Source organism: Lepisma saccharinum, chromosome 26 (assembly GCF_977018435.1).
Source record: "Lepisma saccharinum chromosome 26, izLepSacc3.1, whole genome shotgun sequence".
In the NCBI taxonomy this organism is placed as follows: Eukaryota; Metazoa; Arthropoda; class Insecta; order Zygentoma; family Lepismatidae; genus Lepisma; species Lepisma saccharinum.
Window position 1 is genome coordinate 30,875,106 of NC_139254.1, and position 1,153,433 is coordinate 32,028,538.

General features: G+C 37.5%; 2 protein-coding genes and 1 long non-coding RNA gene across 3 annotated transcripts; 2 read left to right on the top strand and 1 right to left on the bottom strand.

Moving 5' to 3' along the window:
- Positions 1 to 148,093: 148,093 nt before the first annotated feature.
- LOC145979616 (uncharacterized) lies at positions 148,094 to 280,115 on the top strand. Its single transcript, XM_083112581.1, has 3 exons — positions 148,094 to 148,116; positions 150,540 to 150,649; positions 278,485 to 280,115. Exons 1-3 carry the CDS (start codon positions 148,110 to 148,112, stop codon positions 279,904 to 279,906), a joined length of 1,539 nt encoding a protein of 512 aa, XP_082968707.1. The 5' UTR covers positions 148,094 to 148,109; the 3' UTR covers positions 279,907 to 280,115.
- Positions 280,116 to 373,964: 93,849 nt separating this feature from the next.
- Positions 373,965 to 942,090, bottom strand: Ac3 (Adenylate cyclase 3). Its single transcript, XM_083112151.1, has 20 exons — positions 941,244 to 942,090; positions 783,523 to 783,672; positions 730,200 to 730,318; positions 619,045 to 619,156; positions 596,247 to 596,374; positions 559,033 to 559,191; positions 527,377 to 527,515; positions 496,337 to 496,438; positions 483,683 to 483,795; positions 481,262 to 481,423; positions 469,552 to 469,639; positions 430,575 to 430,691; positions 409,216 to 409,481; positions 405,469 to 405,544; positions 399,166 to 399,391; positions 388,086 to 388,168; positions 386,498 to 386,596; positions 385,908 to 386,031; positions 379,614 to 379,738; positions 373,965 to 375,716 (listed from the first exon to the last, which is right to left on the bottom strand). The coding sequence occupies exons 1-20, from the start codon at positions 942,054 to 942,056 to the stop codon at positions 375,396 to 375,398; spliced, it is 3,522 nt and encodes a 1,173-aa protein (XP_082968277.1). The 5' UTR covers positions 942,057 to 942,090; the 3' UTR covers positions 373,965 to 375,395.
- Positions 715,580 to 721,828, top strand: LOC145979706 (uncharacterized). The gene is made up of 4 exons (XR_014440802.1): positions 715,580 to 715,619; positions 717,595 to 717,744; positions 719,084 to 719,155; positions 721,665 to 721,828. It is a non-coding gene; the product is annotated as an uncharacterized LOC145979706 (long non-coding RNA).
- Positions 942,091 to 1,153,433: the final 211,343 nt, after the last annotated feature.

Below are 1,153,433 nucleotides of genomic sequence, written 5' to 3' on the forward strand. Positions count from 1 at the left end.
TCAATGTACTGAATTACATATATGTATCTTTATTTTTCTATTGTTACTTTTCGATGATTTGGTTACCATAAACAGAAATGCAGTTAGCTTGGAATAAGTAGAAACAGGCTTACAACGCCAGATGTTCGAATCCCGGCTGGGGCCTGGGTATTCTTTGTTAGTGTCCCTTCATCAATTTTAACCATCCAAATCTTCAATATTAGCCAAAAGTGGTTGAAAAACAAAGTAAAATAAAGCAAAACTATCAATCAGTCTACCGAATTTTATATTAAATCATTATCTAGTAGGATGGGGATAATTGTGCAACCACAATCAGATGCAGGGAAACACAGAAGTAGTAAATTCATTTATATAAACTTTTTATTGATTTTGACTAGACACAAATTTCTCGATATTTCATATTCAAGAATACATGGGCTCAATCTGTGTCAAGGCACGAATATTATTTTAAAACTTATATTAATCTCTAAGCATCCTTAATTCTTCACGTATGCACCTGCATTTGTACACAATATACAGTTTCCTTGAATCAGTAAGCCATGGACAAGTACAAGTGTTACATACATACATAAATACATACATATACAAACACACACACACACGCATACACACAACACGCATATTGGTATCTCTTGCTGGTCTCTGTTCCTCTAAAATTTGGAATATATGCATATTTTGTTCCCTTGGTTTACATTCGTTTCGGTTTTCATTTCTTTTGTGCTATCGGATAGAACTTGCCTTATTAAAGATTTCTCGTGTCTATGTACTATTCCCAGTCCGATTACATGATTTGATCACAAATTGGATTCGAATTAAGCAAACGAACAATCTATGCCCGATTGGTTGTGGCCTTTCCTCACAACTATAATAAACCATAAGAAAATCAAAATAACAAAAACTAGAAACAGTTGTATAATTCATGGAGAAAATTGCGGCAATAAATCAATGTTTCTTACCAGCATTAATTCTTGTGAAATCTTCTCAAAATTCCGGAAAACACGCAGACGACACACAAAACAACTTTCATCTTAAATTAATTTTACTAGGTTAAGTGCAGAGTTTTAAAATTAAGATCTAAAAAACTTTGCCAAGATTCAAACCTGGGATTGTGAATAAGGATTTGTTAATTTTCCACCATAATCTTAATGTATTATCCTTAATGTGTGTTAATGTTTGCAATTAAGGTATGTTTGTTTTGTTCTAATTTCTTTCCCCATTTTTTAAACTCACTTTATCACTTTTAAAATCCGTAGGAAATGATTTGGACCTAAAAAAAAGAGAAGACAGTTGAGTGGAGAAAGTTACGTAATTTAAAACTGCACAATTTGTATTTATGTACAGATATTATTTTAATAGTTAAATCAAGAAGACTTTGGTGGGCAGGCCATGGGGCACGAATGGGAGAAGATGGAAGAGTTACAGGATGGTAAAACATCTGTAGGAAGGCCAAGACGAAGATGGAGAGATAACTTTGAGATGGACGTAAAGGAAGGAAAAGACTGGATTCTTCTTTCCCATGATAGGGGCAGATGGAGGGCTTGTATTACTACAGCCATAAACCTTCCGGTTTAAGAAGGCTAGAGAGTTAGTTATTTTCTAAACTGATACGATTAGAAATACTGGATGCATGTGACGAGGTAAAGAAACACATGGGATATTTTTTCCACTCCTTCTCTGATGTTCAATTGCCGATATTAGAAGTTGAGGATAATTCGGTGCTCATGAAGTGTAGACAGTTGTACTAGAAGCGTGAATTAATTTATTGATGTTCTCTATAATTTTGTATCTCCTACTAAACTCCAGCTTACTCAATGTATTGCATACTCTTGCCCAATCATTCCGAATATAAATACAAGAGAAGAATACAATTTGATAAATATATAGGGTTAGCCCAAAAGAAAAAGACAATTTCAAAGTTTTACAGATAGAAGCGTTTTAATAATAGGGCTCAAATACTTACATGGTTTGTAGAGTACGTCCTGAAGTTTACATTGGCAAGTTACAAGTGTTGTATGTGTGACCCTTTTGTAAAGCGACAGATATCAATGCAATAGTCCAGTTCTCCACAAACACGACTTTTCCCCTTGCACAGACAACCAGTTTCCCAAAATTTCTTGTCCAATCGTAGATGGACTTCCTTGAGGGTGGTTATTTACCACACCGTGTTCTAAATCGACGCTGCACGATAGTAACAGAGTTTGATTTTGCAAATCAAATCACGCAGAAAGCCTTCTCCACCTGTCTAGCGGCCATACTGCTCGACTTACGTCAAGGGTCCTCACGTGTTGCTGACGTCACGAAGACAAACGAAAATCGGAGATCGTAAACCTGAAAACTTTCTCCTTACAATAGTATTAAATGATTTTTTTTATGTAAGAAACAAATTTCAATTTATAAAGCGTTTAAACCGTCTCTTTCTTTTAGGCTAACCTTGTTTCTTACAATGTTTACATTTTAAGAGTCATGTATCCCTCTCTTGTTCATCTAAAACCTTCTATGCCAGATATTGTATGATGTATCGGGACGCATAACGAGGCATCTTTCCCCACTAGGTACAGTCGTAAAGAATTCACCTTATAATCAAAGGGTCCGAATTGAACAAGAGAGACACATTGCACTGTGTTTCTGATTCCACTTTAAATCAATTAGCGTAACATTGCCTAAAGTGCACTTAAAATAAGGATACCGTAAAGTATATGCTAATTTGAAAAGTACAGAGTGAAAAATCATTTAAGGTACTCGGCGAGACATATGTAATACTTAATTGTTACATTATACTATTTACTTACTAATTGTAGGTACTGTTAAATGTCTACAACTTGTAAATGTATAAAAGTCGTCCGTTACACCGCACATAACAATTAAAAGTCCTTTTCAGAAGTTTCTGTGGCTCAAAGCTTCAACACGAATTCATCACTTCGATAAAAGTTACTTAATGCTTAATATATTCTATGGTAAACGTGTCTAAAGTTCTCGAAGACTTAAGATAATTATTTCAGATCATAAGTGGAAAATTCAGTAGGTTTATATAATATCTTCCATAAACAGAGTCCGCGAGAAAATGAGGCACGATTTAATATGAGAAAAACATATTACCAATGTACCTCTAGGTGAAATACACGTACTAAAAGCTACAAATGTTCCTTAGAAATGAGACTATCTATAAATGTTTTCCGTTGAGAAAAGCTACTATTACCGTCAACAGCGCAAGACGTAACTATCCAAAAGAGACGAATCTAAACGCGAAATGTTTTTTTATTGTTATTTAGCATGGCTTTCCTTCCAATTGTGATTAATTTGATTGATTGATTTGCTTTATTTTACTTCGCTTTTGTGCCATACGAACCCGGGACCTCTGGCGTCCTAGCGCGATGTTCTAACCACTCCGCCACGGGGAGCGGCTCTTCCAGTTTTGACTACGTAACGACGATTATGAGTAATCATTAGATTAAATTGATGAAGAAATTGTTAACAAACAACATCATGCAGAGGCCTAGATTCGAATCCAGGAACTTCGGTGTCGAGAAGAAAAATCGACCACATAATCGCTCTGGAAAAACGCGAGAGATGAAATATGAAGTGACATTTGCGAAACTAACGCTTTTCTGCGTGGAACGAAATCGATACTGACGGAACATGCTTCCATGTCAGCCTTACGCTTCCACTCTTGTCTCTATTTTGCCACTAAACACGCCAATTTGCGTAGCGCACGCACACTTGCGGATTTTTGGAACTCATGTAGATTAACTGTAAAACTATCAGTGTGTGCTGAAGCCGTTCCCTATTTATGTGTACTCAAAAGTTACTTGATGATTTCACAAACTCTCTATCTCCTCGACTTCAAAATACAGTAACCCTCAGACTTAGTAATACGCGACTTACGTAAATTCGCAGTTACGTAATAACTGTACGCAGCTGTCAGAATAATGTTTTTAATATTTGAAAAGTGTGTTTCAGTTTGTTTTTATATTCTTTTATATATTTTTCATACTTTTGTAGTTTATATCCGAGTAAATACTGCTCCATGGTGTTTCAAGTATAAAATAATACTGTGTAAATAATATAAGTATATATACATACATATGAAAAAAAATATTGCAATTTCTTACAAAGTTACACTTGAGCAATTTACAAATTCGACTTACGTAAAATTCAAGGTATGTAAAGGTTTATGGAACACATTACTTACGTAACTTTAGGGGTTACTGTATCTCTAGTGAAAAATTAAAGGCTTCAAGCTTTGTCTCGTCAGTTTACGTCCAATCCGTTTAATAAAAGATACAAACGTATCGGTACTGAAATTTATCGTTTTGTTATTCTTGGAGACATTCCTAATATAATTACGTCAGCTATACATTTTAAAATAACGTTTTCGTGGGAATTATGTGTGAAAATATTTTTAAGATGTTGTACTGGGGTTACATGTAAAGTTGCCTTCCTTCTCAGATTTCTGCTAGAAACAAATTTAATCACGGACGCTCTGCATGCTAGTTCATTCAACCGCCTCTCGTCTTGTCACCAAAAGGATCTCATCGACTTTCCTAGCATCAATTACTTGCACGCTAAGCTACAAATAGCTCCTTGTAGTATGTGCAACCCACAAACTTCCTTGCCAAGAAAAGCTGAGTTTTCTAATCATCAACGAACTTCAATGTACACTCAACGATTGATCACTTTTATGTAAAACCATATATTTTATTCAAGGACTACATAATGAAAGTGAACATTATTGCCGTCAGGCTAGTTTACGTTGTATCATTTGCCCCTCCCCCTTCGTTCCGGGCGCACGACAATCAAATCTTCAGACGCGTTCTACTTAGACACATTCCCTTGAGACAACATTTTGCTTTAAATTTAATAGAAGTTTTATACAATACCAGTATTTGAGTCTAACGTCGTCGCCTTGTAATCGAGGGGTTCTAGGTTCGGGACACTGTGGAGGCACGAATATTTCGAGTCGCACTTTAAAGTGTGGGTCCAATTCCGATTAGCCTTCCTGTCCATAAAGCGGACTTAAAAACAAAACTTAAATGAAATGAAACTCAAGTATTTGAGGTATCTTGCTACAAGGGTAGTTTCATCTTCAATTCTCATGTTTTACTGCAGTTTACGTGGACACAACATAGGTCAGTTGCCCCTTCCGGTTCCGTTCTCCTCCTAAACAACATTATGCATTTCAATTTCTTTAATGGAACACATACGTTTCGGCTTACGTGAAGTACTAAACTGCTAGAGGTTTGTGTTTCATTTCGAACTGCATACATATGTTCGTGTCCTAAACCCCGAGATTGCGTGGTCTGTTGTTCAGACTCAACTACAAGGACCACGTGAAACAATGTTTATTTTTCTAACTAAAACACAATTAAATTATTTTTATATCAATTCTAGATTTTCTTCTATGAGCCTTTTGCAGCAGCTTGGATTCCCAGTCAAGCCTCATTTGGGAATTGTCTTTTATAACATATAAAATGTGCAGGAGTAGTGCAGGTTGGAGAGTTCAACGTCATCAAGTGAGGATCGAAAAAACCTCAAAAACTCACTTTCTCTCCACGCTCCGCGCCTTATTTATTGCGCTTTCGATGTTTCGAAGCGAAGAAAACAGCACCAAAACATCAAATTTTCACTTTACTCATTTGAGGATCATACTTTGTAGGTATCTGTTTTTTTTATCAATTAAATATAAGTTTTTGACATATTTTGACAATTTTTTGTCGATGTTTTAGCGTTTAGCGATGTTTTAGTACAAATTTTCACTGCATCTCTTTTTTTCCTACTCATACTTGGTAGGTATATCACGATCTTACGTGATACAACTTAACCTATCTTTTTTTTCTTACGATTTTTTAATTTTTTTACGATCCTAAGTGATATAACTTAACCTATCATTTTTTTTATTTACGCACCGTTTGAACGTCATCAAGTGAGGATCATACTTTGTAGGTATCTCTTTTTTTATCAATTGAATATACGTTTTTGACATATTTTGACAATTTTTTGTCGATGTTTTAGCGTTCAGCGATGTTTTAGTACAAATTTTCACTGCACAATTTTTTTTTCCACTTATATTTGGTAGGTATATCACGATCTTACGTGATACAACTTAACCTATTTTTTTTACGATTTTTTAATTTTTTTTACGATCCTAAGTGATATAACTTAACCTATCATTTTTTTTATTTACGCACCGAACTAACCTACAAGGGACTCTGTTTGTTTTAATATTTCAGTATTATAAGGTTTTCACAAATTTTATATAACCTAAAATGTGTTGGATGTTGATTTTTAGTATGTGGCATTTTTTTATGAATTTTAAAACTGTTCTGTTACCCTCTCGTTTTTCACATTGTGGACGAAGGACTTCTCTGCAATCAGGATGACGCTGCATAGAGTATCCTCGGGCAAGGCATCGTGGAACTCGCAGACGACCTTGATGTTGGTGCGATCGTTGACCACCACCTGCTTCCTCTTAGATGTGTTGATGACGGTCATGGGTCTCCGTGCTTTGAATTCGCTGGGCGTGTAATACATGTCCACGCTTCTCTCGGTCACGCGTTTGTAAGCCGAGAACGCTTCGTAAAGTTTGAGGTAATTGTTTTTGGTCACGTCGAGGTTGTAATTCTCGCGCGGGAACACTTCGTTCCTACTGTTCTTCAGATAAACGTTCTTGATCTTGCAGTTGTTGAATCCGCAAACAGATTTTTTCTAAGTCTTACCGTTTCCAAGATAACCCCACTTCCGGTCGCCATTTTGGATTTCCGAACATAGGTTGTATTCATATTTTACTTACATATAGGCGTACGTGATGAATCCGCAAACAGATTTTTCCTAAGTCTTACTGTTTCCAAGATAACCTCACTTTCGGTCGCCATTTTGGATTTCCGAACATAGGTTGTATTCATATTTTACTTACATATAGGCGTACGTGATGAATCCGCAAACAGATTTTTCCTAAGTCTTACCGTTTCCAAGATAACCCCACTTCCGGTCGCCATTTTGGATTTCCGAACATAGGTTGTATTCATATTTTACTTACATATAGGCGTACGTGATGAATCCGCAAACAGATTTTTCCTAAGTCTTACTGTTTCCAAGATAACCTCACTTTCGGTCGCCATTTTGGATTTCCGAACATAGGTTGTATTCATATTTTACTTACATATAGGCGTACGTGATGAATCCGCAAACAGATTTTTCCTAAGTCTTACCGTTTCCAAGATAACCCCACTTCCGGTCGCCATTTTGGATTTCCGAACATAGGTTCTATTCATACTTTTCCTTACGTATAGGTGAACGTGATGAATCCCCAAACAGATTTCTCCTAAGTCTTACCGTTTCCAAGATAACCCCACTTCCGGTCGCCATTTTGGATTTCCGAGCATAGGTTCTATTCATACTTTTTCTCACGTATAGGCGTACATGATGAATCCGCAAACAGATTTTTCATAAGTCTTACCGTTTCCAAGATAACCCCACTTCCGGTCGCTATTTTCGATTTCCGAGCATAGGTTCTATTCATACTTTTTCTCACATATAGGTGTACATGACGAATCAGCAAACAGATTTTTCCCAAGTCATGAATTAGAGGGTTCTATGACAACCTATATTAATTCTCGTAAGAGAACAGAAAACACAAAAAAAAACAATACTGTGGTCACTACAACAAATAGTCTTCTTCAACCCCTATCCAACAAACCAAAAAAAATCATCATCCTAACTAGAACCATGTAACTATCTGCCATCTGTTAGAGGTTTTGTGAACTAAGTGGTGCTTTGTTTGTGTGTAAAAAAAAAAATTCAATGCTTTTTGCACTTGGTTATCATCACCTAACATGTTATTAATTGTTTTTTAAAATTAATTACAACTGAAAACTAATAATTAATATTATCTAAAGTTACTAATTAATATTATACAAGTAATTGATATATTTTTTTTGTTCTTGTTGCTAGTGTTGGGTAATTATAGTTGTTGCAAAATATAGCTCTCGCGTATGACAGTTTCTGAGTTTTGTTGGGTATATATAGACGAATCGAAATTTTACTTGTTATGTTAAATTGTATGTTAGGGTACATGGTAGGAGAAATCATTGTATATTAGAGCGCTCTTTTAATGATTTGCCTATAACTGCATACAGGCAGCCGTAAATTTAGCATAAAATATCCTGATCCTGTTTCTTCTAGCATGTGCGACGTTTGTTGTGGTGGGATCATTGGGGGAAATGTGATTCTCCCATGATGTCATCTGACTTACTAGCATATGCGATACGAAGAACAGGTGTGTATGTGGCTTACTAGGATTAGGCTCATGGTAATGAGGTCCTAGTAGCTGAAACGTTGTCGGGGTATTTTGCAAAAATTTTCCTTAAACAGTTAACAAATATTATATATATTTTTTTACATTCAGACATTAGATGATTTTACAAATATATTTTTTAAAAAAATAGGTTAGGTAATTGTGACTTCTACAGCTCGCCAAGCAGGGTGCTCTTGCATAAGCTCTTATCAGCCTGTAAGTCAGCAACAAGCAACCTGCGCTAGAGGTAGATGCTCTTGACATCATGAAAAATGAAAGCTTGAGTAAATTTAGCTAGTTTTCGAGTATTTTTTTGTGTGTTTTCTGATTAGTTAAAAAATACGTAATGTGATGACTCATATCTTCTGATTGCGCGACAAGTTATTACGTAACATTGTGATGACTCATATCTAATGCCCTTCGTTGTATTAACTATAAGGGAGTAAACTATTACACAACATATTGCAACAAGTTATGACGTAATGTGATGAGTCATATCTAACGTGGCGGCTTCTGGTTGGTTAATTATTACAGGTGTTTTCAATACGGTCCGCACTTTTATTATAAAAGACGGCATACACGGCAGATCAGTCAGTCTCGTGAGAGCGGCCGAAAAGTACGGACGTCCTGTCGCAGCGCTCCTCGTTTTTGTAAAAAAATAGGTATTTAACTTTCTTTGCAGCTACATACCATCTATTATTTCAAGTTCAAAGGTGTTTCACGTGGTTTTTCATAGTAATTTCGACCAGATTGAATTTTGACGTGATCGTGCGTTTTCTATTTCACCCCAAGAAATTCTATATAAAATAACATAGCTGAAAATTGTATCGCTATATACTAGACTTTTTGATTTCTGTGATTTTCGAAAAAAGCAATGGCATCCACCACCAGTTTCAATCGTAAAAATGATAAAACTGAATGTGTCACTTGTGGGAAGCTAATCTCAAGGAACAATTTATCGGTACACAGGGCAAGATGTAACGAAACAGGTTCGAGAATTAATCGTTTGTTACCTTCTAAGCCTTGTGCTCGATGCGGAAAAATGATCAGCATTGCAAATTTAAGTAAACACCTCAAAATTTGCAAACCATCGACCGGACAAGCACCGAAAAGGAAAATCGATAATTCAGAAACGGAAGCTTCCACTTCCAAGCAAATTAAATTATCTAATAAACAGAAGCACTGTCGTACCTGCGTACCTGCGTACCTGGTAAGCGTGTGACTGCTACAGAACCATGTCCCAGGTGCGACAAACATATTACCATTAATAATTTGAAAAGGCATATAACATCATGCAAAGTCGTCGGAGCACCTGTTCCACAACCGTCGACCAGCTCGACCAAGAGGAAAGCGGAAGCCGACTCGCCACCATCCGCCAAACGTGTCAAGCTTGTGGCGAAAGCGAACCAGTCTGCTTTCGGGCGTTTGTTAGAGGATTTTGTCCTCACTTCGGAGGGCTCATACGACGTACGTAGCTTTTTGGAGAACGTGCAAGCCAAAATTATTTCCATCCTCGGCGATGCGCTTGTAACGCACTCCACCAAATTCTACGCATCGCTACGTTGCCAGTACAAGAAGCCGTCTGATGAAATTTACAGCTTCTGCCACAACACCAAGGCGAAGACGCTGCATCTGGCGGATGTCGAAAACCTAGAGGTCATCTACAACAAGTTTGCGGAGGAGCTGGTGACAAAGCAGGAGGAACATCAGGCTAAGGGCTCGGGGGGTTCGCTGTGCGGTGAGCCTCACGAACTGTGCGTCAAACTTTGCAAGTTTGTGCCTCTCTCCGCCTCCAGCTACGTCCCCTTACCACCTACTATTGCGGCAAAGAAGGCTGTCCTGAACATTCAGAACAGTGACGCCAAGTGCTTCGTATGGTGTGTTCTGGCAGCATTACACCCGGTCGAGCCAAAAAATAATCCAAAACGCGTTACCCACTACCTACCCTACGAGTCAGAGCTGGAAGATGCGATGGTTGGGATCGACTATCCCGTGGAGGTCCCGGACATTCGAAAGTTCGAGGCCCGTACACACAACCCTCGGTTGGCCATCAACGTTTATGACCTCACTGACAAAAATGTGGTGTACCCCATCCGGGGGAGCGACGTAGACGACGATGATGCTCGAGAAATTCACCTTCTGCTCATCAAGAACGAGACCCATCACCATTACACCCTCATTCGCTCGCTCTCTCGGCTTGTTTCGAGCCAAACAAGCAAGCATTATGGTAGCATAGAAGTTTGTCGAAGGTGCTTGTCAACTTTTGATAATCGAGAACAGCAGGATTATCAGCGCATCAGAGGTCCCAATATCGCTGTCGAGAAGCTCGCTCGCCACAAGCTCTACTGTAGTAACAACGAGCCTGGGGTGGCAGTCTTACCCGAATCTGGCGTCGTGGAGCGTTTCCGCATGCACGGTGCCATGGTGGAGCACCCCGCTATCATCATCGCGGATTTCGAGGCCTTCCTCAAACCCCTGTCCACTTGCGATCCCGATCCCGAAGTTTCCTCCACCACCCCTTACCAACTCCACGAGGCATCCAGTTTCGCATACGTTGTGGTGCGACGTGACCAGCACATCGCCCCCGAGTCCTACGTGTACCGTGGCCCCGACGCAGCCAAACACTTCCTCGAGAGGATGGTTGTCGAGGCCATCGAGATAGGGAAGGTACTGTTGGCCCCCAAGTCTATGCTCCCACTGTCCCCCGACGATCAACATAGACACGACGAGGCCATCGCTTGCCCTGTCTGCGTCAAGGAGTACACCACCAACAACCGTAAAGTCCAACACCACGATCACTTTAACGGTAGGTACGTTGGTCCTTGGTGCAACGGATGCAACCTCATGGCCCGGGACCCGCGATTTATCCCTGTGTTTTTTCACAATGGCTCGGGATACGACTTCCACCACCTCGTCAAGCATCTTGGGTACGACGACATGCGAATCAACGTCCTGGCGCAGAACGAGGAGCGTTACATTAGCTTGAGCAAGTGGGTGCGAATCCCAGGATCACACTCTACCGTCGAGCTTCGCTTCCTCGACTCCCTGAGGTTCCTCCCGGCCAGCCTTGGTGCTCTCGCAGGGAAGCTTAGCGACGAGCAAATGCTCATTACCTCCGGAAACTTTCCGAACTTGGACGCCGGCCTCTTCAAGCGTAAGGGGGTCTATCCCTACGAATACATCACAGACCCTTCCAAGTTCGCAGAGACGTCGCTACCTCCCCAGGCGAAGTTCTACAGTCAGCTACGCGGCTCGAACATCACCGACGAAGAATATCACCATGTCCAGTCCATGTGGCGCGAGCTGGGCTGTCGAACTCTCGGGGACTACCACGACGCCTACCTCAGACTTGATGTGACGCTCCTCGCCGACGTGTTCCAGACGTTCCGTGCGACCGCAATGAAGATCTACCAGCTGGACCCTGCCTACTTCTACAGTCTCCCCGGACTGGCGTGGTCAGCCATGTTTCTGGTGACGAAGATCGAGCTGGAGCTTCTTTCGGACGTGGACATGGTGCTGTTTGTGGAACGTGCCGTGCGGGGTGGAATGGTCCAGGTGTCGCAGCGACACTCGCGCGCCAACAATCACCACATGGCCACCGGCTACGACCCCTCACAACCGTCCAGCTACATCATGTACACGGACGTCAATAACCTCTACGGACACTCCATGATGCAGCCACTCCCCTTTAGAGACTTCGAGTGGGCTGACCCCTCCAACTTCGACATCGAAAGCTTCGACGATTCAGAACATGGGTTCTTCGCCGAGGTTGATCTGCAATTCTCCGAGAAGCTGCAGGATTTGTTCAGCGATCTTCCCCCTGCACCCGAGTTCAAGTGTCCACCCGATTCCAACCAGAAGAAGCTCGTCATGGATTTCGAGCCCAAGAAGAATTACGTCCTGCACTACCAGAATCTCCGGTGGTTGATGCAGCGAGGGGTCGCGGTCCACGCAGTTCACCGCATCCTCAAGTTCGAGCATTCTCCGTGGTTGCGTCCATATATTGAAGTCAACACCAAACACCGCACCGCAGCCACGTCCGAGCTTGATAAGGATTTCTTCAAGCTTATGAACAATGCGGTGTTCGGGAAAACCATGGAGAATGTACGGAATCGTGTAGATGTGAGGCTAATATCAAACAAAGCACAATGTCACAGGCTCGTAACAAACCCGTTATTCAAATCGAGGACCATTTATAACGAACAGCTTGCTCTGGTGCATATGAGGAAGAGCGAGGTGATGCTCAACAAGCCAATTTATGTTGGCGCCTCAGTATTAGACCTGAGCAAGCTGCACATGTTTCAAATATATTATGGGAAACTACGCCAGCACTATAACGATAATATCAGCCTACTCTACACGGACACGGACAGCTTGGTGTACCACTTTCGCACGGACGACGCGTACGGGGATATAGCCAAAGTTCCATCTTTGGTTAACCTCTTCGACACCTCGGGCTATCCCCAGCAAAACAAGTACGGTATCCTGGCCCGCAACAAGAAGGTGCCTGGCAAACTCAAAGACGAGAAGGACGGTGATGTAATTCTCGAGTTTGCAGGTCCTCGCGCCAAGGCCTATGCCATCAAAGCCGAGGGCAGCGTTACCAAGAAGGCCAAGGGTGTCGGCAGACAGGTGGTTCGGGAGCATCTCACATTCGAGGACTTTGTCGATTGCCTCAAGACCAGGTCGTCGGTTCTAAGAGCAGAACAGCGCATCCAGAGCGTCGACCATATCATCACCACAAACAAAGTTAGAAAAATTGCGCTGGATCCTGATGACGATAAGAGGTGCGTCCTCGAGTGTGGTATTCACACATTGCCGTGGGGGCACTATCGCTTAGCAGAAAGCAAAACCTGCAACATATGTCCATCTTCAACAGAAGATTCATAAAAACAAAACAAAACAAAAAAAAAACACTTTGACTGTCATTTCAAAAAAAACTTTGACCGTATTCTTAAATAACCAGCATGCCTATGAATTTGTTCGGTTTCAAAAAACAGATCATTATGGAAACCATACCAGATCATGAAGTCTTACCTTCCGTGTTACCTAAACTCAACGGTCTGTTGATCATTCACCTCAACAGCATTTGGACGAAATTGGATGAAGACGTCGGCAAGATGTTTTACGTCTTCAACAACAATTTACATTTTTACGAAATTCCGATCGACGGGAAACTTCGGATCACCGTGAATCCGGAAAACGCAGGCGAAATCAAAATTTCTACCGGCAAGAACATTTTTCGAATCAAGCACGACAAGATGCTTTCTAACATTACGTACGATGTGTCTGCAGGAGATTATCTTTACATGGAACTCCTCGGAGATTACGACAAACTTATTCCTCTCTTCGTAGAATTACGAATCGTCTATCCTATTATAAATAACCGTTAACCAAAAATGCCTAACGACATTTTCGGCAACACCAAGCGTGTAGACCACGCAGAAGAGATTCTCATGTTGGACATTCGAGTTAAGAAGTTGAGGACCGATTTGATCGCTTTGCAGGAGACCTTAAACAAAAGTTTAGAGTCGGAAATCGCTACGCTCCAAACGCAATGTCTCGACCCCATTCTGAAAATCGATTCCGAACTGAAAACGCTCATAAAAAATTATGTCGACGTACCTTCTTACGACAGCGTTCAAAATATACAGTTGAGTGTGGATTCGCTTCAAAATGATTTGGCCAAATTACAGCAATTTCAATCGAAAAATGAAGATTTGGAAAAATTGAAACTCGAAATCGAAGAACGAACTTCCGCAATCGAAAAGAATTTCTCCGAACTTCAAACCGTGGTGAACGATATTGATGTAGAACGCTTGCACGTCGCCGTTTCCAAATTACAAGAAGAATTCACCAGCACGTTGGAAGAAATTAAATCCAAGTTACAGACTTTGGAAGATACCATGACGAACCTACCATCGTCGGACGAACTGCAGGTCATCGGCAAAAGCGTCGCGAACATAAAAATTCAATTGGAGGCCTATCAAGATTTCGAACACATTCAAACCACCATCGCTACGCTTCAGGCATCCTTGGAATTGATCAACGAAGAAATTAAAAATATTCACGCTGAAGCAAGAGCGTTGACGAGCATTCAAGACACGTTGAGCACGGTTCAGCAGAAGATCGAGTATTTAGAAAATTTGAACGTCGAATCCAATCTTGTTCATTTTCATCACGTACTGGACAACATACAGGGTGACTTGGAATCGTTACGGACGAGCGTACCTTCGAGCGAAGATTTGGAAAAATTGAAAACGGCGGTGACGGCACTATCCGAATCGAGCGACATCAAAAGTTCATTGAGCGATCTCGAGAGTAGGGTGGCCAATCTCCCCACCTCCAAAGAATTGCACGTTTTGAAAAGAAACATATCACGTATGTTGAAACGACTGGAAACGGAAACGGCGAACGTGGAACAGATTCGAGACGAAATTAGTTCGCTGGTGTCGACGCTGCCCACTTCGCAGAGCGTCGCCGATCTTCACACGCAGTTTCAGAGATGCGAAGCATCGTGAACGATCTTACCGAGAAGAGCTCGAAATTGAATCAAGTCGAGAACCTTCAGAACATCGTCGTCAACATCAGAGATCAAGTTGGAGTGCTGGAGTCCACGCAGGAATCGACGCTGGCTTCTTTCGGTGCCAAGTTACAAGAACTCAACGAAAACTACAAGCAGTTGAACGTGGAAGTGAAAATCAAACCGTCGTTGTCTGCCGTAACGGATACCATAGTCGAGCATTTGCTGCCCATCGAAAATAAACTTGGACACGTTCACAGTAATCTGCTCGGCGTCGACACTAAATTCGCTAAACTGCATTCTCTGCAAGCCATCGAAATCAACAGCGTACCCAATCAACAGAGAATCTCCACGTTCGTCGAAGGTAACAAACTGTACATGTTGCATCCTTATCATCCGTACTACAAGTTTCTCCTCGATGGCACGATTCAGATAAACGAATTTTCGTACTGGTCTCACGGTAGAAAAGCTAGCGTTCCCACCATGACTTTGATATCGAATCGTGGTGTCCAGAAAGCAGGAAACATTCCTCTGGCACGTTGGAACGAAACGCGCAACATATATGAAATACACGAAGACGAAGATCTTACCGTTTTCGACGTGAGTGCCGGCGATAAGCTGATCATTCAAAACACGAGCGAAGTGCCACCCTCTTTGAATCCCATCACGCTTGTGCTTCTCTTGAAACGTAATCTCTAAAAAAATGTCTAGGCAAGCCATCGTCGAAGAATTGCATAAACCTGCACGCCGTAACTACGAACGTTTGGCTGTGGTAACCAAAAGCATCGACGACCTCTGGCAAAGTGACCTCGTGGAGATGAGTAGCGGCAATTTGAAAAACGTACATAAATTGAACAAGGGCAACAAGTACCTTCTCACCGTCATAGACACATTTTCGAAATTCGCATGGGCTCTACCTTTGAAGGCGAAAACGGGAACGTGCGTCACGGAAGCATTCAAATTAATTTTTCGCGAAAGCGGCGGCAGACAACCACGGTTTCTCCAAACGGACAACGGTAAAGAATTTTACAACGCCGTATTCCAAAAGTTTATTCAAAAACACAAGATTCAACATTATTCGACCTTCAGTCACATCAAAGCCAGCATCGTGGAAAGATTTAATCGAACCTTGAAAACACACATGTGGAAACGATTCACGCTTCGGGGAAATTACAAATGGGTCGACATCCTGCCGGAACTCGTCGACACCTATAATGATACGGTACACAGAACGATAGGCATGAAGCCAGCTGACGTTACGAAATCTGACGAGCAGCGTTTAATTTCTACCGTTTACTGTCCAAAGTACACTCCCACGACAAAAAAAGCTAAATACAAAATTGGAGACCAGGTGAGGATCAGCAAATTTAAACGCACCTTCGAGAAGGGATTCACAAAAAATTGGAGCACGGAACTCTTTACGGTGGTTCGAGTTTTACCTGGAAACCGACACACGTATATAATAAAAGATAGTAGCGGCGAGATTTTGAAAGGAAGATTTTACGAAGAGGAACTCTCTAAAACGAAACACCCCGACACGTACCTCATCGAGAAAGTATTGCGTAGGAAAGGTGACAAACTGTTTGTCAAATGGCTGGGACTTCCGGAAAAGAGTTGGATCGACGCGAACGAAGTGATCTTGTGAGTACGTGGAACGTGGTGAAGCGTCTACCGGATCCGGAAAGTCAAACGAGAAAAAAAAAAAACGGTGAGTTGCTTCCCGACAGCATCCGCTGTCTGATCGTAGGTCCTTCGGGGTGTGGGAAAACGACACTGCTCGTGGACAATTTTCTCCTCGCACCGAATTGGTTAGATTGGAAGAACAGGCAACTGTACGTGTTCTCGAAAAGTTTGGAGCAATCCAAATACCAGCAACTGATGAAACTGTACGATGGTCTGGACATTGCAACGTTCACCTCGGAAATAAAACCACTCGACGATTGTCGTGAAAATTCAGTCGTTGTGTTCGACGACGCCATCCTGGAAAATCAAAATGAAATTCGCAACTTTTTCACGCAAGGTCGTCACAAAGGAATGGATTGCTTCTACCTAGCTCAAACGTTTTCCAAAATTCCAAAACAGTTAGTACGCGACAACGCTAATTTCATATGTTTGTTTCGTCAAGATCACACCAACCTCAAGCACGCGTACGATGACTACGTAGGCGGAGACATGAACTACAATCAATTTTCGGAACGCTGCTGCTCTACTTGCTGGAACGGTGACGATTTCGGATTCGCGACGATCGACATGACGAGGAAACCCAACGACGGAAATACAGAAACAAAATCAACGACTTTCTAAACGTTGCAACGTTGTGAGAAACGACGTGTATAAATAACGTCATGACGAAACGAAAAATCGAAGACGAAAATCTCAAGCTTCGCGATTACCTCGCGAAACTCTTCAAAGGTTGGAAATCCGAGAATCGCGGATTCTACGAAGAGAAGAAACGTCAGGATCAACCTGTGATCGATGCCATCAGCGGTCTAGGTAAAGAAATTAAAAGTGTCACGGAACAAAATAAAAATTTGATCAACGAACTTGTACCGCTCGCAGCTAAAAGTTACGCCGTACCCACGCCCATTTCGAGCATTCCTTCGACGCCGTTCGAACTGAATGATGCACCGGCACGACGTCGAGCCATAGGCAGCACGTCGTCTTCGGATAAAATCGAGTTGGGACCTTTGGCACGAGACTACCTGAGCACGGGGAAATTCGACAAGGATGAAGTGTTCGGATTGTATCCCAGCATGGAAACCAGCGAAGGCGGCGGTGTGGTGTGGAAGATTGGGAAATCGAAGGTGACCTTCGAAGGCAACGACATTAAAGTTAATTTAGGCGAGAAGGATAGTTGGACCAGGTATCCGGGTACGGTGGGACTGTGGGAACTCGTCGCCAAAAAGCAGCCGAAAGATTACACCGACGAAGATTACCAAAGTTACAAGGAAATTCTGATCATGACGGATGCCTTGTACCAGAACAACGACGCCTCGCAGAATAGGGTGAAATCGAGCAGCGGCGAGAAGTACAGGAATCTCATCAAACCGATTTGGAACCAGGTCAAAACAGGCAGCGGCGTCAAACGCTACAACACGTTACCCAAAGAATTCGTTTGGGTGGACGACGTTAGGAAACTCGTGGACCGATTGTTGGTGATAGCCGGCGAAGAGAATGCAGGCAATCGTAATTTCTACAACGATAAGGTTGGCATCGTGGACATGATCAGCACGAAACTTTCCAACTTCATCGTGAACGACGACAAGGGCATAGGTTACCTGATCAAAATCATCAACACGCTGCCTCCGAAATTTTGGAACGTGGCCGAAGGAAAGGGACTCGTGAACGACATCATCAACAAGTTACCTTTCGAGATGCATCTACCTGGCTACCAGTACTGCGGACCGGGTACCAAACTCGAGAAAAGATTGGAGAGAGGAGACAAAGGTGTGAATCCGTTGGACGCCGCATGCAAAGATCACGACATCGCTTACAACACCACGCAGACGGATCTGGATGCACGTCACGAAGCAGACAGAAAGTTAGAGCACGCAGCTTTCGAAAGGTTCGTGAGCAGAGACGCATCGCTGGGTGAACGGGTCGCCGCACTGGGTACCACCATCGCCATGAACACGAAACAAAAATTGGGGTGGGTTATATAAATAACATACCGTAAAAAAACTACACAAGAAAAAATCTCAGAATATATATATAAATAACATACCGTGAAAATAACACATAGAGCATCAACATGAAGCCCAAGGGTGTCGTGTACCAGATACCATACTCCAATCTTAAAAATCTAGGTGCCCTCGATGGGTTACTCACCAAGAAACAACGCGAGAAGAAACGTTCTTGCTTGAGCAAAGGACACGGAATGAAATTACTTCTCAGCACACCTCAATTGAGACGCTTGCAGCGTTCGCGGAAACAGCAAAAAATCGGAGGTTTCATATTCAGCATCCCGGCCATCCTAGCAGCATTGGGGGCCGTTGGAAGTTTGGCTGGCGGAAGTGCCGCCATCGCGAAAACCGTCATCGACTCGAAGAAGAACAAGGCGGAATTGGAAGAACAGAAACGTCACAACCTGGCCATGGAGAAGAAAGGAGGAAAGGGCGTGATGAGAAAGTTTAAAAAAAAGAAACAGCAGCACTCACCAACCGAGACATTGAATCTCTGATCGAACCGTTACAAATCAAACACTTCAGAGGAGTTTTCATGTCCGACTCGTTACCTTCAAGCGTCAAAAGAAGAGAATGCGGAGTAGTCAACTTGGACAATCAAAAAAATCCAGGCACGCATTGGATATGTTACCACAAAAATGATGATAAAGCATTCGTTTTCGATTCTTTCGGAGGTGTTCCACCTACAAATTTAATTCATTATCTGAAAACGAACAAAACCTCTATATGCTACAACGACGAACGCATTCAAAATTTCGGAGACGTGAACTGCGGTCATCTCTGCCTCTCCGTGCTCGCGTTTCTCTCTAAAATAAATAACCCTACGATCGAGGATTTCCAGAAAGCATTGTGGAACCTCAAACAGCATCACTAGGATGGGCGTGTTCCATCTCAAGAGCGAATCTTCAATCTTGAAACTCACGCTGCACGACGACATCGTCTATCCTAAATCCGTGGCTCTGCGTGCATTCTACAGCATGTACCTCATACCTAACGTCACGCAGCACAACAACAAAATTAGCGTCGGAAGCGAACACATCGTCGTCACGCCAGGACAATACAATCTTTCCACTTTGCAAGCTCAATTACCCAAAGGCACATACCTTTCTCAAAATTCGGTCACGCACAGAGTGGAAATCCTATCCGCGACGGAGACCGTGGACCTGGGCACCATGGGAGAACTTTTAGGTTTCGAGAACGACACCAAACTCGAAGCTGGCATCAAGCACGTAGCAACCAACATTCCTAAATTCTTGGCCATAGAGACTCTGAACATACACTGCAACGTGGCGGAAGGCATGATCACGAAATCTTCGGACAAATTATTAGGAAGTCACAAGCAGACGGGAATCATAGCCACTTTCAAACCAAGTTCCGAGTTCATGGAACCGATCATCTACACGCCCTCTTCGCCGATCTATTTACCGGTATGTCGCAACCGCATAGACGACATAGAGTTGGTGGTGACGAACGAGAAAGGAGACGTGGTGGATTTCGCAGGTGCCACTACGACGCCCATCGTGGAGATCAACATATAATAAATAACCATACATGTAAAATGGAGCAAATCGAAAGTTACGAATTGCAATCTTTCCCTCCCAACCGTCGCACGTTCGCCAATCTGAACGAAGCGAACAGGGAGATCGAATACGACGTGGACGTAGGCGACGGGTTCATTCATCCTCACAGAGCGGACCTCTACCTTCAATTCGACGTGGTGAAGAAGGAAAGCGGAGACGCGTTTCCTGCAGCAGCAAACTTGATACTCGTGGACAACTTCGTGCCTCACCTGTTCTCGCAGGTGGAGGTGAGGAAACACAACACCGTCATCGACAGAATAGATTATCCAGGCATAACGTCGACGGCAGTGGGAACGTTGAAATTATCCAAAACGGACGCAGCGTACTACCAGGCCGGGGGATTCGAAGCCGGGACCAAAATATCGACGAGAAGTCACACGGTGCTCTTTCCCATGCGTCTGCTGCCTGGTTTCTTCTCGGACTACAAGGAGATCATGTGGAAGGGAGGACTGAGGATCACGTTTCGAAGAGCGGCCAACGACAACGACGCACTGATGCGATACGCTACTTTGGGTCCGGACGGCACCACGCCGATAGCCAACACTTTACCCGAAGCAGCGAAATGCGTCATCCGGAGCATGGAATTGAGAATGCCGGTAGTGGAATACGAAACGAACTACGCCCTCAAGTACAAAGCGGAGATCTTGAAAAGTCCGCAGGTGCCGATTCACTTTCACGGTTACCAGTGTGTGCAGAAGATGGCGTCGGGAAGTCACATGGAATTCGACGTGACGACGCAGTTCAACAACATACAGTTCGACATGCCAGATTTCGTCGTAGTGCTTTTTCAGACCGGGAGGGACAAGAATCAGGAAAAAGATTCCAGCAAGTTCGACGACTGCAAGATCAAGAACGTTTATCTGAAGAACGGTAGGAACGAAGTGTTCCCGCGCGAGAATTACAACCTCGACGTGACCAAAAACGATTACCTCAAACTTTACGAAGCGTTCTCGGCTTACAAACGCGTGACCGAGCGAATTCAAAGCACGGAGACCCATGACCGTCATCAACACATCTAAGAGGAAGCAGGTGGTGGTCAACGATCGAACCAACATCAAGGTCGTCTGCGAGTTCCACGATGCCTTGCCCGAGGATACCCTATGCAGCGTCATCCTGATTGCAGAGAAGTCCTTCGTCCACGACGTGAAGAACGAGAGGGTAACAGAACAGTTTTAAAATTCATAAAAAATTGCCACATACTAAAAATCAACATCCAACACATTTTAGGTTATATAAAATTTGTGAAAACCTTATAATACTGAAATATTAAAAACAAACAGAGTCCCTTGTAGGTTAGTTCGGTGCGTAAATAAAAAAATGATAGGTTAAGTTATATCACTTAGGATCGTAAAAAAAATTAAAAAATCGTAAAAAAAATAGGTTAAGTTGTATCACGTAAGATCGTGATATACCTACCAAATATAAGTGGAAAAAAATTGTGCAGTGAAAATTTGTACTAAAACATCGCTGAACGCTAAAACATCGACAAAATATTGTCAAAATATGTCAAAAACTTATATTCAATTGATAAAAAAAAGATACCTACAAAGTATGATCCTCACTTGATGACGTTCAAACGGTGCGTAAATAAAAAAAATGATAGGTTAAGTTATATCACTTAGGATCGTAAAAAAATTAAAAAATTGTAAAAAAAAAAGATAGGTTAAGTTGTATCACGTAAGATCGTGATATACCTACCAAGTATGAGTGGAAAAAAAATTGTGCAGTGAAAATTTGTACTAAAACATCGCTGAACGCTAAAACATCGACAAAAAATTGTCAAAATATGTCAAAAACTTATATTCAATTGATAAAAAAAGATACCTACAAAGTATGATCCTCAAATGATGACGTTCAAACAGTGCGTAAATAAAAAAATGATAGGTTAAGTTATATCACTTAGGATCGTAAAAAAAATAAAAAATCGTAAGAAAAAAAAGATAGGTTAAGTTGTATCACGTAAGATCGTGATATACCTACCAAGTATGAGTAGGAAAAAAAGAGATGCAGTGAAAATTTGTACTAAAACATCGCTAAACGCTAAAACATCGACAAAAAATTGTCAAAATATGTCAAAAACTTATATTTAATTGATAAAAAAAACAGATACCTACAAAGTATTATCCTCAAATGAGTAAAGTGAAAATTTGATGTTTTGGTGCTGTTTTCTTCGCTTCGAAACATCGAAAGCGCAATAAATAAGGCGCGGAGCGTGGAGAGAAAGTGAGTTTTTGAGGTTTTTTCGATCCTCACTTGATGACGTTGAACTCTCCAACCTGCACTACTTGCTCGGAATTCTTTCCCATTCAACGGAGAAAGATACAATCACGCTGAGTTACCAATTGATTTTTTTGTATTTAACCTTCCTGTCTATAAAACGGACTTAAAAGTAAAACTCAAATCAAATCAAACTGAAGTATTCTAGGTATCTTGCTGCTATGAAAGTTCCATCTTCAATTTTCATATTTTACTACAGTTTACGTAGACACAAAATAGGTCAATATATTGATACATTGCTTGAAATTAGATATTTTATAGCAATTGTACTGGAAGGAGATGATCTTGGACTGACCATCAAAAAGCTGCCAATTTCTAATCTCTCTGTTAGGATGGCATTCTTATATTTGTAAGGTGAGCATGCTTTTATTTACAAGGTTGTCACCAGCTAACCATCATACCCTACTGCTCCTATGAGAACAGCCATCGTTCCATTTCTTCCGGACAGGTTCCCGGGCTCCGTACAAAATGGGATGATGCTATCGACTTCTCTGCAAATGGTGAACTTTAGAAGTCACCTGTAGCTCATGCAAGTGTCGATATAGCTTCTGCGCGAGTCTCCCTTCCACAATTCACTGCACCCAGTTACGCTGCGGAACTAGTGGCGTGATTAGTTACTACACGTCACATCAGATGGTTGGAACAGCCACTCAGTTACAATATCATTGGAGTATAAAGCTATCTGCTAAGTGAGATTATTTGCTATTAGGAAAAAGCTTTGTTTGATATACAAATTTGATTGGTGCAATAAAATTATTTTACTTGTTCCAATTTTAAAAATGAAATCTGTATAATGCATGAAATGTCTATCTACTTTAATTGTATGAGTATTCAAGTTTTGCACGTTTAACAAATACAATTCATCATCATGTACGTAAATTTTACATTTTTTTTGATTCAGGTATAATTTTGCAAAAGATTATCTCGTTTTACCATTTTTAGATAAATTTAGCAGCTTTGAAATAATTGGATCTTCTTTAACAACGACAAAAGCATTGAAAGTTGAAATTTTGCCAACTTACATTTACCAGCATACATTTCATTTTGAGTCCACGAGTTAAGGATGACGTATTTTGTATCTTAAAATTGAAATGGCCTGCGATTTTCCAACAGTAAACAAACAGTACTGCAATGTTTCGAACATTAAGGTCTCTTTCTCGCAAAGCCGACCCCTTGGAGGAGTGGTTAGCACATCGCGCTACGATGCCAGGGTTCCGGGTTCGAATACTAGCCTGGGCATGGATGTTAGTGAGTGTCCATTCATGAATTCCTTCATATCATCACTCATCCCCATCTTTGAAAATTAGCCAAAAGTGGCACAAGAAGAGAAGAAAAATAAAGCAAATCAATCAATCGTTCTCGCAGAAAATGATAACTTCGACATTTTCATTCAATGTTAACCGTTTGCGTTTCAGTGCGAAGATAAAAGGAGTGTGCATCTTTAAACCAATCAGTTACAATATCCTGGTACTCCTAAGTTGCGACCTATCTTGCTTCTAATCTTCTGATATGTAAAAATTGATGTATGTGTGTTTGTTCAAGCATAACTCTCGAACGCCCGTAGCGATTTCAATCAAACTTGGAACACGTATCACTTGCAATCTCCAAAGAAATACTGTGGGGGTAAGATACCCCTAGCACCCTAGGGGTGCGGGTGGGAGGGGTGACATGGAAAAAATCGAAAACGACCGATATTTGTGTGGAATCCATAGTTTTCGGGTCGCTAAGATGAATAGTAACACTCCCTATGCCATTCAACTTCAAGACACCCCTAGCACGTCTAGAGGATGGGGTGGGAAAGGGGTGGCATGTAAAAATAATCCAAAACGACCGATATTAGTGTGGAATTCATAGTTTTCTGGGTCGCTAAGATGAATAGTAACACTCCCTAACTCCCTATGCCATTCAACTTCAAGACACCCCTAGCTTGCTCAAACCTTAATGTTTTTCTTTGCCCCCTTCCGCCCCCTATTTTCAAAACGTACGTGTAATTTCAACAGAAAACAGTTATTGACTTTCACAGCGAACATACATTAAAAAATACGCATAAATACAGGGTAATTCAAAATGAATTTACACAGTTTACACAGTTATTATGACGTTATTATTTATGATAGAATATCAGACAAAACATCAACATAAAGAAAAACTCTGGAAGTTTTATTCCCTCTTAGCTGGCTTATTCTGCTTAGCCGATGCTCCACCAAGATCGCCAGTGTCGCGAAATGGCTATTGACCAGTAGAATTCGTATTGTGTGTTGGAGCTATCGAGAACTGATGCAATCACAACGGTGCAAAAACATTTCCGCATGCGTTTTGGTAGTAATGCATATGTTTCACCCTTTATAAAGATTTGCCAAAGTTACAACTGAAAATTGTTAGTGCCTTCGAAACCGTTTTCAACCACTTGCTGCCTCGTGCATAGCAAGTATTTGATTATCTTTAGGACCTTTTCCACGTTACACGTGGTTCCCATGTTGAATCTTTATAATGTGAGTCATGTGAGTAAAACTTCTAGAGTGCTTCTTTATATTCATGCCTTTTCTGATTTTTTATCATAAATAGTAACGTCTTAATAACTGTGTAAAGTTGCACCATTAATTTTGAATTACCCTGTATAATGAATTCTTAATGATAATGATTTATTTTTCATCACAGGAACGTAACAACTTTTCGGTATTCGGTGAATAATCCAGTTTAAACATTTTTCACATGAACGTATTTTTTAAAAAACAATTGTTTCATCTTTTCACATTTTAGTGATCTTAAATTAACTTAAAAGCTTGATAATGAACACACGTTGTTATATCAATATTCTTATAATTATTAAATTACCCATTTTATAATAGTACTACTAAATACATATTGGTCTTATTAACGCATTATTTTTAAAGTTTGTTATTATTTTTATTAAATGTTAGGCACTTGGTTCGGAACCCTTCCGAAACATAGTTTTAAATGCGTGTCAGCATGCATGCATCACGTTTTCTCTTATTATTAACATTGCATCTCACCCCCTAAAATTTCATTTCTTACCTCAACGTAATTAATCCTAGCGCCGCCGCTACGAGGCAACCAAAATATCTAACTAATTTCAGCTCATCAGCTCTAAATGTACGCAGTTATAATGCTCACGAAATTCATTCCATGTTTCACGAACAAAATATCGACAGGCAATTTTGGAAACAACAGTATAGTTTGGAGCATTCCCTACTCGAAAATTGTTGACCGTCCAATTTCCTAGCCCTTCGATGTTCCTTGGATGTTTAATTTTGCCTTATTTCAACAACAAAGAAAGTTAATTTATTTTCAAATTAATATTTTCTAGAACTGAACATATACGAGTAGGAATCCCCCATTCCTTTTTATTCACAAATCCGCAGTATACGAACTAGGATACAGTCACCCAAAGTCCTTGGCCAGTATTATATTGTCCCATGAGCACGACAGAATAGAAATATACGACGTGAAACTCGATGGGAAGTAAGATGCTGCAATGATATGAAGCATGCTGGGTCGCCAGTGTTTCATGTGGAGAGAGAGATATATAAATCAATGCAGGGATAAACTGGAGCATCGGAGACGTGGAAGCTGCAGTAACGCCATGTTTTGAAAGTCAAATGCGTTTTCTCTCTCTCTGTCGTGTAATGTTATTTAAATCTTGAGATATGCGTCATGTTTATTTCTATGCATTTTAATTGGAGTACAACTGTTTTAAATTAACTCCGCATCTGGATCTGGGATACTGCAGCAGATCTGAGAGGAAACGTGGTAGGAAATGATGCTGCATGCTTCTGAGTGGTTAACTGCGAAAAGGATAGCTAGGCTGTTTTATGTCTCACATTAATCCTCTTCGTCTCCATAGACACAACAGCAATTAGTATAGTTTATAATTTTTACGTTACGGTTGGAAGTTACTCCAAATGAACTATTCTAATTTTGTTATTACATGCATGAACATTCAACATCTGTCTTTGTGACAAAGAAACGTATTAAGTGCAACATTTGGATGAAGAATATACTAAATTCAAAATGAGGCCAAATATGCCAGCCTTCACCAAAATATATTTTGTAATGGAATCCTTACGTTTATATCCCTCTGTTGACAGTATTAATGTATTCCTTTAGTCTGTAGCAGTGTGTCAATAATGTTTTAAATGACTGTGTAGAAAGATAGCTTAGAAATATAACATTATGACTAGGGCCCGGGACTATGTCCTATAAAACTGTGAAATATGTATATAATTATGTCATATAAATTGGGAAATATGTCATGAAAATTTACAAATATGTCAGAAAAATGCAGAAATATTCCCAGTAAAACCAAAAATATGCACAACAGCACTCTCGAATTTCTCCCATACCCGATAGAGTAGAGTAAGAGCTGTAATGTACCGAATGTTATTTTAACTTTTGACTGATTTTTGTGAAAAGCGAAAAAGGCGAAGAAATGAGAACGAAACGTCTTTACTTCCCGTGGAACAATGACAGAGAACATTTTTCCTCAATAATGATTGCATGGCTATCCATTGTCTGCGGGTTAAAAAAAAGTTGGGTATTATTGTTCTGTACTAAGAAAAGACGGCTTTTTTCTTCGTACGTAATTTCCAGATCCTGCTATCGAGAATATGAACTATCCGTTGTGCTAAAAATACGAAGAAAAAATTATGAAATAACCGATTATGTGCGAGAGAATTACGAAATTATACAGAAATATATCTTATTACAACAAAATTAAAGAAATATGTTGTAAAAATGCAAAATTGGTGAAATATGTCAAAATATGCTTTGTCAAGTTTGTCTATTTCGGCTGATATGTAAAGATCTCACCCCAATATTAGATCCGAAGCCAAATGAAAAATATGTTATAACATAAAGTCCCAGGCCCTAATTATGACAGTCCATACGAGTGAAGGGGCATTACCAAGTCACAGCCGATATATTATTTTATCTGATTAATTCTTGTGAATCGTAGAATCGTAGAAGTAACAGTTTGTACTGCAGTGCTTCCAATCCCTAAGAGAAATCATCGAAAGAGTGGAAAGGGCTTGGAAAGGTCAGGGAATTTTACGAAAACATCAGAAGAGTGGAAATGTTAGGAAAATAAAATGCTTTCTTCTTTGCTTAACTAGGATTGTAAACTGGAGACACCCTTTTCTTTCTTCTGTCAACTGGTTCCGTGTTTTTTGAGGGGGGTATTTCATACGAAAATGTACTTTTATTTTATTCTTTCTTATTTATTTTAAACGTTGAATAAACTTGATTAATTTTATAAACCTACAAAATTGAAAACATAACATTTATTGTTTAGGATAAATCATTATAGGATGTTTGGAAAGTTATTTCAGAGTGTCTGGAAAACATTAATGTGGTTCTGCAAAGTAAGTGAAAACCCTCGCATTATCCAAGAAACATATTAAATGAATGGAAAGGTTAATAGAAATAGATAATTTTGTTGCCTTTGAAAGATGTTATCTCAGGAAAAGTTGTATCGAAATCTAGGCATTATAAATTAGCATTTTCTCCACATAATACACTTGTTTACACAATTGTCCTTATGTCATTTACTTTCCCATTTCACAAATATTTCTAAATTTATGCATTCTTTCACGGGTAACTGAAGCTCTGCACTCAAAATTTACAACGAAATCATTGCTCGTAAACCAAATGAACGAATTACACAAAGAAATGTATACGCACTTATTAAACCAAACATGTAGGCTACATACGAGAAAAATCGTAACCTCAAGCTATCATCTAAATGCGTAAGTTCGTATTGGATATGCACTAAAAGCATATTTGAAAATTTTATTAACATATAATTACTGAATAATACACTTTCCTTGTTTGGTTGGGTGATTTGGATTACTTTACTTCTCCTTTCTGCCACTTTTTGGCTAATCACGAAGATGAAGATGAGTGATTGATTATGTGATGAAACTGATGAAGTAATAATACTCATGAAGAGTACAACCGGTACTCCTAGCGTTCTTGATTAATTAATTTCGTGTTTCAAGTCCATTTTATGCACAGTAAGGCTAATCGGGATTGGACTTCCAGTTTAAAGTGGGATCCGAACCACTATGTGCCTCCACCGGGTATCGAATCCGGGACACCTTGATTACAAGGCGACGACGCTACTGCTGCGCCATCGCGAGGCCACTGACGTTCTTGCGCGCTGTGCTAACCCCTCCGTCACGAAGGTCGGTATTAAAAACTTTCCTCCAAATCAAATTCAATAATTTTGTACTCTTAAAATAAGATTAGTCTATGCTGAAACTGCAATGGAATTAAAATGTAGATAATAATGTTATATACAGGGTTTTTTCTAAAGTCCTGCCCACATTTAAATTCGCTGTAACTTTGTAACGAACAGAGATATTTCTGTGAAATTAAGTTTGTACTGCACAGCAATCACTGACGTTGTATATGCCAAAACTGCACGTTGAGAAGAATACGTGACTGCGAGCGATCAGGTAATTCCAAGATGGCTTCGATTCAGGAGAAGTCAGTCCGTTTTGTGGTATGGATAGTTGAAATCTTAAGTTCTGGTGCACGAATTCAAACCTACGAGAGGGATAGCACAAAATTGAAAGTCTGGTGCGATGTGTCGACGGATAAAGTAATCGGGCCGTTCTTCTCAGAGGAAGATACCGACCTCAACATGCTGCAAACGTTCCTATTTCCTCAGCTGATTGCACTTGGTACCATTGATTGAGTGCACTTCCAGCAAGACAGGACACCTCCCCATTTCCATTTCGGTCTTGAAGTCAGAAACGTCCTCGATGATGTATTCGGAGGCAGGTGGATTGTCCGAAGAGTACCCACATCATGATCCGCAAGATCGCCAGACCTGGCTCCGTGTAACTTTTGGCTGTGGGAATATGTCAAGATGGAAGTCTACGCGGAAAAGGTAAGAGTCTGGATGGCCTCGAAGCAAATACATCGTGGGAAATTTCGGATGAGCAGCTCCGGATAGCCATTCTGAGTTTTAGGACGAGATTGCAGGAATGCATCGACGTTAATGGTTTTCTGTTGGAGGTGAGCCGATGAGGACGACAGATATGCAATGTTGCCAAGTAAAATTTTAAGGACTGCTGTGAAGTACAAGTTATGATGAATTTCAATGTGGGATGGACTTCAGGAAAACTCTGTATATTGCTTAGCGCGTTTTTTAACTTTGTACGGAGAAAAGTTACTTGAGATCTTTAGCAATAAATTGACAAGAATGATATTTATGGAATAAAAGAAACATGCGTGGATATTTTTGTAATGCAACGGAACGCATAGATGCACAACAATGCATTGAAGTGTGATTCAAACTCAAAAAAGAATTTCATTGTGTCTCCGGATACATCTTAATGCTATGACCAGCTTCTTAATGCACGTCCTTTAGAATTATTTACTCAAGAAATATTGCCCTCTGTATTAGGACACAAGGTTTACAACTAAAGTTGGTACATTGACCTAGCAAAAATTTAACTTAAATATTGGAGTGGAAGGCTTAAGCCGAAAAATTGTAGGTTTAGAGGAATTGTACATACAAGGTTTGATAGTAAAGAGGTTTATTTAACATCATGCCTTAAGGGATTGAGACAACATAAATTATATTAATAGGAATATAAACCCCAATCTAAATTCAATAAGTAACCAAGAAACAATTTTACAGAAATTGAATTATACAAGTAAATCAATACATAAAGATGTATTTCTAACTAAAACTTAATAATACTTTATTTAACGAGAAGGGATTATAGTAATTTCAATTTCGTATCCAATTTTAATATTCATTTTCCCCAAAAGATCTATCTGAGAATAGAACAATTTGTGCTGTGCTTTAACTAAAATAGCCCAACTTAATACACTAAATAAGACAACTCAAGATACAAAACCACTACAAAAACGCTACTTCCTGGACTTTGTTCCATTCCGAGTAAGTACATTTATACACATATAAGAATTCAGCTTAACGTGCTTTAACCTCAGCTAATCAGTGGGAAGTTCCCACACGAGGCTCGCTTCCTCCGAACTCCGACATTTCTTAGCCACGGCCGTTTTTCCAAATGAAATCCATCTGGTGGCAAACTAACTAAGCATTTATCTTTTACTGTTATGCATATGGTTATAATGCGTTATTTTCATCTGATAGATTAAAAATGCATCGAATTCGGAAGTTTCGTGCAACGACGAACAAAGAGATAAACACAGTTGTATCAATTGATATGTTTGAAAATGCAAATTAAATTCGATGCATTTTCCTTCCCGCGTAGAGAACATGAGCAAATAATTGAACTGGAATTTGATGAAAGGGAAATTCCAAGCACGAGAAAATTTCTGACAACAGAAAGTTTAGATTTAACGATGGAGCCAGTGATGCGTTTGAAAGGATGAACTCTGCGCCCGTTGCTGGCCCTTATTTCCTAGATGTAACGATGGACGCAAGGAGCGTGAATTTATAATCGATTGCACGAATTTTCCAGTACAATAGGTAAGATTTTATGCAGACGTGTGAGAGTTAGTTTAGAGAAATATTCACTTTTATCTTCTCTTGGTAGATTTAATACATACCCCAAGTAGGGAAAATATATTTTGCTTTAACGTTTCTTAAGTTTTATTCACATTGTGTAGTAAGGAAAAGGTTGTTATGAACGCTTCTAACTTGCAAGATAGAAGTTAATAGTTTCACTCAATGGTACATTTTGTTTCAAAATGGCTAGGTTTCCAGAATTTTTTATGGGTTGATAAAAATGTAGGAGGTGCTGAATACAAATAAAAGTAACATATTGTCATTCAGGATTCAGAACGTATATGGGCAAAGACGGAGGAGAAAGACATTCCTGCCGGTGGAAATGTTTGAGCGCTCTCGAGCAAAGGTAAATGAAACATGAAAGGTTATTGCATGGGGAAGGATAACAAAGGTACGGAGAGCATTGGAGAGAGAAGGATTTGAGCTTGAACGGCGAGAGGAGGAACATCTTGGAGGCGAAGCTGTCTGCGTCTAGACAGGAGTAAGACCATTTATCCCAATTCACCCAGAGACGACCTCAGTCTTGAAGGTGATACAATGAATATTGATTTGTTCAGTGATTTATGTAAAATAAGATACCTCTGGCATCCCCTAACGAGGGACAGTTGGCTAAGCGAGTTTAAGCCTATCTGTGGATAAGTGGTAGTCTCATGGTTTGATCCCAGTTAATGATAGAACAATGTGATAATAATAATAGTAATGAAATATAATTAATATATTCTAAAACAAGACAAGATCTAAGAAAAGAATTGTCAAACTTGCAAAAATTGATATTTCTCTAACTTAAAAAAATAGAATAGTGAGGAAGTCGGAAGACGCATAATTCCGCGACGATGATGATGATAATAATAGTAATAATAATTGTGTACTTTCCAATGCGCACGAAGATGTCATATTTTGTCTCTCTGTGCTTTGTCTCACAAGCGACCATGGTTATGGAATACAAGAGAAACACCGTTTGTGGGGATCGATCTTTTCCGATACAGCTATATATAATCTTCCATACCTGAAAATACTACTAGACTGCTGAACGTGCATAATTATTACATGTATAGTCGCCAATTGTGGGTTCCTTTATGGTTCATGCTCCATGAAGTTACATACGAGATCCTTTTTCCTTGTAGTAGCAACATGTATGAGAAAGAGACATGGAGGAACATACATAACTGGCATCATTTACAATCCTTCAATGTAATCTTCTGCTGCTGCGTGAACACGTTTCCAAACATCTGGCAGTCGTTGGATGCCATTGATAGCTCTCGTTCGTGCCAGTGTGCGCAGGGATCGCCCTGTGCCCGAAATGATGCTCGAGACGTCTAGAAAGCTTTTCCCCCTCAGCGGTTCGTTCATGTTGCAATTCAATGTCGCAGGGAATCATGTCAGGAGATTAAGGTGGGTGCTCCAACACCTCGCAACCCCATTGTTGCAGTACGTTCTGCATCACTTGTGTGTGGATCTGCTGCCGTGCGCGGATGTCCGCCACCATGTTGTTTCGCGGCTGATTCAGGACAACGGTAAGATATGGTAAACCGTGCCTCGCGTAAAGCCTTGTGAATTTGCCGTGCATTCCTTCCACGTGTAACCTGATATTTGATGAATATTGGCTGTTCTTCACGCGTGAACTTCTTCCACTACAAATTATTATATGTGTTCCCTAACTCTACAGCCTTCAAGGAACTTGTTATAGAAATCTTGCTTCTGAAGACTATCATCGCTGTACAGCTGGGTAAACTTACAGCATTAAAGTGACGCGAGTATTTTATTAATGATCTAGGTGTTCCATATTTATTGCAGGTTACTCCTTCATGGCTAGACGCAAATGCGACTATGGTCAGAACGAAATGGTAAAGTTACCTTAACCTTAGAACACTACCGCTTTCCCATATTACAGTGTAACTAGCGCTACGTACATTTCACTTGCATCAAGCAATCGATTTTCAACACAACATCTACATCATGAAAACAGAGTGGCGATTTTTCTTAAACATTATTTTGTATTACTTTCCTTATATTGGTGTTTTATTCTTCATTTTTAAAAGTATAAACATAGTTTTATTAACCATGGCATATTTTAAAATAATGTCTTGATTGTCAAGCCTATACGTACAGGTACATTAAGAATGAAGGCGCAAAGTTTAAACAATGAAAATGAAACAAAAATAATATTAAGAACACTGTAAATGAGGAACGAATGTAATATTGTACTCCTAAAAGAAAAAAATGCATGCTTCTAAACTTTTTATCAAAATCTAACTATCCAAGTCGAATTTACGAATGTCAGAATTACGTGAAAGATTTTTCTCGTTTTACTAGAGCTACGTAAAACTGACGTACAGTGCACAACATAACAAACAAAATTAAGACGATCGGCGCTTGCACCCTCCTTACCACAGTGCTTATGGCTGACAGTGCTCGAGCCACTGCTAGGTGGAGGGGTGAGTAGGTGAGAGGTAGGGAAGGGAATTAAGGGTAGACCAAGAGTAAATTTTACGTACTCTAGTGTTCTGTACAGTACACGTTCCCTGACTGGGTTATTTCACCAATCCCTTGCTCCTGTACCAAAGTTGTTATTGGACTTCATTTAAAAAATACGTAAGTTTCGCTTCTTTCCTGTAAAAAAATAGAACAATCAAAGCACATTTATATGCACTCGACTCCCCACACCTTGTCGGTCGGCCCTATGCACATCATTGTTACACTCGTGACCGACCGCTGGGAAAACAAAGTGCAAGCCACATATTTCTGTCATAATGACCAACATGGCGTGTTTGGTGTGCGTTAGTTTCGGTCATTATGACCGACGTGGCAGAAAGAGCCAGTGGCGGCGATTAGTGGGGGCAAGGGGACAGTTTCCCCCCCACTTTTTCCACTTTTCCCCCTACACTATGCTAAACCTTATCTACGAGGGAAAGTAAACTGTCTTTGCCCCCCCCCCAGTTTTGGCACCTTGCCCGCTAGTTTTGGAACCCAATCGCCGCCACTGTTAAGAAAGAGCCCATTAACAAGAAATTAAGAAGATTAAGCTAATGATTGATTTTGTTTAGGGTTGGAATGTGATGGAAATTATGCTACTGTTTAGGAAAATTGCAACAACATGAAGGAATTATGCGAATCGAATGAAATCTTTTCCACGTATTATTAATAATTACATATATAAACGATAAACGTTTCATACCAATACAACGTTATTACATGCAAAAACATCAGTAGCTTGTGAAGTTTCCACGACCGCATGAAGAATTGTTATACGTTTTGGCAGCGAATGAAATAGGCTTAGAATGTGTTTTCTGCTTGGCTGCTTGTATGCGAGTCTACAGTTCATTGGTACTGGATGCTGGAGTTCTTTGACGGACTAGTTGCCTGTAAATTTCACATGATTACCATTATTCCTTCATCTTGTTTCAATTTTCAGAAAGAATAGTGTAATAGTGGAGAAGCAGTATTTAAAAGCGCGCCGGCATATGTAGGTCTAAACAAGAACTGGAGTACCAGAGAGATAGAGGGTGAGGGGTAGAGGATTGAATTTGGAGGGAGACTAATTATAAGTCTGCATACCCTTGTAAACATAGCAACAGGGGCTAGAAAATCTAGAGAAGACATGTGTAATATTGGCTTAGAATTATAGAGAACACGTGGAGTTGTGATATGTGGGTAATAAGTTTTTTCCTGATAAAATGTTCCAAAAATATAATGTATAAAAACGTCAAAAACTTAATTCACTCTCACACACAAAATCGAACCTGTCAAGGCCATTTTGTTAGTACGCCACTCGTACGTACAGATAGAAAATGCTTTCACGTGGGTATTTGCACATTAATCAAGAATTCGAGATTATCAGGTGCTTAAATATTTAGAATTTGCAAACGAAATGCGTGCATGCGGATGAACCCCGATAAAGAGGAATGACTGGGAAGAATTTTGTAATGGAATTTGTATTGATTTAACAGACATTCCAACGACGAAGTCGGAGGGGAGTATTAAATTTTAAGCAAATGTGAGGTTTGTGGATGTACCAGGGTGACTGATGGAGAGTGGGTATTAGATATGATCACGTCAAGTGTGTGTTATCTGGCAGGTTACAATGTGCAGAGGACAACGTCCTTGAACTTATCAATCAAGAGAAGAATGTCTCAGAAGAAACCAATTTGTTGTGTGTTCCTACGTCACTGTTGATAAAACTGTGTTGAACGCTACCGCTGTAATTCAAGTTGCTGAATAGCATCCTGCAACCATGATCAGCAGAAGAGGAATATGCTTCTCAAACGACCATGGTTAACACGTGCACCACTCTCGGTATTCACTCCAAGCGGCCTTGAATGTTTCCCCGTGAGTTGGCCCCCAACAGCATGTTACCATTTGTAGCAAATGACTGAGCAATCCGTGTGACGACAGATTCAGATGGTGAATAGTAACAATGATGGAGGTTTCTATGTTTCCTCTAACATAACATATGTGTCTCATAATTCATGTGTACTGTTCCTAACACTGCAATTCTTCGAATAATATATCTTTCGTTGGCTACATATAATAAGATAAATGTGTAATTACATAAAAATCAGGTCCCCTATGAAATCAAGAAATCCTTATTGTTCAGGCCACAAGAATAATTTCCTGTCGATTATACGAATTAGGAATAGAGGCTTTCTAAATAAGCATTATTATCTAAAATAATTATACCGATGATGCACAATCCTATTTTCAATGTTTCAATGTTGCCACTTACAGAAAATTTAATTATGGCATTAGAGCAAACATAGTTCAATAGAATCAATACCATCAAGAAACTCCAGTACTCATTGAGGCCTCTGTTTCTTGGTCTCATTACAGATCTTTATACACGTAATTTAATCACCTAAAAAAATGTTATTGTTACTGGATTAGACACCATTGGGAAATATGACCGATAGAAAAGGGGGAACCCTCGAAAGATGCCTCCACCCGCATACATTCAGACGTATGCACTTATCGCCCTGGTGTCATAAAATCAAAACTGTATCCTCGGTATTGTGGTTCCCACGTTTCCGTGTGTTCTTCATTTGTTTCATTTCATTTTTTTTACAATAGTGGATTAGTTTACAATTATGGTGAAATGGATTATTTGTTTGTATGTCAAGTTGCTTCGGTGTCCGAGACAAATTCTGATAATTGGTATTACAATATAATATGATAGAGTAGACATTTACCACATCTATTCTTTTCTGAAGATATCTGACACCAAAAACCAAGCACCGATCTTATATTTGTACCCAAATCTACTAGCCACATTACCACCCGAGAAATTACATTTCCACAAAGTACAGCTAATTTCTTCAAGGTAATCAATTCTCATGCCAAATTAAATAAAAAAGATAATCAAAAACTATATGCTTTACTTTTTTATCACTGTTTGAGGTAACTACTATGTTATTTCACAAATAGTCTTAGATACCACTAGCGCAGTGGTATCGTCGTCGTCGATACCGGGTGAAGGCACATAATAGTGGTTCGGATACCACTTTAAACTCTAGGACAGAAACGGTCAGCCATAGTGTGCATTTACTTAACCTAAAACACAAAATCAATCATAATTGAATACACTAAACATTTGACTTAACATTGGCTATGTTTGGCAATGATTATCTTATTTTGTGTTTCTCTTGTGTTATTTTCGTTTTTTCATCAATTTTTGGCTAATTTCAGAATGAGTGATATTTAGATCAGGGTTGTTAAAGATCCAGGAATTTTAAATACGTAAATTCAATTCCGTTCCAGGAGAGAAAATCGGCAAGCGTAAATGGGTTCTAGATCGTAAAGAACCTTTTTATCAGTAAAGTATTTCAATTCGATCCAGGAACGTTTTTTCCAAATCAATTTAAATACGGTCCACAAACCTTTTTTCCGGATCAATTTTAATTCGGTCCATGAACCTTTTTTCAATGAAACAATTCGCAACTTGGATCAAATTTAAATTGTGCTAGTAAAAGGACCCCATCGTGTTTCGGAAACCAATACAATCCATTAGAATGTATGGAATTCTGGATCTTTAAGAATCCCAGGGTTGTTAATTTCCCAGGAATTGTAAATAAATCCAATTCCCGTCCAGAAGAGAAAATAATAAAGTGTAAATAGATTCTATGCCGTAATGAACCTTTACTGGTTTAAAGTATTTCAATTCGATCCACGAACCTTTTTCATGATGAATTTAAGTACGGTCCACTATCCTTTTTTCCGAATCAATTTAAATTCGGTCCAGGAAACTTTTTTTCAGTAGAATTTAAATATGGTCTAGAAACCTTTTCTCAATGGAACAATATACAATTTGGACCGAATTTGAATTGTGTCACTAAAAAGGTTCCGGTCCTGCACCGGAATCCATTAGAATTTATGGATTTGCTGTACCTTTAACAATCCTGATTTAGATTCAATGGATGAAGCAACACTCACACAGACCACACATGTAAACGCCAGACGATGGTCAGATGGAATCCACTCAATAATATCTGCCACGGAGGCTGCCAACAGCAACAGAATGGTGGAAAGGAAGTGGACCTACTACAAAATCTGACTTTCTATATTTCATGCACCTCTTGACATCTTCCCACACCAGAACAAAACAGAAGACTACGCTAGCGGACAAAACCGAAAGCGCACGAAATGGAAACTGGTATTGAATACCTCATCAGCTGCGCGAGCAAAACTTTTTTTTCCCCCTAGTTTCACCTCTCGGCCACACGGTAGATGTTGTTAACACGATATTGCCTCGATCGGAATTCGATCTAGCATGCAAAATTCGTTAGTGGGCGCTCCCGGGATGCAGGCATTTGTCGGCTGGCAGACGGGAAAGCGGACTGGGAGAAATGCACACAATCCCGCTGGGCAACGCTTTTTTCCCCTTCACAAACTTGAGTTAAAACTGTTTCGATCAGTTCGTACAGTATATATTTGTAGAACTGGCATCAATAATGGATGTTGGATCTTACGGTGACGTAGCCATTATGCTGTCACCTCTTAATAAAAAGGTAGTTCTACCTCCGGTGGAGGCACAGTATTTCGGATTCAACATTAAACTGTAGGTCCAGTCCCGATTACCCTAAATCTACAGACAGTGGAATTAGAAAAACTTTGACAATAATGGATAGGTTTTAGAATATATAAATTGCTTAAATATTTTGGGTACGTGTGGACATTTTGAACTGTTCAAAGTATACGCGGATAAATTCTCTAATCTAAAACCCTTCTCTTAAAGTTTAAAAAAAGACAGGGAAAATCCCTTGACAAAGGTTAAAGGTGCAAAGTTGTAAAATTACATGCACAGCACGAATACAACACGTCGAAAGATAAGATGCTCGATCTTCTAAAGAAATAAAATACAGGGTTTCTATAAATTAGTTATACAGAACTAACCGTTAATTGTGAAGAAAGTGCATGTGTAACAGAAATGGTTTATACATCAATGAATACAGCATATCTTCAAGTTTATTGTCGCACGTTGTTAGTTTCAGACGCCTCTACTGGAGGAGTGAGCGTTTGTTTATGTACACAAATACCGACTTGGATTGGTCGTTGTGGAACGATTCCGTGGCCACCTTGTTCTCCTGATTCCCCCCTTTGTTTTTGAAGTCGTCAGTTCCAAAGCTATAGTTCCGGTTGTTTTCTGTGGGCTGCGCACAAAATATGCGTTCGTTGTCTTCCTCTGAAGTTCTGTCTGATAGGTCCAAAATGCAGCCTTGAACTACAGCCATAACGGAAGTAACGTCACATAGTGAAGTTAGAAAGCGCCAAATAAACGAGAAATCGATACCGTAGCGTGGAACAGTACATCCTTTGGAGCACGCATCGTTGCAGGCTTGGATACTTGACTCATGCATTCGTTGTTCATTTGTTTGAAATTACGGAAGTGGAAAGTCAGCCAGATGTTGCTAGTACTCCTTCGAATGTGTGGAAATGTATGTGTAAGAACATTTTAAAATGTATGTGATTTCTATGGTGAAACACAAGTGTTTATAACGCTGAAAAAATAATGTGCTCTTAGTTTTCTCTACTGATCTTATTTGACGCTGCGGTCAAACTCAATTCGGAAGACTTACACTTCAATCCCAAGACTTCAAACCTGTACTGCGAGACCAATCTCGGAGGATGTTCGCTTCAAGCAAGGTCTTGCACCTTTCGGACACGGCCTGAGATTAGCAGTCGATCAGTTGATATTCCCTTGCACTAGCAACCTGTTTCTGTAAATTGTTTTTACCACTCATGAATTGATTAGTGACTATGGGTACTTACTGAATATTGCACGGAATGTTCGTCGCACAATTATTACGGGCCTACAAAGGTGGAACTCGAATACACTGAAACATTTCTCCACGTGTTCAATAATATCATAAATTTTGTGTAGCAGCAGGAATGTAATCTTGTAAAAACAACTTTCTCTTTCGTTTGGACACTGATTACGCGAAGAAAATTTGGTCATTTACCAGCAATAAACTTTGTAACGATTGATTTGCTTTATTTTACTTCACTTTTTCTACCACTTTTGGCTAATTTGCGAAGATGGGGATGAGCAATGACATGATGAAATTGATTAATGAACACTCACGAACTTCCATGCCCAGGCCGGGATTCGAACCCGGGACCCCTGAAGTCGTAGCGCGATGCAAGCCCAGTATAAAGAGAATGACATTAATTTTTAAAAACTGCATCATATTTCCTAAAACATGGAGAAACTATAGTCGGACTTTTTTATAAATTCAGGCAACTCTTGTTTTTGCGAATGAAAAAGTTATTTCTTAATATTATTAACGCTGATATACACACTTTATTCCCAAAAAGAAAGATAATATAAGAAACGATGTAACAATCTTAAACAAGGGCCTGATTTTAATCCCCTTTTACATGAACAAACCAACAAGAGTCTGCTACCTATTCTTAAAACAACAGATTGCACTGAATGGAAACTTCTCACAAACTTTTGAAAAACTTGAGATGGAGATTTAAATGAAATTACTAGCATGGAAGAACGGGCTTCGTTCAATAAATGTTCCTGCCAATTTCCTTAATTAAGAAAGACGTGTTTTTGAAGGGGCGGCCAATGGAATTACAACCGAGTCTTTTAAAATAATTAGGTTCCGTCTGCTCTTGACATTTAACACTGGTCGAGGACCTGCATTTCTCATTTCATTTCTATTATATATTTTGTCAACAAACTTAAAACTCCATTCAACTTAAACGGTCTATATTTTTTAAAAAAGGAGAAAGGTTTTCATAGCGTATTTTTCCTACAAATAATAAAGATAAATATTGTGCCAAGAAGACACATGATAACAAGTTGCGCAACAGCTTTGAGAAGCATTGCCTTCCTATAATTGAAATAAAATGTTATTTCAAAGTTTATGAATAATAAGTATACCAGCGTTTGATTCTATAATAATCGTAAGTATACTGATGAGATCAATATCTGATCGCTCTTGTCGAAATCCTGATTTTCATCTTCTAATTTGCTATCCACGGCATTCTTGATGCAATGCAGTATTACTCTCGTTTCTACTTTACTTTATATTGACAATACAATGATATTTCTCCAATTGTTACAGACTGATTAGTCTCCCTTATTATATAGTTTTACTGCAAGTCCCTTCATCAAATCTTCCAGTATTTTTTCTTATCTGGTTTAAATCAAACTACATGTCTGCCCAAGGTTTTACATTTTAATTTAACATCCTCTGTCATCAATTTCAAGTGCATTGTAGTTATTTATTTCCTTGATCGATTTAATAATGTCAGGTCTAATGGGTGGTGGTCCATCTCATATGATTATCTTGCTGGAAGCTTTCCTCTCCATCATTATCTTCTCTTACTTTTCCTTACCGTGTATCTTCAAAATGTCCTTTCCATTCTTTCTGTTCATTTAAATTTATTTGCAGCCTCTCTTCTTTAATATTCAATGCTGCGTGCCGACAGATATGGAAATACTTGAAAATGTGTTAGAAAAATACAGCTCTGTGGCTGGCCTAAAGCTTAACTATAATAAAACTCATTGGGTGCACTTAGATGCTACAAACCACTCGTATGAAAACGATAAAATTCAAAAAGTAAATGCACTGAAAATACTTGGAATAATTTTTACCCACTCTTTACAAGAAATGATTGCTCAAAATTATTCAACATGTATTGCTGGCCTGAAAAGTGTGCTTAAACAAAACAAACTTCGTGCCCTTAGCATGGTTGCCAGGGTAGCCTTTGTAAATATTTATGCGATTTCAAAGCTCTGGTTTGTGTCACGAGTGCTTCCGATGAAGAAATCGGATTTTGCACAGATAAGGAGTCCGATAAACTGGTTTGTCTGGGAACACCAAATGCTGCGGGTGAGTCACGAGAATGTATGTCTACCGGTACTGTGCGGGGGACTTTACCTGACTCACGAGGAGTTAAAGAGACAAGCTTTCCGCGTACAAGCAGATGTGTCAATGTTAGTAAACTTCCCAGACAGTTTAACGGGTGTGATACTTAAGCAGATTTTGGACACCATACCACTGCAGTCTTCGATCGCTATAGCCACGGTGCCAACGCATTATAAATATTTACAAGAATCAGTGCTAGAAATTTGTTATATACTACTTTAAGCGAAAACTCTTGAAATACCAAAAGTGTCTCAATTATACAAGTCACGTTGTTTGGCAACACTGCCTAGCTGCAAGATAATGATTAAACAACCTACCCATCCCTGGCACAAGATATTGAACAATGTTCAAGCACCACGTTAATCGCCCTTGGTAAAATCTGCGTGGTACTGTGTGGTACAGGATATAGTGGTGACGGAAGAGAAATTACATAAATTAAAACTTTTACAAGACCCACTATTATAAACAAAATGGTTCGATTTCACACTGGCTAAGTGAATACATACGGACACATGAAACATGGAAATATCTATGTGTGTTATTAGGAAAAATTGGTCGCACCCATCCCAATGCGTTTACTGTGCATCACATAATGTTATCTACGTTTTCGTATTTTCCATGTACCAAATTGCGTAGTGTGCAATGGCTGGTTCGGCATTATATATTGTTTGTCTGGATATATAAAGTATAGATTTTCATGATCAATTTTTAATACATGTTAAACAGGAATATCATAAAGTGTCTCAAGATAAAAGAAAAATATTATTCGCACATTCTTTAAAGGTGCTGAATGAATGTTAAAGTAGAAAGAATTATTGTATCCAAAAACTGTAAAATTACTGTATGAAAAAAAAATATAAAGAGAAAGAAAGAAAAGCGGTTAGCCCGCACGGTCAGTGCTACTTTAAGGCGGCGTTCCCTGGAGGGGAATATTATTAATTTAACGAACTTTAATTTAGAAACGCATATTTCGGATACCTAGTCCTGAATTTTCGTTGGTCCGATTTTATGTTCGTCTAACAAAAATTATGAGTCGTATGGTAGGATGAAAGATTAAATCTAAGACATCTGATATCTTACATGAGGGTCAATAAGAACGATCTTGTTAATAATTATCACGTCTGCAGCGCCTTGTTTATGCATTATGACTATTAACTGTACATTACAGTTAACTAAATTGCTTCATGACAGAGTCGCCATCTTTGTTCATTCATAACAGCAATTCAGCAATTACAGTATTTACCAGATCCGACTCATTAGTTGCAAAAATGAAACACAGATAAACTCACATTATGTAGAGAAATTTGACAGATTTAATGGTTTGTGATACACATTACATTCTTATACACACTGCAAGCACTGTCAGTACTTCATATGACCCACCTTTGGCTTTATTCGAGCCCATTTTAATCACTGCTTCTGTTCAATTTCTTTATCAATCTCATTTCTAAATTTCAAACCACGTGGTTTATGAAATTACACGTTTCTCCGGAGATACAAATAAATAATACCCTTACAACAATCAGAATTAATATTTTTTGTTATAACCAAACAAAAAGAATAAATAACACAGTAAACAATGTACGTATTGTTCCAGGCATTTTTGCGAATGTGCAAAAAAATCGTGCTTCCACATATTCTTGGGACACAGTAAAAGAAAGGATTGTGGAAAACAAGATTATATCGAAGCAGACAAACAGTTTAACCCCATAAAAAGTTATAACAATCGTCAAATATACGTATTTAGTTAGAAAACTTTGAAAGCAAGGAAATGTGCTTATACGTAATTTACAATGAGTCCAATAAATCGGCAAATATGTATGTCCAACGCAAATACCTTTGTAACGACAGACGCTCGTAATGAGCAAAAGATAGGAAAACAAAATTGAGCTCGTCAGTGATAGGGAAAATAAAAATAATCAGTACAAAGTACACTGCTTGTTCCGACGTGGTTGAACTATCCAAAATGATATAAGAATCCGATAAAAATAAGATAATGCCATGTATGTGTGTGTCTGAGCTCGCGCGCGCGGTGTGTGTGGTGTGTGTGTGTGTGCGTGTGGGTGGGTGTGTGTGTGTGTGTGTGTGTAGTGGTTTTCTGTAGATATTAACCGTACATGCACCTATTTCCTTAGTAATGATAAATACTCTTCAGAGAAAGGAATAAATTTACATAATTATGTGCAAAGATAGAACATTTTTTAATATATTCGTATTACAGTATTTAGATAGATCCTCTGATGGAGGTTGCCTAATTGTTATTTCCGTCATAGTGGTAAAGTAATGTTTGAAAAATTCAAGAATCTTCTGCTACCCGAAGAGGAAGAGTGCGAGGGACTTGAGGTATGCCAGATATTGTAGTGTACATTTAAGGGTATGGAGTATCCTGATCTAATAAATCTTCAAATCGGACTACTGACGATTCTCACTTATTTAACTGCCTGCCTGGAGGAAATAAACTTCTTTGCTCTTCCACAAACACTTTTGCAACAAGCTTATCAGAAAACCGGATTTTCTTAGCAAAGCGAATCCATCATTTCTAGTCTTGAGTTTCCTTGTTCTTTCATTCAAATTGAGCTGATATACCTTGTGACAGAGAGAGATGAAAAAGAGACAAGGCACTCTTCAGTAGAAGACATTAAACAATGCCACGCAAAATTAAAATTTTTCTCTGCCTCCATGTTTCTTGCATGTAATTCCGATCCTCTCGTTCGCCAAAGGAGACTTTGACTTTCGGGCCAATGTAGGCGACGGAGGTTTAGCTGTATGAAGAAGAAGAAGGTGGAAAAGTGACAAATTGCAATCCTTTGACCAGAGAGGCTTGCACGCAATGTAAATCATTCCCTAAGACTGACAGGTTGTAGGAAAAGAGATGAAATTAGCTTGTTCAGATCAAGATAATAAAAACAAGGTGCTTGCGTGTTAATAGCAGAACTCTAGAGATTTTATCACGTGCCTACATGAAAGTTTGGCATTGGTTCGTTTTGCGATGGATTTCTTCTGATTGCAACATATTTCAAGGGATAGACCTCCTTCGAAACACCATGTCGCGTCCCATTTAGCACGTAAAATAATAATAAAAAAAAATGTGCATCGTCTCTAGGAGATTTCTATTAAGTTTGCAAGATGCAGAGAGTAGATGACTGGAAGTAAAAATTAAAATGGGATCCAAAGCAACTAAATAAGATTTTGATTGATTGATTGATTGATTTAGTTTATTTTACTTCGCGTTTTGTGCCTCTTGGCTAATTTGAAAAGATGGGGATGAGTGATGAAATAATGAAATTGATGAATGGACATTCACAAACAACCAAGCCCGAGCGGGAATCGAACCCTGTACCCTTGGCGTCGCAGTGCGATGTGCTAACTTCTCGAGAACAGGGTCCGGCGCAACGAAATAAGATTCTATCAGAAATCGAAGTTGGAGAACTTAAATGCAAAGGGTGCCTTTAGTCGCTACACCACCTTCAACCAACTTCATATATTTCTCAAACAATCTCTGCCTTTTCTGTGCATAGTGATTGCCGTTAGTGTTTCAGGTAGTGCCCTTGACGAAATTTTCTTCAAATATACTCGAACTTCAAAACTAACACAGGAATTGAGCTCGTCTGAGACTACGAAACATATGATTCAATGTACTTGTATATTTCCGTCATTTTACGACACATTCATGTACACATTTTGCATATTTTTATTGATATATTGATTTATTGATCTAATTTATTTTACTTCGCTATTCTGCGAATTTTGGAGAAACGCAAAGATGTTGATGCATGGTGATATGATGAAAGAAATGAAGGAAAAATCACAAACAAATATGGACAACACACAACAAATTGCCATCGTCGCTAGTCTGCAAACTGCATCACAGGGTGTACTCCTTGGAAGTGGTGTTCACATTTTAAAGTACCTAGATAAGAGTCACCACTTGCGCGCCTTCGCATATTTTGAGCACATAAAAATCTTAATTGCTATATTAATTGCTACTAAGCACCTGTAATTCACTACCAACCTTTGATTCGTGTTTATTTCTACATTGTGACACGAATTCTGGATTAGTGTTCCGCTGATACATCCAACTTAAAGAAAACAATCACATTTTCTCTAACATTTTCCCTATCCATTCATTGAGGCAAAATCTCGTATGCACGAAGGTAGCTGAGTTCGTAATCTAGAAGTTGCAGCCCAATGGTTAGGATGAGACGGACGACCGCCGAGGCCAGGTGGATCGTTTCCAGCTCTCAAAGTGGTTTCTGCCCCTCAGGGATTTGGGGAAAACGAAGACTGATTGCGAAGAAAGTTGCAAGGGAGGCTGCGGGAAGGCAAAAGGCTAGTAAAGGTCAGCGAGTTTGGAGTTCGACCACGGAGGTTTGGGTAAACGCAGGTCAAGGGCTGGCGCTAAGATTTCTAGCTAGAGCTAAACATGTATCTCGACATTATATCCGGTCTCAAGGCGATTAAACAGACAGTTTCAGCTTAAACGTATACAACTGTATTGTAAAATTATTTGAAACTTTACTCGAGTAATAACGGGTGATTCTTTATGTAGTTTACAACTTCAATAATTTATAATTATTTTTTGGAACCACATACAGGTTTATATGTCATTATGCAGCAAAACACTTCAAGTTTTTTTTATTAGAAATCTGTTATGGTTCAATGTGTGCACCGTTGGTCATCCTGGACACACCCCAACGAAAGTCAATTTCCTGCAAACATTAACCAGCATTTCAGGGGTAACATTAGCGATGGCTGTTGTGATGCGATCTTGAAGTTCATGAAGATTATGAGGTAGGGGAGGGGTGTACACCCTATCTTTCACAAACCCCTACAAAAAAAAGTCGAGTGGAGTGTAATCTGGAGACCGTGGCGGCCAGGCAATTGGTCCACCACGACCTATCCACTTGTCTGGGAAACGATGTTCAAGGAATTCCCTTACCTCTGTCAGGTAGTGCGGCGGGGAGCCATGTTGTTGCCACCATATGCGCCCATCATGGTCATCTTCATCCAACTGTGGAGGAAGGAAGTTCTGGAGCATATCCAGATAGACTTTGCCGGTGATGGTGCTCTCAGGAAAGAAGAATGGTCCGTACACCTTTTGTCTGGAAACAGCGCAAAACACGTTCACTTTGGGACTGCCACGAACCAGCTGCACGTGCTCATGTGGCTTTTCCGTGCCCCAAATGCGACAATTGTGTTTGTTAACTCGGCCGAGGTGGACAGTTGATTCGTCGCTGAATACCACATTGTGCAGGAATGACTCATCATCACTGATACGATTCAACATGTTAACACAAAATTTATGTCGGGTTTGTTTATCCATTTCACTTAGTGCTTGAACCAAGGTGACTCGGTATGGCTTCATGGCCAAACGTTTACTCAACACACGCCAAACAGTAGTCTGAGGGATACCAGTTTCGCGCGATGCGCGCCGTGTAGTTTTGTGGCCGCGGTGGCTCAGTCGGTAACGCGTCTGACTACCATGCTAAAGGTCCCGGGTTCGATCCCCGGCCGTATCAAATCCGGAACTTTTCTAACGACGGAAGCGGCCCCGGCGCCCACCCAGCGTCGAATAACATGGGTACCTGGGGGAAACCCTGAGGGGTAAAGGCGGTCAGGGGCATGGTGCTGATCACATCACCCCCATTCACGACCGGATCAAGAATGTGTGGGGCGTTGCCCCCACACCCCCTATACGCCTTCATGCACAGGGGAGCACTTTAAATTTATTTTTTTTTGCACGCCGTGTAGATTTTTCTAGGACTTCGGACAAAACTCTCCCTAACAGCTCCCATCACATCGTCAGCCACGGGTGAACGCCCTGGAGCCTTTGTGTGTCGCACAGAACCACCTGTTTCGATAAATGTGTGGTTGTCATTTGTACACTGTTGGTCTGCTGGGCGGGTCCTTGCCGTATTCGGTGCGAAACTTTCGCTGCACACCCGTTCCTGACTTGGTTTCTCCGAACCAGAACACGCACTTATCTCTTTCCGCACAAGTGAAAGTCGCCATTTTCGACAATAGACCGGTGGCGCCGCATGTGATCAACTCCGCAAACTACACACTACGTGAGACAAAACTTGAAGTGTTTTGCTGCATAATGACATATAAATCAAGTCTGTATGTGGTTCCAATAAATAATTATAAATTATTGAAGTTGTAAACTACATAAAGAATCAAGCTGTATAAAGAATTACATTGTATTCGAAGGTACTTTTAAGACACCAGAAATACTTCAATTACCATAAATCGCACATGTCCATTCCCGATATTCGAAGTGATGACCTCTAATATAATAGGAAGCTACACTTACCATTAGACCGCCTGCTGGTCACGAGGAAAAGGGAAGAGTACGAGTAATTTCCTAAAAGAAAATAGGAATGAGATCAACTGTTATAAACAATAAAGTACAGGGTTAGCCTAAAATAAATAGACACTTTCAAAGTTTTACAGAAAGAAGAGTTTTAATAGTAGGACTGAAATACTTACATGGTTTGAAGAGTTTGTTCTGAAGTTTACATTGGTAAGTTACAAGCGTTCTATGTGTGACACTTTTGTAACACGGCAGATATCAATGCGATAGTCCAGTTCTCCCCAAACACGACTTTTCTTCCCTTTGCACAGAAAACCAGTTTAATCAAATTTCTTGCTCAAATCATAGATGGACTGTCTTGTGGGTGGTTGTTTGCCATACCGTTTTCTAAAACGACCTGCACGAAAGTAACAGAATTTGTTGTTGCAAATGCAATCACGTAAAAAGCCTTCTCCGCCTGTCTAGCGGCCATATTGCTCGACTAACGTCAAGGCTGCTCACGTGATGTTGACGTCACGAAGACAAACGAAAAGTGGAGGTTGTAAACTTGAAGACTTTCTCTATACCACAGTACTAAATGCTTTCTGATATAACAAACACATTTCAATTTATATAGCGTTTAAACTGTATATTTCTTTTAAGCTAACCCTGCATATTAAAATACATTGAGATTCCAAAGATAATTATAAATTCAAAGACGAATGAGATTATTTATATTTTCCGTCGGATGTGTTTATGTCGGTGTATAAACAAAAATATACTTTCTTGTAGCTTTATTAAATTGTCACCAAATGTCAAGCAGGAAATTCTTACTGCCTTTCTAATACGAGCTTTTTTGGCAAATGAGTAATTATAAGCAATTATTCAGCAAAAGGAGGATCATTAATCACTTTGGTTAAGTTCATGACTGCCTGTTGGAATTACCGTATATCTCTGAATGCAAGACGACTCCGAATGCACGACAACCCTAATTTTTCAACAAGGGATTACAGAAAAACTATTTTCAAAACTTACAAATGGTTACCTTATTAAAAGTAACTGAAGGAGACAATAAAAGTACCGGTACACAAAGAAATATAATCAGATACATACATCCCTTAGTCAGATACACAGATCCCACTTAGTCATCACTGGAATGGTAAGAATCTGCGGAATCTTAATGGATACCTAAAAGGGATGAGGAGACAGGTGAGTGGAGAAGGTTGCATAATTTAGAACTACATAATTTGTATTCATGTCCAGATATTATTAGAATAATTAAATCAAGAAGACTTAGGTGGGCAGGCCATGTGGCACGAATGGGAGAGGAAATAGGAGTTTACAGGATTCTTGTTGGGAAACCTGAGGGTAAGAGACCTGTAGGAAGGCCAAGACGAAGATGGAGGGACAACGTTGAGATGGACCTAAGGGAAATCGGTAGGGATGGAAAAGAGTATATAGAACTTGCTCAAGATAGGGACAGATGGAAGGCCTGTGTTGCTGCAGCCATGAACCTTCGGGTTTAAGAAGGCTAGGGAGTTAGTTAGTCTTAATGGATGCTCGTGGTTCTGTTCATTCAAGAAACGAGAAACTCTACATCATATGCTACGAAAGCAAGACGACCGCATACTTCTGGGTACGAAATTGCAGCAAAAATCCTCGTCTTGGATTCAGAAATATACGGTATATACACCCTCGTCTCGCAATGACCGTGTTTCCTAGAACAAATATGTAGGATGAAGTGTTTAAAAGTACTTGCCCAGGTACAATAGATGCAACTGGAATAGATTAAATTGCACATTTTTTCCCGATATTTCATTGAAGTTGAGGAAGCAATTGTCCTGATTCCTGACGGGCATTATACGAGAGTTGGAAAGGAAGTAGTGGCAACACTGTCGTCATATCACGTGTGATCAAGAGAGGGCTTTGGTATTCTCAGTGCGTTTAGAGGAAAAGCATAACTTTCTAACGGCCTCATTGTTGCTAGTACAGTGCGTGCAGACGGGTGAATACGGAGCTGTGAAGTGGTGTTGTGAAATCGGACCATTACAAAGCGATGCTTTTGATTCACATTTAAATGTTTTCGAAGAGAGAGGAGTCTCCATGGGTTTAGTTGTGGTAGGACGTGGCAGAAACGCAACGGAATGGCATGCGGTTCTCTAAGAATCCTATGGCATTAAAGCCTTCCAATATTGGAAGACTGTTATCCAAAGGGCCACCGCCCCATATGGCAAGGCTTCATTTCCACAGGCATCTCGGAAACCTGCATGACATTTAGTTGCGTTCCTCCCACGCCATACCACAATTTGAACCATGGACACTGCTCTCTCTTCGAAAACATTGTCCAAAAGTGGCACAAAAGTGAAGTAATATAAACCAGATTAAATGAATCGAAAGCATCGCTTTGTAGTGGTCCGATTTAACAACACCACTTCACACCCCCGTATTCACCTGTCTGCACGCACCGCACTAGCGACAATTAGTGCGTTAACCGGTTGTACTACTTTCCCCTCTAAACGTACTGAGAATATCAAAAATCCTTTCTTGATCACATGTGACGTAGAAACAGTATTGTCACTACTTTCTTTCCAACCCTCGTACATACATAATAAATCTAGACGCAATTTAGTTAGGTAGGCGGAACAGTGTACTCTCAGTCTGCAGCCCCCATTCCCCATACAACACATAAATTACTGTCCTTGGACGTTGCTTTCAATGGAACCTTTAGAAAATTTACATCCGATAAATTTAAACATGGATTGGTGGTCATGCATATAGATCTGTTATAATGTAGCACTTTGGAAGTCTGGTTCGTCGAAACCAAATCAATCATCATTGATTGATTGATTTGGTGTTTTAAGTCCCCTTTATGTGTGAAATCATCAACAAATGTATTAAAGTACATAATATAACCCTACGGACCATTAGTTTTCTCTGCAAATCACTTCGATGCATTTTCTGAGAAAAGTTACCAAGCTAGTGATGATCAGCCAGTAGTCATCTAAATCGAAAAACCTCTGATGACCAAGAGGAAGACTGTGTCAATGATCACAGCAACCTGCTCTTAAGAGGAATCCTTACTACACACACATCTAAATCAAGGAGACATATCTAACATATATAATTGTGAATATTGCCCATTTCCACGCCTTCAACTTCTGTGGAAAGAACGAAGGAGGAAAGGCATATAAGAAAACAAGAGCAAACTCGTGTCATCCATACCTAGCACACGAAAGCGTCGAAAACGTAATAAAGACAGTAACACGCACAGTTAGGCTACAAAACCTAGTGGATATAAGTTATTAAAATTTCCTTCAGCTTGCAATAAAATATCAAAGAGCATGATTTCAAATGTTAAATAAGCCTAATAAGAGCGATTCTAGTGATGAAATATCTCTTGTGTCCACAGTTGACGACGAAAGTACTGATGATGAATGTACCTACTTCACAGTTGCATACATAAGCGACACTTGTAGTGAAAAATTGATTCGGTGCCGTTGTCGAGTCCATGAGCTTTGTGCTGGAAAATAAAACTGGAAAAAATACTGTTGCGAGTTTTGTCAGCATTAGGTAACTTCTCATAATCTTCCCGTAGTTTTTCTTATTTTGTTACCAGTTGTGTTATTTATTTTCTGCGTTCATGATGATGCTCTTTACTTGATCATATATATTCTTAGAATTGACACATTACAGAAGTGGCATTCAATACCCTACTGAATGATCCACCGCGGCGCTTTCCCCCTCTCTCTTTCTCTCTCCTTCTCTGTCTGTGTGTGTGTTTGTGTTTCAATGCTCTCTCTCTCCCCCCCTCTCTCTCTCTCTGTATATATATATATATACCGGGTGAGTCTTTTAGCTTGACACAACGAAATATCTCGAAAAGTTCGCATCTGATCAAAAAAAGATCTGAATGAAATTTGTTCGTCACGAAGGGGCTCATCCAATGATGCCAAACTCCACCCCCACCCTACCTCCTGAGGCTGAGGCGAGGGGCAACTGTAATATCTCAAATGGGAACCCCCATTTTTGATTAAAGATTCGGATTCTCCAGACAAAAATACGTAGGTTTAGTGTGAAACTTTCTTTTTGATTTGTGATAGATGGCGCTGTAATCGCAAAAAGTAAGATTTGGCGCAATTCTCGAGAAATACACTGCTCTCGTTGTCAGGCTTCGTGGCAGATTATGCCGTGTAAGTTTGACCAGGAAACAAGGTGTAATGGTTTGTAAGATGAAACATGCGGTCCTGAAACATGATCGGCAATCTGTTAAAAACGAGGTGAACCAATTATAAAACTGTAAAACGTTGAAGAAAGGGAATGTAGAAGAAAATTGTGTAAAGATGTTAAAACAATGGAAAAAGATAAAAACAAATAGGCTTTAATGTCACGAAAGAAATGACACTAGCGTTCATGATGATAGAGGAGTTGCAAGGCGGAGGGATGACGTAATAATGCAGGAGTAGCAGGGAAAAGGAGGGGGAGGGAGGAAGCATGTGGGCGGGGCCAGTACCAGCCATCAGCAGCACATCAGCAGCACATCAACAGCACAGCATTAGGTGTGAAGACGACTAACTCGACGATCCATTCCGCGGAAGTGAGATTGTTTATTTTCACATGGTCAAAGGTTTTTACGGAGCTTTGAAATCTTCAACGTTTTACAGTTTTATAAGTGGTTAACAACGTTGTGAATAGATTACCGAGCATGTTTGAAGATCGCATGTTTTCTCCTAAAGACCATTTGACCTTGTTTCCTAGTCAAACGGACACGGCATAATCTGCCACGAAGCCTGAAGAAGTCTGACGAAAGTAGTGTTTTTCTTCCTTGACTCCATTAGTGGTTTTAATGCAGGCTATAACGGTGCAAGAGAAAATTGAAATGGTGTACATTTATGGAGAAAGTGGCAGGAAGAATATCAATGATGTTGTGATTCTTTATGCTCAACGTTTTCCAGACCGGGTGCGATCGCACGCTTCTTTTCGCAGAGTAGTTCAACAGTTATCCACCGTGGGATAACCAACCAAAAAAATGGAATCGCCGAAGATCAATTGCTGGAGAAAATAAAGAAATTGCGGTATTAGCTGCAGTGGCTCATAACCCCCACGTTAGTACTCGACAAATAAGTCGTGAATCGGGATTTTCGCAGACTACTGGGTGCCAAATACTGAAGCGTAGAAAATATCATCCCTTTCATGTTTCGTTGCATCAAGAACTTCATGGCGTTGATTTTCAGCATCGAGTGACATTCTGTCAATGGACGCTTCAGCAAATGCAAGGAGACCCAAATTTCTTTACTCCAGTTTTGTTCTCTGACGAGTCGACTTTACAAACCACGGTACGATTAATCGACACAACATGCATTATTGGGGTGTCGAAAACCCGCATTAGTTACGCCAAGTTGAACTTCAGCGCCCTTGGAATGTAAATGTTTGGTGTTGAATAATTGGTGATAAACTTATTGGTCCATATTTTATCGATGGGAACTTAAATGGTCAGAAATATCGAAACTTGTTGCAGAACGAACTTCCAGTATTGCTTGCAGACCTTCCCTTAGACGTGCGACAAACAATGTGGTTTCAACATGATGGTTGTCCAGCACATTATTCCGTTGCAGCACGGGAAGTATTAGATCGCGTGTACAACCGTCGGTGGATCGGAAGAGGTGGTCCAATATCTTGGCCTGCAAGATCGCCAGATCTTACTTCGCCTGACTTTTCTTTGTGGGGCTACGTGAAGAGTGAAGTTTATAATGAACTGCCAACAACGCGTGAGAACATGATTGAGCGAATCACCAATGCATGTCGAAAGATTACACCGGGCACGGTTCTCAGTTGTGTCCAATCATTCCAAGTGCGGATACATCAGTGTATCGAAGTGGGTGATGACATTTTCGAGCACTTATTGATAAATGATTATTCAAAACAAGAACACCGATGGTGAGAGGCGAGGGGACTCACCTTAAAAAAGCACTCCGATGGGAACAAAATGCTGCAATGTCCACGTCGTTGTTCCTGGGTTATGCTAAATGCAGTTTCTTATAAAAATTCAACATGCCTCACGTCATTTTGCGATTAAAAGTGCATTATTAACAATTACCGCAATATTTCATTTTTGCGAGTACAGCGCCATCTATCACAAATCCAAAAAAAGTTTCAGAAAAAAAACCTACGTATTTTTTTCTGGAGAATCCGAATCTGAAATCAAAAATCCATTTGAGATTTTAAAGTTGCTCCCGCCCCACCCCCAGGAGGTGGGGTTGGGGGTGGAGTTTGGCATTATTGGATGAGCCCCTTCGTGACGAACACATTTTATTCAGAACTTTTTTCGATCAGATGCGTACTTTTGGAGATATTTCGTTGTGTCAAGCTAAAAATCTCACCCGGTATATATACTATATACGATAATGAGAGAAATATCCCAAAGAATGGTAATAATAATAAAAAAAGGCTCTGCTAACGTAAGGTAATTTATTGATTTCCTTCTTGGAACAATTTTACGAAAGCGCCCTGTAGTTAAACTCTCACATAATATAGCTGTAATTATAAAAATGAAAATTCATAAAAACCATTGTAACTAAAATCACAATCCCTTTATTATTCTCTGCAGCAAACCTTGGCACATGGTTGTTTGTGCATAAGATAACGTCGACGGAAAAATTAACTTTTGAAACCTGTAAGCCTAACTGCAAACAGAAAAGAGTGTGCTATCCCTCCCCACACCTCTCCACTCAGGACGTATGATCGATCGCTCTCAGAGAGCGTGACATCCCGGTCCGTGTTTTGCTCAGGCGAGGATAAATCATGGATCTCCACTGAAACTATGATTGAGTTAACACCTATCGAGATGCGAACTATGGTCGAGTATGAAGCAATTATGTTCCACTGTGGTAGTAGGAGAGTCTGCAGGATTTACATTTTAAGCTATCATCTTACAGCACGGGATCATGAGTTCAGATTGCCGCGCGGAACGATGCCTGTGGCCAAGACCAGGTTGCTAAAATTGCAGCTCGATTTTCTCGGGTTCTTCTGTAGCTAAGACAATCGAGTAGAGGCTGTGTAGTAAACGATATAAAGTAGACAACGTCTAGCACCCAATTACAGGTATCCGACTCAGTCTTCAGAAATATGAAATTTTCTCATGTTTGAGATGGAATGTGATGTTTACTTTTTGAGCAGATCAAGTCCTATTTCGTGATCATCTTTTTGTCATCTTCGAAACGGATGTGAGCTTTCTCCGCCGCGCAAAACATGAAGTCGTTGTGTTTAATTCAATCGTAGCATATCCGCTCGGTTAAGAAATATTGACCCTCACAGACCTTGCCAGCTCCTGCCACCCAGAAATGTGTAGGATAAGCCTTTTACAGGAAAAGGTAAGAACACTAATCATGAGTCTATATTAATGATTAGGTTTTATACTGAACTGAGCAATGCGAATGGCAGATAAGGGTGTAGGATAGCTTACCCTGATCGGTTTAGAAAACAGACCCATAGCTCCAAGTAAAAAGACATCGTGTCGCTCTCATGCGCACCTATTTAAGCCTTTGCTTGGCCTCCCGTCACCTCTAGCCAAAGGCCAGTGTTCTTACAATTTCCTGTAAAAGGCTTATCCTACAACCAATTCTAACACTAGCAAATATTAACTTTATCCTGAACTTTTCTCAAACAATTTCATTTTTGAGCACTGCCTTCTTTTTCCCTCTTACACATATACATTTCAAAGATATTGATTTATTGATTCCTTCATTCGTTTATCTTGTTACGACATTTTTCAAAGAAATTCCGTTTTACAGAGAAACATTCGTAACAGAATACATGATGTAAATTCAATTGTGCATTATAATTGCGAGGCTGCTAAAGGATGTTGCTTGACACACACACACAAAATTCGTCCCTTACTTTTCTATTTACCTATTCATAAACGTAAGTAAATAATGTCAACAGAGAAAGATCTGTTAACATAAAAAGTATAATACATATTTATCTCTGTTGCCATGAAAGGAAAACTTATAAACTTGGAATAGCTGGTTCTCATTAAAGGAGATGTGCTTAAAGCGATCTCCAACACAAATTTTATAAATGTGTTATTTCGCTTGATGATAAAGACCGTCGTGAGATATTATGGTGCTGATGCTAATGGCATGGATAAAAACAATTTAAAACTGCAGTTTTCACACACATCTCGGTGGATTTGTTTTCCTCTTACCCTTGTTTTGGAGAAAACAATTTAGTATAGAACTATATTTTATTGTTTCTCGTTTTCTACTTCTCCCTTCTGACTTCCTACATTACGTAGATAAACCAGCTCCATGGTGCAGTGCTAATTTCGTGGCGTTGTAACCAATCTGTCCTAGGTTCAACACCCCGTAGTCACCTTGTGGATAGGATCCCACTTCAAACTTCAGGTCCAGTCCTATTATCCTACCTGCACATAAAGTGAAGTATACCGCGTTTGGTAGATCATGTCACGTTTCCCGCGCTTGCCGGTCGTTGAAATTTATACCAGAAACCACGTGGCGTTGCCGCTGTAGACAGAGTAAACTCCGCGTTGGGAGAAACCAAGATGCACAAATTCAACGGCACTCTAATAAGCACCATGCTTACAAAGCAAGCAACACAAACAAAACACGTAGAAATTAGACCACAACGTGGCAACAGCGCCTACGTAAGCGCCTCTTTTCTGGCTTCCATTGGCTCTTCGATGCAAACCAGATTAATTTATCCTCGTTTCTCATTGGCACCGAAACTGTCGAGAGATAGCTAGCGCGGAAAACCTGACCGGTTGTTCCAAACACGGAATAAGAAAATCTACATTACTTAGAAATTAAATTTGGGACATTATTTTTACCTTTTATCTTCACCTTTAGTAGCATGCCAAGTTCTATTGCTTTTTCGTAATTTCAAATTGCCATGCTTCAGATAAGAATCTTGGCTTATATATATTGAAAGCAAGAACAATAAAAATATATTATTTTTATTATTGTAATGCAATGCAATCAGCATCGTAGTGCTGCTGGCCCCCGTAGCGTAGTGATTTTCACATCACGCTACGACACTAGGAGTCCCGGGTTCGAATCCAGGCATGGGATGGATGTCCATTCATCAATTTCATCATATCATCACTCATCCCCATCTTCGCAAATTAGCCAAAAGTGGCACAAAAAGCGAAGTAAAATCAATCAATCAAGCATCAAGTGTTATATTTTATCCTGTTCTGTATGCAACCCAAACCACAATGCGGTAAATTGGGTTGCATAGGTTAAAGGATACAATTTTACCCAGTGTTTTCTCTAGTGTCACCTCAAATAAGGGTATAATACCCTTAACTGTGGTATGACTTAACCAGGGTTTCGGAGCGGAGTGCGGAGCGTACTAAAGGAGCGCTCCGGAGCGACTTCGAAGCGTCAGTTCTACTCCGCTCCTCGCTCCGGAGCGGAGTGGTTCGACTTCTTGAGCGACACGCTCCGGAGCGTGGTGCTTTTGACAGCACGCTCCCATCCTTTTTAAGAGTATTTTTTTACACGAATGCTGTAATGCAACTATGAATAATGGGAATGAGCACATTGAAGTCGACTTCCGTGACAGAGTGGTTATAGTAGAACCACATCGAAAAGAGCCTGCAGTCCTGTTTCCACGTACTCTAGTTGTTTGTCTGTATGATCGCCCCCGCTTGGAGGGAAGGGACAGAATGGATCATGCTTCCTTATGGACCTAGTCGAACGGGTGAAGGGGGAGTTGCGCGGGGACTTTTGGCCGAAAATTTTTTGTTTGTGGTCGCTCTACAGCACAGCACTGTATGACGTCAGGGATCCTTGGGGTGGTTCAAATCCCGGCATGGGCTTGTACAACGAAGTTAGTAATGAACTTGTTTTATACACTTGTATGTTGAATTGTATATTCTGCAAATATGCTGTATAAAGAAACAAACTGCCGGAGTACTAAGTGAGGCTAGTGTACAATCTTTGTGTGTATCGTTCATCAATTTAATCATAACATCGATCATCCCCATCTTCGCGATTAGCCAAAAGCGACAATGAAGAGAAGTAAAATGAACTAAATCAATCAATCAATCATTGACATTAAACATGGGTAAAACAATACAATAATGTTGTTTTGGCTCAATAGAGAGAGAGAGAGATTGTTCATTTGATATAAGTTGAAATATGAATTACGTAAATAGTATTTCTGTATTGAGCTGTACTATTTTGTATTGTGACTCTTAGATATAAGAGTTTGAATGTTATGTGTTGAATGGGTTACGAATAATTTCAAGCAATCAGTTTTTCTGCTTTGCGGATCTGTCCGACCCACCTCCCCCATACAACAGACAGCTTTGTTTTGTGCCGTATTCCGTGATCCTTGCAGGTGAATCAGTGCAATCGGCTAGCGCATTGGTCTTGTACCCGTTTCAAGAGGGGAGGAGGGTGAAACTTGTACATAGCTTGTTCGTGTGTGCTTTCGGGGTTGAGAAATTCGTTTGCTGCGCTGTACGTTGCGTTCGACTTATCCGTACATGGTAGAGACATCACCTTTTCCAGACAGATCCAGTGTTGCCAGTTGTATTAGAATTCTTCTTCTTCTTATAAGGCGCTACAGCTCTTTATGGGCTTTGGCCTGCTCAATTACATCCTTCCACTCTTCTCTACTCAACACACATTTCTTCCAGTTCTGTATCTTTAGTTTTCTTATGTCATTTCTGACATCGTCTATCCATCTGGTTTTGGGCCTTCCTTGTGATCTTGTAGCAATAGGTCTCCAATTGTAAATTTGTTTCACAATTATTTCTTTGGGCATTCTTTCAATATGACCCAACCAGCTCAATCTTTGTGTTTTGATAAATCTTCTTATATTCTTACTCTTTATTAATATTTCAAGCTCTTCGTTTGTTTTTATTCGCCATATATTATTAGATTGTCTCGTTGGGCCATATCTTTTCCTTAATATCTTTCTTTCAAATATCATTAGTTTTCGAATTATATCTTCTTTCAGCACCCAGGTTTCACAGCCATATGTAACTACAGGTCTTATTATGGATTTATACAGCTTTAATTTTATTTTTCTGGTAACTAGTTTGGATTGGAATATCCTCTTATTCGCATAAAATGCTCTGTTTCCAAATGCAATCCTTTCTTTAATTTCTTCTTCAATTTCATTGTTTCCATTTACTATTGACTCGAGATATTTAAATGACTGTACCTGCTCTATGTGCATTGTATCTATATCCTCTTTTTGTTGTTGGATTTTTCTTCTTGTACACCTCATATATTTTGTCCTTTTTTCGTTCACTATTAATCCATATTTCATTGCCTGTTGCTTTAGTTTCACTAGTGAGTCCACCATTGCTTGCTTAGTTCTTGTAGTAATTACTATGTCGTCTGCATATGCACAGACCTGTCTTATTCTTGTTGAAATGTTTCCTCTGATTTCCAACTTCTGAATTATTTCATCCATGACTATGCTAAATAAAATTGCTGATAATGGGTCTCCTTGTTTTACTCCTCTATTTATTGCAAATTTCTGACTAAAATCATTGTTTCCTTTTACTACTGCTGTAGTGTTTTGCAATGTCATCTTTATTAATCTTAATAGTTTGTTTGGAACATTAATTTTCTTTAGACATGTAGGAATTACATTTCTATTTACTGAGTCAAATTCTTGCATAAAATCTATAAATATGTTATGCAGTTCAATATTATATTCATAACATTTTTCATATATTTGTCGCAGTATGAATATATTGCCAACTGTAGATCTATTTGGTCTAAATCCCATTTGGTATTCGCCCAATTTGTTTTCTGTAATTTCGGAAGTTCTATTTTGTAGAAGAATTGCAAAGATTTTGTATGCGACATTCAAAAGCGTAATTGGTCTGTAGTTATTACACTGCAACCTGTCTCCTTTTTTAAAAATTGGGCAAATGATACCATGTAACCACTCTCGTGGCATTTCCTCTTTATTCCATATGTTGAGTATCAAATTATAAATTTTCTTCCTTATCATATAACCTCCATGTCTTATCAGTTCTACTGTGATATTATCTGAACCAGGTGACTCATTCATTTTTAAGGATTTTATGATTTTATTTACCTCCTCATATGTTGGTATTGGAGTTTCAGTATCATTTTCCAATTTCTCGGATATTTCATCTTCAGACGGTAAGTGTTCCCAATTTAATAATTCCTGAAAGTACTCTTTCCAACGGAGTAATACTTTTTCTTTCTCAGATATTAATTCTCCAGATGCATCTTTACATAATGAAGTTGCATGAGTGTAGTTCCCCACATGAGATGTCACAGCCTTAAAAAAAATTCTTAAATCCTTTCTTCTATGGTAATCCTCAATCTCTTTGATTCTATCATTTATCCATTCTTTTTTCTTCTTTCTGCATACATTGTTGGCAATTCTCATTTTTTCTCATATTCTTCACAATTTGCCCTTGTGTGTCTCTGTAAACATCTTTGTCGTGCAGCATTTTTCTGATTTATTACCATTTTACATTCATCATCCCAGCATTCATTCCTTGGTTTTCCATCTTGCTTTTGTATTACTTCAGTTGCTGTTTTCAGAATGACTTCTTTGAGTTGTTTCCAATCTTCATTTATATCTTGGGTATCAATAAAGTTTTCGAAATTTTGGCTAATTTTTTTTCTATATTGTTTCAGAATTGCTTTATTATGCATATTGCTTTTATTCCATTTTATCTGTTGTCTTGGAATACTTTTTCGTACAGGTATTAATTTCTGTTTAATTACTGCCTTGACCAAAAAATTATCCGAATCACAATTCAGACCCCTCATACATCCTGCACCATTTCCTTTTTATGTTCGTTTACTAAAACATGGTCAATTTGGTTGGTAGTTTTCCCATCTGGGGACACCCAGGTACAGTCATGGAAAAAAGTTCTTCCCCATAAGGCTTTAATAGGAGCAAGTAATGCAGGAGGGTAGGCAACACATATTGCACCCTTCGATGATCGGGTGATTTTGCCTGTCTTAACACCGAGAAATGTGTTCTACGCGAAGGTCAACATGACAGGAAAGCAAAGAGGGTCACGTGGCTATTGGTTACGTGTAGTGTTGTGCTTCTCCACGTCCCCAGTTCTTGATCCACATTGCAGAAAAAGTAGAGCTGCATGCAATATATGAAAATAGGTTGTTTTCAACTACACGCTTAATTATGATTTTCCCAATTGTAAATCTATCAGACGTGTCTCCCGATTTAGTCGGGACAGTCTTTTACTTTGAATTCCTGTTTGTCATAGGCGTAACTTGACGGAGCAGAAAGGGCATTTGTAACCCCCCCCCAAAAAAAATCAGGTTTCTTAAAGCTGCTAAAACAGGAATTAAATACTATGATTTGACGCGTCCAAAAAAAGTATTATATTGAAAGATTGTTCCCAAATACGTAGATAGCAATTTAATACTTTGAAAGTGTCTCAGATTTGTTTATTACGTCACATCTTAGTGTGGCACAGGTCTACTACAAAAGTGGAATTTCGTAACAGAAATATGAACCCACTCCTTTTATTTCGTAGCCGATTTCATCTTGAAACTGAAATTAAGAATATTAGTTAACAATGTCATTGGTAAACAATAAAAAAATGTGTTAGACCCAATTCTTTAATACCTTATCATAATCTTTATCGCAAATTTAAATTTTGTTGTAAGTCCACTTTATGCAAAAAAAAAAAAATAATAAAGTTCTTACCTGTGCTTGGCGCTACGCCATGAAGGCGTATAGGGGGTGTGGGGGTAACGCCCCACACTTTCTTGATTCGTTCGTGAGTGGGGGTGATGTGATCAGCATCACGCCGCCCCACACTTTCTTGATTCGTTCGTGAGTAGGGGTGATGTGATCAGCATCACGCCGCCCCACACTTTCTTGATTCGTTCGTGAGTGGGGGTGATGTGATCAGCATCACGCCCCTGACCGCTTTTACCCCCAGGGTTTCCCCCAGGTACCCATGTCATTCGACGCTGGGTGTGTGCTGGGGCCGCTTCCAACGTTAGAAAAGTTCCCGGGCTTGAACCGGCCGGGAATCGAACCCGGGGCCTATAGCATGGTAGTCAGACGCGTTACCGACTGAGTCACCGGCACAGATAGACTAATCTGAAGTGCATACAGTTTAAAGTGGGATCCGAACCACTATGTGCGATCACCTGGTATCGTACCCCAGACCCCTTGATTACAAGGCCTTACCACTACGCCATCAGTGAGGCGCACACAATCTTTGTATTTCGACCTTTTTAAACCTATATGTATCATATAAGAGGTTGTTTAAAGTTGCTATGCCTCTATGGATTATATTTAGCAAGTATTCGAGCACATAGCGTCAGGTTTCATAGAATATAAGCTTTTCTTCCATGTTTATGGTTTCCTGTCTGCAGTAGAAAAACTGGCAGGTTCCCATAGCTTTTCTTTCAATAGTCTTCCAATGGTTGCATATCATATCACTCAAATTTGATTCATTCGTTTCGAACACAATCCCCGATGGCGCAGTGGGATCGTGGGCGCCTTGTAATTAAGGGATCCCGGGTTCGATACTCGGTGGAGGAACATAGTGGTTCGGATCCCCCTTTAAACTGTAGGTCCATTCACGATTAGCTTAACAGGACATAAAGTGGACTTAAGACACCAAATCAAGCAACCAACCCAATCCCGTTATTGTCCAGATTATCGAATCCAGAACCTTCGTCGCGAATAACATATGCAGGAAGACAACGTGAAATAACCGAACACAAAGAGAACCTAAAACCCACATCGGATAGATTGAATTAAGTCGACGATACAGCACGGGTTCTGAAATGAAAAAGAATACGAAAGTTGAAGGACCTCTATACGCACCCACTTTTCCTCCAGTCAATGGGGAAGATATCCTTCTAGCTGAGAAGCCTTTACGTAGGAGTGCCCTGAGGGAACTTCAAGGCCACGATGATAAAGTGTTCTGCGTGCAATGACGGGACCAAAACATACGTCAGATAGCTGTGTTCCTCCTTATTTCGTACGCCATTGATAACTGGAACACGTGACCTCGTCTTTGGTAAAGCAGAAGCCTGCTTGCTTGCCACCACCCTTTGGTTCAGTGACCTTCGCCCGTAGTCAGCAAGAGTGAATGACTCACCATATACTTGTTGTCTGTGAGGCTACACAAGAATAGATATTTCGTTAGTGGCTGTAAGTATTGTTTCATCTGCAGTTATATCAGTTAGCATTTCAATAGTTTCCTTCCTAATGGTTACGTTAGTGATAAACATGTAAATTAGTTCTCGAGAGTGAACGTTTTATCTATTTGAATGGGGGATTTTTATACAGCCTGCATGTATTATTTTTTCCTGAAACAAGAAGAAATTCGAAGACGCAAAAAGAGTTGTATAAGAGTAGTTAACAAAAGGAAAAAAGAAGAAGGAAACGAAAATGTAAATGCTGAAATAAATTATGGTAGAGATCGAGTGAATAACATTTTGTAATGGGTCCTCCTCGATGGCGTAGTGATAACGTCGTCGCCTTGTAATCAGTGGATCCCGGGTTTGATACACGGTGGATGCACATAGTGGTTAGTATCCCACTTTAAACTAAAGGTCGAGTCCAGATTAGCATATCTGTGCACCAAACCAAAACTAAGGAAGAAATTGTCACAGTGCAAGAAAATTTCATGTTCAACCAGATACGAAACAAAAGTGAATAATATATTGCAGGTTGGAGTTCACATCTGTAGCATCTAACCAGCACAATTATGAATCGCAACATATCGTATCAGATCCATTTTTATTATACATGTATGATAATATAAGAGAAGAAGAGGAAAGAGAAAACCAAGCGAAACACGGACGCCTTCTCCAGAATTTCAAATCTCGTTACATAAGGTTCTGGGTTGGAGTCTAGAACAGGGATGACTTTCTTGTTCTTGCCCTTTTATCTGCTTCATTTCATCATAATTCATCGTTATGGTTTACCTGCAGGGGAAGAATAATGACAATAATTGTCAATACAAAGCCAATGACAAACAGAACAACTCGATTACGGAGGTGCCAAGAAGAAACGAGACTTTACAGTTTCTCCGTCTCTCGGTTTGTCGAATTGAAAATTGCTCTCCCGTTCTCGGTCTCGATTAGTTAAATATAGAAATCGAAAATGTATGTGAATGAATATACATGTATTTTATATATTCCGGTTTTGTAGAAGATTTCGTGAGAGATGAAATAAGTACTCTTCCATCGTATTTATTTTTATAATTTTTATTCCCTGTTCGATGATCGCGACGATAAGGACGAGTGACCATTACATGAAATTGATGGCGAAATAATCAAATACCCCCGACAAGGACGGTACTCAAACCCGGGAACTTTTGCGACGATATCGAATGTCAATCACTTAATGAGCTTGACCACCGAGCCTGCTTAATGTTGTTTCTGTCAGGTAATTCGTAATAATATCCCACATTCACTATCATTTGCTTCATAATTTATCTTATTGTTGTGATTAACCTGAATTCAAAGAATTAGTTGAAAGGCAAAAATGCAAGATTGAATGTCTCTGATGTTACTTCGTGCCGAATAATATGACGTGGTATTATGATATGAATTTATTAATCATATAATATGCCTATTCATTCCATTGATTGATCCCAATTGAGCACACAAAATATGGTATAATGTCCACTCCATGGAGGAGTGGTTAGCACAGCGCGCTACGATGCCATGGGTCCCTGGTTAGAATCTCGACTTGGGAGTGGGTGTCCTTGGTAAGTGTCCCTTCATCAATTTCATCATAGCATCACTCATCTTTATCGTCGCTATTTGCCAAAAGTGAAAGAATAGCAAATCTAAATAACAAACATCCAATCAAATCGAACATCTCTACCGATTTAATTCTATACGGTACCGAATTCCCACTTTATTACTGCATCTTAAGTCATTTTACAGCATCTCAATTGTTTTCCGATTCGAAAACATTTGGAATGTTGTTTTGTGCAGTTGATTGTGCATTGTTTCGTTGTTTGGATTGTTTAATTAACGTCGCATTAATTAGTTTTAGACCAATCGTGACGGGGGAAGCAACAGCACAAAGAAAGCGAAACAAGGAAGAGACCACGGCCTTCTTTAAAGATAGCATCCCGTGAATACAACTCAAGTGACTGCAGAATATTATGAATAAAATTTATTTCGCTTTTTCCTTTTATTTCTGTTTCAGTTATTTTACTTCGCTTTTCTTCTACCACTCGCGTTACTTGTGTCGGTGAGGAAGAATTATAAACTCGTGAAATGGACGATGGTACATAAAAATATATGCCTCTCCCACGGTTCGAAGCTGTCAGTACAAAATATTGTCTTATTTTTAAAATTTACGGGCAAATATGGTTTGTCACGTAGCAATTTTCGCTTATCTCTTTCTCAAGGGGTTCCATTGCCTCTCTGATGTCGTAGTGGTAACGTCTTCGCCATGTAATGAAAGGCTTCCGAATGCAATACCAAATAGAGAGGCATTTGGTTCGGATCCCATTTTAATCTGTAGGTCCAGTGCGTGAACTGGACTTAAACAATTAACGTGTGGCATGTGGTCTGTGATGAGAACCATCATTTCAGCGAACCTTCTTGACGATGACTCTAATATCACTTGAAAGAATAGTATTTCCTTACGAGTAGCTCTAGTCAAGAAACCAGTTCCTGAAATTTTCTTCTGGAGGCATCGTAGCACCCAGCTGTTTGTTGTGGCTGGGGCACGAGTCATGTGACTCATGCTATCAAAGCTCAATCCTTCCCGAAAACTCAGAATCACCAGGCAAACTTAAGAGAATATTTTGTTAATTGGGTTGCATAAACAACAGGCTTTAAGACGTTACGAAATTCTACGTCCCGTGGCCCAGGTATTTTTTTCTAAGACTGTACCTTTATGTATCTTTTTATGTTCATACTGTGTACTCATTACAGTCATATTATTTGCAATAGTATGACAATAATTGTCATAACTGTGACAACTGTAGTGTAAATTAAGGCCGATTGTGCCGAAACTGCCCATAGATGGCATTTGAGTGCTGAATAGCTTATTGAACTGAAGATTAATACTAAGATTTGATAATAGATGTCCTCAATGTATTCTGAGTGAAAATTAATACGAATGATTGCATTAGCGATGTAAATATAAGATTGGATTGTGTATACAACAAATGATAATATTTTCCAAATTAGATTATGTACATTTACAAAGTTATCGCAATAGTAACGTACATTGCGAATTTAAAAGAAAAGAGTAACATTCGTCAACACCGGAAGAATGCGCAATAAAAGTGAACTGGTTCGAAGAACGGATCACCGAACCCGTTGCCTGTGCATAAGCCGTGGGATGGACGTAGTAGGAATCGGATCGGCGGAACGGTTCGTGGACTCGGTCCGGGAGAGGAGAGAAGCTATGGCGGATGTGAAAGAACATGTAATAAGTATCAATGGAAATCGGACTTACTAGGAAGTGATAAGTGAATCCATTTGCCTTAATTTGAATGATTCAGTTTTATATTTTTTTTTATGGATAATACAATTCCAGTATATGAATCATTTATAATTTTCTGGTAGGAAAGATAATAATGTGTACTTGCCACATGGTATATGAGAAGAATACTTATTGTCAAATACAAGTTTGTTTACGTTCTGATGTAAATAAATAGTTGTCGTCAAACCAGTATTTCTGACTGAATCAACAATTCGTATACATACATGCTTTAGTGTATTTTATGTGGTATCATGTTAATGATAACATTTCTTTCAGGCTGGGAAGGTTCATCTTGCTCTGGTCTCCATGGGCAATAAACTGAACTTCTTTTTCAGCTAGGGCATTTCATATTCGAGTCTGCTATTCTGGGTTGGAGCGTATTGAAATGAAAGCTAGCACCCCCCCCCCCCCCGGTTAAGCTAAATAGTTGGTCTTCTTGAGTTTTTGAATTTCAATTACCAGTATAGATTAGTTGTTTCTCCTAAAGTCTGTGGGAATTTAAATTAAATGTAAGGGCAAAGGGTGATCTAAATTCATTCACAGGGCTGTTCATTCTTACCAGTTGGTCAATATTTTGTTTTAGTGTTGGACGTGGATTTTTTTTTTAATTTGAAATTTTAAGGGTATAAGTTCGCGAGAGCAATTACAATGATGCGTGACCGTGCGTTGCTGGACGGGTGTGTCCAAGTGCAGGGGTTCTGAATTTTTTGAGTTAGAGATTAGGGTTGGGAACATTGTAGAGCGATTGCATGTGGACATATAGGAACGGGGAAGCCTCGTCATCCTAGTCTCGTCATAATAGCATAGTTGCATACTAATTCTCCATTATTATTGGTTATCTCATGCAATGTATGTTTACCTGTTACTTCTTTAAATGCATCCTCTTTTCCTATTTTTGCATTTAAACCTCCCAACAGGACTATCAGGTCATGTCTCGGGGTTTTATCTTGCACTACTTGTAGTTCTTCATAAAACTTATCTTTAATGTCATCATCTTTCTCTTCTGTTGGAGCATACACGTTTATAAATGTCACATTACAGAACATTCCCTTCACTCTAAGTTTAGATATTCTTTCACTACACGGTTCAAACCCTAGTACATGTTTTACCATTTCTCTCTTTACAAGGAATTCAGTTCCGTGCTGACCCGTAGTTTCTTTACAACTGTAATACACAGAGTATTTGTCTTTCTTGATTTCTCCTTGTCCTTTCCATCTTACTTCCTGTAATGCGACTATCTGCAACTTTGTTGCTAAGACTTGGTCAGCTATTTCTTGCATTTTTCCAGGTTTTAGCATAGTCATGATATTCCATGTTCCTACACAGATTATATATTTCTTATTCCTTTTCATATGCCTAGGTCGTTTTCCATTAATCCATCCGGCTTTCTGTAATTGAGCTCTTTTAGCGGAAGGTTATTTTTATGAGACCAGGGTGCTGGCCTAGTGCTCAACCTCCATTTCTTTCGAGGACCAGGATTTTCTGTTAGGGTTTACTCCCTTAGCTGATAACACCCAGTTTAGACGCTGGATACTCGCCTTCACCCTCCTCCGTCTGCTACAGCATCGGCCCGCCGAAGTGGCCCGTATGAACTTTTTTGCTGCATTGCCCAGGGGTCACGCGGCTAACAGCCTTCGGGGACGAGGAGGTAGGATTTGTTGGTAGTATTGGTAGTTGTTATACCCAATGGCGTTCCTCAGTATTTACAGAGTGCTCATATCAGCATCCGAACACTCCCTGAGACCATACCAACCTTTGACCCCCTGTATTAGAATTATGCTACACCAATTCTGGCTAGATTGTTCTCTTTTCATAGTATTACTTGCGCCTGTTGTTCTTCTCTTCACTGTCATAAAAATAAGCCTTTAAAGGCTGTGTTCTCTTGTATCATTACATGCATATTATGTGTGCTTGTCAACGGTGATGTATGGACATTTAATGAAATTTTTAACGCCGCTGATACATGAACGTCTTCAGGATTTTTTTCCAGCAAGCAAGGTATTTTTCCAAGGGAGGGGGCAGAATGAGGCAGAATTTCCCCAAAATAGTATTACTCCCTTTAAAAAAAATTCTACAGTTTGAAGTTATCATGTTCCTGCAACGCCCTTCCAATAATTAACATATATTATTGTGACTGAAATGAAATTATATGCGTGAAATATGTACTTGATTGACTTTCATTTCCGGATGGCGTAACCCACTCCCTTCCGGACGTCCATGCTTATGGAGAAATCATTCCAACCAGTCTCGGTTAATGGAATTATAAGGTGACTAGCTTTATTAAATCAATATACAATAACAACAAAGAAAAATCTTTAATTGTTAATTCTATGCATCATAAGCCACGAGAATCATGGAAGATCTATACTGTAATAATGAATTGAAGGAAACCATGCGGAGTTTTTATTTATAGTCTACCTGTTCAAGTAGGAATGGAAAGGTGCACAAAAAGAATTACAAAAATGTGTGTAAAACAAAACCAAGTATTTCGATCAAGCTATTTCTATAAATGTAATCAACAATGACCAATTGTCATTTCAACTAAGTATAAGTTTAAATTTGTCTTTTCCGGATTATTACCTTTGCCTTGTCTTTAATCGTATATTTCTCATGATCCGTAATTTTAAACAAATCCTAGATAAGTCGGTAAAAAAATAGGACACCGAAACTATGGAAAAGAAATATACTGTGATGGAGAAACAAACACAGAGGAAACACCAATGACATTAACGCGGGTCAAACCAACACCATTTGTCGTTGAGAGCTGAACTCACATCCACAAACTCGCAGAAATATTCCCATGGAATTCGTTATTCGTCTGATATTGATGCTTTCTGTTATGTAATAGACACTTATGAAGTGAATACATTATTAGGACTTTGCCAGATTTCAGAAAACACACACACACACACATACGTAAAACATATGAATAAGAGGTTGTTCATTTGGAAATTAATTTCCAAGTTGTATTTTTATGCTCTTGTGAATAGATGTAAAGGAAAGTGAAGTCTCTTATTATTAAACAGAATTAAAAATGTATATTTGCTTTAGGATTAATTTATCACAATATACATTCCAATTATACATTCAACATACGTTGAAACAATGCATTTTGTTATGGACTTTTGGTGGATTTAAGACTCAACAATACGCTATCGAGAATAGACCTATAGTTTTAATCCTACCTAATGTGGGATTCGAGCCACTATGTCCCTCCACCGGGTATCGATCCCAGTGCCCCTTCATTACAAGGCGACGTTGTTACCACTAGGTTATGGGGGTACAGTGCGCTACTTTTTTTCAGTATACATTTATCAATTCTCTCATTAACATCGTCGCGATTAGCCAAAATTCAAAGCTAAGTAACAAAAATCAAATCAAATGCCATCAGTGAGGAAGGCACGTAGTCCTGTTTTCCAAAATGAAACCATAAAATTCAGGACATGCCCCTATCCAAGTAGAAAATATTACATTTTGTGTTTATCACGGTTATTAAGATTTATACATCTTGTTTCGACTTATATGCTGACTACACATTGTTAATGACTGAAAACGTGCTTTCAGTTTGTTGTGTACAACGTACTTAATACAAAAAAATATTAATTTTATACGTATAAGTTTTCTGGCTTTCTAGACTCAGAAAGTTAAATATAGCAACATTCCATTCGTCGTTTTTCCAAAATTTTGCAATTTTCTTATAACCACCATGCCTATTTCCAGGTTACTGCTTACAAACTTGAAATGTTAGATATGGCAACCAGGCATTTTGTAATTTTTGCAGTAGTATACGTATGTAACCAGTAAATACCTATTTCAACTTCCTGCCTTTAAAATTGGGAAAAAGAATCGATATGACAACCCTGTATTTCATATTTTTGAAATTCCCTTGTTCGGCTGTATACAAACAGCATTCCGATTTTCGACTTCATACCTTCATAAAATTAAACCAAATGTGGCAACTTACATTTTTGGTTAAGCCGGTTTTCAACTTTCTAGTGTCAGGATTTTTAAAAAGTTAGATATGAAAACTCTGTATTTCAAATTAAAACGTTTCCTAATTTGCTGTGTTTACGGTAACATTAATAAGCATGGCTCCGATTTTCAACTTCATATATTCAAAAATCGAAAAGTTAAAATTAGCAACCTGAATTTCCAATTACTTTTAACTTTTCCCTTTCGCTACATTCAAAGTATCATACATAACCAGCGTAAAAGAAAGTTCGATATGGCAATCATGCACCAGCGAGTGTTTTGCATGAACACCTGTCTGCCTTTTATCTTCCTCCGTACAAGTTATTTCGCCTTTCCTCTGCGCGCTTTTGGCTTCTAGAAGGTCGAATGGATTCTCTGCAGTAGTTTCGCCAGTGTTACTCGAACCAATATTCCGGAATAACTCACTTCTCGCGCGGCGTGGACTGTAACGTCGGGCCGATATGCCGAAGTGCTTAGGCCGAACCAGAAGTTGAACCGAAATGAGTTTCATTCGCGATCCCTGGTGGCAGGAAATGAAAGTGGTTCCATTCTCTCAACTTATAAAACCACAGGTGTCACACCTGCTATTGAAATATATTGTCCTGAGAAGTAGTAGTAGAGTAGTAAAAGTGATAATGAAAATGTAATAACAATAATAATATCGCTCTCTTCACGAAAACAGTCCAGTGAAGATCGAAGCTTCCCCTTGCCTCCTCCACACCCCTGGTCCTCCAGTTTTGCCACACTTCTTCTACGCTTCGCAGTTGACACATTTCGCGTTTTACGTATGCAGTTGATTGTGCCTTCCCTGGTGTCTTGAGTAAGGATTATTACTTGCTTATTGGCAACACTGTAGGTGAGTGACGTAATCTTGTCTGGACTGTTTCCGTGGCGTTAGCTTTAGTAATAATCAGTTTTATAGCAACAATAACGGGCGATTTTCAAATGCCGTACAAATTCCACAAACAAAATTACTAATGTACTCGGAACCTTTGATCGTTAGTTTTCTGTATACACTCGTATTATCCAACCTCGGAGCGCTCCGGAGTCGCTCCGGAGCGGAGTGAGCAAGTTCTTAGAATATCGCTCCTCGCTCCTGAGCGGAGCGTCAGAAGGTATCGCTCCGCTCCGGAGCGGAGTGAACCACTTTCTAAAATTTCGCTCCTCGCTCCGGAGCGGAGAGATAAATTTTCCGATTCCCGCTGCTCCGCTCCGGAGCGGACCGAACCATTTCTTAGAATCTCGCTCCTCGCTCCAGAGCGTGGGCAACAGCCGGAGCGTTGTTCCGATCCGCTCCGAAACCCTGCTTAACTATCCACCCCCCCTTCCACACACACCACTGATTTAATGTGGCGCAACAGCTCTTTGAGGCGCAATGCCTGTTATGGTGTGATGCGTGATAAGGATGTCGAGTCGCTACAATTGTTTTTAAGTAGTTTGCTAATTGTCCTCACAAGTTTGAACCAACATCAAAATTTAGGAAATATGCATGGTGCAAGCGGTCTTCGATTCGTACTCCTGTGACGTTCCCAAGATTTTGCTCTTCAGCCACTGAGTACAACACACACAGATACATAATTTTTATTCAGACATACAGTTACAGTGTACTTTTGTTAACAGAATTGTTAATATCAATAGAAGGAGTGTGAAACAATACCAGCCTAATAGTAGTAACAAAAGGAATTGTTTCAATTTTGAAATGATACCATAGAATTTGAGGTCTGTACGTTTCACCTGAAAAACGCTGACTCAAAGTGTGAATCCCAAGCAAGATTTTATAGACTTGTATCTTATATGGTCATGCATTAAATCGTAACATAATACAAACGTCAGGTGGGTTATCGTGGATCTTGAATGTGAGTCGTCTTCATACGTTTCATATTGTTCATTTGCAAAAATTCACCATCGTAGTTATGGTGTGTACTGTAGACACATGTAGCCAATTTAGGATATCAAATCACTTTTTGGGAAACGCACAGGGGAACCTGGCTGGCTTCATTTTTTTTTTTTTTTTTTTTTTTTTTTTTAATTTTAAGAAGATATTTCATACCGCTAACCTACACAATATATCTCAAGCGAGTGGCCTTGATTGCTGGTTATGTGTGAAACTGTATTGCATTTTAAGATGTGAAATGCCCCACTACGTTAATGAATTTTCCTTTCAACTCATATTTATCGTTTTATTCAAATTCAAATAGTCATTGCTCGTCATCAAAAAATCTTTCCAGGAAAACATCATCATATTCGACAAATGTCAACAGACTTAGAATACTGCGACGTTTATCTTTCCAAAACAAGCTGCCAGTATTGCCTTTGGCTGAAGTGAATTATTTCACCTGACCGATGAATATTACATATTTCTAATCACGCAACTTCCGCCATTGCAAAATCGTAACGTTTTCTGATGGGTTCTCTAACTACTATCACTTTTCAGGAAAGCCTTCATCGTTTACGTAGTAGACACTTCCTTTCAATCAAGCCACATCAAGAGTTTTCCGGTGTCTGACCCAGACCGTTATGACGCAATGTTTCTTTTAGTCCTGTAAATACTTCATAGCCTCAGCAGATTGGCGACATTCATAGCGTGACTACTCAGTTCGTTACAATTGTACAGAACGTATAGATACATACATCCATACGGCCATATATGAGAACGCCAGGAAAGCTGTTTAACCTGAAAATTGACTAAAATAACTCCTCTCCGTTATGATGCGTTTAAAACATTGACAAATTCTTCCTTCACATTGTTTCTATGCAATTGGATTGAGTCATAATTTCAGAGGATGAGGAGTAAACAAGTGTATGCTGAAGACGTGAAATCAGACTCAAAAATTCATTACAATATTTTTAATTGTTGTTCAGCTTGTTTATTTACCAAATAATCAAACAGAATAATTTAACATTATTTCATTGGATAAGTTTATGTTTAGCCCACAATCTAAAATTACCTTGATTACTATGCATATAAGATAACATAACTTAAAAAATAAAATTTCCAATAATTCTCGTTATGAAACGAAAATTATATCAATTACTACATTTCTCATATTTTTCTGAAATTAAAAGAAATTGGATGAATTTAGAGAACAGCGCACATATGCAAAGCAAGGTTTAAAAAGGATCGAGTCTCTGTCCTGGGTAATATATGGTCGAGAGCCTAAAGTGATCAGTGGCGGCGATTGGGTTCCAAAACCGGGGGCAAGATGCCAAAACCTGGGGGGCAAGGAAAGTATATTTCCCTCTGTACGTAAGGTTTAGCATAGTGCGGAGTCAAAAGTGGCGAAATGTTGGGGCAACTGCCCCCTCGCCTCCATAATCGCCGCCACTGAAAGGGATATATTAAATCCAACATGGTTTACGTTCTTTAAGATGACACATTTTTCATAAATGTCCGGAGACATTAAGGGACTTGCACCCAAAAAGTCTTCATTTCGTATTTTTTTTGTCTGAGGTTCAACCCAAAATGGGCCGCACTGCATTGGACTAAATTAAAACCACTCACGAAATTAAGTTCGTAGGAATATCCATATACTTGTTATCTACCCTCCTGATTATACAGACACGCACTTTTATTTGTCAAATTCTTCATTTTAAAATAATATCGCTCCCATGAGGCTTAAAATTACGAATATAAAGGAATCTGGTCGCGAGACTCCCTGATGACGCAATGGTAACGTTGTAACCTTGGAATAAACAGTCTTGGTTTCAATGTCCGGTGGAAGCACATGGTGGTCCTGATCCCACTTGAACTGTATGTGAACCTCGATTAGCCTATCTGTGATGTGCTTAAAGTGGTCTTAAATTAAAAATGAAACTCAGAATTCAACAAATAGTCATTGGATTCATACCTCATTGAATAATGAAGGTGTATAGCTCGAATTATCGAAAAAAATATTAATGATTATGAAGTAAATGCATTTTCACACTTTCACATTTGAACGTTCTTCATTTGTATCACTGCTCTCTAATGCATGAATGAAAAATATCTTTGATAACCAATAATTTGAATATCAATATCAATGTCAATATCAATTACTTTTCATTAAAACGTTTCATAAATTGTGAAAAAATAGTCATTGATTTATCTCAGAGTAAACATTCGATGCAAATATCCCAGATACGCGCTTTTCAAGCCTTCGTTGTTTGTTAAGAGATGTATGAATGCCGAATAATGGACAACTATCGATCATCAAAGGATATTACTTTTCAGGCAATTTCATCATCATCAATTGAGAGGGTAATCCTTGGATTAATTACAGGGTGTCCATAAAGTCTCTTTACAACTTCAAGATTTTATTCCAAACACATATGAAGAGATAATTTAATGAAATTTGTTACCTAGTAGCAGCATATATTGAAGTTTTTTTAATAACATAATAAACCTCAATATGGGCACCGTTGGTTGCACGAAGGACGTCAAGGTGAAAATCGATTTCGCGCCATGCCGCTCTAGCATAGCCTCATCAATGGTGGCAATGGCATCGGTGATCCTTTCTTTGAGGTCAGTAATGTTCCGTACATTTGTTCGATACACAGTGTCTTTAACGTAGCCCCATAGAAAGAAATCTAGGGGCATTATGTCCGGTGAACGAGGTGGCCAGGGAATAGGGCCATCCCGTCCAATCCACCTACCGGGAAATGTTTGGTCCAGGAAGTCACGAACATTTAATCCCCAATGTGGGGGTGCACCATCCTGTTGGTAAAGGACGGTTGGTTGAAGGTCAGCCAGTTGTGGTGTCACATATTCAGTCAAAAGGTCAAGGTAAAGATTTGCAGTAATTGTTTGCTCCGCAAAAAAAAAATTGACCAATGATTCGATTGAACATCAGTCCACACCACCCATTCACCTTTAGACTGTCTCATTTGAAGTTCATTGTCGCATGGGGATTTTCTGAGTCGCAGATTCTCGCATTGTACGTGTTCAGTTTACCGAAAACATGAAATGTTGCGTCACCAGTAAAACACACTCGATTGAGGAACATTGCATCCTCCGATATTTGATGAAGCATGTCCACTGCAAATGTTTTGCGTTTCGGTTTATCATTGGGCTCGATGGCATGCAACAGTTGCACTTTATATGCAATCAATCGCAGGTTGTGGTGTAGGACCTTGTGCACTATTGATCGTTGTAGCTGTAACTGTCTGGCAGCAGTGGGAATGGATTTGTTTGGAGAATTAACAAAGGCTTGTCTTACACGTTCGATGTCTTCCTCTGATACTCGTTTTCTTCCACTTCTTGCTTTATCCAAAATTGTGCCGGTCTCCATGAATTTCCTGCGCCATTCACGAATTGATGGACATGCTGGTGGTTGTTTCCCATACCTAGTCCTGAAGTTTCGCTGAGTGTGAGTGTCATATTTTGTTTCAATGAACCACGCCACACATTGTGCCTTTTCTTGCGGAGTAGCCATTTTTCTTTCGAGAACCTCTCTTTCTTCACAATGTTACCGGAAATACACAAATTGACTATTAGTACAAAATTTAATAGTAAACGAGTATAATAAAAAAAAATCACTCAAATATCTCATCATTTGCATTTGTAATGAATTTTTGAAGTTGTAAAGGGATTTTATGGACACCCGGTATTTTTTTTCCATTTGGTGTCATGAAAAAATGGACAAAGACCGTTATTTATAATACGATTACTATTTCATGTGACATTTGAGTGTTATTCAATTAATTGCATAAATACGTACACAAACAATTTCCTACATGACTTGGTACGTCTTCCGACCGCTGTGGAGAAGTGGTTAGCACATAGTGCTCCAACGTCAGGGGTCCCGGCTTCAAATCTCGGCCTAGGCATGGATGTTTATGAGTGTCCATTCATCAATATCATCGTATCATCACTCATCCCCATCTTCGCAAATTAGTCAAAAGTGGCACAAGAAGCGTAGAAAAACAAAGCAAATAAAAAAAATTAAAGAATAACAAAAATTGACTTGATACGTAGAAACAGAAGCGTTACCTAGAAAATTAATGAGGAAATTAGGAACTCTTAAGAGTTCCAGAAGATAAGAATTGTCGTGTGACTAGAGGATGATTCGTACTAACATGGTGATACAATTAAAGCAAACGCGATAAGCAATGTATATTAATACTTTCTAAAGATGAAAGAAACGCAGGAAAAGTAAAATTCCAACAGTTTTGGACAAAAGTGAAAAAAAAATATTTTAAATGAACTGAATCAGTTAATCTATATAATAATGCACACAACCTACTTGTTTAGAACATCAAAATCTCATCCCTATTTTTAAACCTTGTTCATCGAGCAACACTGGAGAGATTTTTGGTTTAACGTGAAGTAAATTATTGTACATATATATCAATCTAATTACACTAAATCGACTCAGATCAGTAAGTTTTAATTCTTCGTCCATACTATACATGGCAAGGGTTTTCTCCTTCTTGAAGCAAGTACAAACCACAATTACAACACTTCTGATACCTGGATTTCCTACCGCTTGTGTAACTCGCTAGGTACAGGAAACCAGTTAGCTTTCTTGTCCACTGATGCCAAGTTTCTAGGTGCTTTGCCTAAACCTAAAAGCACAACCAGAAGGGGAGGGGGGAGAAACTCCAGCATATTTCAATAAGTAACAGATCGCGTTTTCTTTTGTCTTTAACCTGTCTTGGCAGTTTATGTTAGAAGATCGTAAGCACAATGCATCTCATTGATTAGAAAATATCACATCACATGAGCTACAAATTTTCTTCTTCATGTTTGAGAGATCTAAAATATAGGTAAAAGGATGAAGACTGGAAACAAATTACCGAAATATGTTGTTTTATGTAAAGTAAATTAGCATATATGTAAAATATGTAATATCGTGATAAGTATGTAAAATATGTAAAATCATGACAGATAATTCGTTGTCACTTTCCTGTTCAAGGTATGTATCTAGAAAGGAATATAATATGTAATTATGAGCTCTACTTATTATAAACGGGTGTTGCAACAGAAAATTTATCGAACTCTGAAGCACTTCTAGGTTCCTCTCAGTCAAAAGCAATCTAGGTATTGAAGCCCATCGACAAATTCACGAAGTGTATGCAGAGTTAGGGTAGTGTTGGACACAACAATTTAAACAATGAGGAAGGAATTGGCTGGCCTCGTATGAGGAATAATATACTTGTGCAGAAGATAAATATACTATCGAAAGAATCGACGGCTCACCATTTCCCACGTGGTTAGATTTCGCACACGTTTTCAAGAAATGATTACTGGACGATTAGGATACAAGAAATCTCGTGCCCGACAGATGCTTTAACTGTGTGGGGAAGTCGTTCAAATAACAATTTGCACACTTCTATGTATTCAAGAGTTTCTTCCCCTCTACGGCAAGTGCGTTGGTTTCAGTTTCGGAAAGTGTAACGTTTGTAAAGAAGTAATGTAGAATTGAAGTTATAAGATCTTTTTGCAAGAAGACCTAAAAATATAGGTGTTCCTTTTATTACAAATTAGTTTTAGGAAATCCCTCGAATATCTATTAAGACACTTAGAAAATATTTATAGCTCGCCGAACACACACACGCACATACTTGTGATATATCTGTCCTCTACTACTTAACCTGTAGTACAACTATACCCTGTCACTGATAACTGTGGAGCGAGGCCGCGCACAGCGTCAGAGAAGCGAAGGAAATCGAGTGGCCAAAGCGAAGCAGTGGACGCTGCTGGGAAGATAATCACTTTCACCCACTCCACGCAATTGCGTTCCTCTCACGTGTTCATTTGTGGAGCACTCTCGCGTCACTACTTGCGCAGACTTGATTTCTTTTGTCTGCTCTACAGTTATCTGGGACAGAGTGTAGCTATATTGGTTGCTTTTTCATTTATTTTAATTTTAGCGGGAAATTGCATTCTTATATTTCTGTTAATTATAGTGACAATGATTATTTATTAGCGCTTATGTTATTACTTCGGTCTAACACTACGTTTCGAGAAATCATGTCTTCTCTCGTCTTTAGGTGAATGAATCTATTTTTGCTAATGATGGGGTTCGAGGCACCAAGTATTCCTATCCACCCTGCCTCTCCACTGTTCTTTTTTTTAACGCTCTCACTGCCTCTCGTATTGTACTAGAAAAATATGTGGGTGGTTCGGAAAGTAAGTTAAATGAATAAAGAAATACTAATGAATTTGATCAACTTGTATTTATTTTTCAACATAGTCTTCATTGTGGTCGAAATATTTTGTCCAAGATGTTCCAAAGCCATTATACCGTTTTTTATGAAATGATTTCTCCTGGTCTCCATTTAGCCGTTCACAGCATGAATCATTTCATCGTTATCGGAAAATCGTTGTCCTCCCAGCCATCTTTTGAGGTTAGTTAATAAATGGAAATCAGAGGAAGCTATATAGGGTGATTAGGGCTGATGAACCAACATTTTCAATTTAAGTTCATGGATTTCAGACATAGAAACCATGACGTGTGAACAAGTGGATTGTTCTGGTCGAAGTGTATTTTTTCCTTGGCAAGGCGCGGTAAGTTTTTCTTGATTTCGTCGCTTGAACTTGCGTAGTACTCACCAGTAATTGCCCTTCCTTATTCCAAAGTCAATAAAGATGACACCCTCTGAATCCCAGAAATATGACACTACTTTTCCGGCACACGCTACTGTTTTCGCCTACTTCGGAGCACCCTTTTCTTTCTACTGCGACGTGCAGTGGTGGACGCACGTTTCATCGACAGTCACAGACCTTTGCGAAAAGCCGTCGGGGTTAAGCTGGTAACGACCGAAACATGCAGACGAAATATCCATCCGAACACTCTTTTGGTATAAATTCAGCAAACGCAGCACCCATCGCGCACAAAGCTTCCGCATGCCTAAATGTTCGGGTAAAATATTATAAATTCGTTCGGTTGAGATCCCTACCATGTCCGCTCTCTCCCTGATCTTCAATCTTCGGTCACCAAGACTATTTTATGGATCTTATTCGCCGTAACTGAAGTTGTCACATCACTTGGGCGTCCGCTGCGCTGTTCATCTTCGCTGCTCGTTCGGCCACTTTTGAAGTCAACAACCCACAAATGTACAGTCTTAAATGAAGGAGAAGACTTGCGAAGGACACGATCTAAATTTGTTTTTATTTGAGTTGTTGTTTTTCGCTTTGAAAAATAAAATTTTATCACGGCACGAATCTCCTTTTTGTTTATCATTTTTGAAAACGTTTGAACGTTCCTGCTTCGCCTTATCAAACAATAGCATCACAACGCACTAGGCTGAAACTCTGCAAGAGCTCTTTTGAAGAATCGACCGTGCATCAATTTCGATTATGGTGTTGCCATCTCTTCGTTTACCTTACATTTCAAACAGCCCTCGTAATTCATCCTCAAGAAGTGTGTACTGATATTTCCATAATTGTAAGAGATATTCTTCATACTGTGGACCTCCCCGATGTCGTAATTGTAACACTATTGCCTTGCAATGTCATGCCCCCGGGTTAAATTCCCGGCAGGAACACACAGTGGTTCGGATAGTAGGTTAACTCCCTAGTAGGCTAAGTTGGACACCCTGTATATTGTAAAAAAATATCAATACAAGAACAAAATAATATATTTATTCGTTTCAGAAGTATACATTCATAAAGCATACAATTGTTCACCGCTTACGAAATTGTCTTTCTAATACTAGTAACGGTGCTAATGTAAACACTCAATCATTTATCTACGCAGTGGTTATGCATATTTCAAGGGGGTTGGAAACTTCCTCCCATTATTCAAGTGATCCCGTTGGCAGGCATCTCCAAATGCAAGGTATCAAATTTAACTTTTCATGGCGATAACCCCGGGGGCTTTGGGAGATGGAGGCCCCGTAATGTATTCATGCATCATCACTATCGATCTGCTCCGGGGCTTTCGCGAAAGGTGTTGCTGTTTACATACAATAGAGCAGAAGGTGTTCCAATCAGAGGATTACCTTCGGATTTATCTCTCGCCTTGCATCGGGAGAGGCAGGAACCGGAAACTTTCTGCAAGACCTGAGTGAACTTAGAATGGCGAGGACATTAGAAAGTTTCATGGAAGACGCACATGCGCAAGAAGGAGATATCAGTGGGGATCTGGGTGGCATAATCCCCCTTTGGCACAGCTTTCCTAAACAAAGAACGCTCATTGTAACCAAAGGAGGACAATAGAGAATTAACTGTAGCTAAGGCATCAGTTCCCTCAACGAAATTCGTGGCCACACTATTAATGTAGTTGTCATGAAATCTTCAAAATATACCCTGATATTCCTGTAATATGTAGTGGGTGTTCAAAAGGAAATGCCGCAATTTTTTTGGTATTGGAAACAGTTTATTCTGTATTATTATACACTAGTTGATTACCCGGCATTGCCCGGGTATTTATTTATCCCAATCTGGTATTAGACAGGAAAACAATGAATTCTAACTAGAGTGTAGAATGTGACTAATTTTAAATATGATCGTGAATGTCACCAATTAGCTTAGCGACTCTGAAAACTATGGATTCGACCCTAATCTAGGTCATTTGTGACACTTTATTTTTCACCCCCTGTCACCCCCCATGCCGGAAGGTGATTAACTTCAAGTTGAACCGCATTGTCACGAAAACTATGGATTCCACACTAATATCTGTCGTTTTCGCAACACAGCCTGAATGTTAGACAACCCGAGAAACACTATCGTTGTGCAGATTGCATAGAGTCACGGATGTCTGTTTGTGCGGAAATTAATATCGATGGTTTTCGATCATTTTTACATGTCACCCCTTTAGACAACATTTCTATAGGTGCCCTGATTGCCTAAATATTGAAATTGAAATAACAATATCTTGAAAAGAATTGTAAAGAAAAACATGTTTCACACTTACAATTTCGTAAATACAACAAATATGGATCTGCAACTTTGCATATTTTCCTACGTCAGGCGGTCCTTTCAGTGTACAAAATTTTAAATGACTCAAGAAAGGAAATATTGAAGGCCTTATTGATTTGACATGGAATGGCCCTTATGAAGTTACGAAAACAAGATGTGATATTTTTTGAAAGGTTTTGCTGACCTGGAGTTTGTTCACAAGATTTCTCATACTTGCAATTAATATATAAATATTTTACTGGTGTCTTGAGTATAATAACTGTGCTATCTTAAAACATGAGTTGTAACAAAACATGACATTGAAAACTGTAAAAAGTTAAGACATCGAAAATGAAATTGCATTATCATTCTTCTTGAATTAGTCTGCTAATATTCAAACGTGTGTACGCACACACACACTCATTGTACCCAGTAGATATGTGAGAGTAAGCATGTACCTGTATCTGTTGCTATTGCGCATTTCTATCACGCATGTCCATAAAGATAAACCCTAAACAGCAGTATAATTCTGGTCTTGAGCCAATGCTGGATCTATTCTGAGACCACAGAATGGGATTGGAATGTTTCCAACATCTTGGCAGACGATGTCCAAGGTCGCCACAAGGAAATAGGAGAAGGAAAAGAACTTTGGGTCTTGTGGCCTTTTCTCTATGTGCAGCGAGAACAAAAGACATCCATTCAGGCTCTTGCGGGGAAATGTTAACTGCTTATAACAACTTCTCAACTTAATGTATGCGGAACGTATAAAAGGGGTGTTCACCCAGTGGAAATGGTATGCTGCCATCTCGTGGATTTTATTTCAGGCAATTTGCAACTTATTTGTACCAATATTATTTTCCCCCACTTTTACGTCTCTCGCCTTGGAAGTCGAAACTGGTGACGGACAAATGGAACATCTCCCTTTAAAAGTCCCGCAGAATTCGCAAAACCTGCAACTTTTTAAAAATCTTTCACTCAGCCATACATGTTTAACAAACGCACACACACCCACACATATCAATGTATATACAAAGACACACAAACACGCACCTCTATAAATATATACAAACAATACTTAGGTATGTATGTACAAATACACAAACACACTCATGTATGTATACACAAACACACACACACACAAATAAAAATTCATTAAAAGCTAACCACTTTATGTAATGAAATTATTATCATTTATGTTGTTACCGTTGAGGCGCCACAGTGCGTTCAGTGGTCGAATCACGCTCTCATCAAAGAAGATTCCTTGTTTCGTGATTATAGTTATGATAATATTCTATACGGGATGTATCATAAGTAATATCGCAAAATGACACAGTTGAAAGTACACGATAATAGAATCCAAAAAGTCTCAGTAAACATGGGTCTACAAACGAGCCGTTTTCGAGATAATATATGCAAATGTGTGGTTACAATCTGCCACTGACTTCATTTTTTGTAAACGTCGTCCTAGTTGATAAAATGCTAATAATACAGCAAGAAAAGTGATTGGAGATGTCTCTCATTGATTTTATTGAACATTCTGCTTTAACTGTATACTGATTGTATCCATCCTGTTTGATTACAACGCCACCTCTCGGAAATGTTCTGTTTTGTAAACAAAGAACAAACCTCGGAACGCGCAGGGAGTAAAGCACTCGGTGTTTACAAAATGTAATCAATGAAGGCTTCTAACCACACATTATCACACACATTTTTAGCATTCTACCAACTAGGACGACGTTTACAAGCAATGAAGTCAATGGCGGCTTGTAACCACACATTCACAATTATCTCGCAAAGGGCTCTTTTGCAGACCCATGTTTACTGAGACTTTTTGCTACTGTTATCGTGTACTTTCAACTGTATCAGTTTGAGCTATTACTTATGATACACCCTGTATATTCAAAAGTTGTAGAAACCTGACGCAAAAAGAAGTTATATTTGCAATTTAGTCTTTCTTCTCATGGTAATCGACTGACCTTGAATTCGATTCTCATTCAAAAGCTCTTTTCTGCAGGACAAATAGGGCAATCTGCATAGAGTGTAGCTCGTAGTAAAACGTAGATGGACATCTTATTACTGTGTGGCAACTACAAGTAAGTTTTTAAGAAACACTTGATGATTCTATATAGCCTCATCGGGACAATCTCAAAATTCAAATTTCAATATCTGTGTGAATAAATGAAACATTTGTCACATAAAGGGTGTCCCTTTAGAAATATGTTTTTCGAGATGATGCCATTTTTTTTCTCTGAAATCAGAAAAATGGCACCAAATTTTCAAAATGGCGATCAACAAATCTAGAAACTACCTTTTCTTGGCTATCGTAAATGGTGTTACAAAATGTTCTAGAACTTTAAAACTAATAGTATTTTTTTAGAAAACATTATAACATTTGGTGGTTTACTGTCTCATGTTTTATCAAAGTTCTTGCAAATTATGAGGAATAATGAAAATTCTTCTCAACGAAAAGATCTGGTACACGCCATAATTTCAAGCCATTTGTTTCAAAATTATGAAGATAGTAAATTCGTTGTGTTAAAGTGCTCAAAATTACAGTGAATTAAGAATAAAATATTTTTTTAAAAGAATATCCTTAGCATTTGAAAATCTAACTCCATTTTGTTTCCATCTTACATATATTTTGACAACAATTTAAACATCCCACCGAATAAAGCTGTATGACACATTTCAGTGAATGCGAGAAAAACGGATATAGCCTGTAGTATGTTACTGGAATACAATAGAAAAGAAAATAGAACATTATGCAAGCACAGTATGAATCTTTGGGCAACATCAGACCTTATGACTGGCCAGCTTGTAGCCTGTAGAAGCAGGGTCGCAGCATGATTCCACTGGTACATCAGCACATTCCCAAACGTGCCATACAGCGTTATTCGGTGGAATGCTTCAATTAGAAAAATAGTCCTGAATGACTACTCTTCATGTCGAAGGTTTCATCTCTTCTCATGTATGTGAAACATACTTTACCGTACAGTGTAACTAATAGAGAGGCAGATATCCCCTTTAAGAAATCCGTCTTTATACGTGGTCGGCTGTAGCGTAACTTGTGCAGCTGGTCTAAATTGAGCAAGCACACAGGGAATGAATAATTTCCTCCTCCAATAGGTCAGCAGACATGGAATCTGACGCTGAGGTTTCAAGCCAGAATTTGTAATCGGATTCTGGCTGCAGATCCTGAGGTGATCTGTCGGCACGCCGTCAATAATAAGTTTGCTCATGCTCTTCCAACTTCAGGTAAACAAACAAAAGATGTGTATGAAGAACGTTAAGCTTCAAGGAAATATCTTCATATTAAATTATTTATAATCGCTTAACAATATCTAATGTATGTACAGTCCCTACCAAAAGTTTAAGACCACCTTGTCATGTGTTTTTCAGTCAAACAGAAAAAGTACATATGCGAGTGCTTTTCATAAAATAAACACTTTAATACAAAATTGGAATTATTATGTAATGTTGTTGAAAGGTACATCAAGATCAAGAAAGTGTAAGGGCATATTATTGCATTTATAACTAATAGATGCAACTAAAGGTACAATTTCTAAAATCATTAAATCTGAACTGTGAAAATATACTTGGAAAAAAACATTTCTCCTGAAATTAGATGAATAAAGTGTTAAATTTTAATAGTCAAGAGGTCCACCTTTAAGTTTCAAGCACATTTGCACACGTTTTCTCATGCTGCAGGCCAATTTCTGGCATTCTTGGGGTGTAATCTTATTCCATACTTCGGAGATCTGTTCACGAAGTTCCTAGACATTCCTTGGCTGGCGTCTGGCTACACGAAGACCAATTGTTTATCAACCACTGTACCTTGCTGCTTGAATTTGTTTATTGTGTTCGTACTTTCCCTTCTCATTCTCTCTCCCTTTCCCTTCTCATTCTCTCTCTCCCTTTCCCTTCTCATTCTTTCTCTCCCTTTCCTTCTCATTCTCTCCCCTTTCCTTCTCATTCTCTCTCCCCTTTCCTTCTCTTTCTCTCTTCCCTTTTCTTCTCATTCTCTCTCCTCATTCCTTCTCATTCTCTCTCCCCATTCCTTCTCATTCTCTCTATCCCCTTTTCCTTTTCATTCTCTCTCTCTCTACTCCTGTTTCTGTTTGTGTTGTGTAGTATCTGTGGTGTGTCTGTATATCTCTTGTGTTGTAGTTATGCTGTCTAGTATGTTTGCGTAGTAGTTGTGCTGTCTAATTTGTTTGTGTTTGTCTTGTGTAGTAGTTGTGGTGTGTAGTTTGTTTGTGTTTATATTGTGTCGTAGTTGTGGTGTGTTTGCGTTTATATTGTGTTATAATTGTGATATGTTTGTGTGTGTCTTGTGTAGTAGTTGTGCTGTCTAATGTGTTTGTGTTTGTCTTGCGTAGTAGTTCTTACATTCATATTGGGATTTAGGCGTAGAGCTGACAAATCTTCACTGTAAAAAGACATGTTAAGAAACAGCAATATAAGGCCATTAATGTTCCCAAGGTAAAATATTCCGGAGGTAAAATAGTCCCCCGTTCGGATCTCCGAGTGGGGACTACTTTGGGAGGCCCCTGGACTAAGGATAAGATCTACATTAGGAATAAGGATATTAAATTAGGCACCTGGAATGCTCTGAGCCTTTACCGTCCTGGGGCATTTCAGTGTACAGTGAATGAGATAGTTAAGTATAAATTAGATGTAGTAGCTGTCCAGGAAGTTAGGTGGCCAGGAGAAGGGAATTGTAAAACTAAAAATTATACTTTTTTCTATGGTGGTACTGAAAATCATAATTTTGGAACATTCTTTTTCATAAATAATAGAAATATCTCGGCTCTTAAAACAGTAGAATTTATTAATGATAGGATAGCATATGCAGTTTTACAGGGTAGGTGGTGTAAAATTATTTTAATAAACATACATGCACCAACGGAAGATAAAGATGATAATACTAAAGATGATTTTTATGCAGAGTTAGAACAGATCTTTGATAAATTCTCTCAGTATGATATGAAAATTCTGTTAGGTGACTGTAATGCACAGATTGGCAAAGAAGAGACATTTAAACCCACGATTGGTAAAGAAAGTCTTCATGAATTAAGTAATGATAATGGTATAAGATTGATTACTTTTGCAACCTCAGGGAATTTAATTGTGAAAAGTACCACTTTTAAACATAAAGATATCCATAAATATACCTGGTCTTCTCCAGATGGTAAATCTCATAATCAGGTAGATCATATTCTCATTGATAAGAGAAGGCATACTAGTATAATTGACGTTCGTACACATAGAGGTGCTGACTGTGCCGGTGAGCATTATTTAGTAATTGCTAAATTAAGAGAAATACTCTCAATGTTAAATCATAAGCAACAAAATCTAAAAGTTATAAAATTTGATACAGGAAAGTTTACTGATGAAAGAATTAAGAAAGATTACCAAATTAAACTGTCAAATAGATTTGATATTTTGCAGGATTTAAATGATGATGAAAATATAAATGAGACAGACGTAAATAAGAATTGGGAGCACATATGTAATGCAATAGAATCAGCAGCTAAAGAAAGTATAGGATACCATAAACCAAGAAAAATTAAGCCATGGTTTGATAATGAATGTCATAATCTAATAGAAATAAGAGATCAGGCTAGACTTAGGTGGTTAAATAACTCTGATGATACAAATCTAAGCAATTATAATAGAATAAAACGAGAAGTTAACCGCACGTTTAGAAGTAAAAAAAGACATTACTTGAAAAGCAAAATTAACGAAATTGAAACAAACAGCAAAAACAAAAATATCAGAGATTTATATAAAGGTGTAAATGAATTAGAAAGGGGTGGCAACCTAAAGAAAAATTGATAAAAGATGAAGACGGTGATTTTCTAGCTGACCCAAGCGATATTTAAACAGATGGAAGAACTACTTTAATGACCTTTTAAATGTCCATGTAGGAGATAAATCAGAAGTAAATGAAGTCCACACAGCAGAACCTTTAGTTCCAGAACCTAACTTGACGGAAGTTAAAGATGCTATTAAAAGGCTAAAGAATAACAAAGCACCTGGCATTGATTTAATACCAGCTGAGTTAATTAAATATGGTGGAATTCGTTAATATGTCAAATTCATAAATTCATTTGTTTAATATGGAATAATGAAGAAATCCCTCAACAGTGGAAAGAATCCATAATTGTTCCTGTGTTTAAAATAGGTGATAAAATGAACTGCAATAATTACCGTGGAATTTCTCTACTCTCAACAACATACAAAATATTGTCTAACATTATTTTAACAAGACTAACACCATATGCTAATGAAATTATAGGTGATTATGAATGTGGATTTAAACGGAACAGATCAACTACAGATCAAATTTTTCACATCAGACAGACACTTGAAAAAAGTGGGAATATAATCAAAATGTCCATCAGCTATTCATTGATTTCAAAAAAGCATATAATTCGGTCAAAAGAGATAAATTATATAATATATTAGTAGAGTTTTGAATACCTAAGAAGCTTGTTAGTATGATAAAAATATGCACCAGTGAAACAGAAAGTAAAATTCGTGTGGGTATTAATGTGTCTGACAAATTTCAATTCATGATGGCTTAAAACAAGGAGATGCATTATCTCCATTGCTCTTTAATTTTGCCTTAGAATATGCTGTAAGGAAAGTAAAAGAAAGAAGGACTAAAATTAAATGGTGTGACTCAATTTTTAGCATATGCAGATCATGTAGACTTACTGGGGTATGATATAAATACAATTAAGAATAATGCTAAAATATTTTTCAAAACTGCTAAAGAGATAGGTTTGGAAGTTAGCAAAGAGAAAACTAAATATATGCTTACAGGCGGAATCCAAGTGTTAGGTAATAATCAAAATCTAATTATTGATAACAACTCGTTTGAACCAGTTTCCAAATTCAAATACTTAGGAGTAATATTAACAAATGAAAATTACATTGAAGAGGAAATAAAAAGTAGGCTTAATTCAGGAAATGCATGTTACTTCTCTCTTCATAAACTTTTGTCTTCTCGTTTAATATCTAAAAAACTAAAAGTTAAAATATACAAAACAGTAATTTTGCCTGTAGTATTATATGGATGTGAAACTTGGTCCCTCACATTGAAAAAGGAACATAAATTGAGTGTATTTGAAAATAAGATCCTTAGGAAAATCTTTGGACCTAAAAGGGGTGAGGCGACAGGTGAGTGGAGAAGGTTACATAATTTAGAACTACATAATTTGTATTCATGTCCAGATATTATTAGAATAATTAAATCAAGAAGACTTAGGTGGGCACAACATGTGGCACGAATGGGAGAGGAATGAGGAGTTTACAGGATTCTTGTTGGGAAACCTGACGGTAAGAGACCTGTAGGAAGGCCAAGACGAAGATGGAGGGACAACGTTGAGATGGACCTAAAGGAAATCGGTAGGGATGGAAAAGAGTATATAGAACTTGCTGAAGATAGGGACAGATGGAAGGCCTGTGTTGCTGCAGCCATGAACCATCGGGTTTAAGAAGGCTAGACAGTTTAGTTAGTTAGTTAGTTAGTTTGCCACGCAGATTTTACTCACATTCAATGCGACTGCAATTTTTCTATGAGACCTATTGCATCTGTACATACCAATTATTTGCCATTTCACGGCCACGGGTACAGATTTTTTCCCCATTATCACGTAGCTTGCGATTCGAACAGCCTGTTTATTTTCAAGCGTAATGAAAACACGTTTGGACTTGCACAATGCTGCTACTCGAGTTACATCTTTCTACTCCATCTATTGACACACATTTCAACTAATGTCTTATAAAATTTCTTCACTCCAGGGCAGTCCCTGAGGAAAATATTGTTATCTGAAGACTTCTCTCTTTTCGCTGTATTTTTTTTATTTTGCGAATTTTAGAAAAACAATATAAAACACGAGATTTTTTTTTGGATTCTCTTTTTTGCGTCAAAACCTTCGTTCATGTTCCACAATACTGAAAAAAATTCAGTACTATCATAATGACGTGGGTTACGGGTATACACATTCATCTGTACTTCAAAATGCTGAATTTTTCAGATAAGCAATTTGATTTTCCACTTTCGTATCTCAAGAACTACAAGACGTATGCCAATATTTTTTTGGCAATTTATGCCTCCCACACTATATTACTTCCATACAATTTCAATCCATATTTGTACCAAAAACTTTCTGTCAGGATTCATTTATATGAAAAAAGTTGGTGGTCTTGAACTTTGGTAGGGACTGTATATCATGACCACGTTGTAATGTTTCTATTCATCTGGTAGGCGGGAAGAGAGCGCTGATTGCTGTAAGCTGGACTGGAAGATGACAAAATGTCATCTCTTGCGGGTGGAGGGACTGGAAAACGACATTGGCTTAATAGTAGTTAGTTTTCTTCAATCAGAACGAGTTGTCAACCAGTCATATGTGTATGCACGTGTGCACTGCAGAGCGAATGGCGGCGCTGTTACTTTGTAAGAAGGGGCCTCTGCTATGGCGTGGCGTTAACGTCGTCGTCTTGTAATAAAGGAGTCGATATCCGGTGGAGGCAGGCGAGAAACTCGCACAAAATGGAGCTCGAGCTGATCTACAAAAGTACACAAGACTTGCTGAAGCCTGAGTTAGAATCAAAAATAGTTTCTTTTCTTTTTCCTGGTATGGGATTACTGGCATTTTGACGACGGACACGGAACATAAACACTTCCGGTGTTCACAGCCAATAAGGAAGCATTACATACCTCTGGTTCTTCGGCACTCCAGGGTTTGTAAATACGCTTACGGGGTGACATGTAGTCAGGACCTCGGACCGCCAGTCGATGTTATAGTTTTTCATAACCGGGTTATCCTACTCATTCATACCTCCCTAATTTCTTCACAACGGTGGGTGCCCCCCGGTCCCAAACACAAGTCCAAATCTCAGAGGAACAGTTGTTACGCTTCCCCAGCAGACTCCAACCTGCGCGCGTCGCATAGACGGAGCCTAAACATGTCTTCTTAAGGCTCGTCCCCACTATGCCAGTTGGCAAGACCGTGCGCAAAAGCCGAGCAAGTGGGTACGTATCGTCGGCCTGTGTCGACATTGCAGTTGTCAGGCCGATTCCAATCCAACTAGTAGCGGTTTTCTTCAAAGGAAATCATGCCGACGCTCGAAGAGGTGGACGCATAGACTAGCCCCAAGCATGTCTGGCAGGATAGGGAAGGATTAGGCCTCGTGCCTTCAACAGTTGATGATGGAGTGGAGTGGACGGATTTTTTTATTTTTATTTGGTGTTTAAGTCCACTTTATGCACAGTAAAGCTAATCGGGACTGGACCTACAGTTTAAAGTGGGATCCGAACCACTATGTGCCTCCACCGGGTATCTAACCCGAGACCAAAGGAGTGGACGGACTCGCAAGTTATAGAATTATAGAAATAAAAAACATATAACTTATTTTATTCCTTTAAAACACACGACATTGTTTATTTAAAAATGTTTAAATTATTTAAAACAGTCTTCAAACGTATTTTTTAGACTGGTATAAAATACATTTTGATACTTGATATTTTATACTCTGGCTTTTCGTGTTTTGTAACTTTTTCTTTTCAATCAATCTGTGTCATTTTTTTATTGTGAACAGAAGTCTGTTCAGTGGCTGATAATATACATTCAGTTAAAAGTAAATATTAATGAGTACCCATGGGGCACGTTTAAAACACCTGTTCTTTTTTTACAAGTGTTAAAACCTTCATGTACCCATATAGCACATACGTCAATCCCCCAACCCTTCTCAACCTCTCTGCTGAACCGGCCAACCCATCAGATAATATAAAATCTTTGCACATTCCACACAATCACTTAAATATGACTTTACACTTCCTCTCATTTTAGGCCAGAAATTGAATTTAGAACACTTCTTATAAAGCTTAGAAAACCCAAAATGGCCAGCTAAACCATGTTGTTCATACAAAACTTTCTTGATAAACAATATATTTTTATGTAGTTTAAATATTCCCTTAATCTCGAAATGGTCATCACCCTTGCTTAACATAGAAATTATACGTTGACATCATTCATCGTTTTGTTGTACTTTCATCCAATACAAAAAGTTTTCTTCTTCAAGTAAATCAATATATGTGCAGTTTACATGTAAAGTGGAAGGAAACAAATTGTTTTGTGACTAATTGGATATCTGGTTAAAGCGTCCGCGGCCGTATTTGCAGAACCACTAACATGCTGAATTGTATAATCATAATTTTGAAATTTCAAAGCCCATCTATTAAGCCTTGGATTTAACTATCTTGCTGAATTTAACCAAGAAAGTGATTGATGATCATAGTGTATTACAAATGGTCTACCCAATAGATAAATTGAAAATCTTTGCACGGAAAAAAGGATGGTAAGACATTCTATTTCATGCACAGAATATGTTAATTCTGAACTTCGCAAAACTCTGCTCGCATATTGGATAATCAAAGTTTCACCATCGTCAGAATATTGCCATAAGACTCCACCGATTCCTATTTTACTGCCGTCAGTATTTACATGAAAAGTGTTGTTCAAGTTAGGTTGAGCTAACAACTCTGGAGACAAAGCCAATTCCTTCAGACGTTTAAATGCCTGGAGATGTGCTTCATTCCATTCCCATTTCTTATTCGTTATAAGTAAATCGTATAAAGAAACAGCAATCATTGCAAACTTATCCACAAATTTTCTGCTCCAATTTACCATTCCTAAAAATGTCCTTAACGTTTTTCCATTTGTTGGAGTAGGATATTCAGTTACTGCTAGATTTCTTTCTGGATCTACAGCGATGGTTTCACCTGATACTATGTGACCAAGAAACTTCACTTCATTTTTACAAAATGTGCACTTCGATAATTTGGTGGACTTATTTTCTTCTTTCAAAGTTTTCCACGCATAGTCCAAATGCTTTAAATGACTTTGCAGTGATGATGAAAATATCAGCATATCAGCATATCATCCACATACACTATAAGAAATAAACTAGTATCATTGCCAAACACTTTATGCATTCTGTCGACAAAAACACTAACAGCACTCTTAATACCAAAAGGCAAACAATGAAATTCCATTAAAATACCACGATATGAGAAAGCTGTGTCAGTGGTATTTGAAAATATCCACAAGTTAGGTCAATCGTCGAAAAGAATTTTGCACCACTCAACCTAAGCAAAAGTTCAGATATAGGTTCAACCTGAGTCATGGATGAAATTACATGTTCATTCAGCTTCCTAAAATCAACAACAGGACGCCACAATCCACCTGCCTTTGGAACTATGTGGAGAGGGTTCCGGTATGGAGAAGTTCTATCATGAATTACTCTCCTTGTTTTCCATGTATTTAATTCTTTCTCCATGTCATCTCGCCTAGCGAATGGAATAGGAGACGCAGATGCAAATACAGGTTAATTCGTATCTAGCTGTATGCTATAGGATTCCACTTTGACTGCCTAGGTTTGTCCAAAAACACATCTTGATACTTCAGTAATAAATTAAATAAAGCAACTCCAGCTTCACAATATTCGTTGCCATACACTTTCTTATGGGTGTCTTCTTCAGAATCTAGATAAGCATAATCATCCACATGAGAAGATTCAAATGTCAAAGTTTTACGAGACCTAGTTACAGAATTTAACGAGGAAGTATTATTTGTGGAACTCGGAACAAAAGGAGCCGATACTTCCTTACCACTTGAATGAATTAGTTTAACAGTAGACATAGGATAATTAATTATAGCCTTGTACTGCCACAAAACTGGTGCTCCCAAGATCAAATCGGCGTGTAATTGTTTAACTTCATATAAACCCACATGGAAAAATTCGTCTCCTAAATGCGTAATGACATATTTAAAACCTACAACATTTATGCGCTACTCACCAGTGAAACAAGCCAACTGAATTCCTTCTATTGGTTCCAGCTTTATACTTCACAATAAAGAACTTAGAGTGATCCAAATCTTGTAATCCAACAAATTACAATGACTATCAGTTTCAATTAAACAATTAAGAAACAAGTCACAAATTCTTCCCTGTATTTCTGGTGCTTCAAGTAAAGGTGTAGGAGTTCCTTTATCTGTAACAGTCCACTCAGGCTCTGAATCAAACCACTCCAGCAAAAATGCAACAGGTAAAACATCTTCTTTATCAACGCCTAAATATTTAACTCTATTAAAGTCACCGAGGCAAGACTTAACATGCAAAAGGTAAGGATCATAATTACAAGTAAGCTCCATGTGGTCATCCTTCGGCAGGGTGAATTGGAGCGCATTCCCCGCCTTAGTTGTTTAATGTTCTCGGAGGGCTCCGACTAGTAACATTAGTTACTGAGGAACATTCTTGATTTAAACTAATGTCATTGCAATTCATTCCATTTCGGAAATTTCCATTGTTCCTTGCTGAAATCTCTGAGTTAGTGTTAATTGAGTCACTTCGCAATTCTGTATTGGTCGGACTTTGAAATCTTATATTTCTGTTGTATCTAGGTGCATCTGTATTATTGCCATTACTACCGTTCCTTTGAGGATTTGTTCTTTGATTGTTATTATGAAAGTACAAACTTGGATCGTAACCTTGTCGCTTATAGCTCTCTTGGTTAGCTCCAGATTGCCTATAGTTGTTTCTGGGATTCCTAGCAGCTGGTTGGCCCATAAGTCTCTCTGAAGCTACTGTTTGGGTAGATGAATAACTGCGTGACTTATTTTCCACAGACACTTGCCTTACAAAATGCCTATATTTTTCGAACTTATTCGAGTCGTACTCCCCGCTTATATAATCACCAGATAGTGACAAAGATTTGGTTTTATCACTAGAATTTAAGTCTATTGTTTTAAGTTTTTGTGTAAATTGATTAAGGTTGGAAATTTCGTGACAACCCACATTCTTAGAAACTGTGTCTGGCAATTGCTTCAGAATTACTCTTATTATCTCAGCTTGTTTAAGCTTTTCTACAAGGTTGCAATAAGATGAATATACTTTCAATGCGTACGCTTCTAATGATAAACCAGAAGATGTGTTGTATTTACGAGAACGCAAAACTGCCAGTTGGCTTTCTAACAAATCATTCGAAGCAAATTGTTCAAGAAACGTGCACACAAAATCATCATGTGATGAGAAATTCCGTCTTTCACTATTGAACCAATAGGCTGCAGTATTGTAGAAACATTTGTGAATAACTTGCAGGCGATATTGAGAAGATACACCAATCAAATTTAACATTGTTGTCAGCTGGTCTATAAACTCCCTAGCTGATTGTTTCGAGACGTCACTTCCAAAACGTGGTAACTGGCTTAGCTCATTTTCACGAATAACTTTACCTGGGCATTCTCCAAATGGGTTTTCTGCAGAAATATTTGTATTAAATTCTGGACACGCAGGTTTACAAAACTGGTTTGATCCAAAATTTGGAGACTCAGAATTTCTATAATCAATGTTAATTGGATCATTCGAAATGTCATTTCTAGGAATGTAATTTTGATTACAAAACATCGGACTCATTGAAGTTGTAGCATTTGTATTACCAGCCACAGTATATATTGGCTTCTCACATAAAGGTGTATGCTGAAAACACATTTGTGAAATTGGATTATTTCAATAAGCTTTCGTTGTACAACACTGAGTTTCATTATGAAAACTGGCATTCAGAGAACTTCCATAACCATAATGGTTAGTAGAACAAGGTTCATTGTAATGGACTCTACACATATTCTCCGAAAGGGCGAAGTCCCTACTGCTCAACGGATGTGTAGTGAAATGAGCAGAAGATTCGTCACGTGATGGAGGATTCCATAAATAAGATGTATTGGAAAGCCTATAGGTAAAATCAGTTCCTAAAGAAGTAGCGTTCTGACCTGATTTACGTTTAGTAATTGCAGGTACATCAATATCAGATGAATCATAACCGGAAGAACCAACACCACGTTTGTCACTTCGAGCACTAGCCCGAAATTTAACATTTCGTGATCTTCGATTTGAATTTGCATTATTTGTTTGACAATCCACATGCTCAGTTTGTTTACTATTTCCATCCTCTTCGCTCATTTCTCGTCTTCCATTCAAAGTTTCGTTAGCAACACTGTTGCTGATGGCATTGCCTTGCTTCAAAGAAATAACCCTATCTCTAAGGTCATTTATCAAGTTCACTTGATCTCTGAACCCCTCATATAAAGCAATTCCAACACGATAGCACAGAAGATCAGAATACGTATATTAAACTCATATGTCAGATCTCTTAATGTTTAAACCCACCCTCTCGCACGGCTTATATATTTAGTAGTTTATTGAATTATTTTCTACGTACATATATTCGTATTTTCTTATGTTACGATCTTTGTTGTGTATTTAAACTAATCGCGACGATGAGGGTAAATAATAAGGGGACGAAACTAATGAACACTCAGAGCACCCAATATCATTCCGGAACTCTAATGCTGTCACGAGATTGTAAGTCTACGAGTGAAATATCTCCCTCAAAGATGATTCTAGAGTCATGAATATAAGCGGGTTGAAGTTGAGGTAAAATGCATTAAGCTAAGTTAGTCTTGGAATCTGAATGAGGCACTCGACCCTTATCACGCAATGAACTTAAGCATGGCATATCATGCGATGGTTTCGGATGAGATGGTGAAGGGCAACGAAAGATATCTGAGATGGATTACTAGAACTGAGCACGCATCGCCGTCATCCAATTTCTAGGGATGAAAGTTAAGTCCATCTTTAGCTCATTTAGGTTAATCTGGACAGGACCTACAGGTTGAGGTGAATCATTTTTACTGCAATGTACTAAGCAACCCCGCGCATAAAAGGAGGAAAGGGGAGAAAGCGAGCAGGTGGAGAAAAACAGAACATGCAGTCTACATGCCTTTTCCCTCTAAAGCATTCATTGGTCATTACTTTCGCACACAACATCTTTTTCCTTTCATTGCTCCGCAGATTCTTGGGAGTTTTTGCTACATTTTATTTCACCCAATTTTTCTATTTAGAAATATTCAATCAAGCGAAAATCTGCAGTGAAAATATAAGAATGTAACACAATCACGTGATGTTGGCAGAGCATATGGCTTTCCAGTCAGTACCCCCGGTCCGATACTACTATCCAACGGTCAAGGAGAACTTGATAATTAAAAAAAATATTTTCCCACATATGCATTTTCAAGTGACAATTGGAGATTTAATAAAAATTACTACTCCCACGTGAAATATTATCTCCCACCGTTCTGTTCAATTTTTATTTTTGATGTTATTGTAAACAATGTGGAATTAACATAATACCAAAACTCAGAAAAACAAAAGCTCATTGGAGGTCAAGGTCTGTAAAGAGCCATTTTGTTGTATCACCACATCGACTTGTACTTCTATAATCCGGTATCTTGGCTAGTAATTCTTCAGACCATTCATTATCTGGCATTCTGCTAACAAGCCTCATCCTCAGATCTACACATACCCCCTTTCCAATTAAAGAGTTCAGAAGTATTGTTCTCTTGTTTAATCTCTTTCTTTTATATTCCACATATGTGGCAGTAGGTCGGGAGAACACAAACAAAAGCCTGCTTGCACTTGTGGTTAAAACTGTATACAACGAGCGCACAAAATCCATTGTGATGTTGCCACGTTGTGTCACCTGTTTCGTTTTCAACATGAATGCATATTTGCGTAATAATCTTACTTCTATGTGCTAATTTTATAATTACTCTAAAATTCTTTCTTTCTAACCTGACCTAACAAAAATAACTTCTATCCAAAGAGGTCATTTCAATGTGGGAAGAAGGTTGATCTCCGAAGGAAGGCCAGCCATTACACAATCATGGATGTGGCAACGCAGCATTGGATGTTGTGCGCTCGTGGCACCTTTCATGTACCACAAGAGCACACTTTCACATATTTTTGCGATAGTAGAATACACCCACATATGTAGCGTTTTATTGCAGTTCATATGACTTTCTTCTCTACCAAGGCCTGCATATTAGGGGGGATCGAAAAAAGCAAATTTTTTATGATGCTTTTGGGGTAGAGCGGAAAAGTTGCCTCTATACATAAGTAACTTCTGTTCAAAATTTCACCACCCTAGGATAATGTTTTCTGTTCTGGCAAGGGACGTGACATTTCAAAAATTAAGTAAAATCGGCAATTTTTTTTTGAAATTTTTTTCAAATTTCACAGCACTTTGCGGTAGTGTGCAAAAGTTGCACCTATGTATGGTTAATTACAGTGCAAAATTTGGCGCCCCATGGACAATATGTTCTGTTCTGGCAAGGAGCCTGAAAAACCAAAAATCGACAAATACACTGTTTTTTCATTATACTTTTAGATATAAATATGATTTATTAACAATTATGTTAGCAGCATATTTTCCAGATTATCATTAACCACTAATTAATGATTATTAATTAATGATTATTAATTATTAATCTTTTTTTGTTACAGGTCGTGAACTGAGCTAGCAGTGAGCAACAAAACGTGGCAAAATCTTCAAAATTTTCAAAGCGAGGAGCATTAGACTGCCCAATTTTCGGATCACCGACAGATTTTGCTGGGATGCTTCCAACAAAAGAGGATGTTATTAAATGCTGCATTTACGAAAGGTGGCGTCTTGGATCTGAAACAACTGGTAACAAGGAACCCGCATTTTCTTACATCGCAGAGTAAGTTTGTGTAAAGCTGCAAATGCTGTATTCTGATGCTTCCATTCCGACAGTTTCAAAGAAACGTGTCCTTGATATGATTCATTCATATCACAAGAAATATATCGATATCAAGGCTGTTTATAAAAGAATAGAGAAAAGCATGGCAACTAAAGCAAGGGTGGAGAAGTTTAAAGAAGAATCATGCTTTCTTTTTGATATAGCAGCTTGTAAGTGCTCCACGTTCACAGACTGCAATTGCCCGAAGGAATCCAAGGTCCCCTTTAAGGAACAGACATTTCTTGCTGATCAGAGAACAAAGCGCCTAATGTGCATTGGATCGCTCGATTTGCAAGAAACCAAAAAGCTCCAAGCACGTGCTGAAAGGAAGACAAAAAAAATCCTTCGTAGTTCTAAATCTACTGCGTCCTGCTCATCGCAGCCTGATGGTGATGAGCTCTCATCAACATCAACGTTATTAGAAGATGATGAGGCAATGGATGAGGATAAGGAACCTGAACCTGATGACTACGACTACAATCCCGGACCGTCGACTTCATCCTCTTCGCAAATGCGAAAGAAACTTTCAAATACCGCCTTAATAAGCCAAAGATTTGGGGTATCGCTTCAAGCCACGGCTGCCATAGCTTCTAGCGTTCTGCACGACGTACGCCTAGTCTCTGAATCGGATACATTGATTGATTGATAAGAACAAAATTGCTAGAGAAAGGTATCGAACCATGCAAGAGCTTAAAAGTGAGAGTTCGGACATTGACAATGATCATTTAACAGGTCTTTACTTCGATGGCCGACGTGACAAAACATTGTCAACAGAAAAGGAGGATGATAAATACTACTAAAGAACAATTGTAGAGGAACACTATTCCTTGGCGAAACAACCAGGATCTAGCTACATTGGTCATGTTACACCAGCTTCAGGATCAAGTCTGGCCATTTCTGAAAGTATTTACGACTATATCACAGCAGAAGTGCACGGAGATTTAAACCATATTCATGTTCTAGGGTGTGATGGAACGGTCGTAAATACTGGAGTTCACAATGGGGTACTGCGTCGTCTTGAACTGAAGATCGGGAGAGCTGTGCAATGGGCTGTTTGTCAACTACATTTCAACGAATTGCCTCTCCGCCACTTGTTCGAGTCCCTCGATGGTCCCACCTCCGGACCCAATTCCTACACTGGTTGCATTGGAAAATCTTTGAAGGCGTGTGAGCTGCTTCCAGTGGTAACATTTGAGCCAGTTAACTGCACCTTGCCATCAGATGATATATCCACTTTGAGTAAGGACCAGAAGTATCTGAGGGATATTGCTCTCGCCGTTAGCTCAGGCATGTGTCCTCCAGGTCTTGCTAAGCGCGATCCAGGTCCCCTAAACATGTCCCGCTGGTTGACAACAGCCAACAGGATATTAAGACTGTATGTTTCCACCACGGAACCATCAGACAACTTACGTACCGTAGTAGAGTTCGTTATCAGGGTGTATGTGCCATCTTGGTTCCGCATCAAAATCCATCATTCAATTAAGGATGGAGCTCGGCATCTTTACCATTTCATTCAGTCATCCAGATACTTGGATCAAGTTAACCGCAACGTCATCGACCCAGTGATTTCTCGGAATGCTTACTTCGCATCTCCAGAAAACATTCTGTTCGCGATGCTGACTGATAAGAGAACACATATCAGAGCCCTTGGCATTCGAAGAGTCATAAAAGCACGAGAATCATGTGAGACGGTTGGACACGTTGGGATTAGAAAGTTCGATATTCCAAAAATAAACTTCGAAGCAAACGACTATATCGAACTAATTGACTGGTCGTCCAGCGAAGTAACTCCACCACCAATACTGAATGATGTGACTACAGAAGATTTGAAAAGTATGCTGAAAGAACCAATACCAATTGACTGGACTTTTACAAAGTTCCCATGCCACACACAAGCTGTGGAAAGAACAGTAATATTGGTTACGGAGGCCTCAAAGAAAGTGTGTGGTCATAAAAAACGGGATGGATTTATTCGCTGCACTCTGAAATCGAGACAGGCCATGCCTGAATTTAGGTGCAAGAGACAGTACAAAACCTAAAGACACATATTTTACATTATTATTACCTACAAAACACACATTTTCGTACTTTTAATTTTGAATACTTATTTCTTAATTCTTATATCTAATAGTATGCGAGTGTATGACAATTCTGGTTTATGTTTAATAAATGTTAGTTAAATAATGAAAAAACAGTGTATTTGTCGATTTTTGGGTAATTTCAGGCTCCTTGCCAGAACAGAACATATTGTCCGTGGGGCGCCAAATTTTGCACTGTAATTAACCATACATAGGTGCAACTTTTGCACACTACCGCAAAGTGCTGTGAAATTTGAAAAAAAATTCAAAAAAAAAAATTGCCGATTTTACTAAATTTTTGAAATTTCACGTCCCTTGCCAGAACAGAAGACATTATCCTAGGGTGGTGAAATTTTGAACAGAAGTTACTTATGTATAGAGGCAACTTTTCCGCTCTACCCCAAAAGCATCATAAAAAATTTGCTTTTTTCGATACCCCCTACTGCATATACAGTTCGTTTTCCTTCTATCACTTAGAAAATATTCTCTTCAACCCTTCAAAGTAAATCCACTTAATCATTTCACATGCTGTAGATTCATATAATTTTTTCCATTTTTAGTCAAATATACGCTTTCAAATATCTCTATACCACTGTCCAAGAATCAAGCAGTTCAGGCTAGTCGGTAGTGCAGCCACCGGTAGATTTAGTAAGCAAATTGTCCATCAGCATGTTCATGCCTTCTGTTTCCCGCCAGGTGGTGTTCAAGAATTGAAACAAGAATCACAAATAAGCAGAGGACAATTTCTTCTCCAGCACAGGTAAAATTCCATTGTACAGAAACACAAAGAATAAAAAAAGAAAGTAGCAATGGACAATTTGCCAACTGTTATTTTTGCGATTGATTGTACGGCAACAAGCAAAAGTCTGTTTTTATCAATTTAGCGTTCAAAAATTGTAATAAGGACATATAATTTCGTTCCTTACAACTTAAGGTGCCTCATACAAAATAGGCCAGCCAGGTGCGGCCAGAGAATTGCTCCTACTCACACACAATGTGGCAAGGTTCACCATGCAGTGTTGCCAACCGTCAGTCTTATATTCAAAGAAAAATATAACGTTTTCATTCCTCATATTTCGAGGAAAGAATGACAACAGTTTTGCATTGCATGTGTTATTCAGGCGAACTCGAATAGTGCATTTGTCATACTGTTCATAAACATGCGAACATATCCAGTTGTGAGAAAGGACACCGGTAGCGGTGAGAATTTGAAAGACATCTCATTTCCTGTTTTTAAGTGTACTTTGTGTCTATACAAGAAAAATATAAACACAATAATTACAACGTTACACGTTGTCATTTTAAAACTACCGCAATAACCTTTATATTTTAAATGTCATATCTGAAAGATGACCGAATACCTTGAACAACACAACATGCAAAGCACTCCATACAATTTTTCCTTAATTACGAATCTACTTTACAACAAAAATTCCTAGTAAACATTTACTTTCAAGTAGCTCTCGCCATGTTGAACCAACACTGAAAGTTTGTGATTTCTAGTTTCCACCAAAACCCTAACTATACTTTGTCTCGGGTATCTATCTCTAGAGCAAGCGAACGAAAACAAGTCTCTGTTCAAGGAGTGACGCGAGACGACTCTACCAATAAACACATCAGAGGAAACGGAATTGCATGGAGGGGGAATAGTTACTGCAGTTACCAGCCTTCGCATTAACATGCACTGCCTCGCTCTTGATTTCCTCTCCTTCCCTGCTATGAGTATATTAAAGTATTATGTTTTTAGAAACATGACTAAATGTAACATAAGTTCACGCAAATTTTTATTATTATGTAATTTAAATAGTATAAGGACAGTCTAAACTTATGCAACTATTAGGTGTGTATACATTTTGACTAAAGGCGTTTCCTTTTAATCTCGTTGGCAACATACAGTGGCTAGAAGAGACTTTCTCAAATGCAACAAAAGTGATGCATGTTATATAGAAAAAAATATATAAGAAACGTAATTACAACCTTACACGTTGCCATTTTGAAACTAGCACAATCACCTTAATCTTTTCAATCTCTCTGTATAAAAATGTATGTATATATGTATGTATGTTTGTATGTATGTATGTATTTATGTATGTATGTATATGTGTATGGTTGTTCAGCAATAACTCTCGAAAGTCTGGAGCGATTTCAACCAAACTTGTTAGACGTATCACTTGCAACTTGGAAATAAATACTGTGGGGGTTATATACCCCTGGCACCCCTAGGGGTAGAGTGTGTAAGGGTGACATATAAAATTAATCGAAAACCACCGATATTAAATTCCGCGCAAACAGACATTCGTTACTCTATGCAATCCGCACAGCGATAGTGTTTCTCGAGTTGTCTAACATTCAGGCTGTGTTGCGAATGGAATCCATAGTTTACGTGACACTCCCAATGCGGTTCAACTCCAAGTTCATCACCAATCGGCATGGGGGGTGAGAGGGGGTGAAAAAAAATACCACAAATTACCTAGATTTGTGTCGAATACATAGTTTTCAGAGTCGCTAAGCTAATTGGTGACATTCACGATCATACTTTAAATTAGTTACATTTTACACTATATTTAAATTTCATTATTTTCCTGTCTACTACAAAATAGAGATAAATAAATACCCAGGCAACGCAGCTAGTATTATATATGGAATGTGACCGAACACTTTGACGATGTTTCACTACAGGCCTTTTCACCAGTTCTTATTGCGGCCGATCCAAATGAGGGTAAGGGAACTGGGGAGCAGGGAAGCGACCAATTCAGCGCGATAAGAAACGCAGCAGCCAGTAGAACGAGGTGCACGTAGTACTTCATACCGCCGCATCGTAACTATCGGCGCCACCGCTGATGTGTGGTTGGTCTGTGGCGTAATCCCGCTTCCCACTTCCCATAGGACCGGCCGCCGTAAGAGTGGAAAAAGCTTATAGAAGGAGATCAACCACTAAACGTTCTAACGCGTTGGTAGGAATAGTCTTGAAGGTTGGCCCAATCATATATTTTTTTGTAAAATATTTTAACAGTAACCTTAATCAACCAATCCAATACATTCCACCAAGTTTCGACAAATTGCTTAGTTTGCCACAACTGACTGACACACGACAATCAACAATAACTACTTCATATTGCTACAGTCTAAATTATCCGAAGTGCAAAAGCAGAATGTTCTCGTACTTTTTCAGTGTGCAAATTAGACAAAACATTCATTACTACACAATAAAGTTCAATGTGTTTTTTTTTAACAAAAAAGTAAATAGATTTTCTTTTTAGATTTTGGGCTGCTGAATCCAAAAATGGCATTCAAAATGCATTGGCTCTAGGTTACAAGATAAATCAATATTTGAATTATATAAAGTATCTCAACCCAAGCCACAGTATCTCAGTCGTTAGGGAGTCTGACTACCATGCGAGAGACCGGGACTTTTTCAACCTGTTCAAGCGGATCAGGCACCTATCCAGTGTCGTATAAAGTGGGTACCTGGAGGAAACTCTGGGGAAGTAAAGGCGGCCAGCGGTGCTGATCACATCACCCCCAGCTCTGGCGAATTCAAGAAAGTGTTGGGTCCTAACCCCACTTATAGGCCTTCATGGCGTGGTGACCTGAATCCAATATGGCCTATTTGCTGTTTCCAAGTAGTTACAAGGCTAATTTAAGAAATTATGTTAGTATGGAATTTAGACTGTCTGAATGACGTCATTGAAGCTGTTGACTGTACCTAGAAGGCAAAGAAGAGATATAGTTGATCCTCGTGATGGTGTTCTACGTGATCTAATATTGCATAGTCAAGTTATTACTTACTACATCTTTCACGTTATAGGTGTTGATATCTCCAGTACATATTATGGTAACTCATAATTTGTACTTTACAACAATGTACTTAGTTTACAACTTTCATCTTCTTCTTCCTTTAACACTAATTACTGGGGAGGCACAATGTATAAATTTTACCTCCGCTAAAGGCCCTGGCTTTATGAAAGAGAACAAAACCAATGTCGTCTGTCTACGACAATTGGCTCTGGAATTACGATTTTTTTGTACTACGGCTACAATGAGAATACAGGCGCGCGGGAGGTTAAGGTAAGGCACCATGCATATATATTAATATAGGTACTGAATGATCAGTTTGTTCACGCAAAACAAAAGGCAAAGCTAAACTTCCTTACCATTCAACCACGCACTGAGAGTGCAGAATCATCTCAGTGATACACACATGTGCAGCCCAGGGATTTCATTGATGACGGTATAACAGAATTATTGGGCTTATTAATAGATATACAGAGCATCATGATAAGAGTTTGCCAATAAAATATAACACAAATTGCGAAATAGACTTTCTTCAGCTTTCTTCACAAAAAGATTGCCGCGAACTAAAAATTACTCTATATTTTACAACTTAGTATGGATAAAAATTGCGTTGACCTTTCTATTTTATACATTTGTAATCCATTCCTGACAATGATTAACGACTTGTGTTGTTATCGCAATTTCTAAATATGAAAGGCCTATGGGGCATTTAATGTCAAACATGTGAAGCTTACTTTGTCATGTTTCAGTCAATAACATGTAAACAAGAGCCAATCATCAAAAAGTTGTGTCATTTTCGAATTCACCACCTTAAAATCTAAAAGGAATGGCTGTTTTATTTTCTGTGAAACATTCACTGCTTATCGTGTTGTCTAAACTAATTAATATAACTTCCTATCACCACAAAGCAGATCAACTCAATAATTCACTGAAGTGATCTTTTTGTTGTAAAACTATCGAAGCTGAACTGTAATTTTTAACTTTACTATCATTATGAGAAAGGTGCAGGAGAAAGGGGTTACTTAATGATAGTGTTGCTGAATCCAAGAACCGTTTTCTGGGTAGCAACAAACAGTTCCTATTTTTGGAGATACACTAAATTATTCTTTTCAGAGTACTTCTTCTCAACTGTAACTGTTAGAAATCCCGGCCTGAAGGAACTTGACATGGATGATTATGATTAGATGAGGATAGTGGAGATTCCCTGTCACACCTAACCTATCCTAACTACTGTCCTACTACACATTTTCTTGTCATATGGCCCCCATAATTAGTTATCGATCTTAAAATTCCACTTTGTCACAGACACAAAAACATTAATTTAAAAAAATGGCTTATACAGAATTTTCAATCGAGGGGAGTGCAAGTACAATTTATGGATTCTAAGATCAAATTTTGTACGAAATTAGGGATATCTGAATAATTGTATTAAGGTTGACAATTTTGATGGACGTATTATTTTGGGGTTAAAAATCGCTAACTATGCACTTATTTTATCTCATTTTCCTTAAACATTGAATTTACAAAATTGAATGAAATGAGAGCAATAATGGAATTGTACAGAAGCAGTGATTAAAATGGGCTCGAAAAGAGCCAAAGGTGGTCATACGAAGTACTGACAGTACTTCCAGTGTGTATAACAATGTAATGTATATCAAAAAATATTAAATCTATCAAATTTCTCAACATAAAGTGAGTTTATCCCTGCTTCATTTTTTCAACTAATGAGTACAATAATTTAGCCAGTTCTGTAGTTAGTGATTTTAAATTTCAGTAACAATAATTATATAATGCATCATAAATATTCTTTTAAAAACTGAATCATTAAAACTACTTAATTACGATCAACAAAATAATAGTCATTGACACTTTAAGAACGGTCATGGTAATCTTTCCCGTCAACGTTTTACGTTCTAGAAGCAGAAAGAAAGAGAAACAAATTTCAATCAGAAATAAACATTGTTTTTTGCAGTAATGTATGTCTGATTTCCCTACTCCTTTCGTGATATTAAATGTTTCTCCCTTTTCCATTCCCGCTTTATTTGGTCCCAGACATTCCAGTTGGTGGAAATATTTATTTATTTATTTATTTATTTATTCCTTGTTTTGGATGGCGAAGTTAAGGCACAAGCCTTTTCTTCCACTTAACCATCTCTACATTACATTTTATAAATTTATTTTTATAGCTAAAACTCTATGTTAAATATATAAAAAACTAAATATTTAAGATACCAAGAAATGAAATCTATAAAAAACTAAGAACATTGAGATACCCAAAAAAAGAAAAACACAAGAAAAAATAAAAGAGAAAGACGCAAAAAACATAAAAAATAAAGACAAAAATACATACACACTAAGAAAAGTAAAAAAAAAAAAATACACGTAAAACATAAACACACACACAACAAACATACTCAAATGACAGAAAAAGTCGGTGGTGTTGGTCCTACCAGTTTACACGAAGGTTTAATTTTATTTCCCTGTTTTCAGTTCTGGTAAGTTGACTCCAGAAGATAATTTGTTAATTTTGATTTGAATTGGAGAAGAGAAGAAGAGTTTCTTATGTCGTTGGGGAGGTCGTTCCACGCTCTGGTAGCAGTGACCGTTAAGGAATTTCCATAAAACGTTGTCTTGTGGGAGGGGATGGTGAGCAGAGAGTTGTCTCTCGAACGGGTGGCAAAGGTGTGTGCTGAACTTAGGGGTTGAAATCGAGAAAGTAGGTAGGACGGCTCTCGTGAGTTTACTATTTTGTAGAGCGCTGTAAGAGCGTGAAAGCGACGGCGAGTGGAAAGGTCGAACCAGCCTAGGTCCTTGAAAGCCGGGGTCAGGTGGTCAAAAAATTTGATATTATAAATGTAGCGCACACATGCATTTTGTATTCGCTGTAGACGTCTTGCTAGTTCACCGTTGAGGTCAATATATGTCAAGTCGCAGTAGTCTATATGAGACAGAACTAAGGACTCCACGAGTGTTTTTTTTACTTTTTGTGGTAAAATATTTTTAAGGCGGTACAGCGAGTGTAATGCTGCGTAGGATTTTTTACATATGGCCTTCACATGGTCACTCCAGGTGAGGTTTTCGTCCACAACGACTCCCAGATCTTTGACCGAAAGTGACAACGAAATGGGGTTTCCTTCGACAAGAATGTCAGGGATGGAGGACTTCTCTGTTGTGGAAATGAGCTGACGTGACCCAATTAAAATACATTTCGTTTTCTCAACATTTACTCGCAGACTGTTTGCCTGAGACCACTTGCAGACGTTCATAATATCATTGTTTAGGGCTTTGATGGCCATATTGATGCTTGTTTTAGGGAACGACAAATAACATTGAACGTCATCAGCGTACAGATGGTAATTAGTCGATTGAAAGTTTCCAGATATATCATTTACGTACATGGAGAACAGCAGCGGAGACAGGACGCTACCTTGGGGTACACCGCAATTCGTCGGCAGCCACGACGACTTATTGTCAGAAACGAATGTGCGTTGCTGTCTGGCTGCTAAATATGAGCGAGCCCAGTCAACAGCGGGTTGGGAAAAGTTGAAATAAAATGACAATTTCGCCAGAAGGATATCGTGGTCTACGGTTTGGAAGGCTTTGCTGTAATCGAGGAGAACTAGCATTGTCAAATATCTCTTATCCATCGCCGACCTTACATCATCCACCACTTTAATGAGCGCTGTGCTGGTGCTGTGATGTGGGCGGAAACCGGACTGGAAGGGGTTTAACAATAACATCACTTACTTTTATCCCCTTCTGTGGACACCCCTGACATTATCTGTCATTCTGACAACTTGTACCACGAATACTTGTAAAATCAAACTCCAACAATGGAACGTGTAACGATAGCAGTTCATCGTCAACATCCCCGAAACAATATTGCCCTAGGATGTACAATACATGTTACATCAACCTCTATAGACAACATTGTTTTCAATAGAGAAAAGGTCATAAAGTGAACAACATGTTCCTTTTGTAACTGAAATTGCGTGCGTCGACAAGCGTTCCCTTTGATGCGCCGCCAAAGTCATGGCCACCACGTGTTTGATTGCAACTGGAATTATTTGTGCGGTGCTCCCTGTGTTTTGTAGGACCTGGCAATATATCCTCTCCATTTGACCTCTTCTGTGCAAAGTAGATTTTAGAGTTGACTTTTCAAGATGCTTTCCCGTTTCAATCCATCAAAGTGCAAAGTGGTTCTAAATAAATAGATCTCTTTCGATAAAATTTTTTTGGAAGTCTCTAGTTGAAATTTCGTGAAGCTATAACTAATTATAGGTACACCATCTGCATTTGTTTCTTTATCAGTTTGTTATGATGTGAACAACAGACTTCTGTCCTTTAACAGGGGAAGTAAATGTGTTACATTTAGAGATTTATATATATAAAAAAATATGTATACATTCTGAAATATCAAAATGCACATAAAAGTTACATAATATCATCTTCAGACATTACCCTGAAATAAAAGTTGATAACAAATCAAATTTTACAAAATTGCACCCGCCCACCAATTTGCGAATGCATATAACGATAAGAAAAAAATATTAAGTGGGTGTGTTGCGCATTAAATTGCGGGGCCTTCCCGATGGCGTAGTGGTAGACTATTGTCATCGCCTCGTAATCAAGGGTCCCGAGTTCGGTACTCTGTGAAGGCACATAGTAGTTCGGATTCCACTTTAAACTGTAGGTCTAGTCCCGATCAGCCTCTCTGTGCTTGAAGTGGATTTAAAACAATGTATGGCTTCAGGTTCAAAAGTTTGGTAGGTCGCCACGCAGACATCATGGTAATGTCTGCTTCTTGTGCAAGGCGCCGGAGGGTAAAAAAAAAAAAATAGGTAAAGTGTTCCCCTGTGCATAGCACCACGCCATGAAGGCGTATAGGGGATGCGGGGGTAACGCCCCATACTTTCTTGATCCGGTCGTGAGTGGGGGTGATGTGATCAGCATCACGCCCCTGACCGCCTTTACCCCCCAGGGTTTCCCCCAGGTACCCATGTTATTCGACGCTGGGTAGGCGCCGGGGCCGCTTCCACCGTTAGAAAAGTTCCCGGAATTGAACCGGCCGGGGATCGAACCCGGGACCTTGAGCATGGTAGTCAGACGCGTTACCGACTGAGCCACCGCGGCGCCGGAGGGATCCTTCAGAATTACCGTATGTTCCAATCGTGCTCCAACGTCGTCTAGTTTCTCCTCTGTAAGCACAAGCAGTTTCATCCTTCGCTTCTGATCAAGAACAGACCTTGTTTCCATACATTGGTTTAGAGTTTTCGAACACTGTTTCAAAACGTCTTCTAACTTCTCTATAAGAATTCGTAATTACGTAAGAGTCGTATATAACCATTCCCTGTTTCAAATTGAACGTAGCATAATTAGACTGCTGAAAAGCACCAGTAATACGTAAACTAAAACAAAACAATATAAAATACTAGTTAACACCTAAATACTTCACAAACACGTGAAAACTGGACACCAGCTATATGGATGCTGAAGCACTGATGAGTCCAGTGCCACGGTAAGCGTACAGCTGTGGGTCTAAATGCCCGCAGACGCCCCCTTACCGCCCGGCATGTTAGCCGCCGCTTCACGAAAGACTCGACCGTGAAAGGTACTGTATAAATATGTAACATATGTAACGAAATATCAAAGCATTAGCATTGCCCACTAAATCACTTACACCTAAACAATATAGCTTCTCCGCAATAAATAAACTAATTATAAAACCAGTAAATTAAATTTTGTAAATTATTATTTACTTATTTATGTAAGTTCCGTAAAATATTTAATGAATTCCAGGAAAATGGTATTACCTTTTGGTTATGTATTGTAAAAAAAAAACGTCTTAAATTCAATTATTTTTTTTCCTCAAAATGTTTATGTAAAGTACTGAACATTGGAATTTTTATTTGCTGCAACAATACTTTAGTAATTGAGGTGCACCCTCTCTTCTTTCAAACACATACAAGCAAGAGCGTCCGCAGTGAGGACACTTGTCCCCCCCTGAGATTTCTGCAAAGAGTCAATGTAATTCGAATGGTGAAATTGTACCGAGATTTTATAACAGAAATTGTTGTTTTCTGTGATTTACAGTTACAGAAACTGTTATTATTATTATTATTATTATTATTATTATTATTATTTAATGTAGGGTTATATTTAAACTTACAGTCTATTTAACACTGATTATCTAACTATAAGAAACACCTTTTTGTCAATATACAGTTATGCAAATTGTATATGTAAATGTAAATATGTAAATTTCAAATACATTTAATTTTTAAGGGAAACAAGTATTAGTAGTAGTAATAAAAATAGTAGCAGCAATAAAAGCAGTAGTTATAGCAATAATAATAATAAAAGTTTATATGAACCTGCCCCCCGTCCATGAGAAAAAATCGTACGGGCGTACTTGCACAGAACCCTCTTGTGTCTAGCACTCCTTAATTTTTCGGAACAACCAGAATGAACTGTGAACTTGAAGTGGCGCTCACCACAATTTCATCGCGTTTTCTATGCAAAATGGACGCATCTCTCACAATAAAAGTCTCTCCACAAACGGTGAAGCTCCTGAAAGAGCTTATGGAACACCTGGGAACGGCTTGCAGTGGCAAAGCGCCAGCCGCCATTTCGTAAACCACGGCCACAAAATGGAGATAGTTACTTTTCCGGAAGCAAGCGCACTCCTTGTGGTGAACAGGATATGGCTCCACAGTGCACAGGACCGTCATTTCCTGTTGAACGATGGAACGCTCGCAAGCTACTCCTAGAGATTAGGTTTTATCGCACATTTCAATGGGAATGTCAGTTGTCAACTTCCAGGACGGACGGAGGGCGGAGGATGGGGGAAGACGCCCGGAATTAATGTCCTCCGAGCGTCCCACGGCAGCAGGTGCGAGGCGATTGTCAACGTTATTCGCCATGCCACGGCGTGGAACTCTGGGACAAATTGTAGCACATGATACCAAGTTGGAGCTTGGAGGAAAACAAGCTTTCCGGACGAACTAAAAATTCATGACAATGTAAGTTGTTGGTAAACAAGGAAGAGCGAGTGTCGCTTCCTGCCTACCACTGCGAGGTTTTCACTTGTAAAAAAAAGGTAAAGTGTTCCCCTGTGCATAGCACCACGCCATGAAGGCGTATAGGGGGTGTGGGGGTAACGCCTCACACTTTCTTGATCCGGTCGTGAGTGGGGGTGATGTGATCAGCATCACGCCCCTGACCGCCTTTACCCCCCAGGGTTTCCCCCAGGTACCCATGTTATTCGACGCTGGGTGTGCGCCGGGGCCGCTTTCACCGTTAGAAAAGTTCCCGGATTTGAACCGGCCGGGGATCGAACCCGGGACCTTGAGCATGGTAGTCAGACGCGTTACCGACTGAGCCACCGCGGCCACTTGACAGGGAATAATTTCCCATGCTCTCGAGCCTTAAAATTGGGTACAGGATGCCCAAAAAAGTAAATACACTATTGACGTTTTTAGATTTCCGATGAAAATAAATATGAATATGTTCACAAGTTAGAAAGAGATTAACCCTAGAAATAGTTCAAAAATACCATATCTCGCTCTATTTTCTTACGGTGCAAGATTTGATTACAAAGAAAAGTTAAAAAGTTATCCAGTGTGCATTGAGTGGTGTTACATAGTCACATAAGGGAATTTGATGTAAAGCATCTTACACTTGGTGGAGATGATGTAATCAACACCACGCCCAGGCAAGTACATTTTCGAAAAAAAAATCTCAGTTAAGATCCCCCCCCGGTGAATGGAACCCTCACTTCCCCCATGGTAATCAGCCCTTTCGACTGAACCACTTCTCCCATTGCGAAGTTGATGTACGCGTATTCAGAAATATATATAAGCGCCAGTACTTTCAATGGGTTTAATCTTGGTACATCACAGATTTTTTTCTCAAATTAAAGAATCCTTAGGATATTGGTAGTGAATGACAAAAAATTGTTCGAATTTGCCAAACGTTTGAAGAGTATTTCTGGCTGTAGTTGAATATGTTGTGATGAAAAGTAGTGTACTAAATATACAACACAAACATTCAGCCAACAATGGTAATTTACCCCCAGACTTAAGATTTGATAGCAATAACCTTAAAAAAAGTCAGATTTCTAAGACTTTAGTTTGTAACAATGCAATTTGAAATATATTATTAAAATGTAGCTTGCTCCGAATTTTGACAAATATATATTATTTTTTGTTACTTTGTAATCTGTGTAACTTGGTTTGAGATTGAAATGTCCGTTCAGTATCTGGCAGGTCCATTCAGTTGGAAAAAGAGATAGCTCTTCTTGTTATGTCTATAACTTAGCAGATAATTGATACATGTGTTAAATAGTTGAGCCCAGTTCTGAAGACGTCAGAGATTAGTACTTGCCTGAGTCTATCCTTCTTGCGATCAAGGTTGCTATAGGATTTGCGATTTTTTTATTAGGGCTTTCGGTGTTATTATAGGGTGTAAAAAAGGGTGACGTCTATGGAGTGTGATTCAATATTGTAGAAACTTGTTAAGTTAAATTGTGGAAAGTGATGTTTTAGTACAAACAGTCGGTGTTGCAAATAAGTGCTTGGTAAGAACTTCTTACTAAGAAGTGAAACATACTTATTAAATTCGACAAATCTTGGATTTAAATTTGTTTAATAATGAACAGAAACTAATTTCAAATTCCCTAAAGGCACCCAAACGCGCGGCCATGAAATTAGGCGGGTGGCAGAAGTTCGCGCTGTTGCCACATCAAAGCACACACCGTGTGCTTGGAGGTTTAAGAGAATGAAGATCCCGTTGTAGAGTTGGTCTTTGTAATCCACGTGATACAAACTGGCAGTATTTGCTCGAAAGGTCAGGGATGACACAAAAATGCCCCAGAGAGAGGTCGGTCTGGCGCTCGAACTATACCGCGTTTGTTCGAACCTGTCTCGTTTCCCGCGCTAGCGATCGCTCGACAGTTTCGGTGCCAATGAAAAACAAGGAAAAGGTAGTCTGCTGGGCAGCGAGGAGCCAATGGAAGCCAGAATAGAAGCGATTACGTAGACGCTGTTGCCACGTTGTGTATTTTAATTTGCTGTCTGGCTTTATCTTTCCCCAGCACGAAGTTCACGCGGTATGCAGCTGCAACACCGCGTGGTTCATGCTAGAAAAACCAGCGATCAGGATGCGCGGGAAGCGGGACAGGTTGTAGCAATCGCGGTATAGGCAACGAAGCAGTTAACGTTGCCACACAGTACGCGGGAACCAGAGAACTTTTGTCCCGCTCTCGCTTTGCTTTCACCATATGTGGCACCAGCGCAATTCTGTCCAGCCGCCTATTTTCATGGCCGTGCGTTTAGTGTTTGCAATCGAGTCTGACTTGAGTATGTTTTTGTGTTCTATAAAAATGATGTGTGTAATTTTTTATAAGAAAAGAGCGAGTCAAATCATACAAAATAAACCTGGCAGAAAAGACATATGCAGAATACTTCTTGACGATAACAGTTCCGATGTCTGTTACACATATAGGCCTACATATACTGTAGAAGAATAACACCAAGTTGTCATATATCAAATGCCTCGATGAGCCATAATGTGCAATTTACAATTTGGCAGCAATGCTTGAAAATGCTGAATTTGAAAGATATAATTAAGAACAAGAGGCACAAATTCCTTTCATTTTTAATATCCAATAAACGTAAATATACATATAATCAAAATTACCTTTATGATGCTGGGGTACTGTTTGGTATAATATATATATAGGCTGATTCAGCCATTATGAAAGTCTCCACTGGAAAAAGTTTGCGGTGTATTGCATGCATTACATTATGTACATTTCCCGTCACGTAACAGGGAGAACGGAGGAAAGTTAGAATTTTACAGCAATGCTTATGGAGGTATTACTACTTGAAGTATCTACTCTAAGAAAAGTTAAAAGAACTAGGAAAAAATGAACGGAAAGTACGCGGTAGAAATGTCGAAGAAAATAATATAGACAAGAAATTGTGAAAACGTTAAGAAAAAAGAGAGATATCTTCATTATAGACACAAAATACACGCAAGTCTAAATAAATTTCTTGATACTGTTTGAGAGCCACAGGCATCTACCACACGAGGAGAAATAATATGGTAGAGCATGGCATTACGGATCAATTTTTGTTTTACAACAGTTTTTCAAGCTACAGAATAATGTTAGTTCTGCCAAACTATACCAAACAAACCCTCTAGTTTGTACTACATGTTCACAACATCGTATGAACCAGAAGTTAATAATACAATTTATTAAAAACTATTTTGTTAGACATCAGTTGATCCGTTTTGCCCCGGAAGCATGAGTTAAACGGATCACTAACAAGAAAATAGATATCAGTATAATTACAAGTTACATGCTACACACAAATTCCAAACAGCATTTACACAACGCTTGTGACATTATTTACTGCAGGACCGACAATCCGCCACAGACTCCCATCTGCATACTTCTTGGGTCATCGTATGAAATACAACAACATCTGTAAGAATTGCTAGCAAATGTCTACACTAGATATTAGATTTCTTCTCATGTCCTGCCTCTTGAAACATCCTGCTTTGTTTCCTTTTGGAGGTAGATGCCATTATTGCGTTTTGTTTTACATTCATTGTTGTAATATGTAGTGGTGAAGTGCTGTGCAACGTTATTGGGCGCTGGCTTTGTACTCTCATCTGGTAGATATAGCTTTCTGTGGTGATGGCATTATTTGTTGAAATTGTTCTTCCACGTCATCGCCGCTTTCTCTACTGCAACTTGGTGCAGGCTGTTGATTCGATGAGGCGTTTCTAGTAATTGTTACGTGCCGGTATGAGCTTAGCCAACGATAACATATGGGGAAATAGTTGCTAAAACGACGATAGATGGCAGGACAAGAGGAGAAACTCAAAGTAAATTATTAATGAATTAGGAGGAACTAGAAAGTGATAAAAACCAAATAACACAAATAGAAGGAAATGGGTAGTGATTAAATAGTTGTAAATACAGGATAAAGAACATAAATGAATAAAGAAAACTCAATGATCGACACAATCGTCATACATTGTATATATAGAAGGTTAAAGAAGTTTAGCAGTTGATTCAAAATCTGGATCTTTTCGTCTTTTGATACCAGTGCGTAGTTAGATATCGGTTTGTTCGTTGAACTCTCCAGCCTAACTATTGCCTATTTTTGAGGGAGCAGAAAAAGGTTTCATTATCAATTTTGCCTTGTCTCATCTCACCCAACAGGTTAGTAATAGGTGCCGGGTATTGCTCCGAATTGATGTTTTTCTGGAGATGAAGCCTTGCTCGAAAAAAGGTTTATTATTATCCATATTATTATCCAAAATCTGTGTCTTTCCATCTGGCGAGAAGGAAACTTCTTGCTAGAGTTTTGGTCGTTCCCTTGGTGGCGCTATATCCCTATTTGTCGAGTAACAGTAGAAGCGACAGGGAGGAATAAAAGGATATTATTCCATATGTAGAAGGAAAATAAAAAAATAAAAAATAAAGAAGAATATAATCTTTCCATAGAAGAAGAAGAAAGAAGAAGATAATATTTTCATAGAAGAAGAAGAAAGAAGAAAATAATCTTTCCATAGAAGAAGAAAGAAGAAGAAGATAACCCTTTCCAAAAGAAGAAGATGATCCTTCCCATGAGAAAAGAAAGAAGAAGATAACTACACTAGATGAAGGAAGAAAATTTTTACTAAGAATTCATGGATATAAATAGCCATTGATATACAGTATATCGCTGCTGTTTGATTCGCGTTCCATAAAATAACCCATAACCCTAGAGATTAGCCGTGGTATACAGAGTGACACCAAAAGTCAGGTGGCATAATTAAGTGGCACTCCTAACGTGTGGCATACACGAACAGAGGTAGCACAATGATGTCAAACTGCTCCTCAGTTGCTACTACACCTAATGTTCTATCTGTATTGTCATCCCTTGCATGTTGAAAGCGTTGCTATAGAAGATATACTTTTAAGTAGCACTATTAAATGCACTAAAAGAGGGAGATCCGTTTTGCCTCATTTTGGTTGATCTGTAATGCCCTGATCTGCTTACGTTTGAAATATGCCAGATTAAGTAGGAACAAGTTGAGTTAGCCACATTAAATTCTAACACAACACAATCCTACCTTCTGACATGCGAAAAAATGGAACACTTTCACCAGTAGATTCTAAAATGAAACGTTACCAAATGTTGCAGAAATCTTACAATTCCTACTTTTTTCGCACAGTCAACATGCTTATCAACAATCACTTCTCACAGACGCGCGCCAACTGCCACAGCGAACAAAGCCAGTTCGCAAGTTAGAGGAAAGATAACAGTGTGATCTCCTGTTTTCCGCACGTTCTTAACTGCAACAGTTTTCGAGTTACGTCCCGATAACTTTAGCTTGATCCGCAATGTCCTGTCATCCGTAATGCCCTGGTCTACCGTACTCTACAATACATCCTAGTCTTTTCTCATCTTGTGGGAAAATTTCGACATATCTGAAACAAAGTGTGTATCCTGAACGACACAGTGCCCCACGTTTATTGTATAGAATGGTTAAGAAAGAAAAATGGGAAAAAACTAAAACATTTTAAAGAACTTAACAACAACCTTGTTTTCAAATACATTCATTCTCCGTGTACAACTCGATAGGTCTCCATTTGACGTTAAGAGAACCTACACATTCTGTTACAAAGCGCTTTTGTATTCGGACACACTTAATGCTTCCACGCTTCGATTGATCGTACTCTCCCAGAAAGGCTTAAAGGCGTCAAAAGTTAGAGAAGCGTTAAAAACAGCAGATTAATAGCTGGGCTGCTTGTAGCGAAGCGTCGAGAACCACCCACCCCCGTCCCTCCTCTCTCTCTGGCTGAAAACCCTGTGGAGAAGCATTAATCATAGAAGCTATATTTGTCAGAGGCCTCTGTGTTGAAGACGCACGCGAGAAGCTCGTTCCTCCCCGACGGAGCGCTTCTCAGCCCATGAAAGGGCGTCGCGTCAAGGTGACCGAGATTGCTGGGAATTACTCAGATTGCCTCACATATCCTGGATGCACGCAAACTGCATTGGGGTTCTGATGGTGTAGCGGGGCACCTCCTACTGATAAGCACTGCCCTCAGTTCACTGTCCTATTTTTCTCGTGTTCGAGAGGAAACATCGATTTCTTAATAATCACACACACACACGCACAGGCGATCTTCGTGTTGGAGTGGTTAGTGCAACGCGATACAACTCAAGGAGTACGGGGTTCGAATCCCAGTCTGAAGATGGGAGTTCCTTGTGAGTGTTCGTTCATAAATGTCATCGTTTCACTCTCTTCCTTTTCTTCGCGATTAGCCAAAAGTGGTAGAATGTGTTCCCACACACACACAGTATTTCCTATGCAAAAATGATCCAGGACCCTTTTTAAGTCAGATTTCTATCTTCATTCAAGCTATATTGATGCAAGGAATATTTCATACAGAAGAGCGCAACTTGTTACTGGAAACGAACCTTAAGAAATACGTTAAACCTTTAGAACCAGAGTGACACAACAAGTTACACATGTCACTTGACTCTTACGGACTGTGCCATTTCCTCAATATAAGGCATTCCTTCGCCTCGGTGTGTTGGTCGCACATGACAGTTAATGTCCTTTTTGTTTCGTTCGATTGGCCCGTGTCGCTTGTCGCTTCTAGCTTCTTATGGTGCTTGACTCTCGGTGCGAAAATTTCTTAACACGAATTGTTGGCGTTCAACTTAAAGTGAGCCGGTTCCCGTGGCGGGGTGGTTAGCATACGAAGCCAGGGGCCCCTGGTTCGAAAACTGGCCTTGGCATAGATGTTTGTGAGTGTCCATTCATCAATTTCATCATATCATCACTCCTCGCCATCTTCGCAAATTAGCCGGCCCCCGTGGTGGAGTGGTTAGCACATCGCAGTGCGACGCCAAGGGTCCCAGGTTCGAATTCCGGCCTGGGCATGTATAACTGTCTAATGAAAGGCAGATTCAATTCAGTGCACATGACATGCCTTGCTGCCATGATTTCATATCTAAAGTAACACTTTCGGAGCCGTCTCCAACTCTACTCATTGGATGTTATCTCTAAGCTTGTAAAAATAGGCTGTAAACTTGCTACAATCATATGCCATATTATTTCACTGAAGTTGGTTGAAAGCTCTCTCTCTCATGCAAGGCAGGAAGGCATCGCAAAGTGTCGGCCTTAAAAAGGAGGAATGCAAAAAAGGCATCAACGCAGGTAAAGCTTTTCTTTCGGGAAAAACAGTGAATGAAATATTCATAAGGTATAAAAAATGCATGAATGTTTTTATCCGGAAGGATGGGGCGAAGGATCTCTTCGGGCAGTCACAAAGAGGATTATAAAGGGAAGAGGCGTGAAGGAGAGCCTTACTGGGACGAGCAGTAATGAGGGTCAGTTGCAAAGGATGAAGGGAGTCAGCGTGATCTGCTGAAAGGGGTTACCAAAGAGAGAGCCAAAAGAGAAGTGCGTTGCAAGTGAACTTTTGATTTCACTTTTGCCATCTTGCGATATAAAATTACCTAAGTCATTAAGAAGTAAATCTTCCATGTATTTCCTATATAAAATGCATGTACTTCCACTGAGGTTATTAACCTTTTAAGAATTGCAATGTGGATCCTAGACTCGGTCCAAGCTAACTCCCGGGGTTCATTCCCTGAGCAAAACGGAAACTAAAGAAACTAAAAAATCGTCTACTAGCAAGGCACCTAAGCACATATTCACTAGCAACTTTTCTGTTTTAAACATATATCTATTGTAATAATTGGCAACTCTGTTCATGCAACTTGGTATAACTATGTATTAGCATTCTAAATTTCATAATTTCCATTTGTCTTTTTAATTCGTTATTTATAATGATGATTGCTTTTGTTGTCTCATTCATTGTTTCAACTGACTTCATACATGTACATGTAGCAAAGATGAAAGCGACGAACATTAGACATTAGTTTATACATATAATTCTTTTTTCTTTCTTGTTTTTATTCAATTTGTATACATGTAATCAGGTTATGTTCATATATTCGATTTGTACTTTACTTTTACTTTACTTTGTATTAATCACCCAGACAAGGGTCTGTTGTAAGAGTTACCCTCGAGGCCGAAACACGGCCGCTCTAATAAAGACGATTTTATTATTATCGTTATTATTATGTAGACAAAATCATGTTTTCCTGCTGGTTGCTTAGGGTAGGTGGAATTACTAGGTTACCACTTGTTGCACAAACAGACGGACAACAGTAGGCCTAATGAACTGATTGACTGCAAAAACGCGTAACGGCCAGAAAGTCGGGTTCCTCATTGGAAGAAAGCTTGATTCGACTACCGGTGAAAAATTACTTACCAGACACTACATTTCCCACGTGGTGTCCAAATCTGACTTTATATAGAGAGCTGCAGGTGTCACACAACGTAATTATTGTACGCATCCACACGTTTCGCGGTTCTTAACATTTCAGCGGACAAACCCACCACTTGGAGCTTGTAATACAAGATATCACTACCACGCGTCAACAGCGCCAGTTTTCAAAGTAGGTTGTATAAATCCATCATATTCACACATTAACACCGTCAAGTTTGTAAAGGTTGTCATATTTTGCTTAAATATAGTTTATGCCTAAAAAGGATAATCAGGACTGTGCCTAAAGTAAAGGTAGAGATTTAAGACTGGAAACAATATTTGCACCAAATGGGAATAAAATCAAATTAAGATTTGTTAGGACTATGAAACATACTCAGTCTGAATGAAAAAATGTACAAAATAGGTAAAATTATAGACATGAAAATGACAAGAACTTGTCGATACTAATGATACAAAATAATCTAATTGGAAAGTGTATAGGTTAGTATTCGTACAAATTATGATTGACAGTAAGTGATAGTGATTCGCATAGAGAGCTTCTTGATGGCGTACTGTCAACACTGTCAGCCATATTACATAATGGTTCGGATTGGACTTCAAAATCTAGGCCCAATCGCGATTAGCCAATATGAGAATGAAATAAATTTGAAACGAATTAAGCCAAAGAAACTCTTTGGTGCGTCTGCAACTTCCATTACTAGGCGGAAATAGAAGATCCATCTCTGCTTTCTCCTAGTTGACTATATCTTTAAGAGCAACCAGCTTTCTGACAACTGAGTCAAATAAGTATCTTCGTGATCTCCGTCGCTGGTCGAAGATACCTGGGGAAATAAACAGAAAGTAGTAGTCTTGCTGCACTGGAAATCGATTCCTGGAAACTGGAAACCTGAGACAGCTCTTATTTCTGCAACAATTTTCCTTGAAAAACATGAAAGATTATTGATTCACTTGGTATTTATACCAATGGACCAGAAACATTTTCATTATTACAATTACGTTGAGAGTATTATCGTTGCTTGCTTGCTTGGTTTAATTTATGCCGCATGTTTCAATGCAGCAGGGAAAATGAGAGAACAGAAGATGGAAATTAAGACACAAGGAAAAAGGTTGATTCGTCCGTGACTTGCTTTAAAATTTCAATTTTTCCAAATACGACAGGGTACAAGAAAAGTATTTCTATATGACATTAATTTTACCACTTTGCCTTTGTTTATATTTGCTTATTTCACCTCAGTTTTCTACCTCCATACGACAGTAACAATGATGTCATGTTAATTATGAAAACATGAAATGAATGTAAATAGTGAAGTGACTGTGTAGTATTAAAAATAACACAAAATATATTTAGAGAATTTACCGATTCCTACAGATTAAGACAACAGGACGTAGGTAATATTTAAACATAAAAACAAAGCACGTGGTCCTACAGGGCAAAATTTAATCAGTGTGGCTAGCTTGTTGTGGGTCTAATATTCGATTATGTCAACATATGTCGTGGTAAGTCTCATGTAAGCAACGCACTTGCCGCCCCGGCCAGTTCTCTACTAGCCAATATGTGTCTGTAACCTGCCATGTAAGTAACCGCGTTTTACCATGCATCAGTCTGTTACACCAAAAATGACGTCAAATTCGGTGAAATTCGGAAAGCTTCATACTGAAACAAATTAAAGTTAGATTCGGAATGGTCACGCATATTCGCGTATGCATCGGCATATTTTATTTAACTTTGCGTGCAAGTGAAGGAGCAGTAGCATTAACAATGAGTTTATTCGCCCTTCGTGCAACAAAATCGCCGTGATATTCCGTACTTATGGTGTGATATTCCATACTATGCAGAACGCATATCATGAATCAGAACAAGTTCCAGTGCAGACGACGCCATTTTGATTCACCAGCCTGCACCAGCTCTAGAGGACGGTGTAAAATAATGACGTCATGGTTTAACCTTGTGAAAGCTTTGGTGCGCCCCGGTGAAAGATGGAACGTCGAAGCGTGCATCAGCGGTGCACCAGCCCGTCCACCGGTGAAATCTGGTTAGTGGAAGAAGGATTACGCGCTGAGCTTTTGGTACTGTGGTTAATATTTCGGGTATGTCTTCAATCGCTGAAACGTGATTATCAACTGAAAATGAATATTGTTTGAGAGAAGATTTGCTGATGGTAAAATCGTTCAGTGCAAGACAAACCGAACATCATTTCCCTTGTACAGTCACGGATACTTAAGAGTTCTAACGATTCAATTGAACGTTTATGGGATTGTTAAAACCCAGAAGTGTCCGTGACTGTACAAGTATTAAGATATATTTTCCCTAAAGATGCATTTTAATGTTCCAGTGGTTTCAGCACTTTCGTGATGAGAGTGTAAGGATATTTTATGAAAGTGGTGTTATTGAAGGGCCAACTGGGAAGTTGTGCATATTGTATAACGCTTGTCTCCTTATGTGACTCGAAGTCAGTTGATTGATAAAGGAGTATTTAATAAGGCTTTGCAGTTTAACACTATATTTTCAGGTTAATATGGATAATCATCTATTGTAACTCTAATATATTGTTCATTATTTTTAAACCGGTTACAGTATTTGAAGTTGCTGAGTAGGCAATGGTCATTGGCCAGCCCCGTGAGGGGTCCCGGGTTCGAATTCCGGCCTGAGCATGGATGTTTGTGAGTGTCCATTCATCAATTTTATCACATCATCACTCATCCCAAACTTCGCAAATTAGCCAAACGTGGCACAAAAAGCTAAGTAAAATAAAGCAAATCAATCAATCAATGGTCAGTGATGGGGTTATTACTGTGAATTCTTTCAGTTTCAAGAACGTCACGCCACTCCACAAGAGATGAAAGACATGCTGTACAAAAGAAGCATATAAACTAACTTTCGAAATAATAACTTGCGACATACGTTTGCTATATCCCTCTGCTACAGAAATGAATGGTTCGTGACAAATCTAAGATATGCCCTTACTGAAGTTCGTCCTTGACTGTGGTAGATGTGGCATGTTATCTGCTATCCCCCGTGGCTAATGCCCTTGATTGGTTGACCGATAATGCCTTTCCCCTGCCGTTATCTCACTCTCCGTCCCACGCCTGGTGGAAGTCACTCCGTTGCCTGATTGTGATCACAGTTCGCTTCCCTTCCTAGAACTTCTACTTTACTTGCGGGAGAAGGAGATGTTGTCGGCACATGAACGCTGGTTTCTTTTATGGTTCATTCCTATTCATGCATCCCGATGCATTGCTGTTGAATGCAGCAGACGCTATATATCCAAGCTGGCAGTCTTCCAAATGACGTCATTCTGAATCCCAACATAAACATTCTTCTGCACATGGTTAGAAATTGCCGGAAGTTGAGGTCACTGCGAGCCCCATTTGAGACCAAACTATTTCATTTCTTTAAACATTCTTGCTAACATAAATGCTATGTGAATGCTTTCAACAACCTTACAATACGATAAATTTCTGCTGCTATTGGAGAGGTATACCACACCACATTGTAAGTATTTAAACTACATTCTGTGTAACTGCTTTAGATATAATTTTCGGGTTCACAAATTGCATTTTGTGGAGTTTATCGTACTCCAGAAATTGAAACATTGCAATCAAAACAGATCACCACAATGCGTTCAAATCTGAAAATTTATTGCGAAGTGTAGGTAAAGCTAGCTGTGTGTCATATTTTGAGATACATTTTATATAATGGTAACACGATTGAGTCGTGTATCCATGACAAAAGAAAAACACGTAAGAACGTTACGTTTAAACCCTCTGTCAGAGTCTTGGTTTCATGTCACACACACACACACACACACACACACACACATATATGTATATATATATATATATACACATATACATGTGTCATATACGCACACACACACACACATATATACCCCATATACAGGGTGATTCTAAAGGTACAGTACAAACAAAAACCACAGATACCTCCCATGAAATAGAGACGAAAGTTCCCCTTCCACTTTGCCGAGAGATGCCTCCGTGAGGTGCTAGACAACGCCGAAAACGTGTGAAAATGAACTTCACACCTCTGTACAGCCAGTACCAGTGAAGATAGAAAGGCGGAACAAACGAAGTCAAAAGGAACACCAAAGTCGCCCATCCGAAAAACACCAGGCGGCAGCTGCGCAACGCATGCGCATGGGGTTCCACAAAGGAAATAGGAGTGTCCCGCAAGACAAGTGAAGGGAAAGGGTAGCGATCGACAACGGTAGGGAGAAAAGAAGCTATGAAGCATGAAGTAACAATTGCACAGCGGGAAACAAACACCATGACTGAAGCAGTGCAGTCGAGAAAAGTAGTGCGGGGTTGCAGAACCACGGAAGGATGACGTAGGATGTAAAAACACACCGAGAATGCAAGCAAAGTGGTCCGTGACACTCGACAGGCAACAGACGCGTACATGGTTCGGGGCAGAAATGGCGGCGCTGGCGGTGCAGCGCAAGGGGAGTCCCCAAAACACAGTTGGGAGACACCGCAGCAAGAACAAAGCACAGTGCAACAAAACAGAAAGAGGACCGGACGGGGAATGGTACCTGCCAAGGAGACAACAAATGCGGGACGAGGGATTCCCCATAGCAGCACCGAGGGTATGTCACACAGAGGTCGAGCGCCAGCAGGACAAACACAGCAACTACGGGCACAGGAGGTTATTGCTAATGAAAGGTGCACGTACAGATAGGACCACGTACCCCGTACTGACGTTGTAACAAACGTCGTGATGGGGCCCAATCAGCCTCTTAGAAATGAAGCCGGAGGCACATCACTGTGTGGGAGCGGGCGAAAGGCTGCTGGAGTGTCGTACGGACCCCACCACTCCGTACGGTGGACGACACTAATGGACGAGGTCGGAATGTTTCCATCCCGATCACCAGGTCCACCGTTCCCAGACCTGACGCGGCTGCTTGCTTCCGAGCGCAACCCCAGCCGAACAACTCGAGTCCCTCCTCGGTCGCAGCCTTCCGCTCAGAAACCAAGCGTGGCCTCACACCACCGCAGCCGCACACTGCCGCGTGGGTGTGAGACCGGGCAGAGCAAGGCTGGACAGATAAACTGCGTGGGACAATCGTGTAATGAAGCTACGTGGGGGTATGCACGTCTGTTCAACTGCTGGGTTACCCCACATTGGTGTACACAAACACCACACGATCGTACGTAGTGCTCCCCGTCGGCTCGAGCAAGACGGACGAAGTACGTGTTGTGGGTGAATGGGGCAAGAATGAAGGACGCTACATGTGTTCCACGATGACAAGGCCCCAGAGTACATGGCCCCACCTGACGGCAGTGGTCAGGTAGTGAAGAGCACAGGCACGGGTGGCTCAGGAACGTCAGCTGATTGTACCACAGCGCCATGCGGACGTGTGGGCTGATTGGAAGTGCAGCGTCAGGTAGCGTGTCAGTGAAAGAGCCGGTGCGGTGGTGGTGTGCTTGACGTACGACAATTGAGAACGTTGTTTCGAAGCCATCGTGACCAGTGTGTGTGTGTGTGCCACCTGTGCACTGCAGTACAGTATTCCATAATTGGCACTATCCTCACCGTACCATGGAACGCTACACATTTGTAGAACTGAGGGACATGCATTTTGTCTACGGCCTTGCAGATGGCAATGGCCGAGCAGCTGCACGCCTTTATCGCGGACGGTATCCGGAGAGGCGACAACCCGACAGCAGGTTGTTTTCGAACGTGCACCGTACCCTTTGTGAATCGGGTGTGTTACGTGCAGGCCATCATGTCGGTCACCCAAGACATGTGCGCACCGCGGCGGTCGACGAGGACGTACTTGCTCGCATGGACGACACACCGTCCACTAGCACCCGTAGCATTGAAGCATTGTCCTTCATGATGATCTGCTGTATCCCTATCATCCACAGCGAGTCCACGCGTTGCAGGCTGGGGATTACCCACGACGTGTGGAATTCTGTTAACTTCTGTTGCAGTTTTGTACCGACGATCCCCGTTTTTTGCGCCATGTGCTTTTCACGGACGAGGCAACATTCACCCGTGAGGGCATCTTCAATTGCCGAAACAGCCATGTGTGGGATTATGAAAATCCACATGCAGCAGTCGAGGTGCACCATCAGACCCAGTTTGCAGTGACTATCTGGGCAGGTATCATCGATGAACAGATTATCGGTCCATACCTGCTGCCACCACGTTTAAATGGCCGCCTCTATCGCACCTTTCTTGCATCAGTCCTTCCAGAGCTGCTAGAAGATGTACCCCTCAACGTACGACATCGTATGTGGTTTCAATTGGATGGAGCGTCTGCACATTTTGATGGCACAGTGCGAACACTTTTGCACCATACCTACCCACAGCGCTGGATCGGCAGAGAGGGCCCCGTCCCCTGGCCCGCCCCTTCGCCTGACCTCACACCAATGGATTTCTTCTTGCGGGGCCAGGTGAAAACACTCGTCTACGAGACCCCGGTGCCTGACAAGGAAACATTGGTAGCGCGGATACTTGCAGCATCGGCCGAGGTGTGTACCATGCCAGGGATTTTTGATAGGGTTCGCCAGAATTTCCTGCGACGCTGCAATGCCTGCATTGAATGTGGTGGTCGTCAATTTGAGCAACTTTTGTAACAACGTCAGTCCGGGGTACGACTACGTACTACGTACTATTCCTATCTGTAAGTGCACCTTTGCGTGGCAATAAACCTCCTGTGGTCGTAATTGCTGTGTTTGTCCTGCTGGCGCACGACCTCTGTGTGACATCCCCTCGGTGCTGCTACGGGGAATCCCTCGTCCCGCATTTGTTGTCTCCTTGACAGGTACCATTCCCCGTCCGGTCCTCTTTCTCTTTTGTTGAACCGTGCTTTGTTCTTGCTGCGGTGTCTCCCCACTGTGTTTGGGGACTCCCCACGCGCTGCATGTGTTTGTTTCCCGCTGTGCAATTGTTACTTCATGCTTCATTGCTTCTTTTCTCCCTACCGTTGTCGATCGCTACCCTTTCCCTTCACTTGTCTTGCGGGACACTCCTATTTCCTTTGTGGAACCCCATGCGCATGCGTTGCGCAGCTGCCGCCTGGTGTTTTTCGGATGGGCGACTTTGGTGTTCCTTTTGACTTAGTTTGTTCCGCCTTTCTATCTTCACTGGTACTGGCTGTACAGAGGTGTGAAGTTCATTTTCACACGTTTTCGGCGTTGTCTAGCTCCTCACTGAGGCATCTCTCGGGAAAGTGGAAGGGGAACTTTCGTCTCTATTTCATGGGAGGTATCTGTGGTTTTCGTTTGTACCTTTAGAATCACCCTGTATATATATATTAGATTGAAAAAAAATGTTTCGTGCTTCTAGAATAGAGTGGTGACATGTTTTATGAACAGATGTAATAATTTTCTAGGCAGTGAAACTTCCTGTTTGAGGAAAAACATATAAGAAAATTAAATATGACTGGTTGCTTTGCTTTCTCTGTGGCATTATGCTTTCATTGGATACAACGTTATTCGTGTTACCAGTTCAAATAAAATGCTTGTAAAATTAACTCCCAATTTGTGTTGTTAGTGTCAATAAACGTTTCACTATTCGTGACTATAGTTTTCTGTGAAAGTGTCTCACATATTACCCTCGAGGGGGACATAATCAGCGATGCTCCACTGGGTAGGCTGTAGTTCAAATAGCGCGCTCACAAATATCGTGACATAATGCAATATTCTCAGCAGCAACAGCTCGAGAATAAGGAAACTGAAAGTGCCTCTCGTGTTGATTGTGTTTTACTTTGATTTACCAGCATAGCAAGACTTCAATATTCGTCTCCCAATCTTCGTTTCGGTGCAGCAATCTGATAGGCCGTACCACTCATTTAATTTCCCAGAAGCAGAAAATTCAATTTCTCTCGACGGTCGGGTGTAACTGCTTTTTATCTGTTTGCAACACTAAAACATAAGTCTTTATGGGAGGGGGTGAGCGAGCAACGTTACCGGTACCATAAAAGGAATGTAAAAAATGTTTCTTTGTTCTTTTTACACGGTTCCTCTTTATGGAGCTATATGCCTCTGAGAACCTTTTTTCTGGTGAAAATCATCTTTTTCTTGTCATCTCGCTGTTTGGTTTGGTTATTTTCCAGCTGAAACTCACTAAGAATTAATCAATAACGAAACCGTCCGCGTATGTGGCGCATCTAGTCAGACATATTGGTACGTTGAAAACGAAATCAAATTATGTCTCGGACTGAAAGCCATAATTATCTAATTAATTCGTTGGCGCGAGGCAACGGGATGGACTAATCGGTTCAATATTTGATTGATTTATTGAATTGTTGTTTAAAGTCCAAGGCTAATCAGGACTGGAGCTTCAGCTTAAAGTTGAATCCGAACCATTGTGCCATGTGCCTCCACCGGGACACCTGGTTCAATATTTGAAAAGATGAATCTATTCGGTCATTGTTATGTTAACAAACTTTTCATTAATAGCATATTACAATGTATAGAGGTCTAAAGGTTTAAAAATTTTATTTAGTCTGCCGACATTATGTAATAGGTCAATATTCTGCCTGCTTTTAGTATACACCCAATTTACGCCACAAAGTACAACAACTCCTTTTAGATACTAGTTTAAGTAAGACTTTAGGATATAGCTGCACTACAAACTTAAGTAGGGGTGTAAATTGTGACCCTTTCAGGAGATACCAAATGTTAACTTCTCTTCCACATAGTACATTCTGGACTGACTCCTGCAGACTAATAAGGCTCTGGCGTCTGAACTTCCAGCCTGGGCAATCATCTGTAGAAATTGTGTTGTGTCATCCATATGCATTTGTGATCATCTCTTCACCCATCTCATCACATCATCATTGATACTAAACGACGCAATTAGTCATAAGTGGAAGAAAATAACCAAATGCAATCAATTAAAAGAAGATAGTGATGGTTTCTTGGAATTTGACAACAAGATGAGCATTTCCCTTGTATTATTGTGGAGAAATATCTAATCTATTATAGACAGAAAGGTGTTTGTTCTTTAAATATTCACAATGAAATAATAATTATTTTAACGTATTTCTATATCACTGACGGTTCTCCATACAAACACGATATGTTTTATAATTATGTTTGGTTTTCTTTCATTATGGAATTTTTCCCTTGAATAACTTTTAAGGAATAAGTTTACAGAAAATTATTACCGGATGAAATATTTGCTTTACTTTATTATCTCTCCAATCATGATACTGTAAATTATATTTGTGGGAGTTACGATCAAATATGTTAGCCAATGAGTCAAATTGTTAGGCATGAAAATCTTTCGAACATAAAAGAAACAGATAAATAATATCCTTGTTATCTTACAGTTTTTTAACATCTATTAGTTCGAGAGAGATATAATTTAACATTAGATGGTTAGCTTTATATACCAACAATAGTAGTAAGTACGTATTGTGTAACTATTTTTATTATATATTGTTGAAGTATATTCAGATATTTAAGGCTTTGTCAGATAAGTACAGCAGTCTCCATATGTAAGGATTGAATTGTTGAATTGTTAGCTAATCCAAGTGTTATTCTAAGCAGCTGGAAGAAATTCTTTAATAAATTGTTGAATTAACATGTGAATCAGACGAATCAGAAATAGTCAAACAATATTGACACAGCTGAACCTAGCACTTGTGGAGTTAAATATGGTTCTAAAAAGTTAAGAAAAATTAACAAGGCATATTCCTAATTGAAATAAATACAGTGTAGTATCCCTCCTTCTGACATTTAACATTCTTAAGCTAAACGCATATGAAATTTACATTATTAATGAGTATCAACGTGACTTTAATCACACAGGTCAATTTCTGATCAAATATTTCGCAATAGATAGATACTTGAAAAAATGTGAAAATATTAGCATAATGTTCGTGAACTACTGAACTACATATAAACTTAAAAAAGAAGAAACTTAGTTGAGTTTTGAACTCATAAGACATGTTATACCCTGTACCAGCTAACTGTAGACCAGACGAACGAGAAAAAGTATCTGCGCAAGAAGTGACGCGAGATAGCTCCACCAATGAACAGTGAGAGAAACGGGATTGCGTAATGGACGACTGCAGTCACCCGATTTCTCTGCTTTGCTCTGTCAGCGTTGCAAACTTTTGAAACCGATAATACCGTACGCACATGGCAAACGGACCGTATCTTTGTCTCCAGGTTCGTACGCTTGGTTTAAGTATGTTTGAAAGTTAACACTAAGAAAACTAAATAGATGCTTACATGCCGCTCTTGCGAGTGTACCTTACAAGTCAGGTAAAAATGATGTGACTAGTTGTATGGCAGTATCTTACATTGTTTTTGTGTAAATTTTCAGTTTGGATCCTTCGAAAACTGAAGTCAAATTCGAAACAGAGAAATCATCACTACACTGAAAAAAAATGCGAGTTTCAGGTAGAAAAGTCAATATGAATCAGTTTTGGTCTGCGACCATCCTGTTGTCCTCGCATTCCTTTGTCCAAATTTCGCCTCCGTAAGTTCTCTCTGTCAGTCGCAAATCTACCTCGTTCCCTCGGTCAGCCACAGGTGAATTTCCCATCGATTTTTCGACAAGTCCCCGTCTCCCATTTCACATATTCCAACACACATCCCAGGCGGCCTCCTTCGACAGCAAGGATTAAAGCCAAGCTTCCCTGCTCTATTGAAAGCAGCTTCCTCAAACGTCGTCTGCTTTAGAGGTTATTGAAAGAAAACTCCGGTTAACTACGAAGGCATTAAAGGCCGTCGCGTCACGTGGTGCCGCAGATTTAAAAAGGCTTTCAGAGTCGCTGGAGTTGTTTATGTAAAGCGGAGGAGTTTCTTGCGGAATCATGGGAAAGGCACGAGTTGCATTAGAGAGCTCCTTTTGGGTGTCGAGGACTTCTAACTCCTGAGAGGTTTCTCGACAAACACGGAATTCATTGGCTCTTTTCGCTGTTGATCCCCCGAAAGAGCTACAGAGGAATTTCAGAAGCATGTGCTGTGGAACTTCTCCAAACGGACATCACTGAATATCTTAAATAAAAAATATCTTAAATTCCCGGAAGCAAATATACTCAAAACCGGAAACTGACACTTAGGTCTATATCCAGCATAGATTAAGAACTTCAATATTGTCACGTGCCAGTTCCGACGACACAATGAAAAATGCAAGGAAGAAATGTTTCCCGAGAACAAGGATAGATGGCAGCCCGCCATATAAAGAAGAGCAGAGCTCATTGTAAAAACTAGGAGCGGAGAAGAGCGATTATATACATTATAGTAAATGCAAAATATATAAAGTAAGAGTATAAAATATATAGATGGAGTGAACAAAATGTTGTATATAGCCAATTAAGATAATTAAGAATATGCTCGTATATAAAACAATCAGGAAAGTTAATAAGCGAGCAAATGAATTCAGAAATGTATCTTTCCTTTTTGATCCTCTGACGAGGAGAACATCGTCAGCTTTTGTATTTGTCCGTCCCTCGGTGGCGCTGTGTCAAATTAGACGCTCCGAAGCACTTACGGTTGCGCTTCTTATTAGACGCACTGGGCCATAGGCAGCGCTTGCTGTTAGCGATCCTGGGCTATTCCCTTTTGGTCGTTACATAGGAGGTGGCGCTATTGTCAGTTTAGTCGACCCTACTCTTTCTATAGGTATAGCTTGTATCGTTTGCCAAAGAAGCAGGGAAAGCGAGCGCATGCATGTAATAAATAAGATTACGCTTTAAAGGCAAGGACAATAAGTTAGAAGAAAGAAAAGGAGAAGAAGAAGCCTTTTCCCAAAACTTACGAGAAGAAAGAATAAGAATATTTCCTTCCAAATATTCATATATATATAAGAAGAATATAACCGAAGTAAATTTGGAATCAGCATATATATATATATTTCAATGTATATACAAGCTTCGCTATTATGTTTTCTCTGTATTGTATATAGTTTTCAGAATATAGATCCGCATTTAACTATATCCTCTTGGCTATAAAAACGCTTTCTTATTTGGAATTCTCGAATAAAGAACCTATCCCCTGAGATTAAGATATCTGTAGCCGTGGTATAAGTTAATTTTAAGAAGTGTACTAGAGGGACGTTGCAATATAAGGGTCAGCCTGTCAAAAAAAACAACGGCAGTTCCTATAATTTGAATGTAATAGTGTTGAAATAATAGGCAAAGATTGTACATCTAGTGCAGAATTTGCGATGACATATTTTCATACTTCTCGATTCAAGAATATATATTTATTGAATTGACTTCATTGCTGAGCGAGGTATACAGCTATTGCTGGTCTACCACCTAACTCCACAATACATATTTAGATAAAGATAAAATTCAAAATTACAAAGTTATTAAACGACAATACATTAAAATAAAACACAATAAAAATTAATAAAAGACAATAGGAACAAATTTAACAGTAAATTAGAATATGAAAGTAATTAAGTTGAAGAAAGTTAAAATAATATGAAAATATTGTCTGGAAACTCAAATTAATTTTTCATTATTCATATGTTGATTTATCTTGTGTAGTAACTCTTTTATTTAAAATTAAAAAAGACGTATATAAGATTGTAACAGGTGACGAATCATGGATATAGGCATATGAGCCGGAACGTAAACAGCTGTCGACTGTATGAGTGTTTCAAGATGAACCCAATCCAACAAAAGTTGTTCGCGCTCGAAGCACATCGAAAAAAATGGTCGCCTGTTTTTTCGGGAAAACTGGTCATGTGGCAACTGTGCCTTTAGAGGAACGTAGAACGGTTAACTCTGAATGGTACACAACAATTTGTTTGCCAGAGGTCTTCGGTCAAATACGGAAAACAAACAAACGCCGTCGGATCATTCTTCATCAAGACAATGCCAGCTGTCACACATTTCGTCTAACAACCGACTTTATGAACAGTCAAAAAATCAAATTGATGGGTCATCCGCCGTACAGTCTTGATTTGGCACTCAATGACTTCTTCTTGTTCCCGAATGTCAAGAATAAATTGCGTGGACAACGATTTTCGTCGGCGGAAGACGCCGTTGATGCGTTCAAAAACCATATTATGGAGGTGTCTCAAGAAGATTGGAAAAACTGCTTTGACAAATGGTTCGAACGAATGCAAAAGTGTATTGACCATAAAGGAGAATACTTCGAAAAACAATAAAGCAGTTTTCAATGCCAAATTCCTGTTTTTTCATTGTTAGGCTCAAAATATAAATAGTGTTCCTCGTACTTTTCAGCAGATGAAAGCAACACGCTATCTAAACTGTTATAAATCAGTCATGAAAAAAAACAAAAAAAACAAACAGTGTGAGCCATAATCGTTTATATAAGTTTCACGTACGTCACAAACTGGGTTGAGGTAGTGCATGCAGTAGTAACTGGCAACTGTGTGCTGTGCTCATTGAACACGTCAATCTAGAGACCAGTATTCAAGATGGCGGACAATAGTGTGAACGTGTACACGGAACAGCGTGTGGTGATGAAGTTTTTAGTGAAGGAGGACATAACAATAGCTTAAAATACAGAAGACTGCAAGCACAGTACGGTGATGAAACACTCACCCGCAGTACGACATTTGAATGGTGCAAGCGCTTAGAAGAGGGCAGCACGTATGTCGCCGAAAATCCCGGTCGTGGTGGTTCCCAGCCCATAGCAGTCATTCCTGGGAACATTCCGCTCGTGGAACAGCTTATCGTTGACAATCGTCGCATAACATGGGACAAACACTGGATTATTCACGTGGATTCTTATACGGATTCTATTACTGTCATGTTCTGCATGTTTTGCATAAGAATGCGAGGAAGAAACGGCCTTGTTTGGGTATTTTGTTTCTGCAGGACAAATCAAGACCTCATACCGCTCAACACACTATGCAAACATTCCAGGAACTCGGCTGGAAATTATTGCCACATCCCCCCTTACAGTCCGGACTTAGCGCCAAGTGATTTTCACCTGTTTTGATCCCTAAAAGAATTGAAGATTAAAAGTGGTAAACGTTGTAAGTGCCAAAAGCAAAAGTGTTGGGAAATCGCACCGTTCAGCACATCAGCCCGTAAGAACGTTCACACTAGTGACCTCTTTACACGTCCTTTGAACTACTTAGAGGGCTACCAGCCACATTTCACGTTTACCACATTATAGAGCAACGTTTAACGTGGAAAACGGTGTTTGAATTATTGTGGCACTTACAGCGTTTACCAATTTTAGTCTTCAATTCATCGGAGGTGAACATTTCAGCAGTGATTACGAAGTGAAGCAGGCTGTCATAGAATGGTTCAAACGTATTGACAAATTTTTCTATGCCGAAGTTTTCCAGGCATTAGTTAAACGAAGGAAGAAGTGTATAAATGTAGCAGGGGAGTAAGTCAAAAAATGAAAGCAGTTTGCACCCCTTGAAATGTGTTCTTTTATTTTATAAACTAAATAGTCCTGGATTGACTGGAACGCCCCTCGTATAAAAATGAAAACTTTCTGAAATGGGAGGTATTGAAAATTTATTCAAAACAGAGAGATACATAAAAGCGGGATATATACCGGTGGAGAAAATGCAAAATGAAGGATACTTGGCAATGAAAGAATACAAGAAATAGGAGGAGGCATAAAAGAACACGGAAGAGAATAAGCAAGAACAAACAGATGGTACTGGGAAAACAAGGACGTATACATTAATATAAATAAATGAAAATGGAAAGAGGAAATGAGCAAAATTTACTTATTCCAGGAGACCCTTTTTGATCCTTGCTATTGGCGGCCTTCGAAAGACGCTCTTAGGAAAACCACGATGACTATGGAAGTATCCTGTTGATATAGACTGACAGGATGTGTCAAAGATTGTCAATATTGGAGTTCCTTTGAACACCCACTTTGCTATGAAAAAAAAGATAGATGAAATGTCTGTGCTTCCGCTGTAGTAAACGTTTATGAATGCCAGAGTGTCAGTTAACTGCAGAACACATATCAAACATGAATGAAAATTAAATTCTTTAATTTGCATTTATTGTAAATAAATTCCTGCTTTGTTCAGATTTCATGATTGAAATAACAACAGGTTGAAACGTTTAATAAAGCAGCCAAAGCGAAGCCCTGGTAATTACTGGAAATCCAAATGACTTGCAATTAGGTATCAATTTCTGGCCAAGCTCAGAGCCTAATTGATATACCGCAAGCTCATATCCAATGTTATGAACAATTTTCCTCTGAAATTTGAGACTGTTTTGCAGGTATATTTGACATAATAACTGCAGATAAGTGATGATAAATAGAGCGCCTTGATAATTATTTCACAATTATTTATTTTTGGCGTATCTCGTGGACAGGCTTTATCATAGAAATAGCGTATTTAAGATTACAAAATTATGTTGGATGTTTATTATTTTAAGTTATTTTCTTTAAGTTTATAAAGCAGTGATGAGAAAAAGAATGAATCCGTCCTTCTATGCGACCATTCAAACAGGATATTTAGTAATTTTTTATAAATATTGAGAAAATTTCAGATACACCACATGACCATTTTACACTGAAATTTGCAACAATGAAGAAAGCAAAACATTTTTGAAATGCATATAGGTATTACAGCGTTACGTGTGTGACACTTTAGGCACAAAATTTAAAGTGTTAGACATGGGATTGGATTAAAATATCCATAACGACATGATTTCATGGATTCATGAAGTACTTTGTCTCTTTGTCGAGTCAGCTACGAAATGAAAACAAAAATAGGTTGATGGCATGAAAAGCATTAACAAAAGTGCTTTACGTGTGTGACGCTTTGAAAATAATGCAAATATTGACCTCATTTGTTTGTGAAGCATGTAGGCTGCAGATGCCAGGATCCTTTATTCCTGAAATGTGTAAATTATATGCTTTCACAAACATCGAAACGTTAATACAATTGAAACCAATAATAATTTCCATATTCATTTATTTTGTTATTATCGTGGAGTAGGACCACTTTTCTTGGAATGTCCCATATGCGCAATTCATTAAAAAAATGTAAATCTTATGCGACTTTACATTCATATTTTGATGATAGTTAAATAAAATGTGTTACATTTTGTGAAGTGTCATATTCTACTTTAACATGTCATATGATTCTCCATTGCTGATTGGTGATCGCAACGCAATTGCCCCCCCCTCAAACACACACACACACACACAACATCACACACACACACAAACTACTTACAATGTTTTGTCCCCGCACTTTTGCCTCTTAATGCCAGACATGTATGCCAAGAAAACGTAAATTTCAATACCACTCCCCCACACAGTTTTTATACCTAATCACCGCTACTGGTTTCATTGAATGTTATATTTATTTCTAAAAGGCAAATATTCCTATAAGGTATCCAATAAAGTTATGTCGTATAACGACTTGTAGGGAATGGAATATTTATAACGTTTTTCTTTGGTTTTACTAGTGCAATTTATATTCTGCCGTCGAACAACGTCAATGACACAAAAGGAGACTAGCAGTGAATTTTTATATTTAAGTATCTAAGTATTTATACACCACAAAATACAGTATTAATATTTATTAAAGGCCCAGGCACCTGACGTCTGTGGTTTACAAACGATTCCGGAATACACAGATTAGTCAGCTTCCGGTGTGAATTTGTTGAGATATTAGACCAAACTTGGTGGTTACTTCACTGAGTACTTACGTCTTCTATGTAACTACTTAGATATTTACTTCACTTGGCGATAAACACGCTGAAAAACACTAACGTTGAACACTTAGGGAGAGTTGGGGGGAAAGCACAAATCTTGCTGATACCGAGTTCGACGTCTTCAATCTTCTAATCCTCTGTCGTTGGTTCATAATAAACATGTAGCCTCTCTTCTTTAGTAACCTTTTCTCAGGTTCTGGTAGAGATACTGCACAGGCCGATAGTTCACTCTCAGTTTATTCTTTAGACACTATATCTCTTTCCGGTACAGATCATGGCCGATAGTTCACTTACAGTTTGTTCTTTAGTCGCTATCTCTCTTTCCGGCAGAGATCATGGCCGTTAGTTCAATTACAGTTTTTCACAGCCCCCGAAACCAATAACCAACGTAACACGGATCCTAACCGTATCAATGCTTGACTCTGACTGTCTTCTCTGCAACGCACATCAACCGTTCCCCAGAAAATACATTAACGTCTCTTGCCACCCTTTTTTCCCCAGTGAGGGCGGGTAAACTTTTATAAGGGGTGCATCAAGATCGGTTACATATTTTAGGATCTGGGTGTCACATTTTAATTGCCGGTAACTGTATATTGAACTTCATTAACCTTCCCAAAAACTTGGCGAGTTCCTTTTTTTAAAATAAAAATATCAATAAACCTTTTCCTGCAGAGATATACGTATATGATATATAAATGACCCATCAACTTAAGTTGAGGTTAATATTCTAAAGTATTCTGTAGATTTTTCCATTCTAGAAAGCAAACAAAACTACTCGACAACTGTTAGCTGCTCGTGAAGTAAGTGACAGACTGAAAGAAGCGGTTAGTACTAGTTAATTATTTTTGAATTTGAAGAACGAAGTTCAGCCTGTGGCTGCTCTACCACTTAACCCACAAAATCTTATACAATCAAACAAAAGTACAATACTAATACAACCATGGGCGTATATATAGTTCACGTAAAGGGGGGTGGGTTAACTTTTTGTACAATCATGGTTACCATATCCCATAAGTAAAAATCCGGGACACTACTGACAGGTAGCTTGTGGGGAGGATGGAGGAGTTGGACCGATGAAGTTGTATGTACGTATAACATAATTGTCATTTACATTGTGTGCGAACTTTATTTGAAAACTGCAGACTGAACAGATAGGCACCCAAGCACTGACTCTTTATAGTAAGCAGGTTACTATACAATCGTAACTGAAATTCAGCACTGCTACCAGACGGCGGCGTCATCGTGAAGTCAAAGATGTTTGCAGTGCCGTCTGTATCTCGTTAACTCTTGTATTATGGAGAGGGAGTGGTTCAATGTAGAGTTAGATTGTTTTGTAAAATAATCATTTTAAATTTTTCCACGCATTTAAATATAAATAAAGTTCTGGAAAGTATAGTCTTAATCATTTCTTCTTTCCCACTCTATTCCTGGACATTTGTGCATCCCGAAGAAACTATTAGGAACACCGGGACAAATTATACCATACCGGGATTCTCCCTAAAACTCCGGGACGTATACCACCCCTAGCTATGATCTGGCTATCAAAATCCAATCTGCCATCATATGAAAGGCCACACATATATTAGATTAAGTTTATCTACAAACTTCTAACTTCTCTACATAAAATGAGCAGAATATGCTTTTTAAAAAGCTTTTCCAAGTTTCACTTAAAAAAAGAATAACAAACAATATTAAAATTAATCTTTTCCTCCTTTCTACAAAATAGAAAATAATATCATCGGCGTTATTTTAATAATCGTATGTATGTGCACTTAACAGTGCAGGGTCCATTAGTCAAGAATCTCTCGTTGAATGGGGAGGACATTATTGTAGTGCTGCCTCCTAGAAGAAGAAGCAGAAGGAAGTTACTGTTGCCGGGAAAGAGTCTGTGCAACAAGAACCTGGAATGGAGGAACGTGGATATAATATAAAGTGTTTCGCTGTTTTGTGAGTTCCTTAATAAATGCAGTCAATCTTGTTAGTATATGTATTTTGCATCGCACAACAATAATTAACAATAGTAAACGTATCTGTCAGGGGGTACCTTAACACTAGTCGATCTTCTAGGCACAGGTGTAGTCGATGTGGGTCTTGGTCGTGGAACAGCGTCAACGAACGTGGGGTTGATGGTCATCAACGTTTGGTTGGGGTGGGGTAGTTCCGGAATCCGAATTTCGATCCTCCGCAGGGCCAGGAATTCTCGGTTTGGAGAGGAGCGTAGTCTTCCTGCAGCCTCAGTTCTCACTTTCGATCCAAGAACATGGTGGAACTCTATACGTGGTGATGATGATAGAGATGCCGAGAGGACAGAAGCTCCTCCTTTCTTGAAACCTAGGAGCAACCACAGCAAACCATACAGGACATTTTCATCTACCGAAACGTATGGATTCAATTACCGAAACACTTGTCACCTAATTTTAACGAGGTAGATATTGTAGAAAGATTGAGTGGAACTCACCTTTACAAAGTGCGCTTTGTGATGGATCTCAAAGACTGGTACATTCACGTTGGATTTGTCGCAGGACACACAGACTACAAAACAGTCCAGAAACCCGGGATGATGATAGTTCACGCGGACCAGAACGCGCGGCGGAGGATCGAAATTCGGATTCCGAAAACCCCCTGACAGATACGGTTACCGTCGTTAATTATTTTTTGGAAACTCTGGGAGGAATGTAGTGCTGCCTCCTAGGAAAAGAAGAACCAAGCTACTGTTGCCGGGCAAGAGTCTGTGCAAACAAGGACCTTGAATGGAGGAACGTGGTTTCGATATAATATAAAGTGTTTCGTTGTATTGTGAGTTTCTTAATAAATGCAGTTAATCTTGTTAGTATATGTGTTTTGCATCGCACAACAATTATTTCAACTTCTTTAATGTTGAACACATCCTCTCGGATGTTGAAGATGAAACTGGCAGTGTAGCCAAGATCACCAACAATTTGTGCATATTTGAGTAAACGAACTTGTCACAATTTTCTACAGCCTACAATGCAGACCTTGGACACGTCATTTCAATGACTGTTTCCCACATTTCTCATTCAAATTTGAAAATGTAAAAAATATCAACCAGGCCATCCAACAGTTTGACACACTATTCCAATGAATGAGGAATACGCATTCAATATTGAAATTTTGTTGTTGCAATTTTTCAATGTGTTGACTGTGTTCAGAGAAACTTGGGTTCATTTCTACTACAAAATGGTCCAAAAATAAACAACACTAAAGTTTCTACTATTAGTGACTACAATTTCACAAGTCACGCTATACTTGTATTGATACTTTCTGTCCATCTTATGTCAAACAACTTGAGAACGTTACAGTATTTCTCTGGCTTTCTTGCACTGCATTTTTAAAAACCAAATTCCCTTCAAAAGATTGATTGATTGATTTGCTTTATTTTACTTCATTTGTGCCACTTTTGGCTAATTTGCGAAGATGGGGATGAGTGATGACATGATGAAATTAATGAATGGACACCCACAAACGCCCATGCCCACGCCGGGTTTCGAACCCGGTACCCCTGGCGTCGTAGCGCGATGTGCTAACCACTCTTCCATGGGGTGCTTCTTTTTTTAGAAGACTTTAGGGGGGAAATTATAGCTGATTTGCCAGTCTCAATATTGCAGAAATTCCACAGAAATGGAAACAGCCAGGGTTAAAATATGTGCTGAACAATGTACAAAAATTGCTTTTAGACACTTCTCTGAAATTATATATCTCACCCCCTTAATACTACCACCCATTACATCAGCACCATCATATACTTCACCAACATCCACCCAACCCAGAGAGAGTAGAAGTACTAATAGCTGAAGCTAACCCAGATGCAGTTACAATCTCCAATAGGGACAAATCGGAAAAAAAACCTATTCCGATCTAAACTTTGGAAAATGATTTATCAACTTCCGGGATTTTCGAACATTTGGAAAATTTCAAATTATCAAAAAATTATAACCTGATGAATACTTAATTCTTGAATGGTAGCAAACCATATCTAGAACTTATAATAAAATGGTAATATTCGCACTAGAAGTTCAGAAACAGCTGCTCCTGGCAGAAATTGCATGTAGGGTAAGGACGGGGCAAACGGACACCCTAAGCACAATTTTCAAAATAACTGCGAAACATTTTATTGAAGAATGAATAACTATTGGCATAAAAGGTGTGAACCTTCAGTTAACACATGATAGCACATAGTATGCAAGCAAATGAACATCTGTCTCAAAATAGTCTGATCAATCCCCAGATGCGGCAGTGGCCGTTTACTCCGCACGTTCGGGGCAGACGGACATTTAATCGGGGCAGATAGACACGTGATGAATTATGAACTATCATCACTCTCACAATAACAACACACATAATATGGGTCATGTCCCTTTGCAACACAATTTACATGGAACCAGAGAGAACACTCTAAGCACTGCACCCAATTTTGACCCAGGTTGTACACATCTTTGCATTTACGGCACTCATCACTTGTGGTGCGTTTAAACTTCTTTGAATTTTTTTCTGCAGCTTTCAGTTTTTGTACTTGAGGCAAGCGATGAAGGAAGGATCCCTCAATACATGTGATTGCCCAGTTTTGCGTTTCCTGCTGCAGGTCCCAGAAGTTGATGGCAAAGGGTTTAGCTCCTCAAAACTTCCACGAGATGACACATCCCCTTCTCTTGCTGTAGGCTCTGATGATCGCTCATCTTGAACATGGACAGTTGCAGGAACAAAGACATGCCCAGGCAGTCGTTGTGGATTAACGGGATATATTCCATAAGCATTGAACCCATTTACAGCATTGTTCGTTCTCGATGTCTCACCATCCTGTAAGAAGGGCACATTGTATTAGAAACCCAAACATTTGAAGGGTACAAAATGCAATCTACAACCTGTGTATACCATTCACATTTGCCATTTCCATTACTGAGTCAAATATACATTAGTATCTCAATCAAAAAGTACCTAACAATAGTTAAATGCAATACAATTCATCTATGTCCGTTTGCCCCAACGGCAACCTGTCCATCTGCCCCACTTGTAGCCTTTGACTTTACATTCCGAAAAAGTCCACCAGATGGCAGCACAATGTTGTCAACACGTGTGCATATATAAAGGAATCACTGCCCTTACCACACTTCAAATCACAACTTCGGCGGGACCATAGTAACCTATGCAATCCTTGTGTTCGCAACACATTTTTTTAGTATTCAATGTTTTGCACGTACATTTTCTGCCTGGTCAGGTTTTTATGCTGGATTCGCGTTTCTTCTTTACGATTTATTCCGATGCTTAACACAACTGCTCGCAAATGTTCAGGTTTGTACACAACTCCAACTGCTGCACTGTTGCCAACTTCAAACTGAAAATATTAGTACTTTTCTTAGGGGATGACCGTTTGCCCCGTCCTTACCCTAACATTATAGAATATGCAAAATATCAGGAGTTTCTGAGTATTTTCCACAGAAATTCCAAAACTATTAGGAAATTGCAGACATTTGGTTTGCAATCCCGTCTGGTGTGTGGAACTAATTTCTTTCCCATCCATATGCCTCATATACACCTCTAATTTAGAACAAAATAAGTCCGAAGAGTTTTTTACAAGCAAGTCACTGCGCATAGCGCGTAGAACAGGTAATCTCGTAATTTTACTGATACAATGGAGGGGGGGGTTGAACCTGTTGAACCCACCCCTTTAATACGCCCATGAATACAACATAAGTATTCCATTAAATTTATCACTACTAAATATTTTAGTAAATAACACTTCAAAAAAGATAAAGACAATTGTACTCGTTCACACATACCAAAATATTAGTTTCGGGTTCAAATCGGCTCATTTATTTGATTTCGATTTCAACGTAAGCATTCTGAATCTAATCATGTGTATTGAGGCTCTTTCCCTGCTTTTCACGAAGTACTTTTGTTACTGTCTTTTAAAGCTGTTGTATGTAGCACACGAGGTAGCATCTGGTGGTAGCTTATTTCAACAATAACCGTTCAAACAATATTCCAGCAAATTATAATCATTAACAATTGACATCGTGACTCATCAGCACATAAGCATTAACTCAAGTTTCAAGGATAAAAAAAATTGTAGACTATTATTATTACTTTATAAAGATATGAACTAACCTATTTGAAAACAATGTTGTTATCAATCAATCGCTCTCTATATATTATTATGCCTGCTTGTGCATTAACGCAAGTTTCATCTACTGTATCTTAAAGTACAAAATCATATTCATTACCGACGTTTAACGAGCTATATTATATTAGAAAGACGAAAATTAATATTAATTGTAATAGAAGAACTTGTGTAATGATATTTTGTCGAAGAGACAAAATGTCCTCTTTTTTATCAAATGTAAAATTTAATCAAAGATACATGAAATCCAGGCTTACAATTTGCAATCTTTGAAGCAGTTCAAACTTTTGCCATTACAACTAGCATATTTTTCTCAACTTTTTTCATCTTGTTTCAAACGAATTTACCCTTTTGGGAGCTTCCGCCATGGTATTCAGAGGTTACGTTTCCGCTTTTGAATAATCTTCACACAAGAAATGTCACACGGATCTGAAGTTCATAGAGGCTCGGCTAATGAGTATAACTTGAGGAAAGTTCACACAAGTTAATAAGGAAGACGTTTATTGCCAGCATTGGTTGCACAAAAGTTGGTAGGAACCTTACATCGCTCTGAACTAAATTAAATTGAAGACAAGCACAAAGGAAATAGTTGCGCTGAGATAGATTTCAAACTTTCACGGGTGTTTCTGCACTTGAAAGGCCAGAATTGCAGGAAATTATGTATTTCTTTCAGACAATCTTGTTACGTAAAAGAAGTTTCATTAATAATGAAAATGGATTGTTAATGAAGGAAGCAGGAAGAATTTAGTGACACGAAAAGTTAATGGAAGGGAATTTTTCCTTGCTTGAGCTTTGAACAAAATTAATTATAAAAAGGTTTCTTTTGGTGTGACAAGTCATTGAATCTTATTGGTCAAACAGAAAATTACCTTTCTGATCGATATTTTCGAAGGTTTAATTTGTAAGTTTGATCTCTGTAGAACATAGAAAATAGCAGATTGTCTACAATACTGCTCAATTCCAATGGGGACATATTTTTTTTTCAAATTTCTAAATTTGGTTTATTCTGGTGAGAGATGAAGAAAATGCTGATATACGACCTAGACCCATAGAGAAAAATACAGTACAGTACATACATAAAAATACATAAAAAACAGTTTATGAATGTACTTTAAGAAAACATTTGCAAAGAGCTAATATACAAATTAATGATGGGAAAGAAAGATAGAATAAATATAGTGTATGTGTGCTTATGTAGGCGTAAGTGACAGAAGTAATAATTTGTGAATTTCTTAGTTGGAGTGGTGCCGCGTTCGATTCCGATTTAGGTACATTGCATAGTAGTTCGGATCTGACTTTAAACAGTTCGTCCAGTCCCGATTAGCATGTCTATACAAAAATTGGTTTTCAAAGAAAATAATAACTCAATAAGTTAGTTTCAGTGCAGTTTAAAGAAAAATGGATTCTAATTGCACAGAAAATATCAGTTTTAAGGAAATGTGGTATCACTTTGGTTCTGACCATCAATCAGTGAATCATATGTGTCTTGGCGTAGCAAGATTGGGCGAGATTAGAATGTGAGGCCTCATCCGTTATTGAAATTTGACATCTCAATGTGTTTCGATACATTTTGAGGCATACGTCAACAAAAGTATAAGATATTTAAATAATAATAATTACAATTACCAGTGGTATTTAATAATTCGACGTCCCCTAAAATGTCTTTCTCTTATTTTTCTTGGGATGAATTCGCACACGTAATCTGAAAAGTCAAGTGTTTAGGCGATGTTGTTTTCCATGGAACGTATTGTCACTTGTGAGATTCGTTCTTAAAATTATAGCCAAGTATCTATGGTTAGTGTGCAATGCTCTAGAAGTCCAGGGCTTGTGACGGATGCATATAACTTATAGCCATATCAAAATTTTAGCCAACACCAACAAAATGGTGGAATCTTGTTTAACTAATCAATTCATCATTTTTCCATACTCATCATCGTCGCGATTAACCCAGAGGGATAGAATAGAACGAAAGAAAAAGAGCAAAACATACACAGAAACACATATACTGTTTACGTAGTTCCAACGGTGGCAATTAGGGGGTCAAGGCCAGCTACCCCCCCCTTTTTCTGCCACTTTTACTCCCGCACTATGCTAAACCTTATCTACCAAGGAAAGTACAATGTCCTTGCCCCCCAGATTTGGCACCTTGGCACCCCAGTTTTGGAACCAAATCTCCACCACTGCGTAGTTCTAAGACTGTTCGTAGTAGTTGCACTATACTTCAGTCATTATAAACAGCTCCACTTCACTTTAAGTTAATTACTTAATGAACGAAGCGAAGTTAATGTAAAAGGGATGATCAAACGAAATCTATGGATCTCACAACCTTCGGATATAATAATAGAATGTGAGATATGCCAACGCAGTCGGCCTCTGAGAGAGTTGTGAGTGAAGGTCTCAAATTAACAGTCCTTTAGCTATCAACCTGATAATATTTAATTGCGTCAGTCCATTTGAGAATTGGAACTCGAGAGAATGACTACATCTTGGACAGCTCATTTGTCTTTGTACCTAATTTTGGACAGGGATCCTCTGCAGTTTCCGAACAGAAGAAAGCCTCACTGGCTACAACAGCACCGTGGTTGGTGCGTCACAGAACCCGTTATTTAACTAAGAGAAAATTAACTTCCTCGGGAACAATGCAGGAAGTTGGCAAGGGAGTGAATGGAGGAAGCAGACAATGTAGAGCTAAGAGTCCTCCGCGGACTTCAACGGCAGACGAACTAATTCTGGGAAATGGAATTGTCGAATCTCCCTCCGCCGTTTTTCCACTTCTTCCTTTTTTTTCCCCATTGAACGTGTGGTAACTCTTCACCATGTTGGCATTTCTTTACAGAATTCAATTTTTTGGATGCATTCCAGTGCCGGATCGACAAGCCTTTGCCCCCCCCCCCCAACCGCAAAATATTACCAAAGGTACCTACACCCACGTCCACCTAACTCAATTTTTTTAAAATGGGAAGGTGATTATGTGATATATAGTACCCTGTTTTCTCACACCTGGAAAATGATGCTTACAATCAAAGCAGCCATATTTTTTTCCTGATTAAATATAGGTTGAAGAAACCTTCACCCCTGCATTTCTCGTAAAATTCCAGCCTGATTTGATTCTAGTCTGACTGCCGCGCGGGAAATCTGTGGTGGGTGATCAAAAACATGAGGGGGCCTATCCCCCACATTCCCTTCCCTGGCACGGTGCTATGTGCACAGGGAATATAACTTTTCTTTTACCTGTATATATTGTATTCGTCTCTGTACCTCTGAGTAACTTAAGTTTGTTTTTACATACGCATATACGAACCCCATGACATTGGCTGAGGGCCCCCTAAAGGCTAATTTGTGTCCGGCCCCCCGCACTGTGGGGGTTTTGCGACTTGTAGATCTGGCACTGATGCATTCATTAACTACTAGTTTATAAGAAGATATACCCCGGAAGCGTGGACATATCGGTACATTAGTAATATTCAATGGTGCATAGCCCTACAGCCCTACAGATAGTGTAATCCTGTCTGGAATTTGTATTCAGTATATGTTTTCCTTTTGGATATTTTCTACACAAATCTAATGAAGTTCATCCTCATCGTCAGAGTTAACCAAAAGTGGTTGAAGAGAGACGTAAATGAACCAAATACAGTAAGAAATTTATGTTCATTTTGCAAACCAATTCATGCATTTATTTTAATAGAAACATTTATATATAGTAATTCATGAAAGAACTGGTAAAGTGTTTTAATTATTAAAAATCATTTTTGAATTAACAAATTTACTCAGATTATTTTAAAAATGAAACTAATGAACACTGCCCTGAAGTAGTAACAAATTCTGGATTTGAAAGATCTCTTGAAGAGTAATATCACTTGAAGTTCATCCTGCCGCAACTGGGACATAGCGCGTCATGGACGAAATAGACTTTCACAGAATTGAAGCTTCACTCTCTGTCATGTCTTTCAACAGCATATGAACGAAACAAAAAAACTGAGAAGTTTTGTTTTTCAAGAAGAGTACGAAAAGGCGATCAAACTAGAAGACTTTCTATTGTAGATTCCGTATTCTCCTTACCAAACACAAACAAATCCATTTCTGACTTGGATTTAAATTTGTAAATTTAAGCTCATCTAACATTACTTGAATCTCGTAAAAAATCAACAAGGTTTCCGTGTCCACAAAATACATCATGCTTATCTATCGCACTAACGTCGTAATAAAAATATCACCTTTGAAAGTGATAATTCGCAAAAGGGCTGCTCCTGTAAGGGAACTTCAACATTTCCTCAACGGGAAATAATATCAGTGGAGCATTTGTCTGTTTGCGAAAGCCTTGTTACAATATTGTAGACGCATTCAGTGGGACACATCAGATATCTAATGCAGGTCATGACAACAATTTGACTATGTCTAACATACGAGCCATATCAAATGGTTCTAGACTGTTTGATTCAAACAATCCTAGACTCTTCGCATGTGTCTGTCTCCAGGCAGGTTGTTTGCATCAAAGAATTTGCGCAAGTCCAAAATCATATCTGCAGCAAACTCCAAATATCCGAATATAGAGTAAAATGAGCATTTTTTTTGTGCTTGTGTGTTTCTCTGTTAAAATAGATTCTGACGCATCCTTTGAAGTTAAATCTCTTGTCAGACGTGACTCCCAAACATTTAGTAGCGAGTTTATGAGGCACGCTATGTCCTTCAGCTGCTGTTTGCCTCAAGGTACAATTTCGTCGTCTCGTGCAAGTGACAGCCGAGCTCTTTACTCTGGCGGCGTGTACGCGTATGAGCCGACGGCGTCGTCGCTTGCAAGAACAGTTAATTATACATGTACGCAAAGCCGGCAGAAATGCAGACAGCTAATGGCGTTCATTATAAATACTTTCATATGCATTCATAACCCAGATAAGCAGTGCGTTAAATCAACACATTTTTGAGGGAATAGTCGCCAAAAACTGGAGGGAGACAGATTGATCTTTTCTATGTCTGTAAAACTGATGAGTATTTCAGAAATTACTAGATTTTTAGGGACAAAATTTGGTGAACTCACTAGCTACTGTCCTCCAAGGCTTGATTGATAGATTGAGTTGGCGTTTTAACCGCACTTTATGCACATTAAGGCTAATCGGAAATGGATCTACAGTTTAAAGTGAGATCCAAACCACTATGTTCCTCCACCCGGTATCGAACCAGGGACACCTTGATTACAAGGCGACGACGTTACCACTACGCCATCGGGGAGGTCTCGTCCAAGGCGCACGCAATTTTTTTTCTTAGGAGGAGGGGCACGGTAAGATTTCATATGTTACACTTCAGTTATAGAAAAGTATTATTATTATAATTATTACTTTACCAATCATAACATTCAAATTGAATTGAAAATACTTTGGCGTTGTATACAAGTTCAGACTCGAGTCTACTATTTAGATAGGAACTGGATTCGCCTTGCTTCCTTTCCATAAACATCTATCACTTTGTTGAACAATTTTTGGTCTTTTGGCACTCGTTCACAATGTACGGATATCAAACAGGGACCACTCAATCTACTCTCTTTCATGGTGTCTCTGATTTATGTTTTATACTGAAGGGACATGGCTGCCCTTCTCATACCTCCAAGATCGACAGTGTTCTCAGCTCTTTCCTCTCCATCGTTCGATATAGAGTGCCTGCCCTGAGACACTTCCCTAAGAGAGATCTGCTTGTAAATTTGCACATTAATACTCAAGAAACTCGCAGATTCGTTGCACATATGAAATTGCTATACGGGATCATAAATTGAAACCTAAGATGCAGCATCCCACTCCACGAACTCTCCCTCAGAGTGCCCAGACATAAAACACGGAGAAAGAAAACTTTCCACACGGCAACTCCCAGACTCTCACTCGTACAATGTTAATTTTTCCATAGGCTACCGAACCAATTCAAAATCATCTCAAACCAAGTAGATATATTCAGTTCTTATTCGCCTTTTATCACCAACTTAGAAAAAAATGTACATAGTAAGTAATGCATTGTGAAAACAATCTGTTTACCGTGGTTCTGTCTTGGCTTGTTTATTTTGTTTATTTTATATTATTTTATCTTGTTTCGTGTGTTCTTTTTTATTCCGGTTTAATATGGCTTCTGCTGTACTGGACATTTGAATAAATAAATAAAGGGTACTGGAAACAAAAAAGGTAATAATTCGAAATAACAGGGTGTGACTTTGACACGCACCTTCTGCCTTTAGGGCTTTATGTTAGTATGGTTACAACCCTTTTATCGGACTTCTCAAAGGCTTCTAAGGGTTAGTAGAACCAAGCCCTTGCGAGGTCTGTGGTGTAGGATTTATTTTTAATTATCACCCATGTAGGTTTGTAATGAAATATCATTAAGATCCTTTACTGGAAGATTTATTTAAACTGCTGATGTTATACAAACACTTTTCAAACAGACAATTCACCCGATACAACTTGTAAGCCTAAACCTATTAGTTGTACCGAAGTTTATAACACTGGTCTTTTGATGATGTAGGAGAACGCCTTATTCAGAGTTGGGTTTGTGGAATATCTGCCAAATGGAGTACAAGTACACCAGACAATCCGAAGATTCAAGCAAGATATTACCCAACGTCCCCTGAACCATCAGCCTTTCGGCAACCAGGAGAATGTCCCGTAGGTTTACAAAAGTCTAGCTCTTTTATATCATAATTTTGTTTACAATTTACCATGGTTACTACATAGTTGTTTTATATTTCTATAGTTTCAACATTTTTTCCTGATTTAAGTTAAACAATTCATTACCTATTGTAACATTAACAATAACACATTTTTAAAGAAAAGATTCCAACATAGATTAATATAATACAGATTGAATAGTTTTTTTGCTTGAAAAAGCATGTGTTGACAGGGGCGACACAACTTGTCGTCAGATCCCGACTTTTAGTAATACCGAACAGCCGAGAAGTTCCAAAATATCTTATTGAAAAGAACTTCATTCTTGACGTTTTCTGCACCATAAGCGTCATAAAACGTCTCGACTTGTACTGTTTTTATTCCTGAAGTTTGAAAATAGTGACTTGAAGGGAAAATAGTGCGTAGAATTTTAGATTTTCACCGCATTGGGAAATTTCGAAAATTGCGCAATGTAGTCTGTAGGTGGGGACATTTTTCAGTCCAAACCAACAGGATTATTAATATTTCCTTTCCAGTCCTTCCCGTACGCGTACACCACTAGTTACGATAGTCAACATGATTCTAAAGTCTCTTGTGAAAAGGTTGTCTTATTATATTGTTGAACGTAGCAGTGAATTGCTGTAACTGACAATCTGGAAACAGCAGAAAACAATATTATTTGTAATAAAATATCGCTCTACAATATCATCCTTCCAATTACATGATTTTTTTTTCCAGATATCTCAGGGGGGCAAGTGTCGCCTGCGGGCGACCTTGATGTTCTCCTTCGCGGAGTGGTTAGAATCAAGTACTTTAAAAACAAGTCAACATAATTTCTGAGAAAAAAAAAATAGTCGTTGAATTTATACAGTATTAGCTTGCATTATTTGAAGAAAACAACACATCTTTATTGTATTTCATGATACAAAACTAGTGAAAATTGTCTACCAAATTATTTTGTTATGAATCACTCTTTGGATCTTTTTCTCTCTTTGATCAAGTCTTCATATCCTTCACATTTGGATAATGTACAGGGTGTCAACATGAGACATTGCCATCTTGTCAATGTGTTACCGACCTCTCACATTTAGTTTGCAAATTATTTTTTGTGTATTTCAAGATATAGGTAACAAATATATGTATTTATTACGTTGACAAGTTCAATAAATTATAAAAAAATTATCAACTTTGAGTGCGGGGACTTTCCGAACGCCGTGTATGAGAGGACAAATAAAATACCATTTAGAACCTCTGATGTAGTTTTAAATTTATGGAAAGTGTTATCCGAAACTAGTTCGCTGTTTGTGAAATACGATTGGTACAGTTTCAACATTCTGAACGATGGATGGTATGATTTCAATTCTTCTATTAGGATCCAATGGTTGACAGTATGAAAACTTTACAAACCCTGTGCATACACATGTACGAGTTCGCTCCACTATCCATTTCGGTTCCGTTGATGCACACAGAAGGTTCGAATCCCGACCTGTACATTAGTGATCTGTGTAAGTGACCTTTCATAAAAATTCATCACTCATTGTCATTTTCGCGATTAGCAAACAGTAATATAAATGCGCGGCAAATGAAACCAAATGAATCAATCAATCAAATCTCTGCATGGAGTAGCTCTGGGCTACAACCAACCTCTAATAAATGGGTCCCTGGGGCAATCCTGATGGGTAAAGGCAATTTACTTATTATTCAGGCTTATGACGTCGATGATAAATGATAATTAAATTAAATTGGTGAAAGGATACTCGCAGAAGAGCAGCTCTCCCGATGCCAGGACTCGAACCTTAAACGTTTGATGACGAAATTGTGAGACGAGTACTGAACATCGTCGACCAACAATTAACGTATATTTTGATTGGCACTCATAATATATTATTAAACCCTCTGGTTCATCTTGATACATATTAAATTAAATTAATTAAATTTTCGGATATATTTGTGTAGTTTCTTGTGTAAATTAATGAATTATCTTCCTCCATAGTCACGTGAAGTTGGCACAACCATGTATTCAACACAAAAAGCAAGTATGCCAATATTTAGTGCATAATTTGTACTACTGCGCAAGTTTTCCCAAAATTTGTGCACTCTCCTATGAAGAAATGGAAGCATTAGAAATTCTGAGATAGTTATCTAACCAGCCCAACCACTTGATCGAAACGAATCAAACCCAGTGCCAATATTTAATGCATAATTTGTGCACGCTATCCTGAAATTTGTCCATGCTCCTGTAAAGAATTAGAAATTCTGCCAACTTCACGTGACTTTCCTCCATATTAAATCTATCTTTGTTTCCTCACCTATTCACACCCTCAGACTTACTTCCTTGAAGAAGAAAAGTGCAAGACGTGTGTTTTCATCTTTGCCTGCCTTGCGGAAATTTTGCGAGTGACCTTGTGTTCTGTGTATTACAGGATGTGAGCCATGGCTTCCGCAGATGAAATATCGCACCATCTGGAGCTTTCCCCAAAAGGAGCGCAGCAGCAGAAGAAAATATGCGACCCTCGATAGTGCGAAGGAAAAGGTGAGTAGAGACTTAGGGAGCTTATTTCATGACAGAAGTACTTGCTATAAATCATCCTATGATGCGTTATTGCTGAAAATGGAAACGAACTAAGATTAATAGTATGCTTTGGTAGTAGTAAAGAAAGGAATTGAAATCTTGCAGAAAAATTCAGAAGAAATTTATAAAGATATAACAGATGGAAACCAGGTGCTTTCAGTCACCCAATCTTGAAAATGAAATTACAATTTAATGCATTAACTACAATAGAGGCGGAGACGATAAAGCGCAGTGGGAGGACGTCCAACACAAGACGAGCCCGCCCTTCCAATCAACATCAATTCGAATGAATTAAGTTTTACTTAAAGTACATATTTTACACATAGCTAATATTTAGTTACGTTTACATTTAAAGTGGCTTGTCCTTGAAACTAGCTAGACTATTTTTCCGCAATCGGTACTCGAGAGATTATAAATGTATATACAGTAAAAAATCGTTAATCCGGACTAATGTGGGATAAGTTGACCAGTTTAACGAAAGTCCGGATTAACTGAAATAACCTAAATGAACAGTAGAAACTGCATTGAAACTCCGTTTATAGCAGCAAAACACTTTACTATGGTGTATTTAAAGCTCATACGCCTAAATACACAGTACAGTACTAAAATGTAAAGCAATACAATGCAATACAATAGAGTCCGGTACGGAGAAATATGACGAATACGTTTGTTGACTTCTAGCCACATTTAAAACTTTGAATTCCGTTTTTTTTTGTTTTTGGCCTGTCCTAATTAAGCGAAATCCGTGTTATCGGGTCTGGATTAACGAGGTTTTACTGTACTGTCATGAAAGATAGATAAAATAACGTAAAAATGTTCCATTTTTTCAAATTTTCTTATCTTAATACGAAAAAGGAGAATGTTTTTTTATGTTTAAATCGGTGGCAAATCCTGTTTAAACCGAACGGGTTCGCTACGTGTTTGTTTCAGTTTCTCCCGAGGCAGTGCACTAAAATGTCAGAGGTATCTCTGTCAAGGCTATTTCTGGTATTACCTCCCGTTTCGCCGAATCCCCTTCCGCCGAATGTCCCAGAGACAAATATCTCACCTAAGCAAAATTTTTGGCGAAATGGGAATTCCCGTTTTGCCGAATCCCCTTTCGCGGAATATTCTGAGACAAGGGAATTTTCCCTTTGCCGGGAAATTGCAGGAAAAAAAAGGTAAAGTGTTCCCCTGTGCATAGCACCACGCCATGAAGGTGAATAGGGGGTGTGGGGGTAACGCCCCACACTTTCTAGATCCGGTCGTGAGTGGGGGTGATGTGATCAGCATCACGCCCCTGACCGCCTTTACCCCCCAGGGTTTCCCCCAGGTACACATGTTATTCGACGCTGGGTGGGCGCCGGGGCCGCTTCCATCGTTAGAAAAGTTCCCGGATTTGAACCGGCCGGGGATCGAACCCGGGACCTTGAGCATGGTAGTCAGACGTGTTACCGACTGAGCCACTGCGGCCACTGTGATGAAAAAAAATTCAACCACGTCAAAAATTGGGTATACATTTTCACTGATGATGAAAGTCAATGGTTACTAGGTTTAGATAATCGGATATCATTAACTTGTTGTAAATGCAAATAATGTATTATTCTATTACTTTCAAATTGTATTTGTACTTGTCATTTTTTTCTTTCAAATTTTACTCATTTCTGAGAAGAATGTCAGCAAAGAATCTGCTAAATTGATTAATTAGGGGTGAAGGCCTCTACCTAGGAAATCCTACCATCTTCCTTGGAGCTTATGAATAAAAATTCTTTAAATTTAAATTAAATTAAATTTCATTTTAACGGTTGTATTTCAAAGCGGAGAGACAAAGAAGACATACTAATTAAATTAATTATAATACAAAATGTAAAATTTGACATTTAACTGAAATTTAATGAAGGCAATTAAGCACAAAATAAATTTTTACCATTAATCATATACCACATAAATTTGCAATGAATGATGGATTAAAGCATTAAGATGCATTTCATCCCTTGCTTTATAATTTATCCTTACAATTTGCTCTTTGAGAGGAAGGACAAACTTGTGACTGATTAAAATGAAATGTAGAGATCCCGCATATGCAGATGATCTTAACTGTGATTAAAAACAAATCCTAATGTTTTGCATTTTACATTACACCGTTATCATTTTTAACAATTAGATAACCTGATATTCGCCTTGAACTATTGATTTCATAACCCCGGTAAAACCCCAACCCACGTTTTTCTATGTAAAATATATAAATAACAGTAAAATGTTTTTATAACGAGTGTCCGAAAAGTCACGCAACCCGGTGTTTACGACCGTATAACGGAATAGCGAAACGGAATGAGAAGAAACGCTTTCTGCCAAGATAATGCCCTGTATATTTGGTAAATTTAGAGAGACAAACATATGTAAGAACATGCATGTTTTAATAACAAATAAGCAAAGTGTTGCCAAAGGCGGATTTTTTTTTGCAAATCGTGTGTATTGATGCACAGAACTTACTGAGGTAAATTATTTCAACATTTCACAATACCAACGAACAATTTGGATGGCCATCTATTGAATTTGACAGAAAAAGAACTTTGAAAAACATTGCACAAGGGAATAAATGGGCTGTTCCAAAAATCAATGTTTTCACAATAATGAGAGGGACACTGACAACACTGTAGCTGTCACGTGTCACTAACAGACGTGTTTCACCTCAGGCTATCACACTAAGGCACTTTTAACGACATAGGAGAAAGTTGGTTATTCTCGAACATATGCAATAAATTACATACACCTTGCAACCCTGAAATGTGGGTATCCCTACAAATTAAAGCAAATGTTCGAAGTGTTCACCATTTTCTTGGATACATAAGTCGGTTCGCTTGATCATGTTCTCAGATACCTTCCTGAGGGTTGCAGCACTGATATTATCAATTTCCTGTGTACTGTTTCGTTTCAGCTCCTCCAATGTTCTGGGTCTCGTTTGGTATACTTTTCCCCTTTAAGTAAACCCACAGCAAAAAAATCAGCAGATGTTATATCGGGCGAGAGACTGGGCCATAAATCCTTGGATATTAGACGATCACCAAAAAATTCCCTCAGCATACGAAGAGATTCATTAGATGTATAGCAAGTTGCTCCATCATGTTGTAGCCAAGCATCACGTTCGTCTTCTTCCAGGAGAGCAACGAATTGCATTATGAGATCCCCGTACACAGCGGTATCCACTGTTGTCTCAAAGAATAACGGTCCCACAATACGACGTCGCGATATTCCCCACCATACACCGATTTTCGGAGAGTGCAAGGATAGTTCATGCAACTGATTTGGGTTTTCTGTCGCCCAATGCCTGGAATTTTGGCTGTTGACATACCCATCCAATCAAAACGAGGCATCGTCGCTAAAAAACAACATTTTATTCAGTACATTGACTCCATTCTGTCGAACGAATGATTGAAACCAATGACAGTAACGCAACCGTGCCGGGACATCCACCGCTATCAATTCATGAACAACACGAAATCTATACGGGTAAAATTTCAATTTCCGTATAGCCTTGTGAGCAGTTGACTTGCGTAAGTCCAATTCTGAGGCGAGCTTCCGAACAGACTTTAGTGGATGCGTCACCATTCTTTGTTCAACACGCTGCAGAACATCAGCTCCTAACACAGAAGGGCGCCCTGAACGTTGCCTGTCATGTACTGACCCAGTTTGGCGAAACCTTTGCACAAGACGAAAAATTGACGACATATCTCGAGAGGGAGTAGTCGGGAACTAGGCACTAAATGCTTCTCTTACGCCAGAATATGACGATGTTCGGATATATTCTACAACAATAAACACTCTATCCTGAGTAGAATATGGCATTTTGAAAAACACAAACACGACGTCAGCATAAGTAGACACAATCTGGAACTCCGTTCGCGGCAAACAGCAACCACCTAAGGCACAGAAAACATAGCAATTGATACAAGTTCTTCTGTACCCACATTTCAGGGTTTCAAGGTGTATGTAATTTATTGCATATGTTCGAGAATAACCAACTTTCTCCTTTGTCGTTCAAAGTGCCTTAGTGTGATCGCCTGAGGTGAAACACGTATGTTAGTGGCACGTGACAGCAACAGTCTTGCCAGTGTCCCTCCTAATATTGTGAAAACATCGATTTTTGGAACATCACATTTATTCCCCTGTGCAATGTTTTCGAAACTTCGTCAAAGTTATTTTCCTGTAAAATGCAATAGATGGCCATCCAAATTGTTCGTTGGTATTGTGAAATGTTGCAATAATTTATCTCAGTGAGTTCTGTGCATCAATACACACGATTTGAAAAAAAAAACGCCTTTGGCAACACTTTGCTTATTTGTTATTAAAACATGCATGTTCTTACATATGTTTGTCTCTCTAAATTTTCCCAATATACAGGGAATTCTCTTGGCAAAAAGCGTTTCTTCTCATTTCGTTTCGCTATTCCGTTATACGGTATTAACAAAAAGGGTTGCGTGACTTTTCGGACATACGCACAATCATTTAGATAAATATGAAGATTATAAAAAGCTAAGTAGGCTATTCATAATACGCTTACTTAATTGTAAATGACATCCTATTTGAATATATTTACAAATCAACGAACTTAGGAGTAATATTAACAAATTAAATTAATGTTGCATGTGCAATTAACAGTAATTGAAAATAATTCATGGCCTAAATAATTTTGAAAATATTTTCTTCTGCTGGTGTTATTTGAATGAGAAATTCCGTTAGCTTGCTATAAAAGTGGAAACAAATTTTAAAAATTAATTATCGATAATGAAATATTTGCAAAATAACTGAAGGTAAAATTGACTAAGAAGCAGATGAATGGAGATGAACATGCAATACTGAGTTCAATAATGCATGCTCATAATAAAACATTTTTAGTTTAATTAAATGAAGAAGATTTGATGAGGAGACAATATTGCACGTATGGCACTGGGAAAAAGTGTTTGAAGGATCCTTGATTAGAAACCTAATGGTTGCTACTGTTTGTTTTTGTGAAACATTTTAATGGATATTCAGGATATTCGCAAACTTCTTTTAATGTAGGCTTCAATCCCTTAGCAAAAACATAGTATTTGAAAGATTACCAAATATTTTGGGGGTGAACTCGTTATGAACAACACAATGAAACACGTTGAAACAAAATCAGTACTCCCTTGAAGGAAACTATGATACCTATGGAAAACAAAAAGAAACCAAAGACACTACGCCACTGATATAATCCGAGGCTGTAAATAGGGATTACAAAAATTAAGGCTTAGGCCTCAAACACCTGAAATTTCCCTGTGGTCGGAAAAATTCCTTCATTCAAAATATTTGGCGAAAGGGGATTATGGCAAAACGGGAATTCCCCTTTCGCTAAAAATTTTACTTAGGTGTGAAGAAGGGGAAAGACGCTGCAGTTACCAGCCTTCCCAGCAGCGTGTACTGCTTCGCTCTTCCCACTCGATTTCCCCTACTTCTCTGAAGCTATGTGCGGACTAGCTCCAGAGTTAGTTACAATCCTGAGAAACGGATTGTTGATACTTGCATTTGTCACCTTATCATTTCATCACTCATCCCAAGATTATGTAAATATCATTAGCAATAAGACATATGCATAATATTTTAGCATTGTGTCTTATCATCATATGTTAAAAATTGTTATTTTTTAATTCCATATTTCCATATTTTAATGAAACATTTTTATGTTTAGCACAATTTCCACATGTCGTATGTGTATTTTATCCTAGATAAATATCCTATTCAGCGATGACATTCTATTAAATTTTGTTTTCGTATACACGCATGACTTTCTTTTTTTAATATTTTCGTTAGCTAATACAATAACTACGCCAATTCATTTATTGCTTGTTAATTCTACTTAATAATGATGATGCTGTATTTGCGCATTAAACTGCGGGAAATAGAAACACCTGTTTAATACACGTAAGAACACCTAGGAACACCAACAATAGCCAAGTGTTACCGATAATCGTGCTGTTTGTCTACTTGACTGTGAAAGAAGCCACCTTTGCATCCTCGGATGGTAAGCTAATGTAAATTTTGTTCGAATATTAACAAAAATGACTCTTTACTGGCAGAGAATGTTAACTGGACATTATTCATTGTCTAGTGCTTCTTATTTGTACTTATTCTAAAACTATGTTCCTCGTCTTCTGGGAAAGGCGATCCTCGATTCATGCAAAATATGAGGGTGGATCAAATAAAAATGGAACAGTGGATGTATTGGGTTATATTTATTTGTGTGTGGCGACAACCCTGTGTAGAGGTAGAGCGGGAGGTGAGGAAGGTAAGCCTTACTACATAATGGACTCGCCCTAGATAGTCGCGCATGAACACGTGATATGCTTAGGCTATCGGGCAACATTATCGTCCGAGCAGCAATCAAGCCAAACGGCCCGGTCTGTTGTCCTCTGGAGTGGTTTTCCGGCATGACAACGCACGGCCACATACGTCAGCTGTTACAAAGAACACGTCTTTTTGGTGAACAGTGTTGGAACACCCACCGTATATCCCTGATCTATCGCCATGCGACGTTCATATTTTTGGTCCGTTGAAAGAGGCACTGTCGGCGCTTCCACTCGGACAATGAAGTCATGGACAATGTTCGCAACTGGTTCTGATCTCAGCCAAAGGAGTTCTACGAGCAGGGTATTCACCGCTTGATGAAACGGTGAAGCAAGTGCTTGTGTAACTTTGGAGATTTGTTTTGATTGATTGATTGATTGATTGATTTAGTTTATTTTACTTCGCGTTTTGTGCCTCTTGGCTAATTTGCGAAGATGGGGATGAGTGATGAAATGATGAAATTGATGAATGGACATTCACAAAGAACCAAGCCCGACCGGGATTCAAACCCAGGACCCTTGGCGTCGCAGCGCGATGTGCTAACCACTCGGCCACAGGGTCGGGCAGGAGATTTGGTTTGAAATCAACATTGTTGATTTCATTCTGAGGCTCCTGTTCCGTTTCCATTTTATCCACCCTAATACATATTTGTGCTAAAAGAGCATTTATTTATCTAGTTTATCTTGTTTGCTGCGCGAGAGGACTTGTTGACCGGACGGAACTTCATTGCCCTTAACCCGCAGATTCCTTCTCTATTGCGTAGCATTAGCAATTGGTTAACTTCAGTGGTGTCTGTATGGGCATTAAGAAGTCCATCAAGAATTGGGATTTTCTCAAACAATAATTCAATTTGAGGTTATAAATGCGGTGGGGCAGGGGGCTTAACGCACTTTCAACCAGTCCACCTTTACTGCCCCCAAAAGCAAGAAAAATATATAAATAAATTATTTTCTAGATTAAATATGATTCTTATTGCATGTAGGTTTGTAATGAATGTGAATGACCATCTATCCCCATCCACACACACACACACACACACATGTTTTCCATTTCACTCATTTTTCTGGCACCGTCACTGAATAAACAGTAAGAGATAGGGAGAGAGAGAGAGAGAGAGAGAGAGAGAGAGAGAGAGATTATTTGGTACTATATTAAATATTACTTTTTATGTACACTTCATCTCGGGAGTCTGTGGAGCAAGGCCGCATGTAAATGTGAGGAAGGGGATGAAGCGAGTGGGAAGTGGGAGGGGCAAAGCAGAACGCGTTATCCCTTCATACACTCACTTTCTGTCTCACACGTTCATTAGTCTAGTTCTCTCAGTAGATGTTGACCCCGCTAACGTCGGTCGCTGCATGGGTGGTTTTTCATTTGCACGTACTTATAACTAATTTGCACGTACTTAGAATTTATTTGCAAGTACTTAGAGTACTTTATATTTATGTATTTGCATGTTTATAACTTTTTATGAATATATAATTATTTATTTTATGAAAAATATGTATATAGAAGGTAATTAGAGGTACTAAATGCTATGCATATGTTTTTATATTCATTACTGCAAAGTATGTAATGTATAAATCGATAATATTAATGTTTATAATATTGAAAATAAGAGTTTATGGTTTATGAACCGCTATGAACGGTGGTAATGGTACGAATGAAGACGGTCCCGGTACTCGAACCCGCTATATGTAACGGTAATAAATGGTTTTAGTGTACAATGTATATAATAATGTACGTTATTATGGTATGAAAGACGATGGTACGACACGCTAGACAAAATACTGTCTCCGAATCTCGACTCCGCTCTGATGCCAGACAGAGAGAATGAATTAATATTCCGCGCAGGTAGAGGAGAAAGGAATTTGGGGAGTGTGCGTTCAAGGTCAAATGACGTCACAACGTCAGAACAAAGAAGGAACCCGATTGACCAATCAGAGATCGCGTCGGTAGGTTTTCAGAACCGGTTTTTTTTTCCAAGGTTAACCAGTACGCAAGAACAGGGGAAAGCTATGCAATACTGTAGGGCAGGGGAGGGATTCAACCAGACAACAAAGGATGTCTGGAATGCGCAGCAATGGTCAAATTCTGAAGCTATGCGTTGCTTGTAGAACCGGTTTCCGCCGCCAATTAATATTCCGCTCAGGGTTGCCCCAAGGCACAGGACGCTTTAGCGACGGTTTTAGGGTAGAAAGCTTGCATGTTAGAACAGGTTTCCGTCAAAGTAGCCCAATGTTACCGAGAACACAAGAAAGAAGGATTTTTGGATACCCAATTAGATTGGAGCGATAATTTTATTTTGAACAAGGAGAACGAAGCGTAAGGGTTTATTATCTGTACTAGGAAGAAGGGAGAGCTCTCAGGGACTGAGCCTACAGTTTTCACTATTTGCTTTTATCACGGGGTATCGAAACTAGGACCCATTGATTATTGACTTAGGTAGTAAATTTATGTTACTGTGTGCTATTTAACATAATATTGAGTTTATTTTTTACCAAACTTTGACATTATGTCAAACATTTTCACAGCTTATTTTTATTTTTACCAAAATAACACAATTCAATCTGTTCAGGAAACACTTTTAGTTATATTTTCGACACACAAAGTGTGTGTTCTCAACTTCTATCTGTTTATTTTACAATTTTATGTTAATTTTTTACCAAAATAACACTATTTATACTATTCAGGCAACATTTTTTATTAATTTTGGATTCACAAAAACATTTTTTCAACTTTTAACTTATTATTTTATAATTTTATGTTAATTTTTACCAAAATAACACTATTTATACTATTCAGGCAACATTTTTCATTAAATTTTGGGTTCACAAAGACATTTTTTTCAACTTTTAACTTATTATTTTACAACTTTATGTTAATTTTTTACCAAAATAACACTATTTATACTATTCAGGCAACATTTTTTCATTAATTTTTGATTCACAAAGACATTTTTTTCAACTTTTAACTTATTATTTTACAACTTTATGTTAATTTTTTACCAAAATAACACTATTTTTACTATTCAGGAAAGATTTTTAGTTACATTTTCGACACACAAAGACATTTTTTTACAACTTTTATCTGTTTATTTCACAAATTTATACCTATTTTTACCAAAATAACACTATTTATACTGTTAAGGAAAGACTTTTAGTTATATTTTCGACACACAAAGTGTGTGTTCTCAATTTTTATTTGTTTATTTCACAAGTTTAGCCTAATATTTACTCAAATAACACAATTCAATCTGTTCAGGAAAGACTTTTAGTTACATTTTCGGCACAGAAAGTTTGTGTTCTCAACTTTTATTTGTTTATTTCTCAAGTTTAGCCTAATATTTACTCAAATAGCACGATTTGATCGTGTCTTTTATTACATTTTGGACATACAAACACACACACACACACACACACACACAGAGAGAGAGAGAGAGAGAGAGAGAGAGAGAGAGAGAGATTTTTTCCAAGTTTACAGGATTATTCTCCACGTTTGCTCAAATAACACAATTTAGATGTGTTTTGAATTAAATTTTGTACACATGAAGTGTGTTTTGTCAAGTTTTACCCTTTTATTTTACAAGTTTATGCTTAATATTACTCAAATAACACAATTTAATCCAATCAGGAAGGATTTGTTATTATATTTTGGATGCACAAAGAGATGTTTTCAACTTTTTTACTGAAAGTACTTTTAGCTAAAATGTAAGCCACAGAATATATTATTATTATTATTATTATTATTATTATTATTAGGGTTTACTGATTTCCACTATGCTATTTTTGGTTCTGTATTTCTATATGTATTTCTTTAGGTCAGGTTACGCCTGCTACGTAGGAAAGTTTGTTTATTTTAGAGTTTGCTGAGTATTTTGTTACTTTTATACTAGGTAAAGTTTTCTAAATATATCAGGTAGGGCTCCATCCATATACTTTTGTTTTTGCTGTTTGGAGATGATGCGATCAGCATCACTCTCCATCTGCTTTTTATTTTATGTACCCAATATTATTTTGAGGCTTAGTGAATTCTAGAGCCTATTTATGCAGGAGAGAGGGCTTGAAATTTTTGATCTCAGATAACCCACAACTATTTGTCAGAGTATTTTAAAGGATATTTGATATTTATTATGTGCCACTAGAATATCAAAGCTTGCTTAATTTTTATGTCTGTAACGCTGTTATTGTCTTTATAGCTAAGGCTTACTGGATAAAGTACACGAAATGTTTATCATTTCGACTATTTATCTTTATACGAGGCCAAATTTTTAGTGTAACGAAAATTATTGTGTGTCTATAAAGACTGAAATTCCTTTACCGATGGGTCCATAACTGGACGCTTACCAACATTGTTCCTTTTTTTTTTTAAAAAAAATATATAACCATTTATCAATATATTGACAATTCACAGGACAAGACGAAGTTCACAGACGACTGACTATATTGACCATAGGTCCACTTGCTAAACTTTTTTCTATGCTAGAAGAATAATTTAGCCTTATAGCCTTTTTCAATGTATTTTTGAAGTATTACTGGTTTTTTGGGTGCATCAACACTTGGGTTATTTCCATTTGGTTTATTATACGAGGCTACAATCACTATCTGAACACTGAAATTCTCTGATTGAAACTAAAAGCTTAAGGTGTAACTAGGGACTTAGTATGTATAGCGACAATTTATAGGACAACATGAACCTTACAAAGGATTATAGGTGACGTAGGACCACACGCCAGAGCTTTGTTAATCTGCAAGAAGCACTTACAGCTAATATTACGAGGAAATGAGCTTGATTTTTACTGTTTCACGAGAATGCTATCTTTTATACACCCAATATTTGCTTTTTTAAGTAACTACTTGTACCAGAAGCACTTACAGGCCAACCCTAACTAGACTTCGACTTATTCTATATCTAAATTTATAAAGAACTATGATTTTGTATATTTCTGAGGAAATATGCAAAAGCAGATTACCCGATTAAAGTATCTGAAAAACAGATTTTTCTATGCAACTATATTTTCATTGATTGGATTATTTAACAGATCAAACAGGAAGACTACAAAATTTATTAAATGTAGTTCTATAGTATAGGTGGTTTCAGAGATATAAAAAGAACAAATATAAGATTTTGCTGTTTTTGCTTCTGAGGCTAATCGCGACGCTAAGGGTAAATGGCGAGGAAATGTAACGGAGGAGAAACAGTCCCAAAAGTTATGGGCTGCATGTAAGTTAATACCACAGAGATATTACAGTAGGTGTAGTTTCTACCACCAGAATTTTTCTATCATAATAATACTGGTTATGCTGTACTGTTAGCTAAAGATGCTGATATTTGAGAAACTCAAAAGCTTATTTGCAAAATTTTAAGATAAATAATAATCTGTTAGACTGTAAACATATTTTATATCCATTCTGCACAAGATCCGATGACAAAATTTAAAAATTGTAATCGCCCAGACATGGACTCGAACCCTGGGCAGATAGGTTAAAAGCCTAACGCTATACCAACTAAGCTATCTGGGCACAAGGTATTGTTTTCTTGAAAAGTTAGTTATGTTAAGAAATATATTGAAACATTTGAGAACACTCTTGGTATGGTTCGACAGAGAAGGAGACAACATTTCCAAATTTTTACAGACTGGGTGTATTTTTCCATTATAGAGGCCTTCACTATATGTAATTCGAAACGCTAAAGTTCAGCTAGCTTCCAAAACTGAGGTAAAGATTTTGTTTGGCGAGATTAACAAGTTACAATTATATCCAGTTACGGACAAATAAAGCTAAAACTCTCAGATTTACTGTACTAGCCAAGTTTTAGTAACATTTTCTTCACTTTAGTACAAATACCAAAGAAATAGGTATATTTTATTTATAGTTTGACAAAATGTACTAGTATTTAATTCACAAAGTTAGGTAAAAAACAGTATTTTTTAAAAATATTGTTACTGCCTTCAAATGTTATGTTATTTAGCCACTAACAACTGGTTTACACTGTTTGGCATCCTTTAAATAGGAAAAGAAGGAATTATTTGTTTAGTATTTTTATATTTATTTAAGAAAACAATTCTACAGTTTAACTTAATTTTTACAAATTGTTACTAATTTATATATCAAAGTTATGTTATTTAGAGTGTATGAAGGCGTATAAAGTTAATATTTGTACTTATCAGTTCAACTTACAATTATATTTTACACACAAAAGATAATGTTTACAGTTAAATTACTTGAATCAGAGAATAATATTTTACAGTAATTGATTCATTCAGCAGTAGTCAGTACTTTTATGCATCAGAAAGTTTTCTTAATTTTCTATTACGCATGCTATTTTGGGCTATTCTTAAAATGTATTTCTAGGGCAAACTGGTTTAATTTTCTGCTTATAATGCAAAGTTGACAGTTTTCGCAAAATGCATTGTACATTTGTTATATTCTCTACTTACAATCCAAATATTATGCTTATTTAATGTATAACTAACTAACTCTCTAGCCTTCTTAAACCCGAATGTTCATGGCTGCAGCAACACATGCCTTTCATCTGTCCCTGTCCTGAGCAAGATCTATATACTCCTTTCCTTCCCTACCAATTTCCTTTAGGTTCATCTCTACATTATCCCTCCATCTTTGTTTTGGTCTTCCTATTGATCTTTTACCATCAGGTTTCCCAACAAGAATCCCGTATACTCTTCTTTCCTCTCCCATTCGTACGACATGATCTACACACCTAAGTCTTCTTGATTTAATCATTCTAATAATATCTGGACATGAATACAAATTATGTACTTCTAATTTATGTAACCTTCTCCACTCATCTGTCTCCTCATCTGTTTTAGGCCCAAATATTTTCCTAAGGATTTTATTTTCAAATACTCTCAATTTATGTTCCTTTTTCAATGTAAGGGACCAGGTTTATTTACTGTATTTAACTTTCATTTTTTGTAATTAACAAAAATTAAAAGCTTATACTGTAGTTATTATATCTTTTTCTATCTGCTTATTTTGAAATTAATATTATTAGTTATAGTCTTTGATTTATTACTATATTGCTTTTTTATCAATTTATCTAAGAGTACACGCAGAAAAACACATGTGTACACACGTTTATGTAAATAGATATGCCTTTTTTCAATATTTTAGTATGAAGATTGCACTTTAGCTATTTAAGCAAGGGTAGGAAAGGTAGGATTTCTGAGAATTTGTTGCAGGATTTTGTTGTCCAAGTATAGATGAGAACTGAGCTGGGAGACTGTTTTGAACATTTTCATGATAGTTTGCATGTGAACTGTATGCAAATTGAGCACTATTGACTCTCCATGCTTCTAAGTTTTGCTGTTATTTTACATCAAGTCTGTGAGACTGTAGTCAGTTTTCCCTTTTCAAGTAGTTTTTATTGATTGTATTTGTATATGTTTTGGGGACTTAGCAGTTTTATGTTATGAGGCAGTTTGTTGTAGAATATTTTTACCGGATTGTTTTGAGATATTGAGTGTCTGCTGTTTTACTTGTAATTATTTTCCTTCTTGTGTTGTGTATTTGACTATATTTTGTCCAAGTTCGTAGTATTTAGAATAATTGTAATTGACTTGTAGATGTAGGGAGTAATAATCCTTTGCAAGATGCTCTATACTTTAGTCTGAACATTATTCTTAGTGTTCACTTTTGAAGCCTTAGTATTCTGGTAGTATTACTAATGTAGAGGTAAATTAGGCTAAATTGTAGGCATTTTTCTGATACATTATACTCACTTAGTTGTTTCAGCAGGTAGAAGTTGCATGATGGTTTACTGCTGATGATGTTAATTTGCTCTTCTTATGTACTACGTATGATGTAGCTTACTTGAGTAATTGGAATTTTCTACTGAAAAAAGGATTGCTTGTCTATTTTATTCCTATGTTGTTGAGTTTGTCCATAAGCAAGCCATGTTTTTACTCTATCCTATGCCTTGGAAGAATCTAGATATATTGTGTTTGCAGTTTCATGTTTCTCTAAGGTTTCAGCTATGTAGTTTTTTAAACTGTGCTATGGGTGTGACTATTGATTTCTCTTTCTGGATGTCATGTTGGTTTCTGTGTATTCCTCTTGCTGCTTGAATTTGACTTAGGTTGTTTGCTTTTTTTCTTAGATCTTTATGTTTATTTGTTCAGTATTTTTTATTTTTTTAATATTCTTTTACATAAAAAAATCAAAGTACATTGTTAAAGTCAAAGTGTGTTAAAATTCAATTTTTCAAAGATAAAATTTTAAAAGTACAATTTTCTAAAATCAAAAGTTATAATAGTATATTTTTGTTAGCAGACGTTTTTATACTAGGGCAAATTATTTTGTTGTTAATGTAAAATTTGTTAGTTAATGTAAAATTAAAGTAATTAAACATCAATTTTTCAAAGTTAAAGCTTTAAAAATACAATTTTCTAAAATTAAAAGTTATAATAGTACATTTTTGTTAGTAGAAGTTTCTTTTTACTAGAGTAAATTATTTTGTTGTTAAAGTAAAATATGTTAGTTAATGTAAAATTAAAATAATTAAAATTCAAAAAAATAAAAAATGAAAATGTTCAAAACAGTCTCCCAGCTCAGTTCTCATCTATACTTGGACAACAAAATCCTGCAACAAATTCTCAGAAATCCTACCTTTCCTACCCTTGCTTAAATAGCTAAAGTGCAATCTTCATACTAAAATATGGAAAAAAGGCATATCTATTTACATAAACGTGTGTACACATGTGTTTTTCTGCGTGTACTCTTAGATAAATTGATAAAAAAGCAATATAGTTATAAATCAAAGACTATAACTAATAATATTAATTTCAAAATAAGCAGATAGAAAAAGATATAATAACTACAGTATAAGCTTTTAATTTTTGTTAATTACAAAAAATGAAAGTTAAATACAGTAAATAAACCTGGTCCCTTACATTGAAAAAGGAACATAAATTGAGAGTATTTGAAAATAAAATCCTTAGGAAAATATTTGGGCCTAAAACAGATGAGGAGACAGATGAGTGGAGAAGGTTACATAAATTAGAAGTACATAATTTGTATTCATGTCCAGATATTATTAGAATGATTAAATCAAGAAGACTTAGGTGTGTAGATCATGTGGTACGAATGGGAGAGGAAAGAAGAGTATACAGGATTCTTGTTGGGAAACCTGATGGTAAAAGATCAATAGGAAGACCAAAACAAAGATGGAGGGATAATGTAGAGATGGACCTAAAGGAAATTGGTAGGGAAGGAAAGGAGTATATAGATCTTGCTCAGGACAGGGACAGATGAAAAGCATGTGTTGCTGCAGCCATGAACATTCGGGTTTAAGAAGGCTAGAGAGTTAGTTAGTTATACATTAAATAAGCATAATATTTGGATTGTAAGTAGAGAATATAACAAATGTACAATGCATTTTGCGAAAACTGTCAACTTTGCATTATAAGCAGAAAATTAAACCAGTTTGCCCTAGAAATACATTTTAAGAATAGCCCAAAATAGCATGCGTAATAGAAAATTAAGAAAACTTTCTGATGCATAAAAGTACTGACTACTGCTGAATGAATCAATTACTGTAAAATATTATTCTCTGATTCAAGTAATTTAACTGTAAACATTATCTTTTGTGTGTAAAATATAATTGTAAGTTGAACTGATAAGTACAAATATTAACTTTATACGCCTTCATACACTCTAAATAACATAACTTTGATATATAAATTAGTAACAATTTGTTAAAATTAAGTTAAACTGTAGAATTGTTTTCTTAAATAAATATAAAAATACTAAACAAATAATTCCTTCTTTTCCTATTTAAAGGATGCCAAACAGTGTAAACCTGTTGTTAGTGGCTAAATAACATAACATTTGAAGGCAGTAACAATATTTTTAAAAAATACTGTTTTTTACCTAACTTTGTGAATTAAATACTAGTACATTTTGTCAAACTATAAATAAAATATACCTATTTCTTTGGTATTTGTACTAAAGTGAAGAAAATGTTACTAAAACCTGGCTAGTACAGTAAATCTGAGAGTTTTAACTTTATTTGTCCGTAACTGGATATAATTGTAACTTGTTAATCTCGCCAAACAAAATCTTTACCTCAGTTTTGGAAGCTAGCTGAACTTTAGCGTTTCGAATTACATATAGTGAAGGCCTCTATAATGGAAAAATACACCCAGTCTGTAAAAATTTGGAAATGTTGTCTCCTTCTCTGTCGAACCATACCAAGAGTGTTCTCAAATGTTTCAATATATTTCTTAACATAACTAACTTTTCAAGAAAACAATACCTTGTGCCCAGATAGCTTAGTTGGTATAGCGTTAGGCTTTTAAACTATCTGTCCAGGTTTCGAGTCCCTGTCTGGGCGATTACAATTTTTAAATTTTGTCATCGGATCTTGTGCAGAATGGATATAAAATATTTTTACAGTCTAACAGATTATTATTTATCTTATAATTTTGCAAATAAACTTTTGAGTTTCTCAAATATCAGCATCTTTAGCTAACAGTACAGCATAACCAGTATTATTATGATAGAAAAATTCTGGTGGTAGAAACTACGCCTACTGTAATATCTCTGTGGTATTAACTTACATGCAGCCCATAACTTTTGGGACTGTTTCTCCTCCGTTACATTTCCTCGCCATTTACCCTTAGCGTCGCGATTAGCCTCAGAAGCAAAAACAGCAAAATCTTATATTTGTTCTTTTTATATCTCTGAAACCACCTATACTATAGAACTACATTTAATAAATTTTGTAGTCTTCCTGTTTGATCTGTTAAATAATCCAATCAATGAAAATATAGTTGCATAGAAAAATCTGTTTTTCAGATACTTTAATCGGGTAATCTGCTTTTGCGTATTTCCTCAGAAATATACACAATCATAGTTCTTTATAAATTTAGATATAGAATAAGTCGAAGTCTAGTTAGAGTTGGCCTGTAAGTGCTTCTGGTACAAGTAGTTACTTAAAAAAGCAAATATTGGGTGTATAAAAGATAGCATTCTCGTGAAACAGTAAAAATCAAGCTCATTTCCTCGTAATATTAGCTGTAAGTGCTTCTTGCAGATTAACAAAGCTCTGGCGTGTGGTCCTACGTCACCTATAATCCTTTGTAAGGTTCATGTTGTCCTATAAATTGTCGCTATACATACTAAGTCCCTAGTTACACCTTAAGCTTTTAGTTTCAATCAGAGAATTTCAGTGTTCAGATAGTGATTGTAGCCTCGTATAATAAACCAAATGGAAATAACCCAAGTGTTGATGCACCCAAAAAACCAGTAATACTTCAAAAATACATTGAAAAAGGCTATAAGGCTAAATTATTCTTCTAGCATAGAAAAAAGTTTAGCAAGTGGACCTATGGTCAATATAGTCAGTCGTCTGTGAACTTCGTCTTGTCCTGTGAATTGTCAATATATTGATAAATGGTTATATATTTTTTTTTTAAAAAAAAAGGAACAATGTTGGTAAGCGTCCAGTTATGGACCCATCGGTAAAGGAATTTCAGTCTTTATAGACACACAATAATTTTCGTTACACTAAAAATTTGGCCTCGTATAAAGGTAAATAGTCGAAATGATAAACATTTCGTGTACTTTATCCAGTAAGCCTTAGCTATAAAGACAATAACAGCGTTACAGACATAAAAATTAAACAAGCTTTGATATTCTAGTGGCACATAATAAATATCAAAATTTCCTTTAAAATACTCTGACAAATAGTTGTGGGTTATCTGAGATCAAAAATTTCAAGCCCTCTCTCCTGCATAAATAGGCTCTAGAATTCACTAAGCCTCAAAATAATATTGGGTACATAAAATAAAAAGCAGATGGAGAGTGATGCTGATCGCATCATCTCCAAACAGCAAAAACAAAAGTATATGGATGGAGCCCTACCTGATATATTTAGAAAACTTTACCTAGTATAAAAGTAACAAAATACTCAGCAAACTCTAAAATAAACAAACTTTCCTACGTAGCAGGCGTAACCTGACCTAAAGAAATACATATAGAAATACAGAACCAAAAATAGCATAGTGGAAATCAGTAAACCCTAATAATAATAATAATAATAATAATAATAATAATAATAATAATATATTCTGTGGCTTACATTTTAGCTAAAAGTACTTTCAGTAAAAAAGTTGAAAACATCTCTTTGTGCATCCAAAATATAATAACAAATCCTTCCTGATTGGATTAAATTGTGTTATTTGAGTAATATTAAGCATAAACTTGTAAAATAAAAGGGTAAAACTTGACAAAACACACTTCATGTGTACAAAATTTAATTCAAAACACATCTAAATTGTGTTATTTGAGCAAACGTGGAGAATAATCCTGTAAACTTGGAAAAAATCTCTCTCTCTCTCTCTCTCTCTCTCTCTCTCTCTCTCTGTGTGTGTGTGTGTGTGTGTGTGTGTGTGTGTGTGTTTGTATGTCCAAAATGTAATAAAAGACACGATCAAATCGTGCTATTTGAGTAAATATTAAGCTAAACTTGAGAAATAAACAAATAAAAGTTGAGAACACAAACTTTCTGTGCCGAAAATGTAACTAAAAGTCTTTCCTGAACAGATTGAATTGTGTTATTTGAGTAAATATTAGGCTAAACTTGTGAAATAAACAAATAAAAATTGAGAACACACACTTTGTGTGTCGAAAATATAACTAAAAGTCTTTCCTTAACAGTATAAATAGTGTTATTTTGGTAAAAATAGGTATAAATTTGTGAAATAAACAGATAAAAGTTGTAAAAAAATGTCTTTGTGTGTCGAAAATGTAACTAAAAATCTTTCCTGAATAGTAAAAATAGTGTTATTTTGGTAAAAAATTAACATAAAGTTGTAAAATAAAAAGTTAAAAGTTGAAAAAATGTCTTTGTGAATCAAAAATTAATGAAAAAATGTTGCCTGAATAGTATAAATAGTGTTATTTTGGTAAAATATTAACATAAAGTTGTTAAATAATAAGTTAAAAGTTGAAAAAAATGTCTTTGTGAATCCAAAATTTAATGAAAAATGTTGCCTGAATAGTATAAATAGTGTTATTTTGGTAAAAAATTAACATAAAATTGTAAAATAAACAGATAGAAGTTGAGAACACACACTTTGTGTGTCGAAAATATAACTAAAAGTGTTTCCTGAACAGATTGAATTGTGTTATTTTGGTAAAAATAAAAATAAGCTGTGAAAATGTTTGACATAAAGTCAAAGTTTGGTAAAAAATAAACTCAATATTATGTTAAATAGCACACAGTAACATAAATTTACTACCTAAGTCAATAATCAATGGGTCCTAGGTTCGATACCCCGTGATAAAAGCAAATAGTGAAAACTGTAGGCCCAGTCCCTGAGAGCTCTCCCTTCTTCCTAGTACAGATAATAAACCCTTACGCTTCGTTCTCCTTGTTCAAAATAAAATTCTCGCTCCAATCTAATTGGGTATCCAAAAATCCTTCTTTCTTGTGTTCTCGGTAACATTGGGCTACTTTGACAGAAACCTGTTCTAACATGCAAGCTTTCTACCCTAAAACCGTCGCTAAAGCGTCCTGTGCCTTGGGGAAACCCTGAGCGGAATATTAATTGGCGGCGGAAACCGGTTCTACAAGCAACGCATAGCTTCAGAATTTGACCATTACTGCGCATTCCAGACATCCTTTGTTGTCTGGTTGAATCCCTCCCCTGCCCTACAGTATTGCATAGCTTTCCCCTGTTCTTGCGTACTGGTTAACCTTGAAAAAAAAAACCGGTTCTGAAAACCTACCGACGCGATCTCTGATTGGTCAATCGGGTTCCTTCTTTGTTCTGACGTTGTGACGTCATTTGACCTTGAACGCACACTCCCCAAATTCCTTTCTCCTCTACCTGCGCGGAATATTAATTCATTCTCTCTGTCTGGCATCAGAGCGGAGTCGAGATTCGGAGACAGTATTCTGTCTAGCGTGTCGTACCATCGTCTTTCATACCATAATAACGTACATTATTATATACATTGTACACTAAAACCATTTATTACCGTTACATATAGCGGGTTCGAGTACCGGGACCGTCTTCATTCGTACCATTACCACCGTTCATAGCGGTTCATAAACCATAAACTCTTATTTTCAATATTATAAACATTAATATTATCGATTTATACATTACATACTTTGCAGTAATGAATATAAAAACATATGCATAGCATTTAGTACCTCTAATTACCTTCTATATACATATTTTTCATAAAATAAATAATTATATATTCATAAAAAGTTATAAACATGCAAATACATAAATGTAAAGTACTCTAAGTACTTGCAAATAAATTCTAAGTACGTGCAAATTAGTTATAAGTACGTGCAAATTAAAAACCACCCATGCAGCGTCCGACGTTAGCGGGGTCAACATCTACTTCTCTCCACTCACTACTTGTGCAGAGACTTGTTTTCTTTCCCTCGCTCCAAAGATTCCCGGGACAGACTGTAAATACTGTAACTGAACCCAATCCACATATTTACTCTTCCAATCGCCGTCCTCGTGATTTTAAATGGCCATATCCATGCATCCCCGAAGCCAAAACTTTTCCCAACATCATTACAAAAACATATCCTTCAGTGCGCTCCTGCCCGAAATCCTGGACACAACCTGTCCTACAAAATCCCTTCACGCCCTTGACACTGACCCACAGACGCTCCACGGTCATTTAAAACTTACGCAATTCGGCGCTACAAGCCGTAACACACCGAGCGGGAAATTGTTACACGTTTATTTGGTGGCGCTCGTGTATATTTCACACTGCTTAATGGACTGGTTTTGCTCCTGTTGTTAAGTGACGTTGGCTTCGATCCAGCGCATTTTCTGTCCACTGCATTGCACCAGAATACCCACATGAAGAATAAAAGCTTCCTCACAAAGTCGTGGCTTAACCATCATAACGAATGAACTCGCTCTGTCGTTTTGGGGTCTTATTCTCAACTTAACGCTTTCGAAATTCTCCCAAAGTTATATTGAGACAATGAGTCAATATTTTGCTAGTATTGTAGGCTGTTATGTTTTTTTTAAAGGATCTGAAAAGTAAGTTTACAATAGTCATCTTGTCCGAGACAATAGAGGGTCTTCAAAGGGGCATAGACAGCATATATGAGGGGTGCATCAAATATAAAATGAAGGTAAACATTAAAAAGACAAAAATCATTGCTTTCAAAAATGGCTACATATTTAGCAGACAGGAGACATGGACGTACGGGGGGGATTTAATCGAGCGGGTTAAAAACTTCACATACCTGGTGGCATCACTCTCCATGACAGGGAGTTGGACACACCACATAAGGACAAGAAAAACTAAAACAAAATTTGCAACAGAACAAGTCATAAGGACAAAAAACAAGGCACCTCAAATGCCTTTCCCGGTCATTCAAAACCTCTATTCATCAATAGTATTAGGTACATTAAACTATGGAATAGAACTGTGGGGGTTAAGGGGGGACAACACAATAATTGGCATACAAACAGAATTTTATAAGAGAGTAATGGGCGTAAGCAGAGGCACGGCCAACTGTGGGTTTCTTAAGGAATTGGGACTGAACAGAGACACGGTACAAGCACGGATGAGGGTTGTTAAATATTGGATGCGATTATCACAAGAGGGCCAAACTACACTGAGGGGACAATGTTTGGAAATACAGACAAGGGAGGAAAACGTTTACAGCTGGGGTCTGGAAGTGAAAAATATCTTATATAATAGCGGAATGGGTTGGGTATGGGAAGAGGGAGGAAGGGGGGGCATCTCATCAGAAAATCAAATCAGAAACAGGTTACTCGACATAGACAAACAAGAAATAATAGCAGACTGCCAAACAAAGACCTCAATCAGGGAACAGTTAAGAGTAAGAGAATGGGGGAAAGCGAAATATATCCAGGTTGTGGGAAAAAATGAAAGAATCGCGCTGGCATGGTTCAGACTAGGGGGATGGAAACAACTAAGAAAGATAAACGAATCAGGGGACACGATATGTCCTTTGTGCGAGGGGGAGGAGACGGACAAGCATATCCTACTGAACTGCCCTTCTACACGTGACCTAAGGGACAAATGGATGAAAAACTTAACAGGCAGGGAGGTGATAGAAGTGGTAGACGACAGAATAAAGATAAAGGAAGCGGGGCAGCAAGTGGGGAAATACCTGGGAGAAGTAAGAGAACGGCGGGGGAAAGCTATTAGAGAAGGCAGCGAAATGAGTGATCATGCTCCAAACGAGCCATCTTTATAGCGTAAATGTGTGTAAAGCAAAATGTAGGCGTGTTTTGGTGATAGTGCAGGAAAAGAGAAGTGAGGAGAAAGACTGGAAGAAGAACTGCCGAGGGAGGGGAAGAATGTGTATATAGGGGACAAAGTAAGAGACAGCTTAAACGAAAACTAAATGTAACAAAATAGTGTAGAAAAATCAAAAATATGTAGTGCGTACAGCCTATGGCTCGCACAAAAAGAAAATAAATCTATCTATCTATCTATCTTGGACCTTTCCCAATGTGGTCTGTCAGAAATAGAGACTGAATGAATTCAAGCTATTTACTTTGTTTTCCAATGTTATTATTAAAATACTACAAATGAACTGTTGTAAATTAGTCTAATTAACAGTGAAATATCCAACGACGAGTATCTTTTCCATCAAGAATATTTTATCTTAAGGTACTATGTTACGAGACACAGGATTATCACGTCACGGTAGTAGAACAATCACAAAGTACGGGAGAATTATGGGGCTCTCCTTTAGGTCATGGCTAAACTGAGACCACTCAGGACGTTATGTTGAAAACATTAAAGATAATTCCACACCTATACCAAAGTTTATTGTAGTTTCTTCTTAATTGGCATCACTGACAACGATATATTCTGTAATACAAACTAATTATAAATGATTCATCGGGTTCAAAGTGGAATATTTCAAAAACTATTATGTAATATGTGTGTGCTAATCATGAAACAAAAGAGCATATCTGAAAGTTTAATTTCTCTTGTGACCTTGGCGCCTGCCGACTGTTGGCAGCAAAAACCTAGTTTCCAAAAATGGCTTCTATGTAGCAGAAAGCATTCTGTGTTTTGGAATACGAGAAGTGTTTATTGTTGTTACCGTACAGCGTGCATTCCCGAGACAGTTTGCAACTTCATTGCCAGGTCACTAAAGCATTCTGCGATGGCATCGACAGTTTTAGGAAACTGGTTGCCTTTGTAAATGTAAAAGCACAGGACGTCCAAGAGTTTCTGATAAAACAATGGAGAAAGTTAGGGCGAGTTTTGTGCGTAGCCCACAGACGTCAACATACCGCGCCAGTCGGGAACTTGATATTCTACAGCAAACTGTCTGGAAGATGTAAAAGACACAATGTATGTGCTACCACTACCAAAAACTTTGGTTGAGCTGCAGGATATCGCATTTACGACTATTAGTAGGGATATGCTAGAGCACGTGTGGGACGAACTACAGAAGACTATCGCATGAATGTGTGTCGTGTGATGAAAGAAAGCCATATTGAATATTTGTGAAAGTATATCTGAAACTTGGAAAGTTTCTGTTTATTTTCACGTATCATTCCTTATTGTATGTGTTGTACAGGGTGGCTCAATAAGTCACTTAACACCCTCAGTACAAGGCCACTGCAGCGCGCAACATGGAAATGGTGATTACCAATCGTTATCAGGCCAAGGGGGAACCACATTGACGCCACCCACACGGTCGGCGGCCATCTTGATATCCGCCATCTTGAATTCAACTTCAGAATTTTAAATGGGAAGGGGGTCGTGCGACATATCAAAATGGGCTATAATTTCACGAGAAATGCAATGGTGAAGGTTTATTCAACGTATCTTTCACCAGTAAAAAGTTATGACTGAATTCTTATACCAATTAGCTCCTTTTCGAGGTGTTAGAAAAATGCCTTAAAATTTGTTTAGCGCATCGGTAATGCATCGAGATCAAAGTGACGTCTAGGGAGAGAAGTTCGCATGCCATTGCACACGATTGTAATCGGATACATCCATGAAGAGCTGTGTATTATGAATGGTTGTCGCGAACAATTTACAGTGTGACGCTTCCATTGAATTAAAAGTCCTTCACAGTGACAAGGCTAATGTTTATGTTCAGAAGGAAGTTTATAAACAGAATATTCGATAATTTTCATCTGATAACCCATTTTCGTCAGATCAAAGCTGAATGGTTAGTGTTGGTAAGTTAATGGTGTGACGTGCTGTGTGGAACACGATTGGTTAGTCAATTTTCCATCAACGGAACCTTAAATGCTTAGGGCTAATTGGATTTGATAAATAAACAGTTTTTTTCATCCTTGCTTATGGAAGAAGGTACTTTTTAGAGAGTTTTTTTTTAATAGGGAAGAACACCAGAACACTTATGGGAACGTTATGAACCAGTTTTTGTCCAAAGTTAGTTATCAGATGACAAGGGTCACATATTCTGTTTATGAACTTCCTTCTGAACATAAACATTAGCCTTGTCACTGTGAAGGACTTTTAATTCAATGGAAGCATCACACTGTAAATTGTTCGCAACAACCATTCATAATGCGCAGCTCTTCATGAATGTATCCGATTAAAATCGTGTGCAATGGCATGCGAACTTCTCTCCCTAGACGTCACTTTGATCTCGATGCATTACCGATGCGCTAAACAAATTTTAAGGCATTTTTCTAACACCTCAAAAAGGAGCTAATTTGTACAAGAATACAGTCATAACGTTTTACTGGTGAAAGATAAGTCGAATAAACCTTCACCATTGCATTTCTCGTGAAATTCTAGCCCATTTTGATACGTCGCACGACCCCCTTCCCATTTAAAATTCTGAAGTTGAATTCAAGATGGCGGACATCAAGATGGCCGCCGACCGTGTGGGTGGCGTCAATGTGGTTCCCTCTTGGCCAGGTAACGATTGGTCATCGCCATTTTCACATTCCATGCCGCAGTGGCCTTGTACTGAGGGTGTTAAGTGACTTATTGAGCCACCCTGTATATATTTTCATATCGTTCTTTCAGCAAAGTAAGTGCAAATTTGCAGGTATAAGTGCACGTAGACGCCTAAAATGTGAGAATTCACAAATTAAAGGCTTTTCCGTACTTAAATTTTCTTTGCGTTATCGCAACGTTGGCCTTTAGGGTTGTATTTATCATTCAACCTAAATTTCTGGTTTCTTGGCTATTTTAGGTCAAAAAAATGTGGAAAAATCAAATATAAAAATAGATAGCCAAATTGAAAATATACTTTATTTGGATGATGTTAAATGGAGATTTCACTGTCCGTATATTAATGTACGTACATGGTGTTCCTAATGTACTGTCACCATTACAATCAAAGATAACTTTGGAACCACGTGACATAGAGCAGAGTGTAGATTGGTTTTCTGGAAAAGGTTATAAACCAAAAGGTTTTCTTTGCTATTGACATTTCTGTTCCAGGTCCATTTTTCTTAATGGAGGACTGATTACAGGGAAAATTTACTGCGATATGCATGAACATTACCTACTACTCGAGAAATTAGCACCCCTGTATTGGTCTAATGATGTTCGGGCTTTTATGCATAGACTGGGAGATGGATCGGCCGTTGCGGACCAATCGCCAATCCTTAGTTTCTTATGCTTAAATTTGTTCAAATTGGATCACACACATTGCAAAGTTGCTATATGTTTGTCAATCACCTCATTCTTAATATGGTTAGCCCTTAATGTGTTAAGCACTGTTATATTTAATTAACTATGCACATTTACTGTGTAAGATAATTTTGATGATATAAGATATGTGAGACATCTCTTTCAACTGGAATATATTTTACATGCAGTTTGCCATTCTTTGTCTAGCAATGCCTTACACATTAAGAACGGTTTCAATTACCTGCACATTTTTGTTGGCACTATATGAGCAAATGTTTCACTCATATGAATGTCACTTATAACTAGACTTAAGGTTTATAATGCACTAAAACTTAAAAAGTATATGCAAATATGTAAAAAACTCAAAAATATACACTAAAATATGCAAACCAAAAATTAATATGAAAATGATTTATGAGAATATATACTACAGAATAACAAGAAGAACTAAAAATGCTACATAAACAAGGTTTAAATTCATCAACTCATACATTTTGTACTGAAAGTATTATATCACAATTAATTACAGTAATTATTTTACAATGATGAATATTTATAATAGTCATTGTCCTAACTATGCACAAGTCTGTAGGTTGAGAAATGTTGTAATATGATGTAACATGAATTTCATCTTGAATACACTAGATAGGGCCTATTTATTTTGGTTGGAAATTTACGTAAGTAAGTATAGTCACCAAGTTCTGTCAAGCAATAAAAAATATCACTTTCCCACCTGTAAGACAGCAATTCTTCCACTAACATCCATAGTAAGGATGTCTGAAGGTAACAGGACTGAACATGATATTTAAGTTAAATATAAATTAGGTGTCCTTCATTACATATCCTGATATTCTTCTACAAACTGTGAACAAAGGATTAATAAAATGAAAAATGTTGTGTCATCCAGGAAGACTCACTACTCCACCGTAGAGTGAGAGGAACTCAGTGGCATCCGAGTGATGGTTTGTTGCTACGGGTTAAGTAAGGAGATGCAGCATTGAGCTCGTTTCCAATTTGCAGAATCGTTTATGTATTTCGCACATAGAAGTAAGAATTCTGATTAATTCCCAACAATGTATTTTTAAAGGCAAAATAAAGCAAAATATGCAGTACATTTATGGTGAAAAGAAAACAAACAAAATGTGTAAAATGTGCAACATTATTAGCATAATGCACATAAAATATCTATCTTCAAGGAAAAAGCACGCATTTACCTAAAACGCCATAGTTATACACACTGTTTTACATAAGAAGTGCTATGTAATCAACTTATGCCAAACTCGTTGAAGTACCTAGCAGCAAGTAAGTAGCTTGTCTGAAGTATTCCTTCCAAGGTAACAATTCTTTCTTTGTGGCACTCCGTTGTTTTTAATGGAGATTGTGAGGGGATAAAAACATGTTTCTTTCTTCGAATCGGGTATATACATCTCTTGGATATTGGGTCTTCTACTCCAAACGAATTCCTAGCGCTACTACTGATATCATTAATATCCCTTCCTAAGTCTCGTTGACATGGGAATGCGAAATGTTGTTCCTGCTTGCCTTCTGCATACTTGGAATTCTGATGTTCTCAAAAACTTTCCGCTATTCCATGTCTCTGAATGGGACTGTTTACTGCAATTAGCTTTCGCGAGAAAATGGCATTACGTGTTTGTATGTAACTACAATGGAGAAGAAGTTCGAAGTATTTGAGTTACTGTATTCAGAGCCAATCGTATACATTTTTCAAGATGGAACGAAGTTTTATTGATCACAAGCATCGTGAAGCCGGGCCTACCCGGATATATTTGTCTATTACGGATTATTTATTACTTCAAATTTCATTGAGCTACGCCTAATAAAATAAATAATAAAGGAAACTGAAATTCTCGGTCTTACGATAATTATCGCAAATATTCATCCCTGCCTGGAACTCTGCGCATTCATCGATAGCAGTCTGAGAGTATCCGTCTGGTCCCATAACATCCTATATAGTTCATACGGGAAAGTATAATTTCAGGGGCACGCTCGGCTGTAATGGACACATGGAGGCCGGCCTTCGCTTTCCGAAGAGTGCCGATCGTGTACGAAACAGTGGAACCGCCAAGGAAGCACAGAGCTTGTTGAAGCACGGATAAGGATATTTATAAATACCCTTCTCTCTTGTTGAAGCAGCATTTTCATTGAAGATTCAGAGGGTCGGGTGCGGGGAACACCAATCTGCAAGAACGTCGCATAAATGGGTTGCTAAATCTGCTCTCCTAACATATCAACGTAGACATTATTAGAATTTTAGCTGCAAATAATGCATGTAAGTTGGTTACCCGTGTTAAGTTTGGTGCATTCAGCTTTTTTGAGAAAACGCTTGACGCGAACTGTTGGTAGATGGATGTGCCCCCGCACCAATCCCGATTCAGAGGGGGGGAAAGTATTAATTGCCGTACTCCGTGATGGTATTGAGGAAATCCATGTATCTAAAACCTTCTGATCGATGTAATACACAAAAAGTTGCCAGTGTTCTCATTTATAAGGTTTAAAATCGTTTTATACGAAGGGCGTTTAAAAATGATTTAGACTAATGACACGTACCATGTCGTGGATGGTCCGGGCTCCCAGGTTAGGCTTCAGACCTTTCCACGTAAAGTCGCGTGCTAAAGAAGAACTACATGAATGAATGATAGAGTTAAAAAGAAATAATTGATAGATTTAGTTTATTTTACTTGGCTTTTCTGTCATTTTGTCTAATTTCGAAGATGAGGATAAGGATGACACTCACAAAGAACACCTAAGACCAGGCGGTAACACCGTGATAACCAATTCGCCGCGGAGGTCGGCATTAAAAGGATATAAATAGTAAGTGGCAATTATGTAACATCCATTTTTTAATACGACAAATATTTACGAGACTCTTATTGAAATAACAAATAAGTTCTACAACCAGCTTTAATGAAGAAATATAGTTATATTTCTAAAATATTGACAATTTCCTCTTTATTGTTCTTGTAGGACTACGTATAATCTTTACTAAAAATCGCTTGTGTAAATTAATTAAAACTCTACTTTAATTAAAATTTAAACATTGTCCTAGGGCCAGGAACTGTTAGAGCGGATTTTTTTATTGGGTAACGCGTGATCAGCGCATCGAGTCCCATCGCTGCTATTTTCTGGCTTTGGAGACTAAAGTTGAATCTGAACCACTGTCAATACGCTTCCACGGGGAATCGAACCCTCTACTTCTTAATTACAATGCCTAAATTGTACTAATTTCGAATATATAAAATTGAGAAATTTTTCCATGTCCTGTTTTCAGAGACAAAGTAGGTTAGTTATCCAGACAGTCAGATGATTTGACTAGCAACAATAGCAAACCTGATTGGCTTATCATGGTCTTCTACTTTGTAAATCCCTCCAAAATCCTTTCATCCTTTCAGTCTCTCGGTTCATTCAGATTTTAATTGGTGTGTTAATCTCTAGAAAACTCCTTAGTGTCGGAAGAGATGTGGAACTGTAGTTAGGTATGCTACATCCAAGAGTGGAATATCTCATAAGAAGCTTAAAGGCTGAGGCATACAAGTCTAATTACATGCTTCCAATTTTCAAATTTCACTGTAAAACCATCGGTAGGTAGCAAGCCAATGCTATTATTGTAAACTTAGAGTTCCTCGCCCTTCATTTGGTTGTATCTGGTTCTCAAGACATGTGAAACTGTGTTGTTGTTTTTTTCTAGAAGAAAGGATGGCGAGGAGCACTATAGCCCGACCCAGCTATCTCTGCCGCGGTGCAGATCTCAATTTTTGTTTCGTCCCCCTCCCTCTTATGATCACGTGTTCTAACCTCTGCTAGCCAACCTTCGCCATTGTTGCCAATATGTCATTCCATTCTTGGACACACTCGCGCAAACATAATTTAATACAATTGAATAGCGCTCCAGCTCGCGGTGCACAACGTGCGATAGGGACGTTAATGTGGCAATATAGCATGACGTAATGGTTGCTTCTTTTACATATTGCATTTTTATTGGCTAGCTAGTAACTAGTGTTGCCAACTGTATTAAGGAAGCACTATTTCCATCACTGAAGAAGAAAGACAAAGTGGTGGTGAGTTTTGTTGGATCCATAGCGCCATAATAATATTTTAAGTATTTGACGGGTTTCACGTTGTGTGCGTGTATGCGTGTGTTATGTAAAAATGTGTGTTTGTTAATGAACGTTAAGGATCCATGAGAAATTCAACTCTTGGCTCCGGCACGTGTTCTTGTAGGAATTGCATAGAGGAGGCTCTCATTTTTGCTGCTTAATGCAATGCATAGTTTTATCTGTGTTAAAATTGCCATGCTTTGATGGGTGACAAGTTCATAGCAAAAGCAAAGCAGCTTATCGTCTAGTTGGCAGTATGTATACTTGTTATTATTGTTGAAGCCGGCATCGTTTGTAAATTTACAACAAAGGCAATAATACTGCTTGAGGAGGAGCATAAGCACGCACAGACCCTCTGATTAAGGGAGCCAAAAGCCTTGAAGAAAGTTCACTCGGAAAAGAACAACCTCATTTTATCTCACTGTTTTAGTTTCATTGCATTCATGCGTATGTGTATTTATTATACCGGGTGGTTCATTTATAATGATAGTATGGAATATCGCATGCAGAATGCATCCAATCGAAAAATCGCACAGAATAAAAGTTTAATACTATTGAAGGGGTAAGTCAATGCCGCAAAAATTTCGTCGCCGCCACCCACCCCTTAGGGGGGGTGGGGGTAAATTTGAAATTTCAAATGGAACACCCCCATTCGTTTTACATATTTGGATTCCGTGTTGAAAAAGAAGTAATTTTTGTTTGAAAAATTTTGTGAAAAAATTGCAAACTTCGAACATTTATAAACATTTGGTAGTTTCAGATTCATTTTGTTCCCTTGATGTAATAACGGTTTTGGTTTCCGTTGAGAACATTGCATAAACGAATTTTATTCAAGAAATGTGTGCAAATAATTCGGCAAAAGAAAATTGTTTGCAATTTATGTTTTTGTGTAACAATAAATAATATTAATTTGTTCCAACTCTTTGGTTTCAAGGAACAATTCATATGAACAACACTACTCACTACTCCATTCAGGCTCGAGCCATGTTGAACACAAAGTTTCCTGGTCCATGGATAGGAGGTGGATAACCCGTTTCTTGGCCTTCTTGGCCAGCTCGTTCACCCGATCTCACGTCGCCTGATTTCTGCCTTTGGGACTACTTAAAGAAAAGTGCTACCACGAAGTTACAACAACGCCAGAAAACGTGAGGCAACAAATTATTGATTCTTGTGCCGCTATCACTCCTGACATTTTGGGACGAACAGTGTTAAGCTTCAGACACCGTGTTTTGAAATGCATTGAAGAGAACGGTCATCATTTTGAACATTTCCTCCTATAAACATTTATTTGTGTACCTCAAATGATAAATAATTTGTAGTAACATACTTAATTTTGTTGTTCATATTAAATTACGGAATCCAAATATGTAAAACGAATGGGGGTGTTCCATTTGAAATTTCAAATTTACCCCCCCCCCTAAAGGGGTGGGTGATGGAGACGAAATTTTTGCGGCATTGACTTACCCCCTCAATAGTATCAAACTTTTATTCTGTGCAATTTTTCGATTGGATGCATTCTGCATGCGATATTCCATGCTATCATTATAAATGGACCACCCGGTAAACATATACACACACACGTAAATTATATCTGAAATGTGCCGCGCTCCTTTTCCTCCAAACAATTGTGTTCATGAATTTAGGAGAAAACTGTTTAGCAGCAAGAGTCTGAAGTACTTAGCAATAACTTCTCTCTTTGGCAATTTACAATAAAATTGCGAGCGAAGCGAAATTTTAAGATCCCAATTTTTGCAAACTGGAAACAATATTTATTTAATATGGCACAAAAAAATTCTTGGGGCACCATGTCATTCTCTTTTACAATTTTTTCATTTAGTAGATCGTTCGGCGCCAAGGGCCGACTAGAAGACTTTACGAAATGTATTTTTATTTGTATGAAATTCGATATCGAGGGGGCAATTTCCATTTTCTGCCCCTGCAGGTGCTCTTTCCGTCCAAGGTTGTGGACGGGTAATTCCCATTGAACCACTGTGGTACGCGGGCCATTGCACCCCCTTTCTCCTTAGTCGCTTTGAACTTAAATCGGCTTGAAAATATTTTATTTGCTTTAAGAATATAATATCGTTTAACGGCGATAAGATTCCTCTACACTAAATTTCTAGGTGAAAGTATAATGAAGTAGGGACATGAAACGTCTAAAAATTGACCCCCTCGATATCAAATTTCATACAAATCAAAATAATGTAATAATGAAATAACCTTCTTTCCGTAAAATGCTTTTCAAGTGAGATAATTGCAAGAAACTGATTTTGGACGCCAATTTTCAAAGATGGCGGCCAAATCCGGGGTGGTACAGGGGTACAAAATTAATTTGTTGTTAAGAACCCTTCCAGGAAGATAATAAAATTTGTTCCAGCTTTACCCGATTTGTTTCCTTATTGGACCCCCTTTTTGACTGGCCTACATGTGTTAGTTCATATTTTGCGAATTTTTAGTCCATATGTATGCAGATTGTTGCATATCATTTTGCAACATTTCATTATTTTGTTGCATATCATTTTGCAACTCTTTTTGTAACTTCTTTTTCAACATTTCATTATTTTGTTGCAATTCACAGCGAATGTTCTGTTGCAACCTTTCTTGAAGATTTTCATTCTTTTGCTGCAAACTTTCGGTAACCGTAACTTGAAATGTAGCAATAATCTTGTCCAAGTTGGGATTCAATGTACTTTTATAAGATTTTAACAAAAATGGATCAAAATCTGGTTTACAATATTTATAGAAATAGCTTTCATTAGAAGAACTAAATATTACCAAGTGCATTACAGTCAAACCTTTGCACTCCAAATGTCCCCATATATTTCAGCCATTGCACTTCACAAAACGAGAATCTGTTTCAAAATTATGCATCAAATAATATTGTTTATCGGGTCGGCATTTTCATCATTATTTTCATTTTCCCTGAAACTATCGACGACATCGGATTTTTAAAAAAACTCCCGTTCTTAAGTTGTAAGAATGTTGCTTCCGATCCATTATTTAAAGTAATCAGAAGATAACTTCCACACTATATATTCACGAATCCTGGCTAAAGGTCGCTATAATTGTTGCTGATAGTTTTGAATTAGCAACTAGTACAAATATTATTTGTTTTAAGAAATGAAATACAGAAATCTACTTACGAATTGGTGTATTACACTATATACCATAATACATCATTAGAAGAGTAACAGTGATAATGAAATGATTTTCTTCTTATCAAAGATTTTTATCATTATTACAACTTAATTGTGAATGTTATAAAAGATGACAGTCACAATATACAAAGCCACTTGTTAGTACATATTAATCATAGTCCTTGTATAATGCATGACATTTAAAACTCAAGGTTAGATAGAGCTGAATTATCTAATTTTCTTGTACGTAACAGCTGTGCATAGGCGCAATGTAATGTGTTTCTATCTGATCCATTAGCAACACTGCTTCTTGAGTTGTGTCGGGCTATAACAAGTATAAGATTTGTGACATTACTAAGTTTTTAAGAACCAGTTCTAACTTGAAAATTAACTTTGTATAATTTACGGAACATATTTTACAATTTAATTCCCATCAATCTTTTCTCCTTACTACAACAACAAACGTTTTAAAACTGTTCTGCAACACATTTGAAATTATCTGTTGTTATATCCGGTATTTTTAATTTAGAAATTCGATTAGGTCCTTTTATGTATTTCTTATTTACGATTAAAATACAGTAGAACAAACTTACAGTGAAGCATTATTAGATTTTATGGTATCATCACCAAAAAGTTGCGGATTCCCTTTTACAGTAGTTTGGTACTATTTCATCTATCTCACTTCGAATTTACCTTACAATTATCTTTGAACTGCAATATTCTCCTCTTTCGTAGGCGCACACACTGTTACGATAGTATATTTATAATTTTTTCTCTTATTCTTTGCTTGATTTAGAGATTCATTGCTAAGAACAAATTGTTTCTCTTTCACTACAATAGGATAGCTCCATTTAAAATTTTAGCACTGTCTTCTCATGTAATTTCGTGAAATGCTTTGATGCTATTGTTCATTGTTATTCGTTTCCGTGCGATTTCCTCTTTATTACCGCGGCTAACATGGTTTGTGTGTTCCATCGCATGTATTAAAGTACTTTCCCATTCCTGTTCCCACCCGTACATTCCGAAGCGTTTGTATGATCTCTGAAAGATCTGTTGATTTACGTGCTAGTCCGAAGCACAACCCCCACATATAGGCCCTGGGTATCTCACCTTTGACCTTACCAGGATAGATGTTTCCTTCCTTTTTGCTGTAGCTTCAGCTTCCATACTCCTCCGGGTCCTTTAACCACTCAAGCTCTCTCATCCGGCACTCCATGAGTTGGCAAGAATGTGTGCAGTTATAATTATTCTTATATATAGTACATAATGTGGAAATCTGATAATTCTTCTTAACTTTCCGGCGGCCGCGCTATCTATATATATAAAAATTTATGTATGTATGTAGGTATGTATGTATGTAGGTATGTATGTATGTATGTATGTGTGTATGTATGTATGTTTGATCCGGCATAATTCTCGAACGCCCGGAGCGATTTCGACCTAACTTGGTACACGTATCACTTGCAACCTGGAAAGAAATACTGTGGTTAGACACTCCTGGCAACCCTAGGGGTGGGGCTGGGAAGGCGGTGATATGTAAAAATAATCGAAAACGACCGTAATTAATTTGGAATTCATAAATTTTGGTGTCGCTAAGATGAATTGTGACACTGCCAAATGCCGTTCAACTCCAAGTTCATCACCTATCGGGATGAGGGGTGAGAGGGGAAGAAAATCGAAATGTCAAAAATGACCACGATTAGTGTCGAATCCATAGATTTCAGAGTTGCTAAGCTAATTGGAGACATTCACGATAACCAAACTTGATACACATATGACTTACAATCTGGAAAGAAATACTGTGGGTGTAAGACACTCCTGACACCCCTAGGTGTGAAGGTGGGAAGGGGCTCAGATGTAAAAATAATCGAAAACAACCGATATCAGTTTGGAATCCATAGTTTTCGGGGTCGCTAAGATGAGTAGTGACACTCCTAATGCAGTTATCTCCAAGTTCATCACCTAGAGGGTTGGGGGAGTGAGAGGGGGGTAAAAACTAAAATGTCAAAAATATCATAGGTTAGTGTCGAATCCATAGTTTTCGTACTTGCTAAGCTAATTGGTGACATTCACGATGACCAAACTTGTTACACATTTGACTTAAAATCTGGAAAGAAATACTGTGGGGGAATGACACCTCTGGCACCCCTAGGGGTATGGTGGGAAGGGGTGACATGTACAAATAATAGAAAACGACCGATATCATTGTGGAATCCAAAGTTTTCGGGGTCGCTAAGATGAATAGTGACACTCCCAATGCCGTTCAATTTATTTATTCTTGCTCCTGGAGATGGAAATTCCATCTGACTCCAACACACTCTGATACCCTTAAGGATGGGGTGGGAATGGGGTGACATGTAAAAATAATCGAAAACGACCAAAATTAATGTGAAATCCGTAGTTTTCGGTGTCGCTAGGATGAATAGTGACATTCCCAATTCCGTTCCACTCCAAGATATCATTCGCACCCACATGGTGGGGATGGCAAAAAAAGGTAAAGTGTTCCCCTGTGCATAGCACCATGCCATGAAGGCGTATAGGGGGTGTGGGGGTAACGCCCCACACTTTCTTGATCCGGTCGTGAGTGGGGGTGATGTGATCAGCATCACGCCCCTTACCGCCTTTACCCTCAGGATTTCCCCCAGGTACCCATGTTATTTGACGCTGGGTGGGCGCCGGGACCGCTTCCATCGTTAGAAAAGTTCCCGGACTTGAACCGGCCGGGGATCGAACCCGGGACCTCTAGCATGGCAGTCAGATGCGTTACCGACTGAGCCACCGCGGCCAGGGGTTGACATTAAAAATGACCGATATTAATGTGGAATCATAGTTATCGGAGTCGCTAAGATGATTAGTGACACTTCCATTGCCATTCAACTCCAAGATACCCCTGGAAGCATTAAGTGTGGGAGTGCGACGGGAGTGGCATTTAAAAATAATGGAAAACAACCGATATTAGTGTGGAATCCATTGTTTTCTGGGTCGCTAAGATGAATAGTGGCACTCCCAATGCCGTTCAACACCAAGTTCATTATACAGCAAAGTTAGAATTCATTATTTTTCTGTCTACTAGAAGATTGGGATAAATAAATACCCGGGCAACGCAGCGCAATAAGCTATTTTTTTATATAAAATGAGAGGGCGCGCCGTGTACTTTGTCACCCAGTCGTTCTTCGTTTATAAATTTGCTAGTTCTACATTGTTAATTGATTACCTTTATTTATACATGTTCTTACATTGTTTATTTGTTTAATTTGAATGTACAAATGTTTCTTTTTAGTTCTTTCTTTATTTATTTTATTAAAAGTTTTTGTTCTCACATAATATATATGTATCTTTGAGATTATACATATTTATTACATTTATTTATTTTCGCTTGTAAAATAATAAGATTCACATTTGTGTTTTTCATTTTGCAATTGAATATTATTTTGATTTCGTTGGACCCCTAAAATAATAAGTGGTTGTCCTTACATAATATATTCTTATCATTTAGTTTACATATTTTTAATATATTTGTTTATTTTCTATTGTACAATAATAATGTTCTTACATACTATGTTTGTGTCCTTGAGTTTGCAAATGTTTGTGAATTTGCATTTCTTATTTTTTCATGTATACAATAAGAAGTTATTGTTTATCCGATAAATGGCAGAGAGTGAATTGATATTAAATAAAAATCAAACTTCATTGTTATTATAGTGATCGGTAATAAAACTAATAATAATAAATACAAAAGTATCAAAAAATAATAATACAAATTAAAACAGTAGTTACAAGAGAAGACGGGCTGGGAGACTTATTCACCACAAAATTGCAAGCAAATGGAAACGAGCCTGTGATATGTAGACAAAGGCAGACAGAAGAACTGCGAATTCCTCCGTCGGTAGAAGAAACTCCAATAGAAGAATACGAGAGGGTATGGCAGGGCGGCGCCAATCACGTCTCCACACGACAAGACATAATGCTTGTGGGGTGAAAATGTCCCCTAGTGCGCCCGCCGGAGGGTTAAGTACGTTGTATATACGACAGACAATAAATAACATGATATTCATATCATCTTCTTTATAGTTTGTCGAAGTTTGATTTACGTCAACTTCATGCACTGATAGGCTAACCGGGACTGGACTTTGGAGTTCAAAATCGAACTCGAATCACCATATTAATACAGTAGGGATTGAACAGGCGAACCCCTAACTACAAGTCGACAGTGTTACCACTACACCATTAGAGAAGCATCATCATCATTTTAATAATAAATATTTATGATCTACACAAATTTCTCAAACCATGCGACTATACTATCATTACAAGTCTGATGTCTTAAAAAAAATCAAACAAACTTATTTCATGGAACATGATCATCACAACATTTCGTACTTGGTAAATACCAATGGTGTGTGTTGGGTAACAAAAAAAGAATGAAAGAAGAAACAGCAGAAGTTATATTTGAACTTGCGATCTCGTGTTCTTGAAAGAAATATAGAATAACGTAACTACGGTGTTCGTAACATCTTCAAAATGTTACTGCAGAAAGCCTCTCCAAAAGGAGCTGATGTTCGCCAGTGCTCGCCAAATCCTTTTTCACGTAGATAATGGAGCATATTGTAAATCATATTTCGCCTAAACACCTGAGAAATTCGCTCCTTGTGTTGAAACGAGACGTTTATTTCATCCAGGTGTAGCAAAACCTGTTCAGTGTTTCAGACCCCACTCAGATCCAGCTCCCTATTTTTCAAGATGTGACCGTAAATATTTGACAATATTCTCAACCGAATTTACATTTTTTGTTTGATTGTTTATTTATATTACCGGTTTGTAGTTTCCATCTGTCATCACAGCGTTCTGTGTCTAGTTCAGTTAGTCTCAGTGTTGCTACTCTCATTTGACACCGAACGTCTATTGTCATATTTACAAATTCTGGACTCGCAATTTATTGGTTGATTGATTGATTGCTTTAAGTCCACTTTATGCACAGGAAAGCTAATCGGGGCTGGACTTACAGTTTAAAGTGGGATCCGAACCACTGTGTCATGTGCCTCCACCGGGTATCAAACCCGGAATCCCTTGATTACAAGGTGACGACGTCAATTTATTGGTGTACAGTAAAACAACAAGTTGTGAGGTGTACAGATGCGCACGTACTGTGAGTTGCACGAAGAACTGCAACCCCAAACAATTCAATTGGTAAAGATTTGCATAAGAAGGAACTTCTCATGGGATCAAATAGTTAACCTCCAGTAACAAATAGGAGGATGGTAAAAATCTTGTCATTTAACGAAAAATTATCTCCTACTACAGAATATCAGGAACGAATGAAATTTCCTGTTGGTGCTGGAACTACAGTTCACGTGGAATCCTAACCTCTGCACTAACCTTCTGACACTTTTGTCTAATCGAAAATTATGACAATTGAAATGTAATCGCGCATGTGGAATTACAGGCACTGGGAGGCGTAATGGAAACATGGCATGTGACACTACAGTAAATCATCATGTATTGCTTACGCAGGCAATTAATATGAATCGATAATACACCTTTAATGAGTCATGAAACGGACAGTGAATATTTAACATTGCCATCAGAATTATTTAGCAGCACACGCGAGTGAGAGTCGCCATCTGTCATGGCTGCATTAATAACCCGTGATAATTATGTTCATATATGAACATATGAAAACTATTGACTTGCCTTCGAAAATTTACGATGCAAATTACCACAGGTCCAATACACCACTATGCGGTGCTTCGTGCAGTTAACACATTTATGCTGAAAATGAAATATGGATCATGTTTCAGAGTGAGAATATGCACTTTTGTTTCTCCCTCTTTCCGTTCAGGTAACATTCAAAGATGTACACTGGCCTCAACAAGTACTCCGGCAGTTGTTTCTTTATACAGCATATTTGCACAAGATACAATTCAATCTACACTTGTATCAATATACGATCTATAAAACACAACTTATTACTAACTTCGTTGACCACCCTGTACAGCGAGGATAGAAAATAATACTTTGAGCGGGATGCAATTTGAAGTGGAAATGCAATAGTAAATGCGGGGCATGGCGTAAAATTTAGAAATAATCAGAGTATAAATACAAGTTTTACAACAATGAAAACTGCCCTTGACAAGCAGCTATGATGGTCCAAAATTTGGTCCCTTGCTCCTATCGCGACTGACGAGCTACAGACAGAAATTAAGTAACGTAAGCATTGTATTAACACAGGACACATTAATATTAATATTATTTAGTTTATTGAACCATAGTTTCGAAGAGACTTCCGACATTCTCGCCAGCTGAGCATCACAAAGTTAGAAAACAAATAAGCTGCGGTATCCGCTCAATTTCTAACATCTATCTGCCAATTAAATTACTTACATGGAACTGGACGTTTATTGAATAACATACCCACGCGATGTAAGGAAATTATAAAATAAATGTAAAAGCAACACACTAGACTTACTCGAAATTTTCGATCCAGTCACTTGAATCAAAAGTCTGAATACAATGTAAATCTTAAAGAATATTTCGAAGTCTTGCCTGAACTGGAAGCAAATGTCCAGCACCGCTTTGCTTTCTGCATTGTTCATTCACCATATTGTTTGTTTATGGCGAGTCTCCTTCATCCCCATTTGCGTTCACAGCACAAAACCACCTCTCCTGAGGGGTGTGCACAAGAGTTTTCAATTTTTTTGTAATTTCCATCTTAGTAATTACACTGAAATTTACAAATGTCCTCTTGTTCGGCAGTCAATGGGATTATTGTTTCATTTTGCAATTTCTGCCAAACTGGATAACTCTGACCTCTCACTAAAGGTATTGTATTGTCTCTCGAGAAATGTTTGTTTGAGACTCTTTCTGACCACCAGGTTACGAGACGTCAAGGAGATGTCCTCACACCTTCACACATGAGACTAGCGGGCCGTAGAAGTAAATTTTTCCCTGGAAGCACAGATGACAGAGAACATGACGTTTTAGCGTCTGCCTCACTCTAATGGCCACAGTTAATTCCAGACAACAATGAACTCTCCATTTCTGGGGTTGACTGGGTGGACAGAAAATGAAGATATATATCTAGGCCGTTAATTTGGTGCCACTATTCTCAGAATAACTCGGGCGTAAATTTATCTAAGTCTCCTCCTATGCTTGGGATCGGATGACGATGGGAAAAGTTTGGAGGTCCTGTCTCGATTTCCAGACTAACAAACTTCAGCTCTAACTTAGGCTTGTTTCTCCCCACTAAGCGGGTCACTTCTTTCATACAGCTGCTGTAGATTGGGGAAATTACAATAAAGTTTTTGGCCACATTTGCTGAGTGGGAACGCACTGTATAGAGGAAATCTTGCCAAATGAAAGTTCTATTTATTCTTATTTGTTTATAAGCTACCATAAATTGGTCTCCCGTGTACTGCTTCAATGTAGAAACATACACAACAAAATGGATCATGTCTAAGCATGACAATTCCCTTGATAAACCAACTGGGAAACAATTGAGCCTGCAGGAACAGTCTCATTGATCTTGTGTATTCAACTGATTCATGTTAGCTGAAATCTTAATTTTCTTATTGTTTCATTTGAGAATTAAACTTAGAATAGTGTTAATATGTGTTCAATTTGATATCAAAATTATATTTTCAGCAATTAAAGATAAATTATAAGCATAAGTAATATACAGTTAAAATGCTACTTCAAGCGAGGACGTAATTAAACGAAAACCTATGTTTCTGGTGTGTTATTGACAAACATATGGACGTATATATATATATATATATATATATATATATATATATATATATATAATATATATATATATATATATATATATAAAATAAATACACTTCCCGACCTCTACTACGGATAAAATCACAAATCGCAACATGACTATCAGCAAATGCTTTATTAGGCCAATAACATATTTGTTGTATATTATTTTGCACATGAAATGTGACAGCTCCACCTCTCTCTCTCATCTCCAATTATTTCTCTCCGGCTTCTTTACAGGAAGGAAGACTGTAACATTATTTGCACTGAAAAGAAGTGAATTAGTATTCCGTGTTAATAATAATAATAATTAACACTAATTTAAAGTTTTATTTGAACTGTTCAATCTTACCTCCAATCATATAAATACTCCTTTGACATGTGTATAAACATGGGCGTATATATAGGTCACGTAGGGGGGGGGGGGGTCAACTTTTGGTATGATTAAGGTTGCTGTATTTCTTAAGTGAACACCCGGGACACTGCTGACCAGAAACTTGTTAGGGAGCGTTGGGGGGAACTGACAAAGTTGTATGTATGTACATTTTAATTATTATATACATTTGTCATATTCTTTACACTTCATACTTCTCGGTGCCACAATGAACAAAGATGCTATCTCACAATATCGAAACTTTATTTGAAAACTGCGGACTGCAAGCACTGATTGTTTACAGTAAGCAGTACTATTCATTGGAAGAGATTTGCAGCTAAAATTCAGTGCTGCTAGCAGACAGCGGCGACATCGTGAAGTCAAAAATCTTTGCAGCATCTTCTGTTAAATCGATAACTCTTGTATTATCGAGAGGGAGCGGTTCAATGTAGAGTTAGATTGTTTTATAAAAGGAGCATTTTAAAATTGCGCTCACGCATTTAAATATAAATAAAGTTCAGGAAAGTATAGTCTTAGTCATTTCTTCTTTCCCACCCGATTCCAGGACATTTGTACATCCCGAAGAAACTATGAACTGTATGAAAGGCCCATATATGTTCAAGCTATCAAATTCCAATCTTCAACCACATGAAAGGCTACATCTTTAATAAATTAGGTCTATCTACAAAACTTCTAACTTCTCTACATAAAATGAGTAGCAAATGCTTATAAAAAAGATATTCCCAGTTTACTCTAAAAAGAATTCCAATATTAGAATAAGTATTTTCCTCCTTGCTACAAAATTGAAAATAAGATCATCGGTGTTATTTTAATATTCCCAAGTACACTTAAGAGCGCAGGGTTTAGTCGAGAATCTCCTATTGGTTTCAACTTCTTTAATGCTGAATATATCCTCTCGGGTGTTGCAGTTGAAACTTGCAGTGTAGCCAAGATTACCAACGATTTGTGCATATTTGGTTAAAAGAGCTTGTCACAATTTTATACTGCCCTGGACGTGTCTTTTCAATTACTGTTTGCCACTTCTTTTGCCAAATTAGTCATTCAGATTTGAAAATGTAAAAATTATCAACCAGGCCATCCAACATTTTCAGACACTGTTCCAACGAATGAGGTATAGCCATTTCACATTTTTCGGAAGAAGTTGTTGCAATTTTGCAATGTATTAACTGTATTCGGAGAAACGTGAGTTCATTTCTACTAAAGAATGGTACGAGAATCGACGACAGATGTTTACCATTTCATATTGTTTTGTGCTCTTGTTGGTGCACTATTTCTCCTATGTCAAAAAGCCATCAAGGCTGGTTGTTCTACGTCTCTTCATTTCTTCATCATAGTCTCTAAGTAGTTTCTCTGCCTTGGAATAAATTTCCTTAAAGTTCTCAGAACTCTCTCTTAGTTTTTTGTAAATACCTCTAGTAGAATACTGAAATGTTCACAGTACTGAACAGTCCACCTTTAGAGGTGCTCAAAATGATGTTGCACTGCATGAAAACAATTTGGTTAGAACAAGTGGAGATATTTCAAATTCCACACAGGTGAAGAGCTTGCTGAAATGTTTCTCTTGTACTGGTGAATTGTAAAGTATGTATAGTTTCTACAATTAGTGAAAACAATTCCTCAAATTACGCTACCTATCGTTGATACTTGTCTGTCCATCTTGTATCAAACAACTTGAGAATATTAAGGTATCTCATATCCTGGCTTTCTTGCACTGCGTTTTTTAAACCCAAATTTATTTGAAAAGACTTGCGGGAAAAAATATAACATTTGATAGTCTCAAATTTCATGAATGAGTAACAGCTGAAGTTAAAATATGTGCTGAAAAATGCATAAAATTTTTTTTGGACACTTTTCTGAAATTATCGATCTCGCAACCTTAAATCTACAACCCATTACATCAGCACCATCATATCCTTTAGCAGCCATTTTTTTTTCTAAATCCACACCCAACCCAGAGAGAGTAGAAGTAATAGCTGAAGCTAACCCACATGCTGTTACTTCTCCAACAGGAAAGTTTCCCATTCGGATCTAGACTTTGAGTAATGATTTATCGACTCTCGGAATTTTCGAACAGTTCGAAAATTTCAAATTGTCAAAATATTAGAACTTGTTGAATGCTTATTCTTCAATATCGAGATCTTATAATAAAATGATAATATGTGTGGTACAAGTTCACAAACAACTGCTTCAGGCAGACATTACATGAAACATTATAGAATTTGCGAAATGTCAGGAATTTTCTGAGCATTTGCAAGAGAAATTCCGAAACTATCAGGAACTTGCAGATATTTGGTCTGGAATCCCATCTGGTATGTGGAGTAAATTTCTTTCCCGTCCGTATCCCGTCCTATACGTCTCTAATTTAGAAGAACAAAATAAGTCCAAATAAATTTTTATGAACAAGCTGATAGCGGATACAACAGGTAATCTGATAATTTTACAGAACCAAAAGGAGGGAGGGGTTGGACCCGATGAACCCCTCCCTTAAATAGGGCCTGCGTGTAACCTATTGCTGAGTTTCATAAAAAAAATATAAATAATACAGAGCAGCGAGCAAAGAGTACAATGTTTGTAGGAAACCTTTGAAAGATTATGTCAAGAACATAGAAAGTTTCAGTGTAGAACAGTGACTACGTACATCAATGTGAAGATTTGACTGACGACAGTAACGGTAATGATGATGCTGATAAATGTCTAATCTGTGCTAAAAATATTCCACAAAAAAGAGAAGAAAAATTGATCCTCTGCACAGAAAGTTTCATATAGTTTTATGAAATATATTCCGGCTTGAAAAACCGAGTTAAATGTATTTGTCATACTTGTTTGTAGGACAATTGTTCATCTTAAAAAATAATGATAAAGTTAGTTATTTTTGCAAGTAACCTAATGATCTTTCTGAATTAGGTAAAATTTAGCTTTCTATTGTTCTACAACTATAAGATTTTATATTAATTCACTACATTCCACAATTATGTCGTTTTCGTAATGACTTTTTGTAAAACATTTGAATATTACAGCTGACAGTTAAAGGAAAATTTTTAAAATTCAAAATGTAATGCCCCACGTTGCGGAGTCACAAAATGTAATGCAACGCAACGTGCCACCACTCGTAACTCCAGTGTATGGAGATTCGAATTGGCAACACACAGCTCCTTGCTCCGGCTGATCAGTTGGGAGCACCAGTTATCACCCAGGGATCGGGATTAAGGCGATCCACCCTTCCTCCAGGAAAGAAACCACCGAATTGCGACACTTGACAGTAAATAAAATTCCAAATACTTTATAATTAAAATGTCCAAAATCTTTAATCACGAATCGCGCGCGTACATACTGATTCGCACAAGTTAAAAGTTATAATTTGTTGGGTCATGCACGCTCGTAGGCAGTGACAAGCAATTTATTTAACACGAAAGTCCGCGCACCGCCTTCACAGTTAATAGCAAGACCTCAACTGCTACCTCAAGCGCGAGGCGCAGCATAACAGATTGTTCTAACTTACAATACAAACTCATAACACAAAATAGCACAAGAAAAACTGATAATTTATATAACACATCAATGTTAATTAGCGATAGTAAGCTAAAGTTCAGGTTGGCAACAATTAAAAATGCCAACGTGAAAGTTTTTACATCGCCAAGAACACGAAGCGTGGTTCCCCCACTCCTAACATAAACAGCCAATAGGAATACGATATTTTATTCAAAACGAGGGAGAAATACTTTGCTATAATATTACAATGTTAAACTATATAGAAATAACTAAACTGATTTTATCAGATAAATCATATTTGCCCTTGCACATAAAAAAAATGATTAAATAAAGATTTAGTTTATAACGAAGACAAATTACTTCAATCTTGTACATTGTTGAACAAAAATCGATATTAAGAAGAGATGTATTTAACTTGTGCTTAAACAATGAAAACGTTGCATATATTTGGGATAATTATTAGGCTATAAATTCTGAATATATGTTGCAAAAGTACGCGAATAATATTATAACATAAGATAAATCGTGAATATATACATGAATTATAAAAACAATTAAGTATAAATAATTTAATCCAAGTTCTTAACTTGAAAGTATACGAATAAGATAAATGCCAATATACAACTTAAATCTGCCTAACATGGCGGTCGTTACACATTCCACAATTATGTTCACTTTCGTAATGACTTTTTGTAAAACATTTGAATATTACAGCTGACAGTTAAAGGAACATTTTTAAAAATCGTAATTACCTCATTCTTTCTGAATTTTCAGTGGTATGAAATTAGGAACGCCTCATTATTTTTACAGAAAATATGTACTTTTAAAATTAATTGCTTCTTGATTGATGATTACACATGTGATTTGGCTTGGTTTCCAGGTAAGCGGATAGTAATACAGTTAAAGTCTCGTTTTGGAGTTCTTATGTCATTTAATAGGCTCCATGTACGAAAATGTGATAAGGGGACGAAATTTGAGCACCTTACCTCATTTTAAATGATTGAGAAACGAAGAGCACAAATGTATTTTATTATTACGAATAATTTATTATTTGGTTCATTAGGAGTGATATGTAAACAAAACATAGTAAGTTGTTTCTAGGAAGGAAAATATTTAATATTTTCTTTCGAATTGAAATTAAATATCAAATTTATAAAAATAACAAGAATTTGCTAAAATTACGTACCTTGCTATAAGGTTACATAAAGGTCTGGCTTTGAGGCTTTCTTGGCAAACAATGATGAAAATATTTCATCCGAATATTGACCAGGAGAGTCACATGGTCGACGCAGTATTAAAATCTCTTCATGTATGAAACATTTTAAAAAGGTAATCATAAAGAACACCATCAGTACATTTTATTATCTTGGACGTCTGGTTTCGGAGCACATTACTTTAAGCACTTTTCCACGGGATGGATGTAGCCATGTCTGTAATGCGATTCCAAGGTAGCGAAGCCCAGTTCTGACAATCAATTGCCAGGCCTACTCGTATCACGTATGACACGCAGAAATGTTTCTGTTATGTTTAGTGTGAAATTAATAAATTTTATTTCGCATTCTCATAATATTTTTGGGGTTCTGCAGTTCTAATATTAGAACCGCCATTGGTTTGTAAGAATAATGCAGCCTATTTCTTGCAAACGAGTGGAGAGATGGTTGTTGGCGCCAAACCAATGCCAATGTGCCCAGGCTCCTAGCCAGGCAGGAACCAGAGAGGCTGAGCCCCCTTGGAACTGCCGACAGCACCCCTGGCGCAGCCGTCAGCACCCTTTACATTAGTTAAAACTATTTTGTATAATTTGTTTACAGTGAAGAGTGAAATTGTAGAAAGCAGATATTATTTTGCTCACAATTTGGTGAAGGAATAAATGCACAGACCATGAACAGGAGTTATTACATTCGCTCATCTTATTTATAAGAAGTCTAAATAGCGACAAGTATTTAAAACATTGTCTTCTCTAGACATTAATAAGTTCCTTCATAAGGGACCTTCTTTATCTTCGCTGTCCCTGTTGCGACTTCCCGTTTAGACAGAAATCTGTGACTCTGTTATCATGCAAATTCCCTCCGCATCAAATGTCAACAGCTCCCAAGTATAGAGTGTGTATTGAGGAATGATTTCAGTAGGAGTCAATTAAAATTCAAGTGACATTTTAAAATATATAGTATTTGTATGATGTTTCTAAATGTTATATAACGTAATGACGCCTCCCCCCACACACACAAATAATTTACCTTAATTTAATACTGTTAAACTTTTGAAAAATTGACTTGGTTTTATAACGGTTGTGGTTCAACAAGCATTATAAATGTATATATAAATATAAATATACCGGGTGGTCCATTTATAATGATAGTATGGAATATCGCATGCAGAATGCATCCAATCGAAAAATCGAACAGAAAAAAAGTTTTTTGGGTTTTTGTCTCTTTGGTTTCAATGAAGAATTTCATATGAACAACAAAATTAAGTATGTTACTACAAATTAGTTATCATTTGAGGTACACAAATAAATGTTTAAAGGAGCAAATGTTCAAAATGATGACCGTTCTCTTCAATGCATTTCAAAACACGGTGTCTGAAGCTCCACACTTTCTAATTGTACAATTAATGCAGCATCATAAATTACCTAGATAGAGGATAGAGACATTTATCGCCCCGTAGTTTGTACACTGACGTCATCATTAAAATATCACTTCATCTGTACTTGTCTCACGTCACAATTGCCAGCAAAACTATTGCCTACTTGGGGGGGTGAGCAAGAAAAGGTTTATTAAGCTCTTGCCTTGACTCATTCTCACCCAACAGGTCGGTAAGTGCCGGGGCTTGCCCCGATTTGATACCTTTCTGGAGATGAGGCCTGCTCGAGAAGGTATTTTAAAGTCCAGGTGCAAACAACTCCATTCGCAGTTAGCGTAATAACGAGGTGTCGCAAAGGAGGGAGGCTTGGGTTGGTCCGCGGTCTATTTATACACAAAGATCGATTCTAGCAGTCAGCACTCGACTGCGATCCATGGTTTACGAGAGGCGGTATCGCTGTGTAGATTTTAGGGAAGGTCGCGAGAAAGGGATGTGAGCCAGTTGTTCTGGCGCAGCTGTGCGGAAAGTGTCGGGTTCCAACTCTTAAGTCAAAGCTATCGATCCTCCGGGAATTCGGCGAGGCGATAAGCGTCGCACCGTCCGTGGCTTCCTCAAGCAAGGACGCTCTTTTGTGCACTCGAACCCTCCGCCGCAACGTCGGGACGCTGGGAGTGGTCCCAAGAGAATTTGGACGCGCATCGGTCGAAGAGGAACGAAGTGGAGACGAGTGGTGCCTGCAAATGACGTCACAATAAAAGGCAGAATGCATTCTTGATGTGACGAGCAAAAATGCTCCCGTCCATATGGGACCAGTAGTTCTGGAGTTATACTCGTGAGCGTATATGTGGAATACTTGGTAAAATATTGAAGCTTTATTAGACAATGCATTGCAATGACAAGACAATGCAAATATAACCATGAGTGAACAAACAATTTAACATTGTTCTTTTATTCAATGATTGATAAATGTATTTTACTTCGCTTTTTGTGCCACTTTTCGGCTAATTTGCGAAGATGAGGATGAGTGATGATATGATGAAATTGATGAATGGACTCTCACAAACACCCATGCCCAGGTCGGGATTCGAACCCGGGACCCCTGGCGTCGTAGCGCGATGTGATAACCACTCCACTCCGCCCACTGTTGATTTAGCATTAGGGCTTAATTGTGACAGCGACACCAAGATTCTTATTCTAAGAAGTTTCAAATTAGTTTCTTGGCTCTAATCTAACGTTGGTGCTGGAAAATGCTTCTCTCACTACGAAGTAAATATGTGGTGTCGTCTTCTGCCGCCAAGGCTGCTAAGCCTGGGTAGTTGTGGTCCTTCAAGTCGTGATGTAAGTTTTCGAAGGTGGAACAAGCAAATGCAATTACGAAGTGCAGTTGCTAATCAGGAACGGCAAGAATTCAAGATCATTTATCGGGGTAATAATTCTTGAACTAGCGTGGTCTGATTTCCGTCCAGTTGGACTGTCGAAGTCATACAAGTTTACGTGTTCCACATAACAATGTGGATTATCCGTTCCGATCTTTAACGCTGTAGGTTTGGAGCGGATTTCTTTCTCGTAGCATTACTAATTCACTGGAACGCGCCTTATCTCCTTGTGTGGTAGGGAAATGAGACTCGCTACCAAAATGGTTGCACATAGCCTTCTCAGATCGTGTCATAAAGAATTATTGATGTATCTTTTAAGAATATCTGTTAAACCCTAATAGCTATGGTGTTCACTAGTTTGTGCAGTTGAAGGAGTTAGTTAACACAATACATCATAATCTTCCTCGAGATGTGAGAATTGTACATATGTTTGAAGGTTATGTCATCTAGCATCTTATGCAAACAAACTACAAAGCATAGCCGTGCGCAGATCCAATGATCATGGGGGGAGGAAAAATCCGTCGTAAGAGTTCAGTTGCGTAAAGAATAACCTAATTTCATCTTACTGTTTCATAGTATTTATGGGTACAAAAAGAGGCGTCTTAGTTTGTGTTCGGACCCACAGAAAAATTACATTAGTGTAATTTAGACGTAATTAGATGTGTACACAAACACACGCACCCCCATGTATATATCATACGCATTCTTATTCATCCACAAGATATTGCAGAACAGACAATCTAAAAAGATGTAAACCTACAACAACGACCGGGGGTTCGTAGTGCTGACCACACTTTACCCCGTGAATGATTGGATGATACCCCACCTATGGGATAATAAATTAATAATAAAATAATTAAAGTTAAAACTAATCCTAAGTTTTATATGAAAGACAACCATACATTGAACAATTTTGGTGATATTCCAAAATTGTTGATCTTCAGTTTTCTTCGAAGTACTCTCAAAATGTTTTTTCATCAAGCAAATAAAATATTTCCTTCTGTTCCATAGTGTAACCAAATGTTATATTTTCCAGAAATATATTTGCTCCAAGTACCTCACATGCAAGAAAAGATGATACAGCTCTCTGTGAGTTACACTCAGAAGCCTGCACAAGACCTGGAGCGGACCAGTTCGCGAAACATCGCTTCTGAAATGCCATGCAATCTGCACAACAACTTCTCTTGAACACCACCTTGTCCGACCACCTGCCCAGATCGTTCCTGGCAGGTATTGTAAACCTGCCTGGTACCCGCAGTCCTACGATACCTATATCCCTTTTCCGGAATGTCTGGAGTAACAGAACGCGAACGCGTCCTGCGCGCACGTTCCGGTGTGTCCCTCGTGCCAATGAACGCGCGGAGGGGAGGGGTAAGAACGGGAGGGGGCGACTCAACTGGTCATTCGCGGTCCAGTAGTTCTGTGGGAATTCTGCATTAAGGAGAGCGCCGCATATTCTGGCCCCGCCCACAAGATTTCGCCTCTGCATTCCGTGAGTGCGTTCTTTCAATCAACTGCACGCCCCTGCCTCTGCATGACGTAGTTGTTTCGAGTAGAAACTGTACCGCTCGCACACCTGTCTGCAGTGTTGCCAATTGCAATAGATTTCCACTACTTATGTTAGAAAAGGAACTTCAAGCTTCGTAAGTCACATCGCCAATGAAATGAGATTTACGAATGTTGCTACTCCCCCCCCCCCCCCAAGACACACATTGAAATATGTTTTCCGTGGTATAGGCTCCATAAGAATATGTCGTAAACAACCAATATATATATATATATATATATATATATATATATAGGGATGTAGGGCAGGACTGGAAAATGTCACGTTCGACGCTGAGGTTGCGAGTCGAACAACACACTGTTCTACTGCAAACACCAGGGCCGTAGCGAGACAGAGGCCAGAGGCATTGGTGTTACCCTCCCCCTCCGCTTTCTGAAGTTTGGTAAACTACTTCGTAAAATTTTTTTGCAGTGACGAGTGAAAATGTAGACTGCAGATATTATTTTGCTCAATACTTGATAATAGTTAAATTCACAGAATACTTAGAACAGATAGGTGTAAAATTTTTTCATCTGATTTACGACCGAAGTCAAAGTAGCAGGGAGTAATTAGGACATATTCTCTCGGCTTCAGCTATGAGTGGGAAGATATTGAAAATATAGTGTAAGTATTTGAACGATATTTCTAGATTTTCTGTGTCCTATATTAACTTAATGATTACACACTCATAATTTACTTTCATATAATACTATTAAACTATAGAAAATGGACTTGGTTCATGAAGTCCCCTGATAACCCATGAATGCGCCCCGGTAATCAATTCTGGCTACGGGGCTAAAGAGGTGCGACCAAACATTTTCGTTTGGGAGGGGGGCATGTACCTGGATAAACGTGCCAACAACAACAATAACTATAATAGTAATAAAGTAGCATCAAAGGCATTATTATCCTCATAAATCATGCAAAAAGGGGGTAGAAGTCGGTTCTAACGCATTTGTGTTGAAACAGAGGATTATAAATATTTTTTCAACACGTTAATTTCGCATCAGATAATAATGGAAAACAAGCACACAAACTATATTTGAAAGAAAGAAAATGCATGATAAATGCATTCCGAATGTACATACATATGGCATGTAAAATTTTCATGTACAATATTTTCTCTTCACATGGAGCGACGTAAAATAAGAAATACATACGTTAACACTAAATTGTGTACGTATTCAAAGTTTCATTAATGCATATATATTAATTAAATACCTTACATAATCAATTAATCCATCTCAAAACAAGCCAACATTTATAGCAAATAATATCACGGGCCGCCAAGGCATCCTCTGTTTTAAAACTTTTTTTCATTTAGATCGTTCGGCGCCCAGGGCCGACTCCCGCTTCTATTAGCTACGACATTGAACTTGATGAGACTGTATAATATATTATAATATATTTCTATTTTCATAAAATTTGAAATCAAGGGTTTACAATTGCCCCTCCGTTCCCACGCTGAAGCTGCCCTAGGCCGTCTGGAAGGTAAATGCAAGAAAAATGCGAAAGCTAATTCCATCTTGAGTATCCTTTAGCCCTGCTACTCTGAAATTCTGCTGGCCTGCTTTTTCTTGTACTTTAATGTTTGCCAGCCACCCCCTTGCCCCTCCGCTAGACTTAATTTCCGTCCAAGGTTGAAGAGCAATGCCCCTTCCCCCCTTGTGGTTGTGCCACTGCGTGCCTGGTTAAAACAGCTGCAATGAAAAACAAATAGTTTTCAGTGAGGAGATTTTTGTTTGCCCGACATTCATTTAAATAAATGAAGTTGTAATATTGAATGCATTTCCTGGCAATATGATAAAAACCGCTTACACTGAACTGAAATCGCTAAGTATATAGAAAAGTATATATAAATTTTCATTGGAGGAGAAAGCTCCTCCTAGGACTTCGTAGGATTTAGTAGCTACGTAAGTAAGCAACACTGGCTGCAGCTGTCCACGTGGCCTGGAGCAACACGCTGCCGGAGGGCTGTTTCCTTCCAGCAGGTTTTGCAGGCTCCCGGGTCTTGTTGAATGCCCAGGTACCTTGTAAGCGCGGAGCGCCTTGAAGACGAGGAACTCAGGTAAAGACGCAAGTCGAAGAGCAGGTATACCTGTTTTCGCTGAGCAAGAACCAGCGGGTAGGCAAAACCCGATTATGCAGGCCTCTGGCACTTTCCGTATTTTCTTCTATCTCTTCCAGAAACAGAACGTTGCGGTAGGAATTAAATCCAAACGTACCACACTCTAAAGCAATCTTTATATTAAAGAAACACGTTGCTACGGATCTCTGATGTTCTATTTAATTTTCATCAATTTAAAAACAAAACATTTCGATAACTGGCTTGCTTTGTAAAGTTAGTGACATTTTTGAAGTATGCATTCATAGCAGGACGGAAAATAATTATTGTCTCCTAATCATGTGGATGTTAGAGGTTTGAGGAAGTTGACGTGTGATAAAAAGAGGCCTTTGACAGTGAAAATATGGAGGAAATGGAGTACTACCATGACATATTTGCCTAAAGGTGTAGGCTACCAATTTACAATGAAAATGGAATGTAAATTAAATAATCGGAAAAATAGTTTGATTATATCTAGTTCTGAAGGTCATATTTCCAGTTTAGTATAAGGGAGAGTGAAAAGTTTTTTGAGCCTCACAGGGAAGGGGTGTTTGAGCTACAGTTTCTCATTATGATTTCTTTCCATAATCACATAATCTCTATAATCACCCCCTCGCCCCCAGATTAATGCACTTATGCATTCTGTGATGCAATTTGTTTACAGTCATCTGGTAGAATGATTTGTACCGAGTCTCATAGTAGAAGTGACGTCCTCGAAGTGAATTCTTCATAGCAGGGCAAAGATGAAAATCTGACGGGGACAGGTCGGGGGAATTGGGTGGATGGGAAGGGCGGTGAAGCCACACTCGACCAAAGCAGCCTGTGCAGTGATGCCTTGCCGACAGATGTATCGAATCACGGCCCTGTCAGCTACTCTCTTCTCTGACACTTCATTCATTTTCAACCTGACTAAAGAATGGAAGAAAACATGTGAATTTCATAAAAGTTTGCACCGTGTCATAAAACTCAAACCTAACATTCTCCAAAATTTTAACTACCTAGCATCACTCCTTCCATGCGACGCTCAAAACTTTTCACTTTCCCCTTGTAAATAGTCTAGTCCAGCTATTGAGCAGAAAACCTAGTTTCTGAAACATCCCGATAGCACAAAGGACAAATGCTTTCGCTTTGTAATCACGAGCTATTAGGTTAGCTGTAGAGGCAGATTGCATTTAAGGGAAATTTCAGACCGAGGCGAAAATCAATCAACAGCAACGTTTTACATTGTAACGGCATAACAGGTCTGCGATCGGTTGGTGAAATGCTCAACGACACATGTCACGTGTCGCTTCGTTCTGAAATCCCTTGAAACAAACTTTATGGAAACGCAGTTTGTTTTCAGTTATCACCAGTTTGCGGAAGCACGCATAGCTTTCCTCTGCCCACTCGCTTTCTCCCTTTCTCTATCGTTATGCGTAGCTTTGCTCAACACATTCCCGAGACGAAGTGTAGCCACAGTACACAGGTGTGATGACATGAATGCACATACTCTCACGAAGAGACCGGCCGCGAAAATTAACAGCTACACCGTTAAATTATAACGGCAGAATATTTTACGGACAATTCTAACAAAGTAAACAATCGCCCCTTTTGTGCTCTACCTTAATTCGCCCGTGTAACATAAAGTGTGTCATGGTAATTAGTGTAAGAGCTAATATTATATAAAGGAAAAGTACAACTATTTAAGGTAAAATAACAATAAACTGTTTAAAAGTTGCTTCTGCACCTATTCTGCATGCTAGATAACAGGGTACAAGGAATTTTGAGAGACAGTTCCTTCGTCAATTTTCCATTCACATCGCTCATCCCAAACTCTGTATCCCGCTTTCAATTTTATGTTTTCAGGATTGGTTCACCGTAATCTCCACTCGCCTCCATCTACTTTCCCCATTCCATTCAGCAAAATGTATTTGGGATGAGAGATAATCCACGTCTCCCCCGTCAACCATTCCTTGCTTTCAGATGATTCAATCGAAGCTGGTCCGTTGAAACGAATGACGTCACTACTACTGAAGTTGCGAGCAGATCTTGTTCCCGCCGAAACGCACAGAACAAAGGGAAGTCGGGTTGTTGGAACATCTTCTGGATTTCCCCCCAAGTGCCGTTGAGTCATTCTTCGTTGATGAAAGTGGCGATGTCAACGTTTCCTGAAGAGACACTTACTCAGCGATTTTGACGAAAGAACAATGGAAATAGTAAACAATGCCAGAACTGAAATATAGGAGAAAGTATTGAGTAACCAGAGATGCTGTTGTTCTCTTCCGCATTGCTCCATTCCTTATACAATACAAGGAAATCTATAACATGAGAATCGTTGAAGCGTACGTTACCAGAAAACTTACGTCTCACTATTAAACCCAATGCATAGAATTGAGTTTTTTAAATATGGAATACAAAGTATAAAATTGTGGTGTATTATTCTTACTTTCTTGAATTAAAACAATGAATTTCAGTGTCTTGTGGCTAAAGAGTACCGAAGTCAAGTCGGCATATTGCAGTCTGTAATTTTTACATATCTGAGAAGTTGTCCAATATTACAAGACACAAGAATAATGCCTTTAAAATCTCTACAAAAAATATTTAGATTTTTAAATTGAGATATTAAGTAATAATTAGGAAGTAATAAATAATACTACTTATTAGGAACTACATTTCATACTTCTGCTGCCAGGCCTCCTCGATGGCGCGTCGTCGCCTTGTTGTCAAGGGATCCCGGGTTCGATACCCGGTGGAGGCACATAGTGGTTCGAATCCCCCTTTAAACTGTAGGCCCAGTCCCGATTAGCCTTATTGTGCATAAAGTGGACTTAAACGCCAAATCAAGCAACCATATTTCTGTTGGAACAATAAGAGCCAGAAGTTTTGATTGTTGAGAGTTACCTTATTTTGGTCAGTGTCTTTTTTTTCTAAAAAAATGGTCATATCGATGGTCATTTTACAGATATTTCGGAAATTATGAATTTTTCGAGTTTTTAAAATATGTATTGTGAAACCACGAATGCAATAATGGCGTGTACAACACTATTGAAGTGAAGTTTCAATGTCGACGAAATTGATGGCAATATTTAAAATTCCATGGTAGGTTAAAGTTTAGTTGCTTCTGAAGAATGAAAAAGGGGGAGTTGAATTAGTCCCGTCCTCCCGAAGAAAAATGCAATAGGGTCTGATGAAAGTTATTTTTATGTTACATGTAAATCGAAAGGACGAGAAAATATGTATGGGACATACTTTAGACCACATAAACTCGAAGGTCTCCCCGATGGCGCCTTGGTAGCGTCGTTGCCGTCTAATCAAGGGATTCGGGTTCTATACCCGGTGGAAACACTTATGATACGGATCCCACTTTAAACTCTAGGTCGAGTCCCTATTAGCCTTACTGTGCATAAAGTGGATTTAAATACCAACTCAATCAATTAAACACAGAAACTCAGAGAGTCAAGTGGTGTTCTCAATGATTGTGTAATTATAGCCAATACGACATCTACCACACGACCTTTACATACACATTAGTTGCTTCCCACTTCGCAAATAAAAACAAACAATATATGTTCATATGTTTGAAGGAAATACATAATATGAAATGTTTCAATTTTTAAAGCCTAACGTCCTTTACTTCCGAGGACGCACAGCATTTATTGTTATTTCGAAAGCATTTAATTACTTTAGCTTAACGTGCTTGAAAACATTTAATATGAGACACTACTCCCCCATTTTATTCCAGAAAAATGTAAGGAAAAATCCATCGATAATTTAAAGATGCAGAAATTTCAAGAAAACGACAATTTGTTTTAATGACTACGTGTAGCAGAGATCATATAAACAAACAGAATTTTGTGTCTCTCAAAACTCCAACAGAACGTGTCTAACTCCTATTTTATGTGTTCCATATGCTGAAATTTTCTTATGGCATAACATACATGTATACTATCAAAACTATTTTTCCTAACATTATTCCTACTTTTGACCTAGCGTTGCTGAGTTGTATGATCTATTTGTAAAAAAATAAATGTACACAGAGCGGTGCTTGGCTGACAAATGCAAGTAACATTGCTGTGATTGGCGCTTGCAGATGCCAATAATTCGGAACTGACAACACTAACAACGGATTGGAATTCGGAATGTAGGATACTCAAGAACGATTTACAGTCGAAACTCTGCAATGGCATGACGTGTGTCATTGAAAAGACAAACAGAACTTATTTTAATTTCTAACAGGTGTTAGAAAACTGGAGGAAGAGAGCAATAAATCAGGGAGTTGGATGTGATAAATGTTGAGACCAAAAACTAAATAGTTATTACAAGGTTCAGATATTTATATTTTATAATTCTCTTCCAATTTCAACAACAATACATTAAATAGGTACTTATTGGCTTGAGCTGAAAATTTATATAAAGGATGCAGCAATGAATCGGAAGATTTTATAAACTCCTCACTTAATACAAAATAATACATAATGCATAAGAATAATACATAGTTAAGACAAAATGAGCTTCTTTATTCACTCAAGAAGAAGTACCTAAATAAAATGTAATCCTTACATTCTGATTTTCATTTACTTGGAAATAACATTATTAACATAACATCCATTTTGTTCCGCATACTCAATCAGTCTTTTGGGAAGTTTACACATCATATTTCGCAGCATAGCCACAGGAATTTAACAACATCTTGTCGGAACCGATCTTTGAGCTCATTGAGGGTGCATGGGGGTGGTCGTTGGAACATTTTTGCTTTCATATATATTCCTGTTTCCAAAATGCGAACACGTAACTATCATTGTTTTGTAATAGGCTCCTACAGCAAACGCGCACTGTGTCACTCCTTTGCCCCCGTTCCTCGACTTCATCTAAACTGAATGATAAAGCAGGGTCTGCATGATGTTGGTGAAGTTGAACCAGAAGCAAAATAATCTGCGCAGACTAGCTACTGATGTACATCGTACTCAGACTAGGAGGGGAGAGGTAGATTGAAGTTGGAGAAATGAAAGGGAAGGTGCGAGAAGGCTTCTGGCCGAAGGGTCTTTTGTTTATGGTCTCTATACAGTCACGTGCTACCTCTAACGCAACAACTAACTACGAGGGCTGTTCAAAAAAGAATGATCATAAATTTCTTATGCTCATGATGTATTGTATGTAAATTTAATTTTATGTTGAATTGTTAGCTTAATGTGTAATGAATATGTGGTAAGAGTTTCAATTATTTCTTGCCAGTAGTACGTCAGTGGGAACCGTGCAAGTCCAGACACGTTCAGTATCGCCTACGGGAACGATGGGAGAACAGCCACAGGCTGAACCTCGCACTTTAATAAAGAAAATTTGAATTTGAATACGCGATGAGCAATATGTTGCGTTTAAATTTTGCTCTCGCCTGAAGAAATCGTCAGCCGAAGCCTATGAAATGCTACAGGAGGCTTATGGACAGTCTGTTATTCCCTATAGTACAGCTAGAAGATGGTTTAGGATGTTTCAGGAAGGAAGACAATCAACGTCAAAGGAAGGAGCTCCAGTCACTGCTGACAGAAGTCAACATTAATACCGCCGTTGCTATTGTCAGAGAAGATCGTCGAATAACATTACGCGCACTATCAGACATATTGCAAGATATCATAGGGTGCCACCCACACGTAGGTAAGGTAAACTGAACATGAGACGTGTTTGTGCGTGATGGGTTTTGCGATGGATGCTGCACCACAATATTGCTCGCCCGCACATCGCAAATATTGTTACTGCATATATCGCCACACGAATGTGACATGTGTTCCTCAACCTTTTTAGAGTCCAGATATAGCCCATTGTGACCTTCTTTTATTCCCCAATGTGAAGAAAGCGTTTTCCATCATTAGAAGTAGTGGTGAAGGCGGCGGAGGCGATTTTGAAGAACCTATCAAAACATGGCTTCCAGCATGTCTTTGAAGAATGGGAAAAAGTGGGACAGGTGCAATGCATCTTATGGGGACTACTTTGAAAAGGACCATGAAATTTGGACGATGAGTGAGGGTATGTTGTTATAAGAAAATTATGATCATTCTTATTGAACGGCCCTCATATATACAGTGTTGCAAGATCATCCGATTAATTGCCACATCCTGTGTGAAAAAAGTTTCGTATGCAGCTGCGGTAGCAGAAAGTTGTGTTTTCACTTCAATAGTACATGTGCTTTCAGAGACAAGCTTTTGTGAGTCAAAAGACCAGTTTCCGTCAGTGGCGTCGATTGAGTTCCAAAACTGGGATTAGCAAGGTACCAAAACTTGGGGAGAGGGGCAAGAGGAGTTTACTTTCCCTTGATACATAAGGTTTAGGATAGTGTGTGAGCTAAAGAGGCAAAGAGTGGGGGGAAACTGCCCCCTTGTCCTCCTCAATCTCCGCCAAGAGTTTTCGTTAGAGTGTAGGCGAACTCCCTACTACATACCCTTGTGGAATTTATTCCTTAGCGATTTTGCGTCATGTATTTGTTAAATTAGTCTAAGGGCACTTAAAATATTGTGCAACACTTTCAATTTCCAGGAGAAAACAACAATATTACATCTTTAAAAGCGAAGTGAATTGGTTATATCGATCCTTTAGAGAACCAGTTATTCCTTTAAGGAACATACTATCTCAAGGATGAAAATTCGACTAATACAAAAAGTGGTAGAGAATCCACAATATCTCCCCATACGAACAGAATCAGAAGAGATTGATTTCTGTATGTCATAGGGAAATTTGAGGTGCCTCCAAGGTATTAGAAGAATAGAGTAGAATCCATTTCATTCTATTTCTAGTAAATAATAACTTATGATCAACTTTCGAAGTGCTATAATGTGTTTAATATAACCAATATAATATAATGCCGGACTCTATAGAATTGTGCGGAATTAAAATGAAAAAGAGAGAGGAAACATTTCTGTCAAAAATGAGTTTCCTACCTCAGTAATTGTAATGCGGTTATTTTTTAGCATCACAATCTCTTTGTAGTAGCTATTATTTAATTGACCATTATTACCCTATAGCTCCTTGCTTACCACACCTAACGTATTATTACTGATGGGAAACACAACACATTCTTGGGAAAAACAACGGTATTTCGTATGAGTTTGAACAGAAGGTATTTGAACTATTTTGGCAATAAAAAGTCTTCGTTGTGCGAATATGGTAAAATGAAAAGATGGAGGTTTCATATTTATTTATTTTTAAAATGTTCAAGTTTCACATATGTCAACAGAATGAACATTTAATCGTCATCAGACAGTAATATTACAGTTAGTAATGTTAGTTATGTACAGCAATGGAGTATAACTAAAGCAATCTTTTCATAACTTGTGAGTTAGTATCTACAACTATAATACTTGCAATTAGCATGAACAGTTTCAAAACTCCAAGCTCAGCAGCTAGTGCAACGTTTAAGAGAAATGTATCAATCTGGTCAGAGAAGGAAAACAAACGTCAAGGTTCAACAATCTGGAGTCAGTAACCTTTTTCTTCTAGGAAACAATAACGGGGACATATTGCGAGCAATGTGTTTAATGTTTGATGTTTTCATCTTAGCAAGCCCAGCAAAAATTGCGAACAGTTTTCTCTAAGCGAATAAACTATTCGACGCACTTGTACGTAGCTCACCTGCACATGTCTGAAATATTAAATACGACCGAGCACAAATTTTGTTCCTGAAGTTCGTTACTAGAGAAGAAAATATGTCCCCAGGGCAATCACCTTGCTCTGATCTCACAAAAGAATGAAACTGCAAAAGGAAATGTGCAAATAAAGAGAAGAAAGCAGTGGAAGGAGAAAAGAGAAGAAATATTGTAAAAGATCAAGATACGTGCAGTGCGTGGAGCGATACTGCGGCATCTTTTATGTTGCAACTAGCTGATTACCCGGCGTTGCCAGGGCATTTATTTATCCCAATCTTCTATTAGACAGAAAAAATAATGAATTCTAACTATGGTGTAAAATTTAACTAATTTTACTTACAGGTAGTTAAAAGTATAAGTACAGTATACAAATTGTAAAGTAAAATCTTTTCCAAATTCACTAAAATATTAATGTAACTCAAAACTTGATTATAAACAACATTATTAGTTTCACCTCCAGGAGCAAGAATAAATAAATTGAACGGCATTGGGAGTGTCACTATTCAGCTTAGCAATTCCGAAAGCTATGGATTCCACACTAATATCGGTCGTTTTCGATTATTTTTACATGTCACCCCCTTCCCACTCCCACTTCTAGGGGTTCCAGGGGTGTCTTATCCCCACAGTATTCCTTTCTAGGTTATAAGTTATATGTGTACCAAGTTTGATTGAAATTGCTCCAGGCGTTCGAGAGTTATGCCGGAACAAACATATACAGGGTGACTGGTAATTCGATGTATTCCCTGAAAGGGGTTAAAGTGGAGACAATTTGCAATAAATTTGACCATATGATACCCCGTCCGAAAATTAGTAGTTTTCGAGATAATCGAATTTCAATTTTTTTTTTAAAAAAATACAATTTTCCACATAAAAAGATGAATTGAGAAAAAACTGCTCATTGTATGGAACTTATTTCAGCGTTTTCTGATAGCTAGCAAGTAAGTGGTTCGTTGAAAAAAAAGTTTTTCCCAAATAACAATCACATGTAAGTAACGGGTGGGTCTAAACTTACAAGTGATGATAAAAAATGCACTCCTAGTTTACTTGGCAACGTATTAATAACAAAAATGGTATGACACGAAGCGTACAAATTACTTAAATTACTTCCTTGAGTCATCAGATATCCAACAAGGTACAAATGTTGCTAACATTCACATTTGTGTACAAGAAATAATACTTCATTCATCTTCATATGAATGGAAACAATGAACAATACAATTAAAGAACATTATACATTTTGCTCAAAGTGGGCACCCCCGTTACGAATGCAGGCACGCACGTTTTTACTGACATTTGGTCTCTTAACTCGTGATGTGATGGTGTCCTTGATGTGTTGACCAGCTGTTGAGATCCTCTCCCTGAGCTCTTGTTGCAAGTTTACCGTTGTCTTGTCATGTGGCTCCAAATGTAAAAGTCGCAAGGCGTCAAATCGATCGGGGGATCGAGCTGGGCAGTCATCATGCTGATAAATCATGTCACATATTGTAGCTAGAGGCACATCCTCCAACAACATGGCCATCCCGTTCCTCAAACAATATTCATAAGTGATGCCATTTAAGATTTGGGACAGGAAAAATGTCTGGATCAAATGATTGTTGATGACGCCCATCCATACTTCTGCCTCGGCGTGCGACAGTGGCTGGATGAAAATTACCCAAAGAAATGGATTGACGGAGGCTGCCCGATTCCCTGGCCGGCTCGATCACCCGATTTCACGCCTTGCGACTTTTACATTTGGAGCCACATGACAAGGCACCGGTAAACTTGCAACAAGAGCTCAGGGAGAGGATCTCAACAGCTGGTCAACACATCAAGGACACCATCACATTACGAGTTAAGAGACCAAGTGTCAGTAAAATACTGCGTGCCTGCATTCGTAACGGAGGTTCCCACTTTTAGCAAGATGTGTAATGTTCTTTAATTGCATTATTCATTGTTTCCATTCACATGAAGATGAATGAAGTATTATTTCTTGTACACAAATGTGAATGTTAGCAACATTTGTACCTTGTTGGATAGCAGATGACACAAGGAAGTAATTTTAGTAATTTGTACGCTTCGTGTCATACCATTTTTTTTATTAATATGTTCCCAAGTAAACTAAGAGTGTATTTTTTTATCATCACTTGTAAGTTTAGACCCACCCGTTACTTACATGTGATTGTTATTTGGGAAAAACTTTTCTTTAAAGGAACCACTTATTTGTTAGCTATCAGAAAACGCTGAAATAAGTTCCATACAATGAGCAGTTTCTTCTCAATTCATCTTTTTATGTGGAAAATTGTATTTTTTAAAAAAAAAAAAACAATTGAAATTCGATTATCTCGAAAACTACTAATTTTCGGACGGGGTATCATATGGTCAAATTTATTGCAAATTGTCTCTACTTTAACCCCTTTCAGGGAATACATCTAATTACCAGTCACCCTATACACATACATCCATTTTTATATAATAACGGGGAGACATCTGCTTCGTCTAACTGGTAAAAGAATGTGAAAATTTTCATTTTCCAAGAAAGATAACAGCCATGGCACGGAACGAAAAGGCGGTCCTTTCATATTTACATTGTCTGTCCCTTGCAGCTTCATTCTAAGGGTTCCAATTATACATTCTTTTTGGAATGTATACACAGAAACCTAAATACATCAAATACTAAATACATGCAAAGCTGTTTGTGGTACATACTAGAAACTCATCGATTGACGCAGTAAAGTGTTTTTTTTTAACCTTTGCCAAGAATCAGGTTTAGAATTTAATACAGTTTGTACGTCATTTGTAAAGATAACGGTCGCCGATATCCGTGGAGATGTGGCTAGAACCGCGGCTACGACGCCAGCCAGGGATTCCGGGTTCGAATCGCGGCGTGGTCATGGGTGTGGGTCATTGGCCATCTGCATCAATATCATCAAATTGTTATATGCGAAAATTGTTTGTGAATTGTGTTATGTCATAACTGAATATCATCATTCAGTTGTTTGCAAAGTTGTTTATTTTGAAGAGGTAAGTTCAAACATATTCGGAATTGATTTGTAAGTTGTGCATTAAATTCTTGTTATTATATTATGAATCCTCCTTATGATCATTATTTCACAAACAATGTACGTGTGTGCAAAAATTAACCTCTGCATGCATACACGACACATGCCATCATTCATCCTCATTTTCGCTATTAGCCAAATGCGACAGAAAACCGAAGTAAAATAAAGCAAACAAAATCAAAAATCAAAAGTAAAGGCAGGGCCTTACCCAAGAGCGGGAAGGGGGAGGCATGGCTTTCTCTATGTGAACCTACAGTACGTTCGTTTTGGCTTTGGGCCGAGATAGCACGTTACATGGCGCAGATGCCCTCGTAGCCTACCTCCGGCACCACTATAAAGGGTAGACTCCTACAGCAGCAGTACAGACATTTTACTGGAAGCAGGCCATTATGTAGACTGCTGTCCAGCGATTTTTCCAGACATCCTCAATACCCCGTAACATTTTTCACAAAAGCCTAATTTATTGTCCATTTGGCTCCAAATTTGTGAACTTACACCCACCCCAGTAGAAGAAAATTTTTGGATACGACCCCTGCTACTGTCTACTTTGTCAAAATTGTTTTGCATATTTTTATAAATTAAAAATAGTTTTTCATACTCGATAAACAAATAGGAACACCTTGATCACATTGGAGTTTCACGACGGGCATAGCCCGCAGTGCACTTAAAGTCAATGTGGACGAAAGACGAGCCTAGCCCGTCCTACGGTATGCAATCGCTTTGCCGATTGAATTACGGGCTATGTTCGTAGTTTGTCTCGTGCGTGTTCCTTCAAGCCTCTTGGTTGAAATTCCGACCGCTAGGTGACTCATGTCCTATTTTTATCTCGCACCTCCGACTGTTTGTTGTCGGGTTGATGTACGTTGCATTGTTTAGAATGGCATCCTTAGGTCCAGACCGCACAGCGGAAATTCTGCATTCCATTTGTTCATTAGGTCAGTGGTGAATGCGTATATAATTTATAAGAAAGTAAACAGGGAAAATCATAATGCGTCTCTGGAAGAGTTCATCATCCAAGTAGGGGAAGCGCTACTCATCAAAGCGGGCGAAGATATTCAAGGTCAAACATCAATGTCAACTACAGCAGATAGGCTAACAGGCCGCCATTTTCCAAGGAAAATCCCCCCTGCAGAGAAAAAGTCAAGGCCCTGTAGGTCATGTAAAGTTTATGGACACAGGCACAAAAAAGAAACTGGCAAGTGGGCAAGAATAGACACAACATTTTACTGCCCCAGCTGTGACGTTGCTCTCTGCATTCCTGAATGTTTCGAACTCTTTCATACAAAATCTAATTACCTGTAATTTGTAATTGTTTTTGTTATGTGCACATAAGAAGTATTCTTATGCAAGATTCAAAAGATGTATTGATAGTTTATGTAGTTTTTGCATTGTTAACTATTGAAATTTCCAGATTACGAACTTTAAATATCTCTATATTAACATTTGTTACAATGTTGTACTTTTTCTTTTTTCACAAAACATTGCTTAAAAAAATATTCAAAAATGTCTGAAAATAAAAAGAAAATTTAACAAATTTTTGTTCATTGAAAAGAGGAAGTTTTGTAGATTTTAGAAATGTGTGGTAAATAAAAACAAATTAAAAATATTTTTTTCTATGCAGTTTTGAAAAACAACCAAAAACCGCAGGCCAGAGGTAAAAATGCTGTATTATGAGACCAGACCCGAATGTGTTAATGTTTCACATTAATTTTCATAGAAGGGAACTGAGTATACTATTTTCATTAAGTAACAAAGGTTCCTCAATGACTGCAGTACAAAACCAACCATATGGTGGTGAGGGTTTTTTATTTAGCTATCCACCGCTCAGCAAGATCTGTGGGGTCTTTCGCTACCACTGAGTACATGATAAGAACCTTCGTCAAACATCAGAGTATTTCTGCAATTTATGTCGATTCTGCCATTCGGAGAATGGCTTCCACTAATGGATATAGTGCAAATAGAATCCAGTTCACAGCAGAGAAGTTGATGTAGATTCTTTTGTCAAAAATTTACCTGAAGTACTTTTAGCAGACATGGTATTTTTTCAAAATACTCAGGAAATTAAGTAGTTAATATACTTGTAACTCACGTGTGACCGTACAACACCGACAACGTTCACAGTGTGTAGAGGACATCAAGGTTAATTAAATTTGTTCTTAACGTTTTGCTCTTTGAGGCTTTGTTCGACGCTACGAGACATTGAAAAATGGCATTTTCTGTCTCATATGTATGCAACTCCATTCAGTAGCTTCTTTGTTGCCACTGGCAATTATTTCTACTATCCGAAAAGATTCTAAAAGAGAAAGTAGGCCGTGGAAAAATTATTATGCCAGCAGAGACAATGGCAGGTAAAGTCAATTATGTTATCCATTCCCTTCAGATAATTCAAATTACAATATTTCCACTGACCTGCAAATTCAGGACTACCTGGAGAATCACGATAGCTAGGCAAGAAGTGAGGTGAGTGAAAACAGATTTTTTTGAAAAGCATTGAAATCCTAGAAAATTGAGGGGAATTAAATAAGATAGTTTATTTTCTATTTTCTGCTGAGCGAAATTCAATTAAATGATTTTTTGCTTGTCATGATTGGTAACCATAAACATATTTTGTTTTCTATTCCCAACAAGCTTCCTTTGCTGGTTAATATTGCATATAAGAATTTTGTTTTATTTTACTTATCATTTATTTTCAATAATGTTCAACAAACTTTATTCATATGAATAACTTGAAAAGTTGAAGTACAATTCTTATTTATTAGCGAGTTATACAGTAGACCGGAGAGATATTTAAAAATCCCTGAAAAAGTCAAGAGACTTTGAATTTGTAAAATGGTTGTGAGCCCTCATATATCACCGCACACACATAAATAGTTCGACAATTAAGTAATGAGACAGTCGTTATCAAATTAAAATTAAATGAAATATTTGAACATTGCCTGTTTGTTACTCAAAGTGCATCCCTCCTGCATCAATACAGCAAGTGGCACTGTTGGCCAACGATTGAAACGACATCTGCAAGTCTTCATGTTGTATGACTTGAAGATTGGACGTCACAACCTGTTGGATGTCCCTGTGTTCATCAGAAGTGCGTAATTTCAGCAGCAGCTTCACTTTCGGGAACAGCAAACAATCACAGGGGATAAATCGTGGCAGTAGAAAATATGATTTAACACACTCACTTGTTTTTGGACTAAGAATACCTAAACAACCACTGCTCGCTGGCACCGTGCATTATCGTGAAACAGGAACCAACTGCCGGATTCAGGATACTGCGGTCGGACAGTCGGTTCTCTTTCATATTCAGTGCACCACGATTGTGACAACAAATTACAGTTTCACCCTCTGGAGAAAATACATTATGAATAATGCCTTTCGTAAAAGAACACTACATTGTCTCCATCATTCATTATTGGAGCTGAACTTTCTTGCGTCTTAGTAAATTTAGCGACTTCCATTCTGAGGTTGGTCGTTTCGTAGAACCGTAGCGACAATGCTCTGTTTCGTCACAAACAATAATGGAATTCAAGAAATTTTTATTTCCGTAAGCAGTTTTCGGAATGCCTTTCATGAAACTTGATGTTAACTCGCTGCTCCATGGCGATTACATGAGACGGAATAATTTCCAGTATGCCCATAGCAAGTTCATAAAGTGTTGTCAGATTGTAGATTACTGACCACACTATACCACGAACATGTTACTTCACAGATAGAATTCAAACGTGGGTAAACATAAAAATCAGTCTCATTACTTAATTGTCGGACTGAGTATATTGCTCATTTTACGTCATTTCATTTCTTTGCATTAGAAAAATCGTACGTCTTGTAAGAAATATCTTCACTGTGCAGAATGCATATCGTCTATCCGCATCATATCACAGTTTTTCGCTTTCTGACTGAAATAAATGTCAATATCAACAAAGATTTTTCTGTCATATGTTTGCATAACGTTATGAAGTACATGGATATTGTTTAGAAATATGCAGAAGTCAACAAAAGTTTGTATAGCATCAATATGTCTTAAATGAAAGGTATCCAGTAATTTCTCTACACTACTACACACCCTCAGCATTAAATATATAAGAGAAATCCGTGAGAGATGTGCCAGAAATATGGGCTGTACGTTCAGGATAATAAAAATCTGCAATAAATTACATGAAAAGATGGGCAATTTATTCAATTTTACTTTTATTAAAATACGCGTCTTAAAATATTAAAGGCCTTAGTTTTAAAGGTAAAAATGTCACACCTTTACGTTGGGCCATCTCTCCAGATACCCCAACTTGTCGGGAGAGAATTACCTACGAATTACATTTCGAATTACTTTACACAAGATAATAAACTTCTCATAAATGACGGAAGTACTTCCCATTCTAAGCTCTTCTTTCTTCCCTACCACACTTGTTTGCACACGTTTCCGTACAGTGTGCAGGATTCGTGCCACCACCTTGTGCAAAATAAGAACGTTTCTTTTTTACTTTACTTTTTTTCGTTCTGTAATAATATTCATTGCGTTTGATGCAGTTGTCATTTTCCTCGTTGGAGTTGCTCTCGTCGCTGGCATCATCAGTTAGTTGGATGCTGAAGAGATTTTTTTTTTTTTAAAAAAAAAAAAGCTTTGAATTTTCTTTAAAGGCTTACATTAGTTTTATATCTTGCTTATTTTATGTATCTCTCCCCGAACTATTGGTTAATAGCGACGATGAGGATATGGAATCAGATGAAATTCATGAAGGGAGCCTTACACCTATGCGCAGACCGGGATTCGAAACCAGAACCTGCGTTGATGGAATCGTTAGTCGAGTAACCAACGCACTAGGCTATCGAGATAGCTGTTAGGTTTAAAAATCATATGTTTATAAGATCAGTTATTTTTGCTGAAAAGAAGCTATCGCTACTTCGAAACCGAAACATATTCGATAAGGAATACTGTAAAAATCATATTATCCTTGCAAAAAAAAAAATAAATAAATACATAAATAAAATAAAAATAAATAATCAGGTAATCTGCAATTACTTTTAGCTTTTTAACAATTCCCTCCCCTTATTCTGGAGTGCATTTTCTCGTGTGTCATTTTATTGCAATTGTGAAATCGCTTTGTGCCTTATATCAAGGGTTATAAACATAACGCACCAGCGGATTGGATTTTCGTTGGTGTCACCCAAATGGAGCGTGAAGAGAATACGAACATTTGTGCATGAGCGAACGTACACTCAAACATGAAATGTGCGCATAGGTATTTAATAATTTTGTAGTTTCCGTGAAGCATTTTCAATTTATTCTGAATAAGCAAGAGTTGCTGGAACGTTTTCCGGTTGAGTTGTCATTCCAGGCCCATTGCTCTCTGAACAATTTTGTTCATTCATTAGCTTTCCTTGCTTGCATTCCACTGCCAGCGTGCGTGACTGTGTATGTTAATTTAAATTAAATACTCATTCCAATTTTCAAAGCTTTACAGGGTGACAAAAATCTCAACAGTCAGAAGAGAACAGAAAACTGGAAGAGATCTTTACATCTCCTTTTTTGTCGACATGAATGCCATGGAAATTATCTACCGGGAGGTCCTTTTTCTTGTTACCACCTTGCAGAACGAAGTTACCGATCCACAAATTCCAACCATAATTCCTTGCGTCAGCCATCTGAAAGCAGCCAACAAATTTAATTTTCTCTGGGGGTACGAAAGGTTGGTGACTGCAAAAAGGGGGAAGGTTGTATGTTCACAGTCGGGAATGGAAAAGTCGGCGATCCATGCAAATGGCCATGACGGGGAACTGACATTATGTGGACCGCTCGGGGAGAATGCCCCAAATTCCAAAAAATAAATAACCAAAAGAAAGGGGTAACCGGTACTATCATATATGTAATAAAGGTACGAAGCTGCAACATGAAGGTATGTTGAAATAGAATTGTAATCAATTTGCAAAATTTCTGTTATTCCAACTAGCCCCCAAAAACTTTGGCAACCCTGAATTCCCTAAAGGGGCAAAGGTGAAATCAAAATTCTAGGAAAGAGAAGAAAAAAAATTATAGGAAGGAGGTTATTGTAATGCTATGACCCACAATTGTAATATAAGGGGAAAATTTTTTTCCAAAAAAAGCCCAACTTAATTCTTACTTTTAGCAAGTAAAAAGGAAATATATACCTAGGTATATATATATATATATATATATATATATATATATATATATATATATATATATATATATATGATCAAACCAGATCTGCTACCAAGAACGTATACAACGATATCGTTAAAATCTACAAAGGTCAAATCTTTAGCAGTATTACACGTGCCTTCTTCCTTTTGAGACAAACTCCTCTCTTTTTTTTGTTTGATGCTCTTATGCAACTTAACAAATATGCGCGAAGGTTATTTATGCATCATATGCTAACCAACAATTATATAAATTGTATTCCCCATCCTTTTTGTACTCGATTGATTCTAATCAGTGCTTGTCTTACTTATACAAAAATTGAAACCGGGCGTCGTTTTACTTTTCCACTAGACTAACCGCGACGACGTCGTATAAGCTGGGAATGAATCGTTAAATTGCCTTCTATTTGACTTGTCCTTTTTTGCCGTACGTTTCTCTCAATATTTCAACTTATAACACGGTCAAGAAAAAGACGTATGTTAGTCAAAGCACACATTCACTGTTCACTTATGCAAAAAATGGTCGTAAAGTACATACCTCGATAATTTGAACAATCGTACACCATGGTTAATTAGAGCTGACCACTGTTGAATCAAAGGGGGGACGCCTTCCAATGGGTCGTCTCCATGCACATACGAAGTATGCTGTCCTGTTACTCGTAACTTTCCTTCTCCAACTTGTCCCATCGCACCATCATAGTTCTGGTTACTCTCCGTGAAGGAAGAATACGACGATCAAACTGGTCAATGGTCAAAGAATGCTTCGCTTAATCATCTTCGTTGGTTGGCATCGTTCGTCCAAAAACACCAGCAGCTTAACGTCTTACTATCACACGATGCAAAAATGGTACAGCTTCTCGTATTGTTCGAAGAAAGAAGGTAATCCTATATTACCCATTGTAATCGACGACGGAGAGTTACGTTTAGTCCCGCGAGTCGCTGCTTCTCTCCAAGTTCATGTCGTCACTCCAAAACTCCTTTACGACTCGCAAGCTGGTTCTGAACTTCTGTCTCTCGTCGATCGTGATCGCAGAACAGAAAAAATGCCACTGATGATCTCTGGCGGTCAATCGATCAACTAGTATCCAATAACACTGACGCAAAGCGTACCGAAGATTATGAGGAGAAATGTGCGGATTTTCTACGCGGAAATTTAACGTAATACATTTTTATTACGATCCGCGCAGAAAAACGTCACACGATCCAGAAACTCCAACCATAATTCCTTGCGTCAGCCATCTGAAAGAAGCCAACAAATTTAATTTGTTCCACTGTGATATCCAGCTGGGGTAACAAGACATTCGTAACACTGCATTTTACAACACCTTGTTTAGCGAGTAGATTCAAGTGGATAATACGTCATATTTATATTTACAAATATACGAAAACGGACATGAAAATTGTTATTGAGCATTTTGTAACCTATTTCTACATCACTGATGGAATTACCCTTTGCTCTACAAGTAAAAGTATCCATGGGGGTCACGGATTCGAATCCCGGCATGGCGATGGGTGTTCGAGTGTCTCTTCATCAATTTCATCATATCGTCACTCATTCTCATCTTCCCCAAAATAAGCTGAATAGCGAAGTAAAATATACCAAATCAAGCAACCAATCAACAAGCAAGAGTTCTCACTTATGAATAACATTGGAAAAAAAATATTAGCCTTACTGAGAGCTTTATTTCTCGTATCTTTGATCGCAAGATATAATTCAGTTTTCGTCGTTATTACCTTTTTGTTACCAACACGGTTAACAACACAAGTTGCCAACAAATGTTGGTAACCAGAAAACCAGTAACTTTTGTTTATACTTTAGCTGGATGACCTCAATTGGCTGTAAGATGTCGATTTTGGAGGAAGTTGTATTCTCTGTGACATTATGTGCTATTTTGGCGCGAGAGTGAAGACCAAGAAAATTCTGGATGAGACCTTCACTGCGGGCACGAGCTAATTATAGCGAAAGTGACCTGTTGGTTTTTGTCTTTAAATTGTGGATACGTTTGGTCCCAAAGGACAGGCTTCTCGCAAAACAATTCAACTAAGTTCAGCACTTGATCCTTTCACCACTCCATCTCACTCAAAAAAAATTGTATAATAAATAAATTACAAAACAAAACACACCTCGCACGAAACGATGCTTCCGCACTCGGTGGCTGATTGTCACTGCCGTAATGTCGACGGGAGAGGAAGGGGCTAACATCTAAGTGGCTCTGTTAACATGTGTTGGTAAAAAATGTTGCTAATATTCTTTGATCTTTACCGACTTCTTGAGGATAACAAGGATGACTCATCCGACCAGATTACAGCCTTCCACTGCTCCATTGTCCAGTTTCTATGGGCGTTGCACCACGTTGCCATCACGGGAAATATGTTGCTAACAGAGATGCTGATAACAAATTCACAAGCGTTTTCCGAAATGCTAACACGTGTTAGCAACCTCGGTGGAAACGCGGGTTTAGCATCTGCGTCGGTATTTATTCATTACTTCCGTTGACACGTGTTGAGTCGTCGGCCTGAATATTGACTTGATTATTTTCTAGTTAATGTCATTGGACAGTGTATCCACGCTCGTTCATCCACCTGGTGTGTTACGTGCTTAAAAAACTAACTAAACTACAAGACAACGACAAAGCAACGCAACAACGCAGAATCACTCCCCCGTGACACACCTGTCACTCTAATTAAACATTACATGAATTATAAGACGGCCAGGATAAGTGCCTACAGTCGGAGTTACCGAGAATAAACCTAGGAGGATTTGTTTTCAAGCACCTGAAATGACGTGACATAGTACTACGGTGGTTCTGAATATACACATATATTAAAGCACATATAAATAAACAGTACATCTTGCTCTCTTTCTCTCTCTCTCTCATTCATACACACATTCCATGGCATATTGCGAAAATATGACAATTACAAAGGTTAGATTAATTAATACTTTGACTATACTCATGTTATTTCTTGGCTACATTGCCTTTTACAATTTACCGTTTAGGGTTTTAAGTATAATGTGAATAATTGTTCTTTGTGCGAACCCTTTTATCTTTTCTGAAGGTATAAATATATTTCTATGAACTATTGTTTGGCTGTTAACATATACTCTGATCTATAACGTTGATTAGTCCGCCGGAATAAGGATGTCTAGGTATGCCATAGCACTGATTTAAGTTAAGCAATGATTTGATTTACGCAGATTCGCGGTAGATTGGTGTCATCTCTCTCACACACGCACATGGTTGGGTCTTACCTTCGCTGCAATCCCTCTGACCTGGGTCGGGTGAAAGTGGTCCTACAGTTTTGGAAGGCGTCCACACTCCAGCGTTGTACATCGCTGTTATCCTGGTTGGCGAAAGTGGATCACTCGGCAGTTCCATATGGCATCATCGGAACCTGGCTTCACTCGTTCACTTGTCTGGCACGTCCCTGACGGTACACGTACACTGTCGACTCCATACGACAACTAGCGCAGTAATAGGTCAGTCCTTCGCTGTCACTTGTACGTAGATACGTGGCTTAGGCGATGAGACGAACATACCCAATGAGCCAATCGCGGTTTCCCATGGACACACATGGATATCAAATGTTATTAACTTTAGTATTGGCCATTATGCACTTCGGTATTAACTTTGCTATCAATTGTTATTAACTTCTACTACTTAGGACGTTGTTTCGGACGATTGACACGGGTGGACGTGTCTGGCGTTATTCCCACATAACCACACGTATGTGCACGGATGCGTTGACGGCGAGGGGGAAACGACCCCCTGGGTCTACTCTGCTGTACTCCATGGCTCTAAACACTCACTTGAGTCAAAAAACAAATCCAGACCACGGGTCCGATCGGGACTCGCAGCTAGTTAGCGCGTAGCTCACACTCCTGTGGCGATTCTAGGCAAACTGTTTTCTCGCTATTCCGAATCATTCCGTTTATTCAAGATTTGAACGTGGTGACGCTCTACCCTCTGTGTTTATGTGCCTATTTATTGTTTTCGGTGCTTTAACCGTTGCCCTCCTATCCTGGTCAACGCTCAGGCCGTCCCTTGACCTCTGCTATCAGCCCCTCGTGCAGAGATTAGGCTAAATCCTCCGCTATTGTGTTGGACACGTTCAGCAAGGGCTATCTCAACAGGGTACCGTCTTCCATTGTATCCAGCGATAGATCTTTAATAATTTATAACTCCCGTATTTCTGTTCTGATTAGGCTGAAATTCTGGAATCTGTACTTTCATGATGTGGTCTTCCGCTGGTTAAAATCTCATCCAATTCGGTCCATTGGTTTAGAAGTTGCTCTTTTCCTGCTATCCTCGATATGAATGCATGTAAATCCGGATTCGGGCGAAAAACGGTGGTTGAGCAAGCTAGCGTTGGCTAAGGCAGTCGCTAGACACCTTTATTCGCTACGGATTTTAGTATTACCAATTGTAATTAATTCTTAATAACGGGCAATTAGATCAATTACCTGTTACTCATTATTTGACCGTTATAGGTGTATGAGTTATAAGTGTGAAGTAAGAAGTGAAAGACAGCGACGTCGTTTCAAAACAGAATATAAATTTGTTTAAATCTCTTAACAAACTTATCTGTGATGCAATTGATATTTAACGTAATAATAAACATTGTATAAACTTAAAATATCGAGGAAATATAAAGTGTTAAATTTAGGTGTAATTTTAATGTCTCCTTTTGTAATATTCATTTAACCAGGATGCAATAAGAGATGAAGTGGAAGGATGAATTCATATCCTTCGTTAAGGGAACCATCCCAGAATTCCAACAGGAGTGACAGCAAAGAATTGAGCGGTAACGGAACCATCGATTGGTTTCGATTTGGTGTTTTAAGTCCACTTTGAGCACAGTAAGGCTAATCGGGACTGGGCCTACAGTTTATAGTGGGATCCGAACCACTATGTGCCTCCAAAGTGTATCGAACCCGGGATCCCTAGATTACAAGACAACGACGCTACAACTCCGAACCATCGACTTCGTCATCATAATGACTTACAGATCTCCTGTAAATAGGCTATTATTGACCGTCACGCAATACGAGGATAGACCCCTTAACAAAAACAAAAATGAGGACAGCCCTCTAAAGAGAAAATAACGTATATCTCTTAAAAACGTCCAAACTAAGTTTTTAAATCTAATTAATTTATTAATTACTTAACAAGTAATGCTGTAAAGGAACATCGGACACACAAGGTAAAACACAGCACAACACGACCCCACAAAATGAATATCCTGTCGTGGAATCATTCTTACCAGCTCACTAACTCTAAAAAAGATAACATTTTTAGATCTCATAATCAAAGAAATTACTTTTAGATGCAGTACTTCGAACACGAGTTTTCCGATTACTAGTGTTTTGGTGAGCTTGTAGATCACACACACCTGTAAAGAAAAATTGTATACAGTTTCAGTGTAACTAATAATAAGCCTTATTGCAGGTAAGTGTCTGTATATTCTAATATTAATTTGCTATGTCTGTAGTATTATACAATTGTAAAACTTCATCTCTAAGTTTAAAAGAAAAAATATGAATTGAGAGTATTTGAAAAAAAAACAACTTAGGAGAATTTTTGAACCATAAAGAGATGAAGAAACAGGGGAATGGAGAATATTACATAATAATGAACTGCAGGAACTATATTCATTCTTTGTTGGAAGAAACGTTTCTTGTATTTGCGTTTGCAACTGGGAATATTCTATTTCCTTACTTTGAAATTGAACACGGAAACAATATTAACAATTATTTACAAGTATAACATTTTGCTACGAATCTTGAAGCAGTACCCCCAAAAAGAGGACATTTTTCCCACTTTCCTAAAAACCCGACTTGAGCATTTTTATGACCCAAAATAGAGGACATGCCCGGTAAAGAAAACGTCTGATAACACTCCGTGGGTTCAAGTGGCAAAGGCTCGTTGGCCCGCAAGATGCAAAAAGCGGTGTGTACTAAATGGATGTGAGGTTGACCATTTGGTGCCTTACCAGAATGCTATTCATTACACACATTTGTGAAGTATTTAAAATGAACTCATGTGGTTATTTGCTTTGCGACGAACATATCTCATATATGAGTCAATTGCACAAATAAGCCTAACTCGTTTTTGAAAGATACAATCGATATTGGCAACAATGTATACATAGAAAGTTATTGTCGTGTGTCTATATATGTATGGGGCAGTGGCGAAGCGTGACATTCTTACGTAGATATCGCAAGACTTGTTAAACGTCAGGGTTGATCTTTCCACCTGGAAGATGGGGGCATAATATTTCTCCTCAGTAAACGCCAGAAATATTCCAGGATTTCGATAGCTAACGTCGCTCTTACTTCTACCCTGAAGATGAGAGTGACGTTAGCTCTCGAAAGCTTGGAATCCTCTCCACAACTCACCTGGTCGATAACCCGAAAGCAACTTTTCATCAAAGGAGAAAATGTCTTCAGCAAAAATATTGTTTGAAAGCATTGCAAAAAGTGCACAAATCCATACGCTGTGCACACCTGCCCGGTCCATTTCAGTTGTCATCAAATATTAGAAAAAGAGTCAATTGTAGTCTCCCTGTACTGTTCAACTGGATTAACTAAGTATGATTGGGTTGTGAAACGGATGGGATGGTTTTCTTTTAACGTTCTTGTGTGGTAAAGTGGACAAGAATTCATGCATTTCCTGAGACAGCACTAAATCTATACTTGAGCGTATAGCAATGCGTAACTAACGCCTTCGTGTACTCGTCCTGGACCTTCATTTGCAAATCCGCTAAATGCTCCGACATAACTGTCGACCTGTCAGAAGTTTGAGCAATAATAAATTTATCCTCCAGTTTCTACTTATTGACAATTTTTACTTGAACAAATAACCCGTCAGATATGCAATCGGTATTAACATCAGTAAAACCAGTAAACCCTCCTCCTTATGCACAGATCTCAAGGCAGTTGATGGTTGAGACTTAATGTTAACATTAGATGGTTCGTCTAACATGATTGAAAGAAAGTCTGATTTTTCAGTATATTTTTTTAAAAAAAATCACTCACGACATCACTAATTGCGTGTATAAGATCATTGCATTGCATGCTATACAATGATAAAAATAGCACTGGGAAAAAAATTAATCCTCATGATGCCAGAGAAACTCTGCCGTAAACATGGGAGCTGAAAAATTAAAGGCCTTTTATGACCAGACCTTCAAGCGGTTGTCCGGTGTCTTCCGAGCAGGTAGAGAGATTCGTACATTTTCAGCAATGACCTGGGCCAGCAAACACCATTGCAATTAATAGGAAACGTAGTGCGAGTGTTGGCTGCGGGGAATAGTACTGGGCTCTCATTTGCGTATTTCTAGGCGTTTCATGGTGTCACTTGACTTATTTCGCACAAATATGAGAATATTCTGACTTTTTTTTTAAATTCTTCTCTAAAATATTTAAAATTTAGTATGTTTATTATTTTGCTAAGTCATCGCCGCATGTGCCGATGACCGGACACCTCGCCTCTGGTAGGGGGGTTTGCGTAGAAAATAAAATGTGAATTTATTATGACATGGTGAACAACATATGAGCCACGAGCTGCTCTGGAGCATATTGTTCGCTTTGTTATCTCTCCATCGTTCACCCATCCATTTTTGTCCTTGACGGTATTCTGGCAGAATCCATTTTCTCTCCCCCGGCTATCAGATTGGCATGTAAACAAAGCCGAAGCTCCTGGTCATAAATCCTTTGTCTATACAAGAGCGAAAGTTTCATTTATCCCTCGCACGTCCGCTTACCCACGCTGCTAGCTGCGTGTGCAGAAATCTGAACAAGGCAAACATGGCTACATACTGCATGAGACTTTGTAAAAGGAGCAATGATTAGCTATTAATAACTAAACTTGGGGTTCGGTATTTGACCTACGGTTTTCTTTATCTAGACCAGCAGTTCAGTAATAGGCTGTGCGTGTCTGTTCAGAAAAAGTGTCACAATTGACTATGTGAACAACAACGTACAGTGGGATGTATAAGTATTATCAAACAAATTGTAGACCACTATGTTTATCGAGAATTGAAAAACAGAAGCTGTTGAAAGCCTCTGCACCAACACGCATACATAATCTATATTACTCTAAAATACGTAGGATGCAAGAGTGAAATTATTGAATATTGTTATGGACAATTTGCCGAGCAATACCTGTGCATTCCATTGTACAAGCGGATGATATTAACAGCAATTAACTATATTTTTACACATGTAGCATGTACAGTACATGTAAAAATATGGCTGCCAAAGAATAATACGAGAAGAGGAGGCAGATTGGTCAATATGAGCGTGTGCACCAAAACTTTAGGAAGTTCGAAATTCGTTAAAGTAAATTGCTAATTGTAATGTAATAACGGTGGCTTTATACGAGGGTCATTTTTTTGTAATGGTAACACTGTTGATGTGCACTTGTCGGTTGTCGGTGGGACAAAAGACCATCGGGTTTTGTTTAGTCTTGTACTACGGATCGTGTTTAGGTGATTGGTGCCGAATAGTATTGTTATGTGGTAGTAAGAAGACGTTAAAGTGAAGTGTGTATACAATACTGCTCTGAAAAATGTTGGTCCTGCCAGGTTATTGTATTTACCCGGGTACTAAGAAGACACGTGACACTCGATGTAGTTCATGCAGATAGACGCGATCACTACTGTCAGTGTTGCCAACGGCCATTATATTTCACTACGCATGGAATGGTATTTGAATTTCTGCTAGTCCCAGGTGCCTTTAAGTAGTGTAATCATTGGCGTAGCAAGGGGTGGGCGAAATGGGCGACCATCCTGAGCCTCGCCCATGTAAGGGCCTCGCGTCCCATGAAGTTGATACGAGAAACGTAATAAATAGAAGTGAGGAAAATAGGAAAGGCTAATTTTTGTGGGCAATAAAACTAAACCATTTTGTTTTTGTCTGGTTTTATATTCTAGTTGAACGTTATAATTTGAATGAATACGTCAAATCAGAGGCATAACATAGAGGCGGGTGGGAGTCGTCGCCCTGAAAAAGTCTACATTATTATCTCATTTCTCATGTGCTTGGACATTTTATCCATTATCTACTTCTTCTTTTCTTGCTTTGACTTGGCTTTTCTTCTGTCTCATGACCTTGCATAACCTACACGATTTTAATATGTTAACAGTGAAGCCCCTCGAACTGCCACGGAGCAAGTTATGTGGCATTTAAATGCTTCAGTTGTTTTTAACTGAAGAAGGGAACAGATAATATTAGCAGTTCTTCCTTCCTTTCTACAACTTCAGATGCAGCGATTCCTTCTGTAACGGGTACAAAGATGATTTATCTTTCGAATTTCGTGATGAAGTTCTAAGTTTCAGGAATGTGCTTAAATCTGAAATCAACTGCTTTGGCAAAGTTTCTTCTCCTTGATAGCTCTACACTAACTTCCAGTGTTCTCTCTATCCTGTACCGCCTTCTGTTTGTTTCCTACTCTTCAAGTAACAACTACGAAAAAAGAACTATCTTTCTCAAAATTGAAACTTGGGAAAAACTTCTCGAAGGTAGTGTAGAATTTAGCGGATTCAGTAATCTCACTTTTGAAGGTGAAAGGGCAAGATCTAATGATGTAGAGAAGTAAAAGTGTCATTCGCTGCCCAGAAGCCATCTTTCTGTTAAACAAGGTGGTTAGATTTAAATGAAGATTTAAATTGGGGAATTCTATTTAAAAAGAAAACACTTATTGAAATAACTTTAAATAAAATTACAGAATACTGTAAAATAGAAAATTGTAGATATCAGATTCACTTTTTGTGAAAGTACGCGTACATTAATCTTATACTCATTTAGTGATGTTTATTAGGCTCTAAGAAAGGAAACAAAGGAACCCAAAACTGATGGGGTGCAGATCATACGAAAGTAAATGAAGGGCCAGGGGGAAAAACGATGAATGTCGATTTTTCGCCCATTTTGAGATCGCAACACCATCTGATAGTTCAGAAGCTGTACTATAAGAATGAGAACGGCCTTGGTTGGGAAACGATGAGAAGTGCCTGAAAAACGCATTATTATTTTGGCATATATTAACGTTCTTATGGAAAGAAATACTTTGTTTTTCATTTCCTGGCAAATTGTCTCGAATGAAAATTCATCGTTTTTCCCCCTGGCCCTTCAAATGTAATATGTCATCTGTAAAAACACTTAAACTTAATTTAAATTCAATAATTTTTATAGGCAAAAATAGCACATTATTTTAAATAGAAAAATATACAAAATACTAATCATGTTAAACTGTAAATAGTGTCATTATCATTAAACTGTAAATAAGTATGACAGCTGATATTTTGCTATAATTAAAAATACTAAAATTCGGCTACAAATATTGTAAAGAAAATTAAGTTATAATTATAGAATACATCCAGAACATTTTATTTTCACTGTAAGTAAGAAAAGTTACTGAAATTATATTACTTTCATTAACACACTCAACAAACATTTTCATATTAGATTCATTATGTTTAGTACCAGAAACAGAGAAATGTATATTTACATGTAATTTGATATTTGCTTTAATCAAGCTGTTCAAATATTTAACAGGGCCATTTATCAGAAAAGGCCTTTATATAAAAAAGATATGTCTATGTGTACGATGCCAGAAAAAATGCAAGCAATTTTAAGCATGTTTATTTTTAAATAAAAAAGATAGATTTAAATAAAAAAAATATAAAAAATCGTTATTTTTATTCACCCAGCCGTTAAGAGGGGCGGGGGAGGTGATAAGTAAGTATTTGTCGTTTCTTCTTGGAATACACAAATGTCAAAGAAAGATAACATTTAATATGTTAAAATTCACAGGTAGAGCATTGATTTGTATAATTATTAATTTAAGTGTAGCCACAACCAGCCATTCTAAGGGATTACATAAATTTTCTGGAAGAATCTCACTGTACATGAGGGACCCAAATTTGTTTCTTGCGGAAGCTACTTTACGATTTTGTTACTCCACTGCGTCAAATATTTAATACAAGAACATTCAGACGTAACAACAAAATGAGATTCACAATTATCAGCTAAGTCCTAAAATTCCAAATTAACTGGTACAATTAATGTGCAACAAAGTTAAAATTTCTAATTAAAAAAAGTCAAATTAGCTGTATCAATTGATTACACCAAGGATCTCACACTTATGGAGCAAATTACTATTGTTTTAAGATTTGTTGATGTTAAACCCCGCTCTATCAAGCATCGACATTTTATGTGTGTCCTTTGATATTTTATACTTAAGAAATGGTTTGTGACATTTACATCCTACAAATTTTGACGTGAGGAAACAAAAAACGACGCATTAAATAATATATATATATATGCTATATTTAAAGCTTCGTAGTTTGTATTTCTGATTTATTTAAAAGTATTTTAGCATATTTAAGGATATTTCACTTGTGTCTTACTGCCTGAAGAACATCTTTTAAAACATACTATTACTACTACTTTGGTTAAAGAAAATTCCAGCTACGTGTTACTGTAGCTTATAGGAACTATATAACTTTCTCTGTCGCGTACTATTAAATATAATTTTCGTCAGAAATTTATTATTATTATTAGATATTATAATATTGTTATATGGACATTATATAAATATCATAATTTGCTTACGTTTCATTGATGACTGTGTATATACTCACATTGAGATTTCAAATTGAAAGAACGGATGGAGCCTTGCATTCTAATCTCAATCAGCGCCTCGCGATATGTTGCTACGCCACTGTAGTATAACTGTAAGATTTTGAAATTCCTCAAATTAGTTTCATTATTTTGTCAAACCGACTATCACATATTTTTCCAATTTGTTTTGAAGGTCTTCAAATAGGTTTGTTTGTTTCGTACATTTTATGTCACTTTTCTGGTCTTGAAATCGTAAATCATCTCTCGGTCTAATTTTTATGTCGTTTGTTTGTTGCTGTTTGCTATTTGCACCCGTCTAAAGATCTGCCGCAAAATTAGTTTGGTATTGACACTTGCGAACCACGTGTTGAAATCGGGTCTACGTCACTGCGGGAGGGTGGGTTGCTGGCATGCGAGCCAATCAAAATCTTCCCAGTGCTTCACCCAGGCCCTGGTTACCTAGCAACAGAAAACGTTTTTCTCGGTGTTGCCGCTTATCGGGCGATTCTTCCTGCGATCAGATTTCATGTTGTTGGGAGAGGACGTGTTGTTTGTTTGTTGCGTTGCGTTACTGTGATATTTTAACCAGTCCGTTTGTTTAGTGTTTATTGAATTTAGAGTATTCTTTGTTGTATAGAGCGTGTTGTTTTAGTGTGTTATTTTTTGTACATAATTTTCTGTGTTCTGCTTGAGTGTGTCGTGTGCTTGTGTGAAAAATGTCAAGCACAGGAGGCAATACTCGAGATGACAAAGTACCAAAGAGGCCATGCAATAAAAGAAAAAGGAATTCCTCTCAAAGGCCAAACGCGGGAGTTGGTTTGTTCTGAGCGCAAATAATTTGAGCAAGAGACAAACAATGGGGGTCCAATCATTTCTGTAAACAAAGTTCTGGACAGGACTGCTGCTGCTTTCGGCGTGTCTAAGAACACTATTGTTACCATAGGGGGAAAAATATAATGTGGTAGAAATAAATAAATAAATAAATGCGAGGCTTCAAAATTGGAAACCCCAGGAAAGAAGAGGAATATCAGTAAACGCGTGACAAATTTAGATACCTTTCAGCAAGACGCTATTCGTCGCCATATTTACTCTTATTATAGGAGAAAAGATCATCCCACTGTTGGGAAACTGCGCGTTTCGTTGAAAGATTCGGCATTTTTTCAAGGTGGGGAAACATCTTTAAGGATAGTCATAAAATATCTTTAATTCTCATACAAAAAAAAAAAATAATGGACGCAAAATAAAGTAAAATATGGAGGCATATGGGGATGTGGAGGTAAATCTCCACACATTCTCGACCTAGGCCATATTATGGAGGTGATGTGGTTCACCAACCGCCTTTACCACAGGTTTGCCCCAGGTACTCACTTGGGCTGAGTCGACCCCGGAGCTGCTCGGGATATTTGAAAAAGTTCCACAAACCACCGCGGGTCTCACGCATGAAAGTCCAACTGGACTTTGTGCACTTCAGTTGCGGTATAATTGAAAGACGGGCAGACTTTAACGGCGACTTCGGAAAGAAATGATTATTGAAAGTGTATATACAGAATGGATTGAAAAAGTAACCTGTAAACAATGCTCGTTTCATTAATTCGTTCATGTTGTAAGGGAGATAGAAATGAATAGAAAAAAAAACAATAACACATTCATCATTGTTGTCATCATTGTTATTCCATTTTCCTCGAAAAACAATAACACATTTCATCATTGTTGTTCCTTTTCATAACACGTTTTCCTCGACACAGCGTCAGACAGCTGCAGTGCGTACTGTACCGCATGATATGGCAACACCGTCACGCGTGTTCCTTCAGCTCTCAATATCAAACTAATTTTGCGGCAGGTAATATTTTGCATCGTGCACTCAATGTGGTATGTAGAACTAGATAACTCGCAAATAACGTGAGCGAACGACGATTTGTTGAGAGAGATGACAATATACGAAAACATTTTGTAGTGCATATTCTGATTTCATGTTTCCTTTTATGGACCATCGTCATTTAGTGTTCAGGGTGAGGGGATATCTTGAGCAACTAATTCGGATATTGAATTTGCAAAATTACACCAGAGAGAAAATCTGTTTAATTGATTGATTTATTTGCTGATTTAAGTTCACTTTATGCACAATAAGTCTAATCGGTACTGGACCTACAGTTTAAAGTGGAATCCTAACCACCATGTGCCTCCACCGTCTATCGAACCCGGGACCCCTTGATTACAAGGGGAGCCCCACAAAATGTTTAATGTAGAACAACAACCAGTCACACAATGTTCCAAAATATTTACGATGGCACTTTCTGCGAAACTTAGTTCGTACTCCTTTACAGGTGTCCACAGTAACGGCGATTAGGGGCGGGGGCGAGAGGGGGTAGTTGCCCCCCACTTTTTGCCACATTACTTTTGCACCATACTAACCTTATGTACCAAGGGAAATTAAACTGTTCTTGCCCCCCTCACTTTTGCACCTGGGCCCCCAAGTTTTGGAACCCAATCGCCGCCACTGGGTGTGAGTGATACAAGTGTTTTCTACCACAGAATAAATCTATGCAATTTCAAAATAATAAACGTCATGAACATTTCAAGTGCTCCTTGAACAGTTAGAATCTATTAGTTGGCAACAGTGACTGCATAACTCATGTATCTGGAGACGGTGCAAAACCGGAATGAGCGTTCGCTGAAGATAAGCGAGCTGGGTCTGGCAAGGCCTGCCAGACCCGTGGGCTTTCGATGCTTGACGGGTCAAAACACAGGTCTATAGTTTTACTCGCCCGCTCGTTAGCCAGGCGGGCCTTGGTGAATGTGCAGCTCTCTGTTCATGACCACTTTCAAATGCCTTGGCCCATCTGGCAACGATACGATACGGTAAAGCGTGGTCTCCACATGCCTTGCAAAAGACCTTGTGAATTTGCCGTGCATTCCTTCCACGTGCAACCTGAAATTTGATGAATATTCGCTGTTCTCCACGCCTGAACATTGTTCAGGCCGGTATTATACACACACTTTACTTTAACGTCTTCTATCTACCACACAACAGTACTATTCAGCACCAAACACCTACACACGATCTGGAGTACAAGACTAAACAAGACCCGATCGTCTTTTGTCCCAGCGACAACTGACAAGTGTGTACCAAGAGTGTTGCCACTACAACAAAAATGGCCCTCGTATATTGATAGTGATAATCTTTGTTTGTAAGATCTAGGAGAGAAAGGCTTCGTGGAACAAGCGCTCTTTCTTTAGTGTGTGTTCACCACACCCACTCATTTTAGCATCACCATTACTTTATTGTAGTCATGTGTAGAAACCATGACTTTCTGTAATATTAGATGGTTCACATTCCGTCTAATATTATATCGTTGTGTTACTAAATTGAATTTGTGTAATGTGTTTTAAAAAGTGGACATTTGAATATTGCATTCCTTGTGTAATTAGAGAGCAAGACAATTATCAACAAAACATAGTGTGAACACAGACAATTGTATTAATTTGTCTGTGGTATAAGTGAATTAAAATAATGTTTTAATTAATATCAATTTGAGGATATTGTACAGGGACAATCAATACACATATGGACCATATGCAAGACAACACAGAACCCCACAAAGGATTTTATTGGCTGCGTGTGTCCAGACATAAGAACCAGGTTAGCCTAAAAGAACGCAGTTTCAGGATGTAATTCTTGGAATAGGATTTCATACTTTCAAGGTTTTGAACCATAATCTTCATCTCGTTGTAGTTTTGTCGGATGTAGTGTTTGGAAATTGGATTAATTTGCTCTCCTCTTTAGCCGTGAATTCTTTATGGACGTTCGGCCAAAGCTCACATATTGGCGTATCCAGCGGGGACAAGGAAGGTCATTATCCCATGGAAAACTAGTCGTGAAAAATGTCACTTGGTTCATTGTGGTCTTTACCGAAAAGTAAATAATTTCAAATAATTCAAAATGAAACATTTCCACAATATCGAACCGTTGTTTGTCTCTTTCAACGCAAAAAGTGTTATTTGTCCTGCTGGAAAATAATTGTCCTCTCCCCCGGGTAAAAGAAGCTTCGTTTGCATAACGTTGCGAAATCAGGGGGCCAGGGGAAAATCCCCACCCCCATCAACGATCTTGTTCTGAAATTTCTCCCCCACCAAACTTTTCTGTGGGGAGAGTTTTTGTTCTAACATAAAACATAAGCAATTATTTTGGGAGTCGAACTGAATGCAGCAATCCCAAGAACACCGAAATTTGTTCGACTTGTTATCTGTTCTCCACTTCTCATTGCCTTTCGTCAGCTACCACAAAGTATATAAATATATTAATAAACACCTGCATACATTCGAGGGTATGTGCTTAAATTCTGGTACCTAAAAATACCAGAACGTCTTTTCCACGGAATATCGGTTCCTCCGTTTTCATTTCCTCGTGACTTTATTTGGTGCAAAGAATACATAATACATATAAATACATTCCTGCAAGTTACAATGTAATTCGCAGGATCTTGTACAGGGGATGTTTGGTACTCCAGAACACACCCGGTTTACAAAGTTTGTTTATATCATACTTGTTTTGTGGTCGTTTTCTTAGATATGTAGTGTGTTTCAGTATGTCTATTTGACTGAGATAGCGTTAGGAGTTGAGTGGGCAGATGTGACGTTGTGTGGACATGTTCACATGTTGTATTGTTGTTTGGTGAGTTTATGTGTGTGTGTGTGTGTAACTTTTGTATGTGTGTAAGTGTGTAAAGAGAGAGCGAAAGTTGTTTGATTAAAGGTAATATGGCATGGAGAAGAAGTTGAACAAGTGAGAGAGTTAACACTTTGAATTTTGACTAAAGTATGTTAGTAGTGTTAGATTTAAGGGGGATATATGTTGTGTGAATGTTTATAGGTAGGAGGGGCCTCCCCGATGGCGCAGTGTTAGCGTCGTCGCCTCGTAATCAAGGGGTTCCGGTGGAGGCACATAGGGGTTCGGATCCCACTTTAAACTGTAGGTCCAGTTCCAATTAGCCTTACTGTGCACAAAGTGGACTTAAAGCACCAACTCAATCAATCAATCTATAGGTAGGAAGAATGTCATATTTAGAGCGCGTCAATATTGACTATTCTGGAGAGGTTAATCCTTGGATTCGTAAAGGAAAAATATAGTGACAATTCGGAAACAAATTATTTTATAAAGTTGACAGCTTCAGATACCTGGGATGTATCATAAGTGACATGAGATAGTGAGAATATCAATGACTGAAAAAGCCTTTCATAGAAGAAGTGTTTTTGTGGACCTTTGAACAAGCAATTGTTAACCATAAACTTCAGAAATGTGACTGTGGTGGAGAATGGAGCCTGTGAAATGAACAGAGAAATTAAGAAGTATTCGTATAAATATGTTGGTGAAAGAAGAATGATGCTGGATATCAAGAAGAATGGGGAAAAAACATAATTTGGATGGAACACTGACTAAAAAAGAACTGCTTTCTAAGAAATTTACTGGAAGAAATTGGTAATGGGAAAAGGACTTGGAGAAGCAGATGCCACTTTATACGACTCAGTGGGATCCTACTCTGGCATGAAGCGTATGACGAAAGATCAGAGAAGCTGGAGGTTGCAGTGAAAACTCCTACCAATTAGTGCAGAAAAAGAAGAATGTCTGAATGAATGAATGCATGTATATGTGTCTGTGTGTGTATAAATATATGTATATATTTGTGTGTGTGTTTGTGTGTATCTTATACTAAGAACATTTTGAATTGTACATGAATTCATGTTCTACATATCGATGTCGTTACATAAAACATGCAGAGCTGCCCAGATTTTGCCATTAGTTTCTCCATGATAGTGTATTGTCCTTGGGAAAGTTTCCTGGCTTCCTCTTCATTTCAAACACTCTAAATACCAACCACACAGTTCCTGGGAAACTACGAAAAAAAAAAAAGCATCGACTCCCTCCAACGTGTGTGTCCTTCGTTTCAGTTTAAACGTGTTCCATGTGAACACGACAGACCAACTTCCTTTGGGGATACTTGTTTGGCGGCTATCAAAGGCTGTTCTAAATAGGGTCCGCTGCGTTTGTTACTCAATGATTCGAGCTTCGAGGTCGATGGTCAATTATGTGAAATTTCCCCCCGTTCTCCCCTTCGACCGCTGTTATGGTTTAAATTAACATGACGTTTGGTCGTTGGGAGCTTATTTTTTAAGCAGCGACTGTTATAACGGTCGACGATTCATATTTTATCTAACATGATGTTCTGCACATTAATTGCGTTCATGGACAAGCTTTGGTATCTAGCGATAGGTAATTGCCTCGTAAATGGCAATCTTCATCCTAGCTCAATGCCTGTTCATCGTTCGCGGAAATGACTGTAGACATAGGTGGGTACGATATTTTGTTACGAGCATGTCAAGGAATAAGAAATAAAGGAATTGCTGTGGAATTTAGAGCAAATATTAAAATTTAAGGATTAATTAAAACTGATCTTTTAGGCTTTGTAAATTTCTTCACTTAATAATGATATAAATAGACTAAGCAAACCGAACTTCCAATACATTGATTGATTGATTTAGTTTATTTTACTTGGCATTTTGTGCCTCTTGGCTAATTTGCGAAGATGGGGATGAGTGATGAAATGATGAAATTTATGAATGGACATTGACAAACATCCAAGCCCGAGCGGAATTCGAACCCGGGACCCTTGGCGTCGCAGCGCGATGTGCTAACCACTCGGCCACAGGTTCCGGCGAAATTCCAATACAATATCAAGTCCGTGCCCAGGACTTGTTTTTTTTTGGGGGGGGGGGCAGATCCGAAAATCTGGAGCAAGGGGAAGATTCGAAATGATGCTGGATTGATTTAATAGGTTATTTTACGTCGTTTTTATGTCACTCTAGCTAATCGCGAAGTTGAGAAAGAATGATGATTAAATTCATGAAGGGACACCGACACACCCACAAAGAACACCCTTATCCAGGCCGGGATTCAAGCCCGTACGTCTGGCGTCGTGGCGCGCCGTGCTAAGCACTCGAACATTGTTGTCAGCGAAATGCTTTCGGCGATGACCGACCACCAATGCTATGGTAGTATTGCAACTAGAGCTAAAGAAATTATAATTATGGCCTCCCCGTCGTCGCCTTGTAATAAAGAGGTCTGTTGTTCATACCCGGTGAAGCCACATTGCACAGTGGCTCAGATCCCACTAGCAGCATTTAATTAAATTTCAACCAATGATAATTGCAAGGATTATCCTTAAAGTTTAATTAATAATAATCCTTTACTATCACTTGAACAGGTTTATACGTAAGGTGTCGGAACCAAATATTGGCTACCTAAGGCGTGCGGTTGCTTCTAATGGTGTATAGTGGCAGAACAATAAAACTAATGGTCTTTCAAAAGAGGGAACATTTCTGGACGTTTACTGAAATTTGGAGTCAATTCCAAATAATAACATGGCTGCTGGAAAGATTCTATTTAGAAGTTATGTTTAGGCCATATTGGGTACACATGTACTGAATATGGCTTAGTCACACATTATGTTCTTTCACGTAAAAATTAAATAAAGTACAACAATGTTGTTATTATAGGTAGATAAGTATATTGCTACACTTAAAATTTAGTTACATAATGACATATGAGATTTGCACAAAGAAATAACATTGTTTACCAAACAATAAACAAAGAAGTGGCATGTCACAATTTGTTGCCAGAAGACCATGGATTACATATGACAGTCTAAGAAAATGGAACGTCCTGTATCATCCTTAGTGAGTTCCAAACACACTACGTAAACATGGGAGAAACAAATGCCAAATTTGCGCATGTCCATCCGATATATTCCTATGTAGGCCATATTGAGTATACCCTATATAGTGTTATTTTTTCCTTCGTTATAAACAGTGTAAACTAAGTACATTGTTGTAAAGTACAAATTATGAGCCATCGTAATATGTACTAGAAATATAAACACCTATCACTTGGAAGATGTAGTAAGTAATAACTTCCATATGCAATATTAGATCATGTAGAACACAATCAAGAGATTCAGCTATTTCTCTTCTTTGCCGGCCCCCCTTGGCGGAGTGGTTAGCACAACACGGTGCAACTTCCCCCCGGTTGTTCACCAGTCGTCACAAAGTTAGTCCGCTGCTACTTTTGTCGGGAACATGAGACGCTTTTATCACTCATCAGGGCTTGCTGGGTAGAAAAGAAAACACAACATTCTTTTCAAAATTAAACACAGTTTTATAATCGCTTATATTTCCTAATCACTTACCAATAAAACACTAGAACATTCAATATTAACGTTGGACAATTCACTCACATATAACGAAAGTCAAATTACATAATTAATTGTTTACTTGCAAGTTATCGGCAAGAAGAAAACTCGAAAAACCCAAAATCTATACTTCAATTCTCTCCGTTTCCAAGTTCTTATTATTCTTCACCTTCACCTGTTTTTCAAACTCAGTCTGCCGTCAGGTGAGGAACATTCAGGTGGGTTCACTTCCTCGCCTGAGATGAGAAAGTGACGTCAACACGAACAGATTTTGACGTATTTATAAACATACATAAAAGTTCCAACTACAACTGTATCAGTCTAACTATAATTGTCTGTGACAACTTGAACATTATTTGAAGTAACAAACATTTTAAAAATCTTAACTTCTTACAAATATAAAATCTTAAACTCTCAGGTTCGTTACAATTGCCCCTCGTACGGGGAAAAATTTGAAGAAATTGTAATTTACAAGTTCTGAAAAAAATTTGAGTACACAATGAAACTTTAAATACAGAAATTATCGTGAGGCTAATTCAACTTCACCAACCAATGCTTCTCTTCAATCGACAACAACTCAGAAGGAACGTAGTTCGTGGTATCCAAAACATAATATAATCGATGGTATTTAAACAACCAATGAGCAGTGAATTCAAGCTTGATTCCATGATGGTTTAATAAAACTGTAGGTTTCCATATATCTAGTTTCATCTCCAGAAAGACTTTGTAGAAAACGGTATAGGGTTCGATAAGCTGTGAACTGAATCAGTACTTTCCTATAGCACTTCAAACTCAACACTCTTCTTGCATCTGTGCTTCTAGAATAATGTATTTAAATTCCACACGAGCAATATAATAACTCCTGCTTATAGGAATCAATCCAAATATTTACTATATGGACCTTCTCTGAGAGGTCTACGGATTTATACATCTCGAATCTATCCTCATCCTGGACCTTTCGGATGTAACGCACTAAATATATATATATATATCTGGAGAATCCTCCTTCATTTGATCAGGAGTGGTAACAAACAACACATCAACTGCATTTTTCTTAATACTTATTTCTGCCAGGTGCAGTTTTTAGAAAGAGAAAAAGTCAGAGGAAGTCAGAACCAAAACCTTCTTAAATGAATACTTTGGTGCTAAAATTCATGCCACTAATATCATGTTCTACTTGTCTACCACCTAGCACTATCTTCTTAAGGCTTCCGGAAAATCTATAATAGTTTTGTATTCGGAACGTTTGCACTTGACTGCTAGAAAATACATTTTCGGTCAGCAAAAATAATCTACATATTATTCTCGTATTTTTCGTCCATTCGAGTTTACTTGCCTAAACGAAGAGGAGGCACTTAGAAAAGGTCGACGTTTGTTTGACATGATTGAGATCGCTGGTTGTGCAGAAACTCTCTAGTAGTCTCCACTGCTTCTTCCAGCTCTAAGACAACGTCATGTCTTGGTGAGAAGGAACCACAATTGTCACCTGTACGTAGTGGAGAGTACCGTCTGGGCGAAGTAGGATTACGTTGTTCTTGGTAACGCCATCTGTCTGGAGAATTCCACTCTTGTTCTGGACGAGGTCTGTAGAAATTTCTCTGTCTTTGGTTTTGATCTTGGTTGAAACCTCTCCTGCCTAATCCTCTGTTGAATCTTCGAGGTCGTGAGAACTTTCCTCCTCGACTCTCTGAATCCGTCTGGATATTCCGGATCTTAAAACTTTTATTGCCTGCAGCCTCTTTATTTTTAGGATCTTCTTTATTCTTCCAGACATCAGGGTCATCATAAATATCGAAGTCCTTTAAGAAGTGTGTCAATTCATCCACACTTCGTGGAGCATGCGCCAGACAAAGATTTCGAATGTGATACGGCAACTGTCCAATGATCAAATTAAGTACTTCACTCTCATTAAAATTGTCAGCTAGGTTTCTATACGCTGCGTAGACACTCCAGGCAAAACTTTCTAAGTTGTCGTGGACCAGGCGAGAATACCTTTGGTTCCTCACAACCGCTAGTTGTCTTTGTTTTGCCTTTTCTGATGCAAATTCAATGCGCAGAAATCAGCATAATTCACAAAGTTGTCCATATTACCAGCTAACCAATGCTCAGCCTTGCCGGTGAACACCCGAGGTAATAATTCCAATCTATAGTGCTCAGGCACTTGCATTAAGTCAAAACTGACATTTAATTCACGCAGATATCGTTCGGCAGATTGAGCTTCGATATCGCCTTTAAACTTTGGAATGTTCGCGATATCAGCCATTCTGGGCATCTTAAACTCTGTTCAGCCTCGAGGAGAAAAACCGTCATTACTATACTTTTCTCTAGGCCTCTTGCATCTATCAGAAGTTGTGGTATTACCGGGGAAGAATGGGTTTGGAAATACAACAGGAGGTTCATAGGCAGTAGCTTCTGGGTTCAGTCCTCGGAGTGGATCAGGCACTTTATAGGAAGAGGTTTCTGGTCGAATCTGTAAATTATGAATCTTTTCCTGCAGTTGACTGACCCTACATATAATTGTAACTGTCTGTTCCTGAATTTCTTGGCGAAGAGATACTTCCATCTTTTTAGCCTTCTCATGGAGAAAATTAACCTTTTCTCCAGCTTCCTTTATTTCAACTTTCTGTTCTTGCACTATACTTTCTATGAGTTCTGTTCGTTCACCAAAGGTTTTTAGTGCTACATTAATAGACTCTACAGAACTCTTAAATTCTTGAACTCTCTGTGGAGGGTCACATTCAGTTTCTCTTTCAGACTGGACAATTTCAAGACACGTTTCCATATTCTTCTCTCTTCTGATGCTCTCTACCTGTTCCAGTTTATGTTGAGAGAATAGAGCCTGTAACTCTGACCTTAGTTTTATATCTTCCTGTATCCTCCTTTCTTCCTGGTTTTCAATCAATACACGGAAAATATCTAAGTCTTCTTTTCTCTTTCTCTCTTCCTCCTCTTTCTCTGTCCTTCTCTTTTCTTCTTCCTCCTCTTTCTCTTTCCTTCTCTTTTCTTCTTCCTCCTCTTTCTCTTTCCTTCTCTTTTCTACTTAATCTTCTTTTTCCTTTTTTCTCCTTTCCTCTTCCTCCTCTTTCTTATTCCTTCTCTTTTCTACTTAATCTTCTTTTTCCTTTTTCTCCTTTCCTCTTCCTCCTCTTTCTTATTCCTTCTCTTTTCATCTTCATCGTCTTTCTCTTTCCTTCTCTTTCCTTCTCTTTCCTTCTTCTTCCTCTCTCTCTTTCCTTCTCTTTTCTTCTTCCTCTTCTTTTTCCTTCTTTCTCCTTTCCTCTTCCTCCTCTTTCTCTTTCCTTCTCTTTTCTTCTATAGACTCAAGTATGAGTTTAAACTCCATCATCTCCTTCTTTCGAACTTTCTCTATCTGAGCCATCTCTTTCTTACGCTGTTTCTCCTCCTCTATCCTTTCCTCCTGTCTACGCTCTTCATCCTCCTTTTCTTTCTTGTTTCGTTCTGCTTTATCTTTCATCAACCAATCAAGTAGCCAGTGATCTGATGAGGGTTTGGTAGGATCGCTCGGTTCTGGTTCTGGTTCTGTTTCTGGTGCTGACAATCATGATTTGCATCGCATCTCTTTATTTGATGCCAACGTTACTTCCTGCTCATCACAACTACTATGAAACCTCTGCAAACATTGTCAACACTGGAAGAATTCCCTGTCATTGGCAATATAATCACAGCATCCAAACTTGGTTTCTGCATCCATTGTGTTTCTTCCTTTGCTTCGCAGGTTCATTCCTGCGTCTTTCTCCATTCTACAACACCGTCTATGGCTCTTACCAGTTAATACCTTCACTTCACTATCACACTTTTAAATTCGTGAATTCCAAGGACTTTCACTATCACCTTCGTGAATTCTATGGACGAACACTTTCAGTATGCAGTAAATTGGGTATCACGTTTTAATTGCTAAAATAATTTGCAATCGATCTCTCACGATTGTACCGAAATAACTATGTACTCGGGCCCCACGTTGGTGTGCCAAAATATATATGCAACGTCCCCCCGGTTGTTCACCAGTCGTCACAAAGTTAGTTCGCTGCTACTTTTGTCGGGAACATGAGACGCTTTTATCACTCATCAGGGCTTGCTGGGTAGAAAAGAAAACACAACATTCTTTTCAAAGTTAAACACAGTTTTATATCGCTTATATTTCCTAATCACTTACCAATAAAACACTAGAACATTCAATATTAACGTTGGGTAATTCATTCACATATAACGAAAGTCAAATTACATAATTAATTGCTTACTTTCAACTTATCGGCAAGAAGAAAACTCGGAAACCCAAAATCTATTCTTGAATCCGTTTCCAAGTTCTTATTATTCTTCACCTTCACCTGTTTTTCAAACTCAGTCTGTCGTCAGGTGAGGAACATTCAGGTGGGTTCACTTCCTCGCCTGAGATGAGAAAGTGACGTCAACACGAACAGATTTTGACTTATTTATAAACATACATAAAAGTTCCAACTACAACTGTATCAGTCTAACTATAATTGTCTGTGACAACTTGAACATTATTTGAAGTAACAAACATTTTAAAAATCTTAACTTCTTACAAATATAAAATCTTAAACTCTCAGGTTCGTTACAACGGTCGCGGGTTCGAATCCTGGCCTGGGCATGGATGTTAGTGAGTGTCCATGCCTCAACTTCATCATATCATCACTCATCCTCATCTTTGCAAATTAGACAAAAGTCTCCAAGAAGCGATGTAAAAGTAAGCAAATAAATAAATTAATCAAAATTTCTCTTCTTTCTGTTCGCCATCCCCGATGGCGCAATGGTAGCGTTGTCGCCTTGTAATCAAGGGATACCCGGTGGAGGCACATGGCACAGTGATTCGGATCCCACTTTAAATTATAGGTCCAGTCCCGATCAGCCTTACTGTGCATAAAGTGGACTTAAAACACCAAATCAACAAGAAATCTTCTTTGTATTGAAGATACTGTACTGAGGGCATAGCCAACAGGTTCAATCACGTCATTTGAACAGTCTAAATGACTTACTAACGTAATTTGTTGATTTAACCATGTAACTACTTGGGAACAGCAAATAGACCATATTGGCCAAAAGTGGCACAAAATGTTTAAGTAATTGAAATCAATCATCAAAGTACGCAATTTCATTATTACTGCTTGTGTAGGACAGTAGAAATGTGTACTTAATTATTTGTTACAGTAAGTTGGTAGATAGAAAGCGTAAACGGATATTTATTTAATACATTTTATACGCTTCATGTTCGTAAAGAAACTGGTGAAACCTCTGATTTCGATATTATGTGGGGACAAACATGTGACATGTGATTCTGATACATTCCCATTCTATAAAACAAAGCAAAAGAAAATATTGGAGGACAATTTCCCAATATCATATTTGAAAAAGATTAAAATGTTGATAACAATAATTTAACCGATAGTTCTGCATAAAATTAAAAGAGGGACATACATTTTGAGCTTTTTGAAAAAAATATTAAGAAATATGTTTAGATCTAAAAGAGATGAAAGGACATGTACGTAAAGATTGCGTAATAATGAACTGAATAATATCTACCCATGATCTGATATATTTAGAATAATTTGGCCAGGAAAGTCATGTAGCACAGATGGGAGACAATATAAATATTTGCAGTAACCTTGTTGCCCAACTTGCTGATAACATACCTGTAACAAACTCTGGAATTGAAGGAAATAGCTCAAAATTGAATTCAAATGCTGAAAAGCAACTTACGGCGCTAGCACAAGACTCTTGAATCGTTGAAAAAAATTACGTCCGCTATTGTTCAACATATTTGGCATATTGTGCATAAATACATTCTCTCACTATTATTATCGATTTTATTATTATAATTTAATCTATTCCTGGAAATGTATGTGAGTCTGCAAGTGTCTTGCTTAATATTAATAGGCTCCCAAGTGTTTACTGAAATAAGTCATAAACTATACTTTTTGTATAAAAATCTCAATTGAGCTCGCAACAATTTTGGGACCAAAAGTGTCCATTTCCCCTAAATTCCAGAGACTTAGTTGGCTATATTTGCTGCTACCGTCTGACTATTTGGAGGGGAAGAAGTAGGAAAACTCTAGTGACAACTCCTGAGTTGTGGGTAAAAAAAGTTCTGTGTAACAAGTACGAACTTACTTTTAGTTACATCTGCAAATGAATCGCTCCCTTCAGAATATTTACACATTTCCTTGTGTGTGATGATAATGGTTTGTAATAGCTCAATAAATCCTTTACCGCAGAAATGACACCTGTCCGCTCGATAACAATGGACATGGCAACGCCTTCAATTTTCCGTTTACTGCAGAAAGGGAACTTGTCCCTGACTAGTTCCCTGTCTGCAGTAAATGAGATTTCGTAGTGGCGCTGAGGTGGCCAGTTTACGAACTATGCTCTGTTCTTTAACAGCACAGCTCAAACCCTCGGGGTGGACGTTTATTGCAGTGTTTTCTCTTTGTTCATTGTGAATCATATTGTGATTTCAGAAAATAAGCACCTCTGGTGACGAAAGAAAAGGAGTTAAGGAAAGGAAAGGAGCCTTGAACTTAGAAATGTACAGAAGGAATGTAATTAAAAAAGCAAAAGTTTCAGGGAAAGAGCACGTCAATTGGAAAGGGCAAAGCGTACTGGCTAAAACACCAGGGTCAAATGACTACAGTTCCTGGTAGCCTGAATTTTACAAACAACCTGTCTGAGCGATGACTCTTATGGTAAAAATGTCCATAAACACTTGAAAAATACTTCCAGTATTTCAAAATACCGTGAGATGACCTTTTCATCTCAAACTCCGCATAGTGTTAAGTGTAACATGAATATTGGTGGCTTCATAGTGGACACTTTTCGGCTGAGGAAGTCTGCTGAACAATTTGAACTGCCTTCCAGACAAGCCTATAACTCTGTACTGCCCATAAACAACAACAAAATGGATGACATCACAAAAATATCGGTCTACATACGTGAAGACGAGATGTTATTTTGGAGTTCAATAACATCATGGCCTATCAAAACGGAAACGCATGTTGAAGACAAAGATTACTGAGTAATTTGTAGTTCCACAACGTCAAATATTATTGAGGAATGTTTAAGAAATAATTTTTCTTACAATAAGATAAGTTTATATTTTTCATTGTGTTCTTCTTTAATCAATTCAATCCAAAATACGTTTGAACACTCAATTTACTGCAGAAAGGAAACATGTCCAAAGAACCCTTCTATCCCCTAACGTCATACACAAATTTTGCATTCGTATTTTCATTACGTATACTTCTATTAAGAAAATAAAAATACATGTCATGATGGAAATATCATAAAGATAGTTTTATGCAGTTTTTTGCCTCTTCTGAAAAATTGTGAAATGTGGACATGTTGCCTTTCTGCAGTGAGCGATTCATATTAAAATACGGTGAAAGTTTGTGTTTTAATCTCTTGCTAATTCCACCTTCTCCGTTACAATATAAAAAAAATTACTTAAACCATTCGTGTCCCCCATTCTAGAACACTGTTCACCAATCTGGAAGATGGCTGCCCCTTCTCATATCTCCAAGATCGACAGTGTTCTCAGCTTTTTGCTCTCCATCGTTCGATATAGATACACCTGCCTAAGAGATATCTGCTTGTAAATCTGCACATTAATACTCCAGAAACTCATAGATTCGTTGCAGATATGAAATTGCTATACGAGATCATAAATTGAAACTTAAGATGCAGCATCCCACTCCTCACATTGCCTAGACATAAAACACGGAGAAAGGAAACTTTCCAAACTGCAACTCCCAGACTCTCACTCGTACAACGTTTATTATTCCATAGGCTACCAAACAAATTCAATATCATCTCAAATCAAGTAGATATATTCAGTTCATATTCGTCTTTTATCACCAACTTAGAAATGATTGTACATAAGTAATGCATTGTGAAAATAACCCGTTAACCTTGGTACTGGTTTGGCTTGTTTAGTTTTGTATATTTTAGTTTAGTTTATTTTACATTATTTTTCTGTGTGTGATATATTCTAACCCTAATCTACTGTTTCTCTGTCGTTTCTTTCCGGTTTAAAATCTCTTCTGCTCTACTGGAAATTTCAATAAATAAATAAATAAAGAAACCCGAATCGATAACTTGATTGCAACGGCGAAACGTGGATTGAACGAAATTGAACTAAAGCTCTCGCTTCGAAAACAATCCAGTCAAGGACGGAGCATCCTTGGCCAAATCCACACCCCTTGCTCTCCAGGGTTGTCATACTTCTTCTTAGCTGCTCAGCCAACACTGCTCAGCGTGTTGTACGTATGTGTTTGATTTCGTCGGTGGAAATTGCTGCTTATTGGCAACGCTGTAGGTTGGTGGCGTGACCTTGACTAGACTGTTTTCGTGTCGAGAACTTTAGCTGCAGTTAAAAGGTCCCTTTTGTCTTTCTCTCTTACTGAAGGCTTTAGATAATAAAGGGGGGAAATGTAAATTGTAGTAACGAGGTAACCGATCTTCAGGCCAAAATTTTCTGGAACATCAACCTTGGACGAACACTACTTCTGCGTTAGAACTAGCGCTCTGAGACCGTTAACAGTTAATCAGTGAGTCAGTAATTAACCTTAACGAGGCCGGTTGCGTGAGAGATGAGTTAAAGCTCTTTGATTCCGACAATGATACAAGTCTCAACGGCCTCTCTTGAAATTTGAAATGGATCAACCCATTGGTGCTGAGTATCAACGAATTGCTCTCTCTCTCTCACTCTCTCTCTCCCTCTTTCTCTCTTCCCTCTCTCTGCGCGTCTCTCTTCCCTCCCTAGCGCCCCCTCTCTTCTCCCTCTCTCATTGCGTTTGTCTGCCCATTCCCATGCATTGTTAGATTTGCACTGTACACTGCAGTGTAGCTAGCTCTGATTTGCAAAAATCCCTCTCGGAATGGAAAAATCCCTTTCCTTGAAAGAGCAGTTACTTAAAATAGCCGAAACATTTTAAAACTATCGAAAATAATTACAATGCTGTATTTTTCTACCATTTTAGTGAGAAAGTGAACTGATATTTATTACACGAAATAGAAATAGACATATATACAAAATACATCCATACATGGATAGCCAGACAGGAATTCGAATACACAACCTTCAGATATTATGAATCAAGGGCATCATAGAGATAACATTAACATATGTAACAACGTTGTATAAAGTTTTTAGTAATTATGTGCTAATAGAGCAATCACCTGAAGACAATATGTATTACTCTTTTGAATAAATAATAGAGGATATGTTTGTTTATAATACAGTTTCGTATGTTTAAAGATCTTCGTGCATTTACTGTGTTGAGTGGACATTTAACTTGTCGCTACTAGGTGATAGTACGAGTTCAGATAAAAAAAATAGGAAGTTTATAGTATGAATTTCATTCACGCTTGAATCTCCTCGTAGACAAATGGTGTAAAATGTATACTTACTTAAAAATATAGGCTAATTGAACGACGTGCGACTAAAGCTCTCGGCACGAAAACAGTCCAGTCAAGGTCACGCCACCCACCTGCAGTGTTGCCAATAAGCAACAATTTCAACCGCCAAAATCAACCTCATACATACAATGCTAGAATTGTCGACTGAGCAGCTTAGAAGAAGTATGGCAACCCTGGAGGGCCAGGGGTATGGAGGAGACAAGGGGACCTTGTCTGGACTGTGTTCATGGCTAGTTTATTTGTTTTAGAAATGTAAATGCGTATCTGATTGAATCGCTCAAGATGAGTAAAATTATGTTTGAGTCGTGAATACCAGCAGGCTGGGAAAGAGATAATTAAAAAAAATATACAGTACATGATTTTACAGTCTAATTTAGTATATTTTGTTTCACCCGTATAATATCACAAAATTGATGCTTTGTGTAACATCTCGTTTTGAATTATTAAGATAACTGCAAGGAAAATGTTATTTCTTGAATTATGTCGATGTTGATTGGAAATTTATTTTCCAATGTTGACACAAATGTATGCATCTAATACACATGTATATATTTCAGCAATGTCCCGCATGGAAACAACCTGAGCTTCACCACTCCTCTACTAATAAATGGGTACGTGGGAGGGGTTGGGACAATAGCAGCGGTCGGAGCATGGTGCTAATGACATCACCTCCACAAATGGCTGATTTTGCATGTCTGGTCCTCTACCTTCGTATCCTCCATATCCCTCATGCTGCAATGTGCAAGGGGTAGCTTAATCTTGAAAACCCTACATGCATACACAGACACCCACACGTACTACATACGTCGGGTTTTCTGTCTTCATGTATATGAATAGAAAAACAATTTTTCTAACATTGATGAACATTCTTTGCGCTTACTAAAATATTTTCTAACTCCGCTGTCGAGCAGAGTTTCCTATTACAACGTGGAAGGGAAATTTTCAACTAGGCCGATGCAATTCAACCGATAGCATAGTGGTTAACGCTGCTGTTTTATGACAATGTCTCTGGCAGTGGAGTCTCCTGTGAATTTTGTTCGGAGTTACTCGAGTATAGACGAATTATTTAAAGCTAGACTTTGCCTCAGTCGTCCTCACTGCTTAAGTTCTCTGACTTTAAGTGTATCTTTCATCTTTCTCCTTCTCTTCATCTTCCTTTCATTCTCTCTCTATATATTTCCCCTCCATTCCTTTCTTCCTCTCTCTCTCCTTCCCCGTCTCTCTGCTTCTGTTTAACGTTTTCTACTTCGTTTCTTTACACCTTCTCCCTCTATATCCATCATCATGCTCTCTCTCTCTCTCTCTCTCTTTCTCTCTTTGATAGTTTTGTACCTATATTCTCTCTATTTTGCTTTCTGTCTTTCTCTATCTCCTTCTATCATTTTATCTTTTATTTGTTTCTTTCTCGATTTTTCCATTTCTCTCTCCTTTCATCCTGCTATATGTGTGATCCTTATCCAACTTTAAACGAACCTAATATGTCTCGTGTAGCATTATTTGTACACAGGAGAGTTGATGAAGGTGCCCACCCGCTGAAGACGCCTCCAATCCTGGATTAGTTTTTCGGTGAGGTCGCATTGAAAAATACTTCGAATCCCAATGCAAACTGTAGGTCCAGTTCTTCGTAGCATATTTTAGCCACTAAGTCCGAGACGTTTCCCTAATTGATGCAAATTTTCCGCCATGGAATGTTGATTAAAGATTTCGTCTAAGGAAATTTCTAGGCGCCTAAATGAAATTTCCCACCTTTCAGAAAGATTTCCCCAAAATAATAGGAAGTCTATTACACTTGGCCATAGCTGCTAGTTCACCATGTATAATAATACAAAATATTAGAAATGTTGTGTTATGAAATATTAATCTTCTTCCCTTCCAGAAGAACAGAAACTTGTGAGGGATAAATACTCTTGGTCTTTATATCCCTTGAGAATTCCTCTCGAAGTAGTTCCGAGACCAAAACAATTCGCTGCTTTAAATTCTTTGATAACCGTTACGCTATAGAGGTAAATGTTCCACACAGGAGGCGAATGTTTAGAGTATAAGGGATTTTTTACTCTTTAAGGGAATTTTATTTGCAGCCAGCGTCGGTGACTGCAGACCAGAGAGAACGATAGGTGTGGTGGGAGTGAATGAGAGCTATCGTGCCGCAGACGCACTGCATTGTGTCAAGGCCAGGGCTGACAATGCTAATGTGTTGCTCTCACTAAGAATAAATTAAACACGCGTGGGTTAAAAGAGGAGAGCGGAACATGTCTGCAACAAGATTAGCTTGCTGGCTCATTACCTTCGTCCCTTGCTTGCCGGTGGGAGAAAAATGAAAGCGAGCGTAACACTGTCTTTCAAGCACGTTACGCAAAGAGGCCGTGGAATTTCGCAGTGCGTCTTGGATGGAAAGGGGATGGAAGTCCTGCATCAAGCACTTGTTGCAACACGAATATCTCCAGGCAGATGTTAATAAAAGAATGTCGTGAGGTTAAGAAATGCACAGAAATTAATCAGATGTAGACGAACCTTGGACTGAACCTAAGTCGAAGCTCACGTTAAGTCATAATTCGAAACCTTTCTGTTTTGCTGTTGATTATTTCATGCTGTGTAACAAAATATAAGCAATTTCTTCTTAATTTCCAATGTTAACGCATGTTTTTTTTAAAAAAATTCTCCTCTTGTTTTGCAAGTCGAAGTTAATACTGTGGATTATTTTTTGTTGTACTTAACCATGTTTGCAACCACGTATACAATATGCTTTCTAGAAGACTAAATATAGAAAAAAAGTTCTTACATTGAAGAAAAAGGGAAGACATGCAAGGGTGAGTCAAAAAGTAACTTTAAAATAACAACAATAATGAGTCATTCCATACGAAGTCAACGCAGCTCCCAACCTGACCATCTCCGATTTTCATAAAATTTGGAGAATTGAAACTATGCATGGTACTTAGTAACCGCGATCATTTTTGAGTCTCGTTTGTCTTCTAATTTAAAAATTATTCAAGGTCAAATTCGCAGAAATTGCCCTTTCTGAGCTAGTTTAGCTACACAAAATGTGCTCTAGCTCTGCTTTTATTTGACCTAGAAAGCTTAAATAAACTTTATTGTGCAGGGAATCGAACAAGCTTTCCAACCTTTGGATGAAAAGAAAATATTGTCATGTCACCTTGACGTTTGACCATGAAAATCTCAAAACATCCCATAGTCAAAAATGGTGAAAAATGTATTTGGCACATCGTGGTATACTTTAAGACATAAAAAAATAAACTGGGACTGTAATGGGATAAGAAGATACAAAATGTAATTTATAGTTATGTGACTGATGAGGGCCTCATTACATTGTACTAAGGTGAGTCAAAGGACCCTTAACAAACACTATAAAATGTAACGGAGTTATCCTGGGTACAATTAGATAGAAACGTGTTAAGACCAGGGGGAATCATAGTTGTTTGACAAGCGGAGGTCTGCCATATTATTGGTCGCCATATCGAATTCAACTCAAACTTTTTGAATGGAAAGGGAGCGATTCTATGTATCAAATGAACCTACAATTTCACGAGAAATGCAGTAGAGTATCAAATAATTTGTAAGACAATTTTGGATTACTTTTTCGAATGTAAAATTATCACAAAATGTGAACCACGAAAATTATCTACATTTATCTGTAAGAAATAATACAGGTTTTCAGAAGAGGTCAATTTCTAACCCCTGTTCTCCAATCCTTCGATCCGCCCTTGTACACCGCGAGTATCATGGCGAGCGATGCAAGAATGAACATTTTTAAGGTATTTATTTCGAAACTAGATATAATACTAATACTAGTCAATATTGAGGGCCTGCTACCAATACTTCTTCCAAATTTTTATCTTCTTGCTCGTTCAGCACCGACGTTGCCTCTGGGCTTATGACGCTTCTTTGCCTCCCCCGTAGCTGTCCGTTTCCCACGCTTGCTGATCGCTCGCTTCTCTAGCAGAAACCACGCGGCATTGCCGCTGCAGACCGCGTGAACTCCGTGCTGGGGAAACCCGAATACAAGCTGTGAATAAAATAAACGTAAGTGCACAAATATTCACAATTCCCCTTCCTGAATGTTCCTGCTAAGATGACACTAAACACAAAGAAAGACACAAGCAAATATCACCAGAATAAATTCAATCCTGGATATTTTGAAACGCACACTAATCGCACCACGCTTACAAAACAACCTTCTTCAACAAGACACAAACAAAACACGTGGGAGTTAGACCGCAATGTGGCAACAGCGTCTACGTAAGCGCCTCTCTTCTGCATTCCATTAGCTCCTCGCTGCCCAGCAGACGACTCTTACTTCGTTTCTCATTTGCAGCGAAACTGTCGCGCCATCGCTGGCGAGGGAAAATGGGACAGGTTCTAACAAACGCGATATAGGTGTGTTTCACCTACGTCACAAACTGTTGCATTGTGGGATCGAGCAGCCATGATTGTGGCGGGTTCTTGTAAACATTCGGAATTGAAGCGGGCGGGAGGGAGATTTGAACCTTGTTTACGATAGTATACTTTGTGCAATATTAGATTGTTTAAATCTAACAGGCACTGGTAGAGCAGCCACAGGCTGAACTTCGCCCACGAATAAAGAATTTCTAATTCTAATTCTAATTCTTTATCCTAGAATTTTCCGAGAAAGAACAGAAGGTGCAATTCACGGCACAGAATTTTCGGATCATTGATTAGAATACGCCATCATGGCGAGAATAAATCGTGCCAACATGAATGAACCAAACAAACAGTACAGAGTGGTGGGTGAACATTTGTTTTCAGGTACGTTAATACATCGCATTTCTCTGTGACTTTTAGTACAAATGGATTGAACTGGTGTTTTTTTTTATCATACTTGCAAGTAGCGTTTCCTTGTTATTGTTTTATACGGTAGAAAGGTGTCGATAAGTTTGACGATAAAAATGATAACATTCAAAGTTAAATTCATCTTGATAATTACACGCTTCAGTAGTATAAAATACAATATTATAAACTCACTTATAGCGTACAAATGAAGAGGTTATTTGATTAAACAACCCGATTTGGCTACACTCAAAACAATGTCAAGAGGGGCATAAACCCCAATTCTTCAAGTGTGATATGCTCTTAATCCCCAAGAATTCTGAATCCTAGTGTAGAAATGAAGAACCCCCCTCAGACAGATTTGCCTACACTCAAAACAATGTCAAGAGGGGCTTATGCCCCAATTGTTCAAGTGTGATATGCTCTCAATCCCCAAGAATTCTGAATTCTAGTATAGAAATGAAGAACCCCCCTCAGACAGATTTGCCCATGTGTGTAAAAGCTACATCTGCCAGATTGTTGTCCATAAACTTGTCAAAAATATGCCCCCCTTGATATTGTCTTGGCTACACTTAAAACTAAGCCAAAAATGCTTATATTATCATGCTCTACAACTTACAGATCAATACAAAAGGACAAGGGCAGGCGTGCAAATTGAAGCATGTTCTTTCTAATCTTTGATCAGTTTCATGTCCCGGCCAGCAATAAATTATGCACGCCTGGGAGATTTTATATGCTAGCATGCATGAGATATAATCTACACTGTGCCCTTTCAGGAAAAATTGCCATGCCATCATGTTATTAACTCCAATTTACTGGAAGAGCATAAAACTTCACTCTTGGATGTTATCATATATGCCTGAGCCCAATTCAGGTTTTGCCTTGTTCTGATAATATATACCCGAGTGAGACTTACAGAATATTCATTGCACAGTTCAAAGTCCAACTTTGAATTGTATTTAGGTGATATAGAGCTCATAACTTCTGGGTTTTGATGCTTAATAGAATGTGGACATAGTTCGATGGCTTATTGCCTTATAAACAAGAGCTCTGGATTTGAATCCTGATAAAATGTGAATCCTCCCCTGATGGCAAAGTGTTAATATTGCTGCCTTGTAAACAAGAGCTCTGGGTTTGAATCCTGGTAAAATGTGAGGCCTTCCCTGATGGCAAAATGTTAATATTGTTGCCTTGTAAACAAGAGCTCTGGGTTTGAGTCCTGATAAAATGTGTAAGATTGAAATACATGTGGCAAAATAATATCTCCACACGTGAGATTTTGAGAATATTCACTGCTAGTTGATATATAACTGATAGCTCCCAGATCTGAAACCTGGTAAAGTGTGTTGTACAACAGCATAATAGAGCAAAATTATTTTATATTGGAGTTCACCAGAGCCTAGTTATTGCTGTTGTCTGGGTATAAAAGCACCAACTCAGCCACTAACTGCTGTTATAATTGTTTTGGCATATTGTCCATAGTTCTGTTTTTTTGGACCAAGAAATTTTATATAAATAAACAATAAAAATGCCAAATCAAAAATATTGCAATCAGTGTAATAAAAATATATCTAGTTCTAATTGGTCTAGGCACCGGTTTAATTGTGACCGTAAGAAATACAGAAAGGCCACAAAAATGTGTCCAAGATGCCATAAAATATTAAGCAAGGCATATTACAAAAGGCATAAGTGTACTTGTTATTTACAGTCATCAATATTGCCCCCACAACCATCTACATCTGGTCTGAAAAGGAAGCATGAAACACCTGTTAATGCTAGAGCAGCAAAGCAGCCACGCTATGCACCACCTATCCATAGCAGTTTTAATGGCCAATTAAGGGATTACCGGTTTGTATCAGAGCAAAAATGTGGTATTAAGAATTTTTTGAACAGTGTAAATCCTGATGTGCAGGCAATTCTAAATGCACAAAATGGCTCTTATAAGCTGTCCCTCAAATTGTTTACACAATATAAGAAACCAAATGGCACAAAATTTACACAGCCCCACATAACAGAAACTGTACCTATATATTCAAATGCAAATTTAGACAAAATAATCAGCAATTTGATAGAGCAATTGAATATTAAACACTCTGAATTTGCTGGAAAAGAGTCAGGATGGAGACTATGCGGATCTCCACACAAGTTATATATTAATATTTCTGAATTCAGCCCATTACAAGGTTCTACATATCTGCCATTACCTGCCAATATTAAAAACAAAAGAGCCGTGGTTAACATAGAAAATACCGACCAGAAATGCTCTTTGTGGTGTATTTTAGCTGCTTTGTTTCCAGTTTTAAGGAATCCTGAGAGAATAACGTATTATAAACAATATGAACACAATTTCGATGAAGCAATGAAGGGCTTAGAATATCCAATATCTGTTCAGAATATTGATAAATTTGAAAAAAAGGCCAGGGATATTAATGGTAAACAATTATCTATTAATGTATTTACTTGTTCTATTGGCCGTGGCAATTGCTTGATAGCACCTCTCAGAATCAGTACACTTGATGATGATTCTGCTGTTCCGATTGATCTGCTCTTAATTGAAGGAGATGGCACATATCATTACACTCTGATACACAGTCTTGAAGCTTTAGTCAGAAAACAACAAGGCAAATCCAATACAATATTCAAGTTGTGCAGAAGATGTTTGACTGTATTTGATGGTCAAAAAATAATAAATGGGGTTCGGGAAGTGAATGCAGAAATTGCTAAAAACAAGTTAATTGAACATTTAAAGTATTGTGGCAACCATAAACCTGTTCATATGGTGATGCCAATGCCAAGTGAAAATGCCAAATTCAAAAAGTTTGAAGCCTTGTTGGAACACCCAGCATATATAGTCTGTGATTTTGAATCAAATCTCAAACCTCTTGCATTCTGTAGCCCAGATCCTGAGGAATCTTCAATTACATCATATCAATTACATGAACCTTCCAGCTTTTATTATGTGATTGTACAGGATGGTGTTGTTAGTAAAGAATATTTATACATGGGACCAGATGCCATCTTAAAATTTGCACATAGAATAGAAAATGAGTGCCTTGACATAGCATCTAATATATTATTAAAATCAAAACCCATGTTGCCTTTAACAGAGAAACAGATTGAAGATTTCAACAATGCAGAAAAATGCCCGGTATATGATTCTGAATTTTCAGATACAAATATCAAGGTACATCACCATTCTCATACAGATGGTAAATTCTTAATGGCCCTGTGTAATAGCTGTAATATTAAGATCCAGAGACCAAAATTTGTCCCTATATTTTGCCATGGTGCATCTAATTGTGATTTTCATCATCTGATCAGGCACGAGGGGTTTGACAAGCAGAATTTAAATATTTTAGCTGAAAATGATGAGAAATATATAGCTATTAGCAAGATAATTAAAGTTAATGGTGTTTCTATTCACTTAATATTTCTTGATTCATACAGAATTCTGTCCGCTAGCCTGGCTACACTGGCCACTCAATTATCTGATGATCAATTCAAAATCACATGTGCTTTGTTTCCAAATCAGGACCTGAAATTAATTAGGCGGAAGGGTGTATATCCATATGACTATGTTACAGATTTTTCTAAATTTGATGAGTGTTCTCTGCCACCACAACAACAGTTCTACAGCAAACTCAGAGGATCTGGAATCACTGATGATGATTATCACCATGCCCAGTTGATGTGGAACAATTTAAAATGCCAGACATTTGGTGATTATCACAAGGCATATTTAAAACTTGATGTGACCCTCTTAGCTGATATACTTCAGGCATTCAGAAAATCTTCCATGGAAAATTATAACCTGGACCCAATGTATTTTTACAGTGAACCAGGCCTAGCATGGTCTGCAATGTTTTTAAACACTAAAATGCAATTGGATCTAATCCAAGATCAAGATATGTATCTGTTTATGGAACAATGTATAAGAGGAGGGATGGTGCAATGCTCTCAGAGATATGCCAGAGCTAATAACAAATATATTCCTGATTATGATCCAGCACTGCCATCAAATTATATACTTTATGTGGATGCCAATAGCCTCTATGGTTATGCTATGATGGATAAACTGCCATATGCAGGGCTTGAGTGGGTTGAAGATTTCAATATTAAAGATCTTAAGGATTTTGATGACTGTAACTATGGCCTGTTCTTAGAGGTTGATCTGACAATTCCTGATGATTTACACAACATATTTTCTGATCTGCCCCCAATTCCTGAGGTTGAGTGCTCACCTGGCTCTAAACAGAAGAAGCTCATGATGACACTGGAGCCAAAACAGGGTTATGTCATATATTACAAGAACCTTCAGTTCCTAATGAATCATGGTTTTCAAGTGACCAAAGTTGGAAAAGTTTTGAGGTTCAGGCACTCAAGATGGTTGAAGCCATATATTGATACAAACACAGAGCTTCGAACATCTGCAATGAGCCAATTTGATAAAACTTTGTTTAAATTGATGGTAAATTCAGTGTATGGCAAAACCATAGAAAATGTCAGAAAACATACTGATGTTAAAATAATTACTGATCCCAGCCTGAGCAAAAAATTGATTGCAAAGCCTAATTTCAATTATAGAAGAATTTATGATGAGGATATGGCACTTTTTAATATGAAAAAAACAAAGATTAAGTTTGATAAGCCTATTTATGTAGGGGCTGTAATATTGGAATTGGTCAAATTACATATGTTAAAATTGTATTATGATGTGTTGAAGCCTTTTTATAAGGATCGTGTAAAACTGATGTACATGGACACAGATAGTTTTATTCTTGATATTCAAACAGAAGATGTTTATCAATATATGTCACAGCCTGAATTGCTTGAATATTTTGATACCAGTGAACATACAAGGATTCAACCCCACAACAAAAAGGTGCCTGGCAAGTTAAAAGATGAGACACTTGGTGATGTTATTGTGGCATTTGCTGGGTTAAGGGCCAAGATGTACAGTTTTGAAACATGTAGTGGCGCTGTTGCCAAAAAGGCCAAGGGCATTGGCAGAGTAACTGTTGACAAAGAACTTGAATTTAAAGATTATGAAGATTGTCTCAAATCATGTAGCACAATCAGAACATCAGAATGCAGAATTCAGAGTGTGGATCACTTGTTGACTACAAATGTTGTAAGAAAAGTGGCTCTGGACCCACATGATGATAAGAGATGCATTTTGTCATGTGGCATACATACTCTACCTTGGGGTCATTGTGATTTGAAAAATGGTAATCAATGCCCAAATACAGAGCATGATTTGAAATAAATAAACATGCCTATGAACTTATTTGGGTTCAAAAAACAGGCTATTATGGACCTGCCAACACCACAACCCTTTTCTGATATAATATCTGAACTGAGTGCTTTCTTAATTATTCATCTGAACAGCATACTTACAGATGTTGATGATGAAACAGGTAAAACATTGTACATATTTAACAATAATTTAAACCACTACCAATTACCTGTAGGTGGTCAATTACAATTTATTACAACCCCTGAGGGTGATGTCAAAGTTTCAGTAGGTAGAAATATTTACAGAATTAAGCACTCAAACATGATTTCTGGCACTGTATATACTGTTTCTGCTGGTGACTGCTTATATATTGAGGTCCCGGGATCCTATGACAAGCTTATACCTTTTTTTTATAGAATTAAGAATTAGATATTCAATAATAAATAACCACTAAATCAAAATGCCTAATGATATTTTTGGCCATACAAGGCATGAAGATCACAGTGATGAGATTTTGATGCTTGATGTCAGAGTCAAGAAATTAAGAAGTGATTTACAAGCTTTACAAACCACACTCAATGCCAGTCTTCAATTAGAAATTACAAATTTACAATCACAATGCATGGACCCTCTTCTTACAATTGATTCTGAACTCAAATTGCTGCTTCATAAATATACTGATTTGGCCACATTGGATAATTTTCAAAGTTTAGAAGAAGCTGTAGCAGCTCAGCAAGCCAAATTTAAGACCCAGGCCACCAACTCTGAGCAATTGAAACAACAATTGGAAGAGCAGATTAATAATGTCCAGGCACAGCTCCAAACAATTGTCAAAAGCATGAAATCACAAGAAGATTTTGATCTAGTAATTTCTACTCTAAAGGAACAGATTCAATCACTCCAGATACCTAATCCGGACCCTCTGAACAATGCCATAGCCGAGGTTAAAGAAAAAATTGAGACACTTGAAAATTTTATGAACAACTTGCCATCTTCTGATGCTTTGAGTGCAATAACTCGGAGTGTTGCCAACATCAAGCTGCAATTTGAGACATATGAAGATTTTGGAAAAATTCAAAGTACCATAACCCATCTTGAGGGTACAATAGCAGCAGTGCAAAATGATTTGACAAATGTACAAGAATCTCTAGAATCCCGCCTGCCTGGTATTGTAGATACCCTTGTCATTGTCCAGCAACAGATCGCAAAACTTGAAAACCTCAACACTGAATCTGAGCTATCTCATTTTCATCATTTGATTGATGATATCCAAACAAAGCTTGAAATTTTACAACAATCAACACCCACTCAGGCAGATATAGCCCTGCTCCAAGATGCTATGCAAAATGTGGCTGATGCTTCTGAATTAAACAATGTGAAATTGGCACTTGAATCTTTGCAAAATACTGTATCAAATCTGCCTACATCACAGGAACTTAAAAATATTAAGAGAGCTGTGAATCGCATATTGAAATCAGAAGATATCAAGAATATCCAGACAGAGATCAAACAACTTACTCAGACAGTGGCCACTCTACCAACTAATCAACATATTAATGAACTGCATGCCCTGTTTGAGGATATCAGAAGACAGGTCCATGATCTTACTGCTCAAAATTCAAAATTGGAAGTTGTAGAAAATTTACAGCAAATTGTAGCTAATATCAAGCAACAGCTAGGGACCATGGAATCCAATCAAGCAAATGCTTTGTCTGTTTTTGCCACCCAGCTACAAGAGATTGTGCAACAATACAAGAAACTTGTTGTGGACATAAAGATCAAACCAGGCCATGATGATGTTGTTAGGACTATCAATGAGCACCTTGAATCTGTAACAAGTAGATTGCTTACAGCAGAAAAAGAAATAACAGGCATAATCGAGAATCCTAAACATACAGTAATTCTTGAATTGTACAGTATCCCCAACAAAGAATATGATTCACCTTTACACCAGGAGGCAAAATATATATGCTGTCCCCTGCACAATTTTATTACCAGTTTTTTGTTGGGGGCACACTGAGACCAATCAAGATCAAATATTGGCTACAACCACAGGCACACCACTACCCTACCTTATCAATAACAAATGCTGACAACAAACAAAAAGTCACCAGTGTAGAGTTAGAGGATTTTACAGATCCGAATACATTAGAAACATCTTATGCTGAAGATGATGGCTCTCTGGAATTTTATATACAAATAGGAAACAAATTATATTTAGAAAATCCTGTAGTATCAGCTGCTGAACACCCTATAGTTGCAATATTCTTGTTTACATATTATGTCTAGACAAATTATTATTGATGAATTGCACAGACAAGCCAGACATAATTATAAGAGACTGCCAGTAGTTACAAAAGGCATAGATGATTTATGGCAGTGCGACTTGATTGAGATGGCAAGTGGACAGTTGAAAAACTTAGACAAAATCAACAAGGGCTTCAAGTATCTACTCACTGTCATAGATACATTTTCAAAATTTGCCTGGGCTGTGCCACTCAAATCCAAGACTGGAAAATTTGTTACAGAAGCCTTCAGGACAATCATCAATCAGAGTGGAAGATCACCGCGCTATTTGCAAACAGATAATGGCAAAGAATTTTATAATTCAGTGTTCCAACAATTTATTAAAAGCCAGTCAATACAACATTACTCGAGTTACAGTGATCTCAAGGCCTCAATTGTAGAGAGATTCAACAAAACCCTAAAAAATCATATGTATAAACAATTTACACTTCAAGGTAATTATAAATGGCTTAATATTCTTCCAGAACTTCTACATAAATATAACAACCCGGTCCATTTCACAATCAACATGAAACCCTCTGAAGTAACTTCATCTGATGAGCAAAAATTGATCAGAACTGTTTATTATCCTAGATACCAGCCAACAACAAGAAAAGCCAAATACAAGATTGGTGATCAAGTAAGAATCAGCAAATATAAGCACTTATTCAAAAGAGGCTTTACAAGAAACTGGAGCACTGAATTATTTACAGTGGTTCAAATTAAACCTGGGACCCTTAACACATATATAATAAAAGACCACCGAGGAGAAATTCTCAAAGGCAGGTTTTAGGAAGAAGAGCTCAGCAAAACTAAACAGCCTGACAGATATCTCATAGAAAAAATCATCCGCAGAAAAGGCAACAAGTTACTTGTCAAATGGCTAGGACTTCCAGAACACAGCTGGATCGATGCAGACAAAGTGATAATATGAGCACCTGGGATGTTATAAAGAGGCTGCCAGAACCTGAACAGCAGATTAAGAGAAATGGCAAGTTGCTACCTGATAATATTAGATGTCTTATTGTTGGGCCATCGGCTTGTGGTAAAACTACACTAATGATTGATAATTTTTTATTGGCACCCAACTGGTTAGATTGGAAAAACAGACACTTGTATGTCTTCTCTAAGAGCTTGGAACAATTAAAATATCAGCAGCTGATGAAGCTATATGATGGATTGGATATAGCCACTTTTGAACCAGATGTTAAGCCACTTCATGAATGTCTTGATAACTCTGTTGTTGTGTTTGATGACATTATAGTGGATAATCAAAACAAGGTTAGAAATTTTTTTACACAGGGCCGACACAAAAACATAGATTGTTTCTACCTGGCACAGACTTTTTCTAAAATTCCGAAGCAGCTGATCCGAGACAACAGCAATTTTATATGTGTGTTTCATCAAGACCATACCAACCTCAAACATATACATGATGAATATGTAGGTGGGGACCTGAGCTACAATGATTTTTCTAAGATTTGCAGCAGGTGCTGGAATCAGGACAGCTATGGGTTTGTCACAATTGATATGACAAGAAAAGCCAATAGTGGTAAATACAGAAATAAAATTAACAATTTTCTAGACATTGAAACATATATAAATAACCATGAAAAGGCCAATAATTGATGATCTTAAATTAAGAGATTATCTTGTAAAAAGATTTAAGGGATGGAAATCAGAGAACCGAGGTGTTTATGAACAACACAAGCGCACTGAACAGCCTATTATTGATGCTATTGGTGAATTAGGTAAAAATATCAAAACTGTTACAGAGCAAAATCAAAATTTGATCACAGAGCTTGTACCTGTAGTTGCAAGAAACATATTAGATTATCCATTCACCCCACTTTCTAGTATTCATACACCTAGTCCTGTTGGTCCTCGAAGAATTGAAGCTACTCAGGATCCTATTGAATTGGGTCTTCTTGCTCAAAAATATTTAAGCACAACTAAAGACAACAAAGATAAGGTCTTTGGCTTATATGCTGACACAGAGCGTGATGGTAGCATCATACATAGAATTGGCAATTTCAGAGTAACATTTATGGGAGATGATCTGATTGTATATTCAGAATCTCATTTTGGAGAAAAAGGTGCTTTTGTTAAGTATCCTGGAACACCTGGATTGTGGGAACTGATGACTAGGAAGAGGCCTGGCAGCTATACAGATCAAGATTATGAGTATTACAAAGAAATATTAATAAAATCAGATGCTCTGTACCAGAACCATGATCCCACACAAAAAAGAGTCAAGTCTAGCAGTGGAGCAAAATACAACAACTTAATCAAGCCCATATGGTCACAAATCAAGACTGGTAGTGGAATCAAACAATACAACACCCTGCCTAAAGAATTTGTGTGGGTTGATGATGTCAGGAAAGTTGTAGATAGGTTGCTGGTCATAGCTGGGGAAGAAAATGCTGGCAACCACAATTTTTACAATGAAAAGGTTGGAATTATGGACATGATAAGCACAAAATTGTCTAATTTTATAGTGAATGACACTAAGGGGATTGGATATCTCATAAAAATTATTAATACTCTACCCCCCAAATTTTGGAATATCTCTGAGGGCCGGGGGTTGGTTAATGACATCATAAACAAGCTGCCATTTGAACTACACATTCCAGGCTATCAGTATTGTGGTCCCGGTACAAATTTGGACCATAGATTAAACAGAGGTGATCCTGGTGTTAATCCCCTAGATGCTGCTTGCAGAGACCATGACATAGCATACAACACACATTCTGATCTTGACAAGAGACATGTTGCAGACAAAAAATTAGAAGAGGCTGCATTTGGTAGATTTGTAAGCAAAGATGCTTCTTTGAGTGAGAGAATAGCAGCATTGTGGACCACCATAGCTATGAACACCAAAGAAAAACTGGGGTGGGGGTTGTGAATATGTATATAATAAACCTAGGATGAAGGCCAAGGGTGTTATGTATCAGATACCTTATGCAGGTCTTAAATCTCTTAAAACTATTGATAGTCTTTTAACCAAAAAGCAGCGCAAGAAAAAAAAATTCTTGTCTTGCCAAGGGCCATGGTATGAAATTATTACTTAGTACCCCACAATTAAAAAAATTACAGCAATCCAGGAAAAAATTACATGTAGGTGGCTTCATATTTACTATACCGGCCATCTTAGCAGCTTTGGGGGCTGTTGGGAGCTTGGCAGGGGGAGCAGCTGCCATAGCAAAAACAGTAATAGATGCCAAGAAGAATAAGTCAGAATTAGATGAATTGAAGCGCCATAATCTGGCCATGGAGAAACAAGGCAAAGGTGTTAAGAGAGTCATGAATAAGTTTAAAGAAAAGAAGAGCCACTTACAAACCAAGGTATTGAATCTTTAATCAAGCCACTGGGCATCAAAAATTTTAGAGGTGTGTACATGTCTGATTCTTTACCAGAACAACCACTCAACAAAGAGTGTGCCATAGTTAATTTGGATAAGTACAAAAATCAGGGCACTCACCGGATCTGTTATCTTAAATATTTAAAAGATGAGGCATTTGTGTTTGATTCATTTGGAGGTATTCCACCTGAAAAATTTAGTAAAATATCTAAAATCAACTAATCTTTATTACAATAATGCCCGTGTTCAAAATTTCAAAGATGTTAATTGTGGACATTTGTGTTTATCTGTTTTTAGATATATGTCTCAAATAAATAAACCATCAATTGAAGATTTTCAAAAAGCCTTGTGGTATTTAAAACATCATGGGGGTATTCCATCTCACCATCCAAAATTCAATATTGAAACTCAAATTACATGATGACATAGTGTATCCCAAAACAATAGCTCTCAGAGTATTTTATGGCATGTACTTGATCCCTAATATTACACACCACAACAACACAATTGCAGTTGGTGATAAAAAAATTGTCATCACTCCAGGGCAGTATAATCTGTCTACTCTAAATGCTCAATTACCAGAGGTATAGTTTTAACTCAAAATTCTGTCACTCACAGAGTAGAGATTGTATCTGCTACAGAAACAGTGGATCTGGGTACTATAGGAGAGCTGTTAGGCTTTGAGAACAACACAAAACTTGAAACGACCATTAAACACACTGCTATTAATATACCTAAATTCTTAGCCATAGAGACTCTGAATATTCACTGTAATGTGGCCGAGGGTATGATCACCAAATCAAATGGCATAGGCACTCACAAACAAACTGGCATCATTGCAACATTCAAACCTAACTCTGAATTTATGGAGCCCATCATCTACACTCCATCCCCAACATTATATTTTCCTGTGTGCCATAATAGAATAGATAACATTGAATTGATGGTCACTAATGAAAAAGAAGAATTAGTTGATTTTGCTGGAGCCACAACAACTGCAATTATAGAGATTAATATTTAAATAAAAATACATACAAAAAATGGAAAATATTGAGAGTTATGAGCTACAATCATTCCCCCCAAACAGGAGGACATTTGCAAATTTAAATCAACCAAACACAGAGATTGAGGTTGATCTTGATGTAGGGGATGGCTTTATACACCCTCACAGAGCAGATCTATACATCAAATTTGATGTTGTAAAGCTCGATGGTACCGATTATCCGGCAAACACAAATATAAGATTGGTGGATAATTTTGTGCCACATCTGTTCTCTGAAATTGAGATCAGAAAACATGGTGTTGTTATAAACAGAGTAGATTATCCGGGTATTACCTCCACAGCTTTGGCCACACTAAAATTATCCAAAACCGAGGCTTCTTACTACAAAATAGGTGGATTTGAGGCTGGTGATAAGATATTATCTAAAAGCCACACAGTGCTGTTCCCCATGCGCCTGTTGCCAGGATTCTTCTCAGATTACAAAGATATTATGTGGAAGGGTGGTTTAAGAATTACATTTAGAAGAGCTGCCAATGATAATAATGCTTTTATGAGGTACAGTACATTAAACTCCACTGGGGAAGCTCTGCCTAATACCCTACATGATGAAGGCAAGTGCCTTATTCAGACTATGGAGCTAAGAATTCCAGTTGTTGAATATGAAGCCAGTTATGCTCTTAAATACAAAGCAGATATTCTAAAAAATCCACGGATTCCTTTACAATTTTATACATATCAATGTGTACAGAAGCCTGCCACTGGTACCTATTATGAGTTTGATGCTACAAATTCATTCTCCAGTATACAATATGACATGCCAGATTTTGTGGTGGTTCTGTTTCAGACTGGAAGAAACAATAATCAGGAAAAGAATTCAAGTAAATTTGATAGCTGCAACATCAAGAACATATATCTTAAAAACGGCAGAAATTAGGTGTTTCCTAGAGAAAATTATAATTTACACATGTCCAAGGATGATTTCCTCAAATTATATGAAGCATTTACAGCATACAAAAGGGTCACTACTGGCAATACTGACATGTATTACACACCAGATGAATTTAAAGCACAGAGACCCATGTTTGTAATCAACACCTCAAAAAGGAAACAAGTTGTGGTTAATGACAGGACAAAGATTAAAATTATCAGTGAATTCCACGATACACTCCCTGATGACACCATATGTAGTGTTATTCTTATAGGTGAAAAATCATATGTTTATGATGTAAGAAATGAGAGAGTCACAGAGCAATTCTAGAAGATTTCTGCATATTACATTGTCTAAGTATTAGATATATGAGTTGAGGCTGGTGTCCAATTAAAATATTGAGCATATTCCAGGTAACAAGTATTTAAGCATATATTACATTATATTATTGTGTAAGCAAAAGCTCTTATAAGCATTTTTGGCTTAGTTTTAAGTGTAGCCAAAACAATATCAAGGGGGGGCATATTTTTGACAAGTTTATGGACAACAATCTGGCAGATGTAGCTTTTACACACATGGGCAAATCTGTCTGAGGGGGGTTCTTCATTTCTACACTAGAATTCAGAATTCTTGGGAATTGAGAGCATATCACACTTGAACAATTGGGGCATAAGCCCCTCTTGACATTGTTTTGAGTGTAGGCAAATCTGTCTGAGGGGGGTTCTTCATTTCTACACTAGGATTCAGAATTCTTGGGGATTAAGAGCATATCACACTTGAAGAATTGGGGTATATGCCCCTCTTGACATTATTTTAAGTGTAGCCAAATCCTGTTGTTTAATCAAATAACCTCTTCATTTGTACGCTATAAGTGAGTTTACAATATTGTATTTTATACTACTTGCTTCTACATTATTTTTTATATTTTATTATTTATCACAAACTATTATTAATTGTTATGAGAAAAGGTGCCGGTAGTATGTTAAAAAAAACACTGCTTGGTTAAAATATGTTAATGATATATCAACGTATCTCAAATTGATTTATTTGATTTATTTTACTTCGTTTTTCTGCTAAATTTGGCTAGTAGTTAAGGTCAGTCATGCCCAGGCCGAGATTCGAATCCGGGACCCCTATGATCGTAGTGCTTTGCGCTAACCTGCATATCCCAAATTGTTAAAGCAAGAATTGAAATTACTGTTTTTCAACAACTCAACATTTCCAAATGCTGCGCTTGATCAAACGTTAAAAGGAAACATAGAAGATAATGGCTGAGTCTTAGAATTTTCAGTTAATCTGTACTCAAGGTCGTCGATGACCACTTTCTCCCACCCCAAGCGGTTACTTACACCATGTAAATATTTCCAGCAGAATCCGAACTACTAATAAATACGAAAAAAACTGATTCCATGTAGCTGGTGCAAGTAAATAAACACAGGTGAACAAGAGTTGGCCTTTTCGTTGAATTTTTTTGCAATGTTACCGACATTTTACACAGTACTAACAACAAAACATGCACTTGGCGCAGGTGTAACGAACGCTACGTGATATTTATTTCCTTGCAGACGACAAACAGGTTTGCCGCAAACATGGCGGCGCTGCGAATACTGACGCAACATGAAATCCACCTATAATGCTCTGTCTAACCATCACTCATCATCCTCATTATCCTAACGTGGAAGAAAAGGGACTTAAAATAAAGAATAGTTATCCTCGGATATTTTGTTTAGTAGTCGGTGCTCTATTTAACATCACAGTTTGTCGTGTATCTGATATTTGTTTTAGGAGTTAAAGAATAAAAGCGGATAGTTATGACACCCACTGCAACCCGCTTAGAGAATAATACAGACAAAAATCCACTTGATACCATATGACTTTTGAATGAATACAGCCTAAATAATGACCATCAAACGAATTTTATACCAAAGCGAGGAATATCGCCCCCCCAACACACACTTTAAAGTTCGATCCCCCTCAACTTGATGGTCAATTCCACCCTTCCAGTAGAATTTCCGTGATAATGTAAGACTTAACATTGATAGTCATGAGTTTTATAGTATTCCCTCAAATAAAACAAAATAAAAAATGAATGGTTAATCTCCCCACAAGAATTCGGCTGACAATTTACAACTTAACAAGAACTCCCCCCTCTCTTCCAAATTATACGTATTACCTGCTCCTTAGCAGTATATTATAGTTATTTTCTACTCTTACGGCGGCCGATCCTCATGCTGGCAAACAAAATGGCCAGCGGGGAAACGACCAATCCAGCACGATAAGAAACACAGCAGCCTGTAGAAAGAGGTGCACGTAGTACTTACTTCCGCCACGTCGTAACTCTCAGCGCCATCCTGTTATCTGGTTGTTCTACGGTGTAATCCCCGCTCCCCACTTCGTTTGCCAGCACGATGACTAGCCGCCGTAAGAGTAGAAAATACCTATAGCAGTATAAGAAGTGATTATTACATATTATCGAAGTTCAACTTATGTCCAATGCTGAAATTATTATTCAGCCAAAGTTGGGTGGACGCAACCTGCGTCCGCAAACCCCCTGTGGACACTCCTGATTTGTACGTAAAAATATAACTTGCTCGGTAGGGTGGTAGAATGTGAAGGCCACCTATTTGTAAAAAAAAATGTTTAACACCGTGTATAATTGTTTTGATTTTATATTGATTAGGGAAGCAGATAGGTTATACTGCTTCTTAGTGTTAGTAATATTGTAGATATAAAAAGAGAAAAGAATTTCGAATTGGACCTTGCAACACTCGAGAATACCAATGGAGGACGCAGATGAGACGGTTGTGTGAAATGTTTCGCGTCTCGGACTTTGTTCATAAATAGTTATCTGTTACTTCTATGTGTGTTCAATGCATCAATACATTTACCTTTTGTAACACATTAGTGTTTTGCCTGTCCATGTGTGTGCTAGTGTACTTTCGCCATTCACCTCCTACTCGTTCCGTGGTGAGATAATCGGGCACGATTTGGTTTAATATTACATTCGCTTGTACCTATATCCGCTAACATGATGTTAATTGGTGATGCGATATGAACGTGCAAGCGAGTAAAGAGGAATTTCATCATGACACATAACTGCCTGCTAAGCAGAAAGTACCAAGAATTTATCACAGTTGATGGAGGATGATCGATACATACTTCTCCCAACTCCCGTGCCTCCAATGTTTCCGCAGACGGAGGAGGGTCTGTCGGAAGGAGCTTTCAGCCAAGGACGCTCTGTTTATTTCATACGCTAGATAGAAACCATTCAGGAACGAGCAGAAGGAATGGCGAATTGTTTCCGTCATGGCATCTCACAAATGAGGTTTATCAGCAACCCACAGGCTGCTCCGCTAACGCCGATCCCCTCCCAATATACGCCGGGACAGAACTCTTCATCATCGAAACGTGACAAGGGATACAAAGTTTCAGAAACCCTTCTGGAAACTTCGCGGGATGACCGTTAGGCATGGGAGGATAGGGGGGTGGGGGTAGAGGGGAATGTGATACCAATGTACGAGGGGAGAGTGAAAAGTTTTGAGCCGCGCAGAGATGGGGTGTTTTAGCTACAGTTTCTCATTTTGATTTCTCTACATGATCACATAATCTCTATATTTACCCCCCAGATCAAAGCACTTATGCATTCTGTGCTTCAATTTGTTCACAGTCATCTGGTAGAATGATTTTTCCTGAGCCTCACACCACTGCATGACCGCCTTCGTCTGTGTGGATGTGGGCCTCCCCGATGCCGCAGTGGTCGTCGCCTTGTAATCAAGGGATACCGGGTTCGATACCCGGTGGAGGCACAAATGGTTAGTTCATTGAACTCTCCAGCCTAACTATTGCCTATTTTTGTGGGATCAGGACTCATCTCACTAACAGGTCGCTAGGTGCCGTGGCTTGCCGCGAGTTGATAGCTTCCTGGAGATGAGGCCTTGCTCGAAAAGGTTTATTATCCAGCCCAGTCAGTCTGTGTTGGCTCTTCGGCGACTCATGGTCAAGCTCTGCTCCCGCAAAATAGTCTAGCATTTGCAAGCACACGGGTGTTCAGGAAAACAAAAATCTTCTACAGTGTGACCTACTGCGGTAGAACGGAAACGAGAGATAGCAATACCCCTCGGCTTACCAGGTAGATTATACGAAAAATGGCGTTCACCGTTTATTAGTTTCTCATTAAAGGTGATTAAGCAATTCATTAATTACTGCAGTTAACTTAGCTTAATTATATAATTAATTAAAGGATTAAAGTTGAATAAGCTTTAAATATTACAAGCTTGCATTAAATTCATATTGTTCTTTAGTTTTATTATTTTGCTAATAGGAAGGCAGATTAAATGTTACTTGAGTCGCAAACTAATGCCCTATTGTCCGCATATGTCAACACTGTTGTATTCCAGAAGATAAATATTTATGCAACATTTAATTGATGCCCTAAGAAAATGTGGTCCCATATTTCCTACTGGTACTTCATTAGAGGAAAAATTGAATGGTCACTGCCCTCCCTTTCCAAAAATTATAGCATGAGCTTCGAACCCAGATCTTCAGGGACAAGGTAGTGCAGTGAAGTTATATTAGAAGATATAGTGAGTTCGTTCTGTGTGGATAAATAAACTTGTTAAGTCGACACTAATTTTCATTGTGTATACCCGAACCCTGGGTGTACAAGATTTTCATATCTCCGGCGTGTATAAAGCTAGAGCACAATGGTAAATCTAAATACTGGTCCCCGTAGCCTGAGGAGTTGTGGGTACGTTAAACTATTTGGCGTTTCAGATTTGGTCGTCCATTAACCCATAACCCTCAACGCGGTGATGTCTCAAAATTTCAAAGTAACTACATGGCCTAATCGAAAATAAAGTTTACAAATAAGACTTTATTATCTTAAATATTTTGAACTTGTGATTACAGACCAAACTTGTCCACGACAATATTAATTTATTATAGTGACATACTAGGTCAAATATCAATGACAATGACAGCCATTTTATTACTGTACAACATTTTTGTTCATTTTCTATTGAAAATATTTTGTTCCAGTACTACGATACTACATTGTAATAGAGTTTTGTTATAATCCATTTAGCTGAACTTTTCGGTGGAGCAGATAATAAGTTTTCGGTTGTGGCTATGAAAGATCAATATTCGAATCGCCATTATTTCCAATTCACTTGTCTGTGGAAATCATTGGGTGTGATTTCTGCTACTAGTACATTTGGTTTTATAATTTACGTTTAACGTTTGTGTTTCTTTTATATACGTTACCTTTTTCCCAAGATATTTTTCAGTTCTCTTTGACTGAATAAACATTGTTATACAAGCCTAACATTTTCTGTATATATGTTCTACTATACAGGCCTTTCTTAGAGTTCACTTACGGCGGTTTAGGATCTTGTTATTTCAAAATTGCTTCCATATCTCTTTGTGTTCTCTGATAGCTTTGTAAGGTACAAACTGCCTTATATATATATATTGACAATATGTCAATATCAAGTCCTTTTACTTGCTTATTTCATGAAAGAAGGTAGAAATGTGTAGGTTTGCAGCATGTCCGAGTATCGCGCGTGAACTCCCTTTGCTGCTCCACGTCCCTGGGTGCGTGGATTCGCGTATTTCAGTTTCCTCTAACACAAACGAAACATATATGGAGACTTGTCAATAACACGATGAATGAAAATAACAATAAATATAATGAAACTTCCACATAAATACACAGGTAAATTACAAGGCGTAAAACACACTGCGCATGCACAGACTGCATGGCAACCAAATTAATGCGAATAACAATTCGTCCGAACAAAAAGGAATGAGTTTCTAGTCTCTTTAATAACATTTTACATCATAACCCTATTTTCTGAGGTCAACAGTGCTCGAATATAAGCAACTGTTCCTCTAAAGAATGAATGTAAACATTGTTGAATGCCAACAATTGGAAGTCAAGTGGAGGGATATTGACAGTTGAAATCAATATTCTTAGTTTCTCAGTTGCCGACCAGTGTGGCTACCGTGATGTAGTGTCGGTTTCGTTTTCATTGCTGCGTGTGTGGTTTTAGTCTTGTGTGACGAAATGCATAGTGCAAGTGGCGCTTATAACCGAAAAAAGTTTAATAAACATTTTTTAGCGTGACGTGTCTATATCTTAAAGTTTATAAGTGTGATGAATACAGAGCTTGCAATAGTGAAAGTAAAGTACCATTATAACAAAACTTTTAATAATAATAATGATGATAACAATATTATTATTAAGAATAATAATAATGGCAGGGCCTAATACAAAGAATAGCCTAGGGGCCCAAAATTTTATAATTCCCCGCCTGCATATTTCCAAATGGCTGACCAGATATTTGACCTTGACCCTGTAGCACTAGACAGTTTGCCCATGTGGCAGGCACTGGAACAGGAACGCGGACTGCAAAATCAATTTTATTTTATTTTATTTTATTTTATTTTATTTTATTTTTTGTTTAGCGTCGCTTTTCCGCTTTCAATTACTATTGCATGATTCGTTTTTATAAAGTATTTTAATTTTCAGATGTTATTCTCATGTGTAGTTGTAAATTATCTTGTTTGTGACCCCTGATGTATTAGGATTATAATGTAGTTGTTGCAGCAGCTCCAATACGTGCAGTGGTAGCAGTGGTGCAGTGGTAGCGTCATCGCCTTGTAATCAATGGGTCCCGGGTTAGATACCCGATGGAAGTACATAGTAGTTCGGATCCTACTTTAAACTTAAGGTCCCAATTAGCCTTTCTGTGCATAAAGTGGACTTAAAACCCAATCCAATATATGATTACTTCCTTTTGTCTTATAAAATTTGTTCCCTTGGCTGCTCTAAATAAATTTAGAAATATTTGGTTATGGGCAAATGCGCTCATAGTTAAGAACCAGATTTTTAGATACAGGTAAGAAAAATAAAGCTTGCGTTGTGTAGCTGCCACCTTGTTCCCTCTCAATAATCTCTAAAGCGGGCCATTCATTTACAAAGAAAATTTATAAGATTGAAATGCTCCCAGCCAATTGGCGAGACTCCGCGATTGCCAAAAGCTGGAGTCAAATAGTTGCACGCTTGCAGTTGGAAAAACAACGCCGCTCATTTTTCGTTGCGTTTTCTTGGATTCGCCCATTCATTGCATTCTGTAAATTTCTCGCGGCAAGACATGGCTCCTGTCGTTTCAAGACACAGAGCTGATTCTTTCGATGGTTTTTCAAATAGTGCCCCCCCCAAAAAAAAGAATCGGAGGAAGGTGTCCGAACCAAGTGTCTCAGAATAATAATAATATAACAATATGATAGTAATATAATAATAATAGTATCATAATAATTTAATAAATCGTGCGTCATAGCACTACAAAAATTGGACGAATAATCTCGGAAACATGCCGTGCAATTTACTCTGATCCTAGAACAGAGTATTTGAGGGGTGTAAGAGGTGCTCCTTCCACGTAGTGCACCCAATCGTCAACCTCACTTCCACGTAGTACACCCTGGACTGAAGACTAACGAGGCTGTGGCGACTGGCCCCATGGTCAGTATAATTTTGTTTGTGTTGTCCTGTTTTTTGTCCTTGTGTGTGCTGAGTGCCCGTTTACAGCATTATTTTTTTAACAGAAGTCAGAATAGTTTATGATTTTTAGTTATGCAACGTTAGAGTTGTTATTTGTAACGATAAGGGGCTGGTCCCCGTATAATGTGACGGGAGCAAAATAGCCTTAGTGCTGACGCACCCAAAATTTTAAATTCAAATCAAATCAAACAGAGTATTTGAAATAGTGTTCATTATTTTCTCATTCACATATATTTTAAGGCCTGTTGTAGTCATATTACAAATAGGCACTCTTCATGAGCAAACTAGTGTGTCGCGATATTACTAGTACTGGGTTTCAATCCCGTATGAGGTATGGATATTTGCGTGGTGTAGCAGAATATAACATGCTTAATTACATCATACATCACTTTTTGCAATCTAAAATTTTGGGTTCAAATATCGGATCAAGTACATGCTGATTTGTCGCTCATTCATTTCATGAAATCAACATAATTTTCCATCTAGATTCCAGCACCTTTGTACTTTGGGCCTAACTTAAGAGAACATGAATATTAGGTTCCAACAGAATTTTTTTAGAAACTTCTACCATTGTACATTTTAATAAAGATGAAAATTTGTGTGTGTGGGGGGGGGGTCCCTCCCTTGCGCCTTGCCCTGTCAATTTATGCCTATTGGTTCCAACATCCTACCGCAGCACCTTCTGGTAATATATATGAAAATACCAAAGTGTGGCTTGTGAGCTCCAGCCCTGATATTTTTGAGTCGATGACTTTTTTATATTTCTTCTGAAAATTGTTCGGAAGGAATTAATTTTCTCCACCACAAATTCCCTCATTGGACTCTGTTCCGTTGCATGACACATGTCAATACTGTCTACGCATGCCTGTCACTGTATTAATCATCTTTCACATTTCATATTAAGGTATGCATAAACACTAATAAAGTAAATCCCTCCAAAACTTGCGTTTTATTTTCAATCACCTCAACCAAACACCATAAAAACAGCGAGGCAAGCTTTGCGCACACGCGACTTGGCCAGACTGGTATAAAACTTCCAAACATTTGAAAAGCCAGAATCTTGTTGAAAACTGAAAGAATCTTGGAACTTGATCCCACTCGTAAGTTGCGAATCGCAACCGCCCTTCCACTTTCATATCTCTTTGGGACATTAATAAACCTGACGCGAGGGTCAACGACCTGGAGGGGGAGAAATGGACACATTCTTCCTTGCGATTCCGTGTTAGTAGCGAACGTGCTCTTAGCGAACATCGGAAGGAAAAGATTTGCAGGTGCGTGCTGTTAGCGAACACACAAACTGGCCCTGTCTTGTTTGTCCTTGAAAGTGGTCAACATGCAAGTGTTACCAGTGATACCTTATAATCATTTTGTGTTTGAAATTAGCTAATGAAGGTTAACTACATGAAAGTTTTTGTTAAAATATTGATATATTTCATCTTCCTTAAAATCAGCTGGGGATTTCCGTTACGAAGCCGTAGCCACGATTCTCGAGCTCCTGTATTATACAATAAATGAATGAATCACCACTGATCAGCTACAAAGAAGAATATAAAATAGGGTTTGCCTAAAACACGCACGCAAGCACAATAATAAATATTGGTGTCTTGTCTACTGAAGTAAACGTACCTTAAATTTTTCCTGGAAGATCGTATTAAAAGGAACAGAAAGATCCTCTCTCGCCCGTTTCCTACAATGTTTAGCTCTTTTCTTCACTTATATTTCGGTTGAATTAGTACCGTAACACTCTTTCTTCTTCATCTTGTTCTATCTTGCCCAGCCTAACCTAACCTAACGTCACTAATGACGACACGTCAGCCAGTCGGACACGCCAGCCAATCGGACTGCTTAAAACTGTAGTGGCAGCAATCACTACCTTCCATTTCAGCAATATTTGGTTCGTGTGAATGTACTTTTAAACTTTCCTCAAGTAGAAATTAGTCATTTGTCTTCAGTGACACCTTACATTTCATTTTCTTCTCTTTCGTACATAGCATGTCACCACGCCTTTCACCTCTCGTACTTTTCGATACTGGTAACAATCGTAAACCAAACACAAATTCTCGTACTTCGTTTTAATGAATTCTATTTCACTCATCTTGCTGGTTTCACAGTCGATTGAAGAATGATCAGGGGTGAGTCAGGTCAGGTCAAGAGGTACCAGCCAAAGAGGTGTTTCTCCACGCAAGTTGGCTTATCACTGGCAACACTTGCATGGTCACCAGTTTCATGGACAAATAAGACAGCACAAGTTTGCGTGTTCGCTAACAGCACGCACCTGCAAATCCTTCGGTAACTGTGTTCGCTAAGAGCACGTGTTCATTACGAGCACGTTCGCTAACAGCACGACACCCTTCCTTGCAAATTGATAGCCAGCTTAATTACCTTTCATCCATGCATCGCATCTCCATGTGTCATTAAAATTAAGTTCGTCTGTGGCAGGGTTGGCAAAATTTGTGTTTGTTTTAAAGAAATGAACAAACAGTATTATTTGTTTTAAACATGTTATAAATTTTTAAACAGTGTTTTAAACAATAACAGAAAAACATGTTTTATCAAATAAATCGTTTAAAACATAATACCAAGAACATTTCTTTTTCTAAAAATAATGATTAATAAGGAATATGCTAATCATCCAAAGCTGGATTGTGTTCTTATTATAAAGTAAACGCTTGACTAACTTCTTTAAAATACACATTGATGTTTATCTTAAATCTCGCTTGTAAGCTGATCCACAGTTTCCAGGCCCCACTCAGTTCACGTAGTTACTACTCTGTTTTCCGGAATTTGACATTTTATCGTGAATGCAACAAAATCTTGACATTAACAAGAATAAAAACTGTGTGCAGATTATGTTAAATGTGGAACAAAACTGTCTCATTCACATGGCATTCAATTTTGAAAATGTTTCAAGCACTTGTAAAAAGAACATAGCCAGGTGTTTTAAACAGCCCACGGGCATTCATCACGACATGACTCAGCCACTGAACATATTTCTATGCACAATAAACAAAATGACACGGATTGAATGAAAAGGCAAAGTTACAAAACACGCAAATAACCACAAACTAACAAACATCAAGCATCAAAATGTGTTTTAAACAACTCTGGAAAAAATATGTTTAAAACACTTTGTTTAAAACGTTTTAAACATTTGTGAAAAAACAAAGCCGTGCGATTTAAAAGTTTAAAATAGACTTTTTAAAATACTTTTGTTTTAAACATGCCAACCCTGGTCTGTGGGGACAGGTGGTGGCATTTGCAGTCTCATATTATTTTTCTTATTTATGACTGTAGAAAGCAGAATTATAGATATTCCCTATTTACTATATGACAAAGATGAGGAAGGATGTTTCTCTGTTCACCACCGCAAGCTCATGCTGTACGTTCCGTGACGGACCCTGTGGAGCTTTTCCCGATGTCTCTAGCTCGCTCTTGCATGAATATTTATTCTCCCTGTATATATTTTGCTGTAGTTAAGCAAATTTATAAATACCATTAGTTATGTGGCCACAGTATTATTGCAATGAATAACTACCATGACCCCTCAGCCACTGGGTTCCCAAGGGAAGTTCGTGGGGGTCATAACCTCCTCTCTTTTTGGCCTAGTATTTCTAAAAATAATAAGAACGTCAAAATAATATCATGATGATGGCAAAATGAGGGCTAACAATTAAAAATATACAGGGTGATTCAAAGTTTGCCACACATACATAGCACACTCACTGTTCTTCGTCATTGTCATTGTGTTACTTTACCTGAAAGCAGTGCAAGCTGAGAGGGTAAAATACATTGACATGTGCATTCAGAACAGCGGGGATCATATGGTTCTGTAACCACATAACTGCTTTGTATGATATGTATGGTGACTTTTGGATCACCCTGTGTATATATATGTAACCTCCTTTCGAAAATTCTGGATACGCCACTGCCCTCAGCCACATTTTTCCATTGGTTTCGTGTAAAAGTTCTGAATTTAGTTCTCTGCTGTTCTCTAAAAGCAATTTATTTTTATTTTGCAGATGCCAATGAAAGACCTTGGCCTGATTAGATTCTGGAGCGTCGTTACTTCTGGAAGGTCGGATTCTACCTCTAGCAGCTCAAAGAAGCAAAGGAGCGAATCCATCGAAATCCGCACCATAGATGGGCGAGAGGATGCCAAAGCAGAGGGCCCCGGCTGCTCCCTCCCGTTGCTGCAAGTGTGGCCCAGCCAGGATTCACCTCCCTACAGCGGGGAACGTGGGGAAGCGGACGGACAGAGTTTCGTATTCCCGCCGGAGAGCGGCGCCAGCGAACAAGACTTGCCATCTTCCGGACACCACGATTCGGGGATCGATTCGTTCCACGCCAGTCCGCGAGATGGCTTGTCTCCGGTCCCGTCGGCATTGCGCCGCCATCTTAAGTCCGGTCAGCGCCCCAGTTGGCCGAACGAACAGAAGCTCCTGGCCCCACCGGAACATCCGGGTAGGGTCAGGAGCCACAGCAACAGCCTTCATCCCGACGATGCTCGCTTCATCAGGCTTCCTGCATCTTCATCGGCGGACACCAGTGCCTCAAACAGCTCCCTGCAACTTCTGCCGCAATCCAGACCCGGGAAAGTAGGAAGCGAAAGTAGAGGACATCTTAATTTTCAGTCGTTCGAAGACTTAACCGACGACGGTTCCTTGTCGGGTCCAATAATGATGAAGAAAATTGTAGCCTCGCCCTCAGAGTCGCTGACATCTTCGCAGAGTAGCATCGATAGGCGGTCCATGATGGAGACTTTTCGGAAAATGGTCCATACAGAGGAAGATATGGATAAGCTCCCATCGTCGCCCGTAGAGGAGGCACGAGCTAGGTCTCCCCAAGGTTCCATCGTTAGCAGCAACGGACTGCAGTTCCTTCAGTGCAGGAGAGACAGAAATTGCAGGAGCTTAGAGGAGAAGAGGAACAGTCTGGATCCTAGGCACCTGTTTTTTAATTGGAGTCGCCGCTCCTCTGCCGAAGATCGTAGTGAATCCGTTGACTCGTGTTCGGGTGTGTCCGATCGCATGTCGTGTTTGTCTCTCGGAGACGATAGGATGCGACGGTTTTCCTCCAACAATTCTCTCCGAAGTGAAATGTGGACAGACGAAAGGAGAGCTTCGAGGCAGTTGTCCGTCATCAGCACGTCTCCCAACCGCTACTCCCTCTTGGACAGCGTGGACTTGGAATATATGCTGCGCAATGCAAGAGGCAGCATCGGTCCTTACAGCATATCTGAGTCTTTTCACAAGCTCACTTTCACTCAAAGTTTGGCGTTCCCTGAACTGGCTCGTGGTGAACGGGAAAAGCAACGCAGGGCGTATCCTCACAATGAGACTGAGATGAATCTGAATGCTTTTGCAAAAGTTATAACTGTCTTGGTTCTTGTTCTAGTTAGTATGTTAGTCTGTGGGGTCATATACAAGTTTCTCAAGATTTGAAACTAATTAGGATGATGATTTAGTATTTTCTTCTTCCTTTTTGAAATGCATTAATTCGTGGACTATCGTTCGTGAAATAAGATGACACTCCATTTTAACATATGTGCAAGTTCTAACTTCATTAACTCCGGAATCCATTCGTAGACGTGGATTGCTCTTGTTTCTGTGAGAAGTAGGCAAATATTCTTTTATGAAACGTACAAACGAAATTTTACGATTAACTTGGGTTGTTGTTTTCATTCCTATTATTATTAATATATTGATATAATTATAACCAAATTTAAAGTGTCCCTCCGGTGGTATAATCGTAGGGCGTATGACTACCACGCGGGAACCCGGGTTTGATGTGTGGCATATGGGGACCAAGTTACTGATCGATAAACAGTGCATTCTTTTAACTTTTTGATTAAAGTTTTATTATCAACGTTACTTGTTGTTAGAAAGCAGATTTTCTCGCTGGTTCTAATTAGAACCGGATTGACAACGTAACACCTACAATTCATTCGGTCTAACTTGGAAGTTAATGAATATAAAGAATATTACCTATTGTATTTTGAACAGTAGATAAAATTTGACGCCTCTAAGCAGGCCCTTATTTACATGTACGTTTGCAATGCCTAACCAGATAAATTTTAATTATAACTAATAGGTCACGTTACTTCAGATGGTTAGTTATGTTTATGATATTTTGCAACATCCGTCTGACAGTTCACGTGGTCACGTGTCGTCACTAAGGTGTCCTCTGTCAACCATTCGGAAATAAGATACTCAGATTTATTTTTGAAGGATTGCTTTCGTTTAATTACAAAGCCATCAACATATTTATATGACTGACTTGATCGACTATATATGAAATAGTATAGCCTTATAAAGTAACTTGCCATATGAAAATATAATGTAGAAAATAATTTAGACCTAATATGTAGACAACATATGTGAAAATAGTGTATTTCTTCTGTGCTGAAGAAGAGAATTTGAAAAAAAAACCTTATTGTAAAACGCTAACATGAATTATAAAATGAGAATATTTACACATGAATAACTCCAAAGCATTTCAAAAAGGAAATTTTCATCCTTCAAGCTTTAAATGCTTATATACAAAAAAACGATGCAATGAGATAACAAGTAACATTAATATCGGCCTATCTTCTCTATTTCTCTGGTGCTATACATCTTGCCTTTCTTTATGTAACTCTTTTCAGGTCCAGTTTATACAATTTTTAAGATACATATCGCATTTGTATTTTTACTATTACTAAAGGTTTAAGTGATACTCTTATCTAACACATGTTTTCTTCCATAAAATTTAAAACACACTACGCAAATTATATGGTAGAATCTTTTTTCTAAAATAAAATACAGCAGTGCCTAGAAGATTTTCAGATGACTGTTATTTATCACTGAACGTGTAGAGAACTACATAAAAGTATGAACTTGAGGCGAGAGAAACTGAATATTTAGTGAATTGTTATAACGGGTTCCAGGCGCACTTGTATACATGTTTTATTAACGGTTGAAGTACTACATTGTTTCTCTTGTTCATAAAATATTTTGGACAGGATTATGCTGGTTCATCTTTGAAACTACTTAAGCATTGTAACTGCTCACATTTTACATAAGAGCACGGTTAGTTATTTATGAATTTCTGAAATCGTCAGATATTGCACTGTTAATATTGTACATACATTGTAAAATATCATTAACAAGACAGTATCTCAACAGTGGTTGTATTCCGATTGTAACATTCATATTCCAAATGTCACTTTGAATTACACTGCTCATTCAATCTTGTTACAGTAGTAAATCTGATTTTCCTATTGATATATTTATAGGGTGACCAAGTAGAACCTCAGTTGTTGAGTAAAATTTTGCAGACCTTATCTATATATTTTAGAAGAACGAGACTTAAGCCAAACAAAGTCTTTAGAATAATAGCGTTATTTATGGAACTTTATGAAAAACTCATGAAAATGTTTGAATTTGTTTGTTTTTGAATATCCGCAAATTTGAGCCGATGTAGTAACATTGAAATCTTTTTATGACTGTAAAGCACTGATGTTGACAGATGTTATGTTTTGAGAAAATTTAACTTCTGCTTCTATTTTATTGCAAGCTTGTTTTAGGTACAAATTCTAGTTTAAATTCTCGCATGAGGAACGTTATTTGGCAAGACAAGCAAATTCATCTCTTCATTTTTGCGTTTCTCTGTAAATGTTTCTTACAGTTATATTAAAACATTTGGCGCTATGTTATTAAAATGCAAGTTGTTTGCTCAATTTCCATCAAGTCAGAGTAGAAATTTCGAAAATCACAAATTGCGTTTCTGGTGCAGATTTGCTTGCTATAGTGTATCCCCCAAACACCCATTTTCAAATAATGAAGTAGAGATAGCCGATCGAAATGCACATATTGTTGACAATTAGGCTGAAAATTAAATGTGTATTCTCACTCATGGAATGCACGTTCGGTATATTTCATCATCTATAATCTATTTAAGAAGCATTCCACATATCAGCACCATATAGAACTTCTGGTACATCTGATACATCTGGTACATCATTAACTCAAAAAAACAGTATGTTACAATCCTCCAAGCTATGTGTATTTAATCTCTGCGTGTTTTTTTTCCATTTCCTGATTGATTTTGTGGTTATTCCTAGCATTCTCAATTGCTCAGTGTCTATTTAATGTTATTAATCAACACACATTCTCCACCTCAATTTTTTCCTATAAACTCTTGATCTCCGTCGGAAGATTCACAAACATCAGGATATTTGTTGCAAGTAGTTCCCTTGATGCAGCGTGGAACTTTTGTAGTCAAAACATAATTATCTGACAAATCGAAATCAACAACTGATATTTTACGTACATCCCTTGGCAACGTATACGTGATTTCTATGATGATACCATGACGTTACGTCGATCATTCTTAACTTATTCACTGTAAAAACGTTACAGTATATAACTATATTATTGCTTGTTATAAAATTTATTTTCTTAAAAAGACATAGAATTGACAGTTTAATTTATCATGCATGCATACATACCACAAACACGCACTCATATATACAGCTGCATTGACTATCAAGGAATGTTACAATTGGTTACGTAAACATTAAAAATGTGTTAATATAATAAATACTGCAAACTGAAAATTGATATGATCTGCATATATTTGAAACAAATGTCTTTATAGTACAAAGAGGTTTATACTGACTTGATGTACAGAAATATATACTCGTATTATATGTATATGTATGTAGTAGTATTATATTCATTATTGTAAAGAACCACACACGCAGACAGAAAAATACATAATTCCATACTCAAAAATACGTATAATTTAATTTCATGTGGATAGATACATATATCTCTAAAGTTGATAACACAATTATAGCTATAAATGAATTGCTTTATAGAACTCTTTTCTTGGGGCAAGTAATAAAATATTCGCAGTTCCTGTTCTATAAATAATATAAATCTATGAGTAAATTTAATAAGCATGGTTTAATTGTATTATCCAAATATTGATATTAAACTTTCTACATTCATATTACTTAGCATATGGTACAAATTTTCTTCTTTCTGCAGACAGAATGTATGTTTTAGAAGAGCGAGTATGAGATAAATTATGTATTACAAAGTAGGCAATTTTGAATCAATATCATACTACTTTAAACACATCAAGGTTGCAGATGATGTAAGTGACGGTTTTGAAATGTAAATAAAATACAAATAGCTTGACTCTACTAATTGTTTTATAACCATATTACACTGTATCTAAAGCATTTAACTGAAAATATATCGAATAATTAATTTTTGAGTAATATTTATTTATTTATTTACATAAATGAACCCAACAGGCTGATGGCCAGTTAGAGAGTTCATGTTACATAATGGAACAGAGATACAGGTTATCATACATACTTCAGTGGGCGTTATTTGAATCTGTTTCATTACAGCGTTTTTAAATTGTTATATGGCATACAGAATAAATCAATATTTTTGTTACGCTTTTCTTAGGCATTGTAGAGGACACTCATTCTCCAGATAGGAGATCTTTTGACAATGTGTGTTAGCCCTCTATTCACAAAAAATGTTTGTGATTAGGTCGTGTTTTTTTGTTTGGAACGCCTAATTTCAATTGTGACATCCAAAGAGGAGAGGGAAGTTTGCCATTATATATCTTCCAGAGCAGCAGCCGGTTGTGGACTGTCCTTCGATCGTCAAGCCTGTGTATTCGGAGCTTGTCTATTAGATTATTGTAGGAATCAAATCTGGGATAAGTACCTTCAAGTTTGTACTTCACGTAACTTAACATTTTCAATTGTACTCGCTCTATTTTTGTAGTCTGTATTATGCTGTCAGTGTTCTACTATGTATGCTCAGAACAAGAATAAAGTAACAGAAATCCCCCCAACCCCTCAAAGAATATATGTCCAAGAGTAATGCATACTTTTAAGTAATTATTGAAAGGCTGCGTCTACAACAATGAAAAACCATCTCACGGACCCAATATTCAAAACTAGATTCTTTACATATGGTCATATAAATGCTTCCAGATATAGTGTAGTATGGTAATAAAACCATTCACCAAAAGTATATTACTTGTATGTTATTTTAACTTCGATTTATCTGCGGCAAACGTACAAACAATTGTCCATAGATAGTAGTAACCATGATAAAAAAATATTTTCTTTAACGAGGGTTTAGTAAAAGAAAGTCAGTTCAGTTCAGTTCACAAAATAAATTAAATGAGTTCAAATTAAATCAAATCCACAAAAATATATAGTAAATGTATTCGTATATCTTAAAAGTATATTATTTTAATCAAAATAATAAAATCACTCTGTTGCAAATATGACAAGGAAGTCTAAAATAGGTAATGTATTTATGTGGATGCCTGTGAATATTGAGGAAATAATTAAGGCAATTATGCCCAGGAAAATGTACTTATGAAATGTTTGTGTAATGGGTTAGAAAGTTATGAAGAAAAGTCAAAGAATTTTTTAAAATCAATTCCAACTTAAAAATAAAAGTAATACTCTCAATTTAATTAAAATAGTATGAGAAATCTGTACAGAGTAAATGATTTGCATACTCATTTCTATAATTTCAACATACATTACCAGCAGCAACCACAATGGATCTTTTCACATTAATTTAGAAAGACGAAATTCGTTCTATATTGTTATTAAGTTGAATTGGCTTTGAATGATTTCATTCATTCACTAATGCTGATAACTTAATAACTTGCTTCTAAAATCACTCAAGACTAAACTGTATAATCAAGAAATATAATGCGAAAAATTTCACAAACTTTCGAATAATTAGTTTTTATATATAATTTGGATAACTACAAGTTTTGATCATATTGTTGTATGTTCTGAAATACGTATATGGCATATACTATAGATTGAATGCAACACATATACGTTGTTGAAAAATTGTAAATTTTATTATGTATTGTATCTGCATTTTATGGATTCAATTTATAATAGTTAAAAGTATAAATACTTGTGTTTGCATATTTAATATATTCCAGGAGAGAGGCAAGATAATTTTTGTGACCTTTACAATACTCTTAGAAGTCCTATTAACCTCATCTAAACTTTGTTACTTGAAACTGTAAATTCATTGTTTGTATTAAGTATGTATTATTCTGAAAGTGAGTTAGAGAATATCTGTTTCAACAGGGTGGGTATTTCAAGAGCAATTTCGATTATGAAATCTGACTATGTAATGTAAATTTATATTTTCACCATAGGCAAAGTTGTGGTTTCAAATATTTCTAAAAGAACGTTATTGATAATTATGTTAATGATAACATATATACTTACTTTTAAGGTGGTATATTAGCATACAAATTCAAGTTTGACTCATCAAATTGTAGGATAAAATATTGCTCAACACAGATTGCTGTCAGGACGTCTATATGCGTGCGTGCGTGCGTGTGTGTGTGTGTGTGTTTGTGGGTGTGGAATGAGACAAAAAATGAAACAGAAAATGTTCCTAAAGTGATAAATAATCCACCAGTTACTAAGTAGCTAAAATCTAAGAGTGAACTGTAAGATATGGCAAACTAAACTTTATTTTCAGTAATAATATCGTGAACAACCAGAAAATATTTCAACATCAAACACAAATACTTGTTCTGATGCTATTATCAGTTTTCCATTTTTTGTAATATAAAAATAGACAAAGTTTGTTGTATGAATCCCCTCAAGGCCAAATATGTCTGCCTGAAAACAGGTTATTCCTTATTGAAACTTCAAATTAACCTGATTGTATTGAAAAGAATATTATACTTACTTAGTAAAATTTTAAACTAGTATGAGCTTGGTATATAATCTGTGGTAAGGAAATTCAATTTTAAAATATAAATAACAAAAACACTGGTGCTTGTTACAGTAGAAGTATTTTTATAATTATAAATTCGCGCATTGGAGAACAGAATAATATTACAAATATTATCATAATTGATAAATTATCTAAAACTACTATATTTACCATAAACACATGTTAATATGATTTTTTTTCATACTTGTACATAAGCATATGCAGCCGATTGTTCACGTAAGGTATTTTGTATTAAATTTGACAATAAAGAAATTTTATTCTTCTTCCGCAGCACTTTATTAAAATCCATTTTTTTTCTCAATTGCCTATAATGTTGACTTGTAGGTAAAAATTAGAAGGTGTACTTGAAACGAAACATTACGGAGACAGGATGTTCTCATCGGTTTGGAATGCAGACCTTACAAATTCCATTACTTGCCTCGTCCGTGGGAAGGTACCAGCCTGACAGACGGATATGAATCGACAGGTATTGGAATTTGTATAGCGAAGCAACCGAACCGATCTGAGAAGATCCGAAGGGAATTTCGGGATCAGTATTGGATTTGGTTTGTGCGAGTGAACACCGAGGAAGATAGAGCGCAGGTATGTACCTGGAGGACGGAGGCGTCACTCCGAACATAGAATGGTCTGAGCCTTGTTACAAAACCTCTCGCTAGTACCTTTTCTTACTTACACCCCGGTAATAAAATAATAAGACAAGGGAAGGGGGAAACATGGTTGGAGGCACCGGCCTTTTTTTTTTTTTTTTTTTGTAACTTTTAGTTGTAGGTGCGAGTTCCTTATAGGAAATATGTGCTTCAGAACGTGGGTTAGGAATGCTAAGGAAAAATGAACACGAATTAGACTTATCTTTATCGAGGATTCAACAGCTGGCGGAACAAACGGTTCCGATTTCACCGTCTCGTCCAGTCACCAGGGCAAGGTCGCGATACATACAGTAGTTTTCCACCAACACTGCACATTCCACGGACTGTGTTGCCATTATTCCTTCCACCGTTGTCAACAATACTGAAGTCATGGCATTGAACATAACAAATTTTATTCAAGTTTAAAAAGTTTTCAGGGGCAAACCCCTTAGACGTTGATCAATTTTTCACAACTTTTGAAAATATGGCGGATGCATTAACTTGGACCACTGCAAAAAGAAAATATTTCTTGCCTTTATTCTTCACTGGAATCGCTTTAGATTTAATAACGGGAATAAAATCTCAACCAGATTATGCAAATAAGGAGTATCAAACGCTCAAAACAGAAATTACCAACACTTTTAGGGACATTGGTCAACCTCTCCTGGTTGAAGATTTCTTAAAGGAACAAGTCCAACAAATTCAGGAAACCCCGCAAGCTTACATCTTGCGTAAGCATGCCTTGATTCAGGGGCCTCCCCCATGGCGCAGTGGTAGCGTCGTCGCCTTGTAATCAAGGGGTCCCGGGTTCGATACCCGATGGAGGCACAAGTGGTTCGGATCCCACTTTAAACTGTAGGTCCAGTCCCGATTAGTCTTACTGTGCATAAAGTGGACTTAAAACAACAACTCAAACCAAACCATGCCTTGATTCAGAAATATCTCCCCCAAGCATCCGTGGATCAGGTAATTTATTACATTGTGAGGGGACTGCGTACGCAGTACCTTCAAGTAGCTTCCGACAAGAATTTTAATTCGGTGAATGAACTTCTACGGTTCATCAACAACTTACAAAGAAAACAAACCCTTTTGGAAGAGCAAGCGTACATAGAAGCTAGGGAATTAGCGGCGCTTAAATATACTCAAGGTCGTCGATTGCATCAACAAATCAGATAGGATTGCAAAACATAGTAACCCAACCTCCCATAAAAGAACCTCAAACTAGCTCAAATAATCTACAGGAAATAAACAGTCAACTGCAAACAGGAAAAAACTTTGTAACACAAGATCAATTAAAAGATTTGGAAATTAAAATGAATGAACTCCAAATTAATCATTTTCAGAATAGTGCACAAACGTTCAGAAATAGATCACAGCCTACTAGAACTAATAACAGATTTCCTGCATGCCAAAGATATAACGGTAGGAATAGTTCACATTCCCAAAGAAGTAACAATTTTTATAGATCAAATAATTCAAACAATGGTTACCAACGTGGGAACAGGGGGACGTTCAAATTACCATAGAGGAGGTTATAGGCCATTTCAGAGACAACACCCTCAACAAGCTCAGAGATGGCAACCCTGCCAAAACTGTTGCCCTCAACGTGAACAACATACAGCCCAGCAAAATAATCAACAAGTATATTACAATCAGACAGGTTCATCGGAACAACAATCACCTAATGCCTCTTTAAACTATTGAAATCCTATGAACGTGGGAACGGTCGTCAGGGGAAAAGTTCGCATACAGTTCCCATAATTAAACAGAATAATCTTAGTTTTCTAGAAGCAACAGTGAATAGGAAATCTTGTAAAGTACTTGTAGACATAGGTGCAAATTGTATATAATAAATGACAACTTGGTTCCAACAAATGCAAAAAGCATAAACGTAAATTCAACCATAGCAGGAATAAGTAAAAATTCCATAACTGTCAGACAAATTGCCTTCATACGATTCCGAATTGGTGGGAAATTTTACTGTCACCAACTAAGAGTAGCCAACTTTGCAATATTTCTTCTTCCTGAATGAAAACGCTCTTGATTTTTTTCATTCTTTCACATTCCATAAAGTAAAGATACCCTAAAGCAGTAATAAAATATATGAGTAGACAAAAAATGTTAAGTAGAAATATGAATGTTGAAAATATTTCAAGTATCTTCGTTCTGAATTTGAAAATAGGAAAATGTATGTGCATTGTGAAACACTGAACAGGTTCTCATCCACCTGGAAAGAATTGCGGTCACATTTTAATGCAAGATGGCAAATTTATGGTGATTTTATGCGAAATGTTTAGTAAAGATACCTTGCACAACACCAAACGATTCTGCAAAGTGTGTCTTTTCCTTGGTTCTTGGCGAAAAATGGTTGGAAACTCAGGCACAATGTTGCTTCAACCTGAGATTAACGTGATTTAATTAGCTCTTTGTTAGCAATCTCCTGGAGTAGTTGGTTAGCTAACTGCATTTCCGTTTTTTTACTGTTCTCGTCAAGATCGAAGAAACATCATAGGTTCAAATCCCACCCTTTCCTTATTATTTTTCCTTTTTATTTACCGAGTACGAAGTGTTCTAATATCGTAATATAATATTATATGATATTACTGTCAATTTTTATGCGATGCATGCTCAGTGGAGCAAGGTGGGGGAGGGGGGGAGGGCAAGGACAGTTTCTTTCCCTTGGTAGATAATGTTTAGCATAGTGCTGGGTCATCTGCCCCTCCACACTCCATAATCGTCGCCACTGTGCATGCCTCAAGTAATGCTTCTACTAATGTTTTTAATCTTTCAGTGATTGGCAGGATTTTAGGAAATACTTTTCCTTTCATTCAGCTGTTATAAGTTAACACATATTAAGAACTTACATGTCAAATTTCTGCATCCGGAAATGCTGGAAATAAATCGCATAAATATCAACGGAAATATCCAAGAAACGTAGATAAGCATTCTCGTCCAAAGCCGTTTACTTTGAAACGTTCTTTAGTCAAAAGAACATGATTTAACTAAAAGAACAAATAATAAGTTCACATAAGACTCGAAAGCATACACATGATGCCTCTCAGGGTATGGGGTAATATCTCTCTTCGTTGTTCAAACCAAATAAAAATCAAAGTTAAGTTTGCACTAAGAAAAAGGAAGTCTATTTTACTTCTTTGCAAACTAAATACTTATATTTCTAACATATTTATTTATTTACATTTTACTTCGGATTACCGCTAAGCAGTTTTTCCCATATCTATATTTCTAACATATAATCCATGTCACTCAAACAAATTCATCTTCTTACAATTCAACTTGATCACTATATTTCAAAAACCCAGTCCGCACTCCTAAGTCAAGACAAAAGACACTCGTAATTCCCATGGTAACAGCTCTTAACAAGATAATTATATACAGGTTAGTCACTATCCTGACATTATCAGTGATAGGTAAATTACAGTAATTAATATTACAAAAACAATAAACATTTGCACAAGTGAAAAGATAATTAATAACAATAAATATTTGTGCAATGGGAAAGGACGTGTCAACTTCCCGAAAAAGAGTTTGCAAAGAAGTAGGTTTGAACCAGTAGTATAATTGATGATAATATAAACCCGAGAAATGATGAACCCCCCTCAGGCAGATTTGGCTACACTTAAAACTTGCTCAACATGCCCATATGAGCTTTTTGCTCAAGTGTGGAACCCTGTCTAATCCAAGATTTTTGTAAAAATACCTCGGGAAGTTCCTGTGAAATGATGAGCCCCCTCAGATTGATTTGTCCACACTTACAAAAGGCACTTCTGTCAGATTGTTGTCTATAAGCTTGTTAAAAATATGCCCTTTTGATATTTTTTTGCTCACACCTAAAACTAGGCCAAGATACACACACACACACACACACACACACACACACACACACACACACACACACACACATATTTACTTCCGGTCCACTTCCGGTTTAAGTTCAATTGGGCACCAGACTCAACTTGCATATCTAGTATTAAGATAATGTAATTCTTCTAGAATTGCTCTGTGACTCTCTCATTTCTTACATCATAAACATATGATTTTTCACCTATGAGAATAACACTACATATGGTGTCATCAGGGAGTGTATCGTGGAATTCACAGATAATTTTAATGTTTGTCCTGTCATTAACCACAACTTGTTTCCTTTTTGAAGTGTTGATGACAAACATGGGTCTCTGTACTTTGAATTCATCTGGTGTGTAATACATGTCAGTATTGCCAGTAGTGACCCTTTTGTATGCTGTAAATGCTTCATATAATTTAAGGAAATCATCCTTGGACATGTCTAAATTATAATTTTCTCTGGGGAACACCTCATTTCTGCCATTTTTAAGATATATGTTCTTGATGTTGCAGTTATCAAATCTACTTGAATTTTTTTCCTGATTATTGTGTCTTCCAGTCTGAAACAGTACCACCACAAAATCCGGCATGTCATATTGTATACTGGAGAATGAATTTGTAGCATCAAACTCATAATAAGTACCAGTGGCAGGCTTCTGTACACATTGATATGTATAAAATTGTAAAGGTACTTGTGGATTTTTTATTATATCTGCTTTGTATTTAAGAGCATAACTGGCTTCATATTCAACAACCGGGATTCTTAGCTCCATAGTCTGAATAATGCACTTGCCTTCATCAGGTAGGGTATTAGGCAGAGCTTCCCCTGTAGAGTTTAATGTACTGTACCTCATCAAAGCATTATTATCATTGGCAGCTCTTCTAAATGTAATTCTTAAACCACCCTTCCACATAATGTCTTTGTAATCTGAGAAGAATCCTGGCAACAGGCGCATTGGAAACAGCACTGTGTGGCTCTTAGATATAATTTTATCACCAGCCTCAAATCCACCTATTTTGTAGTAAGAAGCCTCAGTTTTGGATAATTTTAGTGTGGCCAAAGCTGTGGAGGTAATGCTGGGATAATCCACTCTGTTTATAACAACACCATGCTTTCTGATCTCAATTTCAGAGAACAGATGCGGCACAAAATTGTCTACCAATCTTATATTTGAATTTGCCGGATAATCTGTTCCATCGAGCTTTACAACATCAAATTTGATGTATAGATCTGCTCTGTGGGGGTGTATAAAGCCATCCCCTACATCAAGATCAACCTCAATTTCTGTGTTGGGTTGATTTAAATTTGCAAATGTCCTCCTGTTTGGGGGGAATGATTGTAGCTCATAACTCTCAATATTTTCCATTTTTTTTGTATGTATTTTTATTTAAATATTAATCTCTATGATTGCAGTTGTTGTGGCTCCAGCAAAATCAACTAAATCTTCTTTTTCATTAGTGACCATCAATTCAATGTTATCTATTCTATTATGGCACACAGGAAAATATAATGTTGGTGATGGAGTGTAGATGATGGGCTCCATAAATTCAGAATTAGGTTTAAATGTTGCATTGATGTCAGTTTGTTTGTGAGTGCCTATGCCATTTGATTTGGTGATCATACCCTCGGCCACATTACAGTGAATATTTAGAGTCTCTATGGCTTAGAATTTAGGTATATTAATAGCAGTGTGTTTGATGGCTAGTTCAAGTTTTGTGTTGTTCTCAAATCCTAACAGCTCTCCTATAGTACCCAGATCCACTGTTTCTGTAGCAGATACAATCTCTACTCTGTGAGTGACAGAATTTTGAGTTAATACTATACCTCTGGGTAATTGAGCATTTAGAGTGGACAGATTATACTGCCCTGGAGTGATGATAATTTTTTGATCCCCTACTGCAATTTTGTTGTTGTGGTGTGTAATATTAGGGATCAAGTACATGCCATAAAATGCTCTGAGAGCTATTGTTTTGGGATATACTATATCATCATGTAATCTAAGTTTCAATATTGAATTTTGGCTGGTGAGATGGAATACCCCCATGATGTTTCAGATACCACAGGGCTTTTTGAAAATTTTCAATTGATGGTTTATTTATTTGAGACATATATCTAAGAACAGATAAACACAAATGTCCACTATTAACATCTTTGAAGTTTTGAACACGGGCATTATTGTAATAAAGATTAGCTGATTTTAGATATTTTATTAAATTTTCAGGTGGAACACCTCCAAATGAATCAAACACAAATGCCTCATTGTTTAAATATTTAAGATAACAAATCCAGTGAGTGCCCTGATTTTTGAACTTATCCAAATTAACAATGCCACACTCTTTGTTGAGTGGTTGCTCTGGTAAAGAATCAGACATGTACACACCTCTAAAATTTTTGATGCCCAGTGGCTTGATTAAAGCTTCAATATCTTGGTTTGTAAGCGGCTTTTGTTTTTTTTAAACTTATTCATGGCTCTCTTAACACCTTTGCCTTGTTTCTCCATGGCCAGATTATGGCGCTTCAATTCATCTAATTCTGCCCTATTCTTCTTGGCATCTATTACTGTTTTTGCTATGGCAGCTGATCCCCCAGCCAAGCTCCCAACAGCCCCCAAAGCTGCTAAGATGGCCGGGATAGTAAATATGAAACCCCCCACATGTGATTTTTTCCTGGATTGTTGTAATTTTTTTAATTGGGGGGGTACTAAGCAACAATTTCATACCATGGCCCTTTGCAAGACAAGAATTTTTTTTCTTGCGCTGCTTTTTGATTAAAAGACTATCAATAGTTTTAAGAGATTTAAGACCTGCATAAGGTATTTGATACATAACACCCTTGGCCTTCATTCTAGGTTTATTATATACATATTCACAGCCCCCACCCCAGTTTTTGTTTGGTGTTCATAGCTATGGCGGTTCCCAATGCTGCTATTTTTTCACTTAAAGAAGCATCTTTGCTTACAAATCTACCAAATGCAGCCTCTTCTAATTTCTTGTCTGCAACATGTCTCTTGTCAAGATCAGAATGTGTGTTGTATGCTATGTCATGGTCTCTACAAGCAGCATCTAGGGGATTAACACCAGGATCCCCTCTGTTTAATATATGGTCCAATTTTGTACCGGGACCACAATACTGATAGCCTGGAATATGTAGTTCAAATGGCAGCTTGTTTATAATGTCATTAACCAACCCCCGACCCTCAGAAATATTCCAAAATTTAGGTGGTAGAGTATTTATAATTTTTATAAGATATCCAATCCCCTTAGTGTCATTCACTATAAAATTAGACAATTTTGTGCTTATCATGTCCATAATTCCAACCTTTTCATTGTAAAAATTGTGGTTGCCATTATTTTCCTCCCCAGCTATCACCAATAACCTATCTACAAGTTTCCTGACATCATCAACCCACACAAATTCTTTAGGCAGGGTGTTGTATTGTTTGATTCCACTGCCAGTCTTGAACTGTGACCATATGGGCTTGATTAAATTGTTGTATTTTGCTCCACTGCTAGACTTGACTCTTTTTTGTGTGGGATCATTGTTCTGGTATAGAGCATCTGATTTTATTAATATTTCTTTGTAGTGCTCATAATCTTGATCTGTATAGCTGCCAGGCCTTTTCCTAGTCATCAGTTCTCACAATCCAGGTGTGCCGGGATATTTAACAAAACCACCTTTCTCTCCAAGATGAGATTCTGAATATACAATTAGATCATCTCCCATAAATGTTACTCTGAAATTGCCAATTCTATGTATGATGCTACCATCACGCTCTGTGTCAGCATATAAGCCAAAGACCTCATCTTTGTTGTCTTTAGGTGTGCTTAAATATTTTTGAGCAAGAAGACCCAATTCAATAGGATCCTGAGTAGCTACAATTCTTCGAGGAGCAACAGGACTAGGTGTATGAATACTAGAAAGTGGGGTGATTGGATAATGTAATATGTTCCTTGCAGCTACAGGTACAAGCTCTGTGATCAAATTTTGATTTTGCTCTGTAACAGTTTTGATATTTTTACCTAATTCACTAATAGCATCAATAATAGGCTGTTCTGTTTGTTTGTGTTGTTCATAAATTCCTCGGTTCTGTGATTTCCATCCCTTAAATCTTTTTACAAGATAATCTCTTAATTTAAGATCATCAATAATTGGCCCTTTCATGGTTATTTATATATGTTTCAATGTCTAGAAAATTGTTGATTTTATTTCTGTATTTGCCACTATTGGGTTTTCTTGTCATATCAATTGTGACAAACCCATAACTGTCCTGGTTCCAGCACCTACTGCAAAACTTGGAAAAATCATTGTAGCTCAAGTCCCCACCTACATATATTCATCATGTATGTGTTTGAGGTTGGTATGATCTTGATGAAACACACATATAAAATTGCTGTTGTCTCGGATCAGCTGCTTCGGAATTTTAGAAAAAGTCTGTGCCAGGTAGAAACCATCAATGTTTTTGTGTCGCCCCTGTGTAAAAAAATTTCTAACCTTGTTTTGATTATCCAGTATAATGTCATCAAACACAACAACAGAGTTATCAAGACATTCATGGAGTGGCTTAACATCTGGTTCAAAAGTGGCTATATCCAATCCATCATATAGCTTCATCAGCTGCTGATATTTTAATTGTTCCAAGCTCTTAGAGAAGACATACAAGTGCCTGTTTTTCCAGTCTAACCAGTTGGGTGCCAATAAAAAATTATCAATCATTGGTGTAGTTTTACCACAAGCTGATGGCCCAACAATAAGACATCTAATATTATCAGGCAGCAACTTGCCATTTCTCTTAATCTGCTGTTCAGGTTCTGGCAGCCTCTTTATAACATCCCAGGTGCTCATATTATCACTTTGTCTGCATCGATCCAGCTGTGTTCTGGAAGTCCTAGCCATTTGACAAATAACTTGTTGCCTTTTCTGCGGATGATTTTTTCTATGAGATATGTGTCAGGCTGTTTAGTTTTGTTGAGTTCTTCTTCATAGAACCGGCCTTTGAGAATTTCTCCTCGGTGGTCTTTTATTATATATGTGTTAAGGGTCCCAGGTTTAACTTGAACCACTGTAAATAATTCAGTGCTCCAGTTTCTTGTAAAGCCTCTTTTGAATAAGTGCTTATATTTGCTGATTCTTACTTGATCACCCACCTTGTATTTGGCCTTTCTTGTTGTTGGCTGGTATCTAGGATAATAAACAGTCCTGATCAATTTTTGCTCATCAGATGAAGTTACTTCAGAGGGTTTCATGCTGATTGTGGAATGGACCGAGTTGTTATATTTATGTAGAAGTTCTGGAAGAATATTAAGCCATTTATAATTAACTTGAAGGGTAAATTGTTTATACATAATATTTTTTAGGGTTTTGTTGAATCTCTCTACAATTGAGGCCTTGAGATCACTGTAACTCGAATAATGTTGTATTGACTGGCTTTTAATAAATTGTTGGAACACAGAATTATAAAATTCTTTGCCATTATCTGTTGCAAATAGCGCGGTGATCTTCCACTCTGATTGATGATTGTCCTGAAGGCTTCTGTAACACATTTTCCAGTCTTGGATTTGAGTGGCACAGCCCAGGCAAATTTTGAAAATGTGTCTATTACAGTGAGTAGATACTTGTAGCCCTTGTTGATTTTGTCTAAGTTTTTCAGCTGTCCACTTGCCATCTCAATCAAGTCGCTCTGCCATAAATCATCTATGCCTTTTGTGACTACTGGCAGTCTCTTATAATTATGTCTGGCTTGTCTGTGTAATTCATCAACAATAATTTGTCTAGACATAATATGTAAACAGGAATATTGCAACTATGGGGTGTTCAGCAGCTGATACTACAGGATTTTCTAAATATAATTGTCTCCTATTTGTATATTAAATTCCAGAGAGCCATCATCTTCAGCATAAGATGTTTCTAATGTATTGGGATCTGTAAGATCCTCTAACTCTACACTTGTGATTTTTGGTTTGTTGTCAGCATTTGTTATTGATAAGGTAGAGTAGTGGTGTGCCTGTGGTTGAAGCCAATATTTGATCTTGATTGGTCTCAGTGTGCCCCCAACAAAAAACTGGTAATAAAATTGTGCAGGGGACAGCATATATATTTTGCCACCTTATGTAAATGGTGAATCATATTCTTTGTTGGGGATGCTGTACAATTCAAGAATTACTGTATGTTTTGGATTCTCGATTATGCCGGTTATTTCTTTTTCTGCTGTAAGCAATCTGCTTGTTACAGATTCAAGGTGCTCATTGATGGTCCTAACAACATCATCATGGCCTGGCTTGATTTTTATGTCCACAGCAAGTTTCTTGTATTGTTGCACAATCTCTTGAAGCTGGGTGGCAAAAACAGACAGAGCATTTGCTTGATTGGATTCCATGGTCCAAGCTGTTGCTTGATATTAGCTACAATTTGTTGCAAATTTTCAATAACTGCCAATTTTGAATTTTGAGCAGTAAGATCATGGACCTGTCTTCTGATATCCTCAAACAGGGCATTCAGTTCATTAATATGTTGATTAGTTGGTAGAGTGGCCACTGTCTGAGTAAGTTGTTTGATCTCTGTCCGGATATTCTTGATATATTCTGATTTCAATATGCGATTCACAGCTCTCTTAATATTTTTAAGTTCCTGTGATGTAGGCAGATTTGATACAGTATTTTGCAAAGATTCAAGTGCCAATTTCACATTATTTAATTCAGAAGCATCAGCCACATTTTGCATAGCATTTTGGAGCAGGGCTATATCTGCCTGAGTGGGTGTTGATTGTTGTAAAATTTCAAGTTTTGTTTGGATATCATCGATCAAGTGATGAAAATGAGATAGCTCAGATTCAGTGTTGAGGTTTTCAAGCTTTGTGATCTGTTGCTGGACACAATCAAGTGTGTCTACAATACCAGGCAGGCGGGATTCTAGAGATTCTTGTATATTTGTCAAATCACTTTGCACTGCTGCTATTGTACCCTCAAGATGGGTTATGGTACTTTGAATTTTTCCAAAATCTTCATATGTTTCAAGTTGCAGCTTAATATTGGCAACACTCCGAGTTATTGCACTCAAAGCATCAGAAGATGGCAAGTTGTTCATAAAATTTTCAAGTGTCTCAATTTTTTCTTTAACCTCGGCTATGGCATTGTTCAAGGGGTCCAGATTAGGTATCTGGAGTGATTGAATCTGTTCTTTTAGAGTGGAAATCACTAGATCAAAATCTTCTTGTGATTTTATGCTTTTGACAATTGTTTGGAGCTGTGTCTGGACATTATTTATCTGCTCTTCCAATTGCTGTTTCAATTGCTCAGAGTTGGTGGCCTGGGTCTTAAATTTGGCTTGAAGAGCTGCTACAGCTTCTTCTAAATTTTGAAAATTATCCAATGTGGCCAAGTCAGTATATTTCTGAAACAGCAATTTGAGTTCAGAATCAATTTTAAGAAGAGGGTCCATGCATTGTGATTGTAAATTTGTAATTTCTAGTTGAAGACTGGTATTGAGTGTGGTTTGTAAAGCTTGTAAATCACTTCTTAATTTCTTGACTCTGACATCAAGCATCAGAATCTCATCACTGTGATCTTCATGCCTTGTATGGCCAAATATATCATTAGGCATTTTGATTTAGTGGTTATTTATTATTGAATATCTAATTCTTAATTCTATAAAAAAAGGTATAAGCTTGTCATAGGATCCCGGGACCTCAATATATAAGCAGTCACCAGCAGAAACAGTATATACAGTGCCAGAAACCATGTTTGAGTGCTTAATTCTATAAATATTTCTCCCTACTGAAATGTTGACATTACCCTCAGGGGTTGTAATAAATTGCAATTGACCACCTACAGGTAATTGGTAATGATTTAAATTATTGTTAAATATGTACAATGTTTTACCTGTTTCATCATCAACATCTGTAAGTATGCTCTTCAGATGAATAATTAACAAAGCACTTAGTTTAGATATCATATCAGAAAAGGGTTGTGGTGTTGAAAGGTCCATAATAGCCTGTTTTTTGAACCCAAATAAGTTCATAGGCATGTTTATTTATTTCAAATCATGCTCAGTAATTGGGCATTGATTACCACTTTTCAAATCACAATGACCCCATGGTAGAGTATGTATGCCACATGATAAAATGCATCTCTTATCATCATGTGGATCCAGAGCCACTTTTCTTACAATATTTGTATTCAACAAGTGATCCACACTCTGAATTCTGGATTCTGATGTTCTGATTGTGCTACATGATTTGAGGCAATTTTTGTAATCATCAAATTCAAGCTCTTTGTCCACAGTCACTCTGCCAATGCCCTTGGCCTTTTTGGCAACAGCGCCACTACATGTTTCAAAGCTGTACATCTTGGCCCTTAACCCAGCAAATGCCACAATAACATCACCAAGTGTCTCATCTTTTAACTTGCCAGGCACTTTTTTGTTGTGGTGTTTAATTTTTGAATGTTCAGTGGTATCAAAATATTTAAACAATTCAGGCTGTGCTATATCTTGATAAACATCTTCTGTTTGAATATCAAGAACAAAACTATCTGTGTCCATGTACATCAGTTTTACACGATCCTTATAAAAAGGCTTCAACACATCATAATACAATTTTAACATGTGTAATTTGGCCAATTCCAATATCACAGCCCCTACATAAATAGGCTTATCAAACTTAATCTTTGTTTTTTTCATGTTGAAAAGTGCCATATTTTTATCATAAATTCTTCTGTAAATGAAGTTGGGCTTTGCTATCAATTTTTTGCTCCGGCTGGGGTCAGTAATTATTTTAACATCAATATGTTTTCTGACATTTTCAATTGTTTTGCCATACACTGAATTGACCATCAATTTAAACAAGGTCTTATCAAATTGGCTCATTGCAGATGTTCGAAGCTCTGTGTTTGTATCAATATATGGTTTCAACCATCTTGAGTGCCTGAACCTCAAAACTTTTCCAACTTTGGTCACTTGAACACCATGATTCATCAGGAACTGGAGGTTTTTGTAATATATGACATAATCCTGTTTCGGCTCTAGAGTCATCATCAATTTCTTTTGTTTAGAGCCAGGTGAGCACTCAATCTCAGGAATTGGGGGCAGATTAGAAAATGTGTTGGTTAAATCATCAGGAATTGTCAGATCAAACTCTAAGAACAGGCCATAGTTACTGTCATCAAAATCCTTAAGATCTTTAATATAGAAATCTTCAACCCACTCAAGCCCTGCATATGGCAATTTATCCATCATAGCATAACCATACAGGCTGTTTGCATCCACATAAAGTATATAATTTGATGGCCGTGCTGGATTATAATCGGGAATATACTTGTTATTTGCTCTGGCATATCTCTGAGAACATTGCACCATGCCTCCTCTTATACATTGTTCCATAAACAGATACATATCTTGATCCTGGATCAGATCCAATTGCATTTTAGTGTTTAGAAACATTGCAGACCATGCTAGGCCCGGAGCACTGTAAAAATACATTGGACCCAGCTTATAATTTTGCATGGAAGATTTTCTGAATGCCTGCAATATATCAGCTAAGAGGGTCACATCAAGTTTCAAATATGCCTTGTGATAATCACCAAGTGTCTGGCATTTTAAATTGTTCCACATCAACTGGGCATGGTGATATTCTTCATCAGTGATTCCAGATCCTCTGATTTTGCTGTAAAACTCTTGTTGTGGTGGCAGAGAACACTCATCAAATTTAGAAAAATCTGTAACGTAATCATATGGATATACACCCTTCCGCCTAATTAATTTCAGGTCCTGATTTGGAAACAAAGCACATGTGATTTTGAATTGATCATCAGATAATTGAGTGGCCAGTGTAGCCAGGCTAGCCGATAAAATTCTGTATGAATCAAGAAATCTTAAGTGAATAGGAACACCATTAACTTTAATTATTTTGCTAATGGCAATATATTTCTCATTATTTTCAGCTAAAATATTTAAATTCTGCTTTTCAAACTCCTCGTACCTGATCAAATGATGAAAATCATAATTGGATGCACCATGGCAAAATATAGGGATAAATTTTGGTCTCTGGATCTTAATATTACAGCTATTACACAGGGCCATTAAGAATTTGCCATCTGTATGAGAATGGTGATGAACCTTGATATTTGTATCTGAAAATTCAGAATCACATACCGGGCATTTTTGTGCATTGTTGAAATCTTCAATCTGTTCCTCTGTTAAAGGCAACATAGGTTTTGATTTTAATAATACATTAGATGCTATGTCATGGCACTCATTTTCTATTGTAAGTGCAAATCTTTTGATGGCATCTGCTCCCATGTATATATCTTCATTACTAACAACCCCATCCTGTACAACCACATAATAAAAACTAGAAGGTTCGTGTAACTGGTATTATGTAATTGAAGGTTCATCAGGATCTGGGCTACAGAATGCAAGAGGTTTGAGATTTGATTCAAAATCACAGACTATATATGCTGGGTGTTCCAACAAGGCTTCAAATTTTTTGAATTTGGCATTTTCACTTGGGTTAGGCATAAGCATATGAACAGGTTTATGATTCCCACAGTATTTCAGATGCTCAATTAACTTGTTTTTAGCAATTTCTGCATTCTCTTCCCGAACCCCATTCACCATTTTTTGACCATCAAATACAGACAAACATCTTCTGCACAACTTAAATATTCTATGAGTTTTGTCTAGTTGTGTTCTGACTAAAGCTTCAAGATTATGTATCAAAGTGTAATGGTGTGTATCATCCCCTTCAATTAAGAGCAGATCAATCGGAACAGCAGAATCATCATCAAATGTACTGATTCTGAGAGGTGCTATCAAGCAATTGGCACGGCCAGTAGAACAAATAAAAACATAAATAGATAATTGTTTACCATTAATATCCCTGGCCTTTTTTCAAATTTATCAATATTCTGAACAGACATTGCATATTCTAAACCCTCCATTGCTTCATCAAAATTGTGTTCATATTGTTTATAATAACTTATTCGCTCAGGATGCCTTGAAACTGGATACAAAGCAGCTAAAATACACCACAAAAAGCATTTTTTGGTCGGTATTTTCTATGTTAACCACGGCTCTTTTGTTTTTAATATTGGCAGGTAATGGCAGATATGTAGATCCTTGCAATGGGCTGAATTCAGAAATATTAATATATAACTTGTGTGGAGATCCGCATAGGCTCCATCCAGACTCTTTTGCAGCAAATTCTGAGTGTTTAATATTCAATTGATCTATCAAACTGCTTATTATTTTGTCTGAATTTGCATTTGAATATACAGCTACAGTTTCTGTTATGTGGGGTTGTGTAAATTTTGTGCCATTTGATTTCTTATATTGTGTAAACAATTTGAGGGACAGCTTATAAGAGCCATTTTGTGCATTTAGAATTGCCTGCACATTTGGATTTATACTGTTCAAAAAATTCTTAATATCACATTTTGGCTCTGATACAAACCGGTGATCCCTAAGTTGGCCATTAAAACTGCTATGGATAGGTGGTGCATAGCGTGGCTGCTTTGCCGGTCCAGCATTAACAGGTGCTTCATGCTTCCTTTTCAGACCAGATGTAGATGGTTGAGGGGGCAATATTGATGACTGTGCAGAGCAAGTACCTTTATGTTTATATGTGAAGTATTCCATGCTATATTTTCTATGGCATTTAGGGCATATTTTTGTGGGAGTTCTGCATTTGTCTGGATTACAATTCCTTTGATGCCTGGCCCAATTGGGGCTGGTTATATTCTTATTGCATTGATTACAATATTTTTGATTTGGCATTTTTGTTGTTGTTTATTATATAACATTTCCTGGGGTCCAAATCAAAATTCTATGCTTAATAAAAAATATCAGTTGGGTTCAGCAGTGTGATTTGTGTGTGTGTGTGTGTGTGTGTGTGTGTGTGTGTGTGTGTGGGTGTGTGTGTGTGTGTGTGTGTATGTGTGTTAATATTTTTGGCTTTGCTATTTATATAAAATTTCTTGGGGTCCAAATCAAAACTTTATACTTAATAAACCTATGACAGGTTGTTAAAAATTCTGTATATTAAATCAAATAGATTTGTAATTCAATTTATACAAATCTGCAATATTTTTGTGTTTAAAAATATGAGCAACACTGCAACAACACACCCTTACTCTTCAACAACTCTCACAATACTGGCTGATATGCAATGCAAAATCTCTTTATATAGCCTAAGCACAGACCGCATTGAAAACATCTGAAACAATAAGCCAATCAGAATATAACACATCATCACATTATGTCATAACCAACCAATCAAAAAACAACACATGTCTAATAATTTATTGCACAACATGATGCAATAGAAATAAACCAGAAGTAGGTCACAAGTGGGCCACAAGTGGACCGGAAGTTGGCAAACCGGAAGTGGACCGGAAGTGGACCGGAATTGGACCGGAAGTGGACCGGAAGTTGACCGGAAGTAAATATGTGTGGGTGTGGGTGTATGTGGGTGGGTGTGGGTGTGGGTGTGTGTGTGGGTGTTGGTGTGTTGGTGTGTGTGGCTTAGTTTTAGGTGTGGGCAAAAAAATATCAAGAGGGGCATATTTTTGACAAGTTTATGGACAACAATCTGACAGAAGTGTCTTTTATAAGTGTAGGCAAATCAATCTGAGGGGGCTCATCATTTCACAGGAACTTCCCGAGGGTATTTTTACAAAAATCTTGGATTAGACAGGGTTCCACACTTGAGCAAAAAGCTCATATGGGCATGTTGAGCAAGTTTTAAGTGTAGCCAAATCTGCCTGAGGGGGTTCATCATTTCTCGGGTTTATAGTATCATCAATTATACTACTTGAACCCATGACCTTCAATTCCAAAAGCAAACGATCCCCTTACACCACACGGTTCACGTTATTTTATCCACTCGGTTCGGATTCCACTTTAAACTGTAGGTCCAGTCCCGATTAGCCTTACTATGCATAAAGTTGACTTAAAACACCAAATCGACCAATTCATCTCCTTTCAGAGTGGGCCCTCTATGATACTGTAGTCGGCCAGCATCCGAAAATACAGTTCTGTTTCACGTATATCAGAGTGTAATTGCATTTAATATTGTGACCAATTTTACTTTAAAACTACAGATTAAAGCGATAATAGTGTCCAGAAAAAGAACCTCAAAGTAGATCTTCACACAAAGTATTTTAATCCATTGCCAAACATTTCAGTTAAGAATAATATTATGCTTTTCCATTTACCGTATTTTCTATTCATGGTGAATTTGCTAAAAGGACCATGTCAAGAAATCTAAATATGTAAGTTTTACTAGTAAATGCATTTAAAATGCGCGAAACAACAGGGGAGGAGAAAAATAAACCTAAAAAATAAGGTTTAGCATTGTTTTTAATGGTCAGAAAAAATGTTGATTTTTCATCAATTCCGGACCCTAATTAGTAATTATGACCATTGAAAATGTTGGAGGTAGCTTACTTAAAATTTTTCTTGCTGAGGGATCGTATAGTCCCATATCTCCACTTCATAATAAAGAAAAACATCAAGTTCATATTTCGAAAATGACTTGGAGTTTTCCACCACGAAAATATGTTTTTCATAGTTTGAAGTTCGTTAGTATTATCTTTCAAGGTTTTCATTGTTTTAATTTCACACATATTTTATATTTCATACGTTCCTCTCTCTTTTCATACAGTCTTTGGAAAAGAGCTGAAGTTTCTTGTCAAACGGGGTCTGGTTCAAATGACTCCTTTTCGCTCTCCTGTTCCTACTTTAAACAAACAACAAAATACTTCGTAACTAAACGATTGCTGTTCAAAACACGGAATTTTTACACAATTTACAAAATATGACAAAACGCCAATAGACATGTTCATCATTTTTCCCTTTCAGCGTTTCTCGATTTTATCTGAATTTCTTTCCTCATGAAAATTGCCATGAGGAAAGTATTGATATGAAATTATGTGTGAACTGGTTTCTTCAAACTGGTAGCAAATTTTAACATGAGCTACCTGGAGAAGAGGTAGCCTGCTTGATTCTTACGAGGGAAGTCGTAGGTTCGATTCTCCACCTAGGCAGGATTTTTTTCAGGAGTATATCGTTGGGTGTAAAGTTTATCCACCGTGCTAAGAAGTTAACATTGGTCTCTGAATTTCACGAGAGGAAAGGAAATAGTAAGAGAAAGTTATTTTGATGATAGGAGGAAGTCACATGCGACGTGGAATGCACAGAATCAAGTTACGTAGAGCTAAGTCTGTAATGGTGGTTTCAAATATTGCAAAGTTAGTGCGGAAAGTTTGTTATATCTGATACTCGTACTTTCTGTTCAAAGAAGACAAACATTTAAATACAAAGCAGTGATGAATTAACGATCATTATGAGGTTTTGAATTTTTTGTTTGTCACTCACTATATAAATACTTAGTAGTTTCTTACCGAATCGGCCTTCGTCGCAATAACAATTTACTTACATTAATTAGCGATTTACTATTAGTTTTAGACGCATGGTAGGTGGTGAGGGGATTGAAAACAGTCATTACGAAGGAATGGACATAAAATTACCAATCTTAGCAATTTGAACTCATTAAACGCTCTCCTTTGTTACAGTACTACACTACATCATTACTTAACATAACTATATACCTTTTTTTAGTATATCGAAATGAAATAATCAATATTTTAGATGTCAGTGAAGAACAAACACATTTTTGCATCCTGAATACATATATGTGATTTGTGAATTAATCATGATGTGTGTGTTAACACAACATATGAACAATAACTAAAAAGGAAAGTTTTAACTTTAAATCCTGGAAAACTCCAACTTCTAAGAGGAAATATGCGCAGAAGGGACGTCCCTCAATCGGATTCATTTTTTAAATATTCTAATATCAACGGTACTTGTTCAGCAAACAAAAAAAAAAAGGAAGAAAGATGAGAGGGTGGGATTTGAACCCGCGACCTTCCACGCTTGATGAAAAATAAGGATTTCAGCGCCTAACCAACTGCTCTACGTTAAATTACTGACCCTTAAAAACATGTTGACGTTTATGAAGACTCCCACTTTCCTGTGTTTCAAGCACATTTTCTCGACAAGTCGTGTAAAATATATGTTTTTGAGAACTGTTCGATATTATGCAAGGTATTGTAAATAAAATGTCGCATAAACTCATCACAAATTTGCTTCTTTCTGCACAAACTTGATGGCAATTTCCTCCAGGTGGAGAAAAACTCTATTCAGTGTTTCAAACCCCCCAAATTTCAAGTCGAGCAAGCAGAATCGTAAATATCCTTCAAGGTTCTTTTTCAAATTTATTATTTCTGTTTGATTGTGTATTATAATATCGGTTTATAGTTTGTAAGTTCATGGAAAGTGTTAAATTGAAAACCTATCACCGCAGCGTTTTTCGTCTAGTGGAAGGACCTACTCAAAGTTGGCTACTCTCAGCTGGAGCTGAAGTGCAATGTTGCTAAGTTTACGATTCCGGGACTTAGAATTCTTTCGGGGCGGTCAAATAAGATGTTGCGAAGTGTACATGGTAACGACATCTATACCTTCAGTTGACGCCGAAACGATTGCCAATGCATTAATGGAGCAGATCATTTTGCGATTTGGTGTGCCAGACAACATCAGGCTTGAACATGGAACAATTGAGTCAATATTGAACGTCAGACTCAGATTCGCAAACACAGACATCCACGAAACAGTTGGACTCGCCGAAAGACATATTCAGAAATTAAAGCAACGGCTGAGACCGTATGTAATGAAAAAATGTGCACAGTGGTATCTGTATCTCTCGGCCATAACGTTTGCGATAAATTCAGAAGTACGCACAGGAACAAGATATTCTCCACATTACCTTATGCACGGTTACGAACCAAAGAATGCGATGGATTCATTGCTAGGAATAGATCCAAATTCGTTGCAGCACTCTAACAAGGAACGCCTAGACATATTGCAAGCGATGCGTGAACAAGCACAGGAAAATCTCCAGAAGAAATTTAAAACACAGAAAAAGTACTCAGACCAACACACACGGCATGTTGAATTTCAACCTGGACAAAAAGTGCTAATTTTAGACACAGTACCGAAAAGAAATGTACCTAAGTACTTCGCAAATTACTTCAAAATACATGGTACAGTTATTGATATGGAAAATGCCAACAGTGTACGAATAAGCTACAAGGACGGCCGAGGCAAGGATAAAATCGACACATTTTCCATAACAAGAGTCAAACCCTTCTTCGAAGAAAAGTAGAAAATACAAGAAGAAAATGATAACATCGACGATATGTCTGTAGAACAGTCAGAAACCGAAGAGACAGAAGTCAAAGGGACATAATTCCACAGAAAGTCAAATGGGAAAGAACGTTGTCCTTCCATCATTTCATCGTCATCGTCGCGGTTAGTCAAAGGGGAAGAAAAGCGACGCTACAAAACAAGCAGTCCACTCGAAGCATTCATTTTTAATTAAAACCTAAATGCATTTATTTTGTTAAATCTTATCAAAATATACAGGAACTGTCCTCTTCAAAAATAGAATTTCGTGATAACCACGCCAAACTGTCATTCGTTGAATAAACTGGTTTCTTTTCATGAAGATTGCAACACTCGCCTCCTCGACTTGGAAGAGAGCGATATCAACAAAACGCATACATCTCCTATTACAGCGGCCAAGGAACGAAGTAGCGTGACGTCATCCTGAAAGTGACATCAAACTAACAACGAGCAACTAGCAGAAGTGACAGAAGTTTCGCATGTAAGCAGTTTCTCCAATTATCTGCATTCGAAGATTACAGTGAAACACGATTATGCAAGAAACTTATATAATAGAGCCATTAGAACATTACGAGAATAACGAGCATTAAGATATTTAGTGTAAATTCTCTACAACAATATACATACGTATATTTCAGAGTATACACTCCTGTTATAATTTAAATGAAATAGTCCACAAGTTATATTTATATACAGTATGTATGAATTTACGCTCGCAATAATAATAATTCACTTAAGTTCAATGATGCTAGGGACAGGTTTTATCTTCATAGATAGCCATTTAAGTATAGTGCGCACTTGAGCGTATCTGATATCCCTTAGTACACAATTTCTGGAATTCTGGTAATTCTATATATATAACGAATTCCTCATAATACATATGAGTGAGAATAGAAAATGAAATAATTTTCATAAAGATTGATAATTCTTTTGTTTCATTGCAATAATAATCATAATAATAATATTGCACTGCCCTTCGAAACTGCGTCACATACAGCGACAGCTATATCTTTGATAATTGTAGGGACTATCTTATTTTTATTAATTACGGCATGTTTTGTTCGTAAAATTAAATCCTGTTTTTGTTGTCGTCCCCTTGCACAACAAACAACCAGTCGACAAAAACCTACCCAACAAGCTCGCAGTATAAATGTCACAAATGAAAAACAAATAATTCCTGTAAAAATAGCACAAAATAGACATATCAGACCATCAACGACACCACCCCTATTTCTTCTTCTTCCAAAGCGCTGGCTAAACAATCTTGTATCGATATCCCATCACATCACTTTGACAGTATCTGTTAAGGCACATCACCACCGACTTGCACTTAGCCAATGGATTAGACACCCTGTCCAGCAGGCAGACAGTGAACGTCTAAAGCCGCCCTACATTTGGCTGCGTACATGTCGATTGGTGTATGTCCAATATCTACTACATTCCTATCCTTATTTTCTCTTTCTCCTTCCTTTCAATGGCTCAGACCACCTCTAACAGGTACCTACAAAACCAGAGCATCGTCGAAGATCGACAGAGGAAAACTCGAGGACCAACGCCGCCAAATGGTCTTCCACCTTCTACAGAATACAACTCCAGATTTAAATCCAATTTCGGAGCAACCCCCCCCCCCCCACACACCAGATTTGATGGACGATGGACTTGCCGTATTGGAGAATAGAAAGATGAAAGACAAGTCAAGAAGAATGTTCCCGGAGGCTACACTTTGTTTGGACAGGACAAAGAAGGAACAGCATTCATTGAATGTGTGTCTATTACATTCAAATTGATACTGTTAAGACAGGACAATGCATCCAAGAAGAACCTTCTGTCCCAGTTGCGGAAGTTGAAGAAGTGTAAGAGGTTTCTCACATAGGACAACATGTGATTCTTCCACTGTGATCTGATTCAAAGCTTACAACACCTTAGTATAGCTGGCAAGTATTTCACGAACTTGGAAATCCTTCCCAGAAGGACCAATTAGTAGCATTACATGTTCCAAATACCAATTCACCAGAGCATCCCAGCTGCTCAAGATGTCATCAATCATTACAAGTTGCAACAAGGTGTGAAAATGAAGAAGTTCGAAGAACTGGAAACTCCAAGTTCACCACTTCAATCCCTATTGAAGTCCCAATAGACTACATGAAGTACAGGAACTAGGTTCGTCTCAATTGTGAGTAGTGTAAAAGTATATAGGATGGGAGCGATAAATGAGGAGGTGTTTTGACTGAATAGAAATACTTAAAACTAAGGCAAAATATCTATACAATTTTATTGTTACTGTGTAAAACCTACGATTTTTTTAAAAAAAAAGCTTCCGAGAAAAGAGGACCCCCTCAAATTGATGTGACAAAACCTGAATTTGCTAAAATATCTGTTTATAAATTTGTTAAAAATTTGGCTTTTCTCGATATTGTTTTGGCATCACTTAAAACTAATCGAAGATACTCTTAAGAGCTACACCCACCCACACCCACCCAGACCCACCCACACACACCCACACACACCCACACACATATTTATACCTACACATATTTACCTACACATATATATATATATATACCTATCTACATATATACCTATATCTACACATATTTATTTCTGGTTTATTTCTAATTATTTCTAGTTTAAATTTAGAATATTAATATGTTAACTCAAATATTTTAATTCAGGACCAGGCTCAACTTGTTTATCTATACTAAACACAATATAATATGCAAAAGTCTTCTAGAATTGCTCTGTGACTCTCTCATTTCTTACATCATAAACATATGATTTTTCACCTATAAGAATAACACTACATATGGTGTCATCAGGAAGTGTATCATGGAATTCACAGATAATTTTAATATCTGTCGGCATAGATATGGTATTTACAGCAGTTAAGCACCGTCGGGAGGTCGTTTATATACAGAGCAAATAAGAGGGGGCCGAGTACGGTGCCTTGAGGGACACCACATGGAATGTTTTTCCACGACGATTTTCCATATAGGTCAACGACACATTGTCGACGTTCTTGTAGATAGGAGCAGAACCAATTAACCGCGGAGTCGGAAAAATTGAAAATCGATGATAATTTAGCGAGTAGAATTTCATGATCAATTGTCTGAAAAGCTTTTGTAAAGTCTAGAAGTACCAGAATCGTAAGTTGTTTATTGTCCATGGCTAGCCTCATGTCATCGGTTACGTTGACAAGAGCCGTGCAAGTGCTGTGGTTACTTCGAAAGCCAGACTGAAGAGGATCTATTAAATTATTTCGCGTTAGAAAGTCCCGAACTTCTGGTTAGCACTTCCTCTTTATTCCTCCTGTCTGTATCCTTAAAAAGTTGCTGTGGAAACCACCTCTCACCGATCCATCACTACAAGTCTTTTCGTCTTTCAAACTACGAGTTCACCATTCGTGTTCTGTTTTTGGGCTCGAACGACTGCAAACTTTTCATGTTTTTCCAGCTACGTGCACACAGACATCAACCGCAAAGACGGGATGCTGTAACTCTCTTTCGCAGACTGTTGCAACAAACCAACAAATGTTTTTCAAATTATAATTTTCATACCTGGGGCCACACACACACTATTTCACCCTTCATAGCCATATCCCAACACATGGGCGATTTTGGGGTACACAACACTAAAAAATGGTAATTCAATCCTCCCTTGGTAATTTTTGAAATTATTATCTATTGAACGATTCCATTTAACTTATTTCAGCGTAGTAGTTGTGGTGTGCTTGTATGTGGGTTTGTCTTGCGTAGTAGATGTGCTGTCTAGTGTGGTTGGGAGTCTTGTGTAGTAGTTCTGCTGTCTAGTGTGTTTTTGTTTATGTTATGTAGTAGTTATGCTGTCTAATGTATTTCTGTTTGTCTTGTGTAGTATCGGTGATGTGTCTTGTGTTGTAGTTGTGCTGTCTAGTATGTTTGTGTAGTAGTTGTGCTGTCTAGTATGTTTGTTTTTGTCTTGCGTAGTAGTTGTGCTATCTAATTTGTTTGTGTTTGTCTTGTGTAGTAGTTGTGGTGTGTAGTTTGTTTATGTTTATATTGTGTAGTAGTTGTGGTGTGTTTGTGTTTATATTGTGCTATAGTTGTGATCTGTTTGTGTGATTCTTGTATAGTAGTTGTGCTGTCTAATGTGTTTGTGTTCGTCTTGTGTAGTAGTTCCTCCATTCATATTGGGGGTTAGGCGTAGAGCTGACAACTCTGCACTGTAAAAAAAACAATGTCAAGAAACAGCAATATAAGGCCATGGATGTTCCCAAGGTAAAATATTCCGGAGGTAAAATAGTCCCCCGTTCGGATCTCCGGGTGGGGACTACTTTGGGAGGTCCCTGGACTAAGGATAAGATCTACGTTAGGAATAAGGATATTAAATTAGGCACCTGGAATGTTCTGAGCCTTTACCGGCCTGGGGCATTTCAGTGTACAGTTAATGAGATAGTTAAGTATAAATTAGATGTAGTAGCTGTCCAGGAAGTTAGGTGGCCAGGAGAAGGGAATTGTAAAACTAAAAATTATACTTTTTTCTATGGTGGTACTGAAAATCATAATTTTGGAACAGGCTTTTTCATAAATAAGAGAATTATCTCGGCTCTTAAAACAGTAGAATTTATTAATGATAGGATATCATATGCAGTTTTACAGGGTAGGTGGTGTAAAATTATTTTAATAAACATACATGCACCAACGGAAGATAAAGATGATAATACTAAAGATGATTTTTATACAGAGTTAGAACAGGTCTTTGATAAATTTTCTCAGTATGATATGAAAATTCTGTTAGGTGACTGTAATGCACAGATTGGCAAAGAAGAGACATTTAAACCCACGATTGGTAAAGAAAGTCTTCATGAATTAAGTAATGATAATGGTATAAGATTGATTACTTTTGCAACCTCAAAGAATTTAATTGTGAAAAGTACCACTTTTAAACATAAAGATATCCATAAATATACCTGGTCTTCTCCATATGTAAAACTCATAATCAGATAGATCATATTCTCATTGATAAGAGAAGGCATACTAGTATAATTGACGTTCGTACACATAGAGGTGCTGACTGTGCCAGTGACCATTATTTAGTAATTGCTAAATTAAGAGAAAGACTCTCAGTGATAAATCATAAGCAACAAAATCTAAAAGTTCTAAAATTTGATACAGGAAAGTTTACTGATGAAAGAATTAAGAAAGATTACCAAATTAAACTGTCAAATAGATTTGATGTTTTGCAGGATTTAAATGATGATGAAAATATAAATGAAACAGACGTAAATAAGAATTGGGAGCACATACGTAATGCAATAGAATCAGCAGCTAAAGAAAGTATAGGATACCATAAACCGAGAAAAAGTAAGCCATGGTTTGATAATGAATGTCATAATCTAATAGAAATAAGAAATCAGGCTAGACTTAGGTGGTTAAATAACTCTGATGATACAAATCTAAACAATTATAATAGAATAAAGCGAGAAGTTAACCGCACGTTTAGAAGTAAAAAATGAGATTACTTGAAAAGCAAAATTAACGAAATTGAAACAAACAGCAAAAATAAAAATATCAGAGATTTATATAAAGGTGTAAATGAGTTTAGAAAGGGGTGGCAACCTAAAGTAAACTTGATAAAAGATAAAGATGGTGATCTTCTAGCTGACCCAAACGATATTCTAAATAGATGGAAGAACTACTTTAATGACCTTTTAAATGTCCATATAGGAGATAAATCAGAAGTAAATGAAGTCCACACAGCAGAACCTTTAGTTCCAGAACCTAACTTGACTCAAGTTAAAGATGCAATTAAAAGGCTAAAGAATAACAAAGCACCTGGCATTGATTTAATACCAGCTGAGTTAATTAAATATGGTGGAAATTCATTAATATGTCAAATTCATAAATTAATTTGTTTAATATGGAATAAAGAAGAAATCCCTCAACAGTGGAAAGAATCCATAATTGTTCCTGTGTTTAAAAAAGGTGATAAAATGAACTGCAATAATTACCGTGGAATTTCTCTACTCTCAACAACATATAAAATATTGTCTAACATTATTTTAACAAGACTAACCCCATATGCTAATGAAATTATAGGTGATTATGAATGTGGATTTAAACGTAACAGATCAACTACAGATCAAATTTTTCACATCAGACAGACACTTGAAAAAAAATGGGAATATAATCAAAATGTCCATCAGCTATTCATTGATTTCAAAAAAGCATATGATTCGGTCAAAAGAGATAAATTATATAATATATTAGTAGAGTTTGGAATACCTAAGAAGCTTGTTAGTATGATAAAAATATGCACCAGTGAAACAGAATGTAAAATTCTTGTGGGTATTAATATGTCTGACAAATTTACAATTCATGATGGGTTAAAACAAGGAGATGCATTATCTCCATTGCTCTTTAATTTTGCCCTGGAATATGCTGTTAGAAAGGTAAAAGAGACTAAAGAAGGACTAAAATTAAATGGTGTGACTCAGTTGTTAGCATATTCAGATGATGTAGACTTACTGGGGGATGATGTGAATACAATTAAGAATAATGCTAAAATATTTTTCAAAACTGCTAAAGAGATAGGTTTGGAAGTTAACAAAGACAAAACTAAATATATGCTTACAGGCCGAAACCAAGTGTTATGTAATAATCAAAATCTAATTATTGATAACAACTCGTTTGAACCAGTCTCCAAATTCAAATACTTAGGAGTAATATTAACAAATGAAAATTATATTAAAGAGGAAATTAAAAGTAGGCTTAATTCAGGAAATGCATATTACTACTCTCTTCATAAACTTTTGTCTTCTCGTTTAATATCTAAGAAACTAAAAGTTAAAATATGTAAAACAGTAATTTTGCCTGTAGTATTATATGGATGTGAAACTTGGTCCCTTACATTGAAAGAGGAACAGAAATTGAGGGTATTTGAAAATAATATCCTTAGGAAAATCTTTGGACCTAAAAGGGATGAGGAGACAGGTGAGTGGAGAAGGTTACATAATTTAGATCTACATAATTTGTATTCATGTCCAGATATTATTAGAATAATTAAATCAAGAAGACTTAGGTGGGCAGGCCATGTGGCACGAATGGGAGAGGAAAGAGGAGTTTACAGGATTCTTGTTGGGAAACCTGATGGTAAGAGACCTGTAGGAAGGCCAAGACGAAGATGGAGGGACAACATTGAGATGGACCTAAGAGAAATCGGTAGGGATGGAAAAGAGTATATAGATCTTGCTGAAGATAGGGAAAGATGGAAGGCCTGTGTTGCTGCAGCCATGAACCTTCGGGTTTAAGAAGGCTAGGGAGTTAGTTAGTTAGTCCTGTCATTAACTACAACTTGTTTTCTTTTTGAGGTGTTGATAACAAACATGGGTCTCTCTGCTTTGAATTCATCTGGTGAGTAATACATGTCAGTATTCCCAATTGTAACCCTTTTGAATGCTGAAAATGCCTCATATAATTTGAGGAAATCAACCTTGGACATGTTTAAATTATAATTTTCTCTAGGGAATACCTCATTTCTGCCATTTTTAAGATATAAGTTTTTGATGTTGCAGTTATCAAATTTACTTGAATTTTTTTCTTGATTATTGTGTCTTCCAGTCTGAAACAGTACCACCACAAAATCTGGCATGTCATATTGTATACTGGAGAATGAGTTTGTAGCATCAAATTCATAATAGCTACCAGTGGCAGGCTTCTGCACACATTGATATGTATAAAACTGTAAAGGTACTTGTGGATTTTTTAGTATATCTGCTTTGTATTTAAGAGCATAACTAGCTTCATATTCAACTACTGGAATTCTTAGCTCCATAGTCTGAATAAGGCATTTGCCTTCATCAGGTAAGGTATTAGGCAACGCTGCCCCAGTAGAATTTAATGTACTATACCTCATCAAAGCATTATTATCATTGGCAGATCTTCTAAATGTAATTCTTAAACCACACTTCCACATAATATCTTTATAATCTGAGAAGAATCCAGGCAACAAGCGCATAGGAAAAAGTACTGTGTGGTTTTTAGATATTATTTTATCACCAGCTTCAAATCCACCTATTTTGTAGTATTAGGCCTCAGTCTTGGATATTTTTAGTGTGGCCAATGCTGTGGAAGTAATACCAGGGTAATCTACTCTGTTTATAACAACACCATGTTTTCTGATCTCAATTTCAGAGAACAGATGTGGCACAAAATTGTCTACCAATCTTATATTTGTGTTAGCTGGATAATCTGTACCATCGAGCTTGACAACATCAAATTTAATATATAGGTCTGCTCTGTGAGGGTGTATAAACCCATCCCCTACATCAAGATCAACCTCAATCTCTGTGTTGGCTTGATTTAAATTTGCAAAAGTCCTCCGGTTTGGATTGAATGATTGTAACTCATAACTCTCAATATTTTCCATTTTATTTATTTATTTATTTATTTTTATATGTATTTGTATTTAAATATTAATTTCTATGATAGCAGTTGTTGTGGCTCCAGCAAAATCAACTAATTCTTCTTTTTCATTAGTGACCATCAACTCAATATAATCTATTCTATTATGGCACACAGGAAAATATAATGTTGGTGATGGAGTGTAGATGATCGGTTCCATAAATTCAGAATTAGGTTTAAATGTTGCTATGATGCCAGTTTGTTTGTGAGTGCCTATGCCATTTGATTTGGTGATCATACCCTCGGCCACATTACAGTGAATATTTAGAGTTTCTATGGCTAGGAATTTAGGTATATTCGTACCATACCCCGTTCGATTAAGAAATATTGACCCTGGCAGACCTTGTCAGCTCCTGCTCAGAATGTGTAGAATAAGCATTCTACAGGAAATGGTAAGAACACTGGCCTTTGGTAAGAGGTGACGAGAGGCCAAGGGAGAGTTTAAATACGTGCGCATGAGAGCGACACGAGGTCTTTTAATCTGGAATCATCGGAGAAGCAGGAGCTACTGGTCTTATTTCTAAACCGAACAGGGTAAGCTAGTCTACACCCATTCTGCCATTTGCATTGCTCATTTCAGTCTAGAAACGAATCATGAGTCTATTTTAATGAATAGTTAGATATTTGTACCTGCCCGTTCAGGGCTGTCTCTACCATCAACTAGTACTAATAGTACACCCCTATTTAAGATCCCGCGTTCAGAACGCTACGTATTAATAGCAGTGTGTTTAATGGCTGGTTCAAGTTTTGTGTTTTTCTCGAATCCTAATAGCTCTCCACTGTCTCTGTAGCAGATACGATTTCTACTCTGTGAGTAACAGAATTTTGAGTTAACAATATACCTCTGGGTAACTGATCATTTAAAGTAGACAAATTATATTGCCCTGGAGTAATGACAATTTTTTGGTCACCAACTGTGATTGTGTTGTTGTGGTGTGTAATATTTGGGATCAAATACATGCCATAGAATGCTCTGAGAGCTATTGTTTTGGGATATACTATATCATCATGTAGTTTGAGTTTCAATATTGAATTTTGGCTGGTAAGATGGAATACCCCCATGATGTTTTAGATACCACAAAACTTTTTGAAAATTTTCAATTGATGGTTTATTTATTTGAGACAGATATTTAAGAACAGATAAACACAGATGTCCACAATTAATATCTTTGAAATTTTGAATACGGGTATTATTATAATAAAGATTAGTTGATTTTAGATATTTTACTAAATTCTCAGGTGGAACACCTCCAAATGAATCAAACACAAATGCCTCATTGTTTAAATATTTAAGATAACAAATCCAGTGAGTGCCCTGATTTTTGTACATATCCAAATTAACTATGCCACACTCTTTTTTGAGTGGTTGTTCTGGTAAAGAATCGGACATGTATACTCCTCTAAAATGTTTGATGCCCAGTGGTTTGATTAAAGCTTCAATATCTTGGTTGGTAAGCGGCTCTTGTTTTTTTTTAACTTATTCATAACTTTCTTAACACCTTTGCCTTGTTTTCCCATGGCCAGATTATGGCGTTTTTGTTCATCTAATTCTGTTTTATTCTTCTTGGCATCTATTACTGTTTTTCTATGGCAGCCGATCCCCCAGCCAAGCTCCCCACGGCCCCCAATGCTGCTAAAATAGCTGGGATACTAAATATGAATCCACCTATATGTGATTTTTTTCTAGATTGCTGTAATTTTTTTAATTGTGGGGTACTAAGTAATAATTTCATACCATGTCCCTTGTCCCTTTTCTTCTTGCGCTGCTTTTTGGTTAGAAGACTATCAATAGTTTTAAGAGATTTAAGACCTGCATAAGGTATCTGACACATAACACCTTTGGCCTTCATTTTTTTGGTTTATTATATACATATTCTGGGATTAACTAGTTCAATTAAATTATAGCTAATTTACTTAATTTATTACAACCCCCGCCCCAATTTTTGTTTGGTATTCATAGCTATGGTGGTCCCCAATGCTGCTATTCTCTCACCCAAAGAAGCATCTTTGCTTACAAATCTACCAAATGCAACCTCTTCTAATTTTTTGTCTGCCACATGTCGCTTGTCAAGATCGGTATGTGTGTTGTATGCTATGTCATGGTCTCTGCAAGCAGCATCTAGGGGATTAACACCAGGGTCACCTCTGTTTAGTCTATGATCTAGTTTGGTACCTGGACCACAATACTGATAGCCTGGTATGTGTAGCTCAAATGGCAACTTGTTTATGATGTCACTAACTAGCCCCCGACATTCAGAGATATTCCAAAATTTAGGTGGTAGAGTATTAATAATTTTTATAAGATATCCAATGCCCTTAGTGTCATTAACTATAAAATTAGACAATTTGGTGCTTATCATGTCCATAATTCCAACCTTTTCATTGTAAAAATTGTGGTTACCGGCATTTTCTTCCCCAGCTATCACCAGCAACCTATCTACAAGTTTCCTGACATCATCAACCCAGACAAATTCTTTAGGCAGAGTGTTGTACTGTTTGATCCCACTACCTGTCTTGATCTGTGACCAAATGGGTTTGATTAAATTGTTGTATTTTGCTCCACTGCTAGACTTGACTCTTTTTTGTGTGGGATCATTGTTCTGGTATAGAGCATCTGATTTTATTAATATTTCTTTGTAGTGTTCATAGTCTTGATCTGTATAGTTGCCAGGTCTCTTATGAGTCATCAGTTCCCATAATCCAGGTGTGCCAGAATACTTAACAAAACCACCTCTTTCTCCAAGATGAGATTCCGAATATACTATCAAATCATCTCCCATAAATGTTACCCTAAAATTGCCAATTCTATGTATGATGCTACCATCAAGTTCTGTGTCGGCATATAAACCAAAAACCTCATCTTTGTTGTCTTTAGGTGTACTTAAATATTTTTGAGCAAGAAGACCCAATTCAATAGGACCCTGAGTAGCTTCAATTCTTCGAGGAGCAACAGGACTAGGTGTATGAATACTAGAAAGTGGGGTGATTGGATAATCTAATATGTTCCTAGCAGCTACAGGTACAAGCTCTGTGATTAAATTTTGATTTTGTTCTGTAACAGTTTTGATATTTTTACCTAGTTCACTAATAGCATCAATAATCGGTTGTTCTGTGCGCTTGTGTTGTTCATAGATCCCTCGGTTCTCTACTTTCCATCCCTTAAATCTTTTTACAAGATAGTCTCTTAATTTAAGATCATCAATAATTGGTCTTTTCATGGTTATTTTTATATGTTTCAATATCTAGAAAATTGTTAATTTTATTTCTATATTTACCATTATTAGGTTTCCTTGTCATATCAATTGTGACAAACCCATAGTTGTCCTGGATCCAACACCTACTGCAAAACTTAGAAAAATTATTATAACTCAAGTCGCCACCTACATATTCATCATGTATGTGTTTGAGGTTGGTATGGTCTTGATGAAACACACATATAAAATTGCTGTTGTCTCTTATCAATTGTTTTGGTATTTTAGAAAAAGTCTGTGCCAGGTAGAAGCAGTCTATGTTTTTGTGTCGGCCCTGTGTAAAAAAATTTCTAACCTTGTTTTGGTTTTCTAATATAATATCATCAAATACAACAACAGAGTTATCAAGACATTCATGAAGTGGTTTAACATCTTATTCAAAAGTGGCTATATCCAGTCCTACATATATCTTCATCAGTTGCTGATATTTTAATTGTTCTAAACTCTTAGAGAAGACATACAAATGCCTATTTTTCCAGTCTAGCCAGTTGGGTGCCAATAACAAATTATCAATCATTAGTGTAGTTTTACCACAGGCCGATGGCCCAACAATAAGACATCTAATATTATCAGGCAGCAGCTGGCCATTTCTCTTATTCTCCTGTTCCGGATCTGGTAGTCTTTTTCTAACATCCCAGGTGTTCATAATATCACTTTGTCTGCCTCGATCCAACTGTGTTCTGGGAGACCTAGCCATTTGACCAGTATTTTGTTGCCTTTTTTGCGGATGACTTTTTCTATGAGATATGTGTCTGGCTGTTTAGGTTTATTAAGTTCTTCTTCATAAAACCTGCCTTTGAGAATTTCACCTCGGTGATCTTTTATTATATATGTGTTACGAGCCCCAGGTTTAACTTGAACCACTGTAAATAATTCGGTACTCCAATTTCTTGTAAAACCTCTTTTAATTAAGTACTTATATTTGCTAATTCTTACTTAATCACCAACTTTGTATTTAGGTTTTTTTGTTGTTGGTTGGTATCTAGGATAGTAAACAGTACTGATCAATTTACCTCAGAGGGTCTCATGTTAATTGTAGTGTGAACTGAATTATTATATTTATCTAGAAGTTCTGGTAGGATACTAAGCCATTTATAATTACCTTGAAGGGTAAATTGTTTATACATATGATTTTTTAGAGTTCTGTTGAATCTTTCTACAATAGATGCCTTGAGATCACTGTAACTCGAGTAATGTTTTATTGACTGGCTTTTAATAAATTGTTGGAACACCAAATTATAGAATTCTTTGCCATTATCTGTTTGTAGATAGCGTGGTGATCTTCCACTCTGATTAATAATTGTCCTGAAGGCTTCTGTAACACATTTTCCAGTCTTAGATTTGAGCGGCAATGCCCAGGCAAATTTTGAAAATGTATCTATGACAGTAAGTATATACTTGTATCCTTTGTTGAGCTTGTCTAAGTTTTTCAACTGTCCCGCCTTTAGGCGAGGGGCCATTTCCACCAAGTAACACTGCCATAAATCATCTATGCCTTTTGTAACTACTGGTAGTCGCTTATAATTATGTCTGGCTGGTTTGTGTAATTCATCAACAATAATTTGTCTAGACATAGTATGTAAACAAGAATATTGCAACTATAGGGTGTTCAGCAGCAGATACCACAGGATTTTCTAAATATAATTTGTCTCCTATTTGTATTTTAAATTCCAGAGATCAATCATCTTCAACATAAGATGTTTCTAATGTACTGGGATCTGTAAAATCCTATAACTCTATATTGGTGACCTTTGGTTTGTTGTCTGCATTTGTTATTGATAAGGTAGGGTAGTGATGTGCCTGTGGTTGTAGCCAATATTTGATTTTGATTGGTCTAAGTGTGCTTCCAACAAAAAACTGGTAATAAAATTGTGCAGGGGATAGTTTATATATTTTACCACCTGGTGTAAATGGTGAATTATATTCATTGTTAGGGATATTATTTAATTCAAGAATTACTGTATGTTTAGGATTCTCGATTAGGCCAGTTATTTCTTTTTCTGCTGTAAGCAATCTATTTATTACAGATTCAAGATGCTCGTTGATAGTCCTAACAATTTCACCGTGGCCTGGTTTTATTCTTATGTCTACAGCAAGTTTTTTGTATTGTTGAATAATTTCTTGAAGTTGGGTGGCAAAAACAGACAGAGTATTTGCTTGGTTGGATTCCATGGTCCCTAGTTGTTGCTTGATGTTAGCTACAATTTGCTGTAAATTTTCAACAACTGCCAATTTAGAATTTTGGGCAGTAAGATCATGGACGTGTCTTCTGATATCTTCAAACAAAGCATAAAGTTCATTAATATGTTGATTAGTTGGAAGAGTAGCCACTGTCTGAGTAAGCTGTTTGATCTATGTCTGGATATTCTTGATATCTTCTGATTTTAGTATGCGATTCACTGATCTCTTAATATTTTTAAGTTCCTGAGATGTGGGCAGATTTGCTACAGTATTCTGCAAAGATTCAAGTGCTAATTTCACACTATTTAATTCACTAGCATCAGCCACACTACGCATAGCATCTTGGAGCAGGGTTATGTCTGCCTGAGTAGGGGTCGATTGTTGTAAAATTTCAAGTTTTGTTTGGATATCATCTATCAAGTGATGAAAATGAGATAGCTCAGATTCGGTGTTGAGGTTTTCAAGTTTTGTGATTTGTTGCTGGACACTGACAAGAGTGTCTACAATACCAGGCAAGCGAGATTCTAGTGTTTCTTGTACATTTGTCAGATCACTTTGTACTGCTGCTATGGTACCTTCAAGGTGGGTTATGGTACTCTGATTTTTTTCAAAATCTTCATATGTCTCAAGTTGCAGCTTGATGTTAGCTACACTGCGAGTTATAGCACTCAGAGCATCAGAAGATGGTAAGTTGTTCATAAAATTTTCAAGTGTCTCAATTTTTTCTTTAACCTAAGATATGGCATTGTTCAAGGGGTCCAGATTAGGTATTTGTAGTGATTGAATTTGTTCTTTTAGAGTAGACATTACTAGATCAAAATCTTCTTGTGACTTTATGCTTTTGACAATTGTTTGGAGTTGTGCCTGGACACTACAAATATGCTCTTCTAGTTGTTATTTCAATTGTTCAGAGATGGTATTCTGAGTTCTTAATTTGGCTTGAAGAATTGCTACAGCTTCCTCTAAATTTTGAAAATTATCCAATGTTGTCAAATCAGTATATTTTTGAAGCAATAATTTAAGTTCTGAATCAATTTTAAGAAGAGGGTCCATGCATTGTGATTGTAAATTTGTAATTTCTAGTTGAAGACTGGCATTGAGTGTGCTTTGTAAAACTTGTAAATCAATTCTTAATTTTTTCAATCTGACATCAAGCATCAGAATCTCATCACTGTGATCTTCATGTCTTGTATGGCCAAATATATCATTAGGCATTTTGATTTAGTGGTTATTTATTATTGAATATCTAATTCTTAATTCTATAAAGAAAGGTATAAGTTTGTCATAATATCCCGGGACCTCAATATATAAACAATCACCGGCAGAGACGGTATATACAGTACCAGAAATCATGTTTGAGTGCTTAATTCTATAAATATTTCTCCCTACTGAAGTTTTGACATCACCCTCGGGAGTTGTAATAAATTGTAATTGACCACCTATAGGTAATTGGTAATGGTTTAAATTATTGTTAAATATGTATAATGTTTTACCTGTTTTATCATCAACATCTCTAAGTATGCTATTGAGATGAAATATTAAGAAACCACTTAATTTAGATATTATATCAGGAGAGGGTGCTGGTGTCGGCAGGTCCATAATAGCTTTTTTTAATCCAAATAAATTCATTGGCATGTTTATTTATTTCAAATCATGCTCTGTAATTGGGCATTGATTACCACTTCTCAAGTCATAATGTCCCCACGGTAAAGTATGTATGCCACATGATAAAATACATCTCTTATCGTCATGTGGGTCCAGAGCCACTTTTCTTACAATATTTGTGGTCAACAAATGATCCACACACTGGATTCTACATTCGGATGTTCTAATTAACCTATCTGATTTAAGACAATCTTCATAATCTTTAAATTCAAGCTCTTTATCTACAATTACTCTACCAACGCCCTTGGCTTTTTTAATAACAACACCACTACATGTTTTAAAACTATACATTTTGGCCCTTAACCCAGCAAATCCTACAATAACATCGCCAAGGGTCTCATTTTTTAACTTGCCAGGCACCTTTTTGTTGTGGGGCTGAATTTTTGAATGTTCACTGGTATCAAAATATTTAATTAATTCAGGATGTGATATATCTTTAGAAACATCTTCTGTTTGAATATCAAGATTAAAACTATGTGTCCATATACATTAATTTTATACTATTACCATAAAAAGGTTTCAACACATCATAATAAATTTTTAACATATGTAATTTCGCCAATTCTAATATCACCGCCCCTACATAAATAGGTTTATCAAACTTAATCTTCGTTTTTTTCATATTAAAAAGTGCCATATTCTCATCATACATTCTTCTATAATTGAAATTCGGCTTTGCCACTAATTTTTTGCTCCGGCTGGGGTCGGTAACCAATTTAACATCAGTATTCTTTCGAACATTTTCTATAGTTTTGCCATATACTGAATTGACCATTAATTTAAACAATGATTTATCAAATTGGCTTACTGCAGATGTTCGAAGCTCGGTGTTCGTATCAATATATGGTTTTAACCATTTTGAGTGCCTGAACCTCAAAACTTTCCCAATCTTAGTTACTTTAACACCATGATGTATTAGGAACTGGAGATTTTTGTAATATATTATATAATTCTGTTTTGGATCCAAAGTCATCATTAACTTTTTTTGTTTAGAATTTGGTGAACACTCAACCTCAGAAATTGGGGGCAAATCAGAAAACTTATTGTGTAAATTATCTGGAATTATCAGATCAACTTCTAAGAATAGGCCATAGTTACTGTCATCAAAATCCTGAAGATCCCCAATATTAAAATCTTCAAACCACTCAAGTCCTGCATATGGCAATTTATCCATCATAGCGTGACCATATAAATTATTAGCATCTACATAAAGTATATAATTTGATGGCAATCCAGGATCATAATTAGAAATATATTTGTTATTAGCCCTGGCATATCTTTGAGAGCATTGCACCATCCCTCCTCTTATACACTGTTTCATAAACAAGTACATATCTTGATCTTGGATTAAATTTAACTCCATTTTAGTGTTTAAAAACATTGCCGAACATGCTAGACCTGGAGCACTATAGAAATATATTGGATCTAGCTTATAATTTTCTATTGAAGATTTTCTAAATGCCTGAAGTATATCGGCTAAAAGAGTTACATCAAGTTTTAAATATGCATTATGATAATCACCAAATGTCTGGCATTTTAAGTTGGTCCACATCAACTTGGCATGGTGATAATCTTCATCAGTAATTTCGGATGCCCTGAGTTTACTATAGAATGCTTTTTGTGGTGGCAAAGAACACTCATCAAATTTAGAAAAATCTGTAACATAGTCAAATGGGTATACACCTCTTCGCCTAATTAATTTCAAATCCTGATTTGGAAACATGTCACAAGTAATTTTAAATTGATCATCTGATAATTGACTGGCCAAAGTAGCCAAGCTAGCCGACAGAATTCTGTATGAATCAAGAAATCTTGAGTGAATAGGAACACCATTAACTTTAATTATCTTGCTAATGCCTATATATTTCTCATCATTTTCTGCTAAAATATTTAAATTCTGCTTGTCAAACCCCTCGTACCTGATCAGATGATGAAAATCATAATTAGATGCACCATGGCAAAATATCGGGACAAATTTTGGTCTCCGGATCTTAATATTACAGTTATTACACAGAGCCATTAAGAATTTACCATTTGTATGGGAATGGCGTTTTACCTTGATATTTGTATCTGAAAATTCACAATCACATACCAGGCATTTTTCTGCATTTTTAAAATTTTCAATTTGTTCTTCTGTTAAAGGTATCATAGGCCTTGATTTTAATAAAATATTAGATGCTATGTCATGGCACTCATTTTCTATTCTATGTGCAAATTCTTTGATAGCATTTGGTCCCATATATAAATATTCTTTACTAACAACACCATTCTGTATAATTATATAACAAAAACTAGAAGGTTCATGTAACTGGTATGATGTAATTGAAGATTCATCAGGATCTGGGTTGCAGAATGCAAGAGGTTTGAGGTTTGATTCAAAATTACAAACTATATATGCTGGGTGTTCCAACAAAGCTTCAAATTTTTTGAATTTGGCATTTTTACTTGGGTTTGGCATAAGCATATGAACAGGTTTATGGTTGCCACAATATTTTAAATGTTCAATTAACTTGTTTTTAGCAATTTCTGCATTCACTTCACTAACTCCATTTACTATTTTTTTACCATTAATTACAGTTAAACATCTTCGGCAAAACTTAAATATTGTCTTAGATTTATTTATTTGTTTTCTTACTAAAGCTTCAAGATTGCGTATTAGAGTGTAATGGTATGTGCCATCCCCCTCAATTAAGAGTAAATCAATCGGGATGGCCAAATTATCATCAAGTGTACTAATTCTGAGAGGTTCTATCAAGCAATTCCCAGCACCATTAGAACAAATAAATACATTAATAGATAATTTTTTACCATTGATATCTCTGGCCTTTTTTTCAAATTTATCAATATTTTGAACAGACATTGTATATTCTAAGCCCTCCATTGCGTCATCAAAATCGTGTTCATATTTTTTATAATAAGTTATTCTTTGTGGATCCCTTAAAACTGGATACAAAGCAGCTAAAATACACCACAGAAAACATTTCTCATCATTATTTTCTGTTAACCACGGCTCTTTTGTGTTTAATATTGGCAGGTAATGGCAGATATGTCGAACCTTGTAGTGGATTAAATTTAGAAATATTAATATATAACTTGTGTGGACTTCCACATAAACTCCATCCAGATTCTTTTGCTGCAAATTCAGAATGTTTAATAATTAATTGATCTATCAAACTGTTTATTATTTCATCTAAATTTATATTTGAATATATAGCTACAGTTTCTGTTATGTGGGGGTGTGTAAATTTTGATCCATTTGATTTTTTATATTGTGTAAATAATTTGAAAGATAATTTATAAGAGTTATTTTGCTTATTTAGAATATCCTGCACATCAGAACTTATATTATTCAAAAAATTCTTAATATCACATTTTGGGTCTGATATAAAACGGTAATCACTTAGTTGACTATTAAAACTACTATAGATAGGTGCATAGCGAAGCTGTTTTGTTGGTTTATAATTAATAGGGGTTTCAAGTTTTCTTTTTAGACCAGATGAAGATGTAGATGGTTGTGATAAAGTAGAAAACTGTGCAGAACCATTATTTTTATGTTTATATAAGAAATATTCCAAACTATATTTTCTATGACATTTTGGGCATATTTTTGTGGGAGTTCTATATTTGCCTGGATCACAATTCTTTTGGTGCCTAGTCCAATTATGGCTAGATATATTTTTATTGCATTGTTTACAATATTTTTGATTTGGCATTTTTGTTATTAGTTATAAAATTTCTTGCTGTTTAAATTAAAACTCTATATTTAACATAAAATATGAATTGGGTTCAGCAGTGTACTTTATATTATTATTGTATATATTTAATATGTTAATATTATTAATTTTTATCTTCGGTTTATTATATCACATTTCTTGGGTTTCAAATCAAAATTTTATACTTAAAAAAACTATGACAAATTGTAATGCCAATATAGCTTACATGCACGAAGGTGGAATAAGTATTGATCGACAGAAAAACAGTGACCTACCACAATTGCATGTCAGCACTGGCAATGACCTTATGCGTATTGATCTTGTATAACACACGGAGTCAGATTGCAACAGCAGCAGGCCAAAACTCTAAATATAAACTAATTACAACTAGATGTAACAAATATTAAACTCCTTTATATAAAATATAAGATTTTTGTTCAGTATACTAGAAATATATTTAATATAAATAATAAGAAATTCAATATGTCAAACCAAACAGAACTATAATATGAGGAGCACTAGAACAACACGTCTGTACTCTTCAACTATTCTCACAATTTTAACTATTATAGTTAGATCCAGGTTTTTATAGATGTAGCTAAACTCGGTCTGAGAAGAAAAAAAAGAGAAATTTCCGAGAATTTTGTTTTTACGGGAATTTCCTGAGGAGTTATAATTTTTACGGGAAATTCCCGAGGAGTTATACTTTTTACAAGAATTTCCCGAGAGCTTTTTACAAAAATCTTGGATTAGACAAAATAGCACACTATAATCAAAAAACTCTTAAGAGTATCTTGGATTAGTTTTAAGTGATGCCAAAACAATATCGGGAAAAGCCATATTTTTAACAAATTTATAAACAGATATTTTAGTAAATTCAGGTTTTGTCACATCAATTTGAGGGGGTCCTCTTTTCTCGGAAGCTTTTTTTTTAAAAAATCGTAGGTTTTACACAGTAACAATAAAATTGTAAGTAGTATGATTTGTGATACTTTTGGGACCACTTATAGGTGTAGAAAAGAAGAGGTTATTTGATTAAACAGCCCGATTTGCCTACACTTAAAATTATGGCAAGATGCTCTTATTCCCCAATTCTTCAAGTGTGATATGCTCTTAATCCCCAAGAATTTTGAATCCTAGTGAAGAAAAGAAGAACCCTCAATATACAGATTTGCCTATACTTAAAACAATGTCAAGAGGGGGCATATGCCCCAATCGGCCATGTGTGTTCATATTTAAATCTAAAGAATTTTGAGCCCTAGTGTACAAATGAAGAAGCCTCAACAGACAGATTTGGCCAAGTGTGTAAAAGCTACATCTCTCAGTTTGTTGTCCATAAGCTTGTCAAAAATATGCCCCTCTTGTTATTGTTTTGGCTACACTTAAAACTAGGCCAAAAATGCTTATATTCTCATGCTCTTCAACTTACAGATCAATACAATAGGACAAGGTCAGGCTGCAAATTGTTTCATGTTTTTTCTAATCTTTGATCAGTTTCATGTCCCGGCCAGCAATAAATTATGCACGCCTGGGAGATTTAATATGCTTGCATGCATGAGATAAAATCTAAACTGTGCCCTTTCAGGGAAAATTCCCCATACATGCCATCATGTTATTGACTCCAAGGGAAATTCTTAGTAAAAAGAACATTGGCCTCTTGCATGTTCTCATATATGCCTGAATTGGATTCAGGTTTTGCCCTGTTCTAATAATATATACACGAGTGGGACTTACAGAATATTCATTGCACAGTTCAAAGTCCAACTTTGAATTGTATTTAGCTGATATACAGCTCATAACTCCTGGGTTCTGATATTCAATATGTATTGCATGTGGACATAGTCCCATGGCTTATATGCTTTATAATCAAAGGCTTCTGGGTTTAAGACCTCTCTATGGAGAAGTGCTAGTCTTGTTGCCTTGTAATCAAGAGGCCCCCAGGTCTGAAACCTGGTAGAGTGTGTGGGCCTCCCCTGATGGCAAAGTGTTGGTATTATTGTCTTGTAATCAAGAGGCTCTGGGTTTGAACCCTGGTTGAAATACATGTGGCAGAATAATATCCCCACATGTGATATTTTGAGAATATTTACTGCTAGCTGATATACAGCTGAGGTTTGAAACCTGGTAAAGTTTGTTGTACAACAGCATAAAAGAGCAAAACTATTTTATATTGGGGATCACCAGAGCCTAGTTATTGCTGTTGTTTGGGTATAAAAGCATCAGCTCAGCCACTAATTGCTGTTATAATTGTTTTGGCATATTGTCCATAGTTCTGTTTTTTTGGACCAATAAATTTTATATAAACAAACAACAAAAATGCCAAATCAAAAATATTGCAATCAGTGTAATAAAAATATATCTAGTTCTAATTGGTCTAGGCATCGCCATATTTTCGACCCTAAGAAATGCAGAAAGGCTACAAAAATGTGTCCAAGATGCCATAAAATATTAAGCAAGGCTTATTACAAATGGCATAAGTGTATTTGTTATGAACAGTCATCAACATTGCCCCCACAACCATCTACATCTGGTCTGAAAAGGAAGCATGAAGCACCTGTTAATGCTATAGCAGCAAACCAGCCACGCTATGAACCTATCCATAGCAGTTTTAATGGCCAACTTAGGGATTACCGGTTTGTATCAGAGCCAAAATGTGATATTAAGAATTTTTTGAACAGTATAAATCCAGATGTGCAGGAAATTCTAAATGCACAAAATGGCTCTTATAAGTTGTCCCTCAAATTGTTTACACAATATAAGAAGCCAAATGGCACAAAATTTACACAACCCCACATAACAGAAACTGTACCTATATATTCAAATGCAAATTCAGACAAAATAATAAGCAGTTTGATAGATCAATTCAATATTAAACACTCTGAATTTGCAGCAAAAGAGTCTGGATGGAGCCTATGCGGATCTCCATACAAGCTTTATATTAATATTTCTGAATTCAGCCCATTACAAGGTTCTACATATCTGCCATTACCTGCCAATATTAAAAAGAAAAGAGCAGTGGTTAACATAAAAAATAATGATGAGAAACGCTTTTTGTGGTGTATTTTAGCTGCTTTGTATCCAGTTCTAAATCATCCTGAGAGAATAACTTATTATAAACAATATGAACACAATTTTGATGAAGCAATGGAGGGTTTAGAATATCCAATGTCTGTTCAGAATATTGATAAATTTGAAAAAAAAAGGCCAGGGATATTAATGGTAAACAATTATCTATTAATGTATTTATTTGTTCTACTGGCCGTGCCAATTGCTTGATAGCACCTCTCAGAATCAGTACATTTGATGATGATTCTGCTGTTCCGATTGATCTGCTCTTAATTGAAGGGGATGATACACACCATTATACTCTGATACAAAATCTTGAAGCTTTAGTCAGAACACAACTAGACAAAACTCATAGAATATTTAAGTTGTGCAGAAGATGTTTAATTGTATTTGATGGTAGAAAAATGGTGAATGGTGTTTGTGAAGAGAATGCAGAAATTGCTAAAAACAAGTTAATTGAGCATCTGAAATACTGTGGCAACCATAAACCTGTTCATATGCTTATGCCTAACCCAAATGAAAATGCCAAATTCAAAAAATTTGAAGCCTTGTTGGAACACCCAGCATATATAGTCTGTGATTTTGAATCAAATCTCAAACCTCTTGCATTCTGTAGCCCAGATCCTGAGGAATGTTCAATTACATCATACCAGCTACATGAACCTCCTAGCTTTTATTATGTGGTTGTACAGGATGGGGTTGTTAGTAAAGAAGATTTATACATGGGAGCAGATGCCATCAAAGAATTTGCACTTACAATAGAAAATGAGTGCCATGACATAGCATCTAATATCTTATTAAAATCAAAACCCATGTTGCCTTTAACAGTGAAACAGATTGAAGATTTCAACAATGCAGAAAAATGCCCGGTATGTGATTCTGAATTTTCAGATACAAATATCAAGGTACATCACCATTCTCATACAGATGGTAAATTCTTAATGGCCCTGTGTAATAGCTGTAATATTAAGATCCAGAGACCAAAATTTGTCCCTATATTTTGCCATGGTGCATCCAATTATGATTTTCATCATTTGATCAGGTACGAGGGGTTTGACAAGCAGAATTTAAATATTTTAGCTGAAAATAATGAGAAATATATTGCCATTAGCAAAATAATTAAAGTTAATGGTGTTCCTATTCACTTAAGATTTCTTGATTCATACAGAATTTTATCGGCAAGCCTGGCTACACTGGCCACTCAATTATCTGATGATCAATTCAATATCACATGTGCTTTGTTTCCAAATCAGGACCTGAAATTAATTAGGCGGAAGGGTGTATATCCATATGATTATGTTACAGATTTTTCTAAATTTGATGACTGTTCTCTGCCACCACAACAAGAGTTTTACAGCAAAATCAGAGGATCTGGAATCACTGATGATGATTATCACCATGCCCAGTTGATGTGGAACAATTTAAAATGCCAGACATTTGGTGATTATCACAAGGCATATTTAAAACTTGATTTCACTCTCTTAGCTGATATACTTCCGGCATTTAGAAAATCTTCCATGGAAAATTATAAGCTGGATCCAATGTATTTTTACAGTGCTCCGGGCCTAGCATGGTCTGCAATGTTTCTAAACACTAAAATGCAATTGGATCTGATCCAGGATCAAGATATGTATCTGTTTATGGAACAATGTATAAGAGGAGGCATGGTGCAATGTTCTCAGAGATATGCCAGAGCATATAACAAGTATATTCCCGATTATAATCCAGCACGGCCATCAAATTATATACTTTATGTGGATGCAAACAGCCTGTATGGTTATGCTATGATGGATAAATTGCCATATGCAGGGCTTGAGTGGGTTGAAGATTTCTATATTAAAGATCTTAAGGATTTTGATGACAGTAACTATGGCCTGTTCTTAGAGTTTGATCTGACAATTCCTGATGATTTAACCAACACATTTTCTAATCTGCCCCCAATTCCTGAGATTGAGTGCTCACCTGGCTCTAAACAAAAGAAATTGATGATGACTCTAGAGCCAAAACAGGGTTATGTCTTATATTACAAAAACCTCCAGTTCCTAATAAATCATGGTGTCCAAGTGACCAAAGTTGGAAAAGTTTTGAGGTTCAGGCACTCAAGATGGTTGAATCCATACATTGATACAAACACAGTGCTTCGAACATCTGCAATGAGCCAATTTGATAAGACCTTGTTTAAATTGATGGTCAATTCTGTGTATGGCAAAACAATTGAAAATGTCAGAAAACATACTGATGTTAAAATAATTACTGACCCCAGCCTGAGCAAAAAATTGATTGCAAAGCCTAACTTCAATTATAGAAGAATTTATGATGAAAATATGGCACTTTTCATCATGAAAAAAACAAAGATTAAGTTTGATAAGCCTATTTATGTAGGGGCTGTGATATTGGAATTGGCCAAATTACACATGCTGGAGCTCTATTATAATGTGTTGAAGCCTTTTTATAAGGATCGTGTAAAACTGATGTACATGGACACAGATAGTTTTGTTCTTGATATTCAAACAGAAGATGTTTATCAAGATATAACACAGCCTGAATTGTTTAAATATTTTGATACCACTGAACATTCAAAAATTAAACCCCACAACAAAAAGGTGCCTGGCAAGTTAAAGGATGAGACACTTGGTGATGTTATTGTAGCATTTGCTGGGTTAAGGGCCAAGATGTACAGTTTTGAAACATGTAGTGGCGCTATTGCCAAAAAGGCCAAGGGCATTGGCAGAGTGACTGTAGACAAAGAGCTTGAATTTGAAGATTACAAAAATTGCCTCAAATCATGTAGCACAATCAGAACATCTGAATCCAGAATTCAGAGTGTGGATCACTTGTTGACTACAAATATTGTAAGAAAAGTGGCTCTGGACCCACATGATGATAAGAGATGGATTTTATCATGTGGCATACATACTCTACCATGGGGTCATTGTGATCTGAAAAATGGTAATCAATGCCCAATTACAGAGCATGATTTGAAATAAATAAACATGCCTATGAACTTATTTGGGTTCAAAAAACAGGCTATTATGGACCTGCCAACACCACAATCCTCTTCTGATATGATATCTAAACTAAGTGCTTTGTTAATTATTCATCTGAACAGCATACTTACAGATGTTGATGATGAAACAGGTAAAACATTGTACATATTTAACAATAATTTAAATCATTACCAATTACCCGTAGGTGGGCAATTACAATTTATTACAACCCCCAAGGGTTATGTCAAGATTTCAGTAGGGAGAAATATTTATAGAATTAAGCACTCAAACATGATTTCTTGCACCGTATATACTGTTTCTGCTGGTGACTGCTTATATATTGAGGTCCCGGGATCATATGACAAGCTTATACCTTCTTTTATAGAATTAAGAATCAGATATTCAATAATAAATAACCACTAAAACAAAATGCCTAATGATATATTTGGCCATACAAGACATGAAGATCACAGTGATGAGATTCTGATGCTTGATGTCAGAGTCAAGAAATTAAGAAGTGATTTACAAGTTTTACAAAGCACACTCAATGCCAGTCTTCAACTAGAAATTACAAATTTACAATCACAATGCATGGACCCTCTTCTTAAAATTGATTCTGAACTCAAATTATTGCTTCAGAAATATACTGATTTGGCCACATTGGATAATTTTTAAAGTTTAGAAGAAGCTGTAGCAGCTCTTCAAGCCAAATTTAAGACCCAGGCCACCAACTCTGAGCAATTGAAACAACAATTGGAAGAGCAGATAAATAATGTCCAGACACAGCTCCAAACAATTGTCAAAAGCATAAAATCACAAGAAGATTTTGATCTAGTGATTTCCACTCTAAAGGAACAGGTTCAATCACTCCAGATACCTAATCTGGACCCTCTAAACAATGCCATAGCCGAGGTTAAAGAAAAAATTGAGACACTTGAAAATTTTATGAACAACTTGCCATCTTCTGATGCTTTGAGTGCAATAACTCGGAGTGTTGCCAACATTAAGCTGCAACTTGATACATATGAAGATTTTGGAAAAATTCAAAGTACCATAACCCATCTTGAGGGTACAAAAGCAGCAGTGCAAAGTGATTTGACAAATGTACAAGAATCCCGCCTGCCTGGTATTGTAGACACACTTGTCAATGTCCAGCAACAGATCACAAAGCTTGAAAACCTCAACACTGAATCTGAGCTATCTCATTTTCATCACTTGATCGATGATATCCAAACAAAACTTGAAATTTTACAACAATCAACACCCACTCAGGCAGATATAGCCCTGCTCCAAAATGCTATGCAAAATGTGGCTGATGCTTCTGAATTAAATAATGTGAAATTGGCACTTGAATCTTTGCAAAATACTGTATCAAATCTGCCTACATCACAGGAACTTAAAAATATTAAGAGAGCAGTGAATCGCATATTGAAATCAGAAGATATCAAGATTATCCAGACAGAGATCAAACAACTTACTCAGACAGTGGCCACTCTACCAACTAATCAACATATTAATGAACTGCATGCCCTGTTTGAGGATATCAGAAGACAGGTCCATGATCTTACTGCTCAAAATTCAAAATTGGCAGTTGTTGAAAATTTACAGCAAATTGTAGCTAATATCAAGCAACAGCTAGGGACCATGGAATCCAATCAAACAAATGCTCTGTCTGTTTTTGCCACCCAGCTACAAGAAATTGTGCAACAATGCAAGAAACTTGCTGTGGACATAAAAATCAAGCCAGGCCATGATGATGTTGTTAGGACCATCAATGAGCACCTTGAATCTGTAACAAGCAGATTGCTTACAGCAGAAAAAGAAATAACCGGCATAATTGAGAATCCAAAACATACAGTAATTCTTGAATTAAATAATATCCCCAACAAAGAATATGATTCACCATTTACACCAGGTGGCAAAATATATATGCTGTCCCCTGCACAATTTTATTACCAGTTTTTTGTTGGGGGCACACTGAGACCAATCAAGATCAAATATTGGCTACAACCACAGGCACACCATTACCGCACCTTATCAATAACAAATGCTGACAACAAACCAAAAATCACAAGTGTAGAGTTAGAGGATTTTACAGATCCCAATACATTAGAAACATCTTATGCTTAAGATGAAGGCTCTCTGGAATTTCATATACAAATAGGAGACCAATTATATTTAGAAAATCCTGTAGTATCAGCTGCTGAACACCCCCATAGTTGCAATATTCTTGTTTACATATTATGTCTAGACAAATTATTGTTGATGAATTACACAGACAAGCCAGACATAATTATAAGAGACTGCCAGTAGTCACAAAAGGCATAGATGATTTATGGCAGAGCGACTTGATTGAGATGGCAAGTGGACAGCTGAAAAACTTAGACAAAATCAACAAGGGCTACAAGTATCTACTCACTGTAATAGACACATTTTCAAAATTTGCCTGGGCTGTGCCACTCAAATCCAAGACTGGAAAATGTGTTACAGAAGCCTTCAGGACAATCATCAATCAGAGTGGAAGATCACCACGCTATTTGCAAACAGATAATGGCAAAGAATTTTATAATTCAGTGTTCCAACAATTTATTAAAAGCCAGTCAATACAACATTATTCGAGTTACAGTGATCTCAAAGCCTCAATTGTACAGAGATTCAACAAAACCCTAAAAAATCTTATGTATAAACAATTTACACTTCAAGGTAATTATAAATGGCTTAATATTCTTCCAGAACTTCTACATAAATATAACAACTCGGTTCATTCCACAATCAACATGAAACCCTCTGAAGTAACTTCATCTGATGAGCAAAAATTGATCAGGACTGTTTATTATCCTAGATACCAGCCAACAACAAGAAAGCACAAATACAAGGTGGGTGATCAAGTAAGAATCAGCAAATATAAGCACTTATTCAAAAGAGGCTTTACAAGAAACTGGAGAACTGAATTATTTACAGTGGTTCAAGTTAAACCTGGGACCCTTAACACATATATAATAAAAGATCACCGAGGAGAAATTCTCAAAGGCAGATTCTATGAAGAAGAACTCAACAAAACTAAACAGCCTGACACATATCTCATAGAAAAAATCATCCGCAGAAAAGGCAACAAGTTATTTGTCAAATGGCTAGGACTCCCAGAACACAGCTGGATAGATGCAGACAAAGTGATAATATGAGCACCTGGGATGTTATAAAAAGGCTGCCAGAACCTGAAAAGCAGATTAAGAGAAATGGCAAGTTGCTGCCTGAAAATATTAGTTGTCTTATTGTTGGGCCATCGGCTTGTGGTAAAACTACACTAATGATTGATAATTGTTTATTGGCACCCAACTGGTTAGACTGGAAAATAGGCACTTGTATGTCTTCTCTAAGAGCTTGGAACAATTAAAATATCAGCAGCTGATGAAGCTATATGATGGATTGGATATAGCCACTTTTGAACCAGATGTTAAGCCACTCCATGAATGTCTCGATAACTCTGATGTTGTGTTTGATGACATTATACTGGATAATCAAAACAAGGTTAGAAATTTTTTTACACAGGGGCGACACAAAAACATTGATTGTTTCTACCTGGCACAGACTTTTTCTAAAATTCCGTAGCAGCTGATCCGAGACAACAGCAATTTTATATGTGTGTTTCATCAAGATCATACCAACCTCAAACACATACATGATGAATATGTAGGTGGGGAATTGAGCTACAATGATTTTTGCAAGTTTTGCAGTAGGTGCTGGAACCAGGACAGTTATGGGTTTGTCACAATTGATATGACAAGAAAACCCAATAGTGGCAAATATAGAAATAAAATCAACAATTTTCTAGACATTGAAACATATATAAATAACCATGAAAAGGCTATCATTGATGATCTTAAATTAAGAGATTATCTTGTAAAAAGATTTAAGGTATGAAAAGTAGAGAACCGAGGAATTTATGAACAACACAAACAAACAGCCTATTATTGATGCTATTAGTGAATTAGGTAAAAATATCAAAACTGTTACAGAGCAAAATCAAAATTTGATCACAGAGCTTGTACCTGTAGCTGCTAGGAACATATTAGATTATCCAATCACCCCACTTTCCAGTATTCATACAACTAGTCCTGTTGCTCCTCGAAGAATTGAAGCTACTCAGGATCCTATTGAATTGGGTCTTCTTGCTCAAAAATATTTAAGCACACCTAAAGACAACAAAGATGAGGTCTTTGGCTTATATGCTGACACAGAGCGTGATGGTAGCATCATACATAGAATTGGCAATTTCAGAGTAACATTTATGGGAGATGATCTCATTGTATATTCAGAATCTCATCTTGGAGAAAAATGTGGTTTTGTTAAATATCCCGGCACACCTGGATTGTGGGAACTGATGACTAGGAAAAGGCCTGGCAGCTATACAGATCAAGATTATGAGCACTACAAAGAAATATTAATAAAATCAGATGCTCTATACCAGAACAATGATCCCACACAAAAAAGAGTGAAGTCTAGCAGTGGAGCAAAATACAACAATTTAATCAAGCCCATATGGTCACAAATTAAGACAGGCAGTGGAATCAAACAATACAACACTCTGCCTAAAGAATTTGTCTGGGTTGATGATGTCAGGAAACTTGTAGATAGGTTATTGGTGATAGCTGGGGAGGAAAATAATGGCAACCACAATTTTTACAATGAAAAGATTGGAATTATGGACATGATAAGCACCAAATTGTCTAATTTTATAGTGAATGACACTAAGGGGATTGGATATCTTATAAAAATTATTAATACTCTACCACCTAAATTTTGGAATATTTCTGATGGTCGGGGGTTGGTTAATGACATTATAAACAAGCTGCCATTTCAACTACACATTCCAGGCTATCAGTATTGTGGTCCAGGCACAAAATTGGAGCATAGATTAAACAGAGGTGACCATGACATAGCATACAACATACATTCTGATCTTGACAAGAGACATGTTGTAGACAAAAAATTAGAAGAGGCTGCATTTGGTAGATTTGTAAGCAAAGATGCTTCTTTGAGTGAGAGAATAGCAGAATTGGGGACCACCATAGCTATGAACACCAAACAAAAACTGGGGTGGGGGTTGTGAATATATATATAATAAACCTAGAATGAAGGCCAAGGGTGTTATGTATCAAATACCTTATGCAGGTCTTAAATCTCTTAAAACTATTGATAGCCTTTTAACCAAAAAGCAGCGGAAGAGAATAAATTCTTGTCTTGCAAATGGCCATGGTATGAAATTGTTGCTTAGTACCCCCCAATTAAAAAAATTACAACAATCTAGAAAAAAATCACATGTGGGGGGTTTCATATTTACTATCCCGGCCATCTTAGCAGCACTTGGGGCTGTGGGGAGCTTGGCTGGGGGATCAGCTGCCATAGCAAAAACAGTAATAGATGCCAAGAAGAATAGGGCAGAATTAGATGAATTGAAGCGCCATAATCTGGCCATGGAGAATCAAGGCAAAGGTGTTAAGAGAGCTATGAATAAGTTTAAAAAACAAGAGCCGCTTACAAACCAAGATATTGAAACTTTAATCAAGCCACTGGGCATCAAAAATTTTAGAGGTGTGTACATGTCTGATTCTTTACCAGAACAAACACTCAACAAAGAGTGTGGCATTGTTAATTTGGATAAGTACAAAAATCAGGGCACTCACTGGATCTGTTATCTTAAATATTTAAAAAATGAGGCATTTGTGTTTGATTCATTTGGAGGTGTTCCACCTGAAAATTTAGTAAAATATCTAAAATCAACTAATCTTTATTACAATAATGCCCGTGTTCAAAATTTCAAAGATGTTAATTGTGGACATTTGTGTTTATCTGTTCTTAGATATATGTCTCAAATAAATAAACCATCAATTGAAAATTTTCAACAGGCCCTGTGGTATCTGAAACATCATGGGGGTATTCCATCTCACCAGCCAAAATTCAATATTGAAACTTAGATTACATGATGATATAGTGTATCCCAAAACAATAGCTCTCAGAGCATTTTATTGCCATAATGTACTTGATCCCTAATATTACACACCACAATAACAAAATTGCAGTAGGGGATCAAAAAATTGTCATCACTCCAGGGCAATATAATCTGTCCACTCTAAATGCTCAATTACCCAGAGGTATAGTCTTAACTCAAAATTCTGTCACTCACAGAGTAGAGATTGTATCTGCTACAGAAACAGTGGATCTGGGTACTATAGGAGAGCTGTTAGGCTTTGAGAACGACACAAAACTTGAAGCGGCCATCAAACACACTGCTATTAATATACCTAAATTCTTAGCCATAGAGACTCTGAATATTCACTGTAATGTGGCTGAGGATATGATCACCAAATCAAATGGCATAGGCATTCACAAACAAACTGGCAGCATTGCAACATTTAAAACCTAATTCTGAATTTATGGAGCCCATCATCTACACTCCATCACCAACATTATATTTTCCTGTGTGCCATAATAGAATAGATTATATTGAATTGATGGTCACTAATGAAAAAGAAGAATTAGTTGATTTTGCTGGAGCCACAACAAATGCAATCATAGAGATTAATATTTAAATAAAAATACATACAAAAAAATGGAAAATATTGAGAGCTACAATCATTCCCTCCAAACAGGAGGACCTTTGCAAATTTAAATCAACCCAACACAGAGATTGAGGTTGATCTTGATGTAGGGGATGGCTTTATACACCCCCACAGAGCAGATCTATACATCAAATTTGATGTTGTAAAGCTCGATGGAACAGATTATCCGGCAAATTCAAATATAAGATTGGTGGACAATTTTGTGCCACATCTGTTCTCTGAAATTGAGATCAGAAAGCATGGTGTTGTTATAAACAGAGTGGATTATCCCGGCATTACCTCCACAGCTTTGGCCACACTAAAATTATCCAAAACCGAGGCTTCTTACTACAAAATAGGTGGATTTGAGGCTGGTGATAAAATTATATCTAAGAGCCACACAGTGCTGTTTCCAATGCGCCTGTTGCCAGAATTCTTCTCAGATTACAAAGATATTATGTGGAAGGGTGGTTTAAGAATCACATTTAGAAGAGCTGCCAATGATAATAATGCTTTGATGAGGTACAGTACATTAAACTCTACAGGGGAAGCTCTGCCCAATACCCTACCTGATGAGGGCAAGTGCATTATTCAGACTATGGAGCTAAGAATCCCAGTTGTTGAATATGAAGCCAGTTATGCTCTTAAATACAAAGCAGATATAATAAAAAATCCACAGGTTCCTTTACAATTTTATACATATCAATGTGTACAGAAGCCTGCCACTGGTACTTATTATGAGTTTGATGCTACAAATTCATTCTCCAGTATACAATATGACATGCCGGATTTTGTGGTGGTACTGTTTCAGACTGGAAGACACAATAATCAGGAAAAAAATTCAAGTAGGTTTGATAACTGCAACATCAAGAACATATATCTTAAAAATGGCAGAAATGAGGTGTTCCCCAGAGAAAATTATAATTTAGACATGTCCAAGGATGATTTCCTTAAATTATATGAAGCATTTACAGCATACAAAAGGGTCACTACTGGCAATACTGACATGTATTACACACCAGATGAATTCAAAGCACAGAGACCCATGTTTGTCATCAACACTTCAAAAAGGAAACAAGTTGTGGTTAATGACAGGACAAACATTAAAATTATCTGTGAATTCCATGATACACTTCCTGATGACACCATATGTAGTGTTATTCTTATAGGTGAAAAATCATATATTTATGATGTAAGAAATGAGAGAGTCACAGAGCAATTCTAGAGGGTCCTGCATATTACATTGTTAGTACTAGATATATGAGTTGAGGCTGGTGTCCAATTAAAATATTGAGCATATTCCAGGTAACAAGTATTTAAGCATGTATTACATTATATTATTGTGTAAGCAAAAGCTCTTATAAGCATTTTTGGCCTAGTTTTAAGTGTAGCCAAAACAATAACAAGAGGGGCATATTTCTGACAAGCTTATGGACAACAAACTGAGAGATGTAGCTTTTACACACTTGGCCAAATCTGTCTGTTGAGGCTTCTTCATTTGTACACTAGGGCTCAAAATTCTTTAGATTTAAATATGAACACACATGGCCGATTGGGGCATATGTCCCCCCTTGACATTGTTTTAAGTGTAGGCAAATCTGTATATTGAGGGTTCTTCTTTTCTACACTAGGATTCAAAATTCTTGGGGATTAAGAGCATATCACACTTGAAGAATTGGGGAATAAGAGCATCTTGCCATAATTTTAAGTGTAGGCAAATCGGGCTGTTTAATCAAATGACCTCTTCTTTTCTACACCTATAAGTGGTCCCGAAAGTATCACAAATCATACTACTATTGTATAGATATTTTGCCTTAGTTTTAAGTATTTCTATTCAGTCAAAACACCTCCTCATTTATCGCTCCCATCCTATATACTTTTACACTACTATTGTGCTACGAAGTCAGATACATTTCTGTGCATGGACAAACGTGAACAGTTCAGAACATGGGAAATCGAAATGATATAAGTCTGCAATCATTGCGTGAATTCTTTTAGAAGAAACTGGTACCCTCAAGATGATAAAACAAAGTGATTAAGTGAAAATATACACAATGTTACGAAATAATGTCGTATTGAACCCTTAAGGTTTGAACACAATGTGTTTAAACAGTGAATATTCTCTAAGTGATTACATAGTGTAATTATGGCATGCAGTGTAAACTATGCCTTATCAAAAGTTAATATTATTTCTTTAAGATTTGAACATAATTATAAACTTTGGTTCAAGGATTTGACTATTTGGGTATTATAGTGTATAGTGAATCATGATTTACGTTTTCATTGTCGATGCAAAGAACACCAGTGATAACGTAATATTAAAATAATCAATTTAAGGGACAAAAACATCGTAAAAAAAAGCTATTGTGCTGGTAATGGTTATGGTTATGTATTATAATGAACTATACTAATTTCATATTCATATGTTTAGTTAATCAACTTACTGCTCTTTGGTTCTTAATGGGTATTTAGTTGTTTATGCATTATTTATGCATAATAATAAGTATTATGGATTGGTACTGGTAAAATTTTTCTGCTTACCAGGCTTGATAGTTTCTTGATGTACTTCTATATCATTTCAAAGGAATTGCTAACATGTATGTACCAATAAATGATACACTCAGACAAGCGACCATCGGAGATGACGCTTCTTGACAGGGAGGTATGTTGACTTGTTGGTAAAAATTAGAAGGTGTACTTGAAACGAAACATTACGGAGACAGGATTTTCTCGTCTATTTGGAATGCAGACCTAACAAATTCCATTACTTGCCTCGTCCGTGAAAAGGTACCAGCCTGACAGACGGATATGAATCGACAGGTATTGGAATTTGTATAGCGAAGCAACCGAACCGATCTGAGAAGATCGGAAGGAAATTTCGAATCAGTATTGGATTTGGTTTGTGCGAGTGAACACCGAGGAAGATAGAGCGCAGGTATGTACCTGGAGGACGGAGGTGTCACTCCGAACATAGAATGGTCTGAGCCTTGTTACAAAACCTCTCGCTAGTACCTTTTCTTACTTACATCCCGGTAATAAAATAATAAGACAAGGGAAGGGGGAAACAATAATGGTTACATTGCAGTATACAGTGTGTTTCCATGACCATGTTACAAAATTTCAGGGATGATGAAAGGAGGAAAAAGCACCAATATGAGATGTGAAACCCCTGTCCGAGAAAGCGTTGTTCAGAAGTTACAAGCCAAAATCATAGTCACGAGAAGGGTATGCCAGCAGGTTCACCTGATCTGATCCCACTAGATTTATTTTGTGGAGGTCACGTAAAAAGTGTAGTGTACGAGACGTCTGTGGATAATGAAGAACTCCTGGCAAGAATCATTTCTGCCAGTGGCATCGCCCGAACGACAAAGTTTCGTGCGATGCTGTCCTGCCTGCATCGATATTGGAGGATGCAAATTTAAAAAAACTGCTATAAATTCATTAATCTTAGATAGTTATGTATGATGTAGTAATGGTAGGAGATTGTAATATAATATATAAAAATGGATGTTTGTGTGTGTGTATGTGTGTTTGTTCCGGCATAACTCTTAAACGCCTGGAGCGATTTCAACCAAACTTGGTATGCGTATTACTTGCAATATCGAAAAAATACTGTCGGGGTAAGACACCCCTGGCACCCCTAAGGGAGGGGGAGGGGAGGAGTGACATGTAAAAATAATCGAAAACGACCTATATTAGTGTGGAATTCATAGTTTTCGGGGTCTCTCAGATGAATAGTGATTTCCAATGCGGTTCAACTAGAAGTTCATCACACATTCAAATGGAAGGTGAGAGGGGGTGAAAAATAAAATGTCAAAAATGACCTAGATGAGTGTCGAATCCATAGTTTTTGGAGTGTCTAAGCTATTTGGTGACATTCACGATGACCAAACTTCGTACACATATGACTTACAATGTGGAAAGAAATACCGTGGGGGTAAGACACCACTGGAACCCTTAAGGGAGGGGGTGGGAAGGGAGTGTCATGAAAAAATAATCGAAAACGACCGATATTAATGTGGAATCCATAGATTTTGGGCTCGCTAAGATGAATAGTGACACTCCCAATGCCGTTCAACTCCAAGACACCTCTGGCACCCACCTAGGGGTGGGGGTGACATGTATAACGACCGATATTAGTGTGGAATCCATAGTTGTCGGGGTCGCGAAGGTGACACTCCCATTACCGTTCAACTTCAAGACAACCCTGGCACCCCTAGGGGTGGGGGTGGGAAGGGGGGTGACATGTAAAACATTCGATATTAGTGTGGAACCCATAGTTGTCGGGGCAGCTGAGATGAATTGTGACACTCCCAATTTCGTTCAACTCGAAGTTCATTTTAGACTAGAGTTAGAATTCATTATTTTCCTGCCTAATAGAACATTGGGATAAATAAATGCCCGGGCATCGCCGGATAATCAGCTAGTTAACCCACAAAATCTACAAAGAAATTATTTTTCCTTTCCATAACCATCCCAAATTTTGGTTAAACTTGATTCTTGTTGAGACTATTTTATGTTCAGATGGACTAATCGGGACTGGAAATACAGCTAAAGTTGGACCAGAGCCACTGTGGTACTTTCACATCCTGAAAATAAGGGACTGCATAGAACCTTCTACCTCAAAAAACGGTTTTGATTTATATCTCTTGACTGGAGCATTATGGAATTGAGATTTCTTATCTCTTATGCCCCGTAACGTTCTACTCTAGGCTAACAAGGAATGAGCGCGTGAGGTCAGGAAAGGTAGCACAAATTAAAGTAGAACCACAAGAGTTTTTTTTTTTCTGAGGTTATTGGTTCGAGGTTACGAGCCACCTCAAGGACACTACTTGTCCTCGCTGCCAAAGCTTTAACTGTTGGCCAAAAATGAAAAGTTTGTTTCTAGTGAATAGTACACAGTCAGATAACATAAAAACGCCTTATAATAGACTTTCAATAGTACACGTATAGATCTAACTACTTGCAACTTTACTACAAATTTATTACACCAACCACCAACTACGTCCATAGTTGTGATCAAGCTTGTATTCAGTCATAGATACATTTACAAACAAGTCATAGATAATAATTTAACTTAATTCGTTTTATTATCGTAAGTCTTGTAACAAGGTTAAGAAATGCAATTTTGCAAATTAAGTATTTCAGTAACGACAATTACATTAAATAACAACCTTTTCACGCCTTTGGCATTGATTGCGACAACTAGCAACAAGAGAAAACATTTAACAAATCATTTAACCGATGAATGTACCCATCTCACTAAAAAAAAAACAGATGCTCCTTTTAACCTACAATTTAATTATTCTTCACAAATAACATTAACTTGAATTTAGCAAGTGGTATAAGGACAAAACTGGAGGGCAACCACTAACACAATGATTTAATTCCGCCTTATTAAACTTTTACTGTCAATCTCTTAACACGTTTAACACGTATTATCGTTTGTCGTTGAGCGCCACCACTAATTTATCCAATTAAAGTATTCCTTGTCGGATCAATTAATTTATATGAAGGTTCAATGCGTAATACGTCACAAAATCTAAGTTCTTTATATTTATGTATTTCCCCGATACATGCACCATTGACTTAACGTAATTTGCATCAATAACGTTCCAAGAACAATTTAATCATTCCGTGCATATGTTTACTTTGCAAAAATGTTGTTGAAATATTTCTACACGCAAGTTCGCCGTCGATCCCCCGTAGTCAAATTTTAGTACGCGGATTTGATCGTGACAAGAATCAGTTTCAGTTATAGTCAAAAGCCACTTGGTCAAAAACACACTTTATCGTCGATGCACAACACGTATCTGCTGTTTCGTACCTAGTCCTGCCATGTTTCAACCTTAGATTTCGAAAGCATGGAAAAATTCGTAGATCAGGTGTTTTTCCACTCGCCGTACACCTTCGTCTGGTAAATGGGCAACTTTCAGAATAATTTCAGAAACACTGGAAAGCCCCTCCTATCTAACTTCTGCATGGTAGCTCTAATGGAAATCCAACGTCGTGGTATGAACAACCTGGTGTACGTCAGAGGAAAAAAAATGTTGTTGCGTTCTCTTCATCTTGACGGTCAAAGCCACGCTGTGATGGAATCAAAAAACCACTTAGATGACGTAGCACTCTGTATCTTGGACGTTGTGCGTTTCGGCAAAGAACGAAAAATGAAATTAACACATCCTTCGTTTTACTCTTCCTGGGAGTGGAAACAGTATCAAGTCTGATGTCGATGCTGCGAGACACACACCAGCGAACACTCCCCGCCTTGAACTGTGAACTGTGTCTGTAACTTCCTGTTTCCCACACGATGCACCGAGGTAGCTGCTGCTGCCTACTTGACCCAAGCGTTTCCAAAAACACTAGAAAGAGTATGCCGCAACTGGTACAGTGGCTGAAAGTGCTGAATTTTTGCGATTTACGTGACACATCAAAATTATATGTTTTGCGGCAATAAAATCGCCACAGTCCATAAACAAACAACTTATCTGCTGGTTTCTCAAGTTCACATCCTCTTTCCTTTTGTGGGGCTCCCTTACAAGTTTATGAGTTGCATTCCTTTCATGTCAGAATGTTTTTTGAACCTTTGTAACTTCTGAACGAGTCGTTTCTGGACAGGGGTTTTTAATCTCATATTGATGCTTTTGTCGCCTTCCAACATCCTTGAAACTTTGTAACATGACCCTGTATATTATTAATATTTTTCTTGAAAAATTAAAGTTTGTATTTATCTTATGACTAGATATCGGATTTTAGGTTTTTCACGTATTTTCTCCTTTGCAGGCATGTAAGAAATAATAAGTTTATGTAAGCGTTTCGTTACAAAACGCAACAACTGATGAAGTTGCGTTGCCTAAAAAAAACTATTTTGCTTGTTATAACCTATATTAGGTATATGCAGCTGAATGAAGACTTTTTTAGGTTTTATATATTTTTAAAGGTTTTACAGTATTTTTATGTCACACAGTGACATTTTGCTTTGTTTGGCCACGAAAAATCAATGACGAACATGTTTGGAACGTACTTTCTGTTCATTTCCCTTCGTCCAAATCCATGGTGATTTGCAAAGCTCTAAACAGAGCAAACTGTATTGTGCCATTGTTACCTGTACAATCGAAAGTGGTCTTATCTCTTGGTCTTGCTCACATTTGCGTCACTTCGGTGCATTCTGGCATTCACGCCTTGCAAACTATCATTTCAGCATTGACGTTTGCACCACTGACAATGTTTTTGTTGAAAGACAAAATTGCGGAGTTTGACTGTGGATAACATGAAGAAAGATTTTTACCTTACTATATGGCGAAGAGTGGATTATAATAGCAAATTTCCAAAGTTAAGTTCTGCCATCGCCGTAGGATTATGCAACACACATGAACTTATGCCATATAGTGAGCATTTCAGGATATAGTTGTCCCATTTTCATTGCCGGTGACTATACCTAATCAGCATTTTTTAGGAATTTTCAAGTATTTAAGGTTTTTCAAACTACTTCAAAGATTTTTCGAGCCAAACGTAAAATTTTAGGACATTGTTTAGGGTTTTTCAAACATATTTTAGGTTTATAGAACCTTGAATATTATTATAAACTAGTTGATTGCCTATCGTTGCCCGGCTATTTATTTATCCCAATCATCTATTAGACAGAAAAATAATGAATTCTAACTATAGTGTAAAAGGAACTTGTAGTTGAACGGCATTGGGATTGTGACTATTCGTCTTAGCGACCCCGAAAACTATGGATTCCACACTAATATCGGTTGTTTTCGATTATTTTTACACGTCAACCCCTCCACCCCACCCCCAGGGGTGCCAGGGGTGTCTTACCCCACAGTATATCTTTCTAGGTTACAAGTGATACGTGTTCCAGGTTTGGTTGAAATCGCCCCAGGCGTTCGAGAGTTTTGCACATACACCCGGCGTTGCCCGGGTGTTTAATGAATTCTAACTACAGCGTAAAATTTAACTAATTTTATTTACAGGTATTTAAAGGTATAAATACAGTATACATTTTATAAAGTAATATCTTTTACAAATTCAATATAACGTAAATTTAACAACAATTTATGAACAACATTGTTAGTTCCACCTCCAGAAGCAATGAAAAAATAAATTGAACTGCATTGGGAGTTTCACTATTCATCTTAGCGACCCCCAAAAGTTTGGATTACTAACTAATATCGGTCGTTTTCGATTATTTTTACATGTCACCCCTTCCCATCCACACCCCTACGGATGCCAGTGTTGTCTTGGAGTTTAACGGCATTGGGAGTAGTACAATTCACCTTAGCGACCTCGAAAACTATGGATTCCACACTAATATCGGTCCTTTGGATTATTTTTACATGTCACCCCCTTCCCACCCCCACCCTTAGGGTTGTCTTAGATTTGAACGACATTAGTAATGTCACTATTCATTTTAGCAACCCAAAACACTATGGATTCCACGCTATTTTTTTTATTTTTTATTTTATTATTTTTGCATGTCACCCCTACCCACCCGCACCCGAGAGGTGCCAAAGGTGTCTTGAAGTTGAACGTCATTGGTAGTGTCACTATTTATCTTAGCGACCACGAAAACTATGAATTCCGCACTAATATCTGTCGTTTTACATGTCAACCCTTCCCACCACCACCCCTCGGGGTGCCAGGGCTGTCTTGGAGTTGAAAGGCATTGGGAGTGTCTGTATTCATCTTAGCGACCACGAAAACTATTGATTCCACACAAATAACGGTCGTTTTTTATATTATTGCATTCCACCCGTTCTCACCTCCACCCCTAGATGTGCCAGGCGTGTCTTGGAGTAGAGTAGCATTGGAAGTTTGTCTATTCATCTTATCGACCTCGAAAACTATGGATTCCACACTAATATCGGTCGTTTTCGATTATTTTTATATGTCACCCCTCCCACCCCACCCCCTAGGGGTGCCAGAGGTGTCTTACCCGCACAGTATTTGTTTCGAGATTGTAAGTTATACTTGTTCCGAGTTTGTTTGAAATCGCTCCAGACGTTCGACAGTTATGCTGGAACAAACACACATACATACACACACACTCACACACACTGTGTGTGTAGGGGTCGAGCGGGGTGTGTGAATGGGTGTTTTAACTCCTCCACGTAATTTTCTTCTGTGTGGAAGGCAAGTCACGTATGGAGATCGTACCTCGAGATAAAGCATATTATGGGGACTGAGAGAGATCAGAAGAAATTTCTTCGGTACACAAAATTCAAAATGGAGAAAATATATATAGAGTGTGCAAAAGTTATAACAGTCTAGTAGCTAGGAACAAAACTGTCGACATATTTTCTATGAACCTAAAGGAATTGCGATAAAATATGCTCAATTAATTTCATGATTTAAGACAGGCATAATAATTTTAAAAACTATATAAATATATTAGTACTCAATTTATATCTTTGTACTTGTTTTATTTTTATATCTTCATTATTTATATTATATTGTACTGTGTATCTTTATTGAAAGTATTGCATTTAATATTATAAATGTGTGCAATTCCAGATTTATAGAACCCTGTAATTGACCATCTGCCTGTTTTGTTCTCAATAAGTAAATAAATAGATAAATTAAACCCCTAATTTCCTTGAGCCATAAAACTACGTGGGTAGTGAGAGCTTTTGACCTAAGTAGATAATTTGTAATTACTACGTAGCAAATATTTCGTTCAATTAGACACACGAAATCCTTTCAATTCCAAATTCTTTACAACAGTTCATTAAATTGTTAACAATTGGAAACTACAATTAACAGGAATTCTAATAGATACGACATTAATATTTAGATTCAAAACCAGTAAATAAGAACCTGGTTTTGTCCTGCAGTATTGTGTTGTCCTCCCGTGTATATGTCGAATGGCTACAGCATGATCCTAATCATTTACGATAAAATATTGTTTGGAGTTTTCATTAGTTAACTTAGAGATTCATTTTTATTTTTTGAGTTAATGATTAGGAAAATTTGTTATTGTTAGGGAAAAGAGGGAACCGCAGTTCTACAAGTTGTAAGAAATTCGAACTTTTGATCTTCGGGCAACTAAGACGATATTTTTAACACTTCCCCACTTTCTCACTCAATAAGCTTCGTTGAACGTGTGTCTTAAAAGTCGTTAGCAATCTTGTGAACTTTATTAACCTATCTACTGTATATCACGATTTTATTTTACAACCTGGAATAGCCTTTGAGATCTTCAAATTAGAACTACACTTTTGTGATAAGTAATTCTCTACCGTCTATTGTATTAACTAATCAAGGTTTACATATATTTTATTTTGTAAATACGAAGTCTCATTGTTACATGTTACAAATGATTTCTCATTCCATTGCGGATTTCGCCACAATCACCCCGAATTTGCATTCTGGATTCCAGCGTGAAAGGTTTTCCCACATTTTGCAAGGTCAGGTGAACCCTTGTCAGTTATACAGTGGATGCCTGTAAAAATGTTACTTCGTACGTCATGGCGCTGTGGTGGATTTCTATCTCTTCCCCTTTTACCTTGAACGGGAGCAATCCGTGATTGGCCACAACGAAACAATCAGAAAAAAGCAGACTGTCTATAGCTCTTTTCAGTTCTTACGGCGGACGCTCTAGAAGCTTCCAGGGGAAGTGGGGAGCGGGGAAGCGACCAATCCAGCACGATAAGAAACGCAGCGGCCAGTAGAACGAGTTTCACGTAGTGCTTTTTCCGGCCGCGTCATGTTTCTCGGCGCCACTGATGTTGTCTGGTTGGTCTGTTGCGTAATCCCCGCTCCCCACTTCCCTTGGCAGAACTTGGACCGGCCGCCGTAAGAACTGAAAAGAGCTATAGTAAATCGCATTCCATGTATTATTTCGAGCTCCTATCGTTTAGAAAGAGGAATAAAAAAGTATGTAACATAAATTCATAATAGTTCTTTCGGTATCATTTCATGTCACTTTTCTACTTAGCCCTTAGAAAATTTTGTCTATACCCTGTCCCAGTTAACTGTAAAGCAAGGCCTCGTATACAGTCCGAGAAGCGAGTGAAATCGAGTGGCCCGAGCGAAGCAGTACACGCCGCTCAAAGGCTGGTAACTGCAGTCGATTTCAACCCTTGCACGTAATTCTGTCCCTCTCAGTTGATCACTGGTGTAGCCGTCTTGCATCACTACTTGCGCAGAGACCTGTTTCCGTTCGCCTGCTCCAGAGTTAGCTGGGACAGAGTATACTGTTTTCAGTAGATCAATAGGTGTTTTGAACCATCTACCATGTTAACATTTTTATTTTTAATTTGAATTAAAAATTTGGATGCGTCAAAACTTAGGCTATCTTGCATGGGTCACAATATACGGGGCCCAGCTTATTAATAATAATAATAATTATAAAAGCGTGTCTGAAAACTAAATTATCCTTACCTTTGTTAAAAGCTGAAGCTGTAAAGGGACACTGAGCACAAACAAGGACAAAATACACGACAAAACACACACACACACAGTGCTACGAAGATTTTACTGGTAGTAGGTCCAAACGACAGAGCCTCGTTAGTCTGCAACATGCAGTCCAGGGTGTACTACGTGGAAGTGAGGTTTGTTTAGATTTTTAAATAGAAATAAAAGCAAATTGTTAATCAGCAGGATTAAAAAGTTAGATTTAAAGCCAAAATGCTGAGCTAAACACACTACATGCAATATTACGTGTAATGCTGAAGAGAATATTTCACTTGTAGTTCCTCAACTGTAATTGCACATTAGGCCTACTGAAAATGTTCAGTAGTTACGATGGACTTTCAATAGATTTCAGAGACACAGTAGAGTATTACAATTGATAACAGTAGAAATTACGTAGAATGATATGGACAATGAGAATGAAACAGTGGTAAAAACAATGACAATGAAATGCAGAAGCGACCTGGATAAAATTAGAACCTAGAATGTCTGGCAGTGAGACGCAAGAGTTGAGTAAGTGAGTGTAGCGTTAAGTTCAGTTTAGAGTTCATAAATTAATTAGTGAGTGGTGATATGCTGAGACTTTGTAACGAGATGTGCCGAATGCCTGACAATACGAGGGTTGCTGGAAACGTTTCTGCAAATTACCACCAACAGTGGCGCTAGTATTCCGCTATTATAAAAATCGGAAGAATAGATCTTCTTTATGTTTAAATTATCTTTGATTGTTTGTTTAAGCCTATTCCTTTATTTTTCACAGGAATTTGAAGAAGTAGTTTCTTGTGAGAAATGGAAATTTCTGTTGAACACTTAAGGGCAATGATTTTTTATGATTTCAAATGTAGTTTAACAACAAAATAATGCATCGAGCGACATCATTTGGCCTTTGGGGATGAAGCACCATCCAATAGGACTGTTTACAATTGGTTTTTCAAGTTCCAGCGTGATTTCCCATTTCTCAGTGATGAATTTCGTGAAGGTCGTCCATCCACGTCTGTTGTTGCCAGTAATGTTGATGCTGTGATGAAATGATTAAGATAGATCGACATGTGACATCATGTGACATACCGTGAGATGATTCAGGCATCCTTGAGCATTGACATGAGAGCAATAGTACATACGATTTTGCATGGTAATAGGAACGTACTGAAAGCTTCAAGCCTTTGGATCCCACACAACTTGACCGAAGCTCAGAAACAGGCTCGTGGAAGTCAAATTTTGTGTACTACATCGTTACAGGGGACGAAACTTGGATCTATTCATACGAACCCGAAACTAAACAGCAATCCACTGTTTGGCTGTTTCAAAGTGAGCCGAAATCAACAAAAGTGGTTCGTTCGAGTAGTGCTGCCAAGAAAATGATGGCTTGTTTCTTCGGTTATACCGGATATGTAGCAACAATAGCTTTGGATGATCGAAGGACGGTAAGTGCTGAGTTGTATACAACAATTTGTTTGCCAGAGTTCATCAATGAAATGCTTAAAACAAACCAAATCGTCGCATTATTCTTCACCACGACAACGCCAGTTCCCACTTAGCACACCAAACTTTTGATATTTTGTCCAGTAAAAATGTCGAAATAATGACTCATTGTCCGTACTCACCTGATTTATCACCTAATGACTTCTTTTTGTTCCCACACATGAAAAATAAGATGCGTTGTGAGCGATTTGTGTCGCCTGAAGCAGCTGTTGACGCATTCCGAACAGCATTTTTTGATGCATCAGCCTCAGAGTGGAAAAAATGCTTTCAAAGTTGGTTTGAGCGTATGCAAAAGTGTATCGATCTTAAGGGTGAATATTGTGAAAAACAATAAAGCCATCCAGAATTCCACATGTCTTTTTTTATATTGATTGCAAAAACGTTTCCAGCAGCCTTCGTATAATAGATTGTGCACACATTGATTTGAGTTAATACATTTGAACAATCTTATAAATTGAGATTTTGCATGACATTTTATTACTTGAATCTCCATCGCTTCATTGTAAATGCTACAAGACATTTAATAGGCCGTAAGGAGTGACCTTCTCTGATGGCAGTGGTGGCCAGCCAACGAGGGTGTGGAGCCTGTACTCACAGCTGGTAAAATCCTGTGGTGGATTGTGTTGTGTGATGTCTACGTGTCATTGTGATTATCCTTTCACCCATTTTACTATATAATTCATTCCTATCTTTGCAAGTAGCTACAATTGGCAGAAAAGTGACGTAAATGAATCAAATTTACCAAAAAAGGAAGACATTTTATGGTGACACTTGAAAGTAGAAAGAAACAACTATCAATGGGGATTGCCTTTTGTACTATGTATTGTATTATTGTAACGATGGACAAGATCGGGTATTCACCCATCGATAGTTTTCTTGCAATGTGAATTGTTTCCACATGTGGTTTTTAAATGTTCTATTGAAGCACTCGATCATGGTGGCTTTCAAGTCACTGTATGTAGAATAATGTTTCATACCGTGCTGTTGCATTAGTTTACTGAACATGGAATTGAAAAATTATTTTCCTCTGTCTGTCTGTAGATAACGTGGTATCCTGCCTTGACTGAATATATGTTTGAATGCATCTACGATATGAACAGGACATTTTCATTTCAAAGGAACAACCCAAGCATATTTACTAAAACAATCAATAACAGTAAGGATATACTTAAAACCTTGATTTATTTTATATAATCCTTTTAAAATTCCACTATTCATTTAGACAAGATCACATTGCCACAGATCGTCCTTACCTTTCGTTACGATTGGAATACGTTTGTAGTGTCGACGAGCTGGCCTGTGAAGTTCGATGAGCATAGCTTGCCTAGATATTCAGTGATAGATTACGTTTGAACAGAATAACTAGCGTAAATGGGTGATTAGAAGGAGGCACTTCGTTAATATTAAGAATCGGCTTGCCAAGCCTGAATTTTCTATTTCTATCTTAAGTTGTTTAACAATTTATGTTAAATACTCAAATTGTGTGTTTTATATACCCACTCACACACACTATTTATATGCATAATTTAATTTACTACATTTAAATAATCAATGTGATAGCTTTATGTTGTTTTTTTAAAAAAATCTAACAATTAAAAAATATGGACAGTTTAATATGATATTTCATTCAAATAGACATCAATTATTACGTATTCATCCAAACTATTTTTGGGGGATTATGATGAACGATTTTAGGGGCGGTATTGAGTTATGGGCACCCCTGTTTAGAGAGGAAGGGCAGATCAAGTATAGTGTTCAGTAAAGCTAAGGAAAAAGTTACTTTCGTTAGACACGCTGTCGTAATTAGATACTTTGTGGGGATTACGATATGGTTTGAGGACGCGAATGATATGATTTAGGGTGACGCATTATATGATTTGGTGTGGGACACATGACATGATTTCTGTGGGATGCGCCATTGGCCTTGAGGGGATAGTCACCCCTGGTCAGGATAACTAACCATGGCCCTCAATTGAGCATACAGTGGACACTTAAAACAATTTTTAACGAACTTTGCTATTTGTGTAACTCATTCTTAGGGTTAAACTACTAAAAAAATATTTAGTTATCAACAATTATACTTTAGGACAATTCCACGAAAAGGTCAACCTTATAGGCGAAATAGAAAAGCTTGTGCACAGGTAAGGGGAATGCACAAATTGAAGCTACGATACGCATATTTCATGATATCAGCAATATCCAGTCTGTTTTCAGTATTTCTACCAGTAGGCAACACTTCAAGTCAATATTGCTTCCACTGCCCTTGTATTACATAGAGTGAACCGATTTTTACACAGCCAAATCGTAGTGTACATGTAAAATTCATTATCACAAAGTTTTAGATATTGAAAATTCAGATATGCAAGAAGGAATTGCTTGTGGAAAAACAGGAGAACATCAGCTATAGAAGCAAATATGTAAAGGACGTTGTACCATGCCCAAGGAGGGATTGGTTTCGGTCAAGACGAGAGACAATCTGCTGACTATGATGGTTGTCCACAGGTGACAGACACTCTTTGCATACCCCCTTTCGAGCATTTCAGATGAAAAGTCCCATGTCAAGTATGCTGTCCCATAGTTTTCTGAAATTGCTGCTGGGGAAATTGAAACAGATAGCCAAAGATACAATGCACTAAAGTATTTTCAGATGGTGTTGTAAGTCAATTTATACAAAAATACTTGCTTATAAACATGACAAAGATAATCAATGGCATTGGTACTGATCTAAAAAATATATCAAATATATATCACTCATTCTTTTATTTCAGTAATGTTTAATTTCAAACAGTTTGCGTGCTTTTTATGTGCATTAGTGAGTTATGTTCCGTGACACGACATCTTTCAAGATATTTTTTTTAGAACTCTATATATCTGAAGTTAGAGATCATGTATTGTTTGCATTGCGTTGCTTGTATCATGTATTTGTTTCTGAGTAATATCTCACACACATATGTCTACTGTTACTACAAGTCATCATAGTATGCTTGACACCAAGATGATTCCGTTACATTATCATTATTAATGTGCTTATTTATTGTATGCTGCCTTACACTTCTTCATGCCATGTTCCCTTGATGTTCAAAGTTAACTGTACACCACCATGTGAATGACCTTGTATCTTATACTTTTACATACATAGAAACTATCAACATTAGGTGTATGCTCACAGTCCAAAACTGATTGCGTGACAAATGGAATTGCCCTTTTGTTCTTTATTTTGTGATCAGCGCTAAGAATGCTAAATTTAATAAATATTATTAATTATTAAAGTATTATTATAATTTATAATTAATAATATTGCTATGTTGACAATTAATTGCGGTCAACCATCATCTTGAGACTATCTCCTCACAAGTTTTCGAACTCAGTCCCCTTCGGCTCACTCACTGAAAATATGTTGCAATAGTAACAATACTGGGCTTTCCCTGTTTCATTTACAGAGAAGGTCCGTCCCCTGAATAGGTTACGTTCCAAAATTGAAAACTATTTCCATCGACTTTTTTCCTTGTGCGAAGCGGAATAGCAGAAATCAAGCAAGGGCCGCCGAACGAAATGAAACATTAAATTTTATTGGTTAAATCGGCGAACGAGGTTGTAAATAACACGGAAAAGTGCCCTTAAGACTCGGGATTTCCGTAAAAGACATTGCACCTTCGTGAATTGCAGAAATGTTTCTGGCTTTTTTACTTTGTATGCGGGAAATGAGCATTCCCCTATCAACAGAGAAATCCCGGAATCAATAGGGTCATGGAAGAGGTTTCAGCCCTCGGACTTCTGCTAAAATATTAGTACATAGCTGAAAAAAAGTTACAATTGAAAAATCCGACCTGTTAGGCCCACCGGCACCACATCTATTTTTTTCGATTTTTCAACTGCTAAAATTTTTATTAAAAATTGAAAAAAAATGCATTGCTTCCTAAGGTGTTCGCAAATTTTCTGTATTACCTTTTTTTATAAGAATATAACTGTAATGTAAATAGAAGGCAAAAATGCACTAGATGGGCCTATCAGTTCGAGGCATTCATGCCAGTGAGAGTGCACAATTGGTTGGTAATGATGGTAATTATTATAATTAATGAACAACTACACCTCTATAAAAAGTATTAATTAAAAATTATTATTTGAATTTTAGTGAATGGTAAAATAAAAATAATAAAAAGTGTGTGTGACACATGCAATAATTGGTTATTATTTCTTATTAATAATAATAATCCTTGGCGCGACATCTGTTGAAGGTCCTTGGCTTATTTCCTTTCTCCCGACTGCCAGTCTCCTTCCACAATCCTACCTAGAGGTGTGGAGTTCTTCAACCGGTAATGGGATGACGTTGGGTCAGCACGTGTGTTGCCACCGGCCTTATACACAAGCCGAAAATTCCCGGAGACAGAATCCGGGATCGAACACAGCCGCCACCCAAAGCAAGGCTACTTAGACCGCATGGCCACGGAGGAGGACTTCTATTTTTATTTATTTCTTATTCATGACGATAATTTTTAAAAGTATTTAAATTAAAAAGTAACTTTACATAAATAATCAACAAAGGAGGCAGTGATTCAATAACAAAATGTTTTTTGAATTTTAATATTAAAAAAGTTTGAGCCTGTGAGCCCCCACTCAGTTAAGTAAGTTTCTCGTACAGCACGGGTAAGCTAGGCTTAATCTTTGTGGACAGAAGTAGGCACTAATGACATTTGGAGGTGTATAAATTGCTTATCGAGGATAGGTTGCACGGTAACTAACAAGACCTTGGTATATACCCGTTTTTTTAGTTATTCATTCTTTATCGATCTGATTAATAAGAAAAATATATATATCCAGTCTCGCATTTAGGTGCTCCACTTGGAAGGGGAGATGTTCTGAAAGGGTTGCAAGAAATTAAGATACTTGAATATGACCAAACATTTATTTATTTATTTATTTATTTATTTATTGAACTCAACAGGTACATACCTAATTACAGAGCCCATATGAAGGATACATAGTCATTATAATTACATATATTTCTGTAATATAGAGATAGAAATTATATATATATATATATATATATATATATATATATATATAAATATTAAAAATATTTTTTTATATATACACTTTATCACACAATTTAAATACGAACTTATGTGTTTAAGCTTAGGCCATTGTGTTAATACTGGCTTTACTGAAGTCTCTTAGGTTCATAGAAAAGATGTCAATGGTGTTATTCTTGATTAGCAAGTTATTGTAACTGGTGCACATTCTCCACAATGGAGATTTCTTTTTAATTTCGGATCTAGCCTTCTTTATAAGAAAAACTTCATTCTTTAGTCTAGTTTTCGACGACGGGATTCGAAAATTAATCAGGCAGAGTAGATGTTCAGCATCTATTTCGTGATTTAACAATTTCCACAAGAATACTATTTCATGCAACCTTCTTCTGTGACACAGCTTTGTAAACCGACATTCATATATTAGGTTGTCGTAGTGTTCAAATGTGGGGTAAACTTTCTGAAATTTGTATTTTAAAAATCTAAGAAATCTCGATTGGACTCTTTCAATTGCTACACTGTACTTTGCTGTGCACACAACTATCCATCTGGCAGAACTTGACCTGCCAGTTATAGATAAAATTAATATAACATTTTAACTTTGCATATCATATACGTGGTTAAAAGTAAATGTGCAGTCACACTTTTTATATCGGACACTATGTTCTCGAAGCTCTAGCAATGGCGCTGAGCAACGAGGGGAGGAGCTCTTGCGGAAAGAGAAAAATATGTTGGATAAGAGTGGGTGTCGCGACGTACCGTGAAAGTAATGACACCTTCGTAAATTAATATTATTCTCAGTTTGCAAAGAAATAGATAAACAATTTCTTGTTGGCTTTCTCGCAATACAATAGTCGTAACAAATTTACACATATTGCTTAAAGGTAGCGCCATTTGAGTGCGATGTATTCATTATGATGTGATGTGCTAGGTGAGTGGCTTAAGTAATAGTATGGAAAATGGCATTTTGAAAGCCGGAGACCGTCATAATTGGGAACGTTTTCATGAAAGTATACGCTATATCAGTTTCACAAGACATGAAATGTATTTTCAGTATGATTAATGATAATGTATCATTCAAAGTATTAATTCCTTTTGGTGTTATAGTACAACCCTCGAAATACCAAGCAAAACAACACCCACGCAATACCAATGGGGCACATTTTGGACCCGAATGATTTGTTTCTTTGTTTCGCTTTTAAAAATGAGGGTTTTTCAAATAACATACAGAGAGTATTTTTATAAGGTATTTCCCAAGTTACAATTATAAATAATATGTAGTAGTATGAAATATGTGATATGTAGGGCGACAAATTTATGGTAAATAAAAACTGAGGAGAGCGGTATATAAAATGTTAGATCAGCGGTATATACCAGCGGAGGGAAAAAAATAATTGGCACACACTTTTTCATTATGAGAGGAAACAACATACAAAAGAGCTATAAATTGATAAACTACTTCATTTTTATATACTGTACACATATACAAGTACTTAGCTGTCCAACCAAAAAGAAGACATCAACACAAAATAACTTCATTTCTAAATTGTATATCTCAAGTGATTTATTCATTGTATGTATTTAAAAGATATCCTTGCTGTCCAACAAATAAAATAGTCACTACTGCACATACACAAACACATGTTGAAAATCACATGATGATAAACAAAATTCATCATGACTGAACACAAATTACACCATTGTTTCCCTTGATGTGCTGGAACACACTAATCTTATCGCTGCTACAGCTAGCAAGTTCAATGAAACTGGAAGTTGGGTAGACATTCGGGGGAAGAAAGGAATGCAGCTTGACAGGGAGCGAAGTTTTCGAACTGAGATTATGTGCATGGGAAATCCCAATTTGCAGCGTCTTACTGATGTGATCGAAGATAAAACGTTCTTCAGCTGCAAGTGGTAGGAAACTTTAGGCAAACGTTTCGTTACAAATCGACAGTTTGCGCGCACAACCTTGATTGCCGGTTTTTGAGTGTTTTCTACTTAATTTGATGATATTTCAAGGTTATTTCGCGAAAAATCTTTCATTTCGTGAAAAGCACACATTTCGCATTACTTCGCGAATAAAACTCATGCATATTTCATCAGTGGGGTATAGTTACGTGCAGAATGTTCAAAATTGCATCTTTTTTTCACATTACGCGATTTCGCTCGTCGCGAAAATTCAATGTTCCTAGTGATATGTAATATGTAATAATATGCAATAAACTCAGTCATTTATATTCATGTTCTATACGTAGCTTTCATGATTTTGGATGATTAATGATTTTGAATGATACAATGGAATCAAACTGAGATAATATAGAATACAAAGAATACATGAAAATGTAATTGACGAACAACTTTGCTAATGCCTAAAACACTGCATTTACTTTCATTATTGGAATACCAATAGGGTACATTTTGGATCCCAGACCCAAGATTTTTTTTTCATAGCAAATTTTTCGAGAAAGGTCACCATTTACTGCTTGTCATTTACATTAAACCAAAAAAATCAGCTACAATATAATCCCAGTTTCGGAACCAAAAATCAGATAAAATTCAGCTACTATGCGTGGGGCACAAAATGTACCCCTTTGGTATTCCGAGGGTTAAAGCACAAACTTTTTTTTTGCAATGTTGTTGTATCCGAACTATTTTTAACAAATCTATAAATGCTACAGTAATTGAACTATATATAAAGGGTGTTTCATAAAGTGCACAGGTTTTGAAAATGCAATAGCTCAGCCTAAATGCATAAAAATTATTAAAGTAAATTACCTACAGAACAGAGAGCACATTTGGAATTTCTTCCTGTAAGACAATTGTGTTAACAAGGTTAACTATTCTGTAATTAAGAGACAAAAGTGGTGTGTTTTAGAGGAACTAAAAATAACCTCCACGTGTTTAAATCCAAAGTTATATCTTAGTGCAATTCTTTTCCAGTGCACTTGACAGGGATTTTGGTGCAGGAATATTAACTAACTATTGAGCAAACTCGTGTTACTCGATATCAGGACTAAATACAATAGTCCAAGACTATTATCTTATCTAGTCTGAGAATATAGTTCCTTTAAATTCTAGCTGTATCCTTATGTCTGTGGATTTCTAGAGAAAGGAGATAAACTGTTATAAAATGTATTGCACTTTCTAATATCCTGCAACCGTGAACATAATGTAAACAAAGTAATATATAACAGCTTCGTGCCTGTAAATACTCCGATACTAATGATAACTATTCAAGACCCTATATACAGAAAAAAAAACACGCGTGTCTCAATTAGATACACACATCAGGTTAATGATTTAATAAACACTAGAAAATAACCTTCTTCTAAGTATTGTCCTAATTTCCTCCTCCAGCTATTTCTGGAAGAATTGGTACTGGAAGACAAAATATTGATAATAATAATTTTATTAAATTTTGCATAAAAATAAGTAGAAAAGATAAAATTAGATGAGTAAATATAACTATAATTCAAGAATACCTACTTACAAAAAAATTGTAGCAAACTGAATTACGCTAAAAGAGTAAAATTTACGAGAAAAATGAAACAGATGAAAATTAAATTGTACCAAGAAAACATTGTGGTTGTTATACGAAAAGGTTAAAAAAGTACTCTAATGCGATTGTCTAGTCCGTCTGCCTCTCTATACGTTCGTACGTCACTGTATAGGTATTTCAGTAAGTCATGTAGTAAAAGTTTTCGAACGTGAATACCAACGAGTACATACAAATTGGTATATTAACAAAAAAAAATAACATACAAATTAACGCAGTCTGAAGTTTTTAGATGTTTAAACGATGAAACAATTCATTGGAACTTTAACCCAAGCCGTACACACTCGACTGCCCACTTCCCACTACTATGTGCAAAATAAAATAAACATTCATTACCCATTATGCAATGAACATATTTAAGCGGCAAGATACACTCTATAGGGGTTACCAACGGAAGAAAGTATCTGCACGCAGACACCATAGTTTTAACACTACTGTAGTTAAACTTTGTAAATATTTCTACAGTTATTTTAAATTCCGGTTCGTAGACCCACAACATGTAGCTAAATGGAATTATTGTGTCATACAGGAAAGAAACGAGAGGGTTGGTGGCAGTAGGATGTCAAATGCGATCAGGGCTAAAAAATCTTTCACAGATAATCCTTCATTAATTTCCATCCGATGTAGGGGGCTGCAATTATTGGTTTGAAGCTACCTGGCGTAAAAATTGAAAGTCTACAAGCAGCAGTAGGCTCTGCCTACAGTAATCACTACGGGGTGTGAAATCCTGGAAAGTCGGTGCTGGTACAGTGGGGTCCATGAGTATTACCGTGCATGCAAATTGTCCAGGACTATTTGATTAATTTTCCTCTTACATCGTATGTGCTTTTAAGCTATCGATTTTTGTGTATGCTGGTGTAGAAGTTGTCAACAGATTGATTTTTCTTTTAATTCTTGAAGCTCTTGTTGAGTCAAATAAAGTGCACGAACGTCGTCATGTACAATTTGCAAGGTAATACTCATGGATCCCAATGTAACAGAAAAAAAATGTCATCCCTATGTCGACTTTGGCAAATAAGTCTCCTTTTCGGGCAACTGGAGCGTTTGAGAAATTCTTAATAATAGTGTTTAAACATGGTTATTCTCAATGTTTTGTACGCTCAAGTGTGTGAAATTTATTGAAATTATCAGTTTCCTATTCCATAAATAAAAAAAATAGTATTAGGATATATTTAATATTTCCCATGAAAAAAAATAGATATTGATGGGAATATCCATTATTTGCAACTCGAATATTGGGATTTTAAAAGTTTCCATCCCTGATTTGAAACATAATAATGGTAGGCATCCAAAGATTTATATTCTCTTAGCGTCTGTCTTGTGTAGACACCAGTACTTTCAATTAAATGTGTATATAAGTCACATGCAACAGCAAGCAGTAAAAGGGTGTAAATCTGGAATGATGGAGTATTACTTCTTGGTTGTTCATTCAATGGATCTGGAAAACTCTCTACTTTTCACTCAGGACATTTCTTGTTCTCCTCGTCATTAAGTACTTTTATGTGTTACATTTTATCAGACATACAAAAAGAGAAAAGAACCACAATTATGCGCTTGAACTGCTCATCTACGCTAACATTTCGGCCAAACCGAAAGTTGCTGTGCCAAAGTTCCACAATCTATTGTACCATTCGATTTTCTTTTCTTTACGTGTGGATACACCCTATAGGAGTGTGTGGTCAGTTCGAGTGACACTTATATGACTTACAACACTTACACATTGAAAAGAGATATAATCATAGGCTTCGCCAGAAATTTTTGCAGGGGGGTCGGGCTAATGATAAAAGTTGGATAGCAGATAAATGATAAGTATTATTACCACGGTTATAAATATCAATATATAATAATAAATATTACAAAGTAAAAAATAAATTTTATTCGAAATAATAATAATAATAATAATAATAATAATTATTATTATTATTATTATTATTATTATTATGTAAATGGGGAGACTCGATCCACCAAACGAGTGAATATCAGCACAACTATTTTCCATTATTTCTTTTCCAGTTTATGCAATTAGTATCTGAATGTATTTTCATATTAACCTTTGCACGTTTCGTTCAGGAAAAGCATTTAAATATTAGGGGATTTTATTTATAAAGTTTGTTGTGTGGACTCTCACCTACAACTGTAATTATTAGAATTTTGAAAACTGTGAAACCATTTGTTTTTTTGGATGAAATGCTAGAATATAACCTTGTTCCTATATTTTTCACTCATTTTCGATCTAATTATAATACACCATACCTTTTTTACATTTAATCATATTTACACATGTAAACTCGAATACAGTTCAAAAATTTTCATACAATTCCATATTCACTAAAAAGGTCCAACATTGATTGCCAAGAAACAACTCAAACATGGCGGTTATCTCGCCTCCAGTTGCTGACGCTTATTCATGTGACCAGAGCAAGCGATCAGGCTTTCAGATAGAGAAGGTAATGGATAGAGACGGCATTCCATGTGCGATGCGAATCAGGTCGCTTTGATTCATCAAAGTGGTCATGATCCATTAGAAACATGATCTCACAGTTCCAGTAGTCCTTAGAGAAGCACAAAGATTCATTGTCTCGTCGGTGCCAATGCATTGAGGTATCCGCGAGTGGTAAAGGAACGGCATTTGGGTATTAAATGGATCAAAGTTATTTGTACTAGCTTGTCAAGTCGCTGAATTCACCAATGTGGTGATGATCCACATGACGGAATCGCTCAGTCCTAGTAGGCCCATAGTGAAGCCCGTGTACTTTGAGTGAATATATTGGTATTGGACTGTATCTCACACACACGGTGGGTCAGTGAAAGAGTTTTAGGGGACCTATATTGGGAACACTGTGTTATTTCCCTCACCAACGTAACGTAATTTGGTAGGCAAATACATTTCTTCGTGAACCCTCTCAAAGATATTTTGATTTAATAATAGAATATTCTTTGTTAATAACCATGGTGAAATGAAACTGCATTAAAGAGTAAAGTGAAATTCGAAATTTCGGATTGTAAATTTGTTAGCCAACAGTTCGCTATCACAGGCATGATTACATTAAACAAGGTTATCTCTCATCTGTATTGAGAAAAGTATGACAGCATTACAGTGTTCATGTTAAGTCATAACTGGCAATCATTTCTGTATAATTTGATTGTTAATCTTTCGACTGCATGCGAAAGCGTAAAGCTGACAGGTGACTGATATAGCCTACTATTTGAGATAGATTGTGTTGAAGCAGTCATCATAAAGGTGTATTTATCAATTGTACCTTGGTGAAAGAAAGTAGTGTCAGTAATGTAACATAAATTTTCAGTACGTTTGTCAGGAGGAAACTGACAGTACATTAAACTGAATGTGGAATTAAGTATTGTCTGGCAGGTTGTAATAATTCAACGTAAATTAAAATTAAGTGGTCACGTGATCAATAAGGGTGTTGCAACAAGGGTAGATGATAAAGTTATCTGAAGCATATCAAGGAAAGGTGCTTTGTCACACGTTATTTGTCTCTTAGTTGTCCAATTTACATTCATGTGATATTGTTCAAGAATTTGCAATAAAAGTCAATACATTAATATTTGGGTGGTACACTCTTGTCCATTTGTAGTTGAGCTTATATTCCTGTCTGTATAATGTGCATGAGATAGATTAGTGTCTTAATCTTCATGTTCCTTTGCAGGAAGGGTGGATGTGCCCATTGTGCGTGATATTTGATGCTCCTCTTCGGTATATCGCTAGCAAACATTGCATAACCTGCTTGGGAGAGGGAAGAATGAGGGAGATTAATTGATCATATATCTGTGGTAAAGAGATAAGAATTACTTCAAGTTGTTCCACAAGGGCATCCTTCATATAATTGATCACCAGATAGCAAATTTTCATCGAAGGACGTGATCATTTAGGAAGTTGATTACATAATTACTTATAGGTCTATGTCAAGGGGTTATGTAGTTGAAAAGCAAGATTGAGGCTTCGAGTAACTCCAACTTGAATATCTGTGTTGCCGAACGGTCGGGTGTAGAAATCGGTTGTCGTTAGGGCAAGTTAGGTGACTGAAAGTTTTGTAGTGAAGGAACAAAGTTGGGATTTGTATGCAACCCTTGCGGTGGGTTCCCACGCCAGTGGCGGACCGTTGCACAATTTTAAAAATACTATTCCTGGAACACTGAAGTGAATCTATTGTAGTAATATTATGTAATTATATAATTAGAACACTATAACTGGGCTCTGCCTGTTGTGCTCTATCAAAAAGAATAAATAAAAAATTACAGGACAACACACACACAGCCCTACAGAGGATAATACTGGTCGTATGTCGAGGCACCAGAGCCTCGTTAGTCTGCAAAATGCAGTCCAGGTTGTGCTACGTGGAAGTGAGGTTGACATTTGGGTGTACTGCGTAAGGGTTACCCCACCCCTTACACCCCCCCAAACAAAGTGTAAGAAACTATCGATTGAGGAAAAATCTGCATAATTAAGATAACAAGTTGAGTAAATAAATGATAACCATAACCTAGGAACATGCTTTCTGTAATTCTCATCTTACGAAGAAATCGTGGACTCACAAATTGGAAATAAATTGAAGACTAAAATTGGTAAACGCTGTAAGTGCCATCCACAATTATTCAAACACGGTTTTCCACGTCAAACTGTGAAATGTGCCATGCTTTATAATGTGGTAAACTTGAAATGTGGCTGTAGCCGTCTAATTAGTTCAAAGGACGTGTGTGCACGTTCGTACGGGCTGATGTGCGGAACGATGCGATTTCCCAAGACTTTCGCTTTTGGCACTTACAACGTTTACCACTTTTAGTCCTCAATTCAAGATTTTAGAATGCTTGGAACACTTGTAAAATGCAAAATCCAGAGTAGACTCTTATTTGTGCATGCACGAAACTTGCACGTTTGTATGGTGTTGAATTTGTAATATTTGTGAGAGCAAGACGAAAATAAAGAACTATAAATATGACTAAGAGGAATAGGAATACGTGCACTAAGGAAACGATTTCTAATTTTAAAAAAAAAACTATTTTTTTTAAAATACATTTTCAAGTTTTCTCATAGGTTTATATGTCATGTAATGGTTTAATTATTTGCTTTTAATTCAAGAAAAATATTGTTTTCATAATGCATGTACATGTTCTTTACAATTAAACGTTATTTTAAACTATTTTCATTGACTTTAAATAATATTTATCATATGGAGAATCTTACCTTTAAATCTCAGAAGAGATGGCCATACGCATCGTTTAAGAAATTGCTGAAGTTTCAGCTCGTGTTTCATTAACAAAAAATTAAACGTGATCCATTGAAACTAGATGAAAGTAGCATTTGGTCCAAAATATAACCATACCAGTAGACTAAAAAATGTAAGTTTTTTAATACATTGTTTCAATTTTTACCAGTCTTTTTAACTCTCCACGAAATAACCTAGTAAGATAAAGAAAATCATTCATCATTTTTCCAGTTTGGCATTTAAATAAAATACAAATGTGTAAGACATTTTTTATTTCAATAAGAAAACTATATTATATACATACAAAGCATTCTACAGATTATTTTTTCTTACAACTTTTATACAATAGGGTAAAGATCAAGGTTCAAGACTGAAGTGAGCGATTTAGTTGAAAATATCACACCAGAAGACCCCATTGTCAATGCTGCTTATGTAAAGTGTTAATACAATAAAAATACTTCCAAAAATTTCTTATTGTATGTCTCACCCTGGATTTTATGGCAAGAATATAAATATTTTATTTCACTTTTGGTCCACATTTTAATGTTTCATGTTTTAGTATATAAGGCAAATTAAGCAAATGAACTGCTAAGTTAAGAGCTTGGTTTAGGAATAATCTCAGCTGTAATATTATTTTTGTTTCAAAATTTCGTTGCAGTAAAGTATGTACATACTACAATACTTAATTTCAGGTTGGAGTATACAAACAAAGAAGAAATTTCTTTTTTCATTCATTGTTTGCTGTGCAGTAAACATATAATTTCTAAATACATTCGGGACATACGTACAGTTCATACATTTAGTCTTTAAATAAAATACAATGCAAAAAATAAATTATACTCCGGTAAAGTGCATTGCTTGATAGTGGTTCAACAATAAACAGTTCTGACGGAAAGTTATACATGAAATGAGCGACAGTTACATATTTACATTTTGTTACTAGTGTTACACAACAAAACTAGATCCATTTTATCAGCAAGTACCAGAAGTCATTTATGCGTTTAATTAACAGACTCGTTTTAAGCATCAGTGGGATCAAGTGTATATAATGGAGAATTCCAGATACCCCTGTTAATTTTATTAGATTTCGAATAGTAATAAAGTTTTCGTTTCGATGTACTACTTTTGCAAGCACATAAAATTCTAATTTTGTTTGAGGTATTTGTAACAATCAATACAAGGGCATTTTAAATCAAGGACGCCATTTATACCAGAAAACCATTGCTTAATGTGTATTTGAAGGTCGAAAATACAGTTAGACAATTTAGATACCACAAAATGGCAAGTGATGATACGAGTTTTTATATTGATGCAGTAGTTGACACAACAAAAATTGTTTTTTCTTTTCTTTCTTTCACACAAACATTTTTTTTAAAAATACAAATACTTAAAAACATATGAATATTTACCTAATATTTCTTGTTTTCTTAAGGCAGTAATAATTAGACTAATAATACATGTGGAATTCAACTGAAAATAATTTCTTAGAACTTTGGATATTAACTCCAAGTACCCATAAGACGTGTAATATTAATAGGGGAGGGTCATGAAGTGGGTACATATAATGTGTTTATCTTCGGACATACCTTCAGAATGAAAGGAGTAAAATCGTGAGTTAATGGTTCAGATCCATGGAGAATTGCAGGTTTGCGATTGCAAAAATTGCTAATTGATATTATAAAATCCTTCTGTTCCAGCCATTATTCCCTGGAAAGGTATAGTATGTTATGTAGAACATAAAAACACAATGGTAAATCCATTCAATATTTATTATTTCACCTGTGACAGCGTCAGTGGGAGGCCGATCAGCATATGCGCCTCCATAGAGTTCCTTGCGAGTATGAATATTTAGATGAATTTATGATCATTTAGCCATAATAAACATGTGACAGATCTTTAGAAAATATCTTTGTCACCTCCGATTTGTTTCATTCAACTAAAAACACACCACTTTCACACACTAACTTATACCTTTTTGGCATGTACCAGTTTCTCCTCTCTAGATTTCACTTCGTGTGAAGCCCACATGGTGTTCTAAATACTAATGGGATACAAAGGATCAAATAGTAATAACGAAAGGTACAAAGGATCAAACGTTACTAATTAAAGGTACAAAATGGCTATAGGATAAACTCAGTGGCACGACAGTCTTTTGAGACCCTGGGCAGCAATGCGACTCTTTATTATATGCTGCATAGTCAGCACATCTAGACATACACCTATGTTCCCTGACTTTCAAAATCAAAGTCGACACAAATATTGATTTCAAGCTGTAGAAAGGCAATCCATTGAAAAGAAAAAATTAAAAAATAGTTTTAAAATATAACTAATCATCTGGCATAACTCGGCCTGAAAGTTATAGCTCATGATCTTATTAGCCCTGGCACTCCATATATATAAATCAGGCCTGCAGTCAAGGAACTCTCCAATTCTACTCACTATGTTGTGTCAACAGCATGTTTTGTAGGTCTCATCCAGGATCAAATCCATGACGGCTTGGAACAAACCTACGACAGTGAACCCTTGAGCTACATGGGAACTCAAAAGATGGTCATTACTTGTGTGAATATATTAGTAAGTTGCGTGAGTTTTGCTCTAAGACAATCAGTTTAATTCTAATTGTAAGAAGCTGTGAAGAAGGAATACTGTTATGTTTTTCATTGAAAGTTTCTAATTAATTCATTTGCTAAATTATGTGACTTTATGTTTCACCTAGAATAATTTTCTAAAGAACTTTCCTCATTTAATTGGTTCTTAATATTCAATTACAATGGTTTTAAGTATTTTTGAAACTTACTTTGTTGCCAATTGTAGGAACGTAAGTTCTTACTAAAAAATGGCAAAACATCTTAACTAAAGGACTTTTATTAAAATCGCTGTTTAGTAAATGTAAAATATTTTTACGTCTTGCAAAGTTATATATCTATACATTATAAAACTTTTATTACAAAAGTGCTAATACCAATGTAAATGTACTATGTGTGTATATATTCAGAAAACATTTGTCTATCAGCGTGCATGTTAAACGATAAATTATCCACTGTTTTTCCTATCAAGGTAATAAATTCAGTCTATCATTTTTAATCAAATTTTGTGACACATGAAATAAAGAAGCTAAATTTGTATTTTTTCAAACTACAAATTCAGTGATATTAAGAAATTGCTTTGAAGTATTTCAGTGCAATTAATTGGTTCCTTAATGTTTATCTTTGTTCCTTTACAGTCATTCAGGTGAAAATTCAATTTAAATATCCCTTATTTAGTTAAAATAATCATTATACCGATACATTAAAATAGATGTACAATTTTTAATTAACACATTCTCTTACAACTTATGCAACAACATTAAGTGAAATGTCATATCGGCAATGGCGTGCCCAAAACGTTTGTAAATAATGTTACTTCTTTAACAGAAATAAACACTATTTTATCAATTCTTCATGACTCTGGTATTATTTTATTTCAGGAGAGCTCAATTTTAAAAGTAGATGGTTATAATGTCTCTGTATCTTACCTAGACACACCTCTTCATTTAGAGCGCACTTAGAGTTGTGAAAAGTTTTAAATATTTATTCAAGTACAATACGTTAAAGTTCATATTTAAATGCTTTTACATGATTTTATTACAATCTTGTGAATCTCGAGTATTTAACGAAAAGTTTGTACCTTAAATTCCAAATGCATTACACCATGTCTCGCTGTGAAACCTAACAAAACTTTACCTTATAATTATTCACAAACCAGGAATAACAAATGCTTCGAAAAAAAATCAGCATTTTAATGAAAATTATGCATTTCATATAAACACACTGTCTTTGACGAGAATATATATATATATATATATATATATTATCTGTTAAGTCCTAGAATGTACGTATGTAACCTTATTAATTGATAATTAATTAACATTTAATTAAATATAAGAACAAAACAAATTATTGTACGTAGAAAAGCGAAATTATATTGTAATTTACATTATATTATGAGTATAGTAATTGCAATTTGAGGATCCTAAAAGTAGAATAATTAATCAATGATCATTAAATGATGTAGAGAATATAACATCACTACCTACATAGAGCGAGAAAAGTATGGGACACATTGTCAGAGCAGCCATTCTGGCAATCCCTCAATACTCACTGCTTCTGTATTACATAGAAATTAATTGGTACTATTTTTTCTTATGAGTTTGACAGAAATATTATTACACTTTCTTTTAAAATTAATGCAGTTTAATTTTGAAATTGTTGTAACTAGAAAATAAAGGACGAAAAAACGAGGGAAAATGACTGCTTAATACAAGGAAAATCTATATTAACATTACATTTCAGGATAGGGCATAGTGTACATAAAATAAATGTAATGATCATACGAACTTAATACTTTTTCCTATATTATTTTGGTAGTTTCACTGATTCCTACACCCGGCGTTAAAATACACATCCTTGCAACCAGAAAAATCATAGAGCGTAATGTAGAAATTGAATTTTTGTATTAACCATCCACAGCAAAGGCGAACGATCCTAATGAAAAAAAGTTTAGTGCTCTATATGCATAAACAGACGATACTTAGCTCGTTCGAGTTACCTGCGCTTTAATACGTATATTAATTCATAGGTTCAGGAGAATGTAAATTTCGGAAACTTTTAACTTGCTACAGAGCACATTTTTATTATCGATTTAGACGACAAACTCTTTACCTCGGTGAAAGGTTTCTCTTTCTCGCTCCAATGTAAAGCTTAGGAAAACCAAATGACCAACACAATTCTGTAAGGACACAATTGTTCTGACACCAGCATCAAAAAAGTTTGGCAGTTAACAGCCCCATTAGTTCCAGTACTGAAAATTTCTTAAATGGTATTATAGTTAATACTACCAAGTGCCTTGCTTTTACCTAAAAGTGTAACAATTAGTCAATTATTTAGGATTTAACTGTCGGACTATTAGATCTCCTGCATTCATTTTGAATATTTTTCGTTGTAAGCCCTGTGCACATTCTATACTCTAAGCCCCCACATCTACATACTTAGGGCTATGCAGGCTACTTCCAGGGGATAATTACATTATCTAGTCCAATTATTTCAATCTGTAACTAATAAATCTCTGATCTACTATATAAATCATTCCTTACAAGAACAGGTTTGTTAAATCACTGAAACAAAACAGAGGAACAAAATCTAATTCGTCTGCCGTTAATTAAAAATTTGCTATACACACGTTTCTTAATGCTTTTTAGGTGTTGTAGTCCTGTTTTAGCTTCGTAACCAGTAAGGTAAAAATACTAATGATATGAACAAGAAGATAATAAGGATAAAAGTGAAATTATGATGTAAGCAAAATATTAAAATTCCTGAAAAAAATAATAAACTGGTCCCAGTTTAGGATTCATAACTAAAAAAATGCATTAATTTGAAATAATTATTAAAATTTCATGAAAACTTTTTTTGTAGATAAGCAGAGAGCAGTATATTATCTGCACTAGAATTATCCATTCAATAGTGGATTTGTTTCAGAAATTAAACTAAATATCACGCTAAACTCATACATAATCATTTAATTTATTTCATTACATAAGTGTTAAGCCATTGGGTGAAACGGGATTAGGGAAAATGAGATTCTATCGTTACACATACCACCTAAATGATTGAAAACGTTTCTCACTCCATTCACTTCTGCACATACATATAAAACAATTTTTCACTTTGTACAATTCACGTTTTGAGCTATTTACACTAAATTTACATCACATTTTAACAACAATATACATTTATTACTTAAGAGTACATTGCACTCATTTTGGTTATTAACATACTAGTAAAACAGAATTTTCTGAAGTCACATAACACTAATTCATGTTCTAATCTTCGAATTTTTAACAATTTATAAATTTATACAATGTAACAAAGAAATTTGAAGTAATCTTAATGCTTTTATTAGAAATATCAATTTACAAAGTATTTTTTTAAAAATAAATGATAAACTGAATATACTATAAGAGATACTAATTAAGAACATGCAATCTACTTTCTATATTTCAATTGTTAACAAAATAGTACATTTTATTTAAATATCGTTAATTTTTTAATGTTATGAGAAGGAAATAACCTTAACTTGAAAGTATGTTTTTCTTTGTGTTAGCTATCTCATCTATATCATTAAATAAATACACATGTATTAAATATCACCACTTCACCACTTCACAGAAAAACAAAACGCAAGACAGAAATATTAAAGTGATTTCATAAAATTTTCATCCTTAGAAGTGGAAGGAGATCCTAAAACACTAATCCTATTACGTATTTTTTTCTGTAAGCTTTCTATGTATTTTCATATCAAACATTTGGTTCTTTTCCAAATATTGTTAAACTTTCAATAAATATTTTCGTTAAATGTATGAAATTGTAACCATCATTATGTTGCTTGAAATTATCATTCAATTCGGTTTGTGGAGTTCAAGTAGTTAGAAAAATTAACAACTTGCATTTTCAGTCTCATCAATGACACATTCGTTCATTATGAAATAAGTTCCAGATGTTTTTTTTCATTTTTTTTAGTTTACTTGTACTTGCAAAGACTAAGGAAATGCTATCATTTTTAAATACATAAACATGATAAATAATAATGAATACAAAAATATATTATTTAATATATTACATAAATTAAGCTTAAAGGAAATAACTATATTGGGTATATTCATGAATTTCAAGACATGATAGGACTTTCTCCCTTACCTCAAATGTATCCTGCGAGAAGATTGTGCTTAATAATCATAATACATCCATATATCATAGACGTTTTCACAGGTAAGAATACGCTAAGTTGTGGTTGATAATCATGTGTGGAGAAAAGGGTCAAATGATATAAATAAATCCATTAATTCGTAACTGTTTTTCACTTCCTGTATAATACTAATTGCTCCGTTCTGCCCAGTGCTCCACGTAACATACATGTCAATGAAGTCAAAGTTCAGAAGATATGCTATTTTGTGATATTACAAGGAAGCTCTTTCGTAGATAAAAATGGTATTACATTCCAATTGACAGTAAAAAATAAACATTTTATTACATTTTGGTGATGAAAAATTTGTCAGAATCCTTCCATTACTGGTATTTTCTCTCATTACTGTCTGATATGGTGTTACGATGGAAAAAATTAAGTAACAAAAAAAAAGTTAAGAATAATGACAGAACCTCTTGGAAATTTTGAATTAAAATAGTAGTTCTAAGAACTGAATTAGGACTTCCAATAATTTCCATGTTCGATTTAATAAATTGTGTATATTTTTTTGCTGGAGTTTACACTGTGAATAACAATATTTTAACCCTCAATAATGTAACAAGACTCGCATAATATATATTTCTTGAAAATTGGATCACTTTATTTTGACCGCAAATTTGTTAAATATGTAGACATTTCATTTACGCACTTAGAGTGTGCAGTACACGAAAGCTAAGTCCTAAAAGTTTGCTTGTTTTCAAGTCCACTTCATGTGCATTAAATAAGCCAATTCTGAACTGAGATTGCAGTTTAAAATAGAATCTTAACCACTATATGCCTCCACGAGGGGTGATAATTTTAATAATAAAGAATGATGAAGTTAAATCATGTTATTATTGACGTGAAATAGTTGGTAAAAATACAATGCTTATTATAATTATTATTGTATCACGTTATATAATAGTAAGCATTATAACATATAATACTATATTGTATGTTATTATTCTCATCATATAATTTTCCATCACTATTTTGACAGCAGTCTGCATTATTGTTAATAAATATCATAATAAGAGTAACAAAAATCAAAGTACCAATATTTGCTATTTTATTCTCTCTGATCGAAGTCATGGTGCAGGTGATAAAATCATATGTTATTGAGAGAAAAATGACACACGTAAATAATTCGACTACTATTAATTCTATTAATAACAACCAAGGTGCTTTTTACATCGTAAGATAATACGTTGGAAGAACATTATAGGCTCACTAACCCTACAGCAAATAATAAAGAAACAATAATTGTATTTCCTATCTTTTCAGGATATATTGCACATCATTCTCGCTTTAGATAGAAATGTTTCAAATTGGCTACTGCACAATCATATATATTCAGTATGTCATATCATGACTTGAAATTTCTAAACATAAATTGAGTTATCATTTAACAAAATATTTCTCATTTGAATTCAAAATTATTACGTAACTGAAGAAAGTTTCACCGCTTCCAGTTAATACACAAAAACAGTAATGGTAACTTTCAGCTTTATTATATCTAATCGAAGACATTCGTTTAAAAGTTTAAATAAATAGTTCAAAGCTGTTCTCAATGAACATAATAATGTACAAAACATTACAAATATATCATTATATATACACACTATGTATACTGTACGCTGCATATAATACATTACTTTATACATATATACAAACATGTATATATAATTTTATTTTTTCAACATGCAATTTGATCTCCTTGTAATGTCAACATAGTAGGAGGTTCACATTAACTTATCAGTACATTTTAAAATTTCATAAGAATCTTGCGCGAAAATAAGCTTTCATCTATATTACTGAGTAATTTGTTTTATTAATATACTTTTCCAATTATTTACATGATGTACTTTTGTCTGTACATATACAAGAAGTAAAATTTTCACAATATCATATTTTAATGTAGAAGTAGTTTATAAAAGGTAGTTAAGTTCGTTACGTTTAACTTTTCATGAGATACATCCAGCATTTCCTGATGAAAGTAATAACATGATTAATTAATTTTTTTTGCGTAATTGTACACAAAATTGTTTAATATCTTAATGTAGCATACACATTTTTTCATGTAGTTTTTATTCTTTCTGAATTTTTATTGGCCTAACTAGTTCAGATTTTCATTTCCTCTCATTCCAGTTTACAGAAAAGGTAAAACTTTACATAAAACGTGACATCTCAGTAGTCACACAGTGTAGATAATATACCATTACTTCATGTTATATATACACACTTTCCCTTGATAATTTACTTGATTTTCAGACGATTGGTAGTCTAGTCATAGTTTCACATGTTTGACAAAAATATATATTCATCTTTCTTGCTCTATAACTTAAATCATATACAAACGATGTTGCAAGACAAAAGCTATCTTTTTTTTCATATTCGCGACACAGTTAAAACTAATATTTATGAAACTCATAATCAATTTTTCATAAGTCAAGTATTTTAAGTTGGTAATGGAAAAATTTGTTTCAGTCAATAAGTACAGTAAAACTTACCAGAATTGAGACTAACCACAGAGATCTGTCCGTACCTGGTTAAAACAATAAAGTGTTTGTCAGGGCACAATATAGGAACCCCAATTTGGAAATGAGGCAAAGGAACATTTCGTATTACGCTCTCTTTTGAACACTTCAGGTGGCCATTTAGAGAACATGTTATAGAAATGTTTTTTTTCATATTGGAAATGTCCGCAAATTGGGGGGGGGGATAAGGACTTAAGAACACGTGCTTTTAACATGATTTTCATTAGCATTTCAATGCATCAATTTAAATATTATTGGTATGTCTTTCATTATCCCTCTTATTTAAAATCTGTTCACAAAATATATTTGAATGTAAACATTTTCTTGTGCTCATTGTATTCTGAAAGAGGAAAGTACAACATTTTTACACAACAATATTGCATTAATTTATTTTTATCACATGGCTAGCCTTTGAGATCAACACAGAAAAAGACAACACTTTTCCGGATACTCCAGGACAAATGTTACCACAAAAAAATGTATTTGTTTGAAAAAATAATTATATTATCCTTCATTCTTTTCTAAAAGTTCTGTTTCACTGGAACCAGAAACTGGAACTTCTGGAATAGGTGAAGGATCATCTACATGAGTGTCTATGGAACTGCACTTGTCTTCCTCTGATGGTTCCACTGATGGGGAAACACTTTCTGTCAATTGTGGGGACGAGTTAGTGACAATGGAAATATCGGGAATGTTCTCAGGTGGTTTCCCTTTGCCAATGAGATAATACGTCATCAACTGCCCTTTGCCTTTTACATACACAAGTCCTCGTTGCTCAAAAACATATCCAAAGTGTTGCAATATGCTGCACGTTTCATCTGTCACCTGAAAGGAAGAAATAAAACTCAGGTATGCAAACTGTACTTTGCTAATTTGCTTTAAAAAATAGTGATGAAAAAAGAATCTTACTTCACATTCTGATAAATAAATATTCCTTTCTTTGGTTGCATGTTTATGAATAAATATTATCTAATGAGGTGGGAAATTTGAAAGAGTTATACTGAGCAGATAATCAATATTTAGGCAAAAAATATTATGTATTATTTTATACATAAATGCATAAATACATATATATATATGTATATAAATAATAAATATACATAATGATAATAAATATTTAGGTAAAATTTTCAAAACTACGTTTTACCTGCTCATCAACATCTTGTAATATTATGTAACTTAGGTTCAAACACTGGTGTAAGATTTTCAGTGGAATCTTGGTAACACAATATTTGAATGTATAAAAATGCAAGTGCTAAAAAGTACGTTGCCTTACATAAAAAATATACAAAGCCAATGAGCATTTCGTCTGCTTAGAGAAGTCAATAACTGTAGAACAACCATGCAATACTATTTGAGTGAACACAAATATGAAAGTAATATTACGAAGCGAATTATTTTTCAGTAGTTATGCATGTTGTAATTTTCTGAGAATTTACAATGAAGGTTATTTTGATCGGCATGATACGTCAGTTCAAAAAATTTCAGTGACTGCTCATAGTACTAATATTTAGTGGTTCTGTAAACACATATAATCAAGTAATACAATTATAATGGTATACTCAGAAATTTTAAGAGTGAGTTCTGAACTTTTGATTTACAAATCAGTGTTAAAATTTACTTTGTGAAAGGGGTTGATTAGCTAAAAGTACCAGAAAAGCGACGTAATATAACTAACTAACTAACTAACTCTCTAGCCTTCTTAAACCCGAAGGTTCATGGCTGCAGCAACACAGGCCTTCCATCTTTCCCTATCTTGAGCAAGATCAATATACTCTTTTCCATGTCTACCGATTTCCTTTAGGTCCATCTCAACGTTGTCCCTCCATCTTCGTCTTGGCCTTCCTATAGGTCTCTTACCATCAGGTTTCCCAACAAGAATCCTGTGAACTCCTCTTTCCTCTCCCATTCGTGTCACATGGCCTGCCCACCTAATATAAATATAAACGTAATATAAACCAAAACAAAACATACATCCATAGATCACCTGTTGAATGCCTGGAAGTATAATAAGCCACAATGAAACCATTGTGCTTGGTTCCTCCTTGTGCTTTCTGAGCTGGAATTTTTACCATTAAAGGGGAGGTTCACAATAGAAATAATCTATTGTATATTATCCGGGTAGGTTGGATTTCTACCTTTTGATTGGAAACATTTTATACTATGACACCGATAACGATCAGACGAGGAAGTCCTGCAGTGTGGTGTACCATGATAATTTGATTTTAACTAGTTTTGCCTGGTACTCTCCAATTTATCAAAATAGCATATTTTCTTAGATGTTGAGAATTTTTCCTACTACTAAAATCATTTTTTTTTCAAGTTTATTTTTAATAGCCCTGTCTTTTTCTATGCATTTTTTGCACTCTCTGCACTCACACCGACTATACCTTTTCGTTAATTTGGTGCCAAGTAGTGTATTTGGTGTCTGCATCGTTTGCACTAGGTTCTGGATCGGTGTAATGTGTTGTGTATGATCACGTGGTGTGTGCTAACTAATCAAATGAACGTTTAAAGCAGCAGACAGGCATTTTTTGAATCTTCTGAACTTGAACACCGCTTTCCGTCTAGTTGGTTGAATGTAATTTCCTTGCACCACTCTGACACTGGATACACCTGCACTGCACCGAGTGTCAGAAAGTGCTGCAAACCAGACGGGTCCAATACAAATGTGAAAAATAAACTCTTGTATAAACATGACCATGATAAAATGTGGCACAAAAAATTGTACATAATTTGCAGTCTCAAATTATTGAATGAATGGCCAGCACATATCCTCATCAAAAAATGAATATTTCCTTTCCGATGTTCGTTAACTTTGTTCCGATCTACAAGCGTTGATTATCACATGGAAACTTATCGACAGCATGTTAAGGCTAAAGTGAAGGTGAAATCCATTACTAAGGGATAGAGAAAAGTGGGTTGCTGACCACGGAGGCTATAAGGACTTCTGTTAGTAACAATTAATATCTGGTTACGTATATTCCTAGTGTCGTTGAGGCTCCAGGCAATTTACATTTTGCTCAGTTATCACTGCTCTACTTCACAGCAAATTATAAAAATAACGGTAATATATGTAGTTCTACACTGTTCTGTAGTAGACATATTTCTTATTTACACTAAAAAATGCATTAACTTACGTTCGATTTACTGTGATCATAACTACACACAAACGTTCTTGTCAATTCTTCTTATCTCTATTCAGTTGTTCTGAACAACTGGTTGCTAAGCAACAGAACAGCATACTATACATTTCTTTCTTTTCTTTTGTACGTAAGAAGTGATTATACTTTTTACACAAGATGAAATTAGTTACAATACAAATGTATAGTTATGTTTTATGTGCTATGTGATGGAACGTAAGTACATTTCAAGTCACATTATTTTCATTTATGCAGATTTTCATTTGGAGAGCCGTTTCAGAGTGGGATCACTCACCTAGCCTCACATGGCAATACATACCCAAACGTTTACCGAAAAGCATTAATTTATAAACCACAAGCTGGTGCCCGTGAAGGAGCAGCGCCAGGGCTCCGGGGTTCGAATCCCAGTAAGGGCATGGATGTTTGTGAGTGTCCATTTGTGAATTTCATCATATAATTACCATCACCATCTTCGCAAATTAGCCAAAAGTGGCACAAAACCGATGAAAAATAAAGCAACGCAATCAATCAATCAATGAAAACTATAAACCACAAAATATTGTTGAAAAGTAGTCATGCCACCATTTTCATAGTGAGATAACTTGATATTTTTCATAAACAGTGTTAGTATGTACGACAGTGCAATTTGAGCTAATTATTCACTTTGCAGTAATTCTAAAACTTTCTCGATATTCAAAACTACATTTTTCGTTTTAGTAAAGGATTGCTTAGCCTACTGTTCCCGTACTCTCATGTTATGAGCTCATTTTCATATTTTTCTTCAGAAACTTTCAAACATTGAATTTTGAAAATATAAATATAACATTTGAATTTATGATTGAAAGCTATTTAAAGAAAAAAACAACAACAGAAAATGACCCTTGAGGAAATTTGCTTTCCCCATTTTCTGGCCGTAATAGAGACTTTTTTTTTAGGGAGTATAACATTCATTTTAAGTAATATATTTCCAAGAAAGGAGCGAGAAAAGTATACCACTTCCATAAACAAGGTTGAGACCAAGTTCTCAGTCAACCAATTGCAATTACATTTGGTGTCAATGTGCATGGCTGGCGAACATTATTTTATATGTTTCTAAAATATCTGATCCTCTTTAGAAGTTTTTGGAGGTAGCAAGTGTCTTGTCAGCTTCAGAGTGTCTGAAATCTGAAAAATTATGTAATTGTAAACTTATTAATGAAGGATAATTAGCATTATTTTTGCTTGTGTACAGGAGAAAATGTTTTACTTCACACTCAATGTTCCAGTATACGTTTTCATTTTATAAACTGCATAGTAATATAGAAAATTGTCTCCATTGTCATATTCAGACAATGTTCAGACAAATGATAAAACCAAATTTCATTCCCAGTCCGTCGGTGGAATACTTGAATATCCATCTGCGTTATTTTACTTTTCAATAAGAATTGCACTCTACTTTAGAAATTAAAGAAAAAAATTCAAAGATGTCCACAATATCCACTTTTCAATTCTGTGTGCGCTTAGTTTCTACAATCAAACACATAATGTTCATATTAAATTATGTTTTGTTTTTCAAATATGTGACACTTGGGTTTTATACCTGTATGCATCCTGCTTTCCCAGTGCTTTCCATCCTAGAAGCAACATTGACTGAATTTCCCCAAATATCATAGTGGGGTTTTCTAGCTCCAATTACACCAGCAGTAATAGGCCCATGATTAATTCCTAAAATACAAAAATACACATTACTTATCATATATAAATAATTTTATATTTGTTTGTGTATATTTCGTGTTCCAAAATATTCATTTATTGATTTAAATGTATCCATTGATTTATATGTTACATTTCTTCCTTGAAAAAAATATTCAAAGTCGTTCATACATTACAACATCACATGTCTTTGTTGAACATTATCTAGGCTTGTTAGACATAATTATTATTTTTCCTTTATGAATATATCTTTCAAAGATGAATATGAATCATTAGCCTCTATTAAAATGCATTCCTATGCCATTTGCTGAATAGAAGGTTTTACACATGTGATTAAATTTTGCTGAACAAATAAACATGCAATCAGTATAGTGTCAAAAAGTTTCAAATTAACTGAAACGATGTCAGATTTCATATCAATATTTTCAAGGGAATATAGATATAATATAGACAGAAGTCTACTGTATTATCTTTAGAAGATCATCAACATGGATTTCTTCCTAATTTTGGTTATCAAATATTTTCGTTCAAGGAAATCCAGGGCAAGGGAGGAATATAATTAAGGACATTCTTAAAGGAATATTTTGATGATAAAATGATATTTTATGAATATAAATATATGTTTTTATATTAATGAAATCAATACAGAAAAGGTGGAAAATAATCTAATAGAACACATGAAAAGTAAAAAAAAATTAATGAACAGGAAAATTCATGTTTAAATGTTAACTCTAACTACAATCAGGGATGCAAAATCAATAAAATCTTTTGAAAAACAGATTGCAATTTTTAAGCAAAGGGTTCTAAGAGTATTATTTCCACATTTTTTTACACTGGATTCGAACAAACATAAATAATAATGTTTATGAGTCCTGACAACAATCATACACGTATGCGTAGTTACATGAATCATCACTGGAGCTTGAATTATGTTCTGACAAAGAGGTACAGCTCACAGGGTTTAACTTTACAAATATGTTATGGGCACAGAAATAATTATATGCAAATATTATTCTGTCTAAATTTGCCTGTTTTGACTGTAAGTGATATTTTGATTGCAGGTGCCTCTATTGATTATTGAAACCTTCAAGTAACAAAAATATGTTACAAATGATTGTCAAAGTAATGTTTAAAGTATGTTTTGATAATCACCTGTTGAAGTTTTCTCATCAGGTACAATAAAACGGAGTATTGAATGGTGATCTCCTGTTACTACCAGCACTTACAGAGTTATTCAGTTAACTTATAGGAGTACGAAACGATCGACTATTTGATGTCACCTTCGACGTTCATAGGTAATACTGAAACAATCTCTAAAACATCCATTGGATATCCACATTATCCACAATAGATCCATAGATACTGGGGATATCTATGGTACGTCAATTAGATGTCCAGTTTTGGTATCCATTGGACGTCCATTGCATATCCAATTGTGGATATGCACGCAATCTCCAATTCTGGATATCCACATAGTTTATCAAAAATGGACATTAATATGTTGATATCCTTGGAGAGATATTTGAACATTCAAAATTGATATAATTAAGTATTTGCTATGATTATTGTTAAAATATTATACAACATAATGGAAACCGTTGTAAGACTTATATTTATACAATCTTAAATCATGTCGCAAAATACCACCCGAAAATTTAGCGTCGTGCATAGGATATTTCCTCATGAACTTAAATGAACTTTTATGTCTTTGTGGTGTATGAGTCTCGTCAGTTTGCATTAAGAAATGCTTGCAATTGATGGAAAAGAATATGCTCAAATTCTGTGAATAATCTGCTTATCAGGGAATTGATAAGCAGATTATCTGTTTATCAGCATACTCACTTTCTGTTGCTTGCAGGCCTCCGTGATGGCGCAGTGGTAGCATCGTCGCCTTGTAATCAAGGGGTCCCGGGCTCGATACTTCGGTGGAGGCACATAGTGGTTCCGATTACACTTTAAACTGTAGGTCTAGCCCGATTAGCATTTCTGTGCATAATGTCCAAAATGTATCTTTATCTTATCCAGATAAAGTTCCGTTCACGGATGCAATAATAGGATTGATGGAAAAATTATATCAAGAAATGATCCAAATAATATCCATGAAACAACTTGATATCGCATGGATACCTCATTGGCAGCCATATGGATATCCAAGAGTATCTAATATATGTCTATTCGATGTCTGTTGGGTTTCCATGAACTTCGCTAAGAATATTCAAGATACATCCATTAGACCTTATTTGGCCAATTGTGTATTGTATGTGAGTAAGTTACAACTAGGAAATATGTTCATCCTGCAACTCCTTTAGAGAAGACTGATGTGTCACAGCTTATTTCCCTTACGTTTCAGTCAGTTAGGCTTTCAAGTTTCAAGAAAAGACAAGTTTGATAATTGAAATAATTGTCTTCTTTGGGGTTTAGGTGTTGTGGGGGTAATAAGTAGCCTACTATATTCATTAAAGTATTATTGGTACTCTCCATTATGACTGCTCAATATGTTTTCGTTGAGAAATTAAGGCACAAGCCTTTTCTTACACTTAACCATCTCTACTTTACAGTAGAGAAAAATTGATTAATACTGCGAAATATTAAAAAGTAAAAACCTTAGAATATCAAAGAAAATAAAAACAAAAAGAAAAGGGAAGCAGCAAATGAATATACACAGTAAGAAAAGTAAAAATATACACGTAAAACATAAACTCACATAATACAAAAATTACAGAAACGTCAGTGGGAGTTGGTCCTACAAGTTTACAAGAAGGTTTAATTTACATACTGTTACTGAAAGAGTTTGTGTGTATAAATACTTCTTACATTAAAGCGTTTGAATGTAGATTTGATCTTAATTCAAGTGTAATAATTATTATGTAACTAATTTGAATCAATGTAAATTATGTAAAATCTTAATGGTCGAATACGTTACAAGTTGGGTCCTGAATGATCAACAACTTGTAATCACCTCAGATGTATAAATATCATCGATTTTCAAAAAGGAGATGTTCTTGAATTCAAAAAGGTTCTTTCTTGGCGCAAATTGACCTATCTTGGGGTCGTACTATGGCTCACGATTAAATCATCTAAACTGTTCCCAATCTTCTATATTGATGGCTAGAAAACTTTGCTTTAGCGAAGATCATTCCTTAAGATTATATATATTCAAAGTACAATGTCATTCCTACATGTATTAGCTTAGTATATGCATGATATTTATATTGTTTTAGAAGGTTAGATAATCAAATTTTTAACATACTTTTGTCTTGATAAACAATAAAGGGTACATAAATAGGATAATACTAATTCTTATAAACCAGAAGTTTAAATTTCTGCCTGTACTGTGAATATAAACGTGACAGAAATATTAAATTTTATCGGAGACTCATAATTTTACACCTATGGAAATTCCTAGCATGATACATTTTTGCCTATTGCAAGCTCTTTCGGGGGGGCTTTTTGACTGCGTTTCTATTATCTGTTTCTAGAGTTTTTATTGGCTAGAAATCTGGTTTCGTAATCAGATCTTCCGAATTTTGAATCCAATCAATAAGGTGACAAAGAACTACACTTGATTTCAAATGTTGCATCTGATTTAGTGTAGAATATGTTTCTTCAACAGAACTCCAACTACCGGAAATGCAAATTGCTCAAATGACAAATGGTTTATCGACACTTTTATACACGGCATTGGTTTGAAGCAACATAATATGCACAAAACACGAGTTGAAAGTAATTTGGACTATGTGCAGGCAACACTGTGCGAAATGGAGATAACTCCACAAAGGAACTTGCTACCCTCAGCCCACGCCTCTCTCGATGTCGCTGTGCACCTCCCGTCTGCTGAGAAGGTCAAGAACCCCCAACCCCAGAATGGACCGCGCCGCTTGTGGCGAAAAGCCCGCTGGAATGAAATTCGCAGAGCACTAGATGCCTACCCCTGGTTTCTGCTGGAACAGGAAGAGATCAATGACGCCGTGGAGATGTTTGTGGAAGTTCTGCATGCTGCAATAAATGACTTTGTTCCCACCAAGAAAGCGCGCTCTGCGAAATACCCGGATTGGTTTGATAGTGAAGTAATTCATATTTTGAAAAACAAGAAACAGGCTTGGAGCTTGAGGAAACAGTGCCCTAATGAACACACTTATAAAACATTCTGTGATATTCGGAGGCACTCAAAAAATCTATTCAAAAATAAGTATATTGATTATGTAAATAACTTAACATCAGAGTGTATGACTGATCCAAAGAAGTTCTTTTCGTTAGTTAATTCAAGAAAGCAGAATCCGCGCGTGCCGATGAAAATTGTGCATAATTCTACCACCGCTGTAGGAGATGAGAGAGCACAACTTTTTAATGTGTTTTTTCATGAACATTTATCCTCAGAGACAATTTCTGAACCTCTTCCTACAGTCAAGTCTGTCAGTTCTCACACTCTCTATTCGATTAAAACCTCCCCTGAAGAAGTAAAATCTCTCCTCTCCTCTTTGCCGTTGCGCCAGTCCTTAGCCCCAGATGGAATTCCGACAATTGTTCTTCGTAAAACTGCTGACTCCTTGGCTCGCCCTCTGTGCCTCTTACTTAATAACTGTTTTTCTAGGTGTGTTTCCCGGCTTGTTCAAACGTGCCAATATTGTACCTATCTACAAATCTGGAGACAAAAATTCCACTAATTCGTACAGACCGATCTCTCTTTTGTCACCTCTCTCCATTGTCTGTGAGAAAATAATTAAAGACAGGTTGCTAAAGTTTACATCTCCTCTGCATCGATATTACTTTCACATGCTACTCAGTCTATCTCAAATAATTCCCAGCTTGACGTTATATATTTGAACATTTCAAAAGCCTTCGATAAAATTAATCATAATCTCCTTCTTCATATATTACAATCCAGATTTAACATCCATGGGAAATTTCTATCCTTACTACGAGACTATCTGAGTGCACGAGAGCAGCGTGTCATCCTTCCTGGCACCTCTTCCAGCTTTCTTCCTGTTTTGTCTGGAGTTCCCCAAGGGAGCGTCTTAGGCCCACTTCTGTTTCTTCTTTACATGGATGATCTCCCTGACAGACTGTCCTCTCTACCTATAAATATACTTCTGTTTGCCGATGACTGTAAACTCTTCACAGAAATCTCATCAGAACACGATGCTTTAATCTTACAGCAAGCTCTTACAGAACTACTTGTGTGGTGTCGCCAGTGGAAACTTCAATTGAATCCTAAGAAATGCTCCTGCCTCACCATTTCCCTAAGAAGGAACAAACTCGATTCTGCTTATTATCTTGAAAACAATTCCATCAAAAAAGTTTCCTCTCAAAAAGATCTCGGAGTTATCATCGACGAAAAAATAAACTTTAATGAGCACATTACGAACACTACTAAAAGAGCAGTGCGTCTTCTCGGTCTTCTGTACAAGTTCACTGAAATCCAAAACCAATCATCAATAAGCATATTTTACAAATTCCTTATCTCCCCTATTCTTGAATATTGCTCCCCTATCTGGACCATGGCTTCAAAAATAAATCTTTCCCGGATTGATTCTGTTCTCAACTTTTTCCTCGCCATTGCTCGCCACAGAATACCTTCTCTGAGGCACCTTCACAAAACAAACATTATGTCTGTCTTCTATATCCAACCACCACACACTCGTCGCGAATTAGCAGACATGAAATTCTTGCACAAAATCATCAATCGTAAAATTAAATCCGAATTTCTGCTCAACAAATTTCACCTACGTGTTCCCACACGGCCAACCCGCAACGTTAAGCTCTTCAACAATCCCACCACAAGGCTCTCCCTTCTACAGCGGTCTCTTTTCTACAGGCTTCCTCACTCATATAATAACCTGCCTCCAAATGTGGACATATTCTTGCCAGAACAAAGTTTTAGAAAATTGTTAACGATATATGTATAATTTTGATTTGTTTTCAGTGCCATCTTGTACTCTATTTTGTTGTTGTTGTTATTGTTATTTTCCTGCTGTTACTGTTTCAGTGTAAAATGGTCATTCAGTACTGTATCTGAATCTTTAGGTAAAATAAATAAATAATTAAATAAATATTGAATATGTTTTCAAAGAGAAAATGAATTATCTATGTTATCATAATAGATGTGGTCACTTACAGAAGACTTCATCATATTTCTACTAAGTGTTATATCATCTCAAATTAAAACCATAAAATGACTTACCCATTTTGAGCACAAAGTGATTGAAACTTTGTTCATTAATTCCTTGTAGCGCCTTCTTGAGCTCAAATGCAAATTCAACTAGAAGTGCGAGGTGTGCCCATTTTATTCTTGTAGGATCATCAGGCTAAAATATTTTAAACGTGCAAAAAAGTATTATATAATATGTTCAAAGTAATCACAAACTAATGCATATTGTACAAAGAAATATGTTAATGATTTAAGCTTCTCAAGATTAATTTTCTTAAATCCAATCAGTAAAATCAAAAGGTGCCACAAATGCAACGTGTGGCTCACTGATAAATGACAAGGACAGAAGCCAGTTTATACCATTGGCACTTGATATAAAAAACATATAAATATATATGTACATAAATATTCTGTATACAACACTGAACTCATTTAACGTGTGTTAGTTTTTCTTGCTATTCACTACCAAATATGAATTAATTCCAATTGGCAAAATGAAATGAATCCCGGTGCTGATGTGACAATGCCTACGTGTGCAGCTTTCAATGCCACATTACAATCAACAAAAAATGCATAAAATCACACTTGTATATTTCTATAAATGCAATATTAAATGTCCTTACCTTCACTTGCCTAGAAGAATTAATTCCGCTTGCTGCCATATATGTAGATCCGATTGTCTTGATTTTAATAATATCTTGAAATTGGGGTAATTCCAAGATCTACATCAAAAGAGATGAAAATGTTACACGTAAAATGCACAGTGTAAAAATTAAAGTAAACTAAAAGCATCCAGCAGGGAGGCATCGGTAGACAGGTTACATGATGTTGATGTTAAAAAAAAGTATCTTGACGAAAACATTGTATTACGAGTTTCAAACCCTAAATCACTACGACCTTTGCATACGCTAAAAGGCGGGATATGATTTCAAAATGGAAACTTTTGCGAAAACCCTTCTTAAGTTTTATTTCTGAAATACTCTTTTAAAAATAAGATGAGGTAAATTTGAATTTGATTGCTTCTGCAAATTGATTCTCTGTATACACAGAGATGAGATAATAAGATTTAGATTTCCTTTTATAAAACTAATACATTAGAAAACATTCTAAAAATTCGCCATACTGATTTAAATACACTGAAACGAATTTTCATGTCTAAAAAAATGAAATTTCATGCATAGGAAATGCATTAATGGCATGAATATTCACGTCCCTATAAAATTTGCAGAACATTGTCTCATCTTCACGATTATTCAAAAGTTGTAAAAATTGAAGTAAAATTAACCTAATAAATCAATAAAATAATAAAATATAATTGATTGTTCAGAGAAAGTAATAAATTTAGTTTGTAGACATAAATGGCATATTAATATTCTTACAATATTAATATTTTTATTTTCCTGGGTTCGATATCGGGTGGATCCAACTTTATACTGTAGGTTGAATACCGATTAGCCTTACTGTTCATAAAGTGGACTTAAACACCAAATCAATCAATTAATTGTAATATTCTTAACTTCAGATGTGAAGGTCAGCTTGGTGTACGAATTCTACATTGTCTGTAACTCAATATGACATTAAATACATATATCTCTTACAGTGGCGGCAATTAGGGAGGGCGTAGAGGTCAGTTGCCCCCCCCCCCCCAACTTTTTACCATTTTGTTCCCGCACTGTGCTAACTAAACCAAAGGAAAGTTAACTGACCTTGCCCCCTTAGTTTTGGCACGTTGTTCCTCCGCTGTGGAACCCAACTGATCTCTTATGATATTTCCTTTTACGCAGATGTCATATGATGATGTTAATAGTATTTTTACAGTGAGATACTAAAATAAACACAAGTAATGCTTGTAACTGTAATTGCATCTCTGTTATAATAGTCTCAAGTTCAAAATCGTTAATTACACAGTAATATATTAAAGAAGCAGAAACATAAAGGAATTTACAGTGTGTGCTCTAGTTCATTTGTTCATGTTCATGTTCAAGGATAACGTTTTACATTTATGTAGTTCTATTTACATTTCTCTGCACCGATAGCAAAGCTTTATAATGCATTATTCTCCGTTTAACAAACTAACTGAAATTTTATTAACGCAGGATATTTTTAAAAATACCTGTAAATCTTATCTTGCATAATACAAATTTTTCGTAATTCATATGTTGGACTAAATTTTATTCAATCATTTATTCAACTCAAAGGTTAAATACATACCGCATCAAAATCTGATATAACTTCGTTAAGGAATCGCAGACACTCCAAACCCTGATTATTTACAGTTTCTTCTGAGTAGAAATCTGAAAAAAGAAAATTAAAACTTCGTTAGATTGTGCTATAAATTTCTTAAACAGTTGCTGATCAGAAAATTTGGGTTGGCCTTATATACCATATTATTTCCCATAACACCCCAAGCTTACCTAAAGTATTAGACGTTGTAAAAAATATGCATTCTGACTAACTAAAACTGGCGTCATGATACTTCCTATAAAATTCCTGGATATTAAACTATGTGGAAGGATAAATTTTAATGTCTTTTGGCTAGAATCTTGGCTATTGAAATTGTAAGAGTAACCACTGAAACTCGTAGTTGAAAAAAAAACAGTTTATATATACTAGGTTACATGGGCGTATATATAGTTCACGTAAGGGGAAGGTTCAACTTTTGGGATGATATGGGTTGCTATATCTGGGAATATGCTGGACACTGGTGACCGGAAACTTGTTGGCGAGCGAGGGGGTGGGGTGGGGTGCCGTACCCGACGAAGTTGTGTGTATGTACATGTTCATTATCATATTCTTTACACTCCTTAAAAAGAGTTTGGTTTGGTTTGAGTTGCTGTTTTAAGTCCACTTTATGCACAGTAAGGCTAATCGGGACTGGACCTACAGTTTAAAGTGGGATCCGAACTACTTGTGTCTCCACCGGGTATTGAACCCGGGACCTCTTGATTACAAGGCAATGACGCTACCACTGCGCCAGCTTCTTAAAAAGAAACAGTAAACTACTTCCAAATATATCATTAATCTTGCAATTCCTTTTCGGTGCCATAATGAACTAAGCTGCTATCTCATAATGTCGAAACTTTATACGAGAACCGCGGACTGAGCAGTGACTGTTTACAGTAAACAGCTTGCTAGGCAATGGAAGAGTTTTGCAACTGAAATTCAGTGCTGCTAGCAGACGACGGCGCTATCGTTAAGTCAAATATCTTTGCAGTATCTTCGTGTAACTCGATAACTCTTGTATTATTGAGAGGGGGCAGTTCGATGTTCAGTTAGATTGTTTAGTAAAATGAGCATTTTTAATATTACGCATTTAAATATAAATATATTTGAGGAAAGTATAGTCTTAATCATTTCTTCTTTCCCAGCCGATTCGAGGACATTTGTGCATCCCGAAGAAACTATTCGGGACACCAGGACAAATTATATCATTTCGGGATTGTTCCGAAAAATTCTGGACGTATAGCAGGCCTAGGTATCATCAGGTTCTCAAAATCCAATCTATCAACCAGGCCATCCAATATTTTGACAGACTGTCCAATGAATGAAGGAAATCCATTTAACATCTTTGGAATTAGTTGTTGCAATTTTGAACCACGAAAGGTTTACCTTGTAATATTCTTTTGGGTGCTCTCACCTGGTGCATTTTTGCCTCAGATTTGACGACTGAGTGTTCTAGGTCCTTTCGTTTCTTCATCATAGTCTCTAAGTGCATTTCTGATTTGGATTGAATTTAATAAAGTTCTCAGAAATCTCTTTCTTTCCTTCTTTTTTAAAAAATAATAATAATAATAACTATTAGAAACTGTCATGTTCACAGTACTGATCGGTCCACCTCTTGAGGTGCGAAACATAATCTTGCACTGCATGAAAACAATTTGGTTAGAACAAGTAGAGATGTTTCAAACTCCCCACAGGTTACCACAAGTCACGCTACTTAGTATTGATATTTTTCTGTTCAACTTGTGTCAAACAACTTGAGAATGTTACGGTTTTTCCCTAGTTTTCTTGTACTGCGTTTTTAAAAACAAAATTTCTTCTTACGGAGGTGAAAAAATTATAACTGATTTGACCGTGCCAATGCAGTTTCTTATCGCAGAATTTGCGAAACTATCAGAAAATTGCAGGCATTTGGTCAGCAGTCCCATCTGGTGTGTATACGTAATGAGGAAATTACCTTTCCATACACAGCCCAACCTATACGTCTTGAATTTAGGAGAATATAATAAGTCCGAAGAAAATTTTATGAACAAGCGTTTGGACCCCCCTTAAATACGCCCATGGTGGGTTATCGTCGTTGTTCGATGACGTTTTCACTGAACCCTTGCGCTTGAGTTGCCGTTCCTTCACACACCGCCAGTGGATAATGTTCTCAGTTTGACGGCCAACGCGAAGACTAGGTTTACTCTCGTAAGTGGTGATTACTTCCATTTGAAAAACTACACATAAACAAAACGCTCTGAACCACGACTTTCTCACTACAAATACTTTGCAAGAATGAACCCACTTTACAAATTTCAATTCCCATCTTTCCTGAACCACCAGCACCTTGGATATGCTAGGGTGGCTCAGTTATGTGACCTTCACGTGCGCTCAATGAACGGCTTCTCTTCTGTGTGCTCTCCAAATACCGTGAGCTCGATACACGTGCGCTCGCAACACGTAATTGTTTATTCATGTACGTTTCATTTGCCCCTAAACTGTGTCGAAAAATGTGCATCTTTTATGTAGGTTTTGGAAATTAAGCGCGTCATTACTGACATCATATGTAAATTAAATGCATGTTAACATTGTAAAAATTTAAAGTAACTACATAAAAACAGTAAATCCTAATAAATTTTAATATTTTAGTAATATGATTTAGTACTTTATATAATTTGTCATTATACAGTATCAGAAACATCTAAAATTAACACAAAATGAAGTAGTGTCACGTGCAGTGTATATCGTTGAAGTGGATGATAAATATTTCATATGCTGGAGAATGTTTATATTTCTTCTGTATACAAAATAAAATATTTAGCTATATTTTGAGTTAAAAACTTTGAATACTTTCATTTATGGAGAAGGCTTTGTGGTGATGGAATTATTAACTGTAAGATGTCCCTCACCCTCCTTCTCACTACTTACAAAATATATTTTGGTGAAGCCTAGAAGTAATTAAAAATGCATATGTTACTCGAAATATAATTCCTTTTAATAATGTTTGAATTTGTTGCTAACACATATCATATCGATTCGAAGGTAGAAAACGAAAATGTTAGAAATATTAATTCTTAAAATGAATTCTCAAATACATTCCGTCACAATCCACATATATGTTGAATACTCTCTTTGCCATTCTAGCTTAAAACAATATTGAATAAACCCCAGAGATCGCATGAGTAAAATATACATGGTCACTGTCCGTTAGTGAAATTTGTGGTGCCACTCACTAAAGTGCGCATCATGCTCTGCCAACAGGAAAGAAAGTTAGTAAGTTATAAGCCAGAAAGGGGTGGGAAAATGTCTATTGTTCAACTCATATCAGAAAAAAAAACATGCATGCGGTGAAGACAAGGATAAAATTATTTATAGATATATTCATATTTTTTTAGAGTATAAATGTTGATTTATGTACTTTTATCGTGTGGGCAGATTAAGTTTTAAGTTTCGGGTTGTCCATCATCGCCAACCTCTGACGTTTGTGCATACGTTTTCCACGTTTTAAATTCCCGATAGGTAAAACGCTCGGGGCCATTATAGAAAATAAAAAAAATAAAAACATTTAAGAAATAAATGAGCCAGTATGCTCCTCCTAACAGAACAGAAGAACTTGCTAATTATATGAACCCCAAAATATGTTGTTTCTTTGCTTGCTGGAAACCGAAAGTATACCACTCCTCTTGCCTTCCCTCTTGCGTCTTGCTGGTCGTTACATTGTGCACATATGTGTGTGGACCAAATAATGGCACGAAATATGTCAGAATTTCACAAGTATCTCTCATTAAATAACTTGAAGATCAGTATGGGAAAATTCATGTTTCCCTTTCGGGAAATTCAGTAACCTACATGTGTCGATAATTACGAAAAACTTACTATTTCAGTACTGGGTGTTCAGCCACCTTTCTTTTTTATCATCCTTACGGATGGAATTGATGTGAGACTTTCAAAAATGAATTGGCTGATGAAATCACTCACTCCACGATTAGAAGGGGCGGGGGGGAGTTGTCCACTTTTCACCAATTTTGTTCCCGCAAACCTATGCTAAATCTTATCTACCAAGGGAAAGTAAACTGTCTTTATCCCCCCCAACCAGTTTTGGAACCCAATCGCCACCACTGCTCCATACATACACACAAACTTGTTTCCTAAATCTAATTTTGCATAATCAACTGCATTCACTGAATTTATGAGTCATAAGAAATGTAAAGAATGCCTATTCAACCTTGCGGGCTCAGAATATTCAACCTCCATCCAGTCAGTGAGGGTTACTGCAAGCTTCTAGTTTCATTTCCTCTACCGCGTGATCTTGTTCAACCATTTTGTGTACATTGAAACAAAATGGTTACACATACGTGAGTACGCAGTGTTCTTTTCTAAACACCCTGCAAGCTTAAATTCATTGATTTCAGAGCAACCGTCAAGATTCCTCTATTTTTGAGTGGAAAGGGTTACCCCTGAGTTAAAATTCCCGACACAGCGAACATTTCACCGATAGAAGGGCACTCCAGCGCTCAAGAAACCGCGCCAAAACAAGATCTAATAATCTACTTGCCTACGTGATTCGCATACTCATTCCTCCCTTAGATCAATAGTGGAGATCCCAACTGGACTTCGTCGCAGTTCTTTGAGAACAAACAATATCATCAAGTCTTTCAGTTAAGCTACCCTATTTCATGATGAACAAAGTTATGAAACAAAAGTTTTGTTGAAAATCTTGCTTTCTTTAAAACTAAAGTTTCTTCCAAACTTTTTTAATTTTCTTCTAAGAATTATACATTTTCACTGTCATTCTTCTTTCACAACATACAAATAATTTATTTGAAGGGAATAGTTGATGAGAGTACAGCACACTATACTTGATGAAATTAAAAACTGATTTACTCACAAGTAGAAATAAAAAAAGTCTCTGATGTTCCAAAATCCTTTGGTTCATTGCAGTTAGGAAAACACGCTTTCCTGAGTTCGAGTTCGACTTTCGATAATTTTGAGGGAGAAGCAGAACTGGAAAACCACATGCGTGTGTGGGTGAGTATATATACAGAAGATAGATTTGTTTAAGTCAGTGTGATGCCGATGTTCGTGGTGGAGTGGTTATTACCCCAAGAGTCCTAGGTTCGAATACCGGTCTAGTTATAGGCATTCTTTGTGAATGTCCCTTTATCAATTTTATTACATCATCCCCCATCCTCATCGTTGCGATTATCCAAAAGTGTCAGAAAGCGGCGCTAAATAACAAAAATCAAACAAATAATATGAATATGTGAACGGTAGAATGTGTATTAACACACATACATTCTCGTGTACGTGATCTCGAAAATAGAACACGTTGATTATGGGTGACCATGAGTTGACTAAGACTCACCCAATGAAAAAGCCGCTTGGAAAGCTTTGGCCCTAAGATGGCTGTTGCTCCGTAGAGTTTATCTTTTGGATTGGACTCATTCATACAAAGATTGATTTATTGATTGATTTAGTTTATTTTACTTCGCATTTTGTGCCTCTTGGCTAATTTGCGAAGATGGGGATGAGTGATGAATTGATGAAATTGATGAATGGACATACACAAACAACCAAGCCCAATCGGGATTCAAACCCGGGACCTTGTGCTAACCACTCGGTCACAGGGTCCGGCTCTTTCATACAAAGAAACTTATATTGTATATATATTGTGCGTAACGAGGGACAGTATATAATTTTGTAAAATATAACTATAGATGTTAAAACATTCGTAAATAAGGTACACAATAATTTACATGAACAGTGTATTATTCTTAGTAACAACATTTCTTGTGAAATCGTCTGCATTCCCTTATCCTATTCTAATCAACTTCTTACAACCACGAAAGTAAAAACGTAATCTCTACATAAAAATAGATGTAATAGATGTATGTGTGTGTATATGTATGTATGTTTGTTCCAGCATAACTCTCGAAAGTCTGGAGCAATTTCAACCATACTTGGTACACATATGACTTACAATCTGGAAAGAAATATACTGTTAGAGTAAGACACCGCTGTCACCTTCAGGGGTGCCGTTGGGAAGGGGTGACATGTGAAAATAATCTAAAACGACTGACATTAGTGTGGAATTCATAGTTTTCTGGGTCACTAAAATGAATACAGACACTCCGAATGCCGATCAACTCCATGTTCATCACTTATCGGCATGGGGGGTGAGAGTGGGGGAAAAATAAAATTTGAAAAATGACCTACATTAGTGTCGAATCCATAGTTTTCGGAGTCTCTAAGCAAATTGGTGATTTAGTTAGAATTCATTAATTTCCAGTCTAATAGAAGATTGGGATAAATAAATACCCGGGCAACGCCGGATAATCAGATAGTATTTACTAAAAGATGAAGACAACAAGGAAAGAACGTGCATTGTCCATTTTTAGCCAAATTGAGGTTAAGGTGCTCTGTGAAGGGCCTTTCTAACTAGGAATTCTACAGAATAGACCGTGTTTTCCCATCCATTGCAATCAGAGTTTGGTTGCGTATATAGGGAAAGAACATTCTCATAACTAGGAAATAACGTGCTCTCCTGTGAAATCGAGAAAATGGACAAAAACCACGTTCTTTCCCTGTGGTCTTCAGCTTCATTTCTTTCTTCCATTTTATACTTTACTGTGTTCCAGCGCAAGAACAAGAACATACTACCTACTTCTATAGTATACACAGCAATGTAGTTAAAATGTAAACATATTCTTATTATTTATTCTAATCTTGTTGCATATTCAAGGTGCCGTTATTAGCGTCCAAAATTCTTTTAGCATTTTTCAGCATGGAAAAACCTAACTTATTAGAAATTACAGATTAAGTTGGGAAACTAGGATCCCTTATTTAGAGTCCGAAAACAGTGGGGTCGGTGCCAGGCGGACGAGGATAAGCTATATCCACCGTATAATATTCATAGGCAAATTTAAAAGTTAGAAATTAATGTGGCTGTAAGACATCACATGAAATATGTTTTCTGCGAAAAGGGAAGTATTAAGGAAACTTCACATATTATATTTTACAACATATTAATGTTTGTATTTTTTCCCATTGAAATTTCTCTTCTTTTACCAGCTTCGTACAGATGACAACAGAGAGTATTACCAACTTGGAAATAAGCGTTCACAACGATCGAAAATACCTGTTACTAATCTAACAAATACATAGTATATCAGAGCATTAAAGTTCCATACAATGAAAGAAAAGAGCTAGAAGCTCCGTTTCTAAATTAATAAGTATAGGTTGGACAGATTTGCTTTGCTTTCCCCCCAGTCATAAACCCCGCTTCGGCTAGTCAACATCGGCTGTTGACAGGCACGTATCTAGAAATGTAAATTAATTAATATTGTATTGTTATTATTACACGAATAAATAAAAATATGGTAAAATAATAGAAATATAATAGTATTTATTCATCATCTAGCTTACGTATAGTTGAGATCGCTAAAATTTGTACAAAAACAACTGCTCTGGCAAGGAAATTAATGTCAAATATATAGAGAGTTGAATATTTATTGAATAACAAAGGAAGGAGTTAGATTCAATATACGAAAAGTAAAGTTCCTGATTAATATTTTATGCATATTATAATAAGTAGTATTGTGCATAAATCTTTGGAACTTTCCCTTAAAGACGTATGATCCCTGTTTGTCGCCTTTCAATAAGTTCAGTTGTAATTCATAACCATCGATTATGTAACAATTGCTAAAGAGTATATTTTGATTATTTAATTTTAGAACTTCGTAAGTCTTTCGGACCCCCTAAATACGTCCTTGGCTGTCGGCTATTTTTTGAACCAAGAAGGTCGGGAAGACCTGTCATGAATGTACCCACCTCCTTGCTAATCTTTTGCGGCTCTCAAGTTTCACAATGATAAAAAAAATCGTCTCCATGGAAACGAACTTTGCTTAATTGGGTCAAGGGTCATATCTCATTTGCATCAACCCTCAAAACTGTCAAATGTTCACTGACAGCTACGGTCTGTAGTCGCTCAGAGAATGAATACTCGGTGAAGGTCATTAATTGAAGAAAAAGAAAACTACCAGCGATACAGAGATAACCATATTTGGACTGGTATTCACCGTCTCTCGTAAACACGAATACTTAAGCAGTATTTATACTCGATGTTCTTTTAGAAAGCTGATATAAGTTGGAAAGAGAAAATAAAGGCACCTTTCGATTTTCACATTGTACTTTAATTATACAAGCTTTGTCAGAAAAATTCCAGGACTGATTCTTTTATTCTTTAACTGTGATCTTCAAACTCAAGAAATGGTTGTTATTCAGTTACCTGATATGTGTTCTGAATAGACATGTCATTGGAAGTGTTTCCATGTGTACTCACTAGGTGGCAGGGTTGTGCTTAGCAACCCACTCTTTCGGCTTGTTGGCGCATTTAGTTTGAAGTTACACGAGTAACGTGATGGACGTGGATTCCAAGCAGAGAGTTAACATTAAATTCTGCGTTAAGCTAGGGAAAACCCTAGTGAAACATGCAATATGATACAGCAAGCATATGGTGACGAGGCATTATCGAGAAGCCGTGTTTTGAATGGCACAAAAGATTTCGGGAGGGCAGAGATTCAGTGTCAGACTATCGCAGACTGAAAAGGACAATGTTGATTGCATTTGTTTATGCTGAAGGTGTGGTGCACAATGAATACCTGCCTGAAGGACAAACGATAAACCAAAACTTTTATATTGACGTCATGAAACGTTTGCGTCAAGCAATTCGGCGATGCTGTCCTGATTTGTGGGCATCTGGGCAGTGGTTTTTATTGCCCTACAATGCAAGGCCCCATACTTTATCAGTACAGGAATATCTGGCCAAGCATCTTATTCCTGCTGTACCACATTCCCCATATTCACCCGACCTGTTGTCGTGTGATTTTTATTTTTGTTTCTCCATGTGAAAAAGCCGCTCAAAGGGAAGCGTCATAAAGATATTGCAGCAATCTAAACGGCTGTGACAGATGTTCTGAGTAGCATCCCAGATGAAGCTTTCTCTGCTTGCTTCCATGACCTCCAGAAACGGCGGCAGCAGTACATTAGATAGCCGAGGGGACTCTTTTGACAAGATCTACAAAAATTAGTTTCTAAGTTGAATAAATTATTTTTTACGAGCTCAGTCCTGGAACTTTTCTGAGAAAGGTTTATTATTTTTATTAATATTGTTTTTGTTATTATTATTATTGTCGCAATTATTCCTTATCGTTACTGTTGTCTCTTCTTATTAAATTACAACGTGTTTTGAAGGATTGAATAAATTATTAATGACTGAATGCAATACAATGATAGTTTTATTGATAATTATTTTGCATTGATTCAAGATTTATTTCATTTTAATTCATGCAAGGGCCTTAGCATTTATACTTGTTGAGCACACTCAATCATATGGATTACAATCCACAACACCTGGCCTTTCGGCTATCACTAACGAATACAATTGAAAAGAAAACATTTTTTCGAAAAAGATCAATGCGTTGCTTATGAAATTTTCTTATGTTTCAAATTTTCCTCTGCAAAAAACTATTTGATTTTCCGAGAAATAAATTTTAGTCATATCATAAAATACTTCCCTTTCAAAGGTAGGAATTTATATATTGGATTTCTCTAAATTACAAATATATTACACAATGATACATCTTCCATTCAAGATTGATTTATTTGGTTTATTTTACTTCGCATCTTGCGCTACTTTTGGCTAATTTGCAAAGATAAGGATGAGGAATGATGTGAAAAAATTGATGAATGGACACTCACAAACGTCCATTCACAGTCCGAGATTTGAATCCAAGACACCTGACGTCTTTGCGCGGTGCTCGAACCCCTCCGCCACGGGGTCGGAACTTCTTCGATTCTAGACTTCTTTACCAAATTTGTTATGTTTTAAAAGAAAATTGACTTCTTTGGATATTTTGGGTTTGGTATTTTCTGGCTTTATTGACTGTCACACCAACAACTCGGTGAATATGGCTCTGATGAAATTTTAATGACGAACGCGGTGTGCAATATTTTGGATCTAGAACCAAGTTAGCCGTTCAAGTTGCGCAGCGCGAAGAGTGGTCGAATCACCATCTCACTACCGAATCTTGTGGGTTCGAGTGAGTCCTTGCCTGACATGAATTTTTTTATATATATATATAATTTAATCGCCATTTATACTCACAGCCAGGCTTAATAAAAATTTACAAATAAGAAATACAGGCAGAACCACATTATTCATATCATGTATATTTTGTTTAAAAATCTTTAGCCAGTCCTTAAATTATAAAGATTTTAAAACACAAACTGAAAGCAGTAGAAGAATTCTTGGTAACTATGCTGTTGCCAATCGCGATTAGTGGGTAGATCTATGATGAATTCATAGAGTAAAGTATACAATAACATGTTGAAATTAATATTTTGGACATCGGCTTTCTCTCGTAGATATATCACTTTTCGTTTGCTGTACTCATGTTATTATAGTTTATTTCATTCAGCATTCGAATTGAACAAGACAAACAAATCTTAATTTCCTCATTTAAAATGTTTTTTACTGTCAAAATCCAAAGTTTTCCAATATTCAAACCATGTTTACACAAATATGAAGTTCATTTTATTTTTAAAAAAAGATGGTAGAGTTTAAATTTCCAGGATCCCCACTGTTTTCACAAACATGTGGCTTTTACACGTTACAATTATATTGTAACAATGGATGACTAATCAGAAGTGACTATTCTAATTCATAGCTATATTTGTATAGAATAATTTCCTTTCCGTTATTGGTAATGTTAAATTTAGAATTTGGAATATTTTTCTTTCGAGTTTTTACACAGTCTTCATTTGGAAGTGTAAGAGACACAGAAATAAACTGTTGTTCTTGACTTGTCTGTATATGGTTCATGCAAAATCACAGATGGCAACACTTTTCTCATTGTACGTTTCTTTTAGATGTTCGGAAAGTTATTGAACCGAACACAGTGCTCATATTGGAATTGAAAAGCCAAACGGCTGTTGGTAGAATTGACTTAAAACTTTCTGCCACAAGACTTAATTACAAACCCCGCCGTTCAGGAAACTCCTGACAGAACTCCCAGTGTTTTGTGGTTACCTGAGAAATTAGGCATCGACGCGAAGAGAACGCCAACCTCCGCGTAGCTCTGGCTGTAGAGCTCCTCGTGCTTCCGCTTCCGGTTGCCCATGAAGTGCGCCGCCACGTGGGGCGGGAGGATGTTGTAGACCAGGGCTTCATTCCGGTGCCTCATGTCGGCCGCCCTCTCCCGCTGCTCTTCCACCTCCGTCTTCCACAGGAACAGCACCCGGGATGCCTTCTCTGTCTGCAAAGGGAATAATAGTGACAATAGTGTTTTATCACTTGGTGCTGACCACAGCAATGACCGCACAGCTGAACGTTCAGTATTTCTACTGTTTGTTTGCAACACACCATCGATTAAATAATCTATTACAGTTTTTATTAGTCAACCAACATTGTTGCAATTTACTGAGAACAGTGCCCATTATTATACAGGGTGTCCACTCTAAAACCATGATAAAATTCAAGTATAATTCCCAGTTTTCAAGGCGATTTTTTTAAAAAAATCAAGGGTACAAGAAGATACTTCCTTTATTTCAACCTTACGTATTACAGTAGCTCTCACCAACCACCTGTGAAATTACAACGCATTCAAAATTCTAATTCAATTCGAATCAATTAAACGGTATACATATTTAAAATATTTAATTTAAGGCGCGAACTTTGCATTTGCTATTTCACATACTCAGACTCGAAATACATCTACAAACATAAGCCACAAATGTTACGTGATACACTAATGTACGAAAAAAATGTTAATTGTAAAATAATTTGAAACTTAAATTTACCTAATCAAGTTCAAGATAACTTATCTTGCGATAATCTTCCTTCTGTCAGATGGATTGTTCTGCAAAAGACACCAACGAAGTTAACGGATTGAGAGAATTCTGTTTCATTTTCAACGCAACTTTCTTTTCCTTCCTCGATAAAAATAAAAACTAAACTGTGAAAAACTTTCCTCAAGGCATTTATAAATATGTATGAAATCAATGCGATTTGCATTAATACGTTTACAGGGAGAAATTCACGAATAATTCACGCAAAATTCCCGGAAACAACAATTCACGCATAATTCGAGGAATTAAAGGAATCCCTGGTGAGTAGCTACTCTGTTCTAGTCTTATAACAGGTGCGGCAGTGAAACGGGCTATTTGGCAACCCTGGAAATAGCAAGTTACGTAAGGAATCAGATAACGGGAGTGGTGCCATCTGGACAACAAACCTTTGCCTTTGACACTGATATCGGTGTTCAGTCGAGATGGCGTCGTGGACCGGTGAACAACGCGGTTTTGCCGTAAATGCGTTTCACAAAAACGCTGCGCGGCCACGTAGCTGTCGTTGTTTTTGTGAAACGCCTTTACGGCAAAACCGCGTTGTTCACCGGTCCACGACGCCATCTCGACTGAACACCGATATCAGTGTCAAAGGCAAAGGTTTGTTGTCCAGATGGCACCACTCCCGTTATCTGATTCCTTACGTAACTTGCTATTTCCAGGGTTGCCAAATAGCCCGTTTCACTGCCGCACCTGTTATTTATGAACTTGTAACAAAATGATCTTAAAAACAGTCAATGATAATTTTCTGTGAGGGCATTCTCTGTACAAATACACTTAATTTTTACTCCTTGTTAAAAAGATTTCAACCACTCCTCGTAAATAACTACTTTCAGTTATCTTGCACAGCAATCTGAGTAATATTGCAAATTAATATCGGCCAACTCTATTCAGCTCCAACACTGCAAGTGTTCGTTGCATTGAGACGATCTTTGCAAATGTATGCATTATTTTGAATAGTAATTAAATTATAAGAGATGCAGGCAGGAAAGAAATCACAGAAACATTTTGTGATCGAGGACTAACCTGGTGCCCTGTCGAATATGCAACCCGAAGTACTAAATAGCTAATTGGGTTGCAGAATTTGAAGGAAACAACATAATGTGAAGAAAAGATTGACAAGATGCTTAATAAATTAATGTTATGTGGTTATTGGCTCTCTTCATATTTCGATATAATGCATTCAGTACCATATTCAAAGAATAAACCAAAGATGTGAGTAAACAATGTATTTAATACATTCAGGGTGTCCCCAAAATGTAAACACCACTATATATAATTACATATAGTTTGGTCATCAAGCAGTAGTATAATTAACACGCACTGCTCCCTTCCCCCACAACCTTCAGTTGTGCGCCCCTGCTGGTTAAAAAAATTTAAAATGTTAATTCACGCCTACATATATATTGGTTATATACAGGGTGTCATTTTAATGGCGCCTACGGTCCACGGAAACGTATAGCGAACATCAAGACAAACAAACTTTTCTCAGTAACATTTTTCTCGTTGGTGCGTAGTTTCGGCGCTACAGTCGTTCAAAGAAGTCCGTGTTGCCTCCTGAACCAAACACAACATTCGATTGCATTTGAGACGTAATTTCCTGTCGTGAAGCGATGCGTTCCAGGGTTGCAAGGAACACACATATTCTGTAAAAAATGACACAGCTATAATCAGCCATATTATGTACAAGAAGTGAACAAACTATACAAAAAATGATAGAAGAGAAAGGAATTCAAATGGAAGTGGTAATATAGAATTTTGTCTCAGCTTACATATCAAATATTTGCAAATCTCGTTGCCAAGTTGGCATCTACAATTTAGTCTATCCATTGCGTCCTTCTGATACTCGTTGTCTGTGACACACTGAACAGTTGACAAAATAGAAATGAAAGAACTCAAAATTCCAAAGATATGTAACACGTAATGTAATGTATAATCACGGCATTATGTGGCACTGGGCAAGAATGATTGAAAACAAAGTGATAGAAGTAGTACTAAAACAAGCTCTCCGACGACTGTGTTTATCTACGCACCAGATACACATGTAATAAAGGTTGTTCCGTATACGACGCCGAATTTGAATCCAGTGCTGTTGTTTTGTTTCGAGATTGGCAGGCCTGTCCTTACAAATGTCGGTATCTGTTGTCATGCTGATCGATGTAGCCTGAATTGTTTGACTCGTTTGTTGTGGTTATGATATGGAACAGTTTACAATTGAGCAACGTGTTCTCATTGTGTAGACATTTCCTAAGTGGTGACCAGGAAGGCCGGCAAGGTCATGTGATCTTACATCCTGTGATTTCTCCTTATGGGGGTTTGTGAAATAACAGGTGCACGCCAACAAACCATGAACCCTTTTGGAACTGAAGGCGGAAATCATACGGGTGTTTGGAGGTATAGAGAGAGACATCTGGCAGAGGGTTATCAATAATTTTGTGGAGCGTAAAAATGCATGCAGACTCAGCAGGGGTGGACATATGTCTAACATTGTCTTTCATACGTAAATGGGAGATGTTACTGCTTACATATATGTGAAATATAACATGATATTTTCCCTGTTTTTCTAATTTTCTAATTCTGCGTCCTATACGGAACACCCTATAGTTTGCAAAATTACTGTGAATATGGCAGTATATTTCCTCCTGATTCATGATTAGGTTGTTAACAACATAACAACCCGTGGTTGTGCGTGTTTTAGCGATAATGTAACGACGTGACTTCGGATACTTCCGTTATCAGTACTACAATATCATAAGACATGGATCAGGACGGAAACCTGTAGAAATAAACCTTTCAACGAGATTTGCAAATAATTGACATGTAGTTGGGCGTAGACAGCCATATGCAAGCTGTAAGTCCAACACAATTTGTTGTTAATATTTGACATGTAGGCTGCCAAAATCCGATATTGCCACTTCATTTTAAACACGTTGCTTTTCTACCATTTTTCGTATCGTTGGTTTACTTCGCCTGTCCCCTGGGATGACTGCTGGTCTTCTGGCTGGTAGGCTGTTACCTAAGATTTTCTGTCTACTTGACGCGATCATATCTTCATTTTACAGATCATAATGTGGTTGGCAGTCTGTCATTTTCCCAAATATTTGTATGTTCCTTGCAACACTGCCGTGCACTGTTTCGCCGCAGGAACTGACGTCACAGATGCGATCGAATGTTGTGCGTAGTTGCCAGCATTCAGAAAAGTTGTTTGTTTTGATGTCCTCTGTACGTTCCCGTGGTACGTGGTACATGTAATTTGAATCAATGTAAATACTGGTACGAAATGTTAAGACGAAGGAGAAGCTGTAAAAAAATATATGTTATAATTATATAGGAAAATATGCTGTTACTACAAAAATTACGATATTATTTCATGCACGTTACTAGTCCTCTGCGTTTTTAGATGGAAGCAAATGCTTGTGCAAGTTTGGTCAAGTCCAGTTTCATACTCTTCATTCTATTGTTTACTTGATTTACTAGAATATCTAATTATAACTCCATTAAGCCTTGTTTCCATGATTATGAAAAACTAAATATGCTGACCAAGGCAGTAATTTATTTTATTAAAAACATATTTGTACTTGATACAGAGTCTGAAGAAGACCTTGCTTGCTAGAAGGTTGAAACGTTACGTTAGTTTATGTTTTTAATAAAATAAATTACTGCCTTGGTCAGCATATTTAGTTTTTTAGAATATCTAAAGCACGGTAGAAAATCTTTGCTTTAAAACAATCCAATGGGTCGAGAAAGCCAACATCTGTCAGTTCGTCGACGAAGTGTACTATTCTTTCCCATTTGGTAGACATTGGCGTTTCCATTTGCCACATTTTGGCCATTTCTATAGCTAACGACCCAAAATTATTCCGAAGTTCTTCTACAGTGTCTTTCATGGTCGAGTCGTCCGTGGAGCGGCGGCCAGCTCACCGGGCAGTTGGGAGCGCTGTACGCTGACCTTGGCAAAGAACGCGTCAGTACTTCAGTATCCAGATAGCTGGTGTCCAGTTTGTATGTGTTTGTGAAGTTCTAAAGGTGCTAAAAAGTGTTTTAGATTGTTTTGTTTTAGTTTACATTTTCTGTTCCCTTTCTACAGTCTATTAATGCCACGCTATCCGTACAATTTTAAACAGCGATTTTGTATGTACAACTTTTAAGATATTACGAATTCTTGTAGGGAAGGAAGTTATAAGGCGTTTCGCAGCAGAATTCCAAGATGTTCCTGTTCAACACAGAGACAGTGTTCGAAACGTTGTAAACAAATTTAGGGAAACAGGGTTTGTTCTTAATAAGAAGCGAAGGGTGAAACGACGTGTGCTTACTGAGGAGAAAGTAAACGACGTTGGAGCACGATTGAACATAATCCTAAAAAATACCCCGGCGTCTTGAAATAGACATTTGTGAGTCGTCTGCGTGACGAACTACCAAGCATTTAAACCTGAAACCATACAATGGAAGAATTGAAAGAAAATATCAGGAGAGAAACTGAAGCAATTCGGAAGAGAAACTGAAACTTTTAGTAAAAATTTATTACAAACGTACCGTAAATGTTTGGATGCAGGAGGAAAACATTTTCAACGTTTGTTGTAACAACGTATGTGTCATTCCTAATTGTAACTGTCCATGTAATTGTACGATCTTCTTTCATTACATTGCTACCGTTTCCAGTTACGCAGATGCTGCACCAAGTTTTCCGGCAGACGAGCTCTCCCTGCCAGGTACGCTTGCCACCACTCTGCGGACGATTTGACTGTGTAAGTCACTGTGGAAAGCTGTATGCCTCTTGGTGGAATGTGCTGGGATTTTGTAATGTTTTCGAAACAACGGTTACATGTTCCAAGATTTTACTTTGAAATACAAGCATTAAGACGATGAAGAATGAATACATTTTCTTTCGTAATGTAGATGTTTCAGTTATTTCGGGATTTTTCTTTGATTGTTGACAAGAAATAATTTAAGATTAAATGGAAATTGTCGTGAATTTCCCATTAATATTTTCTGTTTGCAGTTGTATGCGCATAAAAATATAATATGTTTGGTTGAAAATGTATTCTAACACCGAAAGGAAAACTTTTGTGAACTATCGGTCTTTCTTAATTTATCATTCGTACTGCGGGGGGTGTTATTCACTCCTCTACATCTAAGTTCTATAACCAAAATTAATGAAAAAAATAGTTAAGAATTTTGCACTATCGCAGTGTTCAATATGATAGAGCTTTTCTGGTACAGTTACTGCTGATAATATTAATCAGTAGAATTTCTGATATCTCAATTCTGTCCTGACACACACACACACACACAAACACAAACACACGGGCGCGATCGCGCAGAATGTTTTCCGCCCGTTTCCGTAAATTAACAGGCAGACTGTTAAATTTTAATTGTGCATAGAATATTCTAAATTTCATGGTAATATCTTCCAATGTGTATAACATCTGCATTGGACAACTGCAACTTAAATCATAAATCAGTACAAGACAGACAAATCTCAACTTACATGTCGATTGAGGAATGCAAGGGCTAATGTTACAGCAACTAGAAGTGCAGATAGAGTAAACTTCTCGGGCGCCAAGCTGAAATGGAAGATAGTGCAAGCATTAATATTTAGCCAACATCTCGCTGTAATTGAAAATGTATGTTATGCAATTCATGTTGTAAATTGATAACTTAACAGGTGGTACAAATTACTTGGATGCTTTTATAATCCTTATGATTCAATAATTACAGATGGATGACAACAATAGAGGTGGGGACAAAGGGAAGGGACGGACGTCCCTTGGTCGACCAGGGACTGTCCCTGATCAAATATTTCCCATCATCCTCCGCCTTCTCATTATTATTTCCAGAATCCGTCGCCGTTACAAATACAAATTATATCAACTTGTATACATTCAGCACACCTATAGGCCTATTGCCGTTATCTAAAAATGTTGCGCTTGATACAGTATTACAATTGAATATATAAGTGCAAGCTGTCTCTAGGCGCGAATTTAATACGCTTTTTGCAGATGACATAGAAATTCAATAAACAACATAATACTTCAACCTCAAAATGATTATCAGGATTGTGCACGCAAGTTTTGGTGGGTGTGTGTGTGCGTGTAGGCAACATTTTTATTCATCTATTTGAATCATTTTATGCCAAAACATCACAGATATGTGCAATGTTTTTCATCCCAGCATACTCAGTAAGCATAGAAATTAGTAACTGTGAAAATTGTGTTTTGTAATTGTAAAATTATTCAAGGTCAAAGATCCCAGAAATTACCCTTTCTGAGTTAACTAAATGTGCTGTACCTCTGCTTCTATTTGGCCTAGAAAGCTGAGATAAAGATCCTTGTGCAGGGAATCGAACAAACTTTCCAAATAATATGTAAAAAGCCTACCTTTGGAAAAAAATAAAATATTGTCACGTGACTTTGACTTTTGACCTTGGAAATCTCAAAATATGTCATCGCCAAAATTTGTGGAAAAAAATTATTTGGCACACCATGGAAGCGGCCCCGGCGCCCACCCAGCGTCGAATAACATGGGTACCTGGGGGAAACCCTGGGGGGTAAAGGCGGTCAGGGGCGTGATGCTGATCACATCACCCCCAATCATGACCGGATCAAGAAAGTGTGGGGCGTTACCCCCACACCCCCTATACGCCTTCATGGTGTTCAGCACAGGGGAGCACTTTACCTTTTTTTTACCTTTATGATATACTCTAAAACATATGAAAAAATCAAACTGGGACTGAATTGGTACAAAATAATATGTATAGCTATGTGACTGATAACGGCCTCGTTACAGTGTACTAGGCTGAGCTAAAAGTTCCTTAACACCCCCTATGAAGTGTAAAGGAATTTGGTTCGCCAAATTTTTGGTCCCTATATTCAATTCAACTCAAACATTTTGAATGGAAAAGGGGTGATGTGATATCTGAAATCAGGCTAGAATTTCACGAGAAATGAGGTGGCGAAGGATTTTTCAACGTATCTTTAACCAGCAAAAGTTACCATCGCATGCTTTTAGACATTTTCTCCTTTTCGAGGTGTTAGAGAAAAGAACATTGGAATGCCTTTAACTTGTTATGAATGCATTGAGATCAAAGTGACGTCTTGGGAGAGAAGTTTACGCACCACTTCACATGATTTTAATCAGCGACATTCTCCGAACAGTTGGATTTTGTGAATGGTATCGCAAACAATTAAAATTTGACGCTTCTTTTGGAATGAAAAGTCCTTCACAGTGAAAACACTAATTTTATGTTTACGGTGAAATTACTAAACAGAATATGTAATCTACATTAGACAGATCCTAGCAGAATGGTTGGTGCTGGTAAGCTAATGATGTGGTATGTGTTTTGAGAACGCGATTGGTTGGGTCATATTATTCGACGGAACCTTAAATAATTAGCGCTACTTGGATATTTTAAGTGAACTGGTTCTTCATCTTTGCTTACGGAATACGATACTTTTTCCAGAGTTTTTCAACACGAAAGAGCACGACCACATTATGGGAACAATATGGTAATTTCTTCATCGTAAATTTTCCAGTAGATGGATTGGCAGCCGGGGACCTGTTGAATGGCCGGCACGTTTCCTGGATGTAATACCTTAGGACGTTTACCTTCAGAAACATTTGATGGCAATGGTAAATGCACTAATTGATTGAAGTGGTGTTTTAAGTCCACATTATGGACAGTAAAGCTAATCGGGACTGGACCTATAATTTAAAGTGGGATCCGAACCACTATGTGCCTCCACCGAGTATGGAACCTTGGACCTCTTGATTACAAGGCGACGACGCTACTGCGCCATCGGGGATGCCTGGAATATGCACTAAAATTAGTCCAAGACTAATGCCGAAGCCCGCCGAAGATAAGGGTAGTCCTCCCTACAGGTTTCACCTGCGATTCCAGCCTTAATGCAACCGGATAAAGAAATTCGAAAGGTACACTGTTTGGTCACTTTTTATACTGAAAAGGTGTTGAGAAAATACCAAGGTAACTTGGCCAATATTTACTTGTATCTATGGTTTTGAATAATTACATCATGTAATTTACGATTTGCAATATCTCAATGAAATAATTACATACTTTTTTAGAAATATTATTTTAATTACAAGATAGGTTACAAAATATTTAATTTTTACATCTAAAAAGACTGCAGATTCGAATTTCCTACATGGCACAGATTAATGCAAGCGCAGATATTGCAGTGCTGCTTTTGAATGTGAGCACGGCCAGATTCGACAGGGGCGACATCTCTAGGCGAAAAGTCAGAATATGGGATACGGGCAACGGAGAGGAATAGAGATATGTCATCTGTGGAATGCCAGCGACTTTATATTTGTAGTTTCTTCTGTTTGTTTTACTATTTTTCTACTTTACGTACATGGGAGGAATATAAGTTTAATCTTACGTTGGGAAACTCAATCGAGAATGAGGAAAGCATTTGAGTCCTGTGGTTATATCTTTCAAAGGTATGAAACACGCTCGTCTGCAGCGACACGTTTACAGAGAATGTCCTACCCTGCTAAACAGCATCAGATTCGTTTGCCACAGCGTCGGTCAACTTCAAGCGGAAAACAGGTAAATATGAATTGTTTAAAATATTTTACGGTGTCAAATATTATTCCAAGGTACTGAATATATGTATGTGATCATCAGAAAGCCACAATGACAATTTTCATTGAACTTAAATTAATTGTTAATTAATATAGAACGTACAAATTATCGTTTGAAATGCTGCAGCATCATGTAAACAAATTGATTTTTGTCCTTGCCATGTCCTACCGCAAGTATACGGCGGGAGGTTCCACGTCCAAATCCATGTTTATATTTTCATTCACAACAGAATCACTTAATTAAAATAACAGATAAACAATTTGCACTAATATCAATAATAGCTGTCGCATGAATTGAAGCATTCCACCGAACAACGCTGTATGACACTTTTGGGAATGTGCTAAGTTACCAGTGAAATCATGTGCAGGTTACAAGCTGGCCAGTCATAAGGTCGGATGTTGCGCAAAGCTTGCTACTGTGTTTGCATAAGGTTTTATGTTGTTTCTACTGTAGTCCAGTAACATACAACTGGTTTAATCCGTTCTTCTCGCATTCACTGAAATGTGCGATACAGAGTTATTCGGTGGAATGCTTACATTTTAACTTTGACTCTTGTCAAACACAATGCTCTGTACGGAGCGCAAAACACCAACCGTCTCACACCGAAGCAAAACAAATTATGTTACATACTTGCCAAAGTCCCGGTAGGTGGCAGCCTCTTCGCAGTCCAGCGCAGGCGCAATCACTCCGATGTTCATGCCGCAGTGCGCGGCGGTGACGAGCACAGTGAGGGCGGTTTTCACCATGTGCGACAGCTGCGCCACCAGGGAGCCTGCGATGAGCACCAGCACACAGAAGTAGGAGAAGTAGGAAGGGTAAAGGCAGTTCTCGGTGAGGGTCTCTATTTCCCCGGCGGATGAGCAGTTCGCTAACGACAAGGGTGACGAGCATGTTACCTGTGGAGAGAATATCTCGTCCAATATTAATGGTCCTCTATAAAGAGCAACTCAATAAATTTACAATAGTTAATACATTATGCTACCAAACGAGAATATGTAGAGATATGTTTAACTATTTCAATAAGAATATAATTAAATATTTGTCTTCAAGAGAGTTTAAACATAGATTAATTTCCACGAGATGCAATAAAATTCGACTTACGATTTACTACATGCTTCAACATGATGTATTGATGCTGCAGTGGGGAAAAATGGTGAAAGGAAACACAATCCCTTTCACACCACAAACATTTGTTCATTTATCTTAGCTGAGTTATTATATTATCGCAAGTGTATGTACAGGTATACAATTTCGGACGGGATGAAACAAAAATTGTCGCCATTTTTAACTGAAGTCAAGTTTTAGGACAAATAATACATATTTTGAAACACTCTTGTATAAGGGTTACAGTACCAAGGAAATCAATAAAATATCTTTGGACCGTTAATCTAATTTTGCAGCTACGGAAGGTTATATTTAACAGGTTTTATTAATGAAAAGCCAAGTAATCCTCTAGTGGAGAACAGTGTTTTGCAACACAAAGGTATGAAATGTTTACAATCTGACATACACTAGCCAATAAATTATATTAAAATACAAGGGAGTATAAAAGATCTTGGAAATGGGAGAAACGTATGAACTGAAATAACAAACACAAGCTGCTTAGTATATAGAAAAGTATGCACTGCCATCTTTACGTAACCTGAACAAGTTAAATCGCGTTCTGCGTATTTTGGACATAAATTATCTCTATGGGAGTAAGACACTTCCGCTTCGCAAAATTTCCAAGAGGAGCAGATTGTATGTACAAGATGGTTCACAATACTTATTATAAACTCTTCGTGCTCTTAGAGAGGACCGACTGTTCATCGGTGTACAGTCAGATGTTTCAAGTTTGAAAGAAAAGCAGAAAGCCTATTACTCTTTACTGTTAATAACAGAAATAAAAATAAGTTAATTTGTATTCAAACTGAACCACCGAAATAAAAACTCCTTTAGATCGTACAATTTATCAACATACAGTTTCCATATAATCGTTAAAATGCGTGGAGATATTCCGCATATGTACATAATTGTATATGTAGCTATATATGGAAATATCTTACGAAATTCACAAATGGTTTGTAATAACGTAAGTGCATCATCCCACCTTAGATCGAAAAAATGAGTGTAGAATTCAAAAACCATGTTATGCTGATTTATATGCTGCCATTTAATCCAAAGAATAAGTTTCGAAAATTCCAAAAATTATATTTTATATTGGACGTCAGTCAACATTAATGTTATGACTAAAATTTCACCCTAACGTTTAAGCTTCAATGAGGTGTTTTAAGAGTGAACATGAAAACATATTAAGTAGGCATTTCACAGTGACGTTCGGTGACCTCGGTCCTTGGAGTGGCAACTGATTATGGGTAAAGCATCGCACATCCTGCCCCCCACCAAACACCCAAGTGCATAGATTGCAGTGTTGTTTCAATGCAGACGAAACAATTTACCTATTTCAATAGGAGTGATCATTTAGCACGAAACCTAAATTTTATTTATCTGTAACCGCGTCTGCAAATACCGAATAATCTAAGTTTCAATTTTAAAAAAAATAAATTAAGTAGGTAGTATAAAAGATTAGGCCCCACCAGCGAAATTAAATAGAAAAGCAATGCTAAATAACCGAATACAAACCATAGTCGTATATTTTAGGGTGACTGAAAATCTTGTAGAAGAGCACTCAGATTTTGATTTTATTCACACAATTGCTACATTTACACAAACACACATGAGCGCGCGCGCATGAAATCATCATAGGAGCATCGAAGGTGGCTTATTGGGGTCAGAACCTTTCATTGGACTTTATCTTCTTGAAGAAGTTAGTTATTATGATTATTTTGCTCTATTTTCCTACCAACAAATACATTCAAAATACTTTTTTCCTCAGCTTAACTCCTTCCCTTAAGAACTTATGGTTGAGCCCATACACAAAAGCATACAGGCACAAACACACAAGAAATTTTAAGAAAGTGCATTCTGAAAACACTAAATAAAGGGAATTTTTTGTTTAGTTTTATAATCAGATTCCTTACTGAAAAATGGCAATATTTCCAGTAATTTTCCAGCACACAAAATACGTGCTTTCTCATTTCATAAATAATAATAATAATACTTGAAGCCACGTGAGTATATTATGCTATCATACAAAAATATTATATACAATGGTACGCCACACAAATTTTCCCAGAACATGTCTCCAAAATTATTTTATTGTGAAAATATTTTGTTACTGCAATACACAGATTATGTATTATGTGATCATTTGTATTTCATATGTAAATCATGGTTTCAAGACATTTAAAAGACATCTGTGAAATTTATGAATTTCTCAAATATTCAATCGCCTTTTTCTCAAAGGTACCTTCTTGTGGGTTGCCATATTCTTGCCCGAGGGGCATAATTACTATCTACGTACTATTAAATTCTATCAATAGCATGAAAGCGACGTAAAATTAAGGTTTAAAAGTAGAGTACATATGTTTGTGTGTGTGTGTGTTTTCTCTTTCGCACTGCAGTTGGATGTAATTAAATATTACTGGCACACACACATCCATTGTCTCAATTTGTTTTTAATTCGCACGAATATAAAGATGTAAATATAATCCAATAACTATAATAGAAGACATATTCACGGTTTGAAGTCAATAAAATGTGAATATGGTTTTCTTGCCAATTTGCCGGAAGGAATTGTGTTCTAATCGCCGGTGATGTGATCATATTAAGTCCTACTTTATACTTTGTGTCCTGCCTCTAAAGCCTCTGTGCATAAACTATGCATAAACATGATTCTGCCAATGCATTACTTGACGTTATAAGTAATTACTGTGTTTGTAATAACTGCTAATTACAATCTCTAATCTAAAAAAAATCACACCATTTATACGTTCAATCTTGCTTCTAATATAAAAATGAAAATCGTTAAAATTAAATATTTTCATTCACTTTATACATGTTACTTAATGATATATTCATTCTACAATTTAAATCTCCAGCCTATCTCAGTAGTGTATATTGGTTGTTTCAAAATAGTACTTAGTAGGTATGGTCTTTTTTTACCAATTGAATATCACTTTTTGACATACTTTGACAATTTTTTGTCGATGTTTTAGCGTTTAGCGATGTTTTAGTACAAATTTTCACCATACTCATTTTTCCCCCACTCGTACTTGGTAGGTATATCATGATGTTACGTGATACAACTTAACCTATCCTTTTTTTACGATTATTTAATTTTTTTACGATCCTAAGTGATATAACTTAACCTATTATTTTTTTTATTTAGGTACTGTTTGAACGTCATTATTTGAGGATCATATTTTGTAGGTATCCTCTTTTTTTATCAATCGAATATCACTTTTTGACATATTTTGACAATTTTTTGTCGATGTTATAGCGTTTAGCGATGTTTTAGTACAAATTTTCATCGCACTTATTTTTTTCCCCACTCGTACTTGGTAGGTATATCACGATGTTACGTGATATAACTTAACCTATTTTTTTTTTTACGGTTTTTTTAATTTTCTTACGATCCTAAGTGATATAACTTAACCTATCATTTTTTTTATTTACGCACCGAACTAACCTACAAGGGGGACTCCGTTTGTTTTAATATTTCAGTATTATAAGGTTTTCACAAATTTTATATAACCTAAAATGTGTTGGATGTTGATTTTTAGTATGTGGCAATTTTTTATGAATTTAAAACTGCTCCGTGACCCTCTCGTTCTTCACGTCGTAGGCGAAGGACTTCTCTGCAATCAGGATGACGCTGCATAGGGTATCTTCGGGCAGCGCGTCGTGGAACTCGCAAACACCCACTCTACAAAAATTCTACTATATGATCTTTCACTGGCTAAGCTAACCTACAAATAGGAATTGGCAGCACTGACTTATAAACCCACTGGGTCTTCTTGGCATGTTTTTTCATGATGTGTTGCCAGGCTATTGGGCATCTTGGCGTATACAATGTATATATTTTGAGGGGGAGGGGTTATAGCTTTTTATGCTGTACGAATACTAAAAACTTGACAGTGACAACCAACAGAGTAAATAAACCTACATGCAGAAACTGGCAACACTAGTTTCTGACAGTGAATTTGAAATAAAATATTAAACAAAATACATGAGTAAGCACTGTGATTACAAATAATACCAGTGTTATTACACATTCATTCTTATTTTTCGAAGTTGAATGGAAGCACGTGTTTTTTACGTTCTCGTAATACTGACCTTGCCCCAGTGATTTTAAATTGCTTCCATCCGGTTTTTTTTTCTGTGCTATTTCCGCGTGCACGCAACATTCGCTTTCAATAGTTTAATGAAACACAGAAGGAGTGTTAGTTTAGCAGGTTTTGAGTTTACAATTTATTAAATTAAACAATAATTTATGTAAGAATATACTTGTACTTACCGAACACAAAATAATAAAAGCACATGTGAATCTTTGCGTGCGTTCATGTTATATGACGACTGAGTAAAAAATAATGTTGACTCCCCGAAAGATAAAAGTTCCCGGTTTGACACCAGATGCATACAAATTTTATGTTTTGCTCTCCAAAATCTTGATTTTTATGTTTGTGCTATTTGTCATACAGCAGAGGAGAAGAGGGGAGAGGGGAGGGGAGGGCGTACTATTAGCGCCATCTATTAGCAAACAATAGAAATAAAAAAGTAGGGTCAAACTTTTTCAACACCCAAAAATTTTAAACGTCCTCGTTTAGTAATACGATCAGCAGAAGACGTTTGAAAGAGTACTCTTAGTCGAGAAAGCTAATTGCTAGGGCCCATATATTGCTAAAATGTTCTTTGATTTGCATATTTCTCATACCGCCATATGTTGTTCTAGTTGACTTCTTCCAAAAAAATGCTAATTAGCGAGAGTTAATTAAGCAAGGCAAGTAAAAGAAGCAAATAGGACAATATGTGGCGGCGTGGAAATATGTAAAAATTCGACTCGATTCGAATTAAAATTGGAGGATATTTTGCATTTTTTTCCTATAATGTACAAAACATTTACCGTACATAATTTTTTCTATTTACAACAGTATAAAATAAGAGGAATGTGTGACAATATCCATATTAATTAGGAAGGTATGTTGTATGCTAGGTTAGCTAATTGCGTTTTCACTGTATAGAGGAAAGATGGAAAAAGAGAGCTCTACAAAAACTAACCTAACAAATTTAAAATGCGATCTATCGTGAATTAAACTAAGCTTTTTCACCCACCTACATATAGCCTTACAGGTGACTCAAAAGCAGAAATTGGTCATAGCGTGACAGGTCGATTTATTGTGAACTAAACTAACCTCCCCCTACTCATACATACATACTATGTCTTACAATAAGTAAAACTGCTATATTACATGTAAGGGCCGACGGTTGGCAAGACATACAAGATCTATTGCAAATTTTATTAACCTACGACATAAGCCATGGACACACACATACCAAGCCTTCCAGATAGGCTATAAGCAACTCACCTCTTGCAATTGTATAACGGGGAAAATTAACCTACAGCTAGCAACACTGTTTGAGCTGTTTTTGACGAGTAGTGTTACCAAACTTATTTTTTGCAAATAGGCTCTACAGCTAGAGGCTTGAAACATATACCCTACCAGAGTATGTCAACTTACCTCATGTAAAAATATTACCTAGTACGGGTTAAGCTGTGACATACAACTAGCGAACGACACGACCACCTGACACACAGACAGAGAGAGTGTGATACAGCTTATACGCAGTTTTTCCTACACACGTACTGGGTTTAAAAGGTAACTTACAACAACTATTTCACTCACCTCCTATCATATAATAAAATTACCACAGGTTTTTGATACTTGCTGCCAGAACATGGTAGTTTTAGACTGGAAATTCAGCCCGATTATTCTATTTGTGCAAGAGAAAAATGATGATGCCTGCATTTGGAATATATAATTCTTCTTACGGTATTTTGCGTGCCCCAGTAACCTTGCTTTCGATTCACGGAAGCTATGACGTGTATTTCCTGTTTCGCGAACATGCGAGAATCTTTCACAATGTCGCATCAGAGTTGGTTGTGTATATAAATCTAGTTTGGGGAATGGACATGAATATAATGTCAAAATTATTGCATAACTTAAAAAGAATATTTATTGCACTGCGTTTTCTAGCAAAGGTAAATGTGGAATGCCCCGGCCCCCTCAGAGATTTGAATACTGTTAGTTAAACAGCAAGCATTGTCATATGGACTGACGATTATTATTTTTAAAAAAACAGACCTCGTAATAAATTATAACCTGAGCTGTCTTGCAAGTCTCTCGAGTTTGATATCTGGTGAAGGAATATGATGCCACTATAAACTGTACACAAGATATATACCCAGTCCCTGGCATGAGATGGGCGAGGATCTATACAGTTGTACAATGGTTGTTTTTTTTATTAAAGCATAGTGCTTATTTACATGTCAGCGCAACATGCATGCAAAGAAGGGAGGGAGACCATAACGGATAATTCTTATTTCGATTTCAATATTTTTGCTAGTCACGCTATCTAGACGAACACTGGAAGATGGGCAAAAGCGAGGGAAAGAGAGAAATGTTATTTTTTGCCCCTCTGCCTGTGTGTGAAATACTAGTTTTACATGCATACGGCTGTATCGTGAAGCGAGGCTGAAAATAATTTTTGAAAGCAGTCTCGAGCATCTTTGCGTTCAGCCAACAAGAGAAATAAAATATTACACATGGGTGTGGGGTGCAACAGCCACAGTACGGTAATGTGCATGGATGTTAAAACTTTTGGGTTTTATGAATAGACATACATATCAGTTTTGCAGTCTCCAGATGGGACCGGAGCTTACTCTTTATTTGGACAAGGGGGTTCAGATCAACTATAATTTTTGTTCACATCAAAATGAAACAAAGAATTTTATTTTACTGCTTACTTATTCAATATTTTTATTATTGTAAAGAATGGGGCGGTGTGTCTTATTGTATATAGTCTTCCAACAACCACCTCGGGGGTGTAAATTTATGTTTCTGCATCTATGCAAAATGCACTTAACTTTAGTTGTGAAGTTTGTTTTGCTGTTGTGATTAAATACTAAACCAAAATCTCACTACATAATTTTGAATTATATTTGTTAAAATTGATCTATATTATATTATTGCTATAGGTGGTCCATGTTATGTGCAGGAGAATTTTTAAAAAATGTCTTGTTTCTCGAACCTGTGGCCTGTAGATTTGCTTTGTTGGCAAACAGAAACAGAAAATGGCACCATGTTATTCTATACTGATATACTGATAGTCAACAACTATGTCGAAAAGCAATGATGGGGGGGACTTGTCTGTGTTGGGTCTTATTAACAACTTCACGGCTGTACCTGCACAACTCATCGACAACAAATCAACAATGTTAGGAAATGTGCGCATGGCCCCTGAGAATACAATTTAAAATCACTGATGTGATATGAACCCTCTTCACTTGTGTGTATTTGAATATGCGAACATGAGGTATTTTGAATAATCGAGGCGGACAATCACAAAAACAGCTTGCAACGGTATGGAGAGTTCAAACTTCAGACGATTGTTGTTAATCTACGAAAAGCCAAGGGGCGAACGGAGATCACTACGAAAATTGTAACGCGAGGCTATTTTGGCTAATGGCAACGATGAGGATGAATAATAGTTGTTTTGATGAAATTGAAAAAGTGGGGCACGTCTGCTTCGAAGTGCATTACACCAACAACTACAATTGTCCCTCTTCCCCACACGAGGTGATTAACAGAGGTGTATTTTTGCCGGTCTACGACTCTGAGGGCTCAAGTTACAATGTTTACCTATAGCTGTACATATTTAAAAATGACCTGAGCAATTAAATGTTACAATACCGATCCTGATTTTTGTCGGATGACGTAGGTTGCAATCCCACCCCCGATGGCGTATAGACTTAAATGTTTCCATAACATGAAATACTGTTAATGGAAATCTGTCGTTTCTAATGTAAAAATCATATAACAAGAAAAAGAAGAAAATAAATGTTGCGAGCAAATACGGAGCCTCAATCCAAACACATAAATAATCAGACAAGATGTCAACGGTGCGTTCATAACTAACAAGTGATTATTCAAAAATTGAAATGGTGCAGGGGGAAACAACCAACTAACTAACTAGGCTTCTTAAACCCGAGGACAGCAAATACAAGCCTATTCTGATCTGAGAAATATCTCCATTTTTTTCCATCCCAACCGATTTTTTAGGTCTATTCAACCCCTCATGGTACACGAGCTCCCACTGCCCTGATGGTGGAGGAAGCGAATCTATTTGGACATGAAAGAGTATTATGTGTGGGAGACTATAATTTATACATGTGGTTGCTTGGATGCTTACAGAGGATGCCATAGCTCGTGCGATTGAGGCATTTTATTAAGCACATATTTTGATGAGTGTAAAGAATTAAATAAGTCACAAGGGGCTGAGGCATGGTTCGAATTTCTCGATCTAGGTATGGATGCAGACAGACACGAAGTTTTGTGTGTGGACACAAATGATAATGGAAAAATGCCGTTCACCCCGATAGCATAGTGGTAATGTTGTTCTTGCCTCGTTTCCATCGACAACATAGTGGTTATACTGTCCAATATTAAGAAGTTCTCAAAATTATTCAATTATTTTTTTCTCTTCTTCTTCTATCATCTCGGTAACAAAAAAAAAGGTTTTCTCAAACGTTTAGACGGCTACGAAAATGTTGAAATGTAAAATATTGTTGCATTGTAATCAAAAAAGAATTTGTTGAATATGCCTAACCTAAAATAAAATTCAAGAATTAATAGAGTTAAATATTTGCTACTCTGAAATGGCGACGGCTATCATAACATTATTTTCAGCAGGATAATAATGACAATATTATATATATTAAGGATTAGGCCCGAGGGATTCTTATTCACTACACTCGTTTCTAACCTGTCCACACTGGAAACCGAAAACACAAGTACGAGACACTAACTTGGGAGAGGACATGCAAAAACTCTGCGGGGGCTCATCTTAAAAACTTCAGTAGATGTTTGTCATGGAACTCCCTTCTTAAATTCGATTCGAAAGGTACAAATATTCCGGTTCTTGAATAAGAAGCGCGTATGCCTTCGGAAAGAGAGAAGAAGAAATAAATAAATCAACTCATGCATATTCTTCATGTACGTATGCTTGGTGACAAGAAACAGTATTTTTTTTTTTCTCTTCAAGAAATTGTTTTCAACTTTTTGCTAGGTGACCCAACAGGAGTGGACGAAATAGCTTATTCATTCAAACTGGAAGCTTGCTTTTTTTTCAACAATAGAAAACATATTATTTCCAGTGAAATATCGACTCAACTACCTAGAATGGCTACCACGGGCTTGGTGACTGAATACTAAAAAACTATCGAGCGACTTACTTCACAGCAGTGTCACTTAGTTTCAACAAGAACAGTTCAAGGCTTCCCGGGTGTCCTGCAAGGTTCGGTATTTATTTTTTTAATAGCAAGCAGATGAACTGGCCTTACAATATGAAGACCCCTCTCACTGTGTCGGTTGCAGTTATTTTCTGGTAATTATGTCTTGCCGATGGCGCTGTCGCTTTGTAATCATACTTAGGAGTTATTTTTTTTTATTTTGCCTTTCGCGACATGTTCGACTAATCGTGACAATACGTTTCAACTTTTCTGCATAAACGTTGATCATCGTTTATCTTGTCCGCATCGATTAATCTTCTTATGTTTTTTTTTTGTTTTTTCGTCGCGTCCATCTCTTCTGTTATCACAATCGAGACTTCTAGATTATTATTTTTTCTCCCTGCAATTTTAGAAATGTAATTTTTCATGATCATCCAGCGAACGCCTGAGACATTTCAGCAAAATGTCGATTATTCAATGGATGTTGTAAGGTTCCATGTTTTTTTTCACTATCTCTTGTTTGGTCGATTTTGAATTTGGGAGTTATTTTTTTTATTTTGCCTTTCGCGACATGTTCGACTAATCGTGACAATACGTTTCAACCTTTCTACATAAACGTTGAAACGTTTCAACGATCAAATGTTTGATCGTTGAAACGTTTCAACGTTTATGTAGAAAGGTTGAAACGTATTGTCACGATTAGTCGAACATGTCGCGAAAGGCAAAATAAAAAAAATAACTCCCAAATTCAAAATCGACCAAACAAGAGATAGTGAAAAAAAACATGGAACCTTACAACATCCATTGAATAATCGACATTTTGCTGAAATGTCTCAGGCGTTCGCTGGATGATCATGAAAAATTACATTTCTAAAATTGCAGGGAGAAAAAATAATAATCTAGAAGTCTCGATTGTGATAACAGAAGAGATGGACGCGACGAAAAAACAAAAAAAAACATAAGAAGATTAATCGATGCGGACAAGATAAACGATGATCAACGTTTATGCAGAAAAGTTGAAACGTATTGTCACGATTAGTCGAACATGTCGCGAAAGGCAAAATAAAAAAAAATAACTCCTAAGTATGATTACAAAGCGACAGCGCCATCGGCAAGACATAATTACCAGAAAATAACTGCAACCGACACAGTGAGAGGGGTCTTCATATTGTAAGGCCAGTTCATCTGCTTGCTATTAAAAAAATAAATACCGAACCTTGCAGGACACCCGGGAAGCCTTGAACTGTTCTTGTTGAAACTAAGTGACACTGCTGTGAAGTAAGTCGCTCGATAGTTTTTTAGTATTCAGTCACCAAGCCCGTGGTAGCCATTCTAGGTAGTTGAGTCGATATTTCACTGGAAATAATATGTTTTCTATTGTTGAAAAAAAAGCAAGCTTCCAGTTTGAATGAATAAGCTATTTCGTCCACTCCTGTTGGGTCACCTAGCAAAAAGTTGAAAACAATTTCTTGAAGAGAAAAAAAAAAATACTGTTTCTTGTCACCAAGCATACGTACATGAAGAATATGCATGAGTTGATTTATTTATTTCTTCTTCTCTCTTTCCGAAGGCATACGCGCTTCTTATTCAAGAACCGGAATATTTGTACCTTTCGAATCGAATTTAAGAAGGGAGTTCCATGACAAACATCTACTGAAGTTTTTAAGATGAGCCCCCGCAGAGTTTTTGCATGTCCTCTCCCAAGTTAGTGTCTCGTACTTGTGTTTTCGGTTTCCAGTGTGGACAGGTTAGAAACGAGTGTAGTGAATAAGAATCCCTCGGGCCTAATCCTTAATATATATAATATTGTCATTATTATCCTGCTGAAAATAATGTTATGATAGCCGTCGCCATTTCAGAGTAGCAAATATTTAACTCTATTAATTCTTGAATTTTATTTTAGGTTAGGCATATTCAACAAATTCTTTTTTGATTACAATGCAACAATATTTTACATTTCAACATTTTCGTAGCCGTCTAAACGTTTGAGAAAACCTTTTTTTTTGTTACCGAGATGATAGAAGAAGAAGAGAAAAAAATAATTGAATAATTTTGAGAACTTCTTAATATTGGACAGTATAACCACTATGTTGTCGATGGAAACGAGGCAAGAACAACATTACCACTATGCTATCGGGGTGAACGGCATTTTTCCATTATCATTTGTGTCCACACACAAAACTTCGTGTCTGTCTGCATCCATACCTAGATCGAGAAATTCGAACCATGCCTCAGCCCCTTGTGACTTATTTAATTCTTTACACTCATCAAAATATGTGCTTAATAAAATGCCTCAATCGCACGAGCTATGGCATCCTCTGTAAGCATCCAAGCAACCACATGTATAAATTATAGTCTCCCACACATAATACTCTTTCATGTCCAAATAGATTCGCTTCCTCCACCATCAGGGCAGTGGGAGCTCGTGTACCATGAGGGGTTGAATAGACCTAAAAAATCGGTTGGGATGGAAAAAAATGGAGATATTTCTCAGATCAGAATAGGCTTGTATTTGCTGTCCTCGGGTTTAAGAAGCCTAGTTAGTTAGTTGGTTGTTTCCCCCTGCACCATTTCAATTTTTGAATAATCACTTGTTAGTTATGAACGCACCGTTGACATCTTGTCTGATTATTTATGTGTTTGGATTGAGGCTCCGTATTTGCTCGCAACATTTATTTTCTTCTTTTTCTTGTTATATGATTTTTACATTAGAAACGACAGATTTCCATTAACAGTATTTCATGTTATGGAAACATTTAAGTCTATACGCCATCGGGGGTGGGATTGCAACCTACGTCATCCGACAAAAATCAGGATCGGTATTGTAACATTTAATTGCTCAGGTCATTTTTAAATATGTACAGCTATAGGTAAACATTGTAACTTGAGCCCTCAGAGTCGTAGACCGGCAAAAATACACCTCTGTTAATCACCTCGTGTGGGGAAGAGGGACAATTGTAGTTGTTGGTGTAATGCACTTCGAAGCAGACGTGCCCCACTTTTTCAATTTCATCAAAACAACTATTATTCATCCTCATCGTTGCCATTAGCCAAAATAGCCTCGCGTTACAATTTTCGTAGTGATCTCCGTTCGCCCCTTGGCTTTTCGTAGATTAACAACAATCGTCTGAAGTTTGAACTCTCCATACCGTTGCAAGCTGTTTTTGTGATTGTCCGCCTCGATTATTCAAAATACCTCATGTTCGCATATTCAAATACACACAAGTGAAGAGGGTTCATATCACATCAGTGATTTTAAATTGTATTCTCAGGGGCCATGCGCACATTTCCTAACATTGTTGATTTGTTGTCGATGAGTTGTGCAGGTACAGCCGTGAAGTTGTTAATAAGACCCAACACAGACAAGTCCCCCCCATCATTGCTTTTCGACATAGTTGTTGACTATCAGTATATCAGTATAGAATAACATGGTGCCATTTTCTGTTTCTGTTTGCCAACAAAGCAAATCTACAGGCCACAGGTTCGAGAAACAAGACATTTTTTAAAAATTCTCCTGCACATAACATGGACCACCTATAGCAATAATATAATATAGATCAATTTTAACAAATATAATTCAAAATTATGTAGTGAGATTTTGGTTTAGTATTTAATCACAACAGCAAAACAAACTTCACAACTAAAGTTAAGTGCATTTTGCATAGATGCAGAAACATAAATTTACACCCCCGAGGTGGTTGTTGGAAGACTATATACAATAAGACACACCGCCCCATTCTTTACAATAATAAAAATATTGAATAAGTAAGCAGTAAAATAAAATTCTTTGTTTCATTTTGATGTGAACAAAAATTATAGTTGATCTGAACCCCCTTGTCCAAATAAAGAGTAAGCTCCGGTCCCATCTGGAGACTGCAAAACTGATATGTATGTCTATTCATAAAACCCAAAAGTTTTAACATCCATGCACATTACCGTACTGTGGCTGTTGCACCCCACACCCATGTGTAATATTTTATTTCTCTTGTTGGCTGAACGCAAAGATGCTCGAGACTGCTTTCAAAAATTATTTTCAGCCTCGCTTCACGATACAGCCGTATGCATGTAAAACTAGTATATCACACACAGGCAGAGGGGCAAAAAATAACATTTCTCTCTTTCCCTCGCTTTTGCCCATCTTCCAGTGTTCGTCTAGATAGCGTGACTAGCAAAAATATTGAAATCGAAATAAGAATTATCCGTTATGGTCTCCCTCCCTTCTTTGCATGCATGTTGCGCTGACATGTAAATAAGCACTATGCTTTAATAAAAAAAACAACCATTGTACAACTGTATAGATCCTCGCCCATCTCATGCCAGGGACTGGGTATATATCTTGTGTACAGTTTATAGTGGCATCATATTCCTTCACCAGATATCAAACTCGAGAGACTTGCAAGACAGCTCAGGTTATAATTTATTACGAGGTCTGTTTTTTTAAAAATAATAATCGTCAGTCCATATGACAATGCTTGCTGTTTAACTAACAGTATTCAAATCTCTGAGGGGGCCGGGGCATTCCACATTTACCTTTGCTAGAAAACGCAGTGCAATAAATATTCTTTTTAAGTTATGCAATAATTTTGACATTATATTCATGTCCATTCCCCAAACTAGATTTATATACACAACCAACTCTGATGCGACATTGTGAAAGATTCTCGCATGTTCGCGAAACAGGAAATACACGTCATAGCTTCCGTGAATCGAAAGCAAGGTTACTGGGGCACGCAAAATACCGTAAGAAGAATTATATATTCCAAATGCAGGCATCATCATTTTTCTCTTGCACAAATAGAATAATCGGGCTGAATTTCCAGTCTAAAACTACCATGTTCTGGCAGCAAGTATCAAAAACCTGTGGTAATTTTATTATATGATAGGAGGTGAGTGAAATAGTTGTTGTAAGTTACCTTTTAAACCCAGTACGTGTGTAGGAAAAACTGCGTATAAGCTGTATCACACTCTCTCTGTCTGTGTGTCAGGTGGTCGTGTCGTTCGCTAGTTGTATGTCACAGCTTAACCCGTACTAGGTAATATTTTTACATGAGGTAAGTTGACATACTCTGGTAGGGTATATGTTTCAAGCCTCTAGCTGTAGAGCCTATTTGCAAAAAATAAGTTTGGTAACACTACTCGTCAAAAACAGCTCAAACAGTGTTGCTAGCTGTAGGTTAATTTTCCCCGTTATACAATTGCAAGAGGTGAGTTGCTTATAGCCTATCTGGAAGGCTTGGTATGTGTGTGTCCATGGCTTATGTCGTAGGTTAATAAAATTTGCAATAGATCTTGTATGTCTTGCCAACCGTCGGCCCTTACATGTAATATAGCAGTTTTACTTATTGTAAGACATAGTATGTATGTATGAGTAGGGGGAGGTTAGTTTAGTTCACAATAAATCGACCTGTCACGCTATGACCAATTTCTGCTTTTGAGTCACCTGTAAGGCTATATGTAGGTGGGTGAAAAAGCTTAGTTTAATTCACGATAGATCGCATTTTAAATTTGTTAGGTTAGTTTTTGTAGAGCTCTCTTTTTCCATCTTTCCTCTATACAGTGAAAACGCAATTAGCTAACCTAGCATACAACATACCTTCCTAATTAATATGGATATTGTCACACATTCCTCTTATTTTATACTGTTGTAAATAGAAAAAATTATGTACGGTAAATGTTTTGTACATTATAGGAAAAAAATGCAAAATATCCTCCAATTTTAATTCGAATCGAGTCGAATTTTTACATATTTCCACGCCGCCACATATTGTCCTATTTGCTTCTTTTACTTGCCTTGCTTAATTAACTCTCGCTAATTAGCATTTTTTTGGAAGAAGTCAACTAGAACAACATATGGCGGTATGAGAAATATGCAAATCAAAGAACATTTTAGCAATATATGGGCCCTAGCAATTAGCTTTCTCGACTAAGAGTACTCTTTCAAACGTCTTCTGCTGATCGTATTACTAAACGAGGACGTTTAAAATTTTTGGGTGTTGAAAAAGTTTGACCCTACTTTTTTATTTCTATTGTTTGCTAATAGATGGCGCTAATAGTACGCCCTCCCCTCCCCTCTCCCCTCTTCTCCTCTGCTGTATGACAAATAGCACAAACATAAAAATCAAGATTTTGGAGAGCAAAACATAAAATTTGTATGCATCTGGTGTCAAACCGGGAACTTTTATCTTTCGGGGAGTCAACATTATTTTTTACTCAGTCGTCATATAACATGAACGCACGCAAAGATTCACATGTGCTTTTATTATTTTGTGTTCGGTAAGTACAAGTATATTCTTACATAAATTATTGTTTAATTTAATAAATTGTAAACTCAAAACCTGCTAAACTAACACTCCTTCTGTGTTTCATTAAACTATTGAAAGCGAATGTTGCGTGCACGCGGAAATAGCACAGAAAAAAAAACCGGATGGAAGCAATTTAAAATCACTGGGGCAAGGTCAGTATTACGAGAGCGTAAAAAACACGTGCTTCCATTCAACTTCGAAAAATAAGAATGAATGTGTACATACAGAACACATATGCTTTCTTTTCACAGTTGTAAAATCATATAAATTGTGCATGAAGTAAGTTACGAGAAGGCTCTCTCAATTAGGTACAAATATTGTACAATTAGGTACAAATTGTTGTACAATTATTTCCCCCAGTTGCCCAGTTGGAGTTGGGGGCATAACACTGGTATTATTTGTAATCACAGTGCTTACTCATGTATTTTGTTTAATATTTTATTTCAAATTCACTGTCAGAAACTAGTGTTGCCAGTTTCTGCATGTAGGTTTATTTACTCTGTTGGTTGTCACTGTCAAGTTTTTAGTATTCGTACAGCATAAAAAGCTATAACCCCTCCCCCTCAAAATATATACATTGTATACGCCAAGATGCCCAATAGCCTGGCAACACATCATGAAAAAACATGCCAAGAAGACCCAGTGGGTTTATAAGTCAGTACTGCCAATTCCTATTTGTAGGTTAGCTTAGCCAGTGAAAGATCATATAGTAGAATTTTTGTAGAGTGGGTATTTGCGAGTTCCACGACGCGCTGCCCGAAGATACCCTATGCAGCATCATCCTGATTGCAGAGAAGTCCTTCGCCTACGACGTGAAGAACGAGAGGGTCACGGAGCAGTTTTAAATTCATAAAAAATTGCCACATACTAAAAATCAACATCCAACACATTTTAGGTTATATAAAATTTGTGAAAACCTTATAATACTGAAATATTAAAACAAACGGAGTCCCCCTTGTAGGTTAGTTCGGTGCGTAAATAAAAAAAATGATAGGTTAAGTTATATCACTTAGGATCGTAAGAAAATTAAAAAAACCGTAAAAAAAAAAGATAGGTTAAGTTATATCACGTAACATCGTGATATACCTACCAAGTACGAGTGGGGAAAAAAATAAGTGCGATGAAAATTTGTACTAAAACATCGCTAAACGCTATAACATCGACAAAAAATTGTCAAAATATGTCAAAAAGTGATATTCGATTGATAAAAAAAGAGGATACCTACAAAATATGATCCTCAAATAATGACGTTCAAACAGTACCTAAATAAAAAAAATAATAGGTTAAGTTATATCACTTAGGATCGTAAAAAAATTAAATAATCGTAAAAAAAGGATAGGTTAAGTTGTATCACGTAACATCATGATATACCTACCAAGTACGAGTGGGGGAAAAATGAGTATGGTGAAAATTTGTACTAAAACATCGCTAAACGCTAAAACATCGACAAAAAATTGTCAAAGTATGTCAAAAAGTGATATTCAATTGGTAAAAAAAGACCATACCTACTAAGTACTACTTTGAAACGCTCAATATGCACTACTTATCTCCCTCCATTTTCTATTGAATGTGAGACCGAATTAATTGTCAATATCAAATCACTATCCTCTACATCCCCTGTTTCCGCTGCTATAACGTCGACTTAGTTCCAGTTTTCGTCGCTAGAGGCTCCCTACGTCAGAGGACTGTTACACGCTTCCCTCTAGCGAGTAATATCCGAAGTACACGCCTTGACCTCGTCAAACAGAGCAGTATTCGCTCGGTACGTTCCTGACATATAGCACGAACTTCTTTGGTTCCAGTTAAATGCGGTGTCTTATGCTCAAATTATGGGTTTCATGGAGCATAAATATGTCCTACGTTCAAATTGTTTTTTCAATAACATCTGCGAAAGTCAATGAGCGTATTTTATTTTATTGTAACACTGCCGAGATTAAATTTAGTAGCCAAAATCTGTCACGAGGATGCAGTGGAATAACAAGTTTAGCAAACCAATAATTTTCGACCAGAAAACAATGGATTTTATTGGCTGAAGCGAAGCCTCAGATTTGTGTGTGTGTTTGTGTGTGTGTCCATGCCGTTCAAAATCGAAAGTCAGTAACATGTGTATTTTGTCTCGAATGTGTTTTTCCTACGCTCACTGAGGCCGAATTTTTTGGGACAAGTATTATCTGCTGTCCTTGTATTGTTGACTTAATCAGAAATATTGAAATGCATAAACAATTGTTCTGAGCTTGTTGGGCACTGTCTAAGAGTATCAGATTATGAACTTACAGTTTACAATCAATTGTCCGAGTATTGAAAATAAGTCTAGTCTCCTTCTACTCGTTTTTTAACTGAAATTTTACAGGAGTAGACACTTCATTTTGTGGATGTATAGACGTAAGCTAATTTTCATACTATCTTCGATGGTACAAGCATAAAATAACAAACACTTCTGGTTTGTTACAATCCCATTTAATACAATTGGAATCGTTACAACTCAGAAGTGTTCTTGGTTTTACCAAAAAGATATTAAATACCATGTCTGTAGTTTTACTGTGTATGGTTTTCGTTTCATGACCATGGAGCCACTTGACACCGGATGAAGGTTGAAGCTTTCTGCCACTTTTGGCTAATCTTGAAGACCAAAAGATACAATAATTAAAAGGGAGTTATTCTTCAGCAACCTGTCATTTTGCCTTCAAATATGGCACATAGCTTTTGTTGCAGTTTAAACTATGGTTATATTTAGTAGGTTTTAAAAATACCGCCACAATGATGAACAGGAACTTGAGACCATTCAATAATTACTGCACTTTTGCTTATCATAAACACTAACCGCTCCTAAACCACAATGCCAAGGTTAATGTCACAAATATAATTGTAATAACTTATATACGAGGGTTACAGCAAAAATAATGCCAACCATTTTTTTTTCACGATAATGCGGGCCAGACAGGAAATTTTTAAATTTGCAGTGGAAACCCCGTCGCATGCAATGTATTGTGACGCCACTAGATGCCAGTGGCTGCCAAGACATTGAACTGTTTGAAGTGGGAAATCAGTGCGTTTTTAACAGTCGTGCAGGATAAATATGACCCGGTGTTAACAGCGTTATTATGTGAGAATAGCAGTTCTCCGTGCAAGGAATGCGAGAGAATGTGACACTAATCTTGTGGAATCTTTAGGAAATGATGCTCTACCATATCGAACGGTTGCAAGGTGGGCAGCGGCATTCGAGCGTGGAAGAGAAGCAACAGCCGACATGCAACGTTCAGGACGACTTGTGATTGCGCGTATTATGCATTTTTCTCTATCCTGATACAGATCTCTATGTTGTTCAAAATTCATACATTACACGTTAGCATATATCGTGAACTTACAATTTTATATTTTAAAATTTCTTGCCTGACCCGCATTATCATGAGAAAAAATGGTTGCCATGACTTTTGCTGTAACCCTCGTACATGTCAAATTTCGTGTGAAATCCCAGAGTCCATTTGTAGGCGCTCGGGATATTCTCAAAAGGGAGGAAGTTTGAATTCACTGCTTGCGAAGGAATTGAGAAATCTGGAACCTTGGAAATTAAATTGTGAAAGGATTCCCCCATTTTAATAGAAACAGCGTAGTAAGCAATTCATCCGAGGCGAATCTAGAGGGTAGCGAGCTTTTCACTCGACCACAAACGAATTTAGGGAGGAAGAGTGTTTCTTTGCACCAGATGAAAGAGAAATTAGTTTTGCTCGTAACTTTAAGGAAAATGATACAAATATGTGCGAATATAAAATAACCTTATAGTGTTCCTTTCAAGGACCCTCTGCAATGTGATTATTAGCAACCAATTTTGTACAAGTAACTTAAATTTCAGTGAACTACGTTAGTCAAGGATTTATCCTTTTCCATCTGCAGGGATATTACGGTAACGTTTGAGCGAAAATGACTATAAATGAGATCCTTGTGAAAAACTTTTAGGCAGTTGTTGAATACAGTTTGTGAGATGTTCAGTGTGTGTACGTACATACGTAAATCACCGACACAAGTCATTACAGGAGATGAATTAAAAAATGACCCATTTTCTTCGCACGGAGACATTTCAGTTTCAAGTTGTATTTGGGGCAGTGGGGCTCGTTTTGAAAAAAATGTAGTTCCTTGCCCATCCCGGAAAGAAATTCTAGGGTTGAATATCTCTATTTAAATATTATACACGCAGAAAGGTAAATGCATTATTTAAGACTAAATGAAAAGACTGTAGCCTCAACCAAAGATCTAGATGCTTCAAATATTCAAATATGGAGTACTGTACTCTAAAATGCGTCTTATCTCTTATTACTCGCCCTTGTACAGTGGGATGCACAAGTATTTTAAGTCAAATTGTCCATTACTATCTTCATTCAGTTTTTCCTTGCACCCTACGTGTTTCTAAGGAGACGATTTTGAAGTATGTTGGTTCAGAGGCTGTCAGTAGCTTATCTGATATTTTGTTTAAATTCTTGAAGCTCTCATTGGGATAAAAAAATCATGAATTAGGTAATGGACAATTTGCATGGTAATATTTATGCACCACACTATACAATGTATCAAATATTTTAACGACTTACTTACCCACTTAGAAAAAGAAGCAAAACGAAATTACTTTTAATTACTTAAATACAAGTAGTCCATCTTGAAACATAGATACAGTTTATTTTCTGCCTACACTAAGACTAACGAACTCACCTAGCTATGCCCATATATTTGAAGAATGTGCTGAGACTGAAGACGTGACAAACGTGTACCTTCCACTCAATGGTTACTAAACTAATGTCCAGATGCAAAACGTTCATCTTTATGTATTGGGGACATCAAGCTTGCGTTCTACAGTAATGTTAGACAATCACTGCTTGTAAGTACTTAGGAAATATTGTAATTACACATGTTGAATTCCTTGCATGACGCAAGAATATTTTTTTCCGGGCTTTGACTAGCAGTGTAAAATGAGAACCAGGGGTTAAAAATATCTAGTCTGTCCGGGAAAGGGTACCTATGTCACAAACTGCGATTTTCTGTTCTCTTCTGTTGCCACATAATCAATTCTTAATCAATATTATCAGTAAATTTTTAATATTTGGCATGTATAAAGATTATAAACAGTGATGATCTAACATGTATATCAAATCTGTAACGTTTGCTATTATAAGAATACACATTAAAAGGTCTGCTGTGAAATTGTATTTCTTGACTTAAGTGCCTTTTTTCCGAACATCCCAGATATAAAACTCAATAAATGTTGAAGTCACCTTAAATGTGGTTGTGTTAGAAGCAGCATGATAACATACCATGTCTACAATGTTTGCGGTGGCCAACAATAGAATGACGACAGCTCCAACAATTCTTCTCATCCACAACACGCTACTCATTGTTTCACTGCATCGGACCAGCTGGTATGGGAACGCCTGAAAACAGGAAAGATAAGATAAAATTAAATCTTAATTTGGATAAAATAAAATTAGTTAGTGTATAGTAAATCAATTCAAGAAATATTAAAATCTACCATGAATTGTTTTAATATTTCAAGGAATTTCAGAGAGAAGGCTTTTTTTTCTAAAATTTTATAACATGTATTTAAAAAAAAAATTGTTAAAATTGACTCAAGACTTAATTTTGAAATAGACAATGCGACACGGCAATGTTTATAATAGAAGTAGAAAATATTTAGACGCTGGTGCTAATTTGAATGTAACTTCTTTTTAGGAGTTATTACTTCAACAACTTCTATTTAACTGATTTTACAGTTTAAAAAATATGCAACGTAGTTGCCACCAAAAGTGGTGTTCACAGAACACTAATTTTGGTGTTAATGCTCAATTGGCGTTGTTTAACACCATTTTTGGTGTCCAATTACACCATTTGTGGCCACACCACGCCAAGTATGGAGGCCTAAAACACCTGATTAGGTGTTGTGTTACACCAATTACGGTGTTCTGATACACCAATTACGGTGTTACACCAATTACGGTGTTCTGATACACCAATTACGGTGTTACACCACTTTCGGTGACAGCTCATTTTTAGAGTGCACGAAACACTGAACTTTTAAAACTGAATTCAATATACTTTTGTTCGTCTAGATTGTACAACACATATCTGTATTTTTCATAATGTACAGATAACATCAATTAAACCTAGATTTACATATGTTGTGGCGTGACTCGATCCTGTGCCATACCTGACGTCACGCTACAATGTATACGCCAGGGGTTAATAACATCGTCACCCGCCCTCACCCCTATACAATTTCAGTATACTTTGGAGACACATTTTGTGAAATGATTAGTTATATTTTGAAATATTTTTTTCAAATTTAAATAGTCCCATTTGTTTCATTTTGTGGCTTTTTCAAATAATTCTTTTCCATTGTAAACCGATGAAGGCTCGGGACTGAGGTACCCTTTTCCTAAATCTCTATTTACTTTTAACACGCATTAGAATAACTGCAGTTTCTTTACCAGTTTCAGATGATTTGGAATCCTAAATCCAGAGGCCTGGCGGAACGGCTCACTGAGATCACATTGGATTAGCAGAAACGCACTAAATCACATATAAAATGCGGATGCTCTGTTTCTCTGAAGCAACTAGATTTATGAAGGTCGTGCTGCGATAATGATCCCAAAGGAGGTTCTTGGGTGCTTTTATCATTAGGATGACCATACGTCCCGATTTGACCGGGACATTTCCGTTTTAGGGACGTTCCCCCAGTCGTCCCCTCCATATTTAAAAATCTCCAACATAATTGTACAAGTTAGCTTGAAAACCAAATCAAAATTTGAGAAATTTCATGTGGATGGAATTTTTAAACTAGCGTCATGCTAACAGTGTTTGAAGTACTTCATCACAATCAAAATGCTACAAGTCGTCGAGAAGAAACGAGCAGACAGCAGTTTACTGTTTACGTTAGCTCGTGTCGTGGCTTTTAATGTTATATGTGGGCTCCTCTATTTCAAGAGCAAGAATTTAAATTCCTGCGTCTTGACACAAACTCAACAGACAAATCCTAGTAAATTGGTGAATGCTAAGATATTTTTTTAGTTCAGAAGACGAAACAAACCTGTTCGATCAGTGGCAATTTGAAAGAAAAATTGTGACAAAACTCCAAGAAGACTGCAAGGGTTTATTTGTAGGTGGGTGCAGATTTTAAGTGAACCACATAAGGTATTACAGTAGTGTAAACTTATTGTTTCTAAGTAATACTTTGTAGGTATCCTCTTTTTTTATCAATTGAATATCACTTTTTGACATATTTTGACAATTTTTTGTCAACGTTTTAGCGTTTAGCGATGTTTTTAGTACAAATTTTCACTGCTTTTTTTTCCCACTCATACTTGGTAGGTATGCATTTGTAGCCTTTTTTTTATCAATTGAATATCAGTTTTTGACATATTTTGACAATTTTTTGTCGATGTTTTAGTGTTTAGCGATGTTTTAGTAAAATTTCCCTTTTTTCCCACTCGCATTTGTAGGTATACCACGATCTTACGTGATATAACTTAACCTATTTTTTTTTTCGTGCTAAACTACACGAGAGCCTCTACGTGCTTTGACCTACTTTTAGAGTAGACCCAAATAGAGAATTCAACGTCACCAAGTGGGGTTCACCAAAACCTCAAAAACTCACTTTCTCTCCACGTTCCGCGCCTCATTTATTGCGCTGACGATGTTTCGCAGCGTAGAAAACAGCACCAAAACATCAAAAACTCACTTTGACCAATTGGGGTTCACCAAAACCTCAAAAACTCACTTTCTCTCATTTATTGCGCTGACGATGTTTCACAGCGAAGAAAATAGCACCAAAAAAACCTCAAAAAAACTCACTTTCTCTCTACGTTCCGCCTCGAAGTGAGGCTCCGTGAGGCTCGCCTTAATGGTTTTACGTGATATAACTTAACCTATCTTACGATTTTTTTTTTACGATCTTCAGTGATATAACTTAACCTATTATTTTTTTTATTTGCACACCGAACTAACTTACATTATATTTTACATAACCTTGTTGATTTTTTTTTTTTAGTATGTGTGGCAATTTTTTTTTTTACGAATTTTTTAAAACTGTTCCGTCACCCTCTGGTTCTTCACGTCGTAGGCGAAAGACTTCTCTGCAATCAGGATGACGCTGCACAGAGTATCGGCGGGCAGCGCGTCGTGGAACTCGCAGACGATCTTGATGTTGGTGCGATCGTTGACCACGACCTGCTTCCTTTTCGTGGTGTTGATGACGGTCATGGGTCTGTGGGTTTTGAATTCGCCGGGCGCGTAGTACATGTCCACGCTTCCCTCGGTCACGCGTTTGTAAGACGTGTAAGCTTCGTAAAGTTTTAGGTAATCGTTTTTAGTCATGTCGAGGTTGTAATTCTCGCGCGGGAACACTTCGTTCCTACCGTTCTTGAGATAAACGTTCTTTATCTTGCAGTCGTCGAACTTGCTGGAATCTTTTTCCTGATTGTTATTGCGCCCGGTCTGAAAGAGCACAATGACGAAATCTGGCATGTCGAACTGTATGTTGTTGAACTGCGTCGTCACGTCGAATTCCATGTGACTTCCCGACGCCAACTTCTGCACGCACTGGTAACCGTGAAAGTGAATCGGCACCTGCGGACTTTTCAAGATCTCCGCTTTGTACTTGAGGGCGTAGTTTGTTTCGTATTCCACCACCGGCATTCTCAACTCCATGCTCCGGATGACACATTTGGCTGCTTCGGGTAAAGTGTTGGCTATCGGCGTGGTGCCGTCCGGACCCAAAGTAGCGTATCGCATCAGTGCGTCGTTGTCGTTGGCCGCTCTTCGAAACGTGACTCTCAGTCCTCCCTTCCACATGATCTCCTTGTAGTCCGAGAAGAAACCGGGCAGCAGACGCATGGGAAAGAGCACCGTGTGACTTCTCGTCGATATTTTGGTCCCCGCTTCAAACCCTCCCGCCTGGTAGTACGCCGCGTCCGTTTTGGATAATTTCAATGTTCCCACTGCCGTCGACGTGATGCCTGGATAATCGATTCTGTCGATGACGGTGTTGTGTTTCCTCACCTCCACCTGCGAGAACAGGTGAGGCACGAAGTTGTCCACGAGTTTCAAATTGGCATTGGGCGGAAAGGCTTCTCCGCTTTTCTTCTTCACCATGTCGAATTGAAGGTAGAGGTCCGCTCTGTGAGGATTTCCGAATATAGGTTCTATTCATATTTTACTCACGTATAGGTGTACATGATGAATCCGCAAACAGATTTGTCCTAAGTCTTATCGTTTCCAAGATAACCCCACTTCCGGTCGCCATTTTCGATTTCCGAACATAGGTTCTATTCATACTTTTTCTCACGTACAGGTGTACATGATGAATCAGCAAACAGATTTTTCCCAAGTCTTACCGTTTCCAAGATAACCCCACTTCCGGTCACCATTTTCGATTTCCGAACATAGGTTCTATTCATACTTTTTCTCGCGTATAGGTGTACAAGATGAATCCCCAAACAGATTTTTCCTAAGTCTTACCGTTTCCAAGATAACCCCACTTCCGGTCGCCATTTTGGATTTCCGAGCATAGGTTCTATTCATATTTTTTCTCACGTATAGGTGTACATGATGAATCCGCAAACAGATTTTTCCTAAGTCTTACCGTTTCCAAGATAACCCTACTTCCGGTCGCCATTTTGGATTTCCGAACATAGGTTCTATTCATATTTTTTCTCACGTATAGGTGTACATGATGAATCCACAAACAGATTTTTCCCAAGTCATGAATTGGAGGGTTCTATGACCCTGTTTGTCAAAAAATTCGAGATATTTGCAATTTAACGCTGTGGACTTAGAAAATTTTCGATTGATGAAAAAAAAATTGGTTCCATAACGACCTATGTTTATTTTGGTATGGGTGGACAGAGGACACCGAGACTCGACCAACGCACTAAACCCGACCTTTCTACGACTATTCGTTCAAAAGTTACGAGAGATCAAAGTTTTGGGAGGTGGGCTAACTTCTTACCCCTTGGCCCCAGGACCACCAAAACTTGGTACACGTATTCTACACCTCCAAAATCGACAGGGGTCATCTAACGATGCCGTATGGGGGTGTTTTTCGATATATTTTTTCGATAACTCTTATCATTTTCGAGATATTTGCAATTTTAAGATTTTTTTAACGCTGTGGACTTGGAAAAAGTTTTCGGAAAATTTTTGGTTCCATGACGACCTATGTTTATTTTGGTATGGGAGGACAGAGGACACCTAGACGATGCTAACGCAAGAAATCCCAGCTCTCTATGATCATCCTTTCGAAAGTTACGAGCGATGAAAATATCGACAAAAGGGTCAACGGGGAGGATTTTTACACTATCTCTCACTGTTTTTCGAGACATTAGCAATTTAACGCTGGACTTGGAAAATTTTTCGACAGAGGGGTCAAATTTGGTTCCATGACAACCTATGTTTATTTTGTTAGAAGATCAAAAAGGACACCGAGACACGACCGACACACTAAACCCGACCTCTCTACGACTATTCGTTCAAAAGTTACGAGTGATCAAAAAGTTTTTGGGAGGGGGTGGGCTAACTTCTTACCCCTTGACCCCAGGACCACCAAAACTTGGTATACGTATTCTATACCTCCAAAATCGACAGGGGGCATCTAACGATGCCGTATGGGGGTGTTTTTCGATATATTTTTTCGATAACTCTTACCATTTTCGAGATATTTGCAAATTTAAGATTTTTTAACACAGGACTTGGAAAATTTTCGGAACATTTTTTTTTTTGTTCCATGACAACCTACGCCAATTTTGTTATGAGAGGACAGAGGACACCTAGACGATGCTAACGCAAGAAATCCCAGCTCTCTCTATGATCATCCTTTCGAAAAAGTTACGAGCAATGAAAAAAAAAATATTTTGGCAATTGGCCCACCCTTGACCCAGGACCTCTAAAAAAAAACTTTGTACACGTACTCTGCATCACCAATATAGACAAAAGGGTCAACGGGGAGGATTTTTGCGCTATCTCTCTCTCTCTCTCACTGTTTTTTCGAGATATTTGCAATTTAACGCTGGACTTGGAAAATTTTTCGACAGAGGGGTCAAATTTGGTTCCATGACGACCTATGTTTATTTTGTTAGAAGATCAAAAAGAACACCGAGACTCGACCAACACATTAAACCCCGACCTCTCTACGCGTACTCTACGTCACCAAAAAAAATCGACAAGGGGGAGATTTTTCGATAACTCTCTCACTGTTTCCAATGTACTTAGGTTTTTTTGATAGATGACAACGACGGAGTCATCAATGAGTAAACATCTGTGAACTCGGTGAACAAGTCAACTTTTTTTTTTCAGTACGTCAATATTTTTTTTCTTATTTCTTAGTGAATGGGTTATGGATGACTTGCAACGACGAAGGCCTTCTAGCAACACGTACTTAGCTTATGCCTCTTCCACCGAACATTCAACACAAGAGGGCTGTGTTAAATATACAGAACAGCGATAACAAGTGTTTCCTTTGGTGTATATTGGCTGCACTGCATCCTGTTTATTGCAAAAATAATCCACAGTGGGTTGGACATTACAAACAATACGAGTCCGAGTTTTGAAAGTGTAATGTCTGGCATCGAATACCCGATGACCATTTCTGATACATCAAAATTCGAAACACGAGCACGAGATGCAGAAGAAAAACGCTTAATCATCAACGTGTATTCCTATACGTTGGATAAACATGTCGTGCATCCCGTCAGGATAAGCGATGTCGACGATGATGATGCTCGTGTGATTAATCTTCTTCTAATTTCAAACGACAGTGTTCACCATTACTGTCTCAGGAATGTTATGCTCTTCCCCTTTTCTCTATAAAAAAGAGAGATTTGTGTTGATTGTTTGGTTAAAAAGAATTTCCTAATTATTTGTTTTTGTCACAAGAATTGTTTGCATTTCAAACATTCCTAAGTGTTTGCGTAAAGATTGATGCATTAACCTGTTAAGAATGTCATATTAATAATACCGGCTCGGAAATGTCATGTCCTCTTCCTCTATAGAAGGTCATATAAATGTGCTAATTGGTTGGTTAAGGGGGATTTTTTTGATTAGTAAATTGAGGTTATAAATACGTACGTATAAAGGTTTTGCTAATATGGAATGCTAAAGCTTAGTACTTGGCTCTCTCAGAGATTCGAATTATATTAGGTTAAACAGCATAGAAATTTCACAGCAAGAATTCTCATATTTACTGACGATATTCTTAACAACCTGTGTTTTGATTCCACTACAAAAACTGTATACAAAATATGCAGTCCCTAGAATGAGATGGATGAGACTTATGAACCTCGACCTATACAGTTGTACAATCTGGCAATGAATAGATGTTGTTTTTTATTAAGCATAGCAGAGTGTTTTCGCTTATTTTAATATCAGGCAACAATGTTAGAAAGTGGCCCCAAGAATAAAATTTAAAATCACTAATGTGATATGAACTTTTTTTTTTACTTGTGTGTATTTGAATATGAAAGTGAGGTACTTTGAATAAATGAGGGGGACAATCACAAGTAAGCTTGCAATGGTATTGGGAGGTGTCACGAGTTCAAACTTCAGACGATTCCTGCTAATCTGCTAAGGCGATATCAGTACGAAAATTTGTAAAAAAAGAAAAGGCTAATGGCAACGATGAGGATGAATAATGATAATTATGACGAAATTGATGTGTGGCACTTAGAAAACAAAACTTCAAAGTGTATTGCACCAACAGCTACAATTGTCCCCCTCTCCCCAAAATACAAGGCAGTCAATAGAGGTGTATATTTGTTGGTTTACGAGTCTGAGGGCTTAAGTTAGTATGTTTATTATAGCTATACATATTAAAAAAAAGAAATGACCTGAGCAATAAAATATAACAATACTGATCCTGACCTTTGTCGGATGACGTAGTGGTAATGTTGTTGCAATCCCACTTCTGATGGTGTATAGACTTAAATATTTCCATAACATGAAATACTGTTAATGGGAATATGTTGTTTCTAATATTCTATATAGAAAGCAGATAACAAGAAAAAGAAGAAAAGAAATGTTGCAGGTAGATACGGAGCCTCAACCCAAACACATATATGATCGGACAGGATGTCAATAATGCATTTATAACTAACATGTGATTATTCAAAAATTGAAATAGTACAGTGGGAAACAACTAACTAACTAACTCTCTATGTTTTTTTTTTAAACCGGCACGAATGAGAAAGGAATAAAGGAGATTTTTACAGGAATCTTGTTGGGAAACCTGATGGTAAAGGACCAAAACAAACATGGAGATGAATCTAAAAGAAATCTGTAAAGATTGGAATAGAATATATATAAATTTTGCTCAGGATAAGTACAAATTGAACTGTAACCATGAATTTTCAGAATCAAGAGTGCTAGAGAATTAATTAATTAATTAATATTTAATATAATGAAGGTAGTAATATAGTATTCTTATTGAGAAGAGAATTTCTACAAAACTTATTTTTCCTCGTATGTTTACTAATAGCTGTTACATTTGACATGTTTGACTAATCGCGAATCAACGTACGGAAGCTGTTGGAAGCAGTTTGAAGACTGAAATGGCTATGGACCCTCTTGTCGAGTTTGGTGATGCAGAGTACGTGTACCAAGTTTTCGGAGGTTCTTGGAGGTCAAGCGTGGGCCAATTGGCAAAAATGTTTTTGATAACTCGTAACTTTCGAAAAAATGATCATAGAGAGCTGGGATTTCTTGCGTTAGCATCGTCTCGGTATCCTCTGTCCTCTCATAACAAAATTGGCGTAGGTTGTCATGGAACAAAAAAAAAAAAAAAAAAAAAACGTTCCGAAAATTTTCCAAGTCCTGTGCTAAAAAATCTTAAATTTGCAAATATCTCGAAAATGGTAAGAGTTATCGAAAAAATATATCGAAAAACACCCCCATACGGCATCGTTAAATGCCCCCTGTCGATTTTGGAGGTGGAGAATACGTGTACCAAGTTTTGGTGGTCCTGGGGCCAAGGTGTAAGAAGTTAGCCCACCTCCCAAAACTTTGATCTCTCGTAACTTTTGAACGAATAGTCGTAGAAAGGTCGGGTTTAGTGCGTTGGTCGAGTCTCGGTGTCCTCTGTCCACCCATACCAAAATAAACATAGGTCGTCATGGAACCAATTTTTTTTTCATCAATCGAAAATTTTCTAAGTCCACAGCGTTAAATTGCAAATATCTCGAATTTTTTGACAAACAGGGTCATAGAACCCTCCAATTCATGACTTGGGAAAAATCTGTTTGTGGATTCATCATGTACACCTATACGTGAGAAAAAATATGAATAGAACCTATGTTCGGAAATCCAAAATGGCGACCGGAAGTAGGGTTATCTTGGAAACGGTAAGACTTAGGAAAAATCTGTTTGCGGATTCATCATGTACACCTATACGTGAGAAAAAATATGAATAGAACCTATGCTCGGAAATCCAAAATGGCGACCGGAAGTGGGGTTATCTTGGAAACGGTAAGACTTAGGAAAAATCTGTTTGGGGATTCATCTTGTACACCTATACGCGAGAAAAAGTATGAATAGAACCTATGTTCGGAAATCGAAAATGGTGACCGGAAGTGGGGTTATCTTGGAAACGGTAAGACTTGGGAAAAATATGTTTGCTGATTCATCATGTACACCTGTACGTGAGAAAAAGTATGAATAGAACCTATGTTCGGAAATCGAAAATGGCGACCGGAAGTGGGGTTATCTTGGAAACGATAAGACTTAGGACAAATCTGTTTGCGGATTCATCATGTACACCTATACGTGAGTAAAATATGAATAGAACCTATATTCGGAAATCCTCACAGAGCGGACCTCTACCTTCAATTCGACATGGTGAAGAAGAAAAGCGGAGAAGCCTTTCCGCCCAATGCCAATTTGAAACTCGTGGACAACTTCGTGCCTCACCTGTTCTCGCAGGTGGAGGTGAGGAAACACAACACCGTCATCGACAGAATCGATTATCCAGGCATCACGTCGACGGCAGTGGGAACATTGAAATTATCCAAAACGGACGCGGCGTACTACCAGGCGGGAGGGTTTGAAGCGGGGACCAAAATATCGACGAGAAGTCACACGGTGCTCTTTCCCATGCGTCTGCTGCCCGGTTTCTTCTCGGACTACAAGGAGATCATGTGGAAGGGAGGACTGAGAGTCACGTTTCGAAGAGCGGCCAACGACAACGACGCACTGATGCGATACGCTACTTTGGGTCCGGACGGCACCACGCCGATAGCCAACACTTTACCCGAAGCAGCCAAATGTGTCATCCGGAGCATGGAGTTGAGAATGCCGGTGGTGGAATACGAAACAAACTACGCCCTCAAGTACAAAGCGGAGATCTTGAAAAGTCCGCAGGTGCCGATTCACTTTCACGGTTACCAGTGCGTGCAGAAGTTGGCGTCGGGAAGTCACATGGAATTCGACGTGACGACGCAGTTCAACAACATACAGTTCGACATGCCAGATTTCGTCATTGTGCTCTTTCAGACCGGGCGCAATAACAATCAGGAAAAAGATTCCAGCAAGTTCGACGACTGCAAGATAAAGAACGTTTATCTCAAGAACGGTAGGAACGAAGTGTTCCCGCGCGAGAATTACAACCTCGACATGACTAAAAACGATTACCTAAAACTTTACGAAGCTTACACGTCTTACAAACGCGTGACCGAGGGAAGCGTGGACATGTACTACGCGCCCGGCGAATTCAAAACCCACAGACCCATGACCGTCATCAACACCACGAAAAGGAAGCAGGTCGTGGTCAACGATCGCACCAACATCAAGATCGTCTGCGAGTTCCACGACGCGCTGCCCGCCGATACTCTGTGCAGCGTCATCCTGATTGCAGAGAAGTCTTTCGCCTACGACGTGAAGAACGAGAGGGTGACGGAACAGTTTTAAAAAATTCGTAAAAAAAAAAAAAAAAATTGCCACACATACTAAAAAAAAAATCAACAATGTTATGTAAAATATAATGTAAGTTAGTTCGGTGTGCAAATAAAAAAAATAATAGGTTAAGTTATATCACTGAAGATCGTAAAAAAAAATCGTAAGATAGGTTAAGTTATATCACGTAAAACCATTAAGGCGAGCCTCACCGAGCCTCACATCGAGGCGGAACGTAGAGAGAAAGTGAGTTTTTTTGAGGTTTTTTTGGTGCTATTTTCTTCGCTGTGAAACATCGTCAGCGCAATAAATGAGAGAAAGTGAGTTTTTGAGGTTTTGGTGAACCCTAATTGGTCAAAGTGAGTTTTTGATGTTTTGGTGCTGTTTTCTACGCTGCGAAACATCGTCAGCGCAATAAATGAGGCGCGGAACGTGGAGAGAAAGTGAGTTTTTGAGATTTTGGTGAACCCCACTTGGTGACGTTGAATTCTCTATTTGGGTCTACTCTAAAAGTAGGTCAAAGCACGTAGAGGCTCTCGTGTAGTTTAGCACGAAAAAAAAAATAGGTTAAGTTATATCACGTAAGATCGTGGTATACCTACAAATGCGAGTGGGAAAAAAAGGGAAATTTTACTAAAACATCGCTAAACGCTAAAACATCGACAAAAAATTGTCAAAATATGTCAAAAACTGATATTCAATTGATAAAAAAAAGGCTACAAATGCATACCTACCAAGTATGAGTGGGAAAAAAAAAAGCAGTGAAAATTTGTACTAAAAACATCGCTAAACGCTAAAACGTTGACAAAAAATTGTCAAAATATGTCAAAGAGTGATATTCAATTGATAAAAAAAGAGGATACCTACAAAGTATTACTTAGAAACAATAAGTTTACACTACTTATTACGTCCTTCTGAAAGCGGTAAAATTCACATTCACTCCAGTTGAGCGTAGGTCGAACATCAAATTTGATACTTAACTTATATTATCCTTATTTGTTTGTTTATAATGTATCAAATTATGTGACCCCTTCTTTAATAATAATAATATTAATAATAATTGTATTATTACTGATTTTTCAGGAGGGGTTAAACTGATTTCCTTGAGACGTTCCGTTTTTGGGTAAAAATATTATGGTCAACCTAACATGTAAAGGTTGGTGTCCAGTATTAGGAGGGGGAAGAACAAACTACAATGTCATATGTGTGAACACGGAATGTGACTTTATACGTATTGAATGTTCACCATAGCACGCTGGGATGCCAAATGTCCTAGGTTCGAGTCTACAGTTGTGTCATTGTCACCATAAGATCATCCCTCCAGCTAACCTAACACCCCCGTACCTAACATTTTTCTTATCTTCCAGACTCCATGTTATGATTTTCCAAAACATCTATAGAAAATTGCAGACCAACAGTGTTTTCGTACGTGAAACATTTCCACTGTCATCTTTCTTCCCAGATTCAAGAGAGAAGGGAACAAGTTCATGTTACTGTATTGTCTTTAAAAATGGCGATACACGAGCGAGGCATCTTGTTAGGGAAAGAGGTTTAATATTCGATGGAAAGCCACCACAAGAAGATGATGAGTAGTGTAAGTTAGTTGTTTCAAAGTAGTACTTAGTAGGTATGGTCTTTTTTTACCAATTGAATATCACTTTTTGACATACTTTGACAATTTTTTGTCGATGTTTTAGCGTTTAGCGATGTTTTAGTACAAATTTTCACTATACTCATTTTTCCCCCACTCGTACTTGGTAGGTATATCATGATGTTACGTGATACAACTTAACCTATCCTTTTTTTACGATTATTTAATTTTTTTACGATCCTAAGTGATATAACTTAACCTATCATTTTTTTTATTTATGCACTGTTTGAACGTTATTATTTGAGGATCATATTTTGTAGGTATTTTTTTTTATCAATCGAATATAAGTTTTTGACATACTTTGACAATTTTTTGTCGATGTTATAGCGTTTAGCGTTGTTTTAGTACAAATTTTCACTGCACTCATTTTTCCCCTACTCGTACTTGGTAGGTATATCACGATGTTACGTGATATAACTTAACCTATTTTTTTTTACGATTTTTTTAATTTTCTTACGATCCTAAGTGATATAACTTAACCTATCATTTTTTTTATTTTCGCACCGAACTAACCTACAAGGGGGACTCCGTTTGTTTTAATATTTCAGTATTATAAGGTTTTCACAAATTTTATATAACCTAAAATGTGTTGGATGTTGATTTTTAGTATGTGGCAATTTTTTATGAATTTTAAAACTGTTCCGTCACCCTCTCGTTCTTCACGTCGTGGACGAAGGACTTCTCTGCAATCAGGATGACGCTGCATAGAGTATCGGCAGGCAGCGCGTCGTGGAACTCGCAAACACCCACTCTACAAAAATTCTACTATATGATCTTTCACTGGCTAAGCTAACCTACAAATAGGAATTGGCAGCACTGACTTATAAACCCACTGGGTCTTCTTGGCATGTTTTTTCATGATGTGTTGCCAGGCTATTGCGCATCTTGGCGTATACAATGTATATATTTTGAGAGGGGGGTTATAGCTTTTTATGCTGTACGAATACTAAAAACTTGACAGTGACAACCAACAGAGTAAATAAACCTACATGCAGAAACTAACAACACTAGTTTCTGACAGTGAATTTGAAATAAAATATTAAACAAAATACATGAGTAAGCACTGTGATTACAAATAATACCAGTGTTATTACACATTCATTCTTATTTTTCGAAGTTGAATGGAAGCACGTGTTTTTTACGCTCTCGTAATACTGACCTTGCCCCAGTGATTTTAAATTGCTTCCATCCGGTTTTTTTTTCTGTGTTATTTCCGCGCGCACGCAACATTCGCTTTCAATAGTTTAATGAAACACAGAAGGAGTGTTAGTTTAGCAGGTTTTGAGTTTACAATTTATTAAATTAAACAATAATTTATGTAAGAATATACTTGTACTTACCGAACACAAAATAATAAAAGCACATGTGAATCTTTGCGTGTGTTCATGTTATATGACGACTGAGTAAAAAATAATGTTAACTCCCCGAAAGATAAAAGTTCCTGGTTCGACATCAGATGCATGCAAATTTTATGTTTTGCTCTCCAAAATCTTGATTTTTATGTTTGTGCTATTTGTCATACAGCAGAGGAGAAGAGGGGAGAGGGGAGGGGGGGGTACTATTAGCACCATCTATTAGCAAACAATAGAAATAAAAAAGTAGGGTCAAACTTTTTCAACACCCAAAAATTTTAAACGTCCTCGTTTAGTAATACGATCAGCAGAAGACGTTTGAAAGAGTACTCTTAGTCGAGAAAGCTAATTGCTAGGGCCCATATATTGCTAAAATGTTCTTTGATTTGCATATTTCTCATACCGCCATATGTTGTTCTAGTTGACTTCTTCCAAAAAAATGCTAATTAGCGAGAGTTAATTAAGCCAGGCAAGTAAAAGAAGCAAATAGGACAATATGTGGCGGCGTGAAATATGTAAAAATTCGATAAAATTCGAATTAAAATTGGAGGATATTTTGCATTTTTTTCCTATAATGTACAAAACATTTACCGTACATAATTTTTTCTATTTACAACAGTATAAAATAAGAGGAATGTGTGACAATATCCATATTAATTAGGAAGGTGTGTTGTATGCTAGGTTAGCTAATTGCGTCTTCTACAGCTTCACTGTATAGAGGAAAAATGGAAAAAGAGAGCTCTACAAAAACTAACGCTCTTGACAATATTGAACGCCCCGTGAAAATTATATATAAATAAGGCATAAGCGTATTATCTGCTTTCATGTCAGATTTTCCCGACCTGTGAGCTGTAGTGTTTAGGCGACAAGCGATGTGCTCTAATATGATACCGTTGACAATATTGAACGCCCCGTGAAAATTCTATATAAATAAGGCATAAGCGTATTATCTGCTTTCATGTCAGATTTTCCCGACCTGTGAGCTGTAGTGTTTAGGCGACAAGCGACGTGCTCTAATATGATACCGTTGACAATATTGTACGCCCCGTGAAAATTCTATATAAATAAGGCATAAGCGTATTATCTGCTTTCATGTCAGATTTTCCCGACCTGTGAGCTGTAGTGTTTAGGCGACAAGCGACGCGCTCAAATATGATACCGTTGACAATATTGTACGCCCCGAGAAAATTCTATATAAATAAGGCATAAGCGTATTATCTGCTTTCATGTCAGATTTTCCCGACCTGTGAGCTGTAGTGTTTAGGCGACAAGCGACGCGCTCTAATATAATACCGTTGACAATATTGTACGCCTCGTGAAAATTCTATATAAATAAGGCATAAGCGTATTATCTGCTTTCATGCCAGATTTTCCCGACCTGTGAGCTGTAGTGTTTAGGCGACAAGCGATGTGCTCTAATATAATACCGTTGACAATATTGTACGCCCCGTGAAAATTCTATATAAATAAGGCATAAGCGTATTATCTGCTTTCATGCCAGATTTTCCCGACCTGTGAGCTGTAGTGTTTAGGCGACAAGCGACGCGCTCAAATATGATACCGTTGACAATATTGAACGCCCCGAGAAAATTATATATAAATAAGGCATAAGCGTATTATCTACTTTCATGTCAGATTTTCCCGACCTGTGAGCTGTAGTGTTTAGGCGACAAGCGACGCGCTCTAATATGATACCGTTGACAATATTGTACGCCCCCGAGAAAATTCTATATAAATAAGGCATAAGCGTATTATCTGCTTTCATGTCAGATTTTCCCGACCTGTGAGCTGTAGTGTTTAGGCGACAAGCGACGTGCTCTAATATGATACCGTTGACAATATTGTACGCCCCGTGAAAATTATATATAAATAAGGCATAAGCGTATTATCTGCTTTCATGTCAGATTTTCCCGACCTGTGAGCTGTAGTGTTTAGGCGACAAGCGACGTGCTCTAATATGATACCGTTGACAATATTGTACGCCCCGTGAAAATTCTATATAAAATAACATACCTGAAAATTATATTCACACTAGATTCATTTTTTGAGTTTTGTAATTACCCCAAGAAATTCTATATAAAATAACATACCTGAAAATTGTATTTACAGTAGATTGAATTCTTGAGTTTTTGTATTCGCACACAAGAAATTCTATATAAATAACATACCTGAAATTCTATTTACAGTAGATTGAATTTTTGAGTTTTGTAATCACTCCAAGAAATTCTATATAAAATAACATACCTGAAAATTGTGTCGCTATATACTAGACTTTTTGATTTCTGTGATTTTGGAGAAAGCAATGGCATCCACCACCAGTTTCAATCGTAAAAATGACAAAACTGAATGTGTTACTTGTGGGAAGCTAATCTCAAGGAACAATTTATCAGTACACAGGGCAAGATGTAGCGAAACAGGTTCGAGAATTAATCGTTCGTTACCTTCTAAGCCCTGTGCTCGATGCGGAAAAATGATCAGCATTACAAATTTAAGTAAACATCTCAAAATTTGCAAACCATCGACCGAACAAGGAACATCGAAAAGGAAAATCGATAATTCAGAAACGGAAGCTTCCACTTCCAAACAAGTTAAATTATCTGATGAACGCAAACCAATTAGATCTGCATTCAACGACCAACTCCAGGATTTCTTTTTTACTTCGGAACCAGGCCGGGATATTCTTAGTTTCTTGCGTGAAACAAAAACATCCGTGATAAATATTCTAAAAAATAAATTGGAAAATAATTCCATAAAAGTATACGTTGATCTATTTTCCGAATACGAAAAAGTCGATGGTACAACAAGTATTTTTTATCATCGAACAAAAAACCAGGCTCTTCATTTGGCGGACGTCGATAATTTGGACGAATTTTATTCTGATCTTTCCAACAAGCTGGTTAAGAAACACGACGATTTCGAGGCTAAAGGGTCGGGATGGTCTCTGTGTGGAAGTCCTCACACGTTAAGCGTTTACGTGAACCGATTCTCGCCTCTTCACGCATCCAGCTACGTTCCTCTTCCACCGAACATTCAACACAAGAGGGCTGTGTTAAATATACAGAACAGCGATAAAAAGTGTTTCCTTTGGTGTATATTGGCCGCACTGCATCCTGTTCATTGGTCAAATAATCCAGAACAGGTTTCTCATTACAAACAATACGAGACCGACTTTCAAAGTGTAATGTCTGGCATCGAATACCCGGTGACATTGTCGGATATAACAAAGTTCGAAAATTGAACAGGAAAACGCATCGCTATTAATGTATATTCCTTCACGTCAGATAAATATCTCGTGCATCCCGTCAGGATAAGCGATATCGACGATGACGATGCCTGTGTAATAAATCTCCTTCTAATTTCCAACGAGGATGTTCATCACTATACGCTAATTCGTTCACTATCACGTTTGGTCAGAAGTCAATCAACCAAGCATGCAAACAACATCGAAGTTTGCCCGAGATGCCTAACCACGTTCGACGATCAAAAACAACTCGATTATCGAAAATACACCGGACGTCAAATTGCTCTGGAGAAACTTGCCGAACATAAAATTTATTGCGGCGACAACAGACCGGCTAGAATGTTGATGCCCGAAACAAACGAAGTCGAAGAATTCAAAATGCACAAGGCATTGTTGGAACATCCCGCAATCATCGTCGTAGATTTTGAGTCTTTCCTGAAACCACTCTCCTACTGCGAACCGGATCCTGAAATTTCCTCCACAACGCCGTACCAGCTTCATCAACCTAATAGTTTCGGCTATGTTGTTGTGCGACGTGATAAAATAAATGAAGCATATATATACCGCGGGCCAAATGTAATCGAACACTTCCTGGAAAAAATGGTGGAGGAGGTTGAGGTAATTGGTAGCGTACTGCTTACATCAAAACCGATGGCACCTTTAACTGAAAATGAACTTCAAAATTACAATTCCACTGAGGTGTGTCCGGTATGTGATCAAAGTTTCACTGATGAGAACAAAAAAATATTCCACCACGATCATTTCAGCGGAAACTACATAGGTGGAATTTGCAACACGTGCAATCTTAAAATCCAGAAACCTAAATTCATCCCCATATTCTTTCACAACGGAAGCGGATATGATTTTCACCACCTGGTGAGACATCTTGGCTACGATCCGAAACGTATAGGTGTCTTGGCCGAGAATGAAGAACGCTACATTAGTCTCAGCAAGCAAGTGTCGATTCCGGGAACGAAAAATACAATCGAGATGCGCTTTCTGGATTCGTATAGATTTCTCTCTGCAAGTCTGGATGCTTTAGCGAACAAACTCACCGACGATCAATTTAAAATAACTAGAGCTAGTTTTCCCAACGTAGACATAGAACTCGTTAGACGTAAAGGAGTTTATCCTTACGAATATGTTAGTGATGGTTCTAAATTTAACGACGACGCTCTTCCACTTCCAAGAGAATTTTACAGCAGACTCAGAGAGAAAGGAATCGCGGAAGAAGAATACCAACACGCGCAACTCATGTGGGAGAAATTAGAATGTAGGACACTCGGAGACTACCACGACGCATACTTAAAACTGGACGTGACGATACTCGCGGATGTTTTTCAAGCGTTCAGGAAAACGGCAACGAATATTTATAAATTAGATCCAGCGTATTTCTACAGTCTACCGGGATTAGCGTGGTCGGCAATGTTATTCCAGACAAAGGTCAAGCTGGAACTGATATCGGACGTTGACATGTTACTTTTCATCGAAAGAGGGATACGAGGTGGAATGGTGCAATGCGTACAGAGACATGCAAAAGCTAATAACGTACACATGAAAGAAGATTACGATTCAAATCGAGCATCGAATTACATCTTCTACGCTGACGTTAATAATGTCTACGGACATGCCATGGTTCAGAAACTTCCTTACGGGGGATTCGAATGGTTAGATCCCACTTCGATAGACATTATTCATTTCGACGATAGCGAGTGTGGTTTCTTCGCAGAGGTAGATCTCCAATTCTCCGACCACCTGCACGACACGTTTTCGGATTTGCCTCCGACTCCCGAAATCAAATGTCCACCCGACTCGGTTCAAGACAAGCTTTTGTTAACATTGGACCCTAAACAGAGATACGTCGTCCACTACAAGAATCTCCGGTTTTTGATTGGGAAGGGTGTTCAGATAGTAAATGTTAGACGAATACTAAAGTTTAAACATTCCACGTGGTTAAGACCTTACATAGAAACTAACACACAACATAGAACAGCTGCCACTTCCGATTTAGACAAGGACTTCTTTAAATTAATGAACAATGCGGTGTACGGAAAGACCATGGAGAATGTTAGAAAGCACGTAGACGTGAAATTAATTTCCGATAAGAATAAATGTCGGAAGTGGATAGCCGATCCTAGATTTAAGTCGAGAAAAATTTACAACGAGAATTTAGCACTTTTCAATCTACATATAAAATTGATGAAATTCAGAAAACCAATTTACGTTGGCGCAACGGTTCTCGACTTGTCGAAACTTTACATGTTCGAATTTCATTACGACGTGATGAAACCCTTCTACAATGATAAAATATCACTTTTGTACACGGACACCGACAGCTTCATTTACAGCATACAAACACCTAACCTATACGAAGACATAAAAAATCCTTCCATGCTTGAGTATTTCGATACTTCTGCGTACCCTCAACCTAACAGATTTGGAATTCCATCCCTCAACAAAAAAGTCCTAGGTAAACTGAAAGATGAATGTAACGGTGACATTATTGTCGAGTTCGCGGGTTTGCGTTCGAAGATGTATGCCATAAAAACAGAGAGTAGCGTCACGAAGAAAGCAAAAGGTGTGGGCAAGAATACGGTGGAGAACAAACTCACCTTCCACGATTACATCGATTGCCTTTACTCACAATCGACGATACTAAGCATAGAACAAAGAATCCAGAGCGTCAACCATATCATCAGCACAAACAAAGTTAGAAAAATTGCCCTGGATCCCAACGACGATAAGAGGTGCGTCCTCGAGTGTGGTATTCACACATTGCCTTGGGGACATCGTCGTTTAGAAATAAATAAGAATTGCGCACAGTGCAAATAACTAGCACTCACCACCACACACAACAATTTTCACTAACTCAAAAAAAAACATTTTGTTACTCAGTAAAAAAAACACTTTGACTCTCATTACAAAATAAAACTTTGACCGTATCCTTAAATAACCAGCATGCCTATGAATTTGTTCGGTTTCAAAAAACAGATCATTATGGAAACCATACCAGATCATGAAGTCTTACCTTCCGTGTTACCTAAACTCAACGGTCTGTTGATCATTCACCTCAACAGCATTTGGACGAAACTGAATGACGATGTGGGCAAGATGTTTTATGTTTTTAATAACAATTTACATTTCTACGAAATTCCAATCGACGGGAAACTTCAAATCACCGTGAATCCGGAAAACGCAGGCGAAATCAAAATTTCTACCGGCAAGAACATTTTTCGAATCAAGCACGACAAGATGCTTTCTAACATTACGTACGATGTGTCTGCAGGAGATTATTTTTACATAGAACTCCTCGGAGATTACGACAAACTTATTCCTCTCTTCGTAGAATTACGAATCGTCTATCCTATTATAAATAACCGTTAACCAAAAATGCCTAACCACATTTTCGGCAACACCAAGCGTGTAGACCACGCAGAAGAGATTCTCATGTTGGACATTCGAGTTAAGAAGTTGAGGACCGATTTGATCGCTTTGCAGGAGACCTTAAACAAAAGTTTAGAGTCGGAAATCGCTACGCTCCAAACGCAATGTCTCGACCCCATTCTGAAAATCGATTCCGAACTGAAAACGCTCATAAAAAATTATGTCGACGTACCTTCTTACGACAACGTTCAAAATATACAGTTGAGCGTGGATTCGCTTCAAAATGATTTGACCAAATTACAGCAATTTCAATCGAAAAATGAAGATTTGGAAAAATTGAAACTCGAAATCGAAGAACGAACTTCCGCAATAGAAAAGAATTTCTCTGAACTTCAAACCGTCGTGAACGATATTGATGTAGAACGCTTGCATGTTGTCGTTTCCAAATTACAAGAAGAATTCACCAGCACGTTGGAAGAAATTAAATCCAAGTTGCAGACTTTGGAAGATACAATGACGAACCTACCATCGTCGGACGAACTGCAGGTCATCGGTAAAAGCGTCGCGAACATAAAAATTCAATTGGAGGCCTATCGAGATTTCGAACACATTCAAACCACCATCGCTACGCTTCAGGCGTCCTTGGAATTGATCAACGAAGAAATTAAAAATATTCACGCTGAAGCGAGAGCGTTGACGAGCATTCAAGACACGTTGAGCGCGGTTCAGCAGAAGATCGAATATTTAGAAAATTTGAACGTCGAAACGAATCTCGCTCATTTTCATCACGTACTCGACAACATACAGGGTGACTTGGAATCGTTACGGACGAGCGTGCCTTCGAGCGAAGATTTGGAAAAATTGAAAACGGCGGTGACGGCACTATCCGATTCGAGCGACATCAAAAGTTCATTGAGCGATCTCGAGAGTAAAGTGGCCAATCTCCCCACCTCCAAAGAATTGCACGCTTTGAAAAGAAACATATCTCGAATGCTGAAACGACTAGAAACGGAAACGGCGAACGTGGAACAGATTCGAGACGAAATTAGTTCGCTGGTGTCGACGCTGCCCACTTCGCAGAGCGTCGCCGACCTTCACACGCAGTTTACAGAGATGCGAAGGATCGTGAACGATCTTACCGAGAAGAGCTCGAAATTGAATCAAGTCGAGAACCTTCAGAACATTGTCGTCAACATCAGAGATCAAGTTGGAGTGCTGGAATCCACGCAGGAATCGACGCTGGCTTCTTTCGGTGCCAAGTTGCAAGAACTCAACGAAAACTACAAGCAGTTGAACGTGGAAGTGAAAATCAAACCGTCGTTTTCTGCCGTAACGGATACCATAGTCGAGCATTTGCTGCCCATCGAAAATAAACTCGGACAAGTTCACAGTAATCTGCTCGGCGTCGACACTAAATTCGCTAAACTGCATTCTCTGCAAGCCATCGAAATCAACAGCGTACCCAATCAACAAAGAATCTCCACGTTCGTCGAAGGTAACAAACTGTACATGTTGCATCCTTATCATCCGTACTACAAGTTTCTCCTCGATGGCACGATTCAGATAAACGAATTTTCGTACTGGTCTCACGGTAGAAAAGCTAGCGTTCCCACCATGACTTTGATATCGAATCGTGGTGTCCAGAAAGCAGGAAACATTCCTCTGGCACGTTGGAACGAAACGCGCAACATATATGAAATACACGAAGACGAAGATCTCACCGTTTTCGACGTGAGTGCCGGCGATAAGCTGATCATTCAAAACACGAGCGAAGTGCCACCCTCTTTGAATCCCATCACGCTTGTGCTTCTCTTGAAACGTAATCTCTAAAAAAAATGTCTAGGCAAGCCATCGTCGAAGAATTGCATAAACCTGCGCGCCGTAACTACGAACGTTTGGCTGTGGTAACCAAGGGCATCGACGACCTCTGGCAAAGCGACCTCGTGGAGATGAGTAGCGGCAATTTGAAAAACGTACATAAATTGAACAAGGGCAACAAGTACCTCCTCACCGTCATAGACACATTTTCGAAATTCGCATGGGCTCTACCTTTGAAGGCGAAAACGGGAACATGCGTCACGGAAGCATTCAAATTAATTTTTCGCGAAAGCGGCGGCAGACGACCACGGTTTCTGCAAACGGACAACGGTAAAGAATTTTACAACGCCGTATTCCAAAAGTTTATTCAAAAACACAAGATTCAACATTATTCGAGCTTCAGTCACATCAAAGCCAGCATCGTGGAAAGATTCAATCGAACCTTGAAAACACACATGTGGAAACGATTCACGCTTCGGGGAAATTACAAATGGGTCGACATCCTGCCGGAACTCGTCGACACCTATAATGAAACGGTACACAGAACGATAGGCATGAAGCCAGCTGACGTTGCCAAGTCCGACGAGCAGCGTTTAATTTCTACAGTTTACTGTCCAAAATACACACCCACGACAAAAAAAGCTAAATACAAAATTGGAGACCAGGTGAGGATCAGCAAATTCAAACGCACCTTCGAGAAGGGGTTCACAAAAAATTGGAGCACGGAACTCTTTACGGTGGTTCGAGTTCTACCTGGAAACCGACACACGTATATAATAAAAGATAGTAGCGGCGAGATTTTGAAAGGAAGATTTTACGAAGAGGAACTCTCTAAAACAAAACACCCCGACACGTACCTCATCGAGAAAGTATTGCGTAGGAAAGGTGACAAACTTTTGGTCAAATGGCTGGGACTTCCGGAAAAGAGTTGGATCGACGCGAACGAAGTGATCTTGTGAGTACGTGGAACGTGGTGAAGCGTCTACCGAATCCGGAAAGTCAAACGAAGAAAAAGAACGGCGAGTTGCTTCCCGACAGCATCCGCTGTCTGATCGTAGGTCCTTCGGGGTGTGGGAAAACGACACTGCTCGTGGACAATTTTCTCCTCGCACCGAATTGGTTAGATTGGAAGAACAGGCACCTGTACGTGTTCTCGAAAAGTTTGGAGCAATCCAAATACCAGCAACTGATGAAACTGTACGATGGTCTGGACATTGCAACGTTTGCCTCGGAAATAAAACCACTCGACGATTGTCGTGAAAATTCAGTCGTTGTGTTCGACGACGCCATCCTGGAAAATCAAAATGAAATTCGCAACTTTTTCACGCAAGGTCGTCACAAAGGAATGGATTGTTTTTACCTAGCTCAAACGTTTTCCAAAATTCCAAAACAGTTAGTGCGCGACAACGCCAATTTCATATGTTTGTTTCGTCAAGATCACACCAACCTCAAGCATGCGTACGATGACTACGTAGGCGGAGACATGAACTACAATCAATTTTCGGAAGGCTGCTGCTCTACTTGCTGGAACGGTGACGATTTCGGATTCGCGACGATCGACATGACGAGGAAACCCAACGACGGAAAATACAGAAACAAAATCAACGACTTTCTAAACGTTGCAACGTTGTGAGAAACGACGTATATAAATAACGTCATGACGAAACGAAAAATCGAAGACGAAAATCTCAAGTTGCGAAAATACCTCGCGAAACGCTTCAAAGGTTGGAAATCCGAGAATCGCGGATTCTACGAAGAGAAGAAACGTCAGGATCAACCCGTGATCGATGCCATCAGCGGTCTAGGTAAAGAAATTAAAAGTGTCACGGAACAAAATAAAAATTTGATTAATGAACTCGTACCGCTCGCAGCTAAAAGTTACGCCGTACCCACGCCTATTTCGAGCATTCCTTCGACGCCGTTCGAACTGAAGGATGCACCGGCACGACGTCGAGCCATAGGTAGCACGTCGTCGTCTTCGGATAAAATCGAGTTGGGACCTTTGGCACGAGACTACCTGAGCACGGGGAAATTCGACAAGGATGAAGTGTTCGGATTGTATCCCAGCATGGAAACCAGCGAAGGCGGCGGTGTGGTGTGGAAGATTGGGAAATCGAAGGTGACCTTCGAAGGCAACGACATTAAAGTCAATTTAGGCGACAAGGATAGTTGGAACAGGTATCCGGGTACGGTGGGACTGTGGGAACTCGTCGCCAAAAAGCAGCCGAAAGATTACACCGACGAAGATTACCAAAGTTACAAGGAAATTCTGATCATGACGGATGCCTTGTACCAGAACAACGATGCCTCGCAGAATAGGGTGAAATCGAGCAGCGGCGAGAAGTACAGGAATCTCATCAAACCGATTTGGAACCAGGTCAAAACAGGCAGCGGCGTCAAACGCTACAACACGTTACCCAAAGAATTCGTTTGGGTGGACGACGTTAGGAAACTCGTGGACCGATTGTTGGTGATAGCCGGCGAAGAGAATGCAGGCAACCGTAATTTCTACAATGAGAAGGTTGGCATCGTGGACATGATCAGCACGAAACTTTCCAACTTCATCGTGAACGACGACAAGGGCATAGGTTACCTGATCAAAATCATCAACACGCTGCCTCCGAAATTTTGGAACGTGGCCGAAGGAAAGGGACTCGTGAACGACATCATCAACAAGTTACCTTTCGAGATGCATTTACCTGGCTACCAGTACTGCGGGCCGGGTACCAAACTCGAGAAAAGATTGGAGAGAGGAGACAAGGGTGTGAATCCGTTGGACGCGGCATGCAAAGATCACGACATCGCCTACAACACCACGCAGACGGATCTGGACGCACGTCACGAAGCAGACAGAAAGTTAGAGCACGCAGCTTTCGAAAGGTTCGTGAGCAGAGACGCATCGCTGGGTGAACGGGTCGCCGCACTGGGTACCACCATCGCCATGAACACGAAACAAAAATTGGGGTGGGGTATATAAATAACATACCGTAAAAAAAAACTTGATATATAAATAACACACATCGTAAAAAAATAATTTTTGGTATATATAAATAACACACATAGTGAAAAAAAGCAATTAAATTTCTCTCTAACACTCTGACAACTGAAAAAATGAGCGATCTCCAAGCATTAAAACAAATGCTAAATTTGTCAGTCGAGTATGTAAAAATTCAGGAATTGGAAGTCGACAAACCTTACACGATAACTTCCGGTTCAATCGTTTCTACCCAGTATGGTCCCAAGGTACGCCTGTTGCTCAACGCACAATACAGTCTATTTTTACCAGATCGATACGCTAACATGTTATCCGACGAGAAGCTATCTATTTTAATCGAGAACAAAACTCGAATCGTATACAAGGGGACAAAGGAACTTCTTGGCAAGAAAACGAAGCACGTAATAGAATTTGTGTAACGACTGCGAGGCCTTGAAAATATATAAATAACATACCGTAAAAAAACTACACAAAAAAAATCTCAGAATATATATATAAATAACATACCGTGAAAATAACACATAGAGCATCAACATGAAGCCCAAGGGTGTCGTGTACCAGATACCATACTCCAATCTTAAAAATCTAGGTGCCCTCGATGGGTTACTCACCAAGAAACAACGTGAGAAGAAACGTTCTTGCTTGTCGAAAGGACACGGAATGAAATTGCTGCTCAGCACACCTCAATTGAAAAGATTGCAGCGTTCGCGGAAACAACAAAAGGTCGGAGGTTTCATATTCAGCATCCCGGCCATCCTGGCAGCATTGGGGGCCGTTGGAAGTTTGGCCGGCGGAAGTGCCACCATCGCGAAAACCGTCATCGACTCGAAGAAGAACAAGGCGGAATTGGAAGAACAGAAACGTCACAACCTGGCCATGGAGAAGAAGGGGAAGGGCGTGATGAAGAAGTTTAAAAAAAAGAAACAGAAGCACTCACCAACCGAGATATTGAATCTCTGATCGAACCGTTACAAATCAAACACTTCAGAGGAGTTTTCATGTCCGACTCGTTACCTTCAAGCGTCAAAAGAAGAGAATGCGGAGTAGTCAACTTGGACGGTCAAGAAAATCCAGGCACGCATTGGATATGTTACCACAAAAATGATGATAAAGCATTCGTTTTCGATTCTTTCGGAGGTGTTCCACCTACAAATTTAATTCATTATCTGAAAACGAACAAAACCTCCATATACTACAACGACGAACGCATTCAAGATTTCGGAGACGTGAACTGCGGGCATCTCTGCCTCTCCGTGCTCGCGTTTCTCTCTAAAATAAATAACCCTACGATCAAGGATTTCCAGAAAGCATTGTGGAACCTCAAACAGCATCACTAGAATGGGCGTGTTCCATCTCACGAGCGAATCTTCAATCTTGAAACTCACGCTGCACGACGACATCGTCTATCCTAAATCCGTGGCTCTGCGTGCATTCTACAGCATGTACCTCATACCTAACGTCACCCAGCACAACAACAAAATTAGCGTCGGAAGCGAACACATCGTTGTCACGCCAGGACAATACAATCTTTCCACTTTGCAAGCTCAGTTACCCAAAGGCACATACCTTTCTCAAAATTCGGTCACGCACAGAGTGGAAATCCTATCCGCGACGGAGACCGTGGACCTGGGCACCATAGGAGAACTTTTAGGTTTCGAGAACGACACCAAACTCGAAGCCGGCATCAAGCACGTAGCAACCAACATTCCTAAATTCTTGGCCATAGAGACTCTGAACGTTCACTGCAACGTAGCCGAAGGTATGATCACGAAATCCTCGGACGGATTACTGGGAAGTCACAAGCAGACGGGAATCATAGCCACTTTCAAACCAAGTTCTGAGTTCATGGAACCGATCATCTACACGCCCTCTTCGCCGATCTATTTTCCAGTATGTCGCAACCGCATAGACGACATAGAGTTGGTGGTGACGAACGAGAAAGGAGACGTGGTGGATTTCGCAGGTGCCACTACGACGGCCATCGTGGAGATCAACGTATAATAAATAACCATACATGTAAAATGGAGCAAATCGAAAGTTACGAATTGCAATCTTTCCCTCCCAACCGTCGCACGTTCGCTAATCTAAACGAAGCAAACAGGGAGATCGAATACGACGTGGACGTAGGCGATGGGTTTATTCATCCTCACAGAGCGGACCTCTACCTTCAATTCGACGTGGTGAAGAAAGAAAGCGGAGACGCGTTTCCCGCAGCAGCAAACTTGATACTCGTGGACAACTTCGTGCCCCACCTGTTCTCGCAGGTGGAGGTGAGGAAACACAACACTGTCATCGACAGAATAGATTATCCAGGCATCACGTCGACGGCAGTGGGAACGTTGAAATTATCCAAAACGGACGCAGCGTACTACCAGGCCGGGGGATTCGAAGCCGGAACCAAAATATCGACGAAAAGTCACACGGTGCTCTTTCCCATGCGTCTGCTGCCTGGTTTCTTCTCGGATTACAAGGAGATCATGTGGAAGGGAGGACTGAGGATTACGTTTCGAAGAGCAGCCAACGACAACGACGCACTGATGCGATACGCTACTTTGGGTCCGGACGGCACCACGCCGATAGCCAACACTTTACCCGAAGCAGCGAAATGCGTCATCCGAAGCATGGAATTGAGAATGCCGGTGGTGGAATACGAAACAAACTACGCCCTCAAGTACAAAGCGGAGATCTTGAAAAGTCCGCAGGTGTCAATTCACTTTCACGGTTACCAGTGCGTGCAGAAGATGGCGTCGGGAAGTCACATGGAATTCGACGTAACGACGCAGTTCAACAACATACAGTTCGACATGCCAGATTTCGTCGTGGTGTTTTTTCAGACCGGGAGGGACAAGAATCAGGAAAAAGATTCCAGCAAGTTCGACGACTGCAAGATCAAGAACGTTTATCTGAAGAACGGTAGGAACGAAGTGTTCCCGCGCGAGAATTACAACCTCGACGTGACCAAAAACGATTACCTCAAACTTTACGAAGCTTACACGGCTTACAAACGCGTGACCGAGGGAAGCGTGGACATGTATTACACGCCCAGCGAATTCAAAGCACGGAGACCCATGACCGTCATCAACACATCTAAGAGAAGGCAGGTGGTGATCAACGATCGCACCAACATCAAGATCGTCTGCGAGTTCCACGACGCGCTGCCTGCCGATACTCTATGCAGCGTCATCCTGATTGCAGAGAAGTCCTTCGTCCACGACGTGAAGAACGAGAGGGTGACGGAACAGTTTTAAAATTCATAAAAAATTGCCACATACTAAAAATCAACATCCAACACATTTTAGGTTATATAAAATTTGTGAAAACCTTATAATACTGAAATATTAAAACAAACGGAGTCCCCCTTGTAGGTTAGTTCGGTGCGTAAATAAAAAAAATGATAGGTTAAGTTATATCACTTAGGATCGTAAGAAAATTAAAAAAATCGTAAAAAAAAAAATAGGTTAAGTTATATCACGTAACATCGTGATATACCTACCAAGTACGAGTAGGGGAAAAATGAGTGCAGTGAAAATTTGTACTAAAACATCGCTAAACGCTATAACATCGACAAAAAATTGTCAAAGTATGTCAAAAACTTATATTCGATTGATAAAAAAAAAATACCTACAAAATATGATCCTCAAATAATAACGTTCAAACAGTGCATAAATAAAAAAAATGATAGGTTAAGTTATATCACTTAGGATCGTAGAAAAATTAAATAATCGTAAAAAAAGGATAGGTTAAGTTGTATCACGTAACATCATGATATACCTACCAAGTACGAGTGGGGGAAAAATGAGTATAGTGAAAATTTGTACTAAAACATCGCTAAACGCTAAAACATCGACAAAAAATTGTCAAAGTATGTCAAAAAGTGATATTCAATTGGTAAAAAAAGACCATACCTACTAAGTACTACTTTGAAACAACTAACTTACACTACTATGATGCTATTTCTTTTAAAGTTTAAAGCATAACAAACCATACGTTTATCCTAATTCACTGCTGTTCGGAAGAAGGCAGAGTGAACGCATTACGACTTAAGGATTCAGTGATAGACTCCACATTGTGGAAGTAATCATTTCAGAAGATAATTCTGTTTAATTGACCATCTACGTATATGTATGCAAAGTTCCTGTGCGAAAAAATGTTTCAATCTTAAATAAAATAAATAATTAGAAATTTGAATAAATAAGGACCTAAACTGTTCTCTGAAAGAATCCTTCATTAATTATGGAATTTTCATACTTTCAGTTGAAAGGAACAATAATTAAATACTTGCTTCAAACGCTTTTTTTTTTAAAAAAAATAACATATTTAGATGTAAGGATTTAATCAAATCAGAATTACAAAAATATAATGTTATCTGCCGCCCTTAAATGATCCTCTTTCAATTAATAGACAATGGACATTACCTACAGAGTAACTCTTTCACCAAACGCCATAAAACTTTGTAATTACATCTTGACTTCACTGTTCAGAATTAAAGTCCCATCTAAATTTAAATCTCCCTCACCTGTTTGAAGTTGCTCTTTGACCTTGCGACTAATTTTGACGCGGCTTTCATGGAAATTTTGGATGGTCGATATTTAGGTCGTATGACACTTTTTTTACAAAGATTTTTCTTCCAAAACTTAGGGAAGAAAATGTTAAGGTAAATCCATTCTGTTCAAAGTACTTGGAAAAGTTCTCAAGATTAACTAAATCCTTTGAATATGCAGATCAGGAAGCTTAAAGCAGATTTCCTTGACGGCTGGAGGCGAAGTGCACTCTGGGAACCTCTAAAGGTAAGCGAATCATGGCTGAGAGTCCTTGTCGCCTGTCTACTCTGATGCGAGTCATGCATGTGTTTGAAATTTAATAATCGTATGAATTGATAGAGAGGAACAGTAACAAAGCGTCGCATCTTGAGTTCGAAAGGCGATTATTCGATAACTGAAAGGTCGAGACCTGGAGCTTATTAGTTCGGGGCTACATTGAAAGCAGATGAAAGGAATTTCAAATTGATTTGCTTCGGGACCTATTTCTTATAATTTATCTGCAAGAAATTGTGACCGGATATAGGTACAAACGAATGTAATATTCAACCAAGTCGTATCGGATTATCTCACCTCGGAACAGCGAGTAAGAGGTGAATGGCGAAAGTACACTAGCACACACATAGACAGGCAAAACACAAATGTCACAAGAAATAACAGCCTGTGTTACTGAAGATTAATGTATTGCTGCACTGAACACATATAGAAGTAACAGTTAACTTATACAGAAGATTACATATGAAGAAATACCTATTTATGAACAAAGTCCGCGACAAGAAACATTTCACACAACCGTCTCTTCTTCGTCCTCCATTGGTATTCTCAAGTATTGCCAGGTCCTATTGAAAATTATTTTTTTCATATTACATCTACAATATTACTAACACTAGGAAATGGTATAACGTATCTGGTTATAAAACATCAGAGGGATGTATTGAATATCACTTTTTTCACAATCGCTTGCAGGGCCTCCCCCATGGCGCAGTGGTAGCGTCATTACCCTGTAATCGAGGGGTCCCGGGTTCGATAACCGGTGGAGGCACAAGTGGTTCGGATCCCACTTTAAACTGTAGGTCCAGTCCCGATTAGCCTTACTGTGCATAAAGTGGACTTAAAACACCAACTCAAACCAAAACAATCGCTTGCAGGAGATCGCCCATTCTGAAAAAGCGATTAGAATCCTGAACCTTAAGGGGTGACGTGATATTGAGTCGATGATTTAACCACTCGAAGTGAGTGTGTATATATAGTACCTTTAACGGAAACCACGCATGTGCTCATATTTTCCAGTAACTTCACTTCCATCGTTTTCGGACTCATTTCCTTACCATGATTAATTTACTCACACCAAAACATCTCAACCAATAATATCATAATCTGCAGAGTGATCACGTCTATCCTCACTTTCCGGAGTTCTTCACTTTCTCATTTGATGTTTCAATCACTGTATGAAATGAAGCACTGTGCCAATTAAAATTATTGCTTTCGGGTAAATGTTACAAAACCCACATTTCGTGGATAGTACGAGGTGGAGGAGTAAAAGGTGTAATCATAGGAAAATATTAAGAGTATGAAGTTTAACTTTGTGTCACAAATATTCTGTACGTGAATATTTGTAAATTATGGATTTCTCCTGCCACTGCAATTGCAAGCGGATTTCTTTCATTGTTAAGATAGAAAAATGCGTTTCTACTAACTTCAAGACTCTTGATTTTGAACTAAAAGTTTTCACTAATCAGAGGAATGTTTCGTCGTTTTTCGTAACAGCCACTTCCTCAAATTTTCATTTATCTACCCATGTGCTTAAAATTAAGTAACGTGTTTCTGGAGTGCTAAAATGAATATTTAGATAAACACACATGGAAAATTGTAGTCGCCGAGTCTTCTCGTTCTACCCCTCCGTTTCTTGAAGGAAACGATTCCTCTCGTCCTCATTATAATGCATAATGTCACAATGGACCGTTCATTTTCTCTCGATATTTTATTCTTTCCTGGTATTCAACGTTCCACTGCTCGTTTCACTGATTTTTGTTTTCGATTTTTGCATTTTCAAAATATTTTAGTCTGAAGACTCATATTGAACTAATATTTATTTTTTGCATATTTGCCGGGCTGGTATTTACTAAGTTCAAGAAGACAGTTCGCCAACTCCTTGAAGAGTTTAATCCGCGGAGAAGGAAACGAAAAGCCTTCCATTAAATTCGTAACTTTTATTATTATTTAGCCACTAATGACATCGACATTAGTAGTAAGTCTTGAAGCTTTCCTGGCGACGAATGATGAATATATTCTCTCTGGCTATCGAACAGGTCACATCTGGAAAAGTTACCGAGCTTCTACCCTGAATATGAGAGTGACGTTAGCTCTCGAAAGCTCGGAAACTTTTCCAGAATTGACCTGGTCGATAGGCCAAAAGAATTTATGCAACGACATTAGTATTTCTTCCGTGTGGCACTGGTCAGCGAAACACTCCTTCAATCCAAACATTTCAGGTTGAAAACCTGATTAAGATTGTCCCATCAATTAATCATTTATCCCCATCGTTGAGATTTGCCCAAGATGAAGAAAGCGACGTAAAATATACTATTACTTTCATAATTGTTCGACGTAATGCAAGTCAGTGATTTTGTATAACTTTAGCAAGCACGAGATTTAACTTAGTTCATGTAAAATGTTTCGTTTGGTGCAAATATTTCAGTTCCAAATTTGACAATTATATTGTTATGAGGTGATAAAATCATCCCTGAAAGGGTTGAAAATTCACGTTTGTTGCTAGGGACGCTTCCGTGTAATGCAGGCTTGAGTATTTCGCTTGCACTTGTGGAGGCTAGCGAGAAATTCTTGCTGTGCGAACTTCCAGTCTGCACGCTGGTCCCAAGGGCATAAACGGGGAAGGTTTCGGAGGGAGGGGACTTGCATCTAGAGGTAAAAATACTGAGAGGGAACCACTTCAGGGAACAACTTACTGTTTCTTCTGCCACGATTAAAATGCCACACTGAACCAGTGAGACCGACGATGCCTTCTCCCTCGCTCACACTTCCATGCGACAGTCTTCTCACACAAACACGACGGGATGACTTGGTGTAATGAACTGACATGCTTCTTGACAAAGTTCCCCATTACTTCGCACCCTGCTAAGAAGTTAATTATTGACAGAATATCCAAATCGATCATCATGGTTTTCCAAGTTTTCCACAAGCTAACTAAAACACAAGTTGAGAATGAACACCAAGAGTGATTTTTTTTAGCAACACAACAAATTTCGAAACATTGAATCATCGCACGTACGAACAGTAATGGCATTATGGATTTCTCCCCTGCGAGCGACGATGGCAGATAATTCTCCAGTCATAAACTGATTCGCAGCGAATGAGGAAATTGCTCCTTGTCGGAGGCTTCAATCTACGGAGGAAATTATTCCCCAGAACATATCCCCTCGAAGTTTAATGCCTTCGCAGAGGATAACAGCAATCGCTTTTGCATGATCGGCAAAGGCTTCAGCCAATTTCTCCTAACAATGGTTAATTAACAAAGGTTTTCTGTACCATTCTTCTCAAGTAGAAAAACGGTATCTTGCAAATTTCAGATTTATGGAAAAACGGCTTACGTGTTTCATCGATTACCTCTCCTTCAAAAGAGATACCTATCTTGTAGCTCTTAAATCCGCATCAACTTGACCGCGATCAAAAACCTCAAATCTAAAAAGTTACAAAATTTTGAACAGACTTAAAAAAAATGTAGCAATGAACAGCAAACAAATGCTTCGAATTTTGCTCATATCGGAGAAAGTGGTGGTAGATTGTCCGTGGACAGACTAGATCAGCGGTTCCCAAAGTGTGCGCTGCGGCTCCCTGGGGCGCCGTAGCTGGCTAACAAGGGCCCGCGAAATGTTCCAATATTTTCACTGAAATGACACTTACGTGTTAGTCAATGATATGATTGTTCCAAATATGTGCTTATTGAGTACTTTATACTGTACATGTAAAATGTTTCTGTTTTTCAAATGTGTGTTCATTTTTTAACGTAAGGCAAGCAACCTAACTAGCGTTGCAAGAGTTAAATAGGCCTACTTTCTGACTTGGGCGACGCGGAAAGGTGTTTGAAACACTAAGGACGCCGTGAAACGAAACTGTTTGGGAACTTTTGGTTGTCTATCTTATAATGTTTATTATTGTTTCACTTTAATGAGGCCAGCATTAATTGAATTTGAATTTTTCTAATCATACACTCAAACTGTGACCTATTTGGTAAAATAATATACATAGATTAGCAGCAATTACTTTCAACTACCCAAATCCCACTCAAATCATCCAAAATATCAATTTTTATTTTAGTTTGCGTATTCTAAATGTGGTGCCGTTATATCCAAGTCAGATGATCTATAATTTGCCCCCATTTGGCCTCCGCCGTTCCTAAAATACGGAATTTATTTCAAAGGTCTCATGGAACTTCAGTTGTGTTCTAAAGTAATATTTTTTTCTGAATCTAAGAAAATGTTAGCTCTGGACAAATATAAGCAAAATTGGGTTTTCGCCCATCATTTTGAATCGTGTTGACCGATTTGGATGAAATTCATTAGCAGAAATTTTTTGAAGATATCTAGGTAATACAAAAAAAATGATTATATGAGCTCTAAAATATAGCAATTTTCATAGTCACAGAATGTGACTTGTTGACTTGTCCTCCTTTCATCGTGTACTTCCTAAACCACAACACTTCAAAATAATTAAAACATTTGTTTCGATTTCGACATTAGAAAGCTATGGGGAAGAAAAGTAGCTTGTGAAAATTTCTATGCTCCAAAAAGTCCCTAGATCTCCGTCAAGACTGATTACTGTTAACTATAAATCCTTCCCTTCTACAAATTGTTTCCTTGATATTAAATTTCAAGTTACGTTCAGAAGAATCACTTGGACGCATTACTTATAAGAATTGTGTAAAAGATAATTTTATTTGTATATGCTGTATAAATAGTTTATAAAGATTATAAAAAGATGCCACGAATTCTCAAAAATGAATTATTATAGAAAGAGTGGGTAATAAAGAGTTCTTTAGTTTCAAGTAAGTCAAACTTCTGCCCTAATTTTATTGTATCTTCAGTGCCTATACTCTATCCCGAGTATCACTGGAGCAAACGAACGAAACATGTGTCTGCGCAAGTACAGTATGCGCCAAAATATACAGTACTGAAATGAAAAGATGAACAAAAGTATAAGACATGTTACAATATAGTGACTGGCCTATATGCAACCCAAACAATCGTGCCTTTTGGGTTGCATAACTGTCAGGAAACCTAAGGTTAGGTTAGGTTAGGGCATGTGGAGTGGACGATTGTCACTTGGGTTGTATATAGACCAGTCACCTTTTTCAAACTCGGTCCACCTTCACGACCGCTTCCGTATGAGCGGAAATAATGCTCAACTATGAATACTTTTTCCTCCGTCGAGAGACCAATTTCCAACAACTGCACAACACAACTTCTTTTTCACGACTGCGAACACGTGCAGCTGGAGCTATGCCCCGTCGACAAACGCAACCACGTGTTCGAGATGCGCGAGTTTCAGTACTGTATATTTTGGCGCATACCGTAGTGACGCGAGTAGGCTCCATCAATGAACAAGTGAGATTGAATGGGTTTGCTTGGAGGGGAGAAGCTACTGCAGTTACCTGCTTTTGCAGCAGCGTGTACTGCTTTGCTCTGCCCACTCAATCTCTCACCCCGCCCCCTTCTCCCTGCTCAACAGATTCCTGGGATAAAATATAGTGAAATGAATTCTAATGATTTTTGTCATTCCCAGTGGAATTAAGCGACCGTTGGAAGACCAGTACAAATATTTCGCCAAAGATTCAAGTGATGTTCATTAATCCACCACAGGAATGCAATCTTCATTATCTTGAGTAAACATGATGTCTGTACAAATCGCGTGGAAACAAAACCAGAAGGAGTCTGGAAGATACATGGAGTTGGCAGTTGGTGCACAAGAAGGAAGAAGCTGTCCTATTGAATCCGATTATCATTTGTCTTGTCTTTCTAAAGGCTAGGAGATAGGGATTGTGGGAACTTAAATGAGGCTGGAGGCGTTACCAGCATTTTATGGCTCTTCCTCCTGTTGCAGGAGGAGCACTCTCTTAAATCCCATGGGAAACCTCCACGCGTTTCACACTCGGCTGGCGTTGAAGGGAATCCGATTCGCTGGGAGCTATCTCTGGGCCGCACTCGTCGCAAAAATCCTCCTGACACTTGTCGAAGGAAGACGCCGGAACCGTAAATTTCACGCATTGGTGTGTGGGTCGCTGTGGCGAATTTTACGGTGTAGATATATCGTTATGAAATGCATGTCTTCATTTCTAGCTTTTCGAAATCGTTTCGTTGAGTTGGCATTATCGTCCACGTTGTATGACATCAAACTTTCTGAAAATACATCGGAATGTTTTTGCCACTTACAGTCACTAAGGAAAGTAGTCTTCATTAAATTAAATCAATAAGAATAGAACTTCCAAAGAGTGGCGAAAACGAAGTTCGTTGCTTTTTGTGCGATATGAAAACTTCTTCTACTTATTTGTTCCTTTTCGGTTTCTTTATTGTTTAATGCAGAATACTTTTGTTCGTCACTGTACGTGGCACAATTTATATTTACCTTACGATGGGCTGCTACAACGCTATATGAGCTTTGGCCTCCAGTCTTCTAAGAAAAATATCAGGAACATGAACAAACATTCTCACTCAATTATATATCAATCTGTGATAGCCCCATGAATACAGACACATGTTAATTCTATGTCAGTGCCTGATCAACAAGCCGCAGCACCCCGCAGTCTGGGTGGGCCGGAGACAAGTAAGCCTTTAGGCTGCTGTCAGCCATTGGCATAATAGAGAGCTTGTATATGCATATGTAAAATTAAACTTATAGTTGTTACTCAGGGGCACAGAAACGAATACTAGAGGGGAAGGTTTTCCGAAATTTGACCGTTGTATTGGACCCTTAAAGTTACGGCTTCACCGAGCCCTCTCCGGGAATGAATAGATAATTTCTTACTTTGCTACAAGGTTTATTAAAGTCACATTATTTTTTACATTCAATGCAGCATAACGTCACTATGGTCAGTTATACAATCGCAATAAAACGAATCGTTTCTTGTTTTTTTTTAAAAAAGAGTGACTTTTTGCATCATTTCACACACCTCAATCAAGGTCCTGTCTAATCCCAACACATTGTCTTGCCAACCAATTAATTAACAAACTGGACTTTTCTAGATATTTCTTCTAAACAAGAAATGGCTTAATCTTCTGTGTTGAAGTTCTTGTTTCTTAGACAATTTATTTTTGATGGGTGTAATCAACACAAAGCCTGAGATGTATTTGTGAGATGTACAATATTATTGACGCAGATATCCTTATTAAGTGAGATGGGTTATGACTAGTAATTTATTATCAAAATGTACGTGCATGCAGGGCAGGGATATTAACAGCGTTAACACATCGGCTGGGGGATGTATTTGTTTTGCAAGATATTGCTAGAGCTTTAAATTATGGTAGATTAGGTTATGTTTATTCCTTGTCACTGAGATCTGATTTTTACATAATTTTCATCAATAATTCTATTATTATTATTGCAGCTATAAAATGGAGTGCTGAAATTCAATTTTCTGCTTGACTTCTCGCAGCTACCCCTGTTCATCTTTACTTAATTCTTTATCCTTATGGATAACGTTGTCGCTTTGTCGCTTTGCAATCAAATGCCTCGATATCCGGTGGAGGCATATTGTGTTTGGGATCCCATTTTTAACATACAGGTCCAGTCCCGATTAGGCTTTCTGTGCACAAGATAGACGTAAAAACAAACTTAAAACCAGTAAATTCTTCACTACTTGTGTTTATTTATTGATTCCTTTTACTGAAGAAGTAATTATAATTATTCATAATGTGTGGTAAAATCATGAAGAAATAAAGGAACATTTTAATCAGGTACCGGATAAGTTCAGTGTACTCCACTTGTACAAGCTTCGTAACTTAACATTTTTTTTGTAATTCTTTTGATGCAAAAAGTAGTATTCCAGCGTCTTGCACATTGTACGTCAAACATTACAATTCGTTTAATTCGTAACATAGAACAAGTAAAAATTTATGTTCATGATAATGAGGAAAATATATACTTTCTTTGTTGTTTCTTTGTACTTTTCTGATTCCCGATGGCGAAGTGGTAGCGTCGTCGCCAAGCGTCGTCAAGGAGTCAGGGTTCGATACCGAGTGGAGGCACTTAGTGGTTCGGATCTCACTTTAAACTGTAGACCCATCACCGATTAGCCTTTCTGTACATAAAGTGGACTTTAAACACCAACTCAACAACAACAACTCTTTGTAGTTTTCAATTTTTCTTTCTTCATGTCCCTTCTCTTCCTATTTTTGCTATTGCACATCGCGCTATGACGCCAGGGGTCCCGGGTTCGAATTCCGGCATGGGCATGGATGTTTGTGAGTGTCTATTCATGAATTCCATCATGTCATCACTCATCCCCATCTTTGCAAATTAGCCAAAATTGGCACAAAAAGCGAAGTAAAAATAAAGCAAATTAATCAATCAACCTACGAGTTAGGCCATTGTGACAATGAAGATGAACACTGGTTAGAAAAATAATATGGATGGACACTCACAAATCAATCAACCATAATTATTCTCTTAACATCTTACTGGAGTCATTTTCATATATGACTAATTTCGAACATTGAAAAATGCAATTATCACGTTCTCTAAATTCGAGTTTTTAAGAATTTAGTTTGGCTGACTAAACTTAAGATTCAATTCCAAAGGTGTCATGAACTAGTAAGCGGCTTTTCCATGAACTTTCCATTTCCTAGTCATTTGAACTCATTTATAGTTGACAAAGACAGGCGACAAAACCTTTCTCTCAAGTTTCATGTTTATCACTTTTCAACTTCAAAGGAGAATTAACGTCGGTATTGAACACGAAGTTTAAGTTTCGGATCAAAGAAAGTACGTTTTAAGGTTATTAAAAGGGGCTTTTAGAGTAACGAAATCAATTCTGAGGATTATTGGATATCGCTCAACAATTTTATGAGAAACTATTAAAAGTTACATTTCTTGTGTTAAGGCCAAATAATGTCGCGAAACAAGAATGTTATTATTTACGAGTTTTGTGGATAAAATTATACAGAATTTATGTCAAGGTTTTGGGAGTGTTTCTGTGCGATGTTACATGTATACAGTATTGCTTTCCATCTACGTTAAAGATCAATAAGTAACATGATTATGATGTAATAAAGCGACACAGACTCTCCACCGAGAGGTTGTTATTCTCGTATCCAATGATCTTCAAATAACAAGTCAAAATTTAAATGAAAGAGCAATATAAATCTACTTACCGTGGAAAACGATTCTGCTACCGAAACAATCGCTATAGTTGTGAGAATCATAAAACCGAAAGCAAAAGACAGAATGTTCATCAAATCCCTGAAAAGAAAGAAAAATATATTTTAATGTAAAGAAGAAAGTTTTAAACAACAACATGCAATATTAATTATTTATGATATCTGTACAATGTGTATATTAAAGGAAGGGATGATGGCGAGTTCTTTGTCAATACACATTAATACCTGGCCATTTATGTCCCTGCTAGGAATGATTTTACTCCCTCCCCGAAATAACAATGTAGAATTTCAAATCTGAACGTAAGAGCTTTGGTTTAGACGGGAAAATATATTTTACAAAACTAGCACCTAGCAAAGTTCTGCAGTTAATAACTTATGTAGCTAATGTGTATGGTATTTAGATTGTTCTGTTTCACAATATCAAAAAGAGGCATTTTATAATTTATAATAGAGGGTGCAACAATTGCTCGAATATATAAAATGGTGTATCGTGAAATAATTTGTAAATAATGGCAATTTGTTTAAGATTTTTGAAAAAAAGAGTTTACTCATTTTCTGGGAATAGGTCAGTTTTGGGGAATTTTTGTTAATTTTGAGCATTTATAATAGGTTTCTGGAAGGTAATAGCAGTTTTTGATATTCCTTTCAAGCAAAGTAGACCTACGCCAGTAGCTGCTACCCCAATTTTTCAAGTTTTGGCAGATTACAATTTTCCCTTACTAAGTGTGAATGAAATCTAGGAGAGACTGCTTGCTTTCAGAGTTCTATCATATCAGTACAAGTAAAGAAGAGCTTATAAAATGCATGAGCTTTTCGTAGCATACAACTGACAATTATTTTTATTTTAGAATCTCCGACAAGTGTTTATTGTTCATTTTAATTGAAGCTTGTGCTATCATTGACAGGGGATAAAATGATTTTTGTAAATTAACATTGATTTGCATCTAAATTTGTCATTGCAATAACGATCACAGTGTTTCTTACAGGTTTTGATTGATTGGTTGATTTGGTGTTTTAAGTCCACTTTATGCACTGTAAGGCTAATCGGGACTGGACCTACAGTTTAAAGTGGGATCCGAACCACTATGTGCCTCCACCGGGTATCGAACCCGGGACCCCTTGATTACAAGGCGACGACGCTACCGCTGCGCCATCGGGAGGCCCTGTGTTTCTTACAGGTAGTGTCCAGATTAAATTACCCTGCCTTTGAGAACAAGTTATAGTAAATTTATACATTTTGCACTGTCATCTATTAAATGTCTCTATAGCTCTCCGAAATTAATTCATTACTTGCTAAAGAACACATCCTAGTGTATTTTTTTTTAAAAAAAAAAGTAGTAGTAATCGCACTTCCATTCCTTCTATTCTCATCAATATCATTGAATATTATTAAAATATTGACTTTGAGCCATATTTCCCTTTCTGGAAATATATTTTATTAACTTTTACCCTTGTTGAATACCGAACCCAGGAAACTCCCAATTCCCCTCCCTCTGGTGATAATTTAAAAAACACTCACTACACCCATTCGATCACTTGCTATCAACGAAACATAATCCACTCATTTACAATATTTTTCACATTTTTTTATTGAATTATGAATTATATTCTGTTGATCAGCTTTGGTGTTTGGTATTATGTAAAGAAGGATTGAAAATAAGGCAGAGTCTCCAAAAGAGTTAACGTCAAAACTAAACAGATGTATAAAATCTAACACCGCTGATGTTTTTCAAAATAATAGATTTGCCTGAAGTGGGAGGAAGCTCTTGGGAATTTTGAGGATACGTTCAGGGGTAATGATGAACATATTCAACAGCATTCGGCTTTGCTATTATTTTTGGCAGGATTTAAGTCTAAATACAATCAACGATGATGCAGTTCACAATAAATTCAGCTTATCCGAAGGGAGGAGGTCACTGTCACTCACTCTACTTTTTCGAATTTTCAACTGAAATCTTTTATAAAAATTGAAAATAAATTACATTCTTCCCTCGGATATTCTCAATATTTCTGTATTACTTTTGTTCATAAAAACATAAATGTGTTGTAAATAGGAGGTAAAATTCACTTAGTGTGCTTATCAGACGCCATGTTTGAATGTGTTTTATTCGATACACTGATGACAGTGACAGTTTGCAAATTGTTGCTAATGGAGGTAATTTCTGTAATTACAACAAACAACTGCCCGTCTATATACAAAAATCATTACAAAAAATGTATTATTTTTTTGTGAGTTTTAGCGAAAATAGGTAAAATAGGTAAAATGCGTGCAATAATTGGGTATTATTATTTATTAGTGATGTAATTTTTTGTAATTATTATAACTAATAAATAACTGCACAAAGATAATCAACAAAGGAATCAATGATTCAATATCAAAATGCTTTCTTGAATATCAGTGATAAAGAAACGTGTGGACCAGTGAAAACCCTCAGGTTTCTCGTACGGTACAGGTAAACTAGAGTTAAGAAGTAAGCAATCGTATCGTATTATAAAGAATAATATTTATTTTCCGTGAAAAAGGGGAGAAGTGTTGGAAACTCGTTTTCAATCTGCACATAATCTAAAATGTCTATTAAATCCCGCATCTCACTTAAATAAATGGCTCGTGTGTATTCTTGCATTTTACTAGACTGTAATTTGGCGAGAATGTTGTTTTAACATACGTGCAACTTTGTGGCCATTTGTCAATCTAGAACAGATCCACACTAGCATTTTCAGCAGAATTGGCGTCTGTCCCAGAGTAGAATAACTCGTGCGGACATAATAGGATTTTTCATTCCAAATAAGGTATTGAGTGATAACTGCAACGGCGGCAGTAAGCCTTGAACAAACATAGGCAACCCGCAATTACCAAAACTCGATCCCTTCATTCTATTTAAATGTGTTCAACCGTCGCAGAGTGATCACATGGTTCGAGAAATGAAATTAAAACCTTCGAGTGAAACGTTACTTCCTTTCCTTTATGGCACTGAGCTTTTAAATCATGTTTTAAAACGCGCTTACTGCTAAACCAATTATTAAGTTGTATTTGGCATAAAAGTTTCATTATTCGAGCTTCTAATTAGCAAACTAAGGTAAAAAATTATAGAAATGTCAACCTACTTGAATGGAGCATACTGTTGTCATACTTGCAATCAGCAACCTACTGCTGGATTAGAAATTATGTATACTCGAGTTTGGACTCCAATTAAAAATTAACCAGTAGACCTACATTAAAATGAGTTACATGAAAATTTAACTTGTTCGATTCTGCGTTAATCTACGCTAGCAAATTTGTTTTACGAGAATGCCTTCTATTTTTTATCGTCGTTAGAACAAAGAATTGGCCTTTCTTTTTAGTTTTGCAAACGATCGCTATCTTTTAAATTATCTAAAGAAAATAAATGGGTTGTCCGATAGTTATAAAATTTTATTAGGTTGCAGGCAGAAAGGTTTTAAACAAACACGTTAAATTTTACGTTTTCAAAATTTCTCAAAAAACCGTTATTAGTAATTTTGCGAAACTACGGTTTCTTAGTACTGGATAGTCCTACAAATACAATATTAGTCTTGTTTTGAAGCTCTTTGCATCTGTTTTTAAAATGCATTTTCATTGTCAATTCATATTGCGAAACCGATTTAAAACAGATTTTTATTCAGCGGAGTATAGCAACACGGCACACAACGATGTCCGTTGAACAGCGAAAACTGCCGCCAGTCAATGCTTCTGGTGTTGCCACGTTCCTCGTACAGATTTACTCCACTGAATAAAAATCTGTGTAAAATCTGTTTCGCAATGTGAATTAACAATAATAATGCATTTTAAAAACAGATGCAAAGAGCTTCAAAACAAGACTAATATTGTATTTGTAGGACTACCCAATACTATGAAACCGTAGTTTCGTAAAACTGATAATACTGGTTTCTTGAGAAATCTTGAAAACTTTAAACTTCTTCAAAGAAGGAGAGTCTTGCATCTCAGTAGCGTGTAATAATTTTTTTCCTGGTAAGTTATTCATGTTGAGGAAACTGTCTTAGTTTTCTTAATATTTTGAATATGGAGTAGCTTTTTTGTAAGAACTAAGTTTGAAATTACAAACCAGCAACCTCTCGCCAAAAAATTAGGAACTGGTGTTCACCACGTTCCAAGTAAAGTGTATGTTCATTGGAGAGAAAAATGACAATTGTTCCCGGTTGTGATGGCTGTGACTTTTATGTTTTCATTCAGGAATGAAAACCCAGGACTCTTGTGCAACTGGAGAACACATTCATTTATTTTATTTTCGCTTAATGAAGAGCCAGCATTGTTTCACTTCTGCCGAATTAACTTTGCAGTGAAACAAAGAACATCTGATAGAATATTTCAGAGATTCGGTGAACTCACGACCTTTCACCTTCCGGTTTTCTACCATGAAGCACACAAACTACAAAGACTGGAGACGTTGTACGTACAGGTATAACTCATTGTTGAAGAGATCCCATGAAAGATTATCATGATAAAAGATAAAGTGATTTGATATTAATTTTCGTCATTCCTTGATTAATGAGAATAAATAAATAATCGTCTTTGTTTTCGGGATGATGGGACCAGGTATCACATGATTTTATTTGAGATTGATTTGCTTTATTTTATTTCTCTTTTGTGCAAGTTCAGTCATCTTTGCGAATATGGGGATGAATGATGATATGAAATTTATGAATGGACACTCACAAACATCCATGCCCAGGCCGGGATTTAAACCCTGGACCCCTGGCTTTGAAGCGCGATGTGATAGCCACTCAGTCAAGGAGGTCGACATATCGCATGATAGTAACTGCAGTCGACTGCACTGTTAGAGGTGACCCGTAAAATGCAAAATAATCTGTTCGTTAGATTAACTTGTTGTTTTAAGTGCACTTTAGGCACAGTTAGGCTATTCGGGACTAGACCAATATTTTAAAGTGGGTCCTGAAACACTGTGCAACTTGCCTCCGTCCAGAATCGAAACCGTGAACAATATCCTGCCGTAAATATGTAACAGTACGTTTTCTTGTGAGCGCAGGCGGATTCATGTCGTCACCCAGAGCCGTAGCTAGGGGGTGGGGAGCTACTAGCGGGGCGGTCGCCCCGGGCGCTGATGGAAGGGGGCGCCGAACAGCAAGAAGAAAAACTTCAAAATTCCTTGTAATAAAGGATGCATGCGATCCCCTCGAAAGTATTGGCGCCCTGTTAAAACAATATTATTGCCAATTTGCAAAGATATTGATTTATTTGCTCGTTGCGCTCGCAATACAAGCTTTTATTTTAAACAAATAAAAGAAAATAAATAAATATTCAATTTAAATATACATTATATGTTTGTTAGTGAGGATGTGTTTTACAACTTCTTAGTGAATAGTTCCAATAGTATATGCAGCTGCAAAAATTCTATTGGTGTAAACTGCAGTCTGCATGTCGTAACAACTGTAGTAAATTTTCCTTTAAAACAAAGCATTTTTGCAACATTTGTCGGAAAACAATATCTCTTCAAGAAAGCAATGTCATTTAAAGAATACGTCGTGAAGGTCTTTGGCTCTTTCAATGATGTTCCCAGGCAACTTTCAAATAAAAAGTGTACAGGACGAGAGTACACGTCACTTAGAACAACAATAATAAATAAAAGTCTATGCTGCTTGGCAATCTTGTCTAGCAACTAGGTGGTCTTCAAAAGCAAACGAACTACAATCTCTAAGCACCCACTTTCAGGATGTCTGTGCACTTTGGAGGAATTATATGACCTCTCAAAAGAGTCACCCGAAAGGAGTACACGGTGCTAAATGCCTGCTACACAGCCTTAGGGGGAGAGGGACAATTTCCCCTAGGTCTTTCTCGCTGTGTCAGCTGCCGATCACTTTTGCCAATTTCGCTCTTTTGGAGCCAGATCTGGCTCTTTCGTGCACTCGTTTGGCTGTGAACTGTGACACCCGCCCTCTGCCCCACTATGATGCCACCACTGGCTCCGGGCCGCAGAAACCAACTGTTGCCATGCGCGTACATTTTGCACGTGACGTGATATTGTTATATTGGCTGCGTCACCCACCCCCTCTTACATCCCCAGCTACTTTTATATAACGCCGTGTCTAAGGTGAAGATGACAATATTGTTATCCGGGAATCCTTTATTTCCGATTTCATATGAGCATCAGTGGAATATTGAAATGGGTGATGCTGCCAAATCTAGGCTGTGAAAATAAATAATAAATTGCCATCTCTTTAAAGCTAACGGTACTAGCAGCGCCCCCACCCCTCTGACACTTAAAATTACCCTAGAAGGCACCTTATGTATGCTCCGTTAATCTAGCTCCTTGAAACTCATCTTTAGCTCTATTAATGGTGAAATTTAGCTCTTTTATTCACATGAAGTTTGCCAACACTGCCTGGATGGCCGTAGGAGGTAAGGATAAATGAATTAGGGTTATGGGACCATTATGTTTTCGTTCTTTCCAGAATATCAAACTTCCAAAGACGTAGAAAAATACATGGACGGAAAATGGACACGTTGAACTATGTCACAAAAGAAGGAAAAGTCGAAACTCCCATTTGATTAGCCGTAACTTGAAGTTGAAGTTGATTTCCCACAAGAAATACATGGTATGCTGTAAATACTTATTAATCATATTTTTTAAACATCGTGTCTAGCTTACTAATGAACTTGAAAAACAGTTTTCACTTCCAACATGGAGAGAATTTCATACTCTCTTGCATACTAATCCCTTTTTTAAATAGCAGTGCGAAATCCGACGATACTGAAATAAATGCACAACTGGTGCGTATAATTGTCCTTCTTCACCTACTTTCTTGTGTTCTTATTCTGCTGGGCTGATATCCTTCGAGCTATTAACGACGTTAGCCTACGGCTACAAGAAAGTCTGTTACAATAGGTAGATATAGATGTTAGTCACTTACAGGGACTACACAGCTTTCTGTCTGCCAATCGGGAAACAATTGTGACTAACGCTATTGAGAAAAGCAAACAGATCTGCGATGATATGAACATTGCAAGTAAAGAACAAAATATTTCGATAAAGTTTCAGAAGATAAAATGGTAGCCATAAATGAAAAAAATAGGAAGAGCTTGTTTTGTGCATTGGATTCAATTTTGTCACAAATAGGCGATCGATTCAAGATAATGAAAGGAGTTTTGGAGGATTTCTCCGTAATTATTCCAAGCAATATGGCAGTTATCTCAGAAGAAACGTTGAGAAAGGGGGTCTTTGAACTGGCTTTATTATACCAGAGGATATCAACGGAAGTGGGTTACTTCATGAACTGTTGTTCTATAAACATCATGCGCAAGCATTTTTAAAAGATATTTACTTGGAATGCTTGTCAGAATTGTCACCACTTGCTGCTCTCTCATTCATTCATAAAATATCATGTACTGAGTTGTACCCAAATTTTGTCACTGAATTGAAACTATTTTTAACTCTACCTTTGTCTGTTGCATCTTGTGAAAGGCCTTTTGGTAAGCTAAATGCTTATAAAGAATTACTTGCGTTCTAACTTGAGACAAGAAAAGCTGACTAACCTGGCTCTTTTGTCTGTTGAGAAGTACAGAGTTCAATCACTTGTGTTCGATGATGTTATTAATGACTTTGCTGCTCGAAAGGCAAGAAGAGTGAAACTGTAGCTAGTAAGTTCGCACAGGAGACTGTCAAATAATCGTGTACTGATTGTAGTGCTTAATAAGTGTTGGTGTTTATTGTTGTTGATTTCAGCTCATCAGTATACCATTTTCAGTGTAAATAGGTTTTACTTTATAAACATTACATTAATACTGAATGATTTTAGCTAGTTTGTACAATGACTTTGCAGGGTATTTGAAAGGGTTTCATGTAATAAGAAAAAACATTACATTACATTGTATCTTCCTTAGAGATTTTTCTTCTGCGTGAGAAAAATATATGCTACTCCTATGGTAAGATTTTTTTGCATTAATTAGTTTCATTTCTAGGATTTTTTATCATTGCACACCGAGAGGTCAATAATGATCCTTGATTCTGAAGAATATGTATATACGTACAGTGGGATCCATGAGTATTACCTTGCAAATTGTCCATCACCATGTTCGTGCAATTTATTTGACCCAATAACAGCTTCAAGAATTAAAAGAAAACTCCAAACAAGCTGTTGACAACTTCTTCACCAGCATACATAAAAATCCATCGCTTAAAAACACATAGGATGTAAGAGAAAAATTAATGAAAATAGTCATGGACAATTTGCACGGTAATACTCATAGATCCCACTGTACAAACAACTCGGTAGTTGTAATTGCTACAATTATTATAAATGAAACGTCAATTTGAATGAACGATATTTTTCAAGTAAGGCACAACAAAAAATACTTCTACCCCTCCCTTAAAGAAAACAATGGTAGAAGTTAAACATGGCGAGTGTAGGGAGTGCCGAAATTTATTGTCGCCCCGGGCGTAGAAATCTGTAACTACGGCTCTGTCGTCACCTCTTTGTGGAGTGACTTGGAATATTAAACACACGCACATACGCACATACACACATATACACATCCTTACAGTAGAGAAAAAGCCGCACAAGAGAAAATAAGATTTAGATTTGAATATAATTGATTAATAAATATTAATTGCATTTTTGTGCATCTGTGTGCTACATTAATACAAGAATTGATAAAAAAAATTAAAATCTGATTCCTTGAAATTTCATAAATTAAGGGCATAGCTTTACAATGGCCGTTATTATTGTAAAATGGGTGATGATCAATTTATACTGTAGTTGAATGACAGCTGAAATCAACTTTCTGAGAACGTCATTTCTCTTGAAGATCTATTTGTGTCTGCTTTTAATTTTCCTAATGTTCATGTATCTCTGGTAAACGGACATTGTAAGAGGCCCTAGGCCCAACTGGCTCTGTTTAATCATCTAATTGGTTGTGAACTTTGTTTTTCTTTCAAGATTAACATTATAGACGCAGTTCACGTACCAACTTCAGTGGTTCTATCCTGGTCTTATAACACTTTCAATATCTTCACCATCTTTTCTCATTTGAAACTGACAAGTAGCTTTGCTCGGTGTATCTCAAGAATCTATTCTGTTCCAAACCTTTCCATAGTTACAGTATTGTCCAAATTATTGTACTCGTTAGTGAAAAAATGAAACACAGATAATTTCACTTTATGTAGAAAAAATTGACAGATTAAATGTTTTGCGATACATATTGCATTGTTAGACACACCGCAAGTAGTCAGGACTTCGAATGACCGACCACTTTTGGTTCTTTTCGAGCCCATTTTAATCACTGCTTGTCTACAATTCCTCTATCACTCTTATTTCGTAACTTCAAACTACGTGGTTTATGAAATTATATGTTTCTCTGGAGATGCAAATAAAGAACACCCTTACAACAATCAGAGTAAATATTGTTTCCTTTGTTATAACCAAACAAGTAGTATAAATAACACGGTAAAGAATGTACGTATTGTTCCAGGCATTTTTGCTAATATGCAAACAATTGTGTTGCTATCTATTCTTGCGACACATTAAAAGAAAGGATTGTGGGGAACAAGATTATATCGAAGCAGATAAAGTTTAATCCCATAAAAAGTTATAATAATCATCAAATATACTATTTAGTTAGAACACTTTAAAAAAATGAAATCTGCTTCTCTTTTACAATGAATCCAACAATTCATTCTGTATGTATGAATAACGAGAATAAGTTAAGTCATGTGTAAACAAAATGAATAAATATTATTTCAGAGAAATTATTTTTATTGCTTTTCTTATTGTTTTTCTTATTTTGATGCTATAAACAAGTGAACGTATAAAAAAAATATCGGACTTCTTTCAGTAACATATAATTCTCACTGCCAATAATTCACCACGCGAGCATTGCCCATTGATCTTTTCACACGTGTGGACTTGTACGTGTCCACAGACCAGCATGGATACTAAAAGGTAAAGTAAAGTTTCCGCCGAAACCCTCACCAATGGTATCACTCTGGTTGGTAAAAGTTTACATTTAATTTCTGGTTTACCAGGGAATCCACATTCTTTAGAAATATCATTTCGTCTTCAGTTAGATATACTTTTCTCAAAATGTAAATCTTGTATAATCAGTTAGAATTGTACAAATTAAATTTGAACCTAATAATCCAAAATTGTCACGAATATGTAATTTCCCGTAGGACTATTTTTTTTTAAAAAAATAATTTTATTCTAATCCATGCTGGAATACACCGAAATGAAATTTTAACAACAGTCTCAAAACAAGCCGCGGTGGCTCAGTGTCGGCCCCGTGGCGGAGTGGTTAGCACATCGCGCTACGACGCCGGGGGTCCCGGGTTCGAATCCTGGCTCGGACATGGATGTTTGTGATTGTCTGTCCTGAAAAGTCCTGAAATTGAAATATGAATGAAATGATATGAGTGAATGAAGTGTGACGGGGGAAGCTTCCGCATAGGGGTTTTCCTTTAAATAAATAAAAAAAAAAAAAGTCGGTAACGCTTCTGATTACCATGCTAAAGGTCCCGGGTTCGATCCCCGGCCGGTTCAAATCCGGGAAATTTTCAAAGGGTGGAAGCGGCCCCGGCGCCCATCCAGCGTCGAATAACATGGGTACCTGGGGGAAGCCCTGGGGGGTAAAGGCGGTCAGGGGCGTGATGCTGATCACATCACCCCCCAATCACGACCGGATCAAGAAAGTGTGGGGCGTTACCCCCACACTCCCTATACGCCTTCATGGCGTGGTGCTATGCACAGGGGAACACTTTTTTTTACCTTTTTTACCTCAAAACACTTTGCTTACTACATCGGGTGCCTATCATTTTAACAGATGGCTATTTCCTTACATTCTAATACCCGAAGAGGGCAATACATATGGTTAAAAACGCGCCATTAGAAGTTGTGAGTCGATGGAGTGAAGAAAAGAAGGCTTGCATTCTACTAGTAGCATTCGTCCATTCGGTGTCTGCGTTGCACCACTCCAATTTTGTATTATGTTTAAAGTTATAAATATTTAACCCATAACTGGACAGCAGTAAACAATATTATTAATATATTGTTGGTAGGCAATCATTGCTGGTTCAAGAAATAAAAAAAATAAAAAGAAATGAAAAAAATAATGAACTACTCTCACACTTAATCTGAATCCTCAAACTAAAATAAATTTTATCATACCTCTTAAATAACTTTATTCTAGTTAATACACCTTATTTTACTTAATGTTACAAATCAATTCCTCATTTACCAACAACTTTAAATAAACCTAAATGCACATGTCTAGAACTGAAACAAAACTAAACCCACATATTTAACTCAATCTCAAATTCCAATTTACAATTAGAATTGAGGTAACATAATAATAGGTACTACAAACTCCGTGTATAACAGACCTGTTACTGGATCACAGAATAGGCCAGGAATAAATGTATTTGTAACAAATCGTATTCACTTACATCTAAGCTTAAATAAAGTTTGTGAATAAATATACTAAGGAACCGTAATTCAGAGAAAACTAACGCCCTGGTTTTTATTTAAAGGCACCAGCATAAAGCCCATACTGCTGAATGTATGCGGGCGGAGGCGGGTTCGTCAAGGGGTTCCCTCCTTCATTAAATAATAATAACAAAATATTATTGAAAGAACGTTTACGATTACAAGACATTTCAAATACAGAGGAGAACAGCACAAGGAATTATGAGATATTTTATAAAAAGGATGAACTAACCTTGGTAGGACAATGAATTGTGCAATTGAAGTAATGAGTAACACTAGAGGACATCCAAGAATAGAGACGTTAGAAAATGTCTCCTTATGGTGATTGTAGTCTTTCTCCGTCTTATGGTCCAGGAACCGAAGCGTGTAGAAGCTGGTGTGACTTGAGAGGTCTCTGAAAATGAACGTTAACAAGTGATATTGCAATAAAATAGCAAATACAATTGTAGTGAAAAAGTCATGAAACTTTAACGTATTACAAAGGAAATGGAATCGTAAAAGTGAAACTACATCAATTTGCATATTTCAAATATATTCATTGTGCGTAATTTGACGATATGTGAGGGAAATTGATGTATGATTGATTGATTGACGCGACATGTTAAAACATAAATACCACTACCATCATTAACATTACTATTCTTAACCTAGGACTTTACCTTTAATTACAGTCTCTTTCTCAATACTAACCTGGCACATTACTTTCTCTCTAAATAAATTTTAAAAAAATCGAATATAGGAAATCATATTTTAATTTCTATATTTTAACTTTTTTACACGTACTTATCAATAATCAACTAATTGTAATAGATTTATTTCCATATAATATGTAACTAACATCTTATTCATTTCCCAGCGCACTTACAAGACGAACTTTAAATGCGAGAAACTCCCAGAGCCGCGGCAGCGACACTCTCCACGCGGACGTTGCACTTTGTACATCTGCAGTCATCTCTCCCCCGAGAAAGAATGCTGAGGCGGAATTCCTATCAGCATAGTGTTCCGAACATATCACTACACGTGACAGCGGCGGTTAAAACAACAGCTTAAAAACCTTAATCAGGAGCGAAGAACTGTTTCTGTCTCAAATACGTAGGTCAGCTTGTTGCAGCCGGGCAATTGGACCCTGTTCTGACCTGCAGAATCGGGAGGGGAACGTCTTCGTTTGTTTAAGGAAAACATAATACATAATGGTGAACCTTAGTAAATTTTACAAAATTTTCCTTGTGGAAATGTTCTATACGAAATCTGTTCTGGTTTATCAGAATAGAAAATTAACAGAAATGAAATCAGTAGAATATTTCTCATCATTATCATCATGATTAACATATATGGAACATTTCAAAGCATATGCAATAGATTGAAGTAACTAATTCACGAATAGAAGACAAAATAATATAAAAAAGCATATAAATAACTCATTATTTCTAATTCTTTGCTTACATATTTTTAATAACTTTAACGTAATTATGTAATACTAAAAAAATTGAACTCTCTTAACTAACCTATGATTAATCATATTCTTATATTAAGAAAATTAATTATAATTACCGTTCTCACTCCCAGAATGTGTAACATATCACAAACAATATTGTACTACCATGTTTTTGTTATTACTATTGTATTTTATATTTTGAATAATAAACAGAAAAAAAACATTCAGAGAAGCTGACGTCCTAGTATATTTATAGGTACAAGGACAGTAAGCGCATACCCTCGAATGTATGCGGGTCGAGGCAGGCTTACTTCGGGGGTTCCCCTCCTTTTTTGTATACATACACCATTGTCTTGCCTCTTCTCCTGGTATACTGTAATCTTATTTCCTGAGAGTAGTTTGCTGTAAAATTTATGATTTGCCCTTTTCGGATATTGGATTTTTATTGTCTTGGTTCCTGGTGTACCCGAGAAGTTTATTGCAAGTGTGGATGAGTTGACATTCTATATTTCTGTACAGGGTTCCTTTATTTTCGGTAACATCACTGACTTATTTGATCTTTTGGCCCCTAGTAGGTGTGTGAGAATGATCTTCATGTCCTTCTGTAATGCTGTGCTTTTCTAGTCTGGATTTTCAGGGTACGTTGCTCTAATGAAATTTTCATATTTCAACAGTTTAATGTGTGCCGAAGTACCAATAGCCAGTTCTTGCTGTAATGAACCTACAAATAAATGTCAACTCCTTTCTCGTGATTACAAAAATGAGGATAGCGTATGAAAAAATTGAGTATCAGAGGTGTTCAACATCCCGAGCGGTGCCCTCATGAGGACAGACTTCACCCTCCGGAAGACTTGTGAGAGTGAGGGTGATGGAGGGCGAGGTCTTGGGCGAGTCGTGGGTTTGGGGGCGTATAATGATGAGGGCGAGATGTGAGAGTGAACACGTATGAGAGTGACAAATGCTTAACCTATGTGAGTGTGAGGACATACGAGAGTGAGGGCGAGTCATTATTGTGAGTCTAGCCTTGAGGTAAGTTTGAGTACTAGAGCAAATCGTGAGGATGAAGGTGTGTGAAGGTAAGAGCGAGGGCGAGGGCAGGTCGTGAGAGTGAGGGCGAAATCGACTCGTGAGGGAGTGTGGATGAGGAAGAGGGAGGTAGATTGAAAACGAACCTCCCTGTATAGTATCAGTCAAGAAAACATGATTGCCAACTGTTACCTGTGCCCATCTCTGTTAACCAGTTCCTTCCTCAACCTCTTCTTGTAGTTCTGCGAGTCTTCTCTCGACCTCGTTCGACTCAGCATCTTGGAGTCGTCCCCCGCGCTGGCACTCTGAAACGAGAAGGGGAACATGCGATGAGAATCTTTGATCCATCTGGAGCTCTGAGGGTGGAAACGACCGGATTTCGTGACTCGCGCCGTCATCCGAAACAAGGTGGGAATGCTCTGCCAGCAGATGATATCTCCGGGAGCTGTTAAGCGATTCAGTCACGCAAAAAAGCCATGAAAGCCTATTGTTGGAACTTGTATAGGATGTGAATATGGCTGCAAAGGACAGTTAGATGCACCATACAACAAGAAACGTCGTCCAAGTAGCAGCTACTTTCATTAGTAACTCAAGTAGTAATGCATTTAGGTTTTAACAAGAGTGACTATAACATCGCTAGAAGAAGAAATCTAAAGTGTTTTTGCAGCGGTATCATTTTCGTGAACTTCTATTGAGAGTTTCCACACTGTTCGGGATACCAAAAATGTGTAATAGTGCTGCTAACGGAAACATTGCCAGACTTTTCGATAAAAGCAAGAAACCTGGTAGTATTAATTGTTATACCATTTAAGCATTTTTCAGTAGAGAAGACTATCGTTAAATACTTTATGATTTTGTTTATTATCAGTTTCAATGATATGTTTTCTCATTGGAATAATAAAACAATTCAGAAACTGCTTTATTAATGAAAATTGAATTGCTTGTAAATTGTATTTCTAGCATACAAAATAAAAACTTAACAGTTATATTCGTCCCAGATTTAAATAAAGTGTCTTAACAAACGTTTCTTAACCTTATAAGTTAAAATACTTTTTTTCCTACGAAAATTACTAACACTTTCAACTCGCCATTATTATCATAAAGTATTATAAAAATTACTTTTTGCCGCCAAAACTTATTATTTTATTGAATTTCCATTATTGGCTTGTTATAAAAATGTACATTATTTTCAATATTTCTATGATAACCGGAAGTTGAATGGTGCCATCATTCCCGAGATACAGCAAATATAAAATGATCCATTGTAGTTTATTCTTTTCAAGATGGCGGCCTTCAGCTCGCAAATAGCTATCTGTTCCTCCACTGAAATCTTCTTAAATGTTATAATTGTAATTACAGTTATAATTTTGATCCTTCCATCATAAAGTAAAAATTCGAATTGAATTATTTCGGAATTAGTCGCCGAACTATAAATGATTTCTCAAAATGGAAGTTTGTCAGGAATTTTTAATGATCTCTGTACCAAAATGTTATGATAATAGAAAAGTGAAAATATGTGGTGATCATCATATATATGTGTATGTGCCACTCATTAGATCAGCAGATCAGCAACCATGCAGTTCCCTGTTATTATGAAAATTATTTGCTTACCTTCGTGCTTCCATGTGCGTGTGCGTGTACGTGCGTTTGTGTGTGTGTACGTGTGTGTGTGTGTGTGTGTGTGTGTGTGTACGTGTGAGTGTGTTAGAGATACAGTTCCGGCAATTGATAAAGCTCTAGGCATCGCTCTGTGCATATTTGAACCCACGTATTAATCTCGTATCGAATCGCACAAGAACTTTCAGAGCGTGTGAATGTGAAAGTCTTTTAAGAAAACAATTATCTTAGTAAATTCATCTACTGATATCTCCTTTTGACACAAAGACAGAAAAATACATCCTAAAGGTTTGCTCAAATTTTAATCACATAGTATTTGAATGTTTCCTTCCGGTCAATGTTATTAAGAGTCCACCTAGAATCGATATATTTATTACAAGCGCTTGCCATTGTGTTCTTGAAGAGGAACAGTTACAGTTAACTATTGGAGGTATAGTGTTTATTAAATCAACTGGCTGAAATTCCCAATCTAGACGACATTTATTGTATCTCACGGTGGTTGGCGAAATGCTGTTGGAGTATCAGATGTGATCACCAACGTTATGTCCATTATTATTTTCAATCACTCTGTTTCCCACAGTGTGATGGTAATGAGTTGAAATGAAAACGCTACTAAGCATATGTCGACATCAGCTTCGCATAAGAAACACAAGATGTAGAATAAAACAGAATTAAAATAGTGATGAAGAATTTGCCTATTATTATCTTTGCTATGAGATGTAAAATTGTAGAGTTGCAATGTTACAGCCCACGGTAAAGAATAAAAATAAGTTTACAGCTAGGTACTTTTTGTTTACATTCAATTCTCAGAAGTATTCTAATTGTACCGGGTTTTGCAGATTAAAATTGTTATCATTTATTAAAAAGATTCTTACCAGAACAATAGAACAGCCATGATAATTCTATGGTTAGAAAACAATATATTTAAAGCAATGATTATTGAAATGAGGAACATTTCTAAATGTGAGTTAACCAAGAATGAAAAAAAAGAAACATTTTCACAACACGACTGCCGTTTGAAAAACGTCGAGACAGGGATTAGAAATAATGGACTGTCCCGACTAAATCGTGAAATCTTGTAGACTTACTTCAATGGTTATAAAGCAAAAAATACTCAATGTTGCAAACTGCATGCAGACTTCTGGAGCCTGCCTCTCTCCCCAAAAATCACATTCATATATGCAAGAACGAAATCGAATTTCTTCCACAATCTGAAAAAACGTCGATGTTATTATCGTAGATTTTTATATTTGCAACTCCGGATAAACAGAGATAGACACTTTTGGATTGGATTGGATTGATTTGCACAGTAAGGCTAATCAGGACTGGACAGTTTAAAGTGGGATCCGAACCACTATATTCCTCTCCACCGGGTATCGAACCCGGGACCCCTTGATTACAAGGCGAGGACGCTACCACTGCCCCATGGGGGAGGCAGAAAGACACTTTTAGGCTGAGTGAAATTATTAAATATAATATTCGTATTTTTTATTATTATTAATTAATATAATAAATTGCTGACGTATCCTTGAAGATTTGGTATCGATTCACATCGATATTTCAAACGTAAAGAACGGATGGTTGCCTCGCATTCTAATCTTGCCCAGGACATCGCGATATATTACTTCGCAACTGTCGGCAACGTAGTTATTTTTTCAACGAACATCTAGACACTTGTGGCTAGGCAACAGATTTTTATAACAACTTTGTAATTCGGGCCCAGTCTGTTGACACAACCGAATTTTCCATCTGATTGTTCAAACAAACGTCGAACAAGATGAAAAATTAAAAGGCTTCCGAGATTTAGTTTGAATATTGCTGGTAGCCAAGGGTGGCCGGAAACAAGGTAGGTACACTTTATGCCTGAATAGTTGTGTTTGTTTTGCCTGTGTGACGAGCGGCTAGTAACACCCAACTAGACGACGAAGGTAAACAATGTCTTCCGCTTTGCGCAGGCTGTTAACTCGTTTGCATGAAAGATTTGTGTGCCCAAATGCTAAGCTTGTGTCCACAAAGACGTCGACCATTGTCCCTCTCTTGTTTGTGTTTATCCGCAATTATCAGTGACGTGATGAGTCAATTGGTTTTTGCTAGGTTCAAAAAATTCTACCAGGACTTACTGTACATCCGTAGTTAGTTGAGTGGTAAGGTTAGCGGGCTACACCTACTAATTTTTCTTAGAATTACATAATTATAGTTTCTCAGTCAAAGACGGCACCAGGGGTGAGTGAGGGTAGGCAGCTCTGTTAAAAATTGTTCTTTCCACCCGGACAAAATTAATAATACATATTACGGAAATGTAATAATGGCTTCAATAAAGATATATTCTAGTCTTTACTCATGCATATTAATACCGACATATGAATATGATCGATATTAGATATATTCACAAGTTCTCATCCAATACAAATGTCGTTGTTCTTTATTATTTACATTATATTACAGAGTTAAAATTTCTAAAATCGTATTAATACTAGCCAGCTGACATAATTATTATTAGCTTTTCTTTCAAACAACATTTATTATCTAGTTAACACTTCCGTGATAGGAAAAATTGGAAAGTTTTATTGAGAATAGAAACAAGGATCTGAACGTCCCATGAGTATTTTTTTTATTTATAAAGCATTGAAAATCTAAATATTAACTCTGATTCACTGATTAATTGATTTGCTTTATTTTACTTCATTTTTCTGCCACTTTTGGCTAATTTGCGAAGATGCGGATGAGTGATGACATTGATGAATGGACACTCATAAACATACATTCCCTGCCCGGGATTCCAACCCTGGGGTCGTATCGTGATGTGCTAACCACTCCGCCACGCGGGCTGGAAAATACAAAACTCTGGTTTGCAAATGTGACTATTATTTATTTAGAGTGAAAAAAATAACTCTGGTGCCGGGAATGGTTTACATTTTCAGAAACTTAATAAGGACACTAAAACTTCCAGTCAATATCGAAATTTTCACATGGTCTAATTTCTGTTCCAACTAATACGACATACTTTGTGTTTTGTTCCATATCATGCAAAGAAGCTAACAGGAAATTAAACTATAAAGTGTCATTTATTTTTATTCTCATCTAGAATTAACCCCGATATGCCTAAACACAAGTATATTACTAAATAATTATAATTATAAATTATATTTAACCGTAGGTGTAATCAATAGATTGAAATAAATGATGTAATGAGATTCAGGTAGTTGATTCAAATTATTTCTTACGAGCATCTTATAACATAGAGCATACCTTGAATATTTCAGCAAAATCATGTTACTTTGCACAAATTAGAAGTACGGAGAATAAGATTAACAATATACAGAAGAAATGTCTGCATGCACATGGTAAAGTCTGTTGAAGTCTTAAAATGTAAAAAGTGAACAAGTTACGTTGAAGATTCTTATCCAAAATGCCAAAACGAATACTTGTATAGTAACAATATGCCCAAATAAATATTTGAAGCTATCATATCAATCCAGAGTTCAAATAAACAATATGATAAATGTAACAAATGATATTTTCAGTTGTATCTAGCCGTCTTTGCATAAATTAATTAATGAATAATTTAATAATTAAATCGTATAAATTAAGTAAATAAAATACTTGAATGTAACCATTTGTTTCCTATGCTTGCGATCATAATAGAAAATTTAAGAACAATTCTTAACTTTTGAAAGGAACAAATTGGTGAATACACCCTCACCCCACACGTAACTATATGGAAAATAATGTGCGAACTATGTGCTTTCTTGAAGCAATGACCATAGCAAGGATAGAAATGCCCGGAGGACATCTTGGATTGGTCATTTTAGAAGATTGGAAAAGCTCGAACCGTCAAAAAGATGAAGGTATCAAAATGGAAACCATTTGCATCCAGACTAAGAGGTAGACCCAAAATTTATAAAAGAAAGAAAATAAAAAGGAAACAGATGTAGGAGACTCGGTGAAAGGAGAGTGAAAGTAGAAATTGAAGAAAGAAGGCAGATGTTAGGATGCACTGGCATAAGATTGTTGATTTGGTCACAGAGTTGTAAGGCCGTATGATGAAAACGAAAATATAGTCGTTATTATTTTATTATCTACAATTCGGGCTAACATAAAAAAATTGGGTACTTTTGATTTCCGGTCCCAAATATTATTTTTTTTTTTGGTTGAAATGGTTGAATGACAAATAATGCACGAGTGTCCTTCCATAGAGTTATCATCACAATTTTGAATGTTTTGTAATATTCCACACACACTTTGTGTACATAACTATATCGTACGGACTTTCAAAATTGGAATCAACTGTAAAAATGAAATTCACATATCAGTGAATTTTGGATAATCTCCGCTGTAAATTAGTCGTAAGTTTTATACTTAAATTATCTTCAAGTATTAGATTATGTCGATTTTCGTCGTAAAAATGAACGAAATGAGAAAAGAAATGACGTAATAGGCTTTGCTATGATACGAGTTGTTAGTTTTCCTAAATTTTATATTTCATGGCACCAGCAGAATAGGACATTTCAATATATTATCCATGAGAATATCTACAACGGAAAAGATGACAGGACAGACTATGATAGGCAAAGAGTATACCAGGTGGCCAGATAAAGTTACCCAACTCAGAGCACTCTGTAGCCTGTTTGAGGCATCGTAGAGCTCTGAAATTTGGTGAATCCACTATGCAGACCATGGGAATAGGATGGCGATAAAAAATAGTTCAATTTTCCGCCACCAGGTTGAAATGTTCCGCTGTACTTCCATGATGGATTGTAATAATGACATAAACTGCTCCAATTGGTTATGGATTTCACTTTACCTTGCAATCTTGTAATAAAAGGGAGATTATTTTCTCGCAACTTCCAGCCACTAACAAATGTCTTTCTTATTAATAACTCAGCTAATAACTTATGTTTTTCAATATTTATTATTACAGCGCCACATTTGAACCTGTTGGCGGAAAATAGAACTATTTTTTTTCACCATCCTCTTCCCCACGGTCTGCATAGTGGATTCACCAAATTTCAGAGTTCTACGGTGCCTCAAACAGGCTACAGAGTGCTCTGAGTTGGGTAACTTTAATTCTAGCCACCCAGTATAATACGAACACATTTATTGAGTGGCAGAAAAGCACTCGCTGAGAATGGGAAGCAGAGGTGTCGAGCACACGAGTCAGCCACTTCAAAGGGAACGGGTCACTATGGCGAAGTAGTTAGCCACGACTCTAGATCCAAATTTTGTGCCACATGAAAAGATCATCATTATTGTTGCGAATAAGAAAATATGTAAAAAAATCGGCGTAAATTATCAAATATTGCTGACGATTTGAGGTTTTGATCTTATTTATCAGCCCTTCCCTGTTACTGGACTGCACTTTGCAGACTAGAGAGTCTCTTGGCGTCTGGACTTACGGCTAATATAATCCTAGGTGGGTCTAATGTTGTTTGCTGTCCTTGTGTGCTTTCACTGTCTTTTCATTCATTTAATCTTATCTCTAGTCATCCTCATCTTCGCAATTAGTCAAGGGTGGCAAAAATGTGAAGTGAAACCAATTCAATAAATTTACATACGTAACCTAAGGGGTACTTTAAAGCTGAGGAAATACAAGGACTACATAGTTTTTGATATTTTAATGCCATCATTAGGGAGTATTGTGACTCTACGTCTTACACATATTGCCACAAGCTGGATTCAAACCTCTACACTAATTAGGAGAAATTGCAATCCTTACAAACAAAAGGTGGTGCACACTTCACCATTTCGATGTGGATTTCAAGACTTACTTCGAGACGTAGGAAAAGCAGAAAAGCAATCATCACGCTTCGGTTATCCTAAAGAGAATGCTAATTAAAACTTTCAACTTTCTTCACTTGAATTTCCAAGGTCTGCACGTCTGGGAAATGATTTGTCGTTTATTGATGTTTGCTGTTCCTCGCTGGCGCATTCATATCGCTTCCAGCATAATTAGATGGGAACAGTTGAACCGCGAACATTTCTGCATCGTGGAGTCTGCTCATTGTGAGTCCAATATGGTGTGTACTCTCTAGGTAATAGGCAGTTAAGTAACATACATGGAAATTCAGTAGCATAACGCAAGCTAATAGGCAATCTATATATATATATATAAAAATGGATGTTTGTGTGTATGTGTGTGTTTGTGTGTTTGTTTGTTCCGGCCTAACTCTCTAACTCCTGGAGCGTGTTCAACCAAATTTGATACACGTATCACTTGCAATCTCGAAAGAAATACTGTGGAGTAAAACACCCCTGTCACCCCTAAGGGAGGGGGTGACTTGTAAAAATAATCGAAAACAACCATTATTAGTGTGTAATCCATAGTTTTCGGGGTCGCTAAGATGAATAGTGACACTCCCAATGCCGTTCAACTACAAGTTCATCACCTATTGGGAAGGAGGGTGAGAGGGGGTGAAAAATAAAATGTCACAAATGACCTAGATTAGTATCGAATCCATAGTTTTCGGAGTCTCTAAGCTAATTGGTGACATTCACGATGACCAAACTTGGTGCACATATAACTTACAATCAGGAAATAAATACTGTAGGGGTAAGACACCCCTAGCACTCATAGGGGTGTGGTGGGAATAGGTGACATGTAAAAATAATCGAAAACAACCGATATTAGTGTGTAATCCATAGTTTTCGGGACCGCTGAGTTAAATAGTGACACTCCCAATGCCGTTCAACTCCAATTTCATTTCATACTATAGTTAGAATTGAGGACTAAAAGTGGTAAAGGTTGTAAGTGCCAAAGGCGAAAGTGTTGGGAAATCGTATCGTTCAGCACATCAGCCCGTAAGAACGTGCACACTAGTGACTTATTTACACGCCCTTTGAACTACATAGAGGGCTATCAGCCACTTTTCACGTTTACCACATTATAGAGCATGGTGGTACATTTCACAGTTTAACGTGGAAAACGGTGTTTGAATTATTGTTGCACTTACAGCGTTTACCAATTTTAGTCTTCAATTCATTTTATTCCTGTCTAATAGAAGATTGGGATAGATAAATATCCGGCCAACGCCGGGCAATCAGCTAGTTATATTATAAAAGTGATTATAATTATCATAACCACTTCTGTAGAGTAATTTAAAGTTTTACTATTTTTGAAGTTATTCACGTTTCAAGACCATCAGTATGTTTTCCGCTGATGTGGATGTTTTCTCACTTGACTAACAATTAAAAACTTTACGTTAATTGAGATTGTTTTATAGCATTAGCTCCTTGTGATAATAGTGTAAAATTTTTGCATTAGGAAGAATTTATGTAACAATCATCACAGTCGTACTTAAGGAGGACTTTTTACCCTCAAATTGTCCAAGATTTTATCAAAAATAGAAGAGACTGTCTAAAAAAGTAACATCCTCCCTTGTGAAATTCCTGCACACGTCATTGTCTTATATATGCCACTGTAAAATAGCTTTTTGAAAGATACGTATTGAAGTGAGTTGAATTTAGATTCAGGTTATTCATTGGTTTCAGATCTAGTTTCATTTACCTCTAGTTCAGATATAACACTAACATGTAATTACCCGTTCATATATTCTGATGTACTACTTCTCTCTCTCTTGATATAGTAACACTTATCCAACAACCAATAAACTTCACGAATGTCTAATTCAAATAAACTCTCATCTCCAATTAATTTAAGATTATAATATTTCCTTAACAAACTGCTGAAAATATAATTTGAGAAGTAATATGACAAGCATAAAAGAACTTGCTGAAAAAAGGGGGACACCATTCCAAAATGATCCGCCGGAGTAAGACAATCATTTGTTATTTCTACTCGGTTAGTGGTAAAGTTAGTAGGTAAAGAAATTTTGTAAGAGTTAGTTTTGCTCATACTTTTTAGTTTAAAATTTACGGCAATAATGTTCTTGCAAGACCTCTCGATGTAAGGGAAGTGATAGATTTTTAGTATTGTATTCAAACAGGGTGAGCATAAAGTCTTTCCCTGATTATGATAATTTATATCTCAAGTTCCACGGTAGATAGGCAAATAAAACCTATGGCAATAAGTAGTGCAACACATCAAGATTTTTCCATTTCTTTGTTTTGTCTGATTCTTATTCTCTTGTGTCATAATTTGTCACCAGAGACCATGAATTGAACATCACAATCTGGCAAATGAAAGGCCCTTCATCATTCGTAGTGACTCCTACACACTCTTTGTGCACATAAACGTAGTAAATGCCACATTTGCGCATTTCCCTCACGATATATTCCTATGTAGGCCATATTGAGTCAACCTTACATAGTGTTCTTTTTTTCCCCTTATAAACAGTACTTTAGATTAAAGTCTAAACTAAGTAAATTTTTGTAAAGTACAAATTATGAGCTATCATAATATGTAAGAGAGATATAAACATGTATCACTTAGAAGATGTAGTAAGTACACGTAATAACTTACCTATGTGATATTAGATCACATAAAACACAATTTCGCCCCTTTGTCCACACGTTACTACACTATAAGCGCAATCAACAGGTTCAATCACGTCATTCAGGACAGTCAGCCAGTATACTAGCGTCATCTGTTAAATTAACATTTTAACTACTTGGAAACAGCAAATAGGCCATATTGGGTACTCGGCCATATTGGGTTCAGGTACCTTACATTATTAATCAGTACCAACATTTTTATGTACTTCAGATTAACTGCATGTTAAAACATCAACTACTTTATCCTCAATTTTGACTCTTCTCATGGCACGAACTATTACATTAGTTATTACCCGGCATCTTCCACATCACAGAGCAGACGTGATGGAGTCCTGAGCGACCGTCCCTTAACCACCAATATATAGGGCTATGGCCATTCCTAACAAGTAGAATCAGTAGGTCAATTCACCATGAAATATCTAAATCCGCTTGACATTCTCTTCTCGGTGTGTCAGTAAGTGATAAACTACAGTTGAAATTACAATGTACATAGTTTGAGAAATGGTAAGTTTTCATATCACTTACTCTAACGCGTATAGTGTTTAGCCAGGTGAAGTTATTAGGATTACGTATTGGATTAATATTATCTCAGTAAATTAGCTATTATTGTCCTCCCTGGGGTCCCCTCGCTCCATAATGGATGTCTGAAGGAAAGGAGCAATCTCCCCTTTTCTCCCCTAGAGATCTGCAGAGATAATAAGAGGGACACTACGAGTAAATCTCCAAAGATAAGGAGCCTGCGAGATAATCTGCCGGGATAAGGAGTCTACGAATTAATATCCGAGATAAAAAGCCTTAGAGTTAATCTGCCGAGATAATCATTCTGCAAGTCCACTTGCAGAGTTAACGAGACTGCTAGTTAATCTGCCGAGATAAGAAGGCAGCGAGTTAATCTGTCGAGGTAAGGAGCCTCAGAGAAAACCTGAGGAGATAATCATCCTGCAAGTTAATCTGCAGAGATAATGATTGTGCGAGTTAGTCACCCGAGATAAGGAGCCTGCAAGATAATCTTCTGAAATAAGAAGTCTGCAAGTTAATCTACCGAGATAAGGAGCCTGCGAGTTAATCTGCTGAGATAAGGATCCTGCGAATTAATCTGCCGAGATATGGATCCTGCGAATTAATCTGCCAAGATAAAGAGTGTGTGAGTTAATCTACCAGATAAACATCCTTAGTTGACCTACCGAGATAAACAGCCTGTGAGTTAATCTGCCGAGATAAGGATCCTGCGAATTAATCGGGCGATATTTTCAACATCAATTTTCCTTATTATAGGGCGAGGTTCAGCCTACGGCTGTTCTGATCCGACGAGTTAATCTGCCGAGGTTAACAGTCTGTGAATTCACCTGCCGAGATAAGGACACTGCGAGTTAATATGCCGAAATAAGGATTCCGATTAAACTGCCAAAATAAGGATCATGCAAGTTAATCTGGTGAAATAAACAGCCTGTGAGTTAACCTGCCCAGATAAGGAGACTGAGTTAATCTGCCAAGTTAAATAGGCTCTGAGTTAATCTGCCAAGTTAAACAGGCTCTGAGTTAATCTGCCGAGATAAGGAACCTCCGATTAAATCTGCCGAGAAAAACAGCCTGTGAGTTGGCTTATCAAAATAAACAGGCTGTGAGTTAATTTGCAGATATAAGGATCCTGCGAGTTAATCTTCCAAGTTAAGAACGTGTGAGTTAATCTACCGAGATATGGATCCTGCAAATTAATCTCCCGAGATATGTATCCTGCGAGTTAATCTTCCGAGATAAACAGCCTGTGAGTTAAGCTATCGAGATAAACATCCTGTGAGATAATATGCTTAGATAAGGATGCTGGAAACTTACTGCCGAGAAAAGGATCCTACAAGTTAACCTGGCGAAATAAACAGCCTGTGAGTTAACCTGCCCAGATAAAGAGCTCGTGAGTTAATCTACCAAGATAAATATCCTGTGAGTTGACCTGCCGAGATAAGGATGCTGCGAATTTTCTGCCGAAATAAGTAACCTGCGAATTAATCTGCCAAGATAAACAGCGTGTGAGTTAATCTGCCTAGATACGAGTAAACATCGTGTGAGTTAATCGACCGCGATATAGATCCTGCGAAATAATATCCCAAGATAAGGATCCTGCGAGATAATCTACCGAGATAAACAACCTGTGAGTTAACCTATCGAGATAAACATCCTGTGAGTTAATCTGCAGAGATACATATCCTGGGTAATTAATCTGCCAAGATAAGGAGCCTGTGAGTTAGGCTGCCAAGGTAAACAGTCTGTGAGTGAATCTGCTGTTGATTTGTAGATTGAGCTCCACTGAGCATATTTGTGAAAAATGTCGTCTTACAACAGGAACAGAAAAAAAGCTGAAGAATCCTCAAATGCTGGAACTCGTGTTAAATATCATTGGAAAATGATGCCGGGTGGGCAGGCTATGCGATGGGAAAGGATAGAACAAATTTATGGAATTCTTCTTGTAGGAAAGCTAATATGAGAATGGAATGGTAGAATTAATATGGAACTGAAATAAATTAGTAAACATAGTCCGGATAAAGAGTATATTGATTTTGTCCAGTTAGAAAATATAAGTTGCTGCAGAAATAAACCTTCGGTTATAAGAATGACATAGAGTTAATTTCAGTTTGTGAAACTGGCATTGACAGTTAAAATTTGTCGTCCTTTCAATCTGTTCGAGCTTACTTATGTGAAAGTTAAAATTAAAAGGAGGAATTCGAGTGTCCTTATATTTCGTTAATGTAACACTAACATACTAACTTTATAAGAATTACTTACCGTTGAATCTTCCTTTGTCATTATGTCCGATGGAAGATCGTTTGCAATTTGGCCATCCTCAGTCACTGTGCCATTTCTAACTTCCGGTGCAGTGGGTTTGTACTGCAGAAAGAAGGAAAACCCACAATAAATAAATACAATATATGACAAACTGACAAAAATTGCATTTTCTTGCAGCTACGAAAAAGTACAATAAAGAAGAACATTTATACAGGGTGAAGCAAAAGTCCAGCACCACTCTTTTAATTTGAAAACGATTTCACGGAGGAAGATGAAACTATGGACATTGTCCGCCATTTTGGAATTATCTACAGATTTTTTAATGTAAACGGCGTCATGTGGCACATCATTTAAGATGTGCATTTTCTCAGAAACGAGAATATGCAATTATTTTTTTCCCCAAATTTATTTGTCCCTCACCCTGTAGTTAAGATAGAAACGAAGTTAATACATACTTACGTATGTATTTCTAGAGTGAGACATCACAAACTTTTGTTTAGGAACAAAATGTTCTCCCTCGTATATATACACACATTGTTTCACATTATTACCTCTAATTTCATTCCAAGTAAGATCACTTCTGTAAAGTACATTAATTGTAAACAACTTTAATATACTTGTCGTATGCACTGAACTTGGAAATAGGAGAATCACATAATGCATGAATATTTTCCAGGAGCTACTTCAAGTATGGGCGAGCTGAATTGTGGCCACTTGTTATTATCGAGGTCGTTCTACGCTCTGGCATCAGTGACCGTGAAGGAATTTCCGCAAAACGTTGTCTTGTGGAAGGGGATGGTCAGCAGAGAGTTGTCCCGTGAACGGGTGGCAATGTGGTGTGCGACGCTTAGGGGCTGAAATTGTTATGGGTTCTAGGGAATTGTACTCTTTTGTAGAGCGCTATAAAAGCGTGGAAGCGACTTCGTGTGAAAAGATCGAACCAGCCTAGGTCCTTGAAAGACGGGGTAAAGTGCTCAAAATATGCTCCATAAAATATTCACCCCATAAGAGATCAAAATGTCTTTACTTTAAAACGTTTTTCGAGAATAGGAGACATGGAATTACTACATTTATTGACTCAAAGAATCTTTACTGAACATACTTCATTATTAATATACCTCTACTGCAATCAAGGGGTCCCGGGTTCGATACCCGGCGGAGGCACATAGTGGTTCATATCCCACTTTAAACTGTAGGTCCAGTCCCGACTAGTCTTACTGTGCAAAAAGTGCACTTAAAACACCAAATCAATCAATCAATCAATAATATACCTCTACATGGGCACCCTGGGTGGTTATCATAATATCAAGTCTAGTGATGAATTGACTCCAAGTGCCACAGCCTCTTAGATCATGGACTTCAATTCCACCTAGTCCGTAACTTTCTTGCGGGACTCCGTGAAATGATTCATTCGTAGGCGGATCCTTCTTGTATTATTTCCTATAATGACGCTGAAAAGTTACAGGAGATTTTGTTTCCCACAACCCATATAATGCCTTTACCTGTACCATCACCATGTTCACTGTTCTACTGTTTTGCCGCAATGCATGATGGCACCGAGTGTTGTCAAGTACATGAAAGAAATGTTGTTACCTGAACCCAATATGACCCAGCTAAAGTTTCTGATTGTTTCTAATGGTGTATAAAGTCAGAAAGGTGAAATTAATCACAAGTTCCAAAAGAGGGAACATCTCTGGACGCTTACTGAAAATTTGAGTCAGTTTGAAACAATAACATGAGTGCAGTGAAGATTTTGTTAAAAACTAACGTTTAAGCCATATAGGGTACAAATGTACCCTATATCCATGGCCTAACCATATATTTTGTTATTTCACATCAAAATATGCAACAGAAATTGTAAAGAAAGTATAACTATGGTGTTTTATAGGTAAATAAGTAAATTGATATACTCACATTTTATTTACATAATGACACATTAGATTTGCACAAAAAAGGAACATTGTTTACAAACCAACAAACAAGGGAGTGGCATATCAACATTTGTTACAGGAAGACCATGTATTGCACATCACAGTCTGGTCAAATGAAAGGTTCTTATCATCCTTAGTGAGTTTCACACACATAAGAGTAACTAATGCCATATTTGCGCATGTCCTTCACGATATATACCTATGTAGACCATATTGAGTCTACCTTACATAGTGTTCCTTTTTTCCCTTAGTTATAAACAGTACTTTAGATTAAAATCTAAATTAAGTACATTGTTGTAAAGTACAGATTATGAACTATCATAATATGTACGAGAGATATAAACACCTATCACTTATAAGACGTAGTAAGTAATAAGTTATATATGAAATATTATATTCCGTAGAACACAATCACGAGGTCCAGCTATTTCACTTCTGTGTCTTCAAGTTACTGCACTATAGGCATAGCCAACAGGTTCGATAACGCCCTTCGCGAGTCTAAATGACATACTAACGTCATCTGTTGAATTAACCATGTTAACTACTTGGAAACAACAAATGGGCCATATTGGGTACTAGACCATATTGGGTTCAGGTAGCTTATCTCCACCCGCTGTATTGGATATTGTAAATAAAGCACACACATGCATTTTCTATCAAGTGTAAACATCTTGCAGTTCGCTAGGTCAATAAACGACAGAACAAGTAGTTTTCTTGCGACAAAAGTAGCGACTCACGAATGTTTCTTTACCTCCTGTGGTAAAATGTTATGGTTAATGACCAAATAAGTTTACAGAAATGCTACGATTAATAGGGGTTTTAGAATTATATTTTACGTTATTGGTAATTATCCTGCGGACGTTTGGTCGCTGTCAAATCAATGTATTTGATGTAGCTTGCCTGTGTGTGTATGAATATGGAAAGACGTTATTTTTTAAAAAATACCAAGGTTATACACGTGACGCGATAACCAAAGGTGACAGGAAATGGACGATAAAACTTAACAAAAATACAAATACTAATTTGAGAAAATATGAAAAATTTGCATGGATTAAATTTTATTTCTGTTATGAAGTTGTAAATTTTAATATTTAGGAAGTTGGGTTATGTGTTAAAAGAAATGTGCTTAGGATGAAACTAGAATTAATGGCAAAGTGTTTGTTTTATAGAGTTGTTGTGTGATTTACTTCCCACAAGAGGGTTCAGCACAATCTACGAAGAATGTCAGTGCTCCGAGCAAGAAAATGAGTATTTTATATGCATTTATGAATTGGGAAGATAACGCCACAAATAGGAGAAACCTTTCACTTTAAAATTAATTACATTCCATGCTTTTAAAATATCTGAGATTTCAATTATTTCACTATTATTTATTTCCACCTCTAGAAAAAATTAAATTATGTTTGCTATTGTTTATGCAATCTGTAAAAATCACCTGCTCTGAAACACTTACACATCATCATTCGGAAAGTAAACACATATTATAATTAGTGTATTAAATAAACAAAGGGTATATTGGAGTTAGTATTTATTATCTTAACAACAATTATATTATGTGCACGTGTATGGCAATGTTTAGCTTCGTTTAGGATCCGAGAAACAATGAAACATTGGCAAGCAAAAATTATTACATGAAACCTTATTGCAATTAAACAGAACATATATCACTCCCTACAGTCCAAACAAATCCTCTTAAAAAAGTAAATTCTCAGCCTACATTTTTCATTCGCTAGGGTTATATATTATTTATATGACATAGTGGAAAGTCTCATAAAGTAAAACTGAATATGCTGACCAAGGCAGAATTTATTTTATTTTAAAACATAAACTAAACGTTACGTTTCAACCTTCTACCCAGTTCTTCTTCAGACTGTGTACCAAATACAAATGAAATCAAGAGTAAGAATCACTCCTCACGAAACACAAACTTAATAGAAATTTGTTTACCTGGAACATTCCTTTCCAGGTGTTCCAGCAGGTGGCCTTCTCCTGTCAACTGTTATTTTACATGGCAGGCGATTTAGATAAAAATTTCTTTTCATCTGGAACGTGGTTGGACTCCTTATCTCCTTATAAACTAAATTCTGCCTTGGTCAGCATATTGAGTTTTTGGTTATCATGGAAACAATGCTTAATGGTGTTATCTCATAAAGTGTACTGCTTTGATATATTTAAGACTTTTATGGAATATGAAGCAGATATCACAAAGATGAATTCACGTACAATATAAATCAGAATTTTGGGATGAAAATCTTCACTACATGTTTATATTATTATTATTATTATTATTATTATTATTATTATTATTATTATCATTATTTGAAATAGGGTCATACTTAAGCTTACAGTTTATTTTACACTGATTACATTACTATAAAAACAACTTTTTGCCCTACGTGCTAGTAATAGCGATGCAAAGCATTTTTGTTGTATCAGAGCTGTGTGAAATCGATTATAATTACAACTCAGATGGTTCTGAGATCGAGTCTCGGCGATTCTTCCATCAAGATAGAATCAAACAGAAAGCGACTTAAGTTACCAATATTTATATTGTTCATAAAATCTATTTGAATAAACTCAAAACAATTTTTGATGGTTTTCATTTGTGTAGTCTCCGTCCCCATAGCCTCGTTAACCTTCAATGATGCACTTTTTTACTTTGTGGGTTGCGCTACAAGAACACATTATTGAAGAATTTGTGCTAAAGCGTGTGTTTCCTTCCAAGAGGAGATGGCAACATCAAAGCATATAGAAGCAGTTCTATTTGTTAAAAGGTTTTATCCAAACATGACCCAAGAGAAGAGAAGGGAGAGAAAGAGAAAACAAAGCGAATAGAAATAGATGCGTCGGAGAACCATTACCTCACAACAGGGAGGAGTTTGTTTGCCCTTTTCTCCAATCGCATTTCCTTGTTCTTCTTTCGACGTACGAGGTGATAGACTCGATTTCGTTAATTCGATTGCATGACGTCAGCAAGCCACCACGTTCTCCACTCAGGGCCTGCGAGGAGTTCCATTTAGCGGCCGCGAACGAAAATTTAAAGCACCCACCACTCGCTTATTACTTCCGCTTTTGTGCGTCACCATGGCAACCGAATGAGATTTTCATACGGGAGCGTTCCGCCTCGGTCAGGCTCTCGCTGGGAGTATTTCTTCCTAATGCACAGGCTGAGGAAGATAGCCTGGTGATGCGGAGGCGTTGTTTCTCCTTCCACGCTCTCAGACGGTATGAATACTTCCCAGGTGGCGGAGAGCTTGGCTTTATTTAATAATAAGCCTCTTTTGCCCTGTTTCAACCCATTCAAAGACCATTTCCCCCACTAACCATCTCCAAGTTTATTTCGTCTCATTTTAGCAGCTCTAAAAGATTGATTTGCTCTTTCCTCTTTATCCAAGTTCCTCTGAACCCATTTTATGGTGTTGATCAGCAGGTATGGTACGGACGCAATTCTTTTTAGAGTTGAGAGGAGAACGATTTCAATCAATCTCACTTTCACGAAGTGCATCCTTTACTACCATTTTGCTGGATAACGAGACTCTGGAGCCTTGACCTACAGTCAATATGATTCTCTCTGTGAGTCGAGTAGAGTTTGCTTTGAGTAAGTTTTGCACACCAGAAAAGCTAATCGGGCCCGAGCCTACAGTTTAATGTAGAGTCGGAACCACTATGTGCCTTCACCCTGTATCAAACCATGTATCTATGGACAAGTAGGAACAAAACGTCCACTTTCTCTACAAAAGCAGTAAATGAAAAGGATAAAACATCAGCAGGAAATGCCATGTCATTTTTGAATGGAAGTTAATTATCTGCTCACTATCAGGGATGTCCACAGGGTGACGCGCCCGCGTCATGGGAAGTTTTTTTTTTTGGAGGGGGGGACAAAATGTTATGGTTTAGCTATCAATTATTATTATTATAATTATTAGTGGCTCAGTCGGTAACGCGTCTGACTACCATGCTCAAGGTCCCGGGTTCGATCCCCGGCCGGTTCAAATCCGGGAACTTTTCTAACGATGGAAGCGGCCCCGGCGCCCACCCAGCGTCGAATAACATTGGTACCTGGGGGAAACCCTGGGGGGTAAAGGCGGTCAGAGGCGTGATACTGATCACATCACCCCCACTCACGACCGGATCAAGAAAGTGTGGGGCGTTACCCCCACACTCCCTATACGCCTTCATGGCGTTGTGCTAAGCACAGGGGAGCACTTTACTTTTTTATTTTTTTTTATTTATTATTTGAAGTAGGGTTACACTTAAGCTTACAGTATTTTTACGCAGATTATTTTACTATACAAACAGCTTTTTGCTCTGCATGAATTAATTTGTTAAGCTACACAATTCTGCTAAATGTTTATAAATGTTTATAAATGTATAACATTTAGAAAATTATAAGTATACCTATATAATTGAAACACACAAGGAATAAAAACACACAAGAAGTAGAAATGAAGTAAGTATATGTGAAGGAGGCAATGAGGCAAATGAGGCATGGTGTCATTATTCAGAGATTAACATCTTAATTTGTTGGTTAAATTTGGCCAAATTTCTCTCCTTTTTCTAGGCAGTTGATTCCACGCCTTACTTGCCAGCGACGATATGGATTCTGATCCGTATCTTGCCTTGTTACATTTTGGTACTAGGATACTATTGGTGTTGTTAGATCGTAGATTGGCATAATGTATGTTACTACATACCTAGTCTTACCATAAATACTGTCACAAAGTTTTAAGTAAATTGACACAAAATGCTGAGAGATATTGTAATATCCTAAGAACATTACTGAAATGGATGCATGACAAATCAAAATCACAAATCATTATTCAAAATGGCCACGCTTAGCACGCACACATTCCGTAAGTCTTTGTGGCCGCGCATCAATTGAAGTACGCAAAACACCGACTGGAAAATGAGAACTGCCTTCAGAAGAGACCGCTTTAAACTTTAAATATTGGGATGTCTCTTCTTGCAAGCCATCTCCTGAAGCTTGGACCACAATTTGTAGTGCAAAGGGTATAGGTCCGGACTTGCAGAAGGCCAATCTGAAGTGGAAATTAAGTCTGGTGTATTTGCCTCCAGCCACTGCTGTGTTGTTCGGGTCCCATATGTTGGGGCTGAATCAAGCTGGAAGCTCCAGTTATGACCATGGAAGAGAGTGTTGTTGAGATTCTTCACTAGTCTCTCAAGCACTGTCTGCTGGTACACTTTGGCTGATGTTTTTACCCCTTTTTCACAGAAATGGAGCGTGCCTTCATAGCAAATATTCCAGACTTCGTTTCTTAAGATTGGCCTTCTGCAAGTCCGGACCTATACCCTTTGGACTACAAATTGTGGTCCAAGCTTCAGGAGATGGCTTGCAAGAAGAGATATCCCAATATTTAAAGTTTAAAGCGGTCGGTCTCTTCTGAAGGCAGTTTTCATTTTCCAGTCGATGTGTTGCGTAATTCAATTGATGCGCGGCTACAAAGACTTACGGAATGTGTGCGAGTTAAGCGTGGCCATTATGAATATTGATTTGTGATTTTGATTTGTAATGCATCCATTTCAGTAATGTTATTAGGATATTACAATGTCTCTCAGCATTTTGTGTCAATTTACTTAAAACTTGTGACAGTATTTATGGTAAGACTAGGTATGATCACTTTGCCGCTTAGTAAGTGTTTATGTGCGTGAATTGCCTGATGAATTTTGAGTAGGAACGTATATTTTCATCTGGATTCAAGAGTGGGTAGTTGCAGTTCTTCTCTGCTCGATCGTGAAGTCGTGCGTGATGTATTTTGTATACTACGAATAGCCCAATTTGCATTATTTTTCTAATTTGTTTCTTTCTATGTTAATCCCATAGAGTACAGAGGAACAATATTCAAGTAACGGCCTAATAAATGCTTTGTAGAACTTTAATTTGTGAACAAGGTGTACATATTTGCAGACATATTGAACCTGTTTGATTCTAGGTGCTGCACGTGCACACATAATCTTTACATGTTTTGAAAGGATAAATTCTTATCTAGGTACATACCAAGATATTTTACAATCTCACTTGGTTTTATATTCGAATTACCTATTTTAACTTGCGTGATGTTATTGTTTTCCGTGGATAATATTAATACTTGAGTCTTAGACTCACTCATTCAGTTTTAACATATTAGATTGATACCACTTAAGAACATGGGGCATGCTTTTTTCAATATTTGCAAATACTTTTTTCTAATTTGTTAGATGCGCAGTACAGAAGTCATTCATCAATAGATACAATTCAAAGCCAAATTTCTTGCTTGCGATATCATTTACAAACATGTTAAAAAGTTTTGGGCTTAGAATAGATCCCTGTGGTACACCGAAAGATACATTCAGACTGTTCGAAATCGAGTTGCCAACTATTGTATCGATACTCCTATTGCGTACATAGCTTTCAATCCAGTAGCAGAAAACTTGAATTGCCGATATATTTTCTTTATTAATAACTTTGGTTGAACACTGTCGAATGGTTTACTGATATCTAGTAAAATTATGGTAAGGATGTAGAATCGACCCTTCTTAATAGAAATATGTATCATACGTCGTTGGAAAGGGTATGGATCAAGGATTCCAGAAATGTAGGATTTAAGGTGAGGAAACAATTAGAAGTGGAAGAAAAGCAGTATTAATTTTGAAGAACCCCCTTTATAAATTAAACGTAACGAGACTAATTTCGTGCCGATGTAAGCTAGATGCCTAATTTGTTATTTTAGTCTTGTTGTTTTAAGTTATCTCATCAAAATAATACATTTACAGTGTATTTATGCTAAGAGAACCAAACCTAATAGACCTAACCTAAAAGCGTAGGCATTCCTCTAGTGACGTCACAATTCAAGGATGTCCTTACCTTGTGCGATCAGGGAGACAAATGAAGTCAGGGTATCCCATATCGCACAACGCTAGAACAACTTTGAACAATTAAAATCACCAAAAAAACACTTATTTCCTAAACAAATTGAAGTAAAACAATTTAAAATAACGAAGAAATTTATAGCTACTAAAAAATAGCAAATTCAATATCCAAAAATAAAATGAAAATCATAAATACCGATGAAGAAACGAAATAAATAATGTTGAATCCTAGTGGAAATTCTCAAACAATGTAGGTTAAAAACCAAAGTTCGACCTGGCAATACTATGTGTTTAGATCATGGATATCGATAAAGGAAAGCTCCTATGGTAAATAATGTAAGGAAGTTTATATTATTTCACAGAACAGGAACTTTGAATTGAAAAATGCACAGTGCCAAATCGATGCACTAATTAAGTATTACGAGTAAATGTCACCGTTAGAAGGGTCGATTGTGCAGTCTAGCCGAAATTATGCCGATGTATTGCTTTCCTTTACGATCTAACACATGCCGCCAGTTATGTAACAGTTCATGCAGGAGTAATTCTGTTGAGTGATTTTTCCTTAAGGCGAATTGTCTGTCAGTAAGTAGGTTGTTACAATGTAAGCAATGTTCTAATTGTTTATCTATTACCTTTTTCAAGAATCCGACTTAATGAAGAAGTTATCAATATAGGCCGATAATTATTTAATTGCGTTGGGGACCCCCCTTTAAATATAGGTGTGACAGTTTCGTGTTTCCAACCGTTAGGAAATGTTCCACTTTTTATGGATGAATTAATTATATTGGTGAGAGGTTAGGCAATCCATGGAGCTAGCGGATATAATATTATGCGATTAATTATTCCATCGAAATCTGGACCTTTTCTGACATTAAGTTTTTGAAGGATTTTCAGTACGTCATCATGTGAGACTGGTGTAAAATTGAAGCTGGCTTCTCTAGATTGACTGGAGTTTTAAGTTTGTTTGCTAGTTTCATTTTTCTTGAGTGTTAAATCGTTTGTGAATGTAGGCTATTTGATATTGACTTTCCGACATTAGCAAAGTGGTAATTCAGGACATTCGGCACCCTCGCAGCTTCGGTAATTATTTTATTATTGTGTTCAATAGATGTGATGGATTGGTTTTTATTGTCATTTTCGATTAAAAAGCTAAAAATCTTTAATTTATTGTTGCCTGCATATTTTACCAGAATAGATTTGTTGAAGGAGATAATTTCTTTTCGCATCTTTTACTGTTTTCGTTACGTAATTCCTTAAGGTCTTATATTGTTCTCACGTGTAATAATTATCGGAACTACGTGCTCGTTTGAACATCCAGTTCTTCAATGATATCAATGTAAGAAGACCGCCAGCCATCCAGGGACGCTTGTTGACCCTAACGCGAAACGTTTTTATTGGCGTATAGACATCAAGAGCTTCGATTACTAAAGACTGCAAATATGTTACCTTATCGTTTATATCCTTCATCGTTGTTGTTTTGTAAAAGGGTAGATAGGAACAATGATCAACGAACTACTACTGTTCAGGGAAATTTTTAAATGAACGACTATAGTTACCAGTATTCTAGGAGATCTTTTTGGCCTCAGGTTAATTGTTGTGTATATCAGAAAATGATCGCTTAAATCATGCACTGCCACAGCGGATTTAACATGTATTTCTTTGTTGTTTGTAAAAATGTGGTCTATGAGACTTTCACTTGTGTTGGTCACGCGTGTCGGCAGACGAATGAGCTGCTTGTACCCCGCTGATTGCATCGCATCGAAAAAGACATTGTCCACTGCAGTAGGTTTCATGACGTCATGATTTGTATCTCCGACGAGAACCGAAGCGTGGCAAGCCCGAAAAAACTTCAAAATAATTTCTAATTTTTCATTAAAAGTGACGGCTGCCTTGGGATGTCTATACACGCTTCCGATTATTAAGGGTTAGTCGTTTGTTCCATACATCTTCACACAAAAATGGGGGTATCGTTCGTTTGATTGACTTGTTCTTGATTTTTAGTTATGGTTATTATGTACAGTTTTTCTACCTACCTGTGGGTGATCGCGGCGATGGGGTTGATATAAAACATTACCTCTTATGCCTTTATAATCTGTTTGTAAGGAGGGGACGCACTTCCCATTAATACAAGGTTAGTCAAGCAGAAAAGGTGATAAGAATAAGGTTCAGTACACAATGGCAGTGAGCCTGAACAGTTTTGTACGTTTTGTGTTAACAAACCTGAGAGCGCCAACCTTTAAACGTACAATACGTGCCATAAGAATCATTAAATACGTTCGTTTATGGCTGATGAGTGGTTAATGTCTACCTTAAATCCAACCTCTGAGTCCGATATTTTCGAAATGGTGAAAAATGAGGAAATTTTCAATACGTTAACTATATTAATTTTGAAATGTCAAAAGTTGTTATCAATTATGTGAACATAATTGTTCCTGTGTTTAAAAAAAGGTGATAAAATGAACTGCAGTAATCACCGTGGCATTTCTCTACTCTCAACAACATATAAAATATTATCTAACATTCTTTTAACAAGACTAACCCCATATGCTAATGAAATTTTAGGTGACTATCAATGTGGATTTTAACGTAACAGATCAACTACAGATCAAATTTTTCACATCAGACAGACACTTGAAAAAAGTAGAAATATAATCGAAATGTCCATCAGCTATTCATTGATTTCAAAAAAGCATATGATTCGGTCAAAAGAGATAAATTATATAATATATTAGTAGAGTTTGGAATACCTAAGAAGCTTGTTAGTATGATAAAAATATGCACCAGTGAAACAGAAAGTAAAATTCGTGTGAGTATTAATGTGTCTGACAAATTTACAATTCATGATGGGTTAAAACAAGGAGATGCATTATCTCCATTGCTCTTTAATTTTGACATAGAATATGCTGTTAGGAAGGTAAAAGAAACTAAAGAAGGACTAACATTAAATGGTGTGACTCAGTTGTTAGCATATGAAGATGATGTAGACTTATTAGGGGATGATATAAATACAATTAAGAAGAATGCTAAAATATTTTTCAAAACTGCTAAAGAGATAGGTTTGGAAGTTAACCAAGAGAAAACTAAATATATGCTTACAGGCCGAAACCAAGTGTTAGGTAATAATCAAAATCTAATTATTGATAACAACTCGTTTGAACAAGTTTCCAAATTCAAATACTTAGGAGTAATATTAACAAATGAAAATTATATTAAAGAGGAAATAAAAAGTAGGCTTAATTCAGGAAATGCATGTTACTTCTCTCTTCGTAATCTTTTTTCTTCTCGTTTAATATCTAAGAAACTAAAAGTTAAAATATACAAAACAGTAAATTTGCCTGTAGTATTATATGGATGTGAAACTTGGTCCCTTACATTGAAAGAGGAACATAAATTGAGAGTATTTCAAAATAAGATCCTTAGGAAAATCTTTGGACCTAAAAGGAATGAGGAAACAGGTGAGTCGAGAAGGTTACATAATTTAGAACTACATAATTTGTATTCATGTTTAGATATTGTTAGAGTGATTAAATCAAGAAGACTTATGTGGGCAGGCCATGTGGCACGAATGGGAGAGGAAAGAGGAGTTTACAGGATTCTTGTTGGGAAACCTGATGGTAAGAGACCTGTAGGAAAGCCAAGACGAAGATGGAGGAACAAGGTTGAGATGGACCTAAAGGAAATCGGTAGGGATTTAAAAGAGTATATAGATCTTGCTCAGGATAGGGACAGATGGAAGGCCTGTGTTGCTGCAGCCATGAACCTTCCGGTTTAAGAAGGTTAGAGAGTTAATTAGTTAGTTAGGTATTATCATTTATGTGAAATATTATTTAAATCAATGACAAAGTAATATAAATATACATGTAAATGTCTACATTTTAGGTAATCAATACCTAAAGTAAAGTATATTGCTTAAATATGTCCGTTTTGTATTGTTTCGCAAATTTTGTCTGACCAAAATAATTTGAGTAAATAATTCTACATAAATGGTTGGGCGAGGGGAATGTTCTATCTTTTTGGGGAAGGGGAGTCATAAGCCTTGGGGGATGGGCACCCCTGCTCATTATACTCACATAAATGTTCCCTATCCAAAATCTTTTCGTAATTCTTTTTTTTTTACTTCGTAATGCTAACGAAATAAGTTATATTTAGTCTAGGAAGTCGCCAGGGGAGCTTCTAACCAAAAAGAGGTTTGACCAATTTCGTCTTCCATTCGCTGATCTGGAACATTCTTGCTCATGAATCTAGAGCACACAGTACCTCATTGTTACTCTCTAACATGATCAAACAATTCCTAAACATAATACAAAGTGTGTAGAATGATGCAAAATGTCCGAGTTGTGACGTACAAAAGCTTTAGTAAATTTGAACAGTTCAATGTAATAAATTATGACGTGGCCAACGATTTGATGTTATAAATCTCCACGTATGCAGTATTGTATCTGTAAAAGTTTTATGGGTAGGATTGCAGTAACTTCTTTCGAATAATCGGGATATTAAATATATACGTGAAAAAACATATATAAAAATCATGACAAACTTAATAATTAAATGTTTTATTCGAGGAAAGTTCATGGTGGTTGAACGTAGAATTAATTCGTAAAGAAATGTGATGCGTAGATCTCGGATTTGTATGTAATTACGTATTCTATTCGTTTATAGATACATACCTTGAACACGAAACTGTGAACGAATTACATGCCTGATATGATTTTGCATAGGTTTTATGTTACATATTTTTTACATATTTGCCATTATATTACATATTTTACATACTTGCTAATTTATTTTACTTAAAACAACATATTTCTGTTATTTTGTCCTATTTTGATGTTTTTTTCCTATATTTTCCTTCTCTGAAACATGATGATGAAAATTTGTAGCTCATGTAATGTCATATTTTCTAATCAATGAGATTAGTCAACTAAAATTGACTGGCAAGCCGAAAGACAAGCTGAATACCAAAAATAATTACTGGAACTTTTATTTATCGAAAGACACTCGAGTTTCTTCCACCCCTTTTTTGGTTACATACTTTCATTTCGCTTTTAGTATTAGGCAAACACCTAGAAACTTGGCATCGATGGACAGGAAAGCTACTTTCCTGTACTTGGAGTTTTACAAAATATGTTCCCTTGTACAAAAAATACGAAAGTAGCTATGTATTTTCATTCGATTGTTCTTTCTGTAGAAGCTTTTCTTTTAACAATCTGTTTCGAAAGTTACGAAGAGCTCTCGTACATATTTTCATATTCTGCAATAATTTGCGATGTGAAAAGTAATTAATTATGACAAGAATGGTTTCTTAAATATGTACACGTTGCTGTGCTTTCTTCAGTTTATATATTTGATGTAAATTTTAATTTGAATAACTTATGTCCTTAAAATTGTGTTGAATATATAATAAATATCTAGCAGAATTCTTAAAATTGCTTGGTTACTCGATTATTATTAATATTGAATATTTTTGATATTACATATATATTTATATATATACTTTTGATAATACATATTTAGGTACATATTTTATCAATTATTGTTACATATTTATGTACATATTTTGTACTTTGATATTACAAGAAAATCAAGGGTCTAGTGATGAGTCAGTCAGCCAGAGTACATTAAGATAGAACCTGCAACATTTAAATAATTTATAAAAGAATAATGATCAAAATTAAATATCAGTTACTCTTATGATTATATTTATTGACAAGATATGTATATATATCGACATAACTGCCTGTACCAGTTGCACCACCATTTGAATGATAATTCGTTACTATTTTTACCTACCAATGTTCTAAAATCGTATTTCTATTATATAATGTATCCACACACAAGTCCATTTCCCCTTCTCTTAAATAGGTTTCTTTAAACTTTGTTGAAAGCCTAGTTTGCGTTCAAATAAAGTAATCTGGACACGAGCTACAGTTTTATCTAGAATCCGAACCGCTGAAGTGTGACACAACCTGAAGTCGAACTCAGGACCCCTCGACTCAGCCGTTACTTTCAGAAAGACCCTTAAGATATACTTCGAGCACTGTTCAGAATAGAGCAAGATTTTCGCCATGTCATAAATGGCTCGGCGGTCCTCTTTAATGCCTCTCTAGGAGGGAAAATATGTTTGTAATTATTAACGAAATTAGCATATTGAGTAACATAGGTAAATTTATGTAAATAGAATAAATTACATTTAATTTCTCGAACTACAATTTATAGAGAGATAAGTGAATTGGTGATTGTGACTAAGTGGATGCTCGTTATTGTTGGGATAGGCAGGAATGCACTCGAGCTGAGATTTAGCCTAATTATAAAGTGCTTCAGTTAACAAGCAATTGCGAATTCCCAGTTAGGCTTATTGAACTGAAAGAACAACATTATTTCTCTCTTTCTCTCTTATTCTCTCTCCTCTCTCTTCTCTCTTCTATCTTCTCTCTCCCTATATGTCTCTTTGTCTGTCTCTCTCTTCTCTCTCTTTTTCTCTTACTCTCTCTTTCTCTCTTACTCTCGCTTTCTCGCTTACTCTCTCTTTCTCTCCATTTCATTTTTCTTGTAAAAATGAAACTCTTTCTCTCTCCTTTCTCTTCTCTCTCTCTGTCTCTCTCTATCTTGTACTTTCTCTTTCTCTCTCTGTTTCTCTCTCTCTCTCTTACTCTCTCTCATACTCTTTTACTCTCTCTCTCCCATACTCTCTTACTCTCTCTCTCTTCTCTCTCGCTTTCTCTCTCCTCTCTCTCTCTCTCTATTTGTCTATCTCTTTTTCTCTCTTACTCTCTCTCTCTTTCTCTCTTACTCTCTCTTTTTCTCTCTATTTCATTTTTCTTGTAAAAATGAAACCGCTTTGAGCTATTATTTTTCCTATTTTCCGAGTTCCCTCGGACTAGTCATGCGTGGATTTTTTTGTTTTGTTTTTCTCCTGATATCTCGGCGAATTTTGATTCATAATTAATTCCGATTTCAACATTGTCTCCCTGTACAGGCTGGACAAGCTGGATCGAAGATTTCTCTTCAATTTTAAAAATGTGTTCCCCTTTTGAACAATGTTCAACAGTACTTCTTCACATGATGCAAGAGGTATACATATAGAAGTATACAGAGCAGAGAAGGTGAAGTGATAAGTATACATTGCCAGTGTTCTTATCAGCTCAGGAAACGAGCAAATCTGCAACAATGAAATGCAAGAAACTTTCCATTAAGATGTCTTGCAACTACACTTGGCAATTGGCGTGGTGTTAAGTGAAACAACAACGTCATCATGGAAATTATCTGGTTCCCAAATGATATATTGTCATTTTTTCCTGGCAAATATAACTTATTGGGATGTGATGAAATTCATGACGGGACACTCACAAAGAGCACCCATGTGCAGGCCGGGATTTGAAACTGGGAATCCCAGAATCGTAGTGCGATTTGATAACCACTTTGCCAAGGGGGTCAGCATGTTACTATAGGAGAATACAGTATTGGGAAGACCCCCGTGATGGAATCGGAGCACAGAACAACGTTTTTTATGCCTAGATATCGAGGCATAACACGAATATATGTGTAATTTTGTTATTTTGCACCACTTTATCTGCCTCTTTTGACTAATCGCAACGAAGAAGATGAGTGATGATCTGATTAAATTGATGAAAGGATGGGATTGAAAGGTTGGGATTCTCAGGTTGGGATTCAAACATACACAAAGACGAACATATTTTCTTAATAATAAATACGAGTATTCCGCTCGTTGACATCTTATTTGGACTGTAAGATCCCTGAAAAGAAATAGTACATTCTATCCTGTATTCACTGTTGACACTGACAGCTATATGTTCTGCATACCTTGACTTTAAGGTAGAGAACGCCATACCATATCACGTTTTCCACACTTTCAATATAATTTAAAGGGACTATTAACTCGTCTTTTCCTATGTCTCTTCGTTTTAGTCTGTTCTTCCCATACTTACGGTCCGTGCACTGTTTTCATTGACTACGTTGACAAAACCTTGCGGATATATGAGCTTTATCCTATCACAATCTCAGATGTTCTACAACAAGGCTGCTAGTCAAAAGGGGAAGCGAATCAAATTTCAAGTAATGCAATTCTCCAGGCAGTGCTGTGTAGCTTCTTTGTTTATTCAGCATCCTCCTCCAAATATAACCGTGAGATTTAACTGTTTCGTGATTTAGGAGCTCATTGGCTTCATGTTACATTACAAGGACGAACTCCGAAGGTAATTACGGAGGAGCTCTGCGGGAAGAAGTTGCTCTTGGAGGAAGGAACCAAGGCTCTTTTGTGCCCACGTCTCGGCGCATCACTAATTAACCTTCATGAAAGAGCTACTCGAGCAGCCTCACAATGCTCCAGATCTCATCTTTAGAAACGAGCTTTCGAGGTTCTTAAGACCTTCACCTGATAATCCTATCGAACAGGACAAGAGACTTATTCCCGGTCTGGAGTTTCTTAATGGAATCTGGGACAAAGATTTAGGATGAAGAATATTCAATTTAGTTTCTTTATCGTATTTCAGATAAGAATTTTTGTTATCAAAATAATTTATTTGCAGTTTAGGTACCAAAATGCCGCGTGTCTAAAACAGAACTCCGGAGTTTCACATGAAATTTGAGACAAGAAACGAGTTATTATTGTCATTCATTACATTGAGTGCGGCTCACTTGCGCGCCAGAATGTTGAGAGTTATGGTCACTATGACAATGATTATTATTTCTTGTACACGACACAAGTAACAACTGTTATTAGCGAACATTACGTTTTAAGTATCCTTACGTAAACACATCAAGGGGATTATTATGAATCGTGAAGAGGTGGGTGGGTGCCATATAGCTTCTGGTACTCGTGTTTTCAGGGCAATGTTCGCTAACATGTGAGTACTAAGAGTACATGTGCGTGAATTGTTCAACAGCAGCATTTATGAACATAATTATGTACCCAAGTATATTGGTAATATAACGCCTTAATTTTTTTCACTTGCCTGGGTGACAAGAAATACAATAATTTTAGTAAGTTTTCTTTCTCCATTTGCTTGTTAACATTTCGAGTGGCAGGTCAATATAAATCTCCCGGCACTAACTGTTGTAGTAGGGGAATCCATGTGTGGTGTGCCTGTTCGCTATCGATGTATATCTCATGTGGAAAGTGCATTATGGCATGTGTTTCCTTGATTTTGGTGTCTAAGAATGTGTGTGGGGTGTGCTTGACTGGTACATTTTGTATTTTATGACCACTACTGGTCTTGCTAAACACATCAAATACAACAATGAGGATGGTGGCGGTGGCCATTGAAATTGATGGAGCAGAGAGGAAGAAGAGCGGTTTCACAGATAAAGTGAGTTCTAGTTTCCCCGTATTTATTTATTTATTAATTTCAAATTATTAATTTTTTTTAATGTTTTGATAGTTGAATAAAATTGTTTGTTATTTTAATTCGTTAATTTTAAACAAGTCTTTGCCACATTATTTTTTGTGTAGAGCAATCCTTGCTATCACACTTCTTTTTTCCGGCAAAAACCTACAGAAGTAAGCTACACATTCACGAATTCCTGTAATATGTGACTTGAGATAAAAAGTCAATTTGGATCAGTGTTTAATGGCAGTACACATGTTGTTATTTAGTGGCGTTCATAGCACAACCTGCAGTGTAGCCAACCATTTACGAGCCATTGAAGCTATCTCCGTGTTCGCTTGAGATGACTGGTTTGATGATCACTGGTCTAGTACCTGTATGTAACCTGTCATCAAGCTGGGATGTTCTGCGATTTACTGACAACATTTCAAAAACTTGTTTGTCTTGTGTAGTATCGGTGGTGTGTATGTATGTGTCTTGTGTTGTAGTTGTGCTGTCTAGTATGTATGTGTAGTAGTTGTGCTGTCTAGTATGTTGGTTTTGTCTTGCGTAGTAGTTGTGCTGTCTAATTTGTTTGTGTTTGTCTTGTGTAGTAGTTGTGGTGTGTTTGTGTTTATATTTTGTTGTAGTTGTGATGTGTTTGTGTGTGTCTTGTGTAGTAGTTGTGCTGTCTAATGTGTTTGTGTTCGTCTTGTGTAGTAGTTCCTCCATTCATATTGGGGGTTAGGCGTAGAGCTGACAACTCTGCACTGTAAAAACACATGTCAAGAAACAACAATATAAGGCCATGGATGTTCCCAAGGTAAAATATTCCGGAGGTAAAATAGTCCCCCGTTCGGATCTCCGGGTGGGGACTACTTTGGGAGGTCTCTGGACTAAGGATAAGATCTACGTTAGGAAGAAGGATATTAAATTAGGCACCTGGAATGTTCTGAGCCTTTACCGGCCTGGGGCATTTCAGTGTACAGTTAATGAGATAGTTAAGTATAAATTAGATGTAGTAGCTGTCCAGGAAGTTAGGTGGCCAGGAGAAGGGAATTGTAAAATTAAAAATTATACTTTTTTCTATGGTGGTACTGAAAATCATAATTTTGGAACAGGCTTTTTCATAAATAATAGAATTATATCGGCTCTTAAAACAGTAGAATTTATTAATGATAGGATATCATATGCAGTTTTACAGGGTAGGTGGTGTAAAATTATTTTAATAAACATACATGCACCAACGGAAGATAAAGATGATAATACTAAAGATGATTTTTATGCAGAGTTAGAACAGGTCTTTGATAAATTTTCTCAGTATGATATGAAAATTCTGTTAGGTGACTGTAATGCACAAATTGGCAAAGAAGAGACATTTAAACCCACGATTGGTAAAGAAAGTCTTCATGAATTAAGTAATGATAATGGTATAAGATTGATTACTTTTGCAACCTCAAAGAATTTAATTGTGAAAAGTACCACTTTTAAACATAAAGATATCCATAAATATACCTGGTCTTCTCCAGATGGTAAAACTCACAATCAGATAGATCATATTCTCATTGATAAGAGAAGGCATACTAGTATAATTGACGTTCGTACACATAGAGGTGCTGACTGTGCTAGTGACCATTATTTAGTAATTGCTAAATTAAGAGAAAGACTCTCAGTGATAAATCATAAGCAACAAAATCTGAAAGTTCTAAAATTTGATACAGGAAAGTTTACTGATGAAAGAATTAAGAAAGATTACCAAATTAAACTGTCAAATAGATTTGATGTTTTGCAGGATTTAAATGATGATGAAAATATAAATGAAACAGACGTAAATAAGAATTGGGAGCACATACGTAATGCAATAGAATCAGCAGCTAAAGAAAGTATAGGATACCATAAACCGAGAAAAAGTAAGCCATGGTTTGATAATGAATGTCATAATCTAATAGAAATAAGAAATGAGGCTAGACTTAGGTGGTTAAATAACTCTGATGATACAAATCTAAACAATTATAATAGAATAAAGCGAGAAGTTAACCGCACGTTTAGAAGTAAAAAAAGAGATTACTTGAAAACCAAAATTAACGAAATTGAAACAAACAGCAAAAATAAAAATATCAGAGATTTATATAAAGGTGTAAATGAATTTAGAAAGGGGTGGCAACCTAAAGTAAACTTGATAAAAGATAAAGACGGTGATTTTCTAGCTGACCCAAGTGATATTCTAAATAGATGGAAGAACTACTTTAATGACCTTTTAAATGTCCATGTAGGAGATAAATCAGAAGTGAATGAAGTACACACAGCAGAACCTTTAGTTCCAGAACCCAACTTGACTGAAGTTAAAGATGCTATTAAAAGGCTAAAGAATAACAAAGCACCTGGCATTGATTTAATACCAGCTGAGCTAATTAAATATGGTGGAAATTCATTAATATTTCAAATTCATAAATTAATCTGTTTAATATGGAATAAAGAAGAAATCCCTCAACAGTGGAAAGAATCCATAATTGTTCCTGTGTTTAAAAAAGGTGATAAAATGAACTGCAATAATTACCGTGGAATTTCTCTACTCTCAACAACATATAAAATATTATCTAACATTCTTTTAACAAGACTAACCCCATATGCTAATCAAATTATAGGTGATTATCAATGTGGATTTAAACGTAACAGATCAACTACAGATCAAATTTTTCACATCAGACAGACACTTGAAAAAAAGTGGGAATATAATCAAAATGTCCATCAGCTATTCATTGATTTCAAAAAAGCATATGATTCAGTCAAAAGAGATAAACTATATAATATATTAGTTGAGTTTGGAATACCTAAGAAGCTTGTTAGTATGATAAAAGTATGCACCAGTGAAACAGAAAGTAAAATTCGTGTGGGTATTAATATGTCTGACAAATTTACAATTCATGATGGGTTAAAACAAGGAGATGCATTATCTCCATTGCTCTTTAATTTTGCCTTAGAATATGCTGTTAGGAAGGTAAAAGAAACTAAAGAAGGACTAAAATTAAATGGTGTGACTCAGTTGTTAGCATATGCAGATGATGTAGACTTACTGGGGGATGATGTGAATACAATTAAGAATAATGCTAAAATATTTTTCAAAACTGCTAAAGAGATAGGTTTGGAAGTTAACAAAGAGAAAACTAAATATATGCTTACAGGCCGAAACCAAGTGTTAGGTAATAATCAAAATCTAATTATTGATAACAACTCGTTTGAACCAGTTTCCAAATTCAAATACTTAGGAGTAATATTAACAAATGAAAATTATATTAAAGAGGAAATAAAAAGTAGGCTTAATTCAGGAAATGCATGTTACTTCTCTCTTCATAAACTTTTGTCTTCTCGTTTAATATCTAAGAAACTGAAAGTTAAAATATACAAAACAGTAATTTTGCCTGTAGTATTATATGCATGTGAAACTTGGTCCCTTACATTGAAAGAGGAACATAAATTGAGAGTATTTGAAAATAAGATCCTTAGGAAAATATTTGGACCTAAAAGGGATGAGGAGACAGGTGAGTGGAGAAGGTTACATAATTTAGAACTACATAATTTGTATTCATGTCCAGATATTATTAGAATAATTAAATCAAGAAGACTTAGGTGGGCAGGCCATGTGGCACGAATGGGAGAGGAACGAGGAGTTTACAGGATTCTTGTTGGGAAACCTGATGGTAAGAGACCTGTAGGAAGGCCAAGACGAAGATGGAGGGACAACGTTGAGATGGACCTAAGGGAAATCGGTAGGGATGGAAAAGAGTATATAGAACTTGCTCAAAATAGGGAAACATGGAAGGCCTGTGTTGCTGCAGCCATGAACCTTCGGGTTTAAGAAGGCTAGAGAGTTAGTTAGTTAGTTAGGTCAATATAAATCTGTAGGAAGAATTCTATGGCGTATATTCTCACTTATTGCAATATAATAATAATAATAATAATAATAATAATAATAACAGTATCGGAGATTTGATGCCAAAATTGGAGAGGCAAATTACTAGGTTGACAAGCTAGATAAGGCTTAACATTAAGAGGCCATAGTGAAGGAATACAATGTAGCATAAACTGTAGTATGGGGAAGTGCCCAATCGCCGCCACTGGTAATTAATAAAAAAATATACAAAACTTCTGTTTCTTATATTAGTGAAATTGTTAAACTCAAACAGTATATTGAAATTTTTATATAGATAAACATTTTTAATGCCTATATATTTTAAACAATACTGGTTTGATGGAAACATTCTCTCAGGCTATCGACCAGCTGAGTTATTGAAATCTTTTACACAACTAGAACGATAGAACCATTTCATCATTCGTCTCCAGGAAAGCTTCAACACTTACTTCACTACTGGTTTGGTAAACGTCAACATTCTGGTTAGATAGTATCCCTAGAAAGTACCTAAACCATTCGTTGTAATAAAGAAATTTTACTTGAACAGATTCAAGACAAAACAAGCAGTCAAATGTTTTAAATTTAATTGCCTTAAAATTTCACGCCTTCTTGTTACCACAGAATCACACTTCGTTTCTTTCATAGATTCTCACACATTCAAAACACCCTTCTGGTTGTATGTTGATTCATATTCAAGCAGTCCACGAACAAATCAAATTCCGGTGCCTTTAATTTTGTCTGTTAAGTAATTACACTTCGAGTAACTATGGTAATTTTATCAAGTTCTTCTACAGCCATTAGAATTAAGCTTATGACATTGTTATATTATTAAAACAACATTGTTGACAGACTGTTCAGAAAAGTAGATTCAGTAAGAAATCGTCAGGCTGTATGAGAGAGTTGTCACTTTTGATGTAAGTACAGTAGAATTTGTAGCCTTCCGTAGTAAAATATGTGTGTTTGAGCATTGTTCTAAAGTGATATTCTCATTGAGCTTTATAACTCGCCATTAAGAGAGTGAGAGTTGGACCATGTGATTAGTGACTAACAAATCACACTTCCTGGACTAGAGAGTATCCACTGCGAGGGCGGTGCCCATCCTCAATGAAGCATTCCACCCAAAATCATGTCATGCATCCCCTCAAATCATATCATTCGCGCCCTCAAACCATATCGTAATCCCCACAAAGTATTTAATCACGATAGCGTGTCCACCGAAAGTAACTTTTTATCTTGGCTTTACTGAGCACTATACTTGTTCTGCCCCTCCTCCCTAAACAGGAGTGCCCATCACTCAATACCGCACCTAAAATCGTTCATCATAATCCCCTCAAAATAGTTTGGAAGAATACGTAATAATGTGATGTCTATTGAATGAAATAGCATGTTAAATTTTCCATATTTTTTAATTGTTCGATTGTGGAAAAAAACGTAGAGCTATCACATTGATTGGTTAAATGTAGTAAATTAAATTATGTAAATGTGCATATAAAAAGTGTTTGTGAGTGGGTTTATAAAACTCACAATTTGAGAATTTATCACAAATTGTTACACAACTTAAGATGAAGATAGAAAATTCAACCTTGGCAAACCAAATTATATGCTCCAACCGTATGAACGATTCAATTATTGTTTCACGAGACATTACAGAACCCTACATTGAAATTCTTAAGCTCAGGGCAATAATATATGGTTTCTCTTTCAAAAAACTCACCCCCGTTCTCTTGGGGTAAATATAATTATTTCAGTAACTCATAACAATAATTATATGGATTTTTATCTTCAGCGCAAATTTAACTTACTTTTCTTTATAGTTTAAAACTTCACATTCATTCATCTCAGCAAAGCGCGAAACACACATTCCCGGAACACAACACTGTGAGCAAAGCGAGCAAGAAATGTTTTCCATCCATTTCTTTGCAGGCTTTCAAGAATATTAATTTAATGGTGTTTCAATACTTTCTTATTATCCCGAGATATTTAGTCTTTTCCAGCTTCTCTTTTGCCACATTCGGTGTCGAAACATCTATATACCATATCGATAAATACAGTGTCCAAAATTTAATGTTCGAACTCTCTCTCCACTACAGAAATCCCTTGAGAAGGTTTAACACTTTATAAAGACCTTCCTATCTCCCCATTTAAATTTGATTCTCAATCCTACCACCAAAATTTCCATGCCAATCTTAAACTTATTGTTGATATTGGTTCCTCCAAAAAATTAATTCTCAATCTCTACACCAGAATTTCCGCAACAGTCTCAGGAAATAGTAATACACAAGAATTGGATACCTCCTTCAATCTAAGACCTAGAGTTAGATACTGTCCCCTCAAACGTTTAATTCAGAATCCCTCCCCCCCCCCCGCAGGATCCAGATGCCAATTAAGGTCTAATATGTAAGTTGGACATTATCACCTTCACCTTCGATAACACCCGTAAATACTTTCTATTCTTCATCTAATGGATTAAATTTTTTGCATTTAAGGTTTGGAATTTTTACATATATTTTAGAAAAAAATATAAATGTTCAATTTTGTATTATTTGAAGGGAACAAATGCACCATAATCCACCCCTGTAGGTACCTGAGCACTGCTACGCCATCTGCCCATCGTAGATAAGATCTTCCTTCTTACCGTCTTCAGGAGGCTTTGCTGGAGGATTCATTCCCCAATTCTTGGAAGGAGGTTATCATCGTTCCCACCTCATCAGGTGGTAGATAGCACCACAGACTCAAAGGCTGAATTCGAAGTGAGGGAGATGTAGGAAAATGATACCCTCCTGATTGCAATACTTTTGCAAAGCATGCCTCAATTGTATCATTTACACAATGTTAAACCATACACCCAGTTAACACCTAGGCTCGACCAAACGCAACCCCTAGCTAACATATTCAACTTCAAGCGTTTATTATATGTCAGAGAGAGAGATAGAGAGAGAGAGAGTGCTCCCAGTTAGCACCCACCACATTTTGGTTCGGAGTTTAACACCAGTTGTGTTAACGTTATATTAATGACAACAATCTGTCTCTGTTATTTAAACCCGATTGAGGTTAAACGTTGACGAAACAGCATGTTTTTACAGAGTGCTATGATAGAATTTTTTTTAAAAGATCATACTGAAAACTAATTAATAATGAGGTATCGTAATGAAAGATAGAACAACATGTACAGTAGTGGTACATCTACGGATTATTGTACAGTGCCTTTCACTGTCGAGTCTTCCGTGAAGCGGCGGCTAACACGCCGAGCGATGGGAGGGTGTCTGCCGGCATTTAGACCCACAGCTGTACGATGACTTGCCGCTGGATGCGTCAGTGCTTCAGTATCCAGATAGCTGGTATTCAGTTTGCACTGTTTGTGAAGTGTTAAGGTGTTATGTAGTGTTTTAGATCGTTTCGTTTTAGTTTACGTGTTACTGGTGCTTTTCTGCTGCCTAATATTGCCACGTGCAATTTAAAACAACGCATTTTTATCTACGACCCTTACGTCATTACGATTTTTTGTAGGGAAGTGGAAAGGCGTTTGGCAGCAGAACTGCCAGATGTTCCAGTTACACACAGAGACAACGTTCGAGAACTTGTGACGGAAACAGGTCTGTTCTTGATAAGAAGCGAAGGATGAAACTGCGTGTGCTTACTGGGGGGGGGGGAGGGAACTAGACGACGTTGGAGCACGATTAGAACACACTTTTCAAATATCCCTCCGGCGCCTTGCACAATAAACAGACATTTGAATGCCGTCTGCATGGCGAACTACAAAGCTTTTAAACCTGAAACCATACGTTAGAAGAATTGAAAAAAAATATCAGGAGAATAATTGAAGCAATTTTGGAATCATACGTGTTAGTGAAAATTTCCTTTAAAAATTACGTAAACGTGTGGAAGCAGGAGGACATCATTTCCAACACCACTTGCAACAAGGTAAGTGCTCATTTTAACTTTAACTATCTGTGCAATTGTACAAGAGTTTATTTCATTACATAACTAGCAGTTTAATTTACGCGGATGTTGCATCCAGTTTACCGGCAGACGCACTCTCGCTGCCCGGTGTAATAGCCACCGCTGCACGGAAGACCTGACTGTGAAAGGCACTGTATAAAATAACTATAGGTTTTCCACCTGTGCAACCACGCCTGCCATTGTCCTCCTTGAGAAACGTTAAACGAAGCGTTAATTCAGGCCGCCTAGCTCTATCCCTAGTTTCCCGCGTTGCGACAGGGTCAGCAGATTTTAACAATGCGTTCAGCAGGCCTGTGCAGCCATTAGTTCTCATTTGCCGTCAGCAAGCGAGGACCGTGCTATTGAATGCATGTTAATCACTTCACAGGTAGTGGTGGGTCCATTGTGGAAAGTGGACGGTAGCTTTTTTATGCAAATGGCAGGCAAACAATGTAAAATATTCAATAATCTCTGTTTCAATGCACGAGATCGATTGGGAACACGGTCTGAGAGGAAATTGAACTGACGGTATTCGACGAATCGAAATTATTTTTTTAAATTTCTCCACGTACATCCACTGGGTTCTCTAATACAATCAATGGTCTAATTCAGAGGCTCTCGTTGGAAGTTCAGGTGTCCCTTGAGTTCACTGATGGGCATTGAGAGCTATATTTCCATTTATTTCCGAATATTATTATATTAACAGCTCTATAGTTATTCTAGCAGTCAGTAAATATCTCGATATTTATTATTTTTCTAATAATATGATTACAGCTCTTCTAGAAAAGACCCCGTAACTCCCTGTAACATGACAAACTTGTAACAATTAATACGATTTCCAATCATGTGGGTGTTTAGGGTGACCTTCGCTGAAGGCACCCAAATGTAGACCTAAACCCCTCTGTCACGTGGTACGTCATGAGCTGTACTTTTGCAGGCTAACGAGGCTATGACGCGTGAACTGACACCCAGTATATTCCGGCTTGCTTGGTGTCGTTCATAGGTGATTGTTACTGTCGGTTCATCAATTTCATCTAATCATCTTCATCGTCACAATTATTGAAAAGTGGAAGATAAGGCACACTAAATAACAAAAATAGACATCCATGATTGCATGATTGGTTTTGTTCATTTTACTTCGCATTTTAGTCACTGCTAATCGCTACGATGAGGATGAGTGATGATATGATGAAATTGATAAAGCGCTCTGAGCAAACAAATTCGCCATGGATGCCGGCTACAAATACATAAATACGCGCATGGAATGTAATAACAAAAGGTCAATTTGAAGATAATATAGAACGGAATGTGGAGTGTAAATACGAAGTCGGTAAGAAGTAATGGCACAAATGAGGGTTGCCCACATCACACTAGTCGTGCGTGTCTCACGGGTAGTGGTAGAGGAGTGAGACCAGAGGTGGACGCTATAACTATGTATATCCTACTAGGCCTTGAGCCAGGCATGTTGTCGGTACCACTCGGGGCAGCCAGCATCTTAAACTCTGTGAGATCTACTAGCTTGCAACTCCATTAGAAAATATCTGTATCCCCGATGCTGCGCTGGTAGCGTCACCGCCTGTAATCAAGGGGTCCCAGGTTCGACACCCAGTGGAGGCACATAGTGGTTCGGATCCCAGTCCCGATTAGCCTTCCTGTGCATAAAGTGGACTCGAAACACCAAATAAATCAACTAAGCAATTCAATAGAAACTACGAACTGCGTCTTCTGTCTAAATAACATCAGATGCACTGACAAGTGGCGACTACCCACATGTGAAAATCAATGACTGATGAATGTAAATAATAAAATTTTTGTTTATGTTAAATTATGATATACATGCGTATTTAAGATTCAAAAGAGATATATTATATAATATATTAGTCGAGTTTGGAATACATAAGAAGCTTGTTAATATGATAAAAGTATGCACCAGTGAAACAGAAAGTAAATTTCGTGTGGGTATTAATGTGTCTGACAAATTTAAAATTCATGATGAGTTAAGACAAGGAGATGCATTATCTCCATTGCTCTTTAATGTTGCCTTAGAATATGCTGTTAGGAAGGTAAAGGAAACTAACGAAGGACTAAAATTAAACGGTGTTACTCAGTTGTTATCATATGCAGAAGATGTAGACTTATTAGGGAGGGGATGATATAAATACAATTAAGAAGAATGCTAAAATATTTTTCAAAACTGCTAAAGAGATAGTTTTGGAAGTTAACAAAGAGAAAACTAAATATATGGTTACAAGCCGAAACCAAGTGTTAGGTAATAATCAAAATCTAATTATTGATAACAACTCGTTTGAACCAGTTTCCAAATACAAGTACTTAGGAGTAATATTAACAAATGAAAATTATATTAAAGAGGAAATAAAAAGTAGGCATAATTCAGGAAATCCATGTTACTTTTCTATTCATAAACTTTTGTCTTCTCGTTTAATATCTAAGAAACTAAAAGTTAAAATATACAAGACAGTAATTTTGCCTGTAGTATTATATGGGTGTGAAACTTGGTCCCTTACATTGAAAGAAGAACATAAATAGAGAGTATTTGAAAATAAGATCCTTAGGAAAATATTTGGACCTAAAAGGGATAAGGAGACAGGTGAGTGGAAAAGATTACATAATTTAGAACTACATAATTTGTATTCATGTCCAGATATTATTAGAATAATTGAATCAAGAAGACTTAGGTGGGCAGGCCATGTGGCACGAATGGGAGAGGATAGAAGAGTTTACAGGATTCTTGTTGGGAAACCTGATGGTAAGAGACCTGTAGGAAGGCCAAGACGAAGATGGAGGGACAACGTTGAGATGGACCTAAGGGAAATCGGTAGGGATGGAAAAGAGTATATAGATCTTGCTCAGGATAGGGACAAATGGAAGGTCTGTGTTGATGCAGCCATGAACCTTCGGGTTTATGAAGGCTAGAGAGTTAGTTAGTTAATGCGTATTTCAGATTTAGCGACTATTATTATTGAAAATTGTAAGTAAACTGATGCATTTAATCTATGTCAGTATATAAGTAATATAATAAAGGTTCATTATTATTATAAGCATTATATTAATATTATTACACTTAATAGTTATAATAAGTCTGATTAAATTAAATTTATTTATTCAAATATTGTGATCAATTTATATGCTTTTTATAAAAAAAATATGAAAAGACCATTGTTATTCGGCTATTGTTACTAATTCAATAATATTATATAAAAATCAAAGAGTTATGAGATGCTATCACACATTTTCTAGTTCCAGGCATCCACACCTTGAAAAAAAAATCATATGAGAACCCGTCTCCCTCGAGTGGTCTAAATTTGAAGTCCTGGCTCATGGACTATGCTGACGTTTGGGAGTCAAAGTGAAACGCTGCCATCGAGTTTACGGCTCTGCGAAATGAGTGGTACCGCAACCTGCGAATTGTTTGTCACATGTGGCAATGGGCAGGTGGCGTGAGAAGTTTGAAATAGGTGATCGTGATTTAGAAAATTTGCCACAATGTGGACATCCTGCAAAACTGGATGAGGAACGATTAAAGCAATTCTTGCAGGAAGGTGATGGGCACACCTCTAGCATAATGGCACAGGTGCTTCAGGTGAGAAACTCCACATCACTAACATGCCTGCACAAACTTGTATACACTTGTAAACTGGATAAATGGCATCAAACTCAAAAGCTCGGAAGCTACACAACAGTCGTTTCACTGTTTGTGAGATAAAACGTGGACAGATTCCTCGGCGTGACGAATACCGTGTCACTCAATTATGAAAACTGCCATCGCAAGAAAGTTATGGTGTACGAGAAGTGAACCAGCACGGATTTTAGCAATGCAAAGCCTCCACCCGAACAAGGTTTTTGGTTGTCTTGTATTGATATCGTGTGCTGACATCTACCTGCCATGGAAACAAACGATTAATTCAAACATATTCCTTTCATTAAGTGTGCAGCTTTACACGAAAATGATCCATCATGTGAGATATGGTGAGGTGTAACTATGCATCAGAACAATGCAAGCATGTGTATTTGCAATCCCAAAAGCAAATTCATGAGATTGGTTAGTTAAGTCGTGCTTACCTTCCAAACTCTCCCAAAACGACTCAATAGAATGATAACCCCTTCTGGAGTCTGACCACTTCCCTCGCTGGTAAAACCTTCAGTAATGCGGACAAATTGGCAGCCCTCTCCAACTTGTTTAAGTCCCATTGGATGAAGATTTACGGAGATGGTATCGACAATGTTACGTATTGCTGGATGCATGCTGTCTCATCACATGGTGAACGCCTTGTAGAACAATTGCGTTGCCTGTTTGTTGATGCCGTATTTTCCCATGCTGTGCAAGTTGTGCCATTATTTTTTTTTAACAACCTGATAGTTTGTAACAAAACTGCTAATACAAACTGTAGGGGTGAGCAAGTTCACAACATCTAGTAATAATAATAATAATAATAACAATAATAATAATAATTATAATAATATCCCGTGGCTCTACAGCCCGTAAGGGCTTTGGCCTATCTCTCGACTGCCAGTCTACCTCCCACAGTGGAGATCTTCAAAAGGTAATGCCGTGACGTGGGGTCAGCACGTCGACCCCAAGCCAATATAGGAGATTTTTATGACCGGGTTACGCTACTCACTCGTAGCTCCCAAATTTCCTAACGATGGTGGGTTGTCACCGGTCCTATACACAGGCTGAAAACCCACAGACCGAACCAAGGCGGACTGGAACTCATGCCGTCCCACAGTCGGAGCCCAAAGCACATCGCCTTAGACCGCAAGGCCACGGAGGAGGACCACAAAACTAGTACTAAAAAAACTGTAATACTGAATATATACACGCGAGTGCTGATTTAAAATTCTCACAGAATATAGAGTCTTATAAGAATTACGAGTATTTGGGGAAACTACACAGACACACGGACAATTGGATTTTGAAGAATGTGTCAGTAGATGAAGAGAATGGTATGAAGAAACATAACAATAGGAGGTGCTTAGACACTTGGTCAAATCATATACATCTTCTTTGAGTTGAAACAATACGACTATAGGCAACGTTTTTCTACTTACCGGCTTCAAGACTTTCACTATGAAGAAGGTCTTCATCCCAGCCATTCGCAATGCTTCTTCCCTCTTCTCTCCATACCCCGGTTCGACCTCGAATTCGCCGTTCAGGTAACTAAAGGTCTTCTCGGATATGTGAACGCGACTGCAACAGAAAACATATTGATATTACAGATACATTATCACATTATTCTTACTTAATGGATGAAAGCATTTGATGCCTACCCAATTAAAATTTTTAGAAAGGTCACTTAATAAAAATAGATTATATATGCACTTAAATATATTTCTTAAAGCAATCCGCTCATGTCCGCAAAACACAGCTATATCGACATGTTTAATAGTTACACACAGTCACACACAGAGTTTTCTGTTTATAATATAAGCTTAAGTATTTCAATGTTTCTACATCCAGGGGTTTGCTTGTACAGTAATCAATATAAAACAGTCTCAACACACGCTTTCCCTTCTTAGTGGGTGCTTACGTCATAAGAGGAAGATACGATACTCCTAAACTCTCGAGTTTCTAGATTTATGTGTCTGGGCTGAGCTGAGCAGTGAGGGCAAACTCTCCTACATATTTAGATTATTTGAATTGCGAAATACTGCCGTGAAGATTAGATACAATCATTAACTTTGTTTTCTGCTCCCAAAGTATGGAATACATTGCCTGGAAACATTGCATGCATAAAAATTCCTGTATGTTTCAGAGGTAAAGTAAAATATTTTCTGTTGATGGAACAATGGCAAAGTCGCGGCACATACTGAAGGATCATGTAGAATTGAGCGTCAATATTTTTATTCTTATTATTATTGTCTTTTGTATTTGCAGTTTTACATTTGTGTATTACTTTCAGGTTGTATCATTTTTTGGGCGACCATACGTCCCGTTTTGACCGTGACAGTCCTGTTTTACACTCATGCTCATAAATTAAGGATAATAGAGGTTTTGGTGCCCCACGATACAGCACTGAAACAAACTAGTTGTGGTAGCACAGACACATGTTGAACACACAAGAAAGACATCCACATACCCTGTTTAACCCTGTTTCTTGCAGAAAACGTGAGAAAAACCAAAGAGCGCACATATGATACAAAGCAAGGGAGATTGTAAAATGTTGTTTCACAGTTCTTTGAGCATGTTCACAGGTTTCAGTATGGAATGTGATGCCCATGCACATTGACACAGGCAGACAACTGCTTGGCATACTCTGGAGGAGGTTGTCGAGCAGCTGTTGGGGTATGGCCTCCCATTCTTGCACCAGTGCCTGTCGGAGCTCCTGAAGAGCCCAAGGAGGTGGAAGACGTGCGGCGACACGTCGGCCTAGAGCATCCCAAGCATGTTCGATTGGGTTGAGGTCAGGGGAATAGGCAGGTCTTCTGTTTGAAGGTACTCCTCCACAATATCAGCTCCGTGTGGCCTGGCATTGTCATCCATCAGGAGGAACGTAGGACCGACTGCGCCTCTGAAAAGAGAACGTAGTCTTGGAGAATAACATCCCGGTACACCTGACCTGTTACAGTACCTCTGTCGAAGATATGCAAGAGTGTACGTGAACCCAGGATAATGCCACCCCACACCATGACACCACCACCTCCATACTGGTCCCTTTCGACGATGGTACCGGGTCGGTATCTGGTTCCTGGTTCACGCCAGATGGTTCCATGACGAGAATCATTGTTGAGACTATACCTGGACTCTTCAGTGAAGAGTATCTGAGACCATTCTTCCATTGTCCATGTCCTGTGTTCTCAACACCAGTTGTTACGGGCTACTCTGTGACCATGTGACAGTGGAATGCAAATTGCAGGCCTCCGGGCGAATAAACCGTGCCTCTTGAGTCGTCTGTACACAGTGTGTCTGGAAAGAACTGTTCCAGTGGCAGCTGCAATGTCTCGAGCAAGGCCCCCGACAGTACTCCGCCAGTGTCTCCGGGCACTTACGGTGAGATACCTGTCTTCTCGTGGTACACTGTGGACGTCCACTGCTGTAGCGCCGAGACACGTTTCCAGTCTGTTGGAATCGTTGTCATAATCGTGAGATGACACTTTGTAGCACATGGAGCACCTGTGACACGACCCGCTGTCTTTGGTACGCCTCTAGCCGCCCAAGTATCCTTCTCCTCATTACATCATCAATATATGTTCGTTGAGCCATTTCACACACACACTCACCATTCGCACAACCGAACACAACTGCACACTTCCTATAGGCACTGTACTCTGGTCAGCAGCCTGTGAGTCATTTGTCTGCTTACAGCGCCGCCACACACTGGATCAAGGTCATAGTCAACTCAGGTTCTTTGGGACAGTGCCCAGACATCATTTCAAGTTGCAACGTGCACATCAAATATTTCTTTGTACAAGATTCAGCATTATCCTTAATTTATGAGCATGAGTGTATAAAAGTCTAGGAGTTATCTTGAAAACCAAGTCTAAATTTGAGAGACATTTCATGCCAAAAATGATTTTATTGTTTTGTGTGTGCTCCGTTATTTGAAGAGCAGTGAAATGAACTCTTTGAATTGTTGTTTTAAGTTCTCGTATGCAAATATAGGTTAATCAGGACTGGACCTACAATGAAGAGCAGTGAGTAAGCATGTGGAATTGCAACAAGAATTAAAAGTTTCTGTGTCTTGATACAAACTCAAAAGAAATATCTAGAGTTGTGTATCTGATATGTGGGGTAAAGTTTTCGGGGATATTTATAAACGGTTGATGAAGAATGAAGCTGCTCCCAATAAGATTGGTTCTTCTGCTAAATACTTCTGGCAATATTCAACTTCAGCGTAGGACTAACATCAAAGGTTTATTGGGAGGGACGAGAAAGTCATACCAACATTATAATAATTAATACTTCTTGACAACGGAATATCATATTTCATTTATTGTTTATGATGTATAATTTATGTGATCCATCCTTTAACAAATAATAATAATACATTAACAATAACAATAATTTTAAAATTAAGCCTAACCAAATTTTCAGGAAGGGGGATGTCCCGTTTTGGGTCCAAAATCTTATGGTCACCCTAATCATGTTGCAAGTAACTTACTGCTCCGTATGCAGTTCATCATATACCTATGTAACATTACATTGACAAGGGTTAGGTGACAGAACAACCCTAGGTTGAACCTCTCACCATGCCATGAAAACTTTAGAGGAAAACAGCCTGATGTTGTTTGGACACTGTAAGGTTGGTCAGTTGGTCGGTTGGTCAGTTGCAGAATGGTGTACTTCTTTAATCTACAAGGCTGCACTCTTTTTCAGCTGTGTACGTTACATAGATAAGAAATGGTGTTCTACCAGGTATTTGGATTCAATGAACTTCAGTTTGGACTGATCTACTGTTATTTACATGCAAATTTTATATTTAAATTACTTTCTAAAATTTAATTTTTGTGTTTTTGTATTTAATCACACGTAACTTTGATATTTTGGACTACAAAAAAGTAATGTTTATAAAATGTTCTTCTTTTGATCCCAATATCCAACTAGTGTAATATGTCACATTATGATGATGACGTAATATGTTTGATTGTATTATACATGTTTGGACAAACAAATATGTGAAAACTGTTTAAGTACCTCTCATCATATTTTTTTTACTGGTCTTCAAAATTGAAGGAACTTTCTTTTCTAAATTCATGCATTAAGTTTTTTTGACCCAAACTCTCATCTTTCAGAAAACGTAGTTGAAATCACCATATAACGTGTTCAAAAGTACCAAAAATGCTCATGAAACTCTTTTTTCTTCAATTTTGAGCTAATTGTTATTTTTTTTTAAAAAAAAGAATAAAGTCACGGGCTACATACGTAGACCGAACAACTAATAGTGTAACAAATGCTGGCTGGCGCACCTCTTCTAGGGTTAAGAAATGGTGTCCTAGCAGGTATTTGGATTCAATCACATTTTCTTTGATGAGGATACAAACATCCTTCGCAGGGATAAAAATATTTTTCTTTTCTCAGGGATATGTTCTTTTTGGAAAGAGGAAATACCGACATCCCCCCCGTTAATTCGCAAACTGTCTTCATTGATTAATCTAATTTTATTCATTTTGAACATTTGCATTTAATCACACAATTGATAAAAATGAGAAAGAGAAAAACATGTTGAAATTCCAAATTGAAACGTACGGGAAGTGATGAAAATATATATTTAAAAATTGGCTGGATATTTTTTTACAGATATGCGCGTTCTTACGGGTTAATCAGGGGGGTTTAAGTCTATTCTCTATCATTGATTGACAATAAGAAAATCATTTAAAAAAACCTGAGATATGACATGACATGCCTACTGAGAGCTGGTTGGGTGTTTATACAACTAAGATGCAAGTAAACATGGCGTGACGTAATTGTCATTACCAAAAAGGAACATCATAGTGTCAAATTATTCAAATACTTTCAGAAGTGCAAGATTTTTTTCACATGTATAAAAAATTAATGCTTACATTCTAATATCTACCGCAACTTTTAAGGTTATTTCCAAAATTTCTGAATTACTTTAAAATAATTTTAGTTTATTTTTTAGTTCGTGTTTGGGAATTTTTTATCCAGAGCACTGGTCATAAGCCAGTCTCAACGCTTGTAACTTTAAATTCTGCGACTGAGAATTCTAGGTGAACAAGGGTGCCCGCAGGACTTTTCTTAGGGGAATCAGGGTCACAGAAACGTTTATTATAATTATTATTATTAATAATAATATTGCTGTTATTTTTGCTATTATTACTGCTATTATTGTGGCTATTATTTTTTTGTTATTATTACTACTACCACTATTTTTTTTAAAAAAAATACATTTGTAATTTCCATATTCTGTATATCCATATACAATTTGCATAACTGTATACTGACAAAAAGCTGTTTTTATAGTTAGATAAGACTGTAAGCTTTAATGTAACAGTATGACAAATAATAATAATAGGCTAATGATAATAATAGTTGCTATAACTTATGGCCTGTAAGTCACAGAAAACAACATTTTTTATATATAAAATATCGCCACAATTTCCTCATTCGAATTACATTAACTCTATCTAGAATTCTCATGGGGCAAGTGCCACTCCTGGCCCCTCCTTGTGGGCGTTCTTGTAGGTGCAAGTTAATCTTAACGTAACATGTATAAATACAATGTTTTAAACCGTTCGTGGATGTTTTAGATACCATCATGACGTTCCGTAACATAACATATAGAAAATCTCAGTTGTGTAGCACGAACAGACCCAGCAGAAAGTCATGTTGGATAACTTCCTTCGCAGAATAGCGTGTTTTTTCCTCGCGGTTCTGGTAACGTGAGAAATGCATGTTGTTCGCTAATCGACATTGACCTCCTAATAAATATCCGACCAATCTCCCGCCCCTTCCCTTGCCCATGACAAACTTTCCGATCGATGGTGCTGGAAGGTTGGGAGTGGGAAGGGGTGCAAAACAACGCCGTGGAGAAAAACCGGCAATGCAGTACGAAGTACAAAGGCATGCGATATCCAACCTCGTTAGTTAACCAACTTTTGCTTGGTGCTTCAAAGCGCTTCGGCCGTCGGACGTTTATTCTCTGGGTGACTGGCGTATGGCTTTTCCCTTTAGTGTTTAAAAATTTAAACAAAGGACACATGTAGTGGCTGGGATGGGACTGGGACCAGTTTCAAGCTATTCTTACGTCCAGAACACGTAGCCTCAAACATTCTATCTCTTTAATATATCTGGGACCAACGGCGAAAGATGACATGATACATGAAAAAAGTGTGGTCATAACATTTGTCTAAAAACAAGTATAGAACGTTGCCATGCCAATTAGTTTAGTAAAGGTGAGGAATTGGGAAATATATAGTAACATGCTCCTCAAGATTTCCATGTAAATGTTTATATTTCGACGTAACTATTTACCATTTTACATTTGCATTATATGTGTAATACACGATGCAACTATTGTTACTTCTTTCGTTGAATGTTGTATCCTTTACATAAACAGAATTAAATAAATGCAAAAGCAAACATTAAGATACATTTTTTACGGAAAATAAAGCACACTGCAATTCCTACGAACCGGGGCACCTGCCTGCAACTGAATTGTAAGCTTGGTGGCGCGCAATGAATTTGATACGTGAGACAGCCCGCATAAACAAACTACGATTGCGGAATAAATAACGGTGCTGTGGAGTAACAATGCATTCTAAAAATAATTTCAAACAATGGTCAACACTTTTCTCGCATGGTCTGCATGTGTATCGCGACAAACAGAAAAGTTTCTCGGTAACCAACTTTTTCGTGTTACGGTCTGATGATATATACAAAATATCCATACGTATAACTCTCCTCGTAAGCAAATTAATTCACTCAGGCGAAAAATATCATATCTACAAACATCATAGATCCCGTAGAAAAAAACCTGGCGAAGTTGTTCAAGCGGTTTGATATTTATGGCTTTTGAAGTATTTACTAGAAAAAAATTAAGCGTTGTGCAAAATTGCATAATTATGAAAAATTCAGATCACATGAATTTATGACAGGTTATATAATGCCGTCAATAAATAGAGTATAAAAAACTCTACAGGATAATGATTTCACAGTTTGAAATTTTTCATTTTGTAAATTTTGTAACATCTCGCGACGCAGCGAAGGTAGAGAAGGCCAGAGCTATTGGCAAAACTCATGTATTAGAGAGAGAGGGAAGTACTCCATTTACTTCCATACTGACTTTTAAGGTTGAGACACTCTATAATTCAGGGCCACGATCCGCCGCTACAATTTATTTCAGACTGGGTGAACCACAGAAGAGCTTCATGCAGGGACGATATATCACCCACCCCGGAATTACTACCGGCGTATCCCACCGGTCAGACGCCCTACCGACTGAATCGGCGTGGATCCCAAAATAGAGCACTCATATCATAAAGAAATTTTTAGGTCATGCCAACGCTGAAGAAGAACCAATGAATGCCACCCCACGGGAGGTTCATCCTCGTTCTAGCACATCTTATATTAGTTCAAGACGAGCAACCTCAAATGCGAGAGATAAATGAAAAGTAGTAAATGACGCACTACAAGTACTCAAATTTTCCTTTATTTCTCTAGTTTCAGTGTGTGAGAAGTAGATGTATTTAGAGGGTGTGTATTTTACAGCACTTCTAATGAAGGCATTTAATGACCAATCATAATGTTTAACAAATCAATGCGACTATGTGTTGAGACGGTACTTTTGAACCACCCTTTGTGCATTGTGCACCAACGTACGGCACTGACAGCTAGAAAAGGAACTCTATAATAAGTTAACGTCAGGTTCATCATTAAAAAAATATCCTCTGCAGACGGAGTGTTGAGCACGACAAGTCATTGCCGTTTCATTCTGCTTATCTTTGATCTGTTCAACCATCTTCCTCGTCACCATTAAAGTAGTTATATGATAAAAATAAGTACTTAAAAAGGCAAATTTGAAATGTCAAGAAATAGTGGCCACAGCCTGGCACACCAATATTCAGATGACAAAATAATTATCTGCTTTTAGAATAGCCATAAATTCTAAAAAAAATAAAGAAATAAAATGTATTTATGTAAAAAAAATAGGATGTACACACACCCCCAGACAGCCCCACACACACCATACATATATACTACACACACACACACATATATATTAATATATATATATATATATATATATATACCGTATATATATATATATATATATATATATATATATATATATATATATATATATATATATATATATATATATAGCTATGTACGTGGAGGACGAATTTTGTACCTTTCAGATGAAACATGTTTCTGCGCTACTGTTTATGCACCATCCAAGTTCTCAAGTTCAGCACCCGTCCCCAGAAAACAAATCCTGGGTACGCCACTGACTGTGAGCAATGTACGATCAAAATAATTGGCAAAAGACAAAGGCAGTGGTTATCGGAAGAAACAAAAGAAACTTGACGTGATAACTCGGTGTAAGAATTTAACAATTTGGCGGTTTGAGATGCCAAGTAAGTGACAGTCAGGAAGTGAAAGTGAGAACAGCATTGGCAAAGTAAGAAGAATTGTGTTTGTGGACCTTTGAACAAAGAACTAAGCAAGAGACTAATGACGTCTTGTGAAGTGAAGCGTTATGTGGCACAGAAACGTGGACGCAGCAGAGGTGTGACGAGAAGCGTCTAGAAGCCTTAGAAATGTGTCTATTCAGAAGAATCGAGCGTGTGAAATGGTGAGACAAAGCAAGAAACGTAAGAAATGAAAACGTTCTGGTAGAACCTGAAAAAGGGCAATGTTGGAGTGATCAAGCACAGAAAAATAAATATACTGGAACACTGGGAACTACGTACTTCACAATGCAGTGGCTGTAATGATTATAAAAAGTAATAAAGTATCAGAAGCAAGTCCGCAATTCTTGCCACAAGAATGAAACACATATCCGGCAATATGCAGGTTCCGCTTTCAACCATCACGTTCCGGCGTTGCTTACGTGGGGGACTGATGAAATTTAAATTGCGTAAAAATATTGTTTTATTTAACTTTCGTCTTCTTCTTCTTCTACTTGATAAATGAAAATTAAGTTTATTCGACCATGAGCATATTGTCTAGTGCAGTGGTTTTCAATATATTTCCTATCACGACCCCCTTTTATCACATCCTCTTGCCAGCGACGCCCATATGTACTTTCTGGTTTGTAATAAGCGTTTATGTGTGTAAGCATATATACAACTTTGCGAAGAACAACAAAGGATCCCAAACGAAACTAATCCCTTTCCAATTGTCGACGAAATCATTTCTCATTTGACCTTGCAAGGACGGGACAAAACCATTTTATTTGTTCAAGACAAAGTAAATGTTTTGGGCATCCAGAGTCAAAACCCACAGTTTTGAAAATTTACCTCTGTCTCAAGACTTTATTTCAACTTAAGATTATTCTTTTGACATGAAGACTCTGTCCAGTTTAATGTGCAAACATCTAGACGATCTTCAAGAACAGATGGTAGAATATATTCCCTTTGATGAAAATGCCGGTTCAAGACTCGTGAATTTAAAGCTGAAAAACATGTTAAATTCCCTAAATTAAGCGGAAATTCTCTAATCTAGAAACAAAAATCAAAGAAAGCCTTTGTACGGAAAATTACCAACGTTCCGTAATACATTTGACAGAAAAAATAGTATCTTTGTTGTTCCTAGTTTCGATGCTAATGATCTGTCAATCAATTTTGGAAAAAGGGTCGAGTGTCTTCTAATTCTTGCTGCACGTGTATTCACCAATCAGCTGGAGTTGTGTCGAATGTATTTACCTTTCCCTAAATTTTACTCAAGATAGCCCCGTATTTTCCTTGTACTTTAGCTTGGCAATTGTCATCATGGCTACAAAGGCAAGAGATGTGCTTGGAGTAAAACTGAATTATGCGAGTAGGAGATAAATTGTCTGTTAAGCTGATCATGAAGATTTTCAACGTCGGTAAAATTCAAATGTACGGTATTATGAAGAGGATGACGTATATTTTGAAGTTGTGTGGAAGATACTGTGCTATTGAGAGGAAGAAAAGTTACCGCGTGTCGGGTGTCATGTTACAGGTAGATGCTATAATGTACAGGATAAAACGTAAGAGACTGAATTGAAATCATATTTAACGAATGGTTGGAGGGAAAAAGCATCAGACAGACATGAGTAATTTTCTAAATTTACATGCATTAAACCTACATTAACCCTTCATTGGTATATGTGTTCTAGAGTAAGGCGTTTGGTATACGTGTAAGCGTAGCGCTCACATATGATATTGCTATTAATTTCTTGTATTTTTAGAATATTTAGAACATTAAAAAGAAGTTTGTAAAAAATTATTGCCAATTATACAGGGAAATTCAAAATTAATGGTACAACTTTACGCAGTAATTATGACGTTATTATTTATTATAGAAAATCAGACAAAGACAAACTCTGGAAGTCTGGCTCACATGACACACATTATCGGAACCACGTGTAACGTGGAAAAGGTAAAAGCGACTCTCAAGTACTTGCTATGTACGAGACAGCAAGTCGTTGCCAACGGAACGGTTTCGAAGGCACTAACAATTCGCAGTTGTAACTTTTGCAAATCTTTCGGAAGGGTGAAACATAGGGTGAAACCTACGCATTAGTACCGAAAAGCATGTGGAGATATTTTTCCACCATTAGAATTGAATCAGAACTCGACATCCCACGGATGAAACTGTGTGTTGTAATAAAAACTTTCGATTTTGTTTTCACGGCATTGTTTGTTTTGAAAGAAGATTTTGCCTCTTGTCAACTGAAATAATGCCTAATTGTGCTGTAGCAAGCTGTACAAACTATAATCAGAAAACTAAAGGAACTAAAGGAAGTACCAATATGACCGTCAGCTGTAGAAAGCTGTCGGATCGCGCTCCGCATAAGATTGGATTCTCTGTGTTCTCAGTTTATTTCTCTATTTTGGTACTTTGCACGCGTGTTAAGCTATTGCTATTGAACAGTGCCGACTGTAAAAACATTAACCCGAGTGCGTGGAAATGTAGTGAGAGGTGTTTTATTGTTCCAGCGGCAGGCGTCCTCCCGACGCTTTTCTCTGCTTCGCCGAGGGAGACACGTGCAACGGACAGCGGCCAAGGTAAGCCCCCGCCTCACCGGATCTTGAACTTTCTTTTTCTTGTGCTGCTGTGTGGAGACATTAAGCTAAACCCAGGGCCCTGGCCAATGGAAAACAAATTCAGTGCATACTATCATAATGCCCAGAGCATAAAGAATAAACTTTCTGACTGCACTTCGGAACTGGGAGAATTTATGGAGCAGGACTGTATTGCAATAACCGATACGTGGCTCAATGACAATGTACTGGATTCCGAACTGCCTTTTTCAAAACATTTCAATATGTACAGGAAAGACCGAGGCTCAAGGGGCGGGGGAGTGATGCTTTGCATAAATAACAAATGGAATAGTGTGTTGCGAAGTGACCTGGATCGTGACTGTGAAATTCTGTGGGTTGAGGTGCTTCTCGGCAAGAAAAACAAACTTTTCATTGGTTGTTTTTACAGGCCACACAAAACTTGCCCCGTAGCAGTTCTGGAGGCTTGCTACGATTCTGTGCTGTCGGCATCCTCTATGGGCGACGTAATTCTTTTCGGAGACTTCAATCTCTCAATTTCATGGACAGACTCCACGCATGGCTTTACAAAAGACATGAACGACACGTACTTCATGGATCACTTCATACATGGCCTTAGACTTCAACAGCACAATATGTTCAATACACGAAAAGACAATAACCTGGACTACATTGTCTCGTCACTCCCTTCAGTGCACATCACCCCTTCGAGAAACCTCATCCCTTCGGACCACGAATCGCTGGACGCTGTATTCTGGCTCCCGGACCACCTGAAGAGTCAACGACCTCCCACCCCTCGACGCCAATACCTTGTTTGGAGCAAAGCACCCTGGGGTGACATCCGTTCGGCGCTGGATTTCATTCCCTGGACAATCCTGGAGAGTGGAAGTGTCGACGAAGCGTGTGACGTGCTGACTGATGTGATTCATGCAGTGATGAAGGATTACGTGCCACTCAAATAAACGAAATGAAGCAAATATCTTTCCTGGTTCGACTCTGAGCTCTTACTTGCTCTTGGAAACCGAAAAAAGGCCTGGGATCTCTGGAAACATTTTCCTAATGAATACACACGGAAACTTTCACCGACTTACGACGTCACTCTAAACAATTGCAGAAGACCAAATACAGGGAACACATCGGTGCTATCACGAACAATATCAAATCAAATCCCAAACGTTTTTGGTCACTAATCAACTCAAGGAGGCAAAATTCCCGAATACCTTTGAAAGTAAAACATGACTCGGTATGCGCAGAGGGCCCTGACAAAGCTAATCTTTTTAACTCTTTTTTCTCCATAAATACAACCTCGAATTCACCGGCTTCATCCCTTCCCAACCTCCGTCCAGTTTGTTGTCACTCTCTAACGTCTCTCTCCACGTCTCCGGAAGAAGTGCAATACATCCTATCTTCAATGCCTCAAAATCGTGCAAATGGTCCTGAAGAAATCCCTTCTATTTTCCTAAAAAACGCTGCTTCTTCTCTCGCTATTCCCTTCTCTATTTTATTAAACAGATGCTTCAATGAGAGTACATTCCCAGATTCGTGGAAAAATGCTAACGTGGTGCCATTATATAAATCTGGAGACAAGTGTGCTGTTTCTTCTTATAGGCCTATTTCCCTTCTTTCACCACTTTCTATCGCCTGTGAAAAGATAATAAAGGACAGACTCTACAAATTTACCTCTCCATATATAAATACAGCACAGCACGGCTTCTTACCCGGCAGCTTCTGCTTAACCAACTTAAGCATTTTATTATCTGACGCTATCAACTCTATATCTGAAAACTCTCAACTGGATGTAATATTTCTGGATTTTTCGAAAGCTTTTGACTCTATAAACCACAATTTCCTGCTTCATAAATTATCCCACCGTTTCAATATTCATGGAAACTTTCTCTCTCTGCTCAAGCACTACCTCCAAAACAGACAACAAAAAGTTGTTCTTTCCGGAATGTCTTCTTCTTATCAAGCTGTATCTTCTGGTGTACCTCAAGGCAGTGTTCTTGGACCTCTTCTCTTTATCCTGTACCTTGATGATCTTCCAGAATATCTTTCCGATTCATGCAAAAACCTTCTCTTGTTCGCTGACGATTGCAAAATATATAGTAAAATATCCAATTTCAGTGACATGACACTTCTGCAAAAGAATTTAGATTCTCTAGTAAAGTTATGTGAATTATGGAACTTAAAACTCAACCCTCAAAAATGTACCATGATGACCTTCTCCTTAAAGAAAAACACATTTAATACTAAATATTTCATAAAAAATAATTGTGTTCAAAGAATTGCCGCACAAAAGGACCTGGGCGTCATATTTGACGAGAAACTTTCCTTTTCTGAGCACATCTCTACAGTCACAAGGGGTTCAATGCGTATGCTGGGTCTTCTCTATCGTTTCACGGAAATAAACAACTTGACTGCCCTCGGCACCTTTTACAAATATTTTGTGTCACCTAAAATTGAATACTGTTCTCCGATCTGGTCTATGGCATGCCCCTCAAATTCAGATAGACTAAATTCCGTCCTAAATTTATTCCTGGCCATTGTTCGACACCGAATTACGTCCACAAAACACTTGCAAAAGTCCATCCTCTGCAAATGTTAAATATCCAAACTCCTCAAGAGAGACATAGACTGGCTGACCATATATTTCTACACAAAATAGTGAATGGCAACATCAAAAGTGACCGCCTTCTTCAGGAAATTCACTTTCGTGTGCCTGCCCGCTCAACAAGAAGCATTCTACTTTTCACTTCTCAGAAGCCGAGATTGTGCCTCATCCAGCGCTCTCTGTTCCATAGACTGCCCAGTGAATACAATAATCTAGGAAGCAAAATAGACATTTTTGAAAATCTTGACCGTTTTAGAAGAAAGTTAGCTAAAAGTATGTAAGTCTCTTAACCACATGTAATTTTTCTGTTATTTTTTTTTTGTTGTATTATGTTTTTTTTGTTCTTATGTTCTATAAAATCGTTCCAATGTAAAATGGCTAACGCTGTATTTGGAATCTTCTATTAAATTAAATAAACAAATAAAAAAAAAGCTCCAACTAAAAATACGCCTTCTACTGGTTATTAGCCATTTTAGGACACTGGCGATCCTGGGAGAGCATCGGCTAAGCAGAATAAGCCCGCTAAGTGGGAATAAAACTTACAAAGTTTTTATTTATATTGATGCCTTGCCTGATTTTCTATCATAAATAGTAACGTCGTAATAACTGTGTGAAGTTGTACAATTATTTTTGAATCACCCTGTATATCGCTTAAAATTTAAAACTTGTCTTATTTATTGCATAATAATCACGAAATGATGTTTTTGTATTGTAACATTGCTGATTACATAGTATCAGAAACACATTATCAAGCAAAGCATAAGAATTTCTGTAATTATATTGGAATATTCGTGTTATATTAACTAACACATTCCATAAGCTATTACTTGTTTACGGAGGGATCAGTGGCTTATCAACAACACTATCTTCTGTGGCTTGAGAATCAGACACTCTGTCCAGTGTTATCGTTCCCTGATCACTTGGAGATTCACTGTTCCTCCATTAGTAGGTGGTGTGTAAATGGTAAGGGTTGATCCTCTCTACGGACACCCAAATGTCAATCTCTTCGGACTGTATTTTGCAGACAAGTGAGGTTCTGGCATCTGGACTCAAAGCCAGTATAATCTTCTGGGGGAGGGGGTTATGTTGTGTCGTCCGTACGTGTTTGTGGTTGTCCCTTCATCCATTTCATTTTATCACCATTTAACCCCATCTTTGCAATTAGCCAAAAGTGTCAGAAAAGCGTAGTAAAAAAAGAAAAAGGAAATAATAAATCACTTAACCAAACAAAGAGTTCATCAGTATGGTTGGGTGTGCGCTTCTTGGAATTAAATTGTGTTCTTTTGATAAAGAGAACCTCCATCGCATGTGCAGATGGTGCGCTTCAAAAATCCCCAAACTGTGGTTTGAAAAAAAAATGCAAATATTGAAGGACAATGAAATTCAAATACTTTTATACTGTGACCCATAACTTTATTAAGATTCGTGCTTATATATAACCACACAATATTTACAGAAGATGCTGGAAATGCCATCCATTTTTCTCGAATACACAAATTCACGGGACGACACATTTTTGACCCTACTTATTTCAATATGTTGCTTGAGATGTCCTCAACGGCCCTGATCATGTTGTTCTACAGATATTGCAGCGTCCTGGGGTTGTTGATCTACATTGTATTTTTTTATATATCCCCCATAAATAAAAATCTGGAGTACTGAAATCTGGTGAGCGAGGCGGTCATAATTTTTTCAAAATCAGTCTTTTGGAAGAACTCGCGGAGCATCTTTATTGTCTTGTTCGAAGTGTGCCAGGTTGTACCGTCTTGTTGGAACCAACAATAACTGTCCTCTATTTCAAGCATCGCCACGAAATTATGGACAATGTCTTCGTACACAGCTGAATTGACCTTTTTTTTGAGAGTGAAGTGGGTCTTTATGTAATGGGTGCGGGTTTTCGGAAGCCCAGATGCGAGTGTTCTGACAGCTATCCCATGGTGCAGCACGTTTCCAAGATCACTCAAATAATCACCACAAGCAAGAATACTCCGAAACGTTTTCTAGTTTTGCGCCAATGCATTTTTAAAATGAGAGTTCAGAGACTTTTGAATCGCGCTGTGTTTTAAGGCAAACCGTTGACAACAAAGCTTAATGCTGTTAACATACCACATCCTTACAATGCTCATGTTGACAAGAATAAAGCTCGTTCTTCATTCCACGACGACGTGTTCAGTTTCGAAATTCTGTTGTACTGGATAAATATAATTCATTTTTATAGGGATCCGGATACGAAATGGAGCTACTATCCACACGCCGAAACGCCGTAATGAACCATCTCGAACGTAAACACAAACGTTCTGGTTAAACGTGAGGTCAGCGGGATTGTTTGCATTGCTTCAGAACGAAGCACCACCACAATCAGTGCCTCGTTGTTCCCACAATGCAGCACGATGTCGTCAACGAGACCCAATACGTGCTGCGAAAACTGTCAGAAACACTATGAAATTAGAGCTGCAAAGAATTGCTTCGATGTTTTAGTTAGTTAAATACTGCTTGGTGTTATCACAAATTATTTACAATAAATAAATAAAATGGAACAATGAACTGTGACGGAACGGCGCAAAGGATTTCTTAACTATTAAAACTAACGTAAATATTCACAAACATTTTATACATTTTTTGTGCTGTTTAGATAAAGTTAAAATACATAAATGATAAATGTACGCGTTACGCAATGCCCTGTGAGAGTGAACAGATAGTTAAATTTTATTTTTTTATACCTGCAAAAATACTCACATTACAAAGGCTCTTCGTGTCCCCTAAAAATATATTTGTTATAATTTTGTAGGAATAATTTGGGTAGCTTATAGGATATTTGAAAAAACAATCAACAATGAAATGCATAACTATAATAACACATAATATTCTTGAGAATATTAGATAAGCTGGGAGTGATATCTGATATGACATCTGGTGAGAGATTATGAAACTACATTAGGTGGATGCAAATGGAGAAAAGACAGAAAAACGTTGATTACTGAACGAGTATTTACTTCCATAGAGATTTATAAACAACAAAAATACCCAAGCCGTGCACCGTCACATTTGAATAAGGTAATTCGAAAAAAATTGAAGAAAAAATGCATCTGCAACTATGCCACGCAGCTTTATACTTCGTAATAAAAGTTTCCCGATTTTAGTTGAGAGAAGTGATCTGTTCCAAGGGTGTAGCACATAAAACCCCATAAAACGTGCCGAAAACTATTGTTAAACTATTTTCGTACGATAGAGTGTATGGGTTTAGCACGATATCTATCAGCAATATTAGCAAATGGATTCTCGTTCTTCACCTGCTTACATACATAAGAACGAAAACGATATATTGAGTGTTTCACCTGCTGGAGATTTGTATCTACCTGTGTACACGTTAGCTCAGTGGTTCTCAACCTATTTCAATCGGGGACCCACCTTGAAGGATAATATTACACTTCATGGGACACTTAAACATGGGTCCCAGCAGAATTACTTGTAGGGGTGTGCACCAAGTTTATAATCTTGTTTCTCCTAACATCAATTACTTATTGCTTAAACAAATTGAATCGGCAGGTTTAAGAAGGGAATAAGTCCAAAAAGTAAATTTGCGGGAAATCAAGAAAAACTGTATAAGTGGGAGAGTGTACGTCCAAGAACAAGAAAATTCGTACAGGAACGTGAAAACCCTGTGTAGGTATAGAGGAGTACGTGAAGAACAATGTACATGTAACCAGAACTTGTATAAAATGTAAAAACGCTGGTGGATTTATTTCGTTCTTGAAACGTATGAAGTTTTTGCTGGGTAAAACGGAAATAAAGTGTACAATGGAAAAGAAAATATTATATATAAATAAAATATATTATCCTGTAGTTTACAACACGAAAGTGCACAATGGAATAAATAATACAAAATAATGCCCAAATTTTGGACATTTGAAGGCAAGTCAAACAACAAACAGTCATTCATCCACCGACTGATCTTCATCGTGGTGAGAAGTTGTAGGCCAAGTTACCATGACGTCATAGAAAGTTTTTTCGTCGTCTGGAATGTAGGGGATGATTTTCCTAACATCATTCACTTCTTTTTTTCTTGTTGATTGGTAATGTGGCATTGTAATAGGTCCGGGATTAATTTCCTTCTTACACCTTACGTTGATTTCAGGGTTCTATATCTTCCTCATTGAAGGCTTTTTATATCTTTCTTCACACTCAAGTGTAGAGCGACGCTTTCCGATGATGTCGAGTACAAAAGGTCATTTTGCCATTTTTTGGTCTTCATTCCCTCTTAAACTTGCCGATTCAATTACAAATACTTCATTCTAGAAAAGTAAATATGTGACCCCCCTCTCCAATGCATTTGTTCATAGGCGGTTAAATTCTTAGTCACGAGAAACGTTACTCTTTTACACATGTACAGAATTTATTTTTTAAAAATAGGTGGAACACGCAGAATTTTGTATTCCCTACTGGACACCTTAATTTGCCATCAAATATCAGTTTTCTTAAAACGTACGTTTATTATGGGTTTAGAAAATGTACATGATGATATCCAAGTAAGCCGAAAAGTGGAATTATATTATTTCGGGTTGCTCCTCGATAGCGCAGTTGTAGCGTCGTCGCGTTGTATTCAAGGGGTGCAGGGTTCGAGACCCGATGGAGGCATATAGTGATTCGCATCCCACTTTAAACTATAGGTCCAGTCTCTATTAGCCTTACTGTGCACAAAATGAACTCAAAATGCCACATCAACCATATATTATTGGGCTTCAGAAATCGTCTTGCGTCTTCCAAAGATAGGGTCACCCGAACAAATAATGGCTCACTTGGAAGAAGAAATATGAGCTTCTCTGAATGACGATATGTGTGTTGCGTAACTATACGGCATTAACGATAAAACTTCAATAGCAGCCTTTTACAGAAACTTCGACAATCACCGTAGAGATAGGCAATACACGGTAACACGATGCATGAAAACAACTATACTCTGTCCTGGGTATCTCTGGAGCAAGCGAAAGAAAAAGAAGTCTCTGCGCCAGTAGCGACGCGAGACGGCTCCACCAATGAACACGTGAGAGCAAATGGGATAGCGTGGAGGAGGGAAAGCGACTGTAGTTACCCCGCTTCGCAGCAGCGCGTACTGCTTCGCTCTGCCCACTCGATCAGCCCCCTCCCCTCTCTGCCGCTATGCTTGGTCTTGCTTCAGAAATTACCGGGACAGATTGTACATCATGATCTGGGTGTTCCACTGTTATTGCCATATTATACGTATTAAATTTTCCAATAAAATTTTAGAATTTCGTATTTTAGCAGCGTTACCGCAGTTTGTTGTACCCAATAATTTCTGCACACTGACATTTAAACAAAAATATCTCAAATGTAAGTGAACTTTATGTCTTGTCCGAGAGTTGCAAGACAGTACGTGAAGCGAGCATACATCGAGAATTGTCTCGCAGTGCGGTCTTAGTCGTGGACTGGAAGTGAAAATCTTTCGAACTGAACTTCGACTGCAGCGCCAAATACGATCAGTATAACCGACGACACGTTGCTTTCCACGTTTTAAACACTTATTTTTCACCACAGATATCACATACCATTTGCAAATGTTCTTATGTTCTTCTTGATTCATAGCGTCGGGGTTTATTAGAAATACTACATACATCATACTTCATACTTCATACAAATACTACAGTTTTTTCTCTCTAGTTTTAAAACATTTCTTGAAGTGTTAATTGACTGCTGCTGACATCATACCTTAATACACTCTCCATACTTCACTTCTTTTGATAATAGATATTTATGTCATACAAAAAAAATTACAATATTCAATCAAAGTACTTGTCGTACTTTCCATCCCCGGTCGAAAAGAAAACTCCCTTTCGTTCCCAAAACTTGGGAGCTGTTGATCTTTGTGGGGGGAACGTGGATGAAACAGATTTCTGTTTATAGGGAGGCTGCAAGAGGGACGGCGAAGGTACAGATAAAAAAGCTCCCCCATATCACGTATCCCAAGGAAGTTGGGAAGAGATGATAATAGAAGGCAGCACAAGGTTGAGAAAGATAAAAGGTTACTGGAGGATGTAATAATGAATAGAAAATGCGCAGTATGGGGGAAAAGATAATAAATAATGACTGTCATACATGTAATGAGATAATGGAAGACATTGATATATTGAAGGGTGACTCGATTTAGGACTTTGGGATCGTAGAGTCACAAGGGATGTAACTAATTATGCAATGCGAGAGGTTTCACTTCAGTATATTGATAACATTATTATAATCCAAATTAAAGTTCCCGTAATTGGAGATAGAAAATTGTAAGATGTTGGGAGACGTTAACTACAGAGCGTTTCAAAAGTCCCGCAACCAAAATTTGAAAATTTATATCATGGATAATCATAAGAGATATTTACATCGGGTCTTCTGCACTAGAAAGCCTCTTGCATTGAGAAAGTTCTTAACGCTTAACATTATCAATTTGCTTCATACAGAAAATTAGATAAATTAATAACTGTTGGAAGGCAGCGATAAAATTTTTACTCATATACACTTTTGAGTAAGAAAAAGATATAAAAAATTATGAAAGGGCCATATTTAAAGGTCTGATGACTGATGCCATGTCAATCTATCATTTGCGACCAATATTGATCATGTGCAGCATTTGATGGATTTATGACTGTCGCTTTTATGGGTTGAGATAAAAAGTGCAATTTTTGAGACATATCTCCATAGTTGGCAACACTAGCTGGTCAAAATTTTGTCATTAGACGCAAGCAACATGTGCTTAAATATTGGCCATACATTTACATGAAAAATCAGAATCATAATTTTGAACCGAAATTTGGCTTTTAAGGGTTAATTTTCATGCACCTGGCAACTCTGAAATTCCAACACAACTGAAGTACAGCGTCTTGAATAACATAGTTTGGAAAACGGCACGGTTCTGCGCTCTCTGGCTGGTTCCACTCGAAAATGATCCGCTAGAGGCGCTGGTTTGGACCCGGTGCTTGGTATTCGTCTGGTTATAATGGAAGTAAATGGAGTTTTTCGCTGCAACGTCTGATTCTTTTACATGAAGCATTTCTATGAATGTGATAATTGCTAGGATACTTGGTACAGTGGTCGCGAAGATATTAACGAACATTCTAGACAGTCAACCACGTCCTGTTATCGTCATACTTTCGTTAATAGGCTAATACGAGAGAAAAAATACGCCTGGAATGTTCATATGGCGTATTCGCGTGCTACTTGTTACTTCGGTCGGAAAGCTCCTTAAAGGAAGGTTGCTCAGACCGAAGAGACGCGCTACAGGGGGAGTTCCCAACTAAGTGACAAGCGACATGGTGCCTTCAATCTATTGGCAAGCGTTCGCTGCTAATTGTGCGAACAACAGATAGGCGACACGACAAACCGCACATTACAACAACAGATCTAGGCGACACGATAAGCCTCACGTGTCGCTTTGTCGCTTGTGCATCGCCTAAACTGGGCCATTTCCTCAATAGCTTGCAACATGTTGCCGTGGCTTGTTGTTCGCGCATGCGCGATGCAATGAGTGTCTTGCTTTAGGGAGATTGCGCACCAAAGCGACAAGGCGCACGCGACACTTATCGCTTGTGGATTTCACCAACCGAACGCTGGCCTGTGCTTCCAGTCATGCCGCTACGATGTGAAATGTTGCTCTTGATTGGCATGTTTCCAAGCAACATGTGTCGCTTCGGTATTAAAGTTGCCTTGGACCGAAGGACCCGTGTCGCTTTGGTGTGAAATCTCCTTGAGGAAACGGTGCAGTCAGAGCTTGTGTCCCTACGGTTCGAAAGGCTGCATTGATTACGGACTGCTCGCTTCCAAGCGACACTTGTGGTTTGTCGCCTCGGTATGAAATATCTCTCAGGATACTATTTATATTCTAATAACATAGAAAAATAAAACTCTAGTACACAATCCAACACCTGACGTCCGGAATCACTTTGCGATGTTTCTTCTTGTGTTACGCATGCTATTTATCTATTAATTTTATTTTACTTTACTTTCCAAATTAATGTCATTTCGTGACAGCAAATCACTCCACAAATATAACTGTTTTCATCAATTCACTTACCGCCTTTCTAGACAAACAAATCTACACAATATACTGCAAAAAAACTAACTAAGCCGCATTACTTTCATAACAAAATTAGCACCTGCTCCGATCGCACTGCCATCTATGTTTGTCATCCGTCTGGGGAACTAGTTTCTTGGGTCGTTTTCCACACTACGTTATTCAAGGCGCTGTAACTGAAGGAACTTGTTACGAAATGATTAGGGTGATTCATGAAAGCGGAGCGAAGAGAATTAAGGATAGCCAGTAGCAACCTACGATTTTCTCACAAGCCCAATTTTGGTACAAAATCATGATTTATGATTTTGCACGACGTAAAGTAAATACAATTACAAGACCCAGTGGCGGCGATTAGGGGAGTGTGGGACAGTCCCCCCCCCACACACACATACACACTCCTTGCCATTTTTGGCCCCGCACTATAGACTCTCAATGTTAATCCTTGAATACTAAGAGAAAGTAAAATGTCTTTGCCCCCCCCCCCCCCGCAATGCTTGCACGCAATCGTCGCTACTGACAACGACAAGACTCATTGAAAGATGACCGAATACAAGAAGAAGAATAGTGAAATCATATCGTATATTGCCTCTTTATTTTCTTATAGGACCGTGAAGGACAGTGAAAGCGCGACAAGAAAAAAATGAAGGGAAAGGGGGAAATTCGGCGATCAATTCTGATAGTGTCAATAGGGTCATCGTTCATAACTTGGGGATTTGATTCTACGTACTTGTGTATGCCTTAACGAGTTACAGAATTACGACCCGCCTACAAAAAGTGGAAAGAAATAAGTTTTTCTTAATGATTTAATGCTCTAATCACATATCACAGTGCCAATCATTTTCCCACTAGCAAACTCCCAAAGAGTGTGCATGCTGTTACGTGTATTAGATCTTTATATAACACATATTTCAATTTTAATTAGTCGACTGTCCCCCCCCCTCCCCAACTGATGTTATTTGGTTCAGAAGCGTTAAATGAAAAAAAAAATCCGGCTTACTCCATCCGAATGTAGAGTACAGAATCACAGAGCAATGCCAGTACTAGTCGATAATCCCGCCCACGCATGCAAAAGACAACAGATATCCTTCCCACTGTAAATTGCGACGAGGCGCACAAAAGAACGGGAGGAGATCACACCGCGTGGCAACCTACACGCAACGCTAATTCAATCTCAACTGACTGAAAGGTAATGATTCACTAACATTTAAGCGCTGTTTCTGATCGTTATTCCATTTTGACAAATCGGTTACGGTCAGTTTGAAATGTTCTCTTAGAATAATTGATGATTGATAAAAAAGATCGATTATCTCGAATTATTAAAATAATCGAATTAGTCGAATATTTTAATCGGTTATGCACATCACCAGTATAGCGTAGTTAGAGATCGGGTACTCCATTGAACCCTCCAGCCTAACTATTGCCTATTTTTGGAGAAGCAAGAAAATGTTTAATATCTCCTTGCCTTGACTCATCTCACCCAACAGGTCGTTATGTGCCTGGGCTTGCCCCGAGTTGAAACCTTCCTGGAGATGAGGCCTGCTCGAAAATGTTTATTATCTAATTTCAGTGCCTCCTAACAGATTGCAATTTTTAGGTTGAGCGACACTGCCGCTGCATTTACTCGGAAGCCCATTCCAAACTCTGCTCCAAGTTTACACTTTTGCCGTTATAGTTCTTGCGGGTGTCGTGTTCTAGCCGACGCCCTCGAATCATGGGAAACGTTAGCAGTCGATGCCTCTAGGGAGGAAGAAACGTTGAGTTCCTGAGAGACGGAGAGTTGCTGATAAACGCTGAGTTGATTTAGAGACGCAGTCGCCCCAAATTAATTCATCATAATCCACCCAAAAATTATTTTGACAAATAAATAGTAACTGATTTTAATTTGAGTGCAATATCCTGTAAAGTGGTCGACAGTTATATCTTAAAATGTAAATTTTCAACACCGAGAAAGCTTGCAAGCACATTTATTCGTTGGATTTGAAATGTTAGAAAAAAATATGCATAGACAGTTTTTTTTGTATTGCGAATAAATGTTAAAAAGCCCAAAATTTAATGATGAGATAGAAAAATCTAACTGGGTACACCACTGCCCTACGCAGGATTTTCTTACGGAGGGAGTTGCAATTGTAAAGGCAGATATTACGTAGCTGCTTTCTGGGAGGAGACGGGATACAGTATAAAATATTTCGTAAATATAATTTTTTACCTTCATTTTCAAAATTGTTTGAACAAAAATCGTAATTGAGGGTCGTTTTAAGGGGAGATGCCATTTATCATTTTGTCTTTTCCCCAGTTCTTTACTGTTCGATATTAGGAGCCACAGCATCATTAGCTCCCCTCTCCCAAAATCCTGCGTACGCCAGTGTGGAACACAAATATTCGTACGGAAACCGGTTTTTTGATTCAATTATTGTTTAATACACAGAGCTATAGACAGTGAAAATATAATTTAGTGCCTCCTCAACAAATTCTCCTCCTATGTTTAGAGTATTTCATATAGTCAAAATGTTCTGGATTGTATCTCAAGTTGCAAAATTCACTTCCTGCGACAAATTAGAAATTCACATTATACATTATTTTTTTTGTTGTATCTGGATATTTACAATGTGTTACTGTGTACTATATTTAGTACAATTATTACAGAACAGGGAATAGACAATACAGTAGTAACATCATTAGAAATGCTGCACCAGCAGAATGAAATCGCACGGATCAAGTCCCGTGAATAGGCTAGATGGGGAATCAATTCGAAGCAAAATTCGTGCAATTTAACAATTGATTTGTTGGACGGAACGTTTACCTGTTGAGGAAATACGTTTGGGCTACTGGTGAAATGATCTATTCACCTAATTAACCGCGGCACCATCTCCTGAAAATTTACTAAAATATTCAAACAACCCTCCTATAGTAGTACTCAAACACTAAGGTCTATATTTTTAAAACATATGTTATTAATCAACACCAAAAATATTCATCGTGTCCGGTAATGCAACAGCCTACCTTCGTGGCGGAGTGGTTAGCATAGAGCGCTACGACGTCAGAGATCACGGGTTCGAATTCCGAGCTGGACATTAGTGATCTTTATGCTTGTCCCTTCATCTCATCAGCCCTCATTGTCATCGTCGTGATCAGCCCACAGTTGAAGAAAAGCGACTCTAAATTACAAAACTGAAATCAAATCAAATCGTAATGCAGCTACACATTTGTCTCTGGTATAATGCTTCACAATCATCTTATCAAGACGTCAAACACAGAGCATAGCGAGCGAAGCGATCAGGAAAATTTGCATACATATTTGTTTGCAAACTTACAAGAATATTAATTTAATTTAATTTAATTTGTCGTCAATCCTTTCAGAAGGTTCCGTGATATTTACACTTTCCCAACTTTTTCTCCATTTGTTAATGGTCGCAACAACGAAAAGGGTGCATCACTAAGAAATGGGTGTGGAAAAGTGGTACAAAATCAAGTAAATGGTATGACAATCAAAAACTTAAGTAACTTTTCGTACATAATTGTTGTCAACAAAAGAGAATGACGGCTCAAGCATCGACTCCTGGTTGTTACAAACGTTATTTGTAAGACAGTCCCAAGTCGAGCAGCCCATTGCTAGACAGCACCCACCGTAGCTACTAGTTGCTTGACTGACAGCAGCGCCAGAAGCAAACTGTCCCTTACAGTATATTAGCAGTATACGAAGTGATTATTATATGTTACAACCTCTTTCCAGGGGTCAAATTTTTATTCAGTCAAATTTTCATCACAATAAAAGGAAATGAAAAATCCCATATCAAAAATTTGGGTGGACGCAACATGCATCCGCAAACCCGCCTGTGAGCACGCCTGTAGAGACGTCAAGTTGCTGAAAGTCGTCGAGTTGATGAGAAACGCCGAGCTGCTGCAGAGACCCCGAGTTGCTGATAAACGTCTAGTTCCTGAGATATGACTAGATGTTGCAGAGACGGCGAGTTGCTGAGGAGATGCCAAGATATTGTTAAATACAACGATTCCCTAAGTGTAGTGAATAACTTATATACTGATATACAGTACATTATATTCAAAATATTACAAATTCCTATGAGTTTGTGTTTTCTTCATATATGTATTTTTACACAAAGGAATATAATCTCTAAGTTTCGCTTCACTGTCGTCTGATTTCTAAGTAAGAACTCATGACCCTGAGTGCTAGCCGTGGTTAGTGTATTGCCAGAAAGGAGGTAGCACACACCAAAATGACATCTACAGTTTACATTTTCACTCTTCACTTCCAACAAATTATACAAAATAATATTACCCAATGTCAGGGAGCCTGACAGCAGTGCAAGGGGGCTGAGCCCAGCCTGGCTACCGACTGGTTATATTTTACTTTAAGTGGAAGTTATCGGCTATGCTATGTGTGTACCAAATGAATGGCTACAAGAAGTATGCTTGTTATACAGTAGTTTATATTCCACCTTAAACTGCAGTTCCAGTCCAAAGTAGCGTATCTGAGTACAAAGTGTACTTGAAACAAAATTTGACTTTGACTACATATGCTTTACTCGAGCCTTCCAACCATGCGTACTGCGATTGCAGATGAAATGCTTCCCAGAACCCCCCTCCCTACTTTAGTAAATGCAGCCCCTGCAGCCGAAGCATATTTTACAATGCCCTGTCTCCCCTTTCAAGTCCCTTGGAGGCGTCTCTCGTATATTGCATCCGGGGAAGACTGGCAACCACCTTTGAAAACCCGAAACCCGATTTTGCTCCGCCGTGCGAGAGAAACAAATCGGAAAAAATCCCACGGGACAGCGTCTGACGGAACGAAAAAGCGATTTTCTCCCGATCCAGAAGCAGGCATATCTCTTCTCTAGGAAATATGGGAACAGAGGAGACATATGTACGGTGGAAGCAGTGCTGTACGAAATTTCTGTTTCTCCCAATACGCAAGATGGCTTTTTCCAGATCTTTGGATTTTATCGAATAATAAAGAATTCTTGAGAGACAGTATATGTTCTTTATTTGTGGTTTGAATCCAAGAACAAACTGCTACATACAGACAAGCAAATGTTTCAAATACAATATATTTCATGTTTGTGTAGTACATTCTATTCTCATCATTACATAAAGAAGGAAGTTATATTTTAAAGTCGAATATTACAGGCGAATATATACGAAGGTTGACAGGAAAGTTCTAAACCTCAACATAAATGCATGAATGAATCGATAATTTGTTCATTTAGGAATTCTGGACATCGACGCAAGTTTTTCAGTGATGCTGTAGTGTTCTCAGGCCCAGGTTTAATTACATGCAGGGAGGTCTGACAACATAATGGCCCCGCCTCGTACAATTTCAGTTTTAACTTTGAGGGTAAATTATGTCAGATGATTAGTTATATTTTAAACATATTTAGAATATCTCAAGTTTTCCATTTTTCCCCCTATCCAAGCACTTTCTTCAGTAGAAGCCCCCATTTTTAGATGGAGACAGGGCAAACCACATTAAAACTTCCTCACCTAGAATGGGATCTGAATATTCTGATCCATTTAAAATGGAATTGTTTCCTACACATACTTATATACTTCCACAGATTCTGTGACGTTATTAAAGCTATTGAGGCATATTTCAAAGCTGCGAAAGTTGAAGAACTTTTTTGTGTGTGTGTGTTTGGGGTAATATTTAGGACCATGCCAGATGCCATGGGAGCATAATATACTAAAATACCCCATGCAAAAGAAGTATCTTACATACATTTAAGAAAATATTATTATGTTGTAATTCAGATATGGTGTTCGATAGGTGTCTTAGAAATACTTCATGGAACGTTTTGCTTAGCTACCTTAACAATCTTCGACAAACACTTAACTTGAATTTTCCTGTACGAGGGAAGCCTTTACCATTATCGGATAAAGGGGTGATTGTCCATTTCCTGACATATAAAATTAATCAGTTACCCCTTGACTCGTCTATAGCAAGAACATTTCAATGATGTACTATACTGCTTTCATTTCCAAACTGCGCTTCAAGGTCACGGCATCGTCTCCCCACGCAGTCGCCTGTTCCCCTCCAAACACAACGTTCTGCCTGTTCATTGGGTGCTCCACGGGGAATGCATAGGAGTGGGAGTGAGGAAGAGGGAAGCGCGGAGCTGAGTGGATGTCCTTGAACCGCACATTCGAACTGAAAGAAATATAGTAGGTTAGTGGATGTTCGCTTGAGGAGAAAGGTAGTTGGTATAGGACACTGCAAGTAACAAATTTTAGTTACTTTGCCACCAAAAGTCCGTAACCAAATAGAAGTAAAGGGAAGCAAGTAAGCACGCAATTCTTGCATGCGCTTCCTGGAGAGTCATGTAGCTTTGATTTCAGCTGAATTCGGAATATATGGTTATAGCAATCGATAGATGTAATTCACACAAGCGTCACAAGAGGCGCTTCTGCCGCACTTCATATTCTATAAAAAGAGCGATAGGGACAGAGTCTTTCCTACCTTCGGTAAGCAAGGATTGTCTATCGATTTCTTCATGGCCTCTTGCAAGAGCGAGAGGAAAGATGTTAGGGCTCCTCTCGGCCGGTTGGGGTTAATAAAAAGCAAATTGGAATCAAATGCGACAAGTGTGGGATCACGCTAGCAGCTCTGCCGAGCACTCTACGGTTCTCACGACTCCATATCCACAGCCTACAGTCTTCATTTATGGCTTTTCCGCCACCGACGTGACCACCGGCTATTCATGTCAATCCTGTATTTATACTCCGACTTACCGACTTAAAATTTCAATTTCCCACGATGGCAACTTTTCTTCAAGTTACAAACGGCTTTTAATCCGGCAGCTTTTGAAGTGGCATTGAATTCACTTCTGGTTCTTCTAGGCATATCAACAGTAAGTAATATTACGTCACTTATTAGTGGATTTTCCTCAGTACTGTAGGAGAATATTTACAGAACAAGTATGCCTCCCCGGAAACATAGCCTCGCTGCGGTGGACTCAACTTCAGTCGACAAAGCCTTGGATGACCTTACATTTGGTCCGCTTTCACCGTTCTCCAGAACGCCCTGGTATCTTCAAAGAGCATTGTATTCTTGGAAGTTTTGATTATATTGGGTTCATGCATAAATTCGTAGCGTTTGTGTTCGGTATGGCAACACTGCAAGGTTAGAAGTTTGTTTATCGTTTGTTTATTGTTCATCAATTGGAGTGACATTCTTGTGACTGTGAATACGAATTGTATTTTACAGATTTGAAGAAAGACGGTGCTATTTATGGCCCAAGGGACAATAAGTGTCCAGTGGGGGGAGGGGGGAGGGACATTTCCGACATATTCTTCTGTCTGAGTTTAACATAGGGGCAACGGCAGCGCAGGTGGCTCGGAACATTTGTCACTTGTACGGGGAAAGCAGGGCAAGAAGAAAATGATGTTTTCATTACAAAGAGGGAATTTTGACTTAAGCGTTTCTCCACGTTCAGGAAAACCATGGGGCTTTAATAAAGACAGTTTAAACGCTTTAATCAACGAGGATCCACATCAGTCGACTCGAGAAATAGCAAATGTGATGAACTGTGACGATTCAACCATCGTGCGACATTTGCATTCCATGGGTAAGGTTCAGGATATCGCACGCATTAAATGGAATCAACCAAATGAAGAAGTAGGTCAGGAAAACAGCATCAAGTGCTGCGACACGATAATGCACACCCATAACATGTCAAAGATTCTATCCAGGAGCTTGGTTGGTTCCACATCCACCTTACTCCTCCGATCTTGCGCCCTAAAATTGCTACCTTTTCAGCTCTCAATCCATCAGTCTTCAAGGAAGCTCCTTTGGTGACGAAAATGCTCTTCAAACTTGGCTTGACAATGCTTTTAACTCCGAATCAGTTGATTTCTTCAGGCGTTGAATTGAAAAACTGCCACAGCGTTGGTAGACAGTCATAAACAATGAAGAAAAATATATTACTGATTAATTTATGTCTTTTGTTCATCTCAAATTAGTATAAAATGAAAATGCTTTTGCCACGGTGAAAAAAACGCTACGAATTTATACATCAACCATATAGATTCTATTTAGTTTAACACAGGTTCGGGTTAAATAACAATCCGCCCTCCCTGGTACATCAGCCACTTTAACCTGAGGTCATCTCATTATCGAAATAGCCCAACCTACAGAGCTCACCGATGTTACCATATTACCTATTTAGTAAAATAGAAAAGCACTCAGTGAGGCCTACGGTTGTTAAGGAAACATATTGTTGCCTACATTCTAGTTTCTCTATTACATGATATACGTGGTTGAGAGATGTCCTACGGTGTGGAACAGAATGAGCGGATTGATTCGCAGCATAATATGTAGATGTGGGTTGTCTTTCGACCTACACTGGTAGAACGGAAACGTTTGAGATTGCTGCCAAGTTATTAAGTCAATATTAAAATATTTACCAATATAGTAGAGGAGATGGTCTAAATATGGGCGAAGGTTTAAATATGGGTTTTGGAGTTATCAGCGCTCCCAGGTGCTGCAGCCTGGCAGAGGCTATTGGAACTGGTTATCTGTCAAGGACAAAGGTTGCGGCGCCAATTTGCAAGAGAAAGTGGTGGTTAGTTTCTGCCTTGGACGCTGTTATAGAATTGCTTCCTCCGAAAACTTTTTGCACGTATGTTTCTAACTCAGCGTTTTCTGAATTCTCATGTGCTTTGTATAAGTTATGATATTAGCGGTACTTAAAACAAATGTGGGCTTTTATAATGCCATGATTTGTTTGTGAAATATGTACCACAGAGAGAGAAAATAAATTCAAGAAGAAAAAAAGGGTGTTGGTCTAAATATGGGCTATGACATGAGGTCTAATGTTGAGAACACATTTTCAAGAAATATTTGGATGTTTTTCTTTATTTCTATTTTTCCCATTCCGCGTGATTTTCTAAAGAACTGATTATTCATAAATATGAATTTTATAATGTTTAAGCGATAAATGAAGGTTTTTTAAATTTTTTATTGCTTCTTGTGATATTGCCACTAGTAGCCCATATTTAGACCACAATTTTGAAATACATCATTTTACCAGATTTTGGAAATTGCTTTTTTTTTAAAAAAAAATTAGACCTTTTATACTTTAGCATGCTATTACATTTAAGTATATATTTCATACATATGAATTTTAAAGGCAGGTGCTTGATATATTACTTCTTTTCCTCCGAAAATGACAACATAAAAAGGGGGCCCATAATTAGACCTTTTACTCTACTGCTTGCTTGTTTATTATTGTTAACGTTGCCGAGAGCTTTGGTTGGTCGACTTTCGATATAGTTACTGAAGTTTCCGGTTAGAATCCTCACACAACAATGAGAAGTGCACTAAAGGAGCGAACTGGTCGATCACATATGGTTCCTCCACCACTCTCCCTTAGGCCCCGTCAAACAATTATGATATGTGTAAGCCTTGATTTAAAGAGTTCAGTGGCTGAGGAACTTATGTAAAGCTATTTGGAATCTGGGTTGAGATGCTCCACCTTCGCTCCACTCTGCCTCATCTCTTCTACTTTGAGGAAACACTGAGCTGCATGCGCACCCAAGAGTGCTCACCTTCACCGTCCCTCTGAGAGGTGAAGAGCGTAGTGATCTATCATGTAATAAGACACTGATGTCAATGGTCCATAGATGATGTAACGAGAGGTTGAAGCTCAGCTATACAAAAGGAAAATCTCAAATACCTATCTGTCACTTCAGGAAAATACAAAGGTTGATCAGCATGCTCTGTCTCTGACCTAGAAGGTATTGCCAGAGTGCCATTTCACTACTCTTATTTTTCAACATAGTCCCCTACAACTTCAATGCACTTTTCCATTCGATGCTCTAGGCTTCATTTCCGACACGAAAAAAATCTTCCGACTGCTCCTGAAACCATACGATTTCAGCATCCATCACTTCAGAAACGCTGCTGAAACTCTTCCCACACAGGTATTTTTTGAGATTTTTGACCATGTCGTATGAGGGGACAGACTCCTCTACTGTCTTCATTTTATCATTATAAATGTACGTTGGGTGTAATTTAGTTTATATAACAAATACAATAGTGCATCATTGAGAGTAGCAGCCAGCGCCACAGCCAGGAAGCAGAGGTAAGTGCTGGCGCATCCCTCAGCCCCCTAGCTTCCTCCTCCTATTCTGAGTTCAGTCCAGATAAACAGTCAAAAATGTCTATCATCTTACGAGATTGACCAAGTTATCTAACTACCATGGTTTCCTGGGCGATTAAAAGTACGCACAATTTCTGAGGTTTCAGATGGCGCTAGTATAGAACCTTAAACTTGAAGCAAAGCTCAAACTCTGGCCAAGTTTCGTCTTATTTCGTCTCGATTCAATACACAATAATATTAAATTGTGAGTTCAGAACACTTACCCAGGAAGCCCGCTGCTCTCCATTTTGTTAGCCAGCTCGACATCCTTTGAGTACACATCGAACTGCCACTGGCGTTGCCCCAAGACGCCTGCAAGAACAGCCCCTGTGTGGATGCCAACCCTCATGTCCACTGGTGACTTGGTCGACTGTTGAACGTATCTGCAACGAGTTAATACGCAAATATTGGTAACTGCAAATATTACAAATACACAAATATATAAAACTTGTATAGTCTACTTTTACGACAGTTCCTTCCCCAATTCATGAATAGGAGAAATTGCATTACATTTTACTTTGTACAATTGACTTATTGATTGATTGATTTGGTGTTTTAAGTCAACTTTATGCACAGTAAGGCTAATTAAGATTGGACATGTATTTTAAAGTGGGATTCGAACCACCACGTTCCTTTAACAGGTATCGAACCCGGTAATTGACCTATTGATTTGGTTTATTTTACTTCGCTTTTCTGCCACTTTTAGCTAATTGAGAAAATGAGGATGAGTGATGACATGATGAAATTGATGAATGGACACAAACAAGCTGATCACATCACCCCCACTCATGACCGGATCAAGAAAGTGTGGGGCGTTACCCCCACACCCCCTATACGCCTTCATGGCGTGGTGCTAAGCACAGGGGAGCACTTTACCTTTTTACCTTCTTTTTTACACAGACAAGCACCCATGGCAGGTCGGGATTCTAACCCGGAATTATTGCCTTTCCTTCTACAACTACGACGATATAATTCCAGTTCACACTTACTTGTCAGTTACAAATAAAGTTTGAAACATTTCAGACCAAAGTGACAATTGACACTTGCCACTTCGAAACGAAAATACAGATGCAAATGCATCCATTTTTGCAAGAATTTGTCGATTATCACTTTTCATTTCTGTGTGAAACCACATGTCGCGTGTCATTTGTCGCTTATCATTTGCAGCTTGTAATTTTTCGATGTAAAAGGTCTCTTTCGTTTCTATAGATATTATTAGAAACAACAGATGCGATAGGCATTGGTTCGAATCCCGGCCTGGGCCTGGATGTTTGCGAGTGTCCATTCATCAATTTCATCATGTCATCCCTCATCTCCATCTTCGCAAATTAGTCAAAAGTGGCACAAAGGCGAAGTAAAATAAAAATATCAAAATATAAAAAATCGAAGGAAAAGAAGGACAAATCGTCTTCCTGTAAGGCTACGAGGCAGAAGGGACTTACGTATTTCTAACATGACACGTGAATTATGTAATGTAGTACTTGCAGTTGTGATTTAATTATTTACAGTCCAAAGTACCAAAGGATACCCGTTACTTTTGACACCGATAAGCTTTCTAAGTTACCAATGTCAATGGTCTCTATAGCATGTGAACAGCGCACAGACACAATATTTACATAATGCATAAGGCATTGTAGATTATACGAAAAAAATCATTCGAAATACAATATAAGAAAAATATGTAAAAATAAGCATAAAAATATATAGGGTGTTCCGTTCAAACCTCCCACATTTCAATTGATCATTGCTAAAAGGTTATGAAACATAATGGACTGCGAGTGGTACTACACGAAAGAGAAACTCAAAAGAATGTTATTGCATGACCTCGAAGTTCACCGTTCTCTCACTATGCAGCAGCAGCGCGCACAATCTGTATTATGGTATGCAGAGACCGAAAATCAAATATCAGATAAATTATCAAAGACAATATGGAGGTGAAGCACCTGATGGGAAAACCATTAAGTCATGGTGTTCGAAGTTTTTGGCTTCATTTGTACCCTTACAATGTGCAAATTGTTCAACAATTGAGGCCAAATAATAGGCTACAACGACAGAAATTTGCTATCGAAATGCTGGATCGTATGGACAGGGATCCTCAGCTTTTTGGAAACGTGTTGTTTTCAGACCATGCCACATTCCATTTGTCAGGGTTGTGCACGACTTGTTCCGAAGGAGCTGAATTTCCTGCAAAAATGCACATCGCGGGGATGTTGCTGAAGACATGATTTCGCGAGTCTGTAGTGATTCAACATTCATGAAACGCATCATAACTGGTGATGAGACATGGGTGTATGAGCATGACATGCAAGCAGGTCAACAATCTTCGGAATGTGGAGCTTCGAAAATGAACCAAAATCCAATAAACCACGCCAAGCTCAAAACGTAAGGTCATGCTCATTGTTTTCTTTGATTATCGTGATGTTTTGCATTCAGAATTCTTTCCAGCGGAACAAACTGTGAATAAAGAGTTTTATGTGACCGTTATGAGGCGTCTGCTTGAGAATGTTTGCCGGAAAAGACGAGAGTTATGGAAAAACAATTCTTGCATTTGCACCACGACGACTCTTGTTCGCGAGTTTTTGGCCAGAAATTCAACACATGTCTCCAGATATGGCTTCCTGTGATCTTTTTCTCTTTCCGCGACTCAAGTTGTCACTTCCGAGAAGGCGTTTTGAATCAATTGAATCCATTAAAGGAAATTGGCAGAAGGGACTCAGGGCGATACCGTCTTCTGCGTTTGAAAAGTGTTTTGAAGACTGGGTCAAGCGTTGGTATATGTGTGTTGCATCTGATGGGGCCTATTTTGAAGGCGATAAAATAAATGTTGATGATTAACCACGTATTTTGTGTTTTATTCACAAATTCCGGGCACTTTTTGTATTTAGCAGTACAGTATTCCCACTTTTTCTTGTGTCTGTCTTATGAGAAAGATTTAATCTGTTGATCTGTTACGTTTAAATCCACATTGATAATAACCTATAATTTAATTAGCATATGGGGTTAGTCCAGAGCATTGCCAGTCGGCAAACTTCAGTCCAGATTGTAAGGTGCTACGTAAAAGTGAAATTAATATTTGGGTATATCCTCAAACTGTCACCTCTTTCACCGCGTCATCAGTTGTAACAAACATTTGCAATATAACATGGACAGCAAATTAATAGACTAGGAGGAAACAGTTATTTATAAATAGGTTTGAATTCCCTGTCGTAGAGATATAAACTCGTTCATCCTGTATTGTGAAAACACGAGAAAGTGATATATTGATTCCAGATGTCGTATTTTAATCCCGCCGAAAGCGAATTGCAACTTGCAAATTATTATTCATATTTCAGAACTGGGCGGGAAATATAAAATGGAATTCATGATTCAATTAAATTTCTTCTGTGACACAGTTCTTAGCATCGATCCGGAAATCCCGCTACCAGGACTCCTACAGCCCTCAATCCAGTCTCTCTTTTAATCACCTGTTCTCCGGGGGCTTACTCCTCCGCCCCTCCCCCTTTCCAGCCTCATATTGATTCATGCTGTGCTTTGAAGTTATGCATCTAAATCTTGAATATGCATTACTGTTATAAGCGTCTGGATTAAAGGATACGTCAGACGAAGGATCTGCTATATTATCTCATCGTTTCTCGTATTAAATCCTTTCATACTATCCTTATTCAGAATATCCACTTTAATATCCTAAGATTAACTTAATTGCTTTCTCGAGAAATTTGCTCTCAAGCGTGGCGGAAGTAATATAGATTAGTTGAAGAGCAGCGTTCTTAAATTGTAAGGATAAGAATGGAAAATCTTTCGGAGGAAGTTCGCAGAATTTGAATGTCATCCTGTATTAATACAATGAATACAAGAATTTGCAATATTGAACGAACACATAGATGCCGGCTTTGGGAGAGGCAAGGCAACCCCTGCCGCTTGCCAAATATTCACTGTCGCTTAAGATTTTGTATTTAAATAGATACAGATGAATACAGTATGTAACATAATCAGTGGTAAGTTTTCTCCCTTTAATCATGTATTCGTTTAGTAGATGATATCTGAGGCTACTCATATGAAAGGCTGGTTAGAATAGAATTGTGCAGGAAGAAGGCGATGCCATCAAAAGGAGTCAGTAAAAAATTAGAATATGATTTTAAATAAAAACAAAGCAGTCTACACACACACGCGAGAGAGAGAGAGAGAGAGAGAGAGAGAGGGTACAGCTTCGAACAAACATACAGGAAGGACTACATGGTCCTGCATCTATTTCCTGGTCATAAACAGACATTCTAGTACGTATTACAGTAACAAACGAGGCCACACACATTCCCTCTATGAACACTGAAATTATTTCCCCAGATTCCCCAACATGCTGCGAGCAATGCAGGAAGGAAGCATCGAATATCATTAACCTCACCATCTGTAAATCAGCACATCTTACGTTTGTTTGAGTTCTTGTTTTAAGTTCACTTTATACACAGATATGCTAATCGGGACTGGACCTGCAGTTTTACTGTAAGTTGAATTCCAACCACTGTGAAATGTGCCTCCATCGGGTGTGCAAGCCAGGATCCCTTTATAACAAGGCAACGTCGTTACCACTACGCTATTAGGAAGGCTCAGGACATCTTGTTTCACAGTGGCAATGTATTCTCATGCACGAAACCGTCTCCCTAACAGTTGCTCCTTCATATTGGTTGTCAGATCGAAATTAACACGGAGAAAAGTCAAGCAAGCGTTCGAGTGACTCACAAATACACGCTGCTGTATGTCCTATTACGTTATCATGAATAATGATGACATTGATGAAATCAGAGCTTTTATCCCTAATGGCGCGATGTAAGGTAAGGCTCTATAGTAAGCTGCTTTCACAATTGTGACACTATGAACTATGTGACACACAATTATTCTCCTGATGTCATGAGCCTTAGTGACCATCAATTTCAAGGGGAAGGATTTTCTCGAAACTTCTGTCTGAGTAGTTTTGATTCACTGATTGGTTTGCTCTTTTTTATTTCGCCTCTTGTGCCACCTTTGGCTAATTTTCGAAGATGGGTAGAGTGATGATATGACGAAATTGGTGAATGCAGACTCACAAACATCCATACCCAGGCCGCGATTCGAACACGGGACCCCTGGCGTCGTAGCGCGATGTGATAACCAATCCGCCACGGGGGCCGGCTTCTGGCTGAGTGGTGATCTAGCGTTAAGCCATTCCGCTTACTGAAGCTAGAGCTCTGTTCCATAAGACCTAGCCCAAAAGTCATCCATGGCGGGAATGCTTTGCTCTCCATGCTGGTATCGTTTCAGGAGGCCATAGCACGCCCACTTCTTAACTTCAGTGAGTGCACGTGGCGCTGACCTCCCTGCAACGTTACGAAGGTGCAAGTCTTACCGAAAAATCCTGGGATGGTTGTAAGCCAAGCAGAGTCCATCGTCTGTCGGCTTCCATGCAGTGAGCAATTACTGCACGCGACTCCATCCTGACTGATGCTGGAAGCAGGTTCTCGCTGAAATGCTGCTGTGCACCTCGCGATAGTTTGGAACATTGTGGTATTATTTCTCGTACCTCCCATCAACTCTCTGTGGCATTCACTGGTTTATCTCTACCAAAGAACAGCTCTTTTGAAGTACAAACGCTTTTCACGCCAGAATCACGCCAATACTGCTACAGCAGTTGATTCATTGATTGATTAATTTGGTGTTTTAAGTCCGTCTCGTAATCAAGGGGTCCGGGCTGGTTCGATACCCGGTGGAGCCACATAGTGGTTCCGATCCCACTTTAAACTGTAGGTCCAGTCCCGATTAGCCTTACTGTGCATAATGTGGACTTAAAACACCAAATCATTCAATCCATCAACACACATATTTATTTATTTATTTATTTAATAGAAGATTCCAAATAGAGCGTTAGCCATTTTACATTGGAACGTTTTTATAGAACATAAGTACAAAAAAATAATAAGATAATACAACAAAAATAATAACATAGAAAAATTACATGTGGTTAAGAGACTTACATACTCTTAGCTAACTTTCTTCTAAAACGGTCAAGATTTTCAAAAATGTCTATTTTGCTTCCTAGATTATTGTATTCACTGGGCAGTCTATGGAACAGAGAGCGCTGGATGAGGCACAATCTCGGCTTCTGAGAAGTGAAAAGTAGAGTGCTTCTTGTTGAGCGGGCAGGCACACGAAAGTGAATTTCCTGAAGAAGGCGGTCACTTTTGATGTTGCCATTCACTATTTTGTGTAGAAATATATGGTCAGCCAGTCTATGTCTCTCTTGAGGAGTTTGGATATTTAACATTTGCAGGAGGATGGACTTTTGCAAGTGTTTTGTGGACGGAATTCGGTGTCGAACAATGGCCAGGAATAAATTTAGGACGGAATTTAGTCTCTCTGAATTTGAGGGGCATGCCATAGACCAGATCGGAGAACAGTATTCAATTTTAGGTGACACAAAAGATTTGTAAAAAGTGCCGAGGGCAGTCAAGTTGTTTATTTCTGTGAAACGATAGAGAAGACCCAGCATACGCATTGAACCCCTTGTGACTGTAGAGATGTGCTCAGAAAAGGAAAGTTTCTCGTCAAATATGACGCCCAGGTCCTTTTGTGCTGCAACTCTTTGAACACAATTATTTTTTATGAAATATTTAGTATTAAATGTGTTTTTCTTTAAGGAGAAGGTCATCATGGTACATTTTGGAGGGTTGAGTTTTAAGTTCCATAATTCACACAACTTTACTAGAGAATCTAAATTCTTTTGCAGAAGTGTCATGTCACTGAAATTGGAGATTTTACTATATATTTTGCAATCGTCAGCGAACAAGAGAAGGTTTTTGCATGAATCGGAAAGATATTCTGGAAGATCATCAAGGTACAGGATGAAGAGAAGAGGTCCAAGAACACTGCTTTGAGGTACACCAGAAGATACAGCTTGATAAGAAGAAGACATTCCGGAAAGAACAACTTTTTGTTGTCTGTTTTGGAGGTAGTGCTTGAGCAGAGAGAGAAAGTTTCCATGAATATTGAAACGGTGGGATAATTTATGAAGCAGGAAATTGTGGTTTATAGAGTCAAAAGCTTTCGAAAAATCCAGATATATTACACCCAGTTGACAGTTTTCAGATATAGAGTTGATAGCGTCAGATAGTGAAATGCTTAAGTTGGTTAAGCAGGAGCTGCCTGGTAAGAAGCCGTGCTGTGCTGTATTTATATATGGAGAGGTAAATTTGTAGAGTCGGTCCTTTATTATCTTTTCACAGGCGATAGAAAGTGGTGAAAGAAGGGAAATAGGCCTATAAGAAGAAACAGCACACTTGTCTCCAGATTTATATAATGGTACCACGTTAGCATTTTTCCATGAATCTGGAAATGTACCCTCATTGAAGCATCTGTTTAATAAAATAGACATATATAATGTTTGCGTGTGTGTGTGATTATTGATCTCATTTGACAAAGTCACAAATAAGAGCCTAGAGAGTGATTAGGTTTAGGGGGAACCACATTGTTGTGTTCCAATTGGACGTCTGCCATATTGGTGGCCGCCATATGGAATTCAACTCATTTTTTAAATGGGAAGGGGGAGATGTCAAAGAGCGTGATGTGATATATTTATGACAGTTTTCTTACACCTGGAAAATGATACATATGTTACAGTCATACAGTCGTAACTTATTCCTGATTAAAGAAAGATAGGTTGACGAAATCTTCACCCCTGCATTTCTCGTGAAATTGTAGCCTGATTTGATTTAGGTGGGTGAACTTAGGTTGTAATTATTCCGGCTTTGTCCCCGCATAATGCAGCTCTAAGACCCACCCAGCCTCAAATCAAATGGTACCGGGAAAGGGGGGGGGCTAAAGGCGGTCGCAACGTAGCACTGATCACATCACCTCCAAGATTGACGACATCGAAAATATGAGGGGTCCACATACCCTAAATGTGCCTTCATGGTACGGTGCTACAGAAACTTTACATTTACCTGTATATATTGTATTTGCTTCTGTACCCCAGAGTACCTACGTTTATTTTTTACATACTCATATACGAACCCTGTACTATGCCAATGGCTGAGGGCCCCCCTAAAGGCTTACTTGTCTCCGCCCCCCACCGCGGGATTTTGCGGATTGTAGATCCCACACTAGTGAAAGTTATACATCTGCTGAGAGAACGTGACTATCTTTACAACATATGGTTTCTAATTGCCCTTTTTGAAATATGTTTTACTTTTGTTTCTGTTGTCTTTTGTATGAAAGTACAGTAGAGCGTCGATTATCCTAACGTCGGTCAACCGAACGACCGCTTAACCGAACTGTGTACTCGCTCGCACCTGTTACTCTCCCACCCTACCGTCCATCATCCCCCTCACTCCCAAACCAAGTTTCCCACAGTAGTCGCCGCACTGAGCCACCGCTGGCGGAACATTGCTTCTAATGGGGCCTTCATAAGGCGCTGCTGACCGGCCAAGCCGCCAGTCGCTGTGTTTCAACAATCAGCACACTTCTGTCGGTGTATCTATTGTTCATGCAAAATGCGTATGTAATATGTACATATTTTTGTTTAATAAACTGTACCACATACTATATATTCCTACTAAAGTTGCCTTTGTACGTTACTTTGTAATACTTAAAGAGATGCCTGTTTTTATGAATAAATTTACTGTACAGTACTTCTTTTTGGCAAATAAACATGTACAGTTCGATTATCCGAACAAACCAGTTTTCCGAACACGCATGTCCCCCAATTACTTCGGATAATCGACGCTCTACTGTATATGAAAAGTAATATAATGTAGATAGGAGAGTAGAATCGATGGGGGTACCTGCACCGAAACCTTTGTTGGTCTAAATACAGACTTTATTGTAGACAAACTCAGCATATGAAGCTAAAAAGCATAATATCATTTTAAGTTTCATAATTTCAATTTTTGGTCTCTGGGATATATTGCTGGTCATCAAGTCACTAAGTTTATGCCTGCAGGCTCCTCAGTTGATGTTGCACTTGATAATGGATTACTGTCGACAGAAGTCAAGATCAGACGCACATAAATAATTTTCCAGAGTTTTTAGACTGGGGAAAAAGATCTGCGGAGATTTTCGATTCAGTGTTTCAACACCTGAACAATAAATCGTCAAAGCTACAGAGACAATTGTGTTCACACAATGCCTAAGGAGCATTATCGGAAATCAATCTCCACTCTGTTATTGGATCACATCTTGACTTCCAAGAGTGTCTTCCGTAGGACACCCTTTCGCCTTGATCTTGCTCATCTGCACTATAGCACTTCAAGATGATGCGTCCGCAAAGAAATGTAAACGACCTTCTTTGAGTACAAGGCTGAGAATGATAATTTAGTGGGTAAGAACAAACTATAGTAACAGGCAAAGGTTATCTCCATACCCAGGACATCTCTGGAAGCAGTATAAAAATGTGATGCCAACAGCTTTCCGCCTTCTTCAAGTTCTGGCTACCATTCCTGAGCGTTGGCACAGCACAATACGTCTCAAAACATGGTTAATTGCTGCTTAAAGGACTGGCTCTTCTGAACATTGGTTATAATGTAGTTCCAATTGTTGAATAAATAATACAAACATTTTCGAAGGACAAGAAGAACTGATTAGAATTTTTTCTCCAGACCTAAGGCTTTTTTTTTGTTAATGTTCTAAAATTTCAACTTTAACTTGTGCAATCCTTTTTGATAAATAATATGTAGTGTGTCAAAGAATACTGTAGTAATCAAATTGGTTAAAATAATTAAAATACCATTGCGACTGCAATCTCCCTACTCCCCACTCGTTATCCACCCTGGCCAAATTTTGGCCCTTGCTCAACATGTAGATTAAATTAGGGTCAAGCAATAAAAAGGGCTTGAGAGCCCTGGAGAGACCCAAACGTCGCCATGGAAAATAATATGAATATATATGCCTTCATTAGATGCTTGTTCTTGTGCTACATCTCGGTATTCCAGCATTTCGAGAGTCCTGGAGTTTGCTAAAAATAGAGATTACTTTCCTAATGAAAGCAAGGGTCCTTTTGTTCGGATTCCACGGCAGTCCCTTAAGTGAAGCACTTGAAGAGGACTGTTCTGATTAGTAAACACCCGTTAATTAAAGAGTTTATTTTCGAAATTCATCAGCCAAGATTGACACTTCGTGTGGTTGTTTCGAAGAAACTAAATCAATATATTTCAGATCCAGTAACAGTTCAGATATGAAATAACATGTTACAAATATAAACTATTTTAAATAACTAACAGTAGCAAGCCTCTGGCCTGTTCCCTCGATTTGTTAAATGACCTATTTAGAGAATCCGTTTGTTGTTATTCCTAATTCAGGCATGAAAATAATTCATTCAAAGATTTCCTTGCAAATTTAAGACTTTTTTATTTTGAAAATTTTAGGAATTCTATGATGATTTTAAAACGTAGAAACAAACAGAATTAGTTTGTGTGTGTGTGTCTCTGTTTGTGTTTATGTGTGTGTTCAGTCATTTAGTGTCCTTAGCCTTAATGGGCCTTAGCTCATTAATTCGAAACTGCTCATTCATGCATGTACAGTACATATATGAATACTACAAGTGAAAATAGACTATTAGATTAATTTCATATGGAAATTCCATTGAGGAGGCCGCACTCAAAACGTATTGTGTTGAAATTACCAAAACAGCCGTTCCAGAAAGTCAACCAACATTTTGGTCAGTAGGAGTATGGATCTTCACTGGTGTTGATTCCAACCGTTAATCTGTTATTTTGTTCAGCATTTTTAAGACGGCGTTCGTTAAATCCGTTTTATTTACGTTACTTTGACGTCACTAATATTGTTTAGACCTTTTGGGACAGCTGCCTGTGTCCTTACAATGAGTAACACACATTTAATCGAAGTTTGAACCCTCTAGACTTGAGGTCATGAGTCATGAAAATATAAAGCGCATTGTCAGCGAAATAGAGGCTTGGAAAGAATGTTACTAGTCTGTTTTACATTTAATAATAAGTGTAATTAGTCCTGATACGTGGTCCAGCCCCTTATCGTAACTAAAATCAATACTTGTCTCCAAGGACGTCCGCAGATTTTTTTCCATGAAGGAGCAAGCAATTTATTTTTTTTCCGGCTGGGTGGACAAAGGAGACATATTTTGCTTCATAATAGAGATTTCCCCTAAAAAAATTGCTTCGGTCTGAAATTATCATGTTCCATCAACACCCTTATAATAATTAATGTAAATTACTGTGACTGAAATGAAATCATGTATGAAATACATACTTTTTATGTGAACATTAATTTTCTGCCCCCCACTCCTTCCGGACGTTCATGCTTGTCTCTGAGCACTAGAATCTCCTTACCGGGTTATAAACGGAGATTGTAATGGAGCACCCAGCACTTGTGAGGGCAAAACACAAGACAATACACAGCCCTATAGAGGATTATACTAGCCGTAGCTTCAGGATGACACAGTTAAGTAAATATAGTATCTGTAATGCAATTAAATATGATGTTCTAAATTAGAATGCCAGGGTGGCATCGTTCGTATTCTGACTCAGTATGAGATGTTTATGAAGGAAAATTCATTAAGAAACTTTTTCTTCAATTGACGGTTCACGTATACTATGCCGACTATCAGGATCTATCTCCAGGAAAAGGAACAGTAGGAATATGGACGAAGAGATCGTTCAAAATGTCCAGCACTGTGCAACACATTCGCCTTTGAAAGACTAAAACATTCTAGATCGAGTGTTGTAGCCCATCGCATACAATATAATGCGTTTAGAATAAAATGCAATTCAAAAGAACAAAAAAAAATGAAAGGAACGTCACTGGAGGAAACTAGAATACTCTGCCGACAATTCCTAACACATATTAATTATAATTCTTGCCAACAAGCAGCGATTCAATGTTCTAGCGTCGCCGCCTATGACAGTGCTGGTAGGCAGAGGGCTGCACAACGGCCAGAATCGCTTACTAGGCCCGCCTGGTTGGTCGGGCGGGCGAGTAAAACTATATACCTGGGTTTTGACCCGTCAAGCATCGAAAGCCCCCGGGTAACTGGAAGGCCTTGTAAGACGAAGCTCGCTTATCTTCAGCGAACGCTGATTCCGGTTTTGCACCGTCTCCAGATACATGAGTCACGCAGTCACCGTTGCCAACTTTTAGATTCTAAACTGTTCTAGGAGCACTTAAAATGTTCATCACTTTTATCAATTTGAAATTGCAGACATTTATTCCTTGCTAGAAAACATTTGTATCGCTCACACCCAGTGGCGGCGATTGGGTTCCAAAACTAGAGGGCCAAAGTGCAAATGTACGGGGGGGAGCAAGGATAATTAATTTCCCTTGGTACATGAGGTTAGCGTGGTGCAAAAGTAGCAAAAAGTGGGGGGGGGGGCAACTGCACTCTCTCGGCCCCGCCCCTAATTGCTGCCACTGCTGACACCTGTACAGGAGTACGAACCAAGTTTCGCAAAAAGTGCCATCGTAAATACTTTGGAACTTTGTGTGACTGGTGGTTGTTCTACATTATAATTTTTTGGGGGTGCTCCCCTATGGCGCAGTGGTAGTGTCGTCGCCTTGTAATCAAAGGGTACCAGGTTCGATACCCGGTGGAAGCACATGATGGTTCAGATCCCACTTTAAACTATAGGTTCAGTCCCGATTAGCCTTATTGTGCATAAATTGACCAAATAAATGAATCAATCAATCAAACAGATTTTCTCTCTGGTGTAATTTTGCCAATTCAATATCCGAATTAGTTGCTCAAGATCCCCCCCCCCCTGAACACTAAGGCACGATGGTCCATAAAATGGAACATGAAATTAGAATTTGCATTATAAAAGGTTTTTGAATATTGTCAGCTCTTTCAACAAATCGTCGTTCGCTAGTGTTGTTGCTAGTTATCTTGTTCTCAGACCGCATTGATAGTAATACGATACAAAATATAATTGTTAGCTTGTATTTTCACACGGGTGCAAATAACAGGCAATGCTATTTACACATTTCAACAAACAAACAACGTAAAAATGAAACCGACAGAAGATTTACGATTTCAAGACCAGAAAGGTGACATAAAATGAACAAGACACACAAACCTATTTCAAGACCATCGAAACAAATTTAGAAAATATGTGGTAGTTGGTTTGACATAATAATGACACTAATTTGAGAAGTTACAAAATCTTAGGTGCAGTGGCTTAGCAACATATCGCGAGGTCCTGGGCGAGATTTGAATGCAAGGCCCCATCGTTCTTTAAGTTTGAAATATCAATGTAAATCGATACCCAGTCATCAAGGAAACGTCAGCAAATTATCATATTTATATAATAGCCTACAATAATAATTAATTTCTGACGAAAATTATATTTAATAGTACGCGACAGAGAAATTTACACTTGGCAGAGCTACAGTAACACGCTGCTGGAATTTTCATTAACCAAAGTAGTAGTAATAGTACGTTTTTTAAGATGTTCTTTAGGCAGTAAGATAACTGAAATATCCTTAAGTGTGCTAAACTTTTTTTAAAAAAATCAGAAATACAAAGTAAGAATCTTGAAATATAACCTATATATTATTTAATGAGTCGTTCTTTGTTTCCTCATTTCGAAGTTTGTAGGATGTAAATGTCACAAACCATGGCTTAAGTAGAAAATATGGAAGGACGCACATAAAATGTCAGTGCTTGATAGAGCGGGGGGAAGGGAGTGCGCTAAATCACAATCCTGTCTAGGGGCCCAATGTATCTACCTACAAGCTCTTCTACACAATCGGTTTCAACATCAGCAAATCTTAAAACGATAGTCATTTGCACAATAAATGTGAAATGTTTGGTGTAATCAACTGATACAGCTAATTTGACTTTTTTTTTAAATTAGCAATTTTGACTTTTTTTTAATTAGCAATTTTGACTTTGTTGCACATAAATTGTACCAGTTAACTTTGAATTTTAGGACTTAGATGATAATAATAACTGTGAATCTCATTTTGTTGTTACGTCTTAATGTTCTTGTAATATTAAATATTTGACGCAGTGGCGTAACAAAATCGTAAAGTACGCGTCCGCAAGAAATAAACTTGGGTCCCTCAAGTACAGTCAGCTTCTTCCAGGAAATTTACGTAATTACTTAGAATGGCTGGTTGTGGCTGGACTTACATTAATAACTATACAAATCGATGCTCTAACTCTGAATTTTCACATATTACAACATATCTTTCTTCGACATTTATGTATTCAAAAGAAGAAAATACAAATACTTACTTATCCCTTCCCCCAAACAGAAGGCGGTACAGTATACAGAGAACACTGGAAGTTAGTGTAGAGCTATCAAGGAGAAGAAACTTTCCTAAATCACTTGATTTCAGATTTAAGCACATTCCTGAAACATAGAACTTGATCAGGAAATTCGGAAGATAAATCATCTTCGTGTCCGTTACAGAGGGCAATAGCTGCGTCTGAAGTTGTAGGAACGAAGGAAGAACTGCTAATATTATCCATACCTTTCTTGAGTTTAAAATACCAGAAGCATTTAAATGCCCCATACTTTGCTCCGTGGCAGTTTGAGGTGCTTTACCATTAACATATTAAAATCGGGTAGGCTATGTAAGGTCACGACACACAAGAAAAATGGATAAAATTGTCCAAGCAATTTTTGCGTTGATGTTTCACATGAGAAATTAGAATTATTTTGACTTTTTCGGGGCCCCTTAGGCTTAGAGCTCCCGCCCGCCTCGGATTTGACGTATTCATTCAAATTATAACGTTAAACTAGAATATAAAGCCAGTTAAAAATGTCTTAATTTTATTGCCCACAAAAATTAGCCTTTTCTATCTTTCTCACTTCCATTTATTACGTTTTTCGTATCAATCTCATAGGACGCGAGGCCCCTATATGCGCGAGGCCCAGGGTGGTCGCCTACTTCGCTCACCCCTTGCTACGCCAATGATTCTACAACCTCAAGACACCTGCGCCTAGCAGAAATTCAAATATTTCCATGCGTAGTGAAATATAATGGCCGTTGGCAACACTGACAGTAGTGCTCGCCGTCTACCTGCAAGAACTACATCGAGTCTCACGGGTCTTCTTAAGACCCGGGTAATAGAAAAACCTGGCAGGCATCGAAGCCTGTGCAACACTGTGACGTGAAGCTTGCTTGCGCGATGTCGAACACCTGGGCTTGATGTGCGTGTTGCATATTATTGTAGGCGCGCCTCCTCGCAGACGGGTTTTCTCCGGGTCTTGTGCAGGCCTCTGCTGGTAGGGCTTTGATTATGACAGTCCTACATAGACGTATGTGACACAATTTCCTTTACTTTTTTATACTCACGAGGTGAATTCAAAAAGTTTCTGGAATAACGTTACTGAACTGCAAATTAAGGCTCTGATGGGTACAACCATGCTATAAACCATCTGTCCTATTCTACTGTGGAACTTAACTGCATTCCACAACCTGGAAGGGACGCAACGGAGGTCAGAATGACAGGCAAATCTATCTTCGGGTGGCAGGGGAATCTAATATCTAGCATCTTATGATCGCTTTATTACTATATTCCCAACAATTTTAAATTTGAATGAAATTACAAGAAATATTTAAATTGTTTGATTTTTTTACCCAATTCACCCTAAGTTAACCTACTCTATCTGGGAGGTCTGTATGAAAGAGCAACTGGTCAAAGAATAAGTAAGCAGAGAAAACATGGCGATCAGAGAGATCAATAGAAGCTAAAAGTTTCCTTCAGTAGCAAAACTCAACGTTCCATTTTCCTACTATACAAAGTGTTTCATCAATCTCGAATTTTAAAACTTTCAACATTCAACCTAACGTTATTGTTCTAAATTTGGAATGCGAGACAAAAAAAATTGTACGCATCAATCACAATTTTTCTGTCCCTCCACAAATAATAGTCACATTTGGCACAAATATTTCCCAAATATTGTTCGGAAAGCAAGAACAGTCTGGCAGAAAAGTATTGAGGAATTTACCGTATGTGCCTAGATTAAGTAGGGTAATTTTAGGAGAGATGCAACTCCAGGAGAGATGCCACACTATTTGAAAACGTTATTTACTAAACAATCCGTCAGATGGCACTGCTATCGTTGTGTGTGCTAAGTTAGATGTAGTTGCGACACGGAAGGAGGATATAGTGTCTCGTTTCGTTGTAATTCAATACGTGATTTTGTGAGGTAACTGGCAATTCTAGACCTTCAATGTTTTTTTACGGTTTTGCTGTAACCGTGTTTTGACTCAATGCAACCATGAAATGTACAGTTTTCATGATTTGGGCGTGGTTTATATTATCTCTCGATCACGTCTCGTTGGTCATTTTGCTTCTGGAACATTCTCCCACTATTTGGTAGGCGTGTGGCGTCTCTCACCTACAAAAAGGAGACATGACACTTTCAATGTAGATAGAGATGACACACTTCCAATACTGAAGTAAAAATTTATATCAAATTAGGTTAAAAAGAACTTAAAAATATTTGTGTTAATCTTAAAATGTATGAGTTATTTATTTAGTTTTCTTTATTTTTGATCCTAGATCAAAATGTCCACTTTATATGTTCGTAAACCTGGTTCAGAGCGTTGAAAATGGACAGAAGAAACTCTGAAGGAGGCTGTCTCTAGAGCTGGTTGGAAATGCTTGGAAAACAGCAGCAGCAGTGGGAAATGCTGTAAGTGGATGGGAAGTAACAGAATTATTTCCCTTTAACCCGAACAAGATTTTAGATGAATACTTCATGTCAGAAGTTAGACCATCCACAGTGGAAGGAAGAGACATCACAAGGAGAAGAGCAGATAAAAGGGACAATATCAGCATCTTCAGATGATGGACGAAACGAGGCATCGAAATGACCTTTGCAACGACCCAAGTTACTTCGTAGCAAAATATTTATTGTTTATTTCTTTAATTTATGTATGTACAGTGGGATCCATGAGTATTACTGTGCAAATTGTCCATGACTATTTTCATTATTATTTTATTAAAACCTATGTGTTTTTAAGCGATGGATTTTTATGTATGCTGGTGAAGAAGTTGTCAACAGCTTGTTTTGAGTTTTCTTTGAATTCTTGAAGCTGTTGTTGGGTCAAATAAAGTGCACGAACATGGTGATGGACAATTTGCAACTCATGGATCCCACTGTACGTGTTCGTTTTACCCAATGTTATTTGTTCATTGTCAAAGAAGATTTCAAGTGTTATCACACGTATAGGAGGGCCTGTATCGTCATATGATAATTTTCTATGCGAGGTTGGCAACTCCGTAAAAATAAGCAAGTTGGTAACGATGGGAAAAGTTAGAGATTTTCTTTCTTTATTGCGGTATGGTTATAAGAAATATGATAAAAGATGACTTTAATGTAAGGAAAGGTGATTTTATTGTAAGTTTAAGTTTGCGATTTTTCAAGGCATTATGTGAGTAATCTTGTGACTATTTCTTGTTCCTAATCTGCTACAAATAGCGGAGTTGAAATTTAAGTGAAAGATTTGCCTCTGCAAGGCTTTTGTAAAGTACCAGGTGGTTATAATTAAAGTGACGGTGTTCAGAGTGGTACAGCACGGGCTGTAATGAGAGTAGCAGTCTGAAACTTCGTAGATATGATAATGAAGCAATGCGCTCGCGAATTATGCAAAAAAAAAAAAAAAAAAAAAAGTTCCAATTCTCGCCACCAGGGTAAAAAATGGCGCTGTAAGCAGTCAAAACGTGGAATTTTCCGTAACTCTGACGTCAAAGTCGGTGGCATTGCCTAACCATTGTGTGAGCTCCCTGGTTGTTGTTGGTGACGCTTGTTGCTTTTTTTTCCCTTTAGTGATGTGAATGTTCGCCGAACATTAAAAGTTTGATTTTTCCCGTGTAAAAGCAATGGCTATTGCGAAGAAAGACCGTGCACTGCTAGTGAAGTTGTTTTACCAGAATGGGAGCAATAGTAACGCTGCACTGCGGAAATATCGCCAACAGAAAGGGCTGAGAAGAGGGCCCATGTCAATTAATGGGCTGAAGAAGATGATGAAGAAATTCGAGGAAACAGGTGAATTGGGTGTTGCACCAGGGAGAGGAAGGCGGCCCATCCCCGTGGAAGTTGTGGACGAAGTTGCTGTAGCTGTAGCTGACCGTGCAGCACATGCCTCAACTTCTGCAACCAGTGCTAGAGCTGTGGCACGTGAATTGTCACTCCCCTGGTCAACAGTTCGCAAGGTATTGCGGTGCATTTTACACTGGTATCCCTACAAGATTTAAATTGTGCACCAATTGAAACCCCATGATATTCCACAACGCCGTGAGTTTGCCCATCGGTTTTTGGCACGCATGGAAGTGGATGACATGTGGCCGGGGAATATTCTGTGGACTGACGAGGCTCATTTTACTCTGGTCGGTACAGTGAATACTCAGAACTGTCGCATATGGGGTTCCACTCGTCCACATGTTGTGCAGGAACAACCATTGCACTCAGTTTACGTGACTGCTTGGTGTGGGTTCACTAGCTCCTTCATTCTTGGTCCGTTTTTCTTTGAGGAGATGACACCTCAAGGGCCTGTTAGGTGTACAGTGACATCTGCACGTTATAGGGACCTCCTTGTGCAACACGTGATTCCAGCTTTGCAAGAACGGAACTGTGAACACACCACCATTTTCATGCAAGATGGGGCAACACCACATGTCGCTCGCCACGTGAAAGATTTGCTGCGAGAAACCTTCACTAATGACCGCATCATCTCTAGGTAGTTTCCAGATGATTGGCCTTCCAGATCCCCCGACCTTAATCCATGTGACTTCTGGCTGTGGGGATATTTAAAAGATCGTGTCTATCAGGGACATGTCCGGTCTCTGCCTGATCTGAAGGCTAGCATACAACGACATGTCGCTCAGATTTCACCAGACATGCTGCGAGCAACCGTCGACCATGCCGTGTTACGAATGCAGCATGTTGCTGAATTGGGAGGCCATATTGAACAGTTCTTGTAACCATAGTTCCTAATAAACATGCCAGAGCCATTGTTCTCATGTGTTTGATCTTTCCTGCCTTTTTCCTGTAACTATACCACGTTTTGACTGCTTACAGCGCCATTTTTTTACCCTGGTGCCGAGAATTGGAACTATTTTTTTTTTTTTTTTTTTTTTGCATAATTCGCGAGCGCATTGCTTCATTAGCATATCTACGAAGTTTCAGACTGCTACTCTCATTACAGCCCGTGCTGTACCACTCTGAACACCGTCACTTTAATTATAACCACCTTGTATATATCTCAGTGGAAGTGTCTTTTAAACGTGTAGAGTCACGTGTGTTAACTAGTTTCTAGTTAAATCAATTAACTGTTAATAAAACGTTAATAATGTGATATTAAGACTGTTACTTAAACCCAGCAAGACCCTGAGTGTAAAAGAGTTTTCGTACTCCTAGCCGGGGACGTAGCAAACATTTTGGCTCAGCAATGTGAGGGCTCGATAACAATAAGGTTTTAAACGGAAAAGAAACCTAATAGGTTTAAATGCACAAGTGATCTAGTTGTGATAGTGTTAGTGTGAAGGATACAGTGTTGATGTTCCGAGCGAAGATAATTCGTCATTACGAGAATCACGAAGGTATATAGGTGGAGTGTTAATATGAATAGTGGCATGAGTCTGCGGAGCGTCCAAGAAGACCATGATTCCTGAATTGGAATTTGGTTGCTGTGAAGATGTGGCTGACGACATGGAGTACTTCCAGTGTTCCCAATGTTTGAAATATAAGCATTTTAATTGTGATGGACAAGACATGGCACGTTCAGAAGGTGACATGGTTTGTAGTAGCTGTAACTGTCAGACCATTGTTCCCAAAGATATTGAGCTTTCACCTCCTGAAAGGGTTGATCCTTGAGTGGCTCAAAAGAGAGAAAGAAGAACAAAAGAAAGGAAAGGGAGAACGAAAGAGGGAGAAGGTAAATTAGAAATCTAAAGAAGAATCTGAGAGAAGGCGAGAACTTGAATCTTTGTTAGAGAAGCAAGGTCAAAAGAGAAGGAAAGAAAGAGAAGATTATGAAGAGAAACGTAAGGCGGATATAAATGATCGTTCGCTAAAAACGGAGGATGATATATATATCAACCTTGGACACAGGAGGAATTGAATAATTAAGTTCAATATTTACAATATCAGTGATGAAGAGATCCAGTGTAGAAAATGGATTGTTTGAATTGTAAGGCTTACAGTACTGTTTACATTCAAGAAAGTCACACAACTCTAAAATTTTCATATCATTTAAAGATGTCTTAACCTGTGGGTTCCATTAAAAAAAAAGTTGAATTCAATATGGCGTACGTCCGCTTGGAACACACCAATATGTTTTCTTCTAGGCCTAACATTTTTCTATAACGGCCAATTGTGCACAGATTAACACCTTTACATTTTACAGGGGGTGTTAAGGGACTTTTGAATCTTCTTATAGATGAAAAATGAATTACACTAAAGCGGCCTGGACCCATTCAGGTAGAGATAGAAGAGAACGAAAGCACAGGAAATAGACTAGTTAGGTTGTTATCAGCTGAATTTTATCGTGTCACGTCCATAATAATAAAAATATATATTTCATTTTGTTTGTTTGCGACTGCGCGTATTCCGCCACGTGCAATTTCATAATATTTTAAGACACTTGGCTCTACGAGACAAGGGGTTCAGCTTTCCTCCACGCGCCTGGGCTGCTATTCAGATACTATATAAGCAACGATCTCAGGGTACACAGTTTAGTTATTCTCACAAACAGTTAGAGATGGGTTAGTTAATTGAACTCTCCAGCCTAACTATTGTTTATTTTTGTGATAGCAGGAAAAGATTTGCCTTGATTCATTCTCACCCAACAGGTATGTTGCTGCCGGCGCTTGACCTGAGTTGATACCGTCCTGGAGATGAAGCCTACTCGGAAAAGGCTTATTAGTACATAATTGAATCGATGCCCAGTCGTCCACGTCAGAGCATCTCCTGGAGAGATCTAGAAGAAGAAGAAGTATCCCAGAGCCCTCAAGGACAGGACATGTGTTTCTCAGAATTTTACGGTTCCTCTGTTTATATATATATATATATATATATATATATATATATATATATATATATATATGTATATGTATATATATATATATATGTATATATATATATATATTATACACCAAAATGCGGACATATGTATTATTTACCTTTAACAAGTGATTATCTATATACTTTGTATTAGTTATCATATCTGCTCGTCGATCCGGTAGAGATATGGGGCAGCAAAACCCCTAGGCTAGTCTGCACCCAGATTCTATTTGTGCGACAACACTAAGGCTTCCTCAGTTCGGATCCCGGCTCCAAGCCGAGCGTAACACATCCAAATCTCTGCTCTATCTACCTTGAACTGGGACGTAGAACTGCGCGAAGTACCCGAACCAAGGTTTGGTGCTTAGCGGAGGTACAGAGAATGCCACACCATCTTAGTGCGAACAATGGTCTCATGTGGAATTCACATGTATTTCAAACTCCCCTCCTACTTACGGTTGGTTAAGGTACCTGACGCTTCCTTTAACACATGTACCTGACGGCAGTCCATCGAACGAGAAGAAGTGGCACTATATGTTTAAATAATAAAATACAACTTCATTTCCTCTCCTTATTCTATACTTTTCTAGGTGGAGTTACGACTTGGTGGAGAGTATTGTGCCACGTGTGCTATTACAGTAAATTAACGAGGTCAGTTAAGTAAACTATAGTTAGTAAGGTGTTCATTAACTTTGACCAGGATTATACCGCGTTTGTTAGAACCTGTCCCGTTTCCCGCGCTAGCGATCGCTCGACAGTTTCGGTGCCAATGAGAAACGAGGAAAAAATCGTCTGCAGGGCAGCGAGGAGCGAATGGAAGCCAGAAGAGAGGCGCTTACGTAGACGCTGTTGCGACGTTGCGCATTTTAATTGGCTGCCTGGCTTTGACTTTCCCCAGCACAGAGAAAAGCCAGCGACCAGCTAGCGCGGGAACCGGGACAGGTTGTAACAAACGCGGTATAATAATTCGACGCAGTAAATTAGTCTCAATCTCCAGACATAATGAGTTGAGGTTAATTATTTATCAACGTCGCAGCACTGGACATGCGGATACGTGCTGAGGTATAGTAATAGTACACTGGTGCGGAAGAACATTCCACAACGCACACAAGTAAATGCCTTCCTAATAGAGTAGTGCTTAGGTTATCAACTTGTTTTCAACGTGCCCTGGATTTAATTGCAGATTGAGGCGAATTTCACGATGGTTCTGATTCACTTCTGGGTTCGGTCTTTATTATACCCTGTCTTAGTGATATCTGATGCAAGACCGGCAGAGAAGAGGGGGGAGGGGCCGATTGAGCAGAACGAAACAGTACACGCTGCTAGGAAGGCTGGTAACTATAAGGAAAAAAACCTTGGGACGAGAAGTCCCCGCGCAACTTTCCCTTCTTCCCTCCACCTCGGGCCATAAGGAAGCATGGTCAACTCTCCCCCTCCCCTACTCGCGGGGGTACGGTGCACATGACTCGCGGGTCTGCGCAGGTTGTTTTGCTCGTGGTTCCACTATACAGTCGCTCCCCTCTCTACGCAATTCCGTCCACTCTCACGTGTTCATTGGTGGAGCCGTCTCGCTTCACTACTTACGCAGACACGTGTTTTCGTTCTCCTGCTCCACAGATAGCTGGGACAGAGTGTAGGTTATATGAGATTAAAGTGTATTTAAAATAATCACACTCACACTATGCTTATCAGAAATAGCTCTCATTCATTTGGTGCGAGCGGTCAGAGGTTCGAACGCAGTTGGTAAGGTCAATATCTCGGTGTTGACCTGCCATCGTGAAGGCAATTTTACGAACTTCCTTTATAAACAGATTCCAGAGGACGCGCGGATCATCCTTGGCTCTCAAAGGTTTCTTGTGTGTGATAGTTTGGAGAAAATAGCATTACAAATTACTGAAGCAGAATTATTGAATATCTACTGATTCAAAAATTCTTCCGGACTCTAGTCTTTGTGATCATTTCTGCAATAATTATAATTTTAAATTATTTTATTCGTTAGCGGTTAACCTACTGATGATACATACACCCCTAAATAGGCAGCTCCTTATTAACAGACGAAAGAGTGATCTGAAATGGAAGCATACTGATTGAGCCATAATTAAAAGGCTTACATAACAAGCAACCCTTAACTTGATACCGTTGCATAGGCTTGGGGATGCAAGAGAACTGAAAAGCACCTTGGAAACTACCTCATATCGACTTCGCGATCCATTCTTGTCTTCTCAAGTTGCCATGACAACTGAAAGATAGAGTAGAAATTAAATTACGGCCGGACGATGCAGATAACAGCTGTCCCTCCCTGTAAGTGGGCGGGGTGTAACTTCGTTCCTCCACGGCCTGGCTGGGTGATGAGACAATTTGCCGGGAGGGAATTCCATAAATCAGAGAAAAACGCAGCACGGCGTCTTTTTAGTCAATTAGGAGTCGCTAGCTGGAAAGTCAAAGCACAAAGTGACGGACTCACCCAGAACGTAGCCCTGGGAAAATATTGGATTTTGAAGACATCGATTTTGATTGTTATTAAAGGGAAAGTCTTATTCGGCTTCCTTTGAAATGTTCGTCAGAAACACGAAGGTAGTGATGCTACTTTTGCGTGACTTTGGGCAGAACCGATTTATAGGGCCAGGCCAACAACGCTGTTACCAGCGTGTTTGGCTACGGTGAGAAAGACGGACAACAAAGTTGTTCCTAGCTTCGAGAATATGGTAGTGGTATTTGTTGTAGGGAACCGCTCTATACCTTGAAAACGTCCCTTTGATTTAAGTCTTGAAGTTTTCCTGAAGACGAATGATGAAACTGTATCTGGCTACCAAACAGATCAGTTGTGGAAAGTATTCCAAGCTTTCAAGAGCTAACGACACTTTCATCTTCAGGATAGAAGTCTTTTCATCAACTTCCCTTTGATTGATTCATTGGTTTGGTTTATTGTACTTCGCTTTTCCGCCACTTTTGGAAAATCGCCAAAATGAGGATGAGTAATGATATGATGAACACCCATGCGCAGGCCAAAACCCCGAAACCCCATGGTACAGCAGCTCGCTGTGATAAACCACTCCGCCACAGAGGTCGATGAACCTTCTTTTTAGAAGAACGGGATGAAAGGAAAATAGCAATGTGACTCATTGTTGCTGGTGTGTGAAATTTTGTGTTTCTTGTTCGTGTGATAACTTTAATGTTGTGCAACAATTCAGTTGTGCTGTTTTCTACACACTGCGATTGATTGATTTGCTTTATTTTACTTCTCTTTTTGTGCCACTTTTGTCTAATTTGCGAAGATGGGGGGGGGGGGGTGATGAAATGATGAAATTGATGAATGGACACTCACTAACATCCATTACCAGGCCAGGATTCCAATCCGGGACCCCTGGTTCTACACACTGCATAGAAAGCTGTTGTAAAATAAAATGGTGCTTGTACTTTTCACATTTATAAAACTTTTAAAACTCTGCCTATAAACAACATGTTTGGAACTTAATTAAGTAAAGGCCCATGTAATGTAATTCATTCGTTCGATTCTTCCAGCATTTTTTCCTTCGTGTATTTCATCAATTCGCCTTTCTTCATCGTCCTTTGTAACCTATAGAAGTAGAAAATGACATAAAATATGCAGAAATATGACGCAAAGAACTCGATTTTTGAACCTCATAAAACGAATTTCGTAGGTGCTCATGTACGTCGCAGACATTTGGATCAGCCAGACCGAACGCTATCAGATTTAGTCTTCAAGCTTTCCTGGCGACGAATGATGAAAATATTCTCTCTGGCTATCGACTAGGTGAGTTGTGGAAAAGACTGCAAGCTTTCAAGAGCCAACGTCACTCTAATCTTCAGGGTAGATGTGAAATATCCTCTTCTACCCTGAAGATGAGAGTGACGTTAGCTCTCGAAAGCTTGGAATCTCTTCAACAAATCACCTGGTCGATAGCCAGAGAAAATCTTTTTAACTATCTGAGTAGTCTTAATGGGAGCAAGATTGAAATAAACAATTGTAATTGTATTTGTCAATATTGAAATAATATCTGCTGCTGCTCTTGAGAAGTTTCGGTGAGGGGGGATCGAGTGCCTTGTCCGCTGCCGCTTATAACTGAGACGACATTTACTTGATAGTAAGAAACGAGGTACGTATCATGAGGGAAATATTATATTATGTTGGTTTATGCTAACGGATTTTACACCAACAATTTATAGAAGTAAATGAATTAAAAATGAATATACACAGCAGCTTCACTAAATTGCATTTTAATGACATACTCGTTCCACATCACATAAAGTCTAAGTGGCAAAGTACACTTTCGAAATGACGAATGAGATTTGATAACAAATGGAGAGCACTAAATGCAGAGTGCTATTCAGGATCAGGGATTCCTCTTCAGGTACTAATTTATTTTTTTATTTATTCCTTGTTTTGGATGGCGAAGTTAAGGCACAAGCTTTCTCTTTCACTTAACCATCTCTACTTTACATTTTGTAAATTGATTTTCATGGCTAACTGTTTGTGAGATATATAAAAACTAAAAACATTAAGATACCAAAAAAGAAATATATAAAAAATAAGAACCTTAATATACCAAAAAAGAGAAAAACACAAGATAAAATAAAATAAAAACACGAAAAAACACACATAAAAAATAAAATCACAGAAAAATATATATACATTAAGAAAAGTAAAGCTGACCCAAGCGATATTCTAAATAGATGGAAGAACTACTTTAATGACATTTTAACTGTTCATGTAGGAGATAATTCAAAAGTAAATGAAGTCCACACAGCAGAACCTTTAGTTCCAGAACCTAACTTGACTGAAGTTAAGGATGCTATTAAAAGGCTAAAAAATAACAAAGCACCTGGCATTGATTTAATACCAGCTGAGTTAATTAAATATGGTGGCAATTCGTTAATATGTCAAATTCATAAATTAATTTGTTTAGTATGGAATAAAGAAGAAATCCCTCAACAGTGGAAAGAATCCATAATTGTTCCTGTGTTTAAAAAAGGTGATAAAATGAACTGCAATAATTACAGCGGAATTTCTCTACTCTCAACAACATATAAAATATTACCTAACATTCTTTTAACAAGACTAACCCCATATGCTAAAGAAATTATAGGTAATTATCAATGTGGATTTAAACGTAACAGATCAACTACAGATCAAATTTTTCACATTAGACAGTCACTTGAAAAAAAGTGGGAATATAATCAAAATGTCCATCAGCTATTCATTGATTTTAAAAAAAAGCATATGATTCGCTCAAAAGAGATAAATTATATAATATATTAGTAGAGTATTATACCTAAGAAACTTGTTAGTATGATAAAAGTATGCACCAGTGAAACAGAAAGTAAAATTCGTGTGGGTATTAATGTGTCTGACAAATTTACAATTCATGATGGGTTAAAGCAAGGAGATGCATTATCTCCATTGCTCTTTAATTTTGCCTTAGAATATGCTGTTAGGAAGGTAAAATAAACTAAGGAAGGACTAAAATTAAATGGTGTGACTCAGTTGTTAGCATATGGAGATGATGTAGACTTATTAGGGGATGATATAAATACAATTAAGAATAATGCTAAATATTTTTCAAAACTGCTAAAGAGATAGGTTTGGAAGTTAACAAAGAGAAAACTAAATATATGGTTACAAGCCGAAACCAAGTGTTAGGTAATAATCAAAATCTAATTATTGATAACAACTCGTTTGAACCAGTTTCCAAATTCAAATACTTAGGAGTAATATTAACAAATGAAAATTATATTTAAGAGGAAATAAAAAGTAGGCTTAATTCAGGAAATGCATGTTACTTCTCTGTTCATAAACTTTTGTATTCTTGTTTAATAAACTAAAAGTTAAAATATATAAAACAGTAATTTTGCCTGTAGTATTAAATGGGTGTTAAACTTGGTCCCTTACATTGAAAGAGGAACATAAATTGAGAGTATTTGAAAATAAGATCCTTAGGAAAATATTTGGATCTAAAAGGGACGAGGAGACAGGTGAGTGGAGAAGGTTACATAATTTTGAATTACATAATTTGTATTCATGCCCAAATATTATTAGAATAATTAAATCAAGAAGACTTCTGTGGGCAGGCCATGTGGCACGAATGGGAGAGGAAAGAGGAGTTACAGGATTCGTGTTGGGAAACCTGATGGTAAGAGACCTGTAGGAAGGCCAAGACGAAGATGGAGGGATAACGTTGAGATGAACCTAAAGGAAATCGGTAGGGATGGAAAAGAATATATAGATCTTGCTCAAGATAGGGACAGATGGAAGGCCTGTGTTGCTGCAGCCATGAACCTTCGGGTTTAAGAAGGCTAGAGAGTTAGTTAGTTAGTTAAGGAAAGTAAAAAAAAATCACGTAAAACATAAACACGCACATAGCAAACATACTCAAATTACAGAAGAAGTCAGTGGGTGGTGTTGGTCTTACAAGTTTACAGGAATGTTAATTTTTTTTCCCTGTAGAGGGAAGCTGTATTGTTATTTTTGTTGTCTTTAATTGATTTTTTGTGCTGACCATGAGTATTATGATTTTCTTCAGTAGCGGCGATTGGGTTCCAACACCTGGGGGTGTAGGGGGGCAAAGTGCCCCCCTCGCCCCTCTAATCGCCGCCACTGACTTTCGTAGTTCGTAATGTTTTCATTACTTATTTTGGGTGTAGAAGTTGGTTGTCACATAGTTTAGCGAGTACAAATTGTGTTGAGGAAAGAGAAAGAATGTGACATGATTCATGCAATAACAACGCTTATTGCAAAACGCGAGGAGATATTAACGAAAACTTGTCCTTGTGTCCTCTGCAGTGACGAACACTCCATATAACCAGAGTGACCCTGTCTAGAGAAAGAGTGCATAGCGGGTGAGTCAAGCGCCCAAAGCACTCACCACTCAGGTGTCTATTCCCGCGAATAGTAGAAAATAGTATACACTTAAAAGCTGTTACACACACACAAATATACGTGGAAAATTAGGGGATGGCTGGGTGTAATCTAGTTTCCGCTACACCGCTCTCAATAGAAAGCGTTCGCCACTGGTTCCCTGGGGGAAAACTAAGTTCTTGCCTCCTCGGAGCTCTGCATGTCGAAGATCAAGATAACTTATTAAGTTACATGTCCGAATACAGGAAGGTATCGGGTAAAAAGCACCATTTTCCATGCCGCACGCGAATCGTACTGACACTTTTGTCTTCCTTTCAGAATTATATGCAGTGAAGATGCTTTCGATTTTCTACCTACATGAAGAATTTCTTAAAAAACTAAATCTATTTCGACATGTGGAGAAGTATGAAACAAATTACTCTAGACAAGAAGAAATTGTTTGTTACCCTTTGATCTTTTATTAATTTTAAAATTTTCTTCTATGTCACTAGAATATACGGATGAACAACAGTATAATCTACAGCTGAAGAAGTCTAATACAACAGTTAATGTATAAAAAACAAAGGCAAGGCACATTCAGAAATATTTAAAAGTAGAAATGAAGAAGCACTTTGTAATGGTAAATGCATCATATTGAAAGTGTATTAAAATATATAAATTAAATATAGTGCACACTGAAATATCTTATATTCATTTTGTTCGTTTTTACTATCCTTCAAGTAATCATCGTGTTATGATGGAAGGAAATTTAAATGTTCATTGATTTTAACGTCTGATAAACTAATAGGAACAGGGGAGTGAGTAATTAGTTCAAAGTGAATAATGTTGAACCCATATGAAAGTTGCTACTTAATGTTTATTACATGAGCATTAACTCAGTTTATGTATGTAATATTACTAGCTACATGCTGGTTCAGTCGATATAACAATTACAAGGTATATGTAGTACTTACAGGGCCTCCCCTTTTGAAGTAGTGGTAACGTCGTCGCCTTGTAATTAAGAGGTCCAGGGATCGATATCCTGTGTAGCGGTGGCGGCTCGTGGTCTGGCTCTATGGGTGTGCACTTCAGTTTATCGTCCAGAAGTGTTATACCACCCCTGTGAAATACTCACACCCGTTTTTGCGTACATAATGAAGCTTAATATATTGGCAACCCAAGTTTTGATCACCTTTCACTGAAAATGGGGCTATAACAGAGTCATACGTATTTCATGATTATTTTTAACACGAATTTTTTTGCAAATTTCAAATATTTCGGAAATTATCAGCCAATCACGAGAAGACCGATGTTATTGTGCGGTATGTAATTCAGCATTCAATAACCTGACAAAATCACTCAAAACATAGAAATACCGATCTACAATATCAATACTGTTGTCGATTTGCAAAATACTTCGTAAAAACTTTCTCCCCGAAGCCGATCCAACCATCACATGGAGGAAATCAGTTGTAACCTATCTAGCTGTTGTTTATTTCTAATACAGACTTATCAAACCAAGCAAATCAAACCAAATCAAGAGAATACTAAATGTTAAAGCAAATAACAATACTCACTAAGTTCACACTGCCCTGCTTCGTAATCGTACTTCAGAATTTTCCTTCTTTTCCGCAGTATCCATATATTACTGCAGTTGCTACAGGCTTTGTGGCTAATTTCCCTCCATAAATTCAATAACGTTAAGTCTGCTTTCGCTATGTACAGTTTCTCTATTCATCATGAAATCAAATACTTTGCTTTTGAGAGCGTTAAATCATTTTGTAACGCAGTAACAGCCACACAATGCAACACAGCTGACTATTTGATGCATGCTCCCTTCCCGCGGGTTGATAATTCGGCTACTGCGCTACAGAAACAGTTTATTTTGACCAAGATGCACGAAGCAAATGCATGCTTAAAACACCCGTTTTGGTTTCAGTTGCCCTCCCCCCTCTACTTCTTTTCTTCCCCTGTTATGCTCGGGACAATATACCATCGAAATTTCCCTTTCTCGATGATGTATGGGTTGCATCGACTGCGTCACACGATCTCCAATGGAATGGGTTTGCAACACTTCATTTGCTCGCACACAGATCGCTGCGTTCGCAGCCTTTCTAAATGATGCAACCTCCCCTCACACGGCGCTCAAGCCAAAACACACTATCAGTGTCCACTCCGCGACTGTTGCAACAGCGTCATAGCGAGCGAAACTACCATTGTGTTCATTCTCCGATCGCGGCCTGGTGTACGCGGGTTGGTATCACGGATCGCAGACTTCTCCACCATTTCTCTTGGTGGAGCGGCGTGGGAACATTTGATGTTTCGAAGGAGATAGAGTTCAATAAATAAGTATAATAATAATGATTTGCATTACAGATTTATTTGGGTGTGCACGTGCGAATGTGCGAATAGGCACAAGCCGCTACTGCTGTGTAGAATTTACTTCACGTATCATAACGCTCACAGGATGAGATACACTATATCAAGACCTTGATGCTGAATAGATAGGGACATTGAATTTTCGCGATGCGCGAAATCGCGAAATGTGAAAAAAGATGCAATTTTGAACATTCTGCACCCCCAATGATGAAACATGCATGAGTTTTATTCGCGAAGTAATGCGAAATGTGTGCTTTTCCACGAAAAGAACGCTTTTTCGCGAAATAACCGTGAAATATAATCAAATTAAGTAGAAAACACGCAAAAACCGGCAATCGAGGTTGTGCGCGCAAACTGTCGATTTGTAACGAGACGTTTGCCTAAAGTTTCCTACCACTTGCAGCTGAAGAACGTTTTATCTTCGATCACATCAGGAAGACGCTGCAAATTGGGATTTCCTATGCACATAATCACAGTTCGAAAACTTCGCTCCCTGTTAAGCTGCATTCCTTTCTTCCCCCGACTGTCTACTCAACTTCCAGTTTCATTGAACTTGCTAGCTGTAGCAGCGATAAGATTAGTCTGTTCCCGCACATCAAGGTAAACAATGGTGTCATTTGTGTTTAGTCATGAATGAATTTTGTTTATCATCATGTGATTTTCAACATGTGTTTGTGTATGTGCAGTAGTGATTATTTTATGTGTTGGACAGCAAGGATATTCTTTAAATACATACAATGAATAAATCACTTGAGATATGCAATTTAGAAATGAAGTGATTTTGTGATGTTTTCTTTTTGGTTGGACATCTAAGTACTTGTGTATGTGTACAGTATATAAAAATGAAGTAGTTTATCAATTTATAGCGCTTTGGTATGTTGTTTCCTCCCATGATGAAAAAGTGTGTGCCAATTTTTTTTTACACCGCTGGTATATACCGCTGATCTAACATTTTATTTACCGCTCTCCTCAGTTTTTATTTGTCTCCCTATGAATACAGTTTAAGTTATGCAAATGCTAATTGCACGTTCACGAACAACCACCCCGAGTCTTGTACACTCATGAAGTGAGTTACCGGCGGCAGAAAGAAACAAATGACGAACTGGATGCCCAAAACGCAAAGCGAACGCGTGAAATGGTCAGACAGCGCAATACATCTTTAAACACCATATTGTAATCTTAGTTGACATTGAGTGTCGAGTTGTACGTTAAGTAATTTACAAATAAAATTGTAATCTTAACATTTCTCTTTTTAAAGAGATCTGGATATTTAATTTATCTCATATTATGATAACCATGATTGAATCTGCAAAGTCTGAATTTGAAATTAAAAAAAATAATGAAAATTTTCTGTACATCTTCGTTGTGTTTGCTTATTTATGTTGAATGAAAAATTCCATGTTGTTGTACTTCATTTCAATACAGGTCTGAACAGAAAATCAATAGATGAATTAAGAGGAATAAGTTGTTTGATTTAGAGCATTCTTTTAATAACTACGAATAAAGTAGACATATTAAATGGCGAAGGAAAGGGTAGGTAGTTAGAGGGGATTCATTTTACCGCCCTAAATCCTTTGAACCGAATCTTTGACTCCCAAATAATTTTTAACATATTAGATGATACCGTACAGATAATCTAGTTATTAGCAGTAAACACAAAATGTTTGTCTTGTCCACATTATCGTCCAATCCAAAAGATTTCAAACCAAAGTGAACCTATTATACAGAGTGGTTCAAAAATCGCGTAATGCAAACTTTGAACGCTTATAACAAGAAAACTGTAATATATATTTACACCGAGGTTTACGTTTTATGAAGCCTCATGCATTGTGATATTTTTCAATTCTTAACATTATCACTTTACTTCATACAGAAAAAAATATAAATTCATCCATGGCGGAAGTGAGCGTTAATTTCTTTCCGGAATGATATTTTTGGGTGAGAAAAGTATGTAAGAAGTTATCGAAGGTTCATAATTAGCCGTCTGAAGACTGATGCCATATCTTTCTGTCATATGGGTAATGACAGCATTTGATGAATTTCTGGCTGTCGATTATACTTGTTAAGTGAAAGCGTGCCAATTTAGGGTCTGTCATTTCATCTTAGCTGCCAATACTGGCAACACCATACACATTTTTAGTTCAAAAACTACATATATACAAATGCTAAATTTTAAATTTCCAAGGACAGATAGAAACATTAACAGACAACTTATATGTAGAATTGCAAAATTAAAGCTGGTACAGAAACAAAAAATCTCTAGGAGGCAAGTTGGGAAATACACTCTTTTATGTCCAAGATTTGGCAAATCACTGTATTACGCGTAATCAACGGTTAGTAACCCATCACTGCTCTTATCGTGTCATCACTGGAAGTTTGGGTCTCTCACCGGAGATCGAACTTTCGACCACACGCACAAATGACGAGCTCTTACTATTCTGCTGTATGAGACATTTTGAACGCTACTCTTCTTTTAATTATAGAAGCTCAGGGAAAAGCAAATGGACGATCCCATGTGTACCGCATAAGCTGTTAAATATAAGTACACAAATGAAATTAAAATTCATGATGGGTTTTACGATGGGAATTGCCGTATAGTGAGGTCCAGATTAGTACACAGTTCATATTTTATTCCTATTAATTTTATCCCACCAACTCACTTGCTTCATGGATATTGACTCTTGTCCCAGTTACAGCGCCTTGAATAACGTAGTGTGGAAAACGGCACGGTTCTGGGCGCTCTGGCTGGTTCCACTCGAATATGATACCGCTAGAGGCGCTGGTGTTGGTCTCGGTGCATGGTATTCGTCTGCTGATAATGGAAGTAAATGGAGTTTTCGCTGCAACGTCTGATTCTTTTACATGAAGCATTTCTATGAATGTGATAATTGATATGATATTTAGTACAGTGGTCCCGAAGATATTAACGAACATTCTATACAGTCGACCACGTCCTGTTACCGTTATACTTTCATTAATAATACGGGAGAAAAAATACACGTGGAATGCTCTTGGCAACTAAATTTTTGTGTATGAATTAGGTTCGTTATTATTATCATCATCATCATTTCTTTTAAAGATATACACACAGAAGCATTTATATTTTTTTATATTTACTGTATCTTTTCTTCCGCTTTAAACTAATCGCGGCAATGATGATAATGATGATTGCATGAAATGACAAGGGGAAACCCACAAAACGTCCTTAATGCCATCGACATGTAAGGAAACTTTCAGATCAATGGGACAAGCGACACGGGATGTTTACACTGATGTGACTAGTGACACATACACTTTCAGACTGTAAAATAGCATTCATTGCGTATGACGGTCGAAACAGCAAAAGATACGTTCATATGTCGTATTCGCATGCTACTTGTTACTTCGGTCGGAAAGCTCCTTAATTTATTTATTTATTTATTTGAGAAAATTTCAGATACAGCACAGGTGGCCATTTTACACTGAAATTGTCAACAATGAGAGCAATAATTATAATAAGCATAAAGATAAAAATATAATAAGATAAATAAATAAAAATAAATAAGAAATAATTAAGAGTAACAAAACAACATAAAAGTGAATAGCAAATGAACAAAAAAATAAGTAAGAGATGGCACTATGTGATATTAATTACAAGTATTTCTTCTGATAGAAGACCGAAAGGCAAACTCAGAGGAAAATATATCAATATTTGAGGGGAGATCATTGTATTGTGTGGCAAGTCTATAAAAGAGAGATCTTTTTTGAATTTCCAGTCTAGGAAGGGTGCTCAGACCGAAGCAACGCGCTACAGGGGGAGTTCCCAACTAAGTGACAAGCGACAGCCTTGAAGCGGCACTTCAGTCTATTAGCAAGCGTTTGCTGCTAATTGTGCGAACAACAGATCTAGGCGACACGATAAGCCACACGTGTCGCTTTGTCGCTTGTGTGTCGCTCAAACTGGGCCATTTCCTCAATAGCTTGCAAAGTGTTGCCGTGGTTTGTTGTTCGCGTATGCGCGATGCAATGAGTGTCTTGATTTAGGGATATTGCGCACTAAAGCGGCACGCGACACTTATCGCTTGAGGATTTCACCAACCGAACGCTGGCCTGTGCTGCCCGTCATGCCTTTACAATGTGAAATGTTGCTCTTGATTGGCTCGTTTCCAAGCGACATGTGTCGCGTCTCGCTTCGGTATGAAAATTGCCTTGGACAGAAGGACCCGTGTCGCTTTGGTGTGAAATCCTCGTATCGTTTGTCGGGTGTCGCTTTGGTCTAAAATCTCCTTGAGAAAACGGTGCAGTCAGAGCTTGTGTCCCTACGGTTCGAAAGGCTGCATTGATTACCGACTGCTCGCTTTCAAGCGGCACTTGTGGTTTGTCGCCTCGGTATGAAATATCTCTCAGGATACTATTTATATTCTAATAACATAGAAAAATAAACTCTAATACACAGTCCAAGACCTGACGTCCGGAATCACATTGCGATGTTTCTTCTTGTGTTACGCACGGATGCTATTTATTTATTCATTTTATTTTACTTTTCTTTCCAAATTAATGCCATTTTGTGACTGCAAATCACTCCACAAGTATAACTGTTTCCATCAATTCACGTACCGCCTTGCAAGACAAACAAATCTACATCATATATTCCAAAAACTAACAAAGCCGCATTACTTTCATAAGAAAATTAGCACCGATACTGATCGCACTGCCATCTATGTTCTCATCCGTCTCGGGAACCAGTTTCTTGGGTCGTTTTCCACACTACGTTTTTCAAGGCGCTGTATCCCAGTTACAGGCCAACGTAATAATATAAAAGTTGAATATGATGATAACAGAGGGCAGTAAGAAAATATTAATGGAAATTAACAAAACTATTTTAGGCTTTAGACAGTAGAGCAACGAAGGCATACAAGTAATTCAAATGTAACACTATACGAAAAGTTGCAAACTCATACACATAACCAGAGTTATAATAGAAGGAAAGTAAGATATTGAATAAAGATCCTGAAGAATATTCAATGAGATATTTCAAGAAATGCAGTACACGATTTAAGTGCAATCTTTTTGATATGGTCTTGGACTTATAATTTTCTTTTATGTCATAGTTATACGTTTGAGTAAAGATGCAGCAAAAATTCATGATTGTCACGTAGAAATCGTAGCTAATAATCGCGACCAGTCTCAATAGCGGATGTTAAAAACTGAAAGGAATGGAGAAATTTCAATGCTCCATTTTAATGAAATCATGGATAAGTAGAAACAAATGTTCTGGATGTTTCAATCGCTCTCGGCCACTGATTTTTGCTTGTAGAAATCAAAATATTGGTCATAATGTAAATGAAATTTGCTAAGGACATACCTTGGTGTATGAGAAGCATAGTGATGTCATTGGAGTTTATAACTTAAATAGTTTAGGAGATATAGCATCAATAAAATGTATTGATAGTTGTCTTTCGATTGTTTCACTTTCACAGACAGAAGGAGGAGACAATCAAAATAATTTGTTTGGCATTAAACTAACATTGCCTCGTCTTCGGTCTTTGAAAACTTTACATCTTTACTTTTGACCGATTGTTGTCTCTCACAGCAAGACATACCGAACTGACCGAAAGAGTTGGTTTACGTTCGTTTCAGTCTGTTCTTTGATACACATATCAGTCCGCCTAATTTTGTTTTCTGAGTCACCAAGATGACCTAGACGAACCGAGAGACAGACTGACACGATAGCCGTACAAAGTGGCTTCTTCACCTTTTCTGATTACTGCCCTAAAACAGAAAACATCATAATAAGTGGTTTTATTGAAATTACACTTTTTGATTGAAATTATGAAAAATAGCATTCAGTTCAATGATTATACCCGTGGGATATTCTGTAATATTCTCTGAGAATGTCATCTTTAAAATGAACTCAATTTTACCAAAACATTCTGTAAACCTAATTTAGCCGATCTCCGTAGCGGACTGGTCAATAAAGCGCGCTACGACGCCAGGCGTCCTGGGTTCGAATCCCAGCCTGGTTATGGATGGTTTTTATGAGTGTTCCTTAATCTCAGTTTCATCAAACGCATCCTCACCGCTTATTCTGTATCTGAGCAAGCTTAGTTTTAGAAATTGGAGGAAAACATGTTACAATGACACAACATTACTTGCATGTTTCGTATCTCAAACCACGAATTCAGAAATCTAACTTTACTGCCTAAATGAGATATTATACCTTCCATAAATATGTAGGAACATAAAATAATTAAAACCATAATTACTTCATAAGCTACACTCACAGTCGGCACGGACCACGTTTTCTTCAGAAGATATATGTTTTTTATATGTAAAAAGTATTTCGGAAAGAGTATTTGCACACAATTTAAACATGCTTTCTATATCTTAATATACCTTTCTCCAAAATAAGGAATAGACAAGATAGTTGGCATATGATCGCTATTATAACGATCACACGTAGCTAATAACCCACCCACACATGAAAGTATCACCGTACATTGAGAGATTATTTATAGCGGTCGCATTATTTATAGCGGTCGCCTGCTCTAGTAGACTTCCTCCCAAGAAAATATTCGTCCTCCCATACGTCTCTGCGCTATTTGTTTCTGACGCCGATAGTGTTCAGAAAGGATGGAAGGTCTTGTAGATGCCTAAAGTATATGAAGAGGAATGTTACAAGATATAAGATAAATAAGATGATGATTGAGATGTTTTAGTAATGATGTTTTAACGTGAAGAACGTTGAAAGAGGGGGGCGACAGAGAAGTGTGTGGGTAGAAGTGATATGAACGTTTATAAGGTGTATAATTATCATTTGAGTTACCTCTTGAAGGAATGGCATAAATAGTGTCTTTGCTGTAACGAAATAATATCATGAGGAGATGCTTGTATGTGAGTGTAGCTTATGAAGTAATTATGGTTTTAATTATTTTATGTTCCTACATATTTATGGAAGGTATAATATCTAAGTTATGCAGTAAAGTTAGATTTCTTAATTCGTGGTTTGAGATTTGTTCAAAAGAATTGGGTTCACTTAACCGACTGTAAAATACTGACAATAAAATAATCAAACATTATATGAATGGATTGAACCTGCCATACACAGCTTCAAAAATATTCACATTTTGCAAATCAAATATATACAAATTTAGCGTGTCTTCATTATTTTATCTCGATTCTACCAGTAATGACAAATGTATATAAAACTTACTTGATGGCTTTCACCATGGACAACCCCATGTGAACACACATCACTGCGTGGTCTGGTTTTTCCCGTGGGGCCCCGCTGATGCAGTAGTAGCAGTCTCCAAGGATCTTGATTCGAAGCTGCTGGTATCTCTGAAAACGAAGGAACAATTGGTAAGATATTTGAGTCAATGTAATGAAGACGTGGAGTTACAGGTTACGTCTAGTTCGCTGCACTTTTTTACTCTGTTTGTAATAGAGTGTCTAGTTCGTTACAAAGTAAACACCGAATCATCTTGTTCGTTGATTTGGGGGTGTGCATCGTTTGAACAGGGGGGTGCGAAGGAGAGCTTGCGAACCTCTTAATTTTCATCCGCACCCCCTATGGAAAACCTATTTTCAGCTGAAAATACTGTTATAACTCTTCACAGACAAAAAACTTAGAATAACAAATACATAGTTTATAGTAACTATGTTGGTTTGTCTTGTGTAGTAGCTGTGCTGTCTAGTGTGGTTGTGTTAATCTTGTGTTGTAGTTGTGCTGTCTAGTATGTTTGTGTAGTAGTTGTTCTGTCTAGTATGTTTGTTTTGTCTTGCGTATTAGTTGTGCTGTCTAATTTGTTTGTGTCTGTCTTGTGTAGTAGTTGTGGTGTGTTTGTGTTTATATTGTGTTATAGTTGTGATGTGTTTGTGTGTGTCTTGTGTAGTAGTTGTGCTGTCTAACGTGTTTGTGTTCGTCTTCTGTAGTAGTTCCTCCATTCATATTGGGGGTTAGGCGTAGAGCTGACAACTCTGCACTGTGAAAAAGCCATGTCAAGAATCAGCAATATAAGGCCATGGATGTTCCCAAGGTAAAATATTCCGGAGGTAATATAGTCCCCCGTTCGGATCTCCGGGTGGGGACTACTTTGGGAGGTCCCTGGACTAAGATCTACGTTAGGAATAAGAATATTAAATTAGGCACCTGGAATGTTCTGAGCCTTTACCGGCCTGGGGCATTTCAGTGTACAGTTAATGAGATAGTTAAGTATAAATTAGATGTAGTAGCTGTACAGGAAGTTAGGTGGCCAGGAGAAGGGAATTGTAAAACTAAAAATTATACTTTTTTCTATGGTGGTACTTAAAATCATAATTTTGGAACAGGCTTTTTCATAAATAATAGCATTATCTCGGCTCTGAAAACAGTAGAATTTATTAATGATAGGATATCATATGCAGTTTTACAGGGTAGGTGGTGTAAAATTATTTTAATAAACATACATGCACCAACGGAAGATAAAGATGATAATACTAAAGATGATTTTTATACAGAGTTAGAACAGGTCTTTGATAAATTTTCTCAGTATGATATGAAAATTCTGTTAGGTGACTGTAATGCACAGATTGGCAAAGAAGAGACATTTAAACCCACGATTGGTAAAGAAAGTCTTCATGAATTAAGTAATGATAATGGTATAAGATTGATTACTTTTGCAACCTCAAAGAATTTAATTGTGAAAAGTACCACTTTTAAACATAAAGATATCCATAAATATACCTGGTCTTCTCCATATGTAAAACTCATAATCAGATAGATCATATTCTCATTGATAAGAGAAGGCATACTAGTATAATTGACGTTCGTACACATAGAGGTGCTGACTGTGCCAGTGACCATTATTTAGTAATTGCTAAATTAAGAGAAAGACTCTCAGTGATAAATCATAAGCAACAAAATCTAAAAGTTATAAAATTTGATACAGGAAAGTTTACTGATGAAAGAATTAAGAAAGATTACCAAATTAAACTGTCAAATAGATTTGATGTTTTGCAGGATTTAAATGATGATGAAAATATACATGAAACAGACGTAAATAAGAATTGGGAGCACATACGTAATGCAATAGAATCAGCAGCTAAAGAAAGTATAGGATACCATAAACCGAGAAAAAGTAAGCCATGGTTTGATAATGAATGTCATAATCTAATAGAAATAAGAAATCAGGCTAGACTTAGGTGGTTAAATAACTCTGATGATACAAATCTAAACAATTATAATAGAATAAAGCGGGAAGTTAATCGCACGTTTAGAAGTAAAAAAAGATATTACTTGAAAAGCAACATTAACGAAATTGAAACAAACAGCAAAAATAAAAATATCAGAAATTTATATAAAGGTGTAAATGAGTTTAGAAAGGGGTGGCAACCTAAAGTAAACTTGATAAAAGATAAAGACGGTGATTATCTTGCTGACCCAAGCGATATTCTAAATAGATGGAAGAACTACTTTAATGACCTTTTAAACGTCCATGTACGAGATAAATCAGAAGTGAATGAAGTCCACACAGCAGAACCTTTAGTTCAAGAACTTAACTTGACTGAAGTTAAAGATGCTATTAAAAGGCTAAAGAATAATATAGCACCTGGCATTGATTTAATACCAGCTGAGTTAATTAAATATGGTGGAAATTTATTAATATATCAAATTCATAAATTAATTTGTTTAATATGGAATAAAGAAGAAATCCCTCAACAGTGGAAAGAATCCATAATTGTTCCTGTGTTTAAAAAAAGGTGATAAAATGAACTGCAATAATTACCGTGGAATTTCTCTACTCTCAACAACATATAAAATATTATCTAACATTCTTTTAACAAGACTAACCCCATATGCTAATGAAATTATAGGTGATTATCAATGTGGATTTAAACGCAACAGATTAACTACAGATCAAATTTTTCACATCAGACAGACACTTGAAAAAAAAAAAGTGGGAATATAATCAAAATGTCCATCAGCTATTCATTGATTTCAAAAAAGCATATGATTCGGTCAAAAGATGGATGTGAAACTTGGTCCCTTACATTGAAAGAGGAACATAAATTACGAGTATTTGAAAATAAAATCCTTAGGAAAATATTTGGACCTAAAAGGGATGAGGAGATAGGTGAGTGGAGAAGGTTACATAATTTAGAACTACATAATTTGTATTCATGTCCAGATATTATTAGAATAATTAAATCAAGAAGACTTAGGTTGGCAGGCCATGTGGCAGAAATGGGAGAGGAAAGAGGAGTTTACAGGATTCTTGTTGGGAAACCTGACGGTAAGAGACCTGTAGGAAGGCCAAGATGGAGGGACAACGTTGAGATGGACCTAAAGGAAATCGGTAGAGATGGAAAAGAGTATATAGATCTTGCTCAAGATAGGGACAGATGGAAGGCCTGTGTTGCTGCAGCCATGAACCATCGGGTTGAAGAAGGCTAGAGAGTTAGTTAGTTATAGCAACTAAACATTTGTTTAAACAGGCGATATACAAATTACATGATTATACATCAGTATTAAATGCTCTTTAGTAATCGTGTATATTTGCTTACTTAACAAAACGTGTTTTTTTTAATATAATTTTACTTTGGAGTGAAAAGGCTTTATTTTATTAAAGAGACGATAAGACAATAAATAGTGTATACGTACTACAGGTAAGCCATTGATACCAACTTGAAAGGGTAGCCGCATTTACTTTACAAGTTGTAGTTGTGGTCAAAGCAAGCAAGAAAAAATAATCAAGTCCTAACAGTTATCAGGTTCACTGCCATATTTTCATGGAAGCCTACTCAAATTTCTTTGGTATTTGATGTAATGGCCAAAGCACACATGCATGCTCAATTTGTTTTCTTTATTTTCAACATTGCACCCCCTAAATTTCATTCCGCACCTGCTCAGCACACCTCGATGATTAATCCTGGCACCGTCGCTGCGTTTGAACTACGTTCTCGGAGCGATAGTGTGGTTATGATCACGTTATTACGTGTTAACCAATCAAATGTACGTTCAAAGCCGCAAACAGGCATTTGTTCCATCTTACGAACACCAATAATGCTTTTCTTGAGTACAGGGTCTAATTGGTCCAACACAGTTTCCTTGCAACAGACTGACACAGGATAGACCAGCACTAGACCTGGTGCCAAAAAGTCAACCGAACTGGACTGGTATACTAACAAGATGGTTGTGCATTTCATTGCATACCTAATTTTTATGCCTCGTTATCATGGAAACCTGTCTAGCAATAGGAAGTTGAATCTACGTTTTAGCCATTGTTGTTGTTTCTATGGAGATGATTTGCTTCAAATGCCCATACCTTCGTTACTATTTAAGAGGGATGGATAGGTGTAGTGGACCAGTCAATAGATTTCTGGGTCTGGTGTGGGACACATCCAGCTGCTAACCGTAACTAAAACTAATTGCTAAGATCTCTAAACCTGGCTATTCCTAGCCTACAATTTCGGTTACTACTAATAATGCATATGTACGTAATTAGGTGAGAATGACTAGCTTTATAGCTCTGAGCAATTAGCAGCTTTATGTGCCTTGCTACGTGGGTTGCGTCCGTAGAGTGGGAAACCTCTCGTCATTTCTTCTTTGTTGCTAATCAGTGGTGATTTATTCATTCTAGTTTTTGTACTTTTAACCACTGTTAATTTTTAAAGAGATTTACCTACGTTTCAGAGGCTGAATCTGCTTCCGTCTTCAGAATAGCGTGTAGTAATATAATGGTTGCCTCTCGTCATTTGATTCGTGAGTAACAGTGCATTCACAGTATGGCGATAGAATCAGAAGATGGTTCTGGGCAAAGGAGGGCGCCTTTCCGCTCAGTACGTCTTACCGTTCAATGCAAGTGTGCACTCCTGCACCGCTGCTTACTAGACGTGGGGCGAAGTTTACAGGAGTGAAGCTCGCACCTCATGAATCGCTCCCTGGCCTTCACAAGTGCGAGCAATGCTCAAGCCTGTGGTACTGAGCATGGTTAATTCGAATAATAGACATGTCTCACTTTCTAATTTAGAGATTACTCCATTCAAATTGAATATTACAAGATGAACAATTCTCAGACGTGAATAGTTTTCTTTAACTTTTAATCTGCCAAGTTTGTGGACCCTTCAAATATTAATTATGCAATTTTAATATTAATACCGTTTTAAATTTATGAACATTACATATAGTAAACGCAACAGTTAGATGAAAGTAAACATTTTCAGATTCACTTGGACGAGTTTATCTTAAATCACTTCTGCTTTTTATCTCTGAAGTTGTTTGAGTTCAATATTTATGTCCAAAATCTTAAAATGAAACGTCTGACTTGTTTGTCCTTGTTACACTATGTTGCTTCACTTAACTCAAAAGTTATATTTGTGTAACACATTAAATAATGTTCTCAATAGATACGTGTAGAGAGAGCATAGAGTAATCAACACATAATAAGTGTACTCGTGAAAATATTTAAAAATCACTTATTTTCTTCAGTTGTTGTTGTTTTAAGTCCACGTTATTCACATATAGCCTAATAGGGATTAATGTGTCTGACAAACTTACAATTCATGATGGGTTAAAACAAGGACATGCATTATCTCCATTGCTCTTTAATTTTGCCTTAGAATATGCTGTTAGGAAAGTAAAAGAAATTAACGAAGGACTAAAATTAAATGGTGTGACTCAGTTGTTAGCATATGCAGATGATGTAGACTTATTAGGGGATGATATAAATACAATTAAAAATAATGATAAAATATTTTTCAAAACCGCTAAAGAGATAGGTTTGGAAGTTAACAAAGAGAAAACTAAATATATGCTTACAGGCCGAAACCAAGAGTTAGGTAATAATCAAAATCTAATTATTGATAACAACTCGTTTGAACCAGTTTCCAAATTCAAATACTTAGAAGTAATATTAACAAGTGAAAATTATATTAAAGAGGAAATAAAAAGTAGGCTTAATTCAGGAAATGCATGTTACTTCTCTCTTCATAAACTTTTGTCTTCTTGTTTAATATCTAAGAAACTAAAAGTTAAAATATACAAAACAGTAATTTTGCCTGTAGTATTATAAGGATGTGAAACTTGGTCCCTTACATTGAAAGAGGAACATAAATTGAGAGAATTTGACAATAAGATACTTAGGAAAATATTTTGACCTAAAAGGGATGAGGGGACAGGTGAGTGGAGAAGGTTACATAATTTAGAACTACATCATTTGTATTCGTGTCCAGATATTATCAGAATAATTATATCAAGAAGACTTAGGGGGCAGGCCATGTGGCACGAATGGGAGAGGAAAGAGGAGTTTACAGGATTCTTGTTGGGAAACCTGATGGTAAGAGACCTGTAGGAAGGCCAAGAGGAAGATGGAGGGACAAGGTTGAGATAGGCCTGAAAGAAATTGGTAGGGATGGAAAAGAGTATATAGATCTTGCTCAGGATAGGGACATATGGAAGGCCTGTGTTGCTGCAGCCATGAACTTTCGGGTTTGAGAAGGATAGGGAGTTAGTTAGTTAGTTAGCCTAATAGGGACTGGATCTGCAGTTTAAAGTGTGATTCGAACTACTTTCAGCCTCCACCTGTTATTGAACCCGAGACCCTTTGATTACAAGGCGATGACGTTACTACTACGCCACAGGTGACGCCACACTTATTTTCTGTGACAAATAGCACATTCAATGATTTTTTTAAAAAATTAATTCATTATGCGTTTCGCGACTAATGCTTACAAATTGATTTCGTTTAATTTACTTCGCTTCTCCTACCACTTTTGGCTACTCGCGAAGATGGCAATGATTGATGATATGATGACACTGCCTTCACCAAGAGCACCCACCAGACCATCATTCGAAACCAGGACCCCTGGCGTAGTAACGCTCATCCTTACTTATTGAAGTGCATTTGTTTCACGTCCCTTTTATACCTCACGACCGTAAGGACTAATGATTATTAGATTAAATTTATTAGGAAACCAACATACATATCCATGACTGTACTTGAACCCTTAACCTTAGGACTATGTGATTATGTTGCGATTCAACAACTCAAAGGGCTCAGTTACCTAAGGCAACCCAGTGTACTTCTCTTACTATTGCTTACTTGTAGTCAATTTTCGACGTAAATACTTAACCCTTTCGGCCCTGACGGTTACATATGTGTACGTCATTGGAATCATTGTTTTGCTGCCGCCCTCTTACAACTACGATGCCGGCGGTTGATTGATGACTTCTGAAGCAGTGTTTGGAACTTGGTTTGGGACCTGGGAGGTGTCGCCACCTCATCTTTTAAGTTAGATAATATATATATTGGGAGAGGTTGCATACATGCTAGGTGCTACTCCTGGTAAGTCCTCATTTATTATTATGAAAATAATTTATTTAATCAATATAATGTGTGTATATTCTAATTTATATGTTTGCTAATACTCATATTTGTATAATCTTTACATAGTTTCCGGTTTCATTGTTTGTGTTATGTGTACTCAGCAGTATTTGTTGACGTACACAAGTGTGCACATCAGGCCTTTAGAGATGTTCTGTGTGCTTGTAAATAGAGTAAAGAATAACTTGATTTGCCCTTGTTTCTTTTACTGCCGGGTGCTAGTAAAACCTAGTAAACACTAATTTGATTGGATTTTGTGTTTGAAATTTTCGATTCAAAGGAATATGGCCACGTATACACATATGTTGGACATAAAAATGACTATTGCATTATCTTATTCATACTGCGTGGGAGTCTCTATTACTCCTTTACATATTTTTTAAAAACAAAAATATAAAATACAGGAAGATAAAAGTGCACGGAGAATATAAATAAAATAATTACATATATTATTCGGATACTAATGTGGGTTAAATTTTATTTACAAAATAAATGTATTTTTATTCCAATTTGTTAGGTAAGGATCATGAGTACATTTTAACCCTAATTTGTATCTGATACTGTGTATGGAACAAAATAAGTACATTTCATATATTTTCTTATATTTCAGGACCTTCACATGACAAAAAAACATCGAGCTAAACCAAAACGTTTTGAATTAGAAGGAAATCGAATACCACTTGAACTGCTTGGAAAATGGCAATTTTTCAGACTGAATCTGCATTGAGAAACAGTGAATTGGGTAATTGCAATGATGTCGATTTGGATGGCCCAAATAGTGATGGAGATTATTCGCAAAAATATAAGCTATATTGCATGTATAAAAACCTACTCAGAATACAACTACAAGGAATTACCATTGAGACCTGTTGTACACAAAAGTGCAATTCTTGTATTTCAAGAAATATAATACTTTCAACAAAAGTGCATGATTTTGTTTTCCTTACCACAAAAAACAAGTATTTTTATGAAACCGAAAAAATCAGGGATGAAAGGGTTAATTTGCAGAATCCTTTAAAAGATTGAAAGAATGTCTGGCGATAGTAAACCATAGGTAGGAGGAGATTGTAAGGGCTCTCAGAAACGACAAAAAACTTAGAGATGGTTTATTATAAGAGGAGGTCCTTATAAGTGGAAGTCAGCAGAGTGTATTCATCATGAATCGTTCACAGCCAAGATGAAACGTCCTTCTCTGGGAATACGTGTCGGTCAGGGCCCTTCAGTTTCCTCTCAAGGCTTTGAAACACGTGGAAGTTCCAAAGCGGGAGTTTCACTCGCTTTCATTGAAAGCAAGTGAAACTTCGCCTTCAGATGCTTCGGATGGCCGCCAAGACCAACTTCCGTGAAACAAATTATTCCGGAATCCTTCTGTTAATTGCGTCCCAGAGGTCTCCTCAAGATGTCAGGTTTACGTCGCAGCTGCTTCCACTTTGGTCATTGTCTCGGCGTTTAAGCTAGGTGCACTTCAAAACAGTTATAGTAGAATGCAAATTAAAATATATTCAAATACGTGGACACCGTGAGAAATTGTGATGTGCTCAAATGAGGTGTTAAAAACTTAGGCGTAGGACATGCCCGACATGTAACCTCACATTTTACTTCTTTCCTGCCTCTATGTTAACCCGCCGATAGTCCGAATCGAAAGTACCCCGAGTAGTATGCTTGCCACTATTCCCTACAGGTGTCAGCTCGAACTCATCCGCCGTTCTCGGGTTTCATGTATTTACTACTTAAACTTTAAAGGTCGCATTCGATTCGTCTTTCCATTTTTTCTAAATACATTGTTATCGATATAATCCCTATTAAATATGTTTTAGATACTATATTAAATAAACATTGCCTGTAAAATGTTAAAGTTGGAATATGATTGCTTAGAGTAGCGCTTAAGCGAGTTTAAGCGCGCACAAGTGGGGCCTCCCACACCTTTCCTCCAATTCTATCTGTTCCGAAGATTCAAATTGCAACAGGACTTTGGTTCCGGAGGTGAAACAGTGCTCTAGGAGGCAGAAGATGTCGTTCCGGGCACCGTCGTAGTTCCAAGTCACCCAAGTTCAAATGTCTGTCTGTTACAAATCGATCATAAAGTCAAAGTTCTTATTAATATTAATCGTCACAATGAATTTAATTTATTTTTAAAATGACGTGTGTGTAGTATTGAAAACAAAAAAACCCACGAATTTTGAAAACAAAAGAGTAAAGATAAAATTGGAATGACTAGAGGGTTGTGTGGATCGGTGCGTATGAATCACAAATGATTAAATTACATATGGTATCGTTAGTAATGAATATTTTAATTCCATGAGAGTACAATAGTATTTTATATTTATTTAGTAAAAATGATAGAAATATACATATTAAAATGGATGATAAAATATAAACAATACTCTACAACCGAGAGCCCTTTTTAAGCATTTACTCTTCAATTATACTGATATTTAGTTTAATATTTGATGCAATTGTCCCTGCCCGCACGAGAGCTACTGAATCTAATTCTCAATTATGTCAGTATTCGTATCACCCTTTAAACTATATAAGTCCAGTGAACTTAATTTTTTTAAAAAAAAAGTACAAAAGAAATATAAATGTAACAGTGAAATGCAGCGTGGTAAAATAACTCGAATTGGTTGGAGATAATCTGAAACGGAACGCTCCGGCTGAAAACCGATCCTTCCAACAACCTCCTGCTACAATTTAATTATGTTCTTTGTTCCACGAAGAGACGCATTCCTCAGGTGGTACACCCTTCTTCCAGAATTGCCAAGCTGAAGGAAGCAGGCATGCGGAAGTTTATAGCCACGAAAGCGGAATGAATTGAATTCTTGAAATTCATTTCCATCTTGAAGTATGAAGCGAGACTTCTAAGGGAGGGTCGACGAAATTCTCCTCCGCCTAACATTCTCTGGGCTAAAATGGCTAGAGCAAAACCCTGGTTACGCTGAACACGTGAGAGCCGGTGTGCATCGTGTACCGTTCTCTCAGCAGCTACAGCATTCGGAATCATTGTGTGCCACAGAACGTTGTAGAATACTAGGCCTCTGGCAAAAAAATTTCTCAGGAGGAGCAGCAGTGCTGAAAGTAGGTAAAACGTGGGGTAATTCCTAGTTAAGAAAATTCTCACAAAGCATCCGCACCACTATTATAATTTGCATAGGCACTAAATCTGCTGTCTTTCACGCCATGGTTTTACACTTCAAGTTCACCATTCGATTTATATGTAGTCTTTCCCGATATCTCTGGTAGGTCAAGTGCACCCCTGCCCCCCTTCTGCGGGCACCCTTTGTAGAATACAACCGTTTGGAGCGTTCGTGCAGAGGCAGTTACAAGTAGGTAACACTCTAGAACAGTGATTCCCAACCGGGGTGCCGCGAGTTCGGCGTAGGGTTGCAGTTTTAGGGATAAACGAAAAAAAAATACATATTATTAGGAAGTGAGCAAAATAAATATTAAGTAAAATTTATTACTCTCATGCCCACAGATGGTGACATTGGACGACCAACTGATAATGATCTTGGTTAACTCTTGGTTCACCAAGAGTGAGGCATCGAGCAAGCCTCCTCTGCTGTGGCGACAATAAAATCTAAAGCAAGATTACCACTGCATAGCCTTGAGGATGATATGCATGTTTCGTTGTCAACATTTGTGCAGTAAGCATCAAGCATCACATTAATAAAACAACACCTTTTTGAGTGATTTTCATTGTAGTAAACTGTATTCTATTCCGCTGTTTGTCCTTTGTATTATCTTCCAATAAATTAATAACATTAGTACTGGATAACATTTAGGATAATCGCGAATATAATGATGATGTGATGAAATTGATGAAGAGACACTCACAAAGAACATCCACCCTCAGGCCTGGAATCAAATCTGGGAGCCCTGGCGTAACACTGTAGAGAATCCGAGTGAAAGTAAAAAAAAAGTAAAAGTAAAGTAAAGTGCTCCCCTGTGCTTAGCACCACGCCATGAAGGCGTATAGGGGGCGTGGGGGTAACGCCCCACACTTTCTTGATCCGGTCATGAGTGGGGGTGATGTGATCAGCATCAGGCCCCTGACCGCCTTTACCCCCCAGGGTTTCCCCCAGGTACCCATGTTATTCGACGCTGGGTGGGCGCCGGGGCCGCTTCCATCGTTAGGAAAGTTCCCGGATTTGAACCGGCCGGGGATCGAACCCGGGACCTTTACCATGGTAGTCAGACGCGTTACGAGTGAAAGTAAGCACAGTAAAAGTGATAGGTATCTCAATATCTCAAGCTCTTCATCACAGTCTAAGCTATAGTTTTTCTCTCGGGATTTCATTGTTCATTTTGAGTTTATATGCAGCCTTGCGTTGCTCTGAAAGAAAGAAGTTTACTCCATGGCAGTACAGCCCTTGATCTGCTAAGCAGCGTTGCATAGGGTGAAGTATGCTCGGTGCATTGGGCCACATTGAATACCTTCGAAACCGGAGTTCTTTATTTCGTTTCATGCTTAGCATTCCTGAGTAGTTTAGTCATTCTACAGCTGGAAGAAAAGTTAAGGATGTGTCAACTAAGGTAGGAGGTATTGTGCATGGTTGGAAGCTTTGAATGGCAAGAGGAGAAGGGAGGTGAAGTGAGTGAGGGGAATGAACTAATGCTTGGAGCAGGAGAGAAAGGTCAATACCTAGGTAGTACATGGTTCCTGAGAGAGAGGATCAGTTGTTGTTTTGGAGAGCGAGAGAAGAGAGTTGAGTTTGGATCTGGGAAGATAGGGTTGATCTCAGGGCCAAGTTGGGTGTGAGTCTGTTGGCCCAACTTCAGGAGACCACTCAGTAATTGGACTCTAACGATTTAAGGACCAGGGAGATGTCATTCGGAGTAAACTTATCGAAAATCTGTTAAGAACTTTCTGTGTGTACGAGGCTAAGGAACACTTATTTGATGACATCTAAAGGACGAGACAGGTAAATCCCTTTTCATAATCATGAACGTGTCGGTTCAGTCGTAAAGGTATTAAAATAAAATTGTGTGCCACCTTTCATTTCAGTGTTTGTTTAGATTATGTTAGTTGCACATCCTTCGGATGCTCTACGGAAGCCTAAACTACTGGTTGGGAAGTAACGCATCCCAAGGTTCGATCCCGGTGCCATTAAGGTAATGTCGAGGGACCCTGAGTTGGTGTAATTCGTGGTGATAAACCGCGCTTAAGAGTGACATTATGCGTGGTAAAGTGCTTGGGTTTCTCATCCATTTTTGGAAGTGCGATGAGGAAATAAGTACGTATTTTACGATTTTATTTTTCAAGTTGTTTCCCAATTGCCTACATGATACTGAATCAACACCGAAATATTTTACCTCCATTGGGATCTGAAGCTGGGTCGCTTGCACCAAAGGTGAGAGTGCTGACCACTTGAGTAGACGAGAGCTCTTTACGTTGACGTACAGAAGATGATCTACTTGCAAGTGTGACAACTGTGTCCATTTTAAACCAGTTCTTTTCTTAACTCTTCTTTATATTTATTTTAAATTTCATCTAATCATCGACACTAGATACGATAAGTCATTTTCCTTTCGTTATTAGAAATTGCTTCTCTAGCATATTAAACTAAAGAAAACGGTACAAAATGAATGAACGTAAATTGAATCGACAGATTTAAGAAGGGAATGAAGACCAAAAAATGGCAAAATGACCTTTTGTACTCGGCATCAGCGTAAAGCATCGCTCTACACGTGAGTGTGAAGAAAGATATAAAAATCAGCCCCTAAAGAAAGATAAAGAACCCTGAAATCAACGTAAGGTGTAAGAAGGAAATTAATACAGGACCTATTTTACAGTTTTTTTTATTTCCCACAAATTTACTTTATGGACTTATTCAATTCTTAAACCTGCCGATTTAATTAAAATGAAGAAGAGAAGTACACCCAAGAAATATCTGCTTTTATCGTAACTCGGGCAGGAAAAAGTTTCAAAAAGTTCTTTAAATTCGAATTTTATACCAGGAGATACTAGGCATTTTGTAAAGAGTTAACTGGAAAATTAACACCACCAAACTTGTAATTTCTGTTGACGTCCAACTATCATATACAATGAACTTGACAGTTTTTTAAAAATATTGAGATCTAAACTAAGTAATGTAATTTGAATGATTCAGTTTCAAAAATAGACTATAGAGATACGTATTTGTGTAGAATGTAACTGCAATTTATATTCATTATCTATCTTTAAGCAAGATGAAATATCATAATTTATATTTGTATGTTTTGTTTCTTACATGTGTCAGCATGAGTGCGACTCTTCTTACACCGCACGTTCTTTACCGTTGGAAATATAAAGTTATTTATATTTTCCAATGTCTGGAAATTTGAGTTTCAAATAATGTCATAAAAGAGTAACTTGCCTTTTTATGTACATCTTTAGATCTCACGTTTGCGTTTTTGATTTGTGGCGAAATGGAGTACAAATGAACGGTATGCATTATTATTTAATGCTATTAAAAACTTGTTAGGTTGAATTCTGAAAGTGATGATTTAGTACAAGCAATTTGTATTATACATTTAAGTATCATAATTGATTACAAGCGAAATAAACTATATAAATTCGTCAAAACTTTGATTCGAATTTTCTTTGTAATGAATATGTACAATCAACAACAATAAAAAAATGGAAACTTTGATCCTTAAATGGCGTTATGTGTATTGCCTAACTATCCTGCTGTGGCGGAACTTACCATTACGAATTCGCAGGAAAGCGAGTATTTCAGTATGTAAGTTTCCCATTTATATTGCTGGCAACTGTACATGACACTCGATGTTAGACAGTATGTTTACTTTTTATTCTAGTCACAGCAGGGAGAGCTGACAAAGTGATTACACGAAGAAAATGGTATTTTAACGGTAGAGTAATTTTGGTAACTTATAAAGACGGGTACTCGAACAGGAAGCATGGTTTTTCTTGTAAATTACGTGGTAATGTCAACACGTTTTCCTATCTATCAGTCTATGGTGAATGCAAGATGTTCCTTCGATCCCCGATCCTTCAGACACGCAGTGATATTAGAATAGGGTAAACATAATATTTTGACTCAAAAACGGGACATCCCAAGGAGAGCTGTTAACATCAACCTAATTAGGTTAGGCCTAATTAGAGAATTAGTGTTATTATTAACCTATCATTATTATTAGTTATTAAAGTATGGATCCTATAAATACATTATACATCATAAACAATATCTATACAAAATATGATCTCCCGTTGTCAAAAGAGTATTAATTATTATAAGCTCGGCAAGACTTACATAGTGTTTTTATGGGTGCGATCAATCGTTTGTGTTGGTCCTACCCTAAAGCTGAGTAGTGCCAGAAGTATTTATCAGAAGAAGGAATCTTCTTGAGAACAACTTTATTCTTCACTAACCGTTCATGAAACTCCCCGAAAAATTTACCTCACATATCTAACACTAAACGCGGGATTTGTCTTTTGAATTTGTCTAGACGCAGGAATTTATTTTTTCAAGACTGGTCATGATAAAAATTGTTAAATAAATTCTATAATAATTCAAGAATTTTTGTATGAAATGTCAATCAGTTTTAGACTTGGTTTTCAAGTTAACTCCTAGACTTTTATAAAACGGGACAAATGATGTATTTCTAATAATATTGACGGGACGACCAGACACTATTCTGAAACGGGACTGGGCCGGTTAAAACAGGACGTATGGCCACCTTATATTGTGTGTTGCATTATTTTTAATTTTCTTATTCTTTTTTTCATATTACGTCACTTTTTAATATTTTGTGTTAATCGTAAGATGAGAGCGAAAGATGAATTGATGAGTGGATGATGATACAAACACAGTGCGTTACTTTGGTTCAAACCCCGGACATCTGGCGTCATAGTGCTTTCCGCTTACCATTCAGCCAAGGAGACCGGTGAATTATTAACGTTGTTATAATAATAATAATGCCGGCGCATTGTTATTAACGTACTATGTAAGGTGACCCTTGTTCAGTGTCACAATTAGTTACTCGGCCTGCATTTAAAAAGTTTGGTTACAATTCTCTATTGCATTTTCAAGGCATATGAGGTTTTCTATCCAACCACTTATTATGTGATTCGATTCTTTGAAATACCATTTCAAAGTGTAGGAAGGGAAAATATACATAATTAATTAACTTCTGACAATAGTTTTGTGCATTATCCTGAAAACTAAGTACATGAATTAATACATATTATTACCAATTTGAAGAATTAACATAGCTATTAAGAATATCTGATCAAGTGTAATTATATGTTTACGTCTTCTCAATATTAACTGCAGTCATCCAGAAAAGATGGTGCAGGTTATTTTTGTAGCAATCTGACAGTGAAGATAATTTATCTAGCAGAGTGAGATATGCCACGTGGTGTAACATGAAGTAATGGTTGAACCTCATTCCCGTTGGCTTTGTCACATGAAATGCAGATAAAGCTATTTGCTAAGTAAATAACATCCTCATATCTCTATTTATCTTTTCTTTTTATCTCCTTCAAAATATTTGACAATATTATCTTAGTAATTCTTTTGCAAATTCACCTAAAAATATGGTGTGCAAATATCAGTAGGTGTCTCTTTGTGTGTATATATAAAAGAGTGACTGAATACATATCCGCTACTGGAACACATTTAATCTTATCACAACATAAAACAATCAGTGTGATTACACGACCAAGAATATTGACAAATCAAAACAAATTTGTATTCTTGAAGGTATAATTTTTATATCAAATTTCAACTCTAAAAACTTGCACTAGTGTTGTATATTTTAGTAACGGTGGTCAAATGTTTTCACCAAAATATTAAATATTGCTCAACAAAAGAAAGACCCAGATTTCAGGTTTTACAGAGATTTTATAATATTTTGTAATATTTATTATATCATACTGCAGATTAAAATTAAGAATGTGAACTTTAATGTTGAATGACTAAATAAGTATTATTAGCATACACAAAAGGGTAATGTTACAGGGGCAGGATATTCTCGTCGGTTCGGGGTTCAGACCTTTAGTAGGGTGGAATTAGAATAGAACCCGAAAGTAATTACTACATAAATGATATTTTGGAGTGTTGTTCATCTTCTTAAGGGTAACGTGTAGTCAGAAAGCCAAAACCGTACGCCTTGGGGAAAAATATATCAAAGGAACAATAAGAGGGACTAAATGGGCTATGTTATGAATATTATGTATAATACTTGTTACTATAAAACCTTATCAGAAGGTTATTACGTATCCACATATTGTATCAGTAGCTGAAATGTGTTATGAAAAACTAAATATGCTGACCAAGGCAGTAATTTATTTTATTAAAAACATAAACTAAACGTAACGTTTCAACCTTCTAGCAAGGTCTTCTTTATGTTTTTAATAAAATAAATTACTGCCTTGGTCAGCATATTTAGTTTTTCATAATCATGGAAACAAGGCTTAATGGTGTTATAACTGAAATGTGTTACATATAAATGTATGAAGGTATACTAGAGCGTAAAATTCGAATTGTAGGAGTACAGAGTGGTACGTAAGTCACATTGCACATGGTACGGAATGAGGAAACAATGATCGAAAGAGTTTGCTGATAGTGATATTTCGTGATCACTGATATAACTTGACAAGTTTAAAAACAAGACGCTGCAGATAGCTGTTGCGCACCTCACACTACATTTCCCTACTCCCTTCTCCGCGGCGACGTTGGTTCGCCATGTTGCAACCTGGAGTCTGATGTCTGAGGATTTTCAACGAAACTTGTATTCGCTTTTTATGGGCTGTGTTCTACCTGTCGGAGTACAGAAATGCAGCTCACCTTTCGCCAACGACACTTTTTCCTTCTTTTAAAACTTGAGAAATCATCCATTTAGATACTCCCATGCCGGCGCTTGTGGACTCGACAACATTATACCTGAGTTTATGTAACTACCTTCTGATTTCGCAACTATGTTGCAACATTGTAAACAATTTCTCTGGCCTGTCCTCTAAGGGGCTTTCCAGAGCAGATTGTGGATTTCGTTTGCCCCGGCATATTTTGATTTTTGCATTTCAAAAATATGCAGCCAAGAGTAAAGAGCAAGAACATTTCAATGCTTTAAAAAAGAACACAGGCAAGCATGTTATCAGATTGCCTTCTCGTAGTGATAGTTGTACGATAAACAAAATAACGCCCACCCTACTCGGCTTAAAAAAGAAAAAAAACAGGTCACTTCTCGATGTCGCATTCAAAAAATGAAGTCATTCGCCCAGTAGTTTATCTTTGTAGTAAACATTAACGGCGTGCGTAATACTACAGTTTACGATCCATGCAACTCACGCATTTTCAAAGACTGGATTAAATCAAATGAACCACTGATAAACTGATATAATATGAGCAGGCACCGTCAACCTACACAGTAAAAATCGTTTATCATATTTGTTTTAGCTTAATTTTGCTGAGTTGGCACCACTGGTACTCTCAAGGCCAGACCAGTACGTAGAGGAGTGGTTGAGAGGATGACGTAATAGGAAGTGCTCCGCAGCGATCTGCGCATATTGTGACTTAACTTGTCAGGTTATAGGTTGGCGGTGTCATTAGATCTTGCTATGGTAAGGACATGGTATACTATTAACAACCGACAGACCAAGCGTGATTGCGGCTGTTTGAGTGAATTTGCGCCACCCTGTATTAAAGTGAAAAAACAAATACATTGGAATGGTATGTGAGAATAGGTGTAACATGGAGGTTGCAAGGGGACATTTGCCCCCCGCCACCAAAATGGTAATGTTTATGAAAATGTACAAGTTAATGGCAATTTTGTTAACCTTCTGGAACCTTAGGAGCAAAGTAAATATGAATGTTTTTGTAATTTTTCAAATGTATTTTTTTTATCAAACTAGTCGTGCATGGTGCTTTTATTAGTTTGAAAATTTATTAATTCTTCCCCTCAGAGTTATGAATTCCGTTACCTGATTAGTTTGGTGGAAAGGTACTCCCAGCTTTGGGAATCGAATCTGAATTGATAGGTACCGGAATAAATTACTATATCTAAGCAACTGAACCGATGTGGCAAGATCGTAATGAATACAAAACTAGAGCTAGAGCATCAAGTTTACAATGAAGTAGCAGGGATATACGAGGGGTGATCAGGTTGCTCCGACCCTAACATAGAAGGAATGACGTTATGATTGATTTTTTTTATTTTGTTATTGTTTAGTGATCCTTTATATGCTTTCATTCTGAATTGCAAGTCAGAGTAACGTAGAGTTTTCTTTTTACAGGGGTTTAACTGAGTGAAGTTGTGTCAATGTGCCAGAATGGAGAAAACTGAGGTGAGAGCGGTGATCAAATATTTTGTGAAGAAGAAGTGGACGGTATCCAAAATTCTTGAGAACTTGGTGGATAAACTAGGGGACACTGCTCCTTCACACAGTATGGTGAAGAGATGGTTTCATGAGTTTAATTGTGGGAGAGAGTCGTGTGAGGATGAACATGCAGGTGGAGCACCAAAAAACTGTCATGACAACCGAAAACATTAACAAAGTCCACAATATCGTGTTGGAGGATTGTCGAGTCACTATCCGTCATGTTGCTGAGACGTGTGGCCTTTCATATGGCACTGTGCAAAACATAATTAGCCGGGAATTGCAAATGAAAAAATGTTGCAACATGGGTCCCTCGAAACCTCATCCCAGATCAGAAGCGTACCCGAGTGCTCATCAGTCAAGAACTTCTTGACAAGTTTCGTGCTGATATAGACGATTTCCTTGCCAGATTTGTAACTATGGATGAAACATGGGTCATCACTGCGGCCCAGAAACAAAATCACGAAGCATGGAGTGGAAACACCTACATTCTCCACCAACGAAGAAGTTCAAGGTGCAAACGTCAGCCAAGAATGTGATGGCCTCAATTTTCTGGGACTGCAAGGGTGTCCTTCTTGTGGACTATCTACAAAGAGGCCAAACCATCACTGGCACATACTACAGTAACCTATCAAGAAATTATGTGATTCCATCAAGAAAAAAGAGGCGTGGGATGTTGACCTGTGGTGTGCTCCTTCACCAGGACAATGCACCTGTTCACACCTCACGCATTGCGAGGGCTGCTATCGCAGATGCATCGTTTGAATTGCTGCCCCACCCACCCTATTCCCCAGATTTGGCCCCCAGTGATATCCATTTGTTAAAACATTTGAAGAATGATATTCGTGGGCAAAAAATTTCTGATGATTCTGAGGTGATAAGGGCTGTGGACTCATGGTTGGAGGACCAGTCGGAAGATTTTTTTTGCAAGGTATCCAGGCGTTGGAGCACCGATGTGAGAAGTTCATTGGAGTTGCAAGGGAGTGTGTTGAAAAAAAATGAAACCCTATTGCCGCTCTTTCTATGTTAGGGTCAGAGCAACGTGATCGCCCGTCGTATATACCTAGATTATGGAAGTGTGTTTGTTTTGTCTCCGTTCTCAGGCGATCATATACTAACCTCTCCCTGCCCCCTATAATTTATTCCTCTATCGATAACATTGAAGGAAACATAGTTGCATGCTGCATATACGTAGAAGATGAATACCATGCGAGCGACAAAATTAGACACACTGTTGTGTCAAAGATCCTTACAAAAACTTATGTTTAAGTGAAATATTGAACGAGCTCTACCTCAATATAGCTACTTAACCTGTGCACATGCGCACAGAAAACCACCTTACGTCTATTAGAACAACTATCCTGAACTACATCCAAACTGTTTGTGGCTCTGTCGACTCACAGATCTGCATGTTTCAGGGATTTAAGATGTAATGGTGGTTTTTAGTATATCCATGAACACGAAAATTGACACCGTTTTATTCCTTTACCCATAGTTTTTGATCTACAGCTACCACGTCATAAATATGTATTATACGCAAATTCACTTTGTCTTGTCTGCGTGTTTTGTGAACGTTCCGCTTAATAGAGTTTCGTGCTTTGTTTTGTTGTAAGTGTGTAGGTGTAGCAACGATGTTTCCCTGATGCTATGCCAGTAATTTCAGATGCAGGGGTGACATTATCGGCAGTGACCTGGCATATGTTTCCAGTATATTTGCAAAATTATTCCAAGGTGAAAGAAGGTGTATTTGTAGGCACAGATGTAAGAAAGTTAATCAAGGATGAATATTTTGAAACTACAATGACACATATTGAAAAGCAGGTATAGGTGAGTTCATGTACTTACACATTTTCTAGGAAAGCAACAACATTCCGAAAACAGGAAAATGGTCATAACAATATTGAAAAACTCCAAAAAATTGGGATGTGTCCCAAGTTACATCTATTGCATTCCCATTCAAAAAACTTTCCAGCGAATGTTGATGACACAAGTGAGTAGAGTGGTGAAATATTTCACCAGAAGATGAAGAAAATGGAAGAGCGTTATCAAAGTCGTTGTGTGTGTGTGTACACGTTAGGAGACTACTGTTGGTCTATAAAGAGAGAGGAAGGTGATGAGATTTATAAACGAAAGTCCACCAGACGATCTTTCAAAACAAAAGGGCTCATTTTCGAAGTGTAATGCTAACTTGCAACGTGCCTGACAAGTGAACTGCAATGTTGGACTTAAACAAACTCACTCACACTCTCACTTTATCACATTTATTAACATAATGTCATATGTAATGTGGTGTTGTATATTTTGTAATGCACTGTCAGTAACATAACGTCATTATCTGTACTGCGGTGCATAGTTTGCAATGTTGTGTCTATCCACTTTCAATTATGCTTTTTGATGGTATTTGATGTAAGAGAACTAAACATATTTTCAAAGCAACACTCCAACTTCTTCAATTGCATGCTTTTCCACCAAAGAAACTCACTACTCCAACTGAACACTTGTACAAAAGTTATTGCATGAACACATATTATTATGAACGAGAACAGGTATAGTAATGACGATGATGATGACTATGACTATTGTTATGATGACTCTGACTATTGTTATGGCACTTCCTGATATTCTGGCAACTAAATGTATGTGTGTGTTTGCACCTATGCATTTGTTGCTGTTTTAGAGTGAATAAAAGCTACTTATCAGCATTGACAGAAGCCTTATACTCTATTTCATGATTGTGATGATGATGATGATGATTGTGAAGAAACCTTACGCCATGGTGAGGAAAGGATGCCATTTTCGAACTCAGCGTGGTCGAATTTGTAAACATCACCCATAATTTTCCAAACCTCATGCATGCAGTTAAAAAATACAGGCCTGTATTATTAAACATAAACTTAATATCAATTGCTTTAAGTGTGATAAAACATGAATTTCCATCCTGTAAATCAGGAAACCTACAATTTTTTTCTATTATAATATTTCTAATAATAAAATTTTATTTATTATAGGTCTGCTTCCTATCTTCTTTCAATTGGCACAACCTGAGTTTAGATCTAGGAATTGTTTGCTTATTCGTGCATTCACTAAAATTATGTTTTAATATTTAGTCTATATTCACACAATGTTCCATCCTAAGGTATGTACTGACTACTATAATACGACCGAAAATAAATAGAGCCCAAATTACGTTGATTTTGCTCTCGTTCGTTTTTTGTTTAAAATGCATAACTGCTATGGTCGTCATCTGGGCGCATGCGTTAATTGTGCGAATGAGCAGAATGTGTTGTGAATGACCAGACTGAGAGAACATCAGTAGGGAGCATAATGCAAGCTTACTCTAGAAAAATCAAATGCTTGTTTCGAATTCGCATGGCAACTTTCAATATCTAGATCAGAAAATTGGAAGGTTAGTTCAGATTTTTTCCTGTGGGACCTTATGTTGTCTCAAATTCTCAATTTGGAAATATTCATAAGTATATCTGATGTTCGTGCATTGAGCAAGCATGTTGTCAAAATTGAAAGAGTATTTCATTTTAATTTAAACTTTTATTATTACAATTTTATAAGCTATACAATATTTAACAATATTAATGTGCATTTTAGGGAAAAGACGAAGTACAAAAAATTGGAAGGTAATACACAACGACCAGGACAGTCTAACGTAACCGGAAATGGATATTCAGCCTAGAAGATCGCTAGGAATACAACAGAGAACACCCCAATAAAAACCACAAACGGAAGAACATTAGCAGCAGAACGAGGAAAAGGGAGCAACGGCACACAGGACACAAATAATTCAACACCAAAACAACGTAAAAAACCCGAACGAAAATGAAATACCCCATAAGAATAACATTACATTTCAAACAACCAAACATATACAGCCCCTATTTTTTCTAATCCCAGAATCCCTATACCATTCTTGCCTATGTAACCCTCACTCCCAAACTTTGATACCAGGAACAGGCATTACACTTCACTCAAGAATAACAACTGAATACAGGAAACTATAATAAATAGTATCATACAAATTCTTAATTTCAAGAGATAATTAGAATAAACTAACTATAAGTTATACATAAATTACATACACAAAATATAAATTAATAATGAAAATAAAATACTTTATAAACAAAAGTGGAATATGTACCTACTTGATCCATAGGCTACAGGTAGGTTAGGCTTTGAGTTTGCTTTAGGTTTCTTGATGATGAAAAATTGAATGTAATACATAGAAATGAAAATTTATGAATATGGTGTATTGAGTGATATATTAAAGCTAATTTTCAGGAAAAAGAAACAACTACGAACATTCAAAGTCTACTTACATCAGCCAACTTGTCGAACCGAGCGAAAAGTTCGTTCAATATTTTCACCAACTCGGAAGCAGAATACGTTGAAGAGATGGCTGTAAATCCCACGATGTCTGCGTACAAAATGCTGCAATGGAAATAGTTTTACGTTAGTTTGAAATTAAAATAGTTGTTATAATATATAATAATAATATAATACTAATAATAATAACTAGTTTATTCCACCTTCATCTGTACAATAAATTTAAAAAATGTCCACTCGTAAAAGATATGCTTTTGGACATGCTTCACACTCTTTCACAAAGTTAAAATACTTTTCATTTGTTGTAAGTAGACATGATGCTTTATAATTTTTTATGTTTCATGTAACGAAAAATGAAGGAAAATAAATTATGGTCCTCAAAATCCAGAACCCCAACCCCACAGGAATTTCCGGTTCCATCCTTGGTGCAAGGTGTTGTTTCTTTTCCTTCTGCCTGTTTCCATCAGTTTCTTTTGGACACGTTAAATGTTTTTCCATCATTTTTCGTATCTTTGATTGACTTCCCGTTAGGTCACGGTGCACATTTCTCTCTACGTTTTACTTGATACAGTTGGTCGTTTGTCATGTTTCGTAGAATATGTGTTCCTTACAATACTGGCACACGTCGTTTAAATACAGGAAGAAAAGTCACAGATGCAGTCCAATGCTATGTTGGGTTGCCAGCAGCAGGTAAAAGGCCTTCTTTGAAAGATGTTAGTGCCGAAATGACACACCAACGACAAAAGCTTTACCGAAACAAGTTCTTAGTTTTGAGACATTCCATATGTTTCTATGGTCCGCGGACACCACCTACACAAACTCCACATACATAAGAGCGGCATGCACAGGGAGTGATGGAGGATATTACTTCCGTTTTCTTAAATAGAAAATATAAATTTCAGGTACCTGAGATAGCACTTTCTACTAAATTGTCATTACCACTGTCTTTCACTGTTATTTTTGTGCCAAACTTTTACACTGGCTTACACAGGAGAAAACTGTAGAACAAGCAACACTATGTAAATGAATATGTGATGTCAAATTGGAGCCAAATCATTTAGTTTTCAGTCGAATGCATCAAAAATGTAGTGACGTTTGCTATTTATATTTGACTTCTTCCGTTGCTTGACTGACCACAGTGGGCAATAAAGGCTTATTGACTTTGTTTACAAAATTAAACCATTAGAGACACATCATTCAAAAACTATGAAAATTGGGAGCTAGGAAACCGTTTCTTGTTAAGACAATGAAATTGCATAGTACCAGCTAAAATTTATGTTAATAAAAAAAAAGCAAAACTGGAAACAAAACTTCTAAAATCTCATTAACCCGCTCCGTTCAGGCTCTCCAATAAGTTATTTCAATAGAGGATTTCCAAACAGTCGGCAGAGAGCAAAGATGCAGTCCAAAGTTCTATAAATGTAACCACAGCGTTAGGGTACATTCAGACAGCGATCCTGTTTATCGTGACACCGTCTCTCTTAGACGACAGAAATTTAGGAATACCATATGCCGATGCAATGATCAATTTTTAACGAGATTGGTTACCCAGACCTGCAAGGGAAGAAGTTTTCTTACGTCTTGCGGTTAATTTTCATGTTAAAGACGATGAGATGAAACAAGAAATGCAATAGGACACATATGATAAGGTCAGAAATTGAAACAATAACTTTCATAGGAGAGACAAATTACTCGTTTTTGTTATGGTGTGTTATTGTACTTCCCCTTCTACTTCTTGGGCTAAATGAGATTATGAGGATATGTTAAAGGAAGAAACAAATTGATACATGATTTTAACACAGGACCTCTGGCATTGCAGAATACTACGATAACCACTCCACTACACAGAATGGTAAACTCATGAGTACGACATCCATTGGCCTCAAGAGTAATAATGATCAGCAATAAAAAAGAGATTAACAGTGAACAATAAACAGGGAGGAACAAAACAAAATGATTTGTGTTCCTCCACCTCCCGAGATCCCTTTATTACAATTGTACAGCGTGACCACGACGCCATAGTGGAAGTCTTTGTAACAATTAATTACACAGTGATAACTAAACATTTTAAACTACAATGAAATTTTTAACACTTGAAAGAAGAAAAGCGCAAAATTTAATAAAATTCAATTATTTAAGTAACGAAAGGGATCGATGAATAAAATTAGATTGATTATTTTTCTCCGTTAGAATTTATATTCGATACACTTTGTGTTTATTCTACCATTACCTAAAAATCTATAAGCAAAATACAAAACACAATCGATTTGCAATGCTGGTCAAAAGGTAAAGAATCAATTTATGACTTACGTAAACAAAATAAATGTAATACCAATATTAACAATTAAATGACTTGATTTTTATTAAAAGTTTTGCTTTATTGTTGTCACTTGATGAATCATTTTAATAGTAAAAATATTTTCTCCTTATAACATTTCGCACAATTAAATCTAACATTAGCCTTTAATGTTTTTATTTTCATGTCTGTACATGAGGTTTCCCTGATTGTAGTCCTCGCAAAAATATAGGGTAGAAACGTTTTCGTATCTAACACTGTTGTACGAGTAGAGAAAAAATCAGCCAAATTAACGCAACTGACAAACGGCAGTTAGACATGCAACTGTGTCTCCGATCGGAATGCATTCATTGGAACAGAACGTCTCGAAACGAAGGGAGACAGAGTTTTATCAGGCCCGTTCTCCTGTATGGATTTATTTCTGCTGTTGAATTTGCATAATAGGTACTAAAGTATGATACAAGGGTTGCAGTAGATTTCAATAACAGTTTTAGTTGCAATACCTCGTTTCTGAAATATCATCTGCGTGGCATCTGGAAACAGTTGGAATAATATAAAAAATGATGTTTTTGTATGTAACCTTTGGTTTCATATTTGCCAAAGAACTCTAACATAATGTTGGCAGTTTTGTTCCTTTCTGTTTATTTTTCACTGTTAATTGCTTATTTATTGTTGAGCATTATTACTCTTGTGGCCAATGGATGCCGTACTCATGACTTCACCATTCTGCGTAGTGGAGTGGTTATCGTAGTACTCTACAAAGTCAGAGGTGTCGTGTTAAAATGATGTTTCATTTTGTTTCTTCCTTTAACATATCCTCATAGTCGCATTTAGCCAAAGAGGTAGAATGGGAAGTACAATAACACAACAGAACAGAAATGGTCTCTCCTATGGAAGTTATTGGTTCAATTTCTGACCTTTTCACATGTGTCTTATTGTATTTATTGTTTCATCTGATCGTCTTTAACACGAGGATTAACCGAAAGACGTAAGAAAACTTCTTCATCTTGCAGGTCTGGGTAACGAAGCTCGTTAAAAATTGATCATTTCACGGCAATATTGTCTTCCTAAATTTATTTCTTTTATTTGTCCTGTAATTTATTAATTAAGACAAGCAGCTATTTGGCATCTTCAGAACATGTTGATTCCAGTTTAACACATATTTTTAAATTTCTTCCACCATTGATTTGAACATTTATTTATTTCGGATTTCTTCACTTCTAATTTTGTCTTCACTTAAAGAGAGCAAAAATCTTATTTGTGAACAATTTACTCTAGTTTTATATTGCTAGTAAAACATTTTCTACGATGTAGAAGAAACGGATTTAAAATTATGTTATGGTATCTACGTAATTTGAAACAGTTCTGAAATATCTGAAATATGAAGAAACAAACAAAGGACCAGGATATAGGTAGCTATATTTTATATGCCTCGCGGATAGAGAGGGAGATAGAGACAGTGAGTTTGATTGATTGATTTTGGTTTATTTTACTTTGCTTTTCTGCCACTTTTGGCCAATCTCGGAGATTGATGATATGCTGATATTGATGAATGCTATAGCCTCTTTGTTCTTGTTCTGGTTCAGAAATTACGTTAGAAGATATTGGTTTTCAATTGGGCTGTAAAATACCCTTCCGAAATACAGATGAACGATAGCTATTAACCAGCGTAACTGCTTTTCCAAAGGTTCGTGGTACTAAGTCAGCAACTCTATTAATTGTCATAATCAAAACAGGAAAATTTACTGGATAACTTGGGACAGATTATTAAAAATCTTAATAATTGCATTTGAACAATAATAGTAAAACATATCAACTATCACTGATTAAATTATGGCGACTTCCATAATAATATTAATGCATATTTACGTAACATGAACACTCATTTATCATAATATTATAATTCTTCCAATATAATAAATTACTCTCTCTGCTATATAATTAATAATCCGAATTATACTTTTACTACATTGGGCATTATCTATTACTAATTGTTTGTGTGTGTCGATTCCCCCCCCCCCCCCATTTGACTTTATTGACGATAACTCGGATCAGAGCTAAACAAGTAAAATTAAATAATAATACTACTTCTACAAAACTAAATAAAATACTGTTAAGCCAAATAAATACTAATGTAAATTAAACCATCCTCACTATATGCATCGAAATCCAATCACTTGTTGAACCCTTCCGTCTCGTCAGTTGTCCGGTTAGACTAGGAGCTAAATGTGTGCCAGCTGGAAGTGGAGTTTATTGCTTGAGAACACATTACACAGATATCGGTAGAGTGAGTGACGTATGCCACCTCTGTGCCATCTATTGGCCTTTACATAAACTAAACTTTTCTTTCATTCAGCTAGAGAAGTTAAAATTCTACACAGGGCTATAATGGACACCTATGCGCCGCCTGAGTAGTCGAAAGCAAAAAACAACCAGCAATCAGAATTATGCGCAGTGGCTAATGCAGCATCTAGATCTTTACGCTTACTACTTGGCATCCTAACCTGGTCAGGGTTCGCACGCAAAGATACAGCTCGTCAACTTTAGTTTGAATTGTACAAATATACATAGCAGACTTAAATGATTTTCTTTTGTATAAACAGCTGCTTGTTTCCGTGTATTCACATCTCTTCTCTGTTTATTGATTGATTGATTGATTTGCTTTATTTTACTTCGCTTTTTGTGCCACGTTTGGCTAATTTGGGAAGATGAGGATGAGTGATGATATGATTAAATTGATGAATGGACACTCACAAACATCCATGCCCAGGCCAGGACTCGAACCCGGGACCCCTGGCTCTGTTTATTACATGTTTGTTATAACTGACTCTTTATAACCACAGTACAAGGTACAATGATATTTTCCTATCGTACTCCATTATTACAGTACTGACCATAATTTTAGTTGAATACTGTATTTAGGCATATAATATATTTCTCCCTAAAAATAAAGTGCGTATACACAAAATCATCAGCATTATAAATAAATCTTCTATTATCTCAAAGTGTGATCCATAAAAATAGGAAGAAAATAAACGAGAGGTTCAAGCATGAGGAGGACGTCATTTTCAATACATGGAAAAAGAGAGTTATTTTGGAGTAACGAAGAAAGAAGAAACTCTTAACAAACCTATTTATTTCTTCTTTTGTCCTTTCTTCAGTGTTTTGGAAAAAAATGGATTTCTGTCTAAGAGAAGGAATGATGTTAAGTAGCTTTATCAATACCTTGGACTACTTCACCCTTAAAACTTCTTGGCCAAAATCTCTGATAAAAATTTTTGCAGGTTTGCTTGTATAAAAACGGAATGATCATCCCAAATAAAAAAAAACATACATTTAATTGCAACTATAAATCTTTATTTTGATTATTTTTCTGTTTTTCCAAGTTCATACGATTTTGTTGTTCTTCACAAACTGTTGTACGAAAACATTGTCTGAACAGGAAACAATTTTGGAAAGTATTAATAGGTAAAAGAGTCATGAGAAAGATTTATATGGTGTTGTATAAACTAAAAGGATATCAACATCGTATTACACATTGTACAAATATAAAACCAAGAATATTTCAATATATTATCTATGTAGTGTTTTTATGGAGAAAATTATATTCTAAGATATAATTTAACATTCGTCATTGTAGAGAAAGAACTAGTGAACTTGGTGACCGTTGAGGATTTAGTTGAATTCGTGGCTTGTCTCCAGCGTTGAGCAAATATCAATTTTGAGACAGTTTCTTACGTTAAGTGGAAATTTAGCTTACTTACGAGGTTAATGAAAACTACGTAAGATTCGTATTACATACAGCCATTTCTGATAGACATTTATGTATACATAAAATATGTATCATCTAATATTTTCGCGATTAGCCAAAAGTTCAGGAAGAGCAAATTTAAAAAAATCAATAAATAATTCAATACTCTTTTAGTATAGCTATATTGTAGAGTTTCATGAACCTTTCAGTAGTTTGATAACAACACTAAATTTCTCCTGTATCTATTTGGTAATTGGTTGAACATAAGAAGTTCACCTAGACATATAGTTTTCTTATCGTTTATTGAGATAGGCGACTGGGGTTTAAATACACTCTGTCTGTAGAGCAGTGGTTCTCTTTGAAGGATATTACACTTCATGGGACCCATAAGCATGGGCGCCATCAGAACTACTTGTTATGGTGTGCACCCAGGTTAAAATCATATCTTTGCTAACACCGAGTACTTTAAGAAGGCTTCTTTTACGCTTTCTTAAACAAATTGCACATACTTCATTCTAGAAAAGTAAATATGTAATAAAAAATACTAATTAACTCTAGTCTAACATCTAAAAAATACACATGCTGACATTGGGGGTTGCCGGTAAGAAGTAATGGTAGACCAACATAATTGTAGAGTTTAGAGTACGTACAACACGGGTTGAATTAAATTTGTTATAATAATATATCCTTGTAATTTAAATGTAACAGGTTTTTAAGACACAGTAAATAAATGTTCAAGCCAGACTTCGCGACCCTCCAAATTCCCATCCTGGACCCAGCAGTGGGTCGCGCCCCATAGGTTAAGACACGATGCTCTAGAGTCTGCGGAGCAAGGCAGCACATGATGGCAGAGAAGGGGGAATTCGAATGGGCGGAGCAAAACAGTGTATACTGCTGCATACATCTAGTAGCTGCAGCAGCGTTTAAGAGTTATATATGCCGGTCCCCGTGGCGGAGTGGTTAGTGGTCGGCCCCCGTGGAGGGTCCCGTGTTGGAATCCCGGCCTGAGCATGTATGTTTGTGAGTGTCCATTCATCAATTTCATCATATCATCACTCATCTCCATCCATAGCCAAAAGTGGTACAAAAACCAAGTTAAATAATACAAATCAATCAATCAATTAATCATGATTTATATGTATATTTTATGTAGGGCCAGTTTACTATTGGTAAACTTTATGTATCATGCATTGACCAATTCTCAGAATGAAAAGAACGATGTCTTCCTGATTATAGCCTGTCTGCTATAGTTAACCACACAAAATAACAGCAAAGAAGCTATTAAAGGGAAATTAGATTTGTGTTTGTTTTGCATGTCTATAGTGGCTTGAGGACTGGCACACAACGGTTGAAACACAGATAAATGTATTTTGAACCCAAGAAGAGTAGAGGAGATAATGAAGACTGCCAAAGAGTGTATTTTTGTGTCAGGTGGTTGGAGAGCAGAAGAAGATAAATGATGTCCCCTTTTCTTCCGCGCACACATACACTCTGCGGAAACTGCAATCGATCTTTCCCTGAAGTCCATACACTACTCACGATCAGACACTCCATTGGCCTTCCCTCTCAATCCTAACATCTTCGTAAGACACAACTTAAACACGCAATGTCATTTGCATCATTCGTAACACTATTTTTAAGGTACAAATCGCAGGATTTCTTTAAGGAATAGCATAACTCAGGAACGAGCGCTTTAATGCATAAAATTATAGATAACAGCACCCCATATAACCTATCCCGTACAAGAACTTTCGAGCAATACTTCGGCCTAGCACAACCATCTTGAGTAAGGATGTCGAATCGACCCTTCCTAATAGAAATATCTATAATACATCATTGGAAAGTGTATGAATCAAGGATTCCAGAAATGTAGGATTTATGGTGAGGGAACAATGGGAAGGGAGGGAAAAGTGGTGTTAAATGGCAGACACCTCCATTGTAAATGAAACGTAATTACCTTATTTTACGTCCAGAATGCTTTTTGGCTCCGTGGTCCCATTCTAAACACTCGATTTCCCGCAAATTTCAAATATTTTCGTCACAAAAATAGTTTTTTATAACAAAAAGTGTTTCTAAATAGCGCGGAAGGTAATTTTTTAGATCTATGTGCAACGAAACTTACGTTTTCTTAATATTAAAATTACGTATGTAACGTCAATACGGTTTTTTAGGTCCATCATGGATTCATGTCACAGGTGCACGTCTGCACATTTTATTTTTCTTCTTATGATTGACTTGTGCAATGGGATAATTTGCGATTGCAATATGTTAATTGTGTGATGTATTGGCGGGGTGTGTAAATACGTTATCTTGTGGAACATCGTGCACATTTTTTTTTGGCAACTGCAGACCGTAAAGAGGAGGGTTGTATTTTCTGAATGACTTGTGGGATGGGATAATTTGGGACTTCATATTTTTATGATGGAACGGAAGAAGAGGGTAGTATTCTGTGGAAAAGGACAAAAGACTTTTGACTACGACTTACTTCTCTTTTGGACTTCCAAATTCAACTTCGACCCTCAATTCAGTGTCTGGCCTTGGAAGAAAGAGGTAAGTTACCGTCTGAGGTTAAATTTTAGCCTTCATTTTTTGGTACCTTCATGTGCAGTGCGGAAAATAGTGTTGGCGGCAAGTTTCTAACATGCCTTTCACAGGGACTCTATAGAGAAAGGCGTGTAGCCAGAGCGTAGGGGAGCGAAGCGGAGGCGGGGCCGCGATAGCGGTAGGTTAATTACACAAGGGGCGGAGCCCGGAATCGGCGGGAAATTTAGACTGCAATTTTCATGACATTTCTTGGGGTATAGCATTGTAAAACCGACATTTACATACATCCATCGGTACGTGTGCAACGAAACTAACATGGCAGCAAGTAGACTTCCACCTCGCAACTTCAAAAAAGTTACATTTCAACTTTAAACGGCTACATTTCAACTTTAAACGGCTTTACAGTCGTAAATACTTGTTTCCGCGCTCCAGAATTTTGTTCTTCACAATTGTAAACGCACAATCTTCATAAAAAAAATTCTTAACGAAATCGAGGGTGTAGAATGCGACCAAGGACCCTGCTTTTTCGTTAAGGAAGCACATCTCAAAATTACAAACATTGAATCATTTGATTGATTGAGTTTGTTTTTTATGTCCACTTTATGCACAGTATGGCCAATCGGGACTGGACCTACAGTTTAAAGTGGGATCCGAACCAATACGTGCCTCTACCGGGTATCAAACCCGGGACCCCTTGATTACAAGGCGACGACGTTCCCATTGCGCCATAGGGGAGACCCTAAAGAAACATTAAATGAAAGTGAAAGTAAAGAAAGTGCCATCTACCTAAACCTAAGCTAGGCTAACGTATCCTAGCCTATGCTAACATAAACTAAGAAAGCCTTACATAACCTAACGTAACCAAACCTAATCTAATCTAACCTACTATCCTAACGAAACGTAATATAACGTAACGGGGGCTAACCTGAGATAAAGGAAGCGAAAGTAACGTAAGAAATTTTAACATAACTTAACGTAAGGTACCACAAAATATCAGGTTATAATGAACTTTCAAATTCGGCTGAACAGGAACTTTATTGTTGGATGTAGGCTCCTCAAAACAAACACCACAAATACGGATGAAAACACGAAATATAGAAAGTTGATTTCATATGTAAATTCGCATATATGCATCCAAGATAAAACCACAGACATCTAATTACGGACTGAAAGCAATGTTTTATTTTTGTTTGAAGCCGCACTTCTTGGTTCGCTTATAGCACGGGGAGATAGAAATATGGCGGAGATGCGTATTTTCGTTTGAGCGTGAAAATGAACGATTGTAGGTTTCATCATGTGAACCTAATGTAGAGTTATATATTTTTTATAAATCTTGAAAATTAGAATCGTATGTGTGACGCAACAACTCACAATCTTCAAGATAGTTGTTACAAGTGGAAATATGAAGGTACGCTCGCCGCCATGGTAGTATCCGCTGGCTTCGAAATTAGGCTCCAAATAGGCCCATGTTAATAGGTCCACGTTTCCGGTCTGGTACATGGATGTCCGTGTGAGTGTTTACAACATGAATTCGATACAGGAAATAATGTAAGAAAACTTACGTTATTTCACAGAACGGGAACATCTACATACATGGAACACGCACAGTGCCAACTCGAGGCATACATTTAGTACTATTAGCGAGCATATTATTTGAACATGGAAACGAAAATTACAAGGGTCGTTTGTGCAGTATAGCTCCATCCAGTGGTGGCAATTGGGTTCCAAAACTGGAGGGGCAAGGACAGATTACTTTCTCTTGGTAGATAAGGTTTAATATATAGTGCTAGGCCAAAAGCGGCAACTGCCCTCCTCGTCCCCCACCACTGGCCACATCTTTGTGCTAACGATCAAAAAATCCTGAAACACAGTTACTTCTTAATTTGTATCTTATGATTTGAGTGGCGGGCATGAAATAAGTGAACAAACATAACAAGAAACATGTATGACCTCCTCGGAATTCGAATCTAGAATACTTCTTGGTGAAAAGAAAGCAAAAACCTCTATGTCTAGCAATCCTGTCCTTGTTATTGCAGGGTGGCAATGGAATGAACTTTTCTGCATAATATATAGGGTGTTCCGTATAGGACGCCGAATTCGAAAATTAAATAGAAATAGGAAAAAGATCATGAAAATAGTTATATTTCACATATATGTAAGCAGTAACATCTCCCATTTACGTATGAATGACAATGTCAGGCATATGTCCACTCCTATTGAGTCTGCATGCATTTATACGCTCCACAAAATTATTGATAACCCTCTCGCAGATGTCTGTCCCGTTGCCTCCAATCACCCGTATGATATCCGCCTTCAGTTACAAAAGGTTCGTGGTTTGTTGGCGTACACCTGTGATTTCACAAGCCCCCATAAGAAGAAATCACAGGGTGTAAGATCACACTCCACCTGCCAAAACCCACACCACACAGTCGTTCTCAGTGGATGGATGGATTTCACGATCCTGATTTATTCGAGGATTTTCGGAAGGATACCACAACAAACGAGTCAATTACTTCGGTAAGAACAGGTGTGACAACCTCGAAACAAAGCAATCGCACTCGATTCAAATTCGGCATCCTATACGGAATACCCTATACAATAATCAAAAATATTAAGAGGTTACTAATGTTATATCAATCATAATTGTTAAATAAGAAGTCATAGATTCAAAGTGTGCATCTCAAAAGTGAGAAATGTATAGTATGTTACTATGTATATACTTTGGGATATGTTTACTGTACATATTCTGCAGTACAGTTTGCAAAATTGCCCGTGCAATACAGGCATAAACATACACTCAGAAACCCTTAGCTATGTAAACATTAGCAAAACAATCCTGAACGCAACGCGGAGATAGTTGCATATATATAAAAATCTACTACAAATATAACTGTAACACTACCTACTACGATTGCAAGCTGCACTAATATATCAACATTTATTCACGTAAATATGTTTTCCCCCATCTTTACTCCATGCTGGAAATTTCCTCATGCCCGTTGCTTGTCACTGTTTAGTGCTTAGGATATCAATGTCCAGGTACCGTTATTTCTATCCTTTCCTTGTTTCCTTCCACACCACGTGTAGAACCCGCCAACCACACCTTCTAGAAAGGAGTAACCAATCACGCACTTCCATCTGTATGACGTTTAGGCACTTGCTTTGAGGTTAGCTTCTATCCTAGGGTAAATCCAGAGTTTCGTGACTCGCTATGTTCATGGTTGCTTACACAGATGTAAATGTGTGATTGGTTACTCCTTTCAAGAAGGCGTGGTTAGTGGGATTCTACACGTGTTGTGGTAGGAAACAAGGAGAGGAAGGAAGTAAAGGGACATTTGTATCGTAAACAGTGACAAGCAACGGGCACGAGAAAATTTCAAGTACTGCGTAAGGATGGGAAAAAACATATTTACCTGAAAAAATTTTGATATATTAGTGTAGCTTGCAATTGTAGTAAGTAGTGTTACAGTTATACTTGTATATAGCTATATATGCATCTATCTCCACGAAGCATTCACAATCGTTTTTCAATAGCTAATATTTACATCGCTTCCTGGCTCGTGGTTGTATGTTTATGATTGTATTGCACGTGCAAAAATGCAAACTATGTGCTGCAGAAACAGGAAGCATCTCTCAAAGCGTACATATCAACATACTATATATTTCTCAATTTTGAGATACACAGTTTGAATCTATTACTTCCTATTTAACAGTTATTTTGTTTTGAAATTCTGAAGTGATGCAGATGACACCCATTACTCCGCTGCGCGCGGATTAACTCGGTTTTTACTCGTCGATCTCGGAGGGTAAAGTCAACCCTCCTAATACTCCGAGCTTAATTCTGAGTTTACTCTTACTCCCGAGAGAATTGACGTTGGTGCAAAAAGGCATCGGTCGTTTATGTGTTTGTGTGTCTGTTTGGGAGATAAAATCACAGTTTCGCAGTAAACACTAGAAGGAAACGGTGGTCATTCTGTGGCAATAATGCCGAGCACGATTCTTCCTTTTTCATGTTTGTGTGTTCTGTATTTCTTACCACTCTGAAATACCTTTCCACCGTTGTTTATTTTTCGTTTATAATTTTGGAATCTCACTGTGGTGGAAACCACACGCTTGTTTGGAAATGTTCAGTGAATCCAATCCTAACTTATATCACCCTGAAGCAGCGGTCTGCTCCTTGAGTCACGAATATAAATGGTGTAAACGTATAGGTCTTGTAATTAACCACGATAAGTGCTGCTTTACGTTAATTGGTGCTAGTGCTGCCTTAAACAAAATCCAAACAAATGTGTTATCAATTAATATTAATGATGTGGGGATCCCACACTACATAACTGTTACAAACCTAGGCGTGATATTTAATCATAAACTTGATTGGCCAAACCACGTAACTACCCAAAATTCAAAAGCCTATGGTACACTTAGATAACTCTATAAATCATCACACTTACTTTCAACTGATGTTAAATTGCGTCTCATGCAATCTCTCCTTCTTCCCATCATAAATTACTATGACGTTGTTTACGGTGTTAATTTAACAATAAAATTATGATAAAATTATACAAAAAGTACAGAATACCTGCATACGCTTTGCACTTAGTTTGAAACAAAGAAATCACATAATGCCTTACTTAAATGACCTTAACTGGCTGAATATGGCACGTCTCAGAGAACTACATATGGCCTGCACATTTTTTAAAGTTATGCAAACTAAAACACCGACATATGTATACGACAGACTCCAATTTAGGCACGACATGCACAACTACACGACTCGGTACCCGATGAAACTTCACCTGGACAGATTTTCACACTTCATATTCCTGTCATCTTTCGAAGCAGAAGCATATTGTTGGAATGCACTGCCACCAGATGCTACCTCGTGTGCAACAGACAACAGCTTTAAAACGGCAGTAACAAAAGTACTTCTCGATGAGCAGAGACAATGTCTCAATACACATGGTTAGATTCAGAATGCTTACGTTGAAATCGAAACCAGATGAATGAGCAGATTTGAACCCGAAACGAATATTTTAATATGTGTGAATGAGTAAAATTGTCTTTATATTTTTTATAGTGTTAGTTACTGACATATTTACTACGGATAAATGTAATGGAATACTTATGCTATAGTAGTATTGTTTGTTTAATTGTACAAGATTAAGTGGTAGAACAGCCACAGGCTGAACTTCGCACATGAATAAAGAATTTCTAAAGAATTTCTAAAAAATCATTTCAGCCAGACACATATTCATTTCCAGCCACCAGCTGAAAGACGGCCAATATATAGTTCCTTCAAATTGCCATGCTGCCCGAAATGTTTTGATGATTTCTTCTTTCACGTGACAACTGCTTTGCTATTTGTAACGAAGTCTACTGACGCTCTCTTCCCTTTCATTGTTCAGAAGGGCACAAGGAAAATACTTTAGATAAGAATCATCAGTACCTCTTCAGGTTTTCTCTCAGTCTTTGCAACAATATTATAATTTTCACCACATTAAAACCATTCATTTGGTAACTGAATGGTCGATCTTATCTCAAACAGTGAACAAAAAACTAAAGTTTTGCTTTGCGAAAGCAGAAATTACAGATGGTAATTAGGATTTATTCATGCTCGAACAAGAAAAATGCCATGAACAGAGCCATTCTTCAGACCCACGTCTACTTTTGGTCTGTTGCGAAGTTCTTTCTCTGTCAATTTATTTCTGCCTTACTCTCTCCCCCTCCCTCCCTAGCTGGACAAAGCATCATAGCTGAAGAGCGAATAGAAATGAACTCGGGTCGCCAATGTGGTGTTCAGAATCATCATTTCAACCAGCTCATCTAGTTTTTATAGTTTAAGGATACATTCAAGCCTTTTATCTCCACGATAGGCAAAAAAAAATGTATGTGTGCTTCACGATTCTCCCTCTACTTCTGAAATTAAAATTCAGCTTCTTACTGTAATTAATACCCATTGATACCCACTCGACATTCTGCATGCGCAATTTACCCCTTTAAGTGAAGAGTAGATGGAAACTCATTCGCTCGTCAAGTAAAATCTTCTTTGCGTCCCAGACGAAGAGGATTACCTCGTGAGGAAGGAATAAAAGCAGAGGACAAGGCTCCAGATGAAAGACTGACGAGAGGAGAGAGAGTCTCCACGTAAGAAAGAGAAGAGCTATTAGGGAATCAATAAACTTTTCTCCAAATGAGGGAAACTTTCGGAGCCGGTTTCATCAGAAGATTGAATGCGTCGGAGCTTTGGAGGCACCGAGAATCGTCAGTAAAGAGAACAAGACTTCTTTGTGGACTTAACGACTCGATTCTTTTGCATCTGAGAGCCACATTAAAACGTCATTTAGTAAACATGCCTTCGGTGATCATGTGTGTTTTAATTGTCCCCTTGGCGTCGTCTGAGTGATATATTTGAACCCTCCGTCCTTTGTTCTTCGCGTTTTCAAACATTTGAACACTGGATATCGCAATGGATAATGGGGTTTGTTAGCTATGTTCCATGTTTAAAAAAATAAGTGTTTTGTTTGCTATTTGATTTAAGGGACTTGTGTGGTTTGGATTTATTTAAACATAGCTACCAGTGTGACTAAATGTTATCGTCTTGAATAATGGATGTTTAATCTGTCCTTTTATCAAGCATGTTGCTTGACTCCTAACTATACTAGCTTTGCTATACAACCGTCACATTTGAATTAGCTTAAAAATGCATCCCAATCCTCCCTGCCACTGCGGCTAAGATGAGATTAAGAGCATATAGTATGTGTGGTTTCCACTAACCCGTCACCGCGGAATACATCAGGATCCCGTGAAGTCTATGCAATGCATGACGAAGCAGAGTTTTAAAATCTTGCTTGGTTTATCTTCCAGATTTACCTTCTCAGTGTTCTTTTTCTTTTGTATTGCGTTTCCGATACCTCTATCGGTATACAAAATAGAATCCCATCATATCCTATCCTATATTGTTGTGTGGCTAGTGCATGCACTACTACAAGTCTCGTATCGTCCCAGATATTACGATTTGGTTCTCTTTTTTGGGGGGACTCAGACTGTAGATTATTTCTGGGCTCAACTCTATGCGATGGACCATCTTCTCGAATACTTCATGACATAGAATTTATCCTCTCATATAGAAGGTCAGGAGTACTTCAAGTCTTCCAAATTAATCAATCGATTACCAATTAAGAAGATTAATTTGTTGCTTCATTAAATTGCAAAGCATTGGTAATAGTGTAGTGTAATTATAATTTGAGATAGAAATTCAAAATAACAGAGTTGGCCGGTTCGTATTTGTTTGTGGATCTCTTCGCCTCATGAAAAATCCGATTGGTGGGGGGCGGAGGTCCGGCCATTTTGATAATTGAGCCTTAGTATATTGAATTCTTGCATTTGTTCGTAAAAAGTTTCAAAGAAACGTTAGCGAAATTTGTCAAATTTGTCAGTCAAGATAACAGGCGTATGCTTTGGTCTCCAGGGTTGGAAACTCGAGTCATGTAAACTTTACACTCTTACACCTGGGAACATCTATCCAGGATAGCATTACGAATTTTCCTCACATTTAAGACAGCTCCCTACGAATCATCACCTGATTTGTATATACAACAAAATTAACGAAAATTGTAATATGTCATTCTTGACTGACGTAACCAAACATATCACCACCAACAATTTTTCAACAGGTTTTAACAACAAATGCACTTTAAGAGGCGTACGGACACCATTCATGAAACCGGAAATTCTTCCACGTGGAAATAAGTGACAGATGTTGCTACAGAGGGAATAATTGACATCCACTTTTATTAGCACTTAAAATAGATAATAGGAAGTGTTGTATTTTACAGTGAATCACGCAACATTTAGATATTTCAGGAGAGAATGAGCACGACGTACGTGGGGAGGTGCCTTCAACGTGTTTCTGTTGTGCATCGATTGTCTCCACGGGCACCAAGGAAGATTAATATTGTTTCCATGACAATAAGCGGCAGTGTTTTCAAATAGTGGAAGGGGAATATAAAATCACCTCCACAACCACACGACTTCTCCTTAGTAGCCGCAGGAGAATGCAAAACTTGATCCGTTCCCATGACAACGGCTTGATCTCCCACGTCCTGGGAACCATTCGGTTGGGTTGACAAAAGGTGGATCAGAAAACAAGAGCAAGAATGACGAAAGCGGGTTTTTCTTTTCAACGTAGATGGCCGTGAGATTGATGACTTGTGGCGAACTATAGAAAGGACGTGGCCATTTGAGAACAGGGGTAGGGGGAATTGAGGATCAACATCTGTAATGTTATTTTGATTGATACAGTAGGTGTTTCTAGTCCACTTTATGCACAGAAAGGCTAATCAGGACTGGACCTACAGTTTAAAGTGGGATCCGAACCACTATGTGCCTCCACCGGGTATCGAACCAGCGACAACTTGATTACAAGGCGACGACGCTACCACTATGCCACCGTGGAGGCCTTTTAATATTATGTTGAGTACGTAGAACACTGCATTTAAACATAAACCCTTCTACATGTACAGTACGATCCATGGGTATTACCGTGCAAATTGTCCATGACTATTTTCATTAATTTTCCTCTCACATTCCATGTATTTTTAAGCGATGGATCTCTCTGTTCGCTGAAGTTGTCAACAGCTTGTTTTGAGTTTTCTTTCATTCTTGAAGCTCTTATTGGGTCAAATAAAGTGCATGAACATGATGATGGACAATTTGCACTGTAATACTCATGGTTCCCACTGTACAATATATAAAGTTAGGAAAACACGGTTTGAATATGTACACATCTCTGCGAGTGTGTGTTTGTGTGCGAGATGAGAATATATGTACAGGGTAATAATAAATGATTCATTGGGTTTTAAAGTGAATGATTTCCAAAAATATTAATATAATATGTACATGTGTGCTAATCATAAAACGAAAGAACACATCTGAAGTTTAATAAGTTTAATTTCTCATATTTGTAACCTTGGCGAACTAGACTATCGCATTGATGTGTGTCGTGGGACGAAAGGAAGCCACATTGAACATTTGTGAAAGTATGTCTGAGACTTGGAAAGTTTCTGTTTATTTTCATGTATCATACTTTATTGCGTGTGTTATATATTTTTAATGCAGCCCTATCAAACCCGATGAATCATTTATAATTACCTTGTATTTGGAGGATAACAGTTTGTCAATTTCGTGCCCTCTGATGCTTGCATCGATGATATTTATCGCACAATTCGAAACAAAGAATGTAAAGTGTTAAGGAAATTCGTATAAATCAAATCCAGATTTTCTCTACGAGAGTCAGTCTTTGGTCTTTCTAACCACGTGACACGCTTTGATGTGTTCCATAGATGGTAGATACCTACACTCTATCGGAATATAATTTCTGCTATACCATTTTGATTTTACTCTCTGTACAAGTACTTGTATTTTCCCTCTAACGAAAGAAGTTCCATAACCTAGAAAACATATTTATCAAAATTACTTTCCTTTCAGTTCAGGGACTTACGATGCATATTTGTACATATTTCAGTACCCAGTGACCTCCACAATATATGTATACAGGTTCCCTACCCTTTCTGACAGATGTTGTTTGCAGCTGGAATTCAATTACAATGAGAATGTAAGCGTTGGACCTCATTTCGAGAACGTCGTCCGACACCCTGCTTCAGGCTGCCTCCATTATCTCTCTTTTATTTTATTTTTTTAGAGAGAGAGAATTGATTTAGCCGAGTAGGTACCATAAAAGTATCTTGCAAAACTGGAGACCGACGATCATGTTGCCAAGAAGGAGGACGATTGTATAAAAGGTCCGGCGTAAAAATTTACATATACCCATGGACCTCGTGTGATGCAAGGGGGATCCAATTCTTGCCAATTTTTTGTTCGATTTATTTGGTGTTCCCTCTATCTTCGTATATCTTACAATAAACTAAGATAATTCAGTTTATGAGCTAATCTACAGATTATTATCACATATATATTTGTCTAGCTTGACAGAAGTACCACTAACGGCAGCATAATTTCTATACCCATGGTTGTATACAGGAGAAAGATAACGAACTCACAAAATATTCATTTCAAATGCATGTTACTGAGGCATTACTGAAGCCGTGGCTACACAATTGGTGCTTCATTATCCTCGTGTAAGATTGCAGGGATTGGATTCTATTTTCAGGTTCATCGATGGAGACAATCAACATATTTTCGACTACAATATGTACTATACAATACTGTGTTAGTAATTCATACATTGCCCACGAATGAAGTAATGAGAGAATTTTGATCACTTCAGGCACCCGAGAGATACAAAGCAGTGTGAAGTAGCAGGTTCCAAAAAATATAAAAACCAGTGCCAGCATTCACGCGAAAGAAGTAACAGTTTCATGTCAGAAATCCGCTTGGCATTAACACCTACGACATTTTCCCGCCAAATAGCACTGCTGACTGGTTTTGATTTGATTTGGTGTTTTAAGTTCACTTTATGCACAGTAAGGCTAATCGGAACTGGACCAACAGTTTAAAGTGGGATCCGAACCACTATGTGCCTCCACCGGGAATAGAATGCGGGACCCCTTGATTACAAAGCGACGACGCCACCACTGCGCCATCGGGGAGGCCTACTGCTGACTGATGATAAAGTCACTTTCATTATGTGGTGTGGTCGTTCCATACAAGTATGTATCCTTAACAAAGACACTGGAAACAAGGTTGTAGACCAGTTCTTGGTATAGTGGAACCACAAGCAAAAAAACCTGCGCAGATCCGTGACTCCTGTGGACCGTCCTCCGCGGGGAGTGGAGGGGCAGACTGGAACATGCTTTCGTATGGCACAAACTGAACGGAGGAAGGGAAAGGTGCGCGGAGACTTTTCACCCAAGGTTCTTTCTTGTGGTCGCTCTATATATCTAGTATTACTACTCTAATAACGACTGGGCAGGTTTTCTGAACAGAACTTGGATGAGGCTATGCTATAAGTCTCCAGACAGTGTATCAGGAAGAATTGGATTTATGGCCAAAGGACACGCCAGATGTCCTTTCATTCTAGACACTCCTCTACCAGGAGAACCGATAAAGATGGGTGTTGAGTTGATATGCAGAACTCGTGCACCACAGCACCTCAAAATTGTTCAGCACACAGCTGCACAGCATCCTTGTATGTCTGCCGTGTTGGCACCTCATACAATGCTAGACAGCCAGCACCACAATACATCACTCATCTCTTCTTGCTTGATATTGGCAGAGTTGCATTCCTTCCAGCTTCCTTCCGGATGGTCACATGTTTTGAGACCATCTCCATACTAAATTGGTGCTTCCTCTTCACCAGTCTCCCCCCCCCCCCACCCGGATCTTCTACGGATTGCAGTGAAATATATATGCACCGTGGAGGTCCCCAAGCCTAAATAACATGCACCTGCAGGCGCAGATATGGATGATATGTCAAGGTTTATGTCTCCTAGTATATATCTTTCCGATGTCAGACATTTAATGTCATAAGGTTTAGACAAGTACGGGGACAACAATGGCAAATAGTGGGGAGGCAACTACCCTCCTCGACCTTCTCCTAATCGCCGCCACTGGGGTCATAGCCTTCTAGGAAAAAGACCCCGGGTTAGCATAGCGGACCTAGTGGTTGGGATCTCACTTTAAACTGTAGATATAGTTCCGATTATTGGTCTTAAGTGTACTTAAACACAAACTTAAATTAAAACTGCTTATTAGTTCAATCTTAAAGTGTGAAAAAATATTAATAATCTCATTGTAATATATAATGATCGGAATTGTTATCTAAAGTGTCCATTTCTCATTTCCATTAACAGAAATAGCAACCACGCAACTTGTCCTTTTCCCCTACCCTTTGGAAGCAGTGAATGCATCCGTGCGAAGCGTTCCGGAACGGTCGTATCTCCCTTGACACCCTACACGAATAGCGGACGTTACCAATATATCCTTTAAAACTCGGATCCTGTTGTAGTTCGACAGTCCGCCGGGACATCACCAATTGAAAATCGATTCTGCTATAAAAACACAAAGTAAAGGAATTTAGTATGGAGGCAACGAGTCAAAGAGTGCTTTGGTACAGATTCGGATATCTTTGGAACATTCCAGTCAGCACTCTCTCTTTATTACACTCTATACCCCGTCCCAAGTATCTCTGGAGCAAAGCCGCGCATAGCGTCATAGAAGGGGAGGAAATCGAGTGGGCAGAGCGAAGCAGTACACGTTGCTGCGAAGGCTGGTAACTGCATTCGTTTTTCCTCTCCAAGCAATCCCGTTCCCTCTGACGTGATCATTGGTGGAAGAGTCTTGCATAGCCATACAGTCTTATTCAGACAAAACTTTGTACAGGGAATGGAACAGGCTTGAGCAATTTTGCCGTCTACTCTTGTTCATAATATCTACACAGTGAGCTTACAAGCTTTCTGAACTGTTTGTGGAGAGATAACTATTTGTTCTACCTGCTTCACTTGTTATCGTCCGATTTTAAAAATTATGTTATTGAAATCACCATGCATCTTTCTCATGTGCATATCTTTCCAACTGCCTATGGCTTGCAAATAAATTATATTTAAACCATGAGTGTAAACATGTCATCAGTAGTTATTCACATTACCGCTTCCTAGTAACTATAGTATTTTTCAGATCTTACGGCGGCGCTCCAGAAGCTGGCGAGAGAAGTGGGGAGCGGGAAATTTGTAGCAGACCAACCAGACAACAGCGGTGGCGCCGAGAGATACGGCATGGCGGAAATAAGAACTATATGTACCTCGTTCTGCAGGCTGCTGCGTTTCTTATCGCGCTGGATTGGTGGCTTCCCCCCCTTCCCTTGCCTGCTTGTAGAGCGCCCGCCGTAAGAAAAGGACGTCGACCAATTCAGAGGGAATGATGATATTAAAGATGAATACAGGTTTTGGTCGCAGCCTGGAAGATGATGATGATGAAGACGACACAAAACTGCATCCCCGATAACTGAATGGTTTAATTTGCACCGGACACAACCAAGGGTACATCAGAAGGGCGCAAAATGCCCCCTGAATTATGTGATAAAACATAATGGAATTGTAATGTTGAAATTATAGCGTAACAAAGTGAACAAGAGGTGTCATGAAAGATAGCAAATTAAGTGGTCTCTATTTGTGTATTTGAACTCTTCATTAACAAAGTGATAGCTGCTTATGGAAAGGAAGCAAGGCGAATGTAGTTTCTATTTAAATAGTAAAACCAAGTTTGAACTTGACAACGGAGCTAATCTAGGCTTATATCTTAACCCTAGAACAGGCGCGTCAGCATTTGTTACACTATTAGTCGCGTGGGTTACGTATGTAGCCCGTAAATTTATTTGTTTAAAAAATAAACAATTAATTTCAAAATTAAAGAAAAAAACAGTTTCATGAAAATTGTTGGTCCTTTTGACCAGGTTGTATAATGATTTCAACTACATTTTCTAAAGAATGAAAGTTTGGTTCCAAAAAAAACTTAATGCGTGAATTTTTCAGAAAAAAGTTCCTTCAATTTTGAAATCCGGAAACAAATATGATAGAAGGTACTTAAACGGTTTTCACATAATTATTACGTAATTTTATTAACATCCATTTAGAATAGATAATTGTGCCCAAAACATGTTTAATAAAAAGCACAAATATTGGTGCCGTGCTGTTAGCGAACGTGCTCTTAGCGAACACAGTTACGGAGGATTTGCAGGTGCGAGCTGTTAGCAAACAGGCAAACTTGTCCTGTCTTATTTGTCCTTGAAACTGGTCAGCATGCAAGTGTTGCCAGTGATAAGCCTACAGTTTTAAGTAATCCGATTGGCTGACGTGTCCGACTGGCTCACGTGACGACATTAGTGACGCTAGGTTAGGTTATGTTAGACTGGGTAAGATAGAAGAAGATGAAGAAGAGAGAGTGTTGTGGTACTAATTCCAATCTAAAAATATATAGGTAACAGTTTCAAACACAAAATGCTTGTAAGGTATCACTGGCAACACTTTCATGTTGATCACTTTCAAGGACAAACAAGATAGGGCAAGTTTGTGTGTTCGCTGACAGTACGCAGCTGCAAATCATTTCCTTGCGGTGTTCACTACAAGCACGTTCGCTACGAGCACGGAATCCAAATATTATGTAATCATCATAATGTGACATATTACACGAGTTGTCTATTGGGATCAAAGGAAGAACATTGCATACAGTTACATGTTTTGTAGTCCAAAGTATCAAAATTTGGTTCAAGCTCTGTGAGAAAATACAAAACCACAAAAATAACATTTTAGAAAGTAATTTGAATAAAACAAAATTGCATGTAAAGAACAGTAGATCAGTCCAAACTCAATTCTTATTTTCTAGTATGAATACAAGGTAAGCACACTGGCAGAATACCAATGAATCTGGGAATGTCAACTTCAACTGTGTTTCTCGCATCTACATACAGAGAATCCTCTCTTTCATTATATCAATGTACAGTAAATATTAGTACAAGCTGTGATAATAATTTTCGAAATGTTAGTGTCAAGAAAAACTTCAAAATATTCGATCTCAGACTTTTTTTTTGTTTTGTTTCCCCTTTTGCCATGGGATAGCGCAAAGCCATGACAGACGTAGCCCAGACCCAAATGACACACGGCTTCTAGCACTTAGAAGTGTGTAAGCACACTTAACACCTAGAAGGAGAGGAGGTAGGAAGGTACTGAGAACCATACCCCCGGCTCACCAGATGGCTTTGCGTAGCAATCAAAACAAATTGGTTGGTCTACATACGTATGTAGCTCGCGCCTATCATAGGCTTAATATCCCCCTATTAATTAACAAACTACGGCTGCCTAATCGCTTATATCATAACCAACGCCATGGTAATTTCTTTTCTTTTTAAATTTAATGGTTGGTAAAACAATATTAATAATAAGAGTTGAAATGTGAGTTTTTGTGACTGAGGAGAAAGATTGATATCTTATTCTGTTCCCCAATTCTTCAAGTGGAAAGTTCTATCTCAGATGATGCTTTGCTCAGGTTGGGGAAAGGTATGATACTTAAACGGATCAACATATAAATACAGTGGATGCCTGTGCGAATTATACTAGCAGGGGATGTTTTTATGAGAATGTCTATAACTAGGGGAATATCATCACACCACGTTCACCTTACCTTAGAATCTGTTCCTTCGGAGAAGGAATAGCCGGGCAGCCTATTACCACAGCATTTCGACAAGTTGATATTCGATTCATTATATTCATTTATCTATTCATTTCGTTCTTTTCATTGAACATTTCATTGTATCGTTATAACTAGGTATTTTTTCATTTTTAAAAATATGGCAAAGGTTGTTTGTAAGATGAAACGTACAACACGCCTCACCTTTCTAATGTAACCTAATTTAATGTGCTTGGTTTTCAAGTTTAGAAAATCTTAAATCTTCAGACTTGTTATTTTCCGAGATAGCAACAGACACTTTGGATCCATTGTTATTTCTAACGGCCAGGTGGACAGCAATATGGAGTTACTTTATTATGTATTGGGTTATTATTTTATAGTTCTACAGATCTGTTAGTACTGAGATACTGAATATGGACGGACTGTCAGAAGGATACAAAAATATGAGATTTTTTTAGTTATGGCTGAATAGTACCCTATGAAGACATTCATAAAGATTACTTGAATCCAAGATCCTGATTTCATGAAATGATAAACATCTGATTGACATTCATGCAACACGTGCTCTGTCTGCAAAAAAGCCAAATAACTTTTGGCAAGGCCGTCATGGCCCATCGAGTCAAGTGTAAAATCCAGGTACAACCATTCACCATGGTGTTTCTGTCATAGTTATGGTGCGAAAAGATGCACCCACTATTCTTCCTTGGCAAAAATCTCTTTGGTAGTACCTATTTATAACTACAACTAACACACGTAAGTTTTAGCTGTTCTTCTTTCTATTAATCCCCTCTTGACTTACAAGGAAATTACGCTATAAAATATCAAGATTTTATTATTCGATCACATGTGGTAGCATTTTAATTTCTTTAAGAAATAATGGTACGTTAGAAATTCAGTCGTTTAGAAATATTTCTAAACACAACTTAATCGAGGTAAAACATGTGAGAAAATGCAATGCTGATTAATGTGATAGAAGAATCATTTATACGGATTATAATTGAAAATATATCTCTATAAATGAACACTAATAAAGAAAACGGATAAAGTGGAAAGCAAAGACCTTTCTAAATATCCAAAAACCAAAACTAAATTTGAAAAATTGTCATGAACCGTTGAGATTTACATGGGAAGGATTCAATTCCACCCAGAAGCGATGATTGGGTGCTAAAACAAGGGGGCAGTTAACTTTTACTTGTTAGCAAGGCTTAGCATTAACAGGTCATAGTGCGGGAACAAAAAGTAGCAAAAAGTAGGGGAACTGCCCCCCACGTCCCATAATCGTCGCCTCTGCTTCAATCTATTCTATAAAGCCATTTAAAATTCCATTTAAAAATGAGAGTGTTCTAATAAATTCATAATTTAGGAATTCAGAATATTTATACCACTTCTTTCATCATCTCAGATTTACCAAAAAATTCACATACGAAAACAATTACGTATATTTTGTATTATTAAATAGTATCCAATTATTAAATGTTTAATGAGGCTAAAAATAATTTTCGTATTGTAAGACATTTACAAACTTCCATTTCATAAATGAATGAAGTTTACCATTCCTGAAATTTATTCACCAGAACGGTGGATAGCCAAACTGAAGGAAACGATTTAATTAAATTTCTCCATTTCAAGGCAATTCCGCAGGGAAAGAAAGAATTCATAATTGGAAAAGAAGAAATAGGTAGTAATGTTATGAGAGATATTTATCAGCACCCTCTTCTGGTACAAGAAAATCTAATAACTTAAGACAGGATTTCTTTGGAACGAAGAAAGAGAGAAGAATTCCCTAAATTTCTTATCTCGTACTCTCTTGAAAATCGATCTTTTTGGGACTCTTGCCACCACGCTACTGGTATAATCAAATACACACTGAGAGAGATGGGGTTAGGTAGGGCAGATTTTTACACTCCGGGATGGATAAAGTAATATTACGAATTGCGCGCAAAATGAAACTTTATAATTCTGGAGGGTGTGCATAAGACAGAAGCATGCAGGTTTCCTGTATTCATGATATCCTTCGATTCATTCTCTCGGTGAATATGTAGCTTCATTGCTTAGATTGGATAAATCCTTGTAACCTTATTTTTTCAAGCAAGACATGGGTCATTCCATGTCAAATCAAAAAATGGTCTGAACCTTGATATCTCAAAAAATTGATATTTTGGTGGAATAGTGGTAGTACCAGTAACGTTTACGAATCCACTCAGCTTATACGTATGCTTATGGTTTTAAAATGCAAGTCAACAAATTTAGCAAATTTCAAACACATTACAATACAATCTCGTAATTTATGTAGGAACCTATTGCCTTCCATTTACGAAATTTTGAACTCAAACAGTCAATTGACGTCTTTGAAGAATATATATTAAGAAAAATTAAAAGCGATTGTTTTAGATGTTAAAAAAAATGAAATAAACAATCAAATAGCACAGGCATGTTGCATTTCAAATTTGAGTTCATTATATGCAGAACAGAATGAAAAATAATTAAGCTCTCTAGGTCAAATAGTTTCTTTTTTATCTAGAACTGTTTAAAGATTTCAAAATGTCGCCAAATTTTGGGATTTGTGCTTATTTGAAAGTCAATAACTCAGAAAGCCAAATCTCTGAAATTTGGAAGTTTTTGTCCTTCTGATATGGAATGTCCCTAATGTATCTTCTATCAACGACATTTGTTGAAATTATAAGTACATATAGCTTCTGGAAAACGAATGTGAGATCACGACCCTTGAGCTCACTGGACTCTCTGCTATTAATAGGGGTATTCATATTAATGCATCGTCTGCACACTGATCCCAAAGTACATATGCTCTCTTTACATTAAACGTCATCCTAGCGGAAACGCTGCAGAAGGTACATTTGAAGCCTGCTTCAAAACGCGTTTTGTAATTTCTCTTCAATTTCTCGCGTTTACCCACAGCATCTCTGGAGATCTCGTGGCTACTCTTATGACTGTCTAGGGGATGGGGTGAGAGGAGCAAGATAAAAGCAAGTTCATGAAAGGAAATGAGTTGGATGACATCTCGGAAACGTGGAGGCCTTACATATTAATTTCCCAGCTGTGTACTTATCTGGAAAGAGTTTCGTGAGCTACTCACATATTTTTTTTCATCATCATCATTTTCAAAAGGTGGGAAGGCACAAACCACACTCATGCTTTTGAAATTTTGTAAAGGACAAATTTGATCTAGGTAACGACATGAAGAATTTGCGGTAAGGGTTCCTAATGAATTTATATTGCTAGATTAAATCATAGCAACCAAGTAATGATAAAGGGTAAGTGTGCATCGGGTGATAAGGACGAGTAATAGCCAACGAGAATCATTATGTTATATGAAACAATGCTTACGTTGTCGCTGCAAACGGTTGCTGGAGACGACCAACGAAAATCCGAGAGACTTATTAAGTAGCCAATCGGTGCTACGAGCAGATAATACGCAGGTTTAAATGACAGGAAAAGCACTTCAATATAAAATTCTTTCCTGGCAAACACGTCACTTGGAATTTTTGGTTGAAAGTCAATGGAAACCATCGACACGAAATTATTTATATAAATTTAGAAAAGATCCATCAATTTTGGACACAACCAGTGAAGAATGCAGTAAGAAGGAATTAAGAATTTCAGGAAATCGTAAAGTGCTTTGGACGTGCTCATCACCAACCATAGGCAAGAAAGTAATAGCTAAGTAAAAACGTTTTCATAATTAAAATGATTTTAATAGTAAGGCAATTACATTACAACTGTAACGTCTCTGAGCAGACAGCTCGATTTCTCTTCAAAACGGTTGTCATATTTTCAGCCGACACCGAACTTTCTCGTTGTTTTTTTGATTCACTGATTTCAATGAAGTTAGCTGCCTTTCTCATAATGCAATATGAAATTTAGCTACGTGATAATTTGCATGATTAGTTTAATTACTTGGAAGACGTTGCTTTCCTTATACCCATGAATGTTGATGATCTTTAATGTGTTATTAATTACTTGCATATTCTTAACTGCAGCTCTGAATCAAATCTGCGCTAATCTTCCACATGCACAATTTGTTGAAGGAGAAAGATGGATATGGGACGTTGTAGATAAAATGAATTCTTATATTATCTCATATAAGTTCCCGCACTCAAATTTTGAGAATATTTTGCTTATAATTTATTGAACTTGTCAACGTACTGAATACATACATTTATTAGTTGAAACAACCGAAAGAATATTCAAACTAAATTTGAAACAATTATCAATTGCGGTTTTAGCTGGTGCCGGAGTATCGGGAAATAGGCTTTTACATTTCTCCACTCATCTTTCATATGACATACTCAAAATATGCTTACAACTCCACTCCTCTAACACTGAGCAAGGCGACAACAGAACGCAACTGACATGTTTCCGGCGTCTCAGCGGGCGATTTCCTTTAAGATAACATGCAGACTTATGACACGGAAATTCCATGCTTCGATTCCATGTGTTTCCCTGTAGTGGGTGTTACACCATTTGATTTCAATAGAAGCAGACAACAGAAGTTCTGTTACCTCATATTTCTTCGTTTCCCTTCGTCTCAATGGGCGATGTGCTTAAAAGGCATTGTTGACAAACTGTGATTGTACCTCTCACACCGAGGATTGTAACAGGGCGCTGCACAGTGGGATAGAATCGAAAAAAGCTGGCCATTGGGGAAAAATCGAAAGTCCCAGTTTAACGTTGCCTTGTGTACCGACCGTTAGTTGGAACCCCAAAACACAAGGAAAACCGGTTTTCAAGTGTTTGATGCCACTCAGCAGTGAGTCAGGTCATTTCAAAGTTCAACGTGCAAGCGGACGCGTCTAACAAAAATACAGCGTGTATATAAAGTGCCGGAGAAATAGTGCGCTATTATCGGCATAATATATGATATTAGTATAAATTGTTTCGGATTCTTTTCTGCAAGGTATGTGTAATACGATAATTAAATCCAAGTTTATTCATAATTAACTGTAAATTAGTTATTAATAATTAAAGACACTCATGTTTTTTTCATTTTATTGAGAACATTTTTATAAACATTGAGCAAAAAGTTAACCACTCGACTTCATTCGATCAATGATTCTCACTGGAAAATGTTTGTTGAACCCTTAACTTTCGATATTTCAAAGAATTGGCTGCTACAACCTGCTACCCTAGTATTAAGACTAATTGTTTAAACAATGTGCAGTCATAAACAAAATATAAAGAGAACGTACGTGGGTGGAAAATCGGTTAGATATTAATGAATGTTGTTGAAAATGGATACTCGGGGGTTTTTGAGGTCGCTGATTACGAATCTGACAACATTTTTCCCAAAAACGAAATGGCGGATCCAATATGGCGCAAATTCACAAATGTTGATAAATATTAACGAAAATTGTTACCCGGGGGTTTTCGGGACCGCTGATTACGAATCTGACAATATTTTTCCGAAAAACAAATGGCGGATCCAATATGGCGGCCAAAAATTCACAAATATTGATAAATTACAAATGTCGATTTACGTTTAATTGAAATATTGCATGTGATTTTACAATTAATCTCATCAAACCATGACATCGACATCAGTAAATTCAGTAAATACTCCTACGAAACCGCCGAGCTATTCATCCATTTGTATCCATGGTATCCAATGCCAACATCAGTTCACAAGCTGTTGATTCATGGATCCTCAATCATCGCTTCAGCTTTGTTGCCAATTGGTCAGATGTATGAGGAAGCGCAAGAAGCGAGTAACAAGCTAATAAAAAAATATAGACAAGATTTCTCCAGAAAACATAGCCGAGAAGCGACAATGAGCGATTTATTTCATCGATTATTACTTAGCTCCGATCCATATGTTTCAAGTGTTCGGAAAATCCTCCCAAAAAATAAAAGATCACTGTCACTAGAAGCACGTCAAATGATAATTAATGATACCGATACCGACACCGAAAGTGAAGTAGAGTCATCAGATGTTGGAGATGGCAGCAATTACGAAATTGAAAGCGATTAAATGTATTAATAATTTCTTTACTTTAAATCATTTAGTAATAAAAATTAAAAAAACATTCCTTTGTCATTTTAAAATTATATATATATATGTAATAAAACCTTTCGCTTAAATAAATTTTCACGGTAGAAACTGTATACTGCAATAAAAATTGTTTTTAAAAAAATATTTTTAAATTTATACACTTTTAAAACCCACGAGTAACGATTTTCGTTAATATTTATCAATATTTATGAATTTTCGACCGCCATATTAGATCCGCCATTTTCTTTTTCGGAAAAATATTGTCAGATTCGTAATCAGCGGTCCCGAAAACCCCCGGGTAACGATTTTCATTAATATTTATCAACATTTGTGAATTTTTGGCCGCCATATTGGATCCGCCATTTTGTTTTTGGTAAAAATATTGTCAGATTCGTCATCAGCGACCCCAACAACCCCCGAGTAACGATTATTGTCACGATTTTTTAATTCTGTCTCGAGTTATTTGATGATGACCACCTTTTTCGAATTTTATCCCACAGTGCGCTGGACTAAACATAACAAATCGTTTGAAGGTCAAACCAATCCCTACTTGCAAGTTTGCAAAGTCATCCAGATGAATGCCTCTTTTTTAAAGAATGAGTGCTGGAAAGTTTCGAACGCACTGGAAAAATTATTGAAATCTAGAGGTTACAGATTACCGATATCACCAAATAAACTTCCAAGTTTGAATTCTGACCTGGGCAAGACAACAATCAAATATCTAAAACACATACTTTCCATCGTAAGTCGTAATTTGACTCAAAGTATTAGGCAGTAATCGGTCAAGCTCCGACTTGATTCTTAAGCACTTTTCAGAAAGCTGTTTTCCGTGACTATTTTCTGTAAAGTAGGAGTTATTATTTACCAGGGAATGGATATATAGGTAAATACATATTTATGTATGAAGCTGAAATCAGTTATATTTTTAATTTGCGCATATTGGTATTTAGCGAAAAATTCTGTTGTTTTCCATATTTGTTCATATATTATCCTTTTCCTCATATATTGGTTATTTTTGCATATTATTTCCATATTTGAAAACATTTTTCAACATATTTTCAATATTCGTGCAATAACTACATATTCTCATGTGGCTGAAAGAATTGGGTGAATTTCTTGCTAATAACTGACAAATGTGAAAGACAATCCCATTACTTTTTGCGATTTTGAACGCGGTTTTAGTCAATATAAATCTATCTTAAGAGATAACAGAAGGAAATTCATGTTCGAACACTTACAACTATTTTTTTTTATTCATTACTTGGGAAACAGAGAATAAAAACACATCTTGTGATGTTTTACAATTAATGTCAATGTAAGCGTACTGAATTTTATATGACTAGAGTAGTGTATTGTAGCTATTATTAAAAATGATTTCTTTTTACAAATTTAAGACCATAATTAACTCCAAAGTTTTTGTGAAAGTAACTAAATATATAAATCCGTTCCCTGCTAATAACTGTCAATTTTTTTAATATACATATGGGTAGGAAGATAGAACTTGCATTCTTTTTTTGGTAGAACGGTATAGAAATTGTATACTCAATAAATCGGTTTATTGATTGAGTGATCTGCTTGTCCCCATGGCGGAGTGGTTACGACGCAGGGGTCCGGGTTTCGAATCCCGGTCTTGGCATCAGTGTATTTTGTGTGTCTCTTCATCAATTTCATCATATCATCACTCATTCCCATCATGGAGATTAGCCAAAAGTGGCAGAAAAGTGAAGTACTATAAACCCAATCAATCAATTTATTAAGTGATTTGGTTTATTTCTCTTCGTTATTCTGCCATTCTTGGCTAATCGAAGATAGAATGATTGATTGAATGATGATATGGTTCAATCAGAAAAATAGCCATTAGTTACACCCACTAAGGTTGATTCATTATTTTTTAGAGTTGCAATAAAAACCAAGCGATAGTATGTATACCTTCACATTTCGAACACAATCGATGAAGTCATGTTTGTAATAATATTGGAACTGTTATTCATGGTCGACGCAGAATGACTCCTATTTCAAAAGTACAACTATTCCTACGTCTAACTCAATATTGATGTCGATCGAAGGATATTCCATATAAACAGGTGACGGATTCTTGTCTAGTGTGTGTTCCCTGGCGCGCAGCGAGGGGCGGAGACAACGAAAGCTCTCAACTAATTACCATACGATTCCAAAGATCAAAGTGAATGCGGAAGCCTAAACAAAACCACGTTCTTGAGCACGTGGTCTATCTTATCGTGAAGCACCTCTCCTACAAACCACGGCTAATGAACTCGGGCCTAATTGGGAGGACCTTCTGTCTTCCAGTAATGGATTCTACGAGCTGCGAGTTTGATGCAACACCCTTCCTGTTCGCTCATTTCGCGTGGCGTATTCCTGCAGCTAAGTGAATCCTTATGACGGAGATGACAAAGTTGATTCACGGTAGTTTACACGATTGGTTTGCCTATTATAGTCTAAACAAATGACGAACGAATTCATCTGTGTAGTCAAACACAGTTCTTGTCTCATGATCTACTGAAAAACTTACATTTTTAACGATACAGTATAATACATTTCATTGCTTCCTTTTCGCTCCAACGTCGCGGTCATGACTTAGCAAACAAAAACTTGTGCATAAAAGGTTCTTGAAAAGAACAATCGAAGTCCACTTTCACAGTGGCGTAAGAAGGGGTGGGCGAAGTGGCTTGAAGCGGCCTCGCGTCCCATTGGGTTGATACCAAAAATTGAATAAATAGAAGTGAGAAAAATAGGTGAGAAAGACTAATTTTAGTTGACAATAAAATTAAAACATTGTTCTTATCTGGCTTGGAATTATAGTTTAACGTTAAAATTTGAATGAATACGTCAAATCACAGGTGTAACAAACAGGCGGATGGGTCCTAAGTCTAAGGGGACTGGAAAATTAACAATAAACATAAAAAGAACAATTAAACAAATACTGTCTTATTTCTCATATTAACGCAAAAATTGACAATAACTTGCTTGGGCATTTTGCACATTGAAACTTACGAAGAACTGCTGGAGCAGAGTGTGGAGCAGTATGATTCAGGCCAAATTTAGGGGACTGAACGTGAAAGGGCAAGATCTAATGTTGTTACAAAATAAAGTGTCATTCGCAGCACAGAAGTCAGTTTTCTGTTACGAGTGGCAGGGGAGGGGATAAGTAAGTACTTGTCTTTTCTTCTTTTGAATATACAAATGTCAAAGAGAGATAAGTTGTAATTTATGAAAATTCACAGGTAGAGCTTCCATTTGTAAAATTATTAATGCAAGTGTAGCCCAAGCAGTGATTCAAAGTAATTACTTAAATTTCTTGGAAGAATCTGACTTTACATAGGGGACCCAAATTTGTTTCTTGCGGTCGATTTTACCTCATGATTTTGTAATACTACTGAGTCAAATAGTTAGTTATACAAGGACATTTCACAGATGTACAACAAAATACAAAATTAACTGGTGCAATTAATATGCAACAAAGTGAAAATGGCTACTTAAAAAAGAAGTCAAATTAGCTGTACCAAAGATTCCACACGTACGAAGCACATATCTAACGTATTAAGATTTGTTGATATTGAAACAGATTGTATAGAAGAAAATTTGGCGCCCTAGGCAGAATTGAGTTTAGCCCCCCTTCCCCTTGCTCTACCGACATTTTATGCGCGTCCTTCGATATTTTTCTCCTTATGCCATGGTGTGTGATATTTACATTTTTCAAATCTTGGAATGAGGAAACAAAGAAAAGCTTATTAAAAATAATGTAGGTTATATTTAAATATTTATATTTCTGATTTTAGAATAGTTTGTTATATTTAAGGATATTTCAGTTATGTATTAGTGCCTGAAGAACATCTTTAAAAACGTATTATTACTACTACTTTCGTTGAAGAAAATTACAGCAATGTTTTACAAGAATATACCTCTGCAAAGTTTAAATTTCTTCGTCGCATATTATTAAATATCATATCTGAAAAGACATATAGTTGCTCTATTGCATTGAAGGTCACATTAAAAAAAACACCAAAAAAATGTCATCAGCATACAAGGGATTTTTTAAAATGTTGATGACTATATTCTATGTTATTTATTATTGCGATATTACATGTATTTCTTGTAATATATATATATATATATATATATATATACATTATTATTAATATTATTAATATTTGATGTTGTATATACTTTTCAAATACGAACAATATATTAAACTGAACGGAAATAAACTGTGTAAGGGTGACCCTTTGAGGTGATCATTTTTCCAGTCGAACGAAGCTCTGACGCCTGTACCCACACCCACTATAATTCTTTGTGGGGCTTGTGTTGCGCCGCTCATTTGTGTTAGTGATTGTCCTTTCATCCATTTAATCGTATGACAATTCATCCCCATTGTCGCAATTATCCAAAGGGGCTAGAAAAGTGAGGCAAAATATACCAAATCAATCAACAAACAGAAATAGAAAATTCAATGAACTCTTTATGCATAAAAAACGGGAACGTAGGCAGGGGGAGGACTAAGGCCAGCCGCACGCCGGATGTGACACGACGAGTCACGACGCGACGCAACGCAACACGACGAGACACAAAGTGACACGACACGACGAGTCACTTTGCTTCTGACAAAACGAAACAAATATTAATATTTGTTATTATTGTTTTTTTTCTGGAAATAAAGTTTTCGGTACAAGTTGGTTTGTTGTTATTATTTGTTATTGTGTTTATCATAAGAACTGCTCTAAATATTGTGGTATATAAATGATCATGCATACATGTACTTACAGTAGTGGGAAAGGCCATATTATAAACTCGAGAAAGTATGAGCCCCACTCAGGCAGATTTGGCTACACTTAAAACTAGCTCAAGATGTGCATATGAGCTTATTGCTCAAGTGTGGTACTCTGTCTAATCCAAGATTTTTGTAAAAATGCCCTCGGGAATTTCCCGTGAAAGTATGAGCCCCCTCAGATTGATTTGCCTACACTTACAAAAGCTACATCTGTGAGATTGTTGTCCATAAGCTTGTTAAAAATATGCCCCTCTTGATATTGTTTTGGATACACTTAAAACTAAGCCAAGATGCTCATAAGAGCCACCCACACCCACCCACATACACCCACACCCACCCACACCCACCCACACCCACCCACACCCACCCACACCCACCCACATACACACACACACACACACACACACACTAAATATACAAAGCACACTGCTGAACCCAACTGATATTTTTTATTAAGCATAGAGTTTTGATTTGAACCCCAAGAAATTTTATATAAATACCAAACCCAAAAATATTAACACACATACACACACACACACACACACACACTAAATATACAAAGCACACTGCTTAACCCAACTGATATTTTTTATTAAGCATAGAGTTTTGATTTGAACCCCAAGAAATTTTATATCATAAACCAACAACAAAAATGCCAAATCAAAAATATTGTAATCAATGCAATAAAAATATATCCAGCCCCAATTGGGCTAAGCATCAAAAGAATTGTAATCCAGACAAATGCAGAACACCCACAAAAATATGCCCTAAATGCCATAGAAAATATAGCATGGAATATTTCACATATAAACATATAGATACTTGTTCTGCACAGTCATCAACATTGCCCCCACAACCATCTATATCTGGTCTGAAAAGGAAGCATGAAACACCTGTTAATGCTAGAGCAGCAAAGCAGCCACGCTATGAACCCATCCATAGCAGTTTCGCTGGCCAACTTAGGGATTACCGGTTTGTATCAGAGCAAAAATGTGGTATTAAGAATTTTTTGAACAGTATAAATCCTGATGTGCAGGCAATTCTAAATGCACAAAATGGTTCTTATAAGCTGTCCCTCAAATTGTTTACACAATATAAGAAACCAAATGGCACAAAATTTACACAGCCCCACATAACAGAAACTGTAGCTATATATTCAAATACAAATTCAGACAAAATAATAAGCAGTTTGATAGATCAATTGAATATTAAACACTCTGAATTTGCAGCAAAAGAGTCAGGATGGAGCCTATGCGGATCTCCACACAAGCTCTATGTTTATATTTCTGAATTCAGCCCATTACAAGGATCTACATATCTGCCTTTACCTGCCAATATTAAAAACAAAAGAGCCGTGGTTAATATAGAAAATAATGATGAGAAATGCTTTCTGTGGTGTATTTTAGCTGCTTTGTATCCAGTTTTAAGGAATCCTCAGAGAATAACTTATTATAAACAACATGAACATGATTTTGATGATGCAATGGAGGGCTTAGAATATCCAATGTCTGTTCAGAATATTGATAAATTTGAAAAAAAGGACAGGGATATCAATGGTAAACAATTATCTATTAATGTATTTATTTGTTCCACTGGTCGTGGCAATTGCTTGATAGAACCTCTGAAAATCAGTACACTTGATGATGATTCTGCTGTTCCGATTGATCTGCTCTTACCTGAAGGGGATGACACATATCATTACACTCTGATACACAGTCTTGAAGCTTTAGTCAGAAAACAAGGCAAATCCAATACAATATTCAAGTTGTGCAGAAGATGTTTGACTGCATTTGATGGTAAAAAAATAATAAATGGGGTTCGTGAAAGATATGCAGAAATTGCTAAAAACAAGTGAATTGAGCATCTGAAATACTGTGGCAACCATAAACCTGTTCATATGGTGATGCCTAATCCAAATGAAAATGCCAAATTCAAAAAATTTGAAGCCTTGTTGGAACACCCAGCATATATAGTCTGTGATTTTGAATCAAATCTCAAACCCCTTGCATTCTGCAGCCCAGATCCTGATGAATCTTCAATTACATCATACCAGTTACATGAACCTTCTAGTTTTTATTATGTGATTGTACAGGATGGTGTTGTTAGTAAAGAATATTTATTTATACATGGGAGCAGATGCCATCAAAGAATTTGCACATAGAATAGAAAATGAGTGCCATGACATAGCATCTAATATCTTATTAAAATCGAAACCCATGTTGCCTTTAACAAAGGATCAGATTGAAGATTTCAACAATGCAGAAAAATGCCTGGTATGTGATTGTGAATTTTCAGATACAAATATCAAGGTGAAACACCATTCTCATACAGATGGTAAATTCTTAATGGTCCTGTGTAATAGCTGTAATATTAAGATCCAGAGACCAAAATTTGTCCCTGTATTTTGCCATGGTGCATCCAATTATGATTTTCATCATCTGATCAGGTACAAGGGGTTTGACAAGCAGAATTTAAATATTTTAGCAGAAAATGATGAGAAATATATTGCTATTAGCAAGATAATTAAAGTTAATGGTGTTCCTATTCACTTAAGATTTCTTGATTCCTACAGAATTCTGTCTGCTAGCCTGGCTACACTGGCCAATCAATTATCTGATGATCAATTCAAAATCACATGTGCCTTGTTTCCAAATCAGGACCTGAAATTAATTAGGCGGAAGGGTGTATATCCATATGATTATGTTACAGATTTTTCTAAATTTGATGAGTGTGCTCTGCCACCACAACAAATGTTCTACAGCAAACTCAGAGGATCTGGAATCACTGATGAAGATTATCACCATGCCCAGTTGATGTGGAACAATTTAAAATGCCAGACATTTGGTGATTATCACAAGGCATACTTGAAACTTGATGTCACTCTCTTGGCTGATATACTTCAGGCATTTAGAAAATCCTCCATGAAAAATTATAAGCTGGATCCAATGTAATTTTTACAGTGCACCAGGCCTAGCATGGTCTGCAATGTTTTTAAACACTAAAATGCAATTGGATCTGATCCAAGATCAAGATATGTATCTGTTTATGGAACAATGTATACGAGGAGGCATGGTGAAATGTTCTCAGAGATATGCCAGAGCAAATAACAAGTATATTCTCAATTATGATCCAGCACTGCCATCAAATTATATACTGTATGTGGATGCAAACAGCCTGTATGGTTATGCTATGATGGATAAACTGCCATATGCAGGGCTTAAGTGTGTTGAAGATTTCAATATTGAAGATCTTAAGGATTTTGATGACAGTAACTATGGCCTGTTCTTAGAGGTTGATCTGACAATTCCTGATGATTTACACAACAAATTTTCTGATCTGCCCCCAATTCCTGAGGTTGAATGCTCACCTGGCTCTAAACAGAAGAAATTGATGATGACTCTAGAGCCAAAACAGGGCTATGTCATATATTACAAAAACCTCCAATTCCTGATGCATCATGGTGTTCAAGTGACCAAAGTTGGCAAAGTTTTGAGGTTCAGGCACTCAAGATGGTTGAAGCCATATATTGATACAAACACAGAGCTTCGAACATCTGCAATGAGCCAATTTGATAAATCTTTGTTTAAATTGATGGTAAATTCAGTGTATGGCAAAACCATAGAAAATGTCGAAAACATACTGATGTTAAAATAATTACTGACCCCAGCCTGAGCAAAAAATTGATTGCAAAGCCTAATTTCAATTATAGAAGAATTTATGATGAAAATATGGCACTCTTCAACATGAAAAAAACAAAGATTAAGTTTGATAAGCCTATTTATGTAGGGGCTGTGATATTGGAATTGGCCAAATTACACATGTTAAAATTATATTATGATGTGCTGAAACCTTTTTATGGTGATTGTGTAAAACTGATGTACATGGACACAGATAGTTTTATTCTTGATATTCAAACAGAAGATGTTTATCAAGATATAACACAGCCTGCATTGCTTGAATATTTTGATACCAGTGAACATAGAAAAATTCAACCCCACAACAAAAAGGTGCCTGGCAAGTTAAAAGATGAGACACTTGGTGATGTTATTGTGACATTTGCTGGGTTAAGGGCCAAGATGTACACCTTTGAAACATGTAGTGGTGCTGTTGCATAAAAAGCCAAGGGCATTGGCAGAGTAACTGTTGACAAAGAGCTCCAATTTGAAGATTATGAAGATTGTCTCAAATCACAGAGTTCAATCAGAACATCAGAAAATAGAATTCAGAGTAAAAATCACTTGTTGACAAGCAATATTGTAATAAAAATAGCTCTGGACCCACATGATGATAAGAGATGTATTTTGTCATGTGGCATACATACTCTACCATGGGGTCATTGTGATTTGAAAAGTGGCAAACAATGCCCAATTACAGAGCATGATTTGAAATAAATAAACATGCCTATGAACTTATTTGGGTTCAAAAAACAAGCTATTATGGACCTGCCAACACCATCACCCTCTTCTGATATAATATCTAAACTAAGTGCTTTGTTAATTATTCATCTGAACAGCATACTTACAGATGTTGATGATAAAACAGGTAAAATATTGTACATATTTAACAATAATTTAAATCATTACCAATTACCTGTAGGTGGTGAATTACAATTTATTACAACCCCCGAGGGTAATGTCAAGATTTCAATAGGGAGAAATATTTATAGAATTAAGCACTCAAACATGATTTCTGGCACTGTATATACTGTTTCTGCTGGTGACTGTTTATATATTGAGGTCCCGGGACACTATGACAAGCTTATACCTTTTTTTATAAAATTAAGTATTAGATATTCAATAATAAATAACCACTAAAACAAAATGCCTAATGATATATTTGGCCATACAAGGCATGAAGATCACAGTGATGAGATTCTGATGCTTGATGTCAGAGTCAAGAAATTAAGAAGTGATATACAAGCTTTACAAACCACACTCAATGCCAGTCTTCAAATAGAAATTACAAATTTGCAATCACAATGCATGGACCCTCTCCTTAAAATTGATTCTGAACTCAAATTATTGCTTCAGAAATATACTGATTTGGCCACATTAGATAATTTTCAAAGTTTAGAAGAAGCTGTAGCAGCTCTTCAAGCCAAATTTAAGACCCAGGCCACCAACTCTGAGCAATTGAAACAACAATTGGAAGAGCAGATAAATAATGTCCAGACACAGCTCCAAACAATTGTCAAAAGCATAAAATCACAAGAAGATTTTGATTTAGAGATTTCCACTCTAAAGGAACAGATTCAATCACTGGAGATTCCTAATCTGGACCCCTTGAACAATGCCATAGCTGAGGTTAAAGAAAAAATTGAGACACTTGAAAATTTTATGAACAACTTGCCATCTTCTGATGCTTTGAGTGCAATAACTCGGAGTGTTGCCAACATTAAGCTGCAACTTGAAACATATGAAGATTTTGGAAAAATTCAAAGTACCATAACCCACCTTGAAGGTACCATAGCAGCAGTGCAAAGTGATCTGACAAATATACAAGAATCTCTAGAATCCCGCTTGCCTGGTATTGTAGACACCCTTGTCAGTGTCCAGCAACAGATCACAAAACTTGAAAACCTCAACACTGAATCTGAGCTATCTCATTTTCATCACTTGATCGATGATATCCAAACAAAACTTGAAATTTTACAACAATCAACACCTACTCAGGCAGATATAACCCTGCTTCAAGATGCTATGCGTAGTGTGGTTGATGCTTCTGAATTAAATGATGTGAAATTGGCACTTGAATCTTTGCAAAATACTGTATCAAATCTGCCTACATCACAGGAACTTAAAAATATAAAGAGAGCAGTGAATCGCATATTGAAATCAGAAGATATCAAGAATATCCAGACAGAGATAAAACAACTTACTCAGACAGTGGCCACTCTACCAACCAATCAACATATTAATGAACTGCATGCCCTGTTTGAGGATATCAGAAGACAAGTCCATGATCTTACTGCTCAAAATTCAAAATTGGCAGTTGTTGAAAATTTACAGCAAATTGTAGCCAACATCAAGCAACAGCTGGGGACCATGGAATCCAATCAAGCAAATGCTCTGTCTGTTTTTGCCACCCAGCTACAAGAGATTGTGCAACAATACAAGAAATTTATTGTGGACATAAAAATCAAGCCAGGTCATGATGATGTTGTTAGGACCATCAATGAGCACCTTGAATCTGTAACAAGTAGATTGCTTACAGCAGAAAAAGAAATAACTGGCATTATCGAGAATCCTAAACATACAGTAATTCTTGAATTGTACAGTATCCCCAACAAAGAATATGATTCACCATTTACACCAGGTGGCAAAATATATATGCTGTCCCCTGCACAATTTTATTACCAGTTTTTTGTTGGGGGCACACTTAGACCAATCAAGATCAAATATTGGCATCAACCACAGGCACACCTCTACCCTACCTTATCAATAACAAATGCTGATAACAAAGCAAAAATCACCAGTGTAGAGTTAGAGGATTTTACAGACCCCAATACATTAGAAACATCTTATGCTGAAGATGATGGCTCTCTGGAATTTAATATACAAATAGGAGACAAACTGTATTTAGAAAATTCTGTAGTATCAGCTGCTGAACACCCCATAGTTGCAATATTCTTGTTTACATACCATGTCTAGACAAATTATTGTTGATGAATTACACAGACAAGCCAGACATAATTATAAGAGATTGCCAGTGGTTACAAAGGGCATAGATGATTTATGGCAGTGTGACTTGGTTGAAATGGCAAGTGGACAGCTGAAAAACTTAGACAAGATCAACAAGGGCTACAAATATCTACTCACTGTCATAGATACATTTTCAAAATTTGCCTGGGCTGTGCCACTCAAATCCAAGACTGGAGCATGTGTTACAGAAGCCTTCAGGACAATCATCAATCAGAGTGGAAGATCACCGCGCTATTTGCAAACAGATAATGGCAAAGAATTCTATAATTCTGTGTTCCAACAATTTATTAAAAGCCAGTCAATACAACATTACTCGAGTTACAGTGATCTCAATTCCTCAATTGTAGAGAGATTCAACAAAACCCTAAAAAATCTTATGTATAAACAATTTACACTTCAAGGTAATTATAAATGGCTTAATATTCTTCCAGAACTTTTACATAGATATAACAACTCGGTCTATTCCACAATCAACATGAAGCCCTCTGAGGTAACTTCATCTGATGAGCAAAAATTGATCAGAACTGTTTATTATCCTAGATACCAGCCAACAACAAGAAAAGACAAATACAAGGTGGGTGATCAAGTAAGAATCAGCAAATATAAGCACTTATTCAAAAGAGGCTTTACAAGAAACTGGAGCACTGAAATATTTACAGTGGTTCAAGTTAAACCTGGGACCCTTAACACATATATAATAAAAGATCACCGAGGGGAAATTCTCAAAGGCAGGTTTTATGAAGAAGAACTCAGCAAAACTAAGCAGCCTGACACATATCTCATACAAAAAAACATCCGCAGAAAAGGCAACAAGTTACTTGTCAAATGGCTAGGACTCCCAGAACACAGCTGGATCGATGCAGACAAAGTGATACTATGAATACCTGGGATGTTATAAAGAGGCTGCCAGAGCCTGAACAGCAGAATAAGAGAAATGGAATGCTGCTGCTTGATAATATTAGATGTTTTATTGTTGGGCCATCAGCTTGTGGTAAAACTACACTAATGATTGATAATTTTTTATTGGCACCCAACTAGTTAGACTGGAAAATCAGGCAGTTGTATGTCTTCTCTAAGAGCTTGGAACAATTAAAATATCAGCAACTGATGAAGCTATATGATGGACTGGATATAGCCACTTTTGAACCAGATGTTAAGCCACTCCATGAATGTCTTGATAACTCTGTTGTTGTGTTTGATGACATTATACTGGATAATCAAAACAAGGTTAGAAATTTCTTTACAGAGGGCCGACACAAAAACATAGATTGCTTCTACCTGGCACAGACTTTTTCTAAAATTCCCAAGCAGCTGATCCGAGACAACAGCAATTTTATATGTGTGTTTCATCAAGATCATACCAACCTCAAACACATACATGATGAATATGTAGGTGGTGACTTGAGCTACAATGATTTTTCCAAGTTTTGCAGTAGGTGCTGGAACCAGGACAGCTATGGGTTTGTCACAATTGATATGACAAGAAAACCTAATAGTGGTAAATATAGAAATAAAATTAACAATTTTCTAGACATTGAAACATATATAAATAACCATGAAAAGGCCAATTATTGATGATCTTAAATTAAGAGATTATCTTGTAAAAAGATTTAAGGGATGGAAATCACAGAACCGAGGAATCTATGAACAACACAAGCAAACAGAACAGCCTATTATTAATGCTATTAGTGAATTAGGTAAAAATATCAAAACTGTTACAGAGCAAAATCAAAATTTGATCACAGAACTTGTACCTGTAGCTGCTAGGAACATATTAGATTATCTAATCACCCCACTTTCTAGTATACGTACACCTAGTCCTGTTGGTCCTCGAAGAATTGAAGCTACTCAGGATCCTATTGAATTGGGTCTTCTTGCTCAAAAATATTTAAGCACACCTAAAGACAACAAAGATGAGGTCTTTGGCTTATATGCTGACACAGAGCGTGATGGTAGCATCATACATAGAATTGGCAATTTCAGAGTAACATTTATGGGAAATGATCTAATTGTATATTCAGAATCTCATCTTGGAGAAAGAGGTGCTTTTGTTAAATATCCTGGAACACCTGGATTGTGGGAACTGATGACTCGGAAGAGACCTGGCAGCTATACAGATCAAGATTATGGGCATTACAAAGAAATATTAATAAAATCAGATGCTCTATACCAGAACAATGATCCCACACAAAAAAGAGTCAAGCCTAGCAGTGGAGCAAAATACAACAACTTAATCAAGCCCATATGGTCACAGATCAAGACAGGTAGTGGAATCAAACAATACAACACCCTGCCTAAAGAATTTGTCTGGGTTGATGATGTCAGGAAACTTGTAGATAGGTTGCTGGTCATAGCTATGGAAGAAAATGCTGGCAACCACAATTTTTAAAATGAAAAGGTTGGAATTATGGACATGATAAGCACAAAATTGTCTAATTTTATAGTGAATGACACTAAGGGGATTGGATATCTTATAAAAATTATTAATACTCTACCACCTAAATTTTGGAATGTCACTGAGGGTCGGGGGCTGGTTAATGACATTATAAACAAGCTGCCATTTGAACTACATATTCCAGGCTATCAGTATTGTGGTCCAGGCACAAAATTGGACCATAGATTAAACAGAGGTGATCCTGGTGTTAATCCCCTATATGCTGCTTGTAGAGACCATGACATAGCATACAACACACATACTGATCTTGACAAGAGACATGTTGCAGACAAGAAATTAGAAGAGGCTGCATTTGGTAGATTTGTAAGCAAAAATGCTTCTTTAAGTGAAAAAATAGCAGCATTGGGGACCACCATAGCTATGAACACCAAACAAAAACTGGGGTGGGGGTTGTGAATATATATATAATAAACCTACAATGAAGGCCAAGGGTGTTATGTATCAGATACCTTATGCAGGTCTTAAATCTCTTAAAACTATTGATAGTCTTTTAACCAAAAAGCAGCGCAAGAAAGAAAGCTCTTGTCTTGCCAAGGGCCATGGTATGAAATTGTTGCTTAGTACACCCAATTAAAAAAATTACAGCAATCTAGAAAAAAATTACATGTGGGTGGCTTCATATTTACTATCCCGGCCATCTTAGCAGCTTTGGGGGCTGTTGGGAGCTTGGCTGGGGGATCAGCTGCCATAGCAAAAACAGTAATAGATGCCAAGAAGAATTAGATGAAATGAAGCGCCATAATCTGGCCATGGAGAAACAAGGCAAAGGTGTTAAGAGAGCCATGAATAAGTTTAAAAAAACAAGAGCCGCTTACAAACCAAGATATTGAAGCTTTAATCAAGCCACTGGGCATCAAAAATTTTAGAGGTGTGTACATATCTGATTCTTTACCAGAACAACCACTCAACAAAGAGTGTGGCATAGTAAATTTGGATAAGTACAAAAATCAGGACACTCACTGGATCTGTTATCTTAACTACTTAAAAGATGAGGCATTTGTGTTTGATTCTTTGGAGGTGTTCCACCTGAAAATTTAGTAAAATATCTAAAATCAACTAATCTTTATTACAATAATGCCCGTGTTCAAAATTTCAAAGATGTTAATTGTGGACATCTGTGCTTATCTGTTCTTAGATATCTGTCTCAAATAAATAAACCATCAATTGAAAATTTTCAAAAAGCCTTGTGGTATTTAAAACATCATGGGGGTATTCCATCTCACCAGCCAAAATTCAATATTGAAACTCACATTACATGATGATATAGTGTATCCCAAAACAATAGCTCTCAGAGCATTTTATGGCATGTACTTGATCCCTAATATTACACACCACAACAACAAAATTGCAGTTGGGGATCAAAAAATTGTCATCACTCCAGGGCAATATAATCTATCTACTCTAAATGCTCAGTTACCCAGAGGTATAGTGTTAACTCAAAATTCTGTCACTCACAGAGTAGAGATTGTATCTGCTACAGAGACAGTGGATCTGGGTACTATAGGAGAGCTGTTAGGATTTGAGAACAACACAAAACTTGAACCAGCCATCAAACACACTGCTATTAATATACCTAAATTCTTAGCCATAGAGACTCTAAATATTCACTGTAATGTGGCCGAGGGTATGATCACCAAATCAAATGGCACAGGCACTCACAAACAAACTGGCATCATTGCAACATTCAAACCTAACTCTGAATTTATGGAGCCCATCATCTACACTCCATCACCAACATTATATTTTCCTGTGTGCCATAACAGAATAGATTACATTGAGTTGATGGTCACTAATGAAAAAGAAGAAATAGTTGATTTTGCTGGAGCCACAACAACTGCAATCATAGAGATTAATATTTAAATAAAAATACATACAAAAAAAATGGAAAATATTGAGAGTTATGAGCTACAATCATTCCCCCCAAACAGGAGGACCTTTGCAAATTTAAATCAACCCAACACAGAGATTGAGGTTGATCTTGATGTAGGGGATGGCTTTATACACCCTCACAGAGCAGATCTATACATCAAATTTGATGTTGTAAAGCTCGATGGTACAGATTATCCGGCAAATTCAAATATAAGATTAGTGGACAATTGTGTGCCACATCTGTTCTCTGAAATTGAGATCAGAAAACATGGTGTTGTTATAAACAGAGTGGATTACCCTGGCATTACCTCTACAGCTTTGGCCACACTAAAATTATCCAAAACCGAGGCTTCTTACTACAAAATAGGTGGATTTGAGGCTGGTGATAAAATAATATCTAAGAGTCACACAGTGCTGTTCCCCATGCGCCTGTTGCCAGGATTCTTCTCAGATTACAAAGATATTATGTGGAAGGGTGGTTTAAGAATCACATTTAGAAGAGCTGCCAATGATAATAATGCTTTGATGAGGTACAGTACATTAAACTCTACAGGGGGAGCTCTGCCTAATACCCTATCTGATGAGGGCAAGTGCCTTATTCAGACTATGGAGCTAAGAATCCCGGTTGTTGAATATGAAGCCAGTTATGCTCTTAAATACAAAGCTGATATCCTAAAAATCCACAGGTGCCTTTACAATTTTATACATATCAATGTGTACAGAAGCCTGCCACTATTATGAATTTGATGCTACAAACTCATTCTCCAGTATACAATATGACATGCCAGATTTTGTGGTGGTACTGTTTCAGACTGGAAGACACAATAATCAGGAAAAAAATTCAAGTAAATTTGATAACTGCAACATCAAAAACATATATCTTATAAATGGCAGAAATGAGGTATTTCCTAGAGAAAATTATAATTTAGACATGTCCAAGGATGATTTCCTCAAATTATATGAATCATTTACAGCATACAAAAGGGTCACTACTGGCAATACTGACATGTATTACACACCAGATGAATTCAAAGCACAGAGACCCATGTTTGTCATCAACACTTCAAAAAGGAAACAAGTTGTGGTTAATGACAGGACAAACATTAAAATTATCTGTGAATTCCATGATACACTCCCCGATGACACTATATGTAGTGTTATTCTTATACGTGAAAAATCATATGTTTATGATGTAAGAAATGAGAGAGTCACAGAGCAATTCTAGAAGATTTCTGCATATTACATTGTTTTAGTACTAGATATGCAAGTTGAGCCTGGTGCCCAATTGAACTTAAACCGGAAGTGGACCGGAATTAAATATGTGTGGGTAGGTGTGGGTCGGTGTGGGTGTATGTGGGTGGGTGTGGGTGGCTCTTATGAGCATCTTGGCTTAGTTTTAAGTGTATCCAAAACAATATCAAGAGGGGCATATTTTTAACAAGCTTATGGACAACAATCTCACAGATGTAGCTTTTGTAAGTGTAGGCAAATCAATCTGAGGGGGCTCATACTTTCACGGGAAATTCCCGAGGGCATTTTTACAAAAATCTTGGATTAGACAGAGTACCACACTTGAGCAATAAGCTCATATGCACATCTTGAGCTAGTTTTAAGTGTAGCCAAATCTGCCTGAGTGGGGCTCATACTTTCTCGAGTTTATAATATGGCCTTTCCCACTACTACTTACACACACTCACACATACTTCTTTCGTTAAAAAAATATTTTAGTTTCAGTCTTTCATATAAAGGTTACCGGTACGGCTCGCTGTTGAATACCGCCTGAAAATGCACTTTCCTTTTTATTATTATTGCATACAAACCCAAGATCTATGACATTTGTCATTTCAGGAAATTAGGTTCTCATTTGCATCTTAAACGAATAGCACTCACCGCAATATATTAGTTTTTTCTACATTTCCACCAACAAGATACAAATTTATTAAAATAACTTTCTTTTGTCTCTTTCATCTATTCTTTACAAGAATTGAGGTCTAAAAGTGGTAAACTGTTGTAACTGCCAAAAGCGAAAGTGTTAGGAAATCGCATCGTTCCGCACATCAGCCCGTAAGAACGAGCACACTTGTGGCCTCTTTGAACTACTTAGAGGGCTACCAGCCATATTTCACGTTTACCACATTATAAAGCACGGCACATTTCAAAGCTTAACGTGGAAAACGGTGTTTGAATTATTGTGGCACTTACATCGTTTACCAATTTTAATCTTCAATTAATGTAACGAAGAATGGACTTTTGTATGGTGCCTTAAATGAATAAAATGGATGTCCAATGTCGCAGCAGGAACAGAGTTTTGCCAGAATGAAGTTCCGGTCCATTCCGGCTCACTTTAAAAGCTGCTTCCTACCAAAAAAGGAAACAGTTTAATTCGCGTACTCCAACCACATAGTAATTCAAGGAATCTGCCTGAAGACTTTTTTCTTGAACAATATACGATATGTTTTGTAAATTACAAGATAATTTATAATAAGCAATTTTTTTCACGTAGTGTACAATTAAATAATTGTAATGTAATTCATCTCTTGTGCCACTTCATTCCATAGAGCATCAATTTTGTCTTATATTATTGTCCTCAGCGATGAATGACTAGCTCTTCTGGATCAAGCTCTAATTCTAACTTTGACCGCACTGTCAAACTTACAGTCGGGACGCTCTAGCAACCGGCGTAGAACCACCCGCTCCGGTAGTGACGCGCCGTTGCCGGATTGACCTACTTCAGGATTTTCGTGAGCCCACAGAGACACGTGTAGGATTAAACATCTGGTTAAACAGTCAACAACGGGACACTTCCATTGTTCCCATTCTCAGCAAAAACAACTGATTCTTTAACTACTACTTCTGTCTTTCATTCATTTTTGATGTTTTACATACAGGTAGATCGAAGCATTAATTACACTTGTACCAAATGTATCATTAATGTTTAGGAAATCGAGCAATTGCCAAGCGTTTCGTTGTAATTTATTGAACTCTGTATTGCCAGAGGCTGTATTCTCTTATAGCTTCGAAAATTAACTCAATTCACACACCCACATGTGCTTCCCCGATGGTACAGTGGTAGGGTAAGCGTCGTCGCCTTGTAATCAAGGAGTCCTGGGTTCGATGCCCTGTCGAGGCACATAGTGGTTCGGATCCCACTTCCAGCTGTAGGTCAATTCCAGATTAGCCGTAGTGTGCATAAAGTGGACTTTAAAACACCAACTCAATCAATCAATTCACACACAATTGATTTGTTCGTCATAAATTCTTCTACGTAATACAGTAACTCTGTTCTGTGAAATTCTGTTTTAGAGGTGAATTTTTGTACGTTCCGCAGAATATAATTTATAAACGTGTTAACGAAACGAAGTTGTACGTAATTTGTTTATTCGTAATTCGCCCTAATTTTCAAGAAATGCATTTCATTTGTAGTTTCTGAAGCTTCAACAATCGTGACGTGACAAAGAAGGCAAAGAGAGGCGGCATGAAATCTTAGGAGAACGATTTGCCACAGTGTTTTTCTTAACACAATAACACAAGACGCATTTTCTTTTGTAGGTAGACCGGTGTGCGGCGGCTCATAAGAGCCCCATGCTAAACGTTCCCCGACTCGGTTTGCAACAAAATGACTCGTCATGTCGGATCCGGTGAGCGGCTGGCCTACAAATATATAATTTAAATAGTGTATAGTGGTAATTAATTATGCTTCCTTAGTAGGAATAAATATTACATCGAAAAAAGTTTATTTATTTTATTTGAGAAATCCTAAATACAGATTGAATCCATTTTATATCAGGATATGAACAACAGATAGAAAAATAGAAATTAACAAATAAAAAGCACGCACACATAGACAAACACATATATATATGTAAAAAAAAATAAACAATAACTAGAGTATTACAAATATTAATTACTCTTCAGCTGCTTGATGCACGCCTTCCTGAAAGCCTGCTTACATAGATGAAAGCCTGGAGGACCATTTAGTGTATTGTACCTTGTTTGTAGCCTATAGAGAAATGACCTTTGTTCTAGGAATAGCCTTGAGGCCTTTGTGTAAAAGACGTTGTTGCATTTGCTGTTTGTACGTACGTGGGATACGGATGTGATGGTGTGGCAAGAGTACATTAGTGAAAAGTTGTCCATTCATGATTCTGGAAACAAATGCTAGATCTGAAATTTGAGGTAAACTTTAAGAGTATAAACTTTATGAGTAAAATTAGGCCCTAACTTTTGAAGCCTTTTCTATAACGGGATGTGTAAACGTTAATAACATAATACAATAACTATAAATTTCAGTACCCTAACTGTATAAAATGTAAGAAAAATAATGATCAACAGTGTTGGAAATTTACTCATACGGTGGTTCGAGTATCAGTCTCTCCATTTATATAATAATAATAATAATAATAATAATAATAATAATAATAAAAATAACAATAAATTTGTAATTAACATTTGTTTATTTTTAATAACTTATAATGGTTATTACTGTAAAATGACAATTATAACCGTGCAAATAATTATTATAAAAAGTAAAAAAAAGTAAAGTGTTCCCCTGTGCTTAGCACCACGCCATGAAGGCGTATAGGGGGTGTGGGGGTAACACCTAGACTTTCTTGATCCGGTCGTGAGTGGGGGTGATGTGATCAGCACCACGCCCCTGACATCCTTTACCCCCCAGGGTTTAACCCAGGTACCCATGTTATTCGACGCTGGGTGGGCGCCGGGGCCGCTTCCAACGTTAGAAAAGTTCCCGGATTTGAACCGGTATAACCGTGCAAATAATTATTATTGTCATTATTATTTATATTAATAAAGTCTTATCAGTGGCCTTCCCCTCATCAAATATTTCTGGCGACGCCTGTGCTGATATAGCCTGACAAGCTAAGTCCCGATATGCGCAGCTCACTGCGGAGCACTTCCTATTATGTCATCCTCCCCATCACTCTTCTATGTACTAGTCTGGCCTTGAGAGTACGAGTGGTGCCAACTCAACAAAATTAAGCTAAAAATATGACAAACTATGTTTACTGTGTAGATTGACGATGCCTGCTCATATCAGTGTATCAGTGGTTCATTTGATTTAATCCGGTCTTTGAAAATGTGTGCGGTGCGCGGATCATAAACTGTAGTATTACTCACCCGCGTTAAGGTTTATAACGAAGAGAAAATACTGTTCTATTGACTTAATTTTCTGAATGCGACATCGAGCAGTGGTTGCGATTTTTTTAAAAGTCGAGTGGGGTGTGGGTTATTTTGTTTATCGTACAACAATCACTACGAGAAGGCAGTCTGATAACACGCTTGCCTGTGTTCTTTATTAAAGCATTGAAATGTTTTTGCTCTTTACTCTTGGCTGCATATTATTGAAAAGCAAAATTCAAATCATGCCGGGTCCAAGGAAATTTACAATCTGCTCTGGAAAGCCCCTTAGAGGACAGGTCAGATAAATTGTTTACAAAGTTGCAACATATTTGCGAAATCAGAATAAGTTACATAGACTTAAGTATAATGTTGTCGAGTCCACAAGCGCCACCACGGGAGTATCTAAATGGATGGTTTCTCAAGTTTTAAAATAATTGGATTGGATTGATTTCTTGTTTTAAGTCCACTTTATGCACAGTAAGGCTAATCGGGATTGGACCTACAGTTTAAAGTGGGATCCGAACCACTATGTGCCTCAACCGGCAATCGAACCCGGGACCCCTTGATTACAAGGCGACGACGCTACCACTGCGCCATCGGGGAGGCCAAGTTTTAAAAGAAGAAAAAGCGTCGTTGGCGAAAGGTGAGCTGAATTTCTGTACTCCGACAGGTAGAAAATAGCCCAGGAGAAAGCGAATACAAATTTCTTTGAAAATCCTTAGACCATTCCGCTCCCTCCAAGTTGCCACACTGCAAACTACAGCGCCTAGAATAACGTAGTGTGGAAATCGGCATGCTTCTGCGCTCTCTGGATGGTTCCACTCGAAAATGATCCGCTAGAGGCGCTTGTGTTGACCCCGGTGCTTGGTGTTCGACTGCTTATAATGGAAGTAAATGGAGTTTTCGCTGCAACGTCTGATTCTTTTACATGAAGCATTTCTATGAATGTGATAATTGCTATGATATTTGGTACAGTGGTCGCGAAGATATTAACGAACATTCTAAACAGTCGACCACGTCCTGTTATCGTCATACTTTCGTTAATAATACGGGAGAAAAAATACGCGTGGAATGCTCTTGGCAACTAAATTTTTGTGTATGAATTAGGTTCATTATTATTATCATCGTCATTTCTTTTAAAGATATACACACTGAAGCATTTGTATTTTTGATATTTAGTGTCTCTTTTCTTCCGCTTTAAACTAATCGCGGCGATGATGATAATGATGATTCCATGAAACGACAAGGGGAACCCCACAAAACTTTCTTAGTGTCATCGACATGATTGTAAGGCAACTTTCAAACCAATGGGACAAGCGACACGGGATGTTCACACTGTCACACTAGTGACACACACTTCCAGACTGGAAAATAGCATTCATTGCACATGAGGGTCCAAACAACAAACGACACGTTCATATGGCATACTCGCGTGCTACTTGTTACTTCGGTCGGAAAGCTCCTTAAAGGAAGGGTGCTGAGACCGAAGCGACGCGCTACAGGAGGAGTTCCCAACTAAGTGACAAGCGACATGGTGCCTTCAGTCTATTAGCAAGCGTTGCTTGCGAACAACAGATAGGCGACACGATAAACCGCACATTACAACTACAGATCTAGGCGACACGATAAGCAACACGTGTCGCTTTGTCGCTTCTGCGTCGCTCAAACTGGGCAATTTCCTCAATATCTTGCAACATGTTGCCGTGGTTTGTTGTTTGCGCATACGCGATGCAATGAGTGTCTTGCTTTAGCGAGATTGCGCACCAAAGCGACAAAGGGCACGCGACTCTTATCGCTTGAGGATTTCACCAACCAAACGCTGGCCTGTGCTTCCCGTCATGCCGCTACGATGTGAAATGTTGCTCTTGATTGGCTCGTTTCCAAGCAACATGTGTCGCTTCGGTGTGAAAGTTGCCTTGGACCGAAGGACCCGTGTCGCTTTGGTGTGAAATCCTCGTATCGTTTGTCGCGTGTCATGTTGCTTGGAAACGAGCCAATCAAGAGCAACATTTCACATCGTAGCGGGATGACGGGAAGCACAGGCCAGCGTTCGGTTGGTGAAATCCTCAAGCGATAAGTGTCGCTACATTTGTGGTTTGTCGCCTCGGTATGAAATATCTCTCAGGATACTATTTATATTCTAATAACATAGAAAAATAAACTCTAATACACAGTCCAAGAACTGACGTCCGGAATCACATTGCGATGTTTCTTCTTGTGTTACGCATGCTATTTATTTATTAATTTTATTTTACTTTTCTTTCCAAATTAATGCCATTTCGTGACTGCAAATCACTCCACAAATGTAACTGTTTCCATCAATTCACTTACCGCTTTTCTAGAGAAACAAATCTACACAATATATTCCAAAAACTAAGCCGCATTACTTTCATAACAAAATTAGCACCTGGGTCGATCGCACTGCCATCTACTTGTCATCGTCTCGGGGAACCAGTTTCTTGGGTCGTTTTCCACACTACGTTATTCAAGGATCTGTACTGCGAACCAACGTCGCTGCGGAGAATGGAATGGGGAAATGTGGTGTGAGATGCGCAACAGCTATTTGCAGAGTCTTGTTTTTAAACTTTTAAAGTTATATCGGATGAGCCGCCCGGAAATAAAATTTTGGCTACAGGCCTGTAAAAGAACTACATTCTATGTCATATATAGATTTCTTAGCCAAGCATCGATCGCCACTCAATTATTTACTAAACTTTCATATCCCCAATAGACAACAAAATAATGTTATGTGCGTACTTTCTCAACAGGAACGGATTGATATTCCTGCAGGTGCTGTTGCCAGTAGCAGCTGTTCCATAAAGAAGGTTGGAGTTTGCAGGGAAGGGGAACAAAAACTGATGAATGGAAGATGGAAATGAAAAAGTGTCCATCAAATGTCTGCGCTTTACCTGTGCACAGCGAGGTGAATGAGGTCTGAGTGATTAGTGGCGTATCCAGAAGGGGGCTGATGGGGCTTCAGCCCCCTCCGAAATTTTGAGAAAATTAACATTTTTCAAATGTAAAAGTGAAAACTCGTGAAAAACCAGAGTGGTAAATGCAAATACATACGAAATATCTAATTGCGTATTCCATCCCCTTAGGAAACAGCTATGTACTAATCCCTCCCAAGATAAAATCCTGCGTACACCAGTGGGAGTAGTACCTTATGTGTAAGTAAAAATGCTTCCTCTTTCATTATTTGAATCTGAATCTAATAGAAATTTGTTGTTATGGAAATTTTAGCTACGCAAAACAATAAATGTACAACATTGGCCGGACCCTGTGGCCGAGTTGTTAGCACATCGCCCTGCGACGACAAGGGTCCCGGGTTCGAATCCCGCTTGGGCTTGGTTGTTTGTGAATGTCCATTCATCAATTTCATCATTTCATCACTCATCCCCATCTTCGCAAATTAGCCAAGAGGCACAAAATGCGAAGTAAAATAAACTAAATCAATCAATCGATCAAATGTACAACATTAAATTACTACATGCTGTTAGAAATGTGTTGTTGCATATTAACTATACCCTATCCCGGATATCTCTGAAGCGAGAAATTTAAAACAATTCTCTACGCAAGTAGTTGATGCGATACGGCTTTACCAATGAACACGTTAGAGGAAACGTGATTGCGTGGAGGTGAGGAAAGCGACTGCAGTTACCAGTCAGCACCGTGCATTGCTTCGCTCTGCTCACTCCATCCCCCCTTTTTTTCCGCTATGCGCGACCTTGCTCTAGAGATTTGCCGGGACGGAGTATGCATGAAACTCGCAGTTTTGGATGAAACAGAAGGGGAATAAATATTGTTAATAGACGATGGATAACGTTCAGTTAACATTACATTCTTATAAACTTCTACGATGCCATTGGTCCCGGATTCGAATCCTGGTCTGGACATGGATGTTTGTGAGCGTCCATTCATGAATTTCATCATGTCATCACTCATCCCCATCTTCGCAAGTTAGACAAAAGTGGCACAAAGAACTAATTAAAATAGAGCAAATTAATCAATCAATCAATTCATATAAAATCATGCTACAGAGCATTCCCTGACATTCGCTACGAGACTCGGCGGCAAGCTAACCGGCATCAGCGCTTGTCATTCCTGTTGAACGGGTCAGCGACAGTCGGTAGAGTCGGCTATTAACATTACAGTTTTCATATTGTGTACTAGCCTTGACTACAGAAGGTGTTGAAAATCATGTCTCTCTGCTGCAAGACATTCCTGGCATCATCGAGGAAATTGGCATTTACACGTGCAAGTTCGTCTACTGTAATTCTCCCAATTTTTGGTACAATACTCTCTTTTAACTCACGAATAGTGTGCGGATTGTTTTTGCATACTTTATTTCTCCATTGTTCTTTCCACTTTTATTCAGAACTGACCCTGTTACTCTAAACCTTTTTACGAGGTTTAATATAAGCGACTGTCGCGGACCAGTTCACCGGGAAAGACAAGCGCTGATGCCGGGCCGCTTATTTATTTATTTATTTACGACTTTGTTTACATGGCGAAGTTAAGGCATTAATGCCTTCTCTTCCACTTAACCATTAATTACAGGGATCATTTTTTTCTTTGCAGTAAATTGTATACAATTAAAAAATTAAAAAAGATAAATGAAAAATAAAATAATAAAAGAAAAGTAAAGTAGTGAAAGTAAAATGAAACTAAAAATGAAAGCAATACAGTTTGAATACGAGCAGTCAAGCCCTGGATTAACCATTAATTACGTACATTGCTCATTATTTTTACTAACACAATGAAAAAAAGTAGCTTAGAAGAAATTAAAAATAAAAGCAATACAGTTTCTACATGCACACACAAACACACATTCACACACAAGTACCTACATAGAAAGCATATTTCGTGGGCTAAATGTATAACGTATTTCTTTCTGGGAATTTAATCTAGGTCCAATTGTTTAGCATGTATAATTTTAATTGTCTTCTGAATGTTACAATTGAGGAGGAGGCTTGGATTTCGGGGGGCAGTCTGTTCCAGTGTCCTGCAGAGGTAACGGTAAACGAATTGGCGTAGAAGTTAGATCTGTGGATAGGGATGGATAACAGAGATTTTTCACGTGATCTGGTGTTGCGGGAGTGAAAGTCCGAAAGATATTGAAACCGCCCGGAAAGGTATTTTGGATCTTTTATTTCTAGGGCTTTGTACAGTAGGACAAGGTTGTGGTAAATCCGTTTATCACTTAATTTCAGCCACTCGACCTTCGCATAATACGGTGTCAAATGTTCTGAATATTTTATGTCGAAAACGAAGCGGACACAGGCGTTCTGGATTCGCTGAAGGCGTTTAGCTTGCTCACAATTTACGTCCGAGTAAACAGTGTCACAGTAATCAATAATAGAGAAAACAAGAGATTGAACAAGTTTGGTTTTTATACGTTCGGGGAGGAAGTTTTTAAGCCGGTAAAGAGAGTGTAGTGCACCGAAAGCTCTTTTACACACGGAGTTTACGTGTTCTCTCCAGGTAAGATTATTGTTTAGTGTAATTCCCAGATTTTTAACCGTGGTAGAGAGAGGCAAGTGTTTATCGTTGACCGTAAGATTAGGGATATTTAATTCGTCAATTCTGTTCAGAATCTTTGGGGACCCTACGAGCATACACTGGGTTTTGGTCGGGTTGACGTGCAAGCCGTGGTCTACAGACCACTTGTTGATTTTTTTCAGGTCGTTGTTTATACGTTCGGTTGCATTCAATATTTCTTGAGGAGGGAAAGAAAAGTATAATTGAAAGTCGTCGGCATAGATGTGATACCTACAGTGATTAAGCACCGACGGGAGGTCGTTAATATACAGTGTAAACAGGAGGGGGCCCAGTACGGTGCCTTGAGGGACGCCACAGGGGATGCTTTTCCAGGATGATCTTCGATGTGGGTCGACGACACATTGTTGACGTCCAGACAGGTAGGAACGGAACCAGTTAACCGTAGAGTTCGAGAAGCTGAATAGGGATGATAGTTTTGTGAGTAAAATTTCGTGATCAATGGTTTGGAAAGCTTTGGTAAAATCGAGAAGAACAAGGATTGTAAGTTGTCGATTGTCCATGGCTAACCTAATGTCATCGGTTACGTTGACGAGAGCCGTGCATGTGCTGTGGTTGCTACGGAACCCAGATTGAAAGTGGTTTATTAGGTTATTTCGTGCTAGGAAGTCACGGGTTTGACCACTAATAAGATGTTCTAGAACCTTAGACAGAGCTGGGAGGATGCTGATTGGTCTAAAATTGTTTAAATTGATTTCGTTGCTTGTTTTAGGTATAGGGAGTACCTGGGCGAGTTTCCAAAGCGACGGAAATGTGTCAGAAAGCAAGGAGAAATTGAATATGTCCGTGATGGGAATAAGGACATGGTGGAGGATTTTTTTGATCATGAGAATGGAAACTTCATCTACTCCTACGGCCGACGATTTTATCTTAAGTAAAGATTTTCTAACGTCTTCCGGTGAAATCCAGGAAAAGCAAAATTTTGAAGCGTTTGTGGAGTGCGTTGCGATGTTCCGAATAGTTTCAATTTTAACATTATTTTCAATAGTCGGGAGGTCACAAAAATGATTATTCAGTACATCTGGTGCAAACTTAGGAATGTAGTCGTCCTTTTTCTGTTTCCCAACACCTAGAATTTTCAACTTTTTCCATAGAACGTCCGGTTTATTTTGGTGGTTGAGCAATTCGTATGCGAATCGGCGCTTGGCTTTTCTTACCTCCTGATTGCAGCGGTTCCTCAGGGTTCTATAATTTTCGAAGCTGCATGTGCTAGAGTCACCTTTTTTTACGTCATTTCTGTATTTGGTGTAAGCTCTGTCTCTCATGACCATAAGTCGACGTACGTCGTCCGTCAGCCAGGGGGCGGGGGGACGTGAGACCCGTTTCTTTCTGACGGGAGCATGTTTATTGAACAGCTCAAGAATAAATGTATTTAACAGGTGAACTTGCTCGTCCACTGTCGGTAACGTGCTAATTACGTACCACGGAACGAGTGCAGCGTCTTCGTTCAAACGGATTTCGTCAACGTTCTTTATGTCCCTGTAAGATACTTGTTTAGGCTTAAATTTTGGAACGCGGATGTTATATGATACGTGAATTAAATCATGATAGGAAATCCCAGGTACCGGAATTTGGCCATAGCTCGTTACGCGATTTTCGTCCGAGACCAGAATGACGTCAAGCCAGGAGTCTGAAGTGGCCGTGTGGTGGGTTGGGTTTATGTGACAGATTGTAAGATTTAAGGCGAGAACGTATCGCGGAATTGCATAGCCTCCTCTTTGGTGGTACACAGGTCGACATTCATGTCTCCCAAAACAATTGCGTGAGAATATTTTGGTAGAAATGTTGCGATATCGTTTTCGAAGTTTTCGAGGCGAGTGGTAGGTGGTCGATAGACTACGGCAAGGAGGAGTTTCTGTTGACAGACGGTAGTTTCCATAATTATATATTCGGAAGATCGGTCGTAGTCGCCGGGTGATTCCGAAAGGATTTTGGCAGGAATATCTTCGCGTAGATAAATTGCTTGCCGCCGAGTCTCGTAGCGAATGTCAGGGAATTCTGTATTTATGAAAATAGTATAATTTTTAAGCATTGGTCCAAGTAGCATGCCACTTATGAGGATAAATGGACGTTTACCATTTCAATTGTCCCTAATATCATCTTGCGTATGGATGCCATTCACCAATTGTTATGCACACACTATTTACGTATGTTCAATCAACAATCATTTGTTCATTTAAAAGCTATTGAAGGCCTCCACGATGGCGCAGTGGTAGCGTCGTCGCCTTGTAATCCAGGGGTCCCGGGTTCGATACCCGGTGGAGGCACAAGTGGTTCGGATCCCACTTTAAACTGTAGGTCCAGTCCCGATTAGCCTTACTGTGCATAAAGTGGACTTAAAAACAACAAATCAAATCAAAAGCTATTGAAGTTAAGAATTAATGAACGAATTAAAACGATTTGGTGCGTCGGCACTGTAGGCCATTTTGCACCCTTCGTTGTATGTGGCATAATATTCTGTTATTTAAAATTCTGACTAAAAAAAATAAAAAAAGAGGTGTCAAAAGCCCTTGGAAAAATAAAAGTACAAGCTTGTACAAGGACCTGCACAAGTCAAACACAACACACTAAAAAGTCAGAAAATACTAAAAGCTTACTAAGACAGTGGAAGAGACCAGCTCTTCACAAAAAACTAGAAACCTTTGAAAAAATACTGGTATCATCGGCCAGCAGAGACGATAAACAGCCGGAAAGGTTAAAAGTCTGCCCGGTTGACTTTATCTTTGGAACTGATCCTTTAGACCTCCTTAAAGGAATATATACTGGACGAAAGATCTTCACAATCCTCGCCATTATAACGTAATAATTTCATCAACGTCTGTGTATTGATTTTCGAAGTATCAACGGGGTATTTCAGCACGTTTGTGCGTTCTGTATAATGGCGCTTCATAACCTCTTGTTAAATTGTACCTATTCGCTTTGCTACTGTCTGCGTTTCGCATACTATTAACAAAGGAATTTCAATAACCAATCGAGCAACAGAAACGATAATGCAAAAAGATAGAAAAAAGTGAAGTCTTTGCATATCCATGAAGGCAGGTTGTAGTAAATTAAAAAATGCATATTTTTGATAGAGGTAAGGTAAACTAATCATAGCAGTGTGGAAAAAAGTAGGATATTACTATTCAAATACAAATATGTAACATAATATCAAATCCTCATCATTCACGTTGGCCAATAGTGTTACAATTTTTTTAAACAGTTACACGTAACTATAGGTCTTTTCAGTTCTTACGGCGGGCGCTCTACATTCTGGCAAGGAAAGTGAGGAGCAGGGAAGCAACCAATGCAGACCGATAAGAAATACAGAAACATGTGTATTATGTTCACGTAGTACTTATTCCCGCCGCGTCGTAACTCTCGGCGCTGCCGCTGTTTTCTGGTTGGTTCTTCAGCGTAATCCCAGCTCCCCACTTCCCTTGCCAGTTTGTAGAGCGCGCGCCGTAAGAACTGAAAAGACCAATTACATCATTGCTCTAAGTGATGGAGTATGATGGGGTTACTATTGCACCAAGTATGAAAATGTATACAAACAATCACCACATTGTTCCGTTGTTGCCATGTTACAGCTCATTAGAATCTCCCAGCAAGTCTCAAGGTTCTAGATAAGGTATCTAACAAATTCCACTATAATAGTAGCTTAACATCGATGCCACCTTAAGGCAACAGGATGTGAATAGTTGAAACCACATCCTTCGCGTTATTTACTTTGTATTTTACTTTACTGTAGCCCTCAAATGAAATATTATGTTGGCCACGAAAATGAATCGATCTCCAATTGTATAAAATGGTCATGTTTACACTTTTCCTAAATTGACAAGTTCAAAACCCTAAATGCATATATATATATATATATATATATATATATATATATAGGTATTGGACAAAATAATGGAAACACCTGTGGAAGTCGGAACATCATGTATTAATACGGTGTTGGGCTACCTTGCAATACAGCTTGGATTCTGGACGGAATAGACCGATACAAGTCCTGAATGGTAGTGAGTGGAATTTGAAGCCATTCTTCATGCAGCACAGTCTCCAGCTCAGATAGAGACGAAGGAGGTGGAAATCGACGCCAAACACTGGATTCCAAAACAGCCTACAGAGGCTCGATGATATTCAGGTCTGGAGACTGGGTGGGCCAGGGAAAATGTTGAACCTCATCAGCATGCTCTGGAAACCACTGTTGAACAGTGCCAGCAGTATGAATGGGGGCATTATCATCCTGGAAGATGGCATTCCGGTTTGGAAATAATGTTTGCACCATTAGGTGGATCTGGTTACCCAAGAGTTCTCTATACACTGCTTATGAGACCCGACTGTGTAATGTGACAAGGCGGCTGCCGAATACCATGATATAATGCCCCAGACCATAATAAAGCCGCCACCATGTTTGACAGTCGGGCGGTGACAGTCCACATCGTAGCTGCCGATGGTGTCTGGCATACAAACACGCGTCCAGTAGTGGGGAAGAGGGTAAAGGTTGACTTGTCTGACCAAATGGTATGTTTCCAGTCCTCCAACGTCCAAGTTATGTGGTCATTGCTTCATGCACGTCACCTTCGAGCACTCGTCTCAGTTATTAGGGACTTGGCAATAGCAACACGCCCATGGATACCCATTTGATGCAGTTCCCGCCTCACTGTTTTGCATGACACGGGGTGTTTAGGTGCTGATTAAGTTCTGTAGTCACTTTGGAGGCCATTGTTTTCTTCTGCAACGTCACAATACGCTTCAAGGCCCGGCGGTCCCTTTCCTGCAGCTTCGTCTTTCAACCACTATTGTGCTTAGCAGACCCTGTTTCACCGTGCATTGTGTATGCGGTAATGACTTTCGAGACCGTGCCTCGTGTTACACCGCATAACTTCGCTGTTTTGCTCACAGATGCTCCAGTGAAACGGGCACCAACAATTCGACGTCTTTCAAACTCCGTCAGGTCGGCTATGCTGGTCACTCACTACACCTGAACAACGTGCACTACCACACTACCTCACTCTACTGTCAGTGCACAGCCCATACTACCTGCAACAAACAAGAGAAGGTTGATTTTCGCCGTGCTCAGTATTACCAGGCACATTGAAAGTATGTCCCACTTGTGACTCGTGTTTCCATTATTTTGTCCAATACCTGTATATATATATATATATATATAAATGGATGGATGTGTGTGGGTGTCTATATATGTGTGTACCAGCATAACTCTCGAACGCCTGAAGCAATTTCAACCAAACTTGCTACACCTATCACTTGCAATCTGGAATGAATATTTTTGGGGCAACACACCTCTGGCACCCCTAGAGGTGGGATGGGAAGGGGTGACATGTAGAAATAATAAAGATCGATCAATATTAAATTCCGCACAAACAGACATCAGTGACTCTATGCAATCCAGCACAACGATATGTTTCTCGGGTTGTCTAACTTTCAGACTGTGTTGCGAATGGAATCAATAGATTTTGCCACATTCCCAATGCGGTTCAAATTAAAGTTAATCACTAGGGCCCGGAAGATGAAGACCTACGAATTGCCAAAACAAAAGACCTATACATTACCAAAAAAGACCTAGAAATATCAAATAAAGGACTAAAAAACGGAAAAAAGGACGTATAAATGTGATCCAAATTAATTAATAACTTCAGTTTTAATTACATATTTAATGAATAAAAATTTTGGTGGTATGGAAAACACAGTGCGAAAAAACTATATGAATGAAATGCACCTTCTTTCAGACATTATATATTTTTTAGATTAAGATAATTTGAAAAAATCATATTTGAAGAATCATATTTGGCCTAACCTCACAAGGGTTACAGAAATTGGACTTCGTTACCTCACTTGCCATTGCAGTATATCACAATAGACATCTCCAGGTTCTGAGGTGTAAAGGGTCGTCGGTTTTCAGACAGCACGTTGCGAAATACCAAGAAACTTCTCTCCACATGGGAGAATACTTGGGTGCATACTTGAAGCAAGTGAGATCTCGTGGTGAAAATTCCTCTTCAAAAACACTAACATCAAAATTTTCTCCTTTCAATATTTCACTTATCTTGCACATAATTTGATACCCCTGTTTTTTTTTTTCAAGCGCTAGTTTCATTTTTGTGCTGACGGCTTGTTCTATTTCACCTTCACATTGTTCCAATTGTTGCTGTACATCACTCACCTTTGAGAGCACTGAATGAAGATAGTTCAAGGATGTCACTAAATGAGAAAAATTACTGTTAATGTATGCCAAACTGAGGTTCGTCATTAGATCTTGCGACATGGCTATGGAAGCAGCATCTTCCCTATCCAAGCTGTTAATCACAGATTTAATCACGTCAAAATGATTGCAGTAATACATGCAAGCTCTTAACAAAGTACCCCACCGTATCAGAACTGGTTCCGGAGGTAGCGGTATGTCAGAGGCAATCTCACGAAAATAGCCCACTCTATACGGCGATTTTAAGAAAACTTTCTTAACATTCGATACTAGTTTGTCAACATCTAGAAAACTTTTTCGCACTTCTTCACACACTCGATATAAAGCATGCGCGAGGCAGGTTACATGAACCAACTTGGGATAAAACTATTTAATTTCTTTTCCCGCCTTTACCATGTATGGTGCAGCGTCAGTGAGAAAAAGCAGAACATTGTCATGGTTTATTCCTTGTGGCCACAACAGAAAGAGGCTTCTGTCAAACAGCTGGAAAATAGTTTCGTGATTCACTTTCTCCAGGATGTCCATTGCAAGGAGAAATATTCTCCCAGGTTTGTCCTCCTCTAACGTGCCAACAATCACATTTGTAATGGAGCGACCCACTTCATCACATGTTTCGTCAATAGACACAAAAATTGACTTACCCGCAACGTAGTGGCGCATTTTTTCAATCGTGTCTTCATAGCAACGGTGCACGTACTCCTTTCGGATGGTGGACTCGTCAGGAATGAAACATCACCTATCGGCATGGGGGGTGAGAGGGGGTGAAAAATAAAATGCCACAAATGACATAGATTAGTGTCGAATCCATAGTTTTCGAATTGGTGACATTCACCATCATATATAAAATTAATTACATTTTACACTGTAGTTAGAATTCATTATTTTCCTGTCTAAATAAATAAGAACCCGGGCAACGCTGGGTAATCAGTTAGTAGACTATATTTCTCGAGCTTAAGAAATTAAACGAAGGCACTTTTTAGAAATCATTGAAATAGGATTTGACAATTTAACGTTTAGAATCTATTTTAGGAATGTCAACTATATTTATCAATACATTACTCCTATCCATTCTCCTTTGGCATGAAGCGTGTCTCTTGAAAGGTATGTCATACAATGTGATGTGTAATCTGCTTGTCAGCTAATGGAGCAAGTAAAATACATTCGCTCTTGTATCTCTATCGGTTGTGATGTGCTTCAAGTCGCTTTAATGAACGTTGATTTTATTTAGCCATCAAGGCTAACCGAGACGAAATGTAGAAAATAGAGGGGGATAACGAACTAGCAATAGGTGCCCGGGATCTTCTGTGGTTCTGAAGATAAAAGAAAAAGTAATACCACTCAGGATAACCCGTGAAGTAACTCACCTAACTCTTGTGGGGCGTAAAAGGAAAAAGAATTGTCAGAATGACTGGCCAACGTATCTCATCTAATTTGTAGCACGTAAAAATAATAGTATCTGTCAGAATGACCGGCCAACATACCTCAGCTACATAATTTGTATAGTGTGTAAATATCTGTTAGAATGGCCGGCCAACATATCTCACATAATTGGTATGGCATGGCAATAGAATAATATCTGTCAGAATGACCGGCCAACATGTCTCATAGTGTGTAAAAATAATAATATCTGTCAGAATGACCGGCTAACGTGTTTCACCTAACTTTTATGTCATGTGAAAATAATAATATCTGTCAGAATGACAAGCCAACGTATCTCACCTAATTTGTATGGCATGTAAAAAGAATAATATCTGTCAGAATGACCGGCCAACGTATCTCATCGAACTTGTATAGTGTGTAAAAGGATAAATATCTGTCACAATGACCGTACAAAGTATCTCGCCTCATTTGTGTGTAAGATAAAAATCGGTTTTGTATGTGCCAAAGTTGTATCACCGAGAGTGTTCAAGATCTATTCGTGAGTCAGGTTATTGTCCTGTTCACAGACTGGGAAACATATATTTATGTGGAGAAAGTGAAGCACAGAGTAACGAATTTCCTGGAATCTGAATTTTGAGTGGGTAGATATTCTCAACCCCGAAGATTCTGAGGAATTCGATCCCGATGGCATATGATGAGGTTTCAAAGAGGGGGAGCCAGATATTCAGGGCATTTGTAAGCTCACAGCTGGGGACGGAAATAAATAATGTCTGAGGAAAATCGATAAAGGTTGCCGTCTTTGAAACAAAGGGCCGTAGGAAATGGCGTGTCATACAAGCCTATAAAACACGCTCTCCGTGACAGGGCCAACCTCCGGTCTTGTTCGTCTGGGAACACAACACTTTCTCTCCGCTTGTGTCTTGTTATCTCTCTCTCTATCCATCTATTTCAGTTAGTAGTTTTTAGGTCCAAATTAAATTAATAAGAAATAATTTACTTTTTCCACATACCGAAAATCATTACCAAACATAAGTTATGATAAACTCAACGATTAATTATCGACTAGAATGTTTGTAAGTACTTACAGTAATTTATCCCATAAAATTGCCACAAGTTCAATACGGACGATGAAGCTCTTGACCGTATTGAGCTGATTTAACTAATTTTATTCATCTTTGCACCATACGAGCCATAAATACAACGAAAATGGGAACAACATTTCGTTCATTTCTTTTTCTGACCTTGTCAAACAAAATACTGTCGACTTTGGCCAACGTTTCTGTTCCTTGTACGATTTCAGTTTTCAGTTCATGCGGAATGACAACGAATTCATGAAATCTGCGTCACTAATTTTGTAAATAAATTCTGATTCTTGCACTTTTACATTTTATGATCTGTTTATATCACGATTTGGCATTTGCGTGCGTATCTATATAAAATCCAAATGACTGGTGGGGATACATCGGATAACAAGGAAAGTAGCGAAATAGGAAATGGAATTATTAAGCGTATCAGTCGTTTACATAGAACATTTCGTTGTTGCAAGAATTGTCCGCATTCCATGAGTAAATCTTGGGCATCTGGGTTGTCGTTGTAACATGTATAGTTTAGGTGTCGTGTAATACATATTTTCACAAAGTGCGCTGGTGTGCGTACGTGCCCACTTCGCAATTTATTAATAAAAACTATAACCTGTCGGGGAGGTGATAGGTGTGGAACCATGGATGTAATGCATTTTTATGTATGGTCTACCATCGTTAATTGTTCCTTGCTCCAAATTATCCAAAGGTCTTTGATTTTATTTTCAACTCTAGGTAGGAGATCTGTATAAGGATGTCTGACGTGTTACATCACCAATTAGAGGTAGTATTTCCAGGCAACGGACATCGTTGTCTGTAAGAATTGAGTCTCCATTGTGTGCAAGGGCTAATAATGCATTCTAAACACACATATTTTCACTGAGATGTAACTAAAATTCTAATTATTCGTTATGCACTTGACGAGTACGTTTATGATATCAAAATTTATATTACTAAGACGAACGTTTGTACTGAACTTGGTTCACGAACAATCAATAAATACCAGATATTGGCAAAAAAATATACTGTGCTCAATTAATTAGGTCTACAAAATATTCCAAGCTAGCGAGAGCAAAGGTCGCTCTGATGTTCAAAGTTCATGACTGAAATCGCTGAAAGTGTTATTCTTTTTTGGTACTTTGCATCGTTCTGTCGCAACTTAGGATAATCACGACGACGAGTATGAGTGATGATTATATGAATTGTATGACGGGACAATCACATTGAACTATCACGCCTAGGCAATGACTCGGACACTAGACGCCGGTGGTGAGATGGAAATTCGATCACTGAACGCGATCGACCACCGAGCATGAAACTTTTAAAAGGTGAGCCAGACTATTTTCACAGTTGAGCCACTAGTTCAGCCAGCGGTGTGATGTGTGAGCAAAATGTTTTATGCTGCATTGAGATGACGGCTCAGTTGTTGATTTAAAGCTTCGGAAGGTGAGTAGTAACAAGTACTGTGAAATAATCGGCTACCACTATATTAACTATATGACGCTCACCCTGACATAAAGGTGCGTGTTTTCAGGCCCAGATAATTATATCTAGAGCCCGGAAGTTTGGCAAAATGCCTCTTTTTATCTACTGCATATATTGATAAAATTTTTCCGGATATACGTTTCTTATGTTGTTTCGAATGTTTCAGAAGCCTTTTCATTTTGCCTATTTTGCCTATTTGGGACCCCACTGCCTATTTTTAATTATAATGCCTATTTTTGCCTTTTTCAGTGAAATTTGGCCATTTTTTTAAAAAAATGTGTATATAAATTATTTTTCTCCCAAAAAACGTTGTTGGTATTTATTTTTCTTCCGTTTATTATGTGAATAATTTTCGCCTTATTTAAGTAATATTGAACTCATGCATGTTTCAACATTGCTGAAGGAGAAAAGTGTGAGAAAAATGTATTTCATGCTGAGATAGGATATTGCCTTTCGGTTAACATATCCTTGTGCATGATTGACTGCTGAAGTGGACAGATTGATTTCGAACATAAAGAAGATATTTCTGAAATCTCCCTCTCGAACCCGAAAATTTAAGGAAGTTGCATCTGAGCTTAGTTTCATCAGCAGCTATATATTATGCTAACAACCTTGAAAAAATCAGTGAGGTGATAGATGCTCTTCCAGAAAATGAAGCGGCTTCAATTCGCGAAGTGAGAAAACTCCTGTGCTATTCAAGTTTATTTTTGCACATTATGGTGCATTTCCAGAGACAATTACAATTATAGCATCAATGAAAATCTTCGAGGAATCTATGCAGCTGATGATGGAAGTGCCAGGAGAAAAGGGGTCAGCTGTTGCGGAAAAATGCAAACGGGTAGTGAGTGCAAATGAGGACTTGAAACAATTGAAAACAATTTGTGATATTCTAAAAGGTGAAAATGCGGTTACCCATAATGAGTCCAGCTACTTTAGCATGTTTTATGTATGCTTTAATAACTTCTGTCGAAGTTGAAAAATCATTTTCTATTATGAAAAACATTCTCTCTGACAGAAGACTATCAATGTTGAGAACTTAAAAAAACACCTTGTAGTTATGTGCAATCAAGACGGAGAAAATTGAAATGCTCTTCCAAATTTAGATTTTAACATTTTGCCAGCAATTATAGATAAAAGTAAGCGCTTTCCAAATGTGCTTTTTTTTTATTTATTTTGCCTTTTTTTCATTTTTGTGCCTATTTTCCACATTATAAATGCCTTTTTGCCTGCCTATTTTAACGAAAATAAATGCCTGAACTTCCGGGCTCTTATATCAATTCTGGTATCGTATTGTGCAGCGGTCATTTCGAATGCCTGTGGCCAGGTCATACCAGTTATAGGTTGCGGCATCTTTCTCTGTCTGCGCAGACATGTCATTTTGATGACAATCCGTGTTTTGTGAGCGCTGGGCTCACACGTATACCAACCGCGTAACCATTTCTCGCACGCATATTTTATTTCTGTGTGAACTGAATTCGTGTTGCATCACTGTGTTCTCTTCTGATTCTTCGGTATTCATTTTATTTGACTTAATTCACTTATTGCTGCAATTATTTCTTTCCAAATGAACTCTGAAACCTGATTTTCGTTACGAAGGAACAACGGCAGTTCCGAGCATTGCTTGCTGAACCGAGTGATGGCAAGAAGAGAAGACTGACTTGGTCAGGGTGTTTGATTCTCAAAGCACAGATGATGATATTGTTGAGGAGTGGTTGAAAAGCGAAAATGATAGCAACACGGATCAAACTCCTTATTGTTCTGCTTGTTCTTTTCCTCAATATATTGGAAAACTTCGAAGTAGAATGTAGTACATCTCTTTCGTCTATAAGTAATATATTATTTAATTTATTACTAGTTTTAAAAAAAGCGTTGACATCAAAAGTAAATTGGAAATACAATTATAACAATTGTTGTGTTTTTCAAGATAAATTGTCTCTCATATTAGGCAATCAGTAATAATGCAATACAATTTGAATTTGAATCTTAAATTTTGGGTGCATCACATTATATCCGTCACATTATACGGGGTTCAGCACCTTACCATAGCTAAAAAAGCATAATAATTGCAGTGTCGTGTTTCTAAAATATTAAAATATTCTGACTTTTGTTAAAAGCTGAGGCTATGGGGCACTTAGCACACACAAGGACAAAAACAGGACAAGACAGAAGTATACTGGCCGTGATACCAGTCGCCAGAGCCTCGTTCGTCTGCAAAATGCAGTCCAGAGTGTACTCCGTGGAAGTGAGTTTGACAGTTGGTTGTACTACGTGGAAGGTCACCCTTACACCCTTAATGCAATACAAGAATATCATTTTGTTATTATATAAAAAATAACATAAACATTAACCTATAAGTGATATATGTTTGGCAATATATATTTACAAACTATTTTTAATCTAATACATGCAAAACGCTATTCCAAAAAAAACAAAAAAAGAAACGAAATTCGTATGTGAGCGCCGCGCTCACCATATACCGAACCACGTTACTCTGAAATACGTATACCAACGGAGGGTTAAATATTTAAGTAATGTATGATTCAATCCATGTTCATATAAAAGGTACAAAAACTTTAAATAATTGTAGTGGTGATTAACGCTAGGATGTTTTTCCATAATATACACTCATGCTCATAAATTAAGGATAATGCTGAATCTTGTACAAAGAAATATTTGATGTGCGCGTTGCAGCTTGAAATGATGTCCGGGTACTGTACCAAAGAACCTGTGTTGTCTATGACCTTGATCCAGTGTGTGGTGGCGCTGTAAGCAGACAAATGACTCACAGGAACGAAACTGCTGACCAGACTACAGTGGCTGGAGGAAGTGGGCAGTTATGTTCGGTTGTGCAAATGGTGAGTGTGTGTGTGAAATGGCTCAACGAACACATATTGATGATGTAATGAGGGGAAGGATACTTGGACGGTTAGAGGCGGACCAAAGATAGCAGGTCGTGTCACAGGTGCTCCATGTGCCACAAAGTGTCATCTCACGATTATGGCAACGATTCCAACAGACTGGAAACGTGTCTCGGAGCTACAGCAGTGGACATTCACAGTGTACAACACCACGAGAAGACAGGTATCTCACCGTAAGTGCCCGGAGACACTGACGAAGTACTGCCGGGGGCCTTGCTCGAGACCTTGCAGCTGCCACTGGAACAGTTGTTTCCAGACACACTGTGTACAGACGACTCAACAGGCACGGTTTATTCGTCCGGAGGCCTGAAATTTGCATTCCACTGTCACATGGTCACAGAGTGGCCCGTAACAACTGGTGTATAGAACACAGGACATTGACAATGGAAGAATGATCTCAGGTACTCTTCACTGACGAGTCCAGGTATAGTCTCAACAATGATTCTCGTCGTGTAACCATCTGGCGTGAACCAGGAACCAGATACCGACCCAATAACATCGTCGAAAGGGACCAGTATGGAGGTGGTGGTGTCATGGTGTGGGGTGGCATTATTTTGGGTTCACGTACACCCTTTCATATCTTGGACAGAGGTACTGTAACAGGTCAGGTACACCGGGATGTTATTCTGCAAGACTACGTTAGTCTTTTCAGAGGTGCAGTCGGTCCTACGTTCCTCCTGATGGATGACAATGCCAGGTCACACGAAGCTGCTATTGTGGAGGAGTACCTTCAAACAGAAGACATCATACGAATTAAGTGGCCTGTCTATTCCCCCGACCTCAACCCAATCGAACATGCTTGGGATGCTCTAGGCCGACGTGTCGCCGCAGATCTTCCACCTCCTCGGACTCTTCAGGAGCTCCGACAGACACTGGTGCAAGAATGGTACTGCATGTGTCAATGTGCAGGGGCATCACATTCCATACTGAAACCTGTGCACATGCTCAAAGAACTGTGGAACAACATTTTACAGTCTTCCTTGCTTTGTATCATATGTGTATCTTTGGTTTTTCTCACGTTTTCTGCAATAAACAGGGTTAAACAGGGTATGTGGATGTCTTTGTTGTGTGTTCAACATGTGTCTGTGCTACCACAACTAGTTTGTTTCAGTGCTGTATCGTGGGACACCAAAACCTCCATTATCCTTAATTTATGAGCATGAGTGTATATGTAGCTATACTGCCGTTTAGACTGTAAACAATACAAAATGTAGGAGACGCTAGACGTAATGATGTTGGAAAATGTACTTTTAGTCAACTGATATATACTGAATGACTTCAGCAACGACAATAGGGAATCAAAGGAAGAATGTGACAAGCTGAGAAGTAATTAAAAAGCTTGTCAAATAAAAATTCCTCCAATATCGCTCCCCCCCCACACACACAGATAGACATTATTCCACCAATTCTTCTATTTATTCTTTAATTTGTATATACCACTCACTTTCTTTCCTAACCCAAGCCAGTATCTTGTATTTATCACAATTAATTAACTAGCATTAACCAATAGACCCTTTGTAATGATCTTGAAACATTAAAAAAGCTATCTTTCTCTCGTGTAAGAACAGATAATTTTCCATGGTTGGTCCCTCAAAGTAAACACATTCAAGAGGTTCAGTGTTCGATCGCTGGTGAAGGCACACATTTCCTTGATCAGAAGAAGAGTCAGATTGCCACGCGGAACAAAAATAATTGTATCCAATATGATAAGAGATCCCTGTCCAATCTGATTCCTTGCTTCTCTTACCTTCAGTGGACTGGGCAATAAGTCCATTGCCCTTGGAGAAATCGAGATCTTGAATAAGACTGCGGATGCGATTCCCTGAAAATACTTCATGGCGCTTTTCTTTAGCAAGGGAGGGGCAACGGAAAATGTGACAAAGAGGGCCAAAGTCGTTCTCGGACATTTCGTGGGAGGACCTCTGGTGGCTTGAATCCACATTACAGCCATAAAGCCTCACCTGGGAGAAGAACGAATCTGGAACCTTTTTTCTCTTGGGAAATCGTACATGGTTAATGCGATTTTCCTTCCTTTGTCAGTTTTTTCGAGAGAGAGAGGGGGGGGGGGTGAGGGAGAAAAGAAAGTCGTACTGTAAGGTTGAAAGAGAGATTGGGAGAAAGGAAGAATCGACGAGAGTGGGAGACAGTGAAGAGGTTCGTAAATAAACTCAAGGTAGAAATAAATAAGAGAAAAGGGAATGGGTATCAACAGCACAAAAGATTACTGAATCAATATCCTGTAAAGGTCATTCTTTCCCGTGGCTCTCTGCAAAGGGTTGTCAACTTAAATTTATTTGAGCTTGGAGTTGCAATATTTCTTCTTTCCTATGTTGTGTGTCAGAAATGAAGAGTTACTCTTGTTAACATTTCTCGCCACAGTGGTGGCGACTGGGTTTCAAACGTGGGAGTGCAGGGACAGTTTACTTTCCCTTGGGACATAAGATTGGGCATAGTGCGAGGGTAAAAGTGGCAAAAATTGGGGGAAACTGCCCCTATACCCAAGGAATGATAAAGCACGTTGAAAAGGCTGTTGACCATCAACTGCCACTTCGACAAGACAATCAACAATTCGATTTAAAATTCCCAACAGCTGTAACGGCACTGGCTATAAAATAATTCATTCACATGTAGGCATGTTCATTATCACTTTAGAATAGATGTTGAAATAAATTAATAGTAGCCAATATTTTCCTGTCTCTTTCTAAAGATGAAACACTAGAAAAACAACTTTCGCCTAAAATTTCAATTCCGCTAAAAGTAATTTGAAATACAATAGACATCTTCCTGCATTTCTCGTACTTTACATCACCTTTCTGTTGATCTAGGGCACGCAGGATTATCTTTTCGGTTGAAGTGGGATTGCAATGGAGCTGCATTCTAGTCGGGGGCGGAATACACAATAACAACAAGTACATATTACAGAACATTGGTGGCGATTAGGAGCGCAAGGTACTTTGCCCTTTTATTTTCAGAACCCAATCTCCCTCCTCACTGTTACTGAATTAATCATCCAGTCTCACGCATAATTTTCTTGATCATTCTCTATTCCTCCACATCACTTGATATTTAATGCAACACTTACATTAGTCTACGCAACTATGTTTTTTACGATATAAGATATTTGAAAGCAGAGAATATTCCTTACGCATTAACCAATACTTGTGTGTTGGGGGGGGGATATTATGATAGACCATAGAAACATAAAAGAGAGTCATTATCACTGCCCCCCTTTCAGATCGTTTTCTCGAACATAAAAAAACAATATAATTGTTTCGCATTCCCATGCGTTCCATTCCTAAGTGACCTCAAATGATTTTATCATCAGTTGGGCCCCAAAAGTTGTAATTTCCAGTCTGTGGCTGTGTGCGTTCTAACTTGATTAAGATTTTGTTCTAAACGAATATAGTATTTACTTCACGAATAGAAAGTTAATCAACGGTTTTGACATTTATTTGTCTATAAATAAATATTGGTAAATATGAGTGGTTATTGTGGTATTGATAAGGAATCAGACACTATGCCTTCTTTGAGGTAATTTGAGAGACAGAAATGGCCTCGTCTTTCAAAATTCTAGGCTGTGAATTACATCATCAACATCTTGCCATTAAAACAGTAAACATCGAAGAGATACCTTTCCTTTTACGTGCAAGAAAAGGCTTTCTTAAAGAGGAATAAAAACATTGTCACCTCGTACTGAGCATAAATTGTGTATATCTTTTATTTGTAAATCCACACACAAATATTTCCAAAGTAAACTTTCCTGGGAGCAAATGCAACTCAAATTATAGTCGTCTACGGTTAATTTGATTAAGAAAGAGCCAATGTCATTTGTTTTCTCATAATTTATACCGTTCTCCATCTCGCATCTGCCTCGACGTGATTTTAAAGCTAAATGAGCAATGTGGAGGGAGAAGCAAACTAGGAAATGGGTGAGTGGTTTCTTTTTGAGCCTAAGAAGGGTGGAGAATCATATCTGAAAAACAAATTAAATTTTGTCTCAGGAGAATTTGATTGATGGTCGACGTCAACCTTGAGAAAAATGAAGGAAAAATGGAGGATCTTGGCTTAGATTGCGTTTCCGCTGATGTGCAGATAGAAGAAATATTGCATGTGGCGAGAGCTCGTATCGTTTTTTTCCCTTTCGTGTTGAAATAATTTGGTAATTTTCATGAATAGTGTTTGGAATATTTCAAGAATTAATCTGATGAAATTAAACATATCTAAAACAAACAATATAATAACATTCATTAGAAGATTCATTGATATATTGGCTGTAGTGTCTTAGAATCACACTGCCATGTGAGTATGTAACATAAAGTAATTGACTTTGTAGTTGTTAAATTTTGGAAGAAGAACGAAGAAAGAAAGGATAAGGAAATATAGCGTGAGATAGAGAGTCCAACCACTTTCCAGATGAAAGGAAATGTTCAGCTAAATCGCCTGTCAGGTGAAAGTACAGTTGACAAGGGAAGGTCACCTGCTGGAATATTCCCGAAAAAACAACTTTCTAATAATCTTGTTTCCGGAGGGGAGTGATTTTTGTGTATATATATATCTTCCTGTTTTGTACCTTGTTTCGCACTTGGTACAGAGTCTGAAGAAGACCTTACTAGAAGGTTGAAACGTTTCGTTTAGTTTATGTTTTAATATAAAATAATTTCTGCCTTGGTCAGCATATTGAATTTTTCATATCATGGAAACAAGGCTTAATAGTGTTATCTGTTCCTCCATGAAGTTGGCGAGCTATTCCTCAACCGCTTCTATGGTATCGTCATCATATTGCCAGGGATTGGGACCAACTTATCTTCATTTTGGTATGCAATATTCTCCTCTTGTATCATTGGATGAAATGTTAGCTCTCTTCAGGTGCGGCGTTTTCATTCTGCTCTTTTTTAATAGGAGACTTCTTGACATCTTCCAGAATTCTGCGGCTTTATCTTTTGCTTCCGAAAAGGCAAGTTCCCACTTGACAGCCGTGGTTCGGAGGATGTCCGGTTTCACCCTAAATTGTAGATGCTTCCATAGTCGATAGAAGTGATGAAGACGAGTGACTCGGTATCTTCTTCAAAATTTAAGTTATATGGTCATCAAGCGTGGTCCATGTATCAGCTGTATCCGCTTCGTGAGGACAAAATACAGCACATGTGGTGCTCCTGCCCCTTAGGTAGTGTGTTTGTTCGGCTGAATCGGGTACCTCCAGCATTACACTAGCATTGCATTAGACACTAGCAGAAATCTTGTTCCCACTTGATTCTGAAGCCTTGAGTTCCATCTTTGGTGCTTCGCATTTAAGTCTCCTGCCAGAAGTATATTTTCATCCATGACAAAAATAGCTCAGCTTTCGCAATGCGTGTCTTTCAAGTCCTGATATGATTATGAACGAATGAGATGATTGTGAACGAATAAGATTAAGGTGAACGAATCAGATGATTCTGTTCTCTATGCATGTATCTTCACTGCCTGTGCTTCTAAGTGTTGCAGTGGCCGAATCTGCATAATTTGGGATGGTATGTCATTCTTCACTAGCAAAATTAATCCTCCTATTCTGCCAGGTGTCCTATCTTGTCTCAATGAGGTTTAATTTGGATTTCCATTACTACGTACGACCACATCGAGATGTTTCTAGTTGAGAAACTGTTTGAAGATGAAGCGATATGACTACAAGCCGCCAGCGTTCCGCGCCACGATGGATTCAATGTGTCTTAATAAGACTATAATTGACTGCCAAAATGAGTATTTTCATGATGACTATGCTTGTCAATTTCGCTGCTATAAGGGCGTCAGCAATTTTTCTGAGTCCTGCCTTCAGCACGGGTAGGTATTTATGGAAGACATTTGTTTGGAGAAGATGATCAACGAATGCAAATCATGACTATAGTGCAGGAGGCCTTAGAAAGATCGCTTTGCGCGCTTACAGCAGACTACAATATGGGGGTGTGTCTGCGAGAACCAATCAGGTTCGCGAATGAGCGAGCCCGGTTGCCACAGCTAGCTCGCTGCACCCTTCTGGAAGGGTGAGTGACCTCAGCCTCTTGCTACCTCGGCCTGTTTGTTCGGCTGAGGAGCAGACGACACGAGAGTATCGGCAATAGTGTGCGAGCGACGTCTGTTGTTAGCCCGCGAAACGCTCTTTCTAAGTCCTCCTGCACTATAGCAGTGTGAAGACCTGTCTGGTTGGTGGCGTACTCGTGTTGCATGTTATTTTGCTGAGAACGGCTGAATTTTCCGTCATAATTGTTGTTGTGCGTATTGCTCGGGATGCGTTGAGTACTAGATGACATTCGTGTGTTCAATCCTGCTGAAGACGTGGAAGGGACATCGGCTAGATGTCTTTTGTTCTAACATTTATCTAGATGCAGATTCGATGTTGAGGAATCCATTTCCTCACGTCTGATTTCCTGTAACTCCTCTCGTATCTTGGCAGGGTTTAATGGTGGAAGTTCATCCCACTTGTTACTTTCCAGATCTCTTTTGGTAATGTTGTGCTGCAGTTGCATGATTTTGAATCGCTGCCTTGATTGCTTGAATGATCCTACACCCTCTGTAACTGGCCGGATGCTCTTACTTGTAATTGGCACATTTTGGAGCATGTTGAAGTCCTTTCTTCAGACACTGAGCCGTGAAGTGTTCTTCTGAGCATTTGATGTAACAAGGATTAGCCTTGCATGTTTCAGAGCGGTGGCCTATCCTCTGGCTGCAATATCATTGTAAGATTATGTCCGACCGGAAAGATTCTATCCTGATCTTGTAGTAGTTCAGTTTTGAAAGTTTTAGATATCAATAATATCGCATATTGATAATGGATTATGTCATGTGCTATCTGCTCACTCCATGCTTCGCCCGTTGTTCAAAGACGCTTCCGAATTAATATCATAAAATCAATTATTCGCCCGGTGTCCAAAATATGTTCCAAATTAGAAACGGGTCATACTATCATCTCTCGAAGTAACATAACTGTTCAAAATATATATCGGTGACACTCTAGTCACTCGGAGTAAACAAGAGGATCCAAATAGATATATAAAATTAGGATACTCTAGGGTGGCTGCCAGTTGAAAGACGGCATCAAATAAAAATCACTTCTCTCCTCGTAAGAAGGAAAAATACAATTCCAAATGTATATTGTAAACTCCTCTCGTCGCTATAAGCAAAGAAACTGTTTCAAATAAATAGCGCAGTCACTCTCGTCACTCGGGGTAAAACAAAAGTTCAAAATAAATATCGTCGAGTCTCTATTCAATCGTAAAGAAAGAAAGCTCCACATAAATATCTTAAACTCCTCTAGTTTCTAGAAGGAGAAAAACCGTTCCAAATAACTGTCGCAATCTCTCTCGTTGCTAGGAGTATAATAAAGGTTCAAAATACTTAAGCAGCTCTCTCGTCGATCGCAACAACACAAAGGCTCCAATTAAATATCTTAAACTCCTCATGTCGCTTGAAGATGAAAAAGGTTTCCAAATAAATATCACAATCTCGCTCGGTTTAAAATGAAGTTTCAAAATTAATATAGCCAAGTCTCTCGTCGATCGCACAAACACGAAAGCTCCAAATAAATATATTTAACTTCCTTCTTCTCTAGAAGAAATAAAACGGTTCCAAAGAAATGTCGCAATCTCTCTTGTCGCACGGAGTATAATGAAGGTTCACAAAAATGTAGGCAACTATCTCGTTGTTCGCAGTAAAAGTAAGACTCTAAATAAAATATTTAAGCTCCTCTCGATCCTAGAAAGAGAGAAACAGTACCAAGTAAATGTCGTGGTCTCTCTCATTGCTCGGTGTAAAATGAAGGTTCAAAATTAATATTGCGACTCTCTCGTCGATCGTAGCAACAGAGAGGCTCCAAATAAATATTTTCAACTTCTCTCCCTTCTAGAGTGATAAAAACGGATCCAAATAAATATCGCAGTTCCCTCGTTGCTTGTTGTAAAATGAATTTTCAACTTAAATATAGTCGAGGTTCTAGTCGATCGCAGTAAAACGGAAGCTCCTAATATATATCTTAAACTACCCTCGTTGCTAGAAGGAGAGAAACGGTTCAAAATAAATATCGCCGTCCCTCTCGTCGCTGTCAGCAAAACAATGGCTCAAAGTAAATGTCGTAAATTGCTCTCATCGCTAGAAGGAGCAAAACTGTTCCAAATAAAAGTAGTAGTCTCTCTCGTCGCTCGGTGTAAAATGAAATTTCAATATAAATGTAGGCGTCTTTCGCGCCGATCGCAGTAAAACGACGACTCAAAATAAATATTGTATATTCCTCTCTTCTCTAATAGGAGCAAAACTGTTCCAAATAAATGTCGTAGTTTCTCTCCTCGCTCGGTGTAAAATGAAGTTTCAAAATAAAGATAGGATTCTCTCTCGTCGCTCTCAGTAAAACGACGGCTCCAAATAAATTCCTGTCTTCGCTTGAAGTAGCAAGCGGGTTCCAAATAAATGTTGTAGTCTCTCTTGTCACTCGGTGTAAAATTAAGTTTAAAAATTAATATAGGCGATTCTCTCGCCGCTCGCAGTGAAAAGACGGATCCAAATAAGTATCGTAAACTTCTCTCATCGCTAGACAAAAAAATACGATTCCAAATGTACTCTCTGGTTGCTCTGTGCAATAGCTTAAGGTTTCAGATAAATGTCGATGATCCTTCTTGTCGTTCGGAGTAAGGAAAAAGTTCCAATATATATATAAATCTAGGTGACTCGTCGCTCGCAATACAAATACAACTTCAAATATATATTGTACATTCCTCTCGTCGCAAGAAGCAAAAACTCGATTACAAATAAATATAGGAGTTTCTCTCCTCCTCGGAATATAAAGAAGGTTCAAAATACACAAAGGTGACTTTCTTGTCTGGCGCAGTAAAGAGACGGTTCCAGATAAATATTATATACTTCTCTCGTCCCTAGAAGGAAAAGTTCTATATCAAATATATATACCGGAGACTCTCCCGTCGGTCGGAGTGAAATTAACTTTCAAATAAATACTGTCGACTCTCTTCTCGCTGGCAGTAAAAATCATCTTGCACATCAATATCTGTTGCTCCTATCATCGCCGGCGTCCAAAGCTGATTTTAAATAAATATACGCGACTTCTCTCTTCACTGAAAGTGAAAAGACGGTTGGCAATTACATATTTGATATCATGTGACTCGTCTAATGCTGGCATCCAAATATTTTCCAAATAAGTGTTGGTCACTTCTCTCGTCCTGGTTGTTAAGAGATGATTCCAAACATATATCAGTAACGCCTAATATGATCGGTGTCGAAGGACGGCTCAAAATAAATATCGTACACTCCTCTCGTCTCGTTGGTCGGTGTAAAAATACAGTTCCAAATAAATATAGGTGACTGACTCTCTCCTGGCTCGGAGTAAAAACTTAGTTCAAAATAAATAAATGTAATACCAGTCTACGCTCGGAGATAAAATAGGGTTCCAAATAAATGTTGATGAATCCTCTCATGCCAGGCGTCCAAAGATGGTTCATGCAAATAAATATTGCTTACTTCATTCGTCGCTTGGAGTAAACGGACGGTCCCAAATAAATATGGATGACTCTCCCGTTGCTCGAAGAAGGAAGATGGTTTAAAATAAATATTGGTTACTCTCTCGTCTCTCGCAGTAAAATGAAGTTTCCAAATAAATATCGGTCTCTTGTCTCGTTGTTCGGAGTAACAATAAGATCCCAAACAAATAAACATTTGAGATTCTCTCGAACTAAGGAGTGAAATGGTGGTTCCAAATAAATATCGTTAAGTGTAAAAGGACAGTTCAAAAATATTTGAGTCACGCCTATCATGACTAGCGTGCAAAGAAGGCTCGAAACTAATATCGCTTAATCCTATCGTCGCTCGTAGCGAAATTATAGTTCCAAATAAATTTCTGTAACTCTCTGGTCGCTCGGAGTAAAAGGATTGCTACAAGTAAATTTCGGTAACTCTTCTTGTCACTTGTTCTAAAAAGAGAGTTCCAGAAAATGCAATAACGGAAAGCACACCAGAGATAAAAACGGTTAGGAGAAAAATAAATTGGACAAGAATCTTAACTAAACTCATAACCCAGGTGGGTAAGCCTGGAAAAACGTACCGAAAAACCACGATACAAAGTTCCATGAAGAACAATTTAATTTAATTAATTATGTAAAACGATTGAAATGATTAAAACAGACAAAAAAGCCATTGGAAAAATTTATGCTGAAAAACTTAATCAGATAATTGAGGCTTCCCTACAAAATCGCATCAGGGGAAAAATTAAACAACCTCAAATAATTACAACATTAATCAAAGAGGATGGACCAAGTACTTCTCCTATCTGATAGCATAAGCGTCCTGGGGTCAGTACAGAAGAACATGACGAAACCTCGAAATTCCTTATCCGTATGCCAGGATTCTCTCGTTTGCGAAAGATAAGATAGAAATAGAAATATTAAGAGCAACACGTGGACCATAGTCCTTGAAGGCCAGGGCCTACCAGACTGCTAGCCTCACTTCCACATCCCTCAGTGGGAGATCATCAAACCTATTCGGGGTGACTTGTGGCCCTCACGACGAACCCATAGTTGCTATTGTAGGTTTTCCATGACCTGGTTACGTCACCCAGTCATAGTAGCTACCGAATTTTCTCACGATGGTTGATACCAAAAACTGCCCAAAATCTCATGACAAAAGTTGTTATGCTTTCCCCAGAAGACCCGAACCAGCGAGCGTCCCGTAACCCGAGGCCAAAGTCTTACGCCTTAGGCAGCACAGCCAATGTGAAGGACTGATATAGAAATATAAAAATTGAAAAAAAACAAGCACCAGGATCATATGGTATCCCAGTGGAAATTTTGAAATGATTGCAGCTCAAACAAATGTAGGCTCATCGATATAAATAACCACTTCGTAGCTCAAACCAAGATGGTTATAATGCAAAATGATGCAATTCGGTATGTTACCAGACGTAAATCATGTATGACATTTTCTTATTAGACACACTTGTTAAACTGGTTCAGAAATTAATACTTAAACAATGAAGAAATTTGGAAAATTACGAACAAACAGTGATGATCAATACAAGTTTACAACAGGCCAATCTATCGAAGATGCATTGTGCCGTAACAGAAATATTGCTAAGATCTGAAGAGAAATATATACTGGGGATACTGGTGGACATTGCTGTTACAACTAACTACAACTAATCTCCGAATGGGAAGATAAGTGGGCAAATACCCCACAGGAAGAAATATGTTCAATTTCTTCCCAAATACACAAGAATGCTTAAGATAGAAAGAGTCCCAAGCAAAGCATTCCCCGAACATAAAATAGAACTGACCAACAACAAATTACACAGTTCTTAGCTCATAAGGCACACACCTCAAATCCTTTAACATTCAAACAGAAGAACGAATACAGATTGTAATTAGATAAGACTACCAGGTTCATGCAAAAAGAGGTATCACACAACAGGAGCCTCCAGTCAATTCAATTCCTTAAAATAAGTACCTCCGGAGGGTACTACAAGAGAGAGGCACTATTTCGTGGCAATGGGACAACAGGACGCACGATGTATTCGACCCAAATGTATATCTGAGGAGCCACATGCGATATGAAGGAAAGGAAATCGACATTTCTACTATTTCCACTCCCTTTACATTTTCCTTTTCTTAAGCAATAAACAAATTTTCATTATGTATCCCACGACCTTCAAATTGTTTCTGATGCCTCTCAGGAAAATTCTAACTGATGAGCATATAAATCTTCTAGTCTAAAAGTAAAAGTTTAATGTATCCCAGTCCACACCTTCGCAGGCGGCCTTATCTTCATTAATAACTTATAACCTACCAAAACACACCTCAAACAACTACCCAAACCACACTTAACTATTCATAGTTGTGTTTTACAAGTAACACTATTTCTCCTATTTATAATTTCTGTATAATTCATTTAATCCTCTATCTATGTCACTATTACATTTAACATCTATGAATATTTTAATAATATTAAAATATAAATGTATGTTTAATGCCAAATTCCCCCGCATTACAAATGTTTAAGGTAATAATTTACGCTCAAAAGTATGGATTGATACCGTTACTTCTATTAAAAAGTTACAGTTACTTCTTTTAAAAGTAGCTAGTTGCACAATTCCTAAAAAAAATACTGTTACTTGTAACTGCATCACAACTACTTCCAAACCCTGGTGATATTTTATTTTTATAAATTTTATTAACAACATTTCAAATATGCTTTGCTTTAAATTCGGTCCTCTCGTCAATATTGTAGATTACATTTATTTATGCCGTAAACGTCTGACGGGAAACAAGGAATTTGGTTTTTGGGAGTGAGAATATTAGTTAATAATGGCAGATTCAAACAATACATCGTTCATTATTGTGCTTTCTGCGTTGTACGAGTTGACCTTGTACTTCACTTTCGTCTTTTGCACTATTGCATATACGTTGCGGATCCTTTTATATATGGCGGAAATACTGGCAAGTTAAAGTGGAATTTGGATATATTGTGTTCATACTGTTATCACTTTGTCTAATTTGTAATATTCTTTCAAAGGCGAAATGAAAACTGAGAAGAAAATTGTCTAAAGATAAATACATGTTTAAAATTTATAATATTTTGCTTAAAAATCTGAAAGATATTATCCTATATTCCAGTGTATATTTGTAATGAATCCAACAACTGTAATTATACTGTTAAATATAATACATTTAAATACTACTAATTAACTCCAAGATCTTTGAAAGCCCCAGTCCCTTCCTGGACGCCCTTGGCTAGGTAGAGATAATAACTGAGAAATGATGGAGAATCACATAAATCTTAGTTGTCATGATGAGGGTGCGGATATATCTAAACTAAAATCTTGAAAAATAAGCGAGCAAACAGGCAGCAAACAAGGACGTGTTGAATTTCTTCTTGTAGATATTGTACTTATTGACTTGAAGGTTTCTATTCTATTGCATTTTTCTTACCTTTGAAACGCTTTTCTGGTACTTTTAGCTAATCGCTAAGATGAGAACAAATGGTGGTGAGATAAAATTTGCGAAGGGACAAATGGAAACAATCTTGCTGTGGAGAGTCAAGAAGAAGAAAGGATTATTTCAGGCAATGTTATGCAAAATATGCATACATCTTCAAAATATACATTATAAAAGTGCGTTATCATTCTTAAAACCTAATACAGCCCGATTAAAACATTACAGCCTATGTTTTAAAACAAAAGTAATAACAAACAAAGGCAGATGAATATACAAAGATCTGAGGAAGAATTCTCATCACAGATTTATAGTTCATTTAGTTCTTCTCTCGAGGGTGCGACGAGTTTGATCCCCTATCACCGAAAAGACCCCCACACCCGGGTACAGTCCGGCCAAGTAAAACGAAACTATCTGGAAAGGACAATTCCAAACGCGAGAGGGGAAGCAGGGAGAAGCATTCGCCGAACTACCCTGTTGTATTTCGCTTGTGTGGGTATGCTTGTTGTGTTTATTATCGCTTCCTGTGTTGTGTTTGTGATTTGTGATGGCTCTTACAATTAAAAACAAACCGTTTCGAAGTGGAATGAGGAAAATTGGGACGTTTTGGCCCCTGTTGCACATTCTACAAAACACCCTCGTTTTGCTAGAAAATGTCACAAGCCATTCAGTTACTACATTTATACTTATAATACTATATACAACAATATTATTATTATTAAATACTATCCTGATTAATGTTGTGTACATTTGTGCTAATTATAATATTTACTAAGAAGATCAATTTAATTGAATGATCTATAATAAAGCTACTGCTTTACAAACAAGTTTATCTACTAATGTGACGATATGAATACTTTCCTGATATGTTCTGTATACGATATAGTATACGACTGGCTTACATACCGTAACCCTTACATAATTCGTAAACATCTCTGTATGTATTTTGGCGGCGATGTTACTATGTTGAAACTTCATTGCTGTTTCTACAGCAGACGATTTTCAAGGAACCCGCTTCCTGTCCAAAGCTCCGTCACCCCTATTTAGCCACTGAACACGTCCGGTTGGCGCATGCGCACTTCCGTCCGTGGTCTCGACTAAGGCAGCCAGACAGTAGTCGTTTAGTATGTCAGAGATGCTACGCAACCCCTCCCTAACCCCCCTATAATTACATTTATGGCGCCGATACTTTGAGAGGCGGACGTAAAACTTCATTCTCCTTCTACACTTTTTGTTCGTTTGGCGTCCGATAGATTATCTACATATTTAAAATAAAAATAAGGGGTATGCATGAATTGCAATTATCCTCAATAATGCAAAAAATACCTAAAAAAATATTCTAATTACCTGTACTCGCACAAAACCAGGCTACCAATATAAGAACAACTTATACATATCATTTCAGCATCCACATTTAGTGTTGAATACTTCTTAAGCCGGTACCATGGGTATCAACAATTGAAGAAGAAATTAGTCAAAACCATCCCATACTGCATTGTTACAATACAGTTTTTAAATGAATGGAAGCATTGTTGTAATTCTGCACGTAGTTAACTGTTAACGAGAGATATGTTTGGAATCTTAAATATTACGATGTCTTAAATATTAAGATGTCTGACTGTAACGCAGGAGACACAGGTTTGATTCGATGAGTTATCTAGGGTCGGAATTTCTCCGAGCTTGTCCTTGCATAAAGCAACTTTGGGTTTACCCAGCCTCTAATAAATTAGTAAACATCACAGGGAAGGGGGATTCGAAGCCAGCCGCAGCGTGGTGCTCGTTAGATCACCTTAAATGAATGGCCGAAATCGTGAATGTTTGGAGCCCTACCTCCACAACCCGCTGCGCAATGACTACGGGGAACTTTACCACAGTTTTAAATACTATGAGTAGATATTGAAGTGTGAAATGCTAATCGAATCAGTTTTTGAAACTCAATTTGAATGAAATATATTACATAGCCAAATAAAATTGGTGAGGTAGGTAACTAAGAAATTTGAATCGACGACCACGGGGTTCATAACAATTACGTATGTTCTCTCTTGCACTGCCTTTCTACTGTAGCTGCATGAAAGTCCCTGCATTTCTCAATTATTTTCCATTTTTTTTAAAAAACAAACAGGTTTTGTATGTAACAGCCATCATTTATACACTCGTAAATTAGAATTTTAATATAAGATAAACCGGGGTATTAAGGACCACCAAACTGCTATTTCATTGAAGAAATTCATCAGGAGCTGTTCAAGAAAACACAAATAGGATGCATTCTGGAATGTATATTTTCTAGTTTACATTAATTACAACACAAACGAGTTGGAATATAATGCAAAGGCAGAAACAACAACGAATTGAAAGGTAAATTGCATGGTCCCAATTGCCCCTTTGCTTGGTAATAAGGACCAGCCAATGGGGTATCAAGGACCGATCCGCTTTTGAATGGTACGTCCTTCTTTTTCGAAAGCCAATAATCTTGAACAACGTCACACAAGTCTTATTTGTTCATTCCAAAACCCCACTGAGGAAATAGAGTGAAGCACTCCTCTAATTGTGATTCTTCTACAGCTATTAGTGCAGTAGACATTCCAGGATGCGCTATTAACTTCATACAGCCTCTCATCAGTTCTTTACAGCGTTTTAGCGCGTCTGCCTTTTGGCTGGTTCCGTTTCTCGGTCTTAACTACGCAGCTTACACGCCATTTGTGTTCAGAGTAAGTACTATTTACACAAACAAAAAGGGATCACAGGCCGTGCACACGGCTGGTGCGCCTGCCGCTCCGCATTTCTTTGCGCTTTTTACAAAATTTTGGCACACGGTCCTTAATGTCCCGTGGTCCTTAATACCCTAGTTTACCTTACAATTTCATTACACAAAATGTTATCTTTGTAGTTCTCAAGATCTCCTACATGTACATATTGAGATAACTAATGTTTCTAACAAATTATCTTACTGACATTACACGCACCTTTCTATCTTTAGTTGTTACTGATGTGCAACTATAATGTCATTTGCTGTTAAATATTGAACGCCATTGACAAATTGATGAAGAGACAGATCGAGTAAATATCTCATTATACTAGAGACTGGGTTTCCTTCAGTCTGAGATTTCTTACCTTTGTACCTCTAGTAGTTCCTGAGCAGCATACACATATCTTACATATCGAATGGTCTAATAGTTGACAAGATCACACGAATGGACGGACCAATGAGAAACATTTTGTTGAATGAAGTTAATAATTAATATATCTTTCGGTATCAAGCTTCTGTGATACTTTAAGTATTAAGACACATCGATTATTTGCCCAATCCATTACATCGTGTTAAGTTAGTATTGTATAGATGTTTCTATTTAGTGACTCTTATATTCTAGCGGACAGAAAGCTGAAGTCTCAAGAATGGAAAACGTGAAAGTTGCAGTGAACCGGCTGCCAATTAAAGCACAGAATGGTGAATGAATGATTGAGAGTCTAAATAGTACATTCCGAGGAGTCGATCAATATGTATCGAGACGAGATCGATATTTTTCTCATTTCGACATTACTATTAATTTGGATAGTGAATCATCTCAATTGCTTCAGAATTTAGGTGTTTGTCATATTCAGAAGCACCTTTATTACAGATTGAGTGATTTATTATACCCTTCCATGCAGCGACGTTGAAGTGAAGTGTGACCAAAAAAATCGTCTATATATAGATGCAACCGCAAATTCGTGTCATTGAAATAATTCCCAAAATAACTATAAAAAGACTTACCGCAAAATGAAGCTAAGTAAAACAATTGATATATAGACACTGCCGTAAATAAACATTCCATATTAGGTAAGGTCAAAGGTAAGGTTCCCCATGCATACAACACCATGCCTTTAAGGCACATTTATTGTATGTGAGGTCCCACACCCCCACTACATATTCTCGATCTCGGAAATGTTGGAGATATTGTGATCAGCACCACGCTCCTGCCGCCTTTACCCAGCAGAGTTGCCACCAGGTACACATTAATTTGAGGCCGTGTCAGCCCCAGAGCCGCTTTATGCAGGGACTAGGTCCGTAAAATTCTGACGTCAGAACCTCTGAATCGAACCCGGGTCTCCCACATTGCAGTCAGACACCCAACCACCTACAACACCTCTGATTACATATTACAAAAAAAATTTCAAGAACTGACAAAGCATCAGCAATGCATTTTTTATTGCCAATAGACCTCATAGACTAATAATAGTACGAAAAAGTTGTGTCTATAAAAATGACTTGCCGCAATAAAAGAACCGTTAATTTTGATACCGTGTATATATTGACGCTCCGCAAAAAAAAGGCACAATTTTAGATAGTCTATATATATAGCTCCGCCGTAGTTAATTAGTTAACTTGACATGTTTTGGCAGGTATGGCTATTTTGCACGCTCCTGAGTATACGGGGAAATTCCCCTTGTCTAAACCCCTTACCTTAAAATTAAGGTACAAGTGCAAGGACCATTTGAGAAATGTTAAAAGTGCAAGTTGTTATGGGACTTGTACAGGACAAATACAAGGCATTTAAAAGGTATGGATATCTAAAACTTCCTTAGAAACAGTGCAAGAGGCCCGCTCATCTCAGAACGCTAAAAGCATTTGGTAAAACACTGTCATACTACATATTTTATATAATACATATAATTGCAATCAATAGGTACACTGGCGAACTTAAAAAAAAAGATCTCCCTCCTCTTAGTTAGATTGGAAGGTGGTTGGAAACACTTCATTATTCCTGTATTGGATAAGAAAGTGGGGGAAGGCAGTTTCAGAGAAAGCCATCACTACCCTATGCTCACCTAAACTTGTTTCCGGAAAGATTTCTGTTGGAGTCTTGTCAGGCATTAGCCCCGATCGGCGGGCGAGACAACTTATAGTTGGCTTGAAGATCTTGCACGTTTAGCGTTCGGCGGGCTGAAGTTGACGTCACGTCTTACAGAATGAAAATGTCCGACCATTCAGACGGCTTACAGCCATCTTGCAGCCGGAGGAAGTCAAGGAAAAGTTGACTCGTTTGCTATGCACAAGATCTTGCAAGATGGCGGCGTCCGTGGAGATACATGCGGTTTGGGATAATGTTATTGCGCAGATGGCTATAGTTATACTTGGCGATGTCTAACAATATACTTTATACTCAAGATAAATAAATGATACTTTGAAGATGTTGAAATATTGGTTTGAAGTTCATTGTTTTATGTGAACACTACGTTCACTGAATATCTCGTCTGCTTCAAAGAACGAAGAGCGTGACTTCGACACAAGATTTGAACAATGCAATCTACTTAAATGAATGCTAAGTATATATCCATAATGAGACCTAACGTGGTAACATTTGTTTCTATTCAGAACAAATATTTTGATTGAACTCGGAATATTACGAACCTGAATATGAAAATGAACTCAAAATCGATTTTAATTACTTAAATGTAATTAATCGTATGACCAAAGATGATATACCATATTTACCCCCTTTCCGAGAATAGTAGCTACTTTTTTCATTCTTTCCTAAATATATTAATTATCCGTAATTTTCCCCTTTGCAGCTTGTATGCTTGTCCACAGACCGCCCGTGACTTATTTTTGTCGTCCGGCGATACACCCGTTTCTTTTTAAGTTTGGCGTATTTTTATTGCATCGACTAATTGCTGTTATGGCTGGGAATGAACCAGGTTAGCAATGGGCAAATAAAAAACTATAAACAAGATCAAAAAGTAGTAGTAAAGGTTAGGTAAATGAAGGCACATTTAGGGGATGTGGTAGTAGGGCCCCGCATATTCTCGAGCTCGGCCATTTTGGAGGTGATACGATCATCACCACGCTCCAGTTGCCTTTTTTCGCCAGGGTTGTAGTAGAAATGAGAAAATAGAAACGTTTAGTATTCTGCGTATGTGACAGTATTCTTTGAATATTGGCCCTGAAGTATCTGTTAACATGCTAACCAGCAGTTTTTGTTCAGGATAAGCTAGTTGAAGGCCGCGAGTGGTTCATGAGAAGTAATGAACATATCACAGAATGCGCAATAGCTTAGCTCGCGTTTCTCGGGGGGAGGGGGAGAATGATATACAAATTTATTCCACGAATGCTTACGTCATTGTGACCATGGAGTGTATTTTTGCAAACTAACGACGATCTGGCGTCTAGACACAAGGCCAGTATAATGGTCTGTGCACTGCAAAAAAAAAGGTGTGTTTGGGGTGAGTTTCGCTCTTTGGAGGCTTCGAAGGTCAGAATACTCGGAATCCTCACCCTTTTGAGTGAGTTTCTCCTCCCTACCCTAGGGTGAGTGCAGATCTGTCGTGAAAACCTTCCCTATACACCCCTTTGGGTGAGTTTCGGCTGCACCGTGATGCCACATGTACAAACTTTCCCACTGAAAATCCACTCACAGGCCTTGTCATAGCGAAAGAATTTTGCCGACATGACAACGTTTGTCGTCCTGGACCCCCTGCCAGGCTCTCCGAGACAATTTTTTCTACCTGCTGAACCCTTTTCCCAACAAATTACCACCCTGTAGCAGTTCTCTAAATATTCAGCAGAGGCGCTGTACTGCAAGTGGCGCTGATTCGAGTGACTAAATCGTGAAATACTTTCAAAATAGGTCGAAAATCTAAACTCCGTCGACGTTGTTCGTGTGGGGGAAACTAGCGGTCGAGGGACCTTGGAATAAACCTGTCAGTTTTGAGATCCCTGTGATGTTTTAATAATTAGAAAGTGTACGAAATAAATACCTGTATGTTACATGTAAATTTCAGGAATAATCTATTTGAATAGTCATTTCTTATTTTCAAGTACAATTTCACTGCTTTACGTCAGTAATTAACAAAATTTAAGCCGAAAGAAAAATATGATTTTTCCTCACTTAAACAAAGGAAATACATGTTTATAGCCTGAAAGAACGTGTGACATATGCAATCGTGCAAGTGCATACAAATTAAGGCATAAAAAACTGTGTTTTTTTTGTTTACAATATTTCTTCTTTCTTGTTGTTCGAACCTGTATGACTGCATCTTTGTAGTTATTTTCTCATGAAAATATAATGTGCCTTCATTATCAATGTTATCTTGGAGAAGTAAATTTTGTTACTTGGAGTCGGTATTTCTAGTGTTCATTCATAACGCTTATCTGTCGGGCTGCATTACACCTATTCTTATTTCATTACTTTTTTCGGCTAGGAGGAAGCTCTTATGCAAAACACAGATTACAGATATAACACCAGGAGTACACATCCTGAATACTCAATGTAATTGGAATTATTTTTTAACGCTTAAATAATTTGTTTAACCTTACTATTTTACAGTAAATTTAACGAGAGGCGTCAAGACAATTCTCTGTGCTGAGATGTAAAATAAACTTAATGTTTAAAATGTGACCCCACCACAATTAAAAATTTAATATTTCCGAAGTCACTGGGATTATCGTAAAGGATTTTGACCATAAGAGAAGGGTTATGCCTTCTTGTTATGAGGCACGTAGCCAGGGGGAGGGCTAAGGGGGCTGAAGCCCCGAAATCCTACAAATATCTAATTTAAATAGTGCATAGAGGTAATTAATTTTACTTACTTAGCAGGATTAAACATTAGATCGAAAAAAGTTTAGTGTATAATAGAGAAACCAGTTTATATTGTTATATTCTACCATTTAATCTAAAGAATAAATGGATCCACCAGCTCTCAAAATTTATAGTTTTCTTTGTGACAAGTCATACTATATAAACTTTATGAGTAAAATTTGGGCAAAACTTTTAAAGCCTTTACTGACGGAATGTGTAAAGGATAATAACAAAATACAATAACTATGAATTTCAGTACACTAACTGTACAAAATGTAAAAAAAAATGGACAATGTGTTGGATATACACTCATACAGTGGATCGAGTAGCAGTCTCTCTCCATTTACACAATAATAATAATAATAACAAATAATTTTGATTAAAATTGGTTTATATTCAATAACTTATAATAGTTGTTATTGTAAAATGATAATTATAACCGTGGTAAACTGGTAATAATTATTATTGTCATTATTCTTTCTACCAATCAATGGCCTGTCCCCTTCTGCAAATATTTCTGGCGACGCCTGTGGTGATAAGGATGAGCCCCCCCCCCCGGAAATAAACGGGCCTGTGTTATAGTCATGTTCCTAGAATTCCCATCCTTCCTGCATTTGAAATTCTTTTTTTAAAGTTCTCTGCCAAACAACTTACGTACGCCACCAATATGACATGTGACGAATACTTCAATTTGCAATTTGACGAATGGCTTAATTGTAACGATGAGGATAACACTGATGAGACAAAGAAAAGGACATATTCAAACTTTACCCAAACCCTCTGCTTCGTAGTTTACTACACCAACGACTATCTTTTGCATTTATTCAAAAGGTATGCCTAAGGGCGGTAACGCCAACAACAAACAGTCTAATAGAAAATGTTTCATCCCACTTTGCGTTTTATCCTTGCAAGGGACCGCAACTCCAGAAGACATTCAACTTTCATTACTTTTCCCCCACCCCTACATCACAGTCAATGTACAACCTAAAATGCTTATCCATATTTTTGAAATCTTTAGAGCTGCATAAACAAAAATCATAAAAGTTTCTAAATAGGTCCGCTTATCTAAGTATTCAAAAGAAATTTTGGTTAAGCTAATTAATTTCAATGAGCACATAATACCATAAACGCAGTTCCAATTTGTTATTCTTGTTTCATTTCCAAATATACGCTACATTTAATGAGGTAAACTGGTTCCCTTTCTGAGCCACTGTCTTCAAATAGATGTGGCAACAAATAAATTTTGCAACGACGTGTTGAATACCATACGTGAATATCCTCCAAAGTTCCGTTTCTGGACTTTCTCTCCTTTTCCTTTGTAACGAGCAACCCCTTGCTGTGCGCGTCACGCGTCAATGCACCAAACCTGAAGTCTTCCCTGGGAATGACATTACAAGTCGAAGCAATGTTTTATTTCGGGTACACGATTATATTCCTCTGATAAACGCTGTGATTAAAATTTCTAACTAGCTTTGAAAGCTTTTTCTTGAACAAACTGTACAAAAGTTAATTGTCCTCGTCCGTGGCCGTGCGGTCTAAGGCGCTGTGCTTTGGCCTCCGACGGCATGGGTTCGAGTCCGCCTGGGTTCAGTCTCTGGGTTCTCGGCCTGTGCATAGGGCCGGTGGCAACCCACCATCGTGAGGAAATTGGCGAGTTACGAGTGAGTAGTGTAACCCGGTCACGGATATCTCCTATAACGGCTGGAGGTTCGACGTGCTGACCCCACGTCACCCCATTACTGGTTGAAGATCTCCACACCTCTAGGTAGGATTGTGGGATGGAGCCTGGCAGCCGGGAGATAGGTCAAGGCCCTTTGAGGGCTGTAGAGCCATGGGTATTATTATTATAGAAGTTAATAACAAAATTTAATGACTATAAGCATCTCAGTCAAGTTACTGTTGCGCTGGAAATTCATTTATCAAGTGGATCGAGAAGAAAATTCTCTCCAAGGAGGATATAATAATAATAATAATAGTAGTGATAATACATTTGGAATAAAATTGGTTTATTTCAATTAGTTTATAACAATAATAATCATAAGCATGATAATTATTATTGTTATTAATATTACTGTTTAAATTTTATTGTTGGCCTGACCACCCCTATAAAGAATTCTGCTTCCTTGTAATCCACGCGCACGTCACCTACTAAATCAAGAGATTATTATTATTATTGGTTTGGATATATACGTGGATCTTTTCATAAGCCAACTAATTGACCGTCAAGCATTCGGTAGCAAAATCCTTGAGTCTACTATTCAACGTGCTCGGTCACGGCTAACTTATTACATTTATTTCAGACAGTTTGCATTATACTGGCACGTAAGATTTCTCAAAATATGGTCAACTGAAGTTAATCAATGCCATTGAACATAGGATTACTTTTACAAAAATTAATAAAAGTGCAACATGAATTTAGGTTACAAACTGAGACGAGAGTCGTGAATGAAGGAACCTTTCGTTCTTCGCCAGACGTCGCTGTAAGCAGACTCGTTCTCGTTGCTCTTTCTTTCCCGAAGGAAAAGCCTCGGTCTCGTTTAGATTATCTCAATAATAAATATATAAGAAATGTTCAAAGACATTTAGTAATATAACTTAAAAACGAAAGTTTTAGAAAATTAAACATCTTTAAATAAAAAGTAAATCAAGTTGCATATTATAGAAATTTTGATTATAACGAATTCAAAAAATAATTTACACTACGATTTACCAAATCCTTGAACAATACAAGGCTTTCGGACAGTATAAGTCTCGATTATACAGACGGCTGTCACTCTCGGTCTTGTCTTCATTTTAAATTGTGCTCGGTTTCAGCCAAAGTGGCACAAAGGCGAAGTAAAATAAAGCAAATCAATCAATCAAAATAATCATAATACGTAATAATAAATTTTATACCAACGGCCGATCTTCCTTTAAAAAAATCTGGTTTTCTATTGTTCTAGTCAACAGTCGAAGGCAATCGATATATGTAATACCTCGAATGACGTGTTTGCCTGCCAGTGAGAAGTAAAAGAAAACAGCATTATTCCTGCTTACCACTATCTAAGATACAGTTTTATTAGTAGTACAAGACCCTGCATTCAACGACTAGTTAAAAAAAATGAAGTTACTTATTGTATTTTGGATGATACGTCCTTCATATCTTCACATTCACGCTTGTTTATTAACTATCTGGATTATTTTTAAAAAATGTTATTTTTCGCAAGTTCTCGTGTCCATTGGCAATATGTACAAATACAGGAAAATAATTTATCTTATGGAAATGGCTATTTCAACAGTCACTCACCCAGGCTCGAACCTGGACACCAAGTGACAAGAGCGTTGCACCACAGCTCTGCACCCTGTCCGTAAGGGTCCCCTTATTGAGAAGAACTTATTGCTTACAAATCCCGCAGGAAGAGTACATTATCTTTGGTAACGACCACCATATAAGTTATATTTTCTGGAGTTCTTTGTTCCAATCAGTATATTAGGACACTACAGTAAATGCAAAGACAATATTTTCAACAATAAGACATTAAATACTCATTTATTATTATAAAATTTTAATTACAGATTATTATAACGAACTGATAATAACCAGCATTACACAATAAACGCAGTTTGAAGTTTTCTTTATATAAAAGCGTCAAAAAACATTCTCATGTTCACATTAGTTTTTTAGGGGGTAAAAATCTAGATTTTTGGTCAACTAATCATGTGTATTAGAAAGTATCAATGTCAACTATTAACTAATAAGTTCTGGGGAAATTTGAAGTTGTTTGTTGCGGAACCTGAATCAACTGCCCTTATCCTCCCACCCCCCTACTATAGGGCTGTTCCTGGATGAGAATTACAATATTATATTCTACATTAATATTATTATGAAGTACTTATCTCTGTGAAGGAAAGCCGGTCTCCATGGCGGAGTGGGTAGCGCAGCGAATCCAGGTCTGGGGATGTGTTTTCTTTGCGAGTGTCCCTTCATGAATTTAATCATATCATCAATTCATCCTCATCTTCGCGATTAGCCAAAAGTGACACAAAAGCGAAATAAAATAAACCAGCTCAATCAATTTGTGGAGGAGAGAAATTCTGTCCTTTATTTTCTTAGGACTTTGGTATCCACAGAGCGCTTTCAAATTGCCACAAACCAGTGGCGGATCCAGAAGTTACAGCTGGGAGGGGCGAATTTCATTCGAATGCCTCACCTCACCGAACCTCAATTCTAACATACACTACACTGCTATATATAAACAACATATTATACTGTAAACAGGAACGAAGCTGATTTTGTGTTCTAGAAGATAGAGAATTCCTTTGCAAAAATAGAGGTCGAGGACTGGAATAGGTGGTTATTATTGTATCATAATGCCTCTTGACCTCCTATTGCCACAATGTAATCTGAATGAGCAGATATGAGAAATATAGTGAATATTCACAGAACACGAAAGCCTATTCCCTCAAGGGGTCTCAGTTCGATTTCATTTTGAAGCATATTGCACAGTGATTCAATACAAATTTAAACTGTAGTGTCAGTTTCGATTAGCTTATCTTGATCATAAGGTTGATTTATTTTATAAATATTATCGAGCCAGGCCCGTAGCTAGAGGGGGGGCAGGGGGGGCAACTGCCCCCCCTGAGAGCCTCATCTGCCCCCCCTGTGAAAAATACAGAACACATTCCTACCTGGAATTCTCACTAATCTTTACAATTATATCAAGTGTTACTCTAGCAACATTACAAAGACACTTATTGATTTTGTGATTTATTAGGGTGTATGGGATTCCGTATAATGTCGTATCAGGATTGAGGGGAAAAATTCCCTTCCAGATTAAACTTCGGGAAATGATTTCACAATTTTCAGTATCTAGAACAGTTGTGACATTTTGAGTAGTATTGTATTAAAGGTGCCTAATGTGTTTGGATGTTTTTTCTTGGATGTGTTGCTATGAACTTTGAACTGCTTCAATTTTTGTTTATCAAGTCTACCTTTTGGTAATAGTGTGGTAGAGAGAGGGAGTGGATATTTGATTTTGTTACTTTGCGTTGCTTTTCTACCACTTCTAGCTAATCGCAACAACGAAGGATGACGTGAAATTGATGAAGAGACACTCATAAACAGTGCTGCAACTACAGGGGGGCAGGGGGCATCGTCCCCTCCCCCTGACCTTGGACAGAAGTCCATTCTAGGGGAAGCAAACATTTAAGTAAAAGAAACAAGACTAGGAGAATCTAAGAATAGTAGGACAATTGGATACTCATTATAGAATTAGTTTTCACGTGTTCCTTGCATTTTTCTACCAGACGGCCAAGGGCATTTGCAAGGGGCACAGAGGGGAAATTTCCCCCCTCTATTTCAAACTTTATACAAATAAAAAACATTTCGTAAAATTTTCTTGCTCGCTTCGCTCGCGATTTCTGCTGTTCTTATAGTCCAAGTTCAGAGCCATAGCTATGGGCCGGCAGGAGTCGGCCCTGGGTGCGAAGCGATCTATATGAAAAGAAAAATGTTAAAGAGAATGCCATGGTGCCCCGTAAAATTATTGCACCCTATTAAAACAATTTCTTTCTATGAAACTTAATATGAAATATTAATGATGACACTGTAATCCAAGAAGTCATTGATCAATCAAGGGATTCCTATTTGTTTTTCAGGTGTCAAAACATGTATTTCAACTATAATATAATACAATTCACACAATATTATGCAAAATGATTAACGTAACCAGTAGGCAAACGTTGTCTGTAGTGATGCAAGAGTCTCCCCTTTGAAAGAAATAGTGTCTGTGGTGGAGAAAGGAACCCATGTTTTAATGTTTTAGCAAGTACAAAAAAAATGTATAGCTACAAATTTTTACACAATTCATCAAAGTGTAGATAATATGTAACCATTATTATTTAATTAATTCTATTTTTCTTGCATAACACAAGACAATGGTGTTTGTTGGATTCTCGTTAGATTCCTTTGTGTGTAAAAATCTTGCATACTGGAAACTAGAGGACATCATTATGAAGAATGGTTTATAAAGGGCTCCCTTAATCAGTTCTCCAGAGAGGCCCAAAGTTGTTGGTGCATATTAATCATCTATTAACACTATCGACCCCTATTAGCCTACCTAGGTATTTATGTTGAACTTCATATTCTTTGGCAATCTGGAAAGGTCATTATAGAAATATTGCTATTTGATGTTGCTCGAAGTTCTTTTGTTCGTTGCAGTTTCAAGATATCATCCCTTTTCTGTTATTTATCTATTTTGGGGGAAGGGGCAAGTGCCTCTGTGTACCCTGTCATATCTGCCAATGCGACACAATATATTAAAAATTTGCCCCCTCTAGGATTGACTTCGCCCCCCCTAGAAAGAATTTCTGGCTACGGGCCTGTATCGAGCCTTTTAAATTTGGGGATAAAAGTCGGAACATTTGAGTCTCAAAAATATCAGGTATAATATCATATCCAAGAACTGGCAGTTGGGATCGCTCCCATCGCCCCCCCAGTGGATCCGCCTGCCACAAAAGTTGTCTAAACCACCCCCACCCCCAAAGATCGTTGCTTTGTTTAAAGGACATTCACTTTTAGTTTTTGTTGCTAGTCACGCGTCGTATACGGCGCGCTTTTCGTGTGGACCAATCGAAGGTCGTCTGGGACAAGCAGGCCCAGAATAGCCTTGCCGTTGACATTGTGTGAGGTCGTCTGTGCCGTGGGCCAGAATAGTTTGTCTGCTGTGTGGGTATTTGAAAGTGAAGATAAGAAAGCAGGATTCGAAGGTAAGTAAGTTCAATAACGTTTTCAATATTTTTACACTGTAAGTTTTCTTTATATATGCTCAGATTGTCCTATCCTAAATGCTTAGACCAAAATGTGTTTCACATTTCGAAATAATGACAGTACACGGTGAGAGGGCACTGTTTAGCATGCAGTGTGAGCCCTTTCAATAGTTCTCGTCCGAAGATTGGCATTCGTGATGGTTTGATTTGATTTGATTGATTCGTTTTATTTTACTTCGCGGTTTGTGCCTCTTGGCTAATTTTGAGAATATGGGGATGAGTGATGAAATTGATGAATGGACATTTACAAACAACCATGCCCAAGCGGGATTCGAACCCGGGACACCTGGCGTCGCAGCTCGACGTGCTAAGACATTTAAATAACTAGCGAAATCACAAATATTACTCTTTATTACTTTGCTCCTCAAGTCGCCTAACTTGAAGATTTTAACAAATGTGAAAATTTTGGGGGTCCTTGTCCCCGCCAATTTACGCCTATGGTTACGGAGACAGAAATCATGGTTTAAGTTCGTTTCCGTCCTTCCCACTCCCATTTTTGGAGAGAAATAACTGGAAAACTATAACGATAAAAAATAAAATTTCAAGTGCACAAACGAAATTCTATCCAAGAAGTTGCTTGATTTTTTCTTCCTCCATGATGGGAAGCTTTTAGTTGTTTAGTTTAGTTATTTCAATGGTACAAACGTAATGATTTTGTCCTTCATTTTAAAGTTGGGGGCGAGGGAACTTCAAATATTAATTTAATTTACTCTCAAATCGTTACGGTACAATCGAAAAAATGCGCTGGGATAAAACTGTACGGGCTACCTGAAGTCCCCCCCCCCCCAAGTTCAATTTGTGAATACTCGAACTCTGTAATGTTGCAAACGAAAGTAAATGCTATACAATCCGGTACAAACGAAAGATAATCTTACTTTAAACAGAATATGTGGATGTTTGGGGGAACAACGTTACAAAGGTTGACCCTACTACAATTATCACTGCTACTAGGATTCTCTATCATCTTTATTTCTTTCTCCGTTTTCATATGTTTCAATTTTTCTCTGCTCTCTTGGTTCCTCTGTTTCCATTTCCGTTATTCTTCTTTACCTTTTGTCTCTTTCTTTCTACGCTTCCTTCTCTCTTTCCCATTTCCTTATATTTATGTTCTCTGTCATTCGCTGTCAATGTATCTTCGGTCTCTTTCACTCTCTCTCTTTGTGTTCTTCTGTTCTTGTGTGATTCTCGCTGCGCTGTAAGCAATCCCAATTTTTAACTGTTGGCTATTTGTGTTAGGAGGAGATGGGCCAAAAATATTTCGTTGTGGGCTAGAGCCCCCTTTGGTGTCGACTATTCTGACTGCGACTGGCACCTTCGTTTGGTGTGTGATGTTCCTAAAGTTGTAAAGTAACTTGTTGCGCATAATTCATAATCTTTCGTTATTGCCTGTCGGAACGTACCCCAGAGGGATTTGTAATTGATTTTTAAGTAAAGAGGCCAAAATAATGCAGTGGGATACTGTGGGACGTAAAGTTAATTTGCATGGGAAATATTATTTACAAAACAGGCTTCTGTAAGAGTTTATAAGATTTGTAAGCTGCTGCTTAAACTCACTTCACTCATTCGTTGTAGTCGATTGCATCTAATTCACAATTTTTTAAAGGAAAAAAGACACATTGTAAACAAGGGCGTGAAAGTTAAATATACCTTGACATTAATTTTCGGGAGCAATGATCGCCTTCCCACATTCAGACGCTGATATTCGTGAGGTTGTCTGTAGTGTGCGTCCATAGTATCTTCTAATTTTCGGTCCTTGGGGGATTCTAAACATTAACAATTTAAGTTAAGAAAACTTACAATTTCAAGCAGCAGCTAGAATTTCTTTTAGAGTGTTGTCTTAGATTTCTTTTACACATAAATATGGTTGTGTAACATAAAATTTTAAGTATTATTTTAATTTTCAACTCCTTTTCAGGAATGTGCCATGCATAGAGAGGAGTGAATACGGATAATACCCACAAACACACTCGCCTTAGTTCCAATCTACACTGAACATTTCGCCACTCATCACCGATAGCAGTTTTTCAAGGATCCTGCATGGGTTGGGTTTACACAGATATGCAATGTAAGTAGAGTAGTTCAAATCTAATTTTGTTCTCTTTTCAAGGGAATTTATTATTCATTATTTTCATAAGTTTTAAGCTGTAGGAACTTGAAATGAAGAGGTCTCTTAGGAAGTAAGCTTATATGTTGAGGTGGGAGGACCAGTGGCGACCACTATATGTACCCAGGTGTAGCGCACTCTAGAGGTGGTCAGCTAGTATTGAACATTTAGTCATCATAGTGAGTGTGAAAAGAAAATTAAAGTGTCAAAAGTACATGCATACATAAATACATGTATCAAGGAGTCCGAGGTTCCATACTCGGTAGTGGTTCAGATTTCACTTTGAACTTTAGGTGCAGCCCCGATTAGCCTTTCTGTGCATAAAGTGGACTTAAAAACAAATTCAAACAACAAATCTGGAAATAGGAAAGGGTGGGTGGGTGTCTCATAGCTTCGGTTATTTCTGTTTCAAAGGGAGTGTTCGCCACTGGGAAGGACAGTACTAATAGTTATACACAGTGTAGGCTGGAGTGTAAAACTTTGTTGTGACTGTCTTAAGAAGTATTTGGAAATTGATATGGCATACTAAGTACACAATGTGTACAGCGAGATGTTAAAATATTACCAGGCAAGTTGTTCATAATTTTCAATATTTTTTGACGTCCCACGTGTATTTAAGGAATTGAACTCCATTGAACTTCTCCGGGAAATATTTATGCATCTCACTCTTTACATACCTTTCCTAATATCTTTGTTACACAATTAATTTCATGGAGGATTAGTGAAAAAAATGGTTGACTAGACCACACAGCAAATATACTTCTGCGTCAGCATCTTTAAGTTCTGAGAATCGATTGCTGCTTGTGTACAATTTAGTGTTCTTGTGGATGTGGGATGAAGTAAGTGATTCATACATTTTATTTGTTTTCTCTTTTCAACTTGCAAAGTGAGGGTCTGTGATGCTACATTTATTGGCTATCAGTTACCCTGTAAAAGCCTACATACAAATTTTGTCTTTGGAAATTAAATTCATTTTGAGATGTTATGTAGAAGAAAACACACAGATAAAGAAATTAATTCTTATTTGAAAAGTATCTAAACTTTCATCATTCTGGGTTTCTTTCATTCAATCTTCCACTGTATGTATAGACATTCCTTGGGAGAATTTAAATTGCTGGGGGGATCCAAATGATACTAACTTTGCATGATAGTTAACTTTTATATGTTAAATCCACTTGAACGCTTCAAATAGTCTTCCATCTATTAAGAAATATAGTTGTACAATAAACTATTGTATTGAAGAAGTTAACTTTTTGCTACTTTCAAGATTAATCTAATTTAAATTTATTCCTTATTTCAGACATTGAATGCTGTTTAACTAAAATAACCACATCTGATGTTTGAAGATGATCCTGATTTTGTAAATGGAAATGTAAGTAAATAAATCAATTAACCTGTATGTAATCTGAAAATGTCAGAATCACATAAATAGAACTAGGAACGTAAAATATAATGCTGCGTGTGCGAACCATACATACACACCTTTCATTTTGTAATTAAGAATCTTTGGATATGCATTTCCAAAATGCACCTTAGCATAAATATACAAACTATAATCTTTATGTATTTCTTTCTATACTTTCTAAACTTTCAATAGAACTTTATTTCTGCTACTTGAAAACAGAATCATATCCATGCTTTTATTTTTGGAGAGTTGAACTTTCATGTAGCTATGTCTTGTTTCTATAGAAAATATTTAAAATTGTCAAGGGTATGTGTCTCTTGTCTGCTGGGTGAAGGGATGGAATGAGGCATCCACTCACTTCTCCTTCTGGCACTGTGCCTGTTACATGCTAGTATAATGTACAGAATAAATAAAATCTTTTTGCCTTTTCGCTATGTGATGTTTACACATACACTTTGACAGGACAGAACTACAGGGTGCGAAATCATTGAAAACTGGTGGGGGAAGAAAGTTCTTAATTTACATTCCCCCTCCGCCACATGTGTGTATTATTAAAAGTAAATTAATTTGTTACTTTTATACATATCAGATATTGTAAAGCAGCCAACTAATTCCTTTAGTAACTTGGTTAAAGATGTTATAAATTATGAAATAGTTGAAGTGCTTTTATTATGTGTAAGTTTTTGTTTTGTTTGTGCTTTATGTTAATATAAATCAATTAGATTTCATAGTTATAATTTTCTTGCATTCTTGTTTTACTTTAATTGTGCGTATTGGTGTAGATTTGTTAATGATTTCTTGAGAGAGAAAGCATTCAATACTCACAACTACACTAATTTGTGTGTGTTTTCGATATTATTCTTAGTACAGTATATTTGAAATTAAAAGTAATTGCTTATCTTTCGTTTGTTATAACAAAAAATCTTCCCCCCGGAAATTTTTGGTGGGGGGATTTTTAAGGCCAAGATTGTTGGTGGTGGGAAATCCCCCTGTCCCCCCAGGATTTTGAACCCTGCAGAACTAACAGAAACAAAAGAAAGCTAAAGCTAAACACTCAAAAATTAGTAAAAAAAATATTTTTCACACCAACATTGAATGGTACTGTTTGAGCTCTTAGGCGACACCAGAAAGGTGTTTGTGTGTGTGTATTGGGGGTCAATCCATTGACTTAACTTAATAGTAGAACAAATATTAACAATAAGAATCATGGTTATGATAATAATTTTACAGTAATAACTATTATAACAAAAAAATAAAATTATATTATTATTATTACTATTATTAAATCCTTTGGGAGAACTACTAGATGAATGAATATCAAGTACAACTTTTCCTTATTAGTATAATTTTTTTTCTTTTTACATTTTACACAGTTAGTGTACTGAAATGCACAGTTATTCTGTTTTATTTTTAAGTTTTAACTTTTCAATAAAAGCTTTCTAAACATTATTTATGTTATAACAACTTCTGCTTTTTGTGACTTGAAATGGCCGATGGCAATTCCAGGGCGTGGGGGGGGGGGGGTCAACGGATATGTTCCACCTCCATCTCCCGACACCGATGTTTCAGCACAAAATATTATCCTAAAGTAATTTCTTACTTTTGAAGATAGTGTGCCATTTCCAGTTATATGCTGTGGCGTGCCCAGTAGTCAGCCCTCATTTCGCTATTTTTTCCTGCCTGTTTATAGCCCCATCATCACCCTCCTTGTATAGGCCCTTGCTTATGAAATAAAAGCATGCATGTTTATATTACCTTTGCATAATAGGGTGACATACTCTTAGTCCCTCCACCTGTTCATTCAATCAGTGGCGCACGCAAGGGGGTTTACTGGGTTTAACCCCCCCCCCCGAGCTTTAAATATTATGGGAAATGCTGTGTAAAATAAATTGCCAATTTAGTGCTACTGCATTCAATGTAGAAACTGATCAGCTTGAGGGCCTCCCCGATGGTGCAGTGGTAGGTCGTTGCCTTGTAATCAAGGGGTCCTGGGTTCGATACCCTGTGGAGGCACATAGTGGTTCGGATCCCACTTTGAACCGCAGGTCCAGTCTCGATTAGCCATATTGTGCATAAAGTGAACTTAAAACACCAAGTCAATCTATCAATTGAGCAGCTTGACTGATTGATTTTGTTTATTTTTCTTCGCATTTCTGCCACTTTTGGGCTAATTGCGAACATGAGGATGAGTGATGATATGATGGAATGGATGAATGGACACTCACAAAGAACACCTGTGCTCAGGCTGGGATTCGAACTCGACACCCCAGGCGTTTTAGCATTCTTTCGTAACCATTCATCCATGAAGGCTGGCTACTCAAGCTTGAATCACTTTGTATGCACACATCACTAGTATACTTTTCAGGGAAGTATTAAGACTCATAAATGTTATAAGTACATTCTAAACTATCACACTCTGACCTAAATGCATTCTTGGTTATATTCTTATTTACTCTTACATTTTTTCTCCTTTCAGATCATGGACGCCTTTCCATACAGACATTTTAAAGGAATACAGCATGCAAATTTTTAGCAATGAAGTAAAATTCCTCTTTTTTTGGATAAAATTGTGAGAACTATGTTGAATTATTGCAAGATGAAATGTACGAATATTGTAAATAAAGTTGAATTTTTTGCTAACTGGTAACTTTATTTCTTCAACCTAATCTTTGGGGCGAAAAAAATTAAGCTCTGTATTTGAAATAGAGTGGTTAAAAATTATGTATATGAACATTTATAACTTCTACTAAATTTGCTCTGCCTTCTTAAGAATGTACATTTTCGTTTCTAATTAATTTATTAAAGTACTGAAATAGGTTCTAAAAGCACCAAAAATCACTCACATTGTAATGATTGTGGCATTGAACTGAGTGTGCAGAACCAACAGCAAAGGAAAGGTAAGGTTGAATTATTGCTTAATGTGTATGCATTTAGTGGCAAGGTAGTATTTTTCAGAGATTATCCCCTTACCATGTATGTATATACTTGCATCCAACGTATACATAAAATTTATCTACGGATATACAAGTATACAGTATTTTGTTGTGTTAAGTATGTCATTTATTTATCCTAGCAATGTATGTGAGCATGAGTGTTGCTTTCCAAACAGTACAGAAAAAAGTTGTTATTTTATAATTAACAGGTGTGACTTCTGAAGATCAATACCCTTCATGTTATATTGTACACTCAAGGACACTTCTGGGTTGTAACAGCACCATTGACTTTCAATTAAATCATTACAACCCAGCAGTGTATGTGACTGTACATATATCCAGTCTCAATTGGCTTCTAAGCATCAAGTGGAAGTCTCAAAAAAGACTTATTGGAAAATATGTATGTACATTAAAAGTTGCGGCTTTTTTGTATGATTTAGAAATCGATACATAATATTCCTTGCAAGCTTCATGTAATTTAGGGATGGCTTGTTCTTCTACATGAATACCTTGGTGAGCGTGCTGCATTTAGTTTCCTCTAAGATTTTTAAGCTTTGTCAAATTTTAATGCTGAATTGAATGGTATTATTTTTATAAAGAAGACAATTAATCACATTAAAATCTGAACGCATTAAATGAAGAAACACTGCTTTCACTGTGATGTCGTATATTACACAATGCAAGAGTTAACATTGCATTTCTCTACTTTGATACATTTGCCATCTGGGAAGAAATTATAATGAAGTTATGATTGCTCTATCTTATTCTGAATTCATATTGGATAAGATAGAAAATATCTGACTGATTCTTCAAGGTTAAAGGTAAGCATTATTATACTAAATGAAGATCATTTACCTCTTCCTCACGAACCCCTCAAACTCACCCTATGGGAGGAAAAACACACTCTATACTAGGGTGAGAATAACTCACCGTATGGGAGGAAAAACACACTCTATACTAGGGTGAGAAAACTCACCCTTATGGGAGGAAAAACACACTCTATACAAGGGTGAGAAAACTCACCCTTATGGGAGGAAAAACACACTCTATACTAGGGTGAGAAAACTCACCCTTATGGGAGGAAAAACACACTCTATACTAGGGTGAGAAAACTCACCCTTATGGGAGGAAAAACACACTCTATACTAGGGTGAGAAAACTCACCCTTATGGGAGGAAAAACACACTCTATACTAGGGTGAGAAAACTCACCCTTACGGGAGGAAAAACACACTCTATACTAGGGTGAGAAAACTCACCCTTACGGGAGGAAAAACACACTCTATACTAGGGTGAGAAAACTCACCCTTATGGGAGGAAAAACACACTCTATACTAGGGTGAGAAAACTCACCCTTATGGGAGGAAAAACACACTCTATACTAGGGTGAGAAAACTCACCCTTATGGGAGGAAAAACACACTCTATACTAGGGTGAGAAAACTCACCCTTATGGGAGGAAAAACACACTCTATACTAGGGTGAGAAAACTCACCCTATGGGAGGAAAAACACACTCTATACTAGGGTGAGAAAAAACTCACCCCAATATGGGGTGTGGAAACTCACCTTTTGGGGACGTCTATTTGTGACAAGCCAAACTCACCCCAAAAGGTGAGTTTCCACACCTTTATTTTTTTCAGTGTGGGGTTTGTGCTGTGTCCTACGTTTCTGATTACCCTTTCACAAATTTCATCTTAACACACCTTTCATCCTTATCTATGTGATTACTCAGAAGTGGAAAATAAGCGAAGTAAAATAAATAAATCAATTGGTTATTGTGTCCCTGCGTTTTTCAATATTTCTTCCTGATCGAAAATGAATGTTTCACCGATGTAATGCATGAATATAGCCATGTGAATTATTATTTTCTGTCATCATAGTGTGCTTAATAATTCCTTAAAGCATAGACTTTAACGCTGTTGTCTTTAGTGTAAACGATCTTAACTGTGTGGAAGTTTTGATGTAGGCAAAGAATGGTTAAGAGTAAATCCCAATTGATTGTTCAAAATTTAAAATATCATAACTCCGACGTGACGCATATTAACTGTTCTTAGTTCGCTTTCAAGGAACGATTTCTCCTAACTAAAAAGGATTCCGGCCTCCGTAGCGTGCTTAACACAGCTTGCTTAAACACAGCATTGTGTTCATTTGGTGTTCATTGTGAGTGTCGCTCATCTCGTTTAGCCAAAAGTGGCAGAAAAGAGAAGTAAAATAAACCAAATCAAACATAAATAAGAAGCTGAAGGGAAGAATATTTCATTACCAAATATAAAATACAGTAATTACTTTGTTGACACTGCAGTTTTTTTGGCAGAGTGTAGCTGTCTTAGGGTCGTATGTTTCAATTAGCTGACTTCAAAATATACGGAGAGTGAAAGATCAATGAAAATGGAGATGAACATTTCTATTACTTTAGTAAGCGTTCAGTCGTACATCCTGTGGACACAGTGTGATTTTCGTGCAAGGAAATGTTCCTGGGATGTAGTCGTAAAAATAGCAAAGTTACCATATACCTGTCACGTGCCGAAAGAAACAACCTTCTTTGCTGGTTTTTTTTTATATTTGTTTTAGAGATAGTGACAAAAGAAAGAAAGAAACGAAAGAATGAACAACCTATTTTCATTAATGAATTAAATAAATCGCCAGCTCAGAACCTGATATCTTGAGAGCTGAAAATGGACAACAAATATTTCTTCTGAGGTCGAATGACCACAGAAAGGAACGCAGTGCTAATTACTTGATGACTCATGCTTAACATTGCTCTTCTGTGTGGTGTTCACGACTGACAGTTGTGTAGCTCGTTCTTATCTTGCATAGAGTTTCTGCATTGACGCTGCAGTGTTTCCAATTCAATATCGGTTTTTGATGGTTTTTTCTTTTGTAAAAGGTGAGGCCTCAGTGAGACTTTACGTAAGATTTACACTGTACATGCTCCGCTTGGGACATTAATATATTCTGTATGCATACCACTAAGAACTGGAGCTTCGCTTTTTATTAGCTTATGTGAATTATGGAGATTTCAAGGGTGTTGATGTCTGTGATTGACCCTTCATGGAATTCATCTAATCATCACTCATCCTTATCGTTGCGATTATCTAAAACCGGAAGAAAACCAACGCTAATTAACAGTAGTAAGAAATGCGAAACAAACTTAATTTTTTTTATATTGCCTGAGACAGTAACAAATTCGGTATTACCTTACTTCATACTAATATATAATGCAGCTTACGATGTTTAAAAGATACTGGGACATATGAATTTACTGATATCATGTCTCATGAATGAAATTCTTGGGAATGGATGAACTTATTTTTCCATTGAAGCCTCTTCGAAGCAGTCTCCACATTTCGGAGGAAGAGCTGTAATAGCATTAAGCTCAGAGGGCGGAAATTCTTAGGAAATCGCATTATTTACACTGGGTAATATTTCCTTCTTTACTTAGAGAAGATGAGTATTGTAGATTCCATGAAGACCCGCTCTGAAAGAACCAGCTAGTAGAAGTTCTTTTCCAACGTCGGCTGAGTTTCTCTTTCATATCCTTTACAGAAAGTTTTTCCTTGCGTTCAGCAACCCTTTAAGATGAAAGTTCACGGTAAATATCTAAACTAACAGAAAGTATGCTTCTTGCCAATTAGAGGTATTTCCTAAAGGAACTCACAATCTCTTACATCTACTTCCAAGTTTTCAGTAAACGGGATTAATGCAAATGGAGGCAAAGGATGAATTCAAATCCCTCCCCTGGGAACCATGACAGATTTCCTTCTGTCACTTCATAGGAATGACGAAATGTACCTTAAACGACGACTTTTAATTTTTCCTTTCCTCGTGCCTTAACGTTCAGTAAATCAATGGGAGATTTTATAGAATTAAAATTAATAATAATAATAATTCCTCCAAATGAATCAATAAAATACAGTAGCTTTAAGTGAGTGACAAATATTTTCTGCGATTTTCCAAGAACAGTCCCAACAAAGAAATCGATTTGTGGAATATTCGTAAAAATGGCAAAGTTATAAACGTCTTCAACGTCTTGAACAGCAAGAAGAAATGTGCCCGTATGTCCAATATAAAAGGATATATCATGGATGAACTTTGGTCGTACAAATTATATGCAATTTGGTTGGGACACTTCTCTTATTTATGAATCTAGGACAATTGCGATTGACGGTGATGGTCATTTTACAAATTGATGGTAGGACAATTGAGACGATCAGGACCTAACCTAACGTAGCCAAAGGCACGACTCAAATGATAATGCTGTAGAAGGTAGGAACTTCAATATAAATTGGTGGCTTTGAAGACCGCATCCAAAAATCCATGATGTTCTGGCATGCCTCAAGAGCCAAGCAACATGAAGTGCATGCGGATGGAACTTAATCTAGAAGGTCAGAAAAGAAAGAAGCATGACATTATAATCGACGGTAGAGTTGGGAAGTGTATTCGAACATATGAGGAAACGGGTCACTTCCAAAGATGGTCTGTTGACTCTAGCCCATGTTCAAAAATTTAATTGAACTGAATTCTAAGCCGAAAATATCAATATTTGACATAATTCTCTTGTAAGAGGTACTTGCAATTTGATAGAAGATTTAAAATGTAATAGTAATTGTATATCAGCAATTGTCCGTCATCGCATTGTCCGGCTACCCTTATTTATTAATGCTTCTTAAATTCATTTTGAGTGACGTGTATTTGAAAAGCTTTGACGTGAAAAGAGTTAACATGTACATATAATACGGTCCAGGTATTACTAGTAAGCGTATGGCTACAAGGTTTGGCTTTCAAGGCTAGAAGAAGAGAAACAGTAAGCAGATGTATTCTGTGTTTAGCTTTTCTGCATAGTGCTTCATTGTACATGAATGTTTCGGACACAACGTCCAGTTTTCTATTTAATATATTGTTTGTTCACAGTCTGGTTTTCATATTCTGCAATTAGTATTATCCTGTAATAACGTGTCCTTCACTCGAACCTATCAAACACATACAACGCATATACCAGTGGAGTGATAATAACCCCATCATTGATTGACCAGTGCCTACTCAGCAACTTCAAATACAATTTCACAAACGCCTATTAGAGGCACAAAAGTATAGATCAGTCTGATATAGTATAGTATAGATCAGACTGTTATCCATATTTGGTTACAATGCTTCAATGCACGCCTACCCCCATATATGTACATACACATGTATATTTATATACATTTATAAACAACACATTTCATTTCTATGAATTGATTGAGTAGGTGTTTTAAGTCCACTTTATGCACAGTAAGGCTAATCGGGACTGGACCTACAGTTTCAAAGTGGCATCCAAACTACTAAAAGCCTCCACCGGGTATCGAACCCGGAGCCTTTGATTACAAGGCGACGACGCTACCACTGGGAATCAGGGGAAAATGCGTCCGGGAAAAATGCGCTCTCGCATAAAAAGTGGGAAAAATGCGCCCTCCCAAGAGTAACCACATTAGAAAGTGGGAATAATGCGCCCAGCACACATGACCTTCACCAACTAATCCATTGAAGGGTTGGAATTCCCTGTTATCTAACTCTGTTCATTTGTTTGCTTCTATCGCACACCTGGTAAGCTTTCTAATGACTCAGTAGTCATTACCAACCCATCTCTGGCACAGATCAGGTGTGTGTGTTTGTGTTTCTATTTGTGATGGCTGATTTGACAATCACCGAGACGAACAGAGGCAAGCCGTGTGCTCTGTTCAATGGATTTCAATATCGAGTTAAGAAGAAGACGGATGAGAAAACTACTTGACTTTGTGATAAAGAGAAGAAAGAGAAATGTAGAGGACAGTTAGGGCTTCGAAGATGCGTGCATTTCTTCCCTCATTTCAAACTTCCCGACTTGTACCATCAAGGGATGCTACTTCCACTTTAACCAGTGTCTGTGGCGCAAAGTTTAAGACGTTGGATTGGTACCGGACTGCAAGAATGACGAAGAAGTAAGGCTTCATGTCCGCATGTGCAGCGTTCTGGCAATGATCCCCCGCGAGGACGTTGAAGATGGGTGGCTCCAAATCCATAGTACGGCGCCAGCAGGAGAGAAACTGACAGCGTTTCTTGACTACTTTGTACAACAATGGCTGCAAAATCCAAATCTACCAGTTGATGTGTGGCACTCTGGAGATGCCAAGCACCGCACGAACAATGCTGTCAAAGGGTGGAACAAAAAGCTGCAGGAGAAAGTTCGACTTCTACACCCTTCTGAAGACGCTGAAGCAGGAAGCGGAATGCAGCGGATACAAATAGGACAGGACTAGCATCGGTTTAGAAGGAACGAAGAGGAAACGAACGTACATAAAACTGGATGAACAGATTAGCAAAATTTTACATACTTACAAAACAAGCACACCCAAGGAACTTACCAAGTGCCTGAGAAGTCTGGCGTACATCAAAAAAATGGAGTAAAAAATCGTCAACGGAGATCACAAGAAATGGAAATACAAATGTAAATAAAAACTTTAATCAAATAAAATAAAAATTACAAAAGTAAAATAAAAAAATATGACAAAGGACATCATCTCCAGCTTATAAACACGCAAGAAAAGATAATATTTTTACTGTACTTTTAAAAAAATATATCTTTCCTGACAGTCCCAATCCTGTGTTAATTGTGAGGTGAAGCTGCGTAAAGGTTGTTTTAATCAACATATGATAATATTGGTGAAGGTCGTGTGTGCTGGGCGCATTTTCCCCACTTTTCATTGCGGTTACTCTTGGGAGAGAGGGCGCATTTTCCCCACTTTTATTGCAAGAGAGCACTTTTCTTGGGCGCATTTTTCCTGACACCACCACTGGTCCATTGGGGAGGCCTTTATTTGTATGAAATAAGAAGGATACAAAATATTGATTGTTTGAATTAAAAGTTTTGGGTCGCGTCGGTACTTAATGCTTTTTAGAAACGGGGAAATATCCCCTCATCTAACATTCTGATTGAAAAAGTTAAAATAAAGGATGTAAGAAGCCCATTTGGAAAAATAAAAGTGCAAGGTTGTAAAAAGACCTGCACAAAACAAGCACAAAATTTGTTCATATCTAAATTTATTTTAAAACGATTTACGTAAACAATTTTTACTTATAAATATTTTCCGTTCTTATTGATATTCAATTTTTTCCCAAATATCATGTAATTAGAACATAGAAATGAAAAACATAATGTGACGAAGCAATCTCAGAGAATTTGTCTTCAGCTTGAACCCTGTCACTTCTTCAATGGTTAATTAATGTCGATAATTTTTCCAGGTTTAACCACATGGCGATAGCGCATATCTCCAAAAACTTCCACCAGATGGCATATCAAATAACTGGAACTATAGCATCAGTCACTGCTGTCACAATGGCTAACGTCTAGTTTGTTGCACTTTCTTGACTCCCTCTCTGCACTCATGCGTCTAGTTGGGTACAAGGTGTATTTGGTGTATTTAATGGGTGCGTCTATTGCACTACGTTCTGCAGCGGTGTAATCAAATGAAGGTTTAAAGCAGCAGACAGGCATTTGTTGAATCTTCTGAACTTGAACACAGCTGTTTGTGTACTTGATTGAACGTCATTTCCTTGCACTAGCCTGACACCGGGATGCAGGATGCACCCGAACTAACCCTAGTGTCAAAAATTGCAGTGAACTAGACGAGGCTATTAGTGGCATGTAAACTTATACAGGATGGTACAGTGGGATCCTTAACTATTACTGTGCAAATTGTCCATGAATAATTTCATTCATTTTTCTCTTAGACCCTATGTGTTATAAGCGATGGATTTTTATGTATGCTGGTGCAGAAGTTGTCAACAGCTTGTTTCGAGTTTTCTTTTAATTCTTGAAGCTCTTGTTGGGTCAAATAAAGTGCACGAACATGGTGATGAACAATTTGCACGGTAATACTCATAGATCCCACTGTACGAGTGCCAAAACAAGGGGACTCGTTTATAATGTGTTAGTATCTGAGAATGATATAGGTGAGTGAAAAATTTAAAATAGTTTAAAAAACACATGGATTATATTTAATTAAAATATAGCAATTGCATATTAAAACACCCTAGGATTAAATATCTGGAACTCTCCTTACCTTACGTTTTCATGCCGACTCATGTAAATCTTTTTGAATTGTCCGTCTTTGGCTGATCCAAGGTCCTGCCTCATTTTCACAGCCACGTGTTCAGGTAGCACAGACAACAATAACCTCTCCTGCAAGAAAACATTTATAACAATTAATATTTCGTTACAGAAAAGGATAAAAGTTTTATATAAACATGTATACTGCAGTGTCTGAAACTGGGTTACAAGCAGCAGTAACTTTGTCGAGCAACAGCAACTGTAACCTGGCACTTTTTTTAAAAAAGATATTATTGTAGCTGTAACTATGTTACTTTATTCAAGTAACGACACTATACTTACAGTTATAGTAATTTTATGTTCGTTTCAATTTCAACAGTAATTTACAAGTTTTGGTTTGATAAAATGAGAAGAAACATAATTTTTATCGTTCTAATATCTTTGCTACAACGATAATTATATTTGCCTAAAAATTACATGTAATTATTATTTAATGGTTAACATTTGACTTCAATTAATTCTTATTCTTTTATTCTTGTTCTTTACAGAGTGTTGCGTAAACAATATATTTAATTTTAGGAGTATGATCAGGAATAGTTGGAACATCATTGAGTATTTTAATTCAAATAGAATTAGGACAGCATGTAATTGTGGTTATACAATGCCGCAGTATGCTATACAAGAACGCACCTGGGTTGTTGCACACTATTTTCGCAACTATGGTGCTGGAAGAATCAACGGACCTTCGCTGAAAATTGTCCGCGGCAGTTTCCAGAAGGAGTTTAGAAAACCACCTCCAGCTAAGAAACCCAGGATGCAATGGTCGGAAATGTTCAGAAGAATCGGTTCAGTGCTTAGCAATAACATAAATGGTTATAGATAATGGCGGACGATGTGTAGAAAACACAGTTGTGAGATACATAACATGCTGTGCATATAAAATAGCACGTAAAATAGAAATTGCAGCTTTCCTGGTGACGTGATTCGAACAGGAGTTCTCGGGTTATCAGCCTGGTTAAGTCGATGTTAGCATCCAACGTTCGGAGCGCTTACATTGCTCTCATCATCATGTTGGGCGCTAATATCGACTTAACCTGGCTGATAACGCAAGGATACCAGTTCGAAGCATAAATGTACATGAACAATAAATAAGTAAATGAATGAATTTCAGTTACCATTTTTGGGGGTCAACCTGTATAACAACTACATAGACAACCAAAGGAGTGTCGAAGGAACAGCTGATGTAACCCCGATCTCATCCTAATACAGGGTTTAAAAATGATATGGATGCTACCGTTTTCCAAGTATAACATTCGAGCAAAGAATATAAGAGTGTTGGTTATCCAACTGGATCAATGTTGATTCACAAGTCCGTATTATGTTCAATGCCCATCATCGGGAAAAAATATATGAAAAATGATTATAACATTTTGTTTTAAGACAAGAGAACGGATGGAAACATGTAATTCTTGACGAGGGCTAATGTCCAAACTAAGAATGTGCTTTAAACTTTTATGAGTAATGGAGACGCAATACATTTTTTTACTAGCAGCAACCAGCAATTTATGTAGGTTGATAGTTCCGTTTTCCTATTTACTTAAAATTAAGATCTTGAGAGTATGTATTCCCGGAGATGTTCATTTCAGGCTGGAAATTTCAGCAATACATGAATCGGCTTCGGGGTGCACCTAGCTCATAACAAATTAGTATCTTGTGGTAAAGGTTGCACAAGCGTGGTGCTGATCACATTATCTCCACAAATGGCCGAGATCTCCACATCCGTTCCATATGCTTTCAGGGCAGTTAAAATGTGCAGGGCTGGTGGTGGTGTGTGTGCGGGAGGTGCCTTTACCTTACACTATTCGAAGTGAAGAAAAATGTAGAGGACGAAATTTTAGAACTTACTATTTTCATATCTTGATATTATCACCTTCGGAAGCCAAGGACGTGAGCAGAAAATATAGTACCACGAACTTCTTCTATGAAGCACATGCACTGATTTATTTCAATTTCTCAATACTTCTACAGAAATGAAACATTTGTGCATAAACAGAGTCGTTGCAAGAAATGTCTATACATTTGCGTTGTTAATAGAATTCAGCAGCCCTTACTCTCACAGATCACTTACTTCTATTAGCTATTAATTAGATGAAGAAATAATGACAAAAAAGCTATTTTAAAATCATATTGTTTTGCAAACCGACAAAAATATAGAATTCATTGGACGATAAAGTTTTCAAGTACAGAAACATTTGCTTTGGGAGCGAAACGACGTAGAAACCTTAACTAAATTTCTTGATTAAAAAAAAAGTTAATGTAAAATTTTATATAATATAAGAACCGGTATTTTGGACTGACTTATTAGTTTAAAAATTACTTGATGTTAAAGGGCAATTCTTCTTAGAGAATATGAGACGTTGCGGATACGAAGGGCGAACTCAACAAACGTACATTTGTGAAAGAAATGCGTTTATAGTTGTCAGTCACAGTAGGAACTCCACAAAAACTTGGTAACAGTATATAGGAATGTTTCATGCGTGATTTCCAAAGTTTGTGTGGAGTTTGCACTGTGCGTGATAACTTCAAACGCATTTCCCTCACAACGCACGTTTGTTGAGTTCCCCTTTCGTATCCCCAACGCCTCATACAGAAGAGGGAAGATTCATCCACGTTTAGGATGAAAGATGTAGAGGCTATGAAATATAATGTAGAAAGGGGAAATTCCATGTTCCCTCCCTTCAACGCGAACACTGTTTATGCCCAATAACGTAGCCCCACGAGTTTCTTACTTAATAAAGTAGTTCACAAAGCCAGAAATGTGTAGACAAGGTATGTTATTTGAAGAGGCCTATTCTTCCAATCATTTTGTGTTGAGAATGTCACACGCTATTCTCTAGAATTAGAGGAAAACAGATTACAATATATTCTCAACCTGAAACTATTCGAATAACTAACGACATTTCCCACACAAGGTACACCTTTGGACATTTAAAACAAAGGAACGACAATTACGTCACCAACAGTAACATGTTATTAAAATGCCAACAATCGTCAAGTGTGAAACCGATTTATTTAATAACTGCATAAAAATATCACTCCAAACAGTGCCGTGTTCTATGTCGTGTTTCCAAACATAACAGAACCTTTGGAACTGCGAAATCGTGGCGATGACGACCGAGATCTTGAACCCTTGCGCGGTCAACGCTGTCCCTTAAATAAACGCAAGGAAATTATCCTCGGCGCAGGCCAAACACGCGATGCCATCATTAGCGGCACGAGTGTGTGATCGATTGTCCAACCGAAAGCCACCTTGGCGGAATATTTAACGTACATTGTTTACCTCTTGCGATGAATATCTGTAGTGGTATCTTCAAAGTCCTTTCACGTCGTGTAACGCAGCGCGGAGAGTTACTATGAAACTTATTTTATGTTTTCGTAATACGAAGCAATCAAGTATATAGAACATTTCGTGCACCAGAACTAACGAGCTTAATTTTTGCGGGTGTTTACGGAACGAATCCGAATTGCTGGAGAAAGTTTCGGAGCTGAGTTATACTGCCCGCATTGCCAGCTGGCGGCTGGGAAACAGCGAATCTGCGATCAGTTGAATTTTCTTCGACTGACATCGGTCATTTCCGAGTCACGAGGCACGAACGTTCTTAGTGGGACGAAAAAAATGAGGGTCAAACATATGCTGAAAAACATACTGTTAAGCTAGAGTTCTCCGACAACGATATCGTCAGCACCAGAAATCAACGGGAGGTAATGGTGCAATTGTACACATGGTCCAGCACAACAAAGTTTCTTGAACGACCACCACCAGGTCGGTATTCATCTGGCAACAACAGAAGTACGCTTGGCAACGGTGCTTCGGGAGAGCGATGTTACCCCTCTAGCATTTACTTCGCAACTGAGTTTGTTTACACCACACACTCCCGAAGTCGATTGGGGGACAGAAAGAGCCAGATATAGGCATGGAGGTCAGCCGCCTGCGGGAAAAACGAAAAGTATAGTCACTGCGCGTCACGCTCCCCTTACTACCTGTCCCCACACTCAGATGGCGAGTAGGTATCCTCTTCTCTCTCACTACCTGTCTATCTCTCTCTCTCTCTCTCCTCTCTCTCTCTCTCTCTCTCTCTCTCTCTCTATCTCTTTCATTCTCTTTCTGTTTGTGAAGTAGCTAAAGTCACACGCAAAGATACAGCTCGTCTACTCTAGTATTCTCACTTTGTGTGTTGTATACGGTCTGCGACGCTAATATTACGTGTCAGCACTGGAAATGATAAAGACTTGAAGCACTGCGTTTCGTCCTTCAATTTATTTCGACGTGTCTTCGATAACTCTAGCATAAACAACTTTTGTTTAACATTGCTTTAGCCCGTTTATTTGACTTTGTTTTGATTCTTAACTTTCTTCTACTTTTGGCTAATCGCGACGACATATTGAGGATTAGCGATAATGTTATGAACTTGATGAGGGGACACTCACAAAGATCACCAATGTCCAGACAGCGATTCCAACCCAGGTTCCCTAGCTTCAGAGCACGCTGTGTTAACCACTCCGCCCCGGCTAGGAGGTCGGCAAAACTATGACTGAAACTCATACCATGCGTTGTAATGTGTTCATGGCTTACATTTTCGAACATAAATGTAACTAGGAGAACGTTGCGTAAATCACACGGTTTCGAAATCGCACCATTACTGGTCTGAAAACCAATATACTGGACATTGGTGCAATCAAGCGGTTGTATTTGGAACCTCAGACAAGCCCAAGAACTCTGCATGTCAGTCGTAGCTGTTGTTGAAGTGATGGGTTAAATTGTACCTGTGCGATTTGTATTTTCTCTTATTTTTCTAGAGCCAAGTGCAATGGAAGAAGAAAAGCTGACAGAGAAGGTAAAAAGGATATGTATGCTGAATGGAACTCTGAGAACATGAAATATACTTCGGTTGAATACAAGGAGGGGAAAATCGGATTAATTTTATGTTGCAAAAAGTATGATATTCCGAAAAATCGAGATGAACTGTTTGTCGATGACCCCATTCAAAGACATTGTACTGCTCCAGAATCACATGAAATGTTGCAACAAAGGTAAAACCCAGCTGAAAATGACACACAATGGTATTGCTTCCAATGTGAAGAAACTGTATAACGCATCCAGTTAAAGAAATGGTACACGATTCGTCTTAAGCGTGGAACTGCACTTCTACATTTTTGAGGTTTGCAAATAAACGAGAGTCCAATGTTATTTTTACTTTTCCAGCTTCAGAATTCATGTCGAAAATACGTTTACTTCTTTATCATTTTCCATTTGTTATTTCTAATACTACTTACATTGAAAGAGGAACATAAATTGAGAGTATTTGAAAAGAGAATCCTTAGAAATATATTTGGACCTACAAGGGATGAGGAGACAGGTGAGTGGAGAAGGTTACATAATTTAGAACTACATAATTTGTATTCATGTCCAGATATTATTAGAATGATAAAATCAAGAAGACTTATGTGGGCAGGCCATGTGGTACGAATAGGAGAGGAAAGAAGAGTTTACAGGATTCTTGTTGGGAAACCTGATGGTAAGAGATCAGTAGGACGGCAAAGACGAAGATGGAGAGATAACGTTGAGATGGGCCTAAAGGAAATTGGTAGAGATGGAAAATAGTATATAGATCTTGCTCAGGATAGGGACAGATGGAAGGCCTGTGTTTCTGCAGCCATGAACCTTCGGGTTTAAGAAGGCTAGAGAGTTAGTTAGTTAGTATTTCTAATACAAAACATCTGATATATTACATTTGTTTGTAATGATTGCGGCTCTAAATGAACATACTTTGAATAGAAAGCTTAGTCACTGTATGTTGTAGTCTTTGCACCTCTGAAACATGTTCTCTCTCAATCTTTTAAATAGAAGTGCGATATGGTCTCCCTGTGGTGTGACTTAGACCAGTTGCCAAAATCGCACCATTTGCAACGGTTTGGAATTTCATATTTTCATGGTACTTCCAACTCCATATAAACTGTTGCCATACCAGACCTTTCTACCAAATATTGATGTCACTTTCATATCACGTGTATTATAAACATAGGCTGCGAGACGAGAATAAGAAATTCGGACCTGATCTTCCTCACAATATTAACTACATTAAAGAGGCGTGTGCTAACTGTCGATGTTGCAAACTCTTGCAAGGACGCCTATCTGGGAAAGACAGTGGTTGATTCATTTTTACCCGGAATGTTCGAAAAGGGTAGGCGTGGCTTAAACAAAAGAATGCAGCAACACCGTAAAGCTAGCCTTTATGTGTACTTTTACTACTTATTGAAAGGTCATTATAATGTCGATTGTTGCCAACTTGAGAGTCCCATTAGCAGACAGACGGGCAGATGGATTGAGAAATTAACCAGGAACTGGTATTCTTTCAGTTCACGAAATTATGCCTTTATATCTGCAGTTATTTTCGAGCAAGCAATATACATCGACTGATTACTATAGACATTAACGGAGAAAAGAACGGACAAATCGCCAAAATTTTCAAGAAATTAGTTGGCAATTCACATAGATTTTTTTGTCTTCATCTAATGTTGTTTCAAACCTTAGTAGTTTCTGAGAAACTGATAGGTGTAGATTATTGATTTGAACCGACAAATGGGCGAGAAATTTGAGATATCTTCGCGTATAAAAGTCACGGTAATTTCAAGCCGGCGATTGTTGACAACTGTTTCTTTGGTAGGCGGATCGAAAATAATATCTTATGTTACAGTAACTTAACATTTACTAGAACCACACACGCAGATTTTTTTATCTTAATACTTTGTACTTTCTGAGATATCGATGTCAATTTTGGTACATTGTTATTTCTCACTGCCAGACGGACAAATTGGGTTAGCTAATGACGAGTTGGTAGATCTACCAGTGAACCAAATTTTGATACCAACTACGATCAAACATATAGACGAACACTACCGACGTAAAAGGGTACTTTAGCAGTTTTTTTGTTATTCGTACCCTTCATACAAATTCCGTTGTGTACAGGTAGGTATATCCATAATACACACATACAGGGCAAATTCTACCAAACGCACGATTTCGTGTTCCTGAGTGTACAGTTTAAAATATGAAAAGAAACTGTTTTCGTCTGGTTTTAAGTAATACAAAGATATCTGGAATAATTGATTGATAGATTTCGTGTTAAAAGTCCACGTTATGCACTGTAAGGATAATCGGGACTGGACCTACAGTTTAAAGTGGAATCCGAACCACTGTGTGCCGGTATAGGTGTAGTATGTATCCACATTTAATCACGGCAATATGTATCCACATTCTCGACATACGAAAATCGGTAGGTTAGGTTAGGTTACGTCAGTTTAAGTTAGGTTAGGAGACTTCAATGGCGATAACTTTTCTAAATCATGTTTTGGAAGTGTCCTCTTAGTCATGTTCCTTGCAAACATTTTCATCATTTTTCTAAAAGTCCTAATTGAGTCAGTTTTCTTATTTGCAGTGTTCACTGAACACTCCTAACCTAACCAAACCTACGTGAAAGTAAAATAAAGAAAACATACGAAAATGGAGAACTTCCTAACTTTCCAAATGTGGGGACATATTACACTTATTGTCTTCTTCTTCTTCCAATGTGGAGACCTACTACACATATACCCTGTGTGCCTTCACCGATTATCAAACCCGGGAACCCTTGATTATAAGGCAACGATGCAACCACTGCGTCATCAGGGAGGCATAAGTAATGAAATATTTCCTCATTCATAATTCATAATTGCAAGCAGATCAATCGTAAATACAATATTCATGACTATTCGTGCATTGTACGTATTTTATTTCACTCTTCCTCTTTCCACGATTATATTATTCGTTCCTCTTTACATCTACACGAGTCGTTTCGCATATTGCCTCACATCGTTTTTACTCGTTCCAATTTTCTCTACTATAAATTAATTCGTTTCACTCTGTAAACTTCAATTCGCGACTTTTCATCCGACAGCAGTACCTTCTTGCACTGGAAAAGAAACACTTTGTAATTTGAGAGGGATTTAGAGAGCTTGTAGCTGTGAGCAAAGTTGTGTGGTTTGGAGTGGAAAGGCTTGCTAACGCCTTCAAGCAGTCCGAGAAGGTGACCACTGCACTAAGTCAAGGACTGATTAGAACAGCACGAAGAGGATTGGAACGAGAGAAGGATCGCTTCCATTCTGTCTTTTCATGGATAGTGATAATAATTTGCGGAGAGACAACACAAGTAAATATATTTTCAACAACATGAAACTATATTGTTAATACTGCATTTATTGATAAAACGGAAATCTATTGTTAAACTTTTGTCTAAAATGTTCTTTTGGTTGTGTGAGTTCAATAACATCATACCAGGGATATTTCTAATAATGTATGTATTTGGATTTCCACATTGTAATTGCCAACTGTATGTTGTTTGAAAATTCTATTTTAATATACAATAACGATGTTAATATAGGTTATTAACATTTTTAGTTCTATTCGGAAGTTGTTTCCTTTTTAAGCATTTAACTTTTTGCCATTATAAAAAATGTGCCATATGGTTTTTTACTTCATATCTTCCTTTTCTCTTCTGTGTTTATCAAATGTTTTCTTTAAGTCAATATTGAGCTCAATTGCCTAATGGGGACTAGAGGTACAGCTAAAAGTTCGATCCGAACCACTGTGCGATGTGCTTACACTGGGTATTGAACCAGACCTCCTTTTATTATAGGCGACAACATTATCACTCCGGCATTGGGGGGGGGGACCCCTCTGTATTTATCGCACCATCTTATTTACAAAAGCAGGATTTTGGTACAATTTACAGTCTGTTTCTTTTCAGTTCTTCTCCTATTAACGATAGTTGTAGCAAATGCAATTACGTGGAAAGAAAGAGAGGGAGAAGATAAAATACAGAGGAATTGCGAAACAGAGAGGACGAGGATGGGAGGAAGACAGAAATAATGAGAAACGAAGGCAGAAAGAGGAAACAGAGAAGCAGAGGGAGGAAGGTTGGAATGAAAGATATGAATATGAAGGAGAACGAAAGAAAAACACATGGGAGAGTAACAGAGGACAATGAAGAGATGAGAGGGAGATACAGAGGTAGAAGCGGGAGAGAAATATGAGATGAAAGGTGAGAGAAACAGAATGAAGAGCTGTGAAAAGCAAGGGATAGATACTAGCAATTCCCAGAAGAGCTCAAGTTACATCTCTGAGAGATACGCAATAATTTATTTTTCTTCCTCTTCTTTTTTCTCAGTGGTTACTGACTGGCTCCGAGGCTACGGTTTCAATTATCTCATTCAATTAATGCTTTCTTGAACCGGGTGAGGAAAGAGGAAATTCTCTTAACCCCGAAGCCTTAACAGCCGCTTCGCGCTTGATGAGCTGCACAGGCTTTCCGACGGCTGAGATTGGTTTGGTGAAGTTGAATCTCCTACTTGCGGAAACGAGGATGCTAACTACTCAAATTGTGTCCGTAGTTTCCACACTGCTGTGTCAAGGACCCAAAATGACGGTTTTAACAATGTAATGTATCAATAAAAATGAGTTATTGATGTGAAAAGAAGATGTTCTTGAAATACAAATTTCTTCGTTTTCATGATGGAAAACCCCTTGTAATCAAGGAGTCCCAGGTTCATAGAGGCGCATAGTGGTTTGGATTAAACTGCAGGTTCAATCCCGATTAACCTTACTAAGTACGAAGTGGACTTAAACACAAACTCAAGCGGTCAGTCAAATAATTAATTAATTAATTAATTACGAGAACGAAGCACATAATATAGCTCGGTCACAAAATGATCCAATTAGAGGTATTTGTATTTTACACATGTTGCTTGATCGACAAAAAGTTCAACATTCTCTGCAACCAGGATTCAAAGCTATACTGAATAACTTTTCACTACATACGAGATACAACATAGTTTGCGTGCGTAACTTAACAGCAAGTTCATAAATTCAGACGATGTGAGAAAATCTTCGTGTGCATATTTCACGAGTTACTTTTACCCCTTGGGTTAATTGTGATGACTGATGAAGCAGATGATGCAGTAAGTACAATGAAACAATGGCTCTACCCTCCAATCACACCTACGACCCCTGCTTTCTTAACCAGAATGATTAACCATTTCATCCCGCCGCAGTGTCTTTATTTTAGAGAGGAAGGGAGTGGGTAGTACGTACGTCTGACTGAAACGCTCAAAAGCAATTTCAGATAATTCTATCAGACCGGCAAGAACAAAAGCTTTAATTTTATTATAGTCAGTATGGTAAAATTTGGTGACGTGCAGCTCGTTCATTTCCTAAACTACACTCCAATGTTTTTAATATAAAATTTAACATGAAAATGATAAAAATTATCATGAGTTTCATCGCATTCGTCATCCCTGACTTTTGGACAATGTTATTTCCCCACTTTACATCCATTTTAATGTTCTCGAGAAAAACCATTATAAAACCTTGACAAGGCACGGAATTCATAGTGAAAATGCTATCAATTTTGTTTCAAGCAAGGGAGCTCGACTTTAACGAAGTTCGTCCTAACGTTGAATCTCAGATTTTCCTAGTTTTCCGCAACTTTAGTCGACTCTAACCCAACTGTTATTAATTTATATGTTAATATAAAATATTGAAACATGATGTAACCTTTCCAACAGCGACTGAATTACTTCTATACGTACTATGATCGCAGAAATATTTCAATTTAAATTAGCAAAACAGTGAAAAAATTGGTCGAAATAACGCATTTTGCACCAATGTAATTTCTGAAATACAAGAGATATGAATCTGCTGCTTTGCATAGGTGGTCCCCTTAATATGCTAAATTTCAAAATATGTGAGGTTGAAAAGCACGAATTCATTCGTTGATTTCACATGATATAAAGACCGGTATTTTCAATCCGATTCCATTGGAAGTAAATATGTATGACTATAAATATTTATTGATTCATTAATAAATGTCTGGCTAGTACTTCATAATTAAGACTATGTGTTCTTGAATGTGTTAGCTTCTTTTTGATCGTATTGCTGAAATAGCACCAAGAAAATTGTTTAGGATAGGAAATTCGTTGAAAATGTACTTGTAAACTGTTGGAACATAGATAATTGCCAGGCAGGATTTGTTGTGAACCGTTGTTGAAAAATATAATACACTGATTAAGAAACTAAATGATGCCACCCTGCTAACTAACTAACTATCTCTAAAGCCTTATTAAACCAGAACGTTTATGGCTTAAGCAACACAAACCTTCCATCTGTCCCTGTCCTGGGCAAGATCGATACAATCTTTTCCATCCCTACCGATTTTCGTTAGGTCCATTTCAACATATCCCCCTGGTATGTCTGTTATCACGTCATCAAGACATCATTATTTCTCTTGTCACAGGATAAGTACCAGAGGGCAGTGACTTGTAATGGAGTATACTATCAGTTCTTGACTAATTTTAATCTGTGATTCTGTAGATTTCAGATCCGATTGATGTCACAGTGGCATCATTGAGCATTTCGAGTGATTCAAAAAACGCTTAAGATCGTTATGTGTATTAATATTTATATAATTTCTGTCTGTTTATATTTACGCATTTACAATTCAACAATATTTAGTCATTGAGGATGCTAAGGGCGGGGACAGAAGTATACGTGACATTAGGCGTTATTCATTTCTGCACATGTAATGTAAATGATAGTGGATTATGCCAGGATTACATCAAACCGTTTCTTGAGTTATTATATATTTTTCTCAAAGATGAAGAATAAGAAACTTTATACATTTGATTAAAATGTACGCCAAAAACTAGATATCCTCAACCCTAACTTACCCGTGCCGTACAAGAAACATACTTACTTGAGGATCCCACACTTTTTTCATCATTAAAATTCAAAACCCTTTTTCTTAATCGCTGCTTCCTCTGTTGATTATATATGTGCAGTTATGTATTAATTATAAGAATAACAAAAATTACCATCATTAGTAAAATATAATGACTACTTCTTGTGTGAGTGTCACATATATTTAACCATTATCTAAAAACACAAAATGCACAATCATTTATTATTAATGATTTTTGTTTATAGAGGGACAATTGTTTAATAATTATAATAATTACAAAAATGAGCATAATTATCAACTAATTTTACACTGTCACTGGCATTAGTGTCTTGAATAATACACACTCAAAGATGGCGCCTGGTAGGCCCACCAAGTTCATTTCGCCTCCTACTTACATTACATTTATGTATTTATGAACAACACTAATGCAGAAATATTGAGAACATCCTAGGGAATAATGTCATTTAGTTTCATTTTTTTATAAACGTTTTGACAGTTGAAAAAGAAAAAAAAGAAAGGCGGCCTGACATCTGGTAAGCTAGGGTTAATTCCAACATTGCAGTCTACTTGACTATAAATGTTCTGTCGTGTAAGCTTTGATAAAAGAAAGGGCATTGTTTCCATTAAAGCATTTACATTGGAATGACTGGAAATCAAGAAAGAAAATGTGTAAAACATCTTTCGAATGAGGTGCAAGCACATAGAAGGTTATTCAGTCAGGGTTTCAATATTTTTCTATGAGTAGGTCAAAAATCACATGGCATTATTTGTAACCGATCCAATTGATGAATACACCCAAAGCTTTATTTCGTAATAGGCAACCTACTGTAATTACGGATTTGGCTGCTAGGAGACAGGATTTACAAGATTTTACCAGTCTGTCAGTTACCATTATCCAATACTTGATTGTGACCCTCAAGCGTTAAAACCAGAAGAGGCAATGTTATTATCGCTTTTTCTTAGTCGCTTCCGCAAAATATGTCACACTATCGGTTTGGTATGGTTAGTTCTCTGTTTTTTTAGGACGTTGTTGGAAAGGCTCATTAACCTGGTTTGCTTGAAAGTGAAACCGGTTAATTGAAGTTTTCGTTCAACAGCGTTCAACAGCACAAGAAAACATCTGAGAGTCGTGACTAGCCATTTTGTAAAGTCTGCCTCCTGGCGGACAAATGTGTAACTACAGGACATTGCCTATTACAAAATAAAACTTTGAGAGTGTCTCAATCGGCTACGAGCTTGCTTTTGAAATCTTACCGCGCTCTTATGCTATTGGAAGCAGAAAACAATTGGTCCGGTTATAAATACCATGTCATGACCTGTTCAGGAAAAAAAAATGGAATCACGACAATCACCCTGCATACATGTTTGCCAATCAGCTCCTTGTTTGCTCAGGAAACAACAGATTCACGCCGTAACAGCACCATTTCTGACTAAACGATTCCTCCCAGGAAACCTTTGCTTACATTTGCCTCGCCTTGCTCTCTGGGAAGAAACTAGGAAGTTTTCTTCCGTAGCGACTGCTCCCAATTGGATATGCAAGGTATAGGCAGGTCCCCCTCCCCTCCTGCCACTCCAGATTGGAAGCAGATAGAATGAAGAGTGAAGCCCCGTCGGAGTTCCAGAAACTCTTCCATTTCCTCCCGGCCAGCCTCTCTCAACTTCTCCAATTGTCTTATTCTCGTGACTGGAGAGCCAAAACAAATAGACCTGGCCTGCTCTTCCCTCCCTGATACATTATGAATACGAGGCGTCACGAACAACGTAGGGAGAAGGAGAGGGAAAGGGAGAAACATTACAAACGCATGAAGGGGTTTGTATCTCGCCTTTTCTTGTTGTTGAAAGAAAAAAAAGTTTCACGAATATTACATGGCGCTTATGAAGAGAAACAAAACCAGTTTCGATTGAACACCGTATTTTGATTTTACTGATGGTTCTGACATGTTAATTATGAACTGTAAACTCTTTCTTCTTCGATTCGGTATTCACCTACTTTCCAGGGAGAGATATCGGTTGTACTAGATATTACTCGGACATCATTAAGGTCCTACTCACTGGCATTTCAAGGATTTTCGGAAAGGGGCTACGTGTCACTTTTTCTTCAAGTAGTCAGCCCTCATTTTGCCATATTTTCCTGCTTTGACATTTCTTTAAGAAATACTGGGCCACCAACCTCCCCTTAGGCACACCACTGCTCCTACTATATTAAACCCTCAGGCGCAAGAGCTCTCTAAGGGCCAGGGCCCGACAGAAGAGCTTTTTCATTGGGTGGCCAGCGCATCGAGTCCCATTGCCGCTGCTTTCTCGCTTTTTACATTGGATTCCTTTACTTCTTCTAGGGTCCAAATATTTTGTGGTGTCATAAGCAAACCTTATAATAAGTCATGCATGTCATAATGATAAGAGCAATGATGGAATGTGTGAACCACTGCAGCACGCGTTCTGGCGGACACACACATATACACACTTCACTCTTACGCTGTAGCAGCACAACAGATAACCCTAAGGAAAAATTCACACAGAAGCGACAAACGACACACGACACATGTAACTTGGTTCATTGATTGATTGATTTACTTTATTTTACTTTGGTTTTCTGGCACCTTTGGATAATTTGCAAAGATGAGGATGGGCGATGACATGATGAAATTGATGAATGGACACTATAACTTGACAAGTTTAAAAACAAGACGCTGCAAATAGCTGTTGCACATCTCGTACCACATTTCCCCATTCCATTCTCCGCAGCGACATTTGGTTCGCAGTGTTGCAGCCTGGAGGGAGCGGAATGATCTGAGGATTTTCAACGAAATTTTTATTCTCTGTTTCCTGGGCTGTTTTTTACCTGTCGGGGTACAGAAATTCAGCTCACCTTTCGCCAACGACTCTTTTCCTTCTTTTAAAACTTGGCCTCCCCGATGGCGCAGTAGTAGCGTCGTCGCCTTGTAATCAAGGGGTCTCGGGTTCGATTCCCGGTGGAGGCACATAGTGGATCGGATCCCACTTTAAACTCTAGGTCCACTCCCGATTAGCCTTACTGTGCATAAAGTGGACTTAAAACAAATCAAATCCAATCCAATTCTTTTAAAACTTGAGAAAGCATCCATTTAGATACTCTCGTGGCGGCGTTTGTGGACCCGACAGCATTATACTTGAGTTTATGTAACTCCTTATGATTTCGCAAATATGTTGCAACATTGTAAACAATTTACCTGGCCTGTCCTCTAAGGGGCTTTCCAGAGCAGATTGTGGATTTCGTTGGACCCGGCATGATTTGATTTTTGCATTTCAAAAATATGCAGCCAAGAGTAAAGAGCAAGAACATTTCAATACTTTAAATAAGAACATAGGCAAGCGTGTTATCAGATTGCCCTCTCATAGTGATTGCTGTACGATAAACAAAATAACCCCCACCCCACTCGCCTTTTTTTAAAAAAAAAACAGGCCACTGATTGATGTCGCATTCAGAAAATGAAGTCATTCGCCCAGAAGTTTCTCTTCGTTATAAACCTTAACGCGCGTGCGTAATACTACAGTTTACGATCTGCGCACGGCACGCATTTTCAAAGACCGGATTAAATCAAATGAACCACTGATAAACTGATATTAGCCGGCACGGTCAAGCCACACTGTACAAATCGTTTTTCATATTTGTTTTAGCATAATTTTGCTAAGTTGGCACCACTGGTAATCTCAAGGCCAGATCAGTATGTAGAAGAGTGGTGGGGAGGATGACGCAATAGAAAGTGCTCCGCAGCGATTTGCGCATATCGGGACTTAACTTGTCAGGCTATAACGAACATTATTCTTATCCCGGGATTCAAACCCGAGGGCCCTGGCGTATTAGCGCACATGTAACTTGAGAACGAGTCAATCAACACTAACGTTTCACACCGCAGTGGCATGACAAGCTGCACAAGCGTGCTTTAGATTGGTGAAATACTCAAACGACACATGTCGAGTGTCGCTCTTCGCTTCGGAGTAAAAACTCCCTATAGGAGTTTCATTCTACATTTCCCACCGCGTCATGGGAAGAGAAGAACAGCTAAGGCATTGTACTGTACAGACGCGGTACGGAATAAATTTATTTTGTTCTGTATTGGAATGATATAGTTCAGGTCGCCGCATCTGTCAAACAAAGATCTCGAATTGACGTGTGAACTGCAGAAGGAACAGCGATACTGCGGGTTTAAAACAAGAGTGGATAGGATTGAGTAAGCGAGGCAGGAGGCTTCACCAGTGAAGTTCGTCATCTGATCTGTGAGTAACATCGCAATGACATTGTAATCATGAAACAGGAGGTGATTCCTTGTAAAGAAGGACGCCCTTCTCCGCTGTATTTTTACCATTCAGCGCATTCGGCTCTCACACTCATGTATTGCTTATTGCTTTAAGCTACAATGCAGGCGGGAAGCTCGCATGGTACGTACGAAACGCTCTCAGATCCACACAAGGGCAAGCAAGTTGCTAATAGATTGTTGATTTTTCTAAAGGTGTTTTGATGTTTCATTTTTCAATGTGCCTTTCCACTTGTAATTTGGATCATCTCTTACGATTCGTACTTCTTCATTTGTCGCATTGTTGAACACGTACACACAGCTGCCAGCTATTTAACCTAGCTTACAACAATTAAAAGGAACGTGTGTTTTGAATTGTCTGTATTTATATCAAAGAACAGAAGCACTATAAGAAGAGGGGAAAAGAACAAGGAAAAATAAAGACAAAAGGGGAAAATAATAAGAGAAGAGAAGAAATAGGGAAAAGGAGAACAGAGATAGAGTAGGAGTATAAAATGAAAATTAACTTTGTGAGAAAGAAAGTAGAGAGCATCAGCAAATCAATCTCAGGAAATGAGCATGAAGAATGTTCCTTCACGCCGTGAAATTTTGGTATTAAGTTGTTCTGAATACACAATAATCTAAAATGAAAATTAAATCTTATTGTTTTCGTTTCTGTCATCCTTCTGTAAATACGAGAAGTTGCCACATCTTGTGCTGGGTTCTTGCAGTGACATGCCCTGATAGATGATCAGGAAATGCGAAAAACTTGCCGGCATGGCTTATTTAGAGCGAACCGATGAACACACAGTTGGGAGGCACCAACGTAGGTGGTCTCATCAGAGGAGAACTCAGGTTGTCAAGACGACGGCACTAATATCAAGTGCGGCTCTTGTAGAGCCGCCGGCAGCATATCACAAAAGCCACCAAAGCGACACTCCGATGCACCTGTCGTGATTCTTCCTGCGGAGGCATACTTGCGACATCTCTTTACACTACGTCCTCGTCGCGTCTCTAGAACCTGTTTCTCCTTGGTGGAGGAAGGTGTTGAGCTCTCGGATGGCCCTGAAGAACGGAGGTCGTCGTTGGCTGACAGTGCACCAGGGTGCTACTTGTACTGTGGAACCTCGCCCAGCAGATGGCAGCGACATCATAACGAAAACTGAAACTAACGCTGGGAGAGTATCCGGTCGCTCGGATAAGCCACTTCACATCATCTTGGATTTTCGGGTCGTCAAGAAATTAATATCCTTGGCTCTTCTCGCTCTGCCGCCGCCTTGACTGGGACATGCTATTCTGGGGGCGAGCTGTTGTCCGTCTCTATAAGTTATCAACCCACCATATCACTAAGGTTTGCTTGTGCATTGGCTTCAATGCAAAACCGCACGTCTTGGCCAAATCATATTTTACGAAGAATCGGTGTTTGTTTCTAGGAAACCAAAGGCTCTGTCCTAGACAATGCTTCAAATTCGTTGTCTTGTTCGAAGTCGGTTTCCATGCTTACAGAAATGACAGTACTACGTATGTACGTAATACTAAAGTTCCTTTGCTACTACGAGTTGATTACAATGGAATGGTCATGGGGGAAAACTAGTAAATTAATTTTCTGTTTCAATCGAAGTAGCGGTGTCCTTTAGACCCTAGGTGAAGAGAAGCAACGCTGAGAGGTTTGAAACGAAGAAAGAAGCAAGTTGGTAATGAGTTAATATGCTTCTTTCCTCATTATATACTTCTCAACCACACCTCTCTTCATCTAGGATAGGAAGAACACCATTACTTCGATTGAAACAGAAAATTTACCCAGCTTTTTCTTCTGGACTTTCAATTAAGGATGATATATTCACATTGTTTACATAATGTACGCATAATAATAATAATAAAATAAATAAATAAAATTTAATTCGAAATGCAAAAGTTATCTTGAAATTATATACCATATTGGGGCAAATAATAGTAGAATTTAGAGAAAAGGCACGCAGGAGACCTGGCATTGATTCCCGACATAGGTGATCTCACGTGATAACTATTCACACCATGTCCCATCGTAAGGCTGCTCTGTAGGTTTTCTGAGCTTCTACAATGGGTACTTGAGGGCAACACTAAAGGGATAACGGTAACAGGAGAGGTGGTGATCATATCACCTTCACGGTGGCCAAGAAAGTGAATTCATGGAGCCCCTATCGCCATATTTCCTATGAGACTGTATGTAATGTGCAAGGTGGAAGGGAAATACTTTTACACACTTACTACAATCAACATATGCAATATAGTGGTCATTAAGACTTGAGTTGTAGGTAATTTATTTGTTGGTCTGAATTGTTAAGTGACGACGGTAGTGTGCTAATCAGCGAAAGCTGATACAAATAGCCCATCTGTCAGTCCGTCCGGCTTTGTCTACTACAGTATAACTGTCGAGGAAATTACAAGAACTGTAACAACACAATTTGGTTGTTTCTATGTAATCTCTGCGAAGGCTGAATTTTCTTAGTTTACGAACTCAACTGACAGTTCTTTTAGGACATCACTTAGATTACAATTTACAAATAAGAAGAGAGCAATGTAATGAATGGATGAAATGGGTAGTCGACAATTTTATTATCATGGTATCTGATGATAATTTAGAAGTCTTCAGATTAAACTTTTATTGCATCCAATGTCATCGAACACCTGTCTGTTATTCCTCTGTAGTAATATCTGTCAACATATTGCACTAAGAACCGATTTTAACTCTTTTCAGCGCATTCCAGTTTCCATGAATTGAGAAAGATTGTTTACGACACTTTAGATGCCAATCTTCATTAGCAATTAGTACTTGAAAGAGAATATGCATTACAAATGGTGTGATGGTTTTTGGAAAATATTCCAGTTGTGTTGTCATACTGTCCACCAATGAATTTTCCAATATTACACATAATAATAAAGGTGGTTTCCACTTTTGTTTTTAATAAAACAAATTCAGTGTCATTTAGTTTCTGCTCAGCTACTAATGCGATATGCTTCTTCTGAAGATAGTACAATTTCACACCTTGAAAGTTTTTCCTCAATAAAATCCTCTTACATTTTTCTCTATTCTGCAAGTGATCTGTCCTCTTTCAATTTCATTCTTTTTTCAGGGCCTTTCTTTGACAGTTTCTTTACCTTGAAAGGTGTGCTGCGACATAATGAAGTTGATAAAACGTCGCTTACACCCTTAGCGGTAAAAAAAAGAACCACAAATCTTGCCCCCCCCCCAAATATTTCCAAAGTCCCCCCTCTACCTACGTACCTTCACCACATACAAGATCCTACAGGGTGGTTCAAAAATCCCTTAACGCCACCTAGAAAAAAGTAAAGGAGTTAGGGTGGGTACAATTTGTCATGATAGAAACAGGTTAGGCTTAGGGGGAACCACATTGGTGTGTCCCAAGCGGACATCCGCTATATTGGTAGATCAACCGTGGCTCTAACAGCCTTGTCAAAAGTCATCTCTCCAAGACCAGCTTGTGCTTCGTCGCCTGTCATGGGCAAGAAGACCGTGGGCCGCCGAACTCAGGACTCCGTGCTCCGTCGCCTGACGTCTACGCTCAGACGCTTGGCCGAGAGGTAAGATGTACATCGTCGACATCCCTTGATATCTTTCCACTCTCTACCAGGAGCCAGTCAGCGAGATTGTATGGGGACCATAAAACGTAACCTAGCTCTAGCATCTGACTCCAAGCGTTCACAATGACGATCCCCGTAGTTTATGCTCTTGAAACCAGCGAACGCATCAATATATCATTGAGAACTAACTACAATTAATTTTTCTCTGTACAAATCCAACTCTGTATAAAACAAATATCCATTTATGTAATCAGATATAATCATTTAACTCTACTAAATCGGGGCGCCCCGTCTGGCGTCGTCGAGGAAGGTGCCCCGGACAATTGCTTGGGTCGTCTAGCCCTTAATCCCCCCCCACACACACACACTTACACGTATTGTTTTGAACGTTCGTTAAGCATTGGCATAACTATCTAATACTGCAACTTTCTGACACATCAATGCAGTATATATATATATATATATATATATATATATATATATATATATATATATATATATATATATATATATATATATATATATATATATAGCACACATATATTTAGAGGTACATGTAAAAAAATAGTAATCCAATTATATAAAACAGTGGCATATTGAAAACAGAATATTTTCAACTTCTGCTTGACTTTTCTGAAGGGAAACAAAGGTACCTATTTTGCAATGGACTGGCTAATTCAAGAGCACGAACACTCCAGGATTCCCATGCTTCTTCCTCTATTTGCTCACATATTCATTCATAACATAGCATGCGTTTTCCTTAATTCATTGTAGGTTTCAAAAAAGGAAATACTGAAATGGTAAACCCACAACCACAATCAACACACTCAAACTAATTGATAGTCCCACGTTATTGATTCTGCCCTTTTCAGAACAGAATCGTGCGTAATTTCCCACCTGTTGTGTGCGAAGTTTCTGTGAGCAAATTTATATATACGGGGGTCAAACGAGAACTTGAAGGGCTCGGGTCCCCTTGGCCACCCCGGTTTCGGCTCCCGTGGTGATGTGATATATATATATATATATACAGGGTGATTCTAAAGGTAGGGTACAAACGAAAACCACAGATACCTCCCATGAAATAGAGACGAAAGTGCCCCTTCAACTTTGTCGAGAGATGCCTCCGTGAGGAGCTAGGCAACGCCGAAAACGTGTGAAAATAAACATATCTCCGCTGTATAGCCAGTACCAGTGAAGATAGAAAGGCGGAACAAAAGAAGTAAAAAGGAACACAAAAGTCGCCAATCCGAAAAACACCAAGCGGCAGCTGCCCAACGCATGCGCATGGGGTTCCACAAAGGAAATAGGAGTGAGTGTCCCGCAAGACAAGTGAAGGAAAGGGTAGCGATCGACAACGGTAGGGACAAAAGAAGCAATGAAGCATGATGTAACAATTGCACAGCGGGAAACAAACACCATGACTGAAGAAGTGCAGTCGAGGAAAGTAGTGCGGGGTTGCAGAACCACGGGAGAACGACGTAGGACGAAGAAACACACCGAAAAGCGGCATGGAACAGTTTCAACATGCAAAATAATCTTAAAATGAAAATGGGTTAAGCAGTTTCGAACCATAGGCACTGTAACTCCAAAAGCACAACCAGGTGCTGAACGTACGGTGAGAACACCAGAGAATGTGGAGAGAGTGAGAGCAGCATTTGTCTGCAGTCACGACGTTCGGTTCGGCGCCAATCATTAACATTACGTTTGGGGCGGGAATCGGTTAGGAGAATTTTGAAAACCGATCTGAAATTCCATCCGTACAAGATTGTCTGTGTGCAGCAATTATGCTCAACAGATTATGCCCAGCGGGAAGACTTTACCTTGCCAGTTCTTACTCCTAGATGAACCTGATGCGGTTATCTTGATGAGTGATGAGGCGCATTTTCACCCCGACGGGTTCGTCAACTAGCAAACCTTCAGGTACTGGGCACCGGGAAATCCAAGAGGTCGTTCATGAAGAAGATAACTTCATGAACGGTCTCTGCATTCACCCCTTGTGGCAGTGTGGTGCGCGTAACGATATCGGTCCCAATTTTTTTTTGAAGAGGAGGGTGTAGCGATAACAGTGAATTCCAATCGTTACACGCACATGATCCAAACCTTTTTTCTGCCAGAACTAAAGATGTTTAACTTGGAACAAGATGTGTGGTTCCAACAAGATTGGTCTACAGCCCACAACGCCAGATATTACATGAACATCCTACGGGGATTGTATCCTGGTCATTTGATTTCCAGGTTCGGATAAGTGCCTTGGCCTCCCCGACCTCCCGACTTGTTTTTGTGCTACTTCTTTCTGTGGGGGTATTTAAAGGAGCAAGTTTTTGTCGATAAACCCCGTTCGTTAGACGAACTGAAGACAGCTAGCTATTCCTAGGGAGGTGCAGCAGATCATTCAGGAGATATTGGAACGCGTGCGGGGCAGCTTCACATCTCGACTGGAAAACTGCATTATGGAAGATAGACATCACCTTTCAGATGTGATTTTTTCTACGTAACACAAATGGCATTACTTCCCACATCTATTCGAACCCCAGGAATAAAGTTTGGTGTCACATTAACCGTATACTGTTAATTCAAAAATGAATACACTTCCCTGTGTCACCCTATATATGTTGCTCTTTTAATATAGAGGACCAATTTTCACATCCATATAATACTACAGGTAATATTACTGCACAAGAAATAGATTGAATAACATAATTTGTTACTAGACTCGTGTGTGTTTATGAGATTCATTAATAGATGACATAAAAAAATACGTCGTTGAAATTACAAAAACACCGACACGAGAAAATATGGATTGGAACATGTCTCTTGAAATACTATTAATTCATGTTGCATGTTTTCAATGATTTGAAGAGTGAAATATAGATATATTGCTTGAAAAACAAAAGGCTGTATGAACTGTAACTTCTGTAAAACATTTTTAAAGCAGACGTTTGAAGGCGTCCTTCTCATAAAATTATTATTTGCAATCAGTCGCTAGGGGCAGCACTGGGTTAATACGACTTTAAGGAAGCCAAGTAATTGTTGATTTCTGGAGATATAACGACGTGCCTCTCTTTCTATTTTTTCCAATTCGTCGAGTACACAGGGAATCTAATGGTTGTTTAAGCCCAGGGCACTCGAAAACTTCTGTCAATGTAATTCCGTCATTTTTCTCTGGAGAGTAAAGCTCCTTCCGCTACTGGCGCTCTTGCGGCAGCTTCGCAGCGTGGGGTAAAACACGGGGTGTTTTCTCTAGCCTCGGGAGATTCCTGCTGGGGATTATTTTATTTCCGTCCCTCCTGCCCACATCCAACTTGCATTTAACCTTTTGGAGCAGAGCGGCCTTTTTCAAAATTGGATGTGAGTCAAAGGAAGGATGTTTTCCCCTCTGCATTTTCACCATACTCTCCTTCCATTTTCCAGATAATTAGTGAGGTGTGTGGTTAAATGTTCCTGCGTTTTCACAGAAAGAAATAGAATTGGTGCTTTTGTTTTCTTCTTCATGGCATATCTACTAAGAATAATCACCTACGTGAAAGAACTTGCTTTTTGATAAATGCGTATGTACACAGGTACTTACACTGAAGAAAAGCGAAAGGGGAATTTTAAGGATCTATATGTAATAAAATGTATGTTCTTTATGATTGAATTTTTTCGGTTAATGGAATATCTTTCTACAAAATGTGAATTTTTGTCAAAAAGCAACAACTAGTTAATCAGCGATGATGAACCATGCAATGGTGTCGTCCTAATTGCAAGGCCTCCCTACCTATTACTACATTATCTGAAACGGCTGAGCCCAAATTGAAACACCTTTCTCTGACATTTCCTGAGTCTTTTAAACTAATTTTAAAAAGGACTCAGCTCCATACTTGAGACATACGGGTCACTGATGGTTTGAAAGTTACAATTGAAATTGAAGCATACCAGTTAGAACATATAGAAAATCCGACATTTATGTGGTCGTCCAAGTATATAGAATTCAATAATAAAAATATGATTTTTATGCGTCTATGCAGAACAGTAGCGGTGATGGGGTGTTAAAAGTGCCGGTGGGGGAGCAATTGAAGATTGATTGATTTATTGATTGATTGATTTGTTTTATTTTACTTCGCTTCTTTTGCCACTTTTGGCTACTTTTCGAAGATCGGGATGAGTGATGATGTAATGAAATTGATGAATGGACACTCACAAATATCCATGCCCAGGCCAGGATTCGAACCCGAGACCCCTGGCTCTTAATTGAAGAGAGCTTAATAATACAATTATGAGCTTTAAGTAGTCAAACTTCTGTTAGGATGTCGAATCGACTATTCTTAAAAGAAATATGTATGATACATCGTTGGAAAGGGCAGGAATCAACGATTCCAGAAATGTAGGATTTATGGTGAAGAAGCAATTGGAAGTGGAAAGAAACGTAGTATTAAGTTTGAGAAACATCAATTATAAATTAAACATAATGAGCTTAATTTAAGGTCAGATGTAAGACTAAATGCCTAATTTCTTATGCTAAGCGTGTTCGGTTTATTTGTCTTAGCATAAATAATACATTTACAGTGTATTTATGTTAAGAGAACCAAACCTGTCGAACCTAACCTAAAAACTTAGGCATTCCTCGATAGACGTCACAAAGCAAGGTTGTCCTAGCGTTCTGCGGTAAGGGAGACATATGAAGTCAAACTCGCCAAGGAAAAAAACGTATAATTATCAGTCGCACAACAGAAGCTGCAATATGACAACAAAATAACAAAAACCCACATATTGTCCATACAAATTGAAGAAAATCAACTTAAATTAATGAAAATAAATTGCAGTTATAAGTAAATAGAAAGATCAATATCCAAAAATAAAATGAAAATCATAAATACGGATGAAAACACGAAATAAGTAAAGTTCAATCTTAGTGGAAATTCGCATACGTATCAACGCTAGAAACCAAAGTTCGATCTGGCAATACTGTGTGTTTACAACATGGATTCGATAAAGGAAAGCAGCTATGGCAAGTAATGTAGTAATGTTTTTATTATTTCATAGAACTAGAACTTGTAATTGAAACATTCACAGTGCCAAGTCGAAGTGCGAATTACGTATACTACAGTATTAGTGAACCATGGCAGTATTTAGATGAGGATGTTAGGTTTCAAACCCTCTCCCGAAACTTCTGACATGTTGGATTAATAGAAGGTCAAAAACCAAACTTTGGAACTTATTTTCAAAAAGGTATTAGCAGTTTCATAAAAATACTACAGGGAGACAATCCTGAAGTGATAGAGCTGGAATATTCAATCATTTTGAATTGTCAGAATCGCATCACACCCGCGACCTATTTAGTTTCACTTCTGCTGTCCTCTTTCCAGTGATGTTCCTGAATCAGACTGAAAATTCCCTTGTGATTGTCCTAAAATTCCCGTTCCAACTTTTAAAGGGTTTAAATCCCCTTTATAAGATTTTAAACCTAGGATATCCAGCTTCGTAGCGCGTTATAATCACTATCCTTCACCCAGAGGTCCATATAGTATGTATTTAACCTATATGCGGTCCTATAAAACACATACTTGTATAGTGCATAGTGGTAAGTATGGGAACAATATGAGGGTCGGAAAGTGAAATCGAACTGGTCCATAGAAAACACCCCCGTATTGACATCGTTTATTGCAAGTTACAAAATAGCAGAAAGTTTGTTAGTTTTATTGTTAATTAAGGAAATAAAGTCCAGTTAGTTAGTATTCTAACAGAATAACCAAAATTCCAAAAATTGATGTTACAATACAGGCACTAGGTTATGTTTCACCATTTAATCCAAAGAATAACTGGTTCCATAGTTTTCAGTTTTCAAAATTCCAAAAATCAAGTTTTATGTGAACGGTCATACAACAAACTTTATCACTAAAATTGCTCTCGTACTTTTAAAGCTTTTTCTTGAGGTACCTAAAATTTAATAATAAAATATAATAACTGTGAATTTAAGTACAAACTGCATGAAACGTAAAAAGAAAATAATAAAATAAGAACATTTGTGCTGCATATTCAAACTTCTGATGGATAGAATAGAAAAGTCTCCTCAAGGATATAAGGACAGCAATAATAATAAGAATAATACGTTTGGAATAAATTAGTTTATTAAATGAAATTTTAATCATTTTTATTATGTAATAATTATTCTTGTATTTTTTTCTATTATTCAAATTTCTTGCGACGCCTATGGGAACAATTCAGAGTAAATCCCTCAGAAAAATTTTCCTGCGTACGGCCATGTGGTGAACATATACGTACTTTTTTAACTTCGAAACGTTAAAACACAAGGGTCGTTTGTGCGGCATAGCCGACCTGTCCATCTCATTGTTCATTTTGTGGTTCAATTCCTCCACTGCAGTATTAGTCCGGTATTTCCTTTTGAAATGGTTCCCCGTCTATTTTGGCAGTAAGGGTTTTAGAAAAAAGCACAATACTTTCCTTTCTTTGTCTCGACGATTTCCATTATTAAAACTACTGCACTTACAAGAATCAAAATTAGATTACGTCAGGAGACGGAAAGGTTGAAATGACAGGTGATTAGTTGATGTGTTCGCAATTAGGATATGGACTTTTCCCCCCATTATGTGTTCGTAACTAGGGCCATTTAGACAGTGTTCTCAACTAGGGTACAACTCATCCAATGTGTCCCGGAGGAAGCTCCACGTTTCACTGTGAATAACAACTTCAGTAATGGATAAAATTCTCTATCACAGCATATATACAACAAGGCCTATTTCCAAAGTTTTTGGGACATAAATGGGTTGGTGGATGTATGTAGCCCGCGTATGGTAGCTACTCGAAAGAAGCCATTCAAATGTTTATTATGACAATTCCTAAAACGTATTATTAATTGAGGAATTGTGGTGAGGCACAAATTAATTGAGGAGTCACCTAGAAAACGTCACAACGAATACTTTTATTATTATTATTATTATTATTATTATTATTATTATTATTATTATTAATAATAATAATAATAATATTGTTTTTCGACTGGCTTGCCTCAGCGTACACGTCCCCTTCGAGGGAATCAAACAAAGTATTTTGACAGATATTGTGTCATTCCACGTCAGATCGACCAGGACGTCCAGGTGACAGTTTTGGATTTGGATGAAAATTGGCATGATGGTTTAGTCATGTCAGGATGGCTTGTATTCCAAATATTAGGTTCCTCCGAGGAATAATTCTAGAGTTATAGCCTGTGGAAGAATTTGGTGCGCAACATAAAAAGTGACCCAAATCTGAGAAGTGAGCTTCAGAGCTAAATTCAGGACTCTATAGTTTTTCAACTATAGATCACAGTCTGGTTATGTTTACACATAAAACAAACCTCCAACCAAGGAATACGGATATTGTATTAAAATACCATCAGTTTCTTTACATTAGGAAATAAAATACTCCAAAATATGCCTGAAAAAAAGCCTTACATGTCAAAAAATGCATAATTTGTGTGCCTGTTGTTACAACTGTAATGCACACAGGGAGGTGACATTAATTTTCTAGTAACCTTGATGTGGGCTCAGTATGTACACATTATGTTGCCGCCATGTATCTATCATCAAATCCATATTCTTGTATGTGGCTGAATGTGCAAGAAATTTAAAAAATACCGGAAAATGGAGGATTTTTAAAATGGTGTAGCACAAAAGGAGCAAGAGATATCGAAGCCAATTTGCATACACTACATAACCACACCTTCTTCTAATGTGTCTCAAAATTTCGATTTGTTATTACAATAAAGGTAAAGGAAGACCCTTTAACACCCAGTGCGTTTTCAGCGGGAAGTTTAAAATTGCGCAAGGTTTGAAATAAAAATGTATATCTTCCTATCTATGAATGCTAGAGTTACAATTATAGCTCGTTTCCTTCAGTATAGCCTAAGCTACATGCCTATTGTTGAAAAATACAATTCTCACTCACCAAATAGAAGAAGAAGAGGGAGACGAAAATTCAAAAATCTTACTTTTCCTTTAGAAAATTTTAATGTTGTCGAGCCCCTACGTAGGCAACGCCAGAACGTGAGGGTTCAAAACAGTTCTTGCGTATTGTCCGATATGTATTTCATTCTCACAGAAAAATATTTTGTACTCCTATATTTAATTTTCCATTCCTTTTCTGAAATGAAAGGGTGTCCTGTGACTTTTAACTCTCCTTGTTTATGTGAGTGTGTGTGTCTAAATAATTGTAAATAATCGTCTACTTCCTTCTTAGTGAGTTTTTTGCGAGACTAAAGCCGAATTTTGTGGTTGTCACAAAATGAGGTCATCTGTTGTAATACATGTCTTGAAACCTTAAAAGTCGGTACGTGATATATGACACATTTATCGACTTTTGGACTTTTGGAGAATACTGCGACTCAGGCAGTGTTCGGAGATGCATGTTTTGAGTGCTATACGATCCTTCAAGCCTACCAGTAATTAGTTAAGTTCGCTTTAATTGTGGATTTTTTTTGGAGTAGGCGGGGAGGAGGAGTGGGCGCTATTTCCACAGAAAACAATTACTGATCTTATATTAGAAACTATAATCTTTCTCCGAAAGTTTCACATGCAATTGCGCAATTCTTGCAACAAGAATGAAAAACATATCTGGCAATATGCAAGTCCCATTTTAAACCATCACGTTCCGACGTTGCCTACGTGAGAACCTGATGAAATTAAAATTTACTAAAAATATAGTTTTATTTAACTTTCGTCTTCTTCTATGTAATAAATGAAAACTAAGTTTATTAGACCATTGACTTGCGGTCTAGTGTCAACTGAAGGAAACGAAATATATGTTTTAACTCTGGGATTCATAGTTTCCGAAATAACAATTTTGGAATTTTTAATTTCCCCTTAAAGAAGCACGGCTCTTATATTAGAAAAAAATCTAAGAAACTATCATCAGTAGTACGCAATTCGTGTTATGAGAATGAAATACATTTTCGGAAATACACAGGAACCGTTTTGAATCTCACGTCCTCGCGTTGCGTACATAGGAGCCCGACGACATTAAAATTTTGTAAAAAAGATTTTTAATTTTGGTCTCCCTCCTCTTCTTTTACTTAGTAAGTTAAGTTATATTTTTCAACAATAGGCGTATAGCTCAGACCATACTCAAGGAAACGAGGTATAATTTGTAACTCTAGCGTTCGTGGTTACCAAGATATAAATTTATATTTCAAACCTTGCGCAATTCTATACTTCCCGCTGAAAACGCGCTGGGCATTAAAAGGGTCTACCTTTACTGTGAACTAGCACCTTGTAATATCGAGTTGAAATTTTGACACGCATTAGAGAAAGGCATGCTTATGTAGTGTATGCAACTTGGCTTCGATATCTCTTGTCTCTCTTGTGCTACACCATTTAAAAATCCGCCATTTTCCGGTGATTTTTCAATTTCTTGCATATTCCGCCACACATAAGATGGCTTGGGTGATATGTACATGGCGGCAACATAATGTGTACATACTAAGCCCACATCAATACTACTGGAAGAAATAATGCCATCTTCTTGTGTGAATTACAGTTGTAACAACAGGCCCACAAAGTATGCATTTTTTTTACATGTAAGGCTTCTTTTCAAGCATATTTTGGAGTATTTTATTTCCTAAAGTAAAGAAGCTGCTGGTAGCTTGTTAAAATGCCAGTGTTCCTTGGTTGGAGGTTTATTTTATGTGTAAACATAACCAGACTGTGATCTATAGTTGAAAAGCTATTGAGTCATGAATTTAGTTCTGAAGCTCGTTTCTCAGATTTTTGTCGAGTTCCATTTTCTGTTGCGCACCTCCTTCTTCCACAGGCTATAACTCTAGAACTATTCCTCGGAAGAACCTAATATTTGGAATTCAATCCCTCTAGAAATGATTGAACCATCATGTCAAATTTTATACAAATCCAAAACTATGATTGCAATATTCTCTGAAATTTATCGATTTGACATGGAATGACCTTATATGAAGAGAAGGTACATTTTAAAAGGTTAATGAGGGTGATATTGTAAAGGAAAATCTAAGTAGAATTTACGAATTAATAATCGTAAAACTTACTCGTTTCGATATTAACTATAATTGTTTCAGTTGGCTGATTTTTTACAATATCTTATAAAATAATACGTTGTCGCTAACCATAGACAATTCAATTGATGTCAGATTTCATTTTCATAAATGCTTATGAAGAATATGTTGTATATTTCTTCTAAATCCACTTTCTAATACATGGTTCTATTTAACTTCATTGAATTAATTTACGATACTCTCTTTTGATACATTTCGTTAAGTAACTTCAGCGTAAAATAAGTATATCTTTTAAATTTTATGTCGTGCTCCTGTTACTTTTGGATAATCGCAAAAATGGTTGATAATTTGATAATAATGACGAAGTTTACGTACAAAGAATACCCATACTCAGACCGGGACTTGAATCCAAGACCTTCGGTGGTGCGATGAAAAATCGACCACTCAAAGCTTTGAGTCTCCGAAGCATCTTAGTCTAAACGAGACACTATCTGAAACTCTGTCACTGTCTACCTATAAATTTAGTATTAATCAATGGCCGGTTGCGTTATTTTGTGGCGAGCAGATTCACATCTTTCGCATCCATCATCTATTATCAGAGAAGACAAAATGTCACCCGACATCCGGTCATTTTTCAAGAAGCTCTCTGTCGCTTCCTGTCGGTATCCGCAGTTGGGGAACAGTTCCCTCCCTTAAAGCAAACCCCTCCGTTGGAAAGGCTTTCAAAGTAACACAGGAAGCGCAACCCTCAAAGGGAGCTGCAAATTCCATTTTCTTCCCTTTTGAGTGCGTTATGCAACACGAATGGCAAATGGGGCGATGTCCAATCTCTCCGCCAATCGATGGCGGATAATGGCGGACATGAAGCACTTATGTCAGCTTATTCGAATGCCAATTACCACGTGGCTGCCGCGTCAAGTCGGGCCATTGTTCAAACAGCAATGTTCATTCCTGCAACGATCGATCCTCGTCGCTATTGGCTGAGGGAGACAGAGCAGCCTGCTAGTTGCTCTTTCGTGGGGTAACTTCCGTTGAAATTAAAGATAAATCTCTGAAATTATGAACTTTCATACCTATTTTCTGCTTCAAGTTATTTAAAGTTAACATTATTATTGGTTACTACGACTCTAACTCTATTAGTCTTGTAACGGGCCTCCTCGATGGCGCAGTGTTAATCAAGAGGTCCCAGGTTCGATACCCGGTGGAGGCAAATAGTGGTTCGGATTCCACTTTAAACTGTAGGTCCAGTCCCGATTAGCCTTACTGTGCATAAAGTGGACTTAAAACACTAAATCCACCAACCTCTTCTAACGATAACTTATTTACAGTTATTTCCTCAAAATATAACTCCTTATCACAAGTAAGAGTAACAGTTCTTTTACACACAATACTGTAACTTGTTAAAATATTTTGTGGCTCTGCAAATAGGAATAGTCAATTAACTGATGTAAATATATTCGCTTTCCAAAGAATTTTAAAAGGAAATTTTGACTTCAGCCTCATTAGTAAGCTTTTCAGGGAAGTTGTACCAAATCAAACGGATCCAACTCTGACCAGACACCTCATTTTAAAAATAATAATAACTGTAATGAAAATATTGTAGGTGCAAGGTCTATGTTCGACTTGCCCGATTTCATTTCATATTCAACACCTTCGGCACTTTCTAAAACAAACCAAGATTAAAATACACAGAATTTTTTAAACAGCCGAGCCCTTAATTTCTCGTGCCTTTCGACACGCTCAAGAGCGGATACGAGAGGACGCCCCTTCCCGCAAAGCCCCCATTTCCGAGAAAAGTAAGATTACACTATGTACATACAATGTGCGTGTTTCAGAATAAAAGTAAGAAGCTTAATAATGCCCTCCCCTATGGCGCACTGGTTGCGTCGTCGCTATGTGATCAAGGGGTCCCGGATTCGATACCCGGTGGAGGCACATAGTGGTTCGGATTCCACTATAAACTGTAAGTCCAGTCCCGATTAGCCTTACTGTGCATAAAGTGGATTTAAAACTCCAACTCAATAAATAAATCAATCAAGAACCTTAATACTAGTGAAATGTTAATTTCCAAATGATTGAGATATCTGCTAAGAGACCTTTTAGGTTGCCAAGAAAAACCGTTAAATAAACAAACAAAAAAGAACCCTCTTGGTGTTAGGATGCGTTTTATTCCCCTCCAATAGCAATTTCTGGCCCCGCCCTTGGACACGCATGACACGCCCTTCTATCTCATTTTCCACCATTTCTTTTGCATACCATAATTGATTTCGGTTTTGTTGTGTATCTTTGGTTATTTCCTTTAGGGTTACAAGACTCGATCCAGCTAACTTTTACAACACATTATGTATTTGTTAATATTTCATTTTTCGCAGTTATGTTGTTCCATCCAACACTAAGGGACGTCACCAATGCGATCAAATGTTACGTTGGGTTACCAGCATACAGGCGGCAAAACAGACCCACTTTTTGACGATGTAGTAGTTCCTTCCAGTACGAACGCTTACCTAGTGCCACTCAAGCTTCGGGTTTCGGTATTGCTGTGGAGTGCCATATTGAACGGAGACTTTAAAACAGATCAAAAATATTTGTTAGGATGTATATTTTATAGAGCAGCTGAAGAAATGCAAATACAAACAAAATTAATCTGAGAATTATATGAAAGTAAAATATTAATAATTTGAAGAAGGAATTCTCCCAGCCAGAGATGATTTGTGGACGTTTCTGTAGGCAATAAGACTTCTCCTATGTCGAGGATAGGATTGATTCTCAAGATAGACAGACTTTTTGTGTTGTGTACTTCTCTTCCACTCTTGAGAACTTCTTACGAGTAGACTAAGATAAAACTTTTCGGTACAAAACATCGAAAATGCATTACCATGCTACGAACTTTTCAAACCCCCCTTGGTGGAGGAGAAGACGCATATTGGTTCCTGCTGCGTCTTAGAGGCTAGAACACATCATGATGCTATAAATTTCACAGCATGAAGCATGTAAACACTGTAATCCATATACTCTTGCTGACAAGATATACGGCATTGACGACACTGCATTAATGTGTTCAGTGCATGTTTCAGGAACACGATCGATATGTTATATTTTAACTTCCATTTTGGATATAACTATACATAGAAATGCATTAGCGGTTACCAATTAGAAGACTCTATACTATAGTGGAGCCCAAGTTAAGAGTTCAGTATGGGCCCTTATGGGCTTTTACTTTTGAGATCACCACCCCTAAACAAGTGTGTTTCTGTCAGAAACAAAAGTCGTTATCATTCGAAGAGAAAATAATAAATAAGCAAAAACCAGAGAAAATGTAAGGCTTTGATGGTTTACACCTTCTTTTGCAATTCGGACCATCAAAAAAAGACGTTTTCCTTTCTTGTGTTTACCGCGATTTGGGGAGTTAAAACTAACAGCCGTCCGACGGTTGCCACTTGCTGCAAACACGTGTTGGGAAGAGGGAAGGGGGCGGGGAATGTTCAGGCAAAAGTTCGTGAATAGGCGGCTCCTATCGGGGGTCAAGTGGTTTGTTGTTTGCGTACGCGCTTTCTCATTTTGGGTATTTCTTGAAGGAATTTATTATTATAATTATTCTACAACAGCAAAATGGCAACGGGTGGAGTAGTAGTAGTAATATGTACTTCTGACTGCAACTCTGATTTCTTGACCAAACGACCACAAAAAGTTGAAAAACTCACTTTCTCTCCCCGTTCCGCGCCTCATTTATTACGCTGACGACGTTTCACGGGGCAAAAAGGCAGTGATGAGTGAAAGAGGAGCTCTCCTCTTCTCCTCCTCTCCTCTTCTCATCTTCTCATCTTCTCATCTTCTCATCTTCTCATCTTCTCATTTTCTCATCTTCTCATTTTCCCATTTTCTCATCTTCTTATTTTCTCATCTTCTCATCTTCTTATTTTCTTATTTTCTCATCTTCTCATCTTCTCATCTTTTAAGGACCAAATGTTTGTAGATCGTGATCTTCGTAAACCTCTCTTCTCATTTTTTTATTTTCTCATCCTCTCATTCTCTCATTTTCTTATTCTCTCTACCTTTAGAACATTGTCGTCAACATTAGAGATGAAGTTGGAGTGCTGGAATCAAGGGGACCAAAATGTTTATATATAGTGATCTTCGTAAACTTTTCTCTCGGGGGGGAAGGATGTGGCATATACACACGCGCGCGCTCTCATCTTCTCATTTTCTTATTCTCTTATTTTTGAAAGATGAGTGTATTTTATCGTAATTTTCCAAGTCCGGGACCAAATGTTTATATATTGCGACCTACGTAAACCTCTCCTCTCATCTTCTCATCTTCTCATTTTTGAAAAAATGAGTGCACCTTATCGTAATTTTCCAAGTCCGGAGCCAAATGTTTATATATATCGTGATTTTCGTAAACCTCTTCTCTCATTCTCTTATTTTTGAAAGATGAGTGTATTTTATCGTAATTTTCCAAGTCCGGGACCAAATGTTTATATATTGCGACCTACGTAAACCTCTCTCTCGGGGAGGGAACGATGTGCCACACACACACGCGCGCGCGCATATGTATTGTAACACAAACAAACAAACAAATAATAATTGTTGTTTTTAGGAGGCCTGGCCCCTATAACCTCGCCAGGGTGCGTGGTGCCCAACCAAAAATGTAAAAGTTTTCTAATGGCTGCGGTTATAGATTACCGCACCTCTGTAGAGTTTCACGTGTTTTTTTTTCCCCCAAACTTCCATGAAACCCTACAGAGGACCTCCGTAATGCATGCAACGTGTACTAACGACTCTAGTGTTATTTAATGTTGTGATATATTTTGGATATAGAGTTTTATTATGAGATAGATAAAAATGATTATGTTTATTATGATATTTTCTTGATGAAGATGGAGAATGTATGTGTGTGTGTGTTACAAATAAAGTTGCATGCTTATTTTTTTAGTGTGTGTATATGTTTTTGATGTTTCGACAGCATCTGAAACGATAAAAAAAAAGAAATTTTATTGTTAATTTTCACGTGTAAAAACAACGACAAATTTTTTTGTGCAAATTTTCTGATTGTCTCGTGCTATAGTGCAAAAAAATATTGTGAGTGATAACTAATGAAATTGACATTTGTAACTGATCTGAACTAGTGAAATTCGTATTGTGCCATTGTAACTGATTGTGCTAGTGCAGAAAATTTCTTATTGTGCAAGAAAAGATGTTAAAAACTTGTTAAAACTGCTCTGTGACCCTCTCGTTCTTCACGTCGTAGGCGAAGGACTTCTCTGCAATCAGGATGACACTGCATAGGGTATCCTCGGGCAAGGCATCATGGAACTCGCAGACGACCTTGATGTTGGTTCGATCGTTGACCACCACCTGCTTTCTCTTAGATGTGTTGATGACGGTCATGGGTCTCCGTGCTTTAAACTCGCTGGGCGTGTAGTACATGTCCACGCTTCCCTCGGTCACGCGTTTGTAAGCCGAAAACGCTTCGTAAAGTTTTAGATAATCATCTTTGGTCATGTCGAGGTTGTAATTCTCGCGCGGGAACACTTCATTGCGTCCATTCTTCAGATAAACGTTCTTGATCTTGCAGTCGTCGAATTTGCTGGAATCTTTTTCCTGATTCTTGTCCCTCCCGGTCTGAAAGAGCACTACGACGAAATCTGGCATGTCGAACTGTATGTTGTTGAACTGCGTCGTCACGTCGAATTCCATGTGACTTCCCGACGCTATTTTTTGCACGCACTGGTAACCGTGAAAGTGAATCGGCACCTGCGGACTTTTCAAGATCTCCGTTTTGTACTTGAGGGCGTAGTTTGTTTCGTATTCCACCACCGGCATTCTCAATTCCATGCTTTGGATGACACATTTCGCTGCTTCGGGTAAAGTGTTGGCTATCGGCGTGGTGCCGTCCGGGCCCAAAGTAGCGTATCGCATCAGTGCGTCGTTGTCGTTGGCCGCTCTTCGAAACGTGACTCTCAGTCCTCCCTTCCACATGATCTCCTTGTAATCGGAGAAGAATCCTGGAAGCAGACGCATGGGAAAGAGCACCGTGTGACTTCTCGTCGATATTTTGGTCCCGGCTTCGAATCCTCCCGCTTGATAGTATGCTGCGTCCGTTTTGGATAATTTCAACGTTCCCACTGCCGTCGACGTGATGCCTGGATAATCTATTCTGTCGATGACGGTGTTGTGTTTCCTCACCTCCACCTGCGAGAACAGGTGAGGCACGAAGTTGTCTACGAGTATCAAGTTTGCTGCTGCGGGAAACGCATCTCCGCTTTCCTTCTTCACCACGTCGAATTGAAGGTAGAGGTCTGCTCTGTGAGGATGAATAAACCCATCGCCTACGTCCACGTCGTATTCGATCTCCCTGTTCGCTTCGTTGAGATTGGCGAATGTGCGACGGTTGGGAGGGAAAGATTGCAATTCGTAACTTTCGATTTGCTCCATTTTCACTATGTGTGTTATTTATTATACGTTGATCTCCACGATGGCCGTCGTAGTGGCACCTGCGAAATCCACCACGTCTCCTTTCTCGTTCGTCACCACCAACTCTATGTCGTCTATGCGGTTGCGACATACTGGAAAATAGATCGGCGAAGAGGGCGTGTAGATGATCGGTTCCATGAACTCGGAACTTGGTTTGAACGTGGCTATGATTCCCGTCTGCTTGTGACTTCCTAACAATCCGTCCGAAGATTTCGTGATCATTCCTTCCGCCACGTTACAGTGTACGTTCAAAGTCTCTATGGCCAAGAATTTAGGAATGTTGGTTGCTACGTGCTTGATGCCAGCTTCGAGTTTGGTGTCGTTCTCGAAACCTAAAAGTTCTCCTATGGTGCCCAGGTTCACGGTCTCCGTCGCGGATAGGATTTCCACTCTGTGCGTGACCGAATTTTGAGAAAGATATGTGCCTTTGGGTAATTGAGCTTGCAAAGTGGAAAGATTGTATTGTCCTGGCGTGACGACGATGTGTTCGCTTCCGACGCTAATTTTGTTGTTGTGCTGGGTGACGTTAGGTATGAGGTACATGCTGTAGAATGCACGCAGAGCCACGGATTTAGGATAGACGATGTCATCGTGCAGCGTGAGTTTCAAAATTGAAGATTCGCTCGTGAGATGGAACACACCCATCCTAGTGATGCTGTTTGAGGTTCCACAATGCTTTCTGGAAATCCTCGATCGTAGGGTTATTTATTTTAGAGAGAAACGCGAGCACGGAGAGGCAGAGATGACCGCAGTTCACGCCTCCGAAATCTTGAATGCGTTCGTCGTTGTAGTATATGGAGGTTTTGCTTGTTTTCAGATAATGAACTAAATTTGTAGGTGGAACACCTCCGAAAGAATCGAAAACGAATGCTTTATCATTATCGTTTTTGTGGTAACATATCCAATGCGTGCCTGGATTTTCTTGGCCGTCCAAGTTGACTACTCCGCATTCTCTTCTTTTGATGCTTGAAGGTAACGAGTCGGACATGAAAACTCCTCTGAAGTGTTTGATTTGTAACGGTTCGATCAGAGATTCAATGTCTCGGTTGGTGAGTGCTTCTGTTTCTTTTTTTTATATTTCTTCAAAGCATCGAGGTTGCTTTTTTGTTTTTTGGTTATACCTTTCCCCTTCTTCTCCATGGCCAGGTTGTGACGTTTCTGTTCTTCCAATTCCGCCTTGTTCTTCTTCGAGTCGATGACGGTTTTCGCAATGGCGGCACTTCCGCCGGCCAAACTTCCAACGGCCCCCAATGCTGCCAGGATGGCCGGGATGCTGAATATGAAACCTCCGATCTTTTGCTGTTTCCGCGAACGCTGCAACCTTTTCAATTGAGGTGTGCTGAGCAGCAATTTCATTCCGTGTCCTTTCGACAAGCAAGAACGTTTCTTCTCGCGTTGTTTCTTGGTGAGTAACCCATCGAGAGTACCTAGATTTTTTAGATTCGAATATGGTATCTGGTACACGACACCCTTGGGCTTCATGTTGATGCTCTATGTGTTATTTTCACGGTATGTTATTTATATATATTCTGAGATTTTTTCTTGTGTAGTTTTTTACGGTATGTTATTTATATATAAATATTCTGAGATTTTTTTTTCACGGCCCCGCAGTCGCTACACAAATTCTATTACGTGCTTTGTTTTCTTGCCAAGAAGTTCCTTTGTCCCCTTGTACACGATTCGAGTTTTGTTCTCGATTAAAATAGATAGCTTCTCATCCGATAACATGTTAGCGTATCGATCTGGTAAAAATAGACTGTATTGTGCGTTGAGCAACAGGCGTACCTTGGGACCATACTGGGTAGAAACGATTGAACCGGAAGTTATCGTGTAAGATTTGTCGACTTCCAATTCCCGAATATTTACATACTCAAATGACAAATTTAGCATTTGCTTTAATGCTTGGAGCTCACTTATTTTTTCAGTCGTCATATCAAAAAATTTCAGAGTGTTAGAGAGAAATTTAATTGTGTTTTTCACGATGTGTGTTATTTATATATACCGAAGATTATTTTTTTCACGATGTGTGTTATTTATATATCAAGTTTTTTGACACGTATATATATATTATTATTTTTTAACAGAGGAAGAAAGTCCGTGCTTCGGAAAACGCGATGATGTGCGTAATGATATCTTCCGTCTCCTGCATAGACTTGTACCAATCTACTGTGTACCATCTTCTTCCCTGCCTTGCCTCGTACAGTTCGTCCGACCTATCGTTCAATTTTTCCCCTGCAGCCGAAAGCAGAATGTTGAGATCACCGCACCTCAGGCCGCTGATCTCCCGAAGATGGTCCTTGAGAACCATTTCACAAGGGATGCGAAATTCTGGCGTTGTTCTTGCTATGATTAGAAGTTTATTAACATCTCCGTTTACTATCTTTTTGAATATTTTAGATAGTAGCTCGGGTGGCAAATCAGTTATACGAGACATGTTTATTTTTTACGGTATGTTATTTATATACCCCACCCCAATTTTTGTTTCGTGTTCATGGCGATGGTGGTACCCAGTGCGGCGACCCGTTCACCCAGCGATGCGTCTCTGCTCACGAACCTTTCGAAAGCTGCGTGCTCTAACTTTCTGTCTGCTTCGTGACGTGCGTCCAGATCCGTCTGCGTGGTGTTGTAGGCTATATCGTGATCTTTGCATGCCGCGTCCAACGGATTCACACCCTTGTCTCCTCTCTCCAATCTTTTCTCGAGTTTGGTACCCGGTCCGCAGTACTGGTAGCCAGGTAAATGCATCTCGAAAGGTAACTTGTTGATGATGTCGTTTACGAGCCCCTTTCCTTCGGCCACGTTCCAGAATTTCGGAGGCAGCGTGTTGATGATTTTGATGAGGTAACCTATGCCCTTGTCGTCGTTCACGATGAAGTTGGAAAGTTTCGTGCTGATCATGTCCACAATGCCAACCTTCTCGTTGTAGAAATTACGGTTGCCTGCATTCTCTTCGCCGGCTATCACCAACAATCGGTCCACGAGTTTCCTCACGTCGTCCACCCAAACGAATTCTTTGGGTAACGTGTTGTAGCGTTTGACGCCGCTGCCTGTTTTGACCTGGTTCCAAATCGGTTTGATGAGATTCCTGTACTTCTCGCCGCTGCTCGATTTCACCCTATTCTGCGAGGCGTCGTTGTTCTGGTACAAGGCATCCGTCATGATCAGAATTTCCTTGTAACTTTGGTAATCTTCGTCGGTGTAATCTTTCGGCTGCTTTTTGGCGACGAGTTCCCACAGTCCCACCGTACCCGGATACCTGTTCCAACTATCCTTGTCGCCTAAATTGACTTTAATGTCGTTGCCTTCGAAGGTCACCTTCGATTTCCCAATCTTCCACACCACACCGCCGCCTTCGCTGGTTTCCATGCTGGGATACAATCCGAACACTTCATCCTTGTCGAATTTCCCCGTACTCAGGTAGTCTCGTGCCAAAGGTCCCAACTCGATTTTATCCGAAGACGTGCTGCCTATGGCTCGAGGTCGTGTCGGTACTTCCTTCAGTTCGAACGGTGTCGAAGGAATGCTCGAAATGGGCGTGGGTACAGCATAACTTTTAGCTGCGAGCGGTACGAGTTCATTAATCAAATTTTTATTTTGTTCCATGACACTTTTAATTTCTTTACCTAGACCGCTGATAGCATCGATCACAGGTTGATCCTGACGTTTCTTCTCTTCGTAGAATCCGCGATTCTCGGATTTCCAACCTTTGAAGCGTTTCGCGAGGTAATCGCGAAGCTTGAGATTTTCGTCTTCAATTTTTCGTTTCCTCATGACGTTATTTATATACGTCGTTTCTCACAACGTTGCAACGTTTAGAAAATCGTTGATTTTGTTTCTGTATTTTCCGTCGTTGGGTTTTCTCGTCATGTCGATCGTCACAAATCCGAAATCGTCACCGTTCCAGCAAGAAGAGCAGCCTTCCGAAAATTGATTGTAGTTCATGTCTCCGCCTACGTAGTCATCGTAGGCGTGTTTGAGGTTGGTGTGATCTTGACGAAACAAACATATGAAATTAGCATTGTCGCGTACTAACTGTTTTGGAATTTTGGAAAACGTTTGAGCTAGGTAAAAGCAATCCATTCCTTTGTGACGACCTTGCGTGAAAAAGTTGCGAATTTCATTTTGATTTTCCAGGATGGCGTCGTCGAACACAACAACTGAATTTTCACGACAATCGTCAAGTGGTTTTATTTCCGAGGCGAACGTTGCAATGTCCAGACCATCGTACAGTTTCATCAGTTGCTGGTATTTGGATTGCTCCAAACTTTTCGAGAACACGTACAGGTGCCTGTTCTTCCAATCTAACCAATTCGGTGCGAGGAGAAAATTGTCCACAAGCAGTGTCGTTTTTCCACACCCCGAAGGTCCTACGATCAGACAGCGGATGCTGTCGGGAAGCAATTCGCCGTTCTTTTTTTTTCTCGTTTGACTTTCCGAATTAGGTAAACGTTTCACAACATTCCACGTACTCATAGAATCACTTCGTTTGAATCGATCCAACTTGTTTCCGGAAGTCCCAGCCATTTCACCAAAAGTTTGTTGCCTCTCTTGCGCAAAACTTTTTCAATAAGGTACGTGTCGGGGTATTTAGTTTTAGAGAGTTCCTCTTCATAGAAGCGCCCCAATAAAATTTCACCGCCACTGTCCTTTATTATATACGTGTGACGGTTCCCGGGTAGAACTCGAACCACGGTAAAAAGTTCGGTGCTCCAGTTTCGTGTAAAACCCCTGTCGAACGTTCGCTTCAATTTACTAACCCTCACCTGTTCTCCAATTTTGTATTTAGCCTTTTTTGTCGTGGGCATGTATTTTGGACAGTAAACGCTAGAAATTAAACGTTGCTCGTCAGACTTGGTAACGTCAGCTGGCTTCATGCCTATCGTTGCGTGCCGTGTGTGATTATAGTCGTTAACAAGTTCCGGAAGAATAGTGACCCACTTGTAGCTTCCCTGAAGCGTGAAGCGTGACCACATGCGCGATTTCAGAGTGCGATTGAATCTTTCCACGATGCTGGCCTTGACGTCACTGAAGGTCGAGTAATGTTGAACGTTGTGTTTCCGAATAAACTTTTGGAATACGGCATTGTAAAATTCCTTCCCTTTGTCCGTGTGCAGAAACCGAGGTCGTCTACCGCCACTTTCGCAAAAAATTGTCTTGAATGCATCCGTGACGCACGTCCCCGTTTTCGCCTTCAAAGGTAGAGCCCATGCGAATTTCGAAAATGTGTCTATGACGGTGAGGAGGTACTTGTTGCCCTTGTTCAATTTATGTACGTTTTTTAACTTACCGCTACTCATCTCCACGAGGTCACTTTCCCAGAGGTCGTCGATTCCCTTGGTTACCACAGCCAAACGTTTGTAGTTGCGGCGTGCAGGTTTATGCAATTCTTGGACGATAGCTTGCCTAGACATTTTTATTATTTTTAGAGATTACGTTTGAAGAGAAGCACAAGCGTGATGGGATTCAAAGAGGGTGGCACTTCGCTCGTGTTTTGAACGATCAGCTTATCGCCGGCACTCACGTCGAAAACGGTGAGATCTTCGTCTTCGTGTATTTCATATATGTTGCGCGTTTCGTTCCAACGTGCCAGAGGAATGTTTCCTGCTTTCTGGACACCACGATTCGATATCAAAGTCATGGTGGGAGCGCTAGCTTTTCTGCCGTGAGACCAGTACGAAAATTCGTTTATCTGAATTGTACCATCGAGGAGAAACTTGTAGTACGGATGATAAGGATGCAGCATGTACAGTTTGTTACCTTCAACGAACGTGGAGATTCTCTGTTGATTGGGTACGCTGTTGATTTCGATGGCTTGCAGAGAATGCAGTTTAGCGAATTTAGTATCGATGCTAACGAGGTTGCTGTGAAGCTGACCCAGTGTGTTTTGTACGGGCACCAAATGCTCGACTATGGTATCTGTTACGGTAGAAAATGACGGTTTGATTTTCACTTCCACATTCAACTGCTTGTAGCTTTCGTTGAGTTCTTGCAACTTGGCACCGAAAGAGGCCAGCGTTGATTCCTGCGTTGATTCCAGCACTCCAACTTGATCTCTGATGTTGACCACAATGTTCTGAAGGTTCTCGACTTGATTCAATTTCGAGGTCTTCTCGGTAAGATCGTTCACGATGTTTCGCATCTCTGTAAACTGCGTGTGAAGGTCGGCGACGCTCTGCGAAGTGGGTAGCGTCGACACCAGCGAAGCAAGTTCGTCTCGAATCTGTTCCACGTTCGCCGTTTCCGTTTCCAGTCGTTTCAGCATACGTGATATGTTCCTTTTCAAAGCGTGTAATTCTTTGGAGGTGGGGAGATTGGCCACTTTACTCTCGAGATCGCTCAACGAACTTTTGATGTCACTCGAATCGGATAGTGCCGTCACCGCAGTTTTCAATTTTTCCAAATCTTCACTTGAAGGCACGCTCGTTCGTAACGATTCCAAGTCACCCTGTATGTTGTCCAGTACGTGATGAAAATGAGTAAGATTGGATTCGACGTTCAAATTTTCCAAATATTCGATCTTCTGCTGAACTGTGCTTAACGTGTCCTGAATACTCGTCAACACACTTGCTTCAGCGTGAATATTTTTAATTTCTTCGTTGATCAATTCCAAGGACGCCTGAAGCGTAGCGATGGTGGTTTGAATGTGTTCGAAATCTTGATAAGCCTCCAGTTGAATTTTTATGTTCGCGACGCTTTTACCGATGACCTGCAGTTCGTCCGACGATGGTAGGTTCGTCATTGTATCTTCCAAAGTCTGCAACTTGGATTTAATTTCTTCCAACGTGCTGGTGAATTCTTCTTGTAATTTGGAAACGACGACATGCAGGCGTTCTACATCAATATCGTTCACCACGGTTTGAAGTTCAGAGAAATTCTTTTCTATTGCGGAAGTTCGTTCTTCGATTTCGAGTTTCAATTTTTCCAAATCTTCATTTTTCGATTGAAATTGTTGTAATTTGGCCAAATCATTTTGAAGCGAATCCACGTTCAACTGTATATTTTGAACGCTGTCGTAAGAAGGTACGTCGACATAATTTTTTATCAGCGTTTTCAGTTCGGAATCGATTTTCAGAATAGGGTCGAGACATTGCGTTTGGAGCGTAGCGATTTCCGACTCTAAACTTTTGTTTAAGGTTTCCTGCAAAGCGATCAAATCAGTCCTCAACTTCTTAACTCGAATGTCCAACATGAGAATCTCTTCCGCATGGTCCACACGCTTGGTGTTGCCGAAAATGTCGTTAGGCATTTTTGGTTAACGGTTATTTATAATAGGATAGACGATTCGTAATTCTACGAAGAGAGGAATAAGTTTGTCGTAATCTCCGAGGAGTTCCACGTACAGGTAATCTCCTGCAGACACATCGTACGTAATGTTAGAAAGTATCTTGTCGTGCTTTATTCGAAAAATGTTCTTGCCGGTAGAAATTTTGATTTCGCCTGTGTTCTCCGGATTCACGGTGATTTGAAGTTTCCCGTCGATCGGAATTTCATAGAAATGTAAATTGTTATTAAAAACATAAAACATCTTGCCCACATCGTTATTTATTTCCGTCCATATACTATTAAGATGTATAATTAGTAGACCATTGAGTTTAGATAACACGGAAGGTAAGAGGTTATTGGAATTCGGTGATGGAGTGTCCATATTGCGTTGTTTGCGAAAACCAAAAAGATTCATTGTCCTTGTTAGTTATTTAACACGCTGTATCTTTTCCTATTCTTCAAAAAGCAGACGGAGGAAGAGAATGAAAGTGGGAGCCCTCGGGCGATGAAAAGTTGCAACCTGTTATTATGTTATTATGTTGTTAAGCCCGCTCCAAACCGAGGCTCATTAAATTCAACTTTTATTTTTCATCGCCCGAGGGCTCCCACTTTCATTCTCTTCCTCCGTATGCTATTCTTCTTCAAAAACACAGCGGACTTCATGGCTATGAGGTTACGGTTAACACACGTCACATTTATCGCTTTTATTGTAGTGCCCCCACTCTCGCGTGTGGATTTTACAATCGAGAACACGTAACTTGTTGTCTGTTGCATCCAATGCTACTTTGGTTACGCGCGTCGTGTACAAATCATGCGATTTACTTGCAATGCGATGATCGGTGCTGAGTTGCCTTTTACCATGAAAAAGGCATTCTTTGTAGTCTTGCATGCTAAATTTGCTGGTACTTATTTTTCCCACCCCCTTCGCCTTCTTGATCTCTTTTTCTTCTGTAATCTTTACACAGTACATTTTGGCACGAAGCCCCGCAAATTCCCTGCTGTAATTACCAGCCGCTTCATCTTTGAACTTTCCAATCGTCATTTTGTTTTCTGTCGAATGCAAGTGATGGCCTGATGGTAAGTTGCTAAAATCAAACAGATGCTTCATCTTAGTCAGATCATGTTCGAGGCTTGGTGTGTTTTGGATTAGAAAAATGAAGCTATCCGTGTCAATGTAGCATATTTGGATGTTATCTCCATAAAAGGGTTGAAACTGATCGTAGTACGATTGGTACATGTGCAATTTTGATAGTTCGAGAACGGTGGCACCTATGGCAATCGGCTTGTTGAGCATCACCTGCTTCTTGTTCCTCTCGACGAATACTAGATTCTCGTCGAAAATGGTAAAGTTTTTGAAGTAGGGGGACGCGACGATCTTCTCAAATTTCTTTTCGTCCGTGACCAACGTTGCGTCGATGTAATTACGCACGTTCTCCATCGTCTTGCCGTAGATGGCGTTATTGAACAGTTTGTACAGATCCTTGTCTGCAGGCGATGTCGATTGCGCTCTGCGGCGCGTATTCTCGGTTATGTAGGGTTCCAGCCACTTGCTCTGTCGGAACTTCAATCCTCTATGAACTTTCTTCAACTGCAAGCCGTGACTTATGTAAAATTGGAGGAGTCGGTAGTGCAGAACGTAATTCCGCTTGTTCTCCATGCTTAGTATTAGTTTTGGCTCCGATCCTCCAGGTGGCTTCTCCTTGGTGGGGGCCAGGGCCAATCCGTGATGTTTCTCGTGAAGCGTTTCGGGATAATCGAGATCCACTTCCAAGAAACAACCCCATTCATTATCTTCGCTCCAGTTGAGAAAATCTTCGCAGGAGAGTTCCTCTTCGGTCATCCATCCGTAGTCGCTGATGGGAAGACACTGGGACATGGAGTGGCCGTACAGGTTGTTGACATCCCAGTAGACGATGTAGGTGTTGGGCTTCGATGCGTCGTAACCAGGCGTATGAGGATTGTTTGCCTGAGCATAGCGTCGGGGACATTGGACGATGCCACCGCGTATCGCACTCTCCATGAAAGCATACTGTTCCTTCTCTGCAATAAGTCCCAGTTCCACGTTGGTGTATTTCATCATCGATTCCCAAGTCAATCCCGGCGTGGTGAAGAAATACGCAGGATCCAACTTGTATATCGTGATGCATCTCTTACGAAATGATTCGAAAATATCCATCAGAAGTGTCACGTCCAATTTCAGATAAAGATCGTGATAATCGCGAAAAGTTTGGCAATTGAATGCCCTCCATACACTACGAGCGTGTTCGTAGTCCTCTTCGGAACAGACGTCCTCCGTGAGAGAAGAATAAAATACCTCCCGGGGTGGAAGTTCCGTCTCGTCAAATTTGTCGAAATTGTTGACGTACTCGTAGGGGTAGACGCCCTTGCGACGCAACAGATTCAAATTCTCATCTCTCCCCGAAAAACATTTTTGCTTGGTGGCCACAAGATCTTCGTCGCCAAGTTGAGATGCAAGGCTTGCGAGGCTGGAGGACAGGAAATTGTAAGAGTCCAGGATTCGCACTTCCACACTTTTTTCTTCTTCGAGAGGGATCCACACTCTCACTGTAATATACTTCTCGCTCGTTCTCGGAATGATGCTGATTCGAGAAGTTATGTTGTGGAGCTCTTTAACGAAGAGATGCGTGTCGTACTTCTCCGTGTAGTGCAGAAACACGGCAACAAAATGCGACTCCTTAATCTTGAGATTGCACGAATTACAGATGGTGCTTAGAAATAATCCATTCTGGTGGTTATGGTGGACGACCTTGTAATTTTCGGCGGTGAAAGTCTGGTTACACTCCTCGCATCTTGTCGCCGTGTCATGTCTCTGTTGTTGTTCTGTTGTGAGGGCAGGTGGAGAAACGTAAGAGCCTTTCAGGCTGGGTGCAAGTTCTCTTGCGCATTCCGCTATCTTCTCAACAAAATGTTTTGCCGCATCGGGTCCGCAATACAAGATGACATCATTCAATTTTTCTCCGTAGATGGAGAAACTGCAAGGCTCGTGGTGAAAAATTTGGGTCGTGCTTGAGGTAGAGGGATCAGGGTCGCAAGACGTCATGGGAACTTGGAAGCTTTCAAAGTCGGCATAAAGGACAGCGGGATGGTGGAGAAGAGCCTGGTGTTTCTGAAATTTCATCTTGGTTCCGGGTTCCGGCATGACATCTTCGGGTTCTGCATTCACGGAGCCAAAACACTTGTGCTGTTCTTTCATCTTCTTTCCCACACGAAAAATTCTCAAGCATCGATCGCAAATTTCGATCTTATCGTGATCCTTGCTGATCTGTCTTCCTACTAATCCTGAGAAATTCCGAATTAAACTGTAACGCCCATCTACAAGCAAGAGTCGAATTACATTATTCTGGGTTCTAGCAGGTCTTAAGACACGAATATTGCCGGAATCGTCAACCCCAAAAACAGAAATATCGATATCTTCTCCTTTTTCCTCTTTATAGTTTTTTAAAATTTGATTGATCTTATTCAGGGGCACAGGATAGGAAATTCCTCTCATCATATTCTCGTATCTTCCCTCGTATCCTCTGTAATTGGACAGACGTTCGGGGTTAACATTATTAGCTGGGTGTAATGCGGCGATGACAGACCATAGGAAACTCTTCTGATCATTACTTTGTATGTTCAACACTGCATTTTGTTTTTTTTGTTTTTTTGTTTTTTTTTTGAGTGCTGCGTAATGGTTTGAAATTGCAGACTCGAAGTTCTAACATGTGGTTGTGACCGCAAAGACTCCACCCACTTCCTCTACCTTCAAACTCTTCTTGTTTTTGTGTCAGGTGCTCAAATAGCCGTGTCACTATCTCGTCAAGATTCTCGTTATTGTCATCGTGTAAGCTTTCACACCCTACGTAAAAGCTAAAAGTGCTTGACTCGGACGAGACAACTTTCTCATACAACAGGGTCAAGACGAGATGAATTTTAATTGCAACATTGACGAGGCAATCACGTAATTTATCGACTACCAGAGATTTCACATTGTCAAGGAAGATGCTCGAGTCACATTTTTCGTCGCTTCCAGATTTATACGTCATGATGCGTGCACTTTTATTCAAAGCACCGCATTCATGCCCATCAGTGCGAGATTTTTTTGCCGGCGGGGCTACAACATCATGATCCGGTCGACGACATTTTTTCAAATGCCTAGCAATATTACGTTTAGAAATTGGTATTCCGCAGTTGCGACATGGCACTTTAACGCAAAGACCGGAGGGACCTGGTTGCGGTTCCATTTTTTCTCTCTGTTATTTATATATATATATATATAGAGAAATTTTTTGGGGGGTTGTAGTGGTGGTGATGGTAGTGGAAAGCGCACTGAAACAGAAGAAAAAAAGTTGAAAAATGCTAGATATTTTTTCCTTCCACATATATATTAGACGCGAACAGTATGTATGTATGTATGTATGTGTGTGTGCACTGTTGTAGGGGGTTAAAAATATACGACATGTAAGTGTGTGTCAATTTTTTATGACTCCTCTGAATATGTGTGTGTCAGACGCAAAACAAAAAATATTAATATATCATGAAAAAATAAAAACTTACCTTTCAACAGGGATAGAGAGAGAGACTTCAAAATAAAAACTTGTAGCTCACTAAAACTTCCACGATGATATATATGTATACTGCCGGATAAACAATTAAGAATACTGAACTGCCACGATTGACGTTCACCCTTCAAGAGAGATAGAGAAACTTCAAAATAAACTTGTAGCTCACTAAAACTTCCACGATGATATATATGTATACTACCAGATAAACAATTAAGAATACTGAACTGCCACGATTGACGTTCACTATGATAATGACGTACAAAAAAACTGGTAGGTTATATAGGAACTCCTCTCCTTTTTTTTCTCCTTCTCTCCTTCCTACTCCACGCGACTCTCTTTGGTGAAAACACAATAAGCGCTATAGTCAATGTCCTAGCAAATAAAAACCCTTGTTGACTGATTTACTCATGTTATATTTTTTTCAACAAAAGATTTTGTGATGCGCACAATATCCTGTGGGGGACAAATAACAATAAACGGGATGTTGATAGTTCCGCCCATGTATGTATTGTCGATCATTTCCCCTCGGCATCTATTCCACGCCCCGTCAGTTTGTGGTGTGTGAAACAAACGATTCCCAGTATAAAACTCAAAAGCGGAAGATGCTGCTGTGTTTGCTTCCGCCACATCCCCCTCTGATTCTATTGTTATCAGGGATGTGATGGATTCTTCATTCAGAACCGTGGGAAAGCTGAAAAAAAATAGAATCTCTTCGGGCGAAAAAGGATGCAAGGTGAATAGGTTCGGGGAGGGGTTGCTGTGGATAGTTTGGTCCGTGATGAAAATGTTACATTGGGCGACGAAACACAATTGCTCCACAGGAACAGGAAAAATTCTACCGAGTGTGGCTATCCACGCGAACATTAGAAATTGCCTGAATGCCTTGGGGGGTTTGGCATAGGATTATCGATTTTCGTTTTTAGAGAATAATTTATGTAAGATTCTAGCATCGAGAATAAACAATATTGATTAAATTTTTGACAACATTCACAGTACAAATCTAAACTCGTGATGATTTCGTCGCCACCATGCACCCCCGGCGAGGTTATATAGGGGCCAGGGATCCTAAAAAAAAAAAACAATTATTATTTTGTTTGCTTGCGTCACAATACGGAAAATAATAAGAGGCATACGTACGCGCGCACGTATGTGTGTGGCACATCGTTCCCTCCCCGAGAGAGAGGTTTACGTAGGTCGCAATATATAAACATTTGGTCCCGGACTTGGAAAATTACGATAAAATACACTCATCTTTCAAAAATAAGAGAATGAGAGAAGAGGTTTACGAAAATCACGATATATATAAACATTTGGCTCCGGACTTGGAAAATTACGATAAGGTGCACTCATTTTTTCAAAAATGAGAAGATGAGAAGATGAGAGGAGAGGTTTACGTAGGTCGCAATATATAAACATTTGGTCCCGGACTTGGAAAATTACGATAAAATACACTCATCTTTCAAAAATAAGAGAATAAGAAAATGAGAAGATGAGAGCGCGCGCGTGTGTATATGCCACATCCTTCCCCCCCGAGAGAAAAGTTTACGAAGATCACTATATATAAACATTTTGGTCCCCTTGATTCCAGCACTCCAACTTCATCTCTAATGTTGACGACAATGTTCTAAAGGTAGAGAGAATAAGAAAATGAGAGAATGAGAGGATGAGAAAATAAAAAAATGAGAAGAGAGGTTTACGAAGATCACGATCTACAAACATTTGGTCCTTAAAAGATGAGAAGATGAGAAGATGAGAAAATGAGAAAATAAGAAGATGAGAAGATGAGAAAATAAGAAGATGAGAAAATGGGAAAATGAGAAGATGAGAAAATGAGAAAAAAAGAAGATGAGAAGATGAGAAGAGGAGAGGAGGAGAAGAGGAGAGCTCCTCTTTCACTCATCACTGCCTTTTTGCCCCGTGAAACGTCGTCAGCGTAATAAATGAGGCGCGGAACGGGGAGAGAAAGTGAGTTTTTCAACTTTTTGTGGTCGTTTGGTCAAGAAATCAGAGTTGCAGTCAGAAGTACATATTACTACTACTGGGTGGTATTATTAAGCATAAAAGTGTCCAGAGTCTTGCAAGTAAAGAGAGACATATTGTAATAAATATAAATATATTTCAAGCAGAAAAATCCCGGTAAAAGTGTTAGTTGGACTGCAAGCGAAAATGCTGAAACGACTGGAATTTCGTTCAAAACTGTTTACAAAATTAATAGCGAAGCGATTAAAGGTCCTCTTGCAACACCAAACTAGCAGAAAAAACGTCAAGAGGTACGCAAAATCCAACGACTTCGAATATAACTTTAATACGAGGCGATGTGCGGCGAAACGTCCCAGGCACATTGTATATAATACATTGCCGGATTTTTCGGGAGAAGGTTCACTTGCCCCTCCCAAAATGATGACTAAGTATTATGAAAAGTATTGAGAGCGTTATATTAAAAGATAAAAAGAATGATCGAGCCATTTTTCCTAGATAGTTAAAAGAATGTCAGTCTCCTTTCTGTAATTATCCTTCATATGAGTAAAAATACAATAGAACTCCTTTTATTTCACACCTCTACTAATAATTGACTGATTGAGTTTTAAGTACAATTTTATGCGCAGATAGGTTAGTTGGGACTGGACCTACAGTTTTATGTGAGATACGAAGTACTATGAGCCTCCAGCAGGTATCGAACCCTGGATCACTTGATTATAATGCGACGACGGAAATTCTGCTAATGCTATCCCCTTATAATCGAAGGACCCTGGGTTCAGTTTCCTGGTGAAGGTACATTCTAGGATAAATTATACATTGAAGGTTCAGTTCCGATTAGTTCATCTGACCACAAATTAGACCTAGAACGAACCCTTGCAATTATACTGATGTGAATGATGTGACGTGCCCAATGGGCGTATATGCTGATCATAACTCCCCCTTGGGTAAGTATTCCTAAAAGAAGAGGGTCAACAGCAGGAGAAGATGGCATATAAGGACCAGCTACTAAAAAGTATACGTACTACCCCCTCCCCTTCGAAAACACTGGGAACAACACTGATATAAGGGCACTTTTTGATGTGTCGAATAAGTTGCAAATCTGCACATTATATTTCCAATATTACGTAATGCTTACAGCATATTCTGTGCACGTCCCAGAAAAAAATAATCTAGATCCGCCTATGACTGTCGAGCTGCTGCTGTGCAAAACGAATGGAGGGACAAAACAATAAAGACACAACAAGACTTTCTGTGCGGCCTTACGAGTGGTTAGCGACCACCTACAGGTCGGGGGGAGAGATTTTCTTTGGTACATGCCGGTAATGAACACGGTTTTGTCTCAAACGACACAAGTGTGCCGATAAATGTGAGGCCTCCCCGATGGCACAGTGGTAACGTCCTGGTTTGATACCCTTTGGAGGCATATAGTGGTTCGGATCCCAGTTTAAACTGTAGGTCCAGTCCCGATTAGCCTTTCTGTGCAAAAAGTGGACTTAAAGGGGAAAAACACGGCCAACGTACACGATGAAATGGACAGCAAGACGTATGACAAGTATATTCGGGAACAGTTATTTGCAGATCTCCCTCCATGGACCGTCATTACTCTGTACCACAGCCGCAAGAAAGAACAGCTTCCCATCAAATCATAACGAAAGGATTTACATTCTTGTATTGAACAGTACCCGCTTCCGTTAATCACTAACTTTTGTTACGGCGTGTACTACAGCAGAAGTTCGATGCACGCCGGAGCCTTCTTCCACTGCCCACCATGCGGCAACACTGTCCCCATAAGCCCCATACTGAACTCTTAAGTTGGGCTCACCAATATCTAACGTGAGTACATCTCTTAAACATCAATAGCCTAAGATTCAAATATGCATCGCACATACAAATTGTTGTTATTGCGATTGACGATGAGCCCCAACGATAATGGAATTTGGTTGATTTGTTGTTTCAAATCAACTTTATCGACAGTAAGACTTATGGGGACTGGACCTACAGTTTAAAGTGGGATTCGAACCACAATGTGCCTCCATCGGGTATCGAACCCGGAACCCCTTGATTATAAGGCGACAAATGCTACCACTGCACCATCGAGGAGGCACCTCGACGATAACTTAAAAAACACATAGAAATAACATGCACACGCTGCAAAAGAAATTCAGTGATAAAATTATGCTTGATTTTACTGAGAAATGATTTGATGACACGTCTAGTGTGTTCCATGGAAAATAATCGGGAATAGACAGCAACTTCCAATAACTGACCTGTGGGATTTATGAGATGTGCGACAACAGCAAAAAAATATTATCATTTCGAACAACCTTTTTAAAATTTACTATGTATCAGTTCTTTTAATTCTTGTGTGAAAATGCAAATTTAACAGAATATGAAGAATCTTTAGGTCTTTTGATCCCCTGAATTGATTACTCTGAGCTTTTTAAGGTATCTAACGAATATCCGTGTTTAACTATTTATTGATTCCTTCCCAATTCGGACTAATTGATTGACATTATTTGTGCCAATGGCGTGTAACGATGATATTTTTGGCTGGTATCAAAACTTCGTAAATAACAATACTAATGATCGAAACACATACACATACGTACATGTGTGTGGTGGGGGGAGAGGTTCTACATATCAGTTACGCTCGCTACCATAGACCCCAGACTCAACCTAGTAGCCCAGTAACCATTTCACCTTGTACACACCTCCATACCTATCCACATATTTCCGACATTTTTCATCACACCGACCCAGGAAATTGTCAAACCCTGGTGAAAGCGACTTTTTGTTTGTAGTCTGTTGTAATCTTCTTCCATTGTGTGACAACACTGCAGTACCACAAATTTTATTCCTCAGCGAAAATTCAGCAAGGTGGCGAATACTGAAATTTTTATCTTGTATGGTAAGTGCTTACTATTTCCTTCCATTTTTATTTATCTCCACTCCTGGTTTTATTCATTTTTTATACAAAAAAATATATATTCTATTTCTGTGAATTACATTAGAGCAATGCAGGAACATCACGATGAATCTAATAGTAGTTTCAGATTTGAACAGAAGAAAACATCCTTTTCCGCATGTAATAATTATAATTTTAAAACACACATTATTAAAATAACAACTATACTGCTTTTATTTCCAAATTGCATGTCAAGGTCACGGCATCGTCTCCCCATGCAGTCTCCTGTTCCCCTCCAAACACAAACACACGCCTTCTGTCTGTTCATTGGGTGCTGCACGTGGAATGCATAGGAGTGGGAGTGAGGAAGAGGAAGCGCAGAGCTGGGTGGATGTCTTTGAACCGCACATTCGACTCAAATATATATATTAATGTATTCTATTTAATAAAAACATGTTTTCTTACCTGTTCTTTGGATTGCTCCTCGATCACAAGCTTCATTTCCAAGGATTGTCTTGTTTCTAGAAAGGCTCTTCTTTGTTGTTTGTCGGCCAAATAATATGACGTCAGTCCCAAGAGATTCGCAGTAAGCAGTAGCAGACAATTTGCAGACATCTTCAGAAAAGGGGAGAGAAAAAACGGTATCACTATCATGGACACAGTTATAATGAAACATTGAGATCAAGAAAGTTAAACGATAGAAATAACTTTGCCATCTATCATGCAGTGAATTAAAGTGTTAACATGGTGACAATAGTTACAATGTGCGCGTAAATATTGTTGAAAATAAAAGAAACACATTGATAATTGTGTAGCATGTTTGTCTACGCAATCTTGGAATTGGATCAGTTGTCCATTTAATATTAGAAGATTACATAAAATGTTACTAAAACTCTGCTTTAGGTATTCAGTAGTAAATCTGGAAAGAGTGTCTCCTGTATCCGTCGTTGTGACCTATCAGACTTCGGAAACACTAGAGAGGCATATTTTGGTTGACAAATAAACCTAACAAATATCAAGTAAATATGATATATAGTAAATATTACAAAAAAAATACACAAAGCAGATAGAGGCTTGTTTCAGGTCAACGTTATGTTCATATAAGTTAATCGGGTTTGAACCTACATTTAAATCGAGATCAAAATGAATGTGCAATGTGTCTACATAAGAGATCTAAACCGGAAACTCTTGTTTACAAGATGGAATAATACATTTACACTTTCATAGTTGGGGAAGTCCCATAAAATGATAGACTTGGCAAAAATTATACCTGTAAAATAATACAGGGTTAGCCTAAAAGAAATATACAGTTTAAACGTTTTATAAATTGAAATTTGTGTGTTACATCATAATGCATTTAGTACTGTTGTATAGAGAAAGTCTTCAAGTTTACGACCTATGCTTTTCGTTTGTCTTCGTGACATCAGCATCATGTGAGCACCCTTGACGTAAGTGGAGCCGTATGGCCTCTAGCCAGGTGGAGAAGGCTTTGTGTGTGATTGAATTTGCAAAAACGAATTCTGTTACTATCGTGCAGCGTCGTTGTAGAACACGGTATGGCAAACAACCACCCACAAGGCAGGCAAATCACGATTGGAGCAATACATATGAGGAAACTGGTTGTCTGTGCAAGGGCAAAAAGTCCTGGGAGAGAACTGGACTATCGCATTGATATTTGTCGTGTTACAAAAGGGTCGCACATAGAACACATGTAACTTACCAATGTAAACTTCAGGACGTACTCTTCAAACCATGTAAATATTACTGCCCTATTATTAAAACTCTTCTTTCTGTAAAATGTTGAAAGTGTCTTTTTCTTTTAGGCTAACTCTGTACTTTCGTGTAATCCATATCAGGGGTGTAATGTACTTAAGGAACCGTAGGAACTAAAAGGCAGATTTAACTTACTTTCCCGTAGTTGACCACCAATGGAAAATCTTATGTCATGCCTCTCTACGCAATTTGTGGGACACTTAGCTATAGGTTACAATTCCATAGTTACAAAGCCAGAAAGGGGAGAGAAGGTGAGATATCCCTACTCGGTTGATCAGCCAGTGTCATTGACGGCGTCAAATTGATCATGAAAAGTGAAAGTCTCAACCCTCACCACTGCCAGGTTTAACCATAGGATATTAATAGCCATAAAAATATATTTATCTCAATACAAATTGAGAATGAGCAACATGAGACTGTATATTGGTATACGCATGATACCTCCCAGGGCACGGGAAAACATTAAGACTTGCAGTAAAATAACAAAACTCAGGACCTACGTTTTAACATATAGGTTCAGAATCTATTTATCTTGATTATGCAATTAAGAACAAAATTGTATATCATAATGAAACGCACTAAAAGTCACAGTAACAGCAGCACAAAAATTATCAAACGCACTCCCATTAACTTCTAGAAACAAGATTAATATCTATCAGGCGGGATGGTCTACTTCAACAGTCTGTTCATACGTCCGGGAAGGACATGTCACCACAAACAAGACAAACTAGTTAAACTAATGCTCTTTTATCCTAAATATTCATTTACTTAGGTGTTTTCTAAATATTTCTACTTCCTCTGTCTCACAACTAATATATTTCTGGTGCCGTCACTGGCCAGTTGCTCCATTCAGTACACCACAAACGAACAATCAAAACTGGATAACATTCAGTGAACACTTACCAAATTACAGATTTAAAAGTGATAATTATTGATATTACAAATAATGATAATCTACCCTACAAAATATTCACGCCCCTTAAAATCCGCAGTCTTATTTGTTTGTGACATTGTTAGTTTGCGAATTAAAATATATTCTAATAACGATTTATAATAAACACATATAATTTAAGAATCCGATGTTAAATGTTTTACTAATATTTACGTACATACTGTAAGCTACATGCAATGTATCTGAGCATTTTCTCTATAGCTAGAGATTTCTGCGGCCCAACCGCCACTTCATCTCTCTACATCCTCTTTTTTTTGGAACGAATATTATTCTCATAAAATCATAACTTACACTTATATTTAACGTTCGACCCCGTAAGGCCGCGGTGGCTCAGTCAAGTTCCGTGGAAGCCTTCAGGGAGAGCGGACGCGGAAACTAGTTGCTCCGTGAAGGTCAGTGAAAAGTTGCCTTCAGGAAACAACGAGCGGGAGTGCCGTGTGCGTGTTGCTTGTGGCGTTTGGTGCAGTTGGCTGGCGAGTAAGTAGAATTGGAAAAGTACTTTAGAATAGTAAAAAGATGAATATTATTAGACAAAATACCATCCAGATACGTTTTCCGTTCGGGGCACCGAGGCCGTCGGCGCGAGAAATTCATGACTTTATTCATGGACAATTTCAACTCCACGTAGATGAGATCTTGGGAATACAAATACCTACGCATTTTCGATGTGTTTTCGTAAAATGTATCAGAGAAGTTATAATGACGCGAATATTAGAGAAATGTGGTCCGGAAACAAACTTTTGTTATGATAATGGTGAAACTGTAAAAGTGCTTTTGAGTGATGCGGGGAGGGAAAGAAAAGCGGTAAGAGTGTTCAACTTACCACTAGAACTAGATGATGACTGTGTGAAAGAAAAAATGACGGAATTTGGGAAGGTGGAATGTATAGACAAAGAAACGTGGTCTGAAAACTTTAAATATCAAGTTTACAACGGGGTGAGAATAGTGAAAATGGAATTGAAAAAACCGATTCCGTCGTTCATTACAGTAAAATCTCATCAATGCCATGTGATATACGACGGACAGCCGAGAACGTGCAGGGTGTGTGGAAAAGAAGGACACGATAGCTGGCAATGTGATAGTCGTCAGATAACAACGCTTCGTGTGAATAAAAACCGAGAGAGAAATTATAGTGATATAGTAGTGGAAAGGGGGAGTTCCTCGAACGTGAAAAATCAGTTCCAACCAGATAATAATCAAAACAGGTCGGAAGGTCTACAAAATGTGATAAAAGAACAAATGAAAGATAAGGGGATAAAGAATGTGCCAAGTGACGCCCGCCCGGTGGAAATGTTCCCACCGGTAAACACGGAGACCACAAAGGAAGAACACAACCAGAAAATATTACCGATGGACACAAAACAACCGGGAACTTCCCACCTAGACAAACAAGAGGAAAAAGGAAGTGAAGAAATGCAGGATGACCAGATGCAGGACGAAGGAAACTCAGTTGATCTTCCTCCCATCCCAGCTGCAAAGGACAACGTCCCAAAAGAGGAGGACAAGGGACCATCAAAAGACTGTGAGCTGGAAAGTGAATTGAATACAGAAGAAGAAAGTGACGAAAGTGTCACTTCAGTGTCAAAGTGGAAAAAATCTCAGCAGGTGGGTGCAAAAAAACGGACGAAAAATACTTCGAAAGGTAGCGAGAACACAGTAGCGAAGAGGAGATCAGTGAGAGAGGTAGGAGGTATGAATAGAGTAATGAACAGAAGAAGTAAACCCTAAAAAGGGAAATTTAATTTGATATTTCATTTGTTGTTTGCATTTCTTTTTTCAACGTTATGAGGGACGATCGGAAAGTACTATTAACTGTGTGCTATATTATTCATTTATTAATGGTATATACCACTAGAATATGTACTATTAATATTAATGGAATCTTTTCGCCTGTAAAATGTAAAATGTTAGAAGAATTTGTACGGGTACACTCCATAGACGTATTGTTTTTGCAGGAAGTTTGTATGTGTGACTTTCCATCAATATATGGTTACGAAGCGATAGTTAATACTGGTATCAATGGCCGTGGGACAGCAACACTTGTTAGAAACGGCCTAACCATTACTAATGTAAAAAAGTTAGTAGATGGGAGAGGCATTAGCTTTCAAAGTAAGAACTATACTTTTGTGAATATTTATGCCCCATCAGGCAATCAAAATAGACAGTTACGTGAACAATTTTATAATCAGGACATTTTATATTTGCTACCGTTAAATGAATATAAAATAATATTTGGGGGTGATTTTAATCAGGTATTAAATCCCACCGATTGTTTAGGAGCTTATCAAAAGAGTCCAGCCCTTGCAACATTAATTGAAGAATTGCATTTGAAAGATATTTGGTTACAGAAGAGACAGGATATAATATTTACATATTTTAATAATAAATCTGGATCGAGAATCGATAGGTTATATACAAATACAGATGAAATAAAAAATATGACATCCAGAGAAGCATTGCCAGCGCCCTTTACTGATCATATGGCAGTAAAAATGGCAATTAACCTGGAAGAAACAAAACTAGTCAGGGGTCCTTCATATTGGAAGCTAAATATACAGTTATTAGAGCTTCCACATATCAATGAAATATTTGCACAAAAATGGGCCGACTGGTGTAAACAACAAAAGTATTACAGTAATAATAATGACTGGTGGGTTCGATATGTAAAACCAAAATTAAAAACATTTTTCTGCTGGTATGGAAAAGAAAATGCAAAAGACAGAAACGGATTGATCAACTTTTATTACCAGTGTTTACACGAGGCATGTCAAGGGAGAGATGTCACCAAAAATTACCAAGCCATACAGCAGTATAAAGCCAAAATCTTAACACTGCAGAGGCAACAAATGGAAGGCATAACAATAAGAACAAATTCCAAGAATTTAATTCAAGATGAAAGAACTTCGATGTATCACTATGTACAGATGCAAAAACAACAAAAAACACTCATGATAAACAATCTTGTGGATTCAGGTGGAGAATCGCATGCGAGTCAGCCAGGAATCATGCAAACATTTTATGACTATTATGGGGAGCTTTATCAAACCGGGGAGGGGGAATCAGAAGCAAGAGAGACAATACTGAAATCGCTAAACAATGGTTTACAAGAAGAGGATAGACAACTTTTAGATACTGAAGTAACAATAGAAGAAGTATATGAAGCGTTACGAACATGCAATCTTAAAGGAGCACCAGGAAAAGATGGTATTGGTTACAAGTTTTATTTGCAGTTTTTTGAGATTATAAAATATGAACTAATCAAAATCATACAAGATGCCTTTAAAAATGGAAAAGTTTTACAAAATGAAGGCATCATCATATTGATACCGAAAAAAACACACGCAAAACAAGTAGACGACTACAGACCAATAACATTACTAAATTGTGACTATAAAATAATGGCAAAGATCTTAGCAAATAGGTTAAAGTTAATTTTACCACGGATACTCAGCGAGAAACAAACATGCATTGGCAAAAAGCATAACATATTCAGTGCAGTTGGAGGGATTCGCGACATGATATCCTATTATCTGGTGCAGAAACTTGATGCATGTGTGCTTGCTTTTGATTTCAAAAAAGCGTTTGATTTAGTGTCGCATGACTACCTGTTTGAGGTGCTAAAGGCATATAGATTCAGTGATAAATTTATTAATATTTTGAAAGGTTTCTATCAACAGGCAACATCTCGGATAATGGTCAATGGATTCCTGTCGTCCCCAATAAATATAACAAGATCAATTCGGCAAGGATGTCCACTAAGTATGCTCTTGTTTGCTTTAACCCTGGATCCTTTGCTGCAATATACCAGGAAAACTACTCCCGACGCGATACACGCCTTTAAGGAAAACCAAGTGTTTGCTTTTGCAGATGATCTATCTGCCTGTATCACCACAAACGAGCAAATGCAAAAAATGATGACAGCGATACATATATACTGCCGTGCTACTGGGGCCAAAATAAATATGGAAAAATCAAAGGCGCTACCCTTTGGCACATGGGCTCAAAAATATCCAGATATAGGGATACCATATGTACAGGAAATTAAAATATTAGGAATAATTTTTCACAGGGACGAGGAACAAATGTTAGAATCCAATTGGCAAAAGATAGCGAGAGACATTCGCATACAATGTTATAAAATGCGAAGCAGACAGTTTAACATGATTCAACGGGTGTGGTTTTTGCAAACATATATGTTTAGTAAATTAAACTATACGGCCCAAGTGATCCCAATCAATCAAAAATTCCTCAGAATAATGAATTCAGCAATTGGTTGGTTTATGTGGTATGGCCATTTTTTTCGAATACCACTATCCAATCTATGGCAAATGAAACTAAATGGAGGATTGGAGCTCACAAATATTGAGATCAAATGCAAATCCCTATTCCTGGCAAGATCCTATACGCTCTATGGCATTGAACATTCCATTACATCATTATGGATACAGTTATGGACGGAGGAATTTCCACCCCAAAATCCGCCAGATCTACGCAGATTGCAAAACGGACCGATATATCTACGAAGTTTGATGCAAGAATTCAGTTATGTGTTGCTTCCGCCAAAAGGTGAAGATGTAAAACTCTCTCAATACTTATATACACTGTTTCACAAACAGTTGCAGATACCGACTCACCGCATTGAAAAACATTTTCCCAATAACAGATGGCAAAATATTTGGAAAAATTTAAATAAGAAATTTTTGGATACATCAGTGTATAGAGTTTGGTACAATGTAATACATGATATTATACCAACTAATGAACGCTTACATAATATCAAGAGACAAACAACTAATAAATGCCACATATGTGGAGAGATAGACACCACTGAGCATAGAATAGTAACATGTAATGGAGGACAGGAAATTTGGAAATGCCTAACGACATATCTAGGACAAATATGTCGAACATCACCCCAATACTTTCAACCGTCGATGTGTACAAGACCAGATTTCAAATATTTTCCAGAAAAGAAAAACAATGCAGTAATTTGGTTAATAGCTAATACAATATATTATGTATTTTGTAAAAAGTATGAGAGCAATAGCATTTTGTTCACACAGTATTTAAAAAGAACTAGATGGAAAATGTTACAATATCCAAAAATGTATGAGTATTTTGGAAACTACCTCAGTGTTGTTTAGAAAACAATAATTTTGTACTTGTGGTGTGAAAGTGTAAACAGGTATTAAATATATGAAGAAATGTATATTTATATTACAGGTACAAATGCATGTTTAAGCCAAAAATATTGTATCAGATAGCCAAAATGGGACTCTTACTATAATACTTACTATGTTAAAAATTCTATACAATACTTTAACAGAATTCATGTAAGAAAACAGACATATTTTGTATATATGCTGATAAAATAAAATTTTGTTAAAAAAAAAAAAAAAAAAAGTCGGTAACGCGTCTGACTACCATGCTCAAGGTCCCGGGTTCGATCCCCGGCCGGTTCAAATCCGGGAACTTTTCTAACGATGGAAGCGGCCCCGGCGCCCACCCAGCGTCGAATAACATGGGTACCTGGGGAAACCTGGGGGTAAAGGCGGTCAGGGGCGTGGTGCTGATCACATCACCCCCACTTACGACCGGATCAAGAAAGTGTTACCCCCACACCCCCTATACGCCTTCATGGCGTGGTGCTATGCACAGGGGAACACTTTACTTTTTTTTACTTTTACCCCGTAAGGCATCCCTGTAAAAAGCACGAGTTTTATCTCAAGTGTGTGGACTCCTCTATATAAAGCGTTCGACATACAACTACTTACTTGCGCATAATAGTCCTAAGGTTGATAAGAGCTTAGGTGTCTCTCCTTAATCGGACTTCTAAGTTTTTTAAGAGCCGCAACACCTACGTTTACGCTATCTCCTGTGAGTGTAGGAAAAGAGATGGGTTTTGCACTCGTTAGCAAGGTTATTAGAAGTATAGGTTGGGCCAATCCGTTGTTTACTCGTAATGACGAAACGACGGTAAGAGGTGAATTTATCCACGAAATGAATTCCAAATCTATGCGCTAGTGTTGCACTATGCAGATAGGAAACCATGCCAGAAACTGAACACACGAAATCGAGTACCCAAATGAGCATTTCCACCCATTTACATTTTGTGGCTTCAGACAAATTGAAAATAAATATAGATAGATACTTATTGTTATGCGGGACAGAATATTTTTGATCGGAACGGGAATTTTTTTTAAATCCCGACATTCGGGACGGGAAATATTCGCAATTTCTCTACTAGTCGGGAAATCTCAAATTCTCATTTTCACCTTAAGTGGCCGCGGTGGCTCAGTCGGTAACGCGTCTGACTACCATGCTCAAGGTCCCGGGTTCGATCCCCGGCCGGTTCAAATCCGGGAACTTTTCTAAGCGGCCCTGGCGCCTACCCAGCGTCGAATAACATGGGTACCTGGGGGAAACCCTGGGGGGTAAAGGCGGTCAGGGGCGTGATGCTGATCACATCACCCCCACTCACGACCGGATCAAGAAAGTGTGGGGCGTTACCCCCACACCCCCTATACACCTTCATGGCGTGGTGCTATGCACAGGGGAACACTTTACTTTTTTTTACTTTACCTTAAGTGATTTTCTTTGCATTTCTGGAAAGAAAATTAACAATTTCCGATAAGTTCCAGACACTTGCAATGTAGAAAACGTCAAGAATTAATACCGTTTTAAAATGACCATTCGGTATTTCCCGACTGCTCGGGATCCAGAAATTTAGGGAAGTCATTTGCTGAAGTCGTGATAGGGACAGAATTTTTCTTTCCTATCCCGGTCCCGACTTTCCGAGATACCGCACACCACTTGCAATTATTATTTATTTTAGTTCAGCACAAGATACATCTTCCAAGTACGTTGAACATAATATATACATTATATACGTTTTTCAAAAGGATTCTTCGGTCACCGAGCTTTGGATTCGTGTGGAAACGCTAACGTGAATCATGCTAATGCTAGAATCCGCAGTGCGCATTTCTGCCCAGAAGATTATGTACGTAATCTGAAAAGTCAACTTTTAGGTTTACATCGAAGAAAGATCCTCAAGCAAGATACCTTCGACTCCTTATTATGAGCAGGAATGTAGGGAGTATAATCCTGGTAAATACTTCGCCTACCATTTCTTTGACATTGGTGTACAATTCTCTCTCGCTTTTTCCCTACATATTCACATAAAGCTATAAAAATATAAACTGCTAACGTTTCATTCCATTTTGGTTATTTATTAAACGGTACGTGTTTGTATTTATATTTGATAAATTAATTTACTTTGCTCTTCCGGCCATTTAAGTCAATTGAGATGATGAAGAAGTAATAAAATAGATGAATGGCCAATCACAGTTCCCCTTACTTACAAGAGCGACCACAAGAAAAATAGCCTTCCTCCTCTTCCGTTCAACTCTGACTATAAGAGAGCATGCTCCACTGTCCCCCTCCCCTCCACACTGGAGTATGGTGCACAGGAGTCGCGAGTTTGCGCAGGTTTCTTTGCTTGTGGTTCCACTATAATAGTAATATAAAATTGTACACTCACCTCACTTAGTTCTCCGGCAGTTTGTTTCTTTATACATCATATTTGGAGAAGATACAATTCAATCTATAGTTGTACGTACACTGTATATAACACACCTTATTACTGACTTCCTTGACCCTGGATGTACAGGGTCAAGGAAAACAAAGAAATGAGCATAATTTTCTCTTCGGTGAAGATGTTGTACCTAAACCAAAAAAAAAACTCAAATAATGAATTCGACAATGTAAATTGATGAGATTTAGTAAATCATTTGATGAAGTGAACTAATTCTGAGTGGACTAATCGCAAAGGACATAATCAACTCAGATCCTATTACTTCTTCATGGTATGTGACATAAAGTTCCCGCCCAACCGTTTGACGGCGTTAGTGGTTATCGCATCTCCTTTTCCATAGCCTGTAGTACACATCCTCATCTACACATTGTTCTTGTTCTGGTGTTTAATATCTGCATACTGCAACACTGTCGTTTTGTCATTTCACGTGACTTCACATTGAAGTGATGCATTCACTTGGCCGGTTACACGTCATCGCACACAAACACTTCAACCGTTACCATGGTTTTGGGCCAGGGCTGCTCGTTAGTTCGTGTTGAATTCCTACATACATGTGGCAAGATGCAACAATGTCGTTCCCAAATAACACACTTAAAATACAGTCCCTATTTTAATCTTTCTCTATTCGGAAACACTAACACACATATACACATAATCATTAACATGTTTAACTCCAATATTATAAAACATAATACAATGAATTATCAACAAAACTACAAGTTGTAACATCCAGTTCTGGGTCTATATGAACGAACGTTTCCGATTTTCACGTTTCTTTAACGAGTTCAAAATACAGGTTGGTACTTAACCAGACACTCTTAAAATTGCGTCATACAGCGTAGGTTTGTACGAGAAATTGCTTGTCGTTACAAAATGTTTAACTTTAATTTCTTACTAAGACATTATTGTTGTTGAACATATGGTTCGAAACGTGTATTTGCCATTATTTATTTCAATTCCATACAATGCGTTCTTTTTCTGTATATTTATTACTAGATACCTTACAAAGAATCATTGATGCAATAATATGTAGAATAGAACAACTTTGTAAAAATTATGCATATCTACGAAGCATTATTTTACATCTGAAATGTATCATTACTGAGCATATTTGTGTAACTTAATGCAGTTGTTGATTCAAAACATCACTTCAACAAAACGTCAGAAGTATATTGACCGATTTTGAGAGTTTTGGATTTTCCAAACCCCCCTACACATACTTTTAGTAATCACTTGTAATCTTGTACACAGCTGAGAATAGATAGGTAAATTCTGACTCGGTTTAAAAGCTTGACTTCACGATCAAAATTCTCAGGTTAAAACAATATATAGAACAATAGTTACAATGTATGTGAACAATGTAAAAATGATACATGTGCTTTAAATGCAAGAAACTCTATCAAGTCATAATTTCAAAAAGCCACTGTACATAACATTATCACGAATAAACCGTAGAAAATAACAGTTTTTTTAGCAATCATTATAACCTTGTGGCGGATGGGAAAGACGACATTATTATTATTATTATTATTATTATTATTTGAAGATGTAATTCTTAGTATGAAAAGTGCCCCTTGTATGCTCTAAATGTTACATGCTGTCAAAACATGTGCTTGATTCGAATCCTAGCATGGGTACTTGTTATTTTCCTTCATTGCCAACATACTATGCCCATCGCAACAGTAGTTTACCTAATCAGGTGGTGCGAAGGAAACAAACAAGAACTGCAAACAAACTATGAAAGATGAAAGAATGTAAAAAGTTTCAACTGCCCAGGGACGAAATCAGAAATTTGCCAGTGTGTATGTACAGAAGCAGATATTTAATTAGTGATTCAACTGTTATAATGTATGCTGAACTAAGAGAAATATAGTTTTTTCATATAACATAAATCTGTAACGCTCTGCACGAATTTTGTTTCGCACATAAAGTATTCCCCTTGCACTCCACAGATAAGTAGACGGAAGAAAGCTTTCTACTTAATGGAGGCCCAGTGTACTACCTGTATGTCGCTAGTGGTATCGCCACGGAACTTCATTCGGTTTGTTTGTTTGAGTTGGTGTTTTAAGTCCACCTTATGCACAGTAAGGCTAACCGGGACTGGGCCTACAGTTTAAAGTGGGATCTGAACCACTTGTGCCTCCACCGGATATCGAACCCGGAACCCCTTAATTACAAGGCAATGACGCTACCACTGCGCCATGGGGGAGGCCCAGGGAACTTCATTCGGGTGAGTTCTGATTCTTTCTGTAGTCATGACAACCATAACTTTCCAACTTTCTAACTTCTTCTTTGCATTTCATCTTATTTAACTATCGCTTTATTTTTATCTGCCTTTCTTCCTCTATCATGTTCTCTATCTCTCCTTCTGTTAGCCGATGATGCTTTCTTTTCAATCTCACTCTCTCTCTCTCTCTCTCTCTCTCTCTCTCTCTTTATTACCATTATCCTTTTCTCTATTTATTTATTTCCATGTTGGCGTGTTTCTTCTCTCCTTTGTTTGTTTTTTTTCCCTTATTTTGTATATTCTATCTATTCAGTCTTTCATTCTTCCTCTATGGATTCGTTTAAGTGTGACTGCATTATACTGTATATAATTCTGAAGCTTTCTATGTTGGGGTATTATGGTGGGCTGAAACACACTCTTGCCCAACAGGTAACAACTCACTTGTATGTTGCAGCTATTATTTATTTATTTATTTATTTACATTTTACTTGGGATTACCGCTAAGCAATTTTCCCATATCTATATATGTATTGTATATAAACTTACATTTTTAGTACATTATTATTAAAATACACTATCAATGAAAGTTTTTTCTACTAAATAGTTAAGCAACATTTTCTAAAAAAAGATAACAATATATATCCAGCTGTAAGGTTAGGTTCACAAATCAAAGATTCCAAACACTAAGGAAGAGGAATTTCACAGTTTAAAAGAGTTTTATAGAATATATCTCTTTCTTGTGTGTATCTGTTACATTCAAATATGATATGGTGTATATCTTCCTTGTTGCCACATGTACAGTTTGGGTTTTGTATAATCCGGATCTTTTGTAAATGACTTTTACTAGTTGTATGTCCTGACCAAATACGATTTAGTAATACTATCTCATTCCTTGCACCTTGAACGTCTGTAAACCAAGGCCTGATTCTATTGAAATTAGCTATCCTCTGATAAAACTGCCTGCATTTTGAAATACACCTTTGCACCATTCCTTCCAGTTTTCCTTCAACTTTTTTTTTCACCCTCGGCAGAAGGTCTGTGTACCAGGTTTTCAGCTTCAGTACAGGTTGAATTACCCTAGCTTGTTTTGCATACAAATCTGATATATCATTTCCTAAAGTTTGACAATGTGCTTTAACCCAGGTTAAATTAATCATCTTTCCCCTGCTCCTTAAATTTTGTAAAGTTTTTACACAGTTTGTAATGTTTGGGGAGCATTAGATAATAATAATAAATCGTAATTGGACTGAATTGAATGTAATACTCTTTTGGAATCCATTAATATTAATATATTTTTTCTTGCAATTTATATGTATAAATTAGTGCTTGGTAAATTGCATAAGCTTCAGCTGTAAAAATGGAAAAATCTTCCGGTAAATGTATCACAATTGATTCCTTCTTCTGTTCATCATAAACAGCACATCCTACATTTTGACTACTTTTTGAACAGTCTGTGTATATATAAAGTAATAATCTTTCCATCTTTCCATGTAATCATATTTTGTATATTGTTCAGGAAAATAAATATCTCTATATTCAGAAACAGGAAAATCTAGAGTATAAATGGGTTGACTCCTTACTTTCAATAATTTTTGATGATCCTCATAGTACTCATTATATAATTGCACCCATCCTATATCTTTGCAGTTGTTAATTTTGCCTGTATCATATAATTCAACCAAGTCGAATAGAATGTCGTTAAACGAATGATTCACTTCTGACATTGTTTTTAACAGATATTTAATGGACATTTCTCTTTTCCTATAATGTAAGCTCCATTCGCATGGTTCCTTGTATACTGCAACATTGGGAGTACTCTTCATCAGTCCTAGACACTTCCGAAAAACTTTCCTCTGCATTACTTCCAAAGGTCGAAATACACGTTCCGAAACTGTATTAAAGACTATAATCCCGTATTCTATTGTTGGTTTGTAATAGGTTTCGTAAAAAATCATCATGGTACTTGGAGGACTTCCCCATTTTGTTGTAGCCATAGAACGAAATACATTGTAAATTACTTCTGCCTTTTTCACTAACATTTTAACATGAGGTTTCCATGTTAATTTATTATCAAATATAACGCCTACAAATGTTACTGTATTTTGTATGGGAATGTATAACTTTTTCGTGTATTGATTCAAATTTTTCGTAGCTCCTTTGTTACTAAATATAATCAGCTTTTGATTTTTCTGACGATATATTTATTCATAGACCTATTATGAAGAATTTTTTTTATCTCTATAATTTTCGTTTCCATGTTGGTGACTTCTTTATCTACTTGCTTGACACTCTCATATATACATAAATCATCTGCATATTGTATAAATCCAAATAGCTCAGGACATATTCTTTTGAACATCCATTAAATATATATTAAAAAGTAAAGGGCTTAAAGGGCTTCCCTGTGGAAGTCCCCTTGTTATCCATCTAGGACCCTCAACTTTATTGTGAAAGTAAAAATATAAACAACGGTTTTTTAATAGATTCCAAATTACTTTTAGATGTATATAAGATATTTTCAGATTTTGTAGAATGTTTAATAATTTATGTATATTTACATTATCATATGTTCCTTTATTATCTAAGAAAGCAGCAATAAGACTACTTTTCCTTTTCATTATATCATACATTTTTGATAATAACATTGCCGACGTATCTGTACACCCCATGCCCTTCCTAAATCCAACTTCAAGCCTTGAAAATAAACCCTGTCTCTCTATATGCCAACATATTCTTTTTATAATTAATTTTTCAAAATTTTTCCCCATACGGAAAACAAAACTATTGATCTGTAAGATTCTCCTTTATATGGGCTTTTGCCAGGTTTCAATATTGATAAAATTATTTGAGTGTACCACGATTGCGGTACATTTCTTGAATTCATTATATAGTTATAGATGTTACAAAGATATATTTCACCACATTCCCGCAATTTTGGAATCATTGAGTATGATATTCCATCTTATCCTCGAGTTGTGTCCTTGTCTCTAATTATTATGTCTCTTATTTCATCGATCATGATGTTGGTGTATAATCCTTCTGAATGTCTATCTTTAGGACTGAAAGAGAAAATTTCATCAGGGGCATCTGCTTGTTCGTGTTCATTATTACATGTTACCTTCATAATAAATTTATCTTTCCAAGTTTCTTTGAATGGTACGGCGAGGGGTATGTGGTTTGCCGATTGATTTAAATATAGCCCACACGGTACTGATATACTCTTTTTTATTTATGTCCTCACAATACTTTGCCCACGATTGTCTTTTTGCACTGATATAACTTTTCTTGGCCTGCGCTATTGCTTTCTTATATTTACCTGATTTGGTATTGTTTTATAAACTTTTGAAGCTTCGATTCTCTGTATTTTAAAATGTTGGCAATCTTTATTCCACTAGTGTGGATACTTTTTTACAACTTCATCTTTTGCCCTTGTACATGATCTGTCCATAACAATACTAACAGAATCTACACAATAATCATATGCACTTTTATCAATATTATTGAAATCTGTATTTTTAAATAGATTGTAAGTAATTTAGAATATTTCTTCCAATCAGCTTTGTTAACTTTCCATTTTCTGAGCGGAATAGTGAAAGATCTCACTGAATTATTATCACTATAAAAGAAACATAAATAATGGTCACTGGTTCTTTGATCACTGTCTGCTTCCAACTGAAATTGACCAAATATATCATATTACATTAACGTTAAATCTATAGATGTTGGCCGAGTACCTAATCTTCCTATATACATAGCAGACCTGTCATTAATTACAGTAAAGTTGTACAAATTCATACATTCTACTAACACTTTCCCCAACTTATCTTCATCCTGATCTCTCCATATTGTGTGATGGCAATTGAAATCCCCTGCTATTATAAAAGGATTTTCTATGCATTGAAACATTTGCGATAATGAATTTGTCGTTAATTTCTGTGACTCTCCAGCTGTAGGTATATATATAGATATAATACTAACTTTTTGATTAATAAAAGCAATTTTAATTCCTACGACTTCAATTTTGTATGTGTCGTATATAGACTATGTATAATCAAAAGATATAGGTTCAAATGGAATACTTTCATGAATCATAATTGCAACTCCTTTATTCTCATCTTTAAACTTTTCATAAATCATGTGATAATGATTTACTTTAAAATAATTTATGTTTGACGGGTTCACAGAGATTTCCGATAAACATAAAAGTTCAGGTCTATATTCATCTATTAATTTCACCAGATTTTGCTATCTTGCTTTCAGTGATCTTACATTCCCGTGTACCCCCACGAACGTTTTCCATTATTTTTTTCTTCCACACCATAAGGTCTCTCTCCAAAAATTTCCAAATCCTCAATAATTTTCTGCACCTTACCATTTATTTGTGAGCATTCTGTTAGTATTTCTTTTATGCTTAATAAGTCAGAATTTTTAGTTAATGTCGCCATAAGTTTCACCATTAATTGTAACAAATTATACATAAGATCCTTCAGAGATGTTATGTGAGTAAAGTACACAATTTTTTTCTGTTCTTCATTGTTGTAAATTCCGATGTTCACCTCTTGCATGCTTCTGTTTGTACTATCCACATCTTCCTCATTATTCCTTGTGTGAATTACAGTTCCTGTAGACTTTCCATTTAATTGTTTTTGATTACTTTGTAATTTCTTTAGATAAACTTTATTGGATTCTCCTTGAGAATTTCCACCATTTTAATTCTTTGTTTGCGAATAGGAATTTAGTCTGAAATTTTTTCCAAATCTATTTTCAAATTTGGAATAGTCTCTATGACTTTCTGGAGGAACTCTTTTCCATGAAACATTTTTCAAGTATGTGTCTGATTTTCTTTCACCCCAATCACTTAAGGCTTCAAATCTGTTTTGTACCTTTATGCTATTTTCTACAACACCCATCCGTCTTGACTTTTGTTTATATGATTTTTAATTTGGTCAGCGTATGAGTTACCTTGTATAACACAATTACTTGAAACATGACCTGCCTTGCTTCTTGCCTGGATTAATTATCATATGCCATAACTCTCATGATTTATCTTTCCATTTCCCATTTTACACATGACTTATCAGTAGCAACATGTTCTCCGCAATTTAAACATTTCGGAGTTTCATTAGAATTTTTATGTTCCTCTCTTCCACATCTAGCACACTTAGCTTTATCCTTGCATATGGCTGCTGAACGTGCAAATCTGTAACATTTCTTACATTGCATAAGATTTCTAACTTTCGGTGTAACATCGAAAATGTGACTAACCACTATAATATGTTTAGGAATTTCTTTAGATCTAAACGTGATTGATATTAGCTTAGTAGGTACAAAATAATATGATCGAAATCTCTTCGAATTCTCTTTTTCATTCTTGTTTTGCGAAGTTTATTTGGCTGGGTTTAACTGGGTGAAGACGATGTAATTGCTTTCTGGACAATTTGAAAGAAACGCTCAAGCCGAGGTCGAGACTCGAACTAGGAGCTTCTTAAGTTTACCAATGAACATTATCGAACAATGAGAATGCTACAAGGCTTATCGATCTCCCTATCTAAGTCGAAATTAACGATTGGTACTCATGGAGCTTGGGTACTCAGCACAATAATGTGATATAAAATCTCAAAAAATAATATTTAAAAACTTGTCTAGTAAGTTTGTTTTTTTAAAAAAAAAAAAAATAACTCATTGTTGTCAGAACGTTGTACCGCTCTGTTAACATGATGGACGTCCTAACCTTTGCGGTCGAAGCTGTTGCCTTATCTTTTGAAACGCGCTCCCACTCGCCCAGACTCAGTGCTGAAATATTTAAATGAGTTATTGATCGAGCAAGGTACGAGAGAATAACAGCAAAAAACTCCGCGTTCTCCATTATACGTGGCTGTGCGTCATGTGGGAAGCATCGCTGGTCCGATATGCAGCAATATCTGTTGAACAACGGAGCTGTTTGTCCTAAACTCAATCGAAATCCCTCTCGATTCGCAGTTTGTGAATTCTCGGGCAATATATTGATTTTTGAAGGATTTAAGAACCCCTAATCGTGTGTATTTCAAGTTCCCTGAAGCTCTAACTACATTCTCCGATTAATTACCTGTTTGAGGTTTTGCATTGCGAAGTAAATGAAAACAAGTTGCAAAGCCGCTTCGGTAGCCGAAGGCTCTGGATGGTCAGTTTATGTTGTCGCCTACAAAGGCTTCGGTTTTTTTTCTTCTTTGATTTGTTACATTTCATTTAATCTATTTAATTTATTCTAACGGTAGCTACATGCTGTCGTTGTGGCTTTGACAGTAATAAAATACCCCCAGTCCAATGAAATAATTCTAATTTCTTATTTCTCTCTGTTATTGTGATTCTTCGACGGTGTAGTAGTAATGTAGTCGCCTTGCAATCGAGGGGAATTTGGTTTTAGAACCGGTGGAGGCATATAGTGGTTCGTATTCTTATTTAAACTGTAGGTTCAGTCCCGATTATCTGTTCATAAAGTGGACATAAAAAAAGTCAAAATTATTTCGGCTATTTTACGTAGCTTCTCTATCTCTTCGGTTAATCGTGACAATGAATATTAATGATGAACCTAGGAAATGGATTACCGAACAAACGTAAATCAATTCCATGTAATACTCAGGGTTCGAACTTGGGAAGTGGTTTCATAGCTCGTTACGCTCACCTCTCCTCCAGATAAGCTTTTCTTTGATGGGCACATTTCACTGGCTCCGATCCGAGTCTCAACTGTAGGCTCTGTTTCGATTAGCCCATCTGCACATAACTTAACCGTCAAAAATCTTTGCTATGATAATTTTGAAGACTTTTAAGCATTCTATTATTTCAAATTATCTGTAATCATTGTTGGACATGAAAGACCATGACATTGTTTTTGAAAAATAATTCCTTCTGTATTTTTGTTTCGATGTTGTAGGGTAAGGGCGGGACAAACGGATATCCTAAGCATATTTTTAAAAATATATTTTTATTGAAAGGTGGAGATAATGTTTGGCACATAAGGTGCGAACATTCAATAAACACATAATAGAATATAGCATTTAAAATATGGAAAGTCTGTCGGGCATGTTCGGGGCATATGGACATGGGATAGGGGAAAACGGACACTAAATTATATACTCGTACGATAGAAACTATCATTAGAAGAATAATACACGAAATACAGGTCATTGCCATTCGCCGAGTGAACACACTAAGAACTGCACGAAGTTTTGACCCTGCTTGAACACATCTTTGCATGTAAGGCACACGATGCTTGTGATGCGTTTATCCTGCATTGTGTTTTGGTGTTCGATTAGCAAATCTCAATTTTGTGTCTTCCATAAAGCGTCTCTCACGGGTCGCTCAGAACTGTCCCAAGATTCGCCGGACGTTTCACTAAAACCGTGGAAAATTAGATTGTTCCTTCTTGACCGGTTTTCCAGGTCGTCCAATATAAGTTCGTAGAACTGTAGTTTAGATTTCAACTACGAATTTGCGTTTTTGAGCTCATCTATTTCTGTTATTAGTCGCTTAATATCGCTCTGAGCCATTGTTGTTGTTTCAGTCACCTTGTCTAGCTTGTTGTCAATAGAATACAATTTTGTCGCAATATCCTCCATTGTATAAGGTCCAGGATTTGGCTCGACACCAGAGATAATCAAGGCAATTGCAAAGACAATGTCCACGAAAAACATGCTGGTTGAATTTCAGCTGTTCCGCACGTTTATCGCTAACACCATGATATGATCCACATTTTTATGTGACGTCACCAGTAGAAGATATGTCACTAATGTATTTATTTTTGTAAAAGAAAGCGTAATTTCTTTGTTATTATATGTAATATTACACCCTTTTTGTAATATATATCTTTTGTTTATTGTTTATTGTACTTTATGCTACATTATGAGTAGTTTAATGTATCTTCATGTTTGCCAGAGTGTACTATACGAATTTGTATTTCTAAAGATGTATAGATGTCAGTTTTGTTGATAGTATCCTTTTGTAGATAGTGAGTGATCCATCTGTACTTTAATCTGTGTTCTCGAAATTAGTATAAAAGCGAGGATGTCGTGTAAGAAATCATCACACTTTTTCGCCACGGATCGACGAAGCTTTTAAACTTAAAAATAACTCCTCGGTGTTGTGCATACATCTTGGTATGGTAGTTCGGGGCGCAAGCTAGGCCTATGTGAACATAGGTACGCCGATAGCCATGCATTGATGATATGCACAATACTGCAACCATTCTACGTCAAATAATAAAGTTAGCCTAAAGATTAATTTGGAAATAAAAGGCTAAAGAGCAAATATTGGCTCAGTTATCATTGCATATCTCTTGGTGTGGTAGTTCGGGGCGCAAGCTAGGTCTATGTGATCATAGGCTTGCCGATAGCCACGCATTGAGTTTTATGCGTTTTAATTGAGTCAATTCATCGACAAAGCGAAATCCTTGCCTTCGTCTCAAGTATATTTGCATTATAATTGCAATAAATAAAGAATAAAACCTTTCCGTTTATACATACTGCAGTAATGTGGTTTTATTTCTCTGTGCTGTGAATATTGTCTTTGCCTAACACTATCCCTGTACCTGAGAGGAGTCTGTGTACTTCACCGAGTCTCATCGTTCACCGCTGAGTATTATTAAGTTAATATTAATAGTAAAATAATACGACGCGTGAAGTAATTGTGCTTTAGAGCGTATCAACCGACCATTTCTTAGCTCCTGCATTCCTCAATCTTATGGTACTACGACAGTGCACAAGATGATTCTCCATCTTGTTATGCTTCACTGCACTTCGGACACACGTCTTCCTTCCACTGAAACTTTCTACTCAATAGCATGCAACAATTTTCACTTAATACATTTTACCCTCCTTGCAATGTTTCGCATGAAATATGTAAATGGACACGATCTTCATTTTGTAATAAACTGATTAAAAAAGGTGTTATAGTCCACGATACAACGCGCTTGTTCCTATTAATTCTAATAATTCAATAGTTATTTTATAACAATTCCCCATTATTAGTTATTTTTTTGTTTGTTCATGTTTACTAACAGTTATATTAAAAGTTCAAAATTGTTAATTGCTATTGTTAATTCCATGTAAATTTAAACTGTTAATTGTTATTTTCATATAACGTATTGTTAATTCCATGTAATTGCTCCCACGGTGTATAAGATACGTATGTACTAGATGGAAAACTTAGGATTCGGTTAGTAATTGCATTTCATGATGTCCCTTCCTTTGAATATTGTTAATAATGGTATAAGAACATTGTGACTAATTGTCAGTAGATTTGTATCATGTAACACAGAGATATAATTCATCAGAAAACACAAGACGTCCCTTGCGGATTGATGTGATGCAATGTTTCCCCTGATTTTCTTTGATTTACTTCTTCTCATCTTCTAACGTGTTTGGTCCAGTTCTTTTATCCTCTTTGTACTACTTTCAAGACTCATTATCTTTTAATCTGTGAAGTATTTTTCTCTTTCCCAGTTTCTCCTTCTAATTTATAATTCCAGTTTCCTGGCACTCACATTTAAAATGATACAATATATCCTTCGTACAAGCGTTACTGATCCAAATTATAGCCGTGGTCAGAAATTCACACAAATTCCTATACTGCAGGGCAGAGGCGCCAACTTAAGATAATTTCTTCGGGTGGGGGGGATGCAAGGTAAATTTTTCGAGGGCAAAATCCGCATAAACAATACTTTACATATGGAAATAATACATGAAATGTGTCCTTCTACGTTAAATTGGGGGGGGGGGGGCGCAGAAAGTGCCTGGCCTCCCAAAGTCGGCGCTTTTCCTTCAGGGTTGTCCATGAGTAAGTTTACAATAATTTATTGATTGATTTGCGTCGCTTTACTTCTCTTTTGTTCTACTTTTACCTAATTTACAAAGATGGGGATGAGTGATGATATGATGAGATTGAATAGACACTCACATACGTCTATGCCCAGGCAGGATTCGAACACGGCTCAGTTTACAATAACTCTGCTAATATGCAATGCTGTTGTTAACATACTTGTAGACCACCTACTATATCAACTATTCACGAGCCTGGCTGCTATGGTCATAAAGAGTAATTGCAATTGTATTTCACAGACAATTGTAGTAGCGTAATAATGCAAGGCAAGCAGCCTATACGTTCCAGGTGGCAATTTCTGGTTAAGTATCTGCATAAATGCAGTGCCTGGGATGAAACACGGATAGGGGGAAATTCTCTGACTTTCCCCCCTTCAAGTCGAACACTGGTTTTAAGTCAACTTTATGCACAGATAAGCCAACCGGGACTGGATCTACTGTTTAAAGTGGGATCCGAACCACTGTGCAATGTGCCTCCGCAGTGAATCGAACCCGGAACCCCTTGATTACAAGATGACGACGTTATCACTACGTCACCGGGACGTGGAATAAGAAAGAATAGCAAGGGCCAATTTAACTACTGTTATCTTAGTCGTCGTTTGAACATCTTGGTTTTAACGATCCCATCGCAAGTCCCCAATGCAGAAGTGTCCACAGCTGAATGCATTACTATTTATCTTGCACTTTCTTAACTTGGCTTTCTCGTTCATTTTCTCCTCCTCCTCTCTCTCTCTCTCCCTACATCCAGTTAATTTCTTAACTTATTATTTTCATCATGTTCAGTGTTCACTCTAATCTTCTTTTGTGTACTGATATCTGAGATGTTTTTGAACTTTAATTGAAGGAGGACCAACTATATTCCTCTAATACAGACGTAGCTCTACCCTATTAATTTTCTTCTTTCTCTTCTTACTCCAAGGCCAAGACAAGAGTAATTTTAGTTGGCAACACCGTACCAAGAGCCACTGGACACTCCTTTGAAGCGACCTTTACGGGATATTGATCAGAAACTCCCGAAGCGTCTTTTGTCTTGTTGTCGCCGGTTTCCTTTTCTCCTCCTCTTTCTTCTACCTTCGTTTCCTTTACGAACCCTCCCTTTTCTCTCTCTCTCTCTCTCTCTCTCTCTCTATCTCTATCTCTATCTATCTATCTATATCTCTGTTTACCCCTCTCTCTCTCTCTCTCTCTCTCTCTCTCTCTCTCTCTCTCTCTCTCTCTCACTCCGAATATGAGTGTGACAGCAACAAAAAAGAAAAGAAACCTCACAGTACAAAAAAATAAATAGATATTTGTGTATTGGTATCTCTGGTGTACGTATGGGTTGAAACCTACACATTTGTATCAACATAAAACTAGATTCCAATATTAATATTTCTTGTATTTTTAACTTAGATATGGTACATAACTTTTTACAAACTGTTTACTATATTCGATAGTCATATGTTTCATTTTGAACACGTACGTTCATAAGTTCACATTACAAACTCATCATAACTGAACATAACACAACATTGTAACTATTGTGCTCGTCACAATATAATCCCCTCTCTTAGGAAAAATTTTCTGAGTGAGACAATTATCAATATACATTAAATTGTCGAACAATAAGAAAATTTACAATAAAAAGGGCACGATTACACAGTGCTTTCTACAAACACTAACGCAATACAATATTTGCGTTCAAGCATGCCATTCATACATAATTTAGGCAATTTTCTTTGTCATATTCTCTTTATACAAAGAAGCAAAATTTATGACTTTCATAAATATACACCAATATTTCATTGAGAACAAAGAAAATAAATACAACATTATACACAAAAATCATTTGGGTTACACATTGTTTGCTTTCAATAGCTCTCTTCTCTTTTCTTCTGTACAATTGAAAAGTTTTGAGGCTTTACCTTAGTTTGCCTAGGTTTGGCAGAAAACAATATTCTGAAACTTAACAATAACTTCACAAATATCATACATTTCATTAGTTAACAAATTATTATCAGCTAATGAAGCTTTAAGATCGATTTCTGATACTAAGTAGTTTTCATCCTCTTCTTCCTCAGAATTCTTAGCACATGTTACAAAGTTACTTTGAAGAGAACATGAAGGAAATATGTCAGTCGTTCCTAAAACATAATTAGATTGAACTCCCTTATCACTTGATAATGTGATGTTTTGCTTCTTGAAATCAATTATTGCTCCGAAGCGCCAAAGAAATGGCAATCCTAATATTACTTCAGCATGTAACTGCTTAATAACATATAACTCTATATGAAAGTGCTCTGAAGCTATTATTAAACTAATATTCTTAGAACCAATAACTCTAAATCTTTTGTCACCAGCAAAAGAAAATAATTTAACATTATCCACTGAATCCAATCTAGCAGTGGGAATAATAGTTTTCAATTTTAACCAAGTTGCATAATCCATTAAATTTGCTTGACTCCCACAATCAATAATACAGTTAATGGTTAAGTCACAAATTTGACCTGGCAACACAATAACTCTTCTGTTTGAAACAAGAACACCGTCATCGTCCATTACCCATTCTGGTTCAGCTTCATACCAATCGAGTACAACGTTTATAGTAAGAACTTCCTTTTCCGAATGGTTGGGAACAATAGATGTGTTGCTCTGATAATTGAGATTATCTTCAATTGATGTTGGAGTATAGTGATGAATATGCTCCTTGTAATTAACTGGACAGAGGAACCGGAGCTCATTACTCTGCCTTACATGTTTAAGGATGAGTGTTCACTTGTATTAGCAGTCGTTCCTGTTAAATTGCACACTCCACTACTCGAAGGTACTTGACTTTGGGTCACGGTACTGCTAGTCCCAGGTTGTGGTAACAAATTGGAATTATTACCATACCATAAAGAGTTATTCGCTGGATATATACTTGGCTGAGTTACTGTAGTACTGCAAGAAGTAAATGGTGTAGTCCAGGGAGAGAATATCCACGATTGAGTAGGATATTGCACCATGGAATTTAAATGATTTGCATTCCACTGAGGTAAAGGTACAGATGGATTCACCTGCATACTCTGCGAAGGCCTTAACCACGGTTCAGCTAAAGAAGGTTGAGATTGTTGTTTAGGTTGTTCAGTGTTGCTTCGTACTGTGTTCCAATTACATCTACCCCGTTGATTCCTTACTGGACGTCTGTTATAACCACTTTGTGTATTTGGTTGAACACTATTCGGAGATGAAAAGCCTTCGTCCGTTCGTAAAGTATTTTGGATCTGTTGATTTGAGCATGGATTTGATTGCTGAACGTTGCTCGAAAATCTACTTGCACCACCAATTGTTGTAGGTTCGGCATTTTTGGAAGATGTAAAATTCCTGGTCTTACGAAAATCTTGCGTTTTGACAGAAACTTGTCCAACATTGAATGATTGTTTGGATTTGTTGTTCAGATATTTGGCTGTCTTATTTCTTCTCATAAATTCTTCCTGGTCCTCTGGAACTCTAAAAGATTTGATTTTTCCCGAATGAACCAAATCAATTCTGTCTAAAATAGATATCAGTCTGTCCATACTTGGTATGTCATGACATGACACATATTCTGACACATTTCTCGGTATTTGTCGCAACACTAACTGAATCATATCAGATTCAGATGGGTCTTCTTCCAAATTTGAATAGGCAAAATAGAGTTTTAATGCAAAAGTAGCTAAGTTTTCATCAACATTAGGATCATATTTTCTTGTTCGTAGAGCCGCCAATTGTGCTTGTACTACTTGTTCAGAAGCATAATGATGCGAAAACTTTCCTACGAAATCCTGAAAACATGAAAATCTCTTCTTATGAGAATTATACCATAACAATGCCTTGCCGTAAAAACACTTGTATATACTATTCAACCTGTATTCCTCCGGAACTCCCATTAGATTGAATGTTGAAACTAACTGATCAATATAGTCTCTAGGACTTTGTTTCTCTAAATTTCCCCCGAACTTTGGGAGTAGGTTCAAGTCACTCACTTTTAATATGCGTTGCATAGTCTCATTACAGCCAGTTACTATTGCTTGTGAAGGACGGTTATTCAACGAAGTCATCGAATTCTGAATACGAGGTGTCATTGGGTCAAACGGTACTGTAGTTACTACTGTGCTATCCTGATTATTCGGACTTATGAAGTGTACATTACTTCTGGCAGTACCAAAACCTCTGCCGCGATTATATGTAGCATTAATTCGTTCAGAATTATTGTCTAACACACAACTATTTCTGCAAACTGTTAATGGGCAGGAATTGGTATGAATGCTACAGTTAATAGAATCCGTAGTCATACCATTTGTTGAACAGCCCGGGAAACAAGCATGGACATTGCTAGTGCAATTGTCAGGCGTGTTGTGAACAGAACCGGTGTTAAATTGCCCTTGTAACGAATTATCACAACCGCACAAATCTCGTGTGACATATGAATTAGTGAAAGAAGCACTTGCACACTGTTTAGAATTAACATTATTGATGGCCTGATAGCGCTCCCTAACTAATCTGCTTCTCTTCGTTCTCTTGCCCTTGTACATTTGCTTTACATGCGTAGTATTCGAATCTTCACTCCCAAAATCTGTTACATCTGTATGGGATGAAGTTGCGTTTGTATTTTTGCCTTTAAAAGAAACAAATTTCTTCTTTCTCTTGACATGGTTTCTAGTTAAAGCTGTTATTGGAGTAGTTTGTGCAGTTTGAGAATTTACATCGACTTGATTGGCTTCAGACACGTCAGATATTTTATCAACGGTTGGTGCATTATCATTCTCAGGAGCTAACACTTTTGTACTACTAATGTGCCCTATTTTAGTTTTAATTACACCAATCTCATCTTCTAAGCGAGAAATAGATACTTGTTGTTCATTTAGTGTAATTTTAACAGCACTTATATTGCAGGCTTGTTCTTCCGCTTGTGACGTTAGTTCGACGAGATGTTCCTGATGAGAAGAAGTCTTTGCAATAAGTGATTCTATATTAGACTGCACACCACTTAATTCCTCTTTAACCTCATTTTTAAGGGCGTTAGTATTTATTTTGCAAGCATCAGCCACCTGTTTTATTTCTTCTCGGAGTTCAGCGCGAAACGTAACAAGAGACTGATTGAAACTTTCTGAAAGAGTCGCTGTTATTAACTCCTGACTTTCAGAAAACTTTTTCATTTGATCAGTGAGTTGCTGTTTCATATGCTCTTGGCTGTCTGTCAGCTGTTGTTTCATCTGTTCTTGAGTGTCTGTAAGCTGCTCTTTCATCTGCGCTTGGCTGTCTGTAAGCTGTTGTTTCATCTGCGCTTGGCTGTCTGTAAGCTGCTGTTTCATCTGCTCCTGACTTTCTGTAAACTGCAACTGAACGTCATCCATTTTATGAATTATTGTCTCCAATAATGCATTGAAATTAGTATCTTTATTGTGTTCAGTCCCATGCTGGCTAAACATCGGATCGCATACTTTGCACAAGTACTGATCAAATGTATCAGAAATACTGGAATGTAACGTTGCTAACTGTAGACATTTATGGTGATATAACTTTCCACATTTGCGACAAGTTATACACTTAGCATTCTTATCTGGATCCTTACAACAACCCAAATTTTCAACATTGATTTCCGCATTGTCAAAAATCAAGCTTTCATCGATAGTTTGTCCTTTTCGTGTTGATCTTTTCCCTTTATCTGTCATTATTTAACTATATTATTAAGAAAAACGCATATCTAAACACTTACTAATTCGAATCCTGGCTGGGTCGCCAAATTATTGAAAGCTACACATTTGTATCAACATAAAACTAGATTCCAATATTAATATTTCTTGTATTTTTAACTTAGATATGGTACATAACTTTTTACAAACTGTTTACTATATTCGATAGTCATATGTTTCATTTTGAACACGTACGTTCATAAGTTCACATTACAAACTCATCATAACTGAACATAACACAACATTGTAACTATTGTGCTCGTCACAGGGTACTATGTCTTTCTTCTCATGCACTATGTACACGTACCTATCTCTCTTTCTCTCCCCACATGCTTTTTGTCGAGAAACCAGACAAAGGATAGAGAATCGCATTAGCCATGTACGATTTCTCAAGGGAAAAAGGGTTCCAGATTCGTCCCCCCCCCCTCCCCAGGTGGGGCTTTATGGCTAGATTTAAGCCACCAGAGGCCCTCCCGCGAAATATCTGAGAACGATTTTCTCCCTCTTTTGTTCCATGTTCTATTCCTTCCCTTTCTCCCGCCTCCTGCTAGGGAAACGGCATGAATTCCTTTCTGGAAATCGCATCAGATGGCGACTTATTGCAGAGCTCCATTTCTCTATCGACAATGTACTTACTGCCCAGATAGGATATAGCGTGAGAAGGGGGGAATCGGTTTGGACATGGATTTTTCAAGTTAGAGACCATTCTTCTTCTTCTTCTCAGTGGATTACAAATCTGACTTTCCTCCTGTCCAAAGAAGTGGACTTGACAACCCGTTTTTGCTTTGAAGAAACTTACCAGATATAGGGTATTCCTGCAAGCGAGCAAACGTGTTGGTTTATAATGTACATATATCTAGCTATAACGGTGATCAATATAGGGCTATCGCTGGCTTATTTACAACATGATGTAATTGAAAATAACCTGAAATGCATTGCGATTAAATCACAGCACTTGTGAAGTATAAATTTCAATAAAAAGATAAGCACGTGTAACGTCAAGTAGTAACAATATAAAGTTGATACGCCTTGTTTCTTTGTTTGTTAATTTCACAGAAATCTGTTTGATTTATTTGTATGCTTTAATATTGTTGTTCGTGTCAATGTTAAATGTATAATTTTTGGCTGTATGTTGATCAGAAACAAAGTCATTTCCGGTAGGATGAGAAATACTAGAACTGTCTAATCCTTTGTTGAATCCGTTGCCAAGACAACAGAATATCTGCAGATTGAACGTTGTTCTAGTCTAGGTTATTAGAAGTATAGGTTGGGCCAATCCGTTGTTTACTCGTAATGACGAAACGACGGTAAGAGGTGAATTTATCCACGAAATGAATTCCAAATCTATGCGCTAGTGTTGCACTATGCAGATAGGAAACCATGCCAGAAACTGAACACACGAAATCGAGTACACAAATGAGCATTTCCACCCATTTACATTTTGTGGCTTCAGACAAATTGAAAATAAATATAGATAGATACTTATTGTTATGCGGGACAGAATATTTTTGATCGGAACGGGAATTTTTTTTTTAAATCCCGACATTCGGGACGGGAAATATTCGCAATTTCTCGACTAGTCGGGAAATCTCAAATTCTCATTTTCACCTTAAGTGATTTTCTTTGCATTTCTGGAAAGAAAATTAACAATTTCCGATAAGTTCCAGACACTTGCAATGTAGAAAACGTCAAGAATTAATACCGTTTTAAAATGACCATTCGCTATTTCCCGCCTGCTCGAGATCCAGAAATTTAGGGAAGTCATTTGCTGAAGTCGTGATAGGAACGGAATTTTTCTATCCTATCCCTGTCCCGACTTTCCGAGATACCGCACACCACTTGCTATTATTATTTATTTTAGTTCAGCACAAGATACATCTTCCAAGTACGTTGAGCATAATATATACGTTATATACGTTTTTCAAAAGGATTCTTCGGTCACCGAGCTTTGGATTCGTGTGGAAACGCTAACGTGAATCATGCTAATGCTAGAATCCGCAGTGCGCATTTCTGCCCAGAAGATTATGTACGTAATCTGAAAAGTCAACTTTTAGGTTTACATAGAAGAAAGATCCTTAAGCAAGATACCTTCGACTCCTTATTATGAGCAGGAATGTAGGGAGTATAATCCTGGTAAGTACTTCGCCTACCATTTCTTTGCCATTGGTGTACAATTCTCTCTCGCTTTTTCCCTACATATTCACATAAAGCTATAAAAATACAAACTGCTAACTTTTCATTCCATTTTGGTTATTTATTAAACGGTACGTGTTTGTATTTATATTTGATAAATTAATTTACTTTGCTCTTCCGGCCATTTAAGTCAATTGAGATGATGAAGAAGTGATAAAATAGATGAATGGCCAATCACAGTTCCCCTTATTTACATGAGCGACCACAAGAAAAATAACCTTCCTCCTCTTCCGTTCAACTCGGACTATTAGAGAGCATGCTCCACGGTCCCCCTCCCCTCCACACTGGAGTACGGTGCACAGGAGTCGCGAGTTTGCGCAGGTTTCTTTGCTTGTGGTTCCACTATAATAGTAATATAAAATTGTACACTCACCTCACTTAGTTCTCCGGCAGTTTGTTTCTTTATACATCATATTTGGAGAAGATACAATTCAATCTATAGTTGTACGTACACTGTATATAACACACCTTATTACTGACTTCCTTGACCCTGGATGTACAGGGTCAAGGAAAACAAAGAAATGAGCATAATTTTCTCTTCGGTGAAGATGTTGTACCTAAACCAAAAAAAAAAACTCAAATAATGTATTCGACAATGTAAATTGATGAGATTTAGTAAATCATTTGATGAAGTGAACTAATTCTGAGTGGACTAATCGCAAAGGACATAATCAGCTCAGATCCTATTACTTCTTCATGGTATGTGACGTAAAGTTCCCGCCCAACCGTTTGACGGCGTTAGTGGTTATCGCAACTCCTTTTCCATAGCGTGTAGTACACATCCTCATCTACACATTGTTCTTGTTCTGGTGTTTAATACTGCAACACTGTCGTTTTGTCATTTTACGTGACTTCACATTGAAGTGATGCATTCACTTGGCCGGTTACACGTCATCACACTCAAAAACTTCAACTGTTACCATGGTTTTGGGCCAGGGCTGGTTCTAGTAGTGAGAGGTGTTATGTAATCTTTTGAAAGCTACTGTTATAAAAGAAAAGCCGCCACTTATTGTGTTGTGATTTCATAAGTAAGTAGAGTAGTATTAGTTTGTGGTGAACATCGAAAGTGAGTTAGCTTTGACAAACATTACAAAACAGTAAAAATTAGTATCTTCTGTAACTGCACGTCTGATATTTCATATAATATTATATGTGTGTGTAAATTATGTATAAGTGATTACAAGAACAATATACAAGGGTCGTTCAAGGTTGACCGGGACTTTTATTTCTGCAGAGGAAATAGGTAGCAGAAGAAACACCAAACTATGTCAGTTTTTCAAAGTATTCTCTGTGCGCGCCGAGGCACCGTTGCCATTGTTCTGGCAGCTCCCGAATTCCTCTGGCGTAGAAAGAACTTGGTTGTTGTCGTAGCCACTGGAGAACATCGCTCCGCAGTGCTTCGTCTGTCGTGAATTTCTTCCCTCCCAGATGGTCTTTAAGGGGTGCAAACAAATTATAATCACTGGGGCCTAAATTCGGACTGTAGGGGGGATGGGGCAGAACTTCCCAGCGCATGTCGGCCAGAGTTGTTGTTGTCACATTGGCCGTGTGAGGGCGGGCATTGTCATGGAGAAGAATGACACTTCCAGACAACATCCCAGGTCTTTTCTTGCGAATGGACTTTCGTAAAGCACCACTCAACAATGTGGAGTAATACTGGGCATTAATTGTGCTCCCTTTGTCCAGAAAATCCACATGGATAACGCCCTTCATGTACCAGAAGACACTTGCCATGATCTTTCCAGCGGACGGCTGCGTCTTGCTTTTCTTGGGGGGTGGGGAACCTTTATGCCGCCACTCCATGCTGCATCTTTTGGTGTCTGGGGTTGAACTGTGCAACCATGTTTCATCACACGTGATGATGGATTGCAACAATTCATCACCTTCTGCTCGAAACAGATTCAGAAGCTGTTCACAGACCATCCTGCGTGTCCATTTCTGATCGAATGTCAGCTGGCGGGGAACCCACCTTGCACAGATTTTGCGGAAGCGTAAGTGGTCGTGAATGATTGTCTCAACACTCCCGACACTGATATTCACGTCGGCAGCAATATCCCGCACTGTTACTCGCCGGTTCTCAAGAATCATTTGCTCAACACGTGCGATATTCACTGGTGTGACTGCAGTCGGGCAAATGTGTCCATGCGCTTCATTTGTCACCAGCTCCCGTCCTTCTCGAAACTGCTCACACCATTCGTACACTCTTGTCCGCGACATCGTTTCTTCACCATACTGTGCTTGCAATCGTCTGAAAATCTCAGCTGGTTTCACTTTCTCCTTCACGAGAAATTTGATTACACACCGCTGCTCCACAGCCACAGACACACTGCTTGCCGCCATGTTCGCTGCAACTGCTGCGCATGCGCGAAATACGTCATGCCGAGTGCTAGTTACTTGCGAAGGAATACATTACGTCATGCATTTTTTACGTACGAAATTCCCGGTCAACCTTGTAGAAATATACAACATTTTTATTATGTTGATATATGTTATTGAATGGAAATTTATGTATATTAATTATACTCTGTTCCGGATATCTCTGGAGAAAGGCCGCGCATAACTGCAGAGAAGGGAATGGGGGATCGAGTGGGCAGAGCGAAGCAGTCCACGCTGCTTCGAAGGCTGGTAATTGCAGTTGCTTTCCCCCCTCCACGCGATCAATGTTCCCTCTCACGTGTTCATTGGTGGAGCCGTCTCGCATCACTACTTGCGCAGATACTTGTTTTCGTTCGCTTGCTCCAGATATAACCTGGACAGAGTATGGAGTTAGATTTTTTATTATTGGTTGTTGAAATATAGTGTTAGATCCAGTCAAAGGTTATTCTCAATCATTATAAAATGTCTGAACAAGCTCCCGTATGCAAGAAGAGTAACGTCATTATTATTCTACGGTTCTGCTCCTCAAACGAGAACATATCTCTTAACAACAAACAGAACCTCGCCGGCCAAAGTCCAGGGTTTGTCTCCCCGACTGGATATGGGTGTTCGATATGATTGCAGTTTTACAAATTTCATCTCATTATGAACATCCTGATCGTCAGGATTAGCCAAGAGTTGTATAAAACGGCGTTTAAATAACAAAATTGCAAATAAGATAAATAAAATGAACACCATAAATTCGAATAACTTTGCATACAATGCGGTCACTAATCGTAAATAAATTTATTTTCTGTAACGAAGGTCTTTTCGCGGTGTGCCGGATCGAATCCCATTTCGCCTAATCCCAATTAACCTAAACCGTTTGGAAGGGAAATATTGCAAGTGTGGGAAATTTTGAAATGTTAGTCAAACGTTATAATATGTCAAATCAGGGGCGTAAATTTGCGTGAACATTTTTACCCATTTATTCTATTCGCGAATAGAAAGCAATTTGTCTTGTATTTTCTTCTTTCTCTCGACTTTGCACTCCCGATTGTAATATGTTAACAATAAAGCACCTCCAAGTGCTACGCATTTAAATGCTTGGGTCGTTTGCAACTCAAGAAGGTAATGGATAATATAAGCAGTTCTTACTTCCATCCTACAGCTTCATATTTCAGCTCCCGTAGAACAAAGAAATACATTTTTAGGGTAAGCGAAATTATTAAATATAATATTCAATAATTTATTAATAGATAAATATAAACATTTGCTGGCGTATCACTGAATATTTTGTATCGATTCACATTGATATTTGAAATTTAAAAACGGATGAGGTTCTCGGATTCTAATCTCGCCCAGGGCCTCTCGATATGTTGCTAGGCAACTGCCTACAAATACGATCTTTGTCTTGTTTTGAAACTCTTTGGAGCTATTTTTTAAACCAGTTATAATTGTCAATTCACATTGCTTAAAATATTTTATGCAGAATGTTGTATAACGGAGTGAAGATGAGTGTTGAGCATGGCAACTCCACACGTGCTGTTTCTACAGCGATGCCCTTTGAACCATGGAAAGTGATGGCTGTCTGTTGGACCGAGTCTTTGCTTCCTTGAATATAAATATGTATAAAATCGTTTTAGAAATAGCTGCAAAAAGACTCAAAACAAGATAGAGATCGTATTTGCTGGACTACCTAATACTCAAGAAAAGTTTTTTGCCCGTTACAAATTTCATCCCGACGGACCACAAGTTTTTTTTATTTACAGAATTTCGAAGAGAGCTGTCATTTGGAAAACACCCAAAAAACGGCTAACGTTTGATGCAACTCGTTTTTATGTAGGTCTCTTGGTTAATTTTTAATTGAGGTCCAATCTTGAATATTCCTAATCGTTAATCCTTTAGTACAGCAGTTCTCAAAATGTTTTCTCATTGTACCCTTTAGTCGTCATATTTTTATTATATAGTTATTATATATTATAGTTGTTATATAGTTGTTTAAGTTGGACCACCACGTGTTTCCCAAATTGGACGGGTTCATTTTAGGAGACGTAAGGTAAGGAAATATATTTTTTGTTAAATTTCAACAGAAAGTAATTGAAGGACTGTACTTCATTATGTTCTCAAGATGTCGAAAAGACGAACGTATGGGAAATGGAACGAAGATGAATTGTAGATGGCTGTGGCTGCTTACAGAAACGGGGACTATGAACTCGAATGAGTGTGCCCGCGTATATGGAATGCCAAAGGCTGCAATCAAGAGACACGCTGATAGTAAATATACGTTTTCGAATACAATAAAGTGCCTTCGGTAGGTAAGCAACCTTTACTGCAGAAATTTAAAAATATTCTTACCGACCACATTTTGTTATTTGAGTAAAGGTTTTTGGACTTTAAAAATATTTAACTTACATAAATAGCTACTTGTTTCAACAAAAATATGTTAATACATCAGTGGAAAACATTAAATTTAAAATTGTGTGTTTATTTATGTACATTACATTATGGGTCATGTCTCAGGATAAGTTTCATATTTCCTATTTTGCAGTAAATGCGTTGTAAGTATAATGAAAATTGTTGTATTGAAAATGCTTTACGCAAAAACACTTTTAATTCATTCCAATGTTAATAATAATTGTTATTTACAGTTTTACTTCTCATGTCCAAATTAGGCAACTGTAAGTCCAAATTAAGCAACCGGTTTCCCAATTTGGACCATTTATCCAATTTATTTTTTCTTGTTTTATACATGTTAGTACTTATGTATTTTAAAATTTATTACTATCCGATTAAAATGCATGTAATGTTCTATACTTTTAAAAAATATATATATTTCGAACTGCCATTAACAGAGAAATGAATTAAGAAAAAAACAAAACTGGTCCAATTTCGGCAACCTTCTCCTATATTTTCCAGAGTTATAGAACAAAGAGTGGAGTTTTTTTAAATTGTAAATCCTCAGAGTTTCTAGTGAGAAGGATGTGCCTGACACAGTTTCTTGATCTCTGGTTGTGCACGTTAAACTTTGAAACGGAGGTTCGGCTCAAAATTTAGTTTATTATAGATTTCTAACGAGTATTTTATTTCAAAAATATGTGAATGAAATATTAGAGTCTCAGTGACAACATCAGCCTTGTTTTCCTGCTGAGTGTTAAATTTAAAAAATCTGAAACATTGAAGTCTGCTCTACACAGCAAAAATGTTGTCGTGTGAGTATTCTCGGCATTTCTTTTCCGAGCTGATCGCGTACCGTCTTCAAGTCGTTAATGTACCTCTGTGGGAACGCGTACCACAGATTGAGAACCACTGCTTTAGTAGGCTTCATATGGAATATTTATGAAGATGCTTTAGATTAAATGAAAACTGTATCACCATTTAAGTTGAGAATTCATGAAGAGAAATAATATGTTCCCTTAATTCATTCAAATATTTCTTTAAAGCTAAGAGAGGTTACGTTTTCTGATCGTCTCAACCTTTCGGTTGCGAAAATTCTCGCTTTATATGTTAACGTGCAGAGAGAATTAAAAAACTTTTTTCAATGTGTTCCGCAATCATTGGTCAAGGTTTTCCTGACGTTAGATAATAATGTCTCAAACTTTAATTTTGAACACGTCCAGCTGCGGTTCCATTTAATATCGAAGCGGAGGTTTTTTTTTGTTCATCTGCAATTCGTGTTGGAATTGCGCAATATCACATTTTCACCGCAGTTTTCCCAGATGAAAACGGACGAAAACCGTTAAGTGGGAAAAGACAACACATACAAAAAGTCAATTACGAATTCGTCTCTTGGGTTGACGAGGCTAGTATAAAACTAATGTAAAAGGGCCAAACGAAAACTGAAAATGTATGTTGGAAATTAACTATTTGTCTGCATATTAAACATATGGAAAATGAAAATGTAACTTACGTTAGAAATTATTTCCATGTAGCAGATAAGGTATTATTTTACTAAGTCTTTTAGTGAAACTTAATAAGGAATACCTGCTGTGAACAAATGCATGACTTTCCGCCAGGGAAGATCTTTCTTATGTATGACGTCCTCCATTGAATATTGCAATAACACGTTGTTAAGCAGCAAATCTCTCGCGGATCCATAACTTGAACTGTGATATTAAATTTTTGGCGTACCTTTGACGAAAAGAATACGAGCTCTTCAGAGATCCAGGAAAATATCAAAATGATTTTTTTATAGTAGAAGATGAAACGGAATGAAAATTTATTAAAACGAATATTACTGTGAGGTCATGAGAGTTCCACGGAAATAGACGTGTGCACTCATCTCATAGATGCAAGTTTAAATAAAGTCGAAAGAAAATGTAGGATACTGCAACTGGTTTACCGCAATTTTTCCAGATTTGTTCTCACGGCGATAAAAAATTAAAAGCATATTCGAAAAAAAAAATGATTACCATGGATTAACGCTGAATTGAATAAGGCACATTTTGATGTAACTTGTTTGTGTGTGGATCTACTGGTCCTCCTCCGTGTCCGAGCGGTCTAAGGAGCTGTGCTTTGGGCTAGAACTGCGGGACGGCATAGGTTCGAGTCAGCCTGAGTTCAGGTTCTGGGTTCTCGGTCTGTGTATAGGGCAGGTGGCAACCCACCATCTTGAGGGAATTGGGGAGTTACGAGTGAGTTGCTTAACCCGGTCTCGGAAATCTCCTATGACGACTGAGAGCTCGACGTGCTGACCCCTCGTCACCCCATTACCGGTTGAAGACACACCTCTAGGTAGGATTGTGGGAGAGAGACTGGCAGTCGGGAGGTTATTACTCGTTAGTTATTAATTATAGGTCTAACTCGAGTATCCATAGTTTTTAATCTTGCAGTAGTTCCAACTACTTTCTTTGGGATACGTTATTATTTGTCTTTCCACGGTTTTTTCTTCTTTTCCCTTCTGGTTTGTTTACTTCCCGTTTGACTACTAGATGATTTCTTTGCTGCGTTTCCTTTACAACATATAATGGGGTTGATAGTTTGACAATTTTCGTTGAGCGTAAGTTCTTTGCAACACTGGCCAGCACCGTTTCACGACAGGAAACAAGTTACACATGGGGTCAAATGATACATCGAGTTGCAAGGATACAGGCGACAAAACTGTCTTGTTTAAGCATTCATAGAGCCGAAACTAAGCTCCAAGGACGAAAATTATACAAAAAAAGTAGCTTGTGTTGATGTCCTCTATTCATATGTTTCTGCGCTCTAGGGACGCCATTTTATTACATACTTTATAGTTCATAACAATTCAATGATACTTCACAAAGGTTTGGGAAATGGGAAAGATATCATCGATCTGCTGCGCACAGCTACACTAATAAGCACCATCCCTTCGAGCATGATTAATTTCCTCACAGTTGCCGTTGGAAAGTAACAAACGGTTTAGTGAATCACTGAACCTCCATTGCTGGTTGTTTGATATTTTGACTTAGAGATGACAGAGGAGATGAGTGAATGGTAATTCATTCCGGTAGTCTTAGATACGTAAATATCGGTTCAGATATTGGACGACATAATTACAATGGAGTTGAAAACAAAAAGAGAGTTCGCTAATTTTATAGATAGTATTTTACCACGCGATAAATAATCTTTGTTTGAAAGCTGCATGAAAGAATGTGTAATGCGGCTGATATGATATTATCTTCTTGAATATTTTTACATGTACAGTCACGGCCAATAAAATTGGGACACCTAGAACCTATTGAAAAGTTTCTATTGAAGTTCGCTCGTCGCCGTGGACTGTATTGCCGTTGACTGTATAATTAGCCACGCTGTGCTGAAACAGCCTTTTCAGCTGTGGTGGAGTGGTCAGCACAAAGCTCCAGGTTGAACCGTGGTTAAGGCACGGATGTATTATTTGCCTGTAAAATTTGCATCTTTCATCAGTTCATCATCGTCGCGATTAACCCCCAGAGATAGGAAAGTGATGTAAAATAACCTAAATAGAAAGAAGTAAAAGATCAGATTTTGAGAATCAGGACCTATCAAGTAGGCTTAGTAGTGCAAAAAGTAACAAAACTGAACAATGACGATTTGTCAATAGTCAGCATTAATTCCTCATGAACAATCGCCTGCAATAAAAATGTCACACCTAGATCCTGAAATACTGGCTTCACTCCAATGCATTATGCGTGTTGCCTAATTTTACGGCGGTGGGAGAACTTGTCGCTGAATATTCTGCTATTAAAATTCACTCATTGCCACTGAGTTAGGCAACACACATCACGTCTTTCGAGCAGAGTTGTTAAAGATCCAGGAACCTATAAATTCTAACGGGTTCTGTTGGGTTCCGCAACAGGACGGGAACCTTTTATCTCCATTTCGCCAACGATTTAAATTCCGTCCAAGCTGCGCATTGTTTAATTTCAATACAGAACTTTGACCGTATTAAAATTAATCCAGAAAAAGGGTTCCTGGACCGAATTGAAATACTTCAAACATGAAAAGGTTCTTTAATGTCTAAAACCCATTTACACTTGCAGATTTTCTCTCCCGAACGGAAATTAAATTTATTCAAATTTCTTGGACCTTTAACAATCCTGGTATTGTTAAAGATGCAGCAAACCATGCACTGTAATTAGTTATATTGGGTTACGTAACAGGACCGGAACCTTTGTTCTCACACAATTGGTCCAATTTGCTTATTGTTTCGTTTCAATACGGAAATTGGACAGTATTAAAATTCATCCGGAAAAAATGTTATTGGGCCATATTCAAATTCATTTGGAGAAAAAAGTTGCTGGACCGAATTGGTGTTTTAAGTCTACTTTATGCACAGAAAGGCTAATCGGGACTGGACCTACAGTTTAAAGTACAATCCGAAGCACTATGTGCCTCCACGGGGTATCGAACCCGGTACCCCTTGATTACAAGGCGGCGACGCTACCATTGCGCAATCGCGGAGGCCTTCTGGACGGAATTCAAATACTTTAAACATAAAAATGTTTTTTTTAGGTCCAGAACCCATTTACGCTTGCTAATTTTTTCTCCTGTACCTACTTTCAAAGAAACCAGTATTTAAGGTTCTAGGTGTCACATTTTCATTATCGATAACTGTACAAATCTGCAAAACACGATATCTCTTAGGTTGATTAGGCATCTTTTGAGCAAATCGTTTCCTCTACAAGTCTTCGCCAGGAACACCTTCATCAACAACTTTCCCTCGAAAAGAACCGAAAGTCAAGAACACAGAGCAGTAAGGTTAACTCATTAGTAGAACTGAATGCAACCCACGGCGAACCAAGTAATTGAATAACTAACGAACTCCTTTAATTGACTTTCCAAATTAAGCGTCGGTTATTAAAAAACTTCCCCGTCGAATGTTGGTCGCTTTTGTTCCGTGAGCATTTTTTCCCGCCTCCGCTTAAGTCTAACTTTACAAGCTCGGTTGACGCTTTCTGCGCCTGGGTAAATTGCTAATGGCCTCATGGTAATTTAATTATGACCCCCTGCCCCCAGTGCCTCGGGCAGCGGAGATTTCATCGATGACCCCACGGATGAAGCGATCGCCTTCAATAATGAATCAAGGGCTGCTGGCGGACGGCGTTCTCATGGGTATGAGAAATTAGGACGTTGGCTGCTACGTCATGCGCTCCAAATGGCTTCATCCAGGGGCAATTACTTCCTCTATACAAGTGGGAAGAAGTTCTGACCGTGCTCGGAAAGTTAACCTTTAAAAGTACCTAAGTGAGAGTTAACGAATGGAGTTACTAACTTCTAAAACTTACTCATTTACAGTTACTGTAATTTCAAATCATAAGGGTACGAGTTTATTTCGATTGTGTCTGAACTTAACTTTGTAAAGGAGGAGTTAAAGCAAATCCCTTTTCTTCCATTCTATCATTTTGGGTCTCCCAGATGGCGTAGTAGTAGCGTCGTCGTCTTGTAGTCAAGGGGTCCCGGGTTCGATACCCGGTGAAGGCACATGGCGCAGTGGTTCGGATCCCACCATAAACTGTAGATCCAGTCCCGATTAGCCTTCCCGTGCATAAAGTGAACTTAAGACAACAAATCAATTAATCAACCTACCATTTTGTATCACATTTTATTTGTTCAATGTCTTGTACTATTTTAATAACTACTTGAATTGATAATTTTGATGTAAAACTAAACCATTCGATGTAAAAGTATGCAAACTAACACAGAAGCATAATACTGCAGGCACCCAAGCACCCACCGCCCACACACATAAACAAAAGCTCTTGTCTGGTCTTACGACGGGCGGCCTACATTCTGTCAAGGGAAGTAGGGAGCTGGGAATACACCGCAAACCAACCAGACAAGAGCTGTGGCGCCGAGAGTTACGATGTCGCTGCAAGGGGTGCTAGGCGCACATTGTTCTACAGGCTGCTCATTGCACTGGATTGGTCGCTTTCCCGCTCCCCACTTCCCTTTCCAGCATGTATGGCGCCCGCCGTAAGACCAGACAAGAGCTATAACAACCGACCTCCGTCGTAGAGTGCTATGAATACAGTGCTACGACTCCATGGATATCGGGTTCGAATCCCGACCTGGGCATGGGTGTTATTTGTGAGTGTCCCTTTATCATTGTCATCATATTTTCACACGGAACCATCTCTCTCGATTAACCAAAGAAGCAGAAAAGTCTAGTAAAATAAGTTAAATCCATCAATCAAAGAAACAAACACTATAATTCTTATCTGGTCTTACGGCGGGCGCCCTACATGCTGGCAAGGGAAGTAGGGAGCGGGAAAGCGACGAATCCAACGCAATGAGAAACACAGGAGCTTGCAGATCGAGGTGCGCGCAGCACCTGCTCCCGCGAAATCGTAGCTCTCTGCAATGTAACATAGCGTTAATATAGTTAATCATTCGTTCACTTTTGATTACTTTACAGACACCTTTGGTGCCAACCACATTAAAATAATTATATCGTCATCAAATGCTTTTTTTAAAAGAAAGATTATATGTTTTTTACAATTTTCTGTAGTGGTTCAACCACAGGGGGGCAGAGGGCATTGCCACTTCTAATCTCGGACGGAAATTGATTCTAGGGGGGGGGGGTAAATATTGACGGCCAAGGGCACCTGCAGGGGGCACAGAGGGGCAACTACCTCCCTCGATTTAAAATGTTATGCAAATAGAAATACATTTCATAAAATTTTCTTGCTCGCTTCGTTCGCAGTGCCTCCTTTTGTCAGTGTTATGTAGGTCAGAGTCGTAGCTAGTGGGCGGACAGGGTCGGGTCTGGGCGGTGAACGATCTAAAAAGTAGATCATTCGGCGCCTAAACCGGCAGTAGGTTTTTAAGGCACACTAAATAAATTTTCGAGCCCAACTTCGCGACCCAGCAAATGCCCCATAGGTTGAGAAACAATGATCTAAATGAAAAAAATGGATAGAGAGAATGCCATGGCGCCCCGTGAAATTATTTGCACCCTAATAAATCAATATTGTTTTCAGTTTGCAAACAATTGGATTCAAAAAGGTTCTTGCTCGCTTCGCTCGCAGTATATTGTTGTACTCTGTATTTCATTTTAGTTCCCAGAGAGAGAGAAGAGATACTTCTCTGCATTGATTTTGTCTTACATGGATGAACAATTCCTTTGAGGGGAAAGACCTTGAACATTTGAGAGACAATTTTTATAATTTTTGCTGTTGGTTTATTATGAGATTGATGAATCGATTATGTAATGTATATAAATAATATATGTTGTATACATAGTGTTAAAGAAACTTTGAATGCCTACACAATTTAGTAATAGAAAGTTGCATATGTATTTTCTTATTTTACGTGGCTCCATGTTGCATATCGTCGATGTTTTCACGAACTGGCGAATATGTCAACTCCCCTGCACCACGAACCGGCGAATATGCAATATTTGACATTTTGAGTTTTTGACGCTGTATATGTTGGAACAACTTGTACTTTGCTCTCACAAAGTTTCAATTTTCTATTAAATATTGTTTAGGAGATAAAGAGGGACAACGTTTTGACGAATATGAAAACTAGTATTGTGATAATTTCACGAACCGACGAATATGAAATTCGGCCCTTCGTGGAGAAAAACATGATATCATTTTACAATCCATTCACGATGTGTCAGTTCGACTACATTTTGCCTAACAGATGCCGCTGTAATAAAACGTTTTACATTACATTTTTTTCATAAGAAATATAGCCCATTTGTAACATATCAGAAAACATGTAAGGCACAGTTGTTTGTATTTCTATTGGAACAATGTACAGTCTATATTTTGAGACTTTCAATGAAATTGGCAATCATCTGGTTTACTTCTCGCAACTAAGTTATTTCGACTGGTTTATAAAAGAAATGCCATATTTCTTTGATATTATTTTGAAGAATAGCTTTGTAGTGGTGTGGCTCGTTGTGTAATTATTCAGAAGATATGAATAAGGACGTGCTTGTGAAGTGGACTGATGGCAGTACTAACATCGTCAGAATCCAAGAACTTCCACTCCCCCAGGGAATGAAGAAGTTGCAACATGGAGCGAAAGTAGAAATGTGGTGGGATCCTGAGAAAATTTGTTATGAAGGTGTTGTGATCGGGATGGAAGAAGATTCTGAAAGTGGTGATACAGGTGATGAACTTCCTCTGTCAGTGCCAAAGAAGAGCTCAGGTGGTGTGATCAATGACTCTAGTGCAGTAGTTAGTGACGTTGACAGTTCTTCAGAAACGTTAGCGGATGATGAGGACAAGGATCCTGATTTTCTTATATCTTCTAGTGATAATGAATCGTCCGTACATTCCTCACCGAGGAATGCTCACGCTGTATGTAGTTCCTTGCATTGTGAAGAAGAAATATTTGCTGCATGCGTAACGTGTCAGGATTTGGTTCGTTACAATCACTTCATATTGGATTGCGCCGAGCACAACAGACGTGTTTGTGTACAAGAGAAAAACAACTCTCCGGGATCAAGCCACACAGATTTTAAAGTAGATGATTCTCAAAAGGAGGATGTTACTCCAGTAAAGCGAAGGGTTTCCGAAAAGGAAAAAGTAAGAAAAAATGTAAAACCATGTCGTTCTTTGGGTTATGAGTATGTAAGTGAAAAAGAGTCATCTAGTTCTTCCTTCTCGCAGATTGCTTCGTCCACGTTGAGCGTCACGGACATGCCAAACAAGAGGATTGAAATGCAACGATTTTGATGACAACACGAGATTGAAAGTTTCCCGACAACGAGAATGGTTGATTAAGTTCATCGCTTCGAATGCTCCTGTAAGGTCAACGAAGTCAGAAGACAAAAAGAGGAAGGAAAGAACGCTTCATTATTTTTTACCAGATGACCATAACGTAAGACAAAGAGTACGTCGTAAAATGTTTCTTAACACACTTGCAATTGCTGATAGACAAGTAAGGACAATGCTAATGAAGTTAAAGAACCAGTGCATGGTAGAAGAAGAAAAGAGAGGTGGACGTCAGACGTTTAAAGAAAGATACGAAAAATCCGTACATACATTAAAAAGCACATAAATGTATTCCCCAGGATGGAATCTCATTTTTGCCGCAGAAGTTCTAGCCAACAGTACTTGTTGTCCAACTTAAGTATTGCAAAGATGTATGAACTATTCAAAAAAAGAATTTCCAAACAGCTCGGCATGTTACTCCTTATACAGATCAGTTTTTAAATGTACTGTATGAAGTTAACATTTTTTTCTCAAAAAAAATATCTTTGTGGTTTGTGTGAGACGTACAACTCATTGAAATCAGCTAATTGTTTATCTAATCATTCTGACTTGATTGAAAAATATAACAGGCACATACAGGAAACACAGAAGGTGAGGGAACTTAAAGGTGCGATGAAAAATACAGCTGTACAAAATCCATAGGAGTTCGTGGCTGCTTGCTTTGGCATGGAGCAAACGAACTGAACTGCATTACAAAAGAAAATTATCAGCCTACAATTTTACAATTTATCAATTAGCTAGTAAAAGCGGTCATTGCTAGGTTTGGTATGAAGGATTAGCGAAAATAGGTCCGAATGAAGTTGCAACAAACTTAAGGAAGTTTCTGCTGATGAAAGATGAACAAGGTGTAAAACAGGTAGCGTTCTTCGCCGATGGATGTGCATCTCAAAACAAAAACAGTATCCTGCCTTCTATGTTCGCTTATTTTTTTAAACACTCAAGCACAGAACATCAACACCATACATGTTTTCTTCTTCGAAACGAGTCACGGACAAAGTGAAGGTGATGCTATTCACAGTACAATTGAAACGCACTTCGACGGAGTGAAGATATCTTCATCCCTGCCCAGCTCATCCCGGTAATCAGGATGGCAAGAAAGAAACAACCATATGCTGTTCATGAGTTGCATACTATAGATGTCTTAGATTGGAAACAATATTCGCAGTGCCTGCGTATCCTAAAAGTTAGAACAACAAATGAGGGTCAACCCGTGGACTGGACAAAAGTCATGCAAATTTAAGTGCCCAAGGGTTCTCCCAACATATTTATAAAAACATCGCATAGCCTAAACACACACTCAAGTATATCACTTCCTAATCCACGCAGTGCTAAAGAGGACAATTTACCACCAAGGGCTTTTACTTCAAAGCCAAAACGTCCTATGAAAAAATACCAGGACTTGCTGTCATTATGTCAAGGAGTAATACCAGTAATTTCTTATCCTGATTATAAAGACTTCTATGTCAGATTACCTCACTAATTGTACAACCATTTTGCGTCTATTAACTTTGTATTTGATAACAGACTAGTGTTGGTCAATGTATTACTATTTTGTTCCTTACATTTTATTAAAGAATTTTATTTTTCTTGAAATATATTTGCGGGTACGTCTAGTGTCGTGTGAATTTCTCTGTTTCTCACTGTTACGTATTAAACTGTTATGGTGTATGTTATGATTAGTGTATTAAGGATTGGCCTAATATTTAACTCTGTATAAATATCCAATAAATAAGTTGAAGGTTTTAGCCTTGAACTGTAGAATTCCCAATTTTTGTGAAAATTACAATGACGAATGAAGCTAAAAATATTCCAAAAAAAATTTTGTCTTGTTTTCACGAACTGACGAATAGATGCAATGAAATCTTTTGTTCATTTATTGTTCATTAAAATTCTTTCTACGGTGTTCTTTCTAACGTGAACTGCCTTCTCACACAGCATTTATTGTTATCTCAAAATATAGTTTAGCTCGCATATTTTTTTCAATGATTCGCAAGTAACACAAAATTGGCTACTTTCAACTTCGTTTTTCTCAAAATCAATATTTTGCACATTCGCCGGTTCGTGAAAACATCGACGATATGTGTAAAACATATGCTCTTCATGAAAGTAACACATTTTACATGTAAAAAATAATTATATTCGGAATGTATTTGCCATGCATTTCCTGTCTTTCAAAAATAAAGTTTTGTGTGCTTGTTTTCCATTATTAGTATGAAATTGAACGTTTTGAAAGAAAACAAATCAGATCGTTTCTCCCAACACAAATGCTTCAGCACCAACCTCTGTTCCCCTTTTTTGCGTTATTTACGATAATAACGTCTTTGATACTACTACTACTGCTACAACTAATAGCAATAATGTTATTATTATTGATATTATTGTTATTGTTATTATTCTTGCTATTGTTATTATTATTGGCACGTTTATCATGGTACGTACGTACTTGTCCCCCAGACAAAAATTCTGAGTTCTAACTGTGCTGAATAGACGTCACTGTGTAAATGAATGGAGTGCTTTTTTAACATAATTGTATTTACTTATTTTCTTTTGAAGGCTATATTTTCTTTACTTTATCAGTTAATTTCCGAGATAACAGCAGATCACTTTCGACCGAGTATTATTGTCTCCCGCATGTAGCGACACCGGCTGATCGAGTTAATTTATGTTGTGTTGGATATCTGGTAGTTTCTGAAATACCGATAGTTGACGTGAATGGACGGTTTAGACAGCCAGACAATAAACGGGCATGACCGTTGCATCAGGTTATTTCTTCAGCGTTTAGTGATTAACACTAAAATTAAGAACATTGATAAGTGAATGATACATTTTCGTTTTTAGTTGAGCATTAACAAAATCTACCTGTAGGTTGTTTTAAACAGAGTCGTAACTAACTAACTCTCTAGCCTTCTTAAACCCGAAGGTTCATGGCTGCAGCAACACAGGCCTTAAATCTGTCCCTATCTTGAGCAAGATCTATATACTCTTTTCCATCCCAACAGATTTCCTTTAGGTCCATCTCAACGGTGTCCGTCCATCTTCGTCTTGGCCTTCCTACAGGTCTCTTACCATCAGGTTTCCCAACAAGAATCCGTAAGCTCCCCTTTCCTCTCTCATTCGTGCCACATGGGCTGCCCACCTAAGTCTTCTTGATTTAATTATTCTAATAATATCTGGACATGAATACAAATTATGTAGTTCTAAATTATGTAACCTTCTCCATTCACCTGTCTCCTCATCCCTTGTAGGTCCAAATACTTTCCTTAGGATCTTATTTTCAAATACTCTCAATTTATGTTCCTCTTTCAATGTAAGGGACCAAGTTTCACACCCATATAATACTACAGGCAAAATTACTGTTTTGTATATTTTAACTTTTAGTTTCTTAGATATTAAACGAGAAGACAAAAGTTTATGAAGAGAGAAGTAACATGCATTTCCTGAATTAAGCCTATATTTTATATCCTCTATAATATAATTTTCATTTGTTAATATTACTCCTAAGTATTTGAAATTGCAAACTGGTCCGAACGAGTTGTTATCAATAATTAGATTTTCATTATTACTTAACACTTCATTTCGACCTGTAAGGATATATTTAGTTTCCTCTTTGTTAACTTCCTAACCTATCTCTTTAGCAGTTTGGAAAAATATGTTAGCATTATTCTTAATTGTTCTTAATTCTTAATTCCTAATTAGTGTACATCATCTGCATATGCTAACAACTGAGTGAAACCATTTAATTTTAGTCCTTCTTTAGTTTCTTTTACCTTCCTAACAGCATATTCTAAAGCAAAATTAAAGAGTAATGGAGATAATGCATCTCCTTGTTTTAACCCATCATGAATTGTAAATTTGTCAGACATATTAATACCCACACGAATTTTACTTTCTGTTTCACTAGTGCATACTTTTATCATACTAACAAGCTTCTTAGGTATTCCAAACTCTACTAATATATTATATAATTTATCTCTTTTGATTCATGTGCTTCTTTGAAATCAATGAACTGATGGACATTTTTTCAACTTTTTTTCAAGTGTCTGTCTGATGTGAAAAATTTGATCTGTATTTGATCTGTTACGTTTAAATCCACATTGATAATCACCTATAATTTCATTAGCATATGGGGTTAGTCTTGTTAAAATAATGTTAGATAATATTTTATATGTTGTTGAGAGCAGAGAAATTCCACGGTAATTATTGCAGTTCATTTTATCACCTTTCTTAAACACAGGAACAATTATGGATTCTTTCGACTGTTGAGGGATTTCTCCATTATTCCACATTAAACAAATTAATTTATGAATTTGACATATTAACGATTTTCCACCATAGTTAAGTAACTCAGCTGGTATTAAATCAATGCCAGGTGCTTTGTTATTCTTTAGATTTTTAATAGCAGAGTCGTAAAACATAAAATGTTTCAGGTTCGGACACCACTACACAACGTTTTATGATTTATTTGGAAACATTATTGATGTTCATTTTAAGTAGTAACAGAACTTTATAACTACCTGAGAACTTCTACCCAACCTGTACCTCAGTTAGTACAACAATAAACTCTGACATATTGAAGATAACCAAAATACTAAAGAGAGAAAAAGTAAGATTTTGTTATGAATGTTAATTTCCATTCTGGCAAATAAATGTCAAAACAATGAATAAGTTGTACATTTCTAAAAATGTTTGGAAGTTGCCTAGTCTTACATGCTAGTGCCTATCTTGTAAACATATTCTTCCTCCGGCCACAACTTAAACACACACAGGATATAGTAAAGTTGAATTGAATTGAATTTAAAATTTTGGGTGCGTCAGCACTAAGGCTATTTTGCACCCGTCACATTATACGGTGTCCAGCCCCTTATCGTTACACATAACAACTCTAACGTTGCAGAACTAAAATCATAAGATATTAAAATCGTCTGACTTTCGTTAAAAGCTAAGGTTGTAAAGGAGCACTCAGCACAAATTAGAACAAAACACAGGACAACACAATTAAAATTATACTGGCCATGGGGCCAGTCGCCAGAGCCTCGTTAGTCTGCAGTCCAGGATGTACTACGTGGAAGTGAGGTTGACTATTGGGTGCACTACGTGGAAACAGCACCCCTTACACCCCATAGTAAAGTTGAGAAGGAGATCAGTATTTAGTTTTTTTTCTAGACAATTAGAAGGAAAAAACAATTAATTTAATCCTCATTAGATTAGTCTATTGTATCTGTCTGATTACAAATTTGTGGAAGAGAACCATAGGCAATAACAAATTCATTTTAAACAATGTGAAGGAATAGACAATTAATTTAATCCTCATTGGGTGGGTCTATTGTAATGATATTATATCTGACACAAACTATATATTAACAAAATTGTGCAATAAAACTAACAAGCAATAATATAACTTCACTACTCTCACAACTTTTCATAAAGTATGAAAAAAGAATTCTTTATGATAAAAAGTCTTCGTGTGATCTCGCAAGAACCAGACTGTAGAATGTGAAGACCTTTGGTGGTGGCGAAGGAAAAACGCGTGTTCTTCCAATCGCAGTGTGGTTTTCGTTGTCCCTGTCTGAAAGATGGCCGCTAGGTCATGCTCCATTCCGTGCAGCTGTGATGGGAAGCACGCGCTGGCAGACAGCCAATTCCGAGAGTCATTTTCCCCGTGCGATCGAGGAGGGACGGTGGGAGGGCTGTGCGGGGAAGGATCTGATGTAAGCATGAGAGGCGACTTGCTAATGCTCCTATAAAGATGCCACCGGAAGCCAGTTTGCGAGGGCATTCTCGGCACGCTCCAATCTTTAATGTAACTATCCCGAAGAGATCTTGTCACACTCGCTTCTATCTCTTTCATTGGCAAGTTCTTCTCCGCTGCGTTCTCTTTATCTTTAAAGCACGAGAGTAACGCAACACGACCAGGACGAGGAAGAATATTGAAACATTGGAGATTTCAAATATGTTGTTTTTTATTAAAATTTTCCTTCAGAGTGCCAATTATGATAGGCAAAGTGAAAAATATTATACTTACAGATTCTGAGTGTCAATAAACCAAAAATGCAAATTAAAATTACTTCATCCAGAAGTATAAAGAGCACAGTTTGATTACAAATAAGGATAAATGTCAAGTCTAACCTATCCTACTGTTAAACATGATTCTAGTTCAAATTTGTTTTGTGTTAAGATTGCGTGCTTCCTTGTAATGGCAAAGTTTTGTTTTTTGTATTCATGATTGTCCTTTTAAAATATGGTAGCTATTAATTCAGTTTTGTATATTTAATACATTTTCTAGTCTGTTAGTTTTAGATATCTATTGTGATAACTTTTTTGGCAGAAATTGACGTAAAAAACATTATACAGACTGTCTGTTCCACATAAAATCGGTATGCGGATAGATGCGATTAGTGCCGGTTTTATATGGGACACGCTGTTCCATTTTCGGCTGTAGAACCAAATATCACAAATATATAAATTAATGACGTAATGCAATAAGCGTACATTATTTCACATACTATATGAACAACAGTCAATTTTAAAAATGTTTCCAACTTTAAGAACTAACTAACTAACTCTAACTCTCTAGCTTTCTTAAACCCAAAGGTTCATGGCTGCAGCAAAACAGGCCTTCCATCTGTCCCTATTCTGAGAAAGATCTATATACTTTTTTTCCATCCCTACCGATTTCCTTTAGGTCCATCTCAACATTATCCCTCCATCTTCGTCTTGGTTTTCCTACTGGACTCTTACCATCAGGTTTCCCAACAAGAATCCTGTAAGCTCTTCTTTCCTCTCCCATTCGTGCCACATGGCCTGCCCACATAAGTCTTCTTGATTTAATCATTCTAATAATATCTGGACATGAATACAAATTATGTAGTTCTAAAATATGTAACCATCTCCAGTCACCTGTCTCCTCATCCCACTTAGGTCCAAATATTTTCCTAAGGATCTTATTTACAATACTCTCAATTTATGTTCCTCTTTCATTTAAGGGACCAAGTTTCGCATCCATATAATATTACAGGCAAAATTACTGTTTTGTATATTTTAACTTTTAGTTTCTTAGATATTAAACGAGAAGACAAAAGTTTATGAAGATAGAAATAACATACATTTCCTGAATTAAGCCTGCTTTTATTTCCTTTTTAATATCATTTTCATTTGTTAGTATTGCTCCTAAGTACTTGAATTTGGAAACAGGTTCAAACGAGTTGTTATCAATAATTAGATTTTGATTATTACCTAACACTTGGTTTCGGCCAGTAAGCATATAATTAGTTTCAACTTTGCTAACTTCCAAACCTAGCTCTTTAGCTGCTTTGAAAAATATTTCAGCATTCTTCTTAATTGTATTTACGTCATCCCCAGCAAGTCTACATCATCTGCATATGCTAACAGCTGAGTCACACCGTTTAATTTTAGTCCTTCGTTAGTTTATTTACTTTCCTAACAGCGTATTCTAAGGCAAAATTAAAGAGCAATGGAGATAATGCATCTCCTTGTTTTAACCCATCATGAATTGTAAATCTGTCAGACACATTAATATCCACACGAATTTTACTTTCTGTTTCACTGGTGCATACTTTTATCACATTAACAAGCTTCTTAGGAATTTGCTTAGTCCAGAGATCTCCCAAAGTAGTCCCCGCCCGGAGATCCGAATATACCTCCGAAATATTTTACCTTGAGAACATCCATGGCCTCATATTGCTGATTCTTGACATATATTTTTACAGTGCATAGTTGTCAGCTCTAGGCCTAACCCCCAATATGAATGGAAGACCGCACCTGTCGTTGGTCAGCGGATCCCTCGGATCTAGTTGGGAGGACCATATAGTAGTCCACCAACCGTACCCCACCTCTGCCAATTGTGGGACGTTCATAGAGCCGTGACAGAACAGCTCTGTAGATTCCAACAGAGCTTTCAACTTTCAGACCTTAAATCAATTTGTAATTTATTAATAATCAACACTAAATGCAGAAGACAAAAGTAACATGCATTTCCTGAACGAAGCCTGCTTTTTATTTCCTATTTAATATCATTTTAATTTGTTAGTGTTATCTACTCCTAATTACTAGAATTTTGGAAATTGGTCCAAACGAGTTTTCATCAATAATTCGATTTTGATTATTACCTAACACTTGGTTTCGGCCTGTAAGCATATATGTATTTAGTTTTATCTTTGCTAACTTCCAAACCTATCTCTTTAGCTGCTTTGAAAAATATTTTAGCATTACTCTTAATCGTATTTATATCATCCCCTAATAAGTATAAATTATATGCATATGCTAACAACTTTGTCACACCTTTTAATTTTAGTCCTTCGTTAGTTTCTTTTACCTTCCTAACAGCATATTCTAAGGAGAAAATGCATCTCCTTGTATTAACCCATCACGAATTGTAAATTTGTCAGACACATTAACACCCACACGAGCTTTACTTTCTGTTTTACTAGTGCATACTTTTATCATATTAACAAGCTTCTTAAATATTCCAAACGTGACTAATATGTTATATAATTTATATCTTTTGACCGAATCATATGCTTTATAAAATCAATAAAAAGCTGATGGACATTTTGAATATATTCCCACTTTTTCTTAAGTGTCTGTCCGATGTGAAAAATTTGATCTATAGTTGATCTGTTACGTTTAAATCCACATTGATAATCACCTATAATTTCATTAGCATATGGGGTTACTCTTGTTAAAAGAATGTTAGATAATATTTTATATGTTGATGAGAGTAGAGAAATTCCACGGTAATTATTGCAGTTCATTTTATCACCTCTTTTAAACACAGAAACAATTACGGATTCTTTCCACTTTTGAGAATTTCTTCTTTATTCCATATTTAACAAATTAGTTTATGAATTTGACACATTCACGAATTCACACCATATTTAATTATAACACCATTAAGCCTTGTTTCGATGATATGAAAAACTCAATATGCTGACCAAGGCAGAAATTTATTTTATTTATTTATGTTTTATAATAAAATACATTTGTGCCTTGCTCAGCATATTTAGTTTTTCATATTTAATTAACTCAGCTAGTATTAAATCAATGCCAGGTGCTTTGTTAATCTTTAACCATTTAATAGCATCTTTATCTTCAGTCTAGTTAGGTTCTACAAGTATATGTTGTGTGTGCTTCACTTACTTCTGATTTATCTTCTACATGAACATTTAAGAGCTCATTAAAATAGTTCTTCAATCTATTTAAAATATATCTTGGACCAACCCAAAAAATCTCGGTTTTTATCTTTTATTAAGTTTACTTTAGGTTGCCACGCCTTTCTAAATTCATTTACACCTATATATAAATCTATGAAATTTTTGTTTTTGCTGTTTGTTTCAATTTCGTTAATTTTGATTTTCAAGTAATCTCTTTCTTTACTTCTAAAAGTGGGGTTAACTTCTAGCTTTATTCTATTACAATTGCTTAGATTGTATCATCAGAGTTATTTAAGCACCTATGTCTAGCCTGATTTCTTATTTCTATTAGATTAAGGCATTCATTATCAAACCATGTCTTACTTTTTCTTGGTTTATGGTATCTTATACTTTCTTTGGTTCCTGCTGATTCTATTGCATTACGTATGTGCTCCAAATTCTTATTTACGTATGTTTAGTTTATATTTTCATCATCATTTACATCCTGCAAAACATCAAATCTATTTGATGGTAATTTGGTGATCTCTCGTTATTCTGTCATCAGCAAATTTACCTGTTTTAAATTTAAGAACTTTTAGATTTTGTTGCTTATGATTTATCACTGCGAGAAATTCCACGGTAATTATTGTAGTTAATTTTATCACCATGATTATTTTCTCGTCCGTTTCCGAATGACGTACAAACTGGTCACGGACAGTTCTGATTTGTAATAAACCCATTGAGCCTCAATGGAATCATTTCAACCAATAAGTTTCAGTGACTGTACACAGAGGCGCAACCACAGGGAGGCCATTCCCCCAAACCTTGGACGGAAACCAATTCTAGGGGGGACAAGGGGATGCAAACATTGAAGTAAAGAGAAGCAAGGCTTGCAGAATATAAAAGTAGCAGAACAAAATGATACTCAAGATGGAATTCGTTTTCATATATCTATTTTATTTTTCTTCTAGACGGATAAGAGCACCTTCAGGGAGGGGGCACAGAGGGGCAATTGCCACCCTCCTCGGTTTCAAATTTTATGCAAATAAAAGTACGTTTTGTAAAATGTTCTTGCTCGCTTCCCTCGGAATACCTGCTTTTTTCAACTCTCATTAAGTGCAGGTCCGTAGCTAGGGGGCGGCGGGAGTTGGCCCTGGCAACAGCAAGATCTAAAGTTTTAAATTTTTAAAAGAGTGAATGCCATGGCGCCTTGTAAATCTATTGGTGCCCTATTAAATCAATATTGTTTTCAGTTTCCAAAACTTGGATCTGGGAATTTTCTTGCTCGCTCCGCTCACAATATAATTTATTTCTGTAATGCATTGTAAATGACTAGAGAGAGAAGTAAGACCAATATGTACTTTAAACTGTTACTGTTAAACAGTTTTGTTTTAAAAGTACGTATGAACAATTGTTTTGAGGAAAAGGAGCACACACAAGTGGGAGACAATTTGTATCATTTTTGCTGTTGGTTTGTTGTGAGGTGGATGAATTGATTATTATAATTAATGTATAATAATAATTAATATATAAATAATATATATGTATTAAAGAAACATTGAGTACCTACGTGCACAATTTAGTGTTAACATGTTGGATGTGTATTTTCTTATTTTAAGCCGCTCTATTTGCATATGTGTAAAATATATGTTCTATATGAAAGTTACACATGTCATAGGCATATATACAAAAAGTATTATATTCGTCATTTTTATATTTCAAGGGTACAAATTTGTGTACTTCTTTTCCATTATTAGCTAATGTAAAATTGAAAAAATGCGAACAATAATAATAATGGCATTATAATTATTATTATTATTATTAGGTTATTTTGTATACATATTAAGAAAAGTTACATATCACTAAATTATATGGAGTGGTTGGAGATACTTAATTTACCAACCTTGAGCTCAAAAAGGAAATATAAAATTAATTTATTGATACAAAACTTTTTGACAAATAGGATTGATAGTGAATACTTTATAAATACAATAATATATAACGTTCCAAAATATAAAACAAGAAAAAATCATTATTATCAGTAAATTTGAAAAATGATGTTGAATTTATAAAAATATTAATTGACGATTTTAACTATGACTTCCCTTAAAATATTATCTTTAGGTATAAGATGAGATTTACTGCAAAAACCATTATGAGTTAATCCTTTTATATTACTCTTTGTGACATAGTGCTGTATTAGTTGTTTCTTTTTAACAGTTCTCAGTACTTTAAAATAAACAACAACTAAACAACAACTATAATTATTGGCACGTTTATCAGCGTGGTACTTGCACCCTCATACAAAAATTAGTGGTTGCACGTCTGACTGTACATGGCAAGTCGTTGACAAAGGCACATTTGTACTGGTCTTGAGCAAAGTTTTTTCTCTCAGTTCAAACACAGTCATTGCTGCTGCGGCGGGCTGTGAAAATTATAATCAAAAGATTAGAAAAACTGATACATCATTTTCAGCAGATAATAGTATGCGCCGGGATTGAATGAAACGAGAACGTATTTTCATAATATAAAATATCTGTGACACACATCAGCCGCGGCAAGTGTATTTTACAAAGTTTAGCTACGATAAGTATCAAGTATGCCATACTAGAATAAGAGGGAATTCTTGGTAGGGATTTTCAACACAAAAATCCACTTTAATTAATTGTGCTTATTGGCCCTGAAAAAACTGTTCTTTCTTGGCATGTACAACCCTCCAAACCCCTCCCGCCCACACATACATATACTGGAACGAGTTTACAATACCGGACCACTCTCCAATTTCTATGAAATTTCGCCTACTCACTAATTGTGAACTCCTAATCACGAATCTGCATGTAATAATTGGCGGTCAAGTATGGAAATCGAGAAAAAAATGAAATAAACTATGTTTTCTTAACGTAACGTAACCCTACCATAAGAACAATAGCTCCACGGAAGACGCCATTTTCCCAACATGAAGAAATCAACAGGCAAGATAAGGTATAGTTCTCTTAGCTAAAATATTAATTTTTCTTTGTATTTATGCTAATGGAACCTAACCTAACAGGCCTAACCTAACCTCGTAGGCATTCCTCGTCTGTCGTCAACAAGATTGTTGTGCGTAAAGGAAGACCATTAGGTAATTAATTGCGAAAGAAAGATGGTTCCGAATTGCTGTGTATGGACAATCACCGTGGTAAATCGCAAGGTTATTTTACAAGTTGTACACGTAAATGTACAGTTTTAACAAGTGACCGCCAAATATGAACTACAGATACGTCATCAGGACATCGAAATTAGTAAGTAGGCGAAATTTTATAGAAATTGGAGAGTGGTCCGATATTGTAAACTCATGCCCATATACTTAGCTGATGATGGCTGATAAGAATCTTAGAAAATACATGATAAAATTGCGTAGCAAACTTATTCTTTCTCCCGATATATTGGAGGCAGTATGTTTTCTTTCTCAAAGTTACTGTAGGGCTTCCCGATGGCGCAGCGGTAGCGTCGTTGCCTTGTAATCAAGGGGTCCCGGGTTCGATTCCCGGTGTAGAAATATAGTGGTTCGGATCGCACTTTAAGCTGTAGGTCCAGTCACGATTAGCCTTATTTTTATTTATTTTTATCTTACTCATTTTTATTAGTAGATTTTTTTCTTTTTAAAATCATATATTCATAATTACTTATATGTTCCAAGTATGATGATTAAGCCACACACAATTACATTTTGGATGACAAGATATTGTTTACCTTGTTACAATATTGTAAGACCCAATGCCTCATTTCTGCCAGGAAAACTAAATGTATATTACAAGACGTTCCAGGCGCTTATTGTTCGGGTAAACTGGAAAGAAACCAGGCTCCGTGAATAGCCCACGTGATGAGGTCAGTGGAGTCCTTTCCCCTCCCTTTAGCTTCAGGGACAGTTTTTTCCGTCAGGCACCCTCACCCCCTCCTCCCCGACTCAGCTATTGTCAATCGCCGCTCCCCAAACAGAAGCTAAGCAACGGCCTCGAGTCATTCCCCAAAGAACTGAAAGTGTGCCACTTCAACACGGAAGGTCTGCTAAATTCTTTTGACGAATTTAAATACATAATAAACAAATTAAATTTTCAGATCATAGGAATTACCGAAACGTGGCTTAAACCACATATTTCGAATAACACGGTAGCATTAGATAATTATGATATTATCCGTAATGACAGATGTGATAGGACTCGAGGAGGCGTTTGTTTATATATACACAAATCATTACAATGGAAAGCACTCGAATTGCCTATTCAAAAATATAATGACATCGAAGCCTTAGCTGTCGAGGTAACCGTACAGAAGGTGAAGGTCGGGATATTAGTCGCATACAAACCTCCTAAAGTTAAGTATACACATCTAAGCGATATTGGAGATATCGTGCAATATTTTCATTTGAATTATGCTCATTACGTTGCGATTGGTGATCTCAACGTAAATATGTTGAAACAAAATGAACCCAACACGCGATTCTTAAACGACATCATTGCCGAGGCTCACGGTAAGCAAATCATCACAAAGCCCACGAGGGTAACGCCAACGTCAAGGACTTTAATCGACGTTATCATCTGCTCTGATAACCTGAAGGTGACCCACGTCGATCAGAATATAATGTCCGGTATATCAGACCATCACCTAACATACGCCGTGTTCGGAATCAACTGCACCAAAAAATATAACAAATTGGTTCAAGTCAGAAGCTTTAAGAACTTTAACGAAAGCGAGTTTAACAAAGACGCGGGAAATATTAATTGGGACTTAATATGCAACAAACACGATGTAAACGAATCCGTTTTTCTCTTGAACAGCAACATTATTGCGTTGGCTGACAAACATTTTCCAGTAAAAACGTTTCGAGTAACTAGACCACCCGCCCCTTGGATATCTGCAAAAGTAAAAGAATTTTGGAAAATACGCGATTACTTTCACCTGAAGTATGTTAACACCGGAGATCAAGACGCGCTTCTCTCTTATAAATATTTTAAAAATCGTGCGAAAAAAGCCGTGAGAAACGCAAAATTCCACCATTATGACCGGGTTCTCAATGAAAAAGTTAAAAACGCTAGAGCATTTTGGCAGACATTAAAACGAGAGGGAGTTGTTACTAATACGTTTAACCAAAAATTACCCTCAAGTGTACTCAATGCGGATGCAATAAATGACTTTTTTGTAAATTCTGCTTGTCAGCAAACAAACACGACAGAGGTTGAGAAATTAATCGACACATATAAAACACGGCAGACAAGCGGAACCTTCAAACTGAAGAAGGTTAATGAGGCTACCGTGTTGAAAGAGGTCAAAAAACTATATTCCAATGCCAAGGGTCATGATGGCATCAGTCTAAAAATGTTGAGACTCTGCATCCCGCATTGCCTAAAGAGCCTAACTCACATCATAAACTGCTCTCTTTCTCAAGGGGTATTTCCCGAAGATTGGAAAAAGGCTGTAGTGACGCCCGTACCGAAAACCACTGTTTCCCTTGATGTTAAAGATCTAAGACCAATAAGCGTACTGCCAATTATGTCTAAAGTTATAGAACGCATAGTAAAAGAACAATTAGTAGACCATCTGATGTTGCATGACCACTATTCTCCACATCAATCAGGCTTCAGGAAACAGCACAGCACGGTAACTACTTTAGTTAGCGTTGTTGATGACATAGCCAAGGGGATGGATAATGGTAAAATTTCGTTTCTGGTACTCCTTGATTACACCAAGGCATTTGACTCCATAAACCACAACCTTTTGGCAGAGAAATTGAAATCTATCGGCATAAGAAATAAGGAATTGTTATGGTTTCGGTCTTATCTAACGAACAGGCAACAATGTGTAAAATTAGTACATGAGAATAAATCGTGCATGTCTAAATGGCTTGATATCAAACAAGGAGTACCACAAGGAAGTATTCTAGGACCTATCCTATTTTCGCTATACATCAAAGATTTTAATGATTCACTAAAACACTGCAAATACCACCAGTATGCGGATGACACACAAATATATATACAAACACCATTAAGAAACAGTGCAATGGCCCTAGAAGCATTGCAACAGGACCTAAATTCAATATCTAAATGGTCTGAATGTAATGCACTCAAATTGAATTCATCCAAGTCTTACATTTTAACTTTAGGCACAACGAGTAACCTCAAAAAGTTAGAACAATTACAACTCCCCCTCCCTACACTGAATAATTCCAAAATAAAGAAAGTAGAAACAGCACGCAACCTTGGCATAATATTGGACGAGAATCTACAATGGGGTTCTCATGTCACACATATAATTAAAAACTCATTAGCCAAACTGAAATCACTTTTTCCATTAAAACATATGCTAAGCAAAGAAACGAAAACTCACCTAGTCAACACACTTATAATGCCAAAAATTGATTATGCTTCCCCAGTTTTTATAAACATCCACAGTGCTCTAAATTACAAGATACAAAAACTTCAAAACAGTTGCATAAGATTTATACTGAATGTCAAAAGAAGAGAACACATATCCCCGTACTTACAGGAACTTAATTGGTTAAACGTTAAGAATAGGAGAACATTTTAGGCATTGTCTTTATTGTACAGGATCCTGAACAATAAGGAACCAAGATATTTATATGATCAAATTGCTCCGTACAGGAAGAAAGGAAAACAAATTAACCTTCGTCAAAAAACACACTTCACGATTCCTGTACACAGAACAACATTCTATGGGAATACTTTCATAGTCACCGCAATAAAAGAATGGAATGACCTCCCCCCACCACTGACCTCAGGGGAGCTCCACCCTGCAACATACAAAATAAATCTAAAGAAACATCTGCTGTCCAAACAATAGTGCCTGGCTTTGTCTTTTCTGTAATGAATGGGAATGAGGTATTGGTTGTAGTTTTAGCTGTAATAATTGTATTTTAATTGTGGTATTTAACTCTGTACCTTCAGTACATTAATTGTTTACATTATAAGTAGGAATGTTGTTTTTTTTTAATTTCTTTTTTTTTGTATTTTTATTCTTTTTATTCTTTCTACTGCAACAAAGATTTTCAAGAAGTGGAAAGTGTCAATTGTAATATGTTTTTTTAAAGGGTTTGTTGTAAGAACGGCCCGCGAGGCCGAAACACGCCCTCTCAATAAAGACGATATTATTATTATTATTATTATTATTATTGTGCATCAATCAATCAACGTTACTGTACATGTAGTATGAGTTCATAAAGTTTTAGTAATGTGTTTTATATCCTATGCTCCAAGAATAATTTAAGTTTGTGTAGGTATTTTTTTCCCATTTCGCGAGTAGTATCCAAGTGATATCGATTTTCAATAGTGTATGTACGATATAATGTAGTAATTGTATGGAGCTGAAATTCCTAGATTTTGCTCCAAGAATTATGATTATTTTATTTCTTCTTAATTGTTAGTTAACTTAGTTTAAAACTTCCATTTTGCTCTAACACGCACTTTCGTTATTTAGTGTCGCTTTGCTGGAACGTGTGGTTAATCGCGACTTTAAGGGTGAGCGATGATGATTTGGAATTGATGACGGGAATCTCACGAAGAACACCAGTGTCCAAGCCACGTTCGATGACGAGATCGAAAGTCGAACACTTGTTACCATGGAGACGAATTGCTTTTGTTTTGTACTGCATTGTCAAATTTAACAGTTTATCCGTCTTCGCCTTGTAATCAAGGTGTCGCAGGTTCGATACCCGGTAGAGGTTCATAGTGATAGGCCCGGTCCCGATTAGCCTGTCTGTGCATAAAGTAGACTTGAAATAAGAACTCGACAGTTTAGCAGTAGCGATGAAGTTCGTGGAATGTACCTTCCAGTCCCAGCCTTCTTGGTTAAGCTGCGAGGGCACATCAAACGTTGACTGGCCGAAATATGGTTTGTGACTGATTGAGGGGAAAGCAACAGAGAGACATCACCGTACCCACCCTTGAACTCGTCCTTCAGTTGGGAACAAGAAAGCTCTGTGCCTTCATAGCGTGGACATAAGAGAAGGAAACGCGCAGACATACATAACCTCTGAAACACTCTTCTGAGACAGAGTGTCAGCCGGGTTCTTGAGGTCGCATCGAACGAACGAGAAAAGGCGCTACGTGTTAAGAATTTCCAAGGAAGAAGGAAAATAACGCGCCGATAAAGTGTCTCGCTACTTTATCATTCTCCCTCCGCAACATTCCTCACGTCTAGTTCTGGAGATAAGGCAGGTGCATCTTTCTCTTCCGTTCTAAATCTCATGAATTTGCTCTTTTCTCCTTTGAGACGTTGTGGTATGAATCTTGGCAGAAGGTTTCAAAGGTGTGAAGTGGATGGTGAAATTCGCGACAAATATAATTGTGTTGAAACCTCAAACATTAAAGCGCCTTGTACAATATAAAAATAATCATGAACATGTCGTTGAATTGAACGCATTTGCGTTGAACAGCGTTCCTATTGGAAATCTTGAATGGTCTGAAATAGCTCATGCACACAACCAAAGAAAAATTGGACAACATCATATTTGACCAAAACGTGGCAGTGTGTACGGCATGGAAATAAATAAATACACTAGCGCTTAGTCCTAACAGAGATAGTTTAATTTCCAGAGGAAGAATTAGAACATATTAGAAACTCGAAAGAAGAATGATGTTGATGCATTTTCTCGAGTCCGCTTTACAAGGATGCATTTCCTTTAACAATCATTTTTGCTAGCATAAATGCTAAGTAAATGATTCGAAAAATCCTTTAGCAGTGCTTTACACGAAAGCATTTAATTTAACTATGGGTGTGCGGGATATCGAAAAATTGGAACCGGGATCGAGAAACAAATTCCAGTCCCGATCCCGACTTCGAGAAATTAATTCTCGACTTTTCAGGATCCCGAGGAATCGGGAAATACCGAATGGTCATTTTTAGAAGTCCTTAATTCTCGACGTTTTCTGCATTGTAAGTGTCTGGAACTTATCGGAAATTGTTAGTTTTTATTCCAGAAATGCAAAAGCAATCACTTAAAGTGAAAATCACGTGTAGAATTCGAGATTTCAAGAGCTTCGGGAAATTGCAAATTTCTCCCGTTCAGAATGTCTGGATGTAAAATATTTCCCTTCCCGACCCACAAAATTCTGTCCCGCACAACATTACATTAACATTTCGGTTAGGTTTTGCGATTACAATGTATAATACATACAGCACGAAAGACACATCGAGTTACACCATCTATGCTGAGTGCATATACTATTTTGTTTCCATACTTGCTCTGTAAACGCTATAGCGTATGTATTTATGCTGCACCATTCCTTTGTACCTGAAACCATTTAATACGACTGATTGATTGATTTGGTGTTTTAAGTCCACTTTATGCAAAATAAGGTTAATCGGGACTGGACCTACAGCTTAAAGTGGAATTCGAAGCACTATGTGCCTCCACCGAGTATCGAAACCCGGGACTCTTCGTTTAATTACGAAACGCTATTCCTCTCGGTTGAATAGATATCGTCTTTTACCTTGTTTACATCTCATCCGGCCGCCATTACATCTGTATTCGTGACCTAGAGGTCGTTTTGGATAATCGATTTCAATAGCATGTGCTCTGCTTGGTCGACAGTCCGACTTGGATCGTGATAATTAGAACCATTCCTAAATAGAAATTATTTGACCAAAGCTTGGATCCAATGAGAAAAATGACGTTGTTTCTGACGTCATTTCCTTTTAAGCGTTTAATTCAAGGACTTGTTCGTGATTTATTTTGATCGTGTACAATGTTTACTTGAATACATAGAAATCAGTGTTAGAACGGTAAAGGGTGTTATGGAATTTAAAGCTGCTAATCACCATCAAGTTAAAGTTATTCTTAAATTTATGCAACGAGTAGACTGTTAGGAAATGCTGCAGAACACTTGAACCCAAAGGCGTATTTCTGAAGGAGTTAAATATTCAGCCGTGGCACTTAGAGCTATTCAATTCAATTCAATTATTCTACTTTATACACAGAAAGGCTAATCGGGACTGGACCTACAGTTTAAAGTGGGATCCGAACCACTGTGGCATGTGCCTCCACCGAGTATCGAAACCGAGAACCCTTGCTTAGAACTATTGAAGGTATAAATACAGTGCATTACTAAATAAAACTAAACTTGACAACGAACAAGTGACATCAAAGGTAGGACGCTTGCTTAACCCTTCGTAAGTCGCGTGAGAAAGTGGTAGAAAAGGCTACAAAGCCTTAACTTTGCCATGATAAACAAGACGTAAAAATAAAAAAATAAAAATAAAAAAATTACGTCGATGGTCGCGCACCATGCCAGAGACCGGATTTTTACAATATATGTATTAAATTAATGGTCTAAAGCGTCAAATCCTCAATTATCACGATTAGATTTTCTTTCAACAATTGAGATTCAATCTTCTCTATATATACTGCATAATATTGGATGTATGTGTTTGGTGTGTGTGTGGGTGTGTATTTTTGTTTGTTCCTGCATAACTCTTGAACGCCTGGAGCAATTTCAACCAAACATGGTACACGTATCACTTGCAATCTGGAAAGAATACTTTGGAGGTAAGACGCCCCTGGCACCCCTAGGGGTGGAGTTGAAAGGGGTGACAAAAATAATCGAAAACGACCGATATTAAATTCCGCACAAACAGACATCCGTGAGTCTATGCAGTCCCGCACAACGACGGTGTTTCTCTGGTTGTCTAGCATTCAGGCTGATATGATTTTGTTTTGCGAAAACGTGTGGAATCCATAGTTTTCGTGACACTCGCAATGAGGTGCAAATTCAAGTTAATCACCTATCGGCATGGGGGGTGAGAGGGGTGGAAAAATAAAATGCCACAAATGTCCTACATTAGTGTCGAATCCATAGTTTTCGGAGTCGCTAAGCTAATTGGTGACATTCACAATAATATTTAAAATTAGTTACATTTTACACTTTAGTTATATTTCATTATTTTCCTGTCTAATATAACATTGGGATATACACACACACGGACAACGCCAGCTAATCAGCTAATAAAACTATAAAAATTGAAATTCTATAAAGTTATTAAAAAGGCACTCTTCGTTAGAAGGGGACGGAACGGCAGACCGGATTTCCAGTCACAGTGAGGTACGCCTTTAGTCGCGCATAGACTCAGACAGCACGGGGCTTTGGCCATACTAATTTTTGTTTCTCTGTGCAGAAATAGTTCTGTTTTGAGAAATAACACGGGATAAATGATTGTATGTAGCTACATATTACGGTATGCGCCCAGCAATGATGCATTGATTAAATGCGGCACTATTGTGTTACCGTCCATACCCGAAAACCAAATCCCGAGAGCACTATAAAAGGGGCAAACAACCTGCCTGGAATAGGAGAACACTATAGGCCTCCGCGGCGGAGTGGTTAGCATATCGCGCTACGACGCCAGAGGTCCCGGGTTCGAAAACCCGGGCTGGGCATGGATGTTTGTTAGTGTCCATTCATCAATTTCATCATATCTTCATTCACACCATCTTCGCAAATTATCCAAAAGTGGCACAAGAAGAAAAGTTAAATAAAGCAAATAAACCAATCAGTTCTTACGTCGGGCGCTCTAGAAGCTGACAAGGGAAGTGCGATAGGGGAAGCGAACAATCCAGCGCGATAAGAAACGCAGCAGTCTGTAGAACGAGGTTCACGTAGTACTTATTTCCGCCACGTCGTATCTCTCGGCGCCACGTCTGTTGTCTGTCTGCTAATTCCCGGCTCCTCACTTCCCTTGCCAGCTTCTAGAGTGCCAGCCGTAAGAACTGGAAAGCAGAAAACGCGGAAAACGTCTACAAGTAGGCCACGGGGTCCACGTCCAGTTGGCAGGAATGAAACTACGGCCGGCTGCGGAGAGGAACGCGTTAATTACAAGGTCACCAGCGCCCAGCCGACCGTTCCAGCGCTGAAGACTCGATACAGGGACCAATGATAAGCTTCATTTGGCTTAATTTGACTTTTGTTACTTAGCGTCGCTTCTCTACCACTTTTTTCTTATCACGACGAAGACTATGAGTTAAAATTGTTGGAATTGATGAAGGGGCACTCACAAAGAACGCCCATGTCCAGGCCAGGATTCGACGAGAGGCCCCTTCCGTTATAGTGATAAGCTCCTGCTCTGTTCCGTTAGGGCGCTCATCCGTTTAACCCTAATCACCTATCCTCTAAATTTACGCAAGTGAGGTGCTTCTTATATTGTTAACGAGAAAAAAAAAATTTGATGGGAATTCTGTAACGTAAAATTACTCTGTCTCTGTCTCGCCGCGAGTTTCTCAACGCGCTCTACCCTCCAAGAGAGAGAGAGAGAGAGAGAGAGAGAGAGAGAGAGAGAGATGCGGTTCGTCTAAGATGAACGCTCCCATTTGAGTCTCCAGAGAATCTCCCTGGGATTGAAACCTTAATCCGTAACGGTTGTGTGATCCAATAGACGGTGGTATTTGAACTGTATACGCAACAGCAGGTAAGCACCTATTCTAGCTTAGGACGAGCATTTCCGGTAAAGCGAGAAAGTTTCAAACAATATTTAATGTTCAATAATGCGATGCATTACTAGCGTAATGTGAGAAGTTACAAAAGAATGCTTTCATTCTCACCACAAGTCTTTGTCCTGAAGCAATCAATACCCACCATAGATTAGTTAATATGTACTTATTATAAAAAAAAAACTGATTGTGTTCATCCAAGTAATCGTTTGCTAGGAACTTCGATAATTTAAAAACATGATTTTTGCATGTTTTCTCATTTGAACATGAAAAAATCAAACATTTTTAGAACACTGCCTGAATAGTAGTAACTTCAGATAACCCTTTAACCGATAGCTCTCTCGTCATTTTTACAAGTTTTAAGAACCACAACAATTGTATAATGATTCAAAATAGTCACAAATTATTTGCCAAAATAATATCACTGAAGCTTTCAAGAATATATTAGCCCGCCAACGAGCTGGTCATATCGAAACTGAATTTGGTATGGTTCATCGATTGTAATGTCAACGCAAATTTTCTATTGTAAGTGCTATGGGGATCACTGAGTGGAGGCGGGCTGTTAGTTAATACAAAATGACAATTATTCCAATAGTAATAGTCAAATTATATAAAAACTGATGTGTCACTTCATTAGTTAGTATACACTTGCAAATTGTATTATTACTATTAATATTACAGGCTTCCACAGCACCTTATTGTAAAATCTTAGCCCAAAACGTTGTTGTGTGCATGGATCTCGACAGGATTTGACGTATCCGAAACCACCAAGAGGTTCTGGTATCCCTGGAAAGATAGATAAATGTTCTATCCGACCAGGCTAGTCTTAATAAACTGCCCCCGCCCTATAAATAATATTCATATTTGTAACAAACGTTTCCATTAAATTTTACAACTTAAGCTTCTTCACGAAAGAAGACAATTTTTTGGAGAGAAAAAACAATTCCAACTTATTAATTAAAATTTTACATAATTTTAGGCTATACTTTAATTTTGGGAATCAAATCGATAACTGCAGATTATGAACCAACTTGTTACTGAGTTTCTCTAGGCTTTCATTAGATGGAGAAGCAAACGATAAACATCATTTTGTGGCAAACCACGCTCAACATTAAAACAGTCCTGACAAAATTAGTCCTCCTTCATGGGCGATTTTAATAGGACAATCTGTGAAACGTTTGCAGCAGGCAAAAGCCAAGAGTTATGTACATTTTAAATTCACTTTATGCTCTGACAAAACGTGCTGGACTGGTCCTAGAGTTCAAATTGATATCCGAAACGCTTGTGCTTTCACTGGGATCTAACCCAGGACCACTTAATTGCATGACGACAGCGTTAACAGCTAACCTCAAAGATAAAAAATCTATAAAAATTGCATATGTGGAAGTAGGAGTGAATGATTTAAATATTAGGTCATGTAGAGTCATCTAAATTAAAACGGACTCATAAATTATGTATGTACACTTCCGTGCATGAAGTTATGGTGACTAGTGAATTGTATTTGAAATCTGCAAAAGTAAGATCGGTCGAGTTAGGCAACAGACAGAGCGTTATTCAGTATCTGAGTGTCTTGTTTTTAATGTGGGTAACTGTACCAATCAAAAGTTATAAGAACTATTAGATTTAACTTTCAGAAATTGAGCATGCCCAACTTCATGAAGCCTGTTGCGTTATTTTTTACTCTCACTACGCAATGGAAAATTCATGTGGCAATGTGCATTGACACCCTATTGCTCATTTCTCCATAACTGACAATAAGAAAATTGGATCTTGCTCCTTGAACTAACTATAGCAAATGAGAAAATCTACGAATTTTAGTTCCTTATTTCTGAGAAGAGGAAACCCTTTTCCTCGTTCGAAATCTGACTTTTTCCTAGGGTTTCTTTCAATGTAAATTTGCTAATCAACCGTTTCCATGGCAATGTTTCCTGCGTGGCCCGTCGACTTTGCATTTCCCCGAAAGGGCGGTTTTTCCGTCTTCCATTGATTGGAGGCTGTCAACCAATGGGAGAAAGGAAGAAACTTTGAAAACGGGGAGATTTAATCCGAACGGAATTAGAGTAGGGAAAAAGGCCTCTAACGAGTAGCAGAAGTAAACAATTTTCTAGGACAAGAGAAAAGAAGAGGAAACAAGATTCAATCTGTTAAATCCTTTTGTGCCGTGAAAGAAATGTCATCTTCCATCATTTAGCTTCTTTCATATCGGGTTGAAAGAGGAAAATACTTCCTTCAGAATTTAATGGTAAATAAAGTACCCGGAATACATTATTTTCTAACATTTATCCTATGAATTCTCCCACAGCATTCTTCTTTTAGGTATTTCTTTATGTAGGTTCTTCCTTCACTAAAACAAATTGAAGGCAGTTACAGATGCCCTTGCTTTAGAAAAATCACCCAAGAGGGAAGAGAGATGCACTTACCAATGTATATAACTTTGGAAAAAATAAACACGTTCAGGTACGTGTCGAGATGTCAGAACATTCTTAGGGTCACATTTCATTACGGTTGTTTCGTCCAGCAAAAGAAAAGAATGACTATATGATATAAAACCCTAAGGTTCTTATTGGGGATCGAACTTTAGGCTATGTGGGAGCCTGAAGGGCTAGATGTATTGGCAGCGAGAGCTTCACATATACCTTGGGGTAACACGCGGAGAAACAACGTTAACACTCAAACAAGCTAAGGTGGCTTGCCCGTGGGAAATAAGAACAACACTTAAACATTAAATTTTAACACTTCGATGGTTGACTGGTCTGGCATGGTGGTGAGAATTTAAGAAATAGCATAAAGGAACGTTCGTTTACCTCTGGTGTCCTGTAGTTGAAGATCTTGATTTTGTTAGCAAAGCGCAGTCCTGAAAGTAAACTTCTTCACGTGTCGCAACTCTACGCTAGATCTTTACGTATCAATTGCGAATTAGAGAATTCGGAGGAAACCACTGTTTACGCAATAGATTTCTAATAACAACTGGGCTCAGAAATGGTCTCTCGAACTATTTATGTGGAATTCGAACTTTCGATCGTTATAACCGTTGACGAGACCTCGTCTCTCGATAACCGTGTTTTTAGCGTAAGGCTGCGTTTGCATTCATTTTCCTACGATTTCCGGAAGAATTTGTATCAGCGGTTTTTTACATCCGCTGAAGATCGTTGGTGAAATTAGCTTGAAGAAAGCTGTTTCCAGTTCTTCACCGGGCCATTTTTATGATGTGCTTAGACTATCGGATAATGACGCCTGGGGTTCCGGGTCCGAGTCCCGCCTTCGGGATTATTACAACTTCACACACTCGGATAACAGCGCTATTATGCTTTGCAAGATTTTCAGTAGTGTGCTGTTTTATTTAGCTTGTATATACATACAGGCACATCATTACAAAATGTTATGGCTTCTAGTCGGACCCTGTGGCCAAGTGGTTAGCACACCGCGCTACGACGCCAAGGGTCCCAGGTTCGAATCCCGCTCGGGCTTGGTCGTTTGTGAATGTCTATTCATCAATTTCATCATTCATCCCCATCTTGGCAAATTAGCCAAGAGGCACAAAACGCGAAATAAAATAAACTAAATCAATCAATCAATTTTACGGCTTCTAATTTATAATATGCATAGTTTGTGTTTTATGCACAGTAAAGCTAATCGGGACTGAACCTGCAGTTAAAAGTGGGATCCGAACCACTATGAGCTTCGACTGGGTATCGAACCCGAGACCCCTTGATTACAAGACTATGAAGTTACCACTACACCACCGGGGATGCCTCCTTGAGTTGTCAAGTACTACACCTACGGGTCTGGTGGGGGGCACATCCAGCTGATAACAATCACTAAAACAAATCGCTAGGAGCTCCATACGTGGCCCTTCTTCTTCTTCTTTATTTTTTGGCTCACATCGCGTATTTTTGCGATTTCTAGCCAAAGTTACGTGGCCCTCTTCACCCAACCACATACTGTATGTATTATTAGAACCAGGCGGAATTATAGGTTAGGAATTGTTAGGTTAGGTGGCTCATGTTTAGAGCTCTTAGGAATTAGTTTTGGTAACTGTTAGCAGCTGGTTGTGTCTCGCAGCAGACCCTATACATGCACACACACCATTACACACTTTTATAGCTTCTAATTTATAATATTCATTGCTATATTCATCCATCTTTCGTTTATCCGAATCTGATCTGAAAAGCAACTCTGTAGAAATTTTAAAATGCAGTCAGAGATGGCAGTTTTAGTTTGTCTTTACTTTCTTAAACGAACATTAACTGCTTTCTTAATTTGAAGCAAAAGCATCCAGTGTCAATGAAAACTGCAAAATACATAGGTTCAATCAGGATCAAATCTGGGTATGTAGTGTACCTCACACATTGCTGGAGAACTATCAACGATACATGTTTCTCTTTGTTGCTTTTGCTGAGGAAATTTCTCTTAGAAATACTAACATACAAGGGTTCTTTACTTTCCATTTACCATGTACTCCTATTAAGTAACCTTTGTTGCTTAACGACCCCCAAGAGTATAATAATTCGCTGTGGACATCATTGTCACGTCAGATTGATTTGCGACGCAAACTGCAGATCAATAAGATGGCAATATGGCACGTACTGATGTGAACACATTTCAGGGTTGAATTAAATTATGGAAGTGGCTTCTATCTGGGACTTGAAACATTGATTTTAAAAACTTACAATGGTTTATTTTTTTCTACTTGTTTTGTGCAACACATGCTCTTTTATTACTTTGTCTATCCCAATTACAATAACCCTTTTACGATATCACTACAGAATAGTGCGCACAAGTATCATACTTTCCCTCTCCAATTACACATTCGTCAAGTACCACTGCACTCAAATCCTCCAGTATTGGAAATGTGCCTAGTCAGCTGCATTAGCCAATTACTGGCGTCTCATCTGGTGGATTCAATCACGTTTTAAAGATCGAATCTGCTGATAAGTGAAGCCACAAAGGACTGTAGTGCCCATGATGCAAACCCGGACCCAATCTCTTTGAACCAGTGATTTAATTTGCAGATGTCCTGCTTATCGTGGCAACCAGGAAATCCCCCCTTTTTTAAAAAAACAAAAAAAATGAGTTTACACGAGACAAAAACCACACGTAATTGTAGTTCTGTAGCTGGATTTCCCCTTTATTTACTAGATATATTTGCATTTTTATTAATATGATCTTTCTCAATTACAGTATAATATAGCCAGCCCAAGTGGCGGAGTGGTTAGCACATAGCACTACGACGCGAGGGATCCCGGGTTCGAATCCTGGCCTGGGCATGGGTGTTTGTGAGTGTTCATTCATCAATTTCATCATGTTATAACTCATCCCCATCTTCGCAAATTACCCAAGAGTAGCACAAAAGCGAAGTAAAATAAAGCAAATCAAATTAAACAGTTTAATATTACTGGTCGAGTACAGTAACGGTCAAGAATGTGTGTACGCAAATTGTCCTTCATAATTTTCGAATAGTGACGTAATAAAAATGCAAGGACTGTTTTAGCGCCACACGTTTTTTTTCCTTCAGCCTGTCTTTCAGTTTGGCAGTCATCACATGACATTCGCATCAGCTACAAATTTTTTTCATCATGTTTCGGAGATCAAAAATATGGAAAAACGGATGAAAATAGAAAATAAAAAAGCGAAATGTGTTGTTTTACGTAAATTAAATTAGCAAACATGTAAAATATGTAATATCCTGGCCAATATGTAAAAATATGTAACATAAAACTTATGCAAAATCATGTCAGTTATGTAATTCGTTGACGTTTTCGTGTTCAAGGTATGTATTTATAAGGGAATAGAGTATGTTGTAATATACAAATCCGAGATCTACGCATCATATCCGAAAAGAAACTATGACACTTGTTCCCTTGCTTTGTCCATTGCAAACTCAACTCTGACCACTCTCTAGAGTTGAATGTACAGTAAACGTCATAGAAATGGCCATGGAATGGCTTTGTATTGAACAGATATAGGCTATATGAAAGAATCTAAACAAAACCTGTAACACCATCAGCTATATCAAAAGTACTCGGAGTAAAATTTTATTTTTCATCCACTCGGATCTGAATATGTTAAATGAAGAAATAATCATGTTCTTATTCTTGCTCCGAAAAGTGTATTTTTCTAACTTCAATTACAAGGAGGAACTGTAAGGAATGTGAATGAGAGACATTTTGATATCAAAATTATTGTCTTAAAAAAAATAACGGAAATTTAATGGTGGATTAAGAAGTGACTTGTAATATGTAAGTCCCATGATATTTAACATTATAACAATAAACATGAAATTGAATTCAGCATTCGGAAACAATTTTATTGTCAGAGAAAAAATGTTGAGCTGCGTACCCGACAGCCTGAAAGGTACAGTGGGATACACAAGCATTGCATAGCAGATTGTCCATGGTTATTTTCATCAATTTTTCTCTTGCATCCTATATGCTTTTAAATATTAGAATTTTGTGCTGGTGCTGAGGTCATCAACAGTTTGTTGGAAATTTCGATTGAATTCTTGGAGCTCTGTTCCGGTAAAATAAAATACTTGAACATGGTGGTGGGCAATTTGATTGGTAATACTCATGCATCCCACTGTACCTCCCCCCCCCCGTGCCAGGTGTGTGTAAGCCAAGCCGTGATGTATGTGATGTATTCCCAGAATTAATAACAGAAAATGTCGAAAGTAATGCAAGTTATGAACAGATTGTGCAGACATAGAACTCAACCATTTTTTTTAATGTGAGCAATGTGTCCTTACAAGGCACGCTCAAATTTGTCCAATATCGGACTCCGATGGTTCCAGGTAGTTAGAATTAACGCTCCCACCCGGAGCCCTCTGGAGCACGTTCGAAGGAACCCATACGAGCGGCTATGGACATCATACGTAGCTTGGGAAACACATGCATAACAGCACCAAACCTGGCCTGCCTAACATATCCACGTATGCATATAATAGCATAAATAAGCATGTAAATAGCTCTGGAATGTTGTATTTTGTCTATTTAAGCTATTATATGCATACGTGGATAGGTTAGGCAGGTCAGGTTTGGTGCTGTTAGCATGTATTTCCCAAGCTACGTATCCTGTTCCTAGCCGCTCGTCTGTGAAACTTGTAAACAGACCATGAATACTGTGGGGAAGAGAATATCGAGGAAATAAAATAGCTCAAATTTTATCCACTAGATGAAATGTAGCTGAATGAAGTCGCGTGGCAGTGTCATCAACTGGGAGTCTTATTTATTTGATTTTATTTAATTTATTTTACTTCGCTTTCTGTGCCATTTTTGGCTAATTTGCGAAGATGGGGATGAGTGATGATATGATGAAATGATGAAAAGACACTAAAAAACAACCATGCCCAGGCCAGGATTCAAACCCGGGACCCCTGGCATTGTAGCGCGATGTGATAACCACTCCGCCACGGGACCGGCTCTTATTTATTGTAACAAGGGATACCGACTTATTAGTTCCTATATACGGACTACATGTGTCGCCATTCCTAATGGTACACACGCAAACATACATGAGCTATATAGTTATGAATGTAAACTCTGATTAACGCACGCATTCATTAGCTATGATGATGAGTTATCTGCCTAAAGACAGGTCTTTTGACCTGAAAGGTCGCTGGGCAAGGTGAACCCATGGTGATTTGCCATTGCCTTCCATGGGATGAGGGTGAAATGGACATTTACAAACAACCATGCACGACCGGGATTCGAACCCGGGACCCCCCGCGACGCAGCGCGATGTGCTAACCACTCGGCCATGGGGTTCGTCATTAGCTATATAGTTATGAATATAAACTCTGACTGATTAAACAAATTATGACTACCATTAGACCATGCATTCTAGATGAAGATGTTTTCAAAAGAGCACAGTAAGTTGGACAATATTTATAAATTTGTCTATTTATGTACTTTAGTTCTTGGATGTACATTTTGTTCTTCTGTACTTTGAATGATCAGGATGCACGACGAAGTAAGTTGGACAATGTTTGTAACTTTGTTTAGCTATTTATGTACTTTAGTTTTTGCATGTACATTTTGTTCTTTACTTTGAATGTGACGATAAGGATGCACGACGAAGTAAATGAGAGGACACAATAAAATAAGTCGATGCGCTGTAAGAAAGTAGAACCTCACGTTACATACACACACATATACATATATGGCACTTAGCAAAATATATCTGTACAGTCGGCGCAAAAATATTTTCAATTTTTCAATATAAACGATAATTCAAACTTCCATGTATTTCCATTGTATTTTTCTCAATAGAAACACGAAGTCCAAGATCACACGAATTCCTGAATATTAGAGTATAATCTTGGTTATTATTATAAGGAAGTGCTTTATACTGATGAATTATGTATAACCTTTAGTTATGTCGAATGTGTGCGAACATATCTCCCCGATGGTTCAGTAATTCGATCCCGAATGCGAAAACTTTTCGAAGTGGTTAGGATAATATTTTAAACTTCAAGTCGAGTGTCAAATAAGTTTCTTGAAGAGAAAGTAGACTTAAATCTAACATTGGCAACAAAAATGTTTGTACAGTAAGTTTATTTAGCTTTGGAGAAGCTACATACGCTTTAATAAAATCTAGTTGAACCCAGTACAAAGTTATTTATGGCGAAGTTCAGTGCCTTCAGAACTGCATAAAGTTCTGCCGTGTGTAGAGAACAGGGAAATCTCTTGGTTTCTGAGCTGATGACGAACACATAAGTCACGAGTTATCACGTCTGTACCAATGTGTATAACGTACAGTAAAAGTGCGGCACTAAGCTTTAAAAATCGTTGCTGGTAATCTACGATGAGCGATACAGCTTGTTTGAAACCATCCAGGGAGTAGTTGATTTAAAATGCAGGAAATCCAAAGTGGAGAGTGGAGGAAGGATAGAAAATACACCTGTCAATTCGCTGTCACCACTGAGAATTGTAATTAAATCATGTTCACTTACACTGAATGGTGTCTTGAGGGAAGATGGAGGCAGCAATAAATTTAGAGTTGTCGTGCTCCCAATACCGTATGGTTTGAATGTTGCGAAGGCATATGTTATTTGTGTTACAGTCTGCAGAGTGGAGTAGGGATAGCAGATACGGATGAGCGGTCTTCTCCGAAGATGCAGCAGTAGATGAGAAGACAAGAGTGATCTCCTACCATGAAAATGAGAGTCATGTAAGCTTGGAATCCTTTCCAAATAATCATTTAATAACCCAATGCCAGGCACGTATCTAGAAATGTATTTCGGGAGGGATCCGACCAAGTGTCCAAATAATAACAATAATAGTAATAATATTAATAACTTAATTAAAATAATATTAACTAAATATGTAATTTAATTAGTATAGCATTATATTATTATTACATCAATACGTAAAAATACTTTAAAAGAATACAGATATATATGTAAAAAATAATAACCCGTGGCTCTACAGCCCTTGAAGGGCCTAGGCCGATCTTCCGACTGCCAGTCTCTCTCCCACAATCCTACCTAGAGGTGTGGAGATCTTCAACCATTAATGGGGTGACGTCAACACGTTGAACCCCCAGACGTTATAGAAGATTTCCCAGACCGGGTAACTTTACTCAGTCGTAGCTCCCCAATTTCCTTACGATGATGGATTGCGCCCGGTCCCATACACAGGCCGAGAACCCAGAGACTGATCCTAGGCGGACTCAAACCCTTGCCGTCCCGCAGTCGGTGTCCAAAGAACAGCGCCTTAGAGGAGGAGGACAGAATAGAGATATAACAGCACGAATTCATTATCTAACTTACGTGTAGTTAAGATCGCAAAAATGTATGTAAAAACAAATATCATGGCAAGGAAATTAATATGAAATAGATGAAGAATTGAATATTTATTGAATAGCAGAAAAAGAGATATTCAATTTACGAAAAGTAAAGTTCCTGATTAATATTTTATGCATATGATCATAAGTAGTAGTGTGCATAAATCTTTGGAACTATTCTTCAAAGCTTGATGATCACAAATCCTTGCATTTCAATAACATCAGCAGAAATACATAACCATCGATTACAAAACAAAGGCTAAAACAATTATATTTTCATTATTTAATTTTAGTACTTGGCAAGTCTTTCCGGTCCCCCTGGACCACCCCCATAAATAAGTCCTTGTCCAATGCAGTATTTTCGAACCAAGATGTTTCCTTTTAAGATAGTTAAACTCTCAGAAAAACTCAATTAGTAGTGCTCGTTGACTCTCACTATTATCTATGCATTTAGTGTTCTAAAATGTATGCAAGAATGGAGACTATTATTCCCGGATGAAATTATATCTCGTATTATACTGCAGAAAGGCAACAAATTGTAAATCAAGTATCAAATTCAAATATCCATTTCGAGAGCAGATTGTACACAAAAGGAAAAAATATATGTATTTGAGATATACTTCTCACTGCCGTAATGTGATCTGATGGAATAGTGTGCAATGTAAAGCAGAAGAAAACACCAGACATCACGGGACGTGAACACAAAAGATGCAGGTGATGTATTGAGAACACATGCTGTTGATTGCCTACTCTCATTGGGTCGTTCTTGACCGTATACACGCCAAAGCTATCCTGATGGAACTGTACAACAACACACCTGCCAGGTTTATGAGTCGTCAAACCGCGAATAACAACCTACACGCAAGGGGAAACTTGTGGTGTTTGGGTGAATTGCGATTTTATAGGAAAGCTCTACCGTAGAGGGCACTGAATAGAGAAAATGTAATGTGTAACAGTTGGGCTGAAAAGTTCGTAGGCTAACATAGTAAAAAATATTTTTTTCACAAAATTCTATTTTATTATTCAATATAGTTGCCTTTGAGGGCGATACAACGTTTATAGCGGTCATACAATTTTTCGATGACATTTTTATAGTACGATTTCTCTTTAGCCTCAAAATAGGCCTCAGTTTCGGCGATTACCTCTTCATCAGTGCTAAATTTATTTCCAGCGAGCATTCTTTTAAGGTCTGCAAACAGGAAAAAGTCACTGGGGGCCAGATCTGGAGAATATGGTGGATGGGGAAGCAATTCGTAGTCTAATTCATATAATTTTGCCATCGTTTTCATTGATTTGTGACACGGTGCATTGTCTTGATGAAACAGCACTTTTTTCTTCTTCAAATGGGGCCGTTTTTTCGTGATTTCACCCTTTAAACGCTCAAACAACACTATGTAATAATCTCAGCTATCTCGATCAACTTCACTTTATGATCATTTAAAATTATTTTGTGGACTTTTTTGATGTTTTCGTCGGTAACAACCTCAAAGGGGCGTCCACTGCGTGCATCGTCTTCGATGCTCATTTCGCCTCGTTTAAATTTAGCAAACCACTTCTCAACGGTTGATTTTGCTGGTGCAGAGTCCGAATAATGTTTATCAAGCCAAGCCTTGGCTTCAACAGTATTTTTTTTCGCCAAAAAGCAATGCTTTATTAACACACGAAATTCTTTTTTATCCATTTTTTCACAATAACAAAAGCTGCTTCACTCACAATGCTATATCTCACGAACTAATTATCCGGCTGCTGTGAAATTTATACCCGTATCTTTTGAAGGTTAGTACTAAGTAAAAATAACATGGATTTAATTCTAGTAACGCCATCTATGAGTCAGCCTACGAACTTTTCAGCCCAACTGTTATAATGAAGGACATGGAAGGAAATAAATTCGGGAGGGATTTCGACGATCTATCTACGTATATATCGCTGGCAGGGAGTCATTTTTGATGTTAGTTTCTATGGCCATTGCCTTATCATACGAGTTGCTTATGTCCGTCTGACTGATCTTCCCTGACCGAGATGGCCTTCAGAAACACATCCACTGTCTTCCAAATATGTATTGTGGAAGTGTTACCACCTGTTTGTCAGAGTTCCATGGTTTGACACCTAGCCTAATTCTGTTTATCCCATCACCCATTTCAACAATTCCTCGTCTCGATTAATCCAAGAGGTAGAGATAAGTTGAGTAGCTGATTTAAGTCCACTTTATGCACAAATAGGCTATTCGGGACTGGACCTACAGTTTGAAGTGGAATCCAAACCACTGTGGCATCCTATGATTATCGAACCAGGACCCCATTAATTACAAGGCGACGACGTTACCGCCACCCCACAAGGGAAGCCCCCGAGAAGTAGGAAAGCGTACAATTTGGATATAAAGACTGTAAATGTTTGTATCAGTATTTAAAGCATAACAGTGATGACCTAAAAATAAACTTAGGTCCCATACTTTGGTGTCACCTCGATGAAAAAAACAATGAATGATGAATGTCCTCCTTTATGTTCAAGAGGCAACAGGGCAGAATTACAAACCAACTTAATTTCTTGCTCAGATAGGTTAATCGTTACTGGATCTACAGTTATAACACCATTAAGCCTTGTTTCCATGATATGAAATACTAAATATGCTGACCAAGGCAGTAATTTATTTTATTAAAAACATAAACTAGACGTAACGTTTCAACCTTCTAGGAAGTTCTTCGTCATACTCTGTATCAAGTACAAATGTAACAAGATAGAAAAACAAGGCATTATATATAAACAAACATTACTCCCTCTAGACTATTAGAAAGTTATTCTGGAACTTTCTAACAGGTGGCTTTCACTTGCCAACTGTACTTTCACCTAAAAGGCTAAACATATTTACTTTCAAAATGTGGTTGGACTTTTAATCTCACGCTCTTTTTCCTTCACTTTTCTTCCTTCTCCTCTCCTCTTTCTCTCTTGTCCTTTCCACTCTTTCTAACACCTTCTTCCATTCTTTGTTTAACTTCAGTCCCCCATCCCAGTTCCTTGTGTCTTCTTCACCTTTCTTCTTTATTTCCTTGGCCTCCTTCCATTTTCTTATTAGCATTCTCTTCTCCCTTCATATCTGCTTAGCCTCATCCCACTCTATGTCATGTCCTGTTTCTCTCGTGTGTTTAAATATCGCATTTCTCTCTCTCTCTCTTAAGTCGTACATCATCCCTATGTTGTTCCAACCTGTCTTTCAGCCTCTTTTTCGTTTCTCCTATGTACACACTCAGACATTCTTTACATTTCACTTCTTAGATAATCCCTTCCTCTTCCTCTTCTCTGTTTACCTTTTTCTTGTTTGCATTCTTCGCTATTACTAAGATGCTTCTCCCTCCCTTCCCGTAAGTTTTAATGCCAGCTTTCCTAAGCACTTTGCTTATGAAGAAAGAGGGATATTATTGGAACTTGAAATAGAAGAAGAAGACAAGTTAAGCTACCTAGATATATTGATGATAAGGAAGAGAGGACAAGAAATTTAAACCGCTTGTCATCAGAAGAAGTGTGCAGCAGGGGTATTCTGCCACAAAAGAAGTGATGTAAGTGAGGTGACAAAATTAAATTTTATAAAGAATATGGAGGACAGAATAAAGAAAATATGCACGAAAGAATGTGAAAAAGAAGGCAAAATAAATAGCCTATGGAAACAGCTGGAAAATAATGGCTACGAGAAGCAGGATAGACTGGACATAAACAGAAGAAGGAAGAAAAGGGGCAGGGGAGAATTGGAAGAGAAAGAAAAACAGAGAAGGTTTGGAATATGGACTATGGGGAAAACCACAGAAAAGATATGCAAAGTGCTTAGGAAAGCGAGCATTAAAACTTACAGGGAGGGAGGGAGAAGCATCTTAAGAATAGCGAAGAATGCAAAGAGGAAAACAGAGAAGAGGAAGGTGAAGGGATTATCTACCAAGTGAAATGTAAAGAATGTCAGTGTGTGTACATAGGAGAAACGAAAAAGAGGCTGAAAGACAGGTTGAAACAACATGTGGATGATGTACGACTTAAGAGAGAGAGAAATGCGATATTTAAACACATGAGAGAAACAGGACATGACATAGAGTGAGATGAGGCTAAGCAGATAGGAAGGGAGAAGAGAATGCTAGTGAGAAAATGGAAGGAGGCCAAGGATATAAAGAAGAAAGGTGAAGAAGACACAATGAACTGGAATGGGGGATTGAAGTTAAACAAAGAATGGAAGAAGGTGTTAGAAAGAGTGGAATGGACAAGAGAGAAAGAGGAGAGGAGAAGGAAGAAAAATGAAGAAAAACGAGCGTGAGATAAAAAGTCCAACCACATTCTATATGGAAGTAAATATGTTTAGCCTTTTAGGCGAAAGTACAGTGTACAAGGGGAAGCCGCCTGGTAGAAAGTTTCAGAACAACTTTCTAATAGTCTGGAGGAAGTAATGTTTGTGTATATATAATGCCCTGTTTTTGTATCTTGTTACATTTGTACTTGACACAGAGTATGAAGAAGACCTTGCTAGAAGGTTGAAACGTTACGTTTAGTTTATGTTTTTGTTAAAATAAATTACTACCTTGGTCAGCATATTTAGTTTTTCATTTTTTTGGATCTACAATTTAAATTGCGATCTGAAGCATTGTGCAATTTGTCATAAAGAGGAATCGAACCCGAGACTTCTCAATTTCCAACCACCAGCGTTAACCACTAAGCTATCGTTGCTCATTACAATACAATTTATGCAAAGATGGGACTCATCGGGACTCGAACTACACCTACAATTCGAACAATAACATTTACCCCATTTGATTGCGTAGGGAATAGAACCCGAGACCTCTTCATTTCAAGGTAGCAACATTAACCATTAACCTGAGCAACTATCTTTTCGATCACGACATCTTGTTTGGTTTACGTGCACTTTTTGCTCACACAGGTTAATCATAACAATGTTTATATTTTATACTGACTACCAGGAATCGTACACTCAACACCCTTGTTTAGATAGCAACAAGTTTAGCCGCTAGACTTTCGGGGTACAGCACCTTCGACGCCGTCTTAAAATCCGATTTCTTCATGTCCTTGCATATTTCACGTTGTATGCGCACGCATATGCAACACACACACACACACACACACACACACACACACACACACGTGATAGGTTAGCATACAGCAAGAAACTATGTAAACGGTCAATTAACCCTCTCCCTTTTCCACATCGCTACAGGCTCCTCGTCGGATGTCTTCAAGGTCAACGGCATGTCAAATTTCTGCCGAGTCAGTGATATATCCGCTCACACACGGATGTCGTCAAGGACACCAGATGCAACATAACACCGGATGTATCAGATTTCTGCTGAGTCATTCATTAAACCGCAGGCCCTTCTACTTTTCCTTTATGATAAAATCCGGTATACGGTACCTAAATTATTTTGAAAAAAGAATCGCCTAGAGAAAGGTACTATACCGGCGCTCTCGGCGTGAGGCTTTGGTGAAATTCTAGTTGCCTTACTTTTCTTATTTTTATGTTTTATAATTAATATAATTAGAATTTAATTACTGGAACATTAGGTCATCTCACATATGAAGATTGGAGAGAATAACGCAGATAGATCTTCATATACACTAATTTCTATATATGCATATTTTGTCATGATGTAAATATATTTATCAAACGATATCTAGTTTTTACAGTGTGAATATATTTTATTATCGTAAAACCATAGTGTTGTTTCAACTACCAATAAGCACATTTCAAGGCAGCATGAAGAATATTGTGTATTTCGAAATGTTTATGTACATGGAAAATAAAATCATAAGCTGGGTCACAGGACCCCAGGTGTGTTTTAATTGTATTTTTTTTTAGATTAAGCCATAGGTAACTCCATGCATGTTTATTAAACATAATAGACTAAGAGGGGGAAAAGCCTGCGCAGCTTTTGTTCATTCTGTTTTATTGATGTTATGAATCTATAGTAACATACGGAAAATGAAAGACAGAATGTACTATCCTTTGCCAACATACAGTAAATTGTCGAGAACTAAGTAAACAACATTTCAGCAGAAAACAAAACGAAAATCATGACCATACAAAGGCGCAGTTTTACACGCAGCGCGGGGTAAGACTGCGATCACATTCGAATAAGAATGCGCATCGTACTTTCTAAACAGATTCATATTCGTATCAAGGTTCTATAATAAGGAACAAAAATCGTTAAAGAAAGTTCCTCTTTCATATGAGAAGCATTTATCGTGCCATCCAAACATGTGGCACAGTGAATCAAGCCCTCGGCTGGGGGATCGTTAATATCAATCGCAAATGAAGCTTCCTGTTTCATACGAGGTGCAGTTTTCTTGCCATCATTCGTGAGATGTGGCACACTGAATTCAATCCTAGACTGGAAGTTCGCTGTACTTCTCATCACAATCAGGAAAAATGTACTCTTTCTTTTTACGTTGCCACCTTGATATGTCATCATCAGCAAGGATGTTCGTTTTCATTATCATACCAATAGCAGATGGAGGTGCCTCATCAAGTAGTTTTGCTATTCTCTTCCGTGGAAAGATGAATGCAGGAGGAATGAAACTTCCTGACGCGGATTTGGAAAATATCTGTTCACCTGGAATTTGTTACAAAGTCTTGACCAGCGCTGCAATCGGGAACAAAGCACGTGATGCTGTCGAGCCATTGCACAATGCAATGTAAACGAATGCACAGGCGGACTCGCCATTAACAAAGCTGCCTCTATGAATCAACATCGCCATATTCTCTACATTTACAGTGAAGAACTTCTAAGAAAACTTAGAATCAAAGTAAGTAGTAAACACTTTAAAATTCCCATCATGTCTTTCTTAACATCCATGGTAGAGTAGTGGTGCCAACCTTGTATGATTTTCACCTGAGAAAAACGGTTCGCAGTCTTACCCTTCGCCTCTCTACATATGTTAACTTTTATTGTGGACCTACTGGCAAGAAAGCAACTGTGTTCGGAGGGGAGGTAGCAATGTTGTTGAGTCCTGAGGCACCACTATTCGTGTAACAGATCGTAGTTTAATCCAACTTGTATTACACAGTTGTTCCCTCTCTCTGCTATTCGAGTTTAACTATCGAAAGTCTAAAATCGATATCATTCATACCCTTGGATTTATATCTTTACATTAATAAGACATTGGGTAAGCTGGAAGACCTTTGTTTTCGCAGGTGGAATCTTAGATTGAGCGTTTCAGTTAACAACCGAACCAGTCCATTATATTTATAACTTAATAATTAGAGATGCAGGTAGATAGGACTGACAGAATGATGCAAAATTTAGGAAGTCCGATAGTATGAGGAAACGGGAGTAAATAATCGATATGAATAATCCAAGCATGTATGACTCACATATGACTTGTGAGGACCAAAAGTATTATTTTGTTGAAACGTATTCATTTTGATTGATGTAGTTAGGAAACGTAGGGTGCTACCATGCTGAAATTTGTTGTGTATAACTAGGCTGTATATTACATTGTAAATTATCGTTATATCTGTTCATTTTGTTGAATAACCTAAACATGAGAACCTAACCACACTTTGCATAACAAATTTTAACTGTACATTAGTGCTTAGTAGCGGAAAAATGCAATACATAATGAAGACAATATAAAGCCTATTATATTTTACATTTCCATAGATATCACTATTCCATTCTATCTCGTTAAACTGTGGGGTTTTGGAATGAATTCTAAAACCTCTGCCTTGAAACGGAATATGAAAAACGGAAAAGTTACTATTATACCATGCTATTATGTGTGCCAGCATAAGATGATTACTTAGGCTAACATGTCCGAAATAAGCCAGTCGATCTACATTTACAATTTTAAACATATTGCTATGAAACTCCGACGATTAAACAATGTGTATTCATGCAATTTGGCATTTGAAGGCATTGTCTCTCGTGCTCTTCTACTTCAGTAATGAATAGCTCGTGCAGCAGAGTAATCAGGAATTTCATTATTAACGAAATTCATTACGGCATTTTTAGGTGCTTCGTCGTATTGCCATGTACGTACTTAATCACATTTTTTAATACATACCGGACATCTTCTTCTTCATGAGTAATGAAAAATTTAATATAAAGACTAAATAATGGTTGTAAAAATGAAATTTTTCCATGGAAGCTAGATTGAATTGTTGAAATATTATTAGAATATAATTGTCGTCGCTTTAGGTCATATTTGACCTTCATCACTGATTTCCTTATCTCTCTGTTGTAGGATAAACATATCCCCGCCATACATATCAATACCACTGTGGATCTCATCAATGATCATACCCATTGGAGGACTTAGCGTAAGGGGCACGGGGACACATGCTTCTCCAAAAAACGGTCCCTAAGTATTACAAAAATACAGATAACATAAATTCACAATAAATGAACGATGTTCGAGCAAATGTTTTCCGATATGGCCTCCCCGATGGCGAAGAGGTAATGTCATTGCCTTGTAATCAAGGGGTCCCGTGTTCGATATCCGGTGGAGGTACAAGTGGTTCGGATTCCACTTTAAACCGTAGGTCCAGTCCCAAGTAGCCCTCCTCTACCAAAAGTGGACTTTGAAAACCCAAACTCAAAAACTCATGTTTTCCGGATAGGCCGCGGTGGCTCAGTCGATAACCCGTCTGACTACCATGCTAAAGGTCCCGGGTTCGATCCCCGGCCGGTTCAAATCCGGGAACTTTTCTAACGATGGAAGCGGCCCCGGCGCCCACCCAGCGTCGAATAACATGGGTACCTGGGGAAACCTGGGGGGGGGGGGGTAAAGGCGGTCAGGGGCGTGGTGCTGATCACATCATCCCCACTTACGACCGGATCGAGAAAGTGTGGGGCGTTACCCCCACACCCCCTATACGCCTTCATGGCGTGGTGCTAAGCACAGGGGAACACTTTACTTTTTACTTTTTTCTTTACTTCTTCCGGATAGTAACAAAGTTTAGCGCAAATACATTAGTAGGGACTAGAGAGACTTTCGGAATGTGGTTTGGGATGTAAAGGATAACACTTCCACCTAGTACACCCAATTGTCAACTTCACTTCCACGTAGTACATCCTGGACAGCTATTTGCAGATTAACGAGGATCTGGCGTCTGGAATTACGGCCAGTATAATCTTCTTAGGACTGTGTGTATTTGTTGTCCTGTTTTTATCCTTGTTTGTGCTGAGTGCCCCTACACAGACTCAGATTTTAACTGAAGTTACAATATTTTCGTCTTCGATATTACATCTGTGTTCTTAGTTATATTTGAGATAAGGTAAGCGGCTGGACGCAGTATAATTATCACGGCTAAAAAGTAATTATCACGGCACCCAATTAATTCATTCCTTAGTAGTTCGACATTATAGTTATGTTATATTAAATATACTTTAGTTGTTGAAAGGGACTGGACGCCTTTTAATGTCATTGTTTTCGACTAAAAACTCACATTTGAAGAACATATTAGAGACACGACAAAAAAGGCTATGCTTCTCTTAGGGTAACTGTATGGTTTCACCGAAATTAGTGACATATCAGCCCTCACTTTGTACTTCAAATCATTAATTTCCCTAATAATAGAATACTGCTCTCCCGTCTGGTCCATGGCATGTCCCACTCAGCTCTCTAGAATAGGTTCTGTCCTTCACTTTCCCTGGCTATAGTTCATTACAGGGTTTCCTCATTACGTAATTTTTCAACACCACATCTCCTGTCCTATCTACACTTACAGCCTTCCTATCAGCGTCATTTACTAAATGACTTCAATTATTTATACAAAATTACAAATGGCCAAATGGCAACAATCTCACCCAGGAATTATTTCACTTTCGAGTACCCATGCTCACAACACGTAACACAGATCTATTTTACAGAGTAAAGCCCAGACTGGAAATTTAAAAAAAAGTCTCTCTTCCACAGACTTCCCACCCAATATAACGACCTCCCATCAAGTGCTGATGTATTTTCCACAGGGTACGCATATCAGTCTAGCATCAGAAAATATGTTGCTAAATAATATTTAATTCTGCTATCTTGACTTATTTATGTTAATCCTTTGTGATATTTTGTTATTTTTAATTTTGTTATTTTCATTGTTGATGATATCAGTGTAAAATGGCTAGATGCTGTATCTAAAATTCTCTCAATAAATAAATAAATATTTTTAGCTTTTTGAGCAGAGCGGGCCTTTTACATTGTTTCTGAGGACGTTTTTAGACTATCCTTACCTTTTTTGAATGTGCTGTGTTTGTCCAGTGCAGACCCCTTTACAAGTTGCACATTTTTAAATTCAAGGTAAGGGTTTTAGATAAGGGGAAATTTTCTAGTATACGTAGAAATCTGCAAAATGATCCTACATTACCAAAGTACCCCAAAATTGTAACTCAATCAATCAATAAATCAGTTTACTAGACACCCTAAATAACTTGATATCTTAAATCGAATCCGAGACTTGTTTGTAACTAAGCACTAACGTTAATCTACAAGCACAAATGTAAATTATTTCCTATTTTGGGGTAGTTTCGCCTGAGAAAAATAAATTCCAAAGTTTATATGTTTCTGTAATTGAAGCATTCCACCGAATAACGCTGTATGACACTTTTGGGAATGTGCTAAGTTACCAGTGAAATCATGTGCAGGCTACAAGCTGGCCAGTCATAAGGTCGGATGTTGCCCAAAGATTGCGACCGTGTTTGGATAAGGTTTTATGTTTTTTCTACTGTAGTCCAGTAACATACAACAGGTTATATCCGTTGTTCTCGCATTCACTTAAATGTGCCATACAGCGTTATTTGGTGGAATGCTTCAATTATTGTTAACACAAATAATTTAAGGTACTTTTATTTCACCAAAAATCTTCTAATGCTATAACCGTGTATTCAAAAAGTCCTGGGAACCGATGTGAATCTGAGAGAGAGAATATTCTATGCCCCTCCAAGGAAAATTATATATCCGCCTATCATCATTTCGATCATACTATTCCGTTAATTTCAATGCACAATTATGTGTAGTGGAGTTCCTGCTGATTTTTCAGCTACTGAAAATCAGAACCACGAGGACGAATGATGCGTGACACTTCTGCCGGAACTCATATCCGGAACCATCGTAGCGAGATTGTGTACCGATCGCTAAACGTAATCGATTATGGAGGGCTGAAGAATATTCTCCTTAGCGGTTTTCTGTTGACTTTTGTTTTATCTTCGTGCATTCCAAAAAACTCTACCGGTTGACCCTTACACCCACAATTAGGTATAACGAATGAATAATATCGGCAATTTACGACGTGTATTGAAGAGTTTTCTTTTGCTGAACAAAATAAAGAACAAATGTCGAAGGTCATCGCGTGAAGTGTTGATTAAACTTACACAAGCACCGAACTTGTAATTCGTTTCGATGAAAGATTATATTAATGATATATCTTCGTTAATAGTACGTTTGAGGTGAGCCAGTGTGGTTAGATTGATAGGTAGATAGACAGAGATAGTGAGAGAGAGAAAGAGAGCAAAGAAAGAGAAACAGTTTGTTGTAAGACAGTTTTTAAATCGCACGTTCTTATAACATTGCAGTATGCGTGTTCGACACTAGACGGTAAACACACTTTGTCTGCATTTGGTCGTTCGTCAATTTTATAAACACGTGTCACAAGTGTTTCTGACGCTGAAAACACGAGGGAGGTATTTTAGAATGAATAGTATTGAATTTCGGTCTGCATTTATTGGAAATATTTGTTTTGATACAGTAACTACTTCTTGGAACATCGCAAGTATCGTTATTCTTTTGGAGTTTTTCAGGTAAAACTCCCACGTTCCAGTGGCAACCCTGCTACGCCCCTCAAGACGTTACGTCAGAGCGATCATTCTCTGCGGTGGGTTGCAAATATGAAGGTTACATTTTCAGCGCTCGATAGCTCCGAAACTAAGCACTTTCGACGTAAAGTTTAAAAACAAAATTACTTGTTTTTATGATATCTATCAGCACCGTACAGTTGTTGAAGTTGTTTTTGAAACTGTAATATTTATAAAATGAGAAAATAAACTCTGTAAGGTATTTGACGGAAATTGTTCATTTCGTAACTTGATTCACTAAATTGTTTCCTACCACATAACTTCATGGTCTGAGGTTACGCATCTACCAGTTGAAGAACTTCCTGACTTACATATGAAATCACAATATTGTTCTTTTATTCACACCTCTGGTAACATCCAATACGTTCTGGAACAACAAAACACCATAAGAGTTTTCTGGTAAAATACAAACCGTTATAGAACACAGTGTGATGTCTTTTTCACGTAAAAATTATATTATTTATTAATCTCCCCTAAAAGTTCTCTGCGAAACGCTGCAGCTAAATAATTTACCGCACGTGAATGGAGGAGATGCACTCAAAGCGTCAATCAAAGTGATCAAAGGGCGGAAAGGACCCGGCTTTTGAAATATTTACAGGTGAAGAGAGCTCTGTGTTTGTTCTGCGTGGATATTCATCCAACGAAATTACAACATAAAAGAGGAGGCGAAGGGAATTTGCTAACGGAAATTGATCCTCTCTATTATGCAGTGGCATTAAATGGATTGGTCCTGATTCAACTTACGTAAATAGGAAAGTTCTATAGACCAGAAAGTTTATTCCTTTTGAAGCTGCCGCCAAGAAATGGTCTGTCGCCCTTCTGCGGGCCTTATTTGCCAAACGTATGTGTCATGAAAAATTGGCGACTGATCATCTTGCATGAGTCTTTTGAAAGGGCGAGTAAATAATAACAATGAGCTATTCAGACCCTTGGAGGGAAAATTATTTTTCCTATCGCCATCTCAAATACCATCTTCTTGCGCGTTGGTTCCTGAGCTCTGGATGTCAGAAAGCAAAGCACGTGCTGTCTCCAGCGCTCCTTTTAGTGGGTGAAAGTACTCACGTGGTAGCTGCCAAGGTCTTCCGGCAGACGATAGGCAACCAAGTGGAGGGAGCGGTGCCAGAATAAATTTTCTGCGTTAAGGGTGATTCGCCGTATCATCTCCTTCGACTATGAATATTTTAAATCCAACGAGACGTCCAAATAAAAGCCTGCAAGCATGAGAATTAATTATTATTATATTTTCAGTATACAGTATCGGCCGCACATTTCCTTGTTTTGAAAATGTTCTGACTAAATATATTTGACGTTTGTAATAACTTTTTATGCGATTAAACTGTTTGCTTTGATATAATTTTGTTTCCCACAATCCGTTCTTTTACTGTGTCCCAATAATATGTGGTAACACGATTCTTTGCACATTCGCAAAAATGCCTGGAACAATACGTACATTGTTTACCGTGTTATTTATGCTATTTGTTTGGTTATAACAAAGGAAATAATATTAATTCTGGTTGTTGTAAGGGTGTTCTTTATTTGTACCTCCGGAGCAACATGAAATTAATTTCATAAACCACGTAGTTTGAAGTTTGGAAATGAGGGTGATAATGGAATTGTACAGAAGCAATGATTAAAATTGGCTCGAAATTAACCAAAGGTGGTCATACGAAGTACTGACAGTACTTGCAGTGTGTATAACAATGTAATGTGTATCAAAAAACACTAAATCTGTCTAATTTCTCTACATAAAGTGAGTTAATCTGTATTTCATTTTTTCAACTAATGAGTCCAATAATTTCGCCAATAATGTATTTTTTAATCAACTCACTCTTCATGCTTGAGACGATTTAGCACTAAATCTAGCGGAGTGGTTTGTTTGTAAAAGAAATATCTGTGTACTTGGAAACTTGTAAAGTGATATCCCGTTCTACCAAGAATTTCTGTGTCCAAATGTCACTTCACTGCTCCGAAATACCAACAGTGGGTATAATAATAATGAACTTGAGTTAATCTAACGGAACAAATACACGTGACGTGTTGTATGTATTCCGATTGTGCTCAAATAATTGTTATTGAAGTGTTCATTTCAAACTTCCTATCTTTTATGGCTGCTCAATCTTGTTGTTTGATTGATTGATTTCTTGACTTGCTTTACTTTACTTCGCTTCTTGTGCCACTTTTGGCTAATTTGCGAAGATGGGAATGAGTGATGAATGAAATTGATGAATAAACACTCACAAACATCCATTCCCAGGCCAGGATTCGAACCCGGAAGGCCTGGCGTCGTAGCGCGATGTGTCTTATTGTTTGAGAAAGCTGGAGAAACACCATTAAGAAAATAAATTCTGGAATGGGCGAGATTATCTGAGAAGGAGTAAAGGGGGAGTAAATGAAAAATGAAGTTTTCTAAAGAAACAACAGAATAAAACTTGATAAAAACAAAGGACAACTTCGGGACAAGTGTGCCGTGAAGAAAGGAAACGAAAGATGACAAAACTCAACGAACAATTGGGCTTGTTTGCGTCAGTGTTCCTCGTTGAAAAAAACAGAAACAAAAGAAGAAATGCATAACAAACGAGTACATTGCTCTCTGAGTGCTGTGAAGGGAACTGAAGAAGTAAACAAGTGCTTCTGGAGCATTCGATTTTCCTTAGACTCGCGGGTGTCATCTGGGAAGAAAAAAGTCTGTCATCGTTCCACCATTTTCTTCATTTTTTTCTCTCATCCTCTTCTGCGTTCTGCTTCCTTTGTTATTCGAACGCGCATTGATATTCGCACCTGATCAATAGAAGAGGGATTCAGAATCTGTTTTGGTTACCGGAACGTTACCATAGCAATTCCCCACTTAATCATCTCCTTTTTGTACAAACAACCGTGGATTGAGTGGTTGTTTAGAGAGTAGATAAGCTGCGGATTGTTGTTTGATGTTTCTTCAGTACTTTCAGAATATAGTTTTCTCAAAGCTATATTGCAGTGTGACAGAATCTATGGCGATTTAATGCTTGTATATTTTTTTCTCAAACCGAGTTGCAGTTGTTGAAGTCAACAAACCTTTTTTGTAACAAATAAAAATAAAATATTAATAAAAGTAATAACGAGTACTATCCTGTGTTATAAGAATTGTTCAAAGTGGTGGCCAACGGAATTCACACATTCCCGGCATCTTTTTATGAAATTTTGAAATAATAGAAATTCTGCCAAATTTACAGAAATCTGTTGTATTAGCACTAAAGCGAGATTATACATCGAGAGCGTACTTCATGTTGAAGAGCGATGTTACGTAGCTGGTGACATCAAAGAACCAATAATATCCCAAAGGTGGAGAAGAAAAAACACGTAATTACTGTAACAGATTAATTACTGATCGAATCTGTTCGAGAGAGAACAGATAAGTTCAGACCTCTAAAACTTCTGGCAACGGACACCATGTTACCTTCAGCCTTTATACCAAGTCCGATAGAGGAACGTGAGGATACCTATGGGTCAAAAGGAGTCAGACACGAAGTAAGTGACAAGCGCTAGATGTGAATCAAGCCTTAATGATTACATTGTAATACATTAAAATTATTAGTTTTCAGAAAGTATTATTATCGGCTTGGAACTTCAGTGGTCCAATGTCGGATAAATCGTCAAAAGAAATATTTTTCCACCTTAAGTTACTCGACAAAAATTAATTGCCATAATTGCTATCTCCCGTTATTAAACAACTAATATCAACACTTTATAAATTACAGAACTCTTGTATGGATAGTATTGAATTTAGGTTCTTGTGAGTGCTGTTTCGATTGCTACTGCAATATTCATGTTATGTATGAATGAAAATAAGAAAATAAGGCTTGTGAGTTGAATAGTCGAGGCTGTTCTCGGTAGAGGGATAAGTGGGGGTCGATTTGTGCGATTTATAAAGTGGAAAACATCTCCTTCGCTACGTGACTACTGATTAGTAAACAAGTATTTTTCTACCTATTTGCCCTTTTGACATTTGGTTTCGTCCACTCAATCTGGGGTCGATTTCCGTTTTCGAACAATTATTCAATTTTTGAGTTAGCTAAAGAACTATTCATAATATATATTTTTACAGTCCTGGGTTGTAACAATGCAAATCAACCTTCACATGTTACAACGCAGAAGTGTCCATGACTATACTCATTAATTCATAGGTTGCCTTAACTAATTATAGTATAATCTAAGATGCATTTTACATTATGTGATTTTCTTCTCCCTTACATAGTATGAACTAATAAATTCAGGTACTTATATACTCACCACTTTTTGCTAGTATATGCACCAGCTATGTTAACTTCAGTTCAAGTGACTTACCTAGAGTGAAAAGGAGAAAGCAGAGTATTAACATTCATACACTTAAATAACCTATCAAATATTTCAGAGTTACAAAATACATAACGTTGTAGGAGGCAATGAACAGAAACTTAAAAAAAAAAGCATTAACTGGGCAGTGAATAATTTATTTTAAAAACGCTCAAGTTTATCCTCTAAGTCTGCAATCATATGGAAGAATTTGTGAGATTTTATGAATTGGCATAAATATTTATTTCTTCTATGTTGAATGTAATATCCATTGCGAAATTCATGAGCAACAACTTTAACATAAAAATTAAAGTAAACGCAAAATATGGAATTGTGTGTATTTTGTCACTCTGCAATTTTGCGAACTCACAAACGATAAATTTCTATCAATTAATATTGTCAAGGTAAATTAGTTGTGTTATTAATTACGTAAAAAATCAAAAAGAACACATGAGCAAAGGGGGTGGGGTAGGCGAACATTCCTTTATGGGTTTTCTTTCCCATAATTTATATTTAAATTTCAAAATTCTTTCCGAACAGGGGAATACCAACTTTCATTACTTTCACAATATCTGTTTCTTTTTTGTTACAGAAACAAAATATCCAAACTTAATAATTTTAAAATGAGAGAGAGATAACTGTAACACTGTCGTGTCAAATCTAAATGAAAATAATGACAATCCTGGAACTGTAGTTAATGCAAAGATGTATTTCTTAAATAAAAAATAGGCAATTGGTTTTATTAACTATACTTTCAATAGTACACTTTCTTGCTATGATTATCGTACTGAAGATATCAAACTACAAGTGAATATCTGAATATGGAAAAAAAAAAAGTTCATTTCCCTTACACGTTGTTCTATCTGACATTGCTCTAGTACTACAGTAAAAACATTTCGGATTTATGAATGACAGAGCTTCAGTAAAACAAAATTAAAATAGTAGCAAAACATGCACCTTATTTTTGCATCCAGATAGATTTGGATTATAAAACTAATTCAAAATTCAATTCAAATTCGGAAAATGCTATTTTAAAAGTAACTTTTCATGAATAACATGTAACTGGAAAACAGCTTCATCACGGTAAATGTACCCCTAAACATAAATTATACCGTTTTGTTCTTCCTATTAGGTCACGAGTTCATTCAGATCGATGGGACACGTCATTCAAAGGTGCGGCGACGTCTGCTTATTACTAGTCTTGCGTCTTCAACTTTTCAATTAAAAATGCCATAAACGTTAAATTGCAGTCCCTTTTGGAAAAGAGGAACGGACAGAAATTATGGTTCTCTCTCGCCTTCAATTATTTATCTCGTCCTTCGACAGATTCCTTTTGCGGTGAGGAATATAAAACGATCACTCAGAACTATTGTTCTTTACTGACCTGCATTTCCATTTACGTTACAAGAAAAATTTTCAATACAAAAAAAATACAAACGAGAGCCAGAAAAACCGTTATCTCTTTGTTACCTTGAACATACGTTGAATGAGGCTATAATTGATATACAGAGCGTTCAGTCTGAAAGTATAATATGAACATCCACACTGAATTTTTATTCAACGTGCCTTGCATAGAGCGAGTTCTGATAAAGCAGCGCCCATTCCGTTATGCACATGGCCTGTCTCACCATATTACTGACACTAATTTTAAAAATTAATTAGGAATTACATCCGAAATGAAAATTTTCGAATGAGTGTTCATTAGTTAATTGAATTGGTTTCTTTCTTTCTTGCAGTTTTGGTTAATCCAGAAGATGATAACTGATGGCATGATAAAATTGATTAAAGGAACACTAACAAAAAGACACCCATGATTAGGCCGGGATTCAAATCCGAGACACCTGGCCTCGTAGCGCGCAGTGTTAACCACTCCGCACAGAGGTCGGCGAAGATTTTCAAATACGTGTAGGGTTTGCGGGAGGCAAGGTAATCGAATGGTGAATCAACAATATTTTGACTATGAAAACTTCTCTAAACTAGATGTTTTGGTCTAAAATTTTAATAAGAAAGAAGCAATTTGAAGATGTGAAAATGGCTCAACCCAATTAAATATGGTAAATTTCCGTAATAAAAATTCACATTTGGTGAGTGAAAGCGGCACATTTATAAAGACACACTGTTTTGAATTAATTTAATTAAAAAAGTTACTTTTCGTCAGCGCAAAGGCTATCTGCCCTGTCTCATTTTGTAATACTTGGACAAACCCTTTATCAAAAAAGAAACAGACAGAGTTTTGAATCAAAGTTTCTACCTCTTGATAAAACTTCTCTTGCGAATATAAGCTTATAAACTTCTTAATAAGACAAAAAAAATTGAGGGTTTAAATATCTATACGTGTGATGAAGCCAAGATTCTAGGCGTGTACTCAGCACACAGCTACACACAAAATTACTCTGACGGTTAAAGGAGCCATGCCTCGTTAGCCTGTTAGAATATAGTTTTCAGTTTGTGAATTGCAACATGAATTCTAAAGTTTGAAAGTTCGCTGTTCCACTTAAAAGTATGCATTTTGTTAAAATATTTGTAATCCACATCACCAGTGGCGTAGCAAGGGTGTGGGCGAAGTGGACGACACCCCGGGGCCTTGCGCCTTAAGGGGCTTCGTGTCTCGTGGGTGTTATTCGAACAATGTAAATATAAGTGAGAGAAAAAGATGGAAAAGGCAATACAATTGGGTGCAATAAAATTCAAACATTTTTGTTATCTGGCTTTAAATTCTAGTGAAATGTATTAATTTGAATGAATACGTCACAACGGACGTACAATACAGGCAAGGGGGCCCAATGCCTAAGAGGGCTCGATATAAGTAAAAAATTATTGACGTATTCCTCATGTGAAATATTTACTAAAATTTCACTATAGCTTGCTTAGATATTTACCATTTTTTTATTTTCTTGAATAAAATAACCATTGTCTTGTCTTTTCTTTTTTCTCTTGACCTTGCATTCCAGATTTTTAAATATATTAACAATAAAGCTTTATACCTACCGCCACGAAACAAGTGGAAGGCATTTAAATGCGGGCGTTGTTTTCAACTCAAGGTGGGCATGGTTAATATTAAAACAGATAAATACATTTCTAAAGTGAGTACAATTATGTAATATCATTTTCGTCAGTAATTTTTTATTATTATCTAATATGATAATTTACTGACGTATCCCTGAAAACATTGTATCGATTCACATTGACTTTCAAATTTGAATAACGGATGGAGGCCTTGCATTCTAATCTCGTCCAGAGCCTCGACTTATGTTGCTACGTCACTGCACATCACACTTACCCTGCAACACCCCTAGGATTGATTGATTGATTGATTTGCTTTATTTTACTTCACTTCTTGCGCTACTTTTGGCTAATTTACGAAGATGGGGATGGGTGATTATATGATGAAATTGATGAATGGACACTCACAGACATACATGCCCAGGCCAGGATTCGAACCTGGAACATCTGACGTTTTAGCGCGATGTGATAACCACTACGCGACGGGATCCGGCGCGACACCCCTAGGAAGGATCCGATATGTGAGTCGTGCAGAATTAATGATGAAAGTAAACACTTCCATGGACAAGAATCATGAAGAATTTGCAAAACAGTCACTCATGATTAAGAAATCAGGCTATACTTAGGTGGTTAAATAACTCTGATGATACAAATTTAAGGAATTATAACAGAATAAAGCGAGAAGTTAACCGCATGTATAGAAGTAAAAAAAGAGATTACTTGAAAAGTAAAATTAACGAAATTGAAACAAACAGCAAAAATAAAAATATCAGAGATTTATATAAATGTGTAAATGCATTTAGAAAGGGGTGGCAACCTAAAGTAAACTTGATAAAAGATGAAAACGGCATTTTTTTGTCTGACCCAAGCGATATTTTAAATAGATGGAAGGACTACTTTAATGACATTTTAAATGTTCATGTAGGAGATAAATCAGAAATTAATGAAGTACACACAGCAGAACCTTTATTTCCAGAACCTAACTTGACTAAAGTTAAAGATGATATTAAAAGGCTAAAGAATAACAAAGCACCTGGCATTGATTTAATACGAGCTGAGTTAATTCAATATGGTGGGAATTCGTTAATATGTCAAATTCATAAATTAATTTGTTTAATATGGAATAAAGAAGAAATCCCTCAACAGTGGAAAGAATCCATAATTACCCCTGTGTTTAAAAGAGGTGATAAAATGAACTGCAATAATTACCGTGAAATTTCTCTACTCTCAACAACATATAAAATATCATCTAACATTTTTTTAGCATGACTAACCCCATACGCTAATGAAATTATAGGTGATTATCAATGTGGCTTTAAACGTAACAGATCAACTACAGATCAAATTTTTTACATCAGACAGACACTTGAAAAAAAGTGGGAATATAATCAAAATGTCCATCAGCTATACATTGATTTTAAAAATGCATATGATTCAGCAAAAAGGTAAATTATATAATATATTAGTCGAGTTTGGAATACCTAAGAAAATTGTTAATATGATAAAACTTTGCACCAGTGAAACAGAAAGTAAAATTCATGTGGGTATTAATATGTCTGACAGATTTACAATTCATGATGGGTTAAAACAAGGAGATGCATTATCTCCATTGCTCTTTATTTTTATCTCAGAATACGCTTTTAGAAAGGTAAGAGAAACTAACGAAGGACTAAAATTAGACTGTTTGATTCAGATGTTAGCTAATGAGATGATGTAGACTAATTGGGGACTGATGTAAATACAATTATGAATAATGCTAAAATATTTTTCAAAGCAGCTAAAGAGATAGGTTTGGAAATTAACAAAGAGGAAACAAAATATATGCGTACAGGCCGAAACCAAGTGTTAGGTAATAATCAAGATCTAATTATTGATAACAAGTTGCTTGAACCAGTTTGCAATTTCAAGTACTTAGGAGTAATACTAACAAATGAAAATGATATTAAAAAGGAAATAAAGAGCAGGCTTAATTCAGGAAATGCATGTTACTTCTCTCTTCATAAACTTTTGTCTTTTTGTTTAATATCTAAGAAAATAGAAGTTAAAGTATACAAGACAGAAATTGTGCCTGTTATATTATATGGATGCAAAACTTGCTCTCTTATATTGAAAGTATTTGAAAATAAGATCCTTAGGAAAATTTTGGACCTAGAAGGTATGAGGAGACAGGTGAGTGGAGAAGGTTATATAATTTAGAAGTACATAATTTATATTCATGTCCAGATATTAATAGAATGGTTAAATGAAGAAGACTTAGGTGGGCACGCCATGTGGCACGAATGGGAGAGGAAAGAAGAGTTTACAGAATTCTTGTTCGGAAACCTGATGGTATGAGACCAGTAGGAAGATCAAGACGAAGATGGAGGGATGGAGGGATAATGTTGAGGTGGACATAAAGGAAATTGGTAGGGATCGAAAAGAGTATATAGATCTTTCTCAGGATAAGGACAGATGGAAGGCCTGTGTTGCTGCAGCCATTAACCTCTGGTTTAAGAAGGCTAGAGTGTTAGTTAGTTAGTTAGGTAGGTAGTCACTCATGATTATAATCTGCCAATTTCGCACCACAGCAATGCCATTGGTCCCAAAATGGACGTTTCAGCAGTTTATATATTCGAGTTTGACATTGAATGTTTAGCAATGTCTTGTTACGTGAGAAGTCCTTGAATCTAGCTAAGGCAGATAAGGATCACACTAACACAACCGCACGCGATCACGCTGGTTTACTTTCCTTCACAAGTCAGGGATTCTCAAATTATCCTTTCAGTTACATTTTAAGTCCTCGACCCCCAAACGCACCAGACTCAATACGTGATATTTTTTGATTGCCATTTTGCTGTAGTAAAATTTAAAATTGTCTTGTGTAGTACTGGTGAAAATCTCTTTGAAGGCTATGTATCGTATTGGAACGATTCTATCCAATTATCACCTATAAATTTTTATTCGATTTCTTCTTATTTGTTTTATGTTTTCTTACATCGGCTTTTTATATATTAGATTGATCGCAACGATGAGCATGAAAGATGAACTGGTTCAGTAGGTAAGTGGACAAACCAAATGAATGTACATGATTTATCCATAATTCGAACCTGGCCTGGTATCGTAATGAGGTAGGATAACCACTTTCTCACGAAGGCTGACACTTCTGAGTCCGCTGTTCTGTAAGTTTGAGAGTAGTTATACACAATCTGTTGAAAAAGATTCGTTAAGTACATAATTTCAAGAAGGAAACAGTACAATTTAAAATTTTCCTCCTAGATATTGATAGTAAGTTTCCTGAAAGAGAAACTCCAAATGATGCGTATCGTAAACCAGTAAGGAAGTATTATTGTTGACTTTTCAATCACAAACAAGTTAGTACAGTGCGTTCGTTTTGGCTCTGGGCTTAGATAGCGCGTGAACAACTTTAAGCAACTCCTAATTATAACACAGGTTAGTACTCGTTATGCAATCTCTCTCTCTCTCTTTATATATATATATATATATATATATATATATATATATATATATATATATAAACATGTAATATATTTCTGTATGTGTGTGTTGTGTGTGTGTGTGTGTTTGTTCCGGCATAACTCTCGAACGCCTGGAGCGATTTCAACCAAGCTTGGTACACATATCACTTGCAATGTGGAAATAAATATTGTGGGGGTAGGACACCCCTGGCACCCCTAGGGGTGGGGGTGGGAACGGGGTGACTTGTAAAAATAATCGAAAACGACCGATATTATTGTGGAATCTATAGTTTTCTGGATGAATAGTGACACTCCCAATGCCGATCAACTCCAAGTTCATTTTACACTATTGTTAAAATTAATTATTTTCCTGTGTAATAGAAGATTGGTATTAATAAATACCCGGGAAACGCCGGGCAATAAGCTAGTATAAATATAATTGTCTACATGCTAGAGATATGTGAGTAAAGACATAAGACGTTACAGGACGAAAATTCGGCATCTGCACCATGTTACACGCTCTCTCGGCCCAGGACTAATACGAACGCACTGTAGTTGTACGTACATGTGCACACGTACACGTACAGAGAAACATGGCATCAATGGACAACCAGCATCTCCTGTAGGCAGTGGCGTACCCAGAGGAAGGGCTGAAAGGGGATACAGCCCCCCGAATTTTATTAAAAATAAAAAAAATGAAGGCAGTAATGAAGTCGGAAAAATAACTTCAAATAACCCCCGATTTTTGTGTTTGAATAGCTTTTAAAACGAAAGTGTAAAATTATAATTGGAGTTCATATCCCGTACAAAAGAAAAACAACAACAACGGGGCATCACAGAAGTTGATTTACGGCGATATATATTCTATGATCCACGCAAAGATTTAATCTCATTCTGCTCAGTAAAGGATAGATTCATGGCCCTGAACCCGAGTTCACATTCAGCTGTAGGTATTGGTACAATTTAAATGGAATTCACATAATTCTTGGGTGAGCGTGGAAACGTGTTTTGGATTTTCTTTGTAGATGTGAAAACCTTAACCAAAGACGCACATATGCTTTCGCTTAGATTTAAGTTCTCCTGACATGTCTCCATAAAATACACGTTCTTATCCATTGTTGACGAATAACGCAGAAGCGGGGGAAATGTTGCTAAAATCGTAAAGGCTCTGATAACATGTCTTGGCAACAAATGTTGCTAACATTCTTTGATCTTTACCGACTTCTTGTGGAGAACAAAATTTCTGTTGCCAACACGGGAAATCTGGTGCAAACATGAGATGTTGATAACAAATTCAGAAGGGTTTTTCGAAATGTTATCAACATTTGTTGGTAACATGTGTTAAGATCTCCGGCGAAAACGCGGTTTTAGACTACAAAATGGCAGTCAGTCTATGTGGAAGTGAAGTCTGAGTGTTCTTAGGACAGAACCCACATAAACCTCAAAAGCGGATTCAAATACGACTCCACGTCTTCAACTTGAAGGCATTTACAGTGTCTGTGACAGCGCACACTCGGCAAGACACCTCCAGTCTTCGCCGTTATGCTTCTGCTCGAATAATCACGCCAGGAATGCTTCACAGAAAGTCTGCAGACCTTCCTCTCATACTTCCAGACTGCGCACCTCATGAAGAGTTATGGAGCGAAATTCATTACTATTCCACCTTACGACTCCGTCTCCTCCAGACCACAATTTTTTGCATAATTTTTCACTCTCTTCCCGACGCAAATCCTCTTGGTGTGAAGGTACCGGGATCTGTTTCCATGGTAACCGCTGCCGCAATATTAGAATCCTCACAAAGGCGGGAGATCTTAAATATACGCATTTCCATCCGCCGTCTCTCTTTGAGATGGGATTTTTGTTGATGTGCGGTTGCCACAAGGGCGGTTGCGATGGCTTACTTACGTCAACGACACAAAATAAGTGGCAACTTTTTCAATTACCCTAATTTCGTTTATATTGGCTGCAAATTGGATTCTTAAGTCTCTTCCTTTTTTTACCTTTGTAAAGGTGATCAGCAGTGTTCGGATAGAAGCCAGGAGATTCTCTGTCTCCCTATTTCATGGCTTTTCTCGCAACATGTACATTTATAAATCTTTTCTGACCGAGGAATAACAATTACTCTTCATCTGACAATAAATGCACTTTCATAAATGTATTATTATTATTTTAAGCAAGGCTTTGAACCGATACTCGCACCCATTCCTTCCGATACCGATACTTGAAAATGAAAATAATTGAAATTTGTTCAAGATATTGATTGATATTTGTGTGTAAGTATTCCAGTCTAAATAGATTTGCATCAATTTATGAACAATTTTGCTTCAAAATTTTCAAAAATTAAATCAGATTATAAAATTACACATTATGTTAGTACAGAATTCAGCTCTTTCACACATAAGTGGTTCAAAAATGAAAACAGAAACCTTCGATTTTTTTTTCAAATTTCCAGGATTATTTTACTGAGCGAAATTTTTGCGGATTCCGACAAAGACCAAAATGCCGAAACAAGTATCGGCTAAAAATTTCAATCGATACCACTGGTACTGGCCGATACTGATACATCGGAATTGATATCAGCTCCAACTTTAAGTAAATTTTCAATATTACAACTTAATTCTGAAATTGTTAGTGATAGTTGCACTGGCATTCAAGCCTGTGTTAAAGAAACTGAAATTCTGAAATCATACACAAATGTGTATTCTTAAAATAAAAATTGCTCATTCATTCATCGTTGGCTGCCATAATAATCAGGCTTTTCACCGGAACCTCAAGGCTTTCCGATATCGTGCTTTTTTACTCTTCTTGCCAGCGTAGGATTCACATAATTTAACACTTCTTATCATCTGATTTCTAATTCCACGGATCTTTTCCCATCTAATTATTACTTCCAATGTGTCTTTTATCAGGCAGTTCCTTCTTAGCCAGTTTCTATTTCATTTTCTTTAACACTTCAAGCATGCTATTCGTTGTCGAACTTTTTCCCAACACAGTTTTATTTCTTACTTTGTCTGCCATTTCACGCTTTATTATTTTCCAATAGCCACATTTCTAAATCTTCTATTCGCTGTTTCTCACGTTTTCCTAGCATTCAGGTTTCTCCGCCATACAACTGTACACTCCACACAAAACACCTCATTAGTCTCTTTCTTAATTTTTGGTTCAAAGGTTCAGAAAACACACTTGTTCTTCTATTAATGGCCTCTCTCATAATTGTAATTTCAACTTTGACTTCTTGACTGCAAGTCATGTAACTGGTATATGCCAGGTATCTGCAACTGTCAATTGGTTCGATGCTTTGGCCTCGAATATCTTTAATAGATCATGTTACAATTGTTGTTATGATAGCACAATTTTAATATACTATTATTACAAGGGCCATAATACTTAAAATATCACCTGGTCAGTAAAATCAATATCAAAGTTCACTTGATCGATGCGCTGTACTGCATTGGATAATCGCAACACAACTCAATGTTCCCAAGGAAATCAGTCAATTGTATGCACCATCTCCGGAAATGTAAGTGTGATACCACTGAGTTATCCGAAAGGAAGAATATTAGAATATCTTTATGAACATACATATATCAACAATGTTGAAGAATGTTACCGTATTTCAACTTGTAATCGTCACCACCGCATATTCATTACACTATATTTCTTCATCCCCAAAATTGGTTTATAACCTTTCATGACGTAACCGTCGCATCTACGAAAAAATAACAAAACCAATAATAGCGGCGCGGAACCTTCGGACAAAGAAGATAAAATTAAAAAAAGATCGTACACCGCAACGCTGTAGTAAATTTCCTCAAGTATGATATAATGCACAAATCAGTAACAACTAATGTGTTACCTTCATTTCAGACAGAAAAAAATATTGGTTAAACTGTCAGGTAGAAATTGAGTACGTTGATTTGAAATACGATTTTAGCGCATATTCACTAGTATTACATGCATCTTAATATTGCATCAAAGGCAGTTTAGTAATAAATAATTATTAAGTACGAGTAATACGGTACACGAAGATAAATGTTTCACATACTGGTACGTGTTTGCAGAAAAATTGGCTTGAAATCCGCGACAATTTTGCAGTGAAATACTCTACTCTCAAGCAACGTCCGTGTTATGTATAATTTTTCTGAGAAACTACTAGAATTGTAAAGATAAAATCCGTAAGATGTTTTAACTAAAATATAAACCTAAATTCATTAAAATAGAAGTACACAAATTATCTCATTTGATCCATTTGTTTCCGCTCTAGTCAACATCACTTCACTCACTCAATCAAAGTGTAGATATTTTATCAGGTGGTTTGGATCCAGTATCGCCTCATACCCGATCCCATGCAGTAGTGTGATGGGGCATGTTTTATACGAATAAAGGGTCTCCAGGCTCCAGGCTCCATCTATTAAACTTTGGGGACAACCTGTTATGGATCCCATTCTATGCATCGCCTTTTCAATCTGGGGAAGAAGAATGGTCATCATCTGGACCGACGTCATCATCTGGAGGCGAGACAGCCGCCATGTTTAATTTATTTTGTGGAATCAACGTTGGACCTTTTTAGAGAATGTGGAATTGCAATGCTATTTTAAGAACTGCAATGAAGTGAAGTGTAAACGAAACTTTTGGTGTCAATATTCAATATTTGTCTTCTATTTCTTCTAACTACGTGGGTTAAGTCATAACTCATGGCAACTATTTATTTTCTCGCGAACAGAAGACGAAAGGAAAAATTTAATATATACCTTTGGATGATGTATTATATAGCCTTCAAGAAACCATTTCTAATTTGAAAGTGTATGGAATGTACTTTCGAAAGAAGCCACCGCATGGTGTATGTGAACAACGGTGGGGTAGTAAGCACGCACACAAGTTCAGTCGGTGAGTGACAGCGTTCGAAAATGGAGGTCATGAAACAGGAGCAACGTTCGTACGTTAAAGTAGCAGTTCTCCGTGGCAGAAATGCACGGGAATGCCATACAGAGCTACGGGAAGCACTGCGTGTGCATGCCATGCCCTATCGAACAGTGGCGAGGTGGGTGGAGGCCTTCAAACTGGCAGAGTGTCAACTGTCGATCTGCCTCGCAGTGGGCGTCCTGTGTTCAAGGACAAAGATCTACGAGCTGTCGTGGAATTACAACTGCATTCAGGACAGAGCGTTGCATTTTAAACAAGGACCTAGAGATGCGGAAACTTTGTGCAAAGTGTGTGCTACATCACTTTTCGGAGGTACAGAAGTGGAATTGCTACGACACATGTCTCATCGATCTGGCGAGGTTTCAGAATGAAGGACATGCCGTGTTGAATCGCATAATTGCAGTTGATGAAACATGGGCACGTGCGTATAATCCCGAACTCAAGCGACAGTCAAGTCAATGGCGTCATCCTGGGTCACTACGGAAACGTAAGATTCGACAAAATCCGTCGTTATGGTCATTCTGGCATACGACTGTCAATGTGTTCATGTGTGCCATCCAGTGTGTAAGGACCACACTGTGAATGCAGCGTATTACACTCAACGAACAGTGGATAACCTGGGTGAATATACTTTGAAGGTTCTTAAACAATGCAGTCTTGTACACTTGTTATTCATGCCATAATAAAACACTGTTGTCCAATGACCTGTTTTCTGCATCTTCCCTACGAGAGTCTCCTGCATCGAGACTTCATCTTGTGGCTTCATTCGAAAGTACATTCCATACACTTTCAAACGTATATTTTAGATTTTTCGTGTTGTCTCCTGTTCAAGAGAAAAAAAATAGTTGCCATGACTTATGACTTAACCCTCGTATATTTACTGTGAGGGTAAATGTCAAAATTTAACTTCCTCTGAGCTTCCAGTCCTTACAAAAATGAAACAAACGAACTTAAATTCTCTGCGAAAAAATATTGTTTTCCTATGACAAGGATTTTACAGCTTTAATACGATCGCCTCTAGATGATGACGTCAGGACTGAGCACTGCGGCCTGAGTGTCTAAGATGGTCTTGCTCTATGCCGCGAGCCTTTGGAGGCGACATTTTCATTAGATTTTTTTTTAATTGTACAAATTCTGTATTAGCGATAGAGCGACTTAGAATATTACCATGCTGTGGTACTTTTCTGGTTTGCGTCTATTATAATATGACAAAGAACGTAACATTATTATTTACATTTTTAGTCGAAATTCACTTGTGTAGGAAATGGGAGTAACTGCAGTGACAGATGTAAGCCTTGTTGTGTGTAATTTCTATCTATAGGTAAACAAGACACATAAAATACGTAGGTTCAAATTTTAACGACATAACTTTAATGCCTGGAAGCCATTCACGTACATGTAACACATGGATACCATGACAACCAATAAATAATATGCTACAAATACAAATTATTATTCTTCTTCCTGTCATTTGTCTATCATCTCCTCCTGGAGTCTTTGTTTTTTTTGTTTTACGTGCTGGTGTCACCATATCTATCACGAGGTCTTCTAATTCTATATGATCTTCTGAGTGGTGCATGACCAGCGTCTGTATTTAGATGGTTTTGGTTATCTCTTCCCTCTGCATCCTCAGGTTGTCCTACTGGTGTCGATTCAAGGTATGGATCAGGTAGATCTGTTGATGAGGGGTTTGGTCCAAACTCACGTTCTCTTAGCCACCTGACGTGTACCATGCGTGTCAATCCGTCTAACAATTCGACTTTATATATTAGGCTGTTGCCAACTCTAGACAATACCATTCCTGGTACGTACATGCTTCGGTGAATTTATCTTCGGGGTCTGCACCCAGACAGGATCATTCGGAAGATATGTAGTTTGGTCAAGTCTCTTCCTTTCTACTTCGGCTCCAAGAAATGGTGGGCGATCCACTCGCCTTTCCCGCTCAGTCGTATATGTTACCATCCACCAGAGTCTAGGTTGAAATCCCAAAACGGAAGCAGAAGGCAAACTATGAGTTTATATTAACCTGGAATTACTCAAGAACAGAAGAACTTCCGCGATCCTCGCGTCCATTTGTAATGAACTCAAATTGGGGTGTTCTAACACCAGTTTCCTCAAATGGTCTTTAGCGGTGCGTTCGGCCATTCCGTTACTCGGTCTATGGTACGGAGGTATGTCTTATTCAGTATTGTGAACAGAAGTTCTGAAAAGTTGAACGCAGGAACATTATCTGACACAATATTGTCTGGTAGACCTAGGTAAGAACAAGACTGTAATATCCACAGTATGGTTTCGACCAAATCCAAAGAATGAACTGGCCATATGTCAACCCACTTACTGAATGCGTCGACTAGAATGAGAAATGATGAAAGAATTCTCTCGGGCTATCGAGCAGGTGAGTTTCGGAAATTATTCCCAGCTTTCGAGAGCTAACGTCACTCTCATCTTCAGGGACACTGTCCAGGATCATGTCTTTTGGAACATCTATCACAGTCTTCTTATAACTTCTATCCTGAGGATTAACGAAGTTCTTTTTGTGTCCTTGCAAGGACTGGAAACCTGGTTTATATTTCTGCGTCTTCCCAGCAAATGCAACTACGTTAGTACTATATTCCTTTTCACAACGTGAACATTTGTGTTTCTCGTTCAAGTAATTCCATTTGAAGCACAATATCTTGGCATTTTTCTGGAGTCAATGTAGGTTCAGAGAGTAATTACTTCCTAATGACGTCAGACTGAACACCTACAATTACTTCCTCTACAATGGCTTCCGAGTGCGCCATAGATGTAAGCCTTGTTATATGTAATTTCTATCTATACTTACACAAGACACAGAAATACGCAGGATCAAATTATAACGACATAACTTTAATGCCTTGAAGCCATTCACGTACATGTAACACATGGTTACCATGACAACCAATAAATAACATTCTATAAATACAAATTATTCTTTTTCTTCATGTCATGTGTCTATCGACAGACAGACTATCAGACGTTCAAAGTACGAGATATGATTTAACCTCATTAATAAGTACATTAAAGCATAATTGAAGATTGAACTATGGATATGTGAGGTTACGATTGGCACGCTTGGAGCATAACGTGGTGGTAAACGCACCTACAACCAGTGGCAGCGATGAGAGAGGACGTGGGGCAGTTGCTTCCGAATTCTTGCCACTTTAGCACTATGCTAACCCTTATACACCAGGGGAAAGTAAACTGCCCTTGCCCCCTAGTTTTTACACCTTGCCCCCTAGTTTTGGAACCCAATCGCCGCCACAGCCTCCAAATTGTTGTAAAATGCTGATGCATTACACGATCAGGCGTTGTTACACATTAATATCAATATTGATGGCAGTTTTTATATTCTGGTGTTCTACTTTGTACATTCTTTTTAGCATTGGCGGATTTTAATTAAAAAAAAACGTCCAACTTTCGAATGTGTTCTATACCATACAACTGTCTGGTTTTCAGGAGGTGAGAGAGAAACATCCGGCGAATATTAATTAGCAGACACGTATCTTCTGTGCATTTGTCAGGATCTCTTAGTACTGAGGGTAGAAACTCGCCTCCCACTCGATGAGCTCTTTTGTATCGCACGTCGATTGCCATCAAACGAGGAAGAACAAAGAATATTGCAAACAATTTTTTCCTGCTTTGTACTCGATGAATACGGCCTCTACCAACTATGGGAGCGCTCGCCTGACCCCCAGCATTTTAGCCACCATTTGTATGACAGCATCTGGCACTGTCAGCTCCAAGTATATGCCATTGATTTGCCTAGAAAAGCACTTGCTGCTGCAAAAGGGAACAGCGTTCTGAGAGTGGATTCAGGTGCCATGTTCCATGTGAACCACACAATGAGAAGCATTTTCCATTATCATACAAGGACGATCAATCAGTAGTATTGTAATTTATTATTTTCATTTGCGTTGACGAAAAGAAGAAATATTTCATTGTCACATTCACATCTGTGAATTAGAATTCGATTCCGTAAAATAGTAAAATAAAGACGATTGATAGATTGATTTGGTTTATTTTACTTCACTCTGCCACTTTCGACTAATCGCGAAAGCGAGGATGAGTGATGATATAATGAAATTGATGTAAACCCATGTCCAGGACAGCATTCGAACCTGGGACTCCTGGCGTCGTGGAGCGCCTCCGGTCAACTTAAATAAATAAGATATATTTTCGAGTCACATGAACCATTGGGACCTGATTGGTAAGTAAAGGTGATCCAAGTAACATTTTTTAGTAAGTGCAACTGCTACTCCTTAACAATACATGCGTGAATGCTTCTTGTAGAGGCGGTTCAAGATAAAATTTCACCTGGGTGAGGTTAAAGTTTGGCGCCCCCTAATTTCTCTCCTGCCACCCCTTCACTTTCTATCCTGATCCTCCAACTATCCACCATCCCTTAATAAAAGGTATGACCAGTGCTCGAAAAATTGTCTTCAGAGCTAGGCGTCAGCTCTGAAAATCAGGCGCCAGGAAACCACCTACATTGGAACCTTGAAAACTGGAACCTCAACATCTCGAATTCCTTGATAAGTTGAATTTTTTGTAATCCTCTTCAATTGTCCATAACACTCAATACTAATGTTGCCTAAACAACTCGAATGAAACCTCGATGAGACTAATTTTTGTACAGTTTATGGGATGCCGTTCGAGCTCAATAACTCGAAGGTAGACTATGAAAAACCTCTGAGTCGAAGTTAAATTCTAATCACCTCTATAACTCGAAGTTTAAGCAGCACGGTCCTTAATAAGTCGAAGTGTAGGGTGCATACATACAATGTCAGGTGATCAACAATCGTGTCGGGAATACGATATAGGCATACGTAGTGCCGACGTTCAGAAGGGTCAGTAAACTTGAGACCTCTATAACTCGAAGTCGGCGATTTTGGCCCACAATAACTGGAACCTTGGTAAGTCGAAATCCTTGATACCTCGATTTTTTCTTTTCCCCCCTCAAGTTTGAGTTATCAAGGTTCCACTGTACTAGCAATTGTGCATACTATAAGAAGTTGAGCATCACCGCATTCAAAACATGTGAGAAAGCAGAAAATTAGGGGTTTGGGGGACAAAGAGTAAAGTGCTGATTCTATGAAATGTTCACAACGTTGAAAGAAAAAATCATTTGCTAACTTAAGCTGTACTGCAATTTGAACTTAGAATCTTCAAAATTTCGTACATGCAAACTTAAGAAAACGGCACTATTACAGCAGAAGATCACAGTCGGCAGGCTGAATCTTTTAGTCGCCATGGCTACCTGGCGACTGGGATTTTTCGAGCCCTGGGTATGACTATGTTCAATATTTTCTGATTTTAAGGAGGAAAAATATAATTGCATTATTTTTAATGCCTTCAGTGTAGGGTTTGGTAGGTATGTCATTTTAGGTTTAATACCCACATAATAATATCGATTTATCTGTAATCTCGTTGCCTAAATTCCTTCATAATTTTGCAATGCACTCACCAGGTTATGCAGCAGTAACTATAATGTTTTTTCCTACAAAAATCCAACTCATTCAAAAACAGATAGCTACGCTTGTATAATCAGAAATAAGGTATTGGCGCTACTCAAAGCTGGTGCCCCTTTCAATCGCCCGGGTTGGCCGGTTATTCCTTAAGTCGCCCTTGGCTTTCTGCTGCAGACAATTCCTAAAAATGTGGAAGGTACAAGCATATTTTTTGCATCTATCTGGCATTACTGTAGTATCCTATATATTCAAAGAGAAATAAACGTTTATTTTCAAGAATAGAAAAGTTTGTTTACGTTTTTCTTTGAGTGCTCTTCATGAACAGATAGGCTAATCATAACTGGACATCTAGTCCGGGTGCCAAAGTAAAAAGCTGAATTGGAAGTATGACTAAAATGTTCTGACTGTTTTGAAAACTTACGTTATGTACATTTCATATCCGACTGATGCCACTCTGCCAACCTTGAGTAATTCAAGATGGCGTCCAATATGGTGGACTATCCAGTTACTCACCTATATCTCAGTAACCAATGGTCGTAAACAGAAAATATTTTTTTTACTATTGATCCTCATTACATGGACTACGAAAAGAATTCGGTTTAATGTTTCGCTAATATCGGTGGTTTTACCGTAATTTAAAAAATAATCTTTAAAATATGTAATTTTTCTAGTACTTCTTGATGTTTTTGCCTTGAAACTTTTGAATAAATGAAATGATAGGAATTTGATTGAAATAAAAGTGGTAGCCCAATTCATACGTGGGTCTCTCCCATGACGCAGTGGTTGCGTCGTTGCCTTGTAATCAAGGGGTCACAGGTTCGATACCTGGTGGAGACAAAGTGATTCTTATCCCACTTTAAACTGTAGGTCCAGTCCCGATTAGCCTTACTGTGCATACAATTGACTTAAAACACTATATCAACCAACCAACCAATTCATAAGCTTTAAAACAATATAAGTTTTAATGCATTTGAATGAAAAGTAGCAAAAAGTGCGTCTATATTACAGGCCGGCTAAGCACCGAATAATTGACTTTTTGATAGTAGGATTAAATGTTACATTATTAAATATATTTCTAGTGAAGTAGCGAATCGATATCTGATCCCTGATGGCAGCCATCTTGAAAATAATCTAACATATTGTATATTGTTTGATTTGATATATCTAGGGAACACCTTATCAACGTCCGGTTTTCTCAGAAATGTTCCAAATGGTGTAAACTTTCATAATAAATCAAAAAATATATTTTTGAAAAATATGTAATAGCAGTTTTGCAGAGAAAGTACAAAACATTTTTAGAGATTGATTCAGAGTTGAAAGTCTTAATAATGCTAGAACCAAGCAATAGTATTTTATACTTTGTAATATTACGAAGTGTTTGTTAGAAGTTTTTAGGTGAACTGAAACCCTATCTTTTCTTTTAGATTTATAAATTTACCTTAAATAACATTTTAAGAGCAATAGAATTTACAAACAATTCTACATGATTTCCGAAAGAAAGGGGTAATTGAAATTTATACATTATTAAATTCTTTGAATGATTTGCGTTATTTTACTTCGCTTTTGTGCGACTTTTCACTAATCGCGAAGATGGGCACAGGTGATGATGATATGATGAAATTGATGAATGAACACTCACAAACATCCATGGCCGAGCCGAGATCCGAACTCAGGACCCCTGGCGTCATAGCGCGTTGTGCTAACTTCTCCTCCAAGGTCACCGACAATATTTAATTGTTGTATAATTTGAATGACGAAAAACAGATTTTTGTTGTAATTCATGATACAAAACTAGTGAAATATGTCTATATATTTTTTTATACGAATCACTCTTTCGATCTTTCTTCCTCTTTGATCAGGTCTTCATATCCTTCACATTTTGATAATGTACAGGGTGTCCACATGAGACATCCCTGATTTTAAATTACAATTGTGAGGTAACGCTTCGATGTAGAGTCTTAATCATTTTTTTAAATTTAGTGCACTTCTAAGTGAGCTCCTTTCGTAACCCTCAAAATTTCTAGCCGATACTCGATCTAGACTTATATGCTCACTAGCATGTCAGGGATGATGTAGTTGGTATTTTCAATTCTCCTGCGGAGATATCAAGGCCAAGGCGAAGTGTAGACCGTGTTTTACGTAACCCCAGAGGAAGAAATCCTTGTTTTCGTGGCAGGAAAAAATTGCAGTTCTTCAGAAGCATCACATGAAAGATCAACTCGGTGAATATCTCCTTCTTTAAGCTTTTTTTTACATTTTCTTGCTCTTAATCACTGAAACGATTAGAGGAAAGATACAAATTTGAAAGATTTAACTTGATAGCACTTGTGTTTAGAGGGAGTAAAAATACTGAGTAGGTCAGTGAAGGGTTCCTTGGAAGGAGAAACTGAGCAATGAAGAGAGCATCACTTTTGAACCATTTTAGGAAAAACAAGAATATGGATTACTAAGGATTAAAGCTATGAATAAAAGAGACTGCGGACTTCAGGAACCTCTTCTTTCTTCTTGAACACAATACCAGGTGATATCATGAGGAAAGTGATAATAGAAAGATTTGCAGAATCTTATTGTCCCCTCTGTTCAGAAAACCACATTTTACAGTGTTTTGAACGTTAATGTTTCCTTACGATGTAGGAAGTACAGGATAGAGTTGTCTTGGTATAATGAATATATTTTTTACTTCCAGTAAGTTGATGTGAGATTCGAATAATCTTATTCTTATGCTATAAAATATAGAATATAGGAGAATATAACATTCACTGTTAACTTAGCTCACACATTTCGTTGCATAAGTAAATTTTATGTGTGTTTGTAATCCGTGAACGTCATGATTGCTTTGCGATTCACCGTATGAAATGTGACATCAAAATTCGAAATAAGAAGTAAAATGTCTAAATCAAGGCGATCTGAATTTAAAAGCATGGAGTTTTACTACAATGTTAGTTTATGTACTAAAACGTCCACCTCTCTTATGAACCAGTTATCAAATTGTTGTTGTGCTATTAGTTTCCGTTATGCTCGATACTCAAGACTATACTACAAACGTATAGTAATCGATGCAAATGATACATATTTTCGGTTGTGTATGAGTCTTATTTACTAGTTATTTGACATAATATATATAAATTCTTTTTGAAGGCGATTTTTTTAGTATAAATTTGTATTATCTGGAAGAAGTGGATCAATATTACTGTTCATAAATAACATGTTGTCTACAGAGGTTTGATCCGGTACACAATATGATTTTAGATTGAATTATAAATGCTTTAAAATAGAATATGTTTTATGTACTTTGTAAACACTATTTCAAACTTGTAAGCAACAGCTTCTAGTTAGGTGTCTAGTCCATAAATTTCCTGCACAATTATAGTAACAACCACAATAATAATTTTGAACAAAGGTAAGTACATGACTTCGATCACATAAGTCAGGCAGCCAGTGAGCCTCAGTTACCCCAGTCCTTTATTGTCGGATACCTACCCCTTGATTTTCCAAGCAGTGGAGCGACGTCATAGTATGAGTAGCGAAACTTATTTTCTGCTTTTTCTTATTTTACGTCGGTTGTCTGCTACTTGGCCTAATCTTAATATCGAATATAGATAACTATTTGATGCCATGGACGAAACGACACTCGAAAAGTGTCATGCCCAGGACAGTTTGCGAATTCCAATCTTTGGCATTCAAAGTGCAAAACACGCGGCATGATAAAAACATTTAACAGTAACATATTAATATTTATAAAACAAACTTTCCGAATGCGTTCAATATTGAAAAGCCGAAAGATACAGAAACTAATTTTACCCGTGCAGGATGCAGGAGAGCAAATAATAATTTGGGAGTACACGCTGCACTAAGGTACTAACATAGGAGGAGCTCAATATAATGTTATCATAGTTATAATGGAAAGAACATATTTAGTGGCAAAGACCAAACCGAACTAACAAGAGTTAGTTAGTTAAGGCATTTCACTTTTGTCAGAACTGCAACAAATTCATTTTTATCTTTTAAGAACAAATATTTTTAAACTTGGGATAGATCTTGCACAATTCAAGAAACTTCGTCAAACTTTAAATTGTTTCAATTCTTGGAAATAACTTATAAAATATATTTATCAGTATTTCGTACATATTTGTCAACTCTAATACAAGTATTTTTGCCATGCTCTATAATACAATTTACTTAATAAAAAATAGGTCATCTACTATATCCGAAAGAATATATTAAGATGGACAGTCTCTAAATTTTTTTGCTGAAACGAGAGAACTTAGCGTTGGTCCTCTTTCTTCTCCTTTTTCTTTTCTCCTTCCTCCATTAGTCGTCCCTTCAGGCAACGCCCTCTCGAGCCCTGCTCCTCCTGAGATTTAGTAACCCTCAGAGGAACATATCTTCATTAAGGAGAACTGGGAAGGCAGTTTGTTGCCGAGAGATCCACCAGATGACTCTGATTTTCATTCAAAGATACGCCAATTTCAGCCGGACTTCCAAGAAGCCAAACCTTGCGAACGAAAGCATCAATCACTCGGGGGTAATTTCGTTACTGCCTCGAGGGTCCTTCACATTCTGTGCACGGCCAGTTTCCTAATTACTCGGCTCCACGATGCATGGGAAATGTAATGGACAGCGAAAGCCTTAAGTGAAATGGTTCTTGCACTACTAAAACTGAGATATGTATTATCGGTCTGTCTTAAACATCAGTCAACATAAGGGCCTCCCCGATAGCGCAGTGGTAGCGTCATTGCCTTGTAATGAAGGGGTCCCGGGTTCGAACCCGGTGGAGGCACATAGTGGTTCGGATCCAACTTTAAACTGTAGGTCCAGTCCCGATTAGCCTTACTGTGCATAAAGTGGATCAATCAATCAATCAGTCAACATATCTCGAGTTCCAAGTGAGTCGCAGTTTGACCAGTTAATGATATATCATTTCACTTCTCTCTCTCTCTCTCTCTCACTCACTCTCTCTCTCTCTCTCTCTCTCTCTCTCTCTGTCTGTGTTTGTGGTTGCGTTTGTGTGGATTTTACGTCAAACAGAGTTATTTAAAATGATTCATCCGATAACAAATGGCTGTGTGTTTTATGTGTATGAAGAAACAGTGATTACATGTTCATCACACAAAGAAGACAGTTCATGGATTTATGAAGAACTTATAAATTAAAAATTTGTTGCAAAAACTTAAGTCCCGGGTACGAATACCTGCCTGGGCATAGGTGTTCTCTGTGATTGTTATATTTTCAATTTCATCATAAGTGTCAAAAAAAGGAAGAAAAGTAAACAAAATGAACCCCATTTTTGTGCAAAGTTACATTTTATAAAACTGGTTTGAAGAAACAGGTGCTTTACACAGTGTTAGAGAATCAGTCATGTTCCATTGAAAGGACATAACTGCTTCAAAAATTTATGGCAAAGAACAAACAAGTCCGTTAGTGACGGTATCTTGTTTGTAAATCCGTGGTCTTCTTTAGTTCTTCCATGCCTTCGTCAACACGCATCCAAATACCGAAACAATTGTGTTCAGATCATGCGAATATATTTTTTGTACTATTTGTACTGGCGTGCGCAAGGTCGTAGCTAATGGTGCTGCAGCCCCCTCCGAAGTTTTGAGAAAAATAAAAGAAATGAATATATTAAAGTAATATAGAACTCGGGAAGAACCACCAACCCATATGAAACCCTCGCGAGGGAGCAGTGGCGCTAGTGTCGTTAGTTAAAGTTACGGGAGCCTGTAGTTCGAGTATTTTCCGAGGTTTCAGAAAGCTTGGAGGATCTATAGTAAATGCAAACCTAGCATAAAGTGACGTCCTTTTGCCATTTTTGTCTTAAAGAAACATTTGAAACTAAGGTATAAATGGTAAAGCGAAATATTTTATCCTTTTCCCCTTGAGCGTAGCTATGTAATGTCCCCTTTTCAAATTTCAGCTCCCTCCGAAAAATAATCCTGCGCACGCTACTGAACGTGGCAGTTCTTTTGTTCTTATCGAAAGAGAGAAGAGGGTAAAGGAAGATGTGTACCTGTCAAATGTATGGTTCTTGACTCAAAACTAACTAACTCTCTAGCCTTCTTAATCAGCACCTACTAATGCATCAATAATAAACAACAAAAATTATATTAGACCGTTTCCAATCAGAATAACCAATTTAAAAAGGTTAGATGTATGGCTTATTACAACAGGTTTACGTACTGAACACTTGTAACATGTGTTATGGGAACTCATTGTGTTACTCTTCCATCTCAGGAATGATTCATTATTGTATTGTATATCCTGGAGTAATGAATACACTTAATACTTATTAATTTGTGTACACCTTGGATATATGTTTTCAAAGTATCTTCTATTTTCTTACTTTACGTTATATTTCTTCAGCTTTAGGTCAATTACAACAAATTTTGAAGGGATATTCACAAAGGAATATTCATGTCTTGATTGACTCGCATCCGTAGTCTACCAGCGCGTTCAGCCATCGAAACGCCTATAAACCTGTTTTGTTTTTCTTCCACCTTATGAGACCAGACTTCCTGCCATAAAAAAATAAATGAATGGCCTCCTATGGGATATAAAATGGATACCGAGTCTGAAAGGACGATAGTCCTTGCTGATACAAACGGTTCTTCACATCCATGTTAACAACGTCACACATCCGAAGTCTGGGATCCTACCTATACACAAAGGCCCACGTTCAACTTAAATGTTTACGTATTAGGTAATTATTTTAACTAATAACATTAAAATAATTACCTAATAATAAATTATTCATTTTCTCTTATTAATCTACGTAAAACACGGTGCAAGTGGAACAAGTATAATATTTTTCCTAACTTATGGTTTGCACACATTGCGGATAACTGAAAAAAATTTACAGAAAGCTATATTTTGGATTCGTATCAAATGTATAGCAGACCACTTTTACAGAATATTGAATATCTGAATTCAGTCGATGCTTCTTACGTGCTGAAGTAATTTATTAATAACAGTTTGTTACTGTAAGTAAATACTAATGTCAATGTTTAAGTGTAAAATCTATATGAACATTCAATGCTTTAAACCGGTACGTACGAAAATAAATAAATGTGGACACTTAAGTTGTAATGTACGCACAGTCAAGGACGCTTCTGGGTTGTAACATTACCACTGACTCTCAATCGAACCTTTACAACGTACGAGACCGTGACTGTACGTTACACATTGAAAATATTGATGTTTTTGAATCATCGTAATACTAATAATTTCATTGATTGATTGATTGATTGATTTAGTTTATTTTACTTCGCGTTTTGTGCCTCTTGGCTAATTTGCGAAGATGGGGATGAGTGATGAAATGCTGAAATTGATGAATGGACATTCACAAACAACCAAGCCCGACCGGGATTCGAACCCGGGACCCTTGGCGTCGCAGCGCGATGACACAGGGTCGGGCACTAATAATTTCATATACTATTGAATATTAAGTTAGAGGTTAAACATTACACAATAGACAATAGACATGGGTGTGTCCAGAGAAACATGTGGAGGGATTTTGATAGGGTCATAATTTTCAGAAACAGAGTGTGTGTGTGTGTGTGTGTGTGTGTGTGTGTGATTTCGGTACTGATAGTTCCTAACATACTCAACACGTAGCACACAGAAATCTGGAATTCTACACTGTTACTCTCCTTTATGTGATTACTGTCGCATTTATTAGATAAACATCTAACAATTTCAAGTCATTTTAAGAACTTCAGCTCTTTTAATACATAACCACTTGGAATTTCTCGACTGTTGTTAATCCTGAAAAACAAAATGTAAACTTCACGAAATGAGAATCGTGTCATGAAAATTTTCGTGAAAAGCACAATTTCAAAATTTTGTAATCCCGCACATCTCTAGTGATTTATGAAAACTCGATTACATTTTCGCCGTCACTTGCGATGAAAATTCCAATTAGCTTTCACGTTTGTATGAGAGCTAATGTACGCTTCTAATTATCCTTAAAATTGTTCCATACAGTATAGTGAAGTTATCTGTTTACATAGAACATAGTCTCCATCTGATGGTAAAAATATGATTTTTGCCGACCCCGTGGCAGAGTGGTTAGCACATCACACCACGACGCCAGGAATCCCGGGTTCGAATCTCTGCGTGGGCATGTAAGTGTGTGAGTGTCCCTTATCAATTTCATCATATCATAACTGATTCCCATCTTCGCAAATTAGCCAAAAGTTGCACAAAAAGCGAATTAAAATAAAGAAAATCAATCAATCAATGAATCAATCAATAAAGAATATGAGTTACGAGATTGCAATGTTTTGATGATACGAGTAAAAGAAAGGGACAAATTAATATTATATACTTTATTTAAGTACTAATATTTCATAAATATTTAGTGGGTTGAACACACAAAACCCACCTTCTTAGCAGGTCCTTGCAATTTTTCTAATTTTTGAGTTTTTGTTTCAAGTCCACTATATGCACAGAAACGCAAATCAGGACTGGACCTACAGTTTAAAAGGGGATCCGAACATGTATGCCTTCGGCTGCTATCGGCTCCGGGACCATTTGATTACCACTTGTCATAAAATCATGTGGCTATTATCAACACAAGCACAATGGAAATTTGTAAAACATGGTTGTTTTCAATCTGTATTTTTTCATTTAGGGAACTTATTGAATGTTTCTAGCAAAGAACCGAGACAGGGGCAAGTTTTCTTCCCAGCATCGTTCGTTTTGTGTCAGGAACACAGACTTTCATCCCGCGATATCGTATCTCGACAAGTTGTCATCTGCAGCGCCTTCACTCTCAAAGCTTTGTGTCCCTCGTCTCGATCCGTGTCTTTCCAGGACGACGCCATCTCGACAACCGCCTTCTACCCTCCGCAGATTAAGCAGCTGGACTATCTGGCCACAAAGGGAACAAAAGGATACGTTTTCTGCTGTTTTCCCCCTTTTCTTCTGGTGCCCGAAATAACAATGACAAAAAATGTTCTTGAGTTTCCAGATTAAAATGTCTTCCATTGTGAGGATGCGGCAACTTTTCCTATTAACTGGACAGAAAAGGGAAATGGCATCGTATAACATTTCAGTTGACTCGAAGATGAAGCTGCATTGTGCAATTAATAAGAAATTATATATTTTCGAACACTTAGTTAAATGGGTGAGAGAAAAAGGTAAATATTCCACATTTTCCTTATTTTGAGCTGATATAGCCATTTTATTGCTTAAGCTAAGCTGCATCAACTGACACCTCGTAGTCGTAGTCAGAAGAAAATACCATTGGAAGGAAGAAGGAAAACATTAATGGAATGTTTGCCTATTAGCGCTCAGCACATACAAGAAGCAGCAAACATTTGAAGTAAAAAGTGTTGGAAATCAACAAATAATCAACTGTAAGCAAAGGTGGTCTAAGCTGTTTAAGAAGAGTATTAAAAGCTTGCAAAGCAGTGGAGTGTTTCAAATTATCAAGCACAGGCATCTCATGTTAATAGAAGATAAATGATATATGATATGTGACAGCACACGAGTATACAGACTACATTAGGAGAAGTATTCAGCTCTACAAAGGTGGTGAGATTATGATTGCTTACAATTATGCTTATTGTGCGAAAGTTCCAAAAAACAGTAATAATTTTAAAAAATAAATAAATGAGGACGTGGCTCAAATTGTGCATTAAGTACAATACGACTACAAAGAGTTGTATGACGTCATTTTATCGTGATTCTGATAATGACTAGCAGTGCTGTAAAGACAATACTGTTTCCAGTTCATATTGTAGGTTCGCCCGTATTTGAAGAAAATGCTGTGTTTCTTGAGATTTAATAACGATAATTGTTAATGTGAACATTTTATTTGGTCAGAACACTTATCTTGCATTCATAGTAATATTATATCAGCTAATAACTGGCCTGTAATATTTACAAACTGCATTTATTTCTTGCAACGTTTAAGTGAGAACCAAAAGGATAACATTCCACGATGATTTTATAACTCTGTCCATTTACATATGAACAATTTACAAAAAGTATTGCTTTAGAATGATTGTCAGAGCTTTGTATTATAATTCCACAATAGATAGTTTTTTTTAATTAATCCAGTATTTTGAGCCACAGAACTATTACGTGGATTTCCCAAGAATTACAATTGGAATCGTCCCTTCTTTCTCTCACCCAATTACTCTATAATCGGCTGCATTGCTCAACAAATGTTTAGCTTTAATTGGCATGAAATAACTTTTAAAAGGTTAAGAACTTAGTGAAATTGCATTGGTCAGCTATTTTGTTATGCAAATTGCCACAGCACCTCAATCGCATGTACACCCACTGAAGGTTGATTGGCGTTTTTTCTGTGCCAAGTGGAGGAGTTATTCTGCGCTTTATTATATTAGTTACAGTGCAACTGAACTGAGAGTGCAGTTTGTCAGACCCCACGTTACTATTTGCGTTAATTGGTATCTCTCTCTCTCAGAAGAAACACTTTCAATTTTCATTATTTTATTAATATTTGTATTATACATTTAGCTTAAACTCTGTATTTATAGAATTTTATTGTTGTCCTTTATGACTTGGGTGGTTTGAATGTACAGGGTGGCGCACGATATGATCCACAATTTGTTTTTTTGTTTTTTTCAGATCTGAGATGAGGAATGACGTCATGTGTGCCAACAGCAGTTGCAGTAGTCATTTGAAATATCGTGTGATGAAAACTGAAGCGTGTGCATCCACCTGTCCCCAGGGGGCTAGAGTATACAACATGGCGGACAAAGGAAGACTTGCAACTGTGCTATTTCTCGCCGAAACAAAGAGCATTGTGGGGACTCAGAGGCGCTTTCGTGCACATTTCCAAACTCGGTGGTCACCCTCGAGTAAAACGATACACAAACTGCATGAAAAGTTTCTAGTGGAAGGAACAGTACTGGAATCAAAGCGTGATCGTCGTTAACCCGTGCGTTCGCCTGAGAATATTGAAGCCGTCCGCGTCGCTGTGCAGAGAAGTCCTGGAAACTCGACCAGAAAAGCAGCAACACAACTTGGGATATCAAGACGTTCTGTTCAAAGGATTTTTAAAAGTGATCTCCACATGTATCCGTACAAGATTACAGTGGTGCAAAAACTCACAAATGAACAGAATTGGGCCGAGGGTAACAATGCAACACTGAACAACGTGTGGTTTTCTGACGAGGCTCACTTCTATTTGGATGGTGTGGTTAACAAACAAAATGTGCTCTTTTGGGCAGCTGAGAATGAACGAGTGCTTCATGAAAAAGTTAGCCATGCACCGAAGGTTACGGTCTGGGCCGCTATCTCCAGTCATGGTCTTATCGGACGCTTTTTCTTTGAGGAGACAGTAAACAGTGAACGTTACTTGACCATGCTCCGCAATGGTTTTATTCCACAGCTTCTTGCCACAGCTTTACTGTTCAATACGCAGTAGTTTATGCAAGACGGCGCATGGCCACACACACCAAATATTGTGCTGGATTTTTTGCACGACATTTTCAATCTTCGTGTAATTTCAAACAGATTTCCCGATCGTTTCGCTGGTGGACAATCCTGGCCCGCATATAGCCCAGATCTCAACCCCTGTGATTATTTTCTTTGGGGTTTTTTGAAGGATAAGATTTTCGGGGGGAAAAAACTCAAGATTTAATGGAACTGCAAAGACTTATTGTTCAGGCTTGCAGTGAAATTACGGAACCCATGTGCCGTAGGGTAATTGGAAATATTAGTGTTCGCTTGACTGAGGTTAAAAGTCAAAACGGTGGCCATATTGAGCATGTATTTCAGTAGTACGTTTTTCCAAAGTGTAACCTTTGTGTCATTTATGTTTCATTAAGAGATTCTTTCTAATATAGTTTTTATTCAACAACAAAATGGTGGATCATTTCGTGCGCCACCCTGTAGAAGTAACTACCTTTCTGAATTCTCGTATTTGCTTCATAACTTTCCAATAATTTTTTTACGTGATGTGAAATTGATAGATTTTGTGTTTTAAGTCAACGTGATGCACAGTAAGGCTAATTCGGACTGAACCTACAGTTTAGAGTGGTATCCAAACCACTATGTGCCTCCACCGGTATCGAACCCTGGACCCCTTGATTACAAGGCTACCACGCTACTATTGCGCTATCGGGGAAGAATTTTATCGTAATATATTTTTCCTTATACCATTATGTACCCAATTGAAACCAAAATAAAATCAGTTTAATATTTTTTATATATATTTATCAATATTTGGAATTAAAATGTGATTTTTTACGTTTGAGGGCAATTTCTAACGTTATAAAATTTTTGAAAAGCATTGTCTTTGAAGTTAATGTTGTCACATATATATATATTTTAAAAGAAACTTGTAAAACTATCAAAACTATCTAAATATAGTTAATTAGTTTCATACCAAAAAAGTACAAATATTTGTTAAAATACAATTACGAGAGAGTTATTATTACGAGTTGTCTAACAGTCGTGTGAAGCTTCGTAAAGTTAATAAATAATGGCTTGTCTCGAAAAGAAAATATTTTGTTAGGATCTACCAGCCATTCCTCACAATATGAGTTATGTATACTTACCTTTACCTAGAATAGATGTACGAGTAAGTGATGTTGTAGTAGCGCTGAAGAAAATGATATATTGTGGCGCTTTTTTTTCGCCTTTTCTTCTAAATTATGCAATGAAAGATGATACAGATACCTTCGCACCTCTACTATTCTATTTTAATTTATCTTCAAGCAAATTGGAATGTGCTCACGTAGTACCAGTACTCAAATTTCAAGGTCTCAAATATATTGAATAATATAGGCGCATTTCCATAATTGACTTATTTGGGAAACTATTAGAAAAAACATAAATATATCAGATTTTAGATAATTTTTTGAATTAAGAATATCACCATGGTTTTATAAAGAGAAGTCAACAACAACTAATTTAATTGTGTTAATCGATTTCATAATTCAATCATTTCTGAACAAGAGTCAGGTTGGATGTAGGAAATTATATAGGCTCTGTACATGATAAGATATTATGATAGAAAGTGAAGTTTCTTAAGGGTAATCTTTAGGACTACAATTTTTCTTGCTATTCACAAATTATATGGTCATGCTGTTACAAGTAGGAATCTCCTACTATATGCTGACGATGCTACAATGTACTAAGAAATAAAAACTATGAATAATTGTTACTTGTTACAGAAATATTTGTATTTCATAGACAAAGGTAGGCAAGCAAATAAATTGAAACTATATAAAACAAAACTATCTTTGTAAGGCATACCAGAAATAGCAATATATAATCTATACTTGTAAAAATAACAATGTATCAGTACAAAATATAAGCAATATCAAAGATATAGTTGTGATTTGTGACACTAAGCGTACATTCAAATGTCATGCAATGTAATTCTTAAAATAATATAATCTATTATGGGAAATTTGTTACGAAAATGGAAAATATTCATCATCTTGGAGATTATCATCTTTGTATACCATTATATATAGGCCCTCCTCAGAATATGTCTGTCAAATATGACATCAATTAACTCTTAAATTTACGCATTGCTTCTTGAAGATGTTCAGCAAAGGTCTTGTACATTTATACATGTATAATCAATTTAAAATGTATTATGTTTATTATGAAGACAGCAACTCAAATAACAAACTCAAATTATATAACCTTAAATTTAGAAGAAATATATTGATGAAAAGATTCTCTCCGGTTATCGACCAGATGAGTTGTGGAAAAGATTCCAAGCTTTCGAGAGCTAACGTCACTCTCATACTCAGGGTAGAAGTGGAAGATGAGAAGTGACTATAACTCTGAAAAGCGTGGAGTCCTTTCGCCAAATTACCAGGTCAATAGCCCGAGAGAATCGTTTCATCATTCGTCGCCAGGAAAGCTTCAAGTATTGCAGTAGACTCGCGATTAACCGAGTCCCGATTAGCCGAAGCTCCGGGTAAACCGAGGGAGTGGTTGGAAAACATCGCGCTTATTAACGCACCCCCTGTTTGTTTAATAGTAAGTTTGAGTCAAGTGCCCGTCCGCGCTGCATGTGTTCGTTACATTGTCGGTGTATCCAATTGTTACGGTGGTGTTTAAATCTGTGTAGGCCTATTCTAAGCGAGTAATGTAGTATGAGTGGCAAACGGAAGAGGTGTGTGATTTCTCTGGAAACAAAATCCAACGCAATAAAAATGTTGATAAAGGTGAGTGTATTTTAAGGTTGCTACTGGTTATGGAGTCAGGGAAGTGACTGTTGGAGATTGGAGACGTAAGCGGAAGGACATTGAAAAGTAGGTGAGTCAAAGTGTGAGGGGAGACAGTCGTTTAGCGAGGAAAACGATGAAGAAATGTGAATATGAGCAGACGTCGGATGCTTTATTTTGTGGTTTCACATCTGCGAGGCGCGGGAAGTCCAGTAAGTAGTCCTATGGTGCAAGCATTCTGAGGGACTGAAGGCGATCGAAACTGCTATAGCCTACATTGAACAGCAAGAAGAGTCTACGCCGATTGATCTACTCTCACTACAGCGTTGGCGTTTCATCGCAGTGTCGAAGAGAGGAAAGAGTTTAGTCCAAAAGACTATGAAAGACTTTTGGAAAAAGTAATATTCTCATTTATGTTGTATACTAGTAATAAATTATTACTATACAGTTTTAAGTGTTGTTTCGTCATTTACGACCTATTAGCACATTATCTCCGTATTATCCGAGTTTATCCGTATCCGAGGTAGTCTCGGTCCCAATTAGCCCGGATAATCGCGAGTCTGTACTTCAAGAAATATTTTGTCATTTCTGTATAAAACGAATATCCTACTAGGTGAAATGTATTGTAAAGCAATTCTTGAAAACGTAGATATAAAAGTTTCTCAGTATAGATAAAAAGACGTCATACTTCATTATACAGTTATGAAATCGACTTGATGGATGGATGAATTGGTAACTCTAATGGTGGAAGTAAATATCCCGGTGTATAGGAATTAAATCCATCCAATAATTATACAACTAACAACAATTTTCGTAGTATTTATTTCTAATGTTAAAGTTTAACTTATGTATTGATATATTTTTTGTCTTCCTTAATGATTGATTTTGATTGATAAAGTTAGTGTTTTAAGTCCACTTTATGCACAGTAGGACTAATCGATACTTGACCTGCAGTTTAAAGTGGGATCCGAGCCACTATGTGCCTCCACCAGGTATCGAACCCGAGACCCCTTGATTTCAAGGCAACGACCTACAAGTCGATGTTAAAAAACAATGTGGTATAAATATATTTTATGTGTTCACAACAATTAAGCAAAAACATCTTAAAAAAATTGTAATGTGGACATATGTCTTCGAGTATGTAGGGGGCACTTTTCCAACGATGGACACCCTTTGCTGCAATGATCGTAGGTGGAAATTTATGTTGATGTACGTAGTTGCAAAGCCTGGAAAATAAATGTCACCCGGGAAAGGTCAGGCGATACATTACGGTGACGCGACCATGTCAGAGGCATTTAAGTTCTGTTGCAATTATTGTGGTGAACCTCTGAATTTGATCAACTCTTAATGTGTCTCGCTTATCTCACCATAAAATGCATTAGTTTTATAGGTATGTAGTGAACGTTATTTTTGCTGCTTACTTCGGTAATTTGGAACAATCATTGCACGGAAACAAAATTATGGCAACCAGCATCACGGTGGGATAATAATCCTTTCTTATAGTTCACCTGCTTTCTAGGTTTTCACGCATAGCTATCGCTCCGCTGTGGTTTATACATACATCCCGTGGCAAAGCATTAATGGAAATATCGTACATGTCCCATTGTAATGGTCTCACATTTTTTTTAAATGGAATGAATTCGTTCGAGAATTTCTTTCAATTCTCAAAACTCACGTTGGAAATACAAATTGTATGAACACGATCGTGCATAATGTGCCTACTATTTCATTCACTGTGCCCAACATCCTTGCATTTTAATTATTTATACACCTCAATGGAGTAGTGGTTTGGTGGTATCCGGCCGAGGCACATAGTGATTCGGATCCCACTTTAGGTAGGTTTAGTCGTAAGTACACTTAAAACAAAACTCAAGCAAAGCATTTCCAATATTGTTGTTTCTGTACCTCATGTTCTACTATAGGTCTTTTCTACTCATACGGACGCTCAATACCGGGGAATTCGCAGAAGACCGGGTCTCTCTTACCGCACAAGTCAGACGAAGAATTCCTACGTTGTTATGTGAGGTCTGTTAGATTGGTTCTATTAACATAAATACACTGAAAATTTATGATTTATGTTAAGAGAACTAAACCTATCTAGCCCAACCTTTCAACTTAGACATTTAGCCAAACAATAAAAGCTTTCTGCATTTCTTGTTAAAATTCTAATGTGATTTGATACTCCACATGACCCCCCTTACCATTAGAGAAATTTGACCTTGATCCAATATGTCGGACTTCAAAATTGCACCCATGTCTCGAAAGCACACTGACACTTGTGCCCCTTACCTCGATGTACCCAGGTGAATTTGGATCCGCCATTACCGAAACCGTTTCAGAGAAAAAAATGGTGTTCTGGGAACTTATGGATTACCCTGTATATGTGGCACCTGTCACAGTTAACCAAGCCCAACTACATAAAGATTTGGAGTACCCACATGTTGAACATTTTAAGGAAGAATCTGTACCAACATTGAGTCTACCATAACCCAGGTGACCATAACAGCGACCATGAAGATTCACTTTGCAAGGTTCATCGCCAATTCACGAATACCAGCTAATATACGTAATAGACGATTACTTTCACACCGGTGGACATCAACGTCCATTTTTACCCATGAATACAAACCAAAATATAAGTAACTTCGAAACCAGGAAATCTTCCCTATATGTTGCATGAAATAGAAATAATATATTTCAACACATTACAAACGCTGATATTAAATTTTGATAAAAAGAAAATGGTCATAATATGAAAATAATGCTTGTGTTATCCTCATGGCATTTTATAGTATTGTACAATTTTTACGTGCAGGCGAATACCAATTATAAAAAGAAAATACAGAATTGTGACACCTCGCAATATATAGAAAATAGTAATATTTCTGTAAAACACGGGGCTTGATTTTAATTGAGTAGTTATTTCCTGATTGTTTAGAAGTGTTAACAATACAGTGTTTTATTACGGGCATGTAATTTAATAAGTGGTGGCAGAGAACCGGGTGTAGCCATTGTTGTTCTCTTCTGTAATTAGAGTCTCACTCTATCATTAGGTCATTCTCCTCCCAGGTATAAGATATTCGATAATGCAAATAACACTGATAGATGAACAATTCGGAGATAGATCAATACGAGGCGAGAGTGAGTTGTCAGCGTTACCAACAATTTCCCACTCAGCACCGCAAGCGTTCAAGTCCAAACCCTGAAATTAACGCCGTGTGGCAGAACATCATAATTTTATCATATCATGTGTTATACTCAGATTATACCAGATAGCTACGTGTTTCTGTTTTACCTAATCCAACATTGAGGATACTCTATATTACATCTAACATGTAAGTGAGATGAAAGTTACCCACCTTCTCCAGGAAAAACATTGACTCTAGTGTCGTAGTTTCTCTGATTAGCACATCAAAGAGAGATAATGTAAGGCAGAAGTTATTGTATCAGACCAATTATTTATTCCATTACTGTTCTTGTTCCAGCATGCAGGAAGTAACAAATCAAGATATAAATCTTCCCAATCGTGGACTTAACTGCAAAACATTAATTTATTACAAGGGCTATCTGCCATTTTTAGTTTAAATAGTTTAATACCTTGTTCAATTTCATAAGGTGTGATTTCAGAAATATTTAGGAGAACAAGATGTGAGGTCAAGTTTCTGCTCGGTTGAGTGCATTTGCATTACGTCCATTATTTAAAACTCAGAGATTCGAAATAATTTGCTAACGATTATGAATGTTTTCGTGACTGTCAATAGAGCGTCTAACTGTCACGCAGGAGACATTGTTCAATTCCTGTCTGGGTGTTTCTAGGTAGGAATTTTTTCATCCATGGAGTGATTCTAGATTCGCCCAGACACTAATAAATGGGTCCCGCAGCATTCTCACAGGGTAACGGCGATTGGAGCGAGGTGCTGATCACATCAACTCTTCCAATAGAGATTGTCGTAGATTGTTGTAGAGATATCTACACATCCTGATCTTATACTTTCACGGCAAATTGCAATGCTCTTGGGGAAGCTTTTCATTTTTTGGATCTTATAGTTCTAATTTTACTAGAACTCAATTCATTCAGAAAATCAAATTTGACAAGATGGAAACATTTTAACAATTGGATCCGTCATGAGCTGGAAGAGAAAGGAACCCATCTCTTAAATCTCCTTCAAGTGCAGCTCCTCTGGAAATCCTATCTCGCACCTTTCATGCGATCAGACGTCGGAATGTCCTCGGGTCTTTCAGAGTGCTTCGAGAGAATTGGTGAAACCGAGAAGTGGGGACTTGTCGAGAATAAGGAGAAGCAGATAATTCGATGGCGGTGTAGAAGAGGCAAGTATCAGAAGATAATTTAATTGAAAAATTCAGTGATTCCATCCAGAAAATGCAAGTATGTAACGAAAACAATTATCCGAATTTAGCTATAAAATAAAATTTCTTTAATAATTTTCTCAAACATCTGATGAAGTGAGAATAAAATAACAGAGTCGAATAATGTGTACTGTTTTTTTTTTACCTAGCGTGGATACGGAAAAATTGAACAAAGGAAATAACATTTAAATATCATTCATAACTGAACTGGAACTAGAAACGTACTCTTACATCTATGCTCAGTGGACCCTCTTTGTGAAGTGTCATAAAGTCATGCTTTCTAATATGTGGATTCTTTGGACGTTATGGCAAAGGCGGTATTGCTTGGAATAGAATAGAACGATAGAGTTGTTTCGTTTCCACCACTTTCATTCCAATTAATATAAAAAAAATATAACATTTTCTAACACATTGCCCTTTTTACTACATTTAAGTTGAAAAAAGGACAGATTTTTTTTCTGTGCTGCAGTAGTTGGTTTGTATACGGAGTTGTAGAAAAGTCACAGGTATTTTGCATCCTCTCCACCTTCAAAAACAACTTCTACCACATGCGGACAAGAGATGAGATTATCTCTGGAAACTTAATGATTGAATATATAGTAGGTAAAGAGACAATTTCCCATTCTAGACCTGAACCATTTTCTGTAACATTCAAACACATGTGTTAAATCTTCCGCCATCGTAAACTGCGATAATTTTCTTCACTTATTTATTACAGGTTTCCTTCCTAAATTACAAGGCAATAAAGATTAAATAATAGTAATATAATACTGATATTTATGTATATTTCTGAAACATCATCTGCAACAACATAAACATGATATATATACTTTTGAAATTCATACAAATGGTTCCATACATGATATCTATTTACACAAGAAGGTACAAGCATCTTGAAACAAAGATACTACACGTAATGGGATTTGATGTGCAAAAATCACATTTTTCTGTTTGATGAGAAGACAAAATGTATTTTGATAATTTACTAGAACATAAAAGTGAGTACCATGACGAACTATGCTCTCTATTCTGAAATAAGCATTGCCTGGGGTTTAAAATGATGTGAATTTCCTTACCCCGAAAGTGTCCAACTAAAACAATAATATGGCACACCATTAATGTGATAAATATTTATAGAAGGTATTCGTACATGTATGCGATGATATTGTATCCTACTAATGTAACGTAAACGCAACCCTTACACGCATCATCTTGGTCAACTGAATTTAACAAATTTTGTTACGGTATAGCTATTATAAATTCGCCAAAATGAATCATCTTACTTGTTTCTAGAATAGTCATCCGAAGTAATTGGTTGTTGTGAAAATATGCATAAGTTGTTGTGGTAAATAAAATGCGATTTGTGCATGTACTCTGGATGTTGAAGCCTTCTAAAAAAAGTCAAACAGTCGCTTAAGTTATGCACTAAAATTTCTACGAGGCAGATTTTTAATATTTGAAAATGTAGACTAGACAGGGATTAAAATATATAAAAATTCTAAATACTCGAAACGTATTTTCCACCATCTTAAAACGTTTCAATCTACTTTATGAAAATAAAATACTAGATTAGCTGCCAAAGTGTTCCAGTAGATAAATGAATTTCAGCTTAAAATGTCTAATATGATGTAGTTATTATGCTCACTAAAGCGAATTATTTGAGCCATATCTACCCCTATGCCTCTTCGATATCACATATTACATTGCAGTGTTCTGTTTTAAAAAAATGACCTTGACTTGATGTCTTAAAACTACCGATATGTTTGTTTCTTTTGAAACGAAAATTGAGTCTAGGCAATTGTGACCATAATTTTAGGTTCTCGAATGATTGGGAACATCGGTGTTTCGTTGGTCATTATGAAACGCATTGGCTGATTTATATTGAATTGATTGATTGATTTGCTTCATTTTACTTTTCTGTGTGCCACTTTTGGCTAATTTGTGAAGATGATATGATGAAATTGATGAATGAACACTCACAAACACCCATGCCTAGGCCGGATTCGAACCCGAAACCTCTGGCGTCGTAGCGTGATATGATAACCACTCCGCCAAGGGGGCTTGAGATTTATATTGAATATAACACAAGATCTACTATCCAATGTACTAGGATGCTACAACAATTTAAAAGTAAAAGGTAAGTATTTACAATAGAGGAGTTAAAATGTTCACGATTTTGCCTCCCCTCCCCTCCAAAATTACGCATTATATTTTAAACGTTTATGAACATTTTTTTAACTCACGTAATATATTGAAACTATTATCAGATTAATTCTTAGTCTGAAGTATTATTGTATGAACAGAGATTCGAAAGTAACAGAAAATTTTGAAATAGTCTGAACATAGAAAACATCCATTATTCTTCATTTACCTTGAAGTAACCATTTTACTTGAATGCAATCCAGATCAGTCATCCTGGATATCTAATTGATATGTGAATTTCTGCTTAGCCTTTCGGAATGCGGGCTTATTTAATTTACGCGAGGAGTCGCGTGTTGTACTTTTTACAACACATGTAAATTAGCTGCTTTCACAAGCTTTATTTATTTTGTACTGCTTGACTATGTTTTTCTTATGTTTCTTATTTTTAATTTATTTTAATTTTAATTGTTTTAATTTATTTTCATTGGGTAAGATTCCTTTATTAATTTTAGAGACACATTACCCAGTGGTTGGGATTATTTTTTAAACTGTAGGTTCAGTCCCGATTAGCCTGTATGTGGATAAAGTGAACTTAAAACACCAATTCAAAAGATTCTAAATCTTTTATTATTTTGTATTGGCAAGAATATTTTTTCAAGAATACAAAATAACTTAAGTTATGTAAGACATTATTCATTACAGTAGTTTAATAATTCACTTTAACTAACATGAAAACAAATAAAAACAAATGCAAAATTACACAAAAAATGAAATTATAAAAGTAAAAATAGTTGCAAAGATGATTGATGACTGATTAACTCGTTTTCTTCTTCTAGGTTACCATCAATACACTGTAAGCAAATGTTTTTGTCTGCACCTACTGCTTCTTGAGAATGTTTTGCTCAATATTGGGTTCACTCAGGTCACTAGCACTTTCATCTAAATCACTAATTACGCCTTCATCGTCCTCCTTCCCTAAAGATTCTTGAAAAAATCGTTCTATTTCACTTCTGTGTATTCTATGTGACATGTTGAATATACAAAATTACTCGCAAACAGTACGACAAACAAAATTGAAATACTACACGAGAATGCCCGTGTTGTAAAAAGTACAACATTCACCGACACTCATTGTTCGATACCTTATTTGCCACTGACAAACCTTTAGGGAGTTCCTTGAACTTATGGAAGTGGTGTAGTAGAGTCAAAGAAAATAATAGACGCGGCGTCAAGTTGCAACGATACCAAATGTTTATTTTAAAAACAAAAGAGCAATGCTGTTGTAAATTATACAACGGCGCGCATCCCGAAAGGTTAAATGTATAAAGTTACTGCAGATCATAGGAGCAATGTCTTGCCTCTGTTTCTACTCCAGGTGAGTCCTATATAACACAGCACCTTAGAGAGATTTTATAAAATACCTACAGCCTGAAGTAACAACCTGAAACTATTGAGTTTCATGTCTTAATCTCCAGAAATGTAGATTACTCAAATATGAAAGAAGCTCGACAATTTCATAATATCGCAAACAACTTTATTTCGTCCAGTATCTTGGAACGTGTTTAACAATGATTTAATGACATACTAAACTAGACGAATATTCCTACTTATCTGTCAGTTGTAAATATCGTGCCTCAAAAGTAAATTTACAGCAGTTATTGTTGTCACAGTATCTGGAATTTTACACCAATAATAATAATTAGACGCACAATTTAAGAACCACTGATCTATACAATGAAGGTTAAAGCTTTCGAAGGCCCATATGAACAAAAACATCCATGTTCGGTGCTTTTCAGAAAAGCTATTCAACTCGTTCTCCTTATGTGTGATTTATATACAGCGTTCTTCTCTGTTGTGTCACAACTTGCAGTTAAAGAATGTGTGAGTACCGTCGGTGGTCACCGATTTCTCTTTGTCGGTCGTCTTCTGTTTACATTTTTTGAGCAATGCTTTTATACAGTTAAAAGGTTTCTAAACATGCATGTACATATTGAACATATTTTAGAGCTTCAGCACCAGATCAACTTGACTATTTAACTGCAATAACATAAGGAGGGATTCTTTACAGTGTTAATTTATTATGTTTGTTGGTTGACTTCTATAAGAGCAATAAGAATATGAAGAGATTTACTCTATAACGCGCAGGTACGATTTAAATACAATTCAACAATTTAAATTCCAGAATAGATTTTTATTATTAGAAATATTAACTTTATAAATATTCTTTAAAACATTAATTAACCATATTGAATAAACATTAGATTCAAAAGCGCGGCAATACTTATTAAGAGTATATGTGTTGTGATCAGACTAACTAACTAACTCTCTAGCCTTCTTAAACCCGAAGGTTCATGGCTGCAGCAACACAGGCCTTCCATCTTTCCCTATCTTGAGCAAGATGTATATACTCTTTTCCATCCCTACCGATTTCCCTTAGGTCCATCTCAACGTTGTCCCTCCATCTTCGTCTTGGCCTTCCTACAGGTCTCTTACCATCAGGTTTCCCAACAAGAATCCTGTAAACTCCTCTTTCCTCTCCCATTCGTGCCACATGGGCTGCCCACCTAAGTCTTCTTGATTTAATTATTCTAATAATATCTGGACATGAATACAAATTATGTAGTTCTAAATTATGTAACCTTCTCCACTCACCTGTCTCCTCATCCCTTTTAGGTCCAAATATTTTCCTAAGGATCTTATTTTCAAATACTCTCAATTTATGTTCCTCTTTCAATGTAAGGGACCAAGTTTCACATCCATATAATACTACAGGCAAAATTACTGTTTTGTATATTTTAACATTTAGTTTCTTAGATATTAAACGAGAAGACAAAAGTTTATGAAGAGAGAAGTAACATGCATTTCCTGAATTAAGCCTACTTTTTATTTCCTCTTTAATATAATTTTCATTTGTTAATATTACTCCTAAGTATTTGAATTTGGAAACTGTTTCAAACGAGTTGTTATCAATAATTAGATTTTGATTATTACCTAACACTTGCTTTCGGCCTGTAAGCATATATTTAGTTTTCTCTTTGTTAACTTCCAAACCTATCTCTTTAGCAGTTTTGAAAAATATTTTAGCATTATTCTTAATTGTATTCACATCATCCCCCAGTAAGTATACATCATCTGCATATGCTAACAACTGAGTCACACCATTTAATTTTAGTCCTTCTTTAGTTTCTTTTACCTTCCTAACAGCATATTCTAAGGCAAAATTAAAGAGCAATGGAGATAATGCATCTCCTTGTTTTAACCCATCATGAATTGTAAATTTTTCAGACATATTAATACCCACACGAATTTTACTTTCTGTTTCACTGGTGCATACTTTTATCATACTAACAAGCTTCTTGGGTATTCCAAACTCTACTAATATATTATATAGTTTATCTCTTTTGACTGAATCATATGCTTTTTTAAAATCAATGAATAGCTGATGGACATTTTGATTATATTCCCACTTTTTTTCAAGTGTCTGTCTGATGTGAAAAATTTGATCAGTAGTTGATCTGTTATGTTTAAATCCACATTGATAATCACCTATAATTTCATTAGCATATGGGGTTAGTCTTGTTAAAAGAATGTTAGATAATATTTTATATGTTGTTGAGAGATAAGAGAAATTCCACGGTAATTATTGCAGTTCATTTTATCACCTTTCTTAAACACAGGAACAATTATGGATTCTTTCCACTGTTGAGGGATTTCTTCTTTATTCCATATTAAACAAATTAATTTATGAATTTGACATATTAATGAATTTCCACCATATTTAATTAACTCAGCTGGTATTAAATCAATGCCAGGTGCTTTGTTATTCTTTAGCCTTTTAATAGCATCTTTAACTTCAGTCAAGTTAGGTTCTGGAACTAAAGGTTCTGCTGTGTGTACTTCATTCACTTCTGATTTATCTCCTACATGGACATTTAAAAGGTCATTAAAGTAGTTCTTCCATCTATTTAGAATATCACTTGGGTCAGCTAGAAAATCACCGTCTTTATCTTTTATCAAGTTTACTTTAGGTTGCCACCCCTTTCTAAACTCATTTACAACTTTATATAAATCTCTGATATTTTTATTTTTGCTGTTTGTTTCAATTTCGTTAATTTTGCTTTTCAAGTAATCTCTTTTTTTACTTCTAAACGTGCGGTTAACTTCTCGCTTTATTCTATTATAATTGTTTAGTTTTGTATCATCAGAGTTATTTAACCACCTACGTCTAGCCTGATTTCTTATTTCTATTAGATTATGACATTCATTATCAAACCATGGCTTACTTTTTCTCGGCTTATGGTATCCTATACTTTCTTTAGCTGCTGATTCTATTGCATTACGTATGTGCTGCCAATTCTTATTTACGTCTGTTTCATTTATATTTTCATCATCATTTAAATCCTTCAAAACATCAAATCTATTTGACAGTTTAATTTGGTAATCTTTCTTAATTCTTTCATCAGTAAACTTTCCTGTATCAAATTTTAGAACTTTTAGATTTTGTTGCTTATGATTTATCACTGAGAGTCTTTCACTTAATTTAGCAATTACTAAATAATGGTCACTGGCACAGTCAGCACCTCTATGTGTACGAACGTCAATTATACTAGTATGCCTTCTCTTATCAATGAGAATATGATCTATCTGATTATGAGTTTTACCATCTGGAGAAGACCAGGTATATTTATGGATATCTTTATGTTTAAAAGTGGTACTTTTCACAATTAAATTCTTTGAGGTTGCAAAAGTAATCAATCTTATACCATTATCATTACTTAATTCATGAAGACTTTCTTTACCAATTGTGGGTTTAAATGTCTCTTCTTTGCCAATCTGTGTTGTGATCAGAAATATCATAATACTTTACTATTTTTTATTAGTTCATCCCTATGTGCAATTATCATTTTTAAAGCTACTTTGATAAAAGACCGGGTGAGGCCTAACCCTCCACTTACTCGGAACTCAATAATGCAAAATTACATCTTGTGGTAAACATGCGGTCTCCAGGAATAAATATCTACAGAGTGGGCAAGTTCATCTCCGTTGTTTGGCGTGTGTATGTATGTGCGTAATGGATATGTACAAAACGTTCCACTAATGTAACATTACGGTCTTCAAATTTGTGTTTACTGTAAAAGAGGTCAATTATGTTAACAAGAGCATCCACAACTATGAAGAACAACAAAACATTTATTATCCCACAATAAATAAACATTCTTCATAGGAAGCAAAATTAAATGTTTCAATAATAATTCGACTTTCAAAGAAAGGAAGAAAAACAAAGATATTTTCTTGTGAAGCAGAAGGGATAACTACGCCTGAAGTTTCACAGCATTTTTCTCAATTGTAATTGCCCGACCCTGTGGCCGTGTGGTTAGCACATCGCGCTGCGACACCAAGGGTCTCGGGTTCGAATCCCGGTCGGGCTTGGTTGTTTGTGAATGTCCATTCATCAATTTCATCATTTCAAAACTCATCCCCATCTTCGCAAATTAGCCAAGAGGCACAAAACGCGAAGTAAAATAAACTAAATCAATCAATCAATCTCAATTGTAATCCTTTCAGGCCCGTCCATTGAATTGACTGTTAGAGACTCATTCCCATCATTCTATAAAAATCATCTACTTTGGCCGTATTTTCAACGGTCACGGAAGCTGGTAGTATACTACATAGATTTCTCCAAGAAAAAAGAGACTAGGTGATTACATTTTATTATCTTACACACTGAAAGAGAAAGAGCAAAGCGTAATCCATTTCTACCATACAAAAGGAATTTTAGCTAATTCGAATCACAAGTCGTGTATCTGAATTATGTAGAGGATTGCCGTACAAATCTAAGAGACGTTAAAGTTTAAGAAAAATATTAAATAAAGCATAATGAAAATCAGAACATACTTTTTAGCTGTACTCATTGGTAGAGTTTCAATGGAAATCTTGACAAAACATTGGGCTTCAGATGTTTCCATTGTAGGCACAACACCTATTTAAATATTTAACATGCATGCATCTTGTTTGAAAGATTTTATATTGCATGACTGTTATTGTAAATGAATATTGAGAAAAAAAAATCCTTAGTATTGAAGGGCAGCGTAATGGGTACAGTAAACACAAACGTGTTGGGTACTTATTCCAAGTAAGGCATTTATCTTTTGTTTTTACCATGGCAAACAGAAGGAAGTTGCACTATCACTTTTTCATTCGCCGTATACTGACAGCAGGTAAACAGCAGTATCTGTTTGAGAAGATTCATTCCCGTAGGGAAATCCATCAATATGTTACCCGTAAGCGGAACAACTTCGATTTACCCCATCACTCTACCACGGCCTACAAATCATCTTTCTCCTTTTCGGCTCCTAAAGCATGGAATGCATTGCCTGTGAACATCGCTAGTGTAAACAACCCATTACATTTCAAATGTAAAGTAAAAGATCTGCTGTTAATGGAACAATGGCAGAGTCGGGGCACATACTGAAGGTATCAAGTCACTCACCATATGTAATTGTATTATTGTATTATTATTACTATTGTCTTTTGTATTTCTAGTTACATTTTTTTATATGCAACTAATTCCTATGTATTTTTTATTTTTTCACTTTTTTGTATCTGTGTATTATTTTACATTTAGCTTACTGCTCCATAAGTAGTTTAAATCATCTTATATGTATTATCATATTGACAAGGGTTATTAGGTGGCAGAGCAGCCCTTGGCTGAACCAGGCCTGCTTAATAAAGAAAATTTATTATTATTATTATTATTGCAACAATACTTTCAACAAGTGTTGACAATTCTGTCTCCCTACAACAGTACATAAATAGGCTGAGTGGGTGGTGGCCATGTAACAAGCTTTCCCTAAAAAAAACAAAAATTCATTTCTTACCTGCTTCAAGCAAAAATCAGGTACATTATACTATTACATTAAAAAAAGAAAATCTTAAAAGATCAGAGAGGTAAGACATCCAGGAATATATTTTTATCCTAAATTAACGTTCGCCTATCATCTGGAGAAAGTAATGAGCGAAGCCTACAAGCTTGTTGAATTTACTATTCGCATGGGCAGGGGCTTCAGAAACATAGAACCCCCTAAATGCTATATTATTCAGTAATGTGTACAAAACTCGAATTTGTCTCTGTCTTATGGAATGGCGTAGCAAGAGGTGGGTGAAGTGTGCGACCGGCCGGGGCCTTATGCCTAAAGGGATCTCACGTTCCATGGGGTTGATACGAGAAATGTCAAAACGAAAAATAATATGGAAGAACTAATTTTATGTGGGGGTAAAAATTAAAACGTTCTGTTTTTATTTTGTTTTAAATTCTAGTTAAACGTTATAATTTGAATGAATACGTCAAATCAGGGACTTAACTTACAGGCAGGCGGGTCCTAAGCCTAAGGGAACCAGAAAAAAGTTAAAATGATCTTCGTATTTATCGTGTGAGACATTTACTCAAAAAATCACCATAACATGCCTGGAAATTTTTACCCATTTTTATTTTCTTGAATAAAGAACACGTTGTCTTGTATTTTCTTGTTTCTCTTAACCTTGCACTCCCGCTTTTAATAAGTTAACAATAAAAAACCTACAAGTGCCACGAAGCAAGTGTGAGACGTTGTTTCCTACCTTCCCACAGCTGGCACAAACCCAGGATTTTGGGAAAAGGAGCAGATCTGAAAACGTGATTCAAAATGAAATGAAGATCCGCGAAAAGCTGTTAGATTGATTGAGTTAGTGTAGATTTTCTAACACTGGCTCATCGCGACGATGAGGATGAGTGATGATATGATGAAACTGAACAAGAAACACTCACAAAAAACACCCATGCAGAGCCCGGGATTTGAACCCGGGACCCATGTCGTCGTAGCAGGCTGTGCTAACCACTCCATCATGGTGGTCGACGAAATGTTGTTGGAGTATTAGATGTGACCACCAATGTCATGGCAATATTGCAGCTAAGTAAACCCAACGTCAAAAGTAAGATGTCCATCACTATTCACTTTGTTTTCCACGGTGTGATGATAATGGGTTGAAATAAAAACGCAACCAAGCAGATGTGAACATCAGCATCTCATCAGCGGAATTGAGGGAATTATTCCTTAGAACAATACAAGGTGTGAAGTAAAAACAGAATGAAAATGGTTATGAACAATTTGCCTACTATTGTCTTTGCTATTGTCTGTACAATTGCGAAGCTACAATGTCATTGTCCAAAGTAACGGAGAAAAAATCCACTCACTAGCCTCTTACCTCGAAAATTCAGCCAAAAAAAAGAGGAAGTTCCTTACAGACAAAGTTGGAGCTTATTGTTTGCATTCAATTCTCAGAAGTATTCAAATTGTTCTGCGTTTTGCAATTTAACATTGTTTTTGTTTTATTTTTTTTTAGAAAATTCTTATACCAGCACAATTGATCAGCCATGATAATTCTATGGTTAGAAAATAATATAATAATAATAACATTTATAAATTATCCCTGGGTTTCTGCCTGTGCTACAGCTTCAGGTTTCATCTCCCGGAAAACAGAGAAAGACATTAATAGGTAGTGAAATAATTAAATATCATTTTCGTCAATAATTTATTATTACTATTATTTAAATATGATAAATTACTGACGTATCCTTGAAGGTTTCGTATTGACTCACATTGAAATTTCAAAATCAAAGAACGGATGGTGGCCTCGCATTCTATTCTCGTTCTCGGCCTCGCGATACTTTGCTACGCTACTGTGGAACACAGTGGAATCAAGAACATACCGCAAATTTAGAACGTGCAAAGTTAAAATTAAAGCGGTACATGAAATTCAAACCAAAAGGCGAATACCCCAGGTATATAATAACATAATAGAGCAATTCCTTATGGACAGACTTGACCACAGAAGGACGCCCGAGACCTCATTCTAGTTTGGAAAATTTTTAATTACAAACTCCGATATTCTCTCTGACTTTCACAATTCACAGTATGAATTCGGAAAATTAAAACTCGACCTTAGTTTGGAACCTTATATGTGAGCAGAGCACTAATGGGTGTACGTTCTATACTCCGTCCCAGCTAACTGTGGAGCAGACAAACTAAAACAAGTCTCTACGCAATTATTAACGCGAGATGGCTCCACCAATGGACACGTGAGAGAAACGGAATTGCGTGGAGTAGGGGAAAGCAACTGCCTTCCCAGCAGCGTGTACTGCTTCGCTCTGGCCAATAGATATCCCTCGCTTCTCTGACGCTATGCGGGGCCTTGCTCCACAGTTAGCTGGGACAGGGTATACAATGCTATAGAAAGATATAGATTAAAAGCATACGTTTCTTTGTGATGTTAGATTTGCAATTCAAGAATACAGTTATGAATACATTGGTTAGAAAAAGAGATTGAAATATGTTATGGAACTGCACAGTATTGTTATTCTATATGTTATGCAAGAAATTGTACTGCTATAATATGAACTATGTAAATCGGTGTGAACCTGTTGAGTTCAGTAATAATAAATAAATTATAATAACCCATGGCTCTACAGGCCGTAAGGGCCTTGGCCCATCTCCCGACTGCTAGTCTCGCTACTAGAATCCAACCTAGAGGTGTGGAGAACTTCAACCGGTATTGGGGAGACGTGGGGTCAGCACGTCGAACCCCCAACCGTTGTAGGAGATTTCCGAGACCGGATTACGCTACTTACTCGTAGCTCCCCAATTTCCTCACGATGGTGGGTTGCCACCGGCCCAATACACAGGCCAAGAATCCAGAGTCTAAACCCAGGAGGACTGGAACCCATGTCGTCCAGCAGTTGGAGTCCATAGCACAGCACCTTAGGCCACACGGCCACGGAGGAGGACAAAATATAAATAAATTATTTGCCACTGTTGTGATTCAGTTGGAGAGGAGAAAAAAACGATAGAAATATTTTGAGGTCAAACACCAAAACACAATATCGTGAACATCACTTTTGCGCGTCTTTAATCAACTAAGTTTCCTTCATACTGAGCGAGGCCATGTACACATCACCACAAAGCAGCACAGGTTGACACCACTTACTGGAGCAGAGTGGCCATACCGCGTACATGTTAACTGCAACAGTGCATTAAGTATCTGTCCTCAGGCAGGTACTTTTAGGCATCAAACATTGCTTAACAAACTAATTGCTCGTCCTCCACCTTGCTTCGTGTGACGTAATGAACAACACGGTGGAAATACGTAGTTGCATATTCACATTGGTCGATCAATAGATCCACTCCCCTTTGATATTGGGCCGAAATTATTTCCATGCAAACAAAGTGTTCATTATATGATTGCGAAAAAACTTTGGTTCACTTGTGTCAGTCAATCGAAAATTTGATAATTTACAATTGGATCGGTTTATTTTGCTCTTTGACTTCGTTTCCTGAACAGTATAGACAACAATGTCATGCCGATTTTAATTTATATGAACTAAACCCAATTTTTTATTGTATATCTTGTTTAGGAAATGATTGATTGATTGATTTGCTATATTTTTCTTTGCTTTATTTTACTTTGCTTTTAGTGCCATTTTGTCTAATTTGCGAAGATGGGGATGAGTAATGATATGATGATATTGATATGGATACTTACAAATATTCATGCCCAGGCCGGGATTCGAACCCGGGACTCCTTGCGTGGTAGAGCCACTCCGCAACCGCATTTGGGAAATGAAGAATGCATTATTTAAAAAAAAAACATTTAAAAAATCTTTATCAATTTACTGTTAATCTTCGTCTGAAACGTTTCGTTTTTAGTGTATATTTTTTATACAGAATTTTAATGTTTTATGAACATGGAAACAAGGCTTAACAGTGTTTCCAATGCATGTATGTGTATATATTAGGCTGTATAGTAGCGATGCCCATTGAACCGTGGACACTGCTGTTACTGCGAATGAGTGAGCGTTCTGTTGTCACGTTCTACGTACATCTTTGCTCCGTTGAATAAACATTTGTACAAAGTCGGTTCCGCAATGTGAAGAAACAATGATAGCCGGTTTAAAAAACAAATGCAACGAGGTTCAAAATAAGGCCAACATTGTATTTGAAGCACTACCCAATACTAAGAAAAGTTGTTGCGACAAATTGATAAGAACGGTTTTTTGAAAAATTTTAAAGATCTTAAAATTAAGAATTGCGTTTAAACTCTTTGCGCCTTCACCGCACTAAAATTGCATCACGATCGGACAATCCGTGTTTTATTTATAGAATTTTAAATAAAGCAATCGTTTGCAAAACTAAAATAAACGGCACCTTTTTTATTCTTACGACGTTAAAAGATGGATGGCATACTGAAAAAAGACTTTGGTTAGCATAGATTAACGCAGAATTCAATAAGATAAATATTGAGGCAAATCGTTTATATGTAAGGTCTACTGGTTTATTTTTAATTGGAGTCCAACTAACAGAATAGCATGTTCCCATGCTGAGTAAACGTCCAAGTCAGATACATAAACCCAGAGAAAATTAATATTATGTTCGAATTTCCAAAATGTGGCAATGTTGTTCTGTTTGCTTTCGTGTTCCTTAATTTTTTTCAGTATATTTTATGTCCTTGATTATCTCCTGACAAATTACAATAGGAGAATTGATCAAATGGCAAAGGCATCAACTCGTGAGGGAGATGTGCCAAAAACTCTAATCTAAGTCCATTTAAAAAGTCTTCACTATTAGTGATCTCCTCATGTTAGTTAATAAGTTTAAAGGATTCTTTCCCATAGTGTATTGTTTCACACTTTACACATTTCATCAAGGTGCTACAGGCTCTATTCTCCCCGCGTGTACATGTAAATTGTTCCGATCACTGGCGTACACAGAAGAGGGGCTGATGGGATTACAACCCCCTCCGAAATGTTGAGAAAAATCAACATTTTCATATAATGGCAGTGAAGAACTCGGAAAAAACATAGTGATAAGTGTAAATCGCACCCGTTAAAATGACTCCAGATTGACATTTTTAGAGTGGAAAGTTCCAATTATATGAAAAGTCTTATTGTGTATGCCGACTCCATAGAAAGCAGTTATTTACTATCCACTTTTACAATTTCAGCCCCTTCCGAAAAAAAATCTGCGTACGCCAGTGGTTGCGACTTCTCTTTAAACTGCGTATTAATTGGTATTAAAACAAAACTTTGGCTAAGCTCAAAGCATACTTGGAATGTTATGCACTTTGAATGATATTTTGTACATTTATAATCCCTACTGTATTCATTACAAATACGTGTATCTATCTTCCGATATATTGTTAAGTTATTTTTCACGTTTTAACAACAATTTGCAATGATACATCTACAACAATTGTTTCCGAAATAAATGTCGCAAATTGCAATTTCGGGAACTAACGTCGCATTCTGGACAATTGGCCGTTTCGTAAGTCCTTGCGTGAAATTTGTGAAGTTCGTTATGATGCTCTTAAAGTGGATTTTCATGCAATGCAAGAAGTACTTTCTCGTTCAAAATGCGCCGACTGAGAGGAAGGTTTGTTCTCTGCTACTTGGAGACAATGAGATTGCACGTTGGCTTCGAACTACATTTGTTCTGAAAATATAATTTGAACAGAGAGTGGTGTGAAGTAAAACGAACATGATGACTGTGCCTTAATACTTCTTAAAATGTATGTCTAAAACAATAACCAAGATTTATCTTTCTTTTATATATCTTTATATTTGCATATAACAGACCTTTCTGTTGCTCATTTTGATATTTACTTGTTTCTGTATAACTTCAATTGTTTATTTTGTGTTTATCTAATGCTAATGCTTAAAGAAACCTGCACTCCCATTTGTTAAGTCATTCTGAGCGCGGTGTCTTGTTACCGTCATATATTTTACTCTCTGCAGTTTTCAGTGTTCGTGGAGAAGCCACTCGAGCAACAGCCGAAAACCGACGCGTCGCGGACAATTATGGACAAAGTAGGTCTAACGTGGCTACGCTTCATTCGTGGGATTTCAGTGAAGTGCACAAGAACATTAGAGTGCTCGATATCATTTATTCAAGAACTATTGAAGTTTTATTGTAACACCAGCTGCAAACCTCGTGTAAACAGTTTCCCTAGGCACCAAGTTACAGGGAAGTGTAATTACGTGTCGTGTGTATATATATTATAATACATCGTTATAGTTATTAGTATGTACCGTACCTGTATTATCTTTACAACTCCCATGATGATCGAGGTGAAATTAGATCCGTAGTGTTATAATCCATTCCAAAGGGGTTATAAGTGTATATCTACAAATACGCTTACATATTTAGGTCCTACCAGGCAGGATCATTAACCATACTTAGGCCCTAACCTAACCTAACCTACCCGGCCGGATCTATAAACAATGTCATTATAATGAAAACAAAGTACTGCAATGATCTCCGGCTGGACGTCATCTGGGAAGTTCCCATGTTCCAAACACTGTGAGTAACCTCTTGGACTAGTGCGTTCTAAATGTCGCCAAAATATATGGTATATTCAAGCTCAAGAGTTCAGATATTTTTATTCGATTCATGCAATTTGTTTTGACTAAAGGAAGGAACTAAAAAATATTAAAAAACTACCAGGTAGTAGATTAGTTTAATATACGAGTAATTGAACAATATAAGTCTATTTGTTCTTCTACTGATGTCACGCAACCATAAATCAGAGTCATTAACATGATAATAATGAATAATCAATGCGAAAACTGCAAAGGTGAATGAGATGTACGAAGATACCTCCCAAAATACCAATTCGTAGCGCCACGCTACAACGGTAGGTGTACTTGGTTCGAATCCCGGTCTGCGCATTTGTGTTCTTTGTGTATCCCTTCATCAATTTCATCATATCATCACTCATCCTTATCTTTGTGATCAGCCAAAGTGGCAGAAATCCGAAGAAAAATTAAAAAACAAATCAGTCAATCAAGAAGCCTGATAGTGTCAGACGAATTACATAATTTACAAATACGATGTCTAAGGCAGGAAAGCGTCATATTACCAAGTGCGTCGAGTGTATGGAAAACATTTAAGATGATACAGAGGCAATGTTAATGTTAGATAATACACTTTGTCCATTCATTGTAGAGTTCACAAATTAAGACAAAACTAACTTCGTCAGGCAACAACTGCATCAAAATATGTATGATTGATTGATTGATTGGTTGGTTGATTGGTTGGTTGGTTGGTTGATTGATCGGTTGATTGGTTGGCTGATTTGCAAGGATGGGGATGAGTGATGATATGATGAAATGTATGAATCGATATTCACAAACATCAATGTCTAAGCCAGGATTCGAACCAGAGACCCCTGGCGTCGTAGTGCGATGTGCTGACCACTCGGCCACGGAGGCCGGCTCAAATTATGTATGATTTCCTTCTTAAATACTCATCAAATGGAGATTAAAATAATGGAAATAGTAATGGATAAATTATATTTCTGTTACCTGTGCCGCTTTTCAAACAACGTATTTTTTTTCCTTCTGCATTGTATTACCTAAGCTCAGTGGCGACGATTGGGTTGCAAAATGTGTGGGAGCAAATACTCCCCTCGCCCCCCCTAATCGCCGCCACTGCCTAAGCTACCTCGACTGGTTTCCCTCATGAGTTTAGACGACATATTACTAACTGGAATCTGAATAAGGTTTCCGTTGTTTATATCTCTCTGAAATACAGTAGTGGCATTAATTCTGGACACTTTTAGTAAAATGTTATTTTTTAAAAAAATATCGAATGTAGAAACTATATTCTGTATAGAAATATTAAACAACTTTAAATGACATCGTTCAGTAACTTCAATAATTGCATCTGAGTGCAGCATTGTAGTCTGATTATAATTGTTATTTTCAACCAACAGAACGCTTGTGTGCGATTGTTGTATAGTAGGTCAACTTCCTACTGCTGCAAACAATGAAGCTCACGCTTAACCCACAGTACAATACAGAAAATACCAATAATCAGAGAACAATGCTGCAGTAAGATGAAATTCTTGAAGCTACTGAACAATGTACAACAATGATGCTCCCAGTTGACCTACTATACAACAATCGCACACAAGCGTTCTGTTATTTTAAAATAACAATAATAAACTACAATGCTGCAAGTATTGAAGTTACTGAACGATGTCATTTAAACTTGTTTAATATTTCTATACAGAAATTAGTTTTTACATTCGAAATTTTTAAAAAATTAACATTTTACTAAAAGTGTCCAGAATTAATGCCACTACTGTAGTACAAAGTACCCGCACGTACCTATACCCACCCTCACACTGGATCACTCATATTCCATTTCCATGCATATTTTGTATAGGAGTTATGTACGCACGTGTTTGCGTGTAGCAAGTGGTTATTTCAATCTCCGCTAACATATTTTTAACTTTGTTTGTTGTGGTAAAGTGCAGAAATTCTTACTCTTACCAATGTTATTAAAATCTACTCTGGAGAATGTTGATATTCTAAAGGTACTGAACCACTGTAACATTGTATACAAACTTAGTTCGGGCCTCCCCCATGGCGCAGTGGTAGCGTCATTGCCTTGTAATCAAGGGGTCCCGGGTTCGATACCCGGTGGAGGCACAAGTGGTTCGGATTCCACTTTAAACTGTAGGTCCAGTCCCGATTAGCCTTACTGTGCATAAAGTGGACTTAAAACAGCAACTCAAACAAACAAACTTAGTTCTTTGATATGCCCTCTAAGGACGTATTGTGGAGACCGACCATTTTCAGCCTCGACGATAGATAACCAACAATACAGTAAAATATAGAGGGTTGCATAAAGGCCAGGTTTACGACAATTAGTTTCCCCAAGCTTAGTAGTCAGTCACTCATGCCATCATACAATTCGTTCAACTCGAGAGAAAAGGGTGTATCTGACGAAATCGAGACAAGTGTGCTATACCGGTCCACATAACTTTTCTTGTTCAAAATCTTCTATCTCTGCTGGCAGCATCCGGGAGGAGGGATTCTATGGTTGCGCCTGTTGCCCAAACAGGGAGGACAGCGGAAGGCTTAATTGGATGTTTGACTGCATGTTTATTCGTAGGTAAACGTCGCAGCAGAGGTCACTGCCATAAAGATGATTCTCGCACCTTCTGTTATGGTGGCCTCGCTTTAGATCTCTGCAAATACGATTAATTACCCGCTGCGGTTCGGCCGCCCATTCATGCTCGAGCAAGCCCTCTTGAACCAGCCCGACCGACGTACTTTTAATATGCATACTTTTATTATATTAACAAGCTTCTCAAGTATTCTAAACTCGACAAATCTTCTCTATATCTCTCTCTCTATATATAAATGGATGTATGTGTGTTTGTTCCGGCATAAGAAAGAAATTCTGTGGGGTAAGACGCCCCTGGCAGCCCTAGGGGTGTGTGTGGGAGGGTGTGACCTGTAAAAATAATCGAAAACGACCGATATATTGCTGTGAAATCCATAGTTTTCGGGTCGATATGATGAATAGTGACTCTCCCAATGGTATGGGAAGGGGGTGACATGTAAAATAATCGAAAACGAACGATAATAGTGTGGAATCCATAGTTTTAGGGGTCGATAAGATGAATAGGGACTCTCCCAATGCAGTTCAACTCTAAGACACGTCTGGCACCACTAGGGGTGGGGTGACAAGTGTGTGACATGTAAAACGACCGATATTAGTGTGGAATCCATAGATTTTGGGGTCTTTAAGTTGAATAGTGACACTCCCAATGCCGTTCAATTGATTTTTCTTGCTCTTGGAGGAGGAACTAAAGATGTTGTTCATAAATTGTTGTTAAATTTATATTACAGTGAATTTGTAAAATATATTACTTTATAAATTGAATATTGTACTTATACTTTTAAATACCTGTAAATTCAATTAGTTACATTTTACGCTATAGTTGGAATTCATTAAAAACCCGGGCATCGTCGGTTAATCAGCTAGTATATTATATTTTTTTCTCCTTTTAACCGAATCACATGCTTTTTTTAAATTCAATGAATACCCGATGTATATTTCGATTGTATTGCTTTTTCTCAAGTGTATGTGTGGGGCTCAAGGGGTTGACAGTTCCACGAAATACACCCAATTGTTAATCTCACTTCCGCGTATTACACCCTGCACTGCATTGTGCAGACTAACGAGACTATGGCGTCCGGACCTAAGTCTTGTGTTGGTAAGTGTCTGGACCAATATAAAATGACGGGTGCGTCATAGCCTAAGTGCTGACGCACCAAAATTTAAAAATTCAAATGTAAATTCATTTGTGTCTGGTGTGAAAAATATGATATATTGTTGATCTTTTACGTTTAGATGCACATTGATAATCACCTATAATTTCATTAGTAAATGTAGTTAGTCTTGTTAACAGAATGTTAGATAATATATCACATGATGTTGAGCGAGATAAATTCCACAGTGATTATTGCAGTTCACTTTATCATCTTTTTTAAACACATGAACAATGAAGGATTCTTTCTACTGTTGAGGAATTTCTTCTTTATTCCATATTAAACAAATTAATTTATGAATTTGACATATTATCGAATTTGCACAATATTTAATTAACTCAGCTGGTATTAAATCAACACCAGTTGCTTTGTTATTCTTTAGCCGTTTGATAGCATCTTTAACTTCAGTCAAGTTAGGTTCTGGAACTAAAGGTCCTTCTGTAAGTGCTTCATTTACTTCTGATTTATCTCCTACACGAACATTTAAAAGGTCACTATTGTTCTTGCATCTATTTAAAATTTCGCTTGGATCAACCAAAAAATCACCGTTTTTATCTTTCATCAAGTTTACGTTTGGTTGCCAACCCTTTCTGCATTCATTTACACATTTATATAAATCTCTGATATTTTTATTTTTGCGTTTGTTTCAATTTCGTTAATTTTTCTTTTCAAGTAATATATATATTTTTTACTTCTAATCGTGGGGTTAACTTCTCGCTTTATTCTATTATAATTGTTTAAATTTGTATCACTTAAGTCTAGACTGATTTCTCCTTTGTATTAGATTATAACATTCATTATCAAACCACTGCTTACTTTGTCTTGGTTTATGGTATCCCATACTTTCTTTAGCTGCTGATTCTATTGCATTACGTATATGCTCGCAATTCTTATTTACGTCTGTTTCATTTATATTTTCATCATCATTTTAATCCTGTAAAATATCAAATCTATTTGACAGTTCAATTTGGTAATCTTTCTTAAGTCTTTCATCAGAATCATTTCCTATATTAAGCTTTGGAACTTTCAGACTTTGTGCCTTATGATTTACCACTGAGGGTATTTCTGTTAATTTAGCAATTTCTATATAATGGTCACTGGCACAGTCAACACCTCTATGTAAACCAATGGTAATTATAGTAGTAAATCTGAATCCCATATTTAAAAGAGATAATAATCTTTGCTAATCGAGTTGTCACTCGACTCTCTTTCCTATTTAAGTTTTTCAAAGTGTCCTTGGGATGTAAGGGGTGATATTTCCACTTAGAACACTCAATTGTCAACCTCACCTCCACGTAGTACATCCTGGACAGAATTTTTCACACTAAAAAGGCTCTGGAGTTTGTGTTTTGTCCTTATTTGTGATGAGTGCCCCTTTATAGCCTCGGCTTTTAACCGAATTCAGAATCTTATAATATTTTAGTTAACGATATTACAGTTAATTTATGTAAGGTAAGTGGGTGGACCCCGTATAACGTGACGAGTGCAAAATAGCCTTCAAGTTCTGAGGCACCTAAAATTCAAATTCAATTTCAAAGTGTCCTCCATGCAAATAAGGACACCCACTAAAGTTAAAAGAACCACGTTGCTATTTGAACTATTGAGATTTTATAGAGTGACGTTGGAAATATTATCATTTTAGAAAATATTAGCTTGTCACAAAGTCCCAGACTGTACGTATAATGGCACTGGATTCACATCGTGTTACCGATGTCTGGCTTGAGCCCTGGTGTTGGCATGTGTGTGTGTGTTCAATTCAATTCAACATAGGAAAGACAAGAGTTCATAAGATCTTATCTCATAATTCAGCTATGAAGGTTCGAATTATCAGCAGGTAGCAACATTAATGTTGTATCTAATAATAAAAATGGATATAACATTAAAATAAAATAAAATAAAAACACACCCTTTGTGTTGATTTATCAAAGGCAATGCTTAAAACATTATCTTTGTTCGGAAAGTCGAATGTTCTGATACTTCAATTAACTTTAGACCTTAGAAGGATATAATAATTTTATGCGCTAAAATAATTCCAAAGATTGATGAAAAAATAACTAAGTCCTTTGTATATTGATATTAAATGATTAACCGATTATACGAGGGTCGTTCAATAAATATGTTTCCCTGTGCCATAAAATTTGTAACAAAAATAATTGAGTAATACTATGCACATGGTTGACGAGCCCTATCTGTCTCCTTTAAGGAACGAGAAACACCGGTCTCACTCCATTAGAAACGAGGGCAGCAAGGGTTCCTAGACAATTCACTTCTGAACATCTTCAGACGAGAGTAAGCTTTGAACTTAATGCTCTAATGCGATACCCGGAAGAAGGAAATGCCTTTATCATGCGCACTGTGACAGGTGATGAGAGCTTCGTTCATCACTTCAGTTCCGAATTCAAGAGAACCTCGTTGGAGTGGAAGCATCGCATCCGAGTTCTCCCGTGCGAAAGAAATTCAAGACGACTCCATCGGCAGGGGAAGTGCTTGTGACCATCTTCTGGGATGCAAGGTGTATTCTGCTCATTGACTTTCTGGAACGAGGAGGCACGATTACTGCTTCCCGGCATTTTTAGACTTTGGAGCGGCTGAAATCGGTAATTCGACACAAGCGTCCTAACTTACTCTCAGCTGGTGTTATCCTGCTTGACGACAATGCCCGCCACTACTCGGCCACAGAAACACATGCCAAGATCGATCAATTGGGGTTGGATCGGTAACATCATCCACCTTACAACTGTGATTTAGCGCCTAGCTATTTCCATCTTTTCCCGGAAGTGAAAAGCGATTTCGAACTAATGCAAAGTCCAGGCCGCAAAGAGACGAGTGTCGCAATGCCTGAGCCCGGACTTTCTTTGCATAGGGCTTCGATAAGCTGGTGCAACTTTGGGATAAATAGTACAGGTATGTACTTACCTAGACACGTAGAGAATTCATGCATATATTACCTAATAAAAATATTACAACATTGATATCATTGTTTCTGAACGTATATTATGTTCCTTTACCAAATGCATCCCATCGCCATCGTAACAATTAGATTATAGAAGCAGAAAAACGATATAAAATAATATTCAAAAGTCGATTTGCTGACTAAACGAACTTGACTTGAAAGTTGAATTCATTTACTACGGTCCTCCCCGATGACGTTATGCTAACGTCGTCGCCTTGTAATCAACGATTCCAGGATTCGATAATCGATAGATGGACTTAGTGGTTTGGATACCACTTTCAACTGTACGTCCAGTCCCGAATAGACCATCCGTGCATGAAGTGGACTTAAATCAAAAACTCAAACAAACTCAAACTCGATTTACTGTAAAATGTGCCTCCACTCAAACCCGAAATATCTTGATTACAAGGCAATACCTTAAGCCAGTACACAATCGGAGAAACCCGCGTTTTGCAGTTTTATAAGTTTGTTGAAAATACACTAACAAACGATTATTATTTATTATTTTACAAACAAAAGAACCATGTCCTTAACAAACACGGACACCAACCCAGAGAAACAGAGCAGGAAATAATCCGCGCAGTTCTTAACTATCTGCTCCGTGGCCTGAACTTACCAGGGAAGGCTGACAGTTTAGCGTTGAACCACGAAATTCCCAAACATACTCGGACATGACTCACTACTGTGTCCGCAGCTAGGAAACCACGAGAGCTAGGTCACTGGAAACGATTCGCTGGTTCGCTGTGTGTTCGACGGGGATCGAACCCATCCGTTCCAGACCTCTAAAGTGTCCCCAGACATTTCTCCGGTAGCATCTATAAATTGATTGAGTTGCGTCTTTTACATATTCAAATTTATGAATAGGTAATGTCCAGAATTTTGGACATAAATAAACAAGGATAAGGCTCAAGAGGCAGAGAAGAGTCATGCTCGCCTGAACAATCAAGAAATATGAAATACTCCATTTGTCTCCAGAGGGGCGAATTACATCACTCATCCATAAGATATAAAAGAAACACATATCAATATTTTACAGTTTCAGAGAAGTTCCTCCTCCAATATAGAATGTATGTGTGGAAGTGATTCTATGTAGCAATCCTTGCCTCTTAATGCAACGTCAAAGGTCTCTATGGATCTCAGCAGGCAAATTAGGTCGAACAAATCCTACTTCAGTGTTTACATCAAACCAATTTCTATGATCATTCTTGGGATAACAATTAACTAAGCATTTGTTAGGAAATGTCTTAAACTAATTTAGAGGTAATATATGAACAATAGACGTTGTGTAGATGTTTAATCCAAAAAAAATATCAAGTAAAATAAAAAGTAAAGTGCTCCCCTGTGCTTTGCACCAGGCATGTAGGCGTACAGGGGATGTCGAGTTAGGGTCTTGAAGTTTGGGGTGAGGTGGTTAGTATCACGCCTCTGGCCGCCTTTACCCCCCAGAGTCCCCCCCATACACTCTTTATACGACGCTGGGTGGGTGCCGGAGCTGCTTGAACAGGTGAAAAATTCACGATTATCCCCTGCCGGGGATCGAACCCGTGTCTCTTGCATGGCAGTCAGACACTCTAACGATTTTCTTTTTTAAAAGGAATACTCTCATGTGGTAGTATCTTTCGTTTCTCACTTGTTTTTTTTTTTTTTTGTTCTTTTAATTTCATATGCATCAATTTTCTCTATATTCTCTGTATTCTCATTGGGACAAACACAAACACCCATGTCCGAACCAAGATTCGAACCCGGTACCCTTGGCATTGTAGCGCGCTGTGATAACCTCTCCGGCACGAGATCGACAAGACTGAAACACCGCGGTTCATATAATATATGTTTATACTTTTTACGAAACATTTTAAGGAACACAGGACCGAAATGACCCCACTGTTGAAAGTTAATTACAGGGTGATTCAAAAGTCGCCAAACATGCATTGCACACTCACTGTTATTTTCTTTCAGGTAAAGTGACACAATGTAATTGACAAAGCACAAACGAATGGAGATCATCCTCTGGGCAGGGTCTGGCAGTTACAGGATGGTCATATTGTGTATCCACAAAACTGCTCTATGCTATATGCGACATACGTGCCATTGTGAGGTATGAATAAATTAAAAGATAAATCTAATTAGAGGATTCCACTCTTATCCATGGTGTTCTATTTTAAAACCACTTCATCCTGTCAAGATTTACTCGATGTTTGTTGACTAATTGATTGAATTGGTTTCTTTTTGATTGCTTTTCTTTCACTTTTGTCTAACCGCTCAAACATAACTTGCTCATTCTCTTGAGCAGCACATTGTATCAAATTATACATTATATATTGAAGAGAGATGCAGAGCCGAATCTGTAATAATTATGCTTCTCCACACACTGGGTATCATTTTAATGGCGCCCATAGAAAAGTACAAAGGAAATCAATGCAAACTACTTTTCTCAGTAACATTTTTCTCGTTGATGCGTCGTTTTGGAACTATAGTCGTTCAAGAGAGCCTCTTTTGTCGCCTGAATGCTTGCAACCGAACCCGACATTTAATCGGATCTGTGACGTCATTTCCTGCTGTGAAAGAGAACATGGCAGTGTTGCAAGGAGAACACAAATTTTGTGAAAAATAATAGATTACCAACCACATTATAAGCTGTAAAACTATGCTAGGAACTTGTCCAGTAGACCGAACATACAGGGTATCACGTCCTACCACCGGCAGAAGCCTATCGCAGGGAAAAGGGGCAGTGATACAACTATAGAAAAAATGGTGGAAAAACAATGTATTCAAAATGAAGTGTTAATATCGGATTTTGTCTCAGCCTACATGTCAAATATCATTACTATCAACAACAAATCAGCTTATATGTGACTGTTTACGTTAGCTGCATGTGAAAGATTTGCAAATCTCGTTGCAACGTTGATGTCTACAGGTTTGTGTCCTGATACATTCGATATGGTATTATGGTACTGATAACGTAAGTATCCGAGGTTCACCTTATTACATTATTGCTAAAACACGTACAACCACAGTAACAACCTAATGATGAATCATCAGCGAATTTTCTTCCATGTTCACAGTTGCAAACTACAGTCTCACATGTGTATCCGGTGCATAGATATGCACAGTCGTCGGAGAGTTTTTTTTTTTACTACGACTTATATCCTTGTATTTCCAACAACTTTTGTCCAATGGCTCATCAATCCCCAAGGGTGTACGGGGTGACCTTCCACGTAGTACACCCTGGACTGCATCTTGCAGACTAACGAGGCTCTGGCCATTGTAATCCTCGTATGACTGTGTGTGTTGTCCTGTGTTTCTCCTCATGTGTGCTGTTTGCCCTTTTACAGCCTCAAATTTTCAACGAAGTACGAATATTTTAATATTTTAGTTATCCGACATTACAGTTTTTTTTATTTTTAATTAGAGATAGAGTTCGTAATTTCTCATAGAGAATAAGAAAATAAGACATACCATAATTGATTTTAATTTGCCGTATCATACTTCAGCTTTTAGTATGTTACTGGGCAAAAATATTAATGGCAATGTCAATAATTGTCATGTGATACGTGGTTGCATATACACGGGACTAAATTGGAGGTTTTCGAGTACTCGTAGAATCGAATCGAGGTCTGGAGGAACAAAACGTATTTAGAAAAAATCGGTAGAACCTCCACGTCCACATGCACAAACAATCACATGCAGGATATATAGACATACGTTAGTGTAAAATAAAAGTTGAAATTTAAAACATATTGGAGGCAAAAGTTGAATATTGCCCTTTAATGAGACCAGAAAAGAACTAAGAATATTTAATACTTTAAATGATCAGGTGTCGCATTTCATATTTCATAAGATATGAAATTCGTATTTGCGTTATAATTTATAAAAAAGCAATTAAAATCATGAACAATTTAATTTGCAATAACTTGATTCAAGTCCCCGCACTCAAATTTTAAAAGAAGAAAACCTAGAACGGTATTCACGTAGGTGAGTAGGGTTTGGCATGACCTTGAATAACAAGTTTATGTTATATTTGGAGCAGTCCTCGGTATGAGACGTACAATAACAGTTTATCGACAATGACTTTTAAGCACGTCGCCCACTGAGACGCGAGGAAACGAGGTTAAATATGGCAAAAGAACTTCTATTGTCTGCTTCCATTGAAATCAGAAAAATTCTTGTAAATTGATGAAAATAATTTGAGTTGAATACACACCGACTAATATTAATATTTTGAACAACTTTTAATTGTTACAATTAAGACTACAACGCAACTCAGGAAATGGTCATAACTGGTATCATGGTGTTTTCAGAAATGAAAGAAAATGTTAGTAACTTTGTCGTGCCACTGCCATTTGTCACGTCAGCTGGTGAAGAAAAATTTTACCCCTGCTAGGCAATTATGCAATGATAGCATGAGCCTCGCTAGATATACAGCTTAGTCAAGGTCAACGTTTATGCAATGCTGAGAATCTTATACTATTAAGGAAAGAACTTTGGATAGTAACTTTCAGAGATTCCCAGAGACAGTTGTACTCAATACATAAAACTGGTACTTTCACGCGCAATAGCTATTTTGTTGATGTGTAGAACCGTAAACAAATTGGAGCTGCGTTTACTGCGTAACTTTTAGGTACCAATGAGATGAAAACATGGACATAGTATAAAGAATAAAAATATTCTAATTTTAATATACTCAATTATACATGCAAGTACGTTGGTTTATCCTTGTAAAACCTAAAATGAAAAATATTGAACTGTCATTTTTCTAACTTTATGAGGACATCCTATCTTCAACACACGATAAATCCTGAATTTGTTACAAGTACTACCAATGTGTCTATAAGTTCCATTTACCAATTAGTCATCACCATAACTTTAAACTGAACCTTTATTTCAACAACTTCTTAACATATTTAAGATTTTCTATTAACAACCAATATAGAAATATTTTTAAGGATTTAAGAAGCTTAAAATACTTTTTCTTTAGTTTTTAATGAACAAATAATGTTTTAAGGTGTGGTAAGTTAGTTTGATGATAAGCATAGATAAGAAAAGAAGATAATTGAAACACGACTTATTACTAGAGTGTAAAATTATATCCCTTCTTTCTGTTGCATGTTAGAGCTGTAGGTCTGGAGTTTTCAACGTGATCAGGTGGACTAACGCAGAACGTGCTTCCATCGTTGAACTTTACATTTTCCAAAGGACGAAGCATTGTGGAAGCTCAGCTAGCGTACAGACGACAATTTAATGTTCTCATTACCCCCTCAAAACATGTCATACGGCGATGTGTTGATCAGTTTCGTGCCGCAGGTAATGTTGCTGACAAACCCCGATTAGGGCATCCGAAATTGTGTCGCACTGCAGAGATAATCGAGACTGTCCATACGTCAGAGTTAGACAGTCCCTAAAAATCACTTCTCCATTGTTCCCAGGAGCTGATTATACCCAAAACATCCTTGCGCAGAATCGTATGTGCTAACTTACACACACAAGTTTTGCACACGAGTTCCTTGTGCTGGCAGAACAACCAATTGGAAACCTTATCTGGCCTTCGAGATCACCAGAGCTCACAGTTCCTAATTTTTTCCTCTGGCGGTACCTGAAGGATAATGCCTACCGGTATAAACCAGCAACGATTGCTGCTCTCAAGGACAACATTGGTACAACCATTCCTGGTCTCTCCAAAGAAACTTTGGTGAAGGTTATGTAAAATGTTCGTCGAATCTGTCAAGTCAGTGTCAATGGTGGTCATATATCCAATGTTATTTTCCGTACATGATCTCCAAACTGTAGGCTTCCCAGAGATATCTCTATTTTTGTTGTACCTCCTAGGGTTGTTTCATAATACATACGACAAATAGGTTTACTTCTTTCGGTACAACCTGTATAAGTAGCCAATCCGAGATAATTTAAGTCTTCATGTTTATTCCCTTATTTGATTCTCAGATATAGAAGCTTCAAAAAGTATAAATTTCTTTCTCACTGCCCATCCTTTTCTCCAGCAGACAGTTGAATGTACCGATAAAGATTACTTATATAATATATTAGAACAATAATGATCACTAAATTATACAATTCTTTCTGTAATAGTTTCTGATTATTATGTAAGTATCCATTATATTCCAATATTTACTATAATAGCTCAATATGTTTACGGGTCAATCGAGAAGATATATATCGCATCATGTTAATAGTTCAAGATTCATTGATATGCAACTTAAGAAGTCAATAAATGTTTATGTTTGATTATTGTACAACCAAAGACAGAAAGACCGCGGAACTGATACAATTTATGCCACTTTAAGATATTACACGGTGATCGTCTATTTTGCAAAATTTTAAACCAACCCAAGTTTGCTAGTTAATTGATGTTACTTTGAGCTATTATTAGTAAAATCGATTAGTCCAAAAAAGTTTGTCTTTATAGTACTGGTAGTTTCAGAGATACTGGTAAGTGACTGGACATGATCGTAGAATAAGGGTACTTTTACCATATTTGCTGATTACCACCAAGAATTATCAATAAATCAAAAATGTTAAACGTAAACAAACTCGCGATTATATGAATATTTAGGCAGAACATAAATTTTTCGAAGTAAATTTTTATTTATTTAATTTATTAATTGAAGTATATATATATATATATATGTATGGTGTCTATTAAACATACAATTCGTTTTTATTATCTTACGTAGGCCGCGGTGGCTCAGTCGGTAACGCGTCTGACTACCATGCTAAAGGTCCCGGGTTCGATCCCCGGCCGGTTAAAATCCGGGAACTTTTCTAACGATGGAAGCGGCCCCGGCGCCCACCCAGCGTCGAATAACATGGGTACCTGGGGGAAACCCTGGGGGGTAAAGGCGGTCAGGGGCGTGATGCTGATCACATCACCCCCACTCACGACCGGATCAAGAAAGTGTGGGGCGTTACCCCCACACCCCCTATACGCCTTCACGGCGTGGTGCTATGCACAGGGGAGCACTTTACTTTTTTTTTTTACTTTTATCTTATGTTTACTAAAATATTCCTCTAGTCCGTCACTATTCGTCATTACCTGTGCGAGTCGTGTCGGACGAATATTCCAAATCAATCCTACCTGCATTTAACATATCTTCCTGGCAAAAATAAGTAAACTTTCCTCTGGGAATGGTTCCATGCTATGAAAAGGGGATGGAGTCCGCACATTCTCAATCTCAGCCATACTGGAGGTGATCAGGCACCATACTCAGGTCACCTTTAACACACTCTCACGGCTGACCATGAGGTACATTGAGTGGATGCTGGAAACTGCTCACACTCACTTTAGTCAGGAAAACTCTCTGAAAAATTGCCACCTAAGATCATCCACCCCCATAATTTAAGCGAGTGGTAGTACCTTACTGGAGCATTATTAAATATGTTTAATGCCAATTAATAAAACCATGACGGCGAACGACAGAAATTTTTGTATTAGAATTACGAAAGTGTAAAGTAACGCAGTTACTTTTTAGGAATTCTAGCTGTAAATAGCTACTTTTATAAGTAATTAATTACCTGTAACTATAATTTTACTGCACCTTCAGAGTTACTTTACGACGCCTAAAATGTTAACTTGAAAATTTGTTTCATAGTGAAGGAGTTAAATTTGGCAATTCTGCTTCCAACTGTGTGTCTTGTCTGGATGCTAAGGTGAAAGTATCGTCGTTGAAGCGTCTAATGCAAGAACATCCACTCCTTTTTTCAATTCGTCAGTTCTAATTCCGAGCGTGTTTTGTGTGGATTGCTGCATTCATTTGAAACGTGGTAGTCGAGTTAGGAGAAGTTCGTCGAATTATTAAATTTTGTTGAGCTTTATTTCAATAAATTATCATTGATTATGTGAATATGTTTGCAAGAAAATTTCGAGCAGAAAGAAACTGTATGCAACTAGGTTACTTTCTAAAATTAGTGACTATAAGTGTAACTCAGTTGTAGCAACATTTCTAACAATGAGATTAATATAACTGATATGGATATTAAAACTTAATAGTTCGATAATGATTAGAAACTGAAAATAAAAACACAGGTTGAGAGAAATAATAAAACTGCAGCCTATTATAAAGATTATGGAGGAGATGAAAAAGAATAGTGAGTAAAATTCTGAATGTGAAGTGGAATGATAAAATTACAGCTTACAATCATGAATGAGAGTGATGGCGAAAAAGACTAGAACCAATTAACATGTTACTATGGAAATTAACTTGAGGCATGTTGAAATCATCTGATTAGGTGGTAATTAATAAGATAAAATTATCATAAAAGGCTTAATAATAATATGATAGTCTGTAGTGATAATTAGAAGTAAAAATATTATAAATAGAGGGTGCATTGATCAGAGGAGAATAAATCTATTGTTTGCAGGTTCATTGCTACGGCACAACCTCGTATCGCACGTAGCACACCCTGTTCTGTACTGACGATACTCTGACACACAGTCAGAATAAAGCCGCAGTTCGTTCACATTGTTGCCATTAGCCAAATTGCAGAAAATGGCATAAAATGAACTGATCAAACAACAACAAATAATCTATACCTATTTTGGATAATGTAAATTAGCTCTAGGTATTTCAGATCTTCAGGTGACAACTATTTTGGAAAGACTGTGAAATTGAATTGAATTAAGGTGCTGTTTTTAAGTCAAATTTATGCACAGCTAGGCTTATCGGGACTAGAAGTACAGTTTAAATTTGGATCCGGTGCCTTCACCGGGTATCGAACCTGGGAACCCTTCATTACTATACTAAGTGACGACGATATTACTACGTCAACGGGAAGATTCAGGGAGGACTGTAGACTAGAAATTAGTGGAGCAATAAAGTAAAGACAATTGATGCTGAATGGTAAATTTGTTTCAGCTAAGTGGCAACAGTACTCTGCAGAGAATATGTAATTTAATTTTCTCGCATATTTGTCACTGTGGCAATTATAATCAAGCTGATTGAGGAATTTTCTATTAGGAAGTATACATCAGACTTTTCGAATGTTCTGACACGTGTGACAAGGAAGGAGAAAGTTTCAAGTTGAAGGATTCTACCCCCTGCCTTAATCTTGCTGAACCACTCAGTCGCATAATGTTGTCGATATTTTAAGGATAAAGTAGCAATATTTGGAAATATTAAAATGTTAAAATCAAATTAAGAGAGCAAGTTAGTAAAGAACAATTTGTTCTTACCTGTTCGACAAGATGCGGTTCGTTCTTTCCAAGCCGTCCAACAGCCACCAAATACGTTGCACAGGTACCACAACTCAACATGATGCAATAGCGGAGCCTCAGGGGAAGGGTGACGTAGAGCAAATAGTCGGCCAGGAGAACCCAGCCGAGGGTGTCTCTGGGGGTGATCACGAGGTTCTTGAGGAAGAGCTGCGCAAGGATTTGTAAACTGAAAAAAAGCCAGGCGAAAATCGGGATGATGAACCAGGCTGTCTCTCCCAGCCGCCTCCACCGGCAACACACCAGCAGCACAGAGTTCAACACCAGGAAGCTTCCCATCAGGAGCTTCAAGAGGATCCGGCTCTCGGAAAGGTCTTGCAGGTACAGGACCAACATGAATATGTCGTAGAGGACAGCCGCGAACAGGAAACACTGCACGTCGATCCTCTTCTGCTTCACACAGTACGACTGGTACAGGTGCTCCACTTCCGGGTCCTTGAAGGCCCTCTGGAGAAACTGCGGGAGGATCCTGGACACGCGACGTTTTTCCAGCGCGAATTTGTCGATCTTGATGACACTCATGGACGAGGTGGATATCTCGCCGTACTCCTTGTTCGCGTCCTCTTTCCGTCCCCTATCGTTCCCATCCTCGTCCCCACTGTCCACTTGGCTTTTGTCCAGGAAATCCGAGAACGAGTCGTCGTCTACGACTTCCTTCGTCTCCTCCTGCCCTCCGCCTTCCACGTTCGGTTGTCCCGTCGCGGCGTCGTTGGACTCGTCGTCGGGTCGCGGCGACCCGCGTTTGGTCTCTTCGTCCGCTGGGTTTTCCGTCATTTCTGCGCGCGTGATGCCATCCCCGATCAGTCGACTGCGACCTGTACCGGCAGACTGACCCTCAGCGCGGGCTCTGATGAATTCGACCTCGGTTACCGTCGGCAAAGTTCGTTGGCAAGACCCGAGCAAATCAATACAACGCCGCTCAGGGCGCTGAAACATGCCTGGGCCGTCTATTAGGGTTTGGCGGGATCCGGCTACGATCCATTGCGCTCTGCAATACCCGATAATATTTTCTTTGGCTGTTTTGACGTATGTGTTGGTGAGATAGTGTAAGAATACTATAAGAATTTTTCCTCCCCTCCTGCCGCACACTTGCTGGCCGTTGTAGCTTAAAACGAAAAGAGAAGAACGCAAGTTTGATGTCTCGACAAGCGAGCTGAAAACGCCAACATTATTTGCTAAACTAGGACTTCCATAAGCTATTAATTACTCACCATATGACTCGCATTTAAATACTAACTTTTGAAACGTTCATAAGCATAAAAGACACGTTATACAATCACAGGCCCTAGAGTGCTTATTCCAAACCAAAGGCTACAAATCAATGTTAGGTGGTTTCCAAGAAAAACAACGTTTGATTTGCGTATTTATATTTTTACATATTTTGTTTATATTAAACGCGAATATAAATATTTAGATTCTTTTAGTTTAAGTCCGGAGCCGTGGTGGTCTAAATGTCGCCCTCAGTAGAGGAATGCTCAGCGTATCGCCCTACAAAGCCATGAGTCCCGGGTTCAAATCACGGCTAGGACATGGATTTCTGTGTTTGTCCATATGAAAAAATCGACAATATAATAAACATTAACATGTGTGAGTGTTGAGAAAATGGTGAATGGGGGGGACTACCGCATAGGGGTAGTTCTTAAAAATAAGTCTGTATGGCGTCTGACTGCCACGCGGTAGACCGGGTTCGATTCTCGGGGTGGTTGATTTAAGATCGGAATTATTTAACCTTTGTCCTAGCATAAAGCGGCTCTCGCGCTCACCCAGCCTAAAATCAATGGGTAACTGGGAGATAAAGACGGCTGGGGCGTGAAACTGATCACATCACCTCTAAAATGGCCGAGATCGAGAATGTGTTGCGCTCTACCTTCACGTCATGGCTATACACCTTTACCTTTATTTAAGTCCACTTTTTACAAAATAACTAATCGGGACTGAACCTGCAATTTAAAGTGAGATCCAAACCACTGTGCAATGTACCTTCACCACTATCAAACCCGGGACCCCTTTATTACAAGGCGATGACGTTACCACTAAGCCATCGAGGAGGCCTTAATGTCGATTATGGACTTGATAAGGAAACACCCACAGATAAACATCCACGCTAAGGCTGGACCTCAAACCATCAACTTCAGTGTCACGTTTGTGAGGATATCACTAAACGTTCTTAGCCACTTAGCATACATTTTGACGTTTACAGTAAGTCTTGGGAAATGGGGTTGTGTGACATTCTAAACAATCCTTCATAATTTCTGTAAACGGCACTTTTCGGAATATTTTCTTGTTCAGTCGTGCATAGACCATCGTCTTTAGGAGCTGTTTTGGTCAAGTCAGCAGGGCACTTGTCTTCCAATCGGAAAATCTGGGATTCAGTTTAGGGGTAACTCATCTTATGTGGGTAACTCATCTCACATCATATCCCTACATGAGGGTGCTCTGGGCTTCCCTCAGCCTCATATATAATGTATGTGTACATGGAGGTAACGGTGGATGGAGTATGGTGGTAATCATGTCACTTTTACATTGACCGAAATCGTGAATGTGTGATGCCCCAAGCTGAACACACCTTTCTTGAGATTCCACAGCTTTTTGCAATGTGCAGATGAATGTTTTTACTGGGCTTGTAGAGAATCCCTTTACTTGCCTTCGTTACTTTCTGAGATAAGCAAGTAAGTAGTTGACTTAGCAATAAGGTGGACCTGAGCATAGAAATAGATGCATCTTAAGTACGCTTACATTGAATTTCGAAGAAGAATAAGATATGGTCTATGGTATAATTAATTTAAATTTCGAAGACCTGAAAAATAAATCATTTTTTATATCTCACATATTAAAATATGTCATTTCATTTCTTAGGGCGAGCGGTCTAGATGCTGGGGAGCGGGGATGTGACCAATCCAGCGCGACAAGAAAAGCAGCAGCCTGTAGAACGAGGTTCACGTAGTACTTATTTCCGCCACTTCGTATCTCTCGGCGCCACTCTCCGCTCCTCACTTCCCTTGCCAGCTTGTAGAGCGTCCGCCGTAAGAACTGAAAAGACCTATAATCACAATAGACTTTCTTGGGCTTAAGAGATGTAGGAATTGTGAGGTTAAAAACTTCTCTGTATGGGTTTTACTTGTAGGAAATATCTCGTATCAGAGTATAATCGTGGCTTGACGCCATTTTGTTTTGGCATTAATCGAGATCTACATTATTCTATTTCCGCTTATTAGATCCAGTTTATTTAGCGCATACTATACGACATGTAATTTATTAATATTAAATAATTAAATATAAAATAAATAATTTTATTAATAAAATCCGAACAAAGTAACTCAAAAATCGTCTTTCCTGCAGGATTAGATTAGTTGGCTCATTTATTTGAACTATAATTGTAAAAATATTACATAATAGAGCTTAGCAGATTCCAAATTTAACCGATGCCGGTACTATCATCAATTCCCACCAATACTGTAAATGTAAAGTAAAGTGTAACCCTACTTTAATAAATAATAACAATAATAATAATAATAAATGTAATAATTAAAGTTGACAAAATATAGATGAATATTAGTGATTGAGTGTGCCACTTCAATTTAATCGGTCACACGAACAGCGTTGTAAGCAGCAGTTTTCTCGGCAATAACGGCAGAAATTTTAAGTTGACAAAATAAGTGGTTTTGGTTTTTGGAATATAGTAGTGACACGTTTTATAAACAGATGATTGTATTTTTTTGGAGCACTGTGAAATATCCTATTTGAGGTAAAACGTATTAAAAAGAACACCATCACTTATTATTTTGCTGTTTCTGTATCATTTGGACTTCGTTGAATACAATCTTGATCATGTAACCGGTCGAAGTATTAGAATCAATATATCAGTACTTTATTCAAAATATTCATGAAAATACATTAGGATATTAAAATACCTGTTAAGTAATCACAATATACAGTTTTCACCCAATCTTGGTTCAAAATAAAAGTAAACTTAGAGTTTTGCATAACTTTCAGGATAATTATACCGCGGCATTTTTGCCGATCCCACGAAAGACCAGAACGACGAAGTATCGGCCGGTATCAGTAAAAAAATGCAACCGGTGCTTTCTGATAGCGATATAGCAGAATCGGTATCGAACCAGTCCTGTTACATTTTAAAGCTTACGCAGAGTTAGGGTAGCCCGGCGCTATTCCGACCAATTGATTATTCCGATCAAAAGAAGTATAATGCTCTGCTGAGCATGCCTCTTGCGCTGCTTGGCGATCATTACACCATTAGTTAAGTGGAACGTGTTGTGGAAAGAAGTTGTTTGTATTGGCACGGCGATTTTACCGTTGATTCATATCTAGCATTGGATTTTGTCTGTGAAGGTATGCAACACTACTCTGTAGTTTTCAATAGTTAAATATTTACGTCACCAAACTTAAGCTGTAGCTCTTGAATGAATCGATATTCCTGTATGACTTGCTTTGCTGTGTTAACTAAGGATACAGATTTCTCCCCGCCCACCATATTTGCGACGTATTTCTAATGCCTGCAGGGTAGCCAACCCTGAGAAAAAATATCTGCGGTTTGGGGCTATTTCGATCAGTATTTATGGGGCTTTCCCGATCAGTTGTTTGTGATCGATATTTAGTCATGTAAAACTGAAACATATACAGTATGTCACATACTTGTTGGTACACTAAAATTTATAACAAAGAAAAATTTAAAATATGGAAAACTAACTTTTATTTTTGGTATTTTTATATATTTTATATATTAACGTGTGGGATTTAAATAAGTTGTCCCATTTATATTAATACACGTGTACGAACAGGAGTGTGGTATAAAAACGGTGCCTATTATTATTACTTAATTTATTACATTCAACTGTAAATGTTTAAAATAACTTATATAATTAATAATAATAAGTTATTGATTTCTCTTAACATGCTCTGAATGATTCTGTTCCTAATGAAGCCAACCCATCTACCTCAGAAACAATGCCTGTCCCTACCATTCCTGGTATTTCAACTCCACATAAATCTCCTGATCCAAACAATACAGCTCCCTTCTCAGAAATCGTTCCTATCCCTACTAAAACAGTGTCCCGGAAATGATGGAAGAAACTAGGACCACGCCATTTGACATCTGATCAAGTTTTCTAGGAGGTAGTCGAAAAAAAGAAGACCACATCGGCTCAAGAGAAAACTGCATTTAATGTGAGGCCTTGTAAGAAGAATCAAGTCAGGAGAAAAATAGTCTCCTCCAGTGATGAAGAATCTACGAGTGACATAACACACGAGGATTAGATCGTCCCCTGTGGCTTCTGTGGTGTGAAGTATTACTCGAAAGGAAGTGCAGCAAGAGGAGACTGGACACATTGCCAGACGTGCAAGTTGTGATTCCACGAGAGCTGTGCTGGTTCTTTCGGCAGAAAGCAATTTACATGTGGCAAGTGCATCTGAAAATCACGACTCGGTTAGTGATCACTGATTACAATAGCCCCAAACATGATCGTAATAACCCCAACTTTTCCAAAAATCCGCACTGTGCAACTACTTGTTTTTTTTTATTATTATGTGTAGTGTATGTACTTCATTTCGAAGGCCCAGTTCCGTATTTCTCGTAAAATGTGAATACTAATGTAATGTGTCGACCCATTATTGTTTTACAAATTTTAAATTTGTGACGGAAATTGAATTTTGAATCTGAAATGATCAAAATAGCCCTGGGATAATATGAGCAAAATGATCTGTAAATTGAAAAGTACAAATATCCTTTTTTAATTTTCTCTCTAAATGTAAAACTTAAATGTTTATTTTGTAGTTTCTGTACTTTTTAAACTACAATATACAAAACTTGGTTTGCTAACAATGTCAACGGCATGAAATATTGAAAAATATAGCTACACGTGTACGTATCAGTCATCTAGTTATCTTGAAGTGCAATCTCAAGGGAAACTACGTCTTCACTCTGAAAGTCAGTGATGAAGTGGCCAGAAGGCGAGATTACTATATACCTGTCACCACAATGCATTAAAAATGTGTGGTTACTATATACTAATCACAATAATGCATTAAAAAGGTGAGATTGCTATAAACAAATCACAATAATGTATTAAAAATAGTGGGCCTCCCGATGGCGCAGTGGTAGCGTCGTCGCCTTGTAATCAAGGGGTCCCGGGTTCGATACCCGGTGGAGGCACATAGTGGTTCGGATCCCTCATTAAGCTGTAGGTCCAAATATTTTACATTCTATTGTGAACTTAATTGTGTGAAAATGTTATGGACAGCGTGATCTATTTTTTGAAAATTAAAATTATTTATTCAATTATTATAAGTATTTTATTCTGACACACTTCTCTAATAGACTATGTCACTCTTCCTTTGTTTCACTGTACTTTGCTGTACATAGATATAACTAAAAGTTTACATATTTTGTTTTGTCATCTATATTCAAACATTCGTGTGTGTTCATTTCTATGAAGGAGAATGTTCCAACCTTCCCCACTCAGTATAACAACCAACCCACATGGTGGGGCAGGTTATAACAAATACAAGGTTACTCTTGTTCTTTATAAACGCTCATAGTTTGTTTGCAGTTACTGTATAATTTAAAACTAAAAATATATAGTTCCTTGTGTGTAAATGTTCGTTTATGTACTGCAATGTATATACATCGGCAATATACTTTACAACGAAAAGGGTTGCAACTATACGCGATCTCTTCTATTCCAGTCATTGTTGCTGTCACCCACCAGAAAATTCAGAAAGATTTTTATGTCGTTTTGACGTAGTGATCAAGAGAGAAATAATTTATCAATGTGACCTTTAGGAACTGTTCTAGCTCATTGTTTTGTGAACGTTTCGCTTTAAATGACAAAGATGATTCAAATCCAATTATCTCCAAAGTGCAAACATCCGTTGGAAAAATATTTCCACTTACACTTATCTAAGTGTCCCCCTTCGATTTCCATGAAACTTGGCAGGTGTATAGAGGGGCCCAAAGGAAGAAATATGTGTTTTTTTGTTTCGGCTAAAAAAGGTTTTATGGGGAAAAACCTCCCCTCTAATGTCAAGATGAGGACAAATAGAAGTGGGGATCTCACCCCTGTGTCCCCCTCCAATTTCCATGAAACTTGCAAGGTGTATAGAGGGGCCCAAAGGAAGAAATACCTTTTTTTTTCGTTTCGGCTAAAAAAACTGTTTGAGGGGGCAAAACCCTACTCAAATGTCAAGATGAGGACAGATTGCAGTGGGGATCTGACCCCTGTGTCCCCCTCCAATTTCCATGACACTTGGAAGGTGTATAGAGGGGCCCAAAGGAAGAAATACCTGTTTTTTTGTTTCGGCAAAAAAATTGTTTAGGGGTTAAAAACCGCCCTCAAATGTCAAGATGAGGACAGATTGGAGTGGGGATCTGACTCCGAAACAAAGTAAATCTGGCATAGGAACAACACGCTCATATAATTATAATTGGAACACACACAGCACAGAACTGTATGATTGTCGGTACCAAACGCAGTACAATTGTAGAGAGATGCCGAATTCATAGACACCGTTGTTCCCGGATAGGCATGGGCATAACAATAGACGGATTAAGGCAGGGTAACGGAACATCGAAATAGCCGCACACGGGAACCATAATCCTATCAAGCATCACCTAAATATCAAATAGGTGATATCCATAGCCAAGGACACAAGAGGATAGTTCCATAGATGAATGCACAGCATGTATAAAACATTTATTACCACCAGGAAGTAACACGAAACAACGTTATGGTAACCGATCTGCCAACTCAAAGTAAAGACCCATGCATCACATTGAAAACCGCCCCTATTTTGTTGCTTCCACGGTGTCAATGTACATACTTGTCACAGTAATGGTACTCCTCAAAAAATTATTTAAACATAATGTTTGGTAACATCATGTACATCTGATTACTGCCACTGCACCACAAACATCACATATCGGATTACTGTCACCGCCAAAACAGAATGCCACCGGATTCTCAAATGGAGGTGGCCTTTCGGGAAGATACCCACTCTTATACCATGCGTATTGGAAGACGTGTCGAAACCTGGGTGAGGACAACTGGTTATGTGTGAGTTATTGTAGTTTGATAATGTTATTGCGTAGGTGGAGATTAATGTCACTGTGTAGTAACAGGACAAGATCGGAATACAGTCGCACGAAATTTTTCCAAAACCTAAATCCATACACATCTAATGGTTGGAGAGTGTGAGTCAATCCTTTAGGTATTTGTCAACAGAGTAATGTTTTTGTCCCGTGATGTCACCTCTCGCATAACAATATCACTATGTCCACTTCACGATTCCATAGCAGAGCATGGAAACCTGAGGGGTGCACAGGGGTCAGATCCCCACTTCAATCTGTCCTCATCGTGACATTTGAGGGGGGTTTTGCCCCCTAAAACAGTTTTTTAGCCGAAACAAAAAACACGTATTTCTTCCTTTGGGCCCCTCTATACACCTGCCAAGTTTCATGGAAATCGAAGGGGGACACTTAGATAACCTCCCTTGTTAGTAAGAAATCATGCTTGCCGTTTAACTAATTCCTATCTACCTAATGGCATACCTGCAAAATATAATATAATTTGACATTTATGAATTCCTGTTTTGCATAATTGTCCTTTTATGAAATCTAGTTGAAAGCAAATATCATGGGGATATTTACATTGTTTTCTAAATATATCATCAACATGCTTATTCGTAAGCGTTTTAATCAAAATAGTTGTTAAATTTATGTCTGGCATGACTATGGAATTCGTAATCATTTCAATGATTCAAAATTCCCATTGCATATACTCACATTTACTTAGAACCGAAATAGCTTCTAAGGAATTATGGTGTATTTCGAATTCCACAGTTCAATTACTATTGTCTTCTATTTACAAAGGAGAGACAACCCAGACAAATATGGCTCGTGCAAGAAATATGACATAATATTACAATACTATGTAATGTTTTGTAGCTGTGCGCTACCGAGAGACAAGGTACTCTCTTAAACAGTAGTGTTAGACACACAGCGTCGTCTATTGGAAACACATCGTTCTACTCTGATACTCGTGGTGGTAGGTTAACCATCATTTGTCATTGTTTTATTTTCTATATATTCTACATGATACAAAATAGAAAGAAAATGAATAATGACAAAGAGAGCTTAAACAAAATGTTTTATAATTCGTAATTGAACTCTATATTCTTCCCCTTGAATTTGCAAAACCAGTTCGCGCATAGCGGTAGAGAAGGGGGGATCAAGTGGCCAGAGCGAAGCAGTACGCTGCTGCGAAAGCTGGTAACTGCAGTCGCTTCCCCCTTCACGGAATCCCATTCCCTCTCACGTGTTAATTGGTTTAGCACTCTCGCGTCACTACTTGAGTAGAGACTTGTTTTCGTTCGCTTGCTCCAGACATACTCGGGACAGAGTATAGAGCCGCAGTGGTGTAGTCGGTGTCGGCCTCCGTGGTGAAGTTGTCAGCGTATCGAACTACGACGCCAGCGATCCCAGGTTCGAATACCGGTTAGGACGTGAGTGTTTGTGTTTGTCCGCAATGAATGTCAGAGAATTTTGTAAAAATTGACTAACTGGAAAACTGAGGATAAATATATAACGGGCAATACTACCACTTACAGGGAGGTTATCTAAGTGTCCCCCTCCGATTTCCATCAAACTTGGCATATGTATAGAGGGGCACAAAGGAAGAAATACGTGTTTTCTTGTTTCGGCTAAAAAAAGTTTTAGGGGTCAAAACCTCCTCAAATGTCAAGATGAGGAAAAATTGAAGTGGGGATCTGACCCCCCCCCCTTCGATTTCCATGAAACTCGACAGACAGGTATATGTATAACTAACTAACTCTCTAGCCTTCTTAAACCCGAAGGTTCATGGCTGCAGCAACACAGGCCTTCCATCTGTCCCTATCTTGTGCAAGATCTATATACTCTTTTCCATCCCTACCGATATCCCTTAGGTCCATCTCGACGTTGTCCCTCCATCTTCGTCTTGGCCTTCCTACTGGTCTCTTACCATCAGGTTTCCCAACAAGAATCCTGTAAACTCCTCTTTCCTCTCCCATTCGTGCCACATGGCCTGCCCACCTAAGTCTTCTTGATTTAATTATTCTAATAATGTCTGGACATGAATACAAATTATGTAGTTCTAAATTATGTAACCTTCTCCACTCACCTGTCTCCTCATCCCTTTTAGGTCCAAATATTTTCCTAAGGATCCTATTTTCAAATACTCTCAATTTATGTTCCTCTTTCGATGTAAGGGACCAAGTTTCACACCCATATAATACTACAGGCAAAATTACTGTTTTGTATATTTTAACTTTTAGTTTCTTAGATATTAAACGAGAAGACAAAAGTTTATGAAGAGAGAAGTAACATGCATTTCCTGAATTAAGCCTACTTTTTATTTCCTCTTTAATATAATTTTCATTTGTTAATATTACTCCTAAGTATTTGAATTTGGAAACGGTTTCAAACGAGTTGTTACCAATAATTAGATTTTGATTATTATCTAACACTTGGTTTCGGCCTGTAAGCATATATTTAGTTTTCTCTTTGTTAACTTCCAAACCTATCTCTTTAGCAGTTTTGAAAAATATTTTAGCATTATTCTTAATTGTATTCACATCATCCCCCAGTAAGTCTACATCATCTGCATATGCTAACAACTGAGTCACACCATTTAATTTTAGTCCTTCTTTAGTTTCGTTTACCTTCCTAACAGCATATTCTAAGGCAAAATTAAAGAGCAATGGAGATAATGCATCTCCTTGTTTTAACCCATCATGAATTGTAAATTTGTCAGACATATTAATACCCACACGAATTTTACTTTCTGTTTCACTGGTGCATACTTTTATCATACTAACATGCTTCTTAGGTATTCCAAAGTCTACTAATATATTATATAATTTATCTCTTTTGACCGAATCATATGCTTTTTTGAAATCAACGAATAGCTGATGGACATTTTGATTATATTCCCACTTTTTTTCGAGTGTCTGTCTGATGTGAAAAATTGGATCTGTAGTTGATCTGTTGCGTTTATGTATATATATATATAGGGGCCAAAAGGAAGAAATACGTGTTTTTTGTTTCAGATAAAAAAACTTTTTTAGGGGGCAAAACCTCCTAAAATATAAAGATGATGAGAAATTGAAGTGGGGATCTGACCCCCAATCCACGTAAATATAGCATAGGAAGAGCACATACTATAATTGGAACACACACAGCACAGAACTGTAGGATTGACGGTACCTAAGGCAAGTGCTATCGTAAAGAACGATGACGGTTGAAGTTCTGTGCTAATAGTACTGGCAGATACACAAGTAGAACACTTGGTATATGAAGTGCATGTCACTGGCAAACATAGCTCTGTGCTGTGTGTGTTCCAATTATATGTGCGTGTTCATCCTATGCCATATTTACGTGGTTTCGGGGTCGGATCCCCACTTCAATCTATCGTCATCTTGACATTTGGGGGGGGGGGGGGAGGTTGTCCCATAAAACCGTTTTTTAACCGAAACAAAAAAACACGTATTTCTTCCTTTTGGTCCAATCTATACACCTGCCAAGTTTCATGGAAATCGGAGTGGGACACTTAGATAACATCCCTTGTTAGTGGTATTTTCTTTAAGAAAGAAAAAGACGGTAGGATGTCTGACTTCCAGACCCGGGTTCGATTTCCGGTGTGGCTGATCTAAGGTCGGAATTTTAAGTCGGCTCTGTGGCTCACCTAGCCTCATATCAATGGTTACCTGAGGGAACCCATGGGGTAAATGCGGTCGAAGCGTGCTGCTGATCACGTCACTTGCAAAATGGCAGAAATCGAGAATGTGTGGGATCCTAAATGTGCCTTCATGGCACGGTTCTCTATGAACAGGGAACATTCTCTTTACCTAATTACACTATGATCAGAATTATGAGTTTATAATAATCATAATGTTTTCGATATATAAACAGTACCACATCACCCACCGTTAGGATGCAACAACATACAAATAGAAGAGAGATGACGTTTTAACATTTAACACAAGGGTTTCTCTCCTCTATTAACTTGACACATACTCCACATGGAGGGACAAATGGGGAATTCATGGGCTCAGAGTATTCTCAGGGGAAAATCAGCACGCGCCTTGGGCGTGGATCACGTTAGTGGCCTCTGTGTATTTTGAAAACGAACAGCAGCGATCCTGCTTCCAGAAAGCAAGTAAATGCCACTTCAGTACGTGTGAGTTCCCTCAGACATGTGTCAACATTCCAAAGCGTATAGCAGAATACTTTTAACCTTTCGAGAAGAACGCCGTTGTAATATTCACAACAGCATTGCTCTTTTGTTTCGAAAAAAGGCATTTGGTATCGTTGCAACGTGCTATTGTCCACGTCTATTCTTTTATTTGACTCTCCTCCACTAATTTCGTAACTTCAAGTAACTCCCCTAACGGTTTGTCATTGGCAAATAAGGCTTCGAACAATGAGTGTCAGCGAATGTTGTAATTTCTACAAAACGCGCCTTCTCGTGTAGTATTATATTTTTTTGTTGTAATGTTACCGACTGATTTTGTTTTATTCAACATGTCACATAGATTACGATACAAGTGAAATAGAATTATTTATTCAAGAATCTTCAGTCGAAGAGGGCGATGTAGAGTGATAGTGACCTGAGTGAAGTAAATATTAAGTAACATGCTCAAGAAACAGCGTGTCCAGAAACAAAACATATGCTTACAGAGTGTTGATGGTAACCTAAAAGAAGACAACGAATGAATTCAGTCATCAATCATTGCAACTATTTTTACTTTTATAATTTTGTACTTTGTGTAATTTTGCATTTGTTTTTATTTGTTTTCATGAAATTTTAAGTGAATTGTTAAAATACTGTGACGAAAAATCTCTTACATAACTCAAATTCTTATGTATTCTTGAAAACATCTTGTTAAAATAATACAATAATTTAGAATCTTAGAATTGATGTTTTAATTCCACTTTATACACATATAGGCTAATCGGGACTGGACCTACAGTTCAAAATAGGATACGAACCAGTGTGCAATGTGCCTCCAAAATTAATGAAAGAATCGTACCCAACATAAATAAATTAAAACAATTAAAAAATAAAATAAAGTATAAATATAAAAACATAAGAAAAACATATTCAAGCAGTTGAAAATAAATGAAGATTGTGAAAGAAGCTAAGTTATAGGCTACATATTGTAAAAAGTACAAAACGCGACTGCTCGCGTAAGTGAAATGAAATACATCTCGAAAGGATGGATGTATGAATATATTTTCTACTCGAGTTATCTATACTGACTTTGGAGTGATTAAAGAACTGAGACAAGACGCCACCAACAACATCTGATTTAATTCTATTCCTTAAAAACTTATAGTATGCAAGGGATGTGACTTTCCCTCAGGCAATATTCCTTCCAAGTAGTACACCCTGGACTTCATTTTGCGCACTTGGCGTCTCGACTCACAGCCAGTATAATCATCTGTGGCGATTGTGTCTTGTTCTGTCCATGTATAATATTTGTGATTGATCTTTCACCAATGTTGTTTCACAATTCATGTTCATGTTCGCGATTAGCCAAAATTAGCAGAAACTCGAAGTCAAGTATAACAAATCAATCAAGAGAAAAATAAATAAAATGATGTGGGCAAATTGCCTGCTAATATTTATGCACCCTACTGTAAACCAGTCCAAATAAGCTGAGCAACACTGATACAACCTCTCTCCTTCAACTTCTAAATTATTATTAACACATGAATTTAGTCACGAAATCTCTATTTTGCGGCATCCTGTTGTTCCTGAATTAGTATGTCAGTTCCAGAAATAGAAAATACAACGGACATAATTCATGCTGCCAGGATCAATAAAAATCTCGAACCTTTCTTGATTCGAGGTTCATTCAGAAAATATTTATCAATAGCTGGTTCATTTGTGTGCAACAGGCAAAGACGGAGCAAACCAAAGGGATTTAAATATATGAACGCGTCTAGAGTTTCCTATTCATGACAGTGTTTTATGCATGTTTATACTCGAAGTATTTATATTTTATATTATTTTATTACACAGCCAAACTTAAATGCAAAATTTAAAGCATCTTCATGACTCCTAATTTAATATTCAGCCACGGATTCAGCCCAATATTTTGGAACAGTGGCGGCGATTGGGCTCCAAAACAAGGTGCAAGGTGCCAAACCTAATGGGGGGCAAAGACAGCACATTTTCCTTTTGTAGATAAGGTTTAGCATAGTTCGTGGGCAAAAGTGGCGAAATGTGGGAGGGCAACTGCCCCCTTCGCTCTCATAATCGTAACTATTGTTTGAACTTTTTCGAGCTCACATGGAAAACCCGGGTTTGAATCCCGGGCCAGGTGATCTGAACCAGAAATGTTTTCAATCATTTCCCTGCTTCTGCGCATCTCTGAGACTCACCCAGCCTCGTATCAATTGGTACAGTCAACGTCAATAGAAACAGTAGGCGAATTGTCCACCACCATTATAATTCGGTCTGTATTGGGATGACAATGAATTGAAATAATGACGTCAATTATCAGAGAACAATGCCTGCTTCGAACCAACATAGTTTCATTCCTTAAAACAACACAGGATATAGAATAAAAGAGTAATTAAAATTGGGGTGGACAATTTGCCTACCATTATCTTTGCCATTGACTCTACATGTGGCAGACCTGCTGGGTAAAGGCGGTCGGAGGCGATACTGATCACATCATCCCAACTAGAAATCAAGCAGCATATGTGGAGCTCTTCCTCCACATCACCCCATATGTCTTCATGGTATGTGTGCACATTCACAGAGGTACCGTTAACTTTTTTACCCTAGCTAGATATTTTACAACCTGCTGCCCCCCTTCTCCCCCGCACTAAGAAGACATCCTTCGATATTTTCATCTTACGTCATAGTTTTTGATATTTACATCCTAAAATTTTGAAATGAAAAATCAAAGGAAAACTCATTAATATCGTATAGGTTATGTTTAAAAATTCGTAGTTTGCATTTGTAATTTTAAAAAGTTTAGCATTATTTACAATATTTGAAGTATGTTTTATAATCTTAAGAAAATCTTTAAAAAGTACTATTACTACAATTTGGGAAACAGAAAATTCCAATAGTGTATTACCAAAATATAACCCTAGAAGTTAATAAAGAAAAAATGGTCCAGTAGTATCTTGTTCGTTTTCTTCCTTCCCTTACCTTTGGCAAGTATAAATTTCTCCTTCGCATATTCTTAAAAAAAGCTTTGAACGGTGCCTCATGTGCATTGTACCGTAGGCTTAAGTCACCCTTTAGCCTACCCCTTGTTACGGGTCCTTTGTTCTAGATTCAGTGTCAACTGATGTTTCATTATTTTTATATTGGCTTGTGAACATTCTGCACGTGATATGTGTGAAACAGTCAGCCGTCTGGCGCATGATAAATTGGTATTTTTGTATTCAATGGCATGCACAGGATTTTTTTTAAAAAATGAGTTACCCATAATATTTTTAGTTGTCAGTCTCTATTTTGCCATCTTGCTTACCTTTGATGCTCCTTATTTTAGGAATAATGAATAATGCGGTATAGGTGGGAATGACCACCACTAACCTCCCTTGGGAACGCCATTGTGTACATATTAGTACAATGGTCATAATTTTGCTGCAAGAGGATTAAAACTAAACGTAGCAGGAACATTAACAGGCAATGAAAAATTTAATTTTTTCCTGTTTTTGTTAATACATTTCAGACAAGATGACAAATAGAAACATTGTATTTATTTCGTTAATTCTACAGTTGATTCTCTTTAAGTTGGTTCAAAAACGAAATGTATGCGTTTGTATGTGATACAAAACAATATATTTAATGATTACTGCGGTGTACGTAATTAAACTACCATGTATGAAATATTTTTTTTCGGTTATAGGCAACTAAGATGTATATCTGGAAATGTACGTGGAAAATCTGTAGACAAGGCCAAAAATGGAAGTTACTATTTAATGAATATCGATTACACACTCAGTTATTGCAATAATACATGTGATTTCATGTTATCTATTTGCCTTGTACAAGGGGAAACATACAACTTCGGTGTTAATGGAATTAAAATATGTTATCCAACGTCTATCATTTTAATGGACAACGATATAATCTGTTTAAAATATAGTTTCATCATTATTAAAGCGTGAAATATACTACCTCTAATATAGGATACATCAGTACTGCACAAAATGGTCTACTACGGAGTGTCCGAAAAGTCACGTAACCCAGTGTTTACGACCGTATAACGGAATAGCGAAATGGAATGAGAAGAAACGCTCTCTGCCAAGAGAATGCCCTGTATATTGGGAAAATTTAGAGAGACAAACATATGTAAGAACATGTATGTTTTAATAAAAAATAAGCAAAGTGTTGCCAAAGGCGGAATTTTTTTTTTTTTTGCAAATCGTGTGTATTGGTGCACAGAACTCACTGAGGTAAATTATTGCAACATTTCACAATACCAACGAATACTTTGGATGGCCATCTATTGAATTTGACAGAAAAAGAACTTTGACGAAGTTTGAGAAACATTGCACAAGGGAATGAATGGGCTGTTCCAAAAATCGATGTTTTCACAATATTACGAGGGACACTGGCAACACTATTGCTGTCACGTGACACTAACAGACGTGTTTCATCTCAGGCTATCACACTAAGGCACTTTTAACGACAAAGGAGAAAGTTGGTTATTCTCGAACATATGCAATAAATTACATACACCTTGCAACTCTGAAATGTGGGTACAAAAGAACGTGTATCAATTGTTATTTTTTCTGTGCCTCAGGTCGTTGCTGTTTGCCGCCAACGGCATTCCAGATTGTTTAATCTTATTCTACTTATACTGTCGTCGTTTTTGTGTTTTCAAAATGCCATATTCTACACAGGAAAGAGTGTTTATTGTTGTAGAATATATCCGAACATCGTCATATTCTGGCGTAAGAGAAGCATTTAGTGCCAAGTTTCCCACTTGTCCCTCTCCAGATAAGTCGTCAATTTTTCGTCTTGTGCAAAGGTTTCGCCAAACTGGGTCAGTACATGACAGGCAACGTTCAAGGCGCCCTTCTGTGTTAGGAGCTGATGTTCTGCAGAGTGTTGAACAAAGAATGGTGACGTCGCCACAAAAGTCTGTTCGGAAGCTCGCCTCAAAATTGGACTTACGCAAGTCAACTGCTCACAAGGCTATCCGGAAATTGAAATTTTCCCCGTATAGAGTTCGTGTTGTTCATGAATTGAAAGCGGTGGATATCCCGGCACGGTTGCGTTACTGTCAGTGGTTTCAATCATTCGTTCCACAAAATGGTGCCAATGTACTGAATAAAGTTTTTTTTTAGCGACGAAGCCTGATTTCAATTGGATGGGTATGTCAACAGCCAACATTCCAGGCATTGGGCTACAGAAAACCCACATCAGTTGCATGGACTACCCTTGCACTCTCCGAAAATCGGTGTATGGTGTGGAATATCGCGACGTCGTATTGTGGGACCGTTATTCTTTGAGACAACAGTGGATACCGCTGTGTACGGGGATCTCATAATGCAATTCGTTGCTCTCCTGGAAGAAGATTGTGTTTGTGTTCAAAATAAATGGAAAAATCTACCCGATAATAGGCCAGAAATGACTCGTTCTAGTCATATATAGGTACGTACCGGGGCAAAGAGAAATGGATTATATTCATCGAACAACTTCCCCCGCAATTCATTGCGCGAAAACACGGCCGCCGCCATGATTCTGGCAAACGTTTCGGAGCGTGTTGAAAACATGTTTGATAAGCATGGCGCTTACATCAGTGATTCAAAGTACAAATATAATGATTACATGCCAAATGCATTCTTTCACATTTTGCTAAGACTTGTAACAATGACTAGAGTATCTAAAATGATGTTCTGTGCCACAAAACAACGTTGTATAAAGCTACATAACATTCGAAAGAAATACAGGACTATGGAGCCTGTTTCTCATGGAATTAATCTGGTCTATCCGATAGTGCAGTGGCTAATGCTATCGAAGGATCCAAAATTCGATTCCCAGTGGAGGGAATTAAAAAAAAACAATGTGAATTAAAAACAAACTTTGTTTCGTGAAAATTATAATTTATGGAAATGTTCCGAAGTACAAAATTGTGTACTATATTCTTTTAATGACGTAACGTATTAGTGACACTATTCGTATGTGCATTGAGGCAGGCATAGAAGAAATGCTGAAAAGTGCATACAAACATGCGCATACTGCGAACGCATCCGTTTATTGATTAGCAGTATTTCAAATTTTCTGTGAACATTATTAGAGATCGTACAGCAACTCCACGCGTTACAAAGCATGCGGATGTAAAGAGTAACACATAAGTCACATAATTCTAGCCATAAACACAGTACTTGCCTTTCAATTACGATTCATATTTCACCCCGCATTGGAGAAAATCACGCCATCTTAATCACCGAAGAAACTATATGATGATATGATGTTCTCTCACAATTAATACACACACACACCCATACACAACTCATTAATTTACCAAAAGGAAACTTCAATTAAAAATATAGAATAATACAATTAAAAATGTTAAACATCGTGTCATTTTCATGAACGCAGCATATGCTCCGCATCACGCTGCCATGGCTTGCCGGGCCGATTGCCGGACCATGCGATTTTGGCCAGATTTCCCATCATGCTATTCGCCGCTGACGTGACATTGAATATCATCCATTGCAAAACAATCGACTCATTTACGATATACAGTAAAACATCTCCTAGCGGACACCTCTAAATTACGAACATTTTTAAATTCCCCGGTAGAAATACATGGAGTTTAATGATATAATTACTTCTCAATAACGGACATTGTTAATAAAGGACGCAGACACTGAAAACTACTTCCCAAACGCAAATAAAACTTCTTAATAACGAACAACCTGAAAGAAAACGGTCGCAATTCCTGGATTTCGACACAACAATGGCCAGTATTTCGAACTAGCGCGCATTGTTTCATATTACGCCGAACGTATTTATTTTTAAAAGTGCAGACAGTAGACAGTATTCTTTGTGGTTTTCTTGAGAAGAGTGTGTCACTTCTGCTATGATGTCGCAGAAACACAAACGACTGATTTTAAAGGAAGAAGTTGAAGTCATCAACGTCTACGAGAAAGAGAAACTTAGTGTTCGAGACATGGTCGTGCGTTTTGCTGTTACAACAACACAGATCAGTGACGTTTTAAGAAAGAAAAGTGACATCCTTAAATTACGGACTGGAAATGAAAATCTTTCTGTTAAACGCTGATTTCCCAATACACCGGGCTTGAAATTTGGCAGCTTAACATTTAAATGTTTTCTTCGTGATCGTAGCAACAACATGCATGTGAGTGGATATCTTACTTTAGTAAATTTAAATTCACCGTATGTAGTACAGTATTTTGTTCCTTGAATGTAGGAAAAAAAACTTTATGTTCGTAAAGTACGTACTGTAATATGCTTATCGTATTGTGTAACATCCTACACTTTTATCTGAGCAGCGGACACTTCTTAATAACGGACATTTATTTTTTCCCCAGGCTTGTTCGTTATAGAGAAGTTTTACGATGTAGATGTGAATAGAACGTGTTGAACGTTACAACAATAATCTCACAAAAATTATAGTAGAGCATTTTGTGCAGTACTAAAGTTCCTATATTAGAGGTAGTATATTTCACTCTCTAATATGATTAAACGATACTTTAATCTTCAGAGATTAGTTCAATAGCTTTAGCAATCCATTTAATTTAGTCGTTGGGTAACATAATTTTAATTACTAACACCGTAGATGTATGTTTCTCCTTGTACAAAGCAAATAGGTAACATGAAATCACATGTTATCCAAATAACTGAGTGTGCAAGGGTAATCGTTATTATTATTATTATTATTATTATTATTATTATCACATAGTAACTTATATTCTAGGCTTTGTCCACAGAAGGGACATTTCCAGATATATCTTAGTTGCCTATAAACAGGAAAGAAACTACCGTATGAAAATATACCATGTATTAATTACATACACTGAAGGAATCATTAAAGATCCAGCTATTTTTGGTAGAAATGGAGATTGTAACATCAATCGTTTACGTTGAGTGCAGTGGTATAAAATTATGCACAATATATTCGTTAAGGATCAATTAGAAGTGCACAATTTCTGACAAACGTATGCACAATAATATGGACATACAGTAGTTAATCATCCATGTAATAAACAGTAATAAACATTATCAATCAGCTAGTTCACGAATTCTTGAATGTTGAACTTCAAGCTGATTGAACACAAACATTTTTTGCACTAACGTGTTTTGAGTTTATGCATCACATAAAAAAAGCATAAACTTACGTGTAATTGATTAGGATATAATCATATTTAATTTACGATCATAAGTATCATTTTTACTCCGAAATAAATAAATTTACGGGAACTCTACTATCTCATCATTCAAATTTATGTATTTAGAAGATTTTTATAATAGCATGCAATAGCTTTTGCAGCAGAGATCCCGTCGTCTTGCTTAGGATTCACTTCATGACGTAGCCTTCGGGACAGCTAATTTTCGTTGGCTATGTCCGAAACCCGCAGCGGGATTCATATGGACTTTATGTGAGAAATGCACCTCATTAGTAGTACTACATATTGTTTTTTTTGTGTCCTGTTGAACTTTAATTTGACTGGACGTCAAATGGGTCAGTAACTGAGAGTCTAGGATATTGATGTTTTTTTTCTGGTGGCGAACCACTATGTGTATCCACCGGGAGTAACATTTTTAACAGAAATACAATTTATATTCAATCAAATTTGATTTGCTGAAAATAGGAATCGTAAACCAGATATATTTCGACACATAATTACTAAATGAGGTGCATTTTTCTTCACGTGACCACCGCAGTGTTAAAAAGGAGTGGGGTTATTGTTACGGATTAGCAATCTGAAGTTGGTCGTTCGACACGACTCGACTTTCCTCGTGGACACTTTCCTTTTGTACTTGCTAATGAAAGCTCTAACATAATTTGTGTTAACACAGTACAGGTACAGTACTGTAATTTAGGCAAGTGCTGTCCGTATATTACGAGTGTTTTCTCACTATCTCATGTCTTTTTTTTTTCTTGTATTGTATACGTATGTAGTACTGTATGTATAAAATAAACCCGTACTGTAAGTGCTTTTCTTTGTTAAATAAGCATATGTTTTATTATCCGCATAACCTTCGGTCCCAATTAATGCGGATAAACGACGTTCCACTGTGTATATATAAAATAACCAAATTACGAATGTCGCTTAGCAGCTCCTGGCTCTTCTAAGGGTTCTAACCCATGGAGTTTGGTTTCTAGGTTTTTATGTATTTGAATATAAATTGTTTCAATTTGGTTCCATAAGTTTGTATTTTTAACATTTATGCATAAGTTATATATGTTTTATTCTTATATCAGTTTGTAACAAATATTACTAGTAGAATTATTCTACAATCCTCAATTGTAAATAGTCAATTTTTCGTCTTTCAAAACAGTGCATATCAACACTGTTAGGTTATAAGGCAATGATATTGACCAGTATTGTATTGTCATTGGGCAGTCATATAGAAAGCAACATATTTTAAAACAATTTACAATTTAATCTGGACCTATTTTGTCAGCTTGTGTTAACAAACAATTTTACTCCATATTTTCTATTTGCCTCTTACATCATGAAGCATATTCAAACATTTTTTTTGAAAAAATTGAAAGTTAGTCACTAGGTTATTAACAATCCAAACCTGAACGTTTTCACCTGTGTATGGATTTTGAGGTACGATTTTGTGGTATATCTATCTCTCTACCTTAGTAAACACATGATACGCTAAGGAAAACACTACAGTAATATCATTACCATACGCAACCCTAGCTTTAAGATACACACATAGCTGTAGTCCTAAAATTTTCAGAAGGTATACGCTACGTTTCATGCAGAGTTCAAGTGCAGACCATGATGCCATTAACTTTGGATTACGTTTTCATTATATAATAGTACATGTAGAAATTATTAATTAATTTCTACATAAAAATTAATTAATGGTGAAATACTGATGATAACGATAATATATCTCATAATTGGTACAATGGAGGAATATTTCAACATACAAGGCATTCTTAAAATTAAGAAATATATAAAACACACATTTTCATGATTGTGTAATTACATGTACATCAAACATGAAAAACGTAGAAAGATACACACAAAAAACGAAAACATGAATAGAAAAGCAACGAACTTCTTTATTGGTTCTGATAACAAAGGGCAAATCTAATATTGATTGATTGATTGATTGATTTAGTTTATTTTACTTCGCGTTTTGTGCCTCTTGGCTAATTTGCGAAGATGGGGATGAGTGATGAAATGATGAAATTGATGAATGGACATACACAAACAACCAAGCCCGACCGGGATTCGAACCCGGGACCCTTGGCGTCGCAGCGCGATGTGCTAACCACTCGGCCACAGGGTCGGGCCCAAATCTAATATTACTCTAGACCTGCACAAAGAGACCAATGGAGATTGTGAAAAGTTCTGATAAAATCAACTGTAGGCTACATATTGTGCGCATTTCTACAAAATAATTATAGCAGTCAAATGACGGCAATACAATGCTGACGGGAAACATGTGTTCACATACTCTCCTCATCTCAACATTATGTTGCAGATTACGTGGAAACAGAAAAATTTGACCGTAATGAGTTCATAGGAGTAATGTCCAAATTACGGAAATACATATAAACTAAACGAACGTATACCGCCGTATCCCGTCGACTACAGCACTGGTTACACTTCTGCCGGTTATTATATTCTAGACTCATGTCATGGCCTTACAATTTTATGAACATTTGGTATTGGGTCATTTCAAAACTAATTGCAGTTTTTATTCAAAAAGTAGAAACATTTGTGCTGGAATATGAGCAAGGACCAAATATAAGAATTCAACCACATAAAGGATTGGTATTGGTATTACAGAATTAACTCTCTGTATCCTGTAGAGAGTGCAGGGATATCGAAAGAAGGAACAAGGTGAAAATGGAAACTTGTTATTTTAACACTTTGTCTGTACTATAAATTATACCTTTCCACACACCCGACCTTCTAATTTTTTTTTAATGGTCATGTGAATAATGCAGGAGTGTGAGACACCCATCAAGTCACTGACTACTCTACTTTCTTTTAGAAACAAGCAATATTATATCAAAGGTTCTGTTATCAAACCAAAATTTAGAATATTAAATTTCAATAAACAGCTGCATTCTTGTATCGCAATGATTGAAATCACTTTGGAGGAAATCCTAAAATATTACGAGGGCAATTACCCAAATATGATTCCTTTCTAGCACGCACCCCTACATCCACACACACACGCGCGAGTGCGCACTCAAATATTTTAAATATCTTTCTCTTCATCTAAATATTAGAAGCGTGATTTGTATGGTTTTTCAGAGTTTAATTGCTTTCATAAATTTTAGTACAATTTCTCAGATTCGTTGCAAAATATGAATAATGCATTATCCGGGCGACTTCAAATATTTTTTCACTGATAATTAGGGATCAAGACGAAGCTTTTGCCCCTATTCGTTTATGCATTTCCAAGAATAATACAGACACAGCCTATTTTATGTATGAATGTATATGTGTATATTTACTGATTTTTACAATCGAGTCAATATTAGTTATTTCAAAGTCATTGTCAGGAACGGATTTATATCTAGTAAAAATGTACTCAATATGTATTTTCACCAAAATATGGAGTTAAATATGGAAATAAAATTATTAAAAAAAACTTTATAATAATATAACACACTTCACGAACTACATAAATACAATAACATTAATTGTAAAAAACACAAAATGTGTTTTCATTTTCTGTTTGCAAGCAAATTAATAATAACATTTTGTTGTGAACATTCGAACATGAATTTCTTTCTTTTATATATTAAAATTGATTTATATTGATTTAATCTGCGTTCAGTATCGCAAGAAGTAATTGGAGTGTATTTACAATTTGTCAGTTATTCGCAAGATTCACCCTACTCTTTCTGTCACACGGGGACATTATGTCGAGAAATGCTGTGAAATATGGAAATATGTAAAAGTAACTAAAATATGTAAAATGTGAGCCAAAATCTAATACATATACAAATATGTAAAATTAAAACTGAATTTGTTGAGTCTACATGCCATGATTTCAGCTTCATACATAAATATGAATTTACATATAAATCTGTTCCCTGGTCATTGTGTAAGACATTCATAGTTTAGCCTCCTCTTCCGATTACTAATAATTACTGAAACCAAACCTTACTCCTTACAGATTTTATACAGAAAGGATAAAAATCGTATGGAAAACAAGGTAAAGAAGGAAGTAACTCAAAGGAAACAATCATTCAATTCAATTACAATGTTCAAATAGTCAAATATAAAGTAGAAACACCTATTTCTACTCTAGACGGTCCTTATTTCTCAGTTTATTACTCATACTCAAAGAGATGAAAGAGCTCCTGCTACGTTTGGATTTGTGAACATTCAGGCACACACGTCTTATTTCTCGGCTTTATCGAATTTAGCAGCTCTCCTTTCTTCCATGGCCACGTTTCCCAATCTCTGTGAAACCACGTCATTGAACCCTTGAGTGCTCTCTCTCTCTCTCTCTCCCTCCCCCCCTCTCTCTCTCAGATATTGAATATACAAGAGGTTCCCTTTATTGAAATTTCATTATACATTTTCCTCTTTCAGGATGTAGATTTGCTATGGCGTAAGAAACCACTTAACATTATTTGCTATTGAAAATACTTTTACAGTAAAGTTTACCTTTTAAAAAGAGGAAGTCGTATTACGTGATTTTATTCGTGTCAAATTAGTACACATATAATATTTCTGTACCCTCACATTTTTAAAGCACATGCATATTGTGCTTTTCTCATGACAGAATGAGTAGTAGGGGAACCAGTTTAACTCTGTAAACAACAAATTTACACTAAGTGTTTCCCCCCTTTCCATATTGCTGTAAACAAATTGCATGTGTTCACAAAATTTGTAAAAAAGTTTGACATGTTTGACATGTGATGAAAAGAAGTGGAGGGTGAATAAATAATGTTCATTTGTTATTAACAAAAGGGATGAATGGGAAAAGTAAATGATAAGGATGTTTTGTATATTTATATGAAAAGATAAATGGCACCCGTGTTTTTTCAATAGTGCAAGCGTGAGGGCGCAGCTGATTCGAGAAGGTACAAAAGAAATTTTAGTGAAAAGATTTTTACAATGTGAGAGAGAAGACGCGGTATTGTTACTAAGTGATTAGGTTGGAATTTTATAACTCGAAAGGAAAAAGATTTAATGAAAAGGTTTTTGAAATGTGAAAGGAAATTCGAAATAAAAGGAATTTTAATTAAAAGGTTTTTGTAAAGCCAAAGGGAACCCGATAGAAAAGAAGAAGTAATGAAAAGGTTTTTGTAACACAAATAGTAAGTCGCAGTATTGTTACCGAGTGAATAGGTCGCCTATGTGAACGATAATAGGAAACGAACGTCGCAGATGTTTCTTCAAGTGTTCAAAAGAGAAGATGTAATGAATTTTGAAATGTGAAAGGGAAGCCATGGTATTGCTACTGTTTGAATAGCTTGTGTGCGTTTTTGTAATGCGAAACAGGAAAAGGAGGTGAAAGATTTGTTGATTGCCATGGAAGTTAAAATGATTTTGAAATTGTTATATGCGTATAGATTAGGATAGAGCCGATATATGGGACACGGGAAGACTCTGGGGGGAAAGGAACAAAAGACGATGGCCAGTGCAGATGTTTTTGCTGTAACAAGAATCTGGTAAAATCCTGTTTAATCTGTTTATGAGAAAATAGCCCGAACAAATTTTAAGTGGGTGGAGTCAAAAATTCAACCACCAACTAGAAGAAAACTAACAAAACTTCACCAATGAGAGCGAACTATTTGTTTTTTGTCTATCTAACAAAACGAGCGCGGATAGAAGGGGGAGTATGTTATTATGCTCCTTGAGGGGCAATAACTTGTATAAATAGTGTGATTGTTAGATTGGTTTAAGAAGTTTTTTATTTTTATATGTTGAAGCTGTATTGTTTGTGTTGCCATAGCCATAAACTGTAGGGTTTAATCAAGCTAGGAGACCTGGTTTTAATCTAATACAGATTTGAGTATTTTCTTGTGATCCAAGTTTTTCTGTGTAAAGATTGAAATTTGAAATTTAAAGAAGATTTTTCGAAACTACTTTGTATTCTGTAAGTAAGTACCAACAAATTATAAATTATTTGAGCTAATATTTTTATGTTTATCTCTAAGATACAGGAAATTTTAAGATTAAAGGAAGCATTGTATAAAAACTTTTTCTTTAAACTAACTTTCTTACCTAGCAGATCTGAAAAAGGTAAAGTGCTCCCCTGTGCTTAGCACTACACCATGAAGGCGTATAGGGGGTGTGGGGGTAACGCTCCACACTTTCTTGATCCGGTCATGAGTGGGGGTGATGTGATCAGCATCACGCCCCTGACCGCCTTTACCCCCCAGGGTTTCCCCCAGGTACCCATGGCATTCGACGCTGGGTGGGCGCCGGGGCCGCTTCCAACGTTAGAAAAGTTGCCGGATTTGAACCGGCCGGGGATCGAACCCGGACCTTGACCATGGTAGTCAGACGCGTTACCGACTTTTTTTTTAACAAACTTTTATTTTATCAGCATATATACAAAGTAGATCTGCTTTCTTACATAAATTCTGTTAAAAGTATTGTATAGAATTTTTTACATAGTAAGTAATATAGTAAGAGTCCCATTTTCACTATCTGATACAAGATTTTTGGCGTAAACATGCACTTGTACCTGTAATACAAATATACGTTTCTTCATATATTAAATACCTATTTACACTTTCACACCACAAGTATACAATTATTGTTGTCTAAACAACACTGAGGTAGTTTCCAAAATACTCATACATTTTTGGATATTGTAGCATTTTCCATCTGGTTTTTTTTAAATACTGTGTGAACAAAATGCTATTGCTCTCATACTTTTTACAAAATACGTAATATATTGTATTAGCTATTAACCAAATTACTGCATTGTTTTTCTTTTCTGGAAAATATTGAAATCTGGTCTTGTACACATCGACGGTTGAAAGTACTGGGGTGCTGTTCGACATATTTGTCCTAGATATGTCGTCAGGCATTTCCAAATTCCCTGTACTCCATTACATGTTACTATTCTATGTTCAGTGGTGTCTACCTCTCCACATATATGGCATTTATAAGTTGTTAGTCTAGTGATATTATGTAAGCGTTCATTAGTTGGTATAATATCATGTATTACATTGTACCAAACACTATACACTGATGTATCCAGAAATTTCTTATTTAAATTTTTCCAAATATTTTGCCATCTGTTATTGGGAAAATGTTTTTCAATGCGGTGAATCGGTATCTGCAACTGTTTGTGAAACAGTGTATATAAGTATTGAGAGAGTTTTACATCTTCACCTTCTGGCGGAAGCACCACATAACTGAATTCTTGCATCAAACTTCGGAGATATAACTTTCCTTTTTTCAATCTGTGTAGATCTGGCGAATTTTGGGGTGGAAATTCCTCCGTCCATAACTGTATCCATAATGATGTAATGGAGTCTTCAATGCCATAGAGCGTATAAGATCTTGCCAGGAATAGGGATTTGCATTTGATCTCAATATTTGTGAGCTCCAATCCTCCTTTTAGTTTCATTTGCCACAGATTTGATAGTGGTATTCGAAAAAAATGTCCATACCACATAAACCAACCAATTGCTGAATTCATTATTCTGAGGAATTTTTGATTGATTGGGATCACTTGGGCCGTATAGTTTAATTTACTAAACATATATGTTTGCAAAAACCACACCCGTTGAATCATGTTAAACTGTCTGCTGCGCATTTGATAACATTGTATGCGAATGTCTCTCGCTATCTTTTGCCAATTGGATTCTAACATTTGTTCCTCGTCCCTGTGAAAAATTATTCCTAATATTTTAATTTCCTGTACATATGGTATCCCTATATCTGGATATTTTTGAGCCCATGTGCCAAAGGGTAGCGCCTTTGATTTTTCCATATTTATTTTGGCCCCAGTAGCACGGCAGTATATATGTATCGCTGTCATCATTTTTTGCATTTGCTCGTTTGTGGTGATACAGGCAGATAGATCATCTGCGAAAGCAAACACGTGGTTTTCTTTAAAGGCGTGTATCTCGTCGGGAGTAGTTTTCCTGGTATATTGCAGGAAAGGATCCAGGGTTAAAGCAAACAAAAGCATACTTAGTGGACATCCTTGCCGAATTGATCTTGTTATATTTATTGGGGACGACAGGAATCCATTGACCATTATCCGAGATGTTTCCTGTTGATAGAAACCTTTCAACATATGAATAAATTTATCACTGAATCCATATGCCTTTAGCACCTCAAACAGGTAGTCATGCGACACTAAATCAAACGCTTTTTTGAAATCAAAAGCAAGCACACATACATCAAGTTTCTGCACCATATAATATAATATCAGATCGCGAATCCCTCCAACTGCACTGAATATGTTATGCTTTTTGCCAATGCATGTTTGTTTCTCGCTGAGTATCCGTGGTAAAATTAACTTTAACCTATTTGCTAAGATCTTTGCCATTAATTTATAGTCACAATTTAGTAATGTTATTGGTCCGTAGTCGTCTACTTCTTTTGCGTGTGATTTTTTCGGTATCAATATGATGATGCCTTCATTTTTAAAACGTTCCATTTTTAAAGGCATCTTGTATGATTTTGATTAGTTCATATTTTATAATCTCAAAAAACTTCAAATAAAACTTGTAACCAATACCATCCTTTCCTGGTGCTCCTTTAAGGTTGCATGTTCGTAACGCTTCGTATACTTCTTCTATTGTTACTTCAGTATCTAAAAGTTGTCTATCCTCTTCTTGTAAACCATTGTTTAGCGATTTCAGGATTGTCTCTCTTGCTTCTGATTCCCCCTTCCCGGTCTGATAAAGCTCCCCATAATAGTCATAAAATGTCCTCATGATTCCTGGCTGACTCACATGCGATTCTCCATCTGAATCTACAAGATTGTTGATCATGAGTGTTTTTTGTTGTTTTTGCATCTGTACATAGTGATACATCGAAGTTCTTTCATCTTGAATTAAATTCTTGTAATTTGCTCCTATTGTTATGCCTTCCATTTGTTGCCTCCGGACTGTTAAGATTTTGGCTTTATACTGCTGTATGGCTTCGTAATTTTTGGTGACATCTCTCCCTTGACATGCCTCGTGTAAACACTGGTAATAAAAGTTGATCAATCCATTTCTGTCTTTTGCATTTTCTTTTCCATACCAACAGAAAAAAAGTTTTTAATTTTGGTTTTACATATCGAACCCACCAGTCATTATGATTACTGTAATGCTTTTGTTGTTTACACCAGTCCATCCATTTTTGTGCAAATATTTCATTGATATGTGGAAGCTCCAATAACTGTATATTTAGCTTCCAATATGAAGGACCCCTGACCATTTTTGTTTCTTCCAAATTTATTGCCATTTTTACTGCCATATGATCAGTAAAGGGCACTGGCAATGCTTCTATGGATGTTATATTTTTTATTTGATCTGTATTTGTATATAACCTATCGATTCTCGATCCAGATTTATTATTAAAATATGTAAATATTATATCCTGTCTCTTCTGTAACCAAATATCTTTCAAATGCAATTCTTCAATTAATGTTGCAAGGGCTGGACTCTTTTGATAAGCTCCTAAACAATCGCTGGGATTTAATACCTGATTAAAATCACCCCCAAGTATTATTTTAGATTCATTTAACGGTAGCAAATATAAAATGTCCTGATTATAAAATTGTTTACGTGACTGTCTATTTTGATTGCCTGATGGGGCATAAATATTCACAAAAGTATAGTTGGTACTTTTAAAGCTAATGCCTCTCCCATCTACTAACGTTTTTACATTATTAATGGTTAGGCCGTTTCTAACAAGAGTTGCTGTCCCGCGGCCATTGATACCAGTATTAACTATGGCTTCGTAACCATATATTGATGGAAAAATCACACATACAAACTTCCTGCAAAAACAATACCTCTATGGAGTGTACCCGTACAAATTCTTCTAACATTTTACAGGCGAAAAGATTCCATTAATATTAATAGTACATATTCTAGTGGTATATACCATTAATAAATGAATAATGTAGCACACAGTTAATAGTACTTTCCGATCGTCCCTCATAACTTAAAAAATAAATTTGTACAAATAACAAATGAAATATCAAATTAAATTTCCCTTTTAGGGTTTACTTCTTCTATTCATTACTCTATTCATACCTCCTACCTCTCTCACTGATCTCCTCTTCGCTACTGTTTTCTCGTTACCTTTCGAAGTATTCTTCGTCCGTTTTTGTGCACCCATCTGCTGAGACTTTTTCCACTTTGACACTGAAGTGGCACTTTCATCACTTTCCTCTTCTGCATTAAATTCACTTTCCAGCTCACAGTCTTTCGATGGTCCCTTGTCTTCCTCTTTTGGGACGTTGTCCTTTGCCGCTGGGATGGGAGTAAGATCAACTGAGTTTCCTTAGTCCTGCATCTGCGCATCCTGCATTTCTTCACTTCCTATTTCGTCTTGTTTGTCTAAGTGGGAATTTCCCTGTTGTTTTGTGTCCATCGATAAGATTTTCTGGTTGTGTTCTTCCTTTGTGGTTGCCATATTTACCGGTGGTAACATTTCTACCGAGCGGATGTCACTTGGTACATTCTTTATCCCCTTATCTTTCTTTTGTTCTTTTATCACCTTTTGTAGACCTTCCGACTTGTTTTGATTATTATCTGGTTGGAAGTGATTGTTCACGTTCGAGGAACTCCCCCTTTTCACTATTATATCACTATAATTTCTCTCTCGGTTTTTATTCACACGAAGCGTTGTTATCTGACGACTATCACATTGCCAGCTATCGTGTCCTTCTTTTCCACACGCCCTGCACGTTCTCGGCTGTCCGTCGTACATCATATGGCACTGATGAGATTTTACTGTAATGAACGACGAATAGTTTTTTTTAGTTCCATTTTCACTATTCTCACCCCATTGTAAACTTGATATTTAAAGTTTTCTGACCACGTTTCTTTGTCTATACATTCCACCTTCCCAAATTCCGTCATTTTTTCTTTCACACAGTCATCATCTAATTCTAGTGGTAAGTTAAACACTCTTACCGCTTTTCTTTCCCTCCCCGCATCACTCAAAAGCACTTTAACAGTTTCACCATTATCATAACAAAAGTTTGTTTCCGGACCACATTTCTCTAATATTCGCGTCATTATTGCTTCTCCGATACATTTTACGAAAATACATAAAAAATGTGTAGGTATTTGTATTCCCATGATCTGATCTACGTGGAGTTGAAATTGCCATTGTATAAAGTCAAGAATTTCTCGCGCCGACGGCCTCGGTGCCTCGAACGGAAAACATATCTGTATGGTATTTTGTCTAATGATATTCATCTTTTTTACTATTCTAAAGTACTTTTCCAATTCTACTTACTCGCCAGCCAACTGCACCAAACGCCACAAGCAACACATACACGGCACTACCGCTCGTTGCTTCCTGAAGGCAACTTTTCACTGACCTTCATGGAGCAACTAGTTTCCGCGTCCGCTCTCTCTGAAGGCTTCCACGGAACTTTTCCAGACTGAGCCACCTAGCAGATCTAAAATATATAAATAACGAACTAGGTTTCTAGCTTGCTTAAACCCTACAGTTTATGGTTATGGCAACACAAGTTTCCCATCTGTTCCCAGCCTTGCAAGATCAATCCAATCTTTTCCATCGTTACCTACACCTTCAGGTCATTCTCTATTATAAACCTCCATCTTTGTTTTGGCCTTCCTTCCTACAGATCGCTTACCATTAGGTTTCCCATCAAGAATCCTGTATACTTTCTTCCTCTCCCATTTGTGCCATATGGCATACCCACTTATGTAATTTTGATTCAATTATTCTAACAATATCTGCATATGAATACAAATTTTACAGTTCAAAATTATGTAACCTTCTCCTTTTAAACTACCTGTTTTATTATTTTTACGACTTTTATGAGATATACTTATGTAAAATTATTGTTGCAGGTTCTATCTCAATTTGCTTTGTGAACTACGAGCAGAGTGTTACTAGTTTTTCTAACATGGCCACCAAACTATCCACTATTGATATCAGCAAACTGCACAAGGTGAAAGATGTTGCAGATGGTGTATTGGAAATCTGTTCCTGTTTTCCCGAACTATTGGATCGCACTTGTCTAATAGAAATATTGAAGAAGTATACCCCATATTATCCTATTATATGTAGAGCATGTTACGAAAATCAGCCAAATCAATTCGTATATCTGTGTATAACCGAAGATTTGTATAATTACGCTGGTGCAGTATGCTACGATTGGAGAATTAAAATGCAACAAAATTATTTCAGGGAGCCTGAAAACACTTTGCATATTTTCAAGTTTTTTACACAATTCCATGGAAATATTGCTGATGAATTGGGAAAGTTTTATATTAGTATGAACTATGGAGGGGATTTTTTCTATATGTTGCAGAATATTTCAAAGGAACCTGATATTACGTGTGTTCTTGTGGATGCTATTTCAAAGAATGAAGCTGAGCATGGTGATGCAATGTATTGGTGTTAAGCAAATATGTAGTGTAGAAAGCGGCGATGTATATTACAAACTGTAAAGAATGGACATTAACAATAAAGCTATTGTATAAGAATATTGTGCAAGTTCTAAGATCTGGACATTTGGATAATAAGAATTTTATATTTGGAGGTGTATTTTGATTACACTCTTAACCGGTGTTTACAATGTGATTTTATAAATATGTATATGCTGGAACTGTTTTGATGCAAAAGTGTAGAATTTCAATTGATTGGAGAAATCTAATGTTGTCCAAAACGTTTGCAAATGTAATAAAGGGGGAAAAATTGAAATTTTAAATGTATTATTGTGTAAGGCTCACCCTTTTTATCAATGCGTATATTGTAAAGAACAAATGTAGATATATATATATTTTCACAACAATAGTGTACTTTTAGAAATGTACTGAGACTAATATTGGCTTACAAAACTCAGCAATACTCATCTGAGCTGTATGTATAATTATTTTAGGATAATAAAAATGTAATCTGAAAATTTAAGAGCATTTTATGTGTTTTTCAATTGATTGGTACCGATCAGATATAACAATAAAACAATAATATATTCGAACGAAGTACGCTCGAAGTAAGTATAGCTAGTATAAAATTTTATATAGAACAAATTTACAAAATGCATACCTCACAACAGGGATCAACCTAACAATGAAACAGGAGAGACAATGAATTACAGATATGAGCGTACACTTACAAGGAAAGAGATTGGACACGTGAAGTGTGTTTCTTCTTTTTTAATTTATTACTTTACAACTTTATGTAATTTTTTACTCAAATAACAAAATTTAATCTGTTCAGGAAATATTTTTATTCCAATTAGGATACACGAAGTGTGCTTTTCAACTTTTATCTTATTTTTTTTTACAAATTTATGTAACTTTTACTCAAATAACATAATCAAATCTGTTCAGGAAAGGCTTTTTATTCCACTTTGGACACACGAAGTGTGCTTTTCTACTTTTAACTTTGGTGGTTATGTAACTTCTTTACTCAAATAACACAATTTAATTTGTTCAAGAACATCTTTTTATTACATTTCTGACAAAGGATGTGTGTTTCTTCAACTTTTAAATTATTACTTTACAATTTGTAAATGTTTACTCAAATAACTTAATTTCTTCTGTTCTGGAAATATTTTTAATTGCATTTTGGACATACAAAAATAACACAAATTAATTTGTTCAGGAAAGACTTTTTATTCCACTTAGGACACACGAAGTGTGTTTTTCTTCTTGTAAATTTTACTTTACAACTTTATGTAAATTTGTACTCAAATAGCACAATTTAATCTGTTCAAAAAATATTTTTTATTGCACTTTGGACACACGAAGTGTTTTTCTTCATCTATTAATTTATTACTTCACAATTGTATGTTGTTTTTTTTACTCAAATATCACAATTTATTCTGTTCAGGAAAGATTTTATATTTCTCTTTGGACACACCAAAATGTTTGTTTCTTTAACTTTTAACTTATTACTTTACAATTTTATGTATTTGTAACTCATATAACAATTTAATCTGTTCAGGAAAGATTTTTTATTGCACTTTGGACACACGAAGTGTGCTTTAATACTTCTAACCTATTACTTTACAACTTGATGTAACTTTTTCACTCAAATAATACAATTTAATTTGTTAAGGAAAGAATTTTTATTCTATTTATCATCTTGCTTTTTAGGCTAATCGCGACGCTAAGGATAAATGTAGAGAAATGGAACGGAGGAGACAACACTCCCAGAAAGTTACTCGCTGCATATAAGTTAACACCGCAAAGATATTACAGTAGGAGTAGGTTCAACCACCAGAGCATTTCTACCATGAAAAACACTGTTTAGGCTCTAATGTTATCTAAAGACGCTGATATTTAAGAAACGTAAAACCTTACTTGCAAAATTTGAAGAAAACCGTATCTTTTAGACTGTAAACATATTTTATATCTAGTCTGCACAATATCGGATGACGTAATTTTAAAAAATTGTAACCGCCTGGACAAAAACTCGAACCCTGGACCGATAGGTTAAAAGCCTAACACTATCCAACTAAGCTATCCAGGCACAATGTATTCTTTCTTTGAATAGTTAGTTATGTTAAGAAATATATTGAAACACCTGAGAACACTTGTGGTCCGGATCGACAGAGATGGAAACACCATTCCAAATACAGACTGGATGTATTTTACCACTATAGAGCCCCATACTATGTATTACTCGAGTTCACTTAGATTTTGTGTTTAAGAAGATTAATAAGTTACACTGATATCCAGTTACGAACAAATAATGCTAAAAGTTTCAGATTTACTGTGAGCGCACCAACTACTAGCCAAGTTATAGTAACACATATTTATATATCAATTGCGCGATTTAGCCCTATTCACTACTTTACTACATTTCATATTTTTTTTATTTTGCTATACATATAATATTATGTCACGTTTTTATATTTTGTTATTACGACAGTTTAAATTTCCTCTTATTTCTAACTAGACTATCTTTTCTCTGTCAGGTTATTCTGAAATTATTATTATTATTATTATTATTATTATCAACTTCTCAATGATACATATTTATACTTCTATTTTATCAAAATGTGTAAGACCATACTCACACACACACACACTCACATACATACACACGTATTTATATGAACATGGTAGAAATGCTCTGGTGGTTGAACCTACACCTACTATAATATCTCTGAGGTATTAACTTATGTGCAGCCCGTAACTTTTGGGAAGTGTATTTTGATTCTCCAATCGTAGATACTGCACCAGTGTAATTGTACCAATCTTCGGTTATACACAGATATGCTAATTGATTTGGCTGATTTTCGTAACATCCTCTACATATAATAGGATAATCTAGTGTATATTTCTTCAATATTTCTATTAGACAAGTGCGGTCCAATAGTTCGGGAAAACAGGAACAGATTTCCAATACACCATCAGCAACGTCTTTCACATTGCGCAGTTTGCTGATATCAATAGTGGATAGTTTGGTGGCCATGTTAGAAAAACTAGTAACACTCTGCTCGTAGTTCACAAAGCAAATTGAGATAGAACCTGCAACAATAATTTAACATAAATATATTACATAAAGCTCGTAAAAATAATAAAACAGGTAGTTTAAATGGAGAAGATGACATAATTTAGAACTTTATAATTTGTATTCATATGCAGATATTGTTAGAATAATTGAATCAAAATGACATAGGTGGGTATGCCATATGGCACAAATGTGAGATGTAAAAAGTATACAGAATTCTTGATGGGAATCCTAATGGTAAGCGATCTGTAGGAAGGAAGGCCAAAACAAAGATGGAGGTTTAACATATAGATGGACCTGAATGTATAGGTAAGGATGGAAAAGATTGGATTGATCTAGCAGTCTGGGAACAGATGGGAAGCTGTAGGGTTTAAGCAATCTAGAGACCTAGTTCGTTATTTATATAATTTAGATTCTGCTAGGTAACAAAGTTAGTTTAAAGAATTTTTTTTAAAAAATGCTTCCTTTAATCTACAAAATTCCTGTATCTTAGAGATAAACCTAAAAATATTACATAGTTTAAAATTTCTTAGTAGTTACTTTCAGAGTACAAAGTAGTTTCGATAAATCTTCTTTAAATTTCAAATTTCAACTTTTACACAGAAAAACTTGGATTACAAAAAAATATTCAATATATATATATATTTTAATTTTTTAATTCCTTAAATGTGAAACAAGAAGACAGAGAAAAATAACATGAATTAAACCTTCCTTTCATTTCCTTTTTAATATCATTTTTAGTTTGTTAGGATTACTCCTAAGTGTTTGAATTTGGAAAACTGGTTCAAACGAGTTGTTATCACTCAGTTTTTAGCGTGTAAGCACATATTTTTAGATTTCTCATTGCTAACTTCCAAACCTATCTCTTTATCTGCTTTGAAAAAAATATTTTAGCATTATTCTTAATTGTATTTACATCATTCACCAGTAGGTCTACATCATCTGCATATAATAACCGTTTAATTTTAGTACTTCGTTAGTTTCTTTCACATTCCTAACAACATATTGTAAAGCAAAATTATAGAGCAATGGAGATAATGCATCTTTTTTTTTTTTAATCCATCATAAATTGTACATTTGTCAGACATTTTAACAAGATTCTTAGGTATTCAAAATTCGAATAATTTATCTCTTTAGCTTCTTTAACTTCAATCAAGTTAGTTACTGGAACTATAGGTTCTGCTGTGCGTACTTCATTTATTTCTGATTTATCTCCTACATGAACATTTAAAAAGTCATTAAAGCAATTCTCCCATCTATTTAAAATATCGCTTGAGTCAGCCATTTTTTATCAAGTTTACTTTAGGTTGCTACCCCTTTCTAAATTCATTTGCACCTCTGATATTTTTATTTCAATTGCATTAATTTTAGTTTTCAAGTAATCTCTTTTTTGTTACTTCTAAAGATGCTGTTTTTAACCACCTAAGTCTATTTCTATTAGGTTATGTGAACCATTGCTTACTTTTTTCTTGGTTTATACATTATTTAACTATTGATTCTATTCTATTATGTACGTACTCCCAATTCTTATTTAAGTCTGTTCCATTTAAATACTGTAGATTAAAAAAAATGTACAATTATATAGGCTGAGGTTCATTATATGGAAATAAGTTTCATTTTTTAAAAATTAATTTTATGCCAGGAATTGTAATTTTTTATAATTTCTAGAGTAACATGTGCTATCATAACTAACTAACTAACTCTCTAGCCTTCTTAAACCCGAAGGTTCATGTCTGCAGCAACATAGGCCTTCCATGTATCCCTATCTTGAGAAAAATCTATATATTCTTAATCATCCCTAGTAATTTCCTTTAGGTCCATCTCAATATTGTCCTTCCATCTTCGTCTTGGCCTTCCTACAGGTCTCTTACCATCAGGTCTCCCAACAAGAATCCTGTAAACTCCTCTTTCTTCTTCCATTCGTACCACATAGCCTGCCCACCTAAGTCTTCTTTATTTAATTGTTCTAATAATATCTGGACATAAATATAAATTATGTAGTTCTAAATTATGCAACCTTATCCACTAACCTGTCTTCTCATCCCTTTTAGGTCCAAATATTTTCCTAAGGATCTTATTTACAATACTCTCAATTATTGTTCCTCTTTCAATATAATAGACCAAGTTTCACATCCATATAATACTACAGACAAAATTACTGTTTTGTATATTTTAACTTTTAGTTTCTTAGAGAGAAGTAACACGCATTTCCTGAATTAAGCCTACTTTTTATTTTATTTCCTCTTTAATACAATTTTCATTTGTTAATATTACTCCTAAATATTTGAATTTAGAAACTAGTTCAAATAAGTTGTTATCATGTGCTTTCATTAAATATTAAATTTAGAATTTTTCTAATTAAACGAAATAGGTTGTTTGTTAAAAAAAATTATTGTTAGTTCATATGATATTATTTCTTTTGATACATGACTGTTTTCCGTGTTGATGTTTTTTTTTGTTCGTTTTAACAGGATTCGAATTCTTGAAGGGAGAGAAGAGGGGGTTAAGTTTTTCGAGAATATCACGCATTCCTTGTTTAAAAGTAATTACATTTTTAATTGAAAGCGTATCTTTTATCAATATTTTATGAGATTTGGTCACCTGCAAAAGTTAATCCGCTTATCTCCTTGTTCTATCACAATAAGAAACTCAAAACGTAAAATTTTCCTTATCCCCTGCTTTCACATTTTCTCTTTTCACACAATCTCTAACTTGATCAATTATATCCCTACCTCTTAGAAACATATTCCCTACCTTCTTTAAATGTACAACAGTCGCAGCAAGGGAGTAGTGGGATTGGCTATAGGATAAGCACCACTTATAAGTGTAGAAAAGGAGAGGCTATTTGATTGAACAATCCGATTTGCCCATACTTAAAACAATGGCAAGAGGGGCTTATACCCCAATTCTTCAGGTGTGATATGCTCTGAAGTTTTAAGAATTTTGAATTCTAGTGTAGAAAAGGTGAAGCCTCTCAGACAGATTTGCCTATACTTAAAATTATGTCAAGTACCCATATCATCTTATTGTTTATAGTGTGTTTTTTCTGTCAAAATCCCAGGAGACCCAGTAGAGTGTGGTGCATAGCCCCATGGTTTTTATTGCCTTGCAATCAGGAGGCCTCTGGGTTTGAGTCCTCATAAAATATGAAGCCTCCCCTGATGGCAAAATGTTAATATTGTTGCCTTGTAAACAAAAGGCTCGGGTTTGAGTCCTGATAAAATGTGTAAGATTGAAATACATGTTGCAAAATAATATCTCCATACGTGAGATTTTGAGAATAATTATTGCTAGTTGATATACAACTGATAGCTCCCAGATCTGAAAACCTGGTAAAAAGTGTTGTATAACAGCAATAATAGAGCAGAAACTACTCTATATTGAGAATTACCAAGAGCCTAGTTACTGCTATTGTCCTGCCCGATCAATACAATAAAAGAAGAGCGGGCAAGCAATTAATTATGCTTGCATGTTTTTTCCAATCTTTTGATCAGTCCCATGTCCCGGGCAAGCAATTAATCATGCTTGCCTGGGAAATTATATTTCTTGTATGGCAGCAGATAAAATCTGCCCTTTTTCTGTAGGCCTGGGAGATTTTATCTGCTGCCATACAAGAAATATAGCCTGTAATCTACCTTTTCAGGGGAAATTACATGTCATCCATCATATTATTTTCTCAAAGAGAAATTCTTATCTATACTGTACCCCTTCAGAGAAAATTACATGTTATCAGTCATATTATTAACTCAAAGAGGAAATTCTTAGTAATGATAATATTGGCTTCTTGGATATTGTCTGAACTGCATTTAGGTTTGGTCTTGTCGCAATAATATAAGCCCGAGTCTGTAACTTACAGAATATTCATTGCATATTATTTGAATTTTCCTGCCACGAGCAGATGTGATATATTTAAGCTTTCCTACAATACACAGTGCTGTTTATGAGCTCCTGTTGTAATGTAGAGGTGCTGTTTGATATGAATTTTCCTGCAAAATGCAGATGTGATATATTTAAGCTTTCCTGCCACGAGCAGAGGTGCTATATTTGAGTTTTTCCTGCAAAATGCAGATGTGATATATTTAAGCTTTCCTGCCACGAGCAGAGGTGCTATAAAATTTGGGTAAGTAATATATAAAAAAGTTTTCCTGCAAAATGCAGATGTGATATATTTGAGTTTTTCCTGCAAAATGCAGATGTGATATATTTAAGCTTTCCTGCCACGAGCAGAGGTGCTATATTTGAGTTTTTCCTGCAAAATGCAGATGTGATATATTTAAGCTTTCCTGCCACGAGCAGAGGTGCTATAAAATTTGGGTAAGTAATATATAAAAAAGTTTTCCTGCAAAATGCAGAGGTGCTATATTTGAGTTTTTCCTGCAAAATGCAGATGTGATATATTTAAGCTTTCCTGCCACGAGCAGAGGTGCTATAAAATTTTGGGTAAGTAATATATAAAAAAGTTTTCCTGCAAAATGCAGATGTGATATATTTAAGCTTTCCTGCCACGAGCAGAGGTGCTATAAAATTTGGGTAAGTAATATATAAAAAAGTTTTCCTGCAAAATGCAGAGGTGCTATATTTGAGTTTTTCCTGCAAAATGCAGATGTGATATATTTAAGCTTTCCTGCCACGAGCAGAGGTGCTATAAAATTTTGGGTAAGTAATATATAAAAAAGTTTTCCTGCAAAATGCAGATGTGATATATTTGAGTTTTTCCTGCAAAATGCAGATGTGATATATTTAAGCTTTCCTGCCACGAGCAGAGGTGCTATATTTGAGTTTTTCCTGCAAAATGCAGATGTGATATATTTAAGCTTTCCTGCCACGAGCAGAGGTGCTATAAAATTTTGGGTAAGTAATATATAAAAAAGTTTTCCTGCAAAATGCAGATGTGATATATTTAAGCTTTCCTGCCACGAGCAGAGGTGCTATAAAATTTTGGGTAAGTAATATATAAAAAAGTTTTCCAGCAAAATGCAGAGGTGCTATATTTGAGTTTTTCCTGCAAAATGCAGATGTGATATATTTAAGCTTTCCTGCCACGAGCAGAGGTGCTATAAAATTTTGGGTAAGTAATATATAAAAAAGTTTTCCTGCAAAATGCAGATGTGATATATTTGAGTTTTTCCTGCAAAATGCAGATGTGATATATTTAAGCTTTCCTGCCACGAGCAGAGGTGCTATATTTGAGTTTTTCCTGCAAAATGCAGATGTGATATATTTAAGCTTTCCTGCCACGAGCAGAGGTGCTATAAAATTTGGGTAAGTAATATATAAAAAAGTTTTCCTGCAAAATGCAGAGGTGCTATATTTGAGTTTTTCCTGCAAAATGCAGATGTGATATATTTAAGCTTTCCTGCCACGAGCAGAGGTGCTATAAAATTTGGGTAAGTAATATATAAAAAAGCTTTCCTGACAGCAAAATGTTGGTATTATTGTTTTGTAATCAAGGGGATTCTGTTTTTGAGTCGGCCCTCTAGAATTGCTCTGTGACTCTCTCATTTCTTACATCATAAACATATGATTTTTCGCCTATGAGAATAACACTACATATGGTGTCATCAGGTAATGCCTCATGGAATTCACAGATAATTTTAATATTTGTCCTGTCATTCACCACAACTTGTTTCCTTTTTGAAGTGTTGATGACAAACATGGGCCTCTGTGCTTTGAATTCATCTGGTGTGTAATACATGTCAGTATTGCCAGTAGTGACCCTTTTGTATGCTGAAAATGCTTCATATAATTTGAGGAAATCATCCTTGGACATGTCTAAATTATAATTTTCTCTAGGAAATACCTCATTTCTGCCATTTTTAAGATATATGTTCTTGATGTTGCAGTTATCAAATTTACTTGAATTTTTTTCTTGATTATTGTGTCTTCCAGTCTGAAACAGCACCACCACAAAATCCGGCATGTCATATTGTATACTGGAGAATGAATTTGTAGCATCAAACTCATAATAGGTACCAGATGCGGGCTTCTGTACACATTGATATGTATAAAATTGTAGAGGAATCTGTGGATTTTTTATTATATCAGCTTTGTATTTAAGAGCATAACTGGCCTCATATTCAACAACTGGGATTCTTAACTCCATAGTCTGAATAATGCATTTGCCCTCATCAGGTAAGGTATTGGGCAGAGCTTCCCCGGTAGAGTTTATTGCACTGTACCTCATGAAAGCATTATTATCATTGGCAGCTCTTCTAAATGTAATTCTTAAACCACCCTTCCACATAATATCTTTGTAATCTGAGAAGAATCCTGGCAACAGGCGCATGGGGAACAGTACAGTGTGGCTTTTGGATAATATTTTATCACCAGCCTCAAATCCACCTATTTTGTAGTAAGAAGCCTCGGTTTTGGATAATTTTAATGTGGCCAAAGCTGTGGAGGTAATGCCGGGATAATCCACTCTGTTTATAACAACGCCATGCTTTCTGATCTCAATTTCAGAGAATAGATGTGGCACAAAATTATCTACCAATCTTATATTTGAATTTGCCGGAAAATCGGTACCATCGAGTTTTACAACATCAAATTTGATGTATAAATCTGCTCTGTGGGGGTGTATAAAGCCATCCCCTACATCAAGATCAACCTCAATCTCTGTGTTGGGTTGATTTAAATTTGCAAATGTCCTCCTGTTTGGGGGGAATGATTGTAGCTCATAACTCTCAATATTTTCCATTTTTTTGTATGTATTTTTATTTAAATATTAATCTCTATGATTGCAGTTGTTGTGGCTCCAGCAAAATCAACTAATTCTTCTTTTTCATTAGTGACCATCAATTCAATGTTATCTATTCTATTATGGCACACAGGAAAATATAATGTTGGGGATGGAGTGTAGATGATTGGCTCCATAAATTCAGAATTAGGTTTGAATGTTGCAATGATGCCAGTTTGTTTGTGAGTGCCTATGCTATTTGATTTGGTGATCATACCCTCAACCACATTACAGTGAATATTCAGAGTCTCTATTTCTAAGAATTTAGGTATATTAATAGCAGTGTGTTTGATGGCCGCTTCATGTTTTGTGTTGTTCTCAAAGCCTAACAGCTCTCCTATAGTACCCAGATCCACTGTTTCTGTAGCAGATACAATCTCTACTCTGTGAGTGACAGAATTTTGACTTAACACTACACCTCTGGGTAATTGAGCATTTAGAGTGGACAGATTATATTGACCTGGATTGATGACAATTTTTTGATCCCCTACTGCAATTGTGTTGTTGTGGTGTGTAATATTAGGGATCAAGTACATGCCATAAAATGCTCTGAGAGCTATTGTTTTGGGATACACTATATCATCATGTAATTTGAGTTTCAATATTGAATTTTGGCTGGTGAGATGGAATACCCCCATGATGTTTTAAATACCACAAGGCTTTTTGAAAATCTTCAATTGATGGTTTATTTATTTGAGACATATATCTAAGAACAGATAAACACAAATGTCCACAATTAACATCTTTGAAGTTTTGAACACGGGCATTATTGTAATAAAGATTAGGTGATTTTAGATATTTTATTAAATTTTCAGGTGGAACACCTCCAAATGAATCAAACACAAATGCCTCATTGTTTAATTATTTAAGGTAACAGATCCAGTGAGTGCCCTGATTTTTGTACTTATCCAAATTAACAATGCCACACTCTTTGTTGAGTGGTTGTTCTGGCAAAGAATCAGACATGTACATACCTCTAAAATTTTTGATGCCCAGTGGCTTGATTAAAGCTTCAATATCTTGGTTTGTAAGCGGCTCTTGTTTTTTTTAAACTTATTCATGGCTCTCTTAACACCTTTGCCTTGTTTCTCAATGGCCAGGTTATGGCGCCTCTGCTCATCTAATTCTGCCCTATTTTTCTTGGCATCTATTACTGTTTTTGCTATGGCAGCTGATCCCCCAGCCAAGCTTCCAACAGCCCCAAGTGCTGCTAAGATTGCAGGGATGGTAAATATAAATCCCCCCACATGTGATTTTTTTCTTGATTGCTGTAATTTTTTTAATTGGGGGGTACTAAGCAACAATTTCATACCATGCCCCTTTGCAATACAAGAATTTTTTTTCTTGCGCTGCTTTTTGGTTAAAAGACTGTCAATAGTTTTAAGAGATTTGAGACCTGCATAAGGTATTTGATACATAACACCCTTGGCCTTCATTGTAGGTTTATTATATACATATTCACAACCCCCACCCCAGTTTTTGTTTGGTGTTCATAGCTATGGTGGTTCCCAATGCTGCTATTCTTTCACTCAAAGAAGAATTTTTGCTTACAAATCTACCAAATGCAGCCTCTTCTAATTTTTTGTCTGCAACATGTCTCTTGTCAAGATCAGAATGTGTGTTGTATCCTATGTCATGGTCTCTACAAGCAGCATCTAGGGGATTAACACCAGGATCACCTCTGTTTAATCTATGCTCCAATTTTGTGCCTGGACCACAATACTGATAGCCTGGAATGTGTAGTTCAAATGGCAGCTTGTTTATAATGTCATTAACCAAGCCCCGACCCTCAGAAATATTCCAAAATTTAGGTGGTAGAGTATTAATAATTTTTATAAGATATCCAATCCCCTTAGTGTCATTCACTATAAAATTAGACAATTTTGTGCTTATCATGTCCATAATTCCAACCTTTTCATTGTAAAAATTGTGGTTGCCAGCATTTTCCTCCCCAGCTATCACCAATAACCTATCTACAAGTTTCCTGACATCATCAACCCACACAAATTCTTTGGGCAGGGTGTTGTATTGTTTGATTCCACTGCCAGTCTTGATCTGTGACCATATGGGCTTGATTAAATTATTGTATTTTGCCCCACTGCTAGACTTGACTCTTTTTTGTGTGGGATCATTGTTCTGGTATAGAGCATCTGATTTTATTAATATTTCTTTGTACTATTCATAATCTTGATCTGTATAGCTGCCAGGCCTTTTCCTAGTCATTAGTTCCCACAATCCAGGTGTGCCGGGGTACTTAACAAAAGCACCTTTTTCTCCAAGACGAGATTCTGAATATACAATCAGATCATCTCCCATAAATGTTACTCTGAAATTGCCAATTCTATGTATGATGCTACCATCACGCTCTGTGTCAGCATATAAGCCAAAAACCTCATCTTTATTGTCTTTAGGTGTGGTTAAATATTTTTGAGCAAGAAGACCAAATTCAATAGGATCCTGAGTAGCATCAATTCTTCTAGGAGCAATAGGACTAGGTGTATGAATACTGGAAAGTGGGGTGAATGGATAATCTAATATGTTTCTTGCAGCTACAGGTACAAGCTCTGTGATCAAATTTTGATTTTGCTCTGTAACAGTTTTGATATTCTTACCTAATTCACCAATAGCATCAATTATAGGCTGTTCTGTTTGTTTCTGTTTTTCATAAATTCCTCGGTTCTCTGATTTCCATCCCTTAAATCTTTTTACAAGATAATCTCTTAATTTAAGATCATCAATGATTGGCCTTTTCATGTTTATTTATATATGTTTCAATGTCTAGAAAATTGTTGATTTTATTTCTATATTTGCCACTATTGGGTGTTCTTGTCATATCAATTGTGACAAACCCATAACTGTCCTGGTTCCAGCACCTGCTGCAAAACTTAGAAAAATCATTGTAGCTCAAGTCCCCACCTACATATTCATCATGTATGTGTTTGAGGTTGGTATGGTCTTGATGAAACACACATATAAAATTGCTGTTGTCTCGGATCAATTGCTTCGGTATTTTTGAAAAAGTCTGTGCCAAGTAGAAGCAATCAATGTTTTTGTGCCGGCCCTGTGTAAAGAAATTTCTAACCTTGTTTTGATTATCCAGTATAATGTCATCAAACACAACAACAGAATTATCGAGACATTCATGAAGTGGCTTAACATCTGGTTCAAAAGTGGCTATATCCAATCCATCATATAGCTTCATCAGCTGCTGATATTTTAATTGTTCCAAGCTCTTAGATACAAGTGCCTGTTTTTCCAGTCTAACCAGTTGGGTGCCAATAAAAAATTATCAACCATTAGTGAAGTTTTACCACAAGCTGATGGCCCAACAATAAGACACCTAATATTTTCAGGCAGCAACTTGCCATTTCTCTTAATCTGCTGTTCAGGTTCTGGCAGCCTCTTTATAATATCCCAGGTGCTCATATTATTATTTTGTTTGCATCGATCCAGCTGTGTTCTGGGAGTCCTAGCCATTTGACAAATAACTTGTTGCCTTTTCTGCGGATAATTTTTTCTATGAGATATGTGTCAGGCTGTTTAGTTTTGCTGAGCTCTTCTTCATAGAACCTGCCTTTGAGAATTTCTCCTCGGTGGTCTTTTATTATATATGTGTTAAGGGTCCCAGGTTTAATTTGAACCACTGTAAATAATTCAGTGCTCCAGTTTCTTGTAAAGCCTCTTTTGAATAAGTGCTTATATTTGCTGATTCTTACTTGATCACCCACCCTGTATTTGGCCTTTCTTGTTGTTGGCCGATATTTAGGATAATAAACAGTGCTGATCAATTTTTGCTCATCAGATGAAGTTACTTCAGAGGGTTTCATGTTGATTGTGGAATGGACCGAGTTGTTGTATTTATGTAGAAGTTCTGGAAGAATATTAATCCATTTATAATTACCTTGAAGTGTAAATTGTTTATACATAAGATTTTTTAAGGTTCTGTTGAATCTCTCTACAATTGAGGCCTTGAGATCACTGTAACTCGAATAATGTTTTATTGACTGGCTTTTAATAAATTGTTGAAACACTGAATTATAAAATTCTTTGCCATTATCTGTTTGCAAATAGCACGGGGATCTTCCACTCTGATTGATGATTGTCCTGAGGGCTTCTGTAACACATTTTCCAGTCTTGGATTTGAGTGGCACAGCCCAGGCAAATTTTGAAAATGTGTCTATTACAGTGAGTAGATACTTGTAGCCCTTGTTGATTTTGTCTAAGTTTTTCAGCTGTCCACTTGCCATCTCAATCAGGTCCCCTTGCCATAAATCATCTATGCCTTTTGTGACTACTGGCAGTCTCTTATAATTATGTCTGGCTTGTCTGTGTAATTCATCAACAATAATTTGTCTAGACATAATATGAAAACAAGAATATTGCAAGTATAGGGTGTTCAGCAGCTGATACTACAGGATTTTCTAAATATAATTTGTCCCCTATTTGTATTTTAAATTCCAGAGAGCCATCATCTTCAACATATGCTGTTTCTAATGTATTGGGATCTGTAAAATCCTCTAACTCTACACTGGTGATTTTCACTTTGTTATCAGCATTTGTTATTGATAAGGTAGGGTAGTGGTGTGCCTGTGGTTGAAGCCAATATTTGATCTTGATTGGTCGCAAAGTGCCCCCAACAAAAAATTGGTAATAAAATTGTGCAGGGGACAGCATATATATTTTGCCACCTGGTGTAAATGGAGAATCATATTCTTTGTTGGGGATGCTGTACAATTCAAGAATTACTGTATGTTTTGGATTCTCAATTATGCCTGTTATTTCCTTTTCTGCTGTGAGCAATCTGCTTGTTACAGATTCAAGATGCTCATTGATGTTTCTAACAACATCACCATGGCCTGGCTTGATTTTTATGTCCACAACAAGTTTCTTGTATTGTTGCACAATCTCTTGTAGCTGGGTGGCAAAAACAGACAGGTCATTTGCTTGATTGGATTCCATGGTCCCTAGCTGTTGCTTGATATTAGCTACAATTTGTTGCAAATTTTCAACAACTGCCAATTTTGAATTTTGAGCAGTAAGATCATGAACCTGTCTTCTGATATCCTCAAACAGGGCATGCAATTCATTAATATGTTGATTAGTTGGAAGAGTGGCCATTGTCTGAGTAAGTTGTTTGATCTCTGCCTGGATATTCTTGATATCTTCTGATTTCAATATGCGATTCACTGCTCTCTTAATATTTTTAAGTTCCTGTGATGTAGGCAGATTTGATACTGTATTTTGCAAAGATTCAAGTGCCAATTTTACATTGTTTAATTCAGAAGCATCAGCCACATTTTGCATAGCATTTTGGAGCAGGGCTATATCTGCCTGAGAGGGTGTTGATTGTTGTAAAATTTCAAGCTTTGTTTGGATATCATCTATCAAGTGATGAAAATGAGATAGCTCAGATTCAGTGTTGAGGTTTTCAAGCTTTGTGATTTGTTGCTGGACACTAACAAGGGTATCTACAATCCCAGGCAATCGGGATTCGAGTACATTTGCCAAATCACTTTGCACTGCTGCTATTGTACCTTCAAGATGGGTTATGGAACTTTGAATTTTTCCAAAATCTTCATATGTTTCAAGTTGCAGCTTAATATTTGCTACACTCCGAGTTATTGCATTCAAAGCATCAGAAGATGGCAAATTGTTCATAAAATTTTCAAGTGTCTCAATTTTTTCTTTAACCTCGGCTATGGCATTGTTCAGAGGGTCCAGATTAGGTATTTGGAGTGACTGAATCTGTTCCTTTAGAGTGGAAATCACTAGATCAAAATCTTCTTGTGATTTTATGCTTTTGAAAATTGTTTGGAGTTGTGTCTGGACATTATTTATTTGCTCTTCTAATTGTTGTTTCAATTGCTCAGAGTTGGTGGCCTGGCTCTTAAATTTGGCTTGAAGAGCTGCTACAGCTTCTTCTAAATTTTGAAAATTATCTAATGTGGCCAGGTCAGTATATTTCTGAAGCAATAATTTAAGTTCTGAGTCAATTTTAAGAAGAGGGTCCATGCATTGTGATTGTAAATTTGTAATTTCTAATTGAAGACTGGCATTGAGTGTGGTTTGTAAAGCTTGTAAATCACTTCTTAATTTCTTGACTCTGACATCAAGCATCAGAATCTCATCACTGTGATCTTCATGCCTTGTATGGCCAAATATATCATTAGGCATTTTTGTTTTAGCGGTTATTTATTATTGAATATCTAATTCTTAATTCTATAAAAAAGGGTATAAGCTTGTCATAGGATCCAGGGACCTCAATATATAAGCTGTCACCAGCAGAAACAGTATATACAGTGCCAGAAATCATGTTTGAGTGCTTAATTCTATAAATATTTCTCCCTACTGAAATTTTAACATCACCCTCAGGGGTTGTAATAAATTGCAATTGCCCACCTACAGGTAATTGGTAATGATTTAAATTATTGTTAAATATGTACAATGTTTTGCCTGTTTCATCATCAATATCTGTAAGTATGCTGTTTAGATGAATAATTAACAAGCCACTTAGTTTAGATATCATATCAGAAGAGGGTTGTGGTGTTGGCAGCTCCATAATAGCCTGTTTTTTGAACCCAAATAAGTTCATAGGCATGTTTATTTATTTCAAATCATGCTCTGGAATTGGGCATTGATTCCCACTTTTCAAATCACAATGACCCCATGGTAGAGTATGTATGCCACATGATAAAATGCATCTCTTATCATCATGTGGGTCCAGAGCCACTTTTCTTACAATATTTGTAGTCAACAAGTGATCCATACTCTGAATTCTGGATTCTGATGTTCTGATTGTGCTACATGATTTGAGACAATTTTTGTAATCCTCAAATTCAAGCTCTTTGTCAACAGTCACTCTGCCAATGCCCTTGGCTTTTTTGGCAACAACACCACTACATGTTTCAAAACTGTACATCTTGGCCCTTAACCCAGCAAATACCGCAATAACATCACCAAGTGTCTCATCTTTTAACTTGCCAGGCACCTTTTTGTTGTGGGGTTGAATCCTTGTATGTTCACTGGTATCAAAATATTCAAGCATTGCAGGCTGTGACATATCTTTATAAACATCTTCTGTGTGAATATCAAGAACAAAACTATCCGTGTCCATGTACATCAATTTTACACTATCACCATAAAAAGGTTTCAGCACATCATAATACAATTTTAACATATGTAATTTGGCCAATTCCAATATCACAGCCCCTACATAAATAGGTTTATCAAACTTAATCTTTGTTTTTTTCATGTTGAAAAGAGCCATATTTTCATCATAAATTCTTCTATAATTGAAATTAGGCTTTGCAACCAATTTTTTGCTCAGGCTGGGGTCAGTAATTATTTTAACATCGGTATGTTTTCTGACATTTTCAATAGTTTTGCCATACACAGAATTGACCATCAATTTAAACAAGGCCTTATCAAATTGACTCTTTGCAGATGTTCGAAGCTCTGTGTTTGTATTAATATATGGCTTCAACCATTTTAAGTGCCTGAACCTCAAAACTTTGCCAACTTTGCTCACTTGAACACCGTGTTTCATCAGGAACTGGAGGTTTTTGTAATATATGACATAGCCCTGTTTTGGCTCCAGTGTCATCATCAATTTCTTCTGTTTAGAGCCAGGTGAGCACTTAACCTCAGGAATTGGGGGCAGATCAGAAAATTTGTTGTGTAAATTATCTGGAATTGTCAGATCAACCTCTAAGAAGAGGCCATAGTTACTGTCATCAAAATCCTGAAGATTCTCAATATTAAAATCTTCGACCCATTCAAGCCCTGCATGTGGCAATTTTTTCATCATGGCATAACCATACAGGCTGTTTGCATCCACATACAGTATATAATTTGATTTCAGTGCTGGATCATAATCAGGAATATATTTGTTATTTGCTCTGGCATATCTCTGAGAACATTGCACCATGCCTCCTCTTATACATTGCTCCATAAACAGATACATGTCCAGATCCTGGATCAGATCCAATTGCATTTTAGTGTTTAAAAACATTGCAGACCATGCTAGGCCCGGGGCACTGTAAAAATACATTGGATCCAGTTCAAAATTTTGCATGGAAGATTTTCTGAATGCCTGCAGTATATAAGCTAAGAGGATCACATCAAGTTTTAAATATGCCATGTGATAATCACCAAATGTCTGGCATTTTAAATTGTTCCACATCAATTGGGCATGGTGATAATCTTCATCAGTGATTCCAGATCCTCTGATTTTGCTGTAAAACTCTTGTTGTGGTGGCAGAGCACACTCATCAAATTTAGAAAAATCTGTAACATAATCATATGGATATACACCCTTCCGCCTAATTAATTTCAGGTCCTGATTTGGAAACATGGCACGTGTGATTTTGAATTGATCATCAGATAATTGAGTGGCCAGTGTAGCCAGGCTAGCAGATAAAATTCTGTAGGAATCAAGAAATCTTATGTGAATAGGAACACCATTAACTTTAATTATTTTGCTAATAGCAATATATTTCTCATCATTTTCAGCTAAAATATTTAAATTCTGCTTGTCAAACCCCTCATATCTCATCAGATGATGAAAATCATAATTGGACGCTCCATGGCAAAATATAGGGATAAATTTTGGTCTCTGGATCTTAATATTACAGCTATTACACAGGGCCATTTTGAATTTACCATCTGTATGAAAATGGTGTTTCACCTTGATTTTTGTATCTGAAAATTCAGAATCACATACCGGGCATTTTTCTGCATTGTTGAAATCTTCAATCTGTTTCTCTGTTAAAGGCAACATAGGTTTTGATTTTAATAAGGTATTAGATGCTATGTCATAGCACTCATTTTCTATTCTATGTGCAAATTTTTTGATGGCATCTGCTCCCATGTATGAATCTTTTTTACTAACAACACCATCCTGTACAACAACATAATAAAAACTAGAAGGTTCATGTAGCTGGTATGGTGTAATTGAAGATTCTTCAGGATCTGGAATGCAGAATGCAAGAGGTTTGAGATTTGATTCAAAATCACAAACTATATATGCTGGGTGTTCCGACAAGGCTTCAAACTTTTTGAATTCTGCATTTTCACTTGGCATTGGCATCACCATATGAACAGGTTTATAGTTGCCACATTATTTTAAATGTTCAATTAACTTGTTTTTAGCAATTTCTGCATTCACTTCCCGAACCCCATTCACCATTTTCCTGCCATCAAATACACTTAAACATCTTCTGCACAACTTGAATATTGTATTGGATTTGTCTATTTGCTTTCTCACTAAAGCTTCATGATTATGTATCAGAGTGTAATGATATGTGCCATCCCCTTCAATTAAGAGCAAATCAATCGGAACAGCAGATTCATCATCAAATGTACTGATTCTGAGAGGTTCTATCAAGCTAATTACCACGGGCAGTGGCACATATAAATACATTAATAGATAATTGTTTGCCATTAATATCCCTGGCCTTCTTTTCAAATTTATCAATATTCTGAACAGACATTGGATATTCTAAACCCTCCATTGCTTCATCAAAATCATGTTCATGTTGTTTATAATAACTTATTCTCTGAGGATTTCTTGAAACTGGAAACAAAGCAGCTAAAATACACCACAAAAAGCATTTCTCATCATTATTTTTTATATTAACCACGGCTCTTTTGTTTTTAATATTGGCAGGTAATGGCAAATATGTAGATCCTTGTAATGGGCTGAATTCAGAAATATTAACATATAACTTGTGTGGAGATCCGCATAGGCTCCATCCAGACTCTTTTGCTGCAAATTCAGAGTGTTTAATGTTCAGTTGATCTATCAAACTGCTTATTATTTTGTCTGAATTTGCATTTGAATATACAGGTACAGTTTCTGTTATGTGGGGCTGTGTAAATTTTGTGCCATTTGGTTTCTTATATTGTGTAAACAATTTGAGGGAGAGCTTATAAGAGCCATTTTGTGCATTTAGAATTGCCTGCACATCAGGATTTACACTGTTCAAAAAATTCTTAATGCCACATCTTGGCTCTGATACAAACCGATAATCTCTTAATTGGCCATTAAAACTGCTATGGATAGGTGGTGCATAGCGTGGCTGCTTTGCAGGTCCAGCATTAACAGGTGCTTCATGCTTCCTTTTCAGACCAGATGTGGATGGTTGTGAGGGCAATGTTGATGACTGTACATAAGAATTACACTTATGCCATTTGTAATATGCCTTGCTTAATATTTTGTGGCATCTTGGACACATTTTTGTGGCCTTTCTGCATTTCTTACGGTCGCAAATATGCCGGTGAATGGCCCAATGAGAACTAGATATATTTTTATTACACTGATTGCAATATTTTTGTTTTGGCATTTTTGTTGTTTATTTATATAAAATTTCTTTGTCCAAAAAAACAGAACTATGCCAAAACAATTATAACAGCATTAACTAGGCTCTGGTGATCCCCAATATAAAATAATTTTGCTCTTTTATGCTGTTGTAAAACACTTTTTACCAGGTTTTCAGATCTGGGAGCTATCAGTTGTATATCAACTAGCAATAATTATTCTCAAAATCTCACGTATGGAGATATTATTTTGCAACATGTATTTCAATCTTACACATTTTATCAGGACTCAAACCCGAGCCTTTTGTTTACAAGGCAACAATATTAACATTTTGCCATCAGGGGAGGCTTCATATTTTATGAGGACTCAAACCCAGAGGCCTCCTGATTGCAAGGCAATAAAAACCATGGGGCTATGCACCACACTCTACTGGGTCTCCTGGGATTTTGACAGAAAAAACACACTATAAACAATAAGATGATATGGGTACTTGACATAATTTTAAGTATAGGCAAATCTGTCTGAGAGGCTTCACCTTTTCTACACTAGAATTCAAAATTCTTAAAACTTCAGAGCATATCACACCTGAAGAATTGGGGTATAAGCCCCTCTTGCCATTGTTTTAAGTATGGGCAAATCGGATTGTTCAATGAAATGGCCTCTCCTTTTCTACACTTATAAGTGGTGCTTATCCTATAGCCAATCCCACTACTCAAGGGTCAAGAAAACGAAGTAAAATAAAGCAATTTAATCCATTAAACACTACAAGAATAAACTTACGCTGTATGTTTGTGTTAAAACTCTAAAAACATCCATAAACTCAAGTCACCTTTTTTTGAAAAATAATTGCAATTAAGAAATTATTAGCCCCGTCTAGTTCGCTACACTTTTAGACATATGGTGGAGTGCAGGTGCATCCCAGCGCCAGGAAAGTGCAGGAGAACTGTATTCAAGCAAATAGACGAATAGCTGTATTCAAGTTCAAAAAATTCAACAATTGCCTCTGCTTTAAACATTCATTTGTTTAGTTAGCTCGCACCATGTAACCATACACCACACATTACACCGCTCCAGAACGTAGTACTACACATGCAGACACCAAATACACTACTTAACACCAAATCAACAAAATAGACGAGTTAATGTTGCACTGTGTAACCGTTTATCTGTGGTGTAAATAACTAGACGCACATAAGTAGTGAGAATATATTATATTTATAACCTCAATTTACTAATCGGGAAAATTTCCCTTAGCGAAACAAAAAAACACAATTCACGTGACAGGAAGAAAGTTCGCGCCTCAGCCAATGCGATGAGTTTTGTGATGATGCTGTCTGTTTCCGCGTTTGACTCATACCAATCGTCCGTATATCGTCTCCTTCCTTGCCTCGCCTCATGAAGTTCGTCCATCCTATCGGCCAACTTTTTGCCTGCAGCCCGAAAAAGAGAATCGAGATTCTGTAAGTATTTCATACCGCTTATTTTGCGAAGATTGTCCATAAAAATCATATCTCAATTTTTTCTTTAACCTCGGCTATGGCATTGTTCAGAGGGTCCAGATTAGGTATCTCCAGTGATTGAATCTGTTCCTTTAGAGTGGAAATCACTAGATCAAAATCTTCTTGTGATTTTATGCTTTTGACAATTGTTTGGAGCTGTGTCTGGACATTATTAATCTGCTCTTCCAATTTTTGTTTCAATTGCTCAGAGTTGGTGGCCTGGGTCTTAAATTTGGCTTGAAGAGCTGCTACAGCCTCTTCTAAACTTTGAAAATTATCTAATGTGGCCAAGTCAGTATAATTTTGAAGCAGCAATTTGAGTTCAGAATCAATTTTAAGAAGAGGGTCCATGCATTGTGATTGTAAATTTGTAATTTCTAGTTGAAGACTGGTATTGAGTGTGGTTTGTAAAGCTTGTAAATCACTTCTTAATTTCTTGACTCTGACATCAAGCATCAGAATCTCATCACTGTGATCTTCATGTCTTGTATGGCCAAATATATCATTAGGCATTTTGATTTAGTGGTTATTTATTATTGAATATCTAATTCTTAATTCTATAAAAAAAGGTATAAGCTTGTCACAGGATCCAGGGACCTCAATATATAAGCAGTCACCAGCAGAAACAGTATATACAGTGCCAGAAATCATGTTTGAGTGCTTAATTCTATAAATATTTCTCCCTACTGAAATCTTGACATTACCCTCAGGGGTTGTAATAAATTGCAATTGACCACCTACAGGTAATTGGTAATGATTTAAATTATTGTTAAATATGAACAATGTTTTACCTGTTTCATCATCAACATCTGTAAGTATGCTGTTCAGATGAATAAGCACTTAGTTTAGATATCATATCAGAAGAGGGTTGTGGTGTTGGCAGGTCCATAATAGCCTGTTTTTTGAACCCAAATAAGTTCATAGGCATGTTTATTTATTTCAAATCATGCTCTGGAATTGAGCATTGATTACCACTTTTCAAATCACAATGACCCCATGGTAGGGTATGTATGCCACATGATAAAATGCATCTCTTATCATCATGTGGATCCAGAGCCACTTTTCTTACAATATTTGTAGTCAACAAGTGATCCACACTCTGAATTCTGGATTCTGATGTTCTGATTGTGCTACGTGATTTGAGACAATTTTTGTAATCTTCAAATTCAAGCTCTTTGTCAACAGTTACTTTGCCAACGCCCTTGGCCTTTTTGGCAACAACACCACTACACGTTTCAAAGCTGTACATCTTGGCCCTTAACCCAGCAAATGCCACAATAACATCACCAAGTGTCTCATCTTTTAACTTGCCAGGCACCTTTTTGTTGTGGTGTTTAATTTTTGAATGTTCAGTTTTATCAAAATATTTAAACAATTCAGGCTGTGCTATATCTTGATAAACATCTTCTGTTTGAATATCAAGAACAAAACTATCTGTGTCCATTTACATCAGTTTTACACGATCCTTATAAAAAAGCTTTAACACATCATAATACAATTTTAACATGTGTAATTTGGCCAATTCCAATATCACAGCCCCTACATAAATAGGCTTATCAAACTTAATCTTTGTTTTTTTCATGTTGAAAAGTGCCATATTTTCATCATAAATTCTTCTGTAATTGAAGTTGGGCTTTGCTATCAATTTTTTGCTCCGGCTGGGGTCAGTAATTATTTTAACATCAATATGTTTTCTGACATTTTCTATTGTTTTGCCATACACAGAATTGACCATCAATTTAAACAAGGTCTTATCAAATTGGCTCATTGCAGATGTTCGAAGCTCTGTGTTTGTATCAATATATGGCTTCAACCATCTTGAGTGCCTGAACCTCAAAACTTTTCCAACTTTTGTCACTTGAACACCATGATTCATCAGGAACTGGAGGTTTTTGTAATATATGACATAATCCTGTTTCGGCTCTAGCCCTCGGATGCATGTCACTTTGTTTTTTACAACTTTACATATGTGGGGTCAATTTGACCCCAATGCAATTATGCATTGAAATAAGTACGAGAGAGTAAATAGTTAAGCTAATATGGTTTATTGATCAATAATTTATCTGAATATAACATAGGAAACAAGTACCCTTTTATTATTATTATTATTATTTAAGCCCCCCAAAAAATAACAATGTATTGACAATTCACTGTTCTACATATTAATGGTAGTTACATTTCGCTCGCAATTATCAGAACTTCAGTTACCTGAGAAACAGTATTTTAGAGATAACACAATACAGCACTAAATATTATTTTATCTAGAACAAATAAATTTAAAAAAAATAAAAATAAAAAATAATAAAAAAGAAATAAAAAGAAGAATGTGCCGGCCTCTCATGGCAATTAAATACACATCACTCGCATTCTGAGCACACCACAACCACACTGCTGTGGACCTTGCACACAGGTTTCCCACACCTTCTGCAACGTTCCGTCGTCTTCCTGTCCTCTTGTCTTGTGCAGACCTGGCATCTTACTCTCTTCTTTGAAGATCTATCCTCCAGTCTCTGTGCCTGCCTTACTGCGCCGCAAAGTTTCATTGCCTCGGTTACTGGTTTCTTCAGGTTCAAGCTTTGGCACCTCCCCCGCATGTGAGGAAGAATCAACTCATTCTCCAACTCGATAAGGAACACACGGCGTCTGTGACTGACGCCTGAATGGTAATCAGAATGCTGTGACAAATAGCATGTGTATGCATTGAGAACGCCTACATTGATTACATTATAGAAGAGGGCCATTGGCCATCGAGGTGCCTGTCTTCAGCAGGTGTGTGTTTAAACTAGTTTGTCAATTGCGTCCACTCCACTCTATATTTGGTTGTAAAACTTTATGATTTCTGGCTTCTTCTTAGAATCAGCATCCTCAATGTGTATGTCATGATGCATGGTGCTGAGTAGAATGACATTCTTGCTTTTCTTCGGCACGTAGCTTACCAGGATCTCATTTTCATGGAAGGCGAATTGTGATGTGCAAGGCTGTCTTGTCTTCATATTAGTAAGTGCAGGTGGGATTTCACGTCTGTTTTTCTTTACTGTTCAAACAATGGTTACATTTTGTAACAGGAGAGAGTTAGCCAAGTCATGACTTGTGAAGAATTGGTCAGTTGTGATATTTCTTCCAGAGTTCCGCGGTGTGTAGCACAGTTTCTTCACGACGTTGCTGACGAGGTTCTTTTGAACTGGCTCTCCAGGCTGTCATCCCAAGTAGATTAGACCGTCTTTGGCGTAAAAGTTATCAGCATCGCAAAACCAGAAGATCTTGATGCCGTATTTGGCCGCTTTACTTGGTATCTATTGCACGAACTTGCATCTCTCACGGAAAGGCACTAACTGTTCATCAATCGTATGAAGGCGCCGGGTACCATGATTCTGCGACAGGTTTTGATAAAAAGTATCCAGATATATCGAAATACAGCCATATGACCAGTCTCCAAACGTGCAGCGCCAGTATGTTTGTCAACAGATCAGAGCAGTCTTCTGATGTCTTCGAAACTATTTACTCCAAAGGTTGCTTTGTATTGTTACTTCGGGTTGGAGAATTTGTTGAGAAAAAGCTCACGAACAGGAACATCCCAACTCCTCTCAGTTGGCCTCGATCCGCGCAAATACATCTGCGCATGCGCACTTTGCAGTGAGTCAAGGCAGGGTGGGTGGTTGACCTTGAGATGATTTAGTTTAGTTTGGTCATAATTAATCATAATATGTAGGATCAATTTCCCATTATGAATGTTTTCCTGCTGTTTTCAGGCTGGGGTCAAAATGACCCCACACATGGAAAGGGCGGGTATTGTTAAAAAAGCGTTAAAAATATAATTTAAAATAAATTGTAAGACATTTATTTATACATGTTCCTATAGCTGAAGTAGCATGGTAAGATGTCACAGAAAATCAGAATTATGTATTTAGATTTCATTATAATACCAGGAAATAAACAGACAGTGGGGTCAAAATGACCCCACACATGCATCCAAGGGCTAGAGTCATCATCAATTTCTTCTGTTTAGAGCCAGGTGAACACTTAACCTCAGGAATTGGGGGCAGATCAGAAAATGTGTTGTGTAAATCATCAGGAATTGTCAGATCAACCTCTAAGAACAGGCCATAGTTACTGTCATCAAAATCCTGAAGATCTTCAATATTGAAATCTTCAACCCACTCAAGCCCTGCATATGGCAGTTTTTTCATCATAGCATAACGATAGAGGCTGTTGGCATCTACATACAGTATATAATTTGATGGCAGTGCTGGATCATAATCGGGAATATAATTGTTATTTGCTCTGGCATATCTCTGAGAACATTGCACCATGCCTCCTCTTATACATTGTTCCATAAACAGATACATATCTTGATCTTGGATCAGATCCAATTGCATTTTAGTGTTTAAAAACATTGCAGACCATGCTAGGCCCGGAGCACTGTAAAAATACATTGGATCCAGTTTATAATTTTGCATGGAAGATTTTCTGAATGCCTGCAGTATATCAGCTAAGAGGGTCACATCAAGTTTTAAATATGCCTTGTGATAATCACCAAATGTATAGCATTTTAAATTGTTCCACATCAACTGGGCATGGTGATAATCATCATCAGTGATTCCAGATCCTCTGATTTTGCTGTAAAAGTCTTGTTGTGGTGGCAGAGAACACTCATCAAATTTAGAAAAATCTGTAACATAATCATATGGATATACACCCTTCCGCCTAATTAATTTCAGGTCCTGATTTGGAAACAAAGCACATGTGATTTTGAATTGATCATCAGATAATTGAGTGGCCAGTGTAGCCAGGCTAGCAGACAGAATTCTGTATGAATCAAGAAATTTTAAGTGAATAGGAACACCATTAACTTTAATTATTTTGCTAATAGCAATATATTTCTCATTATTTTCAGCTAAAATATTTAAATTCTTCTTGTCAAACCCCTCGTACCTGATCAAATGATGAAAATCATAATTGGATGCGCCATGGCAAAATATGGGGACAAATTTTGGTCTCTGGATCTTCATATTACAGCTATTACACAGGGCCATTAAGAATTTGCCATCTGTATGAGAATGGTGATGTACCTTGATATTTGTATCTGAAAATTCAGAATCACATACCGGGCATTTTTCTGCATTGTTGAAATCTTTAATCTGTTTCTCTGTTAAAGGCAACATGGGTTTTGATTGTAATAAGATATTAGATGCTATGTCATGGCACTCATTTTCTATTCTATGTGCAAATTCTTTGATGGCATCTGCTCCCATGTATATATATTCTTTACTAACAACACCATCCTGTACAACAACATAATAAAAACTAGAAGGTTCATGTAACTGGTATGGTGTAATTGAAGATTCCTCAGGATCTGGGCTACAGAATGCAAGAGGTTTGAGATTTGATTCAAAATCACAGACTATATATGCTGGGTGTTCCAACAAGGCTTCACATTTTTTGAATCTGGCATTTTCATTTGGGTTAGGCATAAGCATATGAACAGGTTTATGGTTGCCACAGTATTTCAGATGCTCAATTAACTTGTTTTTAGCAATTTCTGCATTCTCTTCACAAACACCATTCACCATTTTTCTACCATCAAATACAATTAAACATCTTCTGCACAACTTGAATATTGTATTGGATTTGTCTAGTTGTTTTCTGACTAAAGCTTCAAGATTATGTATCAGAGTGTAATGATATGTGCCATCCCCTTCAATTAAGAGCAGATCAATCGGAACAGCAGAATCATCATCAAATGTACTGATTCTGAGAGGTGCTATCAAGCAATTGCCACGGCCAGTAGAACAAATAAATACATTAATAGATAATTGTTTACCATTGATATTCCTGGCCTTTTTTTTCAAATTTATCAATATTCTGAACAGACATTGGATATTCTAAACCCTCCATTGCTTCATCAAAATCATTTTCATGTTGTTTATAATAACTTATTCGCTCAGGATGATCTAAAACTGGAAACAAAGCAGCTAAAATACACCACAAAAAGCATTATTCATCATTATTTTTTATATTAACCACGGCTCTTTTGTTTTTAATATTGGCAGGTAATGGCAAATATGTAGATCCTTGTAATGGGCTGAATTCAGAAATATTAACATAGAGCCTGAGTGGAGATCCGCATAGGCTCCATCCAGACTCTTTTCCAGCAAATTCAGAGTGTTTAATATTCAATTGATCTATCAAACTGCTTATTATTTTGTCTGAATTTGCATTTGAATATACCGGTACAGTTTCTGTTATGTGGGGCTGTGTAAATTTTGTGCCATTTGGCTTCTTATATTGTGTAAACAATTTGAGAGAGAGCTTATAAGAGCCATTTTGTGCATTTAGAATTGCCTGCACATCAGAATTTATACTGTTCAAAAAATTCTTAATGACACATTTTGGCTCTGATACAAACCGGTAATCCCTAAGTTGGCCATTAAAACTGCTATGGATAGGTGGTGCATAGCGTGGCTGCTTTGCCGGTCCAGCATTAACAGGTGTTTCATGCTTCCTTTTCAGACCAGATGTAGATGGTTGTGGGGGCAATGTTGATGACTGTTTATAACAAATACACTTATGCCATTTGTAATAATCCTTGCTTAATATTTTATGGCATCTTGGACACATTTTTGTGGCCTTTCTGCATTTCTTAGGGTCACAAATATGCCGGTGTCTAGACCAATTAGAACTAGGTATATTTTTATTACACTGATTGCAATATTTTTGATTTGGCATTTTTGTTGTTTGTTTATATAAAATTTCTTGGTCCAAAAACAGAACTATGGACAATATGCCAAAACAATTATATCAGCAGTTAGTGGCTGAGCTGGTGCTTTTATACCCAAACAACAGCAATAACTAGGCTCTGGTGATCCCCAATATAAAATAATTTTGTCCTATTATGCTGTTGTATAACACACTTTACCAGGTTTCAGATCTGGGAGCTATCAGTTGTTTATCAACTAGCAGTGAATATTCTCAAAATCTCACGTGTGGAGATATTATTTTGCCACATGTATTTCAATCTTACACATTTTATCAGGACTCAAACCCAGAGCTCTTGTTTACAAGGCAACAATATTAACACTTTGCCATCAGGGGAGGCCTCACATTTTACCAGGACTCAAACCCAGTGCTCTTGTTTACAAGGCAACAATATTAACACTTTGCCATCACGGGAGGCCTCACATTTTACCAGGACTCAAACCCAGAGCTCTTGTTTACAAGGCAATAAGCCATGGGACTATGTCCACATTTTATTGAGTATCAGAACCCAGGAGTTATGAGCTCTATATCAGCTAAATACAATTCAAAGTTGGACTTTGAACTGTGCAATGAATATTCTGTAAGTCTCACTCGGGTATATATTATCAGAACAAGGCAAAACCTGAATCCAATTCAAGCATATATGACAACATGCAAGAGGCCAATGTTCTTTTTACTAAGAATTTCCCTTGGAGTCAATGACATGATGGCATGTATGGGGAATTTTCCCTGAAAGGGCACAGTGTAGATTTTATCTCATGCATGCAAGCATATAAAATCTCCCAGGCGTGCATAATTTATTGCTGGCCGGGACATGAAACTGATCAAAGATTAGAAAAACATGAAACCAATTTGCTTGCCTACCCTTGTCCTATTGTATTGATCTGTAAGTTGTAGAGGATGAGAATATAAGCATTTTTGCCCTAGTTTTAAGTATAGTCAAAACAATATCAAGGAGGGCATATTTTTGACAAGTTTATGGACAACAAACTCAGAGATTCAGCCTTTGGACACTTGGCCAAATCTGTCTGTTGAGGCTTCTTCATTTGTACACTAGGGCTCAAAATTCTTTAGATTTAAATATGTGCACACATGGCCGATTGGGGCATATGGGCATCTTGACATTGTTTTAAGTGTAGGAAAATCTGTCTATTGAGGGTTCTTCTTTTCTACACTAGGATTCAAGATTCTTGGGATTGAGAGCATATCACACTTGAAGAAATGGGGAATAAGAGCATCTTGGCATAGATTTAAGTGTGGGCAAATCGGGCTGTTTAATCATATGAGCTCTTCTTTTCTACGCTATAAGTGTCCTGGTTATAGCATCAATTATACTACTTTTCAATGGACAAAAATAACGTCAAAGTAATACGTTTGCTAAGAGAACTCAACCAAACGTTTTATGTAAACAGTCAAGGTTCAACGAAACCTTGTTTGACCATAAGAATTTTTTTGGAACAAAATATATTTTTCATCTGCAACTAATCCTTTTTCTCGGTGAACTCAGACTAGAAATACATCTACAAACACAAGTCACAAATATTATGAGATGAAAATAAAATCAATTAAATAAGAATTTCAAACTCAAATTTACCTTATCATCATTAAGATATCTCATGTTGCAATGGTCTTCCGTCTCTCAAATAGATTGTTCTGCAAATGACACTTGCAAAGTATAACGATTGAGAGAATTCTGTTTCATTTTCCAGCAGCTTTACTTTTCTCTTCCTTCCTCGATAAAAATTAAATCTAAACTGTAAACGTTTGCCTCAGGGCATGTATGAATATGAATAAATTCAATTGGATTTGGATTAATAAATATTACTATTTTTCAAGTCTATGCAGAATTCATTCATGTAGAATTTATGCATAATTCCATGAGCCAATAATACATGCATAATTCATGGAATTCAAGAAATTCCAATTGAGTGCCACCGTGATCTTGGGCAGAAAATCAAACATACGTAATTCATTCTTCAGATTAACATATAACTTTTGCTAAAAACACAAATGTAGTATTACAATAATTTGTGGATATTTTTAAATTTGGTTAGAAAATTAATATTTGGATGTAATATACTATACACCAATTAAAATATCTTTGAGTACAGCGGGTTTATTTCGCTCATTTCAACTTTAAACTTTTAAAGGATGAATTGAAATATTTGTAAATAAATCGATAGTTGTGTACAATAATTATACCTTAATTAGGAACAGATTATTATTATACAGGGTGGCTCAAAAAGTCACTTAACACAATTATGACTTACAAGAATTCAGTCATAACTTTTTACAGGTTAAATATTCGTCAAAAAAACCTTCACCATTGCATTTCTCCTGAAATTCTAGCCTGGTTTGATATATCATATCACCCCCTTCCCATTTAAAATTCTGAAGTTGAATTCAAGATGGCGGACATCAAGATGGCCGCCGACCGCGCGGGTGACATTAATGTGGTCCCCCCTTGGCCTGATAACGATTGGTCATCACTATTTCCATGTTGCGCGCTGCAGTGGCCTTTTACCAAGAGTATTAAATGACTTTTTGAGCCACCCTGTATGTATATATTAAGAGAGAAAGGTAAAATATACTATTCTTATTAAAGATATGTTTGAGTAGTGTAGAAATCAGAATTCACGAAGACAGCGGGGCTATTCCGCACAGTCAAGGGACTATTCCGTCTGGCACGCTGTTGCTGCCACTAGTTTAGAAGAAGTGTTGTTAAAGGTGCAAACTAGTTTCTTCAACATTAAAGATCAGGTGAGGCTGATAACTAACGACAATAAAATCGCACAGATTCCCATACAACTCGAAGCATTTAGGGATAGCCTCTTCATTCATTTCCCTCAACTCTCGAGTTTGATAATCCTTCGGTTTTCTGAGAAATGCATCATTTTTTCTTATCAGGAATTCGGAAAACAATTCTTTACCTGCCGTCATGCTTTCCATGCACCAAGGATGTCCAATATCTTTTTTATTGTAAATACTGCTCTGCGAACTTGATCCGGTGTATACCCAAAAACTCTTTCTGCTAAATGCTTGAATCTAGACGTCAACTCACGATCTTCTTCTAGGCTGAACACTGTTGGATGGCTGCCTGTTCTATGTGCGGATTTTTCTCCAAATACCAGATAAAATTTTGAACATTTACTCCATCTTTAAGTGTTGAAGGACATAATTCAAAACAATGCAGCAGCTCCCCTCATACTCACGTCTCCCTTTAGACAACTCTGTATTGCTTCATTCATCATCTCTTCGGACCATATAGGACCGGACTTTTTTCTGTTATATGCACGAGCGATCTGAAATGAGAACTGAAAACATAGTGTCGACAAATTTGCATTATAACACCAATTACGTAAATAATTTTCTTGAACGGAATATCCCTGTATTTCCTGAGCGAAATACTGCAGTAATTGTGAAAAACGCGACAAGTAGGGCTACAACGAAGAAAGCGAACTTCATTTATGTACACATACAATGCACAACCTGTGTTCTAATAGCTTTAAAGAAATTAGTTAAAATTGCGAGCTATTGTGCATGCCACACCTTAAGTTGGCAGGGTCTTTAACATCATCAATAATTCATAGCAGTTCGCTTACCTCATGAGGTTATATTTCTGTTCCACCCAAAATATAACACAAATCACAAATCACAAATCAAGTCTAATGACAGCAAAATCATGTAAAATGTTCTTCAGTAAAGTTTACTTACAGTTTGAAACAATGCTTCTGAATTTTCCAATGCACGAAATCCAAAGCAAGTAACTTCCGCGTACTCCAATTTTACCTACTTTGGGACTGTGTACGTACAACAGTACCAGATGCAAGGGAGTGATCTCATTGTACGTTCCATTGAGAGAAGGTGGGGGCCTTTGAAAAATGAACTTTCGCTTTCTGCACACAAGCTAAATACATTCCGGTCAATTGACAGACAGCTGACCATATTCTCTTGGGATTCTCATCGCTCCTTTACAAATTCTTTGAAAACGATACCCACTCCTATCTGAGTTTTTTCCAAGTTAGGTGTAGTGTGAGTGTTTGGACAGAATTTGCCATTTTTTTAGAAAACAAAACAGCCACTCACACAAATGTCGTGAAGAGAAAGTTACATCATAGCTATGGTAGGGAAGGATACATAGCAAACTCGCCCACTTTCGACCTGGCCTTTAGCCACGTCTTGTGCTCTCACCAACGTGACCTTCGGCCAGTGGCGGCTAGTGGTCTGGCTCAATGGATGTGCACTTTAGTCTCGCATCCAGAAGTGTTATACCACCCCTGTCAAATACTCGCACCCGTTTTAGCCTAGGTATGATGCTTAATATCCTGCTGGACAAAAAAGGACACTTTATTATTTTCCATCTGAATTGCAATTACTTATGAATTACGCTCTTAGTTAAGTATTGAAAAATTGAGCATTCGTTATTGAATATTTTCCATACATTTTCGTTTATTATGTATTTATTTATATATTTATTTACTCGTATTTACTTATTTGAAACACCTAGCGGGCTCAAAATTAATTTCATGCAATCTTGTTTTAATTCATTGACTTTCAATTCCTGTTGATGTTATTTTGTTTAATGTCTAGAGAGGCATGAAGTTCGGTTCATAGTAACCATAGTAACAGATATTATTGACATTGTCATTGCTGGTGATTTTTCCTTGCAAGTGTATTGTAAGTTTGCTAGCTTAAAAATGAGACATGAAGAGGTAGTAAAAGCAGTAGTTCTGATAGTCGTAGAATGCGCTATATATTCGTAGGGTGCTAAATATAGCACGAAGTACTATTCAGGAAGCTCTCAGACAGTATGCCTGCACAATAGCATGGGAAGTTCTTTTAATGTGTATCATAGACTTAAAGATACCTTCGTACGACTTCAAATATTGTGGCACAGCGTTTGAGAAATGTTCATAAAGCTGTGGTTTCTTCACGAACAGTTCGTAGAAGACTGAAAGTAAAGTGGCTTATCATCTCGGAGGCCGGCTACAGGTTCCAGGTTGTTAGCATGTCACCGTAAGCGAAGACTGAAATTTGCTACACAACGCTTACATTGGAATGTGAAGCACTGGGAAAAGTTTTATTCTCCGATGAGTCTAAATTCAACCTACGTTCATCAGATGGACGTGAACATGTGTATAGAAGACCTATTGAGCGTCATGCACAATGTTGTTTCGTTGAAATAACACCCTTTGGAGGAGGTGGTGTCAGATCTGAGGAGGTATCTCTTTTCAAGGACGTATAGAGTTGGTTCTTGTAGAGAATGGGGCAATGACAGCTCGAAGATATATTACAGAATGTTTGGTAGATCATGTAGTACCATATGCACCATTCATTGGCCCGGACTTCGTTTCTATGCATGACAATGCGCGTCCTCACATTGCGAATATTGTCACGGAGTACCTGGACGAAGTTGGGACTACGGGATTAGAATAGCCACCATATAATCTGGACCTAAATCCGATAGAGTATGTATGGGATCAACTGAAACGACATACCAGAAACCGCGCAATAGTTCCAGAAACAATTGAAGAGCTAAGACGTGGTATTCAAGAAGAATGGGAGTAATTGGACCAAGAAGTGATTGTCAACCTTATTAGAAGTATGCCACGGCAGCTACAAGCTGTATTTGATGCCAGGGGAGGTAACGCCCTCTACTAGACAGCTTATATACCCCACCAGTACCAGTTAATAATATTTAAAAAAATATTGCTAAGATTTTCTTTCTTTCTTTTTCTTTTGTAGTTTTCTGTAACATTCGTTTTTGTTTTAATTTAACTTATTAACAATACATTTTAATTGGTTTTCTTTTGAAAATATTCAGTTTCAATAATTTCTGCAACATTTAGTTAGCCTTCGAATCAGAATTTATGCGTTATCACAAAATATGCAAGTGTCCGTTTTTCTTTGTCCAGCAGTGTATATTGGCTACCCAAGTTTTGATCACCTTTCACTGAAAATGAGGCTATGACAGAGTTATATTTCATAATATTTTAAAACGAATTTTTTACAAATTTCAAATATTTCGGAAATTATCCAGCCAATCAATCACGAGAAGAGCGATGTTATTGTGTAATATGTAATTCAGCACTCGAATCTGTCAAAATCACTCAAAACATAGAAATTCCGATCTACAACATCAATACCAATGTCAACTTGCAAAATATTTCATAAAACCTTCCTCGCCGCTCCGCTGATATTAATGAACAAGAGGAATAATAGCATTGGCGTACACAGAGAAGCCGATCCAACTACCACATGGAGGAAATCAGTTGTACTCTATCTAGCTGTTGTTTATTTCTAATGACAGACTGATCTAACCAAGCAAATCAAGCGAAATCAAGACAATAATAAATCTTAAAGAAAATTACAGTACTCACTCAATCCACACTGGACTGCTTCGCACTCAGAACTGCTTCCCTTCCGCCGTTGCCGTATAGCTACAGGCTTTGTGGCTAACTTCCCTCCAAAAATTCAACAACGTTAAGTCTCTGCTTTTGCTATGTACAGTTTCCCTATTCATCATGAACAGTTTGCACTGAAACAAGTACGAGCTTTTGACAGCGCTAAACAATTTTACAATGCAGTAACAGACACACACAATGCAAAACAGCTGGCTGATTGATGTACGTTCCCTCCGCACGGGTTCATAATTCGGCTACTGCGCCACAGAGAGCGTATATTTTGGCAAAGATGCACTAAGCAAAGGCAATGTCAGGCATATTTAAAACACCCGTATCGCTTTCAGTTGCCCTTTCCCCCTTCCCCCATTTATTCCCCTCTCATACTCGGGACAGAATCGGAAGGACAATATACCATAGAAATTTCCCTTTTCTAAAAAAAATCCCTCAATTTGCCTGTCTCTGTCACACGATCTCAAATGGGATGGGGTTGCAACACTACACTTGCTAACACACCGTTCATGGCTTTCCCAAATGATGCAACCTCCGCTGGCACGGCGCCTAAGCCAAAAGACCCAATCAATATCACTGATCGCACGCTTCTCCACCACCTGTCTTGGTGAAGCGGCGTGGGAACACTTGTTGTTTCGAAGGAGATAGAGTTCAATAAATAAGTATAATAATAATGATTTTCATTACAAATTTATTTGGGTGTGCACGTCCAATGTGCGAATAGGCAAAAGCCGTTACTGCCTTCGAGCACTTTCTGGGTTTCCTTAAATTATTGTACAAATACAAAACATATTATTGTCTATTTTCCTAATAATAATAATCTGAGTTATTACTATCCTTTTTAAAATAGCTATATGTTTTGTATGAACAAATTCAATAGCAACACCAGATTGGGGAAGCAACATTTACTTCTGTTGTCATTTCCACATTTTAAAACATAATTGAAAAATTTGTGTTATCCTTCATTCTTCGCGTTCGCAAATTCCTACCTTTCGCTTTTAATAAATTATGATGCGCACATTTTGAAAGACGAAAATTCAAGTAACACTCACTCACCGAAATATACGGGATTGAAATAACATTTATTTTAGTTTCCTAGCAACGTGCGTCTCCATGGTCAACAACAAGCTTGACAAAATCGAAATAGTTGTTGTACCTCTAGACATATTATTAAAACAGCCACAATGAAGATATTTTCGTATTGAGTGGCAATATATATATCTGGACTGAATCTTCTTTTGTAGTAGATGTCACTATTGTTTGAAGAACGTTTTCGAAGTAGGAATTGATTCATCTGTGTGTTGTTGATCTGTGAGGAACAATGTAGGATATTTTTGCCCCTGGAAACGGACGTTGCTAATGACGTGAAAAAAGGTTAATTTTTAGAGGTAGGCGGTTCTTAGTAAGAAGAAAAAAAGGAAATAGTTGTAGTAGCCATAATATATTAATAATGATAAGAAAAATGGGGAAAAAAAGGAAAACTTTTTATTTATGTAAATAAAAGCAGAAGAAATTTATAAATATAAATATGATTTTCTTTAAAATTGCTTTGTTTTCAATAATCGTAAAATTTTTGACCGTAATACAAAAAAAAACTTTCTTAACAATAATTATGGTAAGTTGCCTCCCCGTTGGCGTAGTGGTAACGTTGTCACCTTATAATGAAGGGGTTTCGGGTTCAATAGCCAGTGGTGCACGTAGTTGTTTGGATCTTACTTTATACTGTAGGTCCAGTCCCGATTTGACTCTGTATGCATAATATAGACTTAGAAACTTGAAAACTCGAACTCAATAATGACAAGTACTGGTATCTTTATGTCTTGATACGAATTTAGTCTTCTTGAACAGGTCTACTATAACAAATTGGAGATGAATTCAGAGACATGAAATATAAGGAATTTCGAGAAAATATGCGTTTACAAGCTATGACCTGCTGATGGTGTATTCCTGCACCAAATTTCTTCCCGATTCAGTAAGCATGGGTTATTTGACAGGTTTCTAGTTGTGTCCTTGGATCAAGGAGGCAACTGTTGGGTGTTTCTAAAGTTGACAAAGGAACAACAAAAGTAGTGCAGGGAGTACGTTATCAATGGGTTATGTCAGAAAAAGCATTTCAACATAGTCGACAAATAATTAGCTTTCGTAGGTTGCAGGCATTCAAAATTCTGCTGATATTTTGGAATTTCTCTTCGTAAGAAACTAAACTCAAAGTAATTTAGAGAATTATGTGTAGTAAAAAGTTGTTAATATACTATTAAAATTTTAATTCCTAAATTAGGACCACAGTGTTAGCAAAGAGGTTCTTCTATAGCTGCGGTATACCTAGGTATATTGAACTTTTACACTGAAATTTGAACATTGGAGAGTTGGTCTTTATATAAATCAGTTCAGAATTTTGAAGATAGTTTGCTAAAAACCCCCCATATGCGTACACAATTTCGTTGAATAGAAATTGAATCTCCCAGCAATTTTGTGGCATCGCTCAAATTCATATACCTACCAGATAATTTGGTGCATTTGAGTGAAATCGGTCAAATTGTTTCATGGTGTTGGCTGAAAATCGATTTTTCCCATTTTTCTGGTATTTGGATTTCTGATATTTTTAAATCTGTGTTTAGTCTACATTTTCAGATATTGCAAAACGTGTGTCCAAAAAAGGAATCAGTTACGTTGATAAAAGAAACTTTCTTGTAGTGCGTTGTTGGTCTGGATCAGATGGCCAGATCTGGATAAAGACAGAAATAACCAAGTTTCTGACCACATCAACTAAAATAAAAGAAGATCGTCTGAGCTAATTATTTTTCATCAGCTAAATACTTTGAAGGTTTATTTTGGAAATAAATATACAGGGTGTTAATACAGTGTGGAACCAATGTGGTTTTCGTCTTCTTGTTTCTCGTTACTGATTGAGTGATTGTGCTGAGTACCGTAGGCCGGGTGGAGCTAATTCTCCTTTGTGAACAAGAAGGATGGACTCAAACAGAGGTAGCAGTCGGATTCAATGCGAGACATCCAGAGAAGCCACCAACAACACCCGGTACAGTGGAAAACTGCTTCAGAAATTTCTTGAGACAGCATCGGTCTATTACAAGCCTTGAACTAAGAGGTCGTGCGTCAGTGAGGAGATCAGAACCGTTTCCCTAGCTAAGTTTAACGCAACCCTACTAAATTCCTGACACGTACCAGCATTGTACGTGAACCAACAGAGCTTGGAAAATTCAGAAAGTAAGCAAGTTTCCACCGGTACAATATACAATTGCTGCACCACCTGTGTGAAGTCGACGCTGACCGTCGTGTGAAAATGTGTGAATGGCTTCTGAGTAAGAATAAAAACGGATGTTCTCGAACAAAGAAAACTTCTACGTCAACGGTGAAGTTAAAGAGCAAAATTACAGATAGTGGTCTGACGAAAATCCACAGCAATTCAATTGAATTCAATTCAAATTCTCTTTATTAAAGGGCGAGGTTCAGCTTGTGGCTGTTCTCCCACCTAACCCCTTTTGACATTTACCTAGTGTACAGTGTCTCTCAAAAGTTTTAGGACAACGGCAATATAAACTAGGCAACCCAAATTACACAAGGCGTTGGTGGGTTGCGTGTAAACTAGGCTAAATTTCAGGGTTGCCACATGCACATTAGATATTTATAAAATACGCGAAAGAAAGAAATCCACGTATTAATGTACAAAACTAGAAAAAAAATCAGTATAACATTTGTTGCAAATGGGAAACACTTTTTGGAAGAAAGAAAGTCGATGTTCTCGTATTTCATTGTTCATGAGTCTAAACGAGGAGAGAGGAAACGAAAGGGGACAAAGGAGAGTAAAAAAGAGAAAACGAAAGGAGAAGAAGAAATGTAAAGGAGGGAAGAAAATAGAGGACAGAAGTGGATAGGAGAAGTAATTAGGAGTATGGAAAAAGTTGCGAAGAGAGATGAGGGAAGTGAAGCATAGAGGAGAGAAGAGAGGAAGGAAACCGAGGTGATAGAAGAGGAGGAAAGGAGTTTGGAGAGGAGAGAAGACGAGAAGAGGGGAGTGGAGAGTAGAGTAAAATAGAGAAAAAGAGAAGAACGAAAAGAAGAGGAGAAGAGTACAGTGGAGTCGGAAATGTAAGACTGGAGAGGAGATAAGAGGAGTGAAGAAGAGCGAGATGGAGACAAGATGCGAAAAGTAGGGATAAAGGCAGAGGAGGAGGAGGGGAGAGAAAAAGGAGAAGAGAAGAACAGGAGGGACTGGAGACGAGAGGAGAGAAGATGTAGTTGCAGAAAATATCGTCTCTGTATCAAGAACTAACTGATGCATTGATCAAATTATCGACGTGAAACATTCAATAACATTTTATAATGTATTGGATAATGTATTAGATCGGTGTGAAATTCCTTTTGGCCGAGTTTAGAGCAAGATAAAATCTTTCACGTAAGATCTTTGATTTTACCTGCGATTATACCACTAAGAACATCAATGTAATTTTAATATTTATAAGAATTATCCAATTCTTCCCCACTTCTCGGTTCGTTGAAATGGAGATTTCGTTATTTAATATTTCCCCTCCCCCATCGTTAATTTCCAAACTGAATCATTCCGTTTCACACGGTCTAGACAATGAACACAATGGGATATGTCTAAAACTCATGAAAAGTTTCTGCCACCGGTGGGGTTTGAACCTACGACCATCAGATTGACAATCCTTAATGGTAGCCACTACCCTACATGCTTTCGCTCCTGAACGCAGGTAGAATGAGCTGACGACAATTCTCCTCCTACATGTCATGTGCAAAGAATACTTGTTTTGAAAGAAAGAAAACGAAGGTAATACGACTCGGCGAAAACATTTAATGGAGAATTGCGCATGACGGAAACTTTTCATTCGATATTTGCAGAGGTATCCTTGCATTGAACTCGACTGGAAAAAGGGGTACAATTAGTATGTCCTGAATTTCCATAAATATAAATAGTTCCTTCATAAATATTTGTCAATTTATTTGAAGCAGAACACAATTATCGTTAGAATATCATAATTCAAGATCTGATACGTCAAAATATCCTTTTGAACGTGTGTCAATTCATTTATTTGTTTATTTTTTTAGTAAATTCCAGTTGCAGAACAATGTAACCACTTACACTACTATTACAAATAATGTCACCATGATCTTGTTTAATAGAAGAAGAAATATTTTTTAAAACAAAAAGAAAGAACACCTTGTATGGAGGATCGAACCTGGGACTGCTAGCACTCCAATCGACAACTCTGAACACTATATTTTTTATTTTTTTATTCTCTCATTCTGATATACAAGTTATGGAATTACATTGTTTTTGACATAAGTGTATTACTGCTATTACAATTTGTATTTCTATCTGGTTAACCTTTACATTTTTGTTTGACCTAAATTAAGTATACAGCACTAATAAGAAATTTGCATACCATTTCTTCCTTGCTTGGAGAGGAATGTTTTCGTATTGTTCTTGCAAGAAGATACTGAATTGTTTTTGAAAACTGTGAAATATATATAATAAGTATTATGTTATCAACCATTGTACTGCTCTTTGTTTTGTTGTTGGAAAAAAATTGAAATCAGGAAAAACTATATCTGTATCCGTAAACTTTGCTAATGAGGTGCGGCATATACGACTGAGCATTGTTCGCAATTTGTTCCATGCCGTGGAGGAGTTTCGACACTTCGTTATCCTGTGGGCTAAAGAGTCAGGCACGTTGCATGATATACAGTTAGGAGAGTCACTGATTCCATATTGGTATGTCCTATCTCTTGTCACTATAACACGATGAACCACTTTGTACCATATTGATTGGCAAGCTTTTGAATGGTGTTTGGCGGAGACGTTTTCCCATATTTGTGCCCAATTATGTGTATTGAAATCCCTGACTATTCGTGGTACTGTGTGCTTGAAACTATTGATTTCACTATATAAATTTTTAACAGATGGTGTAATTGTTTCCTGTCGTAATAACTGGTAGCATACCTGTAAAGCGATGTCCTTATAAAACAAAAAACTTTTGGGGATACTTTGGATATCGATGGGAGCTTCTAATGGAATGTTCCGTATTATTGTCTGTATACATGCTTGGGTCGTTGACTCGTGCAGTGAGAAAGATGTTTGAAGGCCAGTCTGTAGAAACAATGCTCTTGCCTGTGTGTTCACGTGTATTAGTGCCAACCCACCTGTCTTCTCTGATAACTTGACCTCATTTATTGACACCCTGAAAATTGTATCGTGCCGCAAAAAGCAGCCAACAGCTTTGTTGACCTTGGCTAAGTGCTGTGGTTTGAAGGGCAGGATTTTTGTTACATACCAAAGTTTAGAGAGAGCAAAAACGTTGATAAATCTTACTCGTGCTTTTAAACTCAGAGAGCACACCTTGTTCACCCTGAGGACGTAGATTTCCCTCTCGCACGTGAGTTTACTATTGGCTTCAATCGTTTCATCGATATTTGCATAGATGTTTATACCTAAAACTTTTATTTTCTTGTCTACAGGGATCTCCGTATTGTTTGTGAAAGGATTCTCCTTGCCAAGGGGCATCAGACATGACTTTCGATTGTTTAGTTTTGCTCCTGATGTGAGCTCAAAAGTATGTATTTGGCTTTTAACACTGTACAGATCTCTTTCATCCTTGAGAAAAATCGTGACGTCGTCCATGAAACTGCCAACTTGTATTGTTGTTGGAAGCCATAGAAATGCCCTGTAAATGATGCTGGATACTAAACAAAAAAAGAAGCTATTGTGAGGACGTACAATGTGCTACTCAAGGGACTACCTTGTAGTACACCCCGTCGCATTTTAAAACTTGTTGTCAAGAAACCATTTATTTTGAGTTTTAGCAGCATATGATTATATAATGTTTTTATCCAATGAATAAAAGTGTCTCCGAAGCCATATGCTTCTAAGACTTTGTACAGATATTCATGGCTCACTCTGTCATATGCTTGGGAGAAGTCTAAATAAAGAATTGCCTCTGATGCATTCTTATTTTGTTTGTTAATAATTACGTCTCTTATCGTTTGCAGCCAGTGATGTATTCTTTGAGACGTATTACAAGCGAACTGTAAATTGCAAATAAGTTTAGCCATATATTTTTTTAACGCTGATTTATGCACCTACTTATAAGTTTGATGTCACTACTCAATATTGAAATTGGCTTTAAATCTGTGACGAATTTTGGATTTGCCTTTTTGGGAACTAACACTATAACTCCCGTGCTACTGGTCTTCCCTATTGTCCCTGTTGTCAACACTTCGTTGACCCATTTCGTTAATTCGTCTCCTATTAGATCCCAGAAACATTGATAGAATTCTGGTGGTAATCCATCTTCGGCTGTAGTTTTATTCCTCGGAGCTTTGAATACTGCATCATGAACCTCCTTTTTACTAAACGGTTGTGTGAGCTCAGTTCTTTCATTTTCCGTCAGTGATGCAGGGAGGTAGTTCAAAAAATTACATTGCGTTTCTGTTGGATTAAAGGCTTGACCAAGAAGATTTTTATAGTATTGCAAAAACCTGTCGTGTATACTATGAGGGCTGGTGACAACTTCACCGGAATTTAAAGTTAATTTATGAATGACGTGACTCTTAGCGTGTTTATGTTCTTGAAGAATGTGACTTAGTGTGGCTTGCTCATCAGGGTCTATAGGAAGAATGTTGCTCTTTATTATTGCTGGAAATTTTCGTTTCGTATGTATAGAAAGTAATTGCGCTTTTATTTAATTTGCATCGGGACGATCGAAATTACCTTGCAGTGCTAGACGATGGAGATCATTCAAGACTGCATACAAAAAATTATATTTGTTTATTTGATCTCTACTAACCTCTGCACTGAAGAATTTACTGACCTGACGAAATTTAGGCTTAACTCGAGTTTCCCACCACTTGATTAGGGTCTTTTGCACTGGCCGAGAGGCCTTGAGTTCGTTCCACGTTTCCCTGATTAGCTGGACATAACTACCATTGCGTAATAATGTGCTATTTAAAAGCCAGTATCCGCTACCTTGTCGGGGTTTGATCAAATCAAAATTTATTTTGAGAATTGGGACACTAGGGTCACTAAAGCATACTGGAAAATTTTGAACACCAATTATATATTCCTGAAATCTTGGTGCGACATAAAACCTATCAATCCTTGACGCACTATTAGAGGTGATATGTGTGTAACGTGGACTGTCGCCGTTGGCGTGTATCCAAGCGTCACGCAGTTGTAAACCCTGCATTAATTCATAGAGCGCACGTGAGAAATTGTATCCTGGATTTTGATCTTGTGAACGAATTACGCAGTTAAAATCTCCCACTAGTATAGTGTCTAGTGTGTGGGATGTCAACTCGGGCCTACAACTGTTGAAAACAAATCTTCTCTTTCCCGTCTGTTTTGGCTGCCTGACGGAGCATACATATTACAGAGAAACACTGAGCCTAATGTGGCACTTATTTGTCTACCCGTGGGATTGGGCACTACATTACGTAAATCCAAGAGTCGCCTACATGCTATGGCAGTCCCTTGTGCAAAGGGAGTAAAATTGTTGTATACTTTAAACATGCTCAGTACAGAAAAATCGTCTATGGCGACCTCTTGTAAGAGGGCCACATCAATAGACGATTTAATGAGAAAGTCATTGAGAGCAATTATTTTGGTCTTACTTTGCATTTGATTCAAATTTATAGATGCCAAGGTAAATGTTTGCATGATTATAACTGTCCACAAAAGAAAACTAAACTTACTTACATTCATCAACATTACTAATCTCTAATTTCTGCCTATAATGCATTAACTATGCTTTCCACTAAATAAATCTGGGGTAAGTTTGTTACTCGTCGAAGGTTTCTCTTTAATTACATTTACTGCATTACTTGTAAAACTAACCTTTGAAACATCTTGGTTTGGGGTACCAGGTTCTACTCTAAATTCGTTATGAACTATTGTGGAACTTACGCATTCATTATTTTTCTTCTTCTTTCTACGTAGCACCATGGACTCTTCCGCCACTGACCGTAACCTTGATACAGATCTTGACCTTGATTTTCTAGGAGAGGTAACTACGGGGAATTCTGCCTCCGCGAACAAAGCACTTGTGGGTGGGGGCGGGGGTATGTGATGCTTCTCCTCCGAAGTGGTCAATGTTGGCTGCTCCATCTCTTCCCTTCCTGCTGGTGCATTCTTGACACTAACTTCCTGTCTGGTACCTGTCTCCTCGTCGGTGATTCTGGGGCTATCCGTGTTCCCTCCATTTTTATCTCCTGACGCAGGGACCTCTGCAACTGATGGGCTGAATCTCTTAGTTTAGTCCGTACGGGTAGCACAGTAGGTTCATATACCATCGGTACATTGTCAGCGGGTATATTAAACGGCCCCCTGCGGGGCTGGTTCCCAGAGGATCGACGCTTGGAACACTGAGCGACTACGTGAAACTCTTCGGAACACGCGAGGCACGTACGTACCTGCCCAGGGTATGTTACCCAATAGTAGTCTCCATTCATTATTACATATGAGGGTATGGGTTTACGTAGTATCAGTTTGATCAAGACACGTCCAGTTCGAGTAGGGTAAATGTAATCTGCAGAGTATGTCTCGTCTTTAATTTTTAACACTTCCCCATAAGACCTCATGACACGACGTATCACTTCTGCACTTAATTCAATTGGGACTACATGGATTCTGACAATTACATGTCGATGGTGGGCCCATTCTACTTCAACTTCTACGTCACTATAGATTACCTCAGCACCAAAATCATTTAGTAACCGTTCTCCTACCACTTTTGTCGCAAATATCACGTACAAACACTTACGAAAGTAATATATTTCAAAACTGAGCACTTGGTTCGTAGGCACTTGGTAGACATCATGAAACCAACTATGAAAATCCAATGACGTAGGTCTCGTTTTGACATCAATGAAAACAAATTTCAAGGTGTTTTCTCTTTGTGTATTCATCATAAACTATTTCATCGTATCTTCACTGGCTCACGGTAATTGTAGTCAAAACCTCGCTTGCACTCCAAAGGAAAAAGGAACTAACACAACACTAGCAAACCGTATACGGCCCTAGCTAACTCGGACAGTTCGATCACTAAGCCTTCTCACGCGAACAGCGGAGCTCGCTACGAACTGATTCCTGCACAAGTTGCAGGCAGACTACACTACACCACACCCTTTTCTTCCGTTGAAACAATGTTTACGTATTTCTGTCCTTCCAATATTGTAATTGTCCTTGGATATATACTCCGTCCCAGCTAACTGTGGAGCAGGCAAACGAAAACATGTCTCTGCGCAAGTAGTGACGCGAGACGGCTCCACCAATAAACACGTAAGAGGAACGTAATGTCGTGGAATGGGGTAAAGCGACTGCACTTACCAGCCTTCCTATCAACGTGTACTGCTTCTCTCTGGCCAATATATTTCCCTCGCTTCTCTGACGCTATGAGCGGCCTTGCTCCACAGTTAGCTGGGACAGGGTATACATGTAGTTGAACTTTTACTTTAATTTTGAAATGTTTCTTGTAGGATGTATAACAGCTATCTTCGAGAATATATTTTCGAAGTGATGAAGAGAAACAAGAATATTGGTAGTTTTGTGAAAATTCTTGTTACTTCTTCTAATTATGTTGATTAGGCATTATTAATGGAAAATATCTAGACGCTTCAACATTGCGGGCGATGTTTTTCTTCCTGTGATGCTGCAAGAGAAGATATGCTTGTTTTTCTGACGCAAGTCTTGTGTTCAGAACAGTCTTATGAAATGTATTTGCTGTTGCGTAAGGTAACACGAAATAATTACAACGTTTGCAGAAACGTTCTGCCAAATGTGCGAAACGTTATTTAAAGGCAGACAAGCTTGGTAGCGTTGCTTGCTCGCGTTCATGAGTCACGCTTCACAAGGCCGTTCCTTATCGCAAAACAATGTGCGTCGATGCACAGTGTCTGCACCCAGCAAGTTACAAGTGACCAGAGTTGAATTTTAAAGAGAATCTGAAGAATAATAGATTTCATCAGAGGCGGCTAGGTGGGCACTAACTCAACATGCAATAAGCAATGACTCCTGGCAAACAAAAAAGCTTATTGAATAAGTATTCGGATAGTAATATGTGCTTTATCGTGTAACATGTAAGATACTAATTGGGATTATAGCGTAGTAGGTCAACCGATCCATTAAAAACAAAACAAAATTGAATGGTTGCTTTATTATAGATAAATATTTTTAAGAATATTTTTCCTCATTCCCTTGTTCCTTCTTATTTTAATAATAATAATAATAATGCATGGCTTAACAGCCTTCGAAGGGCCTTGGCCTACCTCCGGACTGCCAGTCTCCCTCCCACAATCCTTCCTAGAGATCTTCAACCAGATAGGGTGACGTGGGGTCAGCAGGTCGAATCCTCAACCATTATGCTCACTATTCACCTGATGCTTACATTTTCGTTCCTGTTCTTCGCGCGCGGCACCCTACTTCCGGTTTTGAAAAAGTAACATGGATTACAAAGATGTAAGGGTAATATCTTGCAGAAAAGGCGACAATCATTGCGTGGCTGTTGGTTGCAATATGAGGTCGGGAGCGATTAATTTTTCTCAAGCATCTGTGATTTTTTTTTTTTGACAGAAACGATACGAAAACTCAGTGGATTCAGGCAATAAAGCAAAAAGACTGGGAACCACAACATGAGAAAGAAAAATTAAGAGATCTGTGTTCTGGTACATACACAATGTCAAAAAAAATTATCCATTCTGAACATTTCAGTTTTGTTTTGTTTTGTTTTAAGTACGCTTTATTCACAGTAAGGCAAACCGGGACTCGACCTACTGTTTAAAGTGGCCATATTGTGCCTCCACCAGGTATCGAATCCTGGACACCATGATTACAAGGCAGCGACGTTACAGCTGCGCTATCAGGAGAGGCTTCGAAGTATTTGAATGTTTATAAATAATGTAAGCTTTATTTCAACCTGTAATCAAACTTCCTGCGTATTCGTATCATGTTTGGAAGTGCCTGTTTTTTTTTGTTTTCGTGAAATTAAAAATAAACTGGCATGGCCATATGTATATGTTAATGGTTAATTAGAATGATAATTCTATAGAATGATAAGTTGCCAAACATAAATTTGAACCTACTTAAAATACACGTTTGTGTAAAAACTGATCTGTGGTTTTAATAATGAGAAATAAAATATGAACTTTATATCTATTAGGTTATGTAGAATATCTTTGTTTTGCGTTGGTGTGTCTAATCTTCCTTTACCTTTAAGAATGTATTACTATTTACTTCTTTTTTAATGTAAAAAATGTGTTACTTAATTCATAAGCGAATGAACTCTCTTGTTCAATATACATGTATATACCAACGAAACCGTTGGTAAAGGATCAACATTGTCTCGGAAAAGATTACTATTATTGCATAAATCTTCATCCAAAGCCTCCGGAAACTGGTCAATTTCTTCGAGGTATCTTTTCGTGAAATTAAAAATCAATTGGCATAGCTATATATGTTAATGGTTAATTAGAATGATAATTGTAAAGAATGATAAGTGATCCATTTTATATCCGCTCCTTTTTAACAAAATAAGCTCCAAGGCAATCTTTATTCCACTTGTTTATATAAGAAACTTGGTCAAACCGGAAGTTCTCTTATAGCCTTCGATAATCGAATTCTATGCTCGACTATTTTTTGTATACCCAGGAACATCTCGAATAGGAGATTTCCAAGACCATGTTACGCTACTTACTCGTAGCTCCCAAATTTCCTCACGATGGTGGGTTGCCACCGGTCCTATACATAGGCCGCGAACCCAGAGACGGGACCCAGGCGGACTTAAACCCATGCCGTCCCGCAGTCGGAGTCCAAAGCAAAGGGCCTTAGACCGCACGATCACGGAGGAGGACTTTTCTTATTTTACTTTTTTCGCGAGGATGAGGATGAATTATGAATAGAGAAAATAAAGAAGGCCACGCACAAAGAACAGGACAGAACTTCAACCTCTCAGGTGACGAGTTCAAGCCCTAAATATGAGGATTTCAACATTAGAACTCAATTAAAAAAATTATAAACAAAATGACTATTTACACGAAACTTCACATCAAGGCCAAAATAGCTTGTAACTGTGAAACTACCCTCTAATTGCAAATTGACATTTTTATTATTTTCATGTGAGTAAGAATTATATGTGTGGCACATAGAGATTCTTTTTGCGAAAACAATTAACTGTGCCCTGTCCCAGCATCTCTGGAGGAAAGCCTCACATAGCGGAAGAGAAGGGAAAAGAGGAGAAGGGGGGATCGAGTGGACAGAGCAAAGCAGTACACGCTGCTGAAAAGGCTGGTAACTGCAGTGGATCTCCTCCCTCCACGCAATCCCGTTCCTCTCATGTGTTCATCGCTGCTCAGATACTTGTTTTTGATCACCTGCTCCAGAGATAAGTGGGACAGAGTGTAGTTCTCATACATGCAGCAAGTAAAGCAACTTATCTCAGAATGAGAATTCCAAAGAGTTTTCAAACGTTTGTTTCAGCAATGAGGACTGGACACGGATCACACATCATCCCTTGCCATAATCTAGTGGTCTAAAACAATTTGAAAGCTCGAAAGTATCAATATACAGATTCCAAGTTATAACGAACTATTTCGTAGATGTTTATGTAACCGCTACAAATTTACAAATAAAATATATTCACAACCTTAGATGTACTAATACGAAAAATGAAATTCAGAGTAAGATTTCAAATCCATGTGTATAAAGTAATTATAGAAGTACAGAGCAATACGAGAGTATTGAACTTTTTTTGCAGGATAACGTTTACAATATTGAGGCAACAGAATAATTAAGAATTGTTGCTCCAAGGGAAACCAAGAGCGTAGTGTATTGGTTAGAGTTCTTGATAGCATTGTAACCAGTCCGAGATTCGATCCTGCATACGAGGTGTTCTTTCTTTTTGTTTAAAAAAATATTCATCCTTCTATTAAACAAGATCATGGTGACATTATTTGTAATAGTAGTGTAAGTGGTTACATTGTTCTGCAACTGGAATTTACTAAAAAAATAAACAAATAAATGAATTGACACACGTTCAAAAGGATATTTTGACGTATCAGATCTTGAATTATGATATTCTAACGATAATTGTGTTCTGCCTCAAATAAATTGACGAATATTTATGAAAGAACTATTTATATTTGTGGAAATTCAGGTCATACTAATTTTACCCCTTTTGCCACTCGAGTTCAATGCAAGGATACCTCTGCAAATATCGAATGAAAAGTTTCCGTCATGTGCAATTCTCCATTAAATGTTTTCGCCGAGTCGTATTACCTTCGTTTTCTTCGTTACAAACAAGTATTCTTTGCACATGACATGTAGGAGGAGAATTGTCGTCAGTTCATTCTACCTGTGTTCAGGAGCAAAAGCTTGTGGGGTAGTGGCTACCGTTAAGGATTGTCAATCTGATGGTCGTAGGTTCAAACCCCACCTGTGGCAGAAACTTTTCATGAGTTTTAGACATATCCCATTGTGTTCATTGTCTAGACCGTGTGAAACGGAATGATTCAGTTTGGAATTAACGATGGGGGGAGGGGAAATATTAAATAACAAAATCTCCATTTCAACAAACCGAGAAGTGGGGAAGAATTGGATAATTCTTATAAATATTAAAATTACATTGATGTTTTTAGTGGTATAATCACAGGTAAAATCAAAGATCTTACGTGAAAGATTTTATCTTGCTCTAAACTCGGCCAAAAGGAATTTCGCACCGATCTAATACATTATCCAATACATTATAAAATGTTATTGAATATTTCACGTCGATAATTTGATCAATGCATCAGTTAGTTCTTGACGCAGAGACGATATTTTCTGCAACTACATCTTCTCTCCTCTCGTCTCAAGTCCCTTCTGTTCTTCTCTTCTCCTTCTTCTCTCGCCTCCTCCTCCTCTGCCTTTATCCCTACTTTTCGCATCTTGTCTCCATCTCACTCTTCTTCACTCCTCTTATCTCCTCTCCAGTCTTACATTTCCGACTCCACTGCACTTTTCTCCTCTTCCTTTCGTTCTTCTCTTTTTCTCTCTTTTACTCTACTCTCCACTCCCCTCTTCTCGTCTTCTCTCCTCTCCAAACTCCTTTCCTCCTCTCCCATCACCTCGTTTTCCTTCCTCTCTTCTCTCCTCTATGCTCCACTTCCCTCATCTCTCCTCGCATCTTTTTGCATACTCCTAATTACTTCTCCTATCCACTTCTGTCCTCTATTTTCTTCCCTCCTTTACATTTCTTCTTCTCCTTTCGTTTTCTCTTTTCTACTCTCCTTTGTCCCCTTTCGTTTCCTCTCTCCTCGTGTAGACTCATGAACAATGAAATACGAGAACATCGACTTTCTTTCTTCCAAAAAGTGTTTCGCATTTGCAACAAATGTTATACCAATTTTTTTCTAGTTTTGTGCAATAATACGTGGATTTCTTTCTTTCGCGTATTTTATAAATATCTAATGTGCATGTGGCAACCCTGAAATTTAGCCTAGTCTACACGCAACCCACCAACGCCTTGTGTAAGTTGAGTTGCCTAGTTTAAAATATCGTTGTCCTAAAACTTTTGAGAGACATTGTACATAAAGAAAGTCATAAAAAAGAGAAGAAAATACAATAAAATAAAATAAAATGATTACAAGGAAAGAACAAAGACTAGATTTCAAAAAATCCAGACAGCACGTAAAAAAGAAAGAGAAAAAAAACATTCACGCACAGGCACTTCGAAAGTTATGGTATGGTTTTGCCTATAGAATTTTTATTATTACTCCATTTTTTCTGTCATAATTCTGGAGAAAATTATATCGACATGTTGGGAAATGAAATGATGCAGACCCTCGATTCAATTTGCTTGCTAAACTTTCAAACTAACTAACTCTCTTTCCTTCTTAAACCAGAAGATTTATGGCTGCAGCAACACAAAATACATTTGTCCCTATCCTGGACATGATCAATAAAATATTTTCCATCCTTACCGATTTTCTTTTGGTCCATCTCGACGTTATTACCAACATCTTCGTCTTTGCCTTCCTTCTAGTCTCTTACCATCAGGTAAAACATTCTTTCCTCTCTAAGACATTTAAACCCACGATTGGTAAAGAAAGTCTTCATGAATTAAGTAATGATAATGGTATAAGATTGATTACTTTTGCAACCTTAAAGAATTTAATTGTGAAAAGTTCCACTTTTAAACATAAAGATATCCATAAATATACCTGGTCTTCTCCAGATGGTAAAACTCATAGTCAGATAGATCATATTCTCATTGATAAGAGAAGGCATACTAGTATAATTGACGTTCGTACACATAGAGGTGCTGACTGTGCCAGTGACCATTATTTAGTAATTGCTAAATTAAGAGAAAGACTCTCAGTGATAAATCATAAGCAACAAAATCTAAAAGTTCTAAAATTTGATACAGGAAAGTTTACTGATGAAAGAATTAAGAAATATTACCAAATTAAACTGTCAAATAGATTTGATGTTTTGCAGGATTTAAATGATGATGAAAATATAAATGAAACAGACGTAAATAAGAATTGGGAGCACTTCCTTAATGCAATAGAATCAGCAGCTAAAGAAAGTATAGGATACCATAAACCGAGAAAAAGTAAGCCATGGTTTGATAATGAATGTCATAATCTAATAGAAATAAGAAATCAGGCTAGACTTAGGTGGTTAAATAACTCTGATGATACAAATCTAAACAATTATAATAGAATAAAGCGAGAAGTTAACCGCACGTTTAGAAGTAAAAAAAGAGAATACTTGAAAAACAAAATTAACGAAATTGAAACAAACAGCAAAAATAAAAATATCAGAGATTTATATAAAGGTGTAAATGAGTTTAGAAAGGGGTGGCAACCTAAAGTAAACTTGATAAAAGTTAAAGACGGTGATTTTCTAGCTGACCCAAGCGATATTCTAAATAGATGGAAGAACTACTTTAATGACCTTTTAAATGTCCATGTAGGAAATAAATCAGAAGTGAATGAAGTACACACAGCAGAACCTTTAGTTCCAGAACCTAACTTGACTGAAGTTAAAGATGCTATTAAAAGGCTAAAGAATAACAAAGTACCTGGCATTGATTTAATACCAGCTGAGTTAATTAAATATGGTGGAAATTCATTAATTTGTCAAATTCATAAATTAATTTGTTTAATATGGAATAAAGAAGAAATCCCTCAACAGTGGAAAGAATCCATAATTGTTCCTGTGTTTAAAAAAGGTGATAAAATGAACTGCAATAATTACCGTGGAATTTCTCTACTCTCAACAACATAGAAAATATTATCTAACATTCTTTTAACAAGACTAACCCCATATGCTAATGAAATTATAGGTGATTATCAATGTGGATTTAAACGCAACAGATCAACTACAGATCAAATTTTTCACATCAGACAGACACTTGAAAAAAAGTGGGAATATAATCAAAATATCCATCAGCTATTCATTGATTTCAAAAAAGCATATGATTCGGTCAAAAGAGATAAATTATATAATATATTAGTAGAGTTTGGAATACCTAAGAAGCTTGTTAGTATGATAAAAATATGCACCAGTGAAACAGAAAGTAAAATTCGTGTGGGTATTAATATGTCTGACAAATTTACAATTCATGATGGGTTAAAACAAGGAGATGCATTATCTCCATTGCTCTTGAATTTTGCCTTAGAATATGCTGTTAGGAAGGTAAACGAAACTAAAGAAGGACTAAAATTAAATGGTGTGACTCAGTTGTTAGCATGTGCAGATGATGTAGACTTACTGGGGGATGATGTGAATACAATTAAGAATAATGCTAAAATATTTTTCAAAACTGCTAAAGAGATAGGTTTGGAAGTTAACAAAGAGAAAACTAAATATATGCTTACAGGCCGAAACCAAGTGTTAGGTAATAATCAAAATCTAATTATTGATAACAACTCGTTTGAAACAGTTTCCAAATTCAAATACTTAGGAGTAATATTAACAAATGAAAATTATATTAAAGAGGAAATAAAAAGTAGGCTTAATTCAGGAAATGCATGTTACTTCTCTCTTCATAAACTTTTGTCTTCTCGTTTAATATCTAAGAATCTAAAAGTTAAAATATACAAAACCGTAATTTTGCCTGTAGTATTATATGGGTGTGAAACTTGGTCCCTTACATTGAAAGAGGAACATAAATTGAGAGTATTTGAAAATAGGATCCTTAGGAAAATCTTTGGACCTAAAAGGGATGAGGAGACAGGTGAGTGGAGAAGGTTACATAATTTAGAACTACATAATTTGTATTCATGTCCAGAACATTATTAGAATAATTAAATCAAGAAGACTTAGGTGGGCAGGCCATGTGGCACGAATGGGAGAAGAAAGAGGAGTTTTCATGATTCTTGTTGGGAAACCTGATGGTAAGAGACCAGTAGGAAGGCCAAGACGAAGATGGAGGGACAACGTCGAGATAGACCTAAGGGAAATCGGTAGAGATGGAAAAGAGTATATAGATCTTGCTCAAGATAGGGACAGATGGAAGGCCTGTGTTGCTGCAGCCATGAACCTTCGGGTTTAAGAAGGCTAGAGAGTTAGTTAGTTTGTTAGTTAGCTAATTCGTGCCACATGGCCTGCCCATCTAAGTCTTCTGGATTAATTTTTTCTAATAATAACTTGACATGAATACAAATTATGTAGTTCTAAATTATGTAACCTTCTCCACGACTTCTCCATCCCTTTTAGGTAAAAATATTTTCCTAAGGATTTTATCTACAAATACTCATAATTTATGTTAATGTAAGGGCTATGTTTTACATTCATATAATACTAGATGCAAAGTTATTGTTTTGTAAGCTAAGGCGAAAATATGTTATTTATTTAAAAAATGTAAAAATCAATTGGTTTAGTTTAAGTAATAATAAATACTAATATTAAAAATCGAAATTTTTATGATTTAAATTCAAAGCTATAATTAAATTATTTTGAATTAGTTACATTTATTTCACTATTAGTAATTGGGCACATTACTTTTATGTTATTTGTATTAAAAATATTATTGAGGTGTCAAATTCCTTTGTTCCGGTTATGCATGAATCAAATTCTGCTTCATTCCGTCAATTGCAGTTCTAGAAAATAATATTTATTTCATTTATTTGATTACCTTGTTCCACACGGTGGCCGTGAGGCATAAGGCGTAAGGCTTTCGGCTCAGGCTTTGGGCTGCAGGTTGGAGTCCCCTGGGGAAAGAGTAACAACTTTCCTGAAGTTTTGGCTTGTGTATGGGACCAGTGGCCACCCACCATTGTGAGGAAATCGGGGAGCTACGATCGAGTAGCATAAGTCGGTCGTGAAAACCTACAAATACGAATGCGGGTTCGTCGTGCTGACCACACATGGCTCCTTAACTGGTTGGACGATCTACCACCTCGGGTGAATGAGTATGCAGGATCAGGTGGGAGGGAGGCCGGCATTCGGTAGGTAGTCCCGAGCCCTCAATGGGCTCTTGCGCCATGGGCTGTTATTAGTCATTGTATTGAGCTGTTTTAAAAGTTAAATTTTAATAAAGTTCGCTTCCCTCTAAAATCGGGGCCGGCGTGGCACAATCGATCGTGCCATCTAAGAACTGTTATTTTCTCATATGTCCATAAATGATGCTTGGCAGGTAATAGTATAGTATAGGGGTGACGGATTTCTTGAAATTTACAGGAAAAAGTACTTACGGAAGTCATTTTCTGTATCGTTGTGGAAGTTCGTGAATGTAGTTTTGATCCATTTTAATGCAAATACATGTTGTTTTCTGCGAAAATCTCTGTCCGACACGCTGTTTCTGCTGGCTTTCTGCACGAGAGCACAATGTTCCGTGTGTTAGATGACGTAACCCCGTAGTCAGTGTTTCAAACTCGCAGTGTTTTCACTTGAACATGACGTGTCGAGTATTTTTTTTTCATTTTTTTGACTATGCTTGCCTAACCTAACTTAACCTAACCTTACGGAAAATGGTTTTTAAGGCTAACGTGAATGGTTTTTCGGACTATTGTCAATGGTTTTTGGGGCTAATGTCAATGGTTTGTGGGGCTAACGTCAATGGTTTGTGGGGCTAACGTCAATGATTTATGAGGCTAACGTCAATGGTTTGCGAGGTATTAGCATAATTTCAAATCCGGTCACGAAAGTAGGTATTTTCCGGCGAACAAGGTTGCAACACTGCATAAATCGACAAAACACTCGCACAATGCGCGATGAACCAGTACACTGTCGCCATAATGTGTGTTACAGAATCGAAATAACAAGTAACAGTAAGTACTTGTAAATGTAAGAAATAGACATTATCTTAGTTACAAATGCATTATTTCAACTTAGGAAATGTTCCGCATTCCAAAATATTACGTTAGCGATGTAACAAAGTGCGAAATATATGATTTATAAGTGTCACTCCCATACTATAGTAGTACTGCTTGGTGAACCCCAGAGAGGTTATGCATACACATTTCAGGTAGTTTATAAAATTTCTGTGGATGACAGAAGCTTTATTATTGGAGTAAACTTTCAGTCTCATGACAGATTTTCATCGTGTAGACTGTGTAGATTTCAGATTCACTTTCTGCCACCTGACATCACTCAAAAATTTGAATGTATCAAGATGGCTCTAACATTGCCCCCTAAAACACATAAAATCAAAATTTATTCTTAATTGCCCTATTAATACTTATATATTTTCTATTAATTTAAAATCAAAACTTATCTATTAAAGAACATTGTCTCAGTGACGGCGGCACGTCTGAGGGGTATAGTTCTTATAGACATTAACCGTTCAAACTTTGTGAATTTACACCTGCTGTGTGTACTAAATAAATTAAGAATTAGTGCAAATGTTTTCTTTCTCAGACTACATAACTACCGTTATCCAACCTATAAAATAACCAAAATAACTATTTTCTAATACATAACCAGTACTAAAAGTCAAAGAGTATTACAGATATGTGGTTTATTGAAAATTTTAGTGACAGGAAATTGAAAATGATAATAAGGGCATATTAATGCTCTGCAAGCTACACAACTCTAGCATTCCACTCGGGGAAGTAGGCCTAACTATACTCCGTTCCAGCTAACTGTGGATCCGGCAAACGAAAATAAGTCTCTGCACAAGTAGTGACGCGAGACTGTTCCACCAATGAACACGTAAGAGGAACGGAATTGCGTGGACAGGGGGAAAGCTACTGAAGTTACCAGCATTCACATCAGTTTGTACTGCTTCTCTCTGGCCAATAGACTCTATGCGCGGGCTTGCTCCACAGTTAGCTGGGACGGGTTATAGTTATTGTTGTCTTTGCAATATCATTCATGAACACAGAATGCGCTATAATACAATATATTTCTCATGATTCAACATCACCGTGTAAGTCATCTTTTTGAGTCTCCAAATGCTTGGTTGGTTGGTTTATTTGGTGTTTTAAGTACATTTTATTCACTGTAAGGCTAATCGGAACTGGACCTACAGTTTAAAGTGGAATCCGAACAACTATGTGCCTTCAGAGGGTATCGAACCCAGTACCCCTTGATTACGAGGCGACGACGCTACCACTACTCTATCGGGGAGGCGGCTCCAAAAGCATTTGCCAACCAATAGAAAATTAGCATCGAATTACAATAGCGTTAAAGAAGCTAATAGATATGCTTCTGTGAGAAACAACGACTGGATGACCGAAAAAATTCAAGTTTTTCTTTTACCCTACCACACAAAACATTAATACTACTATCGGTTTATAAATTGAAGCCTTGAAATGGAAAAGGATGTAAGTGCCAAATTGGTCAAAAATCCAACTCATTGCCAATGGCCTAGAGAGAGATGGAAGTGCCAAGTACATGCATGTAGTTCTCACTGATGCCGTAATATGGCATCGGATGCAACTCAAGGGTCGTTGGCATGGAGAAGGATGTTTCTCCTGAAAAATTTACTTTTTGGCACTTACATCCTTTTCCGTGTCAAGTCTTCAATTATAGAAAAACAGATGCAAACAACTTCAAGATAAGACTAATATTGTAATTCTAGGACTACCCAATACCAGGAAAAAGTGGTTTGGCAAAATTGAAAATAGCTGTTGTCATTTTTAGAAATTTTGAAAACCTAAAAATTAATAATTGTATTTAAAACATTTCTCCCTGTACCATACTAAAATTTCATAACGATCGGAAAACCCCTTTTTGATTTATAGAATTTCAAAAATACTGATCGTTTGCAAAACTAAAAACGGCCATTTATGTTCTCACGACGATAAAAAATAGAAGGCATACTAAAAGAAATGGCTGGCATATATTAACGCAGAATTGAATAAGCTACATTTTTTATGTAACTCGCTTTTATGTAGGTATAGTGGTTAATTTTTAATTGGAGTCCAAACTCGAGTATCTACAATTTTTAGTCCGATAGCAATTTCATTCATTTATCACTATTTGTCTTTTAAATTTGAATTTGTTGATGTAAACGTACATATGTTAAGTGAAATTAAGTTAATTGTTTTTCTGGTGCATGTATTATCTTATAATTTTTATATTATCTATTAATTACTGTATTAATCACAGGTATTCTAATTTTATATAGTGAAAAGAGTTGGGTGGTAGGGCAGCCAGTGGCTGCACGTCGCCCACTGAATAAATAATTATCATCATTATTATTTATATTATTATTAATATTATTACATACTGAAAGAGTTTTCTCCAACATTTTCTTGCCGAAAATTTTAAATTTTAAATTCCAAATTATCTGTATTTGTGTCTACAGAGAGATAATTGTACATATTTAATTTTTTGTGGAATATTCTGCATATCAAACCAAAATATTTCCTGAGGATTACAATTAGAGTTATATTATAAATCCACATTGTTTACCCTCCATATTAATCGAAACTATAAAAAAATATAAATCCATTGAAGGAATAGATGTGGCAACAAGCATGTATAATCAAATTATCATACCTGATTTAAATTCTAGAATCAATGTCTGCGTAGTAAGTTACGTTATTTAATCTATCTTTGTAAGTTAATCTAACATACATTTAGGAAACAAATTTGGAAAGATTATATGATACATTCGGTTTAAAACTGTTATCTTCTATGAGTGGTATTATATGGTTACAATTTATAACTTCCACAATCGACAAAATAGCATTATGATTTTGAACGTTACTAATGAGTAACAGGCTTAATTGTGCACATTGATTGATCTTTGTTTTGAACATTATCTAAACCTACTGAAGGCAAAGCCATCAATCAGCCTGTATGTCGATGCATTCAGCCTCGAGGTTAATCGAAATGATAAAAAATTACAAAAGCATTGAGAAAATATACGTCGATACAAGCTTATTATCATATATGACTTCAAATCTGGAACACAAGTCTTTATAGTAATTGGTAAAAAGTAATCTTCCCTTGTTTTACTACCATTATAGTGTATCACACATTTGAGAAGAATTGGGAAAAGGTTATGTGATATATTCAGTTTATGCTGCTATATTTCATGAGTTGTATTACATGGTTACGATTTCCACAAGGCTCAAAATTTTAGCGTCATTTTTTTAAAGTTGCTAATGAGTAACAGAATTATACATTCCGTCGATTAGTTGTCCTTTATTTTGAATTTTCTAATTCCCACGAACGTAAGAAAAAATATGTATATCATCCAGCAAATTCCTCTATTTTTAGCCCAATTCAATTTGGCTCCCATATTGGACGTCATCTTGAATACGAAAGTGCTAACTGATTCCAGAGCAGAATCTGAAATTTACATATTGTGACAACATAATTCGATGCACAGTTAATATTTTTGCATTTCAGCTCACTGATCATATGCGAATTCATTTAGTTAAATTGATTTTCTATAGAACCTGCTCTTCTTGAACTGTGTTCTACATCTCCGAAAGACAAACGGTTGGTTATTTAACCTGCGGACGCGGCTCAGCTGGTGCTAAGGGAATTTGCGGTCACCTCCACGTGCGGGAACACGTAATTGTGCTAGGTGAGAAGTTGCCTCAGATGATGGAGGCCGACATTCTCATTTCGAATGTATGACGCTGTCTTGTTACGCGACGGAGGCAGCTCTTTTAAACCGAGAGCTCTGACGTCACAGATATCCCGGCCACAATGGATTTTTTAATGTCATCTCTCTTTGCCGCATGAAGTGGAGTGTCAGAAGCAGCTACCCACAAGTGCTCTTTATGTGACCGTGTCCGTGTTCAACATGTTTGCCCCCCGAGTAGATGGAGCGAGTGGAGATATATACTGTATATCCCGCATCCATTGTTACGAAACAGCTAATTAACGTGTGTGCGTTAGTACGTTTGTTTTGAAATGTTATAAAGTTAAGTTAAGAGGATGGCTGTATTGTCGTTGTTATTTACTGTAGAAAATTGACAAATTGACAGGAATAAAAATAATATTTGTGATGGCTGTATTGTCGTTGTTATTTACAGTAATAAATTCACAAATTGACAGGAAAAGAAATAATATTTTTGATGGTGCTAAAAGTTCGGTGCGAAATTATCAATTATCAGAACCTTCGACTGTAAATATGACTGCAAATTAAATCTACTGGGAAATAATGAAAATATAAATTTGCTCCTAAAAGTTCATCTTTTGGTCAATTATCATTATCAATTGAACGATCTATATCTCAGAAAATAATACACCTAAAACTCTAATGAGAGTGCCTGTGATTGATTTGATTTTACTGTTTTGGATTATTCTATTTCACCTTTTTGCTACTTTTAGCTAATTGCGAAGATGAGGATTAGTTATGATATGATGAAATTTATGATGAATAACATCCATGACCAGATGGGATTTGAGACCGAGTTTCTTGGCGCCGCAGCGCGGTGTGCTAATTACTCCGACACGAAGGTCTGCAGGAGTGCCTATGAAATACTCCAGGTGTCCTCATATTTAGTTCCGCATTTTGTGGGCACATTGTATTTCTTCGTGCACTTTTCTCCTCCGTTCGAAAGAAGTTACTTAGTATAACACGATTATACACTCTAAAGCACTAATTTATCTTTGATTAGTAAATTGCCAATATATCTTACTACGTACAGTATCACTATTTAGGTTAATCTTTTGGTTTAAATTAATCAGTGCATTTTCAAAATATAATACAAGATGCTCGACCGCTATGATGTCCGAAAACAAACATTGGATTTCTTCTGGTTGAACGAATTACAATTTGCTGTCAATAATATCAAAAACATATTCTAGTGCTATCGACTTCTTTCTTGCGCATCTTGTTACAATTCCTATAAAATAAATGCTTTCTTGAATTTATTAATTTTATCGCTGAGACATAATTTTGACCCTATGTCTCAACTGCATCCGTTCATTATACGTCTCCACATTTCGTGTTCCTTTATTATTATCTTCGAAGGAAATTTGTAGAAGTTTAAATGGTAAATTACTTATTTTGATCAATCCATTTAAATGGTTGTCTATATCGGGAAGTACCACATACTTAAAGTAATGCAAAAGATGATGAGGGCTACGTGTTGATACCTTTTGTAAATATCTAGACCCTTTCTAATCTGTACATTACTTCTTTCAACAAGGGATACGTAGGATTAGTTTCTAGCACCATATTTCGAGGCGTGCATTCGGCTTTGATAACGGAGTGTAGATCGCATTTTGCATAATGCAACACAGAATTATAGTGCACGCTAAGCTACTTTGTATGCTTCCTTATAAACCCCACAAGAACAAGTCAAGCACAGTAAGGTCCGGTGACCTTGGTGGCCACGTTATGAACCGCGATCCTCTACCAATACATTGTGCATTAAAGTGCTCATCTAAGAAACGGCGAACTTCTTTGGCAAAGTGGCATGGGGCTCCGTCTTGCTAGAAAATTGTTCCTTCTGGAAGTTGAGGCACAGCGTATTACTGTAGCATGTCCATGTAAATTGCTGCATTTACAGTGCGCTCCAAGAAAAAAAAAGGACCGATGATTTTGTCCTTCATGACTCCACACCACACATTATATTTTGGAGTATCCCGTTCCACATAGTGCAAAACATGTGGATTTTCCAACCCCCAGATCCTACAGTTATGACTGTTTATATATCCAGACACGTGGAATGTCGTCTCATCGGAAAAACACACCTTGTCCACGAATGCACCGTCTTCATCAATTTTGTCCAGCATTGTTACCGCGAAATCTTTTCTTGCTATCTTATCACTTGGCTTTAGATGCTGCTGAATTTGGATTTTGTATGCATGCAAACCCAACCATTTATGGAGTACCCTATGTACTGTCTTTGGTCGGATTTGAAGCTGCATACTTGCTTGCCGGATTGATTTTCTAGGGCTTCTAGTGAATGTCTCTCAAATCCTTTCAACGTTTTCTTCAGAAACCTTCCGCTTCGCATGCTTCACAGTCATCTGCAACAAAGATCCTGTTTCTCTCAGCTGATTGTCCCATTTCATAATCGACACGTACATTGGGACATCACTCGCTGCACCAACGTTATAATGAGTGCGAAAACTTTGCTGCACACGTTTTACAGATTTAAATTCTGCAAGTGCCAAAACACAAAACACCTTCTGTTGTGGCGTCCACATGGCGAATGATGCCTTCGCGGCAGTTTGAACGAGTCTATAGCTTTTGCTCTTGTGCGATCTGCCACAGCACGTTACATTTAAAACTTTTTCAGTTACTCTTCACAGTGTTGCCAACTATTTGTTACAATTTTATGAATTTTTCTTCTATTATTCTCCTAAGTGGAACAAGCTGTATTATAAATTATCATATAAAATGGTTGAGTGTAAGACAAAGTACGAGATTTAACATTGGTCATAAAAAAGAGCTCAAGAGATAGATTTTCAGACATGACTAATGAAAGATTGATTTGATTGATTTATTTGGTGTTTTGAGTCCACTTTATGCACAGTAAGGCTAATCGGGACTTGACCCATAATTTAAATTGGTATCCGAACCACCATGTGCCCCCACCGGGTATCGAACCCGAACTTATGCAAGGGATGAGGGTAAAGCACTCTGCCCCACTGACGACGTCAGCTAAAGGAGAGTGGGGCAGTGGGACAAGGGATATGTTTTCAGGAGTCGGTCACATGTAATATGTACAATATGTACAAATGCAATATGTATATATATTTTTTTTTATTTAGGGTAAAATAGCGTTTATTTACATAACTCTTTCTTCTTTCTTAGTTATAGGTAGGTCGGGCAAAAAGTGTAACTAAGGAAGGAAGCCACTTGCCCCCATTTGGCGTCGTCACTACCTGTTCCCGACCAACATTCGTCAAGTTGACTTTATACACACACATAAAGGTACACACGCTATATTTTAGTTTTTCCCAACCTGCTGTCAGAATAAAAATACTAGAATTCAGCACCGCTGCCTATTTCAAATCTTCATCTACGAGAAAATGTAATGCAATTCTTAATAAGTAAGATTATTGGAGATCTAATTCTACATTGTAGAAATATGAGGATTTACGACCTATAACGTAAGTGCGAGACTGAAGCGAATATCTGCTCGCAGTCATTATTCACCTGCAACTTCTGTCGGAACGAGGCAACAATCTGCGAGACGGGAACAACAAAGGGGTTAAAGGGTATCTGGGGAAGAGGGTTGAATCGATGCTACTGTATTGCCCCAGGATCTCTTATAGCTGAGCACACTGATGCGTTGAATTGCGTTCTTCTTCTTCCTTCCTTCCTTCTTCAGACCACCTGAGATGTACCGTGAGTGACGCATTTATAACAGCAAACGGAAATCTACAATTAAAGCAAAAATAACTCAAACTACTTTAAGAACGTCGATTAAGTGTTTTGTCGAGCTTGTGTCCCTGCGTTTGTTGCTGTGAATTGTAGGATTTAAAACATAAAATGAAAATTTCTAGCATCACAAAAACATTACTAAACCACAAAGGTTTGAGAAAAGCTTTAAAATTTTATCTGAGGTTTGCTAAACGATATCTAGATAAGCACAATAGCAACAATATATTACGGCGTTTTATGTGGATTATCCAAATATATTGATTAATTGTTTGATAAAAGAACGGACTGTAATATTTAAAATCCTTTCAAATGGTATTAAACCCATTTTCACATGTCTATAAATACTTTATTTTGAAGTTTAGTCCACTTTCAGTAACCTTCCCTAAAATGCGTTTATTCTTTTCATTTTGTTGGGGAAGAGTTCCTGTCCGTCAAGGCTAAAACGAAATTTCAATATAAATACATGTTTACACCCCCACCCCACAAACACATACATACATATATATTATGTATATAATAGACACACAGAAAGGACCGGCTCCACACAGGTAAATTGCCATTTCAGAAAGAACTGCGAGACAAATTAAAAGAGGATTTGGAAATAATCATCCACGATGTTCGAACAAGTTGTGCTATACCATGCCAAATGCAAGTTATATTCTTCGCAGCTCATTCTGAAAAATGCATCAGTGAACCGAAGGTCTGGCGAATTGGTATCCCAGTTAGGATAAGCATGTGTAGCAGTATTCTCTTAGCCAATATATTCACGTTTGGAGAATATCTTATTAACCTCTTTATACTAGACGTGGTGTGGGAGAAATTTCAAATTAGTTGCTGTTTTACTATTTATTTAGTGTGGCCTCTGTGTTCCCATAAAATAACATACTGAACGACTCACAACTGACTCCTCACAATAATGCACTCCAGACACACGATGGTGAATTACAGTGTTAGAGGTGACATCTTCTTTCCCTGGCATACAGTTCTGGTAACATGTAATCGATATGAATTGACGAAATTTAGTTTAAGTCGACACACTTACATTTTAAATTACAATGGGGAGTCAAGTAAAACTGTAAGAAGTGTTCTAAAATTCCAAACATGTCTTGAAACTTGGCAACAGTGTATAACCAGATAAATTATACTGAGTTTAATGTTATTGGTATTGAAATGTATAGTGGAAAGGAATTTCAAATAGAACTTGTGTGTGATGTGGTGTGTCAACTGTTATCACTAGAACTCGGATTTGTATGTAACTACATATTCAATTTCTTTCTAGATACATTCCTTAAACAGGAAAAGTTAACAAATTATATAACTGACATGCTTTTACATACGTTTTATGTTACAAATTTTCACATATTTGTCAGGATGTTACATATTTTACATATTTGCTAATTTACTTTACATAAAAGAACATATTTCTGTAATTTTTCCCTATCTCGATCCTTTTCTCCATATTTGTTATCTCTGAAATATAATGAAAGAAATGTATACAACATGTCACGTCATAGTTTCTAATCAATGAGATGCATAGTGCTTATGATCACCTAAAATTGCCTGCCCATGTCGAAAGACAGACCCAAAAAAAATACCGGAACTGTTATTTATCGAAAGATGCTGGAGTTTCTCCCCCCTCCCCTTCTGGTTACATATTTTCGTTTAGCTTTTAATTTTAGGCAAATCACCTAGAAACTTGTTATCGGTGGACAAGAAAGCTACTTTCCTGCAAGTAGCGAGTTACAATGCAAAAAGTACAAAAGTTGCTATGTATTTTCATTTGATTGTTCTGCAGAATTCTTGAAATTGCCTGGATACTCGATTATTATTAATACAGCGTGTAACAAAAGTCCGGGAATACTTTAAAGAAATTATTGTAGCCAAACGAGTAGCATTACAAAGTAACAAAGTACATCATTTGAAAGAGTAAAGTTGTAAGTTTTTTCAACAACACTCACTTTACAAACACTCTATGTGGGAACCATATGTGACCCGAAAAATGTCGACGCGATAATCAAACTCTTGCCACACACGGCCCAACATGTCTTCCGAGACTGTGGCTGTTACTTGTTCAATTCTCCTTTTGAGTTCCACAACATCACGTGAAAGAGGAGGGACATAAACATGGTCCTTTACATAACCTCGTAAAAAAAATAATACGTTGCACTCTTTGTTTTGTCAAATTCTAGCACGCAGAAAACCTTCTCAGCTCCAGAAAGCACCATCTTGATTGACACCACCAAGCGACGATATATGGAACTACACGTAACATCCGCAATGAAAAAACTTACAACTTTACTCTTTGAAATGATGTACTTTGTCACTTTGTAATGCTACTCGTTTGGCTACAATAATTTTTTAAAGTGTTCCCGGACTTTTGTTACACGCTGTATTATTTATTATTTGATACAACGTATTTAGCTACATACCCTTTTGATAATACATATTTTGGTACATATTGTATCAATTATTGTTACATGTACATATTTTGCACTTCGACATTACATAAAAATCCGGGGTTATCACCTTAGTTTGTAATGAAAGGTTTACATTACGATTTGACATACCTTAAGATGTACTATGTAAAAATTTGAGCGAGAGATGTGAGTTCGACCAGGACACGAACCCAGGACTCTGGCAAACAGTTTCATTGCTCTACGATCTGCATCCTGATTGGTGGTAAATGTAAAATGTCTTGTGTGCACCACAAATTTTGTTATTAAATAAGCTTGTTGCTCGAACCACCGTTCTTTACCTTGGCACACGAGGATGAAAATTAATATCTGATATCGGGGTATTTATTATTTTCTCTTTCTGTTGTTAAGGCTATCCCAATTCAGTTTCAGAGATTGTTTGTTTGAAACTGTTTTCTTCATTACTTTGATATGATTGATATGTGAATCCTGACATTTAAAAATGTAGCAATATGTATGAAAAATTCTGCACCACTTGTGACGTCGTGTTCTTTGTATTGCTAACAGCAAGTAGGTACTGCTACAAGCGAAAAGCAATTTTTCATCTGCAGACCTTCAGGAAATGACAAATGCGTACCGTTGGGATTGATTGAGTGGGAGAAACACCATATGCTCTCGCCTGCTGATAACAAAGCTACTGAAGCGTGCGGTCTCTCTGATAAATAGATTCGTTAATCCAACTGCTGGAGAATGCAATTCCAATTTCAGGATTTCTTTCTATAACGTAACTCAGCGTGTAATCATTTTATGGCAGGAAATGCAGAATAGCATTGTTTGAATTTGCTTTCTTCCCATTTTAAAGCTAAAATTTTTCCAGCTTCATTAAATTAACGATCAGGATGATGCTTTTGTTTGTGTGCCACATATATGATTGCAATTGTGGGCGTGTGTTCTAAGGCAGTAGGCTTTGGCTCCGGACCAGGGGACGCCCGCTTATTCGAGTCTTCTGTGGAGAAGCGTAACAATTTTCTCCTGAGATTTCGCCTGTGTACCGGTGGTCATCCATCAACGTGATGAAACTGGGGAGCTAGGGACGAGTAGCGTAACCTGTCACGGAAACCTACAAGGACTGCTGGTTCGTCGTGCTGACTAAAAGTCACCCTTTAAATGGTTGGATGATTGCCCATCTCTGCTGAGGCATGTTGGAGTGAGGCCGTCAGTTGGTTAGTAACCCCACAAGAGCTGTTGCACCACGGGTTAGTTGGTAGTGAATATAGCCATATATAAAAACCATTCAAACAAAATGCATTCAAAACATTCTGAATCGAATTAATGCAAGGCTGTAGAAGTGACCAGTAGAGGATTTTAGTTCTCATGTTTAACAGCGTAGATTTGGTGAAACTCATCTAGTAAAAACAATCCATGTTAAATATCATATATAACATCAATGAATTATACCCTATAATGGATGACAATTATCAGAGATCTGTGAAATTCAACTGAGTTCAAAAGTAATTACAATCCATAAGAATGTCTTACGTATTTACATCATACATCATATACAATGATCCAGGGTGGATAAAAAATCATGATTTATATTAAAGAAATCATTTTTGTTGATTTTTTATTTAAATCGTTTTTTTTTTAATACAAGCTTAAATTTGCTTGTATAGTTTTTGGCACCATACATAAAGATATATGCTTTTTATGGAATGATGTTTTCTGATAAACGCGGCATTGAAATTATTTGAACAGTTTGATTAAAGCAAATATAAAATTGTTAGGGTAAATCAAAAAGTAAAGGCAATTTTCACATAACATCTTTATTTCCACACAAGAAGAAGAACTACACATATCACTTTTCCACATATGCCCCCTGCACGGCAATGCACTTTTGTTATCGTGCAATCAGCTTCTGTATCCCGTCCGCGAAGAAGGTTTTTGATTGGTCACGAAGCCACGTCTCCACCGCCTGCTGAACCTCGTCATATGACCGGGTGCTTAGTCCCGACTCTCAATTCGTGAGCACAGCCATTTCGTTATCACCCCAACTCGTGATCGGCGAGAAAATCGTAGTTCTGACTGGTCGTTACTTAGTGCCGACTTCGATGGCTTACGAGTTCTCGCTAACGACTGAGAATATAGTCTGTGATGCACTCAAAATAAGTTTGTCGTAGAGGCTACACCGAAAGAACCAATCAGATAGCGAGAATTAAAATCGAGAGTCGCGAAGAATCGATCGACCTTCCTAAAAATCGATTGTAGTTTGTTTGTTCTTGCAATTTAGCAATACTAGCATTTATCTGCTCATATTCTTGTTGAGTTTTGATATTCTGGATGATGGTTTGCAGTTCGGTACGAATACTATTTGCCTGGTCATTTAATTGCTGTTTCAACTGTTCGGTATTCGTTCTCTGGATTTGTCTAAATTTATCCAGTTCTTTTTTCAAGTTGGCAATATTCTCTTCTAAGTTCTGAAGATTATCTATTGAAGCAAAATTAGTATATTTCTCAAGCAAAGATTTGAGTTCTCCATCAATTTTTACTATAGGATCAATCAGTTGAGTTTGAAGATTTGTAATCTCTGCTTGAATATTTAGATTTAGCGAATTCTGTAATATGAGTAAATCTGATTTCAGTTTCTTTAGACGTACATCTAAACCTGCAATCTCGCTGGAATTATCTGGAATCTCCTGTCGCCTTCTATTACCAAATATATCAATGTTTTTTTTTTTAGGTATTTTATATATTAATAAGAGGATAGATTATTCTTATTTCGATAAACAGAAGAATCAATTTAACATACTCTCCAATTATCTCAGAATACAAAAATTCACCAGCTTCCACATCATAAGACGTATCAGGAAGTAATGTACTATGTTTAATTCTATACAAATTTCGACCTATGTACAAAACTGCCGCATTCGGTAGAGAAACGTTTATTTGAATTTTCCCACTAACAGGTAACTTATATGATGATAAGTTATTATTAAATACAAATAAGTGCTTTCCAGTATCCTCGTCAACATGAGACCAAATACTATTCAAGTGAACAAGAAGTAACCCTTTCAATTGATGATAAATTTCTCTAAATACATCCATGTTTACTGGAATTCTCTCTACAGGCTGATTATGTTGTTGCTTTTTAGACCCAAAAATATTCATCACGTTTCATTTTATATTACCTATTTTTTATTATACAGGGTGGCTCAAAAAGTCACTTAACACCGTCGGTTCAAGGCCACTGCAGCGCGCAACGTGGAAATGGTGATGACCAATCGTTGCCAGGCCAAGGGGGAACCACATTGATGCCACTCGAACGGTCGGCGGCCATCTTGATGACGGCCATCTTGAATTCAACTTCAGAATTTTAAATGGGAAGGGGGTGATATATCAAATCAGGCTAGAATTTCACGAGCAATGCAATGGTGAAGGTTTTTGCGACATATCTTTAACCAGTAAAAATTTATGACTGAATTATTGTACCAATTTGCTCCTTTTCGAGGTGTTAGAAAAATGCCTTTCAATTTAATTAGCGCATCGGTAATGCATCGAGATCAAAGTGATGTCTAGGGAGAGAAATTTGCATGCCATTGCACACGATTTTAATCGGATACATCCACGAAGAGCTGGGCATTGTAAATGGTTGTCGCGAACAATTTATAGTGTGACGCTTCCATTGAGTTAAAAGTCCTTCACAGTGACAAGGCTAATGTTTATGTTCATGAGGAAGTTCATAAACAGAATATGCGACCCTTGTCATCTGATAACTTCGGACAGAAACTTCTTCACAACGTTCCCATAGTGTTCTCGTGTTCCTCCCTATTGAAAAAAAACCTGTGTAAAAACTACCTTCTTCCATAAGCAAGGATGAAAAAAACTGTTTATTTAACAAATCTAAGTAGCCCTAAGCATTTAAGATTCCGTTGATGAAAAATTGACTAACCAATCGTGTTCCACACAACACGCCACACCATTAACTTACCAGCACTAACCATTCAGCTTTGTTCTGCCAAAAATGGGTTATCAGATAAAAAGGATTGAATATTCTGTTTATGAACTTCCTTATGAACATAAAAATTAGCTTTGTCACTGTGAAAAACTTTTCATTTAATGGAAGCATCACATTGTAATTGTTCACGACAACCATTCATAATGCGCAGCTCTTCGTGGATGTATCTGATTAAAATCGTGTGCAATGGCAGACAAACCTCTCTCCGTAGACATCACTTTGATCTCGATGCATTAACGATGAGCTAAACAAATTTTAAGGCATTTTTCTAACACCTCGAAAAGGAGCAAATTGGTACAATAATTCAGTCATAACTTTTTAATGGTTAAAGATACGTAGAAAAAACCTTCACCATTGCATTTCTCGTGAAATTCTAGTCAGATTTGATATATCATATCACCCCCTTCCCATTTAAAATTCTGAAGTTGAATTCAAGATGGCGGACATCAAGATGGCCGCCGACAGCACGGGTGGCGTCAATGCGGTTCCCCCTTGGTCTGATAACGATTGGTCATCACCATTTCCATGTTGCACGCTGCAGTGGCCTTGTACCGAGGTTGTTAAGTGACTTTTTGAGACACCCTGTATATAAAATATATATTAGTACTAAGTATAAAAAAATTAAGAAATACATCAAAACTTAATCTGATCGATTAGTGTGTATACTTACTCTGTTACTATTTTTGGTTTTGGTATTTACATATAATTTTTTGGGGTTCAAATCAAAAACTATATACTTAATAAAACTATCTACTTAAAAAAAAAACTGGAAAAAACCCACAAGTGTCTGTCAAGTAAACCGAAAGTAGACCGGAAGTAAACAGGAAGAAGACCGGAAGTAGAGCGGAAGTAAACTAGAAGTAAATTTGTGTGGGTGTAAGTGCATTTGTGGGTGGGTGTAAGTGTTAAGTACTTTAACTCGTAAGAAATTATGACATCGTACCAAGTACGAGGTAAAAAAATCACAGATTTGCAATAGTATAAAATCGACAAAGCATCGTCAAAAAATAGGTTTACCATTGTGCTTAAATTAATAAAAACAATAGGCCTCGTACCAAGTATGAGTTTGAACTCCCAAAATATATGTACTTGTATACTTTAAAAAAATCTGGAAAAACTCGCAGGTGTCTGTCAAGTAGACCGGAAGTGGACCAAAAGTAGACCGGAAGTAAACCGGACGTAGACCGGAAGTAGACCGGAAGTAAATTTGTGTAGGTGTGCGTGGGTGTGGGTGTAGGCGTGGCTGGGTGTGGGTGATACGTAAAAATTGGATGTCATAGGGGAAATTATCTAAATCTTAGAATTTTTATACAATAATATTGAAATTTAAGCTCTTGAGAAAATTTAACAAATTTTCAGATTTTTACACTTGGAAAATCAGCTAAAATCATGATTTTCAGTTAAATTACACTAAGAGAGCTCACTATAAAATTGTTAGATTTTGGGAGGGTGTTTGCTCGAATCCCGTTTATAACTACTTACATCGTAATGTCAATTTTCTGTTCAGATTTGGAAAAAGATAAACATTTTACACAGATTTCCATGTTTCTTTAAGAGTCAACATTAATTTTGCTGTTCGCACCCATGCTACTTAGCTGGATGTTTAGGTCGGCGAGAAAGCGTTGCCACATTTCAGGACTCCGGCCTTAATAAAGCAGGCCGTGATACAGCACATGTAACATGTTGTAGAGATCAACACATAAACACATGAAATAAGTGCTGAATCTGAGCTCCAGAAGTTCAGTGTCTTGGGAACTGTTTTCTAACCCTTTTTTTCAGTGGCATATCTGAAAGACACTTTCATACTCAATGCTACTACACCTATCCATCATGTTATCCTGCAGAAAGCCCATTCATTAGTTAAGGCACAATCACAATAATATACAGTTCCATTTAAAAAAAAAACTAGACCTGGCGAACAATAGAAGTTATTTTTAAAGCCATGACAACTATTCAACCGTATTGCATAACTAATCGTAGTATCGTATATTAAATACCATTTACGTTATTCAGCATTTAATTAATACGTAGCTCTAAATGTTTCGACAATGAAAAGTCAATGTTTTAAACCCAGTATTGTTCTAAATAAATGTATTTTCAATTTTTTTAAATGTGGATACATGCTTTGACATGGTTATTGACATGGGAAAATAATATCCTTTGCTACAGAACGTAACACAGATACACACTTTTTTGAAACATAAATAAGGTCAATTTGTAAGATAATTATTATTAAAATTATTATACCGCGTGTTTCAAAATGATTTAAACTATTTCAACTCCTTATAATTTTTTATTAATTGTCCAATTTACTTAACATTTTACACATAAGTACTATAACTGTCCAAGTTTTAGTGGTAAAAATTGTAATAAAGTAACTCACAAATGCTCAATTTGAGCCCCTTGTTACCCTGCATACGCCAGTTCGGTAGTCCAATTCTTCCCAGACCAATTTCAGTTCGATATCCGGTGGAAGCACAAGTGGATCTGATCGCACTCTAAACTGTAGGTCCAGTCCCTATTAGTATTACTGTGCATAAAGTGGACTTAAAACAGCAACTCAACTTAACCCAGACCCGTTTCAGCATATTTTCATCAACAGTTTGCACTGCAGCAGTAATGCGCTCTTGCAGTTCACGGAAATTTTTGAGGGTAGACGTGGTTTGTACACAATGTTTTTGACATGTCCCCACAGAAAAAAATGCCGGGTATATAGTCCGGTGATCTTGGTGGTCAACGTAAACAATTTTATTACTCTTGATTATTTTATATTTTTTTTCGAAAAATTATATAGTCGTGAACAAACAATGTTGCATTTGGTCCAGATAGATAAAAACACTAAGAAAATATGTATATTATTTATCACATTAAGTTATGAATTAAAATTCAATCAGCAATAAGTCTTCACACAAATGTAAAGACAAAGAGCAAAGTCGAAGACTGATTTAGTTTGGTTTGGTTTGTTCACATCTCGATCGCACAAGAACCTGCAAAAAACGTGGAAACGGCAATGAACAAATTAGTAATAACAACATATAAAGAAGACATTACTCAAGTCGTTTTTCATATTGTCCCTGTACAGTAAGTATGCACATTTGTTTAGCACGACATAAATGAAAAGTCTCAGCATAGGCTCACGGCGGTTCAGTGCATTGCTGGTGCAGGACAAATTTCAATCTAATTTTTCTTTCTTCAATGAAAAACACAACGATAAGTCTTTCTCAGTAGACAGTCAAATTGGACTAAGTTTCAGCAATTGATCACCTCTTAATATTTTAATGAGTACTTCCTCTTTATAACGAGCTCAAGATCGCTTCTGTACGTTCGTTCGTTACAGAGATTATATACAAGGGTGCATATGTGTGTGTGTCTGTGTACGTTTATATATTGTTGTAAGCCCGTTTTCCTGGGCTCTGAGAGGTCACAGGGAAGTTTCATTTAAACATTTAGGTAGAGCTTAATAATATCTGATGGCTGAACCTGCTTCGTAGGAGGGTAGAGATATGGAAAGTTGGTGTAAAAGGTTATTCACGCTTGTTCATACCTGGTAGATGTGTGTGATGTCTTGTCCTAATGCTTCTCGCAGACCGAATCGTGACAGTTCCAAGGTTCTATCCAGCGACCCTCAGTTCACCAAGCCAAGCGATCCCTTGCGCCTTGTAGCATGCTAGGCAGCGGTAACTCCGTGTTCCATCGTCGTAGTTAGCAGTGTAACGTGTTGTAAAGTAATCGGACTAGCTATCCATGTAGCGTCGATGAGTGTCAGAATCAAAAGAGCTAGCTCCGGGTAGGAGCTTGCTTTTATCATTCTCGGCGTCGAAAGGTTGTTAAACCTTTCAAACGCGGTAGATCCTGTTTAGATCCACGCGTTTGCCTTTCAAGTTCCTTGTTTTACGGAAGTTACAAGTTAGCGCATTCTTGGGATCACTCGCTGGTCGGACAAGTTCAGGAAATGAACAAGTGTGAATATTAACATGACGAGGTTTTCTCGGTTTAATGGTCTCCATATCTCTACATTCCCCTTGTTGAAATAATCGAATCACTCTGTGATGGACGACTACCTCGTCCGGATTAGATTATATTTAAAAATTATGATTTATTAACATATCAAAACTCGTAGAAAACCAATACAGTAAACCAATCAGTAGAAGAATCACATCACCGTAAAAAAAAAATTGTAATCACCAGATTAGTCATATCATCGAAAATAACGTGGCACTAAACACCGTTGAGAAAAAAAATATAAAAACACGTAGAATAAAAAAAAAATTAAATTGTAGGTCATAGCCTCTTATAAACTCAAAAAGTACGAGCACAATTAACTAAGTCTTGAGGCATGGATAAAAATAATTACATAAGTGTGACACTGAACTAGTTTTGATTGAGTGATGACAGCACAATAATAATAAAAAAAAACACATGTCAGCACAGTGTGAAGAAACGCCGGAGTAGTTATGTATCCCCGTTGAGTCCGATAAATCAATTGATTGGAAAAGATCGATCAAAGATCAATTGATGATGTAGGTGTGTGGGCAAGCAAGTGTGGTGTTTTTGAGCGTTTTGATTGGTTGTTGGGAAAAAGTGGGCGGGGCTTAATGATATGGGTTTCCTGTTACTGAGGAGATTGTAGGGGGTGTTTTCGGTGGCTTTGATAAGTTTGGCGGGTTTGCTGTTGTTAATGAGTGCTTGATAAGTGTTTCCGGTCTGGAGTTGATTAAGGGGGGCGTTTTCGGTGGCTTTGATAAGTTTGGCGTGTTTCCTGTTGTTATTGAGGACTTGATAAGGGTTTCCGTTGTTGATGGGTGTCTATTTTGGGGGGGCGTTTCCCGTTTGAGACCGTTGATAAGTCTGATATTCCTGGAAATGTGTGTAACGTTTTTCTGTCTGAATAGAACATGCCCGAACATGTTTTGGGCGTAGGTTTGGATGAATTTGCAATTTCAGGGAGTCACGTGACTGTTTGTGACGTCACAAATGGAAGTCACGTGACCATAATTGGAGTACGTGTTTCCGGTGTCTGAGGAAAGATGGCGTTGATGAGTTTGAAATTCTGGGAATCGTGATACGTGTTTCCGTTGTTTGATGAGAGATGGCGTCTAAAACTGTACTAGGAGTTGAAGTAATAAAACCGTTTGTACATACAAGTAAATGTTATTATTGTATCGAAATAAATAGATGTAATATACGTACAAAATTCTCTCCCTCCACCAATGCAACACTGTACCAGTCGAGGCGTTACGGCAGAATGAAAAATCTGCAGTGATGGTCACAACACATGCATATCAGTTCTGTGTAGGGTTTGGTCATTAGCGGAACGGATGCAACGTCTTTGCTGATTATGCATGCCAGAGATAACCAACCACAACTTCCGCGTTGAGTCTGCGGGCAACGGGAAGTTTGCGGTTTGAGCCCGTTGTGTGTGGCGTCCATGATTTTGAAATTCTGAGAATTGGGAGGGGTGAATAAGATAAGAATATGCGTTTAATTAGGGAGATAGGATGGTGATTGGCGTTGAGGAAATTGTGGTAAGGGAGGAAGTCCGGCGACGGTTGGTTGCTTGGTATTATCATTTTGTTGGTTGTTAATTGAAAAAAGACGGGAAGGAGTGTGGCGTGTTTGTTGCGGTGGAGATATGGGGTTTCCGGTTGTTATGAAATTCGTGGAACAGTTGAGTGATATGTGTGGCGTGTTTGTCGGGCTGGAGATATGGGTTTCCGGCTGTTAATGAGTCTGGTGATTAAGGGAGAGGGTTAGGAAACTTTCGGCAGAGTGCTATGTGCGGTGGTCCGGAAATGCTGAGATAAGAAATCGTGGAAGGCGTATGATAAGAATCCTTGTGGTGTTGAATAAAATGAGATAGGAGTCTTTGTCGGATAGCATGTGATGGAGGAAGAGCAAAAGGAAAGAAAGAAGTCTGAGAATCAGGATGTAAAGGAAAAAAATAGAGCAAAAAGAGTAGGTTTCTCGGGAGAGGTGACTGTGTATAGTGTACCAGGACAGGAAGAAGATAGGAGAGGCACGTGGGCGTTGGACGCTCTGCGCGAACGAATGCGCACTGAATGTATTGATAACGTAGATCGGAAGGAAGGTATATAAGGGGCTAGTGGATTGTGTTGTTACCAGAATCACCATCTCCATTGTAGAATCAATCAGCAGAGTCGCTTTTCACCAGGAGCAGCAGATATTGGAACACCGTCGAAAGATCATCAGAGTCGTTGCTATCTGTCTGAAATCCGAGCAGGTATCGAAGGTGAAGAACCCTAAGGTAAGTAGAAATGGGCGTAGTATCGTGGCTGTTAGGATTTGCAAGTGGGGTGTTCGGTATGAAGTCTTCGCAGGAGGTTGAGGCAGTACAGGGTTCCCATCCACTGCCGTCTCCTCCACTGTCACCACAACCGCCGATAGTGTCTGAATCGCCTAGGGAAGGAGAAGTGAAAGGAAAACCGTATGTAAGTGTTCCGAAATACCTGACGGAACGACAATTTCGTAAGGTGTGGGAAGAAAAAAATGCTGCGCAGCATCAGTATGAAGAAGTGAATTGTGGCAGGAAAGACACTATCGGCGGTGGGGTTGAAACGTCGAGGAAACGGAAACAGAGTTTTGGCAGGAAAGCGGAGTGTAATCCTCTGTACGGCTATACAGAAAGTTTTCCCGAAAGGACAACGTGTCTCGCATACCCTGCAACGATTTCCGGATCAAAAAAGATGAAAGTCTGCAAAAGGAAAATATTTCAGAGAGCAAATTCAAAATTGTTGATATTCGACGTCCCAGTAAGATACAGGGAATCCTTTTTGGTGACATATTACGATAGAAATGTGCCGGAGGAAATTTGCATGCAGATTGAGAGTCAAGGTTATCCGATCAGCATGTATTGTATTAATAATCGAAGAAGGGGTTTATGCGAGACGCATTATCAGTTCGAGAGAGCGCCTGTGTACGGTCATCTGCCGTACCGTGTCTGGAGTGGGCGTGTAGCCGGTGAGGTGGCGACACGAGGTTATCATGCAGGACCTTTTATCGTAGTGTCCGGAATTTCCCCGGTGGATTGTATGTGCATGGAATCTGAATCTGAATTAAATGCGGAACATGTAGATATAACATATCTGCATGTTCCTCCACGCTGTTCGGCAAAAAAATACATCATGATGGTTGACGAGAGAATGATCACGGATGTGACGGGGTTGGAAATGAAAAGATATGAGAATGTGGATGAGTTGTTGAATGGGGAAATTCCATGTCTGTACCGGATCGGGTGTCACAAAAAATATATGATAGTTGAGGAGGGGGATGTTGCAACAATCATGCACGAATTCCGGAAAGCTTATACGGAATGCGTGTTGAAAATGTCCGAGGTGTTGCAATGGTTCAGATGTGGCACGAATTTGGAGGAAAAACTGAACGAGACACTAGGAATAAAAGGTCCTGAATTAGATCTGGAAGAGATGGTCGGATATTCCGATCGTCCTTCAATTCACGAGAATCTTAAACAAAAATATTTATTTCTTTCCAGCATCGGCAAAGTGGAAGAGCAGTTCGGTAACAGGAACCCGCATCGTGAATTCCCGGATATCATAGAGGAGACCGACACGTCGGAAGCAGAAAACGATACAACTTGAAAGGTGAGAAAATAAAAATATTACCTACGGCAGCAGATGTTTATTTTGAACTTGAGAAGATACAGGCTATGGTGAGGGGGGTGGCTCTTCCCGGTCCTCTCCTCCACCTGGAGGTAATGGAAGCGTAATATGTCCCTCCTCCTCCTCCTCCTCGTGTTGCACTAAATGGACCTCCACCTCTTCCGGAGCAGGAGAAGGAGGACGAACATACCCCCTGAGGACCGCAGGAGGTACCAGTAGAAGTAGGTTATCAGCTCTACGAATATTCCGTCGATCCATTCTGAAAAACAATATATAATAATTAAAAAAATATATATTGTGTTTCATGTAGATATCGGCTATAAAGAAAAAAGTGTTATTGTCGGACAATGTCAAAATATACAATGTTATGAGAAATAAATGGAAAAATAATTACGTTTGACGATATTGATGAAAAATGTCTTGCATCCTTTGCCGATTTCGGTTACGCCGAACCGCGAATACGGCAAAGGTGTATTCGTATTGCCGATTTATTTCAGCCTGCTCCTCCAGGCACCTCCTAACACCCCTGGTGAGCTCTGCGAATTGCTCTTGTTCTTCTACTCCTATTTGATATTGAAGAAAAGCATTTCGCAGAGCCTCTCCTCGCTGCATGTTACGTTCCTGAAAATATGTGTGAATTAATATATATAACGGTGATTACAGTTTGTGTAATATATATATATATATATAACAAATATATTTTCTGTCTATTTTCAGATGACTACACTTCCACTAGGGTTCAGTCTACTGTATGGTGACGTAAAAGAGGAGACGGGGACTACAACAGAAGAGAGAAGAAATTTGTGGAGCAAAGTTCACGCACGCCAAGTAGAAAAGCATGTAGTCAGCTACGTCAATTTCTGCGAAGAAAACGGGTTGGCCGAAGATTTATTGCGCCGACTAGAAGAAACGTGTAAAGAATTACCGCCTCAAAAATCAAATTTTATATATAATTAAAATACATTTTGGAAAATTTTCTTGCTCGCATTGCCTGGTTTTCTTACGTTTATCAAGTTCAAAGCCGTAGCTAGCGGGCGGCGGGAGTCGGCCCTGTGCGCCGAATAATGTAAATGAGAAAAGTTGGAAAAGCTAGAATGCCATGGCGCCCCGTTAAACAATTTGCGCCCTATGAAATCAATATTGATTTCAGTCTGAAAAAAAAAATGTATCTAAAAATTTTCTTGCTCGCTTCGCTTGCAATATGTCGTTGTTTTTTGTACTAAATTGTAAATTACCAGAGAGAGAAGTAAGACTTATCTTAATTGATTTTGTCTTAAATGCATAAACAATTGTTTTGAGGAAAGGGAGCGTGCACATTTCAGAGACAATTTATATAATTTTTGCAGTTGGTTTATTGTGAGGTGGATGAATTGATTGTGTAATGTATTCAAATAATATACCTATTAGAGAAACTTTGAATACGTACACAATTTAGTATTGGCACGTTGTATATGTTTTTGTTTTATTTTACGCCGCTGTATGTTGCATATGTGTGAAACATATAACGTGCATGAATATTATAAATGTAAAACAAAAAAATATATTCGGAATGCATTTATCAAGCATTTTCTGTCTTTCAAAACAAGTTCGTGGGCTTGTTTTCCATTATTAATGTGAAATTGAACATGTTGAACAAATAATTCAAATAGTTTGTTCGAACACAAATGCTTTAGCACCGACTTCTACCCCTCTTCTGCGTAATTTACAAGGATAATAACGTCTTTGGCATCACTACTGCTACTACTACTACTAATAATAATAATAATGTAATAATAACAATAATAACAACTATTATTATTATTATTATTATTGGTACGTTTATTCTGGTACTTGCCCCCCATAAAAAAATCGTAGCTGCGCCTATGACTGGGCGGATCCGAACCACTGTGCAATATGCCTCCACTGGGTATCGAACCCAGGATTCCTTGATTACAATGCAATCTGTTGGGACACCAACAGTCTTTGTTGAGGTTGAGTCGAGATCTGGTAACTGGAGGCAGCTGGAATACTTTGATAGCCAATGTCATGTTCCCGTAACTGCTTTTTGACGATACCCGGTTTATAGAAAAGTTAGTCCTGGTGATAGAATCTATTTACTGCAATGTACGCTGTGGCGTAGATTCATGTTCACATAATACGACCAAGGGATTAGTCCTACATAAAAATTCTCCAACTTGATTCAGTGGCGCTGCTCCTGAAAATTTTTAGAGTAAGATGTCTACAGAGTGTATAAAAATTGTTTCGTTCTTAGTTTTTCGTTGAAATCGAAACAACATAATCATTACGCCTATATCTGACACCTTGATCCATCAAGGTCTCGCATAAACCCCTTCTTCGATTATTAATACAATACATGCTGATCGGATAACCTTGACTCTCAATCTGCATGCAAGTTTCCTCCGGCACATTTCTATCGTAATATGTCACCAAAAAGGATTCTCTGTATCTTACTGGGACGTCGAATATCAACAATTTTGAATTTGCTCTCTGAAATATTTTCCTTTTGCAGACTTTCATCTTTTTTGATCCGGAAATCGTTGCAGGGTATGCGAGACACGTTGTCCTTTCGGGAAAACGTTCTGTATAGCCGTACAGAGGATTACACTCCGCTTTCCTGCCAAAACTCTGTTTCCGTTTCCTCGACGTTTCAACCCCACCGCCGATAGTGTCTTTCCTGCCACAATTCACTTCTTCATACTGATGCTGCGCAGCATTTTTTTCTTCCCACACCTTACGAAATTGTCGTTCCGTCAGGTATTTCGGAACACTTACATACGGTTTTCCTTTCACTTCTCCTTCCCTAGGCGATTCAGACACTATCGGCGGTTGTGGTGACAGTGGAGGAGACGGCAGTGGATGGGAACCCTGTACTGCCTCAACCTCCTGCGAAGACTTCATACCGAACACCCCACTTGCAAATCCTAACAGCCACGATACTACGCCCATTTCTACTTACCTTAGGGTTCTTCACCTTCGATACCTGCTCGGATTTCAGACAGATAGCAACGACTCTGATGATCTTTCGACGGTGTTCCAATATCTGCTGCTCCTGGTGAAAAGCGACTCTGCTGATTGATTCTACAATGGAGATGGTGATTCTGGTAACAACACAATCCACTAGCCCCTTATATACCTTCCTTCCGATCTACGTTATCAATACATTCAGTGCGCATTCGTTCGCGCAGAGCGTCCAACGCCCACGTGCCTCTCCTATCTTCTTCCTGTCCTGGTACACTATACACAGTCACCTCTCCCGAGAAACCTACTCTTTTTGCTCTATTTTTTTCCTTTACATCCTGATTCTCAGACTTCTTTCTTTCCTTTTGCTCTTCCTCCATCACATGCTATCCGACAAAGACTCCTATCTCATTTTATTCAACACCACAAGGATTCTTATCATACGCCTTCCACGATTTCTTATCTCAGCATTTCCGGACCACCGCACATAGCACTCTGCCGAAAGTTTCCTAACCCTCTCCCTTAATCACCAGACTCATTAACAGCCGGAAACCCATATCTCCAGCCCGACAAACACGCCACACATATCACTCAACTGTTCCACGAATTTCATAACAACCGGAAACCCCATATCTCCACCGCAACAAACACGCCACACTCCTTCCCGTCTTTTTTCAATTAACAACCAACAAAATGATAATACCAAGCAACCAACCGTCGCCGGACTTCCTCCCTTACCACAATTTCCTCAACGCCAATCACCATCCTATCTCCCTAATTAAACGCATATTCTTATCTTATTCACCCCTCCCAATTCTCAGAATTTCAAAATCATCGACGCCACACACAACGGGCTCAAACCGCAAACTTCCCGTTGCCCGCAGACTCAACGCGGAAGTTGTGGTTGGTTATCTCTGGCATGCATAATCAGCAAAGACGTTGCATCCGTTCCGCTAATGACCAAACCCTACACAGAACTGATATGCATGTGTTGTGACCATCACTGCAGATTTTTCATTCTGCCGTAACGCCTCGACTGGTACAGTGTTGCATTGGTGGAGGGAGAGAATTTTGTACGTATATTACATCTATTTATTTCGATACAATAATAACATTTACTTGTATGTACAAACGGTTTTATTACTTCAACTCCTAGTACAGTTTTAGACGCCATCTCTCATCAAACAACGGAAACACGTATCACGATTCCCAGAATTTCAAACTCATCAACGCCATCTTTCCTCAGACACCGGAAACACGTACTCCAATTATGGTCACGTGACTTCCATTTGTGACGTCACAAACAGTCACGTGACTCCCTGAAATTGCAAATTCATCCAAACCTACGCCCAAAACATGTTCGGGCATGTTCTATTCAGACAGAAAAACGTTACACACATTTCCAGGAATATCAGACTTATCAACGGTCTCAAACGGGAAACGCCCCCCCAAAATAGACACCCATCAACAACGGAAACCCTTATCAAGTCCTCAATAACAACAGGAAACACGCCAAACTTATCAAAGCCACCGAAAACGCCCCCTTAATCAACTCCAGACCGGAAACACTTATCAAGCACTCATTAACAACAGCAAACCCGCCAAACTTATCAAAGCCACCGAAAACACCCCCCACAATCTCCTCAGTAACAGGAAACCCATATCATTAAGCCCCGCCCACTTTTTCCCAACAACCAATCAAAACGCTCAAAAACACCACACTTGCTTGCCCACACACCTACATCATCAATTGATCTTTGATCGATCTTTTCCAATCAATTGATTTATCGGACTCAACGGGGATACATAACTACTGCCGGGAACCGCAAGCGGTTGTATTTACTGTTTGCTGAGTTCAAAGTACACTCGGCGGAACATACACGATGCTGGGCGGAGCCTTGAGGTATGTTACCTATGGCAACTCTGTAAACTGCATGCCGCCATAGGCTGGACGTTCTGTGCAGCTGTCGATAATAAAAAAAAACACAAAAGAAAGAGACGTATCTCTAATCCAATATGGGCAGTACCCATGGGCACAAACTTTGGCACTGTAATGGACATGCGTGTGCCTTACGGTAGTTGAAGTAGCTGAGCACCGGAACACTTTTAGCCGATGAAAAATAACACATGCATCATATGACGTCAGGAAACAAGAGCAGGATGCACTCAGTGGGAGGGGCCTTCTGGAAGTCAAATTTTCGATGGCGCTTCGGGGCAAGATACGTCCTGGGTAAAAAGCTCCAGTTCTGCATCGCGGCTTGGAAGATGGAAAAATCAGCCATGGGGTCCAGACGGGAACGGGTCCTTGTTGGGGCTGGAACTCCACAAAATCGTCGTCGGTCTCTGCGATGAGCCTAGGTCTGTCGCTCGATGGTACAAGCCAGTGGTCGTCATGGGTCCGGTAGCATCCGTGGCGATGAGAAAATGAAACAAGCTTAAAAAGGGAAAAATTAGGAAAAAGCAAAAGGTAGTGGAGCAGAGTTACAATAAATGATGACGGGTTATAAAATCGATTGAAAAGGGACTTTCAGTTAAAACTGGTGAATTATTTTGGGGGGGAGGGGAGGTAATGTCTAATTTGAATGACGGCGAAGGGGCGTTATGACTTATATGATGTAGAGTTTTTAAGGTGGCCTGTTTATGATTAACAGGTTTACCTGAAGAAAAGTTCGCCGGGGCAACGGGGGGGGGGGGGGTAGGTGGAATAATTCCATGTTGTAAGGAAAATTCGCCGGGGGGCAACGGGGGGGGGTAGTTAGAATAGTCGGCTTAGCCGGGAATGAAATGAGAAAAGAAAGGAGAATTCAGCGATAATAGAACGAACTAAGTGATTACGAGACATTTCCTTCTGTAATATGTGTAAATGTCGTTTATAAAAGCAATTGCAAGAATTTTACGTGTATTGTGGACAAAGGTTTAAGCGCCTTCGATTCGCTGCTAATAAAAAAAAATTGAAAAAGAAGTGAGAAAGAGTAAGTAATATATTTGTGTAATAGTTCATTGAAAAATAGAGTAGGTTTTAATTTCATGGGATATGAGCTATACCATGTTGTATGCTATCAATATTTGAACTATAAAATTAAAGGAGAGAGTGGGAACATTTGCCTATTTTATTATATGCTTTATTAACATATTTAGTGCATTGCAGCTTTCAAAGAAGCAGTTCGCGTTACACCTAAGCGTAAATAAAAAAAATTGCTATGGCCAAAAAGCCAATTGTTCAAGCAAGTTCTACGCAGTTCATTTGTTCTTTAAATCATTGATCTTGTTCTATCTTAGTTCATTCGTTCTTTATTTCTTTGTACTTTTTTCTTCATTTGAGCGTATAGGTACCAGCAAATGGGGAAAAAAAAAATATTTGCTAGTTAGGATCATAAACACACTAAGTACTTATTAGTCAAATCAGCTAAGTGATATGTTCTGACTATTACTATGCGTTGAATCGCAAATTATAAAATAACATTAAAATATCTGTAAAAAAAATTAATTATTAGGCAAGAGATGTATTATAAATGTTCCGACGATTGAGATAGCATTCTGTAATCCTGATCTTGTTAAAAATAAAAATGACCATGTTGTATTAAAAAATAAAAATGAGTTCGTTCTAACGCAGAAATGCAGTGCGAGCACTGGAAGTGGAAAGAGGGGGGAGGGGAGTCGATGAGCGTGAGAAAATGCTGAATCAGGGAATGCTAGCATGTGCAATGTACGCAACGAGGAGCGAGGAGGCTAAAGCGAGTGGCAACGGAGTGGCGGGTTAATGAATGTTAGTGGGGTTATCATGGCACTAGTCGTAGCGGGCTTTGAGTCTAGAAATAGTAATAGTGTCAGTCTTTTGTTTATTCCTGCCGGCGATGTAAGTTACTTCGTAGGAATTCTCATTAACTTTGCGAAGAATAGTTCCTTTGTACTTATAAGAGGACGCAAAGGCTTTTGACACACCTGGAGTTGGAGTGGCATCTAGAATCCATACATGTTGTCCTGGTGAGTACTGTATTTGCCTAGAAGTGCTGTCTGCGTACTTTTTCTGCTGTTCGTAACGCTTATGCTGGTTGTCATGTGCTGTCTTACGTATGGAGGTCAGGAGTTCAAGTCTCTGTGCGTTCGTCTGGGAAACATTGTCGGGGTTCGAAGGAAGGACTGCGTCAACTAAGATCCTTGGGTTGTAGCCAAATAAAGTAAAATACGGGCTCTGGAGGGATCCAGAATGGATTGTAACGTTGTGGCTGAACGCAGCGCTAGCTAAATAGTCACACCATGAAGCTTTCTTTTCTAACACAAAGACTCTCATAACTTTCTTTAAGTAACTAAATGAACTTTCAACTAATCCATTCGTGAAATGGGCACACGTATCTACATATTTTAGTTGTACGCCTGTAATATTAGCTAACTCTCGTAAGAGTAAACTTGAATTGGGTGTTGAACGATCTAAATAGATCGTTTCCGGGATGCCATGGACTAAAAAGACTTTCTCAACTAGGGCTGTTGCTATGTTTTGTGCATCGTGATTAGCCAAAGGAGCTGTTATTACGTACCTTGTACAACTATCGACTACTGATAGGAAATATTTGTATTTGTGCGTTTTTGAAGAGACTAAAGGACCACATACGTCAATATGAATTCGTTGGAAAGGGATTTGGGCTGGTTGAAATGTTTGCAGCGTATGCGGTTTAGAAACTTGTGGTTTCTTTGAGATCTGACAAGGGATGCAATGTCGAACCTTATCGTACACAAATTTCTTCATATTGGGGAAAAAGTAATGCATAAGCATTAAATTATATGTCTTTTGTGCACCTTGGTGACTTCCATTCATTTTGTGTGCATGAATAAGGTCGAAAACTTGATTTCTTAATGCATGAGGAATACAAAGTCTATCCCGATTACCAGTTTTGATTTTATTAGTCCTGTATAAGACTCCATTTTTGAGTACATAAGAATACGAAAGCTTTTCTAGTTTAGGGTCACTAGCTTTATCTTTGTTTTCTAAAACATTAATAATGTCTCTAAAATAGGGGTCTTTACGTTGTTCTGAACTAATATCAAAATCTGCTGCTTGTGCATGAAATACTTGATGAAAGAATAAGTCATCATCATCATCATCATCTTTCTTGTCATGATTAGTCTTGTCAAGCGGTAAACTTGCACGGGAGAGTGCATCCGCAAGTTCATTTTTACTAGTGCTGATATGCCTTATTTCGAAATCAAAATTCTGAAAATAAAGGGCTCTTCTTCCTAGAATAGAACTATGGTGTTTAGTTGAACGAAGATAGGATAAGGCCTTGTTGTCTGTGAGAACCACAAAATGTTGATTCATAAGAAAAAATTTGAAAGTTTTCAATACATAATATGCACCTGCAATTTCAAGTGAAAATGTGTCAGCTCTTTTCTCTGTGTCTGTTAAGGCTCGTGAACAATAGGCACATGGATGTAAATTTCCTTCTTCATCAGGCTGTAACAAGGCTCCTCCAATGCCAATTCCGCTCGCATCAATGTATACATATGAGGGGCGTTTAGGGTCATAAGGGCGGAGGATAGGGGCGGACGTAATCATTTCTTTCAGTGTTTCGAAGCTCTTCTGGTGTTCATCAGTCCATTGAAACTTAACATTCTTTTTAAGAAGCTTGAATAAACATTCTGTTGGTCCTGCAAAACCTTGCACAAATCGTCGAATGAAATTGACAAGTCCTAGAAAACTACGAAGCTTGCGTTTGGTGGTAGGGGTGGGATATTCCAAAATAGCTTTAAGAATGTGTTCTGAAATCTTAACTCCCTTTTGAGATACCAAGTTACCGAGGACTTTTACTTCGGTAAAAGCTAGCCTACACTTAGAGGGTGATAATTTAAGGGACGCTGTTCGTAACTTTTGAAACACTCTGTCCAGTATGTTAAGCATGTGTGGGAGATTTGAACTGTAAATAATAATATCATCAGTGTAAACAGAAAGTTCTGAACTGTCTATTCCGCTAAGGGCAAGTTCGCTTACTCGGTTCATTACACCGGGGGATGTTTTCAATCCCTGGCATAACCTAGCATATCTAAAACTACCCAGATTGTTAATAGAAAAGGCGGTAATGTCCTTAGAACGCTCTGTTAATGATACCTGAAAGAATGCACTGGACATATCTAAAATTGAGTAATATTTCTTTCCAGCCATCTCTGTCATGATGGTTTTTATGTCTGGGGATTGTAAGGAAATCGGAGCTATTATTCTGTTAAGGTCGCGGAGGTCAGAGATAAAACGGTAAGTCCCATTGGGTTTCTTAACTAATAGGAATGGGTGTCGATAGGGACTCCCTTCACAGCGCTATATAACACCTTGGTCTAGTAATTTCTGAACTTCCTGTGTCATGGGTTCTCGGTAATGAAAAGGAATAGGGTAGGTTTTGGCATACACTGGGGTGTCATCTGTCAGTTTGATATCATATTCCAATACATTGGTTTTAGTTAATTTATCCCCTGGCCAGAGAAAAATATCTGCATACGTGTATGCGAGCTTTAGGATTTTTTCTCTTTCTTCTCGGGGAATATCAGGGTTAACTGTGAGGAGGGAGGGGTCAAATTTCTTTTGACTTTCACTAAGTTGTTGCTTTACTGTAGTATTTTCATTACAAGAGTATGAAAATGCAACATCTTCACCTTCATGTTCCCAAACGGAAGTAACGTTAGTTAAAATTTCACATGTCGATATTTCGCCTAATATTGTGTCACTTTCCAAAGTGATTGTGGTTTCCGTAGGGTTGTGTATGTGAATGACAGGTGACTGCGGGTTTACTGCAGCATTGGGAAGAACTACTGGATGCTGGCTCATAAGGGAAGCAGATGGTGTAAAAAGTACAGGCTTATGGGTATTAGGTGTTGTAGTGGTAATGTTCAAATTGATATAAGTCTTGGATCGTGGACTTAACTGAACTGTGTTTGAAAGGGTAGCTTTTCCCTCATACACATTTACATTTTCAATTTGGGTAAATATGTCATGCGACACCTGGTGAGTCTTGTACTTTGATCTTAAAATACTATAATTTGGAGTACGTCCTAAATGATAAATAGTTATTGTATTGTCTTTTAACGACATTTCGCACCTCTGCGTTCGTAAAAAGTCATTTCCTAAAAGGGGAGGGACGTTAGTTGAATCTACTATTCTAAATGGGTGCGAATATTTACGCTTTCCAATTATGATAGGAAGAACTACAATTTCAGACACACTCAGTTTCGATCCGGACACACCTTGGATTGTGGATTGTACCTTGTATGTTTTTCTTTCAGTAGGGAGAAGGTGAGAAGGATAAATTGAGATTTGGGAACCCACGTCAATAAGTAAATCTACCTGTTTCCCTTGTATGCTACTATTAATAAAGTATAGGCCATTTCTCTCAATTATAGGAACTTTATCTAATCTGCTATTATCTTCGATTTCGTTCCCGCAAGTCGAAGACGATTTTAGTTTAAACTGCTCTCTCGTTGTGGCTTGTAAAAGCAATTGTCACTCTCGTGATTATAACGACCGCAAAACCTGCAGGCTGAGGTATTTGCATCGTCGCGATTAGCCTGATCTCGACGTTGAAACCTCTTGTTACTATTACCTCTGAACTGGCCTCGTGAGTTCGATCGAAAGTTACCTCTGTGATTAGCTCTATGATTAAAATTATTATTTCTGTAGGAAGAGGACTTATTATTCCCCTTGTTGAAATCTCTGTTCTGGGCGTTTTGATTAGCCGTTTTCGCAAATTCCAACACATTTGAACAGAAACTAAAAAGAGAACTTGCATTCATCTGTTCGTTCGAAAAGAGAGACATGCTCGACATTTGTGACGAGAGTTTGTTTATTTCATCACCAGAGGTAGCATTTTGAGCGTGTTCCACTGTGGCTACGGCTGGTTTCGCCGCGCAGCGGGCACTATCAGACCTCGGTACATGATACATTCCTTGATACACTGTGTGAGAATTATTTACGGGTGCTGGATTGGACTGTAGACTTTGGACTTGATGAGTCGATGGTGGGAAAAAAGGAGATGGACACTGGTTGTATGGTACAAACTGCTGAGTCGGGTTCAGTGCATTACTGGGGAGGGGGGAATAGACCTGTGCATGCGAACAGCTGTGAAGTGGTGACGGGGTGAATGTCTGGGGTAAGCTTGCCTGTGCAATTGCCTGATCTATTTCCAATTTCTCCTCCAACATACGTGAATTAATTAATGACTGCTGGCGTTCGAAATTCTGTAGGTGGGCAATTAATTCTTCTGTTCTAGCAAAATGCTTGTTGGTTAAACAGCCAATGTATTTGGCTCGCAGTCCCGTGATGATGTAAGAGAGAGTTTGTTCTTCAGTGGCGTTCGGGAAGTATTGCTGGACTAATGCCTTTTTAGCAATAACATAGGTAAGGATCGGTTCACTAATCATCTGTTTCTTTTGGAGAATTATCTGTACAGGATCTGCTGACAGGTACGATCCCTTAAATAGCGTACTTAGCTCGTCTTTGATATGGGTATATGTCAAGTCTACAAAATTGGGTCGTTTCTGTATGTCATGAAAATAAGTTAAAGCGGTGTCAGTCAAAAATAAAGGTAACATCTCTTTACGCTTAACTTCCGTCCATCCTGCGGCGTGTGCTACATTTTGGAACTTGAGGAAAAATGAGTCAATGTGCTTAGGGTCATTTCCGCTAAATGGTGCCGGGTATAATTCAGTGGGGATTGTGGTGGCCATGTTAGTGGTGGAAATTTGTACAGCTACGTTACCAGAATTATTAACAGTGTTAGAGGAAGTTGAAACGGGAGCCGGGGTACTCGCTAAGGGTTGGGGTTGGTTTTTTGGGTGTTTGTAGTCCAAGGACAAATTGAGGGTAATTTCTATTAGCAGACCTTAACCGTGTTAGTGGAGGGGAGGGAATTGGGGATAAAGGTCGTGAATTTATTGGATTTGCCGTGATTGCAGTTGCTAACTCTATGATTTGGTCGAGGGAGGAATCTAGGTGTTCGTGCAACGCTATCTGTGACGTATTCATAAACGAAGGTTCGTCGTGCTGACCAAAGAACAAATGAAAGTATGGGTATACAGATATTTATGTCATTAATATATCGCTGGTCAAATAAGTATAAGCAAGTGTTCTCATTCCTGTGTGAATGATGCTTGAATACATGTTATGCAGAAGAACTAGATTTTGTTGAAAAAGGGGGGGCTCGGCATAAAAGAAAAAGAGGGGTTGTTGTCCATAGGGTAATACACATAATTGTCACTGGGTCTGACGCATCTTAAGCGTACTGTGGGAGTATGAGTTGGAATTACTAAAAATTTACTTTAAAAATGCTCCCAAAGTGGGAGGGAGGGGGGGAGAATAATTTAATGTAAAGCAATTCGTACAGGAGGGTACTTAATTGCAAAAAGGGCCTGAAGCACCTCCACCATGTTGTAAGCCCGTTTTCCTGGGCTCTGAGAGGTCACAGGGAAGTTTCATTTAAACATTTAGGTAGAGCTTAATAATATCTGATGGCTGAACCTGCTCCGTAGGAGGGTAGAGATATGGAAAGTTGGTGTAAAAGGTTATTCACGCTTGTTCATACCTGGTAGATGTGTGTGATGTCTTGTCCTAATGCTTCTCGCAGACCGAATCGTGACAGTTCCAAGGTTCTATCCAGCGACCCTCAGTTCACCAAGCCAAGCGATCCCTTGCGCCTTGTAGCATGCTAGGCAGCGGTAACTCCGTGTTCCATCGTCGTAGTTAGCAGTGTAACGTGTTGTAAAGTAATCGGACTAGCTATCCATGTAGCGTCGATGAGTGTCAGAATCAAAAGAGCTAGCTCCGGGTAGGAGCTTGCTTTTATCATTCTCGGCGTCGAAAGGTTGTTAAACCTTTCAAACGCGGTAGATCCTGTTTAGATCCACGCGTTTGCCTTTCAAGTTCCTTGTTTTACGGAAGTTACAAGTTAGCGCATTCTTGGGATCACTCGCTGGTCGGACAAGTTCAGGAAATGAACAAGTGTGAATATTAACATGACGAGGTTTTCTCGGTTTAATGGTCTCCATATCTCTACAATATATATATATATATATATATATATATATATATATATATATATATATATGTGTGTGTGTGTGGGGGGGGGTGTAAATATATACACACACGGACACACCCCCACACACACACACACAAATGAAACACTTTCCTACATCATCGGTAGCTTGTGTAAATTCTCTTCTGTCCGCCCTTTTATACGTTTTTACCCCAACGAGTGTTTGGTTAGTTTAGTTTAGTTAATTAGTTCTTTAGTCTAGAAAATCAAGGAAGATAGATACCCAGAATAAGTGAATACGTTCTCCTTCTTCCAGAGTGTGCTCCCTTAGCACTAAATAATGCAAACAAGTTAACTCAGCTTTTTAAGAAAAAGAAGGAATGGATAAAATATCTTAACCTTTTCCTTGCCAGGCCTCCCCGATGGCGCAGTGGTAGAGTCGCCGCCTTGTAATCAAAGGGTGCCGGGTTCGACACCCGGTGGAGGCACATAGTGATTCGGATCCTACATTAAACTGTAAGTCCAGTCCCAATTAGCCGTTCTGTACACAAAGTGGACTAAAAACACCAAATCAATCAATATTTTCCTTTCCAGTAATGCGGATGCGTGTCAAGCTAGAATTCCGCATCCTTATCGCCAGCTTTTCAAATAAATTTGCGTGCAATGGTTGCAATTAGAAATATCATGTTATTGTTGTAATTACATTAGCGAAACAAAATACTTTTGTTTCGTTCGTTAGAGATAAGAGATTCCTTGTCGGCTTATGCTTATGCTTAAATATTTTCTTATATTAGAATAAGACGAAGAAGTTTGAAGATTTGATTAAAAATATAGGCATACTCTTCCTTTTAATTAATCAATAAACTGTGCTAGAATTGCATTAGGATAAACGTTAATTATTTAAACTGTTCTTCAAGCTTATGTCAAAGGACACAGAGGTTTTTAAAAAATCAGACTTTTGATATTTATAATTGACATAAAAGCAGTAATTGTGCTAAATTTTATTTATTTTATTGAAAAAATGAGGTATAAAATTATTTAAAGATGACGTCCTTTCCAGAATCTTTTCATCTTCTGGATCTATTAAAAGGAGAAAATGGCACAAAACATGTGTACCAATTTTAACTTTGATATAAAAATCAGAACCGATTCAAAGACGGAAGAGATAGTCGCGAAATTGCTCGAGGTAAGATAAACGGTAAACATGCAATCTCTTTATCTTCTATCTCTTTTTGGAATTTGGACTTTATCACGTTTTTGTTTGACGAATACTTTGAGGAATACATTCATTTCCACTTTCACATACAGAACTAACTATATAAGGCAGAAGTGTGCTCTTTTCTGGTGAGTCTAAAATCAGCCTCCTATTGATTCCAAAGAGAAACGCAGATAAAAGCTCTCGTGGATTCGATTGGGAGATTTCTACTTATTACAATCACCGAAGCTATCTCCTTTGAGATTTCCCTCGATGTTGCCATGTATTCGCCTTTCATCATATCTAAAGGATCTCAGTTCTTTGCTCTTGTAGCTGGGGATTAGAATCACAAAGTGTGTGCTGATCCTTTGAAGATTTGCTATTGATGAATGCTATATCTTTCACTGAGATTCAATCTTTCTCCTAAAACAAATACTTGTGACTGAACAAGTTCGTAATAAGAAGATCAAACTTGATCCATCTGTTTATATTCCTCTTCATCCCCCCTCGCTCTATTTCACACAAACATTAAGAGACACAGAGAGAAGGGAAGGAATGGAGGGTGCAGGATGAGTCAAAATGCACTATAAAGGGCGAGTCAGAAGCAGGGGTCCCACAAGGAGAACCATGACGCTCCTGCGTCATGGATTTTTTTTAGGGGGACGACATTGTGTAGTTTAGCTACCAGTTCTATAAAACTTCAAACAAAAATGAAAGGGTCGTTTCTTTTGATTGACTTGTTACTGCTTTTTAGTTATGGTTCTTATGTACAGTTCTTCTACCTACCTGTTGGTGATCGCGGCGATGGGTTTGAAATGAAATACCACGTCTTATTTCTTTAGAATCGGTTTGGTTTGGGGAGGGATGCTGTTTGCATTAATACAAAGTCAGTCAAGCAGACAAACTGTTAAGGAAGAGGTTCAGTGTACTAGCAGTGGCAGTGAGCCGTACTTTTTCATTATTTAGTATTTTAATTTAATAAGGAAATTATCAATAATTTTTCTGCCACAACTTTGCAACGTCAGCAATTATTATCATTTATGTAAAATGTTATTTCAATCAATGTCTGTCAAAGTATGAATAATATACACATGTAAATGTCTACATCGTAAAGAATACCTAAAGTAAACATATATTGCTTAAATATGTCGGTATTATATTGTTTCCCAAATTTTGTCTGACCAAAATAATTTGAGTAAATAATTCGGCATAAAGAGGGGCGGCTGGAATGTTCAACCTTATGGGGGGAGTGCGTCATAGGTCTTTGGGGGGGAACACCTGGTCATAAATATGGCTACACGTTTGAAGTGAATGTAGTGAGTTACTGTACCATGTAGAGGGAAATGGTGAATGATATGTTAAACTTGAAACTTATTTTTTTCAATTCAGATATGAGTCACTCACTCGAGCTAACATCATTAACCAAGATGGCGCTGAACAAACAGCAGCAAGTTACAGTTGCAGCGTGGGAAATTGCACAGCCTACCAGAATATAATCGTGAGAATCGTGAGCACAGCCATCGTTTTAAAGTACAGAACAATTTGCTCTAAGCAGTCTTTTTCTCCGCTTTCGTACAATCGACTGAAACAGTGTTACGTTAAAATCATGTGTCGCCAATCTCACGATCATTATAGTAAACAATTGCTCACCCTGCAACTATACCTTGCCGCTGCATGTTTGGCGCCATCTTGTCTAATGACGTAAGCTCGGGGACGTGACTCTTATCTGAATTGAAAAAAATAAGTTTGAAGTTTAATATATCATTCACCATTTCCCTCTACATGGTACAGTAACACATTACATTTATTTCAAACGTGCCAAACACGTTGCCATATTTCTGGCTCACCATGCACAACTCAGTAGTTCCCAAAAAAGGCAATCTAGAATCTAAAGGAATCATGACATTTTCTAGAACAACTTCATCTTTCTACATAGCATTGTTACCATCTTGAAGTCTACTAAACTATTGTTTAGCAGTGCGGATATTTTTTTCCATTTTTCATTCGTTTACACGTTACTTACAGTCAAAAGTACAAAATATTGAAAATTCCTTTTGCATTAAGTGGTTGAAGCAAGACACCACCTAAAGAACATTACACAGAAATAATTTTCATCAACACATTTCCGCTACAGCTAGCTCATTAGCTGAAGTCCCTCTGTATGTGCAAAGCAATGGCGCATGTGTAAAGTAGAAATGCCACAGGAATCTTCACAATTAAGGCAAATATCGTAATTATCTTTTTCTCATAGGAATCTGCTAATGGAGAGCCTTACTACAGCTCCTTGAATAGGTAGTGTGGGAAACGACAAAATAAATGGTTCCCGAGGCGGAAGAAAACATAGATTGAAGCGATCAGTACGGGAACTAATTTCGGTGTTGTCCGATAAGAGCACTTACATCGAGCGCACAAAGGAAATTTCGTACAGCGAGCGCACACTTCCTGAACGACCTTTATACGACCGTATATCGAGCTCAGACATATTACTCTACCTTTATGATTAAATGGCAATCTTCCCTCACACTTTTTCCAGACTTGGGACTGGACAATGTGTGATCGAATACAGAAGGTTGTTGTCTATTAGCAACGTCTTCGTCAGATTTTTTAAGATCAATCCTTTTTAATTCAGCAGTCAGCTTCGTCAAAACTTCCACAATCAGCATGGATTGTATAAATCTGTTGAAACTGTTTAGAACAGCTTTTGAATATGCCGCTTAAGAAGAAAGAGTCACTGAATTGTAATAAGTGTCTGCCACTGGCACTTCCAAACACAATGCATTTCTTTCGATTATCCAGAGATATGTCGAACATACGGAAGCTTGTGCCGTCGGAAAGTCGCAGCATCATCCCAATCGAAAAGAAATTCGGAACTGTAGGCCGGATTTTGCGAATTACCAATGCTTTTCTGCGTTCCTTACACAGATGGCCTTTCACGATCTCGTATCTAGGAGCTTCGGTCAAAGATTCGTATTCCCTGTTGAACAGTTTACAAAACACTTGCTTGTAGATGGCGTTGAATGGCGTCGAAAGGTCCTCTCTGGCTCTTTTCATTAATTTGCTTCGTCCCTACTATGCACAAATCTCGTGCAGTATCGCAAGAAATGGGTCATGCAAGCAAGAAGGAAGTAAGCCCTTTTTCATATTAGGGACCGAACGGAGTAAGCTCAATGCGTCCGATAATTAACACTGCAATTTGAATAATCCTCAGCCAAATCTATTCTCGCTTTGTTAATCGTAATTCAAGGCAAACAATCTTTGTTCACTTGTGCATGATTTTTACATGCAAGGAAAATAGTAAGATGCAACAAGCAATATGCACATCATAATACTAAACATTATCATCTACCATGTATTACTTATATAACTTTAAAAAAAAACTAAAGGACTGCTAATTTCCAGATTGGGTCTGGTATGCTATTGGTCATATCATTAATCAAGAGAATTATTCAATAATCAGGCACAAATTAATTAACAAAGTGACCCTTTCATTCATTTAGATACTGGTTTGTACAACATGCGATATAAATTGAACAAGTCGTTGCTTGTCTTTAAGAAATGTGCACTTCCACCAAATGCAGCTACAATTATAGAATGTATGCGCTCACTTCAAAACAACAAAAATTCCATATGCTTTAACGCATGGATTCATTCAAACACAACAGAAACTCGCCCAGCAGGGTAATTTGAAATTGGGTTACAATTACAACAAACAAACATATGCATTGCATAATGCGAGTGATTCAGAATAGAGCTTAAATACTCTTGCACTAACACGTCCTCATTCCGAACAATTTTACTCAAGCATACTTTCTACGACTTTTTTAAACAGTAACTATAGCACCTTAACAATTCATTAATTTTAAATAATTGAAACTACTTTAAGGAAATGTAATAATCAAAGGGTATTTTAGGTTACATCAATGAGGAATTGATTTACGTGATAGCAACCTCAGTTTCGCTCTTCGCTCTGTTCAATCACAGTCTTAGTTCACGTTCAATTGCTAGAATGAGGCACATTCAATCTTAATTTATTCAGTTTCGTTACGCCACGGTTACTATTTTAGTTAACTTTCTCGTGAATAAATAAATATCAAAGTTCAGAATTTATGCAGTTGATTATCAGTAAGTTCAACAAGAAAATACTTCGCAGAGATAGGGTACTACTTTACTATACCGGAGACACATATCAATGATTTATTTCGCAATTTTTTACATCGCTAACGCACTATTCTACGTTGCAGAACATTTCTTTAGGTGAAATAATGGATTTCTAACGAAAATAATGTATATTTCTTACATACGATAGCACCACGAACCATCACGGGGACGAGGTATGCCTACTAGGTTAGGTTAGGCCTGTTAGGTTAGGTTCCATTAGCACTCCTTTCGTTCAATTTAGCATATACGGACAACATCGGAAATACAAATTCCACGGCATCTTCCACACCGGGCAACAACTTCACGACGCATCCTCGACACGTCATGTTGTAGCAGCAGAAATAGCGCGTATTGAGCTCTCGTGCAGAAAGCAAATGGCGGCAGCAGCAATAGCGCGTCGGAAATAGATTTTCGTAGAAAAGAACATGCATTCGCATTAAAATGGATCAAAACTACATTCCCGAACATCAACAACGCTACAGAAAATGATTTGCGTAAGTACTTTCTCCTGTAAATTTGAAGAAATCCGTCACCGGTATAGTAAAGTGTTACCTGAGATAGTATTAAGCAAGATGCAATTGTGCTGGTGTTCATTTATGTTAACAGTTTTGTCGAACATCGATATCTAGGTCACAAGGTATGTCGACAATTGCAAGTGAGGAAAATGCACCGTTCTTCTATCACTGGTTAAGCCTACGTACCTTGAAATGTTGTACCTACGTGGCAGTAGCGAAGCGTAGTCTTACGAAGGAGGCAAGCAATGTTTCAGTACAACAAAACATGTAGTACAACGACATGCCGAGGGGAAAGATTCAAGGTTTATAGCCTCATTTACCCAGTCGCTGGATTTGTCAAAATATCGTAATAAAGTGACTGTACTAAAAATAAACCATATGATCCGCAAACGTCACATTTACTTTTTTAAAAAAATCCAGGTAACGTTATTCATATGATATTAAACGTTTTGTATATGCGAACTTTCCGCATACGACTAAAGGGAGACGGAATTTCTTACTTACTTATTAGTACCTTTATTTGTTCATTATTATTTAATATGGTCAAACGGTGACCAAACCGATTTAGATAAAAAAAAATGGGAATCATTTGTTTATTTTACGCTGCATGATGTAATTTAGTATTTTTGGGCACCCTAAAAACCGCATTGGAGTAACTTAAACACTAAATAAAAAGTTAAACACAAACAATAAAAAATTCATTTCAAATCAAAGAAACACATGCATAGACGATGTACTCACCACAATAAATTTCAAACTCTTGGTGTTGGTCGACCCCCTTCAACGATTTTCATTTTAACACTTATCTCTCTCGAGCTAAACGAAGCAATTTTCAATTGCTCAATAATACACCCGCACTTCACATCAACCGTTCCTAAATACGCGTTCATTCCGATAAATTCACAGCACAAAACACGAAGCAACAAACACTCACACTATCCCACGCGCTTTCCACAACTGCAAATACAAGCATCCACACAAGATCAATTTGAAAATCTCTGAAACAACAGAAAGTGATACCAACCTATTTCCTTATTTTTATCCGTCACAAAGGAAATATATATCAGTTTGGAGATAAAAATTACGCGGAGGAATCAGAATCATTTCAGCAGAACGAGTATGTACATTAATATTTAAGTAATAAAGTGTCATTCGATGGCCTGCCCGGGGCGAAGGGGGGGGGGTGGATGGTAGACATAACCCCCTTTTGGCCCATTATATCTAAGAAAAAACGTCAAAGGAAGGAAAAGATGACAAAATGGGGACCGTAAAAAGACCCTGGGAACACCACTTGCGTCATAATAATAGAACTTAAAACATATTCGGGCCTCCCCGATGGCGCAGTGGTAGTGTCGTCGCCTTGTAATCAAGGGGTTCCGGGTTCGGTACCCGGTGGAGGCACAAGTGTTTCAGATCCCATTTTAAACTGTAGGTCCAGTCCCGATTAGCCTTACTGTGCATAAAGTGGACTTAAAACAACAAATCAATCAATCAATCATTAAAACATATTCTTGTGCTCATAATATGCAGAATGTATACGATTTACTTCTATGCCATGTACAAATATCAGTAGATAGTTCTTTCTCAGATAGCTTTATTTTCACCCCAAGTTTTATTCAAAAGCAGTCAATTTATTGATTGTAAAATTTGTGAAAGAGCTCACTTGAATTACTGCGTAAATAATTTGGCAGTTGCAAACACTGGTAGCGGTCAACACTTCTGGCGTAATTTGAGCTGGACCGACCAGGAAGCAGGGTGCGGGACCAAGGTCCGTCCAATCTTCCCTCCCTCCCTGAGAAAACTCTTCACGGGGGTGCAGAAATTCCACTGCCCCAACTCCCAATGTCAACTTTCTTTACGCGTTTTATATTTCGCGAAATCTAAAATAATTTGTAATATAATATGATATATATGGAATTTAGAACAGTGATAATAACTTCTTTTAGTTATTTTATGACTAACAATTATTATTATATTTGCGATCTTGTTTACGTGTTCATGAAGACAAATATTCGTTACTAGTTTTTTGCTGGCAACCTACCCATAGATGAATCCTTCTGCTTTCGGTTGAACTCGGCTATTTTCGGGAATCACGCAAGCTCGGAAAGCACAGCTTTTTGTAGAAGCTTTGTGGACGGGTTCCACCAAAATTTCACGCTTCGCCATGTGACTCCTTCGGAGGCCTTATTTTCCCGCAGAACGGCTGCAAGCATTGAGGCTGGTGCTTGCTACAGAGCTGCTGGGGGAGTTTGCGGCCGCATTTTTTCGCGAAATCGAGTGCGATGGAAACTAAATACGGTTAGAACATTAAGTACATTAAATGATATTCGAATTATGCAAGCAGTGCTTGCATTGCTTGTACTATATCTTCGCCTCTGCTACGTGGTAATTAGTAATCGTTGTTGCATTACCATTTGTAGAAAAATCGAAAGTTCTCCAACCACAAGGCGATATTCGCCATACACAATGGCGTCTTATCCTCGCTTCCGAAACATCGAGAACAAGTCAAGCTGCACGAGACTGCACCAGGACAAGGCGATGCAGCTGTAGGAAGAGAGCGGTGTTTTACCCCGGATATCTGAACACGAACTGAAGCCAGTGTTGCCACAATATGAAGTCACAATTTCCCTTTACAAGGGGCAAAATTTCCCTTTTTGGACCAATTTTTCCCTTCATCTAAGCAAATTATATAATAATAATAATTAGTAGTAGTAGTAGTAGTAGTAGCAGCATTATTAGTGGTGGAAGCAGTAGTAGTATGTAGTAAAGTATTCCGTTGAATTCGTTATTCTTTTGAATAAAAAATATTTTTTAAAAAATTCACATTTCAGTTTCATCACTTCCTGGCCAGATTTCCCAGGTTTGAATTCTGGTCAGGAGTCCATTTAATCGTTAATCCAAATCGTTACTATTTATCCAGAGATGCATAAAAGCAACGTACAATAAACTTAAAAGGAGGAGAAACAATGAAGAATAGCAAAATAAATAAATAACATAAAAATGTGGATATGAAAATCGAAATTAACGTAAACTGTAGTAATGTAGTCAGATGACCTTAAAATTTCCCTGCAATTGTGGTATTTTTCATCAAAATTCCCTTTTCCCTTTTTGCTCAAATTTCGGTCCGCATTTCCCTGCAAAAGGGAAATTTCCCTTCATGTGGCAACACTGACTGAAGCTGATAATTTACGACTCTTTCCTCGACAGAGTTAATTCTAGAAGTCGCTACCAGATGGCAGGACGACTTGAAGCTCTCAGGCGGGATCTCCATCTGACGGCGGGAATGAAAACTAGGTGTTGCTAAACACAAGTTTTCTTCATATATGATGTGAGGTTGCGTATTTTATCGCAACGTCACAATTTGAAAAAAATTACTCAAAAAACAAAGCGCTCTGAAACATAACTTTCTCACTACAAATACTTTGCAAAGAATGAACCCACTTTACAAATTTCAATCTCCTCCTTGCCTGCACCTTGGATATGCTAGGGTGACTCAGTTATGTTACTTTCACGTTACCTCGATAAACGGCTTCTCTTCTGTGTGCGCTCCAAATACCGTGCACTCGATACACGTGCTAGTCGCAAGTAATCATTTTCTTATGAAAGTTATACAGCTTAGTTTCTAGAATACCTTGTGTAGATTTGTTTGTCTTGAAAGAAGGTAAGTGAATTGATGGAAACAGTTATATTTGTGGAGTGATTTCCAGTCACGAAATTGCATTAATTTGGAAAGAAAAGTAAAATAAAATAAATAAATAACATGCGTAACACACAAACAAACATCGCAATGTGATTTTGGACGCCAAGTGCTGGATTGTGTACTAAAGTTGTTTATCTTTTTATGTTATTAGAATATAAATAGTATACTGAGAGATATTTCATACCGAAGCGACAAACCACACGTGTCACTTGGGAGCGAGTAGTCGGTAATCAATGCAGCCTTTCTAACCATAGAGACATAAGGTTGGACTGGAACGTTTTCTCAGGGAGATTTAGACACGCGATAAACGACAAGTGGATTTCACACCAAAGCGACACGGGTCCTTCGGCCCAAGGCAGCTTTCAGACCGAAACGACACGCGACATATGTTGGTTGGAAACGAGCCAATCAAGAGCAATGTTTAACATCGTAGAGGGTGACTTGTCGCACAGCCAGCGTTTTTTTTTTTTTTTTGGTGCAATCCTAAAGCGACAAGTGTCGCTTCTGGCTTCGTTGAGAAATCTCCCTAAAGAAGACACTCATCGCGCATGGGCGAATAACAAACCGCATCAACACGTTGCAAGCTATTGAGGAAATGCCTCATTTTGAGCGACACACAAGCGACACGCACAGCTTATCGTGTAGCTTTGGTTCGTGTCGCCTAGATCTATTGTTCGCACATTTAGCAGCAAACGATTGCTAATGGACACCATGTCCTTGTCACTTCCTTGTGAACTCCCCCTGAGGCGCGTTACTTCTGAGTACCTTTCCTTTATGGAGCTTCCCGACCGAAGTAACAAGCGGCAAGCAAATTCGACACATGAACATGTGCTAAACAGTTTGCTGGAATCTCATGCGAAATGAATTATATTTTACAGCCTAGAAGTGTCTGTGTCACAAGTCACATCAGTGTGAACATCCCGTGTCGCTTGTCCCATTGGTCTGAAAGTCATGTCGATGGCACTGAAGGAGTTTTGTGGGTTTTCCTTTGCAGTTTCATGCAATAATCAGTTATCAACATCGCCGCGATTAGTTTCAAGCAAAAAAAGAAGAGACAGTAAATATAAAAAATACAAATGCCTCAGTGTACGTTTCATTAATAAAAATGTTTATAATAATAATAATAATGAAACTAATTTCCACACAAGAATTCAGAGTTACCAAGCTCTTCCCAGGTGACTCATTAGCACGCACATTTCTTATGCATTGTTCGCCAGTTGTGTGCTTCTCCCCAGAGAAGAGTTAGGTGGGTGTTTTCTTTTTGTGGTGTTTTTACCTCATTTCTGTGGTAAATATTATTTCTTCTCTACAGTTTTCAATATATGCTGAAACAGCAGTAATATATCCTGAGATTGAAGTAAATGTAAACTTTAAATTGAGGTTGATGGGTTAGAAGTGAAAAAGTACATACGAGGCTAGTTGTCACAAAAGTAAAGGATAGGTTGGGACTGTGAGGCAACCACCAGTTTAGTATTTTTTTGACATATACATATTATTTGTTGTATGTGTTTCGTGTGTAGTTTGCACTCTTCTCTGGAGTATAAGTGATCCGGTCATGGAGGACTTTGGCGAGAAGGTGCGGGTAGAAATTTTGTATTTTAATTATATGTGTATATATTTTCTTGGGTTTATATTAAATATTAATCTATTCCTATTCTCCTGGTGTATTTGAGTTATACTTAGGGATTAATTGAGGTTCAGTACTACCATTGTACGTACCCTCATATACGGTCCATGACAGATTACGGGCAGCTAGATGTGGAATTTTAACATGTAGTGTAACATAATACGCAAGAGGGCAGCACCTCGTGTGACTGACCAAAAAGGACTCTTGTTGGACACCCCCTCAGCCGGTCAGTCCAAGAACCACCCCAGGAGGGAGAAGGGGGAAGTTTTTTTATGTTATTTTTTTTCTCTCTTCGAGGAGAGAGTCTACAAAAAGGACAACAAAGATATAGTATGGCTGAGTAGAAGGACATAGTAAAACAGCCTGTAGAGAGTGTTCGAGTGTGCATTGTGCAAATAGTGCGGATAAGGATTTTTTAAATGTGTAATATCGAAGCAAGGATCTTAGGAAAGGATTGGACATAGTGAAAGAAAGAAGCCGCAGAAGGAAAGTGTGTAAAAGAATAGAACTGGACTAGGTTAGAAGGAATATGCAGGTGAGAGTGCAGTGAATAAGAGCCCGAAGGGAAGGTGCCGGGACTTAGTTAGTGTGTGTGCATGGGATAAGTAAAACAAATAGTAGAAGCCTCTTATAACTAAGACGGAACTGTAAATACAACAAGAAGCAAAAGTATATAACCTATAATATTCACAATCATTTAATCATCTTTTTTTAACAACGAAGAAATGATAAATTCAATATTTGTATAAATATTATTGTACTGGTTGTTTGTTATGAACAAATTATAGTGCTCACGGCGGCGAGGTGGGGAAAGGGTTAACACCTACGTAAACTTTCATAAGAGTCTCATGCCATCCCTTTCGCCTCTCCCCGTTGTTAACGATTATTATATTTTTATATTAGACTAGACCTACACCATAATTTTCCTCACATGGTGTTAGAGATATCAATTGCTTAATAATTAGAAAATCAAATGGCGATGAAACTTTTCATCCTAACGGTGTAATTAATGATGCAGCTAACAATTGAAATTACTTTTACTGCACAGTGATGATACACAATTTGTCTATACTATGTAATTCAAAAGATACTGTCATAACTTGCCCCCGGCAAGTCACAACTACTTACACACAGGGTCATGTTATGACAAAACACTTTTTCATCTTCTTTGCAAATATTGTCCTTATGCTGTAACTTGAAAAAAAATGAAAAAATCACGGTAATAGATAAATGTATGCACTAGCATTTAAGATGAAAATATTGTGAAAATAAAGAAAATGTTAATCACAATAAAAAATAATTCTCATTTTGTCAAACGAAACCTGGTCTCCTCTATGTTTGAAGGTAGATATTCCCTTTTCCCATTTACTTGTTATTTTAATACAGTATGTATATTCATCACCTCTAGATTATAATTCAAGTGTCCTGATTGCAGACATGTTATATTTGAAGGTACATATTTTTACTAGGAACGGATAATCTCTACCTTCGGAAATCTGTGATATTCTGAAGCCTCGAATACTCTTAGTCTGGAAAAGAGAAACGGAGATTTTCTGGGATTAAAATTCTTCTTCGAACAATTCACGCGAACCAAAACCAATATTTCTCTTCCTTTATGCCCTTTTGGAGTTCTTCCACATTTGTTTCTTCCTAGCCAAGAGATAATAACTGAAACTTAAAAAAAATAGGAATAATGTTGTTCAAGTAAGCTTCTGTAGCATATGGTTCGCATTTTATTAAAACTGAAAAAAATGTAAATAATTGTTTTCCTGTACCAATACATGACGAAAATGATAAATATAAAAAAATCAATTTATATACACAAGACTCATGAGAGGTATTAAAATAATGAAATATTTTTCACAGCATTCTTACTTTAACTCTCAAGTTTCAACATATAGTATAATTATTGTAGAATATTGTATAACTGAAGGCTGTAGTAACACTACGGATCATTTGGTTGATTGATTGATTTTGATATTATGACCACACGAGCATATAGGCTACTTTATCGGTCATAAAATACGAGGATCATAATTGACGAAATTCCCTTAACAAGAAAATAGATAAAGTGTGGACGCAAAGTGTCTGACACATTTTAATTATAGATAGAAAATTATAGATAGAAAAACTCAAAAATTTTTATGTCCTTTATCAGTACACTTCTATATGTGCTCTTCTTGTCAGACGGATAATGTCAAGTCAAAAATATAATTCTTCCCATGTTCGGGTTAGTATATCCACATCCACAGTTGTTATCGCGTTGCTTATTCTGGCATCCAGTTCATCATCGCTTTTGTAGTGTATAAAATGTCTGTCACGTGTTGCCAGAGGAAAAAATCTTATGAGATTTTGTCGGGTGATCTCAGGACTCTGAAGCATTCATCTTCATTCTTGTGCTGGGACATCTTGAGTGCTTCTTATCAAAGACACTCTCCGTTTCAAAAACGCTTTTTCCTCAGTGAAGGATACTGTTTCAGGAAGGAGGACATTCTGCTATCGTGTTCTGAAGTTTATCTGTGTTTGTGTCACCGATTTTGTTTCCAGAAAGCAGCACAGAGTTTGAGCGTTCTCCTGTAAAATATTCATTTTCTTCCATAAGAGTAAAATTTGCCTGGTAGCGTAGTCTATGAAATCACTTGTGGTATGGAAAGAAAGAAAGAAACTTTTTGAGTTTTTCTGTCGATTAATACCAATACTTCGCCTTTACCTACGTCTAGGCTGATATTATTCAACACTGAAATGTGCCACACACTTTGTGAATAGTGTAGGTGTCCCGATTCTTCCCCTGAAAATGGCGTAGCCTTTTACTATGTATATTTTACATTGTTGCCAACTCGGCGTAGTCTTTTACGATATATATATTTTAAAAGATGCCATAGCCATTTACGATGTATTTTAACCTCACTGGCAGTCTTGCCAACTCGGTGTATGCTTTTATGATGTATATTTTGAGGGTCCAAACCTTTTATGATATATGTTAACCTCACCGGCAGTGTTGCCAACTCGACGTAGCATTTTATGATGTCTAACGTGGAGGCCACAGCCTTTTGCGATGCTTGTTAACCTCACTGGCACTTTTGCCAGCTCGGGTAGCCTTTTACGATGTATATTTTAAGAGGGCATAACCTTTTACGATGTATGTTAACCTTACAGGCAGTGTTTCCAACTCGGCGTAGGCTTTTACGATGTATATTTTAAGAGAGCTCAGACCTTTTACGATGTATGTTAACCTCACCGGTAGTGTTGCCGTGTGGCCCCATGAAAAACATTCTCTATTATCATTTTCACAGGTTAACCTAACCAAAAATTTTTGAGTTGGTAACACTTAATCGATCATTTGCAACTATTACTAACTAAATTAACTTCACCCACATATAACCTTACAGAGTAAGGTAGCTGTAGTTAAGGTTAGACAACCCAATGTACTGTAACGCATCAGCGCGTCGTTGTCGTTGACGACTCTGCGGAAGGTGGCGCGTAAACCGGCCCTCCATATGATCTCCGCGTAATCGAAAGAATACTGGGCAGCAGGCGCTTGGGAAACAGAACCGTGTTGCTTTTCGTTTTGATCTTCGCCCCGCTCGAATCCCCCGCCTGGAAGTAGGCGACGTCGGCCTTGGACAGTTTCAGCGTTCCCACTGCAGGCGAAGAGATCCCGGGGTAGTCGACTCGATTGATGACGGTGCCGTGCCTCCTAACTTCCAGCTACGAGAACAAGTACGCACAAAGTTATCCACGAGCCACTGGTTCGCGTTGGTTGGGAAAGCATCGTCGCTATCTCTCTTCACCACGTCGAACTTGACGTACAGGTCGGCTCTGTGTGGATGCACAAAGCCATCGCCGACGTCCACATCGAACTCGATTTCTTGGTTGGGTTCGGTTCCGTGAAAGCTGCAATCTCCTCAACTAAGGGGTGCTGAGCAGTAATTTCATTAAGTGGCTCGTGACCAGACAGGATCGTTTCTTCTGAAGTTGTTTTTTCTTGAGAAGGCCATCAAGAGCTCCGAGAGACTTGAGATCCGCGTATGGCACATGGTAGACGACACCCTTGGGTTTCATGGTGGTTGTTTATACACTGATGTGTCATTACATTATGACCATCCTGTCCCGGGAACATTTAGCGAGTCTGGGGCAGAGAAAGTATCACGTGAAATGCTGGCTGTATGGCATATATTCGCAGGTCTACAGGCCTGCTGTTAGTAGTGGCTCCGGCATCAGAAATGGCGATCTCTCCCAGTTTGATAGAGATCAAATTGTGATGAGATAGCACCCTGGTACCAGCATCTCTGAAACGGTGTGATTTGTTGACTTCTCTCGTGCCGCTGTCGACACCCAACTGGACGACGTGTCGACAGCGGCTCGTTGATTCGAGAGGCCAGCGGAGGCTGTCGCGCATTGTTCGAAGAAACAGTAGGACCACAGTGGGAGAAATCGCGCACAGGTACAACAGTGGTGAACAGAACAATTATTCACAACACACGGTTCATCAAGTACTGCTGCGCATTTGATTGCAAACATAATGTGATAGCTCATTTGGCAGGGGGCCATGCTGTAATTGTTCATCGGTGTATATAGCGGGAGGCGAGGAAAAAAGTTAGCGCTTGGGACAACGCAAGAAGGTGACTGATAATATAATCAATCTCCCTGTTCGATGCATACTAGTGGTCGGTAAACTTTCTTCTCCCCTGCCTCCCCTTGTAAAGCTCGTTTAACTTATCATATAACTTTTCCCCCGCTACTCGAAAGAGGGTCTCGGGATCGGCACACCCCATTCCGCTTATTTCCCGGAAGTGATGCAATAGAATAATCTCTCAAAGGAAGCGGGTTAAGGGGGCTGTTTTGGTTAGCTTGAGGAGCTTTTTCACATCCTCGTGACTACCGTCAAAAGTGTATGCAAAAATCTTGTGCAGCAGTTCCTGTTATACGATTCGTCATTTTCACTTGGTGTTACTTAGTTACAGCACCCACCCCAATTTTTGTTTCGTGTTCATGGCAATGGTTGTACCCAACGTGGCGACCCTTTCACCCAGCGAGGCGTCTCTGCTGACGATTCTCCCGAAAGCCGCGAGCTAGAACTTTCTGTCGGCATTGTGACGTGCATCGAGATCGGTGTGTGTGTTGTAAGCAATGTCGTGATCCTTGGATGCAGCGTCCAGGGATTCACACCCTTGTCTCCTCTCTACTCTCGCTGTTCGAGTTTGGTACCGAGGCCGCAGTACTGGCAACCTGACAGGTGCATCTCGAAGGGCAGATTTTTGATAATATCATTCACGAGACCTAAACCCTCGGCCACATTACAAAATTGTTGATGATCTTGATGAGGTACCCTTGCCTTTGCTGTCATTCACGATGAAGTTGGTGAGCTTGGAGCTGATCCTGTCCACGATTCCTACCTTCTCGTTGTGGAAATTACGGTTGCCGGCTTTCTCTTCGACTGTGATGATCTGCAAACGGTCCACGAGCTTCCTCACATTGTCAACCCAAACAAAATTTTTGGGCAGGGTGTTGTAGAGTTTGCCCGATTTGACCTGGTTCCATATCGGTTTCATGAGGTTTTTGTACTGTTCCCCGCTGCTGGATTTGACGCGATTCTGCGTGGCGTCGTTGATATAGTACAGGGCGTCTGTCATGATCAAAATTTACGTGTAACTTTGGTAATCCTCGTCCGTGTATCTCTCGGCTGCTTTTTGGTGATGAGCTACCACATTCCCACCGTGCCCGAATACCTGGTTCAGCTATTCTTGTCGCCCAAATTAACTTTAACGTCGTCATCCTCGAACGTGACTTTCGATTTTCCGATCTTCGTAACTATACCCTCATTGAGTTCCATGGTCGAGTACAATCCGCACACATCATCCTTTTCGAATTTCCCGGTTCTTAGGTAATCTCTCGCCAACGGACCAAACTCGACTAGCTTGTAATAAGAAGTACTACCTAACGCCTGACGTTTTGGCGGCGGTGCGAGTTCAAACGGAGTAGTGTGAAAGCTGGATATCGGTGTGTGTAAGGTATAATTTCGAGCAGTGAGCGGCACGAGATCATTCATCAAGTCTTTGTTTTCATCGGTGACATCTTTGATTTTTCTACCGAGTCCGCTGATGGCATCGATGAGAGGTTGGGAGATGTTGGGCCTGGCGCTTTCTTCTCTTTGTAAATTCCACGATTCTCGTATTTCCACCCTTTGAATCGTTTTGCCAGGTAGTTGCGCAGATTCAGGTTGTTTTCTGCAAGTTTGCGTTACGCCATTGTTATTTTATACGACATTTACGCAACGTTGCCACGTTTGTGAAGTCGTTAATTTTGTTCCTGTTTTTTTTCGTTTTTCGGTTTCCTCGTCATGTCGATCGTCACAAATCCAAAGTCGTCTCGGTTCCAACATGACGCGCAGAATTTAGAAAAGTCATTGTAACTCAAATCTCCACCCACGTAGTCGTCATGCACGTGCTTGAGGTTGGTGGCATTCTGGCGAAACAGGCAAAGGAGGTTGGCGTTGTACCGGATCAGTTCCTTCGGATTGATGGAGAAGGTCTGAGCAAGGTAGAAGCAATCCGTGCTCTTGTGGTGACTCAGGGTGAAGAAGTTGCGAATGTCGTTCTGGTTTTCCAGTATCACGTCGTCGAAGACAACCACCGAGTTATCGAGGCAGCGTTCCAGCGGTATCACTTCAGAAGCAAACGTGGCTATTCTCAGTCCGTCGTACAGTTTTCCTAGCTGGCAGTACTTGGGCGATCCAAACTTTTGGAGAAAACGCACAGGTGCCTGTTCATCCAATCCAGCTAGTTGGGTGCTAGCAGGAAGTTGTCCACTACAAACGTTGCCTTCCCGCATCCCGAAGGTCCGAACACGAGGAAGCGGATGTTGTCGGGGAGCAACTCGCCGTTTTTCCTAGAGCCCTACGCGCCTGTCACACGATCACCTCATCCGGAAGGATACAGCTTCCAACCTTGAGTCCCAGCCATTTGACCAGAAAAATTCTTAGCTCTGCTGCAGAGGACCTTCTCGATGAAGTAAGCGTCCCGATGTTTCGTCTTCGAGAGCTCCTCCTCGTAGAATTGCCCATTCAACGTTTCGTCTTCGAGAGCTCCTCCTCGTAGAATTGCCCTTTCAACGTTTCGTTGCGAGCATCCTTTATTAGAAACGTGAGCCTTGTTCCCGGAATTACTCAAACCACGGGGAAAAGTTCCGTGCTAAAGTTTCTGGTGAACACCTTCTCGAACTTGCGCTTGAACTTGCTGATCCTCACCTGGTCTCCTACTTTGTATTTCGATTTCTTGATCGTAAGTCGGTACTTGGGACAGCAAACAGTGGAGATCAAACGTGCTTCGTCGCATTTGTCTACTTCAGCATGTTTCATGCGTATTGTGCGGTGGATCGAGTTGTTGTAGTCGTCCAAGACTTCCCGCAGCACGTCGACTCACTTGTAGTTACCCTGGAGCATGAACCGTTTTTATATGCGAGCTTTCAAACTGCGGTTGAAGCGATCCAAGTTGCTGGCTTTCAGGCCGCTGAATGTCGAGTAGTGTCGAATATCGCGCTTCCGCATTAACTCCCGGAAGGTCGCATTGTAGAATTCCTTCCCGTTGTCTGTTTGCAGGAAACGTGTCCGTCTACCGGATTGTCGAAAGATTGGGTCAAACGCTTCCGCGTCTAATGCGCCAGTCTTGGCTTTCTAAGGCAGGGCCCATGCAAATTTGAAAAGTTTGTCTATGTCGGTCAGGAGGTAATTGTTGCCCTTGATGACTTTGTGCAAATTCTTCAAATGACCGCTGTTCAATTTGAAGAGGTCCGCCTGCCACAGATCGTCGATGCTCATGGTGACCTCCGGCAAGCGTTCATAGTTGCGACACGCTGGTTTGTGCAGCTCGTCAATGATGGCTTGCTTGCCTAGACATTGAGTGAGAGATTTCGTCGGAAGGAAAATATTAGGGAAAGCGGTTTATACTCGGGGTACAATTTTTTGACTTCGTAGAATAGTCTGTCTCCTCTTTCGTCGTCAAAAACGGTAAAATGTTCACCCTCGTGTATTTCATATTTGTTAGTCGCGCCGTCCCAATATGCGATTGTTATTTGAAGCGCTCTGAATACGCCATCCTTTCTTTGCATGTTGAAGAGTGGCAACTCGGGATGTTTTCCATTTTTCCAATACCTAAATTTGAGAAACTGAACCTTACCGTCGAGGAAAAATTCGTGAGACTGGGTGTAAGAATACAATTTGTAAACATGACCGGTTCCAGGTGTTCTCCGATGGGATGAACAACCTCGTCGTAACAGGGTTTGCTACTCACGTCGACGTACAGCTGCTTCAACTGTTCTTCAAACCATGAAGCTTTGTGCCGAAACTTTGCAAGGCCGATTCCTGGTTCACTTGTAGGACTCCGATCTTTAGTTTGAGTTTGAGACTATCTGCTGCAGGCTTTTCATGAGCCTCAACTTGGAAGTTTGAGTCGCGATGTCCTGGACTTTGGTCCTGATCTCAGCAAACAGCACGTGAATGTCGGCGACTTTCTGATTTTTGAGCAAAGCAGCGACCGTGTCCTGAAGTTGCGCAATTTCGGTTTGGATATTTTTGACGTCGTCGTATTTGAGTATTCAGTTCACGACCCTCTTCACGGCTTTGAGTTCCTGGGACGTAGACATGGTGGCCTTTTTCACGCCATCCAGTTCTGTAGAATCCGCCACGGTACGCATGGTATCTTGAAGTTGCACCACGTCATCCTGGGTGGGTGTCGACCCTTGCAGCGTTTCCAGCTTGATCTGCATGTCGTCTATCAGGTGGTGGAAATGCGAAAGTTCGGATTCGGTGTTTAAACTGTCCAGCTTGGAAATCCGCTGTTAAACGGTGGGCAAAGTTTCGGCGATGTCGGGCAATTTCGATTCCAGAGTTTCCTGAACGTACGAGAGATCGCGTTTCATGGTTGCGAAGGTATCCTCGATGTGGGCTACGGTGACTTGATTTTTTCCGAAATCCTTGTAGGTCTCGAGCTGGAGTTTAATGTTGGCTACGCTTCGAGCAATGGTGTTCAGTTCGTCCGACGACGGCAGGTTGTGTATGAAGCTTTCCAGAGTTCGGAGTGTGGCTTCGACATAGGCGATGGCGTCGTGCGGGCATCTGTTTGAAGTTCCATCTTCATGTTTTCCAGCGTGGAAATTTCCAAGGATTGAAACTGCTTGCGTAAACCCGCGTAATCATCCTGAGTTTTCATACTCTGAACGACGGATTGCAGTTCGGTTTGGATGCTGCTCGTTTGATTCTCCATTCGCTGTTTCACTTGTTCCACGTTGCTGTTCCCTGCCTTGAGCTCGTTTTCCAACTTGCTCACTTGCAAGTGTCTAAGGTTGTCAAAGGACACGAGATCGGTGTACTTTGCAGCAGGGATTTAACTTCGGCGTCGATCTTGAGGATGCATTCCAGGCACAATGACTGCAGGCTGTCTTTCTTGGTCTGGAGGCTGGAGATGAGCGTGGACTGCAATGGCTGCAGGTTGCTCCTTCTTGAAACCTGACCCTGACCCTGACGTCGAGCATGAGAAGCTCATCGCCGTGATCCTCGCGTTTCATGTGACCGAAGATGTCGTTAGGCATTGCTACTATGCTTATTTTTTATAGGATAGGTGATCCGCATCTGCACGAACAAGGCGATGAGTTTATCGTAATCACCTAGAAGCTCGACGTACAATCAATCGTCGGCTGACACGTCGTACGTGGTGGCGATTTCCATCTTACCGTGCTTAATGCGGTAAATGTCCTTACGGAAGGAAACCTTGATATCACCGTTCTTCGGATTAACGATTATCTGAAGTTTGCAGCTATTCGGAATTTTGTAGAAATTTAGGTTGTTGTTAGAGACGTAAAAGTTTTGCCAACGTCGTCATCGTATTTCTTCCAAATGTTGTTCAAGTGAATGATTAACAGCCAACTCAGATTGGACAACATGGACGGCAACATTTTGAAGCTTCGTGATGCAGCCTGACTCGGTGCTTCCATGACAGTCTGCTTTTTGAAGCCGAACAAATTCATAGGTGTGGTTATTTATGTTTCGTATGTGCCAAAAAAATAGATAGTCAAACCTTTTTTGTGTGTGTTCACAGAAGATTCAGAAGGTGAAGTGTGTTGATGGAATGCGCGAAGAAAGAAACACGGACATTTGGGTCAAACTACGGTGGTTTTGAGGAGATATTGGTACTATGGGAGAGTATGAATCCCACACTCAAGGATGCACCTCTTGTCGTCCCGCGCATCAAGGGCAACCTTCCTAACAACGTTGGTGGTCAGAGCATGGTCGAAGGTCTGGATTCGCTGCTCCGCTCTTAGAAGAGGTGAACGGTTTTTGAGGCAATCAACTTAATTCCAACGCGAGAGACTTCCACACAAGCTACCTGTCCACACCCTTCGCCTTTTTGATTACACTACGCACAGCAAGGATGGCATAAGCCTCGGCCCGAAGCCCGGAAAACTCGAAATCGACATCACTGTTCTTCTCGTCTTTGAGTTTGCCGGGTATTCTTTTGTTGCGGGCCAGATTACCGTACCTGTTAGCCGAAGATAGCCCGACGAGTCGAAAAGTTCGACCAAGAATGGTTCTATGGCTATGTCCTCTTACACGTCGGCTCTGTGGATGTGGTACACCAAATTGTACATGTCTGTGTAGAGCAGCGGAATAGCGTGATCATAGTGCGAACACATGGTGTCGTAGTGCGTCTCGAACTTGTGCAGCTTGCTCAGGTCCAGAACCGTGGCCCCAATGTAGATTGGCTTGTATGGAAGCACCAAGGTTCTGTTCATGTGGACCAAGGCCAACTGCTCGTGGTAAATGGTTCGAGACTTAAAAGCCGAGCTCGCAACCAGCTTACGACATTGCTCGGCTTTGGCAACCAAACTTACGTCCACGATATTCCGCACGTTCTCCTTGGTTTTACCGAACATCGCGTTGTTCATAAGCTTGAAAATGTTCTTATCAAGCTCAGAGGAAGCGGCGATGCGATGCTCGGTGTTCTTGTCGATGTACGACTTCAACTACGGAGAATGTGCGAACCCGAGGATACAATGGATTGTACAAATCGTAGATTTCGGTAGTGGAGGACGTACCGCTTTTTAGGCACCACATCCATAATCAGTTTGGACTGAACCGAGCCAGGTGAACACTTGGATTCCGGAGCAGGCGGAAATTCGCGGAAAGCCTCCTGCAGCTCCTCTAAGAATTCGAGGCCCACCTCGGGGAAGAACCCGCGCTCCAAATCGTCGAAAACACGACGTCGAAACCGGAAGGATCAGCCAACTCAAACCCTCCGGAGGGGAGTCGGTGCATCATGGAGTAGCCGTAGAGGTTGTTGACGTCGGAGTGGAGGATGGAGCTTGATAGTCGCGAGAGGTCGTACGCAACCGCCATGTGTCGATTGTTGCGCGCGCGTATCGCTGCTACACCTGAACCATGCCACCCCTGTCAGCGCTTTCAACGGAGAGCACCATGTCTACATCGGGAAAGGAGCTCTAGCCCAACCTTCGTCAACAGCAGCGTGGCCGATCATGTTAGTCCAGGAAGTCTGTAGAAGTACGCGGGGTCCAGGCGATAGATGCTCATGGTGGTCAAGCGAAACGCTTCAGGTAAGCATCGTGATAATCCCAGAGAGTAAGGTAAACCAGCTGGCGCCACATGGACTAGGCGTTCTGGAATTCCTCGTCCGTGTTGCCTGAGCCTTTCAGCTGACTGTGGAACTTAGCCTGGGGAGGCAGTGACTCTTCCTCAAACTTGGCAGTGTCAGTGACTGTTTCGTGGGGGTAGACCTCCTTACGCCTGAAGAGGCCAACGTCCAATTTCGGCTTACTGGCGAAAGTAACAGTCAGCTGCTCGTCCCTTAGCTTGCCAGAGAGGACGTCGAGACTGGCCTGATGGAACCTAAGGGAATCGAGGAACCGAAGCTCTATGGTTGCTCGCAATCCAGGAATCGACTCCCAATTACTCAGGGTGATGTACCGCTCCTCATTCTGCGCCAGGACATTGATGCGCTTCTCATCGTATGCGAGATGCGGCACCAAGTAGAGGAAGTCGAAGCCAGCTCCCCTATCAGGAGCGACATGGCGTGCAGCCACCGGTGGGTGCCTAGATGCTCCAGTGCCACGGCACTGCCGAACAGGTGGCATATCTGCCCCCTAAGCTCCACCACTCCTCGTCCTCTTCTGGCTTAACTGTGCCATGTTAGGCAAAGACAACCATGGTGCTTAGATTACCGGGAATTGCTGTCGTCCTCACTGGCAACCCAACCATCATGACCCCCTCGGTGAAAGCCTGTTTACGGAGTGCTTGGATTACCGGGAGTTGCTGTTGTCCTCACTGGCAACCAAATCATCATAACCCTCGGTGAATTATAGTTGAGTTTTTCTGGGAAGGAAGTTTTTGACATCGCACATGCATGCACATGCTTGTTCATCGAGGGTCTCTATGCAAAAAAAAATAAAAACTCGGATGTGAATAAAAGTGAATAGAATCAATGTACGGAAATCCAAAATAGCGACCGATGTAGGTCTATCTCTTAAACGGTGGGAAGGAGACGAAATCTGATTGCAGTTTTGTTATGTATACTCAAATGTAGGTAAAAGTCTAAATAGAATCAATGTTCGGAAATCCAAAATGGCTACTGTATGTGGATCTATCTCTTAAACGGTGTAAGGTAGACGAAATCTGATTGCAGATTTGTAATGTGCACTGAAATGTGAGTAAAAGTCTTATTAGAACAAAAGTTCGAAAAATCCAAACAGGGGACAGGATGTAGGTCTATCTCTTAAACGGTGGGAGTTAGATGATATCTGATTGCAAATGTGTAGCTAATATATATTTGGATGCAAGAAAGTAATAGGTTCTCCAAGCTCGGTGGTGGCTAATCAGTGTGGATAGGGGCCTCGATAGCTTGCTTCGCCATTTTGGAATTCCGAAATACGACTGCAAGCAGGTTTAACCTACAACCAGTCATAAGACAAGAATCCACAAACAGATTTCAACTAATCCTAATCGTTTTTGGTGATAGATACCGCCAGATAGCATCCAGACATCGATCGCGATTCTTCCGGTTGCTATGGTAACATGAGTTTGCCAATTTATTGATTCGGTTACTATAGCAACTTGTCAACTATTGATGCCTATACCTTAACTACAGCTACCTTACTTTGTAAGCTTATATGTGAGTGAGGTTACTTTAGTTAGTAATAGTTTGCGCATGATCGATTAAGTGTTACTTACTCACTAATTGTTGGTTAGGTTAACCTGTGGAAATCGTAATACAGATATTTGTCATTGGGTCAGTCGGCAACACTGACGGTGAGGTTAACATACATCGTAAAAGGCTATGCCCTCTTAAAATATACATCGTAAAAGGCTACGCCAAGTTGGCAATACCGCCAGTGAGGTTAACATTCATCATGAAAGACTGTGTCCCTCAAAATATACATCGTAAAAGGCTACGCCGAGTTGGCAACACTGTCAGTGAGGTTGACGCACATTTTAAAAGGCTATGGCTTCTCTTAAAATAAACATCGTAAAAGGCTACGCCGAGTTGACAACACTATAAAATATACATCGTAAGAGGCTATAGCCTCTTAAAATATACATTGTAAAAGGCTACAGTGAGATGGCAACACTGTAAAATATACATCGTAAAAGGCTACGATATTTTCTGGCGTAGAATCGGTACATCTACACTACTTTTGTGTACACCCTGTTTATTTAGAAACTTCCGTAATCACGTTTTAATGCTAATTCATTCATTCATTACATAATTAAAAATTAAACCTATACTGTTAAGAGGATCAAATCTCCTTATGTATTATAACCTGAGTCTCTGAAAGAGGTACACAGCGCGCACAAGCACAAACACAGGACAACACGACCTCCCAAAGAATTATCATGGCCATGGATTCAGGTACCAGAAGGTCGGTGGCCTCCTACCGTCATCAACCTCTTCAAACAGACATCATCCAGAGAGGAAGCTTTTAATAGATCCTCTAGTATTTGTAAATGTTTAAGATAGTGACGTTCCCAGAGATATGTTGAAAATTATTTTCCCATCTCATCGCAAATACACTTAGGTTTGTGTATCGACCACTGATCGTATGAACCATTGTTCATAACAAGGTGGATTGATTTAAATAACTTGAAATAAATAATTTATATAATAATGTAAATAAGGAATTTGTAGATACCATAATCACTTTTGGTGAAAATACATGAATCTCACCATCATTTAATGGTGTTTATTAGGATCTAAGAAAGGATAAGAAAGGAAATAAAATGCATTTGCTGATGGTGTGAAGATCATACAAAATGACTTAAAATTCAACAATTTTTATAGGCAAAAATAGCAAAAATTTTGTGTAGAAAAATATGCAAAATAGTAATTATGTTAAACCCTAAATAGTGAAATTTATCATTCAACCTCTAAAAAAACATGGTACTACTACTACCATTAAAAGAACTCTAAAATTGAGCTACAAAGACTATTAAAAATTTAAAGTTAATATTTTAAGTTGCAATTTTAGAGTACATTCAGAATTATTTATTTTCACTTGAAGAAAAGTTACTTCAATTTTTATAGTTTCATTATCACACTCAATAAACCTTTCCACAATTGGTACTGTATCAGAAACAGAAAAAATTATATTTACATATACTAGGTACTTCAAAAACTAAAGGCAATTTTGTGTTTTCGCAAGAATAAACTAAGACTGGGTGTGTCGGACGTCACCACGTGTACTTGGAGTGACCTGGAAGTAGGAGTATACATCACTGGCCCATTCAGTCTAGTGTCGCGGAGCAAAAAGGTCACACGTATGGACGCACCACTCCACAAATGCACCATCGAGGAACAGCGCGTCGAAGTGCGCTTTCTGTGGTCGGAGGGAGTCAAACCAGCAGACATCCACCGTCGGCTGTTAGCGCAGTATGGAGCAAGCACCATGACTCAACTAGAGGTGTATGAGTGGGTGGACCGCTTTAAAGCTGCTTGGTCGTCTGTTCAGGGGCCTTAGTCTTGAACTGTTCACACGTTAAGGTCTAACGATTTGGTGACGTTTTTGTCAAGAAAGGCTAACGAATGCCCTTTTGCGTTTTCGTTAACGAGTGCGGTCAAGGATGCGCCAACGGAAAACGACTAGAATCCACTCACAAGGCAGGCACCTACCGAATTCGTTCACGGCTGCAGATTTTCAAGATGGACACTATCAGCTGTTGCGGAGGAAGATGTTGATGAAAGAAGAATTGCTAGCCCACTTCGTTTCAGTCGTATCGTGTCATTCTAAAGAATGAGGGGATCTGAACCAGTTGTTTATGCAACTAATTGCTGGGGTGATGTATACTACTCATCATTCATCCTCTTGATGAGACCACTCGTCATTGAATGACGAGTTAACGCTTGGCAATGCGAAAGGTACAAAATCACACTAGGGCACTAGACTACAGAAAAGACAATGGTCACTCGTTGGGCTTTATGAACCGTTGAGCCTGAATCATGGCTAGGTGTAGGATAATTACCTGTCTATCTGAAGTCTTTAGCTGAATCAAAATAAGCGAAGTCCTCTGTAAGCTTCTCTAATTCGTCGACCAGAGCGTCGTTCCACTTCTGACCTACTGCCTTGCTGACCACCTGGTCTCTCTCAACTCAATCCCAAAAGTCAGTACACTCTCAGCTTTTTTCACCTCTATATTACTAGGCCATCGAGCTCTTCCTCTATGCCGAATCGTGTTATTTAATTGCTACCATGCAAACTGCTGACTCTATAACCAGAAATATTACCTGTTTCCTGAATGCTCAGGAGGTTTGCATGGCACAACACAATGCATTGTAAACATGCCTCAGAGGTTGAGACAACTGAGAAAAACAAGTGAATGGCCTGGTCAACGTGAAGCATTCAGAGAGACTTTAATAAAAATAAATATACAATCTTAGGGATTGATACGTTCGCCCGCGCGGAGAAAAATTTTCCCTGTTGAAAATTTAAAAGTCAAATCGCAAAGCTTGACATGACCCTGGTTCGCCAATTCCATGTATTTTCTTAGAAAAACAAACAAACTAATATAAAACCAACAAAACATAACTTTCTCTTGTTGTCCTAATCCCTTAAATATTTGCATTCCCTAAAACCTTATAATGAATAAACATTATAATGAATATAAAACCCTTATTATGAATAATAACAAATTCGTATGTTTATACGATGTAAAAACAATATTATATACCATTATATGACTAGAAATTATAAAAGTTCATGTCATTAAAATGATATTACTCGCAATGTACCACACTTGTGCATACGTAAAATTTTATTATGTAGAATTGCTCATCCGCGAGCGCTTAGTCAATAGTCTGTGATGCCTCGCCAAGCGATTTCTACTCTGTGTCGCCAAGCGAGGCAAATGGCTGGCGTCTTCACACAAGAAACGCATAGCTCCCACTGTTTCTAAGAATTTGGAGCCCAAAATGGTAAAAAAGTAAAAAAGGTAAAGTGTTCCCCTGTGCTTAGCACCACGCCATGAAGGCGTATAGGGGGTGTAGGGGTAACGCCCCACACTTTCTTGATCCGGTCGTGAGTGGGGGTGATGTGATCAGCATCACGCCCCTGACCGCCTTTACCCCCCAGGGTTTCCCCCAGGTACCCATGTTATTCGACGCTGGGTGGGCGCCGGGGCCGCTTTCACCGTTAGAAAAGTTCCCGGATTTGAACCGGCCCGAGATCGAACCCGGGACCTTGAGCATGGTAGTCAGACGCGTTACCGACTGAGCCACCGCGGCCTAAATGGACCCTTCAAATAAGCTACAAAACCGTAAAGTCTTCACAAGTAAGTACAGACGTAAGTTCAATCGGAACTAAGCATGTAGAACACAGGTGTTCGCTGTAACCTTATCACAATATACACTGTTTCACATCGCACTGTTTTGCCTGTAAAAAGCCTGGGTATACCAACATATACTATATTTTGCTAAATGTGTAGCCACTTCACTCATGACTATTTCAAATATATGAACTTTCACTGGCTATCTTGCATATTCCGATGTTTGATTAAAAATACTTGATGCACACAATTAATTACACAAAAACTGTTTGTATTTTATATGGCCTTGTACATATTCGTGTGTAACTGCACACAAAATCTTGCACGTATCCACCAACTGTCTTCTCTGTTGATATATATCCGAAAATGTTCTGCGAACAAATGTGTCGCTTTTGATGTTTCATGTAAGTGAACAAAAAATTACTGCTTGGGATAAACATATGCATGAAACATTGGCACTAAAGCATGTTTCCTGAAATGTTCGAAAGTGCTGTAATTATGCTTGTCTATTTCTTACATGTTCGTTTGGTTATCCATAATGAAAATTTTCTCTTAAAAAAAATATAACGCACTAATTGCTATCGTTGGATAATTTGACACAACTGGCGCTTGTCGTCTCCTGGTAATGTAATGTAAATTATAATGCATGTAAAACTGGCTATTATGCATGGTACGAAACTGAAGATTTGTAGAAGGGTTATGGAAAAGTATTGTTTTCCATAATGCATGGTAAATGTTCACATGAATACACATGATATAAACTTGCATGTGTATGTGTGGGAAAACACTGTGCACAATTTGATCAACAATTCTGTACTTATTGTTGTGGCCGAAACTGCTGCTTGTGGAATATATATTCTCTCTACTTCTTCATATTGCTTTTCATCTTAACTTAATTTGGGTAATGTAAAAGGTGTGGTAATTTACCCGTAAAACTTGGGAGATGGGAAAAATTTGTCCCAACTGTAAAACAGTGTGGAGGGAAACTTTATCTGGTTCCTTCACTAGGTGTCGTTGATAATCTGACACTAAACTGGAAAGTTCCTGGTTGAATATAGGCTTTCCGGGGAAAATGTAGTCGTCTTGTAGAAGAAAATGTCTGCATGCTTCCTTCTTCCTTGTAATATGGTGATTAGTCTTCCTGCATGGTAGTTTCTCTGGAGGTCCTTCATACAAAATGCCCATGATTGGTGTAGGCATTGCTTGTCCACGTTGTTCCGTATAGACAGGTTAGGTTAAACAAGGGAAAATTATAATAAAGAAAGGAAATTGCAAAGGATGGGTAAATATAATTCACGTTCACACAAAACCAAACTAATTTCCATTGCCTTTTCTTAAAATTAAATTAAATTGCCTCATCAAAATAAAATAAAATTAAAATAAATTGATTAAATAATTGCCATAACTCTTTGAAAATAAATAAGGAAATAAAAATATACAACCGTAATTAAAATATTAATGTCTATGATTGATGTGTTGCCTTAATTATTAATTATTACTGTGCTGCTCTGATTGAACCTGTCTCGTGAGTTGATAGTGCTTATACAAATAATACACCAGTGTTATAGTTAGCAATAAATTCCAAATAATAAATACTAATATAGACATGGGCAAAGGGTTTAAAACTAATTCCTGAAATGAAATGCCCTTACTAACAGATTGATTAAGTTGCCTTAAGGCAAGTTCAAGCGGAGTCCATTGAGGAATAGTGAAATCAGATAAATTCTTGGGAATATTAAGTAATAATTCAACTTCCTTCATTTTAACTTGTTCGAAAGCTAAAATTCTTGTATGTAAAATTTGTTGATCCACAATAATCTGAGAAAAATCCTGATAGTTAAAAAATATAGATTGCTCCTCGTTAATCTGAATTGATCTGTGGGTGTTCAAATTATAATTCAAATTCTGAATGACAATAAATTGACCTGAACCTGATATTAAAATACCATTACGTGTTCTGATAAACTGAAATAATTTATTGTCAGTAATAGACTTCACTTCAAAATTACAAGAAACTGATCTATTGTGTTAAATTAAATCTTCCAAACACTGTACATCTCTCTCGATGGTAACTTCACTTCAATAGTACAAAATGTAGAATTAATAAACAAAAGTAAGTGTTGCAAGCATGTTCTAAATTCTGTTTAAATTTTAAAAAAATATTATGTTGTGAACCCTTAAAATAAATATATAAAGTTTGTGTTGCGCAAAGCAAGCTATTAGTGTCCTAAAAGGTTGCTTTGGCAAGCCTCTAATGGCCTCATAATAAATGATAGGCCGGTGCAATTTACCGTGGTTCATATAATACAATGTAAAACAAAAAATTCAGTAATTGCTACTTCGGACTTTCGTTGAAACTCCAAGCGGTAACAAATATAGCAAGAGGGAATCAAAAAGGTAAAATTTAAATTTTAAACACAATAAGGATAATAAAAAAACTTACTCAATTTCAAATTTTCTTTAAACAAAATAAATTTAACAACTCGGTGCGTAGGTTTGTCCAAAAAAATTAGATCGAGGATAGTTATGCAATATATGAAAATGTAAATACAAATTACTAATTATTACCTACTGTACTAAAATTAACATGAAGTTAATCAGTAAGAAGTAATGAATTCATTGCTGCATTGTCAAATAAGGTGCAAATTGGGTAAGTGAACTAAATTTCCTAATAATAAATATTAATAATAATAATAATTTCTCAAATTCTAACATTTGTGGTAAACCACAATGTTTAAATTTGGAAAGGCTAACGGTGCCGTGGCGACTTTTGCTGCTCATGCCTGTGCCAATCACCGAGGCTTAGCCTGGGCATGTATCTGACAATTTTGATTACTCTATGTGCATAAAGTGCTAAAATTGCCTTTTTGTAAAATTTCCCTGATTGTATCAAAATTTCGTTTATCTTTATCCTGATTTTACCGAAAAATGCGTCAATTTACCAAAAAATTTACTTACTAGAAATATCTCTATAAAAAAACGGGAAAATGTTGCGAGAAAAGCGCAAAAAAATTTCGTCTTGTTGTTCCTTTGCAAAATTATTGGTCGTGATTAACCTGAAGTGCATAAATGCGACGTTATATGGCAAAATTTATCTATGTAACAAAAATATCCCTAACATTGTTTACATGAACTTCTGTCGTGAAAATCACATTCTAATGGCTATATGCGTAACTAAACAGGTACCCTAAAAATTTTAATGAGCGAACGCCACTGGTTCGAGAAAATATTCAAAGTCTATGCTAAGTTTTTCTGAGCTACGAGCGTGCTCTGGAAGACGTAAACGCGGAGAACGGAATTTGCTGACATCAGATATTCTAAGTTGTGCAACGTTGCATATTGGTTGCTGGACGCAACTGAAATTTCTCCACCGCGAGGAAAATCGTAGGCTCGGTCATCTGCGTGTTCTGGCGACTTCGGGAACCGTTCGGGTGCCGTCGGGGAGGTGGAGGGGGGAAATCGTTGCTTCGAGCAACAAGCACATGAACGGAGGAAGAAAATGCAAGCTCTGATTCGCTGATACGCTGAATGACGCGTAAATGTTTACAAAACTTAAATTACTACGAACAAAGTTTAGTAAGAGCTGCGAGAATTATAAATGAAGTCAAGGACTTTTAAAATTACGTCATAGATGGGATGGAAAGAGAGAAAAACTTCGTGGCGCTTGCGACAGCGTGTTTATTAAACTCGACCACTTCGGTGATGATACAATAACAAGACTTGGGAAGGTGCTAGCAAAATAAATGACTAATAAATCTTGCATAAAGTACAATCAAACCTAAAAAATGGATTATAACTTAAAATTTTTAAAACACAATGAATAATAAAATTCTAGGCAAAGGTATAGTCGTAAAAAATATGATCTGTGAAAGATACAACAGGTTCGTAAACCTGAGAATTTGGCTTACTTTCTGCTTTTAAAGTGACATTTGGAACTTTCTCGACTTTTGTTGGCGACTGATTTACAAATAAATCTTTAACTTTTACAATTGGCTGAACACAGGGTGAAATAGTCAATTCACTTTCCATTTTGCAACTGTTTTGAACAAAACTTGGACCCTTGCTTACGGCAAACTTCTGAACTCTATCTTTAGCAGCTACAATATTCTTCGGCAAATCTAAAATGTCGTCTTTGGTGACTAAAATATTTCTGGATAGATCTGGAACTCCTTTTTGTGTACTGAATTGAATAATAACAGACTGGGGCAGTGGAGGCGGCAGTGGCGGGTTTAATGTTTTCAATGGTACCACTTCAACCATTGATGCAACATCGTCATAAATCTGGTCAATGGACGGTGAATCATTATTAAGTTTGCTTAACGGTAATTCGGTGGTACACTCATGGTCATAAATAATATATTTCTTGCGTTGACATTGACAGTAACAAATTATGAAAATTATAATAAATACTAATAATAAAATTCTAATTATATTATAAGGATAGTCAAAGGACTTGTTCAACAGATAAATAAAATTAGAAGCTTTAACGTATGGAAGAAATCCGTTTAAAATAGCTAAAATCGCAATGATTTTCATGTTGCTTAGGCAATCAAAACAAACAGTTCTTCAAAACTAACACGTACTTTAAGCCTGCCTACTCTAAATTAGTAGGTATTTTAACTCAACTTTAATTATTCCTGACTCTAGGCTCAATTTATCTGCGTAATTTATTTATTTGATATAATTTATTTATTCTCTAAAATTATTAGCACTGTTTAACTTATCTTATTTTAAATTTTACTGCAAACTTATTTTATTTAATTTCAGGTGTTATCTTTATTTTACTTAAAATCAATCGAACCGTACTGAGGTACAAGGTAAGGGAAAAAATGGGAGTGATTTACTCCTGACTGCATGAAATAAAATAATTATTATTATTTATGCGATCTTTAAATGCATTAAAATACTAACATCACTAAAACTTGAAGAATATCTTCAAAATACATAAGGTGCTTACTCATTTACTCGAATGTCAACAAAATTACTTAATTGCATTCCCCTTTCCTTTTTTATTTAATTGCAGTCAGTGCTTGCCATGCGAGAAAAATGAATGGGACAAGGTCATGTCACTACCAATCAGTACAACCGCGACGACGCGACGCAAATAGGGGGGAAACGACGATGAACTTCTCATTCGAGTTTTTTTTTTCTTTTCTGACATTTTGGCGAGACATATCGCAACTCGTGGTTAGTTGCTGAGCGACACGTTCATTTGTCGGAGAAAAACACTTCACTGTTCATTGAGTTAAATGTTGCAAAAGTAGATACCTCAAAACAGGACCAATTGGACTGCGTGGCTCATCAGAGGCGATTACTAGAGAACCGAACGGGACCTTCCAATAGTAATATCCGCAATCATCCACTGTATCTCGTCCTGTCGTCTCTGTGCTTCCTTCTCGTAATTGCCAAATTACGTCTTCTAAATTCGGGGTTCCATTTCCAACACGGGAGAAAACGACGATCAAAACGGCCAATTGTCAAAACTGATCCACATGGTCGTATCCACTGCTTACTGTAATTCCTCCGAAAAAACCCAACTGAAACTTCCACGTATCGTTCGTAACTCAAGTGCGAGAACAAGGGACAACTCCACGACGTGTTTGAATGAAGAAAAAGTGGTCCCCTTCTGCCGCAGATCACCGAAAGCCCAACTGAGGCATGTCTAGCGATACGAGTTGTTCATCGCTTCCACAACTCGAGGTCGCGGCTTCCTGTCTTCCGTGCAACTGACGAACACCGTTTTTTTCTCTTTCGATCGTAGTCGCACAAAAGGGAATTTGCACTGAGCGCCTCTAGCGGTCAATCGACCAACTAGTCGTCAAAAACAGACTGACGCACTGGCGTACCGAAGAATGAGGGGGAATGTGGGGCTTTTCCACGCAATAAATTAACGTAATACTTTTTTTTTATTACAGTTTGCGGGGAAAAACGTCACAAACTCCCCCCTCTAGCACAAAAGGAATCTCCCCTGCAAGGCACTGAATCAATCAATATAGTATAAGCACCCGTAGCACCATAATTATAATGAACCCGTAACAAATAAATAGATATAAATATATGAGAGCATTTCATGACCCCTTAATTTTGTGTTAGAGAACTCGATAAACAATGAAATAGATAAGCCAAATACCACACAAAGTCATGTTGCAAATTAAACAACATGAAAAATATTTCTCCCAAGAAACCTATTACCTTGTATAAGTCAAAAGCCAATATCATAATAAATATACATAAAACATCCCATAAAAATGGAAGATAACAAATAGGAATAATTAATAATTACAATTAATGTGATTTTAAAAAATGGACATGAATGAAGCGATTGCAATCTGAAATGAAATGAACAAGAAAATATGAAACACTTAACGATTATAAGATATGAAAAAATACATAACATTACTTTCCAAAATTACCAGTATACACCTATAAAGAGTCTATAATTTTCCTTGGTTGGTGCGTATGAATTATATTGCACTGAATAAGATGATAACATACTTGGTTGCGTTGCACTTAGTTTTTTTATTTTTGTGGGGGGGGGACTAACAATTGAGAAAGGCACTCGGGATGTACACTAATATGTAGAAGGATTCCAGAGAACACGTAAGACCACTATTTTTATACTTAGAGGATAGGGTGGCCATTCCAGTAGATGCCTCATTCCAGAATTCCGAGATGGTACGTAAATTTTGTAAGTTTCCTCGTAAACCATGAAAAATAAAGAAAAACGACAAATTAGAAGGAAAAATAGAAGAAAAAATAGGAAAGAAAGGAGGAAACATAGAAGGAAGGGAATAGAAAAGGAAATAAGAGCATCAATTACAATTTTGTTTTGTTTAAACAACCAAATATAAACATATCCTCAAGAATATACTACAAGTGAGATCAAAGTTACCAAATGAATTCAATATGAGTTATGCAAATTATAATCCATCTTGAAATAAGCCTGTTTTAACAAATGATTATAAGTTAAACAGTGTTCCAACAATAAACATAAGGGAACACATTTACATAATGAAAGACACACATTATCAAAAATCCATAATAAAACCCTTAATATACTAAGGTACACATAACAATATTAATACGGTCCAACATTCTTATTGCTAAATGAACCTGTCACTGCTCATAACTCAAGGGACCCGAGGATTGTAGTTGTTCGAAGAGGGACGACGTCGGCAGTGCTGTGAGGAGTGTCCAGTTCGCCGGTAAAAATTGCAGTATAGCGCTGGAAAATGACGCTGTGGACGAGTATAAGTCTGTCCCCGTGACGATTGCAATAGTGAAGCAATGTAGGTATCGGACAAATCTACATCAGGTGAAGGTTCATCCCTAATAAAATAAGGCTTGATATGTGCGATATGCACTTTACGAAGAAAGACCTCAGTTTCAGGATCCACCAGAAGAACTGTTACCGGACCCAAAAGCTTGAAAATTTTGGCTGGACCTGTCCAACGTTCTTGAAGTTTAGCGGTGACTTTCTGAAAGGCATTGCTCTGTGGGAATGTTTTGTAAAGAACCATACCCCTACCTTAAAGGAAGAGGGTTGCCTTTTGGGGTCATATCTGGCTCTCCGCCTAGCCCAAGCCTTTTGTAAATGAAGAAAAGCCTGAGCCCAACATTTAGCACGGTCAGCAGAAGGAGGACCGGCCAATTCTGAGTCGGATTGGAATTCCCAGAAAAAATTCATGGTCCCATCAATGTCCCGTCCAAACAATATTTGTGATGGAGAAGTTTGAATGTTATCATGTACTGCTGTATTAAAGGCAAAGGAAATGGCATTTAAGTGTACATCCCATTTGGTGTGGTCATCGGAATTGTACGCTATTAAGGAGGCCTTTAAGTTACGAATAAATCGTTCAGCCAATGAGGGATTTGGGTAGTAGGAGCTAGTATAAATATGTTTCACCCGAGATTCAAACAAAAAGGAATTAAAGTGACGGGATCGAAAATAAGAAGCATTATCTGACACCAGTTCACAAGGAGCCCCAAACACGAGAAACAAGGAGCGAAGCTTTTCCACTATCTGATTTGATGTAGGTCCCCGAAGAGGATAAAGAGAAACCCATTTTGAAAAGGCATCCACCACTACTAGAATATAAGAATGACCCTTTGACGAACGCACAAGAGGACCAACAAGATCAATATATAAGCGTCGCCAAGGATGTTTTATGATCTCAGATGACAGGAACCCCGGAGGCTTCCGTATGGCCAATTTGGCCTTTTGACAAGTATCACAAGACTTGACATAGGCTTTAATATCTTGAACACAGGATGGCCACCAGAAGACTGACATTATTTTCTTAGTACATTTTTGAATACCCAAATGTGAACCTCCCATAGGCGTATCGTGATAATAGCGACAAATCAGATGTTGAAGGGTGTGAGGTACAACAACTAAGGAAGCTGTAGAGCGTGGAGGTTGCCAAACAAGTAAGTCATGATACAGAGCATAATGTTTAAATTTTTGACCTGCACGTAATTGTTCTACTATTGGTTGTAAATTTGAATCTTTTTGTTGAAGATCAAAAATATCGGATTTACTAAAAGGGATAATTTGAAATTTAGGTGCCGCACAAGCAAGAGAGGTAACGGGTAAGGAAGAAACCTGGAATTCCTCAGGTGAGTACATCCGAGACAAACAATCGGCAACAGGATTTAGTCGAGAGGCGATATGTTCGACTGAATACGAAAATCGCGACAGGTACAGCAACCATCGCCCAAATTTGCCATATTGCTCAGGGTGTCGTAGCAGCCAGGAAAGAGCCTGATTATCTGTCTGAAGAGTAAAATGCTTCTCTGTTAAGTAAGTCTCGAACTTTTTGAAAACATAAACGATCGCGCAACATTCGGCCTCGTATATGGATTGTCGACGTTCCATATCGGTCCGCTTACGGGAAGCAAACGCAATAGGGCGTAAAGACCCATCAGGCATACGTTGATTAAGAGTAGCCCCCAATGCCAAACCCGAAGCGTCACATTGGAGGACAAATTCCTTAGAAAAGTCGGGTAAAGCTAAAACCGTATGTTCAAGAAAAACCTGCTTGAGGTGATCAAATTGTTGTTGGTCACTCTCTGACCATGTAAAGGCTATGCCCTTTTTCTTTTTATCTGTAAGAAAAGAAGTCAACTCTGAATATGATGGAATGAAGCGGGAATAATACCCCAATAATCCAAGAAGACGCTGGACAGCTTTAAGGTTCCTAGGGGGAGGTATGTCCTGAATCGCGGAGATGCGATCGGGGTCTAAGACAAGCTGTCCCTCACGTAAAATGTATCCTAAGTATTTGACTTCCTTTTGCATCCATTTGGACTTAATGGGATTAACAGTTAATCCAGCTTCTCGAAATGCTTGAAGAACCAATTGTAGATGTTGCAGGTGAGTTTCCTCATCCGGACTAAAGATCAAGACGTCATCGGCGTATGTGACCAGGAATTTAAATTTATATGGACCCAAAATTTTATCTAAAGCACGCGTCAAAAGTTGAGTACCCAGATTGATACCAAAGGGAACCCGGGTATAGCGATATTGACCGAAAGAGGTGACAAACGCCGTTAAGTCTTTACTGGGCTCATCCAGCCGTATCTGATGGAAACTTTGACAGAGATCCAAGCAAGAAAATACCCGAGCCGATTGTAAATGTTGAAATATCAAATCAATACGGCTTTGTGGAAAGTTGTCATAGGCGATCAATCTATTTAGATGCTTGTAACTACAAACCAGGCGATGTCCACCATCCTTCTTATCAACAAGGAAACAAGGGGATGCGTAAGGAGAGGCGCACGCTTCTATGATATTCTGATCCATCAACTCCTGAATTTGTTGACGTAGAATGGCCGTTTGTGTAGGGTTTAATTGAAAGGGCTTAGAACGAAATGGAACGTTAGTAATTAAAGGAATAGACACTGGTTCCAGTGTACAACTGCCAACACGTTCTCTTAACTACATCATCATATTCGCGTAATAAACTTGTTATATTAGAGGGAACCTCCATTAAATGAGGAGGACTATCGTCTTCCGGAGACCGTGCCTGGTGTTGCGCGGTGGGAGGTACGGACGAGGCGAAAGGAATGTGATCAGTGGAATAGGGAAAGGAAACAAGTAAATGTTCAAAAGAAATAGTACCCTTGGAATGAGAAAAAAAATCTGAACCAAGGATAACGGGAAGGGGTAAATTTTCTGAGATCCAAAATTTCCATTTCCAGGACAAACCCTGTAACTTCAAGGTCAATACAACACTTGTGTCAAGGCGTATAGCCTGACTATTGACCGTTTGTAACGTACGAGTTGTATCTGTACGAACGGGAGGTCTGGGACGTAAGCTAGCCAAAAATCCCCTCGCAATCAAGGACACGGAACTTCTCGAATCGAGAAGAATGCGACTCGGTGTAGAATTCAAGGTGGCATTAAGAATCGGTACAGCTGTCTCAATAATAGTCAAGGGGTGTTCAATATGCGTTAAGGTGGTAGCCGCTGGTACCGAAACGTGTTGAGTGCCCAAATGTGAACACATAGGATTCGGTACATTAACACTAGTCCGTGGAACCACATGAGAAGGAAACTCGTCCGACGTATCCAAGGTTTCTAAAGGAGGGTTAGGGGAAGGAAATGCAGATCTAGTCGGTTGTGGATGTTCTACAGGAACAAACAATGGGGTTGGAGGTGAGACACCCAAGTGTGGGGGGTATTCCTCGGCTTGTTGCTCTACACGACGTAATTCCATGGGCCATATTTCTCTAGATAAATTTATAAAATTGACCATAGAAGTGGGCCGATTAAAACCCATTAAAAGTAGACGGGTGGCATCTTGTAAATTCAACAGGACCGATTCCAAAAGACTGGATTCGGACCAATCAATGGGTAATATGTGAAAAGCGTCGAAAATGTCATGCAAATAGCTAAAAAGAAATTCATCGGTTTTCTGAGGACGCATTAGATATTTGTTCAATAAGATCTGCAATTTTGAAAAGGGAACCAAACGATACCAAATAACTCGTGTGAACGTTGGCCAGGGAAATTTCTCAATAAGAGAGGTATACCAAACCTCCCGAAGTAGTCCCATAGTGGATGAAAACGCCATTAACAATAAGGATTCTAGATCCAAAAGATTAAGTTTAAAGGTTTTATATATAGTTAGCAAAAAAAGAAACAATTGGTCGGGGTCTGAACCATCAGTATGCGGTAAAGCTTGTAAAAGTTCTGTTGCTGCGGAATATCTGATATGGTTTGTAACATGTGAATAGTCGGGGGGTAAAAAAAGTTCTCTGGGTGTATGAAGATGCGGGGTCTGCTGAAAGGGGGACGGTTGTATAGTCACTGGCGGAAATGGGAAGGTCGACGAGCCGTACACATGGTTCGGAAGAGGGGTTGACATTATTGAAACCACTCGAAAAATCTGTTCCAAATGCAAAAGAGTAAATAACCAAAAAAAAAAAAAGGGTAAATGGTACTATCCCATACGAGATAACCGTACGGAACTGCAACATAAGGAAAATATAAATATAAAAGAAATATAATCGACTGCAGACCTTTGTAAAACCAACTAACCCTCCCAATATCACAAAACCAGACGTCCAGGCAAGGGGAAAAGTTCTAGTGGGGGGGGGGAATCTGCTGTGGTGCTAACCAAATTGCAAAATGAGGGAAAAAAAAAATTTCCAAAATTAAGCCCGATAATTTCTTCTTTTTGCAAAAAATAAACAATATAGATAAGGTACAACCAAACGTCCCGGAAAGGGGGGAAAGAAAAAGGTTCTAATGGGGGGGGGAAATTTTTATTAAAAAAAGGAGTGAATCCAAGTTTTTCTTACTTTCCTTTCTTTTAAGACGTAACGCGGAAAAAATGGAAGTATGGAGAACCAGATCTGCTACCAAAACTTTGTAACCTATTAGGTGGGTGCTCGATTAATTAGCAATAAATGTGAGAAGACGTGCAAGGAGGCCGTGGATGCGAATTACGCATACCCAACCTAACAGTTACAAATGTTGTTGTTTTTTATGAGGTCAAAGGAGCGTATTTTGTACGACCACCTCAGTCTCAAGTGAGAACCAATTAAATTAGTACAATGAGTCACGTTAAACAAAGGACTTCTTCGTACTGACGACAAAACTTGTCCCCCTTCCTCTTTTTTCTCTTATGATCACCTGAACCTTAAATTAGAACGTAAATTTAGCCACGACTCCATATTCGAACAACCACAAGTTCATTTTTGTACAATTTATAATGTAAGGTACAGTCCTTTTAGTATGGCAAACAAAGACGTGCTACAAAATTAGTTTGCGACGCGAGGTCAGTTTTTTATTATATTAACCCCGCAACGGAATATGGTTAATATTTCTTTTCATTCAAATAACAAATACATCCATGTAACTACAACAATTCTTTCTTTGATGAATTGGACAAATGTTCATAAGTTAGTATTCACTCGTAACAATATAATAAATTAGTTGAACGAATAACACATGTATATAAACGTACCACGGGTACAAAAACACCGTTAAAAGTTACAACATCAATTCTTGGCTCGTAAGACCACAACTTTTCTTGGGAAAAGTAACCCCCCGATTCTTTTGATGCTCTTATTCTTTTCTTCAAAATACATAAGGTGCTTACTCATTTACTCGAATGTCAACAAAATTACTTAATTGCATTCCCCTTTCCTTTTTTATTTAATTGCAGTCAGTGCTTGCCATGCGAGAAAAATGAATGGGACAAGGTCATGTCACTACCAATCAGTACAACCGCGACGACGCGACGCAAATAGGGGGGGAAACGACGATGAACTTCTCATTCGAGTTTTTTTTTTCTTTTCTGACATTTTGGCGAGACATATCGCAACTCGTGGTTAGTTGCTGAGCGACACGTTCATTTGTCGGAGAAAAACACTTCACTGTTCATTGAGTTAAATGTTGCAAAAGTAGATACCTCAAAACAGGACCAATTGGACTGCGTGGCTCATCAGAGGCGATTACTAGAGAACCGAACGGGACCTTCCAATAGTAATATCCGCAATCATCCACTGTATCTCGTCCTGTCGTCTCTGTGCTTCCTTCTCGTAATTGCCAAATTACGTCTTCTAAATTCGGGGTTCCATTTCCAACACGGGAGAAAACGACGATCAAAACGGCCAATTGTCAAAACTGATCCACATGGTCGTATCCACTGCTTACTGTAATTCCTCCGAAAAAACCCAACTGAAACTTCCACGTATCGTTCGTAACTCAAGTGCGAGAACAAGGGACAACTCCACGACGTGTTTGAATGAAGAAAAAGTGGTCCCCTTCTGCCGCAGATCACCGAAAGCCCAACTGAGGCATGTCTAGCGATACGAGTTGTTCATCGCTTCCACAACTCGAGGTCGCGGCTTCCTGTCTTCCGTGCAACTGACGAACACCGTTTTTTTCTCTTTCGATCGTAGTCGCACAAAAGGGAATTTGCACTGAGCGCCTCTAGCGGTCAATCGACCAACTAGTCGTCAAAAACAGACTGACGCACTGGCGTACCGAAGAATGAGGGGGAATGTGGGGCTTTTCCACGCAATAAATTAACGTAATACTTTTTTTTATTACAGTTTGCGGGGAAAAACGTCACAGAATCTTTAATTCTCTCAACTCATTCTAAAATATGCTTAGCATATTATTGTGGCAAAGTTAGAAACTAAAACCGTTGTGGTTTAATCATTATCATTCTGCGATGGCATAATGGATTTCCAGGATTTTGGTCATGATCCAATATCCGAAGGAAAATACTTGTTATTGGAGCGCAATAAAATCTTGACGTCGACGTCTACATATTCATATAACATAAATTTTCTCATAACTGGCGCTTAAAATAAACTTTGCTAATATAATTATATACCTTCTTCTGAAGAGTAACTATAAAATTCAAGTGATGTATTCGCTGAGCTAGTATTACTACATACTGTAAAAAACTTTTTGTGCCTAAAGCACATTATTAAATAATAAGTCTGCTTTTAACCTTTAATATTATTAGTGCCATTTTATTGTAAATTATTATTATGTCACGCAAGTGGATTTAAAATATTAGACCTGTTTCACTTTAATAAATGCCTTAACTTGTAGCGAAAATTGCAATATTTATATTTTAAAATTTTAAAACTAACTACATTTTAAAATTTTTAACGTTCGAAGCTACAACGTGCTAAGGATAAATATTCAACTGTCAAACGAAACATTGTTTCGGACAGGAAAAAAATATATATAAATATATACTAACAAAAAAATGTCATTAATACGTGAGAAACGTCCACGCCGTGTGATGCTCTCCTAATCCTCTTCTAGTTATTCAAAATAAGTTGGCTGTGCCTAACTTTGCTTAAAGCATATAAGTATATGTATATATGTGTACGGACTCATTCTCGTCACAACTGCTTACCTGTGTACGGACATCTCTAGTCACTGTAGCCTATTTATACATCTAATACTTCTCAACTAGAACTTTTAATTAATCGGGCGGTTTATATACTAAATCACGGTACGAACATTATACAGCGTGTCGAGGAATATATTTAGCGTTTCGTCTCTTTACATATTAACATGGATTAAAATTTTCAGGCAATGTATGCGTAAGTTAAGGTAACATAAGGCAAGTGACTATCTCGTATAAACTTGACTATCTCCTTAATCTAAGCTCCCTTCATGAGGTGCTAGGAGACTTCAGTCATTAAGAATATAAATGAGTGGTCCTCGGAGCCTTATTCGTTCCCAAAACTATATATATAAAAATGTAATATCCTCGTTGCAATAATCTTAGCAGTCATAGTTCAAGCATTCTAAATCATTTACAAGTTACGGTCAGTTTTAAACCAAATTTAAATTAAACTTTTAAGGAATCTCAATTAATAATAATAACAATAACAAAATATTGACTCAAACAAGCATACTCTGTGCCATGACTCGTTAAAATGCACCATAGTGCTGATTGACTCTGATTTATTTTCCTCATTCATGATATAACTTTAAAATCCACTTTTAATCCACGTTGTTAATTAATTAAAATGTTAAGGGTAAAATCGTTTACTGTTTACTGCATCCTCATAACCAACGTTGTGATAATTTTCGTATCCAAGATCATATAAAAAATTTTCCTACCTCTTATGTTCTAAAATCACTGTCAATGCAAGAAATCATCAAATCTAAATGCCTTTTCCTTATTCCTTATTTAAAATTCTGGATGTTAAAAATTTCCCAGGTGGGAATTCCGTCGTAGCCATGGTGCTACCAGGAGCGGATTGATAGGGAAACGTCCACGGACGTCCCTGGGCCGGCCACATTTTTGATGAAATGGGCCTCCTTAAAATCCGACATCGAACCTTCCACCACGCGGAATGCCGGACGCTCCTGATACCAAAGCGCCAGCCCGACGCGGGTAACCGCGACGGAACTAGGGCGCACTTTCCTCCGCATTTTACATTTCGCTGATTACCGACCCAAACTTGAAGTCCCGCACCTCCACCACGTGTCATTCTAAAGAATGAGGGGATCTGAACCAGTTGTTTATGCAATTAATTGCTGGGGTGATGTATACTACTCATCATTCATCCTCTTGATGAGACCACTCGTCATTGGCATGACGAGTTAACGCTTGGCAATGCGAAAGGTACAAAATCACACTAGGGCACTAGACTACAGAAAAGACAATGGTCACTCGTTGGGCTTTATGAACCGTTGAACCTGAATCATGGCTAGGTGTAGGATAATTACCTGTCTATCTGAAGTCTTTAGCTGAATCAAAATAAGCGAAGTCCTCAGTAAGCTTCTCTAATTCGTCGACCAGAGCGTCGTTCCACTTCTGACCTACTGCCTTGCTGACCACCTGGTCTCTCTCAACTCAATCCCAAAAGTCAGTACACTCTCAGCTTGTCTCACATCTATATTACTAGGCCATCGAGCTCTTCCTCTATGCCGAATCGTGTTATTTAATTGCTACCATGCAAGCTGCTACCTCTATAACCAGAAGTATTACCTGTTTCCTGAATGCTCAGGAGGTTTGCATGGCACAACACAATTCATTGTAAACATGCCTCAGAGGTTGAGACAACTGAGAAAAACAAGTGAATGCCCTGGTCAACGTGAAGCGTTCAGAGAGACTTTAATAAAAATAAATATACAATCTTAGGGATTAATACGGTATATCGAGTAAGTACGTCATGTTAGTATGTTATTAATAGTATTGTGTATGAACATTAAGGGCAATTGGAACAAATCTGGGGGAGAGTGAAGCAAAGTAAGTATATAATATAGTTGAGAAAGTAGCGCAGTCTTCCCTCCCGAAGCTGAAAAAAGAGGGTCGTGGGCGGTCCCAACCCTGACGTCACTCACAGGACAGGAGTGACGCTGTCACTGGCCTTTCCGCTTGTTATAGGATCTGCTTTGTGTGAGGGAACATGAAAGTGTCTTGTGTTGCCTTTTTCTGTAATTCTTCTGTGATAGTGGATAATTTTTTTGCAACAACAATAACATTTCAGAAAAATGTCGCGCAATTGTGCTGTTGCTTTGTGCCCGAACAATGCAAGAAGTAGGTGTAAGCAGGCACGAAAGTTTTCGGTTTAAACTAGGTAAAATGAGGATTTTGGTTTCTTGTGGTGTGAAATAAGATAATGTGACGATAATTTAAGGAGGGAAATAATTATCGAGGCAGACGGAGAATGTTCTGTAACCCTGTTATTGATAATAGCACGCATCCAAAGTGGGGTATAGGGGCCTTGACCCCCCTCTCTCCAGGAAATTTTTCAGTTTACATTGGATACAATTAGGCTTTGGGCTTCTTCAATAATGCAACAATAATTTAAGCATAGAAATAATTATCGAGGCAAGATGGAGAATGTTCTATAACATTGTTATTGTTAATAGCACGTATCGAAGGTGGGAATCAGGGGGCTCGAGGCCACCCCCCACTTTTAAGGATTTTTTTTGTTTACACTAGATAAATTAGGATTTCGGCTTCTTGAATGTGATGATAATTTGAGAGAAATAATTATCGAGAAAAGACAGAATGTTCTATAACCCTGTTATTGTTACTAGCGCCTATCCAAGGTGAGGATCAGGTGGCTCGAGCCCCATCAGGAAATTTTTCAGTTTACACTATTAAAAATTAGATTTTTATCTTCTTGAATAATGTGACGATAATTTAAGGAGAGAAATACTTATCAAGGCAAGACGGAGAATTTTCTATAACCCTGTTGTTGATAATATTACACGTAAACTTTTCTTGCTCTTTGTCGTAGCGAACTTGAGCTCTATGTAGAGACTTGACAGCATTTGGAAACTGCACAACAAAGGTAGCTAACTCCACACGTAGGGCGATTCGTTGTAATTTCTAATATCTGGAAGACGCGAGAGGGAATGTTCTTGAATAAGAGGAGTCGAACTACTGGCAATATTTATGAATCGTTTATCTGTGGAACATTCTAGAATATAATGAGGATATAAATATGCGTCCATTAGAACCATTCCTAAATAGATATTCTTTGACCGCACGGTGGATCCAATGAGAAAAATGGCGTTGTCTCTGACGTCATTTCCTTTTAAGCGTTCAATTCAAGGACTTGTAGATGATGTATTTTATCGCGTACAAAGCGCTTTACTTCAGTCTACAATACGAAATGATAAAAACTTTTGGTGACTTGATTTTAAAAAAATGTTTCCGAGATAACCAGTGGCTTTCCCAGGATTTTCGGAAGGGAGAGTGGTTACGCATACTATTTTTGGTGGTCAGTCCTCATTTTGCCATCTTTTCCTGTCTTTGACGTTCATTTTTTAAAGGAATACTGGGTCAAATGGGGCTATGGCCCCACCAACCCTCCCTTGGGCACGTCACTGGAGATAAATAAGTAAGCATTTAATCATATTGGGAGACGAAACATTAGATGTGTTGGGAAAGGAAGGGTTTTCATTGTGCATTAATAGTTTCGCGATCCAGCTGTATTCTAGAAGACTTCCTTTGTTTCGTGCCGATGTGTGACAAGACTGCGGAAGCTGTGACAAACAATTTGAACACTTGCGAGGGCTTAGGCCTGTGAATATGAACAATTTGGTGGGTTTCTGCTTTTATAAGAGCTGCAAACATGGGAGGACAAGACATATTAGTGCTGTTCAGGTTCGAATCAGAGAGAAATATTCGAGAACTGTCTGTGTCCAGTTCGCAGCCCAGGCCCACAGTTTGAATCTCGCGTTGTCGAGTGGATTGTCCATCTCGTGCATGTGTAACAGCTGGTACACAGATGGTTTGATGTCTGGTCAGAAGAAATGGACAAACACACATACTGAGATTGTTCCTGCACACAAAGTTAGAGCATGGAAACAGAGGAGTCAAGTGGTAAAAAAATGTCCCGATTTCACGTTCAAAGCATAAGAAGTTAGATCCTGTTAACACCAAAACAGCGACAGTGTGCTCATCGCATTTTCTGGATGCCGATTACGAACAGAACTTAAAAGCAGAACTGCTGAGCATTACCTGTAGACTGCAGCTTAGTAAAAACGCTGTACCATGTTTAAATTTGCCTAGTTGTGTGGTGAATTGTAGTAGTGTTCAACAGCCAAATGACATAATTGATCGAAGTGGATGTGCCAATAAACGTCAGATTCGAAAGCGAGCAGTGGAAACACTTGAAGAGTTGTCTCCTCGCAAAAGAATTTGCATGGCACATAATTCAGAGACTTTGATTTAAATATATACCCAATATGCCCAATCTCCAACAAGATAGTGTGTTGGAAACTCGGAAAAAGAAATTAAAATGTGCTGAAGAACAAGTAAAGAAATTGCAGACACTACAGGATGAAAGTGCTAAAAAATCAACTTTTAGATTATGAAATATGAAGTTGTAATGTCTCGGACCCAGTGATTTATCCACCAACTTCGCCCTAACACCCCACACAAGTTTTTAAAAAGCAGAACTTTGTGGTCACTTTGGCTCTAAATATACATTTTCACCCCCATAAACAAGAACGTACACCACTCAAATAGAAAATTCTAAACAAACCTCTGCTCCACCTCCGAGCCGGCTTTCCCGCTTTTCATTACATGTTAATTCTATTGATAGTTAACCTTCAGCGACACAATTTACTAGATATAGTGTGCTCTATACATATACATTTACTTACACACACACACACACACGTTAGAACATTCATTCGATTTTTAAAAGACATTTATTTCCGAAAACACAGAAGAATTGTGAATTCCTATGCCGTTGCTGGTGCTCGTCTTTGAGCTGTCCTGTGGCTGACGTCATCCGTGAAGGTTTACGAATGGTTCCGAACTTTTCCGAACGCCAGACTGCACCTCCCTGGAGTGAAGTACGTATGTATTGTGAATTGTTGCTAAGATACACCTAAAGAATTGAATACTTCGTGCCATTTTCCTTTTTATTGTTGATTACATTGTTCCATGTACTTTAAAGAATTAGAGCTGATATTTTTGCAACATTCCTTAAGCTTGGCAATCGCGAAATAAAATACTACTGCACAATATGTTTTGATACACCTGGGAAATGTGTGCCAACATTCCACCCAAGTGACATCAAAATGTAAAATAACGATGCCGCACAAAATAGGAACGATTAATTTTTTGCAACATATTGTCCTGTTCCAACCAGTAAATGAAATTACGGTACTATAAAATACTTCAATTAGGCACCACTACCATGTGTTATAATAGGGTCAAAAAATGGTACGCATGATTTATACAGTACGTGAACTGATGATAGAAAGATTTTAAAGGAAAGGAAATTCCGAAACTATGTTTTAAGTTGTATTAATTGCAGGTCGAGTGTACTAAATTACGTACTCCCTCTAATTTCCAGGAAAAATTCCCCATGAAAATATTAACTACTGTTAAGACTATGTCAGAATTTTGGGGGCATAGAAACTTATATTTAGAGAGTTACGGACATTAGAAATTATTCCAAAACTATTTTTTTTTATCCCGACGGGAATGTAAAATTATCTTTTTTTTTTTTTTAATTGTAATCACAAAATCTAACCTAACCGCCTAAGCACCAGTAAAAATGAAAGTACTCCATTCGGTTACCTAGACACTGGTGAGAGAAAAACTTTTTTGTGACAAAAATGTATTTAGTAATGTATATGTGTGTGTGTGCATGGGAAGGGGGTATTTGTTATACTGTTCACCATCATCATTTGAAAGGGGAAAATATTCATTCAGTGCATTCAGTTCATAGTTGCATATAGAAAATATTTTTTTCTATATGCAACTATGAACAGAATGCACTCAGTTTAACTATCTTATGTCACGTGATGATACAGTGAATATATGAATGCATTTTAAGCATGAAAAGCTTTGAGTCAATGGGATCTGTTTGATAGAAGTTTCCTTGTAAGAGAATTTATATTTATTTTTTCTGAAATAATTTTATAGGTGTTAGAAGCTTTCATTTTCACAACTTGGAGGTACCAGCCAGATGGTTATAGGTCATCAGCCAGTGTATAGAGCAAGTGTGCAGTGCTATGGTGGTTATTGCTCGTCACAATGGATGAAGGTCTCAATGATACAAGCAGAGCAGCTGGATGTTAAAGGAGGTACGATAGTGTACGTTATTTTTGTTTCATTATACACCTATTGACATTTATCATGTGGTGGGTTTGACTTTCTTTCCATTCTCACTTGAAGGTTTTGCACAAAAATTGAATTTCTCTGGAACATTGTATTTACAAATATTTTTTTCCAGTAAGTAAGTAGCTTAAGTAAGTATAAATAATGTTAAGACTATTCTTACACGAACAGTGCAGTTTAGACAGCTTCTAAAATAAAATGTAATAAAACATAAATACTAAAATGGGTGGCTGTCGGGGTATGTAGATAGGTATATTGCGCCAGTGAACATGTGTATTTTCAATACTATCCATATAGTTCTGGATTAGCAAACAAAATTGTATCACCTTTTATCTCATATTCCTATTTGCATGGACAAAACAATAGAATTGTTAAGACAAACCAAATCAAAGGTGCTCATGGCAATAACAATTCCAGATATTTTGTTAATATTTTATTATTTTTTATTGGAACACAGTAAAAAGTGAATTTGTGTGGTTTTCAAAACAGTTGCTATTTTCAAATAAATCGGAAGTAAACAACTGAGTAATGTGTAATATCAGATGGTATTTCTCATTCAGAATAACAAGAATATATATTTTTTATTTATTTTTTTTCATTAAGTTTGTGCAGTATCTCATTACGATCAATACCTCAACTTGTTAACTTCAATTATTTGTGCAAAAGTTACAGTACTTTTCCTCTTTTGCAGATAGCCGATTAAAATGAAAATATTGTGACTGCTCTCGGTATCCAGGGTGGACACATGAGGAATTCCAACATCAGATACTTTTGTCAATATAAGAATAAGGCAGGTACAAGGAACACTTGTCTGTTAGGTATGTAGATGTTCTAACTCTGGAATAATTATTGTTAATAATTTTTCCCATGAAGTATTTAAATTGCACTCCTCATATATGCACTGCATTATTAAAGATGTAAAGTACTATGTTTATTACCATTACTGTATTATGAATACATGTGCAGTGTAGTTTCATAATTATCTATATTCTACAATAAGTCAATAAATCTAGTATTCTGTTTTCCCAACCTTTTTATTATTACAAAATGTGCATTATCATTTCTGAGTTCTTCAAATGTTATCAAAACGTTTTATTCTTAGATACAAGTAGTAATAATAATAAGAAGAAGAAGAAGAAGAAGAAACCCTACCAGTATACAAGAAGACAATGCTAGGGACATTTTTATGTGGAAGCATTTTTATTAATAGAAATGTTACGTGACTGTTTCATAAAATCATATAACTATTTTTATTCCAGACAATACTTTACATGGAAGCCTTCACATAACATTCACAGTTAGCATAATCTATAATGTTTGACACACAATTAGCATGTGATTAAATATGATACATATTTAATTTCAATATGAATAACAAGATTGTTGAAATGAAGAGTTGAAATGTAATAACATTTGTAGAATGTAAGGCGAGGATGATAAATTTATCTAACCTCATTTGTTGTAGACAAGTTTAAAAAAACACCTAGGAGTCATAACACATTACTTGTTCATTTATTCAACATGCCATTTGCTATGGAAATAGAGTTTTTGTGAAAGACTTGCATATTTTAGAAGTCAAACATTGACCTTGCGATTTGGACTAAAGTACTCCAAATTTCTATCGCTGTGGTACTTTGGAGGATTGCCAAATTTAACATACAATTTCTTCATAAGGACTGGGGGAACAGTCAACGGATATGTGCACTTTAGATGTTTTGAAGTAAAGGCATAGATTATAGAAGTGCTCATAAGTTAATACTTGGATTCCTGCTGATCCTTTAAAATCTTTTAAGTGTAGTTACTTTGAATTGATATTGTGATATTTATTATCTACAGTGGAAACTCAGGACAGGCCTTTTTTTTATCTTTGCAGGTAACAGTGGGTATCCAGAGGACCATGGGTCATGACACCAATAGATGGTCCTGGTGAAAACACTCCTGAGGCACATAGCTGTGTAATGTAATGGACCATTGGCATCCTAAAACAAAGATGGAGGTGTCTTTTAAAGGACATGGTACTTCACTATCGCCCTCCTATGGCAACAGAAGTCATAGATGTATGCTGCACTCAATTGAGCCTTTGTAATAAAAAATGATGCCAACATTAAAACACTTGGAGGGATGAAGGAAAACTCAGTTTTCCCACCCACTGTCAACTCTGCATGTGTGTGTGTGTGAGACTCTTCAGATGTTATTTAATGTTATTAAGTTTGTGAGTTAAATTGCAGTGTGAAATAGGTTTTCTGTGATATTCTTTTTGAAATATAACATTGTAACTGTACACCAGAACTTTATTTCAATATTGTTAGCAGTGCTAATTCCTTCCTTCTTTCATTTAATTATGGAATGCTTTAAATGGTATACTTATTTATTTTTACTACCTGTGGAAAGTTTTTTTGAAGATTGGGTCTCAACCAAAAGAAAAGTAAATATCTGCTTCAGCAAGAATTTTCAGATAATTTTTCAGTAAAATGCACATCAGCCATTTCATATGGCTTGGATGGCTGTTACCTTAAAATATAATTCTTTAAAGAAAGGAGATTTATATTTTCATGATTCACATTAATATGCAAGATGAAACATGGAAAGGTTCATTTTATTCTGTTTAAAGCTTCCCCTTTGCAACAGTTTTTAAGCCTTGTTTGTCATTATGAAATATCAATGTACTTCATTGCCTTAGTTACTCTTGCCATAAAGTAGTGTGTTGTTGTAGAAGATTGTTATTGCAACAGCTGTAATAGAACGCACTAAAGGGTTTTCCTAAAGTTTTAAAAAGCAGAAAAAGCAACTTATGTTTGTTACATGCAAAGTTCTTATGTAGTCAGTTTTTTTAACTATGCCTTTTCTGTGTACAAAAGGTCTGCATCAGTGTGTATCTGATTTCATGAATACATGTTTCATAATGTACACAATTACCTCCCACTTGATTTGGAAAAGTTGCATTGCGAATATTTTTTTCAGTGCTGTTCTAATCTAAAATTGGATTATTTTACTCATTTGCTCACTGACAGTTCAAGCCTCTTCATTGGTGTACTGGAAATGTTACCATCTTGTAATCAAGGGATTCCAGGTTCAATACTCAGCAGAGGCACTTGATGGTTCAGATCCCACTTTTAACTGTAGCTTCTCTGTGCAAAAAGACGACCTCATGTTATATATATATATATATATATATATATATATATATATATATATATATATATATTGTCGTATGAGAACCAGAGGAACCTAACTCTAAAAAATGCGCGTTTGGGGGCAGATTCACTCATGTCCAGCTTTTCTCACTAGTGGTAAAGAGGATTTAAGTATCTTCAAATTACTGACTTTTTTAGATTCAGACATAATCACTCGTGAAATTTAAGTTAGGTCCATCTGGTTCTCGTACAACAATATTACAATAGTCATTAATTGGAGGACTTCTTTGAACAGTCTCCCCATTAATAGATTAGTCAAATCTTAATTACCTCAACATCAGGGGGACTCCGGATTTCATTTTCAGTCCTTTGACTTTTTTATTATTATTTTACCTTTTGATGTTATATTTCCATTTGCATACGGCATCCACAATCATTTTTGTTACATCATCTACTTCAAATGGTAGGGGTGCTTCCCCGATGGCATACTTGTAACATATTTGCTTTGCAATTCAAGGGGCTCCAAGTTTGAGAACCGGTGAGGCATAGTGGTTCGGATCCTTCCTTAAACTGTAGTTCCAGTCCCATATCTGTGCACAAAATTGGACTTAAAACTCAACTCCACTCAAAGAGTAAGGGAAATCCTTCACTAAGATTGTCATTATAATTCATAAATCTTTTCACATCACTGTCTCGGTACTATAAAGACTGAAAATTATACTTCACTGAATAAATAGTTTTGAGAAATTAAAGTTGTTGTACCAATCATTAAATAGCATCTAGGAATGCAAAATTTACATTTTATAGACATTATAATTTACTGAAAATTTATGAAATGAAAAACATGTCTTTGGTATTGTGTGCCAATGCTCACAGAGTTTCCAAAAAAAACTCTGTATTGCACTCCCATAATTTCCACAACTTGTATCTTTGTGTAAATTTATAATGCCAGTTCTGTAACTTCTTGGTGCTGTTAGGCATTAATAAGTTACAGCATACAATTTTTCATGCAATTACTGTGTTCTTCCTGCAATGGAGGTGCCATCTACATAGTTAAGCATATTCACAACTTGCCAAAAGGTATTGCATATAACTAGCTAAGGATATTCACACCTCCAGAAATGTTAACTTGAATAGTAAGTAGATAGGTTGAGGTACACAATGAAGATTGTGTGGCTCTGTCATAAACTTCCATAAGTAACAATTTTCATTTTTGACAAAGCACCTTTATGAAATCAGTAAGTATATTTGCAGATTTTTTTCCCTTACAGGCCTCAGATTTTTGTCATGTTTTTATCCTAGCTTGTTTCTCCACACCAAATTAAATTTCTGGTAACAGTATGGTTTAGTGAAAACACATTTCTTCAAATTTACAGGAGAAACTACTTACGGAACTGGGTTTCTGTAGACTTTTGGAAGCTCGTAGAAGTGTTTTCTCCCTTCGTTCAACTTATCCGGCTGGTAAATCATTTTTCATTACATAAATGTATCTCCGATACACGATAGCTCTTGCCACCATTACCGTCGACTACGTGAATCAAATGTTCCATGCGTTCGATTATGTAACCCTCTGTTAGTGTAGCAACGACGCGGTAGTTTTACAAGATGGCGTGTGAAGGTTGCATTCTGAAATTATTTCTTTAAAAATTTAATTTTCTGATTGCTTAACCTAACCTTCCGTGAATGGTTTGTGGATCAATTTTCGCTTAAAAACCTTCTGTGAATAGTTTGTGCAGCATTTTTCGGTTAATAAGTGAAGGTTGCATTGTGATTTTTTTCCAATTTAATTTTCTATGTTTGCCTAACCTAACTGAACCTAACCTGACATTCCGTGAATGGTTTATGGATCAATTTTTGCTTAAAAATCTTCTGTGAATAGTTTCTGCAGCATTTTTTTTGGTTAATAAGTTTGGAAACACTGCATATCAGCTGACTATAGAGACACGTGAGTGAAGATTTGCCCACCATATTTTGTGTAACGAAAGCGAATTAGCAACGAACAATAAATACTTGTAATGTGAAAAATTACGCTTTTTTTCAGTGAAAAAAGCAAAATACCACGTTCAAGAATGTTCCACTATGGTAACAGGTAAGTACAAATGTAAATAATTAGGAAATAAATGAGTGAAATGTGTTTTCACTATGCCATACAGTTACCAAATTTCCTATCTTCTGTGAACGCTATGACGATGCTGTTATTTGTCATGTAAATGCATAAAAAAAAAACCCAAGGCATATTTTTAGCAAAATCATTGTATGACAGCATATTTTTGTCATTTTTGAGATATTTTTTTCTGTAAATTTCACTAGATGGTCTGAGCTAAATCACACTTGTATTCGTAATGCAAAGGAATTCTGTAAACTTCCATCTCCATTCAATAAATTATGAATTAGTGAAGGGAGAAACCTGGATTTACCAGGAATGTGCCATAAAAAATTACATCAAAAGGTTGCTTTTGCACGTTAATGTTATGTCAACAATGGATAACTCGTGTATTTTCCAATGTTTGATGTGTTCGTTTGATTTTCAATTTTTTTTTGTAAATAAAATTTGGAAAATTTAGGGTAAAATGCATACATGTTCCTAACACGCCCGTAGAAAATCAGCCCTCATTCACCAAACCCCACATTACCCAAAGAAAATCAATATTCTGCCATTAATAGAGAAGTTTGCAACGGTTCCGAATGTTGAATGATTTTCTTTTCTTTTTTTCTTTCTTTTTCATTTTTGCAAATTTAAAGATGTATTAGAAAGTAGTTTGGAATACTGGAAACAATATGTGAAGGTAAGTTTGAAGCTTGGATAAATGAATTAGCACTGTTAAATTCTACACAAAGTATTATTTACTTGAGATTCTTCGATTTTGAAATGAGCTTACACGAGCACCTGTGATTTGCAGCAAATAACCATTCTTGGTTTCCGGTTATGTAAGACACGGAGTTTTAGCAGATTTTCATCAAGGTTCGAAGGGAGTTTTGTTCTTGAGACTGGATGTTTGGCTCACTTAGAGATATTGTTATAATGCTAAGAACCCTAAACCTGACTGACCCAACCTTACAACGAAAGTATTTAGGAATGTTTATTAATTCTAAGAGCCTTACATGTAACCTGCTTAACCTAACAACGTAAGACACCAATCAGCTATTTGTATCAAAGACAAGCAAAACATTCATTTTATGAATATGTATGCATTTTTGCCCTTAAAATTTCTAAAATATTATTTACCAAGAAAAACTGAAGATACAACCTTCAATATGGGAGTATATATATATATATATATATATATATATATATATATATATATATATATATACTCCCAAACAATCATGTAGGTATGTATGGAAGGGAAAAGTCGTTCTTCACACGAGATGCAGCAAGAAATAACTAAAACTATGAAGCATGTGTTAATACAGATAACAAATCGAGCAGTGTAAAAAAATTAAAAATTTACCGGGCTGGCCATTCATAACATTGTACAACTTTTATCTCTTTTTGTAAGTCTTAACGTTATTAGATAATTTGGTAAGTGCATAGGTTTGTTTTATTTTTTCCTCCGAAAAATCCTCATGAAGTGCCACTCATATACATGAATATTATCTATTCGAATAAACTCGTTATTTATTTTTCCGTGCAGTTGTACATTTAAGATCAATTTCGGCATTTGGGCAACTTCATAAGACAGTAAACAAACTACAATCGATTTTTAGGAAGGTCGATCGATTCTTCGCGACTCTCGATTTTAATTCTCGCTATCTGATTGGTTCTTTCGGTGTAGCCTCTACGACAAACTTATTTTGAGTGCATCACAGACTATATTCTCAGTCGTTAGCGAGAACTCGTAAGCCATCGAAGTCGGCACTAAGTAACGACCAGTCAGAACTACGATTTTCTCGCCGATCACGAGTTGGGGTGATAACGAAATGGCTGTGCTCACGAATTGAGAGTCGGGACTAAGCACCCGGTCATATGACGAGGTTCAGCAGGCGGTGGAGACGTGGCTTCGTGACCAATCAAAAACCTTCTTCGCGGACGGGATACAGAAGCTGATTGCACGATAACAAAAGTGCATTGCCGTGCAGGGGGCATATGTGGAAAAGTGATATGTGTAGTTCTTCTTCTTGTGTGGAAATAAAGATGTTATGTGAAAATTGCCTTTACTTTTTGATTTACCCTAACAATTTTATATTTGCTTTAATCAAACTGTTCAAATAATTTCAATGCCGCGTTTATCAGAAAACATCATTCCATAAAAAGCATATATCTTTATGTATGGTGCCAAAAACTATACAAGCAAATTTAAGCTTGTATTAAAAAAAAAACGATTTAAATAAAAAATCAACAAAAATGATTTCTTTAATATAAATCATGATTTTTTATCCACCCTGGATCATTGTATATGATGTATGATGTAAATACGTAAGACATTCTTATGGATTGTAATTACTTTTGAACTCAGTTGAATTTCACAGATCTCTGATAATTGTCATCCATTATAGGGTATAATTCATTGATGTTATATATGATATTTAACATGGATTGTTTTTACTAGATGAGTTTCACCAAATCTACGCTGTTAAACATGAGAACTAAAATCCTCTACTGGTCACTTCTACAGCCTTGCATTAATTCGATTCAGAATGTTTTGAATGCATTTTGTTTGAATGGTTTTTATATATGGCTATATTCACTACCAACTAACCCGTGGTGCAACAGCTCTTGTGGGGTTACTAACCAACTGACGGCCTCACTCCAACATGCCTCAGCAGAGATGGGCAATCATCCAACCATTTAAAGGGTGACTTTTAGTCAGCACGACGAACCAGCAGTCCTTGTAGGTTTCCGTGACAGGTTACGCTACTCGTCCCTAGCTCCCCAGTTTCATCACGTTGATGGATGACCACCGGTACACAGGCGAAATCTCAGGAGAAAATTGTTACGCTTCTCCACAGAAGACTCGAATAAGCGGGCGTCCCCTGGTCCGGAGCCAAAGCCTACTGCCTTAGAACACACGCCCACAATTGCAATCATATATGTGGCACACAAACAAAAGCATCATCCTGATCGTTAATTTAATGAAGCTGGAAAAATTTTAGCTTTAAAATGGGAAGAAAGCAAATTCAAACAATGCTATTCTGCATTTCCTGCCATAAAATGATTACACGCTGAGTTACGTTATAGAAAGAAATCCTGAAATTGGAATTGCATTCTCCAGCAGTTGGATTAACGAATCTATTTATCAGAGAGACCGCACGCTTCAGTAGCTTTGTTATCAGCAGGCGAGAGCATATGGTGTTTCTCCCACTCAATCAATCCCAACGGTACGCATTTGTCATTTCCTGAAGGTCTGCAGATGAAAAATTGCTTTTCGCTTGTAGCAGTACCTACTTGCTGTTAGCAATACAAAGAACACGACGTCACAAGTGGTGCAGAATTTTTCATACATATTGCTACATTTTTAAATGTCAGGATTCACATATCAATCATATCAAAGTAATGAAGAAAACAGTTTCAAACAAACAATCTCTGAAACTGAATTGGGATAGCCTTAACAACAGAAAGAGAAAATAATAAATACCCCGATATCAGATATTAATTTTCATCCTCGTGTGCCAAGGTAAAGAACGGTGGTTCGAGCAACAAGCTTATTTAATAACAAAATTTGTGGTGCACACAAGACATTTTACATTTACCACCAATCAGGATGCAGATCGTAGAGCAATGAAACTGTTTGCCAGAGTCCTGGGTTCGTGTCCTGGTCGAACTCACATCTCTCGCTCAAATTTTTACATAGTACATCTTAAGGTATGTCAAATCGTAATGTAAACCTTTCATTACAAACTAAGGTGATAACCCCGGATTTTTATGTAATGTCGAAGTGCAAAATATGTACATGTAACAATAATTGATACAATATGTACCAAAATATGTATTATCAAAAGGGTATGTAGCTAAATACGTTGTATCAAATAATAAATAATACAGCGTGTAACAAAAGTCCGGGAACACTTTAAAAAATTATTGTAGCCAAACGAGTAGCATTACAAAGTGACAAAGTACATCATTTCAAAGAGTAAAGTTGTAAGTTTTTTCATTGCGGATGTTACGTGTAGTTCCATATATCGTCGCTTGGTGGTGTCAATCAAGATGGTGCTTTCTGGAGCTGAGAAGGTTTTCTGCGTGCTAGAATTTGACAAAACAAAGAGTGCAACGTATTATTTTTTTTACGAGGTTATGTAAAGGACCATGTTTATGTCCCTCCTCTTTCACGTGATGTTGTGGAACTCAAAAGGAGAATTGAACAAGTAACAGCCACAGTCTCGGAAGACATGTTGGGCCGTGTGTGGCAAGAGTTTGATTATCGCGTCGACATTTTTCGGGTCACATATGGTTCCCACATAGAGTGTTTGTAAAGTGAGTGTTGTTGAAAAAACTTACAACTTTACTCTTTCAAATGATGTACTTTGTTACTTTGTAATGCTACTCGTTTGGCTACAATAATTTCTTTAAAGTATTCCCGGACTTTTGTTACACGCTGTATTAATAATAATCGAGTATCCAGGCAATTTCAAGAATTCTGCAGAACAATCAAATGAAAATACATAGCAACTTTTGTACTTTTTGCATTGTAACTCGCTACTTGCAGGAAAGTAGCTTTCTTGTCCACCGATAACAAGTTTCTAGGTGATTTGCCTAAAATTAAAAGCTAAACGAAAATATGTAACCAGAAGGGGAGGGGCCATCTTGAATTCAACTTCAGAATTTTAAATGGGAAGGGGGTGATATGATATATCAAATCTGACTAGAATTTCACGAGAAATGCAATGGTGAAGGTTTTTTCTACGTATCTTTAACCATTAAAAAGTTATGACTGAATTATTGTACCAATTTGCTCCTTTTCGAGGTGTTAGAAAAATGCCTTAAAATTTGTTTAGCTCATCGTTAATGCATCGAGATCAAAGTGATGTCTACGGAGAGAGGTTTGTCTGCCATTGCACACGATTTTAATCAGATACATCCACGAAGAGCTGCGCATTATGAATGGTTGTCGTGAACAATTACAATGTGATGCTTCCATTAAATGAAAAGTTTTTCACAGTGACAAAGCTAATTTTTATGTTCATAAGGAAGTTCATAAACAGAATATTCAATCCTTTTTATCTGATAACCCATTTTTGGCAGAACAAAGCTGAATGGTTAGTGCTGGTAAGTTAATGGTGTGGCGTGTTGTGTGGAACACGATTGGTTAGTCAATTTTTCATCAACGGAATCTTAAATGCTTAGGGCTACTTAGATTTGTTAAATAAACAGTTTTTTTCATCCTTGCTTATGGAAGAAGGTAGTTTTTACACAGGTTTTTTTTCAATAGGGAGGAACACGAGAACACTATGGGAACGTTGTGAAGAAGTTTCTGTCCGAAGTTATCAGATGACAAGGGTCGCATATTCTGTTTATGAACTTCCTCATGAACATAAACATTAGCCTTGTCACTGTGAAGGACTTTTAACTCAATGGAAGCGTCACACTATAAATTGTTCGCGACAACCATTTACAATGCCCAGCTCTTCGTGGATGTATCCGATTAAAATCGTGTGCAATGGCATGCAAATTTCTCTCCCTAGACATCACTTTGATCTCGATGCATTACCGATGCGCTAATTAAATTGAAAGGCATTTTTCTAACACCTCGAAAAGGAGCAAATTGGTACAATAATTCAGTCATAAATTTTTACTGGTTAAAGATATGTCGCAAAAACCTTCACCATTGCATTGCTCGTGAAATTCTAGCCTGATTTGATATATCACCCCCTTCCCATTTAAAATTCTGAAGTTGAATTCAAGATGGCCGTCATCAAGATGGCCGCCGACCGTTCGAGTGGCATCAATGTGGTTCCCCCTTGGCCTGGCAACGATTGGTCATCACCATTTCCACGTTGCGCGCTGCAGTGGCCTTGAACCGACGGTGTTAAGTGACTTTTTGAGCCACCCTGTATAATAAAAAATAGGTAATATAAAATGAAACGTGATGAATATTTTTGGGTCTAAAAAGCAACAACATAATCAGCCTGTAGAGAGAATTCCAGTAAACATGGATGTATTTAGAGAAATTTATCATCAATTGAAAGGGTTACTTCTTGTTCACTTGAATAGTATTTGGTCTCATGTTGACGAGGATACTGGAAAGCACTTATTTGTATTTAATAATAACTTATCATCATATAAGTTACCTGTTAGTGGGAAAATTCAAATAAACGTTTCTCTACCGAATGCGGCAGTTTTGTACATAGGTCGAAATTTGTATAGAATTAAACATAGTACATTACTTCCTGATACGTCTTATGATGTGGAAGCTGGTGAATTTTTGTATTCTGAGATAATTGGAGAGTATGTTAAATTGATTCTTCTGTTTATCGAAATAAGAATAATCTATCCTCTTATTAATATATAAAATACCTAAAAAAAAAAACATTGATATATTTGGTAATAGAAGGCGACAGGAGATTCCAGATAATTCCAGCGAGATTGCAGGTTTAGATGTACGTCTAAAGAAACTGAAATCAGATTTACTCATATTACAGAATTCGCTAAATCTAAATATTCAAGCAGAGATTACAAATCTTCAAACTCAACTGATTGATCCTATAGTAAAAATTGATGGAGAACTCAAATCTTTGCTTGAGAAATATACTAATTTTGCTTCAATAGATAATCTTCAGAACTTAGAAGAGAATATTGCCAACTTGAAAAAAGAACTGGATAAATTTAGACAAATCCAGAGAACGAATACCGAACAGTTGAAACAGCAATTAAATGACCAGGCAAATAGTATTCGTACCGAACTGCAAACCATCATCCAGAATATCAAAACTCAACAAGAATATGAGCAGATAAATGCTAGTATTGCTAAATTGCAAGAACAGTTTTCAATCTTTCGAAGTTCCTACATTGCAAAGTATCAAATCTGAATTACAGGCAGATAAACTTTACAGCTATAACAGAAGTTCAATCGAAACTACAGACATTAGAAGATTTTATCAATAATTTACCTTCATCTTCTGAATTAAATGCTATTGCTCGGAGCGTTGCTCGCATCAAATTACAGTTGGAGACTTATGAAGATTTTGGGAAGATAAAAGGTACCATAGCTCACATACAAGATACTATGGCAACTATGAGAAATGAGCTAACAAGTGTACAGGAAACTCTGGAATCGAAACTGCCTGGCATTACTGATATTCTAGCTATAGTTCAACAGCAAGTTTGTAAGCTTGAAAGCTTGAATACTGAATCAGAATTATCGCATTTCCGTCATCTTATTGACGACATTCAAAGTAAATTAGAGACACTGCAACAGTCTACACCTACGCAGGATGATATAACGGAACTGCAAGAAATTTTGAAAAATGCAGCTAATGCAACAGAACTCGATGCTATAAAATTAACTCTTACTACACTTCAGAAAGCTGTAGCTGCTTTACCTACTTCTCAGGAAATCAGAGCTATGAGGATAGCAGTACATCGAATTTTAAAATCTGAGGATATCAAAAACATTCAAGCAGAAATTGCGCAAATCAGAGAAACTGTTGCTAGTCTCCCCAACAATCAAATAATTAACGAACTACATGCATTATTTACAGAAATCAGAAGTCAAGTACACGATCTTGCTACCCAGAGTTCTAAATTGAAACTTGTAGAAAATTTACAGGAGATTATTTCTAATATTACGTTACAAATTACTACTCTTGAAGCAAGTCAGGAATCTGCTTTATCAGGTTTTGCTACTCAACTTCACGATCTCAAAGAGGAATATAAACAACTGTATGTTGATGTAAAAATCAAACCTAGCTACAATAAGTTTGTTCGTACTATCAACGAACACTTGGATCCGGTATTAAGCAGACTAGATGACGTAGACACTCGTCAATATTATTCTATGGAAAATGTTAGGTTACAATGAGTTCCAAATGCTCGAGGGCACTGGACGTACGACAATGCTGGCAATGTTTACAAATTATATCCGTACACTCAGGTACATGAATTTTTTGTTGATGGTAGTTTACGATTTCTGAAGTTTAGTTTTCTAAAACATGGAAAACATATTGAAGTTCCTCATTTTACTATAGTTCGAAAAGATGGTATACACAAGGAAGTTAAAATACTTATTGCATACTGGGATGAGTCTACCAATAAATATAAAGTACATGACGAAGAACAATTATCAGTTTTTGATATTGAAATTGGTGACAAGCTAATATTTGACATAAAGCGGTTATACCCAGAGGACAATCCATTTTATGCGATATTCTCACTTCGAACTCGATGTAAAGACAAGATATAGTTAATGAATTACACAGACCAGCTCGTCGTAACTACAAACGAATGAGTGTGGTAACGAAATGTGTGAATGATTTGTTCCAGGCTGATCTCATTGAAATGTCCCCCTTATGAGGGACTTTAAAAAATTTGGATAACGTAAATCATGGTTACAAATATATGCTTACAGTTATTGATACTTTAGCAAATATGCATAGGCTGTTCCCCTAAAATCCAAGACTGGTACTTGTGTTACCGATGCCTTTAAGTCGATATTTAGTGAGGGAAGGAAACCAAAATCCCAAACAGTGATACGACATAATACAAACTTAATCTGTTTTGTTTCGTCAAGATCATACTAATTTCAAACATGTATACGATGATTATGTGGGAGGAGACTTAAATAACAAACAATTTTCAAAATTCTGTTCATCTTGTTGGAACAGCGACGATTTTGGATTTGTTACTATCGACATGACTCGTAAACCTAAATTTAGAAATAAAATCAACGATTTTTTAAACGTTGAAACGATATAAAATGACTACTTTTTCTTTATTTTATTCGCTGTAATCTCATGGTTTGAGATTTGTATTCTATTATCCTCTCGAAGTATCCTCGATTGTGAAGAATGGCAATCAATATAATCCTGGAATGTTAGCTTGTTTTCCACGGTATTTTTGCACGTTCCTTTTGTACTGAGTAATAATTTCATCCCATTTCCTTTGGCTATACATTGTCTCTTCTTTTATTTTTGTTTTTTTAGTTAAAATCGAATTAGGTTTTAAATTTTTAAGATCGTGATATGGTATTTGGTATACAACTCCTTTTGGTTTCATGTTGTTTTATTGTTATTATTTTTCAGGGTATCTATATTACAAACACAACCCTAATTTTTGTTTTGTATTCATAACAATAGTTGTACCCAAAGCAGTTTTTTCACCCAATGATGATTCATCTCTGCTTGTTAATCTTCCAAAAGCTGCCCCTTCCAGGTTTTGATCAGCCACGTGACGATCATTCAGATCTTTGTGTTTGTTGTATGCAATATCATGTTCTTTGCAAGCTGCATCCAGAGGATTAATACCCTGTCCCCTCTTTATATTCGTTTCTCAAGTTTTGTACCAGAACCAAAATATTGGTAATCAGGTACGTGTAACTCGAACGGAAGTTTATTAATAATATCATTCACTAAACCTCGACCCTTTGATATATTCCAGAATTTAAGAGATAAAGCCTTGATAATTTTAATTAAGTATCCTATACCTTTAGGATCATTTACAATAACAATAGCTAATTTGTCACTAATCATGTTTACAATACCCATTTTCTCATTATAGAAAATACTGTTCCCAGCATTTTCCTCCCCTGCTATAACCAGCAACCTATCTATAAGTTTTCTCACATCGTTTACCCATACAAATTCCTTAGGTAAAGTATTGTATTGTTTTATACCACTACCGGTTTTCAATTGATTCCAGAGAGGTTAATTCAGATTTTTGTATTTATCCCCGCTGCTCGATTTCACACGCTTTTGACTGGCATCGTTATTTTGGTACAAAGCATCAGAGAGTGTCAAAATTTCAGAGTAACTTTGATAATCATCTTCTGTAAATTTGTTTGGTTGTCTTTTGGTAATGAGCTCCCATAGCCCTACGGTACCAGGATATCTGGACCAGCTGTTTCTCCCACCCAAATTAATTTTTATGTTATCCCCTTCAAATGTTACTTTAGAATTGCCAATTTTCCATACTACGCCTTTATTTCCCTCCATAGTTGGATACAATCCAAATACCTCATCTTTTTCGAATTTTCTAGTACTCAGGTAATCCCTTGCCAGGGGACCCAACTCGATTTTCTCTGATTCTGCTATAGCTGCTTTAGCTGGTGGTTCCTTAAGTACCAGGGGTGTGTGGATACAAGATAATGGCGTAGGAGGAAAATCTGCATACTTTTTAGCAGTAAGAGGTACCAATTCATTGATGAGGTCTTGATTTTGTTCTGTCACACCCTTAATCTCTTTACCAAGACCACTGATTGCATCGATAATAGGTTGGTCTTGACGCTTGTGTTGTTCGCAAAAACCTCGATTCTCTGATTTCCAACCTCTGAAACGTTTGGACAAGTACTCTCGTAATTTCGAATTATGTTCTATTTTGTGTTTCGTCATATTTATTTTTTTGATTAATGGTTATTTTATATCGTTTCAACGTTTAAATGTCGTTGGTTTTATTTCTGAATTTACCATTGTTAGGTTTACGAGTCATGTCGATAGTGACAAATCCAAAATTGTCGCTGTTCCAACAAGATGAACAGAATTTTGAAAATTGTTTGTTATTTAAGTCTCCTCCCACATAATCATCGTATACATGTTTCAAATTAGTATGAACTTGTGATCTTGACGAAACAAACAGATTAAGATTGTATTATCTCGTAGTAATTGTTTGGGAATTTTGAAATAAGTTTGACCTATATAAAAACAGTCTATTTCTTTGTGACGACCCTGTGTAAAAAAAATTATAATTTCATTCTGATTTTCCAGAATAACATCATCCAATACCACAACAGAATTTTTCAAACATTGGTCGAGAGGTTTTATTTACCAGTCCCTCGTACAGCTTCATGAGTTGTTGAAATTTCGGTTGTTCTAAACTTGTAGAAAACACATACAAGTGTATATTTTTCCAATCAAGCCAATTTGGGGCAAGCAAGAAATTATCAACCAGCAAAGTGTTTTTGCACAACCTGATGTGCCTTGCAATGAGGCATCTTATGTTATCAGGTAACAACTCTCCATTTTTCCACTACATCTGGTAAACGCTGTACCACATTCAATGTTGGTGTCAAAGAATCACCTGGTTTGCTTCTATCCAACTTTTGTCTGGCAGACCTAACCATTTCACATACAATTTATTATTTTGCTTCTTCAACATTTTCTCGATTAGATATGTATCTCGATATTTTGTTTTACTAAGTTCCTCTTCATATAATCTCCTTTTAATATTTTGTTATGATTATATTTTATTATATAGTATTTCTATTCACTGGTAAAGCTTGAACCACTGAGAATAACTCCTTACTCAAATTTTTAGTGAATCCCTACTAGAATAAGTGTTTATATTTATTGACCCTTACCTGATCCCCTATTTTAAACTTTGGCTCCTTGGTATTGTATGTGCATTTTTGACAATAAACAGTAAAAATCAATCGTTGCCCATCAGATTTGGTTACCTCAGCAGGTTTCATGTGATTAGTACTGTGTGCTGTACTGTTGTAATCATGGACTAGCTCGGGTAAAATTTGCACAAACTAATAATTGCCTTGTAGAGTTAATTATCTTAACATGCTATTTTTTAGTGTTCTGTTGAATCGTTCCACTATACTAGGAAAAAATTCATGTACCTGAGTGTACGGATATAATTTGTAAACATTGCCAGCATTGTTTGACGTACGTCCAGTGCCCTCGAGCATTTGGAACACTTTGTAACCTAACATTTTCCATAGAATAATATTGACGAGTGTCTACGTCATCTAGTGTGCCTAATACCGGATCCAAGTGTTCGTTGATAGTACGAACAAACTTATTGTAGCTAGGTTTGATTTTTACATCAACATACAGTTGTTTATATTCCTCTTTGAGATCGTGAAGTTGAGTAGCAAAACCTGAAAAAGCAGATTCTTGACTTGCTTCAAGAGTAGTAATTTGTAACGTAATATTAGAAATAATCTCCTGTAAATTTTCTACAAGTTTCAATTTAGAACTCTGGGTAGCAAGATCGTGTACTTGACTTCTGATTTCTGTAAATAATGCATGTAGTTCGTTAATTATTTGATTGTTGGGGAGACTAGCAACAGTTTCTCTTTTTTGCGCAATTTCTGCTTGAATATTTTTGATATCCTCAGATTTAAAAATTCGATGTACTGCTCTCCTCATAGCTCTGATTTCCTGAGAAGTAGGTAAAGCAGCTACAGCATTCTGAAGTGTAGTAAGAGTTAATTTTACAGCATCGAGTTCTGTTGCATTAGCTGCATTTTTCAAAATTTCTTGCAGTTCCGTTATGTCATCCTGCGTAGGAGAATAGACTGTTGCAGTGTATTCTCATTTACTCTGAATATGGTCAATAAGATGATGGAAATGTGATAATTCTGATTCAGTATTTAAGCTTTCAAGCTTAGTAACTTGATGTTGAACTATAGCTAGTATATCAGTAATACCAGGCAGTTTCGATTCCAGAGTTTCCTGTACACTTGTTAGCTCATTTCTCATAGTTGCCATAGTATCTTGTATGTTAGTTATGGTACCTTGTATCTTCCCAAAATCTTCATAAATCTCCAACTGTAATTTGATGCGAGCAACGCTCCGAGCAATAGCATTTAATTCAGAAGATGAAGGTAAATTATTGATAACATCTTCTAATGTCTGTAGTTTCGATTGAACTTTTGTTATAGCTGTATGCAGTTCATCTGTCTGTAATTCAAATTTGATACTTTGCAATGTAGGAACAAGGTGAATTTGGACAAGTCCGAAAACATTGGTACTCACTGGATATGCTATTATAAACAAAATGACAAGGCTTTTATTTTCGATTCTTTCGGAGGGGTACCCCCTACAGAATTAATTCGTTACTTGAAACATGTTAAAATTTATTACATCGACGATCGTATTCAAGATTTCGATCAAATTATATGTGGTCATGTTTGCATTACGATGCTCAGAATTTTAAATAAAATACCAAACATCAAATTAAAAGATTTTCAAAAAGCTGTATAATATATTAAATTTGGGAATTTTTCATCTCTCCAGGGAGACTTCGGTTTTGAAACTACATCTTCACAATGATATTATATATCCAAAATCCATATTTCGGAGAGTATTCTACACTATGTATCTGATTCCGAATGTAACTACCTACAACAATACTATATTAGTAGGTAATGAAAAAGTAATTATTCCTCCTGGACAGTATAACTTTTCTACTTTACAATCTGAACTTCCAACCACTGTCTTTCTGTCTCAAAATTCTGTAACACACAGAGTAGAGATTGTAACTACCAATGAAACAATGGACTTATCTACCATGGGAGAACTTTTAGGATTTGAGAACAATAGCAAATTAGAACCAGGTATTAGGCACGTAGGTAAATTTATACCAAAATTCTTAGTTATTGAGACATTAAATATTCACTGCAACATTTCCAAAGGTATGATTATCAAAGCAGAAGAAAATTCGATTGGCAGTCACAAGAAGACAGGTATTATTGCTACATTTAAACCGAATTCATAATTTATGGAACCTATCTTCTATTCCCCAATCCCACCAGTCTGTTTCCCTGTTTCTCTTGATAAAGTTAATTACATAGAAATAACAATTACGGATGAGAAAAATGAAATCATCGATTTTGCCGGTGATAATAGTACTGCGATAATAGAAATTAATATTTAAAATATATAAATAAATGCAGGATTGAAAATTTTGAGAGTTATGAATTACAGTCCTTTCCTCCAAACAGGAGGACATTTGAATCAGCAAAACCAAGACATACAGTATGACATCACGGTGGGGGACGGATTCATTCATCCACATAGATCAGATCTGTATATAAAATTTGATATTGTAAAAGAAAGTAAAGATGAAGAATATCCCCTCCACGGTTCTAATATAAAAAAATTTATAGATAATCTTGTTCCATTCTTATTTTCTCAAATTGAAGTCAGAATGCATGGCACAGTAATTGACAGGATTGATTGCCCTGGAATTACATCTACTACAGTGTGGACATTGAAACTGTCCAAATCAGAGAGTGCATATTATAAAGTTGGTGGGTTCGAAGCTGGAACAAAAATTCAAGCAAAAAGTCAAAAAGTACTGTTCCCCATGAGATTGCTATTTGGATTTTTCTCTGATTATAAAAAAAAAATTATGTGGAAAGGTGTTTTGAGTGTCATATTTCGCAGAGCACCCAATGATCATAATGCCATCATGAGATTCAAAACTTTGAATGCAGACGGAACAGCTAATGAGGCTAGTTTGACCGAAGCTGCAAAATGTGTGATCCAGTCTATGGAGTTTCGAATGCCTATAGTTGAATATGAATCGAATTATGCTCTCAAATACAAAGCCAACATTTTGAAAAATCCTCAAATTCCGATTGAGTTTTATACTTATCAATGCATTCAGAAGCCAGTGGAGGGTAAATTGTTTTAATTTGACCTTACTAACCAGTTCCAATCTTTGCAACATGACATGCCAGAGTTCGTAGTTGTGCTGTTTGAAACAGGGAGAGATGACAATGAGGAAAAAGATAGCAGCCAGTTTGATAATTGTTAAGTTAAAAATGTGTATCTGAAGAATGGCAGAAATGAAGTATTTCCTCGTGAAAATTACAATCTAAACATTACAGAACAAGATTATTTGAAGCTATATGAAGCTTACAGTGCATTATTTAAACGAGTAACTGAAGGTAACATAGACATGTATTATAATCCAGATGAGTTCATAATTCACAGACCAATCATTTTAATCAATGCATCAAAAAGAAAATTGGTAGTTATAAATGATCGAACTAATATTAAATTGGTATGTGAATTTCATGAAACTCTACCTGAAAATACAATATGCAGTGCAATTTTAATTGTAGAGAAATCATATATTTATGATGTAAAAAATGAAAGAGTGATAGAAAAATTTTAATAGGAGAGAATAATATATAAAAAAAATAAACTACGTGTAGATTTTTTTGTTATTTTCAAAATCTTGGTATGATGTTAGGTTTATTTGTTTCACATGTGTTGAGTGCAGTTATTATTAACTTCTAAACTAAAGTGTCCCCAACGCAAAGTATGGTTTCCACACTCGAGAATACACCTCTTGTCGTCATGTGGATCCAGAGCTACTTTTTAATTTTATTCGTTGTAATCTCATGGTTTAAGATTTGTATTCTATTATCCTCTCGAAGTATCCTCGACTGTGAAGAATGGCAATCAATATAATACTGGAATGTTAGTTTGTTTTCCACGGTATCTTTGCACGTTCCGTTTGCTTTCTTCGTGAAGCTGCTTTCTGTTCTGAATCTATACATCTTCGAACGCAAACCAGCAAACTCAACAATAATATCACCGTTACATTCATCTTTGAACTTGCCGAGAACCTCCTTGTTGTGGGAAGGAATTCAAAAACTGTTAGGTTGAGGGTAAGAAGAAGTGTCGAAATACCCAAGCATGGAAGGATGTTTAAGATCTTCGTAGAGGTTATGTGTTTGTATGTCATAATTAAAACTATCAGTGTCTATGTACAAAATTGACAGCTTATCATTATAGAAAGGTTTCGTAATATTATAATGAAATTCGAACATGTACAGTTTTGACAAGTCGAGAACTGTTGCACCAACGTAAATAGGTTTTCTGAATTTTATCAATTTTATATCTAGATTAACGAGTATTAAATTCTCGTTGTAAATTTTTCGCGATTTGAATCTAGGATCAGATACAAATTTTCTACATTTATTGATATCTGAAACCAATTTTATGTGTATATGCATTCTGACGTTCTCCATCGTTTTTCCATAAAGGGCATTATTCATTAGTTTATAAAAATCTTTATCTAATTCTGAAATGGCAGCTGTTCTGTATCTCGTGTTGGGTCTCAATATAAGATGTTAACCATGAAGAGTGTTTGAACAGGAGAATTCTTCTTACATTTACTACCTGAACACCCATCCCAATCAAAAACTGGAGATTCTTGTAGCGGACGACATATCTCTCTTTTCTCTCCAGAGTTAACATAAACTTGCTTTGATTAGAATCAGGTGGACATTTAATTTCGGGAGCCGGAGGTAAATCGGAAAAAGTATCATGCAAAATATTTGGAAATTCAATATCTACCTCAACGAACAAACCAAATTCACGATTATCGAAATGATTAATATCAATTGATATAGGATTTTTCCACTCGAATTCTCCGTATGGAAGTTTTCGTATCATTGCTAATCCATAAAGATTGTTTACATCAGCGTAAAATATGTAATTCGATGGTCGATTTGCATCGTATTGATTCTCAGACATGTGAATGTTGTTTACCTCTGCTTATCTCTGCGAGCATTTCACCATTCCCCCCCGTATCCCCCTTTCTGTAAAAAGTAACATGTCCACGTCCGATATCAATTCCAACTTGACCCTGGTCTGGAGCAACATAGCAGACCACGCCAAACCAGGAAGACTGTAGAAGTATGCTGTATCTAAATTATAAATATTTATTGCTGTTTTTCTAAATACCTGAAAAACATCAGCAAGTATTGTTACGTCTAATTTGAGATATGCATCGTGATAATCCCCGAGAGTATTGTATCTCAATTCCTTCCATATTAATTTGGCATGTTCGTATTCTTCATTCGTAATTCCGTTTGTTTTTTTCAGTTGACTGAAGAATTCTTTTTGAGAGTGTCATCGTCAAATTTAGATTCATCGGTTACATATTCGTAAGAATAAATGCCTTTACGTTTAATCAGTTCTAGGTGTATGTTGGGAAAACTAGCTTTTGTAATTTTAAATTGTTCGTCAGTAAGTTTACTCGCTAAAGCATCGAGACTTGCCGATAGGAATCAAAGAATCTAAAAACCTCATCTCTATGAGTTCATTCGTTCCTGGAATCTTAACGTTTTTACTTATAGAAATATAACGTTCTTCGTTTTGAGCAAGAATATCTATTTTTTGCATATCGTATCCAAGATTCCTAATTAAAAAATGGAAGTCATAATTAGAGCCATTGTGAAAAAATATTGGTACGAATCTAGGCTTCTGGATCTTGAGGTTGCAGGTGTTACAGATTTCACTAATGTAGTTTCCGGTGAAATGATTATGGTGAAATACTTTCCGATTCTCATCTGTGAAATGTTGATCACACACCGGACACGTTTCAATGTTATTGTAAGATTGAAGTTCATCGCTAGATAATGGAAGCATTGATTTCGATTGGCATAAGAGGTTGCCAATTTTCTCAACCTCCTTCAAAATCTTTTTGAAAAAGAGTTCAATAACATTCGGTCCGCGATATACGTATATATGGTTTATCTATCCTATTCTGCCAAACAACAACATATCCAAAACTATTTGGATCATGAAGCTGGTACGGTGTTGTGGAAGAAAATAGTAGAAAATTCGGGATCCGGATCGCAATAGGACAATGGTTTGGTAAAAGTCTCAAAGTCTGCAATGATAATGGCCGGATGTTCCAACAAGGCCTTGTGCATTTTAAATTCTTCGAATTCATTTGCTTTTGGCATCAAAATGCGAGCCGGTCTGTTGACTCCACAGTAGACTTTATGTTCAGCAAGTTATGTTTGGCAATTTCTTGATTTTTGAAATATTGGTAATTACGTTGGTCAAGATCGTCGAATACGGTTAAACACCTTGGACAAACTTCGATGTGTGCACAATGCTTGGTTGTTTGGCTTCTGACCAAGCGGGAGAGTGAACGAATTAGCGTGTAATGATGAACATGATCGTCAGCAATCCGAAGCAGATTGATTTCCACGGCTTCCTCATCAAAAATATTAGTGATCCTAACAGGATGCACAAAATGCTTAACTGAAGTATACGAATATACATTTATAGCTAATCGTTTTCCATCTCCATTTCGTACTCTGTTTTCAAACTTTGTTATGTCAGAAATAGCAACAGGGTATTCGATGCCTGTCATAGCATATTCAATATCATCGATATATTTCTTATAGTGACTAACTCCTTCCGGATTATTTTAACAATGAATCGTGTGAACCGCCGCTAAAATGCACCACATAAAACACTTATTGTCGGTGTTATGAATGTTCAGCACAGCTCTCTTATGCTGAATTGCTACCGAAAGTGGAACGTAGCTCGAAGCAGAAAAAGGTGCAAATTTGTTTACATAAGCGATTAATCTGTGAGGACTTCTACATGAAGACCAACCTGATCCCTTAGCCTCGAATTCATCATGTTTCCTAATCAATTCACTAGTAAGATTAGAATAACAAAAAAATTCAAATTATCAATATCAGCCAAATAAAGAACTTGGTTTTTCGTTTTGTAAAAAAAAATATTTCTTGTACCATTAGATCAACATATACTTTTATGGGGTTGTTTTTCAGTTTATTTTTCAAAATATTTATGATAGATGTTTTAATTTCACTCAAGAAATATCACAGCCTGGTTTCGAAGTAAAAAAGAAATTCTTTTCAATGTTCCATGTCTGGTTGATGCAATGCAAATTTTCATGTGTTTACTTAAATTAGCAATGCTAATTATTTTTCCAAATTGAGTACAAGGCGTAGTAGGTAACGAACGATTTATTGTTGAACCTTTTTCGCTACATCTAGCCCTATGTTTGCTAATATTAGTTTTTTAGATGAATTTCTCACATTCGATGAACTTGGTAGATGACATTTTTTTTAATATGCTTTAAGTAAATAACAATAACACGCACTATCAACTCAAAATTCAATAAGATTCTATTTACTAAAAAAACACTTTTAAACTTACGATAATTGATAGAATGTAACTTAAAAAAACAATAATTATAATTATAATAATTTTCTTTTTTTTCAACTCTGGTATTTATATATAATTTTTTTCGGGAAAAAAATCAAAATTCAATTCAAATAAAAATTCATACAAATTCAATCTCTGTAAAAAACGACTTGAACCAACTTCAAAATAAAATAATTTTAGCTATTACGATAAAATTTTCAGCTATGCTATTTAAACAGTATTTCTGGGGACAACAAGTAACATCTGATCACATGAAAACTCAATCTGATCGAAATTACTATGAAAAAAATCACTTGATACACTTTTTTAAACTTAAAATACTAAATAGTATGTAGCTTTAAAATAAATTAAATACTTAACTTTTAACACTGCAACAACACATCCTTACTCTTCAAAACACTCTCACGATACTGACTGATCTGTAATGCGAAAACCCTTTAGGTAACCTAAGCTTCGATGAAAACATCCGAAACAGTAAGTCAATCAGAAGACACTCATTACGTCATAACCAACAACACGCTAGATACGGGTCTGCGTAATAACTTGTTGCGTAAACATTGCGCACTAGTTTAACTTACGAGCCATCGCAATGTTGCGTAATTAAACTCGAAAGAAATTATGACACTCGTACCAAGCGTGAGGTAAAAAAGCAGAGATTTGCAATAGTATAAAATCGACAAAAACATCGTTAAAATAGGTTTACCACTGTGGTTAAATGAATAAAAACAATAGGCCTCGTACCAAGTGTGGTTTTGAATCGGCAAAATTACTGTAGTTGTATACTTAAAAAAAACTGGAAAAACTAAAAGGTGTCTGTCAAGTAGACCGTAAGTGGATCGGAAGTAGACCGGAAGTGGACCGGAAGTAAATGGGTGTAGGTGGGTGTGGGTGTAGGTGTAGGTGTGGGTGGGTGTAGGTGTGCGTGGGTGGGTGTGAGTGTGCGAGGGTGTGCTTGGGTGTAGGTGGGTGTAGGTGTTACGTACTTTAACTCGAAAGAAATTAGACGCTCGTACGAAATATGAGATGAAAAATCACAGATTTGCAATAGTATAAAATCGACAAAAACATCATCAAAATAGGTTTTCCATTGTGCTAAAATTAATAAAAATAATAGGCCTCGTACCAAGTATGACTTTGAACATACACAATCCCTCTTCTATCTTATGTAGTAATTTCATATCTGCAATGTATCTACAAATTTCTGGAGTATTAATATGCAGTTTACAAGCAGATCTCTCTTAGGCAGGTGTCTCAGGGCAGGCACTCTATATCGAACGATGGAGAGGAAAAGCTGAGAACACTGTCGATCTTGGTGGTATGAAAATGGGCAGCCATGTTCCAGATTGGTGAACAATATTCTAGAATGGGGGATTAGCTGTGTACAATCACAGAAATACCTGTAACTCGTAACTTATCCGATATAATTACATGACATTTCAATACCTTTATTAGTGCATATAATTGGTAAAAATATACGGTAAATTCTGCTGTGCTGGTGGAATATGAAAAGTTATAGTTTATGTAATTTCATAGGTGGTAAAAAAATGTAAAATTCCTTTTGTGCGAATTGTGAAAATATTTAGTTTCGAAATATTCTACTTGAAAAATTCAGTAAGGAAAAAGATCAACCTGTTGAATAATCTTCTGAAGCAGATTTAATTTTTTATTGTAATTAACCACTTCTGTAGAAAAGTACCACTTTCATGCCTACAGCGTAATCTCCTGAAAATAATCTGATTTAATCGTTTCACACTCGCTGTAAACAATCTTCATGTCCTTAAAAAGTTTCAAAGAGATCATTGATTGATTGATTTGGTGTTTTAAATCCACTTATGGACAGTAAGGATGAAGAAAATTTGTAGCTCATGTGATGCCACATTTTCCAATCAACGAGATGCATAGTAGTGTAATTGGTGCTACAACCAGGACCGGAAAGTATGAACCCCCCTCATGCAGATTTGGCTACACTTAAAACAAGCTCAACATGCCCATATGAGCTTTTTGCTCAAGTGTGGAACCCCGTCTAATCCAAGATTTTTGTAAAAATGCCCTCGGGAATTTCCTGAGAAAGTATGACCCCCTCAGATTGATTTGCCTACACTTATAAAAGGCACTTCTGTGAGATTGTTGTCCATAAACCTGTCAAAAATATGCCCCTCTTGATATTTTTTTTGGCCACACCTAAAACTACGCCAAACGTATTAACACACACACACCCACACACACACACACACACACATACGCGCATATGCTACCTTGTGGGGACTCTGTTAGTGCACATACACTGTGGGGACCGGGGGAAATCACAGTCGTAGTCTGATGTGTTTGTTGAAATTATGTGACAAATAACGCAGTAAAACTATAAACTCCCGAAAATTAAAAGTAACCTACATTGTGAGCAAATTATACAAGAAAAACGTTTCCTATCCTTGTGGGGACACCAGTACCCACAAGGCCTGTGAAATCAGGTGGGCTCGGGTCCCCACAATGTCCACTAGATTCATGAAAATTTGCACATACACTCCATACACACGATTGATTCTGTACAGACGCTGTGGGGACCGATGTGTAAATAAGTTTGAAAATGCTACCCTGTTGGTACTTGACAATAAAAGAGAGGAAATACTTTTAGTCTCTGTCGATTTTTGCAGTTTTTGTCGTTTATGATATTTTATATAAACAAAATCGTAAATACTTGTCCTGCAGAGAATAAATCACTGGAAAAGAGAAACAAATGTTACATGAAATAGGAGAGATCTGGCGGACACAAGAGCACTGGTAAAATTATTTTGGATGTAATTAAATGACTGACAAATAAAGTTAGCAAAATAACTATACTAACGAGTGTTGTGCTATTTTGGGTGGAAATGCAAACTTCTGTGTTTTAACATGAAGACAAAAAGTAAAAAGCTACATAGCACGCCGATTACAAATAATAATGATAATAATAATAATGATAATTATAATAATAATAATAATACCATGCGATATGTTGTGGAAATCTTGCAGAGGGATATAGGACTTGAAATTGATTGAATAAAGTTCTGAGTTCGATTATTTTCTTCCAATGTCCCTTCATCAATTTTATCTAATCGTCACGATTAGCCAAAAAAAGCCAGAAAGAAACGATGCAAAATGTGATATATGCAAAGTATCTTTCATTGTTCTCACAAACTATTTGTGTTTAAATCATGCTTTGCTTTAAGTTAAATGTTAATTTGTATCTAAATTCAATTAAACATTACAATGATGACCAAGGCATGAAACAAGGCTCAACAGTGTTACTAAATTAAATTAGTCAATAATTTAAAAAGTGCTTTTACAAGGGATATAACTTCTGATGGAAAATGGAGTAGTGTCCCTACAACGTTGTTATCTTCCATTGAAGAAATATATAGTGCGCTCAAGGGTATACAAGCCCTTAGAAATTTTCCAAGCGGAAGCGGGAGGGGTGTATCATGGGCAAAGTCAATATATTTTTCAAGGAAGCTAAAATATAACTTTACACGCCATGAAAATACTAACAGGAACTGTTATTATTATTATTGATTTATGTACATTTCTAATTTATGATAATATATTATTCTTTTATGCATTATTTACATCTCACAAATTCAATCATTTTACTTCATGTGCTTAGATGCTTTGAAATAAGGAAGTCATGGCTTCAATTCGAGATAGAAATTCGATATACGTTTAAGAAACTTTTCGCTCCACAAGCTTACCTTTTTGTTGTTGATGTGCTCACAAGGTATATTACTGCCGATACAAAGTGAGTAGTGTCCCCACAAGGATGATATCTTCTGTTGAAGAAGTGTTTGATGTCCTCACAAGGTTTATGACTTCTGATTCAAAGTGGGTAGTGTCCCCACAAGGTTGTTATCCTCCGTTGAAGAAGTGTATGATGTCCTCACAAGGCTTATTACTTCCGATACAAAGTGAGTAGTGTCCCCACAAAGTTACTATCTTATGTTGAAGAAATGTATGATGTCCTCACAAGGTCTATTACTTCTGATGCAAAGTGAGTAGTGTCCCCACAAGGTTACTATCTTCTGTTGAAGAAGTGTATGATGTCCCCACAAGGTTTATTACTTCTGATGCAAAGTGAGTAGTGTCCCCACAAGGTTACTATCTTCTGTTGAAGAAGTGTATGATGTCCCCACAAGGTTTATTACTTCTGATGCAAAGTGAGTAGTGTCCCCACAAGGTTACTATATTCTGTTGAAGAAGTGTATGATGTCCTCACAAGGTTTATTACTTCCGATACAAAGTGAGTAGTGTCCCCACAAGGTTACTAACTTATGTTGAAGAAGTGTCCCCACAACGTTTATTACTTATGATGCAAAGTGAGTAGTGTCCCAACAAGGTTACTATATTCTGTTGAAGAAGTGTATGATGTCCTCACAAGGTTTATTACTTCTGATGCAAAGTGAGTAGTGTCCCCACAAGGTTACTATATTCTGTTGAAGAGGTGTATGATGTCCTCAAAAGACTTATTACTTCTGGTGCACAAGTGAGTAGCGTCCTCACAATGTTGTTATCTTATGTTGAGGAAGTGTATGATGTCCTCAAAAAGTATGAGGGGAGGGGGGTTTAAAAATATTCCAAAGAAGGAGGGGCGACATATCGCATGGGTAAAATCAATATTTAAGTCAAGGAAGCTACAAGTTAGATAAAACTAAATTAATGCTTACTGGAAGAAAGCAATGTTTCGTTTCTTTCCTTATGCCTCAGGCCTCCCCGATGCGCGGTGGTAGCGTCGTCGCCTTGTATTCAAGGTGTGCTGGGTTCGATACCCGGTGGAGGCACATAGTGGTTCGGATCCTACTTTAAACTGTAAGTCCAGTCCAAATTTGCTTTACTGTGCATAAAGTGGACTTAAAAAACCAACTCAAGCAACCAATCAATCAATTTTTCACATATATTCTGGCTTCAAGATTCCACTAAGTCAGTCTTATATCTAAGGAGGAGGCAACTGTGAATTCATTATGGCGTTGAAACAAATATGTTCTTTTTTTTTTGTTTTTTTCGATATGGAACATTCCTTCCACTGCAACTGCTTACTCATGATATCCGATTAACTGTAAACATGTTGAAAGGAAAGAACGGCGACACATATCATGGAAGAAGAAGAAGGAAGTGCAGGCACAGTGAATGATCCAGTGGGTAAAGCAGGCAGGTCATAATGATTTTTTTTTCTAATGCAAGTTTCATTTTTGTCTTCGGGGGTCCATTCGGCGGTACGAACGTTCAAAAGAGTCCGTTTTTATTACATTGCTCTCTGTGGTAAAACCACGCGTGCTAGGGTTGCAAGGAACACATATTGAGACCAAAGTAACGTCATCAAAACACGAAGCCTTCGGTTGGCAGAACCGACATTTCAATTGTTTCAAGTACTGTTCGGCGATATATCGTCCAGACGATATATCGCGATATTGAGAAACTATCGTCCAGGCGATATTAACTAGACAATATATCGTTACGATATTTTTGCGATATATATTGTGGACAGGGAGACGATATATCACCCATATCACGATACGGAAATAATATCGTATCGTCTGAGACGATATTTTCTTGACGATATATCTCGATATCAAAATTCCGATATTGTACATCCCTAGATTCAAGTCCAATTTATGCACAGATGTTAATCAGCCCGCCTCTGCATCGGATACGATATTTGTTTATTAAAGTTTACGTATTCTGGTTATTTCACGTCAGGAACATGGTGATTGAACAAACACAATGACGAGGATTCGAACCTGGGACCTCTGACATACTACCAGTCGCAACGGAAAGCAGACTTCAGTTTGCGGAATCCAGAAGTCCTGTCCCGGGAAACTTCGGGAAATGATTTCTTTATTTTCGGCGATTTCCGATAGGTCAGGAATTTAAATTGAACGCGAAATAAGAATTCTGGACATACTTAATTATCGGAAGGGAAATCTTCTAGAAATGGCATCAAAATACCGAAAATAATTTCTTTGGGGACAAAATGTGCGTGGAACTCAATAATTTCAGGAGTGTTTGGAAATTCTGAACATTACCTATCCATAAAATTTTCTGAACTAGTCGGGAAATACGTGAAATTTTCTGTCCTGAAGAACGGGATAGTTTTATATACCGTATCGATTCCATCCCGGACTCATAAACTCTGATCACTCACACCCATAAAGTAAAAGAAACAGTGGGAAAAAGAATAAGGTATCCAAAAAAAATTGTGCAAACTGAGGGATAAGGTTTTTGATTGATTGATTTGGTGTTTCAAGTCCACTTTATGCACAGTAAGGCTAATCGGGACTGGACCTACAGTTTAAAGTGGGATCCGAACCAGTATGTGCCTCCACAGGGTATCGAACCCAGGACCTCTTGATTACAAGGAGACGACGGCAGTTTTATCGTTCTCCTATTTATCAATGCACATTACACTATACCGAAAGTCACTGGTAGATGAATTTGCTTAGTTTGATTTATTTGTTGTTTCAGGTCCACTTCATGAACAGAAAGGCTAATCGGGACTGGAACTACAGTTTAAAGTAGGATCCGAACCACTGTGCCATGTGCCTTCACCGGATATCGAACCCGGCACTTGATTACGAGGCGACAAGGTATTTGCTTAGTGTCTCGTACAGTCGCTAACTAGTCAACCGACCATCCCTCACAAAAACGCGGCGCAGAAAATGGAAAAAATTGTAGCAGAGGGAAGTTTATAATCGCATACAGTCACCTGAAAAAAATAATCATCTGAAGCGTCGCCACGGGTACTGTTTGATACATGTAAGATGTTAGGGAGGAGAGCTCTCGTTTCATGACAACTGTAGAGTAAATTGCAATTTAGTCTCACAAGTTTTAAGTGGGATCCGAAGTTTTGGTTCTCTCCCCCGACTACCGAACTCGGAACACCTTCATTACAAGGCCACGCCATTACCACTACGCCATCGGGTTGACCCTAGTCTCTGATATACACATCGTGAAAAAATACAAAAAGACACTGAACTGTTCCTAAAATAAATGTTAAAGTTTATGGAAAGGAAGCAAGTCGAATCCAGTTTCTATTTAAACAGAGGAATCCAGTTTCTATTTAAACAGAGGACTCAAGTCTGAACTTAGCAACAACGCCACGGTATTTTCAATTCAATTTAAATTTTATGATTTGTAAAACAACGACGACAACAATAATAATAATAATAAAATGTCAAGGTAATTGTTTATGATATGAAATATTACCCTGTCCCAAAGTGCTCGAAGTGAAAATCCTGCCCAGTTTGGGAAAAAGATATGGAGATGCTTGTAGTTGTATGGATCAATTTTGAGAAAATGCGGTAGGTGAAGGAATGCCTATGCAAATTATCCTTGTCGTGGATGCTTTGTTAGAATTTTCTTAACTGGGGGATATCATTACTGTGGCATAAGAAGAACATATCGAAGGACGTATGTAAAATGTCGCTTTTTGGGGGAGGGTAACCGTGGGTAAGGCGCCAAAATACGTATCTAGCTGCGGAGCTGGTTATATTTTTCATTATTCGCAATGTAATTGTATTTATTTGGAAAAAATAAACTCGTTGGATGCATTACGAATATTAAATATCTGAATTCAAAAACATCTGAAACACTTGAACGTAGATCGATCTCAGAAAGAAACCCAGTGGAAAAGAGGCGCAACCACGAATTTTTGTTTGGGGGGGTCAAGTACCAGGATAAATGTGCCATATTAATAATAGTAATAATGCTATTAATAATAATGTTATTATTATAACATTATTATTATTGATTTTGCCATATTTTACTTTGCTTATTGCGCTACTTATGGCTAATTTGCCAAAATGGGGATGAGTGATGATTTGATGAAATTGATGAATGGACACACACTCACAAACATCCATGCCCAAGCCGGAATTCGAACCCGGCACCAACATTATTATTATCATTATTTTTATATTATAATTATTATTATTATTATTATTAGTAGTAGTAGTAGTAACAAAGACATTATTACCCTCGTAAATTATGCAAGAAGGGGGTAGAAGTTGGTGTTAAAGCATTTGTGTTCGAACAAACGATTGAATTATTTTTCAACACGTTCAATTTCACATTATAAATGGAAAACAAACACACAAACTATTTTTCAAAGACAGAAAATGCTTGATAAATGCATTCCAAACATTTTTTTTACATTAACATGTATAACTTTCGTGCACGATATATGTTTCACATATCGTCGGTGAAGGGATGAAGTGACGTATCTTGATTTTTACGATTTTTTAAGAGAGCGGTTTAAAGTTTTTCGTTTTTTCAACATAATATCGTCGTGCTCATTTGATATTTATTATATCAATTGCAAATTTTGTACAATAGGTGTATGATTGTTGTTACATTTGGTGAAAAAGTTACATTTTGAACATGTTTTCAGTTCTGCTGGAAGAAAAATGCTGGAATGTGCTTGAATCACTTACGTCCCTTCGCCTTTTCTTTTCAAAGATTGTGATTAAAGTTACGCCCTCCTTACATTTTTTTTTAAAAAAATGATCTTTTTGGTATGTAGAGATACATGTATTAATTTTCCCGTCAATATAAATTATTTAATAATAGTTGTATTGATTTCATACCTTTATTTAAAAGTGATCCATACATCCACGTCCATTTATCCATTGCTGTTGAAAATAGTAGTTAAAAGAAGTTAATAAAATACAGAAACTTAATAATGGTTTATCTTTAATGCAATTTAAGATATAGGTACACTTCAGTACAAAGAAAATATGAATTCTGGTTGTACTTGTAACTAAGAATAACTATGGGACTTTGAAGGCTCGTACAATAGAATATTTTTAATATTTTTTTCAGTGTGGAAGATTTTTGTAAAAATACACAAACTCAGGTTCTCTCACTACAGGTGTATCTCCTTCACATAAAGACATCAAATCTGCATACATCTGTAGTGAAATCCTTGGTTGATGTGAGTGAAGACACTTTGGAGTTTTGGTGAATATAACTTTCCCTTGCAGCGAGATATTATTTCGATAAACCACATTTAAATGGCTGTCATAGTGTAAAAGGCCATATTATAAAATCGAGAAAGTATGAGGTCTTGCCTGTACTAAAATTAGGCTAAGATGCCTATAAAAGCTTATTGCTCAAGTGTCCTCCTCTATCAAATTTAAGATTTTTGTACAGAAAAAGTTTTTGAGAAAGTATGACCCCCCCTTCTTAGATTGATTTGGATACACCTGTATCTGTCAGATTGTTATTCATAAGCTTGTTAAAAATATGTCTCTCTCGACACTGTTTTGGCTTCACTTAAAACTAATCCAATAAGCTCATAAGAGCTTTTTGATTACACAGTAGTACACTGTAATATATATAATCTTAAATATTTGTTTAAAATATTTTTGTACTATTATGTTAATATGTTGACCTGAAATGGCCTGAATATTTTAATTTAGGACCGGACTCAACTGATATATCTAATACTAAGACAATGCATTGTGCAGAGGTTTTTTAGAATTGCTCTGTTTGGTTTCGCGTCGGTATTTTTAATTTGTTGAGTCTCTTAGTTTGGTTTCGCGTAGGTATTTTTATTTGTTGAGTCTCTCTGTTTGGTTTCGCGTAGGTATTTTTATTTTGTTGAGTCTCACTTGCATAAAAGTCCTTTAAAATTTCATGTCTTTCCGCATCTGTGATTTTAAAGCATTCTTTACCAAACTTTTCACATTTTCCATCACATTTTTCGAGTTACGCCATTTCGCCCCTTCACCGACGATATATGCAACATTGAGCGACGTGGACACTAAATTGTGTGCATATTCAAAGTTTATTTAATACATATTATATACAACTCATATTATTTAAATCCACTAGGCAACCAAATCATCCATCTCACAATAAACCAACAGCAAAAATTACATAAATTGTTTCTCAAATGTACACGTTGCCTTTCCTCGAAACAATTGTTCATGCATTTAAAACAAAATCAATTAAGACAAGTCTTATTTCTCTGTCTGGTAATTTACAATGCATTACAGAGAACAATGACATATTGCGAGCAAAGCGAGCAAGAACATTTTTGGATCCAATTTTTTTGCAGGCTGAAATCAATATTGATTTAATAGGGCTCAAACACTTTCACGGGACACCAATGCATTCTCTCTCTTACAACGTTTGTGCCTCCCCGACAGGGACGGCCACGGGTGGGCAATTGCCTACCCAGAAATTCCTGTGCCCACCCGATTGCCAACCCAATCAAATTCAATAAATATATACACTTGGGAATATGCGAATGGCCCAATAAATAAGTTTATTATTATGGTGTTCACTTCATGTATATTTTACTTGTGAATATTATCTATATTACAGACAAGTTCACATATTGTCATTCAATGAAAAGCTTTGTTCTCCTTTGCCGAAACACTGATTTAGTGAATAGGTTTATGAAAGTCAAGAGTAAATAATAAGTTGAATGGAATTAATTTAAGCTTTTCTTTCAACTTCCTTAACTTTATCATTGGAAAGCGAAAGAAATTCCCAAATCTTTTGAAACAAAAAATGTGATGTAATCCCACTTGTATGCTTAAGCAGCCAGTAGGCTTAGGAGGCTTTATGGGAGGCGCAAAATTGTTCAGAATATGATCAAGATTAGAACAGGATTATGGGCCTGAGGGCTGCAGCTTCTGACCTTCACAGGGATGATGCATCAAATTGCTTTGAATATGTGTCACATAATGAAAAGAAATAGACACTTGAAATGTGGCATAAGATATAGAAATATAATTAACTGTCTGCCATAACTTGGCCAAAATGTTATAACTGAAACTGAGTGTAGAAGGAGTGGAGTGGAGTGACTTGATGATTTCAACTCCGGGCTTCCGCCCTGGGTATGATTAGGGTAATCTGTTAAACAAATAAAAACCTCTTCTTCGCGTTGCTTCCTCCAGCAACACACAAAGTTGTTTTGCTAGGTCTACATTGAAATACTAAGACAGAGGTAATTTGAGTAGTCCAGTTTAGACAGTTGAACGTCCTCTATTGGGGCTCAGGGGGCTCATGCCTTAATGGATTTGTCTCGTAAGGCAAGAGCCCCCTGATCTGGCAGTGTTGCCAGCTGCTTACTCGAAAAAATCACCAAGGTTTTTTTTGGGTCTAACCTAGCCTAAAGCAAGGAGCTGGCAACCTTGCTTGAGGCTTGCCTTACAGTGCATAAAGCAAGGTTGCCAACCTACTGGTGCTTTTGCCATGGTTTTTTACAAAAAAGAGAGAGGAGAGAGAGAGGGAGGGAGGAGTTAAACAGCCGACAGCCTACCTACAGCTTTTCTTGTCTAACCTAACCTAAAGCAAGGGGCTGGCAACTTTGCTTGAGGTTTGCTTTACAGTGCATAAAGCAATTTTTGCCAACCTACATATACAGGGCAAGGAGAGTCGGCACTGCCGTAAAAGAGAGAGAGATGGATGGATGGGAACACTGCACGGGTTCAACGTCATCAAATAAAAATCGCCTTAATGGTTTTTTCTTGTAAGGCATGATCTCTATTTTCTCGCAGTGCTGCCAACTCCTACCTACACTTTTTTTTAGTTGGCAAGGGCTAGAGAGAGAGAAAAACTTATAGCTGGGAACAGTAATGAGCGAATGTGCCATATCGTAATTTTCCAACTCCCGAGAACCAATGTTTGTATATCGCGACCTTTGTAAACCTCTCTCTCTCTCGGGGGAACGATGTGCCGCGCACGCACACACACACACGCGCACGCACGCACGCACGCGCGTATTGTAACACAAACAAACAAACAAAATAATAATTGTTGTTTTTAGGATGCCTGGCCCCTATAACCTCGCCAGGGTGCGTGGTGCCCAACCAAAAATGTAAAAGTTTTCTAATGGCTGCGGTTATAGATTACCGCACCTCTGTAGAGTTTCACGTGTTTTTTTTTTTCCCCCAAACTTCCATGAAACCCTACAGAGGACCTCCGTAATGCATGCAACGTGTACTAACGACTCTAGTGTTATTTGATGTTGTGATATTTTTAGATATAGAGTTTTATTGTGAGATAGATAAAAATAATTATGTTTATTATAATATTTTCTTGATGAAGATGGAGAATGTATGTGCGTGTTACAAATAAAGTTGCATGCTTTGTTTCTAGTGTGTGTGTATGTGTTTTTGATGTTTCGACAGCATCTGAAACGATAAAAAAGAAATTTTATTGTTAATTTTCACGTGTAAAAACAACAACAAATTTTTTTTGTGCAAATTTTCTGATTGTCTCTCGTGCTATAGTGCAAAAAAGATATTGTAGCTGATAGCTAATGAAATTGATATTTGTAACTGATCTGAACTAGTGAAATTCGTATTGTGCTATTGTAACTGATTGTGCTAGTGCAGAAAATTTCTTATTATGCAAGAAAAGATGTTAAAAAACTTGTTAAAACTGCTCTGTGACCCTCTCGTTCTTCACGTCGTAGGCGAAGGACTTCTCTGCAATCAGGATGACACTGCATAGGGTATCCTCGGGCAAGGCATCGTGGAACTCGCAGACGACCTTGATGTTGGTTCGATCGTTGACCACAACCTTCTTTCTCTTAGATGTGTTGATGACGGTCATGGGTCTCCGTGCTTTGAACTCGCTGGGCGTGTAGTACATGTCCACGCTTCCCTCGGTCACGCGTTTGTAAGCCGAAAACGCTTCGTAAAGTTTGAGGTAATCGTTTTTGGTCACGTCGAGGTTGTAATTCTCGCGCGGGAACACTTCGTTGCGTCCATTCTTGAGATAAACGTTCTTGATCTTGCAGTCGTCGAACTTGCTGGAATCTTTTTCCTGATTCTTGTCCCTCCCGGTCTGAAAAAGCACTACGACGAAATCTGGCATGTCGAACTGTATGTTGTTGAACTGCGTCGTCACGTCGAATTCCATGTGACTTCCCGATGCCACCTTCTGCACGCACTGGTAACCGTGAAAGTGAATCAGCACCTGCGGACTTTTCAAGATCTCCGCTTTGTACTTGAGGGCGTAGTTCGTTTCGTATTCTACCACCGGCATTCTCAATTCCATGCTCCGGATGACGCACTTGGCTGCTTCGGGTAAAGTGTTGGCTATCGGCGTGGTGCCGTCCGGACCCAAAGTAGCGTATCGCATCAGTGCGTCGTTGTCGTTGGCCGCTCTTCGAAATGTGATCCTCAGTCCTCCCTTCCACATGATCTCCTTGTAGTCCGAGAAGAAACCCGGCAGCAGACGCATGGGAAAGAGCACCGTGTGACTTCTCGTCGATATTTTGGTCCCGGCTTCGAATCCCCCGGCCTGGTAGTACGCTGCGTCCGTTTTGGATAATTTCAACGTTCCCACTGCCGTCGACGTGATGCCTGGATAATCTATTCTGTCGATGACGGTGTTGTGTTTCCTCACCTCCACCTGCGAGAACAGGTGAGGCACGAAGTTGTCCACGAGTATCAAGTTTGCTGCTGCGGGAAACGCGTCTCCGCTTTCTTTCTTCACCACGTCGAATTGAAGGTAGAGGTCCGCTCTGTGAGGATGAATGAACCCGTCGCCTACGTCCACGTCGTATTCGATCTCCCTGTTCGCTTCGTTCAGATTGGCGAACGTGCGACGGTTGGGAGGGAAAGATTGCAATTCGTAACTTTCGATTTGCTCCATTCTCACTATGTATGGTTATTTATTATACGTTGATCTCCACGATGGCCGTCGTAGTGGCACCTGCGAAATCCACCACGTCTCCTTTCTCGTTCGTCACCACCAACTCTATGTCGTCTATGCGGTTGCGACATACTGGAAAATAGATCGGCGAAGAGGGCGTGTAGATGATCGGTTCCATGAACTCGGAACTTGGTTTGAACGTGGCTATGATTCCCGTCTGCTTGTGACTTCCTAACAATCCGTCCGAAGATTTCGTGATCATGCCTTCCGCCACGTTACAGTGTACGTTCAGAGTTTCTATGGCCAAGAATTTAGGAATGTTGGTTGCTACGTGCTTGATGCCAGCTTCGAGTTTTGTGTTGTTCTCGAAACCTAAAAGTTCTCCCATGGTGCCCAGGTCCACGGTCTCCGTAGCGGATAGGATTTCCACTCTGTGCGTGACCGAATTTTGAGAAAGGTATGTGCCTTTGGGTAATTGAGCTTGCAAAGTGGAAAGATTGTATTGTCCTGGCGTGACGACGATGTGTTCGCTTCCGACGCTAATTTTGTTGTTGTGCTGCGTAACATTGGGTATGAGGTACATGCTGTAGAATGCACGCAGAGCCACGGATTTAGGATAGACGATGTCGTCGTGCAGCGTGAGTTTCAAGATTGAAGATTCGCTCGTGAGATGGAACACGCCCATCCTAGTGATGCTGTTTGAGGTTCCACAATGCTTTCTGGAAATCCTCGATCGTAGGGTTATTTATTTTAGAGAGAAACGCGAGCACGGAGAGGCAGAGATGACCGCAGTTCACGTCTCCGAAATCTTGAATGCGTTCGTCGTTGTAGTATATAGAGGTTTTGTTCGTTTTCAGATAATAGACTAAATTTGTAGGTGGAACACCTCCGAAAGAATCGAAAACGAATGCTTTATCATCATTTTTGTGGTAACATATCCAATGCGTGCCTGGATTTTCTTGACCGTCCAAGTTGACTACTCCGCATTCTCTTCTTTTAACGCTTGAAGGTAACGAGTCGGACATGAAAACTCCTCTGAAGTGTTTGATTCGTAACGGTCCGATCAGAGATTCAATGTCTCGGTTGGTGAGTGCTTCTGTTTCTTTTTTTTAAACTTCTTCATCACGCCCTTCCCCTTCTTCTCCATGGCCAGGTTGTGACGTTTCTGTTCTTCCAACTCGGCCTTGTTCTTCTTCGAGTCGATGACGGTTTTCGCGATGGCGGCACTTCCGCCGGCCAAACTTCCAACGGCCCCCAATGCTGCCAGGATGGCCGGGATGCTGAATATGAAGCCTCCGATCTTTTGCTGTTTCCGCGAACGCTGCAATCTTTTCAATTGAGGTGTGCTGAGCAGCAATTTCATTCCATGTCCTTTCGACAAGCAAGAACGTTTCTTCTCGCGTTGTTTCTTGGTGAGTAACCCATCGAGGGCACCTAGATTTTTAAGATTGGAGTATGGTATCTGGTACACGACACCCTTGGGCTTCATGTTGATGCTCTATGTGTTATTTTCACGGTATGTTATTTATATATATATTCTGAGATTTTTTCTTGTGTAGTTTTTTACGGTATGTTATTTATATATTTTCAAGGCCTCGCAGTCGTTACACAAATTCTATAACGTGCTTCGTTTTCTTGCCAAGAAGTTCCTTTGTCCCCTTGTACACGATTCGAGTTTTGTTCTCGATTAAAATAGATAGCTTCTCGTCGCATAACATGTTAGCGTATCGATCTGGTAAAAATAGACTGTATTGTGCGTTGAGCAACAGGCGTACCTTGGGACCATACTGGGTAGAAACGATTGAACCGGAAGTTATCGTGTAAGGTTTGTCGACTTCCAATTCCTGAATTTTTACATACTCAACTGACAAATTTAGCATTTGTTTTAATGCTTGGAGATCACTTATTTTTTCGGTCGTCATATCAAAAAAAAATTCAGAGTGTTAGAGAGAAATTTAATTGTTTTTCACGATGTGTGTTATTTATATATACCGAAGATTATTTTTTTTCACGATGTGTGTTATTTATATATCAAGTTTTTTTTTTGGCACGTATATATATTATTATTTTTTTAACAGAGGAAGAAAGTCCGTGCTTCGGAAAACGCGATGATGTGCGTAATGATATGTTCCTTCTCCTGCATAGACTTGTACCAATCATCAGTATACCGTCTTCTTCCCTGCATCGCCTCGTGCAGTTCCTCCGACCTCTCGTTCAATTTTTCCCCTGCAGCCGAAAGCAGAATGTTGAGATCACTGCACCTCAGGCCGCTGATCCCCCGAAGATGGTCCTTGAGAACCATTTCACAAGGGATGCGAAATTCCGGCGTCGTTCTTGCTAAGATTACAAGTTTATTAACATCTCCGTTAACTACCTTTTTGAATATTTTAGATAGTAGCTCGGGTGGCAAATCAGTTATGCAAGCCATGTTGTTTTTTTTACTGTATGTTATTTATATACCCCACCCCAATTTTTGTTTCGTGTTCATGGCGATGGTGGTGCCTAGTGCGGCGACCCGTTCACCCAACGATGCGTCTCTGCTCACGAACCTTTCGAAAGCTGCGTGCTCTAACTTTCTGTCTGCTTCGTGACGTGCGTCCAGATCCGTCTGCGTGGTGTTGTAGGCGATGTCGTGATCTTTGCATGCCGCGTCCAACGGATTCACACCCTTGTCTCCTCTCTCCAATCTTTTCTCGAGTTTGGTGCCCGGTCCGCAGTACTGGTAGCCAGGTAGATGCATCTCGAAAGGTAACTTGTTGATGATGTCGTTCACGAGTCCCTTTCCTTCGGCCACGTTCCAAAATTTCGGAGGCAGCGTGTTGATGATTTTGATCAGGTAACCTATGCCCTTGTCGTCGTTCACGATGAAGTTGGAAAGTTTCGTGCTGATCATGTCCACGATGCCAACCTTCTCGTTGTAGAAATTACGGTTGCCTGCATTCTCTTCGCCGGCTATCACCAACAATCGGTCCACGAGTTTCCTAACGTCGTCCACCCAAACGAATTCTTTGGGTAACGTGTTGTAGCGTTTGACGCCGCTGCCCGTTTTGACCTGGTTCCAAATAGGTTTGATGAGATTCCTGTACTTCTCGCCGCTGCTCGATTTCACCCTATTCTGCGAGGCGTCGTTGTTCTGGTACAAGGCATCCGTCATGATCAGAATTTCCTTGTAACTCTGGTAATCTTCGTCGGTGTAATCTTTCGGCTGCTTTTTGGCGACGAGTTCCCACAGTCCCACCGTACCCGGATACCTGGTCCAACTATCCTTGTCGCCTAAATTGACTTTAATGTCGTTGCCTTCGAAGGTCACCTTCGATTTCCCAATCTTCCACACCACACCGCCGCCTTCGCTGGTTTCCATGCTGGGATACAATCCGAACACTTCATCCTTGTCGAATTTCCCCGTGCTCAGGTAGTCTCGTGCCAAAGGTCCCAACTCGATTTTATCCGAAGACGACGACGTGCTACCAATGGCTCGACGTCGTGCCGGTGCGTCCTTCAGTTCGAACGGCGTCGAAGGAATGCTCGAAATGGGCGTGGGTACGGCGTAACTTTTAGCTGCGAGCGGTAC

Excerpts from the sequence above, each read along its gene's own strand:
- LOC145979616 (XM_083112581.1), top strand. Across the intron at positions 150,650-278,484 it reads TCGATAGTGCGAAGGAAAAG|ATGCCAATGAAAGACCTTGG; the intron begins GTGAGTAGAGAC and ends TTTATTTTGCAG.
- Ac3 (XM_083112151.1), bottom strand. The coding sequence starts at position 942,056 with ATGACGGAAAACCCAGCGGACGAAGAGACCAAACGCGGGTCGCCGCGA. Across the intron at positions 386,032-386,497 it reads ATTCTTCTAGGCAAGTGAAG|CCTGATGATCCTACAAGAAT; the intron begins GTAAGGACATTT and ends AAAATATTTTAG. Across the intron at positions 379,739-385,907 it reads TCACTTTGTGCTCAAAATGG|GAATTAATCATGGGCCTATT; the intron begins GTAAGTCATTTT and ends TTTGTATTTTAG.